Source organism: Ambystoma mexicanum, chromosome 3q, assembly GCF_040938575.1.
Source record: "Ambystoma mexicanum isolate Mex_15411 chromosome 3q, UKY_AmexF1_1, whole genome shotgun sequence".
Lineage (NCBI taxonomy): Eukaryota > Metazoa > Chordata > Amphibia > Caudata > Ambystomatidae > Ambystoma > Ambystoma mexicanum.
The window spans coordinates 1,082,385,235-1,083,538,667 of record NC_090926.1 but is presented as its reverse complement, the minus strand read 5'-3'; the positions used below and the strand labels follow the sequence as shown (position 1 = coordinate 1,083,538,667).

The following is a 1,153,433-nucleotide window of genomic DNA, read 5'->3' as shown; positions in this document are numbered from 1 at the left end:
AACCTTGTATACAACTTCACTTAAGAAAGATGATAATCTTTTCCACTAACAAAATGCTTCAAGAAGTCATTTGCTGAAAGGTCCCTTGTGCCAAACAAAGCATCCAGAACAACAGTTACCTCGTAGACACCTCTTAATGTGGGGAAACAAGAGAATGAGAATCTCAGAATTATTGTGACCTTTTCTCTGTAAGAAATACAACTGTGCTGCAGCAGTTATGGTTTATAAAACATGAGCGGGATAAGGTCAACACATCGTTGCTGGAATATTGTAAGTGATACAACCTCTTTTTGAAAGAGTCATTTCTCCATATATTGTTTCTTAGTTTAATATTTCCAAACTTCCTGAGTAATAACAAAATTGTCAGAGATGATAAATTGCTAATAAATGTAACTCTCGGGCACCAGGCCGACTTGATTATACATTGAGAGGAGAAATGGGATGGAGAAATGGGATAGTTTCTCTGAGGGAGAAAAAAGACTGATCAATCTCTGTTGCAGGCTCACAACGTTGAATATCCAGATCCAATTGTGTCTGTTCTGGCCAGAAAGGAGTGACTTGTATCATTTGGGAAAGAGCGTGGTTGCAAAACTTGAAGATTATTTTGAAAGGAGAAAGAACAACGATCGTCTTCTTCCCTCTTGCTCTGCATATTTGCAGCATTAGCAATACTCATGCAGAGAGAAATATGTGATGAAGAGATGTGAGGAGCTGGAGGAAGGCTGTTTGCCCATCTCTATCTTGGTTGAGGGTCTCCCACTAGGTAGGATCACAAAATTAAAAGGCCCTTTTTTGATTTCCCTAGTTCAAATGTCAAAGCCAGTCAGTCATCAAAGATGTTTAAATTTACTGCTCCACTGGTTATAAATTTAGAACACGGAAGTGATGTTGTCGGATTCTTTCAAGCAAGCCTGTCGTTTCAAAACATACATGTGATATGAGCATCCACTAAGTCAGCAGGGCATAGGATACTGAACAGAATTGCTTGTCCTCATTCAAGGACCAGTGGAGTGCGTTTTATTGGAACTAACATTTGCTTAGAATTGTGTTTTTCACCCAATCTGAATGATTAGACAAGTAGAAAGTAAGCACAGATGTCCCCTTAACTTTAAAAACACTGTTTTTACTCGCTTCTGATTTGGGATATATATGTACACCCTAAGGGAAACACAGCACACTTCTTAGGGAATATGAGTATATCGAAAATTAGCACTCACCGGAACGAACCAACCCAACTAATGATTCAAGAAAGACCGACAACCACGCAGAAGAAGAACAGACAAAGCTAGAGGTAACAAGAACACGATCGACGCTCTAACCCCATATATCACCAAAACAAGAGAAGAGGAACCTGATGAAAACCCAAGACCTAACCTAGAAGAGCTGTTCGACAATGACACAGACACAACTGTACCAACACCACAACCAGAGATCAACTTGGAAGGAAACCAAAACACCAGTAAGAAGACAACGCCGATAATAAAGCACAAACCAAACTATACCATACAAATCCACTGCAACCTAATCAACGCAAGATCCATGTCAAAACACTCAACAGAGATCTTCGACTTGCTCTGCGACAACGGTATCGACATCCGATTCATCAAAAAACATGGCTGGATGACAACTACAAAATCACACTCCAAAACTGCCTCCCAACCAACTTCGAAGGCCTTCAGTTAAACAGGAAAAATAAAGGAGGAGGCCTCACAATAGCATTCAAAGAACACCTGCAAATAAAAACAGACAAACCTCTTAACATCCTGAACTGCGAATCCATGTTCATGCACCTATCAGCGATTCCAAAAAAAAACATTACATTCATACTGGTTTACAGACCACCGACATATGATGCAACCTTCGTCGACAACTTCATAGAAGCTATCACCAACATAGCCATTCAACATGAGCATCTGTTAATCCTGGGGGACTTCAACATTTGGTTTGAGGAAAAACGCGCCAACTCAAAAAACTCACTAATCGGGCAACTAACAACCAGGAAATTACAACACACAAAATGAAATATTCAACATCCTAAACAAAATGAGAAACCCACCAGGTTGCGACAACACTCCAATACCTTCACAGAAACTATGCAACAACTTGGCAGACCATTTCAAAAACAAAATCAATGACATCTGATAAACCATACAAAACAAACCGACCTATCCTAACACACAACCGACCGGAACCAACGAGGAGCCAGAGCACAAACTCCAAAACTTCCTGCAAATATCAGCAGAGACATTTGTCAAGCTGGTAAAACATAGCAAGAAAGCAGGATCGCCCATGGATCCTTGACCCCCAGTCATCTACAAATCAATCCTCACACAAGGAACGCCATCTGAATATTATAAAAATCTCCTTAATCTGTCGCTCGGACAGGGACCGTAACACGATCCTTCAAATCAGCATATATTAAACCACTTCTTAAGAACAGAAGTGGCGACGTGGAAGACCTCTCCAACTACAGGCTAATTTCAAACATTCCCTACCCGGCAAAACTCCTAGAAGCATATGTATACAAACTAACCCAAGAACACGTAGAAAAACACCTGTTGTTAAACCAAGCACAAGTCGGCTTCAGACCCGCAAAAGGAACAGAATCGACACTCCGATCCATCTGGGACGACCTAAAAACAAACACAGACTCCAACACAACCTCAGCCCTGATTCTGCTCGACGTCTCGGCAGCTTTTTACACAGTAAGCCATGACACCATGATCACAAGATTAGAAGACAGAAGTATAACAGACATGGCACTACTCTGGATTAAATCATTCCTAGCAAAAAGAACAGAAACTGTATAGGTAAAACCCTTCAAATCAACTCCATGAGTTAACGACTGCGGAGTACCACAAGGATCCTCACTATCACCACTGCACTTCAACATCTACCAGACTGCGCTAATCAAGATTTAAAAAAAATACAACCTCACATGCTACAACTACACAGACGACACTCAAATCATCTACAAAATCTAAGATACACAAGCAGATCCCTCAACACTAGGAGAATGTCTAAAAGAAATGTATGACTGGATGAACGCCAACAACCTAAAAATCAAACCAGGAAAGACAGAAATCATAATTATATCCAAAACCCAAGAGAATAACACCTACATACCCTGGCCAATAGAATTGGGAACCATGCCCACACCATTAAAGGTAGTCAAAAACCTGGGGGTCCTAATGGAGAACGCACTAACTTTAGATCCACAAGTAAAAGCGATAATTAAGAAATGCTTCTTCCTCCTTCACTCAACAAAAAGAATCCTACCTTTCCTGTCCTTCACCCACAAAACAATGACAATCGTCGCCCTCATCATGTGAAAAATTGACTACGCAAACAGCCTCTACCTCAGGATGCCGGAACACCTCCTGAAGAAATTTCAACGCATCCAAAATGCAGCACCTAGACTCCTGCTCAAACTATCTAGACGAGATCACATCACTCCAGCGCTAAAAATGTTACATTGGCTTCCAGTCAAACAATGGATCACGTTCAAAACAATGTGCATAACACACAGGGCAATCAACGAACAAGGAGCAGAATTCCTACAAAAGAAAATAATCTACAAGCCAACCGGACTCCTCAGATCAAGCAATGAAATCCGCCTGGAACCAAAACCATACTCCAGGAAAAAACTAGGGGGCTCCTCATTCTCCCGCCTGGCGGCAGAAACCTGGAACACCCTCCCAAAAGGAATAAGAAATACCAAAGACCACCTAAAATTCCAAAAACTACAAAAAATCTGGCTCTTCGACACCTCGGAACCAGACGGAAACAACTGAAACAATCAAACAGAAAATACAAAAGAACAGGCTCAGACAACGCCTAGAACCGACGAAAGGGAAACTCCGACAAAAACAAGAGAGACAATGCTAGGTGGAACCGACTACGAACGACAACCCTATCAGGACAGAACAATAGCAAACAAGCCTAACACAAAAGGCACAACTACCAACCTTACCCACTAAGACAGGGTGTTGGGTACGGTCCAAGGTCGCAAGTAGATTGATCCGAGAGGACTAGTTGGCGCCAACCACAAACTGGGTTGTAGGGGCCCGACCAAAACAAAGATATAAATACAAAGACTAGCTAACTTAACATAATGACAGAGAGGTGAGAGACAGCCATATCATGCGAAAATAGATCACTGAATGGAAGACAACCCTGTCTAAATCCCGAAAGACACAATAGGAGTGTGCGTTTCTCGGGATAACAATGCTACTAACCAACCCTACGAACACCTCTAAAACCCTCACCCCTCTTCACACACCTCTCACACCCTGACTAAACACAACCACACCTCTTAAAACGCAGCAACCTGCACGCACTTCACCACACCACAACAACAAACACACCACACAAACCCTCAAGCAACAGCACACGATGGACTCGGACCATATACCGCACCAAAAAGCTCAGTGAACAGTGTTAACCGAACTGAAGCTGCCAACAGTACATCAAAGCTCCCTTGCTCCTCTCCAAACTTTGCCCTACTAACACGCCCTAAGCTACCCCCCTTTTTCTTTCAGATCCGCTAGTGCGCCAGGGGATGACCCCGGTGGTGATAGTGCGCGGTACAAATATCCTTTAACATTAACATCCAGAGGGCACGAATGGGATCAATTTTGTGGCAAATTAATTTCACAGTGTTTTAGGAAAAGAGGAGCGAATAATGTTCTTATGGGGGTGCTGAGCGAGTGAGACGAAAGAAGAGGGGCACCGGGAGGTTGTAGAAGTCAGAGAGAAATTAGGTAATGTTATTAACCTCACCATGAGACTGAGGTTCGCTGTTGTGGGAAAGGGGCAAACAGTAGGCCTGGCAGTGCATTGGCTTTCTTCTCAGTTACTACTCACTTCTTTTTTTTTTTCGAGCCCTCCACATACATGAACCTTATTAAACAACCCCCCAACCACTTCCCGACCCTCCAACCCCGCTTCCAAGTATCCCATCTACTTCCTCTTGTTTCAGTGGTCAGTTACTACTCACTTCTTGCCACAAACATCCTTATATAGAAAGGTAGAGTGACTGGAACCTACAATGGATGATGGGCCTCACACTGTAGGTCCTGTAAGTGGAATGCCTTAAACATGGTTAGCAGAATATGCTCAAGTCTTAAAGATTGGGGAGGGTTTGGGCATGGTGGGATACTGGGCACTTTCCCTGCTGGACCTTGCTTTTCTGGGAGTTGTTTACATGTCTTGACAGTCGCTGGGAACTCTCATGACAGAAGGGGGCTTTAGTCAACCATTATATATGTCTGAACTACAGAGCAAAAAAAGATGTTTCTGGGTCAGGGAACATGGCATTTAGGAAGAGGATAGTCTTGACAGTTGCCCACAAAAGACAGCTAAACCACCCAAAAATAATGTTGCCAGCTTTTCTATTAGTAAATGGTTTGTAGCAGTGTGTGTACTTAGAAGGGTCAGGATATATGACCAATGGTCGTCTGCAATTCAATGCACATGATGCCTTTTTAGGACTGAGATAAATGGCTGATTTACATAACCAATAGAAACTTTGTCTTCATAGAACAGACTTACACTAGGTTCGAAACCTGTTCCTCCAAGGATAGCAAAACAGCATCCATTCCAATAAAATAGGACATCCTATGTATACTGTGCTTCCTCAATAAGGCATGAGGACTAGAAAAACTGAGAGCCAAACAGGTAGCAGCACACTATGTTTGAACACAGGTTGTAATAACAATCGGATATGAAATATTTCTGCCATTGATTAACAGTTCAAACTCTTTTCTTGCCTGTCCTGCTTGCTAAACAGCTTGACCTTCCAGAACATGTAAGCCTAGCTTGTGCATTTGCCTTCTTTCTCTGGTAGATCAGCCATGTCCAATGTTAGGGTGTAGCCTTTCACCAAGGGTTTAGAAACTACACACAATTGTGGTGGGTGGGTGACAACAGGTTAGAAATAATACAAGTGTCTCATCTATGGTCCACAGTTTGGCCAACTATTAGCGAGGAGCTCAGATAATGTGTTACTGGACATGGAGTAGTAAACCATTTGATCCATCTCTCCAGCAAAGCAGGTGCAAAAATATCCACCTTCTCCAGAGATGTGGCAATCTTCAATACCATACCCAGAACTCTCTGGCCGGCCTCCCTTGGCCCTCTGCCTGCTCCCACGTGTGAGGCTAAGAACCTCAGGGTTATCTTTGACTCCACTCTCTCCTTTTCTCCTCACATCTCTGACGTCTCTAAGAAGTCAAACTACCAACGTCATCTTGATGTCATCTCGATGTCCTCTTTTTGTCTCTTCTAACTCTCCTCACCTCTTCCCATCTCTTATCCTTTCCTCCTCCACCTGGAAACCTCCTCTCTTCTTCCTTGACCTCCATGCACAGCTCTTATTTCTCACCTCCTCCATCCCTTGTCTTTTCTCCTCCACTTTTTTAGCTCCTATGGCTTTCCTTCAGCACCACTCCGGACATCTTAGTATCCACTTCCTCCTTCTTGCTTCCTCTTATCTGGCTGTAGCATCCCTGCTGCACTGCCACACACTCTCATGCTCTCTATGCCACTAACCCCTGACTCCATAACACCTTCCCAAAATTCTTATTATTCTTAGTAATTCAGCTGGTTTGTCCGCTGACAAGGCTATTGCTTGAATACATTTTAGTTGGGGCTTCGATGTAAGCAAGTATTGCGCTTGGCTGATTTGTTATCAGCATACTATACTAAATACCCAGCTAATTGCTCTTTCCCGAGGTGCTGCAGCATGGTCCCTTGGTCCTAAAACATGGGGCTGCCATCTTTGATTCATATGTTTCCTGTCCACTGTGCACACTGAGTTGTTTCTGCTCATGTTCTTATTATTTTGTCCTTGGTATGTGTTTGTCCCACCAAGGGCTGTCTCTGAGAACCTGAATAATGGAAGCTCCTGGGCAGTCGCCATGTCAAGTGTGTGCAACGCTGGCTGTCTCAGATAAATTGGCTGACTTGTGAAGAAACGCTGCAGTGATCCCACAAGCAAATGCCAACTAGGAGACTAATTTTTTTCCACAAAAACATTACTCCCTTTCAAAGTGATTCTCTTTCTGAAATGCCATGCCAGTTGGCTTATTAAGAAAGGCTGGTTTTGCATTTCTAACAGCAGATCTTTCAGAAGGGATGGCAATGACTCCGTTTTTCTCTTGAGTGGGTCAGCAGCTTCAAGACTATATGCAATTTGTGAACTTAATGCCACATACTTCTGGCGGTGTAAGGGTTTCCCGCATACCACTTTGATAGTGGGGACTCTACTGTCCCCTCCCCTGTCTCTTACTGTGTTTATAACTTAAGGAACAAAAGCCATTACCAGTATAAGGCAATCTGAGGATTGCATTAGGGGTACAGTCATCAGGTTCCATCCTAAGGCTGATGATAGAATGATAAGCCTGGGAGGGTCTTCAGAGTACCTCCACTGAGACTTGTATCACAAAGTGGGTTTTAGCCCCCAGGGTCACAACAGTCTCATCACCCAGCCTCCAACATGAGAAGTCACCTCAGCACTCTGATGCGACTCATCTTATTACGATGTAATAAAAAAGCTAAATAAATAATACTAATAGTATTATTTTGGACTTAAATGTTCATTTCACTGAGGTATAATCTCCCAATTTAACACCCCCTTCTTTCCAATGCCCCCAAAATGTCTAGGACAAGAAACCGGCCGTATTTGAATTTATGCTCTACTTTATTTCAATGAAAGATGAAAGTCAAAGGTGAACACCGAACATTATTCTGGGGAAGTCACACCAATATAATTTACAAATAATGACAGCTTGTCTACAGAAGGAAATCAACCTGCCTACAAAATTCTTACTAATTCTGTAGTACAATCATTCACATGAATCAAACATATATATTTCAGAACATTCATTCTTAATAATACCATGCAACCTCTAAGCAGCCCAATATAATGCCATCTTTGCATGCCGCTTATTGGCTAATAAAGTTTACACTTTCACTACTCATATATAGACATAAATCATATATTATTTCTGAAGAATTCTTTATTTTCTCCAATATCATTTACAAGCAGTGGTAATCTAACAAACGTTCCGCTGAAAAAAGCATTTGCTAGTTATTTCTCATTAACAAATGGGTTCCCATGTGCAATGTAGTGTGCTTGGTTTGTAGCACATGCATGTAAATGAAATACTGTCACTGAAGCTGTGCTATCAATTAGCCAGATCATTGGTTTGGCGTAACGATAAGTCCACTTTCCCCATTGGGTCCATTTGGGAATTTCCCATTCCCCATTGGGTCCAATGGGGAATGTTCTGCGCTATTACCGCTGGCGATAATAGCACCGAAAATCGGCAAAATCGCGGCAGATTTGCCCCCAGCTCAGAGCTGGGGTTAAATCCGCCAAGCCCCGTGATTTGGCAGAGCCTTAAATGCAACAGTAATAGCATTACCGCTGCATTTAGGGGTTACCGCTAATCTCGTGAGGAGGCAGTATGTGTCGGCACAAAATTATGAATTTCTGAAAGGACAACAACTATGCCCTCAATTCCCTTGTATGATTTGGGTGTTTATAGTTCAGGGTCCTCTCACTACAAAACAATTGGCCTTATTACCAGTTTGGCAAGGATTTTGGCAGTAATTCTGCTGGATGGAATTACCTTTATTTTTGTGGTGTCCGTCAGAATTACTGCTACATCGTGAGGGGACGGGTGCATGTACCAACCATTGGTGGTAATTAATGCCGAAAATCAATTTTGGATTGGTAATTCTTCAAATTGTCTGTGGAATTACCATTCTCGCTGGAAAATTGGAGGAATTACTGAACAGTAGTTTTGCCAGCAGAATTAGTGCTAAGTGGAAATAGTGTCATGCCGTGGCCATCTTAAAAAACACAATCCATTCTGAATCACCCATTTCTCGTTTGGCATCCAAGCCCAGAAGGCTGACAAAGGCAATGGAAAGGTTCCTGAAAGTGGATGAGAAAGGCCAAATTTAGTGAGGCAGAGCTCCAGGCCCTTGTGGATGAAGTAGTCAGCCATGCTGAGGAGTTGTTTGTGGCACAAGAGAGAAAACCCTCTGTCCAGAGGAAAAATTCCAATTGGACATATATACGGGAGAAGGTCATGGCGGGTAGCACTGTACCAGTGACAATGAAGATTGCAAGAAGCAGCGGTATGACCCGAAGGCCAGGGTATGCAGCCTGCTGTCCATCCACCGTCAGGAGACAGCTGCCATAGGATGGTCGCACAGTGCAGACACTCAGCCTTACGCCCTAGGCAGAAAAGGCCAACAGTGTCTTCCACATGGCACGCATTGAGGGAATTGAAGAAGCAGAAGTTGGTGCAGCCACTCAACCGGAGGTTGGAGAGTAGGAATGTCATCTCTCTAATGTGAATGCATGGCTTTACTCCCAAGGCAAAACATGCGGCTGGCTGAGTAGCCTGATGGCCACAATGGCCAGGCAAACCGTCTACCAAAAGGCCATGGGACCAATGCCAGGGCAACAACATGTCATCTATGGTAGCATCATGTCTGCATGACTGTGAAAATAGAATCATATGAACATATGACCTCATGCAATCTGGAGATGCATCTGTCAGGGCAGCACATGGCCATGCAGTCAAGAGAAACTCTTTCAACCAAAATGCATCCCTAAAACACCCAAATGCCAATCATCCCACATAGGAAACACTAATGCAATAACGTACCTGACTCATGTAAATGTCATGTGAGCAAGGCATCTGCAAATGAGGGTCAGCAAACGTGTTGGGCCAAGTCCCCATGTCTCCTTCCCCTAGTCCAACCTCGCAGGTGCTGTGCGTGGTACTTGACAAACTACCCTGTCCATGCTGACTCCACAATGCAATCCACAAGGGAAACCTAAGACCAAGTACCATGTCACATTAACTTCAACCCTCCCATCTTTCAAGGTGTGTGCCCCTCAGAGGCCATGTGTAGCAATGTAGACCTCCTCCTGGATGTGAACCCACCTTAACCCCATCAGCATCCTCTAAAATGCATGAGTGACGTATGTACCAGTCTGCATGATGAGTCACAGCATATCATTAAACCTCTAACATGCATACATCCCACCCAGGGGGAGGAGACCAGACCACGTTTCTCAAGGTCAATAGGAAATGCCACTGGGAGCATCAAAGGCAACACTACAGCGACAAGTACCTCTGCCCACAATCCTGCATCCGCTTACCAAAAAGGGATCTGGTGTCGGCATGCCAGCTGCACAAACCAGCAAAACTGGCTCCATACCAGCAAGTGTGGTCACTCACACCACCAACACTGCTGCAGCCGCCAATGCTGTACCACCGCCTGCCAGCATCACAATTGACACTGCTGCTGATGCTGCAGCCACACCTGCTGACACCACCGATAGCCTACAGACCCCTCTTGTGATCAGTGCCCACTCCCATTCATCCCCTGGCCAAAATGGGGTGAAACTGGCAAACACTCTCCCTGTCCCTGTCTCCCCCTCCTTACTCTGTTCCATCGATCCATTGCCACCAACATCAAGACACAGGAACAGATGATGATGCCATTGAACCAGTATCTGCAGGTGTGCCGCCGCATACCCTCGAAGGGATCTGGAGGAGGCTCAACAGTATCAATCAGCACCAGGAGCGCACTGAAAATATTGCAGAGTAGCAACTGTAACACCTGTTGGCAATCAGGGATGCTGTGCAGGGATCATCCAACCATTTGGCAAGGGCCACAGACAAGCAGCACTGCCACCTATCAGCAACATCATCAAACACTTTCGTTGGCCAGAGAGTCAGCAAGCTCACAGAGGTCCTCTCTGCAGGTGCAGAGACCATGCAAAGTACCCTGCTCCTCAACTTGCAGCGCAGTAAGGCCAGGAGGCTAAACCTTCTACTTCCGCTACCCCCACAGAAAGGTCACTGTCTAGCAGCCCCCATCATCAGTCGCAACAACATGTGGCATCCACGCAGGCAGAACAAGCTGCCTGCGTGGTTGTCAAAGAGGCCATGCAAATGACACTGTACTACATGTGACACTCATACCAGGCACAAGGGAGGTGGGAGGGCACGGGGGTTGACGATGTGGGCGGTAGGAAGGTAAGTGTGTTGGGGATGATGGAGGTGGGAGGGTAAGAGTGTTGGGAGGCAGGAGGCAGGAGGGCAGGGGAGCTTTTTGTATTGAAAATCACATATACCCTTGAGCACATGTGAGCACAGTCTTCTTTGAGCGGGTTTGACAGATTTACTGTGTGACTATATGCATTTGTGTAAGGTAAGTAAAATCATATATCCTTAAAAGTATTTCCCAATTCTTGTCTAACAAAGACGTCCGTCCCTGCCTTCATAACGGTCACTGCGTGGTGGTAAGCAGTCACCAGCATGTGTACGATCAGTCTCCTAGGGGGTTGGGGCATGTCGTCACCTGGGGGGCATGGGAACATTTCTCCTAATGCACATGTTGTGCAGCATGGCACTCACAATGAAGATTCTGCCCACCTTGTACGCGTCTACAGTAGTGCCTCCCCTGTCTGATGGAGACACCAGAACCATCCCATCAGGAGTCTAAAGGTACACTCTATACAGAGCATGGTCCTTATGTGTGCCTTCTCTTGCGCTGGGCTTGGGTTCCAGACAGGCATCATCAGCCACGAGAGCTGGGGATAGCCCGTCATATGCGAAGGGAGTGGGGGTAGGTTCTGGTTACAGATTTATTAGCAAGTGTAACAATTGGTTACGACACAATGGTCAGTATGTCTGCTACTGTACTTATGGCCCTTTTGATATCACTAGTTGTTTATCGCTACATTATATAATGCCTTATGGAACAAGGGTGGGAAATGGTCAATGTCAGTTTGGGAATCCCGCATTTCACACATCACTGACCCATCAGAGGTAACCGTCATAAACTGTAACTGGATTGGCAATGAACAAGTTGTCTATGGATATCCAGTACTGCCCCCTCATGAATGCGCTCTGATAAGTCCACTGGTTATCTTGTTCTCCTGCTCTTGGGAAATGACATTCATAGGATGCAGTGTTAATTCCATCACCGCCCGTCAGTGTTGCACTGGCATAGTGCTCACGAAAAGCTGTGTTTGTCCTGTGTAGGTATGGTTTCCCTATGCATTGTGGTACTTGTAGCTCACTCATACTACATTTGAGATCATGCATTTCTATCAGAGCCTTGACGGTGGGGTGCTGCTTCTTATGTGTTGTGTTAGAGGGCAGGTTCTTCATGGACAGGGCTGTGACAGGGCATGCATTACATAGACATTAAATAGGTGTCCTCCCCCCACAATCGTTGGTACCATTTTCAATTGAGAAGGCTTTATGTGTTGTTTGATGGTGATTGCACTTACCCAGGATCCAGGTCTGTTGCACCCATGTATCATGAGCAGAACCAGGAAAGCAGGCACAGCAGTGTGTAACAGTGAGGTCTGTGTCACAGGTCACCTGTACATTAAGGGAATGTCGTTTCCTGTTCCTGAACACCTCTTCCGACACCGGCAACCAATGTCAGATGTGTGCAGGCCAAGCTGCAGTGACGTTAGGGAAGTAGGCAGCTGCATAGAAACTTGCCTTTGTTGCATTTACCTGCACAGCGGTGGTGGACAGGGAGATGTGCTTGGGGGGATTCTGCATGAGTGTGTCCAGCACCTAGGCAAGCATGATAGAAAATATGCAGCCTTCCCACTGTGTGCTGCATGGCGCCTGTAGCGGGAACATGCAGCACCGAAAAAAGCTTCTGCAGTGATGGGATTGCTGTTCTTATGTTGATCCTGCTTTGTAGATCATCCTGTATGAAGGTGAGTAGCTCTGTTATGGTCTCACTGTTAAAGTGGCAAAATTGTTATCAGCTGTTCGTCAGTAAGTACCCAGGGTGCTGGACTGACCAGAAGAATGGGCGCTCGCTTGCATGCTGTTTCTCCGCCTTTCTGCTGCTTGCATTCTGTGGTGCTCCTCTGAATGCCTCTTCAGCTCAGTGTACAGTAGGAGGTCCTGGATCTCGAGGTTTGCTACTACTATTGGCTGCATGGTATTGGGAAGTGTCTCCTCATGGGAGTTGCACCCACAGCATTCTGCACCATGGACCATCATCCAGCTCCGTGCCTCAGGAGCCAGAGGAAATCTTAAGACGGGCTGCCTCATGTGCGTCACTGCAGCAAGCTTGCTAGCACATATAAGTCACCAGGATTAAAATGTTCTGTGGAGATTCCCCACCTAGCAACATCACTGCATAAATCTCCAATGTATATGTTGCTGCTCCCACAAACAATATTCATACACATTTCTGAAGAAATTAGTTCTTATTCTCAACCCAACCATATCTGGCATCCTAAGGATGTTCCCCACAAAGGAAATAGGCCAAGCACCTGATACCTTCTGCTAAAGAAAACATTACTGGATTTGTCAATTCACAAAAACGATAAGCCCAGACCGACTCCTCACTCCTCATATTTTTACAAATAGCTAAGACAGTGGTCCTTCAGCACATCTAAGCACATCTAGAAACCTTCCTTGTCAGCTCGTTCAGTCAGAGGTCTGTCCCACCCCGGGCACTGACACTGCACTGCTGAAAGTCTTGCCCGATGCACTGGTGGGTCCACTGACAGCGGCACTTTCCATCAAACATCCACCTGATATTATTGTCTAGGGAATGCAATTTGTTTAGTATCCCAAGTATCGGGCCTCTCAAGGTCAAGTCTCTAGATTCTCATGCTTCTTCACTAACCCTTTCATAAATGAAAGTTGGATCAATTTATTTCCAGCCCAAACTACGTCTTTTGTCAACTTCCACAGTAATCTCCCATATGGAAAAGGGGTATTCTGTACCATTGTTCTTTACATTTCCTGTAATGGAAATGAGAAAAGAGGCCAACCTTGTCACCCCCTTTTTGTTTTATCTTTCCTTTTCCTTGTGCTTTCTATCACCACACTTAAACCTCTTCTTTAATATTTTTATTGTCATTTTTCTTAAACAAAACAAAACTATTCCCACCCCTCCTTTCACACCCTCAACCCGCAGGTCACACTAAAAGTGTAAGCAGAACCAATTTCCTAATTGAGCGGCAGCATATAGTTTCAGTTAGTTTACATTATGTCCAAAATGCGGATGTTTCACGGACACCATTGTAACATAAAGTCACTTTTCAGATAGTCTAACACTTCTCCCCAGTTACATTTCTCCTTGTAACCGATAGGTAAGCCATTACACAGCCAAAATCTGTAGCAGTTTATTGATCCAATTTACCACATATGGGGATTGGTCTGCTTCCATTTTCTGGCTATTACTAACCAGACTGAGATCAATCATACCATCATAGCTCTCTTCTCTAATTTAGAGCTAAGATGCAAATGCTACATTTGAGAGTCCACACAACTCGTCCCCCATCGTAAGTGACTGTGTTCCAGGGAACATAATTTTGAATCTGATTCTTAACATCAGTCCACAATCCTTGGATCTTCAGACAATCCCACCATATGTGCTTCCAATCCCCAATCTCTGCACACCCCCTCCAGCAACTTTGTGATGTACTAGCATACATTTTACGTAATGTCCCGGGTGTATAGTACCATTGTACCATCATCTTATACCATGCCTCCATGAGTTGTATTGATTTGGTTAATTTCTGAATGTTTGTCCATAATTCTTCCCATTGGTTCCTCCAGATACTTTTATCTAACACCTCCTCCCAAGCGTTTAATATGTCCATGTTTTCTCAGGACTTCTGTTTTGTAGTATTGAGTATAATTTCAACACTAGTTGCTTATCTCACGCTTGCGTGGTTATAGATTTTTCAAATTGTGTTAGAGGTCTTTGGGCTATGCTTCTTATAGTGAGTTGCATCAGCCAATGTATCAAAGCAATCTGTTTCTTTCAAGCCTAAGTATTTCTTACACTCTTCAAATGATGCCACCTCCCCATCCCATATCAAGCCACACATTTTCATACAACCACAAGTAGGCCATTGTTTACATTTCCCCATTATCCATCCATGAGGGCTTTCAATTATGGGAATAAAAGGGGGCGGGATGCATGGAAAGATACTCCTTCCCCAACCACTGGTCCCAAATATTACAGGTTGTCCTGATTACCATGCTCCGTCAGGCACTTTGGGTTCTCTCTTTACTGGGTAACCACAAAAGACCCACTAATGAAGTCCCAGCAGCAGCTGTGCCCATTCGTGCCCATATCTTATCTCTACTTTCGGCAAACCATTCACAGATTACTCTTAATTCTGCCGCTCGTAGTACTTATTCAAGTTAGGTAGACCTATCCCCCCTCTAAGTCTGGGCGCCGTTGGTGCTTCACAAGCAATTCTAAGGCATTTGTTTTGCCATATAAATATTGATATCAATTTGTTCATTGTTTTAAGGAAGAGCTGTGGGACCTTGATTGGAAGAGCTTGGAAGATGTACAAGAGTCTAGGTAATGTTACCATTTTGACCGTATGTATGTGGTCTAGCCATGAGATACAAAGGGGGAGGGTCCATCTATTAAAGTCTTCCTGAGCTTTTCTAATTTTCCCTGGAAAACTTTCTTTATATAGGAGTTTCACCTTGGCCGACAGTCTCACCCCAAGATAGGTTATACTATATTTTGCTATTTTAAAAGGCGACTATAAATGTAAGGTGGTGGAGTGAGCTTTCGTCAGACCCAGTCCCAGAAGTTCTGATTTGTTCTTGTTTATTTTGTTCTTGTTTATTTTAAGGCCGAGGCCGAGAGGCCTAATAGTGTTAGTAACGCAGGGTTTGATGTTTTTGGTTGCAACAAAGTCATCAGCATATCATCTCCGTAAGCTGCTATCTTGTGTTCTACTCCTCCAAATGGAATGCCTTTTAGCAATTGGTGCTGTCTAATTGAGAATAGGAGTGGTTCCAAATAAATTGCATAAAGTAGAGGGGACAAGGGGCATCCCTGCCTACTGCCCTGTTCAATCTGTATGGTGTTCCGACAGATGGGAATTTAAAGATAGGCGCATTGAGGGGTCTCTGTATTTGCACCCACCATGTACATACATTTGGGACCAAATCCCATATGTTCCAGGGTTGCAAATAAGAAAGGCCACTCCATCCGGTCAAAAGCCTTTTCGGCGTCTAATTAAATTAATACGGCCGGGACCTGTCTGATCACTACTTTTTTTTTAAGGATGTATTATTCTTCTTGTATTATTCCATGTTTGTCTCCCCATTTTAAAGCCTGACTGATCTAATCCTACCAGGTTAGGGAGCAAATATTTCAATCGCACCATAATCATTCCAGTGCAGAGTTTAACATCTATATTTAATAGCGCTAAGGGCCGATAAGAACTACACTCTGTGGGATCCTTGTTTAGTTTCCCATATAGGACTACCTTCGCTTCCATCAAGGAAGGAGTTATCCTCCCGATCTAGCTAAAATAATTATATAACTTTGTTAAGAAGTGGGACAGCGACTTAATAAATACCTTGTAAAAAGCAGCAGGGTATCCATCTGGTCCTGGGGCTTTATTTCTTGGAAGTTTTTTTCTTAGCCATTACCTCTTCCTCACTTATATCCGTTTCCAAAAGCTCTCTTATCTGTCGGGATCAGCTTAGGCATATGTAATTGACCTACAAATTGCTTTATTGTTGTTGGAACTGGCCGTTCCGATGAGTGTAGTTGACTGTAGGATGCTGCGAAGTCGCTCATTATACCCCCAGTTTCAGTAGTAAGAGAGACATCACACCGTCTAATGCTATCAATGTTGCGGTTTGAGATCTTTTGTTTTAATTGCCTTGCAAGAAGTCTATCGACTTTAATTGCTTCAATATAATAGCGTTGTTTAAGACCAAGTAATTGTTTCTCCACCCTTCCATCCTTAACAGTTCCAATTGGCTGCTGAGTTCTTTTATTTTCTTATACCGCTCCTTACTCTTTTCCGCTATTAATTCATGGTGGGATTTTATCAATTGGGCCTCCAGATCTTTCTCCATTTTGCCTCTCTGTTTTGTCCTCTGACTCTTGAGTGGTATTATTTCACCTCTCAACACCGCTTTAAGGGCATCCCATATATGGACAATTGTTGCCCATTGCGTGCAATTTGTTTTCAAAATATTTTTCTATTTTCCCTCTCAGTAGGTCTAATGAGACCGAATTGTATGTTAATTCCCCTGGGAATTACCAAGTCCACAAACCACTGCCCTGTTTCCAACCCCTTAACGTCACCCATATGGGAGCATGATCTGATAATTAAATTGGGTCAATTTCCTTCAAGGACCCAAGTGCCTTGGGGGTCCCCCATACATAATTGATTCTAGAGAATGTGCGATATACATGTGAAAAGCACATATATCCTGTTTCCTCACCCTTTTTTGCCTTCCAAAAGTCCTTCAAAGCCATTTCTCTAACCTTCCTCTCAACATATCTGAGGGCCCTCAGCTTTTAGCAACCACATCCCCACTCCTATCTCTCCCTTGATCCCATGCTATGTTGAAATCCCTGGTTACTATTACCAGCCCTACCACAAATTTCTCTAATTTAAGTAGCATTGTGTGAAGAAACTCTTCCTGTTCCGAATTAGGGCATAGACTGTTACCAGAGTCAGCATCTTCCGTCCCATATGTAGCTGGAGGAAAATATATTTTCCTTGAGGGAATTTTTATAATTATTTGCAGACATAAAATAAATCTATGGTGAACCATGCAGATACCTTATTAACTGAGTTGATGCAGTCATTTTGCTGTCACTGGTTTAGCCTTCCTTTATCTTTGTTCCCCTAGTGGTTCCCTCCTCCCCCATTCTATGTCATGCGAGTGAAGTTTCTCTACACACATACCAGTTATCTTACTTTTCATTTCTCTAGGACCCCTCTTCATTTAGCAACAGGGCCTTTATGCTTCTCCCCCCTCCTCCCACGTGAACGGTCCACTCCCATGGTGTGTTCCCCTGCCGAGGAGCTGACCCCTGCATTTTATTAATCTCTGTGTCCTCGTCTTCTATGCCCTATATGGAAAGACTTTCACTACACATGGTGACTCTGTTGTTTACCATTCCATGTGAAAAGAATCCCAAATGGAAATGTCCACTTATATGTGATGTTTTTGGCAGTTAGCGCTTTGGCAACCAGGCCCATTGCCCCCTTTCTGCAACTTGGAAGCAGCCAGATCCTGAAAGAAGAGGATGCTCAAAACGATAATTGTGATATTTGTCAATCCCCTTGCAGCCTTTAGTATGCCTTCCTTCACCTCATATTAAGCTAGAACAACCAATACGTCTCTGTGCCTGTCCCCTGGACCCAACCTTTTCGGCCCACTCTGTGGATGCGATCGATATGAATTTCGTCTGGTTACACGTCTGTCATCAAATCACCAAAGCATTGTTGAATTACTATCTTAAGTTCCTGATCTGTGGTCGATTCTGCCAGGCCTTTGATTCATATTTTGGATCTACGAGAATGATTTTCAATGTCTTCTGTTTGAATTTCCATATTATATGTAGCAATGACGATTTGATCCAGGAGTTCGGAATTCTGGTGCACTTCATTTGAGACTTCTGAAAGGCCTCTCTCTGTAAAATCCACCCTATGATCCAGTGCGTTCCTTTCCCCTCTCACCTCTTTGTGCACGTTTTTCAATTCTTTATATAGACTGGCAATTTGGTCTTGAAACGTCCCTGTCATCCTCTCTTCAAGACCACTGATGCAGTCCTTCAAATTTCTTTGTTAAGTGCCATTTCTTGTCCCCTTTGGAACCCTTCATCCCCTTTCCGGTGTTTCTCTCTCCCGTCGATGGGGTTCTCTTCCATGTGTTTTGGCATCAACACCTTTCCAATTGCCCTAGTCTCACGTCTAGTGCCGCTGCCTGCCTGGTGTTTGCTTCCCCGTGGAATCTGAAGGTATCACACGTCCCACTAGATCCACCTTAAGCCCAAATCCTGATGTATTGGACTATTGCGTTTACTTCGAATGCTTCACTTATTCACTTGAAAGGCCAAGCCGCATCTGTCTCGCCCAATAGGGGAAGCCTCTTTTGTAGCCAAAGACCAGGCTGCTTACTTGATATTGGAGGAGTGGGGGAGGGGAATTCCTCTCACACAGTCCTGTGCCTCTGACTTACATTTAACAATTTCCCCACTGCTGGTTCCCAAGTGCCAGTACGCAAGTGTCTCAGTGCAGTTTTACAGTTGCGAGGTGTAGCTGTGTTCGGTGCCCTCACTGTTTAGCATCTTTCGGACAGTCCTGTTTGAAGGGGGGGGTTGAGGTCACAGAAGGGCAAACACAACTTCCAATATCTATGTCCTTTCTTCCTCTGGCCTATCTACAGACCCTACCTACTGTATTGTGCAGGGGGCCAACCCACTCTCCCCAAGCCCACTGCTCCTCACTGCTTGTCCCCTATCAGAGCCACCCTCCACCTTCTATGCTATGCCACTCAAGCCTCCGTTTCCCGACAGGAAGAGCTCTCCCACAGGTGATCACCGGGGCCTGACACGCCGGCACCAGACCCAGCCCGATCGTGTTAGCACGGCGGGCAACCACCACAAAACATGTAATGGTGACAACCCACCGCCAGATGGGAGGCACCGAAGCGGAGGCAACCTCCACAGACCGGGATCCGCCCTCTATGCACCTTACAGGGCAGTCTTCTGTCCGTGCGGGGCAGTGCTGCGGTCTTGACATTTCTGTGGTTTCTTTCTGGAAGGTGAAGTACAAGTCTCAGGAGTTAGTCCATACTTGGAAGCTCAGCTCAGGATCCTTATAGTGGAAAAAAACATTGTCCAGCTTCTTGGATGTAATAAAGAATGACCCGGTGTGACCTGTTCCCTTAGCTGGGAGCTCCTATAATTTTGGGAATAGCAAGGGAAGTGAAACTCTGCACACTCAAAGAGAGCTAAGCAGGGCATGTGAAGAGAAGCTCCTCTTGGCCAATGAGATCAACAGTCAGGCCTCTGAATGACAGTGAAGGTTTGTGCTGTATGTTACACAGTAAGCGGCGTGGGTCTCCACATAGTACCTAGAAGCCTTCTGAGGGGCAAAGCTGTATTCTCTCCTGTTTCCAATAATTGATCCAGCAAAAGAGGGGGGTGGGTGGATAGAATCCACTGAAGGGCTTAGGGTTCAGTCAGACCACACAGGCATACGGTCCAGTAGCCTTATATGGGAGCTCAACAGAGCTGCCTCCAGCTCCAATGGCACCATGCCCAGGCCAGATTTACTATTCCCCTCAAACTCTTGCTCTTAAATTATTTCTGCTAGCAGTTTCTTGCTGATGGAGCAGACACAGGATGGGCCTCCTCTTTGCTATCTTTGCTGTGCAGGGTCTTTGTCCTGCTTTTCCATGGCTTTGGAACGAGAAAAAGAGAGACGGGCAGACATAACATTCAAACGGTCCTCATTAACACACAGCCCTAAGCAGAGTAAAAGTAGCTAGTAACATAGCTCGATGAGTTCAGTACTCAGTTAAAGCATATATGTTACATTTGCAGAACACTGGTCCGATTCCTGGCAGAGACGATTCGTATCTACATTTTCCAAGGTGGATAAATTGAGTGCCATTACAGTGTGTAATAACATTGGTTATTACCGCGTGTGGTAGCAGGGAGAATCCAGCATATAAAGCACTATATAAATCTTGATATAATCATTATGATTTCCATCCTAATCCTGGCAATGGGGCAGGACACAGCAGGCAGCCTTTATGGTTAATAGAGACCTTCCTATGAGGCTATGCTTCCATTCCACTTCCACATACAGTCCTTCGCTGTGCAAAATGTTCCCTAGTGACGGTCTGGCAGCCAAAAGGAAAATACACTTTTAAAGCATGTGTTGATTCCAAGCAACGTACATTTCTCCAGCACTGGATCTTTCATAGATAAACATGTAGTTATTGTTCCCCAGGATGGGAATCCGTCTGTGTAATAACAAAGCTGTTTCCATGATCATAAACAAAAACTGCATTCACTTAAATGCGCTTGAATCTTTAGTCTCCTGGCCAACTGACAGCCATCACCCTTAGCTCTGAATACCAAACCATTCCAATCCCCTGTAGGAAATCTTCACATTCTTTACAACATGTTCAGTGATTGGCAGCTCTCGCAGAAGTTCGATGTTTGCTTGACGTTTTCGAAGACTAAACCTCATCCTTAGCGGTCCAAGGCCTCCGCACAAATACTTGAAATATGCGACACATACGACCTGGTGGATATCTGGAGGCAAACGCACCGCACCACACGTGAATATACGTTTTACTCCTGGGTACATGGGACGGGATCCCGGCTCGATTACCTGCTGGGATCTAGAACAGGCCCTCTACTGTGGGGAGAATGTGAGATCCTACCCCAGACGCTATCCGACCACTCACCGGTCATCTTAGATGTTAGCCTAGCGGGTGGAAGCCCCCAAATTCACACCTGGAGATTCAAATCTGGTGCCCTCCAGGACACTGTGTTCGGCCAGGAACTGTCAGAAGAAATCACACTCTTCCTAGCAGCGAATCAGGAGTCCGCCCCTTCTCACAGAGTCCTCTGGGAGACCCTGAAGTGTTATACCCGTGGGATCTGCATCGCGAAGGAACTTGCGGTGTTGAAGACAATCATGAGAGATCTCCAAAAAAAAGAATCCCGTCTAAGAGATCTGGAACGTTTGTTCGAAGCAACAGGTGACCTCATCAAAACTGAACCGAAGGACTTCAACGATAACGCAGAACGAGAGTTCCGTTATCTATCGGGACGCCACTCGATTCGTCAGTACGGAGAGGGACAGAAACCGGGAGCACTCCTGGCCAGAATCCTTGCGGCCGACAGGGAGCCACCTACCATCGACTACGTCCGCAATTATCAGGGCTCGCTGGTCTACTCGGAAAGAGAAATCGTGGAGGCCTTTAGAGGCTTCCATCAGGAGCTATACAACTCTAGATTCACAAGCACCACTACTGCGCTCAGCAAATACCCTGAAGACACAGAACTGTTCTGGCTATCGGACGAGATGAGAGATCTCCTTAACAAGGAAATCACTGTCGAAGAAATTCAGAATGTCATGAAAGACCTACCAGGCTCAAAGGCACCAGGCCCGGATGGCCTCACGGGCGAGTTCTCTTGTCAGTCTACAACGAGGCAGCAGCAGCAGCCGGGCAATTGCCCCCTACGTTGAGGGAAGCCAATCTCATCCTTCTTCACAAACCGGGGAAACCCCCCCCCCCGAGGATTGCGCCTACTATAGGCCAATCTCATTGATAAATATGGACATCAAAAATCCTGGCCAAGGTTCTGACCAATAGACTCCATCCCTTAATGCCGAGTCTGGTGCTGGCGGACCAAGCAGGCTTCATTCCGGGCCGGAGCACAACCTTCGGCATTCGGTGCCTTTTCGGCATCATGGAAGCTCTAGATCCATCAAGACAGGCCATCGCAGTTCTCCTCGATGCAGAAAAGGCTTTCGACTCCATGGAGTGGCCGTTCCTTTTCGCAGTTCTTCGCAAAATGGGCCTAGGTGCTTACTTTATAAAGCTGGTGGCGCTCCTATACCAACACCCCAGAACGTATATCACTCTTGGAGCCACAACATCCGCTCCCATAGAGCTGAACAGAGGCACTAGGCAAGGCTGCCCCCTTTCGGCCCTGCTGTTTGCGCTAGCCATGGAGCCCCTTGCTGCCAACCTCAGTAGCAAATTCTTGGAGAGGGGGATCACAATTGGACCGCACAGAATGATACTTTTCCTTTATGCGGACGACGTAGCACTGCTTATAAGCGACCCAGAGACCAAACTCAATCCAGTCACGCGCGAAGTCCTCAAGTTTGGCGCCATCTCCGGCCTCAAAGTCAACAACAGCAAATCAGTGATTTTCCCCTTAACCCCCAATACAGCGGCATTCGCGGATTACTTTCAGTTTCGCTGGGACAAATCAGAAGTGAGGTAGTTAGGTATCATGCTGTCCAGCGATCGGGACGAGATACTTCGAGACAACTACGGCAGAGTTGTTGCATCGATATCGGAAAAGGTAACCCGCTTGAAACACCTACCGTTGACTCTATGGGGGCGGGTCTCCATCGTTAAAATGGTGATTTTGCCAAAATTGCTATACCTGTTTGTGAATGTACCGCTGTTGTTGCCACATCGCTTCTTCCAGCAACTAAGGGCACTCGTCCTCGACCTGATCTGGGCTGGAAAACCGGCGAGAGTAGCATACAGCACGCTGATCCAACCCAAAGCAAAAGGAGGGCTGACTTTACCGGAGATGGAAAACTATTACTGGTGGCGCAAGCACAGTTTCTGAGTTACTGGTACATGACCCAAGCTATTAGGCCGCGTGTCCAGGTAGAAAGGGCCCTTGCCACCCCTAATCTTTTGCGAGCGGTGATCCTTGGTGAACTGCTGGTTCTGCTGAAAACCATGAATATAATGCTAATTACCTATGAGATCTGGAAGAGAATAGCACAAAAGCAAGGCGTCTCATGCAGATGCTCCCCTCTCCTGCCTGCGAAGTTTATTCCAGGTCTGCCGATAACCACCGAAATGGTGTATTACCACCTGTTGAACAAACTCCGAATAACTACAATTGATGACTGGTTTGTCGAAGGCAACTTCATGTCACTCCAACAAGGCAAAGACCGCGGCACAGTTTCAGCATTGGACATTTTTGTTTACTGCAGAATCCGTCACGCCTTTAGACTGCAGCTCCCAATGTTCCCAGTCCGTCCGCCCACGTGGGGACTATTGCAGAAAGTTATCCAAGCAAGCAGTGAGGGTAAACTCGTTTCATCCATCTATAAAGAGCTAGTCGCTGCCCTAGACCAACCGCAAATAGCTAAAGCGAGATGGGAAAACAACCTGGCCCCTGTAATAGACGAGGAGGGTTGGTCTTACATCCAAAGGCAGACCCAAAAGGTTGCACTGAACACAAGACTAAAGCTGATTCACTTCAACTTTCTTCATCAGACCTACCTAACCCTGAGCAAACTTCATTGTTACCAAACCTGCCAGCGTTGCGGCAGCACTCCCGCGAACTTCTGCCACCTGGCATGGGAGTGCCCTCCCATTAGACAGTTCTGGGACAAGGTACTAGTCACGACATCGAAAACAGCTGAAGAATCCATCAATAATGACCCACTAGTGGCTGTACTTGGGTGTACCCGTGAAATACAACCAGCGGCTAGGAAGTTGGTAAGCTTGCTGCTAATGTTGGCAAAGCGTCGCATTGCCATGTCATGGGGACGTGGCCCACCTCTGAAACAATTTCAATGGCTCAGAGACGTGACTTATTGCCATGACGTAGAGTCAAACTTTATCAGAATGCTACCACTCCACACCCGACCACCGGATATCTAGGGTCCATTTGGGCACTGTTTACTAACACGACCAGATGGGTCGCCAGCACAAACTGACACGTTGCCTGCGGGGAGCGAAGCGAACAATCCTGCCGATCAAACCCGGCATGGGCGGACAGTACGATGGGATAAGGGCATAGCCAGCGGAGGGGGGTATTTGGACCTTGAACCTAGTGGGTGGGGGTGTTTTGGAGGGGGGGTTGAGTGGCAACCTTCTTTTGGTTAATAACTGGTTTAGTTTGTTTCTATTTGAATAAAAAGCACAAAATAAAGGTTTTTCTTTAAAAAAAACCTCATCCTTAACTTCAAGAAAGACCTCTCTTTGCTCACCAAAATACACTATCTTTTGTGTGAGGTTTGGAACAGTTTCATCTACTGGCTGCTCCCTTAGGAGGAGGAGATCTGCATTTCTGACCCTCAGGGTTGAGCTCCTGTGGTTGTTAGACCTAAATACTCCCCATGACAGGGTGATTCAAGAAGAGCCTCTTTAGGAGCTGCTCCTCTTGCCACTGTCAAGTCTTTTTTTTTACTTTGGCTATTGTACAAGCCTTAAGCAATAGACAAGAAAAAAAAGAAATTATAAACAATGTAATCAACAATATAACACTGTTAAAATGCATACAATGGGCAAAAAATAAATTCATTGTTCAATCATTTTACAATAAAATATTGTAAAATGCACAATAGCAGTATCAAAAATCTATCTAGTAAAATTAACCTTTTGTAAATTCATAATATATATATGCAATAGGAAAGAGGAAAGCAAATTTGGACAGCACCATTTTCCAAATAGATTGGGCTTCTGACGTTATTACAACTGATTCTGCTGAGTAGACAGTGCTCCAAAATGTATCATGATGTATATATTCCATGTCACCAACCAATAAACCGTAGACTTTGTCATAGTTCATCGACAATGCAGGACAAGACGTCGGAATGTGCCAGCTAGTTTCGACTTCGGACCCACAAAGTAGACAAGTGTGCTCCTCATATCTAAATCTTGAAAGGGCACCCAAGTACTCCCTTGTGGGTAGGATGTATAGTCTCAAATATATTATAAAAAGTTTCAGTGCGGAGGATCATAGCTTAGTGAGATAAGTTCGAGGTACATTGGGTCTGAAGCCTTTTGTCGAAAACTCTATATATCTTTTTTTCAATGAGAGTTTCTCCATGTTGGTCACAATATCCCATTCCCTAGCTATTCTTTTTATAATGATCTCTGCACTGATTGTGTTAGCCAGTTGATCTTTAGAGACACCTATTTCGGCTAAAAGATTCAGTGCTGCACTACGCAACTTCACCAAGAAAGCATTGTTAGTTTCTTTGTCATAATCCTGCCAAATCAATTTCGTCAGGTCGTTGTGAAACTCAAACTCGAGCTTCAACCTTGGTTAAAGCAAGGTTCTCTGAACCATCCATAATACCTCCTATGATGTGAGACCATATTCCATCCGCAACGCTTCTAACGGGATTGACTGGGGCAGGAGAATGATTGACTGCAGTATTTGGCCCTCAATTTTCCTCAGCCACTGTGGGTGTCTTTCCTCATATAGTAAGCACGGAGTAATACTGGACTTCTATATTTCCAACAGTGCTGCAATATTATAGCCCCCTTTATTAATTGCACACCATTTTTTCCATGTCTTGGCAAGCATAATCTCCCCATAGTAAGAGTTAGTTGGAGCAGCAGAAATAGGGAAACCCAAAACGTTGTTAAAGGGCCGCCGTTATGGTTAAGTTGCTCTAGTAAAAACCTATGCAATTCAATGGAGAAACGTTGTTACAGGGAAGTTATGGTTACAGGTAAAACCGAAAATCCCCAGAAATTCGCCAGTTATGGTAAGCTAAGCAACCATAACTTGTGCTACCACTGTGCACTCCAAGGACTAACACCCATGACATCACAGATGACATCACAAATATCATTGATGCCATGTCTGATGGTATCACATGTACAGTTATTTTCAATGAAAAGTCCCTAAAAGGGGTTGGGAGGACCATGTTGGGAAAAAAGTGTGAGGGGTGATTGCGAGACGTATTATGAACTGCGTACTTCACTAAAGAATGTACTCATATAAACATTGACTAATCCCGTAGCCTCTACAGGCCCATTTCTATGGCCGTCATCTGCAAAAAGGGCGTATCTAACACATGCCACTCTGCAAATATCGCAATATTCACTGACCTTTCATGATATACGCGCGCAGGAGTGGGGGAATAACTTTCAACCAGGGTAGGGGAACGTCGTTAGTTGTGGCGGCTCTGAAAAGAGCCTTTTTGTAGTCTTTTTTTAAAGGGGCTTCTATGGAAACAGCACTTTTTTGTGTTTTGTACGTCGGCTCACATTCTATCAATAGGGTCTTCAGTGCAGACTGTAGATTGTGAAACAAAATGTCATTGCCGTTGGTCGACAAAGACTTGCCATTTCCTTCAAAAAGGTGTATATATTGAGTACAAATGTCATTCTCACAGAAGAACATCCCAGCAGCACTCAAGAAGTTGATGAGACCCTTCCGACCTCTGGCTGGCTGCTGGAATCATTGGAATAGTCCCACACTATTCTCGGTGGTATACATGAGAAAACCACCTTGGCAGTGGGAAAAATGCGCTGCATTGCTTTCATCATCTTCTTCAGGTGATGGTACACAAAGGAGCAACGCATGGAACCCAAAAAGAAGGCTCCAAGGTGCATGACCTTAACATGTACAGTTGCGGAAGTGGCCATGCGTCGACATTCTACAAGCACTCCGCCGAAACAGCACGCTTTGACACTGCACCACAAAGCCTCCACTCTCTGCAAACCGAAATTGCCACAAAAGCCGTCTTGGAGGGCATACACAAACAGATCTTCCACACAGGCATCAACCAAGACGAAAACTGTGCGTCTTGCCATGTTTGCCAGCCGCACTACACAAACTAATGGAAAAAATGATTGCCCCCCTTTCCTGTGACGCACACCCAGAGCACCTGATTGGACATTCCCCACAGTCCCGTTTCCATTGACCAGCATAGTGAGAAGCGCATAATGTGGCACGTGTCTTTTCCCAAGTACCGCGAGGGCCGCACCCCAGTGAAGCAGGAGGAGTCCTTCTTCCTATTGGTGCTCTTGCTTGTGATACCCACCATGAGCACCTGATTGGACAAAGGCCATGGTCCCATCTCCATTGGCCAGCATGGTGAAAAACGCAGAATGTGGCACATACGCTTCCCCAAATACTGGGTGGGCTGTGCCCCAGTAAAGCAGGAGGACTCATTTTTCCCTTTACACTCCAGTCATGCATGCAAGGCGCTAGGCCCTTCCCACACAAAACACACCATAGTACAGGCTATGGTTAAATGCTCATGTCATGTGCACTGTACTCCCCATCTGCAATTGAGCCTGCCAGCTTTCACCCTGGGCACATATGTGCACGCATGGCTGCATAATGTTGCGTTGGGTGTGCTGAATGGTATGTAGGAGCCCGTGTACGTTAGCCATAGTTTGTATGTGTGCTGCTGAGCACGGTTTTCATGCTGCAATATCTTACAGCACTCCCAAAAGCAAGAGGATTATAAGGGCCAAACCATAGGAAATGCACATGGTGGCATGTGGCTCCCTATTGTTCAACAGGGGCAATGATGTACACTGTATGCTAATGTAGGCATACCAGCTCACTTCTGCTTCTCTACCAAGTCTACAATGTCCTCCACAACCATTGTGTAAAAGTCACCAACTTCAAATTCATGCAGACACCATAGTACAAGCTATGTTTAAATGCTCATGCCATGTGCACTGCACTACCCATCTTCAATTGAGCATGCCAGCTTTCATCCTGGGCAGATATTTGCAAGCATGGCTGCATAACGGTCTGTTGGGTGTGCTGAACGGTATGTAGGAGGCTGTGTATATTAGCCATAGTTTACATGTGTGCTGCGGAGCACGTCCTTTCATGCTGACATATCTTACAGCACTTCCTAAAGCAAGGGTATTCTAAGGGCCTAACCATAGCAAACGCAAATGGTGACATGTGGCTCCCTATTGTGCAACAGGGGCAGTGATGTGCACCGTATGCTAATGTATGCATAGCAGCTTACTTCTGCTGCCCTACCAAGTTAACAATGTCCTCAACAACCATTGCATACAAGTCACCAACCTGACATGCATGCAGACTGACAAGTGCATGACTGGATTACATTGTGGTGGCTGTGATGAAGGCCTAGCTTGTTGGGTGCCTATGGCCATGCACCCAACAGTCTAGGCCTTGCCCACACCCACCACAACATAACAAAGCCATGGAGGCGAACATGTAGGCATGTGCCACAATTCAGAAAGGCAACATAGGCACCAGCACTTCTACCCAACCTCTGCACCCTAAAGCAGGAATGCAAGCACACATGTTCCACTTACCATAATGCACAAACATACCACAGGGTTTGGCACCACTACCCACTTCCATTCAGAAATCATTGTAATAATGCCAACCAAACAACACAATCGTCGCAACATTGGTCCTGCTCTCCACACTGTACTACGTGCTTACAAGCAGTACGGCATAGTGCACTGCAACACTTACTAATCTGCGCAATGCACACTACACAAGCACATGTAAGAACCATTTGCACCGTAACCTCTTCCATATTTACACTATTCTATTAGTGTACCCAGTGGACACAGTACACGACTGGTAACTGCAGCATCTCCATACACCGACCACTGTACGATGTTCTACCAATCACCACACCCATGCAACCAACAATGTGTGCAATGCAGCCAACCGAACACACAAAGCGACAATGTGGCCCTGACTTTCAACCCGTGGACATACCTTTTCAACCAGTGGACATACTTTTCTGTGTAAGGGCTGCAGCCATGCATTAAAGGGGCTACGGACTTGCCACACACAACACACCATAGTATACCCTATCTATAAATGTGCATGTCTTGTGGAATGCACTCCCCTTCTGCAAGCCACCCCTCATCACAGAAAGACATCGCCGCTGCAGATGGCATGCCATAACGAAGGCTGCCTGCAATGACCACACAAGATTGTAGCCTGTTTAGGTAACTGCGAATTGGCGTAATATGCACGGATACCGCAGGCACACCACCGTCTTCTTCTAATGAGATGTTTCACTTGCAGCTTTTCTGACTCTCCCACCCTTTCCATCCCTTCTTCCCACCACCAGATGCCGTAAACTATGTTTTCCAGGCCCTTTCGCCGCCGCACTGCCCTCGGAAATAACATGCCAGCGTTATCGAAAACTATTCACACATAACACGTCACCGTAAACTGCAGTGCAAACACATTTGTTACCATGCAGCGAACAGGGAAAAGGGACGCCGGAGGGAAGGCAGATATGACTATTTTTAGTGGCCACACAGTTAGATACAAGAGGCCCAGTCATGCACACAATGCATTAGGGGCTTGGCACACACACCACAACACTGTCCTCTGATACACAATGGCAGCATTTCCCAAAAACGTTGACGCACAGCACGCTTCCCTCCAACCAACCACCGGCCGCGTCCAATGTTCGCCGACAGCACAGCGTTCCGCTGGCCAATGAGACTTCGGTCCGCGGAGCGACAAGGGAAATGGGTCAGCGGAGCGTACCCAGATATCCCACATTTTTTGGGACGTATATTTCAGGTATTTGCAACAAAAGTACTGGTCCGATTTCCACCAAACACACAAAAGCACGCTTTCTGACCCAAGCCCCCGCTACTGCCGCAAATTTGGTGAAAATCCGTCCAGCCATTCGGGCTGTAGCAGTGCGCAACGTTTTTGCCCATTCAGTGTTTTGGGACCCCCATATAACTCTGCCCCCTCTGCACTAAGCCTCACCCAACTTGGTGAAAAAGTTCAGCACCGGCCATATACTTTTTTTTGGAAAGTTTAGTGAGGATTCCTCCAGGGGGAGCGAAGTTATAAGCTGCCGAAAAAGTGCTCTTACTATGAGTTTAGCAACTTAACCATAACTACACGGCCACTACAGCGGGCCGTGTAATATATATATCTCTTTGTTAAACTGCTTGTTAGCCAGTCAGTGAGGAGCACTCCCCAACACAGATTGCAATAATCCACCAGGAACCATTAGTCTCATACTTCCTTTATTTCTTCAATCATGTGAAAAAACACAGCAATCTATAAAAGCCAAACAAGTGTGGCTCTCCCATCATGTTCGGCCCAAAAGTAGCAGCGTTTACGCGTTTCACGGTATTCTTACCGCTTGATCACAACAAATGACCCTCACCCAGGTGCACGTTAATATTCAAGATGTGCCGTCCGATTAGATGTAGAAAGAGGACTGGTTTGTTATTTTCGTAAAATCCTTGTCAGCCATCTTTGACTGGGTTTTAGTTGGCAAATGCCTTTCCACAGCCATAGCCATTCAGTTCATGTCCTAGCATAATGCTAACTTCCATTATTGGAAAACCATGTGCATCAAAGTCACTTCTTATGTATACCTTATAGCTGGTTAAAAACGGGCATGCAATATATATATAAAGATTCCCTTGTCACCTGTAATGGAGTGCATTTTAAAAGCCAGGTGAATTTTTGGCTCCCATTCCTTTTCTTAGCATCTCCAAGGCACATCACTTTGGTCTTGGAGATATTTAGTGATATGGAATTGGCCCGGTGGAGTCCAACAGGAGTCCTGTCCTGTAATCTAGTGTCATCTGCTTGTGCCAGCTACCCAGCAGGTTTAGCATCTATTTTTGGAGGAAAATTGCTTATATTCTAAAAATGGGTTGCCAAATCAGCCGTATATAAATTATAGAGCATCAGGGCCAGAAGCATCCTTGTTTTAAGCCCCAATTTCTCTCTCTATAGAATGTGAATTCCCCAGTGACAGATGTATCTGTTTAGAGGGATTTGATAAAAAACAGTAATTGTGGATCAATCCCCCATTTTGTAAATTTTTCTCAAAGCAAGGCACGTGGAACAAGGTCAAAGGCCTCGCTGTAGTCCACAAAACAGTAGTATAAGGTGTTCTCCTGAGCAGTGCCAGCTATCAAATATTGCATTGCACACAAATTATTAATCGTGCAGTATCCCTTCCTGAAACCTGTCTGGATGGCAGGGCTCGTGGAAACACCATCCTCAATGACGCCAATGTAAACGCCAATACGGGTGCACAGTTCCCCCTACAGAAGAAAGCACCTGATGCTGGGCATGTCAAGCCACACTGTACACTGTGTCTCACGCAGTTACCAGTCTTTTTACTGCACAAACGTCACTGTGGAATTTTTTTACCACACTTTCATTCCGCATTGTGTAGCACAAAATCAGTAAAAAACGTTTGGTACAAAAACTGTGGCGAAAAAAGGAGCAGTAGCTTAAAAAGAAAATGGAAACCCTCTTGTCACCTAAAGAACATTTATGTAGAAGACAGACCTAAGGAGTGCATGTATTATCTTTATCAGGGCATGACCTATAGGTTTTTAAGTTTTGCCAAACCGTTTCCTCTAAGACCATCAAACACATGCATATGGGCCTGATTGCTTGCCTAGATGAGAGCACGGTGGCCAGATTCAGGATAAGTGAGAAGTTGTAAGCTTGCTTGGCCCAACAGTTCTACAGTGTAGAGTGCTCCTACAGAAATAGGCTAGATCAAATTAGGAAGTCTCCAGGGGGGAAAACGTGGAGAGCGATGACCTGAACCAGGCTGCCAAAGGCTCTTCCAAGCCCTCTCTTTGGGCCATACAACCACTGTGTCCACTGAACTGCACTCTGTAAAACTGTCCATGAGTGCACTGCCAAATGCTTAACACCCGCGGTCGACAAATGCATCAGCAAGCCATTGCTCATCAACAGCGTTGCCAGACAGATCTAAAGAGCCAACAAAGTCATCCACGACCATCGCAACAGCGAATGTACCATTGACAGAAACACTGTCAATGGCTATCTTGATGAGGAAGCCCTCAACCACCTCCCCGACAATCGGTGGTATCTCTGACTACAACAACCCCCATCCATGACCACCACGTTGATGGGATCACCATTGACTCACTCATTGCAATTAACAGCTGATGAAAACCCTATAAAAGGGTTTAAAACCATGCTTTCTCCTCGTGTACCTCAACCAATTCAATAAAAGGGCGCTATGAAGCAGACACAACAATTCCTACATTACACCAGACTCCTGAGGCAGAGTGAACTATTTCTGCACTCGTATGTGCTGCCAACTCTTCTGGAATCCACTAAAAGGCCTCTGGAGGAATTATTGGAATATAAAATGGTCAGTTTTCAGAGAAGGAGGAAGAGCAATATTTTAGCATTTAACATTGCATCCTCACATCAGATCTCTGCCCAGTGATGTTATGCCACAAGGATGCACACTATCTGTCCTTCAACATTAAACACTATTGTAATGTAGGAGACATGGGTACCAAATGTGCCCACCTGTCCCTAGACCTCTAGGTTTAGTCTAGCCTCATCCCCTATCCATCCGATACGCAATTCCAGCTTCATCACTACATTGGGTGCCCTCGAGGGTAGGGTTAGCATAGATTTTAAAAGTGTGCTTTCTGCTGTCTCAAGCAATTGCAAATGGCCAACCTCCCCAAATCTCAGCCCCATACAATGCAGCCAACCTGGCTTGGCAACAATAAAATTCCAGGGAGGCTGCAAATGATGATCCCCAAATCTTTTTGAGAATACCATTATTGCCCCACCTCCGTGCTTGGTCAAAGTCTGAGCACGCTTCTCAACCTCAAATATTCAGACTCCCAGGTAATTGAAGAATGGTACTTTTTCCAGTTTAACAGTGGAGAGAGGGTAACAGAGGAATTATGATGTTTTTTACTCCTACAACAGCACCTATATTTGGTTGTTTTCTTTGCATTAATTTGCATTTCCTTCACCTCACACACTGTTTAAATTCATCCACGTATTTCTGAAGTCCAGACGGGTTTTAGAGATTAAAATTGCATCATCTGCAAATCATAATATACCTAATTTCTTCTCTCAAAGATGGTGCATCAGCTTCCAGATCTCTAGGGCTATGGAGGTCATGTACAATAATAACAAGAAGAGTGCCATGACCAACCCTTTTCTGCCTCCGTGTTCTACACTTAAACTTGTAGTAGTCTCACCCTCACATCTAAATCCAACCCATGTAAAGAGTGCGTAGCGTAGTACAGTTATTAAGTGGGGGCGGGATTCTCAATTTAGCAATTTCTCTCTAGGGATATATTCTTGAGACATTATCAAACCCTATCTTCATGTCTATAAAAATAAAGGATATTGTTTGCACGCCTGAAACCTTGCACTGTTGAATCAATAAAAACAACCTAAAAAGGCATGTTCTCTTAATGTGCATGGGCAGACTGATTCTAGGATAAGACATGACTTGACAGTGGGCACTGATAGTTCCCAGATGGAAACAAATTGCCAGAATCTTAATGTGTCCTTTGCCTTCACAATGGATTTAAATAGATTCCATCTGTTTCCTGTGTCCAATTATTTTTTACGTACTATTGTCGCTTTATATCATGTTCTACTGCTCACTAATTTGTCTTTTGTACTTGATAAACCCTCTTTTATTATCTTTAGCAGCAAATATTTGTCTGTTTTACAATCTTTGTCAAACCATCGACTATTTACTCTTTCTTTACTACTATCCCTCCTCTAGTCTCTTGTGACATATGGGTTTATAAGATTGGATAGGATATAATGCACATCATGACATGGCATGGACCAAATATCAAAATGTGAAAAGTAGATTAAAAAACAGAGAAGTTGTCATGCAGATGTTCTATTGTGATAGAAGATAAAATGATGCCCCATTTGATCCTCCTTCTTCCTACCTTGCCATTAGACATAACTATATTATCTGACCCAACAGCAGTGCACCCAGGCAAAATATCACTATCCAATAAGTTACCCTGCCCGATTACATCTTTTTCGGGAAAAAACAGACTGAGGGTGTTGGGGGTGGTGTCGCTAGACCTAGGAATGTATGAGGTCAAGATAGATTGTGATGGGTGTGAAATTTGACATACAAAGATCACCCTTAATCACAATAATAACAGACGGGTGTATATTGCAGACATTTCTAGATTTGAAAGAAGTCAGCTGGGTTGAAAACCCATTCTTGGTTCCTCAAAAGGTTTCTCACATCAAACTGGAAAACATTCTACTGAAGCTTCTGAGTGGCGACTAACTCTACCTCCTACTCATGATGGCTTGCCTTAATAATCTCATTACTACTACTGTAAATACTGTAAGGGTGCAGAAGTAAGACTCGGACACAGTGGTGGCATAGTGGCATGTTTGTTAGCATAAACTTTTATTCAAAAGAATATAAGGGAAAACCCTACTTGGCCCTTTTACCAAGAGGGGTTTCCCTGCCTCTAACCAAATAGTAAGGACTCTGTCAGAATGACTGTAAAAAAGTATATAGTCCACCGTTCTGTGTCAAAAACCTATTTCCGTCCCTTACCATATCAATTAAACTATACAGGATGTGGGTCTTCTTGATCCAGAAAAATAATTAGGGTTCCAATTTGATGAGGATTAATTCAGTCTTGGATGGGTTAAGTTTGAGGAAGGTAGTCAACATCCAGGGCTGGATGATATCTAGGTAATCAAGGAGATGACTGATATCCTGTGGGCATTTTACCTCATGTACAACTGAGTATCGTCGGCGTATTGGTGGAACGATATATGGGGATCTTTGAGGAGAGTGCCCAGTGGTTCCATGTAAAGATTAAAAAGGATTGGTGAGAGGATGGAGCCTTGGGCACTCTGCAAGAGACTGAGCGTTGGTTAGAATGAAACAAGTTCATATGGACGGCCTGGTGTCTTCCTGAGGTAGGTGATAAACCAATTCAGAAAAGTACCAGAGAATCCCATCTTGTAGATGCTGCCGAGCCAACTGGTCAAGAAAGATGAGGAGGCATGAGTCGCACCTATCCATGATTTAGAGGGCATCATCCACCACCTGGATGGTGGCTGTCCCAAAACTGCACTTGGGGCAGAATCATGACTGTTAGCCATTTAGGGGGTGATGTTTTTCATTACCTGCGAGTAGTTGTGTAGCGACTACATTTTCCAAAATGTTGCCAATAAATTAAAGGTTCACAATGGGCCAGTAGTAGACCATGGCGTCTGGGACTAGGGTTGGTTTTTTGAAAAGAGGTTGCATGAGAACAGTTTTGTGGTTGTCTGGGAATTACCCTTCTGTGAGTGAGGCATTAATGATGCTGAAGAGCGCTTTCTATGTCATCACTCACCAACCAATGCAGGGACATAATTTGGATTACATATAATTGTGTGATTATTTTCAATACAACCCTCTGCTGATAATATGTGTAATTCAGAACACATGCAACGACTGTGGGGCCATTAAGATCACCATACACTATCTCTAATGAAACTTTAGATTCATCATGCAACATTGCTGTGGAAACATGTATTTTGACTGACAACACCCCTGTGGAGACTTGAGCCTTTATGCACACCATCTATGTGGGGACCTAGATATCAAAGCATACCATGTATGTGGTGCCTTCGATCTCTTTCGCAATAGCAAACGTTTTAGAGTTACAGTGGATCTCCTACAAATGAAAGAGAAATACGATTCACAAACAGGATGCGCTTTGCTATATGAGGAAAAGTCACATATCCCCATACCTTGTACTTGTTTGGCACAGTGGAGGTGTGTGTGCAATTAATATAAGGGTACATTTGATTCTTCTGTGTATTTTATTTAAAACTGAGACTGCTGCCTGTTTGAATTTTTATTCCTCATACAGGGCTAGAAGTGCTTTGTTTTTTACCCTTCCCCATCACAGGCCATTTAACCTCCATCACAGTAAAATGCACTACAAGCACCTATATTGATGCTTAGATATTGTGACTTTATTCGTTTTAGGCTCATGCACTCCAAAAGGAATGCATTCAAGGGATAGGCTACAGCATAATTTGTAACAGTGCACTGTCTCTAGGAAATGCACAGTTCAAAGGTGTCTACAAAGTAACACTTCTTCTGAGATGTTCTGTGATGCATTATTCTTTCTTAATCTGACCAGTGTTCTACAATGTATATTAGATTGCAAACAAACTGATTACTAGTGCCAACATTCAGAATGATATTACTAAATGTCAAATCTGGAAGCTAAACCAAGTGCTAACTCCAAAAACTCATAGGAAGTATTTCATATTTTTACTGGAGTACTGTTTCTGAAGCCAAACAAAATGCATTCTTAATGTTTTCTGTGCAGTAAAATAATGAATAATTAATCTAATTGTTTATGGGTATACACAGCTAACGCTTTTGGGAGAATATGTAAAAGAAGTATAATCATTTCATTTATATTCAAATCATACATTGAATAGACATTTGCATTTGTGTAAAAGTGAGTGCTGATTGCCATGATACATTTACCTTGAAGAATACTCTCCTGAAAGATGCTATTTTTGGTTTCAGATTGCTGAAGTATGTTTAGATTCCTATGTCTGTTGATGACTGCAGTACCACCTGCGGACTATGGGGGCAGCACTGAGCAAAAAAATAAACACATTTAAATACAAAAGGAACTTTTTAAAAGTTGTAAACTTTGATACAGGTGGTTTTTAACACACACACACACACACACACACACACACACACAGCCCCCCCCCCCCTGTTTTCCAGGTTTAGTTTCCCTTGCCACTGTTTCGGGAAAGGAAATTTGAAAATATTCCATTCTTCTAAGGATGATGAAAATGTCTTTCCCCTGGCTATTTTTTTGGTATTTTTATTTTTATTCGGTTTATACAAACCTTTAAAATCTTTTACAAACACATCAACAAACAACATATAACATACATCATTTTACATCATTCCACATATTCCTCCAATCCTCCTGATCCCTTGAACGTCCGTTTGCTCCAACCCTCTTTTTAGTCGTTGCTTGCTTCCTGGACAGCAGCAACCAGGCTTAACCGCACTTCAATTGTTCTTAAGAAGTGCGTCAGAGGAATTAACAATTTCAAATCGGTTCCATTAAACATGTGGCCCCACCAATCATCCGTGCACAAGGAAGGATGGATTGCACTCCACGGACCCAAATGCAAGGTTCTTTCATTGCGGAAGCTATTGCAAAAAAGAACCAGGTGCTTCAGTATTTCTGGTTCCCTTGTGCAGAATCTACACATAAGGTTTATATTTTTGTTGCGTTTCCACATTTGTGTTCGCTCTTTGGTTTTAAATACATTCATGCAAAATAACATGAAGCGTCTACGTGCATTGGGGTCTGGGAAAAGACTGATGTATCGTTGTGCCGTGTTAAAGGCACGGCCTTCAGCTAGTACGTCTTTCATCAATTTCGCTACGGCTTTTTGGGCACAGGTTCTCTCCCAATCTACGCGCCAGATTTTTATTTTTGCAGCGTTCGGATTTTCGTGTAGCATGTTGATCTTGACATCATATTCAACTAATAGGCTTTCACATCTTTGCATCCACATTGCCACTATGTTCTGACCTTTGTCCGTTGCACTATGGAGAATTTCAAACTGGAGGATGTTTTCTCGGGCACGGGTCTTTCGAAACAAGGATAACAGGTTCCAAGTGATTGTAGCCTGTAGTGAAATAAGAGATAGTTCGTATCTAATACATGATGACATTGTTCCTCTTGGAAGGCCCAGTACTTTCGTCCAGAATTGATTTTCTAAAGAGGACCATACTTCATGAGTACAGCCCAAAGCGTTTTTGGCCCCATAGATCAGTGCTGGGATGACCTTCTGTTGGCAAAACAACCTTAATGGTTCAAGAGAGAACTTCCCGAATTTCTTTTTCATAATTAAGGCTTAGCTGGAGAGCTGAACACATTTCCTTTTAGTGTCAGCTATCCGGGGACCGTCGTTAATGCAGGAGCTTAGTATCATTCCCAGATATTTCACACTTTGCGATATCCTCAATGGTGCTCCACCCAGGGTCCATCTAAACTTTTTTGCTGTTTCCGAGGACCTTCCTTTCAAGTTCTTGAATATTGAGATTTCACTTTTACTTGGATTAATCAGCAGCCGATTCTCGCTTACGTATCTCTGGATGGCACTGAGTTTTCTTTGTAAGCCTATGGGTGTTACATCCATCACAACGAGATCATCGGCATATAAAAGCCAACTTATGTGTGATTTATTTATTTTCGGCGGGAATGAGTTTACTGCATCTATCGAGATGCCAATGTCCGATACGAACTAGCTAAATATGGTTGCAGCAAGCGGGCAACCTTGCTTTACTCCCTTGCCTGTTAATACTGCCACTGACAATGTTCCAGCATGATCCAAGCAAATCTTGATAGATGTTTCCGTATGGAGCTCCTGGATAGCAGATACTAGATTTTCCGGGCAACCCCACCGCCGCAGTTTTGCCCACAGAAGGTCACGGTCGACAGTGTCAAAGGCGCTCGAAAAATCAATGAACGCCAAGTATACTGCAGTGTTATTCTTTATAGCCTCCATTTTTGCCAAATTAAGTAGTAGTAAATTTAAGGAACAACCAACTTGTTTGACAAAACCAGCCTGTCTGGCGTCAACGTGTCCCGTGTTTGCAGCCCATTGAACCAACTTTTGTTGAAGGGTGGTGGCATAAACCTTGCCCAGAACATCTAACAGTGCCACTGGTCGATAGTTTTTCAGGTTTGACCTATCCCCTTTTTTAAAAATTGGTACAATGATCACCGTTTTCCATGATTTGGGGGATTTGCCTAAGTTGTTTATTCTTTCGAATAGTGCTACGCATATCTCAGCCCAAATCTCAGGGTGTTGTTTATGGTGTAGTTCGTTAGGCCGTCCGGGCCAGGAGCTCTTGAGTTACTGGCCCTCATTATTATGGCCACAATATCATCTTTGCAGTATGTGAGGATTCGAGGTGAAAATGTTAACTTGGTCTCATCACCCACAATTTTGTTACCTCTGTATAAGTCCTCGAAATAAGAGATCCATTCTGTTTCTGTCACCAGACACGTTTGCAACGACCTTTGCGGCGCCTGCATATTATTTGTGATCCTCCAAAACTCTCTTGTGTTTTTGTTCTTTAAAATGGATAGCATTATCTCGCGTCGTTTTGAAGGGTCAGGTGTACATGGACCTTCAGCCAATTCTTGTAAGACTGTTTGGCTACTCTAGTTTGCGTCTTTCTAGCATTCAAGTCTAATGAACGGGCCTATCGGCTGGCCTGTCGCATCTGTCGTTTGTGTTTCTGTATTTTGGGGTCAAACCAGTGTTTTCAAACCGAATTTAAGTTTTTCAACCCCTTGTCCTTGGCCTTGAATTGAAACAGTAGCTGGTCGTATTATAATTGGGTACTATCCTGACAGTAAGCTGTTGACAGCTGGGCGACCTCTTGTTCTTCTAGACGCAATCTCACCCTATTTGCTGCAACCGAGATGGTGTGTTGCCACCTCAGAGGGCCTTCCTCTGTTGATGTTTTGAGGTTTGTCATTAACATATTGTGATCACTGTTTGTTTGCTTCTTGATCTCGAAGGATTTTATTCGGGCGTGAAAGTCAGTTGACACAAAGACAGTCGATTATTGATGCTGAATCAGCACGCTGCCATGTTGAGGCAGGTGGCATGTCTCCAATTCTGTTCCCGTTCAGCATTTGCAGTTGCCTTATTTCCATATCTTCGAGCCAGTTATTAGCAAGCGCCTTTTTGTCTTCTGTTGCAAGTATGAAATAATCGATGTTCAGGTCACCACATATCAAAATATTCACCCTTGCCTTCCCCTCATGCAGGGCGTGCAGAATTTCCGCGATTTTCTCTATAAATTCCAATCTGCCTGCTTTCTGATGATTCCAATACACATTTAGAAGTGTTATTTCATCATCGCCCTCAAGACCCAATTTCAGCCTTGTGATTGTCGTTTCCTGAATAAATGGAGAGTGATTACAGGACTTTAAAATCCTAAATCCTGAGGCCCTGTTTACCAGTGTTATCAAACCAGCCATCGGTCGCCCTTTTGCCAGTTTTATTGCTGGATTCAAGGCCACTTCAAAATTACTCACAAGTTAGCCATGTTTCCTGCAAACATATGACTGATAGGCCCTCCAACCAATTAGTGTTAAAAAGATGTATAAAACCTTGTGTGTTCCAGGAGGCCATTAAGCACTCATTTGAGGTTGACTCTTCTTGGCGTTATTGTCGTTCTTTCGTGTTGAGCGTGGCTGCTAGCCAGCTCCAATCGCCATTTTCCTCGCCTGTGCTAATACGACTGTGTATTTTGACTGCTGGCAGTTGTGAACCTTGACTTCCACTTATGGTGATTCTGATCTCCGTTTTAGGAGCCTCAGATGCACTTGTGACATTAGTCTTCTTAATGCTAAGTTTTGGTTCCTCTGTCTGAGTGCCTTCCCGTGTCAGACTCAACGGTTGGCCACCGGTCATAGGCCTTGCTTCAATGTTTTTGGTTCGTGAGGACTCCTTTTTGTTCAGAGAGCGCAGCACAGTGCTCTGGTGCAGGCAGCTTAACATGTCTTCTTTATCTCGTGAGGCCGGAACGTAATGATTAGGACTAAGTGATTCCAACATGTAAACTTCAAATCCCAATGAAAATAACGCAACATTTGCCTGGGTGATTGTGTTAGCTATCAATGAAGAAGATACATGAAGAATTACTTTTATCGATTTTCATTAGGAAATTCAACAATCTTTAGGCGTAATAGCACGTAAACTACAAATCAAGTCAAATATGATGTTTGCACGATTTAGGATCAGCTTGTCTTTCGAATCAAGCCTCTCGATCATCACCTTAAAGACCAGTTCGAATTCGTTCTCTCTTTTGGTCTTTTGTCTCTTCCTCAGGAGTCCAATCGTGGGTCAAATTGAGTTTTTGATAATATTTCATTTGTATTTTTGTTAGAAAGTCTGTCAGCCTTGACCACAGTTCCAGGAATGTCATCAGTGTTTGGTTTCTCTTTACTGAGCATGCTGATTTGGAGGTCCTCTCTTTCACTCATTTGTACGTCTCTTAATCTATTACATAATTTTACCCTTTTTTCGTGCATAGTCATAAACAGCGGACTTTCCAAGGTTTTACGGTCCACCTCCGAAATTACGGGTTCGTTGACAAGGTGACAAGTTCTAGAAATCTTGGCTCTCGCCATCTGCGTTGAGGCCGCCAGATCTAAGTTCTGTGCCTTCAAGCCTAGGACTATAGAGGAGTCTCCCTCTATTTCAACTGGGCGATCGTTGGATACGCCCTCTTGTGTGTTTACAGAGAGCACTTTTTGGATCCTCGTGTGACCTCTACTTCCTCCACGTCATCATATGTAGACATATTCATGAGTTCTTCGGAGATGTCATCGGACGGTTTTTCAGCCTCCTTCATAGGTTGGAGAGGGACGAATTCCTTTGACGGCTCTGGTCTTTGTGTGTTTTCTTTCAAATTGGTTTTGTTTAAGTCTTTCGTCACTATTTGAATGAAGTTTAAGTTCCTCAAAAATGTTCTTGCTCCCGTATTTTTATTGATTTTCTTGATCAGTAGGTTCTTTGATTTTTTAGCTGTCTTTGTGGATTTAGGTTTAGTTTCCAAAGAATTCTTGCAATTTACTGGAGAACCTTCGAAAATCGAGAATACATTTAGTTTTTCTGCGCCCTTACTAATAGTTAGCGCGTTTTCTTCTTTGTTGGATTGAGGGGCTGTGTTGGATGTTGACGGTCTTTGGTCGACAAAACCCAACTGCCGCTTGCAGGCTCTCGTCTGTTCAAAGACCGTATTGAAGGAGGTATTGAATGAGACGTCGACAATGTTTTCACACACAGGTGAGGTACTTACTTCTCGTCCTCCTGGACTCATCATATCGCCAGCTGTGTTCAAGTGAACTTGACTAACTTGAACCAGCTCTTTACTGTTGGTAAGATCAATCACGTGGACCTGAACAGTTGACGCAGACTCCTCCAATACATGAGGTGGCTACTCCGTTACATTTAAAGTTACGTCCCTACTGCCTCCGGTGTTCAATAGTTTTGGCTCAGGGCACTCAGTTAGAGGTAAGGTTGAACTTCTTCGTAGTGTATTGCCACTATTTAGGTCATTACTACGTTGCGGTCCTAGGCCTTCATATTTAAATAAGGCTAGTGCTTCACGGGCCACTTCAGCCAAACCTTTTTTTATCCATTAAGTCATTTCTCTTTTGCTCGCACAGAGATTTAAGTGAAGCATCGAAGCCTTTTAAGCCTTCGTTTACGTTGCAGGAAGATTGATTACATGTTTGTTCCAAGTGAGCAACTTTAGTATTCAGTAATGCCATCAGTGTTGTGGAGTCCTTCATTGATTCATTCCAAGTTTCGTATAGCTTTGTGAAAGGGGCATGGAAATCCCAAGTGAAGATATTATTACGGCTTGTAGGTCCGTTGTTTAACCAAACTCGTTAGCCTCCACATTCTTGGCCTTAATAGTACGCTTCTTTACTTTCTTTTGCTTTGGAAGTCTACCTCTCCTTATTTTCGGAAACGGGCGTTCAATAAAGGACGAGTCAGACAGATCACAATTTGCTGATAAACTCGTACTACTAGACTGTGAATTTTGCATATTTAGAAGCATTGATTCAGGTTCAGACCGTTTGACGTTGGCAGCTCTCTTTTGTGAGTTCATTTGGTTAAATGACGAGTCCTGGAAAGAGGACTCACTTATCCTCTCATTAGGGGCACAAATAGACTGCTTTGTACGTTTATAGTGTACATTTGCCCATATATCCTCATTTGGCTCAGTTAGCTGTGTATTCTGCTGTTTTAGGGCTACCTTTTGCATGTGTGGTATTTCATTGTACAAAATGTTGCCCTTTTTTAGATTACTGCTGCATATTTTATTCATGGCAATCATAGTATGCAGCATATTGTTCACAACCTCTATCGAGTCTCGGCGCTCATCTTGCCTGAGACCCACCAGCTCTTCTGTTGCTAGTGGTCTGAACTGCCATTCCGGTACACTGGGATCCTTTGTCAGGCCAGTCGAGGAACAGAATACCTCGTTATTGAGTTCATCCAAGATGTTCTCAACGGAATGCACCTCAGATCTTGATTCTGTTCGAGGTGGCGATAATCCTGAGGTCGAGCCCTCGCCCAGGACCGGCACCCCCCTCGCCGCTACGATCGTTTGCACCTTCTGTCGAGTCCACATTTCCAGCCGCGTCTTTGCCTGACATCATCCGTGGGCGACACCGCTCGCCCTCCATTGCCGGCTCCGTCGCCGCCACCACGCACGGCTGGGAGCACTGGTGGGTCCAGACAGCAGACGCCTCCATGCATCTCAACACAGTCACTCGACAGTGTACACGGGCCACCCTGAACCGGAGACACCCCGGGTAAGTGATTGCAGTGATTGGACTCGAGTTTATCTGAGAATGTAGAGCTCTGGCAGGGGCCTGACATTAACAACGGTACAAGGCTCTTCATTGAGCTCTTCACTTGTTGAGGTACATGAATAAAATAGACTTACTTTTCTTGCGCAAGTCATGTTTACAGTGCTGCGGACTCCGTTTTCGCCCTTGTCACCAGGTCGGTCGCGTTTCTTCTGTGCCCGTGTTCTAGGCACTGGTGTGGCCATTAGTTAGCGGCAGCAGATTAGTCCAGCCCTTTCACCACAGGGCTATTTTACATAAGGTGACAAAGGAAAATGTTCTTTTTAGAATAAGGATTCAAACATATTGAAAAAACAGTATTTTGTAGTATTCAGGATGGTCAAAGCAAAAGTGTTCAATTTCAACAAACTTTGGATTGTAATGGTTTACTCCCTTGATAGACACTCCTTCAACTGAAAAGTTCAATTTCGACCAAGACTCAATAGAACAAAACTTCTTGTCCTACTTTTGGTTCACATGGATCCCCTGGTGCACTCTCCTGCCAGGTACTTTTTCCCAAAGAAGGTTCAACAATAAACCTTGGATAACCTAGTTTACGCTCCTGCCAGAAATATCCCCCTTTTGGCTCATACAGATATCTGGTGTACTCTCCTGCCAGGTATGTTTTTCAAAAAGGTCCTAATACCATATACTTTTCTCAGGCCTCTTCACAGCATTCACATTTTTCTTAAAGGTTCTCACAATTGTATTTCTATAGACACACAACCTTGTTGATTTCAGTAAGCACTTGTATTTCTTTCTCAAACACACTCATATCTCCAATAAAAGGGTTTGTTCCAGCTCCCTCTGTCGATCTTTTTTACAGTGTCTATTGGCAATGCTTTTTCCAGGTTTCCCCCAACTGATATCTCATGTCAGGAGAAATATACAACTTTTGCCTTTCTTGTTCCTCTTACAATGTATTTTAACTTATGGCAATGCTTGCTCCAGGTTTCCCCCAACTAACATCTCATGTCAGGAGAATTGCACCTATTTGTCCTCTTGTTCTCTCTTTACAATAGCTTTTGGCTTAAGGCAATGCTGGTTCCATGTTCCCCCAATTGACATCTCACTTCAGGAGAATTGCACCATGTTTGCCCTCTTACTCACTCTTTAATTCTATTTGGTCAGTACTCAAAACATCTACTTTGTTGTCCATGCACCCGTCAGAATGCCTTGGGTCACCACTAGCAAATGGCCAACTCACCGGTTTCTCCTGACTCATGGTTTGGTTTGCAGTAATGGCAGAGTTCTGTTATGGATATGACATCCGTTGCTTGTCCGACCTCCTTTCAGGTTCTCTGCTTGTTTTTGCGGTCTCTCGTCAGTATGGGTACTGCTATCCATCGAGGCAGCGCTGTTGATAACCAGTCTGCAGTTGCAATCCTTCTCTGGAGCCTGACAACCTCTGTCGGGTCTCCTGCCACTCTGGTGCATTGGGGTGACAGAAAGCCGTCCGGGAGCACCTCTCCTCTGCTGTCTGGTGTACTCCTGCACGCCTGCCTCTCTCAGTGGCTCTGCTTCGTTCTTCATGCATTCTGCAGCCCGACCTAGCTTCTCCTGCTCGTTCCTCTGCAGGTATTTCTCACGCTATTGATTAAAGGGACAACCACTAGACAGCACATTAATATAGGCCATATTATTGATCCTCATTAACTCTTCACTCCTCTTCTTTGTCACAGTACTAAGAGCCTTCTGGGGATTGAACTCCCAAGGATTACCCCAGTATTTTAAGTTCTGATGTTGCCCCTTTGTATCTATGCAACAGGTATCATTAGCAGATGCTAAAGAATGTTTAGAGGGGTTGTTTATGGGTGAAGAATAAAGACAATACTTCTTAAAAGATTCAACGCAGGTGGATTTCAGACAAGTTAAAGGGTTCTGTATAATGGCAGCAGGACATCAGAAACTCTGGAATTATAGTTTCTTCTACACTGTTATGAGAGGAGTACTGTGTTTCCCCTGTCAGAATCACCACCTTCCCCTGATAGCCATCTCCTCTCGTGTTATCCACCCTCAGAATACCACCCCCAGGGTCAGGATCAGGCAGCTGCTGCCTTTCTCTTGGCCACATGGGAGGAGACGTTAGGCTGGCGCTCAGTGATGACGTTGCAGGGTTCACCACACACCTCTGTTGGAAAAGCAATGGTGAGTGGCACAAGGGTTAGACCCCCATCTGGGGAAAAAGCTGCATTCTTTCCCCCATCCTCCCTAACTGATCCCACCACTGCTTCCACTGACATGTAATAATGCCATTATAGTACTCTTTAGTTTGAAGCAATTGCTCGATTAGGTTAATTAATAAGACATTGCTGAACAAAATTGACACCCCGGTTCTTCAAATAAATACAAATACCAATATATATATATATACATATATATAACACAGATATGTTGAAGGGAAGCGGTTACTGTGTTTTCTTATGGTAGAATGAGAGCAGTAGTGACAAAGGCATCTTCCAAGGTGGGAACTGGCTTGGTTCTTGTAGATATACATCGTCATCGCATATGTCCTGCAGGAATTTTGCCATCACACTGAGGGACATTGTTCATGGGGGTGAGGGCTGAGTGGGGATCGATAGGCAATGCAAGAGGTCCTGGGGTTCTGACAGAACTTTTAATGGAACAGTAGACCAGGCTTTTCTGTCTACAAATGCATTTGTTATATTCTGTTTATTGTTAAATATTAGTGTTTGTACATACCATAACAAATGCAAAGGTTCAGCAGCACTACCAACCAATCAGTGACCAGATTGCAAAATCTTAATTATAATGCTTATTTCCAGTACTGTACTCATAAAAAACATTATACATGTTTTACTGAGCAAAGCCCATTACCAAAACCTAGAATAACTATATAAAATACATTTTGATAGGCTTTCATTCCAAGATGCGTAGTTTGGTACAGGTGCGTTGTCCTCTTTCGATATACCCCTATGAGTAAGCAGAATCGGACAAATGGTACCAGTGAGGGTCCCTGATTGTTTTGCATAACATCAAAGAGCCTTTTCAGAAAATATGAATGACCACAGATTGTTAGATTTGACAAAACGGCCTGTCATAAAACGTTTGTATGCTTGAATCACTAATACATAATGCACACGTGGGCTTGGTGGTCATATCATTTGTCCCAACACTCAGCCTATAATCAAAGAGTTTGTAACCACAATCCATTTATACTCATTTGGATGTCCTCGCTATTTAGATAGTAGGATAAAATGGCTACGGCATCTTTCACCTCATATGCCCGTATTTTAAAAGTGGGGAGTGTAATATGTGGTCTCATGGTATGGATGGCTGTGAGCATGCCCAGTCCCCAATGCATAAACAACCATACAGAATTACATATGTGATTGATGTTGCGATCTTCTGTGTTGGGAATAACTTAAGAAATACTGTAACAAACAATGTTCATGAAGGAAGCACACTTGACAACGGATGAAGGAAGATACAGCAATAATGTGTTTTTTGTTTCACATTTTTATTCTTATATATACAGAAGTGTTTCAAATGCATGTAACAACAGAATGAGAGATATACATTCCACAATGCCTAAATACCAAGTGTATCCGTAACACTATAGATTTCATACGGAATCTGACCAAGGGGAGAGGAGACCGAAGGAGTTGCAGCTATTACTTGACATAATATTAGAGAGGTTGAATTATTTAAGTTCAGAACATGCCATTATGACTAGAAATATGTTTTCAAATCCATTGTCCCAATATCATTTATGCTACTGTAGCCAATGTCTTTAGGTGGTCGAGGACAAGGGTATCCTGTATCCAACAATCCTGAAGTTATTTTTTAGAATGTTTTTGTTATCATTTGTTGTCCTTAATATCCATGGGAATCAAGCATATAAGGACTTCGCTCCCTAACTGAGTAGATTAGAGTGCACTAAGATGGTTTTACTTCTTTATTCAACAGAAGCCTGACATTAGCTGTTATGCAGATATGGCGAAGTATATTGTACCACAAAGACAAAAGTGTCGAAACTACAAATAACTCACGACCATATTATGCAAAGGAAGATTAAAAGGGGTATCAAAACATAACAAAGAGAAATGAAGTAGTCAACATTAATAATTTCACCTGAAAGCCTAATAGATTGAAAATGTAGTTTTCATAGAGGACAGGTAAATACAAACGTGTACAATCCAGAGGGCTTTAAGATTATGACAATAACAATCGAATATTATGTTATTTTGTTACTACAATCTAGGTAAAGACAGAAACATTGACATGTGGCAGCCTCCATGCTGGTAGATAGGGAATAGGAGAAATAAATGCACGTGAGAACGGCCCATCACTAATTTGTGGTCTATTATGAAGTTTCAGGATCTAGGTTGGGAAGTGGGATGAGCAGGACCATGTGTGGGCAGAAGGACATCCACTCTGAAATATCAACTCCAGAGGCAGTGTATGGATGATCCCACAGAGCCTCTACTCTATTTCCAGTTGTTTTTTTTGGAAGGATTGCATATCAATAAAGGAAGAAACCAAATGTTTGCATGCGAGGACAGGGCACACACAAATGCAGTTCACATTCACTGCCTGTCCAAATGATGAACCTGCACAGGTGCCCCCGCTCAGATGAAATTATTATTGTATTGCTTATTTTGAAAACCTAGCACGAGAGCAGTGGAGCACTTTATAATGAGAATTGGCCAGCATTGGGCTTTGCATTGTATACAGTAGCTCAGGACTGTTGGTTGACGAAAAGGCAAGATTTGTATTCATTCGACAGGTATTGTTGAAAGAACCACTTTTAGTGTTTTGTGGAAATGAAGGATGATGGGGCATAATTCGAGACATGGCTGGGATTGTGTTCCAGATGCTCAGGTATGGCAGGAGAAGGGCTGCTTACGAGTTCTCTTTACTCCAACCTTTTGATAGTTTCGCTACGTTGGATGCAAGAGACTCCTGAGGTGTGGAGTTTAGCTGCCAAGTATGTTGGTTTCCCATTCGAGACTGCTTTGTAGATGATGCATGCAATTCTGAATATGATCCTGGTGGAGAGGGGCAATAAAGTAGGGATACAGTAGAAATTACAGGTGGATGTGATGAGGCTGGGTGCAGTGTGATGTCTGCCTTCAGAGGGGTCAATTTTGTGGATAGAAGCCCAGAAAGGAAGACATTTCCCCTGTTGATGTGTGACATCAGGAGGACTTGGATCATTGTGCAGAAGTAAGGTGGAGGGATGAAGGGTTTGATTTTGCAGAGCGTGAACATTTGTAGCCACACAGTTTATGCCTTTTTGGCTATGTACTTTTGGAAGGAAAGGCTTTTTTCAACAATGAAGCCCAGGGATATGGCCGAGTTTGACAGCTATGGGGTGTATCCTTCCAGGTGCATGCCATCCAGCCATTGTTGAATGAGTTGATGTTTACGGGGAAAGAGAAGGAGAATGAATTTGGTCTTGCTTGAGTTGCATTTGAGGTAGACGTTTGACATCCATGTTGGGATGGTAGCTAGGCATTCGTGGAGGTGAGAGATGTCCTAGGGCCACTGACCTTAAGTTACAGCTGAGTGTCACCAGCGTACTGATGGATGGCTATGCTGGGGTTGTTTAGAAAGGTTCCCAAGGGTACCATGTATAGAATGAAGCCTATTGGGTAGAGCATAGTACCTTGGGGGACCCTACATGAGAGTCAGTTGGATCTAAATGAGGCCATCTTTACAGCCTGGGGTTTGCTGGATATGTAGCGTAGGATGTAAACCATGATAGGGCAGTTATGGTAAAGCCCATTTTTGTCAGTGAGGAGTGTTATGTGGTTGAGTGTGTTGAAAGGCAGCCAAGAGCTCGAAGAAGGCTAAGAGGCACATGTTCCTTGTGTCAGTGATTCACATCACCCACCACTTGGATGGTTGCATTTTTTCCGCTGCATTTGGAGCAAAAGCTGGACTGGTAATCACAGAGGAAGCCAAGCTGGTTAATTTTGGAAAGTAGTTGGGGCAGAACACATTTTTCAACAGGATTCCTGATGAACAGCGGGCTCTAATGGGACTATATTTGACTAGGGCTCCGGGTCAAGCAAAGCATGTTTGAGAAGAGGTTTATGAGACCCATCTTGAACGTGTTTGGGAATGTACCTTTGATGAGTAAGTCATCGACAATCCCGAGGTGTGTGTGAAGTGCTGGGACGGTGAGTTGTAGATGGAGGCAGAAAGACGTCATCCATGTCAGCGGTAGGCTCAAGGGAAGCAGTGTGCCTTCCCTTGAGATAAATTGTTAGGAGAGAGTTGGGTGAAATCAGTCCAGGAGGGAATTGCCTGGGGAGTCATGGAAAGCAGGGCTCCGCCTGGTCTTGAGGAATTGATGAGACTTCAGATCTTATCCATTTTATTTATGAAGAATGTATTGATTCTGTCACAATTTTCATGTGAAGCCGGCACCTCTGGGACAAGTGTGGGCTTGGTGCAATGCTTGACTACTTCGAAAAAGGCTGTCCCAATGGTGGAGGTGTAGTAAGCTGACTTGGACTCCGAGATAATGTTCCTGCCTTGGGTGCACAGAGATTTGTGTGGTTTGAGATGCTCTGGCTGTGGTCTTTTTCCTCAGCTTATTAAGGGGTTATGTTGTCGGTGTGCACCACGATACAAGCTGTTTGACTGTGGTGTGTCTATCCTTCAAATTCTTGAAGGAGAGGCCCTCAATCACAAGCTTTGTGTGCGATGCGTGAAGGGTGGATTGTGACGTGGTTGGTCCAGAAGAGGTGGTTCGAGCAAAGTAGGAGGTGAAGACAAGTGTGAGAAACCAGAAGGTGTCCCAACCGCTAGTCCCTGGGGATCTGTCATCCAGTTGGTCAGGACACAGCCATTTCTTTTGGATCCAGTTCCTGGGGATGGAACAGTGTGGGAGGATCACCTGGGTGAGGAGTTTTCAGGGAGTGGGACACCAGATGGTGAGACGTGGTATCCCCTTCCCTGTAACACCTTTACCCCCATCCTACCAGGTAGGATACTTAGGAACTCAACCCCCCTCTTTCACAACACTAACACATTCTCATGGACAGCCTGCTATAAGAGAGAACTAGAACTCAAGCCGTATACCTGACGTGTCCCAATACAATGGTCAGGCAGGGTCAGGCAATTACTGGCCATTACGCACACCTGACTTCCATTACATTTCCCCACACGGATAAAAGGCAGAGTATGAGAGCAAACTCTGAGCGAAGCAAAGCACACGAGGAAACATCAGTTCCAAGATGGCAGTTTAACACGAGGAGGAAGACGGCAAAACCAAAGGGGATCACAAGGAAGAAAGTTCCTTTGAACTTTTCGACAAGGAACCGTTACTTCCACAAAACCTCAAGAATAGAAAGCGTAAGGCCAGGGAACTAGGCTGACGAATCCTGCATTGTGCGTCAGAGGCCCTTCCGCGTCGATAATCAATGCAGGGAGAATCACCAGCTGCTGTGGTACTGTCCTTGGCTCCAACAAGAAAGCAGTGTCAGTGAAATCAACACAGCCGGTGAGTTGGGGAGACCGATACAAGACCGGTCTGTGTTGAAGCCAAGGTTGCAAGTGGCAACAATGTATGGCGAACACTGGATCTGAGAACATTGAGTGAAAAGCGTGTGATAACCAACGCAAGTAAAGTTGAACTGCAGATGAGTGATTGAACTTTGAAGCCAAAATATATGATACCTTTGACAGAGTGGTCTGGCACAACATACGTGCTCAATCGTAGGTCTCTGTAATGTGTCCAATAAGTGAAAGAGTGGCAAAGGACTGTGGATCGAAGTGGTCCTGCAACGGGTAACGCAAAATCCTGTGCACAATCACACTCAGGGACATTGAGTAAGAGACAGATGCTGAGTCGAATGTAACTGACTCACTTAAGATGTGGCACTTGCATGAGAGGAATTTGAAGGATCTGTGTGTGGGGGTTGGGTTTATCGTGCAGGGCAAGTCAATCTTATGGATGCTTGCTATCACACCTCTTGTTTTTCCTGTGCAGTCAGTAGGTTGGAAACTTTAGCTGTGGGGTGGGAAGACTCAATAATGTAGGGTGATGTGGGCGTAGACTATGTTTCCGTATGTTTCCATAATGAAAAGAACATCAAGATTGTTGTTGGTTATGAGATTGGTGAAGTCACTCGCTTGGACGACCACTAAGCAGGCATTGTCATAACAGGGTGGATGCGAATAGTAAGCTTGTGTTGCAGGAGTATATAAGGAATATTGTTGAGGTTCGCCATGGTAGCTGTATGCGGCTACTTAGTGCATTGGCTTGTGGCAAGATGAGACACACTGTGAATTTATCAGGTGTACAATGGGCTGAGCAACTGGGCCATTGACCTTTCCTGGACTGGACAGAAATTGACTTTTCTTCAAAGAAGGGGATAAAAGGGAGGCAGGGGCTAAGAAAGGGGACTATTGATACAGGGGGAAGTGCAGAACATGAGGAATCAAACCTAATGACTGGCAAGGGCAAGCCTGGAAAGGTTGGAGGTCTGGACACAGGGCAATGTGTTGGAGAGGTACAGGAGGAGATGCAGACCAGAACAGGAGGTGTAAGAGAGGTTCCCTTAGCTATGAGGTGGTTGCAAATCATCGAGGATGAAGGCGGGAATAAGGGTTTTTTGCAAAGAAAGCAAAACCCTAACACAGGCTGTTGGAATAAAAGCTGAAGTAAATCATCTAAAATACCCAGGTTAACAGCTTATTAGTGAAAGCATTGGGGCTTTGCCCACTACTATACTGTCACAGATTCTACCTTAGATCAGCCTTAGTGTGTATAGTAGTGCATAATCCCGGAGACCCCCAAGAGAATGAGCCTCCCTGGAATCTAAGACAGGAAGCAGAGAACCAACATCAACCCAAACAGGAGAACAGAAGAATTGCAGGGCACATAAAACACCAATACTGTGAGTAACTGAAATGATCATCTATGCTGGGGAAGAGAAAAAGGAATGGGATTTTCAAGCTAAGTTTCAAAAAGATGAACCCAAGGAGATGTGCTCAAGATGATGTTGTTGAAGTTTTAAGATTCTTTTTCCTAATTTGGCTGAAGCATATATATGTAGCCCAAATAAACCTTTTGTGAAACATGAATCCTTTGTCTGCCTAGTGTTGATCCTACTCTGCTTTATGGTACTTCACAACATTTACTAACGAGACAAATACATTTTGGTTTTACCATCTGTCCAACCCAAAGCTTGATACACTTGCTTGTTTGGCACTGCATCTAAAGTCCTCTGATCAGTGACGGTGTGCCTGGCCTATTGTACCAGAAGAAATTAACACATCCCAAAGCGGTCCGGATTGGTCTTGGTGATTAACTATTGTATCCAGTTTAATGCCCCACACATAAGGAATTTACTTCTCATTACAACACATTTAAAAAAAGAAAACACATTACAATTGGATGGTTTGAATGTTTTAAAATGTTCAAGTGAGGGCTATGCCCTATGTGACCTTTTCAAACTTTTCTATATTGTTGTTTCAGCAATGATGGTAGGAATAGGCACAATTAATGCTTATGTATGCTCAGTCTGTTATTGCACGCGTAATTCATTATTGTACACAACTTCATGTAAAAGCTTTTCAAACTACCCTGTAATGTTTGCCTACGACTTAAATAACATTTAAATTTCTTTTTTAAAGTGTTCAAGTGAACTTGTAGTCTGTTCTGCTCGATTCCTTTTCTTTCGCTTCCCTTTTTTCATTTCATTATTTCATATTGGTTAAATGTCCAAGATTATTGTTTTGGTATTTTGAGTATGTCTCCTTTGATGTTGATTAAGATCACTTTTCCTAAGGAAGCTTTTCTCACATTTTGTACATTTATACGGTCTTGCTCCAGTATGTATTTTTATGTGATCTTCCAGATCCTCTTTGCGATTGAATTTTTTGTGACAGAATAAACACCTGTGTGTTTTTTCACCAGATTGTGTTCTTTGATGTGTGATGAGATGGCTCTTCTTAAAGAATCTTTTTCCACATTCAGTGCATGCAAATGGCCGCTCTCTTGAACTTGCCCGTGGATATTCAGTAACTTTCACATTCATACGATAACTTCGGTCTCCTTCAGTCAGCATGTGCGTTCTCAAAGTATGCTCTGTCTTTCGGAGACCTTTTGAAAACTGTACATTCCTCAGATTACTCTCAAATTCACTATATTTCCCAGATCTTTCTGTGGCGAGGCTCCTAAGAGGGCCATTGAATTGTACAACATTGCTGAACGTATTTTCAGGTTGTAAAGTTTTCTCTCCTCCTGGTTCAGGATAACATTGTGACCATGACTGGCTTCCAGATTTCCCTTCATTGTTTGTACTGTAAGGATCAATTCTGTCGCTTGTCCAATAAAACTTTTCACATTGTTGAGTTCTCTCAGAGTAGTCAGGTAAATATTCAACTTTATGTTTTCTCTCAATGTTTTCATTGCCTGTTAATTGAAATAAGAATCAATACATTGTCCATAGAGATCTTATTTTATTTTCTTGTTGAAAATGATGAGTACAAAAGATAACATCACATGTCACACAATTGTTTCTGAATTATTATCATTATTATTATTATTTTTAGATATTTACTTTACTACATTTAAAACGCCCACCATGGACCGACCCTGAGGCTTAAGGGCGCTCATGAAAAGCTCAGCTCAGACCGAGCTTCAGGACTCAACAAAGCACTTTACAATCAAAGGTGGAAGAACATGATGAGGAAAGCAGAAACACAAGGGAGTAAGGCAGGGAGGGGCATGGCGGGCAATTTGTCAGCAAGAGATCTAGACGAAACCAAAGGAGGAAACAGTGGGGTCATATTACACAGTCTTGGGTAGGGTGTGGAGTGGTGTGTGTGTGGATCTATGTGGTAGGAAGGAGCCATTGCTTGAAGAGGCGGGTCTTGAGCTCTTGGCCGACAGAGAAACCCAAGTCCCATATGTTTAGTTAAGATAGTCTTGTAGTTAAGATGCTTATATTGCAAATGGCCTTAAAAAACAAATGAAAACGGTTCCTGCTGGAATTAAATTATCAGGTAAAGAAACTCCTAGAGTGTGGTCTGGACAAAGGATGAGGATAGGGGCTAGTATATGCTATTTATTTCATATTTCCTGTTTTTACAAATACATGTAAATGAAGAATGATACAGAAACCCCCTCCAGCACACAAACTAACACTCACCCATCCACGCCCGCACACACACACACCAACACACAGCAATGCCTACAAATCAAGTATATCAATATTTACTAACATTTTATAAATAAAACAATTCTGAAAGGGGTAAAGGGAAGGAAAGACACAGAAAGGTGGTGCCCTGCTATTTGTAAAACATTACAGGTTGTTAATTCATGCAAGTACAGCTTTTGGGAATGCTTTAATCAACTTCAATCTGCCATTAATTTCCTCATTATATTTAACTCTAACATAAACAATATTTTTCCTTCAATTGTGGATATGCATATCTTGAATACAGGAAACTAGGGAAAGTTTTGGTTTATTTTTCCATTCAAACCAGACTGTTTTCACCACCAGGCAGATTATGAGATTGAAGGTGTTTACTCTCTGATTATGTGGTGGAATACTGCATGAAAACACCTTTTTTTGCTTCCACTCAAAAGGAGAGGATACAAATTATAAATAGTTCCCAGAAGGTTAAAGTGTTTTTCCTGTTATAAAGATGCACTTGCACTTCAACTTCCATGAGCAAATACTTTCTTTGCACAAGTACCCCAAAATGGTGGTAACTATGTGGGCATCTCTGATGTTCACTATTATAATGGGAAATAACAGAACAACCAACACAAAGCTTCTCTGCATGTTAATTCAAATCAATGTCCATGTTGCTGCAGTCCTCGAACTGCTCTGGTCCTCAATGTGTATATATTACTCCTACTACCACCCTCATGCACAAGCAATTGGGGGAGGAAGAGAGTCTTGGGTGGTTTCTTATGACTCGTAGAGTTTTCTGGTCACCTTCTGTCAAGGCATCACAAATGATCTTCTCACCCCCTGTGCAATGTAATGAAGAGAGGGACAGCCATGTCCCCTTTCTGTAATATAACACATTGCACAGTTGTGGAACAATCTGCTACTGTATGGAACTATTCCCATTATCATTAAGGGGATGGAAATGGTTTGAATAAACATAAAAATATTGCATGAGGATTTACCAAAATACAGCATTTAGTATGTTAATGCCGTAGAGGTAGTACTTTTAGCATTAGACAGAGATTATCGCTTTTGGTAAAAAGACAACTTGCGCAAAACTTGCACAACCTATTCCTATAAAAGCTTGGTTAGAAAATAATTTTTTGCCCCCCCACAAAATATATGTTGAACTTTAAGTGCTGTCATGGTGATTTATGTATGAATTTATGTAAGTTGTACTATTGAATGTTTTTTAAAGACAACCTGCGCAAGTCCTACAACTCAGATCCATATTATCTATAGGATTGGTTAGGAAGTAAATGCTCACAACTTCTCTGTCACATCTTTAGATGATTTTAAATCTATTGTTTCACTTCAAGCTTTGACATGTTCATATGCCGGTCCGATAGCACAGCGAGTAGAACGCTCGCTTTGACATTGTATGGGAGGATAGGTCCAAGGGACCCCTCTCCCTTAGGGCCCCCCCCCTTGTGGAGTCCATGGCTAGTCAGGGGTCCCCCCTGCCACCAGGGCCCAGGTGGCGGGTGAACCACTGGCTGAAGACATTGACCAAACATGCTGTATTAAGCTAGGCCCTGGAAACCATTTTGTGAAATCAAAATGGCATGAGCCCTGTGCGCCGCAGCGCGGCCCCCACCCTTGGAGAGTCTCACTTGTCCCCGCGGACGCAGCTCCCTGGCAGATCCGCTGAGAGCCCGTTCCCACGAACAGACGGACATGAGCTAGTGCTAGATGCAAACACTGTAACATTCACCTTCCGCAGTGTATCACTGTTCTCAGTATGACCCGGCCAGCAGGGCCGGGGTGGAAAAGAACTGTAAAATGGTCCCCCGACAAAAGCAGAGCCCCCAAATACTAATGAGCAAACTACCTGTGATGAAACTCTTCTCTCCATGACCTTTTTGACTAAAACATGTAACCTCCATGAAGATGGCAGAATGTGTGTTTATATGACATTCTGGTTGAAGTACCCACATCCCCGTAGCTATGCGCAAATGGTAAAAGTGTCCCGGGGTTTTCATGTCATATGTTTCACCGAGAAGAATGCACTCCAAGGTCCTATGCCATAACTGAACTAATGCTGCTAGAGTGCAAAGAAAGACAAGTGCAACCACATTGGGAGCTCATGTAAATTGTGCACGAAAATGCACAAAATGTATTTGAATGTCCAAGCTCACCATGTGTCACTGCCATCAGTCACATTGGCCAGTTGTTCCTGCATGCTCCACCAACCTTACTACTACCTCGCTTACTGTGCATGTATAGAAATGTAACAAAATGTTGTGGTTGTTAAATACTTAACATATAGATATTAATTGCAAAATGGGTATAGGTAACACATTTGAAATGGCCATGTAAAGGCACTAACAATATAGAAAACATAAGCTTTGAAAAGAATCAATGAGTATTGTACATTATATGAATGTTTTTGCCTCTTTCACATAATCTGCAACACACAAGGAAAATACTATTGTGGGCATATCCAAGGCCATTCCCCCTTCCTCCCCATTGAAGCCTGCCAGACAGAAAGCAGAGGCCTGTGCTGCTTGCCTCACCTCCCCCAATTCGGCTGGAGCCGCTTCAAGCATTCACGTTCCCCCGCAGCTCCCAGGGCCGCGGCCAGCCACCTGAATTATTTACAACCCAGCAGTAAACCCCGGCCTTAAACGCAGGCCCGAAGGTGCCCTTTCCTAGGCACTACGACCCACCAGCTCACCCCAGGTTAATGGCCCCTGTAAACTTAGGACACCCAATATTATAGCAACACTGTAGGAACACATTCATAATGACTTCTAACGAGACATGATAACTTGGACAGCTCGCCCCTTGCCCTGAGACCCAACCTCGCGACCTATGATACCCGGTCAACAGAACGATGGTTACCATGTATTGATGTATCACCAAAAGACCCCACTCTAGGTGCATTCCTCCTGTGTTGCATTAACCTGTAGAATAACCTATTGGAAGATTTACCGGGGAAGATAATACTGCAATATTGAATGAATGCGGTGTGCGTGGCCTTAGGGCAGAAAGCCAAGAAAGACGTTCATCACTGACACTGGTCACGGCTGGCACAACAACACCGCCCGGATGGGCCCGGCCCACGTGGGTAACCAGTGACGTCCACCAACCACAGCAAACCACATCACAGCTGCACCTATAGTTAGTCGTCGCCACCCAATCCCCACGAACTTGTGCCCCCTATAGTGTGTAGGTTCTTATGACGCATTTTGTAAATATATACGCCTGTCTTTGCTATTGTCAGACAGAGCGCTCTCGGAGTTTGCAGAGTCCTTTGCATGCCCTATTCTGACTTATAAACTCCCATTAAGCTCACCCGCACTTTGTCTTAGTCTTATTCCCTTCTTGGGAAAGTCCATTATTGTCTCTCATTGTGGGGAGGATCGTGCTATCTGGGGACGCTCGCCTTCAATATCTGTGCAGAGCCTGCTGACACAGGTTCGAATCTCAGCAGGGCCAAACTCATCCTTTTATCCTTCCGAGGTCGATAAATGAGCACCACACACCGTGGGTAATAATAAGAAGCGCTCAGATATCGGAGGGTTCGTAGCGCTATATAAATGCTAAATTATTATTATTATGTACTTCTGTTTAAACTAATAATGATTTTCATATCTGTGCTATGTTAGAACATGGTCCGATTTTCATATCTGTGCTATGTTAGAACATGGTCCGGTCCATGAGCAGATTCATCTATTTATGAATCTTGAGTCTGGCGGGATGGTCAATGCGTTGTGTAAGGAACTCACGGTGGCAACAGTAAAGACAGACACAAGTAATCACAGTTCAAGGGTGTTTAGCAAGCTACAACCATCACATAATAATGCAGTCCTAAAGGCGTCATGTCAAATAATTATTACTTTAAAAAAAAACTATTGACAATACTTACCGCCAAGTTACAAAAATAGTGTGGGATAATGTTCATCAGAAAAGAAAGAAGTGTTCACAAAAATGATAAGTCAGGATGGTATGGGTGGGTCTCCCCTCCCCACTTTTTAAGCACGGGACAAGGCAGGACAGCACACTCCTGAGCCTCTCCTTCACGAGGTTCACAATTCCATTCAACAATACCAGGACCTTCAGGGGCCAAGTCTCTTTTCTGCAAGTCTCTTGCCTTAGAAGGCCTGCTGGATTAAAACAACAAACAAAAGTTCCTTCAGTGATCTTGCACATTGGGCAATTGCTCTTCGCCCTTAGGATCTCCTGCCAGGCTCGGATCCTTCTTGCAACGCGGGCTTCCCTCTGTCGGGTTCACTACAACCTTTCACTCTGAATATCAATACTATCACGAGGCAGAATTTACTTTGCTTAGCTTTTGCCTTGGGCTCCCTCTGTCGGGTTCACATAGCCATCTTTAACAAAGTTCATGTGTATCTGACACAGTTCATGATTTGCTTCATCTCATCAGAAAATGTGGGTTTTCCCTTACCTTAGCTTTCTTTCGGCATCCCTCTGTCGGGTTTACACTTGCCTTAGCTCACAATGTTCACAATTTCTACCAAAAGCGGGGATTCCCTTCCCCTAGTTTTCTTTCCGAAATGGGTCAGAGACTTTCGATTGTACAATGGATTTGATGTGACCCTTGTAGGACCACTCTGACACCCCACGCCGCCCCTTCCTAGAGCCTTCTATTACTTGCAGTTTCGACACCAAAACAAAAGGGGCCAGCGAGAGTCCTTCGGATGAGCACTCCTGGACCACTCTGCAGCTGGCCCTTCTCTAGGCTTTCCCAACAGTTCCTACATACACAAGTTCTTTGTTCACCAGTTTCTTGCATTCACATAATATTGCTGATTGCAACCTTGGGCTCAACAAAGTTCGGTTTGCTATCAGCTTTCTCCAACACACCGGCTGTGCTGAACCTGTTGGCTTGTCTTGCTTCTGGAGTCACGGACGGTACTACGGTAACCAGCATGCCTCCACACCTGTGCTATCAATGCGGGAGGCCCCAGTGCACCGTTGACATCTGTTACTCCACAGATCAGCTGTAAATCCCAGTCTTATGTTCGCTTTTTTCGGGATGCTTTGCGGGACTGGGTTAAAAAGGGCAAGGGCACTTCCCCCTTTGTCATTCTTTCATCTTTTGCCGCCTTTCATCTCTGTTTGAACTGCCGCCCTGGATTAGCTGCTTCCTCGTGCGTTTAGCATTGCTCATAGTGTGCTCTCCTGCTCCACCTTTTATCCCTGTGGGGAAGGTAAAGGGCGGTCAGGTATGTGTGGTTATTGTTAATTGCCCGACTCTTCCTGACCCTTGTGTGGGGACATGTGAGATAAACGGCTAAGGTGTTAGTCTGTTGTCTGTCATGGTGAAAGAAAGTGTTTGTGTCAGAAAGGGATGGGGAGGGGTAGAGTTTCTAAATATCCTACAGGGTAGGATGGGGAACAGGTGTTACAATGAAGGGGGTACCCACTCTCAACCTTCGGTGTCCCATCTCCACTCCCTGAAGACCCCTCATCCAGGTGATCCTCCCCCACTGGTCCACCCCCAGAAAGTGGATCCAATAGCGATGGCCGTGTCCTGGCCACCTGGATGGCAGATCCCTGTGGACTAGTAAGTGAGGCACCTTCAGGTTTCTCACAGTGGTTCCATAGCATTCGATATATACAAAATAATTATTTTTTTCATGACTGCACATTTTAAAAACAGCCCAAGTTAGCCTTGTGATATTCTCTCTGTTTTGTAAGGAACAGGGTTCTCTTGACAGTAGAAAGTGTAGTGTTTAAACATTTTGATCTTGTCTTGCTGCTCCTTAGCCAGTATTTGGGAGAGTAATTGTTAAATTAGATTCTCAGAAATGAAGTGCAGCCTACCCCATTTGCCAAACCTATTTAAATTATGGTAGAAAATTGTGATTCTGTGAATTACACTGTATTATCCCTCCTCTTCCCGCTTGATCAAGATTACAATACATTTTCTGTTTTTCATCTTATAGCTCTGACATTTCCAACAACAAGGGTGTAGAGGAGGAGCCAAGTACTCCTACTCCACCTACCCCACCTACATTACCTGAGAAATATGAACCAAGGCATGTGACATATACTACACCAATCAGAAGGCAAGAAGAAGAGCAACGACTCTGTGCAGTGCCCATAAGAATGACTGTGCCTAAGAGAATATACGAAACTAAATCGATTCCATAGATAGAAGATAATCAGACCTGAGAGGCAGACGCTTTATGAAGAATGAAGAAGTACTAAGGATAAGTGACATTTTGGGATCAAGATGAAGAAACTTATGCCACAAACGTGATAAAGATATTTAGTTAGTTTAAACGCGTACATATGCAATGTAACGCAAGTAGCAAAGCAAGCCAAATGCTTATAGTAAATAGATTGCAGCAAGCACCAACATATACATATATACCTCATAAATACATATGGATTGACTAAAGAATGAAGTTTCCACTACGTATATAGCAGTCTTGAACAACGAGGAAGGCCTCAAATTCAGTGTCGCAGTTACAAAAGCAATTGAATTAAACAGAATTCATTTCAGCTAAGGAGTTGAATGAGCCAAAGAGCCACGGTCTTATCAGAACTAAAATTGGCTGACATTAGATACAATTAATGTGAAAGAACAGAAGCTCCTGTCCAAGAAGGTCAAGCATAAACAAAGATGTCAGAGGAATATTGGAAAATACAGTTAAATACACAAAGAAGGCTCAATTCATGGTGTCCAGTCATGTGATGGAAGAAAGTTGGACGAATGAGAAGATCACGCCTACGCATGGAAGCCAGACAGTACCCATACTCCTTAAAAAATCCCAGAGAAGAGTACAAAAGCAAGGCCAATTTCAGACACTAATTGGCACGCACCCGGTAATGCCGCAAAGTGCTGTTTTGGTGGATATGCTCGATGGTCCAGTTTTTGCCTATGCCCCTGTTGTGAGGTTTCCAGCCAATGCTGAGTCGGCAAGCAGACGGACTAAGTTCCTCATTGCGTCGTAACTCGTCTGTAGTTACTGTTGACATTGCAAGTAACAATTTCTCAATTGACGGCTTACGCCTATTGCTGGACTTGTGTTGTGGCTTGTGGGCTTCTGGACTTGTGGGGGTTTTGTGCTGCAGCGCTTTCGCTTTCCTGCACCCGATTGATTTCTTTCTTCTTTGCAGTGACGTTATACATCAGCCTCCGCCCCGCCCCCTGACCCGGACTGCATGGCATTTAAAGGCACGAGTACGCACACAACACGCGCACCCCGGAAGTGCCAGCAAGTGCTGTTTTGCTGTTTGGGTGGGAGAATGTGGAGCTGTGGCAAATCAAAACCTAGAGTGGATAAGTAGTGAGTCTGAAATCTTTCTATTTTTCGCACTGCAATGTCTGGAGTGGAACGGATTGTTTTAGCAAGGATGTTAAAGGTGATTAAATGGTGGTCAGTCCAAGCACAAGGCTGGTTAGATTCCACATTAATTTCACAGTTAAGGTCGGCTATCCAGTCAAGGATTCTACCCTTGGAATGTGTAGGTTTGTTGATATGCTGAGTAAAGACAAGAGTTCGTGAGCATATTGTGAATCATCAGGGCAGCAGTATCATTAGGGTCGGCGAGGCCCAAGTTGAAGTCACCTAATACAATCATTTGGGAATTGATTTTAGTATTGTCTGCCAGAATGTTAGATAAGTCTTCAGAGAAGGTGGCTAGGGGCCCTGGGGCCTGTATAGTAGGTGAAGAGTAATGGTGTGGTTAGGGGTAAGGGCAAATTTGTCTGATAGCACTTCCATCGAGGAGATTTGATGCACCAGGGAGAGACAGAGGTTTGGAGAGTTTTTGTGGATGATGGCAATACCACCACCTTTGGATTGATTGGTATTACGGTCGTGTCTGATGATATTATAATCTGTGGGAATGGCTAGAGAGAGTAGAGGCCCAGAAGAAGCATGAAGTTTCAGTGACAGCCATGAAGTCAAGGTCATGAGTTAGGATGAGATCAGCCACATCTAGTGCGTGGGCTGTAAGGGATCTGGCATTAATTAATGCCCCTTTGATGATGTTCGTAGCTGTGTTGTCGGCTTGGGAGGTAAGTGTGTGTGGAGAGGAGACAGTCCTAGCGATTGGCTGTGGGTGTTTATTCTGACGAGTGGGTGTCATGTGGTGGTGGTGAGAGGCATGGGTGAGTCTTGAGCCAAGTCTGGCGCTTCTCATTGAGTGAGCATGGTTGGTTTTAAGTGGGTCTAGTGGCAAAATGTTGGGGCCATAAGGCAGGGTTATTGAGGTATGGGTTTGTGTGGGTAGGGGTAGACGCCATGGTTATAGTATTGTGATGGCGAGAGTTGGGTAACGGGCAAGTTGTGCGCGGTTACTGTATGGAGTGTGAGGTAGAGGGTGGCTACAAGAGCTAATGCAAATAGCTTGGGGAGGGGTAGTCGAAAGGAGAGATTGACTACTGGGGGCTGGGTCATAGTGGCTAGTCGCATAGGGCTTGAATGCAATTACAGTAATAAAGTACAAAGTGCAATTTCATTAAATAGGCTTAGCATGCAGTTCGGCTGAGATGAATACTACTGAGCAGACCCAATAGGGTGGGCTAGAAGGGATTCAGTGACGTGACTCAAATGCAGTAAAGGATAAATAGGCAATACAAACATTTCACTAAGTGAATGCTATGGAGCAGTTTAGCTACAGGGTTTAGTTACAGAGTCTAACAAACAAAGGTATGCCTGTAGTGATAGTTAAGGCTAATGCTTCGTAGTCATTAAACTGTCATCAACTCAGCTAGTAATTAGGCCTAACATGCATATTGTAACATAGTAATTATACAACTAGGGTGAACAGCGAAAATAGTGTAACCGCCAAGAGTATAATCTGTGCAGGTGTGATGGTTGCAGAAAAGGTAGGATTACGGGGTAATGCAACCTAATAAGGTATGTTGAAGTAACCAAGGCAGTACTAAACTAGAGATATTTTGATGAGGCCATGGTATTGGGGAATATCGCTCGTATGGTTCATAATAATAATTGTCTTGTGAGTGGATTTAGAAGTCGCCCGCCCAGTTGGAATAGGCGTTCAGAGTCAAGAGGCAATGATTAACTGCAAGAGGGCGCCCACTCACTGTGAGGGTCACAGTAGACAGCTATAGTCGAGCGAGTCAGGCGTTGAATCACAGGTCGTAAAGGAAGAGCAGTAATGTACTTACGGGTTTGCTAAGCATGGTCAGGCGCTGAACGCCGTGTCCTGCTGCGGACAGGCCCTTAGGAGCGCGTTCCTTAGGGAGAAAGCGGCCGGCTTCCGCCTCCAGTCAGGGGGTTCCTCTGATGAAGTGCGGCGCTGCCAATCAGCTGTTTGTATTGGCGGAAGAAAGCCTTCAGTGGCTTAATAAAATGCCGTGGCCATTTTGGAATGACTGAACGGCTTAATTTCAATACGTTGTAGGCAGTGGTGCAAGAACAGATATGGGAAGCCCCTAGCATCAGATCCTATGCTTACTTGCATGAAGGTTGAAGGATAGTATGCAGCAGTGCTGCTGGTTTTCTCGCGACGTCGACGATCACGAAGTAAATTGATGTTGAAATATTGCAACAGCAGATCGATGGCCTGAATATGACAAGGAAACACATTTGGAGAATGTCACTGTAGAATGTGGGTCCACAGAGGCAAATTGGAGAACTCTGTTGTTGTAGAAAATGATATGCCAGCGTAATGTACTAAAATGAATAGGATGATGTATAATCCAGTAGAATTAGTATTAATCAGTATGATATGCAGGTAGAGAAAGTGTACCTACAAACCAATATATTAACAGACAGGCCTGCCTAGAGAAAGCGATCCCTTGTATTCTGCACCGATTCTCACTTCATGTGTATTTCCGTTTGGCTTTAAGCAAGCAAGATTTCTTTTTTCATATTACTCACGCTAGGCTGTTCCAAGCCAGTGTTTTTGAACATATAATGTTATATCTGCAACTTCAAGATTTAGTTGGACTCGATAAGGCTGACCTGTTCCAATTTTAGCTTCTTGCAAATGTGAGACTGGGCAAATCCTCCTTTACAGGAGTTGGAGAGTTGACAATTTGATATTACTCTCAAATATGACCAGACATTCAAGAATCGGCGAAAGCTTCCCAAATCTCAGTTAAACCCACAATCTCAACAGAATCTAATGGGATTGAAAGCTATAAGAATCAATGTTTTGTAGGGAGAGGGTTTCGTGCATACTGGATTTGTCCTAGATAGTGTCCTGTGATGTCTGCATTGCTGTGTTTGCTATTAAAGACGTTTCCAACTACTCCGTCTGGATTATTTGGAGAAATATATTTCAGTTTCGCAATTTTGTGGTGAATTTAGATATTTGTAAAAGTCATCTTTTGTTTATATACACATTTAAATATAACCACAAGTGAAGAAAAAATATCCTGGTTAAAAAATGCAACCATTTAAAGAGTGGGCAGGAAACACATTGTTGAAATTAATAACTGATGGTTGGAGCAAAAGAAAATTCTGAAAAAAATAATGTAAGATATAACCTGGGGCAAATAACTAAATCAAATTATATGAGAGAAATGATTATCATCAGCTGTTACAACTGCAAAACTACATTAATCATCAATGCTCAATTCTACATTAGCACTGGACACTCATGAAACAGAGCAAATCTATCAACAAATCAGTACTTCCTGACTTTCTACACACCCACAATATTCTGGTACTGGGTGGGAGAGGGTGTGTGTGTGCATATCTATGTATGTGTTGAACATTGTGAAGACCTCAGACTACCTTACAACATGGATCAAGCGTATACTAGGCTCCTACTTTGACCAGCATTTGGAAAATATTAATTGTGGATTCATTGTTTTCTATTGCATTTCTGCTTCTGCTACCTCATGAGCAATTTCTTTTTTAGTCAATTCTTCGGGCCTCCCAATGTCAATTGGCAACCCTTATCCTCCCTCCTGAACACCCTTTTTCTTTAGATGTAAAAGCGTAACGCTCTATTTGAGTCTAGTTTGTGCAACCTCTCTTCACGTTTGGATGGATGAGGAAGTTAAATCTCTGGCAGGTAATTTTTTGGGGACAGAAGAAACTAAGAGACCATCTTAGGAAGGAAGGTGGGTTGCACTTTGAGCATCACCTTGTCTTTAGAAAAAAACATGAAAGGCGGTTAGCAGGAACGAGCTTGCAGTTGGCTATAAATGCAGAGTTAAACGCCACCAAAAATTTACTTTGCCGCGTGAAGAGCCAAAGCGGCAAGAATGCATTGGTTCAAAAGGAGCTCCCATCAGGTAAGTCAATATGACATTTAAATTCCAGGCCGGAGCAAACAACCCGGTGAAAGTATTGGTAAGACCTTTAAGGTATTGCATCACAACTGCTGTATTGAAGTATGGAGTGCACTTAAAAATAGAAAAGGCATCCATGTAGCCCTTTACTGACTAGGTCTAAACGAAGGAAAAGTACTGTAGGTGTATTGCACAGGTAAGGGTCTATCTCCTTAGCTTTAAACTAGTTGCAAAATAATTTCCTAAAGCAAAGGTAAGTCACCTTCTTCGCTGGCCGTCTGCCCCAAAGCAACACCCCCACAATGTCTTTGGGAATGTGCCAATCTCTATCTCCACCTCCCAGGAACCATGCGTGAAGATTGAGGTTTTTGAGGTTTGGTTGGAGAAGCAGGCCTCTCTGAGGCATACTCCACCAAGGACAGCTGGCCATATTCAGAAGGTCTGAGTGCCACGTCTTCTTGGCCCAATCAGATTCATAGTCGTCTCAAACCTAGTCAGCCTCCTGAAGACATGAAGAATGTAGGGGACCGGTGGGAACTTCTACATAAGTGGAAAATTCCAATCTACCACAAATGTGTCCCCAGTACTACTCTCTGAGAAAATGCCCTGGAGCAGAACAGTTTACCTCTTCCTGTTGGAATAGGATGCAAAAGAATGCACTTGGGGTTACCCCACAGGGTGAAGAGGTTTCAAAGAAAGTCTTGGCACAACTTCAACTAGTGGGAGACCAAGCCCTGCCTGTTCAGAGTGTCCACCTTTGTGTTTTCCATATTCACTAGGTGGGCTACTGACAAGGAGATCCCATTCTGTAATGCCCAAAACCAAAGCCTCATTGCCTTCCTGCACAAAGTTATTGACGGTACACCCCCTATTTTGATAGAAAGTGTATAGCCACTGTATCGTCTGTCATTAACAGAACAGTCTTCACCTGTATCGAAGGCAAAAAGGCCATCAGTGCCAGAACCGGTACCCAGCCAGCACACAGCATTCCCTGCAAGGTTCTGCCCGCACGCTTCTAAGTGGGAAGTGCCAGAGAGTCTCTGAACAAAGAACAAGGCCGTTGCCTACAAGCACTCTCCACAGCTCTGGGCGGTCCGCCTTAAAGGACGGCATGAGCCCTGCGAAGAAGCTAGGAGGAGTGCCACAACAAGCATCAACCAGCGTCCATCTTTTAAGGACATTTTCAAGGCAGTCGAGCCCTCCAACCGCAAACTGACTGTTGTCACGCTGCAATCACTAAAGCCACCCGAGACCCATCCGAGACACCTCGACCAGCATTCCAGATCTGCCAACCAGCACAGAGACGATTCTTGACCCAGAACCAACGTGTATGCCAGCCTGCAGCCACCAGTCCAGACTTCCTTGCCAAACTGCCTGCCACCTGATACCCGCAGCTGTCTCCCATCTTGAACTCTGTCGCAGGAGCTGCAAAGCGTCCTGGAACAGACTTGACACTGTCCAGCATCAAGTTCATCTCAAGCACAATGTACACTGTGGTTCTTCTGTCCCTCTGGTCCTTATCCGAAGGCCCCTAGTGACATTTACAACCCCTTGCTCCCTTGGTGTCAGGTCCATGGGCATTGAGGCTTTTAAACTGTTTATTTAGATGGAGTTTGGGTTGAGTTCATAGTGTTTTTCTTAACTTCATTTAAGCCAGCTGCAGTTCTCCCAGACCAAGATGGTCTACTTCCTGCTCAGCACTGATTGGCTACAGTCAACTGTGATGTAACAGTGATGCAGTTTGGAACCTCAGGAGAGGTTCTAAACTGCCTTTCATTCAAGATCCCTAGGAGTGTGGTCACAGCGCTCAAGAGCTCCACTGAAAACTAAAGAAACCAAGAAAAGAAACCATAGAAGACACATTGCTAGGAAGATCTCTTCAGAAAGAGCCAAAGACTCATTTACTCAGATAAGTCACTGAGAAAGACTATTTATTAATACAGTTAAAGTCAAAGAGAATTGTATGTACAGTATGTATTCAAAGACTGAGGAAGAAAAGTTTTCAATAGGGATTGAGTTGTGTTTACTACAAGTTCTTCAAGTAGAATTATTTGTCTATTTTTGTTTACAAATGGAATTAACTTGTGCGCATCAGCTTTTCTGTTTTTAAAGTGAATGAAACGTTGTGCCAGATTGCGCGCGTGCTTTTTCCCTGAAGCATTGCAATGTTTTCTTACGCGTCGTGAATCCAGCCGCATTAGAGGTGTGGACCTAGCTACGTGCGCGTGTACGTGTAATAGAAGGCATTGCAAGTTATGGCGGACTGTTTAGCCTGAGCAGCTGTTTGGTTCAATACGGAAAATTCATTATTCCGTTGCTGATCTGTTCCCGTTTGCGCTTTTGTTTCCAGACGATCAGCTGAGGAGTCGGTTCGTCTTTTGTGTGCGCAGCGAGGAGGTTCCTGTTTATAATTAAGAATCTGGCGCAGGTAGACAGCGTTTTCTCACGTGGATCCAGCTCAGTGAAATAACTTTTCTTCAGTAAGTAGCAGTGCATTAAATGAAGATGTAGACTGTGTAGCATGTTAAGAAAAATCTCCAAAGAGCAGCTGCAGAGAATATTCCTCATGAAAAGGTGCAGAGTTTAATAATCTGATAAAGCAAATACAACAGTTAAGTCTTCCAGGCAATTCAGCACTGAAATAGTGACAGAGAATTTATAAAGTAGTTTGCTTGCCAGCAATTGAGCTGAACCTTGTAAAGAGACTCAAGTTAAGCAAAAAAACTATTTAATTGAAAGCTGATACTTAGGAACTAGAAAAAAGATGAGAAATGGAAGTTACATGCAAGAGAGCAACATTTTGCAAAAAGGCATAGAGAGTCAAGAAGGCAGAGCAGTAGCCTTTAACAGAGTACTTTGAAAATACAAATCCATTTAAATTGTCTGTAGGCAATTAGCAGAGGCTGTCAGGTAACAGAGGGAGCTGAGAAGAGTATAATTTATATACTGGTGTTATGTGATTAATGCTAACCAATGCTGTATTACTGCAGGGTATCCAGTGTTAGAGGACATCAAAGAGATTGAAGGGAACCAGAGGAGTCCTGACCGTTTGTTATTTTCTCCAAATCCCCTTTCCCCCAGTCTGGTCAACTCAATAGTTGTTACAATTAACTGTTGGGTGTACCGGTTTGGGGGGATTTGGTGGGCTATTTGTCTGCTTTACCGACTACTCTCCTGTCAGTATCCAGAGTGCATCCCTTTCCTTCGTGAAACTATCTGTCCTCTGTGTTCCCATATAGGGTGGGCTGTATTTTGTAGTGTGCTAGAACTGTCTGTTGTAATAATAATAAAGTAGATATTTTTATACAACCTTCACTGGACAGTCCCTTTTATCATTGGGTGATAACTGTATTTTCGCTGTGTTGCAACTAACCAATCCACGACCTTGCAGAGATAAGCTTGCCGTTCCGTCCACGTTACCAAAATTGGACAAGGAGGTTTATAATTTACTTGTGTTCCAATATTTTCAGATCCCTTCTGGTGAACTACAGGTGTGGGGCTGATTGATGGTTTAGAAACCGATGTTCATCCCTGGACCACTGGTGCCCCGTAAGTTGATTCGTCACAATCAGTGGTATTTGTTCTGGTGCGTTCCTCAGACCTACCAAAAAGGTATTCCCACTATCAATTTCTCTCTGCGGGTCCACCACTGGAGATCATGTGCGACCCTGCTCAGGACCTGAAGAAGGGTCAACATGTTGCCTGGGAACTGTGATCACTGATTCTGAGAGATCACTGAAGTAACCTTATTGTCAGTCAGGCCCCAACACCAGGAAAATGAGACCCAGCAACTGTACAAAGTCTAGGGCCGGCAGTGCATGAGTGTTCTGGAATTGCGTGACCTACTGCTGAATGTGCAGAGCTCTGCCCTCGGTATGGAAAGCTTTTCCTCTAGGAAGAGTCTAAGGTCCCTCCCATAAACTGGATCTTTTGCGAGGGTGTCACTTACAACTTTTTAAAGTTGGGGGAGAATCGCAGTTTGTGTAAGAAGTTGTAGATGTGGCAGAGATATCCCAAAGCCTGCTAAGGGGAGTAGCTCTGATCAGTGGTCGAAGTGTACGAAAAGAAGTAGTGGAGCTATGTTCCCTGCTGGCATGCCCCTGCTCCCCACAAACCCCATTGCCACAACCCGTCCCACACACAACACACCCCCCCAAACACTTGCACCTGCTGTTTAAGGGAACGTTCAGTGCAGTGCACTGAAAGTGAAGGTTTCAACTTCTTCCTACACTTTTATTTTAAAACAAAACCATTCTGGAACGGTTTCTTTTTAAAATAAAAGTATAGGAGCTGTACAAGCTAATTAAAAAAAGTATAGGAGTACCGCTCCTGACTGCTCCCGCTCCCTTCGACCACTGGCTCTGATCAGCTAATCGTCTAGGTAGGGGAAGAAGGGAACCCCCCCTCTCCTTAGACTGTCTGTTACCACCGACAGCGTCTTGGAGAAGACCCTCAGTGTAGAGGTTAGCCTGAAAGTTAGAACCTGAAACTGATAGTTGGTACTGCCAAACACAAACCACTGGTACTTCCTGTGCCTGCGATGTATGGACACATGAACATAAGCATTCTGGAGGTTGAGTGACACAAACCAATCTTGGAGCTCTAGGGCTTGGCAGATCTGTGTGAGCAGAATAGTCTATACAGAATAGTTTTCATATGGGATGAATCAAAAATCAATTATTTAAATTAATTTTATTGTGGAACTCATCTCCAAAAACATTTTAATATAACAGTGTGTTGGTCCTTCCTCAAAAAATAAGTATAGCAATTGTAAAAATGTTACACAACATTAAATCAGCACAAGCCCAGACTTTCTCAGTCAGAAAATCATGACACCAAACTAGTGCCTGTGGCTTCACCCCCTGCAGCTTGTAGCGTCAAACACCAACTGGAGAGTTTGGCATGCCACCAAGGGATGTCATTTCACCAAAATGCCAGGGGCAGCGGAAGTGACATCACACGACCCTTAATCGGTGATGACATCACAGGAAGTGATGTCATTTGACCCCACCCCGAAGTGATATCGTGGAAAGCAATGGAACAAGACCTTTCACCCGTTGACAAAACAGAACGTGGCATCACATAGCATTATACACGACGAAAAATATGGTTACGATATCACTATAATGTGATGTACATTTCATACAAGAATGGATCGCCATGATCAGTGTGTATAGGACCATATTACCAAATTACTGTGAATGCAAGCAGACGTCCATGACCAAATGATAATGATGTGTTATTATATAACACTTACGCTTAAGCGCTTTATATATAAAAATATACACCCAATATCACCCAACCTGTGTTAGTGCTCATTTATCGACCTCAGAAGGATGAAAGGCTGAGTTGAGGCGTTTAAGAACAGACTAAATCTTAGACTCACCCCCTGAAGTGTGCCTGAAATAAACCTTTAATGAGTCTAGCAATTATTGTATAGAATTCCAGAAAGACACGTTATTTAGTTTTCCTATTCTTTCTCATTTAGGGGTCAGTGCTGAAAGACTTGTGGCACTCCTGTTCTTATATCTCTTATTTTTTTTTAAGGGGTCTGAACAAGAAAGCCAGACACTCCAAAAGTAAAGACCCACATGAAGCTTACATTACAAAAAAAAAAAATATATATATATATATATATATTTTTTTTTTTTAGCGGTTGCAAGGGAGACCCCAGGGATCGCAGTTGCGACCTTTGGCGACCCGTAAATGATCTCCCTGATGCCACCTTCTTACCATCTGTAATCTCATCCCTGATCCCATTTTTCAATTCACCTTCTGTGATGTGCTCTGCTGCTTTCTATATTGATATCCCACACAGTGTGTGTTTATAATTACCTAAGGCACAAAAAGTACATATAGCATTCAATGCCATGCTACCAGAAGCCAAATATCTTTGCTAGTGCATCATACCTTTTGTCATTCCTGTCTGGGGGTAAAGATGGGTAGCTGCTTGCCTTTGTTCAAGACGTGGCAGCTTATAAATCCAGTTATTCAAGGCTGGGGTGTTTGGAAAGAAAGTCTGGATCTGTGTGAGCAGGCCTATACTTTCTAACCAGATCTTTATGCATAGCAGGTGCAGCACATTGCTTTTTCCATAGGTTCAAAGGTGTGTGTCTCAGAGATGCATCGAGGGGCACAACTGTTTTCTTAGGAGGCTCTTTATCTCAAATATCTGAACCGTCATATTGCATGATTTGTTTTAGGGGAGGCGTCCCCCCGTCCAGACTTCTGAAACCTTGGACCTTAGCCTTTTGTAAGATGCATTGGGATGAGCATAAGGGTCGGTTTGCGTAAGTCGACCTCCTGAGAGGTGTTGAGTCTACTAGCAACCTTTAAGTTGGACATTAATTCTACCATCCTTGATTCCTCCGATATTATTTTTATGGTATTTATTGAGCGTGGCCCTAGTTTCGAGAAGCAAAAGAGCACTTTATAGAGGTATACAACAATACAGATACATAAGGAGCGTTTTACAGAGGTGTACAACAGCACAGAGGCATAACGGAGCACGTTTTCAGTGGTAACAATAGAATAGATATACAGCAGGGGTAGAATACAGGTGCACCGGGTGGTAGAAGAGGGACTGGCGGAGTCTAGAGAGTCAGGTGGCACTATGGGCAACGTGATGGCCTAGGTGTTGAGGAGGAGAGACTGGGTCTTGAATTCTTTTCTGAATTGTAGGAGCTGGGGGCGAGTCTGATGCCGTCGGGGAGGAGGTTCAATAGTCTTGGAGCATAGGCAGAGGCGGCTTGTTTTCTGGTCCTTTCCTTTTTGCAGCAGTGGATTTCAAGTCTGCAGGTGTCCTGGCTTCTGGTGGTGCACAGTCTGCCGGAGATGCAGAGTTTCGCTGCGAGGTAGCTGGGTGACTTGAGGGCGACCGCCTTATAGATGATGCAGCAAAATATGAGCTCTTCTGGAGTGTTAGAGCTTTGAAAAGGTTCAAATCCAAAAGGAATTTGTCCACCGTCATCGTCGTAGATGGACTGGAATGTGACATCATAAAATGTGTCCTAGATTGTAGGGGATACATCGATGTTTAGGTAAAATCCATCCTTGAGGCCAACAGGTCCTTTGAAGTGGGAGCCAATGCAAGGAACTAAGAGGGGTTGCCAGCAGTCAATGGTGTTGACGCTGCTAGGAGGATCTTAGAGGCAGACTTTGTACATTAGCTTCTAGACACGCAGGATAGGTGCCTGTCAGCGTCCATGCTGGCTTTGTCAACTGCAGTGGAATCTGATTTTTTTTTTGTTTGGTCCTGAACCCAGAATCGATGGCTCTGCCTTACTTAATAAGTCCTACCTTTTAGGACACATTTCTTTCTGCTGAGGCAACTTTCAATAGGAAACATACTACAAGTTTGCTAGGTGAGGAGTCTGTCAAAGAAGAATGTCCATGCTTTCTCTTCTCCTTCTTAGAATAAGATGAAGTAGAATGATGATGGAAATCGCTTCTAAAGTGCAATCTTTTTCAATGTTCCTTTGCTCTCTTTCTGGGCCTCTACAGAGATGTCTCGGTGATCACAAAGCTCCTAACTTTAAAGGATTTTCTTTTCAAAGGGGTAGTACTTGGTGATTTGGAGATTGGGCATCCAAGAGCTAAGTTGGATGATCTCTCTTAAGGCCTTAGCTGTCATCAACTGGCTCAAACCGCAATCAGCGAGTTTACGCCTGGTACCGAGAAACCAGAGGCAGATCATGTAAATATCGGTGAGTGACATTTTTGCATCCGGAAGGTTTCGGAATAAACATTCTTGAAAGAAGGTTGAACATTTCAAAGTATGTCCGAATTTTTGAGGTGTGAAAAAAATGTATTGCGCAAAGAACTCAGGTCATGGTGCGAGCTACTTATACATATGCCGATGTCATGTGTAGCCTCAAAGAAGGGGCATCCCTCTGCTACAGCAGGAAGAATATATTTAAGATAAGGAATCTGTGGAAGGACACAATCCATTAGAATGTATGCAATAGCTCTCTTTATTTAGACTTACTTGATGACATTTATCAATTGATATCTCTTAAATTACCTTAGCTTCAAGGCAGGAATATGCATCTCCACTTTACTTATGTATGTACATCAACAATTCAATTTTAAGCCACCCCATTCTAACTAAACTACTCTGTAATGTCTACATGTGTTTTAACATATTGTGGGAATAAAAACAAATCCCATCTTTATTATTTATGCTCCACATAAAGGTGTCTATCCATCATTAGCCATATATATATTGGGCAGAATATTCCAAAATATGATATAAAAATGCTGTTCCTTGACAGTGCCTGCATTCTTCTTGCCTCATCAGCCCTATTTTTGTCTCCCAGAAACAAAACTGTATAAGTAGAGCTAGTGCATACATTGGGCCTTATTACAAGTCTGCCGTTCCGGAAATAAGGATGCCAGTAGCAACATACCGGCACCCTTTCCGGACAGGCAAACTACAACTGAGCATGTTGTTGTGCGTGGCAGGTCTGACCTGCTGGGCGCAACAGTCCTGGTAGGCACAGTTGTCACGGAAGCACCAGCACAGTTACTAACCTATAGGACTCCACGGGAATGGGGACAACATTTTCCAGCGCCTGACATCCTGGCCCGCCGGGACTTGTAATGTCGTGGTGGCACCGGGATATCAGGCAAGGAAACGGTGTTATAGTCCGGCGGCAAGGTTAAGTACAAAGTTAAGCAGAGCCTTAATTGGCATCTGGACATACAGGGAGAGGGTCTCATTGATAATGGCTTGTGGTACATAAATTCAAATCAAAGGCACAGGAAGGATCAATGTCACACCACTATGAAAGGCTGCTCACAAACATGTCTTATGTCAAAGAGAAAATCTGAGTCTAACCTGCACTTATATCTTGTTTTGTGGTCTACTAAATTGCTGACAACCCCCATGCAAAAAGATGAGGGGGGGGGCCACAAAATGGAACCCGTGCTTGAATTGGGACATATATAACACTACCGAGGGGTTATAACATAAAAACCAAGACACAAAGGTTGATCTCCCCCCCCCCAAGAAGCTAGTTTACTCACTAGTGTGGCTGCTGGTCAGGTCCTCCATATTCACACGTCCCTCGTCAGTGTCACAGGTCTCTGCTTCCTGTTTTATGATGAATGGAACAAACTCATACCCTGATATGAGCAAGAACAACATGTAATCATAATATTACAATATCCAGATATAGTTTTCATTGTATATTATTGAATGGAGAATATTCTATATGGAGAATAACAAAGTTACTCACCGCAGTGACTACCTTACTCCTAGTCCATAGTCACCTTTCCTCCATACTTGTGGGACAGTCCGTCCTTTGGGACGGGACCGGAGCACTTTTGTTAAAAAGCATCAAAATTAAAAATGTTGGAGTATAATTTTAAGATTCTCCATTCCTGGCATCGACCCCCCGCCACCCTGTCCAAGATGTTTCCTAATGTATCCCCCATGTGACCCAGGGCTTGCTCTGGCCGAGGCACGTGGTTCCACATGTGGTGGGAGTGTCCAATTATCCAGGTTTTTTGGGCGGAGCTGCTCAGCTGGATTAAGAGCATTCTCGGAACATGTCCCTCCCTACATCCCATGGAGATCCTTCTAGGTGTCCCCAAGCCTCAGAGTGAGGTGTTGCCCTTCTCTACAGTGACGGGGAGCTATGTTGAGGGCGGGTAGAATGGCCCTAGCACAGAAATGGAAAAGTCCTGAGACTCCAACGAAGACAGAGTTGCTTAATAAACTGTTGGCAATCTTTACGTATGAGAAACTTGCAGCGATAGCCAATGACAACATGTCCTCTTTTTTACAGGAATGGATGACTGTGCTGTTAAGTGCGGAATGTGAAGCCCTAAGACTCTAATCTTTTCGAGCTGTGACTTGGGTACGAGGGCGAGAGGGGGTGGTCTGTGCTTCATTGTGCCTCGTTCAGATGGGTGTTTGCCTGGGTCCCTACCGTTGGGGATGGGCTGTGGAAAAGTCTCATCTTGTTCAATTCCTTTGCTCTATCCTTTGTGCAAGTTTTGTGTATTGCTCATTGAACCTCATGTAGCTCTGTTTGGGGGGAGGGGGTCTTGGAGGGTGGGAGGTAGGGGAGGGGAGAGTAGGGAACACAATGTTTTATTTGTTGGTAATGTTTTGTGAGTTGGAATTCGAAATGCTCAATAAACACAAAGTGGAGAAAAAAAAATTGAAAATGTTATCCTCTTTTTACGCGGGGTACCGCAAGCGGCCATAACCCCGTCCTCCTGAGCTCCACCCCGCTTCGCCCTTCATTCCTTTTCTATCGCCAGGTCTGCGACCATTTAAGCAATAATAGAGGATACTTATTATAGGGGACGTTGGGTGGGCGTATGGAGGAGAGGGGACTGTGGACTAGGAGTAAGGTAGTACGGTGAGTAACTTTGTTAAACTCCTACGTTCCGTCCCCTTTCCTCCATACTTGTGGGAGATTACAAAGCACTCCTCACAGGTAATATGGTGGATGGAACTTCCCTACTGAAAAGGTTTTTAAGGACAGCCTGGCCGAATTGACCCTGGAGCTCAAGTCCAAGCAGTAATGCTTACAAAAAGCATATGGGGAAGCCCATGTAGCTGCCTTGGCAATGGTTTCCCCAGGGAACATATTTTTGGAAGGCAACAGCAGCCACTTTGCCACATACAAGATGCGCATGAATGCCCTTTGGAGGTTGAATGCCCTGAATGGTATACGCTTCTGAAATACAGGAGGCAATCCATTGGGAGATAGTAGCCTTTGAAGCAGGTTTCCCTTTCAGATCCCGAACGTAACAAAGAGTTGAGAGGAGCCCCTGAGTTCAGTTGTTCTGTCCAGATAGAACTTCAGAGCTTGTCTGACATTTAAATTGTGTAAAACTCTCTCGGCATCTGAGGTCGGATTTGGAAAAAAGACAGGTAATGATATAGACTGATTCAAATGAAAATCAGTCACTACTTTAGGAAGGAAGGAAGGCTGAGTGCGGAGCACAACCTTATCCTTATGGAAGGCAAGGGACGGATGTTCCACGGACAGAGCCTGAAGCTCACTTGCACAACTTGCCGAAGTCACTGCGATCAAAAAAGCACCCTTCCAAGAAAGGTACTTCAGATCCGTTGTAGCCATGGGTTCAAATGGTTTATGGCATAAGGCGGTCAGGACCACATTTAAATCCCACTTTGGATGAGGATTGCGTACAGGTGGAAAAAGATGTAATACACCTCCGAAATGCCTTTTGATGACTGGGTTTGTCAAAGAAAAGGAACAGGTTCAGTGGACAGGTAGGCGGCAATAGCCGAAAAGTAAGTCCTTCAAAACAGAACATGAATGCCTGAAGCGGCTAGATGAGAAAAACAAAAGGACAGTGTCAATCGTAGCATGTCTGGGGTCTAGCTGCTTAGCTAAACACCAGTGACAAAACCGGACAGATTAAACTGTGCTAGGGACTTGACTTCAGGTACCAGGCCGCCAAGCTGATTGATTGTGGGGAGGTGTGCCACATCTGCTGATTGCACTGGTGAAGCAGATTGGGAATCAACAGCAGTTTGATCGGAGGACAAATCGACAGATGCTGAAGTTCTGAAAACCAGAATCTGGCTGGCCACCAAGGAGCTATGAACAGGAGAGTGCATTTTGATGCATTCCTGAGCTTGCAGAGTGACCGATGAATCAGAGGAAGAGGCGGGAAGGCATATGCCCTCATGTTGTGCCACGGAATCTCAAGAGCATCCCCTAGAGAGGAGGCCCCGAGACCGTTTCTGGATGCATAACGAGGAAGTTTCCTGTTTGTAGCAGTCGCAAAAAGGTCCACTTCTGGAGTGCCCTAATTGGAGAAAGATGTTGGAGAGGACCTCCATGTTCAGTTCCCACTCGTAGCTGGCTGCTGTCTGTCGGCTGAGCGAGTCTGCATTCACATTGAATTGCCCCGGAATGTGTACCGCGAGCAGCCAAATGCTGTGCTGAATGGCCCATTCCCAAATCTGAATGGCAAGGTCTACAAGAGGTGGTGACTTGGTACCACCCTGCTTGTTGATATAAAACATTGACACCGAGTTATTTGTGCAGACGCGGACCACCCGGTTCATGATGGATGGCTGGAAAGCTTTTAGCACCAAAAATACAGCCAGGAGTTCCAAATAATTTATATGAAACTGCCTGTCCTGCGGCGTCCATAGAGCGGGAGATGATCCAGCGCCGCGCCCCACCCCAGAAGGGAGGAGTCCGTAGTAATCGTCACTTGTGGGCAGGGCTCCTGAAAAGAGGCCCCCACTGTAAGATTGTTGGTCGAGGACCACCATAGCAGGTCCGCCATCATGCAGGATGGAACTGGGATCATCTTGGAATCCGAGTCCGAAAGACTGGATGAAGAGTTGACAGGTGGCGATTAAATCCGCAATCCTGTCCGCCGTCAAATACACCCTGGAGCCGATCATGTTCCAACGGAAACCCAGGAAGATCAGTCCTTGGGAGACCGTCATGGAAGATTTCAACCAATTCACCGACAGCCCAAGATGGAACAGGAGCTGGAGGAGAGACTGGAGATTGCTCAAGGCCGTCAGAGGACAAGGGTTACGTAGGAGCCAATCGTCCAAGTACGGATATACATGAACACCCTGTAGCCGAAGGAAAGCTGCAATGACCGACATCATCTTCGTAAAGACGTGCAGCGCCGAGCTGAGACCAAACGGGAGCATGCAGTACTGGAAGTGCTCCCCTACCAGGGAGAACTGCAGATATTTTTGATGCAGCCTCCATATCAGGATGTGCATATACGCGTCCTGAAGGTCCAGTACACTGAGCCAGTCGCCCTTCCGAAGAGAGGACTTTATTTGGCAGGGTGTGATCATCTTGAATTTCTCTTGCGGGAAGAGAAGGTTGAACTGGGAAAGGTCAAGGATGGTGCGCAGGCCAGCCTGGTTAGGTTTGGGCACTGTGAACAGTCAAGAGTTGGAGCCCCTCCCTCTTGGTCCCCGAGGGGAACAGTTCCACCGACCTGAGGTCTAGAAGATTCTGAACCTTGGCTCCGAGGGAGAGTGTCCCGATCTGTTGGAAGGGAGGATTGAAGGGTGGGGTAGGGTCAAACGAAAGCCCGCCCGAGCGATGGACAAAGCCCACCGATCTTCGTGATGGTCTGCCACGCCTCCAGATGAGACGAGATTTGTCCTCCCACCGGAGTCTCGTGCGACCGACAAAAAATATTTCATTTTGCAGACTTGTCGGCAGGAAGACTACCTGCTCTTGGAGAGGAGGCTGATGGGCGAGAGAAAAACTGACCACGTTGCTGTTTTTGATGGGTGCCGCCAACTGGAGGTGCCAACATTGCGTGCCCGGCGGTCCTAGAACCCCCTGAAGCCAGAGTAGGATCGAGACTGAGACCCTGACCTCTGTGTATAAGGGGCCTTAGCTGGGACCTTTGCCAGGGCCGACAAAGATTTGGCGGTTTGGTTTGGGTGCTCGCCTTGGTCTTTGAAAGTCATCTGTAGATGAATGGAGAAATTCCTTGCCATCGAAGGGAAGGTCCAGAACTTTATCTTGCACCTCCTTTGAAAACTTTGTTGCTCGGCGGGAAGTGTCAATTCCCACCAACAGGCCTCAAGCTGAGGCATCCACATGATATACCGCGGCTTCCAGGAGATCTTGTGCCAACACCCTGGTGTCTGGCAAACCGGCATTGAAGTCGTCTAGCCTATCCGCAGGAATGCACTATTGGAAATCAGCCAACTCCTTCCACAGCTTCATATTAGCTGCTGCCAGGATCAGCTCGGTATTTCCTTGGCGAAGTTGCAGTGCTGAGTTGGCAAAGACTTTCTTGCCCAAGGAGTCTAAAATGTTGCCCTCCTTGGAGAGAATCTGAGCCGCAGCTGTAGAGGTCGCAGAGGCCGGCTTGGATTGAAGGGTGGCCGCAGCTACCACCGTCAAGGAAGGGAGCGGACAAGACGCCAAGGATATCTCCTCTGAGGTGTGAAGCCTGTAACGGGCGTCGATTCCATTATTAATATGGAGCCCATTGTGGGGCTTATCCCAGACCTTACGGGCCTCAGCCAAAACGTCCTTCTGGAGGAACAGGCCGTTGCGCTCTTGTGGTGACAAGGTGAACGCACCCGAAAGCACCCCTTCCTGCGGAGGGGGGGGGTCTCAGGTACTGGAATGTCGAGGAGGGCCATCATATCCAGAACCTAGTGATGGAATGCTCTGACAGAGCGGGGCTACTCATAATATCCTGATCTGCTTGAGGGTCATCCAGCGAATCAAGGTAGATTTCCTTGAAAAGACCCTTAAAGTACTCTTTCATAGGGTCAGAATGCATGAGCCTCTGATATTATAAAAATACATCCTCTGATGAAGGTTTAGGCGCTGGGGTAGGCAGAGGCCTCTCATAAGGGTCGTACCCCCACAAACGCAATGAGGAAGGTTGCCAGGAAGGCCCATCATCAATTGGGTCCGCATAGATCAGCACAGCAAAAGTAGTCGGAAGCGATACAGTATGTGACAGCGGCATCCGAGCACGCCAGTCGTAAGAAGGGCGGAACAGATTTTTACATTCCACCTGAGGTGAAAAAGGCTGCTCAGCCCCAAAACAAAGATTCCCAGCACCGCTGTCGAGAACAACATAGGTGTAAGGAAAGAATCCAAAATGGCTGCCATGGACCATGAGGGGTGGGCGGCCATTTTGTCGATGCCTGAAGATAACTGCGTCACATGTGCAGATGAGGCTGGTCAGGGGACTTAAGTAAAACCTTAGCCTTGACACAAGGATCCTCGGCAGAGCCGGTACTGGGAGGTCTCAGATGTTTACTTGACATCTTTAGAGGTAGCTCAAAAAATAGCCTCCAAAGGAGGAACATCATCAGAGCCGGGAACAAAGGAGTTACGGTGCATGACAGCCCTCTTTGCCCCCTCGACAGAACCGGTATCACCGCGACCTTGAGCGCGGGAAAGCTGAGGAATCACCCTTACAGGCAAGACCTTAGGGACGGGTCTCTCGGTTTTGTCGGTACTAACCTTAGCCTCACGAAGAGGAACCTTGGGTATAGTCCCGGTATGTGTAGCTCCCTGATGAGGGTCCTCAAGCCATGGCTTGGTACAGAAAGCTCCAGAAAAGGAGGCCTCATGGCAAACCCCAGTGTCTGAATGGAAAGCTCCAGAAACGGAGGCCTCGGAGTGAACCCCGGTGTTCAGAACCACAGATGAACTGGGCTGACGTTTAGCACCTGAAAAGTGAATCTCAGAACGTGTTACGGTCTAGGCAGGTCTGTTGTGGGAACCCTCGGAGAAAACTCTGGTACGCCTATTAGGCCTGCGAGGCAACTCAGGAGAAGCCCTGGTGGAAGAGCTGCTAGAGCCCCTCCCGGCCTGAGAAGACCCCGGGAAGGATTCCCCCGGCCCTGGCGCCCTAAATAGTAAAGAACTTACTGGGCAAGTCTTCTTTTTGTCGATGAATAGCTGAAGATGAGGTGGAGGAACACGCTGAAAGACGTCCTCCCACTGAAGAAGACATCGTTGGAGTGCCCGGACTGAAAGGGAATCGCAGTAGAAGCACAAATCCCAGCGATGATCCGGCCAGAGAGACTCCAAGCAGAGAGAATGGGGATCCGCCCTAGCGAAGTGGCGTTCGCATGAAGAACAGGACACAAATCCCAGATTCTCCGGCATAGACGGAGAACTAAGTGACCGCAGAACCGGAGCAGGGCAGAAGGCCAACGGGAACAAGAAAAAATTATTCCCGGTGATGCAAGTGCATCCAACAACATTTTCAATTTTGATGCTTTTTAACAAAAGTGCTCCGGTCCCATCCCGAAGGACGGAATGTGCCACAAGTATGGAGGAAAGGGGACGGGACGTAGGAGTATAATATTTTAAAACGTGTTGAGACTTAAACACTGCAATGTCAGTCACATGATTTTATTAAGAGATGAGGAAGTTAAAGGTCAGACAGGTAAAGGCAGATAAAAAACAGTTTTCAACCAAAAGGAAAATATAACCCTCCTTGGACAAATACTTGATCACCAAACAGTGTCCGATTAGATCCTTTTCTAACAAAGTTCATACAGGTTCCTCCAATCCCTCTCCAGGTTATTCACTTACGTGCACAACTTCACGCAGTCCTTTTTTTAGTTGTGGTTTGCTGCGAGTAGGATGTGACGACCTCCTATTATACCCTCACTCCTGGATTTATTGTTTGGCCTCTTAAACAGCACCCACAGCTAAATCCAACTTAACCAAGTCCTGCCTTCTCCTCCTGGGCCAGCATTATTTTGTCCCGCCTTCTCTTGCTATTCAAAAATGATGCACCACATGCTGGTTCTTTCTCCTACTATATCCTCAACCCATTCTCATCTGAGGCTCACCCTGATCCCCCTTTTCTCATGCATACCTGATTGGTTGGCCTGCCCCCTTAAGCTCCTCTTGGCATTTGCCTATTCATTCATGTTGGATGTCTTACTATTGACCCCAAGGGTTGGTCTCGAGAGGATAGCTTAGGGGCAACGTGCTTCCCTTGGAAGCAAGACGACACGGGGCAACACAGGTTGGAACCCCGGGTCCGCGGTTAGAAACCTCTGGGTATTAAGCACGTTATAAATAATCTATCATATCATATCATAACAGGGTTGGTATCTTTGGTTTTGGCGAACTAAGTAAGAGGAGCATGGTCAATAGGTAGCATGAATTGGTGACAGTTAATATTTAAGCGAGTCAATGACCCACTTAATGGCCAAATATTCAAGCTCAATAGTGGCATAATTCTTTTAACATGGATGGAGCTTCCAGCTATTTAACTTGTGAAAGTTCCGCCCAAAGACCCACCCAGGAAGCATCAGTTTAATAGGGGGTCACTGAAGTGTTGGGCATTATAAAGAGGGGCGGATGTCATACGTCATGGCCTATTAAAATTCTTTCATTTGAAATGGTCCACGGTGATGCTAATCTAATCACAAAATTCATGTACTAGTAAAAATGGCTTTATTCAGATTTTTTTAAACAGTAGAATGGGAAAACATGAATCTAATTCAATTAATAAAACAATATATCAAGTCACAATAAATAGATTTACAAAGTACTCACTAACATTATTTTCCTTTTTGAAGAAAACTGCTCTTGATTGTGTTATTGTTGGTCACCAATAACAGAGTGGGCCTCAGCACATCATTGTACACTCTTAGAGAGGAAGAGGTGTATAATGCATTCCTTTTATACATTATTTTAAAAGGGCAAATCAATTCTGCTGCTGTCACATATAGCTTCCCTTGATAAAGCATGCCTGCCTAGGATGTTAACTTATACGAATGACCGAGCAATACAATATTTATGTATGCCAATGCTATTATCCTGCATTCTGGGGATTTTAAGATTTATCTATTTGCCACGGCACTTTAACCTCGATATAGCGCTCAAATTATGGTCGTTAATTTACATTTTCCCAGTACACAACCGGTAGATAAGCAGCACAACACATGCATAACTTAAAATAGTAGAGGGAATCTCTGATGATGTGTACACTGTATTACACATGCTGGTTATCAGGAGCAGATCATATGTCTAAGTACTTCTGCTTTCACAAAAAACACACAAAATTAAAGAGGTGTAGTTCCTGATGATATAGAATGATAGCAAATAGGAATGGGTCTTGCACTGCCAATTCCCACCAATGCGACAACTCAAGAGCTGATTTTTAATGATTAAGCCGAGAAGGGATTGCCCGCTCTCTGAATTTAAGACATGCTATGTGTAATCTCACCGACTATAATGGTGGCATTGTAACCCATGCAAAGTAGTTGCTTACCTGAGTTTGTATTAGTGCTGCCTTCACCGATATCTGCATCACTCTGATCAATATCAGCTGAAACTGGCTCTTCCTCTTTCTTCAAAAACATTTCTTTACCAAGATTTGAAAATCCTGTGGTGGAAGTATTTAAAAGCTAATGTTATCAAGAAAGTGAAATGGTGAGTATTTTAAACAGTATAAAGTTTTAATAAGCTTTCGGCTAGAGGAATTGGTTATACAATCATATAAAAGAAACTATTAAAGCATAAAAAGGGTTGGTTCAGAGACATGTGAAAGAAAATGAGATGGCCTTTTGGGGTTTGGGTGGGGTGGTTCAAGAACACAGAAGGAAGTAGTAGCATTGAGGTAGATACATCCGCTGTCTCTAGGTGGTAGTGAAGTGGACCTCAGGGAATCCAATGCAATTGCCCTGTCCCTGGGTGGCTTTAAGAGGTTCTGTGTGTCTTTCGCTTGGGAATTAGGAGTGTGGTTAGCCCTGCTGACCAAGTCAAAGGTGCATATTTTAAGATTTATGATTCACATAAACAGCCATAGTAAATGAAAGATGTTCAACCCTTCATGGTTCTAGTTTTTCAAAGCATTAATTATATTCCATTTTCAAAACATAGTTTGTGCAGGAGCGCCAGTTTTGTAGCCTGACCTGGAGAAGGAGGGCATTTCCCTTTTTATGCATCAGCACGTCCTTAGCAATGTGTTAAAAACCCAGAAGAAAGCGCATCAGTGCATGCGGCAGTTTGCCAGTTCTGCGATGAGGTGGTGAAAATCCCTGGTGCTCAATTTGTGCCTGGCACTCTGTCACTGAGCATGTCTGGGCAACCTGGAAAGCCTGTTCAAGACCAGACCACTGGCTTGCAACTCAGTTTCCTACGTGGTCTATGTGACAGGGTGACGTTCTTGTCTTGGCACGGGTCTGACAGCCTTGGAGTGTCTTTTCAGTGCCTGTTCTGGGGGTGGGGGTGGGGGAGGTTAAGACCTAACACTGCATTTAGCCCACCTGTGCAAGTTAATCATACTTTTCTTTTAGCACAATTCTGTAAGGTAGCCACGCGTCACATTAGATAGATATATAGCTATGTGCACATCAGCCATGCTACACACCCAGATGCATCTATGAAGATAAGCAAACTAGAAGAACTTTGAGAGCACGTAATATACTACCCACCCTCCTCCTTCTCGTCTCTAAGACATCATAGTATTATACATGTCCATTTGGAGTAGCCAAATTCCACACAAACACCCCCGCCCCAAAATCGGTAACACTTGCATACTACAATCAATCCCAGGCATTGGAGCTTGTCCCTGCGGATACAACAAGCCAGTGCGCACAGCCACAACCTCAAATACCAGCCAATCTACACAAACCCAAAAACACACACCCAACATAACAAACATTCCCATACCACAAACAACCCAGGCATTGGGCCTGATACAACAAGCCAGTGCACGCAATCAACCCATTTGCAACCCAACACACACAGACGCCAGTCTCCCCTGGTTCTGGACCTATCCTATAACTCCGCCCTCACTAACCAACCATGTGCTCTTTCTTGCAGAGCCACCTAAGCGCCTGGAGACTACAGCTGGGTGAAAACGGTGCGCGGTATAAGTCAACATAACATAACAATGCTGGAGTGCTGGGAACATTGCGAATGGCTGCTCCCAAAGCAGCCACTACAGGATTCATGGAAAGTGATCTGTCAAGTCTAGGACTGAGTCGCTGGTTTACTAGATCAACTAGAATGGAAACACTGATTGGTTGGGATATATTTCTGAATGCATTACAACCTAAGCCATATTTAGGGCAAATACAAATGGAGCGGTTGATCGAGACATAAATGACAGAGGTTGGCAAAAGCTAACAGACTGTTACAAACATAGCTACTGTTTTAGCAGATGGCCTGACTCAATTAGATACCAAGGTCCCGAAACTCATCCCGAAACCAATGTGGAAACCCCAAGATAATTGACAGCTCACGTGAAACAATGACAGCATATTAACGAGTAAAGGTCATAGGTGACGATCCCGAATATGAATTCACTGTTGCAGGGAAGGATATTACCGTTCCTGACACCATTTAACAAGATCCTAGCAATTCAGGGTTAACTGCAAATAGAACTGACATACACCGCCCAGTGTGGAGTGATAAAATCCCATCCGTGAACGATGAAGCTTTTTTTGAGGACTTGTGTTAGGTTAGTGTCACAGGACTGACCACCCAATGAGGACAAAATACACTACACTGGCCAGGCGATTAGGAAAAAGGGTGGAGGACTGCGGTCCAGAAACACCAGGATGAAAAGAGAACACAGAGAGATGTCAGTATGGTGATAACAAACTATACACACTAGCCACCTCCTCCTTCACCTGTGAGTTCAGTACAGAGAAAGGAAACAAAAAGGACAAATGGGAATGGACATGGAAACAGTGCCTGCCCCGTAGAAACTAAAGGATGCAAAGAAGACAAACAGAAAACAAGCATTGGCAATGCCAACATTTTGGGCTTTTGTATATGCATGAGAAAGACACTTGCCAGGAACAGCCATAGTGGTATTAACTACCCATTGTTGATAGCGGGTGCAAAATGGTGCGTGTACCTGGGCATCTAAAAGCATTGCCTGGTAAAATGTATGCACAAGCCAAAAATGTTGGCTTTGACAATGCTTGTTTTTAACAGGACTTCAGTGAAGCACATGCAGAGTGCTAATAAATCGTGTGACTGATGTCAGACCCGGTAAGACATTTCTATCACACCAGCAGCGGATTTACAGCCCCAATTAAGTTATTAACTCTCAGAAGACTACTTTGAACAAACGCTGGCAGGCAATTTGAATGCAAAGGCTAATGGTAAGGCTTGATTAAAGCAAGCGCAAAGAGTTCCCATGAGGAGGTGTTTTGGGTGAGCAGAGGCAGGACTGGATGGGAATGGCCATAGGGATAAGCATGGCTATGGGTAGTCAATGGGTGCGCAAATAACCAAACAACACCTACAAGCTGTGTATCCCTCCTCATATGCCAATTCATTTCATCTGTACTCCAATGCAATATGATACCCAATAGCCCAAACTAATAAAAATTCACCAGCCGTTACTGTAATGGTTATCTAAAGCCCACAGTATTACCTCTTCATGCGACAATTGGCATATTCAATATGAACAAGCAGCATAAACTTTTGAGAGGGGATGTTGTGGTGTCAGACCCCCAATTACCTCAGCCCAAACCGGGTCCACCACCTGAGGAACGAGTGCATGTTTTGTACGTAAGCATGGTTAATTACACAAAATTCCAGGGAACAGTTGGATAGTCCCATGGAACCACACCAACTCGAGTCTCAAAGAACTACATCAATTGTTGCATTTGTATATTTTTTAGCAACAGTTAAACACTCTCAGATATTGTATTACCACCCAGACCTCAAACATGATTGGACAAACATTTACAAAAGAACTTCCATCTTTTCCAAATTCATTCTTTCTCATTGGTCATCGACAATCTTTACAACCATCTTCAGATCATATTCAAAGTCCTCCTTTGCTGGGGATTGGTCTGTGGTAGGTGGTGACATCAAGGTACAATGAAACATTTGCACATAACATAATTCATTACTTAGTAACAACTGGCCTATAGTCTTTAACCTTAAGTGTGATTTACCCTTGGTCTGCTTAGATATTGTAGCAATATGAGGAAGGGCTGAACAAACAGGTTTTCTTTGAACTACAGATTGCTTTCTCAACAGCCCCAGATTATTGCTTCCTCTTAAGACATTCTAATTTATGCAACCACTACTCCAGCATGTGCAGCCTCTAGCTTCACCCTGGACACCCTGGCCTCGGGCTCCATCTTTATTGCCGCCCAAACAAATGGTTAACCCACTTTATGCGACGCCAATGCAACAAGGAAGATTACATCTGTTCCTTGCGGAACTGTGAAACCATAAACCTTCGTCCTGCTCGCAGGCTGATCATCTACTGGATGACTAATTCTTCCTCAGTCAACCACCCAATCCCGAAAAACCAGACATGTCCCAGCTTCCAAAAATGAATCATGTAACTGCTAACGGCAAAGTCTGAATAAACTCACAAAACCCCACTGCATGCAGGTTTAGATAAACTCCTTATTAAACTTCTTCCATATGCTTCTCTGTGTGATCAAAACTCCTTTTATATATTTCTCTGAGTGTATGTTTTATAAATGTTATTCCTCCTTTACTGCAGGATCTGAGGACAGGCTCCCTTCCGCATGCGCATTGTACTCCTCCCTCAGACTCCCAGTGTTTCAGAGCACCCCATGTGTATATCACGTTCGTGTTGCATTTGTGATTTTAACATTGTATCCTTCTACGCACGTGCAAATCTAATATGTATCAGTTCTAGACAACAGTTGTACTAAAAATAACATATCCCATCCACAATTAACTACGCTCGATATAGAATCAAAGAATAAAATCAAAACTCCGTTCGATACTTACGATATTGCAACATCGCGCCCAGTTTGCCACCACCCCCAATCATCAATAAAGCACATGCAACATGAACCCCTTGTAATCATGTGGACCCTTCCTGACCACCCCAATATTCCCCTTTAGTTTGTCAAGACTTGAGGCTTGCGAGGAGTATGAATACCACTGTCCCTAAGCAACCAACAGCAAGACACAAAACACTTGCTGTTCGAGGATTAAGGCCACAGGTGGCAGGAACAGGAACACCAGGTTATCCAAGGGCTGCTGTGGAAAAAGGAACAGGTTTGGTAAGTATGGAATACGTTCGTGAGCAAAGGGATAAATAGGGAAGGAAGGGAAAAGGGCACCTACCAGAATGTGTAAATCAGAATACCTTAACTGGGAGGAGGACCGTAGCGTGGTAGAATATTCAGGCGTAAACCCTGTTCCCTCAGTGAATTCAAGAGGAAGCTGGCAGAAAGTATTCACGATGGTCAGATAATAAATGAACCCACTGGATACACCTGAACCAGAGGAGAGAGCATGAAAGTACTTGAGTCCAGAAGTTACAGCAGAACGTGATTCCAATATGTCTGCGACAAAATGGTAAGTCCAAAGGCAGTCCATGTTAACAGTCCAAGGTCAAGCCAGCAAAAACAGTAAGGTAGAGCGTGGAGCTGACAAGGATGAGGCAAAGGGAATCCAGTAAACAAGGTCTGTGGTCAAAAATCCGAATAACAATAGACGAGGAGTTCAGGAAACCCCAAACGCTGGTCAGAACAGCTGAGAAGTATCGACCAACATGCACACATCTGTTTTATGCAAATCATTATGGAACCCGAATCACGTGATCCTGATGACGTACATCACGTGTCAGGTCTCGTAGTTCCTGATTCGCTGTAGGAGCCGTATCACGTGATGATCCGTGGAATGAAGACGTGAAAGCTGCCACTGGGCCTGGCGATGAGGGTGTGTGTGCTCGTGACGTCTTGTCACGTGCTTGCTGGCGTACTAAGGATCGGAAGACCACATCGCCTGTTAGGCGTTGCAGCAGGCGTCCCTTTATGGGAGCACGTGGTCCACTGCACAAGCGCCACGGCAAGTGCCATCTATGGTACAAATATAGACGTCCCAGCTGCTATGAGGTAACAGAACGTTTACTCCCGACTATAGCCCTGGATCGTGAAGGGGGTGGAAATGGGGTATAACCCGTATGTGATGGGGCATGCATGACAATTTAATGTTTTAACAAATCATAATCATCTCTTGGTGAACTGCCCTACAACCATTCCTCATACTTCTCCCAAATGGACATACTCCACCCGCCCACCATTTCCACAATCTATCTGCTGCTCCACACAAGCATGCCAATTTGGCAGTGGACACAAAACACCTTCAGTTTGAGTACCCATATGGGATGAAGCAGCGGTGGCCCTAACCTTGGACAGGGTTACAGTCCTAAACCCTCTGCTCTGCCATCTTGCTAACCCAGAATAAGGGGTGTACCGAATAGTAGATTTAAGTATTTGGTTGAATACCAAATAGATGGATAAGTATTTGGCCAGAGCCGAATACAGAGGTGAATAGTTGCCTTTTTAATAAATAAAGTTATGTAGACAGGAAAAACACTTTGTAAATTAAAAACACACTTTATACTATGTATATCCATTCTTTACTGCATTTTATTTCTTTGTTGTCTTTGTTTGTGTAAACCAAGAAAGGAATACAGAAAACAAACTGTTCAATAACAGCACAGTTTGCATTTGTGTGCATTAATAGGTGTCGCTTGTTGGGCAGGGCCCAAGTAACTAAGACCAGGATGCAATCACTGTGAGGGGAGACTGGGATGCGTCTACTAGTGCTTTTCAAATGTTCCTTTTAGACCTTCCCATCTTTAACCTTCTGGCTCTGGCAAGGCACTGAAACACATTAGGAGTGATTACATCTATTAGCACCCTGCTGAAGTGCTACTGAATACAAACATTTGGGATGCTAAAGCCATGCTTTGTACCTGTGGAACCAAGTGGGGATGAGACATTTGAAACATGTATTTTCATTAAAAAATAGTATTTATTTTTGGTGGGGTACATTGGTAGGTGTTTTGATACATGGTAAAAGAAACCATACACAAATATATAGGGAACGCTGACCCTATACGGAAGGGACTGTGCCAATTTCAAGATCTTTAATTGGCATGTGTATGTTTATTTTACTTATTTGTTTGACATTTACATCCATTTGGTGCAATAGTTCTAAATGGTAAACGTGTATCTCCTTGTCTTTATTACACAAATATCCTTCTGTGAAACAATGCACCTACCAAAAGTACAGTAGAAACTAGCAATTTTGACAAAAATGAAATTGGTCTACTTAAAACGTTGGAAAAACTACAGAGAAAAGAAGTGTTTAAATGGTGGGAAGAACACTCACTCCAAAACTAACTACGTGGATGTTGGGAGGATTCCACGTGGCCTCAGAATTTTAACCTCGCCGTCTTTTGATGAACAAGACCCTGAGATGCTAAGAGAATGGGGTGACTCTATGAACATTTGCTCAGGACAGTTTTTGAATATCCTTATCAAGTATGCAAGAAAAGACAGAGAAAAAACCCTAGCCAGAAATGGAAGAAATCCACAGGCAACTATCCCAAATACTAGCAATCGAAGAGGATAATAATCTGAGAACCAACATTGAAGACAGTCTCAAAACATATGAGGAAGACATCAAATTACGGAAACAAAGAAAATTCCTTCACAAAAAAGAAAATTATGAAAAGGGGAAAGTATACACGTTTGCTCGCAGGTTCGATCATTTGAGGAAAAATCTGTCCAATAAAAATATCCAGAGTAATGAACCAACAACAACCCCCACATCCAGCGAGGTGGCCACAACATCAGAGTAGGAGACACCCACTAGCGAAACCAAAAATGCCTCTAAGAAAATAGATTTTTTAGACGAAATGAGGATGCTGGGACTAGATGGCTGCAGCAATTGAAAAAAAAACATGCAGGCAGAGGATGTGGCAAATCACAAGGACGAGGAGGAAAAAGAAAACAAGGAAGGGACAAAGAAACAAGCAGCTCAGAGTCAGATGGCAACACAAGAATGCGCTCTGGCAACAAGATGGCGAAATAAATACACCTAGCACGGACAACAGTATTATTAATCTGTTAGATTATATAATAAGTGACGATCAAATAAAAGTTCTCCAGTATGGATTAAACTTTTGTCCAACTTTTCCATATGAGTATGCATATATGCGCAAAATTAGATTGAAAACATTCTTTATTCAGAATCCACCAAAAGAAAAAACTAAAACCATCCAGCAGGGAAAAACAGCGGTCACTATTGAAGATCTGGATACCTTACTAGACTTGGCGGAACTGTAGTCCACAGGGAGCGTTGAGGTAATGTCCTCTGATATCTCTATGTAAATGTTAAACATAGAGACTGATTGGCCTATAACCAGCAAATTAGAGGCCAAATCAAGGTTCAATCCCCTATTTCAACCGGGTGGTAAAATAGAAGCCTTTCAAGTTTTGGTTATTCATGACCTTCAAAAAGTAAGACTGCAAAAAATCAAAACTAAGTGTAATTTTTCATCTAAAGAAAGACAAATTCTAAAAGATCTACAGGAAGTCAAGAGCATTGTCATAAAAGCCTCAGACAAGAGTACCAATATTGCCATTCTAAATCGTACACACTACCCCAAGGAATCATACAGGCAATTGTTGGACGTAAGCTGTTATGAAAAACTGGAGAGCAATCCAACAGAGAAAATAAACCAAAAAGTGGAGTATTTCCTCAAGAAATGGTCTGAGTTACGTTTACTTGATGAGGATGACTGCAGGTTCCTTTTCAACACATTCCCGAGTATACCAACGATTTACTTTCTCCCCAAAGTCCATAAACACCCGACCCATCCCCCAGGCCGACCCATTGTCACTTTAAATGGAGCCTCTCTCGAGAACATTTCCAAATATGTTGACCAGACTCTCCTACCCCTTGTATTCACTTTACCATCATACTTGCGGGACACCAAAGATTTCTTAAGCAAGATTGAAGGGATAGTATGGGAGAAGGACATGTTTGCCACGCTGGACGTTGTCTCACTATACACCTCCATTCAGCATAATGATGGCAAAAAAGCCTGTAAGTATTTCCTTGATAGCAGGTCTCTCAACTATCTTGCCCATGGGGAAATGATAATGGAGATGATAGAAATGTGTCTTAATAACGGCGTCTTTTTATTTGACAATGATCAATTGAGAGGGACTGCAATGGGTACAAGTTTTACCCCCTCATATGCCAACCTGACCATCGGTTGGTGGGAGAAGTTCAATGTATGGACTGAAAGTAATCATCAGTACACTGATCAAGTGGTTTTATGGCTGAGGTTTAAAGATGACCTATTCATTCTCTGAACGGCGAAGAAAAAGATAGGCTTGACTTTGTTAAAATATTAATAGACTGATTCATGGAATTATTTGCTTGAAAAACGCAGATTTGCATGCCTTTCTCCCCGAAAATCCCTGTTTGAAGTACAGGGATTTTCGGGCAGAAAGGCGTGCAAATCTGCATTTTTCACGCAAATAATTCCATGAATCAGGCTGAAAACGTGAACAATCTAAATCTACAATTCACAGAAACTCACAGTCGGCAACAAACAATCTTTAAAGATGTTTTGGTAAAAACGAACCAAAAAGAGATCATTACTGAACTGTATCGTAAGCTGACAAGTTCCAGCATGCCACTTTTCGCCACAAATAATCACCCCACATCATTGAAGTGGAGTATTCCATATGGCGAATTTGTGAGAATATGGCGTAACTGCAGCAAAATAGAAAGCTTTGACAAAGAGTGTAAACTTACAGCGGCAAAATTTGTAAAGCAAAGATATCCCAAAGCTGTTCTAGAGAGAGCATATGAAAAAGCCTGCAATTTAAGTCGAACTACGTTGCTCTCGACAAACAAAACATTAGAAGCTAAAGTGCAAGATGACGCAATAAGACTTATTCTCACATTTGGAACACATGCAAATGTCATAAGAAAGATATTGCATCGACATTGGCACGTTTTGCAGTCAGACAAAGCACTATCGCCAGTCCTAAAGGAAAAAGTAAATATAACTTTTTAGAAAATCGGTCTCCATTAAAGATTCTTTGGTTAGTAGCTTTTTGCCCCCCATAAGTAAAATTCCAAACAGCACCACTTGGCTCTACAAAAATACTAGTGGCTTTTTCAAATGTTCCAAGTGCAAAGCATGCCTTGAATAAAACTAACTATACACATCATATAACGAAACATCTGGTGGAATTGAGAAACCATATTACATTCAACACTGAGTTTGTGGTGTATGCTCTAATATGCTCTTACAACCGTTGGTACATTGATAGTACCATCTGTAAGTTAAAATTGAGAATCTTACAGCATATGAGAGCTATTAAAAACGGTGATCCCTCCTACCCGATGGCAGTCCATTTTAAAGCTATACATCAGGGTAAACTGGATAGCCTGATATTTTTTGGACTATATCATGTTCGAGCTAATCCCCGTGGGGGCAACAGAGAATTGGAACTATGCCAAATGGAGACTAGATTTATTTTAGATTTTGAGTCCAAAAAACCATAAGGACATAACCTCGATGAGGAGTTGTACACATACCTAGGGACTTAATGAATTGGGTTTTCAGGAATTATGATTTATTTTACTGTCCCCAGTGTCCTGCGTAGTATAAAGTACATGTATTTCAGGATCATTATGGACTAAATATGCTGTGACTTCACACACTATTCAAAGTCTGTGAAGTGAGAATTTGTTGGTAGGATGTCTTATTTTATCATATTCAAGATTTTAAGATTGATTATTTGTGTCTGTGTGTTGATATATATATGCTCACTTAATGGTGATTATGTGGTTCTTATCTCTAATCTTCAAGAGAATGAGAATATGCTCTCTAGAAATAACTGCTGTAATTTCTTGCCATTGTTTACATATAGAGTGCTTCAGGCAGGGACTATGTTTGCTAAACATGATGAAATTCGAATATAGACATTCTTTGCATGAAGGAATATTATCCCAGCACTATGCACTTTACTGCTAAGCCTTAGACATGCACTCAAATGAAAGACTTCATTCATGCACTTTATCGTAAAGGATCTTTACTCGCATCATGTATTTGGCAACAGGTTGGACATGACCCTCTGTTAATATACGGAGGGACATCATTTTTTGGCACTTTACTATTTTATTGGGGTGTTGGGTTATAGCCTCAACGTGTATGTCAGCAGATTGTGTTGTAGGCAGGGACTAACCAGCACTGAACTGCGCCACTCGTCTCCATACGGGGGCAGCACTGGTTAACCCGCTAACCCATTACTATAGATTTGCAATGTGACAAAGGCAGCATCATTTGTGCAAAACGGTCTAAAAACATTAAAAACATTATAAATGTTTACAATAATAAAAACCTTTTGCTGCTATGGAGGCTCTAAAATAGAGAAAAAAGAAATAAGGTTTATGCAAAAGTAGTTGGAATGCCTATTACAAAATGGCAACCATGCTAAACAACAAAAATAGGCTGACAAATGCATAACGACCGGTTGCAATTGAAAGCAAAAAGGGAATACGATAGCGAATAGAACCATAGAGAATGGTGAAGGTATGTGTGTATATATGAACAATGTGAAAATGCACTCACTTGTACGTGATCAAGCAGCAAGGAAGCTGTGAAACGCGTTGTACCGTGTTGGACATTTTAAAGGATACTGGGCCTCATTACGAGTCACCCGGTATGGAAATAACGGTGGCAGTAAACCCGCCGCCACCGTTGTTTCCATACTGGGTGATCTCATGTCCGGCAGACGGAGGTGTCATTCCCGCCAGGTCTGACCTGGCGGGTTTAACACCGCCTGCCTGCAGGCGGACGTGGAAACACCGGCACCATCACGAGATGGTGCCGGTGTTTCCATGGTCCCCATTCCCATTGAGTCCTATGGGACTCAATGGGAATGGGGATTTACCGAATTCCGCCTCCGGAATTCCCGGGACATCGGGGTCGTAATGCCCCAGTAATTCTGGGAATCACGGAGGCGGAATGGTAATACGAGTCTGGCGGTAACCGAGCCGGAAAAACCGGCAGGTTACCGCCGGACTCGTAATGAGGCCCACTGTGTTTGTCTTTGGTATCTACAACAGATGAAGTATTTTGCTGGCGGCTATTTCACTGTTTGGAGTGCTATCCCCTTCGGGAGAGAAGAAATCACTTTCCCTTTTGTTGAAATAAATATCTTTCTGTGTTAACTTTCTAATGTTGGGAAGAATATTTCTGCTGACACAGACTGGGACATTTTGGTTAATTAAAATACAGCCACGTCTACAGTAATATCTCTCTCTCAATTCGAAGGGACTCAATTTGGCAACATGAGAAAGATGGAGGGCAGGAACTGTAACCAATGTTTTAATATTACAAGCAAATCTCTGGCACAAGCACACTTCCCACAGAGCCGTTTTACTTGCTATATAACCTTGGCCTGCAGGCTGAATACAGTTCTTTGCTTCAGGAACACTACATCCTGAGCTATTTTACTCAGGGTTTGAAACTTACTGGGATCTGTGCAACAGCTATAGCAATTCACTCAATTATATTATTTGGAATGAGAAGTAGAACCTGTAACTTTAAAAACACAGATAATCAGCAAATCAATAAGCGTCTAAAGAAAATACCATTTTCCAATAGTGACTTCATAAACAATTGTTTCAGCTCAATGAGTTTCAACTGCAAAATGCAGGGGAGACCAGAGACACATTCCCAATATTGAGACTTTTACTTCAGCTCACCCCTCCCAAGCAAACCCCCAGATGAAGACTGTCTGTCCAGCACATGAAGGGCAGGCACTTGGTTTGCACTTTCACGCTTCTGCTCTGCCTGTACACAAACGAGTGACAGCAACATTTGTTTAACAAGCCTTTTAAAGAATAAACATGACATGCCTGAATGATTCCAGGCACACAGAGAAAGCAGTACTTAATGTACTTTGTGGGGGAAACTATTCAGCTTCGAGACAATTAAGTATTCGGCCGAAGCTGAATACCTCATTTTCATCTGGAATTCAGCTGAATACTTACTCAAAGCCATATTTCAGTACACCCCTACCCAGAACGGACGGTGGATGTAATGTACGCGGAATCAGAATAATCAATAACCCCCCTTCCTCATTTCTAGCACCTCTATGAGTGCCACGGGTTCCGCTGCTTGTGCAGAATAATGATCTGGTAACCCCCCCATCCGCAAGACCTACAACAGTTGTACCTGTATGCCTTTCACCCAGCTCCTGGTTGATGGTCGAAGACCAATCAACAAAAATCACCTCACCCCCCTCTAGGGCATCCTCTTTCACATTCACCCTCTCTTCTGCTTCCCCTTTATATGTGGCACAATCATGAACAATGTCGTCAGGCTGCACTGGCTCTGCTACAAATGTTGCAGGATTGACTAGGTGACATTGCACGGGATGAATCGATGCATTTGACAAAAGGAACTCATACCCTGAAACTCTGAGTCGTTAACGTGACCTTCGAATTTTCTAACATTGCAAAAACTGGATGCGCCACGTAGAATGTCACCGGGCAACCCATAGTAATGGTCAAAGACTGTGAATCGCAAAAGCTGCTGCCGTTGTAGCTTGCTCACAAGGGAACTGTCCCTTCATCACTGGGTCTAGGAGTCCGCTGTAATACGCTAAAGATTTGTGGCCTAGCAATGTTTGCTGGGTCAGTACCGCTGTCATTACCTGCCCATTCAAAGGGGAAAAAAGATAAAAATGGCTTCATGTAATGCTGGGTCACCAAGACCAGGGCATTACTGATTGCAACATCAAGTTCTAAAAAGCATGTCGCCATTTCCTCAGACCACTGCCAGACCTTTCACCTTCTGCACTTCTTTTGAGTCCTTGCAGTAAGGGCCTCACATACCTAGAGTAATTGAAGATCCACGATCTACAATAGATACAGAGCCCCAATAACTGCTGCATCCGTTTCACTGTGACAGGCTGAGGCCTATTCTGAACTGGCTTGGCTCTCTACAGCATTACCTTCCTTCCTGCAGGCAATATTACTTGCCCCAAATATACTAACTCTGTCTGGCAGAACTACTTTGTACCCCTTCTCCGCGAGCAGGGTGAGGAGCGTTATTGGATCTCCTGGACACTGCTCCTCTGAAGTGCTACAGACTAATAGATTGTACATGTAAATTCCTCAAATCCATCTGAACCACCATGTTAAAAACACTCTGAGATTCACAGTACCCCTGGGGCAACCTTGTGTGCTCAAATCTCTGATCACAATACGTACACGCTGTGAGGCACTGAGAATCGCAGTGTAAGGGAACAGAGATTTTTTATTTGTAATTATTTTTTTTAAATTGATTACCGGAAGTGGGTCCACCCAGTAGGGATGTTCCAGAGAATGGTGGCAGGATTCGGTACCACTGGAAATTCTGCCTCAACAATATTATTGTGGGGATGCAAATCCTGGACCATCCTCCAACTGGATCCCTTTGCTTTCTTCACAGGGTAGATTGCTGTATTGCATGGGGACACAGAAGGTTGTATTATGCCTTGCTCCAACAACACCATAATGGTCTCGTAAATCCCTTTGTCCGCCTCCCTAGACATGGGGTACTGCTAACCTGTGGTAATATCGCACCAGGTTTAAATTGTATCCTCACTACTCCAACACTCTTTAGCAGCCCCACATCATGAGGATTGCTGGTCCACAAATGGCTGCCCAGACATCCGTTCTTGGAAGCCCTGGAACCCGCCAAATGCCCGCCCCTTATCGGAGCGTTGATGCGACTGGGTGTATGCGTTGGCTGTGGGCCTTCATGAGGATATGCACTTTGCAGTTTGGGAACTGTTTTTCTGTTTAACTAGCTCATCATCGGTGGGGGCGGCACCAATTTAGCTTTGGCCAGCCCCGCCTTGAAGCGAGCCTGGCTCTGCACCAGAAGTTCTGGAAGGAAGTCAGATATTTCCCAAAGCCTCTGGTTAACAGCTGCCAGCATGGCATCTACGTTGGCTTGTCGCAAGTGCAGTGAGGCGTTGGAAAAAAGCTTCTTTCCGTAAGCCTACAAGATCTTCTCCTCTTTGCCTAGAAGCACTGCGGACGAGGTGGCCGAGGACGACTGACACTTGGAGTAGAGTGATGCTGCAGCGATCACCGACGAGTGCGGTTGAGGGTGCCGACAGCAAGAGTGTATTGCCCTCCAATTGCCTATACTTGGCGTTGACGCGCTGATTGACAGGCTGGGCCGAATGGGGTTTAAACCATCCCTTTTTGGCCAAGGCGGCAACGGCCTTCTGCATCGGGATCCCCTTTCTAGCCGTGGGGAGTAGAGTGAGGACCTCGGCCAGGACCCCTGCCTCCGTTTGTTCAACCTCTGGTTGCGGAAGCCCCAAGTATTCTGCCAAACCTGTAAGCCGTTCATGGAAGGCCTTGGCTGAAGATGGCGTATCGGGGTCCTCCTCCTCATCAGTGTCCACCAGGGGGTCCGGCTGGTCCAGAACGGGTGGAGGAGTGCTGTGCGCAAAGGGGTGAGGCGTGGGAACTGGGGCCGGTGGCTGCTGTGGCGGTTAGAATGGAACCACCTGAACTGTGGGAGGCAGGGGAGCCGGAATCTAAGGAGCCGGCAAGGGCAGCAGGGGCTGCACCGGGGCCTGCGGCGCTGGAGCCATATGAGGAATCACTATAGGTTCCGGCAGAGGGGCCCGAAGGGAGGATGTCCCTGATCACATCCTGAAGGATGGCCACCATCTGAGGAGATCTCATGAGTGTGAGGAACTTTTCAAAGAACCTGTCCTCTCAGGCTGGTGGGGTGGCAGGTGATATTGACAGGGTAGCGGACGGCTGCTGGGTCTGGTGCGTACTCTGTCTAGCCTGTTGCAGGGGAAATCTGCCCTGCGACCTGGTTGAGACCTGTCCTACCTGAAACTCGTTCTCCCACCTGCTCCTCATCCAGGGGCGGTATTGGACGAGGAGCCATTTTGTCTGGCGCGGAGGCCATTTTGTCAAGCTGCGTGCCACATACCAAAGTCGTGGTGCTTGCCTGGCTGGCCTGGCCTCCTCCAGGACTCTTGGCGGTGGAGCACGAGACGTACCCTGCACCTCAGAACGGGGACTGGTAGGTGTGTTGCCCTAGGTCACTTTGCCGGTAGTGCTGCATACAGGCGCCCCCTCAGCCAACTTATCAGTACTAGGGTGGAGTCCCTCGGGCGTAGACCCGGTAAAAGACCCTTGCGGTCCCTCAGCACTGCTCCCGGAAGGATCTGATGACACCTCGGCCTGGTGGTCGGTAGCTGATGAAGCCTCGATACCTGTGCTAGTGCGAGCGTTTCATTGGGAAGGAGTCATCCTTGCGGGGTGCAATAGAAAAGAGCAGCCCTACCCTGGCCCTTGACTTGTGTCTGCCGAAGTCCTTCAAGTCCTCTGGAGGAGACTTCTCAAAGAGCTCCCTCCACCGAGCTAGCCTGTTCTTCAGAGCACCCGGTGTAAGCACGTCACACACGGTACACCCTTCCCAGCCGTGATCGCGGCCAAGGCACCGGTGGCAAAGAGCATGGGGGTCGGACGTAGAGGAAGAGTTCTTCGCAGGGTAGACACCTGCTGAAGCGGGCTGACATCAACATGCAGTGGAGGAGCGTGGCGCCAGAGGACCGTGTACCTGATTGAACAAAACAGAAGATAAAAAGATAGAAGGCAGTATCCGGGGAAGAGCGCGTGGTATTACAAGGCCGAAGCCAAACCCAGGAGCGCTGGTGAAAGCGGCCTGTTCCCGTCGACGTAGAAAAGGGGACTGGGGAGTGGCGCCGGTGGGCAGGGTCAGGGGAACACATGCTCCCAGGGCCGCGCCTCTAAATTTAAAGGGGAACAAGGTTTTTTTGGTGAAAAAGGTTCCGTCTCCTGTCCCTAGCGAGGGACGCCCATGCAGTATAGAGGAAAGGGGATAGGACGTAGGAGTATATTATGTTCGAGTTAACATGGGCTCTCCCTGTTGTAATACAAGCTTTAAATATGTAGTTCTCTCTACAGTTTAGATATCCGTTGATCCTTTGCGCTATGAAAAACATGTGTATGGGTGTGATACAAATAAAATATATCATAAGAAAGTGACAATAAAAACAACACTAACCTCTGTTTAATGTCCAGTGTTACAATAACACTGGACATTAAACAGAGGTTAGTGTTTTTAATATACTGGCTGGGTAGGTGAAAGATTGAGCATTCATACTTATTTAATACTGTATATTTATTTTTTGGCCTCAGAATCTAGTGAGGCATTGTACGTCAGTTAATGTGCATCCATGGTAATGTGGCTTATAATATAAAACAGAATGATTGCACACAATGGTACTAATTAGTGAGCATCTTCTGAGTCAGGTGACTGGTAATAAATGAGATGTATGTGTTGGTGCAGGAAGCTTTGTGGAAGTAGGAGAAATAATCACACCAGGTTCTGCATGGGTCTAACCAGGAATATTGTTCTTATAGAAATGTGTTCAATCAATTTAGTGCATATGTTGAAATGTATGGTCTGACTTTTTGGGAATTTGACACAATGTTTATGATCATGTTTTGTATTTCACATTGTTAACACTTAACCTGGTTTGTTTGTTTTTTCCTTTTCTTTCATTATGTATGTTGATTCAAACATTTTGACAGCCATAAGATAGTGCTTAATTGCACTAAACAAGTGTTGATGTGTGCTTTAAAAACATAAATGCTGTGTTTAGCTTGTGAATAAATATATTTGAAGGCAGTACATTTGGCAATGATACATTTCTGTTTTAGAAAGCATTTAAAATATATAGAAGGATTTGAGGATTGAGTGATGCAGCCCTTAGGTGTGGTTGGTTGGGAATGGTTACTGCTGAGTGCACCTGGATCTTTTTGGGCTTAGGGTGTGGGACCAAGTCTATAACTGGCCTAAATACAAACCTGGAAGGTGACAGCCTCTCTGCGATCCTTCCTTGAGCCACCTCTACTGTACTGAGATGTGAATTCAATACTGGAAGCACACTGGGAAAGGTTGTTGCACTCTATTCAGTTTAGTAAATCAACACTGTACCCTCGGCAGATTAACTCAATGCTAGGAGTTTTCAAAATTGTATCTACAAGATTGAATTATAAATGTCTCTTAAGTTCTGAAATTACTTCCCTGATGTTCTTACAATTTTACAACTTACCCTACCAATGACTATTGAATGGAAAGGTTTTCCTTTAAAGGGAAAGGTAGCTTTTTCAACACTGAAGCTGGAGGTTTGTTTAAAGAGAGATGTAGGCTCTCTCAATTATGGGGTTGGGGGTTATTCACCTGCAGGGTTTTGGCAGGGGCAGGGCTTCCAGGGCAAACCTGCGCTAGTGGTGGACTAATGAACGGAAGAGGGTCTAGACAATCCAGTACTGGTGTGTGGTGAGACACTACAACTTGCCCTGCCATGTAACAGGGCCAAGTTGAGGGGACCAGGGTATTGTCCCCATACCATCTCAGGGCCCAACATTCACTTTCTCAGAGTGGCACCTGGCATTTTGGTTCACCACCTTAGTGGTCCCCAGACGCAAGCAGAGGACCTTGTGACAGGAGGAAAAAAAGAGGAAGCCTTTGTCATCACTGTTCTTGGATAACCACAACCTGTTTTGGCTTGTCTATTGTTGCTTGTAATTTACCATCTCTCCTTCTTAGGCAGGTCTGAGTCAGATCAAGATCATTGCCATAGCAAGGTAGACCTCTTCCTTTCATATTCTACTTTTACCCACCAGATACAAACGAGAATTCTTCTCTGAGGTACCCGAGGTGTTACAGCTATATTTGAGAGTAATGCGTTAACCTTCCCATTAATAGGAAAATGAATTGTCTGATCTTATCTGGCACAAATCTTGCACATGTATTGCAGATCCATGTGGTACAAGTACTTTCATTCAGATGTATGTGAGGATCTTGATGCAAAAGGCAAAGAGTATGCTGTTGTACAGTGACACTAGTCTGTAAATTTGGCATCACTGATCAACAGAAGCTGCAAAACTCACCACAAAGCCCATACAGATTCCAATGCTTAGTTCTGGATGTATTGGAGCTTCAGATACGAGCTGAAATTGAGCCTCAATGCATGCCTTTCCCTAAGCGCAAGTTAACAGAGAAACAATGCTCCTTTTTCCACTGGTAATAAACTGACAAGCATTTTCAATGGGAGAAAAGGCCTGTTCAGGGCATCCTGCATGCCATGATGCCCTTCCCTTTTTGACAAATACCTGCCCATTGTGGTGGAGTGTGTTTCCTGTGCCTGGGGAGTTTGTTCTTCTTTCCTTCATTTAACATTTCAAATGCCAAAGCCTGACGCAGAGCATCGCAGAGTGTGGTGGAGTGTGTTTCCCGTGCCGGAAGAAGCCTGTAGAGTCTGTTATTTCTTTCCTTCATTTCCCATTTCAAATGCCATAGCCAGGCGCGGAGCATCGCGGAGTGTGTTTTCTGTGTTCCTTGTGTGGCCAGTGTGATGATGGATTGTGTGGGAGCCCCAATTAAGGAAGTCCTACAACACACAAGACGCCAGGTGCACCTTCAGTTTTTGGCTAGCGTTTCGGTGCAGGCAACACCTAAGTCAGCAGAAACTTTGGCAGATCTTCAAGGTTCTACTATTACTAGCTCCAGTTCTGTTTTTCCCGCGATGCTGATGAACTTAATGTCAACCCCTGCTACTATTGGTGGGGGCGCAGGTGTTATTTCGGGTGAGCAAATCGCTTCAGAAGGGCTGGGTGAATGGCTGGGTAAGCTTGTGAACTGTTACATCCAAAATACCGAAATTGAACCGGACATTGAACCCGTGCTTCAATCCGTTGCCCTTATGGGTCTGGAGGAATTTTGTGACCTCCTTGATCAACCGGTAGAAGTGGGCGGAGACAAGGACGGTGACCCGGCCTTTGGATGAGGCCTGAAGTCCTATTACCCACTGCATTGAGCTGTAAGAATGGCCCAATAGAAGATCATCTTAATACAGCAATTAGTATGGACTTAGAACCAGCTTTCGATTAAACAGGTGATTTACTGCAAGTAGTCCCCATCCTAATGCTGTCAGCAAGCAGGGCCCCCCCACCCAAGAAGTAGACCCTTTGAAGTGTCAGAACCGCCTGTCCGAAAGCCGCATCTGACTTAGAGGTCGCGTCCAAGCAGTAGCGCTTACAGAAAGCTGCATGTTCGTTTGGCTGTACTATGTGAATCTTCGTTTGTGCCGCTTTCGCGTGGTGACGTCACCACGTTGCCACGGCTTTACGCAATGATGTCATCACGCAACGTAGTTACGCGGTGACGTCACCGAGCTCTGTCATTATGTCAATTTTGATACATGATACCGGGATTATTTTTTATGAAATTAAGTAAAGGGTTAATATATTCTAAATACATATGTTGGTGTCTTGGGACACTAAGTGTTAAGTGCAAGAAATAAAGGAGAGTTGAGCCCGGGGATACTGGTTTAATGCAATTTACAGCGGACATTTTTCTGTAAGCGTTTGGCCATAGAGTTTAGGGAAGGTGAAAAGTTCTGGTCAGTGACGTAACTACGTTGCGTGAGGACGTCATCGCGTAAAGCCGTGGCAGCGTGGTGCTGTTACAACGGGAAAGCAGCACAAACGAAGATTCACATAGTACGGTCAAACAAACATGCAAACAGGCACACCAGCCCCACAGTAGGAATGGCAAACAGCCCAGAAAAAGGACCATATTCACAGAAGGACAAATCTCATCAATAGCAAGGTAAGACCACGAACCAGGAAAGCGTGATTAAGAGTAGTAATCCATTACGCATTTAAATACTATCTAAGTTGATTTATGATATTTACCATATAGATCGACCCATCAGGAAATACTAGAACTTGAACTAACAATACTTGAATACTGTCAATACCTGACTTAAATACAAAAAGAAGGACACACGAGCCACTGGATGCTTTTGAATTTGCTATTGCCCAGCACAACAACATTAAGTAAGTAACATTTACTAACTAATAATTTGAAACTCATGAGACACTCTATATATATATATTAATGCCTCTTCTTTCCTCAAACTTCCTCTTGTTTAACTACGTATGACAAAAAAGCACCATAGAATTAAGTATTGCATCCATATTGAAGGTCTCTATATTCCTATTATTTTGCAGCTTCAATTATTTAACCTAAGAACCCTCCTGAGGAACCAGACTACATGATCTGGAGAAACACGTGTTGAGGGAGAAAAACAAGGAACACAGATACATTTTAAATTATCATACTTTACATGGCGGCATCAGAGGAACAATAAACTGTACTGATTCTCTGTTGAAATATATTGTAAGTGAAAGTAAAGAGACTTTATTTCTGCTGGAGAAACTTCATATTGTTGAATTACCACAATTGTAAAAAGGGAGAAAACAAGGAATACAGATATATCTGAACTTGTTAAACTTAACACGTAGAAATCAGAGGAAACAAAAAACTGTATTGATTTTTTGCTAAAATATATTGTAAGCAAAGACCCTTTAATCCTGCTCGAGAAGCTATATATTGCTGAATTATAATAACCGCAAATATCAAAATGGCTCCACTTTGAATATTTTCTCTTTATAACTAAGGGAGCGAATCTTCATTTGTTGTTTTTCTACGTTCTGACAAAATACTCAACACTGGGCAGCCTCAGTGCCAACACCATAGACCGCAGCCCTTAACAAACTGATAAACCAATCTGAACTACCAATCAAGCAAACTCGCCACAGGTTGCCCTTCAGGCTGTAAATTCTGAACAACCCTTATGTCCTGCGCTACCAGCCTGGCTTCTCATAGGCCCGCTTTAAAGCACGCTTGGCTATGCGCCAGAAGTTCTGGGAGAAAGTCTGCAATCTCCCGCCAAAGCCTTTGGTTAACGGCTGCCAGCATAGCATCCGTGTTGGACTGACGCAGGTGCAAGGAGGCTTTGGAGTACAGCTTTTTCCCGTACGCCTCCAAGATCTCCTCCTTGCCTAGCGGCGTCAAGGACGGCTGAGTATGAGCTGAAAGCAAGAGTGTATCCCCCTCCATCTGCCTATACTTGGCGTCGAGGTGCCGATTGGCAGGCATGGCCGAGTACGGCTTGAGCCACCGCTTCTTGGCCAGGGCGACCACGTCTTTCAGCATCGGGATCCCCTTTCTGGTACGGGGTCTTAGGGTGAGGACTTCTGCCAAGACCCTCTTCTCGGGCTGCTTGACCTCAGGATGAGGAAGATCCAAATATTCTGCCAAACCCGCAAGGCATTCATGGAAGGTCCTGGCGGAGGACGGCGTGTCAGGGTCCTCCTCATCTGTTTCCATTCGAGTGTCCCTAGGGTCAAGCATGGGAGGTGGAGTGCTGGGCGCCGTGGGCTGTGGTGTGGAGACCGGGGCTGGTGGCAGCTGTGGAGGGTGGTGCGGGACCGCCTGTACTGGAGCTGGAGTCAGAGGAGCCGGCAGGGGCAGCGGGGGCTGCACTGGAGCCTGAGGCGCTGGAGCCATAGGAGATATGACTATGGGCGCCGGTGGAGTGATCGGAGGGAGAATAGCATCCCAGAGGATGGCCCCCATTTGAGGGGTTCTCATCAGCGATAGGAACCTTTCGAAGAACCCATCTTCGGAGGCTGAAGAGGTGGCAGGTGATATTGATGGAGTGGCTGGAGGCTGCTGGGGCCTGGCACACTCTGCCTGGTGTGCAGGGGAAACCCGCCCCGCGCCTCTGATGGATAAGCTGTAGGCCACGTACCTGGTTGACACCAGTCCCACCTTGTGACTCTTTCCTCCTCCCGTTCCGTTTCCAGGAGTGGTGTTGGATGAGGGGCCATTTTGTTTGGCGCAGCGGCCATCTGGTTGAGCTGCGTGACAGTCATGGTGCTTGGCTCACCGGACCCAGCCCTGTCCAAGATGCTTGGTGTTGGAACATGAGGCCTACCCTGCACCTCAGGCCGGATACCAGAAGCATCCAGAGACCCCTCGGCCGTAACGGCGGTAGCTGGACTAGCCTCAGTACGTGTGCTGGTGCGAGAACCCGAAAGGTTCCTCCCACTCGGGCGCTTTCTTGGGAAGGAGTCGCCTTTGCGAGGGTGCGATGGTAAACAGGGGCCTTGCCTTAGGACTTGATCGATATCTGACGAAGTCCTTTAAGTCCTGTATGAGAGCGAGGGGTCCTCAGGCCCCCTCGCATCGTACGCTCCTCAGTACAAGGCTTGGACCACGTGCCTCCGGTAGTGGGATTGCCCCTTGCCCTTATGTAAAGTTAACCACGGTTGACTGCTACATAGATGGGACTACTGAGCAAGACACGGCGCATCCATCTTTTGTGCCCCCTTTCGACTCCATCTTGGGTAAACAGGCCTCACTGCGATAGTACAGCAATGCTCAGCTCCCCTACCACCGCAGCAGTCAAGGACAGAGACACACACACAAGGTGCGCAGGCAGCTGGCTGGCCCCCACCCTTGCACTCCCCCTGCAAAGGAAAGCTCTGCATTTCCATTCTCACGCTGAAGCTGGAGAAAGTTGCAACAATCAATATGCTACAGTTTTCTTCCTCTGAGATCACTGTTCGTCTGAGAACCGGCATGTGAACCAAGATGAGCTAAGCACTTTCTGCTCGATTCGTCCTCATAAATGTGCAAGCCACCCACCCCGATTAGAACAATTTATTGCCATCCTGACCATGCACCCCCTGTAAGGTATTTCTTTCAAGTGTCAGACCCTCGCCTGTGCTGCGAAATCCACCCAATACACTCCTTACTAACCTTAAGCATTTTCACTACTATATATGCTTTTACTTGCACTAATGAGTTTGAAACCTAGGAAAAGATGCGAAACACAGCCTGATTCTTCTACATGCACAATAAGGTCAAGGCCTTCAATTAAAGCCACGAATGACCCAATTGTACTGACAATAATCGTGTGTGACTTATGTAGAAATGTGACAAATAGCATTAAATGTTTTAAATAATTTGTTGTTATTTAGTGTGTAACATATTAGCTTAGGTAGTGACCACAGTGACCGGACCCTGACTTGCATGGAGCACAAGATGTTTGACGTCCGTCAGCTACTCAGCCAACCAGGAGGAAGAGATGCCACCCACACCTACAGCACCACACCGCCTGGCCAATCGGGTCCATTTAGCATTTTTTGTTAGAGTTATTTTAACTAATATAAATATATGTATGTATGATGTAATGAGATTGGGGAGAGTTTTTTGGGTTATTTCCTAACTAGAGAAATAAACCATCCTTTGAACTCTTGCAGCCGGGTCTCAGTGCCTCTTTCCCTGACAAGGGGTTGTGTCTGCTATTTTATTTTTTCTCTCACACGTAGTAAGCCGGGGAAAGGCATCTACATTTTTGGTGACCCCGACGTGATTTAGAGAGGTGCCTTGAGGCCTGCGCCGCCCGGCAGCGAGATCCAGGGCGCCCCCCAGCAGAACCATCGCCTCCGCGGTTGACCAGACTGTGCACACCAAGAAGAATGGGTCAAGGGTTCCCGGTTGACGAATACCCGATCGAAAAAGCTGCTCGCCAAGGCAGGCCACGGCTTGGTTGGGGGACGGACCGGAGCAAGGTCCGGCCGTGAGCGGCGACCCTCGGAGTACCTGACTGAACACGTGGAGTCCCGGTTGCAAAGACCCCAAAGGAAGGTAAGGGGAAATACGGGAAGAAGGGAATTAGCAACAAAGGGAAGGTAGCTAAGAATAGGGTCTGCGTGAGTGATGGTGAGGCTTTTCTGAACTATCCTTTATATGGCCATTAGGTGTTGTAAGAAGTGAGAAGAAGAAGAGAGGTGGTATCCTAGCCCGTAGGGGGTAGAAGGCGGCACCGCGTAGCATTTGTCCCGACCAAGTGCAGAATAGAGATAAAGAGAAAAAAGGTAGGGGTCTCGTGTAGGCTCGGAGTAGTTTTTAGACTATTCTTTTTCCGTGGAAGTAAGAAATCTTGAGACATAATAGAGGTGAAAGAGGTGGGGAGTGAATGCGAAATAGTAGGTAGTATAGGGAAGAAGAAAAAACAGGGACAGTAACGGGAATAGGGAAAGAACAAACGCGCGCAGGCAGTGCATGTGTATGTTGCATGATTATATGTTTGTCGGTCTGCTTCTGTGTATATGTCTTGTTGAACACGCTAAAGTATTTTAGTACAAGTAATTTGTGATTGATATAAGGTAAAGCAAAGAAATACATTGTGAGAGGTGACCAGGTAACACCTCTCAGAAAGCTAATGCGACATATGGTAATTGTGAGCATTGATAAAGAACGTATTATTTCCACATATTGTAACTGACATACTAAGTTAGAGGTGGGAAGAGATTCAAGGGTACCAGAATACACAAGAAAGGAAAAGAAACATTGCCATGGGGGGAGTAACACCACTAGCACATATTTGCCAGCACCTTCCACTTTATAGCGACAGGATACAGAAGTATCACGATCAGTGGATCACTGAGATAAAGGGAGACGGGGTCACAACAATTTGGCCAGAAGGAGGATCATTTGACAAAAGAGTGTCGGACCTAGTATCAACACATTTGCTAGCGCGATACAAAGGGAAACAGTTACAGAACCGGAGAGAAGTGTTAGATTTATGGCGAATGTTTGAGGAAGTTGTCCCCACGGCAGAGGTAGGTACAAGCCGAATGACAGAAAAGCAGAAAAACCCTGAAGAAGTAGGTGGGACACCAAAAGGGGAATGCTCAACAACTACAACCGAAAACGAAGTAACAAAAATCTATCCCTTAATGAATAGGCCAGCGGTAGGGTTTAGTGAACCTCTGTATATACCACCCACCGCCACTGTCCAAGGCGGGGCAACAGCCCCCGAACCTCCACCATATGACAAAGGAGGCCTGTATGGCCCCACGAGTGCGCCTCCTGTGGACATAGCACGTTTAACAGGGGATTTGAACCGTCAGCTAGCACACGCACAAATGGAAATAACACGGTTAAGAGCTTTATGCGACAAAGGGCAAATGCTGCCAGGGGGAGGGGAGGTACCCCCGCTGTCACTGGCAGATCTGACACCTCCAATCGGGGCAGCAAGCAATGCAACCCCAGCAGCCTCGGTATCAGGGCAGTCTATAGTATCGCAATGGACGTCATCGCAGCAGAGGCAAGAACAAGAGTGGCAGTCAGGACAGTTTCTGTTCCAATTGAATAACAAGCCAGTGAGGATTATACGCCCAGATACACCGGAGAGTCAACAAAGTGGAGATCAGGGTGAAAGACAAGGAAGTGAACCCAAGGAAAACTGGGAGGATAATAACGAGCTAGAGTCAGAAATAGAAGAAATATGGGACGATTTAGATGAATACGAAGAGGCAGCTGCCGCAGAGGGTTCCCCACTGCCAAACCGCCGTTACCCAGACACATTATCACCACCATTATGGCAAGGTAGATTAAGACAACGAACAGGGAGGATAGGAAACATACTGGTAAGTAAAACGAAAAAAGGGAAGACAAGCAGAACGGGAAAGAAACAGAAACTACAAATGCCACTGATACATAAAGGAGCAGGTAGGCCAGACTACATTCCGTAGGCCCAAATGGACAAAACCAACTTGTTAAAACTCCTTCCCCCGCTGATGGGAGGGGCAGGCAAGTGGATACATATATTTGAAAAAAACACGGCAGGTGTGCCGTTAGCTAAAGGTGATGTAAAAAGTCTATTAGTTTCAGCAATCGGGGACCAAGCAGACACAATCTGGGAAAGGGCAGGGTTCCCGGGAGTAACGATGAGCTGTGACCGACACGATGGATCACCATTTAACAATGTTCGAGCACAAGTGTGGGATGCATTGCGGCGTGCATTTCCAGACGTTCCAGATTTACGTGCAGTGATGCAGTGCACGATGGAGGAGAACGAGGATCCTGCGCAATTCATTTTGCAAGTGCAAGACTTATGGAGAAGCGAAACTGGTACGGCATGGAATCAATCAACAGCTTTATTCTATTTTATCATTAAAAAGGGGTTGCCGAAAGAGGTGCAGAAGGCCTTGGATAAAATAGCTGGGATCGAAGCCAAAGGGTGGCCTGAAATTCAGAGCATAATTGTACACCACTGGAGGAGGATCAAAGAGAAGGAAAAGGACGTCACGCAAAAGAGGCTGGCTGACAAAGCAAAATTAGTACAGACGAAATTAGTGAAGGTCGCCGCCATTACTGCCAGTGCAACAGCAGACAGAGGAAACAAAGGAGAGGAAAACGTGGGAGGAAGGCCCGTTGGGATAGCAGCGCAGTGGGTTGGAGAGGACCAAGGACAGTGGAATGGAGAGGAACAGCCATACCAAGGATCACAGTGGCAGAACAGGCCGGCCCAAGGAAGAGGTGGGTACCGCGGGCAAAGGGGAGGATACGGACGAATGGGAAACAGAGGGTATGGTGGGCAAGGACCAAGGGGAGGACAACAGAGGTTGTGTTGGAATTGTGGAAGATGGGGACATTATTCACGAGATTGTAGAATGCGACCATCAGGGTATTTTCAACAGCAACAACAACAGCCCATGAACAATGAACAGGGGTGGGGCTGCCCACACCCAGGTAGCCCTTGTGGAGCTCCAATGGGGAGGGGGGGACAACAGGATCAATACTGCTATGACCCTCAAATGCAACAGAGACAGCCAGCCCCACAACAGCAGCAACAGCAGCAACAGCCACAACAGCAAAATGCACTACAGCCCATGGCGAGACAAAACCCAGTAGGGAACATGAACAATAACCCTTTTGCAGCGGCCGCAAACGGTGCCCCTGCACCATTCTGCGGCGTAACGGTTGTGGGTGACAAAGTTTTTTCAATGCCAGGTCAGCAAAGATACCAAGACTAGGACAGCCCACAGGGAGCACTTGCGTGTCCAGTCCTATCCACCACACAAAGTGCAAATGAGGAACCACTAGTGGCGGCAGAGATAGGAAACAAGCAGTTTATCTTTATGGTAGACTCTGGAGCAGAAAAATCATGCCTCACAGAAGGGCGGTTTCAGCTCTCGGGAAGAAATTTGGAGACGCAGGGGTTCTCTGGGGCTATTTTAAACGTTCCTTATACAAAAGATCTTGATGTAACAGCGAGGAGAAAAACAGTGCGTGCACCCTTATTGTATTACGAAGACGCGCCAATCAATTTGATGGGAAGAGACTTACTCAGTAAGTTAAACATGACCATAGCCTTTACTGAAAGAGGAATAGTGTGCTTGACGCGAGGGGTATGCCCCGTACGGGCACTCTTGATTATAAGCATGATTACAAAGGAAGTTGCAGTAAGAGGGATTCCCATTGACATGGACATGTTTGTCTATGGAATACAGGTATTAACCCGAGTAGTGCCTGAAATAAAACAAAAAGAGTGGAGAATACCATCCGACTTCATATTGCGCCCAATCACACCAACAGATGTAGTGCCAGGCACAATTATGTATATAGACATTGAGGCAGTTCAAGTTTCCAACAAACGCATTGTGGTCATAGGACTGGACACGCAGAGACGCGAGTGGAGAAGTGTACTATGCATAGAGCCAAACATAATGCTAAAAGATGTAACTGATGAAGAATTGTTTACTGATTACAAAGGGGATGGAGAAATAATAATGGAAATAGGCATACCATGTGACATTATGATCCAATACAGAGAAATACACAACCCACTTATGGCTAACATAAAGGCCCCACCGACAATATCTGAAGAAGACATGGCCAGGATAGCACCTGAAATTTGGACTACAGAGCCACACGATGTGGGATTGTTGCACGAGGTAACTCCCATAAAAATTAAACTGAAACCAGGTGCCCTCCCACCCAGAGTGAAACAATACCCAATATCCAAAGAAGCAGAGGAAGGTATTAGAGAAACAGTGAATGCACGCCTAAGCCAAGGTATTTTAGTGCCATCAACTTCCCCATGCAACACAGCGATTTTTCCGATTAAGAAAGCGAAAGGAGGGGCGTGGAGAATGGTCCAGAAACTCCGCCCCCTCAATGATGTCATCCAAAAAGAGTTCCCTTTAGTGCAAAACCCGTCATCAATATTGAGCAGTATACCACACAGCAATGGAACATTAATGACAGCAGTATTGACACAAAAGACATCGCTAGGCCACAAACCATTGGCATACTACAGTGGAATATTAGACCCTGTAATGCAGGGACATTTCGCTTGCGAACAGGCCCTCGCTGCAGCAGCCTTCGCCATTGAGAAAAGTGCCACAATCGTAATGGGATGTTCAGTGACGCTATATGCGGAACACTCGTTATTTGCTATCTTGGAAAGATCAAAATCTACCCTCGCAACACAGAGAGCCTCTGCTTATGAAATAATAATATCAAGTCCAAATATACATGTGGCATCCATAAACTCAGAGACAGGAGAGAAACATGTGGGGATGGCGGTAGTGCGCATGGAAGAAGACAAATACGAAGTGATTGTTCAAAAACGCCTCCCCTCACACTACTCTGCACAAGCAGCCGAACTGACTGCACTAATCAGCGCATTACACACAGCCAAAGATTGTGCCGTGACAATATATTCAGACTCAGCTTATGTCACCACCACAGTTCACTCAGGGCTATCACGTTGGCGAAGGAGAGGGTTCAGAAGAGCAGACGGGTCCCCTGTACTACATGCCACATTGCTAAATGAACTAATAGAAGCTTTAGCAGAACCATCGGTAGTAGCGGTGGTTAAATGCCAAGCCCATACCAATAACACAGACGCCGTCTCATTGGGGAACGCGGCAGCCGACGCAGCAGCGAAGGAGGCCTCGTACTTCAATAAGACACCAACATCAGAGTACATTGTAAGAACAACCAGCAGAAGCATACAATAACACGTGTTTCGGCAAGGTGCCTTTCTCAAATCAGGGCTTATCTAATTATGATACATCATAAGTGAAAATAATAAATGCACCATCCAATCCCCATGTACCAAACCACATCGTAAAAATCAAGGTAAAACGGCATATCCAGAAAAGAAAGTTAAGTAATTCAATCAAACATTATGGAGAAGAAAACAAAAGCAAATGGCATTTTTTAAACGTATGCATTTCCATTTCAGTTTCCCATTCACAGAGATAGAGGGTAGGGGATAAGGGATGGATGTTTAGGTTTGGAAAAGTCAAAAGGAAAAAAGGAAAACACATTAGAAATGAATAATTGGTGAGTGGTTGTGATTGAACAAACTCGTGCTAAATGTGCTGTAATGTGAGAAAAGATTTCTTACCCAACTTTATTTCTCTTGATCATTACTGGAAGTGTAACAACGGGGATCAATCCCAACTGTGAGGTAAGGGCGTGGAGAGAAAGGAAAGAAGGTGGCGGTTTGTGAACACTTCTATGCAAATTGTCAGCTAAAGTTGAAAAACGGCGTTTTAACTTTTAATGCGTGTTGCATCATGTTAAAAGGCTTGCGCTGCCCCTGGTTCCATTTTAATAGAAGTTAAGACTAATTTGCTAATATTTGCGGTTGTACATTAAAAGCCACAAATGGCGTATGTGCTGTCAGTTGATTTAAATAGCTTAGACCCGATTTTTACATCAATTGTGGCAATAACTGTAGCTGATTCAACAAGTGCTGCTCTTTGTAATAATTCGACTATGTGCTGGAATTAAGCGCATCCTGATGCGATTGGTCCTGAGAGCGGGTGGGCTGTCAAGGACCCCAGGGCTTACTTGCAAATATCATTGCCGCGTCCGATTATGGAGTAAGAAAGCCCTTTGTAAAAGAACTTGAATCTTCGGACTGGCTGGCGGGTGCACCATATAGGGGCAACAAACGTTAATGCCACACTCAAAATGGGGAGGACATGGCCGTAATGGGCACTTGGAACACCAGAGGTTTTGCCCATTTATGTAACATGGCTGAATTTGACATAAATGACTTTGATATACTCTGCCTCCAGGAGACTTGGCTTATGAATACCCCGAACGTGGATGGCTACAACCTCCTCCTAAACAGTGTGGTAAAGGGGGTAAAGGGACACCCAATGGCGAGTCAGCTCACTATTACAAGGAATAGGGTGGGGTTGAAGGTGGTGGAGGTTTGCTCCTCAACCCCTTACATCCAGATAGTGGTAGTTGGATTGAAAAGGCCCAAAAGGGAGGGGATATCATTTCTGGTGATATTTAATCTATAAAGGTGTGAAACTGTACAGTTTGTGGACACATTTATGGAGCAGATTGACAAACTCAATTGCAAATATTGGAGTGTGGATCATTTGTGTGGAGATCTAAACATAGATTGTATTGAGTTAGAGGGTAAGGAAGGTAAAAGGTTGGGTAGTGATCATATCATATCATATCATATCGGACTGGGAAGAAGGCGAGAGCGCGTCTGTGGAAAAATGAATTACAAGCTAGAAATGTCCACATGTTGAATGGCCAAGTGCCCAGTGATTTACCAACTGTTCCGACATGGCACAAAGATCATCAAAACTCAGTTTTGGACTACTACTTTGTGTCACAAAATGTATTTGAAGGGGTAAGGTCACTTGAGGCAATTCCTACATATAATAGCGATCACAATCTGTTGAGGATGTCCTGGAATGTGGCTCTGAGTCCAATAAATTATCTTGGTCAGTGAACGTTGAGATTGAACCGATCGAAATAGACTTTGCTTAAACCCAATGGAAATTATACTAATGAGAGATTTGTGAATGTAGTTCATGAACAAAGGAACAGTATAGACTATACCCCATTAATGGTAAGCTACACCAAAATAAACTTGGGAAGAAGGTTTGCGAATTTCAAACACAGACATATTTATGATAGCGATGTCATGAAACAAAAAAGTAACTCCATGAGGATATTAGGGACATGAGGAATTTGCCAGCCCTAATCAGATTAGACTGCCGCCGTAAACACAGACAGCAGTATACAAACTGTCTGATCTCGTATAAGAGTATCTTGGCTCGAAATGACACTGAGTCCATGTTGAGACTGCTGTCTTCAAATAATAGAAGAAGACTGTGGCAGGTTCTAAATGATACAGGGATCAATCAACATGCTGTTCAGAGTAACCCAGTATTGGAAGAGAAATGGACTTTGAAAGCTGTTTGCAAAACCAGAAGGGATGAACACAGTAAAATCAGATCAGGCAGAGTGGGACATTGTATTTTCTAAGGAGGAGCTTTCTTGTTGATCGAATAGGGAAAGCCAGCCGGTCACACGCCCCAAACCCAGATGGTATAACAAATGAGATGGTGAAATCGTTATCCCTTTTTACGCAAGTTGTAAAAACAAAACGGTTTTACAGTCTTGAAAATGGCCGGTGGTGGTAGTACCGATCTTTAAAAAAAGGCAATGGAATAAAGCCACAAAACTATCAACCTATTGCTCTCTTTGACATTTTGGGGAAACTGTTTGCGGTGGGACAACTTGAGAGGTTACAGTTCTGGTTGATGAATGCCAGCCACTACGATCATTGTCAAGCTGGATTCGTAAGGCGAGTGGGTCGGTCTAAATCTGTTTTTGCTATAAGAGAAGGAAAAAGGTTCAACCTTGCTTTTATTGACCTGGAACAGACGATTGATGGAATAAGTCACAAATGGGTGCGAGAAAACAGCAGCTAAAAACGAATCCTGACTCAATTAAAAGAATACTGTCGGCTAATGACTGACTCAAACTTGGGAAAAGAAAAAGAATTATAAATTATATGAACACCTAGCAGGAGCTATTAAACATCTAAAGAGACTCCCCAAGTACCTAGTCGAATTCCCCAGTGTATACCATTGAGAAAGATTCATACGTTTTCGAATGAGTCTACTACCAACTATGGAAGTTTTGAGACTGAGGAATCAAGGAATGCCGATCTTGCAAGAAACAGACTGAATCATTGAAGGATCTAGTCATGGAATGTACCATGCTGAGGGACTGGAGAACAACATGTCTGTGAGATTTCCGTTGTGAGAAACCATATGCTAGTGAAGAAGAATGGTGGGAACATTTATGTGGAGGAACTGATTTTAGGTTAACGTTTGCTTTGTTTCAATTTTTGGATGAAATTTTAAAAAAAGGAATTGGGTGAGAGGGACAATTATGCGAGATCAAATTCAAGCAGGTTGGTTCATTTTAATTTAGAAACCTCATTTAATGGAAAGAGGGAAGTTGAATGAGATGTTTTATATGTATTTTGATAAAGATTGTTGTATTGTGATGGATTGTTTTGGCAAAGGTTTGTAATGAACTGAATACTAAAAAAAGAAAAAAAACTGCCCGTTTAAGCAGCCCCTCATATAAAGAACTCTCTTCTTCAGAGAAAGCCTTCCATAGCGCAGATGGTGCTTTTTAAGCGTGTGTGCGACATCTACCCCATCAATCTGTATACACTGAAGCAAACAAAAGAACAGGCACAATGTGATAAGCACCAAACTAAATTTGTTCTAGATGTGGCAATGAACACTGATAAAGGCTAGATTAAGAAATAAACGCACCCTCATCTACACAGGTATTGATTCATGTAAATGGTTAGTTTCTTTCATAAAAATTCACACTACATGGGACATTCATCACTGATTACCAGGGTGTATAAATGACCAATGATTAAAAATAATTCCTGACTTCTAGGACGCATAGTTTCTCTCTTATACAGAAAATCAGTGTACACTCACCCATGTGACTATTGAATATTTCCCTTTTCTCAGACACAGGAATGGACACTTCCTCTTCTTTAATATTTAATTGAACTGGTGGGATATCCGCAGGTTCTGATGATAAAATAAATACATCATCAACCTTCACACAATACATTAAACATTTCACAAGATGTTCCCTAATCAAAATCAGAGCATTTCAGGCTGTGCTTATTCAATTAGAATGCGTAGGGTGACACCACTGTGGAAATATATCACGGACCACTGAAGCATCCGAAGAAAGACACTTAATTAAACCCAATTGCATCCCGATTAAAATGTTCAATGCTGCATTCTGGATATATTGGACCTTATTTCTGTCTTTCCTTGAGCATAAGCTCCTCAAGGAAGTGGTGCTGTTTTTGCCATTGACACAATCAACAGACTTCCAATCAACAGAGAAATCCAATCCAAGAACTTAAGGGTTATGCAGTAGGCAGTGGGCCTTGAGGGGGGACAGGTGGCTAGATCCCCAAGAAATCTATTCAACTGCGATGGATAGCTCAGTTGCAATCCATCCCAGATGAATTGCCCATCTGGTAAACTCTTGTTTACCAGAGTTTGGTCAACAAGACAACACTGAGTAGCACAGGTTTGGTACCCAGTTCGGCATGAAGCGCAATTTAACAACCCGATTAAGCTTAGTAAGAGATTCCCCTGTAAGGAGGCACTCATATTGCTCTGCCCAATTTTGTTATAAGGCCACTGAAAGAATAGATTTTCATGTTGGTTATACCAATAGAACCCAGAATTTCCATGTAGCACTTTGTCTTGCAACCAGTGTTCAATATATGTCATGCTGTAAAGGTTCTCTGCTCTATAGCTCCATCTTAATGGGTATTAGGGTGCTGCCCTGTTGCCCATCACAAGAAAGTTGCCACAGGTTGTAACGCTGTTGTGTTGTGGGTTATCTATGGTGCATTTTACTCAGCCCTGTTGGTATTTGACAAAGTGCCAATTTATAACTATTCTGTCCTATACAAATGCAAACGCTTGATGACGAGAGTATTTTTCTTATTTGTTACACATTTCACTAGGGCTAATTTCTAAGAAGATATCATGTCATCTGCATTACATACTAAGTAAAAAACGATTTGCTCATAACTTACAAGTGACCAAACCATGAGTGTGCTAAGTGACAATACAGTCTCTGAGCGCATTTCTCATTAAAATTCGAGTTCATACTGTGTTGGATACTTGAACATGCTGCATCGTATATACCATGGCCTGGTCTCAATGCAAATTTTGTTTTTATTTATGTAGCCCAAAATTCTATCCTTGAAAGAAGTACCAGGTAAGTAGTATGCACCTTTGTTATTTTGCTTAGCTTGAATGAGATCATTAATATGTCTTTACACTGTAATTACATAAGTTCATCATATTTATTGCATCTATATGTAGGTGTGTACAAGACAAAAATGCACCATTACATTAATAGTTCAATTATGTCTTCTACATACCTACCTACATTGGTGACATCCAATATTTAAAGGGGCATATCCAAGACTTCAGTGAAGCATATTGCATTTAATATGGAGATTTTATTCTCAGATAATGGATTATCAATATTAAATAGAAACACAGAGGGGTATACTTAAAAACGAATGTAGAGCAGGCAACGCAACACTGGTATATACATTCCATCTAGTAGTGCGGTGAGTTAAGCTATTCCCTGGGGAATATGTGTTCAACTTTCAGGTCACAGATTCAGATCTCATCAAGGAAGTCCTGGCCACCTGTTCCTCTGAACCCAACCAGTACGACTGCAATTTGGTGTGCACAGGTCCCCGCCGCCGAATGTTGGTAATTTGCACAGCAGAGTGCAAAATGCAAGGCAAAAGAGGGCATACACGCGTGTGCGCCTCCTTTTGCCCTACACCTTTGGAATTCGCCGTGCAAATGAAGTAAACGCTGCCTGCCATGTACGAATGGCAGGCAGCGTTTACAATTGATCCCCATAGAGTCTGCCTGCTATTTGCTGGTGCAGAAAGCTGGCAGGCTCGATAGGGATCTCCAGCATTTGCGCCCATATGAAAATGCAGGCGGTTTGAAATACTGGAGGATTTGTATGGCAGAGAGGAAGGGAGCACGGGAAACTAAAGTGGTGTTCCCGCCCCTCCTCTCTGCCATACAAATACAGGAAAATGGGACGTCTCACAGGCAAAATGTGTGAAAATGTTTATGCAAGCCTATTGCGCCTTCTGGAGACAGAAACGTATTCAGTACGTTATTGCTCAAAGCAAACGCCTTGACACCAGTCTTTTATTAATGGCAATGACGTAACCTCACAGACAGTGGCAGACTCGTGTTGAGCAATGAGTGAGCTGGCACTGCACCCCACCATATGTGCAATGACCGAACGTAGAGCGGCGTGCACTCATTTTAAAGATCATCCGTGGACATAGCCTCTCCCGCTTTTGTGGGTGTGCTTGTAAAACGTGGAACAATTAGAGGGCCAAAAGGCAGGAGGGCGTTTCTGTTACTCAGACAATCACTGGTTACTCACCCGTAGGACCACTGATGTCCCTGTCCTCAACGCGTTCACAGGACACAGGAATCAAGCCTTCCTCTTCTTTGATATTGAACTGAACTGTTGGGATGTCCACTTCTTCTAGTAAAATAAAACATGGACCATCACTCTTCACACAATATATTAAACATTTCACCAAAGTGTTCCGTTACAGAAATTGGGAGCATGGGGGGTGGGTTCGTCCTCCTGGGGCAATTGTCTATCGAATGCTAATCCGTCATCCCCTAAATTCAGCACCTATGAGCCTCCCTGGTCCAACAAGCAGCAGTGATGCACTGAATATCACACAATGCCCCACAGAGTTTAGACAACCTCACTGCCTTATGTATATATTATGCAAGAAGGGCGACAGGGAAGAAAGGCCTAATGCTGGGGTAAACACAGGAACTGGCCCTTAATATTCTTTCCTCGGTGAAACATTATCTAAATGGGCTATTAAACCGCCATTATTACATAATATAAAAAAAATCCATTAGCAGTGGACTCTGCGGAAAGCGGATAAGGCTGGGGGTGAGTCCTGCCACTCCTCTAATTCGAAGTATATTAATTCTTTAAGACTTCAACCTGGAGAGATTGTCCAGGACACACCAAAAGAAAAAGCGACACCTGCCCCCTGCAGTCCTGTACAAGGCTGACATAGATTTGACGTTAATTAAGATGCCGCGATGGACCCCAGTCACTTGTAACCTCCTCCTTTCCCATCTACATTTCATCCTGCAGCTTGAACACTAATACAGGTTGTGTTCTTAAGCTCCAACTCTTGGGCATGGCAACATCATACATGTAAGCAGCACACACTGATGGTAGAAAGTGATAAGGAATAAGGAAATGCTTAGGTTTTGCTGTTTTTAAGAATGTTCATAAGCAAATGTCAGAACATATAACAGGCTTCAAAACTATGTGGCCTTTTTTCCAGACACCAAAAGCAGAAACATATATCTGGGCTTTCGTCTGAACCTGTTCAAGACCAAAGATAGAACTATTCACTGGGCAGGCTATGGTGAGACGAACACAAAGTGCCATCTATGCATCACCAACCAAGAATCAATAAAACACCTCACGTTATTTTGCCCCGCCCTCCAAGCGCAGAGAACCATACATCTAGGCCAATTGATGGAAGGTTACTCAACGATGGACGCAGAGGAGTGGTGGCAACTAATGTCTTCTGGTGCGAATAAAAAATGGACATTTGCCCTAACTTTCTTTTAGGCCGACATAGAGAAATGTTTGGAAACACAGACCTTGAAAGCTCAGGATTCGGAAACAGTGTGTCTCTCAGCACCCCAGCACTCAGAGAATTAACCAGGGCTAGTGGTAAAACTGAGGCATGATCATGCTCAATAGACAATCGCGGTGATGATACACACTGATCTGACACTGACAATGAGTGACTTCTTGCAAAACTGCGAAGTTCAAATTGTTTCTTTGTTCTTTTGCTTTTTCTTTTTTAAAGGTTTGAATAAGCCAATAAAAAAATATATATATATATGTATATATGCACTTTATGTTCTATAAGGGATGCCAGGTATGTACTAGGTTATCTTGATACATACGGGTATGCGATACAATCACAGAGTTGAAGAGAAGCTGATATGACTAAATGTCAAATGTTTCGTGGCACTTTGCACCTTATCGTTCTAGGAACATGCTGCCAATGCACTAAGCACCTTATTTTTAAGAGTAGATCGCCTGAACACATGGCACTTATATTTATAATTTCCATGTGAAATGTTTCCCTAATTGCTGAAATATTAAAAGTGCTCTATGGGCAAAAAATACAAAATATGCCACATCATTAGTCGAAATAGAAAGACAAGATAAAGATCACAAATGCACAGTAACACGATATGTATCGTGAATTATACAATATTGCAAACATGTCATTGTGCATATAATAGAATATAACTTGTAGCAAGTAAAAAGTTGTCAGTTACTCACCGAACACACTAGGCTAATATGGCCAACATGCAATTTTGGGCTTGCAGCATTCTAGAACTAGTCCTTTGATTGGGTTTACACCCAATTTCTTTGGCTGCCTCTCTTTCATGGCTTTTAAATGTTTGTGTGACAATGAGGCAAACCGTTGTGAACAAGCGGCGAGTTGGCCGTGGAACGCGTGAACGTCTCAGCAAACTGATTGCTGCACTTGGGAGGACCCGTGTATTTTGGTCGTTTTGGAATTTTAAAGGATTTCCATGTTTTTTGTAATGTACGATTTTCCCTGCAAGAAAAATATAGGAAGGTATTTTTGAGCAAACAAGGTGTGAACCCGGCAGCATTTGTTCCAACTGGGATTGATTTTTGCCTGATAATCACTGCGGAGAGTGCAGCTCAAATCTTCTGCATTGGGATGGAAAATGTGGGCTTAAGGGGTGCACAGCCTATAAAGCCCAACAAAGTGAGAGCAAATTGCTGCTTTGAGACCGGTTTAGAAGTCCCAAATCCACGCCTGCATACATTTTGCACAAAGAGTTAGGGCCTAAATATTTATATGACCACATATCAATAATGCCAATGTAACTTTGGTGATCAATCTGTAAAATTTAGGGTGCTGATTTCCTCAAACTGATTATTAGTTATGTGTGTAGAATGGATGCTGCTTTTAAGATTTACTGGATTGTTCATATAGGAGAAAAGCTGGGTTAAAAGTTACTCACCTTAGTGACAAATGTACTCGTAGTCCATAGTCATCCTTCCTCCATACTTGTGGGAATCCCCACTCCCAGAGACGTGGCTGGAGCATTTTCTGGTGCATTTGAAAGCATCCCTAACATTTTATTTGACATGCATACATGCACCTGGCCTCTCGCCTCCAGGCGCAAACCCCAGCCTCGCTTTGCCAGTCCTTTTACATCATCTATGCCACAGCTGTCTGATGTCTAGAGTGGGGGCGGAGGGGAGAGGGCGTATGAAGGAAAAGGGGTTATGGACTCAAAGTACAATAGTCACTACAGTGAGTGATTTTTACTTACTGTCTGTGACGCCCCTTCCTCCATATTGAGATTATGAACCATTCACACACTGAAGGGGAGGAGGACCTGAAAAAAAGATTCTGAAAAACCTCTGCGATCAGATTGAGAACTAGAATCCAAGCAGTAATGATGGCAAAAGCAGATGGCATTAACCTCTCAAGGGACGTGTCTCTGGAAGGCTAGTCTTAGTACGAACTGCATGAGCTTGAGGCCCATAGGAGGAGACCGTCTCGAGCATTTGAACCTTTTGTGATTCAAGATACTATCTACCAAGCTAGAATGGACTTTCAGGCCAAATGTTTGCTAGACTTGTCCCCTGGAGCCTATCCAAGGACCTGAATTTGCAGGTCCTGTCCAGGTAAAACTGAGAACTCGATGGAAGCCCACATTGTGCAATGTCCTTTCCTCTTCCGAGGACGGGTTAAGGTAAACACTGGAAGGGAAACCTACTGCTTAATGTGAAAGTCCAATATTACTTTTAGCAAAAAAGGGTGCTTCAAAAGTGTACTTGTGGAAAGTAGTAAAAGGTTCAGCTGCGGAAAGGTCCTGCAGCCCAATGACCCAGTGTGCTGTTGTGATGGTAACTCGAAAAGCGGACTACCAGGTCGCCAATCTACCGTCTACCATGGCCTTGAACAGGTTATAAGGCAAGGCAGTGAGGTCAAAGATAAGATGATGGCTCCTAATCGCAGGAGAAATGGGGCGTGAGGCCAAAAAACTGCCCCTTCACCACCATGTTAGAGAGAATGTGCCTCATTTAACATTCTTATAAGACGCCACTGCCAAGAAGTAGATACACAGAACTCCACAGAGATTGCTTAAGAAGCTAGGTAAGAAATGAAGGACACCTCTGGGTTCAGACAACGCCACAAGGGTTCACCTGCAGAAAGAGGCACCAATGGCAAAAACCCCTTTTATACTGATCCTTTGTGGAAGGGAGTCGGACAGCCATGATGTCCTCTACATTCTCCCTACACAACCCCAGGTGTCTCATGATCACCTCCTCAGAAACCAGGTTAAAAACTGAAGAGATTGAAGCGTGGGGTGCCAGATATGTGATAGAAAGTCCGGTCTCAGAGGGAGCCTACCCAGAGAGTCATGGGTTAGCCTCTTGAGGTCCTAGTATAAGAAACTGACGGTCACAGGGGTGTCCTCAGAATCACTGTGCAAGATATTGTGTCCATGAGCATCTTTAGAACTCTGTATGAGAGGGAAGGAGAGGCTCAGAGATAGCCAACCCAGACCATGGTATTGCAAAACTGCCTACCATGGTGTCCCTGTGTCTGCAGTTATGTTGTCTGCCAGCACTTGAACACACAAATCCTAAATAGTAGGAAGTAAGTCTTTCAGGGCATTGAATATGGCCTGGGACTCAAGAACTTTGACAAGGAGAGACCACTGTTCGGCATAGGACAGATCGTTCACCTAGAGTTTCGCCACAACACCAACACTCTTATCAGATTGATGCAGTGCCTCCAACCCCTCAGATCCAGAATTAGAAGTGAGGCTTAGAAGCTTGAGAATCAGACTGAGACTGAGGCAGAGGTTCTTGAGATCAGATCAATGCTAGGTAAAGCTGGACCCTGCTCATCTTGAGCCTGGTCAGGTACAGATAGTACAAAGAAGGCCATGAGCTCCAGGGTCCTCTGAAACCCGAAGGTTATGGTCAGTCAACTGTTTAGGACTTGCATGATTTTTCGGATTAGGTCCTGAACCCTCTCCACTATAGGAAAAGCCCTGGCCAGGTGAGTGTCCCAAAGAAAGCCAATAAAGGCCAGCCTCTGGGAGTCGTAATTACTACTTCTCTGGATGTACCAACAACCCAAGGTGGAAGAGCAGGTTAAAGCAGGAAAGACTTGAAGCAACAACTTAGTCTTAGAGGGGTCGGAAGTCGGTCTAGTCGGACATCGAGGTAAGTATAAATGTGATTGTCCCCATGTTCTAGGAAGGCTGCCACTGCTGACAGCATTTTTGTAAATAAGATGGGGGCCACCCTCAGGTCAAATGGGAGCCCTCTGTAATGGAATTGCCAATTCCCCAGCGAGAAATGCAGAAGGCACAAATGCAGCTCCCAAATGGGCACATGCATATAATAATACTTCAAAATCTACCATGCAGATCCAATCTCCCTGACAGAGAGAAGAGAGCAGACCAGATCTTGGATCGTGCACATGCCCATCTGGTTGTTTTTCTACTTTGTGAAAAGCATGGAAAAATAACCTGTCCCCCTCTGGGCCTGCATACCCAACAGCTTCTGAATCATCAAAACTAAAGAGAGAGTTCTCAGGTGCAGCAGGGGAGGTCAGAAGGAACTGGAGGAAGGGGAAGGCGGTGCCCCATCCTGGTAACAAACAGGACCCATAGGTCAGATGAAACGTCCCTCCATTCATCCAGGTGGAATGAGAATCACCTTCCCACCGGAGATGAAGGAGGACGCTTAGGAAAAGGAATCCCCCCTGCTGCAATGCACTCAGTGGCTATGATAATCAAGCTCATAAATCAATTGGTACAGTGGTGTCCAATAAGCCAACTATAACCTATTGGCGCCCGTGCGTATTGCCACAAAACCAGCTTCTAGACTTAACAGATTACTCTAGATTCAAAAGATTGTTCGATAAATCAGCATAAGCTCTAGGCTAAACAGATCATATTTGTCTCTTCATTCATCAACAAATATATTCAGACACAGACACATTCTTGTCATTAACGTGTGTCCACTGTGTGTACACCTCTTGTCTATAAACCGGTCACTACCATTGTTGTTGGGTGAGATGTTTTAATGGGATGTTACATATTATGGCTTCTGATCTGATGAGGGCAAAGGAGAAGGCCCTTGCAAGAAAGCCCACGGGTAGTATGCTGGTATTTCTTCCTCTATTGAGAGGGGGAGAGGTCAGCTTGCATAGCCTGTCTTGCCAAAATCCTTTGAACCCCTGAAGGAGCGAGATCGGCCCTCCGAAGATCGTTGTGCTGGTTTAGACAAACTGCTAGTGTCTTGACTGTTTTATGAAAGTCTTCATCATTACAAGAATAGAAGAGGTACGAACCCACAAATAGTTTAGTGACAAAAGTAGCCTAGGATTTGCAATATCAAAATGTGGAAAGTTGATCATGGCAACAATAGTTTATGGTATGTTGTGCAATTCACCTGCCACCTCACGTCAACTTCTATGACCATCTCCCCTCTGCTAGGCCGGAATTGAAAGCCTCCTGTTCATCTGCAAGCAGAAGATTACTGAATTTGGTAAGCACCTGCCATAGAAAAACACCATAGAGTCCTAGGGACTCAAAGAAAATGGGAACTTACACCGCCGCTGCCACTTGTAATCCAGCGGTAATTCTGCCGGACCAAGTAGCGATAACGGTAATACAGATTGGTGGTGTATCTGCGGATTTACCGCTGAGATATGTGAAGGCATCATGAAGCAAGACACAGACAACAGACTCTAACTTCAAACAAAAGATATTTATTAACTTAAATGTCAGGATGGTTCAAGGCCTAACTTGCCTTATGCTAAGGTGGGATTTCCCTACCTGAACAAAACAAAGGAAAGTCTGAGTCAAAGAGTTCAACTTTAGTCAGTCTGTGTCCAAAATCTATTCTCGCCCTCACAAATAGAACAAACAAATGTGTAGGGATGTCAAAGTTAAAATAAACAGTGTTCAACTTAAAGTTCTTCGCTTCTTCCAGCTCCCATCTTCCTCTAAGCTTCCAGCCCCCAATTCCCCTTCCCCAAGCACAAGAAAGTTCCATGAAAAGGAGTCTTTAAGTTTACCTTTCGCCAGTTTCAAAAGCAATGTAGTTCAGAATAACTCTTGGGGTTCCCTTCCCCAGGTTTCAAATACAAAGTTCAAACAAAGTAGGTCTTGAGACTCCATTCCCAAACCAACACCTATAAACTTGCCAAGCCTCAAGGTGCCCTTCCCCAAGGCTTCAATGTCTCACACAGGTTCCTGGGTACTTGTTCCTGTGCATTAAGTTACTTTCTCTTGCTTCCCTTTATTCCTTTCAGGACTTATGGTGTGCTCTTTGGGATCCTCTGGTTTCTCCTTCGCTGCCCAGTGGCACTTCCACCACGAGTTACACCCCTTATCAAATGGTAGCCTCGTCACACTGCGTGCACTTATCACTTTTTGCTGTTTAGCTTTCCATCAGCTTTTAAGATATTCAATTTGAAAGTTCAGGTTCATTTGTTGTGCAACAATTATTCGGTTTTTATTAATATGCAGTTCAGATTTTTATTCAGTTTAATGCTGTTTAATTATATTCAGATTTAAGTTTTGAATTAATTTGCTGTTCCCCATGCATCTAGTATTCAAAGCTTACTGGTTTGCTTCAATGTTAAATTTCCCTTAAGTTCAATATTTAATATGCATTGGGTCGCATTCCGAAGTGTGGCGGTCCGGAAATAAGGGTGCCTGTCGCACCATACTGGCACCCTGGCCGGACCACCACACTACAACTGTGTCTTCCTGGGTCGTTGCGCCAGTTGGGTCTGACCTGGTGGGCGCAGCGGCCCCGGTAGGTGGAGATGTCATGGAAGCACCAGCGCCATTAGCAACTGTGCTGGTGCTTCCGTGTTCCCATTCCCATGGAATGTTATAGGACTCCATGGGAATGGGGACGTACTTTCCGCCGCCCGATATCCGGGGCCGCCGGGACTTGTAATGTCCTGGTGGCACCGAGATATCAAGCGGCAGAACGCGACCAGTTCGCTACATTGTACAAGTCTCGGCTCTCATTCAACAATAGCAGTTCACTTTACGAGCCTCGCGATTACAGTTATACCGGGGAAACTCATCGGCTCACTGTGAAGTCTTTTCCCATGTCTCGCTGGCCACAAACTCAGACCCTTCCTCCTCTTTCTCTCTCCCTTAGACACTCTCGCACTCTTGCAGCACCATGGAAGAACAAGCAGTCCAGCAGATGGAATGAAGGATGACCCCTCATTCAGTCTCCTTCTATTGCCTCGCCTCTGTGCCATGGAGCTCCTGCCTCACACTTGCCTGGACAGTAGGCTGGCAACATTGTCAGGCGAGTTGAGTGGGATAGGGTGCGTGCAGGTGACAAGTGGGGAAAATCTATAGACTAAGCATAGTGTGTTGCCTTTGTTGTGCTTTGGGGAGAGCACTATCTGCTTCAGGTCCATGGTTCCGGGCGGTGCGAAAAGTCCTTTGAGTGTGGTTGTCAGCGTCAAACTCAGGGATCTAAAAATATCAGAGAAACAAATTACTAGTTTGTGCATAGGAGAATACATTGGAGATGTTGGAAGTGAATGAATCACTCTTGTAGAGTGGTCTGTAGATGAGGTGGAAGATAGTGGATTCCTTGTGAAATGAAGGGAACTGACAGGCGAGTGATTAGAAGAAGCTTGTTCTGCGAGAGAGGATAATGGAGCATGGCGAATCGCTACAGTGGGCGATTGCCTTTCTGTCTATTGCCATTCCTGAGCGATCGACATATTTGATGGTGTAGCTTGCGGGGTGGGAGGACATTGAAAACATGGGTGAAGGATGAGTGTGACCATGTTTTTGTGAGGAAGAGGGCATCAAGGTTATTATACAAGATGAGGTAAGCAATCTCTGCAGTGTGAGCAAGCACTGATCAGCAGCATGATGAAGCATGTGCGTGTGATCCATGGGTGGTGGATGTAGCCAAGAGCGATGTTGATGAGGTGATTGGCCATTCAAACTCTATTGAGCGGGTGAATAGGCTGTGGAGGGAGGAGACACATGGTGATGTCTTTTGGCGAGTAGTAGTAGTATTAATAGTAGAGACTACTTTGTAGGTAAAATGCAAGACAGTGGGTCTGGCCCATGGCCCTATCAAGTCCAAATAGGTGCCAACGGGTAAGGTCCTGGTTTAGTCCATCCTTTGCTGTGGAGGTTGGTGACAAGAATGCTTAAGTAGAGCAAATGAAATGAGTAGTGGAAGGAGGAGCTGACTGGCAGCGCCTGGTCAGGTTGCCAGCATACCCCTCAATTATGTCTGCCTGCAAATGGCCTGGAGTCCTTAAGTAGCAGCCTGGGAGGCACAGCACTGGTAGTGGGTGTAGCAACTGAGTGGCAGCAGCCTCCTCGACTATGCTATTACCTGACTAAGTGATGACCACACTTACAGTACACTTACATTGTGGCAACTAGTTAAAGTTTCTTCCAGCACCATCTATTTACCACCTTTGGGGTCCCTACAGGGCAGATTTCATTTCGACATGGTATTTTCCACTTCTGTAATTCAAACATGACTGTATACATATAAGCATTCCAGAATGGAGACCCTACAAGATGATGTACACCGAATAGTAACTGAATTGTATGTAACATTGTCAGGGGAGCACAAGTGAACACAGGGAAGATTCCGGGGGCGGGGACATGTAGCATATGACAGAAGCAGGGTAAATAGCAGGTTTGTTTATAGGTAGTGGCAGGAGCTAGCTGTAAGCAAAGGAGACAGAAAGAAACAGGAAAGGCTAGCAAATCTACTGGTTAACAAGGGTTGATCAGAGTAAGTGGTGTATTGGAATATGATGAGGGATCCCCAGATAGATTAGGGAAAGCCCTTCGGGTCGATACCAGTAGATTACTCTTAACAACAATTATACAGCAGCATCATGGCTTGTGCGTGCTGTAAGGGTAAAGCTGGAGACCATATACTGAGTCAGGTAAGACTCCCACAGACTACACAGGGGCAAAATAAGTATTTTCCTTATCTGATCGTAATAAAGATTAAAACAGGGATTACATTGTACCCAGATACAGAACTGAAGCACAACAGTAGAACATTTTGCAACAAAGGTCGAAAACACAGGGTGAAAAGAAATAACAAGGTTCAAGACAGAAATCAATAATATATGTACAAACTGAAAACAGAAGCTAAAGGTGAGAGCTTGACAAGTACTACCGTATAGGGCAAATAGGCATACCAGGAGAGAGGTAATCATGAGATAAGGATCAGAAAAGATATCAGGGACTAGCAAGGAAGCAATCACAAGAACTCAGAATCCTAGCACTCCATGAAAATCAGGCATCTCAGAGCATTTCTGTCACAAGCCAGTCAGGTGGTTGTTGCCAACATAGAGAATAATTGGAATATTAAGGAACATGATGCACTAACAGGCAGACAGCAATGCTGGAAACTTGAACTACAGGAAGACACAGAAAGGAACCAAACTATGAAAGTCTGTGAGGGTTAAACTCGCAGACAAACAGGGTATTCATAGCAAGATAGGAAGGGATCTATAAAGTGCAGGATTCTCATAGACAAATAGGGTGTTTCTGGCAATACAGACATGGGTCTGCAAGGTGGAATGATCACAGGCAAACGGGAAGTTTTTATGAAGACAAGAAGGCAGTGCAGATATCAACAGAAGTTGGTCACAGTCAACACAGAAGGATTGGGTTCACACAAAAGCAGCCATCACTGACAAACAGAGTGATGCACAAAACAGCCACATGCAAGATACAAAAGCACAAACAAGATTTCACAGACATGATCCAAATCAGGATTCGAGATGCTGCACAAAGGCAGCCAGAACAAGCAAGCATCAAAGGGGAAATCGGGGTCTTCCAAGAATGGTAAAAAAAAAAAAGCACAAAGCAGGAACGTCCAAAGAGGACAGCAACAGGGGAAAGTGAGCCTTGTAGAGCCAATTGCAGCCTGAAGCAGCTGTGCAAAATCAAGCCCACTATAGGCCTCCGTAGCCTGCAGCGGTTGATAATAATTAAGGTCTCTCCAGCTCTTCACAGCCTAGCCTTTAGTAGCTTGCAGTAGGTGCAGTAGGTGAATGTAATCATCTCTCCTACTCTCAGCAACCCGCTGCAAGCAAATGTAATTAGTATGGCTCCTCCAAACCTCTGCCTCTTGGACAGCGTACATATACCAGAATGAATCTACTGCATCAACTCAAAACCTGGAATGGAATAAGTTTGGCCGAATGTGTTGCAGGAAAGCAGAATACTGCAAATAGATGTCATCAGTGTGTTTAGGAGCTATGCAATGGAGGGGCTCGTAGTTAAGGTGGTTTAACTTCTAACCTCTGTCGAATTTCAGGGATGTTGTTGCATTAAACTGGTAACTTAATATCACTTCAAGTGAGATATTCACAGAATACATACAAATAGATGACTAGATCTAGTCAGCTTGGGAAGTGAGGGGCTCGCTCCTAGTCAGCCTATTGCTTGACTGCTATAACTCCACCCCTAACCCCACACCTGGCCAGCCTCATCACTTACAGTCCACCAGTGGGTTCCCAGAGTACTTTTCTCCTCATTTCAAGCATTGCCTTCAAATCACAGTCCCAACAACCTTTTTGAAGCCCTCAACTCTTTGCTCTACTTTAGGGTTTAAGCCATTTACGGTAAAACATGTCTTACTCCACACTACTGAGAATACATCTGGTTCCTTCTCCAGCTCTATTTGTGAACATCCTACTAAGACTCACACCTGTCAGAAATAAACGGACAAGAAGGAGGAGGTTGAAAGTGTGGAACAGACGGAAATGATACAAGAAGGGATAGACTCCAATCACCCAATATGAAACATGAACTATAGAGACTTACGAAGGGCAGTATGTCCGGGCTAGATTCGGAAGGCTTTTATAATTCAATCTGGAGATCAAGATGACTGCAGGACAATGGTTTTCCTGGCCCTGGAGTTGCCTATTCTCTTGACCTTTTATTTTGTTCTTGAATTTCTGTTTGGTTTAATCTTCCTTTTCTTCCCACCTTTAGATGAGGGTTGGTGTTTAATAAATGGCTGGGTTCTCTTGTTTCTCTGGCAAGTGTAGATTACTAGATGTTCCTCAAGTCCCTTTACAGTGGGGTTACCCTGTCTATCTCACTATGGGCCATTCCCTTTATCCTTGAGGAACACCATCTCCGGTTCCGGAAGCACCTCAAAACCTTCCTCATTGCTTCTGCTTTCTCTCTCCCTCTCCCCTGCTAAATTCTCAACTGAATCTGCACCGAATCTGCAACTGGGCCACTCTCACCGACCTCGGTCCTGGGCCCAGCCACTGTCCTCTTGCACTGCCTCCCTGGCAACCCCTGCACTGAGGGACTGTCTCTGTATCCCTACAGCCCCCCCTTTCCCAGCACTTGTCTGCACTTACCTTGCACTTGCCACCAGCTGGCCCTATTTATTTACTTTGTTCTACTTACTTGTACTGCACTTCCCCCCCTCCCCTTCCCCTTGCACTTTTCCCTTCCCCCTACCCCTGCACTTGCGCGGTCTGAATGACACCTGGCCTAGTAGGATCGTTGTCTGTCTTCCCCTTGTTCCCCCCTCCCTGCCTCGTCGCGCCTTGAAACACTTGTGTATAGGCGCGTTACAAATGCCATATCATATCATATCCTTCCTATCAACATTCCACCTATCCCCTTAACTATTCCTGCGATTCCTTATTTCTTCTTGTACGTTCCCAATTCTTTGACACTTGTACTTTCTCCTATGGAAGTCTACTTCCCATTCCTGCAGTGGGCACCTCAAGTACTGTGCTTGTTTTTGCGTGTGTTCTCCTGGGCATTCCTTGTCAAGAGCTTTGGGAGATACCACAACTCTCTCCCCAAAGGCAAGCCAACAATCCTACAACAACCACCGGTCGTTCCCGTCTCACTGTGGGCACCATTTCTTTCTTAGAACTAGTTATCTCTCTACTGTAAGAGCAACCTTGTGTGTCTCTCTGAGATCATTTTCTTGTGGATTTCAGAGCTGTTTCTGGTTGCTAAAGCTCCATCAAAGACGTCACGGAGGGGTCACTATTTGTTCCTCTACCCAAAGTGAGAGGTTTTGTCTGTAGTCCCTCCTCTCCTGACTAGCTTAGAAGCAACTAGAGGGAGGTGGGCAGCAACTCTAAGGCTGGAAAGCTCTGTTCTTGACACAACCTGTACATCTTGTCTAAAGTAGTCAACTAGAGGATAGTAATAGTTTTTTGTTTGTTCTACATAGAGTTCCGGTGCAGGTCTCCCCTCTATCCAGCCCACAACAAAATCTTTAAAATCCTGCTATATCTGTAGGTCGAGTAAATTATTTAATCTACTCGACCAAAACAAATGAACTTGACCCATGAACTTGATGGCATGATTATCATTTTGCAATCCATTGTGACAAACGAAGACACATTACCAAAAATGTCAATGTGTATTTCCAATATTCCCCTACTCCTGAACAGTTTGGATCACATTTCATATAGACCGCAGAGAGCACAAGCTCCCCTACTTGTGAAGTGCCATTAGGCAAGTCTAATATGAGGATTGTAATACATTTAGATAACAGTTTTGGAGTTTGCAATATCTTGTTGGTTTGAATTAGGTTTAGAATAAGTCTAAATGTTAATCACTTATTACTTTTAGGGTTTGCCATTGCCAATACACAATGGACCATCAGCCAAGGCCCAGAGTGGGGCTAGTGTGTGAATTAGTGCTTGGACTTATAAAAACAAATGGAGCACTATATAGTGCAGGATGTTACTTGAAGGAATATGGGTGCCTGCAAACTGATGCAGAATTATATCAAAGCGTGTAACAGAGCATGTGCTTAAAGAGTCAATTTTGTGTACTCCCATAATGCAGCAGATCTGTGGCTTATTGCAGAAGAGGGATATCAGAGGCCTTTGGAAGAGGCTCCATTCTTCTGCCTACTGTTAGCTCAATATACACTCATGAAAATGGATGATCAGGGCTATTCATGAATATAAGAGTCTGGAAGTCGACTGTCTCCAAAGATGCCCATGCTGGAAGGGTCAAAATGCACTATCTATTTTGAGGGTCAACATTGTGTTACTCCCAGGCCCCTCCCTAGGGGAGGTGCTGGGTGTGTTTTAGCCACAGCAACCAGAGATCCCACAGACACCAGGCTCCAATGCAGTGGCCCCTCCTCCCCAGTCCCCCACTTATGATCTGTCCTGTCCGGAATGTATAGAAAAACATATGTTGATACATATATCCAAAGACTGTGTTGATGTTGCAATGTCTTGATCACTTCCTCAGATTCCTTATATTCTCTTTATAGTGCAGCACTTCTAATGGAAGCTCATCACGCCTCTGCTCTGGGACCTCACTCCCCACAATGAATATGTAATGGTTGCTTTGGTGCTTGCTAATAAAGCAGTAGAACTTAAGAGTATTGCGACTGAAATGGCCATGGCCACTCTCTGCCTTACTCAAGAGTCTGGCAGGTGCAACCTAGACTGCTGCTATCCTTAGCAATCCTTTGCCATCCATGGACACATCCAACCTAATTACCCACCACCCATCGTGACTTGTGGACTTCACAGATCAATCAGAAGGCCATTAAGCAGTTCTGTTACAGAAAATAGTTTAATGTTTCAAACCCCTTACAATGCCTTTCTTACTCAACATCAGAGCGTGGGATACCATGTCTTCCATACCATTGTGTTCCAGCTTGTAAACACATACATCGATTAATAACCACTATTCAGACTAGAACAAGACACGATTCTAACATGTAATTAATCCTGTGCATGTTGCAGTGTGGCCATTGAGGATGGGGCGATGGGGTCTGATGTGGCGTATTTTTTACATATTGACTAGTGTAATTTAAGATCTTTACGTACGACACCAGTTCTAGGACACAGGAATACTATTTTTGTACTAATTAGTTACAGGTCACAACAACTGCTCCTTTGTGATCTTTTCTTAAAGAAGTAGAAGCAGGCTGACCCAGAGGTAGGCAGACTCATTGGTTCTCAGTACACATCCAATTCATACTACTACTCCAGGGCCTCTCCTCACTGCTCCCTCTAAACCATCTTCCACAACAGGCTTGCAATTCAGACTGCCACAGATTGACTTTCAGGTAATAAGGATTCACCTAGTGCACTTTTGCAACCTACAGGGTAGCTGTGGACCGTACAAATAGTACATACCGATATTTCTGAAAGGATATTCTACCATGAAAATGGTACTCCAACCAACATACCTATAAAGTACTCAACCATGCTAGTGGTAGTGCGGATTTCACAAGCCCTGTGTCCTGTGTTTTTTCCTTTCTTTTTCCCATGAAGAAATTACTGGCCTTTGGTACAAGGTAGGGATGACAATTCTCCTGAGGTTTGGTGGAACTGTGGTCTAAACTATATTCCTCAAGTGATGAAACAATGTATTTACCGAAGCTGACAGCACCGTACATATATGTAAAACACAAACTAGTATGCTCATTCTTCTTTTAAACTGACTGTTGTGACAAATCAAAGGTATTTGCCCCTTCTCACCAAAGGTGATCCCCCCCCCTTTGAGTCTGGGGAGGTGAGCCCATTCCGCAAGATCCTCCCTGGGGGTTTGGGCAAGTGAGACCTCACTGGGAAAGACTACACCTTAGGGGTCAAGGACTCCCGTTCCAGTTAGGAACTCCATGGACCATCAACCTTAATGGCATATATGGGATTTCCAGATGTAAAGAACATTTTAAGCTCCAGGATCTTAACTGAAGAAAAAACTAAAATATCCCAGTGTGCACAAAAAGGAAGATCTGACGTGCATTTACCTGGGACGAGGAGGCTGGAGCAAGACAGTACACCGATTAGAGGCAAAGCATAACCAGAAAGAGAAGAGCACAAACAGGGGAAGTCCTCTGAGGAGTTGACGCCAGGAGGAGACAGAGCCAAGGAGAGCCGCAGAGTCCACGACATTCGTGGGAGCCCTGGGCAGCAGATGGAAACATGAGAAGCTTGATGTTTCCAAGGAGACAGCAACAAAGAAGAAGGGAACCCTTGTCCCCATGGTGATCTGACCATGAGGACTTTGTGGTGGGCAGTCTGCATGTCGAACAGCACCAAAACCAACAAGCAACAGAGTCCACGAGAGACCCTGCAACCCATAGTACAACACGAACCGAGTGAGCAGTGAGCCCAAAAGCATTCCCCTGCAAACACAGAGGTAACAGAAAGAACGGGATTCCCGGGAGGCTGCCAGGGTATCGCTATGTAGGAGGAGAAACGAGACTCTGAAATTGAGGAGATACTGAAAATAACGCCAGTAAAGTGGAACTGTATGAATGTAACCACGAGAATAACCAATAAGCCTGAAAGAGAAGGTATCAGGGAATGGATACGAAGAGAAACTTGTCCCAGTGAAAGTGACAAGCTTGTAAATATAAAGCCTGTAAAGTTGAACTGTATTAAGTTGATTACAAGAATAGTGAATACACCTGAAAGAGAATCTGTTAAGAACTGGAGACAAACACCCTGGGAAGAAAGGTGGGAATCTAAATGGGAATTGAAGTGAAGTGAAATAGGACAGAGGAAGTGATCAAACTGAGCCACGCAAGGAAAGGGGAAGGCTCACGTTGCTACAAAGGATAGCCAATTTACAAGGACCAGAACTACAGAGATCAGTAAGGCATATATACTATAGAAGAAAGTATAGAAGTATAGAAGAAAGAGAATTACAAAGCCTTGTGGAATAATTGTGCCAAGAGGGGAGAACAAACTTAAGCATATTATAAAAGAACTTCAGGACCATGTCTTGAACATGTCGTACGAGAACTATGAGACACATAGAGACAGTCCCATAAGAGAACAACCAGAAGGAAGAGACATTTCCTAGTATAATTTTAGTTAGTCGAATAGTGGAAGGGTCAGTTACAGTTAATTTTGGATGGAGGACATCTTCATTTCGGAATTCTGATGATTGACGAGACCTTAAGTTATATATATAGACAGGGCACCCTCTAAAGCGATAGGGAAAGATAGGCCTTATTCTTATTGTTTGAATAAACCACACTCAAAATGTACTTCTAATGTCTACCCGCTTCTTCTGACCCACCACACTGTGAATGTGTGTGTACCTTGATGGTATGTAAACAAAATGTCTCTCTGTTGTAACATTTTTATAAATACTGTAGGTATTCAGATAAACAAGATATTCACAAACTCACTGAAGAGAAAAAAATACAATATTTGCCATGATTGATGTTGTCAGTGCTGCAGTGAGGGCCTCAAATACTGCACCCACCTGCAGTGTTGTTGACTGTGTCTGATATTCTCTCTGCATCTTCGTTAGCATGAATAGCTACTTCGTCTCCTCTGTTCATTCGGAGTAAAGTGCCATGTATTTTGTACCCTGTGAATAGTAAAAGTATGCATTTCTGATTTCATCTCATAAAATGTGAATATTATATTATGGTTGCCCCTCCCCCAACATTCTCAGCGAGGAAAGTGTTTATATTCGTATTAATTTACTAGGATCTAGGGTGATAATAACATTTAAACAGTGTTTCATGAGGGATCCCTTACAATTCGAAGTGCTGTAATTATAGGTGGTATTATCCAAGTATTACCTAAGATTTATATGATATAGACCAGATCTAGCTCCAAGGAGCTGCAGGACCAATTTTACAGAGAGCAGAAGCACATCGAACATGAGCTGCCGTGCACAAAGTAGCAGTTAAGATGTGGGTACAGACAGTACAATATCAAGGACATGGAGACGCCCTATTTGTAGTGAAAACTACTTCAATGTTCTATCTTTAGTTGGAAATATAATATTGTGTTCTCTGTTCAACCTATTGAGGTTGCATCAAATGATTAGTGATTCAGTTTGTTACAAATGTTCAACAAACGTTTTTATTTTAATCTTTAATTAGCATAGGCCCGAGCCGGTGTATTTCGGACGATGCGTCCTTCGTCAGGGCGGGTTTGTACACCATATTCATCAGCTCTGGGTCAGGATTTTGTCCTAAACTCAACCCCTTTCTTTCTCGGCCACGCGGCTAGGCCAGCGTGCCCTCTTGTGCCGCGACGCATTTCCGGCCTTCCCCTTCTTGGCCACGAGGCTGAGCAAAGACTACGCGTTTCCGGACTCCCCTTTCTCCCTGCCAGAGCCAGAAGGCTCTGCCTATGGTTGCGTTTATTGTTTGAATCTCAATAAATGTGAGTGCCTGATAACTGAGAGGTAGGCATGGCGTGACAGGTATGGTTTTTGACAAGCAGTCTAACAGTATTACTATATTATATTATATTAATAATAGATGTTCAGGGGGAAATTAGTCACAAATTTAAAGTGTTTGAACTCATTTTGGGGAACATTTGTTTTACTAAAATGCGTAAAGATATCTCACCAATGTCAACTGATATAATCATGGCCTTGGCCATAACTGAACCCTTCCCCAAAACTATGGTTCACAAGATAACTAATATGTTGCTAATGCTCATATTGATTCCTAAGTGTTTCCCTCAAAAAATAGAATGTACCCCATCTCTCAGACAGTAATACTTTACCCAAAGAGATCAAAGCCTGGTGGATCTCAGCCATCACATCCCTGTAGAGAGCCTTCTGCCATTCATGAGACAGCTTCCACTCCTCTTCACGCAATAGAACAGAACAATCAGTGAATGAGATTGGACCCTGGAAAAAAAATTATTTACTGCAAAGTTATAACCAGCAGGATTTCATGAAATAGAGCATGGTCTTCAAATCCAGTTGTAGCATCACAGACAATGTATTGCCACCAATTTATTTTAAACCACTTAGTACCCAGACTACTTAGATTCACAGCAACCTACAAGGTTTTAAGTAGGTCTTTGTAATGTGTGCAAAATGGCATTCCACAAAGCATTTGAACGCAAACATGGTTATTCCAAAACAAGTCAATTCCACTAGTTTATCAATTGTCAAACCACATCTACATTATACCATATTGAATAAATTGGCCAACAATGTATATTTATAAACTGATCACAATTTGCAAGCTGTATTATCACAAATGTAACAAAAAGCAAACATCGAACTACATCTTATAAGGGTATACAGTATGCATCAGGGTACACAATGTGCACTCACCACTAGCCAGTGGCTAGTGATATTGCAATCTTGGAGAATACGAAATGGTGTGCTGTATGTATGTATGTATAGAATTGAGGTGGCAGTTGACTTTTTTATGGGTGGTGTGACAAATAGTGGGAATTCGTCCCTTCTCCCCAAGGGAGAGCCTACCCCTGTGAGGTTGGGGAGGTGAGCCCACTACGCATACCATCCCTAGTGTGACCTCACTTGGAGATACTACCACCTTTGCGGACAAGGACTCCTGTTCCCAGGAGGAACTCCATAGTACACCTTCCAGGATAACATTGCAAAACCTTCCAATGAGAAAATACATGAAGAATATATGAAGAAAAGGTTCATATATGTTTTTGCCAATATGAAGGGGAAAATCTCCTCTCAAACTCCCATTCTACTGGGATGAAGAGGAGGACATATCGGCGCAAAGAGTATCGCCCAGAGAAAGAGAAGAAGGAACTGCTGCTTATGCAGGGGAAGCCCCATGGCTATGCCATACCAGAGTGGGGAGGAGCCTGGGAAAATGAAACACCAGCTCGCAAACTTCACAATACACACTTAGTCCAAGCAGCAGAGTCGAGGTGTGCAGCATCCTGCTGTATTGGGGAACCACGAGGTGCCAGCCGTGCTACCGTCGATAGCCAGGAGCATGAAGGGTTTTCAGCTGCACGTGTGGCGTTCCAAGCCAAGGCAGGAAGGTGATGAGGGGGAAGACAGAAGAGAGAGGGAGAGATATATGGGGTGACCACGGGAGGGTTGTGGTGGACCAGAGGTCCGAATAACAAGGCTGATGCCACGCAATGTCGCCAGACTCGTGATAAGTCAGTAACTAAGTCTCCAGACCGCCAAAGGAGGCTAACGAAGGGAAGAGACGCTAACAAAGAGACACGCAACCTGAATACAACGAAGGGGAAAGCAGATCCTCACCAGACGAGTAGCCCAGTGACGTTAACCCTGGTCACAAGAGGTAAAAGGGATAATGGGAGACCCAGGGGAGTGAGAGCTAGTGAGAATCATTACTGGAAGGCTCAAACTCGTCACAGTCCAGAGAGAGTGGGTGAACTGCTGAGCAAGATTTGCCTCTCTGCCAGCTGCATTCAAACCCAGGCTCCTCCCTGAAGCATAGAAATACATACATACAACAATATCAACCCTAGAAATCAATAGAAACATTAATAAAACTCCCTAAGTAATAGATATTCAAACACTATATCCAGTTAGAACCCTTATTACAGTACAACATATTGCACAATCCCTCGTCCCATCCAGCATGGAGGGGTGATTCCTACACAAGGTCACTTATGTTTGGGCCAAGCATTTAGGCACCGTTTTAGTAGTCTCCTTGTCTCGATTGTCCTTTTGCAACCAGCAACTCAGTAATTCAGCCCTCTGGTGTTCCCTTACCGGGAGTAGCACATTCCAGGTCCGAAGAAGGCAGACCAACTAAAAATGTGCCGAAACGTCCACAGAGGGGACAGAACAGCAACTATCGAGATCATGACCATATCAACAGCTAGTAGATAGCGACGTCGACTAAGGATGGGTCCAATGATCATTCAATAATCAATGACTATGAATGATACATTTTGGCCTCTATAAAGCTCCCACGACTACTAACTCCCAGGAGTATAGACCCACAAGATTACATGGGTCATAAACACACCTAGACCGCAGCATTTCAGAGTTTGTGCACACACTATTGGCTGTGATTTGTTTATGTCTTTTACGTGATCTTGGGGATAATGTAGGTCTACCCTGCCTAGCACACAATCCTAAAATGTATGTTTCTATTTTCAGTATATGATTTACTGTGTACTATTGTGTATGCTATTCAAGCACACATCATCTAGCACAGCACTGAATGAGTGTGTATTTTATGTTTCACCACTACATGTTTATATATGTTTTTGATATTTCAAGCCAGCACTGACAAGAACGGCTTAATAGCAGAATCAGTAGAAAAATGAGATCAGTACCAGAAAAATAATGTACATTATGGTCAATACAGAATGAATATATGAAAGAAATGGAAACCAAAATGTCTATAAAAATAAAGGAAGAATGTGAGGGTGATATATAGACCCACCAGTATGAAAAAAAGCAGACAAGGTTGTTATTTTTGTTGCAGAGATTACTAAAGATATTTGAACATGTATGGCTAAAAAGGTAATGCACACAACAGTGCATTCACATCACTTGGTTACGACATCCCTTGTTACACAAGTACTCTCACATTAACCTAAAAATAAGGAGTGCAATGACCAAAAGATCTGCTCAGGTCCATAAAAGCAAGATATATTGGTTCACGCTTTAAGTAATGTGAATTTAGCCAAGATCCAATAAAGATTTTAAATTTGTTCACTTGTACATAGGGCTGGGCAAAAGCCCAACTGTATATCCACAAGAGTGTTGCTAGTATCAATACATAGTTCAATTTTAACTAGCAACACTCTTTTACATATTTTAAACAGAGAACCAAGGAGAGAGATCGGTCTATACCAGGCCAGAGTGTCTCTTGTGCCCTTTCTATAAATAGGGTAGATAATCGCTTTTTCTCCCCAAGATGCCAGAAATTGTGCGTTCATACACATAGCATTCAAACAAGCTGTCAATATTGGTGCCCAAAGATCTATATTTCTCTAAATAAATCAGATGGAATACTGTCTGGACCTGGTGAGTGGCCACATTCCTGATGAATAATTGTTATACTATTTCTGAGCCAGATAACAACGCGAGTTGCACATTGTCTGTAGGTTGAACCATTTAAAAAATCTCTTGTGCTTCAAAAAGGTCTGAATTCTCAACATCCATTCTAACCTCAGGGGGATTATAAAGAGTAGCAAAATGAGAAGCCTAATCTGTATCTGCAACATTAGTTTCTAGCCCATTGACCAATCTTTTGTGTTTAGGAATCAAAGAAACTAGGTCAGAGAACATCTTAGTGTCATTGGTCTTAGCAGCCAGCACCACGTCATACCATGCTGCCCTGTCTAAATCTCTCTTACGCTTAACCACCATATGCTTGTAGTTAACTGTTGCTGACCATATGAGATTTCTGCTTACATCTTTCCTTTTTAGCAGAGCAATCAAAGATTGTTTTGCCTTCCTACACTCTTTATCGAACCAGAAAACCTCTTTTTAGGGACACTATTGGTGACCTCCTTCTGACGTTCTGCAGACAGCTTCCTATACAAAAAAGCAAAATCACCTAAGATGTTAATATCTTGATGGGTTCAACCAGTGCCTCTATCATTTCAGTAAGTGTTGGTAAGACATTATTGTAGATCTTCTGCAGCAACTTATCTTTATTCTCTGGTTGCCAACTTATTGTAAGTTCAGTACCTTCTAAGACATTCAAGCCAATATGCAGAATGGCCCTGTTCTCGTCCACGTTGGTATTCACAAACTCCAATACTAAAGGGTGGTGTTTTTAATTTTTTTTATTGTATTTGGTAAAAAAAAAAAAGAACGTTTCATTAGAACCTTTACAATTATTAATCATAATACAGATTAAACATTCCCAGAAATGGAGAAAATAAACCAGTTAAAATAGAAAAAATAAATAAAAAGAAGTCAATAACCATTAAGAAACAAGAACTTCAATAAAATAGGTTCATTCTCCCCACTTCTTAAAGCCCTCCTTAACATAAATGACAGTTCCCACTCTTCCCCACTTGCCCCAACCAGAGCATTTCTCATCTGAGCTCATTTAACAGATTACGTTTTTCCAGTATATCAACAACTGTTGCAGTGAGCTGAATTTCATGGCCTGTAATAATTTTTTCCCAAAGATGAACTGAAGTTAACCCCTCCTCCTTATGCGTGAATCTTCTTAATTTCGCTAACCTCAGGGACCAAGTCCCTTCACACTCGATAAGGATGTGACGGAGTGATTGGAGTCTTGGGTTAGAACATATTTTGCATAGTTTGATTGCAGATTCTGCGTGATTTCTTATTGCCAATACCTCCCCTATGGGGACCAGATTCAATCTCACCCGAAAAAAGTTGGATCTTATTCTGGGGTCAGGGTATTTTACTAAATAGGGTGGGAGCTGGCTTACATTTTTTTCCCGCAGTCAAGAACTCATTACGAAGCTTGGAGCTTCTCACCAAAGAAATAGTTTTAATGCAGTCTAAACGCTCCAAAACGCGTTTTCCCTTGAGGGGGTTAGTAATCAGAGTTTCAAGATCTACATCTGCTCTGTCTAACATGTTTTTTACTTTTAGATCCAGCCCTCTCAAGATCCTAGACTTTGAGTCTTTCAGGTAGCCTCTAACATCTTCATACAGTGAGACCAGCCTAGGGGACATGATCTCTCTATATAATGCGACTAGTTTCCATTCTGCACGACATTCTAAAGAGATAATGCCCAATTCAAACCACAGATTCCAACCTGGTGTACTCATTGGAAGTTTAAGGGAGTCCTTCCAGATTCTACCTTCTATTCTGGCCCAGTTTGTATTCCAAAGTGAGGGTTTAGCTTCTAGGCCATATAGAATAACCAGTATTAATTTGGCTACATAGTATTTGACCATTGGTAGGATAGAGAATTTGCAGTGTTTCGTTTTGAATTTTTTCATGTGAGGGGTCATTTCATGAGCCTTGGTAAGGATATCATGCTCTTGGTTTCTCGGGCTGGCGTAGATCTTATAACCGAGATAGATTAACTCTGCCACGCGAGGTATAACCTGCCCATTCAATGACCAGTTTCCAAAGATAATTTTCTTATGTGGATGTTTAAACACAAGAATCTTAGATTTTAACGGGTTTATTGTTAAACCGTTTGTCTCTGCAAAGCTACCCAATTTGGTCAACAATCTTTGAAGGCCTATAGCTGTCCTGTCCAATAGGACTATGTCGTCCGCATAAGCCAGCCAAAAGATCTTACTCCCATTAAGGGTTGGGCTGGCCAATGCGGACGACTCCAGATCTTGACCCATATCGGACAGGAAATGATATGATATGATATGGCATTTGTAACGCGCCTATACACAAGTGTTTCAAGGCGCGACGAGGCAGGGGGGGGACAAGGGGAGAACAGACAACGATCCTATTAGGCCAGGTGTCATTTAGATCGCGCAAGTGCAAGGGTAGGGGGACTGGGAAAAGTGCAAGAGGAAGGGGAGAGGGGGAGTGCAGTACATGGTTAGTAGAATACAAGATAAGTAATAGGGCCAGCTGGTGGCGAGTGCAGTACATGGTTAGTAGAATACAAGATAAATAATAGGGCCAGCTGGTGGCAAGTGCAAGGTAAGTGCCGGGAGAAGGGGCTGTAGGATACAGAAACAGCTGCGTAGTGCAGGTAGGCAGTGCAGGGAAGAGTGGCTGGGCCAAGGACCGAGATCGGTCCAGGTTCAGTGATTTTAGCAGGGGAGAGAGGGAGAGAAAGGAGAGGCAAAGAGGAAGGTTTTGAGGTGCTTCCGGAACCGGAGATGGTTCTCCTCAAATTTCAGGGAGGCAGGGAGGCTGTTCCAGAAGGAGTCCCCTGCTGCGGAGAGAGATCTACCACCAGCTCATTGCTTGAAGAAGCAGCTGACCCTGAGGTAGTTGGAGGTGGATGAGCGAAGAGCTTGAGAAGGAAGATATTTAGGAAGAGAGAGTTGAAGGTATTTTGGCTCAAGGCCCCAGAAGTCCTTGTGGACAATACAGAGGGTTTTGAACTTAATACTCGCAGCCACTGGGAGCCAGTGTAGCCATTTCAGTCCTGGAGAGATACGGTCCCTGGGCTTGAGGCCAAGGACAAGTCTGGCAGTCCTGTTCTGGATGAGTTGCAAAGGGCGGAGAGTAGAGGCAGGAAGATTTAGATAGAGGCTGTTACAGTAGTCCAGCTTTGAGGGAACCAGGGCTCTGGAGACAGTTAGCTTCTGGGGGAAGGAGAGGAAAGAAAGGAAGGATACCTCTGAGGAGGTGTAGCTGGTAGTGTGACTTCTTAGAGACGTCAGATATGTGAGGAGAGAAAGAGAGTGTGGAGTCGAAGATGACACCAAGGTTTTTTGCCTTGCAGGTAGGAGCAGGAAGAGGGCCAAGGGAGGCCGGCCAGAGAGCTGCAGGGAAGGAGGGAGTGGGTGTGCCGATAAGTAGAATCTCAGTCTTACTGGCATTAAGGCAGAGGTCGTTGGCGGCACACCATTCCTGGATAGCAGAAAGACAGTCGGAGATGAGGGAAGGGGAAGCCGAGGGTAGCCTGAAAATGAGCTGGGTATCATCCGCATAGCACTGAAATTTGGGATAGAGAGCGGCGATGCGGTGAGCAAGAAGTGCCAGGTACTGGTTAAACAGCCAGGGGGAGAGGTTAGATCCCTGGGGGACACCACAGGTAGAGAAAAAGATGTCAGAGAGGAAGGAACGCAGTTGGACCTGGGAGGGTCCATTGGAGAGGAAGGAGGTCTGCCACGCCAGAGCCTGACCAGTGATACCCAGGTTATCACGGAGACGGTTGAGCAGGATGGTGTGCTTGAGTGTCAAAGGCAGAAGAGAGGTCGAGCAAAATGAGAACACAAGGGGTGTTAGAGTCAAGGTTTGAGAGCAGGCCCTCACGGATGTTCAGGAGAGCAGTTTCCGTGCTTCTGGCAGCTCTGAAGCCAGACTGATGGTCATGAAGACTACCAACAGATTCAGCATGGAGATTAAGCTGGGTGATGGCCAGTTTCTCCAGGAGCTTGCCCAGGAAGGGAGTGATAGAGATTGGGCGATAGTTAGCTGGGCAGGAGGGGTCGGAAGAGGGTTTCTTAAGAAAGGGGTGCACAAGGGAGTGCTTGAGGGGGGATGGGAAGACTCCAGAGGTGAAGGAGTGATTGCAGAAGTCAGCCAGGGCAGGCGCCAGGGAGTCGATGTGGTCCTTGATAGTTTTGGAGGAACAGGGGTGGACCTGTTTTGACGAGACTTTCATAGATCGGACTTGTCTTGAAACCTCGTCAGCAGAAAAAAGGGGAAAGGCAGAGAAGGAGGGAGGAGGGGTGGCTGCAGAGGGGCCACAGGGAGAGCAGGGAATAGAGGAGGGGAGGTGATACGAGGAGAGTGAGGACAGGATGTCCTGAGTTTTTTAAATGAAGTTGAGAGGCCAGTGCCGTGCAGAGGGCCTGGGAGGGGACAGGAGAGGTGGAGACTGCAGCAGGGTTGGCCAGCTCCTTGCAGATTTTAAAGAGTTCGGCCGAATTGTTAGATGCCGCAGAGATGCGGGCTTGGATAAGGGCTCTCTTCTTAGTGAGAACGGAGAGCCGGTATTGCCTTTGGAGCAGGCGGCAGGCCAGTTTGTCAGAGGATGAACATGAAGCACGCCATTTCCTCTCTGCCACCCTGCACTTGCGTTTAAGGGTGACGAGATCCGAGTCGTACCAGGAGTTACATTTGGCTTTGGGCTTCAGGCGGATTCTCATGACAGGGGCAAGGATATCAAGGGTATCAGATATAGCAGAGTGGAGAGGGCTGTGTAAGGGTGGGAGTCAGCCGAAGGGGGAGGGGGGGTGAGAAGGTGGAAGCGAAAGCCTCAACTGAGACGCGCTTCATGGGTCGGATGACCGCAAAGGTGGGTGGCAGTGATGAGGGTGGCTTTGCCTGTGGGGTAGGGAAGGTGAGGTGGGAGGATAGGAGAAAGTGATCACTCCAGGAGAGAGGAGTGGAGAGAGGGACAGAGAGGGGAAGGTCAGAAGAGATCAGAGCATCAAGAGTGTGCCCTGCAGAATGGGTCGGCCTAGACGGGAGAATAGAGAGTGAGAGAGTCGCAGAGGTCGCAAAAGAGTCCAGAGGGAGGACAGGAGGTATCAAGATGGATATTGAAGACTCTAAGAAAGAGGAGTTGAGTGGTTGAGGACAGAAGTGAGGAGGAGAGGTCAGCCCACTCAGAGAGGAAAGAGGAAATTTGACCAGGTGGCCGATAGATAGTAGCCACAGTAAGGGAATGGCTAGGAGAGAGAGAGAGTCGGCAGACAAGGCATTCAAAGGAGGAGTAGGTCTGCGTAGGTACCTAAGGTTAAAAAGGTTAAAAAAACAGGGGAGCTCCCAAACACCCCTGCCTTACCCCTCTTTCTACCTTCACTTCTTCTGACAGATGTCCCTTGTCATCCAACATTACTCTTACTGTTGTGTTCCAATGCAGCTTTATTAGCATAGCCAGCAGGGATTCTGGGACTCCCTTTTGTTTAAGTGTTGCCCAAAGCAGACCTCTGCTGATCTGGTCAAAGGCCTTTGAGAGGTCTATCCATGCGCCATAAAGGGGTAACTCTCCTTTCTCAGCAGTAGTCTCACTTACCAAGCTCAGAATTAACCCATTTAGGGACGTGGAGAGACCCCTCCTGAACCCTGTTTGAAAGCGAGACAGAGCACCCACGCTATCCACCCAATTTGTAAGCTCCTTGACTATCAGCCTCATAACCTGCCTGCCTGACCCTGTCCCCATACGGCGCCTGACTCGCCCATGCCGGGCGCGGCGCGAAACCGAGGCTGAGCCTCGATTACATCAGCTGGATCCGCCGGCAGGCGGATTCGCCGGCGGCCAGTCCGAAGGCCATACAAAGGCCTGTTCCTGCGCCCCAGATCCCCCCATTCCATCTTTCTTCGTCGAGGGGTGAGGGCAGGAGCCCCCCCAGCCCAGCAGAGGATCCAGGCTCCTAGCGAGCAACACGGACAGGGCCTGCCTGACCCTGTCCCCATACGGCGCCTGACTCGCCCATGCCGGGCGCGGCGCGGCGCGAAACCGAGGCTGAGCCTCGATTACATCAGCTGGATCCTCCGGCAGGCGGATTCGCCGGCGGCCAGTCCGAAGGCCATACAAAGGCCTGTTCCTGCGCCCCAGATCCCCCCATTCCATCTTTCTTCGTCGAGGGGTGAGGGCAGGAGCCCCCCCAGCCCAGCAGAGGATCCAGGCTCCTAGCGAGCAACACGGACAGGGCCTGCCTGACCCTGTCCCCATACGGCGCCTGACTCGCCCATGCCGGGCGCGGCGCGGCGCGAAACCGAGGCTGAGCCTCGATTACATCAGCTGGATCCGCCGGCAGGCGGATTCGCCGGCGGCCAGTCCGAAGGCCATACAAAGGCCTGTTCCTGCGCCCCAGATCCCCCCATTCCATCTTTCTTCGTCGAGGGGTGAGGGCAGGAGCCCCCCCAGCCCAGCAGAGGATCCAGGCTCCTAGCGAGCAACACGGACAGGGCCTGCCTGACCCTGTCCCCATACGGCGCCTGACTCGCCCATGCCGGGCGCGGCGCGAAACCGAGGCTGAGCCTCGATTACATCAGCTGGATCCGCCGGCAGGCGGATTCGCCGGCGGCCAGTCCGAAGGCCATACAAAGGCCTGTTCCTGCGCCTGTTACGCGCATGGAAGCGCGGCGTGGCCACCCCCCCTGCACATTTTTTTACTACTCTCCAACCGATAGACTACCACTCGGACAATGAAAACGTACTGTAAGTACATGCCAGCACTGGAGACACTACTGTATGCTTGTAATTTTAACCCCTTCTACTGAAATGTGCTCACGGTCTCTAATACTGGTCGCCTACAGACCACATTCTCTTGTGCCCTTTGGTCGCCTACAGACCACATTAGACTGCCATATTGTGCCCTTTGGTCGCCTACAGACCACATTAGACTGCTGTATTGTGCCCTTTGGTCGCCTACAGACCACATTAGACTGCCATATTGTGCGATTTGGTCGCCTACAGACCACATTAGACTGCTGTATTGTGCCCTTTGGTCGCCTACAGACCACATTAGACTGCCATATTGTGCCCTTTGGTCGCCTACAGACCACATAAGACTGCTGTATTGTGCCCTTTGGTCGCCTACAGACCACATTAGACTGCCATATTGTGCCCTTTGGTCGCCTACAGACCACATTAGACTGCTGTATTGTGCCCTTTGGTCGCCTACAGACCACATTAGACTGCCGTATTGTGCCCTTTGGTCGCCTACAGACCACATTAGACTGCCGTATTGTGCCCTTTGGTCGCCTACAGACCACATTAGACTGCTGTATTGTGCCCTTTGGTCGCCTACAGACCACATTAGACTGCTGTATTGTGCCCTTTGGTCGCCTACAGACCACATTAGACTGCTGTATTGTGCCCAGGATCACCTACAGACTACATTAGACTGCTGTATTGTGCCCTTTGGTCGCCTACAGACCACATTAGACTGCTGTATTGTGCCCTTTGGTCGCCTACAGACCACATTAGACCGCCGTATTGTGCCCTTTGGTCGCATACAGACCACTTTGAGGAGTTAGCACTGTGCCTTATGGTCGCAGCTCGCCCTGACACTAATCCAATATGCAAACTTGGTTGCCCCTCATCATGTTCCCGTTCTGCATTCTCCCCAACCACACACCCTGCTTGGCCCACTACTACTGGCCCCATAATAACGGTCTCAGCAAGCCGGCATGCCCCCGGCATCACCCTATCCCATGTCCTACACCGTTCCTTCCCTCTACTCCCCCATTCCCAAACAGCGCAAGTCTTACTCCTAGGACCTATCTGAATACCATCAAGCATCATGCTATCAGCCCTGATCCAATCTCACATGTATTGCCCACAGCAGAGTCACCTCACCACAGCCATACCGAAAAATTCTCTAACCCTGTGACAGGTGTAGCGACACACTTCCGATTAAGGTCTCGTACCTTCAACCACCCCAACCCAGTCAAATATGAACACACACCTCCCAAACAAATTAAGCCCAGAGTACCTCCCCCTCATCAAAACCATACTCCTAGCCAGAAACCCAACACTACTTCCAAACCAGCTCCGGACACCCCCAATAAATTACTATCCTCCTTTAAAGGAGCGCTTATCAATGCCCGCTCCTTAGGGGCGCATGCTATAGAAGTTCACGACCTCATTATGGAATCACAGCTCGACATACTAGTAGTCACAGAGTCCTGGCTCCATCAAGCATCAGGTCCACTACTAACTCTGGCAATCCCATCCGACTACACCATATTCAGAACAGATAGGACCCACTCACAAGGAGGCGGTGTTGCTATTATAGCCAAGACTAAATTGCAGCTTAGATCTTGTCCCATTGAAAGTATTGAAGGGTATGAAACATTACTCGTAAAATTTCCCATAAATGCCAAAACTACTATTAATTTAATAGTAATTTATAGAGCACCTAGCCCCAACAACCACCCAGAGACTGAAATTCCGTTGCTATTAGCTCCACTAATAAAACCTAGCTCGAAATACATCATCCTGGGTGACCTTAACCTAGGTTTCAATGACAGCCAAGATGCCAAAGCAGAATCACTGCACTCCGCCCTGAAGGACATGGGTTTCAGCCAACTAGTTAATGCACCCACACATATCAAAGGCAGGACTCTTGATTGGATCCTCTCCCTTAATACCCCCGTAACCATTGAGGTCATCTCCCCTCTTACTTGGACCGATCACCATAACATTGTATTTACAATCAATCCCTCCGAACCCACACAAAAGAAACCTAAAACTATGATTACCTATGAAACTAGAAACGCCCGCAAACTCACGCCAGAAAACTTCACGCCTCCTCTTTCAAAAATCCTAGCTTCTACCTCGATCACCAGTGACAACCCCTGCCTCCTAGCAGACATATATCACAACTGCCTCACTGCAACCATTAATGCTATAGCACCGCTCACCACCAAGGCAAAACGCTCAGACAAGCGATCTAGCTTCTGGTTCAATGATGATCTTATCGCCCTCAGAAGAACCAAACGCGCCTTTGAACATGCCTACAGAAAGCATCCTACTGCAGAGGCAGAAAAAGCCTACCAAGAAATAAACAAAACCTATAAAACAGCTACTATTACCTACAAATCTAATGCGTATAATAATAGGATCAGCAATGCTACTTCAGATACCAAGGAATTATTTGCCATTCTAAAAGAATTGGAAAACCCCACTCCAGCCATAAACCCTACCATCCCCAGCAAGGAATGGTGCACCACTATACAAGACGCACTAACAGCCAAAATTGAACTACTCCAAATAAAAATCACATCCAAAAAACAATCACTAGCCAACAAACCTGCCCTCCTTAACCTAAACCGACCACATCAGGAATTCACCAGCGCCCCATTCCATTTCACACCAGTATCCCAAAATGTAGTGTTTGACACCATCGCCAAACTTAAAGCCTCCAACTGCAAAGGCGATTCTGTCCCCGCATCAGTAGTCAAATCCTGCGCTCACACCCTCACCCCCATTATCACCAACTTCGTCAACGCTTCCTTCAATACTAACCTAGTACCAGCTAGCATTAAAGAAGCCTGGGTCACCCCTCTCCTGAAAAAACCTACCCTAGACCCCACTGTGCCCACTAATTACAGGCCAATAACAACTGTCCCATTTCTCCTCAAAATATTGGATAAATTAGCATACAACCAAGTCCAAACTCACCTCGAACAAAACCACCTCCTTGGCACGAGGCAATCAGGCTTCCGCCCCAACCATAGCACAGAAACGGCGCTCCTTCACTTAAAAATCCAGATGGATACCATCAGAGACTCAGGGAAACTCTGCATCCTCCTCCTACTCGATCTCTCCGCAGCGTTTGATTTAGTAGACCATAATAAACTGTGCGCCACACTAGCGAAAGACTTCAACTTCTCCACCGAAGCTACTACCTGGATCAAATCCTTTCTTGCTGACCGCACCTCCAGGGTCGCCATAGGTAAACAAGCCGCCAACCCCATCATAGTACCCATTGGTGTCCCCCAAGGTTCCTGTCTCTCACCAACATTATACAATGCATTCACTAAACTCCTCTTCTCAGCGCTAGACGACATGGGTGTCATCTACACCAACTTTGCAGATGACACCCAGATCCTCATCCCTTTATCGGGAGACTACACTCAAGACACCGACACTATCAACAAAATATATGCCATAATCCAAAATTGGATGGCACTAAATAGCCTCTGTCTCAATGATGAGAAGACTGAGGTTCTCATTGTGGGCTCCCAATCCAAAATAGAAGCATTACATCCTGATTACTCATCCATCAACATTGATGGCACAAACATATCAGTACTCAAACAAGTGAAAACACTAGGTGTCTACCTGGATGCCAACCTCACCATGACCAAGCACATCAACGCCCTCTCTTCCTCTACATCCTACACCGCAAAACGTATTGCTCTCAGTCGCCAATTCTTGACACCCACCAATTGTATCACGCTGGCAAGAGCTTTAATCTTATCCAGGCTCGACTACTGCAACGTACTCTACCTGGGTACCTCAAAAGCCAATCTAAACAAACTACAGCTTATCCAAAATAAAGCCCTTCGGGCGGCCCTTGGAATAAGGAAGTCAGATCATATCTCAAATATTAGAAGAAACCATCACTGGCTCCCCATCAAAGCCAGGGTCACATTCAAAGCTCTGTGCGTCACATTCAAATGCATCCACTCATGTGTCCCCATCTACCTCAACCACGCCATCACCAGAAAAGTATCTAAGAGGCCCCTCAGATCTAACAGTCAATTACTCCTAGCTATCCCCCGCTACAAGACAACCAAGGCAGGAGGCAGTAGTTTCCAATACCTCGCACCCACATATTGGAACACTCTTCCCCTCCCCATCAAAAATGAGCAAACATTCTCAGGTTTCAAGAAATCCCTGAAAACGTGGCCATTTAACCAAGACTAAAAAATCCCCCTCCATGCTTCAGGAAATATCATTGTACTGAAACCCTGCATTTAATGTCTTCGTGTATGATTATTTTGTATTCACATGCACTGCGCCCGATTGGCAAAGTCCAAGAAATGTTTTAACCAAGCTGTCTGTAACATCGCCGTGGTACCCAAGGGTTTGGGCGAGTAATAAATGCAATAAATAAATAAATAAATAAATAAATAAAGATCTTGCTTTCGATATATAAGAGCGTAATTGGGCGATAACTTGCTGGGTCAGTCTTATCCCCCCCTTAAAGAGTGGAATAATCAACGCTGTTTTCCAGGAGGGTGGGAAGTGATTTGTAAACAGGATCTCCTCAAATAGCTTCCTCAAGAACCTAGCCCAGGGCTCTGGTTCGTTTTTAAGAACTTGATACGTCAGCCCACTCGGGCCAGCGGCCTTAGATAACGATGAGCTCCTAATTATCTCCATGATTTCTTCCTCATCCAAGGCTAGGGTCCAACTGGTCTCCAGCTGCATTGGATCCCCTTTCTCTCCTGGTTTCTGAAAAATGGCTGACAGATGGTTAACCAATTTAGTTTCTGTAACCAGGTTACACAGGGAGCTATTTGCCTGCTGATCCAATTGCCCCATTACTGACCAAAACCCTTGCAAGTTGGTTTCCCCCACCAACTTCAACATCTGTTCTCCATCTTTTTGCAATCTGGCCATTCTATGTTTTTTTGACCAGTGCCTATAGTTGTTCCTGATGCTATTTGCCTCCTTAATGGATTTATCTGGTGTCATATTCTGTTTGTTTAGGCCCCAAAGTTTATTTCTCATTTCCCTCTTTCTGGTCATAGTTTCATTGCAAACTCATGCAGATGGTGCTGCTTGACTCCTCTTGATGGCATTTTAGGCGGGACAGTTGACCAGATAAAACAAATGTATTTGTCTGGGTGGCAGTAATCTAACAGGGAAGGGTTTGAGATCGATTTCAATGCTTTGTTTAGTTTCTCCCCTCCTTTACCATATTTAACTAATCTAACTCTACCCCCCCTTCCCTCCAGTTCTTGCTTATGTAACCACTGCCAATGCCCCTGAATATCTGGGAAAGATAGCTCCAGCCTGGCATGGTCACTGCCCCCCTCTTGATTCACTATCAATGTGGATGACCTTGAAAAGAGGCTCGCACTGACAAAGATGTAGTCCAATATAGATGTTGACTCTTCTCGACTCCATGTCGGGACGCTCCTTTGTCTCCCTCCGAGCTCCCATTTAGCATTACAAGATCCCATGAGCTCATAAATGCTAACCATTTCCGCCCACTACTAGAGATTTGTTTTCCCTTACTCCCTCCTTTTCATCTAAACACTCTGCACATATGGAATTAAAATCCCCTGCTACGATAATGTTAGCCTTCCCTGAATCTGACCTCACTCTAGATAACACTCCCCCTAACATATCCAAAAATGTGACGAGTAGGGAAGAGGCCGGGTTCCAGCAAACATCTACCACCACCACCCATGGATTCTGGATATCAAGATTAAGTTTAATTTCGCTAGCCAAGATGCCGATTTTATTCTCAAAGAGCACCTTGGCATTCTTCACAAAGCTGTTTTTGAATGCTATCAGAAGTCCACCAGCGGTCTACCCAGCGGTTTTTGACTTGCAGAAAGGCAATAAATAGTAAAGCCTTCTATTTCTATTGCATTCACCAGCCAAGTTTCCTGAAATAACAGAATATCCATCTTACCCCAAAGGTCTTCTTTAACTTTTTTGGTTCTAAACGTACTGGAACCTCGCGTATTCCAACTCACTACATGCAGGGCAGACTGACTAAAGTTGCCTTGACCCTAGGCCTATACTCGTCAGAACCTGGGCTAGAATTTCATGGAGAACGGACAGTATGGTTTCATCTTTCTTAGTTTCTGTCTTGATCCTGCTGCCCTCTTTTCTTTGAGGTCCAGGGCTTCTTTCTTGGTTCTGCAGGATTGTCTGTCCAGGCCCGTATCCTCTTCTGGTCTCGTTTAAATAAAGCTCACAACCATCTTTAACCACTCTTATACCTTTCCCTTCTAGCACCCCAGCTGCTTTTATAATTGCATCCTAGGCCTTAATAGAACTCAGCCCTACTTCCACCACGTAACCGTTTTTACAGTCGGGGAATTTTACATATTCTATATCCCCTGAGGCAAATAGGTAAAGGCTCTTTACTTTCTTCAACTCCCCTAAAATGACATTTCTACTTAGGAATTTATAGTAGTTGTTCTTTCGTGTGGATTTTAACCATAATCTGGGAGCTTCAAAACCAGTTAGATTGTCCTCTTTTGGGAACATATGTTCCAGTTCTTTATCCCTTAGAGGGGTGGAGCCGGTTTCTTGTAGAACCATCTCTTTCGATTTTCCTGCATTGTTCCATATCCCCTGAGTTGTCACGGATTTTCCTCCAACCTTTTCGAATGTAACCTTATTCGAAGTAGTTGGCTCTCTTACAATTCCTGGGCTTGCTGCTTTCTTTGCGGCTGTAAGGAATATCGGTGCAATCTTTAGATGCGCTCCTCTCGCATCCATGTCTATATTCTTGGCCACCAATCTTCTCAGGGATGACCTATTTTGTGTAACGATAGGGGCCAGTCTCAGTTTTGGGGTTACGGAATCTCCCTCATTCTGGCTACGCAGATCTTGGGCCAGGTTAGGAAGGTACTCTGCATCCCCACACTCGCACACAGGATCACGGGGTCACTTTCCACTGATTTCGGATGTGGAGACTTTGCCTCTAGCTGAGCTCTATTCTGTGTATGCAAAGTGTTTGTCTGCGACCCTAGCTTGCTTGTTGACTTAACAGTTCCTTTATTATGACTAGCTTCTTTAGCCATGTCTGGTTGGTCGCCAGTATTTGTTGTGTTGATGTTGTTCACTAAGTTATGACTTCCAGCATTTTTACTTTTTTAAATTTTTTGATTTTTAGTTTTTTCTTTCCTTGTTCTTTATAGCACTTTTCTGGGTGCTCTTTTGCCCTTTTTCCACACCTTCCTTTCTTTTCATTCTCCTCCTCCTTTTAGCATTTTGGTTACTCGCCGTAGTCCAATCACAGTCAGCGGCATTCCCCAGATCGCCAGTAACTTCCTGCCCTTCACCACTTACACTCCTTTCATCGGCTTCCAGTACTTGGGCCTCCGCCACCTGGGCCAATCTCATAAATTCCTCCAAGGTTGATTCCGACAGTGGAGTGTCGTTATAGATATTAGAGATCTCTGATGTTTTGCTCTGTTCTGACACCTGTGGTCCCGGTTGCCGGAGCTTAGTCTGCAGTAAGTCTCGAATTTGGGACCGCAACGTGGCATCCCCCTTTCTATTTGCCAGGAAGAGTCGCTGATGGAGGCAATATCTAAACCCTGCTTTGCCACTTTGAGTCGTATGTCACTTAGCATGGGGGAGATAGAAGAGATGATTGTATTCTTTAACCCCACCATCGAGGAGTCACATTTGGCAACTTCATCCGTTAATTCCAAGAGGATACCCGCTTGGCTTTGGACTTCCCCCTTTTAACAGTTCGAACACTGACACCAGTGAGTTAAGCACAAAGCTCAACGCCTTTAAAGTCGAGCTGTCCGCCTGATGGTTTAACTGATTCTCTTTCTCTCCTTCTAGGCCAGGATATTCCAACACTAATCCACTGTTTTCCCCTGGCAGATCAGTATTAGTCTCCAGCTCCAGGACCTCCCTTTCTGGTCCCGTCGGATCTCCCAGCTTTGGGGCTTCAGAATGACTTAAAGATGCTGAGCTCTTGCTTATTTCCTCTTCTCTCAGAATTGGCGAGCCCCAGCTCCCTTCTTAAGTCCGCCGCATGATTTGAGCTTTTGTGTCTCTTTTTGCTGAAGTATTCTTTGATCTTCCTTTGAATATTTTTTGTTGTAACTGTGTATTCCAACCCTTGCCTCCATTGATTAACAATGGCTAGTTGGCCAGTTTTGGGATGTTTTTAGTACAGCCTCTTTCAACGGGGTTTCATGCAGCAATGTGACTGTAACCACCGGTTGCTTGGTGTGTGTCTTGCTTTGAACAACAGGATGTGGTGACTCCAAAGTTGTTGAGCTCTCCATTGGTGCTCTTCGTTAGCATATACTCCCTTAAATTTGGGGTCGGCTCGATCTTGCTTGTGTACAATTCAGTGTACAATTCAACGTGAGATTAAGAACTCTCCTGAGAATCTTGACACCCCCCAACTCCAGTTTTTCTTAATACCTAAGTCCTCACGTGGTGCGTTCAATGCCCCGCGGCTTCCGGCCCCTTACAATTGCAGCTCACTGCAATGCCCACAGTTCCGCTTTCTCCCTCCTCTCCACGTCTGCCTCTACAGCTGGCCAGAGAAGGGAGCTAAAGAACTTGTGAGCTCAGTTTGGGATGCCGTTACTGCAGAGCACCCACCCCACCAGGGCCAAACAGCAGGTCAATGGTATACTTAGTTAACCAACAGACCAATATACAAAAAAAAATTTAAAAAATAAAGTATTTTTTTCTGCCTGCCTCTGCCTGGCTCTCTATCCGGTAAGCGCTGCAAACCCCGCCCGTCCACACTACGCGCAGGCAGCTATGAGCGGCTGTAGGTGTTAGTAAGCAGCATTACCACCGTTACTGGCTTACAAAACAGTGAACTGTGAACAAAACAATGTTTACTTTCGCACTTTAGGTGGCCTCCGAGCACCGAGCTCCAAGCGCAACACCTAGACCCAGTGTACGCCGAGCTTCACCGAGCCTCGGACCCGCCAATGCCGCCAGATTTTCCCAGAATATTCCACGAGCAGTTCCGCTCTCCTTCTGCTATCCTCTGGGCGCTGGGTGCTGGGCGCTGAGCGCCGAGTAACTGCAATAACCAGAGGGGGCCGAAGAACTGGGAACACTGTGAAAAACGCGACCTCCGAGATCTTCTCTCAGAGAAAGGAGCCTTGCCTCGTCTCCTGTCACGTGATACAATGGAGAATCAAGCCGCACTGAGGCTCACAACGAACGTAACAAGCTCAGCCGCCTCCGATTCACCTTAACGCATCCTCTAGAATATAGAAATCCTTCATCCGATTCCAAAAATGGATTGGGAAGCAAAAATAAATAAATTGTGGTACATACCAGAAAGCTTCTAAAGGTCGGTTTTCCCGGTCTGTCACTCTTGGTACGACCATTAGTTGATCTCAGACCCCACTGATGCAACCAAGATGTTAACCTAAGCCCATCCCCGCTCATTCTAGGGTCCACCAACTCTGGCTCGGGAACTCGCAGCAGCAGATCCTCTGTATTATCTAGTAGGTCAGGTGGGGATCCGCTTCCACATTTTACAATAAAGTCTCCTGCGAAGCGCACTACATGTGATCCCTGATCAAGGTCACAAAGATAGTCATCAAAGAGTTGCTTCAATTGAGTCAAACACTTCTCCTTGGATTTGTGTGGACTATTATAAAAGTTTGTATATGGTGCGTTAATAAAAGAACACATGTTAATAGAAGCGTGATTGGACAGTCCTTTATTTTGGACTGTTGCACTATTGCTGTTTGGCTTGCTACTGTCGCACATTCGCCCAGCTCTTAAGTGTATAGCATGTCTTCGTCCCGTTTTACCACAAAAGGCAAAGGAGGTATATCACTTGACTGTGCCAATTTCACCTTAATGATTGGGATCACTGTTTTGTAGAAGTGCTAGTACTCACCTGTGTAACCCTGAGGGGCAGTAGTCATTGGGCCACAGTGGTCTCAAGGAGCATCAACAGTAGGAGAAACAACCTACTTATATCTTCCATATAATTACAAAAAGTTAGTGCATAGAACCAACAATCAACAGATAACCTCTTTTCCCCATTCCAGGTCTCTAGAATACATTCCTTGATTTATTAGGGTTATCCTAACAAATCTTTTTACATGTTTATTGGCTCCAAAGCGACTACCCGACAGCCAAGCCAATAGGCTGGGGGCCATCTCTTGCCCTACCGTCTGTGAGACCTCTTTCATGACCAGAATCGAAGCATCGATACCTCTGAACATAGCCAGATCATATGGAAAAATATGCTTCTGGAGCATGACATTTAGGAGGTGTAGGATCCCTTGTCTCTCAACATCTGGCTTTTGCCTTGGTTTTAACATATACTTCATTCAACATTTTCAGTGCCATCAATCTGTGCCAAGAATGAAGAGAGACGCCTCTGGTGGGAGAGCATAGGTTATCCTAGTCCTCATATGAGATTACACAATTCATATATCTTTCCCATTTCCCTTTTGGCTTGGTTTACCCCATTATCTTACAACTATGATGAATCGTGGTGTATCGGTGACAGGAGGCATCTGCCAACAATTCTAAGTAGGAAGCACTATCAGAAATTTGAAAACCAGGATCCAAGCATTTATTTGAGTAATCAAAAAGCCAATCCTAAAGATCCTTTCTTGCATCACATTGGATACAATTTCATTCCGAACTAGATCAGAAAAGATTAGATGTATAGGCACAGCACATGTGAAAAGGTCACCAAAGGAATGTAATAACTGTCAACTTTAAGCCACTAAAGGTTTTGACGGTTACAAAGCCTCCATGCAACCGAAATTGGTTTATAAAACGATTAACTAAACATGTTCATTGGACACTAAAACCACTTAACAGACACTACATAACACTATCTAATTATGATAAGGATGTTCATGTCTGTAATTAAAATATTGATTGTAGGAATAGACATGCTGTCCTATTCTTTTATACTATTAGCTTCCAACACCAAATGTGCACTGTATGATTTTGTTGGTGTACTATCCTTTTTAAATCTCTGTCCCAATAATCCCTTCTTCTATTTCTATTTTAACAAATACAATATTTTATTTCAACTATTATTCAAATGCATAGAATATGTGTACACAAAATACAAAGGACCCCATGGCCACTACACTAATGTTGTTCTTTTATCCTGGAACTATATGCACTCAACAAATAAAAATAAAGCAACTCTGCTTTTGGCCTGGCAGGCTTTGCCATAGAAGGGCATTCATATTGACCTACAATTTAACTGTCAACCAATAACAAATAATAAACACCACTTCTATTGGAATATGGTGGTCACCTTCCACTTATGCCATTCTCAGCAAACTGCAAAGCAAACAAGACGTCTCCCTCTTTTTTTTAAATTTCATTTTTCTTTCAATATGTTGTCTATTTTCAGGTGAACCTTATGCAAAGGTGGTGTCCAACTACCAAAAAAGCTTCCCATCAAAGGTACTTTCTATCCCCATTATATTAAAAAAAACACAGTAGCCACACAGTAGCCATCTTCGTTGCGATCTAACACGCAAATCACAGTGAATGATCCTATCAGTTCAAGACTCTGCACACAGAAAGCAGCGGCATGGTGTGCCTGCACCTCACTTTTTGAGTAAGAAGCCTTTTTAGTATACTGTTTCTTAGATGACGCAAGTATTTTTGAATTCACACAGCAACAAAAATATCTTTTTACCAATCTAATGCAACACGGGGATCATCTTGGATCTAAAGAATTGATTCCACGCTTGGTGCTTACAGCACAACATGAGGCAGCTTACAAGCCCTATTTATCATCTGGAAATATATTTTCACAGACAGTTTATTAATGACACATTTGATGAGTTACATTAGCATTCCTTTCGGGTGCACATTTATTTTTTCTCTCGCTGCTACAGATTGAATAGCAATTAAAAAGAGCACCACAAGACCTGTTTAAACCAACCTTCTGGGACTTTAGGTACGTGAACTCTACAGCCTTTCGTTCTATCAGTATCTACAGATTTCAGGAATGTACTGTCAACACTAAAGAATGCATAATGACTGTTGGTGTTTGACACAACGCTCATGTATTGTACTGTAGTTGTCATTTATAAAGCACCTTTACCCATTATTATAGTCTCAACGTGCTTGTGGTGGGAACGCCCTCAGGGACCAAAGTCCAGGTATGGGAAAATAATTCTCAGAAAGGCTTAGCATACATGTGTGCATTTGGCCAAGAGGTTGGTTAGGTTTCAGTAAGCAACCCAAGGGGTCAGGCATGTGGATGGGTGCTGCGGTAGGCCACGAGAGTGCATGAGTGCAATAGACTAGTTACAAGTCCATCTAGACAGAATTGTGTCGTAGGTCGTTGCTGCATTCTAATGTGTGTGGATGGATAGCCGTTTCTGCAGCAGATAACCACCGAAATCGTGCAATATGTACCTTAAGCTCCGGTTGAGCATTAATTTTGATGTTTCTGTGTGATCAGATAATCTGTGTGAAAAGACAAGCTACCCCCATAGACTCTTCTAGGTACTATAAACAGGCTACTCTCAAAATCTTCCAAGCGGAACAGACCGGCTATCCCAGTAGATCTTCCGTTGTGACAAACAGGCTACCATGGGATTTAGGATCGTGGGATTCTCTTAAGCGCAATAGACAGGCTACACTTATAGTTTTACTATATATCTTCTAAGTACTAGAATTGGCTACCATCAGGTATCTTCTAAATGCAGTATCATGCATATATCTTCTATGAGTTACAAAGGCTAACTTATAGCACTTCTAGGTTCAGTAGATGGGATACCATCATATCTTCGAGCAAATAGACAGGCTAGCATTATAAGGTGAAATACAAATGTCCACTCCTAGATCCATCGAAGTGCAGCACACTACCCACCCTAAATTTGTCTAACCTACCCAGCTCTTCATGTGCAACACATGTGCCAGCCTCCACAGTTCTTCAAGAGCAATGCATGTGCTAATCTACAGAACGTCAAAGTGCAATACAAATGCTAAACCACAAATTACCTTCAAGTACAATACAAGTGCCAACCTTCCCAATTACTCCACGTGTAAAACATGTGCTAGCCTTCACAGTTCTTGATATGCAATACAAGTGCCAACCTACATAATTCCATCTAATTCCATTCCGGTCTACCTCCAAAATCCATCTGAATGCAACACATTGCCTACTCCCAAGATCCATCAAAGTGGGACACACTGCCTTCCTCCAGAATAATCTAAGTGGGATACACTGCCTGCCTACCCCAAGTGTGACTACGCTGCTAACCCCAAAATACATCTAAGAGCGACAGATTTCCTACCTCAAAATGCATCCAAGTGCAATACGTTTCCTGCCCTCACCGTCTGTTCAGATGCAACACATTTACCGCCACATTGCCTACCCCCAAGAGCCATCTAAAAAAGCGCATGGAGGCCATACAAAAGGGGAAATGGGGCAATATAAATGACAACTAGAATATAAGTGTGACACATTGCCTACCTCCAAAATACACCAACTTTGTTGCCTATCACCAACATACATCTAAGAGCGACAGATAGCCTAACCCAGAATGCATCTAAGTACGACAAATTGCTGATCCTCAACATACATTTAAGAGCGACAGATTGCCTACCCCCAAAATACATCCAAGTGCGACATATTTCCTGCCCTCACAGTCTGTTCAGGTGCAACAAATTTCCCGCCCCAGAATACATCTAAGTGCGACACCCTGCCTACCCCCAAAATAAATCTAAGTGTGACACATTTTCTACCCCCAAAAAACCCTAAGTGCGACTCTCTTCCTACCCCCAAAATACTTAAAAAGTGTGACACATTGCCTACCCACAGGATACACATATGTGCAACACCCTGCCTACCCCAAAAAAAACATTTATCAGGCTATCTGAGGTGAGGAGCAGGTAATCTACACAATGTTTTGAATTGATTGTAGTGATAATGAAGGAGTGGCAGGGTTTTAATTGAGCACAGTAATGGCTGTGCAGACTGCCCGTACCACCTTACCTTAATTGTTGCTGTAGACTGCTTTATCAGGAGTCCATGGGTGAACAGGGACAAACAGGGAGATGAGGTACCCAGTACAGAGCTGCCCTTTGCCTCTGGCCCTCTGCCAGCTGCAAGGCTGTCCTGGGGTTCACTTCTAAAAGTAGCTTCCTGGATGCTCTGGCCAGTCAGGGGCCAGGTGGGCAGGTCAGAGGGAGTCGAGAGAGCTCTAATGGTTATGGTTTCAGGCAGGTCAGGGGAAGTATGGTCTTTTGGCTTACATAGGAAAAATGTAAGAGGGTTGTACCCTCGACCACAGGGTTTAAAGAGCTTTCCCAAGCAGCAGAGGCGAAAGAAGCTGCTTCCTGGATGCTCTGGCCAATCAGGAGCCGGGTGGGTGGGAAACATCGGCGAGGGGAAGAACGCAGGGAGAGTGGGTAGGGAAAGCGCCGATGGTGCTGGATTCACGCAGTGCAGGGGAAGGATGGTCCTTTGGTTTACCAGGGAAAAAGTGAAGAAGGTTGCACCCTCAAGTACTGGGTATGTACCAACATGAATAAAGATATAATTTTATCAAAGAAAGATCTTGGCTTTGAAGGTTTGGTCTAACTTGGCGACATCTTATAGTCGTAAAAAGAAAAAAGAGAAGTTGATTCAATCAATACATTGAGTCGCGTCTCACCAGGTATGGGACCTTTATAGATAGTATGAAGTATAAGTAACCTGGAAAGAGACTGCGCCAAATCTTTGCAGAGTAAGTTTATTGCTCAAAAAGAAATTGCCCTTATAACTGATGACACGTGTTTCGGTCCTCCAAGGACCTTTTTCAAATCAGGGCTATTGATTTGCCTTAACATCATATAATCATAAAACAAATGAAAACATAACAAAATAATCACATTGGTAGACATGTGTACATATCAAAAGTGAAACGACAAAGTGAGATTGAATGAGCATCCAAAAGTAGAGTGTAAATACATGAAACAAAAAAGTACATGGATGTCAGAAATAATCTGGGCTTGGAAGCTTGCATAGACTCTCTTACTCGTTACAATATGTAATATCCCGCATGCTATCGTGCGCTTCAAGCAAATGGTACTTGTCAACCCACTAAAACGCTTTCACGCGATTACTCTTTCACGCGTTTAGCTAAGATGCGCTTATATGGACCACATATGCAAACCTATTAGTTTGCACAAGCGAACGCGCGTCTAAACTTACCGGTAGCCATAACCTATTTGGAACCCGTTAGTTTATGATTAAATGTATCTTTCGCGCATGCGTCTGTGCGTTCTTTACCGATTAGACCAGCCACTCCAATAACATGTGTACCTCTCCTCACCACTTTCGAGCTTGAAACCCAGTACCAAGTACATTTTTACTATCAAGATTCTATAACCAAGTAATACAACAATTTGTATATGAATCTATTTTACAATTACAGGGATTTACCCGTTCAATATATGGAAGCTTATTTTTCACATTATGTGACGGGGGCACCTTACATGACTACAAGGTAACACATTTTCGATACATTTGTTAATATAAACAAACACAAATGATTATAATAATGCTTATACTTTGTTAAATGCTTCACAACTAACAATTGCTTTGTATCTACCTCTCTCCTAATCTCACCCCTGCTTTCTCCGCCCCCTCATTCCCGACCCCATTTTTGTCTGTTTTTTTATTTCTGACATCCATGTACTTTTTTGTTTCATGTATTTACACTCTACTTTTGGATGCTCATTCAATCTCACTTTGTCGTTTCACTTTTGATATATACACGTCTACCAATGTGATTATTTTGTTATGTTTTCATTTGTTGTATGATTATATGATGTTAAGGCAAATAAATAGCCCTGATTTGAAAAAGGTTCTTGGAGGACCGAAACACGTGTCATCAGTCATTAGGGCAATTTCTTTTTGAGCAATAAACTTACTCTGCAAAGATTTGTCGCAGTCTTTTTCCAGGTTACTCATACTAAGATATCATTTTAGATTGGCAATCTAGAACTTTGTGACTGCTGATTGTATTCCATACCTCACCATATATCGCACATATATGTACGTGTCGGCGCAGTGTTTAAATGTATTCATTCTTAAACAAGGATTTTTTAGTACACACTAACCAAGTTGAGCACTGCTTCTTTCAGAAGGAATAACAGGAGATTAGCCCTCAGTCTGCTTTTTTTGATCATCACATATAAGGCTGCAACATTGTGAGGAATCTTGGGTGTAGAAGCCTGGGCCTTTTTTTATTTGTATTAATTAATAAAATGATACAGGTAATTACATCTCAAAAGGGTGGCATGCTAATCAGACCCCTGTTTCAAAAGCTCCCTGCCAAAAGCATAGCATACCCCTGTGCTGCTGACGCAGTCTCCTGATCTACAGTTGCTGCTCTCCAGTGGCACAACGTAGGCTCATAGGTGCCAGGTGCGTTGTCTGACAGCTGATTGAGAACCAAGTCACTGCAGTCCAGAGGCTGCATTTAAATCTGCACCCCAGCCCCAAAAACCACAAGAGGGATGTGTTGGAACCTTGCTGGTCGAGCAGTCCTTTCCTAGGTCCTCCAGTTGTGAGGAGGAGGCAGGTGTCCCAAGGCAGATTAAGCAGGAGTGTGGGAGCCCCACTACTGCAATCGAAAATGGGTGAAATACCTTGTTCTATGGAATTTCTTCCACTCAGGAGGGTCTACAACCAAGTTTTAGCTCACAGTACCCTTCACAAAGAAGAAATAACCATTTGCATATCAGTCTGGTCTCACCCACAAGGGTAGTCCAACACCGAAATGCTAGGGAATTCACCTCTGTACAAAAGTACCATCAGCAACCTCAGACACGTGTTTTGTAGTTATGTTCCAAGGCAGAGATAAGCTCACTCCCTAACCATCCCCAGGGCACATTGAGGGTTAACTGTTGCTAGAGCAAGACCTGCCTCTCTGCCACCTCCATCGGTACCTAGGACCTCACACAACGATTTGTGGGAGAACAAGGACCTATCTTGTCCCTGAGAGCCAGATCAGCCATGATTTATGTGTTTTCACTGCCAAACCGCTTCAGGACATTTTCCAAGTACCATTAGACACATTTGAGCCACCAGGAACCTTGGGTGCTAGTTTTTGTGCTTTCCCGATCTTTGATGCCCGCACAGCGCCAAGAAGCTTGGTTCACCACTGTCGAAAAGCCAAGAACAGTGAGACGGTATTATTGACTCCTAACTGTCCAACTGGTCAACTATAGCCCCTAGAAACTGGTTAGTTCACTTTTGATCCCTTTTGCTTGCAAAACACATATCCTATTATGAAGTGTGTGGTTTTTGATTGCCTTTAACCACAGTTCCATTACCCAGCGTGTTGCATTTTTCTACATTTACATATTCTGTGTTCTTTCCACAGGTAGTGGGTTTTGTAGTGTTTTGTATTTACTTATTATTGCATAAATTGTGTTTAGTAAAAATATATATATTTATATACATATTTATAGAACCTTGCTTGGACATTCCTTTATTGAGGACTGCTGTACTGTGCTGTTTGGGTTGTTACGTTTTCACATTCACACCTCTTAAAGAGTCCAGCCTGCACTCGGTCCACATTACCACAAATGGTGAAGGACGTATATCTCTTGACTGATTGTGCCCGTTTCACCTTTATGACTGGGATCACAGTATTGAAGAAGTGTGAGACATGACTAGGCGGTTTAGCTACTAGTCCCCTTGTACTCCTGCGTTGCAGAAGTCATTTTGCCACAACATGAACTCTGCCTCCTACCTGCCTGACAAAGTCACCATCTCAGGGTTCCATGGAATAATGTCCCATCAAAAATGTCTCCTGAGAAAAAAGTTGCTGTTTTTTGCAGACATTATTACATTGAACATGCGGGGGACACCCCCACAACCCGTTTTTTTTTTTTTTTAACAAGTGGATCAGGGGTCATCCCTGCAACCAGTGCCCATACATAAAGTCATCATATATAATGTCACCAATGGCTTTTCCAGGCCACATTCTGTATGGGACATTATTACCTGATACCCATCTCTGGAGGTCAGTGCATCAACCGAGATCAGGACCGTACCATACTAGATCAGCAGAAATGCAAAAAAACGAAAACACCAGAAAATAAACATTCTCGGACTACACCCTAGATTGTGCAACCTAAGAACCCATCAAAAGCAAACTCACAGGCACAATGTGCAATTCAGGTACATCTTTTTCAGACCCTGGAAGATATCTCCACATAACCTCTCCAGCGCCATATCCTGACAAACGACTACCCTCTACCATTCCTGTTCTGCCACGTAACCCATCTTCCAGCACTGTTGCATGTTACCCACTACGGGCCTCCGTATTTATTCGCCAGGAGTGGCAAAGAATGAGCAAAAACAAAGTGTAAACTGCTTACACATGGTTTAATAACTACTTTACCACTTCATGTATCTGACAAGTGGTGAGGTACACAGATCAAGTAGGGTCCCGACGCCCACATCCACAGAACACCACTGCCAATATCTACCCGGCTTTTATGCACGGACATGGGAGAAGGTATTTACAACTCATCTTCAAAAAAGGGGTTACATTTACTCCTGAAAAGATGCTTGCACTCAATAAATATCCAAAATAACAAAAAAGAAGGCACCATTTTAGCACAGAGGTTTAGAACTGTCACAGGAGTTCACAAAAGTTAGCCAATGTTATCACATTTTTCAGCTAAGGGAATGCTAATGTAACGAATCAAACAGCCCCCAACAACATGTGGACATTCACATCGGATTCATCTGCAATTTTGTAAAATAAAAAACATCAAGCACAACTCAGACCCCTGAAAGAATCCAGTCTCTAAAGCCTAAACCCTCAGTTCTCTGAATTATCACAGCAACAGCGCGGTCTTGCAATACAAGTGGCCTAGTGCAACATGAGGATGCGTATTTTTGAAACATGAAGAGCACTCTGCGTGTCCCACGTCAAACGGCCCCGTTTATTTTCTTTGCTTTCTTGGTGAAGGACCTATTAAAGCAAAACTAGATGCAACGGGTTCACGTAACACAGCCAGGGGCTGGGCAAGTTAGTCACCTGATAGTCTGCAACGTGAGCGCGCTGTGTGCACGCGGACTGCTCAGTAAACCATTCACGCGCGTATATACATCACTCACCGAGCCAGCATTTTGGTTGAACATTTCGCACTTGATATTCGCGCCAATCATCCAGCTATCAGTTTATTTTTCTGTGATATAAGACGGACACGCTGCCGAGAGAGAAAAGAACCCGACACAAAAGCACCTCCACCTGGAGAGACCTGATGACGTTTCCAACTACTGCCTCTAGTTTATGACATGCCAAGCTCAGAGAGAAGACGCTGCTCCATTGCGCATGCTGAGCGCGAGACCTGCATACGCTCCTGCAGAACTTCAACCTGCGTACGCTCGTTGCTGCCCTTATGTGGCAGTGTCGTTTACCTTATGTTTTTGGATTCAAGACTTTTTTTAACAGAAAAATAAAATGTACATGCAAGGCACGTCTGTAATAAGATAACTAACATCTATTCGCCACGATTAAATAATTAAGAATGTCTTCTAATTACAGGGCAAATGCTAAATAGTGCATGGCTTCTATTATGTGCCAGGAGTCTGCCTAAACCCTGCAGAATCACTGCTGTTTACTAGGAGGAAGGGTAAATAGAGCACATTTTTGATTTTGGTGAATTTGCTGGTGTTAGTGCCACCTATGTGGTACGGGCATTGCTAACACAAATGAGAGAGTCAGGACATCTGGTTGTCCTGGTAACTGCTAATGCTCAGCATGAATTTTCTACATCACAAAATGTTTATTTTGTCTCCTGCAGCCACTTAAACCAATGAGTGGATGTAGTTCCATAATTTTGCCTATCAGGAGTCCCAATCTCTCAACTCACCCCAGCACCATCGGCGATTGTAAAAAAACCTGGGGGTCCTAATGGACAACAATCTTACTCTAGAGCCACAAGTAAATGCTCTACTCAAGAAATGCTTCTTTCTCTTGCAAGCGGCGAAAAGGATCCTATTGGCCCTGTCATTCGCCAACAAAACAATCACCATCATCGCTCTCGTCATGTCCAGAGTAGATTATACTTGGGTATGCCAGAACGACTTCTAAAAAAACTACAACGCATAAAAATGCGGCAGCCAGATTGCTTCTCAAACTACCCCGAAAAGAACACATCACACCTGCGCTAAAAACACTACATTGGCTACCAATAAAACAACAAATAAAATTCAAAACACTGTGCATCGCACACAGAGCAATACACAAACAAGGCGCTGAGTTCCTGAGAGACAAATTACACCTACATCAACCAACAAGAACGCTCAGATCAAGCAACGACATCCACCTGGAACCAAAACCCTACAATAAAAGAAAACTCGGAGGATCTTCTTTCTGCCACTAAGCGCAGAAAACTTGGAACGACCTACCAAAGAACATACGGAGCACAAAAAAACACCTACTATTCAGGAAACTACTCAAATCCTGGCTCTTCACTTCGGAACTAGAAGACCCCCCAAAGGGGGACACACGCAACTAAAACAATGATGAATGAAGACGCAGATACCGATTCTCACCAAGCAATCAACTAAAAATAGAATCTAAGGAAGACACTCCACGACATACCGAACGACTAACTGAGAGATAGCCATGATAGGAGGACACGAAAGGCTAAATACATAGGCATACCAAGACGGAAGGACTAGGACGATTCATCAATAGCACCCTGGCCCTGAACCACATTCAAGCTCCAACAGATCTATTCCACAATAGATAGCAAGGGAATAGGGAGCACCTAATCCTCAGCTCCTACACCAGAGGGAGAGAAATAGACATAACCAATCACATTATACAAAGTTCATTAGAATACAGCTGGGAGTGCGCCGCGCTATCACACACAACAGTCAGACGGCCAATAAAGGAAATCATCAATAACCCCACCCATTAGCACATGTAACAATGGAAGTAGGACATTACATCTCCCCCTTGCTTAACATACAGCAGGGCTATTTAGTTCATTTCCTCAATCCATCTCGCTAGTCTATGTATGTCCTTCTTGGAAGGACTACGAGCTGGTGGAGGGGCATTCATGTGTGCACTGTCGCTGTCGTCGGCATCTCTCTCTTCCTCACAGTATTCAGTGTCTATGTCCGATGAATCACCTGCAGTGGTCACTGTGGTGTTTTCTTGATTATTGTCACCTCTGAAGGTCCAGAAAAAGGAGGAGTTTCTGGTGACTGTTCCCTGAGGGCTTGTGGCTGTTATCATTGAGCCATGAATGTGTGTTACGGTCATCGGTTCGGGTTTGAAAGCGGGTATGTCTTTGGCGTTTTGATTTTGTCGCACCAAGGCTCGATCTCCTATCTGAATGGAGCTCGGTCTTGCTTGTCTTCGGGTGTCTGCATACTCTTTCATTCTTGTTTTACTTTCTCTGTCCTTGGTTCTCGCGGAGTCAACATAGGCAGTGTTCAACAGGGCTTGCGGGTTGTGTGGCAGCGTGGTTTTTATGACGCGCCCGAACATTAAAGCCGACGAGCATTCTCCTGTAGAACCATGAGGTGCATTTCTATATTCACGTAGCAATGTAGAAATAGCCTGCATGAATGAGACATTGGTGATGGAGCATACCTGGAGGGTGCTTTTGAGGTTTCCCATGAATCTCTCTGCCATTCCATTGGCTTGCGGCCACAGCGGCATGATCTTGCGGTGCTGAAAGCCTAGTACTTGATCTTGCAGAGTGGATGGAATTACAATCCGGTTTTCTTTTAATAGTAGACTCTCTGGTGACGTCGACAATGTGTGTTGAATGAGTTTGAGTTTGAATGTGCGGAAGTGTTGTTCCTCACTTGTTGTTAGAGTTTGATCTCCCTTCCGTTTGCTGTGCCACTGGTTTGATCTCAAGCATGCCTGTATTGTCTGAAGTAGGTGGTCCTTTTGTGTCGCTTCCAGTAGTTGAGCTGTGGTGGTGGATTTGGGGAGTGCACTTCTTACCAGGTAGTTTAAGTATTGGTTAGCTTTGTTTGACTGTCGCTCATCTTGAGCTGGAAGTGGGTGTCTCGAAAGAAAATCCGCTGGATTGTTATCCTCTACCGGGTGGTGCATGATTTTGAAAGAGTACTCCTGTAACCTTAGTCCCCACCTGGCAATGCGTGGCGGCATTCTGGCTGTTGGTTTGCCGTAAATGTTGGTGAGAGCCTGGTGGTCAGTGATTATGGTGAACGGTCGTCCGTAGAGAAACAGGTGGTAATGTTCACATGCCCATACTACTGCCAGGCTTTCCTTTTCAGATTGGGAGTATGCGCATTCCGTGGTGGATAGGCTGCGGCTTGCTTGGGCCACGATTCTTCTTGGGGAGTCTGGGGATGCACCTGGCTTGGATCGCGCTAATATTGCTCCCAGTCCCACTGGGCTCGCATCCACTGTCAATTCAGTGTTAAGGTCAGGATCGAAGTATGCCATGCATGATGCTGCTGTGATAGGCTTTTTGATTTCCTGAAAAGCTTCTTCACATGCACTAAACCACTGGAATTCGTGATGTTTTCCCGTGAGTAGCTGGAGTAGCGTATTTATCGACGCAAAGTCTTGCATGTATCGCGTGCAATAGCTTGCCATGCCGAGGAATGAGCATATTGCTGATACAGAGGTGGGTGTGGGAGTCTCCACTAAAGCTTGAACTTTTTCGAGGTCCGGTTGCAGACCATCTCTCGAGAAAATGTGGCCAAAGAAGTTCAGGGTGGATTTGCTAATTTCACATTTGTCGGGGTTGAGTGTGAGATAGGCGTTTTCAAGGGCAATGCAGACTGTTCTCGTGAATGTCTTGAGTGTTGCCAAAGATTAAAATGTTATCAGATCACTGTAATTTAAGCAATTCGGAATGTGCTTAATTACCTGGTGGATCTCATTTTGAAAGATTTCCACTGCTGATGACACACCGAAACTGAGTCTTTTATATTTAAATAAACCAAGGTGTGTTGAAAATGTGGTGATATAGCTTGAAGCAGGGTGCAATTCTAGTTGGTGATAACCCTTATTGAAGTCTAGTTTTGAGAATACTTTGGCCCTATGCAGTAGGTGCATCATATCAGTCATTCCGAGGGGCGGGATTATGCTCTTGTTCTATAGCTACGTTCGATGCCCTCATGTCCACGCATATGGGAATGCTGTCCTTATTGTCCTTCTTGGGTACCGGTACAATTGGGGATACCGAGGGTGTCGGTCCGGATGCTGGTTCGATGATGTCCTGTCACAGTAGTGACTGAATTTCGTCCTCAACGTGTTTTTGGATGTTGAGAGGAATGCCTCTGTAGTGTTGTGCCGTCGGAGGAACATGTACATTATTTGGTACATTATTTGAATGAGTCCCATTTGAATTGCTGACTTGAGGCTTAGAATACTGCCCCCTGGCACTTCGCCTTTTATGACATAGATTTTTACTTTCTGGCTCTTGTCTTTGTATTGACAGGTCGTCGTGAACATTCCACGACAGTTGAGGGGCTTGTTTGACCCGTATGGATATATCAGCGTGTCTGCTTCTTTCAGCGATTTCTTATAGGTGAGTGACTTGTAGGTATCGTCATTGATTACGTTTACGGTTGCCCCTGTGTCTATTAGAAATTCTCTGTTTTGTCCATTCAATTGTAGCAATAAGGTGGGGCTGTATTCTGCAGGTACGCTGTTGCCGATGGCATGAGCAGGAGGATGAGTGTGACTCGCGGCTCCTGCGAGGGGACTCGCCAGGTATCGAATCTTTTATCTTGAATGTCGTCTTTGCGAATCATGTCTGATTCTGTGATGGCTGGGGTTGTCTGTTCTTTCTTCCCGCCGCCTGTCATCACAAGGCGTTTCACGTGAATTGCTGTGAGAATGCGGCCTGGTGGGTGGTAGGCGAGGGTCGCATGCGGGGCCCTTGGGCTTTCCCGCCTTGAGCTGCGGCCATCTTGTCTCCATGTGTCTCTGCTTGATTAAGTTGGTTGAAATAAATTAATATTCCTGCAGAAAGACTGAAAGTGGTTTTCACCTCTGCATTTGTCATATAGCCCAACATGTGGAAATTTGGCCGGGCATGGGCCAACATGTGGAAATTTGAAGTCGCACCCGTAGCATTTCTTTTGTTCTTTTGAGTCCCTTGTCGTTCTGATGGGCCATACTGTTGCGGTTGAGGCTGATTGGGTGATCTTAATGTTTCCTAGAGATTCAGTCTGTAATGCTAGAGCAGAGTCAGCTCGTGCTAGTTGTAGTATTTCTCCCAGTGTTCTGCTCTTTTGGAGTAGTTTCTTTCTGAATTTGTGAGATTCGCAGCCAGCAAGGGCCTGTGACTTTAGTGCTTCTTCTGTCGAGTACCTATCAAAATCACAATATTTTGCCCTTTTCCTTAGCTTCATCACAAAATTGTCCATGTTTTCACCACTTTCTTGGGTACACGTATGGAAAATGTGTTGTTCGTAGTCTACATTTCTTAAAGGTGCGAAGTAGGTGTTTAATGAGTCAATAATACCTTGAAATGTATCTGTATTACATTCTAGCATTTCAAACACAATGTCTCGTACCACCGGACCTAGCGAGTTTAGTAGAATGCCTCGTAGACGGCGTTCTTCCCTAACACCTGAGGCATCGATGTAGATGTGCAGTTCTTTCAGTCACCTGGCCCATCTGGGTGCTATTTTTGTAACATAAGGGATAGCCTGTGGTCGGACAGGACGTAAAGGCTAGATTGATATTTAGTACAGTGGGGTAGTCTTGTCCTCAAACATTTGTACTACAGTGGATTAACGTAGTAACAATTCTAACACATCTCCATATTAAGGTTAATACATCTACATAAGTATGCATCATTGGAGGAAAGTACAAATCCAAATACTAGACAAAGAATTACAGTGTCCTTTATTAATTAGGCCGCATGTTTAAGCATTGGTAATTCAATGTAGATAATGGAAAATTAAACATAGAAAAATAGAGACTAAACCTTGTCACCAACTCGGTGAGTTGTATAGAAAGAAGACACATGTATTACAAATATTTAGTGCAGCTCGCGTTTGTATGGGAGTGAGCTGTATTGGGTATATGGAGTGCACGTGCGTGCAGGAATCGTGTCTGTGCCTCACTATACACAGGCAAAACAACACAGTACCAGTTTAAGAGTGTGGAGGTAACACACTATACTAACTTTGTAAATGTACTTTTTTGTTGAACTGTTGGTACATTCAAAAAGTCACTTCAGAATTCTGCACTGTACGGACTAAAACAGGCTAAATTCAGTGACCTCCTGTCGCCACTGGACATGCAATGCTATTTCAATATGCACTAAATATTTGTAATAGATGTGTCTTCTTTCTATACAACTCACCGAGTTGGTGACAAGGTTTACTCTCTATTTTTCTATGTTTAATTTTCCATTATCTACATTGAAATACCAATGCTTAAACATGCGGCCTAATTAATAAAGGACACTGCAATTGTTTGTCCAGTATTTGGATTTGTACTTTCCTCCAATGATGCATACCTATGTAGATGTATTAACCTTAATATGGAGATGTGTTAGAATTGTTACTACGTTAATCCACTGTAGTACAAATGTTTGAGGACAGGACTACCCCCCTGTACTAAATACAATCTGGGTCCTAGGCTGCTTGTGTCTGCCATGTCAAAGGGCTGCATGGCTTGCAGCTGAAGTGATTCAGAGCCACCATCTTCCTTGGATGTGGGGTGGCGTGGAACTGGATGGTGGGCTCATAATCCCGCTATCAGTGTTGGCTTCAGACATATTTCAGCAGTCTTGGAGATGTGGCTGTAATTTGATAATCAGGTGGTGGATCTGGTAGCTTGCCAAGTGCTGTGGCCTGTGCTGTAGTGATCGGGGCCTTAAACTGCCATGTGGACACTGACTGGCAGCTTGAAATATCACTATGTTTTGTGAAACTGGAGCTTGTGAGTTTAGGATGATTGCGTAGTAACTATGCCACGTACATGTTTATTTTGTCCCTTTTACACGTGTAGTAAGCGATACGCGTAGTATGGGCCCCGCTGAATCTGTCCCTTGTGGTGATTCGATCGACGCTTGAAAGGCTTTCTCCTTACTTTCTGTGGGTTGTATTTCTCACGTCGGTTACAGGCAAACACCAGTGCTGGGTTCCGGACGCTCCGATGACGAGCGCTCTGGCGGGTGAAGGATGTGGCTCCAACGCTATCTGGACCTCGGTGCAGCTTCAAGGATCTTTGTCGCCATTGTTATGTGTGCGCTGAAAACAATACTGCCAATGGTGTCAGACCAATAAATCAGAATAAAGCAATGAGACACGGAGACAGGAATGTGCGTCTAGCTGAATCTTTATTTCAGCACGAACTGCTGAGCCGGCAGTAACCCTGCCCCTCAAACACGTGGGTCGCAGCCCACAACTAGTGCAATAGAAAGAGGACTCATCCTCAAACACGAAACAGGTAAGAATGGAAGTAGGACATTACATCTGCCACAATTGTAAGGGGACACCGGAAGTGGGAGAAACAAAGAATCAAAAATGTAAAGGTTTTTCTCCTTTCAGATTTACGCATTAGCATCACTGCACCTGCTGCCCTCTTAGTATTTACCATGGCGAGCACAGCACTGGTCCGTAGGCTGGCTCGCAAAACAGGAACGAACAGGCTCATGATGGCTCCCAAGCATTGAGCGCCCACCTGGGGCTGTTTGAAGAACAATCTGGAAAGCTGCTCAGTCATCAGGTTAATGCCACCTCTCTCCAATATAGTGGAAAGGCCCTGTGATGGCTCTGCAGATGCAGTTTTAGCCTTAATTGAGTGAGATCACTGACAAGTGGAGAATAATAAGGGCAATAAATAAACCGGCCTTGCTGGGCCAGACCGATACTTAAGTTTACATGGCACAGAGCTTGAGCATCTAGCTCAGTGCCATGTAAACAGGAGGCAATGTGTCCTTTATTTGCTGCACTGAGGGGGTGGGTGGGAGGTCCACCGTGCAGTCTCATGCCCTGAGCACACCTTGAGCGTACTCCAACAAAGAATACAGCATGTTATCAACACCTGGTAATTGAAGGGAGGAGACTACGGCGAGCAGGGCCAGAGATCAGTCTTTCAGAATAAAGCCCAACCAGGAAACAGGCAGAAAACTCTGGGAGAGTAATCATGCAGGTATTAGGTGAACCAAAATGATAATCCTGCCAGAAAAACAAAAGGGCACAGAATAACATTTCCACAGAGCCTCTCCCATGGTATTATAGCGGTGAGCAAGGATGGGACCTGAAGCTGGCAGTCAGGCATCATGGTGAAAGGCAGATGCCAGCACGTATTTCTTTTTGTTTTTTAAATCGGAACGGGCGAGGTCCCGGTGGGGCTAGTGGCCGACTCCTGCTTTGAGGAGCCACTGGCCTGAGAGGAAGGTGGGGGAGGAGGGTTAGGCCAGAGCCCTAGTTGGGGCTTGGGCCAGCCCGACCCCAACCAAGTTCGTCCAGCTCTATGTTGTGTTGTTTCAGGCCTTCACAAACATGTCGTTAAGTCAGATGCCTCCAACAAGGTATGTTTGGACATGACATTCGCGTTTCTGCTGCTGATTTATGAATTGTCAGCTAGCATTACTAGGAGTCAGCCTTTAGGCGATTGCATCATACATTTTCACAATGGCATTGCTGCCCATTATAGAATTGTATTTAGGATGACAAGGTGTGGGGCTTGATTCAGAGCATTGTGTTTGTCCTATTACACTTGCATGTTTTGTGAGCAGATTACCAGACATGTGATAATTAAAATAAAAACCCTTCTTTGATCTTAATCTTGTAGAATTGTATGCAGTTCTACCATGCGTTGGAAAAGTATTCGCCTTAAGGAAGGCTGGGAAGTGAAATCGCCAAACTCACGCAGCCGAAACTCAAGTTGGCAGATGAAGAATTATTTTCACGCAATGTTGTATTTTTAGATAATTGATTCATCTGTCCCTATTGGCAGGGTTTTCATTTTATGCTCTGCTGGGTGTAAATTAAGACACATCTATATATATATATACAATGCTTATATATGTTTCTGTATTCAGCTGATGCAATTTATCAGTGTTAGGTTTCCCTCTGCAGTCCAAATAGCAAAGGGCTCCCACTTCAACAACAGCTATCATTTCAACAAACAGAATGAGCACAGTTCTACATGGTCACCTTCACCTTCCACTATCGCAAACATTCGGAAGTTACTTCTTTTCACCATCACTTCTCTTCACACAGGGTACAATAGTTGCAGTGTCAATTAATACCAGCTCAACGTTTCAGTCTCTAAAGTTCAAATGCTCTATGACAAATGTCACCTCATGAGCTAAAACTGAAAGTAGGTGCTGTAATATTGCTACCACACAAACATATTACATCACGAGGACTCTCCAATGGAACAAGGTTGACAATTACGTGTTTACAAAGACACATCATAGAAGACCTCGTGATAGATGGAACTTAGATCCTGTTCTTATACCACGCATACCTTTCATTCCACCTGATACGTTTAGCCTTTTCAATTACCATTAATAAGTCACAGGGACCTACGCCTGTTTCATGGAATCGATCAGTGGTAATTCCGATATTTAAGAAGCGGGACAGCAGTAACCCTATGAATTACCGACCGATATTGACCTTTAAGATATGCTAGAGCGGCGTATGTTACGCAGGGAACAGCTAGCATATACTGAATTCTACAACGGAAAAGGTTGCACTTTAGGCGATCATTTGTGTACATTTGTGTATAGTGACATTTGCACATTGTATGTTGTGTTTGAGGAATGATAATTGGTATGTATGGTGTGTGTAAATTCGTCATGGGGAAATTTGAAACACAATTACTGCTGTGATGTGGACTTTCTTTATAAGTCAATTTTTGAAATCCATATTTCATGTGTCTGTTGTATGTATTTTATTTTTCACATTTTTCTATTATCCTTTCATAATCATGTTCATTGAATGAAATTGTATTAAAACCTTTTGATTAGAAACTGTTTCTTTGAATTGGAACTAAATATATGCTGCAAAACTAGTTGAATTCAGAATTAGGATCCTTTTTTGTTTGTACGCTTCATGCAGGGAGGCTAGGCTATATAGGAAATGTAGTCTGTGCTCGGCAGCCCCACCTTTTCACATGCCCTAAATACAGGCAACAGTCTATACCTTCGTACAAGGTGGGCCGAACACTCTACTGCATGTTGCGCTGCAAGAGTAAACCGCTGGAGCCCGATAGTTTGATATTATCTAGAAGAAATTGAAGAATTGCTTATTTACTTGAAATACAACTATATTAATTTGTTCTTATAAATGTATACAACAGTAATTACTTCCACATGTTGTGACAAGGCCAGTTGTCTGGGCTTGCCAAGAGTAGATCAGAACCCCTCCCAGCTGGGGGTGGAGGCCTGCATGGGGAAATCCAGAGCCATGCCTATCCCTAGGGTGGACGGTGGATGTTGAAAGGGCCAGATTCATGACCCCCCACGTGCCTGTATTTGCCTATGCAGTACACTTTCTTCTCAAGCCTTGCCTCAAACAGATACTTCCCAGTGCCTCTCTGCTTTTTTCTAGAGACAATATATTTTGTATAGGAGGCAAGCAGAAAAACCCAGAAGAGAAACCAGAACAAGAGCCCCACATCGTGAGTGGGGAATATGAGAACCGACAAATTGTCAGAGAAGGTGACACGCAGAGAAAGACTGTGCCCCCCTGACTAGCAGCGCCGGCTTCAACGGCATACCGCTGACAAGGAGCGAGACGCTGGGGAGATCTGGCCGTAGGAACAACTAAGAGATCATAATTGCAGTGCTGCCAGAAGACCTTAACATGCCCAGCAAGGTGGACTGGGCTTAGCCCATTATTTGCTGCGATGAAGGGGGGGATCCATTGTGCGGTTGTACCACCTGAGCGCACCTTGAGCAGACTCTGACAAAGAATACAGCATGTTAGCAACAGCTGGTAATTGAAGGGAGGAGACTACGGCGAACAGGGCCAGAGATCAGTCTTTCAGAATAAAGCCTAACCAGGAAACAGCAAGAATACTCTGGGAGAGTAATCATGCAGCTATTAGGTGAACCAAAATTATAATCCTGCCAGAAAAAAGGTCATAGAATAACATTTCCACAGAGCCTCTCCCATGGTATTATAGCGGTCAGCAAGGATGGGACCTGAAGCTGGCAGTCAGGCGTCAGGATGAAAGGCAGATGCCAGCATGTTTTTTTTGTTTTTTTAAATCGGAGTTAGCGATAACCCGGTGGGACCACTGGGCTTAGAGGGCGAGGGGTTCAGGCCAATTCCCTAGTTTAGGCTTTGGACAGCCCGACCCCAGCCAGGCTCGTCAATCTCTATGTTGTTTTGTTTCAGGCCTTCACGAACACGCTGCTAAATCAGATGCCCCAACAAGGTATGTTTGGACTGCGTCCATGAAATTTGCATTTCTGCTGCTGATTTATGAATTGTCAACTAGCATTACTAGGAGTCAGCCTTTTGGGGAATTCATCATACATTTCACAATGGCGTTGCTGCCCATTAAAGAATTCTAATGTCAAGTTGGCAGTTGAAGCATTGTTGTCACAGAATATTGTATTTTTAGATAATTGATGTATCTGTCCCTAGTGGCAGAGCTTTCATTTTATGCTCTGCTGGGTGTAACTGTTGACACATCTATATGTATATATCACTAAAAAAAACTTTGTTAAGGGGACGTTATGGTTAAGTTGCGCTACTAAAAACCTGTCAAATTCACACAAAAAAATACAAACGTGACATTATGGTTCGGAGTAAAACCAAAAAAAACCTGAAATTCGCCAGTTATGGTAGGCTAAGCAACCACTGTGCACTGTTAACACTAACACCCAGCACATCAAAGATGACATCAAAAATGTCATTGACATGGGAAATTATATAGACATGGGAAATAATTTTACAGTATAAAATCAGCATTTCCCATGTCCCATACAATGGCCCTACCTTTCAACGTATTGTTTAGAATTTTTGCAATGCTTTTGAGTGATCGATATGGTCACGAGGCGCACTCCTCCACCCCTATAAAAAGCCACACCCCCGAGCTCATCTTCATTGTACTTCTGGCTATAGCAGATTGAGTTGTGCTGCCTTTACTGTTGTAGCGAAGATTAGCCGACCAATCCTAATGGCATTCATGGCTGCTGTTGCTTCGTTAGCCTCAGCACTACCCCCAAACCCTCCACCGCCACCACCTCCCCAAGGGCCTGCAGAGGGAAACAGGCGTGAGGATGTAGAGAGCGAGGAAGAAGAGGAAGAAGAGAATGAGGTGGAGGAACTCCACACTACAAGCACTCGCCGGGAGTCGTGGGTGTGGCGGTTGTTTACCGTTTGTGGTAACGTACCAAAAGCATGTGCGAACCAGGTCAGGTGCAACCAGTGCGATGTGGTGCTGTGTTGCGGGAGACCTGGTGCGTACAGCTTTGGTACGACAACCATGAAGCGACACCTAACTTCGTTCCACAGTGCGGACATTCGCAAGGTGGTACCATGTGAAGAACGTAGTAGGTTGAGTACCTCCGCAGCATCCTCTGCGTCCGATCCTCTCACCACAAGAGACACTCCTGTGGAAGAGCGCATTCCTCCAGCTGCCTCACAGGCCATTCGCAATGCTGTTGACCCTTACCTTGCGTGGGTCATAATATTGTGTATGTATTGCGACGCAGCACTCTGCAGGAGGGAGACTCTTCGAAGTGCTTTTGAGACTACGGTCATGGAACACCAGAAGAAATGCTCCCTACCCCACCCTACATTTTTCTCTCTCCACCTGCTCTTTCTTATCCCCGTGGTTGGTCTCCCTTCCTTACCCTCCCTCACCCTCCTCTCCTAGTGTGTCGTGTGTTAAAAAATAAAAAAAGGAAAACAACAAAAATTACAAAAAAGGCTCTTTTCAGAGCCGCCTTTCTCAGTTTAACAATGGAACTATCAAGTGGCCGGTGTAGGCCCCCGTGCATTTTTCTAAAAGTCCACGGACAGTCGTAGGACGCACAAAAGTGGAGGGTGCAAGCAGAGCACAACAAATGCACTTTTCGCTGGGAGTAAGTGGTGGCTCTGAAAAGAGCCTTTTGGTGGTGATTTGTGTGTTTCAAAAACTACGGATTCGAAAAAACAGATTGCCAAATAGGTTACTATGAATCCAAAACAGGTCGCAATGCATTTTGAACATTGCAAAGAAAAATCTGATTGCCAGCATATGTGAGATGGACTGAAAAAAGCCGTTTTTATATTTTTTGGGCAGATGCCTGACGGACACCTGTTATTTTGTGTTTTTTTATTTTTTAGTGTTTTTTTGATTTTTTTTCTTTTTACTTTACTCATACAATCATTACTGAACGTTCTCTAAAGCAAGCCTTACATTCCAAAAGAACATGGCATTTCCCCAAAAAAAATAACGAAACACCATCTGCTTCAAAATAAGCCACATTACTGGAAACAATACCAGCGCGTAACATGAAAGCATGCATGCCGCGATTGATGTTACACCTCCCAATGCTTTGATCAGGACAGAAAACAGAACTGCTGTCCCATTTTCCTCTAGGGAGTAAGCCAGAAAAAATTACTTTCGCAGTTGGAAAGATATTAATGACTGCTTGCACCAACTGTTCCAAATCCTCCAACAAAGTAGGTGAAGTCACGTAGCCCAAATGGCAAGCACCGTAGTGCAAAACTACCACAAGGGGACTGGTCATCCTACGCATATCTCTGCAAACTTGGAGAATTGCCGCAACATTGCAATCAGTCGCAGCGCTCCAAACCACCTCCACTCCTCTAACATCGAAATTGTGTGCCACATGCCTACCTTCGGAATAGTGCTGCAAACTATTTATTATTAGACAAAAATATCTCTGAGCACCAACACCCTGACTGTCTCCACCTTTGCCATCTTCACTACACGCACCATCTTTCAACACAATTGAACAATGTGAACATCTGATTGGCTGATGCCTACAGTCCCCTTTCCATGCTGGATTTGCTGTAGAACCCCGCGGACAAGCGTGGTCTACGTGCGGACGTAACTCTTAGCCAGTCCTTTTACCCTCTCCACATCACTCGCGACTCCATTCCCTCATTGGACACAGCTAAGCAGTCACACAACCATCCACCAATCACATTCAAGAGCTCTACATCTAACTACGTCATCAGAGTTCTGCACTTCAAATGTACTGTTGGATCACTCTGAATGCAAATCGCATATCATTGCAAAGCACCTACTTCAAAAATAACTGTGCAAGTGTTGCAGATTTCTACTTACAGCTCCATGCATACGCACATGCATGAGTACAAAGTACAGGTATGCATATTTTATTCAGAGAACATGTGCAACCCTTATGATTTCATTTAAACAAATTAATGCCACTAAATCTAAATAGCCAATACATACCAACGCTCCCCCTTTAAGTGCCAGACTACTGATTTTTCATTGAGAAACCACACTATTTCTTACTGTCTCCTGCATAACCTATACAGACGTACCAACCCTCCCGATTTAGGCGCGAGACTCGATTTTCCATTAGAAAATGTCACAATTTTTTACTGTTTACCGCCTAAATTAATGCTACTTCTAATGCGATTGTATGAGAAAAATAAATAAACGTTCCCGATTGCTGTGGTGACATCTCCCTCTGAGGTTCTCCCGATTTTTGGCATTCGTACTTATAATGTGAAAGTAGTCAAATTGTTCCCATCTCCTATAATGACCTATCACTTACAAACCTGTCTGTGCTATAGACAACAAAAAAATCAAGGGGATTTCATGACCTGAATATTGTGCTCATTTGCGAAGCAGGTTCAACTAACATACTGCAAATAACATATAAAGGCTGCACATAGTGAAATAAAATACACACATGCACTTTGTTGATTGATTGATATTTTATTTCTATCTCGCTCGTATACAAGTGTTTCAGAGCGCGACAAGACAAGGGAGGGGAACAGGGGAGAACAAAACAGCAATCTTACTAGGCCCAGTGACATTGAGAACGCGCAAGTGCATGGGAGAGGGGGAGGGGAAAAGTGCATGGAAGGGGGGAGAGGTGGAAAGTGCGAAGCAGAGGAGAAACAGATAAATAACAATAAATAAATAATAAAGGCAACAAACAGTGGTAATGCAGCCAGCAATTTCCAAGTGCTAGGTTTAAGGCAGCAGACAGGGTAGGTCTGATAAGTGCAGGAAGAAAAAGGGGGGGCTGTATGGGTACAGATACAGACCCCAGTGCAAGGGGTGGCCCGGAGGCAGTGCGGGAGGGTGGCAGGATGAGAAGGTACCTGGGCCCAAAAGACAGAGGGTGGCCAGGTGCACGGTGCCAAGAGAGAACAGATCAGCAGGGGAGAGGGGGAGCGAAGGCAGAAGAAAAGAGGAAGGTCTTGAGGTGCTTCCGGAACCGGAGATGGTTCTCCTCAAGTTTTAGAGTGGCAGGGAGGCTGTTCCAGAGGGAGGCCCCAGCTGAAGACAGAGATCTACCACCAGCTTGTTTCTTAGAAAAACGACTGACCCTGAATGAGTTGGAGGTAGAGGAGCGAAGAGTTCGAGAGGGGAGGTATTTGCGGAGGGATAGCTGAAGGTATTTTGGACCCAGGCCCCAGAAATCCTTGTGGACAATGCAGAGGGTTTTGAATTTAATCCTTGCATCCACTGGGAGCCAGTGGAGAGATTTCAGAACTGGAGAGATACGATCCCAGGGCTTGAGGCCAAGGACAAGTCTTGCAGTCCTGTTCTGGATTAGTTGCAGAGGGCGGAGAGTAGAGGCAGGTAGATTTAGATAGAGGCTGTTACAATAGTCCAAGCTAGAGAGAACCAGAGCTTGAGATACCATGAGCTTCTGGGGGAAGGAGAGGAAAGGCAGAGTACCTCTGAGGAGGTGCAGTCGGAAATTTGACTTTTTAGAGACCTCAGAGATGTGGGTGGAGAAGGAAAGAGTGGAGTCAAAGATGACCCCGAGGTTCTTAGCCTCGCAGGTGGGGGTAGGAGGAGGGCCAAGGGAGGCCGACCAGAGAATGGCAGTTAGGCAATCAGAGATGAGAGAGGGAGAGGAGGTGGCAGAGGGCAGCCTGAAAATTAGTTGAGTGTCATCAGCGTAGCACTGGAAATTTGAGCAGAAAATGGCAATGCATTGGGCAAGAGTTGCCAGGTATTGTCATGATCTCTGCTTCCAAAAGATCAGGATTTGCCCGACTCCCTTGGAAGCAGACCCATAACCCCGGTTCCGAGTGCCAGCCAGTCCCAATTGGGACCTTTTGGACCCTGTCCTGGCGCCAGTGGCACCAGGCTCATAAAGATGCCCAGTCCCAGCGCTGGAAGCGCCGGGCTCATAATGCTTGGGTGGACTTACCTGCAGCAGACCATGCTGCTTACTTACCTGCCAGTTGAACCCCTGATCCTCTTCTGTTTGGGACTACTTTTCCTGTTGGGTGGGGCAGGAGCCACTCCCTAGGTTCAGAATACTGGAACTCTTCTGGAAAGCAGGAACTCTTTTCTTACCTAGGCGTGGCTGTGGAAGGAGACACCTAAGCACTACAGGAGGCTATTTAAACCACACCCGATGGATGAATCTTGCTTTGTGTTATTCTGCATTCTCTGCAGCAGAACGCTCATCGTGTCTTCTGCTTCTGATCCTGGGCCTAAGGGAACAAAGGCTTACCATCCTGGAATCCAGTCTTCAGCAGCACCTGTAAAGACAAAGAAAGAACAGGTTAGCACTACGGTCTTCAGTGGCAGCGCATCTCTTACCTGGTCCATCGGCTGTCACCAACGCCTCGCGCTGCATTCCGGCATCTGAAAGACAAAGGCTTACCTACTCTTCGCATGCTCCGGAGGTCTTCGCACTGCATTCCGGCATCTGAAAGACAAAAGCTTACCAGCTCTTCGCACGCTCCGGAGGCCTTCGGCGCTGCATCCCGCATCTGAAAGGCAAAAGAAGGTGCGTTTAAAGACATTGGGCAACTTTATTACTCACGTGCCATTACTCCTTCCCACGCCGAATCCAGTGGGTATTCCAGCACCCTTCAGCTTCTCTAAAGCTCCGAACTTGTACCTGCAAGATAAAAGGGACAGTTAGTGCGCATCGTGAAGCAGGCTACAAGCGCTTACTTACGTGCTTCCAGGCGCTTCTATTCCTCACGCGGGTTCGATCCTCAACTCTCATCAGCCCGCCATCCGCCATCGCCGGAACCCTGCAAAACAAGAGATATCATTACAAAAGACTTTTAAGACATTTGAAGTTCCCAGAACTTACCGTTCGTGCAGTTAACGACGGACAGCAGTCCTCTGAGGTCAAGAGGCCTGCACCCTTATCCAGTGAAGAAACTGGTTACGGCACCCTGCCCCGAGGCAGATGGAGAGCTCGGCGTTCACTTACCTAAGACATCTTACTCTTCGAGTCAGACATACAGTGCACAGAGGTCCAGCCCAAAGAGCCAACCGTGTGTTACACATCACCTTTGAAGATACGGCATTCACCCAGTCAAGACCGGCGCCTCTGCGGGAATCAGGTGAGCGTTACAGAACACAAAGCCTACCGCAAAACTCCCACCCAGGCGCTATGGAAACCTCGGATACCGACCAGCTAGCCCAGTTACTTGGGGAACTAAGAGCAGAAGTGCATGCAGCCCGTCAGGAGACGAATGCTCTAAGAAGGGAACTGATTATTTCCAAGGAGCGAACAGACGATCTCGCTAGACAATTGCTACAGTCACAAGCCGGACAAACTCCGTTACCCGCATCAGGGGCAAATCTTCCTTCAACATCCTCTACGAACCCAGTGCAGATCAACCTACCTGGGAATGTACCTCTGGCTCCGCCCGAACGATTTTCTGGTGACCCAAAGAGGTTTGCAGTATTTATTAATCAGTGCCGGTTGCACTTCTTATGCCGGCCAGCAGCCTTTCCAACTGATCAAGCTAAGGTAGCTTTCGTGCTTTCGTACCTTAGTGGCAATGCGGCAGACTGGTCGATCCCTCTAGTTAATCAAGATGATCCGGTTCTCCATGATTTTCAAGCTTTTCAGCTCAGTATGGAAAAACTGTTTGCAAGACATTCACAGGGGCAGGCCTTGGACAATGAGCTCCTTTCATTGCGACAGGGTAATCAAGACCTTTTGGCTTATATTGCGTCTTTCAACAGACTGATAGTGGAAACTCGATGGCCTGAGGACAAAAGGATTACGCTGTTTTATAGAGGTCTACGTGGAGAGCTCAAAGATGTGTTAGCCCAAGTAGTGAATCCCCCGCAAGACTGTTCGGACTATATTGACTTAGTCGTTCAAATTGACCACAGACTGCAGAACAGGAAGGCCGATCGTTCCAAGTTTGATGCTCGAGTATTTTCCAAACCACCAACTCCTACCAAAGGAGTAGACTCCGGGGAACCCATGCAAATAGGGGGCCTGAAAGGACCACTAACACAAAAGGAGCGGGAAAGGAGAAAACAGCTGCAATTATGCCTCTATTGCGGAAACTCGGGGCACTTTCTTCGAGACTGTCTGGTGAAACCAGCCAAGAAGGCAGTAGGAGCTGCAGTTACCAGGGTCACAAACTCTGAGCAGGGAAACGACCTCGCCCGACAAGAATAGAGGTCCTCTTGCCGAGCGTTAAAACCAGTTCAGTGACCTCGCATTTCGTGATACCTATGGTCCTCATTAGCCCTGAACATCCGGATCGATTACATGCGATTGAAGCTTACGTCGACAGCGGTGCCATCGGCAATTATGTGGATCATGAAATGGTTTTGAGGATGAATCTGACTCTTTGTCCAAAGGCTGTAAAGGACGTCATTACTACGGTGGATGGTACGGAGATAGCCTCCGGACCAGTAACGCATACCACCCAAGAAGTGACGCTAGTAAGTCAAGATGGACACCATGAGAAGATCGTGTTCGATGTGATCAAGGCCCCTCAGTTCCAGATTATTCTAGGAATTCCTTGGTTAGAGAAGCACAATCCTCAGATCGATTGGCGAGCAAGAACGGTTCAGTTTCCAGAATGTGTCTCTACTTGTCACCCTCGACCTGGTGTTGCACTGGCAGCAATTTCCTCGGAGGCTCCCCAATTACCTCCTGAATACCTAGAATTCCAAGATGTTTTCCGGAAGGATCAGGCTAACTCTCTACCTCCTCATAGGTCTTATGACTGCCAGATAGACCTGATACATGGATCTACTCCTCCTTGTAGTAGAATATATGCCCTCACCGAGCCTGAGAATCTTCACCTCCGACAATACCTGGATCAATACCTAGCGAATGGGTTTATTCGTCCTTCCAAGTCCCCTGCTTCCTCAGCTTTGTTCTTCGTTCCAAAAAAAGAAGGGGACCTTAGAACTTGTATAGATTATCGCGCCCTGAACCAGATCACCGTTAAGAATAGATATCCGTTACCTTTGATCCCTGAACTCCTGGACCAAGTCAGAAAAGCATGCATATATACAAAGCTGGATCTTAGAGGAGCCTACCACTTGGTACGAGTAAAAGAGGGCGATGAATGGAAGACGGCCTTCCGCACCAAGTAGGGGCTATTTGAATATCAGGTCATGCCCTTCGGACTTTGCAATGCCCCGGCCGCCTTTCAATATTTTATGAACGATGTCCTCAGAGAGCTCATAGATGTGTGTGTTGTTGTTTACATTGACGACATCCTCGTTTATTCTTCATCGGAAACTGAACATCGGAAACACGTGAAAATGGTCCTCGAGAGATTGCGTCAACACAAACTTTTCGCTAAATTGGAAAAATGTGTTTTCAACGTGACTGAAGTTGAATTCTTGGGATTCATATTATCACCTAGCGGAGTGCGTATGGATTCAAAGAAGGTCGATGCAATTCTCAAATGGCCATCGCCATCCTCCGTAAAAGGTGTTCAAAGCATGTTAGGCTTCGCTAACTTTTACCGCAGGTTTATCCCCGAATTCTCTCGAATAGTCCAGCCCATCACCGCCTTGTTAAAGAAAAACAAACGTTTTGAATGGTCTACCGAGGCGGAACAAGCTTTCCAGAATTTGAAGACTAGATTTATCTCTGCACCGATCTTAAAACATCCTCGCCCAGAACTCCCCTACATCGTTGAAACTGATGCTTCGAGCCTTGCCATGGGGGCAGTTCTATCACAAAAGGACCCAGTAACCAATCAGTTGCATCCCGTGGCATTTTGGTCCCGCAAATTCCCGCCTCCTGAAATCAATTACACTATTACTGATAAGGAACTTCTAGCTATCAAGTCCGCCTTTAAGGCTTGGCGGCATTATCTTCTGGGGGCCCGACACACCGTTACTGTGATTACAGATCACCGAAACCCGCAATATTTGAAAACCGCAAAAGCTCAATCCTCTAGGCAACTCCGTTGGGCACTATTCTTTGCCGAGTTTGACTTCATAATTACCTATCGACCTGGTACAAAAAACGGTAAAGCTGATGCCCTTTCTCGGATGGGAGTGGAAGAACATTTGATCAATCCTAAACCTGTACCTATCATTCCCGAACAAAGAATTCTAGGTGTAATCGCCACACAATCCATAGAGGAAGTTAAGGATAAAGCCAGGCTACTGGTAACTCCAGCAGACATACAGAATTGGCATCTGCAGGGAAAGGACTTTACGGTGAAGGACAACCTATAATATTTCCAAGAACGGTTATACCTGCCCAGCACAGATTTACAGAAAAAGGGAATCTCTTGTTATCACGATTCTTTAATGGAAGGACATCCCGGTATGACCAAGACCTCGGAAAAGATCAAGCGCTACTTCTGGTGGCCGTCTTGGAAAAAAGATATCAGAGACTTTATAATGTCCTGTGGAGTATGCGCCCAAAACAAGAGTCAAAAGGAAAAACCAGCCGGCCTCTTACGCCCTATTGACATCCCGCCTCGCCCTTGGCATACGCTTTCTATGGACTTCATCACCGATCTACCTCCATGCTCCGGATACAATACGATCCTAGTAATCGTGGACCTATTCTCCAAGATGGCGCATTTCATTCCACTCAAAGGCTTACCAACAGCAGCAACTCTGGCCCGAGAATTTCTCGAAAACATCGTCCGACTGCACGGTTTTCCTTCAGTTCTAATTTCGGATCGAGGTAGTCAATTTATTTCTCATTTTTGGCGAAGTTGCTGTCGGTCGGCTCAAATTGACGTGAGACTTTCGACCAGCCACCACCCTCAAACCGACGGACAAACCGAGAGGACCAATCAAACTCTGGAACAGTATTTGTGCTGCATGCTACAACAAACTGAAAAAACTTGGAAAGATATCCTTTGGATAGCCGAATATGCCTACAATAACTCTGTCCACTCGGGAACTGGAAAGACCCCGTTTTTTCTTTTATACAGTAGTCACCCTCGAACCTCAGAGTTGGATCCACTCCAAGATCTTGGAACACCAGCAGTAGACCACCTGCATTCTACAATCACCCAAGCCTTTAAGGAAGCCGTTTCTCACCTTCAAAGGGCTAAAGAACAATACAAGAAAGGAGCAGACCAACATCGGAAGGAAGCCCACCAATATCAAGTAGGAGATCAAGTCTGGTTATCCACCAAATATCTACCTCTAAAAGGACCACGCACATTCAACCCAAGATACCTTGGTCCCTATTCCATCACTACCATAGTAAATCCAGTAGCGGTCAAGTTGGACTTGCCCCCTCACATGAAGATACATCCGGTCTTCCACGTCTCTCTATTAAAACCTATGCAACCTCAAACCCGACTAACTACATCTCCAAAACCTATTCTAGTTGATGGAGAACTCGAGTTTGAAGTCAAAAGCATCCTGGATTCCAAGATCTCCGAATCTAAACTATTTTACCTGATTGACTGGAAAGGCTACGGTCCCCAAGAAAGATCCTGGGAACCTGCAGAATATGTCCACGCGCCTCGTCTAATCAAAAGATTTCATCGAACATTTCCTAACAAGCCCAAACCCCCGGAGACGCCCGGTTTGGGAGGAGCCTTGAGGGGGGGTGCTGTCATGATCTCTGCTTCCAAAAGATCAGGACTTGCCCGACTCCCTTGGAAGCAGACCCATAACCCCGGTTCCGAGTGCCAGCCAGTCCCAATTGGGACCTTTTGGACCCTGTCCTGGCGCCAGTGGCACCAGGCTCATAAAGATGCCCAGTCCCAGCGCTGGAAGCGCCGGGCTCATAATGCTTGGGTGGACTTACCTGCAGCAGACCATGCTGCTTACTTACCTGCCAGTTGAACCCCTGATCCTCTTCTGTTTGGGACTACTTTTCCTGTTGGGTGGGGCAGGAGCCACTCCCTAGGTTCAGAATACTGGAACTCTTCTGGAAAGCAGGAACTCTTTTCTTACCTAGGCGTGGCTGTGGAAGGAGACACCTAAGCACTACAGGAGGCTATTTAAACCACACCCGATGGATGCTTTGTGTTATTCTGCATTCTCTGCAGCAGAACGCTCATCGTGTCTTCTGCTTCTGGTCCTGGGCCTAAGGGAACAAAGGCTTACCATCCTGGAATCCAGTCTTCAGCAGCACCTGTAAAGACAAAGAAAGAACAGGTTAGCACTACGGTCTTCAGTGGCAGCGCATCTCTTACCTGGTCCATCGGCTGTCACCAACGCCTCGCGCTGCATTCCGGCATCTGAAAGACAAAGGCTTACCTACTCTTCGCATGCTCCGGAGGTCTTCGCACTGCATTCCGGCATCTGAAAGACAAAAGCTTACCAGCTCTTCGCACGCTCCGGAGGCCTTCGGCGCTGCATCCCGCATCTGAAAGGCAAAAGAAGGTGCGTTTAAAGACATTGGGCAACTTTATTACTCACGTGCCATTACTCCTTCCCACGCCGAATCCAGTGGGTATTCCAGCACCCTTCAGCTTCTCTAAAGCTCCGAACTTGTACCTGCAAGATAAAAGGGACAGTTAGTGCGCATCATGAAGCAGGCTACAAGCGCTTACTTACGTGCTTCCAGGCGCTTCTATTCCTCACGCGGGTTCGATCCTCAACTCTCATCAGCCCGCCATCCGCCATCGCCGGAACCCTGCAAAACAAGAGATATCATTACAAAAGACTTTTAAGACATTTGAAGTGCCCAGAACTTACCGTTCGTGCAGTTAACGACGGACAGCAGTCCTCTGAGGTCAAGAGGCCTGCACCCTTATCCAGTGAAGAAACTGGTTACGGCACCCTGCCCCGAGGCAGATGGAGAGCTCGGCGTTCACTTACCTAAGACATCTTACTCTTCGAGTCAGACATACAGTGCACAGAGGTCCAGCCCAAAGAGCCAACCGTGTGTTACACATCACCTTTGAAGATACGGCATTCACCCAGTCAAGACCGGCGCCTCTGCGGGAATCAGGTGAGCGTTACAGGTATTGGTTGAAAAGCCAGGGCGAGAGATTAGACCCCTGGGGAACACCACAGGTAGAGAGGAAGATAGATGAAAGGAAGGACCCAAGTTGGACCTGGGAGGGTCTATCTGAGAGGAAAGAGGTCAGCCAGGCCAGAGCCTGATCAGTGATACCCAGGTTTTCACGGAGACGGTTGAGCAGGATGGTATGGTTGACAGTGTCGAAGGAGAAACTCCTTCGACACTGTTGACATTGTTGAGATATCAAAGGAGAATACTCTGACGAAAGATGCAAAATGAACGTGTACATTAACATCACTGCTTTAAACACACAAAGTTACTAACTTCTTCCTTTTACAATTGCAGTGAAGACTACTCTCCTGAAAATCACCAGTATCTACACTGCAAACAACATATCCGTAGAAACCTGGTCATTCCGCAAAAAAAAGTAAGTACAGTACTACCTTTATATTCTTACTGTTCTCAAAGAGACTGTGTGGGTTATTTATGTAATTTGCGCACCAAAAAAACATTGATTTCTGAACCATTCTACCCCCAAATCCCCATTTATTAAAGAAAGAATAACAGGCAATGGCACAGAAATCCCTGTGTTTTTGGAACACAAATAACATACAGAAGCCTTACAATGTTACTACTACAAAACAAATAGCTGTTTTAATTTTAAACCATTAAATTTACTATTAATGCTTCTCCTCACCACTAGCTCACTTTCTACTCTCATCTGAAGCACAGTGTAGTAATATACAAACAGAAAAATAGCCTTCTCATCTCATTGTAACTCCCCAATGCACATTCACACCCCATCACAAACAGCTTCCCAATCAAACTCATGCACGCATGCACACATACATTGTACAACAGACCAAACCATGCCTTCTTTTTTTTCAACAGACCCCAAAGAATGCCTACCAAAAAGCAAGTCCGTAGAAGGGAACGCAGAAATAGAGCAAATGAAAATAAAAGTGTCCAAAGTAAGCATCCATCTATAGCAGAGTTTGCAGAGAACGGTGCAACAAAACAGCTAATACAGTCGTTTAGCAAAACAAAGGAAGCTTCAACTACCGAAACTATGCCTCCTCTATCAAAATGTGGCACGAAACAGAAAACGCTTTACAAAAAATCGGCTACCAATACTACTAACAATGCTCCTATTAATCCTGATATAGTAACAAGAACCCACAGTAAAAAAAGTATTTTAGCAAAAATGTTTCACCACAGAGTCCTTCAGAATCTAATAAGAAGAGGACCAAAATCATCTTCAACCCTTAAAACCTACCGTAGCAAATTAATCCTACAAGCTCTCGTAGACAGTGCAATCCTTCTCAAAAGGAAGTTATTTATTTTAGTGTTAAATAGGATGAAACCACTAACAAAACTAAGTACTAAACTACAAAAGAAACTTATCAATAAACGGAATGTCAACAAAAGTAACTTCTTAAATATTTGTGGAGGTGAATGGAGTCACACAATGACCACAGAACCATATTTTAATGAAGAAGCATACAAACAAAATCAAAAAAACACAATTGCCATCCATAGCAGTGGACGAGGGTATGAAAAAATCAATAATACCATCATGTAACAAGAAACACTGCTCACAAAAGTTTCCCCTGAAAACTCAGAATTACCTCTCCATTCAGCAGAACCACACCGTCCAGTATACAAATGGCCATGCACGTCAATGTGTGCCATTCCTAAAAAATCTTTCAAATCTTTACGTCAGTTCCTCAATCAGTATGTGAGAGGTAAAGACAAAATTAAAATGAAAGTGCTGCAAAATATGGATATCTGTCCAGTGCGCAAATACATAGGACTACAAGGACATTCATTAGCCTGCATTTCAGGACCTATTTGCAAAAGCCCTTCCATGATATCAAAAGGATATCAATACATCATTCAAATGTAAGAAATCTAGTGTATAAAATATACTATGCTAAAAGTCCAGCTTCAGAATTGACACCCAAATATCTACAAGAAGAAATTGACCGTATCCAGAGAAAATATTTTGGAAGTGAAAGCCACTTACAAAATGCAATAGTTTTAGAACAGACTAGCAACAATTCTGCACATAGCAACCTTCTATTACACACATACAAAAAATAAATACTAAAATTTAAAAGTGCATCGGCTGAAGTACCAAACCATGTGTGTGTGTTGCCGCAGAATGTTTTACAAAAGGAACACAAAAAATATAGATGTAACATACAAAATAGAAGACAATGAAGATTCCAAATGGTTTGAATTAGCTCTCTACCTTTTAGCAGAAAACAAATACCAAATAAGCAAACCCCTAATATGTTGCACTTACTGCACTACAAAACTGGACAACAACCAAACTCCTTCACGTGCTATCACAAATAATTTGGAATTGTTCCCACTACCAAAACCCCTGCGACGACTCAATTTGTATGAGAGCATCATAATTCAAACAGTTCACCCATTTCAGGCATTAATACGCCTTCAACCAAAAACAGTAAAATTACCTCCCTCTGAATTGATGAAAGGCATTTGTGGCAAAGTAATTCATTTGCCATTAGATCTGACAGAAAATGTACACACTCCAGGAGTGCAACATCCAATAGAGCATTCTTTAATTGTCTTGGTAAATGGTGTACCAACAAAAGACAAAATAATTTGGCAACAACTGGTGGACTTACATAAAGTTAGACAAGCCTTGCAATATCTGAAAGACAATCACGAATACTACAAAGAAATAAATATTGAACAAAGCTTAAGGGAAACAACTTAAATAATTCAAGAGTCATCAGAAACTGGTCAATTTGAACTTCTGGATCCTGCTGCAGTATCCACTGTTTTGGACCATTACACAATTCATTCATTGCATTCCAATGAAAGCATAGATGATGCACTAGAAACTTACCAAATGCGACAAACCAAAGGGTCACCAATGAGCATATGGGAAAAAAAGTATAGAAGCACGTGCTTTTCCACTGCTATTTCCTACTGGCAAAGGCGGAAGATACGATGATAGACCCACTCAGATTACTGCAACAGAATACCACTCATTACTAATGTATTCGCAAGATCCCAATGGGGGCGTCCTAAGGACATTAGACCGCTCCGTACTGGTCACAACCAACATAAAACATGTTCTTAGAACACACCAGGTGTCCGGGTTTGTCTGTAAATGAACAAAATGGGAGTGTCCTAAGCACAGTATACCTATCCGCACCGTCCGCAGCCAAGATGGAAATGTCCGCAGAACAGTCGTGGTGTCCGGCATGTCCGTAGTCAAACAAAATGGAGGTGTCCTAACGACACTGCACCTGGCCGTGCAGTCAGCAGATGATATATGCCCATGCGCACCACACCCATAAGTGCTGCGAACATCGCGCCTGTCCCTAACTGTCCGTCTCACTTGTGTCACACTTTTAATTACTTTCAGGACCCGAACACTGTCCGTAGAACTCTTGCGCGCATGTCCGCTACTCTGCATTTGGTGTCCAGAGGGCAGCCATTTCCTTCGCGGATGTGTTCACAACGTCATCATGTGACCGCACCCACGCTGAGCGTGTGTACTAATTTGCGCAGTTTGTCTGCTTCCGCAACATTTCAAATGAACTTATACAAACATGGGAAATTATTTTACAGTAGAAAATCACAATTTCACATGTCCCATACAATGGCCCAACCTTTCAAAATATTTTTTAGAATTTTTGCAACGCTTTTGAGTGATCGATATGGTCACGAGCCGCACCCCTCCACCCCTATAAATGGCCACACCCCCGAGCTCATCTTCATTGTGCTTCTGGCTATAGCAGATTGAGTTGTGCTGCCTTTACTGCTGTAGCAAACATTAGCCGAGTAATCCTTATGGCATCCATGGCTGCTGTTGCTTCATTAGCCTCAGCACTACCCCCAAACCCTCCACCACCACTACCTCCCCAAGAGCCTGCAGAGGGAAATACGGGTGAGGATATAGTCAGCGAGGAAGAAGATGAAGAAGTAACAAGTTACTTACCTGTAACTGTTGTTCTCCAGCATGGGTCTGGCATGGATTCACATGCTCATGAATATTCCCCGTCAGGCCGGGAATCCTCGGTATAGAAAAAATCAGTATCAGTTTTGTTTCTGATCTGTCTTTCTCAGTAGTAACTGGTCTCTGGGTCATACTGCCCCCAGCCAATGACTGCCCTCTCCCTAAGCCCCTCCCCTGGCAGCCATCCTCAGATTTGGTAGCACGTGAAGTGGCAGTATGACCAAGTGAAGTACCGCAGAGGGGTAGGCGGGAGGGTTCGCATGTGAATCCATGCCAGACCCATGCTGGAGAACAACAGTTACAGGTAAGTAACTTGTTCCTTCTCCAGCATGGAGTCTGGCATGGATTCACATGCTCATGAATATAAGAATACATAGCAGTATACACATGCACAACCACGGGAGGTGGCACAAGGCTCAATATCAAGCAATACAACAACTCAACATTAAGCGACTCTTACCTCCTCACCAGGCTCACCTTAGGCGAACAAGTTGCGCAGCACTGCCTGGCCGACTCTGGACTCCTCCCTGGAATCCCGGTCGACGCAGTAGAATCTCGTGAAGGTGTGCGTCGACCTCCACGTAGCAGCCCTGCAGATGTCGAGCAGGGGCACACCAGACAAGAACGCCGTAGTAGCAGCGATCGCTCTGGTCGAATGGGCTCTCGGACGGCCGGGCAGAGGTCGGTTTGCCAACCGGTGACAGTGCATGATGCAGCCGGAGAGCCATCTGGAAATGGAAGTCTTCGAGAGAGCCTTCCCTTGATTCACAGGTCCAAAGTTCACAAACAGCTGTGATGTCGTCCGGAAACTCTTTGTGCGGTCCACGTAGAACTTCAGCGCTCTAGCCACATCTAGCGAGTGCAGAGTCCTCTCAGCCGGCGACGAAGGCGACGGGAAGAAAACTGGCAACACCAAGGGCTCGTTGAGGTGGAAGTCCGACGGCACCTTTTGCATAAAGGAGGGGTGCGTCCTCAGCACCACCCTCGTGTCGTGAAAAGTCAAGTATGGAGGCTTGCAAGACAGGGCCTGGATCTCTCCCACTCGTCGTGCAGAGGTGATGGCCACGAGGAATGCTGTCTTCCACAACAGAAACTTCAACGGAACTGAATGCATAGGCTCGAATGGGGCCCCCATGAGCCTAGTTAGTACGACGTTGAGCTCCCACGCCGGGGCAGGGGCCCTCACCGACGGGAATGATCGGAACAATCCTTTCATAAATTCCTTCACCAGACGATGGGACCACAAGGACGCCCGTCCTGTAGTTCTGGTGTAACGTGAGACGGCAGCCAGATGTACCTTGATGGAGGCGTGAGATAGGCCAGCCTTAGCCAAAGACAGTAGGGCCGTAATCCGCAGAGGGTTAATCTTCTGTGCTCGGCACCAGACAGAGAACCTCTTCCATTTGTGTCCCTAGCACCTGAGAGTTGAGGATGCCCTGGCCTTTGCAAGAACCTCTCTGCAGTCGGCCGGGATGTCGTATCCTCCAAACTCTAGTGCTGCAGGAGCCAGGCCTGCAAGTTCAGCGACTCTGGTTCGTGATGAAGAATGGCGCCTCCTTCTCTGGAGAGAAGATCCGCATCCGTCGATAGCTTGACTGGTGTGGACGCTGACAAGTCCAGAAGGTCCAGGAACCAGATCTGCCTCGGCCACGCCGGTGCGACGAGGATCATCCTGCACCGGGACATCTTGAGCTGGTTGACGAGCCGGAGTAACAACGGCAACGGCGGGAATGCATAAACGAACAGGCCGTCCCAGGGGAACGAGAAAGCATCGCCTATGCTCCTCGGTTGGGGAAACCTGCTGGCGAACCTCCGGCACTTGGAGTTCGCTGCCGTCGTGAAGAGATCGATCTGGGGTTCGCCCCATCGTCGGAAGAGTCGGTCCACTTGATCCTGGCGCAGTTCCCATTCGTGGCACGAGCGCAGCTCCCTGCTGAGTGAGTCGGCAATGGTGTTTTTTATCCCTGCCAGATGAAAGGGTAACAGAAACATCCCTTGTGCGATGGCCCAATGCAACAGATCCTGGGCTTCCTTGGACAGGGCAGGGGATCTGGTTCCGCCCTACTTCCGAATGTAAAACATCGTGGTGGTGTTGTCGGTGAAAATCCTCACCACCTTGCCCTTGAGGGACGGAAGGAAGGACCTGAGGGCCCAGAACACTGCGCGGAGCTCCAAGATGTTGATGTGGAGAGTCTTCTCCTCCGAGCACCAAAGGCCTCTCGCGTGGTGGCCCCCGGTGTGCGCTCCCCAACCTTCCAGGGAGGCATCCGTCGTCACCATCACCTGGTGGGCCGGGGCTAGGAAGCCTCTTCCCGCTGTCAGATGAGCGCGGACACCCCACCATCGTATCGCCTGAGGGAACATTTTGTTGAGCAAGATCCTGTCCTCGAAGCTGCCCATCGTCTGGATCCAGTGGGCGTCGAGGAATTCTTGCAAGGGCCGCATCCGAAGTCTGCAATGGGGCACCAGATAAATGCAGGAGGACATCATTCCGAGGAGGGACTTGATAGACCTCACTTTGGCCACGTCCGTGGCCAGTAGACGTTGCACCTTTCCTAGGATGGTCCTTATCCTTTCCTCCGACGGTGAGGCCCGCCGCGCCACTGTGTCGAGCTGTGCTCCCAGAAACAGGGCGACTTGCGACGGGACCAGGTGTGATTTTGGAAAGTTGATGGAGAACCCCAGGTCCGTGAGCAGCTGGACGGACTTCGCATTGTGTTCCACGGCGAGCTCCCTTGTCCTTGCCCGTATGAGCCAGTCGTCCAGGTAGGGGTAGACGTGGATCCCCTGCAGGTGCAGCCGCGCCGCCACCGGTGCTAGGCACTTGGTGAACACCCTGGGCGCTGATTTTAATCCGAACGGGAGGGCCTTGAACTGGTAGTGCCGCCCTTTGACCACGAACCTGAGGAACTTTCGGTGCCTCTTTAGAATAGGGATGTGGAAGTAAGCATCCTCCAAATCCAACGACGACAGGAAATCGCCCTCCTCCAGCTGTCCCAGCACGTGCTGGAGGGTGACCATCCGGAACTTCTGTGCCTTGATGTATTTGTTTAGTCGTGGCAGGTCCAGGATGGGACGCCATCCTCCTGTCTTCTTCCGCACGAGGAAGTATCTTGAGTAAACTCCGGAGCCCCGAAGCCTCTTCGGGACCAGCTCGATGGCACCTTTCCTGAGCATCGCCCGTACTTCCAACAGCAGTTGAGGGACGTGATTTTCGTTCCTGGCCACGGGAGGAATGCGGGGGCACCTCTTCTGGAACTCGAGGGCGTGCCCCAGGGCCAGGGCGTCCAGCACCCAACGGTCGCTGGAGATGGACTACCACACGCCGACGAACTTCGTCAGCCGGCCTCCCACCGGGGTGCTTCAGCGGGGGCCCGACCCGACGGACGGTTCAATCCTGCTTGGAGGCCGCTTTGCCTCCTTGACCACCTTGGCGACGACGGCGGGATCCACCCGACTTGCCGCGTCCCCTGTAGGCCTTCTGCGACAAAGACCTTGCCGCTTGACGGTAAGTAGAGGAGCTGCTGCCGGCTCCCTTGGAGGCACCCTGTCTGCCTCCGGAGCTCCGAAAGGACGGCCGTCGCTGTTGGAGCACCCCCAGTGCACGGGTCGTCTCTGTGTCTGTCTTGATTGCCTGAAGGGATTCATCAACCGCCTTGCCGAAAAGGTTGTTCCCATCGAAGGGCATGTCCAAAACCTTGGTCTGAACGTCCTGGCGGAAATCCGTCGCCCTGAGCCATCCTCGTCGTCTCAGGCAAACGCCCTTGCCCAACTGACAGAAACCGGTGTCGGCGATGTCCGTAGCCACCGTAATGGCGTGGTCCGAGGCAATCTCACCTTCCTGCAAGATTTCCAGGGCCTCAGCCCTCTTGGCATCCGGAAGGAAGTCCAACAGAGGGGCGATCTTAAACCACAACTCCCTGTCGTATTGGGCTACGATGGCCAGGGCGCTGGCCGCCTTGATGGTCGTCGCTGCAGATGAGATGACCCGTCGTCCCATCGCGCCCAGTTTCCTACCCTCGCCGTCCGGAGGGGAGGTTGAAGTCGAGGCCGATGCCCCCCCGCTTTCTTCTTGGCCGCCGCCGAGACGACCGAGTCCGGGGTAGGTTGCGCTCTAAGGCACAAGGGGGCAGCGTTGAGGACCCGGTACTTCTTCTCGTACCGGTCCCTCTTTGCAGGAGCCGTGGCAGGGTTCTTGAGGAGGGCGAGCCCCTCATCCCAGATGTCATCAAGAAGCGGTACGGCGAGGACTGTCTTCCTTTTAGCCTCGCGCCGCTGGTAAAGGAACCCCTCCTTCTTTTCCTCGGGGCAGAGCTGGAAGAGCATGGAAGGATCCAATCTCGTCAGGCGGCGACGCCCAGGCAGGGGGGGCGACGGGGGACACGTCCCGTCGTCGCCTCCGTCGTCATCCGTACCCGTCGTAGTCGTGTCCATGCCGGTATCATCCCCGTGGGTAGTGGGCCGGGGGGAAGGCAGAGAAGGCCGCAGAGGCGGGAGAGGAGGCCTAGGATGCGTCCTCCTTCTCTTAGGCGGTGGGCTCCCCGAAGGTCCTGGCTCCGGATCCTCCGTCGGGTCTGGCTCAGGCTCCTCCGTCGGGGGAAGAGGCAACCTAGTCTTTATCTCCGAGCATAAGGACTGGATGGCTGACAAAATGGCCGCCGAGGTGTCCTGCGGCGCCGGAAACGACGGGCGCAAGGGCTCTTGAGGAGCCTCGTCTGCGTCACCGTCGCCCTCGTCGTCGCCCTCGTTGGGATCCCTCCCGATGGGCTGTGTCTCCTCCACGACTTGGATGAGCTCCTCTTCAGATGTCGTGTCCGTATCCACGACGGCCACCACCCCCAACCCCCCTTTTTCCAACGAGGACTTCGTGGGGGTCTTCTCGATGGGCCTGAAAGACGACTCCCTCTGCGGTGGCAGGGAGACTCTGGTACCTGAGGGCGCCTCCACTGGTGTAGCCTCCACAGGCTGAGCCAGGGCCGCGGCGACATCCTCAATCGAGGTCCTAGCAGGGTGAATCACGCCCAACGTCACCTTCTGTACGCCCGGTGCCTTCACCTTCGGGGGAGGGTCCGAGCCTCACTCCCCCTCTGCCGGAGTCTTCGAGATCGACCGGGGCCTCTCCAGAAGCTTCGCCGGGTTCTCGGACTTCCTCTTACCGAGCCAGAGCGTTGGCTCGTGGTTGATGGCGCCGGGGAGGGTGCGCCCTGCCTGGCAGCCAAGGAGCCCGACCGTTCGGCGCTCCCGGTGCCTAGCCTTTTGTTGGGCCCCCGTCGCCGGAGCACCCTCACAGGACTTAGAAGACCGCTCTGACTTCTTCTTCTTCTTCTCGCCTGGCGGGCTCTTACCTTCCAGCTAGTTGGCGAGACGGAGGTGGCGATCCTTCATGGTCCGCTCCGACATGTTTCCACAAAACGCGCAGTCCTTTTCCTTGTGTGTCTTGTCCTCATGGAGACAGTAGAGGCATAACGAATGCTCGTCCTCCTTGAAAATGTTCTGAAGCTGGCATCCAGGGCAGGTCCTGAATAGCTTCCCGGGCGTCGAGCGCACTTTCTCCTGGGCCATGTCCGGGGTAGGCCTCGGAACTTCTGGAATCCTCCAAAAGCGTAACTCGACGAAATCCTCACCCTTGAGGGGCGTAGAAAACTCTGAAACGGATCCCCATTGATCAGAAGTAGAAACGGTGGAGCTTGAGGCTCTTTTAACTGAAAAAAATGTGAAAATCTCCTGAAAAAAAGCGCGAGAACGCAGCAAAAGATCGAGAGCTAAGCACAAGGACTCCCAACACTTGAACGTGCGGTAAAAATCTGAGGATGGCTGCCAGGGGAGGGGCTTAGGGAGAGGGCAGTCATTGGCTGGGGGCAGTATGACCCAGAGACCAGTGATTGGTTACTACTGAGAAAGACAGATCAGAAACGAAACTGATACTGATTTTTTCTATACCGAGGATTCCCGGCCTGACGACGGGGAATATTCATGAGCATGCGAATCCATGCCAGACCCCATGCTGGAGAATAGAATGAGGTGGAGGAACTCCGCACTACAAGCACTCAGCGGGAGTCGTGGGTGTGGCAGTTGTTTAGCGTTTTGTGCAAACCTGGTCAAGTGTAACCAGTGCAAGTTGGTGCTGAGTCGCTGGAGACCTGGTGCATACAGCTTGGGTACGACAACCATAAGGTGACACCCAACGTCTTCCACAATGCTGACATTCGCAAGGTGGTGCCATGTGAAGAACGTAGTAGATGGAGTTCCTCCACAGCATCCTCCGTGTCCGATCCTCTCACCACAAGAGACACTCCTGTGGGGGAGCGCATCCTTCCAGCTGCCTCAAAAGCCATTTGCGATGATGTGGACCCTTACCTTTCAAGGGTCCCAATATTGTGTATGTATTGCGACACACTACTCTGCAGGGGGGAGAGTCTTCGAACTGCTTTTGGGACTATGGACACGGAGCACCAGAAGAACTGCCCCCTACCCTATATCTTTCTCTCTCCACCTGCCCTTTCTTATTCCCGTGGTTGGTGTCCCTTCCTTACCCTCCTTTGCCCTCCTCTCCTAGTGTCTCATGTGCTGAAAATCAATAAACGGGAAAACAACAAAAATTACAAAAATAGGCTCTTTTCAGAGCCGCCTTTCTCAGTTTAACAAAAGAACTATCAAGTGACCGGTGTAGGCCCCTGCGCATTGTTCAAAAAGTCTGCGGACAGTCGTAGGACACACAAAAATGGAGGGTGCAAGCAGAGCAAAACCAATGCACTTGTCGCAGGCAGTAAGTGGTGGCTCTGAAAAGAGCCTTTCGGTGGCGTTTTGTGCGTTTTAAAAACTGTGGATTCGAATAAACGAATTGCCAAATAGATGACTATGAATGCAGAAAAGGTTGCAATGCATTTTGTACATTGGGAAGAAAAATCTGATTGCCAGCATATGTGAGATGGACTAGATCTCTGCGAAAAATGAAAGTGCTGTGAAACAAAAAAATGTTTTCATTGTGGAATGAGGACATGCCAACATCTCTTAGAAAGGCACAAACAGCCTTATTGACATTGCGCCTCGCTTTCTCCATTTGTGGACCAAATGCAGAAGAAAGCAGCCATATTTGTCTTTGTGCAATACGGGAAAAAACTATTTGGCAATTTGGAAACATGTTCATTACCTTCACAAGTCCTTCCTTCATTGCAAATTGCAAAGAAATTCTAGAGACATGTCCTAAACAGTTTCCTCCGCAATGAATGATAATTATATCAGGATGAAGCTGTGTGTGTAAAGTACCACAGAGAGGTACCAAGTCCAGCCACCTCATTCCACGCACGCCATGCCGGTGCACTTCCACAGGAGGAAATCCAAGATCTGCAGATAGACCGCAACTTTCCACATGCACCTTCAACCAATGTATCCATGAGTCTCCCAAAATCAAGATAATCTGTTTTCGAGCACACAGAGCCATGGCTGTCTGGTCTCCTGTCAGGGAATAGATGTTGTGACTAAATTTCTACGTTCAGAACACACCCACTGAACTTTACTGACCAATCATACCTTCGCACATTCTCATTTGCATGTGTCTCCACCCCAGAATCCCCGTTGGTAATATGCGCTGTCTGCAGACTACCGCCACGTCCGTGGACACGTAGAGGATCAGAGCGCGACGACTGTACATTTAAATATGATTCCCCTTTTCCCTGTTAAGTTGGGCTCTGAAAAGAGACGTTTTTCTTTGTTTTTGGGCAGATGCCTTGGAGACACCTGTTATTTTGTTTTTAAAAAAAATATTTTTTATTCTTACTTTACTCCTACAATCATTACAGAACCTTCTCCAAAGCAAGCCTTACATTCCAAAAGAACATGGCATTTCCCAAAGAAGATAACGCAACACCATCTGCTTCAAAATAAGCCGCATTACTGGGAACAATGTTCTCGTGGCTGCAGAAAAACATACCAGCTCGTAACATGAAAGCACGCAATACTTTGATCAGGACAGAAAACAGAACTGTTGTCCCATTTTCCTCTAGGGAGTAAGCCAGAAAAAATGACTTTCGCACTTGGAAAGATATTAATGACTGCTTGCACCAACTGTTCAAAATCTACCAACAAAGTACATGAACTCACGTAGCCCAAATGGCAAGCACCGTAGTGCAAAAGTACCACATGAGGGCTGGTCGTCCGACGCATGTCTCTTCAAACTTGGAGAATTGCTGCAACATTGCGATCAGTCTCAGCGCTCCACACCACCTCCACTCCTCTCACATCGAAATTGTGTGACACACATGCCTACTTTCGGAATAGTGTTGTAAACCATGGACAAAAATATCTCCAAGCACCAAAACCCTGACTCTCTCCACCTCTGCCATATTCAGTACACGCACCGTCTTTCGACACAAAAGAACAATGTGAACATCTGATTGGCTGATGCCTACAGTCCCCTTTCCATGCTGGATTTGCTGTAGAACCCCGTATGTGGCGTGCCCTACCCGCGGACAAGTGCTGTCTACGTAACTCTTACCCAGTGTTTCTACCCTTTCCACATCACTCGCGAATCCATTCCCTCATTGGACACAGCTAAGCAGTCACACTACCATCCACCAATAACATTCAACATCTCTACATCTAACTCCGTCATCAAAATGTGGCACGAAACAGAAACCGCTTTACAAAAAAATCAGCTACCAGTACTGCTAACAATGCTCCTATTAACCCTGATATAGTAACAAGAACCCATAGTAAAAAAAGTATTTTAGCAAAAATGTTTCGCCAGAGTTTTTCAGAATCTAATAAGAAGAGGACCGGAATCATCCTCAACCCTTAAAACCTGCCGTAGAAAATTAATCCTACAAGCTCTCGTAGACAGTGCAATCCTTCTCAAAAGGAAGTTATTTCTTTTAGTGTTAAATAGGATGAAACCACTAACAAAAGTAAGTACTAAACTACAAAAGAAACTTATCAATAAATGGAATGTCAACAAAAATAACTTCTTAAATATTTGTGGAGGTGAATGGAGTCACACAACAACCACAGAACCGTATTTTAATGAAGAAGCATACATACAAAATCAAACAAACACAATTGCCATCCATAGCAGTGGACGAGGGTATGAAAAAATCAATAATACCATCATGGAACAAGAAACACTGCTTACAAAAGTATCTCCTGAAAACTCAGAATTACCTCTCGATTCGACTGAACCAGACCGTCCAGTATACAAATGGCCATGCACATCAATGTGTGACATTTCCAACAAATCTTTCAAATCTTTACGTCAGTTCCTCAATCAGTATGCAAAAGGTAAAGACAAAATTAAAATGAAAGTGCTGCAAAATATGGATATCTGTCCAGTGCGCAAATACACTGGACTAAAAGGACATTCATTAGCCTGCATTTCAGGACCTATTTGCAAAAGCCCTTCCATGATATCAAAAGGATATCAATACATCATTCAAATGTAAGAAATCTAGTGTATAAACTGTACTATGCTAAAAGTCCAGCTTTAGAATTAGTCAATTTAAATAACACTCTTCTACATGGTACACCCAAATACCTACAAGAAGAAATGGACCGAATCCACAGAAAATATTTTGGAAGTGAAAGCCACTTACAAAATGCAATAGTTTTAGAGCAGACTAGCAACAATTCTGCACACAGCAACCTTCTATTACACACATACAAAAAAGAAATACTAAAATTTAAAAGTGCATCGGCTGAAGTAGCAAACCATGTGTGTGTGTGTGTTGCCGCAGAACGTATTACAAAATAAAAAATAAAAACTATAGATGTAACATACATAACAAGAGTAGACAATGAAGATTCCAGATGGTTTGAATTAGCTCTCTACCTTTTAGCAGAAAACAAATACCAAATAAGTGAACCCCTAATATGTTGCAGTTACTGCACTACAAAACTTGACAGCAACCAAACTCCTTCACATGCTATCACAAATAATTTGGAATTGTTCCCACTACCAAAACCTCTGCAACAGCTCAATTTGTATGAGAGCATCATAATTCAAACAGTTCACCCATTTCAAGCAATAATACATCTTCAACCAAAAACAGCAAAATTACCTCCCTCTGAATTGGTGAAAGGCATTTGTGGCAAAGTAGTTTATTTGCCATTAGATCTGACAGAAAATGTATACACTCTAGGAGTACAACGTCCAATAGAGCATTCTTTAATTGTCTTGGTAAATGGTGTACCAACAAAAGACAAAACATTTTTTGGCAACAACTGGTGGACTTAAATAAAGTTAGACAAGCCTTGCAATATCTGAAAGACAATAACGAATACTACAAAGAAATAAATATTGAAGAAACCTTAAGGGAAACAACTGAAATAATTCAAGAGTCATCAGAAACTGGGCAATTTGAACTGCTGGATCCTGCTGCAGTATCCACTCTTTTGGACCATTACACAATTCATCCATTGCATTCCAATGAAAGCATAGATGATGCACTAGAAACTTACCAAATGCGACAAACCAAAGGGTCACCAATGAGCATATGGGAAAAAAGTATAGAAGCACGTGCTTTTCAACTGCTATTTTCTACTGGCAAAGGCGGAAGATACGATGATAGACCCACTCAGATTACGGCATCAGAATACCGCTCATTACGAATGTATTCTCAAGATCCCAGATTAAGACAAAATGTGGAATACATATTCCACCTACTCTTTGAAACTGAACTAGCAACCCTATGTTACGGAGTTGCACACATTTTCAAATCTGGAACCCACTTTCAAAATATGTCAGCTATGCAATTAATACAAAAAGTACAAGAAAGATATGAGGTTTTACAATCAAGTATAACAAATCTGTTTGCAAACATCGTGGTACAAAAGAATACTGGTTCCGACGGCACGGAGACGTACGTTGTATGATCAGAAACCTTGGACCACCGACTTGGTTTGTTACACTAAGTTGTGCACAGTATGCATGGGAAGATTTACATGAGTCCTTATGCATATCAAACAACAACAAAACCAACTTCGGTATATTAACACCTGGAGAACTTTGCTCTCTATATCCAGTCAATGTATCAAGATATTTCCATCATCGTTTCATTGCTATGCTACACTTCATTTGTAATAAAACTGTTTCTCCCCTCAGAGAAGTGCAACACTTCTTTGGGAGAAAAGAATACCAAGCGAGAGGAGCACATTCACATGCTTTTATGGATCAAAGGTGCACCTAAATTTGGTCACGACAGTGATGCCACTGTTTTGCAGTTTATCCAAAAATATGACATTTGTGAAATCCCTTCACAACATACACATAGTGACCTGCATGGACAGATTTTACAATTTCAAAGACACAAATGTGGCAAATATTGTCGTCGCAAATACAAAAGCAAAGGGAAATACTACACCAAATGCCGCTTTGGTTTCCCTAGGTCAGTTACACAAACAGCTGAAGTGAACAACTTCATGTCTTCAGTTTGACATATTGTTAAAGGTAAATCACCTAAGAACACATAATACAACAAAAGAACAGATCAATGATTGCAATGCAATCATTGCCCTCTTATGGAATGCAAACATATATGTGCAGTACATTGCAGACAATTCCACTGCAGTTGCATGATATGTTACAGCTTACTTAAATAAAGCTGAAAAAGCAGAGCTTCAAGACCTCTGGAATGACCTATCATCAGACAAAACACTATCTCAGAAATTGTACAGCCTAGGCATAAAAATGCTCTATCATAGAGAATGTGGAGCCTACGAAGCGGCAGATCGTTTATACCACATAGCTCAAAACTTTGCATACAAAAATAATATAAAACCCAATGAAAGCAAAGGTAGATATAGAGTGACTGATTGTGAAGGCAGCTTAGTGAAACTTACCAAACAAAGCTTAATTAATCATGCCAAATTGTCATTAAAAACTCCTCAACAGAAAGAACTATATTACATGTCTCTGCTACAACTTTTTAAACCATGGAGAAAAGAGGAAGAGATACTAGATAACTATGACTGCTATGAAGATGCTTTCAAAGCAAATGAAAGCGCTATCACCGATGTGAACTTTATGCAGAACAAAGCCATGTTGCACAATGAACAGCAACACGAAGAAGAACTTCAGGCCCAACTAGATAAGGACACTTCAGACAGTAGTCAATCTTCTGTAACAGGAAGCCAAGAACCACTGAGACAGCCACTAATAGCAAATGAGGCAGAATTAGCTATGACAGAAGTGGAAAACACCATGTGTCACTATGAAGAAGATATAGAAGACTTAACTGTACTACAAGCAAAACTTAACAAAGATCAGCGCACCATTTTTGTAGAAGTAACAAAACAAATTGCACATGCTGTACAACACGAAAATAAAGAATGTACCTGTCAAAATTACAAACCTATACTGCTGTACGTCAGTGGTGAAGCCGGGTCAGGAAAAACATTCTTAATCAAAATCATCAGCAAGTTCCTTCAACAATTGACAAACAACAAACTGTCAGCTGTTGTAACTGCCCCCACAGGTATAGCTGCCTAAAACATAGGCGGTGTCACTTTACACCGATTACTACTCCTTCCAGTAGAACACCAAAACAAATTAGACGATTACAAACTTTCTGCAGAAGCTGCAATGGAACTACGCAGAGTATTAAAACAAATGAAAATGCTACTAATAGATGAAGTGAGAATGGTCTCCAACCTAATGTTGGCTTTGATTCACCTCAGATTGCAAGAAGTACTTAAAACAAACTACGAAGAACTCTTCGCAGGGAAACACATTATCGTTTTCGGAGATCTTCTACAATTGACACCAGTGAAAGGTGAACCTATTTTTAAAACATTAGGCCACAAACTCTGCCGTAAAACTGTTGGCAGCATAGGAAATGTCAAACTTTGGCAACATTTCCAATACAGAGAATTAACAGAAAACATGTGGCAATCTGCAGATCTCACTTACGCCAACATTTTAAAAAGTATTAGAGTTGGTGTACTAGTAGAGTAATGCTTAAACGTAACCTTGACGTGGAGCAAGGGCTAGTTAATGGGGCACTGGGTACAGTTGTTGGCTTTCAAACATACCCATGTGACATCAACATTCAGTTTGTCAATATTTGCTTTGACAAACTTTCAGAAGTGAGAAGGATAGGGCGCCCAACTGCTCGATTCCTTTTCTTCAAAGACATGTATGTACGTAGAGAACAATTTTCTCTAACTCTTGCATATGTAGTCACCATTCATAAATCCCAAGGTCTTTACCTAGACAAAGCATTGATAGATATAGGAAACACAGTCTTTAAAGAAGGCATGAGCTACGTAGCACTCTCACGCTTACGTACAGTTGACAGTCTATTTCTAATTAACTTTGATGCAAGTAAAGTGAACGCTGATATTCCTTGCATTTTAGAGTACAATAGACTGCGTTCACTGTACACCCCCATCTGAAATCATATCCTGTTCCAGAAAAAGTAAAACGTGGTAAAAGAAAACTAATTCAAACAGAAATGCAACAGAATCTGATGGCAAATCCTTCAAAGAAAACAAAAGAAGGTAAAACTTCATCAATTACCACAAGCAAAGAAGAACCTATTAGGGAAAGTAAATCAGGTACTTCTTCAAAGAAGGAACAGAAACTCCAAAAAAAGGACTCAGACACAGAACTAGCTGATCCATTCAAATTTTCAAATGAAACTGGTGTAAGTTGCTCTGCAAATGTACCAATGAATATTCTATTTCAATTGCCACCAATTGTTAACAATATTTACTTACACAGTACAGACCAATTGTGTTTGCAAATGTTAGTCCTTCATAGAAACGCAACAAACAATCCTGACAACACGTACAGTGTTCACGGAATAAGACAAGAATTGGACTACGGTGCTGGAATGGTGAGAGTCACTATAAACTCACAGGAAGATCCACAAGAATGTCTAATGTACTTACTACAAGTACTGGAAAACAAAAACATACCTATGAATGAAATCTTCCATATTTCATACATGTGGAAACATACATGCACTCTCTGTCACAATGTGATACAGGAACAAATCCCAAATGAGCGATTTGTGTATGTATCTATACCTAATTATGAATCCATTCCATTTTAGCAACTTGTACAGAATCCAAACCATGGCAGATTATGTACTATGTGCAATTCAGAAAATCGCTCAACCTTACTGATACAAACACATAATAACTACATAATGCTTCTACTTTACAATGCAGATGGTACCAAAAACAACTGCAAGCTGACTGGATTCACACACGGTCAAGTGTCACTTGGGAAGAAAACCTTTACAACAATAGGTATAATCTACCACACAGGAGCTACAACCAATGCAGGTCACTACACTGCATACATTAAAAAGAAATGTGGATGGTTCGTATGTAATGATAGCACCATTACTCTAAAGCAGAGATTGCCAGCTAATCTTACAAATGCGTATTTTATCTTCTTCAAGCCAAAATGTAATAACTAATGTGTACTTCAACATTAGCAAAAATTGAAGTAAAAGACTATAAACAGAATACGCCAACAGGTATCTAACTGCCCAAGAGTGTATAACAACCACACAGATAAATGAATACCAAAGATCTGTAACAGAAAATGCACAGTTAGAATACGCCAACAGGTATCTAACTGCTTTAAAAAATCTGCAACAAGCCAACAGACATAACATTTGTCATGCATGCTGGACATAGTACACCTGGACCTGGAACAACATCTTCACGCAGAACGAGTTATGCTCATAGAACTGCTAGAGCGTTCTATTCTAAATGGAGATTGTTTGATGCACTGCCGGGAAAACGACATCTGCATTATTCACGTCGTTAAATTCACGTGATTTAGGTTAGTCACCTGTGTTTTGGCAGTACGTTCATAAGCAGCGTGAATATGTCTCTCGCTGCTTCTGATTGAACCTTTATGGCGTTTTGTAGCTGAAACCCTTGATCTGCATCCTCGCATTTTTTTCAGTTACTTTCTTGGCTTCTTCGGCGTGTTTCCTTCCACACGCGAATTCCTGGAGCTGCTGTCTGGAAGTCACAGGTTGGCCGCACTGTCTGCGTGCTCTTCAGTCGCGTGTATTCTGACACGCGGGATCCTGATTTCTTTGCATGCTGCTTTCCTGACTACGTGAAGTTGGAAATCCCACGCGGATGCTGTTTCCAAGCGCGGCTGTCCTGGGCTGCGTGTACTTTGTTCGCGGGTAATACACACGCGGATTCTGGAACTCTTCAGGTACGGCTGCTCTGACTGCGTGCACTTTTGTTTGCTTATCGCACGCAAGCTACTCTACTCTTTACACGCTGTGGTCCTAGTTGCGTGTCCTTGTGTTGCGGGTGAATCCTCACGCTTGCAAGAGCGGCTGTCCCGGCTGCGTGAACTCTGTCGCGTGTAAACCTGCACGCAGGCTTTTTCCTCACGCTTGCAAGAGCGGCTGTCCCGACTGTATGAACTCTGTCGCGTGTAAACCTACACGGGGGCTTTTTCCTCACGCTTGCAAGAGCGCCTGTCCCGGCCGTGTGAACGCTGTCGCGTGTAATCCTGCACGCGGGCTTTTGAACTCTGTTGAATGTGTAATTCCACACGCATACTATTCTTTGCTTTGGAGTGAATCCCTGGCACCTGTGAGTAGATAACAGGTGGACTGAGTTCATCATATTTCTGTTTCTATGTGGGAAAGGAAGTATTTCTTTTGAAGGTGATTGTGCACAGTACTTTGGACGCTAACCTGTGGTGCACCAACCCGGTATCTAGCGTGAGCCTCGTGCCGTTCGGGATAAGTCTCCCTTACTAACCTTCCCTTCCTTTTCGTTGTTTCAACTCCTGGATTTCTTCAGAGACTTGGTGAAGACTTCAGTTCTAAGCCCACAGGTCAGTGTTTTTAACTAGTGATATTGCTGTTCTATAGTCAGTTGATTTGGGACAATTTCTTATGATACTTTATTTATCCTAGGCTGACTTCCTATAAAGCTCCCACGCCCTTTCCAGTGATCCCTCTCTCTGCCTGTTTCATCGGTCAGAGAGTGGTATCATTTGGAAGGTTTAATTTGACTTCACTACTATCAAGTCATGTGAATAAGGATCCGGAAGAGCCCTACTAATTGTATCCTTTTTGGTTACCATATCCTTTTCAAAAGATACCTTGGTGATTTATGACACATTAATCATAAACAACAAGTAAACACTCAAAGAAAACAAAGAAATAGTTTGTAGCATAGCAAAGAAAGGTTTTTTTTTAATCCGACAAGGATTCTTTTTCCAACAGACCCAAGGATTTGAAAAACAAACACAGAAACTGAGCAAAATGCACAGTACACTGGTTTGTAAACTAAATATGAGGGTAAAAAAAAAGCAAAAATGTCTATTATACAATGTAATAAGTCTTTATAAAATACAAACACTAACATGCTCTTTTCTTTTTATCACAGAAATTAAAAAAGGATAGTTCCACCAAGTACTAAAGTCATGTAAGAAATATGTGGATTCTCAACAAAGTAAACAGTAAGTATAATTTCACACATGGCATACATATTCGAATCTATACGTCTAATCTATGGCAGTAATATGGTGCAGTGGCTGTAGGCAGGGCCTAGCGTCTACACCCTGCAGCCAAGACTATAGGTCCTACTGTTAGGGAGAATTCTCTCTTTAGGCTGAATTTCCTAACCTAGTGAGTCCCCCAGCAACTTTGCTGGATTTCTGGAGTTTGTTTTTTTCCTCCTTCCAAGAGTGAGACTCTTTTTTTTCCTCCTACTCTTGGACATGATTATGGTATTCCTTTGACTGGTAATGTGTTTTATGGGCTATGGGATCCTTTACTCCATAGGGTCTCATGTGTTTTTCCTATGTGTGTTACACAGCACCCTCCGTGCAGTAACACAGGGGTGTCATAGTGACACCCCACCATAGACTCCATACCCTGGGACTGACTACTGTCTCCCATGGCATGTAAAGTCACCATTGGCTTTACTAGTCCCAAATTATTAACAGAAACCAGTACAAATCATCATATTGTGGACGTACTGGTCGGGGCAATTCGATTGCCCCGGGGTCTGTTAGTGGAGGGGGCACGTCTCCGTCCCCCCTGATCGTGTTTTGGCTGGTGGCAGTGGAAACTACTTTTTATATTCGACCGCGAATATTTTCCTATGGGATTTTCCCATTGTTCGAGGCTACCAACTTTAATTATTTAATTCTCATAGCCTCGAACATACCGCCGGTTTATTTAATTAATATTAATTGGCCGGTTGGTATTTTTTGCCAAGACTCGATTCTAAAATGGCATTTGTGTTCTCTTCTGTAACTCCAACCCAAGTCGAGCCCTTTGTTCCACTTTTTGGCGGGCTTCTCCACAGAAGCCTCCAAAAGTGGTGCCACTCTGTCTGGGTACCACAGGGGGCGTGGGAGGGGGTTTAGGCACCCTGGACTGAGTTACCTTGGTAACTCAAGTCGCACTCTTGTGTGATTGGCCCAAGTGGTGAGCCGGCCGGCTCACCACTTAGCATGTTTGAGTGACAGCTAGCCTGAGTGAATGGGGGTTTTTGGGGACTGGAACTTCAGAAGTCGCCACAGGACCTGAGAATCCGACGAGGGAGAAGCTGAGCCGACCTACCACGACGACACCACCGGTGGAGCCCTGCAGAACCGACTCACCACTTCCTGACGACAGAGAAGATCTCCCGGCTGGAGAGGCTTCTTCCCCTGACTGGTGGGCACAACCAGTTTACCTTCCATTCTTCGCACCCCAGCTGGTTTGTGGTCGAACTGCCCGTGCCAAGCACCCCGGCGGTCGGATAGCCACTCACCACTGAACCGCGAATCACCGGACCGCTCATTGTACCTGAGAAACTCTGCGGCTGGTTTCTTCCCTGGCAGTGCAACGGACTCCTGTCTTCCTCCAAGACGAGATCCCCTCTTCCCCCGGATGAAGCACCGACTTGCACCCGCTGCCATGAACAACTGCCCCCGCTGGAGCGTTCTCACCACTTTAAGGTACCGTGTCCTCCAGGCCTCCGTTTTTAAATATTGCTACAAGGTAATAATAACCCCTTAACCTTCTGGACTGGGCTGGCCGCCTTGACCCTCTAACTGGTCCCTTTCTTTGGTCCAACTCCTTTTTGAACCTTTACAAGACTCTTGTGCACTGCAACCGTATGACCTTGGACACATCTCGTTTGGGTCCTATGAAAGTGGATCCGGCCTCTTGAACTCTAACTTCACGGTTCTACTTTGCCTTTCCCTCTTGTTATGTTCTGATAAAAGTGTTGGGATCTGTTTCAACTTGTTCTCTGCTCTCCCTTTTTAAAACGAACTATTAGAGTGCCATCTACGTTAAGCGCTCACCGCTGTCTGAAAATAAGTGGGGCTTTACTTAAGACTTGTCTAATATTCTTTTAAGGGAGTGTATATCTTTTAGTGACCGTGTTTTTGAATTGCTTATTATTAGTGCCTGTGTGTTTTTCTAGATGTGGTTTTAAATAAATAATTGTATCTCTTTTACACCAAGCCCTGGTCAGTGTTTACTTGTTCTACTGTGTTCTCTTGACCTATTGTGAATACTCTGTATACTGCCTAACTCTTCTTGAGGGAAGTCTGACTGCTCAGCCACAGCTACCAAGTGAATCTGTGTGGTACAGACTGCTACCAAGTGGGTTTACTGCCAAACACCTGTAGTCCTAAATCTTTTGCAGTGGTCCCAGAGGGAACTGCACAGGTTTCTGCCTAACACTGGTGTATAGCGGTGGGATCTGTATTGAGTATACACTTTAGAGTGCTTGTTGAACACTTTAGGACAACTAACCACAGAGCTTAGCACTTTTCTAACTATGTCTGCTATGGAGAGTTATACCCTAGAATCATTGTCTGCCAAAACTGCTGAATGCTTAAAAGTATTGTGTAGACACAAGAATCTCTCTGAGAAGGGCAAGAAAATGGAACCTATAGAAAGATTGTTAGAAAACCAAAGTCTGGGTGGTACAGAGGAATCTACCCCCCCAGCAAATGTAGAAAACAGTGATGGTATTGATCTGAATCAAAGTCTTGACAATGAGTCAGAAGAGGAAACTGAACCTAATGAAGTTAGCCACTCTGAGCCTCTGTCTGCCTTATCTACTGTACCTACTGGGCCCATACCAGGTCCCACATGTAACCCTGCTTATTTTGAACTTGAAAAAATGAAGCTTGAATTAGAGTACGAACATTTTTTAGTTCAATCTGAAAGAAACCAAGAGCTAGAGTTCAGAAGAATGAATGCCCAGGCTGAGCAGAAGCAAGCTGAGTTAAGACTCAGAGAAATAGAGCTTAATCATGAATTAGAAATGAAAAAGTTGTCTGTGGAAAATGCTTCTCTCTCCTCTGGTTCTTCTAGGAGTTCCAGTCCCAAAAGACCCCGGATGCCTAAGGAATTAGTGGGTATGTATGAACCTAGATTGGATGTGTTGGATTGGTTGAAAATGTTTGAGTATAATCATGGGCTCCAGGACATCACAGGGAATGAGTTACTTCCCTGGTTGTTCTCTAGGCTTCCCCCTGTTGCAACTGATGTGGTAATGGAGTTGGGGGAGGTGGATAAGAAGGATTATGAATGTGTGAAGCTAGCTTTGATAGCTAGATTCGGGAAGACCCCTTCCCAGTACCTTAAGAGGTTTAGGACCCTCAAAAAGCATGATGGTACCCCTTGGGCTACCTGGGTGAGTGAAAGTTTGAAAAACTTAGAGGGATGGATTAAGGGTTACAGAGTTAACACTTATGAAGGAATGAAGAATCTTGTAATGTTGGAGTCAATTTATGATGCCTGCTCTCCAGAGCTCAGACAGCACTTGGCTGATTCAAAGGAATTAGATTCCAGGAAGTTAGCTAAGGCTGCTGACTTGTGGGTTGCCAACAGGGCCACTCACAAGGATTCTGGGACTACTCAGAAAAAGGATGAGGGAAAACAGCCAAAAAAGGACTCCAAAGAGAATTCCAATAATTCCAATTCCAAAGAGAGCCCCAAACAGAACCAAAAGGTTAAGCCACCAGGGAAACCAAATCATGCTAGTGTACCTCCTGGTGCCAAACCAGAAGGAGGTCAGAACAAGCCACCATTCCAGGAAGCATTTGGTAAATGTTTTGTTTGTGGCTCTACTGACCATGTGAAAGGAGATCCCAGATGTAAAGGTAAACCTTCAGGGGTCCAACTTGTCTCCTTAGCCTTCGCTCCAGAGGAGGAAGTCCAAATGGCAAGTGGAAACTTTCTATTACTGGCTGACGAACCCATTGGAGTCTCAGCCAGGGTTTCTTTAGTGTCTCTGGGTCTGTGCGAACAACAGAACTTAGATGTCTATAATTCTATACCAGATAATACTAAAGAGTATTATAAGGACAGTGTCCAGGTGAATGGTCAGGAGACTCCTGCCATTAGGGACACTTGGGCCAGCATAACTGTGGTGGACAAATCGTTTTTTCAGGCTGAGAATGTTGCTAAGGCACCCAAATGCCTCACCAAGTTAGCTCTAGGGCCTGTACAGATGCTTCCCCAATTACCAGTTCTCATCCAGTGCAATGACATGACTGTGAAGATACCTGTCAGCATACAAAGTGAGGTGCCAGGAAGGGTTCTGCTGGGTAATGACTTGAGAACTCTTGGAGTAGTGTCACATACCCCCAGACCTCCTAGTAAAAGGTTACAGGAGCTCACCAGACCTGCAAGGGAGAGAACCATGAGAGGTACTCCCAAGGAGATGATGAAGAAAGAGATCACTCCTGCTCCACTGGAGATGTCAGCTGCTGTCTCTAAGAAACTAGAAGAAAAAGGGAAACCTAAAACTTCTAAAAAGAACCTCACAGCCAGCACTCCAGTGCAGCCAACAAGGACTTCCCCTAGGTTGTCCAAAGTTCCACCAGTAACTCTCCCTCCAGCTGAGGCTGAGAGGGAGGTACAACCCTGTGTGGTTGAACTAGACTCTGAAGAAGAGCTAGTGGAAGGCCAGGAACTCGTTGGAGATCTGGATCCTGTTGACCATCCTGAGCTGCAGTCTTTACTGGCAGAAGGTGGACCCAACAGGGCAGACTTCAGTAAGGGACAGAGAGAATGTCCAACTCTGGAAGGTCTTCACCACCAGGCAGATGCTCAGGCTGAAGGGCAAGAGCCTGGGAAATATAGGTTACACTGGGAAGATGGCCTCTTCTACAGTGAACCAACCGAGTCTGCACCTGGGGACAACAAACAACTTGTAGTACCCCAAGAGAACAGACCACAGTTCTTGCAGTTAGCCCATGAGATTCCTTTGGCTGGTCACTTGAGTTTCAAGATGACTAAGGAAAGGCTCTCACTCTACTTCTATTGTCCAAAGATGGGGGCCGAAGTAGATAAATACTGCAGGAGCTGCCACACCTGCCAGACTTCTGGTAAGGTTGGCTCCAAGAATGTGGCACCTTAAGTGCCTCTCCCAGTTGTGGGAGTCCCATTTGAGAGAGTAGGGATTGACATTGTTGGTCCCCTTGATCCTCCAACTTCCTCAGGCAACAGGTTTATACTTGTTGTAGTAGACCATGCTACTAGGTAACCTGAGGCAATTCCTATGAGGACTGTTACAGCTCCGGCTGTGGCTAAGGCCCTCCTTGGTATTTTTACCAGGGTTGGGTTTCCTAAGGAAGTAATCTCTGACAGGTGGTCAAATTTTATGTCCCACTACATGAAAGCCATGTGGAAAACCTGCGAAGTTACTTACAAGTTCTCAACCGCATACCAACCTCAGACAAATGGGCTGGTTGAAAGGTTCAACAGAACCATGAAGAGCATGATAGGTGCTTTAGAGGACACCCTTAAAAGAAAGTGGGACTTTCTACTGCCATGCCTTCTCTTTGCTTATAGAGAAGTCCCTCAGGAGGGAGTAGGTTATTCTCCCTTTGAACTTCTTTATGGTCATCCGGTCAGAGGTCCATTGGCCCTGATCAAGGAGGGGCTGGAGAGTGCTCCTTCCCCCAAACCAGTCAGAGTGACTGACTATGTGATAGGTCTCCGAAGGAGAATGTCACAAATGATGGCAGAAGCAAGTGATAACTTGAAAGCTGGACAGGCATTGGTCAAGCACTGGCATGACCAAAAGGCTAACATGGTTGAGTTTACTCGGGACCAGCTAGTTCTCGTTATGATTCCAACAAGGGAGAGGGCCTTGCAAGACAAATGGATGGGACCCTTCAAAGTTGTGGGTAAACCTGGAGAGGTCAACTATCTGGTGGACTTGGGCAACCCCAAGGAGGCTCCAACAGTCTTCCACACCAACAGACAAAAAGCATATGTCTGCAGACCTGATGTAGGAGCTTTGCTTCTAGCATCATCAGAGGAAGAAGAAGAGAGTGAAGCTCTTCCTGATCTCCTCAGAGGCTTACCTTTAGACGAAAAGATTGAAGGAGTAAATCTCTCTTCAAATCTGACACCTGAGCAACAGGAAGAGTGCAAATCTATGTTGAATCAGTTTGCCTCTCTGTTCTCCCTTTCACCAGGCTTGACCCCTTGGGGACAGCATGACATACTCACTGGTGACTGTCTGCCAGTCAAAAGCAGAGGATATCGAATGTCAGAAAATGTAAGAACCCACATCAAAGGTGAGGTCAACAAGATGCTTGATCTCGGGGTAATAGAGCCCTCTACTAGTCCATGGTCTAGCCCAGTTGTGTTAGTACCAAAGGCAGGATCTAAAGAACTTAGATTCTGTGTGGATTACAGAGCTCTTAATGCAGTCACTAAGACTGATGTCCACCCTTTGCCAAGGACAGATGAGTTGGTGGATAGACTTGGTGCAGCCAAGTTCCTCAGCACATTTGACTTGACGTCGGGCTATTGGCAAATAGCCCTGACAGACCATACCAAGGAGAAAACTGCATTTTCTACCCCAGTTGGCTTATACCAGTTTAAGGTTATGCCTTTTGGATTGAAAAATGCACCTGCTGCGTTTCAAAGGATGGTAAACCAGGTTCTGAATGGGATGGAGGACTTCTGCATGGCATAATTGGATGACATAGCAGTGTTCAGCAATTCCTGGGAGGAACATGTGGACCACCTGAGATATGTTTTGCAGGCTCTTGGAAAGGCCAATCTGACCATAAAGGCAAGTAAATCCCAGATTGGACAGAGTAAAGTGGTCTACCTTGGACATGAAGTAGGAGGTGGAGAAATAAGGCCCTTGCCCAGTAAGATTGAAGCTGTGCAAAATTGGACAACACCTACTACTCAGACCCAGGTGAGAGCCTTCTTAGGTCTCACTGGGTATTACAGGAATTTCATTGAGAACTATGGGTCCATAGCTTCTCCACTGAATGTCATCTCCTCTCATAAATTCTCTAAAAAGGTTAGATGGAATGAAGAATGCAATCAGGCCTTTGAAACCCTGAAAAAGGCTCTTTGCCAAGCCCCAGTACTCAGAGCTCCTGACTATCACCAAACTTTCATTGTGCAAACAGATGCTTCAAATGTAGGAATAGGTGCAGTCCTCAGTCAACTGGATGGGAAAGGTAGGGAGCACCCCATTTGCTTCATCAGCAGAAAGCTGAAGGATCCTGAGACAAGGTGGGCAACAATCGTAAGAGAATGCTTTGCTATTGTGTGGGCACTGAAGAAGTTTAGGCCATACTTGTATGGTTCTACTTTTCTCATTCAGACTGACCACCAACCCTTGAGATGGTTAATGCAAATGAAAGGAGAAAATCCAAAACTATTGAGATGGTCAATCTGCCTTCAAGGGTTTGATTTCACCATTGAGCACAGGTCAGGGTGTCACCAAAATGCCGATGGACTCTCTAGGATGTATGTCATCGACTAGGGGTATGAGGTTCATCCAGGAGTGGATTAAATCCTCCGGTCCCTTAGTCTGGGGGGAGCGAGTGTTAGGGAGAATTCTCTCTTTAGGCTGAATTTCCTAACCTAGTGAGTCCCCCAGCAGCTTTGCTGGATTTCTGGAGTTTGTTTTTTTTCTCCTGCCAAGAGTGAGACTCTTTTTTTCCTCCCACTCTTGAACATGATTATGGTATTCCTTTGACTGGTAATGTGTTTTATGGGCTATGGTGTCCTTTACTCCATAGGGTCTCATGTGTTTTTCCTATGTGTGTTACACAGCACCCTCCGTACAGTAACACAGGGGTGTCATAGTGACACCCCACCATAGACTCCATACCCTGGGACTGACTACTGTCTCCCAGGGCATGTAAAGTCACCATTGGCTTTACTAGTCCCAAATTATTAACAGAAACCAGTACAAACCATCATATTGTGGACGTACTGGTCGGGGCAATTCGATTGCCCCGGGGTCTGTTAGTCGAGGGGGCACGTCTCCGTCCCCCCTGATCGAGTTTTGGCTGGTGGCAGTGGAAACTACTTTTTATATTCGACCGCAAATATTTTCCTATGGGATTTTCCCATTGTTCGAGGCTACCAACTTTAATTATTTAATTCTCATAGCCTCGAACATACCGCCGGTTTATTTAATTAATATTAATTCGCCGGTTGGTATTTTTTGCCAAGACTCGATTCTAAAATGGCGTTTGTGTTCTCTTCTGTGACTCCAACCCAAGTCGAGCCCTTTGTTCCACATTTTGGCGGGCTTCTCCACAGAAGCCTCCAAAAGTGGTGCCACTCTGTCTGAGTACCACAGGGGGTGCGGGAGGGGGTTTAGGCACCCTGGACTGAGTTACCTTGGTAACTCAAGTCGCACTCTTGTGTGATTGGCCCAAGTGGTGAGCCGGCCGGCTCACCACTTAGCATGTTTGAGTGACAGCTAGGCTGAGTGAATGGGGGTTTTCTGCATAAAAGCAGGGCTTTGGGGACTGGAACTTCAGAAGTCGCCACATGACCTGAGAATCCGACGAGGGAGAAGCTGAGCCGACCTACCACGACGACACCACTGGTGGAGCCCTGCAGAACCGACTCACCACTTCCCGACGACAGAGAAGATCTCCCCCGGCTGGAGAGGCTTCTTCCCCTGACTGGTGGGCACAACCAGTTTACCTTCCTTTCTTCGCACCCCAGCCCGGTTTGTGGTCGAACTGCCCGTGCCAAGCACCCCGGCGGCCGGATAGCCACTCACCACTGAACCGCGAATCACCGGACCGCTCCTTGTACCTGAGAAACTCCGCGGCTGGTTTCTTCCCTGGCAGTGCAACGGACTCCTGTCTTCCTCCACGACGAGATCCCCTCTTCCCCCGGACGAAGCACTGACTTTCACCCGCTGCCAGGAACAACTGCCCCGCTGGAGCGTTCTCACCACTTTAAGGTACCGTGTCCGCCAGGCCTCCCTTTCTAAAGATTGCAACAAGGTAATAATAACCCCTTAACCTTCTGGACTGGGCTGGCCGCCTTGACCCTCTAACTGGTCCCTTTCTTTGGTCCAACTCCTTTTTGAACCTTTACAAGACTCTTGTGCACTGCAACCGTGTGACCTTGGACACATCTCGTTTGGATCCTATGAAAGTGGATCCGGCCTCTTGAACTCTAACTTCACGGTTCTACTTTGCCTTTCCCTCTTGTTATGTTCTGATAAAAGTGTTGGGATCTGTTTCAACTTGTTCTCTGCTCTTCTCTCCCTTTTTAAAACGAACTATTAGAGTGCCATCTACGTTAAGCGCTCACCGCTGTCTGAAAATAAGTGGGGCTTTACTTAAGACTTGTCTAATATTCTTTTAAGGGAGTGTATATCTTTTAGTGACCGTGTTTTTGAATTGCTTATTATTAGTGCCTGTGTGTTTTTCTAGATGTGGTTTTAAATAAATAATTATATCTCTTTTACACCATACCCTGGTCAGTGTTTACTTGTTCTACTGTGTTCTCTTGACCTATTGTGAATACTCTGTATACTGCCTAACTCTTCTTGAGGGAAGTCTGACTGCTCAGCCACAGCTACCAAGTGAATCTGTGTGGTACAGACTGCTACCAAGTGGGTTTACTGCCAAGCACCTGTAGTCCTAAATCTTTTGCAGTGGTCCCAGAGGGAACTGCACAGGTTTCTGCCCAACACCTACCCACAACCATCGCAGCATATCAAAACCATGGTGCTTATAATTTCACTACTTATACGTTTTCTCTTGGGTGCATGGTCTGCAGCCATGCACCTAAGACTGTAGGTCGTGCACACAACCACCACACCACAGCACACCCATGCTGACTTATAACCTCACTGTTTTTGACTTGAGTCTTGGGTGCATGGCCTTCGGCCTTCGGCCATGCACCCAATATTCTCGGTCCTGGCCACAACCACCACAGCATATCGCACCCATTGTGACTTCTAACTTCACTCGGTATACATTTGTTTTCGGGTGCATGGCCTTTGGCCATGCACCTAAGACGCTAGGCTCTCCCCATAACCACCTGAACGATGTTTGATACTACGGGTGTGCCTATAGCTGTAATATGCTGCAGTAGTTGTGGCCAGAGGCTAGAGTCTTGGGTGTAAGGCCATACATATTTGAATGTATGGGTGTGCAGTATATACAACCCATAGTGGCTTATAGCTCCAGTGCTTATAACTTTGTTCTTGGGTGCAAGGCCTTCGGCCATGCACCAAACACTGTACGTCCTGCCACAACGACCACAGCATATCACACCCATTGTGGCTTGTAACTACAGTACGTATAAATGTGGTCTTGGGTGCATGGTCTTAGGCCATGCACCCAAGACTGCAGTCCCTCCCCACAACCACCTGAATGATGTTCGATACTACAGGTATATCTGTAGCTGTGATATGCTGCAGTGGTTGTGGCCAGGGCCTAGAGTCTTAGGTGTATGTCCATAGATATTTCAATGTATGGATGTGCAGTGACTTATCACTCCAGTGCTTATAACTTTGTTCTTGGGTGCATGGCCGAAGGTGTATCTGTAGCTGTGATATGCTGCAGTGGTTGTGGCCAGGGCCTAGAGTCTTAGGTGTATGTCCATAGATATTTCAATGTATGTGTGTGCAGTGACTTATAACTCCAGTGCTTATAATTTTGTTCTTGGGTGCATGGCCTTTGGCCATGCACCCGAGACTCTACACACTCCCCACAACCATCTGATTGATAAGCAATACTACAGACGTATCCATTGCTGTGATATGCTGCGGTGGTTGTGGGCAGGGCCATGGCCGCTTATCAATCATTAGCACACCCATAGAATGAAACATTTGAACTGTAGCATGTACTCAATTTGTACCCAGGACCCTAGGCCCTGCCCACACCTACCAGATACATAATCGATTGTATGGGTGTGATGTATGATGTGATATGCTGCAGTGGGTGTGGGCAGGGTCTACACTCTTGCGTGTATGGCCTACGGGCTGCAGCCATGCACCCAAAAGTCTACATCCTGCCCACAACCACTGCACAATATAAAACCCATGTTGGCTTATCACTTCAGTGCTTATAAGTTTGTTGTTGGGTGCATGGCCTTTGGCCATGCACCCAAGACTCTAGGCCCTCCCCACAACCACCTGATTGATGTTTGATACTACGGATATACCTATAGCTGTGATATGCTCCAGTAGTTGTTGCCAGAAGCTAGAGTCTTGGGTGCAAGACCATACATATTTGAATGTTTGGGTGTGCAGTGTCTTATAACTCCAGTGCTTATAACTTTGTTCTGAGGTGCATGTCCTTCGGCCATGCAACCAAATCTCTAGACCCTCCCCACAACCACCTGATCGATATGCAATACTACGGGTGTATCTATAGCTGTGACATGCTGCTGTGGTTGTGGCCAGGGCCTAGCGTCTTGGGAGTATGGCCTACGGCCTACTACCTACGGCCATGCACCCAAGACTCTAGGCCCTGCCAACAACCTTTGCAGCATGTCACACCCATGGTGGCGTATAAATCAATAGCACACCCATAGAAACAAAAAATGTAACTACGGCATGTACTCAATGTCAATGTTCGCTTACACCACGCGTGTTCTTAGAACAGTTTCAAGTCTCCTGCGCACAGCACGGACTAAAGTACTATCCTTATGAGACCCCTCATTTTCTGTACTTACAAACATCCCGAGCAAGGCGGGCATAGGGAATACATCATTACCACCTACCGCCTAAACAAATACAGTATTTCACCCATCTCTTACTCTCTGAACCTCCCCAACCACTCCGACACACCAAAACAGTTTCCGAAATAGCATTTCGCCGCTGGTGCCGCCACGCTGTCGGCGGATCCAAGATGTCGGGCGCATCCAAACAATCTGACGCAGAACACGGCTCACTGCAGCCAATAGGCGGAGACATTGCGTGTTCGTGGTCATGACGCCAAACCCTTAGCCAATCGGTATGTTGTCCGCGGAGCGAACAGGGAAGTGTAACCGTGCAGCGGACATAGATATCACAAATTTTTTTAGACCTACTGGACGGATTTTCACCAAATTTACAGAAGCACGCTTTTGGGACGAAGCCGCTGCTCCTGCCGTAAATTTGGTGAAATTCCGTCCAGCAGTTTGGGCTGTAGGCGTGCGCAAATTTTTCCCCCATTCAGTCTATGGGAAAAAAGACGTTTTGGGACCCCCCTATAAGTTTTCCCCCTCTGGACCAAACATCACCAACCAAAGTTTGCAAAACAATTCAAAGTGGCCCGAGTACTTTTTTTGCAAAGTTTGGTGCTGATTCGTCTGGGGGGAGCGAAGTTAGAATCTGCCCAAAAAGTGCTCTTCCTATGGAAACAGCAACATAACCATAACTACACAGCCACTGCCGTGGATGTGTAATATAAAATGCTTATGTATGTTTTTGTATTCAGCTGATGCAATTTATCAGTGTTAGGTTTCCCTCTGCTGTCCAAATGGCAACGGCCTCCCACTTCAACAACAGCTATCATTTCAACAATAAGAATGAGCATCGTTCTACGCTGTCATCTTCACCTTCCACTATCGCAAACATTTGGAAGTTGATTCTTTTCACCACCACTTCTCTTCACACAGAGCATGGCGGTTCCAGTGTCAATGAATACCAGTTCAACTTTTCATTCTCTAAAGTTGAAATGCTGTATGATGAATGCCTCCTCACAAGCTAAAACTAAAAGTAGGTGCTGTAATTAGGCTACCACTCAATCTTATGACACCACAAGGACTCTGCAATGGAACAAGGTTGACAATTACGCGTTTACAAAGATACATCATAGAGGTCCACGTGATAGATGGAACTAAGATATCGTTCTTATACCGCGCATACCTCTCATTCCACCTGATACGTTTAGCCTTTTCAATGACCATTAATAAGTCACAGGGACCTACGCCCCCTTCCTGGAAGCGATCAGTGGTAATTCCGATATTTAAGAAGCAGGACAGAAGTTACCCTATGGATTACCGACCGATATTGACCTTTAAGATATGCTAGAACGGCATATGTTATGCAGGGAACAGCTAGCATACACTGAATTCTACAATGGACAAGGTTGCACTTTAGGCCATCATTTGTGTACATTTGTGTATAGTGAGATTTGCACATTGTATGTTGTGTTTGAGGAATGAAAGTTGGTATGATTGGTGTGCGTAAGTTTGTCATGGGGGAAATTTGAAACACAATTCCTGCTGTGATATGGACTTTCTTTATAAGTCAATTTTTTAAATGCATATTTCATGTGTATGTTGTATGTATTTTTTTTTCCACATTTTTCTATTCATTTTTTATGATCATGTTCATTGAATGAAATTTTATTAAACCCTTTTGATTAGAAACTATTTCTTTGAATTGGAACTAAATATATGCTGCAAAACTAGTTAAAGGGATGGTCTAGTAAAAAATGTTATTTAAAAAATAGATAGGCAACATAAAAAAAAAAATACTAGCATTCTCTGTTTTAAAACTTCCTACGTAAAATTTTGAGCTATTCAAGCTCAAAATTCGCAAAAGCAAGCACATGGGCGCATCCATTTTGTGAAATGGCTTTTGCGGCACTAATGAAGGAAAAGCCAGCCAGCTGTAGTAAACAAAAGCTACCGCTGGGTGGCTTTCCCTTCATTAGTGCTGTAGGCGGAGGACGGGGACCGGAGACCAGAGCAGGAAAGCTGCAGCTGAATCTCGGTAAGTGCTATTTATTTATTTTTTTAAAATAAGCACTAGCTGCGTTTTTTTTTCTAAGTTTTCCGGGCTGGAGGAGCCCGGAAAACTTAGAAATAAAACCGCAGCTTAAAAAACGTGTTAGTACCAAAGGCAGGATCTAAAGAACTTAGATTCTGTGTGGATTACAGAGCTCTTAATGCAGTCACTAAGACTGATGCCCACCCTTTGCCAAGGACAGATGAGTTGGTGGATAGACTTGGTGCAGCCAAGTTCCTCAGCACATTTGACTTGACGTCGGGCTATTGGCAAATAGCCCTGACAGACCATACCAAGGAGAAAACTGCATTTTCTACCCCAGTTGGCTTATACCAGTTTAAGGTTATGCCTTTTGGATTGAAAAATGCACCTGCTGCGTTTCAAAGGATGGTAAACCAGGTTCTGAATGGGATGGAGGACTTCTGCATGGCATAATTGGATGACATAGCAGTGTTCAGCAATTCCTGGGAGGAACATGTGGACCACCTGAGATATGTTTTGCAGGCTCTTGGAAAGGCCAATCTGACCATAAAGGCAAGTAAATCCCAGATTGGACAGAGTAAAGTGGTCTACCTTGGACATGAGGTAGGAGGTGGAGAAATAAGGCCTTTGCCCAGTAAGATTGAAGCTGTGCAAAATTGGACAACACCTACTACTCAGACCCAGGTGAGAGCCTTCTTAGGTCTCACTGGGTATTACAGGAATTTCATTGAGAACTATGGGTCCATAGCTTCTCCACTGAATGTCATCTCCTCTCATAAATTCTCTAAAAAGGTTAGATGGAATGAAGAATGCAATCAGGCCTTTGAAACCCTGAAAAAGGCTCTTTGCCAAGCCCCAGTACTCAGAGCTCCTGACTATCACCAAACTTTCATTGTGCAAACAGATGCTTCAAATGTAGGAATAGGTGCAGTCCTCAGTCAACTGGATGGGAAAGGTAGGGAGCACCCCATTTGCTTCATCAGTAGAAAGCTGAAGGATCCTGAGACAAGGTGGGCAACAATCGTAAGAGAATGCTTTGCTATTGTGTGGGCACTGAAGAAGTTTAGGCCATACTTGTATGGTTCTACTTTTCTCATTCAGACTGACCACCAACCCTTGAGATGGTTAATGCAAATGAAAGGAGAAAATCCAAAACTATTGAGATGGTCAATCTGCCTTCAAGGGTTTGATTTCACCATTGAGCACAGGTCAGGGTGTCACCAAAATGCCGATGGACTCTCTAGGATGTATGTCATCGACTAGGGGTATGAGGTTCATCCAGGAGTGGATTAAATCCTCCGGTCCCTTAGTCTGGGGGGAGCGAGTGTTAGGGAGAATTCTCTCTTTAGGCTGAATTTCCTAACCTAGTGAGTCCCCCAGCAGCTTTGCTGGATTTCTGGAGTTTGTTTTTTTTCTCCTGCCAAGAGTGAGACTCTTTTTTTCCTCCCACTCTTGAACATGATTATGGTATTCCTTTGACTGGTAATGTGTTTTATGGGCTATGGTGTCCTTTACTCCATAGGGTCTCATGTGTTTTTCCTATGTGTGTTACACAGCACCCTCCGTGCAGTAACACAGGGGTGTCATAGTGACACCCCACCATAGACTCCATACCCTGGGACTGACTACTGTCTCCCAGGGCATGTAAAGTCACCATTGGCTTTACTAGTCCCAAATTATTAACAGAAACCAGTACAAACCATCATATTGTGGACGTACTGGTCGGGGCAATTCGATTGCCCCGGGGTCTGTTAGTCGAGGGGGCACGTCTCCGTCCCCCCTGATCGAGTTTTGGCTGGTGGCAGTGGAAACTACTTTTTATATTCGACCGCAAATATTTTCCTATGGGATTTTCCCATTGTTCGAGGCTACCAACTTTAATTATTTAATTCTCATAGCCTCGAACATACCGCCGGTTTATTTAATTAATATTAATTCGGCGGTTGATATTTTTTGCCAAGACTCGATTCTAAAATGGCGTTTGTGTTCTCTTCTGTGACTCCAACCCAAGTCGAGCCCTTTGTTCCACTTTTTGGCGGGCTTCTCCACAGAAGCCTCCAAAAGTGGTGCCACTCTGTCTGAGTACCACAGGGGGTGCGGGAGGGGGTTTAGGCACCCTGGACTGAGTTACCTTGGTAACTCAAGTCGCACTCTTGTGTGATTGGCCCAAGTGGTGAGCCGGCCGGCTCACCACTTAGCATGTTTGAGTGACAGCTAGGCTGAGTGAATGGGGGTTTTCTGCATAAAAGCAGGGCTTTGGGGACTGGAACTTCAGAAGTCGCCACATGACCTGAGAATCCGACGAGGGAGAAGCTGAGCCGACCTACCACGACGACACCACTGGTGGAGCCCTGCAGAACCGACTCACCACTTCCCGACGACAGAGAAGATCTCCCCCGGCTGGAGAGGCTTCTTCCCCTGACTGGTGGGCACAACCAGTTTACCTTCCTTTCTTCTCACCCCAGCCCGGTTTGTGGTCGAACTGCCCGTGCCAAGCACCCCGGCGGCCGGATAGCCACGCACCACTGAACCGCGAATCACCGGACCGCTCCTTGTACCTGAGAAACTCCGCGGCTGGTTTCTTCCCTGGCAGTGCAACGGACTCCTGTCTTCCTCCACGACGAGATCCCCTCTTCCCCCGGACGAAGCACTGACTTTCACCCGCTGCCAGGAACAACTGCCCCCGCTGGAGCGTTCTCACCACTTTAAGGTACCGTGTCCGCCAGGCCTCCCTTTCTAAAGATTGCAACAAGGTAATAGTAACCCCTTAACCTTCTGGACTGGGCTGGACGCCTTGACCCTCTAACTGGTCCCTTTCTTTGGTCCAACTCCTTTTTGAACCTTTACAAGACTCTTGTGCACTGCAACCGTGTGACCTTGGACACATCTCGTTTGGATCCTATGAAAGTGGATCCGGCCTCTTGAACTCTAACTTCACGGTTCTACTTTGCCTTTCCCTCTTGTTATGTTCTGATAAAAGTGTTGGGATCTGTTTCAACTTGTTCTCTGCTCTTCTCTCCCTTTTTAAAACGAACTATTAGAGTGCCATCTACGTTAAGCGCTCACCGCTGTCTGAAAATAAGTGGGGCTTTACTTAAGACTTGTCTAATATTCTTTTAAGGGAGTGTATATCTTTTAGTGACCGTGTTTTTGAATTGCTTATTATTAGTGCCTGTGTGTTTTTCTAGATGTGGTTTTAAATAAATAATTATATCTCTTTTACACCAAACCCTGGTCAGTGTTTACTTGTTCTACTGTGTTCTCTTGACCTATTGTGAATACTCTGTTTACTGCCTAACTCTTCTTGAGGGAAGTCTGACTGCTCAGCCACAGCTACCAAGTGAATCTGTGTGGTACAGACTGCTACCAAGTGGGTTTACTGCCAAGCACCTGTAGTCCTAAATCTTTTGCAGTGGTCCCAGAGGGAACTGCACAGGTTTCTGCCCAACACCTACCCACAACCATCGCAGCATATCAAAACCATGGTGCTTATAATTTCACTACTTATACGTTTTCTCTTGGGTGCATGGTCTGCAGCCATGCACCTAAGACTGTAGGTCGTGCACACAACCACCACACCACAGCACACCCATGCTGACTTATAACCTCACTGTTTTTGACTTGAGTCTTGGGTGCATGGCCTTCGGCCTTCGGCCATACACCCAATATTCTCGGTCCTGGCCACAACCACCACAGCATATCGCACCCATTGTGACTTCTAACTTCACTCGGTATACATTTGTTTTCGGGTGCATGGCCTTTGGCCATGCACCTAAGACGCTAGGCTCTCCCCATAACCACCTGAACGATGTTTGATACTATGGGTGTGCCTATAGCTGTAATATGCTGCAGTAGTTGTGGCCAGAGGCTAGAGTCTTGGGTGTAAGGCCATACATATTTGAATGTATGGGTGTGCAGTATATACAACCCATAGTGGCTTATAGCTCCAGTGCTTATAACTTTGTTCTTGGGTGCAAGGCCTTCGGCCATGCACCAAACACTGTACGTCCTGCCACAACGACCACAGCATATCACACCCATTGTGGCTTGTAACTACAGTACGTATAAATGTGGTCTTGGGTGCATGGTCTTAGGCCATGCACCCAAGACTGCAGTCCCTCCCCACAACCACCTGAATGATGTTCGATACTACAGGTATATCTGTAGCTGTGATATGCTGCAGTGGTTGTGGCCAGGGCCTAGAGTCTTAGGTGTATGTCCATAGATATTTCAATGTATGGATGTGCAGTGACTTATCACTCCAGTGCTTATAACTTTGTTCTTGGGTGCATGGCCGAAGGTGTATCTGTAGCTGTGATATGCTGCAGTGGTTGTGGCCAGGGCCTAGAGTCTTAGGTGTATGTCCATAGATATTTCAATGTATGTGTGTGCAGTGACTTATAACTCCAGTGCTTATAATTTTGTTCTTGGGTGCATGGCCTTTGGCCATGCACCCGAGACTCTACACACTCCCCACAACCATCTGATTGATAAGCAATACTACAGACGTATCCATTGCTGTGATATGCTGCGGTGGTTGTGGGCAGGGCCATGGCCGCTTATCAATCATTAGCACACCCATAGAATGAAACATTTGAACTGTAGCATGTACTCAATTTGTACCCAGGACCCTAGGCCCTGCCCACACCTACCAGATACATAATCGATTGTATGGGTGTGATGTATGATGTGATATGCTGCAGTGGGTGTGGGCAGGGTCTACACTCTTGCGTGTATGGCCTACGGGCTGCAGCCATGCACCCAAAAGTCTACATCCTGCCCACAACCACTGCACAATATAAAACCCATGTTGGCTTATCACTTCAGTGCTTATAAGTTTGTTGTTGGGTGCATGGCCTTTGGCCATGCACCCAAGACTCTAGGCCCTCCCCACAACCACCTGATTGATGTTTGATACTACGGATATACCTATAGCTGTGATATGCTCCAGTAGTTGTTGCCAGAAGCTAGAGTCTTGGGTGCAAGACCATACATATTTGAATGTTTGGGTGTGCAGTGTCTTATAACTCCAGTGCTTATAACTTTGTTCTGAGGTGCATGTCCTTCGGCCATGCAACCAAATCTCTAGACCCTCCCCACAACCACCTGATCGATATGCAATACTACGGGTGTATCTATAGCTGTGACATGCTGCTGTGGTTGTGGCCAGGGCCTAGCGTCTTGGGAGTATGGCCTACGGCCTACTACCTACGGCCATGCACCCAAGACTCTAGGCCCTGCCAACAACCTTTGCAGCATGTCACACCCATGGTGGCGTATAAATCAATAGCACACCCATAGAAACAAAAAATGTAACTACGGCATGTACTCAATGTCAATGTTCGCTTACACCACGCGTGTTCTTAGAACAGTTTCAAGTCTCCTGCGCACAGCACGGACTAAAGTACTATCCTTATGAGACCCCTCATTTTCTGTACTTACAAACATCCCGAGCAAGGCGGGCATAGGGAATACATCATTACCACCTACCGCCTAAACAAATACAGTATTTCACCCATCTCTTACTCTCTGAACCTCCCCAACCACTCCGACACACCAAAACAGTTTCCGAAATAGCATTTCGCCGCTGGTGCCGCCACGCTGTCGGCGGATCCAAGATGTCGGGCGCATCCAAACAATCTGACGCAGAACACGGCTCACTGCAGCCAATAGGCGGAGACATTGCGTGTTCGTGGTCATGACGCCAAACCCTTAGCCAATCGGTATGTTGTCCGCGGAGCGAACAGGGAAGTGTAACCGTGCAGCGGACATAGATATCACTAATTTTTTTAGACCTACTGGACGGATTTTCACCAAATTTACAGAAGCACGCTTTTGGGACGAAGCCGCTGCTCCTGCCGTAAATTTGGTGAAATTCCGTCCAGCAGTTTGGGCTGTAGGCGTGCGCAAATTTTTCCCCCATTCAGTCTATGGGAAAAAAGACGTTTTGGGACCCCCCTATAAGTTTTCCCCCTCTGGACCAAACATCACCAAAGTTTGCAAAACAATTCAAAGTGGCCCGAGTACTTTTTTTGCAAAGTTTGGTGCTGATTCGTCTGGGGGGAGCGAAGTTATAATCTGCCCAAAAAGTGCTCTTCCTATGGAAACAGCAACGTAACCATAACTACACAGCCACTGCCGTGGATGTGTAATATAAAATGCTTATGTATGTTTTTGTATTCAGCTGATGCAATTTATCAGTGTTAGGTTTCCCTCTGCTGTCCAAATGGCAACGGCCTCCCACTTCAACAACAGCTATCATTTCAACAATAAGAATGAGCATCGTTCTACGCTGTCATCTTCACCTTCCACTATCGCAAACATTTGGAAGTTGATTCTTTTCACCACCACTTCTCTTCACACAGAGCATGGCGGTTCCAGTGTCAATGAATACCAGTTCAACTTTTCATTCTCTAAAGTTGAAATGCTGTATGATGAATGCCTCCTCACAAGCTAAAACTAAAAGTAGGTGCTGTAATTAGGCTACCACTCAATCTTATGACACCACAAGGACTCTGCAATGGAACAAGGTTGACAATTACGCGTTTACAAAGATACATCATAGAGGTCCACGTGATAGATGGAACTAAGATATCGTTCTTATACCGCGCATACCTCTCATTCCACCTGATACGTTTAGCCTTTTCAATGACCATTAATAAGTCACAGGGACCTACGCCCCCTTCCTGGAAGCGATCAGTGGTAATTCCGATATTTAAGAAGCAGGACAGAAGTTACCCTATGGATTACCGACCGATATTGACCTTTAAGATATGCTAGAACGGCATATGTTATGCAGGGAACAGCTAGCATACACTGAATTCTACAATGGACAAGGTTGCACTTTAGGCCATCATTTGTGTACATTTGTGTATAGTGAGATTTGCACATTGTATGTTGTGTTTGAGGAATGAAAGTTGGTATGATTGGTGTGCGTAAGTTTGTCATGGGGGAAATTTGAAACACAATTCCTGCTGTGATATGGACTTTCTTTATAAGTCAATTTTTTAAATGCATATTTCATGTGTATGTTGTATGTATTTTTTTTTCCACATTTTTCTATTCATTTTTTATGATCATGTTCATTGAATGAAATTTTATTAAACCCTTTTGATTAGAAACTATTTCTTTGAATTGGAACTAAATATATGCTGCAAAACTAGTTAAAGGGATGGTCTAGTAAAAAATGTTATTTAAAAAATAGATAGGCAACATAAAAAAAAAAATACTAGCATTCTCTGTTTTAAAACTTCCTACGTAAAATTTTGAGCTATTCAAGCTCAAAATTCGCAAAAGCAAGCACATGGGCGCATCCATTTTGTGAAATGGCTTTTGCGGCACTAATGAAGGAAAAGCCAGCCAGCTGTAGTAAACAAAAGCTACCGCTGGGTGGCTTTCCCTTCATTAGTGCTGTAGGCGGAGGACGGGGACCGGAGACCAGAGCAGGAAAGCTGCAGCTGAATCTCGGTAAGTGCTATTTATTTGTTTTTTTTAAATAAGCACTAGCTGCGTTTTTTTTTCTAAGTTTTCCGGGCTGGAGGAGCCCGGAAAACTTAGAAATAAAACCGCAGCTTAAAAAACGTGTTAGTACCAAAGGCAGGATCTAAAGAACTTAGATTCTGTGTGGATTACAGAGCTCTTAATGCAGTCACTAAGACTGATGCCCACCCTTTGCCAAGGACAGATGAGTTGGTGGATAGACTTGGTGCAGCCAAGTTCCTCAGCACATTTGACTTGACGTCGGGCTATTGGCAAATAGCCCTGACAGACCATACCAAGGAGAAAACTGCATTTTCTACCCCAGTTGGCTTATACCAGTTTAAGGTTATGCCTTTTGGATTGAAAAATGCACCTGCTGCGTTTCAAAGGATGGTAAACCAGGTTCTGAATGGGATGGAGGACTTCTGCATGGCATAATTGGATGACATAGCAGTGTTCAGCAATTCCTGGGAGGAACATGTGGACCACCTGAGATATGTTTTGCAGGCTCTTGGAAAGGCCAATCTGACCATAAAGGCAAGTAAATCCCAGATTGGACAGAGTAAAGTGGTCTACCTTGGACATGAGGTAGGAGGTGGAGAAATAAGGCCTTTGCCCAGTAAGATTGAAGCTGTGCAAAATTGGACAACACCTACTACTCAGACCCAGGTGAGAGCCTTCTTAGGTCTCACTGGGTATTACAGGAATTTCATTGAGAACTATGGGTCCATAGCTTCTCCACTGAATGTCATCTCCTCTCATAAATTCTCTAAAAAGGTTAGATGGAATGAAGAATGCAATCAGGCCTTTGAAACCCTGAAAAAGGCTCTTTGCCAAGCCCCAGTACTCAGAGCTCCTGACTATCACCAAACTTTCATTGTGCAAACAGATGCTTCAAATGTAGGAATAGGTGCAGTCCTCAGTCAACTGGATGGGAAAGGTAGGGAGCACCCCATTTGCTTCATCAGTAGAAAGCTGAAGGATCCTGAGACAAGGTGGGCAACAATCGTAAGAGAATGCTTTGCTATTGTGTGGGCACTGAAGAAGTTTAGGCCATACTTGTATGGTTCTACTTTTCTCATTCAGACTGACCACCAACCCTTGAGATGGTTAATGCAAATGAAAGGAGAAAATCCAAAACTATTGAGATGGTCAATCTGCCTTCAAGGGTTTGATTTCACCATTGAGCACAGGTCAGGGTGTCACCAAAATGCCGATGGACTCTCTAGGATGTATGTCATCGACTAGGGGTATGAGGTTCATCCAGGAGTGGATTAAATCCTCCGGTCCCTTAGTCTGGGGGGAGCGAGTGTTAGGGAGAATTCTCTCTTTAGGCTGAATTTCCTAACCTAGTGAGTCCCCCAGCAGCTTTGCTGGATTTCTGGAGTTTGTTTTTTTTCTCCTGCCAAGAGTGAGACTCTTTTTTTCCTCCCACTCTTGAACATGATTATGGTATTCCTTTGACTGGTAATGTGTTTTATGGGCTATGGTGTCCTTTACTCCATAGGGTCTCATGTGTTTTTCCTATGTGTGTTACACAGCACCCTCCGTGCAGTAACACAGGGGTGTCATAGTGACACCCCACCATAGACTCCATACCCTGGGACTGACTACTGTCTCCCAGGGCATGTAAAGTCACCATTGGCTTTACTAGTCCCAAATTATTAACAGAAACCAGTACAAACCATCATATTGTGGACGTACTGGTCGGGGCAATTCGATTGCCCCGGGGTCTGTTAGTCGAGGGGGCACGTCTCCGTCCCCCCTGATCGAGTTTTGGCTGGTGGCAGTGGAAACTACTTTTTATATTCGACCGCAAATATTTTCCTATGGGATTTTCCCATTGTTCGAGGCTACCAACTTTAATTATTTAATTCTCATAGCCTCGAACATACCGCCGGTTTATTTAATTAATATTAATTCGCCGGTTGGTATTTTTTGCCAAGACTCGATTCTAAAATGGCGTTTGTGTTCTCTTCTGTGACTCCAACCCAAGTCGAGCCCTTTGTTCCACTTTTTGGCGGGCTTCTCCACAGAAGCCTCCAAAAGTGGTGCCACTCTGTCTGAGTACCACAGGGGGTGCGGGAGGGGGTTTAGGCACCCTGGACTGAGTTACCTTGGTAACTCAAGTCGCACTCTTGTGTGATTGGCCCAAGTGGTGAGCCGGCCGGCTCACCACTTAGCATGTTTGAGTGACAGCTAGGCTGAGTGAATGGGGGTTTTCTGCATAAAAGCAGGGCTTTGGGGACTGGAACTTCAGAAGTCGCCACATGACCTGAGAATCCGACGAGGGAGAAGCTGAGCCGACCTACCACGACGACACCACTGGTGGAGCCCTGCAGAACCGACTCACCACTTCCCGACGACAGAGAAGATCTCCCCCGGCTGGAGAGGCTTCTTCCCCTGACTGGTGGGCACAACCAGTTTACCTTCCTTTCTTCTCACCCCAGCCCGGTTTGTGGTCGAACTGCCCGTGCCAAGCACCCCGGCGGCCGGATAGCCACGCACCACTGAACCGCGAATCACCGGACCGCTCCTTGTACCTGAGAAACTCCGCGGCTGGTTTCTTCCCTGGCAGTGCAACGGACTCCTGTCTTCCTCCACGACGAGATCCCCTCTTCCCCCGGACGAAGCACTGACTTTCACCCGCTGCCAGGAACAACTGCCCCCGCTGGAGCGTTCTCACCACTTTAAGGTACCGTGTCCGCCAGGCCTCCCTTTCTAAAGATTGCAACAAGGTAATAATAACCCCTTAACCTTCTGGACTGGGCTGGACGCCTTGACCCTCTAACTGGTCCCTTTCTTTGGTCCAACTCCTTTTTGAACCTTTACAAGACTCTTGTGCACTGCAACCGTGTGACCTTGGACACATCTCGTTTGGATCCTATGAAAGTGGATCCGGCCTCTTGAACTCTAACTTCACGGTTCTACTTTGCCTTTCCCTCTTGTTATGTTCTGATAAAAGTGTTGGGATCTGTTTCAACTTGTTCTCTGCTCTTCTCTCCCTTTTTAAAACGAACTATTAGAGTGCCATCTACGTTAAGCGCTCACCGCTGTCTGAAAATAAGTGGGGCTTTACTTAAGACTTGTCTAATATTCTTTTAAGGGAGTGTATATCTTTTAGTGACCGTGTTTTTGAATTGCTTATTATTAGTGCCTGTGTGTTTTTCTAGATGTGGTTTTAAATAAATAATTATATCTCTTTTACACCAAACCCTGGTCAGTGTTTACTTGTTCTACTGTGTTCTCTTGACCTATTGTGAATACTCTGTTTACTGCCTAACTCTTCTTGAGGGAAGTCTGACTGCTCAGCCACAGCTACCAAGTGAATCTGTGTGGTACAGACTGCTACCAAGTGGGTTTACTGCCAAGCACCTGTAGTCCTAAATCTTTTGCAGTGGTCCCAGAGGGAACTGCACAGGTTTCTGCCCAACACCTACCCACAACCATCGCAGCATATCAAAACCATGGTGCTTATAATTTCACTACTTATACGTTTTCTCTTGGGTGCATGGTCTGCAGCCATGCACCTAAGACTGTAGGTCGTGCACACAACCACCACACCACAGCACACCCATGCTGACTTATAACCTCACTGTTTTTGACTTGAGTCTTGGGTGCATGGCCTTCGGCCTTCGGCCATGCACCCAATATTCTCGGTCCTGGCCACAACCACCACAGCATATCGCACCCATTGTGACTTCTAACTTCACTCGGTATACATTTGTTTTCGGGTGCATGGCCTTTGGCCATGCACCTAAGACGCTAGGCTCTCCCCATAACCACCTGAACGATGTTTGATACTACGGGTGTGCCTATAGCTGTAATATGCTGCAGTAGTTGTGGCCAGAGGCTAGAGTCTTGGGTGTAAGGCCATACATATTTGAATGTATGGGTGTGCAGTATATACAACCCATAGTGGCTTATAGCTCCAGTGCTTATAACTTTGTTCTTGGGTGCAAGGCCTTCGGCCATGCACCAAACACTGTACGTCCTGCCACAACGACCACAGCATATCACACCCATTGTGGCTTGTAACTACAGTACGTATAAATGTGGTCTTGGGTGCATGGTCTTAGGCCATGCACCCAAGACTGCAGTCCCTCCCCACAACCACCTGAATGATGTTCGATACTACAGGTATATCTGTAGCTGTGATATGCTGCAGTGGTTGTGGCCAGGGCCTAGAGTCTTAGGTGTATGTCCATAGATATTTCAATGTATGGATGTGCAGTGACTTATCACTCCAGTGCTTATAACTTTGTTCTTGGGTGCATGGCCTTTGGCCATGCACCCGAGACTCTACACACTCCCCACAACCATCTGATTGATAAGCAATACTACAGACGTATCCATTGCTGTGATATGCTGCGGTGGTTGTGGGCAGGGCCATGGCCGCTTATCAATCATTAGCACACCCATAGAATGAAACATTATAACTGTAGCATGTACTCAATTTGTACCCAGGACCCTAGGCCCTGCCCACACCTACCAGATACATAATCGATTGTATGGGTGTGATGTATGATGTGATATGCTGCAGTGGGTGTGGGCAGGGTCTACACTCTTGCGTGTATGGCCTACGGGCTGCAGCCATGCACCCAAAAGTCTACATCCTGCCCACAACCACTGCACAATATAAAACCCATGTTGGCTTATCACTTCAGTGCTTATAAGTTTGTTGTTGGGTGCATGGCCTTTGGCCATGCACCCAAGACTCTAGGCCCTCCCCACAACCACCTGATTGATGTTTGATACTACGGATATACCTATAGCTGTGATATGCTCCAGTGGTTGTTGCCAGAAGCTAGAGTCTTGGGTGCAAGACCATACATATTTGAATGTTTGGGTGTGCAGTGTCTTATAACTCCAGTGCTTATAACTTTGTTCTGAGGTGCATGTCCTTCGGCCATGCAACCAAATCTCTAGACCCTCCCCACAACCACCTGATCGATATGCAATACTACGGGTGTATCTATAGCTGTGACATGCTGCTGTGGTTGTGGCCAGGGCCTAGCGTCTTGGGAGTATGGCCTACGGCCTACTGCCTACGGCCATGTACCCAAGACTCTAGGCCCTGCCAACAACCTTTGCAGCATGTCACACCCATGGTGGCGTATAAATCAATAGCACACCCATAGAAACAAAAAATGTAACTACGGCATGTACTCAATGTCAATGTTCGCTTACACCACGCGTGTTCTTAGAACAGTTTCAAGTCTCCTGCGCACAGCACGGACTAAAGTACTATCCTTATGAGACCCCTCATTTTCTGTACTTACAAACATCCCGAGCAAGGCGGGCATAGGGAATACATCATTACCACCTACCGCCTAAACAAATACAGTATTTCACCCATCTCTTACTCTCTGAACCTCCCCAACCACTCCGACACACCAAAACAGTTTCCGAAATAGCATTTCGCCGCTGGTGCCGCCACGCTGTCGGCGGATCCAAGATGTCAGGCGCATCCAAACAATCTGACGCAGAACACGGCTCACTGCAGCCAATAGGCGGAGACATTGCGTGTTCGTGGTCATGACGCCAAACCCTTAGTCAATCGGTATGTTGTCCGCGGAGCGAACAGGGAAGTGTAACCGTGCAGCGGACATAGATATCACTAATTTTTTTAGACCTACTGGACGGATTTTCACCAAATTTACAGAAGCACGCTTTTGGGACGAAGCCGCTGCTCCTGCCTTAAATTTGGTGAAATTCCGTCCAGCAGTTTGGGCTGTAGGCGTGCGCAAATTTTTCCCCCATTCAGTCTATGGGAAAAAAGACGTTTTGGGACCCCCCCTATAAGTTTTCCCCCTCTGGACCAAACATCACCAAAGTTTGCAAAACAATTCAAAGTGTCCCGAGTACTTTTTTTGCAAAGTTTGGTGCTGATTCGTCTGGGGGGAGCGAAGTTATAATCTGCCCAAAAAGTGCTCTTCCTATGGAAACAGCAACGTAACCATAACTACACAGCCACTGCCGTGGATGTGTAATATAAAATGCTTATGTATGTTTTTGTATTCAGCTGATGCAATTTATCAGTGTTAGGTTTCCCTCTGCTGTCCAAATGGCAACGGCCTCCCACTTCAACAACAGCTATCATTTCAACAATAAGAATGAGCATCGTTCTACGCTGTCATCTTCACCTTCCACTATCGCAAACATTTGGAAGTTGATTCTTTTCACCACCACTTCTCTTCACACAGAGCATGGCGGTTCCAGTGTCAATGAATACCAGTTCAACTTTTCATTCTCTAAAGTTAAAATGCTGTATGATGAATGCCTCCTCACAAGCTAAAACTAAAAGTAGGTGCTGTAATTAGGCTACCACTCAATCTTATGACACCACAAGGACTCTGCAATGGAACAAGGTTGACAATTACGCGTTTACAAAGATACATCATAGAGGTCCACGTGATAGATGGAACTAAGATATCGTTCTTATACCGCGCATACCTCTCATTCCACCTGATACGTTTAGCCTTTTCAATGACCATTAATAAGTCACAGGGACCTACGCCCCCTTCCTGGAAGCGATCAGTGGTAATTCCGATATTTAAGAAGCAGGACAGAAGTTACCCTATGGATTACCGACCGATATTGACCTTTAAGATATGCTAGAACGGCATATGTTATGCAGGGAACAGCTAGCATACACTGAATTCTACAATGGACAAGGTTGCACTTTAGGCCATCATTTGTGTACATTTGTGTATAGTGAGATTTGCACATTGTATGTTGTGTTTGAGGAATGAAAGTTGGTATGATTGGTGTGCGTAAGTTTGTCATGGGGGAAATTTGAAACACAATTCCTGCTGTGATATGGACTTTCTTTATAAGTCAATTTTTTAAATGCATATTTCATGTGTATGTTGTATGTATTTTTTTTTTCACATTTTTCTATTCATTTTTTATGATCATGTTCATTGAATGAAATTTTATTAAACCCTTTTGATTAGAAACTATTTCTTTGAATTGGAACTAAATATATGCTGCAAAACTAGTTAAAGGGATGGTCTAGTAAAAAATGTTATTTAAAAAATAGATAGGCAACATAAAAAAAAAAATACTAGCATTCTCTGTTTTAAAACTTCCTACGTAAAATTTTGAGCTATTCAAGCTCAAAATTCGCAAAAGCAAGCACATGGGCGCATCCATTTTGTGAAATGGCTTTTGCGGCACTAATGAAGGAAAAGCCAGCCAGCTGTAGTAAACAAAAGCTACCGCTGGGTGGCTTTCCCTTCATTAGTGCTGTAGGCGGAGGACGGGGACCGGAGACCAGAGCAGGAAAGCTGCAGCTGAATCTCGGTAAGTGCTATTTATTTATTTTTTTAAAATAAGCACTAGCTGCGTTTTTTTTTCTAAGTTTTCCGGGCTGGAGGAGCCCGGAAAACTTAGAAATAAAACCACAGCTTTAAAAACGTTGTATTTATGTTTGCGGTCGCTTTTGAAGCGACCGCAAACATAAATACAACGTTATTGTGTTGGAAAACGCTGCGGTTTTTCTTTCCAAGTTTCTCAGGCTCCTCCGTCTCGGAGGATTCTCAGAGATCCTGATGGTTTGAGAGGCTCATAGGACAGTGGGTCAAGGAGGTCCTCCACAGAACAGGGGGTCCCTGTCCCCAAGAGGGGATTCTCTCCCTGTAAGGTCCTGCTTACCGCCACTCCTAGCGGGAATGAGACATAGCAGGCTCACCTCCCTAGCCTCACAGGGACGAGATCCCATTAATCGTCACAGTCCTCACAACCAGGACAAGAAAGACTTTAGAAACTAGGGGTTAACCTTTGATATGCCTGGGTTAGGGTGGACGGTTAATATAAGACAAGAGAGAGAGGGACAGCTGTAGGGTACAAAAAGATGGGAAGAAAAACCCTTGAACCATTTGATACTTGGCGTGACAATGTTTCTGTGGATCATTAAGAATTCATGAAATGGTCCCCTATAAGGTTTGCCTTGCTGTTCTGCACCATAATGATGCAAAGTAAAACAAAAGAGGTGATGGCTGGAAGGTTTAGAACTAATCTTAACCTCTGGCATTGTTGTGGGCAACACTCCAGACCATCGTTCTCTGCCTGGCAAGCCATTACAAAAGGGGAAAGACCATATGGAAATCAGGCTTGGCCACACGCCAAAAGGGGAAGTCCAGCCCGAACTGCTAGGTCACATCCCTTTCGTCACGAGGCCACAAGCATCCTCAGACATGATTTTGTCTAATTGGGCCTCATCAGTGAAGAGTAGCATGGGTCTCAAGGCCCAGCAAGCACTGGACCCACATCTAGGCATACCCGTCCCACTCAGGGTGACTTAAAGCAAAACAAAAGTGGTGATGGCTGGAAGGTTTAGAATAAATCTTTACCTCTGACATTGCTCTGGGCAGACCTGCAGGCCATCTCCAAGCATTTAGTTTCCTTGGTGAGCTTGCAAGTCCCACCAGTGGCCAGAATATGGGACCTGGTTAGCCTTTTTATGACTTTATCTTTTTTTACTTTAGGCTTTGGCACTACCAACTTCTAAGTCCGGGTCAACCAGGCTCTCTAATTCTTGTACCTTGGCTCCACCCCACCTTATGTCCAACTGGCCTCATTACCTCCCTCTCAGCACCCACTTGAGCATTTTACCTTCTTGGCTTGGCCAAAGAGTGTATTCTGCTTGAGACCTGTGGTGAATTAACTGGATTCACCATGTTAACCTATGGGGTAGTGTGCCAATAGGGACAGGGCTGGACTGGCTCTGACATGTCTCCCTGAAGGCAGATGAGAGAGTACCTGTAGGCCTGCTACTCTCCAAGAGGCACAGTTGTTCCCCGGTTCCACCCAGTAGATCATAATCCATAGGAAGGAACTTAAACTACCAGCATTCCTCAGACACCTGTAAGGATACAGGCCTCAGTCAAGGTAAAAACGTTCCCAAGTATGTAAAGGGCCTAGAAAACAGAGATATTATGCTGCCCATAATAAAGGGGAATATTGATAGGATTTAGACAGCAAAAAATCATGCAACAATGGGAGCTAGGCAGAAGTGACACAAGCGATTACCAGAGTCAATGTCCAAGTACATGCGTTCAAATACAGCTCCTAGATCAGACAAAGCTGCAGCTGTGCAACTACCTGAAATAACACAGATGCACTGTCATAGTCCAGGGGGAGTTCAAGATGGCATTGCACACTGCAGATGCCTTTGAAAGCAGGCCAGAGGAGGTGAAATCAATGCACCCATTGGGCAACACCAAGAACCAATTCCTAAAGAAATAAAAAGAAAGATCATCACTGAGTATAATCAATCTCAGTGAGGAAGACAAAGAAGCCTTTGAGTAACCAATCAATGTCCCTGCACCAAAGCCCCATGGGTGTAAAAAGGGCTTTATTAAGTAATTCAAAGCCTTTGGCCTAGAGATATGAGCTGCTGATGCTCCTTTGATACAAGGGAGGGATGTTGTAGTGAGGGATTCTTGTGGGACTAATGGAAGGACTGCATAGCGGAAGGCAGTGCTAGCCTGGTGAGACAGGAAGGAGAGGGGGCTGTTAAGTCCTGGAAGCCCTGGAGGAGGATTTCCACCTGTGACCTGGTGGGAAAGATAAGCGGTTCAAGGCCCTATCAGGGGGGGCTCAGGCCTTTGATAGAGGACTTCTGTGAACGTTGAATCAAGGGCCTAGGAGAGAGGCCTACTGTAAGTCATGTAAACCAAGAAAGGGGCATGTTGTGAATGCTGTAACCTGAGAAACCTGAGAATTATGGGAAAAGTCTACTGTGAATCCATTGCCCTTGATAAAAAGGAGACAGAGAATGATAAAAGGGGAGAACTGAGTCCTGTAACCCAAGCCTTAGGAGAGAGGCTTTTTGTAAATGCTGCAACCTGTCTCCTATGAGAGAGCCCTCTTGTGAATCCAGTAACCAAAGGCTTACAGGAGGCCTAGTGTGAATCCTGTACTCTTGATACAAAGGAGACACGGGAAAAAGGATCCATGATACAATTTTGAATCAAATTCTGAAGGTAGGATTTAGAAGATACCCGTTTTGACTCCTGAACTCCCAAATTCGAGATCCATGGTTCACCTGGACCTGTACTACTTGAGAAAACTAAGAAACAGGTTTGGTCATTTTTGTATTAGTACATGTATGGACTTTGAAAGTTTTTGTTTTGACCAAATCCTTAGAACTTTTGCGTTATTAATACGAATGCTAAATACTCATGAAACTCAGGGCTGAGACATTTCTGTTGGCTGTAACATATGGACATTTCATTTTAGATTAGGGCAACCTTGGAGGGGCGAGGACGTATTAGAACAGGTTTTGGATCATATGTTCGATCACAAGTGGAACACTGGGAGCACTAAGTGATCATTACTGAGTTTAACCCTTCCAGACATATTTCATTTAGAAATCTGTCTTTAGTTGTAGAGTTTACCAGTGTACCCATTAGGTGTTTATCGAACCCTAACCGTGACTATTCTTTAATTATAATAAAGCTCATTTAACAACACAAGAGACTTTTATCATTGCATTGAGTTCCCTGTAGTTCTCACTGTTGATTCCTCCTCCTCCATGCCAATCCATCTCTGTGTCCTTGACCTCTTGGGTTGGCCAATGCTTGTTCTCTACTTCGGACCTTTCTCTCCCTGTCCTTCACCACCTGTTTGACCCCTCTACATCTGTTCGATCATCTTGGCTTGATCAAAGTTTTTTCTCTGTCCCAGATCTTTGTCCACTTTCTCCTCGTCCTACTCCTTTACAAGTCCAATCTCACCCTAATTCCCATATTCACTTACCTTTGCTCTCCACCTCTATCTTACTATTACCTCCGGTGTTACATTTCCATGTCCTTCCTCCTCCTCTTCCTCTCATGAATTGCCACCCTCTTCCTCAGAGGCCCTCATTGGGCCTCTTTGTGCTTTCCCTCCTCCAGCACCCACTTTAGCCTTACAATCTTTCCATCTTCCTACACTTTACTGGTCTTTCTTTCCCCCAACACCTTCCTATGTGGGATTATTAATCTTAGTGTTGGATTGTTTAAGTGTGCTAAGCCCCACCCCAACCCATGTATGGCTGCTAATGTTCAGAGAGTTGTGAGGGGGCCGCAGCTCTGGTGGCCAAGGCTATGAAGGGTGGGGCTGTGATCTTGGAGTCAGGCGACCCTGTCATGTTGAATGCCTGACTACACCCTATATCCATTCATGACACATGTGGCAGTGTTTCCTTCTGACCTTCTATTACATCTGCAAGTGTTTACAGCTTTAGCAGTCTTTTATTATTATTATTATTATATATATTAAGCGTGGACCTAGCTTCGAGAAGCAATGGAGCGCTTTACAGAGGTATATGACACTACAGATATACAGCGGGGGTGGGATACAGAGGGGCACAGAGGAGGGGTACAGCTGTACCAGGTGGCGTGGAGGAGGGGTGAGTGGCGTCTAGCGAGTCAGGTGACGTGAGGAGCGATGTGATGGCCTAGGTGTTGAGGCAGAGAGATTCCTTGAAGAGGTCTGTCTAGAGTTCATTTCTGAATTGATTGAATTGATTTCCGTATTTCAAGTCTACATGTGTCCTGGCTTATGGTGGTGTGTTGCCTGCCGGAGATGCTCAGTTTCTCTGCAAGGTAGCTGGGTGACTTGAGGTCGACTGCCTTATAGAAGATGCAGCAAGACTTGAAGGGGATTTGTTAGTGCATTGGGAGCCAGTGAAGGTCGATGATGGCCGGGGTGATGTGGTCGTATCTGCATATACCTTGATGAGGCGTCCAACCATGTGTAGGGTCTTCTCTGGGTCACAAGGGAGGATGACGGGAGGCCTTCTAGGAGTGCATTGCCCCCATCCTGGTGGGATAGGACAAGTGCTTGAACAGTGGATCTAAAGCTGTCCGGAGTGAGGAAAGGCTTGACATTTTCGCAGGAGAGGTGTTTGTCGATTTGGAACCCGAGGGACGCAGGAGGTGAGCTCAGGTGTGAAACCCTCAGAGTTCAATGTTGATAGCCAGGTCTCTATGCCTGGGTGTTCGGTGCTGTTGGTGAGGAGTAGGAATTCAGTCTTTGAGGTGTGGAGCCTCAAGTATGCACTGGACCTCTAAGACTAGATCAGCGAGAGGCAGGTTTTGAGCCTATGGATGTCCTTGATGGATTCGATCTTTAGGTATAGCTGTGTGTCAATGGCATATTGGCGGATGTGGATGTTGTGTGTGGCTAGGTCGGCTCGCAGCTGCATCAAGCATAGATTGAAGATCACTGGGGAGAGGATGGAACCCTGTGGGACTCCACAGGTGACGGGTAACATAAGCGATTTAAAGGAGTCCATCTGAACAAACTGCTGGCGGTTGGCGAGGTAGGAGTTGAACCAGCATAGGACATGTTTGCTGACATGTTTGCTGATCCCAAAGCACTGATGCAGGGTGTCCGTAACCGCCTGGAGGCCTACTGTGTCAAAAGCAGCTGAGAGGGCGAGTAGAGCCAGGAGGCAGGGATGGCCTTCATCTTGGATGTTGAGGGCATCATCGACCACCTGTATGGTTGCTGTCTTCGTGCTGCATCTGGGTCTGAATCTGCTGCAGTTGTGCGGCTACCGGCTTGTCGATGATCTTACCTAGGAAGGGAAGATGGTGATGGGGTGATGGTTACATAGGTTGTCGGGATTCAATGTGGGTTTCCTTAGTAGAGGGATGATTTGTCCTGTTTTGTTGGTCGTTGGGAAGGTGACTTGAGTTAGGGAGCTGTTGATGATCTGCAGGGAGGGTCTTGAGGAAGGATGCTGGGAGGATGCTGTCTGTATAATATGATGTGGCTTTGAGGCGGTCAGGGTTTCCCCCAGGTCCTCTGTCGAGTGTGTCTGGAATGTTGTCCAGGGACAGAGATTTCACGAGGAGAAACGTCAGGTGAGTCTGTAGATGCAGAGCTGGTGTCTATGCGCTGGCGAATCTTGCTGATTTTGTCGATTAAGAAGGTGTTGATGGCAGTGGATTTTTCAATGGAGTGTGGTATGGCAGGGGCAGGTAGCAGGTTGACAAGGACATCTAGGATGTGGGTGGAGGTGGGCGTCAGCCAGATCTGGCTGATGAAGAGGGCCTCAAGGTCATGTGTGGTGATGAGGCCGGCGATGTCTATTGCATGGGTGATAGCTGAGCAGACTTTGGCGACCATCAACTTCTGTGTTGTGGACGGCAAGGGTGTGCTGATGAACTTGGGGCTGATGTGGGTAAGGTTGTTGCATTGCGGAATCCAAGCCTCCAAGGAGGGGCGCTGTCGTGAATGTTGGCATTACCTGATGATGGTGGGGATGGCCTGTGGGGACGGAGATAGAAAACACACAGTGCGTGCTTACCTGTTGTCTGAGCAGGGGTTTAGGCCCTGGGTCCTCCCGGTCTAAACATGCCCAAACAGGAATTGCCCTTTTCTTCATCTGCCCTTCACTTCGGACGGCCGGGAGAGAAATGCCCTTGATCTAAGAGTTAAGAGCAGAAAGGAAGAGGCCGGGCTACGAAGGTGGGCGGGGCTTAGGCCAGGTGACCTAGATCCACTTGCACCTGCTCACCAACTGCAAAGGAAAATAAGCCAGAAAGCTGCTTAAGTAGGGAAAAAGAGGGCAAACCAGGAAGGCACCAACAGTTTAAAGTGGTTGACAGGTGGGTGGGCTTAGGCCACCTGTCTTCTCTGTACTCCCACATTTTGGGTGAGCTGCAGAATATCTCCCTTCTCTGGACTTGTTTTCTGCTTGGAGTAGGAAATTGCAAATCGGTTTCCATCAAAACACCTCTCACACGTACAATCATGGAGCCTGCAGCTGTACTGGCAGTAGAGGGCGTGGCAATGGTCAGTAAAGCACCAGACACAGGATTGGTAAAACCCAACGGTTCTCAGATATGACAGTGGCTCAATTTTCTGTGGTGCAAAACAGACCCACTCTGGAGTGTGACAAAGGCCATGAAACAGCAGTCTCATTAAAAACAAAAAACTACCTGCACAGCATGCCAACAGCTTACTTTCACAGCCACAGCAGCTCTTTTTGTCGCTGTAGCACCCTGTAGGCTGATAAAGGGTGCGACCCGGGGCACACGTGACAGTAGCCCTCCTTTTTCCAAAGCTTTGTCTTCTCCACTAGCAACACAGTAAAACAACAAGCAGGATGCCTGAAGCAGATATGCTTAGGAGCAGCGCTCCACTTGCTCAACAGAGCACTGCTGCTCGGGTGGGATCTGTGACTGCGACAAGCACAGAATGGCCAGTGACCCTGACAGGGGGCAATTTTCTCTTGTTACATGTGCAGTGAGTGTCTGGTAATTTTGAGCAGGAGATGGAGAAGTGCCTCCATGTCTTTGTTTATTTTATGTGGCACAGAAGCCCCAAATTCAGATGGAGTCTGGGGCTAAATCAGGACGGGCAACTCGGTATGTGGATGGTGCAGGAGCGCAGCTGTAAAACTGGGCATTTAAGGGCTCCAATAATTCGTCTGAGTCCCTTGAGGCAGTGGCCCAAGTCTTATGGCTGTTATGTTCTCTGTCTGGACATGGAGCCAGGTGCCTGGTTGAGCTTCACCAGAGACTTCCTGCTTGAGCGCAGGCCTCTTTAGTGTAGAGTGTGATGATGCATGACGTCACATGAATGCGTATATGTATGTAGTACAAATGATGACTGCATGCAGGATATCAAAGTTGCACTGAGGTTTATAGCGCAAGGACAACTATTAACAAACAAATGTTGCTTCACTGTTCATAGCGTTCTGCGCAGTGAATTTAGAAAGGAGTCTGTATCGTATATGGCAAGTCCTGCAAAGGTCTCTCCTAAGGAGCGCCGGCAGGCCCTGCTGCTCCGCCTACTGCACCAGAGGAGCTCCTTTCTCCTATGTGCGTGCTCTTGCTACCCTCACGTACCTCACACGCTGTGATCGCAGGGTCTCGCAACACTCTCTCACCACAGTGTGCAAGTGGAATCCTAACGACTGGCCCAATGGAGCCAGACTAAATCATAAGATCCTTCCAAAATTTCAAACTGCAGCCAGAGCTCTTGTGTGAGTCTCATACCTGTCACCCTTGGATCCCCCTCAGCCGGGCACCGATCATTCTCTCAATCGTCTGTCTTCCTCAGTCGGGACGGGACCAAAAAGAGTACTTGCAGATTCAAACAGAGACTTCCGGAGGGCTATCTCGTCTCGATGGGTCACTCTGTTAACCTTCGGCAAGCGCAGGCTTTTTACCATCACAGTTTGCAAGGCTTCCCCTCAGCCAGGTGCAAACGCCCGTTTTAAAATAACAAAACTTCTGCAATGTGCCAGGAACTTTCGATTGTACAAGGGATTTAACTTGACTCTTGTATGACCACCTTAACACTTTATACCGGCCTTCCCTATGGCCTCTTGGTACTTGTAGTTTCCTTTATTCGTAATGTTCCACACAGTCTTTTTGTTCAGGAGAACGGCACCAGCCAGAGACCTTCCACTGAGCGGCCACGTGGCGCTGGACCACTCAGACTCTGGTACCCAGTTTGTTCATACACAATCTTTTGTCTCATTTATCTTCTGTGGGATATATTGACCCACTCAACAGTATTTCACCACATCACCAAGCTACCTGTCTGAAGAAAACAGCAAATGGCTGCGCTGGCTCCTGCGCACCAGGACCTCAAAACTGTGTTTTGCAGCAACAACAAAAAATGGCTGCACCGTCCTGCCAAGCACACTTCAGGCAGGATGGAACAATGGGACACACTGAAGAGCGTGCCAGTGTGTTCTGAAACATATAAATGGAGTAAAGTGAAAAGGCAGCACTGCTTTGCTGAAAACCCAAAATTCCCCTTCAAAATGAAACTTTTTCACCCTTTAAAAATGCTGCTTTGACGCTAATTCCATCAGTTCTGTCTTAGACCACTGTGATTAAAAAGGCCCTGCCAGGCCCAGGAGATTTCATTGTGCCTCAGCAAAACCAGGCATAATTCCTGAATGACAGGCCCTGTCAAACCAACTCTGAGAGAAATCAACAAGGAACTTCACTTTTACTCGTATGGGAACACCCGTTTATTTCTTTACAAAAGTATCCAAAGCTCAGCAGTTCAAAGAGACTCTAACTCTCTGAGCCAGGTCAGTTTCAATATATCTGTGCTTCATACAAATCTCCTGCTTTCAAGAAAATGACTTTGGCTGCAAAGACAGTGTGGGAATCTGATGGAGCTACCAAACCGAATTTAAAGAAAGAAATGCTAGCTTTTCACCACACATGTAAAAATGGGCCTTCGCAAACTAAAGAGAAAAAAATGGCCCGTTTAAAAAGGAAATTGTTGAATGAAAGCTTGCCTTATTTAGCAATGGCCCACCCAACCCCCACGAAACCCTCCCGCCCCACAACCCTAACCCATGTCGACGGCACTTTCGATTTTTTTTCAAAGAAATTGTCATTCGAAAGAATGGTATTTCGACAAAATAAATTCTTAAGTTTGCTATTCGAAACTTTTACGTTCGAAAAAATGACAGGACACCTTTAGCAATGCAAAGGGGTAGTGGTGTTGGTGATAATACACACAGGGGCTATTTTATTCCACAGGTTTGTTTTAATTCAAGACCCAAAATAAGAAAATAAAGATTTTAAAACACATGGACTGAATTTGCAAGCTCTCAAAAAACAGTTATTCCAGATGGCAGAGCTAAAAGCTTCCCCCTAAGCAAGGGAGCCACACCATAAACTCTCAGCAGATACTAACACCTAAATGATAATTACTACGTTGGAAAGAATCTAGGATAGGCTAACCCACTGACAATGGAACTTCCAGGGCAAGGAAGTTTGAAATGTGAAGGGGCAATACACCTTCAATTAAGCTGAGAACCCCCCACCTTGCTTTGAAGGAAATGACAGTTGGTAGCAGTTGAAGGAGAAAATAAATTGATCCAGTGACAAAGGACTGCCATTCGTTTCCAAAGACTATTTCATAAATAAACTTTAAAGACTTTTATCTCTGCAGCAAGACTTTGTAAAAATTTTACATTTTCGCAGTTTAAAGTGTTTTTTTGGGCGTTCTTTTAAGACTTGGTAGAATTCATTGACACCTTAGAAACAGAACTGGCCAAGTATGGTGGATTACAAGAAAAGCATCCATGTTGCAAATGCAAATTTTTGTACATACATTCCTTATGATAATCCACACCCACGTATAAAGTTCTAGAATTTTGAGTAATATAAATCCCATTGAAAAGCGTGAAAAACTGGTAGAAGGGCGAAACAAGGTCTCACGGACAGGAGGATTGGACTGCAATGTGCTGCACAAAATATGTAACCTGTGTATATAAGTTGCTAAGAGATTGCAATTGTATAAATGTATGTGTGTGGCAAAATTTTAGTTAAAGTAACTGTGGGAGGTTTTTGGACATTGTAAAACTCACATCATAAATCTGACATAATTTTCCTGAAATCTAACCAGCTTAGAGCCAGGCGGGGACTAGTACCCCTGTCCAATCCCATTGTTAGAGGCATGTTTAGTTAAGCCTGCCCCAGTCATATACTTTCATGATGTCACTAGGCATTATAAATAAGAGTCCCTGACAAGACTCTACACACACACCCTCTTCCTGATTTTCCTGCGCCGGCGTCCTGTTTCTGTTCCATCCATCCAGATTCCAGATCCCAACTACAAGGCCAAAGCATTGCTGACCCTACTCCAGGGCCCACTGCAAAAACCTGAGCATTGCTGATCCTGCTCCAGCAAGGCCTCAATTCTGAAATCCCACTAAAATTCCCAAATAACCAAAGGGGAAAGCTGTAGTGTTTTTGGGAAGCATCCTGATACCACTAACTGCATACTCGCTGCAATCCTGCCATCCAGCTGACCTTTAGTATCCAGTGACCAGAATTGCAATTCCGGAAATGCCATCCGGTGACCAGAACTGCCCAGCTGTTTGCCAGGCGCCCTGCCGTGTAGTGACCAGAACCCTTGACGGTCCAAAAATCCAAACTAAAAGCGGACTGTAAGTATCATCCCTACCCCATCTAAACCCATAGCCTATCTTGTCTTTGTCCTTATTGCACTCTCTAAGTCATCCTATCCTTATCCTGCTAACTTGTTCAAACTGTCAGAATCATTCTTGCAACCCTGCCATTGATTTCTAGTGCTAGCGCCATCTCTTTAGTCATTTTGTCTTGTGTAATCCTAAGCCATTAGTCCTATTTCGAGTGATCGGACTGGTTCCACCAAGGTTGGGCGCTGGGGTGAGAGGGTTGAACTCGTGAATCAATGTATTTCAAATTGCTTGGGTAATTTCAGGCAGGAATTACAAAATTGCAAAGTTTCCAACGTGTCATTTTTCTGCAATCTGTTTTAAACTTTCCACTCATTTTCAAACTGTATGCTTTTGGTAATCCATTCTTTGTGATTGTTAGTGTTTTTTCATTTTTGAAAAAACAGATGTTGCAGCCAATGTCGGCTTGAGTTCCTATCTAGAGCGAAGCCTTTGTGCCTCTCTGGTTCCTTTCTCAGATGGCCAAGGGTCTGCACCAGGGGTGCCTGTATTGTGGCTGCAGCAATATATGTACAATTCCGAGAAATAAAGTTGGTACCCTTTAGTGCGCTCCTTGGGAAGAATTACTCAATCACTTGGTTGTGTTAATTACAATTTGTATATTCAGTATAGGTTCTGGATACTCCATACACTTAAAGTTTCAATAAACAAACTTTGTCTCCCAAATTGTCTCCCAACACGTGTTTCCCCATGACTTTAGCCACGGTTCCTCAGGGGCGATTCCTTGTCATGTTTCTCATAATTCTGATTCAGTATTGATTGGTATTCAATTTTCTCTCTCATCGGCTCTCTATTTGTCTTCCTTTTGTTCTTTTTCCCTTTTTTTTCCCTTTTTTTTCCTTTTTTTCTTTTTTTCCCTTGTGTGTAGATTCTTGTGGATTCAAAGATGTTCCTTTCTCTCGGTACGATTGCCTCTGTGCATCCGTGTTTTTTCATTGTTTCCTTAGTAAGGAATTATATTTGCTTTCAGGTTTTTAACACACATTCATTATTTATTTGTCCATTTCCGAGTGTCAATTTATAATATTGCAAGGGGTTTGAAATCCGTTTTTCTCTCTTATTTGGGGAGGGAAGGTCAGATTTAGAATCCGTTTCCTGTTTCTTATTCCCGATTACCTGCTGCTTCTGTTTATCCACTCAGAATTGATTGTGGGCTGAGGGAACATTGCAGGGGGAAATTCTAACTTGGGTGCTATTTTTCCCAAATTAAAAAGTGCTTCTATTCTGCTATGCTGTGTATATGTTTGTTTGTTTGTTTGTTTATTTATTTATATTGCGCTCCAGACCCTTAGGTTACCGGGCGCAGCAACAAGTATATGCGAAACTTACAATGTTACAATGTTATATGGATGAATTTACAATATTACAAAATTACTTGAATGTACAAATTAACAGTTGCCGTATTTACATGAATGTACAGTTAACAATATACAGAGTTAGCAGTTATAAACATAAGGGTTACTATCACATCAGGGTGCATTGAGTAGGGCTACACTTGTGAGGGTTCAGGTGTCTAGTCGTTGTTAGCGTTAATATGTTTGATGAAGTTCCTTCTGAAGTGAGGGAAGGGTTGGTCAGCTCTTAGGTTGGGTGGCAAGGCGTTCCACAGGTTAGCAGCTCTCACAGGGAAGCTAGCACCACCAATTTTGGCAAGTCTAAATCTGGGTACTGCCAAACAATTGGAGTTGGCGAGTCTCATGGGTCTATTAGAAGTTTTTCTTTTTATTTTGTCCATCAAGTAACTAGGAGCAGCATTGTTTAAGGCCTTATGGGTCAATGAGATCATTTTTAGGTGGATTTTATTATCCGTGGAGAGCCATTTATGTTGCCGCCTAATCGAGGAGATATGCTCCCTCTTCTTTATGCCTAATGCGGCTCTAAGAGCATTATTTTGTAGAGTTTGGAGTCTTTGGGTAGTGGCTTTATTGGCACTACTGTATAGGGCATTACAATAGTCAAGTCGGGATAGAATTAAGGCTCTAGCCAAGATTAGACAACTGGTATTGGACAGGAAGGGCTTGCCTGCTCTAATCAACTTACAGGTGTAGGCAGTAGTGGAGGCTAGGGAGTTGACCTGTTTAGTGAAAGACAGGGTAGAGTCGAGGTAAAAACCGAGTGTTTTTACTTCCCTCGAGACTTTGATGACATTTCCATCTATGCTGAAAGCTGAGTAGTCCGGGCCCAATTTGTTAATATTGGCTTGTGTGCCCAGAATGATCAACTCTGTCTTATCATCATTCAGGCAGAGACCGTGAGTAGCCATCCATGCCTGAATGATGAGATACACTCTATTCACCAACTCCCTATCCTTGCTATGATCCCCAGAAAGTGGGAAGAGAATCTGTGTATCATCCGCATAGTTGGTGTAGGTGATACCGAGATTGTCCAAATCATCGAACAGAGGTTTGGTGAATATATTGTAAAGAGTCGGGGAGACGCAGGATCCCTGAGGGACTCCACAAGTGATGGGTATAGGGTCTGCTGCTGCCGATGGGGAAAAGACTCTCATAGTTCTCTCACTCAGAAAGGATTCTATCCAGCTGATAGCTTGGGTGGAGAAGTGAGCGGCAGCGTCCAAATATCTACAGAGGACCTTGTGGTCCACAAGGTCAAACGCAGCTGAGAGATCTAGTAGGAGGAGGAGGGCTGTCTTACCCTGATCTCTCAGTTCGTCTATTTGGGCCTTTAAGTCAATCAGGGCTGTTTCCGTTCCATGTAGTGGGCGGAAGCCAGATTGTCTAGATCCTAGTAGTTTGTGCAGTTCAAGGTAATTTTGAATCTGTATGTAGGCCACTTTGTCCAGGATCTTCAACAGAAATGGAACTGTGGTGATTGGACGGTAGTTAGTGGGGATAAGAGGGTCTAGAGTTTGCTTTTTGAGCAACGGGAGCACCCAAGATTGTTTTAAGTTGGCTGGGATGATGCCTGTGGAGAAGGATGCGTTGACAAGTTTGGAGATAAATGGTGATAAGTCTCTGGCAGCGTCTTTTATTAGCTGTGCTGGGCAGATGTCACCTTTGCAATTGGATGGTTTGAGGGTAAGAATGATTTTTTCAATCTCTAGTGTGGTGGTTTTGGTGAAAGAAAATTTGGTAGATTGAGGCATGTGGGTAGCCTTAGGTGGTGACAGAGTAGGAAGGTTGAGCGAATCTTTTTTCAATTGAATTTTATTTTGGAGGGTGATAATTTTATTAGTTAGAGCATGTTGGATGCCAGTGCACCAGGTCTGATATTTAGTACAAGTGTCTGGTATGGCAATAGGTGACTCAAGTTCCTTCAGTATGGAAAAGAGTTCCTTCATACTTGATTTAGAGTTGGCGATACGATCATTGTATGAATTTCTCTTAGCCAGACAAACTGCATTTTTGTATTGACGGGAAATAGATGTTAGGTTGGCCTTGTTCTCAGCAGTTGCTGTAACGCTCACCTGATTCCCACAGAGGCGCCGGTCTTGACTGGGTGAATGCCATATCTTCAAAGGTGATGTGTAACACACGGTTGGCTCTTTGGGCTGGACCTCTGTGCACTGTATGTCTGACTCGAAGAGTAATATGTCTGCAGATAGAAAATATGGGATTAATGAACTGGGGTTATTGGGTGCCTCTCTCCTCTTCCCTTTCTCTTCTCCTGTAGAACCCCAAAGGTTAACACCCTCACCTTAGGTAAGTGAATGCCGAGCTCTCCATCTGCATCGGGGCAGGGTGCCGTAACCAGTTTCTTCACTGGATAAGGGTGCAGGTCTCTTGACCTCAGAGGACTGCTGTCCGTCGTTAACTGCACGAACGGTAAGTTCTGGGCACTTCAAATGTCTTAAAAGTCTTTTGTAATGATATCTCTTGTTTTGCAGGGTTCCGGCGATGGCGGATGGCGGGCTGATGAGAGTTGAGGATCGAACCCGCGTGAGGAATAGAAGCGCCTGGAAGCACGTAAGTAAGCGCTTGTAGCCTGCTTCACGATGTGCACTAACTGTCCCTTTTATCTTGCAGGTACAAGTTCGGAGCTTTAGAGAAGCTGAAGGGTGCTGGAATACCCACTGGATTCGGCGTGGGAAGGAGTAATGGCACGTGAGTAATAAAGTTGCCCAATGTCTTTAAACGCACCTTCTTTTGTCTTTCAGATGCGGGATGCAGTGCCGAAGGCCTCCGGAGCGTGCGAAGAGCTGGTAAGCTTTTGTCTTTCAGATGCCGGAATGCAGTGCGAAGACCTCCGGAGCATGCGAAGAGTAGGTAAGCCTTTGTCTTTCAGATGCCGGAATGCAGCACGAGGCGTTGGTGACAGCCGATGGACCAGGTAAGAGATGCGCTGCCACTGAAGACCGTAGTGCTAACCTGTTCTTTCTTTGTCTTTACAGGTGCTGCTGAAGACTGGATTCCAGGATGGTAAGCCTTTGTTCCCTTAGGCCCAGGATCAGAAGCAGAAGACACGATGAGCGTTCTGCTGCAGAGAATGCAGAATAACGCAAAGCAAGATTCATCCATCGGGTGTGGTTTAAATAGCCTCCTGTAGTGCTTAGGTGTCTCCTTCCACAGCCACGCCTAGGTAAGAAAAGAGTTCCTGCTTTCCAGAAGAGTTCCAGTGTTCTGAACCTAGGGAGTGGCTCCTGCCCCACCCAACAGGAAAGGTAGTCCCAAACAGAAGAGGATCAGGGGTTCAACTGGCAGGTAAGTAAGCAGCATGGTCTGCTGCAGGTAAGTCCACCCAAGCATTATGAGCCCGGCGCTTCCAGCACTGGGACTGGGCATCTTTATGAGCCTGGTGCCACTGGCGCCAGGACAGGGTCCAAAAGGTCCCAATTGGGACTGGCTGGCACTCGGAACCGGGGTTATGGGTCTGCTTCCAAGGGAGTCGGGCAAGTCCTGATCTTTTGGAAGCAGAGATCATGACAGCACCCCCCCTCAAGGCCCCTCCCAAACCGGGCTTCTCCGGGGGTTTGGGCTTGTTAGGAAATGTTCGATGAAATCTTTTGATTAGACGAGGCGCGTGGACATATTCTGCAGGTTCCCAGGATCTTTCTTGGGGACCGTAGCCTTTCCAGTCAATCAGGTAAAATAGTTTAGATTTGGAGATCTTGGAATCCAGGATGCTTTTGACTTCAAACTCGAGTTCTCCATCAACTAGAATAGGTTTTGGAGATGTAGTTAGTCGGGTTTGAGGTTGCACGGGTTTTAATAGAGAGACGTGGAAGACCGGATGTATCTTCATGTGAGGGGGCAAGTCCAACTTGACCGCTTCTGGATTTACTATGGTAGTGATGGAATAGGGACCAAGGTATCCTGGGTTGAATGTGCGTGGTCCTTTTAGAGGTAGATATTTGGTGGATAACCAGACTTGATCTCCTACTTGATATTGGGGGGCTTCCTTCCGATGTTGGTCTGCTCCTTTCTTGTATTGTTCTTTAGCCCTTTGAAGGTGAGAAACGGCTTCCTTAAAGGCTTGGGTGATTGTAGAATGCAGGTGGTCTACTACTGGTGTTCCAAGATCTTGGAGTGGATCCAACTCCGCGGTTCGAGGGTGACTACCGTATAAAAGAAAAAACGGGGTCTTCCCAGTTCCCGAGTGGACAGAGTTATTGTAGGCATATTCGGCTATCCAAAGGATATCTTTCCAAGTTTTTTCAGTTTGTTGTAGCATGCAGCGCAAATACTGTTCCAGAGTTTGATTGGTCCTCTCGGTTTGTCCGTCGGTTTGAGGGTGGTGGCTGGTCGAAAGTCTCACATCAATTTGAGCCGACCGACAGCAACTTCGCCAAAAATGAGAAATACATTGACTACCTCGATCCGAAATTAGAACTGAAGGAAAACCGTGCAGTCGGACGATGTTTTCGAGAAATTCTCGGGCCAGAGTTGCTGCTGTTGGTAAGCCTTTGAGTGGAATGAAATGCGCCATCTTGGAGAATAGGTCCACGATTACTAGGATCGTATTGTATCCGGAGCATGGAGGTAGATCGGTGATGAAGTCCATAGAAAGCGTATGCCAAGGGCGAGGCGGGATGTCAATAGGGCGTAAGAGGCCGGCTGGTTTTTCCTTTTGACTCTTGTTTTGGGCGCATACTCCACAGGACATTATAAAGTCTCTGATATCTTTTTTCCAAGACGGCCACCAGAAGTAGGGCTTGATCTTTTCCGAGGTCTTGGTCATACCTGGATGTCCTTCCATTAAAGAATCGTGATAACAAGAGATTACCTTTTTCTGTAAATCTGTGCTGGGCAGGTATAACCGTTCTTGGAAATATAATAGGTTGTCCTTCACCGTAAAGTCCTTTCCCTGCAGATGCCAATTCTGTATGTCTGCTGGAGTTACCAGTAGCCTGGCTTTATCCTTAACTTCCTCTATGGATTGTGTGGCGATTACACCTAGAATTCTTTGTTCGGGAATGATAGGTACAGGTTTAGGATTGATCAAATGTTCTTCCACTCCCATCCGAGAAAGGGCATCAGCTTTACCGTTTTTTGTACCACGTCGATAGGTAATTATGAAGTCAAACTCGGCAAAGAATAGTGCCCAACGGAGTTGCCTAGAGGATTGAGCTTTTGCGGTTTTCAAATATTGCAGGTTTCGGTGATCTGTAATCACAGTAACGGTGTGTCGGGCCCCCAGAAGATAATGCCGCCAAGCCTTAAAGGCGGACTTGATAGCTAGAAGTTCCTTATCAGTAATAGTGTAATTGATTTCAGGAGGCGAGAATTTGCGGGACCAAAATGCCACGGGATGCAACTGATTGGTTACTGGGTCCTTTTGTGATAGAACTGCCCCCATGGCAAGGCTCGAAGCATCAGTTTCAACGATGTAGGGGAGTTCTGGGCGAGGATGTTTTAAGATCGGTGCAGAGATAAATCTAGTCTTCAAATTCTGGAAAGCTTGTTCCGCCTCGGTAGACCATTCAAAACGTTTGTTTTTCTTTAACAAGGTGGTGATGGGCTGGACTATTCGAGAGAATTCGGGGATAAACCTGCGGTAAAAGTTAGCGAAGCCTAACATGCTTTGAACACCTTTTACGGAGGATGGCGATGGCCATTTGAGAATTGCATCGACCTTCTTTGAATCCATACGCACTCCGCTAGGTGATAATATGAATCCCAAGAATTCAACTTCAGTCACGTTGAAAACACATTTTTCCAACTTAGCGAAAAGTTTGTGTTGACGCAATCTCTCGAGGACCATTTTCACGTGTTTCCGATGTTCAGTTTCCGATGAAGAATAAACGAGGATGTCGTCAATGTAAACAACAACACACACATCTATGAGCTCTCTGAGGACATCGTTCATAAAATATTGAAAGGCGGCCGGGGCATTGCAAAGTCCTAAGGGCATGACCTGATATTCAAATAGCCCATACTTGGTGCGGAAGGCCGTCTTCCATTCATCGCCCTCTTTTACTCGTACCAAGTGGTAGGCTCCTCTAAGATCCAGCTTTGTATATATGCATGCTTTTCTGACTTGGTCCAGGAGTTCAGGGATCAAAGGTAACGGATATCTATTCTTAACGGTGATCTGGTTCAGGGCGCGATAATCTATACAAGTTCTAAGGTCCCCTTCTTTTTTTGGAACGAAGAACAAAGCTGAGGAAGCAGGGGACTTGGAAGGACGAATAAACCCATTCGCTAGGTATTGATCCAGGTATTGTCGGAGGTGAAGATTCTCAGGCTCGGTGAGGGCATAAATTCTACTACAAGGAGGAGTAGATCCAAGTATCAGGTCTATCTGGCAGTCATAAGACCTATGAGGAGGTAGAGAGTTAGCCTGATCCTTCCGGAAAACATCTTGGAATTCTAGGTATTCAGGAGGTAACTGGGGAGCCTCTGAGGAAATTGCTGCCAGTGCAACACCAGGTCGAGGGTGACAAGTAGAGACACATTCTGGAAACTGAACCGTTCTTGCTCGCCAATCGATCTGAGGATTGTGCTTCTCTAACCAAGGAATTCCTAGAATAATCTGGAACTGAGGGGCCTTGATCACATCGAACACGATCTTCTCATGGTGTCCATCTTGACTTACTAGCGTCACTTCTTGGGTGGCATGCGTTACTGGTCCGGAGGCTATCTCCGTACCATCCACCGTAGTAATGACGTCCTTTACAGCCTTTGGACCAAGAGTCAGATTCATCCTCAAAACCATTTCATGATCCACATAATTGCCGATGGCACCGCTGTCGACGTAAGCTTCAATCGCATGTAATCGATCCGGATGTTCAGGGCTAATGAGGACCATAGGTATCACGAAATGCGAGGTCACGGAACTGGTTTTAACGCTCGGCAAGAGGACCTCTATTCTTGTCGGGCGAGGTCGTTTCCCTGCTCAGAGTTTGTGACCCTGGTACCTGCAGCTCCTACTGCCTTCCTGGCTGGTTTCACCGGACAGTCTCGAAGAAAGTGCCCCGAGTTTCCGCAATAGAGGCATAATTGCAGCTGTTTTCTCCTTTCCCGCTCCTTTTGTGTTAGTGGTCCTTTCAGGCCCCCTATTTGCATGGGTTCCCCGGAGTCTACTCCTTTGGTAGGAGTTGGTGGTTTGGAAAATACTCGAGCATCAAACTTGGAACGATCGGCCTTCCTGTTCTGCAGTCTGTGGTCAATTTGAACGACTAAGTCAATATAGTCCGAACAGTCTTGCGGGGGATTCACTACTTGGGCTAACACATCTTTGAGCTCTCCACGTAGACCTCTATAAAACAGCGTAATCCTTTTCTCCTCAGGCCATCGAGTTTCCACTATCAGTCTGTTGAAAGACGCAATATAAGCCAAAAGGTCTTGATTACCCTGTCGCAATGAAAGGAGCTCATTGTCCAAGGCCTGCCCCTGTGAATGTCTTGCAAACAGTTTTTCCATACTGAGCTGAAAAGCTTGAAAATCATGGAGAACCGGATCATCTTGATTAACTAGAGGGATCGACCAGTCTGCCGCATTGCCACTAAGGTACGAAAACACAAAAGCTACCTTAGCTTGATCAGTTGGAAAGGCTGCTGGCCGGCATAAGAAGTGCAACCGGCACTGATTAATAAATACTGCAAACCTCTTTTGGCCACCAGAAAATCGTTCGGGCAGAGCCAGAGGTATATTCCCAGGTAGGTTGATCTGCACTGGGTTTGTAGAGGATGTTGAAGGAAGATTTGCCCCTGATGCGGGTAACGGAGTTTGTCCGGCTTGTGACTGTAGCAATTGTCTAGCGAGATCGTCTGTTCGCTCCTTGGAAATAATCAGTTCCCTTCTTAGAGCATTCGTTTCCTGACGGGCTGCATGCACTTCTGCTCTTAGTTCCCTAAGTAACTGGGCTAGCTGGTCGGTATCCGAGGTTTCCATAGCGCCTGGGTGGGAGTTTTGCAATAGGCTTTGCGTTCTGTAACGCTCATCTGATTCCCGCAGAGGCGCCGGTCTTGACTGGGTGAATGCCGTATCTTCAAAGGTGATGTGTAACACACGGTTGGCTCTTTGGGCTGGACCTCTGTGCACTGTATGTCTGACTCGAAGGGTAATATGTCTGCAGATAGAAAATATGGGATTAATGAACTGGGGTTATTGGGTGCCTCTCTCCTCTTCCCTTTCTCTTCTCCTGTAGAACCCCAAAGGTTAACACCCTCACCTTTGGTAAGTGAACGCCGAGCTCTCCATCTGCCTTGGGGCAGGGTGCCGTAACCAGTTTCTTCACTGGATAAAGGTGCAGGCCTCTTGACCTCAGAGGACTGCTGTCCGTCGTTAACTGCACGAACGGTAAGTTCTGGGCACTTCAAATGTCTTAAAAGTCTTTTGTAATGATATCTCTTGTTTTGCAGGGTTCCGGGGATGGCGGATGGCGGGCTGATGAGAGTTGAGGATCGAACCCGCGTGAGGAATAGAAGCGCCTGGAAGCACGTAAGTAAGCGCTTGTAGCCTGCTTCACGATGCGCACTAACTGTCCCTTTTATCTTGCAGGTACAAGTTCGGAGCTTTAGAGAAGCTGAAGGGTGCTGGAATACCCACTGGATTCGGCGTGGGAAGGAGTAATGGCACGTGAGTAATAAAGTTGCCCAATGTCTTTAAACGCACCTTCTTTTGTCTTTCAGATGCGGGATGCAGCGCCGAAGGCCTCCGGAGCGTGCGAAGAGCTGGTAAGCTTTTGTCTTTCAGATGCCGGAATGCAGTGCGAAGACCTCCGGAGCATGCGAAGAGTAGGTAAGCCTTTGTCTTTCAGATGCCGGAATGCAGCGCGAGGCGTTGGTGACAGCCGATGGACCAGGTAAGAGATGCGCTGCCACTGAAGACCGTAGTGCTAACCTGTTCTTTCTTTGTCTTTACAGGTGCTGCTGAAGACTGGATTCCAGGATGGTAAGCCTTTGTTCCCTTAGGCCCAGGATCAGAAGCAGAAGACACGATGAGCGTTCTGCTGCAGAGAATGCAGAATAACGCAAAGCAAGATTCATCCATCGGGTGTGGTTTAAATAGCCTCCTGTAGTGCTTAGGTGTCTCCTTCCACAGCCACGCCTAGGTAAGAAAAGAGTTCCTGCTTTCCAGAAGAGTTCCAGTGTTCTGAACCTAGGGAGTGGCTCCTGCCCCACCCAACAGGAAAAGTAGTCCCAAACAGAAGAGGATCAGGGGTTCAACTGGCAGGTAAGTAAGCAGCATGGTCTGCTGCAGGTAAATCCACCCAAGCATTATGAGCCCGGCGCTTCCAGCGCTGGGACTGGGCATCTTTATGAGCCTGGTGCCACTGGCGCCAGGACAGGGTCCAAAAGGTCCCAGTTGGGACTGGCTGGCACTCGGAACCGGGGTTATGGGTCTGCTTCCAAGGGAGTCGGGCAAGTCCTGATCTTTTGGAAGCAGAGATCATGACAGCTGCACATAGTTTCCAATTGGATTCATATTTTCTCTTGGTGAGGCATAGGGCCTTAAGTTCGGGAGTAAACCATTTATTTAGATGGGCTTTGGGTTTGCTTGTGCGCATTTTAAGTGGGGCAAAAGTATCAGTCATGATTTTGTTGTACTCATGAACTAATGTGCCGGGGTCTAAATTGTCAGGCAATGCATTTAAAGTTGGGAGAATAGCGGGTATGACATTGTCTATTGTCATATTCTTTTTGTTTCTTGTTGGGCATGAAAGTGCCATGGGGACGACTGTAAAGGATGGTTGGGAGGTTAGGAGGTTGAAGGACACTAATGAGTGGTCAGACCATGATAGTGCCGAGATAGATGAGATAACTGCAGTACAGTTGGAGTCAGCGACCCAGTCTAATATTCTACCTTTCGTATGGGTGGGGTTGTTGACTTTTTGGAAGAAACCTAGGGAGTTAAAAGCGTGGGCAATAGTCACGGCGTGCGCATCTGTTTGGTCATTAAATCCTAGGTTAAAATACCCTAATACCAGCAGTTGTGAAGTGGTTTTAGCATTGAGGGTTAGTAGCTTGTGCAGATCCTCTTCGAAGGTCCCAAGCGGACCTGGAGGTCTATAGATTAGGTGAATGGTTAGGGATTGATTATTGTTTATGAGGAGTTTGGCAGTGAGGGCTTCACAGGATTGTAGCGTTTGGGCGGGGGCTAGTCTTAGCGAAAGACTCGATTTAGAGATAATGGCAATTCCGCCTCCGCGGGAGCCCTCTCGGTCTTGCCTACATATAGTGTAACCGTCAGGGATGGCTAACATAAGTGAAGGGCCTGCTGCCTGGTGTAGCCAGGTTTCAGTTATTGCAATGAAGTCCAAATTAGTCTGAGTGATTAGATCAGCTATCTCAAGGGCATGTTCAACTAATGACCTGGCATTGAGAAGCGCTCCTTTGTAGGAGTGATCCTTAGTTTCCTCTTTAGGTTGTGTGAGATTAGGAGTGTTTTTCGCACTGGATTTGGTCTTAGACTCAGATGTTTGTGTGTACATTGAAGCTGGGGTGAGGTTAGAGGCGTAGCCTGTTTTGCCAATTTGATGTTTCATCTCAGATTTTGTAGGAGGGAGGAGTCGTCTGGGTGTCTCATGGAGTTTGTTAAGTCTGGCACGTAGTTTACTGTTTCTATCGTGAGTGGAACTGGGCTTAGAAGTGTAAGCTAATGGTTCTAGCAGAGCTTGGTATTTTGAGTCAGTGTAGACATGAATATTGGTAATTATATCTGGTGATATATGTGATAAAGGTCCAGGTGAGTATAGTGGGGTCTCTGTGTGGCTGACCTGATTGCAAGTAACTGGAAGTGAAGCAGTAGCCATGATGCAATAGAAACTAAATAGGCTAGACATTGTGCGGAGCTAACACTTAGTTGGGTGGGTAGTGGTTTACAGGGTTATGCAGGGAGGATGTTCCCTGTGGTAGGTAAAGTGATCTAGCACACCTGGAATTAGGAGTATCACAATGGCTAGAAGCACAGCACCTAGATTTAAACATATCACAGTAGCTGGAGGGCGCAGCACCTAGAGTTGAAGTATCGCAGTGGCTAAAAGCACAGCACCTAAAATTGAGAATATCACAATGACTAAAGAGCACAGCACCTAGAATGTTCCACTAGAAAGTTAAACCCAGTGCATTGTGCACATTCTTATTGTAATTATCACCGCATTGGTGATTGCTGCCCCATATTAAAAAGTGTATGATTTCTTTGGAATTTTAAAATAAATAAATAAATATTGTATTGTACCAACCAGCCTGGGTCATGGTCTATTGTGACCCGGGGTATTTGAAAAGGGGGTGTGATATGAGTGGTGTACCATCTCAATATTGAATCAATACAAAAAGATAAGCATTTCAGTCGTGCGCTGCATACTAGACCGAGACCAAGGTGTGCGTCGCCTGATTGAAATCCTTAACAAATTTGGGGGCTTAAGTCCGGGATTGAGTTTGGTTACCACCCGTGACAGTCTAACAGAGCAGACTAACCTGCAAGGTAGTGATACTTTGTGTGTTGGGAATACTGGGTTACACTGTACAAGCGCCTCCCCAAAACAAATACTCTAAGTACCAAGCCTGTGTCTAGAAAACTAAAACTAAAATCAACCCTAAAATAGACAGAAAAGCAATAGAATATAGGTTACCCTTACATAAATAAATAAATTAAGAAAGAACATGTCCAAAATGACCACAGTAGAAATCAATATGGCTAGGGAGCACCTTCTGCACAAGCTATTTGTCAGAGGTGAGTGGCCAGAACAGGATGAAAAAGCCTGGCTACAAGAAATAACACAACAGGTCACTGCCATGAATCTGGACACGTGGCAGGATGGTGGCCTATTACACCAAGCTCTGAGTGAATTGTATATGACCCCAAAAATTAAAGAGGAGCAAATCAAAATTGCCAGAATTACGGCCTACATGTATCTCCACATGGGAGTGATGCGGGTGAGGCACGAGGAAAACACAACTCTGGCGCAAAATCAATCCGAACTTTTAGCTCAGATACAGGCTGATCTAACAATAGGGGAACAAAAATTACACAAGAGCCAAGAGTTGGAAGTAGAATCTGGAAATTACATTAAAAAATTAAAGGAGGACTTGGCCCTTCAACAACAGAATAATGTAGACATAGAGGCCCAACTAGAAGCAGCAAAAATAGAGTGTCATGAAAAGGAAGCTGACTCAACAATTAATCTATAACAGGGTCTGCTCGGGACAAATAACCATGTTGCAAGACCAGGTCAAAAACTTGAAAGAGGAAAATAATAAATGAATTATGAGAGACCTCCACTCTCAAGCAGAATTTGATGAAGAGTGCCAGAAATCCAATACCATCAAGAAACAAAGGGATGAACTTCTTGAACAGAGAGACACCCTAAATCAGGAGAAAGACGCGCTAGGCCAGCAAATAAGCAAGTTAAAAACAGAGTTACAGGGAAGTGAGTTAGCCCGCCAGAAACTAAATGAACACAAAACAGAGTATGGGAATCTACTGGAGCACACCAGACGGGTAGAAGGTGCTCTGGAAGAGAACACCCAGACCAAAGATGCAAAAACTCAGGAGGTGAGTCTCCTGCAACAGAAATTGTCTCATTATTCCCAAACCATACAGGAAGCGCGGAGAGACAATGAGGCCCTATGTGAGAAGAATGATGTGCTCCACTAACAAGTGGCAGCGCAAGAGCAGGTCATAGAGGCCAGTAAAGCTTTGATAGCTGAGCAAAAGGCTAAGATCTTTGCTTACTATCAAGAAGTAGAGGCTGAGAAGGAGAAACTAGCAAGGTTGGAGAAAGAGGGTGCTAGATTTAATTCTAACTGGAGGGACCCTGAACAGGTAGAGAGAGACAGGCCAACCCCTGATCATAGCATAAGGACCTCTGTACTAAGGGACTCAAACACATTTAATACTGTGAACACTACCAACTTCATGTCTACCGGTTCACATAAGCTGGAAACCAGGAGGCCGGCAGAATTCAATAGGTTTAGAATGATGGAGCTGGCTTATCAGCGCCCCCAGAAATTGATGGACGGGCGTATCTGTATAGATATTCAAATATTAAGGCTGATGTCTCTGACAAGGAAGACTCCTATGAGGGGAGGGTTAGGGAATTAGATCCACAGAAATATTACTTTCCAAGGGACCTGTTGGTCCAATTTGATGAAAAACCCAATGAAATTAGGCCCAAAAAGAGCATCCTGAAGACCTCTACCCAATTAGGGCAGTGGGGGGAATATTCTGCCAACCCTGGGGGCAGGGAGGAGTCAGAAATCTACTCTCCTGTGCCACACAGGAGTGGAGAAACTAATCTCCACCATTCTGCGAGCCCCTCTCAAGCTCACAGAATCCGGGAGAGCCTAGATGATCATGAGTGGACCTCAACTAGTAGCGCCTCTGAGTCTGAGGGCGAGTGGACTCGGGTGACTAAGCCAAAGAAAGCAAACAAACTAAAGAGAGTTATGACAAAAGACCCCATTAGGCAGATTAAGGCCCTTAGGAGTGTCATGACCCCATACCATAAAAATGCAAAATATTCTGTTTAGGAACACTTGGAACTCTATGAGCAGATGATGGACACTTTTCATATGAAAGACAACCAGAACTGCATAGAGTATATAAAATGGACATTCTGCCCTGAGTACTCCAGTTACTTTGCTGGACTGGAGGACCAGAACCATTCAAGATGATCCACCTACAGGGCGGCCATCTTGAAACACTTCTCCGCCCACAGAAACCCCTAGGAGGCTCGCAAAGCGGCCTACAATCTGCAGTAGGGGGAAGATGAGGCCCCACGAGAATTTGTGCAGGAGCTCAAACACACCTTTGCACAAACCACTGGGAGGGTGTGCACGGATAGCAGGAAGTTTGTAACCACCTTCTTTCATGCACTCCCCAAGTATATTATGACCCAGCTGGTGAGGGACTTCCACAAGAAAATATCTCTGGACTGGGTCATAGAGCAGGCAACCCGCATTTATGAGGTCCAAAAACCTGCAAAAAATAAAAATCTGGCCAGAAACCCCAAACCTGCCAACACCCCTGCTGCTGCTAAGGTGGCGGAGGTGAAGGTTGACCCATTTTAGATCTAGAGATGGGGGGGCCTAAAAATGTACCCACACCAAAACAGCAAAATCAGAGACCTAGAAGGCCTTCAGGCCAATCGCAAACAGGTGGCAGTCAGGGAGGTAATCCCACTAATGGGACCCTTTACTCCCCTGTTTATATCAGCCCCCGATACAAGGGCAAATGTCCAATCCTGGGGTATGTATGGACTCCCCCCAGCCCAAGGGGGGGATCCAATCAGGTAAGTACTACCCCGGGAAACTCCCCTCCTAACTTCCCCCAGGAGGGCAGTAATTCCCCAAATGCAGGGTTAAGTTTCTTCCCCCGATACTCACAAAACCCCAACCTGCAGGACAACCCTCCTTTCATTCCCCGATTTCAGGAACCCAGACAACCCAATCTGGGAGAGGGCAGGCCAAGGATTACCAAAATTCACTATATCCAGGGTACTACGGGAGAAGGGATAGTTAACCTTCCTGTGACCCACCTAGAGTTGACCAGAGACCCCCGTACCAGTCGGAACGGGTGTCCCAACTGGAGCGCCAGGTCCAAAACCTTACCCAGGATATGGGTCGCATGTCGAGGGCTCAACAGAACCCTCAGATGAACATGGCAGCTCAGAACCCCACAAATCAAGGGTCTGGTAACCCGAACAATGACGGGGCAAGAACCCTGACAACTCACCGGTTCCAGAGGAGGAGGCACGGGGGAAAGTGGGGTGTAAAGCCCTAAAGGAAGCTTCCTTCCTTACTTGTGAAAAGCCCCTGGACACCCAGGAACAGGAACAAAAATCTCCTGCCCCCGAAAATCTGCAACCCAAGGAACAGAGGGTGGGTAGGAGAAATAAACAACTCAAAAAGGCCCACTTTGTAGAGGAAGTTAGTGTCCTCCAATTTGGAGGGGAAGAATCCTTAAAGGATTCTGGGAAAAAGATCTTCTCCTTCAGGGACGGGAGAACTCCTCCCAAAGAAAAATGGGTCCCAAGAGATCTAAATGAAGACTGGGTGGGTGTGGGGACTGAGTCCGAATCGCCCATCATTGAACATCCAATGAGTATCCAGGAAACCCAATAGTAACAGAGGGATCCGGAACCTCACAAACCAATTCTGTTGACTGCCTCCAAAAGGGGCGTGGGCAGCCCAGAATCAGAAAAAGGAGAGCCCGAAACTCCCCAAATATCTGAATGCAACATTTTTCTTTCAGATCCCCAAACTCCCACACAGAATTTTGCCCAAACTACCCCTGTGTCGGAGTCAAAAATAAGGAAATTGACCACCCGGCTTGTCCAAAATGCACATTATCTTTGCACCCTTGAGGAGAAGGAGGGTAGATTTTGTGCCCCCGTCCGAGTGTAAGGGCAATGTACATTTTCGGCGCTGGTGGACACTGGATCCCAAACCACTCTTCTGTCAAAAAGGGCCTTTGATCAGCTAAATTCAGGAAGGGGGGAGAGATACCAGATCCCTCTCACCCCTCTTCCTGGACCACTCCAGAACTTCGATGGGAATGAAATTCCTGTCGCGGGGACTGCGGATTTGGAAATAAAAATTGGGCGACATAAGGTGAAACACCCTGTCATGCTCGTGACTCCAGAGGGCACACTCTGTCTACTGGGGAATGACATCCTGCGCAGGTTGTCCCCCCTAATAGACTGTGTGAACAAGGTCCTCTGGACTCAGACTAACGGGCCAATAAAATTGAAACAGAGTGTCAACCATGTTAGTTTAAATGGCACATGCTACATGGTTGAACAAAAATCTGATCAAATTGAGTTTCATTTTCAGAACAATCAAATACCTGACGTGACAGCAATTGCTGTAGGACAACGAACTGTTGATGGAAACTCCTCTCCATTCCTGAAAATCAACCTTCCTTCCAGTCTTAAGTGGCATTCCACACTGGAAGGAAATACTTTGAAATTCTATACCAATTCAAAATCTGAAAATTGCAATTCTATAGCCAAAAGTGATGAGAAACCAGCTCAAAGTTTAGCTGACATTCAGAAAATTAGAGAACAGTTGTTCATCCCTATTCAGTTAAATGAGGGGAAGGAATCTGTTCTCGCCCGATTGTGCGTGAACAAAGGTAAGAGCTTCATCAGCGAAGCCATGTTCCGAAAGCTCCCAAAAGATCCAGCCATTCCGACATTTAAATTGATCGATAGGTGGGAAATGGGCCTGGAAGCTCCCAATTCCAAACATCTCCTGCCTAGCAGGTGTATGCTCAAAATCTCTATCGGAAACAAAAGCATAGTACATAATTGTTGGGTCGTGCGAGATGTCCCTGCTGCATTCTATTTAGGCAGTGACATTAGCAATCGTTTTGCCGTTAATTTGGATCTGATAAATTACAAAGCCTGGTCCTGACTAGGGGGTAATCCCATGGACTTTGATGATTCAGAAAAAGCATTTCGGTCAACCCAATTGCTGCCGTATGCCGTTGAAGTAGAAATTGGAGAGGAGGTCACCATCTCAGGATGGACACGACTATTCCCACTTGAATTAAAAATTAAAAGAGGACAGAGACTGCAAAATCCCGACGCATATGTACACCTCAATGCCCATCTCCAACAGCAGGGGTTGGGGTTAAACCCAACACCATTAGTCAATGTAGAACACAACACCATTCCAATATTGATGGATAACAGCGACCTCAGGAGTAACACTCTGGGCACAGGCACCATTATTGGAATTTCGGTTGATGACCGACATTTTTCCATGGATATAGGTAATGAACTGAAAGGACCAATCCCCAATGACTGTTTTGACAGTGATAGTGACAATGATTTACCACCAGACAGGATCTTCACCCGGCAAGGGGGGAATTTCCTGGTTTACTCTTCCAGCCTTTACCGTGAGGAAGAGGTGACCTGTGACATCAGGCAGGATGAGGTGATCTTCCAGGTCCACAAAGACAGTCTCGCCTACCTGAAACCCTCTGTCCAGGTCAATACTCTAACCAGGGACCTCTCTAGCCAGCTGGAGGAGGCCGCTGAAATAGCGAAACCAGAGGTCTTTCCAGGCTTCAGGCAAATGGTTGAAGAGCAGGTCAACCTAGCTGATGCCTGTGAGACTTCGGAGCAAAAGCAAAAGTTGAAACAGGTGTTCTTAGATTTTCAAGATCTCTTGGCGGTGAACTTGTATGACTGTGGTCACACCGAAATCCATACAACAACAATTCCCACAGACCCTAGAATGACTCCAGTGTTTGTGAAGCAATACAGGTTGCCTCTTGCATCCATGGAGTCACTGACGGAAATAATCAAAAACCTTGAGTCCCGTGGAATAATTTGTCCAGTCCACAGCACCATTAATAAAACCGAACGACCAGTGGAGACTCTGTGCTGACCTGAGGGAGCTGAATAAACGGGCCCACATGGCCCGATGTCCTCTCCCCTACATTGACCAGGGGCTGGCCCAGATCCAGGAGTCAGGGTATACACTGCCATTGACCTAACCAATGGGTACTGGACCGTGCCTGTCAGTAGGGAGGACCAATACAAGCTGGCTTTACCTTCGGGGGGGCAGCAATACACGTGGACCTGGACTCCCTTTGGATACATCAACTCAGACAATTATTTCAACATCTTCCTACATAAGGCCATGCCCGACTTGGGTGAAAGGGGTAACATGGCCTATGTGTATGATGTCCTGATAAAAAGCTCAACTGTGGAGGAACCCATAGCGGAAATCCATTATGTTCTGACACAGTTGAGGGTTGCCAGAACAAAACTATCCTTCCAAAAGGAACAGTGGTGCAGAACCCGTGTCAACTTCTTGGGACATGAGATAACTCCTGAGGGTCTCTGTTCCCAGGATAAGAAAGTGGAAGCACTCCTAAAACTAAAGACCCCACAACTCTGCGTGAGCTAAGAAGCCTCCTTGGACTGACAAAAATTCCAGTAGGAAGTTCATTGAGGATTACGCAGAGATCCTCAATGACTTCTCCCCGGAAGCTATTAACTGGATTAAAGGCATGGTCCAGTAAAAAATGTTACTGTCCCTACGGGTCGGCCATGTTTTTTTAAGCCTACGTGGCTCGATTTTAGAAAACTTTCCTATGGACCTTACCCGAGTTTTCGTCCATTAAACGCACACGAAAACAGGCACCAGGGAGCCGCCATTTTGTGATAATCCTATCACTTGCCGCATCGCCCTGGCTGAACTGCCTCTGCGGCAATAAATCAATTCCCCCGCCCCTGAGCCTGTCATCAGCAGACTCGTACCGCCCATTTCCCAACGCCAAAGCACGTCTTGTGTCAACATTCGCTGCGCTTCAGCTAATGACGTGTTGCCATGGAAATGGCAGGACGCCTCTTTCCTCAATAAGTATAAACAGACCGTTTCACAACACATAGCAGCAGATTTTCGATTCCATTCCTCTCTCTGTGTTACTTAGAGTATTTTGTGACTCGTTTCTGTGCTCTGGTCAGCTACCTTTGCCGCTTGTAGCCCGTGTGAACACCTGTACCATCTCAGTAAATTATTTTACTTTGTTTACCACACAATGGCTACAATAATGCCCTACATGTACGAGCCCGAGTACACCGAGGAGGAACTACTGGAAAGGGAAGCACGCGAAAACGATGGGGATTCGGGCGGCAGTTGGCAGGACGAATCAACAGATGAAGAGCCTGGGCCTAGTCGCATGGACGGCGTCTCCACCTGGTGCACATGCAATCGGTGCGAGCTAATGCCAACCGAGGAGGAGAACTGCTGCTGCCGAGAAAACTCGGGATGCCTGGCCTACATTTCGGAAGGCGAGCCACGACCGCAATGCATCACCGAGCTGCCAGCCTTCAGGGCAGCCTGCCTCACACGGGCCGTGTTGAGAATAATGATGGTGCTTATGCACGAACTTCGCGCAACTGTTCGTCCTCGTAATCCGAGTAACGAGTAAGTATACTCTGCTTGTCATGCCACTCCTATTTTATGTTCTTCTACTATATCCAAAATTATATATTCATATCATAGTAACACATGAAAGTCGTTCAATAGTGTGCATTGTCTAGATAGCATTTGTCCGTGCAGAATGCCATTAGTTACAAGAATTGTCATTGACAACAAACGTTTATTAAACTTATCTTGGTCATTTAAAAACAGTTTGTTTCATTTCTTTTCACAGGTGGTACAGGCTGGTGGCCTATCGTTCCTTTACATGGTTGCTCCACTGGAGAATTGGACACCGCGTTCGAAGAGTGATACCCGCCTGTGCCGTTCGTGCCATAAGAGAAACGTTCCCGAGTGACAGCGGTCAGTACAGGGGTTTTTCTCTCGCTGTGCTGCAACCTGACCTGTATAATCTTTAAAGTCTTTTTTTGTGTCATGAAAATAAGATACAAAATAAAACACCACATATATTTTAACAACGGTTGTTTCGATTTTTTAAATGAATCAAGTGTGTCTCCATTCAAGGATGGACGTCAGTGCTCCGAATGGGTGAAGGTCTGGTCACTGTGAAGCAGGGTGGTCACTATCTATCTAAGCTAACATAACATATTCTCGATAATGCATGCACTAAATAACACTTGTTCAGAGTCTTTCAGTAGGTTATGTCTCTATAAAAGTCACACATATATCTATACTAACAATTACCATTGGATTATACAGGCCTTAGGGTCTTGACCACTATAATACACCGGTTGAAGTGTGGGTCTGTGCTCACAAGAATCTCCGGTATGTGGCATTTGTTATTGATAAGCAACGATATACTATCAAAGGCGGTTCGCGCCAGTGGATGAGCGCTGGCTTGGGGGGCTGTCACGGGCGCGAAAGGCCAAGGTGCCAAACTGCATGTACACTTCAAAAGGTATCCCACGCCCAGGGGCCATCGGTCACATGGCCTCCTCAGACCCCGTGTCTCCAGCCAGGCCTCCCCTTGAAGCAGGTCGCCCCCCTGCAATCCACATAAGTGCGTCTCCATTCAGCAGTCTTCCTGTGCCTTATCTGCACGCCCCAGGCCCCTCCATCCCACCCACCCTCTATCAAAGGCGGTTCGCGCCAGTGGATGTGTGCTGTTACGGGCGCGAAAGGCCAAGGTGCCAAACTACATGTACATTTCAAAAGGTATCCCACGCCAAGGGGCCATCGGTCACATGGCCTCCTCAGACCCCGTGTCTCCAGCCAGGCCTCCCCTTGAAGCAGGCCGCCACCCTGCAATCCACATAAGTGTGTCTCCATTCAGCAGTCTTCTTGTGCCTTATCTGCACGCCCCAGGCCCTTCCATCCCACCCACCCTCTATCAAAGGCGGTTTGCGCCAGTGGATGCGCGCTGTCACGGGCGCGAAAGGCCAAGGTGCCAAACTACATGTACACTTCAAAAGGTATCCCACGCCAAGGGGCCATCGGTCACATGGCCTCCTCAGACCCCGTGTCTCCAGCCAGGCCTCCCCTTGAAGCAGGCCGTCCACATGCAATCCACATAAGTGTGTCTCCATTCAACAGTCTTCCTGTGCCTTATCTGCACGCCCCAGGCCCCTCCATCCCACCCACCCTCTATCAAAGGCGGTTCGCGCCAGTGGATGCGCGCTGTCACGGGCGCGAAAGGCCAAGGTGCCAAACTACATGTACATTTCAAAAGGTATCCCACGCCAAGGGGCCATCGGTCACATGGCCTCCTCAGACCCCGTGTCTCCAGCCAGGCCTCCCCTTGAAGCAGGCCGCCACCCTGCAATCCACATAAGTGTGTCTCCATTCAGCAGTCTTCCTGTGCCTTATCTGCATGCCCCAGGCCCTTCCATCCCACCCACCCTCTATCAAAGGCGGTTCGCGCCAGTGGATGCGCGCTGTCACGGGCGCGAAAGGCCAAGGTGCCAAACTACATGTACACTTCAAAAGGTATCCCACGCCAAGGGGCCATCGGTCACATGGCCTCCTCAGACCCCGTGTCTCCAGCCAGGCCTCACCTTGAAGCAGGCCGTCCACCTGCAATCCACATAAGTGTGTCTCCATTCAACAGTCTTCCTGTGCCTTATCTGCACGCCCCAGGCCCCTCCATCCCACCCACCCTCTATCAAAGGCGGTTCGCGCCAGTGGATGCGCGCTGTCACGGGCGCGAAAGGCCAAGGTGCCAAACTACATGTACACTTCAAAAGGTATCCCACGCCAAGGGGCCATCGGTCACATGGCCTCCTCAGACCCCGTGTCTCCAGCCAGGCCTCCCCTTGAAGCAGGCCGTCCACCTGCAATCCACATAAGTGTGTCTCCATTCAACAGTCTTCCTGTGCCTTATCTGCACGCCCCAGGCCCCTCCATCCCACCCACCCTCTATCAAAGGCGGTTCGCGCCATTGAATGCGCGCTGTCAGGGGCGCGAAAGGCCAAGGTGCCAAACTACATGTACACTTCAAAAGGTATCCCACGCCAAGGGGCCATCAGTCACATGGCCTCCTCAGACCCCGTGTCTCCAGCCAGGCCTCCCCTTGAAGCAGGCCGCCCCCCTAATACCATGACATACATACGTCATTCACAAACACACCCCTGTTTCTAATACTTTATAAACCACTTGATATGTCTCATGAGAACATCTTTGTGCTTTGCAAGTCAACTCCTGAACGTGCTACCTGGCAACCACTGAGATCTACGCTAATCTGCTCGTCGTCGTGCTATCCGTGAACTTCTGTGACCGCTTAGAGCAAACCCATCAGTGTGCTACCTGTGGCCACCCACCTATTCTCCTGCAACATGAATCCAACTGTTTGTTGGTCAAGGTAAGGCCATGTATCCTAGTCATATTTTGCAGATTTTTAAATTTCTATCTATTTGCGAGTAGAGTACACAATAGTGCTATGTTCATTAGTCTCATTGCTATTGACTTGAGTTTCCATTGCTATGCTATCAATAGATCTATTTATTTTCATCTGTGTCTATTGTCATCGAATTGCATCCTTCGGGGGTCCAGTCTATAATGTAAGCATGTTTCCTTCTCGTGCAAGACAGAACATCCAAGGGACGAGTCACATGTTCAGATTTTAGTCACATCATTTATACATTTCTGCAACTTATGCAAATACTAAGCCGCACATAATGAACTGGTATAGTTCCTGCGACCAAAACAAACCTTGCATTGATCATTGTATGATTCATTTACTTTTGTATCAAATCTTTATTCTTGAAGATTGTATAATAATGTCGATATTTACTCATCAGATTTATCAAAAATGCCTGCCTGTTCGATTAGCGGTTGCCCTTTGAAGACCCATGCGAAATCTGAAGGCACTACAATGCATGTATTCCCAAAAACTGTTGATCGGATAAGAGAATGGGTCAGACATTGTGGATATCCACTGGATGAGCTGGAAAGTAGAATCCAACAAGTCTTACAGGACAAGAGGGGTGATCGATACCGCATCTGCAGCCGGCACTTTTCCTTGGACATGTACACAACATCTTGGGTAACAAAGAAGAATAAACGGCGAACGACACGGAAATTGCTCTAAAACGCTATTCCCACTCTATTCGTCCACATTCCGCTAACGGTGAGTCAAGTGTCCAGATTTAGCTTTAGGCCTTGTGGTAGTGTGTAGGTCACCGAATGGATTAATTGATATTGTAGGTGTTCTATCCCTTGTAATAATTTCGATATTGATATGAGTGTATATTTTTTTGAATAATGACATTTATCAATATATTCTTTTTCGATTTCATAACCCACAAACGCAATGTATATATATGGGAACAGGGAACTGTGCTGTATTGAGCATTTTTCAAGTCTTCTGTCGCCTTACATGGCTATTTTTAATATTGGCATTTCATTATCAATCATTAATTTACCTTTACAACTTCTTGACTATCCCTTGAATCTGAAGCAAGAACATTCTACATCCTTGACGTGGTTGCAGTTATCAACCTCTTCTAGCGCGTATCAGGTAATCTTACTAGGCTAATCCGCTACAGACTTGTTTTATGCATGTCAAGTAATAGTTTTATTCTATCGTGTAATTATTTTACCGAATGTTTGGTTAGTGCTTTCCAATTGATATACACCTTAGTTATCGTCCACTGGTGTTTGTTTTCAGTTATAATTAGTGTTATCCATACTAATGCAAGTACTGTCTTTCAAGGAGATGCTGAAGCGTCCGCCACATCTACAACATTTCTAGATGTTCTTCACCAGCATGAGGTATGGATACTGACAGCTCCATCGAGCGTCATCATCAGAGCTGGAATTCTTGTCGTTTGATTGTTCTTCACAATGTTTCATTCGTGGTTAGCCGTTGATATGTACCTGTGCTGTTGACCCCAGGTGTGTGTTATGTTTTCACTATTGTAATCCTAACTAATGCAAGTACTATGTTTCAGGCAGTTGATGGAGCGTCAACCCCTGCACTTGATGCAGAGCCTGACATTCAAGTAATTCCAGGGGAAGTGGAAGGGGGACCATGCGTATACGAATCGGCGCAACAGCTTTCGGAAGTGCGCACTACATTTGTAACATCCATAGATATTCTTCAGCAGCACGAGGTATGGATACTGACAGCTCCATCATGCGTGATCATATAACGTGATTCCATTTGCTATACTTTCTTCCCTATTAACGCAAGTGCTGTGTTTCAGGGAGACGACGGAGCTTCCACTACAATCACAACATCCCATTTAGATGATGCAGATGTAAATAAATCGGAGAAATAAGTCGATGAAATGTGATCATATTTGGATTTTCCTTGATTCTTTTAGACAATGCATCATTTGTGGTTATCTCTTTATATGTACCTGTGCGTTCGACCCCAAGTGTGTGTTATGTTTCCAATATTGAAAACCATACTAATGCAAGTACTGTGCTTCAGGGAGACGACGGAGCTTCCACTACAATCACAACATCCCATTTTGATGATGCCGATGTAAAGGAATCGGAGAAATAAGTCGATGAAATCTGCATATTTATATTTTCCTTGATTGTTTTAGACAGTGCATCATTTGTGGTTATCTCTTTATATGTACCTGTGCCGTCGACCCCAAGTGTGTGTTATGTTTCCAATATTGAAAACCATACTAATGCAAGTACTGTGTTTCAGGGAGATGCCGATGCCTCCTCGCCAATACAACCATTCATGGCAGTCCATGCAGAGCCAGAGGTATGGATACTGACAGCTCCATCGAAATAGATCATCACTGGTCGAATACTTGTCGTTTGATTGTTGCACACAATGTTTAAATCGTGTTTGGCTATTGAGATGTACCTGTGTGTTCGTCCTCACGTGTGTTTTATGCTAACAATATTTTGATACATAGTAATGAAAGTACTATGTTTCAGGGAGACGATGGAGCCTCATTCCGTGCTATCTATGCGGATACAGAAAATATAGTTGTTGCAGTGCAAGAGGAAGGGAGGACATGCGGAAACGAATCGGAGCTACAGCGTGCAGATGTTGAAGGTCGAGTCAAAAAAGTTGCAAAGAAAAAAAAACAAAAAAGGTTAGTTACAAACAGTTCATAACTTTAAAAAAATGTTTGTGCTGGGGACTATTTTATGTTTTTTTCCAGTCAATTGGACTACACTTTATCTTGTGTTTAAACTGAACATCCCTTTTCCAATCTCTCCTCTAGTTACCCGTGGGTGTCAGAACTATACATACACAGACAGTGAAGCGAATGAGAGATGTTGCTTGCCAGACCATGTACACTATGGAGGAATTATTAATTGAGGCGAGGCGTGTTCAGGCTCGAGATGCTCATGTCCAATGGCCAGAACATGAATTAACTGTGTTTGGAGAATACAGCAATGTTGCATTGGACCATTGCTACAGTGCGACCGCACCACCACAAGAAGATGATATTGAATGTATTGAAGATAGCTCTGAAGTAGTTGCAGATCAATTCACACAATCTACACCCGCCAAAAAATTGCCACCCAAAAACCTGTCGACATTGTTGTGTTCTCCCATTATTGTTGAAGTAACAGATGTTGAAATGACAGAGAATAAACCAGCCGCAGCATCCATAGACGCATCAGAACTTGATATCAGCGATATTACTTTCCAATGTGTTGAAATCTCTGCAACGTCACAGGCCGAAACAACGTTGACGCAGGATGACAGTCTAATGAAAGAGAGCAAATACATTGTATTCGACAGTTGTTTGATGGAAATTATAAGTATGCTGAAATGTGTGCATTCCGTTAGAGGGAAAGTATGTGGGAAGCCATTGATTAATTTGACTCGTCCAATAAAAGGCAGTAACGTCAAAACAAATGCTGCCTGTAGATTAAATCATAGGTTCTCATGATCTGCACAAACGATGCTGGGGAAAATGCCAGCAGGCAATCTACTGTGTGCAGCTGCATCACTTTTTAGTGGCTCCAGTTTTAGAAAGTTAGAGGCTTTCTTTCAGTTTGTGGGACTCCATTTCATTTCTAAATCGCTGTACTACATATACCAACGTGATTATCTGTTTCCGGCCATTAGTGATGCTTGGAAAATTGAACAATTGTCTCTAGTAAGTACATTCAAAGGCAAACGTTTCAGGCTAGCCGGCGATGGACAGTGCGACAGCCCTGGATTTTCTGCCAAGTACTGCACCTACCACTTTCAGGACATGGATAGTAAGAAAATTGTGAGTTCGGTGGTCGTGCAGGTAACACAATGTACATCCTCAGTGGCCATGGAGAAACTGGGATTTATAAAATCATTGGAATATCTCCAATCAAGGGGAATGCACATCGACTTTATAGCCACGGACAGACACGTTTCAATTGCCAAGACAATGAGAGAGCAGTTCCCGCTTATTAATCATCAATTTGACGTATGGCATCTTGCTAAATCAATCAGTAAGAAAATCTCGGCTGCAGGAAAAAAAAAGGTTTTGAAAGTATTTTGCAGTGGTCCCAGTCTTTCACCAACCATCTTTGGTGGAGCTCAAAAACTTGTGAAGGGTCAGTGGAAATACTACTTGAAAAATGGCGGTCACTGATGCACCACTGTACCAATGTTCACTGCTGGTCAGAAAACCTACATTTCCACCAATGTGAACATGGCCCTTTGTCCCCAGAGGAGGCAAGGAAGAAGAAGTGGTTGATTCCATCTTCACCGACACACAAAGCCATTGAGAAGATTGTTTTTGACAAAACTCTATCAAGAGATTTGTGAGGACTGACAGAATTCTGTCACACAGTAGATTTGGAGGTGTTCCACAATATGTGCCTAAAGTACAGGGCAAAGCGCTTGTATTTTAGCTTTCGGGGCATGAAACATCGCACTCTACTAGCGGCCTTGGCCCATAACAGCAATGTCGGACGTGAACAATCTAGGACTAGAGGTAAAGTAAGGATGCCTCGCTACACTAAGGTGTTTTCAAAATGAAGTAAGCAATGGGTGATCCAACCAGTCTATGATGAAATGCAGTTCGACTTTGTGAAAGGCCTTATTGTTGCTGTGTTAGAGAAGCACAGATATGGAATTTTGGACGTTTCTGTGCAGAGCAGTTATCCATTGCCACCGAACATTGCAACTGTGCTATGTCCACCAGAAGCACAGCTGGTTGTGAAGTACAAATCCCGGTTTAAATAATTGCAATACGATTGTCTTTTTGTAAATAAATGTTATTGTACAGTGTATCTGTAACCCTAACCCCTACCTTCACCATCATGGGTGGCGAACAAGCTGGGTGTCATCTTTGAATTCTCTCTATTCACCTCATATATGTGTATGTATATATTTTTCTCATGTCTCATCTCATGTAAATGTAAATGCTGCGCACTGTTGCGTACTGTTAACGGAGGGGAGGCTTGCGTATTGCAAATAATAAAACAAATAAACAAACAATAAATCTCACTTTTAACTCAACTCCTGTGGTAATTTATACTTTCCCTGACCTTCCGCCAAAAATTAAATGTCTCCATTTGGGCTGCAAAGCTCGCAGACAACGGGGACAAAATTGGGGGCCTTAGAACGCGCCAAGCGGGCCGTGGCATTTGGGAGAGAAGCCAGTTCGCATTTGCACATTGAGGCGCACTACATAGAGGGATTCTAAACTTCAAGTTCTCACAGATGCCTTTACTACGGGATGTTGCAAATAAAGAATGCGAAGGACATCGGCTTTGATTTTCAGTTTGCGCCCAGAAGAGGCCCACAAGTCGCACTGGAAGTATAAGGGTCTATTGTTTTTTGACCTTGAGACAGGGACCATGCCGAAAGAACTTCATTTGAAGGGGGTGCGCAATAACGTAAGAGACGATAAGGCAGAAAATTCAGAAACTAGACCGAGTTTCATTTTTGTTCAGTATACGAAAAATCGTTGTCAAGAGCACAGTCCGTTTTACAGACTGCATTACGCAGAGACACAATGGAAATTTCAAATATAATGTGGGTAAATCTTTAGAGGCTTTTATACCGGAATGAAAAATTAATGAATGGATGCATGAATAAATGAATGAATGAAGAGCTAGGAAAAGCAAGGAAAACGTGTTTGTAGTCGGCACATGGGCATGCAGGTCCACTGGTCTCACCGATCTCGGTCCTTGGCCCAGCCACTTTTCCCTGCACTGCCTACCTGCACTACGGGACTGTCTCTGTATCCTTTAGGCCCTTTCTCCCGGCATTTAACTTGCACTTGCCACCAGCTGGCCCTGTTATTTATCTTGTATTCTACTAACCATGTACAGCACTTTTACCCCCCTCTCCCCTTCCCCATGCGCGATCTGAAAGACACCTGGCCTAGTAGGATTGTTGTCTCTCTGCCCTTGTTCCCCCCTGCCTCGTCGCGCCTTGAAACACTTGTGTATAGGCGCGTTACAAATGCCATATCATATATCAAATCATTCCACACGCATGTAGACTAACTGTCGTTTCTCATTGTGTGTTGGCCTCGATTTATTTCGTTACTTTTCGCATTGATTTTAGAGCCAAACCTACTCCATTGAACTATCCTTGCAAGCAAATAGTTTCTGATCAGCCGTAATAAATAAAATGAGTAATATTAATGAAGATCGGCTGGTGAGACTAATTATAATTTTTTTGTTTTCATAACAGGTATTTGCTCCCCTTCTGCTACTGTCATCGGTTCGGATTCTTCAATAGACACCTGCAGCTTCGTGTGAACAACTGGAGCACGTTAACCATATTATGGGACGATCGCCAAGGGCCCACATGCCCTTACGCTGTACTAGTGGCTAGAAGCAACATATCAACCTTTACGATGGACTAGTGCCTAGTTGATGGAACAGCCTTGCGGTTCACCGTGCTTCCAAAGTGATTCTTTTAACGAAAAGCAACACCCTGTGTACCATTGCGGATACAGATAAAAGAAAATAAATGGCTTTCGCAGTTCATATGGCAATTGCTGAATATTCTCTAAACATTTAATGTCAAATAAATGTACTTTACCAGATGTACTGTGTTGCTGTTTGATTTTAAAGTACAGTTTCATATTCCGAATTGTGGCGCGCTGTGTTGTGAGATGGTCTGTGTTGGTTTCCGGGTTCTGTGTGGAGTCGCGTAGAAGACGACTGGGCGCGTTTGCCTACGCAGCACAGTAACGTGACAGAGAGAGGCAGGGAATATGAATGTTTTGATAATGTCAGGCTCTGGGGCGGGGGAATTGATTTAGTGCCGCAGAAGCAGGTCAGCTAGGGCGATGCGGCAAGTGATAGGATTATCACAAAATGGCGGCTCCCTGGTGCCTGTTTTCACGTGCGTTTAATAGACGAAAACTCGGGTAAGGTCCATAGGAAGGTTTTCTAAAATCGAGCCACTTAGGCTTAAAAAAACATGGCCGACCCATAGGGACAATAACATTTTTTACTGGACTATGCCTTTAAGTCCTTCTTGAGCGAGAGAACTATGAGAGACTTCTCTCCATCGACAGCAACAGATCCCACCCCCATCCTGTGCGGTCTCCCGCAAGGCTCTTGCGTCTCTCCAACTCAATACAATATCTTCACCAAACCCTTGTTTGACGAACTGGACCTTCTGGGTATTACCTACACTAATTACGCAGATGATATCCAGATTCTCTTCCCGCTTTCTGGGGATCACAACAGGGACATGGGGCTGGTGAACAAAGTATATCTTATCATCCAAGCCTGGATGGCCACTCATGGCCTATGCTTAAACAATGATAAAACAGAGTTGATAATTTTGGGCTCTCAGGCTAACATTAAAAAACTAGGCCAGGAATTTGCCTCATTCAACATTGATGGAAACTCTATCAAAGTATCCAAGGAGGTAAAAACCCTTGGATTCTACTTGGACTCCACATTGTCGTTTGATAAACAGATCAAATCCCTGACTTCCACCACAGCCTATACGTGTAAGCTACTCAGAGCTGGCAAGCCCTTCCTCTCTGATGACAGTTGCCCGATCCTGGCTAGAGCTCTAATACTCTCCAGAATCGACTACTGTAATGCTCTTTACAGTGGTGCTAATAAACCAACCATCCACAAACTCCAAACCTTACAAAATAACGCTTTAAGAGCAGCCTTAGGTATAAACAAAAGAACACACATTTCCCCTATCAGACGCCATCATAAATGGTTATCCACGGGCAACAAAATACAATTGAAGACACTTTCATTGACCCACAAAGGCCTTAATAACTCTGCCCCTAACTACCTTACAGCTAGGTTTCAGAGAAAAACCGTCCACAGATTAACCAGAGCCGGTAATGCTAATTGTCTGACCCTACCTAAACATAAGCTTACCACTATTGGTGGCAATAGCTTCCCTGTAAAGGCCGCTAAATGCTGGAACGCTCTCCCTCAAGATTTGAGAGCTGACCAACCCTTCCTACAGTTCAGAAAAAAGGTGATAAAACACAATATCGCCACAGACTCCTCCGACCTGATAGATCATTCCCGTTGTCCCTGTTCACCTACGTGCCTTAGCAATACACAGAGGCTTAGACTAAGCATGGCACATTTCTGCATACTGCTCATGCTTATTCTTGCAACTACAAAGGCCACTTTATCGCTGTAAATATCTGCACACTCTGTACTTATGTAATTTTTGTGTATATTTTTGTACATGCTATGTATATTTGCAACTATGTAAGCTTCGCATTTTCATACTGCTGCGCCCTCTTACCTACGGGTTTGGTGCGCATAACAAATGAATAAACAAACAAACAAACAAACAAACAAACAAACAAACAAGACCCATGATCCATCTGTTGAAGGGGGGGTCAAGTGAGAGTGGGGTCCAGAACAAGCCGAGGCAGTGAAGCAACTCAAAAGAAGCCTCTCACAAGCTGTGGTCAGTCAAAAGGCCGAAAAAAAAATCGAATGACAAAAATCTCGAAAAAATAATCTCGAAAAAAAAAATCGAATTATTTATATGTATTTTTGGGGTCAGGTAAGTAAAAAAAAAAGGGGTAAAATAAAAAAAATGAAAAAAGGGGGGTTGGGGGGGGAACCCCCCATTTCGAAAAAAAAGTTTTTTTTCGAGATTTTTTGGTTCAACCTTTTTTTTTTAAATATTTTTTTTCGGTCTTTTCATTATAAACCCTCACAAGCACCTTGTATAGCTTACCCACTCAAAAACAAGGAGTTCTTCTTGGAGACAGGGTTCTCAAATACATGCTTGACAGCACTATTATATAAAAAATAAAGTAATCTCCTATGCAATCAAGACTTTATCCTCTGTGGATGAAAAATTCAACGATTATGAGAAGGCACTCCTGGCAACGGTGTGGGCATTGACAAATTACTGCCCGTTCATCCAGGGGGAACACATCATAGTGGAGACTCCCCACCAGCCTTTGAACTACCTCCAAAGTGACAGAATCTGGGCCGGAAATGTGAGTAATTCCAGAATTACTTCCTGGATTCTGTCAATGCAAGGCTTTCCTGTGGAGGTCAGATATGGCCAAAACAAGAAGAGTCCCCTCGTGCAAGGTCTGGCTGACTTGCATGATTGTGCCAGAGAAAAGTGTCTCAAGGACGAAAGTCTTAAAATCCAGAACAACATGGAGGCGTACCTGAATTCCCTGCACAAAGTCTATGAAGAAGACAAGTGCGAGGGAATGCCCACAGTTTATGTGGACGGGTGCTCCTACCATGTTGACAACAACAGGGAAAAGGAACTGATGGCCGGCATTGGGAATGCCTGGGTGAATGATACCCCGCAACCCACCGCTCGGTACAAAATCTGTCCCCGCAGTAGTCAGGTGGCAGGGTTGATGGCGGTTCATCAAGCCATACTCACTGCCATCCAACACCAACTCCACAAACTGGTCATAATCACTGATTCAGATTATGTCCGGAACTGGTTCGTGGAGCACCTGGTTAATTGGAAAACCAGAGGCATGCTATGTGCTAACAATAAACCGCTGAAACATGGAAAGCTTATCCAAAATATTGATGATCTGGTCACCTCTATTGGGATGACCATCTATTGGAAGAAGATCAAGGGTCATTCCAGAATAGAGGGACCAGACAAAACTGGGAACAACTTAGCTGATCAGCTGGCCAAAACCAGAGACATCCAGGGGGATCTCCTGGAGATCGAGTCCCTGTTGGGGGAAATCCAGGTCACTGCTATCACTAGGTCCCAGACAAATGCTCACAATGAACTCTCAACTGCCCAATGGAGTAAGGAGACCCCAGATGCTGATTTAATCATGGCACAAAAAGGGGATCTGATTATTGGTAAATGTTATCAATACATTGAGGACCCTGAGAACCTTCCCCTGACGGATACCGATTACATTGGGAATGAGGACCTCAGAGTGTTGATGAAATGTCAAAAAAAAATCTATATCCAAGACGGTTTGTTGGTAAGGAGATCCCTATCTGGCTGTAATCAGTGAGTGGTCCCTACCTCATTCCGAAGCCTGATGCTAAGTCATGCCAATGACGCGGCCACAGCTGGTCATCGGGGTTTCACACTACTTTCAAAATCTTGCGAGGGGTTGCATACTGGCCACACATGGGCCAGGACCTCGACCAATACTTGAATGGGTGTCTTGTGTGTGCACAATTTCAGCCAACATCACTCACACACCGAGCTCCCCTGCAGAAGAGGGGGATGACACTGCCTTAGTCAGATTTACAAGTAGATTTCATCAGGCCCGGGATTCGCTCCTCTAGGGCGAACAAGTACATGTTAACAGTAAGGTGCTCGTTTACCAAATGGGTGGAATGTCTCCCGGCCCCAAATTGCAAGGCAGAAACAGCAGCTGCCCTAATGATCAACCACATCTTCTCGCGTGTTGCCCTACTCCAAAGGATTGAGTCAGACTGAGGTAGTCACTTCACCAGCGAAGTGATGACAAAGATGTGGGAGATACTTGGGGTAAAAAGGAAACTTCATATTGCATGCCGCCTGTCCTCTAGTGGTGGAGTTTAAAGGTACAATAAAACCACTGTGAGCATTCTAAAAAAGTTTGTGGCAAATTCTGGGCCAAGTTGGGACATCCAATTACCATTTGTCCTGATGGCCATCAGATCTACATCTTCTTCTGCAACTAAGATGTCTCCATTGGAGCTGATGACTGGGCGAAGGATGGTGTTACCTCAGCATTTGCTCTATAGAACACAGGAGCAGACACTGATCAACGCCTCCACAACTCATGAGTATGTTGAGAATCTAAGAAAACACCTTCAACATGCTTTTGCGTACGCTCAGCAGAATTTAGAAAGATCTGCAGAGGGCATGAAGACTAAGTATAATCTAAAAACAACCAAAAAGGAATACCAAGTAGGAGACAGAGTCTACTTGTACAATTTCCAAAGGAACCAGACCAAGGAGCGCACATTTTTGCCTAGCTCGCGAGGACCTTTTGAAATTATAGATAAAATCTCACCTGTCGCCTACAGAATCCGCATCCCCAAAGTCGAATAGACAGAAGAGAAATGGGTCCATATTAATCAGCTAAACAGTTGTCATCCTAGGCACACTTTGCAAAAAATTGAGGAGCCCAGAGAGAATCAAGTAGAGGAGACATCTGAAGCATGAGAATAAGAAAAAGAAGAACCTGAAGGGAACAGATAGAGTTTTTGGTATAATTATGTAACGGGGAGTATTTTTCTTCATTATCAATTGTCGTCATTGAATGCCTGCGTATCCCACTGCTGTCAACCCGATTAGAGGGCAGTTAGTGGGAAATGAGTTACGCTCATCTGGTCTCTGCAGAGGCATTGGGGCATGGTTGCAGCCCTCCCTGAACTTGAATCACCCCCTCAGGCCTCTCCCTCAGTAGAAAAGCTGTTAGCGGTGGTACGTGCTGATACTGCTCCTGCATGGAGATAAGAGTGTGTGAGTGCATCAATCTGTGATTGTTGTACCTCATGACCCCTTCACCCCAAAGAACGGTTTCTGTGAGCATACGCCAGGCTTTAAAACTCACATGTGAATTATGGAAGATAAGCTCTCCGTCCTGCTACTTCTTGCAGGGGCACCTCAAATGGGATCTAGTTCCTTCACTGATCCCTGTTCAGTTGCGACTATGCTTCTCCTTATGATTGGTAAGTCTTTCTTGAGCTCTTGTGATGCTGTTCGTCCTGTTTAATGTCTTTATATGTTGCTCCTATTTATGCCCGCAATAATGTCTCTCTTCTGTTTTCTTCCCTTAGATGGAAATGCAGCCTCAATGCAGCTGTGAGATGTGAGACGCGGTCGGATGGAAGATGGATGCTACCGCAATGTTCGATAGCAGGTAAGTGATGGTTTAAGGAAAGCGCAAAGTATGGCAAAGCGCAACCTTAAACTGACTGTTTTCCTGGATGGGCTGTCGGAATTCCTAAGTGCCATTCCCCCTCAGAGCTTGCCCCAGATGGAGGGCCTGGATGAACCTATTAATGTTGAAGAAATCATCAAAGCTATCAAATCCCTTAAATCCACATCCAGATGGCCTTTCCGCAAATTTTTACAAAAAATATACCAGAATACTAGCCTCACAGCTAGCTAATCTATTTAACTCCTTTTTATCCACAGGCTCCGTGACTGACTCAATGGCCAAGTCGATTGCGATCTTATTACACAAGCCCGGAAGGAATCCCGAATCCCCGGACTCCTATCGACCAATATCTCTCTTGAACAACAATAGCAAAATATTCACGAAAGTATTAGCGAAAAGACTGGGCGCGTTCCTCCCGGCTCTGATTAATCGAGACAAAACAGGGTTTATCCCGGGCAGAAGCACTCATGACAATATCAGAAGAACAATAAATGTGATCGAAAGTGCCCGCAAAACAAAGGTCGGCATGGCCGTGATTTCACTAGATGCACACAAGGCCTTCGACCGAGTAGATTGGGGTTATATCCGTGCAGTCCTTGAGCATTTTGGTTTTGGCCCCAATTTTGTCACTTGGGTTATGGACAACTATCAACGGCCTACAACACAGCTACGGGTCAATGGCATAAGGTCATAGCCCATACAGATATCCAGGGGTACTAGGCAGGGTTGCCCGCTTTCCCCCCTTGTATTCGCCCTTTCGATGAAGCCATTTGCAGCCAGAATCAGACAAAATGGGGATATAGAGGGGATATCAGTGTGAGATCACGAATACAAAATTACATTATATGCAGATGATGTGTTAATTACCGCGTCTTCACTAGAGAAATCCCTGCCTGGATGTGGGAAGAGATCAGGGAATTCAGTACCCTGTCGGGATTTCAGGTGAACCGGTCCAAATCAGCAGCCCTAGATATCAATCTCACTGCACAAGAGAAAGAATTGCTAGCTCCACTATTATCAATCCCATGGGGACTATTGGTATTCTTGGGGTTCAGATAACAAAAGACCCTTTGCGACTTTACTCTAGCAACTTCCCACACCTCATACGCAGCCTGCAGGATGACCTTAAAAGGTGGACACAGCAGGAGGTCTCTTGGTTTGGGCGTATTACATCGATCAAAATGACCCTAATTCCCAGATGGCTCTACCACTGCACAGCTTTGCCCATACATATCCCAGGCCTGGCTCTAACCGCTCTGCAAAAGAAGATCCTAGACTTTGTCTGGGGTGGGAAAAGCCTAGAATTAACAAACGAATCATGCTAAAAGGCAGGGTGCAGGGAGGACTGGGAGTCCCAAACCTAGCTAGATACACCCTAGCCACCCAATTATCGCACGCATTCGCATGGGTGCAGGAATCAAACCCCCCAAAATGGAGGCAAATCGAAGAATACTGGTGCCCGGTCCCATTATCAGACCTCCCACACCTACCAAACATAAAACCGCAGGTAAACAGCAGCCCCCTGGTGGCCACGGTTGTTACGAGCCAATGTTGGAAAGCGGCTTCCCGGAGATGGGGCATCCGTGGGTCGGTGGGTCCGTTGACCCCCATATGGTTTAACCCCAACTTCTCACCAGGCAGGCACCCACGAGAGTTCCAGTCCTGAATAGATGGTGGGTTGGTTAAAACTAGCAATTTCCTAGGAGAGGGGACCCCCATCACATTTGAGAGATGTAAAGTAAAATTTGGAGTAAGGGAACGGGAAAGATTCCACTATGCCCAGATCAGGCACTGGATGTCTGGTAGACTAATCCGTGAAAAATGCGCTAGAGACCTGTCGGCTCTCGAGTTCTCTTTAAACACACCTACTAGCAGGGGTAGGATCTCCACTATCTCCCGCCTCCTAGACAGGACAGACCCGGGGAAGAAAGAAAGATTTATGTTGGAGTGGGAAAAAGATCTAGGGTGAGAAATAGAGGTTGAAGAGTGGGGGAAAATATGGACGAGATTGCACAAAAGCTCTCAATGCGTCACGAATAGGGAAGGGGGCTATAAGTTATGCTACAGATACTATGTAACCCCAGTCCAAATTCAGAAGGCCAATCCGATCGCTCCTGGTAGCTGCTGGCGCGGTTGCCCAGCCCCCGGATCATTGTTCCACATGGTTTGGGACTGCCCGAAGGCAGAAAAATACTGGAGAGAAATACTAAACTACATTAAAGATATCACGGGGCTCTCCTTACCATGGGACCCGGGTATTGTTCTATTGGGGGAAACTGCCCATCGATGGCACTGTGGTGGTTCAAATGCGGGGACATAGCAGTGGCCGAGAAAATTGCAGCTATCCGAGTAGGCGCCCTGAACAAAACTCTGACCACTTGGGACCCGTTTTTTGACTTTGCGGCTAAATTCCCAGCCCTCACGAGGAGGCCCCCTCTCACCAGATGGCTGCAACACAGCCCACTTCTCTGAACAATAGGCGCGGCTGGGAAAAACTATTAGCAGGGTAACTAGCGCCAGATGGGGCCTGAACTGTTCCAAAGTTGTTAACACAGAAACATGGAGTCATTGGCAATTCCTGTAATTGATAACCACATTGGGAAACAGGTCTATATGTAATATCTCGCTCCTGTTGCAGTACTGTGATTTCTGTAGTGAATTGTAAAATGTAATCAAATGTTGGTTAAAAAAAAATGGACTGTTTTTTCGATGTCTAACCTTGTCTTCTGTTTTTCCTTGCAGGCCCTGCTGTCAACGATGGAGCATGTCGTGCTGCGGTGCCAAGATGAAGATTTCGGTGTTCCGGAAAGTGTAAAGATGAATGCTTGGTTCGCCGGAGAGATGTACAGGTAAGAACAGCTTCCCCCAGTTGGTAAGTATGCTGGCAGGAAGCAGGATGTCCAGGAAGCAGGATCTTCAAAGGTAAGTCTGACCTCAGGCGACGGTGAGCGTTACGCTGCTTGCAAGTGCAGAATAATGTGAAGCATCTGTCTTGAGGATTGGGGCAGCTTACATAGCTGAGATTGTGGGCACGCCCATTAGGGCTGGCTTACCAGCCACACCCTGCTACTCCTAGAGAGTGAGCACGTGCAAAGGCAATCCATTAGCAGCCACACCCAAGGATACACTTGAGGCTGCTTAATGGATGGAATGTTCAAGGTTAATGCATCCTGCTTAATGGATGGAATGTTCAAGGTTAATGCATCTGAAGTGCTATGTCCATAATGAAAGCTTTTTGGTGTTAAATGGATGTTCTTGTTTACTTTTGTTCATGAGCCTGGTGCCAAAGGCGCCAGGACAGTGTCCACCCTGGTGTCCTGTGCATGCGACCCCTGCATGCCTGTGCCCCTGACTTCATGACCATGACAAAATGGTGGTAACTGGTTTGTGTTCTCTTTCATAGATTTGTACTGGTTGCACCTTCACTACCAAGGAGGACCTCCTCTGGGACCTGGAAAGTAGAAACCAAAGTAAGTCCAGGGTTGTTGCTCAACACCATAAAGGAAGATCCAAGAGAAAGCTGGGGGTGTCATTCAACGTTCCAACCAAAGAAAGTGAGAGGAGCGTGACGCACCGCTCTGTGATGGAAGAAGGACTCATACCTGACTGATCCTGGTTTGTCCCATGAAGAAATCCCACTTGCCCGATTCTCCCTCGACTTGAAATCTCAGAAGAGTCGGGAGGGGTATATGTGGGATATATTGGCCCACTCAACAGTATTTCACCACATCACCAAGCTTCCTGTCTGCAGAAAACAGCAAATGGCTGTGCTGGCTCCTGTGCACACAGGACCCCAAAACTGTGTTTTGCAGCAACAAAAGAAATGGCTGCACCGTTCTGCCAAGCACACTTCAGGCAGGATGGAACAAGGGGACACACTGAAGGAGTGTGCCAGTGTGTTCTGAAACATATAAATGTAATAAAGTGAAAAGGCTGCACTGCTTTGCTGAAAACCCCAAATTCCCCTTCAAAATAAAACTTTTTCACCCTTTAAAAATGCTGCTTTAACGCTAATTCCATCTGTTCTGTCTTAAACTACTGTGATTAAAAGGCTCTGCCAGGCCCAGGAGGTTTCATTGTGCCTCAGCAAAACCAGGCATAATTCCCGAATGACAAGCCCTTTCAAAACAACTCTGAGAGAAATCAACAAGGAACTTCACTTTTACTCATACAGAAACACGCGTTTAATTCTTTACAAAAGTATCCAAAGCTCTGCAGTTCAAAGAGACTCTAACTCTCTGAGCCAGGTCAGTTTCAATATATCTGTGCTTCATACAAAACTCCTGCTTTCAAGAAAATGACTTTGACTGCAAAGACAGTGTGGGAATCTGATGGAGCTGCCAAACCGAATTTAAAGAAAGAAATGCTAGCTTTTAACCACACATGTAAAAATGGCCCTTTGCAAACTAAAGAGAAGAAATGGCCCGTTTAAAAAGGAAATTGTTGAATTAAAGCTTGCCTTATTCAGCAATACAAAGGGGTTGTGGTGTTGGTGATAATACACACAAGGGCTATTTTATTCCACAGGTTTGTTTTAATTCAGGACCCAAAATAAGAAAATAAAGATTTTAAAACACATGGGCTGAATTTGCAACCGCTCAAAAACCAGTTATTCCAGATGGCAGAACTAAAAGCTTCCCCCTAAGGGAGGGAGCCACACCATAAACTCTCAGCAGATACTACCACCTAAATGATATATACCAGGTTGGAAAGAATCTAGGCTAGTCTAACCCACTGACAATGGAACTCCCAGGGCAAGGAAGTTTGAAGTGTGAAGGGGCAATAAACCTTCAATTAAACTGAGAACCCCCCACCTTGCTTTGAAGGAAATGACAGTTGGTAACAGTTGAAGGAGAAAAAAAAAATGATCCAATGACAAAGGACTGCCATTGTTTCCAAAGACCATTTCATAAATAAACTTTAAAGACTTTTATCTCTGCAGCAAGACTTTGTAAAAATATAACATTTTCGTAGTTTAAAGGTGATTTTTTTGGGCTTTCTTTTAAGACTTGGTAGAATTCATTGACACCTTGGGAACAGAAATGGCCAAGTATGGCGGATTACAGGAAAAGCATCCATGTTTTAAATGCACATTTTTGTACATACATCCCTTATGATAATCCACACCCACGTATAAAGTTCTAGAATTTTGAGTAATATAAATCCCATTAAAAAGTGTGAAAAACTGGTAGAAGGGCAAAACAAGGTCTCACGGACTGGAGGAATGGACTGCAATGTGCTGCACAAAATATGTTACCTGTGTATATAAATTGCTAAGAGATTGCAATTGTATAAATGTATGTTTGTGGCAAAATCAGATTTTATTTAAAGTAACTCTGGGAGGTTTTTGGACATTGTAAAACTCACATCATAAATCTGACATAATTTTCCTGAAACCCAACCAGCTTAGAGCCAGGCGGGGACTAGTACCCCTGTCCAATCCCATTGTTAGAGGTGTGTTTAGTTAAGCCTGCCCCAGTCATATACTTTGATGATGTCACTAGGCATTATAAATAAGAGTCCCTGACAAGACTCTAGACACATACACACACACACTTCCTGATTTTTCTGCGCTGGCATCCTCTTCCTGTTCCATCCATCCAGATTCCAGATCCCAACTACAAGGGCAACGCATTGCTGACCCTATTCCTGGGCCCACAGCAAAAGCCTGAGTATTGCTGATCCTGCTCCAGCAAGGCCTCAATTCTGAAATCCCACTAAAATTCCCAAATAACCAAAGGAGAAGGCTGTGGTGTATTTGGGAAGCATCCTGATACCAATAACTGCATACTCACTGCAATCCTGCCATCCAGCTGACCTTTAGTATCCAGTGACCACAATTTTTTTTTTATTCTTTTTTTTTGCAAACCTTTAAAAAAAATACAGATTTACAGATCTTTCAAGACAAACAACAACCCACATCTCTTAGAGTCTTAACACATGTGTTTGGTCACTGCACACATCAACAAGACCAGACCTCAAACCGTCTTTCCCATCTGATCAGCCAACGTAGCATGTAGACGCTCTTTTACCGCCTGAAGAAAGGAAACCAAAGCATACAACACAGGTCTATTAGACCCGTCAAACAGGGCTTTCCACCAATCGTCTCGGGTTAGGAATTGGTAGTTCTTTGTGACTGTGCCGAAGATGCTGTTTCTTTCATGCTCTAAACCCGGCCATGACATTGTCAGATGTTTGAGCGTTTCGTTCGAGGTGTTACAAAACAGCACATAAGGTCTGAATCAGATGAATGGGACCTATAGCAGAGCCGTTCCTTGGTCGGCAGAACATTAAGCCTGAACTGCAAGTATAAGGATCGCATCCACTGGTCCGGGAAGCAAGACAAGTATGCCGGCACGCAGCCATAGGCTCTCGCCTCTCCAGGAACTTCTTGCATAGACCTAGATGTTGCTCTTTGGTTACAGGTGTTAATCCAGTCATTTCTCCAGAGCTTCAATTTAGCAGCATCAGGGTTTTCGAACAGCATTTGTGTCGTGATGTCGTATGAGGTGAGAACCTCATGACATAGCTCTTTCCATTGATATAGGATTGTGGGAGCTTTCTCGGTCTCTGGATTAAGAAGTATTGCAATTTGAGTCGTCGGATTCGTTAGTTTTAGTTTCCTGAAAAGATTTAGGAGATTCCAGGCAACCCTCGCTTGTATAGAGATGTACCCAAGCTCATATCTAACGCAGACCGTAGAAGTACCTTTGGGAAGGTGTAGAACTTTAGACCAGAAAATGTTTTCGAGCGAGTTCCACACTTAATTCCCGCAGCCGAAAGCATTTTCACCGGCGTAGATCAGTGAGGGAACCACCTTCTGCTGGAAGAAGTTTAGCGTTGGTTTTAGGGAAAATTTTCCAAATTTTTTGTTAACTAGAGACGCTTGACATGCCAGTTGTCGGCATTTTCTCTTTACTGCTTCAACCCATGGTGCGTTGTTTCTACTTGCACTTATTCGCATTCCTAAGTAGCAGGTGTACTACTACTCAGCACACGCCCAATGGGTTCTTTGTCCAGATACCATTTCAATTTCTGCTGGTTTGTTTTCGAGCCTTGCAGCTTTTCGAAGACGATGGTTTCGCATTTCCCCCTGTTGATGTCCAAGCCGTTCTCTGTTAGATATGTTTCCACGGCGATTAGTTTACGTTGTAGACCTATAGGTGTTGAGTCTAACAGAATGATGTCATCCGCATAGACTAGATAATCAACATGAGAACCATGGATTTTGGGTGGAAACGTGCGTAAACCATCGAAGGCGTCTTTGATGTCTGATATAAACAGGTTGAATATACTTGCTGCTAGAGGGCAGCCTTGTTTTACGCCCCTAGAGGTGATAATGGGAGCTGATAAGTTGCCCTTTTGGTCCAGTCGAACTCTGATTGAGGTGTTTGTGTGAAGTTCTTAGATGGCAGCCAACAGGCTAGACGGACAGTTCCATTTGGACATTTTTCCCCATAGTAGCTCTCTGTTTATACTATCAAACGCCTGGGATAAATCTACCAGGGCAAGATAGATCTTAGAGTTTGATCGGAGGGCTTCCATCTTCAGTAGATTTAACAAAAGGAGATTAAAGCAGCAGCCCACACCCTTAACAAAACCTGTCTGTCTTGAATCTACCCGATGGCTATTTGTAGACCACTCCAGAAGTTTTTGTTGGAGAAGGGTGGCGTACACCTTTCCCAGCACATCAAGGAGTGCGATTGGTCTGTAGTTCTTAGGGTTTCTGCAATCTCCTTTTTTAAATATTGGAATAATCACAGCGGATTTCCATGAGATGGGGGTCTTACAGCACTCAATGATCCTGTTAAACAGCAAAACACAGAAGGCGGCCCATTCTTCTGGCTGGTGCTTGATCGTAAAGTTTGTTAGCCCGTCGGGGCCTGGTGCTCTGGAGTCGTGCACGTTTTTAATGACTCTCAGGATGTCCTCATATTCAAAGTGACCACAATTGCCATTCCGGAAATGGCATCCGGTGACCAGAACTGGCCAGCTGTTTGCCAGGCGCCCTGCCGTGTAGTGACCAGAACCCTTGACGGTCCTAGATCCCAAACTAAAAGTGGACTGTAAGTATCATCCCTACCCCATCTAAACCCATAGCCTATCTTGTCTTTGTCCTTATTGCACTCTCTAACTCATCCTATCCTTATCCTGCTAACTTGTTCAAACTGTCAGAATCATTCTTGGAACCCTGCCCTTGATTTCTAGTGCTAGCGCCATCTCTTTAGTAATTTTCTCTTGTGTAATCCTAAGCCATTAGTCCTATTTTGAGTGATCGGACTTGTGCCCCCAAGGTTGGGCGCTGAGGTGAGAGGGTTGAACTTGCAAATCAACCCTGGAGCTTACTGTGTCCCTCTTTGGTGGCCTAGCCTGAATACTCTAGTGTAAAGTAAAACTGTTCTTGTCACAACTGGTTTCTTTTCCTATTTCACAGCTTCATTTTACCCAAAGCGCACCTTTTTCTATCTTGCATAACTCATCCAATTTACCAGCTAGAGACTTACTTTCACTTCCATATTGTACCTGTGATCTATAGCTATCCCCCAACCAAACAACCGCACTCCAAATCACCCGTTTCCATTAAAAACCATTTGGGTAATTTAAAGCGGGAATTGCAAAATTGCAAAGTTTCCAACGTGTCATTTTGCTGCAATCTGTTTTAAACTTTCCACTCATTTTCGAACTGTATGCTTTTGGTAATCCTTTCTTTGTGATTGTTAGAGTCTTTGCATTGTTGCTTTAGTAGGGAATTATATTTGCTTCAAGGTTTTTAACACACATTCATTATTTATTTGTCCTTTTCCGAGTGTCATTTTATAACATTGCAAGGGGTTTGAAATCCATTTTTCTCTCTTATTTGGGGAGGGAAGATCAGATTTAGATCCCGTTTCCTGTTTCTTAATCCTGATTACCTGCTATTGATATTGATATTGTATTTCTATCGCGCTCGTACACAAGTGTTTCAGAGCGCGACTAGGCAAGGGAGGGGAACAGGGGAGAACAAAACAGCGATCTTACTAGGCCCAGTGACATTGAGAACGCGCAAGTGTATGGGAGAGGGGGAGGGGAAAAGTGCATGGAAGGGGGGAGAAGTGGAAAGTGCGAAGCAGACGAGAAACAGATAAATAACAATAAATAATAAAGGCAACAGTGGTAGTGCAGCCAGCAATTTGCAAGTGCTAGATTTAAGGCAGCAGACAGGGTAGGTCTGATAAGTGCAGGAAAAAAATGGGGGGGCTGTAAGGGTACATATACAGACCCCAGTGCAAGGGGTGGCCCGGAGGCAGTGCGGGAGGGTGGCAGGGTGAGCAGGTACCTGGGCCCGGAGGACAGAGGGTGGCCAGGTGCACAGTGCCAAGAGAGAACAGATCAGCAGAGGCTAGGGGAGCGAAGGCAGAAGAAAAGAGGAAGGTCTTGAGGTGCTTCCGAAACCGGCGATGGTTCTCCTCAAGTTTTAGAGTGGCAGGGAGGCTGTTCCAGAGGGAGACCCCAGCCGAAGACAGAGATCTACCCTCAGCTCGTTTCTTTGAAAAACGACTGACCCTGAGGGAGTTTGAGGTAGAGGAGTGAAGAGCTCGAGAGGGGAAGTATTTGCGGAGTGATAGCTGAAGTTATTTTGGACCCAGGTCCCAGAACGCCTTGTGGACAATGCAGAGGGTTTTGAATTTAATCCGTGCATCCACTGGGAGCCAATGGATAGATTTCAGAGCTGGAGAGATACGATCCCAGGGCTTGAGGCCAAGGACACGTCTCGCAGTCCTGTTCTGGATTAGTTGCAGAGGGCGAAGAGTAGAGGCAGGTAGATTTAGAAAGAAGCTGTTACAATAGTCCAAGCTAGAGAGAACCAGAGCTTGGGATACCATGAGCTTCTGGGGGAAGGATAGGAAAGGCAGAATACCTCTGAGGAGGTGCAGTATGAAATGTGACTTTTTAGAGACCTCAGAGATGTGAGCGGAGAAGGAAAGGGTGGAGTCACTAAGAATTGATTATTTATGGGTTGAGGGAACATTTCAGGGGGAAATTCTAACTCGGGTGCTATTTTTCCTAAATAAAAAAGTGCTCCTATTCTGCTGTGCTGTGTATATGTTCCACTAGAAAGTTAAACCCAGTGCATTGTGCACATTTTTATTGTAAGTATCACCCCATCAGTGATTGCTGCCCCATATTAAAAAGTGTATGATTTCTTTGGAATTTTAAAATAAATAAATAAATATTGTATTGTACCAACCAGCCTGGTTCATGGTCCATTGTGACCCAGGGTATTTGAAAAGGGGGTGTGATATGAGTGGTGTACCATCTCAATATTGAATCAATATAAAAAGATAACCATTTCAGTCGTGCGATGCATACTAGGCCGAGACCAAGGTATGCGTCGCCTGATTGAAATCCTTAACACTTCTTACTGTTGCCACTGCAACCTTGAGCCTAACACAAGCCGGTCGAGTATTCAGGTGCTTCTGAATCACCGACAGTGTTGAATTTGCTCTGTTCCTTTTGCCAGTTGTAGTCAAGGACGGTACCTCAATGGCCACCACGCCTCTCCGCCCTGTCCCCGGGTATCTGTCATCCAGGTGGCCAGGACACAGCCATCACTTTTGGATCCAATTCCTGCGGGTGGTGCAGTGCGGGAGGATCACCTGGGTGAGGGGTCTTTGGGGAGTGGGAGTGGACACCAGATGGTGAGACACGGCATCCCCTTCCTTATGACACCTTTTCCCTATCCTGCCCAATAGGATATTTAAACCCCTCCCACCCCCATTTCCGACACAACCACTTTTTCACAGCGTGAACGACAATGGACTAATACCCGACCCGTTTACCTGACATGTCCCAACACCAGGGTGATGTAACGCTCACCTGGTTCCCTCGGAGGCGCGGGTCTTGACTGGGCGATGCAACCGTCTTCAGTGTCAGGCGTAGGATACGTTTGGCTCCCGGATTCGGCCCCTTTCTCACCGAAAGTTTAACCTGAAGGGTGAGGTGTCTGCAAGTGGAAAATCAAGGTATTAGTGCCTGGAAGATTGGGAGAAGTCCCAAGCCCCTCTCTCCCTCTCTCCCCGTGGTACTCGGTCGATGGTTGTGCACACCTTAAATAGGTGAATGCTAGGCTCTCCATCCTGCGTCTCATGCAGGGGCGCTGGGTCCAGTTACTTCACTGGATATGAGTTCAGCCTCTTAATTGCAGAGGGTAAGTTGAGGGCGATGCCGCCGTGTGCTGCACGAACGTGACTTGTAAGTATAAAAGTTCCCTTTAGATTGCTCTCTTCAAATGTCTTATCTCCTTAATGTCTGTCTTTTCCCTTTCAGATGCTGTCGGTGCCGAAGAAGATGCTCCCCACAGGTTCGTGGCAGAGAGCGTAACAAGATGATGGGGCATACGAAGGCACGTAAGTAGAAAGGCTGCTCTAGGGCTGTAGAATGCACCTTAATGTCTCTTTTGTCTTTACAGGTGCCGGAATGCAGCGCGAGCAGAGTTGGAGCGGGCGTAACACAAGTAAGCAGTTTTGTAACTAAGCGTTACTAACCAATGTTCTTTGTCTTTGCAGGCCCGATGCCGTACGAGATATGCAGAAAAAAAACGCCTTGAATGCTGCCGATGGATCGGGTAAGTTGAACCGCCAACTTTGCCTTTGCCTAACCTGTGCCTTTTGTTTTGCAGGAGCTGCTGAAGACTGAGGATTGGTTCCCAGCAGGTAATTTTCGTATTCACAGGATCCGGAACTGAAGATTCACTGGAGCTGACACGGTGAGCGTCCTGCTGCAGATGCAGAATAACGCGAAGCACCTTGCATCAATCGGGCGTGGTTTAAATAGTCCATAGGAGTGCTTAGGTGTCTTCTTCCACAGCCTCGCCCAGACAAAAGAGTTCCTGCTTCCAGAAGAGGTCCAGCATCAATGATCCAGGGAGTGGTGCCTGCCCCACCCAGAAGGAAAAGTAGTCCCTGCCAGAAGAGAGTGAAACATCATCTTGCTGTTAAGTAAGCAGCATGGTCTGCTGCAGGTAGGTCCACCCAAGCACTCTCACACTTGTTATGAGCCCGGCGCTTCCTGTGCCGGGACGGGTCCATGCTATGAGCCTGGCACCACCGGTGCCAGGACAAGGTCCAAAAGGTCCCTATTGGGACTTGCTGGTGCCGATAGTATATGTTATGAGCCTGCTTCCAAGGATGTTGGGCAGGTCCTGACTCCTTGGAAGCAGTGGTCATGACAGGTGAGGCAGAGTCAGGCAATTACCAACAACTGCACACACCGGATTACCCTTTCCATTCTCCATAGGGAAAAAAGGCAGAGCACACAAGCACACTCCGAGCAAGGACGAACACACAAGGAAGCAGCCATTTCCGGACGGCAGTTCAAATATAGGAGAAAGGGGACGAGACCTGAAAGGATGTCACGGAGGGAGTTGGCCTTGCCCTTTTCAACCCAGACCTGCAAAGCCTCAGATGAAAGATATGTAAGACCGGGAATCGTAGCTGGCAGGTGGTGCGACGATGTCAGCGGTACATGGCACCATCCCGCACTGATTGCCAGGCCGTAGAGGCGTGGTGGCTATCGAGGTACCGTCCAGCGGCAAAAGGAACAGAGCAAATTCAACACACCGGTGAGTCAGAAGCACCTGATAGTTGACCAGCTTGTGTTAGGCTCAAGGTTGCAGTAGCAAGAGTATGAAGATAAATGAGACAAAAGATCGTGTATGAACAAACTGGGTACCAGAGTCAGAGTGGTCCAGCACTGCGTGGCCGCTCAGTCGAAGCTCTCTGGCTGGTGCCCTTTTCCTGAACAAAGAGACAGTGTGGAACATTATGAATGAAGGAAACTACACGTACCAAGAGGCCATAGGGAAGGCCGGTATAAAGTGTTAAGGTGGTCATACAAAGTCAAGTCAAAGCCCTTGTAAATCGAAAGTCCTCGACACATTGCAGAAGCTTTATTATAAAACTGGCGTTTGCGCCCAGCTGTTGGGAACGCAGTGCGACCTGTGATGGTAAAAATCCTGCACTTGCCGAAGGTTAACAGAAAGACCCAGCGAGACGAGATGGTCCTTCGGAAGTCTAGGTATGAATCGGCAAGTGCTTTGGTTGGCCTGGACCCAACAGAGGGAGACTGGCGATTGAGAGAAGGATCGGAGCACGGCTGAGGAGGATCCAAGGGTGACAGGTATTCACCCCACATAAAGATTACCATAAGGAACCTTTGTTTTGTTGTTCTGGTGTATCAGACCCTCTGAAGCAAGAGACTTTGCATGAAAAGAGACTTAAGCACAGAACGCCCTGCTACTGGAAAAGGAACTGTAACCGTGTGCTGGAGAAGCCCAGGAGTGTGCTGTGCTTGAAAGTCCCACCGTGTCCCGTGCTAACAACGTGCGGAAGGGAGACCTGGCCATAACATCCTGACTTATCATTTTGTGAACACTTTTCTTTTCTTGTGAACTGTTGTGAAGTGCTTGCAATGTATGCATGTGAATGATGAACTGAGAGAATTTTGGTGTGCTGTGTGGAATGTTTGGGTGTGAATGCTATGTAAAGGTTCTAGGACTAGTCAAATGGGAGACGCTAGTCTGGGTGATGGGACCCAGTGGTTCGCTGTACCTTCTTATAAAGTAACTACAATAAAGCCTACTTGAAGAACCTTACCGGAGTGTCCAAGGAAGCTACCTTTGTAACATGAACATTATCCCACACTCCTTTGTAGCATAGTGGTAAGGATTGGCAATATTTTTTTTTTACTAGACGCCACTAGGACTGTTTTATTATTATTTGATGGTCGTAGCTTGCTCCCATCTTAGATTTAGGTTTAGATTAGGCGTTTATGGTTCCCATTTTACAGTTTAATCTACACCCTTAAAATGTGATCACTTGTGTCTGTTTTACTTTGATACCATGCCTTCCTTACACCACAGACAGGGGCCAAATTCAGAGGGCCCCTCAGTCGGATCATCCATTTCATAGAACTCACTGGGTCGATGACCTTTTGAGTGTGGCTCAGAAATTGGACAGTCCATATATATATTGTTTTGTTGTCATCCCCGCCCCTTGATTAATGCATGCACAGAAGTGCCGGGAATTTGTATCCAAGAGAAATTTCAGGACAGAATGGTTGTCCTTCATATGGACCTCAAGTTTTATTGCTTTTAAAAAGTTCCTATGATGTTGACAGATCCTTTTTTAGTGAATCAAATGCTTGTTGGGCATTAACCCCCTCTTTTTGTTTGATACTCATGCGTTTATCCCTTTTTGAACTAGCAATTCTTTGATCATGCTGGTTAGTTTTACATATTTTTTTAAGCAATCGTCATTCTCTGTCAGATGTTTAATGCAAGCCGTATTGATGTCATATAGATCTGCCAATATTACACATGTTGAACCACTCTCCTCCGCTGCAACACACAAAGGTCTAGTACATTTTCGGCCCTCTTTTTGATTCCATCTCACCGAAAGACATCTCCCATCTGGGGACAGCCAAGTGGTGAACTGATTCAATTCATAGACAGAATGTGAGAAAGTATAATCAAAGTATTTCATCAAATGATCCCTTAAAAGGGGATCCTGGATATTAAGCAGCCCAATATTTCAGGTACGCTGTCGTGAAACAAAGAAGTGATTATCCATAAAGGAGTCCCAAGCAACTCCCCTGAAAAAACTGATCTGAGAAGCATGGGGAATAACTGCGGCTAGATTAAGCCTGGCCCTCTCCGCACAGTTAGAATTAAAATCACCTGCTACAACCATGTCATGTTCATGTCCCCATGCTAGCCTACAGTCCAAAACATAAGACAAAACCTGTTGGAAATCTAGCATGTTCTGTCTTGCAGGGTGCCAATAAACATTAACCAGTAATACTTGGGACCTTGTAAAATTATACAACAGATACTGCCAACGCCCCCTCAGAGGAGTAGAACAACTCCGCTTGCAGGTTCAAAGCATTGTCTATGGCAATTGCCAATCCATTACTCGGACGACCCCTGACAATTTGAGTGGCTGGGAAAGTAAAAGTATTATATTCTCTAAGATCAAAATAAAAGGTTTTCATAGTTTCCTGCAAGAAGAGAAAGGTGAACTTTCTCTTGAATGTCTCTCCTATACAATCTGTAGTATCAAGCATCTTAGTAACATTGTTAAAAACACAGGCATTCCATGACATTATCCTAATAGAGGTAAGATTAAATAAAAGGTTAGTTTGGGTCAAGCCCTGTCTTATCCCGGAAAAGGACTTGAGTGTTGCTTCTATCTAGGACCAATCCTGGCCTTCTTTAAAGATATTAGACAGCTGGACAATAGCAGCAGAAGTGGTAACAGAGTCTACTTTCTTACTTTTAATAGGAATCTCAACCTTCCTGCAGAGGGTAAGAACCAAAGTACTTAGCTTCCTCCACAGATTTCAACTCATGGTGTATAAAGCCCAACATCATTAAATTAGAGCGCTGCTCCCATATCATATTTTAAAAAATTGTAGAATGAAAGTATGAAACCATTCTTTGGTACAATTGAAAGAGATATAAAATCAATATCTTCCGACTGGAGCAACCTCAAAGTCAGTATCTGTTTAAATATTCCCCACAATTTGGTTCTATTCAATCGGAGTACTCCCTCATTTGGCATGATATATTCCCAACCAACAATCTTAGAGAAATAGCTCCTAGAGGAATAAGTGAAAAAAAGGGGTGAGACCATTAAGACACTTAAAGACAAATCGAAAGAACATGATAAAGGGGACAAGACACGAAAGGATGAAGCTATATAGATAGTAAAGAAGGTGTGATCGAAAATAGTGAAAAAGAGAAAAAAGGAGACAAACAGAATTATAGATGGAGCAAAGAGGAAGTAGATGAGAGGCAGGAAGACGAAGAGGAGGGATGAGTAATAATCAATACAGGAGAAAACCGTACAGGAGAGGGGAAGTTTAGTCGTATAGAAGGAAAGATAAGGTCAACCATGATGAATATTAAAGAGAGCATAGCGATAAAAAAGATGCCCAAATTATGACCAGAGGAAGAAAAGGGTAAGGAGGAAGGGGGAAACGGGAGGGAGGCGTAAGAGTAGGTGGAATCATGGTAGCAGGGGAAAAAAAGACCTCAGTCTTTGAGGGATTAAGATGAAGGAAGCGGCAAGGCATGCACTTTTGAACTGCGGATAGACAATTGGAGACAGTAGAGTGCAAAGTATTGTCAAAATAAGAGAAGGAGAAAAAGATTTGCGTGTTGTCAGCATAAAGATGAAAAGAAAGATTGACTCACAGAGCAGCAAGTGGTGCAGTACAGAGTGAAGAAAAAAAGAGGACCAAGAAGAGACTATTGAGGGACACCATAAAGAAGAGGAAGAGAAGGGGAAGTTTGTACAGCCCATGTTACTGAGTAGGACCACTGAGAAAGTGAAGAACTAAACCATTTAAGAACTGAGCCCGATAGACCAAGTGCAGAAAGAGAAGAAATCAGAAGGGAGTGATGGACGGTATCAAATGCTGCAGAAAGATCTAAAAGAATGAAGATAGAGGAATATTTAAGAGTGACAGGCAGTAAGAAGAGCACTAGAGACATGCAGGAGGACAGTCTCAGTGGAGTGAGATGGTCGAAATCCACAATGAAGAGGTTAGAGAGAATGGAGATTGAGATAGGCAGAAACTTGGGCATAAGCAACACACTGAAGAAGTTTAGATAAGAATGGAAGGAGAGAAATTGGTTGAAATTTGTCTGAAATAGAGGGGTCGAGAGATGGTTTCTTCAGGATTGGCTGAATGAGAGCATGCATAAAGAGAGAAGGAAAACAAGAGTTATAAAGTGAAAAATTAATGAGAGGTAAGGTACGGAAAAAGATGAGGTAATAATGGCTTATGGTCGGTGCTGAGGTCAAATGGACTGGCGTTCACTAGTAGTTCTATTGTTTTCATTCTATCAAAGGAAAGAGCATCTTTCGTGTTCAAAAAAGCATGTTGGTGTTAATCAGTCAACTCTGATGATGTGTTGACTCTGGTTAGGTCGCGCAGAGGTTCAGTTATGGTTGTCAGTCCCACAATGAACCACCCACAGCAATTTGCCATTCCCAAAACTCTGTAGAGCTCTGTGACAGGCCCTGGGCATGCGGCTATTTTAATGTAACTTACTTTCTTCATAACCCTTTGGTTGAATGAATATGTAGCCAAGGAACTCCAAGGCTGGCTTCTAATACATGTAATTTCCTTGGTACAGTGATCCCATTCTCTTACTGGTGTTGGTATAATACTAGTAGGTACTAGAGGTGAAGTTCATCCGAACAAGAGTTCACCAGTATGTCATCACTAATGATTTTGATGTCCTTTATGTTAGCCACTGTGCTCCTTATGTTATTTTGGAATCTCTCAGCAGCTGAGGAGATGCCAAAGCTTAATCTCTTATGCTCAGAGCCAAACATGTGTTGAGAAGTCTCTGAAGTGTTTCTCTAAATTGAGCTGGTGATAGTCTGATTTAAGATCCAGTTTGGAGCAGAATCTAGCTGTGCTTAGGCCTGTGATCACTCAGTCAATAGTTGGTGTGATGTGCGTCTATCTTCAGATTGCTCAGTTAGGTAGGCGCATACCCATAAATATGCAGCCTTGACAGGGCGGTTTGGTTTTTTAAGCGATCACCATTGGGGATATGCACAGGCTGGATCCAGTGACCTTGCTGATTATTCCTGCTCTTTGTAGTTTGTTTAGTTCTTCCTCTACTTTGGGCCAGAGGTGAAATGGAAAGCAGTGGAGGCGTAGGCAGACACATTCAATGGCATTGTCTATGCGGAGCTCCACGGTTTGTTTCTTCAGTGAACCTATTCCATTGAATAATGTCTTGAGTAAGTCTTCCAGGTCAGATATGTGCAGCTGAAACATGAATTAAATGGGTGTGAGGGATTCTGCAGCTTTGTGGCAGATTAGTATGTTGCTTCCCACTCGGGTGACAAACACTCATTCATGTGTGCTATTTATCCCATTGGATATCTCTAATATGAATTTGGCCTTGATGGGGAATCAGTGTCTTGTTTCCGTTTGCTAATATGTGCACCTATGTCTTTTGTACGCATGGCTGCGGAGTGGTCAGACTAAAGTTTAAAATGTCCAGATGTACCAGTGTATATCACCAATGAGACATGTAGGTTGTTTATGCATACTTTCAGCAGGGCTGCTTTGGCTTCCGGCCTCTGGTTACCTGGTGTGTTTTGTGCAAGAGGAGAACCTCACCTTCTTCTGACTCATAGGTGTTAGGAAATATTAATCTTTTGGCTATTTTACCTGCATATTCTATAGACCCCCAAACTTGTTGCCGTTATTTTTTTAACCTGCCCTGACTTTTTGCAGAGAAGTGAAGCCTTCACTTCCCATGCCTTTTGTTTATTTGTCATGGGGAAACTGATCAGTCGTTAGGAATACCAGCACTGGGAAACTATGTTTTCCGTTTGTCTTTTTACCTGTTTTGGTAATTTTTCTAATAGTTCACACAGCATCTTACAATGCAGTGCATGGGGATACCTTTGTATCACCCTAGTCTTTTACACTGGGGATTTGGGGTTATTGGTGCCTAAAGACAAGCTGGTGGCAGTAGTTACATTTTTGAGAAACAAAAGAATAGAGGTGGGCACCAGCGTGTTTTTTTGTAAAGTTCAGAAACTCTTTAAAGAACTGTTTCAATCTATATAGATGGAGCAACCGGACTTATGATGATCCTTTGACACCAGAATGCACAAAAAACCCTTAATCTGCCATAAAGTTGGGTGGGTTCAGCCAGCTACGTCTGGTGCTCACACAATGCTCACAACGAGCCCAATACTTTAATAAAGATTCCTTTGAATTCTCTCATATTCCTAAAATTATGAGTCTGTCAGTAATTTTCTGTATTCAGGAAAATCACAACATAAATACTTCTTGTAGTTTCTTAATTACGAACATTGATTCCTTTATTTATCATGGGTTATGTAACTCAAAGTTCATTAGTTAGAAGCATTTCCTAGGCTTATACATGACCAGAGAGCCTATGCATTTCGGAGAGATTCTCCATCTTCAGGGCTTTATCTCTAGGCCTTGTTGCTCTTATGCGCTTCTAACTTCGTTTACCCATGTGTAAGGATTGCTAACTCACGGCGGCGTTCGCCGATGGATAAAAGTAGTTACATTTTTACCATTTTTATAGTATTTTTGTGTGCACATTCACGTTTACCGTGTCTGGCTACTAAATGTGGCTAGTGCCCTAAAATGGCCATGCCACAAGGTTTTTCACTTGTTCTTTGCCCATATGGTTTCTTGGCCTTCTTCCTGGCCACGAAGGTCCCTAATATGGCATGCATTTGCCCCAGAAAGCTGCTGTTTACACGGCTTAGTGCACGCCATTTGTGTGTGTGCCCAGGAAGTGGGTGGGACTGTCTGGTCCCATTTCACAACTGCGGTTCTTGAAAGTCTATTGTGCATGCATGAGTGAAACCCACAGTGATCCCTGATTGTACCACTGGTGGCTGAGTGAGTGGTGCAGATCCTTACCATCGGGGCGGGTTTATGCCATGAGCCTGGATTTGAGATAAGAAGAGGACTCCTGCAGTCATTCCAGTAGATCAGCGTTGGCGCCAAGTATCCTGTGAAGCGGTGCAGCCAACTGAAGACCTTTGGATGGCTCCTGAAGAGGCCTGGCAACCTTTCCTGCAGCTGTCCCGGTACAGCTCTACTGGACTACCTAATCTGAGAAGGTCCTCAGTGGTGCTTCGAACCTTGGACTGGTGGGACCAACCAGACTCAACATCTTATCGTGTTCCTGCAGCTTTGAGCCTTTGCAATCAACCATGACCACCAAGTGGACCGAGCAGCTCTGAATTGGGCTACCGTGCTAGAACTGTTGCTGTTCTGCGTTTTCCCCCAGACCTTCAGTGGTCACCAGCTCGTTCTACAAGTTGCCCCCCTCCCACCCCCGCCCTGCCAAGTTTCAGCTTTCCAGCTTCAAGGAATCCTGTGCTGGTTTGTCGTCTTCGATCACGACTGGAGAGACGCGTAATGTCGCCCATGTGCAGTGATTGTCGCTGAAACCAGCTTTACTCCGTCTGGTAGAGTTTCCTGAAGGCTACATTGGTGTGTGCTGCATTTCTTCATCAGAAGGGGTTGCACTCAGCTTCTGGACCCGACCAGAATCTTCCTTGCATCAGCAGCTCCTGGGCATCATCTACTGGTTACAATGGCAGGAAAACCCACCTCCAGCAACTCCTAGTCGAGCTGCCTAGTCACTTGGAAAAATCAGAGCAAAGGTGGTAAGTAATCGCAATGGTTACAGACACCCCCGTCTCCCCTATAATGAACCTTACAATAAAGGTTTCCAGCGTTTTTTAAACTTTTGTTAAAAAAGATAGAAAAAGTATTCTTACATACCTATAAAATCCTTGAGAAGTCTTCTGGAAATCTTTTTTCACCACAACAAGAACCTATTCTAACTGTATTCCCTCTCCTAAAGGAACTTGTGACTTTTGGGCACAAGGCCCCATTCAACTTAGGGATTGGACTCATAAAGTTAGGGTATAACACTTGGGAACTGGTTTTGCTAATTGTATACCTTCCTTTCAGATGTTTAAGTGAATTGTATGCATTTCTACAAACATAAGGTGTTTGTGTATGTTTAATAGCTGAGTGTTGTGTGATAACATTACCTGCTTATGTGTTTTGGGCCTATAATAGAGTTTTTTTTATACTTACCTGTCTAAGCAGAATTATTGTGTGCTTCACTGTGTGGACTCACTCCTGAGACTAAGCCTTGAGACCACTCTCCACTCTTACATTGATTGAGTTTGACTAACCTCTCAGAGTTACCCCTGTTCCCTATTGTTAGGGAGAATTCTCCAGAATGGCTAATTTCCCCTACCTACTGAGTCCCTCAGCAGCTTTGCTCGATTTCTAGGATTCATTTTTTCACCTGGTAAGAATGTGAGCCTTTTATCCCACTCTTACATGTGTTTTTGGCTGTGTGTTGTACATTTTTGTGTTCATAGACTATGGAGTCTCACCTACTCCATAGGCATCATCCATCATCTTTTTTACTGTATGTCACACAGCACCTTTAGTGCAGTGACACAGGGTTGTCTTTTTCAGACTTCCCATTTAAAACTCAATTTTTTGGGACTGACTACTGTCTCCCAGAACATGCAAAGTTGCCATTGACTTTTTAAATTCACAGACCCAGTACAAACTATCTTCCATAGAGTACTGGAAAGGGTTAATAGGTATCCCTTTTTTTCTGTTTCTCATGGAACATTATTTTGTTCTGCTTTTTTAAGATTTGGCAGGTGGCAGTGGTATCTACCATTTTTATCCTACCGCGGACTATGAAAATAGCCATGGTACTGTTTTAGGCTATTTTAGTAGCCTCGAACTTTAATCCGCTAGACCCCTTTTCATTTTATTCTGTTCCGGCTGGGTTTATTCGCCATTTCTTTTTGTAAAGGTCTTTCGCGTGTTTTACTCTGCAGGTTTGGTTCCTTTGTTCGCCATCCTTTGGCGGGCTTCTGCCACAGAAGCCCTCCTTAGGCGCCTGATTGTCTGGGTGGACAGGATGTGAGGGAGGGGTTTTAGGCCCCCTGCACAGGGTCTCCTTGGAGACCCAAGTCACACTCTTGTTGGATTGGCTAGGTGACTGTCCCGCCAAGACAGCCACTCTGATGTGTGATTGACATCCAGGCTGTGTGAATGGGGGAAAACTGCATAAAAAGCAGGTCTCTGGGACTTGGAAAACAGAGTCGCCACTGGATCGAGAGAACCGAAGAGAAGCTGAAGGAAGAGGACTGCTGCAACTACTGAACCTCCCGGTGAAGCCCTGCTGCGGGTCCGAATCTCCTAAACTCCGACGACAGAGAAGATCTGCAAGGAATCTTCTTCACTTGAGCTAGTGGGACCAACCAGTTTGCCAAACACCAAGCAAGGCCTCCCTCCCCTGGTCGAATTTGCTGTGCTCAGCTGCAGTGAACCGGATAGCCAGGAGGACTGGACCCTGTTTGGGTTTTAAGGAGCGCATCTTTTATTCGTTGCTTTGCTCTGCTGCTGGTTTCTTCCCTGGGCAGTGCAGGACCCTCCAGTCTTCCTCCTTCTTGTCAGTCCGACAGTCGCTTCAGGAAGCGGGAGCCTGCAGGACCTACCAGGAACTTCTGCCTCAGCTACAGCATTCTTCTCCTACTAAGGTACTGTTCAAAACCGGTCGTTTGTTCCGTCCGACCGAGGTGAAAGTGTTTGAAATCTTACGCTAATCCCAGGGCTTGTCCTTCTCTTCTCTTCTAAGTAACTTTTCTTCCGACTAACTTCGTTTCAAACTCTTGGCAAAGACTTAACCGCAAACTATTCTGAACTGTGTGATCCTCTGTAAAGACTCTGAACCATTAACATTGGGCCAGGCCTATTGATTTGAATCCTAGTTATGATATGATATGGCATTTATAACGCGCCTATACACAAGTGTTTCAAGGCGCGACGAGGCGAGGGAGGGGAAGAAAGGGAGGACGGACAACGATCCTACTAGGCCAGGTGTCATTCAGATTGCGCAAGTGCATGGGAAGGGGTAGGGACAGTGCGGTACATGAGAATATGATAACAAAAATAAGTATGGCCAATAAGTGGCAATGGTAAGTGCATACATCGGGTGTCAAGGGCTGGTAGGGGGACTGTAGGGATACAGAAACAGTCCCCTACTGCGGGTTTTGCCAGGTGGGCAGTGCATGTATGTGCCGGGTGGGGGGGACCAGGGCCTGAGATCAGAGGGTGTGTCCAGGTCACCAGTGCAGTTCAGGTAAGCCAGGGGATCGGCAGAGGAGAGGGGGAGAAAAGGCGGAAGCAAAGAGACAGGTTTTGAGGTGCTTCCGGAACCGGAGATGATTCTCCTCCAGTTTGAGGGAGGCAGGGAGGTTGTTCCAGAGGGAGGCCCCAGCCGAAGAAAGAGATCTACCACCAACTCGTTGCTTGGAGAAGCGAGTGACCCCGAGGGAGTTGGATGAGCGGAGAGCTTGAGAAGGAAGATATTTAGGAAGAGAAAGTTGAAGGTATTGAGGTCCCATGCCCCAGAAGGCCTTGTGGACGATGCAGAGGGTTTTGAACTTAATCCAGGCCTATTGATTTGAATCCTAGTTATGATATGATATGGCATTTTGAACTTAATCCTCGCAGCCACTGGGAGCCAGTGCAGATTTCAGTCCTGGAGAGATACGATCCCTGGGCTTGAGGCCACGGACAAATCTCGCAGTCCTGTTCTGGATAAGTTGCAGAGGGCGGAGAGTAGAAGCAGGCGGATTTAGAAAGAGGCTGTTGCAATAGTCCAGTCTAGAGAGAACCAGAGCTCTGGAGACAGTGAGCTTCTGGGGGAAGGAGAGGAAAGGAAGAATACCTCTGAGGAGGTGCAGTTAGTTGTGTGACTTCTTAGAGATGTCAGAGAAGTGAGGAGAGAAGGAGAGTGTGGAGTTGAAGATGACCGCAAGGTTTTTAGCTTCAAAGATGGCAGCAGGAGGAGGGCCAAGAGAGGCCAGCCAGAGAGCAACAGTGAAGGGCATGCCGATGAGGAGAATCTCGGCCTTGCTGGCATTAAGGCAGAGGTCATTGGCGGCACACCACTCCTGGATGGCAGACAGACAGAGATGAGGGAAGGGGAGGAGGAGGCCGAGGTTAGCCTGAAAAAGAGCTGGTTGCCATCCACATGTAGTAAGCCTTTTCTAGATTGCCCTGCCTACTTACTTGTTGGTGCTGCTTGATTTTGAATGACCTTGTCTTTCCCTCCCTTTTTAAATTGCTGGAGTGCCATTTTGCTCACACTTCATTTTGAGCTTAACTTGTCCAGAATTGATTGGGTGCTGTGTAGTGTATGAATATTGTGATTTTCTGCTGCTTTATATCAGTGAACTGTTTTACAAATGATGGTGTAAATAAATGTATATTCTTTTATTCAGAAACTTTGAGTCAGTGTTTGTTTGAACCATAGCAATTGCTGTCCTTTGTGTAATTTATGATACTGCTCACTTTACTCTTGAGATAAGTCTGGCTGCTCAGCCATAGTTACCACTTTACTGTGTAGTACAGGCTTGTACCAAAGGTGAATTTGTACTTGCACTTGTAGTCTTAATTGTGTGGTGTTCCCAAAGGGTATTGCATATGATTCTGCCTAACACCTAACATGGGTGGCATCCTGCAATTTGTCCACAGGGCCAGATTTGAGAAATCTGTCTTCACAAAAGGCTTCAGATGTGATTGTCCCGTCAGCAAACAGCTCTACCATTCCCACCATATTCTCACTTGTACCTCTCCTCTGAGTGGGTCGGCAAGATCGGCAGACGTAGAGAAATGGTTTAGCTTGTTGCAGCTTCTGCAGGGATAACCTCTCGCAGGGCACTATTGGAGATCATATGGTTTACTTTCACAGTGCAAGTATGTGTCTTGATACTAATGGCTCAGGGTCTTTCTCTTGTCATTGTCTCTCATATGTGTCTGCTGGGCCTTTGCTGGGAGTGGGGAATATTCCCATTGTATAGCTTGTACATGCTCGATTGTGTATTTGTTTGGTTACTGTGGACTCACCTGGACAAGACCGTCACTAGAGCCAGCCAGCTCATGGTTCTGTGACTTTTGCAGAATTTTTTGTAATGATATGACAATGCATTACTTACCGTAAAAGCATTTCTGATGGTTGTATCTGCTTAGATTCACATGCTGTGCATAGGTCCGACATCCAGTGGTCACTGCGGAGTATTGCATTTTGTTTTTCGTAGTCGAAAAAGGGGACGTCGACAAGGCGTGTCTGTAACACTATCCCTATAGTGACGTGCGTTGTACCCACAATCCCTCACGCGTCGAGGTCCCTCTGTTTGTATTTTTCTGCCCTGAGGGAGCCTTCTAGACGTGAGTGAGTACAGAAAAGAGAGAAATATATAGAAAAGGATGTCTATGTTCCTTCCATCCGAGCGGGGAGAAAGGGTGGGCGCATGTGAATCTAAGCAGATACAACCATCAGAAATGCTTTTACGGTAAGTAATGCATTGTCTTCTGATGTTTGTTAATCTGCTTAGAATCACATGCTGTGCATAGACTAGCGAGCAGTACCCGGAGTTGGCGGTGGGTCAAGAGAAGGAACAGTAGAGAAAAGATGTCTTAATACAGCCTGTCCCACCTGGGAGTCAGATCTAGAGTGTGCATCTAGACAGTAGTGTTTTGTAAAGGTGTGCACAGAACTCCAGGTAGCCGCTTTGCAGATGGACTCAAGGGGAACATTTGCAATGAACGCTATGGAAGCCCCAGTGCCTCGAGTGGAATGTGCTCTTGGCTTGAAGGGTAGTTCTCTCTTAGCAAGAGTGTAACAGAGAGTGATGCATTGAACAATCCATCTAGATATAGTGGACTTTGAAACTGCATCTCCTTCTCTTCCTGCTGCCACAGAGACAAAGAACTGATCAGTCTTTCTCAGTAGTCTGGTTCTTTCCATGTAGAACATGACAGCTCTGCGTACATCTAGTGTATGCAGACTTTTTTCTCCCAAGCTGGAAGGGTTTTGAAAGAACGTTGGTAGTTCTATTGACTGGTTTACATGAAATTTCGAGATGAATTTTGGTGCAAACCTTGGGTGTGTGCGTAGAACCACCTTATCCTTGTGAACTGTTACGAAGGGGTCTAGTACAGAAAGAGCCTGTAGTTCACTTACTCTCCTAATGGAGGTGATAGCTATTAGGAAAGCAGTCTTAAGAGTGAGGTCTTTAAGAGTTGCCTTGTGCATGGGTTCGAAAGGAGGGCCCATGAGTCTAGAAAGTACCACATTTAAGTCCCATCCGGGAGCTGGGTTAGCTATCGGAGGGTGTATTCTCTTTACCCCCTCCATGAAGGCCTTGATAACTGGTATCTTCCACCACGACACTTTAAGTTGGGAAGTGGTGTATGCAGAAAGTGCCGCTAGGTGGACTTTAATGGAATTGAACACTAGACCTGAATCCAGTAAATGGGTCAAGTACAGAACAATGTTAGTGGGAGAGCAGTCAACCGGGTTGATGCTCTTACCTCTACACCAGATGACAAATCTTTTCCACTTGCTAGAATAGCAGTGGCGAGTATTAGGTTTTGTGGCTTCCCTGAGGATGTCCATACATCTCTGCGGGAGTTGTAAATGTCCAAATTCTATGATCTCAGGAGCCAGGTTGCTAAGTTCATGGTCTGAGGGCATGGATGCAGTGTCCTGCCCTTGTCCTGTGACAGCATGTTGTACGGGCAGGGAAGTTTCACTGGGGGAGATAGGGACATCTCCATCAAGTGAGCGAACCTTGGCTGCCGGGCCCACATTGGGGCCACTAATATCATGGTAACCTGCTCCTGGTGCATCTTGTGCACCACTTTGTTGAGAAGGGGAGTCGGGGGAAAGCCGTAAACAAATTTCCCTGACCATTGAATCGACAGACCGTTCCCCTTGGACTGGTTCTGGGGGTACCTGGAGGCGTAACTTTGGCATTGTGAGTTCTCCATAGTTGCGAACAGGTCTAAGACGATGTCTTCGTGCAATTGCCATTCGTACTCTTCGGGCAGGGGGAAGTCTCTGCTGAGTTTGTCTGCTAGCAGATTGAGTTCCCCTGGTACATGTTGTGATAGTAGGAACATGTTGTGTTTCAGAGCCCACTTCCAAATATTCTGGGACAGCTTGGACAGTCCTGGAGAGTGAGTGCCCCCTTGCTTGTTGAGGTAGTACATGGCTGTGGTGCTGTCTGTGAGGACCATCACTGTCTTTCCTTGTAGGTGTTCCTGAAAGGCTTTCAGTGCTTTGAACATAGCTGGTAGTTCCAGCAGGTTTATATGCTTGGATGCTAAGCTCGGAGTCCACGCTCCGTGAGCAGTCTGATGGGATAGGTGAGCCCCCCATCCTGTGAGGGATGCGTCTGTGGTTAGAGTGGCTTCCACTGCGGGTGTGGCAAAAGTTTTCCCTAATAACAGGTTTTCTTTTGTCCACCACCGTAGCGAGAGAACCAAGGCCTGCGAGACCACCACTAGATCGTCCCATTGTCCGCTGGCCTGACACCACTGGCTGTAGAGCCACTCTTGCATTGGGCGCATGCGCAGGCGCGCGTGAGGTACCAAATAAATACATGACGCCATCATCCCTAGCAAGCGCATTGCTTTGCGTACCGTCACCTCTCGACCTGCCACATAATGGGGGATCTGAAACAGCATGTTTTGGACCCTCTCGTTGGAGGGGAGGACGAGGCCGTCCTTTGTTCGAATTAGAGCCCCTAGGAATTGTTTGATTTGGCTGGGGTCTAAGCTGGACTTCTTTTCGTTGATGGAGACGCTCAGTTGGGACAAAAGGTCTACGGTCTTTTGGGTATTGGAGAAGCATGTTTCGTAAGAATCCCCTGTTATGAGCCAGTCATCGAGGTAAGGGTATACCGGGATGGATAACCTGCGCAAGTGGGCCGCTGCCACTGCCAGTACTTTCGTGAATACCCTTGGTGCAGATGCTATCCCGAAGGGTAGTACTCTGAACTGGTAGTGTTTGTTCTCTATCTTAAACCTGAGGTATTTTCTGTGCGCTGGCAACATTAAAATGTGAAAGTATGCATCTTTCATGTCTAGTGTTGTCATGTAATCCCCTTGTGATAACAGTGGGATTACTTCCTGCAAGGTCACCATACGAAACTTTTGGGGTTTGACAAACTTGTTCGCTGGGCACAGATCTAATACAGGGCGCATGGTTAAGTCCTTTTTGGGTACAAGGAAGTACACTGAATAAATACCTTCTGTTACCTGAGATAGGGGGACAGCCCCTATAGCTTCTTTTTTCAGTAGCTCTTCTACTTCTTGAAGAAGAATGGTGAGGTGTTCCAGTGTCATGCGTCGGTTCCGTAGGGGTCTGCACTTCGGGGAACCGTTGAATTCGATGCAGCATCCGAGGGCTATGGTGGATAATACCCAGCGGTCTGACGATATTCCCTCCCATGCTGATAGGACCGATGTTAGCCGGCCCCCGACCGGTGATGCATGGGAGGGGACCCGAATCTTTGGGTCATTTGTTGGTATTGGGCGTGGAACCTTTGGGGCTGGAGCCGCGACCTCTTCCTTTGCCACGGCGTTGGCCTCTTTGACTGAACTGGGTGTTGTTACCCTGGTTAGAGGGCCAGTTGGTAGCAGAGTAAAATTGCTGTTGGTTTTTCTGCTGGCGTTGGCCACGAAAGGAGCGTCTATTGCCATAGCCGCGTCTGTTAGGGGGCCTAGAAATTTGGTCAAGTCTTGATGGTATCAAACTCTTTCTTCGCATGTTCTAGGGCCTCATCAACTGCTTTCCCAAACAGATGTGTTTGTTCTATGGGCTTATTTATCAGGGAAGCCTGGGTTTCCGGCTTAAATCCCGAATTGCGCAGCCAGACATGGTGTTTGAGAAGTATTCCCTGAACCAGGGAACGGCCAGCCGTCTCTGCGGCATCTAAGGAGTTCTTTACGATGCCCTGGTTTACAAGAGTTCCCTCTGAGATTATAGCTAACAGGCGTGAACGCAGGGGTTCTGGTGCGTCCTCTGCTTCGCTGCGCAGCTTGCTCCACTGTGCATCTGCGTAGCTAGCTAGTAGGGAATTGTTATTTGCAATCCTAGTTGAGAAGGCGGCGGAGGTCGTGATTCTCTTCCCAAGTGCATAGAGCTTCTTGCCCTCTTTGTCAGGTGGTGCCTCACTAGTGGATAGTGTTACCCCCGCTCTTTTTCTTGTATTAGTAAATACGAGGGAGTCCGGAATAGAATGTCCTCTGATGTACAAAGGGTCAGAGGACGAAGGGCTGAAGAGCTTTTCTATCCGAGGGTTGACCCCTCTGACTAAGGCAGGATTGGAAAGGGAAGGAGTTATTCTTCTCTTTATAGAAGCCAGGAGCGGAATAGACTGACTAACAGGGGCTTTTTCTTTAATAACTTTCTCTACAAAGTCTATGTCAGGAAGAGTTTCCCCTGTGTCTATTTCAAAATGCGCTGCTGCCTTGTGCAATAGTGCATTAAGTGAAGGTTGGTCATCTATGGGAGAGGTGTTTCCAATAGGTGAATCCTTGGGAGGAGAAGGGTGAAAGACATCAGGGTCTGAGTGCACTGATGGGGATTGCCAAGGCTGCACTGATGGGGATTGCCAGGGCTGCGAGGTAGCTGTATCTTCTTCAAAAGCTCCTGCACTAGTGTAAGGATCTTCTTCAAACCCCTCTTCCTCACGTTCTTCCTCTCCACCCAAACACTCCTCATCTTCCTGGAGGTATTGCTCCTCTTCAGTGAGGTCATATACGTCTGTAGAAGGGGGAAACAGCCTAGGAATCTTGACCCTAGGGTCATCCTGGGGCCATTCTCTTGGTCTTTTGTGTGTGGGTGGGTTTTGGCTTCCCAAAAACCTTTCCATTTTCTCCATACAAGAATGGAGTCTTTCAAGGGTCTCATGGGGGACCCCTGAATAGTCTAGAGGGGGGAAATCAGTGTTTTCACCTTCAAAACGCTTAGAACGCTCCCACAACGTCGAAGAAAGGTTTCCGTCGCCCTCTGAAAAGCCCTCCGGTAGTTCAGAAGTGCCCTTAGATGAAGGGGGCAGTTCCTGGCTACTCTTGTGCTTTTTCGGCGTTTCTATAGCTTTTTGTGCGGTATTCGACGTTTGTTTCGTCGTCCGCTTACGTTTGTCTTCGGAAACAATTCTCGCCAGGCTCTCGACAACGAGATTGTCAGTAGAGGGCTCTGGTGTCGACGTTGCCTGCGTTACGCATTGTTCATCGACGGCCGCTCTATGGAGCGTTACGTCGGATAATTTTGAGGTAGCGCCCGTGTTTGATGAAAGCCCAATCGCTGGTCGCGGCTGCGTTTGCGGGTGGGGCTTGAGACCCTTACGGTCTGAGGTAGACGCTGGAGTGCCCTGCGTCCCCTTCGGCGCTGATGGATCCTTCGTCTTCGACGAAGAAGAGCCGTGGGTTGTGTGCTTAGGCCTATGGGGTCTATGTGCGTCCTTGTCGCCGGGGTGCTCATCCCCATAAGCAGGGCGTGAGCCGAGCCCGTCGGGGCCGGGGACGGACGTCGAGGAGCGCGAGCGCTCCTTCTGGGGGTTAATGACTTCCCTAACGGAAGTCGAGTTATCACCCTCCTCGTCACTTTCTGTAACAGCGGCGGCGGGTGAGGAAACTGACTTCGACATAGCGTAGTCCGCCCACCTCTTAACTTTTCGTTCTTTAAGAGTTCTTGGTTTCAAGAGCTTACAGGCCGCGCAGCTGTCCTCCTTATGATCGAGGGGCAAGCAACGATTACAGAGCTTGTGTTTATCCTTCCAAGTGTATTTGCCCCTACAGCGTGGGCAAAACTTAAAAGGTGTCCTCTCCATAGCTGAGGCAATAATAACTGGTGATAACAACCCCAAGGGAAAGATAGGGGAGAAAGAAAGACATTCTCAAAGAGAAGATAAAAGTTCGAACCCCCACTCTCCCTACTGTATGTTGGCCGGCGAGGCCAGGCCACGTGTTCGGCAGCGCCGAAGGATCTCCTCCGTCTCTTCCCCTCCGTCGAAAACTTGCTCGGCGGAGAAACAGCTTCACAGCTAACGTCGAGGGGAGGGATCTTTAACAATATAATAAGTATAATTAAGGACCGAGGTCCGTAGTAAGTATTTGCAATGTCTCTCTAGGAGCTCCGCGTAAGGCGACCAGAAGCTGGGCGGAAAAAAACAATCTGAGGGACCTCGACGCGTGAGGGATTGTGGGTACAACGCACGTCACTATAGGGATAGTGTTACAGACACGCCTTGTCTACGTCCCCTTTTTCGACTACGAAAAACAAAATGCAATACTCTGCAGTGACCACTGGATGTCGGACCTATGCACAGCATGTGATTCTAAGCAGATTAACAAACATCAGAAGCATGGTTACCTTTGGATGTTTCTGCAGAGTTTTGCTGACGCACACCCTTGGATTAGCTGTGCTCCAGTTTCAATATTTGCATTGGTTAGTTTGCAGGATCCGGTGAGGTGGCGCAGCTTGGCATGGAAGGCATTGAGCGACAAATCCTGTTTTTGAACTACCTGGCATAAGTTTAAAAAGTTCATAAGCAGAATTGAATTGCAGTTGAAAGTGCATGGATAGTGCTGCAGTTGCAGAATTACAGGGAGAGTAGAAAAGCGCATGTAAATCCTCTCCCACTAGCTTAAGTAAAGGTTATTTATTTTACCCCCGGGATCTGTTTGCTTCACTGCTCAAAAGAAGTAATCAGGTATCCCCGTCCATAGTGTCCATCTTGAATCTAGAAACAACAGGTTTTGCACCATGTCAAACTGTGGCAGAGGTGTTAGACTGGAACTTGCTGGCCTGGCAGTTGCCACTGGGGTCGCAGCAGGAGCATTCCTTGGAGCAGACATTTTGTCAGATGGCGTGTAGCCACCAGTGGGGATGTGTGGGCCTTTGTAGCTCTAACATGTTACTCTTCTCAAGGGATTAAACTTTACCGGGGTGAAAAAGAGGCTGGGACTTCATGATAGCCAGCACAAATGTGAAGGGGCCCATCCAGTGGAGTGATATGGACTTTCTTCCCTTGCATTCTTCTGCCAGCCGATTACCTTCTGTTGCAAGCTCCTTAGTTGTCTATCATTGTCAGCACTGGACCCTGACATTCTGGAAAGCACCTCATTCTACCATTAATGCTAGTAGCCATGAACTCCAATTCCATTAAGGCATCAATACCTGGCTTCTTAAATGATCTTTCAACCATTTGGTTTGATTGACTGGTGGTGCTGGGGCTGCCCGAAAACTAAGGCGTTGCTAGGCGGGGGGCCTGAGGGAGGAGGCTATAGCCCTGGGTGTTTTGGTTGTAGCCCCCGATAGAAGCTCAGGGACCACAACCAAAACGCTAGCTAGCCACGAGTCCTGACAGTCCCAACATTAGCATAGCTCCCGGATACTTTCCAGACCTAGCAACACCCCTGCCCGCAAACATGTGCTTCTTAAAAAGACTACTATAGCATTACATGCCATTGACAGTGTGTACTCTACCAATAAACCAGAAACATTTACTACATTCTGTTGAGGATGATACCCCAGGATCAAATACCACAGAAACATACCCATGTTTCATTGGAGGGCAGTGAATGATGTACACACTGTTCAAAATTAATATAGTAATTTATTTAACATGTTCATGAAAACTTACTTCAAATGAACAGAAAACTGAACATGATCCTCAACAAACCCTCTGTCTCTGAGTACATTCTATTGTGAGAACTGAAAATGTGTTCTGCCATTGCTTAGCCTGTCACACTGTCCTCTCATATGAGGGAAACTTATTCTCTGGGTGATTTGCCACTTCCACATTTCCAGAATAGGTTCACTTTACAGTGGATTACCATCAGCAGAATATATGGTACATTTTCAAGAAATTAGACTTACGACAACAAGCTTTTAGTCTCAAAGCATGTATGGTTTAATTCCTTCCTTCCTTTTATTGCCTCTTGAATGGATTGTTGAGGCGACGTGTGTTTTGCAAAGGAGATTGAGCAGAATCCAGTATATCAGACAGGTGAAAGAAAAGACATATTAGGCTAATGTGTATAACCTTTAAACCAACAAAAGGAGCTATTGTTGCTGAAGTGAACAGTGTGCGCAGCGAATGATGATTGGGTGGTAGCTGTGAATTGGCATGGCGCATGTCAGATTTTTCTGACAAAATCATAGTTTTCATATTGTCTGCAATTCTGTGTGGATTGTCTCTTTGGCGCAGGGCGTCAGTCCATCTGTAAAGCTGTATAGTCTGATCTGCACAGGCCTCTCCATTCATGCAGTACACCACCTGCTGTGCTGGATCCCCGTGCTTACATGACTAATACCTAATCCCCCACACTAGCGTGAGATGGGGGTTTAGATTCTATTAAAGACAAGGAGGCGAATATTATGCATTCAATCATTACTCTGACATCACAGCAGCAAAGAAGAAAAAACATTTGTATCAAACTTTTTGAAGAATTTTTTTTTCACAACTTCAACAAACAATATATAAAGTATTCCCAATCCAAAATGGAGGACAGGTCATGCCCTCAAGATAACCAATGGGCATTGAGCCAGTTCCATAAATGTCCCTTCCACTAACACCAACTCCTCTTTCTGATGCTGTCCTTCCTTGGATATTCACTGCCGCAATCCTCCGCGCAGCACCGGGAGCGATGATTCCATATAAACAGGCGAACTTGAACTCTCGCAAACTGAATACAAACCGATCTCCTTAAAGCAGGACCTCTCACCCGAAATCTGAAATAACCAGAACACAAGTAAGGGTGGGTGGGTGTAATAATATTCGCCTCCTTGTCTTTAATAGAATCTAAATCCCCATTTTTACGCTAGTGTGGGGGATTAGGTATTCTATGGCAAGACAGGAGGCTCCTATTATGCAAGTTTAAAGCCCTTGCAGAACATTAACAGCTACGTGAGCAATGCGTTTATGATAAAACGTTTTGAAAGTTGACTCTCTTGACCAATCAGCTGCTTTAAGGATCTGCTCTAGACTGCCGCCCAAACAGGTGGCTTTAGAGGCCATAGCACCCCTGACAGAATGGGGACCAAAAGAGGAAGTGTCAACTCCCGCCTCCCGCATGACCCACTTAATCCATCTGGCCAAAGTGGAAGGGGATACTGGTTTATGGGGCTTCCTATAGGAAATCAGCAGCTGAGAGGTATTAGGAGGCTGCAGACTCACAGTTTTTAACTCAAAACATTTCAAACATGCTATAACACACAATTGATTGTTTTCAGGGAAGGCTGGATAAGATATTGAGGAAGTCATACACTTTGTTCTTCGTGAAACAAAAAAGGTAACTCCTTGAGGAGTAAACATTTTATTATCTACATCTAAAGCTCTGATGTCTGCACTCTTTTAGTAGACACCAGGCACAGCAACATTGCTAACTTGGAGAAAAGTTGTTGTAAAGACAGATCCTCATTAGGGGGCCAGGCTCTAAAGAGATCTAATACCAAATTAACATCCCAAAGAACTGAATACTTATGCTTTGGAGGGATTTTGATACGAATAGACTTGAGGGCTCTTCGCACTAAAAAATGTCTACCAATTGGTTCCCCTTTTACCAAAAGGTGTCCTGCTGGGATAGCAGACCTGAAGCCATTAATGGTTCTATAAGCTTGACCTTCTTTAAATAAATCAACAAAAAAATTAACCACCTCTACAGGAGGGGCAGAAATGGGATTGAGGTGCCTAACCACACACCAGCTAGCCCAGCGGTTCCAAGCTAAAGAGTATCCCACCTTGGTAGAGGGGGCCCAAGAGTCTCTGATGACTGACATAGAGTCCTGCAAAAGTCCTCGGAAGCACCAGGAAGCGCTGAAATCTTCCATGCCATAAGAGAGAGGTGCCCCTGAAGGACCAACTCGTGAGGAAAACCTGCCGGGTTCGTTAGTAACTGTGGATGAAAGGGAAGAAGACGGGAATGTCTACTGAGAGCTCTAGGAGAGCCGAAAACCAAACTTGGGAAGGCCAAAAGGGGGTTATTATCACGAGCATGACCTCTTGTCTGCGAACTTGAACCAATACTCTGGCTATCATTGCAAAGGGAGGGAAGGCGTACAGCCTCTGACCTGACCAATCCAGTAGAAACGCAATGGTAGCTACAGCGCCAGGATCTGGTCTCCAACTGAAGAACTTGGGTACCTGACAATTTAGTCTCGAGGCAAACAGATCTACCGTAAAGGGACCCCAAAGGGATTCTATCTTGGCAAAGAGGCCGCTGTCTAACATCCATTCGCTTGTGTCCTGGAGGTGTGTGGAGTTCCATTCCACTACCTCGTTGCTGATCCCCGGAAGGTATTCTGCCCTCAATACAATATTGCGGTCCAGACAAAAAAGCCAAAATTCCTTCACCAGATCCGCTAGGACCTTGGACCTGGTCCCTCCCAAATGATTGACATAGCTCACTGCTGAGACATTGTCCATGCGAAGGAGTACACAACAATTCCCCTGATCCTTGAGGAAACTTCGGACTGCAAAAGACCCCGCTAACTATTCCAGACAGTTGATATGAAGCTCCTTCTCCCCCTCGGACCACTTTCCCCCCGTGGAGACCTGACCCAGCCTGGCTCTCCAACCTGCTCTGCTGGCATCGAACTACATCCGGGGAGGGACCAAAAATTGCTTTGCCATTCCAGGCCTCCATGTGTTTGAGCCACCAAAGGAGTTCCACCCTGGCCTCCGGGGAAAGAAACCACCATCTGAGAGTAAGAAAGACATCTGCGAAGATGTCGAGCTTTCAGATGTTGCAATGCTCTGTAATGAAGAGGGGCTGGGAAGATAGCTTGGATGGATGCTGACAACATCCCCACTATTCTGGCTAGCAATCTGAGGGAAATGTTGTCCTTCTTGAGGATAACACGGATCTCTTTCCTTATCTTGGCTAGCCTGCTGTCTGGGAGGAGAAGGATGCAATCTTTTGAATCTATATCGAAGCCTAGAAACTGGATACATTGCGTAGGCTTCAATATGGACTTTTTGGCATTCAACACAAACCCCAGGCTCTGAAGAAGAGTTACCGTAAACTCCAGAGGAGAGAGCAGAGTCTGAGAGCTCTGACCTAACAGGAGCATGTCGTCCAGATATATAATAATTCGAATCCCTTTGGACCTGAGAAGAGCCATCACAGGCCTCATCAACTTGGTGAAGCATCATGGGGCTGAGGACAGGCCGAACGGGAGGGAGGCAAATTGTCAAACCCGACCCCCCCCCACTGAAACTGGAGAAACTCTTGGTGCGGAGGGAACACTAGGTAAGCATCCTTGAGGTCCAGCTTGACCATCCAGTCCGCTGGAAGGAGGGTGTCCCTGAGAAGGTGAATTCCTTCCATCTTGAAGTGGTGGTATACTACAAAGGAATTGAGGGCTTTTAAGTTTATCACTGGGCAAAACCCCTGATCCGGTTTCGGAACTAGAAAAATGGTACTCAGAAACTGAGATGCCCTGTAAGAGGCCGGGACTACCGCTCCCTTGGAGATGAGGTCTTTGACTTCTACATCTATTAGAGACTGTTTTACCTTGTCCAGAACCAACGGATGGGGAACTGATAACTGGCAAGGAGGGGAATAAAACTCTATGCGATAACATTGGACTGTCTGTAACACCCAGGGGTTCGATGTGAGGGATTCCCACTGTGGGAGAAACCTGGCCAGTCTGCCCCCTAGACCTTTGTGGGAAGAAACTTGTAATACTCGAGAAAGTACCTGATGCTCCTCTGGACCTCCTGCTACCTCTTCCTCCACGTCCTCTCCAACCCGCATGTTGTTGAGGGAAAAATTGGTTGTGCGCTCCTCAAGCAGAGGAGGAATTCTGTGCGCCTCGCGAGGCAAACTGATGGGGGCGGGAATGGCCCTGGGAGAAGCGGCCGGAAGAGCGGGCTCTTCCGGCCCTGGGGAAAACCTTTTGCGTGAAAACCTTTTTTATGTTGGCCCGAGCTTTATCTAAAGCCGTATACGTATGCACATTTGCTGAAAGGTCTTTGAGAAAACTATCTCCAAACAAATTTCCTTGAGCGGAAGGCCCAGCTTCCCTTTCAGACATATCAGCCAACTTTGATTCTAGTCTCATCAGCAGAGACTTGTGCCTCTCTTTGCATATTGAGGCATTGGCATTGCCGAGCAGGCAGACAGTTCTCTGTATCCAACCCCTTAAAACATTCACATCCACAGGGGAATTGGAGGCCGCAGCCTCCTCAGCCATCTCAAATATCTGCCTTACAGGACCCAAAACATCTAACAGCTTGTCCTGACAGCTGCGCCAGGCCTTGTCAACCCCTTTTCTGGGGTCTTTACCCTTCTGAGTTAGAAAATCCGTCATAGGTTGATCTATTTCGGGAGCACAAGCCACCTTGTCCTGCAGGACTGGCCTAGGGCATTCGGCCCTTAACTTGTTCCTGTCCCCTTTAGGCAGCGGACGTCTGATCCAATACTCAAGGAAAGAGGAAATCTCTTGAGAGGGCTGCCACTCTGCAGATCTAGGGTGCAATATGAGGGCTGGATCAAAAAAGGGGACCCCATTAACATCTAACACAGGACCTTTCTGTGCGGGGACCGGAGCTACCTTCTTCTTACGCCTCTTAGGGGGCGAATCCGAGGTAGGAATAGGTATAGGGGATACTGTGGCAGGGAGCTGCGCATATGATGGCCAAGGGGTCGAGGAAAGGGGTTGAGACTCATCTCGCCTGCGCTTCTGAGCTCTGCTAGGGGAAGACTCAGGGGAAGTGACAGGGCAAGGACTGAGTTGTCCTGAAATGTGTTTTGTTTTCATTGTACATTTTTTTGGGGCTTGGGGCTCGACAGAGGGACCCGCAGACTGAGGGGGATGAAAATCAGCGATGCGGTTAATCAGTCTATAAAATGCTGAGGCTAGCGTATTATTAAGACCAGACAAGGCTGAATCCAGGGAGGACTGGATAGCCTGTGCCACAGACTGCTGTTGACTCGACTGGTCTACCCCATTATCTGTTTTTTTCGAAGGCCGCACCTGCGTACTGGCATCTGCTGAAGCTGGGACCATATTCTTTCCCATGACAGTCTTATCCATATTTTTTGTCACCACAGAAGTGAAAACTTCCAATCACCAAAGCCGAGCAGGCTGCGTGCTATTGCACCCAAAAATAGCCGAGCAGGCTAAATAATTAACTGCATACACCCTATCTGGGTGTGAGAACTGGTGACAGCCGAGCAGGCTTATTTCAAATACCCTAGTAGGATGATAGGAGTGGAGACAGCCGAACAGGCTGATCAAATAGAGCACTTAAATAAAATAAAATGAAATAAAATAAAGCACTCCGGTAGGTGTTATATCAATGGGAATGCTCCTGCACCTAACCAGGCAAAGGCGAACAACAGACAGGCCTAGCCTGCGTGCTCCTTAATCATACGCGAGCAGCGTATATAAACAAACACACGCGACGCGTGTGAAGCACAGACCGTATAACTCAATTGGCGTGACGCGTGTCGGCAAGAAGCTGAGCTTCTTTAAACAGACCACACGCGTCACGAGCCTGGCCTCAGAAACAAGCGCGAACGCTCTGAGAAGACCAGCAAATGTAAATAAACCCTCTCAGGAGGGATAAAGCATTCCACAGACAGAAAAACAATTAATCAATGACAAGCGGACGCTCCACACGGAGCGCCGCCACAATCAATCAACTTGACCTGAGGTCAGCGTTCAAGCGCGAACGCGGCTTCCAGTTTGCTAATGTAACATAAAGAAATGACAATCTTCACAAGGCTATAAATCAATATGACAAAGTAATACTCAAAAGTAACACTCTAACTCCATATAATGCACAGCAAGGCAAGAACTAGGAGGAGTGACTTAGCTGTGTTAGTCAGCAGCAAAGAAAGAGGAGTTGGTGTTAGAGGAAGGGACAATTATGGAACTGGCTCAATGCCCATTGGTTACCTTGAGGGCATGACCTGTCCTCCATTTTGGATTGGGAATATTTTATATATTGTTTGTTGAAGTTGTGAAAAAATTGTCTTCAAGAAGTTTTATACAAAAGTTTTTTCTTCTTTGCTGCTGTGATGTCAGAGTAAAGATTGAATGCATAATAGGAGCCTCCTGTCTTGCCATAGAATTAGAATAACTCCCTGCAAAACACGTGATTCACAACTAGTCCAGTTGCTGAAATTGTGGGTTTTGAGGTTTTGCTTCAGGCATGTTTCCTTAGATGTTCGTTAAGGTGACTTTTCTGAATGAAGCTTTTCTCACATTTCGTGCATTTGTACGGCCTCTCCCCCGTGTGTATTCGTATGTGATCAAGCAGATTGTACCTCCGATTGAATCTTTTATGACAGAACGTGCACGCATGCGGTTTCTCGTCTGAATTTATTCTCTGTTGCGTGAGGGGGCGGCTCTTGTGAAAGAAGCTTCTCTCGCATTCATTGGCTGCGCTTGGCGGCTCTGCCCTGGAATTGGATCTCGCGTGCGGAGGAGGCGGTCCCTTCACACTGCAGGCCGCGTCACTTCCGATTGATGTGTGCGTTCTCTGGATGAGCTGTGAGTTTGGCGCCTCTTTAGGGGGCTGTGAGCTTCTCGGGCTACTCTCACAGTCACTGTATACATTCGATCTTCCTGTGCTAGCGCTTCCTGGGTGCAAACTGAAATGTGGCGCATTGCTGAAACTGCTCTCAGGTTGGGCATTGCTCTCGCCTCCAAGTTCCGGATAAGATGCAGACCACATTGGCTTTCTAGAGTGGTCTTCCTTTTTACAGCTCTGCAGAACAATAGGGTTGATTTTCTCTGAAGAAGCTTTACAGTGTGGAGCTCTTTCTGAACCCTTTAAAGCATCCCCAACTTTCTTTTTTCTGCTCATGTTTTCTTCACCTGTTGGAATGAAAGTTGTATGCCATTAAAATTCTACAGATAATAGAATACAGTCTTCAAAACTATTATTGCACAGTATTATTTTGCAGCACACCAAGTAAATAAACGCATTTTATATTCACATATTTCAGATGAGTTTTCTCCTTGTTCAGACGTTCCAGTAAAATGTTCTCAACCCTTTTTAAATTGAGCACATTCAACACAGGATTAAAATAGTCTCCTCTGTGCAACATCCTTCTGTCCCAGAATCCATGCATGCTGGCGACCTCTAATGCGAGTTTGGCATCAGAAGCGCAGTGCGTGATTTACCAAAGTGAGCACACAGGAATGCACACGGTTTAGAGCTGCAAAAGCTGACGAGGGTTAAAACACAAAAGGGCAAACGTGAACATGTAGATTTATAATTTTGCAACCATCTCTCAATCTCTGAAGGCCCTAGAAGGTACTTGCCATGCAATGCTTAGTATATAAACACAAACTTAAACATGGGCAGTTCTTCTTAGGCTGAGGCATGCCTGACATTAGTCTCTAAGAATTAAGTGGCATTAAAATACATTTTAATTGCACATAGACCTCTCCTAACAAGTAGGTCCATTTGTGGCCAGTGGAGAAGCGGTAAGGGGCACACATTTTCAGCCTGAAACACGTGCATGTTGGCCACACCAGGCTCGTCACAGCCAAGTTCCTGCAGGTGCCTGGCCCATGCTAGAATGTGTCAGCGCTTAGATTCCGGAGACTTTGTAGATGTCATGCAATGCTCTGTTGTGTAAATGTACAATTACACCTGGTGCAGGAGAGCCAGTCAATCAGCTCTTTTGAATTGTGGGCTGAATCCACTAATATTTGCCTGAGTTCAGAGAGAGCTGAATAATGTGTCTTACCGTTTCTCTGGTCAGCAGACTCCCTCCCCACATTAGCTTCCCGACTGCCCCCAATAAGGCACGCACTGATTGCAACCTCCAGGCCGACTCCAGCTGCTAGTATCTTTTCCCGCAAGCCACTCGCAAAAATAGAAATGGGGCTCTTCCTTGTGTTCATTTCCTTACCCAATGTGTCTGGTAGCCACCGTGTTTGTAGTATCTTTATTTTTCTGTAGAAACAGCTCACACGAAATGTTTCTCCACAAAAAAAATACACCTTTAGCAGCCCAGATGTGCTCGTAATGTTCTCATGATGCTAACGAGTGGAATGTTGAACCTGCCTGCAAATACCCTATGCCCTAGTTGAAAGTCAACGCTTCACTCGGGCCTAACAACTTGGGCTAGCAGGGCGTTCTTATTCCAGTCAACACCCCCAACTCGCTACCATTTACACTTCATAAACATATTAACATTGGTGGTGAAAGGCGAGATCATGTTATCTGCCGAGACACAGACTGTTTTGCCAACTATGAACATCTTTATTAAACCAAATCTACAAGTTCCAAGAGTGGCCCTCCACTGACACAAACCCTCTCCCATTCTCAGCACAATCAAATTAGGTAATAATAAGAATGGTGATTACAGTGCTTAGGAGCAAAGGGAATGTGGCATGAAGCATTATATAGAACCTGAAATCATTATTATGCATTCACTCTGCTTCACACGTTCTCGCGGACATCCGTGTCGCTCTATTAATTGCACCATATCAAATTCCATAGAAAATGGGTTCTTGCAAACAGGCGAATCAGAAAAAGCCCAGAAGCACCTACCAAAGATTCTGAAGCAGCAGAGAAGAGATAAGGTTGGCTTCCGTCCATGCGCAGAGGTTAGATAACACATAGCACATGCAGGTCTACACATCATTTTTTTTTGCATTCTAATATAATGGGCCTATAAGTGTTCAAGTGCCATTCTAATACAAGGTCTATAATACGGCGTGCATAGTAAATCTTACACACGGTCTACTCACCCGAGTGATTCTGTGTCCTTTTTAATCTCTTACTGTCCTGATCGTATGTACAATAAATGTCTTCCTCATCTTTTATGCGGAATGAAACAACTTCATACCCTGTTATTTACAAAAACAATGAAGTATACCATGTAAACTTGTATACACGCATACTTCACAACCAAATACTATATAACCGGTAGCATTCTTCATGCACAAAAGCGGGAGTTTGGAATGAAGACCTTTTGAAGGCACTGGGCTGGGCTGGAAGGGATCCATTTGCCTTGTGTAAATCTGACAGGGAAATATTAGAGTGCAGAAGGAGCCCGCATCACACAAACTGTTTTATGTCTCACCCATGGCACGGCGTAATGCTTGTAGCTAGTGAGAAACGAAATGTCAGTGTGCAGTCTATAGAAGGGGTTATAGACTGAAAATAAATTGTTTAAGTTCTCTTTGCACATAATTATAATTGTTCTTTTATAACGCGCTTAATATCAGAGATTGGTTTCTAAGCGCGGTCTCGGAATTCGAACCTGTGTTGCGCTGCGTTGTCTTGCTTCCAAGACACACACCTTGCCCCAGATAATTCCCCCCTTCACATATATGCATCATCAAGAATCACCAAAGATAAGGAATGCGGAAGGTCCCCCTCTTTGATGATGAGTGTGTTTGTATATGTGTGCACATCCCAGTATTACCATGACATGGATGAACCAAACATCCCATAATCACTCACAAATATGAATATGACAGAACTGGAATTGTAATAGTATGTTAACAGAGTCCTACATTATGAGGGAAGTGCTTGGAGGTGGGTTCTACCAACAAGCTGTGCCCTAAATTGAGTTAGCACCGACGTAGGAACACTAAGGCAGCCTAGATCTAAAGCAGCCTGGGCTGCTAGATGGTGAATGCATTTCAAGATCGATACTGCCAAGAACTGTGCGTCGTGAATTGGAAATGGGGAGATATCTATTAGGCAGATTATTTATTTATTAAATGGGTATTTATAATGCACCTATACAGCAAATGGTGTTTCAAGGCACCAATGGCCTGGACCCAAGCAATATCCTGGCCCAGAAGGATGCATGATTTAGTCTATATTGGACTCCCTTTATACTTCTCAACTTAGGAGAAGGGAAGGCCTTTCAGAGACAGTTCTAGCATTGTGTAATGATAAAGAGCGGGTGCCGCAGTTCTTAGGGTTCCTTTCTAAGGAATGTGGATATTTTAAGAATGGTTCTAGTGCTTTAAAGTCCCAGCCGTGCCTCACTTATCTGAGATGAGACTGGATTACGCACCACCCAAATGAAAGGAATAGAAACACTCTGAAATTGGGACAGATTTGGACTTTGCTGAAAATAAATCCTTCACGTGCAATTCTCACAGCTGTAAGAAACCCGAAGCACCTGTCATGTACCTGAGCTGGGGTTCATGCGGCCTTCCCCCATTCCTGCACAAAGATGATCAATAAGCATTGCGTCCGGCTCTTCTTTTCTCAGATAGATGTCACCATTGAGGAATGGAAATCCTGTGAAACAAGAGAAAAGGATTACATTTAGGAAAAGCGAACAAGAGCGCCACGGGACCTACTCCGGTAGTGATAGTGCGCGGTACAAATGTCCTTTAAAGTTAACATTAACAACTAACTGTTAAACCTTTGCCTTTTCTCTACCCTCTCAAAAGCAAAACATTGGCAACAAAAAAGATATCACATGGGACAATTGGAGTAACATTTCAAATACAAAATACCCCACCCACAGAGATTGATTCAAGTAATAATACTATTCAGCAAATAGCCCTTTTAGATAATAAACCATCAGTGTAAGATCAAACAAATACAGTGCCAGTAGACTTCCCATTAAAGGCAGACATGGTTTAGGTGAAAGAATGAGCATGTTAGGCATACAACAGGCTGTAATTCACCAATATAGCCCCATGTTAGAAAAGTCAGTTTTTAATGGTATGACAGAAAGAAAGCTCAGTGGATTAAGCTCTTGCTGTTGGGATCAGATTGTGATCGGCAGGTTTGAATTCGGCCTGTCGACCCAGCAATTCATCCTTCCAAGCTTGATAAAAATGAGTACCTTTTTCGATTGGGTAATAATAATTGTATATAAAAATGTTCTATGTAAACCACTTTGGATAAAAGTGCTATACAGATTACAAATAATTATTATCATTGTTTGTTTGCGAGCTTTCATAGTCATCACCTTCTCTTCAAGCAGGAATGAAATGAAGCCTTTCAAAAACATTACAGCATACATAGCCCCTCCTGGGATTCCTTTATATATGGTACTCAAAAAAAGCATTATGCAGTAAAAAAATAAGATGGTGCACAGGAGCACACGGTTCTATGCGACCAGCCTGAGGTAGGGACATCAAAAGATAACAACACAACCCCTCTGCACTAGTAACCATAACGGCTGACCAGTGCCTCCAAAATAAATGAAAAGGGCTGGTCCCCGTAATTCCTGCGCTGATAATATGGCACATGATGTTTTTCAAGTTTTCATGTAAAGGATTTAACCAGTGATTTAGGTAGGTCAGCCGACACGTCTTTTGATCCATAAAGATCTTTCTCAAGGCTAAATTGATTCTTGGCTGCCCATGGTTGATGGGCTTATGACCTGCCTGTAGGACAATCTCATTAGCAATGGCAGAGCCAGATTCCTTGGCTCTTGGGTAATTGAAGATAGGCATCAGGTATTTGTGGTCAATAACCCCGCGGGTGTTGGCCCTGGTGGGCTTTCAGTGCCTTTCAGCTCCTGTTCTACTCGGCTGGTCTCTGAATAGCGACTCTCCAGAAACCAGCCCAGCCTTGAGAAAGACTGTTAAGGGGCGAAACACGTGTCGGCTGACCTACCAAAATCAGATTAAATCCTTTACATAAACTTGAAAAACATTGTGTACCTAATTATCAGCGCAGGAATTACAGGGACCAACCCTTCATGTTAATACAAGAGGTGTGGGTATGTAAGGTATTATGGCAGTGATTTTAAAAACAGCCAGTAAAATAAGTGCAGATGGCAGTGATTTCAACAGAAACAGATAGTTAAATGGATTCAGATGGGAACAACAGATTAGTGATTGCATGACAGCATTTCAGTGGGGTGAGAATAAATGAATGAAAAAATTAACAGCAAATTATGCAAATTAGAGCAGGTTAAAGCAAAAAAAAGAAATTGAAATGACACATTGATCTCATTATGGCAGTGAACTAGGCTTTCAATGGTAAAAGAAAAGTGATTGCAAAAAAGACAGCAAATTCTAAATGTAACTATTCTCTATGCCCAGTAATGTTCCCTTTTAATAATGAAATGCTTTTCGTTTTGTCGTTCCATGGAAAAGAAATGAGCACTGTAAAATAAAATGATGAATGAAATATCTTTTTGCATTCTGAGAGTTCATTGTTTTTGCAGGAAATAAGTTGATACACATACATGCTCTTGTGGGTGATTGGACAGAGAGCTCAAGATTGTAGAAGTTGCTGGGGTGAAGGGACAAGTCAGAAAGAAGGCAGGTTTCGTTTTTTTAGTGACAGGCATCAAATATAAATACAGGGAGCAGAAAACGGTGGGGGCTCTTCTTCTTGTTGCTGAATGCCGAAAGGGAGTGTGGCGCTGCCGTGTTCGGGTGAGCGAAGTAGCAGTGTGGAGGCTGTAACACTTCAGTACAGATCATCCACGACAGAAAGGGAGTTTTCAGATAAGGCGCAGAAACCTCATAACTAAATGTAAGTAGTTGTAGAGGATCGAATGTGGTTCTTATCAGTTAGCACAGGGGGTTATTTTTAAACAAAATATTCAATGTTTTCTTTTACACATGCTCAATGACAAAAGGACAGAAGTCAATGTTACAAATATTTCTATGTACTGCAATGCCTGTTTATATTTTTTCTTTTAGGTAACCACGGCAGTGTTGAAGAATTGGCAAGAATTGGTGAATGCATTGTTGTGAAATGAACTATGCTTTTAGTGTAAATGACATGATGTTTAACAGAGTCATAAAACGGTACAAACGAAATTGGTGTAAGCTTTTTTTTTATGTCTCTGGGGGTTATCCTCTAGATGAGGAGAAGTAATTAGGAAGCACCCTAGTGCCTACACCACGGTAGTAAAAAGTATTTACCACCAGAGATAAAGTAAGAAACAAAAGGGGCAATATAAAGGCAAGCTAGAAAGCTGGTGTGTTGTGCGAGTGGGTTCAGCCATGCATGCTGGGGCTGAACAGGACATTTTAGGTCCTGTTGTAGATAAGTCATCGGCACAACCTATACACAATCTATGCAAAATTTGGTTTCTTCTAAATGTGCTAAGCCTGGATGGATATGCCTGCTGTCAACCCTAGAATAGGGCATGGTTATAAAAAAGGGGAAGGTGTATTATCCTATAGGGCAGTGTTATGAATATGCTCATCACTAATTTACCACCACAATAAGACATTGTCAATTTACTGCCAGTATACCCCGATACTAAAATACAGTCAAGTTAGGTAATAGCCCAAAGACAAAACCTCTTACAGGTAACACCTCTCCCTCCCGTGAACATGCTACTAATTAAATTTACCAAAACTTAAACAAACCGTATACCCAATGACCCAGTGCTGTGCGAGTTGATTCTGCTTCTAGTGCCCACGTTTGTCCTTTCCAAAATAAATGAGTTGAGCAAGATAAGTGAAGCAAAAAGGCTTTACTTACCTCCAAAGTCAGGTCAGGGTACAAAGGAAGGAAAGTTGAAAAAATAAATATCTTTCCTAACACACTTCGAATATTAGACTCAAGCAATTCAGAAAGGATCTCAAGACACTCCTCTTCAAAGAGCACATACTTCACATACCATAAGACACCCCTGATCCCACTTGTCCGCCACCCCAACCACACCCCGAATTACCCCTTCTGCTTAATTGTAGGTAACTTGTGCCCCTTACCTGTATTGCTATTAACCCTATGTTGTACAGCATTCCGCTGCTTATCGTAGGTAGGTTCGCGTTCAATAAATAAAACAAATAAAGGAGAGAGAAAGAGAGCAAGACACACAGACGGAGGGGACTAGAGGAGAAAGATGGAGATACAAAGGGTAAGGCAGTGGAAATAGAGGATCAATGGAGGTAGAACGGGGAGAATGAAGTAAGGAGGTGGCAGAGGTGTGGAGGAGGTGATAAGCAGGGGCAGGTGCAGAGTCAGATAAGAGGAAAGACAGAAGACTGGAGGAGGTGGAGAGGCAAAGGTGTGGAAGAAGTGAAGAGGTAAGATAGGAGATTAGGGGAAGGGTTGAGGCGTTCAAGAGAGAACAGGGAGTGAAGGGAAGAAACAGAAGAGTTAATAAATAATGAGAGAAGATCAAAGTAGGTGAAAGAGAGAAGCAGAGGAACGGGAGTGAGAAGGGAGAACAAGTAAGACTAGAAAAGGCGTGGCATGGAAGGAGAGTACATTGTCGAGCAAGCAGCGGGTGGAAGGAAGGTGTAGAGAAAGTAGAGAGGAGAAGGAGTGGAGAAAGCAAAAGTCAGGAGATAGAGAAGAAAGGGAAAGAAAACGTGTGTCAAATAAGCATATAAAAAAGTAAAAGACAGATTAGAAGAGGGAAGGGGCGAGGCAGAAAGGTACATGGTAACATGAAAGAATAAATGTGGAAAAAACAAGAGAGAATTCCCTTTTAACGTGACCCTACAAAGACTTGCACAATGGTGAAGATGCCTCACATTCCTTCTGGGTCTTCTAGCTCCAACTCTCTGCAGATCAGACACTTTTCCAAGCAGAGAGCGAGGGGTCAAACTCTCTTTTCAGCAGGAGCCTCCCTCTGGAATGGCCTCCGTGCCCCGCTCAGGCTTAAACCGGATTTCATTAAGTTCTGGAAGCTTCTCAAGACCTTCCTTTTCTCTTATTCCTTCCCTCCCCCTTTTAATGCCCCCATCTGCCGCATTGACTGGCTGCCTGGTCCCTTCTGAGCCCGAGAGTGCACCAGGCCCTCCTTGCCCAGTCTACCCAGAACTCCGGTCTCCAGGACCTAGCCCCCCCCGCCTCTAACCTGTTCTTGCCCTCCCAGGCCCCCTGCCCCTGACTAGCCTGGCAGGGTGTGCATCCCTACCAAGCCTGGTCCACCCTGTCCTCACACTTGGCGTGTGGTACTCAATCCCTGCACTCCATGCATCCTCTGGTACTTGCCCACCTGGACTCCCCTTAGCACTTGCCTTGCCACAGGGGCCCCCCTATTCACCTCCTCCCCTCCCCCCTGCACTTGTATGCCACCACTCTGGCCGTCACTTCACTCCCACCCTAGCAATTTCAGCATTTTCCCTTCCGCCCCTGCCTGCCCTCTCCTTCCCTACTTTGTGTTACTGCATTTGCACAATCCGAATGACACAAGGCATAATAGTACTGTTATTGCTGTTTTCTTCTCTGTCCCCCCAACCCCACCTTTTTTTGTCTTGTGGTGCCTTGAAACACCATTTGATGTATAGACGTTTTATAAATATACAATAAATAAAATAAATATCTACCACAGGGAGAGGACGTGAGATAACCTTTGGAGTCCTAGCAAGCTGAAAGAGTCTGACGTCCGACCCCGTCCAGATGACCCAGCAAACCAGGGGGGACGCTAATAAGTCACAGAAACATCTTAGTGGTCCAACACAACATCCTGAGAAGTTCAGAGATGACCAAAGAAGACTTGTCCGCAGACAAGGAAGAAAGGAGTGTGCGACACCATATATCCCAGAGACTGTAATGACCGTTACTCACCTGGAAAGGGCACATGGTGCAGGGAGAAAGGGAATGGGCGAACAAGAAACTCACAGCACTGGACAGATCCAGCAACCCATTCTGTGAACTCGTTTAACCCTATTCCCCTATTTGTATTTGTTATTAAAATAAAATCTGTGATCTTGAGTGGGCTTTGAGTTGTCTCGTGATCCCCTGATCATGACCTCGACCTCTGCACCCCATCACTTATAAATAAGTCTTGGATGAAGTTCTAAATCTTAATCCCCAGCAAAGAGCAGGATAACATCATAACGCCAAAATGTATTGGATATCATTTCTTCTCATTTTGCTTGAACATCTCACAAAATAATGTGGTGACGACAGAGTGAGAGCGACTGTGCAGGGAAAATACAGAAACGACTTAAGCCACTTGGCTCATGTAGGAGAAAGGTCAGACACACCGGCCAGCAGCATAGTGGCCTTTAGTGACATGCTCAATTCTCGTGTTGGTGTGGGTGCTGTTGTGAATTCAATGTAATACCCTTGCAAACCCTATTTAGAGGTACCATAAGTTCAGGCTTCTTTTCTACATATATGCATCTGTATCAGGGAAAACATACAGTAGCTTGTGGGAGAAAAGTAGACTCATTTACATATGTGCAACAGGTCGTGACCTATGCATAGGAACACAGAGTTATTCATTAATATTATGAGTTGTGAGGATGAACAGTGCAACAAGGGTCAGCCAGTCTCAGTCCATGAACTGGTGCTCTCCTACTTGCAAGATTTCGCCCTTTTATCGTGCCTTCTACTTGCATGATTTTGAACCCCAAATGATCTGTTTCACTCAGTATCTTACTCGGCCAATGCAAGATGTCACACATAAATTGTTTTAATTTCCAGCTACTTATTTATAGTGCATTTATAAAGCGCCCTCTGTGAATCACAGTCAATTTGTGGCACCACAAGTGTGAGTGAGAAAAGGGTGAAGAAAAGTTATTCTCTGCTTCACAGCCTTCTCACATTCAGATGCTGTAAGCATGGTGGAAGAGCCGGACAGAAGTACAGTCTTCACATATGACCGATTACAGCGCCAAGTGCAGGTATACATCAGCATCAAACGTCAAACAATATGAACAAGTGCAAAAATCAAGAGCTAAGGGCCAAGGAGGTGGAGGGCGAAAGGCAGACACTTTGAAGTTCAACCGGTCCCTTAGCCATAGTGAGACAAAAGACGCTCATCCTTCCCACAGCTAAAGCAACTGCTGCGACGGAGCGAACAGGGACAAGCATAAGTGTGAAAGTGTTCTTTGAAGAGCACAGTCTCGAGGAATCTCTTAAAACTAAGGTGGTTTCCTACTTCCCTGTGTGAATGGGCATTGCAGAGATGGGTGGATCATTGAAGTCCCAAGGGTCTTGCCCCCAATCATTTTCTTCTTGACCCACCCAATGAAAAGAAATCTGGAGGAGGCATATCTTGAGGTTTTTCTAGGGTGGTACTTGGACACCCTGCCATTGCAGTAGCCATACCCACTGTCCTCCTGTACGTCAGATGGATAAGACTGAGGGCTCTCAAGGGTATCCTAGCTTCCACAGGGAGGCCGTAGAGGGATTTAGAGGGATTTAAGACAGGGGTGAGCAATGTCATCCTGGGGCTGAGGCCATTAATTAGCCAAGCAGTTTTGTTCTGAACAATCTGCAGGTTGTGAAGTAAGGATTTGAGGAATCCCAGATAGCCGCCATTGCAGAAGTCCAACCTCGAGATCACCATTGCCCTAATGATCTCCACCTTAAGAGGGGAGTTGAGAGGAGGAAGGATACGCTTGAGCAGATTGTAATAAAAGATTTTTTAGAGAGCTCAAGAATCTGAGGAGCCAAGGAAAAAGAGTTATCAAAGATGTTTCTTTGCTATAGCGTCCACTACCTTCTCAATTTTGTTACCTAAGACTCGTGCAAGGCCACTCCATCTTCCACTGTTGAGACTCTTTGTTCAGCCGTGTCTAATATTGAGCCATGTTTATCTAGACGGGCTTTAAGATGATCGCCCTTACAAGTGAGCAGATCTATTGTGCAGTCAAGTCCAGTGATACGTGCCTGGAGCTGTAGAAACATTTCCTTTATCTCTGTAGTGCAGGAGTGATCCCCTTCTGAACATTCTTGCTGTGGGGGAGCTCCTTCTTTTGACTTTTTCCCCATTCCCTCCGAGTCGAATGGCAGTTTAGGCTGCTATTTATCCTGCTTCTCCATTTGTAAGTTCCACTTCATTTTTTTTATTAAACATCATTTTAGTATATAAATACCTTACACATAATAACAAACACACTACAAAGCAACAATGAACAAGTGGAATAACCATAGAGAAAAAAAAGAACAATAAAAACAATATACGCTAAACTGACACATTTGCACAATACGGCAACTTCTTCCTATACCGTTCTAGAGTGTATACCCTAATTGTATCAAACAATTCTGTTTTGTAGTCAAGACTTAAAACCTCACATCACAGTATTCACATAAGCAATTCATTATATAAAAAGATTTCTTTTTAATATATCGACTACAAACCAACAGTACTACCCAATTAAGTCCATGGTGCATATTTGTCAAAATATTTCTTAACTTAATCTATCTCACTGTGACATTCTACAGTGCTTTCTTAATGTATAACATCTCAGGTAACTACCTCTAAACCCTTGAAGCCATTTCATAATCTAAAAGATTAAAACAAGTTTCTCATGCCTAACTAGAGTGCTTCACATTTCAAATTTGTCTTAAACATGTCACAAGTGCTTATCATTTAAATTGCGTTGTGCATCAGTCCAGCAAGTAGCTCTTCACCCTGATCTGTCACACTTTCAAGCACTACAAATATTTTCTTTTGGAGTCTAATGCAAGGAAAAGTGATGTGTTAGTACCTGTCATTAGTCTCATCCACAGGTAATTTGCTACGATTGACGTTGTGGAGTGTACAAAAGGTGCCAATGTCGTGAGTCTGAAAGAAACCGTATCCAAACACTTTAACACCACATGGTACAACGTTTCCTGACTGTCAGACTTACAAATACGACACTTACGAAGCTTGTATGGTATTCTAAGTCTTGGTCCAATTACCTCGAATGTGGCCAAACAGTTCAGACGAAATCTGAAATACCAGTCTCTGTGCCCATGAGAAGGAATCTTACGTAGATACAGTCTCCTTTCTGTCATGGGAACATAAAAGATTCCTCTGTTTCTGTATAGTTTCTATCTCTCCAGATCTTCCATATTTGTTATTCTGTTCCACCGTGTGATCTTATTTGTAATGGTCAGTTCACAAATCAGTATCAACAATCTCCAGCAAACTCATAAAACGTACACATCACTTTTTATACTTCCACAGAAAAGGCTTTGATTCACTTGCATATACCTTAAAAAGGACCCAAGAATTGGTTTTTCAGATTTCTTAACCTTCATATACAAAGATGTCTATTTCTTTATATATTGCACCCACCAAGATTGTAGGCCTATTTCTAACCGCACAATGCTTGGAGGCACTGATTTTGACAGGCCTAAACCTTGTTTCAAAATTATTCCCTCCAGAGAATCTAAATATTTCCTGGTAAATAAATTCACCAGCTCTACATCGTACAGCACCATGTGAGAAAACTTCATATGAAAAAACTCTATGAGGGGATCTAAGGAGAAGGCACATAGGGCCTCATCACGAGTTGGACGGTAACGCCGGCGCTAAAAGCGCTGGCGTTATTAGCCCTACCACCAAACCCACCGGCGCTATTAGCGCCGGATCACGGGTTTGGCAGAACGGGTATTGCCCATTCCCCATTGAGCCCAGTCGGGAATTGCCCATTTCCCATTGGGCTCAATGGGGAAATTTTGCGGTTTTACCGCCGACGGATTTCCCGCCGGCGGTAAACGTGCCGAAAATCAGCAAAATCTCAGCGGATTTCCCCCCAGCTATGAGCTGGGGGGAAATAAGCCGAAGATGTGATTTGGCAGACCCTTAAATCCGGCTCTAACAGCGCTACCGCCGGATTTAAGGGCTACCGCCAAACTCGTGATGAGGCCCATAGTCTACTTTTTATCACCTTCATTAAGGTTACACATGATCTCATCTTCTCCTCTAACATGTTTTTATGATTTATTAACACCTTTTGCGAGGAGATCAACAGTCCCAAATATTTCTTTTCCTTTTGCTGCTCACTACCATTGTGTATGATTTCGACTGGTTTATAACCAGCCTGTTCTCACATAAGTAGGATTCTACCCCGTTCAGGGTTCTCTGTAGACCTGCCAGAGTAAATTCTAAGAGGAAAAGGTTGTCAGCATAGGCAATGCAGTTGATTCTTAAATCAGTGTATTTTGGTGGGTACCCGTCCCAACCACTACCTACATCCCAAAGATCTGCCATATATAGGTTGAAAAGGGTTGGGGCGAGTACACATCCTTGTCTGACTCGCTTCTGAATCAATACAATTCTTGACAGATCGCCTTCCGTATTTAGCCTGACTCTGGCTTTGTTATTCTAATACAGGAGCTGTAGCATGCTTAACAGGTCATTGTTAATATCCCATCCTGTAAATTTTTCCATAACCTAGACGCGTCTACGTTGTCAAATGCTGAGGAAAGATGTAGGGCCGCCATATACAATGTGAGTCCTCCTCTAGAAAGTGACATACACGTTGATGTCGCCAAACCACTCATTATCGTACCCATACCTTTTCTATATCCGGTCTGCAAGGGAATAAAACGCTTTAAGTTCTCTGCCCACTGCCTTGGATCTTTTAAAACTAATGTTGTTAATATTTTTGAAGATGTATCAATTTATGCCATGGTCCTACAGCCAACCGGATCTTCTCTGAGACCTTTTTTGAAAATAGGTACCAGCGTAGCCTGTTTCCATTCAGGTGCATCGGGTCGAAGTAGATGTCAAGCAACCTATTCTCCGTGCTGCCTTGGTTATCAACCACTACTGTTGCTAGAACTGCTTCTGACACCTGTTTCTTTTTACAAATGGTACGGCCCTGCATGTTTCTTTATCACGGTAAGAATTCCGCCAAAAGGTCTCCCTTATGTACCTTTCATAGCATTTTGGTATGAAATATGTATCCATCAAAAACGGCATCCACATTCAGGCAAGGTTCTTGTATTAGGATGTAGTCGTAACCTGCTAAAAAATCCCTAATGTTGGTATTCAGAAATCTGTTGTGTCTTCTTGAATTACAACTCAAGAGTTTATGTTCCCTTATTCTGAAACCCGGGTCGCGGTGTGATTGATGTTGATAGCGTATTTGCGAGCCAGGCCCTACTACCTGTCTCTTTCCCAAAAAAAAACCTGCCTCTGGCCGTCGTTATTAACTGAAAAAATTAAGTTTGTTTTGTCTGTAGTGTTTTTACCCTGGTTGGATTGCTTTTCAGCCGTATCACTCTTCATATAATAACTTTCAAACCTGTTAATCAAAAATTCTTCTTGTTTGTCACACGCTGAATTAGCAATAAGTTAGGAATAAAAGTGTACCGCACATTTCCCCAAGTGGCTTTCATCAAACACGTGGAGAAACTTAATGTCAGATGACGAAATTGACCTTAACGTAGGACTCAAATGAAAAACAGACATTATTCTGGCTCTGTTGAGCGGCACATCCCATTCACTCTCAAACACTGATTCAAAAGTGTATGGCGTGTTTAGGTCGCCCTCATTCCCCCTGTCTATTTTTTAGATATTTTGTTGTCTGAGGCGCCCCCTTACGGAAGTTAGTCGTAGGATTTATTCTTAGTGGTTGGTAATCAACATTTCTTACTGAATATAAATGATTTCTAAATTCGTCATCTCTAATTCTATGTTGTCCTCTCCCCACTAAACCACGACTAGAAGTTAATTCAGTTTCCGGGAGTCTGCCAATTCCTTTCCTTTTCTTCTGCTTTTTCCACTTTTATGTTTCCCGAATCGACCTTTGCTGGGGATTTCGTTGGGCTAGGTACGTGTGCTGTCACATGTTCAAGGTGTACCTTTTCTTTCTTGCTTGCCTTAAGTCTTGTTGTCATTGTCGGGCTGTCTTTAATTTCAGTAATAGACTGAAATATTCCTCCTATGTTTTTCCCGGATGTGTCTGATTGTTCTCTCGTCTTTGTTGCTCCTAAAACTCTCAGGAATTTTCTAGATCCTCTGTTGGCGGACTTGACACAACCTTTGATGTTTTTAGATTTCTTTCTCACCCCTTCCTTCACAGTGGTCTTAGCGGTGAGCATACCACTTTCTGATTGCTCTTTGTGTGGAGACTGTTGTCTTACAATCACGTTTCCTTCAACCTTCTCAGATGCTGTCATGTCATTTGATTAACTACCATGTCTATTTGATCATTTACCAATGGTTTTTGTACTCGAATGAATACCTGATCCTCAGTTAATAGCTTGCTCTTAATTTCTGTCAGGATAGACGAGTTCTCTCTTACATCCATGACCCTGTATCATACAAACGTATGAAAGATTGATGAACAATATTCAAGGCCACCAATGGACTGTTTCCACACTCAGAGGAATCTCTACTGAGTGATGTGTCACCTTGCGGTCATAGTAGCCCAAATGTTCTTTATGTTTCTGTCCTCTCCCACTTGGTTCATGCTCTTCACTGTTCCCGGGGAGTCAGAAGTCTGGGTGAAATACTTAACCTGTCTGTTAGACCGTCCAGTGCTTGTATTTAATCTTCAAGACTTATGCAAACGTCCAAAAGAGTTGTACTGGAATGTTTCACTACATCTCGTAGGACTGGGCCTGAAATCTCAGTACTATCTTTGTGTTCCATGACAGACCTGGCTGACATCAGTGAGTCAGTTGGTAATTGACTCGCTTCGGTCACTTCACTGTATAATCTTGACTGGACCAGTGGAAAAAATGTTGTGATTTTTTGTTGCTCTATTTGTCGACTTTTGCTGTTCTGAATCTGTAATCTGAGCTCCTTGTTCAGCTTCACGTGGTGGTAACCCTCGTCCAGGCCACAAGCCACCGCTTGGCATACCCAATGCAGCCCAAGTGCCGGCCTACAAGCACGTCACTCCCCGCCTCGCTGCAGAAGCCTCTCGTCGGGAACGTTGAGTGATCGCAGTCTCTCTGCGGGACTACCCAGCCCAGCACGTCACTGGTGCTTCTTTCATTTTGTTTTTATGGAGGGCCGTCTTTGTGGGAGATGTCCACTCAATCATACTCTCTTCTACGCCCTGCAAGATAATGAGCCTGAATCTGTGTGACACACTGCGCCCTGCAGAAGCAGTAGGATGATTCAGGATTGATTAGGGGCAAGAGCTCAAGAGAGAATGTCCATCTTGGCCGGGCACTCGAGCAACACCCAAGAGTTATCAAAGATGACACCACAGTTCTTTGTAGAAGGAACCAGGTCGGAGCACCCATACAAGTAGGCCAAGAAAAAGGCAAGGCAGAAGGAATGGAAGAGTCCCAACATATGTATTAGGGTGTTGGGATCCTTACCACACTTTCCTCACATATTTCAATTACATGGCAAGAAGTACATCCTCCCCATGACCTTTGGAGTCCATCGAGCAGGATTTTGCTTTTGTTTTTTTTTGCTGCAGTAAAGGAAATTATAAGCACTTCTCTAAATAAGAAAAACAATTCTGGGAGATTTTAGAGTGTTTACCCCCACCTTTTGGAGCACCAACAAGTCATCCACCTATGCAAGAACTCGAAACTCTACAGGGCACATCACTATGGCCTCTATCATAGGGGCTGCCAACAGTGAGCCTAAGGCCAAACTGAAAAGGTAAGGTGCACCCTAATCTAGTTCCCATATACAAAGTTTACTGAGGTCAACCTCTTGACTAGTAACAAAGCAGAAGCGCTATTATAAAGCACTATGAAGAGAAGTTAGATATCCTCACACTACCATATCAATTGCGTTCTCCGATTCTACCCCTATGCCGCCAGGGGAGCCATAGAGTTATGATGTAAATGTAAAACATTAAGCAGCTCTCTAATGTTGTCACTTCCAGAGATCCCATTCATTAATCGAACCAGATGAGATTGGGCATCACACGATCCAGGCGCTCCGCAAAGAAATGTTTCGACAATCTTTACATCTGTATTGAGCAGGTATAATGGATAGCAGTTTAGCCTATCTGTTCAGCCATAACTGGGGTTTTGGATGTTCAGATCAAAGATTTCACAACACCTGAGCAGTCTCTGGAAAGATGTGCTTATGCCTAATTGTTTCATCGTATTCATGCCTGGATCAAGACAGAGACGGTGCCTGGTACCTAGATTCCTGTGCATCCTTCCTGTGTTGGCAGAAAGGCAACTTTCCAGACTTGTCTTCACTACACTGATGGGAAGTTTAATTCTGGCTTATTTTCATTTTCTGTCACTGTATTTCATACTGTCATGTTATTCATTATGCTTTAATAAGACAACTGTAGGCAGCCAGTAGAAACATTTGTTATTCATCTGTTTACCTATGACTGTTGTAAATCTGCTCTGAAATAGTGTGTGTGTTAGAATAAATAGCTTTTTATCTTTCAACTCCTGCCAGGTTTGTTTGAAGAACATGCCTTTCCCAACTGTACAAGAATTATTTCTGTGCTGTGGGGGAGGGGGGTTCTATAGGACAAGAGAAGACTCTTGGCTTCAACCAGCCTCTCTGGAGAAATGGCTCCCATACTACTGTCTAATCGTGGCAACCAAGAGAGGCATCCAGGAGAGTCAACATAGGGGTGACCCACTTAAACTCACAACAGACAATTGGGAAGGGTGTGGAAGACTGAGAGGCAAGGGGTCAGGGAACAGCTGTAAAGGCACAACTGAGTTAGGAGGTAAGCCTGTATCACACCTAACATTGCCATTGTACTTGTGTTACAGTTTTACCTTATTTGTATTATGATATTCTTGGTGTGTTGCACAATAGACTTGTCCTGTGTCCAGAGATTTTGTACTCAGTGCTCATGTATTTGACAATAGTCATAACAAACCATTAAAGTGAAATAAAAATACCCAAGGGCCTTCTCCTACACCCTCATTTATAAAACCTTTGGTCACATCGTGGTCACTTTCACCACCTGAGATCCTAATTATTACTTACCTCAGAATCCTTCTACGCCTCTACTTACTTCCCTCCCTATGTAACACCGCAAGTTCATTTAAGATATGATATGGCATTTATAACGTGCATGTACACTAGCGTTTCTAGGTGCGACATCTTCCTGTCCATTGAACTTACCTTGGGTCAACAGGGCCCGCTTGTGCCTTCCTGATCCGTCTGACTATCAAGGCTCCGAGGTCTCTGTTAGGGAGAATTATCAGAAATGTGCTAATTCTCTTCTACCTTAGAGACTCCCAGCTCTTTTGCTGGACTTCAGGACTTGTTATCTCTCATGTATTTTCTATGTGATTTATTCTCTGTGTTTCTTTTGACTTTGGAGTCTGACAAACTCCATAGGCATCATCTTTACATTGTGGCACACAGCACCTTCAGTGCAGTGACACAGGGAAGTCTCTTAGATTTCCAAAGGTTTAGATACCTTCTCTTGGGAGGGAGGCGCTGCTGAGCAGCCAACGTGATGGCCGTTTGAAAGAAGAGCTCCGTACTGCTATTAATCCAGAAACAAAATTAATCGTCGCCAGGCTGAAATACCACAATCCACAGAGTTAACGAGGCGTGGGAGAGTGTCGAGCACTTACTACCCAGGAATTGGGTGAAAACGCGAGCTGTAACGAGCGTTGCGGCCATCACAAAAAGGGACGGAATCAGTGCTGTAGCGGCACGCTGGGGAAGGGAGCGGAGGAGGGGCCTTTTCCCGCCACATCCTGTAAATGGCCATAAAGGAAATTGGCGGAGCTGGCGAAGCTGCATATATTCATAAAGATAGCTGGTAGCCCCCGACCACTAGCGACCCTGGAACAGAAGCACTGAACTGAATCGGGCTGTGCGGTTGGCCTGAGACCGAACCTTCGGCCCATCATTCATCGCTCCTTCTGTTCTGCGGGCATCTTCGGCGGTGTCATTCCCATCCCGGCACGCCGCTTCCTAAGGAAAAGGGAAAAGAACAGAAAAAAGGCATTAGTAAGCATTCAGCAAATCTTCGCTTATTTTTAAAGACTGTACAAGCTTCAAACGCTTACCTGAATCCCAGCCACTCTGGGGGAACTCTGTCTCCGGAACTTCTCATTCATCTGCAAGAGAGAAAAGACACTCCTGGTTAGCATGGAAACGTCTAGAGGCGCTGCATACCGCGCTTACTCACAGCATTTCTTCTTCATAACCGGCATCCACCCTGAAAACGTCACGGCACCTAAAATACACAGAAAAAGAACTCTGTTCAATACAAATACGAAAGGGTCGCATCGCGCTCTCACTCACCTTCAGCGCTACTCATCTCAGCAGCACGTCGCCATCCCCGGACGCCGGCCATCATCTAAGGAAGGAAAGGAACGAAGTTAGAGAGCTGTTCAAAAGACTCATTATACTTACCTGTCGGACTCTTGCCAGTGAAGTAACTAGGCAGCAACAGGCCTGCATCAATCAACGCGCCCCTGCGCTGAAAGCAGGACGGAGAGCACACTTTCCAAGAAAAGGTGAGCTGTAGATCAAAGGGAAGGGTTGGACCCTGGGGAAGAAGGGGTTCAAGCACACAGAGACAATAGGGAGTTAAACTCTACCAATCCTGTGTTTCAGGCCCAGTCTCTAGTCGAGTAGACTCCAGGGAAGGGTTTGAGGTCGTAAGAGGTCAGAACAGGCTGAGTGACGTGCCCGTGGATACCAGGTGAGTGTTACAGAAAGCAAGGAGGGGCATTTCAGGGAAAACCTTGCACAGTCATTCTGTGGAAATGGCAATCTCCACGTGTGGACCCCAAACAGCCTCTCCCTGTGTTTGTTTCACCTATATGACGCATGTTGTTTACTGTTGGATTTCTGCATTTTCCATTTCACCAATGTATTGCAGAAATGGCAGTCTCCACGTGTGGACCCCGGACAGCCTCTACCTGTGTTCGTTTCACCTATATGTCACTTGTTTACTGTTGGATTTCTGCATTTTCAATTTCAGCAATGTAGTGCATGACTTTTATTTTTCCCAAATGTTTTTTCATCTGTGTCCTCTGCACTGTGCGAGGGGTTGTGAACCCAAGCCAACTAGTTCTACCTGTTGCTCAGCTGCAGCCTGGCACTGGCTCCTTTCAACTCTTCCTCTCACCTTCCCCTCACCCTATCTCCCCTGCAAAACGAGTTCCACTTGTTGTTTCCATCTTGGGTGGGGACGGGGAGCCTGCTCTGAAAGGCCACTTAACCCACATCCTGTAATTAACCTCCCCTTTGTGTTCACCTGCCCTGTACCCTATAATTTATATCTTCCTCTGACCTGGGAATCTCACAGAAACTAGTTTCCCTTATTGTGGGGAAGGGTGGGGAAGGGCTCTAGGAGGACACTTGAACTATACACTGTCATTAACCTCTCCATGTCATGTCATCTCACCACATATCATGGGGGTGGGTGTGAGCTGGTTTGCCCTCCCACCTCTTCCAGCCACTAAGTTCCGGCAACAGCCAGAAATTGGTTCCACGTGTTGTTTAACTGGGTGTGGGCGGGCTCTGGAGGGGTGGAGCAACAGCCTTATAAGTGGACAGAGGACCTGGGCCCAGTCTCTTTTTTTGGTTGCTGGATGTGGTGTGCTGATGGGGTGAGAGGGCCAAAGAGCTCAGGAGGCCCCTTTAAGAGATGTCCTTGTCTTCCTTTCTCCATCCTTCCCCTCTCTTTCCTTCCCCAACCTGCTCTACATTTCCACCTGTAGGGCTCCTGTCCTCTCTGCCCCGCTCCCTCTCTCCTCTTTCTGTGTCTCTATGCCTGCTCCCCCACCATTCTCTCTGTGCCTGCTCCCCACTGCCTCTCCCTCTCTGTGCCTACCTGCCTCTCTCTTTCGTTGCTGTCTCTGTTCCTGGCTCTCTCTCTGCGTCTATGTGATCGCCCGCCTTGCTGTCTCACTGTGCACCTCGCTCTCACTGTGTGCCTCCCTCTCCCTGTGGGCCCCTCACCCACTGTGGGCCCCTCACTCACTATGCATCCCTCACTCACTGTTTTTTTGGTGTAGTCGGTCTGTTATTGCCAGAGGGGGACCTAGTCCATCTGCATAACGCAACTTACCCTCAACGCGGTCTGTTAATTCCCTGGATCAAAACTGTGGCTCTGCCTGGGGTCTCCCACACAGCCTTCCCCATTTTGGCTTGCCTCTCACTTCCACAGATCATCTTTTTTCAGTATGGGTTGCAGTTCTTGATCCATCTTGAGGAGAGATTCCAACTCTGGATTTATGTAACAACCATTGTGTTAGGACTCCACTGCTGTGCTTCCTGTTTTAGTACCTTACAGCATATTACGGCCAGGCCATCGCCTACCGTGGATTCTGGGGCACTCATTGAAGGTCAGGAGACCATGCACATCTCCACAGGGAAGATGGGTGCTTTCTTGCAGTGACGCAGACGTTCCTCTAACCGACCCACCCAGCGTGAAAATGCTTTGTTGCGGCTGCAAGGAAAGACATAAGACAAGCAGAACGCAGATAATGATGTTCTCGCAACGGTGTAACTTCCTGATTATCCTGCCATTCCCATCCAGGTACCTTGCGATTCCATAGGGAGGATATTGCCTGCTCCATTCCATGATGTTGCTGTGGGGATAATTGTTGCCTGGTGGATTTGTCCATCCATAATCCTTCAGTTTTATCTGTGGTTTAGGAAGTCGGATCTCAAATCGTTTATGTTTTTATCCCAGTACCTTGTGTCTGAGCATATTCACTTGTACCATATTTACTGGCTGAATATTGTGGCATGCTTTGTGTGCACTGGGTGGAAGCTGTCCCTCTTCAAATAGCTGGCCCGGTCTATTGGTATGCAATATACTGTGGTCTTTAGCTGGCCATCCCTTATTGTTATTCTGGTGTCAAGGAAATGTACTTTTTCAGGAGAGTAGGAGAGTTTGAAGCTAATAAGGTCCTGTTCCCCAGCAGTCCAAATAAAGTGGATATGATCAATGTATTGCAGATATCTTAGTGGTCTGCTGTCACAGGTGAAAAGGAAATCATTTGGAAGTGGTGCCATGAATAGATTGGCCTACTGAAGTGCCATCCGAGTGCCCATGGCCGTCCCAATAGATATTGGTACCAAATGTGAAATAGTTGTGTGTTAAGATGAATTCTATGCAGTTGGCTTAGGGCAAGCCATCAGGTTGTGATTTCCAGAGCGCATTATTCCACGCTTCTGTCCTGGTGGATACGATCGCAATTGGGAAGTGTCACAGATGGCCGGAACAATACTCTGAATCTCAAGTGACAGTACAAGTGTTTTTATTTGATTTATTAGGGACATAGGGCCATCCCTCTCTCTCTCATCCAGAAAAGCACCAATCCCAAGCATCCCTACTCTGCATGCTAGTATATAGTGAATATTGTCCCCTACTTTCTAGGTTCTGAATTATACTAGAGGTGATGTCCTAAATGCAGAATGCCTCATCTACCTAGGCTCTTTGAGGGACTTGTTAGATTTTTTAGACCCTATACTATCCAGGGGTTAGTTATTTGAACAGGGATTTAGGATCGTGCCTTCCAGATATTCTGCCCGATTCAGTGTGCTTTTTATCACGCCCACATACTTCTTCCCCTCTGACTTCCTGATGTTGTCTTCTTACTACTCTCTTTCCTACAATTCCACCCACCTTCTCTATTCCTTGCGTCTTTCTCCTTTGTCCCTCTGATGTCTCTCACTCCTTCCAGCTCCTGCCTCCACCCTTTGAGTGTATTCATTTATTTGCCATACTACTACTTCCTCCTTCACACTACTACTCCCTCCTCCACATTATTACTCCCTCCTCCCACTACTACTACTACTACTACTACTACTCCACCCACCCCAGCTTCTGTGCAAACATCTCTACACTCTTCTTCTAAATGCACTTGTCATTCTTTCATGCACACTGACAATGCAGTAACCCTTGCAGTTACTGACCAATGGCTCACCTGCCCCACAATACGCCCCACCGTCCTTCTCTCTGCTGCTCTCTTGTTCTGCCACCTCCTCTTCAGACCTCACCTGAACAACTCATAAATTTGTACTACTTGGGGTATATTTCCCTATCCTCTAACTGGTCTGCTGCGCCTGCCTAAACTGGCCCAGTCTTCCCCGCCCCATCAGGTGTTACATACAACAGATTTCCACATAGTGCCTTAAACTCTGCCCCCTTTTCCTGCACAGGTATGCCGCGGACCAACAAGGGTTTTTGTACAGTGTCCTATTGTGATGCTGGAAATGTATTGGAGGGACAGGGCCTCCATATCCTTGTCCTTTATTGCTTTATCATGTATGTTCTGTATTGTTTTCCGCGCAGGAGTTCATGTGGGACTCCTGGCGGTGTGGCTCTTCCTCTGCTTGGTTTTGTAAACAGACCGTTGGGATACCCTTATGGCACCCATGGATGGGAGTACGACCCTCTACTCCTAGTGTATGTTTTTGGGCACCTGTGTGTGGCCCACAGAGCAGGGTATGGGCTAGTGGCAGCTCCATGCTGAATTTGACAGGTGCTCTGAGTATCCTCCATTTTGGGATACCCAGGCCCTGCCATTGGAATCAGTTGATTCCTGATAGGAAACAAGATGTCCCCTGTGGCCTCTTGCTTTCTATTGCCTGTTAACTTGTATTCCCGAAGTCCCAGGTAGCCCTGACTCTGTCCCTTCCCCCTGACTGGCTGTTGGGTGGAAGTTCCATATATGGGATTGTGGGGAAATACAGGCCAGACTGGCTGGAGCCTTCCCAGTGACTGTATGTTGTTGGTACACCCTTGGGCTGGGACCTGGGTAAATGGAGTGGATGACCAATATGCACTTCTTGTTATGGGTGTCTAGTTTCTGGTATGTGACACAAACACTGAGACAGCCCTGCCCGAATGCAGTGTGTAGTGCTGAATGGATGGGTACTTGTCCCAATACACATTCCTTGTTGTGAGTGTCTGAGAGCGAGGAGAATGGCCTGAATGCACTGTAAGCCTGATTGGCTGCCTGACTGCTGAATGCCCTTCTGAGTGATTGGTTGTCTGATTGTGACCCAGCAGAATGAATGAGAGACAGAACAGTTTATCTGGGGGCCTCTCACTGCTAGAAATCGTTCAGAAGCTCAAGTCGATACCTGATGCTTAACCTTGAACTTGATGCTTAACCTTGAAGCCCACTTGAAGAAGAAGCTTTGCTGCTGCTGTCCTTTGCTAATCTGACAGCTGCATAACTGTCAAGGAACTGATCCAAGAGAGGACCTGGTTAGGATACCTCTTCCCGAGCTACGAGGGACCATCGTGCACCAGCTGATCTTTGCCAAAGCTCCCTGGACGTCAGACCCTCAAAAGGCTGCCGACCGGAGACGGGGACCACCGCGGATTCATGAAGAGTAGAGCCCGGACACTGAAATCCATTACCGTCGACAACTGCCGTCACGGACCAGTGCAGCAGTGCTCCTTTGCCTAGGAGCATTGAAAAAAGGACTCCCTTGCTCATCCTCGTCGACTGCTTTCGTTTTGCCGGAGTAAGACAAGGCCGCCAACGACTGAGGAGAATCCACTGGTGGGTTTCCGCCACATGAAGACCGCAGAGACGCTGACGACTCGACGCCCTTGCTGGGCCAAAGTTCTTCATTGACTCCTTGCGGCAACGAACACTCGTCGTCGAGGTGCACTACATGCCTCCGCTTGCAGGACGTTTTCGACCGATCGTCAACGAGCACTGCAAGAACCGAAGCTGCTGCCGCAACGACAGTGTTCACCCTTTTTCCTCGTGGGATCTCGACGATCCGTGGCTTCTGCCTAAAAGGGAGCCAGCCGCTCAAGAAGGATCCGTCGACGACCCGACTTCGAACTGTGCTATTCCAGGTACACTGGGGTTGTAGAACTAATTAGAAGGAAATAAGACTCTTGTGAACAATATATGGAGTGGGCTTGTACGATCTATCTTTATTTACAGGTTGCCCAGGTGGGGGGATCCTCATACAGCAGTGTGCCTGGTGGTAGGGGCTCAGTATTCGGCCAATTGTTCTAACCAACTGCTTTCCTCCTATGTCTATTGTTGGTTCCCATTAATTGATTCGTGTGACATTTGACCGAAGTACAGTTGATGCACTTTAATGAAATCCAATAGTAATTGTGGTACCACGTAGAACTGTGTATATATTTGCCATTGTAGATTAACTGAGCACAAAGTAAGTTATTGTGATTGTATATATAATCTTGAACCTTAATTATATGAAGAACTGTGTTTTCACTAATACAGTGTGTGGGCATTCCTTTGTGGGGGCTTGGGGACTACACTGTACTTAAGAACCAGCCTGCATCACCTCCTGAGAGCTAGGCCTTGATTTCTCGCCACGTTTTACCAATATAGATAATCTTGGCTGGGGTCATCTGTGCCTCTCCTCTACCATATAGAGAGCAGGAGTACAGACACCCCCCTCCAGTCTTTACACCTATTAACCCAAATACTTGAGCGAGGCATTTGAAAGTTAGCCAAGTTAATCTTGGAAAACTGGGGGCCAAATCCAAAGGTGTTCACAGCAGTGTACTCATATAGGACCAACTGATGGTATTGAATGCACTGTAATAAAAGTGCTACTTTCTAACCAGAGCGCTTTCTCCAATCAATCAGATTAATCATGCTATGGATGTTTTCATGGTTATTACAGTTTTCAACAAAGCTAGTTTGGTGAGGTGTCAAAAGCAAAGGGAGTATTAGAAGAGGCAAAAAGGGCAGGAATGTAAATCTAAAAAACAAGATCTCCATTAAGCAGAGACCGGTTGTAGGACATCTTCTGAAGCTGCTATTAGGCAATACAGCACCACAACCGCATGAGTAGGGCCTACCATTGGCATAGCCACATGCAGGTTGCTGTACATAGTGATGTTCATGGAGAAGTGTTCTCATATCCCCGGCATGACCCAACCCATACGTTCTGACCAATCTACAGCAACACACAGGGCAATCACATCAGACAAGAAGGATTCTCGCCAGGTAGGCGGTACCCCAGCATTGGGGGGGATCAGACAAGGAACTGGATCAGGTGGGTCAGAAGGCGAGGGCTCCTCCTGAGAGCCAAGTCACACCAGCCCAGAATGTTTTTTCTGCTTTGATCTTTTGAACAAAACCTTAATCTGGGCATAACGCAGGCAGTGGCCCATGGGATTTTGTCCTGTGTGTGTGCCCGTCAACATTTCCTATCTTGGTGGCACAGCCAAGTTGGGTGCGTCTCTCTGTGTCACTCTCGCTCCCTCATTATACAGTTTATTGTTTTCTCCTCAGACAAACTACGATCCCAACTGTGGGTAATATACCTGTGGTACTCCCTGTACTTCATGCTGCTTCTTTTCACCATTGTGGGTTGCTATTCCTCTTTCCTGGTTGTTTGATGAATCGTATAGGTTCCTTAATCCTGGTTTTAAGTTACTCCTTTGAAAACTGTGCTCTTAGAGGCCTGAGGACAGAGTGGTAGACCTATTGCTCAGGGCTTCTTGCATCACCCGATTATAGTTCATACCCACCAATGAGGTCTTATTACATAGGGCGACCTTGCCAGTAATAGCCCAGTGATCATGTTAAGGGCTAGAGTGAAATGAGGGGCAATTAAAATATCCTATCCTGGGTGGTAAAAACCCAGAAGATTATCTCCAAAGCCACTTCTGAAGTCACTTTTCAATGTTGATGACTGCAACATCATCAACATGGAAAACAGACTTGACTTTAGGAGATCCCAGTAACTTCACAGATAGCTGAGGTGGTTTTATTGTATTTATTTATTAATAGAAAAGAGACTTTAGCACCTCTGTCTGCACATCAGGGGTTCTAAAGGCTATAAGGCGGCAACAGGGGAATCATGGCGAGGGTCAGGGAGCTCAGCACTCAGGATTTGTACTTGTGTATACATCCTGCATTCAGAGCATTTTAACTGACTCGTCCAGGTTGCTAATGCACAATAACAAGAAAAAGGACCATTTGAGGCGACTGTGTAATTCCCAGAGTACAATTGCATTAATCTTTAAGGACAATCAGCAGGGCAAGAATCACACTCACACTAAAAACGGTCAACGTTGTGCAGGGCTTCCACACCAATGTATGTATGCTATCACCCAATCTAGACAGCACCGCTTGTGCTTCTGGACTTCCTGCATCACCCTCTCCCCCTATAAAACGGACAATTGAGACTTTGCAAATGTGTTACTGGGCGCCACACGTCTGATGCTTATGATGTAGGGATAAATATGCAAATAATTAAGCATTCGATGTCAAGCCATTGTTTAGCTGATGCTTTTAAGCAGAAAACCTCACCTATACTGAGACGATCACTGCTCTCCCTTCCGTCCGAGTCCTGAGGATGGCTCAGGTGCAGATGCTCTTCATACGTCTTCTTAAACAGGACATCATTGTGAACCATCGTCTCATCTGCAACATGAAGACACAGACTCATGATATATCCGCTCTCAGGCCTGTATTCCTTGGAGGATACTTCTACTCTATATGAATATCTTTAAATGACATAGTTCCCAAAATATTAAACGTTCTCAGTCACGCTGTAAGCATCCGTGAACAAGGGACACGGAGCCACAAAGAAAAGGCAAATGCCTGACCACTTCTTTCTGGCCGAGTAATGAGAGAACAGGCAGATGCTGCCCCTGACCAGTTCTAGTGCCTGCAAGAGCTGAGACAGGACTCCAGGAGCCGCAGTCAAGAACTGCTCCTGGTTAGAGGTTCAAGTAGTCAATTTCAGTGTCACTTTGTAATTGCACAGATTGCATAAAAGTATGCACCATAACTGTCCGGAAATGGCGGAAAATAACAAGTCATCTTGCAATGCTATGCTATGTTGTGTTAAATGAACTTGGTAAAGCGCACGTTCGCCTGAAGACATCTTGGCGCTGAATCACTATTCAGTTCATCCAAATGAGTTAACTGCTAGTCATTCTAACTCATGCTGAATGCCAAAGCAATACAGGGGCCGATTCACAAATACGTTCCTTATAAGTCATTCTTTGACTTACTTCTGGAGTGGACCATTTACTTCACAAAGGAAGTTACTATGGATACCACTAACTCAACCTACTGAACTTGTCCTCGTAACATCTTTTGTGAATTGAATTGGCCGGCACCAGTAGTGCCTCAGATTTATCATAGTAACGTCGTTGTGAGTGGCCAGCATTGCAAGTAGCAATTTAAGGTACCAACATATCCTGTTGGATTTACCCTCTTTATTTTGATTGCATCGAATGTGTGCCCGCTGCAGTCAATCCTTCAAAGCAATTTCAAGAAAAGCAGAATCACTTCCTTAAAAACATAATATGCTATGTTCATTGATTTAACTTCATGAAATCTGGTCCACTCGCCTGTTGAACCAACCCTGCTCAAAATAGACTAAGAATGCTTGTGGCTTTTTGGATTTTTACCCCACTAGAAGCCTGCAACTTTGTTATGGACCCAGGGCTTTGATCAGCCAACTTTTTTTTTTTTACCTTTGGCTATTTGTGGAAGGCACCCTGGCATATTTGGCAGGCCTTTAAGTCGGGTTTTTCACTCATGTCCTGCAGCTCTCATTCCTGCTCTACACTACCTTTGCAGAGTATCATTCACACTGGTGGGACTGCTGGGGGTGGGGGGCTTTCCTGGGCTTGGTGGGGACACATGCAGGTGCAGAGAGGAAAGAGGGTTGGTGAGTACTCTGCCTGGAGCTCATAGACCTGTACTGACAAGCTCTTAACCCCGGTGTCTGTGGGCAACTGTCAGGGATTGGATGCTTGAAACTCTGTGCCTCACCCCCCACCCCTTGCATCGACACAAAAATGAGCAAGTGAACAGGCCGGTGATTGGCTGGTAGCACATGGCGCGCTTAGCTGAGCGCTATCTTCCAGCTTTCGTGAACGTGAAATGCAAGGAGCTTTCTGGGCTTCGTCCAGACCCAAAGCAAATCATCTCTAAATAAGGCACCTGTGTTTCCAGGCGATTGCTCATTTTGAACTCTGCATATCTGAGGTACCCGTTTCTCCATTTACCTAATTTTCGGTGTTAGGTGTGTCTGGTGCACTTCCTCCCACCACACGTCAGCAATCGTCAGACGGTACATTCCTTCTTGGCACTTGCCTGTACCATTCTACCATCAGTTCAACAACCGGGCTCAAAAGCATTGCTTTTGGGTGGCTACTTAATATAGTCATTTAGAAAGGCAAACCATCAGTGCTTCCCTGCCGCAGTGTATCCCTATTTGGTATTGCCACACTCCAGTGAAGGGAATCCTAAATGTGACATAAGTTACCTCATTTCCATTTCGACCATGCATGAAGGCTATCATGCCCATATATTTAGATCTAACGCCTTCCAAATTGGACAAGGCTTTCAATGAGCAAATGGTCATGGTAAGAGCTAATTTCCATAATTTGCTGAACTCAATGGGCCTCATTACACGGATGGCAGAGAACCATGGCGCTATTAGCGCCATGGTTCATGCCGGTAAAATACCGGCACCGCCTTGGCGGAAAGGGGAATTACCGCCCCATTCCAAGGTTGGCGGGGCGGTAATTCCCCCTTCCACCATTGCCCTTCCCCATTCACATTTTTGGCCCATAGTGCTCAATGGGAATGGGGAAGGCGCTAATTACGGTACCGCAAATTGCGGTACTGTAATTAGCTCCCTGGGTCCCTTTGCAGGTTGGTTTTTAACGCCTGCAAAAAGCAGGCGTTAAATCCCACAACCCGCAAAGGGACCTCGTAGTAAGGCGGTAAGGATTTACCGGTACCGGTATTTTACCGGTACTGGTAAATCCTTACCGCCATCCGTGTAATGAGGCCCAAAGTGTGTGTGTGTGTGTGCAGCCCCAGCTGTGTTATCAGTGCTAGTTGTAGAGGGAAAGAGCCAGAATATCAGCGTCAGCGGTCTGTTCATTCTCATCTTACTTACTTAGCGTGTGATTAACCCTTTGTTGGCTCTCAGGGTACTGGTCCTCCGCGAGGCAATGTTCTTCCTTTTCTTTAGCTCGCAATGAAGAGACAGTGGCAGCAATAATGGGGCCTCGAAAGGAAACAGAATAAAGTATCAATCCACAGAAAATAGATGATATGGCCATTACAGCATAACCAATGTGATGACATGGCTCAAACCCCCAAAAGGTCACTTTGAGGCAGACATGCAATTACATAATACCTCTCTGCAGCTTTTGACACTGTAGACCACCCCTTACTTCTCAGCACTCTGTCCTCTTTTGGCTTCAAAGGCACTGTCCTCTCCTGGCTCTCCTCTTACCTCTCCAACCGATCTTTCACGGTCTCCTGGGGGGGTCGTACCTCCGACAGCTTTTCCCTGAGCTACGGAGTCCCTCAGGGTTCTGCACTTGGACCCTTTCTTTTCTCTCTCTATACCTCCCTTCTCGCCCCTGTCATCTCTTCCTTCGGCATCTCTTACCACTTCTACGCCGATGACACACAACTCTTCCTCTCCTTCTCTTCCTTCACTGCTGACCTCCACCACACTCTTTCTTCCTGCCTCACGGCCATAAAAAACTGGATGTCTTCCCACTTTCTTTCCCTCAACACTGACAAGACTGAAGTGCTTTTCTTCCCTCCTAACACTCTCTCCACACCCCCCCCCTTTCATCCATTTTCCCCCATCCAATCTCCCCATCTCGTCCCACGCCCACAATCTTGGCCTCCACCTCGACTCCTCTCTTTCCTTTTCTAACCATATCTCCCTAACCTCTCGCGCCTGTCGGCACCACCTGTTCAACATCCGCAAGATCCACTCCTCCCTCACCTTCCATGCTTCTAAACTCCTAATTTCCTCCCTTATTTTCTCCCGCCTTTTCTACTGCTCCTCTCTTCTTTTTGGTCTCCCTGCCTCCCACCTGACTCCCCTAAAATCCAATCTACCACTCCTCCATCCGTACTCTATGTCTTCTCGGTCCTCGTGACTCTATCTCTACCTCGTTCTCTCAACTCGGCTGGCTTCCCTTCCTCTCACAACTGAAATTTCAATTCCTCTGTCTTGTCTACAAATCTCTCCATGACCTCGCCCCCCATCTCTGTTCCCTCCTCTCATTTTACCATCCCTCCCGTTCTCTCCGGTCCGCTGATCTCTACCTTCTCACAGTACCCCTGAGCCGCTTCACGCTTCCGCTCCTTCCAACTCTTGGCCCCCCTCCACTGGAACTCCCTACCTCTCTCCATCCGCTCCTCCCCCACCTACTCATCCTTCCGCTCCTCCTTGAAATCCCTTCTTCTCCACTCCCCTCCCTGACTCTCCCCACCCCCCAACCCCCACTCAAACCCCTACCCCCTCTCACCCCTCTCCTCCCCCCTCCTCCCCCTGACCTCACTGGGCACTGCTACCAAGAGGCGTAGGAGGCCACCTAGGATACTCCCCCCTCCTGCCCCCTCCACCCCCTTCTCCCACCCTGCTAACATCGAACCTGACTCTCATACCCCTTAACCTTCCTCCCCTCCCCTCTCCCTCCTCCTCCCCGCCCCTTGAGTAAATTGTTCCATATACTGTACTTCTGGTTTGTTTCACTTTTGTATATAAGCTTCTTTAAATTTTGTATCTTGTTGTTACTCTGTAAAGCACTTTGGCGGAAAGCGCTATATGAATTCAATAAACATAAACACATAAACATAAACATAATAGCAGTGACAGAATGGCAGTGAAAATCAACAGATACATGTGGGCAGATGTAAAAAAAAAAAAAGAAAAAAGTAAGCATTACATTGCCGGTATATGTGCTGCTTCATGCCTGAGCCCAGCCTCTAAACGCGGGATCGGGTATCAAACCCACGATGCTCAGTTTTGTCTTACTTCCAAGACAAGCACCTTGCCCCAGAGCTACCATCACTACCAGTCAAAACAATGCTACGGACATAAAAGCAGAGACGGATACTGAGAAGCAAATGCACTCAGCCGCAAAGAGTTTCACGTAGAGCGAGAGCAGTGCAGTTGGAAAGCAATGGGAGTAACGTAGCGACAAACCAACCCTAGCCGAACTCAAAATTATTACAATAATCACAAGGATATTTACAATTATGTCACTTTCAGAAGGACAAATCCTGGAATGGACTATACAGCCATAACATTGGTGGCGTTTTTTAAAAGCAGAGGTTTTGCTCCACATGAACAAGATAATCAATAGGAAAATTGAGCAGATGGAGATAATCACCTTCATCATAACAATACGTTTAATAGAATTAGAACACTTTGGAGTCTATCTAAGACTGAAAATGAAATCTGAGAAACAACATACCAGGTAAGGCATACTTCATAAAATATAAAACTTAAGTTGGTCACAGTAAATTTACCAAGTGAAGTCAACGCTTGGTGGATCTCCTTCATCACGTTCCTGTAAAGTTCCTTCTGCCATTCCTGCAATAGCTTCCACTCCTCTTCAGAGAAATAGACAGAAGCGTCCAGGAAGCTGCCCTGGGTCTAGAATAGAAAGTGCCTTCATTATAATTGGTTACCATTACTCGCAAGCTCGACTTTTCCTTATCATATTACTTAAAGCGCAGATGTTCTATACCGATTACAGCCACTTTGCTCTAAAGAAACCACAGCACAACCAAAGCCGTAACCTAGTAAGAGAGAGTATACTGAAAGATAATTGGGTTAAGAGAAATGGTCTTGAACGTCAGGACTGATAATAAGTGTCCATGTGATAAGCCCCAAGGGGAATGATATGATATGATATATGATATGATATGGTATTTGTAACGCGCCTATACACAGGTGTTTCACATGTTATAAGGATTGCACTGGAATGCACTGTTTGAAGCTTTCTGATATGAAGTTAGGTCCCTCATCATAGAAGGCTGGATGCACAGTCTAGATAGACTTGAAAACAATGTGAGCTTTTACCGGTAACAAATGTAGTCATTCAGTAACCTCACACAGGGGTACATTTCAAGTTGGAAGCTACCAACCAGCCATACGAAGTCACTCGCCACCTACGTTTTATACACAAATAGCACACCATATCTTACTGGACAAGTGCCAATTATCACTAGCCAAAGGCTAGTGATAATTTTGAACTCTGAATGGTTAAGCCACAGGAGTAAAAAAACAGCAGCATTTTGGAGCCTATGATGATGGTAGATAAGGCACTGGTTTCCAACACAATTTAAAAATAGCACCACACACACCATTACAAGAAAACAAAGTGTACCAATTGATCTTTCTAACTTTACGTTGGTTTCTAAGTATTCCCAGCCAAGTTGGTGCAGAAAATGGTCACAAAAACGTTGAAAGAATTTGTGGAGAACAATGGTAAGCTGTAGATGGTTTGTGCAGGGTTTGAAAACAAACACAGCAGAACTTCATTTTTATTGATGATTTGAGGGAGGAGGAGCTGGAGCACTTGCCCTATCAGTTTCACCTGCAGCGTTGGATATTGTGGGCCAAAGCATCTTTTCAATGTAGGTATCAGAGGTATAGAAGTCAATGGGATGAGATCATTCCTTTCAGATCACTACCAGGCAAGTAACCATGGCCACACCTCACAAGATGGAAGGCGGAGAGGCCCAGGACTCTGCCATGTCCCCTTTATTGTTCACTATTTATCGCCCCTCTTTAATTAAAATGCAACAAAAATGGAGAATTTGCGTTTTGTATTGCAGATGATACACAGCTACATTTTAAATCTTGTTCTCAGCTCATCAGAGCCAATTCTGTATTTCATAAAAGCAATGTTGCTAATGAAGATATGGGTGTGCAACCATTTCTTTAAATGGAATCCATTGAAAACAGAGATACCTTTTGGTAGGATTCGTGGGAAAACGTGCCTGAAAACACTGTGGCCTTTACAGCTGTGTGCTATTCCCTCCCCAACACAAAAGGTAAACATTGTAGGTGTCATGACTGACTAAAGTGTCTGCCCTTAAGGATACAAATTGGAGATGTCAGTCAAAAAATATTTATTTTAATATGAGGGTTTTAAAACATATGTGACCATATTATTAATTGTAAAACTCAGACTGTGATCACTCTAGTATTATCTCCTCTAGATTACTCCAGCAGCAGGTCCCTGAGAGCCCTAGAATTCATGATTGGTTGCCAGCAAATAGCACAAAATGCTGTGTTGGGGAAGTGTTATGATTGACTTTCCTGCCTGGTCCCTGCTTCCTGAATGCACTAGGTGTGAATGCAAGGTAAGATGCCATGAATGGAATGCTAGAAGAGTGACTGGAATGTTGAGTGCGACTGTGATTCCACCCAGGCAGTTGGAAGATGTAGCCTGGGTGGTGGGAGCCAGTGGGCTCCCCTCTGTATTTCCCTATCTCCTTAATGTACCTGATGTGACCTGATGATCTATGTTACCTGTTAAGGTAAGTTGAAGAATATATGCGGCCTACCAGAATCTATGTTACCTTGTTAAAGTAAGTTGAAGAATACCTGCAGCCTACCAGAATATCCTTTATTAGTAACTCTCACCTATAAATATAACAGGAACCAGCTGAGGCCAGATGTTTTGATTATATCTCACAAGCAAGATATTCACTCCACTGGCAGAAGGCTGTTTGCATGATATGATAGGTTATTTATAACGCACTTAATACCCAGAGGTTTCTAAGGGCGGACCTGGGGATCGAACCTGTGTTGCTCTGTGTTGTCTTGCTTCCAAGGTGAGCACGTTGCCACCGAGCTATCCTCCCGAGACATGGTGCACAGAGTCATACACATCAACAGACCCACCTTGATTAGGGGAAAATGCCATTTGCATTATACTCAGCACACTTTAAGATCATCAACTCATACCTTACTAGTGCTACTTATAGTTGGTAAAGGCAGAGCAGTAGGTTGCACCTAATCCTTCTCTGCCAACAAGCTATGGCTGTCCATCCCTGTTGCCCTAAGACTGACTCAGAAACATCTGGGCTTTAGAAAGAAACTGATAACCTTTCTGTTTCTACAAAGTCGCAGTTCTCACAGGATTTATTATTACATGGTTAAGCCTTTGCTTTTCAGTACCAGGATGCCACTCTGTGTGACAAGAGTTAGCACCATTATTGTAACAACACTTGACTGGGATGGATGCATTTGTTTACATGAATACCTGAAGAAACCAGAGAAATGCCAAGCTCCTGGTTGGATTCCAAGGCACTTGAGTTACCAGAGTTCCTGGCTCACCGGGACTCTTTGCAACATTCAGTTGGTATCCAAACTTGACTGTGCTGGTGATCCAGCTGTCTGCAACTCCCGCTTCCAAGAATCGAGTAAAGGAAGTCATGTGTCAACCAATTGGGCCTCCTAGTGTTTCTAATGTGGAATAGTCAGGGCCCTGGAATTGATTTCAATAGAAAAGTAGGGTGTGTTCTAGAGGAGGTTCTAGAACAAGCTGGCCACTGCCCCATACCTGGTTGGAAGTCTTCTGAAAGGATTGACTGACAATTAATGTTTCTGTTGTGGGGTCTGGGCTCACTAGAGAGCCTCAAATGCACGTTTCATGACTTTATGGATTTGATTCCCAAACAGGTGTGTGTAATTTCAACACACGGGCACTGGTGAACATTCATTTTTTCAATCAAAAACCCACAAGTACCTTTCACCTAAACCCTAGGCCCCCTGAATCAAATGCAGAAATCCTGATGTTATCAAAAGTCAGATTTCAATTCCACTGAACTTGATGTGGAATCATATGCAGTACAGAGCAACCACTACAAATCTCAACCAAGGAGTGTTAGGAACTGTGCTCCAGATAAGATTTTGTGGTGGGAGTATTTTATTCCCTATTTTTAAACTTTGAGTACATTTTATCTCAAGGGAGTAAAAATGAGTTTTCTCTTTCACAAAAGAGTAAAACGTATGTGACATACAACAGATGCATGCAAAAAGTTAAAACTGCATGGAAATCATTATCATGCTTGAGCAGTCCAGAACATAACAGAAAACAGGTGTGCCCCATAATTATCAGATAAAGCACCAATGTGCTGTAGCACAAACACTCTCTCATACACTATAGCCTCTCTTTCTCTCCTCCACTAGTCTCCCCTCTTTCCTGGTGAGATCACTCTCTCCTCTCATGTGGGACCCATTGGCCCCCTGACCGCACCCCCCAAATGTTGCACCAACTTTGTTCTCTAACACCCGCCTGATGAAACGAGTGACTGCGGCTGTCTTCGCCTCCACCATCACCCCCCTTACTCCCCACTTCTGACTCTACCTCTGACTCTGCCCTCAGTAACCTCCATCTTTCTATCACCAACACTCTTGACATTCTTGCCCCAGTCATGAGGATCCGTCTGAAACCTGTCTCAAAGCGTAACACCTGGTGTGACACCGAATTTACAGCCCTGAAACGGAGGTGCAGGGCAGCAGAACGGATGTGGCAAACCTCAGGCTCATCCTCTGACAAACTGGCCTGCCGCCTGCTCCAAATGCAATACAGACTCACCCTCTGTGCAAAGAAAAGAGCTCACATTCAGGCACAAGTCTCTGGCGCATCCAATAACACGGCTGAACTTTTCAAAATGTGCAGGGAACTAGCCAACCCCACTGCAGTCTCCTCCTCCCCTTCTTCCCAAGCCCTCTGCAACGCACTGGCCTCACACTGCCACCAAAACTCAGGAAATTCTGATCACCGTTTCTACACTCCCTCACAACCCATCCCACACTCCCCATCAGACTCCCCCCTCCTTCCTCCTTTTCTGCTTTCAATCCTGTCACACCTGAAGAAGTTACCAGAGCTGTCCGCTCCATTAAGGTCTCTTCTCAACAGGTCCTCCTTTGCTCATCCAGGACCATCATCAATATCATTGGCTCCATTGCCCCTGCTCTCACTGATTTCTGCAAGCACTCCTTTATCACTAGATATTTCCCATCTTCCCTTAAGCACTCCCTTGTGCACCCACTCCAGAAAAAAACATCCTCTGACTATAACTGCCCTGCCAGCTATCGCCCTATTGCCAGCATCCCCTTCCTGGGGAAGCTACTTGAGAAGCTGGCCTTGCCCCAATTTAACTCTCCCACTGAACTTGTTGGCGGCCTCCACAACCACCAATCTGGATTCCGAGCATCCAGAGGCACAAAAACTGCTCTTCTGAACACCCGTGAAGAACTGCTTGCATCTCTGGATGCCAACTCCCCAGCTGTCCTTATCCTTCTCGATCTCTCCTCTGCATTTGACACAGTTAACCATTCCCTCCGCATACAAAGGCTCCACGATACACTTGGTATCTCGGAATGGGCACTGGATTGGCTGTCCTCTTTCCTCACTAACCGCTCTTCCCAAGTCATCCTGGGCCCCTTCTCCTCTCCTTCTTCCATCTCCACCTGTGGTGTCCTCCAAGGCTCTATACTCTCCCCCTGCCTCTGTAACATCTACCCTGCTCTCTTTGCACGCCCCATCTCCTCTTTCACCCACAACTTCCAGTGTAACGGGGACGACACACAGCTCTTCTTCAGACTCCCTGCTGACCCTCTTGCACCCTCCATCATCCCAGACTGCCTATCTGCCATCCAGGCCTGGTGCACCTTCAATCATCTCTGCCTCAACGCTTGTAAAACTGAGATCCTTCCAATTGGGACCCCTGCTCCCTCGTTCTTCCCTTCATTCTGGCCTTCCTCCTTGGGCTCTGCCCCTCCACCTTCACCTGAAGCCAGAAACCTTGGAGTCATCGTCAACGGCTCTCTTTCCTTCCTCCTTCACACTGAGGATATCGCCAAGAAGTCCAACTATCAGCTCTTCCTTCTCAAAGGAATTCTACCTTTTCTCACTTTCCCTCAGAGGATCAATGTGACTCAAGCTCTTGTTCTCTCTAGACTTGACAACAGTAAGAGCCTCCTCCTGAACTTTCCTTCTTCCACTGTGCAATGGCTCCAGCTTATCCAGAATAGGGCAGCACGACTTTTCCTTGGCCTTAAGCCCAGGGACCGCATCTCTCCTGCACTAAAAAGTCTTCACTGGCTCCCGGTTGCTGCAAGGATCAAATTCAAGTCACTCTGCATCATCCACAAGGCTGTCTTGGCTCAGGACCACACTATCTTCAACTCTATCTCACCAAATACTCTCCCTCTAGTCCACTTTGCTTCTCTGGCACCAACTCTCTGTGTGTAAAGCATTTTGCCAAACAGAGGCAGGGGGTCGCTCACTTTTCTCTGCAGGCTCCCTCCTTTGGAATAGCCTCCCCGTCCCCATGAACCAGGAGCAGGATCTCCTCAAATTCTGGAGGGTCCTTAAGACTTTCCTCTTTTCCTCCTCCTTCCATCCTTCTCTCCTCTGCTAATCTCACAGTTGCTGAAATCGGTGTCCTTGGCTCTTATGCATCTTCGGGCCTTGACCTCCCACACCAATTCTTCCAAGCTCCTGTCTTCCACAGCACTTTGCATCTGCATCCTCTGGAGACTCACACGTATACCTCTCGTGGCCCAGGCCGTTTAGTTTAGTTTAGTTTTTTTATTTACACCGTGCGCCGAACCCTGAGGTAGCTGGGCGCCAGAAACTTAGAGCATGTTACAGCAGAATTATGGACATACACAGAAAATTATAACAGTAAGTGCAAATGACCGGGTTACAAGGTGGTCGAGTGGCAGACACACAAAAAAATACATTTGTGGATGTATTAGACAGTACGGGCGTTCTTGTTGGTGAGCAAGGAATTTGTCTTTGCTCTAAAAGTCTAGAAGGATGGTTCAGCTCTGAGGTTCAGAGGTAAGGCGTTCCACAGCTTGGCGGCTAAGACTGGGAAGCTGGAGCTGCCTGCTTTTTTAAGGGAAAATTTGGGGATGGATAGGCAGTGAGAGTACAGCGTTCTAGTTGGTCTAGCTGAGATGTGTTTATTGAACTTATCTGCCAGGTACTTGGGAGCGTCATTAGAGAGGCATTTGTGGACGATGACGAGAGATCTAATGGTGATTCTGTCTCGTATAGGGAGCCAGTGGGCATCTTGTCTGAAGTTGGAAATGTGTGAGTGCCGCGGGATACACAGGGCCGCTCTGAAGGGATTATTCTGAAGCACTTGTAGTTTGTTCAGATTGTGCTCTGTGGTGCCAAGGAAGAGAGTATTGCAGTAGTCGATTTTTGAGAGCACTAGCGCTCTGACTAGAGTAATGCAACTGATAGGTGAGAGGAAGACTTTGTAGGCATTAATGAGCTTATTTGTGTAAGCTGTGGAGGAGGCTGTGGCGTTTACTTGCTTTTTGAGCGAGAGAGTGAAGTCCAGATAAACCCCTAGGGTTTTGATTTCTTTGGCCACTGTGATTAGGTTGCCATCTATGTTGATAGAGGCGTACCGGGGGTCCAGTTTGTTCAGCCGAGGTTGGGTGCCGACGAGAAGGAGCTCCGTTTTCTCATCGTTAAGACATAAGCCATGTTCTGCCATCCAGGCTTGGATCTCCAGATAGAGGTTGTTGATCCGAGCGGAGTCCTCTTCGTAGCAACCTGATGGGGAGATGAGAACCTGGGTATCGTCAGCATAGTTTGTGTATGTGACACCCAGGCGGTCGAACAATAGCTTTGTGAAGATATTGTATAAGGTTGGCGAGACGCACGAACCTTGTGGGACGCCGCAGAGGATGGGGATGGGGTGTGCTGAAGCCCCCGGTGAAAATACCTCAGTGGTACGGTCAGCTAGGAAGGATTGGACCCAGGCGTTCGCCTGGCTAGAGAATGCAGCTGAGGCCGTCAGATGTTCCGTGAGAATCTGGTGGTCTACGAGGTCGAAGGCAGCTGAGAGGTCGGGCAGCACGAAGATGGCTAGATTGCCCTTGTCCTTTGCCTCATCCATCTGGATTTTTAGGTCCAGAAGGGCCGTCTCTGTTCCATGCCTTGGTCTGAAACCAGACTATCTCAGGCCCAAGAGGTTGTTCTCTTCCAAGTGCTTCTGAATTTGCAAATAGGCCACTCTGTCTAAGATTTTCCGGATGTAGGGGACAGTGCTGATTGGCCTGTAATTAGTGGGGATGTTGAGGGTCTAGGTTCGTTTTTTGAGGCTGCTAGGGACTGAGCTGGTTTTGAAGGAGGCGTTGACTAGGGCTTTAATGAAAGGGGCCAGATCATTGGCGCCTTCCTGAATGATGGCGGATGGGCAGGCATCTGGAGGGTTTAAGGCCTTTTTTGATTCTTTCCACTTCTTTCGTTGTGACCGGGGCGAAAGAGAAGGGAGGATTGGTTGGAGCTTTAGTAGTGAGTGGTGGTGGAGGGTTTGCTCTTTTGCCTAGACTAGTCTTTTTCTGTTCGATTTTAGATTGTAACATGGCAATTTTGTCTATCAAGGCGTTTTAGATTTTTTCGCACCAATCAACATCTTTCACGCAGGTTACTCAGGGTGGGGCGGGAGACTTTAGTTCCCTTAGGATCATGAAGAGCTCTTTTGCACTCAACATTCTAGCACTTCCTCCATGGCTCACCCATGGGCTCGGCTTCCCCAGCACTTACCCCCTCTTCCCACTTCCTTCTGCACTTGCACATTCTGAATACTCACAAGGCATAGTAGGGCTGTCCCCCTCTGCTCGTAAATATTGTGTTGTAATTCTTGTAATGTACTTCCCACTCTCCCTCCCTGCCCTGTGAACGCTTTGAAACAGTACAATACTTACTGTATAAGCACCTTACAAGCAAACAATAAATAAATAAAGCAGTATCCACATGCTAAATGTTAAAAAGCAGTATTGATCATTTTTTTACTAATTTGTAACTGCTAAATCCCTACATGTTCATACAGAAAAGAAATGCCGGAAAATAAATCACACCTGCATTTTACCCAATCAGAACAGCCTTTCGTGTTTTCCATCACACTGATTGGTTAATTTGCGGGCTGTACACTACCCTTTTCGCACCCTAGACCTTTTCCCAACAAAAATAATTTCTGCAGCATATTTTAGTAATGTGTCCCTTTTTCTAATTCAATTAAATACTAAGGGTGTTCTAATTGCGTTATAGACCTGCAGCTCGGACCGTACCGGGCATTATGGTCCCTCACACCTCGTTAAAGGCCCTGGCTATGCTCGGTTCTTTAACTCGGTCTGCATGGCCCATAACGCTCAGTACGGCACTTCCTGCAGGTCTATAAATCTATATAACACTTTGCTCACACAAAACAGGTAGGAAAAGGCCAATCAGGGCAACAGCACTCAAGCCACCATTAAGTTGAAGCCAGTTGGCAGCCATCCAAGTACTGACTTTGAACAAACACTGTTTGACCCTCAGAAATGACTCATCAACATTACCTATTTTGATGACCACTTGGGTATCATCGACATAGGGATGGGAGTTTACCTCGTGCTACCTAAGAATGTCCATCAAGGGGAGCAAATATACATTGAACAAAATGGGAGACAGTGATGATCCCTTGATAACTACACAGCTCTGAGGAAAGGGGTTCCGAAATGAAGCCTTCCAATCTCACATGTTGCTGCCTGTCTGTTAGAAATTAGTCAAAACATTAAATGGCTTGTTCTGATACATTTTCTGATCTCTCTGAGGCGATTGAGTAAGATACGGTGATCCACCAAATCAAACGCCGCAGAGAGATCCAACATAACTAGTATAGAGAATTCTCCTTGATCTGCCACCTGCAGAAGATCATCCCAGACAGCCAATAGCGCAGTCTCTGTGCCAAACTTTGGCCGAAATCATGATTGGAGAGGATAATATGGACTCTCTCAACGTATTGCTGCAATTGGACTGTAACAATCTTCTCCAATACCTTGCCTGGCCAAGGAAAGACGGCACAGCTACCGGTCGATAATTATGGAAATTCACAGGGTCCAGATTAGAAAAGGGCCATAACTATAGCCCTTTTTAGCTACATTGGTACTGAACCCAATGACAAATATTTATTTACTAACTGAGTCATAAAAGGTGAAATTTCAGGTGCCATAAGTTTTGCAACACTGGCTGGTAGAGGAAAAAGTATAGTATTGGTAGGCTTCAAATTTTCCAGTCTCGACAGAGTAACATCCTCCGGTACTAATGAAAATTCAAAAGGCAACACACGGTCCAATTTGACAAATTCCGTTGCCATGGGAGGTTCCCTAGAAGAAACCCTTTTGAATCTGGACTCTGATCTAAATTGAGTGAGACATTTTTCTGATTCAACTAGATTTGTTTCTGAAAAAATTAATTGGCTTTTGACAGAAATGAGAAATAATAGAGAAAAGTTCTCTTGGGTGTTTTTTTTGTTGCAACCCCTAGAAAATCAGATCTTGCTCTAAAGATTGCATTTTTATATTCTGCACCACTGTGCCCCAGAGGCGTTTTGTGCGATAAATAAATGTTAAAAAAATATATAATTCTTTCAATGCCCTGTTAGCGTAATTCTGTGTTCTATGATTCCTCCACTTCTGTTCAGTAGCTCTAAGATGTTTACGTAAAGGAATTAAGTCCAAAGAGAACCAGGGTTTTGAAATGTTTATGAACCTTCCAGGTCTTAGTGGTGCCACTCCTGAGGAGATGTTACCCATAACAACAATTCCCTTGCCAAAAGATTCATCACAACACAGTAAGAGATCTATAGAGTCCAAGGCTCTTTTAAAATCTTGTCTGGAATATTTATCCAAATCTTTGGCCTTATGAGATTGGAAGAAAGACATATTCCTAGTGGATGCATCTCCCCTCTCAAGATGGCTAAAAATAAACATCCTTGCAAAATGAACAGACCAAGAGACAGGCAGAGTGTTAATCAGTTTTATACTGAAGCCTCTAAGCAAATGTACATCAAGACAGTGCCCCCGTATATGTGCCAGGGACACTTCCAGTGGTTTCAGGTCACAGATGCCTAAAATATCCAGAGTCCATTATAATCCGATATGGAACGATAATCCAACCAGATATTGAAATCGCTGAGACATTATAGTTCCCTTTGTTTGCTACCTGTCTCTGTTAGAAACAGAACCAAGTGCTAAAGAAAAACTTTCGCTCGTCACTGTGGACGATACCCAAATAAGATTTTAGTGGACAATATTGGTGAGCTCCACACTGTAAGATGAATTACCTATCTGTGTTAATTCGTCCGAATCTAACGATTCCAAATATGAAATTTTCAGGGAAGCTTTCGAAATTATGGCTACCCCTCCCCCTCGCTTGGTGATGCGATTGATGGATTGAATAAGATATCCATCAGGCATTAGCCAGTGAAATAAAGCTTGAGAACTGTTAGTGAACCAAGTTTCTGTAATAAACGTAATGTCAAGTTCATTTTGCTAAATAAAATTGCAGATTTCATGTACATGATTCGCCACCTACCTTTATTAAGACCACTTTAACTGGTGTGTTAGCAGACCCTAATGGATTACAGCCCTTAATGCAATTGGGTCTTTCTAAGCCCACAGCCCAAATACCTGATTTTGGTCAGGGAACGAAGCTGAATATGGCCGAGGTTGTTTTTGAGCTACACCAGGTTGGGACTATCATATGAGGCCATAGACATGATCCTGCTATATAGTACAGGTGACAAGTAGTTAAAATGGCCTTACTCACCCTCCGTGACGTGGGCCAGTTAAAGCCTGTGTCGCCTCTGTGTGATATCACCGGAGTGCGAGCTGCAAAAGCTGCTGAAGAATGGAGTCCTAGCACGCCAGGAAGCTAGTTTACAACCTGTGCACACAATCTCCGTTCACACCAGATAGATGCTGAAAACAGCAAACTGAATCAAACCTCGCAATTAAAATGAAGCACCTATTTAATGTATATAAAATTAATAACCTGCAATTTGTTTTAAAAATCTGTAACATTTCAGTAAAATACCATCTCAGGAATGTTATAGGTCTAAACAGTACAACATTACCGCAGATAAGCTGTCGGTCACAGCCGTAGAAGTTCCACTCACATAGATGGAGCACTGCAAGCACCCTGAGACTGACAGGTATATGAAGGGCCTCAGAAATGGAAGCTACAATCACATAGAACGGAAACAGACTAGGCCTCAGAAGTCCAAATTCCCATCACAAAGAACCAGCAGGAGGTAAAAAACCAAAGCTCCCCTCAGATAGAATAGGAATAGCATAACAGCAGTGGGAACCCAAATAGAACAGAGGCAGTTAATTGTGCCTGACGCACAAGAGCCTACCAGATAGAATTTATATAGCGTTGATAGCGACTAGTGCTAATGCAAAGGCTAACTGCTTCTGAAATCAGAAAAACTCCATGTGGTAGGAATTTAGTAAACCAGAACTAGAAGGAGTTCCACCTTAGAGCAACACATGATTTGTGTAACCTTTGTCAGCCACTCTACAGCTGGTTCACTTCCTAAAGCATGTTTCAGAAGATGTTACTATTACAGGAGGATAAGAACATGTCTTCCATTTTTCCTCTAGAAAGGTCTGCACATTTGATCTCTTCTGTGTCTATTTACATTTTAAGACACAAACAAACCAGGCCAATTATACGGTAAAACAAACATGACTTGTATTATGCGTTTTTAGGTTTGCTAGCAGAATAGTCTTTTGATGATTAATGAGTCTGCATGTACTGTAACTAGTGCTGCTTGATGGTATGCCAGTGTTGTGATACGGTAGAGCAGAGAGGCAAGTGCTCAATGTTAAACCTATATCTAAACTCATGGTCGAATGTTGGCTGGCTCGAGTTAGCCTTATATCCGTCAGAGGTTATTGAACGGAGCAAGAGGGTAAAAGGTATGTGGCAGGCAACCAGAATATTACTAAACTTGAAAATGAATGGAACACATAAACAAAACAGTTGCGTAGGAAAGATGTCTAGCTTGGAACAAGTTATTTCATTTGTGGAAAACGTTCTCCTGCACATTAATGTGTATGAACACACCACATAGATGCAGCTAGATGATAGTGGGGGTCATTACGATTGGGCGGTAAGGGTTAACGGTCACCGGTAATGATGCCGGTGCCGGTAAACACTTACCGCCCTATTCCGAGGTCCCTTAGCGGGTCCCAGCAGGAACGGCTGGTCTGATTAGCCGCTCTCTGCGGGTTCCGTTAAGGGACCTTGGAGTTAATAATGGGCCCGCAAATGGGGGCTCAAATGGGAATGGGGAATGGTAAACTGAATGGGGATTTACCGGGTCCGCATAGGTCGGAATGTCCCGGTAAGTCCCCATTCAGCCAGACCGGACCCGGACTAATAGCGCCATGTCTACCTCCAAACTCGTAATGAGGCCAAAGTCACACAATGCAGGAACTCCATAAATGTGCAATGCACGCAAGCAATCACTGAAAAAGCACCATTTCTTAAAAGGATACTTCCCAATTGTAGCTATGTTTGACATCTTATTACTGCTGAGATCCTAAAATGCTAGTAAAATAAATATGCACAAATATGCTCCCAGAATACTCCTCGCCATGAGCATCAACAGATGTAAAACACATAGAAATAAATGAACAGAAAAAAACATTTCTCATGTCACTGTGTGCGGTTGAGTGGCTCAAAGCACACAGATGAGAGAAAACTGAAGCACTCCATTATGGCTTGCAATTTCATCCATGCAATTAGGAGCCAAATGATGTGTTCTGCTGTCAACTGGAGCGTAAATGGTACAACAGAAAGATAAAGGGGTCGATTCATGGAATAAATGTGCGCCGAAAATTCCCGCGCAGAGGTGCCAAAACGTGCGAATCGCAGGAAAAGTGCGAAAATCGCAGTGCAAGTGCGAAAATCGCAGGGAAACCAGCGCACATCGATTCATGTAAGTCCCTGCGCGAGAAAAACATTGGATGTGCGCCGCGCATGCTGGCGCACAGGTCATCCAACAGCGTGCGCCACGGCCACTGCGAAATTGCACATAGCGCGGCGCACATCACAAAAGTCTTAGTTACTTACCTGTAGCTGTATTTCTCCAGCATTGGTATCTTTCATAGATTCAGATGCTTGAATATTCCCCGTCGTCAGACTGGGGATCCTCGGTGATAAATTAAATAATAATAAAAAAATTTTTTTTAATATATATATATACACTGCCACCTAGCAGTGCATGTACATAGCCCATTATAATCTATGAGCCACTTCATTGTGTAGTCCCTCCACCTCACTTTGGTCCTTTATGGCCCCAGCCAATGAGGTGGCAGGGCTTAAGCTCCGCCCCCGGCAGCCATCTTCAGATTTTGAACCGTAGAGATTACAGTATGATGGATGCCGAGCATAGGAGCAGCCTCTCAGGGGAGGCGGGCGGGCGCATGTAAATCTATGAAAGATACCAATGCTGGAGAAATACAGCTACAGGTAAGTAACTAAGACTTCTCCAGCATTGGATCTTTCATAGATTCAGATGCTTGAATAGAATACCAAGCAGTTAAAACATGCCACCATTATAAACAGATATGCATAATTACAGAAAAACATATTTCTGATCAAACCTTTACCATGCAGCAACACAACGGTTACATACTTCGGGAAAGGTGGGAAAGGAGGCTGGTCCTACCTTATACAAAGAGATGGCGGAGCACTGCCTGTCCAACTGCAGTTTCTTTGTTGGTATCTTCAGTCAGGCAGTAGTGTTTCGCGAAAGTATGCAGAGTGCTCCACGTGGCGGCTCTGCATATGTCTTTCAAGGCCACCCCTGCGTGGAATGCTGTTGACGCCGCCCTTCCTCTGGTGGAGTGCTCAGACGGCGGTCTAGTTAAAGGGTCGCCTTTCAACTGATGACAGTGGGTGATGCAGGACGATACCCAGCGTGCCAGGCTTTGTTTGGATATATGTTGGCCCTTGTTACGGCCAGAGAAGGAAATGAATAGCCGGTTTGAGGAGCGGAACTCCTTGGTTCTTTGCAAGTAAAACTTCAACACCCTAGAAACGTCTAGAGAGTGTAATGTCCTTTCCGCTTCCGAAGCGTGATTCTGGAAGAAGGTTGGTAAAACAATGCGCTCAGTGAAGGACATCTCCGAAAGTACCTTGGGGAGGAACTTCGGGTGAGGCCTTAAGATGACGCGGTCCTTCTGGAACAAGGAAAACGGAGGTTCCGAAGACAAAGCTTGCAACTCACTGATCCTTCTGGCCGATGTGATGGCTACCAGGAAGGATGTCTTCCAGGACAAGAATTTCATATCGCATCTATGTATGGGCTCGAAGGGAGGTTGCATGAGGGCTGTTAAGACGGTGTTGAGGCTCCAGTCCGGAACTGGTGTAGGTGTAGGCGGATAAGTACGCATCAGTCCTTTCAGGAAGATCTTGATCGCTGGTAAGGAGAGTAAGGCTTGCGTCTCCGCGGTTACTGTGTAGGCCGCTATGGCTGACAGATGGACCTTGATAGAGGACAGTGAGAGCCCTGATTTAGCCAGGTGCAACAAGTAAGGCAGAATTTGATCAACCGAGGCCGTGAGGGGATCGATCGCAGAGGTCTCGCACCATTTGGAAAACCTGGTCCATTTTCTGGTGTAGGTGAGTTGCGTGGACGGGGCTCTAGCGGCCCTGATGATATCCCAGCATTCTGATGGTAACTTTAGGTGCATCAGTTTACGCTGCTCAGGAACCATGCTTTGAGGGACAGGCTCCTCGGGTCGTGGTGGAGGACCTTGCGGTTCTGTTGTGTCAGTAGATATTGATGCGATTTGAGACGAATCGGGGTTTTGCAGGATAGATGTCTCAGCGTCGGGTACCAGACTTGCCGTGCCCAATCGGGTGCAATAAGAATCAAGGAACAATCCTGTTCTTTCACCCTGCGAAGTACCCTCGACATGAGGGGAATGGGTGGGAAGGCGTAGAGGAGCTTCCCCGACCAATCCACTGAGAACGCGTCTCCCAGCGATTGGTGCTCGGGGTATCTTGACGCAAATCTCTTGCATTTTTTGTTGTTCCTGGTGGCAAAAAGGTCGATCTGCGGATGGCCCCATAAGGCAAATATCCGTCGGGTTTCTCTGTCGTCCAACTCCCACTCGTGTGACGCTGTGTATTCTCTGCTTAATCTGTCCGCTAGGACATTGTCTACTCCTGGAAGGTGCTCTGCCCTGATCTGTATCCCGTAGCGCAAGGCCCATGCCCATAGATGTTGGGCTTCTTGCGACAGAATCTGAGACCTCGTGCCTCCCTGCTTGTTTGTATAGTGCATGGAGGTCGTGTTGTCTGTCTGGACCGTAAGAACTTGACCAGCTATAACCGGTAGGAAGGCTTTCAGCGCCAACCTTACGGCCCTGAGCTCCAACACGTTGATGTGGAGCTGGGACTCTTGTGCCGACCAAGATCCCTTGGTTTGGAGGTCCGCAAGATGAGCGCCCCAGCCTGATAAGGAAGCGTCCGTCCGCAGCAGGAGGGTCGATGTCGGTGCTTGAAACGGCATTCCCTGTAGAAGATTCCTCGGAGCGTTCCACCATCGAAGGGCCTTGTGCAACGTCGATGGAATCTGGACAATGTCTTCCCAGCATCCGAAAGCTTGTTTCCATTGGTGGTCCAGAGCTTCCTGAACCGGCCTCATGCGAAGCCTGCAGTTCGGTATGAGGAATATGCATGATGACATCATGCCCAATAGGGATTTGTAAGAGCGTACAGATGTTGTCTCTTTCTGTAGGAAGTTCGAAGTTAAGCGTAGAATCGCTGCTATTCTCTCTGTGGATGGTCTCACTCTGGGAATGCTGGAGTCGAGCTCGGCTCCCAGGAAGAGAGCTACCTTGCTGGGAACGAGGCAGGACTTTGTCTGGTTGATGGAGAAACCTAACTCTTTTAGGAGGTTGACCGTCCTCGACACTGCCGAACGAGCCTTTGCAGCTGAACTTGCCTTTATCAGCCAATCGTCCAGGTATGGAAAAACGTCCGTTCCTGCTCTCCTGAGACTTGCCGCTACCGGTGCCAGGCATTTCGTGAAAACTCTTGGCGCCGATTTTAGACCGAACGGAAGCACTTGAAACTGAAAGTGGAGCCCTCCCACTGTGAACCTGAGGAACTGCCTGTGTGCTGGATGGATCGGAATGTGGAAGTATGCATCCTCCAAGTCTAAAGTGGCCAAGAAGTCGTGCTTGTTTAACCAAGGTAGCACCCCTTGTAGAGCTACCATCTTGAAAGTTATGCGCTTGATGAACTTGTTGAGAGCCCTCAGGTCCAAGATGGGCCTCCATTGACCGTTTTTCTTTCTGACGAGGAAGAATCGGGAGTAGAAACCTTTTCCCCTCTGAGAACAGGGTACTGGTTCTACTGCTGCCTTCTGGAGCAGTTTTTGCACTTCGGACATGACCTGTCTTAGCATATGCACTCTGCGGGGAGTTGGAGGCAGGGAAGGAGGTTGGTCCAGAAATTCCAAGGTGTGACCCTTTCGGATCACCTGTAACACCCATTTGTCCGATGTAATTGACCGCCAGCGCTGGAAAAACTGGCTCACCCTTCCCCCCACCGGGGCGTGGCGAAGGGGGGGGGAGATTGGTCGTCAGTTCTGCTTGCCTTGCGACTTCCCTTGGGCGGAGCCACGTCTGCCTCTATGGGCGTATCTGTTGGATGACTGATATTTATTGGCTTGGTACGTGCCGCCTTGTGCTTTTTGACCATAGGAGGAACGACTGTATCCCCTGAACTTGGAAGATGAACCTCTAAAGGGACGAAAAGACCGATGGTCCTTACTTTTGTCCTTTAAAGAACTGATGGCTCTGGCTGTGTCAGTGTCTGTCTTGATTGCCTTCAAATGGTCGTCTATCTTTTTCCCTAAGAGATCTTGGCCATCAAATGGCATGTCTAGTATCTGCGCCTGAACTTCAGGTCTAAAGTTAGTAGCCTTCATCCAGGCCTGCCTTCTGAGCACTGTGCCGTGCGCCATCTGCCTGAAGCCTGATTCGGCCACATCAACTGCTGCGTCGATCATGTGATCCGATGTTGCTTCACCATCCGCGATTATGGATTTTGCCTCCTCCTGGAACTCCGGTGGTAATTGTTTCGCCAAGTTAGACATGCGGAGCCAAAGCTCGCGATCGAATCTTGCGGTCATGGCCAGTGCGTTACCGGCTCTGATTGTAAGTGATGCAGAAGATGACACTTTCCTGCCCATGGCTTCCAATTTACGTCCGTCCTTATCCGGTGGGGCCGACAACGGTGAGGAGGGGTTGGCGAGTTTCTTTCTGGCCGCCACTGTAATAACTGAGTCCGGTTTCGTATGACCCCTTAAACAAAGCGGTGCCGAATCCGGAGCTTTATATTTCTTTTCTGGCCTGGACACCAACGCCGGAGTCGATAAGGGCGTAGATAGGATCTTGGATCCGGAATCCCAGATGGTATCGAGGAGGGGAATTGTGGTCACTGTCCTCCTTCGTTTGTCCCTGTGCTCATAGAGCACTGATTGCCTTTCCTCCGAAGAAACCTGAATTTTAAACAGTTCTGCGGCTTTACCTATTATGGTGTGGAAAGAGACGAGATCATCCGGTGGTGAGGCCTTGCCCGGCGAGTCTCTCCTCCTGGGCTTCTCGACGATGTAGTCATCCCAATCACTGGGTGCATCTGGCGCCTGAGTTATTTCTCCTTCTTCTGGTTCCGAAAATTCACCAAAAGGATCTCCTGCCAGTCTGATACCGAGATGGTGGACGGTACTATGGTGGGATCTACGTCCGGCGATCGCGGTCTGTGCGATGACTGTGGTGACGGGACTCTTGTAGGTGAAGCACTGTGGGTGCTGCTCCTCGGTCTTCGAGCAGGTGATCTCATCCGTTTTTGCGGTCTACTCCTGTAAGGAGAGCAACCAGATGTGCCTGGAATCGGGGATGACTCTCTAGGAATGGGATTAATCGGAATTTGCTTCTCCCTTTGCCGTTTGTAAAATTCTTCTACAATCCTCTGCACGGATAACATGAGCACCGGGTCATGAGGATATTCGGATTCTCCCGTGGACAGGTGCCAAGGAGGGCTGTATTGTTTCGGTAAGGGACCTATGGGCTCTTCCACCACTTCCGCATCAGAGAATTCTTCCTGAAGAATTATATCCGGAAGTTCTGCCATGTGCCCCAAAGGTGAAAATTGCTGCACCGGAGGTTCAGTTACAGTATTCTTCTCAATGATATTGCTTGTAATGACAGGAGCTTCAAGAGTGAGAGGCAGTAATTCCTCTGTAACTGCCGAAATTTGCGGTGCCTCTGAAGGCGTTATGGATGATGTTATCCTCGTCGACGACTGAGATTTTCCCGTCGACGAGGGCTTCGCCGCCGACTGAGATTGTTCCGTCGACGAAGGCTTCGCTGTCGACTGAGATTTTCCCGTCGATGACAGAGATTGTCCCGTCGACAGAGGCTTCGCTGTCGACTGCGATTTTCCTGTCGACGACTGAGATTTTCCCGTCGACGAGGGATTCGTCGTCGACGACTGACCTTTTCCCGTCGACGAGGGCTTCGTTGACTAATGTGGAGTGTGTTCCGTGGACGACTGCGTCATGGAGGAATGCTTCGTGGACGAGTGGTGTTTCTTGCTCGTCGACGATTGCTTCGCGGTCGACATGTCCGATGACGATGATCTAACTGTCGACGATGTCTTAAGCGTCGTCGTCGTCGATGCTGGTTTCGTCGACGGTATGGCCGATGACGGGCCTTTACCTTTCCCTTCATTCGTGGGCGGTTTACCCGCCGACGACTGCCCCCCCCCCCCCCGTTTTTTGCAAACTCCTCCTTACCTCTGGAGGCAGATTTTGCTGACTTTTTCTGGCTTGATAGGTCAACTGGAGGCAGAAAGGGTATCAATTCCAGCTTCCTCTTTTTGGATTTGGGAGAGGAACTCCTTTCCACTGAAGAGGCCCTTCTCTTTGAAGTTTGCCTCTCAGATGGAATGCTGGATTGGACAGGAGCTGTTCTGACAGACTCTTCGTCCGAAGATTGATCCCTGGATTCCAGGTATGAAAGGAGTCTTCTATGCCTGTCATGAAGGGTCTTGGTGGAAAAAGTTTTACAAATCTCACATTTTTTAATGTCATGCGGGTACAGACAATAAATGCAATGCTCGTGGGGGTCCTTGTAGTAAACCAATTTCTTCTTGCACCTCGTGAAGGCTTCCTGACAGCCTGAGGTGCCTCCATTTCTGAAGAGAAGTTCAGTCGACGATTTTGAGAGGAAAACAACAAGTTTTGCCACCAAGGTTAATTGGAAAGAAAGCCCCTAAGAAGGGGAACAAGATGGAATATATTTTACAAATATATTCCACACAAAAGTAGAAAGAATTTGAGAAAGCTCAGAGAGCTTGAGGATTCCCTGTGTCTGATAGACTGCGGTGAAAAATCTGAAGATGGCTGCCGGGGGCGGAGCTTAAGCCCTGCCACCTCATTGGCTGGGGCCATAAAGGACCAAAGTGAGGTGGAGGGACTACACAATGAAGTGGCTCATAGGCTATAATGGGCTATGTACATGCACTGCTAGGTGGCAGTGTATATATATATATATATATATATATATATATATATATAAAAAAAAAATTATTATTATTATTATTATTATTATTTAATTTATCACCGAGGATTCCCAGTCTGACGACGGGGAATATTGAAGCATCTGAATCTATGAAAGATCCAATGCTGGAGAAGTAGGCGGAACACGGGGCGTAACACTCGGAATGGGGAACAACACGTGAAAATATGGGCGTCACGGGGGAAGTACAGGGGGCAAGTGCGCGTAACGCCCACACGCTCGCCTACAACCCGTATTCATGGAATCGAATAGGGCAAACCAGCGCACAGTCAAAGACGCGCACAGGGCCAAACAAGTACGCCACAAGAAAGCAGGCGGTAGCGTCCCTGCGCCTGAAAAAAATGTGCGCCAAAATGTGCGATAACAAAAAGCACCCATATACAGCCATGATGAATGGTCCATACAGTGGCCCTCTAGGACAAATGAGGTGCAAAGGGGTACCGACAAACACGGACACCCGATGTGTGAAAAATAGCGTGTGCGTGTGTACCTGGGTGCACGGGAAGTCCCACACGCGATTGGCCTGGGTACGTGTACTTCGGGGTGCGCGGGAAGTCCCACACGCGATTAGCCTGGGTACGTGTGTTTCGGGGTGCGCGGGAAGTTCCACACGCGATTAGCCTGGGTACGTGTACTTCGGGGTGCGCGGGAAGTTCCACACGCGATTGGCCTGGGTACGTGTACTTCGGGGTGCGCGGGAAGTCCCACACGCGATTTGCCTGGGTACGTGTACTACGGGGTGCGCGGGAAGTTCCACGCGCGATTAGCCTGGGTACGTGTGTTTCAGGGTGCGCGGGAAGTTCCACACGCGATTGGCCTGGGTACGTGTGCTTCGGGGTGCGCGGGAAGTTCCACACGCAATTGGCCTGGGTACGTGTACTTCGGGGTGCGCGGGAAGTCCCACACGCGATTAGCCTGTGTACGTGTGTTTCGGGGTGCGCGGGAAGTTCCACACGCGATTGGCCTGGGTACGTGTACTTCGGGGTGCGCGGGAAGTTCCACACGCGATTGGCCTGGGTACGTGTACTTCGGGGTGCGCGGGAAGTCCCACACGCGATTAGCCTGGGTACGTGTACTACGGGGTGCGCGGGAAGTTCCACGCGCAATTAGCCTGGGTACGTGTGTTTAGGTGGTGCCGGGGAATGCTACACGTGACTTGGCCGTGTGGGTCCTCCCAGGTGTTCCCTCTACACCCTCCACGGCCCCTGCAGGCAGCCCACACCACAGGGGAGTACCCTGCACCCCTGCTCATGTCCCACAGGCAACCCATCCACCATGGCCATGCCCCCCAGCCAACCCACATGTCACCTTGCACTACTGATCACCAACACATGTCTCCCTGTACCCCCACCCCCCAGCCACCAGGGGCAGCCTCCACCAGGCCCCCACTCATGTCCCCTATCACCCCCACCCCCCAGCAGTGCAGGGGCAGCCTCCACCAGGCCCCCACTCATGTCCCCCTGCACCCCCACCCCCCAGCAGTGCAGGGGCAGCCTCCACCAGGCCCCCACTCATGTCTACCACCACCCCCACCCCCCAGCAGTGCAGGGGCAGCCTCCACCAGGCCCCCACTCATGTCTACCACCACCCCACCCCCCAGCCACCAGGGGCAGCCTGCACCAGGCCCCCACTCATGTCCCCCTGCACCCCCACCCCCCAGCAGTGCAGGGGCAGCCTCCACCAGGCCCCCACTCATGTACCCCTGCACCCCCACCCCCCAGCAGTGCAGGGGCAGCCTCCACCAGGCTCCCACCCATGTCTACCACCACCCCCACCCCCCAGCCACCAGGGGCAGCCTCCACCTGGCCCCTACTCATGTCCCCCTGCACCCCCACCCCCCAACAGTGCAGGGGCAGCCTCCACCAGGCCCCCACTCATGTCCCCCTGCACCCCCACCCCCCAGCAGTGCAGGGGCAGCCTCCACCAGGCCCCCACTCATGTCTACCACCACCCCCCAGCAGTGCAGGGGCAGCCTCCACCAGGCCCCCACTCATGTCTCCCACCACCCCCACCCCCCAGCAGTGCAGGTGCAGCCTCCACCAGGCCCCCACTCATGTCTCCCATCACCCCCACCCCCCAGCCACCAGGGGCAGCCTCCACCAGGCCCCCACTCATGTCCCCTATCACCCCCACCCCCCAGCAGTGCAGGGGCAGCCTCCACCAGGCCCCCACTCATGTCCAACTCATGTCTCCCACCACCCCCACCCCCCAGCCACCAGGGGCAGCCTCCACCAGGCCCCCACTCATGTCCCCTATAACCCCCACCCCCCAGCCACCAGGGGCAGCCTCCACCAGGCCCACACTCATGTCCCCCTGCACCCCCACCCCCAGCAGTGCAGGGGCAGCCTCCACCAGGCCCCCACTCATGTCCCCCTGCACCCACACCCCCCAGCAGTGCAGGGGCAGCCTCCACCAGGCCCCCACTCATGTCCAACTCATGTCTCCCACCGCCCCCACCCCCCAGCCACCAGGGGCAGCCTCCACCAGGCCCCAACTCATGTCCCCTATCACCCCCACCCCCCAGCCACCAGGGGCAGCCTCCACCAGGCCCCCACTCATGGCCCCCTGCACCCCAACTCCCCAGCAGTGCAGGGGCAGCCTCCACCAGGCCCCCACTCATGTCCTCCTGCACCCCCACCCCCCAGCAGTGCAGGGGCAGCCTCCACCAGGCCCCCACTCATGTCTACCACCACCCCCCAGCAGTGCAGGGGCAGCCTCCACCAGGCACCCACCCATGTCTACCACCACCCCCACCCCCCAGGCACCAGGGGCAGCCTCCACCAGGCCCCCACTCATGTCTCCCATCACCCCCACCCCCCAGCCACCAGGGGCAGCCTCCACCAGGCCCCTACTCATGTCTCCCATCACCCCCACCCCCCAGCCACCAGGGGCAGCCTCCACCAGGCCCCCACTCATGTCCCCTATCACCCCCACCCCCCAGCAGTGCAGGGGCAGCCTCCACCAGGCCCCCACTCATTTCTACCACCACCCCCACCCCCCAGCAGTGCAGGGGCAGCCTCCACCAGGCCCCCACTCATGTCTACCACCACCCCCACCCCCCAGCCACCAGGGGCAGCCTCCACCAGGCCCCCACTCATGTCCCCTGCACCCCCACCCCCCAGCAGTGCAGGGGCAGCCTCCACCAGGCCCCCACTCATGTCCCCCTGCACCCCCACCCCCAGCAGTGCAGGGGCAGCCTCCACCAGGCCCCCACCCATGTCTCCCACCACCCCCACCCCCCAGCCACCAGGGGCAGCCTCCACCATGCCCCCACTCATGTCCCCCTGCACCCCCACCCCCCAGCAGTGCAGGGGCAGCTTCCACCTGGCCCCCACCCATGTCTACCCCCACCCCCCAGCCACCAGGGGCAGCCTCCACCAGCCCCCACCCATGTTTCCCAGCCAACATGTCACCACAATGTAGATCCCTGGCCCTTATGGTCAGCCTCCAAATGGCAAACACCCACCCGAGTATTGCATCCACCCACTTAGAAATGGCAAAAACATGATAGAAGCCCAATTGCAAGTTTGGAAATGAACAATTGTCCCTCACATTCACCCAATGGGTGTCAGTGAAAAAACCCATATCATGATATGCATGAAACTAATGAGATGATACTACACATTGAACTTTGAAGAAAAAATATGTATTAAAAACAACATAAATTGAATCAAAAATAAACAAACAATAATAGAAATAAAAAAAAAGAAACAGCAGGTCCGTGAAATAATGCTAAACCACAAATCATAATGCAAAGGAAAGGTGTCCAAAGTCACAGTCCACAAAAGTAAATCCGATGGAAAATTAAAATCGAAAGCCATTGCTCCATGGCGAAATCATAATAAAAATTGAAAATCCAAAAGTCAACTATGTACAGATAAACAATCCAGGGTCCATGATCCCAACCGGATAAATGAAACCTATCTAATAACACTACCTAAAAAAAATAACTATATACAAAAATGTGGCCCATTGTCCAAAAGGTCCAAAAAAAATGCGAAACCAAAGGAAACCTTACACTAACTATATAACTATTTACAAGGGCAGCAGGCTAGTCCGACGGCTCACATCGGGATGTTCCGGGCCAGGGCATCATCGAACTCCTGCTCAATGTCCCCGAGGTGCTCCTCCTACATGGCCCCGAGGGTCCGCAGGGCCGTCCACATGTTCCCCCCAAACTCCCTGCGGATTGCCTCGAGGCACTCGGCACGCCTCAGGGCCCTCCTCATGGAGTTCTCCGCCCTGACCATCGTGAGCCGTGCCTCTTCCGCCCGCTGCCGCTCCACATCTATGGCGTGGCCCAACCGCTGCCACACGGAAGACACTTCCCGTCCTGGGTCCTCCTGCCTTCCGGCCGATGCCTGCCCCTCTGATGTGGAAGGCCCCGAGCCATCATGGCTCCCACCACATTGCTGCTGCTGCGCTTCTGCCCGTGCACTGCCTCCTGCTGCCTGCACATCCTCCGCTGGCTGGGGTGCAGTCGTTTATGTGGCCACCCCTGCTGGACGTCCGACTCCCGACTGTGGCAGGGATGCCTCCTCCACCAGCCTGGCCGCACCGTCAGAGGCAGCTCCACAGGGCACCCAGGTGACTGATGGGTGGGAAGATGGCACGGAGGACGACTGGTGCGTAGGGGGTTCAGTTGAGGAGGGGGTCGTAGCAAGCCCCATCAGACGGAGGAATCCGGCCTGGGTGACCTGTCCCAGTAGGCCGACGCGGTCAACGAGCCATTCGAGATGACCTGCAGTCTCCTCATGAAAAGACTGCAGGTCACCTCGCATGGCCCGTTGACGCAACGCCACACCAGTCAGGACAGGCTCAACCCGGACCTGGATAGCCACGTCCGCAGGCAGAGGAAGGCCAGTTGTCGTGAGCTCATCCCCTGCCTGAAAACGGGTCTGGACGTAGGCATCCCTGCTGGTGCAAGATGATGCAGTGACAGGATCAGGGACAGGATTGCACACAGGCACCTCCGCGGCGACCTGTGCTGCCTCCTGTCCCTGGTCCTGCACTGCACCACTAGCACCAGTGGAATCCCCACCTCCAGACCTCGTCTCTGTTGCTTGCACGGCCTCCTCCTCCACCAAACCCCCCACCAACCTGGATGACTCCGTGCCATCTTCCCCCGTTGGGCCCTGTGGGGTCCCCGCTGCCCCTTCTACTGCCGAGGAGTCCAACTCCGACCTCCGCCTCTTGGACCTCCCCCCGGCAGCTGCGGCCTGGGACGCGGCACCGGACTCCTCACTCCCCGACGAGATCACAACCTGGGAGGGGAGCCGGGCCTTGCGTCTCCGGCTGGCGGTGCGATCCCCGCCGCTGTGCTCCACAGCACCTTCATCAGTTGACGCTGCAGACAGGGAGAAATAAAACACAGGCATCAGGGCACTGTACAATGTACACATACACACATGACAGTTGCACGTGAGTGGCATTGGCAAACCTCAGACATGGCATCACAATGGGCAACACACATGTCATTTCAACTTGCACACATGAGCCATACCACAGCCACATTGCAACTGCCAGCACCATCCATACACATACAACAGCATGAGCAGGCAAAGGTGAGCCAGACATCACATGCAACACAGGGAGTGCACTACACATGCACGCACACCACCACACTTGCATGCATGTGTACACCTCAGCCAACTGTTGCAGTGTTCCGATGGGCATCCATGTCACATCTGCCAATCAGGCTTCCACATCCCGCTGTCACATGCATCCATGTTGCATCACTGTTGCACCCTTGTCAAATACACACACATGCACATGTACACAGTGCTGATACATGCAGCTGAGAACAACATACATGCGTGACAACACGAACATGCCCACTTACATACACATTCATCCAAACATGTGTGCCCACGCAACTGCATTTGGCATGCAAGCCGACACACACAAGCACCATCCATGTCTCACACATGACAGCCCTCGCATGTGTTAGCCTCACGGTCCTGTACACCCCCACCCATACTCGGCCCCATACAAATAGATGTGCAACCGGCACACTACTGGCACATCACCACACGCACAGGTTACAATCATGATGCATGTACACTTACCGCTCGACTCCAGACGGGTCTGCCTCTCAAGGACCTGGACGTGGAGCGCTGGGGATATGCGTTCCAGGACCCTCATCTGATCTTCCGACAAGTGGCCCCGGCGCCCCTTAGCATCCGCTGCCTTCAAGATGCGCCGGGCCTTGCTCAGGGTCCTGGACCTGAAGTCCTCCCAGCGCTTCTTGACATGTTGGAAGTCGCGGACTGCCACCCTCTCCGCGTTGATGGCAGTCACGATGTCGGTCCAGATCCGAGTCCGTCCTTCCTTGTCGGCGCGCACCCTTCCCTAGAGGGCATCATACTGCCCCAGGACTTGCTCCACCAGGACACCAACTTCCCTGGCACTGAAGCTGGTGCCCCTCTGCCTCTCTGGCCGGGGGTTGTCAGTGGTGCCAGATGTTGCAGTGCCCGACATGACAACCCCAGAGGCAGGAGTGGGTGGGCAACTGGGTCCTGGGGCTGGGCTGTGGAGCGATGGAATCGCAGTCGGGAGTCTTCGGTTCCAGCAGGGGTGGTCACAGCAACAGCACCCCTGGCTGATGTGCAGGCAGCAAATGGCAGGGCACGTGGGCAGCAGGCAGCAGCAGATGGCAGGTGGGAGCGTGCTCGGGGCTCTGGGGGGCAGTAATTTGGCCTTGTGGGCAGGAGCGTGGTCTTCCGTGTGCTTACGCGTGGCCAGCTTGATACGGAGTGATTTGGCACGTGAAAATCCTGCACGTCTGCGTGTGAATCGAGGAAAGGCCCTTAGCGCGTATGCACGTCAACACGCATATGCGATTTCATTGGACCAAAGGCCCTTAGCGCGTGAGCGCATCTGTGATGTGACACGCGCGGGTGTTTCCCTCATAACACGTGATGACAGAGCACACGTGGTAAAACTGCACGTCCGAGTGTCATCGCGTGTAATCGGAGGGAAGTGAGCGTACACGCGATTGGCCTGGGTACGTGTGTTTCGGGGTGCGCGGGAAGTTCCACACGCGTTTAGCCTGGATACGTGTGTTTCGGGGTGCGCGGGAAGTTCCACACGCGATTAGCCTGGGTACGTGTGTTTCGGGGTGCGCGGGAAGTTCCACACGCGATTAGCCTGGGTACGTGTGTTTCGGGGTGCGCGGGAAGTTTCACACGCGATTGTTGGAAATCCACGTGTGCTCTGTCATCACGTGTTATGAGGGAAACACCCGCGCGCGTCACGTCACAGACGCGCTCACGCGCTAAGGGCCTTTGGTCCAATGAAATCGCATATGCGTGCTGACGTGCATACGCGCTAAGGGCCTTTCCTCGATTTACACGCAGACGTGCAGGATTTTCACGTGCCAAATCACTCCGTATCAAGCTGGCCACGCGTAAGCACACGGAAGACCACAATCCTGCCCAAAAGGCCGAATTACTGCCCCCCAGAGCCCCGAGCAGCCTCCCACGAGCCATCTGCTGCTGCCTGCCTGCCTGCCTGCCTGCTGCCAACGTGCCCTGCCATTTGGTGCCTGCACATCAGCCATCTGCAGGGGTCCATTTGCTGTGTCCACCCCTGCTGGAACAGAAGACTCCCGACTGGGATACCATCGCTCCACAGCCCAGCCCCAGGACCCAGTTGCCCACCCACTCCTGCCTCTGGGGTTGCCATGTCGGGCACTGCAACATCTGGCACCACTGGCAACCCCCGGCCAGAGAGGCAGAGGGGCACCAGCTTCACTGCCACCGAAGTTGGTGTCCTGGTGGAGCAAGTCCTGGGGCAGTATGATGCCCTCTTCGGAAGTAAGCGCGCCAACAAGGAAGGACAGACTTGGATCTGGACGGACATCGTGACTGCCATCAACGCAGAGGGGGTGGCAGTCCGCGACTACCAACATGTCAAGAAGCGCTGGGATGACTGCAGGTCCAGGACCCTCTTGAAGGCCCGGCGCCTCGTGGAGGGGGGCCGGGGCCGCATGGGTACCATCCAGATGAGGGTCCTGGAACGCGTAGGCCCAGCGCTCCACGCCCAGATCCTTGAGAGGCAGACCCGTCTGGAGTTGAGCGGTAAGTGGCCAAGCATTGCTGTGTGAGACAGGGCATGTTGCAGTGTGCTGGTTGTCTGATACTTGCCTGTATGTGTGACATAGGCCATGTATGCATGTGTGTGTGCAGGGACGTCATGCATGTGAGACCAGTAATGTGTGAACCACACGGTTGGTGCATGTGTTCAAATGCAACATGGGTTGCCCTATGCGGTATGGCCACATGAAAGCATGCCAGTCTCTGTTCCTGCACATGGGTGGGGGTGAGGGATGGGTGCTGATGCCATGTACATGTATGCTGTCCATGTCTGTGTGTCTGACCTGCGTGTCTGTGACTTGTGAATGGCAGGGATGCATGACACATGTCTGTCGCAATGTTCAGGTTCACTGATGCAGCCTAGTCATCCTTGTATCCACTGTGTCTGTGGTGTACGAGGCCAGATGGATGAAACTAGGGTGAAGTGTGTGCATGTGATAGGCATGGCCCATGATGCATGTGAGTTCCAAAACAACAGTGTATGTTTCAAGAATCACTTGGACATGTATGCTAATGTCCATAGCATGCGCCATGCCTGTTACCGCATGTGTTTTACCTGCACTGAGCCATGTGTTGTGGAGGGACATGATGGAAGTGATCTTTGACAGTGCCACTCATCTGCTATTGCTTCCTGTCTAGGGGACCATTGTACAGTACCCTGATGCTTGTGTTCTATGTCTCCCTCTACACAGCGCCACGTGAAGAATAGGGCGGAGACGGCTCTGTGGAGCAAAGCGGCGGGGATGCAGGGGCTTGCAACGGCGGAAGACGGGGTGGAGCCATCCAGGTTGGTGGTTTCCACAGAGGAGGAGGAGGCTGCTACTGAGGCGCACATGGGGCCTGGGGGGGGCATCCCTGCTGGTGCAAGTGTTGCAGTCCAGGGGCAGGGGCAGGAGGCAGCACAGGTCGCCGTGGAGGGGCCTGTGCATGTCACTGTCCCTGACACTGTGACTGCACCACCATGCACCAGCAGGGATGCCCCATCCCAGGCCCGTCCGCAGGTAGGGGGGATGTCCATGTCATCTGACTCCCCTCCACCTGCGGACGAGGGGACCCCTGGCCGTAGGGAGAAGGTCCTGATTGGTGTCGCGTTGCGCACTGGTGCAATTCGTGATGAGGTGCGTGCTTCCCGGGAGGAGCATGCATGTCATCACGGAGAGCACCGTGCCGACGTGGCCCAGTTGGGATCGGCCATGGTCGGGGGTTTCCTACATGTGTCGGCCAATCTGACGACCCTCTCCTCCTCTGTGGAGACTATGCACCAGTCGTTCTCCATGCCATCTTCCGGCCCAGATGCCACCAGGGCCCCCTGTGGACCTGCCCTGACCAATGCAGCTGGCTCGGTGGGGATCCCATCCCTGCCACAGTCGGGAGTCGGAGGTCCAGCAGGGGTGGACACACCAGCAACTGGACCCCAGCAGATGGAGGATGTGACGGCATCATCGGGCAGGGCACGTGCACGACGGCGTCGGTGGATTCCATCAGCTTGGATGCCGTTGTGCTGGCACAGGCAGTTGCGTCGGAGGCAGCGGCAGGCTCGACGTGGGAGGCATCATGGCTCGGGGCCATCAACATCAGGGGTGCAGGCATCGGCCGGAGGGCAGGAGAACCCTGGAATGGGAGTGGCTTCCGTGTGGGAGCGGTTGGGCCAGCAGATAGGTGCGGAGCGGCAGCGGGCAGAGGAGGAACGGCTCATAATGGTCAGGGCGGAGAACTCCATGCGGAGGGCGCTGAGGCGGGCTGAGTGCCTCGAGGGTCTTCGCAGGGAGTTGGAGCTGGACACTGCTTTATCCCTGCGAGACCTCGGGGCCAGGGAACATGCCCGCCTCCAAGCCATTGAACAGGAGTTCGATGATGCCCTGGCCCATGACAACATCCAGTGAGCCGTTGGACTAGCCCGTTGCCCATGTAAATAGTTATGTAGTTAGTGTTAGGTTTCCTTTGTTTTTGCATTTTCTTTGGACCTATTGGACTATGGGCCACATCTTTGTATATAGTTATTTTTTATTAGGTAGTGTTGTTAGATAGGTTTCATTTCTTTTGTTGGGATCATGGACCCTGGTTGTTCACCTGTACATAGTTCACTGTTTGATTTTCTTTTCTTTTTACAATGTACCCATGGAGCAATGGCTTTCAATTATAATTTCCCATTGGATTTTATTTTGTGGACTGTGACTTTGGACACCATTCCTTTGGATTCTGATTTTTGGTTTTGCATTTTTTCACAGACGTGCTTCTTTTTACTTTTTTTACATTCCCATTTCTGTTAGTTTATTTTTGATTCAATTCATGTTTCCTTTAATACATATTTTTTGATCAAACTTCAATGTGTAGTATCATCTCATTGGTTTCATGCATATCATGATATGGGTTCTGAGATTCACTGACACCCATTGGGTGTATGTGAGGGACATGTGTTCGTTTCCAAACTTGCAATTGCTATCATGTTATTGCCATTTCTGAGTGGGTGGATGCAATACTCGGGTGGGTGTTTTGCATTTGGAGGCTGACCATAGGGACCAGGGATCTAGATTGTGATGACATGTTGGCTGGGGAACATGAGTTGGACATGAGTGGGGGCCTGCTGGCAGGTGCCCCACAGTGCTGGGGGGTGGGGGTGCAGGGGAACATGAGTTGGACATGAGTGGGGGCCTGCTGGCAGGTGCCCCACAGTGCTGGGGGGTGGGGGTGATGGGAGACATGGGTGGGGGCCTGGTGGAGGCTGCCCCTACACTGCTGGGGGGTGGTGGGAGACATGAGTGGGGGCCTGGTGGAGGCTGCCCCTGCACTGCTGGGGGGTGGGGGTAATAGGGGACATGAGTGGGGGCCTGGTGGAGGCTGCCGCTGCACTGCTGGGGGGTGGGGGTGGTGGGAGACATGAGTGGGGGCCTGGTGGAGGCTGCCCCTGGTGGCTGGGGGGTGGGGGTGCTGGGAGACATGGGTGGGGGCCTGGTGGAGGCTGCCCCTGCACTGCTGGGGGGTGGGGGTGGTGGGAGACATGAGTTGGACATGAGTGGGGGCCTGGTGGAGGCTGCCCCTGGTGGCTGGGGGGTGGGGGTGATGGGAGACATGGGTGGGGGCCTGGTGGAGGCTGCCCCTGCACTGCTGGGGGGTGGGGGTGGTGGGAGACATGAGTGAGGGCCTGGTGAAGGCTGCCCCTGCACTGCTGGGGGGTGGGGGTAATAGGGGACATGAGTGGGGGCCTGGTGGAGGCTGCTGCTGCACTGCTGGGGGGTGGGGTGGTGGGAGACATGAGTGGGGGCCTGGTGGAGGCTGCCCCTGGTGGCTGGGGGGTGGGGGTGGTGGGAGACATGGGTGGGGGCCTGGTGGGGGCTGCCCCTGGTGGCTGGGGGTGCTGGGAGACATGAGTGGGGGCCTGGTGGAGGCTGCCCCTGCACTGCTGGGGGGTGGGGGTGGTGGGAGACATGAGTTGGACATGAGTGGGGGCCTGGTGGAGGCTACCCTGGTGACTGGGGGTGGGGGTGATGGGAGACATGGGTGGGGGCCTGGTGGAGGCTGCCCCTGCACTGCTGGGGGGTAGGGGGTGCAGGGAGACAGGAGTGGGAGCCTGGTGGAGGGTGCCCCTGACTGCTGGGGGGTGGGGGTGCAGGGAGACAGGAGTGGGGGCCTGGTGGAGGGTGCCCCTGACTGCTGGGGGGTGGGGGTGCTGGGAGACATGCATTGTTGATCAGTAGCGCAAGGTGACATGTGGGTTGGCTGGGGGGCATGCCCATGGTGGATGGGCTGCCTGCGGGACATGAGCAGGGTTGCAGGGTAGTCCCCCGTGGTGTGGGCTGCCTGCAGGGGCCGTGGAGGTTGTAGAGCAAACACCTGGGAGGACCCACACAGCCAATTCACCTGTAGTACTCCCCAGAACCCCTGAAATACACGTACCCTGCTGAAATCGCGTGTGGAACTTCCCACGCACCCCTGAAATACACGTACCCTGCTGAAATCGCGTGTGGAACTTCCCGCGCACCCTTGAAATACACGTACCCTGCTGAAATCGCGTGTGGTACTTCCCGCGCACCCCTGGAATACACGTACCCTGCTCGCACGGGGCCAATCGCGTGTGGAACTTCCCGCGCACCCCTGAAATACACGTACCCTGCTGAAATCGCATGTGGAACTTCCCGCGCACCCCTGAAATACACGTACCCTGCTGAAATCGCGTGTGGAACTTCCCGCGCACCCCTGAAATACACGTACCCTGCTGAAATCGCGTGTGGAACTTCCCACGCACCCCTGGAATACACGTACCCTGCTCGCACGGGGCCAATCGCGTGTGGAACTTCCCGCGCACCCCTGGAATACACGTACCCTGCTCGCACGGGGCCAATCGCGTGTGGAACTTCCCGCGCACCCCTGGAATACACGTACCCTGCTCGCACGGGGCCAATCGCGTGTGGAACTTCCCGCGCACCCCTGGAATACACGTACCCTGCTCGCACGGGGCCAATCGCGTGTGGAACTTCCCGCGCACCCCTGAAATACACGTATCCTGCTGAAATCGCGTGTGGAACTTCCCGCGCACCCCTGAAATACACGTACCCTGCTGAAATCGCGTGTGGAACTTCCCGCGCACCCCTGAAATACACGTACCCTGCTGAAATCGCGTGTGGAACTTCCCGCGCACCCCTGGAATACACGTACCCTGCTCGCATGGGGCCAATCGCGTGGAACTTCCCGCGCACCCCTGGAATACACGTACCCTGCTCGCACGGGGCCAATCGCGTGTGGAACTTCCTGCGCACCCCTGGAATACACGTACCCTGCTCGCACGGGGCCAATCGCGTGTTGAACTTCCCGCGCACCCCTGAAATACACGTATCCTGCTGAAATCGCGTGTGGAACTTCCCGCGCACCCCTGAAATACACGTACCCTGCTGAAATCGCGTGTGGAACTTCCCGCGCACCCCTGAAATACACGTACCCTGCTGAAATCGCGTGTGGAACGTCCCGCGCACCCCTGGAATACACGTACCCTGCTCGCACGGGGCCAATCGCGTGTGGAACTTCCCGCGCACCCCTGGAATACACGTACCCTGCTCGCACGGGGCCAATCGCGTGTGGAACTTCCCGCGCACCCCTGAAATACACGTACCCTGCTGAAATTGCGTGTGGAACTTCCCGCGCACCCCTGAAATACACGTACCCTGCTGAAATCGCGTGTGGAACTTCCCGCGCACCCCTGGAATACACGTACACTGCTCGCACGGGGCCAATCGCGTGTGGAACTTCCCGCGCACCCCTGGAATACACGTACCCTGCTCGCACGGGGCCAATCGCGTGTGGAACTTCCCGTGCACCCCTGAAATACACGTACCCTGATGGAATCGCGTGTGGAACTTCCCGTGCACCCCTGAAATACACGTACCCTGCTCACACGCTGCCAATCGCGTGTGGAACTTCCCGCACACCCCTGAAATACACGTACCCTGATGGAATCGCGTGTGGAACTTCCCGCGCACCCCTGAAATACACGTACCCTGCTGAAATCGCGTGTGGAACTTCCCGCGCACCCCTGAAATACAGGTACCCTGCTGAAATCGCGTGTGGAACTTCCCGCGCACCCCTGAAATACACGTACCCTGCTCGCACGGGGCCAATCGCGTGTGGAACTTCCCGCGCACCCCTGAAATACACGTACCCTGCTGAAATCGCATGTGGAACCTCCCGCGCACCCCTGGAATACACGTACCCTGCTCGCACGGGGCCAATCGCGTGTGGAACTTCCCGCGCACCCCTGGAATACACGTACCCTGCTCGCACGAGGCCAATCGCGTGTGGAACTTCCCGCGCACCCCTGAAATACACGTACCCTGCTGAAATCGCGTGTGGAACTTCCCGCGCACCCCTGAAATACACGTACCCTGCTGAAATCGCGTGTGGAACTTCCCGCGCACCCCTGAAATACACGTACACTGCTGAAATCGCGTGTGGAACTTCCCGCGCACCCATGGAATACACGTACCCTGCTCGCACGGGGCCAATCGCGTGTGGAACTTCCCGCGCACCCCTGGAATACACGTACCCTGCTCGCACGGGGCCAATCGCGTGTGGAACTTCCCGCGCACCCCTGAAATACACGTACCCTGCTGAAATCGCGTGTGGAACTTCCCGCGCACCCCTGAAATACACGTACCCTGCTGAAATCGCGTGTGGAACTTCCCGCGCACCCCTGGAATACACGTACCCTGCTCGCACAGGGCCAATCGTGTGTGGAACTTCCTGCGCACTCCTGAAATACACATACCCTGCTCGCACGGGGCCAATCGCGTGTGGAACTTCCCGCGCAACCCTGAAATACACGTACCCTGATGGAATCGCGTGTGGAACTTCCCGCGCACCCCTGAAATACGCGTACCCTGCTCGCACAGGGCCAATCGCGTGTGGAACTTCCCACGCACCCCTGAAATACACGTACCCTGATGGAATCGCGTGTGGAACTTCCCGCGCACCCCTGAAATACACGTACCCTGCTGAAATTGCGTGTGGAACTTCCCGCGCACCCCTGAAATACACGTACCCTGCTGAATTCGCGTGTGGAACTTCCCGCGCACCCCTGAAATACACGTACACTGCTCGCACGGGGCCAATCGCGTGTGGAACTTCCTGCGCACCCCTGAAATACACATACCCTGCTGAAATCGCGTGTGGAACTTCCCGCGCACCCCTGGAATACACGTACCCTGCTCGCACGGGGCCAATCGCGTGTGAAACTTCCCGCGCACCCCTGAAATACACGTACCCTGCTCGCACGGGGCCAATCGCGTGTGGAACTTCCCGCGCACCCCTGTAATACACGTACCCTGCTGGAATTGCGTGTGATACTTCCTGCGCACCCCTGAAATACACATACCCTGCTGATTTTGCGTGTGATACTTCCGTGCACCCCTGATGCACACGTACACAGGACATTCGCGTGTGGAACTTCCCGCGAACCACTGAAATACACGTTCCCCGCTTGGCGTTTGCTGTTTGCCAGCCCTGTGAACTGGTCCAGGGTTAGCGCAGCCCTTTGCGATTATTTGGGGATTTTGAAGGCTTTTCCTTGCGCAAGGGCGTTCTTGGGGGCGTAACTGGCGCTGCTGCAGGGTCGCTGCGCCACGGCTAGTTTTGGATGCGAAAATCCATGAATACGCTGTGCGCGGAAATCGATTTTAGCGCACGCGGCTGGCACAGACATTCGCACGGGCACGCTGTGCGCCAGTCGCGTGCTCCACTTTTGTGCGAATTTCTATGAATTACCCTGAAAAGGTGTTATATTTACAAGCTTTCAATATGTAAAATGTCCTGGTAGATCACTTAGATAAAAGGTTTGCTGGGAAGATGTAATAAGCAGCAACAGGCAATATTGTGATGGATTTTTCACAAGGAAACATGCTTCCGGGCATTTTGTAATTGTAAGCACTTGAGCAGCAGCTGCGCAGGATGGCACCTTGACAGGTGAGCAAAATGATCCCAAAGGCCATTCTATCAAGACTGAAGTGCGAGGAGTGCACAGGCTAACAGGCCAAGTGTAGTTTGAACCAGAAAAAAGGTCACTGCTACTATATGATAGACTGCAAATAATTTTAACCCTTATCGTTGAAACCCGGAATTTTGCCTTGATGGGTCTAATGCTTTTGAAGTCAAGAAGTGAAGCTATTAAATTATCATAGCACAGCATACATTTGTGAATAATTCAAATGAGCATCAATTTCATAATCAACATTATGGTTGCTCTGAGGAAGCCCTTGAAACACGTGTAGTCACTGTTGAAACAAGTTTAATTCATAAGTGTATTATTTTATTGGATTAATAGTCTGAATACTATGGCTATGGAGTGTTTTTCTTACATAATGTTAATCAAATGTTCACTGAATCAAGATTGACCATACAAAGTGGTTAGCACGCACTCATCTTACTCAGGCTTTGTACATTTGTCTTGGATATTGAGAGGGCATTAGGTTTTATGGTCTACACCTCAGCGAGAGACACAGCAGAAGCATGACAAGCAGAACCCTTGGGGTCAGAGAACAATATCAAACCTTATTGGAAATGCCCCTGACAAAAACACTAGTACTCATTCGCTCCCTAGAATGGATACACATTTAGGTCCCCATTCTCAAATCCTGCTCTATGTACAATGGGATGTGCTTAGTACACATCACATTACACCTCCATCAGGCTGTATCTGCAGATCCTCTTTTTTTCACAAAGTGGATCAGATGGACGATGCAACCAACTGTGCACGCTGTATAGCTTGGCACTCTACGCATAGGTGCCATGCAGAAAAGCAGCCCACCACCCATGTGTGCTTTGGAATCACATTTCCGGTAACAGGCATTCTACTGTAGCTTAAAGTTTAGGGGAAAATGTAAAAATCAACAGGAACGCTCAGGCTGCATATGGATGTTTTTGTTCAGGGCTTGGAGGGAAGAGGTCCGAGGAGACCTCTGTCTGTCTTGTGCTTGCAAGGTCAATCCAGGCACAGGTGAAAGAGATAACGGGGCGGGGGCATATTTCTCAGCCATCTCTCTGAGAATCGCTACTGCGTACTCTTCGGGCCAATGGAGATCATTTGCAATTCCATTGCTCCTTAAAAACCCATCTGTTTTAGTCTAGGGCTGCTTTTCCTTGTGGCTGTGTTTGTTGGAAGGTTTATTTTTAGTGCCAAGATGCCTTGTGGTATAATTAAGCGCCTTACAAATAAACTTAACATAACATAACCCTTAGAAACGAGCCTTATTGCTCAACCTGTTGCGTTTCAAAAGAGTTGTTTTGGGATAATTATTCCATTGAAGTTAATTCAACCATTTCTTAGAATGTGATGCCAATTAGCTCTATGGAAAGCATTTGGTGATTTACTGGAATGGTGGAAATAAATCTAAGGAGAAGCCCAGCCTTTCACACCACTAAAAAAAGATTTTTCATTAGGGTAACGTTCCTGTGCAGTGTCATTGGGGGTCATTCTGAGTTGGGTGGTAAGGGATACCGGGCACCGGTAAGGAGACCGGTGCCGGTAAACCCTTACCTCCCAATTCCGAGGTCCCTTAGCGGGAACCATAAAGGAAGTGTGGTCTGACCACACGTCCTTTCGGGTCCCTCTAAGGGACTAGGGTGCTAATAACGGGCCCGGGATATTAGCGCCTTCCCCATTCCCATTGAGCCCTATGGGGGCTCAAATGGGAATGGGGAATGGTTGGTGGAATGGGGACTTACCGGGTCCTCCAGGGTCGGAATGACCCTGTAAGTCCCCATTCAACCAGACCGGTACCGGACCCGGTTTGGGAGGCAGCCATGGTGCTAATAGCACCATGGCTACCGCCCAACTCGGAATGACCACCATTGTGTTGCTTTGTTTTCTTTCTTATGGGAAAATTGGGCTCACACATGCAGGAAACAAGCATTGGTAATGCCAACAGTGTTGGCTTTTGTGTAGGCATGGGAAAGGCATTTCCCAGCCATTGTCAAAGTGGTAATAACTGACCATGGATGATAACAGCTGCAAAATGGTGCGAGTACCTGGGCATATAATAGCAGTGCCTGGAAAATAATGAATACTTATTATAACCAAGCCAAAACTGTTCGCTTTTCTAATGCTTGTTTTTAAGTGGCCTTCAGTAGAGAACACTCATAGGGCCTCATTAGGACTCCGGCGGAAAACCATGGTGCTATTAGCATCATGGTCGATGCCCGAGTCCGCCATGGCGGAATGGGGAATGACCACCCCATTTCAAGATTGGCGGGGCGGTAATTCCCCATACCACCATGGCTCTTCCCCATTCCCATTTTTGCCCCATAGGGCATAATGGGAATGGGGAAGGCGGTAAGTACGGTACCACAAATTGCAGTACCGTACTTACCTCGAGAGTCCCTTTGCGGGCCCCTACTTTAACGGCTGGTCTAGACCAGCTGTTAAGGTCGGGTCCCGCAAAGGGACCTCGTAGTAACGCGTTAAGGGTTTAACGGCGCCGACACTTTTTATGGCTGTTAACCCCTTAACGCCTGGGTCCTAATGAGGCCCATAGTGCTTATAAACCGAGTTAAAGGCAGACGTCGTTAAGACATGTGTATAACACCAGTAGCACCTTTACAGCTCTAATTAAGTCATTCACTTTCAGATGACTGCTTTAAAAAACTAGCAGGAACTTTAAGTTCAAGGTTTGATCATAAGGCCCGAAAAATCTAGCTCCAGTGATCCTAGTAGGCTGTGTTTTGGGATGGGAGGAACAGGAAGTGGGTGGGAATGGTCATAGGGAATAACATGGCCATAGGCAGTCAACGGGTGAATAAAGAGTCAAACAACACCTCCAAGCTTTGTATCCCTCCTCATATGCCATTTCTCCCTACCTCTACTCTAGTTTCGGTTTAAAGGTGACGAAGGAACCACATAACAGCCAAAACTAAAAAGCGTTGCCAATTTGGGCAATGGAGAATACCACACATCTTTTGGCTCTTTTTTCTTACGATCTCTCAAAGGAACATTTCTAAAAAGTGGAATTTCCGAATATAAACCGATTGAAGCAATAATTTGGGCGAAGGGGTTACAGCAGACGATGCCTCCCTCTAAAAGAACTCCAGTTTCACATCTTGAAAGTAAGTAGGATTAGCAAAGGCGCTGCCTCCCCCTTGGAACACCCCAAACACTGGGCAAGACTCGCCTGGTCTGTATCCGACTGGGACATCTCTCTCTCTTCAGCGAGGCTGAAGGGTTTGGCCTCTGATAATCACGCCTCGGTCAAACACAGATCGAGTAGTTCCGTGTCGCAACTTGTGCGGGAGACGAGAGTTACGAACACCCCAAACAAACAGCTCCTGGTCGAACAATGTTTACCCGGGCGCCCATAATCTACTACTGCCCATGCTCCGCGCAGGAGACACTAAACACGAGCACATGCTCAGATACGGCATCTACACACACACGCGCATTCATGAAGTGCGACAATTGCATTTGTAAACTGTTCTTGTTACAGAATATATTTTTCACAAACCAATTTTGAATAATTATTTGTTCAGCAATCATAACTTTTATTACATGAACATAAATGTTATTTTGCAGTAGTTTATACAAATGAGGCATTCGGTCGACACACAGATCACAGCATTCCGGAAGTGACGCTTAATGACTTTTGACCTCTCATGTCAGCACACGAAGTGACATCACACAGACTTATGTCCCGATGTCAGAGTCTAATAAAGTTATTTTTTAGAACTCTGTGGTTCTGATGTAATCGAAGGAAGTGAGCAAAATACCTTCTGTAAATGGGATGCTTTCATAAATAACTATAACATCATTTTCTCTTTTCAGTTTTTAAATCTTTCAACCGAATGTATCAGTTCATATAATTTTCTTTTTTTCAATTAGCTTGTAGTTTAGTTTTAATATTAAGTATTTGGTACTTAATTGCGATAATCAAGGTTTTAAGGTGAATGTTTAAAAATGAATAAGCGTGATAATACAAAAAGTGAAAATCTTAGCAAGAGCCTAGCAGCCAAACTTAGTCCAGAACTACAGGCCAATGATTTGCTTGAAGGTATTTCAATGAGGTTTTACAAATGAGCAACAAACAATTAATCAAATCCGATGTGGCTCCCAGAAATTCTATGGACAGATAAATGAACAGGTGAACTAGGACAAAGTTAGACAGCTTGTGGTGATTTGAGCACGACACCAGTGAATGTGGTGATGTGAGCACGACACAAGTTATAGTGCGTGCAGCATCGCAAGAGTAAATAAAGATGACAGCTGTGGTGCGGCCTGTCAATTACTCACAGATCACCTGTGTGTGCGTCTTATTTCACGGTGGTCCTGCAGTGCACCAGGCACCCCAACAGTTGGCAGTGAGGTGGTGAGGTGACCCAAGTGTGCAACCGTCACCCGGTTTGAAAGCTGCACACATTCCAACACTACTGATTCTGGCAGAAGACTCCCGATTTTTTAATAAAACTTCTTGCTATTTTTAACTTTTCCCCTCTTAAAATAATTATTTTCCCAATGCAATACAATGGGAAAATTCAATTCTCCTGCTTTGTGTTACAAAATCTCCCTGCCAGGTGCAGCAAAATGTTGGCATTTATGCTGCTAGTCTTCTCCACTACACCGAACCAAAGGAGTAAGCTGCCTCCGCTTGTCGGAGGACTGCACAGGACAGTCCAGGCCTGCTTTCATACCAGCTCACATGCGCATGCAGACGCTGCGCAAATGTCTCCTAGGACATTGTAGTTCCAGACCCCTAATTACCTCAGCCCATACCAGGTCCACCCACTGAGGAGCGAGTGCATGTTTTGTATGTAAAGCAAGGTTTATTGTACAAATTATCCGGGTAGCAGTTGGACAGTACCGTGGGACCAAACCAACTCAAGTATCAACAAACGACATCAATATTTTTTATATACATTTTAGCAACAGTTAAAACACTCCCAGATATTTTATTACCACCCACCCCGCAAACATGATTGGACAAAACAATTAATTCTCTCTCATTGGTCATCTACAATCTTTACTGCAATCTTGTAATTGTATTCAAAGTCCACCTTTGCTGGGATTGGTTTGTGGTATGTTGTGACATCATGGTACTATGAAACATTCACATATAACATAATTCATTACTTAGTAACAACTGGCTTAGAGCCTTTTAACCTTAAGTGTGATTGCACATGGTCCGCTCGGATATTTTAGCAATACGAGGAAATGCTAAACAAACATGTTCTCCTTTAACTACGATTTACAATCTCATCTGCCCCAGACTCCTGGCTCCTCTTAAGGCATTCTAAGTTATGCGACCACTACTCCAACACGTACAGCCTCTAGTTTCTCCCTGAGAAAACAATTGAACACTGGACACCCTGGCCTCGTGCCCCATCTTTAGTGCCAGGCCAAACAAATGGTCAATCCCCTCTACGCGACTTCAATGCAATGAACAAGATTACATCTGTTCCTTGAGGAACTGTTAAGCTAGAAACTATTCTGCTCGATGGCTGACCTTCTTCTAGATGACTCATTCTTCCTCCGTCGACCCCCCCAAGTCCGAAAAGCCACAATCTCCCAACTCATTTACATATGCGGTTTTAACATTGCGTCTTTCTACGCACGTGCAAATCTAATGTATATAAATTCTAGATAAACACCTCATTACACGGAAGGCGGTAATGGTTAACGGCCACCGTTAATGGTAACGGTGACCGTTAACCATTGCCGCCTTACTACGAGGTCCCTTAGCGGGTTGGTGCTTTAACGCCTGCTTTTTGCAGGCGTTAAAAACCAACCCGCTAAGGGACCTCGGAGCTAATTATGGCACCGCAAAATTGCGGTGCCGTAATTAGCGCCTTCCCCATTCCTATAGAGCCCTATGGGGCAGAAATGGGAATGGGGAAGGGCAATGGCGGAAGGGGGATTTACCGCCCCACCAACCTTGGAATGGGGCAGTAAATCCCCTTTCCGCGAAGGCGGTGCCAGTATTTTACCGGCATGAGCCATGGCGCTAATAGCGCCATGGCTCACCGCCTTCCGTGTAATGAGGCCCTAAAAGTAACATATCCCAACCATCAGCTATACTCGATACATACGACATTGCAACATTGCGCCCAGTTCGCCGTCACCCCTGGTCATCAATATGGCACGCCCAACATGAACCCCTCATGATCATGGGGACCCATCCTGACCACTCCAGCATTCCCCCCTTTAGTTAATACTTTAACTAACACATCATAATCAACTTCTTGGTGAAATAACCTACAGTAATCCCCCATACCTGTCCTAATATGGACATATTCCTCCACCGAACAACCCCAACTCGTTCCCCCACCATTTCCGCAATCTACCCGCTCCTCTACAAAAGCATGGCACTTTGGTGGAGGACACAAGAGAACTTCAGTTTGAGTATCCGTAGGGGATGAAGCAGTGGTGGCCCTAGCCTTGCACTGGGTTACAGACATCATGGCAGCAACTGTCAGTACCTGGGCAGAGAACTTGACAGGAACAGAGAAGAATGAGGAAAAAAGCCAAAAATAGCCAACAAAATCATCCCAGCTAGGCTAAACCAGGATGGTACCCAAGAGAACAGGGCGTCAATCCACGAATCGTTGGTGAGCCCAGCCTCAGTCTCCATGATCACTTTGAGTTTATGCAAGGCAACATTGGTTCTGGTGAGTGTACCGTTCTCTGTATCACTGGGAGGCACAAATGTGCAGCAGGTACTCCCTATTTTCCGGCATACTCTGCCCTCCATTACTGTCAGGAGGTCGAGTATGTAGTGGTTTTGCAAAGTCATAAGCCTGAGTGCCCACAACTCTTCCCTAATGGCACTGAAAGCTGACTCAGAAGTGTGCACAAAGAGGAAAAGTTCATACTAAGTCACCTGGAGCCATTTGGCATTGGCTGCTGCTTCGCTGCCAGGTTGCAGGAGGGAAGCAAAAAAGGGCTTGGTCAGGCTAAACAGCCGGTATCAATCAGGAATGTCCACTAAAGCCTTTGATGATGCTGCTGAAAGGTGGTTAGATCTTCTCTTATGTTGCAATTGTTTCTGATTTTCTCAGTTAACCATAGTCTTTGATTTGTCAATATAAGGTGCTGAAAGGGATGCAAGGGGGCACTGATGTAATTTTGGGCATCGGACAAGCCAAAATTAGATGTTCTTCAGGGATCACAAGAACATGCACATGAAGGGTAAAAAAACTGCACACACCTCACCAGGCTGGTGGCACCTGCCTATATGCGCTCTGTCCACGGGTACAAAAGTTATCTAGAAGAGCAGCTGTACCTCCAGCCAAATCTATGATACAAAGCATGTGGCTGCATTTCCCATTTGTGCCAACCGGCACCATGCCATCACCCTTAAAACGCAGAGAAAAATGGACACGTGTCTGTATATTAACAGGTTTTTCTGGCTCCTTGAGACATGTCAGATGTAGCAATTGCCAGTCTGATAGCACAGCTAGTAGAATGCTCGCTTTCTCATCCATGTAGAGCCTGTTGACGCAGGTGTGAATCCCAGCAGGGCCAAACTCAGCCTTTCATTCTTCCAAGGTCGATAAATGACCACCACACACCTTGGGTAATAATAAGCAGCGCTCAGATACCTGAGGGTTCGTAGCACTATATAAATGCAAAATTATTGCTAAATGATTAATTCATTTCTCCTCACTTCCCCAAACTCTTGATCTATTCGTGCCACCCCTTCGTCTGAGAATCCCCTCATTCCTCCAGCTCTGCAACTCTTCACCCCTTGCTCGCATCGATTTTTAGAAAAAATAGCCCCTTCCAAAGTCAATTGGGCCCTTTGAACACACCTTATGTTTTTTGTCTCTGTACGCTCATAAACTGAACAATTTACGTCAATTGGTATGAATGATACCATAATTGACTGCGCTTTAAACTATCATGATCTCTGCTTCCAAAAGGTCAGGGTTTTCCCAACTCCCTTGGAAGCAGATCCATAACCCAGGTTCCGAGGGCCAACCAGTCCCAATTGGGACCTTTTGGACCCAGTCCTGGCGCCAGTGGCACCAGGCTCATAAATATGCCCAGTCCCAGCGCTGGAAGCGCCGGGCTCATAATGCTTGGGTGGACTTACCTGCAGCAGACCATGCTGCTTACTTGCCTGCCAGTTGAGCCTCTGATCCTCTTCTGTTTGGAACTACTTTTCCTGTTGGGTGGGGCAGGAGCCACTCCCTAGGTTCAGAACACTGGAACTCTTCTGGAAAGCAGGAACTCTTTTCTTACCTAGGCGTGGCTGTGGAAGGAGACACCTAAGCACTACAGGAGGCTATTTAAACCACACCCGATGGATGAATCTTGCTTTGCGTTATTCTGCATCCTCTGCAGCAGAACGCTCATCGTGTCTTCTGCATCTGATCCTGGGCCTAAGGAAAAAGGCTTACCATCCTGAATCCAGTCTTCAGCAACACCTATAAAGACAAGAAAGAACAGGTTAGCATTACGGTCTTCAGTGACAGCGCTTCACTTACCTGATCCATCGGCTGTCATCACCGCCTCGCGCTGCATTCCGGCATCTGATAGACAAAGGCTTACCTACTCTTTGTGCGCTCCGGAGGTCTTCGCACTGCATTCCGGCATCTGAAAGACAAAAGCTTACCAACTCTTTGCACGCTCTGGAGGCCTTCGGCGCTGCATCCCGCATCTGAAAGACAAAACAAGGTGCGTTTAAAGACATTGGGGAACTTTAATACTCACGTGCCATTACTCCTTTCCACATCTAACCCAGTGGGTATTCCGGCACCCTGCAGCCGCTCCGAACTTGTACCTGCAAAATAAAAAGACAGTTAGAGCGCATCGTGAAGCAGGCAACAAGCGCTTACTTACGTGCTTCCAGGCGCTTCTATTCATCACACGGGCTCCATCTTCAACTCACTTCAGCCCGTCATCCGCCATCGCCGGAACCCTGCAAAACAAGAGACATCATTACTAAAGACTTTTAAAGACATTAGAATTATTCGAAACTTACCGTTCGTGCAGTAAACGACGGACAGCAGTCCTCTGAAGTCAAGAGGCCTGCTCCCCTTATCCAGTGAAGAAACTGGTTACAGCACACTGCCCCGAGGCAGATGGAGAGCACGGCGTTCACGTACCTAAGGTGAGAGCGTTGACCTTTGGGGTTCTACAGGAGAAGAGGAAGGGAAGAAGAGAGAGACATTCAATAACCCAGTTCATTAATCCCATATTTTCTATCTGCAGACATCTTACCCTTCGAGTCAGACATACAGTGCACAGAGGTCCAGCCCAAAGAGCCAGCCGTGTGTTACACATCACCTTTGAAGATACGGTATACGCCCAGTCAAGACCGGCGCCTCTACGGGAATCAGGTGAGCGTTACAAAACTGCCCTTGAATTTGGCACAAGGCCAGGTGCACTAGACATAGCGCAACTGCTACCTCTATCTCTCTCGGGATCAATACCCTAGGAATGCCAGAAGGATAGGGGATGAGAGAGCAGATGTAATCCCCATTATCAAAAAGATCATTATCAACATTTCTTTTTCCTCTTAAAACTTCTCCTCAGATTCCATAAAAGTAGAACATTTTAAATGTTCTGTATGTACACTGGTTGTCATCCTCAAACAGGATGACATAAAGACCATAGAAGCCATACACGTATTCATTTTAACACAGTTTACAAGCTTAGACATTTCTTTTCCCAAACAAAATGATGTAAACTCCAGAACTGTCTTCACACCCCCCTTTGCACCGAAATGAACAGTGAATCCTTAGGGCGTATTTAACTTTTATGCTTGCTCCTGTGCCGGTGGAGGGATGCCGGTATCTCCGCGGGTATCACTAAGGTGTATCCAATTCTTGTTGACCTCCACCTTCACAACAGTCAGACTCGATAAAATCACTCAATGAGGCCCATGGAAACGCTGCTTATTCAAACGGCACACAAAGGTGCAGATGTAGATCTGCTCTCCCAGGAGAAGCTGTGCCTTGCGTTGATTGTCGGTAGTCTCGCTGTTTTCTCCCGTTGTCTGTTGGTGAGTAGGCACAACCTGTGAAGATATAATCTTAACACTTTTCATTAAAGCCCCAAGGTACTCCCTAAACTCCTCTCCTAGGACCGCTGCTGTCTTGTGTGCGTGAGAGAGGTTCGTGTGTAACCTACACCCTGTCACGATTTCGTGAGGGCTCAAGTGGTGGTCCCACCCTGGCTGATTTCTCAGATAAAATAACACCAGTGGGAGGCAATGGCTCATGGACTGCTTTAAATCACTGCGCACATTGCCTAAATGGGCCTTAAGGACACCATTGAGCCTCTCCATGATCCTGTTGGCCTCTGGGTAGTACACCAAGCACAACCTATGCTTTATTCCTAACATCGAAGTGATTTCTGCAAACAAGGCATTAAAGAAGTGGGTTCCATTGTCGGATTTTAGAATCTCACAAATTCCCCACCACAGAAACACCCTCTCTCACCAGAAATTTTGCTGAAGATTAAACATCAGGATGTACGCAGGGACCAACCTCAAGCCACTGGGAGGATGGACAAGCTACTATGATTAGATATCTGAAATGACTGCATCTGGTAATCATCTCCACAAAATCGATATGGAGCTCCTTGAATGGACCAGAGGGCCTAGGCAAGATCACCCTCACTGACCTCATGGTATTTCCAGGATTGAACTTCTTGCAAACAGTTCCCTACAAATGTACTTACCTGTTCTTGTAAGTTAGGGATAAACCAGTCATCCTACAGCTCTGCTGTGAATTGCCACAGGGAAGTATGCGACGGGTAGTGTAATTTCTCTAGAGCCAAAAGAAGCAGCTCTACAGACATTACTACCTTCCCTGTCACCTGCTGTCTCCAGAGCAAATCCTCTCCTTTTCCAGAGCACCTGTTCTTCTCAAGGGGCTTTCGCTTGCCTTCCTATTATCTGGAGCACCAGGACAGCGGTGTACGGGGCTGGTAACTGTAACTTGTTGGACACAGTTTCCTTTTTTCTGAGAATCTGTGAAAAGTAAATGCGCTGCTTCCTTCACCACATTTTCTGCAGCATCATTCCCGAGAGCTATTGAATTAGTGCGGTTAGTGTGGGCAGCCTAAACCTATCTCTGCTGGCAAAGTTAATGCTTCAATTAATCAGGATAGCCTTCTTCTCTGCCATCTTGATAACCCAGAATGGACGGTGGAGGTGACGTATGTGGAATCAGAATAAACACTGCTGCTACCGTACCGCCATACTAGGAGTTCTGCTCGCGGGTGCTCTTGCAGCCACCAGGTGTAACCTGGTGGCTGTACCGGCACCCGCGAGCAGAACATGATGGTAGCACCAGTACCATTATTAATGGTATTATTAACGGTACCGGTGCTACCACCTTCCCCATTCCCATTCAGCCCTATGGGGCAGAATGGGGATGGGGAGTCCTTTATTACCGGCACTCGCAAATGGGAAATTACTGGGTCCGCCAAACTTGGCATGACCCGGTAATTGCCCATTCACGGGTTCCAGAAAAAAAAATTGATACCAGCAGCAGCCGTGCCTATGTTACAGGCACGGCTACCGCCAGCCTCGTAATGAGGCCCAGTGTCTGCCTTCCCCTTACTAATTTCTAGTGCCTCTATGATTGCCACTAGTTCTGCCACTGGCACAGAGCAATGAGAAGACAGCCATCTCTTCAGTCTGACCCCGTACTCTCCATCCACAAGACCCACGACAGCTGCACCCGTCTGTCTCTCATCCATCTCCTGGTTGATGATTGAAGACCCATCAACAAAAATCACCTCACCCCCCTCAAGGGAGGGCATCCTCTTTCAAATTCACACTCTCTTCTTCTTCTCCCTCATATGTGGCATAACCGTGAACAATGTACTCAGGCTGCACTGGCTCGGCTACAAATGTCGGAGGCTACGCTAGGTGACATTGCATGGGATGAATCAGTGCATTTGACAAAATGGCCCCACACCCTGAAACTCTATGCATCTTTAATGTGGACTTAGACTTTTCTAGAATCACAAAGACTGCATGTACCACGTACAATGTCACTGGGCAATCCATAGTAATGGTCGAAGACATTTGAATTGCAAAAGCCGCTGCCGCTAGAACTTGCTTACAAGGGAACCGACCCTGCATCATGTGGTCTAGGGTCCTGCTGTAATACGCTAAAGGTTTGTGGCCTCGCAGAATTTGCTGGGTCAGGACCGCTGTCATCACCTGCCCATTTAAATGTGAAAAAAGATAAAATGGCTTCTTGTAATCTGGGGTCGCCAATAACGCAGCATTACTGATTGCAGCCTTAAGTTTCAGAAAACAAATCCCCATTTCCTCAGACCAAGCTATCAGACCTTTCACCTTCTGCGCTTCCTTGAGTCCTTGCAGTAAAGGACTCACATAACTAGAGCAGTCTGTGCAGCCCCAGTCACTGGGTTCTGTTCAACCCGTGCTTGCTGCGATTGCACAGAGCCCGGGGCATATGGCAGGGTCGGGGCTGTTGAGCTCCCATGTTAATGTACTGTTACCGCTAATGACAATCTTGTGAAACGTGTCCCAACCAACACTGAATCACATAGAATCCTCCATAACTGTCTATAGCCGACCCATCAAACTGAGGACCCATTCCTCTCAACCCACCAAATGACACAAATCTTTCCATGCCCCTCAGAAACCCTCTTTTTGGCCTTGAACCAGGAACATTCCCGTCCATCCGACCCTGTTTCATACTCGGTTCACTGTGTCCCTGTTCTCCCGATTGTCCCTGCTGTCCCTCTATAGAATTTGTAATTACTGCCCCTTCTAGACAAATCTTCACCATCTTCTTTCTTTTGCACAAGCTTAGCTTCTTCTTTTTGTGCCTACTCTAAACACTCCCTCTGTTTTTCTTGTCTTCTCTTGCAAAACTGCACAATATGTGCTTGAATCTCCAGCCAACTCTTGTCCCCCATTCCTACTACCTTATCTAAATCATGCTGGACTTCCTTAGGGAGTTATTTCGTTAGCATGTGATAAAGGATTGCCATACTTTGATCCAACCGTTCTCCCATCCCTGCTCTCCACAATTCCTGAATTAACTGGATGTGTGCGGCAGGATCATCCTCCAATTTAATTGTCTTTGTTAATATTGAATTTTTATCCGGCGTATCCGGATACATAACTTGCATGGTCCCCCAAACCTGTGCCCTATAATTGTTGAACGCTGCTCTGTCATGGGTGTTTGTGTCTAGCTGAACCCCCGAATATCCCACTTTTTTCCAAAGCTCATCTGACCGCTCCCTCATCAGAGCCACAAATAGACTTTCACATCCCCTATGGCCAATGTGACGGCAGTGGTATGTTTCTCCAATGCATAACTCCACTTTACCGATCCTGCAGTGAGTGAAAGAAGTGTCTTTGTTTGTTTGTTTGTTTATTTATTTGATAATGCGTGCCAAGCCCTTGGGCAGCTGGGTGCAGACAGTACAAGTAGACTCAAAGCTTAGCTACAGTGCCTGAAACAGGCTACTACAAACAGAGGTAACTTACAACAAATGATACAAATGATACAGTACATACAGGGTCATAATGGGTCAGCATTACAAGAATACGGTATTAACATCTTCATCAGGTTATTCTGGTCCATGTGTGACCACCAGACATAATATGCCCTTCCTTGGCCCTTGTGGAGTATTTATTTTATTTATTTTTTTAGAATTTATAGACCGCAAAGCAGCCCTTAGGCATCGTGGCGCTGAGTAGCAAAAGCTGAGTGACGCAGATTTAACAGGGGTTTTCCCCCATCTCTCTCCTACTGCTACGGCCATGCGAGTACCCCAGTGTGTCCTATGGTTTCATGGTGTGCTCTCTATCGCGACTACCAGAATGGGAGGTAGGGTGACTACACCCTGCTCTCCTTGATCGAGATCCCAATCATCTTCATCATCCACTCCAGCTATCACATCCCCTGACCCCTCCTCAGGCATGGAATCATACTCAACACTACCATAGGGTGCCATCTCCCATCCAAACTGCTCAACCCCTGTACCTGTGGCAGTACCCTCCTCCTCCATGTCCACCTTGACCCTTCTGATAACTGATTTATCAAGCATCACAAGAACCTACCCATGCCTACATGTTCCTTCTTCTATATCATTTGTTGGTCTTTCCTCCTTTTCTTGCTCTTCATCTCTAGAACTATCTCTTCCTCTGCTAGCCTTACCGCTTCTTTGATTTTTCCCCCACTTATTTTGTCTCTACCACTTCCCTCTATCCAAGCCTGAAAAGGCTTCCCTCGTTCTTAATCTACGATACGCGCTTCTAGCTACCGGTTTCACTCTCTCTCATTCATCCACCCTTAATCTATCTGGTAATCTAGCAGTCGGGGGAGTTGCTCCCTTCCCCCTCTCCGTTCGTAACCTCTCTGCAGCCCTAAACATTGAAGGAGTCACCTTTCCACTTCCTTTGATATCCCAATTTCTAGGAATCACAACTGATGGAGGCACTACCTGTGTCCACCTTGTAGCTGCTGGGGAAAATGGAGGTACAAACTCAGGGTCTGTATACCCGTCTGTGGGTGATAAAGCACCCATATGGGGGCGGTGCAGAAGGAACTCCCACATCCTTCTTTTTTGGCCCCTCTTCCATGATTTTAACACTATGGCCTTTGCTGCCTTTTTCATACATCCTCCAGAGTTCTAAGATATTTAGCTACTTCTCTCATTTCGAACCCTTAACATGCCAAGAATTGATCATTTTACCCTTACTTTCCTGTAACTATTCCCTATGATACTTTCGAATTTTCACCTTATAGCCAGGCAACACGTGGCACAAATGATTCAACTGAGTCTCCATACTCCAACCCAAGTTATCGGAAAATAGTTTCACAAAAGCCTGATACCGAGCCAAAAGGCAGCAAAACAATGTTTACCCAAAAAACTCCCTTCTTACCCTTCACCAAATCCTTAGTCGCTCTTCACACTCATTTACCATACTCGTCTATACCACAATTACCTTGCCTCACTATTTTACTTGAATTTTACTTCTCAATCATAAACAAAATACAGCATCTTATCAAATAAAACTCCACCCGCCATATCTCAAAGATATCCCCACCACTCGAGCATAGGAGGGATGCAATGCATTCCCCTACAGCACCGCTGCTCTCGCTTCTCGCTCTCTTTTTTTATTTATTTTTATTTATTGAGTATTTATAAGGCGCACTGTACAGCATAAAGTGTTTTTAGGCGCCACAAGGCAACAAGGGGGGAGGGGATAACAGGGGATATAAACAACAGTCCTAATAGGCCTTGTGACATTCGGATTATGCAAGTGCAGAAGCAAGAAGTGCAGGGGTGGGTGGGGGAGTGGTGGAGGGGGTATAGTGCAAGGACATAAGATGCAGGGGGGGTGGAAGGGCCCATCCAGGGACCAGGCAAGTGCTCTGGTGGGAACCCAGGGGGTGGGGGACAAGTGCCAGGGGTACAGGGGAGGACTACCATATAAGTGCAAGAGATTTGGTCAGATTCAGCGGGGGTCCGTCCCACCAGACTGATCAGGGACGAGACCAAGGGAGGGTAGTGCTGATTAGGGGGGTGCTGGTGAAGACTGGCCAGGGAGGGCCGGGTGTACTGCATCACTCCTAAGTGAACCAGGCCACCAGTCACAGCGGCAGGAGAGTGCAATTAGCAAGGGAGTGATAGGGGGAAGGAGGTAGACAAGAGTAGGGTCTTGATACGCGTCCAGTATTTAAGGAGGTCCAGCTCAAGTCTGAGAGAGGTGGGTGGCCATTCCAGAGGGAGGCACCTGCCAAAGCGAGGGATCGACCCCCTACTCTCTGCTTGCATAAATGTCTGATCTGCAGAGAGTTGGAGCTAGAGGACCAGAGGGCTCTAGCAGAGCGGTATTTAGGTAGAGAGAGTTGGGTATAGTGGGGTCCTTGGCCCCAGATGGCCTTGTAGATGATGCAGAGAGTCTTGAATTTGATCCTTGCAGCCACCAGGAGCCAATGGAGCGATTTAATGGCTGTAGAGATACAGTCCCTGTGCTTGAGGCCAAGGATAAGTCTTGCAGTCCTGTTCTGGATTAATTGAAGGGGGCGAAGAGTGGACAGAGGTAGATTAAGTAAGAGGCTGTTACAGTAGTCCAGCCTAGAGAGAACCAGAGCTCTGGAGATGTTGAGTTTCTGGGGAGAAGTAAGGAAGGGGAGAATGCCTCTGAGGAGGTGGGGCTGAAAGTGGGCCTTCTTGACAAGGTCCATGATGTGAAGGGAGAAGGAGCGAGAGGAATCAAAGATGACACCAAGGTTTTTTGTTTCACTAGATGGAGAGGGTAGTGGACCTAGGGAGGGAAGCAGGGAGCAAGGATCCCTCAACCAATGACAAGGATATTGCTATTACTGGCATTAAGACAGAGATCATTAGCCATGCACCATGACTGAATGGCAGTCAGACTGTCATGAATGAGAGAGGAGGAATAGGAGGTAGAGGAGGGAAGCTTAAAGGAGAGCTGAGTGTCATCAGCATAACACTGGAAATTAGGAGAGAAGGAGGAAATCAAGGGGGCCAGAGGGGCAAAGTAAATATTGAAGAGCCACGACAACAGGGTAGAGCCCTGAGGGATGCCGCAGCTAGAGAGTGAGGTGGAGGAGAGGAATGCGCCCAGTTGCACCTGTGAAGGTCGATAAGAAAGGAAGGAGGTCAACCAATCCAGAGCAAGGTTTGTATCAAGGGTGTCGTGGAGCTGCTTGAGTAGTGTGGCATGATTGACCATGTCAAAGGCAGGGGAGAGATCAAGAAGAATGAGAACATGTGAGTTGGAATGAAGGTTTAAGAGGAGGTCTTCATAGGTGTTCAGGAGAGCAGTTTCTGAGTCTCTGGATGCTCTGAAGCCAGACTGGTGGTTGCGGAGGCAGCCAAAACATTCTGTAGGCTAGTCAGTTGGGAGATGACCAGCTTCTCCAAGAGTTTACCCAGGAAGGGGATAGTGGAGATAGGGTAGTTAGCAGGACAGGAGGGGTCAGCATACAGCTTTGGTAGGAGAGGGTGCACAAGGGAGTGCTTGAGGGAAAGTGGGAAAGAGCCAGTGGCAAATAAATGGCTACAGAAATCGGACAAGGCAGGGGCGAGAGCAGAGATGTTGTCCTTGATAGTTCTGGAGGAGCAAGGTAGTACCTGCTTGGAGGAGACTTTATATAGTGACCTCATCCAGTGTTAGGGGTGAGAAGGAGGGGAGTATAGGTGATGGGCGACGGGGGACAATGGAGGCCGGAAAGCAGAAGGGGGAGTGGGGGTAGAGGAAAGTGATGACAAGATGTCCTGGGTTTCGGTAGAGAAATGGGAGGCCAGTGTAGTACAGAGGGCCTAGGATGGAAGAGTAGAGATGGAGACTGCAGTAGGATTGGCGAGGTCCTTACAGATTTTGAAGAGTTCAGCTGTATTGTTGTAGGCCCCAGAGATGTGAGCTTGGATATGGGCTCTCTTCTTGGGGAGACGGTATTGCCTTTGGAGCAGGCGACAGGACTGTTTGTCAGAGGATGTGTTTGAGGCCTGCCACTTCCATTCAGCTACTCTGCAATTGCGTTTCAGCGAGGCTAGGTCAGAATTGTACCAGCTGTTGCATTTGGAGGAAGGCTTCATACGGATCCTCATGACAGGGGCAAGGGTGTCAAGGGTGTTGGAGAGGTGAAGGTTAGCGAGGACTGTGTCAGTGGGAGAGTCAAAAGCAGAGGTGGGAGGAGGGATGAAGGTGGCAGCAAAAGCAACAACTGTCATTCGCTTCATACATCGAATGACGGAGAAGGAGACTGGCAGTGCGGGAAGAGGCTTGGTCAGGAAGCCCAGGAGCTCCAGGTGAGAGGAGGGAATGGGAAGACCAGGAGTGAGGTGTGGTCAGGGGATAAGAGATAGGGATGTCTGCTGAGATGAGTGCATGCAAGGTGTGTCCGGGTGAGTGGGTTGGACCAGAGGGAAGAATGGTTAGGGAGAGTCACAGAGGTCACGGAAGAGAACAGCGTTGCATCAGAAGAATCAAGATGAATGTTGAAGTCTCCAAGGTGGATGAGCTTGGAGGTAGAAGTCATGAGCGAAGAGGTAAGGATGGCCCACTCATAGAGGAAGAGGGAGAGTGGGCCAGGGGGCCTGTAGATGGTGTCAAGAGTAAGCGAGAAGGTAGGAGAGACAACATTAATTATGGGAATTATGGAAGCAGGGATGAATTCAGGGAAGATAAGGGCCACTCTGCCTCTAGACCAGTTGGGCCTGAGTTTGGAAAGCATTTTATAGCCCTCTGGTAGAAGAGTGTCAAAAGCAGTGACAGAGCTGGCAATGAACCACTAGTACAGACTGCTCTACTAAAAGACTGTCTTTTCCTGATTACAGGAAGTTTCCCCTTCACTACTTTGACTAAAATAATTGTGGTGAGGGCTCCGCCCGCACAGCCGATACACCATAAAGACTGCCACCATTGGCAGTCTTTATGGTGTATCGGCTGTGTATACTTTGGAGCGGTATCTATGGTTGGACTTACCATAAGATGCCCCCCACCTTTAGGTGAGGGCTCCAGCCAACCAGACAAGCAAACTAAAGGGTCTCAAGACAATCCCCACGGTGGGCGTGCCGGGTAGGATACCAGCTCAATCCTCTAAAATAACAAACTTGGTAAAAAAATTAATATATTTACAAGGGACTTAGAACACAGAACGGTACAGTCACTCCGTCAAGAACATCCACTTTTCCAATGCTCACAACCTCCACTAATCTCCAAAACCCATGTATTCCAATTCCACCCTTAGAAACCCCTTAAATCAAAAGAAACAACCCTCTTTCCCTCCTTGCTTTAGCTCTAAAAGTACACTCACGTGACTCGAAGCAATCTGATGTGGTGCTCCGTCAAATCACCCTGCACAGCTGAACCACAGCACCATGCCTCCGGGGACCAGTCAGACCTTTAACCAATATGGCGTTCAATGACCTCTCTTTTTAACTGTGCATGGAAGACTGGTCCTCAGGGTGAGGTGCCGCAGTCGATTGGTGCGGACAGAAGACCCCCAATGTCTCGGGAAAACCTGGAGTCCCTTCGTGGTCACCAATTTTGTAGGTGCTGACCCCTAATTACCTCAGCCCAAACCGGGTCCACCTCCTGAGGAACAAGTCCATGTTTTGTAAGTAAAACAAGGTTTATTGTACAAATTATCCCGGGAGAAGTTGGAAAGTACCATGGGACAAAACCAACTCAAGCCTCAACCAACTACAGCAATTGTTACATTTGTATACAATTTAGATACAGTTAAAACACTTGCAGATATTCACCCCTCAAACATGATTGGACACAACATTTACAAAGAAATTCCATCTTTTTCCAATTTGTTCTCTCTCATTGGTCTTTACTGCATTCTTCTGATTGTGTTTGAAGTCTGCCTTTGCTGGGGATCGGTCCGTGGTAAGTCGTGACATCATGGTACAATGAAACATTTACATATAACAAAATTAATTACTTAGTGACAACTGGCTTAGAAGCTTTTAACCTTAAGTGGGATTGCACATGGTCCGCTCCGACATTTTAGCAATACGAGGATGTGCTGAACAAACAGGCTCTCTTTGAACTACCGACTGCGTTCTCATCCGCTCCATACTGCTGGCTCCTCTTAAGACATTCTAATTAATGCAACCAGTACTCCAACACGTACAGCCACTAGTTTCACCCTGAGAAAACAATTGAACACTGGACACCCTGGCCTAGGGCCCCATCTTTTTGCCGGGCCAAACTAACGGTCAACACCCTCTACGCGGCTTCAATGCAATGAGCAAGATTACATCTGTTCCTTGTGGAACTGCTAAGCCATAAACCTACATCCTGATCGATGGCTGACCTTCTACAAAAGGAAGAAATTCTTGTAAATACATCTAGCACCCCATACGAGGATAATAGAATAGCGTAATCTCTCTTCTATCCCTGTAAGATAGGTGGAACACCACTGAAATTCTAGGGACAGTCCTACCATCATACAGGGATAGCATAGTTCTTCTTAAGGGACAGGTAGTATACCAATAACCAGGTGATAAATTGTATGGATTCTCCATCCTTGTGTATTAAAATGCTCTTCTCTAGTGGTTTTTGTCTACATAGTCAGAGCAGCACAAATACTCCCTGCTCAGTGTTTGTCACCCTGGGGGTACACCACGATGTACAGGGAAAGGCACTTCAAAATGAATGACCAGGAAGAGGAGGACATAGTGATGTCATCCACTACCCCAGGGAGGAGTGTCACAGAAGCACATGGCCAATCGTCAAGGGTGATCCACCAAACCCACACCAAATCCACGAAACCCACAGCCCACAATTCCACAGTAGGCCCGTCCCTGAATACGATATACAGGGTCGCTTGGTGATGCTGGGGCCTATATGGACACTCTGGGTAGAAGGTCTAGAAATGTTTTTCGATGCAGCAGGTATGATGGAAGATGCACCAAAAAAGACCATGCTCCTGTTCTATGCAGGAAGCGAGGTGCACAAACTTTTCAAGATGGTTCTACAGGGTGATGACTCCTATCATGATGCGGGCAGAGCTCTGAGCAACTACTTCACCCCAATGATGAACGAAGACTACGAATGAATCTGGGACAAAATAACTATTTAACATTCTTAGAGAACTAGAATCCCCCATTCCACCACAGAAACCTGTACTAAAGGCATAACGTGGCGCACAAATATACAAAAAGCACTGCTCGATAAAATAGCAATGCTACAAGCCAAGATTGAATCTAAAAAACGTAGCCTTACCCCCGACTCACAGCCGCGTGAGTCTCAGGCTACACCTTCAGAACCTTGTAACCCATTCATTTTCTCCCCTCTCACAAATAACAAGGTAGAGGCCATATTAACCAGTCTCAAACCTTCAGATGTCGGGGGTACATCTGTCCTGCAAATGTTATCAAAGAGGCAGCGAGGGATTTCGGTCTTTTCATCACAAGCGCAATAAACGCTTCCTTTGAAAGCAGTGCAGTCTCATCCAACCTGAAAGACGCCTGGGTCCTCCCACTATTGAATAAGCCTAGCCTTGATCCCAATAATCCCACTAATTACAGACCAATCACCACAGTACCATTCCTCCTGAAAATCCTAGACAGAGCAGCCTACTTACAGGTACAGGAACACCTTGATATGATATGGCATTTATAAAGGTGCCTATACACAAGTGTTTCAAGGCGCGATGAGGCAAGTGAGGGGAAACAGAGGGAAGACAGAGACAACGATCCTACTAGGCCACGTGACATTGAGAGCGCGCAAGTGCACGGGAGGGGGGAAGGGGAAAAGTGCAGGGGGGAAAGGGGAGGAGGCAGTGCAGTACATAGGATAACAGTAAAATAAATAAAGACCATAAATAAAGTGGCAAGTGCAAGGGTAAGTGCAGACATCAGGTGTCAAGAGCTAGTAGGGGCTGTAGGGATACAGAAACAGTCCCCGAGTGCAAGGGTTGCCAGGGGGGCAGTGCAGGTGTGTATCTGGCGGGGGGGGACCTGGGCCCAAGATCAGAGGGTGGTCAGTTAACCAATGCAGTTTCAGATTCAGCCAGGAGATCAGCAGGGGAGAAGAGGAGAGAAAGCGGAAGCAAAGAGGAAGGTCTTGAGGTGCTTCCGGAACCGGAGATGGTTCTCCTCAAGATTCAGAGAGGCAGGGAAGCTGTTCCAGAGGGAGGCCCCAGCAGAAGAGAGAGATCTACCTCCATGTTACTCACCACTCCGAAATAGGCCGAAGATCCGGAGGAGTGACCTTGGAGATGATGGTGGTACGAGAATCGATATTCAGCCGCCTTCCATCCCAGCTCCCCTGAGTACAAGACTCAGGCTTCCTCAAAGAGGGGCTCTTTTCTACAATGTACCTCTCTGCTGTTTCAGTTGGGACAGACAGAGGTGTCAATTGAATAAAAGAGTGGGGAGAACACACACCACCAATACCAATGCTGCAAAGGAATACAAAGATATTAGACAGTGTTGAAGTTAAGGCAAATAATCAGAACAGTTGAATTAAATGGGAAACTACCTAGATAGGTATTGGAGTGGAGCTTCCCCGGGGTGGATCTACAAGGAATATAACCGCGAGTAGCTTGTAACGCTAATTAGCAGCAACGAACCCCTTGGAAGACGGTGGTTTAATAGCCGTAAGGGGCGTGTCTTGCCGTACATCATCCACGTACAAGACGTGTCAGCTGACCCGGAGTCTGTCGTAGTTTGTACAAGCGCCATGGCAGCCTGTATCTGGTCCATAGAGGAGCTTGTAAAGAAGTCGTATTCTGTAAGGAGGCCCGCGGGGAAGCCTGAAGTGTAACACTCCAACTCACTGCTTGAAAAAGTGACTAACCCTGAGGGAGTTGAGGCGGATGAGCGAAGAGCTGGAGAAGGAAATATTTAGGAAGAGAGAGTTGAAGGTATTGAGGTCCCAGGCCCCAGAAGGCCTAGTGGACAATGCAGAGGATTTTGAAGGTAATCCTCGCCGCCACTGGGAGCCAGTGCAGAGATTTCAGTCTTGGAGAGATACGATCCGTGGGCTTGAGGCCAAGGACAAGTCTCGCAGTCCTGTTTTGGGTGATTTGCAGAGGGGGGAGAGTCGAGGCAGGCAGATTTAGAAAGAGGCTGTTGCAGTCGTCCAGCCTAGATAACCAGAGCTCTGGAGACAGTGAGCTTCTGGAGGAAGGAGACGAAAGGAAGAATACCTTTGAGGAGGTGTAGCTGGTAGTGTGACTTCTTAGAGACGTCAGAGATGTGATGAGATAAGGAAAGCGTGAAGTCGAAGATGACCCCAAGATTTTTAGCCTCACAGGTGGGAGCAGGAAGAGGGCCAAGAGAGGCCGGCCAGAGAGTGACAGGAAAGGAGGGAGCAGGTGTGCCGATGAGGAGAATCTCCTTCTTACTGGCATTAAGGCAGAGATCATTGGTGGCAAACCACTCCTGGATGGCAGACAGACAGTTAGAGATGAGAGAAGGAGAGGAGGTGGCTGAAGGGAGCCTGAAAATGAGTTGAGTGTCATTCGCATAGCACTGACAGTTGGGGCAGCGAGCGGAAATGCGGTGAGCAAGAAGTGCCAGGTACTGGTTGAGCAGCCAGGGAGAGAGGTTAGACCCCTGGGAAACACCGCAGGTCGAGATAGAGATAGAGGAGAGGAAGGGCCCAAGTTGGACATGGGGGGGTTGATCGGAGAGGAAGGAGGTCAGCCAAGCCAGGGCCTAATTGGTGATGCCCAGCTTATCACGGAGATGGTTGAGCAGGATGGCATGGTTGACCGTATCAAAGGCAGAAGAGAGATCAAGTAAGATGAGGACACAGGGGTTGGAGAGCAGGTCTTCATGGATGTTCCGGAGAGCAGTTTACGTGCTTCTGGCAGCTCTGAAGCCAGACCTATGGTCATGGAGACAACCAACAGATTCAGAGTGAAGATTAAGCTGGGAGATGGGCAGCTTTTCCAAGAGTTTGCCCAGGAAAGGAGTGATGGATATTGGCCGATAGTTAGCAGGAAGGGTCGGCAAAGGGTTTCTTAAGAAGAGGGTGCACAAGGGAGTGCACAAGGGGGGATGGGAAGACTCCAGTGGTGAAGGCGTGGTGGCAGAAATCAGCCAGAGCAGGAGCCAGGGTGTCAATGTGGTCCTTGATGGTTTTAGAGGACCAGGGGTGAACCTGTTTTGATGAGACTTTCATAGATCGGACTTGTCTGGAAACCTTGTCTGAGGAGAACAGGGGAAAGACAGAGAAGGATCGAGGAGAGGTGGACCAAGAAGGGCCAGGGGAAGAGCAGGGAGTAGAGGGAGGAGGAGGAGAGGAAGAGAGAGAGGACAGGATGTCCTGAGTTTTAGAGATGAAATGAGAAGCCTGGACCGTGCGGAGGGCATGGGTGGGGACAGGAGAGGTAGAGACTGCAGCTGGATTGGCCAGCTCCTTGCAGATTTAAATAAAGTTCGGCCCAGTTGTTAGATGCCGCGGAGACGTGGGCTTTGATGTGGGCTCTCTTTTTGGTGCAGTCCGAGAGCCGGTATTGCCTTTGGAGCAGGCTTCAGGCCAGTTGCCAGAGGATGTACCAGAAGCACGCCATTTCCTTTCAGCCACCCTAAAGGTGCGTTTAAGGGTGACTAGGTCTGAGTCGTACCAAGAGTTGCACTTGGCTTTGGGCTTCAAGCAGATCCTCATGATAGGGGCAAGAACATCAAGCGTATCAGATGTAGCAGAGTGGAGCATGGAAAGGGCTGTGTCAGGGTGTGAGTCAGCCAAGGGGGACGGGGTGGTGAAAAAGTTGCAGCAAAAGCCTCCACTGACACACGCTTCATGGGTCAGATAACCGAGAAGGTAGGGGGCAGTGCTGGGGTTGGCTTGGCCTGAGGGGTAGAGAGGGTGAGATGGGAGGAAAGGAGAAAGTGGTCACTCTAGGAGAGAGGAGCGGTGAGAGGGGTCGAAAGGGGAAGGTCTGAAGAGATCAGAACATCCAGAGTGTGCCCTGCAGAGTGAGTCGGGCCAGAGGGGAGAATAGAGAGTGAGAGAGAGTCACAAAGGTCACGAAAGAGTCCAGTGGAAGGACAGGAAGCATCCAGGTAGATGTTGAAGTCTCCAAGAAGGAGGAGTTGAGTGGATGAGACCAGGATGGAGGAGGAGAGGTCCGCCCACTCAGAAAGGAAGGAGGAGATCTGACCAGGTGGCCGATAGATGATAGCCACTGTAAGGGAATGACCAGGAGAGAGAGAGAGCCTGCAGACGAGACATTGAAAAGAGGAGTAGGCCTGCATACGAATGACAGAGGCAGAAATCTACTCAGGGAAGATCAGGGCTACACCCCCTCCGGAACGGTTGGATCTGGGCGCGGAGAGGATCATCAGGGAGGAGAGTGTCAAAGCTCGTGACTGAGCTGGCCATGAACCATGTCTCGGTGAGACCAAGGACATCGAGGTCAAGTTCCTCCAGGAGGCGGCAGATGTCAGAGGAGTGTTTCACAGCTGAGTAAGAGTTTAGAGTGGCAATATGGAGAAGGTTGCTGTCCTTGAAAGACTTCCAGGGAGGGGTACAAATCAGGGGTATGCCCTGTGGAGGGGTAGAAGCAGCCCGAGGGGGGAAGAAGAGGAAGGAGGAGAGGACAAGGTAGTGAAGGAGGAGGCAGCAGGGGGAGGTGAGGAAGCCATGTAGGGGAGAGAGGGGACAGCAGGAGAAGAAAGGAAATTGATGAGGCCCGGGAAGCGTCTATCAAAGAGGAGAAGGTTGGCTTGAGGGCCTTGGACCAAGAAGGTACCATTCAAGTAAACATTAATGATGACTTTACAGGAGTGGAAGGAGGCTAGGAGTGCCACCATTAATGGGAGAGGAAGAGAAGGGAGAGAGCACAGAGACCATATGAAGAGTCCATAGGTCTGGGGAGGAAACGACAAAGAGGATGTCAGTGAAAGGTTGCCTGAAGGAGGCACTGGTATAGGTGTCAGCAATAGGGAGGCCTGGGTTGGAGACTAGGATGTCCTTTTTAAATTTCTTCCTACCAGATTTAGTCAGGAGAGCAGGCTAGTTGATGGAGAAGCAGTTAGAAAAGATAGGAAAGACAGAGAGCACCATAGAGTAGGTAGGGAGCGGAGAGAAGAGGAAGGGAGTGGTAAGGGGTAGGGGAGAACACTAGGGAAGGACTCTCCTGTACACAGGGCAGGGTGCAAGCGGACAAGACAGAGAGACAAGACAAGTTGACAATTGGACAGGACGACAGGCGCTTAGATAGTGGTAGAAAGGTTAGCTAGATCAGTGCTTTTGCTAGGAGGCAAGCCACAGAACGGCACTGCTTTCACAATAAAATGTTTAAAGAACAGCGGAAAACACACACCTAAGTTTGAGAGTCCTGAATAGTGGGGAAGAGGCCTAGGTTGCAAATGCAATTTTAAATACTTTCACAATGCAATATTTAAAAACAGGGGAAAAAACACACCTAAATTTGAGTCTCTGCTATATGGTCAGGTTTGCAGGGTAGAATGATCTCTAAATCTAACCCGGGCCACTCCTACCTTCCTTCTGGTTGATGGTTGGTGCTGGTTGATGGTTGGTGACTGGCTTCCCCTGCTGACACCTGCAGACACTGGTTGGAGCCACCTCTGTTACAGCCACCCTTTGCCTTGGGGCCCTTAGCAACAGGGGCTGCTGGGCAGAGGGCTGCCCTGGGAGGGACAGTAATGACCAGCAAGGCCGCCAATCAGGGGAGGTTCAGGGCAGGGAAGCGGGAGGGAAGGCAAATGGGAAGTGGAAGCAGGGGATGGAGGGAAGAGGGATACCAACGGTGCTTGGAGCCGAGAATCAAGCCACGACAAATCAACAAAGTTGAGGCCCAGGAAGGGCTGAGCAATGCTGACCTCACCTGCGGGCAGCTCCGGCACAGAAAGCGAGTCTGGGAATTGGCGCACAATACACCAGGCACACAGCAGCAAGGCCCCCAATCAGGAGAGGTGGGTGGGGAGGCTGCAGGGAATGCAAAAGGGGAAGTGGAAGCAGGGGAAGGAGAGAGAAAAGAGGGATTCCAACAGCGCTTGGAGATGAGAATCAAGCCTCAACAAATTAACAAAGTTGAGGCCCAGGAGGGGCGAAGGAATGCTGACCTCACCTGCAGGCAGCTCCGGCACAGAAAGCGAGTCTGGGATTCGGCACACAATACACCAGGCACACGGCAGCAAGGCCACCAATCAGGGGAGGTGGGCGGTCAGGGAGGCAGGAGGGAAGGCCAACGGGGAAGTGGAAGCAGGGGAGGGAGGGAGAGAAGAGGGATACCAATGGCACTCGGAGCAAAGTTGAGGCCCAGTAGGGGCTAAGCAATGCTGACCTCACCTGCAGGCAGCTCTGGCACAGAAAATCTTGAAACCAATAACCTCCTGCCTGCGACAATCAGGCTTTAGACCAAGACACGGTACAGAAACAGCCCTGTTAGACTTAAAAACACACAGATGGATGACATTAAAGACAAAGGCAATCTATCCCTCCTCTTGCTATTAGACCTATTGGCCACCTTTGATTTAGTCAATCATAAAGTCTTGTGTAATCATCTATCATCGGCAGCCCATTTCCCAGCCAAGGCTTCCACCTGAATACAATCCTCCATGGACAACCAAACTATGAGGGTGTTTGCACCAACTGCATCAGCTGAGCCTGTGCCAGTCACCTGCGGTGTACCTCAGGCTCTTGCGTATCCCTGACGCTCTACAATATCTTTACCAAGCCCCTCTTCGACAAACTTGACCATTTGGGTGTCACCTATACTAACTATGCAGATGACACCCAAATATCTCTGGTGACTATGACACTGACGCCAAACTGTTCAACAATATCTATCTAATCATTCATGCATGGATGGCGACACACGGCCTCTGTCTTAATGATGATAAGTCCGAGCTACTCCTCATTGAATCTAAGACCATACTAAATAAACTAGAGAGGAATATGAAATCATTCAACATATATGGCATCAACATGAATGTCTCTAAGGAAGTGAAAACACTCGGAATTTACCTAGACTCCTCATTGACTCTGACAAGACAAGTCAATGCAATAGCCTCTGCCACCGCCCATACCTACAAACTGATTAACGCTTGTAGACCCTTCCTGTCGACAGCTAGTTGCATCTCATTGGCCAGAGTGCTTATATTATCTAAATTCGATTACTGCAATGGTCTATACTTAGGAACCAATAAACAAAACCTAAAAAAGATGCAAATACTAAAAAATAATGCACTCAGAACCACCCTCAACTTCCCAAGAATACAATAGATATCGGCGACAAGAGACAATGTTCATTGGCTATCAGTCAAAGACAGAACCACCGTTAAAACTTTATCACTCACTCATAAATGTCTCTCTAATTCAGCTCCCAAATACCTGACTTGTAAATTCACAAGAAACCAACCAGACCGACCAACTAGGTCCCTACATCTACACTGCCTTAAGGTCCCTAGATTCAAGCACCAAAATGCAGGTGGCAGCAGCTTCCCCATACTAGCGGTAAAACTGTGGAATTCCTTGCCTGTAGCCCTAAGAGCAGAACCGTCATTATTTTGTTTCATAAAAAACACTAAAACCTGGCTCCTCAAACAGGAGACACTTGGAATATCCTATGCTGGAAGATTAACCTGTATATATCTGTATATTTGTCTATGCTTGGATGCACTTGTTATGCACTGTCTATTACCTGTCTGTTTTGTAACTCAATGTGTAACCTCACGTAATGCGCCCAGATACCTTAGGGTTAGTTAGGTGAGCTCTATAAATAATAAATAAATAAATGCTTTTAGCTGCGGCAAGTGGCACAAGGGTCTAAGGAATCACAAGACGGTTTCTTCACCCGGCTACAATAGCTATCAGCGACTTGTGCATTCTCGAACGAGGAAGGGGAGTTGCAAGGGCAAATCATACAAAAGTGCAATTCGAACCAGCTGCGAATGAGGATTCTTAAGGAACCAGGGCTGCCGCTGATGCGAATCCTGGATTTCAAGAGGTAGCCACTCCCATGGAGGACACGATTAATGGTGACAGGATAGAGGAAGCGCAAGTGATCAGCCTATCACCCCAGAAATCCTCAAAGTATAAGACGAAACGACGCCCAGCCCAGTTTCCACAAAGAGGACAGCCAACGACCATGCAAATTCTGTGGAGTGGTACTGCCACATAGTGATGGATGTCCAGCATCGGGTCGCCAGTGGGGTCGATGTAGACAGCTGTGGCACTTTGTAATTGTCTGCGGAGCCCCATGACCACTAGCAGTGACCCTGAGATCTCATCCACCACAGAAGGGCAGAACTGCAAAACTGGCCACCCTATCAGTGGACCACCTCAGACCTGACACAGTTTCAATGGAGGACTACTACCCAGATGTAGGAATAGTCACTATAGATGAGAGCGACACCAAAGAAATTTTCTTTATCTCAGCGCTAGCACTTGGAATGCAAAAGAGGAGATGGCAGCCATGCTGCAAAGTGTCTATTCTGTCTATTCAGGCCCCGATTCTGATTGACACTGGTGCATCAGTCAACGTCACGCCTATAGCACAGTACACCTTGCTATGTCTGACAACAAGGCTCGCAACACCGAATATAAGATGCTTCACCTATGGGGATAGAACACTCATTCCATTGGAGGAGGCATTTCAGGTGACGGTGACACACAACAACCAATGCACCAGCGACCTTCTACATCACAAGGGAAGCGAAGGACACACTCCTGAGTGTGCACGACAGCAGAAATACTGGGCCTGGTGCACTTCGCATTTCAGGTATATCTCACAGACGTGGACAGGCTGCGTGGAGAATATTCCAAGGCATAGGCTGCCTAAAAGGTCAAGAAGTGTGGCTACATGTCGATGAGATAATCAAGCCCATCGTGCTGTGACACAGGTGCATCCCCTTCCTGGCAGCCCTTCCCTGGAGCTGAGGAGGTTGTTGGGAGTTGGTGGCTGCTGTGGAGCATTGCCATTGCTGTGGGGCTATGAATCTGTGGCGTTTTGGACTCCGGGCATTATTTATTGCCTGTGGCTGCTGTGGGGCATACTGCTTTCATGGAGGTGCCAAGTAGGACATGGGATTAAACTCGATCCCAATGCAGTTGGACAAGTTTATACTGGGGAAAACACTGATGTGTCTGCTGTCGGAGCGTTAGAAGTTGACTAAGTGGGTACCCAGTTGCCTGAAAGGAGTCTTGGATGTCTCAGAGCATTCATCCACAGGATCAGGTTGAAGGGAGGTGCGATTCCTTTTTGCAGCCAAACTCAGGTCCGTGCCTCCATCAGTTCGAAATGAGGTGGAGTTGGAATTAAAGAGATTACTCAAGGATGGTGTCATAGAATCTGCAGATGCTTCAGAATGGATGAGCCCCATTGTAGTGGCAAGAAAGGGCAATGGGACCATCAGGTTGTGCATTGACCTCAGGGAGGTCAACAAGAATGTGGTGACAGCAAGATTCCCGTTGGCAAAGATTGATGAGATTATCTCAGACTTAGCTGGTTTGAAGGTTTACCCCTTGTTGGATTTAAGGTTGGTGTACTATAAGGTCTGCAGGTCTGCACGCATCCAGATGACTATGACATACTGACGTTTATCACACACATTGGGTTGTTGTGGTGTGCCAGAATGCCATTCGGTTTGGTGTCTGCAGCCAGTGTCTTCCATAGATGGATGATGTCAAGGGGGTGAAGTTTTACCAGGATGACATTTTGGTATGGGACTGTGATAGGAACACGTATGATGTGAGGTTAAGATTGGTTTTGCAGAGAGTAGGAGATGCTGGTTCAACTGACATGTGAGAAATGCAAATTTGGGAAGTTCTCAGTGGATTACCTAGGGTACAACATTTCGGTGCGGGCATAAGGCCCAAGCTTAACACCGTCAAGGCAACTGCTGATATGTCACCCCCCAAGACTAAGTCCGAGGTGGCCTCATTTCTGGGGCTCATTGAATATTATTCCAACTTTGTGAGGGGTTTGGCAGATAAACCCATGGGTTTGAGGATGTTGACTAGGAGAGGAGTCGCATTTGAATGGTCTGCTGCCTGTGAGGAGGAGTTTAGGGTGGTCAAGCAGGATATTTCTTTTACATCTGTGTTGCAGGGATTCAGAGAGAGAGTTGGAAGATGGCTGTTTACACTGATGCCTCTGAGTTTGGTTTGGGATCAGGGCCATGATGGAGGATGATATCAGAGATATTAGTCTGGTGGATGACAGTTTACAGGATAGTCATTGAGCATCAGCGTGTCTAGAGCATGAGGAGTACCACATTGTCAAGAGGCTGATCAAAGAAAGGTGGAGGAGTGAGAATCACTTGTTAGACGCCAATCTTGATGTCTACAGGAGAGTGAAGGAGGAGTTGAGTCTTGAAGGAGGGTTTGTTGGTAGGGGACAGAGACTTTTGGTTCCGCGAGGAATGAGAGGGATAATTTTTTTATTAGGCCATAGAGGTCTTATTTGGATTTGCAGGTCAAAATCTATCATTAGGCTGGGTTTCTGGTTGCCAACAATGGATGCTTTCATAGAGATGTGGTTCAAGGATTGTGACACGTGTCACAGCAGCCACGTGGAAACACGGGTGCCACCCATGGTTGTTTCCTAGGTGCCGTTGTTGCCATGGGGCACCATTGCAATTGATCTGTTGGGTCCTTAGAGAGTTGCTGGTTCTAGGGGCAGCTACATAGTGGCGGCGATGGACCTGTTTTCGAAATGGCCCGAGGTGGGCATCATCAGAGGTGCCACTTGTAAGAACGTCATTACATTTTCTGAAAATCTGTTTCGGAGGGAGTTCCATGAGTGGGTCCAGGAGAGGGGAGTGAAGCACAAGAGGACTGCGTTATACCACCCACAAAGCAATAGGTGTGTGGAACGCTTTAACTGCATCCTCACGGACGGGGTCCAGTTGTCTGTACAGAACTACAGGGATTGGCAACAGGATTTGCTTGTGAGGGTGTTCAAATACATGGTGATGCCTCTCTCGACCAGAGGGGTTACCTTCTTCGAGGTCATGAGGTGCCGCAAGCCGAACACACTTCTGGCCCCGGGTTGGCTGGATGCGATTCTTGTTTTTTTCAGTGGGAGATAATACATTGATGGCTGTTGCTAATAAAGTGTCTAGAAGTTGTGTGTTCTTGGGGGTCAAAAGGCTGTCTTAAGATTAAGATGTTGATCTTAACAAAAGTGTGAGCTTTATTAGTGATTTTAAGATTGTTGTAAATAAAGTGTGTAAGGTTGGTACAAATAACCAGATGCACAAAAAAAAATCAAAAAAGAGTAGTAACAGTAGTCCAGCCTTTCCCCTATCCATAATTTCTAACATATGTGACTGCAGATCAACAAGGGCAACCTCAGTGCTGCGGATTGGCTGGAAGCCTGATTGTCTGGGATGCAGGGCACCAATGGTTTCTACAAATGTCTGGAACTGTAGCGGGGTCACCTTATCCATGATTTTTAATAGGAAGTTACAATTAGTTATTGCCATTAGATTACTTTTATTGTTAGGGTCGAGTGTAACGCTCACCTGATTCCCGTAGAGGCGCCGGTCTTGACTGGGCGTATACCGTATCTTCAAAGGTGATGTGTAACACACGGCTGGCTCTTTGGGCTGGACCTCTGTGCACTGTATGTCTGGCTCGAAGGGTAAGATGTCTGCAGATAGAACATATGGGATTAAGGAACTGGGTTATTGAATGTCTCTCTCTTCTTCCCTTTCTCTTCTCCTGTAGAACCCCAAAGGTTAACGCTCTCACCTTAGGTAAGTGAACGCCGTGCTCTCCATCTGCCTCGGGGCAGGGTGCTGTAACCAGTTTCTTCACTGGATAAGGGGAGCAGGCCTCTTGACTTCAGAGGACTGCTGTCCGTCGTTTACTGCACGAACGGTAAGTTTTGAGTAATTCTAATGTCTTTAGTAATGATGTTTCTTGTTTTGCAGGGTTCCGGCGATGGCGGATGACGGGCTGAAGTGAGTTGAAGATGGAGCCCGTGTGATGAATAGAAGCGCCTGGAAGCACGTAAGTAAGCGCTTGTTTCCTGCTTCACGATGCGCTCTAACTGTCTTTTTATTTTGCAGGTACAAGTTCGGAGCGGCTGCAGGGTGCCGGAATACCAACTGGGTTATATGTGGAAAGGAGTAATGGCACGTGAGTATTAAAGTTCCCCAATGTCTTTAAACGCACCTTGTTTTGTCTTTCAGATGCGGGATGCAGCGCTGAAGGCCTCCGGAGCGTGCGAAGAGTTGGTAAGCTTTTGTCTTTCAGATGCCGGAATGCAGTGTGAAGACCTCCGGAGCGCACAAAGAGTAGGTAAGCCTTTGTCTTTCAGATGCCGGAATGCAGCGCGAGGCGTTGGTGACAGCCGATGGACCAGGTAAGTGAAGAGCTATCACTGAAGACCGTAATGCTAACCTGTTCTTTCTTGTCTTTATAGGTGTTGCTGAAGACTGGATTCAGGATGGTAAGCCTTTTTCCTTAGGCCCAGGATCAGATGCAGAAGACACGATGAGCGTTCTGCTGCAGAGGATGCAGAATAACGCAAAGCAAGATTCATCCATCGGGTGTGGTTTAAATAGCCTCCTGTAATGCTTAGGTGTCTCCTTCCACAGCCACGCCTAGGTAAGAAAAGAGTTCCTGCTTTCCAGAAGAGTTCTAGTGTTCTGAATCTAGGGAGTGGCTCCTGCCCCACCCAACAGGAAAAGTAGTTCCAAACCGAAGAGGATCAGAGGCTCAACTGGCAGGCAAGTAAGCAGCATGGTCTGCTGCAGGTAAGTCCACCCAAGCATTATGAGCCCGGCGCTTCCAGCGCTGGGACTGGGCATATTTATGAGCCTGGTGCCACTGGCGCCAGGACTGGGTCCAAAAGGTCCCAATTGGGACTGGTTGGCACTCGGAACCTGGGTTATGGATCTGCTTCCAAGGGAGTTGGGAAAACCCTGACCTTTTGGAAGCAGAGATCATGACATTGAGACCTGTTTTTTTAAAAAAAAAGAAATTCAGGGACCGTGCAAGCACAGAAGGAGGCATTAATAAGTCTGGCCAATAGGGGGCAAATATATCTTTGTTGTCTAGGATCATTTTTGGTGGTAAGGTCCTTCTTGGCAAGATCTGTGATGTGGGGAGAGAAGGCGAGGGAGGTGTCGAAGATGACACCAAGGTTGTTTGCCTCGTCGGAGGGTTCAGGGATGGGGCCCATGGAGGGCGGCCAGATTGTAGAGGGAAAGGAGGGAGCTGGAGTCCCAATGAAAAGGATCTCAGTTTTACTGGTATTAAGGCAGAGATCATTAGCAGTGCGTGCAACATGCCTGAATAGCAGCCAGACAGTCAGGTGAAAGAGGAAGAGGAGGTAGAGGAGGGAAGCTTGAAGGAGAGTTGTGTATCTTCAACATAACACTGGAAGTTAGGAGAAAAGGCAGAAATCATATGGGCTAAGAGGACAAGGTAGATGTCAAAAAGCCATAGTGAGAGAATAGAGCCCTGACACCATTGGTGGAGAGTGAGATGAAGGAGAGTAAAGGGCCCAGTTGAACCTGGGAAGGTCAGTCAGAGTTGAAGGAGGTCAGCCAGTCCAGAGCCAGGTCCATGATGCCAAGGGTATCACAGAGCCAATTTCTCTCTCTCTCTCTCTCTCTCTCTCTCTCTCTCTCTCTCTCTCTCTCTCTCTCTCTCTCACTTTCTCTCCTCTTTCACTAGAAGAGAGGAGCCCTATTTTTCTAAAATAAAAAATGCTTGCTATTAAAGATCATGCATGATATCTGTCAATGTGGATGTCGAATATAGGATGAGGAGAATTTTCCACCCACCCCAAATGAGGCACGCACAATTTTCATTTATTTAATAAAGTTCGTTTTATGAACTTGGGCTGCCTAATCTAACAATATTGATTCCCTACATCATCCTTCCAATTTGGGCCAAGAAAAGAACAGGGTTACACAGACGTTTGACTTATCAAAATAGAAATAATGTGCCTCATTCCGAGGTCGACCCAGAAACACTGAATCCGCCGCCTGACTTCCCAGTGCCACCAGGACATTACAAGTCCCGGCGGTGTAGGAAGTCAGGCGCAGATTCAGTTACTCCCCATTCCCGTGGAGTCCCATAGGACTTCATAGGAGTGGGGAGACTGTACGCTCACCTGGTATCCACAGGGATGTCACTCAGCCTGTTCTGACCTCTTACGACCTCAAACCCTTCCCTGGAGTCTACTCGACTGGAGACTGGGTCTGAAACACAGGATTGGCAGAGTTTAACTCCCTATTGTCTCTGTGTGCTTGAACCCCTTCTGCCCCGGGGTCCAACCCCTCCCTTTGATCCACAGCTCACCTTGTTTTCTTGGAAAGTGTGCTCTCCGTCCTGCTTTCAGCGCAGGGGCGCGTTGATTGATGCGGGCTCGTTGCTGCCTAGTTACTTCAATGGCAAGAGTCTGACAGGTAAGTATAATGAGTCTTTTGAACAGTTCTCTAACTTCGTTCCTTTCCTTCCTTAGATGATGGCCGGCGTCCGGGGGTGGCGACGTGCTGCTGAGATGAGTAGGGCTGAAGGTGACTGAGAGCGCGATGCGTGATGCGACCCTTTCGCATTTGTATTGAACTGAGTTCTTTTTCTGTGTCTTTTAGGTGCTGCGACATTTTCAGCGTGGATGCCAGTTATGAAGAAGAAATGCGGCGAGTAAGCGCAGTATGCGGCGCCTCTAGATGTTTCCACGCTAACCTGGAGTGTCTTTTCCCTCTTGCAGATGGATGAGAAGTTCCGGAGACAGAGATCCCCCAGAGCGGCTGGGATTCAGGTAAGCGTTTGAAGCTCATACAGTCTTTAAAAAATAAGCGAAGATTTGCTGAATGCTTACTAATGCCTTTTTTCTATTCTTTTCCCTTTTCCTTAAGAAGCGGCGTGCCGGGTTGGGAATGAAACCGCCGAAGATGATCGATGAGCAGAAGGAGCGGTGAATGATGGGCAGAAGCGCCGCAAGGTAAGGCTGTTCCTAACGGTGTTCTTGTTCTTGCAGGAGCTGAGCGCAGAAGAAAGATGCAGGCCTACTGGAGACCAATCCGAACACAGTGAGTGTCACGCTGCAGGTGCAGAAAACACAGAGCATGTTTCTCATCCTGGGCGTGGCTTAAATAGTCTCTGGGTATCCCAGGTGTCTCTGGGCTGAACCACACCCAAAAGACTAGACTGCACATGCAGTTCTGGGAAACGAAATATGTGGGGGCATCCATCTTGTCCCCATCAATGCACTACAAGTCCAATCCCCAATGTTATCCTATGGGAGTGAGTGAGTCTGGTGCCACAAGCGCCAAGTCTGACTCCAAGTGGCTCTTTGGAGGGATGGAGAGGCCCTTGAGGGCCATGTAGGTGATCGTGGCCTGGCACCAGCCTGACATCTTGGAGGGCTGGGGTAATGAGGGACAGGAATCATGACAGCACTCCCCCCCAAGGACCCTCTCAAGGAGGCTCTTCTGTCTGGTCCTGGTTTGTTTGGATGGTTTTGATGAAATCATCTAAGCAAGCGAGGTGCATGGATGTACTTACAAGGCTCCCATGTCCTGTCTCGTGGACCATACCCCTTCCAGTCTACTAGGTAGTATAATTTGGAGCTGACGTACTTTGAATCCAGGATGTCCTTGACTTTGAATTCTGGCTCCCCGGCGACTACTACTGGCTGCGGTGGCGTTGCTACCCAGATCCAAGGTTGAACAGGTTTAAGGAGAGACACGTGGAGCACAGGATAAATCTTCATGTTTGACGGCAAAGCTAGCCTGACTGCCACAGGATTTATCACGGAGGTGACGGTGAATGGACCCAGGTATCTTGGACGCAAAGTTCGGGTTCCTTTAATGGACACGTGTTTAGACGCCAGCCAGACTTTGTCTCCCACTTGGTAGTTGGGGGGCTTTGCTCGGTGTTGATCAGCAAACTTCTTTTGGCGATTCTTAGCTTGAAGTAGGTGTTCAGCTGCCCTTTTAAAGGTTTGAGAAATGGTTGTGTGCAAGGTTTTGACTGCTGGCATTTCCAGGGTTGTAGGAAGGTCCAACTCAGAAGTACGTGGGTGCCTGCCATACATGGTATAAAAGGGTATCTGCCCAGTGCTGGTGTGTAGGGAATTATTATAAGCATATTCAGCTATCCATAATAGGTCGAACCTGCATTTGGGAGCCCCTTAAGGGGAATGAAATGTGGCATTTTTGAAAATAGGTCCAAGACCACAAGAATAGTGTTAAATCCTTGACTGGGAGGTAAGTCAGTAATAAAATCGAGGGACAACGTGTGCCAGGGTGCTGGTGGGATTTCCAATGGTTGTAATAGCCCAGCCGGTTTCTGCTTGGATGACTTGTTTTGAGCACACACTCCACAAGATAGGATGAATTGGATAATGTCTTTACGCCACGTGGGCCACCAATAATTTCGCTTTACCTTGGCTAGGGTTTTAGTGATTCTGGGGTGGCCCTCGATCAAGCAATCATGATAACCGGACATGACTTGTTCTCATAGTTCTTGGTTTGGTAAGAATAAACGATTCCTGAAGTAGGGCAACTGATCTTTTATCATGTAATGTTCTCCCTGTGCACTCTACGCTTGTAATTGCTCCGGACTCATCAGGTTTTGGATTTCTTCATGTAATTCTTTCTGAGTTATGGTTGCTGTGATTCCTAGGAGCTTGTCACTCGGGATGATTGATATTGGGTCAGGGGTCTGATACCCTTGCTCTTCCACCCCCATACGGGAAAGGGCATCGGCCTTCCCGTTTTTCACCCCTGGTCGAAATGTAATCACATAGTCATATTCAGCAAAAAAAGAGCCCAACGTAGTTGTCGTGAGGATTGGGCCTTTGCCGTTTTTAGGTACTGGAGGTTCCGGTGGTCAGTTATTACGATGATTGTGTGTCTGGCGCCCAAGAGGTAGTGCCGCCATGCCTTAAAGGCTGACTTAATGGCCAGGAGTTCTTTGTCTTTGATAGCGTAATTGAGTTCAGGGGGTGTGAATTTACGCGACCAGAAGGCAACAGGGTGTAACTGGCCCATTTCGGGGTCCTTTTGTGAGAGGACGGCTCCCATAGCCATGCTTGAGGCGTCCGTTTCCACCAGGTATGGGAGATCAGGGCGAGGGTGGCGTAAGCTTCCTCGGCTTCTGTTGTCCACTGGAAGTTTTTGTTGCTTTTCCTTAGCAATGACGTGATGGGATGCATGATTTGCGAAAATCCTGGGATGAACCGGCGGTAGAAGTTTGCAAAACCCAGCATACTTTGAACCCGCTTGAATGAATTTGGGGATGGCCATTTCAGGATAGCATCTACCTTGTGTACATCCATTCGGATTCCATTCGGGCTGAGAATAAAGCCCAGGAATTCCACTTCGGAGACGTGGAATGAGCACTTTTCGAGCTTGGCGTAGAGCTGGTGTTGACAGAGTTTCTCCAATACGGATCGGACGTGTTTAACGTGGTCCTGCTTTGTTGTGGAATATACTAGAATATCGTCGATGTACACTAGAGCACAGACATCAATCAATTTCCGTAGGACATCGTTCGTGAAGTATGGAAATGCTGCAGGCGCATTACAAAGGCCAAAGGGCATTACTTGATATTCGTACAAGCTGTATTTGGTGCGAAAAGCGGTTTTCCATTCGTCCCCCTGTTTTACGCGAACAAGGTGATATGCCCCCCTGAAGTCTAGTTTTGTGTAGATTTGGGCATCTTTGACTTGATCAAGCAATTCAGGGATCAGTGGCAGGGGGTAGCGGTTTTTTACGGTAATCTGATTCAGTGCGCGATAGTCGATGCACGTTCTCAAGTCCCCCTCCTTTTTCGGTACAAAGAATAGAGGACTGGCTGCTGGAGACTTCAAGGGACGGATGAACCCGTTGGCCAGGTATTGGTCAAAATAGGCCTTCAAGTGCTGGTTTTCTGGTTCTGTGAGTGCGTAAATGAACCCACTAGGGATTTGTGCACCAGGTATCAGGTTAATTTTGGAAATCATATGGTCTATGCGGTGGCAGGGTATTAGCCTGTTCTTTCTGAAAACATCTTGAAAGTCCTGGTATTCACTCGGTAGGGTGCCGATTGCCACAGTCGCAAGCGTGAAGGTTCTGGTGTCCATTGGTTGGATCTCTTGGCGATAACATGTGTGGGCAAGTCTCGGGAAAGGCCAATTTTTTTGCTCGCCAATCGATTCGAGGATTGTGAGCTACCAACCATGGCATTCCCAAAATCAACCGGAACTGTGGTGCCTTAATGAGGTCGAAAACGATAGATTCTTGGTGTCCATCCTGGCACAGAAGGGTTAAAACTGCAGTGCATTGGGATACTGGACCAGAAGCTATTTCCATGCCGTTGAAAGTGGTAACAGTGTCGGTGGTTGATTTAGGGCGTAACGGAAGCCCCGTCTTTGCCGCAAGATCCTGGTCGATGTAATTCCCAATGGCTCCACTGTTAATGTACGCTCTTACTGCGTTCATCCGAGATGGTTGTTGGTGATTGATCAAGACCACACATAGTTCAAAATGGGAGGTCTGTAGTTCACTTTCTTCGCTCGACAAGTGGACCCCTACACTTGCCGGGCTGGGGAGTTTTCCGATTCCTTGGTGGTATCTTCCTTGTCCGTGGCCCCTACCGTCCTCCTCGGTGGCTTCACAGGGCACTCTTTAAGGAAATTACCTGACCTTCCACAGTACAGACATAACTGCTGCTGTCTCCTTTTATCCCTTTCCGCTTTAGTCAAGGGGGATCTGACCCCCCCGTTTTGCATTGGTTCACCTGAACCTTCCGTTGTGCGGGCAATATTGTCCTTTGAACGCACATTCATAGGGCGAGGGTCCGGTCTGGTTCGATCTGCTCTTCGGTCCTGCAACCTATGATCCAGTTGAACAACAAGGTCAATGAATTCTGAGCAGTCTTTCGGGGGGTTCACTACTTGTGCGAGAACATCCTTGAGCTCCCCCCGCAACCCCTGATGAAATAACGTGGTTCTCTTCTCCACTGGCCATTCTGCTTAAACTACGAGTCTATTGAACGTGGCTATGTATGTTAATAGGTCTTGATTCCATTGGCGTAATGACAGAAGTTCGTTGTCTAATGCCTGCCCATGAGTACCACGGGCGAACAGCTTTTCCATCTCCTGCTGAAAGCCCCTGAAGTCATGCAGCAAAGGATCGTCTTGGGCCACAAAGGGTACAGACCATTCTGCGGCGCTACCACTCAGGTACGATAGCACAAAAGCAGCCAGTGATTGGTCATTCGGAAACCCCCTGGTCTACAAAGGAAGTGCAGGCGGCACTGGTTCATGAAAGTTGCAAACCTCTTGGGATCCCCCTGTAAATCGTTCGGGCGGGGCCAAGGGAACTGCCCCAGAAAGGGTTATTTGAATGGGATTGCTGATGGTGCTGGCATCGAGGGCACGCTTCCCGGCAATGGTGCATGCCCTGCTTGTGACTGGAGAAGTTGCCGGCTTAAATCATCAGTGCGCTCTTTGGCTACTATCAGCTCTCTCCTCAGGGTGTTGGTCTTCTGCCTGGCTGCATGTACTTCGGAACGTAGCTGCCCCAACATGTGGGCTAACTGATTGGTTTCTGATGTTTCCATGACGCCCAGGTGGATTTTGATATGAGGCTTTGTGTTCTGTAACGCTCACCTGGTATCCACAGGGACGTCACTCAGCCTGTTCTGACCTCTTACGACCTCGAACCCTTCCCTGGAGTCTCCTTGACTGGAGACTGGGCCTGAAACACAGGATTGGCAGAGTTTAACTCCCTATTATCTCTGTGTGCTTGAACCCTTTCTTCCCCGGGGTCCGACCCCTCCCTTTGATCCACAGCTCACCTTGTTTTCTTGGAACGTGTGCTCTCCGTCATGCTTTCAGCGCAGGGGCGCATTGATTGCTGCCTAGTTACTTCACTGGCAAGAGTCCGACAGGTAAGTATAATGAGTCTTTTGAACAGTTCTCTAACTTCGTTCATTTCCTTCCTTAGATGATGGCCGGTGTCCGGGGATGGCAATGTGCTGCTGAGATGAGTAGCGCTGAAGGTGAGTGAGAGCGCAATGTGCGATGCGACCCTTTCATATTTGTATTGAACTGAGTTCTTTTTCTGTGTCTTTTAGGTGCCGCGACGTTTTCAGCGTGGATGCCGGTTATGAAGAAGAAATGCGGTGAGTAAGTGCGGTATGCGGCGCCTCTAGATGTTTCCACGCTAACCTGGAGAGTATTTTCCCTCTTGCAGATGGATAAGAAGTTCCGGAGACAGAGTTCCCCCAGAGCGGCTGGGATTCAGGTAAGCGTTTGAATCTCGTACAGTCTTTAAAAAATAAGTGAAGATTTGCTGAATGCTTACTAATGCCTTTTTTCTGTTCTTTTCCCTTTTCCTTAGGAAGCGGCTTGCCGGGATGGGAATGACACCGCCGAAGATGCCCGCAGAACAGAAGGAGTGATGAATGATGGGCAGAAGCGCCGCAAGGTAAGGCTGTTCCTAATGGTGTTCTTGTTCTTGCAGGAGCTGAGCGCAGAAGAAAGATGCAGGCCTACTGGAGACCGATCCGAACACAGTGAGTGTCACGCTGCAGGTGCAGAAAACACAAAGCATGTTTCTCAGCCTGGGCGTGGCTTAAATAGTCTCTGGGTATCCCAGGTGTCTCTAGGCTGAACCACACCCAAAAGACTAGACTGCACATGCAGTTCTGGGAAACGAAATATGTGGGGGCATCCATCTTGTCCCCATCAATGCACTACACGTCCAATCCCCAATGTTATCCTATGGGAGTGAGTGAGTCTGGTGCCACAAGCGCCAAGTCTGACTCCAAGTGGGTCTTTGGAGGGATGGAGAGGCCCTTGAGGGCCATGTAGGTGATCGTGGCCTGGCACCAGCCTGACATCTTGGAGGGCTGGGGACATGAGGGGCAGGAATCATGACAGAGACGGAAGCACCAGCACTGGTGCTTCCGTGAAAAGTCTGGTTGTAGGGGCCATTGCACCCGGCAAGTCTGACCCTGCTGGCTGCAATGGCCCCTGCAGGCAGACTCGTAGTGTGGCGGTCCGGAAACAAGGGTGCCGGTAAGCTTACCGACACCCTTGTTTTCGGACCGCCACACTCGGAATGAGGCCCAATATAATAAATTTAAATATACACAAATTACGCATCTATGAAATTCTAACAACAATGGTCAAAATCACCAATACACTGTCACCTCAGTTTTCAATGCTACCTTTATAGGAATAGAGACTTTTGTAACACACACATACCAGCGTTTATACATTTTATTTACCCTGAGCGCACATGAACCCTTGATCGCAAAATGCATGAGGGTCCATGATAAGGCTTTCATTTGTTAAAAAACAAATTAAATCAGAACATTCTGTCTATCTAAATCTTCCTACTTCTCCTTAATCCATGACCACATCAGAATGTATCTCAGTGTTCTAGAAAACTCAATTGAAATACCTGCTACTTAACATTCCTGCATGTAAATCACTTACAAAATGAAAGTGTATGTTTGCTAAACTCTCTTCGGTGGTGTTTCATTTGCATTAATGTGTAAAAGTGTACATTTCTCATTTTCAATGGGCAAATTATAAGTGGGAAAATGGGAAGCAAATAATCAGCATTTCCCCTTTTTCTTAATTGGATCAGCACCAGCAAATGACTTACCTCCGGTGATGTACGCAGAGAATAACTTTAGCTACATCACCCACCTGCCTCTAACAGCACATACTCCTAGCTGACTCCTCCCCCCCAAGCTGAATTTGCACACAGTGAATTTAAATGGAGGTTATTTGCGGTTTCGAAACAAATGGCACGTTGAAAGGTGCTGAAAGCAGTATTTGAAGCTCCCAGCCATGGACGCTCTGTATATATTTAATTGGTTATTTAACACGCTTAATACCCACCCAGAGGTTCCTAAGTGAGAACCCGGGGATCGCAGTAGGCAAGGTTACTGTATGTCGTGCCGGTAAATAGACCCTCTAGGATATTGCAGCAATGAATGTAAAATTTTGAGGCACAACAAAGCAAATTTTGCGGTATACAACTACATTGTGTGCTACACTTATTGTGGCATTTTTAACTGCCTCTGCTGCCCAGTGGTGGTGGTGGTGTTGGATCACTGATGCGGCTGAGATCATGGCTGGTGGTGGCACTGCCGGTTAGGCCCTGGGTTATGGTTTTTGGTGGTGATGATATGGACTAAGGCATAGGGGCCCTACCTGGGGGTGGGTGGCCAATGTTGCTACTGAGGCACGGGTAGTGGTGCTACATGTTATGCGCTGGGGAATGATGTTGTAACCACTACCACTCCTAGCAAGGGTGGTAGTGGTTACAATACTGTCTCTGTATCCCAACTAGTGGTGTTAATGGGGCTAATACAGGGAGAATGCGTAGCATTGTTGATAGGAGTGATGCTTCCTATGGAAGCCCGATTGGTGATGAAGGTGCTCTGCAGCCAACGGTGGTGCTGTTAATAGGGCCAATTGATACTGAAGGCATGGTTGGCGACAATGGCACTGCTTCTGAAAGCATGATGGGTGCACATGGTGCTGTCTGTTGGGCCCTGCATTGTGGTGTTGGTTGCACTGGGCCATGGGTAGTGGTGGTGGTGAGAGTAGCACAGTTGCTGTCATAAACTCCTGGGTGGTTTAGGGTGTGGCACTACCCCTACTGCCCTGGAAAGTGGTGTTGCTGTACCAGTGGAGCTACTCATGACATGGGCGGTCATGGCAATGCCTTTTAGGCCTTGGGTTATGTTGTTGATTTTCATTCTCAAATTGATCTGTGATGGTAGTTTTGGTTGTGGGGCTGCCACTGCCTCTGCAACCAGTGGTCCTGACTGAGAGCATGATAGGTGGGTTTGGTGGTGCCTGTTAGACCCTGGGTGGTACTACTCGTTGTACTGGGCCATGGGTGGTGATGGCAGCAGTTGAGCTGGTGCTGCTGTTGCGTGCTGGGGGTGGTGGCAGCATGGTCTATGCAGCCCTGGATGGTGGTATTGACGGGGCCAGTGCTGATTCTGTGGCCCATGGTAAGTTGCCAGAGGGAGGGGCATGACACAATGTAAGCAGGAAAGGGTGCAAGAGAGTGTATGACTATGTGTAAGGATGATGTGAGAGGAGGTGGGTGCACAATGTGCAGCAGCTGCAATAGTGATAATGCAAGAGAAGGAGAGTGTGCATGCAAGGCTGCAAGAGTGTGTGCAACAGAGAGAATCGAGTGTGGGTGAATGTGATTGAGCGTGTGCAGTGCTGGTGTGAAAGTATATGCACCTGAGGGGGGAGGGGAGGTGGTGTCAGAATAGATGCACGAGGAAGGAGGCAGATGGCAGCTCAGATTGCCGAAGAGGGCGGGGGGGGGGGGGGTTGCACACAGGAAACTGCAAAACATAAAAAGTGAAAGGGTTTAAAAAAATAAATAAAGGGAAAGAGGGCACCAAGAGGGAATGGCTGGGGGATGAAAAGAGAAATGGCAGCAGGTAAAGAAAGCAGTGAAAAGAGAGCAAGAGAGGAAGGAAAACTCAAAGAAATTTGCCATCAATGGGCTTGACAACGCTGAGATTCTAATTGAGGGCCAGATTAACTTTTCAGGTCCTTCAGCTCTCTTCCCCTTGCATGTCAAAGTGACAGATGGGGTCAGCAGGACGAGGCTCAAAAGGTTACCAGACCTCCACTACAAGTTGTCCAGCACACCGGAGACAGGAAGAGCCAACATGGGAAAAGTTTATGATGGGCCCAAACGCTACAAGCAGCCTGCCTGCTTTTTGTGTGCTCCATCCTTCTCTATCCACCCACTCACCACAGCAGACACACTGACAGCACGCAGAAGAGCAAATAAGTGTTCATAGCTCAATTGAAGTCTGCATATCAAAAGAATACAGGAGGGTAGTCATTAAGCATTCACTCCCCCAGGCAGCAAGCTGTCTGGAGGAGGTTGTCTAACATTTAGATTTTCATGGCCATTAAGGCATATTAAGCAGGAATGCCCCTAACCCCCCCACAAAAAGCTGATTTTGAGATTTTATTGCAAATCTCAAAATCGCTATAAACTGGAGGGTCTCAGATTAAGCAAGGAAAGTCATCTAATACCCAGTGCACAATACGTATATATTTCAGACTGTCGGGGCATGGTACCTAGTTGGTTTTTCTATCAATGCATGTTTGAAGGAGTCTCCTGCACTGTGGTCTGGGCCCCCTGTACCATTGATCACCAAACTGTACATGCCCCCCAGGCCAACAGTTGCAAACTCCCCCGCTCCCCTCCCCCATCCCCTATCACAGAGTCAAGGTACAAATCATGCCATGGTTGTCTACGACAGATAAAAAGGCTACGCAAGTCAGACCAGTCCAAGACGTGGCACTCAACGGTATATATTTAAATGCATCCTAACCCTCCACACCACTGCAACAACATTTTATAGGGGCAGGATCCCGAGACATTTCCCACACAAGTCTAGATCCAGAGATATCGCACTGCAATCCTTACTGTGCGTCAACAATTTAACAGATAAACCAATATTGCAAAGGCATTTCAATACGTCATTTTAAGCATAAATGGAATTTCCCGGAAACTACGATTTTAGAGTACATACAAACGACAAAGCAAAGGGTCTGCCATTTAAAGGTGGGAGACGTAACATGCATGCCCCATTATCCTCTGTGCAATACGAGATATTGTCCGTTCATTTACGACGCTTCATGGTAGATTCCTTCTGCTTCTAAGCGCTGCAAACAGGTGTCACCATTACTCATTTTAACAATACTCCGTTTACACAGTGGCAGAGCCAGGGGAGGGGCCCAGTGCGCCCCCAAGCTGGTGCCTTATTTATCCACCCCACCCTCCCACCATGGGCTCTATCAGGAGAAGGAGGAAGCCTCAGGGACCCCTTGTAACACAGCGCAGGCCGACCATGAATCTCTTTCGACAGTTAAGAAAAATAAAATATACCTTTCTTTTTGTGCTGCGCCTGATTGTGAATCCACAGGGCACGGGGCTGCCTGTTGCAATGAGTGCAGGACTAAAGGAGCTGTGATTTTTTAAATTAAATTACATGTTTTATGGAGCCCGAACAGAGCGAGCACTGCCCAGTGAACTTTCTCTGACTTACTCAGTCACACATGCGTCGGGAATGTTCCAAGCACCTTGGGCTCGGGCAAACTCTGCCTCCTCCAGTCCCTTGCTGAACACAGAAGCCAGCCCAGCCCAGCGCCCGCGCCAGCCCTGCTTTCAATTGCATTCATTGTAAAGTGCACTGCACACGTGCACTACAAAAACATGATTTCAATTGGTATACCGTTACAAACAAGGTAACGGTTATTTAGTCATAATGAAATTGTTGACAGTGTTTATACCGGTATACCAGCATACCCTTACAACCCTACTACAGTATATATCTAAGTATGCACACAGTGAGATATCCTTCTGTCTCACAAAAAAACTGTTTCTGTGCTAGTCAGCTTACACAGAGAAGGAGTGACTGGATCTTCATGTATACACACCACATGACCTATTCTATCAAATATATAATTCCAGAAGCACTTACATTTCTGAAATATTCCCTAACTTCTCAGGATGTACAATCAATGTATGTACTCCCACCCCTCAGTACGCTCATAAATCAAAGGGGCTAGGATTGAATCTATTCTGCTTTAGCAATTATATTTCAGCTCGGCATTATTTTGGCTGGCTCAAAGACAGGGGGCACCCTCTTAAGGAATGATTCAATTCTCCCCCTATAGGAACAGGTGGGCATCGGTCATCAAGATAGTATCAGCTTCCCTCCACAGCCTGGTTGGTTATTCCTCTTTCTGTATTCGGACCTGTCTGCTGTCTTTCCTACTAAAAAAGGCCTGGGACTTTAAATCCAGGTAGGCCTCTCTTGCATTCATCCGCCAGTAATCCGAAATTTCTGTTATCAATTCTCCTTTCTATACTTCATCCAATCAGCCAGTCAGTCAGTTAGCAAGTGTGCCAGTGTCCCCATCATCTATGGGGTTGAACTTGTATAAAGCAGAAACCATTCCCTTTAGATGGGTGTATCATTTCTCTAATCTAATTGGTCAATGTATGAATGTATGCGATTGGACAGTGTTCCAAAAGTGACATCATACCAAACCAACCCCTCTGTAGTCATTGGGCATATTAATGAGGAGGGTAATCTGATGGGAGTAACTTCTAAACCCAGTTTCCCTCCCATTTGATGTGATGTCATTTTGGATATTTCAATTAAGCTATTGTAACTTTCTAAAGCAGCATATTCCACTCACGAATATATTACTAATCGGCTCGTCAGATTGCTCTTACCCAGGCCAATTAAATTATGCTAGTCTGATCTCAGAACGACATGGGAAGTGTGTGCTACAAATGTTGGTCTTTTTCGATAGGATAATTTTACACACAAATTCCCTTTCCAGCTCAGAATAATGGGCTCTTTGGCACAGATGTTTGGATATATACATCACTGGAGTTTGCTGTTTTTTTACAAAGATATCCACATTTGCCTAAATTACATTATTTGCCTATGTTAAATGTTAAATGGTAAAGGTATTTATATCGCGCACCGTCACCAACGGAGGTGGTCCCCAGGTGCTCTGGTGGATCTGTAAACAAAAGGAGGGCGGGTTAGGTGAGCTTTGGTGTGATATCGGACCAGGGCGAGACCTTGTGTGCTGTTGGTGCTGTTCATGTGTTATTTGTTTGTTGTTGATGCGGTGTGGCATATATCAAAACATGCGTTTACATCTATCTGATAGGGCCTTTCAAGCTAAACATTTTAAAAAAACATGAAGTCTCTAGGACCTTTTGTTCAAAAGTTTTAAGTGATAAAGTGAATCCAAATGTAAAATTCAAAAGGCATTTTTCTTCTCTCTTCCACTTTATACAATATTACATTACATATTCATTTCCTGGCTAGTACAGCTAAACAGTGCCTTATACTGTTAGTTCCTTTAAGCTCAGGTCCGGACATTTGTGACCCAAAGAGGCCTGATCGCCATAGGTACATTTCTTTAAAGTACATCGCTGGCAGTCAGGGGTCATCTGCCTCTTGTAACAGACTCTATGAGCCTCATTATGAATAACCCGGTACGGAAGAAATGCCATTTCTCCCAAATTTGTTCCGGATCGGGTTACTCTGAGTCTGCTGGTAGGGGCAGTGAACAAACGGAGGGCCTGGAATTGCTGGGTTTGCTGGATTCCTTCACATATCGAAGGTGAGCAGAAGTAATGCATGGAACACATGGGGGATCTTTATTCCTTGTGTGATTATTTGTTTCAAAAAAGGGTCCTAATAAACAAATATTTGGGGTTACCTCTTTGCATGTGTTTTTACTTATAGTAAAGCCCGCAACTGGAAAGGCTGTTGCACTGTTTTTTCCAGTTTTCTTTCACTTGTAGTTTATTGTGGCTGGGTGCCCTTTCTGTTTTTAATATTGACTATGGCTGAATCCGAAAACCATAGTTTCACAGAAGCACAAATACAGCCTATGATCAGTGGCCCCTCGACCGTCGATAACCTTTCAGAAACTAGTGGCTTAGATGGCTTAGATACCACAATCACTGGGGACAGATAGTTGAAATTGAAGACAAAAAGGTTTCCATACAGAACTAAACAAACATTTACTTAAAGAATATTTAAAAGTGAACATCATACTGCTTGGCTCCATATACTGTGCCTGTATTGTTTTTGGACGATGAAGTATAAAAAAATAGGCTGCCTCAAGTGCAGCCAATGTAGCTCTGAGAGACCTATACTCTTCCCTCAGGGCGTTCCTGTGTGCACGACCCGCTGCAACCAGGGATGCCCGCAGAGCCCTAAGTTCCGCCCGTAGGCTCCTGTTGCTGGGCTCCATATGCAGCCTGTGTGAGCGGCATGTGGACCGCAATGCCTGCAAGTGGAGCTCCACCTGTCTTTCTGGGGGGATCATGGAATTGGCCACCCTTTCCATGCCCTGAGCCAACATCTCATAGTAAGCCCCCTGTTGCCGTGCAACACCATACATGGACTGCTCCCACACAGTATTGCCAGCTGACATACGGCCACCGCGTTGGCAGCCCCCACGCCTGGCAGGCCCAAGGGAACCTGGCCCTTGATGTGATGGGCCTGTCTGTGGCTGCAGGACTGCATTCCTCCCTTGATCAGTTGCCCCAGGACCAGGAGCCAATACTGTGGAGAGTGACCCTACATCCGTAACCACCACAGACGGATGTATCAACACTGATTGGTCCTGTGAGGGGTCTTCACCCCCTGCAGACATTTGGGGCACAACAGCACCCACAGTTGATGCACTCACCTGAGACAGTGTTGAGGAAGCCATATCTGGTTCACCACCAGACCCAAAGGAATGATCAGAGGGGGACTTCGACTGAGTCAGGGCCAGGATTGACTGTAGCACCAGTGGATCTTCATGGGCTACCACACCACGTCCTCCACTGGTGGCTGGTAGCGGCTCAGAATCCTGTATCACCTCCCCCTTCTCCTCTGAATCAAGTTGCTCATCACCTGCACATGGACAGAAAAGGAAATGAAGACCCATGTAAATTGCACTGCCCACTCACAAGGCTACCACAATGTTGACATGCAACACATTAACCTGCCATGTCACTCATGGCACAAAAAACACGCACGTGTGCAGTGTAATTGGAAGGGACGGGAACTACGAATGCAGCCATGGATGTGTGATCAAGGGCTCAACAACACATGTAGTGCATGGTGCATAGCACCTGCTTCACACACAAGCACCTGATGTGTATAGTTCACACAATACACAGATGCTGCATAGCCATGCCTGAACTGCCAAACAGCATGAGATGGAACCTGATGACTACAGTCCCAGAGGCATGTACAATAGTTATGAGATGACATTACATTGAACTCACAAAATCAAAATACACAAGTGTCACAATGTGCAATGATGCTAGAGTGTCGGAATAGAGTGAAGACAAGCACACTGATACCATGATGCAAGGTCACATTGACATCAAGCCAGTGAATAGGCAGGTTAAAGGGGATACCTGGGCTTGGAAGTAAGAGGGGGCAGTGCAGAACATGTGAACGGCCTTAATTTCAAACAGAAATACGTCACCAGTAATGTAAATGTTGTGCCCTGTTGGCAGTGGAAGGGCAAATGCAGACATCAGGTGTCAAGTGGCGGTAGTGGGTTGTAGGGATACAGTAAACAGACAGCAAGTGCGGGGGATGCCCGGGATGCAGTGCATGGGTGAAAATGTTGGGTCAGAGGACTGTGTCAGAGATCAGATTATTGCCAGGTCACTAGTGCATCATCTCAGTCATCCTGGACTCCAGCAGGGGAGAGGAGGAGAGTAAATCCAACACAGGAGGAAGCATCAGAAGTGCCTACATACCTGGAGAAGGTTCACCTCCAGTTCCCTTGAGGCAGGGAGCCTGTACCAGAGGGAGGACCCAGACGAAGACAGACATTAACCACCAACTCATTGCAATGAGGAGCTACTGACCAAGAGTGAATGGGAAATGGATGAGTGAAGACTATGACAAGTAAGCACATTTTGAAGATGGAGTTGAAGTAATAGCGGCCCCAGGACCCCTAAGGACTTGTGGACAATTCACAGGGTTTAGAAAAGAACAGTCGTAGCCACTGGGAGACAGTGGCATCATCACAGTCTGAGGGAGAGACAATCCCTGGCCCCAACCCAAAAGGACACTTCCCACAGTCCTGGTCTGGATGAGTTGCAGAGGCAACAGGGTTCAACCACCGAAAATCTAGTAAGAGTCCGTTGCAGAAGCCCACCATTGGAAAGACCAGTCCTCTGGAGACAGAGCTGCAGGGGTAATGAGAGGAAAGGAAGAATACCTCTGAGGAGGTGCATCTGGTAGGGTGACCTCTCAGAGACGTCACAGATGTGAGTAGAGAAGGAGAGTGTGGAGTGGAAGATTATCACAGGCTGTCCACCATCACAGGTTGGAGCAGGAATAGGGCCACGAGAGGCTGCACAGAGAGTGACATGGAAGGAGTGATTATGTGTGGTGAGGACGATTGCCACAGTGTGCAGCACATCTTATGCATGCAGTCTGGAGGGCAACAAGCACGTGTCAGTCCACCATGACATGCCCACCCATGGCAGTCATGTAAATACAGGCAGAACTGCCGGACAATCACAACAATCCATCCAAGCAACATACACATGTCATGGATGCACACGCATCACCACTCACCGGACATGTCCGGCAGGTCTCCCACGCCTTGGATCTGCTCCACATCAATCATATCACAGACTTGTTCTTCATGTTGAGTGAGCTCATCGTCCTCTTGTGGTGGCCCACCTCCAGTCACCAGAGTTGAGACGTAGGCGCTACACAGCCTATCTTTGGGTCGGCGTCAGAGGTCATTCCAATGCTTCAGTACCGCAGAAGCTGAGCGCCTCTCATTGTCCAAGGCCTTGATTAGATCTGTGACGCGCTGCCAGTGGTCCAGACGCTGAGCATGCTTATGTGTGCTCCCTGCCCGCACCAGCATGTCATGTTCGTGTTCCCGCACGTTGTACACGAGGATCTGGAGTTCCTCATCACGAAAGCTCCTCTTCCTCGACCTGTCAGTCTCCTGTGCCAGGCTTTGAGTTGGAGCCTGTCCCGCTACTGCATGCATTGCCTTCTTGCAAGGCCGTGCAGACCCTGAGTGTCTGGGAACACTTGGGTCAGTAGGGGCTGGAGCACTGGTGGACTGGGCTATGGCATCATCCACCGTTGTTTGGACAGGTGGTTGCCTTGCAGGTATCCGTACCTGTGTTCTGGTGGCCGCCACTTCCCGACACGACACATCCCTTCCCCTTAGAGGCAGGGACTACTGTACTTGGGTCCAGTGGAGTAACTTTACTGAAAATGTTGGGGGGGACATGACATCTGAAGAAAAGGTGCCCCAGCCAAATAAATGGCGACACAATTGTGTCCCATGAAAATTGGGGGGACAAACACCACTGTCCCCCCCTAAAATTACGACCATGCCTGGGTCCCTCTGGACCTGTGTCTGTACCACTACAGGCCTGGCTGTGTGACCCTGAGCCTGTGGGTTGGGTGCCTGCAGCTACCTGAACCTGGCTGGTAGGGACAGCAGATGACACTGCTGCTCTGGGACCCCTGCTGCTGGTGGTCACAACTTTCCCGACACGTCCCTTCCCCTTAGAGACAGGGACTACTGCACTTGGGCTCCTCTGGACCTGTGCCTGGACCACTACAGTCCTGGCTGTGTGACCCTGAGCCTGGATGGCAGGTACTGCAACTGCCCCTGGCTGGTAGGGACAGCGGGTGACACTGCTGCCCCGGGACCCTGGGTGCTGGGGACGTCAGCATCAGCTGCATCTCCCTGACCTGTTGGGTGGGGGGCACAGCTCTCCTTGCATGGCCCTGGGCACCTCGGCCACCTCGGCCACCCTTCCGACTTGTTGCCCTCCCACTCATGGCACTGATGGAATTGTGCAATTGGAGGCGCAGATATCAATTGTCCTGGGCAATTTCAGTGAGGGGGCAGTGTAGGTGATGTTATACGTACCGGTGTGCTCCCGCGAGGCTCAATGTAACCCCTGGGGAAAAATAAATGGCCCGCGTAATGCACAGGTACCCCAAAAATGAAAATTACGTGTACGCGACCCCTCGTTAGCCCACGTGTAAAGTAAAAACATAACGCAGTACGCTGTGGTACCCAGCAACACAAAAAATTGAGTATGTGAAGGACACGTAGGATACTATGACCTTGAAAATGGGGGGTACGCGAGACACGGGGGTACCCACAGTATGCAAAATGCATATGCAACTCACTGTCAGCCTCAAAAACAAAAATCAAAACACGCGTTTGTGCGCAAAGGCAAATCCCCCACCAAAAGAAAAAGCTTGCACTCTCACTGTAGGGAGGAGATCACGTGGAAACGCTACAATCGCAGAAGTCCACATGTCCATCCGCTATCACTAGCACAAGTGTGTGATGGTCTCCTACGCAGTGATTTATCCCGATACTGTATGCTAACACCCAATGTCAAGCGGAGTCACTCTGTTTCCATCTGCCCATGCAAGTAACACTGAAGACCCACGCTCCTGCCTAACAGCCAATTTACCTGCCTCTAAGTGCTCTGAGCTTCCTTCTACGAGCCATCTGCTGCTGCCTGCCCACTGTGTGTGCCTGCTGCCCACATGCCATGTAATTTTGGTGCCTGCTGTAAACCCATTGCCAGTGCTCCTATCGTCGGACCTGTGACCACCTCTGCTGATCCAGAAGACTCCGGATGTGCCAGTCCACCGCTCCACAGTTCAGCACCAGGACCACCTTGCCCACCCACACCTGCCTCGGGGGTTGCCATGTCTGAAGCAATATCGAAGGCAAGTGGCAACCCCATGGCCGCGAGGCAGAGCACTGTCAGCTTTGCAGCCAGTGAGTTGACATCCTGGTGGAGCAAGTCCTGCAGCATTATGATGACCTCTTCCAAGGACCATTGCAAATCGGCAATGAAGGACTGAGGAAGATCTGTGCGGACATCGTGGGTGCCATCAACGTGGAGGGGGCGGCACCCTGCGACTACCAACATGTCCACAAGCACTGGGAGGATTTCAAGGCCAGGACCAGCAACAAGGCCGGCACTTCCTCCAGGCTGGTGATAACCAAGGGGGGCACCGGGGCCGGTTGATCACCGACAACATGAAAGTCTTTAGTGGTTCTACCCAGCGCTATACGCCCAGGTCATGGATTTGTATCTCCGTCTAGAGTCGACTGGTAAGTGTCCATGTCCACCATAGTGCATGTGCATGTTGATGTATGGCTGGAGTGTGCACCTTGGCCTTATGTCTGGTATGCTTCTTGTACAGATGTCTGTGAGTATGTCCTAGTGCTACATATGAGTCCATTCAGGCATGTGTCACATCAACGCTGTAGAGGAGGTACCAAGCATGATTCCCACTCCAACCGCCCATTTTGAAGTACCAGGAACGTTCACGCCGAAATATGTGACGTATGATGAGCAAATAAACCAGCAGAGAGCCGCAGTGGGGCTCTGTCCAGTACCTATCAGACTGACAGCACCTATCGAAGTACCGACACCTAAGAAAATCTGGACAGTGAGGTACCCATTGAGAAAACCATACCGACAGAATGACGATTGTCGGAATGAAATACCTGAAGAAGCCAAGAAGATACTAAAAGACGGCGAATGGTGATGTCATAAGAACCCAGACTGACTCACATATAGAAGATATGACGACAAGTGGATGATGAAAAGAGACGAAACACTATGGATAAGTGACATCCCGAGTCAAAAGTGAAATAATTGATGTCAAATGTCAGAAACCTATGCCATAAGCGTGATGCAGATATTCAGCCAGTTTAAACGTGTACATATGCAAGGAACCGCAAGAAGCAATAATTCATGAGGCTTGCTTAAGCTTAGTAGTAAGATAGATTGCGGCAAGCGCCTCCTATACATATCTACTTCAAAAGGAGCACTTTATATAAGTATACTTCCATTATGCACAAGAGCAGAACCGACCAAAGGTTACTAAATGTCTCAAGAGGAGAGCTTTGCAACAGAAAAATCGAGAATTAAGGACAGAGAGAAACTCAGACGAAGGCAAATCGTTCCAAGAAGCCAAGGCCGTATCAGCCGAAATAGACCCACAGTGGATACAATTAATGAAGAGAAGAACAGAGTATCCTATTCAGAAAGGTCACAATAAGCCACAGATGGCAGGTGGCTGGCAAAATTAAATCAAATGCACAAATTGCATGAAGAATAAGAGGATTTCACGGTGTCGAAATCACGTGACCGAGCAAGCAGAAGTGTTGAAACTTTCACACCTACGCATGGACTTGTGCCATGCCCAGGCGCCTTGACTTTTCCAGACCAAGAACCAGTCTCGAAGCTAAAAGACAGAGAAATAATTGACACAGGACCACTGAAGTGATGATTGATTGTTGCAATAATTGGAGGGAGGCTGGCGGTGCAGACGAACTCCCTGCACCTGGCCGGCTATTCTGCACGCTGGTAAGCTAGTGGAAAAGTATGAGTGGGGTTGATACCAACCCAATCATAGTGGACCAAGTAATCTAGGGTGCTATACTTAGTAGAACCAATGAGACGTCGTATTTTTAGTGACGTTTACAGTAGCCATTTTGACGGAAGGGCTCAGATGCCCCACCTGACACTGTTTATCCAATCCCCTCACTCTGTTACTATATACAGATATAGCACCTATATTAAAGTTACCTTCCTAGAACTAATAGAATTGCATGCCAGATGTTAAGCGTTACACGCCAGTGATGACAAGTTTTTAGTATAAATTATGTGTTTTTTTATGAAATTAGTTGGAGTGGAAGCGAGAAGAAAGATTGAGCGATTGCTGATATTCATAAACTCCCCGTTTTTTGTATTTGTCATTAAACGGACTCCCTTTGCCAAACTATCGAGTTGTCATTATTGATTTGATGCGAGAGTATTAATCTGCATCCCCATCCATCTTGAGGGTGCTGCTACTCATCATAAAGTGCTGTTGGGGCACCCCCAGCTCTATGGGCCGGCTGAGGTCCTACTGCACAACGGTGTTTGTGTAGCAATGTGTGATGCGCAGCAGCATGTAACGACATGCACATGGTTGCTTTCATGTGTCCGGACTTGGCCATGTGAGAGTTATCACACCTGTGTGCTTTTGGCAAAATCATGGACATGCATGGTGTATATGTGCATGTGTTTGAAGAGTGAGTGTGTGACTGGCCAACACTCCGGGATGGATGTCACTTGAGCATTAGATTGTGTGATTGACTCATGCAGCCAAATTGTCCTCTAGTGCACTCTGATGTGCTGGCTCCATGGCCTGCTTCATGACTATCAGCTGATGTGTGTGAATGACATGTGTATGTCCCATGAGGCATGTGAGGTGAATGCCCAGTTTTGAGGTGCTGACAGTGCCTTGTCCAAGGATGTGATTGTCTGTTGTGAATGACAGCCATGACTGTGCATGTGTGTTAATTGCACTAACCTGTGTGTTGTGGACGGTGATGAAGGTTGTGACCTTTGCCACTCATGTACATTTGCTTTGTGCAAAACAGACATATGTTCAGCACACTGATGTTTGTGTTCTATGTATCCTTATCCACAGAGATGATGGAAGAAGAGGGCAGAGAAGGCGCTGTGGAGCACGGCAGGAAGGCATGCCTCCACCAGGCACAGACGCAAGGCCCAGTCACGCTCCCAGGTAATTTCATCTTCGGGGAGCAATGAGAATGGTGCGCGTCAGAGACGACGGCCGCAGCTGCTGAGGGATGGCCCAAGAGGTTAAAGTTGGTTGGGGGCTCCTTGGCAGTGGGAGGGACAGGTGAGGTAGCACAGTGGCAATCAGATGCGGAAGACGGTGGGGAGGCATCCAGGTCGGCAGAGGAGGAGGAGGAGGCCACATCAGCCTAGCCCATGGGGCCTGGTGGGAGTGATAATAATACTAATAATAATAATAATAATAATAATAATAATAATAATAATAATAATAATAATAATAATAATAAAATGATGACGTGGGTGTGACTGGGGCGGTCCAGTCTCAGGGACCGGAGGCAGTGCCGGTCACTGTGGAGGTGCCTGTGCCTAATCCTACACCTGGGACTGCGACTGCATCAGTATGCAGGTGGCGGATGTTTCCACACAAACGGAAACACCAATACCTTCAGATATCCTCATTCGGGACAGTGTCGGACCTGTGCTACTCAGTATCATGTGGCATACAAGCCCCCTGATTGGAAGCCTGCACATCATCACAATGAGGTCTGGTGTCTCCTGAACTGGCTAGTACATTTCCTAGTCTCGCAATGGGTGCATGGGCTGGCCACTTATGTGACCCCCTCCTCGTCCTCCTCCTCTGTGCGCCAGTCATCCTCCCTGCCATCTTCTGGGCCAGATACCACCAGGGCCCCATGTATACCTGTCCCAACCCCGGCGGCCAGTCTGGTGGAGATCACATCCCTGCCAGAGCCGGGCGTCAAAGTTAGATCAGCCGAAGAGGTCACCACGCAGATCCAGCTGGTGACAGGAACTGTGGCAATGGAGGAAGAGCAGGCACCAAGGAGCAGGGCATGTGCACGACAGCCCTGGGGGTTGTCATAATCCCGGAGGCTGTCCTTGAGGCGCAGGTACCGGGCTATTTGGCAGCAGCAGACTTGGAGTCGGAGGCTACAGGACTTGGGGCATTCAATTGCAGGGAGCATTTGGGACAGCAGATCGGGGCAGAGCAGCAGTGGACACGGGAGGCAAGACTCACCATGGCCAGGGCGGAGAATTCACTGCGTCGGGCAGAGAGACGAGTTGAGGTCATCGAGGAGACTTGCAGGGAGTTTGAGAGGAGCATGTTGGTGTCCCTGCAAGCCCTCGAGGGGGAAGCGGAGGCCCACCTCGGGGATGTGGACGCAGTGTTCAATGATGTCCTGGCCAAGACTATGCGGGAGCATGGTCAGGAGAAGGACTAGCCCGCTGCCATTGGATATAGTTATTTAGGTGTAAGTTTCATTTATTTGTTCATTTTTTGAGTTTTTGGACTGTGCTCCACTTGTATAAAGTTATTCTTTGGTGTGTCATTTCGTGGATTGTTTTTTCATGTTATTGTTATGCATTTGGGACAATGGACCTCTTACACGTGTACATAATTAGCATCTTTTTGGATCCTTTTGTGTTCACCGTGATGGAATGTATTTCTTTTAATTTTGGTTTTTATTTTGAGAGGCATTTAAGGACATGGACCTAATTTTTGAGTTTGACATATATTTTTTGGTGTACTCTGTTTTTTCATTTGGACCTGCTTACTTTTTTGTGTGATTTCATGCACATTTTATTTATTTTCAGGAAATGATTGTGACTTTCATACTGGTTTTAATAAATTTTCTTATTTTTTCTACAAGTGGTGTTTGGTCTCAGATTTTGTGCAAGTTTTACGCTTCCTTACTCTGTTCTGTGTCCCTGATGATGACCAATGGTGATCATGTGTGTGCACACAAGCATGCATGTGTCATGTTTGATATCCATTCGCATGGGGCATGTCCTGGTTTGCATGGCCAGTGGATGGGTGTTAAGGTGTAGTTGGAGTGTGCACCGTGTGGTGGTCTTTGATTTCATATGTGCAGCATAATTGTGTCTTGGTCCTCAGTGTTTTTGGGAGAGTGGTGGGTTGGGTGAGTGATGGTAGTGTGTCATTTTGACATTTCTGGAACAGGATTTGCTTGATGCAGTGTAAGTGCCTTCACAATCATGTCTTTGTGCTAATTTAATTGTATCTCATGTAGTTGGACCTCCTGCTTTGGTACTCCTATTTTTCTATTGCTATGGTTTGACACATGGATAGACCAATGCTGCAGTATATGGTGTTAGGCAATGGTATGTTTTCCATGTACACAATCATGACTTGAGTCATTGAGTCATTCCTCAGTGCTTGTGCTTTTGGTACTCCTCTGCCCTGATGACGTCCTTCGGAAATCTGCTATGGTCAGCTGTGTACCCTCTGTACTTGTCATAAGGTCCCCTCGCACGTCACTTGCACACCGGCCCTGGCTCACAGGCATGCACAATCTTTAGACTGTGTTTATGTATGCCAACAGACACCTAACAACAGTTTGCAACTCCTGTTTTTACTTAGGCTTGGAATTGACAGCAGCTGGCCAGATTATTGAGAATGACATGTGATTTGATTGGATGTCATGTCCTTCACACATGGGAGGGTCACTCGTGTGTTTATGGGGTAATAGGTTCATGTGATGTGTGCTCATTGAGGCACATGCCATGATACGCCAGGCAAATGTCTCTTAATGTGACTCAAATCGAGGGTGCTTTGAATTCGGTCACGGTGTGTGTATTTGTACATGTGGATTACTTTGTCACATGGCATGCAGGGCCGCTCTTTGACATACACTTTTGTGATATTAATGTCTGGATGTGTTTGCAATCAGCAATTGCGTGTGATCAGCTGGGACACTGATGCGTGTGGGCCAGGTGTACCGCTTTTTTGTTGTTTGCTGTATGTTTTGTGGACATGAGGTTGAGGGTGGTGTCATTACATGGCATGCAAGTTCCCAGACACGCCATCAATGGAGTGTACATGTATCACTATGTCAGCATCCGGCATGCTGTGATGGGTCCTGGGGGCATCCCTTGTGGTGTGAGCTGCCTGCGGGGTGTGGTCATGCATGATGGGGGCTGGGTGCGTCCCTTGGTGTGTGGGCTGCCTGTGGGGTGAGGTCACAGGTGATGGGGGTCCCATGTGGTCTGGGATGCCTGTGGGGTGGCATCACAGGTGGTGGGAGTGTCCCTTGTGGTGTGGACTGCCTGCAGGGTGTGTTCACGGGTGATGGGGCTGGGTGCATCCCTTGGGGTGTGGGCTGCCTGCGGGGTGTGGTCACAGGTGATGGGGGGGTCCCATTTGGTGTGAGATGCCTGTGGGGTGGCGTCACAGGTGGTGGGGTGTCCCTTGTGGCGTGGGCTGTCTGCGTGGTGTGGTCACGGGTTATGGGTGCTTCCCTTGGGGTGTGTGCTGCCTGCGGGGTGTGATCATGGGTAATGGGGGTCCCATGTGGTGTGGGACCCCCCCACACCAGATGGGACGCCCCAGGTGTGGGTGGCATCACAGGTGGTGGGGGTGTCCCTTGTGGTGTGGGCTGCCTGCTGAGTGGGTCATAGTGGATGGGTGCTGGGTGCGTCCCTTGGGGTGTGGGCTGCCTGCAGTGTGTGGTCACGGGTGATGGGGGCTGGGGTGTGGCTGTCCCGTCAGGAGGGGCCTGGTTCCTGTGGATTTGTGCATGTGTCACTGAATACGAGCTGGAGTGCGTCCGGGTTATGCGCAGGAATTTCCACGCGATTACGCTGGGGTGCATATGAGGTACTTGCAGGAGTTTCCACGCAATCAGGGTGGGATGCATCTGGGTTACACGCGGGAGATTCCACACGATTACTCCTGGGGTGCGTACAGGGTACGCGCAGGTGTTTCTACGCGATTGGGCTGGGGTGTGACCGGGGTACGCGCTAAGCTTTCACATGATTCCGCTGGGGTGCAGACGGAGTATGCATGGGAATTTCCACGCGATTGGGCTGGTGTGCATCCGTGTTACGTTAAGGAGTTTCCACGCAATTACGCTGGGGTGCGGACGGGGTACAATGAGGAGTTTCCACACGATTGGGGTGGTGTGCGTCCGGGTTAAGCACAGGAGTTTCCGCGCGATGACGCTGGGATGTGGACGGCGTACTCACAGGAGTTTCCACTCGATTGGGGTGGGGTGCGTCCAAGCTATGCACAGGAGTTTTCATGCGATTACCCTGGGGTGCAGAAAGGGGTACGCGTGGAAGCTTCCACACGATTGTTCTGGGGTGCGACCGGGGTACGTGCATGAAAACTGCATAACCTGGAGTGCACCCCCACCCCAATCGCGTGGAAACTCCTGCAGTACCCCGTCCTCACCCCAGCGTTATTTTGCATGGAAAATCCCACTTGTTTCCCATCTGCACCCCAGCGTAATCGTGTGAAAACTCAGCACGAATTACTGATGACTTGTGACATTGCCGCCCTTTATACACATATCCCGCATTTAGAAGCTCTAGAGATTGTCACTACAAAATTGAATGATTGTCCTTGTCCACACATGGTTCATTACAGAACTACTACAAGTGGTTTTATGCAACTACTATTTTGGTTTTGGTGACGACAAGTGGTTTTGTGCAACAACTATTTTGTTTTTGGTGACGACATTGCCGAAAGGCACTGCCATGAGTGCGGCATTCGCACCCAGTTCAGCCAACATTTATATGGATGAATTTGAGGATAGGAACATTTTATCTAATAGTAATACTCTGAGAATATCTGTTGTTGGAAACTGTATATTGATGATATTTTTGTATCTGGAGAGGAAAGGCTGAACAATTACAGGAGCTTTTAGAATGGCTCACCAAATGCAATACAAACCTGCAATTTACTGGTCAGTCCAGTGCAGCTGTTATACCATTCCTGGATTTGCGAATTGGGCACAAAAATGGTAAACTCTACACATCATTATACCGCAAAGAAACAGATCACAACTCAGTGCTAGAATACACCAGTCAACACCTTAAAGCACTGAGGGATAATTTACCCTTCAGTGCATGTCTGCATATTGGGTGGAATTGCACATTTAAAGAAGAGTATGAGGGAAATGCTACTGCTCTCATCAAGAGATAAACAGATAGGGGTTACCCTTGCAAGCTCTTGAAATGCTCAGCGAAAATTCACATTTCACTGACAGAGAATCCTTATTCAAACCCCAACAAAAAAGAGAGCTCACAACAGATTAGTGTGTGTAACTACCTTTTCGAAACATACACCACAAATTAAGAAACTCTTACTGAGGTTAGTTTGATTTTCATGCACCACAGGTGTTAGCAAAAACATCTTTGGTTTGTGATTTGCTACAAGTAACACATGTGTAAGCGCAAACATGTTTGTTTGTGACACCATACAATAGTCTACAAGGGTAGCACCACTTAATAATAGGTGTGACTACTAGGACATTACTTATACATTACATATATATAGACCCTGTTTAGCATCTGAATGACAGTACCTCATAGGCAGCACAGCTATGGGCAATGTCAACCTAAAATTGCCGCTATGCGGTCCACTTGTTTAGATAGGTAATCGTGAGATGTGTATCAGAACACAGTCGGAATTGGAGTTAGTCAGATTGCATCTCATGGAGCATGGTGTAAGCAGCCACGGTTCCATGTAATGATGTCCCCTCAAAAATATTGCCTTGCAAAACAATCGCCTAAAGATTGCCGTTTTTTGTGGGGAGATTATTACATGGAACATGCGGGGGACAGCCCCCGCAACCCACAAACCCTTTTTTATTTTTCATGGGGAACGGGGGACACCCACGCAACCCCCTCTGCCCCATCCCTATATATATGGTCACCTATATAATGTCACCACGACCTTTTCACTGCGACATTATATACAGCAACCATATATATAGGGATATTATTACCTGATACCGCAGCCACTGGGTGAGTTTTTACAACAATTTAACTTGAACTTGAATCCCAGCTTTGCGCCTGTAGATAATTACACCAATATTGGCGTGTACACTGTTCACTCAATCAGTTTGTATTTACGCTCTAGGTGGAAACTCCTAGGGGGAACACAATACTATTACAGGCGTTGGGCATGGCTCCATGACTATTGCATCCTCGGCACAAGTAAGGGAGGCTACGTTGGGATCACATCAGATTTCAGCAGCATATATGATTAAATCATTACTGTGTTCTGTAGAGTTGCCTCTAATAAAGATATCATTCAGTTCAGCATTATGCAGTACCTGTCAATTACACATAGGGGGCTTCTGGTCCTAAATTAAATTGAAAATTCCTTCATTGAACTGAAGTTCACTTACATGGGATAACTAGGCGTGTGACTTCAATCAGGCACCCTAAATTGTACCTTTATACAACATGATCAGATGTACCTGATGTTTAAACTAATGTGCACATATTATAGTTTATAGATGTACTATTACTAATCATCTCCCTTGATAAAAAATGTAACGCCTTGAAAAAGGCTGGGCCAAGGGAATTAAGTGCCCCTTTAGCCGAAACGTAAGCTGGTAATAAAGTAAACATCAGTACCCGGAAAAACAACATTAACCTGATTTAGGTGCAACTATTGCACACGCATGGCGGAATAAACAGGGTGACACACGACCAAATGATAGGTTCTATATTTTTTTATTTTTGCACTTATATATACGCCGTCTACGTGTATTAGGTTGTTAGTATATACATTGTATTGTTATTGTAGAAAACCGTTTTGGTATGGGTATGTCAGGGGAAGTTTTTTCAGATGCATATATATTGAATTTTGTTGTATCCAACCAAGCACGATACAATGATATGAAATAGTTTTGCATGAAATTAATTAATATTAGAATGCCTACAAAAATGATATTTCTTTCTAAATAAAACTTATTCTTAAAAAAACACACACATCGAATAATGCAAGTGATGCACAGAATACATGGGGGCTCCTTATGCCTTGCAGCCAGGATTCCTTCTATTCCACGTTGTGCTTTATCGAATAATGTTAAACATATAATTTCATTGGTGAAATTATGGATCTGGGGTATTCAGGGATGCCATTCCTGCGACAGTATTATATAGCCGTGAAGCAGCTGAGATTCATGAACTAAGTCACATTCAAAGTGTCAAAGGAGTTTGCCCCATCCTCCAATCAAACCACTGAACAACACTCCCTTGAATGTGCCACGAGTCAATTTAATGCTGTTATTCATGTCTGTAGGTTAACCCGTGTTTCGGCCTTAGGGCTTTTATCAAAACCAGATATGTGTTATCAATTACATAAACATTGTACAATGTCATGACATCCCCATAGCCCAGACAGAAAGTGAGGAGTTTGATTACGGAAGGATTCATCAGGTAAAAAGAAATATATAACAGAAAACATAGACAAACAGAAGAAGGAAAACACAAGATTATAGTTTAGATATAAATCATTTCCATATACCCAGTCTTTGAGTGTTAGGCAGAAACCTGTGCAGTTCCCTTAGGGAACACTGCAAAAGATTTAAGACTACAGGTGTTGGCAGTAAACCCAATTGGTAGCAGTCTGTACCACCCAGATTTACCTGGTAGCTGTGGCTGAGCAGTCAGACTTCCCTCAAGAAGAGTTAGGCAGTATGCAAAGCATACTCAATAGGCACTCAGATACAATAATACAAGCAAACACTGACCAGAGCTTTGGTATCAAAGTATATAATTATTTATTTAAAAACACACAATTGAAACACTCCAGCACTCTTATTGTAAACTTATCCTAAACACAGTTACTATTAAGATATATACACCCCTTTTTCCCTATTAGATAAATCACAGTAAAACACCACTTATTTTCATACAGAGGTGAGCGCTTAACTAGATTGCACTCTAATAAGTTTGTGAGAAAAGGGAGGGAAAAAGACAGAATATGAAGAGGTACACCACTCTATGATTCAGGAACACTGTTAGCAAGGCAGAGAGCGAAAAGTCACTGTTGACCCAAAGTCCAAAGGCTGGGCCCACTCTTAGAGAGAGCAGAGCACAAATGCGCCCAAGATCACACAGTTACACTAGGCTTAGAAAAGTCTTGCAGAAGGTTCAAGAAGAGTTTAGAGAGGCTTAGAAAAGTTTAGCCAAGGTGTCTCAGGCTAACCCAGGTTCAAAAGCCGGGGGCTAAATCTACCCCGTACAGTCGGTAGCAAGGGAAGCCAGGTGGGACACGGTACCTTAAGTGGGAAGGATCCCCCAGCGGTGGCAGTTGTTCCTGGTAGTGGGTGCAAGTTGCGTCGTCGTCCAGGGGAAGAGAAGATCTCGACTTGGAGGAAAGATGAAGGTCGTTGCACTACCAGGGAAGAAACCAGCCGCAGAGTTTTCCGGTTAAAGGTGGTACCTTGGTTTCGCGGTCGTGGTAAAACGTGGTATCCCGGTTGCCGGTGTGCTTGGCACGAGCAAGGCGGCCAGGAGGTACGTCGGGAAAGCGAAAAGATGTTGAAACTGGTTATCCCCACCAGTCAAAGGAAGAAGACTCTCCGGCGGGAGATCTCCTCTGTCGTTGGGAAAAGTGGTGAGGCAGTCCAGCAGGGCTCCACCGGTGGTGGTGTCGTGGCAGGTCGGCATTCTCCCTCATCGGATTCTTAGGTCCTGTGGCGACTTCTGAAGTTCCAGTCCCCAAAGCCCTGCTTTTATGCAGCAAACCCCCATTCACTCAGCCTAGCTGTCACTCAAACATGCTAAGTGGTGAGCCGGCCGGCTCACCTCTTGGGCCAATCAGGATGGAGTGCGACTTGAGTTGCCTAGGCAACTCAGTCCAGGGTGCCTAAATTCCCCTCCACCCCTCCTAAGTACCCCAGACATAGTGGCACCACTTTGGAGGGCTTCTGTGGAGAAGCCCGCCAAAAAGTGGAACAAAGGGCTCGACTTGGGTTGGAGTCACAGAAGAGAACACACACGCCATTTTAGAATCAAGTTTTGGCAAAAAATACCAACCGGAGAATTAATATTAATTAAATAAACCGGCGGTATGTTCGAGGCTACCGTAAATAATTAAATAAAGATAGTAGCCTAAAACTATGGGAAATCCCATAGGAAAATATTTGCGGTTGAATATAAAAATTAGTATCCAATGCCACCAGCCAAAACTCGATCAGGGGGGACGGAGACGTGCCCCCTCGACTAACAGACCCTGGGGCAATCGAATTGCCCCAGCCAGTACGTCCACAATATGATGGTTTGTACTGGTTCTGTTCAGAATTTAAGACTAGTAAAGTCAATGGTGACTTTACATGCCCTGGGAGACAGTAGTCAGTCCCAGGGTATGGAGTCTATACTGGGGGGTCACTAAGCCACCCCTGTGTCACTGCACTGAGGGTGCTGTGTAACACATATCACAAAAACACATGTAGCCCTATGGAGCAAAAGACCCCATAGCCCATTAAACACAACTAGACTCAAAGAAACACACTCAAATCATGCCCAAGAGTGAGGGTAAAAGAGTCTCACTCTTGGCAGGAGAAAAAAATAAACCCCAGAAATCCAGCAAAGCTGCTGGGGGACTCACTAGGTTAGGAAATTCAGCCTAAACAGAGAATTCTCCCTAACATTGAGCATAGCATTGTCCTCTGTATAGCGATTCCTCATATCCCAAGGTTATACTATGTCACAATATTGCATTATATGGCCCATTAGCCTCTCAATACAAGTTGTATATCCACTCATCTTTAAACAAAAAGGCCCTCATTACAAGTTGCCCATCCGGAAACTATGGTGCCGGTAGCACCGTACCGGCACCGTTTACTGGACCGGTACATTCAGACCCACGGTGGCATTAACACCGTCAGCGCAAAGTGACCCTTGCAGTGTTACCGAACCCGGTAGCCCCGTAACTGCAAACAGCGGGATGACTCGTTGGACCTCCCTGAATCACCGGCATGGCGGTATACCGGGTACATTATGAGTACCATCTACATGGAAACACTGCCAGCTGTAATACCAGCAGCGTGGACAAGGCGTTAAACAGTGCCAGGTGAGCAGCAACAAGCCCCAGGTGTGCATACTTTGCCCAGCTGCACATCATTGGCCACTGGGAACCTACAAAAGGGCCTCACCCACGAAAAAAAACACACCTCCCAACACAACCATGCTGGCAGTCGGTCTAGCAGCAATTGGGGTGGGGAACCTGCCAGAAGCAATGGAGTTAGAAGTAGCACTGAAGCAGAGGAGGAGGCATAGGCGCAGGAGAAAAATGAGGAACCCAGTGGCCATCCCAAACATCAATGTACAGCAGGTACCAACCCGCAGGCAGCCACCAATACCCTGCATCAGGGCCACACCCTGGAACCTGACCCCAAGTCAAATCTGCACATTATACCGGCTTGTCAGGGCCACAATAATATCAATTGTCACCCTCATCAATGAAGACATCAGCAGCATACTCAACGTCCGGATGTCAATTCTGCCTTTGCTGAAGGTAGTCTCGGTACTACACTTCCTTGCAACTGGAACATATCAGCACACCGTTGGGGAGCTGCACGGGCTGTCACCACCCTGTTTTTCAAGGGTACACTTCCAGGTACTGGATGCGCTGCTGCGCCATGTGTCAGACCACATTGCCCTACCCCGAACCCCTACACAGGTCAATGCCACCAAAGTGGCCTTCCATGCGCTTGCTGGCATGACCAATTGCATTGGTGCGTTAGACTGCACACATGTGGAGTTGACTGTCAGACATGCAATTGAGGCAGTCTATCGAAATCAGAAGCAATTTCACTCCTGCAACTGCAGATGGTCTGTGATGCACAACAACTCATCACACATTGCTGTGCACGTTTCCCGGGGTCGACACATGACTCTATGGTATTACGGAACTCCACGTTGCCAGGCTACATGGCATGTTATGCGGAAGAAAGGACCCGGCAGTTGGGTGAGTAGAACGACCAATGCATGACCTCTGTGTAGTGGTGGGGGGGAGTTCAATAGACACTGACCACAGTGTCCCTGGCTGTTGGGTGAGTAGAACGACCAATGCATGACTTCTGTGTAATATACACCACAGTGTCCTTGGTTGTTGGGTGAGTAGAACGACCAATGCAGGACCTCTGTATAGTGTGGAGGGGTGGGCAGTAGACACTCACCACAGAGTCCCTGGCTGTTGGGTGAGTAGAACGACCAATGCATGACCTCTGTGTAGTGGGGGGGCGCAGTAGACACTCACCACAGTGTCCCTGGCTGTTGGGTGAGTAGAACGACAAATGCATGACCTCTGTGTAGTGTGGGGAGGGCAGAAGACTCTCACCACAGTGTCCCTGGCTGTTGGGTGAGTAGAACGACCAATGCATGACCTCTGTGTAGTGGTGGGCAGTAGACACTCACCACAGTGCCCCTGGCTGTTGGGTGAGTAGAACGACCAATGCATGACCTCTGTGTAGTGGGGGGATGCAGTAGACACTCACCACAGTGCCCCTGACTGTTGGGTGAGTAGAACGACCAATGCATGACCTCTGTGTAGTGGGGGGTGGGAAGTAGACACTCAAGAGTTCACCTAGCTTACCGCTGCAATAGGTAAATGCCAGTATGCAATGTCATGGGAATACATACACTGGCTAATGGAAAAAAAAACTCTAGCCATCGAGTGGCACACCATGCAATGCCAACATGTGGAAGGGAGTATCTCCACCAGTGATCAAATAGTAGGTTCACCCACGTGTTCGATGGCTATTAATCATGCTGTGCACAGTATTTTCTTCAATTGTGTGGGCTGCGTCTACCTGACGCAGATTCTGCCAGCACCTTACAATACATGATGCTCCTAGTACATAGGAACGCTCAGTTGTGTAAACATAAATGAATGTGACATGTAGTTGTTTAGCAGCACATCACGAATTGAGACGTTAGGCAAAACAGTCTCTGTAGGAATGTGAGACCCAAGTGTGTAATATTGAACAGTTGATCAAAGTCAATAAATGTAACAGAATGCACATTGTAATCTGTGGCCTGTACTATGTTGTGTACTGATCTAATACAGAGACTGTGTACATGCTATCACTGGCAATAACAAACCGTCATCACAAACATTCTATCACCTTACTGTCACTAGCATGCAGGTGATACCGGATACCCACTCACGCCATGGCTCATGACACCCATCAGACGGCCACGGAACAGGCATGAGGAAGCCTACAACCGGGCACACATACAGACATGGGGCATGATAGAGAGGACCTTCGGACTGCTGAAGGCCAGGTTCCACTGCCTCAGCCGATCCACAGGGGCATTGCTGTACAGCCCCGTAAAGGTAGGCAAAATTGTGCTGGCATGCTGCACAATATGTGTATACGAAGGGACATTCTACTGCCCCCGGACATGGAGCCAGTAGATGAGGATGAAGATGATGATGGGATGGGTGTACAACCAGGGTGGGACTACATGCACAGGGAGCTCTAAACAATTATTTTGGATTCAATTCAACTGCACATGAAGCACATCAGTTTGTAACACTTACATTAAATGATTGATACACACACAGAAGAAGATTGTCCACTCGTAATTCTGATTTGCAACCCAGTCTATTAAGGAAAAGAAATATAGGAACAGGTGCAACAAAAATAAACGCCCACACGTACCCACTCACCTCCCAAATGAACCCACCCACTGCGCAGTCCCCAACTACCAATTCCCACTATCGACCACCCCCACCTCCCAAATGTACCCACCCACCGCCCAGGCCCCAACTACCTATTCCCACTATGGACCACCCCCACTTCCCAAACGTACCCACCCACCGCCCAGGCCCCAACTACCCATTCCCACTATGGACCAACCCCACCTCCCAAACGTAACCACCCACTGCCCATGCCCAAGACACAATATGGCAACATGTGAATCCTTTGTATATGACACTACACTCTATTTCTTCCCATGCTTGGGCCCATGTATGTTGATTGATTGATTGATTTATTTATTTATAGAGCGCTTTACACCAAGGCGCTGATCCCCCTGAGTTGCCCCAGACAGCTGCTTGTACCTCCTCCTGGGGCTGCCTGCCTGCGAGCTGGATGGAGTGGTGCTGGTGGAGGGCATAGTGGGGTTCTGTGGGGGTAGGCGGATCATGATTTCCTGCAGGGCCAGCGACATTGTTTCTGCAATGTTGGATTGCGCGGTGTTGCCCTCACGGACCCTTCGTGACATCAACATGTTTGAAAGTGGCGCAACACCGAATGGCACATGCAACCCTGCAGCCTATCCTTTGGTTGGTCTCCCGCTGCAACCGGGACTCTTCGCGTTGGAGCCTGGACTCCTCAATGTGTCTTTCCACTAGTGCATCCAGCGTGTCCTGCCATTGCTCAATGGACTGGAGACGGCTTGGTATCTCCTGCAGTGATGGTGTTGGGAGCGCATAGGCCTCATGAGGCTCTTGAGGCTAAATGTACCCAGTTGATCAGGGCTGTGGGTTCTCCTCATTGCCTGATCCAGGTGCCTCACCGGCCCGTTCCTCTCGAGTGCTGTCTGTGCCATCTGACTCAGACAGATCTGGTGGTGGTGCTGCACTTCCCTGTGTACTTGCTGTGGCAGAGGGCTATTTTGCTGGGGTGCCTGCTGGATTGCTGGCGCTGCAGGGGTATTTTGCTGGGGTACCTGCTGGGTTGCTGGCACCGCAGGGGTATTTTGCTGGGGTACCTGCTGGGTTGCTTGCACTACAGGGGTGGTGTTTTCCTGAGCATGGTGCACCTGGGCCATCGTTACACCATGGGTGGATGAGGTGCTGGCACCTGATGTCACTTGACGTCTTTGACAATGGGCACGTCCAGTCCTTGTTGATGTCCCCGGTTGCCCCCTATTGGTCTCAGATGATGTTCCTGTAGGAGATTGAAAGGCATGCTGTTAGTGGTGTCACTGGATGTGTATAGTACGTTTACATGTAACACGGTCCTCAAGACACATCACATTGTGGTTACATGCACTGATGTGTGCTGCGGTCATGTGGGTGTGTATGGGGTCATACTTGGGTGCACGCCATCTGGCTGCCTCGTGGGGGGCATGACAGTACTGGGTGTGCTTGTGTTGATGGGGACTGTGATATGTGGCTTGCTGTACATTGCTTGGGGGGTGGGCAGGTTTACCGTGATTCACAATCATGTTTTCGCACTTTTTTTACTCACCAGTCTCACCAGGTGTCACTGTTCCAGCCTACGCTGCACCGACTCCCTCGATGCCTTCGAGGTGCAGCACGCAGCTACACTTTTCCTCCCACAATAGCATCTTCAGGGGGGAATGTGGTCCACCTCCGGATGCACTGCACTGTTGTCTGTGTGCTGCCGGTAGGTTGTGAACCCTTATGCGCAGGTCGTCCCACCTCTTGTGACAGTCCTTGACAGAACAAGCTGTGACCCCCACAGCTGACACCCTCTGGGCTGCCTCAGCCCATATGGCCTTCTGCCTGATCTGCATGCTGCGCCTCTGGTCTGATGTGAACAACTCCCCTGCACTGTCAACTATGTGGTCGACAAGCAGGGTGAGTTCCGCCTCACTGAAGCAGAGTTTTCACTGATGGCTCAGTGGAATCTGGAAGACATCGACCTCAGCGGTTTTGTACACAGCTAGTAACTGGATGCCTTCTGGAACCGGAGGATTGCAGTGGATTGTGATTTTTGTAATGGCTACTGCTCTCTTTCCGCTGTTTCCGACTCTGCGTAGGCGATGCTGCCATGTCCGGCATGCACACGGCGGAGGAGGGTGTCTACCGCCACAAATGTTGGCAGTAAATCCATGTCCGCCGGTGTTACCGTAATGGCGGTGGCTGCGGGTCTGCACTTTTCTTATGCGCGCAGCCGCCAATCCGTGATTCTACCTTGTTTCCGTCACCACGCGGTAATGGAAACGGTACCACCGCCATCACGGTAACAGCTGATTTTTTATGCCAACCTTGTAATGAGGCCCTATGTCTTCATTGTTATTTCCTGTACTTTACACAAAAAGATATTTCTCAATCTCTATATTCCTATTCTGACAGCACAAGAAACAATTCAAATTCAATATTTTTATTTTTTTATTTTTTTATTAAGCAATCTTTAGTTTACATTTAAACTTTTTTATGATATTCACTAAAAATACAGAATTTCCATTGAGTTATAAACAAAAAGTAGAAAAAAAGAAGAAAATAAAGGAAAAAACAATGAAATAAAACAGTTAAAAAGGTTTTCCAACGTTTTCAATAGAACTCTTAGTTTCCATCAAATTTCCATGTCCTTTCAGTGAGTCACTTCCTTTTCATCTTCTTCCACTGCTATTTGCTCAAAGATTTTTTTAACGAAGGCCAACAAAGCTAAAATCTCTGTAGTTCTCCTCCCTCGACACAAATGATCCCAAAGTTCGCTAGGGGATGTTATTGTTGGAATTTGAAACAGAGGCCCCAAGTACATCGTTCTTAAGTCTTTCAATGCTCCACATTCTGTAGTCAAATGTTCAAGAGTAATTTCGCAGTTCAGCTGTTTTACGTCTCTCTAGACCTCTTTTGTTGGATACAGGTTAAAGCGGAACCTCATATAGTCTTGTCACAAGGTAGGAAAGGGAAACTTGATTAAATATCTTGGGACTTCACCTAGTTTCCTGTTGTCTTTCGTTATCCCTCCACCACTTTTCATGGTTCGAATCCGTTCACCTGTATCTACCCAATCCTGATCAAAGAGTTTCTTCTTGACATAGTCAGGATTTTCAAGTAGATGCTCTTCACTTAATGCTAAGCTTTTTAAATCTCCACACATGTACTCCTCCATTCAGTTAGTGACTTCTCACTGTTTGAGATCATGGCCTTGTGTAAGTCTTCAAACCCACCTTCACCTGGGGGTTTTAAACATTTCCTCAATAGCGAGAGTGATCTCCACACCATGATGGAGTACAGTGACACAGTACCCACCTCTATCCTGATTACTTCAACCGGGAGAGAGGTTGGCATGCTCAGAACACGTCGCCAAAATACTCCCTCAACCTGGCGCCACAAGGAGCTTGCAAGTTGTAGTTGGGTTTCAGAGCCATACATCAGTATGGGCATCACCTTCAGTTTATAAAAGCTGATGACTGGTAATAGGGTAAATTTGCCGTATTTGCGACTAATTATTCAAGCCTGAGTTGCTAGAATTTTAGCTTTTGACTTCACGGCCATTGCCCCATAAGAGTCTACCATGCTGGTGTTCACAGTTAGCCCTAAAAACAGCATTGAGGAAACCTCAGGTATTTTTACCCCTTGCAGGCTCCAACTTCTCTTAGCTCTGCGAGTTCTGTTTACGTCTCCCATTACCAGGATTTTAGACTTCTTGGGGTTAATAGTTAATGAATTATCGTTCACGTATTTGGATAAAACATTCAATTGTCTGTGTAGCCCTACCTCCGTTTGATCCATAATTAAAAGGTCATCGGCATAGAGTAGTCTTCCTACTGGAGTACCTGTAATTCTTGGGCAGAAGCATCTCACATCCTCAAATGCGTCATCAATGTCGGATATATAAAGATTGAATATGGGTGGTGCTCGTCTACAGCCTTGTTTTATCCCAGATGATGTTCCAATTTCTCTCGACAGAGTTCCTACCCGATCCAGCCGTATTCTTAGTGTTGTTCCAGAATGCAGGAGTTCCAGAGTTTCTCTCATGTCAGTCGGGCAGCCCCACTTTGTCAATTTTCCCCAAAGGGTTGTTCTATTTATTGAGTCAAATGCATGGACCTGGTCTATTGATGCTATATATATCTTGTTTTGTCTGGTAGCTTTGGTCCTGCATTTTAACAGACTAAGCAGGAAAAGGTTTAAAGCTGTTCCCGTACCTTTTTTGAAACCGGACTGCCAGCGGTCTTGGTGGTGTGTTTGCTGACACCATGCGTTGAGGTGTTTCAGAAGTATTGCTGAATACAATTTTCCTACCACGCCCAACAGGGCGATAGGCCTGTAGTTAGCAGGATCAGACCTATCAGCCTTTTTATAAATCAGCACCACAATTGACTTGTTCCAAGAAGTTGGTATTTCTTTTGTCATTTTAATTTCCTTGAACAAAGACAGCATGAAGTCGGCCCAGTGCTCCGGATGTTGCTTCAGGATGGCATTTGTTAAGCCATCTGGGCCCGCCTCCTTTGATGAGCTTGCTTTGTTTATTAAAGAGAGTCTCTCCTCTCTATCGAATTTGAAGGTCCATGCTAAATTAGAAAGTATAACCTTTTCGTGTCCTTCCTGTATCTTGTTGGAGAATAAGTCTGCGAAGTGTTTCTCACATGTAGATGATGATATTGAATTTTCAAGGATTGCATCTTGTGGAACAGTTGAAGAGTTCAGCAATTTCCAAATCTCCGCCGTGTTTCTATTGGCCATCAGACCTAACATTCCGTCCCCGTCGACTTGCAAAAGCTGGTGTTGGTGCAATTTCAACCAGTTTTTAAGTGACTGTTTCTCTTTTCTTATCTTTTCTCGTACATCGGGAAGCGTTCCTTTCCTAAATTGCTTAGTTAGTTTTTTGATGGACTTTTTCTTTTCATTTATCTCCTGGTTGTAGACATGTTTCCTTATGAACACACTTTTCAAACCTCTTCTTTCATTGGCCTGGAAGATTTTCAAAGCCACTGGATATTGGAGCGGTGGTACAATTTTACCAGATGCATCCCTGCTTCAACCATTAAACAGGGACTTGGTTAGTTTACCGAGAGCAATAGAGGAGATTCTCAGTCGATTAAGGCCCAGTGTCACATCAATACTAGTAGTGTTGTGCCAATAAGAAGCCTGCCTACCACCCTCTTTGTAGTGACTTCCCACAGCTCTAACAGGTTGAGGTCGCTGTTATCACACGGTATCTCCTCCAGATGACTCATCTGTCTCGAGAGGGTCTCCGAAGCAAAAATGTAATCGAGGATTTTTGTATAAGGTCCCCTTTTCCAAGTTACTTTAGGTGGAACATCTCCCCCTTGTGTTGCCATTCATGAGGATTATATTTCTTTTTTGTAAGTCTTCTGTCCAAATAATGCCCCTGAGTGTCTTTGCAGTGGCTGCTCTTGGTTGATTGATTATTAGTTCATTCGTAGATTTAAAACATTTGATGTTCAGATCCCCACATTCCAAAACATCAATGTTGTTATAAGTAATTCTGGTTTCATCAATGTAGTTCATGACAGTCTCTGAGAAGTTCACTGCAAATGGTGACGCATGATTCCAGTAGACATTACATATGAATAAGCACTGGTTGTGTTGGTTATGCCTTTTTACCAACAACACAAATTGAATCAGTGGCGATGGATCATGTATAGAGGACCTAGTCCAGCCGTTCTTTTACAGGCTGTGTTTAGTCCTGCCATAGGTCGACCTTGGTTCCCTTCGTAGCCCTCCAGGGATGGTTCCTCTCTCAGCCAAGTCTCCTGAAGGCACAGTATATCATATTTTTCAATTGCCAATTCCCCTTCCCCAAAGAGGTGTGTAAATCCCCTTGTGTTCCAAGAACAGATGATCAAGTTCTGGAAGAGAGAGGATTCTGTGCGCTTTGGGCATTATGACTTCCTGGCCAAAGTACCTGCTAACCAGCTCCAATCTTCTCTTGGACTACCCATGCGTGACCCTCCGGGTTGATTGGACAACAGTGAGTCTTTCCCCATGTTATTTGTTACAGCCCACCCTGAAGCTGGTCTGACTCCTCCTTTTTGCATCTCACCCGGCAGTTCCTCCTGCCGAGCCTGCCTTCCTCTCAGGCTCGTAGTCTTCACCTGTGCCTGTTTAGCAGGGCGATGACGATCCTCATCGTCTACAAATGACGGTGGGTAGGCAGATATTTCTCTCTTTTTTAGCCCATGGTAAGAAGCCTATGACCTTCTTTAAGGAAAGTGTCCTTAGTTCTGCAATCCAATGTGTAGATCAAAGCTCTATCTAATCGCTTGTTCTTATGGAAATTCAATTAACAGTAGATCCCTAGATTGTATATTCTTAAATTTCTCAACTGTGTCAATGAGTCACATTATGTTGGTTCTGTTGAGGATTAAGTTGTCTTTGATGTTTAAGACCTTTTCTAGGAGAAAACAGGAGGGTGACCTGCTGTCACAATTCTCAACCACCCTCATTATTCTAATACTGTCTTTCTCTTGTGTTAAGAGTCTTCCGCTCGATCTTTGAGCCACCTCCTTCCTTTCCGGATTGCCATGTCTATTCAGATTCCATGTTTTGTATTCTTCTATTGCCAGCTGCTATGGGTCGAGATTATCCTTTTGTAATTCGTCGTGGTTCTTGTTTGTCTTACCACAGCTGCTCAAGTTCATTTCTCTTGTTGGTACAGTTGATTCAACAGTGGTGCAGTCTTTGGAGAATCTAACCTTTAGAATTCTATTCGGGATAGGCTCCTGTTTGTTATCTTGCTCCTGTTCTTCTTCCAGATACTCAACCTGTTCTCCAGCCTCCTCTTCAGAGAATTTTGAGTCAGGTTCTCCAGTCTGTAAGTGATTGTCTGACCCATTTGAGCATATCGAGTCTTTAGAGTAGGTAGATAGATTTAATAAGACGACATCAGTGTCATCTTCTGCAAGCTGGCCTTGATCTTCAGGGAAATGTGTCAGAGTTTTTTGGACATTCCCAATTTGGGTCTCTTTCCCACTTACGTCAGGCATTGGCTTTTTTAATCCCCTATCAAACATCTCTGGTATTTCTGGTCTTTGAATATTTTGAATAATAACGCCTGAATTGGTTTTGGTCCCCTTCTTACTACACGCTACCAGTACCCCGGTTTTTCCCACTTCGGCTTGTGGTTTTACTGACTGTCTGAGCAGTTGTCTTTTTTCCCAGCACTTCTTTTTCCTGATCAAGTTTTTTCCGGAAAGCTAGTCTCTTTGACTGTGGGGGGTCCGTCTTTTTTATTGATCCTTTATCACCCTCACCTAATTTATCAAAGATATTAAAGATCTTCGTGGGCGAATGAGGGTCTCATGTTGGATCTTTATTCTTTTCAGCCGGATGTACCGGTGCGATAGTTTGGGTCCCTTCAGGAGTAGATTGAGTTAGAGGTGGTCTAAGTCCTTCCACCTCTGTGTCTGCAATGACTATAGTTACAGAAGACATATGTTCTGTAAGTGTCGATGTGCATGTTTTCGGTGGCTTAACGCTGTCCCCCGCCCTGGGCCCTTTGTCATTGGGATTGTCCATGTTCAAGGGCTCCCCTCCCAGCGGGTATTGTTGATGTGTGATTGGAAAGAATCTTTCTGATCGTCTGCTCTCTTTATCTCGAATAACAGGTTCTAATACTCTCTTCAAGATATTAGTAGTTTGTTCCTCATTTTTATCTATTTTTGTTTGAATGGCCGTAATAAACCCTTCTACATAGATCATTTTGCAGTGCAGCATTACAATCACTGTAGTTTGGTCTCTTATCTGTTCATTTTGGGTCCCAATCAACTTCAGGAAAGGTGCCATAGTTAAAGAAAAAGCTGTAATTAGTTTAGGATCAATTGTGCGGTGATTGTTCGATTCCTCCTTACTTTGTTCCACCTGGGAGGCTATTAAGTCCATTAGCAAGTCCTCATCGAGGGAGTAGGGTGTTGCTTTATCTTAACTAATCTTTTGTCGTTTATTTGCTGGGATTGTCTTTGATGGTTTCAGGCGGTCTATTATCTGCAGTCTGTTGCCCATTTTTGAACCTACTGGAACAATTTGTTTTCTACTTGGTTCTGTAGTCTTGGGCGCCTGCAACTTCAGAGCGGCCACTGGCATGTCACCACAGCGTCCAGTGATGTGCAATGCTCTTGTGTCACAATCATTTTCCCCTTCCACTGAGGTGTCTACTCTTGGAAGTTTATCTATTTGACCTTATTTACTGTCTGCCACCGAGCGAGATGAGGAATCTATACCCTTTCCACCATTGCCATTGTTCTTGGTACTCAAATTGCAGTTGATTTGGCCCCAGTCCCATCCTTGTTTGTCATCTTTTCTGGAGGTGTGCTGCCTTGTGGTCTGCAAGTATTTTCCAAAGTGCCTTGTGCAAGATGGTTGTGTGATGCACTTTTAGCATTGATTCCAAATGTGTATGAGGAGGTTAATATAGCTCCCCTATTTCCCCTATTTGCCGTGATCAGAGCGTCTCGTACTCCCCCTGCCCTCGCATAGCCCACAGCCCACAGCCCGCAGCACACCAAGTCCAGTGGTACAATGGTGCAACAGAGATGGTGTGAGAGTGGCAAAGGCTCAAGGCAAAGGCTGACCCCTTTTAGTCACACTTCTATCACCCCGCTACCTAAACTCTATTGGTTATACTAGTTTGTACTTTATAGTTTAACTTCCACTCTATTCCACCGCTCCGCTTACCGCTCCGCTTACTGCTTCCACAGGCACGGGCACTGGGAGTCTTAACACTGTGACCACACTGGTCACAATCGCGGCACAATCCTGTTGCAAAAAAAAAGCAGAAGGGCAGAAAAGTGAATGTAGTGAGTGCCGCCGCTTACCTCTCACAGCCACTCACAATTGAGCTCCCCGTTTGAGCTGTTCCGTCGGGTGGCACTTTAGGCAGGCACCCAGGCAGGCGGGCAAACAGGCACGGGTAAGGGTGCGGCAGGAACTCTGCAGGAATCCGAGCTCAGGAGCCAAAGTCTTCTGTGCCTCCTGCGAAAACGTCCCCGGACCAGAGGAAAGGACCTAGGAACTAGGACGCTGCTCTGTCAAGCCACACTGCACATTACTGGAATGCTCGTTCACTCGTTTCACACAGCCGCTTCCGACAGACCGTTCACAATTCAATATCAATCTCAGTGTCACATCCTTAACTCACCCAGAGCGTTGTAATACTGCCCTTGCATCAGTATGTGCTGTTTCTCACACTCTATTGTCCTGGTAAAAAATCCCTCAATTCCTGTGAAAATAATTGGGCAGGTAACCTTTGCACATACTTTACATATATGTCACAAATGTATCAGTTTTTTCTATAATTCATATTTCTTCCCCGTTATTCCTTGCGAAAGTTGTAAAAATTTCAATTCAAGGCATTGCCCCCAATGATTGAACCAGCTATTTTGCCTAAGTAACCATAGGAACTTAAAGAAATTCATTTGCAGCTTGCTCTCAGCCCTTATCATTTAGTCGTTAAGTAAATGCATTCCCTTGCACTTAACAATTAATGAATACTTAGGTTGTGCATGGCTTACTGCGTTAGAACAGCTCCAGATACCGGGTCTTTTCTAATCATGCCCTTTCACCTTCAGTCCATTCTATCGATGTCCCCTCTGTCATGATCAGTTTGTTCTCCCTGTCTCCACTTTCCTTCTCCGTTCACTTTCCCTTTGTCCACATCCACTCTCTTTTCCCTCTCTGTTGACTCATTCTCCTTCAGTACCTACTCATCTCATTTCTCTCACTCCATGGTTCTTGTCCGCTGTGTCCACCTCTCCTCTGCCTCACCTCTATGATCACTGCACAAAGATAGCTCTATGCACTTATCAATATAGATTGGCAGCTTTGCTAATTAGCGGCCCCTGCAAGCAGGTAGCCTTGCATATTATCTGCCCCGATGATTTCATAGTGCTGCAAACTACCAGACCCTGCAGGCATTGTTGCACATTGAGATCCCCTGTAAACTTGTAGCTTAGAGGTTTGCTGCTGCTGCATAAGGACCCTGACAAAGGAATCCCCTACAAGCAGGCAGCTGAGGATATCAACAACCTTTTGAACTGGCTGCCAAGGACATAAGCAGCACTGATAAGCTTGTGGGGATGTGCATTAGCAGTCCCTAAAACAGGTTGCCAGCGCATTACAATACAAAGCAAACTGGCAACTCTCTACCTTTGCACCTGTAAAGTGAAGGCCATACACATTGACTGTCCATATGAAGAGATAACCCTGCACATTGGCACTCCATAAGGACATACATATTTCTACATTAGCAGATCCTGCAAGCTGGTATCCGTGTAAATTAGCAGTTCTTCAAATTCAAAGCCCCTGAAAACAGATGGCATGCGCATTAGCAACCCCTGCATGCTGACATTTCTGTTCCTAAGGACAAGTTATGGGCCATAATCAACAAGGTGCAAGAAAACCAATAATGTTATGTCAGAAGACCTCAATTAAATAATAATAATACTTAAGTTTGATTTTCAGTTTGTACGGCTGTGTAAATTATTCTTAGTAAATTAAAAAGGGACATTCACAGCATTGCATAGGTTTCTTTACACACCAGGCATGTTTCTTATCAAAAAGAAAATTGTCATCATTGGTCGAGTACATTACTCCTAGGTCGGGTAGATACATGAAGTTACTAGACCTGCAGGTCCAGTAGATTGTTAAAGATTTGTCGAGGCCTGCGAGTCAGAACCCAATCCTAAAAGCAGTAGATTTTTCCACCAAGTTTGTTTTACAAATTGATTCCTCTTTCACAGGGTTAGGAGCAGTTTTATCGCAAGTCTGCAATGAATTACAACACCCCATCCTATTCGCTAGTCATAAACTCTTCCAACGTGAGAAGAACTACTCTGTATTGAAATTGCAGGCCTTTGCTATCAAATGGGCAATTGTCCATCTAAGATACTACCTTGTCACAGACCACTCACCCTTAGTATAGAATGAAAGCACTTTAATCCTCGAGTCATGCGATGGTTCTTAGACCTGCAACCCTACTGTCTCACTGTGGAACACCGAAAAGGTAAAGAACACAGAAACGTCAACTTCCTTTGGCGGTTTCCCTGTGAAACAGGTGCGGCTACATCGCACAGGGGAAGGGTATGTGGGAAACCAGATGGTGTCCCACCTGCTAGTGCCAGGGGATCACTCTCGTAGGTAGCCTTCACCTTTGGATCGAGACCCTGGGGGTGGACCAACGCAGGAGGATCACCTGGTTGAGGGGTCTTCGGGGTGTAAGGGTGAGGTAGCCGATGGTGAGACGCGGTACACCTAACCCCTCTTATTTTGTAGGGTCTGATGGAAAACCAACCCCCAACCGCTTTCTGCACATACACTGGGCCGAGGAAGAGGGTGATTTAGACTAACTCTTATACATCGTACTGGACATGTCCCGCTAATCGGGCCAGGCACTTGACTTCAAGTGCATACACCTGATTCCAATTAGCTCTCCTCACATGGATAAAAGGCAGAACCTAGAGACACACTCTGAGCAAGGTGGGACACGAGTACTAGCAGAACTTCCGGGGGCAAAGGCGAACCTACTGGAGCAGAGCGACGGACCAAGGGATGAGAGTAGCAGGCCAACAACCCCAAGAGTTTCCTAACGGAGGTCGTTGCCTCCACAAGGCTGCGAAAGACGCGTGGAGAAGACCAGATCCCAATATCAAAGACTGCATCTTGTTTCAAGGACATCAGCGACCCTCCCGGGTGAACAACAGAGTTGGGGAGGCGTGGCCAAGCTTGTGGTACTAACCTTGACTCATGAATTGGAAATGGAAAAAGCAAGAGAGAACCGTGCACAGCCAGTGAGTTGGCAAGCGATCTGTGAGACCGGTGTATGCTAAGAAAGATTGAAATTTGCAACAAAATATTGCAAGTGAAGGCTGCATGCGTGTGGATGAGAGGCGAGGAAAGGCAGACCTGTGAATGAACTTTAAAGCAAGAACAGCTGTGTTATCAGCGATACTGAGTAACAGAGTGGTCAGGCGAAAAGGAGTAGTCCACTCGAAAGTCTCTGTGAAAGATACATTGTTTGAGACGATAAAAGTAAATGAACTATACACACGGAAGTGAAAAAAGTTAACCCAGAGAGAAGGGGACAGGAAAAGCTAAGCATTGAATACTGAGTCGAAGTGGTCCTGCAGTGGTCTGGCGGAGGGAGACCCGAAATGTAAAAGGCTTGGGGAAGGGAGCCCCGGCAAGTGTTGTTGAACTGTGAAAGGTATGTGCCCGACAGAGGGGGACCAACAGTGAACTGTGCAAGATCTCTGCCCAACAGAGGTGTGAACCTTTTGTTTCGTTATTTGGGGTAGGAGGTTTTAACGTGGAAGGCCAGGCATGCCTCGATCCACATTCCAAACTCTTTCAATGTTAAAGCCCGAGCCAGAGTGTGTCATCCTGCCTACAGAGACTGCCTTATTCCGTGCTGTCTAAACGTGGGGAGGAGAGCTGATTCAGCCACATTTATTCTTTATCAAACACTGACTTTCTTTTTACATAAATACTTCCTTTACACACATTTTTGATAGGGCAGGTATTAGTTTTTGTTAGCATAGGCCATTTTGATTTGATAGACACGACTAAGACTGTTTTCTTTATTATTTGATTGTTGAGACAACTCCCATTTTAGTTATAGGGCAAAGTGGGAGTTTTTCCATACCCCACAAAGTTAGTAAAGGTTTTACAAATTGTATCTTTTGTGTCAGTCTCATACTTGTGATACCAAGCCTCCACTACAGTGTGCAAAAGCTAGCTGGATTCTAGGTTATAATATGGTATTATTGGAAGAGCCAGGTCTTCAATTTTATTCCTAAACTGAAGGAGACTTGGAGCAGTCTGAAATACTGAATGACTGTTTCCTAGTTAGTTTACAGTCTGGTGATGGTCTTATTGGGAGATGACTGTATGCCGTCCGATGTTAGAAATCTGGTGTTCAAGTAGGCCAGCATACCGTTGGTGGTTGTCTTGTAGGTAGGTTATGCGTGCAGTCTTGAACCAGATCAATACTGGAAGGGGGAGCCAGTGTACTAAGGCAAGGGGGGATTGTGTAAGTTCTCATCTAAATATCTACTCAACTCTAAGTCTTTCTTTGCTGTTTGCTGTTAAGGCATGTATTTTTTTTTTATTCAGCAGTCTCTCTCCATACTAGTTAATGATTGTTTTACACTAACAATCTGTCTCGGCTCTGCTTGCCCTGAAGTGCTTGTCATGGGTCAGGAATTATTTTTCTTTGCATTAATAGGGCTCGGCTCATTTCCCACTTCTACTCTCCCCACCTATGGTTTTATTGCTGTTGACCAAGGGTACATTCTATTCATTCTGTTATTGAGGTGGGCCAATTAACTGCCAATAACAACATATACTTTTACTCTTCTTTGAAAACTTAATAGAAAAGTTTGTGGCAGCCTCATCTTTCGGTTTGCTCATGCTTTACCTTTTAATTTTTGAATCCGAACCACATATGAATTTAGATCCCACTATCCCTTTGATTTTCAATTATATCAGAATTCTGTAGTATGAGACTCTTATGTTAATGTTAATATTAATGTTAAAGGATATTTGTACCGCGCACTATCACCACCGGAGTGGTCCCCTGGCGCTCTGGCGGCTCTAAAAAGAAGAGGTGAGGTTGGGTTAGTGGGAGGAAGCAGGAAAAGTGCAGGAGAGCAGTGATGTGCTGTTGGCGGCCTCAGCCCGGTGGGTCCGTTGGCTGGGCATGGGGTGTTTGCGGCCGGTAGTCGTTGTGTACTGTTGTGCGAGTCTATGTGTCTTTTTTGTTTTGTTGTTGCAGTGTAGTGAAGTTTGTGCGGTTTGTTGTGCTGTAGGTTTTGGTTGTGTTGGTTTGGAATGTGAGAGATGTATGCAGAGCGGAAATTGTGTAGTCTCCCCTGAAGCGCCTGTCCTGATCTGGGTCCCTCTGACATTCAAGGTTCCTTACTCCTCTGGTCCCCGCCTCTATCAGGCTTTCTCATAGCCCACCTGTCATCCCTTCACACTCCTGTGGCCAGTGCACCTGCCAATGTTAACAAGTCAGGTTGTGTGCTAATTGCCAATATCTCGTCAATTCCACAACACTGTGGTACCTGGTGGTAACTAAGGGGCAGGTGGAGTAATTGGCTCGGTCTCCGTGGTTGTCGTCTGAGTAAAATAAAGGCGATTGTCCTCATGAGAACGTATTTACTGAAGTATATTTAGCATGATCAATCGCAAACTGTTGTCTGCTGAGAAAGTACAGTTCACATTGGGGTACCCTAAAAAAAAGAAAACATCTGGTGGAGCCCAAGGTTATGGAGTCAAACTTACTGGGGACACGTTCTGGGCCCTGAACATCACTGGAACTAATGGAGGCAGTAGTAAAAGTGGTATTGGCTGCTACAGTCCTAGATTGTAACTGGTTCATTCTATCTAGGAGGATTGCCGTTTTGAAGCTGGCACTTTTTCGATCTCCCTGAATATCTTTTATGTATTTTGATATGACTGCTAAGGGATTCGTTTGGGCTTCCATCCCATACCAAAGTTGTAGCTTGTCAAACTGCTAGGACTACCAAGTCTTCTTGATGGAATGGCTGGAGGAGCTGAGGTGAGACCCTTACTTCCTCAAGTATACTCTAGAAGCCGAGTAACAAATGTCATCCTTAGCCACCAGGTCTTCACAGGGAACAGGAGTTTTAGCCAGATGGTAATGACAGGTCACAATCCCTTCAGGAACATGAAACCTGGTTATTAAGTGCTAGGAAAGATTTTAGCTTTGTTGCTTTCCCTGCATAGACATATATGGAAGCCCCTACATTTTGCTGTGGTTTTCACCTTGGCCGACTCTTGAAGGTAAGAAAAGCCTTTTTTTCTTTACTTACCTTGCTTAGCTCATCTGGTTAGGAGGCACTGATCAGTGACTTTCAGTGCAGAGGGACTCTATCCCCATTACAAACCTCTGGGTTTGTTTTACACTGCACATATCACCTTACAGTGAAATGCAGTAGGGATACTTTGTTATTAGTAAATGTATGGATACTTGCAGGATGTGTCTTGAGGTGCTGGTTGCAGCAGATATTTTTCTCCCAATGCTTTTTAACTTTCTTGTGGGCACTTTCGCATTCTACTACAAACTGCCTTTTAGAGTACCACAAACTCTAAAATGGTATTGCCATGAGATTGTGCCTTGTCCTTTGGCTATCTTCTATTTTGGGCTTCTTCCTGGCCTTACAGGGGGCTGGAATTCCAATATACTGTAAGCCATCTCCCGGACAAAACCTTGGCTTTCATGGGCAAAGCAATGGTGTATGTTTGTGGCCGGATGTGATATCTGAGACTTTTTGATCCCAGGCTACACTCTGGCCAAAGTGTGTTGCTGGGCAGATGTGGTGGCTGCAGGCTGTGCATGAATGGACAGCCCCTGCCAGTTTGAATGGTGGAGATGCCTTTAATGGTGGGCTCCAGGGCGCCTCCAGCTTACATTTAGTCTAACAGGAGATCTCTTGCAGCCATTCTTCAGATTCTTCGTCATTTTTAGCTAAGGCCCTTTCGAAGGAGATCATCCTGCTAAAGACACAAACTCGTAGTTGAAGTCAATTAGCATTATCTTCTTCAACTGTCCTGGCAAAACCCTACTTATTTGTCTGATCTCTAGAAGGCCTGAATCAGTGCTTCGACCCTGGACTTGGGGGATGGGGGGACAGTCTCAACTGGAGGAGCCTGCCCTTGGAAGCCTTCAGAAGTGACCACGGAGTACCCGGTGGACTTGCCAGTTCCGGCCTAGGCTACCTCACTGCATCTGTCACTTTTACGAGTTTGGAATTCCGAAAGGCTTCGACTAGGGAAAAAGAGGCCTCTCCTGCAGTTCCAGCACTACAGCATGAAGACGGGCTTTACAGATCCTGCTTCTCTGTTTTGCTATAAGGGTTGTGTTCCCTTGTTTGATCTCGTTGCTGTCTCCGCTTGTATCGTGTCCTAGGGCCCACCAAGGTCGTCAACAACATAGTGGTCCTTTCTTCATCGTGTCAGGGTTGTCCAACTGTACAGTGCCAGAAACTGTCACTTCAGAGCGTACAACCACTGACTAGACTGACATAAGTCCCTAAAATGAAAGGGACCTCTGCACCAGCAAACCTGGGACCACCGCCGACGGAACCAACACCCAAAGTAAGTGGGGCCCAGCAGATTCAGAAGGCCTAAAAGTGGTCCTGGAGGAAATCTGAGTACAGGGGTGAATTAATAAATATGTTTCTACCATCCCTACCTCCATAGAGATTAACAGGTGCAAAGTCCTAATCCTACCTCTCCCTTGCCTGGTCCTGATTGGTGGAGTGCCGACCAAGGATCTCCCCCCTGGGCTTCCCCTAAGGTGTTGGGTTTGGGAGAAAACTGCCTACAAACTTTGTTTCCTTTGTTCTTTACTACTTCAGGCACTTACATCCACCTGTTGGCTTTGACAACACTTGCTCAAGCCTACTCAAAAGACTCCTAGATCACTGAAAAGGGTGACATTGTGACCTTTGACTTTTAGGGCACTAGGTCTCATCTCTTCTAGAAAGGGAAGGCCTTTTAAAGTGTAGGGCCTTATTTTTATATGGCTGTGTATTTTGTTTTTGTCTCCTCTTATTACTTACCTCTTCCCATATTTGTTTATTAGTTACCTTTGTCTTTCTTAACTCTAATCTAACTGTGTTTAAAGTGTTTGTGTTCTGTAGCCAGAGGACCATCAGGTGAATGAACATGTGTTAATAATGTACATTTATTAATTTACCTATACGAGATTTTGATTGATAAGTGTTTGTTCAAGGCCTAATAAATATAACTGGCATTTTAGACATTATGCCTAACTTGCATTATTAAGAGTGCTCGGTTTGTGCTTAACCTGACCCTCAGCACCCCATACTGCCCTAGGCCTAAGACTTACTGCTCAGTCATGCCATCAGCATGCTGGTCTGCTTGACTTCGATATTGTCGACTTTGACATTCTTATCTCGAGACTGACCAAGGTGGCGGGGGTCTCTAAGGAATCTCTGAACTGGTTCAATCCATTTCATTTTTGTCGAATCACATTCTTTTATCGAGACTGACCAAGGTGGCACGGGTATCTAAGGAATCTTTGAACTGGTTAATTTCATTTTTATCGAATCGCACTCAGCAAGTTAAATGGGATCTCACTACTTGCCAGTTGGGTGAGGTGTGCCCGAGAGGTCCTTTCTTTCCCCATTATTGTTTAATGTTTATATTCTACTTTAATTGAATATTTTTCCCAGTACAACCTCAGCTATCACCCCTAAGTCGATGACACCCAAAACTATGTCAGGCTAAAAAAAGCCTTTGGAGGCAACAGATTCAGTGTTACCCTGTGCTTGTGAGAAAAAAGGTGGATATTAAAGAAAAAGCTCCAACGAAATCCTTCTAAAACTGAGATCATAGTGTTTGGATCTAAAAAACAATTAGCTGACATACATTCTCATGTGCCCTGCCCAGCACTCTTCGAAGTTCCGGCTATCTTTACTACTAAAGTAAAACACCTTGGTGCTGACAGGCATGCAAACTTAAATTACGACTTGCAGGTCACTGAGATTGCTAAATCTATCTATGTCCAACTGAAATTTCTGAAAGCTCTTATTTTGGAAAAAGATTACCCTACTGTAGTTGGGGCCTTGGTTAAATCTAAACTAGATTATGGTAATGCCCTTCTCACAGGCACCACAGCGAATCCAATGAAACTAATTAAAGTAGCCCAGAATGCGGCTGTTAGGCTTCTCTTTTCACTTCCTAGGGACACTCCTATTTCTCAGTTTCATAGGAGCATTCACCTGTTACCAGTACAGCAGATGATTCTTTTCAAAACTCTGTCTGGTTTTTAAGTGTCTTCACGACCTGGTTCCTCACTATCACTCATCTAAAATCTCTGCCTACTGGCTAAACCGCACACTACGGTCTACAGGTCAAAATCTTCTGACGATTCTTCCATCTAAATGTGTTCAACGAGGCTACAGATGTTTCTCTATCTGGGACCTGCAAGCTAGCCGTTCTCTGTGAAATCGACTCCTTGTCCCAATTTAGGATAAGTTAAACACCTATCTCTTTCAATAAAGGTTTATCGATTAACGCTCAGCTTGTTACGCATGGTTTTAACACCTGCGCCCAGATGCATTTTCTGCCCAGACCCTTGGTATTTGCACGATATAAATGATCAAATCAGCTCAGTCACACTACCTTGTTACAGTTTGATTAGACATCAGTGTCTTTTTACCGGTCACAAAAATAGGGTGGCATCTCAGAATCTGTCCAAACTCCATCTTAACAATAATACCCAAATGTTCTGGGAATACATAGACAAAGCCCATACCTGCCCTGTTAAGGAATGGCACCAGTGCCAACACAGAAGGTGGCAAAGAAGAAGTCACAGAATCAGTCAGAAGAATTTTAAGCCAAAATCAAGCTAGAGCATCAGAGAGTCAAACGCTGCAGTAGAGACGTGACCCAAGGAAAGACAGGGAGGGAGTTCTTCTATTAGAGCCATTAAAATGAGGACAACTGAGACCCCTGCCAAAGGCACACAGACCAGAATAACTACACGTACAGTCTACAGAGGCATGAAGAGGACCAGGAGGTCAGAACTTCAAAGAGATCATCTTGGAATTCATTATGGTAGGAAGACAGCCTGAAACTTTTTTCTAAATGGTCCTTACAGCCCTATATTGTGTAGATTCGTCTGGACAATGTCTAATGCCCCTTCATTTGGTTCCTCTCTATTCTTTTTGGCTTTTGTTTATGAGCCCAGACTAGCCCGGCACCAAGATACAAGCACAAACAATAGACTAAGGAGGGTCTTTTTCACATCTGTGCAACATCCAAGAGTATTTGCACACCAGTAGCAGGTAGTATAGTTTGTCATTTATATAACGCCTTTATCCCATTAGTTTGGCCTCAATGCGCTTGTGGTGGGAACGCCCTCGGGGGACCAAAGTCCAAGATATGGTAAAATGGTCAGAATGATTAGAATGTGTGTGTGCATTTGGCCTAGATAGGGAGTTAGGTGGGCTGACCGAGCTCCAGTAAGCTACCTATGAAGGTCAGGGATGTGGATGGGTGCTGAGTGGATTAGGAGAGTGTGCAAGTGCAAGAGACTCATTATGTGTCCAGCTAGGCTCAATTCTGTCGTAGGTCGTTGTTGCAGTCTGATGGCAGAGGTGTTGTGCTTTGTGTTTTTAGTCTGGTGTATGAAGCCGAAATATGTGTCCAGCTAGACCTGATTGTTTGTCGTAGATCATCACTGGATTCTGATGCATGCGGGTGGGTAGCCGTGCCTGCAGCAGATGTCCACCGAAGTGGTGCGTGCAAAAGTACCTTGATGCTCAGATGGATTTATGTTTTTGATGGAGCTGTGTGATCAGATCTTCTGTATAATAAATAGGCTGCCCTCATTGATCCTCTAAGCACAATAGACAGGCTATCCTAATACATCGTATAAGCGCAATAGACAGGCTACCCACAGGAATCTTTAGGTGCAGTATCAAGGCTACCTGCATATAACTTCTATGTGCAATTCATTGGCTCTCCTCATCAATTTCAGGGCGTAATAGACAGGCTAACATCATTAATATTCTAGGTGCAATACCAGGTTAAGTGCAATAGAAAGGCTATACCAATACATGTTCTAAGCACAGTAGACAGGCTACTCTCAGGAATCTTTACGTGCAATATCAAGGCTACTTGCATATATCTTCTATGTGCAATACATTGGTTAACTCATAGATCTTCTTTTAATTAAAGAAAAGGGGGCTCAATGATAATCAATTGGAAGGCATCACATGGGTCCCTCAGTTTCAGATAGCCCCCACCAAATCTTATGTTTCATTTCCCTTCAATGACCTGATCAGGACATCTGGGTGGCCCATGTGATCATTCCCTCCCCTCCTGGGTTTCAAAGGTTTTTGTTCAAAGCGAATGCACAGTTAATGTTGAGACCTGACTTTAAAGGTAATTTCTGCTGGCTGTGTTATCTACATCGCTGAAGTTCAGATCTCTCTTGCAACATTTCTTTATATTTTGAACTGAAGCTCCAGGCCTGTGTCCTTGATAAACCCAGCCCAAATGTCTGTGGGTCACAGTTCCAGATACACCCAGTTCAGTTACATGCACAATTCTGAGAAATTGCATTAAAATGTAAGGAACATATTTACACATGACATTTTGTATTGCATCCAGGCTTGCTTGCAAGCAATAAACACTTTCTTTCCAGAATGCTTGAACAGTAATAAGTCTCCTCCTGGTACTATTTACACAGATAGGCCATAGTTACATAAGGAACCAGTGTTTAAATGAACAACAACACGAAATAGGCCTTTCTCTCTTACAGGCTGTCATTTTATATGATGTAAATTAAGTATCTTTATTCCTGATAAATGCAACCTGTCACTTGACTTTATTTTTTAAATGTCAGGCATCATTCCTCTTTGGTATTTTTCACATGCCTATCCTTTCAAAGTATATATTCACAAGTGTACTGCAGCAGTTTTGAATTTGAAAAAAATGCCTTTTCCCAGTGTACACAAAGTCAGCATCAGCAGCACCTGTGTTTTTTGTTTGCCTCCATTGGACACAGTTACAATCACAGTTCTAAGGCACAATCTCCTTGAACTCAGTGTCTTCGTATTTTACTGAATTTGCAATAGGCCCATTTTTGATCATTCACCATACCTTATATTGGAAAACAATGTTTTGTATGTACTGGTTTTTATATTTCAATGGAACTCCACATTAACCAGCTTCCTTCACTCAATAGGGGCCTAGCATGGCCTCTCCATCTCTGTCACTCTGGGGTTGTCTTTTTACCCCATGGGTCCCCCCCAGATCTTTGACTCGGTTGACCCATAGAAAAGAGAGGAGAGTGGGGTTTTTGTTTTCTTTTTGCGTTGGATGATTCCATGAATTTCCTCTTTGGAGCATGTCCACTCTTTTCCTATCCTGAGGGAGTGGCACTCTGGTCTGCACTTCACTCTTTTTGGAATTTGGGGTTTGGTCCTGGAACCCCTCTCTTTTTGAAACCTCCTACCCCCATGCTGTGAAGGTAAGGAGTTATTGAATCTGCAGAGTAAAAGAGAGGTTAAGTATTTAATACAGTATTTCTTTCCCTGGTAATTAGGCATACAATTTGAGCAACAAAGCAACAAAGCAACATCGCATAGCACATTGACATTGATTTCCCTTACATGAACATTTCTAAACATATTATTATTATTTTTTCTTCAGATTTCTATACATTCTTTGTTAGCATACATTTTTTTACTCTCTATTAATGTGTGATATTCTCCATCCGGGTTTCCATCCTTTCCGTTCATTCTTCAGATGGTTCCTGGGCTCTACCCTCATTGGGCTCTTCAATCAGTCATAGAGTCTGTCTGGGGTGACAGCTCTTCAACTGTTTGATATGGACCCATTTCTCTTCCGTATGTTCTCCTTTAGGGATGTGGATCTTATAGGCGACAGGTGAGATGTTATTTACAATTTCAAAGGCACTGTTATAGCAGGCTTTCATTCCTTCTGCTGACTTTTCTAAATTGTGCTGAGCGTAAGCAAAAGTGCGCTAAAGGTGTTTCCATAAATTCTCAATGTACGCATGGGTAATAGACACGTTGATCATAGTCTGCTCTTGAGTTCTGTACAGCTGATGCTGAGGTAGCACCATTTTCCATCCAGTCATGTGCTCAAATTAAGACATTTTGGTTGCAGAAGACGGCGTGGACCCAATGGCCATCAGGACAAGCGGTAATCGGATGTCCCAACTTGGTCCAGAGTCCATCACAAACCTCTTCAAGATGCCCACAATTGTTTTATTGTACCTCTCAACTCTCCCGCTTACGTCATGGCGGTAGGCAATGTGCAGTTTTCTCTTTACCCCTAGTATCTCCCACATCTTGGTTATCACCTTGCTGGTAAAATGACTTCCTCGGTCCGACTCAATCCTTTGGGGAAGGCAGAAATGAGAGGAGATATTGTTGATCATTAATGTGGCAGCTGTCTCCGCCTTACATTCTACCCACTTGGTAAACAAGCATGTTACGGTCAACATGTATTTGTTTCCTCTAGAGGAGCAAATCACTGACCTGATGAAATTGACTTGTAAATCCGACCAAGGCAGTGCCATTCCCCTTTTCTGTATGGGAGCTCTGTGTGTGAGAGAACTTGGCTGAAACTGAGCACACACAAGATGTTGAGGTCCTGGCCCATGTGTGGCCGATATGCGACCTTGCACAAGATGTCTAATGTCGTATGAAACCCACTATCACCGACTGTGGCCGCATCATGGGCATGGCTTAACATCAGGCTTCAGAATGAGGTAGGTACCGGCCACTGGTAACATCCAGATATGGATCTCCGTACCAACAGACAGTCTTGGATTCAGAACATTTTTCAAAGCTTCATCAACAGCCGGAGATCCTCCGTCTCGATATAATCTAATTCTGTCAGAGGACAATTAATGGGGTCTTCAATATGTTGATAAAAATTCCCAAAAATTGGCTCCTCTTTTTGTGCAGTAATCAAATCTGCTTTTGCGGTTTCATTACTCCTCTGGGCAGTTGAGAGTTCATTATTGGCATGGGTTTGGGATCTGGTGACAGCAGCGACCTGGAATTTCCCCAACAGGGATTCGGTTTCTATGAGATCCCTGTGAATGGCTCTGGTTTTGACCAATTGGTCAGCCAAGTAATTTCCAGTTATGCCTAGAGCCTCTATTTTGGAGTGACCTCTGATAGTTTTCCAATAGATGCTCATCTCATTAGAAGTTACCAGATCATCAATTGATTGAATTAATTTCCCATGCTTTAGCGGTTTATTGTTTGCGCACAGCATGCCTCGATTTTTCCAGTTAATCAGGTGTTCCACAAACCCATTCCTGACATAATCAGAGTCAGTGAATATGACTAGTTGTTTGAGTTGGTGGTGTACTGCAGGGACGATGGGTTGATGTACCACCATCAACTCTGCCACCTGACTACTTTGGGGAATTATTTCGTACCCAGCCGAGGGTTCTGGTGCATCATTCACCCAGACTTTCTCAATGCCAACCACTAGTTCTTTTTCCCCGTGACTGTCAACATGGTAGGCGCACCAATCCACATAAACTGTGGGTATTCCCTGACACGTGTCTTCCTCATAGACCTTGTGCAGGGAAGTAAGGTATGCCTCCATATTGTCATTGGTCCTCAGACTTTCGTCCTCAAGACAGTTTTCCTGAGCACAGTCATGCAAGTCATCCAAAACTTGTGCTAGAGGACTCTTCTTGTTTTGGCCATATCTGACCTCCACAGGAAAGCCTTGCATGGACAGAATCCATCCTGGAATTACTCACGTTCCCTGTTCGGATTCAGTCACTTTGGAGATATTGCAAGGTTTGGTTAGGCGGTCTCGACAATGATGTGCTCCCCCTGGATGAATAGGCAGTAATCCTTCAACGCCCACACTGTTGCCAGGATTGCCTTTTCGCAATCATTGGATTTTCCCTCCAGAGAGGACAAAGGCCCTCATTACGACCCAGGCGGTAAGTAATCGAAATTACCGCCATGGCGTAATGAGGGTTAACGCCATGGTCCGATGGCGATAAGAGCGCCATATTACGACCCATCGCGCACGAGCATTACGCCATGGCGGTAACGTAAACTACGCCATGCCGTAAATAGCCCTTACCGGCCTCGTTAACAGCGCAGGGTGACCTACCGCCACCCATCATTGCGCCGACCGTAGTCAGCGGTCACCATAATTAGCGGTGACCGCAATTAGGCGGAACCGGAAATAGCGTAATCGGGGCGGAACGGGAAACAGCACAGCGGCCATCTTAAAAAACACAATCCATTGCCATCCTACCCAACCACACCACAACCAACCCTCAAACCCTGTCATTCCCATAACCCACCCATTTCCTCACCCAACCATGCCGAAAGTTGTGAAGAAGGCATGTGACAGGCAGCGGCAGGAGCGCTTCAGTCGTGAGGAACTGCAAATGCTTGCAGACACGCTCCAGGAGAAGGCCGATGTTGTCTTCTCCACTGAGATGACCCGGCCAGCCATAGGCCGCAAAAAGGAGGTGTGGGAACTTGTGGCACAACGTGTCAGTGCTGTTGGAACCACCCCACGCACCTCCAAACAGTGCCGCAAGAGGTGGGACGACCTGCGGATCAGGGTCCGGGGCATTATGTCTGCCAACCGTAACCTGGCCCTGGGAACTGGCGGGGGAGCAGACTCCCCACTGAAGATGCAGCCATGGGAGGAGACATGTGCCTCTCTGATTGGCATTGAGTGCATCGAAGGTGTCGGCGAGATGGAGAGAGGGGCCCCGACATCTGGAGACACAGGTAGGTGCCTCATATCCAGCCTTGCAAGACACCCTGATACACTTGCACGTGACAATCACAATGTGGCAGACGCAACACATCAGCAGATGAGCCACACCCTGCGCACATGCAGCATGTACACTGTACAGTAGGCAGACACACACCTGCATGCAAAACCGAACCTAAAGGGAGGCAACCTGTATGTCACGGGCTACTAACTCCACCATCTATCCATTACACTCTTCACAATGCCTGCTCAATGTCCGCTGAACCATCAATAACAGTCACCCTCCTCTGCTCCACCACAGGCTCGCAATCGGACACTGGCAGGGACGACAGCACCAGCACCCCAGCCAAGAAGGCCAGGAAAGTGGGAGAAGGGAACCATGCATCCACCTCTGCTGGACCCAGGCCGAAACCACGCCAGGCTGAAGAGGCCAGGGCAGCAAAGTCCCCCGAGGAAGGGGTCGTGACAGCGCCTGCAGCCCAACAACACCCGCTGTTGCCCACTGAGGGAAATGTGTCAGCAGGGAGCAGTACTGTTGGGGAGACTGCAGCCATCGCTGCCTGCTCCGATAGTGATGTGGAGGATGACACTGGACTTGACCACAACACGCAACTTCACTCACCACACCTATCCCCAATCAGCCATCATGGAGATGACACCCAGGGCCAATCGCCTGCTAATTCATGGCCAGCAACTCCAAGCCCAGTGGGAGTTGGGGAAGATGGGAGCAGTCCCATTGGTCCCCCATTGGCACCCTCCATTGGGCCAGATTTCCAGCTGTCGCTGGAGCAGATTGCCAACAGGCAGGAAGTACTGGGCACACTCCTCACGCAGCATGTTGCAGAATGTGGAAGTGCCAGTGCAGCCATGGAGAGGAGTGCTGATGGCATCAGGTCTGCCATCCAAACTGCCAGCAGGGACATATGCACCGAACTTGCTGCAGTGCAGCAGATGATGAGCCAGCTCATCCAGACAATTGTGGACACATGCCGTACTGAGCAGCCCGGTACATCCTCAGCTGCAAGTTCAGCACAAGCCACTCCCGTCCGCAGGTCAGGAACACAGGCAGGGGGGCCCCAGGTTCCGGGAGAGGGGGCAGTCAATAGTGTGCAAAACTATACACACTTCACCACGGGCACTGTCACATGTTTACAGGGTGTTCAGGGGGGAGGGGGGAATTGGGTGCGTTTGAGTGTTCAGGGGGGAGAGGGAGGGGGAATTGGGTGCGTTTGAGTGTTCAGGGGGAGGGGGAGGGGGGAATTGGGTGTGTTTGAGTGTTCAGGGGGGCGGGGGAGGGGGAGGGGGGAATTGGGTGTGTTGGAGGGTTCAGGGGGGAGGGGGAGGGGGGAATTGGGTGTGTTGGAGTGTTCATGGGGGAGGGAGAGGGGTTCTGTTATACCTATTCAGAAGAACAATACACTTTTTCATTTCTCACAAACGAAATGTGTGGACATTGCTCATTGCGTATGTGTGCTTTATTGTTTTACAGTCCACAGTGTTGACATACCAGACACACACAGTGCCCCAAGTGCCATCCATATGTTACACACACGCTGTGTGTGCTAGAAGTATCGGTCAATGACATTCTGACGCATTATATGCCCCTCCTGTGCATCGCTGCCTCCCTGAGGTGCTGCCCCATCCCCATCATCATCATCCCCATCATCAGGTGGTTGTGGTTCTGCGTCAGGGGGCAGAGGCACGTTTCGTCTGATGCACATATTGTGTAGCATGACACATGCCATGACGATCTTTGCAACCTTCTCATGGCGGTACAGGAGTGCCCCGCCAGACCTGCTGAGGCAGCGGAAACGTGCCTTCAGTAGGCCAAAAGCCTGCTCTATCACCACACGGGTACGTGCATGGGCACGGTTGAAGTCCTCCTCATGCTGGCATGGGCACGGTTGAAGTCCTCCTCATGCTGGTTCGATGGGTTCCGCACTGGTGTGAGGAGCCACCTCTTCAGGGGATAGCCCGCATCACCTGTAAAATGTGAGAAATGAATGTGTCAGGAACGAGATTGATTTGTGAACATGACGCACAACCATGCCTTGATTCCGACTGTTACTGTGCACCAATTAGAGTTGTGCTAATGGATTTACACTGTGCAACCAGTATGTGTTCATGGCTCTCATGTACTGTTTTGCATGCAAAAACACAATGCAGGGGGGACGATTGCCTTGTGAATGGCCATCCACTGTGTCCGTTCAGGCCGTCATTCATGTGACCTTGCACGTGTCCTGTGAGCTTGAAGCTCACATGATAGCAACATTGATGTCTGGCTCATTATGACCCCAGTGAGCATTACTGGTGTCAATGGGGACAGTTTGTGGGTCTTGTAGTGGTGCATTGATGTTCCTGTCTGTCATGTGCCTCCTTTGTGCGCAGTTGTGGGGGACAGGCCTTTCAGTAGTTGGTGCATGGTGACGTGCATGTTGGTGGTTTTCTTTAGGGTCAATGCGGTCACAATTTGCACAATGCACTTGCAGATGGTTGTGTCGTTTTTGGGATACACTTTCATTCACATGTTGGGATGATTAGGTCAGGCATAATGTGTACACTACTCTGTTGACGTCAGTGCTGCCACAGGGAATGATCTGGCTACTGCTAGTTGCACCCATGTGACGTATGCATCACCCCCCTGTATCTGCCAGATGAAATATGCATTGGTACGTCATTCAACACCCACTTTGCATTTCCATGCTCATGACATTAGACTCACCGAGTAGGTAGGATCTTGGGCCTGCATGTCGCTCCATGTAGCGTGGTATTGTGGAGTTCCGAAGGACCATTGAATCATGGGTTGATCCGGGGAATCTGTCAGAACAATGTGTGATGATCCTGTTGGAGTCACAGACCATTTGCACGTTGATTGAGTGGAAATGTTTACGGTTGCGGTACGGTACCTCCATGGCATGTGGGACCAACAATTCAACATGGGTGCAGTCAATGGCACCAATGCAACCAGGTATGCCGGCCAGTGCATGGAAACCCACTTTGGTGTTGGCAATCTCCTGGGCAGACCGTGGTAATGAGATGTGGTCATCTGTGTGCTTGAGGAGGGCATCGAGCACTTGCATCAGTGTACGCGAGAATAATGGTTGTGATATGCCATGCAAGTGCCCCACTGTGTGCTGGTAGTTGCCTGTGGCCAGGAAGTGGAGCACGGACACTACCTTCAGTAGGGGGGGGGGGTGGCAGTGGGTGTTTCAATCATGCTGACAATGTCGTTGTGTATCATGTCCACAATGGTGGTGATGGTGTCCCGGTCCAGTCGGTACAGGGTGTGGATCTGCTCAGCGGTGAGGTTGAATGGGCTGGCTCAGATGCGTGGGATTGGGGGCTGCCTGCGTGGTGGCACTGGCTGTGCTGGAGGGGCTTGCTGGGCCTGCCTTGCCCTCCTACTCCTCCTGCGTCTCCTCTGTGCAGCCTGTTGTTGTTGTAGTTGCTGTTGTAGCACTCGCATTGCTATCAGGTCCTCCAGCCCCAACATTGCTAGTCCTATTGGTATCATTGTGGAGTGTGACTGGGTGTGGGAAGGGGTGGGGTGTGCTCTTTTTGTACTTCCTGAGTCTGTATTGTCTTCACCTGTGCTGTTTCTGTGCACCTGTGGCAGCTGCATTCACTTTACATGGCCCTTTACGGTTGGTTCGCGATGGCGTAATTAGCACCATGGCGGTAAGGTACTTAACGGGCTGGGTGATGGCGTTAGGGGCATGTCCGCTTGGGTCGGCATTCGCGTACCTTTCCGCCATGGCGCTAAGTACAGTGTGGATGTTCGCGTGCGCGCGCCCTTGGTGCAGTCAGCGGCAGCGTTAGCTACGATGCCGCTAATGACATCGTAGTTTACGGTCACGGGTCGTAATCGGCCCTAGCGGAAGACGATGGCGGTAATCGTTTACCGCCATCATTTTTCGCTTTGCGCCAGGGTCGTAATGAGGGCCAAAGTCTTGCTTGTGTATGAGATTACTTTGTTGAACCTATCAGGCTTTTGGTATAATACCGCTGTTAAGCAAGTATCTGAGAACCCAGTCTCCAAGAAGAACTCCTTGTTCTTTATGGGGTAAGCCAAATAAGGGGCTTGGGAAAGGCTTCTCTTTAGTTGTTTTACTGCCTCAGATTGTTCCGGACCCCACTCCCACTTGACTCCAGACTTTAAGAAATGGACCAAGGGTCGAGTGACCTCTGTTTTTTCTTCAATGAACTTTCTACTATAATTAGTGAGTCCAAGGAGGCTTCTTAGTTCTCGTAGAGTAGTAGGGTCTCTCAATTTCAATAATGTTTCCACCTTTATCGCCTGGGGACTGAGACCCTCAGGGGTGATTTTGTACCCTAAGAAGTTCACGCTGTTCTTACACCACTGTGCCTTTTGAAAGGGCAGTTTTGCTCCGGCTTTCTGCAACTGCGTCAGAACATAGCGTATTTCAGCTATGTGTTCCTCCACAGTTGAGCTCTTGATTAAGACACCATCTACATAGGCCAGGCTTCCCTTTTACGCCCAAATTGGGCATTGCCTTATGTAGGAAGATATTAAATTCATTGCTGGAGTTTATGTATCCAAAGGGGGTTTGGGTCCACGTGTATTGCTGCCCCCCGAAGGTAAAGGCAAGCTTGTACTGGTCTTCCCTACTCACGGGTACTGTCCAGTAACTGTTGGTCAGGTCAATGGTGGTATACACATTTGACCTTTGGATCTGGGCCAGTTCCTATACGATGTAGGGAAGGGACCATCTTGACATTTGGACCTGTTTATTTAACTCCTTTAGGTCTTAACAAAGTCTCCATTGGCCATTGGGTTTGAGTATCCCCAGTAGCGGGTTGTTGAAGGTACTGTGGATTGGACGAATTACCCCATGGGACTCTACGTTTTTAATAATATCTGTGAATGACTCCATAGACGTGAGAGGTAACTGGTATTGCTTCAGAAATACTGGAGTCATCTCGGGGTCCGCGGGTATGGTGGTTGAATGTATCTCTGTGCCTTCACAATCATATACAAAAATATCCTGGAAATCCAGAAACATCTGTTTTAGCTTCTGTTTTTGCTCCTAGGTCTCACAGTCATCAGCAAGATTAATTTGTTCTTTGACCATCTGCTTAAAACCTGGAAAGACCTTGGACTTGGCAATTTCGCTGGTATCCTCCATTTGGGTGGAGAGATCTCTTGTTATGGTGTTGGTCTGGACGTGAGGTTCCAAGGATTGGAGGCAGTCACTGTTGGCTTGAAATACCACCTGTCAGGATCCGGAAGATGCAACGCTGGTATACTAATACCAGAACCTGGCATCTACCTTGGCGCTTGAGCCAACAGCGTATACGCCGGCAAAGAACTACCAGACGCAGCCGGCCGCACTCCATTGACACATGAGGCTCCGCCTACGAGCGTCTCAAGCCTCGATCTGGAAAGGCTTCCTACTTAGGCCACACCCCCCCCTTACTTCGCTGCTCCTAAAACGTATTTCGCGGTAGTAGCATTTTGTTTCCTGCTCTATTTGTTATTGATCAGATTCCCTGGTATTCCTGACCTACGCTCCTTCTTGTTGACCTTGATTTCTGGATTACATCTCTGTACCTCTACTTCACCGCCTCCTCGGTATTGGATTCCAGACTGCTACTGTTTTGCATTTTACACTGGCAGGATTCCATTAATGTACGGATGTTCCCCCTTTAACCACGCCTTGGATATTTTGCTGGTTCTTCAATCCTGTCCGCAATAAAGGACGCTTTGCTGATTCTTTGTGTTTCGTGTAAAATTAAGGACGCTTTGCTGCTTCTTTGGTACCCTTGAGGAATTCCCTAGCCGTGCCCTCGTTCCGTTCAGGTCAGGATCTTCCTATAAGGACATAACTTGATAAAGACGTTCTGCTGATTCTTTTTGGACTTACCTCCAAGCTTGCCTTGCTTTACCCAGAACTCCAGCGACTTTTCCAGAAACCCTCATAGCCCTTCCTGGGAATTCAACTTGTGTTTTAACACAAGTAGGTACCTTAACTTTCTGAGGATATTCGCAGGTAAATTGGGGAAGTGCGGGGGTGGGGAGATTGGCAATCCTGCTAAACACAGTGTATAACAGTTGCCTTGTTTCTTCTCCCTTCTAGTTCTGCTGTCATGTGCCGCCTTTTTACCTGAGCCCTCGACCTGACAGGTTTTATTACCCTGCAGGTGGTGCTCTCAGGAAGAAAGTCTAAATTCTTCAGTGGCAAATTCTGGGAGAGGTCTCCTAGAACCTGAGCAGTGTTCCGTGGAGCGCGACACCGCCTCATCCTTCCTGATGTCACAGGCCACCTCTTCTACAACATAAGGGCAGGAAGAGTACACCAAGAAATTCCCCCCTTGCCTGGAGAAAATCTTTTCCAGAGGGATACCGTTGTCTATATGTCTGGTCCAATGATCTCATTACCTAAATCAATAGAATAATGTTGGGCATCAACCGCCATTCCAATAAAGGGGTATGCGCCCAAAGTGATACTTCGCGGGTCGCTGTTATCCACCAATATTCAAATGGTGTCATGTTCTAGGTCGACTAGAGGTGTCAGATGTACATACAAACCTTGTTGTTGGAGATGATAATTCAAATGTATATAGGTGTCCTGGTTTTTGAGGGTCTGTCCTCGCTCAATTTTTAGGGGAATTGTAAATTGTTGCACCTGTCCTGGGATGGTATCCTCTTCTCTCACTTGCACTTCAACCGCATACGGCAGCAATTGAGCTGACCGAAATGCTTTCTCAGTATTATCAAAGCCCATGGGGTTACCCCCCCAGTCAGGACCAGGCTTTATTATTAAATAGGTCCAAATTAATTGCAAATCCATTGAGAATGTCACAGCCTTACTAAAAGTTGGAGGGGGCATCTCTCACAACCCAACCATTATGTTCTATGCTTTTGTCGCCAATGGTAGGTAGGAGATGTTTGGGAGATGGAGTTTTCTGGCCCATTTCCCACTTATGAATCAATTTAAATGTGGCAATGGTCTGATCTTTTGGGAGTTTCCTGAATAATGCTTCACTAATGCAGCTTCTTCTGTTATTCAGGCATACCCTGTCGAGAACACGTTCCTTCCCCTCATTTACCGGAATGGGGAAAAACAGCTGTTCACCCTTTATCTTGATGTCGGTTTACCTGAGCTGATTTTTCATCATCTTTTGTCATGGGATTTGGGTTTTCCACCGATTGTGGATTGGTATACAACTTCAGAGTATTTCCCTCCAGTATGGAATGCCACTTACAACTGGGAGGGAGGTTGACTTTAAAGAATGTAGAAGGGTTCCCATCACCAGTTTCTTCTCCTACAGAGATTATTCCTAAAATGGAATTCTATTTTGTCAGACCGTTGTTCAATCATGTGGCATGTGCCATTCAAACTCACGTAACTTGTACTTTGTTTTAACTTGATTGGCTGGCTAGTCCGGGTCCAGGTGACCTTGTTCACGCAGTCAGTCAGGGGTGACAACCTGTCATGGGTACTAGGCTAGGTCAAACTGGCCAGTCGATTTCATACCTAGCTCATGGTAACACGAGGAGAAATCAGGCAGGAGCAGTATGGGTAAGAGCTTGGAGGGCAAGGTCAGGTTAATATCCATGATTCCATTTAGAAACCGCTTACCCCCATACAATAGTGAGGGACTTCCTGTTCATTTTACATGACTTCCTTTGTGCCAACCTGGACTAGATGTAATGCTCTAGTCTTTGGGTGAGGCTTCCTATAAAAGGCCACGCCCAAAAAGCAGGACTTACTTCGTGTGTTTTCTCTGTAGCAGTGAGAACGCGCTTACCTGGTCCAGTCTTCGGAGCTATTCTACGGCTTCCTGCAGTCCCGATCCTTGGCCGGACGACATCCTCGTGTCCTCGAGCTCCGCACCTGCAAGAAGGAAAACAACAGAAAGCATTAGTAAGCTTTGTTTTTCTACTCACCTGTTCTTCGGCAGGTCCGATCGTCCTTCCAGTTCGATCTTCATCACGCGGACCATATGGCTTCAGCAGTTCATCCGGATTTCCTTTCTGCAGAGGTACTTCTTGACAAACCTTTTGGGATAAGACAAAAGAAAGGTGGATTAGTCACTATAGACAATTCTGGTACAAGAACCCCAAAGGACATACCTCTTTTCTCCTTACCTGCGCCTAGTGAAGTAGCTGGGCCTCATCCTTACCTGCGCCTAGTGAAGTAACTGGGTCTCATCTTTACCTGCGCCTAGTGAAGTAACTAGGCCTCGGCGGACACTTGGACATTGGACTCTCACATCATCCATTTAAGGGTCAGTGAATAAACTGCCCATGGACTTATTCCCGGATCCCCGGAACAACCAAAGACTCGAAGAGGCGGTCTTCCGCCGCAACACTCACAAACGAGGACAGCATCCCATACAGCACAACAGCCATCCGGTCCCGCACCATAGCGCCGTGCTGAGCTAGGACGGCGATCCCGCCTTACCACATTAGGAGGTGAACCCCAAAACACCGCACTCACTCAGGGAGCTGGGAAGGGGTTGTTATCAGGGCCTGGTATAGTATTTAACCCGTTCTTTACCTACCCTTACAGAAAGATCCCCAGGCGAGAGAGATAGAAGAGAATTCAGACAGGAGAGCAGAGGCCGAGAGAATCCATCTCTCCTGCAGAGTTTTCAGGTGAGCGTGACACAACCTCTGAAGGAGGTCATTACCCAATAGACAAGGTGTGCTCTCTGGAGGGACGACTATCACCGGGTGTTTCACCCTATGTTGCCCAATTTGTATCTCCATATCTGCATATCTTTGAGGGGAATTTGGTGACTCACCCCCCTTCCTGAATTTAGTTGGTCAAAGGCCTTTTTGAACAGGAGGGTGGCTTAGGATCCAGTATCCACCAGCGCTGATAATGCACACTGACCCTGTACCTTGACGGAAGCATAAAATCTTCGTTCTCTCCTCAAGGGGCAAAGAAAATGTGAATTATGTGCCAGCCTGGCAGTTAATTTTTTTATATTGAACTCTGACACTGTGTGATACTGGACAGTTTTCTGTGTCGGAGTCCGGCAATCTGTAAAACAAATGTTGCACCCATAAACAGGTGGGATTTGGAAGTCCCCTTTTTCCCACCGATTCTTTGCTGTCCCACTTTTCCTGGAGACATTTACCCAAACCTGTTAGGGGGAAGACACCTCAGTGCTTTCAGGGTCATCGGGGTGACGTTGTTGGGGTTTAAGAATGTGTTGCTTTGGGTCAGTCTCGATACTTACCCAGTCTAAATCAGGTCTTTTGGGATTCATTTCTCCTTGGGAGGGATCCCTATATCACTGAAAGAGAAGATTTTCTTCCCCGAATCCTCCAGGGATTATTCTCCTTCAAAAGGGATGATGCGGACTTCCTCGACAACGTGGGTTTTCTTTTGCTTTCAATTTCTCCTACTTAGCCTCTGTTTTTTAGGATCCAGCTTTTCGGGGGTAGAAGATTTATGTTCCGGTTCAAGGGTTTCCAGGGGTTTTGTTCCGGTAGGAAATGAAGCGTTCTCAAGGGCTTTGCATCTCCCTTTCACCAGGGCCCCCTCCTTTGGAACCTGTTGTATGTTGGAGGTTTCTTCCCATCATTGCTCCGCCAGGGCACCAGACCCGGGTGTTGAGTTATTCTGGGCAGCAGTTTCCAGTTGAGGGTTCAGCTGAGCCCTCAACATGCGACCCGGGTCATGAATTAGTTGTTGGACTTGTTGTATCAGTTGTGACCTCTTTGTCACGATGCCCGCTCCCGGGGAGCCGGCTCAGGCCCTGCGACCCAGAAAGCTGACATCAGGTTCCCGGGGAAGGTCCCAGCAACCCCTTATAGGGGCCCTTTGGACAGCGTCCTGGCGCCATAGGCGCCAGGCTCATTATGAAAGTGTTTGGGTGCACTTACCTGATGCAGACCATGCTGCAGAACCCCGGCCTCCTTGAGGCCTGAAAGGAACTACTTTACCTGTGGGACTCATTTACCATCCGGGCGTGGTCGGGGAAGGATACATACCTGATTGGAGGAAGGACACATTCTAGGAACTTCTTCCAAGGCTATTTAAACCACACCCGATCAGCCACACGTGCTTCGCGTTGTTCTGCATCTAGCAGCTGGACGCTCACCGTGTCTGCTCCTGCATCTTGACTTCTGCCACACCTGCCAGCATCCTGAATCACCTGCAAAGGAAGGGAACAAGAGAACAGAAGAAGGAAAAGGCCTCACCTGCTAAATCTGCATCCCAGAGACATTTCGCCGACAATCCTGAAAAGGAAGACATTTATTTTTAAAAGCACATCGCATCGATCGCTGCAGCGCCACATTCTACTCACCTTTACAGGGCGCCTCCATGTTCAGCAGCGACCATCCGGATTCGCAGTTGCGCCCCGCGCCTAGGGAGAAAAAGACAAGAACAAAGGTGAGAGAAAGAAGGGAAAAGGGAAGCTAAAACTCCATGTCAAGACTTACCTGTTGGGTCATTCCCTTTTCATTTCGGGTCCGCGCCGCATACAGGCATTGTCGGACCCCAGCCCCTAAGGGGAAAAGACATCAGCGTTAATGAGTGAATGAAAAGACATTACCAAAACACTCATTAAAGACTTACCTGATTTCCACAAGGATTTCACCGCTCACCTCGGGTCGGTGCCTGTTCCCCGGCATTCCGTACCCCGGCCCCTATGGGGAAAAAGACATTAGCATTAGATCATTAATGCATGGACACAAGGGGAACCACTTATAGAAAAACTTACCTGGAAGCCAAGCAAGTTCGGTTCTCACCCATCCGAAAATCCAGTGACGTAACTGGATACCAACGCGCCCCTGCATCAGAAGCAGGATGGAGAGCTCGTCCTTCCAGACCCTAAGAAGGATACTTCTGCGAGTCAGACAAGCCAGATCTGGGGTCCGGTCCAGTCCGTCTTCCGAACCCTGCGCATCACCTTACACGAGGTGACAGCAGCGCAAACCAGGCCAGCGCCCCCGTGGGAGTCAGGTGAGCGTTACACTCTTTTTCTGGTTAGCAGGGAAGTCTTAATTCATACCTCTGCTGCTCCCGGAAGGGGTAGCTGTCCCTTCTCCAGGAGTAGCTTCGGTATTGGATGTTTTCCTGATAACATTGCATCCTAGGTCTCCCTTCTCCCGGATTTGGGAATCTATTGTCCTGATAGCGGGGAGAGGGAGGAGGACTATTCTGGAAATTAGGGTTTGAAGGCTATCTGGGAAAGAAGCTTAGGTTTGGGGGGTGGAGTATTTCTTCCCTCTTGAGGGAAGTTTTGAGCGGCCTCCCTTTCTGTGCCGGGGGAATGTAGACATACCCCAGGATGGGTCTGTTACACTTGTATCTCGGACTGATGTAGGTGGAAGGGTCAGATGGAGTGCTGGTCTGGTATCCTGCCTGGCTACCACCCAATTGGGTAGGATCTGAGGGTCTACTCTGCCTCTCGTTCTGCGTATTGGTGGGAGGAGTATTTTTAGGCCCCCCGTCTCCAAGTTCAATGGGGGAGTATTTGTCACCTCCACTACCTTTGCAGCGGCAGGTGTGTTTGATGATTTGGGTTTTTTAGGGTTGTTTTTGTTTTCTGAGGGCTTTTGGACTCATAACTCTGGGTGGCCTGTTCTATCACTCAATCCAGGGTCCCACGCTCATGGAAATCCCTTACTAGTTGGACCATTATGTATTTAGGAAGTGCATTGAAATATGTGTTGATGAACTCCCAGCTATTGGTGTTCACCCGCCTAGAAGTCTGTGCAAATGCTTGTTTCAGCTCCTGCACAAACTCTCTAGGCACTTGGTCTTCCCCACTGCATGTTGTATGCTGCCTTCTGGGCCTCCTGCAGGTTCCTATGAATCGACAAGTGTCTCAGAATGGCCGCCTTGCAGGTGGACCATTTTTGGTGATCTTGGTTCTCCAACCCTGCAAAGAAGCTGGAGTATTCAGGGGAGAATGTCCATTTGATAAACTCCATGGAATTTCTATAATTCATAATACCAAATGATCTCATCATTTGGTCATAAAGCTCTAAGTGCTCCCATACCGAATATTTGGCGTTCTTATGGTAGGGAGTCATAAAGCTCTTTATGGCCTTTATCTGCCAAATTGGGGCTTTCACAAGACCTCTCTTCTGTTTGGCAGACTTTCTTTTCCGCTGCACCTGAGTCCACTCACCCTCTGACACAGAGCTGCTGCTATTGGTGGTCCTTTTCCTCTCCTCTAGGTGCAGCCTACCTCTATGAGACTGGGAAGAGCTCCCAGAATGACGGTGTCTGGACTCCTCTCTCCTGTGGTGCTGTGGGCTTCACACAGGAGAGTAGTCATTCTCCTCATCCCTCTTTCCATGGATGGTGAAGGTTTTTAAGATGCTCTTTTGAGGCCTAAACTCTGGTTCTTCTCTTTCTACAAAGCGTACCAGGTGGATCCTTTGTAACCTCGCTTTCTGCCAGTCCATCTCCCTGATATTTTGATCATAGAAGCCCAGATACCACTGGTCGGGCCACCTTCCCTTCTACTTGATAACCCTCAACCCTCATTGATGTCGGATAAGGACTGGCCTTCTGGATCAGTTGGACTAGGCCTGGTTGAGTCCAGCTGCCTCATGCTTCCCTGTTCTTGACAAATGGCAGGTATGAAGTCAGTTGCACTCTGTAAATATGAGGGGGTGAGTTGGCTTAAGGTCCCTGGTAAAGAGGTCATCACACCGTAATCGGAGGGTGCTTTTTCATATCCTGACTGGTCGGGGTGCCACAAAGCCTGTTTGTATTTGGCTATTTCACTTTCCAACAGATCACGTGTGTTTTTACCAGTCCCTATCTCTTGGTGATATGCAAAGGTCTGAGCTTTCAATTCTGACACCATGATTGTCTTCTAGCACTTTACTTTGTGTCATTAATCGGTCTCTTAGTTCCCTGTTCTCTTCACAATGGGACTCATTTTCCTTCTGTGAGGCTTGCACGTCTGTGCATATTCAGAATGTTTCTATTTCAGGACACTAATCTCCCCCCCTTGCGCAATTTTGGTCTGTGTTGCCTGCTCTATGTCATCCTCTGCTTGCCTCACAAGTTACATTAATTTTGCATTTTCTAGCCTCATGTCGGTCAGCTCCTGAGAACCTAACTCACTTTTCTCCATGTCTACCCTTAACTGACACACTTCCTGAAACAGGGCACTATTCTCTTGACTTAATTTGTTATTTTCTTCCCTCAACTGCTGTTAATCAATGGGAAGGCATCACATGGCTCCCTCAGTTTCAGATAGCCCCCACCAAATCTTAGGTTTCATTTCCCTTCTATGACCTGATCAGGACATCTGTCTGGCCCATGTGCTCATGCCCCTCCCCTACTGGGCTTCAAAGGTTTTTGTTCGAAGCTAATGCACAGTTAATAGGGAGACCTGACCTTAAAGGTAATTTCTGCTGGCTGTTTTATCTAAATCACCGCAGTTCAGATCTCTCTTGCAACATTTCATTATATTTTTAACTGATGCTCCAGGCCTGTTTCCTTGATAAACCCATCCTAAAGGGTTGGAGGTCACAGTTCCAGATACACCCAGTTCACTTGCACGCACAATTCTGAGAAATAACATTTAAATTTAAGAAATATATTTACACATGACATTTTGTATTGCATCCAGGCTTGCTGGCAAGAAATAAACTCTTTCATTACAGAATGCTTGGTATTGTTTACACAGATAGTGTCATGCGCTGACCCTGGAAGCTATGGCAATGCTGGAGATACACGTAATCTGCAGTTCTCCCGCTGCGGTCTAGCCTTCCACCAAGATGGCTGCTACCTCTATATGGGTGGGCGGAGCCATTCACTCCTTGCGTTGTATCCGTTAGTCTTAGGAAAGACGCTTGCAGGATCTCTCTTGCACAGTTCCAGCCTTCCCCATTTGTATTACTTGTTTGCTAACTTGGTCCAGGGATTCCGTCCATAACCTCTTTCTCTTACTCGTCATTGTTTTTCCTTGTCCACTCTCAACTTGCGGCCGAAGACGTTCCTTTTTACCTTCGGTTCCTTTTGTTCCACTTGTTTGTTTCCCTTTTCCTGTTGAACCTTTCTGCTCTGCCTGTGCTTGTACTTTAATGTTCTCTCTGCGTCTCCCTTTTGGCAGTTCTGTATTTTCTTACTTGCTTGACTCTAGCCGCCCTCGCGGGTTTCACTCTGTTCCATACGTCTTTTCTTGGGCGTCACGTTTCCCAACTTGCCACTTGTTTTTCTCCTTCACTGCGCTTCACGGCTCTCTCTGGTACACACAGCGCTGCGTTGTAACGCCTTCAGTGTTTTTTGCTGCAGAGCTCCTGTGTCATCTCTACAGCCCGTTGTTTCCTACTCTGAGGTATAACTTCTGTATTTACCTGTACTCAGAGGTGACTCTCATTCCTTTTCTTCAAAGGAAATCAGCTGTCCTTTATTTTCCTTCCCCTTCTTTCCTTGAAGCCCCCATTCACTTACTCAATTGCTGCGTCTCTAGGTTTATACCTAGGAATTCTTTGCCATCCTGTGTGCTCTACCTGAGGATGTCAGTGGAGCACTTTATTCTGTGAAAGACAAGTTCTTCTTCCCCGCTGAGAAGTCATTTGACATTTGCTGTGCACATCATCTCAGTATCAAGAGAAGGAGGACTTTCATCACTTCCTCTGCCAAGACATTCCAAGAGGTTTTTTTTGTGCCATAGAGGCTTTTTCCTTGTTTTTTGGGAGCGTGCTCCTTGGAGTCCCACTGGCTTGGGTTGCTCTTCAGGCCAAAGTACATTCCGAGGGAGTTTGTCCTTACTTACCTCAAAAGAAGGAGAAGGTCAAGGAACCTAGGATACCACGCAGAAAGAAGGACTGCCCCAGGCAGCTCCGTTGAAGAAACCGGACGAGGAGGAAGTGCGGGAGGGATTCGAAGAGCGTGACAGATAGGCCATAGTTACATAAGGAACCAGTGTTCAAATTATCACCAAAACAAAATAGGCCTTTCTCTTTACAGGCTGTCATTTTATATGATGAAAATTAAATAAGTCGCTTTACTCCTGATAAACGTAATCTGTCACTTGACTTTATTTCTTAAATGTCAGGCATGATTCCCACCTGGTATTTTTCAAATGCCTATACTTTCAAAGTATATTTTCACATGTGTACTGCAGAAGGTTTGAATCTGCAAGAAGGTGCCTTTTCCCAGTTTACACAAAGTCAGCATCTGCAGCACATGTGTCTTTTTATTTGCCTCTATTGAACAGTTACAATCGCAGTTCTAAGGCACACTCTCCTTCTACTCAGTGTCTTTGTATTTTACTGAAGTTGCAACAGGCACATTTTTGTTCATTCACTAGGCCTTATATCGGAAAACAATGTTTTGTATTGGCTTTTATATTTCAATGGAACTTCACATTAGTCAGCTTCCTTCACACAATAGGGGCCTTACATAGCCTCTCCATCCCTGTCACTCTGGGGCTGTTTTTTTACCCCACAGTTGAATGCAGCCAAGAGGTCAAGGAGGGCTAGGCGGCATGAGTCGCCCTTATCTATGATTTGGAGGGCATCATCTATCACCTGGATTTTGACTGTGTCGATTTTGCACTTGGGGTGGAACCCCAACTGCTAGTCGTTGAGGCGGTGTCGTTGTTCAATTCTGGTGGGTAACTCCATCCCCAGGGAATATGGGGGTGACATGCTGCTGGATCAAGACCTGCCTCTTCCAGCCAGAGTGGTACCCATGACCTGTTGAAAAACCCCTTCAGTTGTGTGCCAACCGCGCCTGTGTTTGGGAGCCCGAGAATAAGGATCCATCTTGTCCCGGAGTCCTTGGAGTGGGACTCACAGCAACCTGAGGAGTCATCTGCTGCTGGAGCATGACCTGCCACTCTGCCAACCACAGCAGTACCCAGGACCTCACTTTGTTGAAGGACTCCTGCAGTTGTGTGCCAGTTTCCTCAGTGTTTGGGTGCACAAGAAAAGGACTCAGCTTGTACGCGAGACCCTGGATTGAGACTCACAGCACCAAGAGCCAAGACAGCCAGGATCCCAGTTTCCGCCATTGAACTGCTTGGAGCCATTTTTCAAGAACCGTTTGACACGCTCAAACCACCAGGACCCTCTGTTGCTGCCTTTGCACTCTCCCAATCATCGAATCACTCGCATAGTGCCCAGAAGTCTGGTTCGGCGGTACCAGACTAATAAGTGAGAAAGTTATTGAGTATTAACTCCCATTTTGGCCCATATTTGGTCCCTATAGACTGGCTTGGCCATATTAATCCTCGTTTGCAAAACAAGAACATATCCCTTTTGAACATTGTGGTTTTTATTCCGATTCACCCCGTCTCATTACCCAGAGTGCTGCATCTTGCATGTTCTGTGTTTTTTCTATAGGGGTGTGTTTTTGTAGTGTTTTCTAGTTAGTTATTATTGTATGTGGTGTGTTTAATTGATTCATTGGACATTCCTTTATTTTGGACTGTTATACTTTGCTGTTTGGGTTGCTACTGAACCACATTCTCTCCCCTCTTGAGAGTATAGCCTGCCCTCGGCCACGCTACCACAAACAGCAAAGCAGGTTATCTTTTAACTATGCTGATTTTACCTTCATGATTGTGTTGGCTCTTGATTTGAAGAAGTGTGAGGGCTGTGTAGGCTGTTTAGCCTCTACTCATTCTTGTACTCCTGCAGGTCAGAAGTCAATTTGTCACAACTACCAATGTTGGACAGCAGTGATGCAGCAGTATTACGAGGTGGTAGGACTCTGTTGTCATGATGCCTACCCCCGGGGACCCAGACCACGTCCAGCAACCCCTGAAGCAGGCATCAAGTTATCTTAAGCAAGCCCAACAACCCCTGCTATGGGCTATTTGGGTCCAGTCCTGGCGCCCATGGCGCCAGGCTCATTTGGGAGTCAGTCCGGGCGCCATAGGCGCCAGGCTCATAGATTAAAACGTACCTGATGCAGACCATGCTGCAAACTTACCTGATGCAGACCATGCTGCAAGAGCTCCAAGCCAAAAGAGGCTTGGAAGGGACTACTTTACTTAGGGACTATTTTTTACTCGGGCTGGGCTGGGGAGGAATACTTACCTGGGACTACTTTGGAGGCTATTTAAACCACGCCCGAAGAGCAGCACACGCTTCACGTTATTCTGCATCCAGCAGAATAACGCTCACCGTGCCGGCAAGTCTTCATCAAGCCTTCTGCCACGCCCGCCTCGAGTTTGGAGCTCCTAGAAAAAGGGAGAAAAAAGGAGAAAAGGTTAGAAGAAGAGCAATACCTTTAATCCTTACCTGAATTCCCGATCCATCGCGCCTTCGAGCTGGAAGAAAGAAGTTATTTTATGTGCGTCGCCTTGCCTGCTGCAGCGCCACGCTGAACTCACCGGCCTTCGCAGCATCTTCACATTCCACCGCATCCTCCTGCATGTCCCCGCTGCACTCCGGCACCTAAGGAGAAGACAAGAACAGCAAGGTGAGCCAAGGGAATACACAGAGGAATATTAGTTACCCCCCCATAGACTGACTGATTTTACTGATTTACTGATTTATGTAAGTATTCCTCCCCAGCCCAGCCTGATTTTACCACCAGGGGTACTATTCCTCTTCACGGGTCGGCGCAGCTTCCACTGCATCTTGGCCGAACCCCGGCCCCTAAGGAGAAACAAAAGGACAGCAAGGTGAAACAAAGGGACTAACAAGGGGCACCCTCCTCACCACAATAGACTTTCCTGATTTTACCACCGGAGGTATTATTCCCCAAGACTTCATACTTTCTCTCAGCGCCTGAATAAGGGAGAAAGCAACAGGTTACATATTGACATTATTTTATCGAACTGTGTTGGAAAATACAAATTCTTACCAGAATACTACCGGTTGCCACGAGGAACTCTTCATTAGGGTCAAGCTGCAACCTGCAAGGAATCGGACAAGAGTGAAAGTCAGGCATTTGAACTCTTACGAACTATATACTTACGGCGTCTTGCCGGGAATCTCAGAGTCAATATTGTTCTGGAACTCACCAATTCCTTCGAGCCAGTGAAGCAACTGGTTATCAACATGCCCCTGCGCTCAATGCAGGTGGAGAGCTCATCTTTTCAAACCATCAGGTGAGACTATAAGAGGGGACATCAAATGTGATCTGTGGGGAGAACAGCGGGGTTGGGGGGATTTACGCTCAACTCCACGGGTGGTTAATTCCCTTTCTCCATTTGCAGAAGAATATTCCTACGGGCCAAGCAAACGAAGCTAGGTCCAGTCCGTCACCTCGGCCCTACGCGTCACATTGGTGGAGACCGCAGCTGTCCAGTTCCGATCGAAGCCTCTGTGGGAGCCAGGTGAGCGTAACATCTGTCCCCATTAATGAACACATGGGGCCTTGTTTAGAGAGTGGCAAATATGAAAATCAAAAGAAGGCTATTCAATGATAGCACTCCACCAGCTTTGCACTGGGCTTCTGTTGGTTTCGGTTTGACGGTCGAGGCTCGACGTCAGACAAGCTAATAACGGGCTGCTCAAGGAAGTCACTTCGCTGCTGTGCTCAAAGGAAGTGGTTTGAAGAGTATACCATGGTCAGTTCGATTGTTGACTAGATTGATGATGAAGGTTCAAACGGCAGTTCAAGCATTGTAGATGCAGCAATGCTTCTTTGTTTCGAGCCGAGGCAACAACGTGCTTCAGCTGGTGCAGTGTGGCAGCAAACATTTCAAACTGGAGGTACTGTAGTTTGAAGGTCGTTGAGTGCCAAAGACAGCTCCTGGGGGCCTTGATATCGAACGTGCTTCAATAACAGCTTGCAGTGGTTCGACAGCAAAAGTACAGGAATCCTGGCTGTCTTGGTTCTCAGGAGCTGTGAGCCCTACTCTAGGGTCAGAAGAGCCAGAGTGTTCATTGACCCCGGGCTCACAAACACTGGGGAGGCTGCACACCTGCAGAGGTCCTTCAGCACGGTGAGGACCTGGGAAGCAGTATGGCTGGTATAGGTGCAGGTCTTGCTCCATCAACAGGTGACCCCCAATCTGCCATGGGCATGGTTAGGGGACAGATCTTGACTATGCCTTGGACTGTCTGACTTCATCTCACAACTTGAGGACTTTGGAAAGGACTGCTCTCCCATCAGGTTCTGAGATCGTCATCAAGGGTTGAAGTCCAAAGATGATTCAATGCAGTGGGAGACCCCTTCTTTAAAGGGAAAAGTCCACAGGTGATTGGATAAAAGCAAGACTGTTTTAAGGGTTCAATGACTGTTCTGGGAACAAGTTGGCTTTGCCTTCTGATATCACACGCAAAGTGCTTTGAGTTAAAGGAAGTGGAAGGCACAGGAAGGAGAGATACAGAGAAAAACAAGACGGCAGAGCCTTCCTCCAGCTTATCTGAACACCCTCTGTCTACACTAACACTGCCCCTTTTCCCCTGTTAATAGCATCAAAGGACATTTTGGTATGGAGCACCACGGTGTGAGGGTAGTCATTTTGTGAATGTGTGCTCTGTGATTCTTGTTCCCAGGACAACTTCCTGTGGAGTGGCTGTCACTGGAGAGGGTGTTACCTGCTATCACAAGGGATCAAGGAGAGGTAACCCTCAGGGCTACAGTCTTGCCAGGAGCAGCAGAGACAGCCTGGCTGGGGGAAAAACACATAACTCTTTCACAGCTGAGCTGGGCTCACAGGGTTGACACATGTGTGATATCACTTTTTTGTGGCTCAGATAATTATGAGATGCTAGCCACCATACCTTAAACTCAGGTATGGCTTATATTTACAGTTTATCATGCCACCAGGAAAGTATTCTCATAGTGAATTTTAGGGTACATTCGGCCATCCCCTGGCCTAGTGAGAATTCATCGTCCATGAACGTAGCAATAACTAAGGCCTGGTTGGGCTGATCCTTGCAAGCTGGATCTCCTCTTCTATGTGTCATGTCCCCACATAGAAAGCAGCCTCTAAGGTCTGTGGAGGCATGTAGTTTTTGGAACAGGAGTGCATATCTTAAATGCAGTCCCTGCACTGTAGTGACTCGAAGGTCACTGCAGCTGTCAAGAGGGCATCTGTGACCTGAACTGCTTCTGAGCCAATGGAGATCATGCACTGCAGATCAGGCTACGGATGCAGCAGGGCACAAGTGTACACTATGCTTTTGGTATGGAGCTTATAAAAGGGGAATCTGATTGGCAGATCACCCTCCTAGAGATGGAATTACCAACATCACTTTATTAACTTCCCTCTCCCTTGCACTCACCCCCTTTTCCCTTGTACTTCTCATTTCCGCACGTACACGATCTGAATGACACAAGGCCTAGTAAGATCATTGTCTTGTCCTCCCTCTGTCTTCCCGCACCTAGAAAAACTTGTGTACAGGCGCGTTATCAAAATGACCTATCATATCATTACTAATACAAAATTTAAAAAGCCAGGGCTACACCCTTGCCAGATGGCAATTCGTCACAGCAGGTGTGAGAAGACCAGATCCTTACTGGTCCTCTAAAGTTAGACAGGGGATTTCATGGTCCCACCCAATGCCAACTGGCTATCATAGAGTTTAGCTTGATGGGTGAAACCTCTCAGCTTTGCATCGCAGTGAATGACGCAATTCCAGTGGACAGTCACTTAGTAAATGACAAACCCAAGGTCAAAATAATTGATGCAATCATACGATCTGGGGCAAAAGCAGCAGCACAGGTGGCAAACATCATGACCGTAGGCCCAGGGGCGCTGAAGCTGAAGATGGTAAAAGACTGACACCGCCGGTGCTGCCTAGTCCAAATTCCAAGTCCACAAAGGCACGTCTCAGTGATCCTAGGGTTGCCTACAGGTGTAGAATCTCAACGTGGGGTAGAGGAAACAGTAGTCTCAGACCTCGATTGCCTATCAGATCTAAGTGACTTATCCTTATCTGGAGGTCCCGGCCAGGTTGATCTTTGCCAGGCGCAACATAATTGTCCAGCACTGGAAGATCTACATGAGCAGGCAGAGAAACAGGCTCTGGGGGAAGCCACTAGGGTGTTCAACATAGATAATGGTCTCCTGTACAGTGAGCTCAAATGTCCTGTGGCAGGGGGGCCAACCAGAGATTGGTGGTGCCCCAATGTCACAGGAGGTTCTTAATGGACTTGGCTGGCGACATTCCCTGGCAGGCAACTTAGGAGTGGCCAAGACAGCTAACAGATTTTCCGCTCCTTTTTAATGGCTCCAGATTGGTGTAAAAATCATGGAGTTTGTGAAGTCTTGTCAGACTTGGCAAGCATTCCGGTAAGTCTGGCAGGGCAACAAAGGCCCCTTTAATTCCACTACCAGTGGTTGAGCGGCCTTTCAAGAGAATAGGCATGAAGTTGTGGTTCATTCGGATCCTCAGATCTCCTCAGGGAATCAGTACATCTTGGTTGTGGTAGTCTTTGCCACCCGGTAACCAGTGGCTGTACCGTGAAGTGGCATCAATGCCCCAATGTTGGCAAAAGCTTTTTTAGGGATATTCTCTCATGTAGGGTTCCCTAAAGAAGTTCTGACAGGGGATCCAACTTCTTATTTAAGAACATGAAGGCTATGTGGGATGTTGTGGGGTTACTTACACGTTCTCCACATCATTTCACCTGCAGACCAATTGGCTTGCTGAGTGGTTCAACAGGACCCTGAAAGGCATTAAAGGTAGCTTGGAAGAGCATCTCAGGAGAAAATGGGATATTTCCTGCCAGGCCTTCTTTTTGCCTACCGGGAAGTGCCACAGAGCAGTGCAGGATTCAGTCCACTAAGCCTGGTGCGGGATGGATGGGAGGGCAACCCCTGGAATCTTTCTCACAACACAGTGGATTATATGCTTGTCCTCAGATTCTAGAAGTACAGTACAGATAACACAACATCTGAAGGTCAACAAGGAGCTCATGATGCACTGGCATGACCAGAAGTCAGGTGGCCTGGATTATTGAGCATTTCAAGCCTAGCACCCTTCATGACAGGTGGATTGGGCCTTATTTGGTACTTGAAAAAAGATTAGTGAGGTTAACTACCTCATTGATACAAAGACTTGCAAGGCAGACGCAAAGGGTCTTTCATGTCAACTTGATCAAGCCACACTACAGCCAGGATGACTTGGTGATGGCTCTCGTGACAGACGATGAAGCGGTAGATGAGGCAGATTCCCTCCCAGACTTGTTGCATGGAGAGTCCACCGATTGGTCTCTGGAGGGAGTCCAGATCTCCCCAAACCTAAGCAAACAGCAATTGTGGGACTGCCAGCAGCTGCTGGGCCAGCACTCAAGTTTGTTCTCACTGACTTCAGGTAAAATTGATTGGTGCATCCATGATATTGACATTGGCGACAGTAAGCAGAACTCACTGGATGTCTGACAACATCAAGAAGGTTCTCTCCAAGATGATGGACCTAGGGTTGATAGCCTTCCTACAGCCCTTGAGCTAAATCTGTGGTACTGGTCCCTAAAGTAGGGCGACAGCTGAAGTCTGCTTTTGTGTGGGGTTCAGGGGGCTCAATTCTGTCACTAAAATAGATGCACACCGCATACCTAGGGCAGATGTCCTGATTGACAGATTAGGCGCTGCCAAGTTCATGAGAACCACCGACCTCACGACGGAGTACGGATAGGTCAGCATAACTGGCAAAGGAGAGGCGTTGCTGTCTGTGGCCATACCTCCCACCTGACACAGTTGTTTCAAGCCATGGGTTGACTATGAAGGCACCCAAGTGGCAGAAAGCGCAGGGTAGTGCTACTTACTTAGGACACCAAGTGGGTGGCAGTAAAAAACAGCCTCTCCAGGCCAAAGTCTAAGCAGTGATGGATTGGGATGTGATATTCCCACTCCCCAGACAGAGGTGAGGGCCTGTTAGGGCCTTACCAGTTACAACAGGCCTTTCATCAAGGGGTATGGGACACTCGCCCTTCTCCTCAATGATGTAACATCTAAGAAAATGACATGGACCTCTGCCTGCCAAACATCCTTCCAGCGGCCCCAGTACTTAAGATCTCGGATTATGGGCAAAGGTTAATTATGCAGATAGACACTTTTGAGTTCGGAATTGGTGCAGTGTTATTGCATCTAAACTCAGAGGATGTACAACTACCATGTGCTTATTTTAGTTAACGCTTAACCAGGTGAGAGCGTAACTAGGCCACCATTAGGAAGGAGGCATTTGCGATAGTTTAGGAGGTTTGCTGAAACCATACATATTTGGATGTCATTTTCCCATCCAAACAGACCACCGAGCTCAGAGGTGGTGCATTGTAAGGCATGGTGAAATCCTCATATTGTTGCATTGTGCTATATCCCTACAGAGATTGTACATGGACATCCAACACAAACATGGGTCGCAGCACTCCAATGCAGATGGTCTCAGTAGAGACCTTTGACTTGAGGATGAGCCAGACCTTTAGAAGGGTGAGTCTCAACCTTTTTGGCAGAGGGGAGTGTAAGGAATTGCCATTTATTAAATGTATTTATTGGTCATTTGTTAGGCGCTTATACAATTAGCAATAACTGTTTCAAAGTGCCCACAGGGCAACAGGGTAGGGGAAGGCAAACAATGAGTTACAACAAAGATACATTATTGAATTAATAGTACAACCAAATAATGAAACAACAGGGAGGGGAGACAGACCTACTATGTCTTGTGAGTGTTCAGAATGTGCAAGTGCAGAGGGAAGGAGGGTGAGGAATAGGTGCTGTGGTGCTCATGGGGAAGTGCTCGGGTGAAGTGCTAATAAGAGAAGTGCAAGTGTGTGGAAGCTTTGGCTTTTTTGATTTGTATTAACTAAAACAATGATGTGGGTAATTCCATCTCAGCAAGGGTGACCTGCTAACTAGAAGTCAATTTGTCACAATATGGGTCTTACAGTTCTGAAATGAAACCCCCAAGCAAGCTATGTTGCTCAGAATAGGTGTTGCCCATGGACCACAACTTAATTCCAATATTTTACTGGTAGCTAAGCTTGCTAAGATTGCGTGAGCCTTTTCTCCAACACCCTTCTCTCGCCTTGAACGGTTCAATCACACAGAATTTCAGTCCTGGTTCTCTTTTTCCACCTCACTCAAAGGGTTTTATTTTCAGTGGCTTATGTCTCTTTGTGACCTGCAAAGAAATCAAGAGTGTTGCATAGCATCACAATTTAGTGGAACCTCCAAATGTGCCATACAGGTTAAGAAGGGCATCAGGGCATTCTACATTTATGTTAGCCAGGAAACTTAATATCACACACTGATCCTTTGCATCTCTTCTTGCAGGGTTTCCTGAGTGGAGTACTCTCTGCTCCTATGAGATTGTTGTTTGAAAACTGGCAACACATTACCCATGGCTTGAAAAGCACTACGTAAAACCTTCCTTATTAGTATTTTTATCATGAAATCAACCTTATTCAGAAATGTGTGTGGCCATCAATAGTACATAAAACAATAAGGTATCAGTAAAGCATAACATATGAATTAAATAGCATGTTCCATTTTAATATTGCTAAAAACAAATGTACTGCATTATAATTCCTCAAACAAAATTCCTAACAGCCTTTTTAATTAACATTTTGTTCGCTTTTATAAGGATCACTTTCTGAACTACATTTGTCTGACATTGTATCCATAATGGCTTCTTTCTCGATGGTACCTCTTGACACTATTGTGATCAGTAAGCCTTGATGGGGGTGTAGTGATTTTGTTGAGGCTTTTGCATATTTTTTGCCCTTTTTATTATAAAACAGAACATTCTCAAGTAAACAATCTTTCTCTAATTCTATCCATGGTTGAGTGCTCTTCTGTATCCTGTTTTCAAGAAACTGCCAATTCACCAGTTTCTCCTGGAATGCCCAAATAAAACAAAGTTTGACCACCCACTGCCGTTTTCCTCCTTACTTACAGCACTTGGTTGTTCAGAAATGCTTTGGAGGTTTTCCAAATGTGTTCATATAGATGTAGGAGAGGCAAGCCTTCTTTCTCCAAGTGGAAACTCCATCTGTGCATTTATTTCTTTAATGTCCTTAGAAATTATCATAGAGTTGTAGAAGTGATGAATTCCTAGATGCCTCGTGCTTGTGGTCTTAGTTAAACGTATGGATGTATAGATACGTGCCTTTTGATTTTTTACTGTAATTGCTAGTGGCCTGTTTGAAACCAATTAATGAGTGCAGAGTTGCCCTCTTCTCACTCACAGTTTACTGGTAAGCATTCATTCTCAGGGTTCTTTTTGGATAGTATGAGTATAGAGAGGAACTTGATTCAAGAGATAGGCATGTATTATATCAATAACAGTGCTGGTGGAAAATGGATCATCAACACTTGGTTTCAGCCATTTTACCACATTGTCAAGGCATTTTTTTAAATGGGGACACGCCCCCAGCCCCACCTCCCAAGCCACCCACTCACCACATCCTACTCATTGAAAAATTTAATATGAATTGTACCCTAACCCCTTCCCGTAAAAATAATTTCCTTAAAATGCAGAAAAACAGATATTTCAGCAAATGCGTTTAAACAGTGATAACCAAGTGGGTGGGTACTGTGGTAAATAGCTGCTTTGCAGAAATTATTGTGTAGTCGGGTAATTATTGCAGCACATTTTTTATGATAGATTACTGGAAACCAAATAGAATGATGTAATATTTCTTCATAGCATACCATTGCTCAAGGCATTTTGGCGCTGGTGGTGTGGAAAGAACCAGAGTCTGAAAGAACTTGACCCGTGGAAAAGCCAGGTCATTATGGTTTTATGTGAGAGAGTTTGATGGATGATGCATGATTTTGAAACACTTGTCTATAAGCGCATTATAAATGCCATATCATATCATATCATATCATAACGGAGAGACTTCCCAGAACGGAAGAGAAGAACAAGTTACTTTCTTACCTGGTAACGTTCTTTCGATGGGATGGTCCGACGACGTATTCCATATCTATGACATGTAATCACCACAGCTGTGCTGCTTCGGAAACTTTTTCGGCGTCTGCGTCCTGCGTCGATGACGTCGATGCGCCGCCGTCGAGGACCTCCTCCGACGTCCGACGTCATCCGATGTGATAAGTAGGACGCACGACGCCAGTAGCCTCAGTTGTAGTTTTTTCCCCCAGAACGTGTGACATTAGTCAACTGCCAGTCCGACACAAAGCCTTGCGGAACGTAAGCTGCAATCGCAACAGAAATTCTGCAGCGGGGAAGGCAGGGTGGGAGCGATATGGAATACGTCGTCGGACCATCCCATCGAAAGAACGTTACCAGGTAAGAAAGTAACTTGTTCTTCGAGGGGATTGGGTCCTCCGACGTATTCCATATCTATGACAGACTCCCAAAGCAGTACCAAATCAAGGAGGAGGGAAAGAATTTAGAAACAAAATTTAGAATAGCCAATCAAATAGCAGAGCAAAGGACCGCCTTGCCAAAGGCCAGATCCTGCCCTCTGATGGAATCGAGGGAATAATGCCGTACAAATGTATGTACTAAAGCCCAGGTGGCAGCATCACAGATGTTGCGAATAGGAACACCCCTCTGCAGGGCAGTAGATGCAGCCACGCCCCTGGTAGAATGGGCCCGCAAGCCAGCCGGTGGGTCCTTACCCGCCAAGCGGTAACACTCCGAGATGGCCAAAATAATCCAGCGTGACAAAGTCTGTTTCGTCACAGCTTGCCCCAAGCGCTTACCAGCGTAACCAATAAAGAGTTGATCGTCCACTCTGACCCGGGACATGCGAGAAACATAAAAGCTCAAAGCTCTCCTAGGATCAAGCCTATGGAGCCTCTCCTCTTCCTTACCAGGATGCGGAGGAGGATAGAAAGCCGGAAGAACAATCTTCTGGGCCAAATGAAATTCCGTCACTACCTTTGGAAGAAAAGAAGGACGAACTCAAAGGACAACCCTGTCCTTGTGAAATACAGTGAAGGGTGGCTTAACAGAAAGTGCCTGTAACTCACTCACTCTGCGAGCGGAAGTAACCGCAACTAGAAACGCAGTTTTCAAAGTCAACAGTCTCAAAGGGCAAGAATGTAAAGGCTCAAACGGAGCACCCATAAGAAACCTAAGAACAAGGTTTAAATCCCAACCGGGCACCAGGAAAGGCGACGGAGGGAACACATTAGTGAGCCCTTTCAGAAACTGTGAAATTAAAGGGATTTTAAAGTAAGAACATTCTTCAGATGAGCGCTTAAAGATGGACAGCGCCGCCAGGTAACCTTTAATGGTACCCACTTGCAAGCCCCTGTGGGCCAAAGAAAGCAAAAAGGACAGAACCATGGGGATGTCACATGCAAAAGGATCCACATTCTGAACTCTGCACCAGTCGCAGAACTTACGCCAACGGCAACGGTACAGAGACTTAGTTGCGGGCCTTCGGGCCGAAAGCAACACCTCCATCACGTCTTCAGGGAGGTCCCAATCCTTATACCTCAACCTTTCAGAAGCCAAGCGTGAAGGTTGAGGGATCCGACCTCTGGATGGAGAACCTGACCCCCCTCCCGTGAGAGCAGATCGTCTCGGTAGGGAAGACGACGTGGAGGGCAGATGGACAAGTCGAGAAGGTCCGGGTACCACGTCCTCCGAGCCCACGCCGGAGCAATGAGGATCATCCGGGAACCGAACTTCCGCAACCTCCGCAGCACTTGCGGGATGACGGGGACTGGAGGAAACGCGTACAGCAGCGGGAATGACCACTCCACCACAAACGCGTCGCCTAAGGCTCCTTTCGGAGGAAATTCCCGCGAGCAAAACCTCTCGCACTTCCGGTTGACACTGGAGGCGAAGAGATCCACTCGAGGGGTCCCCCAAAGGGCGAAGATCTCCAGGAGAATCTCCTGAGCCAACTCCCACTCGTGAGAGATCGCGCTCCGCCTGCTCAGAGCGTCCGCCGTCACGTTTTCATCTCCGGCCAGATGAACTGCCGAGATCGAAACTTCCTGCCGGATGGCCCAGAACTCGAGCTGCATCGCCTCCCTGCACAGAGGAAGTGACCCTGCCCCCCCCTTTTTGTTGAGGTAGTGCATGGCCACAGTGTTGTCCGTTATGATCAGGACAGCCTTTCCTCGCATAGTCGGCAGAAAAGCCTTCAGGGCTAGCCTGACGGCCCTCAGCTCCAACAGATTGATATGGAGTCTGGACTCCTACGGAGACCAACGACCGCTGACTGTCAGCCCGTTGGCATGAGCTCCCCATCCCGTGAGGGATGCATCCGTCACGATCGTCACCTCCGGCCAGGGTAGCCAAAACGGAGCCCCCTTCATCAAGTTGCCTTCGACAGCCCACCACAGAAGGTCCCGGGCGACCGAGGGCGGCACCTGAACCGGGTCCGACATCCTGCCGGAGGACTGCGACCATTGCGTCTTGAGTGCCCACTGCAAAGATCTCATCCGCAGGCGAGCCTCTGGCACCAGAAGAATGCAGGATGCCATGAGGCCGAGCAACCTCAAGAACTCGAACGCCGGGAGCGTCTGGGCATGCTGAAACTTGTGCACCATCTGCTGAATGTGAAGAGCCCTCACCTGGGGAGGAAAACACTGCCCCAGGGAAGTGTCGAGCACTGCTCCGATGTACTGGAGCCTCTGTGTTGGCGTCAAATGGGACTTCTTTAAATTGAGGGAGAAGCCCAGCCTGTGAAGGGAGTGGCAGGCGACGGACAGATGATCCAGGACTTGCTCGGGAGAGCTCCCCCTGATCAACCAATCGTCCAGGTAGGGGTAGACGTGAATCCCCCCTTGCCTGAGATGCGCTGCCACCACCACCATGAGCTTGGTGAAAACCCTCGGGGCGGAGGTCAAACCGAACGGCAGGACCCGAAACTGAAAGTGCGAGTCGCCAACCGCAAACCTCAGGTACTTCTTGTGCTTGGGATGGATCGGCACATGGAAGTAAGCATCCTTGAGGTCGAGTGACACCAACCAGTCCTGAAGCTGAAGGGCCTGGAGGACTTGAGAGAGAGTAACCATCTTGAACTTGTCCTTCCTGAGGAGTTTGTTCAAACCGCGCAAGTCCACGATGGGTCTCAAACCCCCGTCTTTCTTCGAAATCAAAAAATAAGGGGAATACCATCCCTTGTTCCTCTCCGCTACAGGCACCAGTTCTATGGTGCCTTTCTCCAGCAGGGCTTGAATTTCCTGCGCAAGGAGCGGATCCGGACTCTTCAAAGAGAGGTTCCCCGGTGGATTGTCGCGAGGCCTGTGCCGAAAGGGAAGACAGTAGCCGTGGGAAATGATCTCCAGAACCCACACATCTGAAGTAATGGCACGCCACTCTACAAGATGCTGCGCCAGCCTTCCCCCAACCGGCGAACCATGGTACATGGCCTCATGACTGAGTAGGAGCGGCTGCGGCGTTACCTGAGGGCAAAGAGGCAACTGCCCGAGCGGCCTTGGCACCACGGGTACCTTGTCGACCACCTCTGGTACCCCTGCGTTGGCCCCTTTGACTGCCAGCTCCTCTCGCTCTACCAAAGGACGAGTAATAGCGAAAGGAGCCACCCCTCCACTGCTGTCCCCTAGGACGAAAAAGCGGAGGTTGGCGAACTGCAGCGCCCAACGACTTCGCTGCAGCTTTTGAGGTCTGCAACCTCTCAAGGCTCTCGTCAGCCTTGCTGCCAAAAAGATGTTCACCATCAAAGGGCATGTCGAGGAGCCGGGACTGCACATCAGGAGCAAACCCCGACTTCCGCAACCACGCAAACCTGCGTATCACGGTGCTCGCCGCCATGGACCTACTGACGCATTCAGCCAAGTCCAAACCCGACTGAACGGACTCACACATGGCATCCTTACCATCCTGGACCATAGCAAGGAAACCATCCCGTTCGACCCCTTCGGGAATATGTTCAGCCGCTAACGCAACACAGTTCCACAGAGTGTGCGTGAAACGCGACAAGGCACAAACAGAGTTGGCCGCCTGAAGCGCCATACCACCAGAAGAAAACACCTTCTTCGCCCAGCCATCAAAACGTTTGTCGTCCCTATCAGGAGGGATGGTAGGGTACGACGCCTGCTTTGCCGGGGCCGTGGCCGCCTGCACCACCAAACTTTCCGGAGTGGGGTGCCTGGTCAAGTAGCAGGGGTCGCCACTGGCTGGACGGTATTTTCGCGACAAGGATCTGCCCACTGCCGGGAGACTCTCCGGAGCAGTCCAAGCCGCCGCCACCCTACGCTGTAAAGCCATATGGAACGGCAGTACCGGGTCAGTTGGGGGACCAACATCAAGGATGTCCGCCAGATCATCCTGCACAAACTCACCTGGGGGAGCAGACCATCCCAGATACTCAGACACCCTAGCCATAAGGCGCCGGTATGAGGAATCGGCATGGGAGCCAGGCTCAGGCCGACCAAATTCCACCTCCGGAGAGGTGTCCAGTCCACTGGCATCATGCAGCGACTGCCTCAAATCGTCAAATTGACTATGGCCCGAGACAATGTCATCCGGCACCTGACTAGGAACCAGGCCATCCGAATCCTCATCCGCCTCCGAAATATAATCCAAGTGGTGGAAAGGCACCCGAGAGTGCCTGCTCTTAACCAGAGCCTTCCTAGGGGGAACACCCGAGACACAGGGCACCTCCGACACGAAAGGCGTCGATGGCGTCGAGCGAATCGGCGCCGACGTCGAGAAAACCGGCAACGGCGCCGAGAGGATCGGCGTCGACGTCGAGGAAATCGGCGTCGACGTCAGATGCAGCGCCTCCAGTATCGGCGGCGTCGACACAGCCCTCGAAGCCGGAGCTCCGAGCGTGTCCCTCGACGACCTGACCGTCGACGGCTTCGACGACTTCCTCGGAGCCGGAGCCTCGAGAAAGCCTGTCGACGCCCTCGACGCCTCAGACGTCGATGTCTTCCTCGAAGACATCACAGGTGCACACGGTCTCGATCGCGTCGAGGACCGGGACCTGGAACGGGTACGGCGAGAACGAGCCCCCTTGTCCGAACGGGACCTCTCCCGTGACTCGCGCCGACCACTCTTGCGAGCGGTGGCTCTCGACCTCTCACGGCCGACCCCACTCGGGGGCGCGGACGGTTGAGTACCCTGCGACTCAAGAATCGCCAACATCTTCTTCCCGAAGGAAGCCCATTCCTCCGGCGTCGCACGGCTGGTGGGGCAACCGACGTGCCGGGCAGAGTCCTCTGAAGAGGACCTGGAAGGCGACCGGTGTCGGCGCTTCCGAGAATGCCTCGAAGAGGCCGAGGAGTGGCGAGACCGACTCCTAGAAGAAGACCGACGAGACTTCCGACGATGACGCGGAGAGTCACCCCTCGAATCATCCGTCGAAAGCCCCGCCGCCTTCGACTTCCGGGGCTTGGACACCCGACCTACCGACAATTTCTTCTTACGTTCGCGTAAGGCCTTGGACGTGAGCGACAGGCAGTCGACACAGTCATCCGTGTCGAGGGCCTCCCCGAGGCACCAGAGGCAGGCATCGTGCGAGTCAGTCACCGACATCTTGGACCCACACTCCCCGCACTTCTTGAAGCCCGGACGCGGGGTTGAAGACGAAGTGGAAGACATCGTCGAAGGAACAATTCACAAACGAACAGGTTCGAAGAACCGGAAAGAACAGAACTCTAATGAGTCGAGGCTAGAACCGAGAAACACGAAGCAACACGTTCGCGGAAAAAACGGAACTGAGGCTACTGGCGTCGTGCGTCCTACTTATCACATCGGATGACGTCGGACGTCGGAGGAGGTCCTCGACGGCGGCGCATCGACGTCATCGACGCAGGACGCAGACGCCGAAAAAGTTTCCGAAGCAGCACAGCTGTGGTGATTACATGTCATAGATATGGAATACGTCGGAGGACCCAATCCCCTCGAAACAGCAAATAAAGTGTTGTCATTATAAAGACAGGATGCAGTGAAGTTTGAGAGAGATGGACTCAAGAGCCCTAGTCGGTGTGCAGGAGATAAGTGTTTCTTAGAAGAGAGAACGGGTGTTACAGAAGACACAGTGTACCATATAAAGGCCCGCTAGAGATAATTCAATCCTTGATGGACGCCAGTGCAAAAACAATACGCAGGGAAAAATCACTCAAAAAAATAATTCGGGTCCAGGTGATGAGCCAGGCTCCAGCATTCTGGACAAGCTGACAAAGCTTGATGGAGCTCAAACAGAGGCCAAGTGAAAAAGAGAGGTCGCTCACTCTTAGCATGAAAGATGGCATAAGAGACCACAGGAGTGTGACAGCCAGGGGGAGACAGGAAAGAATTCCGCCTAGAAGCTTCAAATGGCAAACTTAGAATCCAGCCAGAACAAGCATCTGAGATGGAATGAAGAGGCAAGAGTTGATCAGGAAGCTTAGATTGCTGACAGAAGGGGCAGGAGAGGGGGGATTCCCAGTCTGGCATGCTAGCAAGAAGAGTTCCAGATCTGCAGTCTGTTATCTATTCTAAGGAATTCAGGCTTTTCAGGGTTTAAGTAATTGTTGCTCAGACACCTAACTATGTCATATGTGACCCAGACCTACCCAAAGCAGCATCTGGGTGGTATCTGTAGGGAAAAAATAAAATTGGTAAACGTAAACATTAAATAGTGGAGGCAAGAAAACGGCAGGAGGAAGAAATAAAGGGGGCTAAAGAGATGCTTCAGTGTGATCAAAGTGAAGAGAGCAAAACCAGGCAAGGACAATTTCACCAAAATATGTGAGACTATTAAACAAGATGTTCTGGTCAATGGTGTTAAATAGTGGAGGCAAGAAAACGGCAGGAGGAAGAAATAAAGGGGGCTAAAGAGATGCTTCAGTGTGATCAAAGTGAAGAGAGCAAAACCAGGCAAGGACAATTTCACCAAAATATGTGAGACTATTAAACAAGATGTTCTGGTCAATGGTGTTAAAGGCTGCTGAAAAATACAGAAGGCAAAGCTGTGATCGCCCTTCGCAGTCTGAAGCCAGGAGACTCATCCACAACAATCACTATATTATAGTCGGCATCCATGCCAGTCGGAAGCCTCCCTCGGAAGGATGGAGAGAATTAAAAGATGCTAGAAAATCTCTTAGACTACAGGTGCTCTTAGATACTGCCTATGCTATTGAAAATACAGCCAAAGAAATTGCATATACAAGATAACCCAACAGAGTAGATTTTACCGCCTGGTGATTTTTCACCTTTCTGTAATGTGTGATATTTTCACATTGTTAATGGACAGCATTTTACCACTAATAGAAATTGTTGCTTAGTGGCAGCATTATTCATACTGCCAATGCCGTAATGAGGCCTGCTTTGTGAAACTAAAAGGAAAGTGGCTTTATTCCACAATTTCACTGTCCCCTGATATTTCATAATCTCCTTTCTCTTCATGTGGATAACTTGTTTATTTACTAACAAAAGGTCATATGTGTGTCAATTTCTTTTACTAGTCAAGTTGTATATGAGCTAGTATCAGGTAACCCAACCCGATCACAACTATTGTATGTTGGGCAATTCTGCTTTGCTGTTGGTTCCATCACCTTCTGGTGCTATAATATTGTACAGTTTCCATTAGTTCAATGTTGTGACTTTGGATCAGTCTTTGCATGCGTTTTCTGATGTGCAATGAGATGGTGCTTTTGATTGAATCGTTTTCCGCATATAGTGCAGTGATAAGGTCTTTCACCTGTATGCATTCTTTGGTGTCTTAGAAGAGCTTCTTTTTGATTGAAGCTTTTTCCGCATACAGCACACTGATAAGGTCTCTCTCCTGTGTGTATCCTTTCATGTCTTATGAGATTTGACATTGCAGAAAAGCTTTTCCCACACCCACGACACGAGTATCCCCCCTTTACAGCATCTGCTCGCTGGTAGGCGATATTGCTGCTCTTCAGGCAGATTTGCTGCATTTCAGGACTTTCAGATTTGACTTTTTTAGCTGAAGATTTACGCAAAGTAGATTGATCTCTAGATATTAAACAGTTACCAAGAGTCTTCTTCCTGATCATGCGTCGATTACCTGTTGATTACAATTAAGTACATGCAATTAGTTTTGTGCAAGTGAAAAGCTGAATGATAACAACATCTTCATACAGATATATGCTCAGCCTTTAGTAAGGCAGCTACTGGCAGAACTGTAGCAATCATGGCTGAATGAGGACAGCATGACCAATGAGACTAAAAAATCAATTTTGGGAAATCTATAGGTGCTTTTCAGGCCCCTTGACTTCCCTTTTTCCCTCTTTTTTTATGATCAACTCGCAGATGTACCCGTTCTCCAAACGGGTTTTGTAGATGGACATGATAACACTGATCCTCTAGGTCACGTGTTCCTTATACAAATTCACACTGTTTCACCAATGTGCACCCCATTTGCATAGTTACCTTTTAGAATCCTCCGCCTCAACCTGGCGTGTTGCAGTTTGTTGCAGTGCAAATAACTTGGAAACTTTGCATCCTAGGTCACTGCATCCTAGGTCCTCGACGTTGAGTTTTGTTAGCTAATAATGTCCGTAGGGTCCGAACTGGTAACTATGAAAAATGTAGTGCAGATTGGTGAAACAGTGTGGAATTGTATAAGGAACAACGCTTCGCCAAGCCACAAACAACTTTTTAGTTGTGCTGAAATTCGGGCACGGAGTGGGGTGTCCAAATGTCATGTAGTGTGAAGGCATCATGAAGTACGACACAGACAACAGACTTCAAATTTAAACAAACAATGTTTATTTAACTGAAATTTCAGGATGGTTGAAGGCCTAACTTGCCCTACGCTAATGTTGTTTTTGCCTACTGGAATGAAATTAAGGAAAGTCTGTGTCAAAGAAATTAACCTAAAAGACTGTCCATGTCCAAAACCTATCCTTGACATCACAACTATAGCAAACCAATCTGTAGGGATTTCAAACTCAAAAGAAGGGAGTAGTTTCTTACCTGTAACTCCATTTCTCCAGCATTGGTATCTTTCATGGATTCACATGCTTAGAATATTCCCCGTCGTCAGACTGGGAACCCTCGGTACACATATATAGTCGTTTCCTATAGGAAAAAACTTCCGACACTTGTGTGTCCTATCCACATCTACGTCCTCTCTGGGGCCGTCCACGCATGCCCCGTAGGACGTAGTGGTATAAAAGCCCCGCCCCCGCGGGTCCCGTCAGATTTTGGCCCCTCCAAAGTAGAAAGGAGAACCTGCTTATGCATATATCTTGCACATTGCATTCCGGGGAGGCTGGTGGGCGCATGTGAATCCATGAAAGATACCAATGCTGGAGAAATGGAGTTACAGGTAAGAAACTACTCCCTTCTCCAGCATTGGATCTTTCATGGATTCACATGCTTAGAATAGATTGTATAGCAGTATCCTAAAAGAAGGAGCTGAGAATGCAATGCAACATACACTGCAAAAACACCCCAAAACCTAATTATATAGGCACATAAGCAACAACATATTTTTCGATATATACATATTCATCATACATATATATATATATATATATATATTTCTACTCAAAACCTACACACTAAAGAACCAGTATAGACAAGGCAAAAGACAAAAAACTTCACCGTTTTTGGCTTACCTCATTGAAACAGATGGCGCAGAACTGCCCTTCCCATCTGTACTTCATCCGCATTCTGCCTTTCCAGGCAGTAATGGCGTGTGAACGTGTGTGGGACTGACCATGCCGCCGCCTGGCAGATGTCTGTCAGAGGAATTCCTGCCCACAGAGCCGTGGAAGAGGCTGTCGATCTTGTGGAATGGGCTCTAGGATGCCCTTGTAGGGGTCTCCCGGCCTTGGAGTGACTAAAAGCAATTGCCGACGAGACCCATCGAGCCAGTCCTTGCTTGGAAATTGCCTTTCCTCTTGTCAACGGACCGTATGTGATGAACAGCTGTCTGGTAGTTCTGAGTTCTTGTGTTCTTTGCAGATAAAACTTCAATGCCCTTCTCACATCTAGAGTATGAAGAGCCTTTTCCGCCGTCGACGACGGGGTCGCAAAGAAAGTAGGGAGGACAATGGTCGAGTGTTTGTGATAGACCGTCGGAACTTTCGGGACGAAAGTAGGATTAGTAGATAGCACCACTTTGTCCTTAAAGAATCTCATATATGGAGGGTCTATGACCAATGCCTGTAGCTCCGATACTCTTCTAGCTGATGTAATGGCAATTAAGAAAGCCAGCTTCCATGATAGGAACTGCATGGATGAAGAGGACATTGGCTCGAAAGGTGGCTTCATTAAAGCCGCCAACACCACATTTAGACTCCATGTTGGTGGGAACCGTTTCGTAGGGGGAAAGGTTCGAAAAAGACCCCTCATGAAATGTTTCACCAGTCTGTCGCTGAATAACGGAGAGGACTGTCTCCTCCTCGTGAACCTTGAGATGGCCGCCAGGTGCACCTTTATGGATGACGAGGATAACCCACTCTCCGCCAGGTGAAGAAGATACGGTAAAACCTGTTCTGGAGTTACTTCTAAAGGCCGTATTTCGTGTTGCGTTTGACACCACACACAGAACCTTCGCCACTTGCAGATGTATGACTTGTTGGTGGAAGGAGCCCTAGCCGCCTGTAGAATTTTTCAGCAATCCGACGAAACTTTCAAAGTGCCAAATTCCGAAAAGTCAGGAGCCAGGCCGTCAGGTTGAGGCTGTCCGGATTGTGATGCCACACTGTTCCCTTGTCCCTGGACAGGAGATTTGGAACCTTCTGGAATGTTATCGGTTGTTCCAACGACAGATGCAGCAGGTCGGAAAACCAAGGTTGTCTCGGCCAATACAGTGCCACTAGAATGACCCGGCATTTGTATCTGCGTATCCATTGTACTGTTCTCCTTATAAGGGGAAACGGAGGGAAGGCGTACAGGAACTTGTCTGTCCATGGAAAAGAGAACGCTTCCCCTAGGGATCCTTTCTGAGGCCATCTGCTCGCGAACTGCTCGCATTTCTTGTTTTCTTTCGTTGCGAAGAGATCCACTGAGGGGTGACCCCATCTTTTGAAGATTTTCTGCAGCTGAATGGCGTCCATCTCCCACTCGTGTATCTGGGCCATGCTTCTGCTTAGGGAATCCGCTTGTACGTTCTGCACTCCTGGAAGATGGTGTGCCACTATAGATATGTTGTGTTTCAAAGCCCAATGCCATACCTTTTGAGCCTCCACGGACAGGGTCCTGGATCTCGTGCCGCCTTGTTTTATCAAGTAGAACATGGCTGTTGTGTTGTCCGTCAGCACTCTTACTCTCAACACCTTGATATGTGGGAGGAACGACTTCAAGGCCCATCTTACTGCCCTCAGCTCCAGTACATTGATATGTAGGAGTGATTCGGTCGGGGACCATCTGCCCTGGGTTTTGTAGTTGTCCATGTGTGCTCCCTAGCCTGTCAGGGATGCGTCCGTGATGATGGTTCGGTGAAATTCTGGTTCTTGTAGAGGTACCCCTCTGCCCAGGTTGTGAACGCTTTTCCACCATTGGAGGGCTCGGATGACTTCGTCGTCGTCGACGGTTATCCTGTCTGACCACCGACCCGTGGCCTGCTTCCATCTGTCCGCTAGGAATTCCTGAAGTGGCCTCATGAACAATCGACAGTTGGCTACTAGATGGATGCAGGAAGCCATGGAACCTAGGATCGCTACATACTTTCTCACTGAGAGTGTGCAATGTAAACGTAGTTGACTCGTCAGTCGATTGATTTTTGACATTCTGTCTAGGGAAGGTTTCACTATTCCCGACTGGGTTTCGAATTGAGCTCCCAAAAACTTTAAGTTCTTTGATGGCCTTAGAGAGGACTTTCGGAAGTTCACTGCGAACCCCAGCCGTTGCAGAAGCTGTAAGGTGGCCTGTACGCTGTCGTTGGTCGACGCCGAGGAGGATCCCCTCACAAGCCAGTCGTCGAGGTACGGGTATACATGATGCCCTTTCTGTCTCAGCCAGGCTGCCACGGGTGCCAAACATTTTGTGAACGTTCTTGGGGAGGATTTGAGACCAAACGGAAGCACTGCGAATTGGTAGTGTGTCCGACCTACCATGAACCTCAGAAACTTTCTGTGTTTTTGACACATAGGTATGTGGAAGTACGCGTCCTGTAGATCCAGAGACGCCAAAAAATCTCCCACTTGAACGGACCTGATTACTTCCTGCAGCGTGAGCATTTTGAATTTTTGGCTCTGTAAGGTCTCGTTGAGGTCGCGCAGGTCGAGAATGGGACGCCACTTTCCGTTTGGCTTTTTTATCACAAAACACCGTGAGTATACCCCTTGGCCCATCTGCGATGCAGGAACCAATTCTATGGCACCTTTTTGTAACATAAGTGCTACTTCCAGCAGCAAAACGTTCAGATGTGGTTGGGGTAGGAATACCGGTGGACATTTTGGAGGTTTGCATTTGAATAGTAGAGAATGTCCGTACCTCACTGTGTCCAACACCCACTGATCTGTTGTGATGTCTTCCCATTCTTTGACGCAGTTTGACACTCTTCCTCCCAGAACGGTGCGCTTCCCGTCATTGCTGGTCTTTTTGTTTGTTCGTCGACGAAGGATAGGCCGGTCGTCTCTTGGATGACTGGAAGTTTCTGCGCCGGCTTGAGTTTTGAGAGGCGCGTCTATATCCCTGGGATGGGTATGCTGATCTGCCAAAAGATCTATCCCTGGATGCAGCGAATCTTGAATTGCCCGATGCCCCTTTAAAGGGACGAAAAGATTGAAAAATGTTTCCACTTTGAAGGGCACCCAACGAGCGTGCCGTATCCGAGTCCTCCTTCATGCCCTTCAGGGCCTCATCCACCTTTTCTCCAAAAAGAAGGTCACCTTCGAAGGGCATGTCCAATACTTTATACTGAACCTCCGGCCTGAAGTTGGTGCACTTAAGCCAAGCCTGGCGTCTAAGAACAACCCCGTTGTTTACTTGCTTAAAGCCCGACTCCGCCAGGTCCACCGCTATGTTAATTGCATGATTCGAAGCTTCTTCACCCTCTCGTACCAGAGACATAGCCGTTTTCGATGTTCCTCCGGAAGGTGGTCCAGTATAGGGGCTAGTCTGTGCCACATTTCCCTGTCGTACCTGGCGACAATAGCCAAAGAGTTGGCTGCTTTCACAGTTGTAGCACCCACGGATAGTACCTTCTTACCAAACACATCTTGGCGCCTTGCCTCATTATCCGGAGGGGTAGAGCACTTGTGTTGGGCCCTCGCTTTCCTTGTCGCTGCTGCCGACACCACTGAGTCAGGTGTAGGTTGGGACGAAAGATATTTCGGGGTAGAGTCTGGCACTTTAAACTTCTTTTCAATGCGGCCTTTGACGGCCGGTTCAGAAAACGGGTGACGCATGGTTTGAACACCCTCTTTCCAGACATGATCTAAAATGGGAATTGAGAATACTGAACGTCTATTCTTACCCATATGGTCAAACAGAAAACAGTCCTTTTTCTCCTCCTGCTGGACCAAGCCAAATTCCTTGCATGCCTTTTCCATCATTGAATGAAAAGCGCCAATATCGTCTGGTGGAGACGGGTGAGTGGGGCTCTTCGGTGTCTCCAATTCAACATCCGACACCCAGGATGGATCCCTAGATGGAGACAGGGAGATATCCGATACCGATCCTCGGTCAGATACAGAGTCCGACAGCTCACCCTCCTCGTGGTCCACTGGAGTCACCGGAACTCTGGTCGTTTGGGTTGGACGATGTGACGTGCCTGGCTCGTCGACGGGAGGTGTTGACGGGTTCACTGGTGGAAAACTTTCATCCAACGATTTCAGCAGCGAGTGCAATGAGGACAGGACCTCCATGGACAGGGCCGATTGTGAGTTCGAAAACTGGGTAAACACCTGAGAACAGGTTGCTCCTGATGGTGACTTGGCTCGGAGCCCAAGATCTTCCGGGCCCGCAATCCTGAAGCCGTCATCTTCCTTCGAGGAAATCGATGCTGCTTGTTCCTGCAGCAACGTGTCCGGCAACACCAGATCAAAAACCTCTGGTCTCCAGGCCTGAACTTCGGTTGACGAGGACATCGTCGCCGTCGTCGTCAGCGGGTTGATGACGGTGGAAACCAACTGCGTTAGCGGCAGTGAGGACACTGACTGGTTCGTCGTCGTCGACGGTGGGGCTGCAGGTGGCTTAGGCGGTCCCGCCTTCACAGAGCTCTCCCTGCGCTTTTCCGACTCTCTACTCGTGGCAGATCGATGAGGATCGCCCGAGGAGGATTTAGGCCTTTCCTTTCCATGTTTTTTCGACGATGAAGACTTTTTTGAAGATTCTTTTGAAGAGTCTTTGGAAGAGTGGCTTCGTGGAACATCCTTTTCCGCCGGTCGAGTTTTCTTTGCCGGTGGTTCCGACGAGGCTGAACGGCGCGGGGCCCCCGATGTTTTCGTCGAGGCCACGCTGCGCACGGAGCCAACCTCCGACTGAGGATATGCTCCCGCCCCGTCATTTAACCACGACACCAGTCGCCGACTCCGATCTTTCAGGGTTTTCTGGGAAAAACCTTTACATATTTCGCACTGGTCTGCCGAATGGTGAGGGTGGAGGAAATATATACAATCTAGATGGCCGTCCCCCTCGTAAACCTTTTTCAATCCGCACGTGGCGCACGGGCGGAAGAGCGGTTTGCCCGACATCCTGGTAAGACCAATAACCTTACGATCAAAAACGAGTAATTTCAACAATAACCTAGAAAGTAGAGACTACGCGAGGAGAACCCACTATCTTTGGAGACGGTTGAAATCTGACGGGACCCGCGGGGGCGGGGCTTTTATACCACTACGTCCTACGGGGCATGCGTGGACGGCCCCAGAGAGGACGTAGATGTGGATAGGACACTTAAGTGTCGGAAGTTTTTTCCTATAGGAAACAACTATATATGTGTACCGAGGGTTCCCAGTCTGACGACGGGGAATATTCTAAGCATGTGAATCCATGAAAGATCCAATGCTGGAGAAACAGTGTTTAACTCAAAGTTCTGAGCTTCTTCCAACTCACAGCTTTCTCTCAGCTCTCCTTCCCCAAGCATAAGAATGTTCAATAAAAGAAGAGTCTGAACGGTTACCTTCTTCAGTTCAAGGCTATAGTTCAGGACCAATTATTGGGGTTCCCTTCCCCAAGTATTAAGTAGCACCATCCAGAACAAAAAGGGTCTCAGGACTCCGTTCCCGAGACTACAAGTTAAATTCAAAAGTGTTGCAGTGGTTTTGTTGAGCTTGTCTCATGATTGAATCGGGATGATACTTTTATTAAGCTTTTTATATCCTGTCTGGCAAAGACAAGTATGTGTCAACATTATATCTTTTAAAAAGACAGTCATGCAATTCCATTCCTAAAATGTAAGTTGTAAAATAAAGTTTAGGATAGAGTATCTGAATTTCATAGTTTCAACTGTGTTTCATTTTGGGGTAGTTGCATTGACTAGTGAACTTTTGAAAAATGTACATTATCACATGATAAAATGCTTTTGATGGCACACTTAGTTCTGTAACCTGCGGGTTGCATACAGCTTGCAACTGGTGCTCAACCCATGATCTAACCCATACTCCTTGACATTCTATATTATCACCCTGTTGCTTTATACCAGGTACCCTCAAAGTGAGATCACCACAAACTACAATATTCCACCTAGTTCTGCTTAGTCTCTTTCTTTCCTCTTACACAATAAATACAAAATGTGAGCTAAGTGCTTACACAAAGTAGTGATCAATAGTTCCATCCAGCCTGTAGATCTACAGATCTACTCCAATACCAAACACTGTAGTTAGCCTCTAGAGCTTGCTTTGCTTTATGAATGTATTATATATAACCACCTGCAGGAGACAGCTGGCCAAACTGTTTTCAGAGCCTATTTATTTGTGTCCATTAATGCAGCTAACCTTTTCCATTTTACACTCATCTATGGCTTGCAAAGTTGTTTCGCCCACTCAGTCGAGTAGATTTTATGAAGGGCACAGCTTTGGCTATTCTGCTTCAATTTTGTACTTTATAATTGTTGGCAATTTAAAGACCAGACTCTTTGACCTTCACAGGCAGGCAAGGCACTCTTCTTTCCTAAACTGCAAGCAAGGACAGCCTGTTTGCCTCTTCTGTCTGTCTTACTGCCGCCCGCATAACCTGCTTCTGCTTCCAGACTGCCTTTCTCTCAACTTTAACAGTCTCAGCATAACAGATTGTTGACTTAATTTTCTTACAAGGACCCAGCTCCATTCCCCAGTTTTATTCACACCATCTTGGTCCCAGTAGCTACCCTGAAGCTGTACTGCCACTCTTCCAGCTTTGGATAACAATGCCACACTTGTATCAGAGGACACTGGACCTTTAACAACTTTAACATCCTCAGAACATAGGTGGATAGATTTCAACAGCGCTGATTTCACTATAGAAAGGATTTGCCTACTGGCTTGGGTAATGCTTGTTCTTCTCTTCAATTCGACAACTTCTACAATTATAGAATACTTGTTCTGGATGTTACAAGGTTCAATCTTCAAAAGATATTCAATTTTAGGTACACACGATCACGCTTTAAGGAAGACCTTTGACATTAAAAAGCTGTAAGAAATTGTATTCCCCCTTATTAATAAAGAGTTATACACTGTTGTTGGTCAGGAACTACAATTGTTCAGACGCAACCCCTCTTTGATGTGATAAGTCTTGCAACAGTTTGTGAAAGTCAGATTTAGGGTTTACGAGTGGTTTACAAAAGCATTCCCCTTCCTAATTGGAGACATGTGAATACTCTGGTAACATTAGATAGTTTAACATGGAAATGGAAAAGGTTTTCTTTATACGCGAGCACTCAGGCTTGTGTTAGAACTGCATGTAATAAATTTCCATTATCAGCAGGACTCTGACAAACAGCTTCTACTCGCTCCCGCCCTTATGCGAGTTAGTTTAGAGCTGGTAACATTAAAGCAAGGCAAGGCAAGGCTTTAAAAATGAACCTGTACACAGAGCTTCACTCACCCGCTCCAGAAACACTATGGTTGCGGGCTGCTTTCACTTCCTGACTTCTTCTCCTTCTATTACTACGTTAGGCACTCTTGGGTCCCACACATTCTGCACCATAGGAGTCTCTGATCTGGCCTTAACCACTGAGAGTTTCCTTCACCCCTGTCCCTTGGCTTGCTTCTGCACACGGTCCTCAGGTTGCAGAACGATCATGACTCTGCAATTACAGCTCACCTGCTACTACTGCCAGCTCCTGCTCCATCTATCTTCCCACTCCTGCTGCAGCCTGTTATGCCTCTTTGGTGGGGCAATTGATTTCAAGTGCAGGCCCTTAATGTTAATTGCCTGAGCTTGATAAAGGCGGTTAGGTCCATGTTGGGAAGGAAATTAGCCTTTCCCACCCCCTGGCCACCTTAGAGTGAGGCAAGTCCCATAGACAGACGTGCAATGTACCAGGGGGGCTAGGGTTGTGCTAAGAAACCAGGCACAAATAAAATATTGCAGGAATTATAAATGCATAGACTTAGTACGTGCATATAAAGAGATTACATTTATTTTAGTTATGGTAGATACATTCGTCCCTGCATGGCTGCGCGGTAAATGTAGACCCGGCAAAGAAACCTGAACAGGCTCAAACGCTGAGGGCAGATGAACCTGCGCTGCTGAATCCCATAGAAACTTCCTTTGTTCCTTAACGGTTGCAATTACTTGTTATCCTAGAAAGGAATGCGCTTAGAAAGACCATAAGACAGCACAAGCCTCCTCGTGGCACACATTCAACACAGCCTGGCCAACAGCAGACCTCAAACCCCCACCCAGCCCAGCAACAGTAATGGCACCCATCACTGACCCAGTTCAAGAGCCCCTGAATTCCACGATAGTGGGTGACTTCAGACCACCACCCATAAGACCAATGGTCATAAAAGATCTAAACAAACACAACCATTTCACCGTATTCCATAAACTCACCCTTTGGAATACGAGGTACAGGGAGGAATATATTATAATTCAAAATGCGGGTGGAAGCAATGGGTGCGGAGAGTGCGATATGAACCGAGCAAAGAATGTGTGGATCAGCATGACCGTGTTCCTCCCGCTTTGCCAGTCCTTAGGTTTCCCAGGTGCATGCCATAATGATGTAGTAGTATTATCTTACAATAGTAACTCTGTAATAACACCATGTGAAGCGCCTGACCTTCAGTCCCTGGAGAGATGAGACCACCCATGTGAGAGAAGACAGATGGGCGAGACTGGAACCAATCGCAGCCTGGCATCCCCTATGGAGCAGACCCATGTTTAGGGTCTCACCAACCAGCCACGCAGATTTGTACTATATGGTGATGATGCAGTGATGCCTTATAAGCTTATGTTTGTATCACTTGAGGCTAGAACGTTCACGACCAGCAGAGTTCTCCCTACATTTTGTACGATTAAAACTTGTTATCCTCATCTGCACCAACCTGCCGTCCTATAGGTTCTCTACTCCAGCAGTGTGGACAGAAGAAGGACACTAACAGTGGGGAGGAAGCCTGCAATTCTCTGGGCCACAATGGCAAGGAGGACAACAGAGAGGTAGAGGTGGGTTTACGGGATCAAGGGGAGGGGGCTTGGAGGAATGGGACCTAGAGGAGGAGGAAGAGGAATGGGACAATGTTGGAACTTTTGGAAGTGGGGGCAGCTTGTGAGAGAGAGTGCAGGAACAGACAGGGAATGGGATATCATTTTGGGCAGCAGAGCTATGGTCCACCACCCAAAGGGGCCCTTCAAGGGCAGACTCCCAGAATGACTTCAATACCATATGAAATACATCAAGCCTACACCCAATTACCCCCACAGATCCAAGGCCCACCCCCGCTGTGACATCCCCCACAGGCGATGCTGCTTTAACCACCCCACAACAACACCCAGCAGACAGTGAGCATGAACGCCTTTGGCGGTGCACCCAATGGCACAGTGGCCCCGTTTCGAGGCGCTACGGTAATAGGGGGAAACCCTTTCCTGTTCTCAGGGACAGACACCTATCCGGACTAGGACAGCCAACAGAGAGCACTTGTGTGTCCAGTCCTGTCGATGACCCTAAACCCAGAAGAGAAACCCTTGGTGGGGGAGAGATAGGAAACAAACAGTTCATCTTTATGGTAGATTCAGGCGCTGAGAAATCATGCATCAGTGAAGGTGACTTCCCGATATCTGGCAAAACTCTCGACATGCAGGGATTATCTGGGGCTATTGTAACGGTTCCATATAGAAAAGACTTAGATGTAAAGGTGGAAGGAAATGTAGTACGCATCCCCCTATTGTACTTTGAGAGCTCTCCTGTTAATTTGCTCAGTAGTCATCTGCTGAGCAAGTTAAACATGACAATCTAATTCACAGACAACAGCATTGTCTGCGCCATGCCATGCATGTGCTCAATGAGGGCGATGCTCGTAATAGACACCATGGCACGTGATGTGGTGGTGCGCGGCATCCCCGTGGACCCAGCAATGTTTATCTATGGCATAACAGTGCTTGTGCAAGCAGTGCCACAGATTACCAAAGCCTGTTGAAGAGTGCCAACTGATTTCATCTTCCACCCTGTAGTATCCCCATTGTTAGTAGCAGGTACCATTCTGTCCCTAGATCTGCAAGGGCTGTTGGTATCTGCGAAAAATATAGTTGTTCTTGGAACAGACAGCCAGGGATGCCAGTGGCACACAGTATTGTGTATCAATCCCACCATGCCCCTCAAAGAATTGACAGATGCAGAACTTTTTGAGGACAATGATGACGACGGGGAGATAATACTTGAGATTTGCATCCCCAGCAACATCATGGAGCAGTGCAGAGCCCCCAATGGCTGTTGTTGCACCACCTCCCTTCGTCCAGGGTGACTTAGAGCATGTGATGACACAGTTATGGACAACTAACCCACACGATGTAGGGCTACTAAAAGAAGTGACCCCAGTGAAGATCACACTAAAGAATGGAGCAGTACTAACCCGGGTGAAACAATACCCCCTATCAAGGTGAGGCAGAAGAAGGGATAAAGGACACAATACAGGCCTTACTTCACCAAGGGATCATAGTGTCCTCCACCTCACCAGGCAACATGGCCATATACCCTGTCAAAAAGGTGACGGAGGGTAATTGGAGAATGATCCAGGATCTCTGCGCCCTTAATGACGCAGTGCAAAAGAAATGTCCTCTCGTTCCGAACCCTGCCTCCATTTGGTGCAGCATCCCCAAAGAAGCAACACACTTCATAGCGGTCGATTTAAAGAATGCTTTCTCCTCGATACCATTGCACCCAGACTCCCAGTATCTCACAGCATTTACACATGGCGGAAAGAGCTATGAGCACACTCGTTTGCCCTAGGGGTATTGCGAGAGCCCTAGCATATTCAACAGGATATTGCACAAAGACTTAGGTAACATCCATGTGCCCGGCATGCCCATCCAGTATGTAGACAACTTGTTAGTGCGCAGTGAAAGTGAGCAAAACTGCCATAAAGACTTCATTACCCTACTGAAAGAGTTAGCCTGCAAGGGATATAAGGTTGACAAGGCAAGCTGCAATACTGCCAGTTTGAGGTACTCTACCTGGGACAGCTTATTTCAGCATGCAGCAAAATAATTAAACCAGACAGGGCAGCGAATGTGCCTGCCACACCTAAGCCAGTTTTAGCAAAAGACATGCATACATTCCTGGGGTTGTGCAACTAGTGCAGGCCCTGGTTCTGGACTACGAGGCCTACATGAGACTGCTCTTACAGGGCCTCAATGAAGCACAAACGGGAAACCATAAGCAGACAAGGTGCAAAACCTCAGCGTCGTAAAAGAAGTGATTTCCACTGCCCCAGTTCTTGCCACTCCAGACTACTCGCAGAACTTTTACATATATTTCACATTCAAACGGCACGCTTATGACTGCAGTACTTACACAAAAGAGCATGATGGGCCACAAGCCGTTGGCCTACTACAGAGGTACACTAGATACAGTAATGCATGGACAGTTCGCATGCAAGCAAGCTCTTGCTGCAGTTGCCTTTGCTATCGAGAAAAGCTCCACAATTGTGATGGGATGCTCAGTAATGTTGTACGTGGAGCCGTGTTTGCGATCATAGAAAGATCAAAGTCCCCCCTGACCACCCAGAGAGCATCAGCATACGAGATCATCTCAAGCCCTAACATTCATGTAGTGCAATGCAAAACAGTAAATCCTGCCACGTTCCTAATACACCTGAGTCACATATGAAGGGGAAGAGGATGATATCCCCAAAGCCAAAGACAGTCCACTAGAGGAGGGTGAGGTGCTCTTTGTTGACGGGTCAGCAACAATCGACCAAGACACAGGCCAAAGACATACTGGGGCAGCAGTGGTGCGCTTAGAAGCAGGTTAATACTTAACATTACCAATGAAAAGACTACCTATGCATTACTCAGCACAAGCAGCGGAACTCATAGCGCTCATAGAAGCACTTTGAGCATCTAAGGGCTGTCATGTAACAATCGATTACACCTCAGCATACGTCACTACAATGGTGCATGCTGGTCTCTCGCGCTGGATAAGAAGGGGCTTCTGACGGGAAGACTGTTCACTCGTACAACATGCAGCACTACTGAATGCCCTGATTCCCAGCCTGACAGAGCCATCTTTAGTGGCGGTCGTCAAGTGCGCCGCCCACACCAATAACACTGACAAAGTTTTGTTGGGAAACACAGCAACGGAGGGGGAGGGGGGTGTCAAAGCGGCAGCATTCCTCCCAGTGCCCACAGCTGCTGTGTATGCTGTGACTACTTTCGGCACAACCAGGGTAGGACCCATACACGACACTCCCCATAGCACAAATAATAGAGCTTCAATGCAGACCACTACAGGAAGAAAAGGACATTTGGCACAACAGAGGAGCATACAACCACCCACTGATCTCTTATGAAGACAGCAATGCACAGGCAAGGCAGTAATGGGCATTGAACTACTGCACACAGCATTTGAGTAATTGTACTACCTCTCTCACAGTTTGAAACAACACATTGCAGCAGACATCCAGGAAGACTGATTCATACCGAACCTTCAGGAACACCTCTCAACAATGGTCATAAAGTACACAACATGCCAAGTGTTCAGCAATAGAACGACACTCTGCACGTTACGAGGCACCTTGCCACAACCCCTTGGCCCATTCTGCGAGTTCCATATTGACTATGCCAACATGGAGGAGAGATGTAATGGAGCGCAATATCTCAGTGTGGTAGTGTGCCCCTTCTCCCGGTGGGTTGAGGCCGGCTCTTGTGTCCACCCAGATGCCAAATGTGCGGCAACATTTTTGGCCTGTGAGTTTTTTTCCCCCGATGGGGGGTGTGCAATGTTTTGAGGTCCGGTAATGGCACCCATTTTCTTAACGAGCTCTTCATAGAAATTACCCCACTACATGGCATCAAACATCGCATGTGCTCAATTTACCACCCCCAAGCGAATGGCTCTTTGGAACGAATCAATGGCCTACTCAAAAGCAAGCATTCCAAACGTTGCACCGCCCTAACAAAAGAACTAGATCAAGAAGGCATCAGATGCCCATAGAGCTGCAGCAGTTCTGGGGCGAGGGGTTCAAAGAATACTTAACTAATCTAACATGTGCGATCAAATGTGTCTTGCGATAGCTCGCACCACCTCGCCCAGACAGTCCTCAAAGCACTGTAAATCAACCAGCTTCAGACACCACGCTCACCAAACCATTGTTGCCGGGGGAGTCAGTGTATGTAAGGAGCTTTGTGCGCAAGGAGAATAATCTTAGGTTCCACAGGCCCTATGAAGTGGTGCTTTCCACACCTCTTGCATTAAAGGTGAAAGGGCTTCGATATTGGATACATCTATCAGACATTGGCAGGGCACCGCCAGATTCCTCACCAGTATCCTAAAACAAGACAACAATCTACCTCACCATGCTTAGCTTAATGCTGCCAATATAAGTGCATATACAAGCTACCAAACATGAATTTCTGCTAAAAGCATAAGCTCTGTAAATTAAAATGAACTCTCTCTTTATCTTTCACTTCCTCTCTCTCCCTTCTCCCTCCCTTCCCTCCCCTTCCCCTTTCTTCGCCTTTCCCTCCCTTCCAACTATTATTCCCCACACGTTTTTGTTGCCATTGCAGGAGGAAGAAAATGGAACTTTCAACATCAAACTATTCATTGCATAGCAATAGAAATGTTATTAGTTCTGCTAGATTACATTCATAGGATAGCTCACGGGCAATGTGCTTGCCTTGGAAGCAAGACGACACGGAGCACCACAGGTTTCGATTCCCGGGTCCGCGCTTAGGAACCTCTGAGTATAAAGCGCGTTATAAATAACCTATCATATCATATCATAACGCTGGCTTGCACTTTACCGCTATTCAGTTCATCATACTTATGTTTATGTTAGGAAATTCATTAGGGTTCGTCTTTTATCTGGGCAAGCCATCTAAAAGAGGGGGCTAGGACCTCATTGGAAGTACACCTCTCAATATAACCAAACCGCTAAACACAGCTGTATATATGTACAATAAGTCTCAAACAAGTAACACCAGTGCCCGAATGAGTGTATGCATGACTAAAATGTTTGAAAATTACTTCCCATGATTAAAGACCTTCTTTGTAGCGCAAATAGTAGCAGTAGTACCAATGTTAGCATACAATGGCCTATGCTTGAATGCTATTGAAGATATTCATCATCCCAAGAACTCAAATAGTTGGTATTCTTACATTAATGAGGTGGGAAGATGTACGACCAATAGCAGTTACTATGCATGCTCATGGATACTGCACGCATCAGGGGCAACCAATGTTTTAGTACCACAAGAAGTCCCAATTACAAAGGCACAATGCCTGGTCCGTCTGGGGCTATATAGGCTAAAAGACACACAGCGTGCGGCTAGAGCTCGTCAATCCAGATGTCCTGAAATGCAAGAACTCGACGAATATCAACAGCTTAAAACAGTCATATTTAGTGATTGACGGAGCAGGAAACGCCACTCAGTTGCCGAGCTGAAGGCCTCCTGGGATACGAAGAAAGAAACGTGGTAGTCGTGGATAGAACATGTGCACAAATATGGACAGAGCACGTCACAAAACTGACATGGATTGCAGCAATGGAGAACCCAGTGAAAGTGCACCAAGAGGAAAGCTCTGAACTGTGCTTCCACAGCAAAGGAACTGTCTTTGTCGGCTACAATAAGCGATTTAACAGAACATTGTTGATTCCAGATCTGAAGAGGGGCACAGCAGCACGGACTACTACTGGGTGTGTGGCCAACAAGCGCTCTTGCACCTCCCACTATCATGGAGGGGCTATTGTTCACTGGCCACGCTACACTCAGCGCTACTAATAATCCCAGAAGAACACCTGAAAGGGGGTCCAATGCCTAACGAAGCACCAACAGTGTCCCCATGTCATGTATCGACGTGATCAACCCTTCTGGTCTGCCTGGTCCTTCTGTCAATAGACTTTATGGTGCTCACCTTCAACATGGCCGACGCTATGCTCTAGTGCGGTCTAGTCGTCCGTGCGGACCTCATGCTCCCTTGAAAACAGTCACACCCCCGCGCTTCCGCGCATCTCAATGCTCTGCTTGCCTGCTTCTCGCCTGGCAAGTTGTTTTCTCGTGTTTAGCTCTTTTTCCTGCGTAAAACCTGGTTTCCATTTCCCATCCTTCCTGGTTCCCCCTTCTTTCCCAGTGCTCATTACAGAATCATATTACCCTGTACCCTTATCCTGGTTCCGTCCTGGTCTCTTCCTGGAGCAACTGAACGCACCCGAGCCTCGGCGTCACCGCGACAGGAGCCGCGATCTTCCGTGCTCTCGGAAGCCCAGCAGACTGGATTCAGAAGACTCCAGAGCTTACCTTTACAAGGCACGCTCATCCAGGAAAAAGAAACCCGCGCACTTAAAGAAGAAATCCACAAGGAGCAAACAGGTGAGTCACGAATCCGAGGACTCGGATTCTGACAGTTTGAGACGCCAACAGACTACAACTGTTCCCGTCATGGAGGCAGCCGTTCAAGACCTAATGAGAGGCATGCAGGAACTCACTACTGAAGTGCAGAATCTTAAGGCTGAAAATGCTGCCCTAAAACAGCTTGTTTTATCCAGAGACTCAGCATATTAGGAAAGTGCATCGGTAGGAGGTATTGTGGACAAGTATGCTGGGAATCCAAAAACCTTGTGCTCCTGCCTGGACTCTTGTTTGGTTTATTTTACCTTTAAACCATACTACTTCTCTACCCCCAGAGCTAAGGTGGGGTTCATGATCTCTCATCTATCTGGCAACGCACTGGCCTGGGCTACTCCTTTGGTCTCCGCTGGGGATTCGGTACTTGATAATTACGATGGATTTGTTTTTGCCCTCAAGACCATGTTTGACCACCCAGATCAGGTGTACTCCGCCCAGGAAAAAACTAGTTCCTACAGGGAAATCAGGATATGTTGACATATGTTACCCGTTTCAAACAATTGGCTAAGGACGCTAACTGGAATTCAGAAGCCTGTTTTACCTTGTTCAGGTGCGGGTTAAGCGAAGAAGTCAAGGATGAATTAGCCAGATTAGCCCACCCAGCCTCCAATCAGGCCCTCTTACATCTATCCTTACAGATAGATTTCAGGATACAAGAGAGAAAGGCAGAGAAAAAGAAGGCACAGAACCTGTCACCCAAACCTCTACCTGAATACAATAGTCCCGGGGAACAGCAACCCTCACTCCAAGCTCAATCCGAACCTGAACCCATGCAACCAGGGTCTCTGAGAGGCCCCATTTCTACCCAGGAAAGAACACGAGGATCAATAGTGGTCTCTGCATGTAATGCGCATCAGATAAACACTTTACGTGCATAATTGCCTGATTGCCCCTCCTTGTCGCTCGGGAAACGCCAGCCCCCGATCCTGAATGGAGCCCAGTTTTGGGAAAAGGAATCCTGCTCCGACATTTCACCTTCAGAAGACTGTTCTTTGACCAATACCTTGGTGCTACCCAGGTAAATTTTTCAACACACAACCAAGAAATGCATTCTATACTGGTCCTGGTGGATTGCGGTGCCATATCTTTTTTTGGATGACGAGTGGGCACAGAGAGATCACATTCCACGAGAAATCAAGAAGGTTTTCCAGGCAGTGGAAGGAATCGACAGAAAACCCTTGTCCTCCGGTCCCATAACTCAACAAACATCAGAGCTTGTGCTTTCTATTCACACCAGGAAATGTTGCGTTTTGACATTATCAGAGCAGCTCACTATCCCATAGTGCTTGGCATTCCATGGTTGCAGAAACACAAGCCATATATCAACTGGACAGCTGGATCCTTGTTCCTGGGTTCTGAGTTCTGTCTCACGCACTATCTGGGAAACCAAAACAGTCCGCCGGAGTGAAGTTTCCTCAACCACAACACCTCACGGTCTCTGCCATTACCCAGGTACCCGAGGAGTACCGTCAATTCTCAGATGTATTTTCTTCTGCCATTGTTCAATCACTCCCTCCTCATCGTCCTGAAGATTGTGCAATCGACACAGAAGAGAATGCAGTTATTCCATTTGGAAGGATGTTCATTCTATTAGAACCCGAGAAAGTTGCCTTGCAATATCTAAACACCAACCTTTGCAATGGAACTATTCGTCCATCCAAGTCCCCAGCCGGAGCATCTCCATTTTGTGTACCCAAGAAGGATACCAAAGAACTCTGTCCATGCTTGGACTACCGAGGTTTGAATAAATGTACCCTGAAAGACAGATACCCCTTGCCTCTTATTTCGGACATCCTGGAGGCCCTACATGGAGCTGTCATTTTCACCAAGTTGGATTTCAGAGGGGCTTACCACCTGATTCGCATAAAGGAGGGTGACGAATGGAAAACGGCCTTCCGGACCCCCTTCGTTCACTATGAATATCTGGTGATGCCATTTGGCCTAGCAAATGCCCCTGCCGTGCTCCAGCGCTTCATGGACCGGGTCTTTTCTGACATGTTGTTCCTTTTCGTCATTGTCTACCTAGAGGATATTTTGATCTATTCCTAAGACTTGATCTATTCCTAAGACTTGGCCTTGCATCAGAAACACGTCTCCTTGGTCCTACAAAGGTTACGCCAACACTGTTGACCAAACCCGAGAAATGTATTTTCCACGTGTCCACAGTCAAATACTTAGGGTTTGTTTTGAGTCCCCAATGAGTAGCCATGGACCCGTCTAAAGTGGAAGCAATCCTTTCTTGGCCAGCCCCAATCACAGTGAAACAGGTGCAGTCGTTCCCAGGACTTGCAAATTTCTATCGGAAATTCATTCCTTCATTTTCAGCTATTGTTCAACCCATTGTCCGTCTTTTAAGGAAAGATACTTCCTTCCAATGGACTGCCAGTCAAGAAACAGCCTTTCAGAGACTCAAACATCTGTTTACTAGTGAAGCCATCCTGGCTCAACCAGACACTACCAAACCCTTCCTGGTGGAAACTGATGCTTCCGAACATGCTATCGGGGCCGTTCTCAAGCAAGCTAAGGGAGACGGATTGGAACACCCAATTGCTTAATTATCACGCACATTATAACCTAGTAAAACTCATTACTCAGTCCTGGAGAAAGAATTATTCGTCATCAGACAAGCCTTCACAGATTGGCGTCACCTCCTTGTGGGCGCAAGGCATCCGGTCGTGGTAAGGACCGAACATCGGAATCTCCAGGTTCTACAGGCCATGGAATGCCGAAACAATCGCCAGGCAAGATGGGCCAACTTTTTTGCCCAATATCAATTCAACATTCAACCCATCCCTGGTCCATCCAGTGTAGTAGCGGATGTTCTTTCCCGAAGACCGGATTACATAAAAGAGGATGATCCACTCCTTCCCAAGATGTTTCCCGACAAGGTGTTCATAGCACAGGCTACCCCTCTCTTGGAAATGATATGTGAAGAGCGTGCAACTTCGGACATTTGGAAGGAGTTCAATACAGATAATCCTTGGACTCTCTCAATCACGGATGGATACCTCTTTAAGGACAAATGTTTGGTTGTACCTACCCCGAAAATTCAATCCAATATCATGAGATCATGAGTCTTTGCCATGACACGTTTCATTCCGGGCATCGTGGTGTAACCGCCACCTATCAGACAATCAGAAGAAACTTTTGGTGGCCTCAGTTGCGCTCTGACGTACGCGCTTATATACAAGTGTGTTCAGTCTGCAACCAGAATAAGATCGACAACAGGAAACCAGTAGGTTTGCTTCAACAACCAGAATTACATCTCGACCCTGGGAATTCATTGCCACTGACTTTATCGTGGACCTTCCTCCCTCCAGAGGATTTACCACTATAATGGTTACCATAGACCTCTTCTCTCACATGGCCCATTTGACCCCGTTAACCAAACTCCCTTGAGCTCCCGAGATGGCAGAGGTCTTAGTCTCTCACATATTCCGCTTGCATGGCCTACCCTCCAAAATCATCTCTGATCGCGGACCTCAATATGTTTCCAGGTTCTGGAAGCATCTTTGTAAGCAATTGGGTATTCAACGGGCTTTGTCATCAGGTTACTACCCACAAACAAATGGGATTACTGAGAGAGTAAACCAAACCCTGGAACAGTATCTACGTTGTTTTGCATCTAAGGTACAAGATGACTGGTCGCTCCTTATTCCTGTAGCCGAATTTGCCTACAATAATTCAGACCATTCCACGACAAGGATCAGTCCGTTTCTGTGTACTCAAGGGTTTCACCCTTCAGTGATACCACCACTCCTGCCTCCACCCCCATTAACTCCTTCAGTAGACGCATGGATCGCTCAACTAAGCTCCATTCACAAGCAAGTTAAGGAATATCTAGAAAAGGCCAGGATGGACATAAAGAGATGTGCGGATATCAAAAGGCGTCCCGGGCCTTCTTACACTGTCGGAGATAAAGTTTGGCTCTCATCTCGTTATCTACCCAGACACCTAAGACCCAACAAGTTGGCTCCTCGCTTCTATGGACTCTTCCCGGTAATTGAGATTATCAACCCAGTCGCCTTTCGACTCCAATTACCCACCACTTGGAAGAAGATCCACCCTGTCTTTCATACATCACTGCTAAAACCCTTCCATCAGTCAAGTAAGCCAAGTCCTCGACCTCCTCCACTTCTTGTTGACAACCAAACCGAGTTCGAAGTGTCCCGGATCTGTGATTCCAGATACAGAAGAGGTTGTCTTCAATATTTGGTAGAATGGAAAGGCTATCCGCCTAGCGAACGAACTTGGGAACCAGTCTCCAATATAAATGCACCACGCCTACTCCTACGTTTTCACCGGTCTCACCTAGGCAAGCCGGGTGGACTGGAGTTTAGGAGGAGGCATGCTGTCATGTATCGACAATATCAACCCTTCTGGTCTGCCTGGTCCTTCATGTTGTACGCTCGTGCCTTCTAAAGATGCAGATAATGGGTCCCTGTCACACGTCATAGCTGCAGTGCAAGACCTAGTGGCCAAAATAAAAAAGGAAGCTGGCATTCAAGAGGAGGACTGGTTTACAATGGCATTCTGCTGGGCCCCATCCTGGCTGGGAGCACTTGTGTAGATGCTGGTACCTGTCATCGTGTTCATTGTGGCCCTTTTTTACACCTGCCAACTGGGTCTTCCATGTTGTGCCAAAGCAGTGCCTAATAGCACAATGAAGATGGTTTCAATTGGCGTTTCAAAAATACCTCATACCACAAAGGAGATAAAAATACAAATTGCCAACTCCATTCCACGCATGGTCCCGATACCCTATGGAGATGAAGTAGACAGACTGTACCACACGATCATTGTCCCTCTGACCCCCAGACCCTGAAAATTATAAGGAAGTATGGGCAGATTTAGCAGGGGATGAGGGATGTATCTATATGACATGTACTCCCAAAGAATATGCGCAAGCGGGAGAATGCCTGTGAAATGTATGTAGGGCATGGATGCCAATAAAGGAAACACCACCATATGAAACTGCGGTGAGGAGGGAAAATGAGCTCAAGTATGCAGAGGATTTTGTTGCTGTAGAAGTAACGAAAGGGGGAATGTTGGGAAGGAAATTAGCCTTTCCCACACCCCTTGGTGCTTTAGAGTGAGGCGAGTCCCATAGACAGACGTGCAATGTACCAGGGGGAGAAAGATGTACTAAGAAACCCGGCACAAACAAAATATTGCAGGACTGAACTGGTGGGCGGAACTGCACCCGCTCGCAGACCTTCAGCCGGCACCATTTATGAATGGTGCCGGTGCATCCGTCCTCCCCATTCCCATTGGGTCCAATGGTACTCAATGGGAATGGGGAGTAATATTTTCCAGTGCCTGGGAAAGGGCAAATACCATTTCCGCCGGGGCTGTAATGCCACGGCAATTGCCCATTGCCGGGTGCCGGAAAATTCAGGCTCCGGCGGCAGCCGTGCCGGTACTTACCTAGTTCAAGAAACCCTGACCGCAGACCACCATCCATAAAATCATTGGTCATAAAAGATCTAAAAGAACACAACCATTTCACCTTATTCCATAAATTCCCTGTTTGGAATACGAGGTACATGGAGGATTACATCATAATTCAAAACAAGGGTGGAAGCCTTGGGTGCGGAGAGCGCGATACCGAGCAAAGAATGTGTGGGTTAGCATGATTGTGTTCCTCCCCCTATGCCAGTCCCAAGGTTTCCCAGGTGCATGCCATAATGATGTATTAGTTACATCTTGCAATAGTAACTCTGTAATAGCAACATGTGAAGCGACTGACCTTCAGTCCCTGGAGAGATGAGCCCAGCCGACCCCACATGACAGAAAACAGACGATGGAGACTGGAACCAATCGCAGCCTGGCATCCCCTATGGAGCAGGCCCATGTATAGGGTCTCACCAACCAGCCACGCAGATTTCTACTATATGGTGATGAGGCTGTGATGCCTTATAAGCTTTTGTTTGTATCACTTGAGGCCAGAACGTTCTCGAACAGCAGAGGTCTTTGCTTGCATCCTTACTTTTTGTACAATTAAAACGTGTTATCCTGCTAGGGAAAAACGACCAAGAGATTTCTTGCAAGGATGTCTTTTTTTCTGGCATGAGTGTACAGGGGTGTTGCTTCACCTACTTGCCTGTCCTTCGCTTTTTCTACTTCTGGCATACTTTAAGGGTAGATTGAATTTCCTTAGTATTTTTTAAAGTGGGATTATGGGTTTCATTCGTTTAGCGAAAGAAGATGTAGAGAGGGCAACATTTCTGCAATTCTTCGTGCCGTACCTCTGATATTGAGGAGGACCTTTGATCTTAGGGATAAAAAAGATGTGTTCTTCTGGTATAATAGGGTTAGGTGTTACAACCCTAGGTTTGACCACTTTAGCTTTAACCTGAAGCTGCAAGATATCAAAATGACAGTAAGCCATAACGTCTGCTGGTATAGTGGTAAGAATATCCCCTTCAGAGGAAAAATACTGCGTCTCATCCCATGTGATCTTCTCACTACCATGTGCTTGTCTCCATCCAGGTGATCCTCCCGCAGTACACCACCACCAGGGTTAGGATCAGGAAGCGTCTGCCCTCCCCTGGCCACCTGAAAGGAGACGTTAGGCATGATTTTTGTGAGGGATCCGCCGGATGCTTCACACCTATGATGATTATATCACTCTACATTGATATTGGAGTACGGGCTGGAGCAGCCTTTATTTAGTTTTACCTTAACCAGGGGTGAAAGCCGATCTACCACATTGATAGCCTAATATATCTTTTTGGCAGCCATTAGGATGCTAATGTATTTCTTTAAGTCCTACACTCGGCCATTCTGTTTTTGGGGCTTCTTTTATTTAAGGGATCCATGAGGAAGGCCAGAAATACTTTTTGTGCACACGTGGACTCCTTGTAGTCATAGCTATGCGCACTCTGTAGTGGATTCAACTGGCGCAGACTAGGTCCTGACACTGGAATGGCCACATCACATCCTGTGGTTGTGGTATGGGGTAAATGGAAGTTTAAGGAGGCAACCAGATTGGCTGACTGCCCAACACTTTGTTTCTAAACCCGTAATGTGATTAGTGGACTGACTTAGGCCAGCACCTCTGTGAGTGACTATAATAAAAAAAGAGAATGGGCCTCATTATGGGTCTGGCGGTGCGGGTTGCCGCCAGACCCGAAAAATACTACTGCCGCCTGGCTTCCCGGTAACACCAGGGGATTACAACCCTGGGGTCTGGGAAGTTTAGGCGCCGGGATTTTGTACGTCCCCATTCCCATGGACTCCTACCGGTCTCCATGGAAATGGGGACCACTGAAGCACTGGCACCGTGGTTAACGGTGCCGGTGCTTCCGTGACTGCTTCCCTACCATGGCTGCTATGCAAGGCAGCGTCAATCCTGTCAGGCACAGTGGCTCCGGTAGTCAAACCCATAGTGTGCCGGGCCGGAAACAATGGTGCTGGTAGGCTTACCGGCACCATTGTTTTCGAACCGGTGCCCTTGTAATGAGGCACAATGTTTATTTTATATGGCTAAAGAAACATCAACCTTTACAACAAAAATACCAAGTTCATTTACACATAATCAATCATCAAAAAACCAAATCGTAATAAACATCCATATTACACATAAAAAGTGATAATCAAAAGTTTAAAAAATATGGCAAATTCATGAATATCAATGTAATAGGTCACAACTGAGATAAAAAATCCAATAATGGTACACATTAATTTGGTTGAAATAACCTATAAAAGCAAGCTGTGGGGGGTCACAAATGTAAGGCAGACAACTTTGTAACATTTTTCAAAAGTTTCCATTTCGTTAGATTTGAAAGGTTGGATAAACGCCTCACTTTCCCTATCCTAACGAGGATTTCCTTGCCTAAAATAACTAAAGGAAACACTCTAACAAAAGGTTTTCGGTCCCTCACACTTATGTTCACAACAAATCAACAAGCAAATGTATGGCAGTTTAACAACAACACAATGGGCCTCATTACACGGACGGCGGTAAGGGTTAACGGTCACCGTTAATGGCAACGGTGACCGTTAACCCTTACCGCCGTACTACGAGGTCCCTTTGCGGGTTGGAGGATTTAACGCCTGCTTCTTGCAGGCGTTAAAATCCAACCCGCTAAGGGACCTCAGAGCTAATTACGGCACCGCAAAATTGCGGTGCCGTAATTAGCGCCTTCCCCATTCCCATAGAGCCCTATGGGGCAGAAATGGGAATGGGGAAGGGCAATGGCGGAAAGGGATTTACCGCCCCTCCAACCTTGGAATGGGGCGGTAAATCCCCTTTCCGCCAAGGCGGTGCCGGTATTTTACCGGCATGAGCCATGGCGCTAATAGCGCCATGGCTCACCGCCTACCGTGTAATGAGGCCCAATTAGTATTATAATCCACATCACAATAGCTGCTTCTTCTGATAACCTGGGCAAACTCCCCTTCACCAGATTCAAGCAGGCTTCTTTCCAACTGTAGCCAATGTCTTAAAGGGGTAGTTCACTAAAAAATTTTATTGTCTCAAAAGAATGGCCATAATAAAAAATATATATATAAATATTTTTAAAGAAATTTCCTATGTAGACTTTTGGGGATATGAGGCTCAATGTTTTTAAATGGGGGCATTCCTTTTGTAAAATGAAGCAGCCTATTATTGCTGCTCACGCTGCAATAATCAAGCAAAATCCCCCGACTGGCAGCTTTTGCTTACTGCTGCCAGGGAGCAGAGCTTAACATGAAGAGGAGGCCACCACAGTAATTGCCTTGACTTTCTTTTTATGTTTCCTGTAAAATGAAAGGGACAGCAATTATAAATACTTCACCGGCCGCCGGCTGAGTCTTCATAATTGCTATGACTTTCTTTTCAAGTCTCCAAGCACAGGAAACTGACAAAGAAAGTAATGGAAATTATGAATACTCTGCTGGCAAAGTATTCATAATTGGCAGTACTTTCGCTTTAAGTCAAGGGAGCCCGGGAGACTTAAAACGAAAGATGCAGCAATTATAAATACAACAGCTTTGTATTTATAATTGCTGGTATGAAAGGTGCAGCAACTATAAATACAACAACATTGTATTTATAATTGCCAGTACTTTTCCCTTTAAGGGGTTAATTCATAGAATTTGTCGCAGAAGTAGCGCACGTGGCTAAAGCAGAGAGGGAGCGTGCGCCAGCCGTGTGCACTAAACAGCATTCTGGCGCACTGCGTATTTATGGATTTCCCAAGCTATTTTGAGCCGTGGTGCAGCGAACATCCGGCAGCGCGAGTTACGCCCCCAAGAACGCCCCTTGCACAAGGAAAAGCCATAGAAATCTCCAATACGGTGCAAAGGGCCGCGCTAACCGTGGACCAGCTTACAGGTCCGCTACACTGTAATAGCGTGAAAAACGACGCATACCCCGTTCACGGGAGCCAAAACGTGTGAAAATGTACTTATGCACCCCCTTGAATACGGGTATCCCGCTCGCGGGAGCCAAAACGTGTTAAAATCTCCCCGCGCACCCCCTTCGATGCACGTACCCCGCTCGTGGCAGTCAAAACGTGGGGAAATCAACTCACGCACCCCTTGAATACGCGTACTCCACCTGTGCCAGGCAAATTGCGTGGAAAATGTCCCCACTGTGGTGTGGGCTGCCTGTGGGTCATGGTCTGGGGTGATGTGCTGCCTGCGGGGCATGGGGAGGGTGGATGGGCTGCCTGCGGGCATGGTCAGGGTGGATGGGCTGCCTGCGGGTCATGGTCCGGGGTGATGGGCTGCCTGCGGGGCATGGTCAGGGTGGATGGGCTGCCTGCGGGTCATGGTCTGGGGTGATGGGCTGCCTGCAGGTCATGGTCTGGGGTGATGGGCTGCCTGCGGGTCATGGTCAGGGTGGATGGGCTGCCTGTGGGGCATGGTCAGGGTGTATGGGCTGCCTGCTGGTCATGGTCTGGGGTGATGGGCTGGCTGCAGGTCATGGTCTGGGGTGATGGGCTGCCTGCGGGTCATGGACAGGGTGGATGGGCTGCCTGCGGGGCATGGGGAGGGTGGATGGGCTGCCTGCGGGTCATGGTCAGGGTGGATGGGCTGCCTGTGGGGTATGGGGAGGGTGGATGGGCTGCCTGTGCATATTCCGGGGGTGCGCATGGAGTTTTACACACGATTGACCTGGCGCGAGCGGGGTACACGTATTCCGGGGGTGCGTGGGGAGTTTCACACGCTATTGGCCTGGCGTGAGCGGGGTACGCATATTCCAGGGGTGCGCGTGGAGTTTCACACGTGATTTGGCAGTGTGGGCCCTCCCAGGTGTGCCACTCCCCACTCCCCATGCCCCACAGGCAGCCAACACTACAGGGGACTACCCTACACCCCTGGGCATGCACCGCCGGCAGCCCATCACCCCAGACCATGACCCGCAGGCAGCCCATCACCCCTGACCATGACCCGCAGGCAGGCCACATGGCACCATGCACTTGGAGCCCCGACACAAGTTCCATCCACTCCACATTGAATTCCCCATGTCATGATAGATACCAAATAACCAGTATGCCCATGAATACATGTCCGTCAGAGCCCCACAATGCCGACACATGACTGAGAAAACCCACATTGTGACATGCACGAAAACAATGAGAGAACACCACACAAATGAAGTAGAAAAAAATGTGTTAAATACAAAAATGAATGAATGAAATCAAATCACACAAGAAAACAAATAATAAATACAAGTCTGAATGTCCAAAAATAAGTCTGAAATCAATACAATCCAAAGTAAAATGGCTCCAAAGCGTCCTTCCATAAAACAAAATCCAAAGGTCCAAAAAAAGCAAAGCATTCCACCATGGGTCAAAAAATAAAGTAAATCCAGGTCCATAACTATATACAAAAGAATATCCAAGGGTCCATGAGCCCAACAATCCAAAGGAAACCTAACCAAAATCCTACCTACTAAATAACTATATACAAAAAGGCGGGGCATAGTCCATGCGCCCCAAAGAAGAAAAAAACCAAAAAGGAAACCTACACCTTCATAACTATTTACAAAGGCAGTGGGCTAGTCCGACGGCTTACTAATTGATGTCCTGGGCCTCTGCATCATCGAACTCCACTTCAATGTCCCAGAGGCGGGCCTCTTTCCTGGCCTCGAGGTCTCGCAGGGATGCAGCCATGGCCTCCTCCAACTCCCTACGAGTTGCCTCGAGGCACGCAGCCCGCCTCAACGCCCGGTACATGCAGTTCTCCACCCTGACCATTGTGAGCCGTGCCCTCTCCGCCCGCTGCCGCTCCGCGTCTATTTGCCGGCCCAACCGCTGCCACACGGAAGACACTCCCAATCCTGGGTCCTCCTGCCCGACGGCCGTTGCCTGCCCATGGGATGTTGATGGCCCCGAGCCATGATCGCTCCCACCCTGAGCCTGCTGCTGCTGTGCACGTGCCCTGCATGTCCTCTTCTTGCTGGGGTCCAGTTGGTGGGGTGGCCACCCCTGCTGGACCTCCGACTCCCGACTGTGGCAGGGATGTGTCCTCCACCAGCCTGGCCGCTGGCTCTGGGGCAGCTCCACAGGGGGCCCAGATGATACTTGGGCCGGATGATGGCACGGAGGACGACTGGCGCATAGGGGGCTCAGTTGTGGAGGGGTCGCAAGAAGTTCCAGCACACAGAGGGACCCAGTGCCGATGACCTGTCCTAGTAGGTCGACGTGGCCAAAGAGGTTTTCGAAATGATGTGCATTGTCCAGACGAGAACCCTGCACGTCATCCCGAATACCACTTTGGCACAACGCCATCCCAGCTAGGACAGGCTCAATACAGTCATAGATTGCAACGTCTGCAGGGTAAGGAAGGCCAGTTGTTGTAGGCACATCTCCTCCCTGAAAACGGGTCTGGATGGAGGCATCTTGCTGGTGCCGGATGATGCAGTCACAGGATCGGGGTCATGATTACACACAGGCACCTCTGCAGCGGCCTGTGCTGCCTCCTGTCCCTGCCCCTGGACTGCACCACTAGCACCAGTGGAATCCTCCCTCCAGGCCCTGTGCGTGGGCCTTCCACAGCTTCCTCCTCAACCAACCCCCCCACCAACCTGGATGACTTTGTGCCATCTTCCTCCATAGGCCTCTCTATGGGCTCAGCTGCCCCTACTGCTGCCGAGGAGTCTACCTCCAAACTCCGCCTCTTCGACCTTCCCTCGGCAGCTGTGGCCGTGGACGCGGCACCAGACTCCTCACTCCCGGAAGAGATCACTACGTGGGAGGGGAGCTATGCCTTGCGTCTCCGGCTGGCGGTGGGATCCCGGCTGCTGTGCTCCACAGCACCGTCTCCGCCCTCTTCATCAGTCGACGTGGCACACAGGGAGAGACAGAACACAAGCATCAGGGCACTGTAGAATGGTCTGATACACACATGACAGTTGCACATGAGTGGCAGTGTCAAACTTCACAGGTAGCATGACACTCCCCAACACTCATATCATTAGAAAACACACAAATGCACAAACTAACAGGAATCGTGCAGCAGGCAGCGGCATCCATACACACACACCAGCATGAACATCCGAAGGTTGGCATGACGTCACAAGCAACATGGAGAGTGCGCAACACATGCACACACGCCACCAGACAGACATGCATCTGTACATCGCCACCACCTGTCACAGTGCGCTCTTCCGCAACTATGTCACATCTGCCAATCGGGTTCCTACATGTCTGTGTCACATGCATCCATGGCATATCACAGTCGCACACATGTCAAACACACACACACCCTCATGTACACTGTGCATGTACATCAAGGTGGAACAAGCATCCATGTGTCACATCCCAACTATGGCATAGTACATACACAGAAATGCTAACATGTGTGCGTCTCCACATGCAGTTGTGCATTATGCTTTGGAACACATACACCATTGATGTGCATCACACATGACACGACTCACATGCAGCAGGGTCATGTCCCTGCACATACACATCCATACATGGGCCTTTCCAGACATATATCCAAGCTGCACGCTCCTGGCACACCTCAACATGCGCTGCGTACAATAAGTACGCATGGACACTTACCGCTCGACTCCGGACAGGTATCCTTCTCGAGGACCTGGCGGTGAAGTGCTGGGTTAATGCGTTCCAGGACCCTCATGTCGTCGGTGGTAAGGTGGACCCGGCACATCACTGCATCCACTGCGTCCAAGAGGCGCTGGGCCTTCCTGAGGGTCCTGGAACTGAAGTCCTCCCAGCGCTCACGAACGTGTGGTAGGTCGCAGGTTGCCACCCCCTCCGGGCTGATGGCAACCACGATGTCCATCCAGATCCTCCTCCGTCCATCCTTGTTGGCGCGTGTTCTTCCAAAGAGGGCATCATAATGCACAAGGACCTGCTCGACCAGAATGCCAACCTCTCCTGCTGTGAAGCTGGCAGCCCTCTGCCTCTCTGGCTGGGGGTTGCCAGTGGTCTCAGATGCTGTTTCCCCCGACATGGCAACCCCTGAGGCAGGTGTGGGTGGGCAACTCTGGTCCTGGTGCTGGGCTGTGGAGCGATGGAACTGCAGTCGGGAGTCTTCTTTTCCAGCAGGGGTGGTCACAGCAACTGGACCCCTGCAGATGGCTGACATGCAGGCACCAAATAGCAGGGCACGTGGCCAGCAGGCAGGCAGGCAGCAGCAGATGGCTGGTGGGAGGGGGCTCGGGGCTCCGGGGGGCAGGAAAATGGCCTTCTGGGCAGGAGCGTGGTCTTCCGTGTGTTGTTGCGTGGCCAACGGAGTGATTTGGCACGTGGAAAAACAGCACGTCAGCGTGCAATTCGAGGAAAGGGCCTTAGCGCGTAAGCACGTAAGTGACATGATGCGCGCGGGCGTTTCCCTCAGCACAGGTGCATAGTGAATCCGCATGTGCAAAAACAGCACGTCTGGGTGTCACTGCGTGTAATTGGAGGAAAGGGCCTTAACGCGTAAGTGACGTGGCACGCATGGACGTTTCTCTGGACAGGCTTCAAATGGCCGCGTAGAACGCCATTTTCTTGTACGTGCTTTTTGTGGAGAGCGAGAAGGTTATTCTTGTACTTCTTGTCGGATCACACGCGATTACTTCACAACGGTTGCAGTGTGTACTCCTTGTTTACTGAGACAGCGTTCAATTCTTCTATTGGCGGGGGTGTTGCCAACGCACCCACGCACGTCTTTTTCACGTTCTTTTTTGCAGGCAGACGGTGAGTCGCGCACGTATTTTTCCACTGTGGTTGCCCCCGTGTGTCGCGTACCCATTCAGAGGTCATTGTAGCCTGCGTTTAACACGTGTACGTCTTTTGTGTGTTTCTATGTGCCACAGCGTACTGCGGGTACTTAATTCCACGCACATGGGCTACCGAGGGGTCGCGTGTACGTTAAATTTTGTTTTCGGGGTGCCTGAGCATTGTGTGACCCGTCATCTTCCCCCAGGGTTCACAGACAGCCTTGCTAGAGCACAGGGGTACGTATTGCATCTAGTACCCTGCCCCCTTAACCTCAATTGCCCAGGACATCCCATTCCCACAAGAACATCAGTGCCATGGTTGGGAGGTGACCAAGTGGTAAGGGAGGCAAAGGTGTCCGACCTCCAAGAGGTGTCCACGGTAGGGGACGTGGCCAGGATGAGCAGGGTGGCCAAGGTGGCAGTGGTGGCCAACGTGGGCAGGGTGGCCCAAGAGGCCAGTGTGTCGAGGACCAATCAGGGACAGCTATGTCCCCCCCCCCAAATAGGTCGGGGAGATGCAGCTGACACCATCCCAGCTCAGGCCCTGTTAACCCGGCCCAGATTGGTCACGGAACTGGCACGGGATGACTAACAGGCCGACTTCCGTGTCACGAAGTCAAAGCCACATGTGGCGGTGAAAGTTGCTGTCACCAGGCCACATGGATCTGGGGCAGCAATGTCATCTGCTGCCCCAAGTGGCCAGGGTGAGGAGGCTGCAGGGGCAGCTGCAGGTCAATCCACCCTGGCTCTGAGTCACCCAGCCGAGACAGTGTTGGTCCCAGACCATCACACCAAGGCAGTTGTGCCGCTTGGTCCTGGCAACAGCACTCAGCAGTCAATGCCTGCAGTGAGACCTTTGGTCATCGTTCCATTGCCTGCTTCCAGTGCCCAGTCCACTTGCGCTTCAGCCCCTACCGGCCAGAGCGGCGTAAGCCACTCAGGGTCCGCACCACCTCTCAAGAGGAAGAAGCGTGCTCTTGCGGAACAGGCTGGGACCCCAGACACGGCTCGTCCCTCCGGCACGTCAAGGAAGCGGAGTTTCAATGATGTGGAACTAGACGCACTTGTGGGCTACGTGTCCGCCCATGGCCGCGACATGCTGGTGACTGCAAGGTGCAAGACTACGCCTGCTCAACATAGGGCCCACTGGCAGTGCATCGTGGACCAGATTAGTTCCCTTGGATTTGTGAAGTGCCCAGCTGATGATTGCTCAAAGCGGTGGAATGACCTCAAACACAGAGCAAAAAACAAGCTGGCTTCCAATTAGGCCTCTACTCTGGTGACTGGCAGTGGGTCTCCACCAGAGGAGGATGAACTCACAGAACATGAGGCAATCGCTGGAGGGTTCATCGCAGAGGATCAGATCCAAGGCCTGGGAGACCTACCAGATCTTGAGGCAATGTCCGGTGAGTGGCCATGTGTGTGTGTGCAAACCATGTGTATGTTGCTTGGGTGATGTGTTCTGATTATGTGCCAGTCTTATAGGTCACCCATGTGGTGCCTCCAAACCATCCCCCGCCCTTGGGTTTGGGTTTCACAGTATCCCTACTGACCGCAGAAAACACTTTGCACCTGATGACTGCACTTGCCCTTCAACTGGCAACATGTCACAACATTGTTAATACTGTTTTTCTTTTCATTCTGCCTTATTGATGGGATCATTTGCATGATAAACACACATTTTTGTGCTGTTATGCCCCAAATTCACCATACTTCAGACATAGATTTCACCCCACAATGCCCCACATTTGTTAACTTTTTATGGGAATTATTTCATCAATCCGGCTGATTGACTTTTGTGCACCTACACATGCACTGCACACGATCCCTTCGGAGCCCTGTTTGAGTGTTGAACATGACAATTGACTTGTGTCATGTCCAAGTGACCAACCATTGATGTATCCATGTGCCTACCATCACTGTATTAGTAAACACTGGCTTTGTTGCAGCGTGTGACACATGTGTGTTTTGTCACACTCGTTTGCATGTTCTATTTTATGATATGCGTCTCACATGGATGGGGGACAGTACTGATTTACTACCATCTGGTGTCCTTGTCAATTCTGCCATGGCTATGCTACGTGCCATCTGTGGGCTGGCATGTGTCATGTTTGTGGATTGTCCATGCCACTCACAGGCTAATATGTGATGCAGGTGCTATGCACCATGCAGCATGTGTTGCTTTTCCATTTTGGAGTCCTCAATGTCTGCTTTTAGGGTCCCCTTCCACTTCATTTCCAGTGCATGCATGCCAGAGTTAGTGTCATGTGTGACATGTTTCATTAATATGTTCGATGTGTAGATTGTGATGCCTATGTGTGTCGGCTATGCTGTTCATGCCTGTCTTCATTACTTTTGTTGTATTTTTGTGCAGGTGATGAGGCACTAGATGCTGTTGAGGAGGAGGAAATGGCACAGGTGCAGGAGTACTCATAGCCCCAACCAGGCACCAGTGGAGGACGTGGGGTGGTGGTGAAGGAAAATCCATTAGTCCTACAGACCATCCTGTCCACGGGTGTCTCTGGCTACACCTGATGACCTCTATGCCTCAGGTGCTGAATCAGACATTGAAACAAATGTCCCGTCGCAGGTGAGTTTTTCTGGCAGGGATGCTGTTCTGTCCAATGCACCTGCACTGGGGGTCGACCCATCAATGGGCCATTCGGTGTTGGAATGTCCGCCTGTGGTGGTTACAGATGCAGGGTCACACTCCACTATATTTGCTCCTGTTCCTGGGCCAGCAGATCAAAGGAGGAATGCAGTACTGCAGCCTCAGGCAGTGCCAGCACAGCAAGGTGCACATCACCTTGGCCCAAACAGGTGTGGTGTCCGGCCACGCAGTGGCCGTGCACCACCAGGCAATACTGTGTGGGAGAACTCCATGTATACTATTGCAGCACAACAAGGGGCATCATGTGAAATGATGGCTCCGGCCGTGGATGGGTGGCCACTTCCATTATCCCCCAGAAAGGCAGGTGGAGCTCCAGCAGCAGGCAACAGAGTCCACGTGCCGCTCACACAGGGAGGGCATGTTGGCATCCAACAGGGATGGACGGGCTGCACTGGAGACTCTGCGCACAGCCATATCTGCAGAGTCACAGGCCCAAGGGATGCCCTGAGATTAGAACACAGGTCCCTCTGGGTGCACTTGCTGTACAAGGTCAGAACAGCAGCGGGTGCAGCTAACACACACAATCTCAGCTGAGCTCCAGGCAACCCGTGAGGAGATCCGGGCATCACTTGAGGCCTTGCAGGCAGAAGTCTGTGCTACCCGCGATGTGCTGCATGCGGATCTCCGGACCATCACCCTGCAGAACCAAACCTTTCAGACCTGCATGCTTGCTGCCATGGAGGAGCATGCCAGGGCTTTGTGTGGTTTGCCTCCCATACCACGCACACTTCTAATGTACCACCTGAGGGTGACGACAGCGACGACAGTTCTCCCACTATCAGGTAGCCGTGCAGGCCATGAGCCCATGGAGGTTTTTTCTTTCTCAACATCCACGCATGGGTCCCCCCCCCACCCTACTGGTCGACCCATGGCCATTTTTGATTTTGATTTTTCATTTTTAATTTCTTTTTTTTCATTTTTCTTTTTCATTTTATTTTTTTTTTCTTTTTTATTTTTTATTTTTTGTATTTGCATTTGATTTTTAATTTTTAATTAGGATTTGAATTTTTTATTTTCATTTTTGAGTTCATTTTTTCATTTTCTTTTCATATTTCATTAGAATTTTTCATTTTCATTTGATTTTTTCTTTTTTCATTTTCATTTTTTCATTTGAATTAGAATTTTTCATTTTCATTTTATTTGAATTGTTTAGTTTTACTTTTCATTTTAATTTCATTTTTCATTTTCATTTTTGATTTTTCCTTTCCTTTTTTGTTCATGACTTTTTTTTTAGATTGTACATTCATGTTACAGTGTGTTGCTTTGTGTGGCTCCCGTATGCATCCACTGTGTGTTCCAGCTGGGCCCATGCAGGTTTGCCCTGTGTTTGTGTTTGAAACTTGGGGTCCTGACACATATGCCACTCCTGCTTCCCTTGTCCATGGGCTCGCAAGGGTGTCACTGTGTAACAGTAACTTACACAGAGGCATTGGGCTTCCATAAGTTGTGTGGGTAGTCTGTAGTTTGTGCCACTTGCACTATTATGATTGCTTACTGTCATACGTTGCCACTGTTGGGTCCTGTATTAATGTTTTGTCTTGCTGGTAAGTATTTGTTCATGTATGCTGTTTCTTTTTCATTGGTGGGAGGGAATTTTCTCTCGCCTGTTTCCATTTGGGACGGTGCACTTTGTGACACTTGTGTCATGTGCTGTGCATTCATTTGGTTGCTTTGACATTGCATCCCATGCCATGGTGTGTTGGGCAGCTGAAATGGGGTTTGGGAGGGGTTGGGTGACATACCACTATTTGGGTGTACTATTTTGCAAGGGGGTAGTCCTTCATACTGCATGAATGTGTGCCTTTTACTGACACAGCATTGGGTTTGTTTAAGTAGCTAGGGATGCACACAATGTAGCACTTCCAGGAAAACAATCGCAGGGTGGTATGGTTGTGACAGTTGACTGTCCCTTTTGTCATCATCATCAATTGTCAGCTGGTATCTGCCAAGCCTGCGTGCACTCCGCAGGGGTGGGATATTAGGTGAAAAAATGTGCCACAAGCTGGGTACGGGCTGCCTCACCACATGCCCTTTCCCCTCCCATGCACAGCGGGCGTGCATGTGGTTAGGGATGTGGGGCACCACCATGTCCACCGGCACGCCCTGCCGGGTTGCAACGTTGTGCAGGACACATGCTGCCACTATGATCCTTCACACTACTGGGGGCGCATATAGCAGCTGGCCACCAGAGCAGTCAAGGGAGCGAAAACGTGACTTGAACACCCCGAATGTGCACTCCACTATGCCCCGGGTTGCAATATGGGCTGTGTTGTATTTTACCCAGGGTGGTGTGGTGGTGTTCCGTATTGGCATCATCATGTAGGTGCTCAGAGGGTAGGCACTGTCCCCTGGGGAGGTGATAATGGTTGTCATTAGTTGGGTTTTGCCATTTGTCAGTGTCTGACATGCATGCATGCGCAGATGCATTTCTACTCACCAATGAGCCATGTGTCACCATGCCTCCCAGCTTCCAGGTATACAGAGGCATCACATACAACCTGCACGTTGATGGAATGCCAGTGCTTGCGGTTTTGATAGATGTGCTCAGTTGCCCTAGGAGGACGTAGAGCTACATGGGTGCAATCAATGGCACCTAGCACTTTGGGGAAGTGTACCACCCCATAAAATTCCTGGACCATGGCCTGCCTTTCTGCGCGTGTTCTGGGCATGTATATGTGTCTGCGGACTGAGGGGCATGCAGTCATGATTGCCAACACCTGGTGTAGGTAGCGTGACTGCGTGACCTGTGAGACTCCCCAACTATGGCACTTGTCAGCTGACCCAGTAGCCAAGAAATGCAGTACATTGGCACTTCTACACTGAAATGACCCAGTAGCCAAGAAATGCAGTACATTGAGCACCTTTTCCAAGGGGCTCAGTGCTTGGGAGCACAGGGTGGGTGATGTGAGGTCATCCTCACACTCAGAAACCAATTGTAGGATGATTTGGGGTGGAAACCTGTACCTCCCATAGACCTGGTCATCAGGCATCCCAAAAAGGCTGGTCCTGGGTACAAAAATGCCCGGTCTGGCTATCCCCCTCCTCCTGTGGTGTCCCACGACCACTGCTGCAAGGAACGGTATATTCATCGTAGCGTATGAGCTTCTTTGTTGTTTGTGTGCACTTTTATGCTGCGCGGGGCCGCTTACGCCTGCTTCCTGCTGGCGTACGTGTTTCCGGATTAGTGCGTATTTTGTGGCACGCGGATTTCCCCTGTTCGAGTCCATGAATACGCGTTGTTAGCGTGCTTTTGGCGTTGCAAGGATTTAGCAGCGGTACTTCCCCCGTAACGCCCACATTTTCACATGTTATTCCCCATTCCACGTGTGCCACCCCCTTTTTAGGTGTGTGCACTGCCCTGTGTGCGCCTTCACTGGCCGTCTCGCACAAAGCCTTCGGGATGTCGCAATGACGTGTGCGCCACATGGCGATTCAGCGCACATCTCAGGTAAACCACGTGCAGCGCATTCCATGAATCGTCAAACGGCTGCGTGCTTGGCTTTAGCACGCGTGCGCTGCGATTTTCACGCTTGCACTCCCCTTTTCATCGCACATTAATTCCATGAATTAACCTGTCAGTCTCCCGGGGCTCCACCGAGCCGAGGGAAGCCCCGAGAGACTTCATACGAATGGTACGGTAATTACTGTGTCTCTCATGCGCTCCTGTGCCGAGGGCACTCACCAGCAGCCCATGGCAGAATGAACCTGATAGCATTCTCTGCTCCCCTGCTGTAATAAGCAAAAGCTGCCAAGCACAGGAAGCACATTCATTTGACAAAATGGATGCCTCCTAGTGCTTGAAACTTTTGACTTTGAGCCTCATTCCACAAAATTTGACATCAGAACGTCAAGTGACATCAGAAGCTGTTCAATGTGTGTATACGCACTTGCAACGTCTAAAATTGACTTTGGCAAGCTTGGAACACAAAATGTCAATTCCTTTATCAATTGTAACACAAAATTCTGTGTGTACTGTATCATATGCACATGTGGGCAGCGCTATATTGGCAGTACTATTCAGCCTTTAAAGATCAGAATATGCGAACATATGTCTACCATCTCAAATCAGGATTCTAAATACCCACTTGCGATGCATTAGCAAAAAGTTCACCAGATGGACAATAAGGCAATTATCAGATTTGTGGGCATGCCGAAAGTTGCCCTACTTCAACGTGGAGGTAACCTTGCCCTTAAAATCAGACAATTGGAAGCCCGTCTAATCTGCCAATATCGCACTGTGGCTTATGGACTCAACATGGACCACAAACTATCTGTTTTCCTCTGAAATTATACAATACCGACGTGTTACATTGTTGTGTACCCAGATATTTTACATACAACCAATGACTCACAGTGTATACCTACTTCATCCATTACTGGTCATCCATGCTGTTTTGATAGGACCAATGATGAACCAGCCAACACATCAAATGTAATATTTATGGTATCAACTACAGAGAATCAAACTATTGGGGGTTGCCAAGAAGGATTAACTACGCTAATCAGGTTTTCGTTAATTTTCTTTACTAAAAATTTTTTTCTATTGGATTCAAAAAACAAGCTAGCAGGAGCATGACAATATAAAAGTCTGCTGACTCCAATGTAGACCATAATTGCTTACTAATGAAATTTTTCTGTTTCGCGACTATAGCGTGTAATGCAAATGACCAAACATTATAGCTCCAAAAACCTGGTCTTTAACGTTGTTCACAATATTTAAACTACGGACTCAATACATTGCGTTTGGCAAGTGGGACCAATCCACTATTGGTGCTGTAACTAATCATACTCGTTTTCCGCGATCATATTTTGTGGGTGTCTGAAGTCTATATTGGCAACTTAAAATGGCAGCCATCCTATCTATTAATCAGTTAATTCAACTCCCCCTCGCACCATCCTATGTGCATAGAGAGTATACACTTAAAATTCCCCAATTTCACACACCTAACATGGCCGCCACTTCAAGACACACGTTAAGCACAAACGGATGCTTCTGGTACGCCCTAGTTTTAAATACTAGCAGGCCCTTACCGCGCGCGGCTCCTGAAACTTCATTCGAACAGAGACGCTGGTAAGGAAGGGTCTTTCACGCATACCCCTGCCTGCATTCATTAGGCATGGGGTCTGCGCACGTGACCGCCTCGACATATTCGATTAATTCTAAATTGCTAATTAGCGGTTTTTCCCTTTTCTCTTTTACCCCCGCCGTGCTGATACGACTAATAATCAACCTTGATGTGTTTTTGGATCAGTTTGGTCCTAATAATTCACCCGCAACTGCGATTATATAGGTATGTTAAAAATAATGCATATAATTAATTTCTTGAAATGTAGGACGTCCATTTCCATATTTGGTAAAATGTTAATAGACACTTTTTCCACTTTCAGTGGAGCCCAGATATAGAACTGCCATCAGTAATTGAACAGATATTATTGGTAAGTGGCACACAGCGACTTCTGACAGTAATCAACATATTTTATAGTCTATGGACAAATTGGCAAAAAATCATTATTATTAAGCCTTTCCCTAGTGATTCGTACGACTCCCAGGATTCTCAAGGTAGAATACTAATTTTTGAATTCTCTTTTTGATTGTTGAGTAACAAAATACATGTATGACAAGTCCTGGACTATAGCTAAACTAGCTTTCTTTTCCATTTTTCCTTTTCCTTCTCTCCTCTTGCATTGCACCTACATCGTATTGGCAATTCATCAACATGGATTGGTCAACGAATATCCTTTTCTTTTTTTGGTATTGGGTATGTGCTGCAATGCTATTTGAACTCATTGTGTATAATCATTACTTATTATTTTTTGTGTGACTAATGGTTTAAAAAAAAACATTGTGTCCTGTGGGGGCTTTTGTTTTCTGGACACATGGAATGAATTATCAATTGTACTCCTAATTTATGTTTGTATATCTGATATGCAGCCTCAGATGAAGAGCCATGCAGATCGAAACACGTGTCAGGATGTTTGATCCGCAATTAAAATCGTGCAGAATTCGCATTTCCTTTGTTGTTTAAGTGCGCAGATAGGAAGCAAACAACCTCTCTTTTTCTAGTATATCTTTGTTAGGATAGGTTGGCACCAGTCTCAGTATTACTGAACCAAAACACTTCAGTGATTCTTCAACTACTAAAGAATTGTCTTTGTCAGGATTTGTTGACACCACTTTAGTTGTAATACTACTTCATAAAAATGTTTCAGTGCTGCTTCATCTGCTTCTTCATGAGCTTTACCCCACCACAGTACTTCATGAACTTCCACGTGGTTTATTCCCATGCCAGGCTTACTACTACTACAACTCTCTGCTCCAGTGTACTCTTACCAGAACAGAACCAATGGCCACAAAACTCCTGGCCTGGTATACTCTCCTGCCAGCCAAAACAAACTACTGCAGTTCTTGGTTTAGGTATACTCTCCTGCCCAAGCAGTACCAATTAACACAACGTTCTATGACCTGATTTACTTTCTTGCCATGCAAAACTATTAGCTCTAAGTACTCCTGTGGTAAGGGTCAACTTTAAAGGTTTTAAGAATGTCTTCTACTTCATACAATTGGATTTGAGACTGTCTTCAAGGGAAACAAGAATCACACTGGTGCTATTTACAACACCTTCGTGTTTGCCACCTGCAAGACAGGCACTACTTCCTTCCTTCTGAACCTCTTGTATCAGAAGGGCATCCCTCCTGCCAACCTTGTTCCTCCTTTGTTTTATTAACCAAATGCTGATAACAACTCTTTCTCTCCTTCACACTTCTTTGGCTTTGGTAATGTGGGTCTGAAACATTCTTTACACCTGGGCAATACTCTTAATACACATTATTATGCTCAGTTATTTCCTTTTGATTTAGGCAACCCTGATTGTTTATGAATTGCCTACAGATGAGCCCCTTTTTTGCTTTGACAATGATGGTTCAGGTTCACATCTGGAGATGTTTGCCCTTTGTGTGGTTGGCTTTTAGTATAAGAGACAGAAGGTCAGCCCAATGATAGTGGGGACAACAACAGGGCACACTATAGTCTGATCAAGGTCAGAAAAGTAATTCCATGAAAGTTGATGGAGTGCTAGGAAATGCAATCAAACAAAAATTATGAAACGATTTGATCCAAATAATGTATACATTTAGCAACAATTAACAAATAAAAGATTCATTTGTCTCTGGTGACAGACACATTTCATGAAAGTTCATATATAATAATGCAAGGAACCATAAAGAAATAATACATATCAGCTAGATAACTAGAAAAATAGAGATTGACATGAGGAATTTTTGTGAATATCACATTTCAAATAAATGAAAACATATTCATAGTTTTATTTGGGAAACACAAACACTGCACAGGGACTGTGGGGGTGTAGTGTTGTCCTGAATGCGTCCGAAGCATAGCCCTTCATCAGGTACAGGTCATGGTGTGATTTCTGCAATAGATGGAAAAATAAAATGTATTCAGGGCTATTTTGCCAAAAACGGAGTGAGTGTGAAGCTCTATCTCAGTAAATAACTTATTTAAATAATTGACCTTTGTTCCACCGATGTAGTCCCATAAACGAGGAAAGTGTTCAGTTTGATCTAAAATCAAAATGAAATGGTGGGAGCCAAGTTGTAAAGACTGTGGGTATGCTGGGGGAAAGATGATAAAAAGTTTGTATAGTCATTTTTAAAAATAAAGATATATTATGACCGTGTGTGGGACCAGTCGCTCAAAAGAAAGAGCTGGGTCCCACATCACGGTCGTCACAATACAGTTGTGAGTTTAGATAAACTCACCAACACGAGTGAGCAATGCTTTGCTGTTATTCAGAATGATAGACCACAGATAACCGTCTATTAGTTGTGCCACTAGATGTGAAGGTTATAGGTCGGCATGCTCTGAAATAAGACAGAGCTTGATGAAATCCACTTGTCAGGAACATATACAATTATGTCAAGATTGAGTATTTAATAACTGTGCGCTCACCATCAGTCGTGGGTGAGGACCGGCTGCTCATGGACGGCGGCCTCATGTGGTACGTGGCGTCCCCATAACGCTGTAGATTCAAAAGGTACGGGATCGGAGGCACTCTGTGGCACCCAATGATTCGAAATATAAATGTGATTGCATCGGGTTCTTGTTATCGGGGGAATCGCAATTCAATGGAGCAGCGTTGCAGCTTACCTGTAAGGCGTGAGCAACGATGCATTCCAAGAAAGAACAAACCTGCTTGCGGCTCGCACGGTTGTCTAGCAAACCGCGATGCCTACATGAGCCAGCTTTAAGTGTTATTGTGAATCATGATTCGCAGAGCGCCATCTTGAGATGGCAGAGACTGTTCTTCAGTAGCTTTTAGTATAACCCACTATGCAACAGTCACCTCCTTCATATGGAATCTTTGCAGTCTAGTAAGGACAACTGCTTTGGTTTCGATCAGCCTGGTATGTGTCACAATCATTAAGGTGTTTTGTATTCAAAAGGAAAACGGGATACAAGCAACGACAGTCACGGAGCGCTCTGGGGTCACAATAGAATAGTAAACTCACCGGGTTTGGCATGCAGGCCTGTTTCCCTTGCTGCTTCCAGTTTGTCTGCTTCAATTCTCCTACACGGGCCGGAAACCTCTCCTGCACGGCTTCCAGCATTGGCTGCTTTCAGCTTCCCCACGATCCAGTGCTTGCTTGTCACCGCTAACCGCGTCACAGTGGAGAGAGTCCAAGGTACGCTTTCTGCTGCGCGACCTCTCTAACAGCCCTCGCGGTTTTCCCAGCGCTCCGGTGCTTGCCTGCCACCGCTGAGCGTTATACAGTGGAAAAGTTACATGAAGGCATGCTTTCCATTGTGCGACCTCTGCAGCTGAACTCCCAAGCCAAAATGACCCTCTCAGGACCGGCATCAACTTCGCTTGCCACTCTGGTCCCGGCGTCTTGGCTCTTACGCAATTTCTTCCTCTGCTGCTTCTTGGAGGCTTCAAAACTCCTTCAAACACTATTACCACTGCCCTCCTGCTGCTGCTGCTTCATCCACCTCACATTCTTCCCTCTTGGTCTGATTGCCTGCACCTGAGGTGGCATTTTATGCCTCTCAGCCACCCTCAGGTGTGGGTCATCAAATCTAATGAGCTGTACTGCACAACCTCGTGCCTTTGCAACCGTCTTCTTCGTGGCAGTACTGTGGGAATTCTGGGACCCAAAGTCCATAACACAAAAGTTAGGTTCCGCAACAATATTTTTATCTCCTAGTGCTTCTCCCTCTTTAAGCATATTTCTTGAGGGAGCATTAATATGATTAAAGGGGATTTTGGTTTTACAGAGAAATTACGGTTTTCCAGATTTAAATTGGTAGCTTTTAAGAACATGTCTGCATGCTTTACCTGTGGCTCATAGGGTTTCCTATTTCTGGCAGTGTTATACATGTTGTAAGAGTTTTCCTCAGTCTTATTACATGACCGGTTATGATTGTCTTCACTCAGGCTGACAGTTAACTTTAGGGAATAACCGTTGGCTGTCTCCATGACCATCAGGCTGGCTTTAGAGCTGCTAGAATAATGGAAACTGCTCTCCTGAACATCAGTTTTGACCCCTCCATTGTGGCAAACTGCAGTCCCACCTCTATCACCCCTTTCCTGGGCAAACTCCTGGAGAAGGTGGCTATCTCTCAGCTCACTCTCCACACTGAATCTGCTGGTTGCCTTTACGACCATCAGTATGGCATTAGAACATCCAGAGGCATGGAAACTGCTCTTCTGAACACATGTGAAGACCTGCTCTCAAATCTTGACACTAACACTCCCTCTGTCCTCATTCTTCTTGACCTCTCCTCTGCCTTTGACACAGTAAACTACAACATCCTGATCACACGTCTCAGTGACACCCTGGGAAAGAGAAGTTTGGAAAACTCCAGTGGTAAAATAGATATTGCAGAGATCAGCCAAGGCTGGAGCGAGCGAGTCAATGTTGTCCTTAATGGTTTTAGAGGGACAGTAGTCCACCTGTTTGGATGAGGCCTTCATAGACCGGACTTGTCCAGCGACCTCATCACGTGTGATGGGAGTGAGAGAAGAGAGGAGAAGTGGTGGAGGGGCCAAGGGAGGCTCCAGAGGTATTGATGTATCATGTGGTGAGAGAGAGGAAATAATGTCTTGGGTTTTTGCGGTAAAGTGTGCTGACAGGGTTGATAAAAGGTCCTGGGTGGGTGTGACGGAAGAGGAGGCTGCTGCAGGATTGGCCAGTTCCTTGCAAATTTTGAAAAGTTTGGCTGTGTTGTTTGGTGCCACGGCGATGTGGGCTTGAACAAAGACTCTTTTCTTGGTGTGGATGCAGAGTCGATATTGCATTTGTAGGAGGCGGCAGGCCAGTTTGTCAGAGGGTTTGCCAGATGAATTCCATTTCCGCTCAGCTGCCCTACTCTTGTGTTTAAGGGCGGCCAGATCAGATTCGTACCAAGAGTTGCACTTTTTGGAAGGCTCTAGTCGGGCCCTCATGACAGGGCCAAGAATATAGAGGGTGTTAGAGATATATAGATTGAAGTTAGTGAGGGCTGTGTCAGAGTGGGAGCCAGCCGCATGAGTAGAAGGCGTAAACTAGGTGGAGGCAAAGGCAGCAGCTGTCACTCTTTTTATGGGTCCGGTGACTTTGAATCCGAGTGGCCGCGCCGGGTATGTCGATGCAAGAGGAGAGGAGAGCTTCAAGTGTGAAGAGAGTCATCCGTCCAAGAGAGAGAAGTAGTGAGAGCCTGAGGAACCAAATGACTGTTTTTGGAGAAACATGTGTCTAGGGTCTTTTTCTTTTAGAGTTGCCAGAATTCTTTTGAAATGTATGTATTCAAAGACAAACAAGAACTTGATTTTGATGTGAATTAACATTAAACTGACTACATACTCAAATCTAATTAAAAACTCACTTCTTCAATGCAAAGCAAGTCCAAGCCTATTATTGAAACACAATTAAGAATCTACTATTAGGCAGGCGCAGAAATTGATAGGTGTCTCCAATCGGCGCAGTATAATTTCAGCACACTGAGCAGCCTCAGTGTAAGAGCACCTAAATCCCCAGCCCCAATTGTTCACATAAATACACAATAGCTGCAAATCAGAGCTCGCCAAAGTTTGCCTCCAGGCTGCACATTTTCCAGTTTTTCATTACCTGAAACTAGCCTTTCCCAGAAACAGTCAGTTCCTAGCCACCACTCTTTGTGTACAAAGCGAGACAACCTGCTCACCCTCCTTACAAGGGTCCCTGTACAACTACTCATCAGATGCCTCAGAGTCTGTGGGCTCAAGTCCTCACATAGAGGGCAGATGTTGTCCTCAAGCACTCTTTCTGCCTGATGAAGAGTATATCGCGGGTGGGCAAAAGGTTGAGACGAAATCTCAAGAAGTGCGACCGTTAACAGGATCAGGAAATCTCTTCAAATATGCAGGAAGCTATGCTCGTGGTTTATCCAAGCATGATAGTGAAGGAGATACACCAGAAGAATGCATGGCTCCTATCGTTCTAATACAATTGGCCTTTTTTATGTGCTCTTTAACTTGGTCAGAATTCTGAATCAAATCTGCTTCTGTACATTCACAGGCTATAAGGGTTTCCAAGGCCAAAGACTTAAAATTGTTTATAATATGATTCAAATGTCCCTCCAAAGAGAGCAAAACATCCTCATGCAGTGATAATCTGGGGAGGATCAGGATCAATCTATATATGGAAATCCATTCCCATTCCATCCATGCTTTCAGGGACTGAAGACCCAATTTGTATCTTAAACTGGCAATGGGTACACAGTTGGGAAGATAAAGAACACCCTTCCACAATCGACCTTCCAATCTATCCCAATCTTTATGGTGTGACTGGGAGTTTGCCTCTAAGCCGAACAATAATACTGGAATTACTTTCCCATTCTAATATTTTATAACAGGAGAGAGGGAGAATTTACAAAATGTATTAACTAATTTCTTCATTTGAGAACCTGATTGAAACATTTTCCCTTCCAAAATAGTTGGCAGATGCAATTTTGTGGGGTACGAACGGACCACAGATCCTAGGTATTTTACTTCTACAGCCATCTGAATCACTTGTTCATCTAAAAGCCAGGAAAACTGCTTGGTGGGTTTTAGCGGTCTCTTGAAAATAACAATTTTTGACTTCAGTGGGTTAAATTCTCAAGTCGTTGGATCTTCCATAGTTTTCAAGGACATTCAGAAGGTGCTGCAGACCAATCTCGGTATAATCAAGTAAAACTATATCGGCCTAGGCAATCCAGTTTATTTTAGCCTTCCCAATCATGGGACTTGCCAACGCCGACTCTTCCAACCACTTCGCAATATCTGCTAAGTGCAAATTGAAAAGGAAAGGGGCAACAATACACCCCTGCCGTACCGCCCCCCCATATCCTAATTGCACCTGACAAATTCCCTGTTTGATTTAATCTTATTTGGAGAACAGAGCCCTTAACCATTTCCACTATTATTGCCAATAGACTTTCCGGTAAGCGTCAGCTCCTCAATTTACACCAAAGACGGTCTCTATTCACGGTGTCAAAGGCCTGGCATAGGTCAATTCAGGCACCATACAGTTGAGGGACACCTTTTTGAAACGTCTTGCTATATGTTTCACTTAGTGCCAGGCCATTTAATGTGGTCGACAGTTCCCTATGGAAAACAATTTGATGTTTCAACAAGATAGCCCTTGATAATGACCAATTCTCAAGCTCCTTTAGAACCAGGCCGGCAAAGATTTTTCCATGTGCATCCAGCAGTGAAATTGGACGATAATTTGAGGGATCTAAACAATCCCCCTTTTTATAAATGGGTATAATGATTGCCCTCCTCCATGTCTCTGGAAGGTACCCGCTGGTCACTATCTGTCCAAAGAGTGTGGCCGGTAAACAATACCAGAGAAGGGGATCTGATTTTAGGATCTGATTGCTTAATCCATTTGTGGCAGCAGCCCGGGAGACTGACAATGTTTTAATTAAATCACATATCTCTTCTTGCGAGATATTAAGCTCCCACGCTACTTTTTAGGAGGTGGCAATTTTTGCAGAGTCTGCTACCCCGTATTGTTTTAGAAACTGGACCACCCAGACTTTTTCCTGTATGACCCCACTCTGAATAGTACTTTGAGCAGATTCAGTAGAATCAATTACTGACCAGAAATTGCGGGAATATTTCTGGGCCATTGCTCTGAACATTGATTCCCCATCTTGCTGAAAACGCAAATAACTGTCTGACCTGGACCAATTTCTATAATTATTTCTTAGGTTTTTAACCCCCCCCCCCCAATAATCATGCACATGCATTCTGTTTATCTTCAGCTTCCTCAGAGATTGCCTCAGTTCCCTTTTTTTCTCCCAAGTTTTTTCATCGAATCGATGATTGTGTTTGGAGATGACTTGATTACCTGCCCCGCCTGGGGGATTGACATCCCAAAGGAACTCTACACATTTTTTGGGACTGCAGATTTTTTTAAAGTCAATCTCTTTCATTGGAGCAGTGATATAATTGAGTTACTTAATCAGATCCCTACCCCCTCTCTGGAAATTCACTACTCTATTCTTCCCACTATTAACACACACAGCATGTTGATATATAAACCTCCTTGATATTAAGGGTTACTTCAAGAACGCCTTCTAAGATTTTATGATCACTAGGAAACCCACCGTTCACAGAGAAATGCGTGCATTGTTTAAACAAGTCCTTAGAAAGAAGAAAATAGTAAATTATGGAATTACAGTCATCTCTCTTCCATGTCGGAGCCGTGGTGACATCTCCCTCGATGTTCCCATTAACCAGGAGTAGATTCCACTCCAACATGAAATTACACCAAATCCTCCCATTCATTGACGGTTCCTTGCTCGGTATCGCCCCCAAGCCTGTTAATTGAATGCACAGAGAATTTAAGTCCCCCATGACAATGAGGCTATAGGAGTAAAAACAAACAGAGATGTTCAATAGTAAATCTGACAATGACTGCAGGAAATCAATTAGCAGAGAACAGGAGGGATTCCAATAGATGTTAACCACTATCCAAATTCTGTGCGCGGGGCCTGTCCCCATTTCCAGTTTCATCACAAGAATACCTTTGGTGGAATTAGATAGCATCACTGCATACCCAACGATAGAATTTCTGCAGGCTATCAGTAGCCCTCCCGATGGTCTCCCCACCATTACTCCAGTTGCTAACTGATGAGGAACAGAGAAACCGTCCTCCTTAAAGCTTGTTTTCAACCAGGTTTCCTGAAAGATAACCAAATCAAACTGATTGAAAATATACTCTCTCCTTGATTTATTTCTAAAAGAACTGGAACCCATCATGTTCGACCCTAGTAATTTGATATCCTGTCTGGCTAGAACGAGTTCTTGAACAGCCCCATTTTTGAAAGACCCGAGTTAAAATGTCTGTCATTAGGGCCAATACATCTGTGTTTACATCAGGTTTCAATAGGACGGTCCCTTTTGTGTTTTTATCTCTGCCAATGAAGTCTTTGGTAGCGTGATTCTCTGTGTGTTCCACTCTCCCATTCGATCTACGAATGGGTTTACTATCATCTTTGAAGCGCATCTCAGAAGAAACTTTGTAGCCTAAGTCCATCAATTCCTTACTTGCATCCAAGATTGCCCAACCTTGATTTGACACCAATTTCAACAATGTCCGTACATTGGGTATGTGGGAATCGAATGTAGTCTCAATCGACTATGGATAGAAAGTACAGATCAGGTATAACTTTGAATACAGACCAGATCGGCACTGATCTATGTTGAGCACCCAGCGGCCTTCTTTCTTGATCAATAGTGTGTTGGACAGTCTGATTGGTGAGACAATTAAAGTTGCGTAGATGCTATAAGGGGAGCATGGGAAATGGCAAGATCCTTGTTCTTATCTTGATCAAGAGAAATGGGGACAGTTAGAAAAAACAGCTGTTGTTCAGTGCCACAATATTTATTATGGCCATTCTCTGATTGACAATTCTTACCCACAGAAATCTAGTCAGCCGATTCCTTGGAGACTTGGGCCTGATTTCCAGAAGGGATCAATCAACCTCTGTGGATTTAATCCCCAATTTCCCTCTCAGGAAGATTGGAGCAATCTTTCTTGGTTCACAGATTATTTCGGTTTGGACCCTGACAGTAAGTGTCATGATCTCTGGTTCCTGCACCATCTGTTTGGAACTTGTTAGCTTCTTTGCCCTTTTCTTACCCTCCTTATCTGAATTTTCTGCAACTCCTGTACATTGTTACGCTCACCTGGTTTCTGCGGGGACATTGGGGCACGGTTGTAGCCCTCCCTGGACTTGGCTTCGCCTGCATCAGACTTCTTCCCCTGCTTCTGTAGTGTGGGATGCTTTGGTTGTTGGCACTGCCCCTGAGAGAATACAAGAGGTAGTGAGAATGCTGTGGTTGGACTGTGATTTGCCTCAAACCCATCGTTTCAGAATGAGGTGGGCATGCGTTTACCCATATAGTCTCACCTCTTTTCTTATGAGGATGAGCTCTCCGTCCTGCTTCTCAACTGCAGGGGTGCCTTTGATGGACCTAGTTGCTTCACTGGTCTGCGTGCGTGGCAGCCCAGACCGGCTGTGGCTGAACCTCTTTGAAGGTAAGTGTTCTTAACAATGATTATTGTCCGTATCCTTTTGCAATGTCTTTATTCCGTGATTATTGTCCGTAACCCTTGTAATGTCTTTCCTCTCCCCAATAGGTGTGAAGAAGGCCATGCAGAGTCGCAGTGTTTGGAGCGAGTCCAAATGGTTGCCAGGGGGGTTTACGAGGTTTCCAAATGGAAGGTAAGTTGGGGTTTCAAGGTCGAGCGCAAGGATTATGTATTGCATGACCAAACGTAAGATATTTATGTAGTCTCTAACCTTGTGTGTCCTTTTCTCTTGCAGGGATAGCCTGGCGGCGTCAGACGGGAGACGGCTATCCAAGACCTGCCAGCGGTTACTGGATGGATGGATCCGTGAGGATGCTGGGCGAGAAGAAGAGCTCCCGCATAGTTAGACGCCCGGAACAGGTGAGGATGCGCCTCGACTCCGATGACAATGGGAATCAGGTAAAATGTGATGCGCTTCAGGCGATGGAATTGCAGGATTCAGGTAAGATGCGCTTCCGGCGATGGTGTTGCTTGTGTCAGGTAAGCTGTGCTTCGAGCAATGGTGTTGCTGGAAGCAGATAAGGTGCATGCTGAAGATGAGGTGCCAGATTCAGGTAAGCTGCGTTTCAAGCGATGGTGTGGCTGGAGTCAGGTAAGTGGAGCGCTGAAGATGTTGTACTGGAAGCAGATGAGATGCGCGCTGAAGATGATGAACTGGAATCAGGTAAGAGCGCTTCAGGCGGCGGTACGCTGCAAGAAGCAGACGGGTGGGCAGGCTTAAATAGCCTGGTCCCAGCCATGCCCCTTTGGCTCCGTCTGTGGCCCCACCTTGCCACTCCCAGAGACTGCTGCACGTCCACCCAATGTTTCCCTATGGCCATGGCCAGCCTGGATGCACGTGGGAAGCCTGCTGGGGAGGAAGTAACACATGCCCCAGACACAAAGTGTGCAGAGCACAGTTTCTCATGAGCCTGGCCCCAAAGGTGCCAGGACTGGGTCCATTTGGACCCATCAGATGAAAAAGATAGGGGCCCTTGCCCTGTGACCATGACAGCACTCCACTTCAAGGCGCCTCTCACGGGCGTTCTTCTCCCTGGTCCCGGTTTGGTGGGATTGACATGATGGAATTGTCTGATTAGTCGTGGAGCATGGACAAATTCAACAGGTTCCCATGTGCGGTCTTGGGGTCCATAACCCTCCCAGTCGATTAAGTAGTATAGTTTTGATCGCACTATCTTGGAATCCAGAATGCCTTTGACTTCATACTGCTGTTCTCCTTCTATGATATCAGGCTTGGGTGGTTTTTTAATCCGAGTATCTGGTTTCATTGGTTTCAGGAGAGAAACATGGAACACCGGATGGATTCGCACATTTGCTGGTAAATCCAATTTCATGGCAGCATGGTTAATGATGGCTTTGATGGGATAAGGTCCTAGGTACCTGGGATGGAAGGCTCAATGTCCCTTCAATGGAATATTCTTGGATGCCAACCATACATTCTCTCCGACTTGGTAGTGCAGGGCCTCCCTCCTATGTCTGTGTGCAAACTTTTTCTGTTGTTCTCGGCTGCTTTTTTAAGGGTTTGAGTAATGGTCTTATGTAATGAGGTAATCGCTGGCATTTCCAGTTCGTCAAGTGGATCAAAGGAGGACGTTTGAGGATGCTGAATGTGCATTGTGTAGAATGGGGTTTGTCCGGTGCTAGTGTGCATAGAGTTATTGTAGGCAAATTCGGTTAACCAGAGAATGCTTTTAAAGGATCCTTCAGTTTGCTGCAACATTCACCTCAGGTATTGGTCCAGAGTCTGATTGGTCCTTTCAGTTTGACCATCGGTTTGGGGATGGTGACTTGTGAATAATTGAAAATCAATTTGGGCTATCTTACAACACCTCCTCCAGAGAGCTGAGACAAATTGAGTTCCACAATCTGAAATCAATACAAACGGGAAACAATGTAACTTGACAATTTGCTCCAAAAATACAGTGGTCAGAGCAGAGGCAGTGGGAAGCCCCTTTAAGGGAATAAAAAGCGCCATCTTTGAGAATAAGTCTACTATGACCAGGATTGTGTTAAACCCATCACAAGGTGGCAGATAGGCAATAAAGTCCATAGACAGCGTATGCCATGGTGCTGGTGGTACAATTAATGGATGCAGCAACCCTACAGGACTTAACTTCTGGGATTTGTGTTGTGCGCAACCACCGCAAGTCCCAATAAATTAGGCAACAGCTTTTCTCCAGGTTGGCCACAAATAGTTCTTTTGAATTTTGGCCCGAGTCTTAGCAATCCCAGGATGTCCTTCCACTAATGACTCGTGGTAGTTTGCTATTATTTTGTTTTGCATTTCCTTGTCCTGAATATATAGTTGTCACCCGCCAACACGCTTTGTGTTTATATCCGCGTTGGCGGCTCCGATGTAGGAGGCTGAGCAGATAGTTCTGCGACGTTTCTCCCCCCAGCGTAATCGCCGGTCTAGAGGTTTTTCAACATGGTGACTGCTGGGAGGTACTTAACTCCCTCTCCGCCAGCAGTCGTCGCGTTGCAACCCCCTGACTGTGCTGTGCGTTTCTCGCTTCCTTTGGGTCAGATGCTAGTTTTCCTTAACTTGGCCGCCTTTGGACCACTCCTCTTCGCTCTCCAGTCTGCTCCTTCTCGCGGACCGCCATTCCTCTTTTCCTCTCTCCTCTCCTACCTTACGCTCCTCCCCGGCTCACCTTCTCCTTCGAGTCTTCCCCTTCTGCCTCTTTCCTCCTGGCCGGCTGTGGTTCCTGCTCTGCGCCCGCCCCCTCCTTCTGCTTCCCGGCACCGGTTTCCCAGTCTGCCGCTTCCGGCCCTGTTCTAGTCACCGGAGGAAGGTGTTCGCTTGCGGCGGCTCTCAGCAGTACAGCGTTTTCTTCTGTGCTCCATCCGCCTACGTCCCTGCTCCAGCCTGCTCCATTCAGCTACTTACGTTCAAGGACTCTGCTACCATCAATCTCCTAAGGGACACGTGTACACAGCTGTGCATCTCAACATTCCAATTTGCCGGAAGTGTTTTTTCAGGCTGTGTAGGCTTTTTCCCTTCGTTTATTGCCTGATCGCGGGAAGGGAGTCCCAGGACTGCTGTTTATCAGCACTCACTGTGGCTTCCTCCCGAGGTAGGCCCACTGCACACAAGAAGGAGAAAGACTACCTCTCTCACAGACAGCTACATCTGGAGGAGTTGGAATCAGGTGAGGATAGTGGGGAGGAACGAGGGTTGGAGAATTATAACGAACAGGACAATGGTCATCCTTGAAAATAGGGTAAATTATCTTTGATGGAGTACTGGTCTCCCTTAACCAACCATTCCTGTTGGGCTGTTTGGTCCATCTGAGATTGGAGATCGGTCTTCAAGTCTTCCCAGCAGGTGGTTTCAGCGATCTGATTTTGAATCCGTTCTTCAGGAATAATGGCCACTGGCTCAGATTGTGTGAAAGCTTCTTTGTCCTCACTCATGCGTGACAGAGCGTCTGCTTTTCCATTATGCACTCCTGGTCTGTAAGTAATGACGAAATCGTATTCAGCAAAGAAGAGAGCCCAGCGAAGCTGACGCGAAGATTGGGCCTTAGCAGTTTTCAAGTATTGCAGATTACGATGATCTGTGATAACTGTGACCGTGTGTCCTGCCCCTCGAAGGTAGTGTCTCCAGGTTTTGAAGGATCCTTTGATTGCTAGCAGTTCCTTGTCAGTGAATGTATAGTTCATTTCCGGCGCAGAAAACCTACGGGACCAAAATGCTATGGGATGTAACTGCCCCGTGTCCAGGTCCTTTTGTGATAATACTGCTCCCATAGCCACACTGGAGGTGTCTGTTTCAACCACATAAGGCAGGTCAGGTCGGAGAGGCTAAAGAACAGGCGCTGAGGTGAAGGCCCATTTTAATTCCTAGAAGGCATTTTCCACTTTGGAGGACAAGAAGAACTTTTTATTCTTTCTCAGTAAAGAGGTGATTGGATGGACTATCTGTGAAAACCTTGAAATAAACCATCTATAAAAGTTGGCAAATCCGAGCACACTTTGCACTCCTTTGGTAGTTGTTGGGGATGGCCACTGTTAGGGAGAATTCTCTGTTTAGGCTGAATTTCCTAACCTAGTGAGTCCCCCAGCAGCTTTGCTGGATTTTTGGGGTTTATTTTTTTCTCCTACCAAGAGTGAGACTCTTTTACCCTCACTCTTGGGCATGATTTGAGTGTGTTTCTTTGAATCTAGATGTGTTTAATGGGCTATGGGGGCTTTTACTCCATAGGGCTTTATGTGTTTTTGTGATGTGTATTACACAGCACCCTCAGTGCAGTGACACAGGAGTGTCATAGTGATCCCCCAGTATAGACTCCATACCCTGGGACTGACTACTGTCTCCCAGGGCATGTAAAGTCACCATTGACTTTACTAGTCTTAAATTCTGAACAGAACCAGTACAAACCATCATATTGTGGACGTACTGGCTGGGGCAATTCGATTGCCCCAGGGTCTGTTAGTCGAGGGGGCACGTCTCTGTCCCCCCTGATCGAGCTTTGGCTGGTGGCAGTGGATACTACTTTTTATATTCAACCGCGAATATTTTCCTATGGGATTTCCCATTGTTTTAGGCTACTATATTTATTTAATTATTTACGGTAGCCTCAAACACTGCCGGTTTATTTAATTAATATCAATTCTCCGGTTGGTATTTTTTGCCAAAACTTGATTCTAAAATGGCGTTTGTGTTCTCTTTTGTGACTCCAACCCAAGTCGAGCCCTTTGTTCCACTTTTTGGCGGGCTTCTCCACAGAAGCCCTCCAAAGTGGTGACACTCTGTCTGGGGTACTTAGGAGGGGTGGAGGGGAATTTAGGCACCCTGGACTAGGTTGCCTAGGCAACTCAAGTCGCACTCCATCCTGATTGGCCCAAGTGGTGAGCCGGCCGGCTCACCACTTAGCATGTTTGAGTGACAGCTAGGCTGAGTGAATGGGGGTTTGCTGCATAAAAGCAGGGCTTTGGGGACTGGAACTTCAGAAGTCGCCACAGGACCTAAGAATCCGACGAGGGAGAAGCTGAGCCGACCTGCCACGACACCACTACCGGTGGAGCCCTGCTGGACCGTCTCACCACTTTTTCCAACGACAGAGAAGATCTCCCGCCGGAGAGTCTTCTTCCTTTGACTGGTGGGGATAACCAGTTTCACCGTCTTTTCGCCTTCCCGACCTACCTCGTGGCCGCCTTGCCTGTGCCAAGCACCCCGGCAACCGGGACACCACGTTTTACCACGACCGCGAAACAAAGGTACCACCTTTAACCGGAAAACTCCACGGCTGGTTTCTTCCCTGGTAGTGCAACGACCTTCATCTTTCCTCCAAGTCGAGATCTTCTCTTCCCCTGGACGACGACGCAACTTGCACCCACTACCAGGAACAACTGCCACCGCTGGAGGATCCTTCCCACTTAAGGTACCGTGTCCCGCCTGGCTTCCCTTGCGACCGACTGTACGGGGTAGATTTAGCCCCCAGCTTTCGAACCTGGGTTAGCCTGGGACACTCTGGCTAAACTTTCCTAAGCCTCTCTAAACTCTTTTTGAACCCTCTGCAAGACTTTGTAAGCCTAGTGTAACTGTGTGATCTTGGGCGCATTTGTGCTCTGCTCTCTCTAAGAGTGGGCCCAGCCTTTGGACTTTGGCTCACCAGTGACTTTTGCTCTTCTGCCTTGCTAACAGTGTTCCTGAATCTTAGAGTGGTGTACCTTTCCATATTCTGTCTTTTTCCCTACCTTTCTCACAAACCTATTGGAGTGCCATCTAGTTAAGCGCTCACCTCTGTATGAAAATAAGTGGTGATTTACAGAGACTTATCTGATAAGGAAAAAGGGGTGTATATATTATAATAGTAACTGTGTTTAGAATATTTTACAATAAGAGTGCTTTCAACAGTGTGTTTTTAAATAAATAATTATATACTTTGATACCAAAGCTCTGGTCAGTGTTTGCATGTATTGTTGTATCTGAGTGCCTATTGTGTATACTTTGCATACTGCCTAACTCTTCTTGAGGGAAGTCTGACTGCTCAGCCACAGCTACCAGGTAAATCTGGGTGGTACAGACTGCTACCAAGTGGGTTTACTGCCAACCCCTGTAGTCTTAAATCTTTTGCAGTGGTCCCTAAGGGAACTGCACAGGTTTCTGCCTAACAGCCACTGAAGGATAGCATCCACTTTGCTTGTGTGCATGTGAACTCCTCGTGGGGTAAGCATGAAGCCCAAAAATTCAACTTCCGTGACATGGAAAAAGCATTTTTCCAATTTAGCAAACAAACAATGCCGACAAAGCTTTTCCAGAACCGCCCTTACATGGCCAACATGGTCTTCCTTGGAAGTTCAGTAGATAATAATGTTGTTGATGTAAACGAGGACGCAGACGTCCAACAATTTGTGAAGCACATTGTTCATGAAGAATTGGAACGTCACCGGTGCATTGCATAACCCAAAGGGCATGACCTGATACTCAAAAAGCCCATATTTGGTTCGGAATGCTCTCTTCCACTCGTCTCCCCTTTTAACTCTCACAAGGTGATAGGCTCCTCATAGGCCCCGATTTGTGTAGATTTGAGCATTCTTCACTTGATCAAGCAGCTCTGGGATGAGTGGCACAGGATATCTGTTCTTAACTGTGATTTGGTTCAGTGCTCTATAATCTATACAAGTTCTGAGGTCGCCTTCTTGGGTACGAAAAAGAGAGCCGAGGATGCAGGAGACTTAGACATGCGGATGAATCCATTAGCTAAGTACTGATCTAGGTAAGTCTTTAGATGCTACTTTTCTTGCTCCGTTAGAGCGGAAATTTGACTGCAGGGAATTTGTGCTCCGGGTACCAGATCGATCTGGCAGTCACAAGGTCTATGTGGAGGCAGGGTGTTTGCTTGCTCCTTTTGGAACACATCCAGATAATCCAGATATTCAGGGGGTAGGGAACCAGAGAGTCCCAGGATAGGTTTTGTCTTGAGTTTCAGGCTCTTCACACCTTTGTGGTAGCAATGTTTGGTGCATTCTTGAGGAAAGGTTAGCACTCGTGTTCGCCAAGTCTATCCTGGCGTTATGGGCTTCTAGCCATGGCATTCCTAAGATCATCTGGAACTGGGGAACGCCGATAAGATTGAAAGAAATTTCTTCTCGATGACCATCCTGACACATCAGCATGACTTTGTCGGTATGTTGTGTCACTGGGCAGGATGAGAGCTGAGAACCATCCACTGCTGTGACATTTTCCGATTGTAGATTTTGCTGGAGGGGAAGGTCTATTCGCGCAGCCACATCTTGATCGATGTAATTTCCCACTGCTCCACTAACAATATATGCTACCAAGGCATGTACCTTTGATGGTTGTTGGTAGTGGACCAAGAGTACCGGGATAACAAGGTGTGAGGTCTGTACAGCTTTCTTCATTTCGCTCGACAAGTGGACCCCTATGCTTGTCGGGCATTGGAGTTTTCCGGGTTTTGTTATTTCTCTTTGTTGCTGTTGTCCCGACTATTATCTTGGGGGTTTTATCGGGCATTCCCAGAGGAAACGCCTGCTTTTCCGCAGTATAAACAGAGTTGTTGTTGTCTCCTTTTTCTCTCTCAGCCTTGGAGATATTGGCCCATAATCCCCCAATCTGCATGGGCTCGGTTGGCTCATGGGCTTTGACTTGGTGTCCCGGGGTCGCATATAGTCCGACCTCCCTTCAGTTCTTATGCAGTCTATTTTTCGGTCCTGCAGCCTATGGTCCAGTTGTACCATCAGGTTGATGCACTCTGCACAACACTCAGGAGGGTTGACCACTTGGGCAAGCACATCCTTTAGTTCACCACGCAATCCGCGATAAAATAGTGTGGTCCTCTTCTCTTCTGGCCAATTTGTCTGTGCTACGAGATGATTAAAGGTGGCAATGTATGTCAGCAGGTCATAGTTTCCCTGTCTGAGGGACAACAGTTCGTTATCCAGGGCTTGTCCTTAGGTGTGCCTAGCAAACCATTTTTTCAATTCCTGTTGGAATTCTCCAAGGTTTCGGAGTAGTGGATCATCTTGATTTACTAATGGTATGGACCAGTCCGCTGCACTGCCTCTCAAGTATGAAAGTACAAAGGGGACTCTTGCGCTATCGTTAGGTAAGGCCCCAGGACGGCACAAAAAGTGAAGGCGTCATTGGTTCATGAATATGGCATACTTGTTAGGATCGCTGGTAAAACGTTTGAGTGGGGCCAATGGCACTGCCCCTAGGAGCACCACTTGAACTGGTGGCGATGGCTGCGGCGTAGGAGTTGGTGCAATTCCAGGTAATGGAACCTGCGCTACGTGTGTCTGAAGCATCTGTCTCGCCAGATCATCCGTTCGTTCTCAGGCTACAATAAGGTATCTTCTTAAGGCATTGGTCTCTTGTCTGGAGGCATGTACTTCGGCCCGCAGTTCCCCCAGCAATTGGGCCAACTGGTCAGTTTCTAAGGTGTCCATAACACCCAGGCAGAGATTCAGAGAGGCTTTGAGTTCTGTTACGCTCACGTGGTCTCTGTGGGCGTTGGGGCACGGTTGTAGCCCTCCCTGGACTTGGCTCCCCTGGATCAGACTTCTTCCCCTGCTTCTGTAGTGTGGGCTGCTCTGGCTGCTGGCACTGCCCTTGAGATAATACGAAAGGCAGTGAGAATGCCGTGGTTGGACTGTGATTTCCCCTCAAACCCTTCATTCCAGAATGAGGTGAGCATGCGTTTACCCATATAGTCTCACCGGTTTTCTTATGAGGAGGAGCTCTCCGTCCTGCTTCTCAACTGCCGGGGCGCCTTTGATGGACCTCGTTGCTTCACTGGTCCACGTGCGTGGCAGCCCAGACCAGCTGTGTCTGAACCACTTAGGAAGGTAAGTGTTCTTAACAATGATTATTGTCCGTATCCTTTTGCAATGTCTTTTTTCTGTGATTATTGTACGTAACCCTTGTAATGTCTTCCCTCTTCCCAATAGGTGTGAAGAAGGCCACGCAGTGTTGCAGTGTTTGGAGCAAGTCCAAATGGGTGCCAGAGGGGTTTACGAGGTTCCCAAATAGCAGTTAAGTTGGGGTTTCAAGGTCAAGCGCAAGGATTATGTGTTGGGCGTCCAAGCGTAAGATATTTATCTAGTCTCTAACCGTGTGTGTCCCTTTCTCTTGCAGGGATGGCCTGGCGGCATCAGACGGGAGGCGGCTATCCGAAGACCTGCCAGCGGTTACTGGATGGAAGGATCCGTGAGGATGCTGGGCGAGAAGAAGAGCTCCCGCATAGTTAGACGCCCGGAACAGGTGAGGATGCCTCGACTCCGATGACAATGGGAATCAGGTAAGATGCGATGCGCTTCAGGCGATGGAATTGCAGGAGTCAGGTAAGATGCGCTTCCGGCGATGGTGTTGCTGGTGTCAGGTAAGCTGTGCTTCGAGCAATGGTGTTGCTGGAAGCAGATAAGGTGCGCGCTGAAGATGAGGTGCCGGATTCAGGTAAGCTGCGCTGCAAGCGATGGTGTGCTGCGCAACAACCTGAAGATGTCGTACTGGAATCAGATGAGATGTGCGCTGAAGAAGATGAACTGGAATCAGGTAAGAGCGCTTCAGGCGGCGGTAAGCGCTACGCTGCAAGAAGCAGACTAATGCAAAGCGCTTGCATGCGGGTGGGGCAGGCTTAAATAGCCTGGACCCAGCCACGCCCCGTTGGCTCTGCCTGTGGCCCCACCTTGCCAATCCCAGAGACTGCTGCACCTGCACCCCAATGTTTCCGAATGGCCACGCCCAGCCTGGATGCACATGGGGAGTCTGCTGGGGAGGAAGTAACACGTGCCGCAGACACAAAGTGTGCAGAGCACACTTTCTCATGAGCCTGGCGCCAAAGGCCAGGACTGGGTCCATTTGGACCTTTTAGATGATATAGATAGTGGCCCTTGCCCTGTGACCATGACACACATTCACTTCCATTTCCCTGTGGGGTCGAGCCTTTTTCACTGTACTGAACTGATTTTATTTTACAAATAAAATGTGTTACTTCAGATTTCCTAGTTTTGTTATTACTTTGATGTTTGGATTTTTTCCCCCATATCTGTGAGCTCGCCATCTCCCCCATCAAATCCTGCTGCTGTCTTTTCTGCTTTTTCTTCATTTTTCCATTTGGTTTATGGATCTTCGCCAGATCTTGCTCTTTAGGCAGCATCAAACAAGCTTGTGAGTTCTCTTTATGATCTTCTTCTGCAAGTAGAGCCAAACAAACACATTCCTCCATTGTCGATAGTGACAGCAGTGTGTCATCCAAATGATTCACAGAGGGTCCTTGGGGAGGTTGATCACTACCCCGTTTACACCTATTAAGGCATAGATATAGGGCCCCCTGGGTTTATATCCCTGAGTGTCTCACTCAGTGAGATCAAATTAGCGTTCACTTCCTCCCAATTTGCCTGCAAAGAAGACAACTTTTCCGATTGTACCCTGCTCTCAGTTTTAATCTGTGTCAGGGTCTACCCAAGTGTTACGTTTATTGCTGACTTTAGTCCCACCAGCTTACTTACATTCTCGTCCATATCTTTAGTCATTTCTAGTAGAATTCCTGTGTGTTGTTGGCCTCTAAGCGACTCAAAGACTTTTACCACGGATTTCAGAACGAAATTCAAAGCAGATAATGTTGGAGTATATTCCGCAATTGCATTGGACCCCTGAGTATCCTTAGAGCAATTTGTATATTGCCTCAATCTTTCTCCCATGATTTATTTAGATTTGGATTCCCCTTTGTTATTTGTCTCGTGCACAGAATAACATTTAGTTAGTTCGAAAGAGGAGTTCAATTGAGTATGGGAATCCAAACTACCTTCCCTCTCTTTATTCCGTGCATGTGGCTCAGGTCGATTTGCAGTGTTTGAGTTATTTCCCTCCCTCCAAAATCGGGAGCACTCACTAGTTTCAACTTGTAAAACATTGTTCAGACTACGAGTCCGTCTTACAGGAAAATATGTGTTTTTTAAAGTGGAAGCTGTAACAATACATTCAATATTCATTGTTAAAGCCTCAGTTAGGGCCAAAGGGTTGGGTGTTGATACGGAACAAGTTACTTACCTGTAACTGTTGTTCTCCAGCACGGGTCTGGCATGGATTCACATGCTCATGAATATTCCCTGTCGTCAGGCTGGGAATCCTAAAAATCTGTTTCAGTTTCACTTCTGAACTGTCTTTCTCCTAACAACCAATCACTGGTCTCTGGGTCATACTGCCCCCAGCCAATGACTGCCCTTTACCTAAGCCCCTTCTCTGGCAGCCATCTTCAGATTTGGTAGCACGTAAAGTGGCAGTAGGACCAAGAGAAGAGCCGCAGAGGGGTAGGTAGGAAGGTTTGCATGTGAATCCATGCTAAACCTATGCTGGAGAACAACAGTTACAGGTAAGTAACTTGTTCCTTCTCCAGCATGGGGTCTGGCATGGATTCACATGCTCATGAATAAAGAATGTACACACATGCACACATGCACAAACACGGGAGGTGGCAAGGCTCAACATTAAGCATTTCAACATCTCAACATTAAGCATCTCTTACCTCCTCACCAGGCTCACCTTCAAGTGAACAGGTTGCTCAGCACTGCTTGGCCGACTCTGGACTCCTCCCTGGAATCCAGGTCGACGAAGTAGAATCTTGTGAAGGTGTGTGTCAACCTCCACGTAGCAGCCCTGCAGATGTCCAGCAGGGGCACACCAGACAGGAACGCCGTAGTTGCAGCGATCGCTCTGGTTGAGTGGACTCTCGGACGGCCAGACAACCGTCGGTTTCCCAACCGGTGGCAATGGGTGATGTAGCCGGAGAGCCCCCTGGAAATTGAAGCCTTGGAGAGGGCCTTCCCTTGATTCACAGGGCCAAAGTTCACAAACAGCTGTGACATCTTCTGAAAACTCTTTGTGCAGTCCACGTAGAACTTCAGCGCTCTAGCCACATCCAGCGAGTGCAAAGTCCTCTCAGCCGGCGACGGGAAGAAAACAGGTAACACCAAGGGCTTGTTGTGATGAAAGTCCGATGGCACCTTGGGCATGAAGGAGGAATGCGTCCTTAGCACTATCCTCGTCTCGTGAAATTTTAAGTATGGAGGTTTACAAGAGAGGGCCTTGATCTCTCCCACTCGTCGTGCGGAGGTGACGGCCACAAGAAACGCTCTCTTCCACAATAAGAACTTCAGTGGCGCCGAATGCATAGGCCCAACCCGTGGACCCATGAGCCTAGTCAGTACCACATTGAGCTCCCACGCCGGGCCCTTCACCGGCAGGAACAAACGGAAAAGTCCTTTGATGAACTCCTTGACCATGCGGTGTAACCACAGTGACGACCGCTCCCGAGTTCTGGTGTAGCGGGAGATAGCCGCCAGATGAATCTTGATGGAAGCATGCGCCAGTGCTGCTTTGGCAAGGGACAGCAAATACAGCAGGACCTGAGGGGCCGATATCCGTAGAGGGTCTGTCTTCTGTGCACGGCACCAGACGGTGAACCTCTTCCGCTTATGTCCGTAGCATTTCAGTGTAGACGAAGCCCTGGCCTTGGCAAGTACCTCCTTGCAGTCAATCAAGAATTGCGCCACACTTGTCTGGTACAAACCTCAAAAGAAAGCCCTTTATTACTTGTTTACACGTGTTTCGGCTACTCAAGAGCCTTTATCAAAACAAAACAGGGCATTGACAGGGTACACATCATATTCTATTTACATAATTATTTTTCAGTGTTCATATATTGTACCCAAAATGGTTCAGGAAAGATGGAGGGTTTTATGAGATTAATTTACATGTATGTGAGAGGTGAATAATGAACATTACAATTGCATTTCACCGCAATACATTTGTTAGGTCAGTGTGCACACCCAAGTCACAATACATACAAAAAGAAATAAATAATAATAATCAATGAGAATAAAAAGAAACAAAAAAATAATAAATATAAAATAACAAACAGAGAAACAAAGAAGAATTGTTTTAGCATAATTAATCTTGAATAAGTCCAAAATTTGATTATTTATAGTTTCAGTTCAAGCATTCTCATTTAACATGAGTTCTCATTTATTACTTGCAATCTGTTATATCATGTATTAAAGTCTACAGTATATTATTCCTAGTGGATTGAAGGCATCTTCCATTCGACACTTAGCAATAAGTGCACGTGTGCGGGAAAAATAGGTGAATAGAAAATCCTTACCCGTCTTTTTCCATAAATCCCGGGTAAATCCCTATATACAAAACAATGCAGAAAAAAGATTTCTAATCCAATTGTATGTTTAACATTGAATTTTTCATACGAGTTTTCTTATATGGTATGTTGTATCCCGTGCTCATAGTATTCCCCTTCTTTTTTATATGTTTATCTCTCTAACGTGAAAACAAAGTGCGGCCCTGTTTACTAGCGCACAGCTTCCCGACTTATAACTCACATAGATTGTGTTTCATTTTAGTTTACGGATTATCATATTGTATCCCTCCGCGTTAGTTTTGTGCAATCCCGTTTCATAAGTAAGTGCACCTTGTTTATAATGAGTCTGATTTTCCTACATTCAGTTCGGCATAATCCTCATTAGAAGATTGCCCCCGGTCTAAATGGACTCCCATTTGTATACTTCAAACGCCCGAATGCAGGCATACAAAGACGTCTCCTTCCCCTCGTTCGGGATGCACCGCTGTTAGCTTACCTTGAGCTTGTTATCATTCAGTCTCCTCGCATCGGCCTCGCACAGTAATGGGCCGTCGCGGGGATCCTCCATGTAGTGTATTGCATCACCATGGTTACAGGGGTCATCCTTCCTCTATTTCTACATCGATTTTCACGGCGGCCATATTAGAACGGTTAAAAAATGCGAACCATCTATTCACTTTGACATTACCTGTTCGTAACAATGTACCGTTTTCATAGATCACCCATTCTCTTTCAATTTAGTGTAATTTAATTCTTTCATGGACATGAAGGCTTGATTATAGGCCAAATTAGAAAGATTTTTATGAACTAAATATTTTTAGCGGTAAAATTAAAAAATATATTCAGTTGGTGTTCTAATCCATCGTACGTACTTACTTGTTTACATAATCTTGCAATAATTGATCATATTTGTGCAATATTCTCGTTGGTGCGTCCTTTAATAACAAATGTCCTTTATCTATAAGAGGTTTAACTTCGGTACACAGGTTTATTATGTGTTAGTGCCGAATGTACTTGCCTACTACCCCCCTCTAGTTCATACTTCTGCTCATTACTGTCGGGACCTCCCTGATGATCTAGTTGAGTGTTTTTTTAACATTCATACCATTATTAATTGAATGTTGTGTACAAATATATAATTGTTATTGAGTTGACTCGGATTTCCAAATACCCTTACATACATTATTATGTATCAGGTTATAGTTAAGTGCACGGTCAGTTATTATAAAATAAAGAGACATCCACATTTCTGCCAATTCCCACCTACTACCAGAGTACTTGCTAGAAGGTAGCTTGCAATTTTACATATTAGTGCAGTTTACAAACAATAATAACATCCTCCCGTAATGTTCCCCACACAAAAGTATCATATTCAGATGATATCCTTTTATATGATATTTATGTCCATTCAAATTCAGAGAAAATTTCCCATCTCATTATCATGATTTAGACCAAATTCTATTTTCCTAAATTTACATATCAATCTTGCTTCCATCTGTCTTAGCCTTTCTTCCAGGTTTCCACCTCTTTTTCCCATTTTATCCTTCTGTAGTCCAATAAACCTCAGAGTTTTTTTTATCTTCCATCTGATGTTTGAGCTGCCAGTGTTGTGCCAGCGGTAGTGATGCATCCTGGCTTCCAATTGTTGAAAAATGTTCCCTTATACGAATCCTTGTTTCCCAAATCGTACTCCCAATATAAATCTTTTTACAGGGACATATTATTGCTTATACTGTATATTTTGAGCGACAGTTTATATTCTCTTTGATTTTCATTTTTGTCCCTCTTGAGTCCACAAATTCCATTGTCATATCATGTGCAAAGTTACACATGTTACATGTGCCACATTTACGGAAACCTGACACCTTTGTATCCAACCATGTTCTGGTAGGTTCAGGTTTCACATCTGGTAGAAGTGAAGGGCTCAAAGTCATTTTCAATGTTTTAGCCTTCCGATATGTCATTCTAGGTCTTTCCCCAATATATCCCGTTAGTTGAGGATCAAGTTGTAGAAGATGCCAATTTTCATTTAAAGTTTTCCTCAGTACCCCAATATCGGAACTGTATGTTGTAATAAAATTAATCTCCATGGGCTCAGTGTTGATCATTACATCTTTCGTCATGAGAGTCTGCTCCCAGGTCACTTTGGCTACCTTTTGTTTTGCTGCTTTGATGCATTGCCTTGAAGGACCTCTCTGTTCAAAACGGTCCCGCAATAATTCACATTCTGTCTTGAAGTCATTAGCGTTTGTACAGTTTCTCCGAACTCTAATGAATTCCCCTTTCGGGACATTCCATTTTACAGGTTTGTGGTGGCAACTCCCTGCATGAAGGGTTGAATTTACCTCAGTTTCTTTACGAGAAGTTTGCGTTGCTAATCTATTATTCTGTACAAAAATGGTCAGATCCAGAAAGTTTATGGAAATCTTGTCATCATGGCCCACAAATTCAATGCCAAGGTCATTGTCATTTAATCTGACTCTGAATTCATTCAAATCCAAACTTGTTCCATCCCAAATTATGAAAACATCATCAATGAAGCGGACCCATAGAATCATATGTTGTGTGAATGCTTCATCCATGTATACTGTTTTCTCTTCAAACATTCCCATATAAAGGTTTGCCAATGCCGGTGCGTACTTTGTGCCCATAGCAATCCCTTTCTTCTGCTGATAGTACTTATTGTCAAACAAGAAAATATTATTTTCTAATGTTACTGCCAACATCTCCTTAAGCATTTGTACGTATTGGTAATGTGATGCCGAGTCCTGTCTGAATTCAAAATCAATAGTTTGTATAGCTGCTTGATGTTCAATAATAGTGTACAGTGCGCGGACATCCCAGGTTGCAAGTCGGTATGATGATTTCCAAGTTATTTTATTGACTGCCTTGATAGTATCAGTGGTATCTTTAATAAACGCCTTTAATTTTGATACAAGTGGCCTCAATATGTTATCAATATACTCAGAAATTCTCTCTGTTAGCCATCCAATACCACTAAGTATTGGCCTTCCCTTGTCAAACTGTTTATGTACTTTTGGTAGAAAATACATGGTTGGAATTACCGGGGTTTTATTGAGTAATGCTGATTTTTCATCATTCGTAATCAGACCCTTCCTGTGCCATTCATATATCTGATTTCCGCTTTAGGGTTTCCTGGTAGCTCCAGATAGTAATTTGGTGTTGTTAAGTGATTTTGAGCCATTCTAATGTAGTCATCTCTATCCATCAAAACAATGTTTCTGCCTTTATCGGCCTCCTTTATAACGATTGTTTTATCAATCTCCAAGTCTTTCAACTCCTTTCTTTCCCCCCTTTGTTAAGTTCTGTTTGTCCAAGTTCGATCTGATTTCATCATACATGTTATATATATCTCTGGATGTTGCTTTGTAGAATACTTCAATCATGTTTTCATTGGAGAGTTGTGGTGATAATTTAGATTTCGGTTTAAGTTCCTTCTCTGTAAGGCAAATCGGTCTGATTTCCAGGTCATGAAGTGTACTGTGGATTTCACTTTCTTCTCGATCTCCCAATGTTTTTAGGATATGAATGTTCTCAATATCCTCCATAGTCAAAACAGTTTTAATAAGTTCTTCCTCTGTCCGTACAAGGCCACTTTTGTGTGCTGTAGCAAAAAACTTTTTCAATCTTAGTTTTCTTACAAATTTGAATAAGTCTATCTGGGTGTTAATAAGATCCAATTTGCAAGTCGGGGCAAATGATAGTCCTTTGTTCAATACAGATATCTCATCTTTGGTTAGGATACGGTTTGATAGATTCATTACCAGATCAGTTACTGTTTTTTCCTGGCTGCCTCCCGGGCGGCCGCCCGAGTTAGACGTCGAAAATCTTCCAGCACATCTGGGTTGCCTGTGTCTACAACCCCCCCTCCTTCCTCTCCTTGGGTAGGAGTACTCTTGGTTTGTACATTTGGAAGTTGGAAACGGACCTGTTTTTGGTTTCCTAATCTTGTTCCTTTCTTGTATCTTCTTATTTGATTTAAAAAAGCCAGCATGTTGTTGGTTGTTGTCTTTAGATTTGTCTTTTTGTGGTTCCTCTCCCTCTGCCCCTTCTTTCTCTGATTCCGAGTCCATATCTGTTGTGACCAACCAAAGAGGTAGGGGATTGGTTCCTCCAACAAGTGCCACACAGGATGCGACATGGCTGAAAAGCCAACAAAAGTTAATCTAGGTCGCAAACAGAAGAGGTTGTACCGACAAATATCCCGAAATGACAATCTGTACCTCCTTGCAGTCCACCGGGATCTCGTATCCTCCAAACTCTAGTGTTGCTGGAGCCAGGCCTGCAAGTTCAGTGACCCTGGGTCCTGATGCAGGATTGCGCCTTCTTCTCTGGCGAGAAGATCTGCGACCACCGGAAGCTTGACTGGAGGCGACGCTGACAAGTCAAGAAGGTCTGGGTATCATATCTATCTCGGCCACGCCGGTGTGACGAGGATCATCCTGCACCGGGACCGTCTGAGTTGATTGATGTGTCGCAGAAGCAACGGGGGAGGGGGAACACATAGAGAAACAGGCCATCCCAGGGGAATGAGAAAGCGCCCCATGCTCCCCGGCTGGGGAAACCTGCTGGTGAACCTCTGGCACCGGGTGTTCGTCGCCGTTGCAAACAGATCGATGTGGGGATTGCCCCATCGATGGAACAGAAAATCCACTTGGTCCTGGTGAAGTTCCCACTCGTGGCACAAGCGCAGCTCCCTGCTGAGGGAATCAGCGATGATGTTCTTCACTCCTGCCAGATGGAACGGTACGAGGAACTTCCCCTGGGCAACGGCCCAGTGCCATAGGTCCTGCGCCTCTATGGAGAGTGCTGGGGATCTGGTGCCCTCCTGCTTCCAGATGTAGAACATTGTGGTGGCGTTGTCCGTGAAGACCCATATCACCTTGCCCTTGAGGGACGGAAGGAAAGACTTGTGGGCCCAAAACACTGCCCATAGCTCCAGTACGTTGATATGCAACGACTTCTCCTCCGGTAGCCACAGGCCTCTTGCGTGGAGACTTCCGGTGTGCGCGCCCCATCCCTCCAGGGAGGCGTCCGTCATGACCATCTCCTGATGAGGTGGGGTCTGGAACGCTGCGCCTGCCGACAGATGTGCACGGACTCCCCACGACCGTATTGCTCGACGGAAACCTGCATCGAGAGAGATCTTTTACTCGAAGCTTCCCGATACCTGGATCCAACGGGCGTCGAGGAACTCCTGCAGTGGCCGCATCCGCAGCCTGCACAGCCGAATGAGGTAGATGCATGACGACATCATGCCGAGAAGGGACTTGATGGACCTCACCCTTGCGATCTTCAGGGTCAATAGCCATTGTACCTTGCCCAGGATGGCCGCTATCCTCTCCTCCGACGGAGACACCAGGCATGACACATGTCGAGTCGAGACCCCAGAAACAGTGCGTCTTGCAATGGCACCAAGCAAGACTTTGCATAGTTCACTGAGAACCCCAGCTCCGTCAGCAGACAAGACAGTTTCCGCTGTGTGTGCGATGGCGGTCTCCCTCGATTTCGCTCGGATCAGCCAGTCGTAAAGGTAGGAGTAAACGTGGATCCCTCATAGACAAAGCTGTGCCGCCACTGGCAGAAGGCAATTGGTGAAAACCATTGGCGCCGACTTCAATCCGAAGGGAAGGGCCTTGAACTGATAGTGTTGTCCTTGAACCACGAAGCGCAGAAAACTGCGGTGTCCGTTGTGAATGGGGATGTGAAAGTAGGCATCCTCCAAGTCCAGCGACGACAGGAAATCACCTTCTTCCAGCTGCCCCAGCACATGCTGAAGGGTGACCAACCGATACTTCTGGGATCTGATGTACTTGTTCAGACAGTGGAGGTCCAGGATGGGCCTCCAACTGCCCGTCTTCTTGACGAGGAAGTACCGACAGTACACCCTGGTGCCCCGGAGCCTTTTTGGGACGAGCTCTATCGCGCCTTTCTTCAGCATGGCCCGCACCTCCAGCAAAAGCTGAGGGACATGCTTTTCCTGCCTGACAATGGGTGGTATGTAAGGACATTTTTTGTGGAATTCCAGAGTGGGTCCATGGGCCAGAGCGTCCAGCACCCAACGGTCGGTGGAGATGGACTTCCACACACTGACGTCGGGCCTCCCATCGGGTTGCGCGAGTGGGGGCTCGACATCCTTGTCGGTTCAGTCTTGCTTCGCCGTGGAGGCGCCGCTTCAGGGACCTTGACGACGACAGCGACCTCCTCTGGACTTGCTGCAGCCCCTGTAGACCTCCTGGGCCAAAGAGCGGGACGGTTTACGGTGCGACGATGAGCTTCCGCCGAAGCCCTTGAAGGAACCATGGGACTTTTCTCCGGAGGTCCGAAAGGACGGCCGTCGCTGGTACCCAAGGCCCGTGCCGTCTCGGTATCCGCCTTGATGGCCTGGAGGGACTCGTCCACGGTCTTTCCGAATAAATTATCCCCGTCGAAGGGCAAGTCCAATACCCTCGACTGCACCTCCTGGCGAAAGTTTGTGGCCTTCAACAATCCCCGCCGACGAGGGAAAAAACTGTTGCCCATTTGGTGGAATCCTGTATCGGCAATGTCCGTGGCCACTGTGATGGCATGGTACGATGCCACCTCGCCTTCCTGCAGGATCTCCAAAGCCTCCGCTCTCTTATCCTCGAGAAGGAAGTCGAGGAGGGAGACATCTTAAACCAGAGCTCCCTGTCGTAGCGCGCCACAATGGCGAGGGTGTTGGCCACCTTGATGGTCGTCGCTGCCGATGTGATGTCTCGTCCCATGGCATCCAACTTCTTCCCCTCGCTGTCCGGGGAAGAGAAGGTCGTTGACACCGCCGAGCCAGAGGATTTCTTCCTCGCTGCAGCCGAGACTACTGAATACAGGGAAGGCTGGGATCTTCAACACTTGGGTGCAGAGTCCGGCACCCTGTACTTCTTTTTGTTCCGGTCCCTCTTCGCCGAGGCCGACGACGGGTTCTTCAAAAGAGACAGACAGTCATCCCAAATATCGTCCAGCAGGGGAATCGACAGCACGGTCTTCCTCTTTACCTCGCAGCATTGGTACAGGAACCCCTCTTTCTTCTTTTCCTCAGGGGTCAGTTGAAACAGGTCTGAGGCCCGAGAGATCATGGCATGGAAAGAGCCTATTTCGTCGGGCGGGGAGGCTCTGGCTGGTGGAGGTGGGAGGTCTCCTAACCCGTCGTCGTCATCCGTGCACTTTTTCCCCTAGTGTCCGGATCCGTTTCCTCCCTCAGTGGAGGGGAGCGACGGGTGAAAAGGCGGTGGAGGGTGTGGAGCGCCTGGAGAATGTCCACCGATATGTCTGCTGGGGGTTGATGTGGTAGCTGAGGTGGTGGAGGCAGGAGCAACGGTGGCAGCGGTGTAGGGTTCTATAACTCCTCCATGGCCTGCTCCTCCTCGTTGGTCTCGTCGCCACTCTCGACGTCTCCTTCGTCACGTAGGGCTTGGCCTCGACAAATTTCTTCTCCAAAATGGTCTGGAGAGTAGAAAGCTCCTCCTCAGAGGAGATGTCCGTGCCCTGCAGGACTACCATGCCCCCCCTTCTGTTGGAAGGCAGGGAAACTCTTGTTTTGGGGGGGCGTACCCTACAAACCTGCGTCCTTGGCCTTCCCTAGGGATGCCACCATGCCTTCAATGGATAGCTTCGCCCAGTGAATCAGGGCCTGCACAACTTTGGTCGAGCTAGGGGCCTTCACCTTGTGGGGAGGGTCAGCGTCCCGCTCCCCCATGGCCTTCTCCGACTGGCCCGTCCGGGTCTTCTCCAGAAGCTTACCTGGGTGGTTCGACTTCTTCTTCTTCGCTGAACCGGATCGTTGGCTCGTGGTGGAAGGTGCCAGGGACGCTGTGCCTGACCTGGCTGTCGGGGAGCCATCACAAAGGCGCTCCCGGTGCGCCCGGACTCTCCGTGCTTGGCTTTTTGTCGGGCCCCCGTCGCCGGGGCATCCTCAAAGGTCTTAGAAGACTGCTCAGATTTCTTCTTGTGGCTGGGGCAGGCATGCTGCCAGGACTCACCCATAGCAGAGGCCCTGGCCTGCAGCTACTCTGTGAGACGCCTGCGCCGATCCTTCATGATGCAGGGGACCATCTCATGGCAAAACGCACAGTCAACCTACACGTGCAATTGGTCGGAATGCAGGCAGTAGAGGCACACGGAATGCCTGTCCTCCAAGTAGATGTTCGGCAGGGCACATCCTGGACAAATCCTGAACAGAGGCGTTGAGTCTTCCTTCTCCTCTGCCATGTCCACGCGTGCTAGGCATTGAAGTAGCTTCTGGAATCCTCCAAGAAGAAACCCAACGAAAAGTCGCCCTTGAGGGGCTCAGAAGAATCCGAAAACGGGTCCCCGTTAGTCGGAAGATGGATCGATGAAGCTTGAGGCTCGATTGACCGGAAAAATAGAGTAAAACTCTTAGAAAAAACACAAAACGCAGTAAAAACTAGAGAGCTATAGCACGAGGACTCCCAACACTTGAACGTGCAGTAAAAATCTGAAGATGGCTGCCAGAGGAAGGGTTTAGGTAGAGGGCAGTCATTGGCTGGGGGCAGTATGACCCAGAGATCAGTGATTGGTTGTTAGGAGAAAGACAGTTCAGAAGTGAAACTGAAACTGATTTTTTCTTTTACCGAGTATTCCCAGCCTGACGACGGGGAATATTCATGAGCATGTGAATCCATGCCGGACCCCATGCTGGAGAATGTTGCTACAACCATTTGCGGCCATTTCCCTCATTCCTGAACCTGTGGGAATTTGATCGTCCACAGCAAAGTTGCTTTCAGAGGGATTAAATCGTTAGTAATCCAACAGCTGGGGTTTAAATATCGATTTAGGCAAAATTACATATTTATTTTTCCTAAGCAATATGGTTTCATCCAATTCTGGTGCTCAAAGGTCATCCCCTATCGCGCTGCTTCTCAAATTATATATGCAGGACATCTTTGGGACTTTTCTGGCGGCTTGCAGAGTATAACTCTTAGGTTGCAGTAGATGTAACGAAATGGCATGGCAGACCCACGATACAAATTGCAAGACAGACCAAAAGTGAGGGAAAAGGGCTGAATATTTTCAAATTAGCAGCTCAAAGGTAAAACTAGCCCACAGTCACTGCTAATGACAAAAAAAGATGACAGCCTGCCCAATAGAAAAAAAACATTTTCTTTTTCACAGCTCGGAGGTTCAAGCAGTATGAACACAAACTGAGTCACTCAAAGGCCTGGACTGGCCGACAGTCGTGACTCTACACTTGGCAGATAATAAAAAAAAAAGACAAGAGAAAAAAAGGGAGTTCGCTGACACAGTACGAGTTAATTCAGTCACAGCAAATCCTTTACTCCATGACTAACCCGGTGAACCACAGCAAAACACACCCCGCACTGCGCTTTTGCACCTGGGATAGTTTTTGTAGGTGAAAAGCAGGTAAGCAAAAGGAGGTCTGCCTCAAGAGTAATGGCCAGCAAGAAAAGACTCCAGTCTCCACTCCATGGCAAACAACACTCTGTTGCCGCACTCCGCACTGTGAGAACTTACACTCTGAGAGAATAAAGCTTCCCTATTGCCACCACTAATTTATGAGATAGTAACATAATTCCCTCCATGGACCAAATATGCTAAATACAGGTTCAGTATTAACCCCTCTAAGCTGTTTCTCACATATTCCCTTACTCTCTTGAATCCCAGTCAGTCCTTTAAAAAACTATGGGCCTCATCAGGGGTTGGGCGGTATCCCGGTGATAATTGCATTAGGATACCGCCCAACGGTATTAGTGTTACCATAACACAGTCTGGCACAATTTGTGCCGGATCCCGATTTGCGGTGGGGGTTTAAAACTCAAAGGACCCAATGGGTATTTGCTGGCACTACTAGTGCCGGCGCAATTAGCGCCACGCTAATAATGCCAAAAAAGTGTGGAAAATGGTGATTTTTACCGCCAGCAAAAAGCTGGAGGTAAAACTCTCATTTTCCACCCAACTCGAGATTGGCAAAAGCGGTAAATACAACGGTAAAGGCGTTACCACCTCATTTGCCCCCTCCCCCCAACTTGTGATGAAGCCCTATGCAGTTTAACCTTGATTCGGTCAGTCTGATTTTGTCTAGTTCTTGGTAATTATTTTAACAAGGAGTAATCCTAAGAAGGCTTTCCACCCTCAATAGATCAATAGAAAGCTTTATCCTCGATCAAAGGAGGATCACAAAGTTCCTAGTAAGCTTATCCATGAAAAGTACAGACTTGTTCAAATGCGCGACGCCAAGGACATTGTTACTTGCATCAAATTCATCTACTATTATCAGCTTAGTGACATCTTGTACAGTACTTGCCTGTAAAGCCGTAGTCTTTTCCTGGCGAGCCACAGACTGTCGGTTCAAGGATTTTTATATGGTCAAATTGTGCAGAAATTTCCCAGATGATTTCCCTTTAAATTGTCTATTTTTAATATTTTTTTATTTGTGGACATTTTTATCAGGACAATTTTAACTAACCTCTGTGAATCCTGTACCCCGGACGCACCTTCCAGGGGGTCGTTCAGCAAACTATCATCACACCCATCATTGGAGGGGTGATCTGTGGCCTTAATGGTACTCTAGGACCCCTGTATCCCTACGTAGCCCAAGTCAGCTAAAGTACTGTATTGAGTGGCACATGTGACTCGACCTGTCTGACCGAAACTAAGCTGAGCAAGGGCCGTCCATGATCCTCCTCAGGTTGAGCGCAGTATTGAGTAGAACATGCCATCTACTGTTTGCTGACTAGCTTTGATGATTCACCGGCACTTCTACTTGCCCCATCCAGGCTTATAGTGTTTGGTACAAGATCAGAGCCTTGATTCAGGGTGATAACTACCCGAGTAAGGGCATGCGCAAGCAATTCCACTTTTATGTTAATGTCACAGAGAATGAGTGTATACGACCTGACCTCATCCCTGATGTTGTCCTACATGTCCAGAAACAAGCTAAGCACTGAATTGAGTGCAGAAGTTGCAGGAGAAGTGAGTCTTATCCGCTCGTCCACTCCCAGTAGGGTCTGGTGTAACAGTGCGCTGCCTCTCCTTTTTGAAAAGGCTGATGAATGTTCGTTATTAGAGGTAATAAGTTCAGTTAATGCAATGGGGGTACCAGGGCAAAACACCCCATGAATAAGAGACACTGGCACATCCATGAGATTATGAAACCCTTCACTAGTCCGAGCCAAATTATTGGTTTGCTCAAGACGAAGAAGATTCTCAGCAATTTCTACCATACACTAATCGTTTACATACGAATAATCCACTGTCAGTGAAGCACGAGATGGCAACAGCGCTCAAACCTCTGTGCTGGTCCCAGACATCAGAAAAAATCTGTAATTTTATGACCAGCAATATGAGTCAGTATTACTGGATGCGGTTGTAATGACTTGACACATGGGCTCTTCCCAAACGGCATACTAGGGGAAATTGTTGGCCTTGGGGTGAACAGACTTCCTACAGAGAGAGTAAATGGAGCACCCAGCCATTACTACCGGGTCGGCCCAAAGCTCAGCTCCCAAGGGCAGATTTTATCAAAAATATCTTACTCACAGTGTCTGACTGCCGCAGATTAAAGCACCCCGGAGCTGCCTCCAATGTACTTCCTTTGCACGCTTCGCACAGTGAAGCGTTTTTGAGTCCGACAGCACACCAGCAGGGTGGAATAGTCAGGCTATGATAGTGGTGCACAGATCCGCAACTCCAAACATGAACGTCACTGCTCACAGCAAAACAAAGCCTGCCAAACTGCACACTTAATGCACTTCCTTTGCGTGCTTAACGCAGCAAAGGGTTTTTGAGTCTGACAGCAAGCCAGCAGGGTGGAATAGCCGAGCACCAAGCTCCCAGGCTATGATAGTGGAGCACAGATACCCAACTCCAAGCACGACAGTCACTGTTCACCACAAAACAAAATCTGCCAAACTGCGCACTTCAACGCACTTCCTTCCTGTGTGCGGGTATAAGGGGAGATCATGTTTCTACACTCAGTTCTACTGAAATTTGTTGAAGATGAAGGTTTACTTACCTGCTAAAGGAATTCACAAACATTTATGACCCTGCTTGGGCATACTGGATACATTTTGTGTGATGGGCTGATCTATGGTTGGGGATTTGTGGCTCCATTTTACCTAGCCTCTTCCATCCTCCTCCTGGCTCAATTCATGTGCTGTGCCAGGCCTTCTGTGCAGGAATCATCTCTAGCAGTTTTACCACCAGCTTCTGGCTTTACCACTGTTAGGCAGAATCCTGTGCAGTGCCCTTAGGGACCACTACACACAATTAAGACTACAGGTGGCAATACAAGTTTTACCTTTGGTACAAGCCTGTACTACTATGTCAGAGTGGTAGCAGTGGCGGAGCAGCCATGCTTATCTCAAGAGCATATGAGCAGTAGCAGAGATTACACAAAGGGACCACAATTACTGTGACTCAAGAAAACACTGACTCAAGGTTTCAGGTAAAAAATATAAGTACATTTATTTTTAAACCATTGGTTATAAACACAAAACTTCTATTAAACTCAAACAAAAACCACATGTTAAATATACTATAACTAACCAATTCACTTTGTACAGTAAGTCTCAAGGTAAGTACCCTGCGTTTGAATGAACCGGTGTTACGAACAAAACACGTTACCGTGAATACGATTGCGATCACTTTTTGACAGTTCGGTCTACTAACGAAACGCGTATCCGTGGCATGAAATGCTACCGGGGCAAAAACACACTTAGCACCTGAGATACCCAGAGGGAGTTGGAGGCAAAAATCACAGGCAATATTTATTTTGGTTAGGCAGGCAGAATCAAGAAACACTCAGAGACAGGAGTTCAAAAGTCAAAGGGCCAGAGCCAGGGTCGAGAGACACCGGGGCCTGTTGCCGAAGATCACACAGTCAGACAGTTCACGATTCAATGTAGCCAAAGGTACTTCGATATTGTCAATGTTTGGAAGCAAAAGTTATAAGAAGGAGGGAAGACAAGGGCAATCCTTGGAAAATGAAGAAAAGGGATTCACCCAGTTTCCTCAAGTAGAACACAGTACCTAGTTCCAATGGTGCAGCTGGTGCCCTGGCAGTTGTTCCTGTTGGTTTCCCGCAGACCCACGATTCCTGGAGCTTCTTTGTGAAGGAGGACGTCTGAAGGGGGTCTGCACCACACAGGGATGAAGCTGGTAGCAGCGACGAGGAATAAAAGGTGCGCTCCTTAAAAACAGGAGAGGCTCTTCAGGTGGCTATCCGGACCACTACAGCAGCGTGCAGCGATTTCGACCAAGGAAGAGTATCCTCTGGCTGTAGAAGATGAGCTGGTTATCCCCACCAAGCTCAAGGGAAGAAGACTCCGGACTGGATCTTCTCTAAGTCGTGGAAGGGAAGATAGCTCAGTACTGCAGCAGGGCTTCACCGGGACGGGGTAGTTGCAGCAGCCGTCGTTCTCTCTGCTTCTCTTCGTTTCCTTGTAGTTCCAGTGGCGACTCTCTGACTTGTTGCCCAAGAGACCTGCTTTTTATGCGAACAACCCCCATTCACACAGCCTGGCTGTCAATCCCCCAGCAGGGGGGTTGTCCAGCCCGGACAACTACCCTGGCCAATCATGACAAAGTGCGACTTGGGTAAAACACAAGAAGGACTTTAACAAAAAGAAATGGCGAATAAACAGAACCGGAGCCAAAAGAAAGACGATTTGGTCAAGCAGGTTTATGTTCGAGGCTAATATAATAGCCAAGAACAGATACCACTGCCACCAGCCAACTTTAAATGTTAAAAGAGCAAAACAATGCTCTAGGAGGTACATGCTCTGGTCATGCCAATGTTTGACCAGAGCTTGACCAGCCCTCAAGTTATCACTTGCCTCTGCCATCATGTGCGACATTCTCCTCCGTAGACCTATCACAAAGTCAGTCACTCTGACTGGCTTGGGGGAAGGAGCACTCTCCAACCCCTCCTTAATCAGGGCCAATGGACCTCTGACTGGATAGCCATAGAGAAGTTCGAAGGGACTGAATTCTACTCCCTCCTGAGGGACTTCTCTATATGCAAAGAGAAGGCATGGCAGTAGAAGGTCCCACTTTCTTCTAAGGGGTTCTTCTAAAGCACCTATCATGCTCTTCATAGTTCTGTTAAACCTCTCTACCGGCCCATTGGTTTGGGGTGGTAGGCAGTTGAGAACTTGTAGGTGACTCCACAGGGTTTCCACATGGTTTGCATGTAGTGGGACATAAAATTTGATCCCCTGTCAGATATCACCTCCTTAGGAAAACCTACTCTGGTAAAAATACCAAGTAGGGCCTTAGCCACAGCCGGAGCCTTAACAGTCCTCATAGGTATGGCTTCAGGAAATCTAGTGGCATGGTCCACTACAACCAGGATAAACCTGTTGCCTGAAGTTGTGGGAGGGTCAAGAGGACCAACAATGTCAATCCCAACCCTCTCAAAAGGAATTCCCACCACTGGGAGAGGCACTAAGGGTGCCACATTCTTGGATCCACTCTTGCCAGAGGTTTGGCAAGTGTGGCATCTTCTGCAGAATTTGTCTACTTCTGTACCCATTTTAGGCCAGTAGAAGTGCAGAGATAGCCTTTCTTTGGTCTTCTTAAAACTTAAGTGACCAGCCAAAGGTACCTCATGGGCTAACTGCAGAAACTGGAGTCGGTTCACTAGAGGTACTACAAGTCTTTTGTAGTCTCCAGGGGTTGACTCAGTTGGTTCACTGTAGAAGAGGCCATCTTCCCAGTGCAACCTATACTTCCCAGGCTCAGTCCCATTGAGCTGAGAAGCTGCCTGTTGGCGAAGCCTTCCAAGGTAGGACACTCTCTTTATCTCTTACTGACATCTTCTCTGTTGGGTTCACCTTCTGACAGTACAGACTGCAGCTCAGGATGGTCAACAGGGTCAAGATCTCCTACCAAGGTAAGATCCTCTTCTAGATCTGATTCCTCAGTATCTAGTTTGACCATACAGGGTTGAACCTCACACTCAGCCTCAGCTGGTGTGGGAGTCACAGGTGTGACTTTGGACAGTCTTGGAGATGTATTTCTGGGCACAGGAGTGCTTGCTTTTTTCTTATTGGCAGGCTTAGGTTTCCCCTTTGTCTCTTCTTGCCCTGCAATGGTAGTAAGTAAGTCATGTGAACTTGGGGTGATAGCTTCCTCTATCATGTCCCCAGGAGAGCCTCTTAAGGTTCTCTCCCTTGCAGACCTTGTGAGCTCCTGTTTCCTTCTGCTAGGGGATCTGGGGGTGCAGGACACAACTCCAAGAGTTTTAAGGTCATCACCCAACAGGACCCTCCCAGGTACGTTATTCTGCACACTTACAGGTATTCTGACAGTCATGTCTTTACATTGGATGAGAGCTGGTAACTGGGGAACCATTTGCACAGGGCCTCTAGCTAACTTGGTTAAGTGTTTGCGTGCCTTAGCAACATCCTCCACTTTGAAATAACATTCATCAACCACAGTTATGCTGGCTCCAGTGTCTCTGATGGCAGGGGTCTCCTGACCATTCACAAGAACACTATCTTTATAATACTCTTTAGTATTATCTGGGATTAAGTTACAGACATCTAAGTTCTGTTGTTCCCAAAGACCCAAGGACACTAAAGAAACACTAGATGAGACTCTCATGGGCTCATCAGCTAGTAGCTGAAAGTTTCCACTGGTCATAAGTACTTCATCGACCTGGGAGAAGGCTAAGGAGACAGTGTTGATCCCTGAAGATTTACCCTTACACTTGGGTTTTCCTTTCACATGGCCAGGCAACGCACAAACAAAGCATTTTCCAAATGCTCTCTGGAATGGGGGTTTGCCCTGGCCTCCATCTGGTGTGGAACCAGGTGGTACACCTGGTGTGGCTTACCCTGGTTATGTTTGGGGCCCTCTTTTGGATTGGAATTATTGGAATTCTCTTTGTTGTCTTTCTTTGGCTGCTTCCCCTCACCCTTCTTCTGAGTAGCCCCAGAATCTGTGTGAGTGGCCCTGTTGGCAACCCACAAGTCAGCAGCCTTATCTAGCTTCTTAGGATCTATCTCCTTTGAATCAGCCAAGTGCTGTCTAAGCTCAGGAGAGCAGACATCAAAAATAGACTCCAACATTACAAGATTCCTCAAACCTTCATAAGTGTTCACTTTGTAACCCTTAACCCAACCATCTACGTTTTTCAAACATTCATACACCCAGGTAGCCTAAGGAGTACCATCATGCATTTTGAGGGTTCTAAACCTCTTTAGATACTGGGAAGGGGTCTTCCCAAACCTAGCTATTAATGCTAGTTTCACACACTCATAATCCTGTTTATCCTCCTCCCCCAACTCCATTACAGCATCACTTGCAACAGGGGGGAGCCTAGAGAAAAGCCAAGGAATCAACTGATTCCCTGAGATACCTTGAATCCCATGATTGTATTCAAACATTGTTAACCAATCCAAAATATCAAGTTTGGTCTCATACATACCAATCATTTCATACGGGGTAGTTCATGGTTCAGCTCCATTTCTCTGAGCCTTAACTCTTGATGTTTCATGGCAGTTTGTGCATCAATATGTTTCACTTCCAATTCAAGTCTCATGTTCTCAAGTGCAATAAATTCAGGAGTAAGTGTAGGACCTGTGGGGGTCCCTGTGGACATAGGTTGTACATTCTGAACAGGCAAGGGAGTAGCAGGGTTTCCTAGCAAGGACTCATCTACTTCTTCACAATTAACACTCTCAGAATCAGAAACATCAAAATCCACATTTGCTGGAGTGGTAGGTCCTTCTGACCCACTCTGCAGACTTTTTCCCATTAACTTTGCAACCAGTTCAGATTTCTTTCCTTTACCAGAGATATTCTTATCCCTACACATGGTTCTCAGAACCTCAGCAGTATAGAGTAAAAGGGCCTCATTACAACCCAGGCGTTAAGGGGTTAACGGCGCCGTAAAAGGTGTCGGCGCCGTTAAACCCTTAACGCCTGATTACGAGGTCCCTTTGCGGGTTCCACTTTAACGCCTGCTTTTAGCAGGCGTTAAAAAACCAACCCGCAAAGGGACCTAGGAGCTAATTACGGCACCGTAATTTACGGTGCCGTAATTAGCGCCTTCCCCATTGAGCCCTATGGGCCAAAAAAGGGGCCATGGTGAATGGGGAATTACCGCCCCGCCAACCTTGGAATGGGGCGGTAATTCTGCCATTCACCATGGCGGAGTTGGTAATTTACCAGCGTCGACCATGGCGCTAATAGCGCCATGGTTAACGCCAGGGTCGTAATGAGGCCCAAAGACTCTCTTCAGTGTAGTTTTCCATATTTTACATGATTTCTTAGTTAAATAGAATTAGTGGTGTTAGCCTTGTGGTTAGTTGAACCCAAGCAACAGCAGAACTCTAAGTGTAATCACTCTACTTCCAAATCCTCACCGCTGTACACCAGTGTTAGGCAGAATCCTGTGCAGTGCCCTTAGGGACCAATACACACAATTAAGACTACAGGTGGCAATACAAGTTGTACCTTTGGTACAAGCCTGTACTACTATGTCAGAGTGGTAGCAGTGGCGGAGCAGCCAGGCTTATCTCAAGAGTATATGAGCAGTAGCAGAGCTTACACAAAGGGACCACAATTACTGTGACTCAAGCAAACACTGACTCAAGGTTTCTGGTAAAAATATAAGTACATTTATTTTTAAACCATTCGTTATAAACACAACACTTCTATTAAACTCAAATAAAAACCACACGTTAAATATACTATAACTAACCAATTCACTTTGTACAGTAAGTCTCAAGGTAAGTACCCTGCGTTTGAATGAACCGGTTTTACGAACAAAACACGTTACCGTGAATACGACTGCGATCACTTTTTTGACAGTTCGGTCTACTAACTAAACGCCTATCCGTGCATTAAATGCTACCGGGGCAAAAACACACTTAGCACCTGAGATACCCAGAGGGAGTTGGGAGGAAAAAATCACAGGCAATGTTTTGATTAGGCAGGCAGAATCAAGAAACCCTCAGAGACAGGAGTTCAAAAGTCAAAGGGCCGGAGCCAGGGTCGAAAGACACCAGGGCCTGTTGCCGAAGATCACACAGTCAGACAGTTCACGATTCAACGTAGCCAAAAGTACTTCGATATTGTCAATGTTCGAAAGCAAAAGTTTTAAGAAGGAGGGAAGACAAGGGCAAGCCTTGGAAATTGAAGAAAAGGTATTCACCCAGTTTCCTCAAGTAGAACACAGTACCTTGTTCCAATGGTGCAGCTGGTGCCATGGCAGTTGTTCCTATTGGTTTCCCACAGACCCACGATTCCTGGAGCTTCGTTGTGAAGGAGGACGTCCGAAGGGGGTCTGCACCACACAGGGATGAAGCCGGAAGCAGCGACGAGGAATAAAAGGTGCGCTCCTTAAAAACAGGAGAGGCTCTTCAGGTGGCTATCCGGACCACTACAGCAGCGTGCAGCGATTTCGACCAAGGAAGAAGGAACAAGTTACTTACCTGTAACTGTTGTTCTCCAGCATGGGTCTGACATGGATTCACATGCTCATGAATATTCCCTGTTGTCAGGCTTGGAATCCTCGGTAAAGAAAAAATCAGTATCGGTTTCGTTTCTGATCTGTCTTTTTCAGTAGTAACCAATCACTGGTCTCTGGGTCATACTGCCCCCAGCCAATGACTGCCCTCTCCCTAAGCCCCGCCTCTGGCAGCCATCTTCAGATTTGGTAGCACGCAAAGTGGCAGTATGACCAAGTGAAGAGCCGTAGAGGGGCAGGAGGGAGGGTTCGCATGTGAATCCATGCCAGACCCATGCTGGAGAACAACAGTTACAGGTAAGTAACTTGTTCCTTCTCTAGCATGGGGTCTGGCATGGATTCACATGCTCATGAATATAAGACTACATAGCAGTACACATGCACAACCATGGGAGGTGCCAAGGCTCAACATTAAGCATTACATAAAACTCAACATTAAGCATGTCTTACCTCCTCACCAGGCTCACCTTAAGCGAACAGGTTGCGCAGCACTGCCTGGCCGACTCTGGACTCCTCCCTGGAATCCCGGTCGACGCAGTAGAATCTTGTGAAGGTGTGCGTCGACCTCCACGTAGCAGCCCTGCAGATGTCTGTTACGCTCACCTGGCTCCCACAGGGGCGTCGATCGGACCGGGACAGCTGCGACCTCCTCCAACGTGAAGCGTAGTGCAGAGATGACAGACTGGACTGGGCCGCCTAATCTCGTCTGCTTGACCCGTAGAAGTATTCTCCTGCAAGTGGAGAAAGGGATTTAGCCACCCGTGGATTTTAGTAGTGGCACCCCACTGTTCTCCCCACTAATCACCACTGATATTCACTTTCAGTAAGCTCACCTTATGTTTGTAAATGATGAGCTCTCCATCCTGCGTGGAATGCAGGGGCGCGTAGATACAAGTTACTTCACTGGTTTGAAGGCGTTAGAAGAGTTCCGGGTGAATATTGACTCCCGAGGTTCCAGTCGAGAACCCGTAAGTATAAAGTTCAAAGAGTTCAATATGTCCGATGTTCACTCTTGTACATTCCTACTTGTGTTGCAGTTGGGTCCAAGAAAAGATTGTCCTTTGGCAGCTGATGGTGTTCAAGTAAGAGTCTGTATTACCAAACACGGTCCGCCAAAAGATGCCTGTGTTTAAATTCCTGGTTTCTCTCTCCTTACAGGTGCGGTGTAAGAAGTTGCGGTTTGTTACAGAATAATGCCTCCGATTGTTAATCAGGTAAGTCTATGGTGGAGAGATTGTATTTGTTGGCTCACCTTATGTTTCTTTGTCCCCTAGATGGTGGAATTTGGCGGAGAAAATGATGGAGGCTGCGCCGGATCGAAAAATGCTGTGAGGACTGGCGAGTATGGCGCGGCGCTGCAGCTGGCGATGCGACGCGTGTAGAATAATGTCCTCTTCAAATGATGGATCTGGAATTCAGGTAAGGATTGAGATAATATCTGTTTTCTAACCTTTCCTTCTTCTTTCTTCTATTGCTAGGAGCTCTGGATTCGAGACGGGCGTGGCTGAAGACTGGATGATGACTGCAGGCACGGTGAGCGTTACGCTGCTGGATGCAGAATAACGCGAAGCATGTGCTGCTGTTCAGGCGTGGTTTAAATAGCCTCCAAAGTAGTTCCAGGTAAGAAGTCCCTAGAACCACACCCGAGTAAAAAATAGTCCCTGCAGTAAAATAGACCCATCCATGCCTCACGTTGGCTTGAATTCATTTGCAGCATGGTCTGCATGAGGTTAGTAAAGTCTATGAGCCTGGCGCCTATGGGGCCAGGACTGATTTCTATTATGAGCCTGGCACCTAAGGCGCCAGGACTGAACCCAGACAGCCCCCAGCCAGGGCTGCTGGGGTTTTATTAAATGTCTGGATGTCTGCTCCCAGGGCTGATGGGCTTCATCCGGATGCCCGGGCGGGGGGGGGGAGGGGGGGTAGCAACGATCGCTCTGGTCGAGTGGGCTCTCGGACGGCCGGGCAACGGTCGGTTTGCCAACCGATGACAATGCATGATGCAGTGGAGAGCCATCTGGAAATGGAAGCCTTCGAGAGAGCCTTCCCTTGGTTCACAGGTCGAAAGTCCACAAACAGCTGTGATGTCTTCCGAAAACTCTTTGTTCCGTCCACGTAGAACTTCAGCGCTCTAGCCACATCCAGCGAGTGCAAAGTCCTCTCGGCCGGAGACGAAGGCGACGGGAAGAAAACAGGTAACACCAAGGGCTCATTGAGGTGGAAGTCCGACGGCACCTTGGGCATAAACGAGGGGTGCGTCCTCAGCACCACCCTCGTGTCGTGAAAAGTCAAGTATGGAGGCTTGCAGGATAGGGTCTGGATCTCTCCCACTCGCCGTGCGGAGGTGATGGCCACAAGAAACGCAGTCTTCCACGACAGGAATTTCAGCGACGCCGAATGCAGGGGCTCGAATGGCACCCCCATGAGCCTGGTCAGCACGTTGAGCTCCCACGGTGGGGCAGGGGCCTTCACCGGCGGGAACGATCGGAACAGTCCCTTCATAAATTCCTTCACCAAGTGATGGGACCACAAGGACGCCCGTCCTGTGGTTCTGGTGTATCGGGAGATCGCAGCCAGATGTATCTTGATGGAGGCGTGAGCCAGTCCAGCCTTGGCCAACAACAGTAGGTAGAGCAGCACTTGAGGGGCCATAATCCGTAGAGGGTTAATCTTCTGTGCACGGCACTAGACAGAGAATCTCTTCCACTTATGTCTGTAGCACTTGAGAGTTGAGGACGCTCTGGCTTTTGCAAGGACCTCTCTGCAGTCAGCCGGGATATCGTACTCTCCAAACTCTAGCGCTGCAGGAGCCAGCCCTGCAAGTTCAGCGACTTTGGGTCGTGATGAAGTATGGCACCTCCTTCTCTGGAGAGAAGATCCGCGTCCGTCGGCAGCTTGACTGGTGGGGACGCTGACAAGTCCAGAAGGTCCGGGAACCAGATCTGCCTCAGCCACGCCGGTGCGACCAGGATCATCCTGCACCGGGACCTCTTGAGCTGGTTGACGAGTCGGAGCAGTAACGGCAGCAGAGGGAATGCATAAAGGAACAGGCCTTCCCAGGGGAACGAGAAAGCATCGCCCATGCTCCTCTGTTGGGGAAACCTGCATGCGAACCTCTGACACTTGGAGTTTGTCGCCGTCGCGAACAGGTCGATCTGGGGTTTTCCCCATCGTCGGAAGAGTCGATCCACTTGATCCTGACGTAGTTCCCACTCGTGGCACGAGCACAGCTGTGTGAGTCGGCGATGGTGTTTTTTTATCCCTGCCAGATGAAAAGGCACCAGAAACATCCCTTGAGCGACGGCCCAATGCCACAGGAGAGGGCTGGGGATCTGGTTCCTCCCTGCTTCCGGATGTAGAACATCGTGGTGGTGGTGTCGGTGAAAATTCTCACCACCTTGTCCTTGAGGGATGGGAGAAAAGACCTGAGGGCCCAGAACACTGCACAGAGCTCCAGGATGTTGATGTGGAGCTTCTTCTCCTCCGGGATCCAAAGGCCTCTTGCGTGAAGATCTCCGGTGTGTGCTCCCCAACCTTCCAGAGAGGCATCCGTTGTCACCGTTATCTGGTGGGATGGGGTCTGAAAGTCTGTGCCAGCTGTCAGATGAGCACGGGTGCCCCACCACCGGATCGCTCGTCGGAAGGTCTCGTCGAGCGGAATCCCGTCCTCGAAGCTGCCCATCGCTTGCATGCAGCGGGAAACGAGGAACTCTTGAAGAGGGCGCATCCGAAGCCTGCACAGGCGCAGGAGATGTATGCAGGACATCATCCCGAGGAGGGACTTGATGGACGTCACCCTGGCCACGTCCGTGGCCAGCAGGCGCTGCACCTTGCCCAGGATGGCCTTTGTCCTTTCTTCCGACGGTGAGACCAGGCGCGCCACTGTGTCGAGCTTTGCTCCCAGAAACAGTGCGACTTGCGACGGGACCAGGTGGGATTTAGGAAAGTTGATGTAGAATCCCAGGTCCGAGAGCAGCTGGACGGTCTTTACTGTGTTATCCACGGCGAGCTCTCTTGTCCATGCTCGGATGAGCCAGTCGCCCAGGTAGGGGTAGACGTGGATCCCCTGCAGGCGCAGCCGCGCCTCCACAGGTGCGAGGCACTTGGTGAACACCCTGGGTGCCGACTTCAATCCGAACGGGAGGGCCTTGAACTGGTAGTGCCGTCCTTGGACCACAAACCTGAGGAACTTTCAGTGACCTTTCAGAATGGGGATGTGGAAGTACGCATCCTCCAAATCCAACGACGACAGGAAATAGACCTCCTCCAGTTGTCGCCGCACGTGCTGGAGGGTGACCATCTGGAACTTCTGTGCCTTGATGTACTTGTTCAGCCGTCGCAGGTCCAGGATGGGGCGCCATCCTCCTGTCTTCTTTCTTACTAGGAAGTACCTGGAGTATACTCCGGAGCCCCGGAGCCTCTTCGGGATGAGCTCGATGGCACCTTTTCTGAGCAACGCCCTCACCTCCAAAAGTAGTTTGAGGGACGTGATTTTCCTTCCTGACCACGGGTGGAATGCGGGGGCACTTTTTTAGAAATTCGAGGGCGTGTCCCTGGGCAGGGCGTCCAGCACCCAACGGTCAATGGAGATGGACTCCCACACGATGACGAACTTCGCCAGCCGGCCTCCTACCGGGATGCTTCGGTGGGGGCCCGACCCCGCTGTCGGTTCAATCTTGCTTGGCGGACGCCTTGCCGCCTTGGCCTCCCTGGCGACGACGGCGGGGCCTCCCCGACTTGCCTCGTCCTCTATAGGCTTCCTGCGATGAGGAGCGGGCCGCTTGGCTGTACGTAGAGGAGCCACCGCCGAATCCCTTGGAGGCACCCTGCTTGCCTCCGACGCTCCGAAAGGACGGCCACCATTGCCGGAGAACGCCTAGGGCCCTAGCAGTCTCTGTGTCCGCCTTGATGGCTTGGAGGGACTCATCCACCGTTTTCCCAAACAGGTTGTTCCTGTCGAACAGCATGTCCAGCACCTTGGCTTGTACATCCTGGCGGAAATCCGTTGCCTTGAGCCAACCTCGTCGTCTAAGGCAAACGCTGTTGCCACCGTAATGACGTGGTCCGACGCTACTTCGCCTTCTTGCAAGATCTCCAGGGCCTCGGCCCTCTTGTCATCCGGTAGGAAGTCCAACAGGGGGGCAATCTTATACCATAACTCCCTGTCGTAGCGGGCCACGATTGCGAGGGCGTTGGCCACCTAAATCGTTGTTGCCGCGACGAGATAACTCGTCGTCCCATTGTGTCCAGCTTCTTCCCTTCGCCATCCGGCGGGGAAGTTGACGTTTAGACTGATGCCCCCCGCTTTCTTCTTGGCCGCCGCTGAGACGACCGAGTCCGGGATAGGTTGTGCCCTAAGGCACAAAGGGGCTGCGTCGGGGACCCGGTACTTCTTCTCATACCGATCCTTCCTGGCAGGCGTCGTAGATGGGTTCTTGAGAAGGGTGAGACCCTCGTCCCAGATGTCATCTAGCAGAGGCACAGCGAGGACTGACTTCCTCCTGGCCTCGCGCCGTTGGTAAAGGAAACCTTCCTTCTTCTTCTCTTCGGGGCAGAGCAGAAAAAGCTTGGATGCCCTGGCGATCATTGCATGGAAAGATCTGATCTCATCGGACGGGGAGGCCCGGGCTGGTGATGGGAGCTCCAGCCCGTCGTCACCGCCGTCGTTAACCGTCGTGGCCGTATCTGTTCCCATGTCATCCCCAGGGACCGGGGACGTGGGTAAAGGATGAGCTAGCCGCGAGTGCTGAGAAGGCGGGGCTGGGTGGATCCGTCTCCTCTTGTTCGGGGGGCTTCCCGCCGGGACCGGCTCTGGTTCCTCCATCGGACCTGGTACCGGGTCCTCTGTCGGTGGTAAGGGCAATCTCGTCGTTATCTCTGAACATAAGGATTGTATTGCCAACAAAATGGCCGCCGAGTTATCCTGTGGCTCCGGAAGCGACGGCTGACCAGGACCCTTGCCGGTGCCGCCGTCACTCTCGTCGTCACCCTCGTCGGGATCTCTCCCGTGGGGGCGGGCCTCTTCGACGCCCTCTAGGACTTCTGCCAGCTCCTCCTCGGATGTTGTGTCCGTGTCCACAATGGCCACACCCCCTCTTTTTCCACCGGGGTCTTCACGGGGGTCTTTTCGATGGGTCTGAAAGAGGCTTCCCTCCGCGGAGGCAGGGAGACTCTGGGACCCAAGGTCGCCTCCACTGGTGTAGCCTCCACAGGCTGTGCCAGGGCCGCCACGACTCCCTCGATAGAGGCCTTGGCCGGGTGAATCAAGGCCTTCACCGCCTTAGGCGCGATTGATGCTTTCACCTTGGGGGGAGGGTCACCGCCTCGCTCGCCCTCGGCCAAATCCTTCGAGATTGACCGGGGCCTCTCCAGAGGCTTACCCGGGTTCTCGGATTTCCTCTTCTCCGAACTAGAGCGTTGGCTCGTGGTTGATGGTGCCGGGGAAGGCGCGCCCTGCCTGGCAGCCGAAGAGCCCGACCGTTCGGCACTCCCGGTGCCCGCAGACTCGCGGTGCTTTGCCTTCTGTTGGGCCCCGGTCGTCGGGGCGCCCTCACAGGACTTAGAAGACAGCTCAGACTTCTTCTTCTTCTCACCTGACGGACTCCTTCCTTCCAGCCAGTTGGAGAGACGAAGGTGTCGGCCCCTGATGGTCCGTTCCGACATGTTCCTGCAAAATGCACAGTCTTTCTCCACGTGCGTTTTGTCCTCATGAAGGCAGTAGAGACATTTCGAATGCTCGTCCTCCTTGAACACATTCTGTAGCTGGCATCCAGGGCAAACCCTGAACAGCTTTCCGGGCGTCGAGCTTCCTTTCTACTGGGCCATGTCCGGGTAGGCCGCAGAAACTTCTGGATTCCCCCAAGAAGCGTAACTCGATGGAATCTTCACCCTTGAGGGGATACCTGTTAATCGGATGTAGAGACGGTGGAGCTTGACGAAAAATGAGAAATTCTCTTTGAAAAAAAGCGCGAAAACGCAGCAAAAGCTCGAGAGCTAAACACGAGGACTCCCAACACTTGAGCGTGCGGTAAAAATTTGAAGTTGGCTGCCAGAGGCGGGGTTTAGGGAGACGGCAGTCATTGGCTGGGGGCAGTATGACCCAGAGAGCAGGAATTGGTTACTACTGAGAAAGACAGATCAGAAACTAAACTGATACTGTTTTTTTCTTTACCGAGGATTCCCAGCCTGACGACGGGGAATATTCATGAGCATGTGAATCCATGCCAGACCCCATGCTGGAGAAGAGTATCCTCTGGCTGTAGAAGATGAGCTGGTTATCCCCACCAAGCTCAAGGGAAGAAGACTCCGGACTGGATCTTCTCTAAGTCGTTGAAGGGAAGATAGCTCAGGACTGCAGCAGGGCTTCACTGGGACGGGGTAGTTGCAGCAGCCGTCATTCTCTCTGCTTCTCTTCGGTTCCTTGTAGTTCCAGTGGCGACTCTCTGACTTCTAGCCCAAGAGACCTGCCTTTTATGCGAACAACCCCCATTCACACAGCCTGGCTGTCAATCACCCAGCAGGGGGGTTGTCCAGCCCGGACAACTACCCTGGCCAATCATGACAAAGTGTGACTTGGGTTTCCTAGGATACCCTGTGCAGGGGGTGACTACACCCCTCCCTCACATTCAGCCCACCTAGACACCCAGGCGCCTTGAAGAGGGCTTCTGAGCAGAAGCCCGCCAAAAGACAGTGAACAAAGAAGGTGAACCTAGTTTGCTGCCCAAAGTAAAACACAAGAAGGACTTTAACAAAAAGAAATGGCGAATAAACCCAACCGGAGCCAAAAGAAAGACGATTTGTTCAAGCGGGTTTATGTTCGAGGCTAATATAATAGCCAAGAACAGTACCATGTTTATCTAATATAATCGCGGTAGAAAAGTTAGGGTAGATACCACTGCCACCAGCCAAGTCTAAATGTTAAAAAAGCGAAACAATGCTCTAGGAGGTACAGATACAAAGGGATACAAATTAACCCTTTCCAGCACTCCATGGAAGATGTGGTGTACTGGATCTGTGGTAGATTGACTAAGTAAAGTTAATGGTAACTTTACCCTTTTCTGGGGGACGGTAGTCACATCAGAAATGGAGTCGAGGGAAGTCTCAAAGACAACCCTGTGCCACGGCACTGAAGGTGCTGTGTGACACACAAAAAGGACAGGGCTACTGAAGTGGTGTACTTCAGAGTCCATAATCACAAAAACAGGTAGAAACACATAGCAAAACATAGGTAAGAGTGGGGGAAAAGCTCTCCCTCTTACCAAATGGAAAAAAATAAACTCTAGAAGTCCAGCAAAGCTGCTGGGGGACTCACTAGGTGAGGGAAATTAGCCATAGATGAGAATACTCCCTAACAACCACTATGGTCGTTCGTCTACTTGCTAGTCGCATGGATGGGTGTTCAAACACCAGCACACCACCTCATCTGCTGTTCAGGGACATCCCTGTTCACCCGCACTGTAGTTTCCACTGTGATACTTTATTCTCTGGCTGAGCTGCCCTCCTTTGTCCTTCAGCCTTCGGAACCTTTCTGAGAAATGTTCATAATCTTCCTTACTGCTGCTTCTGACTTCAAGGGCTTGCATCAAAGAAGGCTGTTTGTTCTTCTTTTCCTTTGTTTAGATCATCAATGGCCCAGGGCTCCAGAACCTGGGGAATTGCATCCTTTAAAATGTACCTCGGAAATATCCTCGTACATACAGGGTTGTTTAGCCTGACCGGAACTGAATTTTGGAGAGCATACACTGTGAGCACATACCTCTGGATCCTGTGGTTAGTCATGATACTTACCATCAGTTGTCCCCATGGTCCTGCGTTGAGACTATTTGTGGGTGAGTTTGCTGCATTTCTGCATTGTTTTCCATTGTGGGCTTTTCCTGCTGTGCTGCATCTTCTTCTGGAACTTCTGGTTCTCTAACCTGCCTCTAGAGCTCTTCATTGGGTTGCACCTGCGGGGTAAAACTGGGACTTCCTTGCCTTTTCCTCATGTACACAGATATCACCTTTGCATTCCACCAGCAACACATGTTACTTACCTGGTACTCTGTAAAGTGACTTAACAGGTAAATAATGTGCCCCATGAAATGTTGCCTCCTTCAAGTTTGGATCCAGGGAGTTTTAGGCCAAGGACAGGATTTTTACCCTGCACCCTGGATATTTATTCCACTATTCCTCAAGTTAATGCTGATTACACTGTAACTTTTTCTGGAGCCACCGTATCTACTTTTCCTTCACTTAGCCTAAATGTCTCTTGTCTTCTGGTGTCTGCTTGATGTGTTTTAGAAACGTTCTCCCCTTTCTAGCCCTTCATTTACTGTGCAGTGTGCATCTGTATTTTCCAAATACTATGTCCTAGAGGTCTAGAAATACTAAAGGAATTGGCACTCTGTAATGAATACTTTAATGGTGCGTTTTAAAGTATTTTCCCATGTCTTTCCACCCCTTGTCTTCATATGTAATGTGCCTACCACCAAGTTCTGGACTTGCAATATAATATAACATTCATGGCAGTTACTGTTTTTAGATAGGTGTTTGCTGTTTTTTGTTTACTAAAGTACTTATTAAGTATATATATTCACTGATTTTATTTTTTTACCGGGACATTATAGTTAAGCTGCACTAACAAAAACCCATGAAATCCAATGAAAAGACTGTTAAAGAGACGCTATGTGTAAGTTGCACTAACAAAAACCTATGAAATTCACTGAACAAAAGTTGTTAAAGGGACATTATGGTTAAGTTGCACTAACAAAAACCTATGAAATTCACTGAAAAACGTTGATAAAGGGACGTTATGTTAAAGGCGCTCTGTACACGAAAGCTGTAAAACAGTAATCATTTTAAACAATTTAAAAATGAAAGCAAAAAGTATTTACTGAATGCCTAATGGAAACAAAGCTTTGTGGCAAAGAAGAGAGTTCCCTTATACGGGACTACAAGAGGGGATAGTTTATAACTAGAACTATCAGTGGGAAAAGCCTCTAACCCATACTATCCAGGCTCATAACCAGCATTACCATGAGCCAATAAGTTGTGAGACAACCATAACAAAGCAACCAAAGTATAAATCCCCTATTCAGAGATATACTTTTGGAAAAGCTTTTGTTCTCCAGCATGGGTCTGGCATGGATTCACTGGAATATTCCCCGTCGTCAGGCAGGGAATCTTTGGTAAAAGAAAAAAGTTATCAGGTCCAACTGCATGAAACCAAAACACGAACACTACATGAAATGGGCCATAGTCCAGAGGAACACAAGCAGTGCGCCCAATATGCATGTGCACACACATATGGGCACATGAGCACCAGTCATGTGCACAAAGACACAACATGAGAAGTAGCACATACACTCCTGACCAAGGTGGTGTGTCTGCACTATGACCGATGTGCACCCATACCACACACAAATGCACGCACGCATCAAAGCTGTCCTGACACCCAGACACCATGTACAGGCAGAATGTGACACAATGACGTATATGTATATTGCAAGTCCGTCGGATGACACAAAGGTGATTACCTCCGTGGCACCACAGCTCATGCGACACCAGCTGCAGCAACAAAGCTTCCGGTTCCTGTGGCCCAGTCACCTGCCCCTGTCATCCAGCCAACAGTCACTGTGGCCCAGCCACCTGTCCGTGTCATCCAGCCAACAGTCACTGTGGCCCAGCCCCCTGCCCTTGTCATTCAGCCCTCTGGCCCGCCAACATGGCCACTGGCCACCCAACACCAGCCACCTTCATATCCGGGAACATCTATGGATGAAGATACTGGGCATGAAGCTGGGGACAGCACGCAGGGATCATCAAAACACACGCCATACAATAGGCCAGCTTCAGCCTCTCTGACCTACACATCCCATCTCCACCACCGATGCCCAACTTACAGAACATGGATGCACGCATCTGCAGGATAGATCAGGGGCATGGTGAGATGGCCGAGCTTGTTTGGCAGCTGCTCACAGAGTCCTGCATGATGCAGAAGTGCAGGCCAGTAGCCAGCGTTGTGCTTGTGCCCTGGGTGGCTCAACCTCTGCCCTGGTTGTGCTGGCACAGAAGATCTGGGAGGGGATTGAAGGCGTCTCTGCACTGGCAGAGTCCATCACCCATACCCTGCAGGGGGCTCTCAACTGCAGGTATGTCCATGAATAAGACATCCCTCCACCATCACCATGCCAGCTAGCTCGCACCGGGGCATCCCAAGGCGCCGCTCCCTGTGGCTGTCAAGGTCACCGGGACAAGGTAAGGCCCATGACAACAAGAAGCCAAGAAAGTGACTGTGATCCACTCTCTCAGAATTGTGGGTGTTTATGGGGAGGGAGTGTTTAGGGAGGGAGTGCTTGGGGAGGGAGTGTTTGGGAAGGGAGTGTTTTGGGAGGGTGTGTTTGGGGAGGGAGTGTTTGGGAAGGGTGTGTTTGGGGAGGGATTGAGGAGGGTGTGTTTGGGGAGGGGTAGTGGGTCACACAGTGTTTAATGCACATTGTTCTGAATAATAAATTCATTATATTTAGCACAGACAATAAATACCTGGACATTCCTTATTGGTTTGTTCTGCTTTATTGGTGCTGCTTGGCACATGCAGTGAGGACCGTGGGTTGTGTGCAGTGGATGGGTGGTCAAAAGAAGTACTGAATTCATTCACGCCCATCCCTGACATCCATGTGTACTTGTCGTTGCATGGCTTGAGCTGTTTCCCCATCTTTATCATCTTCAGCGTCTGCTGGTGGCATGTCCATATCTGGGGGCAGGGGTATGTTGTGTCTGACGCATATGTTATGCAACATCGCACAGGCCAGTACTATCTTCCCAATCTTCTCTGGCCAGTACATGAGTGCCTCCCTTGACCGGAGCAAACGTGCCTTCAATAGTCAGAAGGTCTGATAGATAGTTGTTCGGTTCGCACATGTGCACGATTGTAGGCCAATTCCTGCTGAGTCTGGGGGTTTATCACAGGGGTCATCAACCACGGCAGTAACAGATTACCTAAATCAACTGCAAGGGATGGGACACAAGGTGAGCTATTAGATGCTTGTGGCTGGACAGTGCTTTGATCAATGAATGTCTGTGTGTTTCAAGCTGCATCTGCAACTGTGCACTAGCGGGCCCTCATTTGCCCTGATGCACTGTTATGCTTGAACTAAAATGGCGCTGGTGCGCAGTGTATTCTGGGAGCGCTCGGAGCCATGATGGATATTTACTTCATGCCGCAGTGAAAAGCTGCACACATTTTGCTGAGTGTTAGATTCATGGTGCTGAGAAAAACATGCTTTCCAAACCTGGTATTCGGTCAAGGACATTTCTGCTGGGAAAGCTAACTTTGTTATGGTTGGCTACTGTTCTCCGTGGAGCGTGTTTTTAGAGAAGGGAGGCACTCTGCTCCTTGAGGGTAGCTCTCGATTGACCCAGCTTGCAACCGATGGCTGCTCATCAACTGGGCAAGTGCCATTTCCAGAAGGTTCGAAAACTGAATATATGCGGAAACCCAGAGGTGGTCAGGTGAGACTTCAGCCGGAGAAGGACGCTTACGCCCGGCACTCCTGTGAGCTGTGGTGCTCTCGGCCTGGCTGTTCCCGGGGTCTTCCAGCCGCTTCTGGGCGAGATGAGGAATTCTGTTACGCTCACGGTGATGTATTTCCTTTTGAATTCTTTGCTTCTTCTGTGATTTATGTCTATATTACTTTTGTGAGTTATTTCTATGTTATTATTGGTTGCTTCTAAGCTTTGAATAAATAGCTGTATAAGAGCTGATTATCTTCTAAGAGTGTGTGGTTGTGAGTTATTGTGTCTGTCTACGTTCAAAGTATTTGCTCGGTAATTGCATTGGTGATTTATGTTTTTACGTGCACTTTGGGCAGAGCAATACATTTTTGGCGTCACGAACAGGATACTTGTGATGAGTGGTTCTGAGTATTCAAGAATCTGTTGAAACGTAAATAGGATTCGGTTGTCTTGCAAGTGAGATTTTTGAGTAGTGAAGTTTTTTTTTGTCCTTTGCCAGTGTGTGAGTGCCTGTGGGAGTGATTGCAGCGTGGAGAGAAAAAATATATAGAGGTTTTGTTTGCGATAATGAGTAGTTTGTTCAGGAAGAAGAGCGTTACCACTGGCGGTGACTGTTATGATGTTGTTATTCCAGGCTGGACTAAGAGTCCATATGATAAGTTGGCCCAGGCGTGGGCATGTGGTGCAGGTCTAAGTGAAACATGGGATCAAGGATTGGGAGATGCCGATCCGGCTGATGTAATGGCATGCTTACAACAGGTTCCAGTAGAACGTGGCAAAGAATGTGCGGCATTAGGTAGGCGAGGTTGGGTTATTTTGCATGCTTATAGGAAAATACATCAAATGAAGGTGGAAATGAAAAATGAGGTTTTGCGATTAGAGAGAGTGTTAGCTGCAGAACGGCAGACTGCGTTAATGCAGCAGATTCAAATGAAACTGTTTAAAGATTAGGCTGACACATATCAGGAGGTGGCCGAGAGGGCAGCAGTCAGAGTAGCCCGGTATAAGTATAGGAAAAGACGGGGAGGGGTCAACAAAAGAAAGGTGGCAACTGTAATCGCTACCGCTGGTGTGGGCTGGGATCCGGATAAGTGGGATGGTGATATTTTTGATTCAACCAGTCTAGAAAGTAGTTTCGCAAATGAGTCTGACCCCAAAATGGAAGTGAAACAGAAAACAGTGGTGGCTAAGCCCGTTAGAAGACGGCGAGCCGGACCCCACCCGCATAATCCTGCTGGCGGAATGGTGGATTTAACCTCGCTGGAGGATTACACACAACAGGAGGTTGGGGAAATTATTACCCGTTTGTGGCAAAAATCAGGGGAAGCTTTATTGACATGGATGGTGAGATTGCTAGATGGGGGTGCTGCAGGGTTGTTGGTAGATTCTACGGATTCACCGCATTTTCTACCCCTGTCAATTGACACCAATGTACAGGAGGTCTTAAGGGCAGGACCGCCCCCTGATGCAAATGGTCAAGATACTCAGGTGTCTTTGTTGCAACTGGTAGCCCAAGCATGTAACTGTAAATATCCCATTACCACAGATTGGCCCAGTGAAGAAACGAAGTGTAATACGTTGAGAGAAGCAATTCAAAAAGTCAGGGAGCATGCTATGAAAGAGGCTATTCACATCGGTGCTCCTGATCACATGGGAGCCGTGCCGCTCTCAGTTTCAACTCGAAACATGGTGATTAGAACTGCGCCACCTGCATACAAAAGTGTCATTATGACTTTGCTCGTAGGTATGAAGGGCAAAGCTACTGATGAGGTAGCAGATGCCATTCGGCAACTTGCAGATTTAGGGGAGTGGGATGAGAGCGATAACAAGCCACGGGAGAGAGAGGGGCATAGTGCGAGAAGAACCGAAGGCAGGCGGCAAGATAGCAGAGACTCCTGAGTGTCCCGAAAATACATGTTTTTGGCTTTGTTGAAAGATGGTGTGCCACACGAAGAAATTGATGGCATTGAAACCAGAGTAATGTATGAATTATACAAAAAACGAGGACTTGCCGCCAAAGAGTGCTATAAACAGGTTAAGAGACAGGTAGTCACCACGCCATAGGGGGACACCTCACCTTCTGCTCCCCCTGCGGAAGAACAAGACAAAGGGTCTATGGGGACACCTTCCCTGTACCAGCCAACATACGCTGATTTGAGAAAGGTGGTGAGTGCGATGTTAGAGGTGGAGTCGAGTCACATTCATTCGAAGTTTGACTAGGTCTTCGGCCAAGCTCCGGCAGCATCTGCCCGCATTAAAGTGGATAGGCGGCCTCATGTTGATGTTAAGATTTATTGGGGGCCAGGAAATACACAAGGGGTGCGAGCATTGATAGACACCGGAGCTGAGGCCTCTTTGATTCATGGTAATCCAACACAGTTTAACGGCAAACAGTTTACTATTACAGGTCTAGGGGGAAAGGAGACCCCCGCAGTACAAACGAAAGTGGAGATGAAAATAGGCAATTTGAATAGGCAGAAATACCAAGTGTTGATTGTCCCGATACCTGAATATATAATTGGCTTTGACATTTTGGAAGGGTTAACTTTGGGACTTGGCGGTAAAACGTAGCAGTTTGGGGTGAGTGCATTGATCTGTACACCCATTACCGTAGGCAAATTGAAGATGCCCCCAATGCAAGTGCCAGTGGCAACCAAGCGGGTAGCAATGAAACAAATCACATTCCTGGGGGGCACAAGGAAATTTCAGACACCATCAAAGAGTACGTGGAGGCGGGTGTATTACGCCCTATTACCACCGCATGGAACAATCCTCTCTGGCCTATTAAAAAGGGAGATGGGTCGTGGAGGATGACGGTGGATTACAGGGAGTTGAATAAAGACACTCCTCCCTTAGTGCCCGCAGTCCCAGATGCCATTACTTTGATTGAGAATGTCCAAAAGTTTGAGGGGACTTGGTATGCAGTGATCGATTTAGCCAATGCATTTTTCTCCATGCCAATTGCTGAAGAGTGTCAAGAGCAGTTTGCATTTTCGTGGAGTGGACGTCAGTACACTTTCACGAGGCTACCTATGGGGTACATACACAGCCCGACTATCTGTCACCGGCTGGTGGCAGAGCACTTAGACAAGATACCGTTTAAACCTGACATACAAATCTCTCATTACATTGATGATATTTTGATTCAGGGCAAGGATGAGCACAGTGTGCAAAGTCAATTAGATGTCATTATGGAAGGATTGAAGAAGGAAGGGTGGGAGATTAACCCGAGTAAAATTCAAGGTCCAGCTGAAACAGTGATATTCCTAGGGATTCAGTGGCATCATGGGCATCGAGAAATGGTGCCAAAAGCCCGACAGAAAATACTTGAATTCACCACTCCAATGAACAAAAAGCAAGCTCAGCAGTTTATAGGGCTGTTTGGGTTTTGGAGACAGCACATTCCCCATTTAGGGCAGATATTGGCCCCCCCTCTACAAGGTGACACGAACGAAATATCAGTTTCAGTGGGGGGAGGAGCAGCAGAAAGCCTTTGAGATGGCAAAAGACACCGTGCAACAGGTGCTTGATTTATGGCCATTGATGGAAGGCGAAGTGGAATTAAATGTGTCTTAACAAGACAATTATGCTAACTGGAGTGTGTGGCAGAAACAAGACAGGAAACGTGTGCCATTGGGATTTTGGAGTCGTAAATTGACCGACGCTGGTATCTTATACACTCCGTTTGAGAAGCAATTGCTGGCATGGTATTGGGCTCTTGTTGATACCGAGCAGATGACGGTGGGCCATGATGTATTCATGAGACCAGAAATACCAATCATGCAATGGGTACTGAGCTCTCCTAAAACGCATAGAATAGGACATGCTCAAGAAACAAGCATAATTAAGTGGAAATGGTATATTCAAGACAGAGCCAAATCAGGAAAGGGTGGAGTGGCAAAATTACATGAGCAAGTAGCCAACATACCGCCCTCAGATTACATACCACCGGAAGTGCTTAAAAAACGTGAATCTCCCGTGAAATGGGGAGTACCTTACAGCGATTTGACCGTGAAACGAACAGAGCATGCTTGGTTCACGGATGGTTCAGCTCGATATGTGGGAACTGCGCGGTACTGGAAAGCAGTGTCGTACAATCCCAAAACAAAAAAGCTGTTGACAATGACAGGGAAAGGGAAGAGCAGTCAGTTTGCAGAGCTTTACGCAGTTTACCAAGCATTTCAAACAAGAGACCCCTGGTCAATGTTATGTGTACACCGATTCATGGTCAGTGGTGAATGGATTGGCAGTGTGGTTGCCAACTTGGCAAAAGAATGGGTGGAAAATTCATTCAAAAGAGTTGTGGGAAAAAGAACTGTGGCAAGATATTGCAGAAATGTTATTACAAAGTGAAGTCACTGTATATCATGTGGACGTGCATTGTGCCACAGACTCATTAGAACGTTGGTTTAATTCTGTTGCAGACGAACACACCAAAGATTTCATCTGTGGATGCAGAGGCTCAGAAAGACGATTTGGAGGGTTTGGCCAAATGGGCCCATCAGAAATGTGGGCACCTTGGAGAAAAGGCTACTATCAGGTGGGCACAAGCTCGAGGAATCAGTCTTCCTTTAGAAGTAGTGAAAACGATAATTTTGCAATGTCCAGTGTGCCAACACCAATTGCATAGACCTATCCCTCAGATTGTTCGAGGCGCATTGATAAGAGGAAAATTACCAGGTCAAATTTGGCAGATTGATTATATCGGTCCCATGCCAATCAGTAGAGGTTGTCAGTATGCATGCACTATTGTGGATACATACTCAGGATATTTGATGGTTATGCCGTGCAAACGTGCAACACAACTGAACACCATCAGGTTGTTAGATCAGAGTATACTACATTATGGAGTGCCTTTGCAGATTCAAAGTGACAATGGGTCACATTTCAAAGGCAAATTAATCCCGGAGTTTTGTCAGGAAAAGAGCATTGAGTGGTTGTACCACGTTCCTTACTACCCAGCTGCTTCAGGGTTAATTTAACGAATGAATGGGTTATTGAAAGAACAGTTGCGCAAATCTGGAGACGGCCGGGGCGCCCTCACAGGACTTAGAAGACTGCTCAGACTTCTTCTTCTTCTCACATGACGGACTCCTTCCTTCCAGCCAGTTGGAGAGACAAAGGTGTCGGTCCCTGATGGTCCGTTCCGACATGTTCCTGCAAAAAGCACAGTCTTTCTCCACGTGCGTTTTGTCCTCATGAAGGCAGTAGAGACATTTCGAATGCTCGTCCTCCTTGAACACATTCTGTAGCTGGCATCCAGGGCAAACCCTGAACATCTTTCCGGGCGTCGAGCTTCCTTTCTACTGGGCCATGTCCGGGTAGGCCGCAGAAACCTCTGGAATCCCCCAAGAAGTGTAACTCGATGGAATCTTCACCCTTGAGGGGATACCCGTTAATCGGATGTAGAGACAGTGGAGCTTGACAAAAAATGAGAAATTCTCTTTGAAAAAAAGCGCGAAAACGCAGCAAAAGCTCGAGAGCTAAACACGAGGACTCCCAACACTTGAGCGTGCGGTAAAAATTTGAAGTTGGCTGCCAGAGGCGGGGCTTAGGGAGACGGCAGTCATTGGCTGGGGGCAGTATGACCCAGAGAGCAGTGATTGGTTACTACTAAGAAAGACAGATCAGAAACTAAACTGATACTGTTTTTTTCTTTACCGAGGATTCCCAGCCTGACGACGGGGAATATTCATGAGCATGTGAATCCATGCCAGACCCCATGCTGGAGAAGAGTATCCTCTGGCTGTAGAAGATGAGCTGGTTATCCCCACCAAGCTCAAGGGAAGAAGACTCCGGACTGGATCTTCTCTAAGTCGTTGAAGGGAAGATAGCTCAGGACTGCAGCAGGGCTTCACCGGGAAGGGGTAGTTGCAGCAGCCGTCATTCTCTCTGCTTCTCTTCGGTTCCTTGTAGTTCCAGTGGCGACTCTCTGACTTCTAGCCCAAGAGACCTGCCTTTTATGCAAACAACCCCCATTCACAGAGCCTGGCTGTCAATCACCCAGCAGGGGGGTTGTCCAGCCCGGACAACTACCCTGGCCAATCATGACAAAGTGCGACTTGGGTTTCCTAGGATACCCTGTGCAGGGGGTGACTACACCCCTCCCTCACATTCAGCCCACCTAGACACCCAGGCGCCTTGAAGAGGGCTTCTGAGCAGAAGCCCGCCAAAAGACAGTGAACAAAGAAGGTGAACCTAGTTTGCTGCCCAAAGTAAAACACAAGAAGGACTTTAACAAAAAGAAATGGCGAATAAACCCAACCGGAGCCAAAAGAAAGACGATTTGTTCAAGCGGGTTTATGTTCGAGGCTAATATAATAGCCAAGAACAGTACCATGTTTATCTAATATAATCGCGGTAGAAAAGTTAGGGTAGATACCACTGCCACCAGCCAAGTCTAAATGTTAAAAAAGCGAAACAATATTCTAGGAGGTACAGATACAAAGGGATACAAATTAACCCTTTCCAGCACTCCATGGAAGGTGTGGTGTACTGGATCTGTGGTAGATTGACTAAGTAAAGTTAATGGTAACTTTACCCTTTTCTGGGGGACGGTAGTCACCTCAGAAATGGAGTCGAGGGAAGTCTCAAAGACAACCCTGTGCCACGGCACTGAAGGTGCTGTGTGACACACAAAAAGGACAGGGCTACTGAAGTGGTGTACTTCAGAGTCCATAATCACAAAAACAGGTAGAAACACATAGCAAAACATAGGTAAGAGTGGGGGAAAAGCTCTCCCTCTTACCAAATGGAAAAAAATAAACTCTAGAAGTCCAGCAAAGCTGCTGGGGGACTCACTAGGTGAGGGAAATTAGCCATAGATGAGAATACTCCCTAACAACCACTATGGTCGTTCGTCTACTTGCTAGTCGCATGGATGGGTGTTCAAACACCAGCACACCACCTCATCTGCTGTTCAGGGACATCCCTGTTCACCCGCACTGTAGTTTCTGCTGTGATACTTTATTCTCTGGCTGAGCTGCCCTCCTTTGTCCTTCAGCCTTCGGAACCTTTCTGAGAAATGTTCATAATCTTCCTTACTGCTGCTTCTGACTTCAAGGGCTTGCATCAAAGAAGGCTGTTTGTTCTTCTTTTCCTTGGTTTAGATCGTCAATGGCTCCAGAACCTGGGGAATTGCATCCTTTAAAATGTACCTCGGAAATATCCTCGTACATACAGGGTTGTTTAGCCTGACCGGAACTGAATTTTGGAGAACATACACTGTGAGCACATACCTCTGGATCCTGTGGTTAGTCATGATACTTAACATCAGTTGTCCCCATGGTCCTGCGTTGAGACTATTTGTGGGTGAGTTTGCTGCATTTCTGCATTGTTTTCCATTTTGGGCTTTTCCTGCTGTGCTGCATCTTCTTCTGGAACTTCTGGTTCTCTAACCTGCCTCTAGAGCTCTTCATTGGGTTGCACCTGCGGGGCAAAACTGGGACTTCCTTGCCTTTTCCTCATGTACACAGATATCACCTTTGCATTCCACCAGCAACACATGTGACTTACCTGGTACTCTGTAAAGTGACTTAACAGGTAAATAATGTGCCCCATGAAATGTTGCCTCCTTCAAGTTTGGATCCAGGGAGTTTTAGGCCAAGGACAGGATTTTTACCCTGCACCCTGGATATTTATTCCACTATTCCTCAAGTTAATGCTGATTACACTGTAACTTATTCTGGAGACACCATATCTATTTTTCCTTCACTTAGCCTAAATGTCTCTTGTCTTCTGGTGTCTGCTTGATGTGTTTTAGAAACGTTCTCCCCTTTCTAGCCCTTCATTTACTGTGCAGTGTGCATCTATATTTTCCAAATACTATGTCCTAGAGGTCTAGAAATACTAAAGGAATTGGAACTCTGTAATGAATACTTTAATGGTGCGTTTTAAAGTATTTTCCCATGTCTTTCCACCCCTTGTCTTCATATGTAATGTGCCTACCACCAAGTTCTGACTTGCAATATAATATAACAGTGGGATATCTTCATGGCAGTTACTGTTTTTAGATAGTTGTTTGCTGTTTTTTGTTTACTAAAGTACTTATTAAGTATATATATTCACGGATTTTATTTTTTTACCGGGACATTATAGTTAAGTTGCACTAACAAAAACCCATGAAATCCAATGAAAAGACTGTTAAAGAGACGTTATGATTAAGTTGCACTAACAAAAACCTATGAAATTCACTGAACAAAAGTTGTTAAAGGGACATTATGGTTAAGTTGCACTAACAAAAACCTATGAAATTCACTGAAAAACGTTGTTAAAGGGACGTTATGTTAAAGGCGCTCTGTACACGAAAGCTGTAAAACAGTAATCATTTTAAACAATTTAAAAATGAAAGCAAAATGTATTTACTGAATGCCTAATGGAAACAAAGCTATGTGGCAAAGAAGAGAGTTCCCTTATACGGGACTACAAGAGGGGATAGTTTATAACTAGAACTATCAGTGGGGAAAGCCTCTAACCCATACTATCCAGGCTCATAACCAGCATTACCATGAGCCAATAAGTTGTGAGACAACCATAACAAAGCAACCAAAGTATAAATCCCCTATTCAGAGATATACTTTAGGAAAAGCTTTTGTTCTCCAGCATGGGTCTGGCATGGATTCACTGGAATATTCCCCGTTGTCAGGCTGGGAATCTTTGGTAAAAGAAAAAAGTTATCAGGTCCAACTGCATGAAACCAAAACACGAACACTACATGAAATGGGCCATAGTCCAGAGGAACACAAGCAGTGCGCCCAATATGCATGTGCACACACATAGGGGCACATGAGTACCAGACATGTGCACAAAGACACAACATGAGAAGTAGCACATACACTAAGTACACACCTGACCAAGGTGGTGTGTCTGCACTATGACCGATGTGCACCCATACCACACACAAATGCACGCACGCATCAAAGCTGTCCTGACACCCAGACACCATGTACAGGCAGAATGTGACACAATGACGTATATGTATATTGCAAGTCCGTCGGATGACACAAAGGTGATTACCTCCGTGGCACCACAGCTCATGCGACACCAGCTGCAGTAACAAAGCTTCCGGTTCCTGTGGCCCAGTCACCTGCCCCTGTCATCCAGCCAACAGTCACTGTGGCCAAGCCACCTGTCCGTGTCATCCAGCCAACAGTCACTGTGGCCCAGCCCCCTGCCCTTGTCATTCAGCCCTCTGGCCCGCCAACATGGCCACTGGCCACCCAACACCAGCCACCTTCATATCCGGGAACATCTATGGATGAAGATACTGGGCATGAAGCTAGGGGACAGCACGCAGGGATCATCAAAACACACGCCATACAATAGGCCAGCTTCAGCCCCTCTGACCTACACATCCCATCTCCACCACCGATGCCCAACTTACAGAACATGGATGCACGCATCTGCAGGATAGATCAGGGGCATGGTGAGATGGCCGAGCTTGTTTGGCAGCTGCTCACAGAGTCCTGCATGATGCAGAAGTGCAGGCCAGTAGCCAGCGTTGTGCTTGTGCCCTGGGTGGCTCAACCTCTGCCCTGGTTGTGCTGGCACAGAAGATCTGGGAGGGGATTGAAGGCGTCTCCGCACTGGCAGAGTCCATCACCCATACCCTGCAGGGGGCCCTCAACCGCAGGTATGTCCATGAATAAGACACCCCTCCACCATCACCATGCCAGCTAGCTCGCACCGGGGCAGCCCAAGGTGCCGCTCCCTGTGGCTGTCAAGGTCACCGGGACAAGGTAAGGCCCATGACAACAAGAAGCCAAGAAAGTGACTCTGATCCACTCTCTCAGAATTGTGGGTGTTTATGGGGAGTGAGTGCTTGGGGAGGGAGTGTTTAGGGAGGGAGTGCTTGGGGGGGAGTGTTTGGGAAGGGGGTATTTTGGGAGGGTGTGCTTGGGGAGGGAGTGTTTGGGAAGGGTGTGTTTGGGGAGGGATTGAGGAGGGTGTGTTTGGGGAGGGGTAGTGGGTCACACAGAGTTTAATGCACATTGTTCTGAATAATACATTCATTATATTTAGCACAGACAATAAATACCTGGACATTCCTTATTGGTTTGGTCTGCTTTATTGGTGCTGCTTGGCACATGCAGTGAGGACCATGGGTTGTGTGCAGTGGATGGGTGGTCAAAAGAAGTACTGAATTCATTCACGCCCATCCCTGACATCCATGTGTACTTGTCGTTGCATGGCTTGAGCTGTTTCCCCATCTTTATCATCTTCAGCGTATGCTGGTGGCATGTCCATATCTGGGGGCAGGGGTATGTTGTGTCTGACGCATATGTTATGCAACATCGCACAGGTCAGTACTTCCCAATCTTCTCTGGCCAGTACATGAGTGCCTCCATTGACCGGAGCAAACGTGCCTTCAATAGTCAGAAGGTCTGATAGATAGTTGTTCGGTTCGCACATGTGCACGATTGTAGGCCAATTCCTGCTGAGTCTGGGGGTTTATCACAGGGGTCATCAACCACGGCAGTAACAGATTACCTAAATCAACTGCAAGGGATGGGACACAAGGTGAGGTATTAGATGCTTGTGGCTGGACAGTGCTTTGATCAATGAATGTCTGTGTGTTTCACAATGCATCTGGAACTGTGCACTAGCGGGCCCTCATTTGCCCTGATGCACTGTTATGCTTGAACTAAAAAGGCGCTGGTGCGCAGTGTATTCTGGGAGCGCTCGGAGCCATGATGGATATTAACGCGCCTTGATAACGCGCCTTGAAACACCTGTGTATATGCGCGTTACAAATACCATATCATATCATATCATATCATATTTACTTCATGCCGCAGTGAAAAGCTGCACACATTTTGCTGAGTGTTAGATTCATGGTGCTGAGAAAAACATGCTTTCCAAACCTGGTATTCGGTCAAGGACATTTCTGCTGGGAAAGCTAACTTTGTTATGGTTTGCTACTGTTCTCTGTGGAGCGTGTTTTTAGAGAAGGGAGGCACTCTGCTCCTTGAGGGTAGCTCTCGATTGACCCAGCTTGCAACCGATGGCTGCTCATCAACTGCGCAAGTGCCATTTCCAGAAGGTTCGAAAACTGAATATATGCGGAAACCCGGAGGTGGTCAGGTGAGACTTCAGCCGGAGAAGGACGCTTACGTCTGGCACTCCTGTGAGCTGTGGTGCTCTCGGCCTGGCTGTTCCCGGGGTCTTCCAGCCGCTTCTGGGCGAGATGAGGAATTCTGTTACGCTCACGGTGATGTATTTCCTTGTATTTGCTTCTTCTGTGATTTATGTTTATATTACTTTTGTGAGTTATTTCTATGTTATTATTGGTTGCTTCTAAGCTTTGAATAAATAGCTGTATAAGAGCTGATTATCTTCTAAGAGTGTGTGGTTGTGAGTTATTGTGTCTGTCTACTTACAAAGTATTTGCTCGGTAATTGCATTGGTGATTTATATTTTTCCGTGCACTTTGGGGAGAGCAATACATTTTTGGCGTCACGAACAGGATACTTGTGATGAGTGGTTCTCAGTATTCAAGAATCTGTTGAAACGTAAATAGGATTCGGTTGTCTTGCAAGTGAGATTTTTGAGTAGTGAAGTTTTTTTTGTCCTTTGCCAGTGTGTGAGTGCCTGTGGGAGTGATTGCAGCGTGGAGAGAAAAAATATGTAGAGGTTTTGTTTTGTTTGCGATAATGAGTAGTTTGTTCAGGAAGAAGAGCGTTACCACTGGCGGTGACTGTTATGATGTTGTTATTCCAGGCTGGACTAAGAGTCCATATGATAAGTTGGCCCAGGCGTGGGCATGTGGTGCAGGTCTAAGTGAAACATGGGATCAAGGATTGGGAGATGCCGATCCGGCTGATGTAATGGCATGCTTACAACAGGTTCCAGTAGAACGTGGCAAAGAATGTGCGGCATTAGGTAGGCGAGGTTGGGTTATTTTGCATGCTTATAGGAAAATACATCAAATGAAGGTGGAAATGAAAAATTAGGTTTTGCGATTAGAGAGAGAGTTAGCTGCAGAACGGCAGACTGCGTTAATGCAGCAGATTCAAATGAAACTGGCCGAGAGGGCAGCAGTCAGAGTAGCCCGGTATAAGTATAGGAAAAGACAGGGAGGGGTCAACAAAAGAAAGGTGGCAACTGTAATCGCTACCGATGGTGTGGACTGGGATCCGGATAAGTGGGATGGTGATATTTTTGATTCAACCAGTCTAGAAAGTAGTTTCGCAAATGAGTCTGACCCCAAAATGGAAGTGAAACAGAAAACAGTGGTGGCTAAGCCCGTTAGAAGACGGCGAGCCGGACCCCACCCGCATAATCCTGCTGGCGGAATGGTGGATTTAACCTCGCTGGAGGATTACACACAACAGGAGGTTGGGGAAATTATTACCCGTTTGTGGCAAAAATCAGGGGAAGCTTTATTGACATGGATGGTGAGATTGCTAGATGGGGGTGCTGCAGGGTTGTTGGTAGATTCTACGGATTCACCGCGTTTTTTACCCCTGTCAATTGACACCAATGTACAGGAGGTCTTAAGGGCAGGACCGCCCCCTGATGCAAATGGTCAAGATACTCAGGTGTCTTTGTTGCACCTGGTAGCCCAAGCATGTGACTGTAAATATCCCATTACCACAGATTGGCCCAGTGAAGAAACGAAGTGTAATACGTTGAGAGAAGCAATTCAAAAAGTCAGGGAGCATGCTATGAAAGAGGCTGTTCACATCGGTGCTCCTGATCACATGGGAGCCGTGCCGCTCTCAGTTTCAACTCGAAACATGGTGATTAGAACTGCGCCACCTGCATACAAAAGTGTCATTATGACTTTGCTCGTAGGTATGAAGGGCAAAGCTACTGATGAGGTAGCAGATGCCATTCGGCAACTTGCAGATTTAGGGGAGTGGGATGAGAGCGATAACAAGCCACGGGAGAGAGAGGGGCGTAGTGAGAGAAGAAACGAAGGCAGGCGGCAAGATAGCAGAGACTCCTGAGTGTCCCGAAAATACATGTTTTTGGCTTTGTTGAAAGATGGTGTGCCACATGAAGAAATTGATGGCATTGAAAACAGAGTAATGTATGAATTATACAAAAAATGAGGACTTGCCGCCAAAGAGTGCTATAAACAGGTTAAGAAACAGGTAGTCACCACGCCATAGGGGGACACCTCACCTTCTGCTCTCCCTGCGGAAGAACAAGACAAAGGGTCTATGGGGACACCTTCCCTGTACCAGCCAACATACGCTGATTTCAGAAAGGTGGTGAGTGCGATGTTAGAGGTGGAGTCGAGTCACATTCATTCGAAGTTTGACTAGGGCTTCGGCCAAGCTCCGGCAGCATCTGCCCGCATTAAAGTGGATAGGCGGCCTCATGTTGATGTTAAGATTTTTTGGGGGCCAGGAAATACACAAGGGGTGCGAGCATTGATAGACACCGGAGCTGAGGCCTCTTTGATTCATGGTAATCCAACACGGTTTAACGGCAAACAGTTTACTATTACAGGTCTAGGGGGAAAGGAGACCCCCGCAGTACAAACAAAAGTGGAGATGAAAATAGGCAATTTGAATAGGCAGAAATACCAAGTGTTGATTGTCCCGATACCTGAATATATAATTGGCTTTGACATTTTGGAAGGGTTAACTTTGGGACTTGGCGGTAAAACGTAGCAGTTTGGGGTGAGTGCATTGATCTATACACCCATTACCGTAGGCAAATTGAAGATGCCCCCAATGCAAGTGCCAGTGGCAACCAAGCAGGTAGCAATGAAACAAAACCACATTCCTGGGGGGCACAAGGAAATTTCAGACACCATCAAAGAGTACGTGGAGGCGGGTGTATAGCGCCCTATTACCACCGCATGGAACAATCCTCTCTGGCCTATTAAAAAGGGAGATGGGTCGTGGAGGATGACGGTGGATTACAGGGAGTTGAATAAAGACACTCCTCCCTTAGTGCCCGCAGTCCCAGATGCCATTACTTTGATTGAGAATGTTCAAAGGTTTGAGGGGACTTGGTATGCAGTGATCGATTTAGCCAATGCATTTTTCTCCATGCCAATTGCTGAAGAGTGTCAAGAGCAGTTTGCATTTTCGTGGAGTGGACGTCAGTACACTTTCACGAGGCTACCTATGGGGTACATACACAGCCCGACTATCTGTCACCGGCGGGTGGCAGAGCACTTAGACAAGATACCGTTTAAACCTGACATACAAATCTCTCATTACATTGATGATATTTTGATTCAGGGCAAGGATGAGCACAGTGTGCAAAGTCAATTAGATGTCATTATGGAAGGATTGAAGAAGGAAGGGTGGGAGATTAACCCGAGTAAAATTCAAGGTCCAGCTGAAACAGTGATATTCCTAGGGATTCAGTGGCATCTTGGGCATCGAGAAATAGTGCCAAAAGCCGGACAGAAAATACTTGAATTCACCACTCCAATGAACAAAAAGCAAGCTCAGCAGTTTATAGGGCTGTTTGGGTTTTGGAGACAGCACATTCCCCATTTAGGGCAGATATTGGCCCCCCTCTACAAGGTGACACGAAAGAAATATGAGTTTCAGTGGGGGGAGGAGCAGCAGAAAGCCTTTGAGATGGCAAAAGACACCGTGCAACAGGTGCTTGATTTATGGCCATTGATGGAAGGCGAAATGGAATTAAATGTGTCTTTACAAGACAAAAATGCTAACTGGAGTGTGTGGCAGAAACAAGACAGGAAACGTGTGCCATTGGGATTTTGGAGTCGTAAATTGACCGACGCTGGTAACTCATACACTCCGTTTGAGAAGCAATTGCTGGCATGGTATTGGGCTCTTGTTGATACCGAGCAGATGACGGTGGGCCATGATGTATTCATGAGACCAGAAATACCAATCATGCAATGGGTACTGAGCTCTCCTAAAACGCATAGAATAGGACATGCTCAAGAAACAAGCATAATTAAGTGGAAATGGTATATTCAAGACAGAGCCAAATCAGGAAAGGGTGGAGTGGCAAAATTACATGAGCGAGTATCCAACATACCGCCCTCAGATTACATACCACCGGAAGTGCCTAAAAAACGTGAGTCTCCGGTGAAATGGGGAGTACCTTACAGCGATTTGACCGTGAAACGAACAGAGCATGCTTGGTTTACGGATGGTTCAGCTCGATATATGGGAACTGCGCGGTACTGGAAAGCAGTGTCGTACAATCCCAAAACAAAAAAGCTGTTGACAATGACAGGGAAAGGGAAGAGCAGTCAGTTTGCAGAGGTTTACGCTGTTTACCAAGCATTTCAAACATGAGACCCCTGGTCAATGTTATGTGTACACCAATTCATGGTCAGTGGCGAATGGATTGGCAGTGTGGTTGCCAACTTGGCAAAAGAATGGGTGGAAGATTCATTCAAAAGAGTTGTGGGGAAAAGAACTGTGGCAAGATATTGCAGAAATGTTGTTACAAAGTGAAGTCACTGTATATCATGTGGACGTGCATTGTGCCACAGACTCATTAGAACGTTGGTTTAATTCTGTTGCAGACGAACACACCAAGATTTCATCTGTGGATGCAGAGGCTCAGAAAGACAATTTGGAGGGTTTGGCCAAATGGGCCCATCAGAAATGTGGGCACCTTGGAGAAAAGGCTACTATCAGGTGGGCACAAGCTCGAGGAATCAGTCTTCCTTTAGAAGTAGTGAAAACGATAATTTTGCAATGTCCAGTGTGCCAACACCAATTGCATAGACCTATCCCTCAGATTGTTCGAGGCACATTGAGAAGAGGAAAATTACCAGGTCAAATTTGGCAGATTGATTATATCGGTCCCATGCCAATCAGTAGAGGTTGTCAGTATGCATGCACTATTGTGGATACATACTCAGGATATTTGATGGTTATGCCGTGCAAACGTGCAACACAACTGAACACCATCAGGTTGTTAGATCAGAGTATACAACATTATGGAGTGCCTTTGCAGATTCAAAGTGACAATGGGTCACATTTCAAAGGCAAATTAATCTCAGAGTTTTGTCAGGAAAAGAGCATTGAGTGGTTGTACCACATTCCTTACTACCCAGCTGCTTCAGGGTTAATTTAACAAATGAATGGGTTATTGAAAGAACAGTTGCGCAAATCTGGAGACGGTAGTTTGGCAGGCTGACGTGATCGTGTGTTTGATGCAGTGCAATTATTAAACAATAGGCCTGTGTATGAACATGAAACTCCTTTGATGCGATTAATGACTCCTACTTTACAGGTTCAACCCAATTCAATCAGAGAAACACTATTGTACTGGGAAATTACTCGAGGTTCTTTAGCTCCCTATCGAGCAACTCCAGAGTCAGCAGGGGTAGACTTGCATTCCCATTAAGAAATCAGATTAGACCCAAGAGGGATAGTTGTAATTGAAACAGGGATTGGAGTACAAATTCCCCCAGAGCATATGGGATGGATTCACCCTAGATCTGGCCTAGCATTGAAGTGAGTTCAAGTGTTGGGAGGGGTAATTGATGCTGATTACCAAGGCAAGATTAAAGTCCTCCTAATGAATAGTGGGGACCAATTGTTATCAATCCATAAGGGTGATCGAGTGGCCCAATTGATAATTATTCCCATTAAGTTGTCCATGATTAAGAAGGGGGAGCCTCCTACAGTGTTAACTACCCATGGGGACCGCGGTTTTGGCTCTTCAGACAGTATGGTACCGGGTGCAAAGGTGTGGGTGGAAAAGCCAAGTGGCCCACCAGCACCCGCAGATGTCATTGCATCAGGCAAAGATCAAGTAGTTTTAGTTATGGAGCCTGGTAGAAAGAAATGGCAATATGTGTCCGCAGACCAATGTTACCTGAGAGAGTGATGTGCAACACTGATATCTCTTTTCTGGGTTTGCCTTGTAGATCCTGTGTCTGGCTGGTGTAATTGTGGTACTAAATGGACTCCATTTGGGAGAGTTAAACAGCCTGCTGCTACCAACGAAAAATGTCACATCTGTGCCAGTGATCAAGGGGATACTGATAGTGATGAATAATGTTGTCCCAAAGCAGCCTTATGTCGGTGCCGAAAAGCCAGCCAGACCGAAGACATGGATTTGTGAAATGCGGCAAACACATCAGGAGCAAGTGAAAACAACCTTGATGCCAGTCATGCAAGATACACTTTCAGGAAGGCGAAAACATTCTTCTATGATCACCCAAACGGAGAACATGTGGATATATCTGGCACAGCAAGTACTCAACATATCACACTTTAGTCTTACTGATGTGCCCAATGCTGAAGCTTTATTGACTACGTGTTTAGTAGCAGTGCCGACGCCTGTTCCAGTTTTAAAGCATATCTTCGGCGTCACACACAATGATTCTTTGGTTCAAGACTCGGATATTAGGCAGTCTTTTTCTGTTTATGAATATTGTAGGTTCTGCCAAGAGACTGATCGTAAATGGAGAAATTTGACACTTGTTATTACTTATAATATAACCCAAGATGATGTATGTTATTTTATGACCTGCAATGCACAAAACATTGGCAAATGGCGCCAGATCGAGTTAACCAACCAGCACAATCATACAATGTTTGAGATACGACTATGTTCGAGAGTGCCACGCAAATGCACCAGTATAAATAATACTATGGGCCTCATTACACGGTAGGCGGTAGGGATTTAACGTTACCAGTAACATAATACCGGTAACGTTAAATCCCCATGCCAATCACGACCTGGCTCACCGCTATTAGCGGCACCGATAAGTACGGTGCCACTAATAGCGGGCAGGCCGCGTGCACGCGACCCTCCATCCCGTGAATAACGGCATGCCGCTAATAGCACACCATCACAAGGCGAGCGGATATGGTAATAGCGGCATGGTAAAGGCCCCCAAACCCCTTACCGCCAAGATGCTAATACCGACATCGCAAACCACCCGAACTGAGCATTGTTCCCACCTGCCACAGGTGGACACAATCAGCACAGGTGGAGGCAATGGACACGGTGGCAGCTCAAAAGAAGCACACCACACCCCTTCCCACACCCCTTCCCACACCAAGATGGTTCCAATACTGGCAGCATTACATGGCCTAGAGGACCTCATTGCAGTGCTGCTGCTACAACAACAGGCTGCACAAAGGAGACGCAGGAGGAGGAGGAGGGCCAGACAGGCACAGCAAGCACCACCACGCCATCTATTCATACCACAGAGGCACCCACCAATACCCAGGATCAGAGCCAGTCCATTCAACCTAACACCTGAGCAGATACACACCCTGTACCGTCTGGACCGGGACACCATCACCAGCATCGTGGACATGATACACGACGACATTGTGAGCCTCATAGACATCAGAACTGCCATCCCCCCTCTACTGAAGGTGGTGTCAGTGCTCCACTTCCTGGCCACAGGAACCTACCAGCATACAGCGGGGCAGATGCATGGCATCTCCCAACCAGTATTCTCACGCACACTGAACCAGGTACTCGATGCCCTCCTGAAGCATGCACCCGAACACATATCCATGCCACGGACTGCCCAGGAGATTGCAAACACCAAAGTTGGCTTCTATACACTGGCAGGCATTCCAAGTTGCATTGGGGCCATTGACTGTACACATGTGGAATTGGTTGTACCACATCACAATGAATTAGTGTACCGAAACAGGAAGCAATTCCACTCAATCAATGTTCAAATGGTATGTGACGCAAACAATATAATCACACATTGCTGTGCCAGATTTCCCGGATCTACCCATGATTCCATGGTCCTGCGGAACTCAACTATCCCCCGCTACATGGAGGGACAAATGGCACAACGTTTGTGGCTACTTGGTGAGTAGCAGGGCAAGCACATGGCAGTGTGATTGGGGGGGTAGAGAGATCCTCCAACTGGGTGTGCATTGGGGGGGTAGAGAGATCCTCCATCTGGGTGTGCATGGGTGGGGGTAGAGAGATCCTCCAACTGGGTGTGCATGGGTGGGGGTAGAGAGATCCTCCAACTGGGTGTGCATTGGGGGGGTAGAGAGATCCTCCAACTGGGTGTGCATTGGGGGGGGGGGGTAGAGAGATCCTCCAACTGGATGTGCATGGGGGGGTAGAGAGATCCTCCAACTGGGTGTGCATGGGGGGGTAGAGAGATCCTCCAACTGGGTGTGGCCTGTAGTCCGTTGCACAAATGCACATACAGATGTACGCTAATGGGCATCTGTGAGGGCAGCAACGTACTTGGGATGAACGGACATGCACAAGTATATGGCACACGACACAGCTGCCAATCCAAACCCATTGACATTAAAGATCAATCCTCATCCACATTGCACGACACTCCACGCCATGGAATGCACATATGTCATCCATGACATCAACATAGTCATGCAGCATTCCTACAGCACAACATCAACAATGCATTGTGCCCTTGGATGCATGCATTGGGACCCCCCCTAGCTATGGCAATGCACCACGAACACATGGCACCACTGAGGCGTTGCCTCTCAGCATGGCAAGATCAATGTCGGAAGCACTGTACACCACCAGTGTTGTACCAAATCTGCCTGGCCACAGGGACACCAATTACTTGGCCTCACCCAGGACATGGGAATTACTGTAGGAGGCATCAATGGGGCATGTCTACTTGCATGCTTGCGCTCACCTTTGCACAAAGCAGTCAGACAAACCATATTCATTGATGCAGTTGAATGTGCACATGATTCTCAATGATAGGTCAAAGTATGTGACATGAACAGGCCACACATGTGCCGAAAAGTAACAGGAACCCATTCCTCCCCCCATATAGGTGATGCCGGCTATCCCCGGAAGAGGTGGCTCCTCACACCTGTACGGAACCCACAGAATAGGCATGAAGAAGAATACAATCGTGCCCATACCCGTACCCGCCTTGTCATTGAGCAGACTTTTGGACTTCTGAAGTCACGGTTTAGGTGCATAAGCAGGTCTGGTGGCGCACTCCTATATGGCCATGAGAAGGTGGCAAAGATCACCACGGCATGTGTCATGCTGCACAATATGTGTATGAGACGGAATGTGCCACAGCCCCCTGAGGTTGAAATGGAGGCACCTGATGAGGATGATGATGGGGATGAGGATGGAGGTGAAGGGGATGCAGGTCATGCAAGAGGGGATGGCCAGGAGGGACGCGCTGTGAGACAGCATTTGATGAACCAATTGTTCTGAGTTACATGTAGTTATACTGTCACCTGTATATGGCTAGTGGGGCACTGGTGTCGGTTTGTTAGCTCACAATGGACCTTGGAGTCAATAAATTGATCATACACAATGAAGGAGTCCAGGCCTGTGTTATGCTCAAACAACTGTGTATTAATGATCAGAAACAGAAAAATGTGCAACTCCCCATCCATCGCGCCACCCTTACAACTGTCCCATCACACCCTTCCCCCCACCCCCCACAACTGTCCCATCACACCCTTCCCCCCATACCCCACAACTGTCCCATCACACCCTTCCCCCCACACCCCACAACTGTCCCATCACACCCTTCCCCCCACCCCCCACAACTGTCCCTCATAAGTCTTCAACAATGCATGTGTTCTGGCATGCACCGAGGTCAATGGACGTTCACACCCTATTGTTCATTACCAGGGCCAGCATTTGGGGGCTGGCTGGAGGTGCGTCTGGTGGTGCGTGAAGACCGTCTCAGTGGACTCGTCTGCCGCAAACTGCAGGTTGAAGAGGTGGCAGACTGTCCTTGTGTAAATTGGCGCTCCATTGCATCTGCGATGCGTGTCAGCACCTCCCGGACGCGTGTTAGCTCGCCACACAGCCTGTCCGTGCAGGACTCCATCCCCTCCCTGGAGTGCCTGGATGTCTCAGCGAGGTCAACCCTGAGACGGGCAACCTCCTCCACATGTTGACCTACAAGCACTGTTAGAGCCTGCTGGTGCTGGATGACGGTGGCCAGGTCAAGGGCAGTGGCGGCCTGTGGTGGTGTGTCTGCTGCGCATCCGGATGCCTGCCGGTCTGCAGATGCCGCCTCTGGGGGGCTACTGAAGGCCTCTAATGACTTGTCAGCAGTGTGAGCGAGCTGAGGGGGTGGGATTGCTCTGGGGTTACAGCAGGGCTTGGGGTGTGCATGGGCAGATCTAGATACGTGGGCTCATCCACGTCGGACAATGGGCCAATTGCTGCAGCCTCCCCTGCCGAACTGGCTGCAGCTGAGGGTGGACCCTCGGTGGCGGGGATTTGGGGGGGGAGTGGACCTCTGGAGCCGGGGCAGTAGGGTGTTGCTTGGCACTGGCACTGCTTGGCACTGCTTGGCACTGGCGCGCAGGTCTTGTTCTGGAGGCTGCAATCGGGGCCTTGGCAATTTTCCCCTGGATGTCATTGGGGCATCCTCGCTGGGCTGTGGCCTTCGCTTCTTTTGCACAGGGGGTGCCTGGGTAGCTCCCTCGCTGTCTGAATGCGACCCTGTCGGGGACAAGAAGGGGGATGTCATTGGTTATGGTCGCATTTACTCAATGCAGGCTACATCATGATTTCATTTGGGCCCATTTCAAAATCATTGTGGAGGATGCAGGTGAGGTGTCATTTCAGTGCCTCATCCATGCAGTGTTGTGTGTGGCACTTGGTTCTGTTGATGTATGCATGTGTGGGTGCTGGGCCAAACATGCAGTGATCCCGGGCTGACATTTGTGGGGACCTGAACATTCACATTGCATGCTTGCATCAGTGCACTTACCTCCATCAGATGTGTCTTGCACGCCGTGCTCCATCCTTCCGACACCCTCAATGCATTCTACCCCGATGAGGTTTGCACAAGTCTCTTCCCACTCCTTCAACTTGATGGGAGACCCTGATCCTCCAGCAGTGGCAGTTTTGTGATTCTCGGACAGGATCATCCTGACCCGGAGTCTCAGGTCGTCCCATCTTTTTCGGCAGCTGCTGCCAACGGCACTCACTCTGGTTGACACTTCCTCCCAGATGGCTTTCTTCTTTCGGAGGGTCTCCCTCTGCATGTTATTAGCAAAGACCACTCCTGCATTGTCTGCTAATGTCTGAGTTAGCATGACTAACTCCTCGGTGGAGACCTTCTCCTTTCGCTGCCTGTCTGTGGATTTCTTTAGTGCCTTGGGCATGGTAAGGGTGTGACGATGGTTTCCAGGCAGCAGGGTAACACGTACAGGTCCAGGGGGCAGAGGATAGCAATGGATTGTGTTTTTAAAGATGGCCGCCGCACTCTTTCCCGTTCCTGTGTGATGACGCTATTTCCGGTTCCACTTTTTAGCGGTCACCGCTAATAGCGGACACCGATATTTGCATGCTGCGCGAGGGCGGAGGAGCAATCTGCACCTTCAGGAAGGCCGGTAAGGGACTTTTTGGTCACTTTAGCGGCATGGCGGTAGGGTCATTAACGGAATGGCGCAATGCTTGTGTCCACGTACTCGTAATGTTACGCTATTAGCGCCCTCTTGCGAGGGCGGACACGTTAATTGCGCCATGCCGCTAATTTACGATTTTTAGCGCACAACGTGTAATGAGGCCCTATGTCTTGTAATCATACAGTGATACCTGCCAGTCATTTGAATCATGTGAAACTTCCAACAGGATGGCTCTTTTCATGTGGTAAAATCACATACACTTATATTCTAGCTAACATTTTCGGAGGTCCATGTGCTTTAACTTGATTAGGACTAATGATGTTTCCCTTACACCCAGCGATAACTCGAGGTAAAAGGTCAACTTTCGAATCTGTGGGTCTATCTCCTGATTGTGATTCACATGTACACTTGTTATCAGAAGCTGAGGTTCTAGCATTAACCCTTTCATTAGTGGGAGTTTGGGGTTTAGCTGCTGGAGGTTACAAATCTTTGATGAAATTAGCATGTTTAGTAGTCAAAAGCCTTAATCATACTTCTCAGGCATTAGAAGAATTACTCCTTGATAGTCAAGTTATTAGAAAAGCTACTTTGCAGAACAGAGCTGCTGTTGATTATCTATTGCTAAAGCATAATTTAGGGTGTAACACATTTGAAGGTATGTGTTGTTTGAATTTAAGTGACCATTCACAATCTATTGAAAGTCATATTCGAGGTTTGCAGGATCTCATTTCTCAAGTGTCTCAAGATCGTACTGGGAATTGGTGGGATTGGTTATTTTCATGGATACCTGATATTGGGGGTACTCTACGTTACGCTTTTGCTTGCATTTTCATTATATTGTCGATAATAATAGCTTGTTGTTGTTGCATTCAATGTATTCCCAATGTAGCTTTAATGTTTCATAGGTTTCAGAGACCGGTTCCTGTGCCGCCGGGTTATGGAAGGTAAATATCCAAGGGTGGAATTGTTATGCTTGAACTAAAATGGCGCTGGTGCACAGTGTATTCTGGGAGCGCTCGGAGCCATGATGGCTATTTACTTCATGCCGCAGTGAAAAGCTGCACACATTTTGCTGAGTGTTAGATTCATGGTGCTGAGAAAAACATGCTTTCCAAACCTGGTATGCGGTCAAAGACATTTCTGCTAGGAAAGCTAACTTTGTTATGGTTTGCTACTGTTCTCCGTGGAGCGTGTTTTTAGAGAAGGGAGGCACTCTGCTCCTTTAGGGTAGCTCTCGATTGACCCAGCTGGCAACCGACGGCTGCTCATCAACTGCACAAGTGCCATTTCCAGAAGGTTCGAAAACTGAATATATGTGGAAACCCGGAGGTGGTCAGGTGAGACTTCAGCTGGAGAAGGACGCTTACGTCCGGCACTCCTGTGAGCTGTGGTGCTCTCGGCCTGGCTGTTCCCGGGGTCTTCCAGCCGCTTCTGGGCGAGATGAGGAATTCTGTTACGCTCACGGTGATGTATTTCCTTTTGAATTCTTTGCTTCTTCTGTGATTTATGTCTATATTACTTTTTTGAGTTATTTCTATGTTATTATTGGTTGCTTCTAAGCTTTGAATAAATAGCCATATAAGAGCTGATTATCTTCTAAGAGTGTGTGGTTGTGAGTTATTGCATCTGTCTACGTTCAAAGTATTTGCCCGGTAATTACATTGGTGATTTATGTTTTTCCGTGCACTTTGGGGAGAGCAATACATGCACCCTGTGACAGCCACTGCTGGACATGCTGTATGCGCAGGGTTTGTTAACCAGCAGTGGGTTGCTGGGGGTAGAACCGGACTGGCCACTGTGGGTTACCCATATGCCTGCGTGTTGACAATGCCTGAGTTGGACACTGACCTGCCCCTGCTGCGACTGCGCACAGTGCATGGCAACCGCAATGCTGGTTTTACTGTGATTGACTTGCGTGCACATTGCGTGTAGGCTCACATGCACAGAATGCATGGGAGGCCAATCCCAACTTTGGTCCCAATGAGGCCATTCATGGAATGGTGTGGACAGCTTGCTCCTCTCCCTTCAGTTCCCACTGGGATCCCACCCCTGTGCTACCATAGCACACTGTGTCTGTGCCACTGTACAGTGCATGGAGTGCATTGGCATTCACTTTCACATTCACATCGGATGTGTGTTGGTAATGGTGGACAGCAGTGGTATTGGATGTGACTGTGGTTCACACGCAGTTGTGGTGTGCCCATGTATTTTCCTTGTCTCATCATGGCATGTGTCACATGGGCATAGGTGGAACTGTGTAGAGGTACGGTGGGATTCTGGTACCTGTTGTGCATTGCATGTGCTTGGCCATCTGTGCTCAGATTGGGATGGTGTGTCCCAATGTTGTCTCGTGTTGAAGTAAGTTGTGGCCACTCAACTATGTATGCCATTTCTGGTCCTGCATCGGCATGGTAGCTGTGGGACATGCATTGGTGCAAGACACCCCCCAGCCTGTATCCCATTCAGCAATGTGTGTGTGTTAATGCTTTCACTCACCCAATAGCCAGGTCCGCTGTCCCCCATAACGCACAATGTACGCAGGCAGGATGCTGTTCCGCAGGACCATGGAGTCGTGGGTTGATCCTGAGAAGCGAGCACAGCAGTGAGTTATGGTGAGGTCGCTATCACAGGTCACCTGGATATTCAGTGAGTGGTACAGTTTATGGTTCCTGTACACCTCCTCTGTGGTGTGGGCGGCCACCAGCTTGATATGTATGCAGTCCAGTGCTCCCAACACATTGGGCATGCCCGCAAGTGTATGAAAGCGGGCCTTGCTATGTTGACCTGTGCCTGGGTGGTTCGGAGGGCAATGTGCTGGAACACTTTGTGGGATATTTTTACCCCATTCCCTTCAGTCAGAGTAACATCAGGAGAAAAGACAAGCCTCGAAGACCCAGAAGGAGGGTGACAAAGAACAAGGGTCCTGCAGGCGAGACATGGTATCCCCCTTTTCCTATTGACAACCAACTTAACCCTTCCCCAACCGTCCTGGGATGTAATAAGCCACTTCCCCTAATTTCTTCACCTATGACAGTTGACAATACCAGGACGACAAAGAGGCAAATAAGAACTCGGAAGACTACACTCTTTTACCATTCTGGGACGAGGAAGATGCCACCTAAGAGCTGTAAGGGTCAGGCATGTCCCGTTGATTGTGGTCAGGCAGGGCTAATTGGACTTCCACACCTGCAGCCTGTCAAGGGGCTGCAGGTGTATACAAGGAGACCAGACCAGCAGCAAAGAGTACCAATGTGGGAGTGGCTCAGTGGAGCAGACTAAACGTGGTGAGGGGAGCCGTGTGGAGAGGCTGTCGCTCTCCCGCGTGTTCAAGATGCTCGATCTCCTGTGCTCAGAGGTCTACACAGGAGTGCCTGAGGGGCAGGAGCTGAACCTCTTACTTGAAAAGCAGAAGGCTTTGTGTTCCACGCTGCTGGGAAAGCTGTGAACGGACCAGTGAGTTTCTAATGAGAGAGAAACCCGATGCACGAGTGTTTGAACTTTTCTATGGGAATACTTTGTATCAGAGTGGTTGCGTGTTTGAGGAAACACGTTCTCGAAGGTCTCTGAGTTAAATCCTTGTTAACTATTGAACTTTCAGTAATACTTTGTATCGGAGTGGTCACGTGTTGAAGAAAAGCATGTTTTCGAAAGTCTCTGATAGTTGGACATTTCTTTAGAAGCCAACTAAAAGAATATTAAACAGTGGGTTGAGTTGGAAGGTTGTTTTGAGTACAACCCATGCCTATTGCATACCAAACTGAATGAAAACGTTAAAAATAAAGCAAAACTGTTACATATTGAGTTCAAAGTGAACTGAACTTTAATTTAAAGTAAAACCACTATATGTTGAATTATAAATGTATGTAACTTTAAATTCAAGTTAAGTAATTATCTGCTGAATTCTAAAATAAATGGAACTTTAACAATGAACTTTAAATACAAGAAAAAACATTTTGTGCAGAACACTAAGGTGAATGTAACTTTACCATGGAATCAAAGAGGGGCATACTGAATACCAAATTGTTTGAAAACTACCCATAACAGAAATATACCTTAAAAGCAGAATTAATTGAAATGAAATGTACATGAAAATCAACCATGAAAAGAGGGTGCAAGTGTGGCGAAGAACCCCAATAAGACCAAGGATATTTTGTGGTACTGAAACTAAATCTCGGTAAGGGAACCCTGAGACTTGAAACATTTACTGCTTTGCGGACAGAGTCTCAAGGGGCTTTTGTGTTTGGAACTGTGTTGCTTGGAACTTGGTGAAGGGAACCCCGAGTATTGGCTAAAACTGAATCATCCTGAACTTTAAGAAAGGTAACTTTGAGACCTTTGTTGGAACTATTTTATACTTGGGGAAGGGAGCTGGAAGGAAGCTACGAGCTGGATGAAGCTCAGAACATTTATGTTGGACGCTGTTTCATTTGGTTGCTGACATCCCTACACATTTTATAGATTAATTGTGAGGACAAGTATAGGTTTTGGACACTGACATATTTTTCAGTTGAACTCTTCGACTCAGACTCTCCTTAGTTTCATTTTGGTAGGGAAATCCCACCTTAGATAGGACAAGTTAGGCCTTTTTCCATCCAGACATTTAAGTTAATAAAGTGCTTTATTTTAAATTCTGAATCTGTCGTCTGTGTCTTGCTTCATGATGCCTTCACACAACCAATGGTGGTGAAAAGGACATTTGTGATAACTCTGAGAACGATACAGTGGTTGAAAAAGGCTTTTCTATTTCTTTGAACAGAACTTTGTTTAATCAGAACTGTAAACTAAGTATTCCTGAATTGATCCAGGGGAAGGGAATACAAACTTGTTCGCAAGAAGTGCTGTTCAAGAACATTTGAGTTTGAATTACAAAACTGTTTTGATGACCCAAAAGTCAGTCATCATTTCCTTATATCATTTTATTGTACGCATTAGTGTGAGGACAAAAGATATTTTGGACACTTAATTGTCTTTAGTTTTAGTTTGCTAGGAAGGGATCTCTTTATTAGGTTAGGGAAAGTGAGGCCTTTATCAAACCCCTTTTTAATTTGAATAAATGTCAAATCTTGAGAACACTTTACCTTTGTGTCCATCTTGCATTTCTGACCCCGCACAGAGGGCACCCTATTATGGTGAACAGGGAGGACACAGAGAGGTAAGCCAAAACACAATCAAGGTAAGCTAGATGTGCAGTCAAGGCTTAGACGCAGGAAAAGTATGAGAGTGGTCTAGGGATACAACGAGTCCACAAGAGCAACACCAGTAATTCTAGTTAGACAATAAGTATTTATTTCTTTGTTTATTTGTAACGCGCCGGGAGCCTGCAGGCATCATGGCGCCCATGCACACAAAGACAACAAAAGAGAAACAGGTGAGAATAAAGGAGACGGTCATAAAGCTCCTGAAACCACTACTTGAAAAGTATGGTCTTGAGGGTTTTCCTAAAAGGGAACATATTATCCACCAGTCTCAGATCAGGGGGTAAAGAATTCCACAGCTGGGCGGGCTGGACTGGGAAGGATCAGCCAAGACCCTTAGCACATTTGAAGATCGGGCAGGAGACCAGGGCCAGGTCGGATAAGCGTAGTCGTCTTCCAGGTGAATAGCGAGTCACCATAGATTTAAGATAAGAGGGGGCGTTGCCATAAAGACAGCGGTGGACAATGTTACAGGTATTAAATGTAATGTGATCCTGTATGGACAGCCAGTGCAGATCTTTACAATGTTTTGAAATATGCTCCTTCCATGGGACATTTTTTATAGTTTGTACTGCATCATTCTGAATTCGCTGACATCTTTTTAGACTGGTGTTGTTTGCCCAAGAAGTAGCGCATTACAGTAGTCTAGCCTTGGAAGGATGGTGGCACGGCTGATGGTAGCAGCATTCTTTTCGGTCAGAAGAACAAGTTACTTACCAACTGGTAACGTTCTTTCGATTGGATGTTCCTCCAACATATTCCTCATCTTTGATGTATTCCATCCAGCTTCAGCTGCTTCGGAAAACATTTTCGGCAGAGGGCGCCGTGCGTCGATGTCGTTGAGTCGATGGTCCCTCGAAGGCCTCCGTCGAGGGTGACGTCATCGGGTGTATAAGTAGCATGCGCGTGCCCGTTGGCCTCAGTTCTGTTTTTCCCCCTTCATTATTGATTTTTCACTGTATAGACTGTGCCGGTAGACAGTTATTTGCCTTGCGAGAGTTGGAGTGGCAACAGCCCGGAAAAATCTACAGAGGGGTAGGTTGGGAGGGCGATGAGGAATACGTTGGAGAAACATCCCATCGAAAGAACGTTACCAGTTGGTAAGTAACTTGTTCTTCGAGTGGATTGTGTCCTCCAACGTATTCCTCTTCTTTGATAGACTCCCAAAGCAGTAAGGATAATTTTTATGGAGGAGGGATTAGATTTTTTTCGATATCTTTAGATGGCTGATTATAGAACTGCTCTACCAAAATTCAGCTCCTTAGATTGGGAAGCGTCTAGGCTGTAGAAGTTTGAAAATGTATGCACCGATGACCAATTCGCTGCTTCGCAAATGGACCTTATTTGTAGGGCTGTAGACGAAGCAATGCCCCTGGTGGAATGAGCCCTTAGACCTTCTGGTGGGTTTTTTCCCGCCAGTCTTTAGCATTCCGAAATGCAAAGCACAATCTAATGTGATATTGTTTGTTTTGTTACTGACTGACCCAATCATTTTCCCGTGTAGCCAATAAACAGTTGGCTGTCCACTTTAAGCCTAGAAAGCCTAGAGATATAAAAGCTTTTTTAGATCCAATCTGTGTAATCTTTCCTCCTCCTTACTAGGATGAGGTGGAGGATAGAATGCGTGTAACACAATTTTTTGATTTAAATGAAACTCAGATACCACTTTTGGTAAAAATGAGGGTTTAACCCTCAACACAACTCTGTCCTTATGGAACACAATATAGGGTGGCCCAGAAGACAGTGCCTGCAATTCGCTCACTCTTCTTGCAGATGTTAAAGCAACTAGGAAAGCAGTTTTCCATGTCAGTAATCTTAATGGACAAGTGTGCAAAGGCTCAAAAGGAGCACACATTAAGAATTTTAGGACCAAATTCGAGATCCCAAATTGGCACTTGAAATGGGTGAGGAGGAAACACATTAGTGAGTCCTTTTAAGAATTGTACTATCAAAGGAATTTTGAAGTAGGAGCATTCTTCCGACGAGCGCTTGATGATGGAAAGCGCCGTAAGATAACCTTTAATGGTTCCAACATTCAGACCTCTATGTGCTAGGGTCAGAAGGAAGGACAGTACTTCCGGAATAGAACATAGAAAAGGAGCGACATTCTTTTCTCTGCACCGGTTGCAAAACTTTTTCCAACGGCAACGGTATTGAGACTTTGGTGCTGGCCTTCTTGCCGAAAGCAACACCTCCATGACGTCATCTGGAAGGTTCCAATCCTTGTATCTCAGACTTTCAGATACCAAGCTTGAAGGTTGAGCGTTTTGACCTCTGGATGGAGAACCTGACCCTCCATTTGAGAGAGAAGGTTCTCTCTCTGAGGAAGACGTACTGGGGGACAGATGGACATGTCTAGAAGGTCCGGGTACCACGTTTTCCTGGCAAAGTCCAAGGCAATTAGGATCATGCGGCTCCCGAAGCGTCTCAGTCTCCTGATGACCTGAGGAATAAAGGGAATCGGAGGGAACGCATACAATGGTGGGAAATTCCACTCCACCACGAACGCGTCCCCGAGGGCTCCGCTCAGGGGAAATTCCCTTGAGCAATACCTTTCGCACTTCCGGTTGATTCTAGTCGCAAATAGGTCCACTTGAGGGGTTCCCCAAAGGGTGAAGATCTCTTGAATGACTTCCTGAGCCAGTTCCCATTCGTGGGACACCATGCTCTGCCTGCTCAGAGCATCTGCCGTCATATTCCCTTCCCCGGCTAGGTGAACTGCCGTTAAAGAGATTCCTTCTTGAATTGCCCAATACCAGAGTTGCATTGCCTCTCTGCACAGAGGTAGTGACCCTACACCTCCTCTTTTGTTTAGATAATGCAAGGCCAATGTGTTGTCCGTCATTATCAGGACATTCTTCCCTCTGACAGATGGCAGGAAAGACTTCAGCGCTAGTCTGATGGCTCTCAGCTCCAGAAGGTTGATGTGTAGTATGGACTCTGATGGAGAGCAACGACCGCTGATTGTCAGATCGTTGGCATGAGCTCCCCAGCGCTTGAGTGAGGCGTCCGTCACTACTGTGATCTCCGGTCATGGTTGCCAAAAAGGTTCTCCTTTCAGGATATTCTCTGAACAAGTCCACTACAGAAGATCTTGACAAACCTTGTTCGGAATCTGGAGAAGATCCCTCATTCGACCTGAGAACTGGGACCATTGAGTCTTTAAGGCCCATTGAAGGGATCTCATTCTCAGACATGCCTCTGGTACCAGAAAGATGCAGGATGCCATGAGGCCGAGCAACCTTAAGAAGTCGTAGGCCTGAAGATTTTGGGCGTTTTGGAATTTGGAATCCATCGGAAGAATGTCTTGAGCCTTCGACCTGGGAGGCGAGCTCTTTCTCAGGGATGTGTCTAACGCAGCTCCTATATATTGGAGCCGTTGAGAAGAACAAGTTACTTCTTACCTTGTAACGTTCTTTCGATGGGATGTTCCTCCGACGTATTCCTTATCTTTGATAGTTTATCTCCCAGCTTGCTGGCCTCGGAATTTTCTTTTCAGTAGAGGGCGCTGCGTGTCGACGTCCCTCGAGCCGATGTCCCTTGACGGCCTCTGTATCGGCGCCGACGCCATCACGCGTATAAATAGACTCGCGCAGCGTCCGTTGCTCAGTTCCGTTTTGACGTTAACAGTTGTTTTATATTAATTGGTTATTGACCTTGAAGGAGCGTAAACTGCAACCGCAAGGGAAGTTTTACTGCGGGGATGGATGGGAGGGGCGATAAGGAATACGTCGGAGGAACATCCCATCGAAAGAACTTTACAAGGTAAGAAGTAACTTGTTCTTCGAAGGGATTGTGTCCTCCGACGTATTCCTTATCTTTGATAGACACCCATAGCAGTGGTGTGTAATTGGAGGTGGGAGTAAAACGCAATGTTTCCTTTCAGGAATGAACCGAATGTAATACAGCTTTGCCAAACCTAGTCTCTTGACTAGAGGAGGAATCCAGGTTGTAAAATCTTGTGAAAGTATGTGCGGACGATCAGGTGGCAGCCGCACATATGTCTCGAACCGGAACCCCTCTTTGGAGGGCCGAGGAGGCTGCGATACCCCTGGTTGAATGAGCCCTAAGATTTTGAGGAGGCTCTTTCCCTGCTAGTTTGTAACATTCCAGGATGGCCAAAATAATCCATCTGGAAATGGTTTGTTTTGTTATCGGTAGTCCTAATTTGTGCCCTGAGTAACCTATGAACAGTTGGTATACTTGCCTAATCCTAGCAAGTCTGCTGATGTAAAAGCTTAAAGCCTGCTTTGGGTCCAGCCTATGTAGCCTTTCTTCCTCTTTCCCGGATGGGGAGGCGGATAGAATGAAGGTAAGGTAATGTTCTGAGTGATGTGGAATTCAGAAACCACCTTTGGGAAGAAATTAGGCCTCACCTGTAGGACAACTTTGTCTTTATGAAAAATTGTATGAGGGAGTTTACAAGATAGAGCTTGTAATTCGCTCACCCTTCTAGCAGATGTTAAAGCCACTAATAAGACAGTTTTAAGGGTGAGAAATCTTAGCGAACAAGAGTGGAGTGGTTCGAAAGGAGTACCCATCAGGAAATTTAAGACTAAATTTAAGTCCCATAAAGGAACCTGGGAAGGTCTTGGAGGGTAGACATTAGTTAATCCCTTTAGAAATTGTATTACTAAGGCTAATTTGAAATACGAAGGCTCCTCTGCAGTGCGCTTGAAGATCGATAGCGCTGCGAGATAACCCTTGATAGTGCCAACTTGAAGGCCTGAATTTGCCAAGTAGAGTAGAAAGTAGAAAGAATAACACCGTTGGTGTACCTCATGAAAAGGGGTCGATATTCTCTTCTCTACACCAGCTGCAAAATTTGTTCCAACGGCAGCGGTATAAAGACTTTGTTGCTGGCCTTCTGTCCGAAAGCAACACTTCCATGGTGTCATCAGGGGGGTCCCAATCCTTGTATCTGAACCTTTCAGAAGCAAGGCGTGAAGGTTGAGGGTTCTGATGTCTGGATGGAGAATCTGACCTCCCTTCTGTGTGAGAAGATTCTCCTTGAGTGGAAGACGAATTGGAGGGCAGATGGACATGTCCAGAAGGTCCGGGTACCACGTTCTCCTGGCCCAGTCTGGGGCAATTAGGATCATGGTTCTCCGGAATCTTCTCAACCTCCTGATTATTTGAGGAATGACAGGGACTGGTGGAAATGCGTACAGGAGTGGAAACTCCCAGTCCACTACGAACGCGACCCCTAGAGCTCCTATCGGGGGAAATTCCCTTGAACAAAACAGATCGCACTTTCTGTTGGTACTGGTGGCAAACAGATCCACTTGAGAGGTTCCCCAAAGGGCGAAGATCACCTGAAGAACTTCCTGAGCTAGTTCCCACTCGTGGGAGACTGTGCTCTGCCTGCTCAGAGCGTCCGCCGTCAAGTTCTTCTCTCCAGCTAGGTGAACTGCCGATAGAGAGATTCCTTCTTGAATTGCCCAAAACCAGAGCTGCATGCCTCTCTGCACAGTGGCAGTGATACTACGCCTCTTCTTTTGTTGAGGTAGTGCATGGCCACTGTGTTGTCCGTCATTATCAGGACATTTTTCCCCTGTATAGATGGCAGAAAAGCTTTCAGTGCTAGTCTGATTGCTCTCAGCTCTAAGAGGTTGATATGTAGTCTGGACTCCGATGGAGACCAACGACCGCTGATGGTCAAGTCATTGGTATGAGCTCCCCACCCTGTGAGTGAGGCATCTGTGACTACTGTTATCTCCGGCCATGGTTGCAAAAACAGTTCCCCCTTCAAGATGTTTTTCTGGCAGGCCCACCACTGAAGGTCTCGAGCCACCTTGTCCGGAATCTGAAGGAGGTCTGTCATTCTCCTTGAGAATTGCGACCACTGAGTTCTCAGTGCCCACTGAAGAGATCTCATTCTCTCGCAACCTCAAAAAGTCGAAGGCTGGGAGACGTTGGGCATTTTGAAACTTGGTGACTATCTGCAGAATATCTTGAGCCCTCAACTCTGGTGGCAAGGCTTTTCCCAGGGAAGTGTCCAGGACCGCTCCGATGAACTGAAGTCTCTGTGATGGTATCATCTGTGACTTCTTTAAATTGAGGACGAAGCCCAGTTTGTGAAGGAAGTGGCAGACATAATCTAGCTGGATCTGAGCTTGTTCCGAAGATACAGCTCTGAACAGCCAATCGTCCAGGTAGGGGTAGACGTGGAGCCCTTCCCTCCTTAAGACTTGCAGCCACTACTGACATTAGCTTGGTGAAGACCCTCGGGCGGAGGTCAGCCCAAATGGCAGAACTCAAAATTGATAATGAGAGCCGCCAATTGTGAACCTCAGGTATTTCCTGTGTTTGAGATGGATTGGCACATGGAAATAAGCATCCTGGAGGACCAGAGATACCAGCCAGTCCTGGAGCTGGAGGGCCTGAAGGATCTGAGAGAGAGTTACAATCTTGAACTTGTCCTTCCTGAGGAACTTGCTCAATTCTCGTAAGTCCAAGATAGGTCTCAGTCCTCCGTCTTTCTTCGGTATGAGAAAGTAGGGGGAGTACCAGCCCTTGTTCCTCTCCGCTACAGGTACCGGTTCTACAATTTCTTGCAAGAGGAGCGGATCTGGAACTTTCAGAGAGCTGTTCCCCGGTGAATGGGATGCGTACAAAAGGTAGGCAGTAACCTTGGGCAACTCTCTCCAATGCCCAAGCATCTGACGTAATAGCCTGCCATTCCGTCAGATGTTGAGTTAACCTGCCCCCTACTGGTGTTTTGTGAAGAGAGTCCTCAGAGCGGTTTGGAGGCAGCTGATGCAGATGCCAAGGGTAAAGAGGCACCTGCTGCTGCTTCGGCTTTTGTTTTTTTACCTCGTCCACCTCGGGTGAATTTTTTCGGACCCCTTTGAACCGGCTATCCTCTGCCTTTTCCGAATGCGGAATAGAAGCAAAAGGACTTACCTCTCCAAGAGGTTCCTGAGGGGCGATATGGTGTCTGACGGATTGCAGCTCCTAGGGACTTTGCTGCTGCCTTTGATGTTTGTAGTTTTTCTAAACTGTCATCCGCCTTCTTACCAAACAAAGAAGAGCCGTCAAAGGGCATATTCAAGAGTCTGCTTTGCACATCTGGAGCAAAACCAGACTTTCGCAACCAAGCAAATCTCCGGGTTGTTGTACTTGCCGCCATGGCCCTGCTGATGCTGTCAGCAGAATCAATGCCAGTTTGAAGGGATTCGCACATAGCGTCTTTACCATCCATGATGATGTTTAGGAACGCTTCCCTTTCTTCTCCCTCCGGGAGGCAGTCAGCCACTGATGAAGCACACTCCCAAAGTGTGTGGCTGAACCTTGCGAACGTACAAGTAGCATTGATGGATTTCAACACCATGCTACATGCGGAAAATACTTTTTTGGCCATAGAGTCATATCTCTTATCATCCCTATGCTGTGGAACAGTAGGGTAAGCCGATTTACTACCTGCTGAAGTAGCTGCCTGAACAACCAGACTCTCCGGAGTTGGGTGTTTGGATAAATATTCAGGGTCAGCAGAAGATACCCTATATTTAGCTGATAATTTCTTGTTAACCGCTGGGATTACCTCGGGTGTTTCCCAGTTTGCCAGTATTCTCCTTTGCAATGCTGCATGAAATGGCACCACAGGATCCTCCTGTGGACCTTTGACCAAGATGTCTGTGAGGTTGTCTTGATGAAAAGCAGGTGAGGGTGTGGACCACCCCATAAACTCGAATATCCTTGCCATCAAGGTTCTATAAGGGGTTTCAGCATGTTCCCCTGAGTCTGGTGTGGCAAATTCCACTTCTGGGGAAGTGTCCAACCCACTTGCTTCCTGTAGGGATTCATGGAGGTCTTTCAACCTACCTTCCTCAGAGGTAAATTCCTCTGGTGCAGGAGTTGCATATCCCTGCAACTCAAAAGGTCTTTCCTGATCTGAATCCTCCCCTTCTTCATAAATAGAAGATAAGACTCTGGAGTGATCAGGTCTTGAAAATGGTATAAATCCCATTTCCAGAGCAGAAGGAGACAAATTCGTCATGATTGGCTGAGAAAACGTCAACGTTGTCGACGCGGATGTTAAAGGCTTCGAAGCCATCGAAGCCATCAAAAAAGGCATCGAGAAAGGTGGTAGAGGCCTCGATGAACTCGAGAGTATCGGGATTGTACCCGAGGTTATAAACGACATTCTCGTGCTCGAGGCTCTGGGTATGGCCACTGGCTGTGAGGTGGCCGTGGGTTTATCCTTTCTCGGCGTTGACGTCGGCATCGAAGACGGCGTCGACTCGACTGACCTGTGCATCGAAGAACCCTTCGATAATGGCGTCGACGCCGCCGATCTTTGTGTCGAAGGGATCTTCGACGACGGCGTCGAAGACGCAACTTTGCCTTTACTCGAGGGTTTGTGACGCTCTCGAGTGGCTTCTTTCGCCGGGTGCTGCGACTCGCGGCTTTTTCATTTTTCGGGTCTTTCACCCAGGGTATCACCCTCAGCAGTCTTCGAGGGGGTCGAGGCCGCTTTCTCGAAGACGCTTAGCATCTTTTTCCTGAATTCCTCCGACTCAGCCTGAGAGCTATGTTTTATGGGGCAGGAGACCCTTTTTGGGGAAACGGAAGAAGACGAAGACGAGGAACGGGATCTTCGACATCTCTTTTTTGAATGCTTAGATCTCGAAGAGTGATGGGAACTGCTTCGAGACCTAGAACGAGAATGTCTTTTGTGATGGCGAGGAGATGAATGTCTCGACTCCGCCGAGAAAACTTTCGAAGAGGTTTTAACTGCCTTACCTCTCACGAGCTTCCCCTTACGCTCCTTCAAGGCTTTCGCCGTCATGGACATGCAGTCCTTGCACTCCGAACAATGGTGCTCGATTCCCAGGCACCATAAACAGATCCTGTGAGGATCCGTCAACATTTTCTTTCCACAGTCTTGACATTTTTTGAAGCCGGACCGTGGAGTCGTCGGTTCGGGTGAGGAAGCCATCGAGTACGAGTCGGTATTCACGAGGAATAATGATATATTTGACTGAAGAACTGAGCAACGAAATTCAGAGGCCCCACGAAGCACGGAAAAACGGAACTGAGCAACGGACGTTGCGCGAGTCTATTTATACGCGTGATGGCGTCTGCGCCGATACAGAGGCCGTCGAGGGAAATCGACGCGCAGCGCCCTCTACTGAAAAAGAAAAGTCCGAGGCCAGCAAGCTGGGAGATGATCTATCAAAGATAAGGAATACGTCGGAGGACACAATCCCTTCGAAGGTGTCATTTGTGACTTCTTGAAATTGAGGGAGAAGCCCAGACTGTGGAGGAAGTGGCAGGTGATTTTCAGGTGATCCAGTGCCTGTTCGGCAGAACGTGCTCTGATCAACCAATCGTCCAGGTAGGGGTAGACGTGAATCCCCCCTCTCCTGAGGTGCGCTGCCACCACTACCATTAACTTGGTGAAGACCCTCGGGGCGGAGGTCAATCCGAATGGCAGGACTCAAAACTGATAGTGAGTCGCCAACTACGAACCTCAGGTATTTTCTGTGCTTGAAATGAATCGGCAAGGGAAAATAAGCATCCTGGAGGTCCAATGACACCAACCAGTCCTAAGTTGAAGGGCCTGAAGGATCTGAGAAAGGGTAACCATCTTGAACTTGTCCTTCCTGAGGAACTTGTTCAAGTTTCTTAAGTCCAGGATATGATATGATATGGTATTTATAACACGCCTATACACAAGTGTTTCAAGGCGCGACGAGGCAAGGGAGGGGGAACAAAGGGAAGACAGACAACAATCCTACTAGGCCAGGTGACATTCAGATTGCGCAAGTGCATGGGAAGGGGTAAGGGAAAAGTGTGGGGGGAATGGAGAGGGGGGAAGTGCAGTACAAGGGATAGTACAATAAAATAAGATAAATAAAATGGCCAGCATGTGGCAGTGTATGGTAAGTGCAGAACATAAGTGCTGGTAGGGGGGCTGTAAGGATACCGAAAAACAGTCCCAAGTGCAGGAGTTGCCAGGGAGGCAGTGCAGGTGGGCAACTGGCGGGTCTGGGCACAAGATCAGAAGGGAGGCCAGGTGTAACGCTCACCTGATTCCCGCAGAGGCGCCGGTCTTGATTGGGTGAATGCCGTATCTTCAAAGGTGATGTGTAACACACGGTTGGCTCTTTGGGCTGGACCTCTGTGCACTGTATGTCTGACTCGAAGAGTAAGATGTCTGCAGATAGAAAATATGGGATTAATGAACTGGGGTTATTGGGTGCCTCTCTCCTCTTCCCTTTCTCTTCTCCTGTAGAACCCCAAAGGTTAACGCCCTCACCTTAGGTAAGTGAACGCCGAGCTCTCCCTCTGCCTCGGGGCAGGGTGCCGTAACCAGTTTCTTCACTGGATAAGGGTGCAGGCCTCTTGACCTCAGAGGACTGCTGTCCGTCGTTACCTGCACGAACGGTAAGTTCTGGGCACTTCAAATGTCTTAAAAGTCTTTTGTAATGATATCTCTTGTTTTGCAGGGTTCCGGCGATGGCGGATGGCGGGCTGATGAGAGTTGAGGATCGAACCCGCGTGAGGAATAGAAGCGCCTGGAAGCACGTAAGTAAGCGCTTGTAGCCTGCTTCACGATGCGCACTAACTGTCCCTTTTATCTTGCAGGTACAAGTTCGGAGCTTTAGAGAAGCTGAAGGGTGCTGGAATACCCACTGGATTCGGCGTGGGAAGGAGTAATGGCACGTGAGTAATAAAGTTGCTCAATGTCTTTAAACGCACCTTCTTTTGTCTTTCAGATGCGGGATGCAGCGCCGAAGGCCTCCGGAGCGTGCGAAGAGCTGGTAAGCTTTTGTCTTTCAGATGCCGGAATGCAGTGCGAAGACCTCCGGAGCATGCGAAGAGTAGGTAAGCCTTTGTCTTTCAGATGCCGGAATGCAGCGCGAGGCGTTGGTGACAGCCGATGGACCAGGTAAGAGATGCGCTGCCACTGAAGACCATAGTGCTAACCTGTTCTTTCTTTGTCTTTACAGGTGCTGCTGAAGACTGGATTCCAGGATGGTAAGCCTTTGTTCCCTTAGGCCCAGGATCAGAAGCAGAAGACACGATGAGCGTTCTGCTGCAGAGAATGCAGAATAACGCAAAGCAAGATTCATCCATCGGGTGTGGTTTAAATAGCCTCCTGTAGTGCTTAGATGTCTCCTTCCACAGCCACGCCTAGGTAAGAAAAGAGTTCCTGCTTTCCAGAAGAGTTCCAGTGTTCTGAACCTAGGGAGTGGCTCCTGCCCCACCCAAAAGGAAAAGTAGTCCCAAACAGAAGAGGATCAGGGGTTCAACTGGCAGGTAAGTAAGCAGCATGGTCTGCTGCAGGTAAGTCCACCCAAGAATTATGAGCCCGGCGCTTCCAGCGCTGGGACTGGGCATCTTTATGAGCCTGGTGCCACTGGCGCCAGGACAGGGTCCAAAAGGTCCCAATTGGGACTGGCTGGCACTGGGAACCTTTGGTTATGGGTCTGCTTCCAAGGGAGTCGGGCAAGTCCTGATCTTTTGGAAGCAGAGATCATGACACCAGGTCTCCAGTGCAGTATCTGTCAGGAAAATCAACAGGGGAGAGGGGGAGTGAAAGCAGAAGCAAAGAGGAAGGTTTTGAGGTGCTTCCGGAACCGGAGATGGTTCTCCTCAAGTTTCAGGGAGGCAGGAAGGCTGTTCCAGAGGGAGGCCCCTGCCGGAGAGAGAGAGATCTACCACCAACTCGTTGCTTGGAGAAGCTACTGACCCTGAGGGAGTGGGTCTCAGTCCTCTGTCCTTTTTGGGGATCAAAAAATACAGGGAGTACCATCCCATGTTCCTCTCCGCTGCAGGTACCGGTTCTATAGCACCTTTCTCCAGCAGGGTTAGAACTTCCTGCTGTAGGAGCGGGTCCGAAAACGTCAAAGCGTGTCTCCCTGGTGGATTGCTTTGAGGTTGCGTTAGAAAAGGAAGGCAGTAACCTTGGGCTATTATTTCTAGAGCCCAAACATCTGAAGTAATGGCTCACCATTCTTGCAGATGCTGTGACAGCATGCCTCCTACAGGTGTTTTGTGATGCAAGTCCTAAAAGTGGTTTTGTGGCGGTTGCTGCAGCCGCTGATGGCAAAGAGGCTGTAGCCGGAGCTGGCTTTGCATGTTTTGCTCGTCCACCGCAAGTGGCCTTTCTTTGGCCCCTTTGACTGGCCATTCCTCTCGTTTTTCCATATGAGGAGTAGTAACGATAGGATTGTCCACTCCAAGATTGACTTGTTAGCAGCTCCCAACGACTTGGCAGCTGCCTTTGAGGTCTGCAACCTCTCAAGGCTCTCGTCAGCCGTCAAAGCACATGTTCAGAAGACGGTTCTGTACGTACGTCTGGTGCAAAACCCGACTTCCGTAACCATGCAAATCTACGCATTACCGTGCTAGTGGCCATGGGCCTGCTCACACTATTAACAGTGTCCAAACCAGATTCAAGGGATTCCTGCATAGCTTCCTTTCCATCTCTAACAATGGCTAGGAATCCTTCCCGTTCTTCCCCTGCTGGTATGTGCTCCGCCGCCATTGCAATGCACTCCACAGAGTGTACGAAAACTTTGCCAAGGCACATGTGGAGTTGGATGATTTTAATGTCATGCTCCCAACTGAAAATACCTTCCGTGCCCAGCCATCCACACGCTTATCGTCCCTGTCTGGAGGGATAGACAGGTACGCAAGTTTGTTAGAAGCTGTGGCTGCCTGTATGACCAAACTTTCGGGAGTGGGATGTTTAGACAGATAGCCGGGGTCGCTACTGGAAGGGCGGTATTTTGAAGTAAGAGATTTATTCACTGTAGGAATAGAATCCGGAGTCTCCCAATTTTTGGCCACCCTATTTTGTAAGGCCACATGGAATGGTAAAATTGGGTCTTCAGTAGGCCCATGGTCAAGTATGTGTGTAAAATAATCTTGGACAAATTGGGCTGTGTTTCTGGCCCAACCCAAATAATCTAGTACCTTAGTCATTAACTGACGGTATGATGGATTGGCATGTTCACCTGGCTCTGGTCTACCAAATTCATTTTCTGGGGACATATCAATACCACTTGCATTGTGCAATGATTCAACCAGATCCTTCATCCTGCTTTCCTCTGAAATCAGGCATTTAGGAACATTTGGAGTACCAAATTCAAGCCCAAAAGGTACATTCTCCACATCAGAATTTTCTTGCTCCTCAAAAATTGAGGTCAAGGATTTGAAAAACTCCTTCCTAGGTAGAGGTTTGAAAACCTTCTCTGCAGGAGGTGGAGGAGGAGTGCTAATGGGTCCTGAATGCAACATAGGTATTTTAGCCTTTTCGTTCTCTCTTCCTAGCTGATCTTGTCGAGCTGGAACTTTCGGCGTCAAGGGCTTTGGCGTCGACGTCGACAAAGGCGTCGATAACGTTGACGTAGTACCCGACTTCGATGGCATCAGCTTTGAGGGCGTCGAGGCACTCTTCGAAGACTTGCCCTTCTGAGGTATGTTCGGTCTCGGACGGCGCCGGTGACCTCGAGCGGTCGGCTCGACTCGAGCGATCTTTTTCGCTCGGCGTCCTAAAAGGTTCTCTATCCTTCCTCCTTCGATCACCCGGGCTCGAGGGCGCGTGAGTTTCGGAGCGATAACGCTCCCGGCCGGCTTCCGAGGAAGGCGCGGACTGAGGCTTCGCTTTCTCAAACACCTCCATTATTTTTACTCTAAATGCTTCCCACTCTTCGGATGATGAATGTTTTGTGGGACATTTCATCCTTTTTGGGGATTCGCCCGAAGACGAAGTGGAGGGGGACCTGTGGCGTCATTTCTTCGATTTTTTCGTCGAAGACGACGAGCGATGGGAATCGCTTCGGGATCTGGACTGATGTCTCTCGAGTTGAGGAGATTTCTCCTCACGGGACTTCGACTCGACGCTAGAAGCATTTCAGTCGGACTTATGACCTACCTACAGTTTTCCCCTCCTCTCTCGCAAGGCTTTCCCCGTCATCGCCTGACACTTCCTACAGGCCTCCATGTTGTGGCCTTCTCCAAGGCACCAAAAACACTCTCGGTGCGGATCGGTGATCGACATTTTTGAGCTGCACGACTTGCACTTTTTGAAACCCGATTTCGGGGTCGTGGTCGGCGTCGATGACGAAGACGTATTTCGTATTTATTCTTCTCTTCACAGAACTCGAGGCGCGCCGAATCTCTGAAGCAACGTACACTGCGAAAAAACGGAACTGAGGCCAACGGGCGCCGCGCGTGCTACTTATACAACCGATGACGTCACCCTCGACGGAGGCCTTCGAGGGACCATCGACTCGACGACATCGACTCACGGCGCCCTCTGCCGAAATATTTTTCCGAAGCAGCTGAAGCTGGATGGAATACATCAAAGAGGAGGAATACGTTGGAGGACACAATCCACTCGAAATGGTCTTATATTTCTGAGAAATCGGAGGTGATAATTATAATTTCTGCTGTTCATGTTGGTGTGTTCGTCCGAGTTGAGTGAGGCTTCCAGAATGACACTCAGGATTTTTACCTTCTGTTAAATTTGGATACTGATGTTATTTATAGCAAAGCTATCGTTATTCGCACTGAGCTTGCCCCTGGCCTGGGAAGAGCCAATAATGAGCAACTCGATTAATGCACATCTTCGTATAGAATAAAAGTATAACAATACAATTATTCATTAGGCCTTTAGTTACACACTATGCATATAAAAATCACAGGTACGTACTGTCACACAAAAAATTATAAACATGTATACACATTCACCAATAGGAGAATTAGAATTACATATGAATCAATTACCAGTGCAATACAGGTGAGTAGTTAAATGTAAGGAAAATAGGCAGCACTCTTTAGAATTAACACAAGACAAACTTCTCTCAATCTTATAAAGTCCAACCCTAAGATGTTTTGGTGTCTTGTGCCCAAATGCCAGTAGTTCAACCTTTTCAGGTAAGTTTATATAGAAAGAATGCAGTGGGATGTGGTGGTGATAATTGAAAGTTCCCAAGTAAGATAAAAGTTCAGATAATTACTCAACTCAATCCAACACACTTTGATAGGCCTAGGGAAGGCTCCTTTACCCAGATTCCACTGCCAACCGTTAGTCAGAGTGAGTTAGGGTTAAGACGCTGATTGACATGCTATGCAGGACAGGGGGGACAGAAACAGGTATTTTCACTTATCCCCCCAGATTCAGATTCTTCCAGAGACCACTGTAGGTGTTTCGGAATCTGTTGGGGACACAATCTTCTGCACTTGGTCCGGTCGAGGAAGGCCAAGGAGTAGTGGGTGCGAAGTCACTTTTGGCGCTGGGAATTCATTTCGGTCTGTCACAGTGCACAGGAATTGGCCCAGGTCCACCAATGGTAAGGATCTGCACCATTCAAGCAGCCAGGGGATGTCAATCATGGACAACCGCTGGTCAACACATCTACCTAGGTGACATTCCGTCACCAGATGATGTGCATTGGGATTACAGTCCTTGCTTCCTTCTCTGGCTCACACATAGAAAGCCCCATTTGCCCATGAAAGACACAGTTTTCCTGAGGAAAAGGATTTCCGTATGAGGCATTTCATCACCTGAGAAGGTCAAAGAACAATATAGGTCAAGAACAAGCAAAACATCTTGTGCCACTGCCAATTTAAGGTGTATGACGAGTTAATAGGTATCGTCACTTCTCCCAAGGATGGAAATCCTTCCCATGAGGCTAGGGAGATACGGCCGCTACCCAATATTCACCCTAGATATGGCCCAATGTGAGAGGACCTCATGGGGAGGCACTCCCCCTCGGTATGCACTAATTTAAACGAACAGAAAATAACAAACAACATTTAGAGCTAAACATTTATAATGAAAAAAAACACATTTATTTAAATATATGTATGGGCTGGGGTAAGTGGTTAAAACGGGTGGGGACAGTGTTGGGTGGGATTATAAATGAAGGGAAACGGGGGGCTTGAGATGCACCTACACCCAAATCAAGGTAACGGGTGGTGCGGGAGAACCAGAGGGGACGCAGTGGTGAAAGTAAAGCAGGCTAAGGCTAACTCCCCTCAACCCCTTTGTAACAGTGCCAAAGAGACCCAACGAGTAGCACAACTCATCTTCCTTTTCCCAGCTGCCATACCAATAAGACCACTGTCCACCAGGGAAGAGTCCCTACCAACAAGAATACTGCATCAGTGTCCATACCAATAGGTCCACTGACCATCACAGTAAGGTAGAGGACGGACCCCTACCATCAAGAGTACTACATCAGTGTCTGCACCAATAAGCCCACTGACAACCAGGAAAGGGTTGAGGACCCCTACCATCAAGAATACTGCATCACTGGCCATACCAATAGGCCCACTGACCACCAGGGAAGGGTCGAGGACCCCAACCATCAAGAATACTGCATCCGAGGAATTCTTCCTCATCCCAGTGACCGTACCAATAAACCCAATGACCACCAGGGAGGGGTTGAGGACCCCAACCAAGTCCAGTCAAGCAGCAGAGGAAACCATCCTCATCGTAGTGGCAGGCATAAGCCCACCACTCATAAGAGTAGGGTCAACGTTAAGGGAAGTGAAGTGTACAAAAGGTGAATCCGACAAAAGCTTCCTCGCATTCCTTGAAACACTTGTGTATAGGCGCGTTATAAATGCCATATCATAAACCCAAAACCCCTGAGCCCCAGAGAAGGGTCAGGGACACCAATAACAAAGAAGGGAGTCAAGGAGAAAATCTTGCTCAATTCAGGGGGAGGTGAAGCCAGCTGAGCGCAATACTCTGACCTGGTGGGCAGAGCTTCAGAAGGCCAGCCTAGTTTCTTGGAACAGGGTAAGCTTTTGGACAAGCCAGAGCAATCAAGGTAGCATTGGCGGCAGTCAAGACTAGGTCTCAGGATGGGTGAAGGTGACTGAAAGCCACAATGAGCCCACAGAAAACGACACCACAAATTACTCTGTCAGGTGTACGTATCAAGAATACATATACATTTATTAAAGGCCTTTTAAGTCAAACACAAGATGAAACCACAGCAATATTAACAATACTAACACAACACTATACTAGGAAACATATATACAGTAACTATTAGCCTAAAGTAATATTAAACAAGTAGAGATCTGCAACCTGAAACAGAAGGGGGTCAGACAGGGCAAATATACTTTAGGCAATTCTTCAACAACTCAAACCCTAACTAATAGGCAGTCCAAGTCCTACGAAGTATGGAGCCTTGTGCCTACAAGTACATTCAGCGCGGCAGCTCTCGATCGTGTGGTTAAGTACAAAATGGGTCTCTTCAAGGGGCTGCAGTGGCTCAGGAAGGTATGTGAGGTGATGAAGTTCCACTATTCAAGGAGGGTCTCCACAAGAGGGCAGAACGATTTCCAGGAATCGGAAATAGGATGGTAGCGCAGGCTACCCTAACAAAGGAGAGTGGCCCTCCGATCATTGTCACAGTCTGACCAAACTCACCAGTCAAGTCCAGTTCGCTCGCAGGTTCGAGTCCCGCAGTTGTGCGTCTCTCCGGCTTTCAGGGTTCTACGTTCTGGGATCTCAGTCTGTGGCAGGACAGAGGCCTGTTCTCTGTTTCTGGGGAAGTGATCGGGCTGGTTCCACTCTAGGTCGTTTTAGGGCACAGGAGAGCACAGCAGCAAGGCACCCAGGAAGCTTATCACCACAGCGGGACGACACAAATACAGCGTAGGCTCGGGTTCAGGCGGACTCTTCTAATTCCAGACCTAGGAATGCTAGGTGTACGAAACTCAGTAGGAGAATACCTTCTACCAAGAGCTTATGGTTCCCAAAGTCTCAAGTCGAAACTCGAGACTGCGGCGGTTCCAAGGCAAAGGTCCTGTACGAGCTGGTCAGGTCACAGGGCGATCCAGTAACACTTCCGAAGAGGCCCGTTTGCAGGTTAATAAACAGGAGGTGGCGAGAGCAGTTAGTCCCACTACTCCAACAGGTCGAAGCGCCCTTGCAGGCCTTCTGTGATCAATGAGAAACAGGGGCTCCGACGAGACAACAGCAGAGTCAGGGTGCCAAACCTTAAGCAGCGGTTCTACGGATCTCCTTCTTTGGTCCAGGATACTTGGCTCCTTTACTAAATTCAGTGTGAACTCAGAAGATCGACCTGGAATAGGTCTAGAGTGCATTCTCCTATCCAGAATCTCCTTTGCACCTAAACGAAGAGAAACCAATAGAAGATCTGCTCACATTCAACCATTCCAGATGTGGACCAATCACAGACCACAGTTATCCTAGTCATCCCAGCACATCAGACATCCTGGCACCAAGGATGTGTATTGGAACTAGACCGCTCCAGCACATATCCTGGGTGCACGCACACACACAAGGCACGGCGTAGCCCAGGAAAGCTTTGGTTTGTGCGGGGTTCTGCATGACCAAATAAGGAATTTCCCGGGCCTTGACGAATTCTTACCCACGGGTACCACACTTTCATACTCTCCCAAAGGTACACAAAGACTTGTTGCACGGATAAACAGCATCCTAGAACCTCTTGGTAAATATGTGGACTACTTCCTACAACCTTTGATTAAAAAAACAAGTACAAACATCCGAGACTCTACACACTTTTTGCAACACCTGCATTCAATACCATTTGACTCCCAAAACATTTGCTTTACAATTGGCTTTAACAGTGTGTATTCGTCAATCCCACACAATCTGTGTAACAAAGCAGTGGAATGGATACTTCTGAAGGCAGAGGAGATAAGAGCTCAAAAAGAATTCATAATGGCACTGCTGGAATTCATCAGCAACAATTCATACTTTAGATACAAAGATAATTACTACCTACAGGTGGCTGGCACAGCTATCACGGCCACCATGGCCCCTTCGTATGCAAACTCATTCATGCACAAATTTGAAACCGAAAATGTTTTACTTAACCAACGGTGGCAACAACATATGGGTATCTGGATAAGATACATAGATGATATCCTTGGGTTATGGAAAGGCAGTGAACAAGAACTACTTGAATTCTTTGATTACCTAAACAGTAAGGACACGAGAATACAGTTTGCACATGAATACTCTTGAAAGTATACACTTTCTGGATGTACAAATCAGAATAACCGACACAGGATACCAGACCACCATCTTTCGAAAGCCTACAGATAGGAATAATCTACTCCAACGTCTAAGCTTTCACCTACCAAGCCTCATCAAAACTTTACCATTCAGGCAGATGCTTCGTGAAAAAAGACAGTGAGTGACCCTGTAGAGTACGAAAAAGAAGTCAAAGAAATGGGTAAGAAATTTCTGGACCGTGGATACATGAAAGAAGAAGTGACAGCAGCATAAATATGCATAGCAACTCAGAAAAGGGAAGATCTATTGAGAACTAAAACCAAGAAGGAAGATGAACCCCCCTAGTATTCGTACCCAAGTACTCAAGACAGAGTAACCACATTAAAACTATCATTAAAAAACACTGGAACACAGTCATCTGCGATCAACGTGTAGAACATTTATTCAAAGAGGTCCCAACATTCGCTTATCAACGGAGTCATAATTTGAAAGATAAACTTGTAAAGACCAGACCAGCACAAAAGAAGAAAGCCACCAAGAGAATAGGTACTTTTCCTTGCCTAAATTGTAGCAATTGCGACTACATCATGAAAGGTGATTCTTTGAAACATCTGTATACAGGAGAAAATATAAAACTAAAAAGCTTTGGAACATGTGACTCCCAAAATGTGATATATACCATAAAATGTCCCTGTGGCTTGCATTATGTCAGACAAACTGTAAGAACGGCTAAGACAAGATGGAACGAACACAGATCCTGTATACGTAACAATAACAAAACTTTGGCTGTGGCAACACATTGGCATGACAAAAAACATAACTTGGCACAGATTCGATTCGCTATCCTAGAAATAGTGGAAGAGAGATCCACATGAAAACTTTCAGAAAACAATGGATCAACGAGAAACTTTCTGGATAGATCGTTTGAGTTCCCTGATTCCTAAAGGAATGAACGAGGAGATTAACTTCATGTGTTTTTTGTAATCAAACATTCATGATTGCGTATGAACTCCCACAGCAGCCATTGTAACGGCCAACCAGGTCTGGAGCCCAGACATCGACAGATGAAACGGACGTAATTTGACACTTGGAATGACATTTATTTCTAATTTAACTAACACCATGTGCTAGATTGTCTAAAACATTGTTTGGGTGAAGGTTTTCTGCTTGTCCTTTCAGACAAAAAATCCTACGTGACGTTTTATTGTAAACGCTACAGTTCTATTTTTGTACATTTACACTTGTGCCTGTTTTAATTAAGACCTATCGTTTGAAACCCGCAAATGAAGAACAAAAATACAACACATGGTAAGCTAATGATAGTTAGCTTTGTACATAACTTGTAAGCATTAGCCAGTAGAGGTAGCGATACCTAGTTATCCGCAATAATGAGAAATTTAGAACAGCACAAATTATACAACACCTATTACACTTCTAACATGCAATCACGCTACAATGCACACGCATTCACAGTAACAGTCCGAATCTATTGTCAATCACACGAGATCGGCGCTGACAGTTTGGCAACACATAGAGTTTCAGGAGTTGTCATGGAGACATCCCCGCCCCAGGGTAATCACCCGGGGGTGTGGCGCGAGGCGTATGTGCTCCGGCATGCCTGTCAGACCTCGGCGCCTCGACTCCGTCTCCAAGGCAACGTTTAAATAGAACTAAGAGACATGCGCGTGCATGTCTCTCTGCAGAAGGCAGAACAACGCAGGAACTGAAGGTAAACATCAGAGAACATTCGCCGCTTTGATTCATAAATCACTAAAGACATGTTAGAACGGCTGTCCAATAGCCAGTTTCTTTCACAGAGACACGATTGACATATGCGTTTCACCACGCATCTGCAACACACGTGGCTGGATCTGCGAGGGTTGCAAAATAAAAGCCTTTGGGGCTTACCAGATTTGACAGAGAGAGAGCGCATTGAAAGTGATCAGGTAGGACACTCTTCTGTCCTTAAACTGTGTACATAGAGTTTTGTAACGCTGATACTAAATGATAATTTCTGTTTTTCATTTATTTTTTCTGGCGTACCAATTGAATACTCGTGGGACAAAGAAAATGGTATGTGTGAATTTGTTTATGTATTGTATACAAACCATTTAATGAACTTGTATTGACAAATGTATGACTATGCGTAGCTTGATGATGTAATCAAGAGCCTATATACAGCCCTGATGAAGGTTTTCACCGGAATGCATTTGCTAAATGTATATTGATGGCAAAGAACAAGTTACTTCTTACCTGGTAACATTCTTTCGATGGGATGTCCGTCCGACGTATTCCTTATCTTTGATAATTCGTCTCCAGCTTGCTGGCCTCGGAAATGTTTTCTCTGTAGAGGGTGCTGCGCGTCGACGTCTGCCGAGTTGATGTCCCTCGACAGCCACCGTATCGGCGCCGACGTCACCATGCCCATAAATAGCCACGCGTGGAGTCCGTTGCTCAGTTCCGTTTTGTAGCATAAGATACGCCATGCCTGAATTGGTTATTGACCTTTAAGGAGGGGCGATAAGGAATGCGTCGGAGGAACATCCCATCGAAAGAACGTTACCAGGTAAGAAATAACTTGTTCTTCGAAGGGATTGTGTCCTCCGACATATTTCTTATCTTTGATAGACTCCCATAGCAGTGGCATGTAATTGGAGGTGGGAGTAATAATGTCATGTATCCCTTTTAGGAATGAACCGAATGTAATATGGCTTTGCCAAATCTGGCCTCTTGACTAAAGGAGGAATCCAGGTTGTAAAATCTTGTGAATGTATGTGCGGACGACCATGTGGCAGCCGCACATATGTCTCGGACCGTTACCCCTCTTTGGAGGGCCGAAGAGTCTGCTATACCCCTGGTTGAATGAGCCCTAAGATTCTGGGGTGGCTCTTTCCCTGCCAGTTTGTAACATTCCAGAATGGCCAAAATAATCCACCTGGAAATGGTCTGTTTTGTTATGGGTAGTCCCAACTTGTGACCTGAGTAGCCTACAAACAGTTGGTCTGCTTGCCTAATCCTAGCCAGTCTGCTGATGTAAAAGATTAGAGCTCGCCTTGGGTCCAGCCTATGTAGCCTTTTTTCCTCTTTCCCCAGATGGGGAGGAGGGTAGAATGAAGGTAAGGTAATTTTCTGAGTGATGTGAAATTCAGAAACCACCTTTGGGAGGAAATTAGGCTTCACCTGTAGGACAACTTTGTCCTTATGGAAAATTGTATGGGGGGGTTTACAAGATAGAGCTTGTAATTCGCTCACCCTCCTAGCAGATGTTAGTGCTACTAATAGGACAGTTTTAAGAGTGAGAAATCTCAGTGAACAAGAGTGGAGTGGTTCGAAGGGAGTACCCATTAGGAAATTTAAGACTAATTTTAAGTCCCATAAGGGAACTTGGAATGGTTTTGGAAGATAAACATTAGTTAATCCCTTGAGAAATTGTATTACTAAGGGTAGTTTGAAATACGATGGTTCCTCCGAAGTGCGCTTGAAGATTGATAGCGCTGCGAGATAGCCTTTTACAGTGCCAACTTGAAGGCCTGAGTTTGGCAAGTATAGTAGAAACGATAACACCATTGGTGTACCACATGAAAAAGGGTCGATATTCTCTTCTCCACACCAGCTGCAAAATTTGTTCCAACGGCAGCGGTATAAAGACTTTGTTGCTGGCTTCTGGCCGAAAGCAACACCTCCATGACGTCATTAGGGAGGTCCCAATCCTTGTACCTAAACCTTTCAGAAGCCAAGCGTGAAGGTTGAGGGTTCTTGTGTCTGGATGGAGAACCTGACCTCCCTTCTGCGAGAGAAGATTCTCATTGAGTGGAAGACAGATTGGAGTGCAGATGGTCAAGGTCCGGCTACCACGCTCTCGTGGCCCAGTCCGGGACAATTAGGATCATGGTTTTCCGGAATCTTCTCAACCTCCTGATCATTTGACGAATTACAGGGACTGGTGGAAACGCGTAAAGGAGTGGAAACTCCCAGTCCACTATGAACGCGTCCCCTAGAGCTCCTCTCGGGGGAAATTCCCTTGAACAGAACAGATCGCACTTCCTGTTGGTGCTGGTGGCGAACAGATCCACCTGAGGGGTTCCCCAAAGGGCGAAGATCTCTTGAAGGACTTCCTGAGCTAGCTCCCACTCGTGGGAGACTGTGCTCTGGCTGCTCAGAGCGTCCGCTGTCAAATTCTTCTCTCTGGCTAGGTGGACTGCTGATAGAGAGATTCCTTCCTGAATTGCCCAAAACCAGAGCTGCATTGCCTCTCTGCACAGTGGCAGTGACCCTACGCCTCCTCTTTTGTTGAGGTAGTGCATGGCCACCGTGTTGTCCGTCATTATCAGGACATTTCTCCCCTGTACTGAAGGCAGGAAGGCTTTCAGCGCTAGTCTGATCGCTCTCAGCTCTAATAGGTTGATGTGTAGTCTGGACTCCGCTGATGGTCAAGTTGTTGGCATGGGCTCCCCACCCCGTGAGTGAGGCATCTGTGAAGACTGTTATCTCCGACCATGGTTGCCAAAACAGTTCTCCTTTCACAATGTTCTCTGGATAGGCCCACCATTGAAGGTCGTGGGCTACCTTGTCCGGAATCCGGAGGAGATCTGTCATTCTTCCTGAGTATTGTGACCACTGGGTTCTTAGTGCCCACTGGAGAGATCTCATTCTCAGGCGAGCCTCTGGCACAAGGAAGATGCAGAATGCCATGAGGCCTAGCAATCTCAAAAAGTCGAAGGCTGGGAGATGTTGGGCATTTTGAAACTTGTTGCGCATCTGCAGAATATCTTGAGCCCTCACCTCTGGTGGCGAGGCTTTTCCCAGGGAAGTGTCCAGGACCGCTCCGATGAACTGGAGTCTCTGTGATGGTATCATCTGTGACTTCTTTAAATTGAGGGAGAAGCCCAGTTTGTGAAGGAAGTGGCAGACATAATCTAGCTGGATCTGAGCTTGTTCCGAAGATAGAGCTCTGATCAGCCAATCGTCCAGGTAGGGGTAGACGTGGATCCCTTCCCTCCTTAGACCTGCAGCCACTACCGACATTAGCTTGGTGAAGACCCTCGGGGCGGAGGTCAGCCCAAATGGCAGAACTCAAAATTGATAATGAGAGCCGCCAATTGCGAACCTCAGGTATCTCCTGTGTTTGAGATGGATTGGCACATCGAAATAAGCATCCTGGAGGTCCAGAGATACCAGCCAGTCCTGGATCTGGAGGGCCTGAAGGATCTGAGAGAGAGTTACCATCTTGAACTTGTCCTTCCTGAGGAACTTGTTCAATTCTCGTAATTCCAAGATGGGTCTCAGTCCTCCGTCCTTCTTCGGTATGAGAAAGTAGGGGGAGTACCAGCCCTTGTTCCTCTCCGCTACAGGTACCGGTTCTATGGCACCTTTCTCTAGCAGGTCTACAATTTCCTGCAAGAGGAGCGGATCTGGAACTTTTAGAGAGCTGTGCCCCGGTGGATGACTCTGAGGGATGTGTAGAAAGGGTAGGCAGTAACCCTGGGCAACTGTCTCCAATGCCTAAGCATCTGACGTAATAGCCTGCCATTCCGTCAGATGGTGAGTTAACCTGCCCCTTAAAGGTGTTTTGTGTGGACAGACCTCAGAGTGGTTTGGGGCCGGCTGATGCAGATGCCGAGGGTAAAGAAGCTCCTGCTGCTGCTGTGGCCTTAGTACTTTTGACCCGTCCACCTCGGGTGGATCTCCTTTGGCCTCTTTGAGCCGGCTGTCCTCTGCCTTTCCCGAATGCGGAATAATAGCGAAAGGACTTTCCTCTCCCAGAGGTTCCTGAGGGGCGAAAAGGAGCTTGGCGGATTGCAGCTCCTAAAGATTTTGCTGCTGCTTTAGATGTTTGCAACTTTTCCAGACTGTCATCAGCCTTTATACCGAATAAAGAAGAGCCCTGAAAGGGCATATTCAAAAGTCTGGCCTGTACATCTGGAGCAAAGCCAGACTTTTGTAACCACGCATGCCTGCGGATTGTAGTACTTGCCGCCATGGCCCTGCTGATACTGTCAACGGAATCGATGCCAGTTTGAAGAGATTCGCACATGGCATCTTTGCCATCTTTAATGATGTTAAGGAAGGCTTCCCTTTCCTCTCCTTCCAGTATGCAGTCAGCCGCTGATGAAGCACACTCCCACAGTGTGTGACTGAACCTGGCGAGCGTACAAGTGGCGTTGATGGACTTCAACGCCATACTACAAGCAGAAAAGACTTTTTTCGCCATAGAATCGTACCTTTTGTCATCTCTATCCAGTGGGACAGTAGGGTAAGCGGATCTGCTCCTTGATGAAGTTGCCGCTTGAACCACCAGGCTCTCTGGAGTCGGGTGTTTTGATAAATATTCAGGGTCAGCCGCAGCTACCCTATACTTGGCTGACAATCTTTTATTGACTGCAGGGATAACCTCAGGAGTTTCCCAATTTGATGAAATCTTCCTTTGTAAAGCTGTATGGAAAGGGACCACAGGATCCTCCTGTGGACCTTTGTCTAGTATGTCTGTAAGGTCATCCTGTTGAAAAACAGGTGAAGGCGCTGACCAACCCATGAATTCAATAATTCTTGCCATCAGGGTTCTATAGGGGATTTCGGCATGTTCCCCTGGGTCTGGTTTGACAAATTCCACTTCTGGGGAAGTGTCCAGCCCACTTGCCCCATGTAATGATTCCTCTAGGTCTTTCAACCTTCTTTCCTCAGAGGTAAAATCCTCTGACACAGGTGGTGTGGCCCTCTGCAGCCTGAAGGGTCTTTCTTGGTCAGAATCCTCCCCTTCTTCATAGATTGAAGATAATCTGGGGTACTCTGACCTCGGAAATGGTGTAAAGCCCATTTCTAAAGCAGAAGGAGCCAAACTTGTCATTATTGGGCGAGAAAACGTCGATGTCGTTGATGCCGATGTGAAAGGCTTCGAAGGCGCCTAGAAAACTGGTAGAGGCCTCGAGGAACTCGAGAGGATCGGGATCCTACTCGAGGATGTCGACGACGTTCTCAGCATCGTGCTGGAGGCTCTGGGTATAACCGTTGGCTGTGAAGTAGCCGTCGTTTTTTCTTTTATCGGCGTCGATGTCGGCGTCGATTCGATCGACTGATGCGCCGAAGAACCCCTCGACAACGGCGTCGATGGCGCCAATCCATCAGTCGAAGGGATCTTCACTGACAGCGTCGAAGATGGTGCCTTCCTACCCGATGGCCCGTGGCGCTCTCGGGTGGACTCTTTCGCCGGGTGCAACGACTCGCAGCGTTTCGATTTTTTGGGTTTTACACCTAGGGTATCACCCTCAGCTGTCTTTGTGGGGGTCGAGGCCGCTTTCTCAAAGACGCTTGGCATTTTCTTCCTGAATTCCTCCCACTCAGCCTGAGAGCTGTGTTTTGTGGGGCAGGAGACCCTTTCTGGGGAAACAGAAGATGACGAGGAAGGGGATCTTCGACGTCTCTTCTTTGAGTGTCTAGATCTCGACGAGTGGTGGGAGCTACTTCGAGAACTAGAATGGGAATGCTTTCGACGGCGAGGAGATGAATGCTTCGACTCGGCCGAAGAAACCTTCGAGGAGGTTTTGACTGACTTACCTCTCTCGAGCTTCCTCTTGCGCTCCTTCAAGGCTTTCGCCCTCATGGACATGCAGTCCTCACACTCCGAACAATGGTGCTCGACTCCCAAGCACCACAAGCAGATCTTGTGAGGATCCGTTATCAACATTTTCTTTCCGCAGTCTCGACATTTTTTGAAGCTGGACCGCGGAGTCGTCGGTTCGGATGAAGAAGCCATCGAGAACGAGTTGGTTTTATCGAGGAAATATAAGAGGTTTATCTGACTGAACTGAACAACGATATTCCGAGGCCCCACAAAGCGCGGAAAAACGGAAGTGAGCAACGGACGCGGCACGTGGCTATTTATGGGCATGGTGACGTCAGCGCCGATAAGGTGGCTGTCGAGGGACATCAACTCGGCGGACATCGACACGCAGCACCCTCTACAGAGAAAAAATTTCCAAGGCCAGCAAGCTGGAGACGAATTATCAAAGATAAGGAATACGTCGGAGGACACAATCCCTTCGAAATATGATCACCCAATAGATCACATTCAGAATAAATCTAATTAGAAAAACAGGGATGTTAATAAAACATTCCTGGCCAAAACTGCAGGGATCTAACTGATGCTTTGATTTTATTAGTTGACACAAAAGGACCAAGAAAAGGGTCTCAAGCCTGAGTGTACCCTTACGTATTCACACAATAGAAAACTGAGGTTGATCGATTCTTTGGGGATATTTTCACAAAATGTTTAATTCTTTATTTTTAGTTCGCCCTCTAGAGAGGTACTTGAAATTACTTTAACACAACTGCTTCATAGATGAAAAAAATGATTTTATTTGATTTCTCTATCCACAAGGTATAAAAAAGGAGGTACAGCTAGATATATTTCTATTGTGTACTGATATTCCTTTGTTTATTTTAAAAAAAGGATAGTATTTTAGATCTCCCGTGTTCCTCTTCTGTTCTGATCTTTCTCATAATTAATTTTCAGAATCCAGGTTGGAGGTTATTAAATGATTCCCGTCTTTTTTATGGGAAGTCATGAATCAGAGGGCCCAGATGAGTTTTGAATTCATTGTATACTCGTCTGAGACTCTTCCAGATATTTGAAGCCTACCGGTTTCAGTGGCACAAGGGCCACATTCATCAGGGCTGGACGGACACTTAAAGGTTAATGTGTCAATGTCTTGGTAGCTGGTTGGATAGTACCGGGGAAGCCCACCTAGTTATCGGGGTCCCCACGAGTATCCATGTGGTTGGAAAGAAAGAGTTTTTTAAACTTCCCACAAGAAACATGAGACAATTGTCGTGCTCTGGAATCTTTACCGCTTGAGACTTTCAGGTCGGGGATGGACAGCTCACCATTGATTTTATTAGAACATTGGATATAAATACTTTGGAAACTTGCAGCCCTCTCTAGGGGCCAACTGAGAAGCGCCAACATTAGGTATATGCCATTCCTTGTTAGCTTCTTGACTAAGTTGGCCAAGGGTTTCTGTTCGGCTGTCCTATGTGTACAGGTTCCACTGATTAGGCAGGTTCTTACATATTATCTGATTCCTGTTAACAGTATTTCATGCACAACAGTAGCATTAGTGAAGAGTGTAGGCTTACCTTATTTTCTCCTGGTCAAAGCTTCTAGCAGGACATCAGTTTCGCTGTGGAGCGTTTACCTGTGTGTTCTGCTGCTATTTATTCATAAAATGGCACCGACGTGCGTAGCATGATGACGTCATCAATGTGATGATGTCATTGCGTGCTGGTGGCCATTTGGATTGGATTCAATTTGTAAATAAACCTGGGTAATAGAGTATATTAAATAGCCAAACAGCAAGCGGCGATGTACTGAGGGGAGGGGGTCAAAGAGCCTGAAACACTTGCAATGGAAATTAGACATTACATACTGTCTTGGTATGAAAAATGGTTGGGGGTCGCTGAGTCATAGCCGAGGTAATGCTGGCAAAATGTGGGACCCATATACACATTATCTGATTCAACAATCCAAAGACAACGTAGAAGAACTGTCGGTCATAGAAGCTGAATAGACGCACAATCGCTGTGACTCAACACATGGGTCTATGACGTGCTAGAACTCACAACTAGTACTACATTTTCCTCACTATTGGGTGTGTCGGGGGAGGGGTGGGAAGAGGGAGGGTGAGGATAAAACGTATTGGTGTTTGTTGTTCTTTATCATTAAATGCCAATAAACAAAGTTAAAAAAAAAAGGAAATAGAAAACTTGTGTGCTTACTGGAAGCACATGCGATGGAATTCCTTGTTATGACAACTATCAGAAACATGATTCTGGAAACATTGTTATCGCATTGAGTTCATAGAGAAAACTAGATAAAAGAAATAAAATAAAAAATAAAAAATTGAAAAAAATTAAGAAATAATGAGTGTGTATTAAGTTCATAATATACCTTCTCATAATCTTCAGTGAAACCGCTGAGCGGAATAGTTTCTACTGGTCAGTGTCAAGGGTAAAGGAATTAAATAGCACATGGTTCCCATTTCATGCATTTATAATGTATTCTTTTGTTTACGATCATGAACTTTATATCTTGTAGCATGAATGTATCCCTATAGTGTTCAGTGAGACTGCTGAATCCAATTGTTTCCATTGGTCAGTTCCAAAGTTAAGGGAACTCAGTAACACATAGCTCATATTTCATACACTTGTGGTTTCGTCTCTCGATCATGATCATAGGTGGGTTGCTCTCCCAAGTGGTTTGTAACTTTGTACCATGTAGCATATGTGTCTTGTAGACAAAACATTGGTTCAAAGAAAGCATACATAGTTACACTCTTCTTTCATGCCCCCTGGTTGTAGCAAGTTCAATTTCTCAATCTAATAGGTCTCCTTTTGATTCAAGAGTTTGTTGATGTCGATACTTATATCGCTCTTTTTGTCAATGGTCTCTAATATTTGAAATTTCATTTGTGAGATGTGATGATATGCCTCTTTAAAATGTTGTACGACTGGAGATTTGGGGTTTCCTGTGCGACATTGGAGCAATGTTTGTTTCAGCGGATTTTGTCTTTTCTGATGGTCTGTTCAACGTAATATTTGCCACAGGGGCATTTGATACTGTAAATGATATTCGGGGTGTTGCATGTTGTATATTTCTTCAAGTATATTTTCTTGCCTCTATCAGGGTGAAATATGACATCTCCCTTTTGTACCATATTAGAATTGGTGTAATTTAAGCATGGGTATGTTCCACGTTGTCTAGGTTTCTCAGGGGGTTTCCTTGTGTCACTTCTTACTAACATGTCTTTCACGTTCCTGCTGCGTGTATAAGAAAACACTGGTGGTGAAATGAAGAGCCTGCAAGGATAGCTCAGCGGGAACGTGCTCGCCTTGGAAGCAAGACGACACGAAGCAACACAGGTTCGCTCCCCAGGTCTGCGCTTAGAAACCTAGGACAAAAAAAAAAAACAATGGCATTACCCTGAACAGTTAAAGGCCTTCTGGAGTTGAGAATGCTATCTTATCCTTAGCATGTTCTGCTAGGACTATTTGCCAATACCCTGCAGTGAGGTAAAATGTGCTGAGGTACTTGGAGGAACCCAAGGTATTCACCAGCTCACCAGTTCTAGGCAAGGGATGAACATCTGTCTTGGTGACAGCATTCAGAGGCCTGTAGTCCACACAGAACCTCAGCTCAGAGGTACCTGCCTTTGGGACCAGAACAACAGGACTGGACCAAGGAGTACTTGATGGCTCCATCACCCCAAGATCTAACATCTTGTTGACCTCTGTCTTGATGTAGGATCTCTCGGCTGTATCACCCACAAGACCTAAGTCTCTAAGATCCTTCACCAGTAGGACCTTTCCTGTGACTTGCCTCTGTATGCTCGTTGGAATCCTGACCATTGTACCATTGATGGTAAGATTTACCGGCATTACTGGGAACTTGAGAGGGGGGCCATCAGCTAACTTGGTGGACATCAGGGGAGCTCTGGCAAGCTCCTCTGGGTTTACCAAAGTAGAATCCACCACAGTTCTGCTGACCCCACTATCCCTAAGGGCAGGAGTATCTACTCCATTGATTAGCATGCTGTCCTTAAAGTAGTGCTTGGTGTTATCTGGAAAGCTATCATAAGCCTCTGAGACTTTAGGCTCCCAGGAATCCAGATAAACTAGGACTACCTCAGATTCTATCCCACTGGGGAAGGGGTCTGAGAAGCAGGATGCCCCTGTGATCTCTTGTCATAGGAGGGGAAGGCCAGACTCACAGAGTGGACCCTCAAGGTTTTGACCTTACATCTGGGGTCCCCCTTCACATGGTCACTTGCTCCACAAGCCACACAAGATCCACTGGATCTTGGGACATAGGGAAGCTAACTGTAAACAGAGTTCTGTCAGGGATGATAACTCCCACTACCCTGAACATTCTCTTGGGACCTACCCTTGTTTTTCCTTCTGTGGCCCTTTGGGAGAAGGTTTGATCAGATCCCCCACCCTCCATTGTTCTTTTCCCCCTCCTCCTGCTTACCAGGAGTGGTCTTGTCCTTATGGAACACTCTGTGTGACACCCACAAATCAGCTGCACTGGCTAGTTTCTTAGGATGAATCTCCCTAGAATCAGCCAAGTGCGCTTAATCCCAGGGGAACAAGATGCAAAAATATGTTCAAGCATGACCAAACATATGATACCCTCAAAGGTGGTGACCTTATAGCCTTCAACCCAGCCAGCTAAGTTTTTCAAGGAATCAGTAACATAGGACAACAAAGTTTACCCTTCTTTCTTTTTATACTCTCCAAATTTGTTCAAGTATTGAGGAGTCATCCCAAACTTTAACATGAGAGTTTGCTTAAATCTTACAAAGTCTTTTCTGTCAGCCTTTGACATTTCCATAATGGCACTGCATCCAGATTGGGGTAGCCAACTGATCAACCACACAATCTTGTTAGCATCCACAACCCCTTGTACTCTACATGCATACTCAAATGTAGTTAACCAGTCCATGATGTCATTCTTTTCATCATACATACTGAGCAGATCTTTAGGAAAGCGTGGATGAGAGGAGGAACCAGACCCATTTCCAGACCCCTTAGATGAGCCATTTGTTGCCTGAAGCTTTGCCCGTTCCAACTGGTGATCCGTGTCCTTTTGTTTTTCTGATTGCTCAACTCTCAGCTTTGCCATGTTGAACTCAAGCACCTTCTGCTTAAACAGAAATCTTTACTCAGCTTGCTTAAGCGATAAATAGAGTGCAGGGGGCGGGAGTTCCCTAATAGGGTTCTTTTTTGGTCTTTGTGTAATTGTACAACCCATATGCCAGGGTTGATATCTTTTCTCCCCTGCACCTTGAATTACTCTTAAATAGATCCCTCTATTTCAGAATAGAGCACCACATGCATATTAAAGTCAGTTATACATTCTGAGTGTCAGGTGTGTACCTTCCAGTTAGTTAGTTTATTTTCCCTTCACGGGTTGGCATAAATTAACACCTGCACCAACACCAAAGTATGTCATTCTCTAAAATAAATACTTTAACAAACAAAGAAGCCACTACACTAGCATTTACAGAAGAAGAGGCTAAAAGGATCCTTAGCCTGATAAAAGATACCGACAAAGAGACGGCAGGAGATGACAACCCAGAAAGACTAATCTTTAAACTTGAGAAATTGATAAGAAGGGAATAGTTTCTTACCTGTAACTCCATTTCTCCAGCATTGGTATCTTTCATGGATTCACATGCTTTGAATATTCCCCGTCGTCAGGCTGGGAATCCCCGGTACATTATATAGACCCTTTCCCGTAGGAAAACTTTTTCGACGCTTATGCGTCCTATCCACCTCGTTTTGTATCATGCGTGCCCGTGCCGTCAGGACGTCATGATATAAATACAGGCCCCGCCCCCGCGCTCCCTCAGATTTCGGCCCCCAAAGTAGTGGGGGAACCGGTTTGCATGATCAGGGGAGGCAGGTGGGCGCATGTGAATCCATGAAAGATACCAATGCTGGAGAAATGGAGTTACAGGTAAGAAACTATTCCCTTCTCCAGCATTGGATCTTTCATGGATTCACATGCTTTGAATAGATTACATAGCAGTACTACCCCCAAGAGGAGGTGTGCATGCAAACCCCTATACATTCTTCGCAAAAGGCCGTTCCCTAAGATTATGTATACATCAGTAATAGTTTACATAGGGAAAAAACGGACCACATACAGTCATAAATTCCACAGGATGCCACCCCGCAGCCGGGGCTTACCTTACTGGAATAGGTGTCGAAGCACCGCCTGTCCCATCCGGGTGTCTTCGGCATGTTGCTGCGACAGGCAGTAATGGCGGGTAAAGGTGTGTGTAGTCGCCCAGGTAGCCGCCATGCAGATGTCCCCTAGAGGGACTCCGGCCCACAGTGCCGTCGACGATGCCGCTGCTCTAGTTGAATGAGCTCTTGGCCGTCGTAGAAGAGGCTTCCCTGCCTTGGAATGGCAGTACGAGATGGTAGATGACACCCATCTTGAAAGTCCTTGCTTTGAAATGGCTTTTCCTCTAGCACCCAACCCATAGGCCACAAACAGCTGTCTCGTTTCTCTGAACGGTTGCGTACGATGAAGATAAAACTTGAGAGCCCTTTTTACATCCAATGTGTGTAGCATGCGCTCCGCTCCCGAGCATGGCTCCGGAAAAAACGTAGGCAACACGATAGAAGAGTGTTTATGAAACACCGAAGGAGCTTTTGGTATGAACTGTGGGTTAGTGGCTAGGACTACCTTGGTCTTGAAAAATCGTAAGTATGGTGGGTCCACCATTAGAGCCTGAACTTCTGAGATACGTCGGGCTGAAGTGATGGCCACCAGGAAGGCCAATTTCCACGACAGAAACTTCAGAGACGATGATGACATTGGCTCAAACGGAGGTTTCATAAGAGACGTTAAGATCAGATTGAGGCTCCACTCCGGTGGAAATTTCTTCTCTGGAGGGAAACTCCGAAAGAGGCCTTTAAGGAAGTGCTTAATCAGGCGGTCGCTGAACAATGGTGCCGAGTGCCGTCGACGAGTAAACCTGGAAATGGCTGCTAGGTGTACTTTTATTGACGACACCGACAGGCCCATTTGAGCTAATAACAGCAAGTATGGAAGGAGCTGTTCCGGCCTAATCGATTGCGGGGCCAAACCTGGTTGATCCTCACACCATTGACAGAACCTTTTCCATTTGTACGCGTATGAGGCGTTTGTGGAAGGTGCTCTTGCCGCTTGCAGGATACGTCGACAGTCCTCCGGAATCGTTAGCCGACCAAATTCGGCGAAGTCAGGAGCCAGGCCGTCAACTTGAGGCTGTCCGGGTCGTGATGCCAAACGACACCCTCCTGTCGAGACAGAAGGTCGGGGGTCTTCTGGAATCTCATCGGTTCCGCCGCCGCTAAGTGTAGTAGGTCTGAAAACCACACTTGTCTGGCCCAGTATGGGGCCACCAGAATTACCCGACATGGGTACCTGAGGATCCATTGCAACGTCCTCCTGACAAGGGGAAAAGGAGGAAATGCGTACAGGAATTTGTTCGTCCATGGGAATGAGAACGCATCCCCCAGTGAGCCCTGCTGAGGCCATCTGCTTGCGTACTGATGGCATTTCTTGTTGTTCTTCGTTGCAAACAGGTCTATGGAAGGGTGTCCCCATTCCTTGAATACTTGTTGAAGTTGTTGGTCGTTCAGCACCCATTCGTGAACTTCGTTCATTTCTCTGCTGAGGGCATCGGCTTCCACGTTTTTCACTCCTGGTAGGTGAAATGCTAAGATTTGTATGTTGTGTTGAAGGGCCCAATGCCAGATTTTCTGTGCCTCTGTCGATAGGGACCTGGAACGTGTCCCTCCTTGTTTCCTCAAGTAGAACATCGTAGTGGTGTTGTCCGTCATGACACGCACCACCGAGTCCCTCAGTTGCGGAAGAAAAGACTTCAGAGCCCATCGCACTGCTCTCAGTTCTAGCAGGTTGATATGCAGGGAGGACTCCTGCAAAGACCACTGGCCTTGTACCTGTAACATATCCAGATGAGCTCCCCATCCGCTCAGCGATGCATCCGTCACCACCGTCTTTTGGAACTCTGGTTCCAGTAGAGGCATCCCTCTCGTTAGGTGAGTAGACACTTTCCACCAGCCGAGTGCTTGAACTAGTTGTTCGTCGACGACCAGTCTGTCGGACCAGCGACCTCTGCTCTGTGCCCAACGGTCCGCTAGAAATTCCTGGCAAGGCCTCATAAACAGACGGCAGTTGTTTATTAACGGAATGCAGGACGACATGGTCCCTAGCAGGGACATGTACTTGCGCACAGAGACTCTGGTACCGCCGCTCCATTCCGACGCCTTGTTTTGAAGTTTCTGAATTCTTTCGCTGGATGGTTTCACCAGGCTTGTGTGCGTATGAAACTCCGCTCCTAGAAAGACCAAGGTCCTCGAAGGCTCTACTGAGGACTTGTTGAAGTTTATTGCGAAGCCCAGTTCCTGTAAGATGGACATTGTGGCTCGTAGACTGTCTCGTGTTTGTTCCTTGGATGACCCTCTGATTAGCCAGTCGTCTAGATATGGATAGACATGATGACCATCCTTCCTTAAATGGGCCGCTATAGGGGCCAAGCACTTGGTGAACGTCCTGGGGGAGGACTTGAGCCCGAACGGGAGGACCTTGAACTGAAAATGCTTTCTCCCGACGACGAATCTTAAATATCTCCTGTGTCGTGGGCGTATTGGGATGTGAAAATAAGCATCCTGAAGGTCTAGTGAAGAGAGATAGTCCATGGGTTGCACCGATCTGATAACCTCTTGGAGTTTTAGCATTTTGAATTTTTGGCTCTTTAGCCACTTGTTGAGTACCCTCAGGTCGAGAATGGGCCTCCATTTGCCGTTTGGCTTTTTGACAACAAAGAACCTGGAATAAACTCCTTGGCCTTCCTGTGCCACAGGAACTCTCTCTACCGCCCCTTTTCGCAACATAAGCTCCGCCTCTTGTCGTAGGATTTGGAGGTGGGGCTGTGTCGAGAATAAAGGAGGAAGACGCGGAGGCTTGTCTTTGAATTGCAGCGCATGACCCATGCGAATCGTGTCTAGGACCCATCGATCTTTGGTGATGCATTTCCATCGGTCGAAGTGATGAGAGACTCGACCCCCCAGGACGTTCCGAAGGCCGTCATTGGTTGCTGGTTTGCTTGTTCTTCGTTGACGACGGACCTGAGCCTCGCCGCCTGGAGGCTTGATAGTCCCTGCTTCCACGTGCCGACTGGGACGCTCGTCTGAACCCTTGTGAAGAGTACGAGGGCCTGTTAAATCCACGGTCCCTCGAGGCTCCAAAGCGGGAGTTTCCAGAAGCACCTCTGAAAGGGCGAAAAGAGCGAAAATTTCTACCCGTTTGAAGGGCGCCGAGGGACCTAGCAGTATCCGTGTCTTCTTTCATCCCTTTCAGCGCTTCATCAACCTTTTCGCCAAACAGGTGCTCCCCTTCGCATGGCATGTCCAGGACTTTGTACTGTACTTCAGGACGGAAAGTAGTACATTTGAGCCACGCTTGTCGACGAAGCACTACTCCATGGTTGATTTGTTTGAAACCAGACTCTGCTAGGTCCACTGCGATATTAATAGCGTGGTTCGAGGCCTCCTCGCCGTCCCGCACCAGTAACATAGCTGCTTTTCGGTGTTCGTCTGGCAGGTGTTCTAGGATAGGGGCTAATTTGTGCCACATTTCCCTATCATATCGTGACACGATCGCTAAGGAATTGGCTGCTCTTACTGTCGTCGCTCCGACCGAGAGCACCTTCTTTCCAAATGCGTCCTGCCTCCTAGCCTCGCTTTCCGGTGGCGTTGAACATTTTTGCTGGACCCTGGCCTTCCTAGCTGCTGCCGCCGACACCACCGAGTCAGACAAAGGCTGTGATGTTAGACATTTTGGAGTGGACTCCGGAGCTTTAAACTTTTTCTCGATCCGTCCCTTTATGGCTGGTTCCGAGAACGGATGGCGCATCGTTTTGAGACCTTCTTGCCACACGTGGTCAAGGATTGGGATGGCAAATACCGATTTTCTCCTTTGACCCATATGGTCAAAAAGGAAACAGTCTTTCCTCTGCTCCTCAGGAATCAAGCCGAATTCGGAACACGCTTTCCCCATCATTGCATGGAAGGCTCCCACATCATCAGGGGGAGATGGCTGTGTCTGGCTCCTCGTAGACTCCAATTCTACATCCGAATTCCATGTCGGGTCCCTCGACGGTGACAGGGAGATGTCTGACCCAGAGTCATCATGTATAGAGTCGGACTCCGACAACTCACCCTCCTCCTGAGCTCGAGGACGATCTTTTACCGCCTGGGGAGCCGATGGGTGATTCGTCGACGAGCGAGCCGTACAAGTTTGCTCGTCGACGGAAGGTACAGACAGAAGTGACGATGACGTCCCAGGTTGAGGGAACTGGGTATCCAGCCGCTGTAGTAGCTTCTGAAGAGTATTAAGCACATCCAGAGACAAAACTGTCTGGGGGTTCAGCAACGTGGATGATATAGGTACCATACCCCCGCTCGCACTCGTCGCCGTCGTCGTCGACGTGGAAGGCCGTAAGCCTAAATCCAATGGCTGCAGAACCATGTCACCTTCCCCTTCCGCCGAGCAGGCCGTGTCTGGCTGCAGTAAGACCTCAGGGGGGATCGGGTCATAGACCTCAGGCAGCCAAGCCATAGACTGAGTTTCCGTCGACGAAGGAATCCCAACCGCTGCTGCTTGAACGGTAATAGGCATCGTCAATGACACCGAGGTCGACGAGGAAGTCGTCGTCGTCGAGCCTTTAGACTTCGTTGTCGATTTTGATGCCGACTTCCCGGCTGAAGCTTCTCGACTCACGGAAGACCTGGGACGGTCCCCTGAGGAGGATTTAGACAGCGCCAGCCTCTCCGTCTTAGATGATGAGGAGGAGGAGGGCTTTTTATGAGATGAGGAGGATCCAGCATGTTTCCCCTTATGCTTGTCCTCAGGGCGAATTTCTGCTGGCCGCACCTTCTTCGATGGAGGCTCCGACTTGCTCCTGGAGGCCGTGGAGCCAACTTCCGAAGCCGGGTAGGCACCCGCTCCGTCATTAAGCCAGTCGACCAGCCTTCTTTTACGGTCCTTAAGGGTTTTTTGGGAGAAACCCTGGCATATCTCACATGTATCCGCCGTGTGGTGCGGGTGGAGACAGTAGATACAGTCCATGTGGCCGTCTCCTTCATAAACCTTTTTGAGGCCACAGGTTGCACATGGGCGAAATAACGCCTTTCCAGACATAATTCTCCAGATTTGAACTTCGCTTACGCGAAACAGACAAAAAAACAATCTAGTTATCACTAGTAGTAACACGAAGATCCCACTGCTTTGAAAGACGGTTGAAATCTGAGGGAGCGCGGGGGCGGGGCCTGTATTTATATCATGACGTCCTGACGGCACGGGCACGCATGATACAAAACGAGGTGGATAGGACGCATAAGCGTCGAAAAAGTTTTCCTACGGGAAAGGGTCTATATAATGTACCGGGGATTCCCAGCCTGACGACGGGGAATATTCAAAGCATGTGAATCCATGAAAGATCCAATGCTGGAGAAGAGAAATATCTCAAAAATTGCATGCTACAACTTTAGCACAATACTACAAAAGTAAGAAAATCCCCCGCGGATTAAGAGTTTACCTCAGACCTACCTTGTGTAGGGACAATCAATTATTTGTCAAACGTTGGGAGCAAATACTTAACAAATGCTCACTGGACTTAATTCTTTTAACTATAGAGGAACTAGCAGGATCTCTCTCATCGATTAATCAAGAGATTGAGGATTTAACAGCACAACTGTCTAAATTAAAAACAGCAGAGGATCTAACAACCATCCTTGAAGACACCAATCGTAAACTGGAGAGTTATAAACGCGACATTGAACAAAGGAAGATTAGGAAGTTCAGACGGGACACACTAGACTACGCCCGCGACATTGTCTACACTTGGCAAGATTTCTACAATAACACCCGACCTGGTCCCACTAGACCCTTCAGACAACCTGGTACACCGGCACCTATCAACAATAGTGACAGCAGCGACGTAACCAGTGGCGAAACAGATACGCTCAACTCAATACGTCCATCCTCATCTACAATTATACCTTTAGATTCCACGGAACCACTCACACAACCGGATACAGCCACTCCTACAACATCCACAACGCCTTTTTTAGGCGGAGGAAAACCAGAAGAAGCCAAAAGAATACCAAGGCAAAAGAACAAATAATAGAGTCCAACATTTTAAATATCTCTTCCAAAATTCTAACTAAATCACAAATGGATACACTGAACTTGGGCCTATCATTTATTCCTACATCCAGTACTAACAACTTTGAAGAAGAAGTGAACTTATTTAAACTTATACGTAAAATGGAACTCAAAGTATTCTTTGATTCACTTCCTGAACCGACTGGACAACACAAGAAACATGAGTATCTTGAATTAAAAAATAAAAGTTCTTTTCATCCACAATTAAATCATCCAGTCATCAATCTCTTCAAGTTTAAAACCTCAAAAGAACTAAAACGACTCAAATACAATACTCCTAAAAAAATCAACATTAGGAAACATCAACTTAAATTGATAAAAGAATTGGCAGAAGACTCATCTATCACACTGAAACCAGCCGATAAAGGCGGTGCCTTAGTACTGATGGATACCAACTTTTACAACTCTGGATGTCTGAATTTATTGAATGACCAAGGCACATATTTGGTATTGGACTCTGACCCTATCCTGGCCATCAAAGACACTATTAAGAAAACAGTAGAGAAAGCATCAGAAATGGATTGGATTTCTGATCACACTTGTGACTTTCTCATTAAAAAATTTCCAGTGACCCCGGTATTTTATGCTCATCCAAAAATCCATAAAGACAAGACTAAGCCACCATTCAGACCTATTGTTGCGGGGACTGAAAGTGTGTTTCACCCCCTAGCTACTTATTTGGATCAAGCACTCCAACCATTGGTCCAACGGGCATCCACTTACTTGAAAGACACTGCTCATTTTCTGAGAATCATCAATGAAGTACAAATTGACAATTCCACATCTATCCTATTTACACTGGATGTTAACAGCCTGTACACCTCTATCCCGCACCAACAAGGGATAGAAGCGTTGGAATGGTTTCTTTTGAAACATAGAAACACCAAGATACACAAAGCATTTGCTATGGAACTTATTCACATCATTTTATTCAACAACTACTTTAGGTTCAATGATAAATTTTATCTACAGACAGCAGGCACATCGATGGGGTCACCTGTGGCCCCATCTTACGCTAATATTTTCATGTTCCATTTCGAAGAGACCTATGTATTGAACACAGAACCGTGGAAAACCAAGATAGCTCTGTGGAAAAGGTTTATAGATGACATCTTTGGTATCTGGCTAGGCACCAAAGATGAACTCAACCAGTTTTTCCAATATTTAAACAATTGCCATGAAAGAATTACCTTCACCCTAGAGATGGGTGCACCCAACATTCATTTCCTGGACATCAATATTGGAATCATTGGTAACAATCTACAAACCAGCATTTACAGGAAACCCACGGATTGTAACAGTACACTACGATTTGAAAGTTTCCACCCAACCCACTTGAAGGACAACTTACCCTTTAGTCAAATGTTACGTCTAAAAAGGATTACATCTGACACTACTAAACTACAAGGAGAATATGAGGAGATGAAACAAAGGTTCATCAGTAGAGGCTTCCCTGATGCCACTGTTGATAAAGCTATCAGACGTACCGCGACTCTTTCAAGATCCGACCTACTGGAAGAAAAACCTAAGAAGATTAATACCAGACTCATCCATGCACTGAAATTTTCCAGTCAGAGTTATCAGATCAAGAGAATAATCACCAAGAATTGGGACCTCATTAAAGCAGACCCTAATCTTAACAAATTATTCCCAGAACCGCCAATGCTGGCGTATAAGAGAGGAAAGAACTTGAGGGACAGTTTGGTTAAAGCTGAAAAGAGAACATTATCAGTACAAATGACTTTGAAAAAACAAAAACCTGGAACTTACCCATGTCTACACTGTCAGCATTGCCCTAATATAATTAAAGGTGAATACATCCGACACCCCAACAATGGCAAAAAAATATTCCTATCAGATCATGCTACTTGTGACAGCAAAAATGTCATCTATGCCTTAAGATGTCCCTGCGGGAAATACTATGTAGGCAAAACAATTAGGAAAGCGAAAGAACGTTGGACTGAACATAAGTCGAATATTATAACACAGAACGACAAATCACCAGTCTTTAGACACTTTAAGGAGAACGGTCATAACATCTCACAACTCAGATGGGTTATTTTAGAAACAGTACATTCTCTACCAAGAGGAGGAGATTTTGCTAAGAAGTTAGCACAAAGAGAACTGTACTGGATCCACAAATTGGACTCAGTTAACCCCAAAGGACTTAACGAAGATTTCTACCTAGGGCCTTTCCTTTGAAACGCCTCTCTTTTAATGCTACATCCTTTTCCCTTCATTACTGAGATCTGCTCTACCACACCGATAGCCTTTAAGTCTAAACACAGGCACCAACTTTACCCCCCAGAGGTACTAGAATTCAGTTTTGGGTTCACATCTGGGCTAATCACATTTAACCTCAACAGATTGTGCACTCATTTGACATGAGGCAGAGTACAGCGTACCTTGTTTACCAGATTGATACTATGTATTCACCTGACTTTTATGGATAACTTTTCTCCTATGCTCACATTTACCAATGCATATGTTTTTTATGTTTAACATGTCATATCTGGCTACAAATGACTAATATATCTATGCTGTTTTGCATTTGCACCTCCTTTGTATTAGCTCTAACAATATTCGGGTTAATCATTTTTCCAATGACATTAGTTTTTTTAATTACATCTCTTGTTAGACTCTTGGTAGACTCCCTTCATACGTATTTTCCCGTATGTACAGACTTTTTGAGAATATTAAATGAATCAGACTAATTTCTTTAAATGACACTCCTTGTTAGACTCCCTTCATACGCATTTTCCTGCATACATAGACCTTCGTGCCACATTAAGTGACTCAGGAAAGCTTTTCACATTCTGCTTTTTACATTCAGCCGTATTTACCTCTTGGCCACTTATTGCTACCAGAGCCGTCTCTTTAAACAGACGTGTGCATGGTGTTTACATTGGCGACGTCATGTGCGCTTCAGCGTAATGACGTCACAACAATGACGAATATATTAACCGCCATGTTTTTTGGAGGTCTCTAGCGACTGCTGTATCTCCCCGCTCTTACCTGTTTTTCCTGCCTTACAATGACTACAGTAAGTTACTTATTCTGGGACAGAGCCATACTACTATAACTCTATTTTTCAATTTTGAACTTAGATGGATACTCTTGACACTTTAGACCATTTTGGTCGTTCTATTTGTAACGAGTGGCGCCTCCATCTTTTAGGTACCGCGCACAGACTGAAAATACTGTTTTCCTTTGACACCAACACGACCCCCCAGCCCCTAAGGGATTCAGATACAAGCGATTCTTGTTTGGCTAGTAAGTTAACAGACTTTCTTCTACATCTATCCATTTTCACTTGATTCCAAAGTATAGTGCTCATTCAGCATTTTTTGCCTCTTTGGTTATACTATAGGGGACCCAGACAGCTCCACCTGGTTGGGATGCACACTTGTGTAACAACATGACCTAGTCCATCCTTTAATGTAACATACGGTATGTTTTTTACCCTTTATACACCTAGTGGTATTTGCAATAGTCCATTTTTACTCACACTTGATTTACAATTGTTTGATAGAATGAAGACTCTGCTAAAACGATATTAACTCTAGTTCCTTGTTGCTTTATAAAACATGATTGTAGACTCTGCTAATTAGTGAACTGACTTTTGCTTTAAGAACCCATATGGTTGAGTGGATAATTCGCTGTCTCTAAACATTCGGTCTATGTTATTATTATCATGTAAACTGACATTATCATTATTTTGTATATACTTCTCTAGAGTCACTGTGATTGACACAACGAATAACTACAGCCCCTGATGAAGAGAACATTATCTCGAAACGCGTTGGGCATTTGCTCTTTGAAAAATAAATCCTGATTGGATAACCAACTCTTCTTTGAACTGATGAATATGTTTCGATACTAAACCGATATCTTGAATTACTATGTTGTTTCATTTAACTTTAAATTGATTTACTCCATTTACTTTGATTCCCCCTCTTGGGAATAAACCTTTACTCAGCTTGCTTAAGCGATAAATAGAGTGCAGGGGACGGGAGTTCCCCAATAGGGTTCTTTTTTGGTCTTTATGTGGAAGGATGTCAGCAAGCACACTTGGACATCATGGAGCGCTGGGTAAAACTTGACCAGGTCAGTGCAATATCATAAAGAAGATATACAGAGCCATACTGAAACGATATGAAAATACTTAAGAGTGATGATGTAACTGAAGTGACAAGAGAAACATGTACGAAAGGATAAAGTAATCATGAATGCAAAAGAAGACAAAGGTCATTATGAGTTAGGGGGTAACCATGCCCGCTGTTAGAGGCATGGTTACCCCCTTACCGGGTCCCGGGTCCGGGTTCCTCGAATGAGGAATTACCGGGCCATTCCGACATTGGAGGGCCTGGTAATTCCTCATTCAAGGAACCCATCCCCATTCCCATTCGAGCCCCCATAGGGCTCAATGGGAATAGGGAGGGTGCTAACAAAGGGCCCGTTAATAACGGCCCCGTTGTTAGCACCCTGGTCTGCTCGCGGGACCCACTAAGGGTGCCTGGTAAAGGCGTCATTAGCGGGTTCCCGCGAGCATACTCGTAATGCAGCAGTAAGGGGTTGACGGCTTCGGCACCGTTACCGGCGCCGTTAACCCCTTACCACCACACTCGTAATGACCCCCAAAGTAATTTACTGGCCAATAACTGTAAATATGCAGTAACGCAAGGTACAAAAGACATATAGAAGATTGCTATAGAGGAATATATCACATGGCTAGGACAACCATAATTGGAAAATGGACGCCGGCTCGCGTCACAATTCAATTCAGCTACCTCAGAAACAGATCAGGGTTGAAGAGCCAGGAGACACTGGAAGAACAGCTTTGTGTGCAAAACAAAGAGGGGTCTATGTTGGCTTGGGATCAAGGATGCTATTTTTAAGGAATAGCTGCAAAGCACGAAGGGAGGCAGATGTATAGGCGATGGATGAGAAATATTTCTATCAGATTAAAGAAGAAAACATCTGCAGGAACCAAGTATTGGACAATTAAAAGTGTGTTAAGTCTATACAAGATAGAGTGAGCAAGTCTCTAGAGGCCAATGAGCATTGACACTTGGTATAATTAAATCAAATAGCAGTAAATAAGAGGTCTAAATGGACAAATTTGTGGTCTCTTCACATGTGACTCATTAGTCGAAAACAAGGGCTATTCATTAAGCCTCGGATGAAGATAGTGATGGGCTTACACTCCTTTGAATGTCCCAGAACAGAGAGCAGGCTACAAGGTCAACTACAGATGGGAAACTTTGGCTCATGGCCGGACTGATGAGAGATGAGGGACTAATTGGGAAAGTGGGGAGTAATCTGACGTGATTCAAACACCTGGGTTTCGTTTCACTTACGTGCTGCTAGCCGAGTCGAAAGTCTAAGGTTGGATGAGAATGCCAACCATTCAGTGGGTCTATGGAGCAACCTGCTATGCAATGTTGCATACATCAATCCGCTGCCATTTTGTTTGCTATAATCAGTATTATACGTATTTAGAGGTAGTTCGAGGCGTGCCTCACAGATAAGAGACTGCCAATGGTGTACTAACCCCTCTGCATTCTATAAGCTAACCAATTCCTCTCGCTAATGGGTTTTACAGTTTGCCACGTAGGATGACCTCACAGATGATGCATATTGGGGTATAGGACCTCTGTGTAATCAAGTTTGTGTGTGAGTGTGCAAACATCAGTCCGATGTTTGCCAGCTGACTCTGCTTTATTAAATTGTTAATAAAGTAGTCCTTTGCCATATTCTTTGAGCATGTATGGTTATTTGGTTTGAGATCTTTATTGGTAATTCCATCTAGCACAAGAGGTGCTTCAATGTTCTAGAGCAAACCATTTGGCCGGAAGTTGGCACAACAGAAGAATGAAGAGTGTATCGCTGTGGCGTGGCCTGTGCTGGGTGGACCATGCAGTCCAACAAGTACGCAGAGACCGCTACCCCAAGCCTGTCACAAGGGACAGGCTTGGGGTATCGGGGGAAAATCCTGAGTGGGGGTATATGCCTGGCGGTACAAAAGGGACAGTCGAGTTTGTTAATACCATCAGAGCAGTGAGCCCTACAGGGCTCAGAGACAAGTTGCCATCCAGAGAGAATCGATATATACTGCCACGAGATACCCGATAGAACCAGTGAGACATCCCAATGCCGAGAGCAGGTAATGGGAGTTGTTACAATCCGGAGGGAGCTGAGGTGAGCTTGAGAAAGTTAGCAGAAAACAGACAAAGACAAGCAAGTGTAACAAACTAGGAAGATAATAAGGAGATGACACTGACATCATTGGCTGTGAAGTAATTCTGTCTTCAAAAGCGAACCCTACTCCCCAAAACATTATACAAAGGGTTATCTTCTCGAGTGTGGACAAAAGACATGAAACTCTTAGAGGGGTTTTCGAAGTATCATTGACAAGAACACAGTTTATGTGAGTACTTTCGAGAACAAATATTTGGCAAATAAGTAACACCCCAAAACACGTGCCATCCGAAGAGACTCATGCACACACCCAAGAATCATCTAAAGGCTGGCCCTGAAAGCAAAAGCCAATCCTCACTTTTCAAAGGGTCATTTCGAACTTGCGATTGGTCGACATCAGACTCCGTCAAGAGTCCAGCCCTTTCAAATCCCAGGAGTTAATTGGGGTTAATTCTTTTTTCGTAAATAAGGAGAAAATATCATCCTTGTCTTTGTTGTTGTCCTCCTTTTGTGAAAGGAGGAAGAAGCAGATGAAGCAGTAAGTTCTTTTGTAGCACAGTTCCCTGAGCAGTGCCACAAAAGGGGGTGCTAGAGAGTCAAGAGGGACTCGGGAAGCATCTTCGTCGTCCTAGTGGGGACAGGATAAAGAGTATAAAGAAAGCAAAATGTGTTGAGACTTCCTTGAAGGAACTACAAGTTTTTGATGAAAACTATAACGAACATTAGGGAACCAGTTAGGAGAAGGGAGTCATTCTCCTAGCCCCACGAGGATCCTGTAGAACTCTTTGTTACGAAAAGCTTGGAACTTTAACAGAATTTTTACTTTGAGAAGACTCAGCTTCTTTGACACACTTTACATCCAGGAGAAGGGAGTCACTCTCCAGGGTCACAAGCAGAATCCAAACTGTATTCTTGTTTATTGCAGTGACAGGGATTGCATAGAAGCTTTTGGACTGGGACTGTGCCTTTTGATTTGGACTTTCACAGACTTCCTGATCACCCGAGTTTCCTTAGTGCAGGTAGGGAAACCCCATTAGAGTTAAGGACATATAGGTTTATCTTTTTACTTTAAATAAAAGTTTATAACAATCACCACGGAACCACTTGGTCAGTTTATTCATTCCTTATCGCTATACCACCCATTGACTGCCCATGGCCATGCTAATCCCTATGGCAATTCCCAGGCAGTTCCTTCCCCTCCCCGTCCAAAACAACTTCTCACAGAAACTCTTGGTACTTGCTTTAACCAAGCCTTACCATCAAACTTTTCACTTGAAGTGCATGGCAGTGTTTTTTTCAAAAGCAGTTAACTGATGCACTACTGCTGTAATAAAAATGTCCTAACCAGGTCTGCCTTCAGCCACTCGATTTATAAGCACTATGCATGTTCTTCACTGAAGTCCTGTTAAAAACAAGCATTGGCAAAGCCAACAGTTTTGGCATGGGTGTAACTCCCCATACATCAGCTAATACCTTTGCACTGACAAGTACAATGGCTCATAAGAAAATTGCTTTTTCATGACATCCATTTTGGTACATTTTGGAGTCCTTTTGAAAACATGATATTGTGCATCCAGTGTGAGCCCCCCCCCACTTGTTTATATGGACGTAAGAATGATAAGGGTTTATTCTTGTCCTGGCTTTTCGTGTTATTCTGGTTGAAGCTCTCCAATTCAGTATATGTCCTGCATGATTTATTCGCAGAGGTGATTGTGATTGCCATTTTTGGTCCCAATGAAGACTGTGGAATATTATGATTTAATCTTTAAAAAGTTGAAACTAGCAAGGGAAGGCAATTGTAAAATTATGGAATTATGACTTTGAGTCGTTTCTCCTTATTGAGTCACAATTGAAGACCTCTGTTAGTCGACCATACTCCTGGATCTTGACATGAGGAACTAGTTCATGGACCGCATGTTTGTTGGATCCCGATATGTGGATATAACTGTTTTTTACATATTGTTACTATTTATGTGTGATGTATTTTGCACATTGATGTATTTGCACATTTATGTAGCACTTTGTTGCTGCTTTTTGGCACTTACACTTGTTGAATGGAATAATGTTGAGTATGAATGAATGTGTGGGTTTTTGATAAGTGAAGGGTTTGCATGAATGTGATTGCGAAGAATATTGACACCTTTATAGTTCTGCACTTTCTCTTTTTTTATTAAATTGTGTCTATGTGATTTTAGAATTAGTGCCAATATTATAAAATAAATAAAGAGGCTGATTCATGGAATTTGTGCGCTGAAAAACGGGGATTTGTGCACCATTCTGCCTGCAAATCCCTGTTTAACAAATGGGGATTTGCGGGCAGAATAGCGCACAAATCCCTGTTTTTTGGTGCACAAATTCCATGAATCAACCCCAAAATATAAAAACATTTTAGAACTTTTTGGAATGTGAACTCTGGTGATTTTCATGATTTTATGTGGTGTCCACCCTTAATTAATGTGTTACAATTAGGTGATTGCCACCCACCCTCATGTGATACCAGTCTTTTGTTTATAGTGTATAACTAGTAGGTATATGCCAGGCACAGCTATTAAATGCCCAGGTACTTGCACCATTTTGCACCTGCAACCATCAATGGCCAGTTTATAACACTATGGCAGTGCCTAGCAAGTGCATAGAAGAGCCTGTGGGTTAAGCGAGTGCCACGGGGTCCTAGGTGGATAGTTCTAGGGGAATGCAGAGACGGCAGGGGAGAGAAGGTCCATGTGCTAAGCACTAAGGACGGGGCTGGAAGGGCTCAAGGGGTGCAGGCCCAGCCACGCTAGTGCAGGAGGAGGGAGCCCAGAGGGCAGTGCATGATGGGGAGGTTGGGGGTGTGGGGGGGTTCAGGAGAGCCAAGTGCGGGGGTAGACTGGACAAGGAGGCCTGGTGTCCTGTAAGAATCTGAAGGAATCAGGCAGCCAGTCAAGGGGCAGAGGGGGCCATTAGCAGGGGAGGGGTGTGAGGGAAGAGGAAAGGAGGGCCTTGAGAATCTTCCGGAACTTAAGGAGATCCGGCTCAAGTCTGAGAGGGGCAGAGAGGCCCTTCTCGAGGGAGGCACCTGTGGAGGAGAGAGATCTACCCAGGATAAGAGCCAAGTAGTATTGCCAATGCTTGTTTTATGTGTGATTGATGTATTATGAAGTATTTTTGATATTAAACTTAATAAAGTAACTTTGAAACTATTGAATGAAAGTTTGAGGACTTGTGTACACCTCCAGTGATCTTTTCCCAATGGTAGGCAACCCATAAAGTGTAATGTGTAGAGGGGACAGTAATATGGAGGAGAGTAGTAGGAAGTAAGATTAAAGGTTGGAGGTAGACCATAGAGAGAGACAGATTGGAGGGACAGAAGAGGAAGAACAAGGTAAATGGTACAGAGGAAGTGAACATTGCTGGGATACATATATATTTTAAGGTGTTTGTAGTATATCCTTTGTACATGTAGGCACCATATCATACAGAACTGGGAGGACAATTTAAAATCACTGGTACAGTGTTTTCAGTTATTTTACACAGGTTTTTCTGTCTCTGAGTGTCTATTCATCTCTCTATCGGGGATGTGTCTCTCTCTCTCTGCCTGCCTTTTGGTATCTCTGTCTGTCTTGGGCGTATCTATCAATCAGACGAACAAGTTACTTCTTACCTTGTAACGTTCTTTCGACGGGATGTTCCTCCGACGTATTCCTCATCTTAGATATATCCTTCCAGCTCTGCTGGCCTCGGAAATTTTTTTCTCTCTAGAGGGCGCTGCGCGTCGACGTCCTCCGAGTCGATGTCCCTCGACAGCCACCGTATCGACGTCGACGTCATCCTGCCTATAAAGGCCGCGCGCAGCGTCCGTTGCTCAGTTCCGTTTTGTAGCCCACAATAATACTTTCTGGACTAAACTAATCACCCTGAAGGAGCGTAAGCTGCAACAACAAGGGAAGTAGAACTGCGGGGATGGATGGGAGGGTCGATGAGGAATACGTCGGAGGAACATCCCGTCGAAAGAACGTTACAAGGTAAGAAGTAACTTGTTCTTCGAAGGGATTGTGTCCTCCGACGTATTCCTCATCTTAGATAGGCTCCCATAGCAGTATTCTATTATTGGAGGAGGGAGTACTGACTTCACGCTGTCTTCTATTGATGAATAGAATGCAGTACAGCCCTTCCAAACCTAGTCTCTTGACTGGAGGAGGAATCCAAATTGTAACAACGTGTAAAGGTATGGACAGACGACCATGTAGCGGCCGCACATATGCCTTTTACCGGCACTCCTCTTTTGAGGGCCGATGAAGCTGCAATACCTCTGGTCGAATGAGCCCTAAGGTTTTGAGGGGGCTCTTTCCCTGCCAGTTTATAACATTCCAGAATAGCTAGAATGATCCACCTGGAAATGGTCTGCTTAGTTATTGGTAACCCCAGCTTGTGACCTGCGTAACCTACAAACAGCTGGTCTGCCTGTCTTATCCTGGCTAGTCTACTGATGTAAAAACTTAAAGCCCTCCTAGGGTCTAGCCTGTGTAACCTCTCTTCCTCTTTCCCCGGGTGAGGAGGAGGATAGAAAGATGGTAGGGTAATCTTCTGAGTGATATGGAATTCAGAAACCACCTTTGGGAGGAAATTAGGCTTCACTTGCAGGACAACTTTGTCTTTGTGAAATATTGTGTGAGGGGGTTTACAAGAAAGAGCTTGTAATTCGCTCACCCTTCTAGCAGATGTAAGTGCTATTAATAAAACAGTTTTAAGGGTAAGGAATCTTAACGAACAAGAATGGAGAGGTTCGAAAGGTGTACCCATCAGGAAAGTTAGTACTAAGTTTAAATCCCATAGGGGAACTTGGAATGGTCTTGGGGGATAAACATTGGTTAACCCCTTTAGAAACTGTATTACCAACGGTAATTTGAAATAGGATGGTTCTTCCGCAGTACGCTTAAAGATGGATAGCGCTGCGAGATAGCCCTTAATGGTGCCAACTTGAAGGCCTGAATTTGCCAAATATAGTAGGAAGGACAAAACCATTGATGTACCACATGAAAAAGGGTATATATTCTGTTCTCTACACCAGCTGCAAAATCTGTTCCAACGGCAGCGGTATAAAGACTTTGTTGCTGGCCTCCTTGCCGAAAGCAACACCTCCATAACATCATCAGGGAGGTCCCAATCCTTGTACCTCAGCCGTTCAGAAGCCAAGCGTGAAGGTTGAGGGTTTTGATGTCTGGATGGAGAACCTGACCTCCCTTCTGCGAGAATAGGTTCTCTCTGAGTGGAAGTCAAATTGGAGGGCAGATGGACAAGTCTAGAAGGTCCGGGTACCACGTTCTCCTGGCCCAATCCGGGGCAATTAGGATCATGGTTCGCCGGAATCTTCTCAACCTCCTGATCATTTGAGGAATGACAGGGACCGGTGGGAACGCGTACAGAAGCGGAAAACTCCCAGTCCACTATGAACGCGTCTCCCAGAGCTCCTCTCGGGGGAAATTCCCTTGAGCAGAACAGGTCGCATTTCCTGTTTAGGCTGGTGGCGAACAGATCTACCTGAGGGGTTCCCCAAAGGGCGAAGATCTCTTGAAGGACTTCCTGAGCTAGCTCCCACTCGTGGGAGACTGTGTTCTGCCTGCTCAGAGCGTCCACTGTCAAGTTCTTCTCTCCGGCTAGGTGAACTGCCGATAGAGAGATTCCTTCTTGGATTGCCCAAAACCAGAGCTGCATCGCCTCTCTGCACAGGGGTAGTGATCCTACGCCTCCTCTTTTGTTGAGGTAATGCATGGCCACCGTATTGTCCGTCATTATCAGGACGTTCTTCCCTTGTACAGCCGGCAGGAACGCCTTCAGCTCAAGTCTGTTGGCTCTCAGCTCTAACAGGTTGATGTGTAGTCTGGACTCCGATGGAGACCAACGACCGCTGATGGTCAAGTCGTTGGCGTGGGCTCCCCACCCTGTGAGTGAGGCATCCGTGACTACTGTTATCTCCGGGCAGGGTTGCCAAAACTGTTCTCCTTTCAGAATGTTCTCCTGACAGGCCCACCACTGAAGGTCTCGAGCCACCCTGCCGGGAACCTGAAGAAGATCTGTCATTCTCCCTGAGAATTGTGACCACTGAGTCCTCAGTGCCCACTGGAGGGATCTCATTCTCAGGCGAGCCTCTGGCACTAGGAAAATGCAGGATGCCATGAGGCCTAGCAACCTCAAAAAGTCGAAGGCTGGGAGACGTTGGGCATGTTGGAACTTGGTAACCATCTGTAGAATATCTTGAGCCCTCACCTCTGGTGGCGAGGCTTTTCCCAGGGAAGTGTCCAGGATCGCTCCTATGAACTGGAGTCTCTGCGATGGTATCATTTGTGACTTCTTTAAATTGAGGGAGAAGCCCAGTCTGTGAAGGAAGTGGCACACGTGATTTAGCTGGATCTGAGCTTGTTCCGGAGAAACAGCCCTGATCAACCAATCGTCCAGGTAGGGGTAGACGTGAATCCCTTCCCTCCTTAGACTTGCAGCCACTACCGACATTAACTTGGTGAAGACCCTCGGGGCGGAGGTCAGCCCAAATGGCAGCACTCGAAATTGATAGTGAGAGTTGCCAATTGCGAACCTCAGGTATTTCCTGTGTTTGAGATGGATAGGCACATGGAAATAAGCGTCCTGAAGGTCCAGAGATACCAACCAGTCCTGGAACTGAAGGGCCTGGAGGATCTGAGAAAGAGTGACCATCTTGAATTTGTCTTTTCTGAGGAATTTGTTCAATTCTCGCAAGTCCAAGATGGGTCTCAGTCCTCCGTCTTTCTTTGGAATGAGAAAGTAAGGGGAGTACCAGCCCTTGTTCCTCTCCGCTACAGGTACCGGTTCTATGGCACCTTTCTCTAGCAGGTCCAAAATTTCCTGCAAGAGGAGCGGATCTGGAGCTTTCTGAGAGCTGATCCCCGGTGGATGACTCTGAGGTATACGTAGGAAAGGCAGGCAGTAACCTTGGGCAACTGTTTCCAATGCCCAAGCATCTGACTTGATAGCCTGCCATACCGCCAGATGTTGAGTCAACCTGCCTCCTACAGGTGTCCTGTGAGGGAAGTCCTCAGAGTGGTTTTGGGGCGGCTGATGCAGATGCCGATGGTAAAGAGGCACCTGCTGTTGCTGCGGCTTTTGAATATCAACCCCGTCCACCTCGGGTAGTTCTTCTTTGTCCCCTTTGAGCCGGTCGTCCTCTACCTCTTCCGAATGCGGAGTAGAAGCGAAAGGACTTGCCTCTCGCAGAGGTTCCTGTGGGACGAAAAGGAGTCTGACGGATTGCAGCTCCTAGGGATTTTGCTGCTGCTTTTGAAGTTTGCAGTTTCTCTAAACTGTCATCCGCCTTTTTCCCGAACAAAGAAGAGCCATCGAATGGCATGTTCAAGAGCCTGGCTTGCACATCTGGGGCAAAACCAGACTTTCTCAACCAAGCAAATCTCCTGGTTGATGTACTTGCCGCCATTGCTCTGCTGATACTGTCAGCTGAATCAATGCCCGTCTGGAGGGATTCGCACATAGCGTCTTTACCGTCCTGTATAATATTCAGGAACGCATCCCTTTCTTCTCCCTCCGGGATGCAGTCAGCCGCTGTAGAAGCACACTCCCAAAGTGTATGGTTGAACCTAGCAAGGGTGCAAGTAGCATTAACAGATTTTAACGCCATGCTACATGCTGAAAAGACTTTCTTTGCCATAGCATCATATTTTTTATCGTCCCTGTCCTGTGGGACGGTAGGATAAGCCGTCTTGACATCGGTAGAGGATGCTGCCTGTACCACCAGACTTTCTGGGGATGGGTGTTTAGACAAAAACTCCGGGTCTGTAGAAGATACCCTGTACTTTGTAGACAGTTTTTTATTTACTGCTGGTACTACATCTGGGGTTTCCCAGTTTGTCATGATCTTCCTCTGAAGAGCTTTATGAAAAGGCACCACAGGATCCTCCTGTGGGCCTTTGTCAAGAATATCCGTGAGGTCATCTTGTTGGAAAGATTGTGAAGGTGCAGACCACCCCATGAACTCTGTGATTCTGGCCATTAAGGCTCTATAGGGGGTTTCAGCATGCTCCCCCGGGTCTGGCCTAGCAAACTCCACCTCAGGGGAAGTGTCTAACCCACTTGCCTCATGTAAGGAATCCTGAAGATCCTTTAACCTGCGTTCTTCAGAGGAAAATTCCTCTCTAATTGGGGTTACAGGTCCCTGCAACTCAAATGTGTCTTCCTGTTCAGACAATTCACCCTCTTCCAAAATTGAGGACATAGTTCTCAATTGTTCTGAACTCATAAAAGGAGTAAATCCCATTTCCAAGGCAGAGGGTGCCGAACTTGTCATTATCGGTCTCGAAAACGTCGATGTCGTCGATGCCGAAGGCTTCGAGCGTGGCGTTGAAAACAAAGGCAGAGGCCTCGATGACCTCGACAGAATTGATATTCTGCTCGACAATCTCGACGCCATCGACGTCGAGGACCTGGGGATAGTCACTGGGTGTGTCGTAACCGTGACTTTTCTTGGCGTCGACGCCGGTGTCGAAGCTGGCGTCGAGTCGACAGACCCGTGTGTCGAAGGTCCCTTTGACAACGGCGTCGAAGACTTCGACCTCGGCGTCGACGGAACCCTCGTCGACGGAACCTTCGATGAAGGTTTTGAGGTCATAGTCCTACTCGAGGGTTTGAGACGCGCTCGAGAGGTTTCTTTCGCCCGGTACTGCGACTCGCGGCGTTTTTGACCTTCGGGTCTTTCGACCAGAGCATCGCTCTCGGCAGTCTTCGAGGGGGTCGAGGCCGCTTTCTCGAAGACGCTCATCATATTTTTGCGGAATTCCTCCCATTCAGCCCGGGACCTATGTTTCGTGGGGCAAGGGATTCTTTTTGGCGAAACAGAGGAAGAGGAAGACGGAGAAGGGGATCTTCGACGTCTCCTCTTCGAGTGCTTCGATCTCGAGGAGTGATGAGACCCACTCCGAGACCTGGAGCGCGAATGGTGACGAGGAGACGAGTGTCTCGACTTCGTCGACGAAGAAGAAGCTTTAAAAGTCTTACCTTTCTCCAGCTTCCCCCTACGCTCCTTCAGGGCCTTAGCTGTCATGGACATACAGTCCTCGCATTCCGAACAATGGTGTTCAGCTCCCAAACACCACAGACAAACTCTGTGAGGGTCAGTCAACGACATCTTTTTCCCACAATGTCAGCATTTTTTGAAGCCGGATCGAGGAGTTGTCGGTTCCGACGAGGAAGCCATCGAGTACGGATCGAATGACTCGAAGTAGATAGGATTAATCTGACTAAGAACTGAGCAACGGTATTCCGAGGCACTGAGTAAGCGCGGAAAAACGGAACTGAGCAACGGACGCTGCGCGCGGCCTTTATAGGCAGGATGACGTCGATACGGCGGCTGTCGAGGGACATCGACTCGGAGGACGTCGATGCGCAGCGCCCTCTAGAGAGACAAAATTTTCCGAGGCCATCAGAGCTGGAAGGATATATCTAAGATGAGGAATACGTCGGAGGACACAATCCCTTCGAAATTTACTTTTTCAAGTTACGAATTTCATATACACATACAGTAGGTGACACAAAGCTACAGACATTTGTTCGTGGTTAGACAATGTGATATTTCTAGATGTGATTTTAGTCATATGTTATTGTATTTAGAACTGCAGTTCATAGTAAATGGTATATTGTGAGCAGAACCGTTCATGGTCTACATGCCATGGCCCCGTAAGTCTGAGGCACCCTAGGTTGCGCACAAAAGCGTGATGTCTGTCAGGCTTCTGGGGTTGCGGTACCCAGGCAGCAGGAAGCAGGCAGCTGGAGGCCAAAGCCCGCAGCAGGTAAGTAGGAGGGGGTGGGTGTCGGTTCAGGGGCAGAGGGTGCAGTGTAGTGGAAGGGGTCCCGAGAGACCCCCCAAAAGGGCCGTTTACAAAGGATGAACCTGAGGAATGTTGCCTTTGATCTGGAATCCGCAGATTCTGCTTTTTGCAAAAAGCATTCGGACATAGATCCGAAAGGAACATGGCTGTTTATATTTGCGCACTTTCATCATATATATTTTGTACCTTTTTATTCCATACACAAGTAGAAGTTAGAAGTAGAAGGTACACTTTACATATCTGGGGAACAGTCTCCGTCATATGTTGGTATATTCTTATATGCAATATTTCGTATATTTTTAGACAAGCGTATATTTGGTACAAATACACAGTCAGGGCTGTGACGGAATGATGTATTTATTGCATTTCTAAGGAAGCTACTCCCATTTGTTTCTTGAATACTACTCTTAATGGATGTATCTATCTATGGCTCCTTGCAACTGTATGTCATTGGGCCTCTCTGTCAATCTATCTGGCTGTGGGCTCTCGCTCTTATATGGAATGCTGTATGTTTGTATTTCAAGGTCGAAATGATAAAAACACAAACAGTACAATAAAGGAAGCTACTTCCATTTGCTGTCGTATGTTTGTCAGAGAGAAAGGGTTCGCCGGATGAAGAAAGACCTGACCAACTTCACACATGAGAAGGCATTTGTGTACACCCAAGAGAACTATCATCAACAGGTTCAAAATGATACAACCAGTGGAGGGCACAAAAAAGTTATCTTTACGAACACGTCATATAGTTCCAGTGACGGTAGCTTGAACGGTGATAACTACTGAGGTAGAAACAACGCCAACTGTGGTAACCAAACAAATAGGGGTACTACACAACAACCCTCTTTTTTAGAGAGGGGCCAGGACAACTGGGGGTTCGGACCCGGCGTGACGTGCAGCATGCAAGCATTATGGTGAATCTTTCTACTTACACCCCCACAGAAATAGAACACTTGGTGATAGAGAAGGGAATGGGGTTCGTTTCCACCAACAACCACGATCCATTCACCTTTCGCCAAGAATTCTCTAAATTTATGAGAAAGATTAATCTTTTCCAAAACTTTTATGACATTGACTTGGATCCCGACTTCTGTGTACCTACACAACTGCAAAGTGCAGAAGCCAAAGCCTATCAAAGATGTGTCCTACATGATTTAGACACACTGGAGAAAAAAACAAAGGAGCAATAATACCGTCCAAAACATGAGCACAAAACAGAATGAGGCTACAAAGAACCTCTTGACCAATAACCTAATTTTGATCTGGAAAGCAGATAAAGGGGAGCTATCGTCCTACAAAACAGAGAGGATTATGTTAGGGGAATGCAACAGACAACTCCTCGACCTCTAATGCTACCAACAGCTGGAAACAGACGCCACCAGAAAACTGCAGAATATTATAAGCCTAGAAATTACCAGGTTACTCACCGTAGTGACCACTTTACTCCTAGTCCATAGTCCCCTTTCCTCCATAGCTGTGGGACATCTCTCCGTCCTGTGGGACGGGACCGGAGCACTTTGTAAAAAGCACCCACATTTTTTTCAAAAATGTGTCCCTCCTCTCTTTCCTGCGCGGGGCCCGGCACGCGGCCGTAACCCTGCCCACCTTGGCTCCGCCCCGCGCATCGCCCATCAGTCCTTTCTATCGCCGGGTCAAAGACCCATTAGCAATAACAGAGGAACCTTATTAGAGGGGACGGCGGGCGGGCGTATGGAGGAAAGGGGACTATGGACCAGGAGTAAGGTGGTCACTACGGTGAGTAACCTGTTAATACTCATACGTCCCATCCCCTTTCCTCCATACTTGTGGGAGATTCCCAAGCACTCCTTACAGGAACTACGGGTGGATGGAAATACCCCTTACTGAAACAGGTTCTTCAGCACAGCCTGACCAAACTGAGTGTCAGCTCTAGAGCTCATGTCGAGACAGTAATGCTTACAGAAAGCAGATGGGGAGGCCCAAGTAGCTGCCCTAGCGATGGACTCTCAGGGAACATATTTTTGAAAAGCAACCGCGGCTGCCTTGCCCCGCACCAGGTGTGCATGGATACCTTTAGGAGGTTTCAGCCTTTGGACGGTGAAAGACTCCGTGATGCAGGCGGCAATCCACCTGGAAATAGTTGCCTTAGACGCCGGCTTGCCCTGAGGGTTACCGAAGGTCACAAAAAGTTGAGAAGAACTCCTAAGCTCGGAAGTCCTGCCCAGGTAGAACTTAAGAGCTCTTCGGACATCAAGACAGTGTAGAACTCTTTCAGCCTCTGAGGCAGGGTTCGGAAAAAAGACTGGAAGGGAGATCGACTGATTCAGATGGAATTCGGTCACTACCTTTGGTAGGAAAGCCGGGTTTGTCCAAAGGACTACCTTGTCCTTGTGAAAGACCAAGAAAGGATGCTCCACCGACAATGCCTGGAGCTCACTGACTATCCTTGGTTACGTAATGGCGACTAGAAAGGACACTTTCCAAGAAAAGTACTTGAGGTCTACCGTAGACATTGGTTCAAAGGGTTTATGGCACAGCGCCGTCAGGACTACATTTAGGTCCCATGGCGGGTGCGGATTACGAACCGGAGGGTAGAGGCGTGTCAAGCCAGCAAAATGCCCCTTCACCACTGGGTTAGTTAGAGAATAAGAACACAGGTCTGTAGAAAGGTAAGCGGAAACCGCTGAGAGATAAGTCCTGCATGACAGAACATGAACCCCTGACTCTGCTAGGGAGGACATGAAGGACAGCACCGTGTCAATCGTGGCCACCCTCGGATCCAACTTCTTCTCCAAACACCTTTGACAGAACCTGAGCCATTTACTCCTGTATTGAGATCAGGTCGAGGGTTTCCTGGCTGCCTAGATAATGCAAATTTTATCCGCAGACAAACTCAGATGCTCTAAAGACTTGAACTCAGGCACCATGCCGCCAAGCTGAGCGATTGTGGGGAGGGGTGCCACAGCTGTTGTTCCCCTTGGTGAAGAAGATCGGGAGTTACTGGTAACCTGATCGGCGGATACACCGACAGTTGTTGAAGTTCTGAGAACCAAAACCTGGCCGGCCACCACAGGACTATCAGTAGAAGGGAACAGTTCACAGAGTTCTTCAACTTCCAAATTGCTCGATGAACTAGAGGCAGAGGCGGGAAGGCGTAAGCTCTCATGTTGTGCCATGGAATCTCGAGAGCATCCCCCAGAGAGGAGGCTCCCAGCCCCCCTCTGGAGGCATGCTGAGTAAGCTTCTTGTTTACTGCCGTAGCGAAGAGTTCCACCTCCGGTGTGCCCCAACGCGGGAAAATTAATGAGAGGACCTCCGCCTTCAACTCCCACTCGTAGCTGACCACTGTCCGCCGGCTGAGGGCATCCGCTGTGACATTCAGCTGGCCCGGGATGTGCACTGCAAGCAGCCAGACACCATGAAGCATGGCCCACTCCCAAATCTGGATGGACAGGTCCACGAGGGAGGGAGACTTTATTCCCCCTTGCTTGTTTATGTAATACATTGATACCACATTGTCTGTTCTTATGCGGACCACCTTGTTGACAATGAGCGGTCTGAACGCCCTGAGCGCTAGGAAGATCGCCAGAAGCTCCAATTGATTTATGTGCAGGAGCTTGTCCTGCGGCGACCAGAGGTCCGAGACCTGAAGAAGATCTAACGTCGCACCCCACCCGAGGAGGGAGGAGTCTGTCGTGATCGTCACCATGCAGACCGAGTGCTGAAACCCCGCGCCCCCAGACAGATTGCTGAGAGATGACCACCAATCCAGGTCCACTCTCATGGAATCCGGAATCATTATCCGCATGGAATCCGGATCCACTGCCTGACGCCATGAATTCCGAAGAGCCATCTGGGTCCGTCTCATTTTGAGACGAGCAAGAGGAAGAGCCAGTACACACGAAGCCATGAGGCCGAGAAGCCTCTGGAACCACTAGGCTGACATGCTCTCCGACTGCGCAAACATCTGACACGTGGCCAACAGATCCGCCATTCTGTCCCCGGTCAGATACACTCTGCAGTCGATCGTGTTCCAACGAAAACCCAGGAAGATCAGGTCCTGTGAGACCGTCATGGAGGATTTCCGCCAGTTCACCGACAGCCCAAGATGGAACAGGAGCTGAAGGAGAGACTGGAGGTTGCCCGCTACTGCCAACGGACAAGGGCTGCGTAAGAGCCAGTCGTCCAAATAAGGATACACATGGATACCCTGGTGACGAAGATAGGCCGCAATCACCGACATCATCTTCGTGAAGACACGCGGCACCGAGCTGAGGCCAAAAGGAAGCACCCGAAACTGGAAGTGCTCCTCTCCCAAAGAGAAGCGGAGGTATCTCCTGTGTGGATTCCAAATCAGAATATGCATGTATGCATCCTGAAGATCCACAACGCTGGGCCATTCGCCCATCTGCAAAGAGGAGCGTATCTGACTGGGCCTGATCATCTTGAATTTCTCTTGGGGTAGGAAAAGATTGAACTGGGAAAGGTCTCGGATGGTGCGCAGGCCAGCCTGGTTGGGTTTGGGCACCGTAAACAGCCGGGAGTAGAAGCCCTTCCCTCGCTCCCCAAGGGGAACGTGTTCCACAGCTCTGAGGTCCAGATGTTTCTGAACCTCGGCTTTGAGGGAGGGTGAGCCCGACAGCTGAAAAGGAGGGTTGAGGGGTGGGGTAGGGGGGAAAGGTAAGCAGAAGCCCGCTAGAGTGACTGACAAGACCCATCTGTCTTCTGTGATGGTCTGCCATGCCTCCCAATGAGACTCAATGCGTCCACCCACCGGGGTCTCGTGCAGGCACAGAAAACCCTCATTTGGCAGGCTTATCGGTGGCGGTGCCACCTGAACCTGATGGGGAGGCTGAGGAGCGGGAGAAAAACCATGTGCGCTGTTGTCTACGGCGGTTATTCCCCGCAGGAGTATCCACTCTGCAAGATTTGCGGTCGAGGAAGCCCCTAAAACCAGAGGAAGGTCGACTTTGCGACAACGGTCTCTGGGATTTGAAAGGAGCTTTAACCAGAACAATGATTTAGCCGTCTGAGTGCTATCCTTGGTTTTGGTGAGCTCTAAATCAGTAGAAGAATGAAAAAGCTCCTTAACATCGAATGGAAGGTCCAACACCTTGTCTTGCACTTCCTTAGAACATTTTGTGGCATGCAGCCACGCCTGCCGTGAGGTATCAACCCCAAGCATCAGGCCCCGAGCCGAGGTGTCTACGTGGTGAGCTGCAGCCTCCAGGAGATCCTGGGCCAAGACCCTGGCATCGGAAAGGCCTCCTTTGAAGTCTTCCAACTTCTCGACCGGGATGTGCTCCTCAAACTCCGACAGACCTTTCCACATCTGCATGTTAGCTCCCGCCAATATCAATTCGGTGTTGGCCTGCCTGAGCTGCAAGGCCGAGTTGGCGAAGATTTTCCTCCCGAGGGAGTCGAGGAGCTTGTCCTCCTTTCCCAGAACCTGAGTAGCCGTCGTGGAAGAGGATGCTGCAGGCCTGGACTGCAAAGTGGCCGCAGCCACCACTGTGGAGGTGGGAGGCAGACAAGACGACAGGGCCACCTCTTCCGAAGAATGCAGCCTGTACCTCGCGTCAATCTTTTTATTGACAAAAAGTCCCGAGTGTGGCTTTTCCCAGACTCTTCGGACCTCGGCCAGAACGTCCTTCTGCAGGAACAGGCCGGTACGCTTCAAGGGAGACAGGGTGAATGCCCCAGAAAGCTCGCCCTCCTGCGGAGCGGGTGCCTCAGGCACCGGAACATCTAAGAAACTCATCATGTCCAGTACCCGGCCATGAAAGGCTCTGATAGAGCGGGGAAGGTCCTCATTGTCCTGATCGCCTTGAGGGTCATCTGACAGGTCAGGATCCTGCTGAGCCATGTCAGGCACTTCCTTGTCCACTGGGGACAAAGGAGGCAAAGGCGGAAGAGCAGGGGCGGGGGCACCACGTGCAAGGGATGCCCCGGCGGGACCCACCGGAGGAACGGGTGCAGCCGGATGCGCAGGTGGACATATCTCCTTGAAAAGCCCTTTGAAATATTCCCTCATTGGTTCGGTGCGCATAAGCACTTGAAATGTACTGAAAAAGGCATCCTCAGGAGGTTGTTTCGGGACCTGAGGAGGCCTCTCATGAGGTGGACAAATCCAGGGACGTAACGGGGAAGGGTGCCACACCGGCCCCTCCACCGTATCCACATAAATCAAAGGAGCCGCCCCCACTGGCAACGGAACATTGTGCGGAAGAGACATCCGGGCTTTCCAATCATAAACCGGCCGGTAAGGATGTGCACAACGGACCTTAGGTTCACCAAAGAGACCGAGCCCTACACCAGAAGCCGATGGCGTAGTTGTAGGGGTAGCACCTAAAATGGCCACCGTGGTCTGAGGGGAACTGCGGCACGTGAGGAAGTGAGGCAGGGGTCCCCGTCGATGGATCAGGGGTCTTAATCTTAGCCTTAACATAAGGAACCTGGGCCGAGCCGGTACTATGAGGCCTGGAATGTTTTTGTGACATACCAACAGCCAACTGAGCCTTCGAAGGAAGGACCTCGGCACTGCCGGTAAAATAAGAACTTTGCTTCTTTGCCCCTTCAACAGATCTGGTGTCACCACAAGAGCGGGAACGGTGAGCCACCGCTTTCACCGACAAAGCCTTGTCCGGCCTCTCAGAACTGTTGGTAGCTTTAGCCTCTGTACGAGGGACCTTGGACCCAGGGCTGGTAACAGCTTTATCTGCGCGGGCCTCGAACATCCTTCGGTAACTACAAGCCCAGCCAAAGCCTCTGGGCGCACCCCGGCTTTGTTTTTGAGGGAAGCTGACAGAGAGGCCTCAGAGCGAACTCCGGTACTCCACGACTCAGTAGAACTGGGTCTACAAACAGCCCCCACAGGAGGGGCCTCGGAGCGTACTCCGGTGTTCACAGGCCCCTTACGGAGACCCTCAGAAAACTCTGGTAGAATTATTAGGCCCAACAGGCACCTCAGGGCGAACCCCGGTAACAGAGCGATCAACGCCCCTCCCGGACCAAGAGGAACCCGGGAAGGTATCCCCCGGCCGGGGTGCTCTGAAAAGTAAAGAACTTACCAGGCGTTTTTTCTTCTCGCCGATGAACGCCTGAAAATGCAAAGGAGGAGTTTGTCGGAACACCTCCTCCCACCCCTCCAACCGGCGTTGAAGTGCCCGGACCAAAAGGGGGTCACAGTAAAAACAGGAGTCCCAACGGTGTTCCGGACCCAAACATTCTAAACAAAGAGGATGGGGATCCGCCCTCGCAAAGCGACGGTGACAAGATTAACAATCTGGACAGTCTAATTTGAAAGACACGGACTAGTAAACAAACGCTAGCGAGAGCCGAGAGGAAAAAAGGGAAGAAAATCTTCCGAGAATGCAAGTGCGTCCGGCCCCGATCGAGCAGAGAAAAGGACTGATGGGCGATGCGCGGGGCGGAGCCAAGGTGGGCGGGGTTACGGCCGCGAGCCGGGCCCCGCGCAGGAAAGAGAGGCGGGACGCATTTTTGAAAAAAATGCGGATGCTTTTTACAAAGTGCTCCGGTCCCGTCCCACAGGACGGAGAGATGTCCCACAAGCATGGAGGAAAGGGGACGGGGCGTAGGAGTATTTAAAAAACCAAACAGAGAGGATGGATCACCAAGAAAGAAGCAGAGTTTCTAACTAAAGACAAACCTCGGATACCACAGTTTTACATGCTCCCAAAAATACATAAATCTATGGCGGAGCATCCGGGCTGCCCAATTGTCTCTGGAATCAACTTGGTACTTGAACCGCTGTCCAAATTTGCAGATGCTTTCCTTCAACCTTTGGTTAGGAAAATGGTTTCCTATGTACAGGACACTACACAGATCATAAAAGAACTGCAAGGAGCCCCTTTTAATCCCACAACAGAAATCTTGTTGGGACTCGATGTAGTAGCCCTCTACACTAGTATGCCGCAAAGAGCCTCCCTGGACACAATGGAAGATAAACTGTTGCTCGATCATAAAGTCGGAAACACACCCATTTCCTTACTCATGTGGTGTGCAGAGATAAGTCTGGTTGAAAACTACTTCCACTTTAATGGCAAATCTTTTCAACATAAATCCACGGGACAGCCATGGGTGCCACCCTGGCACCAAGCGTCGCCAATCTATACATGGAAGCTTTTGAAAAAAGCAAAATCATGCATAACGCAAACCCGTTCTTGAATAGCAGACGGTGTTGGAGACGATACATCGAAGACATTTTCGTCATATGGCAAGGATCTACTATCAAACTAGAAGAATTCCTTTGTCCATATTTTGAGTCAACACGTGCATTAACAATTGCAACTGATTGTGTATTAACTGAGGCAACCAGGGAATGGCTTTGGTTAGCCTGTATGTGGGGCACGCGAACGAGCTTTATATTAGCCCTGTGTAGACTCTTAATGACCATAAATAATGAACTTGAGAAGAGGTTTCAAATGAACAAGGGGCAGGCTAGCTGCCGATGTTAGGAACACCGCATTTCTATGCCTTCTGTTTTTGTAAAGCCTATTGATCTCTTGCTATAATCTTGCATGACAGTTGTTAGCGTTTCGGCTTTCCTCATACACAAGCTTATTTAGAAGCTAGAATCACATTATACTATCAGGAACCTGCATGGTATTTGCGAATTTATCCTTAAGTGTTGCAATGAAGCCTGAGTACTAGTGTTTTTTTACCACTTGGACTTTCTTAACATTATGTAAATAAGAAGATGCTAAAACTGCGTCCACATGATGGATAGTAAATGAATTACCTTGATTGTTACTTATATGTATATAAATTGTTCCTAGAAGGCAAAGGCAACTGTACACAGGAAAGGAAATTATTTATATGGAAACTGTTTAATTGATATAAACAAAATGTTTTAACTGTATAACAAGAAGAAAATATATTTTTATAAAAGTTGTAAAAGTTTGGTGATCGAACTAATAAAACAACGGTTTGAAATAAAAAAAAAGAAAAAAAAAAGAAGAATTCCTTTTATGGATTAACATGCAAGACAGGTTTATCAAGTTCACATCGAATTCGAGCACAGAGAATCTCAACTTCCTAGACATTACAATCTCAATAGATGCAGACTCCAAAAATATCTTTGTTAAACCATACAACAAACCTACAGATAGGAACTCTATGTTACACTACACAAGCTTCCACCCTAAACATGTAAGGGATAATCTCCCACTGGGACAATTTCTCAGACTTAAACGCAACAGTACCAGAAAACCAGATTTCTATTCAGAAGCTCACAAAATGGGAAAGAGACTCCTCCAAAGAGGTTATCCCCAAGAAACCATTGATAAAGCTCTGAAGAGAACTAAAAATAACAATTCTCATTCACTATTAGAGTACAAAGAACACTCTAGAACAGCAAATACAGAACAAAAACTTGTATTTGTGAATACCTTCAGTAATATGTCCAAAAGGATTAAGAAAATCATCTTTAAAAACTGGCCCATTTTGGAAAAACGCCAGTTACTGTTATCCAGAACTGTGGTAGCTTTCAAAAGAAGTCAAAACCTGAAAGAACAACTAACCAGGAATGACATTTAGCAAAAAAAAAAAACAGGCAAATGACACTCACTCAGCAGTGGAGACTTCCACCGATTGGTGGACCGCCACCGCTGTGGACAATGTACTTACTGCAAATACACTACAAAACGTACAGATGTTGACATAGAACTGAGATCCCCATGGAAACAGAAATTACACACAAACTGTAACTCAGCATTGGTGATATACGCAATATGGTGCCCTTGTAACAGAGTGTATATTGGAAAGACAGACCAAAAAATCAAAGTACGCATTGGAGAACACAAGAGCTGTCTCAAAAACCCCACTACTAACGTACTGATGGTTGACCGCTGGGTTGAAAACCAACATCCACCAGATGAGTTCAGATGGACAGTAATTTACAAACTCGTACCGAGTATGGATGCCAACAAGGACAAGATATTGCTCCTAAAAAAAGAACACCAAATGATATACCTATCGTGGATTATATTTCCATTCCACAGCACTAGAATTTACAGCACAATGGCAATCTGAGAAATTGGTTTGTTCCGAAACATCGTTGTTATCAACTACATGGAGTGGCTGCATTTTTTTCAGCAGCTACGTGCGCTTCACCATGACAAGCAGCTTTTCATTACGATCCAATCAGCAACTCTGCGTGACGCAAGACTACGTATTTATACGTCCTTAGCGGATCACATGATCTTGTTTACGGAGCTAGTACGGGATCAACATGAGCGGAATCCGACTAACACAAATCACGGAACGGTAAGAAACTTTGTTAGAGACTTTTTGCTACCATCCTACGAGGGTAACTGCAACCTTTCTCACTTACACCTCTGGTTTATGTTTAGTACTTACTCAGCGTGTTCCAATATAGCGCACGCTATATCGAAGGAGAAGGCCATCTCTCTGACCATAACCCAGACAGAATGACCGCATTACGCATTCTTCACTACTAAGCAATTACTTTAACCACAGAGATAATACAGGTAAGCAACTCAGGCTCAACCGGCATTGCTCCTTTACAGACCTGTAATTTTCCCTCAGGTCTCACTCTACCTTCTCGTCTCCCCTTGTGTTTATAACAGGACGTATCAATCACGCTGTATAAGCCCTCTAAGACTGTTCCCTTCCTCGCTGATATAACCGTTAGCTACGACGTCATTGACCCGGCACACTGTGAATCTCTGCTGTAGCGGCTCGGTACTCTATCACATACAGAGTTCAGCTACAGATTTAAGAACTTGTATTCTCGGATATTGGTAAGATACATTGCCCACATGAGGACCGTATTACTGCACTAATTTTAATTATACGGATTCCGACTCAAACGCGACTATTTTAAATTTTTTCAGAACATCCGGTGTTGTGTATTACTCCCATTTGGGTTTGACTGTGCTCAATTGGATACACCATTTGAAGACTACTGAAGCACCTTGGATTCTACTAACGTGTTGACACACTCGTATATCAGCGGTGAATAATATAGCCCCATTGAGCTGTCCCCGCCCCTCTAACAAATTGGAGTCCTTGTGGCCAATGAAATCAATCTGTCCACTTAACTCAAATTAACCGGGTTAACAATGGCTTTTTCTGGCCCCCCTCCTGGACCCCCACGATCAATGTTTTTGTCTACAGTTGTTGTTGCCTAGATTGGCGTAATACTCACTAATTGACTAGCGACTATTACACAGATTATAATTTTTGTCTAACCTTGTTTAACTTATTGATTAAGTCTAAGGCGCGCACCTGCAAGTGGATCGTAAATTGTTGTTAGGCTGATGTTGGGCTGCTCCCTCGCTTTGGACTTTCTGGCTCCCACGCGTGTCTAACCCGATGAGTCGGCAAGGAGAAGGACTGCTCTCCCGCTGCCGCTCGCAACACTGCTACTAAGGTGACTTGGCTGTTAACAAAGCTTGTGGATAAACTGAGACCTCTTTGTTGGAACTTTACCATTTGAACTGTACTGCGGGACTCGTTACATGCTGTTTGCCAAGGAATGCTAACATATTTTCCCTTTCTCCACAGTGTCATCATTACGCTTCATTACCGGCCACGCCCATACTTAGTCTCCGCCCACTCCCTTACAGCAAGGCCGCCTCCATAATCCACCGGGGCCGCGCACCTGAACACGAACCTGTGCGCGCATCTGCAAGTGGATCGTAAGTGGCTGTTGGGCTGTTAGGGTGGGAGGGTGGCAGTGTGGGGTGGTAGGTCCATGTTATCCATTGCTGTAACTATTATTTCCATCAAGGATTATAGTGCCGGCAGCATGTTGTGTACGTGCAGGATTGCCCTAGTCCCTTTGTTGTAGCAAGTTTTCTTCCAAATGGTCTCTAGTCTGCGCAGGTGCCGCTTTCTTTGTTTGCCTGCGCCCAAAGGTGTTATTTCAGGCAATTTGCCCTAAGGTCAAAGCGTGCCCGTCTGCGACCTCTGGAAGCTCTGCCATGGCATCTGTAGGCGGAGCCTCATGCCTGCCTAAGAGAGCAACTACTGTCGTCGCTCATGACCTAATTTGCCACAAAGTGGCGTTTGCTTATGCTCGAGCTCAATCAGAAGCAGCTCTGACTGCCCCGCCTCTTCCCAGTGTTCTTTTGCCTGCTGACCCTAGTGGTCTTTTATCATCCACACGCAAAAGCTTTCTCAGCATGCGTATGGATGAACCATATATAGTGGAGGAGGGAAGCAGCGATGCAATCAGCTCTACGCCATCTGGCAACTCTATCCTTGCTACTGTGGTACTTGCAGCCCTTGAAAAACGTGTACATCTTTCTGTTGGACCCTCGACTCCGGTCACCTTGCCTAGTGGCAGGAGGGCAGGTGTCCACTTGCATTGCAAGGAAGGGGGTTTGTCTAGCGACCCTAATATTTCTCCTCCATCTGTTGCATGCAAAAACCAAATGTCATACTTTCCATCATCCAGTCCTCGTCCTCCCATACTACCCACCAATGAAGAATATCCCTCAGCTCCAGTGATAAGTTTCGCCTTCTACACCACCAAAAAGGCCCCTGTGCCCCCTCTGGGATTTGATTTACTTGATCCCTCTGAGGATATGCAGTTCCTGGAAGCCTCATACCCTGTTTTTTATCAAGGATACTCAATTTACTAGACAGGGGGCACGATTACACGCATTATGAAATAAGGGACAGCAAATCCTCGCTTACTCAGATTCTTCTCAAAATTAACAAACTGGAAGGATACATTTTTGCGGATACCCTTAGACGAGAAGGTGGGTGTCAGTCCCTCTTGCAGCGGGCAACCCCTCGTCTGCTCTCTGTTAGTACTAAAACAGACCCCTTACAAGAGATGGTACAGGTAGCTTCTCGCCAAGAGGCTCTTCCCAACGACTTACTCATTTGCACAATCCTTTGCTCAAACCATAGCTGCCCCACAGGACATGCCTTCTTTGCAAATCTTCACTCATGCCCAATTGTGGCAGAAGGTGTCGCTAGACACCGAAAAAATAGAGCAATTATTATTTTTCTTACAAGCAAAACCCGATGAGCAGAACGGGGAGTATCCTCTTCGGTCTGAGGAAATGGATGTGTGTGAAATCTCCCATCCAGATTGTCCCTCAGCTCTAACAAAGGTATTTGATATGAATGCTCAAAATGACATTGCCCTTCCTGAGGGGGTCAATGGCAAGTGTGAGGCGAATTGGGCTGGCGCAGGTCAGTTTTTTGCATCCCGGAAGGAGAAACGGCTCTTCTTCCGTGCCCTAAAAAGAAAAGCTGATAGGCAAGCGGAACTGCCAATGCCTGGTGGAGTCGCACAGCAAAATAAAAATAAAAAAAACAAACAAAACAATTAAAAAAGAATCCCTCAAGTTACTCTTCAGACAACATTGATTCCATTGTACAGTCTGGATCGGCTGGTGAACAGGGTATCAATCTTGAAGAACCTTCGGCAGAGAGTAAAAACGCTTTGTAACATCTTACCCATGATGAGCAACAGGCTTTTATGGGAGGCATTGGTCCTTCTACGCAGAATAATAAAGCGACAAAGCCAGCTGCTTGACCGGGAAATTATGCTGTAGGTAAAAACTCTGCCGATCCTACATCCACTGTGCAACAGAACCAAGCTGGTCAAGTACCACGGACCTTGCAAACTCACTTATCAGCATTCTATAAACCAATAGATAACAAAGTTGCACAAGAGGGGAAGGGCATTACTGAGGTACCTCAAGTTGGGGAATCTACTCAGCCTCTCATGTCAGCCAAGACTGTTCCCCTATTAGGGGTCAAGAAAGCGAATGTGCAGAACCCTGCTATACCTCTTGCACCCACCCATAATCTTCCAACGGAAGAAAGATTGCAAATTCTTGGTGCCCCAAAGGAGCCCAGGCTTCAACCATCCTGCCCTTCAAGTTCTCTAACCGATGGCGTGGAAGAAATAGATAAGTCCTCAGGAAACTCTACGACCATTATAGGTTGGGAGACCAATCCAGATATTAATGCTGCTAAACGACTTAACCGGTCTGCCCTTCTACAATCATTCAGCAAAATCCCTGCTCTGAGAACTTTGAATACCACTGATATAGAATGGGTTACCCTTCCTGCAATTCACAATTATCGTATGGTGTGCAAAGTTCAATCGGCTATAATCACTGATTTGGTGTGGCAGTACAAACGTGAATTACAGCTGATTGGCTTATCTCCCCATCTGTTTGACTCCATCGATGATGCAATTTGTTTCAACGAAATTCCTCTTCCTGTCATTAATCTGTCATCACCAAAGAGGAACTGTTCGGATGCCCAGGGAGAGATGAAATCTGCAGTAATTGCTCAGCTTGTTGGTCTGTCCAATATTAGCAAAGATTGGTCTTGGTTGTCCTCATTGGCCATCACTCTAAATCCCGCCATGGACAACATCCCCAAGTAGGAAGGCGAACTCCTTGAAAATCTTGTCCTGGAATTCTTGAGTGTTCACAAACTTGTTCACGTGGTTTAAAAATATGTCCTTAACACTAGAATGTGACATCTTATTATGTCAAGAAACCATGCGTGTACAGCAGCTTCTGCTGCCGGGATTCATTGTACATCAAATTATGGCCAAGCGTGGGGCGAAAGGGTGGCCTTATGGCGGACTAGTCATATGTGTACATACCAATCTAAAAATTAACATACCGGCCGTCTACAAACACACTGCAACTTTGGCTCTGTTAGTCTTGTTAAATGAAGGATCTTGTGACCCTTACCTTTTCATCTCCCTTTATCACAACCCGGCACTTCTGAAAATAGCAAATGTGTTTCAGGAGCTTGATGACCTATTTGATGAAGTTATGTTTCTGCATCCAACATGTTGAATAGTGTTGGATGGTGACTTTAATGTTTTTGCTCAAATTGAAATATTTTATGTTTAGCTGCAGCGAGTTCTCCTCCAGTGTTACGCAGAGGCCAATTATGGCAAGAGTATCTGTCATTATGGGATTTTTTTTTCTTTCCTTTGATGCCACAGATTCTTCCCATACACGGAGGAGGGGCTTAAATTCCTTGTGTATCGATCATTATGCTACTTCTGCAAATGTACAGGACAAGTGTAGCAAAATCTCGATACTTGAGCCAGGCCTGGGCGACCACCTTATAATCCAACTGATTCTAGATGCTTCTGTTGGGGGTTTAATCAACAAGCCCAACCAGGTCTTCCTGAAAGGCGATCGCCCGGGTATCTCCATTCATTGGAGCAGTAAACTATGCGATAAGATTAATCTAATGATTGATGCCCCGCTTTTAAATTACGATGGCAATTTAAATCCCTATTCATCTGTCCAAATTGAAGCCAATTGGTACTCATGTGTTATTGAAAGTGTGATGGGAAACTGCGCACTGTGGATAGGGATTCTGTGCATCGAATTCATGGGTCTGGTAGCAATATAATTCATGATGCCAAATGCCTTAAAAATGCTGCCTTACGCAAACATAGGGAGGCCTTCTTCCTCCCTACGGAGGAGTTTCTTAAGGAAAAAAAGGCCATTTGCAATGCCTCTTGCAACAAGTGCATGAATCACAAACGCTATCTACATCATCTGAACAATCAGAAGATGTTTGCTACTTTATGTCGCAATGATAGACGGTCCACGTGGGCGATGCTTAGGGCGGATACCAACACTCTTTGCACTGATCAGACCTCGATGATATCTGCCGACACCTGGAAGGAGTTCTTTAAGCTTAAATTTTGCCTGCCCATTACATTTGATAATATCAATACAAAAACCCTGAGCATTCCAAAGCCACACTTACCACAATGGTCCATTGTCGACATTGAATGCGCAATTCATGCTTTAAATTATTCTAAAGCTGCTGGTCCTGACGGCATTCCACTATGTGTAATAAAGCAAAACCCAATGCTTTGGGCTAGGATATTAAAGAGCCAATTTGATAACATCCTAAGAACTTCAAAATATCCCGCCCTCCTGGTTATGCTCGATAATTGTCCCTCTGTATAAAAAGGGTCCTAGATTTGACCCATCTAATTTTCGCCCGTTTGCTCTTATTGACGGAGCGGCTAAAGTCTTTCCAATTCTTCTTCTTCGAGATTTGCATGCCTTTATGAACCAGCATGACATCCTTTCACGCTTTCAAATCGGGTTTCGGGCTCAGATGAGGACAGCATTAAATGCAACAATAATCAATAATGGCGCATCTCCTTGCAAAAACAAAGGTTCCCGATTCGGGTCCCCTATACAGGAAATCCATAGACCTCACATCCGCTTTTGATTGTGTGGTACGGGGACTACTTTGGGAAAAACTGGCTCACATGGGAATCCCTCCCCACATCATATGCCTAATTGGAAAATTACATGAAAATACTGCTTATTTCGTCAAGGTAAATCACACGGACGCAACCACTAATGCCATCCCTATTGGGGTTGGAGTGAGGCTGTAACTTGGCGGCTACCTTATTTAACTTATATTTATGTGGCATCAACGAAATTTGAGCTAAGCACATCAGCTATCCCGCAAGGCTTGCCCATTTGAAAATCCATTGGCTCGCCTTCGCGGACGATATTGTGATCTTTGATTGCACCCCGTTCGGCCTACAAGCTAAATTGTCACTGTTTGTCTCCTAATGCAATGCGCATAACTTCCACTGTAACGTGGAAAAATCACACATTTTTATATTCAGGAACCTAAAAAGGCATCCTGCACTTGGAAATGGACCATCGACAACATCCCCATTGCAAGAGCTTCCACTATTCGGTATCTTGGGTATTCAATTTCTGACACTAATTCCCTCATGACGTGGAAGGAGGAACTAAATAAAAAAACAAAATTCATCGCCACACAAATGCGCATGGTTTACACCAAATAATGTAAATTCTCCTTAATTCCGTTAATCAAATTCTATACTCTCAAAGTGGAGTCAATTCTATTGTATGCTCTGGACACGTGCCTTGTAGACATTGGCCAATTTCTCGACCAACTCCAAGGGGGTTTATGGAAGGGTGTTTTGCGCCTAGCCAAGTATATTCCCAATGCTGTAGTGAGACAGGAGCTGGGCCTTACCTTCCTGTCAGCACGCTACAATTGGCGCTTATTGTTAAATTTAGCTAAAATGCTATTTCCTCCAAAAAACTAATTATATGAGGATTTAGGCCAAATGTTGATTGCCTCTAATCCACCGTCTATTGCTAAATACTATGCTAAAATGGTGTCAGTACTAGCGGAAATTTCTCTCACTCCCTTGGATCGGGAATTTCGATTGGCACATGTAAAACATTTTCTGTTTTAGCGTGATTGGTGTAACACTCTGAATGTTATTGAGGCCTCTAAATCCTATAAAGAAGCTGCAAAGTTCAGTACTGGGAGGCTACCTCATAAGCTCTATCTAGTATAATGTCCATGCCACAAAGCAAGGGATATCTATTTAAGGTTTAAATTAAACCAAATGCTAACGTTGGAAAGAACTAAGGGTTGGCTGTCGAATAAGTCGACAAATATTGGCTATGGTTGTAGATTCTGCGACGATAGTAGCCAGATAGAGTCCACAAAACACTTAGTTGTTTATTGTGCACATTTTGAAAAAGTACGCCTACAATCGATTGGAATTGAGAGAATTGGTTGCACTGTGTCTAAAAGGGAATGGTTTTGGTTATCTTGTATGTGGGGCAATTGTATAAAAACTATTTTGTTGCTCACAAGGCTTCTTTCAATTATAAATTTGGAATTGGAAAGCAAGCTCTCAAACAGGGTTATAGGCTGATTCTTCTTTGTGAGTAGCAGGTTTAATATAATAATTTAAAAAAAGGTGCCATTATACTCCATTAGGATCCTCATGTGCCCCATTTGTAGAGAATTGGCACAACCTGCAGGTGTTATTGCTTCCCAAGTACCAATTTGTAAATGTTGTGTGTTTTTTGCCTTCAAACATGATCCCGCAGAAAGATTTTGGTTCTAAACCTAGGAAAACAGTGATTAGGTTTTTGTTTCTTCTTTTTCTTTCTCTCTTTTCCTTCTTCATTATGAGATGTATCTTATTTAACAATTGTAAATCATGTTGTTTTGATGACTTTAGCATTGGAATTGTGATTTGAAGAATGATGATTTCTTTTTATGTGGTTTTGTAAGAACAATTGTTAATTGATGAATGAGAAATGTAATTATAAATGTTGCAAAGGTTTGTTTGATCAAACTAAAAACAATGGTTTGAAAAAAAAAAAATAAGTCTAAGATTATAGGTCCCTATACTGACACCCTAATCATTCTCTTTGCAGATGACAAACCTTCTTGCTGGTTGATTTTAAAATATGATGACTCCCTCTAGGAACTCACCATTTGGAGCACAAATGATGTCAAAATTTAGCGATGTACAATATGGAACAAGTTACTTACCTGTAACTGTTGTTCTCCAGCATGGGTCTGGCATGGATTCACATGCTCATGAATATTCCCCGTCGTCAGGCTGGGAATCCTCGGTAAAGAAAAAATCAGTATCAGTTTCGTTTCTGATCTGTCTTTCGTAGTAGTAACCAATCACTGATCTCTGCGTCATACTGACCACAGCCAATGACTGCCCTCTACCTAAGCCCAGCCTCTGGCAGGCATCTTCAGATTTGGTAGCACGTGAAGCGGCAGTATGACCAAGTGAAGAGCCGCAGAGGGGTAGGCGGGAGGATTCGCATGTGAATCCATGCCAGACCCATGCTGGAGAACAACAGTTACAGGTAAGTATCTTGTTCCTTCTCCAGCATGGGGTCTGGCATGGATTCACATGCTCATGAATAAAGAATACATAGCAGTACACACATGCACAACCACGGGAGGTGGCAAAGGCTCAGCATTAAGCATTACATCAAACTCAACATTAAGCAATTCTTACCTCCTCACCAGGCTCACCTTCGGCGAACAGGTTGCGCAGCACTGCTTGGCCGACCCTGGACTCCTCCCTGGAATCCCTATCGACGCAGTAGAATTTCGTGAAGGTGTGCGTCGACCTCCACGTAGCAGCCCTGCCGATGTCCAGCAAGGACACACCAGATAGGAACGCCGTGGTAGCTGCGATCGCTCTGGTGGAATGGGCTCTCGGATGGCCAGGCAGCGGTCGGTTTGCCAACCGATAACAGTACATGATACAGCCGGAGAGCCATCTGGAAATGGAAGCCTTCGAGAGAGCCTTCCCCTGATTGACAGGTCCAAAGTTCACAAAGAGTTGTGACGTCTTCCGAAAACACTTCGTGCGGTCCACGTAGAACTTCAGCGCTCTAGCCACGTCCAGCGAGTGCAAAGTCCTTTCAGCCGGCGACGAAGGCGACGGGAAGAAAACAGGCAACACCAAGGGTTCGTTGAGGTGGAAGTCCGACGGCACCTTGGGCATGAAGGAGGGGTGCGTCCTGAGCACTACCCTCGTGTCGTGAAAAGTCAAGTACGGGGCCTTGCAGGAAAGGGCCTGGATCTCTCCCACCCGTCGTGCGGAGGTGATGGCCACAAGAAACGCTGTTTTCCACGACAAGAACTTCAACGGAGCCGAGTGCAGAGGCTCGAACGGAGGTCCCATGAGCTTGGTCAGCACCACGTTGAGCTCCCACGCCGGGGCCGGAGCCTTCACCGGCGGGAACGATCTGAACAGTCCCTTCATGAACTCTTTCACCAGACGATGAGACCACAAAAACGTCCGCCCCGTGGTTCTGGTGTATCGGGAGATCGCAGCAAGATGAATCTTGATGGACGCGTGCGCCAGTCCAGCTTTGGCCAGCGTCAGTAGGTACGGCAGTACTTGGGGAGCTGTAATCCGTAGAGGGTTAATCTTCTGTGCGTGGCACCAGACAGAGAACCTCTTCCATTTGTGTCCGTAGCATTTAAGAGTTGAGGATGCCCTGGCCTTTGCAAGAACCTCTCTGCAGTCGGCCGGTATGTCGTATCCTCCAAACTCTAACGCTTCAGGAGCCAGGCCTGCAAGTTCAGCGACTTCGGGTCGTGATGGAGGATGGCGCCTCCTTCCCTGGAGAGAAGATCTGCGTCCACTGGCAGCTTGATTAACGGGGACGCTTTCAAGTCCAGAAGGTCCGCAAACCATATCTGCCTAGGCCACGCAGGTGCGACGAGGATCATCCTGCACCGTGACCTCTTGAGCTGGTTGATGAGCCGGATCAGCAATGGCAATGGAGGGAACGCGTATAGAAACAGGCCCTCCCAGGGGAACGAGAAAGCATCGCCCATGCTCCTCGGCTGGGGAAACCTGCTGGCAAACCTCCGGCACTTGGAGTTCGTCGCTGCCGCGAACAGATCGATCTGGGGTGTGCCCCACCGTCGGAAGAGGCGGTCCACTAGATCCTGTCGTAGTTCCCACTCGTGGCACGAGCGCAGCTCCCTGCTGAGTGAGTCGGCGATGGTGTTTTTTATCCCTGCCAGATGAAACGGCACCAGAAACATCCCTTGGGCGACGGCCCAATGCCACAGATCCTGCGCCTCCCTGGACAGGGCTGGGGACCTGGTTCCGCCCTGTTTCCTGATGTAGAACATGGTGGTGGTGTTGTCGGTGAAGATCCTCACCACCTTGCCCTTGAGGGACGGAAGAAAGGACCTGAGGGCCCAAAACACTGCACGGAGCTCCAGGACGTTGATATGGAGGGACTTCTCCGTCGGGAGCCAAAGGCCTCTCGCGTGCAGATTTTCGGTGTGCGCTCCCCACCCTTCCAGGGAGGCATCCGTGGTCACTGTCTCCTGGTGGCCGGGGGTCTGGAAGTCCATGCCCGCCGTCAGATGCGCGCGGCTGCCCCACCACCGGATCGCCCGTCGGAAACTCTCGTCGAGTGTGATCCTCTCCTCGAAGCTGCCCGTCGTCTGGATCCAGCGTGCGTCCAGGAACTCCTGCAACGGGCGCATCCGGAGCCTGCACAGGCGGATGAGGTAAATGCAAGAAGACATCATTCCGAGGAGGGACTTGATGGACCTCACTCTGGCCACGTCCGCAACCAGCATCCGCTGCACCTTGCCCAAGATGGCCCTCGTCCTTTCCTCCGACGGAGGGGCCAGAAGCGACACTGTGTCGAGCTTTGCTCCCAGAAACAGTGTGTCTTGCGCGGGTACCAGGTGGGACTTGGCGTAGTTTATGGAGAATCCCAGGTCCGTGAGAAGTTGGACGGTCCTTGCCGTGTGCTCCACGGTGAGCTCCTTCGTCTTCGCTCGGATGAGCCAGTCGTCCAGGTAGGGGTAGACGTGGATCCCCTCTCGGCGCAGCTGCGCCACCACCGGTGCGAGGCACTTGGTGAACACCCCGGGTGCCGACCTCAGTCCGAAGGGAAGGGCTCTGAACTGATAGTGACGCCCTTGGACCACGAACCTTAGAAACTTTCGGTGTCCCTTTAGGATGGGAATATGGAAGTAGGCATCCTCCAAATACAACGACGACAGGAAATCGCCCTCCTCCAGCTGACCCAGGACGTGTTGGAGGGTGACCATCCGGAACTTCTGTGCCTTGATGAATTTGTTCAGTCGTCGTAGGTCCAGGATGGGACGCTATCCTCCCGTCTTCTTCTTCACGAGGAAGTATCTTGAGTAAACTCCGGAGCCCCGAAGCCTCTTTGGGACGAGCTCAATGGCGCCCTTCTTGAGCATCGCCTTTACCTCCAAGAGAAGTTGAGGGACGTGATGTTCTTTCCTGGCCACAGGGGGGACGCGCGGGCACCTCATTAGAAACTCGAGCGCGTGACCCTGGGCTAGGGCGTCCAGCACCCAACGGTCGGTGGAGATGGACTCCCACACGCTGACGAAGCTCGCCAGCCGGCCTCCCACCGGGGTGCTTCGGTGGGGGTCCGACCCCACGGCCGGTTCAGTCCTGCTTCGACGAGGCTTTGCCGCCTTGTCCTCCTTGGCGACGACGGCGGGGTCCGCCTGACTTGCCTCGTCCCCTGTAAGCTTCCTGCGACGACGAACGGGCCGTTGGACGGTAGGTGGAAAATCCGCCGCCGGAACCTTTGGAGGCACCCTGTTTGCCTCCGCCGCTCCGAAAGGGCGGCCGCCGTTGCTGGAGAACCCCAAGAGCCCGGGCCGTCTCCGTGTCTACCTTGATGGCTTGAAGGGAATCGTCCACTGTTTTCCCAAACAGGTTGTTTCCGTCGAACGGCATGTCCAAGACTCTGGTCTGCACGTCCTGACGGAAGTCAGTAGCCTTGAGCCATCCACGCCGCCTAAGGCACACGCCGTTGCCCAACTGGCGAAATCCAGTGTCAGCGATGTCCGTCGCAATCGTAATGGCGTGGTCCGACGCCACCTCTCCTTCCTGCAAGATCTCTAGGGCTTCCGCCCTCTTGTCGTCCGGTAGGAAGTCCAGCAGGGGGGCCAGTTTGTAACACAACGCCGTGTCGTAGCGGGCTACGATAGTCAAGGCGTTGGCCGCCTTAATCGTCGTCGCTGCAGACGAGATGACTCTGCGTCCCATCGTATCCAATTTCTTTCCCTCGCCGTCCGGCGGGGAGGTCGCCGTAGAGGCCGCGCCCCCCCCCGCTTTCTTCCTGGCCGCCGCGGAGACGACCGAGTCCAGGGTCGGCTGTGCCCGCCGAAGGCACAAGGGGGCCGTGTCCAGGACCCAGTACTTCTTCTCGTACCGATCCCTTCTAGCCGGCGTCGTGGATGGGTTCTTGAGGAGGGCGAGGCCCTCATATCAAATATCGTCCAGTAGAGGTACAGAGAGGACCGTCTTCCTCTTGGCCTCGCGCCGTTGATAAAGGAAACCTTCCTTCTTCTTCTCTTCCGGACAGAGCTGGAAAAGCTCGGATGCCCTGGCGATCATGGAGTGAAACGATCCAATCTCGTCGGGCGGGGAAGCCCGGGTGGGAGGTGACGACGGCAGATCCTCGTCGTAAACCTTGTCGTCCGTACCCGTCGCGGCTGTGTCAGTCCCCGTATCATCCCCACGAGTCGTGGACGGGGAGGAGGGCTGAACAGGGCGCGATGGTCGAAAAGGAGGTGGAGGATGAATCCTTCTTCTCTTAGGGGGAGGGCTCCCAGAAGAGCCTGGCTCCGGGTCCCCCGTCGGGAGCGTTTCCTCCGCTGGTGGTAACGGCAGTCTCGTCCTTATCTCCGAGCATAAGGACTGTATAGCCAACAAAATGGCCGCCGAGTTGTCTTGCGGCACTGGTTGAGGGGAGTCCGACGGGCGGTTAGGGGCCCCCTCGACGATATCGTCGTCTCCTACGTCGGGATCCCTCCCGACGGGCTGGTCTTCTTCCACGCCAACGCCGTGGCTTAAGACTTCGATCAGCTCTTCCTCAGAGGTTGAGGCCGAATCCACGATGACCTCCTGCCCCCCCTTTTTCTTCTCCGTCGGAGGTTTCACGGGGGTCCTGTCGATGGGCATAAAAGATGACTCCCTCCGCGGTGGCAGGGAGACTCTGAGCCCCGAGGTCGCCACCACTGGTGTAGCCTCCACAGGCTGAGCCAGGGCCGCCGCGACTGTCTCGATAGAGGCCTTGGCCGGATGGATTAAGGCTTTCACCACCTTAGGTGCGCTCACCTCCTTCTCCTTGGGGGGAGGGTCACTGCCTCGCTCTCCCTCCGATGGGGCCTTCGAGCTCGACCGGGGTCTCTCTTCGCCGGGTGCTCGGCCTTCCTCTTACCCGAACCAGAGCATTGGCTCGTGGTTGATGGCGCCGGGGAGGATGCGCCCTGCCTGGCGCCCGTAGAGCCCGACCGTTCGGCGCTCCCGGTGCCAGCGGACTCGCGGTGCTTGGCCTTGTGTTGGACCCCCGTCGCCGGGGCGTCCTCAAAGGTCTTAGAAGACCGCTCGGACTTCTTCTTCTTCTTCTCGCCTGACGGGCTCTTCCCTTCCAGCCAGTTGGCGAGACGTTGATGGCGGTCCTTCATGGTCCGCTCCGACATATTGCCGCAAAACGCACAGTCCTTCTCCACGTGCGTCTTGTCCTCATGTAGGCAGTAAAGACAAAAGGAGTGTTCGTCCTCCTTAAAGACATTCTGAAGCTGGCATCCAGGGCAGACCCTGAACAGCTTTCCGGGCGTCGAGCTTCCCTTCTCCTGGGCCATGTCCGAGATGGGCCTGAGAAACTTCTGGAGTCCTCCAAAAGCGTGGCTCGACATAATCTTCATCTTTGAGGGGCGTAGACGAATCCGACACGGGTCCCCGTTGATCGGATGAAGAAACGGTGGAGCTTGAGGCTCTTTTGACTGAAAAATAGAAGTTTTTGAGAAAAAAACGTGAAAAAATATCACTAACGCTCGAGAGCAATAGCACGAGGATCCCAACACTTGAACGTGCAGTAAAAATCTGAAGATGGCTGCCAGAGGCGGGGCTTAGGTAGAGGGCAGTCATTGGCTGTGGTCAGTATGACGCAGAGATCAGTGATTGGTTACTACTACGAAAGACAGATCAGAAACGAAACTGATACTGATTTTTTCTTTACCGAGGATTCCCAGCCTGACGACGGGGAATATTCATGAGCATGTGAATCCATGCCAGACCCCATGCTGGAGAAATAGAGCATACTGTTTGTAGCTCAGTCTTTGTTGCAGGCACATAAATGAATTGTGGTATTGTTATGATCAGTCTCTAGTAGTACCTAAGTGGTATATTGCACACAACCCCTGATGAATTTCTGTTTAGCTTTAACCACACATAATCAGAAAGAAACATGTTGGGATGAGTTTGAGAGAGAATGAGAGTGTTTGAGTGAAGAATAGAATGATTTCAGTGTTTGATGCGATTATGGTCCCAAAATGTGCACAGCACAAGACACTTTAACCTGGTGGATATTTACAAATAGGTGCATAAAAAGACCCAGATACACCAACTATTGTCTGCTCTTTTACCAGTGCAAATAATTAGCAACATTAATGACTAACATATTTGTACTTATGTGAGATTGAACTTTGTTTTTTTATATCTTGTTTTAAATTTTAATCATCTATGACATTAATAAAATTGTTTTGATATATTTTTGTACAACGAGTCTCGTGAGCGTATTTAGAGACTAATGGGTTCTGACCCTTCTACCAGTGGTTAAAGTTCCTCACAGCAATAGAAAAGCGCTTTGTTGTTTTTTGTTCAAGGCATTGCGTAAAGTTGAGGATTCGCTAGAAGTGGGCTGAATACTTCCTCACACCTCCCATTGTGTTTGTTTGGTATGTTTGTATATTACATCACACTTAACAAATAAACACTGTGGGACCATCATACCTGTGTAACTCATTAAGTAGCAAGTGGAATATACAGGTTGTCTGTTTATATTAATAATCCAGTTGTTTCATAATTCAAGGACACCTCAAGCAATATGTGGCTTAGAACTCCTGCATTATTTAGTTGAGTGTACATTATTCTGTATATTATGAACTGCTGTAGTATCTACATCAATCATCCCAACCTCATAGCAGGATAATTGCGGCAGCTAGCTAGAGAAACTGCCCTGAGAGCATACCACCAGCTCTCTGAGTAAGCAACATATTCATATGGCTAGGTCCTTAGGAAGGTAATACGTTGAACAAACCACAAAAAGGCCCCATCATGAGACGACATTTTACATCCTCTGACTTTTGAAATTTGCACATCTAAATCACAGTTAAATAAAGCCTGATTTATTGTCATGAGTGCTCAAAGTGAAGAGGCAGCAACAGATATGTTGCTTCATTCCAGAGAAGTTAATCCCTATGTTCTGTCTCAGCCTTCTTTCATAAATATGGGCATGACGACTGTGTAAACAAAAGCCTTACTTAAGAAGAAGAATTTGTCGTAAAGAGTTTTTAGGCCAATCTAGCAAATAAAAGACACTACTTGTGTTATTACTTTCTATACTGTGTGTAAGTATGCCTTGCACCATTTATAAGAACGCGAAAATGATACTTCGGCAGGTAACGTGCACATCTAAAGGTCACTGCCTACTTCATCACTGGCAGAGATTCAACACTTATCTTTTCCACAGCTAACTTGTTCTAAATCCCAGTGCGTCTACCACCCTCCACAGCAACAAGTTCCCAAATAAGACGACTGCAAAACTTTACACAGTGTATCGACAATATAAAGTGCCTGTACAATGTGAAATGCACTCCATTTACCTTAACTGAGCCTCATGTATATCTGACAAGAGAAAGCGTGCGTTATTAGTAATAGCTGATCACAACTTAACCAAGCTACTGTTCATTAAAAAAAGAAAATAGAACCAACTTTTGTAAAAGTCCCACCCAATTGAGTGTTGTGATTCAAGAAGTACAAGTGGCATACTCACCTCCAGCACTGTTAAAGCTTTCTCTTTTTGGACAGTCCTGAATATTAATGGCATAGATCACTCCCTCTTGATTAATACCGACTGATGTAACTGTGGTTGTAACTTCAGGCCCTGTTTTGAAAATACATGTATAAATAGTTGTATATTTCTTATACTTGTATTGGTTTCCCAACCAAACTATTTTCAAAATGGCAAACATTCTTGCAAAATATCTTGCTTGTAAACTCTACAACAAAGCCATTATTAGAATGCACTCTTTTGCAGACATAAGTGAAAACTGAGTGTTGGCAGAGACCGTTATATATGGAAAATTACAATATTAAGGTATAAGTAAATAAATCCTAGGTATAGTAAAAACAGTGAACCAGGAGAGAGGGATATGTTAACCAACTTGTTGCTAGTCCGAAGGGTTCCCCTTCATAAAATAAATATCAATAATGTATATGTTTTACTGCCTCTTGATGCTACGTTCTGTAAGAGAGGGGTTGGGATGTGGGGTTAGGGGGAATAGGAGTGGTGAGGTGGAAATACTGACATGTTGATGAGTATAGATTCATTAGTACCCACTTTCTGTGTGCTGGTTAGATTCTAGGTATGTTGGACACATGTATGTCTTGCTGCTAAATAGGCCCATGGTATGATTTCCTTTGCATAGCAACTTGGGTCCGCGTGTGAGCATGGGTATGTGTGGGAAAGCCACCTCGTGGGATGATAGAACAGATGCGATTTCTTAGTCGTTGATGGCCACTATAAGAGCAGCCAAGCTGCTGCGAGGTGTGTCTTAGGAGCATTATGTATGGAGAGAAAGGTGGAAGGTGGAAGAGGGAGCAATATGGAAAGTGACATTATCTTGAAAGATCAACATCTGGGGTAGTAGGTTGCTGATTTCCAAGTAAGGTACAGTGGGTTCCAAGTTCCTCCAGGTCAACTTGTGGTTAGGTCCAGTGTGCACTGTTCTGGGTTCCCAATTAATGATCAGTATTCCATATGTCACAGATTGGACTTTTGGGACCACAAAGCATGCTAAAACCACATACTCAATGTTCAACATTATTATTAGGGACTGTGTACATGGGTGGGCCAAATTAAATATAAACAGGGTCTTCATGAAAGAAATCACAAAACATAGGATTGACTTCTTCCACAAATATCTCTTATGGCGCCCTTTCCAATCTCAGGGTGAGTGGTCAGGCTTTCAAGTAACTGCCATCGCAGTTCCGATGCCGCAGAGGAGTTACGACACTCCTCCCTATGGGCTACAAGATACTCCAAACCTTTCCGTGCTCCTTTGAGCATAGCTGTGGGCTGTCCCATACCCCATGACTAAGCCAGTCCTTGATGTTCTGCAGGACCCTCTGGGCTCTCTACCAGATGGCACTGGGTCAGCCAGTACAGAGGCCTACTTGGCTTTGTTCTCTCCACCTCCTCTTTAAACTGTCACTAGGCTCCCTGAACCCCACTTGCATCTACTCCCACCTGCTAGGCCTCCTACCTCTAGCAGACTAACCTGCTTTTGGCTATTTGCTACTCTCTTCAATACCTTAAAAAAGGCCCAATCTCGTTTCTTTAGTGCTTTCTTTTTTCTCTTCCTTTCCTCGTCAACCCCTGGCCAATCGTCTTCACTCTCTTCTTCTGTATTGCCCTCAGTCTCCTCAATATTGCCTACCCCCTCCTCCTGCTGATCCACCTCCTCCTCTAGTCTACCAAACTCCTCAACCACATTCTCCTTGTCACTTATCACGTCGACTACCTTTGTTACTGTCTCTACACCTTCCACTCCACTTGGGATCTTACTTCCTCTACTTGCCCTGCCTTCTAGTGTTACTGCACTCTAGATTTTATTTCCTCCTCCTTCCCTGCACTCTTCTCTCCTCCTTTCCTATTCCTACTACCGCCTTCCGCTCCACTACTGGTTTTGCTTCTTCTATCTTTTCTCCTGTTCTTACTACCGTCTAACCCTCCACTCCTGATTTTACTTCCTTCCTCCTTTCGCCCTGTTCCTACTACCTCTTTCCACTCCACTCCCTGTTTTACTTCCTCCCTCTTCCCTCCTTTCTCTCTCTTTTAACTCTCACCAAGTTCTTGTCTTCTGCAGGAATCATCTCTCCTTCTACCTTCAGCCGCACACTCCTGTTTCCAGTCTCCTCCAAATTCGATTCAATATCTCTAATTTCCAGATGTCTACCCTCACCACCCTTCTCCAAATAGGAGCTGACTGCTCATATCAGCCACCACATTGGAAAGGGCTGCCTGGCTTATATAGTGACCAGGGCCGGACTGGGAACTAAAAGTGGACGTGGAAAAATAAAATCAAAGTGGCCCCACATTTCGCTTAACGAACGAACACAGCGCCTCAACCCTTGTATGAGGGGATTGGGAGTATCCCGCAAGAAAATGTTGAATAATATTAATCATGAGTGCATTTAAAGCCTGTTTTTAACATATTTGGATTGAAAAGTAATGTTTTATGTTTTAAATATGTGAACTCTCAAAGAAACTCTTCAATGATAGAGGGACCTCGGGCGTTCCACATTTTTCAGATGAGAAAAACTAATTCATCCAGTATTAAAGGTGCCCAGACAACATGCATCCCTAATCCATGTCACCCTAGTCCCGTGCTGGGAAGGGCACACAGATAAAAGGCATTCTTAACGAGCGTTGGCAATGCCAACCGTTTTGGCATTTGTCTAGGCATGGGAAAGGCTTTTGCCAGGCACTGCCGTAGTGCTATTAACTGGATTGTAGCAGCTACAATATGATGAGTACCTGGGCATATAACAGCAGTGTCTAATATTGATACACAGACTTAAACTGTTGGCTTTGCCAATTCTTGTTCTTAACAGGACTGCAGTGAATGACAGGCAAGGTGCTTATAAATCGAGTGTCTGAAGGCAGGCCTGGTTGACATTTTTATTTCAACAATAGCACTTTTACAGTTCCAATGAAGTCATTAACTCTCAAAAGACTGCTTTGAGATAACAGTGGCAGGCACTTTAAACACAACGTGTGATGGTAAAGCTTGATACGCCCTGCCAAAAAACATCCAGCGAGCACTTGCTTTGGGTGGAGAGGGGCAGAAAGTGAGTGGAAATGGCCGTAGGGATTAGCATGGCAATGGGCAGTCAATGGGTATTTAAATAAACAACAACATGTACAAGCTCTGTGTCCCAAAAGGCACCATAGGGATAGGGAGTGGCAGACAGTGGGTGGAAATGGCTATCAACATTAGCCTGGACAGTGACAGGGAGCGTAAATAACCAACACCCAAAAGCTTTGTGTTCCTCCCCACAATCCATCCCCCTTTGCAGTATAGCTCATTGCAAACGCTTTAGCTTATAGGTGGTACTTTAGCTTTTGCACATCCTAATAGCCAAAAGTTAAAAATAGCTCGACTGTCAGCCTAACCTAACACAGGCACTGATTCATGGAATTATTTGCGTGGTAAATTGGGACATTTTGCACCAAACCATGCGCAACTCAGTTTGTCGATTCATGGAATCATCTGCGCATGACTTTTTTGTACTGCGTCTGGACTTCGCGCAGGCTCGGCACGTCTCTGCGAACAGTCGAGTGCCTTCCGCAAGAAACCTCTTAAGAGCGTGGGCATGGCCTGTGCATAGACCGGAGTTGGGGGCAGAACACTCAAAATGGGGAAGAATAAGGGAAAATGTGGGCGTTACGAGGGACACCTAGTGCACGTCCACAAATGTGCATAACCGAGCATATTCATGGATCTGTCCGCGCAACCTCTTGTCAAGGAAATGGCCACGTAATGCACTTGAACTATCCGCCACCTGAAGGCAGGCATACAGACACTTGTGCATAGGAATCTCCACCCGGAGGTAAGATCGGGCATCAGATTTAGGGGTGCATGCATGCAGTCAGGGTTCGGATCGCACTTGGGGGGTGCTTGTAAGCAGTATAGCTGGGTGCAGGGACCATTTACGGGGGTTCACACGCATGTGTACAGGAAAATGATTTTTACGATACGTGATACGCATGTGTAGCAGATGCTGGCAATAGTTACGGGGGAACCCCCCCGGGTGCTGGCCTGGTTGGGGCGAACGGTACGCAGGCATTTTTTCCAGGGTGCATTGCTACACGTGGGAGGAGTGCGCAAAGGTCTGTTACCAAGGCTGGAATGGCTCAGCTTCTGAGCGTGTCATGGGCGTTCCGGACACGACTTGCACATGGAGTTACTTTCCGTGGACAATTCCATGAGTATGCGTGGCATGCAGATTTTCTTATGTGTGACGGACTGCACAGGTTCATTCTCTGCACACAGGCTTTGCTGGATCCTTGGGCACTTTTCCATGAATCAGGCCAATAATGTTTGTGGCCAAAACCAACCCATCACACTGAAACTGATACTGCACTGGTTATCTGGCCACCTTCTGATCTCAGGTCCAGGTCCCCTCTCCCACCAGAAGGACACCTGCATTGCCTTCCTGGCGACCCCCGCACTTGGGGACTGTTCTGTATCTCTACAGTCCCACTACCAGCACTTGACACCTGATGCAGGCACTTACCCTTGCACTTGCTACCTGCTGGCCGTACTTGTACTTATTGATTATTATTCTATTAACCCATGTACCGCACTGTCCCGCCCCGCACTTTCCCACTTCACCTTACCATGCACTTGCGTGATCTGAATGACATCCGGCCTAGTAGGATCGTTGTCTGTCTTCCCTCTGCTCCACCTCCCTTGCCTCTTCGCGCTTTGAAACACTTGTGTATAGGCGCGTTATAAATGCCATATCATATCATAATACACCTGGATAGTCTAACATGGTGTTTGTGTCCAAACCCACACACCCGCTGGGGAGATTGAGGGGTTTAAGCAGTCCCACGTTACTATGTGACTTAAATGAAATTCTGTTATGAAGGTCTTATACGCCAGTCATCTCTTGAGTGACACAGAATGATGCAGTACCTCTTAAGTCTTTGTCCCTCAGCGGGCAGCGGGAAGGCGTTACTCTTCACATCTCTTTCGGAAACGTGGCCCAGGGCTTGAGCAGATATTTGAGATGGAACAGGTCCTGGGTGATAATGACCCATACCATATACTTGGATGGTGGGGCTACCATGATGAACAGTCTAATTTTTCTTTTTTTAAATGGAATAAATCGTCGATCCCGACTTTGGGCAAGGCATTGTCGCACTTTTTAAGTAGGTCACACATCCCATTAGGTTCACATGTTCACCTGAATGGAGTTTCATGTACCTCACCTCATGGAGCACTGCACACTGCACAGCCGTGCAATGCTGCACTCTCACTGCACAGCCGTGCAATGCTGCAATCAAACACAGGGAATTAAATACCTGAAGGCAAAATATGGTGTGAACACAACGTGTAACTTGTGAAAAACACAGAACCACACAATCACCACCTCCCCCTCCTGTTATTTTGGAGTAAGCTATGCCCCAGTGCATTGTGGCAACATTTGAAATATCCAGCGAATTGTGACATCAAGTATCGTTTCACACAAAAATGACAGGCTACAACGAACTTAGAAATATTTATATTATTATTTAAACAAAATATTAGCCGATAAATCTGCAACTTCTGGAAAAGTCTTGGCATCAGAGACAGAGAAGTGAAAGGGAGTGGGAGGTGAGTGGGGGGGAGATGGGAATTGGCAAAAACATGTGGATGGAAAAACAGAAAGAAGGAAAAAGTAAGAGAGAGGGGTCATATGGGCCAGTTAGCTAGAAAAAGAAAAAGATAGAAGCAAACAGGGAGAGACAGGAGCACAGAGAGTGGAGGTGCGCTACGGAGAAACACAGTAGGAGAAAGAGGTATTTGCCAATCACTGTGGGCGCGGCACACACCTGAAATGGCAGCACTTGCACTCAGCCTCAGTCGCCATCGAGGCGAGCACTCAGCCAGCAGCAGAGCAGTCAGCAGTACAATGTCGGAACAGGCGGCCTCGGCTGCACTGCACCTGTGCAATGTGAGCTCACAAAATGCGCAGATGTGAGCCACGGGGCCGACACGCCCGTCAGCCCCTGGCAGAAAAGAAATACTGCATGCAGCAACCAGTTATTAGGGAACCACCCAGGCTGGCCTGATATTGTTATTGAATTCATGTCCAAAATATGTGTATCCTTCCCCCAAGTCTCCCAGCAAGAAAACAGGCCCTATGCCCCAAGGCCTACCGGGGAAAGTCCTGGTTTCCCGGTGGGCCAGTCCAGCACTGATAGTGACATGCCCACACCCATGATTGGAACTGGTGCTGAGGGTCTGCAGCTGTGAGTCTGAAGGCTGCGGGTTTGGGAATGACTAGGCTCTCTTACTTCCTGATGGTCAGAATGAGGCTGAAGGGACAGGGCTAAATCCATAAGTGTCCCAGTGGCCATTTTGAAGTTCTGTGTGCATGGAGAGGCTAAATAAGCTGATTTTGTGGAGTATATCTTGCTGCGCTGCTGTTGGAAAGAAGATATCCTCTGGAACTCTGACTTTGCTGCATCTGAAACCTAGCCTGACCTGCCTACAGCTGGCTCCTAGACCACTAGGGTCCCTCTTCTGCCTCAGAGAAAGCACATGCTATAGAATAGGGAAGAACTTTAAAAGATAAGGCTTCTGTCTTGAAAATATAACAAGTGTTGAAAGTACTTACTTGTAAATGAGTTAGTGTTGTAACTTTATCTCTGGAATAGAATAAGTTACTGTATCTCTGGAATAGAATAAGTTACAAAGTGTTATAACGTTATTACTTACCTTTAAGATGCTGGTTTCTCCTTTAAAAAGTATCTAAATTGCTTTGAATAGTGTTCCAACCTTCTTGAAAGTAATAGTGTTGGTACTGCTTTTTATTCTTAACTGAATGACTGTAAAAGCTTACCAATAGGTCTTGCCTACCTTGAGTAAATGTGTGTTCCTCTTAAAGTGTACCATTGGGTTTTGCTTTCCCTGATCTGCTTCAGTGCATTTCTGAAACAGTCTTGTAGTTACTACTTACCTATGAATTGCTGAATGCCATTCTTAAAAGTATAATAGGTTACTTAGTTACCTTGAAATACATTGTTTCTTTCTAAAAGTGTATATATGGGTTATGCTTTCCCTGAAACGCTTTAGAGCATTTCTAAAATAGTCATACGAGTTCTTAATTACCCTAGAATTGTATTTGAAAGAAAAGTATCCTTGGTATAACTAGCTATTAGGTAGTGGATAGTTCATGCACCATTACTGACTTTAAATAGCTGTTGCTCTTCTTACGTTGTAACTGGCGTTTGCTTTCCCTGAATTGCTTAGTGCACTTCTAAAATAGTTTACTGTGTTCATACTTACCCTTGTGTAGCTTAAGGCCCCTCAAGAAAGTATACAAGTTACTCCCTCTTAACTTTGTTCTTAAAATTAACATTGGTGCTGTAACTGTATCCGTTCTTGATATAAGAAAGTTATATATGTTGCAAGATATCCTTGTAACAGTATTGGTCTAATCAAGTGTTTCTAGAACTGAATATCACTGTGTATATTCTGACCAATATCTGCTCCCCTTGAATTACTTCTGGTATTCTAAAAGTAACTAACCTGGTTTTATTCCCCAAGAATAGCATATTGCCTTAGGTTTGACTCACCGTGAACGGCTGAATGCTATTCTTAACAGGGTTATACTTTGGTTTGTATACCATAAGTATTGAGTTGTTTTTTATAATTGTGTTCATAAGTTATGTGAATATTACTTACTTCCCCAAGATTTTTTTGGACTACTGTATTTAAAATAAACCATTATTTTTATATTTCTTAGTGGATCAGTGTTCCTATGAACCATATGTATGATACAATTTCTTTGTACTGACCTACAGCCCTCTCTCCCTCCTAAGATACGCCTGGCTGCTCTGTCCATGCTACCCGAATTCTCAGGTTGTACAGCCTTATACTAGGAGTGGAGTTTTTGTACTGCCTCAGATATAATTTTATGAAGCCCTTAGTTGGACTTTCGAAAAACTGTCCGAATCGCCATACCAGTAGTAATGTAACGCTTTGTCTCTGTAGACCACAAGGCAGATCTAAAATGGACGTTGTGCAGGCATGGATTCACATTGAACACAGCACTGCACCCTCCAAAGTGCTGTAAACTGAGTTTGCTTGATATTCTATCCCAAAAATGCCCAATACACAACCATTGTGGGCAGACAAGAGTGTCTGGTGTTCTTTTGAGCAAGCCTGATAGTCTGGCCATCAAAACCTTTGTGCATCTGCCTGCTGTGAGACTGGAGGTCTAGCTTAGGGCAGCTCCTGAGTGAATGTCCTTATCGATGTGGTATTATGTGCACAGAACACAGAATTGCTTAATTTAATTGCAGGATTGCCATAAAGATGGGCTGCTGCATTTGAGGGCCAAGTTTCCCCATATCGACTGGACTGTTGTGCTTTTGTCCTTGCTCCGGTTCTGCTCCAATTTCTTGTTAAGGCTGCTGGACATCCTTCCTGGACTTTGGGTTTCCTCCCCCAGTCCTCCCTGCTGGCTAGAATGGTTGACCCGTCTTAGGACAGTTTCTGGGTCATTGCTATGCTGCCTCCCTGCAAAATCCTCCTATACCAAGCACGTTGAGGTAGAGAGGCTTCCTGGCCTGGCAAAGTGTTGGGTCCCCACTAATCTGCTTCAGCTCCAGCTTAGGCCATCCTTAGTAACTTAAATCAACTGCCCTCTGTCATGGGACAGTTCTTTCTTAGCTGGCTGGCCCTTTGTAGGCTTTGCCCATCTGCTTGTCTTCATGGTGCCTTACCGTTGCTGGTTCATTTTTGTTGGTGATCCTCCTGGGAACACAGATTACTCTTCTTTTTATCAGTCTGGTTAGTTATTGGGCCGAGCTTCAAGTGGTTTGGCACCAGATCCTTGACCTAAGCCTGTAAAAGATTTCCTGTACTTACTGGGGTCTCCTGATGTGTCCCTGGTGAATCCTCTGTGACTAGCACTATATGTACTTGTCCCCAGGTCATGATATAATGCTTGGAATCATCTTCTAGGGTCCCTGGGTGAGGGACAAAGTGAAGCTCTTCAACAGGTCTCCGCTGGTGTTCCCTGGGGTTGGTTGCTTCTTTGGCTACACCTGTGGGGTAGAACAAGTACTTAACTGGCTTTCGCCCATAACCATTGCTTGCCTATGGACTTTTCCCTAATATTTCCTATGGGTAAGCTTTTACAACATTTTAAACTCCTCTTAAAGTTATTAAAAATGGTACTTACTTGAACTGGGTCTCTAGAATTTTACCCAGGACTGGATTGTTAGCTGATACCTGTGATCTATTAAGGACTTTAAATCAATGCACTGAACTCCTGTCCATTGACATGTTTTGTGTTAATGTATCTAACATTGTTACATTGTATTCAAGCATTTCTAGGATTGTTTTGAGACCATGAAGGTCTGGCATTGTAATCTAGCTGACTTCTGGTGATCCTCTGGGCATTGTTTAACCCATTCAATTCATCTCTCTGTACTATGTTTTACATGTGGTTTCTTGTACTCTATATTAGACTGTGTTTAGAAATACTGTAAACATTCATGCATTGGCATTTGTGGGTCCTGATCATGACTATACATATAGACTTACAGATTGCTCCAAAGAACCTCAAGATGACAAATGTTTAATTTTCATTAGAAAGAAAATAGGTGGGGTGGTGCTGTGGAGAAGCCCAAGATGGCTGCCTAGCCTTTCAGCTCCGTGCGGCCTCGGCGTTCATCTGCTCCCATCTGCGGTTCCCGACATTGTGAAGGACTATCGGCTGGCCGAGCTGTTTCTGCCACTGCACTGGACATTTTGTGCGATTTTGGACTCGATCGGCCCACCTGGGACCTGGCTGGCGGCCCTGTCGGATTTGGGCCTAGTATTCCACCTGGCCCCGGCGGTTGCCTAACATCCGGCCCTCCCGCCTGGCCTGCCTGATTCCTGGGTCCCCTCTCCGCTCCTGCTTCCCGCCGCTCTGTGGAAATGCAGCGGATGCCTGGAGGTCCTGCTGCGGACGCCACCACGCTGTGAATGCCCCCTGCTGCGTCAGTGATCATCGTGGCCTCCCCGGCGCCGACAACACGGAGGATTTTATCGCCCCACTGCCGCGGCGGACCAGGTGAGCGGGGGCTGGATCGGTGGGCGTTGAGACTTCTGCCCGCTGTGTGCGACCTTGCGGGCCAGTACTGTCATAAGGTAGCGCCCCTCACCATACTGTCTGCCCACTTTCCCGCTGACATTTTCGCTGCCTCTGCCCTCCTGAGAAAGATCCCGCTGGCCCCCCCGTGCAACCTGTACACATGAGGAGGCCGCGAACACTCGCCATCACAGCCTTGTCGCTCCACCGTTGACTCTCTGCTATCTGTGGTGGCCCCCCAACTGCCCCCAACCGCCTACCGCCACCGAAGGACACTACGGTTGAGCCTGCCGGCCCCTGCCCTTCTCAGTTCTCCATCCTACTCATAAGTGGGCCCTCACTGTAACCGGGCCCACCACAGCGACAATGCCTAGCAGACACAAGGCGGGGGGTTTAAGGAGGTACAATGGACAAGTACGCTAAAGCGGTCCCAGGACGAACCAGACTTGATCCTGCACCGAGTGGTCGGAGCCCCTGACCTCACCCTACTAATGGAATCTATGGCTAAAAACTTCACCTCCTTCCATGAAAAACTAGACGACATCAATGCTAATATTGCCTCGCTAAAGGCTCGAGTAGACCAGGCGGGATCGAGGATCACTGAGCCTGAAAATAGGATCTCGGTGAACCAAAATGGCATTAACGCGCTCCAGGACACTGTGGCCTCCCTAACGCGCAACATGAAAAAAGTGTCAAGGCGAAGTGTGACGATTTGGAGTCGCGCTCCCGTAGGAACAACTTGCGCATCATCGGGGTCCCTGAGAATACCCTTAAGGGGCGGATGGAGGACGCAGTGGAGAAACTCCTCTAAGACCTGCTGGATGACCCTGCCCTGTCACCGTATTTCACAGTCGAGCAGGCTCATCGGGCCCTGTTACAGCGCCCCAGACCCGGCGACATCCCCAGACCCATTATCGCCAAGATACTCAACTACCGCGACAGAGATCTCATCCTCTGCCTGTCGCGGGAAAAGGGAGACCTGCGATTTGAGGCCCATACTGTTGCAATATTCCCAAACTTCTCGCTGGCGGTGCAGCAGGAGAGGCGCCAGTTCTTAGGCGTCAAGAAGCTGCTCAGGGAGCGCAACGTCCCCTACGCCATCCTGTTCCCGGCACGGATAAAGTTTACCCATGATGGCAAGATCTTCTTCTTCACTGTCCCTGACAAAGCAGCGAAGTTCATTGAATTACATATACCTCTTCCTGGGCCGCGAGGCGACCACGCGCCATATACTGCACAGCCCACGATGTTATAAAAATGTCCACGGATCCATGACTTTCGATGTGTTGATGGCAACCCCACCGTGCCCACTCAGTAACTGCGGCCTCTTGTCATGTGTATGCGGGCCACAGGCTAGCTCCTAAACTGCTTATTTTGCCTTCTCCCCCACTTGGTTCCTGGAGCTATCCCTGTGCCCTACTCTCTCCTGCGATGTCAACCTGCCAGAGGGTACTCTCTGGTCTCAGAGGCTGTCTATGATACCCGTTAACCGCAACAACACATTCGGGACAGCATCTGCTGCCCAACATTAAGTCACAAATGCCGGCCGCACGGCACCAGCGCCCCCCCTGTTGCAGTTGCAATGTTTGCTTTCACTTTTACTTTGTTCCTTTTATTGACTGGCCCCTGTTGGGCTAGGATGTGGCCCTATTCACGTTGGATCTGGTCCTCTGACCTTTGATTTCTGGTCGGAGCAGGCCCAAGGAGCGCCATGTGTGTTCTTGGGTGGGAGGTCTGCACTGCATGTTGGGGTTGGCCAGTGAGGTTGGGGGGTGGTGAAGTTGGGGTTGAGTTAACAGTTAAAAACATGGCTGAGAGAGGCATGACTTCAACTCAACACTACTGCACACACGGCAAGTGCATAAGGAAAAATCCTAACAAATACTACCACTGGGATGTTCCATAATGTGACGCTATGGCTCTGAACATTGTCACATGGAATATCTGTGGCCTAAGCAATTTCACTAAGGCCCGCAGGATAACTGCCTATGCCCAGCGACATGGCGCCAAAATCCTCTTTCTCCAAGAAACCCATACTCTTGGGAGCCTAGCAGCATGTCTCGCCCCCACGTGGGGCAACAACAGATACTATACGAAGTACTCCACCCAATCCAGGGGGGTCCTAACTCTAATCAATAAATCAGTCCAGTTTTCCCTGCGCTCCAGCCATATTGACCCTGAGGGTAGATACGTGATCCTCCATTGCTCACTCGCTAATATGGAATGCCTCCTAGTGAACACATATGCCCCTAACTTTGATGCCCCTGAGTGCTTTGATGCCATCACCACCACGCTTCTGAAATATATTGGTATTCCCATCATATGGGGCGGTGACATGAATTTGATCCTAGACAAAGACCTGGATAGGTCCGGGACGGCCCGCAGAGCCCCTTCACGCGCAGCACATAGGTTACACGCCCATATAGACACACTGGATCTCAGGGATGTATGGAGAGCTCTCAACCCACAGGTTAGAGAGTACACATTTTACTCATCGGTACACGATAGCTTCTCCAGGATCGACCTTTTCCTCATATCGAGTTGCATGATGGGCAGGGTCACAGAGACCAAGATATTACCGCGCACCCTATTGGGCCACTCACCGGTAACACTTCAGATAACACTGGGACACGACCAGCCCCCTCGCTCCTCTTGGAGATTTAAGTCGGAGGCCCTGCTAGACATAGTCTTTAAAGCTGATATCCTAGCTGACATCAACACCTTCTTTGAGTGCAACAATAGGCATGACACCTCCGATGGAGTGCGCTGGGAGGCATTCAAGGTCTTCATCAGAGGGATGTGCATATCTAGAGAGGCTGGGGTCCTCAAAGCCATAAAAAATACCAGTCAGAAGTGAAATTAAAAGAGCTTGAGAGGGCATATGCCACCGCCCCTTCCCCGACCACACTGGCACAGATCAGAGCGGAATTAGAAACATTCGAGTCTCATGCCCTAAGAGAAGTTCGGTACTTCGCCCATCCTGTGGCGGCCAGGAAGTATGGTGAGGGGGATAGGCCGGGTAGGACTCTGTCCAGACTGGTCCGAACTGAGGGGGGCAGGAACCGCATTGATTGCGTCAAAGACACAGGAGGCACCATGTGCTGGTCTGTCCATGATATCCTTGGGACATTCACCGTGTTCTACACGACCCTGTATGTCCCCCAGCAAGAACACAGCCTGCAAGACACTGACGCCCTGCTAGATCAAATCCCCATGACCTTCCTCTCCCGCGCGACCAGCGACCTACTTGAAGCCCCTATCACCCTCGATGAGATAACCATGGTCATCTCGAACTGCCCTAAGGGCAAAGCGGCAGGCCCTGACGGCCTCACCTCAGAGTTTTATCGGGAGCATGTAGCCATTTTGGCACCCAGACTCCTGGAGGTGTGGAACGAATCTTTAGAGTTAAACATCCTACCCCAGTCCATGCGTGAGGCGCTTATAACTGTATTACCTAAGCCAGGTAAACCGTTGGATGAATGTGGGTCCTATAGGCCCCTTTCTCTGATCAACACTGACACAAAAATATTTTCCAAGATCATTGCCAATAGGTTTCTCCCCATTATGCTCCACTTAGTCGACCCCGACCAGAGTGGCTTTGTGCCCGGCAGATCCACCGCCCTTAATATCCGTCGCTTGTTAAATGTTCTGGCTAGAATTGACCCCAATGCACAGGCCGTGGCGGTCACCCTCGATGGCCAGAAGGCATTTGATATGGTGTCCTGGCAATACATGTGGGCGGTGCTCCACAAAATGGGAATTGGCCCACGCATGAGGTCGTACATCAAACTTCTCTACACAATTCCCGCAGCCAGACTCCTACTCAACTCCAGGGCCTCGGCCCCCTTTGCTCTCCACAGAGGTACCCGCCAGGGCTGCCCGTTTTCTCTGATACTCTTTGCGCTCGCTATAGAGCCCATGGCTGATAACGTTAGGGACAAACATACGCGTAAAGGTATACGTCTCCGTGATACTCCCGAGATCATTTCTCTATATGCCGACGACGTGCTCCTATATATTAGAGACCCGGCTGCCCACCTAGACCCGATATTGAGAGACATAACCAAAATTGCCACTTTCTCGGCTGTGGCGTAGCTTGCTGAGGCTCAAATGTTGAAATGGCGCAGTCTCCCACTCTCTCTGTCGGGTAGACTATCTCTAATCAAAATGATTATGGTCCCTAAATTTCTCTACGTCTTCACTAATGTGCCGATCTGGCCCGGAAAGCGATATTTCAGGAACCTACATGCTGCGTGTGCCCAATTTCTATGGCACTCGGGCGCGGTTCGTAAGAAATGGCAACACATGACTCTTCCCTATGGTAACGGGGGTTTCACTGCCCCCGATTTTGCTAAATACTGGACAGCCGCGCAGGCCCAACACGCCACATACTGGTACACGTTCTCCGACCCCCCGCCCCGCATGTGAAGCTCGAGAAACTAGCAAGAGAGAGTGTTAACACCCTTTCCCTCATTCTCCATCACACATATCACGCCGACGCCCCGGCAGACACTGTAGCGGCCACTGTCAGGGCCTGGAAATATATCTTGCAGACACAACCCGACTACAAATGGCTGCCCATATGGCAGTTCCCGGGCCGCAGCCCTACACATGATAAACTCTTAATGAAACACTGGCATGACCTGGGCTACCGGGCCCTGACCGACTTTTACCCCGACGGGAAGTTTATCACTCCGCAGACGCGGCACCCCGGACACTTGGGTACTGCGTTGGAACTACTACAATACTACAGGCTGAGGGCGGCGTTCCGCGCCTGGTGGCCCTTATACCCAGGTGAACCCCCAGACTCACCTGAGATCCATTACATATCCAACTCGGCTGGTGCTAGGGGGATAGTGTCTGTACAAATTGTTGATGGCCGGCCCCACAGACGTGCCAGTCAAGGCACGAGATACGTGGAGTGAGGAGCTGGGCCTCCCCATCACGGACGCAATGTGGGGGAAAATGTGCATACACACTCGAACCACCTCTCTGAATGCCAGACATAGGTGCATACAATACAAGCTCCTTAACAGACTATATTACACGCCTCAAAGACTGGACAGGTTTGCACACACCCAGGCCCGCACCTTCCCTAAGTGCGGGTCTCCTGCTGCAGATCACACTCATATGTTCTGGTCCTGTGATGCGCTGGGCCCATACTGGAAGGCCATAACTGAAGCTCTCTCAGATATCACAGCGTCCCGTATCCCTTCAGAACCCCTAGCTATACTGTTCGCCTGTGGGATAGCCTTGAGTTGAGGAAAATGTCTAGGTTTCTGAACGTTGCCACCATAACAGCCAAAAAATGCATTTTACACTGTTGGATGCGCCGATCCCCTCCTTCGTTTGAGATGTGGATGAGGGCACTCACCTGGACTCAAGCGTGCGAGGAGGACTACATCAATACCCTCCCGCTGACCTCCCGTCCCAGGAATGTGTGGACGGAATTTTGCACCTATTTAAATAACAAAGATGACTTAGAACTGCCGTCCTCCCCTCCTCCTGGTGATGTAAACTAATCCACTGCTGTGCCACTTGAATACGAACAATGGCCCCATCTGTACCTGGCTGGCATTCCCATGTATTGCATTACCATGTGTGTATATGTTACTCTTGCTATGCTGTACATTGTGTTGACTGTCTGTTCTCTCACCATGCCAATAAAGAAAAGTAAAAAAAAAAAAAAAGAAAATAGGTATATGTAAAATCAATTGGGGTTCCCAGACTAAGGGTAGTCCTTGCAGCTTATCTCGGCCTCCACGTAGGATCCCACCTCTTTAGCCCAATCGTCTCTATTCCTCGACAATCATTCTCAAAATACAGGTGGACTATCGCCAGGTGACCACTACTGTCTGGATCTATCCCTTACCCTAAATGGGGAGGGGATCTATTTGGCCTGGGCTTACCTAACTCTTCGTCTCAGGGACTACCTAAGGGACCTAATGGGCTGGTTGTTCTCTTTCTTTGCTTTCATTGTGTAATTCCACAGATTCTCCTCACTCCCATCCCATCTCTCTCTCACACCTGTCCCCCTTCTCTCGCTGTCTGTCTCTCTTTTCTCTCCACACTCTTCCAGTGATCTTACTGGTCTCTCTCAATTCTCCACCCTCTAACTGGTCCCGCGCATCTCCTACACTCTGCTTCCTTGTCTTGCCTCTCTCCCTCTATCTCTCTCTCCCCCCACTCTGTCTCCTGTTCTTGCCACTCTCTTGCTCTCTCACTCTCCTTCCATCTCGGCCTGCCAAATGCCTCCTGGTCTACCCAACTCTCCCCACTACACCTGCCTCTACTCTCCACTACACTCCTGTCTCTCTTTCACATCCTCCTCATACATGGTCTTACACACACCGACTCTTAACCCCTCCTTCTCTCTACCCTTCCCCCGGTTAATCTCTTACTCACAAACAAACAACTCAGTTGGTACCACGCACTCGGACCCAACGCATTCCCTTCACTTAATACTCCAACAGCTGACCCCACCTATGTCTCCACCTGGTACAACTGCCTAGCTGGTCTCTTCATCCACCTCCTCTGCTCTTGACTTCAACCTAACACCTTTCATCTGCTTTGCATCGGCTCGATTTTTATAGCCCCCTTCTGCATGTCTGAACCCTCTCCTGGTATACCATTGGCTATTTACGTCAGATGTTCCCCTTGGCCAATCGGTAGCTGAGCTGTTCTCCTGAGGGCCGAGACCTTCCTGGGAACTCTTTAAGAAGGCTTCTGGCCCTGCCTCCTTTTCAATCTTAATTCTTATGCATGCTGCCATGTGCTCAGGCTGCTTTTTTCCCTCTGATTCTCTCCAGAAATTGGTGAGTTTTACTTCCAACTGGGTCTGGGGAGGATTTCTGGGTATTCACTCTTCCCCTGCAGTCTCTTTCCCTTCTCAGCCCTATTCCTGTTAATCCCCCGCCCCTCCCATTCTCCTAGTCTCTGTTTGAGGTTTGTGGGTTGGCTGCTGGGTGTCTCATTCCTTTTGGGAGGGGGCAATTCCAGTCAATATACAATTTTGGGCATTAATCCATTCCTCTTACTCTGGGGCAGCAATCCAGGTAACGCATATAAGAACTCTAGCTGTTGCTTTTTTCCAGTCTCCCGCTGCTTGCTCTTGTTTCCTTGGCTCCTGAATTTCTGTCAGGATTCGCAAGGGTTAGTTGTTCTCAGGCCATGGAATGTTCTGTAAAAGAAGGAAAAGAGACCTGGCAAGAGGAAGAGGCTGATAAATATTAAATGGTGGTATCAATCGCTATGTACCTTTTCAAGCACTGATAGGCCACCTCCTGCATGTTGCAATGGGCCCCCAGGTACCCCTAACAGGGGCAGAACCATGACCCTGTCACACTAAGTAATGTCTGTCGCCTATGTCTAGGGATCCTTTTTCCTCCTCACCCCTTAGCATTATTATGTACTGAGTTTATCAATAGGTCCAAATCATACATTTGGTTGGAGTGGGAAGTGTCTGTCCGAAGACCCTTTAATGTTTTTATACATCTATTGGAGTAGTGTATTCAAAGAAAATACATTTTTGAACTTTGTGTGATTTATTTGTAACACTAGAAGGGGTATATATCTTTCAATTTATCTGTGCAGAGGCTTTTTTGGGTAATATCTATTTGGATTGTAGGGGGGACCTTCTCGCCTCCGTTCCGTGAAGCCAAGATTGCTCTTCTATTTCTACCCATAGAGCGTTTGGTCCACCTTTTGGTTGTAACTCTGGCTTACCCTTAGGATAAATGGTTTCACAAAAATAGCCTGAGGGCTGTGGAACCATCTCCTTAAAATTTAGCAACACATAAGCATCCTGTCATAGATACTAAAAGTCAAGCCAAAACAATATATCCAATAATTATTTGATATGACTCAGACACAAACCACACTTTAGAATTCATATAGTTTGGTAGATAGGACTAACAGCACACATTAGAATGTGCACAGTTTAAATAGCTGACTGCAACGATAACTTTAACTGGGGGTGGGGTGTGACTAATATATTAGATAGTTTTACAAAGGTAGCGGGCGCCCCTCTCTCGCAAGAACAGACATGATAACCTGTTCAGTGGTTATTAACCACTTGAGAGTTCGCAGCCACTGCTTTTACTCACTATGCCTTTCACAGATGGGAAATATCCATTTGCATATCAGTCTTTGTCATGCCCAGGGGCAGTCCAGCACCGAAATACAATGGCAATTCCAATCTGAACGAGAGTACCACCAGCAACCCCATACACGTGTTTCACCCTTGTTGGGGATCATCAGTGAGGTGAAGCTGATGCCTCTCTAAGCACAGTGAGAGGGAGACCACGTCTGGTTGCCCCCAGGAGACCTAGGGTTACCAATCCCAGGTTCCTTAAAAAATAGTTTTACAAAGGTAGCGGGCGCCCCTCTCTCGCAAGAACAGACATGATAACCTGTTCAGTGGTTATTAACCACTTGAGAGTTCGCAGCCACTGCTTTTACTCACTATGCCTTTCACAGATGGGAAATATCCATTTGCATATCAGTCTTTGTCCTGCCCAGGGGCAGTCCAGCACCGAAATACAATGGCAATTCCAATCTGAACGAGAGTACCACCAGCAACCCCATACACGTGTTTCACCCTTGTTGGGGATCATCAGTGAGGTGAAGCTGATGCCTCTCTAAGCACAGTGAGAGGGAGACCACGTCTGGTTGCCCCCAGGAGACCTAGGGTTACCAATCCCAGGTTCCTTAAAATATAGTTTTACAAAGGTAGCGGACGCCCCTCTCTCGCAAGAACAGACATGATAACCTGTTCAGTGGTTATTAACCACTTGAGAGTTCGCAGCCACTGCTTTTACTCACTATGCCTTTCACAGATGGGAAATATCCATTTGCATATCAGTCTTTGTCCTGCCCAGGGGCAGTCCAGCACCGAAATACAATGGCAATTCCAATCTGAACGAGAGTACCACCAGCAACCCCATACACGTGTTTCACCCTTGTTGGGGATCATCAGTGAGGTGAAGCTGATGCCTCTCTAAGCACAGTGAGAGGGAGACCACGTCTGGTTGCCCCCAGGAGACCTAGGGTTACCAATCCCAGGTTCCTTAAAAAATAGTTTTACAAAGGTAGCGGGCGCCCCTCTCTCGCAAGAACAGACATGATAACCTGTTCAGTGGTTATTAACCACTTGAGAGTTCGCAGCCACTGCTTTTACTCACTATGCCTTTCACAGATGGGAAATATCCATTTGCATATCAGTCTTTGTCCTGCCCAGGGGCAGTCCAGCACCGAAATACAATGGCAATTCCAATCTGAACGAGAGTACCACCAGCAACCCCATACACGTGTTTCACCCTTGTTGGGGATCATCAGTGAGGTGAAGCTGATGCCTCTCTAAGCACAGTGAGAGGGAGACCACGTCTGGTTGCCCCCAGGAGACCTAGGGTTACCAATCCCAGGTTCCTTAAAAAATAGTTTTACAAAGGTAGCGGGCGCCCCTCTCTCGCAAGAACAGACATGATAACCTGTTCAGTGGTTATTAACCACTTGAGAGTTCGCAGCCACTGCTTTTACTCACTATGCCTTTCACAGATGGGAAATATCCATTTGCATATCAGTCTTTGTCCTGCCCAGGGGCAGTCCAGCACCGAAATACAATGGCAATTCCAATCTGAACGAGAGTACCACCAGCAACCCCATACACGTGTTTCACCCTTGTTGGGGATCATCAGTGAGGTGAAGCTGATGCCTCTCTAAGCACAGTGAGAGGGAGACCACGTCTGGTTGCCCCCAGGAGACCTAGGGTTACCAATCCCAGGTTCCTTAAAAAATAGTTTTACAAAGGTAGCGGGCGCCCCTCTCTCGCAAGAACAGACATGATAACCTGTTCAGTGGTTATTAACCACTTGAGAGTTCGCAGCCACTGCTTTTACTCACTATGCCTTTCACAGATGGGAAATATCCATTTGCATATCAGTCTTTGTCCTGCCCAGGGGCAGTCCAGCACCGAAATACAATGGCAATTCCAAACTGAACGAGAGTACCACCAGCAACCCCATACACGTGTTTCACCCTTGTTGGGGATCATCAGTGAGGTGAAGCTGATGCCTCTCTAAGCACAGTGAGAGGGAGACCACGTCTGGTTGCCCCCAGGAGACCTAGGGTTACCAATCCCAGGTTCCTTAAAAAATAGTTTTACAAAGGTAGCGGGCGCCCCTCTCTCGCAAGAACAGACATGATAACCTGTTCAGTGGTTATTAACCACTTGAGAGTTCGCAGCCACTGCTTTTACTCACTATGCCTTTCACAGATGGGAAATATCCATTTGCATATCAGTCTTTGTCCTGCCCAGGGGCAGTCCAGCACCGAAATACAATGGCAATTCCAATCTGAACGAGAGTACCACCAGCAACCCCATACACGTGTTTCACCCTTGTTGGGGATCATCAGTGAGGTGAAGCTGATGCCTCTCTAAGCACAGTGAGAGGGAGACCACGTCTGGTTGCCCCCAGGAGACCTAGGGTTACCAATCCCAGGTTCCTTAAAAAATAGTTTTACAAAGGTAGCGGGCGCCCCTCTCTCGCAAGAACAGACATGATAACCTGTTCAGTGGTTATTAACCACTTGAGAGTTCGCAGCCACTGCTTTTACTCACTATGCCTTTCACAGATGGGAAATATCCATTTGCATATCAGTCTTTGTCCTGCCCAGGGGCAGTCCAGCACCGAAATACAATGGCAATTCCAATCTGAACGAGAGTACCACCAGCAACCCCATACACGTGTTTCACCCTTGTTGGGGATCATCAGTGAGGTGAAGCTGATGCCTCTCTAAGCACAGTGAGAGGGAGACCACGTCTGGTTGCCCCCAGGAGACCTAGGGTTACCAATCCCAGGTTCCTTAAAAAATAGTTTTACAAAGGTAGCGGGCGCCCCTCTCTCGCAAGAACAGACATGATAACCTGTTCAGTGGTTATTAACCACTTGAGAGTTCGCAGCCACTGCTTTTACTCACTATGCCTTTCACAGATGGGAAATATCCATTTGCATATCAGTCTTTGTCCTGCCCAGGGGCAGTCCAGCACCGAAATACAATGGCAATTCCAATCTGAACGAGAGTACCACCAGCAACCCCATACACGTGTTTCATCATATATTAGATAGGCCTTGTAATGTTATGAGGTAAAACCAACACTCACATAACTGAGCTTAATCAGTCCAAGGTATTTCATAGTCACAGAGATCCCCAACGTTCAAGGGAAATAGCCAGGTTTTGCTCACTCCCAGGTTGATAGTAAAATATTTCCAAGTTCTCCCTTACAAAGCAATGAGGCAAACAATTGCAGTAGTACCTCAGTCCAATACATTCAATAAAACAAAGTTAGTTTTCCCATGTCTGGGAGGTACAGCTATGTATCGGTTGAGGTATCTCAGATTAGATGCTCATGGCTAAAGTTCCAGCACCAAACGTCATGACCGCATAGCTACAGGGTAGGACTTTCCGGCTTTTAGAATGGATGGGAAACACTGTGGTATCAAAACAAGAATGCAACCATGCCCCACAAACCTCGATCAAGACAAATACCTCAGGTAAGGGCAGTTGGGAACAAGAGCTCTCACCATACATTTTGGATTTTGAGGTCCAGGGGCTACAGGGGCAGATCAAAGATATCTCAGCGGCAAGGTGTTCGCCTTGGAAGCATGAAGGCACGAAGCAACACCGGTTCGATCCCCGGGTCCGCGCTTAAAAACCTCTGGGTTTTTAAGCAAGTTATAAATATGCAACTAAGACAAAAAAAACTATTCCTGTAACAGCACCTTGATGCCCGCGGACTGTGTGAGCGCTTTAAAAATGCAAATAAATAAATAAATTATTTTAGTAACAACTTTGACTGGTAGGTCCTGTGATTCGTCAGTTCCGATCGAGAGTCAGCAACCATTTGGAAATGAATCACCATCTAGCTGAACTTGACTGAAGCTGCAGAAAGGTCTCTGCAATGACTCTTGTGAAATTGGAGAAACACTAATGAGCAGTTAATAGATCCCATTCAGGGTCTGCAGGCAGAAGGAAAACGTACCACAGGACATAGGCTCCACAATGACTCCCCTTCTCGGTAGAGGGCAATAACAGCAGAGCAACATGGTGCCAGTTTTATGACAAGGATGCACAGCAAGATTCACAGTATTTGTTTGCACAACATCCCACCGACAGGGGGACCCCCACTACAGATGATGTGCTCCACATACAAGACTCAAGGAAGAGGCCCTCTGTGATGCAAGACAATGAACTGGCTGAGCCTACCATCTCAAGGGAGTGATGCTGCGGGAGGTTTCCATTGTCAATTGAAGAGCAGAGCTTCGTCTTGCAGTAAATAGCCTGGCCATGATGTTTCCAACAACTGACCTCTGGTGTTTCTCTATAGCTACTTAATCTTTCGATACTTAGCTCCAGTGGTCCACTGACAAATGGCTCCAGATGCTATCTTAATATGTAAATTGCTGGGCTAGGTAGCTCCATGGAAGGACCGGCTACATTCAAACTATCAGGATCTCTAATTTTGGACTGTCATTTAAGGTGAAGCAATTCCTCACTTAAGGGTTGGAATGTGTGCCCATCGCCCAATCCAAACCAGTTGCATTCAAAGAGGATGATTTGCAGGCTACAGCCAGAGTTACGCAGATCCACCACACCCCCCCTCTTTCCCCTTGCACTTGCTCGCCAACACCCATGGGGGTACCCCACTCCTGCACTTCTCTGTCTAACCCTCGACCTGCAATTATCACCTTGTCATGCACTTGCACGGTATGATTGTCACAAGGCCATTGAGTCATATATGGTCACCGGGGGTCCGGGAAGACATTCCCAATCGTGAGATTCCAACCCTGGTTTGAGGCCGTTCTCGAGAGAGTTGGTCAACTCTTGAGGGAGGGCAACTTTCTTACGATTACAGAATTGGAGGAGACATTGGGAGTGGGCTCCCTGCCAGTTTTTCCCTTTCTTCAACTTAAAGGAATCATGATAGGGGCAAGATGAAGTAGAAGATCCAGAGGGATCTTACCCCCTTTGAAGAACTCCTAAACAGCAGGACAGAATCTAAAGGCCTAATCTCAGCCATGTACAGACTGCTAATAGAAGCTGGAAATGGGTCGACTTTAAATCTGAAGATTAGGTGGGAAAGCGATCTTGGTGTGGAAATAGACCCTGACTTGTGGAGGAAAATATGTAAAGGGACCTCACAAATATTGATCTCGAGTCAGTACAAGTTTCACGCCATTAAGCTATTACACAGATGGCAATATGATCCGCACAGATTGTCTAAAATGTTTCAGTGAACGAGTCCCCTCTGCTTGCGCCAATGTGGAGAGGGCGCATTATTGGCATATGTGGTGGGGGTGCCCCCGTATCAAGATGTTTTGGGATGAGGTCCTGGGATGGATCAAGAGATTTGATGGGATCCTTATACTGTTTGGGATTGAGGATTGTGAAGGAGAATTTAGGAGGGTGTCTGGGATAACGGTCCCACTCCTTCTAGCTTCAAGGTCCTGCCTTGTGAGGCGCTGGAAAGCCGCTGTGGTACCAGGTAAGACTTTCAGACTGTGTCCCAATTAGGCGGGCAAAGCCACTGAACGATAATGAATGGAGACACTGTCCACATGCCACGACCAAGAGAATAACGGAAAAAGATCAAAGCAAGAGGAGACACTGTTCCAGCGGGAGGAGGGGAGAGAGGGTTGCTATGCAAAAAAAGATACAGGATGGTTTAAGGGTGGGGATGAAAGTTAACAGTTGATATTCACAATATATAATGTCTTTGTACTGTTTAAAATGTTATTGAAATCTCAATAAAAAAAATAAAAAATAGAAAACCCTCTCTCGACCCCACCCTGCTTACCAACTAACGCCCCATTACGACAGTACCCTACCTCCTGAAAAGTCCACAATCTACTTGGCACGCGTCAATTTGGATTCAGACCTAGAACAGTATGGAGTCTGCCCTCCTTGACCTTAAAATTCGACACAATAACATTTGTGATGCATGGGATGTAACCATCCTCCTCTTAATTGACCTTTCTGCAGCATTCGATCTTGTGGATCCCAATATCCTATGTCACCACCTCACCGTCATGTTCAACCTTTCCCTCGGGTGAAAGCAATGTTCGGGTCGGGTCGAGGAGCTGTGTCCAACCCTTTCCAGTGGAGAAATGCAGCAGGCACTGATGCAGGACTCTTCAAGGTGCTCTACCATGGCCGGTTCCAGCGACAGCTACCAACACACAGACGACAGCAGGTGTCTCAGTAGTCACGAACAAAGGAAGCCTCCCAGAACAGCACCCGTCGATGCTGAAACAAGGCAGGAAGGCGACTTGTAGGACGAGCTGGAGACCCCCGGAATTACAGGCCAAATGCGGAGTGGCAATGCATCAAGCACGATAGCCCAAAACAGAGCTGGTCAGTCCACCGGGTGGTCTAGGGATGCATTAAAAGGTTCTAGACTGCAGGATCGTGAGAAGGTGTAGAGACTGGTTGCTCCCACCAGTCCAAAGGGTCAAAGCTCAAGCAAGGGTCTCTAGGGATCAGGTAGTCAGCAGGGCTTCCCTGGGACGGCAGCAAGTATGGTCGCCGGGCTTCTTCAGGATTCAACCTTGGGTCTTTTGCCGTCTGCACGGCTACACAGGATACTTTGCTCTTCTTCCGATCTCCTGCAATGGCTGCAGGACTCCTCTTCTTATCCCAAATCCATGTGAGTGATCAAACTCAGCACTCCAATAGAAAGATCTGCCCCACACATGCACACCAGCAGTGGTCCAACCAGCAACCGCAATGGGGCTGACTCATGCATGCACCCTAGACATACTGACACCAGTATGTGGATTGGGACCAGACACATGGCATGCACTAGCCCGAAAAAACAGTGCTTTCCTGAGGCAAAAGCATGATCATAAAAGGGAATTCCTGACTTGAGAGGGCAGGAAGAAGGCCAAAGAATAACATGACCAAAGAACAAGTGAAAAGACTTGTGGCATGACCATTTTAGGACACTAGACACAGTTAGTAACCAAACGTAGTAAACGTGAATGAGCTAACAAAAAATATAGAAAAAATGATCAAAATGTAACGGCTGCCACCAGTAAGGCACATTTTAAAGTAACCAAAAGTCCCTTTGGTGTAGGTTTAGGGTAAGTATCACCATTTCACTGCATAGAAAGATGCTTTGCGCAGTATGAAAATGTTACCCAAACACATAATAAGTCAAAAGACAAAAGGGAAACATAGGCCCTCATTACAACTTTGCCGGTCCGGAAACAACAGTGCCCGTAAACTTACCGGCACCGTTGTTTACGAACTGACAAAATACAAGTCTGGTGGGTGGGTGCCCTCCCTCCTGGCAGGCCTGACTTGCCGGGCGCGGACCGGCTCCCGCCCACAGACTATCACGGAAGCACTGGCACCGTTATTAACAGTGCTTCCATGTTCCCTATTCCCATTGAGTCCTATCGGACTCAATGGGAATGGGGAACAACAGGTTACCAGTGCCTGACTTACCGGCCGCCGGGGTTGTAATACCCCGGTGTGACCGGCAAGTCAGGCGCCGGTAACTGTTTACGGGTCCGGCAGCTACCTGCCGGTTTTACTGGCGTTGGCAATGGACTCCCACGGGACATCCTTTTGGAAAGCAACAGCAGTAGCTTTACCACAGACTAGATGTGCATGGATGCTCTTCGGTGGTTGAAAGGCCTTGGATGCTATAGGCTTCTGAAAACATGAGGCAATCCAGAGGGGAAATGTTGCTTTGGAAGTTGGTTTCCCCTTCAGGTCTCCGAATGTGAGAAAGAGTTGTGAGGAGCTTCTGAGTTCACTCGTTCTATCGAGGTAAAATTTCAGGGCTCGCCTGACGTTCAAGTTGTGTAAAACTCTCTCTGCATCAGATGCCGGGTTAGGAAAGAAGACCGGTAAGGAGACCGAGTGGATCAAATGAAAATCGGTAACCACCTTAGACAGGAAGGAAGGATGAGTGCGAAGCAAAACCATATCCCCGTGGAAAGTAAGGAACGGATGTTCCACGGAAAGAGCTTGGAGCTCACTAACTCGCCTCGCTGATGTTATTGCAATCAGAAAGGCAACTTTCCAAGAAAGGTACCTAAGATCGGTAGTGGCCATGGGTTCAAAAGACTTATGGCATAACGCCCGCCGGGAAGAAATGAAGAGACCCGCAAAATGCCTTTTGGTGACTGGACTAGTCAATGAAAAGGAACATCTGTTCGTGGACAGGTAGGCCACAATAGCGGATAAGTAAGTTCTGCATAACAGAACATGGATGCCAGAAACAGCCAGATGAGACACAAAAGATAGAACGGTGTCAACCGAAGGTGGCCTGGGATCGAGCTGTTTAGCTAAACACAATGGCAAAACCAGAGCCATTTGCTCCTGTACTGAGCCCTCGTAGAAGGCTTCCTGGCCGCTTGGATAATGCACACATTGTCTTTGGACAAATAGAACCGTGTTAGCAATCTGAACTCAGGCCGTAGGCCGCAAAGCTGAACGATTGTGGGGAGCGGTGCCACATCTGGTGAACGCTCTGAAGAAGCAGGTTGTGAATCTGTGGCAATCTGACCAGGGAAGTTCCGACAGATGCTGTAGTTCCGAAAACCAGAATCTGACTGGCCACCAAGGAGCCTGAACAGGAGAGTGAAGTTCGATGTGCTCCTGAGCTTGTAGAGCGACCAATGGATCAGAGTTAATGAAGGAAAAGCACAAGCTTTCATGCTGTCCCACGAGACCTCGAGGGCATCACCCAGGGAGGACGCTCTGAGCCCATCCCTGGACGCATAAAGAGGCAGGTTCTTGTTTGAAGAAGTTGCAAAGAAGTCCACCTCAGGAGTGCCCCATTGATGAAAAATGTTGGCGAGGACATTGCTGTTTATCTCCCACTCATAACTGTTGACGACTGGCGACTGAGTGAATCTGCGGCCACATTGATGTGACCCCGGATGTGTACAGCCTGAAGCCAAACATTGCTCTGGATGTCCCAGTCCCGACTTTGTATGGCAAGTTCCACAAGGACAGAGGACTTGGGGCCGCCCTGCTTGTTGATGTAAAACATTGCCACTGAATTGTCCGTGCGAACACGAACTACACTGTTGCTGTAAGGGAGGTATTCAAAATGGCCACCATGGTCCATAGAGGTTGGCCGGTATTTTGTCAACACCTGGGGCGAGCCGCATCACAGGAGCAAGTGAGGTAATAGTCTCAGGGGAGTCAGGGGCCTTGTGTGTCATCTTAGCCTTGAACCAAGTAACCTCGGCAGAGCCGGTACTGGCATATCTAGGGTGTTTAATCGACACATTAGGGACTGCCCCTGAATTAGCCTCCAGTGGAGGATCCTCGGCAGAGCCGGTACTGGAAGACCTGTGGTGAGTGACCGCCTTCTTTTACCCCCTCAACAGAACTGGTGTCTCCATGGCCGTGCGCGTGGGAAGGCTGAGGGATATACCTTACAGTCAAGACCCTCGATGAGGGGCCCTCAATTCTGTTGGTGTCTGATTTAGCCCCAAGAAGGGGAACCTCAGGTTTAATCCTGGTCCATATAGCCACCTTGAGAGGGGCCTCGAGCCGAGACTCTGTACAGTTAGCTCCAGATACGGAAGTCTCAGGGCAAACCCTGGTATCCAGAGCCACAGACGAACTGGGCTCAACGTTAGCCCCCAAACGGGGAACCTCGGAAGATCCGGTTTTGGCAGACCCGCTGTGGGGGCCTTCGGAGGAGTCTCCGGTGCGCCTCGCCGAGCTGAGACCAAAAGGGAGCACCTGGTACATAAAATGTTCCCCTTCCAGAGAGAACTGCAGATATTTCCGATGCGGCCTCCATATCAGGATGTGCATGTAAGCATTCTGACTGTCCACTACACTGAGCCAGTTGCCCTTCCGAAGAGAGGACTTGGGAAAAATCGAGGGTAGTGCACAGGCCAGCCTAGTTGGGTTTGGGCATTGTGAACAGACAAGAGTAGAAGCCCTCCCCTTTGCTCCCCGAGGGCACTGGTTCCATCGCCTTGAGGTCTAGAACTTTCTGTACCTCGGCACTGAGGGAGGGCATCCGAATCTGTCGGAAGGGAGGGTTGCAAGGGAGAATTCTCATTCAATGGCAAATTTCCCTTATCTAGTGAGTCCCCCAGAAGCTTTGCTGGATCTCTGGAGTTTATTTTTCCACTTGGCAAGTGTGTACCCCTTTCTTTCCACTCTTACCTGTGTTTTGCCATGTGTATTTCATCCGTTTTTGTGATTGTGGACTCTGGAGTACACCACTTCAGTAGCCCCCTTCTTTTGTGTGTGACACAGCACCTTCAGTGCAGTGACACAGGGTTGTCTTTTAGACTCCCCACCGACTCCATTTCTGAGGCTGACTACTGTCCCCCAGAAAAGGGTAAAGTTGCCATTAACTTTAGTTAGTCATTTAACCAGAGATCCAGTACACCCCATCTTACATGGAGTACTGGAAAGGGCTAATCCTTAGCCCTTTTTATCTGTACCTCCTAGAGCATTGTTTCGCTTTTAACATTTAGACTTGGCTGGTGGCAGTGGTATCTACCCTAACTTTTCTACCGCGATTATACTATATAAACGTGGTATTGTTTTAGGCTATTATATTAGCCTCGAACTTAAACCCGCCTGACCAAATACTTTTTCTTTTGGCTCCGGTTGGGTTTATTCGCCATTTCTTTTTGTTAAAGTCCTTCTTGTGTTTTACTTTGCGTGGCAAACCAGGTTTGCCTCCTTTGTTCACTGTCTTTTGGCGGGCTTCTGCCCAGAAGCCCTCCTCTAGGCGCCTGGGTGTCTAGGTGGGCTGAATGTGAGGGAAGGGTGTAGTCACCCCCTGCACAGGGTATCCTAGGAAACCCAAGTCGCAGTTTGCCATGATTGGCTGAGGTGGTTGTCCAGGCCGGACAAGCCCCCTGCTGCGTGATTGACAGCCAGGCTGTGTGAATGGGGGATTTTCGCATAAAAGACAGGTCTCTTTGGTCTGGAAGTCAGAGTCGCCACTGGAACTACAAGGAACCGAAGAGAAGCGGAGAAGAAGTCGACTGCTTCAACTATCCCGTCCCGGTGAAGCCCTGCTGCAGTTCTGAGCTATCTACCCTTCGACGACTAGAGAAGATCCAGTCCGGAGTCTTCTTCCCTTGAACTTGGTGGGGATAACCAGCACATCTTCTACAGCCAGAGGATCCTCTTCTTGGTCGAAATCGCTGCACCCTGCTGTAGTGGTCTGGATAGCCACCTGAAGAGCGTCTCCTGTTTTTAAGGAGCGCACCTTTTATTCACCGTCACTGCTGCCGGCTTCAGCCCTGTGTGGTGCAGACCCCTCCAGACGTCCTCCTTCGGATCGAAGCTCCAGGAACCGAGGGTCTGCAGGAACCTACCAGGAACAACTGCCGTGGCACCAGCTTCTTCCTTGAATAAGGTACTGTGTTCTGCTTGAGGAATTTGGGTGAATCACTTTTCTTCGCCTCCAAGGCTTGCCCTTGTCTTCCCTCCTTCTTATAACTTTTGCTTCCTCTGTCGACAATATCTAAGTACTCCTGGCTACGCCGAATCGAGAACTATCTGATTGTATGATCCTCGACAACAGGAACCCGATTCCACTTGACACTGGCTCCGGCCTATTGACTTTTTTAAATCTCTGATTCTGTCTGACTTGACAAAAGTATTGCCTATGATTTTTGCCCCCAACTCTCTCTAGGTATCTCAGGTGCTAAGTGGGTTTTTGCCCCGGTAACATTTCTTGCCGCGGATACGCATTTCTTTAGTAAGACCGAACTGTCATCACTGTCAGAAAGTGATCGCAAGTGAATTCCCGGTAACGTCTTTTGTTTCATAACACTGGTCCGCTAAAACCCAGGGTACTTACCTTGAAGTATACCGTACAAAGTGAATTGGTTAGTTGTAGTGTATTTTACGTGTGGTTTTCGAATTAATAGAAGTGTCGCGTTTATAACAAATGGTTTAAAAATAAATGTACTTATATTTTTTACCTGAAACCTTGAGTGAGTGTTTGCTTGAGTCACAGTAATGGTGGTCCCTTTGTGTAATCTCTGCTACTGCTCATAGACTCTTGAGATAAGCCTGGCTGCTCCTCTAATGCTGCCACTTTAACATAGTAGTACAGGCTTGTACCAAAGGTAAAACTTGTATTGCCACCTGTAGTCGTAATTGTGTGTAGTGGTCCCTAAGGGCACTGCACAGGATTCTGCCTAACACTGGTGTACAGCGGTGAGGATTTGGAAGTAGAGTGATTACACTTAGAGTACTGCTGTTGCTTGGGTTCAACTACCCACAAGGCTAACAGCACTAATTCGATTTAACTAAGAAATTATGTAAAATATGGAAAACTACACTGAAGAGGGTCTTTTGAACTACACTGCTGAGGTTTTGAGAACCATGTGTAGGGAGAGGAGTCTCTCTGGTAAAGGAAAGACATCTGAATTGATTGCAAAGGTGATGGGAAAACAAAGTCTGGAGAGTGGGTCAGAAGGACCTACCCCTGCAGCAAATGTAGATACTGATGTTTCTGATTCTGAGAGTGTTAATTTTGAAGAAGTAGATGAGTCCTTGTTAGGAAACCCTACAACTCCTTTACCTGCTCAGAAAGCACAACCTCTGTCCACAGGGACCCCCACAGGTCCTAGACTTACTCCTGAATGTATTGCACTTGAGAAAATGAGACTTGAATTGGAAGTGAAACGTATTGATGCACAAACTGCCATGAAACATCAAGAGTTAAGGCTCAGAGAAATGGAGCTGAATCATGAACTAGAGATGAAGAGATTGTCTGTAGAAAATGCTTCTCTCCCAGAGTCTTCTAGGTCTTTCAGCCCTAAGAGACCCGGTATGCCAAAGGAAATGATTGGTATGTATGAGACTAAACTTGATGTTTTGGATTGGTTAGCAATGTTTGAGTACAATCATGGGATTCAAGGTATCTCAAGGGATCAGCTGATTCCCTGGCTTTTCTCTAGGCTTCACCCTGTTGCAAGTGATGCTGTAATGGAGTTGGGGGAGGAGGATAAGCAGGATTATGAGTGTGTGAAGCTAGCATTAATAGCTAGATTTGGGAAGACCCCTTCCCAGTATCTTAAGAGGTTTAGAACCCTCAAAAAGCATGATGGTACCCCTTGGGCTACCTGGGTGTGTGAATGTTTGAAAAACGTAGATGGTTGGGTTAAGGGTTACAAAGTGAACACTTATGAAGGTTTGAGGAATCTTGCAATATTGGAGTCTATTTCTGATGTCTGCTCCCCTGAGCTTAGACAGCACTTGGCTGATTCAAAGGAGATAGATCCTAAGGAACTGTTACGGTCACCTGGTATCCACGGGGACGCCACCCAGCCAGTTGGTCGTTGGTGCCCTTCCCAATGATTCTCTGGTGTGGTCTCGGTGTCGATGAGATTCTGCCTGGAAATTAAGACTATATTAGGACTGGGCGACCAAGGTAAGTTTTCCCCCACATCCCTTGTGTTTCCAGCCCCTCCAGGTTCTCTCCTCACCTGGTTGTCGGAATCGGTGGGCTCTCCGTCCTGCTCTCTGGGCAGGGCGTGTTGTCTTTTGTGGGCGCGGGTGGTCCAGTTACTTCACTGACTGCTGCCCTTGTAGTGTCTTTCAGGTAGATCTTATTGCGATTGATGGCATCGTAATTCTTGCATGCCTTTTCTCTGTTCTAAATGTCTCTTTTTTTATCTCCCTAGGAGCGCGGAGTGTCCGCTTGGAGAACTGGATATGCTGGTTCTCACCGGGGATCTGAAGGTGCGCTATAGTGCTATGATGCGGTAAGGAGGCGCTTTGTGTAGCGCAGCAATGTCTTGTCCTCACTGACCTGTGCTTTTCTCTTTTCGTAGTTCGCAGTGAGTTCCCAGCACAGATGGAGTTCCGGAGCTATGCCGGCCGAAAAGCAACCAACCAGGTAAGTCTTTAAGTGCTTTATGGTTGTAATGTCTCCACTACCTCCTTTAATGATGTCTTCCTCCTTTTCTCAGGTCCTTCGATCTGGGCGGTGAACTACTCCAACAGAGCTGCTCAGGAGCTGCGAGCAGTGAAGGATGATGAATGCAGGTAAGATTCTGCTGCTAACGATGATCTTGGTTTTTCTGCAGGTCCGGAATTCACCAGTCTCGTCAGAAAGCTGGACACGGTGAGCAAGAAGCAAAGTAACGCGAAGCGTGTTGTCTTGTTCGGTGTGGTTTAAATAGCCACTGTAAAGTAGTCCAGGTAAAGTATTCCCTAGGCCACCACACCCAAAACACTAGACCGCATAACTTGGTTCTAGGAATCAAGCTATGTGGATGCCTCCATGTTGGCTGAAAGCCTAAATAAAGTAGTTCCTCAAGCAGATGTCTTTCCTTACTGATGAGCCCGGCGCCAAAGGCACCAGGACTGGCCCCAAGAGGGCCTGAGAAGTGGATGCCAGGCCTTATTAGTGATCCGAGCCCTGATTCCACCTGGCCAATGGGCTTGCCAGTGGGGATCAGGGCAGAGGGTCGTGACAGAAACTAGCTAAGGCTGCTGACTTGTGGGTTGCCAACAGGGCTACTCACAAAGAATCTGTGGTAACTCAGAAAAAGGATGAGGGAAAGCAGCCAAAGAAAGACAACAAAGAGAATTCCAATAATTAAAATCCAGAAGAGGGCCCCAAACATAACCAGGGTAAGCCACAAGGGAAACCGAATCAGGCTAGTGTACCATCTCGTCCCAAACCAGATGGCGGTCAGAACAAACCCCCATACCAGAGAGCATTTGGAAAATGCTTTGTTTGTGGGCTGCCTGACCATGTGAAAGGAGATCCAATATGTAAGGGTAAACCTTCAGGGGTCAACACTGGGGGTCATTACGAGTTTGGAGGTAACCATGGGGCTATTAGCGCCATGGCTGCCTCCAAACCCTTACTGACTCTGCCCTGGTGAATGGAGCTATTACCGCCCCATTCCAAGATTGGCAGGGGCGGTAATTCCCCATTCACCAGGGCCCTTCCCCATTCCCATTTGAGCCCCCATAGGGCTCAAATGGGAATAGGGAAGGAGCTAATAACTGTACCGCAAATTGCGGTACCGTGATTAGCTCTAAGGTCCCTTTGCGGGTCCTGTCCTTAACGCCTGGTAAAATCAGGCGTTAAGGGAGGACCCGCAAAGGGAACTCATAGTAGGGCGGTAAGGGATTACCGGTACCGGTGCCCTTACCGGTACCGGTAATCCCTTACCGCCCGGGTCGTAATGAGGCCCACTGTCTCCTTAGCCTTCTCCCAGGTGGATGAAGTATCTATGACCAGTGGAAACTTTCAGTTACTAGCTGATGAGTCCATGAGAGTCTCAGCTAGTGTTTCTTTAGTGTCCTTGGGTCTTTGGGAACAACAGAACTTAGATGTCTACAACTCAATCCCAGATAATACTAAACAGTATTACAAAGATAGTGTTCTTGTTAATGGTCAGGTAACCCCTGCCATCAGAGACACTGGAGCCAGCATAACTGTGGTTGATGAATGTTTTTTCAAGGTGGAGGATGTGGCTAAGGCACCCAAACACCTGACCAAGTTAGCTGGAGGCACTGTGCAAATGGTTCCCCAGTTACCAGCTCTCATCCAGTGTAATGACATGACTGTCAAAATACCTGTAAGTGTGCAAAATAACGTACCTGGGAGGCTCCTGCTGGGTAATGACCTTAAAACTCTTGGAGTTGTGTCTAGTACCCCCAGGTCCCCAGCCGAAAAGCAGGAGCTCACTAGGTCTGCAAGGGAGAGAACCTTGAGAGGCTCTCCTGGGGACATGATAGAGGAAACTATCACCCCAAGTCCATAGGACTTACTTACTGCTATTGCAGGTCAGAGACAGACAAAGGGGAAACCCAAGTCTGCCAGCAAGAAATCAGCAAGCACCCCGGTGCCCAGAAGGACATCTCCAAGACTGTCCAAAGTCACATCTGTGACTCCTCCACCAGCTGAGGCTGAGTGTGAGGTTCAACCCTGTATGGTTCAACTAGATACTGAGGAATCAGATCTAGAAGAAGATCTTACTCTGGTAAGAAATCTTGACCCTGTTGACCATCCTGAGTTGCAGTCTTTACTGACAGAAGGTGGACCCAACAGGGAAGATTTCAGCAAGGGACAAAGAGAGTGTCCTACCTTGGAAGGTCTTCGCCTACAGGCAGCTTCTCAGCTCAATGGGACTGAGCCTGGGAAGTATAGGTTGCACTGGGAAGATGGCCTCTCCTACACTGAACCGGCTGAGTCAACCCCTGGAGACTGCAAAAAACGTGTAGTACCTCTAGTGAACCGACTCCAGTTTCTGCAATTAGCCAACGAGATACCTTTGGCTGGTCACTTAAGTTTTAAGACGACCAAGGAAAAGCTCTCTCTTTACTTCTACTGGGTCTAATAGCATTATCCACTTGTTGGAAATGGAGGCTTCTTACTAATTATGTAAAAATAATTTATCCGCTGCCTAACTCACTACTAATGGACATGAGGACAAGCATTGAAGCAATGCCCTCACCACCCTTAAATCAATATCGAGCTAAATTAGAGGCTATTTTAATTGACGTCAACATTTCGGTGGACGATGTACACATTAGACCATCTTATGCAAAAAAAAAGCTATTTGAAATGGATTGGTGCAAGACCATTGAACAAATAGGGCACTACAAATTGCACAAAGAATAGTATCTGTATACCAAGAAGCGTTTGCCCAGATACAACCATATAACGCTATTTCCCTGCAATCATACACGGAAGGCCTACTTATGGTTTAAACTAAATCTCTATTATACAAGAGAAAAGACATCGCACTGGGCTGTGAGATCCAAGGGAATAGCCAATAAGAATTGTAGATTCCCTTCGTGCACAGAATCTACTGAAACTCTGAAGCATCTAGTTCTATATTGTCCACACTTCAAGCACCTGAGATCTACACTTCTTATGGAATTTGTAAATATCAATTATGGCGATTGTCAAATATTCCTATGGGCCAGAATGATGCAAGGCACCCACAAACCCTTAATTTACGCAGTAGTGAGATTATGTAAATTAATAGCTAAAGAACTTGCGTTGTATTCTAATAACTGAAATGTCAAATGAGATATATCATTGTTATGCTTATCTAATTTCGAATTTGCATTGCTGGTACACTTCTAAAAAATCTTAAAACTTTTAAGTTGTAAATACTAAAGAATATGTTTAAACAAATTTAAGGAGCTATGTGCAACACTGATACTTTTATCTATTTACGTTCTTAATCACGATGATAAGCAATTGTATAATTTTGGCATGACATCGTATGTGATCTAAGAACTCTTACTAAGTTTTATCGAAATAATGTTCTTATTTTTCTAAGTTGATATTAGTGCTGCACTTTTAGGAATATGACTCAATGCTTTCTTATTCTTTGTAAAGGTTCTGTTATGTCATAATTGAACCAAGAACAAATAAAATATAAAAAAAACTTCTACTGGCCTAAGATGGGCTCAGAAGTAGACAAGTTATGCAGAAGCTGCCACACTTGCCAAACCTCTGGCAAGAGAAGAGTCAAGAATGTGGCACCTTTGGTGCCTCTCCCAGTGGTGGGAGTTCCTTTTGAGAGGGTTGGGATTGACATAGTTGGTCCTCTTGACCGTCCCACATCTTCAGGCAACAGGTTTATCCTGGTTGTAGTGGATCATGCCACTAGATTTCCTGAAGCCATACCTATGAGGACTGTTACGGCTCCGGCTGTGGCTAAGGCCCTACTTGCTATTTTTACCAGAGTAGGTTTTCCTAAGGAGGTGATATCTGACAGGGGATCACATTTTATGTCCCACTACATGCAAGCCATGTGAAAAACCTGTGGAGCCACCTACAAGTTCTCAACTGCCTACCATCCCCAAACCAATGGTTTGGTAGAGGTTTAACAGAACTATGAAGAGCATGATAGGTGCTTTAGAAGAACCCCTTAAAAGATAGTGGGACCTTCTACTGCCATGCCTTCTCTTTGCATATAGAGAAGTCCCTCAGGAGGGAGTAGGATTCAGCCCCTTCAAACTTCTTTATGGTCATCCAGTCAGAGGTCCATTGGCCCTGATCAAGGAGGGGTTGGAGAGTGCTCCTTCCCCGAAGCCAGTCAGAGTGACTGACTATGTGATAGGTCTCCGGAGGAGAATGTTACACATGATGGCAGAGGCAAGTGACAACTTGAAGGCTGGTCAAGCTCTGGTCAAACATTGGCAAGACCAGAAGGCTAACATGGTTGAGTCTACTCAAGACCAGCTTGTTCTTGTTATGGTCCCCACAAGGCAGAGGGCCTTGCAGGACAAATGGATAGGACCCTTCAAGTTTGTGGGTACACTTGGAGAGGTGATCTATCTGGTGGACTTAGGCAATCCTAAGGAGGCTCCCAGAGTCTTTCACACCAACCGTTTGTAGGCTTATGTCTCTATACCTGACATATGAGCTTTGCTTCTAGCTTCAGCTCAGGAGGAGGAGGAGGACAGTGAACCTCTACCTGACCTCCTCAGAGGTCTACCTTTGGATGAGCAAGTGGAAGGAGTTTATCTCTCTTCCAGTCTCACATCTCGACTGTCCACCTTGAAGCGCAAGTACTTTCTGTGCGCTGGGAACATGGAAATATGAAAATAAGCATCTTTCATATCCAAGGTTGCCATGTAATCCCCCTTTTTTAGGAGGGAGATTACCTCTTGTAGCGTGGTCATACGAAATTTTTGGGGCTTGACATACTTGTTGGCAGGCCGTAAGTCCAATACTGGGCGCATTGTCAAGTCTTTCTTTGGCACAAGGAAGTAAGTTGAATAAATACCCTTGTTTACCTGGTGTCCCGGGACGAGTTCTATTGCGTCCTTTTGTAGAAGAATGGCGATCTCCTCGAGGAGAATCTTCTGATGTTCTAAGGAGTGTACTCTTTGTCGTGGAGGATGGTTCCGGGGACGCTGCAGTAGCTCTATACAATATCCCGTGGATACTGTTGACAGCACCCATCTGTCTGATGTGATCCCTTCCCAAGCCTGGGTGAAGTTTGAAATGCGTCCCCCTACTAGGGTTGCGTGAGAAGGGACCCTGAACTGAGCGTCACTGCTTTGGTGGAGGCGTGCCGCCTCCCTTGCTGGGGCTGCCTCTGCCTTTACCACAACCTCTCCTATTACCTCTGCCGTAACCCTGGGTAGACTGTTGGTTGTTGTTCCACTGTGTACCCTGCCCCTGGGAATAGTTAGATCCTCTCTGAGAATTTTGGCCGCATTGGCGACGAAAATTACTATTCCTTCTCTGGTTAGGGGGTTTATTGGTTAACTGGCCAAGGGATTTGAGTGTCTCGTATTCGTCCTTGGCATTTTTCAGTGCGTCTTCGACCGCCTTACCAGACAACAGATCGGCTTCCACCGGTTTGTCTAACAATGATGCCTGAGTTTCTGCCTTAAAACCAGACTGCCGTAACCACGCATGTCTCTTGATCACAGTACCTTCTGCTATCAATCTGCCTGCGTTGTCCGCGGCGTCGAAGGTTGCTTTCAAAATGCAACCAGACACGGCTCTACCCTCTGCGGAAATCCGAGCTAATTGGCCCTTTAACGGTTCAGGAGCAGAGGCTATGAGAGCCGCGACTTCTTCCCACTGATGGCAGTTGTAGCTGGCCAACAGAGTGGTGGAGTTAGCAATCCTTGCTTGATAGGCAGACGTTGAGGCTACCTTCCTGCCGAAACCGTATAGTTTTTTGCTCTCCTTGTCGGGAGGAGCTTCTGACGACGACAAGGGTGTTCCAGCCCTCTTACGAGTGTTGGTAACAACTAGGGAGTCTGGCTTCAGATGTCCTCTTATATAGAGAGGGTCAGACTAAGCTGCCCTGAAAAGTTTTTCAACCCTGGGATTGACTGCTCTGGTGAGGTTTGGGTTCACCAGGGACGGATCTATTCTCCGCTGAATGGATTTAAGGATAGGGATGGTCTGGGCAACAGGCCTCCTTTCTCCCACTAACTCTTCTGCGAAGTCCCTTTCCTCCTGTACACCGTGGGTGTCAATGTGGAAATGTTCTGCTGCGCGAGCGAGAACCTCATTTAGGAGGGGTTGGTTATCGACCGGGGAGTCAGTAACCGGGGCTTCGTTCTCTACCGGGGAATCTACTCTGTATGTTTCCGGGTCATCCTCTTCTTCTTCCTGGTCCTCATCATCCCCATAGTAGCCCGTCCCGGTTTGCTCTTCTATCATACCAAATTCTTGATCTCCACAAAAGGAAGCCTCTCCTTGATACCGTGAGTATGGTGTTGCGTAAGGTTGTACCTTGAAGAGTTCAGACCTCATCGGGGTTTCAAACCGGGCCTTCTTACTCAGGGGGATAGGATCAGTAGAGCCTGAGGGTGTGGCCCCTTGTGGATCATACGAGAGGAAATGTTCTGGATTTTTATCATAAAAATCAGCCAAAGAAGACATTCTTGACATGACCCTATCTATGTCTTCACTGGACCATTGTTTGGAACTGGGAATGACTCTCTCAGCAAGTCTATGGGATTTATCTTGAGTAGCTTTGCTGGTTGTGGACCTATCAGCAGACCTGGGCTTGTCTGTCTGTTTAGGGGGGGTGGAGTGTTTCACAGGGGTGGAAGAATGTACAGGTAGTTTCTTTTGCTGTTTTCCCCCCTCCCCGTGCGTAGAAAAATATTTTCCCTGTCCCTTAGTGGCTCTGGAGTTTTTCGACGCCTGGCGTCGAGGATCGGGAGAGGTGTCCCTGTCCTTCGAGCGTGGGGCCTCGCTGGCTTTAATTGCGGGCTCTGCCTCCTGGAGCGCGGCCTGGGGGTGGAAGTCGTCTTCGTCTTCCGAACTTCTGTTAGCCTAGGGAGCGAGGCACTCTTGGCAAGAGTGGATGATTGCCTGGAGTCATGCGGCGATCGTGATCGAGAGCGCCCAGAGGACACCCAATCGGACCGTTCTGTCTGTGCCTCTTTCCGAGAACTCGACGTCGTCGAGTCCCGGTTGGACTTAGTGTGTTTAGTGTGTGTAGTATGTGAAGCGCTTGTGTCGCCGGGGGTCTTCCCCATAGCTGCCCTGCCGGACGACCTTCCGAGGTCGGGGACCTGCGCTCGGCTGTCTTTCCACGCCGTAATGCCCTCGTCATCCGAAAGTACGGCCTGCCTGGCGTGGTGGGCCCAACGCTTCGTCGAACGGTCCTTAAGTGTCTTAGGTTTAAACCTACTACACGCTCTGCAGTTCGCTTCGGGGTGGTCCCTCGGCAAGCAGAGATTGCACGTGGCGTGCCTGTCGACCCAAGGGTATTTGCGGTTGCACTTGGGGCAGAATTGAAAAGGGGTACCCTCCATACGCACCTTGAGGCAGCGGGCTGTTAAGTGTAGGAAATGTATAGGGTGTACCTATATACCAAGAGTGTAGAGTATGTACCACCCCCCACTCTCCCTACTTGCAGGGCTGAGGCCAGCGGCCTACCAGGCCTGGGCCGAGGTAGGCGGCCTTCCGAGGCCCAAATCCGTCGTGCAGCAGCCGACGGTCGATTTCTTCTCCAGCCGGCGTCGAGTGTCGAAGTTCGACGTTGGGGTGGGGAAGGATGTCAATAGATTATTATTTTAAATTTTAGCAAAAGTATGGCCAGGGGACTCCGCAAAATGCTTCCGACCAGTATGGCGGAAAAAAACAATCTGAGGATCCTAGACGCGTGAGGGATCTTGGGTACAGTGGACGTCACACTAGGGATAGTATTACTGGCATGCCCTGTGTCGACGCCCATTTTCGAGTTTCGAAAAACAAACTTTAATACTCCGCAGCTTCCACTAGATGTCGGCCTATGCACAGCATGTGATCTAAGCAGATTCCACAAGCCTCAGAAATATATATATATATATATATATATATATATATATATATATATATATATATATATATACATATATATATACATATATATATACCTATATCTGCATGTATAAACACATATCCAACCAGCATAGAACCCTCTCGAAGAGAAAGGGCTTACCTTATTGAAAGAGATGCCGCAAGACTGCTCGGCCCATTTGAACTTCGTCCGCATGCTGTCGTTCTAAGCAGTAGTGGCAGGTGAATGTATGGGGCACTGACCATGCTGCTGCTCTGCAAATGTCTGCCAGCGGGATCCCCGCCCATAATGCCGTCGACGACGAAGTCGCTCTGGTCGAATGGGCTCTCGGACGCCCTTGTAGCGGCTTTCCCGCTTTCGAGTGACAGAAAGCAATCGTCGACGAGACCCATCGAGCCAGACCTTGTTTCGAAATTGTTTTCCCCTTTGCTGAAGGGCCATACGCAACAAAGAGCTGCTGTGTCGATCGAAGTTGCTGGGTACGATGCAGGTAGAATTTTAGAGCCCTCTTGACATCGAGGGTATGCAGAACCTTTTCCGCTGCCGACGATGGCGTTGCAAAGAAGGTGGGTAGGACCATGGTAGAGTGTTTATGAAAAATCGTAGGAACTTTCGGGATGAAACGAGGACTCGTCGATAAGATCACCTTGTCCTTGAAGAATCTGAGATATGGAGGGTCTATGACCAATGCTTGTAACTCTGAGATTCGTCTAGCCGACGTTATGGCTATTAGAAAAGCCACTTTCCAAGATAGAAACTTCATGGACGCCGTGGCCATTGGCTCAAAAGGGGATTTCATCAAACCTGCAAGTACCAAGTTAAGGCTCCACGTTGGTGGAAAACGCTTAACCGGGGGAAACGTCCGAAACAGAACCTCTCACGAAATGTTTAACTAATCTGTCACTAAACAAAGGCGTAGAGTTCCTCCTTCTTGTGAACCTAGAGATGGCCGCCAGGTGAACTTTTAGAGATGAAAAAGACAAGCCACTCCTCACCAAATGCAACAGATACGGGAGGATCTGTTCCGGAGTAACTCTCAGAGGTTCCACTTCCGCCTGCCCTTGGCACCACACACAGAATCTTTTCCACTTACACCTGTAAGACTTGTTGGTGGACGGGGCCCGCGCAGCCTGTAATATTTTTCGACAGTCCGATGGAATGGACAAGGCCCCAAACTCCGAAAAGTCAGGAGCCAAGCCGTGAGGTTGAGACTGTTCGGGTCGTGATGCCACACCGTTCCTTCGGTCCGGGACAAGAGGTTGGGCTCTTTTGGGAACGTTATCGGGTGGTCCGCTGACAGATGAAGGAGGTCGGAAAACCATGGTTGCCTCGGCCAACATGGCGCTAACAGGATGACTCGGCACCTGTACCTGCGTATCCACTGCAGAATCCTCCGTATCAGGGGAAACGGAGGGAAGGCGTAGAGGAACTTGTCCGTCCACGGGAAGGAAAAAGCTTCTCCCACTGAATTTTCCTGTGGCCATCTGCTGGCGTACATTTTGCACTTCTTGTTTGCCTTTGTGGCAAAGAGGTCCAGCGTCGGTTGTCCCCATTCTGGAAGACCGTCGCCAAATGATCGTCGTTTATTTCCCACTCGTGAATCTGGTCCACATTTCTGCTGAGCGAGTCCGCCTGCTCGTTTTTCACTCCTGGCAGATGATGGGCTATGATGGATACATCGTGCTTCAGCGCCCAGTGCCACACCTTCTGAGCCTCAATGGAGAGGGTCCTTGACCGCATACCGCCTTGCTTTCGTAAATAAAACATTGTCGTGGTATTGTCCGTCAGAACTCTCACTGTGGATCCCCTGATGTGAGGCAGGAACGCTCTCAGGGCCCAGCGGACTGCTCTCAATTCCAGAATGTTGATGTGTAGGAGAGATTCTTGCTGAGACCAGCGGCCTTGTGTCTGCAGAGTGCCCATATGCACTCCCCAGCCGGTTAGGGACGTGTCCGTTACCACTGTGAACTGGAATTCCGGTTCCTGTAGAGGCACTCCCTTGGAAATATTCCGACGATTCCTCCACCACCGTAGGGTTGACATGAGCTCGACGTGGTCGCCGGTCAACTTGTCCGACCAAAGGCCCTGAGACTGCATCCAACGATCTGCCAAAAACTGTTGAACTGGCCTCATGAAAAGGCAACAGTTGGGCACTAGATGAATGCAGGACGCCATAGCTCCCAGGATTGACGTATATTTTCTCACCGACAACCTGGAATTGATCTTCAGCTGGCCTGCCAAACGACTGAGCCTGGTGATCCTGTCGACGGATGGTTTGACTAATCCCAGCTGGGTGTCAAACTGGGCACCCAGAAACAGCAAGCTTCTGGACGGCGTTAATGAGGATTTGTCGAAGTTTATCGCAAACCCCAATCGTTCCAATAGGTTCAATGTGTCCTGTAGACTGTCGTGCATCGACGACGGGGAAGATCCCCTCACCAACCAGTCGTCGAGATACGGGTATACATGATGGCCCTGCCTCCTCAGCCAGGCTGCCACCGGAGCCAGGCATTTGGTGAACGTTCTGGGGGAAGATTTTAGCCCAAAAGGGAGAACTGTGAACTGGTAGTGATTGTGTTCTACCACAAACCTGAGGTATTTCTTGTGTCGCGGGCACACCAGTATGTGAAAGTACGTGTCCTGCAGGTCCAGAGACGCTAGAAAATCCCCTTTTTGAACTGACCTGATTACCTCTTGGAGTGTGAGCATCTTGAACTTTATGTTCTTCAACGACTTGTTCAGTTCTCGCAGATCTAGGATGGGACGCCATTTTCCATTCGGCTTTTTCACCACAAAGTACCAGGAGTAAACCCCTTGACCCCTTTGCGACGACGGGACCTGTTCTATAGCCCCTTTTTGTAGCATAAGTGCTACTTCCTGCAGCAACACGCTCAGATGGGAATGAGCTACATGCACCGGTGGAATATGCGGAGGGTTGCTTTTGAACCGCAGGGAAAGTCCGTATTCTACGGTGTCCAACACCCATTGATCTGTGGTTATCAGCTCCCATTCCTTGGTGTAACATGATACTCTGCCCCCCAGAACGTTCCGATGCCCGTCATTGTTGACTCTTAGTTTGCTTATCCCTCTTCGACGACGAGAAACCTGCCCTTTTCTTAGGGGCTTGGTAGTCCCGGCGCTGTCTAGCTGCTTGTGAAGCTCGTCTGTATCCTTGAGAGGAATATGTTGATCTACCGAAGGAACGGTCCCTGGAAGAGAACCTGGAGTTCCCCGAAGCTCCTCTGACGGGACGAAAAGACCGGGAACCCTGACCACTCTGGAGAGCTCCCAAAGAACGTGCAGTGTCCGAGTCCTCCTTCATGCCCTTCAGGGCTTCGTCGACCTTCTCTCCAAAAAGGAGGTCCCCTTCGAAAGGCATATACAGTACCTTGTACTGCACCTCGGGTCGGAAGTTGGTCCATTTCAGCCACGCCTGCCGTCGGAGGACTACACCGTTGTTCACCTGCTTGAAACCCGACTCTGCAAGATCTACTGCGATGTTAATTGCATGATTTGAAGCTTCCTCACCTTCCTTGACTAGCAACATAGCCGCTTTTCGATGTTCAGCCGGAAGGTGTTCGAGTATAGGTGCCAGCCGGTGCCACATTTCCCTGTCGTATCTAGCGACTATGGCAAGAGAATTGGCCGCCTTAACCGTGGTAGCACCTACCGTCAGGACTTTCTTGCCGAACGCGTCTTGGCGTCTAGCATCACTTTCTGGGGGGGTCGTACACTTGTGTTGAGCCCTCGCCTTTCTCGCCGCCGCCGCCGATACCACAGAGTCAGGTGTCGGTTGTGAGGAAAGGCACTTGGGAGTAGAGTCCGGGGCCTTGAATTTCTTTTACAGACGACCTTTAACCGCTGGCTCTGAGAAAGGGTGATGCATGGTCTGCAGACCTTCCTTCCACACGTGTTCTAGGATGGGTACTGAAAACACTGACTTTCTCCTTTGACCCATATGGTGAAAAAGAAAGCAATCTTTCTTTTCCTCTTCTTGTGCCAGCCCAAATTCCTTGCAGGCTTTAGCCATCATGTTATGGAATGACCCGATATCGTCTGGGGGAGACGGCTGAGCCGGGCTCCTCGGCGTTTCCAACTCCATATCGGACTCCCAGGTCAGATCCCTGGAGGGGGAAAGTGAGACTATTGACAACGCCCTGCTGCCTGATTCCGAATCCAACAGCTCCCCTTCCTCGCGGCGTGGAACCGAGAGGCTTGCTTCCGGAGGCCCTGCAGCGGGGGTTGCAGGTGGAGGACGGCGAGACGGGCCCGGGTCGTCGACGACCAACCCGGCCGGGGATGTACGAGGCAGTCTATCGTCCAGTGTCCGTAGCAGAGATTGCAGCGTGGATAAGACTTCCAACGATAGAACCGATTGTGGATTCAGCAGAGGGCTAGAACCCAGACAGCTTTCGGAGACAGGCTTGGTAAGTTGCAACCCCAGGTCTGCCGGGGCAGCTACCCTTTCGACCTTGTCCCCCGAAGACACCGACAAGGCCTCTTGCTGTAGGAGTGTGTCCGCTAAAACTGGGTCGTAGACCTCTGGGCACCAGGCCCTTTGAGGGATATCCGTCGACGAAGCCATAGTTGGTCCTGTCAGCGTTGTCGTCGACGTCTGCAATGCAGGTGCGGTAGATGTTAACTGCGTCAATGGCAGAGAAGTCGTTGACGACCGCCCAACCGTCGACGACGGTGGTGGTCGTGCAGGTTTATGCGTTGCTCCCGCCTTTTCTGAACTCGACCTGCGTTTTTCTTTTTCTCGACTCGAGGTCGATCCATGACGATCGCCTGAGGAGGATTTTGATTTGTCTTTATCTTTTCTCGTCGAAGAGGAGGACGAAGAGGCACCTTTCGATGCCGAGTCCTTGTAGCGGCCTTCCGACGACTCCTTGCCCACCGGTCTAGGTTTCTTCACAGGGGGCTCCGATGACGATGAGCAGCGCGGGGCCCCTGAAGATTTCGATGCCGAGGCCACGCTGCGTGTTGAGGCCACCTCTGAAGGCGGGTATGCCCCCGCTCCATCGTTCAACCATGCGACAAGTCTGCGACTCCGATCCTTAAGGGTCTTCTGGGAGAAGCCCTTACAAATGTCGCAGTCGTCAACCGAGTGGTGAGGGTGCAGACAGTAAATGCAGTCCATATGCGCATCCCCCTCGTAGACCTTCTTTAGGCCGCACGTAGCGCACGGGCGGAAAAGTGCTTTTCCTGACATCAGGAGAAGAGCGCAACCTAACCAAGTAGAAAAATACACAAGGTGTTCCCACTTTGGAGATGGTCGAAATCTGGAAGGAGCCGCGGGGGCGGGGCATTTATACCGCTACGTCTTAGTAGGGCGTGCGTGCGCGGCCCAAAACGACGTAGATAGGACTCGAAAATTTTCCTATAGGAAAAGGCTATATAAGCTTACCCAGGGTTCCCAGTCTGTCGACGGAGAATATTCTAAGCATGTGAATCCATGAAAGATCCAATGCTGCAAAGTATGAGAGGGAGCTGTTCATACCCGAGTTATTATACTCAGGGTTTGGAAAATTGTTAAATCCATTTATTGTGGTTTTCTGTAATTCTTTTTATTGTTGTATGTGGATATATGGATGTGTATTTTGTGATTTGTATTGTTTTTTATAACCATGCTGTGTGAGGTTGGGTTTGACTCATACCAAACACTTTTATAAGTGTTTTTATGCTTCTGAATTAATGATTAAAAACCCAAAAAACTTTTTTATAACAGAAACAACAAGTACCGGGTCTATTTTTTCAGGACTGAAGGTACCAATACTGTGGGGTACATACCAACACATATGCCCAAGATCAGAAAAATGTTATATGGTGTAACGATCTCCTTTACATATTAATATATTTGGGTCATCCCCTGACCGTGTGAGAACGTTTTTAAAAAAAAGGGGCTTGTTGTGCCTTATATAAAGTGGGGGAGAAGTATGAGAACCATCCAGGAGTGGATTAAATCCTCCTGTCCCTTAGTCTGTGGGGGGTGAGTGTTTGGGAGAATTCTCATTCACTGGCTAATTTCCCTTACCTAGTGAGTCCCCCAGTAGCTTTGCTGGATCTCTGGAGTTTATTTTTCCACTTGGTAAGAGTGTACCCCTTTCTTTCCACTCTTACCTGTGTTTTGCCATGTGTATTTCATCTGTTTTTGTAATTGTAGACTCTGGAGTACACCACTTCAGTAGCCCCCTTCTTTTGTGTGTTACACAGCACCTTCAGTGCAGTGACACAGGGTTGTCTTTTAGACTTCCCACCGACTCCATTTCTGAGGCTGACTACTGTCCCCCAGAAGAACAAGTTACTTCTTACCTTGTAACGTTATTTCGATGGGATGTTCCTCCGATGTATTCCTTATCTTTGATAATTCGTCTCCAGCTTGCTGGTCTGGGAAATTCTTTCTCTGTAGAGGGCGCTGCGCGTCGACGTCCGCCGAGTCGATGTCCCTCGACAGCCACCGTATCGGCGCCGATGTCACCATGCCCATAAATAGCCACACGCGGCGTCCGTTGCTCAGTTCTGTTTTGTAGCATAAGATAAGTCATGCCTGAATTGGTTATTGACCTTGAAGGAGCGTAAACTGCAACCACAAGGGAAGTATTACTGCGGGGATGGATGGGAGGGGCGATAAGGAATACGTCGGAGGAACATCCCATCGAAAGAACGTTACAAGGTAAGAAGTAACTTGTTCTTCGAAGGGATTGTGTCCTCCGACGTATTCCTTATCTTTGATAGACTCCCATAGCAGTGGCATGTAATTGGAGGTGGGAGTAATAATGTCATGAATCCCTTTTAGGAATGCGCCGAATGTAATACGGCTTTGCCAAATCTGGTCTCTTGACTAGTGGAGGAATCCAGGTTGTAAAATCTTGTGAATGTATGTGCGGACGACCATGTGGCAGCCGCGCATATGTCTTGGACCGGTACCTCTCTTTGGAGGGCCGAAGAGGCTGCGATACCCCAGGTTAAATGAGCCCTAAGATTTTGGGGTGGCTCCTTCCCTGCCAATTTGTAACATTCCAGAATGGCCAAAATAATCCACCTGGAAATGGTCTGTTTTGTTATGGGTAGTCCCAACTTGTGACCTGAGTATCCTAAACAGTTGGTCTGCTTGCCTAATCCTAGCCAGTCTGCTGATGTAAAAGCTTAGAGCTCGCCTTGGGTCCAGCCTATGTAGCCTTTCTTCCTCTTTCCCAGGATGGGGAGGAGGGTAGAACGAAGGTAAGGTAATTTTCTGAGTGATGTGAAATTCAGAAACCACCTTTGGGAGGAAATTAGGCTTCACCTGTAGGACAGCTTTGTCCTTATGGAAAATTGTATGGGGGGGGGTTTACAAGAAAGAGCTTGTAATTCGCTCACCCTCCTAGCAGATGTTAGTGCTACCAATAGGACAGTTTTAAGAGTGAGAAATCTCAGCGAACAAGAGTGGAGTGGTTCGAAGGGAGTACCCATTAGGAAATGTAAGACTAAATTTAAGTCCCATAAGGAACCTTGGAATGGTCTTGGAGGATAAACATTAGTTAATCCCTTGAGAAATTGTATTACTAGGGGTAGTTTGAAATACGTGGTTCCTCCGCAGTGCGTTTGAAGATTGATAGCGCTGCGAGATAGCCTTTTACAGTGCCAACTTGAAGGCCTGAGTTTGCCAAGTAGAGTAGAAACAATAACACTGTTGGTGTACCACATGAAAAAGGATCGATATTATCTTCTCTACACCAGCTGCAAAATGTGTTCCAACGGCAGCGGTATAGAGACTTTGTTGTTGGCTTTCTGGCCGAAAGCAACACCTCCATGACGTCATCAGGGAGGTCCCAATCCTTGTAGCTCACCCTTTCAGAAGCCAAGTGTGAAGGTTGAGGGTTCTGATGTCTGGATGGAGAACCTGACCTTCCTTCTGTGAGAGAAGATTCTCTTTGAGTGGAAGACGGATTGGAGGGCAGATGGACATATCTAGAAGGTCCGGGAACCACGTTCTCCTGGCCCAGTCTTGGGCAATTAGGATCATGGTTTTCCAGAATCTTCTTAACCTCCTGATAATTTGAGGAATAACAGGGACTGGTGGAAACGCATAAAGGAGTGGGAACTCCCAGTCCACTATGAACGCGTCCCCTAGAGCTCCTCTCGGGGGAAATTCCCTTGAGCAGAACAGATCGCACTTCCTGTTGGCGCTGGTGGGAGACTGTGCTCTGCCTGCTCAGAGCGTCCGCTGTCAAGTTCTTATCTCCGGCTAGGTGGACTGCTGATAGAGAGATTCCTTCCTGAATTGCCCAAAACCAGAGCTGCATTGCCTCTCTGCACAGTGGTAGTGATCCTACGCCTCCTCTTTTGTTGAGGTAGTGCATGGCCACTGTGTTGTCCGTCATTATCAGGACATTTTTCCCCTGTGCAGATGGCAGAAAAGCTTTCAGCGCTAGTCTGATTGCTCTCAGCTCTAACAGGTTGATGTGTAGTCTGGCGATGGAGACCAACGACCGCTGATGGTCAAGTCGTTGACATGGTGTCACGCCTCTCCGGAGAACGTGGTCGTTGTGGCATCGGTGGTCACATAGACGGATTTCGGCCATTTTCACTACCAAGATGGCCGCCGCTATGGAAGGTGTGGGTTTAGATGTTGAACAACCCAGCGCCGAGGAAGGACCGCCCTCCTGCTCGGGATTCAGTACATCTGTTCCTGCCAGAAACGCGCGGCCGAGTTGCTACTCTTCAACAACAATGCTACGTGAGTTTGTTTCTAGGATTCTTGCTGATAATTCTGTCCGCTCCTTGTACTCCTTCTGTCTAACCCAGTCCTCCGATTTCCCTCATTCAGGCTCGACCTTCTTTCCCAACTCCTTCCCGATACAGGGGACTCGAGCCGGCCTCTTACACTCACCCGCTACGAGCCGGATCTCGCGGAACAGTCCGCTAAAGAGATTCTCCCCCTAACGTTTGGTACGTTAGATAGAATAGTCAGACATTCCATAAAGTCCCCAGAGAGAGAGAATTAAAACTGACATTTCCAATTTATCACAATCTTTAGGAGCCGCGAGTCCCGTGGTCCAGCCCGCTCTATTGGTGTTTGATAACATCTTACTTCCTTATACATCCTCGAGTCTGATTCCATCAGGTTCTTATCGGGGAACTTACTATCCAGCTTGATAGGCCGACACCCCCTTTCTCAGGTAATTCCTTGCCATTCGCTGTTGATACTCTACCTTCTACTTACCCATCTCATACTCACCATACTCTTCTGCCTTTCCCATTAGACGGCTCTCAACCTGCGGTTACCTGAATCTTCTCCGCCCAGACGACATCAATCCAGAGGCTGTCGACACAGGGTTTTCTTCTCAAGAGGGTTTCCCTGAGGCCTTTCCACTCCTCTATTCTTGACCAGAAGGCGGAGGAAGGGTCTCGGGGAGGCATTCGCATTCACCCCCTGTCACACTCTTTTTCGGGACAAGGAAGTGAAGAGATAAGGAAGAAGAGCGATCGGTGATCCCTTGAGGTAATCATTTAGTTCTTTACATCATTTACGTATTACACATGGGCTCCCCACCCCGAGAGTAAGGTGTCTGTGACTACAGTTATCTCCGGCCATGGTTGCCAAAACAGTTCTCCTTTCAAGATGTTCTCTGGATAGGCCCACCATTGAAGGTCGTGAGCTACCTCGTCCAAAATCCGGAGGAGATCTGTCATTCTTCCTGAATTATGTGACCATTGGGTCCTTAGTGCCCACTGGAGAGATCTCATTCTCAGGCGAGACTCTGGCACAAGGAAGATGCTAGATGCCATGAGGCCTAGCAATCTCAAAAAGTGGAAGGTTGGGAGATGTTGGGCATTTTGAAACTTGTTGACCATCTGCAGAATATCTTGAGCCCTCACCTCTGGTGGCGAGGCTTTTCCCACGGAAGTGTCCAGGACCGCTCTGATGAACTGGAGTCTCTGTGATGGTATCATCTGTGACTTCTTTAAATTGAGGGATAAGCCCATTTCGTGAAGGAAGTGGCAGACATAATCTAGCTGGATCTGAGCTTGTTCCGAAGATACAGCTCTGATCAGCCAATCGTCCAGGTAGGGGTAGACGTGGATCCCTTCCCTCCTTAGACTTGCAGCCATTACCGACATTAGCTTGGTGAAGACCCTCGGGGCGGAGGTCAGCCTAAATGGCAGAACTCGAAATTGATAATGAGAGCCGCCAATTGCGAACCTCAGGTATCTCCTGTGTTTGAGATGGATTGGCACATGGAAATAAGCATCCTGGAGGTCCAGAGATACCAGCCAGTCCTGGATCTGGAGGGCCTGAAGTATCTGAGAGAGATTTACCATCTTGAACTTGTCCTTCCTGAGGAACTTGTTCAATTCTCATAAGTCCAAGATGGGTCTCAGTCCTTGTTAGGCAGAAACCTGTGCAGTTCCCTTGGGGACCACTGCAAAAGATTTAGGACTACAGGTGGTTGGCAATAAACCCAATTGGTAACGGTTTGTACCACCCAGATTGACCTGGTAGCTGGTGCTGAGCAGTCAGACTTCTCTCAAGATGAGTTAGGCAGTATGCAGAGTATACACAATAGGTACAGAGACACAGTAGCACAGGCAAACACTGACCAGAGCTTTGGTGTAAAAGTATATTATTATTTATTAAAAGACACACTTGTTAATTACACTAGCACAAAAAGAGGTAAGTAAATTCAACACACGGTCACTATTACTAGATGTACATCCCTTATTCCTTATTAGACAAGTCTTAGTTAACACCACTTATTTCCAGACAGAGGTGAGCACTTAACTAAAGATGGCACTCCAATAAGTTAAGAAAAAGGGAGGGAAAAAGCAGAAATTAGGAGAAGCACACAACAGAATACTTTAGAAGCACCCAGCAAGGCAGGAAAGTCAGGTCTACTTGTGAGGAAAAAGTTTAGAGACCAGGCTCCCTCTTAAAGAGAACAGAGCACCAATGCGCCCAGGATCACACAGTTTAAAAGTCTTGAAAAGTCTTGCAGGGAGTTCAGAAAAGGATTTAGTTAGCTCAGAAAAGTTCAGTTAGCCAGCCTAGGACCAACCAAAGTGGAGGCTTTAAGAGTCACCCCACACAGACCGTTGCGAGGGAGGCTAGGCGGACAGAGTACCTTCAAAGTGGAGAGGACCCTCCAGTGGGGGCAGTTGTTCCTGGCAGCAGGTGAAAGTCACTGCGTTGTCAAGAGGAAGAGATGGTCCTGACGTGGAGGAAAGCTGGAGGTCATTGCACTGCCAGGGAAGAAACCAGCTGCGGAGTTCTCCGGTTAAAAGGTATGACCCTTTTATTCGCGGTAGTGGAAAAACCGTGGTATCGGCCACTAGATGATCCGGGAAGGCGAAAAGACGGGCAAACTGGTTATCCCCACCAGTCAAAGGAAGAAGACTCTCCGGGCTGGAGATCTCCTCTGTCGTCGGGAAAAGTGGTGAGACGGTTCAGCAGGGCTCCACCGGTGGTGTCGTCGTTGCAGGTCGTCTCAGCTTCTCCCTCTTCGGATTCTTTAGGTCCTCTGGCGACTTCTGAAGTTCCAGTCCCCAAAGCCCTGCTTTTATGCAGCAAACCCCCATTCATTCAGCCTAGCTGTCAATCAAACATGCTGAGTGGTGAGCCGGGCGGCTCACCACTTGGGCCAATCACACAAGAGTGCGACTTGAGTTGCCAAGGCAACTCAGTCCAGGGTGCCTAAACCCACTCCCACACCTCCTTTGGTACTCAGACAGAGTGGCACCACTTGTGGAGGCTTCTGTGGAGAAGCCCGCCAAAAAAGTGGAACAAAGGGCCCGACTTGGGTTGGAGTCACAGAAGCGAACACAAATGCCATTTTGGAACAGAGTTTCGGGAAAAAATACCAACCAGTGATTTTACATTAATTTAATAAACCGGCGGTATGTTCGAGGCTATATTAAAAAGTGGTAGCCTCGAACAATGGGAAAATCCCATAGGAAAATATTTGCTGTCGAATATAAAAAGTAGTATCCACTGCCACCAGCCAAAACTCGATCAGGGGGGACGGAGACATGCCCCCTGGAACAACAGACCCCGGGGCAATCGAATTGCCCCGACCAGTACGTCCACAATATGATGGTTTGTACTGGTTTCTGTTCATAATTTGGGACTAGTAAAGCCAATGGTGACTTTACATGCCCTGGGAGACAGTAGTCAGTCCCAGGGTATGGAGTCCATGTTTGGGGGTCACTATGACACCCCTGGGTTACTGCACTGAGGGAGCTGTGTAACCCACATATCAAAAACACATGAAGCCCTATGGGGTAAAGGACCCCATAGCCCATAAAACACATACAAAGTCTAAGGACCATCTCAAATCATGTCTAAGAGTGGGAGTAAAAGAGTCTCACTCTTAGCAGGAGAGAAAAAAATAAACCCCAAAAATCAAGCAAAGCTGCTGGGGGACTCACTAGGTTTGGAAAATGAGCCTTAACAGAGAATTCTCCCTAACAGTCCTCCGTCCTTTTTCGGTATGAGAAAGTAGGGGGAGTACCAGCCCTTGTTCCTCTCTGCTACAGGTACCAGTTCTATGGCACCTTTCTCTAGCAGGTCTACAATTTCCTGCAAGAGGAGCGGATCTGGAACTTTTAAAGAGCTGTGCCCCGGTGGATGACTCTGAGGGATGTGTAGGAAGGGTAGGCAGTAACCCTGGGTAACTGTCTCCAATGCCCAAGCATCTGACGTAATAGCCTGCCATTCCGTCAGATGGTGAGTTAACCTGCACCCTACAGGTGTTTTGTGTGGAAAGACCTCAGAGTGGTTTGGGAGCAGCCGATGCAGGGTAAAGAGGTACCTGCTGCAGCTGCGGCCTTAGTACTTTTGACCTGTCCACCTCGGGTGGATCTCCTTTGGCCTCTTTGAGCCGGCTGTCCTCTGCCTTTCCCGAATGCGGAATAATAGCGAAAGGACTTTCCTCACCCAGAGGTTCCTGAGGGGTGGAAAGGAGCTTGGCGGATTGCAGCTCCTAAAGATTTTGCTGCTGCTTTAGATGTTTGCAACTTTTCTAGACTGTCATCAGCCTTTTTACCGAATAAAGAAGAGCCGTCAAAGGGCATATTCAAAAGTCTGGCCTGTACATCTGGAGCCAAGCCAGACTTTCGCAACCATGCATGCCTGCGGATTGTAGTACTTGCCGCCATAGCGCTGCTGATACTATCAGCGGAATCGATGCCAGTTTGGAGAGATTCGCACATGGCATCTTTGCCATCTTTAATGATGTTAAAGAAGGCTTCCCTTTCCTCTCCTTCCGGTATGCAGTCAGCTGTTGATGAAGCACACTCCCACAGTGTGTGACTGATCCTGGCGAGCGTACAAGTGGCGTTGATGGACTTCAACGCCATACTACAAGCAGAAAAGACTTTTTTCGCCATAGAATTGTACCTTTTGTCATCTCTATCCTGTGGGACAGTAGGGTAAGCGGATCTGCTGCTTGATGAAGTTGCCGCTTGAACCACCAAGCTCTCTGGAGTCGGGTGTTTTGATGAATATTCAGGGTCAGCCGCAGCTACCCTATACCTGGCTGACAATCTTTTATTGACTGCAGGGATAACCTCAGGAGTTTCCCAATTTGATGAAATCTTCCTTTGTAAGGATGCATGGAAGGGGACCACAGGATCCTCCTGTGGACCTTGGTCTAGTATGTCTGTAAGGTCATCCTGTTGAAAAACAGGTGAAGGCGCAGACCAACCCATGAATTCAATAATCCTTGCCATTAGGGTTCTATAGGGGGTTTCGGCATGCTCCCCTGGGTCTGGTTTGACAAATTCCACTTCTGGGGAAGTGTCCAGCCCACTTGCCTCATGTAATGATTCCTGTAGGTCTTTTAACCTTCTTTCCTCAGAGGTAAAATCCTCTGAAACAGGTGGTGTGGTCCTCTGCAGCCCGAATGGTCTTTCCTGGTCAGAATCCTCCCCTTCTTCATAGATTGAAGATAATCTGGGGTACTCTGACCTCGGAAATGGTGTAAAACCCATTTCTAAGGCAGAAGGAGCCAAACTCGTCATTATTGGGCGAGAAAGCGTCAATGTCGTTGACGCCGATGTGAAAGGCTTCAAAGGCGCCGAGAAAGGTGTCGAGAAAACCGGAGGAGGCCTCGAAGAACTCGAGAGGATCGGGATCCTACTCGAGGATGTCGACGACGTTCTCAGCGTCGTGCCAGAGGCTCTTGGTATAACCGTTGGCTGTGAAGTAGCCGTGGTTTTCTCTTTTATCGGCGTCGTTGTCGATGTTGAGGATGGCGTCGATTTGATCGACCGATGCGTCGAAGAACCCTTCGACAACGGCGTCGATGGCGCCGATCCATGCGTCGAAGGGATCTTCGACGACGGCGTCGAAGATGGTGCCTTTCTACCCGATGGCCCGTGGCGCTCTCGGGTGGACTCTTTCGCCGGGTGCAACGACTCACAGCGTTTCAATGTTTTGGGTTTTTCACCCAGTCTATCACCCTCAGCTGTCTTCGAGGGGGTCGAGGCCGCTTTCTTGAAGACGCTTAGCATTTTCTTCCAGAATTCCTCCCACTCAGCCTGAGAGCTGTGTTTTGTGGGGCAGGAGACCCTTTCTGGGGAAGCAGAAGATGACAAGGAAGAGATCTTCGACATCTCTTCTTTGAGTGTCTAGATCTCGACGAGTGGTGGGAGCTACTTCGAGACCTAGAATGGGAATGCTTTTGACGGCGAGGAGACGAATGCCTCGACTCGGCCGAAGAAACTTTCGAGGAGGTTTTGACTGACTTACCTCTCTCGAGCTTCCCCTTGCGCTCTTTCAAGGCTTTCGCCGTCATGGACATGCAGTCCTCACACTCCGAACAATGGTGCTCGACTCCCAAGCGCCACAAGCAGATCCTGTGAGGATCCGTTATCGAAATTTTCTTTCCGCAGTCTCGACATTTTTTGAAGCTGGACCGCAGAGTCGTCGGTTCAGATGAAGAAGCCATCGAGACCGAGTTGGTTATCGAGTAAATATAAGAGGTTTATTCTGACCGAACTGAGCAACAATATTCCGAGGCCCCATGAAGCGCAGAAAAACGGAACTGAGCAACAGACGCCGCGCGTGGCTATTTATGGGCATGGTGACGTCGGCGCCGATACGGTGGATGTCGAGGGACATCGACTCGGCGGACGTCTATGCACGGCGCCTTTTACAGAGAAAACATTTCCGAGGCCAGCAAGCTGGAGACGAATTATCAAAGATAAGGAATACGTCGGAGGACACAATCCCTTCGAAAAGGGTAAAGTTGCCATTAACTTTATTTAGTAATTTAACCACAGATCCAGTACACGCCATCTTACATGGAGTATTGGAAAGGGTTAATCCTTAGCCCTTTTTATCTGTACCTCCTAGAGCATTGTTTCGCTCTTTTTACATTTAGACTTGGCTGGTGGCAGTGGTATCTACCCTAACTTTTCTACCACGATTATACTATATAAACGTGGTATTGTTTTAGGCTATTATATTAGCCTCGAACTTAAACCCGCTTGACCAAATACTTTTTCTTTTGGCTCTGGTTGGGTTTATTCGCCATTTCTTTTTGTTGAAGTCCTTCTTGTGTTTTACTTTGCGCGGCAAACCAGGGTTGCCTCCTTTGTTCAATGTCTTTTGGGGGCTTCTGCCCAGAAGCCCTCCTCTAGGCGCATGGGTGTCTAGATGGGCTGAATGTGAGGGAAGGGTGTAGTCACTCCCTGCACAGGGTATCCTAGGAAACCCAAGTCTCACTTTGCCATGATTGGCTGAGGTGGTTGTCCGGTTCGGACAACCCCCCTGCTGCGTGATTGACAGCAAGGCTGTGTGAATGGGGGATTTTCGCATAAAAGACAGGTCTCTTTGGTCTGGAAGTCAGAGTTGCCACTGGAACTACAAGGAACCGAAGAGAAGCGGAGAATAAGTCGACTGCTGCAACTACCCCGTCCTGGTGAAGCCATGCTGCAATCCTGAGCTATCTACCCTTCGACGACTAGAGAAGATCCAGTCCGGAGTCTTCTTCCCTTGAGCTTGGTGGGGATAACCAGCTCATCTTCTACAGCCAGAGGATCCTCTTTGTGGTCGAAATCGCTGCACCCTGCTGTAGTGGTCCGGATAGCCATCTGAAGAGCCTCTCCTGTTTTTAAGGAGCGCACCTTTTATTCATCGTCGCTGCTGCCGGCTTCAGCCCTGTGTGGTGCAGACCCCTCCAGATGTCCTCTTTCGGATCGAAGCTCCAGGAACCAAGGATCTGCAGGAAACTACCAGGAACAACTGCTGTGGCACCAGCTTCTTCCTTGAATAAGGTACTGTGTTCTGCTCGAGGAATTTGGGTGAATCCCTTTTCTTCGCCTCCAAGGCTTGCCCTTGTCTTCCCTCCTTCTTATAACTTTTGCTTCCTCAGTTGACAATATCTAAGTACTCCTGGTTACGCCGAATCGTGAACTATCTGACTGTGTGATCCTTGACAACAGGAACCCGGTTCCACTTGACACTGGCTGCAGGCTATTGAGTTTTTTAAATCTCTGTCTAAGAGTGTTCTCTGATTCTCTCTGCCTTGACAAATGTATTGCCTATGATTTTTGCCCCTAACTCTCTCTGGGTATCTCAGGTGCTAAGTGTGTTTTTGCCCCTGTAACATTCTTTCTGCGGATACGCGTTTCTTTAGTAAGACCGAACTGTCATTACTGTCAAAAAGTGATTGCAAGTGTATTCCCGGTAACGTCTTTTGTTTCATAACACCGGTCCACTAAAACACAGGGTACTTACCTTGGAGCAACGCCTGGTGGGAGGTGTCAACCCCTACCATAAGGCCTTGAGCTGAGGTATCTACGTGGTGTGATGCAGCCTCCAGTAGATCCTGCTCCAGCACTCTGGCGTCCGAAAAACCAGCTTTAAAGCCATCTAGCCTATCCACAGGAATGCACTCCTGGAAATCGGCTAACTCTTTCCACAACCCCTATTGGCTGCTGCCAGGATGAGCTTGGTGTTCGCTTGATTAGGCTGGAGAGCCAAATTGGCAAAGATCTTCTTGCCCAAGGAGTCCAGAGTTTACCCTCCTTGGATAGGATTTGGGTCGCTGCCGTTGAAGATGCAGAGGCCGGCTTGGACTGGAGGGTGGCCGCTGCCACAACTGTTGAGGACGGGAGCGGACAAGCCGATAAGGCCATCTCCTCAGAGGTGTGAAGCTTGTATCAAGCATCAATTCTCTTGTTGATGTGGAGCCAAGTGTGGGGTTTATCCCTGACTTTGCGGGCCTCAGCCAAGATGTCCTTCTGGAAGATAAGGCTGCAGCACTCTTGAGGTGACAGGGTAAAGGCTCCCGAAAGCACCCCCTCCTGAGGAGTGTGGGCCTCAGGTACTGGAATGTCAAGGAGGGCCATCATATCCAGTACCCGGTTATGGAATGCTCTCACCGAGCGGGGCTGCTCATCGCTGTCCTGATCCGCTTGGGCTCATCCAGCAAGGCGGGGACAGAAAACTGGTCCACCACGCATACTGCCTCAGGTTTTAAAGTGTGGTCCCGGTCCGCCGGTGTCTACTCTATAGGAGACAACAGGGGCAGAGGAGGGAGAGATGGAGGAGGTCCAGAAGGAAGCAGTGGAGGGAGGGGCACCACTGGAACCTGCATTGGGACAGCCGGCAGAAGGTGGGACAGGAGGCTCAGGGTACATTTCCCTGAAAAGATGCTTGAAATATGCTTTCATAGGGTCAGAGTGCATGAGCATCTGAAACTTACCAAAAAACTCAACCTCAGCCGAAGGCTTTGGTGCTGGTACAGGCAGAGGCCGCTCGTGAGGTGCATATCCCCATGAACGCAGGGAGGATGGTTGCCAGGAAGGCCTACCACTGCACGTAAATCAGTGGAGGAGCAGGAGGTAGCAAGACTGTATGAGGCAGCGATGTTCGGGCGCGCCAGTCAAATGAAGGGCGGAACGGATTTCTGTTGTCCACATGGCATGGAAAAGGCTTCCCAGCCCCAAAAGTAATGCTCCCAGCACCAGGCGGCATGAACTTCGGTGTAAGCGAGGTATTCAAAATGGCCACCGTAGACCACAGGGGTTGGGCCGCCATTTTGTCGACAACTGAGGAGAACTGTGTCGCATGAGGAGATGAGGCAATAGTCTCCTTAGGGGAGTCAGGGGACTTACGTAACACCTTAGCCTTGACGCAAGGATCCTCGGCAGAGCCGGTACTGGATGGTCTCGGATGTTTACTGGACATCTTGGAACCGGTCTCAAAATTAGCCTCCAGCGGAGGAACCTCAGAAAAGCCAGTAGTGGAGGGGTAATGGTCCGTGACCGCCCTCTTTACCCCCTCGAAAAAAGAACCGGTACCACCACGACGCTAAGCCTGGGACGGTTGAGGGATATACCTCAACGACAAGACCTTCAAAGAGGGTCTCTCGGATCTGTCAATGTTGTCTTTAGCCTCAACATGTTGAACCTCGAGTTTTAAACTGGTACATAAAGCTCCGTAAAGAGGGGCCTTGATCCATGACTTAGTATGGAAAGCTCCAGAAACGGAGACCTCAGGGCGTACCCCGGTGTCAGCGTGGAAAGCTCCAGAAATGGAGACCTCAGGGCGAACCCTGGTATCCAGAGCCACAGACGAACTGGGCTTAACCTTAGCACCCAAATGGTGAACCTTGGAACGATGTCCGGTACTGGCAGGTCCACTGCGAGAAACCTCTGAGAACACTCTGGCATGCCTATTAGGCCCCTGGGGCACCTCAGGGGAACCCCTGGTGACAGAGCTACACAAGCCCCTCCCGGACATGGAAGACCCCGGAAAGCAACCTAAAAAGTAAAGAACTTACCAGGCGTTTCTTCTTTTCGTCCATGAAAAGCTGAAATGAGGTGGAGGAACGCGCTGAAACACCTCCTCCCACGGAAGAAGACAACGTTGGAGTGCCCGAATGGAGAGGGAGTCACAGAAGCACGAATCCCAACGATGCCTCGGGCCTAGGCACACCAAGCAAAGAGTGGGGATCCGCCCTAGCGAAGCGACGTTCGCATGAAAACCAGGACACAAATCCCAGATGCTCTGGCACAGACGGAGGACTAGATGAACGAGGAACCGGAGCAGGAAGGAAGGACAAAGGGAATACAAATAAATATTCCCAGTGATGCTAGTGCGTCCAGCCCCGACCGCATGGAGAAAAGGACTGAAGGGCGATGCACGGGGCGGATAACAGGAGGGCGGGGTTACGGTCAAGTGCGGTATCCTGCGAAAAAATAAACGAAGGAGAAAAATTCTAAATTGTTGATGCTTTTTTAACAAAATTGCTCCGGTCCCGTCCCGAAGGACGGAATGTCCCACAAGTATGGAGGAAAGGGGACGAGAAGTAGGAGTAATGCTGTTCCCTGCCTTTGCCATCTAGCTGTGATAGTACTGCACCTATGCCAGTGTCAGCAGCATATGTCTGCACTATAAAAGGTCTCTGGTGATCAGGTGTCCTGAAAACAGAGGCCTGACAAAAGGAATCCTTCAGGCCTAGGAAGATCTTTCCACACTCCTCAGACGAAGAAAGTTTCTTAGGTTTGTTTGGAGTAGTGAGGGCCGTCCGAGGGGCAGCTATGTGTCATGGCCACTGGGCAAGGACCACAAGCTCCACTACATAAAAGGTTGAGTTGGACCCAGTGCTGGCACATTTGGCGCCAGGCTCATGAGTAAGTGTGTTCTGGTGCACGTGCCTTTTTTTCCCCTGAAGGGCCTCCACGTGCCTCCAGGTTGGGCGTGGCCATAGGAGTTAATTGGGCTGCACGTGCAGCATCCTCTAGGAGTGGCAGGGTGAGGCCACGAGTCGGAACAAATGGGTGTGGCTGGGGCCAGGCTATTTAAGCCTGCCCTGCCCGCATGCAGGCACTTTGCATTAGTCTGCTTACAGCAGCGTAACGGTCACCGCCACCTGAAGCGCATCCTTACCTGATTCCAGCAGCTTACCTGATTCCATCAGCTTACCTGACTCCAGCAGCAACCACAGCCAGAGCGCATCCTTACCTGATCCCAGCAGCAACCGCATTAGGAGTGCATCCTTACCTGATTCCAGCAGCAACCGCAGTAGGAGCGCATCCTTACCTGATTTCAGCAGCAACCGCAGTCGGAGCGCATCCTTACTGGATTCCAACAGCAACCTCAGTCGGAACGCATCCTTACCTGATTCCAGCAGCAACCTCAGTCGGAACGCATCCTTACCTGATTCCAGCAGCAACCGCAGTCGGAGCGTATCCTTACCTTATTCCGGCCCCCAGCCACAACACTACTAGTGAGCCCACTTTCGGCCAGCTTCATCACATACCCAGGCATCCTTCATCCGGCGAAAGATCTCCAGATAACAGCATTCCCGTCTGACTTCGCCAGTCCATCCCTGCAAGAGAAAAGGACAAAATAAGGTTAGAAAAAACTATAAAGACATTACACTAAGGTCGCGCTCAAACCAATCCACGCAATTGACCTAAGAACCAAACTTACCACTTATTGGGACATCGTGAACTCCCTTTTTCTCCATTGGGGCTCGCTTCTTGCCCCGCAACAACCGCTGGGCCTCATATCATATATTGGGGAAAAGGAAAGACTTTACATGAAGATACGGACAATAATCAAGGAAAAAGACATTACAAAAGTATACGGACAATAATCATACTCGAAGGACACTTACGTTTGAAGTGGTTCAGCAACAGCCGGTCTGGGCTGCCACGCACATGGACCAGTGAAGAAACTTGGTCTATCTAAAAGCGCCCCTACAGTGAGAAGCAGGACGGAGAGATTGCCATCATAATTAAACAGGTGAGACTATATGGGTAGGCGCATGCTCACCACATTCTGGGAAGAAGGGTTTGAGGGAGACCACAGTCATATCACAAAATTCTCACGGCCTCTCGTATTCTCGCAGGGGCAGTACCAATGACCAGCACAGTCCACAACACAGGAGCAGGGGAAGAAGCCTGACCAAGGGGAGCCAGTTCCAGGGAGGGCTGCAACCGTGCCCCAACATCCCTGCAGAGACCAGGTGAGCGTAACACTATGGTTCCATAGTCAGCCATAAGGTTCCTGTAATACACAGTGAGGCCCAGGAAAGCTCTCACTTGGGTTTGGGTAGTGGGGGGGTCACCCAGTCTTGTACAGCCTGTACTTTACTGGGAAGAGACTGAATCGTGCCCTCACCAACCTCATGCCCAAGATAGACCACTGGACCCATCACCAATCTGGCACTTAGTAGCCTTTATGGTGAGGTGTGGCATCTGAAGAACCTGTAACACAATCTCCAGGTATCTAACATGCTCCTCCCAAATGGGGCTGAAGACTGCATTATCATGCAGATATGCAATGCAGAAATATTTCAACCCATTCAGAACATGGTTGACTAATCTTTGGAATGTGGCAGGTGCATTCTGCAACCCAAAAGACATTACCCTGAACTGGTAACGGCCTTTAGGTGTTGAAAATGCTTTTCTGTCCTTGGCATTTTCTGCCAGGGCTTTTTACCAATACCCTGCAGTGAGATCAAAGGTGCTGAGGTACTTGGAAGCACCCAGCTTGTCTACCAACTCTAATTTTGTCTGACATTCTGAAGCTGCTACGTTTGGTAGGCACACTGTCTCCAGCATCAATGTCATGTTTGCACCAAGATGTCAAGCTGAGGTGAGTGAAAACAAAGGGGAAAATTGCCTAAGCAAAGTTTTCACCTCACCTTGCTGCTGAGATGTCAGTTGAGGGGACAGTTTGCCACCCTCAATGTGTTAGGGAGAATTCTCTGTTAAGGCTAATTTCCCAAACCTAGTGAGTCCCCCAACAGCTTTGCTGGATTTTTGGGGTTTATTTTTTTCTCTCCTGCTAAGAGTGAGACTCTTTTACTCCCACTCTTAGACATGATTTGAGGTGTTCCTTTGACTTTGTATGTGTTTCATGGGCTATTGGGTCCTTTACCCCATAGGGCTTCATGTGTTTTTGGTATGTGGGTTACACAGCACCCTCAGTGCAGTAACCCAGGGGTGTCATAGTGACCCCCAAACATAGACTTCATACCCTGGGACTGACTACTGTCTCCCAGGGCATGTAAAGTCACCATTGGCTTTACTAGTCCCAAATTATGAACAGAAACCAGCACAAACTATCATATTGTGGACGTACTGGTTGGGGCAATTCGATTGCCCCGGGGTCTGTTGTTCGAGGGGGCACGTCTCCGTCCCCCCTGATCGAGTTTTGGCTGGTGGCAGTAGATACTACTTTTTTATATCCGACCGCAAATATTTTCCTATGGGATTTTCCCATTGTTCGAGGCTACCACTTTTTAATATAGCCTCGAACATACCGCCGGTTTATTAAATTAATATAAAATCACCGGTTGGTATTTTTTGCCGAAACTCGGTTCCAAAATGGCGTTTGTGTTCGCTTCTGTGACTCTAACCCAAGTCGGGCCCTTTGTTCCACATTTTGGCGGGCTTCTCCACAGAAGCCTCCAAAAGTGGTGCCAGTCTGTCTGGGTACCACAGAGGGTGTGGGAGGGGGTTTAGGCACCCTGGACTGAGTTGCCTTGGCAACTCAAGTCGCACTCTTGTGTGATTGGCCCAGGTGGTGAGCCGCCTGGCTCACCACTTAGCATGTTTGATTGACAGCTAGGCTGAATGAATGGGGGTTTGCTGCATAAAAGCAGGGCTTTGGGGACTGGAACTTCAGAAGTCGCCACAGGACCTAAAGAATCCGAAGAGGGAGAAGCTGAGCCGACCTGCAACGACGACACCACCGTTGGAGCCCTGCTGAACCGTCTCACCACTTTTCCCGACGACAGAGGAGATCTCCAGCCCGGAGAGTCTTCTTCCTTTGACTGGTGGGGATAACCAGTTTGCCCGTCTTTTCGACCTTCCCGGATCATCTCGTGGCCGCCTTGCCTGTGCCAAGCACCCCGGCAACCGGGATACCACGGTTTTTCCACTACCGCGAATAAAAGGGTCATACCTTTTAACCGGAGAACTCCGTGGCTGGTTTCTTCCCTGGCAGTACAACGACCTCCAGCTTTCCTCCACGTCAAGACCATCTCTTCCTCTGGACGACGCAGTGACTTGCACCTGCTGCCAGGAACAACTGCCCCCGCTGGAGGATCCTCTCCACTTTGAAGGTGCTGTGTCCGCCTGGCCTCCCTCGCAACGGTCTGTGTGAGGTGACTCTTAAAGCCTCCACTTACCACTTGGGTTGGTCCTAGGCTAGCTAACTGAACTTTTCTGAACTAACTCAAATTCTTTTCTGAACTCCCTGCAAGACTTTTCAAGACTTTTAAACTGTGTGATCTTGGGCGCATTGGTGCTCTGTTCTCTCTAAGAGGGAACCTGGCCTCTGAACTTTTTGCTCACAAGTAGACTTCACTTTCCTGCCTTGCTGGGTGCTTCTAAAGTATTGTGTTGTGTGCTTTTCCTAATTTCTGCCTTTTCCCTCCCTTTTTCTTAACTTATTGGAGTGCCATCTTTAGTTAAGCGCTCACCTCTGTCTGGAAATAAGTGGTGTTAACTAAGACTTGTCTAATAAGGAATAAGGGATGTGCATCTAGTAATAGTGACTGTATGTTGAATTTACTTACCTCTTTGTGTGCTAATGTAATTTACAAGTGTGCCTTTAAATAAATAATTATATACTTTTACACCAAAGCTCTGGTCAGTGTTTGCTTGTGCTACTGTGTCTCTGTACCTATTGTGTATACTCTGCATACTGTCTAACTCATCTTGAGAGAAATCTGACTGACCAGGTAAATCTGGGTGGTACAGACTGCTACCAATTGGGTTTACTGCTAACCACCTGTAGTCCTAAATCTTTTGCAGTGGTCCCTAAGGGAACTGCACAGGTTTCTGCCTAACACTGGTGTACAGCGGTGGGATTTGTATTGAGTATACATTTTAGTGTGCTTATAGATACCTTAGTCCAACTACCCACAAAGCTTAGCACTAAAGAAGCATTTTCTAAAACATGTTAACTATGGAAAGTTATAGTCAAGAGTCCCTTGCTACAAAAACTGCTGATTGTTTAAGAGTTCTCTGTAAGCATAAGAATCTCCTGACTAAAGGCAAGAAAATTGAGCTAATAGAAAGGTTGTTAGCAAACCAAAGTCTGGATGGTGGTTCAGAGGAACCTACCACTCCAGCAACTGTAGATAACAGCAATGATATTAATATGGATGTTAGTATTGATAACTTTGAGTCAGAAGCAGAAGAGGAGGGTGAAGATGCTAGAGTTGTCTCCACTGGGCCTCTACCTGCCCTGCCAGCTGTACCTACTGGACCTTTACCAGGTCCCACACTTAATCCCCAATATATGGAACTAGAAAAAATGAAGCGTGAATTAGAATTCAAAAGAATTAATGCTCAAACAGAACAACAGCAGCAAGAACTAAGGCTCAGAGAAATGGAGCTCAACCATGAGCTAGAAATAAAAACATTGTCTGTGGAAAGTGCTTCTCTCTCCGAGTCCTCTAGGAGTTCCAGTTCCAAAACACCCCGGATGAGTAAGGATTTGGTGGGTTTGTATGAGCCTAAGTTGGATGTGTTGGATTGGTTGAGTTTGTTTGAGTATAATCATGGGCTCCAGAACATTACAGGAAATTAGTTACTTTCCTGGTTGTTCTCTAGGCTCCCCCCTGTTGCAACTGATGTGGTAATGGAGTTGGGGGGAGGAGGATAAGAAGGATTATGAATGTGTGAAGCTATCTTTGATAGCTAGATTTGGGAAGACCCTTTCCCAGTACCTTAAGAGGTTTAGGGCCCTCAAAAAGCATGATGGTGCCCCTTGGGCTACTGTAACGCTCACCTGGTTCCCACGGGGGCGCTGGTCTAGTCTGGATTGCTGTGGCCTCTTCTAGCGTGATGCGCAGGACCCGGAACACCGATTGGACAGGACCTCCAAATCGTGCTTGCCTGGCCTGTAGGAATATCCTTCTGCAGATGAGAAAGGGGATTAACAGTCTGCAGAATAGTGTGCTAGCTCCCCCCTTTCCCCCTTCGTTCCTCTCTAACTTCCTCCAAACCCCGGTTTAAGCTCACCTTATGGTTTGGAAGGATGAACTCTCCATCCTGCTTCTGGTGCAGGGGCGCGCGTTCGTCCAGTTACTTCACTGATTTTCAGAATGGCGCTGGCAAAATCCACTTGACTTTCCTGAGCGATGCGCCGTAAGTATGAAAGTTCAAAGTTCAAGTGAGGCCCCCTTTATGTTGTCTTTCTAACCTGTGATCTGTCCTTTATTTCAGGTGCAGAATGAAGGCGATGCGTCAAGGGGTTAAATTGCCGAGGTGAGTAGTGATGAGGGCGATCCCTCTAAATGTCCTTATAATTCCCCAGAAATGTCTCTTGTCCTTTCCCCATAGGGGCCGTGGTACGGTACCTGCCAACGGGGCGGCGCCGACCCGAAATGTGGAAGAAAAGCCAGTAAGTATTATGGCTGTTAATCAGGCTTTCCTTCTGTGTTCCTTCTGCTCACCTTTTTTTTCTTCCTCTCTCCCCTAGGTTGTTATGTTATGTTAATATATTTGTACCGCGTCAAAGCCCGTAGGCATCCAGACGCCGAGAGCAGAATACTGTAGCAAGAACTACCACGGGATTACTCTAAAAGAAAGAGATAGGTTTTTAGTTGTTTGCGGAAAGTAAGGAGGTCTGAAGTTTTACGCAAGAATGTTGGCAGAGCATTCCATGCTTTATCTCCTTGGAGGTGGAAGGCTCTACCCGTACCTCGGGTGCGTTTCACTCGATGTTGTATAAGGAGATTGGCGTCTGCTGACCTGAGATTTCTCTTCGGCTGGTAAATGCCAATGATATCTTTGAGGTATGCCGGAGCGCTGCCAAAGATACATTTGTGGCATGTGGTTATCAATTTAAATTGGATTCTATTTTTTACCGGGAGCCAGTGTAATTTTTTTCTGGCTATCGATGTGGGTTCGGAGTACTTCATTTTAAAAATGACGCGAATAGCCTTATTTTGGATTTTTTGTAACTCTTGGATGTCTGCATTGCTTGCTCCACCCAAGAGTGCATTGCAATAATCAATGCGAGGCAAAATAACGGCTCTCACAAGTTTTGTGCGATTCTCGACCGAGACTAGAGGAGCGATTTGCCTAAGCACTTTAAGGTAGTAATTGGTACTGATAGTAATAGCTGCGACATGGGCTTGGCAGTCGACTTCGCTATTCATATATGTACCCAAAGTTTTCACTTTCCGAACCGTATTGATAAAACTACCATCGATAGTGAAACCCACGTACTCTTGTCCCAGCTTAGTTTGTGCCTGTCGTGAGCCAAAAATCATAAGCTCTGTCTTCATAGCGTTCAGGCATAACCAATTGGTGGACATCCATTGTTTTATCGATTGGTAGACTATGTTTATTGCGCCTTGATCTAAGTCATAATCTCCAGTGATGTTAAGAACCAGTTGAAAATCATCTGCGTAGTTACAAAAGAATGTCTGTAAGAGACCTAAGTCGTAGCAGAGAGGGAAGATGTATATATTAAACAGCAATGGAGATAGACAAGCCCCCTGGGGCACGCCACAAGTAATGGTTTGTGGCCCAGAAGAGCTGTCTCCCCAATGTACCCGTGACTGACGGCCCTCAAGAAATGCTCTCAACCAAGTGGTAGCATTCTCAGAAAGGCCCCCAACAGACTTCATTCTGTTAAGTAAAATTTTGTGGTCAAGCAAGTCAAAGGCTGCCGATAGGTCTAACAACATCAGCAGCCCTGACTTGCTACTATCCAGTCTTGAGAGCATATGCGTCTGCAAGTCCAGGAGCGCACTTTCAGTGCCGTGGTTGCTTCTAAATCCAGATTGCTTAGGGTGCAAGATGCCAGCCATCTGGACGTGGGCTTGAAGCTGGATAGTAGCTATTTTATCGATAAATTTTAAAAAAAACAGGGTATTTGTGATAGGCCTTAAGTTGGCCGCATCCGTGGGTCAAGGCCTGCTTTCTTCAGCAGAGGTGAGACTGCTACGTTTTTTATGGTTTTGGGAATTACGCCTGTTCTAAAGGAGGCATTTGCGAATCTACAAAGAAAAGGAGCAAAAAGCTCCTTATATTCCAGGATGAATTTGGACGGGAGTAGTTCGCCGGGGCAATTGGTGGGGTGCATTGACTTCAGAATATTAAGGATATCAGCCACAGAGGATGCTGTGAAGGAAAAACCCAAAGTGGAACCTGATAAAGCATCTCGGCTAGATGTAAAGCTGAACTGAGTTTGGGGTAATTGTGCAGAAGCACAGTATGTCTCGGTGGGCATAGAGGGCGAGGTCACTGATGTCTCGGATTTAATTTTGTCTTGGGCTTTCAAAAGTTTGGCTGCGAAGGCCTTTTGTACCCGTTCGCAGTCATCATTAGTAGGATTTATAGGGAGGCAGCAGGCCTCTGGTTTCTCCCAGGATTTGAAAAGACGAAAAAGTTCCTTCGTCTCACCTCCGGCTGAACTGATTTGGTTATTGTAAAAAGTTTTTTTAGCCTCAACAATTGCTGCCTTATATTGTTTCTCTTTTTGTTTCCAGATCGCCAAATTGATGGAGGATCGGTCTTTTTGCCAGGTGTGCTCGGCTTGTCTTTTAATCGCCTTAAGTTCCGCTAGAGAGGGGGAGAACCACTTGTGGCGATTTGGAAGATCTATAACTAACTTGTCTTTCATGGGAGCGGATTTGTCAAGCATTTTAGTGATCTCTTGGTTATAATTATTTATAAGTGTTTCCGGATCATCAAAGTCCGTGGTTTTATTGATTAGAGTCTGCATACATTCGGCCAGAATCGGCTGGGAAATGTTTTTAAAGTTTCTGGCTTTCACTTTGTGTGTAGGTACGTGCTTTCTATGTGTTAAAGCGGGAAGTTTCAAAGTGAATGAAATGGTGGAATGATCTGACCAGATACATGGTCTGGTCATCACATCTTTAATCTGAATATTATTAGTGCCGATCCAATCCAAAATGTGGCCTTTATTATGGGTAGGTTCCACATTTTGAATAGTAATCTGATTGTTATTTAGCATTTTTTCTAAGGCTAGTGCTTTTTTGTCTTTTTTATCATTTTTCCAGCGATTGAAATCTCCTAACACGACCAAACCAGTGTTGGTGGTCGACATGGGTGCTAATATGTTGACAATATTTTCATTGAAGCCCTCGTCGACTTCAGGGGGCCTATAGAGGAGAACTAAATTCAGGGTAAAGTTCGGGTTGCAGGTCATCTTAATGTGAATAATATCGCTCCCAGGACATTCGATTTTCGCCTCGTAGAAACCCAGTGATTTTTTGCATAAAATAGCAACTCCACCACCTACAGTCCCTTCTCTATGCTTCCCAAGGAAGACATATCCTGGAGGTATGATCTGTTCTATGGTAGGGCCATGTGAGTCGGTGAGCCATGTCTCAGTGAGACACATAACGTCCAGTTTGTGTTCCTGAACGTAGTAGTAAATATTTAATGCATGTTTAACTGCAGAACGTGTATTCAAGAGTGTAATGGAGAGTGGGATGGGTGCAGCGGGATGGCTGTCTAGTATTGGGGTGGGTAGGACGTCAGTATGAGTTTTGGGAGCATTATTATGAAATGCAGAGGTAGGGGTCTTACTTTGCATTTTTCGACGACGATATGTTGGGAGACAAAAGAGTAGGTGCAGAGATGTGGCGTCCGATGCTGACAGCCGCGATGGAGCCGGGAGATGTCTCGAGGACAGGTGAGTGAAGCGTGGCGCTGCAGCGAGCAACGCAATGCTTTTAAATAAAAGTCTTTCTTCAGGGATGCTGGCGAGAAGATTCCGGATGCAGGTAAGAAGTTTGAAATAGTCCTTGGTTTTCACCTTTCTCTTCTCTTCCTTCCTTGCAGGTCTTCCAGGTTCGAGGCGGGCGTGGCTGGAGTCCAGGAGCAGGAGCAGACACGGTGAGCGTTAAGCTGCAGGAAGCAGAACAACGCGAAGCATGAGCTGCTGTCTGGGCGTGGCTTAAATAGCCTCCAAAGAAGTCCCAGGTATGTATCCTTCCCCAACTAGGTATGTATCCTTCCCTGGCCACGCCCGAGTGAAAAAATAGTCCCTATGAAAAAATAGTCCCTTTCAGGTCTCAGGGAGGCCTGAAGCGTGCAGCATGGTCTGCATCAGGTAAGTGTACAAAACACATCCCTTTATGAGCCTGGCGCCTATAGCGCCAGGGCTGATGTCCAACATGAGCCTGGCGCCAAAGGCGCCAGGACTGAGTCCAAAGAGCCCCTATAAGGGGCCGCTGGGCTTTTACCCGAGGGCATGATGCCTGCTTCCGGGGGTGCTGGGCCTGGCCTGGTGCTCCGGGGGTAGGCATCATGACAGCACTCCCCCCCAAGGCCCATCCCAAGGTCGTTCCTTCTGGAGGTTTCGGTTTGTTTGGGAAATTGCGATGGAACCTTTTTACCAGCCGAGGTGCATGTACGTGATCACTGGGTTCCCAAGACCTTTCCTGAGGCCCGTACCCTTTCCAATCAATTAGATAGAAAAGTTTTGATTTTGAGATCTTAGAATCCAAAATGTTCTTCACCTCGAATTCAGACTCCCCATCTATCTGAATCGGTTCTGGTGGCTTTGTTAATCTGGTTCCTGGGTGCACTGATTTCAAAAGTGACACATGAAAAATGGGGTGAATCCGCATGTTAGCTGGTAGATCGAGCTTGACTGCCACTGGGTTGATTATAGCTTTGATCGAGTAAGGGCCTAAATACCTTGGATTAAAAGTTCGAGGCCCCTTGAGTGATAGGTGTTTGGTAGCCAACCATACTTGATCCCCTATTTGGTATGGAGGCGCCTCTCTTCGATGCAGATCCGCATTCTTTTTGTATTTCCCTTTCGCATGTTGCAAATGTGCAGTTGCATCCTTGAAGGCTTGAGTAATCGTAGAATGCAAATGGTCCACTGCGGGCATTTCAAGGCTCAGAGGTGAGTCCAAGTCTGAAGTACGAGGGTGATGTCCATATAGGGTATAAAAGGGGCTCTGACCAGTTCCAGAGTGTATCGAGTTATTGTATGCATATTCAGCCACCCATAAAATGTCCTTCCAATTACCCTCCGATTGGTGCAACATACATCGTAGATATTGTTCAAGGGTCTGGTTCGTTCTCTCTGTCTGACCATCAGTCTGTGGGTGGTGGCTGGTCGAGAGTCTTACGTCGATTTGTGCCAGTTGACAACACTTTTTCCAAAAATGAGAAATAAACTGGCTTCCCCGATCGGAGACTAGTATGTACGGGAATCCATGCAAACGGATGATATTTTCGAGGAATTCCTTGGCAAGAACAAAGGCTGAAGGTAATCCTTTCAACGGAATAAAGTGGGCCATTTTAGAAAATAAATCCACCACGACCAGAATAGTATTGTAACCATTACAAGAGGGCAGGTCCGTGATAAAATCTAGTGACAGGGTGTGCCAAGGTGCTGGTGGAATGTCTAAGGGCTGAAGAAGACCGGCAGGTCTTGTCTTTTGACCTTTGTTTTGGGCACAAACTCCACAGGACATCACGAAAGATTTAATATCCTTTCGCCAGGAAGGCCACCAGAATTGTCGTTTAACCTTTTCCTCCGTTTTGGCAATGCCAGGATGTCCTTCCATCAGGGTATCATGATGACGGGAAATAACCAGTTCTTGCAATTCCTTTTCTGGCAAAAATAAGCGTCCTTGGAAGTAAGGTAAGCCATCCGTGACTGAAAAGTTAGACCCCCTTTTGATCCAATCCTGCAAGGCTGAAGAGTCCAGGAATTGTTTCACTCGTGCTTGAATGTCTTCAAGGGTTTGTAAAGTGGTTATCCCCAAAATTCTTTGTTCGGGAATTATCGGCACAGGTTCTGAGTTTGTGTCTATTTCTTCCATTCGAATTCGGGATAGAGCGTCCGCCTTACCATTCTTATAGCCGGGGCGGTAGGTGATTACAAAATCGAACTCAGCAAAGAACAAAGCCCATCGGAGCTGTCGGGACGATTGAGCCTCGGCAGTTTTTAAATATTGTAAATTTCGGTGATCAGTGATCACGGTGATGGTATGCCGGGCGCCGAGGAGATAATGCCGCCAAGCCTTAAAGGCGGACTTAATGGCTAATAGTTCCTTATCGGTGATCGCATAATTTATCTCCGGCGGCGAGAACTTTCTGGACCAAAATGCTACGGGGTGCAGTTGGTTGGTTTCAGGGTCTCTCTGAGACAGGACAGCTCCCATGGCTAAGCTGGACGCGTCGGTTTCGACTATATATGGGAGATCGGGACGCGGGTGCTTCAAAATAGGTGCGGACGTGAACTTAGCTTTCAACTCCTGAAAGGCCTGTTCGGCTTCCTCGGTCCATTCAAAACGTTTATTTTTTCGCAAGAGTGCAGTGATGGGTTGCACCACGCGTGAAAACTCCGGGATAAACCTGCGATAAAAGTTGGCAAAACCAAGCATGCTTTGGACACCTTTCACCGAACTAGGTGATGGCCATTTGAGGATGGCATCCACTTTCCGTGAATCCATTCGGACCCCTTTAGGTGTCAGGATGAATCCGAGAAACTCAACCTCGGTGGTATGGAAAACACATTATTCCAGCTCGGCAAACAGTTTCTGCTGGCACAGTTTCTCTAGGACGGCCCTGACATGCTTTCTGTGATCAGATTCCGAAGAGGAGTACACAAGAATGTCATCGATGTACACGACAACACAGACATCGATGAGTTCCCGAAGGACATCGTTCATGAAGAATTGGAAGGCTGCAGGCGCGTTGCACAACCCGAAAGGTATCACCTGGTATTCGAATAGTCCATATTTTGTACGGAAGGCCGTTTTCCATTCGTCGCCTTCTTTTACTCGTACCAGATGATAAGCCCCCCCCGGAGATCTAACTTGGTGTATACGCAAGCGTCCTTCACCTGGTCAAGGAGTTCAGGGATCTGAGGCAGAGGGTAACGATTTTTAACAGTTATCTGGTTCAATGCGCGGTAATCGATACAAGTTCTAAGGTCGCCTTCTTTTTTAGGCACGAAGAACAAAGCTGAGGATGCCGGGGACTTTGACGGGCGAATGAAACCATTGGCGAGGTATTGATCTAAATATTGTCTCAAATGCAGATTCTCTGGTTCAGTAAGGGTGTAAATCCTGCTACAAGGGGGTTGTGCACCGGGCACCAGATCGATTTGGCAATCGTACGATCTGTGGGGAGGTAACGTGTTGGCCTGTTCCTTTTGGAAGACGTCCTGAAAGTCTTGGTACTCTGGACATAGTTGTTGCACGGGGACAGAGGTTACTGATGCTAGATTAATCTTTGGATTTTCTGGGTAGCAGGTTTGTGCACAATCCGGGAAGGTTATTCTCTTCGCTCGCCAATCAATTCGAGGATTATGTGTCTCTAACCAAGGGATTCCGAGAATAAGCTGAAACTGTGGAGCCTTGATTACATCAAACACAACTGCCTCCCGATGGCCATCCGGACCTACAAGTGTCACCTCAGCTGTGGAATGTGTTACCGGTCCAGAGGCAATTTCGGTTCCATCTACTGTGGTGATGACATCTTTGTTGGTTTTAGGACGCAGAGGGAGGTTTATCCTAGAGACCAATTCTCGATCCACATAGTTTCCTATAGCCCTGCTATCGATGTATGCCTTTATAGCATGCAACCGTTTAGGCTGTTCCGGATCTACGAGGACCATTGGCACAATGAAATGCGAGGTCTGAGAGTTAGTTTTCAAGCTCGGCAAGTGGACCCCTACGCTTGCCGGGCGTGGTCGTTTCCCGATACAGAGTTTCCATGGATTTTATCAGCGACTCCTACCACCTTCTTGGGCGGCTTAACCGGGCAATCTCGTAGAAAGTGTCCAGAGGACCCACAATAAAGGCATAATTGCATTTGTCGTCTTCTTTCCCGTTCTTTTTGAGTTAGGGGTCCTTTAACCCCTCCGATTTGCATAGGCTCCGAGCCATCAGCCCCTTTGGCTTTAGCTTGGGTCTTGGCCAACACTCGGGTTTCAAACTTGGACCGATCTGCTTTTCTGTTTTGCAGCCTGTGATCCAATTGGACCACTAAGTCTATATATTCAGTGCATTCTTGGGGCGGATTTACAACTTGTGCCAGGACATCTTTAAGTTCTCCGCGTAGACCTCGATAGAATAACGTGATTCTTTTATCCTCTGGCCAACCAGTTTCCACAATTAGTCTATTGAAGGTTGCAATGTAGGATAGAAGGTCTTGATTGCCCTGTCGCAGAGATAGAAGTTTGTCATCCAGAGCCTGTCCCTGGGAGTGTCGAGCAAATAACCTTTCCATGCTTGTTTGAAATCCTTGAAAATCACAAAGAATCGGGTCATCTTGAGTTACCAGTGGGACTGACCAATCGGCAGCACAGCCGCTGAGATATGACAACACAAATGCTACCTTGGTCTGATCATTAGGGAAGGCCCCAGGTCTGCATAGGAAGTGCAAACGACACGGATTCATGAATACGGCGAATCGTTTGGGGTCCCCAGCAAAGCGTTCAGGTGGGGCCAGCGGCATGTTTCCAGGTAGATTAATCTGCACCGGGTTACTGGAAACCACAGGAGCGGGGTTCCCCTCGGAACCGGGTAAAGGAGTTTGTCCAGCTTGACCTTGCAAAAGCTGTCTAGCCAGGTCATCAGCTCTATCCTTTATTACAATCACTTCCCTCCTGAGGGCACTAGTCTCTTGACGAGCGGCGTGTACTTCGGCCCGTAATTCCCCCAGTAATTGGGCCAACTGGTCAGTTTCGGAAGTTTCCATAGCGCCTGGGTGGGAATTTGTAGGAAGGCTTCGCGTTCTGTAACGCTCACCTGGTTCCCACGGGGGCGCTGGTCTAGTCTGGATTGCTGTGGCCTCTTCTAGCGTGATGCGTAGGACCCGGAACACCGATTGGACAGGACCTCCAAATCGTGCTTGCCTGGCCCGTAGGAATATCCTTCTGCAGATGAGAAAGGGGATTAACAGTCTGCAGAATAGTGTGCTAGCTCCCCCCTTTCCCCCTTCGTTCCTCTCTAACTTCCTCCAAACCCTGGTTTAAGCTCACCTTATGGTTTGGAAGGATGAACTCTCCATCCTGCTTCTGGTGCAGGGGCGCGCGTTCGTCCAGTTACTTCACTGATTTTCAGAATGGCGCTGGCAAAATCCACTTGACTTTCCTGAGCGATGCGCCGTAAGTATGAAAGTTCAAAGTTCAAGTGAGGCCCCCTTTATGTTGTCTTTCTAACCTGTGATCTGTCCTTTATTTCAGGTGCAGAATGAAGGCGATGCGTCGAGGGGTTAAACTGCCGAGGTGAGTAGTGATGAGGGCGATCCCTCTAAATGTCCTTATAATTCCCCAGAAATGTCTCTTGTCCTTTCCCCATAGGGGCCGGGGTACGGTACCTGCCAACGGGGCGGCGCCGACCCGAAATGTGGAAGAAAAGCCGGTAAGTATTATGGCTGTTAATCAGGCTTTCCTTCTGTGTTCCTTCTGCTCACCTTTTGTTTCTTCCTCTCTCCCCTAGGTGCAGAGATGTGGCGTCCGATGCTGACAGCCGCGATGGAGCCGGGAGATGTCTTGAGGACAGGTGAGTGAAGCGTGGCGCTGCAGCGAGCAACGCGATGCTTTTAAATGGAAGTCTTTCTTCAGGGATGCTGGCGAGAAGATTCCGGATGCAGGTAAGAAGTTTGAAATAGTCCTTGGTTTTCACCTTTCTCTTCTCTTCCTTCCTTGCAGGTCTTCCAGGTTCGAGGCGGGCGTGGCTGGAGTCCAGGAGCAGGAGCAGACACGGTGAGCGTTAAGCTGCAGGAAGCAGAACAACGCGAAGCATGAGCTGCTGTCTGGGTGTGCCTTAAATAGCCTCCAAAGAAGTCCCAGGTATGTATCCTTCCCCAACTAGGTATGTATCCCTCCCTGGCCACACCCGAGTGAAAAAATAGTCCCTATGAAAAAATAGTCCCTTTCAGGTCTCAGGGAGGCCGGAAGCGTGCAGCATGGTCTGCATCAGGTAAGTGCACAAAACACCTCCCTTTATGAGCCTGGCGCCTATAGCGCCAGGACTGATGTCCAACATGAGCCTGGCGCCAAAGGCGCCAGGACTGAGTCCAAAGAGCCCCTATAAGGGGCCGCTGGGCTTTTACCCGAGGGCATGATGCCTGCTTCCGGGGGTGCTGGGCCTGGCCTGGTGCTCCGGGGGTAGGCATCATGACAGCTACCTGGGTGAGTGAAAGTTTGAAGAACTTAGAGGGATGGATTAAGGGTTACAAAATAAACACCTATGTGGGAATGAAGAATCTTGTGATGTTGGAGTCAATTTATGATGCCTGCTCTCCTGAGCTCAGACAGCACTTAGCTGATTCAAAGGAACTAGATTCCAGGAAACTAGCTAAGGCTGCTGACTTGTGGGTTGCCAACAGGGCTACTCACAAGGGCTCTGGGGTAACTCAGAAAAAGGATGAGGGGAAACAGCCAAAAAAGGACTCCAAAGAGAATTCTAATAATTCCAATCCCAAAGAGGGCCCCAAACAAAACAATAAGGGTAAACCACAAGGGAAACCAAATCAGAGTAGTGCACCTTCTGGTGGTAAACCAGAAGGAGGTCACAGCAAACAACCATTACATAAAGCATTTGGTAAATGCTATGTTTGTGGCTCGCCTGACCATGTGAAAGGAGATCCCAGATGTAAGGGTAAACCTTCAGGGGTCCAGCTTGTCTCATTAGCCTTCGCTCCAGAGGAGGAAGTACAAATGGCAAGTGGAAACTTTCTGTTACTGGCTGATGAACCCATTGGAGCCAGTGTTTCTTTAGTGTCTCTGGGTCTGTGGGAACAACAGAATTTAGATGTCTATAACTCTATCCCAGATAATACTAAAGAGTATTATGAGGACAGTGTCCAGGTGAATGGTCAGGAGACTTCTGCCATTAGGGACACTGGAGCCAGCATAACTGTGGTGGATAGATCATTTTATCAGGCAGAGGATGTTGCTAAGGCACCCAAACGCCTCACCAAGTTAGCTAGAGGGACTGTGCAGATGCTTCCCCAGTTACCAGTTCTCATCCAGTGTAATGACATGACTGTGAAGATACCTGTCAGCATACAAAGTGAGGTCACATACCCCCAGACCTCCTAGTAAAAGGTTACAGGAGCTAACCAGACCTGCAAGGGAGAGAACCATGAGAGGTATTCCACAGGAGATGATGAAGAAAGATATCACTCCTACTCCACTGGAGTTACAACTTGCTATCACTGAACAAAAAGAAGCAAAGGGGAAACCCAAGGCTTCAAGGAAACAGCCAACAGCAAGCACTCCAGTGTTTCCAACACGGACTTCCCCTACGTTGTCCAAAGTTACACCAGTAACTCCACCTCCAGCTGAGGCTGAGAGGGAGGTACAACCCTGAAGAAGAGCTAGTGGAAGGCCAGGAACTCATTGGAGATCTGGATGCTGTTGACCATCCTGAGCTGCAGTCTTTACTGGCAGAAGGTGGAACCAACAGGGCAGTCTTCAGTAAGGGGCAGAGAGAATGTCCAACTCTGGAAGGTCATCGCCAACAGGCAGCTTCTCAGGCTGATGGGCAAGAGCCTGGGAAGTATAGGTTGCACTGGGAAGATGGCCTCTTCTACAGTGAACCAACTGAGTCTGCACCTGGAGACTACAAGCGGCTTGTAGTGCCTCAAGAAAACAGACAACAGTTCTTGCAACTGGCCCATGAGATTTCTTTGGCTGGTCACTTGAGTTTCAAGAAGACCAAGGCAAGAAGACCAAGGAAAGGCTCTCACTCTACTTTTATTGGCCAAAGATGGGGGCTGAGGTAGATAAGTTTTGCAAGAGCTGCCATACCTGCCAGACTTCTGGTAAGGTTGGATCCAAGAATGTGGCACCTTTAGTGCCTCTCCCAGTTGTGGGAGTCCCATTTAAGAGGGTTGGGATTGACATTGTTGGTCCCCTTGATCCCCCAACCTCCTCAGGCTTATCCTTGTTGAAGTAGACCATGCTACAAGGTACCCTCTAGCAATTCCTATGAGGACTGTTACAGGTCAGGCTGTGGCTAAGGCCCTCCTTGGTTTACCAGGGTTGGATTTCCTAAGGAAGTAATCTCTGACAGGAGGTCAAATTGTATGTCCCACTACATGAAAGCCATGTGGAAAACCTGTGGAGTTACTTACAAGTTCTCTATCGCCTACCATACTCAGACAAATGGGTTGGTAGAAAGGTTCAACAGAACCATGAAGAGCATGATAGGTGCTTTAGAGGATCCCCTTAAAAGAAAGTGGGACCTTCTACTGCCATGCCTTCTCTTTGCCTATAGAGAAGTCCCTCATGAGGGAGTAGGTTATTCTCCCTTTGAACTTCTCTATGGCCATCCAGTGAGAGGTTCATTGGCCCTGATTAAGGAGGAATTGGAGAGTGTTCCTTCCCCCAAGCCAGTCAGAGTGACTGACTATGTGATAGGTCTCCGGAGGAGAATGTCACAAATGATGGCAGAAGCTAGTGATAACCTGAAAGCTGGACAAGCTTTGGTCAAGCATTGGCACGACCAAAAGGCTAACATGGTTGAGTTCACTCAAGACCAGCTAGTTCTAGTTATGATCCCAACAAGGCAGAGGGCCTTGCAAGATAAATGGATGGGACCATTCAAGGTTGTGGGCAAACTTGGAGAGGTGAACTATCTGGTGGACTTGGGCAATCCCAAGGAGGCTCCCAGAGTCTTCCACGCCAACAGACTAAAGGCGTATGTCTCCAGGCCTGAAGTAGGAGATTTGCTTCTAGCTTAAACGGAAGAGGAAGAAGAGAGTGAAGCTCTCCCTGATCTCCTCAGAGGCTTACCCTCGGGCGAAAAGATTGAAGGAGTAAATCTCTCTTGAAATCTGACACCTGAGCAACAAGAAGAGTGCAAAGGGGGGGCGTGGCTAACTGGCCATGTAGCAGGACGTGCCTGATGGGAGCTGCTCCAAGATCCGACATTGATCCGAGTATACACATGCTGAAAACGACCATCCTACCTCAATAATTAAAGCACAGGCCTGTGAACAGAGCCTCTGCCACTGCTAGAAATATGGAGCTGATCGTGTGAGCAACAACATAGTAACGAAAGATGGAACGTTCGGCGACCCTGACATTTTGTTTCCAATATGGCCGACAACAATGGGCCAGCGTCCGCGGACGCTATCCATAAGAACGAAGAGCATGCGGCGTGAACCAAGACACATTGTTGCCTAGAATCGGATTGCATACTGAACAGGGGGCTGCGACCGGGTGTGCAGCCGCGCCGCCTGAAAAGAGCAAAAGTGCGCGCGTGCTAGCACTGTGCCCGTGGAAGCTGAGCATATAGAGGGTGGGGGCCGGTGACCGGAGTCTGCGCGGCCCCTTCCAACAGCGTGAGAATACAGGCGAGCGGCACCCTGCTGCCTGCGAATGCGGGCGCAGTGCGTGCGCCGCGTGAGAAAGACAGAGGCATGGCTGAGGGCCGGAGCACCAGACAGCGGCAGTGTGATTTGAAGAGCAGAGGCCTGAGGAATGGGTGTCGGGTGCCTGGGAAGCGGGTACCAACACCCGCTACAGTGCTAAAACCTGTCGGTCCAGTGGAGCTGAGCATCAGGCCGCGCACAATAGAGCTGCGCGGCCGAATACATTTCCTTTGTCTTTTTGGTGCAACGCATGGGGGAGGGGCCGCCATTGTCGCTTGAGGCATTGCATGTAACGGTGCCTATGGGACGAGGAACGGCGGCCTGCTGCCCCGAATAACGATAATAATAAAAAAGCACCTAAAGGAAACGAAAAGCAGATCGGTTTCACTGGTACATTCTTTCCTCCTCATGGCAAGCCAGCTGGAGGGGAGACACTCGTAATGAAGCACTGTGTGAATGAAAGGCAGCTGCGTTTGGTGTCGCCATAGAAGAGACCCGAAGCCTGAGGTCAGGCAGCAAATACAACAACCATTGGGCATGAGAGGTGCCCACTAAAGCGCCGACTGTAGGTGGATTGCAGGGGAACAAAGGGAGCTTTCTGCATCAATCGAGGTGCGACAGCAGGGTAGCCGTGCCGCATGAGCCCCGCGGCGCCGGGGGAAGGTGGATAACCTGCACAACATAGAGGTTGTATCCCAAAAGCGCAATCTGATAGGTGCAAGGTGTGGAATCACGTGGGAGGACGCAACCCACTCATGAGAGCACCCTAATTTAATAACTGAAGCCGGCAGTGCTCTGCAAAAGTCAAAGTGGAACACTAGCCCTGAATCACAAGATGACTGGACGAGTGATCAAAGGCAAGAGCAAGCAAGCTACGATGGAGGCGTTTGCCACGGCGCAGCAGTCTCCAGCCGCATTGGCGACAGTGGGCGCAGGTGGATCCATGGGAAGCCCACTTGGGACTGACAATCACCAGATACTGGCAGCCATAACAGAACTAAAGGACTCCTGGGGGATAGCAATGACGTACTTAAGGACCTCCCTAGAGGCCAAGATCGATGCGGTGGGGATAGATGTCACCTTGCTACGACAGGATGTCAGGGCGCTGGCGGGCAGAACAAGTACCCTGGAAAGTGCGGTCAAAACTAACACTACCACCAGCACTGACAATGCAAAAGAAGTCCATATATTAAAACAACAAGTGGCTAACCTGGAGAACCGTGCGGAGGAGGCGGAAGGGAGAGCGAGGAGGAACAACATTCGAGTGGTTGGCCTGCCGGAAGGTGAGGAAGGGCAGGATCCTACAGACTATGTGGAGAACATGATCCTGCAGGAAATAGGCGCTGACAAACTCTCACAAGGTTTCACGGTGGAACGTGCACATAGAGCCATCACGAGGAAACCAAAGCCCGGAGCGCTTCCCCGCGCAATAATCGCCAAGATTTTAAACTATAAAGACAGTGAGAAGATTTTGGAGTATTTCAGGAAGGGGGGAACGATAGACAGGGCCTCGGCCACCATCACTGCGTATCCGGATTATACGATGCTAGTGCAGAGGCAGAGATAAAGCTATGTAGCGTTGAAGAGACGGTTGCGAGCGGCTGGCATCAAATACATGCTACTGTACCCTGCGAGATTGAAAATACTACACAAGAGTCGAATGTTTTTATTTGATACCCCAGAGGAGGCTGCCGCATGGCTAGACCAGCAGGGTTGCCCGGAACAGGATGCTGCACAGACTCAAGGAGAACAAGTTAAGTGACTGGAACAATTCATGCATACTAGTATATCACACTAGGGGATATCTAAGCAGAGGCTCGATAGAAACATTACAGGATGGGTAGAGATAAGTAGTGCAGACACCAGATTCGGATGTCCTTGATCCTAACGAATGGCATTGGACTGGAATATAGAACCTTGATTATATGGGTAAATTAGATACTAGTGTGTGTCTGGATTGTGGCAAATGGGAGCAGCGGAACACAGGCGCCTAACCCCCCAATAGAAGTAGAAGGATAGTCATTAGGGCTACCTCACCTTGCTGAGCTTTGAGTACAGGCTATTGCCAGAAAGAGCTAGATGTGGGGGTGCCTGAGATCCAGGGATGGAGCAGGGCAACTGTTTGGGGGGGGGGGGTGAAGTTGGAGAAGGGAAGGTTGGTGGGAGGGAGAGGGGAAGAGGTGTTTGGGTTGTTTGTAGTTAAGGGTAGTTTGAGTTGGGGTACGAGCCAATATAGACAGATACAAGGAGGAGTGTTGGTCCGCACTGGTGGGAGGAGAACGGGAACTCTAACAGGCCATTGGGGACCTTAAAATAATCACATGGAATGTTGGGGGCCTCAATAATTACTTAAAGAGAAACAAAGTTATGCTGTATCTGCGTAGGCAAAAGATAGATATTGCATTGCTGCAAGAGACTCACCTGACACGGGAAAAGCTGGAAACAGTTGTGAAAAAATGGAAAGGCGTTGTGGCGGGCTCAACTTACTCTGCCTTTGCTAGGGGAGTGCTCACCTGGGTGGCTCCACATGTCCCATTTCACGTGTTGCAAGTAACCACGGAGTCAGATGGGAGGATGGTCAATCTGAGGTGGTTGGTGGAAAACAGGGAGGTAAGTATTGTGAATACATACGCCCCCAACCAGAACACAACAACATAATATAAAACCCTGAATACTAACCTTAGCATGTGTATGGGGAGTGCAGTGATCTGGGGTGGGGATTTTAACTGTGTACTAAACCCAAAAGTAGACAGATCAGATCGGAAGTTCGACAGACCTGCCCCAGCGGCAAGAGCGCTGCAGACATTGCTAGATGACTTTGGTCTGGCGGATGTGTGGAGAATGAAACACCCCCAAGAAAGACAGTACTTGCACTATTCTGCCCCACAACAATTACACACGAGGCTGGACTATGTCTTTGCCACATCAGAAATAATTATGGAGACAGTGCAGGCAGAATTTAAAGCGAGAGACCATTCGCCTTTGGTCATTAGCTGGCAATACTGCCCCCCAAGGGCAAGGATTCCGACATGGCGCCTCCGAGCAGAAGCGCTTAGTGACCCCCTTTTTAGGGAAGAGATAAGGGAGGAGATTATACACTATTTTGAGGAGAATACGGGTAGCGTAGACTCAGCGGGTACACTATGGGAAGCTTTCAAAGTGGTGATGCGGGGCGTAGCCATAGCAAAATCTAAAAGCTTGCAGGGGGTGGGGGGGGGTCCTGGCTGATCTGCACGAAGCAAAAAGGAAATTGGAAAAGGCACTGAGGGGGAAAGATGATACGGAAAGAGACATGGAGCTGATACTTAAATTACAGCAGCCATGTACAGAGCAATGGGATAGACTGTCTAACCTTAATTACAAACAATAGATAGAGAGACAACATGCGGGAGGAGATAAAATGGGAAGGCTCTTGGCATGGTTATATAAAAGCGAGATACCCAGGCCCACCATTAGGACAATTACAAGAGAAGATGGCAGTGTAGCAGACACCCAAGAGGGAGTTAATCAGGAGTTTGTAAATTATTACAGGGAATTATACAGGGATGAGGAGGGAAGCAGTTATGAAGAAATAGCAGAAAAACTAGAAGACATAGCTCTGCCCACAATAAGTGCGGAAGAAAGAGAGGAACTAGATGCGCCGATCACCTTGGAGGAGTTAGAAGAAGTGGTGAGACAGCTCCCCACTAGTAAGACCCCGGGGGCGGACGGGTTCCCAAGTGAATTTTATAAAGAGTATAAAGCAGAGGTACTCCCCCCGATGTTAGATATGTTAAACGAAGCGTTTGAGATGGGACGGCCGCCAGAGTCACTTAGAGAGGCGATTATAATATCGCTTCCCAAACCTAACAAGCCTGAGCATAGCTGTGGCTCCTATAGACCATTGTCAATGCTGAACCAGCATAGCAAGATATTGACGGCTGTCTTTGCTAGCAGACTGAGGAGAATTATTGGTAAACTAATACAGCCGGATCAGACGGGCTACGTCCCGAACAGGAACATAACTCATAATCACAGACGACTCCATCGGATTGTTGAATGGGGGAGCAATAATGAGAGTGAAATGGCAATAGTGTCCCTAGACGCTGTGAAGGCCTTCGACTTTGTTAAATGGCCATGGCTGCTGGCAGCCCTGGCGAGTTATGGTATGGGCCTGCATATGTGAGATGGGCAAAGATGGTATATAGTGAACCACTGGCCAGGGTCAAGACAGGAGCAGTGATTTCTGAGAAATGGCAATTAGGCAGAGGTACTAGACAGGGGTACCCATGGTCCCCTATGCTGTACATATTAGCCCTGGAGCCTTTGGCGATATACCTCAGACAACAATATGACACTATAGGCATCGAGGTGGGAAGGGAGCGACACTTGATCTCCTTGTATGCGGATGACTTGCTACTGTACTTAAGGCACCCGGAGGAGAATCTTCAGTGTATCCTAGAAGTGATGGATAGATATGCGGAGTTGTCAGGCATAGCGGTGAACCTTCAAAAATCCATTATTTTCCCACTGGGTGGTTACAGAGGGATCCCGGTCAGGCGGCTTCCGGTGCTGCAAACCTCTTGGGCGGTTGGTACTTTTCGGTACCTTAGGATAGATGTATACCACACGGTGGAGGAAGAACATAGGCATAATACTGAGGTAGCCAAAGTGAAAATTGAGAAGTGTATGAAATTTTGGGCGAAGTTGCCCTTGGCAATGATGGGACGTGGGGCAATGCTTAAAATGGTGGTCCTGCCCAGGCTCCTGCATTATTTCGGGAACATTCCGTACCTGATACCCAAGAAGTTTTTCACCAAACTAAACGGCATATGTAGCGACTTCCTGTGGCATAGCACCAGACATAGAGTGGCACTGTGGAAGCTGCAGAACTTTTATGAGAGAGGGGGAATAAAATTGCCTAACTATGAGGTCTGTTACGTGGCAAGCCAACTGCAGTATGTCGGCAAATGGCTCTCAGATGAAGTTACCCCCGAATCCAGGCTGTTTGGGGCAGATTGTTCCCCATTTTACTTAAAGGAGGTGATTTGGCTGCCCAAGACAGAATTGAAAACGCGCCCTAAAATGATGATGCTTGGGTGGAGAATGTGGCGCCGAGCGTGCCAGATGATGGGAAACCCAGTCCCATGCTCCCCGCAGATACCGTTGGTTGCGCTAGCCGGGGGAGATGTTCAGCTGCGGATGACGATCAGGAACCACTGGGAACTGGTGGGGTTGGTAACGATGGGAGATATCTGGAGGGAGGGAATCATCATACATTTTGAAGAACTAGTGGGGGAGATGGGGTTACAAGTGGGCCAATACATTACTTATCATAGAATGGTACAGACGTTTAAGGAAACTTGGCCTGAAACAGCACTGGTAGAAGAACCAGAAGTTACTATAGATATGATATACGACATAGCGGAGGGTGGGCATGAGATCTCCAGATTGTATGAGATGATGATGTCCAAGGTTGGAAAGGCACTAATGCAACTGAGGCTAGACTGGGAAGCGGAAGTAGGAGCCCCGATGGAGGACGGGATGTGAGAGCATGCCCTGGGTTATCATAAAAAGGTGTCAAGAAACGCTAGATTAAAACAGATACAACTATATATTACGCACAGGGCATACATGACATCCCTGAAGATATCGAGGTTTGTAGGGGCCGGGAGACAGACATGTCCTAAATGCGACAAAGAACAGGCTGATATGGTGCATCTGTTCTGGACCTGCCCGGTAATTGAGCGCTTCTGGAGGGACATAGTGAGGAAACTAGCGGATAAGGGGGTCAATATTGTCATAGACGCAGCCTGGGCCTGCTTGCTGGGGGGGTTCCCCAGACCGCAGAAACTTAGACATGTCAATAAACTGAAGGATTTAGCATATGTGCTGGCAAAGAGAAGGATTGCCATGGGATGGAAGGCTTGTCATAGGCCACGGGTAGAGATATGGTGGAAGGAGTTGCAAAAGTGGGCGGAAGCGGAGACCACGGTATGGCAGGATGCAATCAACATAGGGGGAGAGGAAGAGGTGGGAACCCTGATGGCATGGAAATTGTTGATAGCGGAACTGTTCGGAACGTTACAAGATCTGACAGAATCCACTGGAAATGAGACTCCACCACACGGTGCAAATATGGAGTGAATGGTACAATTAGGCTCGTAAAGGAGGGTGGGATAAGGGGAACAGTGACTAAAATTGTGCAATGAAAATGGGAAATTATATTAATGACATTTGCACTGTGTGTTTGGTTTGTATTGTTTTGTTTGTTGAACATGCAATAAAAACTGTTAAAAAAAAAAAACAAGAGGAGTGCAAAGCTATGTTAAATCAGTTTGCCTCCCTATTCTCACGTTCACCAGGCTTGACCCCTTGGGGACAGCATGATATACTCACTGGTGACTGTCTGCCAGTCAAAAGCAGAGGATATAGAATGTCAGAAAATGTAAGGACCCACATCAAGGGGGAGGTCAAGAAGATGCTTGATCTCGGGGTAATAGAGCCCTCTACTAGTCCATTGTCTAGCCCAGTTGTGTTAGTAACAAAGGCAGGCTCCAAGGAGTTGAGATTCTGTGTGGACTATAGAGCTCTTAATGCAGTCACTAAGACTGATGCCCACCCTTTGCCAAGGACCGATGAGTTGGTGGATAGACTTGGCTCAGCCAAGTTCCTCAGCACATTTGACCTTACGTCAGGCTATTGGCAAATAGCCCTGACAGACCTTGCCAAGGGGAAAACTGCATTTTCTACCCCAGTTGGCCTATACCAATTTAAGTTTATGCCTTTTGGACTGAAAAATGCACCTGCTACATTCCAAAGGATGGTGAACAAAGTTCTGAATGGGATGGAGGACTTCTGCATGGCATACTTGGATGACATTGCAGTATTCAGCCAAACCTGGGAAGAACATGTGAACCACTTGACATGTTTTGCAGGCTCTTGGACAGGCCAATCAGACCATAAAGGCAAGTAAATGCCAGATTGGACAGAGTAAGGTAGTCTACCTTGGGCATGAGGTAGGAGGTGGAAAAATAAGTCCTTTGCTCAGTAAGATTAAAGCTGTGCAAAATTGGACAACACCTACTACTCAAACCCAGGTGAGAGCCTTCCTAGGCCTCACTGGATATTACAGGAATTTCATAAAGAACTATGGGACCATAGCTTCTCCACTGAATGTAATCTTCTCTCCAAAGTTCCCTAAGAAGGTCAAATGGAATGAGGAATGCAATCAGGCCTTTGAAAACCTGAAGAAAGCTCTTTGCCAAGCACCAGTATTGAGAGCTCCTGACTACCACCAAACTTTCATTGTGCAGACAGATGCTTCTAATGTAGGTATAGGTGCAGTCCTTAGCCAACTGGATGAGAAAGGTAGGGAGCACCCCATTTGCTTCATCAGCAGAAAGCTGAAGGATCCTGAGACAAGGTGGGCAACAATAGAAAGAGAATGTTTTGCTATTGTGTGGGCACTGAAGAAGTTTAGGCCATACTTGTATGGTTCTACTTTTGTCATTCATACTGACCACCGACCCTTCAGATGGTTAATGCAAAAGAAAGGGGACAATCCAAAACTATTGAGATTGTTAATCTGCCTGCAAGGGTTTGATTTCACCATTGAGCACAGGTCAGGATGTCACCACCAAAATGCTGATGGTCTCTCTAGGATGTATGTCATCGACTAGAGATATGAGATTCATCCAGGAGTGGATTCAATCCTCCTGTCCCTTAGTCTGGGGGGGGGGAGTGTTAGGGAGAATTCTCTGTTAAGGCTAATTTCCCAAACCTAGTGAGTCCCCCAGCAGCTTTGTTGGATTTTTGGGGTTTATTTTTTTCTCTCCTGCTAAGAGTGAGACTCTTTTACTCCCACTCTTAGACATGATTTGAGGTATTCCTTTGACTTTGTATGTGTTTTATGGGCTATGGGGTCCTTTACCCCATAGGGCTTCATGTGTTTTTGATATGTGGGTTACACAGCTCCCTCAATGCAGTAACCGAGGGGTGTCATAGTGACCCCCAAACATGGACTCCATACCCTGGGACTGACTACTGTCTCCCAGGGCATGTAAAGTCACCATTGGCTTTACTAGTCCCAAATTATGAACAGAAACCAGTACAAACCATCATATTGTGGACGTACTGGTTGGGGCAATTCGATTGCCCCGGGGTCTGTTGTTCGAGGGGGCACGTCTCCGTCCCCCCTGATCGAGTTTTGGCTGGTGGCAGTGGATACTACTTTTTATATTCGACCGCAAACATTTTCCTATGGGATTTTCCCATTGTTCGAGGCTACCACTTTTTAATATAGCCTCGAACATACCGCCGGTTTATTAAATTAATATAAAATCACCGGTTGGTATTTTTTGCCGAAACTCGGTTCCAAAATGGCGTTTGTGTTCGCTTCTGTGACTCAAACCCAAGTCGGGCCCTTTGTTCCACTTTTTGGCGGGCTTCTCTGCAGAAGCCTCCAAAAGTGGTGCCATCTGTCTGGGTACCACAGGGGGTGTGGGAGGGGGTTTAGGCACCCTGGACTGAGTTGCCTTGGCAACTCAAGTCGCACTCTTGTGTGATTGGCCCAAGTGGTGAGCCGCCCGGCTCACCACTTAGCATGTTTGATTGACAGCTAGGCTGAATGAATGGGGGTTTTCTGCATAAAAGCAGGGCTTTGGGGACTGGAACTTCAGAAGTCGCCACAGGACCTAAAGAATCCAAAGAGGTAGAAGCTGAGCCAACCTACAACAACGACACCACTGGTGGAGCCCTGCTGAACCGTCTCACCACTTTTCCCAACGACAGAGGAGATCTCCAGACCGGAGAGTCTTCTTCCTTTGACTGGTGGGGATAACCAGTTTGCCCGTCTGTTGGCCTTCCCGGATCATCTCGTGGCCGCCTTGCCTGTGTCAAGCACCCCGGCCACCGGGATATCACGGTTTTTCCACTACCGCAAATAAAAGGGTCATACCTTTTAACCAGAGAACTCCGCGGCTGGTTTCTTCCCTGGCAGTACAACGACCTCCAGCTTTCCTCCACGTCGAGACCATCTCTTTCTCTGGACGACGCTGTGACTTGCACCTGCTGCCAGGAACAACTGCCCCCGCTGGAGGATCCTCTCCACTTTGAAGGTACTGTGTCCGCCTGGCCTCCCTCGCAACGGTCTGTGTGGGGTGACTCTTAAAGCCTCCACTTACCACTTGGGTTGGTCCTAGGCTGGCTAACTGAACTTTTCTGAACTAACTCAAATTCTTTTCTGAACTCCCTGCAAGACTTTTCAAGACTTTTAAACTGTGTGATTTTGGGCGCATTGGTGCTCTGTTCTCTCTAAGAGGGAGCCTGGCATCTGAACTTTTTCACAAGTAGACTTCACTTTCCTGCCTTGCTGGGTGCTTCTAAAGTATTGTGTTGTGTGCTTTTCCTAATTTCTGCCTTTTCCCTCCCTTTTTCTTAACTTATTGGAGTGCCATCTTTAGTTAAGCGCTCACCTCTGTCTGGACATAAGTGGTATTAACTAAGACTTGTCTAATAAGGAATAAGGGATGTGCATCTAGTAATAGTGACTGTATGTTGAATTTACTTACCTCTTTGTGTGCTAATGTAATTTACAAGTGTGTCTTTAAATAAATAATTATATACTTTTACACCAAAGCTCTGGTCAGTGTTTGCTTGTGCTACTGTGTCTCTGTACCTATTGTGTATACTCTGCATACTGCCTAACTCATCTTGAGAGAAGTCTGACTGCTCAGCCACAGCTACCAGGTAAATCTGGGTGGTACAGACTGCTACCAATTGGGTTTACTGCTAACCACCTGTAGTCCGAAATCTTTTGCAGTGGTCCCTAAGGGAACTGCACAGGTTTCCGCCTAACACAGTTTGACACCCTCAATGGAACCATCTGAAGGACTGTCCTGGAACAGGTCAGGGAGAGGTTCCGTTTCCTCTTCTTTTCTGTCTGAAGCCAGGAGCAGAGCAGCCATTTCAAACCTAGGGATGAAGGCCTTCAGCCTATTTACATGAAACACTTTAGAGGCCTAACCAGGTATCCCAAGATCCACTAAATATTTTACCTCACCAGGTTTCTCTGCTACTTTGTAAGGATGTGACCATTTGTCCTGCAAGGCTCTCGGTCTTAAAGGGTTAATTATTAGAATTTCTTGGCCTGGAGTAAAATGAACCAGTGTTTGACCAAAGCTTAACCAGCCTTCAGCTTGTCATTGGCCTGAGCAATCAGTAAGACTATCCTATTTCTCAAACCAAGCTCATAGTACACTACAGTGGTAGTGACAGGAGGAGTAGCCAACTCCATACTTCCTTGACTATAGCAAGGGGTCCCCTGACAGGGCGACCAAATAGGAGTTCAAAGGGGCTGAAGTCAACCCCTTCTTGAGATACCTCTCTGTAGGTGAAAAGCAAGCTTGGCATCAGGAGATACCATTTTCTCATCTCTGGCTTCTCAAGAGCTCCAATCATGCTTTTGAGAGTTCTATTGAATCTCTCAACTAGGCCATTTGTCTGTGGATGATAAGCTGATAAACACTTATACAACACTTTACATTCCTTCCACATGGCCTGCATGTACTTGGACATGATGTTTCTGCCTCTTTCAGACACAACATCTTTAGGTAAGCCAACCCTGGTAGAAAATGCCATAGCAACTGACTTGGCAGGTACTGTTCTTAGTAGGATGGCTTCAGGATATCTGGTGGCATGATCCACTACTGCCAAGATAAACCTGCTACCTGAGGATGACGGAGGATCAAGGGGACCAACAACGTCAATCCCTATCCTTCCTTGCCTGAAGGACTCCTTATACTCTTGTCTCTTGTACACTACTCTCCACTCAGCTTTGGGGGCACATTTCTGCCCGCAAGCCCCTGACAATGTGACTGAAACAACAACAACCTAGCATTAGGGAAGAGTTTCAGAAGCCCTCTGATGCAGAAGACCAAGCCAGTAGTGCAATAATAGGGTGCCCACTAAGCATGTCCACACATCACACAAAGGTAGTGTAGCAGAGTGGTCTGGTTTCATGGGATGACTGTTAGGCCTTACTCCATACACAGACACACAAATACAGAACAAAATATACTACACATAATATACATACATATTTATTTGAAGTATTGTATAAAATGATTGCCCACACTCTTTCCATGCTTAATAAATACCCTAATAATATAAGAATAATGTGGGTTATGTGGTTAAAATTCTTGGAGCCTGTTATAAGGCATGAGAGGAGCCAGGAGTACATCAGAGAGCCCAGTGAGGTGGGTGTTTACCCCATCAATGCATACAATCAAGAAAGCTTGTACCACATTCTGGAAGTCATGTGGTAGGAAGAAGGGCTTATTCTTGAGGAGAAGTGTGCACTGATAGCAAGTGGATTCAGCCCATTTGTTAATATGCTGCTGTAAGGAAATATTACTGTCTACAATGAACCCAAGGTATTTGGTGATGGGGAGGATTTGTGGAGTGAACCCATCCAAGTTCATGCCATGGCTGATTTCCTGTTTGGATGGGTGACAGGGGGCACACATTCAGTTTTGGTTGGGTTGAGCTTTAGGTATGCTTCTTTCATCGACTCTGGAAGGGTGCAAGTCTTTTCAGAGATGTTTTGATGTTGTGGGGTCAGTTCACTCTGAGGTATAGCAGAGTATTGCCCACCTATTGGTATAGAGAGATTTTTGGATTCAACAGATGTGAACCTAGAGTTTCCATGCACAGGATGAAAATTACTGGGAAAAGTGTTGAACCCTGTGGAACTTCAAAGTAAACCGGGTGGCAGTCAGATCAGAAGGTATCTATCTGGACACTTTGGTCTCTGTCTCATAGATAAGAGGAGGACCAATTGAGAACCTTGCCTGAGAAGCCCATTCTTTGCCAAAGGTGGCCTGGCAGAGAGCAGTGGGTGCCCTTAGCACCATCATTGACCTGGAATAGTAGCTGTTTCTGTGCTGTATTTGTGATGAAAACCAGATCAGTAACCCTGGGTCAGGCCTTGGCGTCTAATATGCTCATGGAGTTCATTGGCTAATGCCTTCTGAATTATTTTACTGATAAAAGGGAGGCTGGTGATTGGTAAGTAGTTGGGAAGGTTCTCTTGGTACATGGTTGTTTTGTTAAAGAGCTGATGAGTTCTACTTTTAGGACAACTTGGGAAGTTGCCCTCACATGAATGAGGCGTTAACTATTTAGATGAGAGCATTGAGGGCAGGTTCTGTGATTTTAGTTAATATGGCAGAAGTAAGGATGCTGTCACAGTTAAAGGTTTGCTTAAGTGAGACAAGAGTTTCAGTGGGAGCCTTGGGAGTGAGGAAGGGGGAGACAGTACTGTTTACAGACATGGTATGGTACTCACGTGTTTCTGCAAAAACAATGGTTACTACAAACACATTTATATTACAGACATTCCCAGTCACCAGTCCTATATCCTAGCCATTAGTCCCAGGCCTAAATCATCAATCCTGGTCCTACTTCTCAATCCCTAGACCTGTCACCAGTCCTGCTCTTTACTCATCATTTCTAGTCGTCACTCGTCCAGTCATCAGACATCAGTCTTAATCCTATATCACCAGTCAACAGACCTACTCCCCAATCATCATTCCTAGTCCTCAGTTGGAGGTCCTGGTTCTCTGTCATCATTCCTAGTCTTTGGTCATCAATCCTAGTTCAACACCTACTTCCCAGTCACCTTTCCCAGTCCTCAGTCACCAATCCAAGTACTCGGTCGCCATTCACAGTCCTCAGTCGCTATTGCCAGTTCCCATTGCCAGTCCCCAGTCACAGTTCCCAGTCGCCATATCCAATGTCCATTAGTCATTTTTAGTACCCAGTCGCCATTGCTAGTCTCGAGTCATCATTTCCAGTTCTCAGTCATCATTCCCAGTCAGCAGCCCTAGCATTAGACATAATTACTTCTCCTCAGATCTCATATCTTCTCCTCAGTCCTAATTTCTAGTCCTCAATCCTTGTCCAAGTCACCAGTCTTCCTCCTCCTCCTGCCTCGTTAACTTCCTTCTGTAAGACAATAATATGATGGTTTGAAGTAATTATTCCTTCTAATATATTCTCCTGATCAACCATTTGCCATTTCACCCTTTGTCTGGAGTTGGCCAGATGAATCATTGTCAGATGCAGTGCATTATTCAGATTAATTTCCAGTTATTTGTTGGGAAGTAGAAATAATCGGCATAAGGGCAGGCTTACCTGGCCTATCATTTGGAAAAAGGCTGTTCACTGCTCTCAAACCCCATTCGTACAGACTAGTCATAAGCCGTAGCCCACTCATGCAAGTTCAAGAATCCGACATAATTGCCATTAAAATCCCTGACACATTATCTTCCATCCCGCCATAAATATTGCAAGGAGGACCATTCCCCATTTTAAAATTAAAATCCCCTCCCAGCATTAGGATCACATCTTGGTTAGCCAAACTCTTTGTCACATCATCTATGAGGGCAATACATTCAGATAAACAGCCTTCTTTATAATGAGAATGATGAGGGCTTCTGTAATAATTTACCTAGTAATGCATCTTCCACATTACACAATTGTACCCTAACTATTTGCATAGACGTCATAGATGAATCAACAGGTAACAATTGGCTAACAAGGTTTATTTTCACCAGAATGGCCATTCCACCAAAAAAGTCGCTGTTGTGCATTTGTTTGTGCTGGCGTATGAAAAGCATAAACACTATCAATGAGTATATCTTGTGACCATGTTTCTTGAAGCATAGTTATATCTGCTTGTTCCAAGAACTCCAAGATGTCTTTTTTTTTTTTAAATTCGCTTTAACTCCTGCCACATTCCAAGAGGTTACTGTGAGAATGGGTATATCGAGGGTGGCATTTCTAGTCAAACCCTGTGGTGTAATAACAGTCTAAATGTTTCCCTTGAGCATAGCTGGAGGAATATACGTGGATGGGGTATGAGACCGGCAGCCATTTGGTAAACTTAGAGATAGGCATTCATGTGAGCGCTCTAGGGCCTATGGGCGATATTGCGCAATATAAAAACCACAACAGACAGATAGATAAATATTTTCAATATCTGCCAAACACTCAAAACCATTTCTGGGCAGTATAGACAGAGTTGTAAAAGTGATGCACAGGGCTGAGTTGCATCAGCTGAGGGCTGTTTCTGGATGCTGGTAAAGCGTGATGTAAACCCCCTGATGCCAGCCTTACTTATCGAAAGTTCCTTTGAGGGATATTTGTGACACAGCTGGGGCTGGAATTCGTATGAAGAGCTACATTTTCATTCCATTAGGTAAAGGTACAATGCACAATTTTTCAACAAAACTTGCTGGTAATCAGCAATCATGGAGTTAGGGAACGTGACCACTATGGAGTCGCCGTCAATGCTTTTGTTAGTTTTTCCCATCCAATTAACACATCTAGCCATTCGTATTTGTTGGGGAGTTTATATGTTGCTGTTAATTAAAGCCCTGGACTCTTCTCTTGTGATGGAACTTTAACAATAACACCAACAGAGGTAATGCAGAAGGTGGGAGTTGCAAGTGATGCAAGTTTGGCACACCGCCACCTCCATGATTGAGTGGATTATCACTGCTATAAGGAGTTAATCCCTGTTGCTGTAACAAGTGACCCATGCATCATTACATCATATCCAGAGTGTCTTGTCCTGCAGAATATGGAGGCGTAAGAAAGGGGAAGAGCTCCAAAATAAAAGCACATTGGTGGAGCACCTTTCCTTCTCTAGCTAACCCTGCCCCTTTACCATGCCTGCTGTCTTCAAAATCCTACTGTAGTGCAGCACCCAGATGTGAGGCTTGCCTTTGTTATGGAAGTATCCATGTGAAGCAGGGTTCACAGGTGATCTCCTGGTGAGAGCACCTGAAGGGACGTGTTACTCTTCCTCCTGGGGAATAAAAGGAAAACAGCATCCAGGCAATGATCTCACTGGAAGCAGTGCAGCCTGCCAGCATAGCCAAGAATATACATCGCCTTACCATCACTGATCTGGGCCCAAAAGGTTGACACTTGCATGATTACAATTGTTGTGGATTTAATAATTGTGTGCCATTATCGGTCACCATATCATAACCAGGCATGGCTTATTCTTAGAGATTACCCTGACATCAGACTGTTAAGGCAACAATTCTTACATTTTAGATCAGATGTGCAGAAATTAAAATCTTACCTCTGGCTGCAATGACTTTGAATCACAGAAATGATTAGGGATGCACACGTGACCTTTGAATCTGCCCTGTGGAAATGGAGAGTAGGGGCTGCAGATGTCAGGAGACTGGTGCAGCAAAGGTTCATGGATGCATTATGCTTTTGGCATGGACCATTCATGAAAGGTGTTAGGGGGTCTGATTCTCAGACTCCAGTTTCAGAATAAACATAATTATCTCCATCATTTTATTTTAATATCATCATCAACATTCATGTTTATTTTAGAAATGTGCAACACATTCCATTAAAACCAATACAGAATATAAAATACAAATCAGTACAATCACAAAAATGAAATCCCTAAAAACCATACAGATTACCATCTCACAGAATTTAACAAAAATACAAGTCCTCATGTCAGATCATACTCCTGAGTAGATGCTTTCCTATGTAAAGTGCTGATTTCAGATGTTAGAAGAGACCAGACTAGTTCACCCGGCGTGATTCAGCCCACAGTAAAAAATTAAGGCAGGCCGATATTGCACAAAGCCAAAAAATATCAAATGGGAAAGGTCCTTATATGGAGCGGCACACAAAGGGCAAGATTGATTAGCACCCTCCCCAGACCAGGCTCCCACCTCTGCCCGTAGCAGAAGACAGTCAAACAGTGCCCTAGTTATGAGGACACGGTCCACTGGGAATTCCCACACAAAAAATACTTCTGTATGCCTGGGGACATGATGGTCATTAGCCCTCTGTTCTTGGATTTCAACATCTCTATAGTTTCTGTGTTAGCCCCAACATGCTCATGAAAACGGCTGGCCTACAATTTTACTTCACAAGAAAGCACATTTGGAGGTGGAAAAAAGTGTGTGATGTTCAGTGCCATCATTTGTTTCTTAATGTGTCGCAGCCATGGGACCTTACCACAAGGATCTTTAACAATCATAAAATTAATCAACTCATGTGTAAGGATTGCTCTCTAATTACCTCATAGCCTGAGCCATTGGAAAAGAGGCTTCAGAGAAACCACATCACCAATTAGCCTGAAACCCAATACCATATGTACTCCAAAATTCGGAGCTGATGACGGAAAGCCCAGAATTCTCTTAAAGAAGTGGTTCTCCACTGTTTGAATAGGGGTAACTCCATCTTAAATCTAGCAACCAAGGCCGCTTAACAATTGTACAATTTAAGCAGCAAATCAATCAGTCTAACTCTGAACATAGCCATAGACCTGATGACCCCTCCCATTGCCTGCTTAAATCAGACAGCCTGTTTGGTCACGTGAGGAGTGGGGCCAAAGTTAGAAGAGAACCTGACCCCCAGATAATCAAAGTTATCAACTATGGGGATCACAGCACTTTTACAATACATAGCCGTGAATTTAACCAAGTGCCTCCCCTTACAACAGGCCATCACCGCCAACTTTTCTACATTTACCACTAAGTCCAAGCCATCCATATAACAGACATAGCAAATGGGACTTGGCTCTGGTAAAATGGGAATCAAACCAACCAACCTTCACTGATTTCATCCCTTTACCTGCAGCGCGGGAGAATACAAAGGACAGTTTGCACAACAATGACACAAACTCTCTCGAGATGAGGGTATGATCCCTAGAACCCGACTGAAAATTCTCCAGGTTTTGTGGGCTGGATTGAATTGCCTTTATCAATAGATCCTCCTTCCTATCATGGTTGCAGCTGAGTCTTCGTCGGGGAGCATTCAAAGACACTTCCGAGAGCTAGGCTCGGCCAAGGGGAACATCCCAGGGTGCCAATCGAATATCAAGCCTGATAGGGAAGAAGTCACTGCAGATATAATTTTATACTTTAAACCCCACCAGTTTGCCCCAGAATTTGACTGGAACACAGAAATAATCGAGAGTGGAACTTCCCAGCACGGATGAAAAAGTTAGCCTGCCTAGGATGTCTGCACAGAATCAACCATTTACAGTACGCAACCCCCAATCATATAGATAATGCCATAACCTCTGCCCTTCTGCAAAAATATATAAAAAGCCAGGACTTCCACACGGTCGGAGAAGGCAATCCATAATACAAAGATTTCAAACAACTATACTTTAAAAGGTATGGTCAAGTGCTAATATTCAGATTCAGGTCATACTGCACATCACAGTGCTAGATGTCTCTTGACTTACTCATGGCCATTTCTTCAGTCTTTGAACTGCACCACACTGCTTTCCTCCAGGTGCCCTATCCCCTCGCCAGGGTTTGTTTTTCCCATTCCCCTACCTTCACAGCAAGAGAAATTAGGAAATACAAGCCATGAAAATGTCTATGTAAACAGGTTCAAAAGAAGGCCAAAAACCAGGAGTCAAACACACACCTGTTATTTCCCAGACTCAGTTAATTGTGAAATAGTTTGTGTGCAGCTGATTTACAAGATATCGTATAGTAATGGATTATGATCCGGCCGTCGGAAATGATATTCTTTCCTCTCCTTGGATACCTGAATTAAAGTATGTAGATATTGGGATTTTGATTAAAAAAACAGTAAAAAAGATACAGCTCTAGGCCCCAATGAGCTTACAAATAATACATTGAAATCGGACTCAGTTAACTGGTCTAAGGTCCTATTGTTGTTATTTGGGAGCATCTTTGACTCACAGCTATATCCTGCCTCATGGAGTACTGCTAATATTATGCCTATTTTTAAGAAAGGATCCAGTTCAGACCCAAAAAACTATCGATCCATCTCTCTAATAGAGGCAGATTGTAAAATGTTTGCTTCTGTATTACTGGGCCATCTTGAAGGGGGGGCTAGGTCGACTCTGAGACTAAGCCATTTCCAGACACGTTTTCATAAGGTACACTCTACGAACATGAATGGTTTAGTGGTAAGGGCATTGCAGTACTCGGCTTGGGGAGATTCAAATGGGTGTACATATCTGGCTTCAATCGATTTTTGAATGGCGTTGATCAAGGAATAGACTTTGGTGTAAATTAGAAAATTGGGGTTGCCAGGCAGGCTGCTGAAACTTTTTTTTTTTTTTGGCATTTTAATGGCTGATAGCCTTTTTATTAAACACAGAAATCAAAATCCCACCTTTCCCCAAATCTAAGAGGGGTTTCCCTACTTCAAACAAAACTAAGGAAACTATCAGAACATCCATCAAAACAATAGTCAACCTTCATGTGTCCAAAAGGCCTATTTCCGACCTTTACACTTTTTTTTTTAAACATTTTTTAATTTTATTTTTTTTAAAACCAAACAAAACACTGCGCAATACAACTGTTTCCGCATGTAAAAGCATCATTGAACCATCATATTACATAACATACTTCCCCAACTCACCACTCCCCGCTTCAAACTAGAGCCGGCTCCTCTGCGTCGTCTGCTGGAGCACCATCGGGTGGCGCAGTGCTTATGTGCTCATCGTACGAGTCCTCAGATTCATTATGACCCTGGAGTGGATTGGCCATAGAGGCCACCAGTTGCCGCCATGCCAGCAGGGGCCCTATTTCCTCCTCACCCCCTCTAGTGACCGCTTCAAACCATACTACGGATTCCCCCTCCGCCCACTTCAAGAGGTCCGCCCACCATAGCTCCACCCTGGGCCTGTGGGCCGCCTTCCAGCTCATAGCAATCCTGCGCTTGGCCAGAACATAAGCCAAATCCTTCATCTTGCTTGTGTGCCTTAAGTCCCGGGGTCTGGGAAAGATCCCAAGCATACATGACCAAGCTGATCCTACGTCCAACACCACTCCCCCACCAGCCAGTTTAATTTTAACCTCCTCCCAAAATCTGCACACTTCCGGGCAGGCCCAAAACATGTGTATTAGCCCCGCTTCCACCTCCCCACACCTGGGGCATTTCTGCGTAACCGAGCCTCCAAACCTTGCAATCTTCTGGGGAGTCAGATAAGCCCTGTGAGTAACATACAGCTGGAGTTGTTGGAGTCTCGCGTTTCGGGACACCTTTTTATGATACCTCTGGACTCTCTCCCAATGCCCGTCCGTCATGGGTCCACCCACCTCCTCCTCCCAATCCTGTCTCAATTGGAGCAACTCCTTCCCAGCCTTTGCTCTCAGGAGCTTGTATATCCTCGATATTTCGTGCCCGCCCTCTGAAACATCATACATGGTTTCCAGGGAGGCATCAGGGTCATCTGCCAATGCCGTCTCAGGCCATCTCTCTCTAACCCGTTTCACAAGCCTAGCGTAGGTTATGTATTGGCCTCTGTGCACCCCTGTCTCGTCTTGCAGCCTCTGGAAGTCCAATGCCTCCCCTCCTTGCCATAGGTCCCCAAGGGTGGCCAGGCCCACTGATTCCCAATATCTACGGACTGACTCAAATAATTGAGAGTCGTCACCACACAACGCCACCACTGGGGCCTGCTGGGAGAGTGGCTCCGACTCACCCATCATTTTCCATGTTCTGTGCCAGACCTCCCATCCCAGCCTCAATAGCCGCCCCCTTCCCATCAGTTTATCCTTTTGTAACCACACCACTTCCCTCAGAAAGTATGGGGCCGAGTCTTCCCGCAACAGCCTAGATTCCGCCGAATCTTCATCTGACAGCCACCTGGCCACATACAGCAGCTGCCCCGCCAGATAATAAAGTTCAAAGTTTGGCAAGCCTATGCCCCCCTTATCGCACAGGTTCTGAAGTTTCCACAAAGCCACCCTGTTTCTGGAGTTACCCCACACAAAGCCCCTGCACATACTGTGGAGTCGCACAAATAGGCTTCTGGGAATCAAAAACGGGACATTCACAAAGAAATGCAAGAGTCTGGGTAGGACCACCATTTTAAGCAAAGCCGCCCTCCCCATCATGGACAGGGGCAATCTAGACCAAAATACCATGCTGTTCCTGACCCCTTCTACGGCTCTCTCTGTATTATGTTTGTGCTCCGCCTCAATCTTGTGGTAGATACTTACTCCCAAATACCTAAATGTCTCGGTCTGCCATGGTATTGGCAGGATAGGCAGCCTTTCCTACGGGACATTCTTATATCTGCCCAGGGGGAACAGACTAGACTTTCTAGGGTTCACTGATATGCCTGAGAGAGTGGCGTAGCAGTCCAACACCTCCAGTACATACTGCAAGTTCTCCTCCGGATAACGCAAATAAAGGAGCATATCATCTGCATACAGTGATATCAGGTGTCTACCGCTTACTGTGCTAATACCCACCTCCCCGTACTGTTGCCGCAGGCATATCGCCAACGGCTCTAGTGCAAGTATGTATAACATGGGTGACCAGGGGGATCCCTGCCTGGTCCCCCTGCTGAGTTGCCAGACATCTGAGACTATGGCTCCTGTTTTGACTCTCGCCATCGGGGTGCTATACAACAACTGGACCCACCTGATATACCCAGGTCCCATACCGTATCCCCTTAGGGCCGCTTTAAGCCAAAGCCATCGCACCGAATCAAAGGCTTTGACAGCGTCTAGCGACACGATAGCCAGCTCGCCCGTGTCTTCCTCAGTTTGGTCAATAATGTGGTGCAGCCTCCTATGATTATCAGTAATGTTTCTACCTGGGACATAGCCCGTCTGATCTGGGTGTATCAGCTTACCGATCACCTTCTTCAACCTATTAGCCAGCACTGCCGTGAGTGTTTTGCTGTCCTGGTTGAGCATGGACCAAGGTCTATAGGACCCGCACTCCGTGGCAGGTTTACCTGGTTTCAGTAGTGGGATAATCACGGTCTCGCGAAGGGACAATGGAAGTTCTCCCTGCTCATAGGCCTCATTAAACATGGCAAGCAGTGGCTGAAGCAGCTCCTGCTTATATGTCTTGTAAAACTCACTGGGCAGTCCATCCGACCCAGGCGCTTTACACGTGGGGAGGTTCCGGATCACCACCTCCAGCTCGTCCGAGGTGACAGGGGCGTCTAACTCCTCACGTTCTAGGTCATCCAGGGTGGGTAGCTCAATATCTTCTAGTGTGTTCAGTATATCTTGGCACATATCCTCCCCGGTGTCCTCATACAAGTGTTTGTAAAACTTGAGGAACTCCTCGTTCACCCCTTCCTGGGTATTGCAGATGCGACCTCCCTCACCGCTAATCTCATTGATCACTGACCGAGGGGTCTCACTCTTGTACAGCCCGGCTAGCAATCTGCCTGGCTTGTCGCCCCCAGCGTGTAACCGCTCAGTATATTTCTTGTAGTTTAATCTACACAGTCGATCCCAGAGTGTGCTACAGGCTAACTGAAGGTCTCTTACTTTTGCTCTATCATCATGGGCGGCGTCCTCGCGTCGTGCGAGGCTCTCCAGCTCCCTTTCAGTGTCCTGAAGTTCCCTTTCGATACCCCTTGGAGCCCTTTAGATTTGGAAATGGCTACTCCTCGCACCACCACCTTAAAGGCCTCCCACAGCGTCCCCACAGAGCGCACGCTGCCCGTGTTTATCTCAAAGTATTCCTCAATGGCATCCCTCAAATCCTCCCGGAACCCCGCATCCTGCAGTGCCTCTGTCCTAATTCTCCATGTTGGGATCCGAGGCCTGGGGATTGGTGTCGCCATTCCACCACCAGAGGCGAATGGTCAGATAGTACCCGGGCTTTGTATTCCGCTCCCACCATTTCTCCAGCTATCTCAGCTGCCACAAACACATAATCTAGCCTTGTGTACAAGTCATGTGGCGCTGCGTAGTGCGAGTACTGCTTATCCGTGGGGTGGAGTCGTCTCCACACATCTTCCAGGCCAAGGTCTCTCAACAATGTACCAAGCGGTTTGGCTGCCGGTGACATTTTCCCGGTCCTATCAACGGACCTGTCCATTCTGGGATTCAGGGTGCAATTGAAGTCCCCACCCCACACCATCGCCCCCCCAGCCAGGGGGCCAAGTTTACCATAAAGCGACCTAAAATAAGCTGCAGTATCGTGGTTGGGGGCGTACAGATTTAAGATGTTCACTTCCCTGTTTTCCAGGAGCCCTGTTACCGTCACCATTCTGCCTTCCGGGTCTACCGTTGAGCTAAGCACCTGAAACGGCACATGCAGCGCCACCCAGGTGATAACCCCTCTAGCGTACGCTGAGTACGTAGCACCCACCACATTACCCCTCCATTTCTTCTTGACCACCTCCAACTTCTCCCTGGTGAGATGAGTCTCCTGTAGCAGGGCTATGTCAACACGCATCCTTTTTAAATACAGCATTACTTTATTCCGTTTCAGATAGCTATTGAGGCCCCGTACATACCAGGTCACTATACGGAGATTACCCGATGCCATCTATTCGGTCTGTTCCCAACCCCACCCTCCCCTTAATGCTCCCTTTAACGATCCTCTCACCGGATCTCTCCTTTCCCTTTCCCAACAATGCTCCCCCTCCCTGTTTCTCAACTTCACACCACAGCACACAACCCAACCCCTCTCCCACCCTACCCTTCCCCAACAAATGCCCAGTTCCATCCCTGGATCTCAGGCCCACCCGCGTCTGGTCTTGACTCGTATACGAGGACTAGGACCCCGCGGGGCGTCACCGATCTAACAGTGACCTAACTAAATATACAGCTATTGGGATCAGGGGGTGTCTCCCAGGAGCTCCCAAGTATTTATTTCAGGGGAAGTGCATCTAACAGGTCCAGCCGGCTGACACCATTACTCACTTCCCAGGAGCATTATACAACTCTATATTCAAGTCCCAATGTCTTAGCTATGTCACCCCGGGTGCCGCAACAGCATGCTAATTAGCTTCCGTGGCTTCCGTCTGGGCATCCGATTCCTGAGGTCGGCCCTGCATGTCCAGCCAATCCATCGCTTCGGACGGCGTCTCAAAGAAAAGGGATCTGCTCTGATAGAACACTTTCAACTTGGCCGGATAGAGCAACATGTAACGATGGCCAGCTTCTTTCAGTCTTCTTTTCACCAACCCAAAGTTCATCCTACTGCGCTGTACAAGCAGAGTATAGTCTGGGTACACCGTGATCCTTGCTGATCCTCTCTCAATCGTTCCTCCCTTGCGAAAAAATTCAAGGATCTTCTCCCGATCCCGGTAATTCAGGATCTTTGCAATCATCGGTCGCGGGGGGGCTCCTGGGGCTGGTCTCCTTGTCAGGGCCCTATGCGCCCTCTCCACCGCGAACCCCTGGGTCAACACCCCTCCCGTTATCTCCTGCAAAAGCAAGGTTTCCACGTATTCTGTGGGGTTTGGCCCTTCAATTCCTTCCGGTAGACCCACTATACGGATGTTATTGCGCCTAGCCCGCCCCTCTGCTTGCTCAGCTCTATCTTCCAGATTTCCCACACGTTGCACTAGGGCATGTAGCTCCTTTGCATGCACGGCGCCTGGTGTTTCTGCCGCCGCCGCGGGCGTCGCCTTACTTTTGCCCCCTTCCGCTCCTGGGGGGCGACTTGGCATAGGCCTCCATCGTGGGCTGCTTGATCCTGGGTCTGGCCGCTTTGGAGGACATCTTACTGTGTCAACGGGGCGGAAGCCTTTCGTGCCTCTCACCACCCCAATGACCTCGTGGTCACAAGTCCAGCGATCCAGACGTGCGCTTGTTACTCCGCTCGCACTCAGAGTGGGCTGTGTCCTCCCCCGTACAAATGCACCGTTTGAATTGGGTGCGTGTGGAATCGGTGTGGGCCTTGGTGCCTATCAAGTGTCCCTACTCCGGTGCATCTCCTCTCCGATCTGGGTTTGGGCTTCCAGTTTTCTCGCCCTGATTATGTCCCCTCTTTAGGTTTCGGGACCAGGCAATCAGTCTAGTGCCCCCGGCAAGGGAACGGGGGGTCTTTCTGGTTGCTGTTGGGTCCCGGAGTGTCCAGGGATTACTCCGGTTCCAGCCTCCTTTCTCAGCACCTGGGTCTCGGCCCAGCCTGCCCAGTTGTCCCCTGGGGCCCGCACTCATGGATCCCCCACCTGGTGCCGGCCTCAGTTACCGGCAATTAGGGGTTTCCGTCGGCCACCAACCTGCCCGAAATCCACCAAAAAGTTCCAGGCGCGCTGCGCCCACTGTCCCGCCATCTTAGCTTTAGTTGTGGCGGTGCCTCCGGGAGCGCCTCCTTCCCGGGACCCCCCGTTCAGGCCTTGCAGGGAGCGCCCCGTACCGGGGGCTTTCACGCCCCGATCCAAGGTCACAGCCCAATCCGCTCAGGCGTTCACCAGGTTCCACACCCGTGGGCTCCCTCACGATCGTCAGAGTTCGGCCCCCGTCCTCCAGCCCATCTCCTGCCTGCTCTCCGCTATGTGGCCCGGGATACGGCCGGTTGGCCCGGGGTTTGCTGCACCCGCTGCCCCTCCGCAATGATCGCCGTGGCGGGGGCACACTGCCTCGGCACCCCACAGTGGAGTGAGCGATGCAGGTATGGTCTCTCACCCTGTGTCCTGGATGTCCCGGGCTTCCGTGCGCGTCCCTCCGTTCTGCTCCAGTCGGGACCCAAATCCAGCTCACGGGCCGGGCATCCTCAGAGGTCCGATGTCCGGGCGGGCTCGTCTCCCCCCGCCTTCACTTCTCTCGCGGCTGCGAAACTTCTCCCAGGCCCCCTCCAGCTGGGTGCCTAGGGTCGCAGACCGGCCAGGTTGCTCCAGGGATCCACCGTCGCCGCGGCTGCAGTCTCAGCTTCACCAGCTGGTGTGGCGACGGCGACCTCGCGGCTACTTTATGGCCCTTTGTTCTGCGTCGGCCATCTTTCTGGCCTCCAGGTCTCGGGTTACCTGCTAGTATTTCAATTGTCGTAGCTTCCTCGTCCCACTGCGTTTCGTTCCTGTTTTGCGCTTGGTGCAGACACCATCCATTCATGCATCTGCAGGTGTGTTGCCAGCAAGCTTTATTTCCCTAAAAGCATGCGTTTTTCTCACGGATCGATGTCGGATCAGGTGAGCTCCTCCAGAGCACGTCCCTCTACGTGGCCATCAAGCCACGCCCCTCGGCTGCTGAAACTTTTGATGGGTCTTTACCAGGAGTTTGGTATTTGTGTCAGGTTGAACAAGGAAGGCATCCTATCAGAGCGAATCACTCTGGCGCCCTGCCTCTACAACCTATATGTTTACGAGGCAATGAAGTATTTGGCCGTAGGAGGGTTTGATTGCACCTAAGATTGGGTCAATGAGAGTGGAATGGTTGGCTTACGCTGACAATTTTCTTTTATTTAACTAGTCCCGCGTCTGCCTTCAATGCCTGCTGTCAAAATGTTCCCAATTTGCTTAAGATAATGGACCTGTAATTAATCCTTAGCAATTTCACGGGGGAAAAAAAGTAAAAATCTAAAGTCTGATTGTTGGAAAATAAGCTGATAGGAACGATTGACTACCTGATTGACTTGGGTTTTCAGATAAGTGCCCAGTCAGGGCTGAAAAACATTAAAGAGACTCTATTAAATAAAGGGAAGTTGCTAATTAACCAACTCTAAAAGTCGATAAGAAATACAGTCGTTTTTCAAACAGACCGGTGTTACATTTTTTTGAGGGCAAGATAGTCCCCAAATATATGCTTGGAATTGATTGGCAAGTCTATTTTTAAGGTATCGGATAATATTGAGGCTAAATTATCGCGTTAAATATTGAAAGTTCCAAATGTTGTATCATTGGCAGCGATCACGTTCGAAAATTGGCTAGCATTTCATTGGTGGCATGTGTGGAATGGTGGCTCCTCTCACTATTCTCGAAATAGATTGCCCCAATGCAGAACTCCTTATATGAGGACTTGGGTGCACAACTGCAATTCAATGAGGATCAGTGGTATAACAGTGACTTTCTCCCACTTCTGGGAGTGAGGTGTTCCTGTAGTTTAACGTATTTGTCAATGGATAGGGACACTTTGTTAGCCAATCCAGAGAGAGTCAGGAAAATCTCTATGATCAAGATTGGTTGAGCACCACTGATTTATTCGATTCTTATCTCTCCTTGAGTGAGTTGGCATATGAACATAAAAGGCGTGGAATGCCATTGTTTTTTTAATCTCAATTTCCAAATCATTACTACAGAATGAGCCTACTAAGACTATGTTGGAATTTGCTTTTAACAAAAGTGATTTTATTTAGGAGACATATTATTATCCAATATGAGACTTATTGTAGGTTCTGTAATAAGGGTCCTATGGAAACTTCGAGACATTTACTATTAGAATGTGAAGCATTAAATAAGTGTAGAAAGAAACTCTGTATCAGAAGGCCTAGCGGTAGCCAGTTTTATTAAACCATGAATTTGATGAACTGATGTATTGAAATTGTGCTTTTGTTGTTCTTATTCCTTTTTTATGATGTCTTTGTTCTTGATCAACTCTTTTTGCTTTTGTAAAGTTGTTTTTAAGACCAGATACAACAAAGAAAATGAAAAAACAAAGAAAACAAAGAATCTGTAGGTGGGCATTACTTGGGAGTGGAAGGGAGGGCATGGTAGGTGCAGCCCATTGCTATTTTAATGGGTGGGACTGCCTTTAAAGTGCTCCCATGCACTTCGACTAAGGCAGCTCCATCTTTTTAAGCCATCACTTATTCTCCTTGTAAACCCACATGTACATATTTGGCTTAGTGCTCGGAAAGAAAAAATGATGTGGCACCTCAATAATTATGAGCTCCTGGAGAGACCATACACGGATACATCCCACTAACATAACATAACATAGGATAACATGTGTGAAGAGCTGAACTCTAAATCCCTCAACAAGGATATGATGGCAGTCCATGGGTAACCCAATGGTTACCCATGGGTTACTACTCCCAACATATAAGCAAAAGGATAATATAAAACATATCCAAGACACTTCAAATGGCACTTACTAGTTGGGCATAGCAGTTGATGGTTGTGTTCTTCAACAGTGAATTACAGAACTGAACTAAATATAGAAGCAACAAGAATGGCAAAGAGTCGGAAGTATTATGACCAATTCTAATTCTTCTAGGCAGCTTTCTATTCCATAGTTTTTCAGCATGCTGTATCATAACAGAAGGGTAAGACTATATGCAATTCCATTTTGAGACTTGCCCAAAAGGGGAACACCACATCTAAATCACACCTCACTGGGCAATAGTGGAATGTTTTTAGTTTACCTGAGTTGAGATCAGTGACGGTTCCTTCAGTGGATTGATAACTCCTCAAATCTCCAGCCTCCTCAAGATCATGAAATGGCAATCCTGTTGCTGGAGAGAAAAGTTATTTCATTGCTAAGAATAGTTGTGTTATAAATATTAGGACACTTAATTAGATTTGGCATGGTGTTCCAAAGCAGCTTCCAGAAGAATGATCTTCATAGATGATACCTACAGGCATTAGGATTGACCATGGCTGTTTATCTAAGAATCTCCCAATATACATTTGAGAAAGGCTGTCTACCAACCATAAATGGAGCCAATGCACACATGTTTTGGCCCACTTGCAAGTGCATAGTGTGCTCACAAGTAGACATAACCCGGCTTTCTTGGAGGAATGTGATTCAGAAACGTAAATCTGGTAGTACAAACGTCTTTGATCTGGTCAGTCCTGCTACTCTCACAATGTAAAGTCAGGTGAATGCCACACAAGCGTCTGCTGCATGAAAGAGGGCATCCTTAATTCATGAAGGTGTGCACTTTTTAGAGGCAACAACGTGTCTGTGTTAAGGACTCTCCAGTTCTCAGGTGATGGGTGTGATAGCACCTCTCCTAAGGGCAAGACAGGCTTCTAACCAAATGTTAGACTACATTCGCAATAGGTAGCAATGGCAGAGAAATTGGCTTCACTCAAGGGAGGAGAGAAAGCTTGTGGATAGGTACAGTTAGTCCCAACAGATTACACAAAAGAGAACACTACAAACATATACTAAGACATATATGCTTGTTATAGGGTTACTTCAAATAAGTACTTTAGTTGGATACATTAGGACAGTATTTATATATAAAACATTGAAGAGCCCTAAGAAGGACCATTCCCATTCTTAAAGCTAAATGTATGACTTGTACTTGGAGGTAAACTTAGTACCATATACTACAAATATGGCCGGTCAAGTGGCACAGCGAGTAGAGCGCTCGCTTTGTTATTATTATTATATTATTATTTTATTATTATTATTATTTAAAGTGCATTAGCCACAAATTTGACTTTTAACACATTTCACAAACAAAATATTACATATACACTAAAAACAAAACCTTTACAGTTTATAGGAACACATATTTCATAATAAAACAATGATAAAATAAATCAAGGAAAAAAGAGAAACAAAATGACAAAACAGTCTAGCAAACTAAAAAAAAAAAAAGGAAATCAAATTATTACTAGCTTCCATTTCTTTAAAACTCTGCCCACTTCAATCGATAGAGCCATCTCGTTGCCCGATGTTAGCCTCGCCCAGAAATCATCAGAATTTAAATGAGACTCGTTATGGACAAATCTGCCGAAAGAGCTGGCCCTGTCACTCCAAGTCCCCGGGCACTTAGAAAATAAATGTTTAGTGGTCTGAACTTCCATAGTTACACATCTATCGCAAATTGGATCAGTATCCCCTTTTTTATCCCTTATTGCAAGTAGTTCCAGTGTTGGGAGAATGTTTAAACGAAATCTCAAAAAAGCAGATCTAAACAAAAAGCTAGGGGACTTCTTGAGATAAGCCGGAAGAAATGATAAGCGCTTATCTAAGAGTGTGAGGGAAGCTGATCTTTTAGTTCCCCGCATCACCTCAATCGTATGGATCCAATCAGCCAATTTCAATTTTTTCTTCACTCTTAGAGGGTTCTGTAAGAGGGACTCAGCATCAGAACCACAACAGGACAATAATTCCAAGCAAGTTGATTCTAACCTACACAGAAAAACATTATTGCCATGTACCCGCTCTACATCAGAATCTTCAAAAAGTGAATTCTTAGGGGGATCAAGAATTGACCTATAAAGGGTAAGCCATTTCCAGGTTAGCCATGATCTGAGTGAAGACAGACCCAACTCATAACGTAAGGAGACGATCGGAACACAATCGGGGAGTCCCAAAGTACGTTTCCAAATCTTCGATTCGATAACATCCCAGTCTATGTCAAAAGCTAGAGAATTGTAGTCCATACCATATAAAACAATGGGAACTACCTTCCCGATATAAAATCTTATGAGGGGAATAATGGTAAATCTGACGAACTTAGAATGGATTTTTCTCATCTGGGCTCCCAACTTGATTAATTTTAAATCCATAGAGGCCATCAAATTAAGCCTAGAGGGGAATGATCTTAATTCCGCTCCCAAATAGGTCAATTCAGAGACAACCTCTACCTGGGAGTGGTCTAACTTGCAACTCAAATTCCTCACTATTTTGTTGGGCCTCCTGAAAACAAGAATCTTAGATTTTGAGGGATTTATTCTTAATTTATTAATCCTGGCATAGGATTCTAAAGCACTTAGCAGGCGCTGCAGCCCCACTTGTGAGTAGTCCAACACTACTATATCATCGGCATAGCCTAGCCAATTGATTTTGGCATTACCGATGGATGGAGATATCAACCCAATGTTCTGTAGCCAATCACCTAAGTCTGCCATAAAAAGGATGAAAAGCAAGGGAGCCAATAAACAACTTTGGCGAACCCCTCTCGTTATCCTGATTTGATCAGAAAGAAAACCTGACCTACCCAGTCTAACCCGCATGTAATTGTTAGAATGCAACTCTATCAGGATAGAGAGTAAGCCCGGTGGTATATCCCAGGCCACTAATTTACCCCATAATAGATTTCTATCAACCATATCAAAGGCCTGTGATAGGTCAATCCAGGCTCCAAAGAGAGGAGAGCCTCCCTTGGTGAAGGATTTCGCAGCTAGGCAGCTCAAGACTAACCCATTCAATGACGTCGACAGACCCTTTCTAAATCCGGATTGCTGCTTCGGAATAATACCCTTCATTTTTGCCCAGAGTTCCAGCTCCCCTAGAACGATACCCGAAAATTTTTTACTATCGGCGTCTAGGAGAGAGATAGGGTGATAATTAGAGGCCAATAGCCTATCTCCCTTCTTATAGATCGGAATGACTATTGAAAGTCTCCATGAATCAGGGATACTCCTCCCAGCGATAATATTATCAAAAAGGGCTTTAAGGACCTTCGCCCATGTTTCTGGATCCGATTTAAAGATCGAATTACTTAAGCCATTTGGTCCAGAAGCTCTGGACGCTGAGGATTTTCTAATTAATAGTTCTATATCTAGAGCGTTAATCTCAAGCACCCAATTTTGGATTACGTCAGCAACCGAGCATAATGAGGCATCAGAACCATACACCTTCGAAAAATGTTCAATCCACACCCCCTCTTGAATAATAGAATCTTGTTTCTGCTGTTGAGTAGCCTCATTCATATTGATTAAAGACCAGAAATTTCGGGAATTCTTAAGAGACAGGACATATAACATTCTCTCAGCATCTTGCTGTAATATCAGATGATGATGGGCACAAATCCAGTTCCTGTAGTTATTTTTCAGTTTAACCCACCCCTCCCTATATGCCTTCTCACACAAACCCCCTCTCCTTAGGATCGAAATCTGGGACCTCAATTCCTTTTTACGATTTATAATTTGAGCATTAAAGAGTGTTTATGTAACTTGTGAGTTTTCCGCACGTGGGGATCCACTACTGCCTGTACAGACAGGAAACTCAGGAAAGCACTAGGAATACAGAAGTCAGACAAAGACTGATTAGATAGATAGCTCGTCCTGCGGCGTAGCTCACTATTTAGTAACTGACCTCCTTTTTGAAATGTTCTAATGGCGTTACCTGAGTTCTTAACAAAGAGCTCCTGATCATAACTAAAAGTTACTGGATCGCAATCATACGATACAGTCGCTTTCAACATGGCGTGATCATCAGGATTCCCTTCTCCAACTAGCAAAATGTTACAATTTTCAAAAATATTGCTAGAGACAAAGAAAAAATCTATCGTGGAGAATGAGGTACCTCTATGCCAAGTGGGGGAATTAGGAATATCCCCCCTTATATTTCCATTCAACATAGATAGATTCCAATCCTGCATGAACCTTAGCCATATTTTTCCATTCATAGACTTCTGTTTACACTTGCCTGATCTAAGATCCACAGTAGAGATGCATTGAGAATTAAAGTCCCCGGCAATAAGAATTTCATCCCCCGGGTATCGATTAGAACAATCAAGTAAACCCTCCGAGAGAGCACACAGGAACTCACTAAGTAGAAAAACGCCTGAATTCTAGTATAGATTTACCACAATCCAGCTCAGGCGTTCATTTGAGTTTCTCAAAGATACTCTCACCATTAGGATCCCCTGGATATTATTTGAGACAATTACGAGGATTTAAACTTCTCATTACTAGAGGCCACCAACAAACCCCCCATTGGTCTACCCCTCCCAGGAGCTACTGCCAACTGTTGAAAAATTGTAAATCCATCAATGCCAACTAGACCAGTTAGCCAGGTTTCTTGGAAAAGAATTAGATCGAAAGTTTTAAAAAATTCCGATCTCCTGGGCTCCTCAGAAAAAGATGTGTAGCCTCTAGTATTCCATGATAGCACATTAACTTGAGGTGACCCTAGAGCTTCGGATGGGTCATCCCTATCTTAAGAAAAACTTGGGCAATCACTTCTGGTAGCATATCCCACATATTCGTTGAGACAGAAGGGGAGAGATCCTTAGTGGTTACCCCCAACGCTGATCTTGGTTGGCTATCCGGCGGGACTCGGAGGCAGTAATTGTAGGGCAAGTACTAGAGATCTTCAGGCCCCTCTGCTCCCATGCCACCGCCTCACCCATAATTAGATTCACACCCAAACTTGATTTCAGTTCTATTGCCACTATATTAGTATCAGTATCATATGGGAAGCTCACTGCTTCAATGTCATTTGAGGAAAAATATTTCAAAGCTGGGATTGACTTCAATTCCGTTATTATTGCCGAGCGATTTAATGGAGAAACACCACATGAAGATGGAATTATTCTTGATAAAAAGACTGTCAAATCTGAGTTCTGTTTGTATAGTTCATCAGGGAACTGAGCTGATAGGACGGAATTTCGATTCTCCGTCAAAGAACCTAAACCAGGTGAGGCATCTGTTCCTGTAGCCCCAGGAGCACCATCATACCAAGGGCAGGCCGAACCAACAGACGGCCGTTTGATTACAGCCGCAGCATTAGCTTGCGAATTATCACTGCTAGATGGTCCCCCCTTCGCTCCCAGATCAGTCCCCACCCTTGGTTTTTTCAAGAAGATGGGAGCAATTTTAACCAGAGGGTTAGATGGCAACTTTTTTTGATTCGCCCTTAAAAAAATTGGAGCAATTTTTTTTGGTTGATCCACGTAGTCGGTTTGACTTCCCACCGTGGATTTACCACCAGGCACTATCGATTCTTCCACAAGAGGTGCTTTTTGGGATTTTGGTTTGGGAATTTTCTTCCCTTTTTTGAAAGGAGACTTCGCCACAATTCTTTCAGATTTTTCAGGGGATTCTTGGTCAGCATTTGAGTTTCGTGGATGCTGATTAGATCCAGAATTGATCTGTTTTTTCTTTCCTTTCCCCTTTTTAATTACAGGAGTGATGGCTTCATTGGCTGGTGGCCTCCTATTTTTCATCTTCTTTTTGGACTTCCCATTCAAATTCTTCTTTCTAGGGACTGCTAAATCCAAATTCGAAGAGGAAATATCTATTGGAGAGCCCTCAGGTGGGCCCCCCACTTGAGGATCATTATCCGCCAGGGCGGCCAATCTCATGAACTCCTCCATCACAGATATCGAAAGGGGAGTATCGTCAACCATGGCCTCCACATGAAGAGGAATGGGGGGACCTAGAGGGCCTTCCTGTGATTGGTTATCCGATCGATCCGCTTTTTCTAATAGGATCAGGGACGTCTTTTTTAAATCCCCACATAAATCAGTCAAAAGGGCCATTTTACATGATTGGTCCTTTACTTCTTTATGGAGCTCAGCCAAAAGCCCTCCCAATGATTCATTGACTGCTGATTTTAGGGCTATCATGGCAATTTCATTTAGTTCCAAGTCCTTGTTCATCTCCATTAGAATACCCGTATGCTGGTAGACCTCAGTTTTCAGATTTTCAAAGACTTTAACCAAAGAGGATAGAACAAAGTTCAGAGCTGTTATAGTAGGTGGCACAGGTTCTTCAATAGAATTCTGGCCCGACGCAGCCGGCCCCTCTGGTACAGGTAAGGAAATAGGCAGCTCCTGGGGGATCTCCCGAGAGCTTACTTCGACCGATGTTGAGGTCCTTCCCCTATCAGGAGTTGAGATTACGGCTTCTAACTCCCACATATCCTCATCTCTAGGTTCAATAAAGACCTCAGATTGATGAATTACAGATTTTTCTAAATGGACTACACCAATTCTAGGGACTAACAAATGAGGCATAATGTTATTCAGGGAGGGGTCATCCACGGAGCCCAGTTGATTTAAAATCACATTCTTCATGGTAGAAGTCCTCAGGGTGAAATCAATGTCACCTTGGAATCGCGTACAAATCGGTTTGTTTCTAGGCGTTGGCAGGTCCTCCATATGTGATGCAGAATATGGCAAAGCCGAACCTGCTGGAACCTGATCATCTGATGGATATACACCTGGAGGAAGAAAGATACCACCACCCGTTTTATAGGGTTTAAAGAAGGATTCCCTCGCTCTTGCCTTCTCTTTACGTGGTGCCTTCTTCCCCATGTCCACCGGAGTAGAGTGTAAAGGTCTCTGAACTTCTATGGGAGCCACTGCACTGCGAAGATCATACATGACCCCCTTTTGTTTTGTTTCTGTTTTTTACCGACTTAATCACTATCACTTAATCGCTAACAATCACTATCAAGTAGAAGTTGGGACCAGGGTACCAGGGTACCACAGAGTTTGCAGGTTGCAGTTTTCTACTGTCCTGCTGCCTACCGCCTTCCCCCGCCAGCCCCCGCAGCACAACTGAAACCTGAAGGGGAAAAACAGAAAAGGCGGATCTGGCGAGTCTAGCAAGACCCACGGGAAACGGGTCCGCCCAGGAGAGGCAAGTACAAAAAAAAAAAGAGAGATATTGTGAGCAGCGAGAGCAGCAAGGGCAGCGAGGGCAGCGAGGGCAAACCCAGGGCCACACCACGCAACCCAACTCTAGGGCGCCCGTTTCTGCCTGTTTCTGCCCTTGCCACTCGCCCTTGCCACTCGCCACTCAGCAACCAACCGCAGGTCACGCTGGTCATGCGATGAACAGCCGGCCTCAGCTCAGTTCGGCTCCAGCTCCTGCGGTCGATCCCGCGGTCCTGCAACCCTGCAACAAAGCCGTACGAAGCCGGACGAAGCCGCGCTTCTACAGCGCTTCTGCTGCCTTCCGCGTCTGCCGCAGAGGAAAGGACCGTGAGACGTGAGACGTCAAGCCGCACTGAATACGTTTAGCCGCTTGGCTAAGCTGAACAGCCGCTTCCGACAGTCTATTCAAAAGCAAAATTAGCTCGCTTTGACATCTGTGCAGAGCCTGCTAACGCAGCTTCGAATCCCGGCGGGGCCAAACTCAGCCTTTCATCCTTCCGAGGTCGATAAATGAGCACCACACACCGTGGGTAATAAGCAGCGCTCAGATACCTGAGGGTTCGTAGCGCTATATAAATGCCAAAATTATTATTAATGGTTAAGGTGTGAAATGGATTCCTGAACACAGGCAACACACATTATTTAGTCATGAGAAGAACCCACAAAAGCCCATGCATGAACATTTGGGGTATTATCCACCACCTCTAATGCACAGTAGAACAGGTAGCCACATATACTTAAGTCTAGTACCTAGAGATAGTGAAGAATTTAAACAATGTACAGAGGGTTTCCAAATACCAGAAACAATTTCAGTTTTAAGTTTGGATGCGGGTGCTGTTTTACTTTATAGCACTAATTCATTGGGACACTGGTCTGATTTGGTACATTTTTGGATTTAAGAGGAATGCAGAAAAATCGTTAATACTCCTGTTCAAGTCACTGACGGTGCCACAGTGCTTGAGTCCAGGGAGTCTCCCCCTTGCCTTGATGCTTAATTATACAGAATTGTACCAGCATACAATTCGTGTACTCTGGGACCAGAACAAAGATAACTTGTTTAGATGGAGTTGGTTGAGCCTCACTTGGATGTGATGCTCATCTGCTATAAAAATAAATGTCCTCATGAGTTTACAGTTCCTCTTTACTGCCCTACCGATATGCATCCAAGAGAGATTTTTTTGTAGAGGTTAGGTTGAGGGTCTTGAGGTTCCTCTTGTTAGTTCAGATTAAGGGATAAGAGTAAAACACTGAGTCACAAATAAATTAACAACAAATAACTTTATTTAACTTTGGATTTCTCTTTCCTCTTTTCATAAAGGATACGTGTTGCTGAAGATCAGGCAAAATACTGGAATACGGATGCTGTTCTGTTATTATAGGTAAGTACCAGGTTAAGTTCATAGGCTCAGAACAGAGTTCACTTCGTATCACAGTCCAGTTCTCACTAAATTCCTCCTGTTTACCAGGATAGGTGAAGAAGAAAGGCTCTGGCTTCTTCTTCTTTATATTCTCTCATATGTCTCTCCTCATTGTGTCAAATTTCTTTAAGGTTATACTCTGAATAGACTGTCTGCTTGCTAACTCAGGTTTTTAGTTTGTGGTTTGCTTCTGATATTCCAAGTTATCTCTCTGGATATCATCATAAGTATGCAAAGTTCGTTATGTTCTCATAGACTCTCATCTTCTATGCTTTTCTTATCACGTGGGGCTTACACCCTCTTCCGGTAAGAACACCCCAGGTAACATACAGTTTCAGCGCTCTCACACAAAGATTCACTGTCCAGTCACCATCGGAGTCTTAACATTGGGGATGAGAGCGGATCTGTCCCTCTTTACATGACAACCACGTCTGATTGGTTCATTCGAGTTTTGGCCTCCAGACCAGCAACAGAGTTAGTTAGTCCTTGCCCTTTTGGGCCTTACTTAGCTCCGATTGGATCTCCGTCGGGTCAGCTGCTTCACAGCAGGCGAGGCTCCTTCTATCAACTGATGTAGCGTAGTCACCCCTCCCCTTCTGGGTGTTGTATTTTTCTGAGAACTCAGTTGTCTCCTGTTAAACAGCCGCTCTTCGGACGCCGGTCAAAGTGCGTATATGGCTCTGTAACGTTGATGGGATCGGCTTTTATAGTTCGAGCCGTTCCATAGACGAAATTCTCCCCAACTTATCTTCGTCGCTCACAACAAACGATCACACTCATTACTTAATAACGGGCTAGCAAGCACAACGGCGCAACATCTCCAATATTAAAGAACAAGTTACTTTCTTACCTTGTAACGTTCTTTCGATGGGATGTTCCTCCGATGTATTCCTTATCTTTGATGTTACCCATCCCAGCTTGCTGGCCTCTGAAATTTTTTTCAGTAGAGGGCGCTGCGCGTCGACATCCCTCGAGTCGGTGTCCCTCGACAGCCTCTGTATCAGCACCGACGTCACTTTGCGTATAAATAGACTTGCGCAGCGTCCGTTGCTCAGTTCTGTTTTGAAGCTTAAAATTGCTTTGCATGAATTGGTTATTAACCTTGAAGGAGCATAAGCTGCAACTATAAGGAAAGTTTTACTGCGGGGATGGATGGGAGGGGCGATAAGGAATACGTCGGAGGAACATCCCATCGAAAGAATGTTACAAGGTAAGAAAGTAACTTGTTCTTCGAAGGGATTGTGTCCTCCGACGTATTCCTTATCTTTGATAGACTCCCATAGCAGTAGTGTAAAAAGGAGGTGAGAGTAAAAACATGACATATTTCCCTTTAAGAAAGCACAGAATGCAACACAGCTTTCCCAAATCTTGTTTCCTGACTAGAGGAGGAATCCAGGCTGTAAAATGTAGTAAAGTTATGTGCGGACGACCATGTGGCAGCCGCACATATGCCTCTAATTGGAACCCCTCTTTGGAGAGCCGAAGAGGCTGCGATACCCCTGGTTGAATGAACCCTAAGATGTTGAGGGGCTCTTTTCCTGCAAATTTGTAGCATTCTAGAATGGTTAAAATGATCCACCTTGAAACGGTCTGTTTTGTAATTGACAATCGTAATTTGTGCCCTGTGTATCCTACAAACAATTGGTCTGCTTGCCTTATCCTAGTAAGTCTGCTAATATAAAAACTCAAGCCACGCCTTGGATCCAGCCTGTGTAGCCTCTCTTCCTCTTTCCCTGGATGGGGAGGAGGATAGAACGAAGGTAAGGTTATTTTCTGAGTAATGTGGAATTCAGAGACCACCTTTGGGAGAAAATGATGCTTCAATTTTAAAACAACCTTGGGCCTCATTCCGAGTATGGCGGTAAGGGATAGCGGCCACCGGTAACGGGACCGGTGGCGGTATTCCCTTACCGCCATACTCCGAGTTCCCTCTGCGCCCTCGCCCTTAACGCCTGCTTTGAGCAGGTGTTAAAGTCGAGGGCGCAAAGGGGCCTCCAAGCCAATAACGGTGAATGTAATGAACGGTCACCGTTATTTGCATCTTCCCCATTCCCATTGAGCCCTATGGGGGCTCATTTGGGAATGGGGAAGAGCCTTGGTGAATGGGGAATTACCGCCCCGCCAACCTTGGAATGGGGCGGTAATTCCGCCATCCACCAAGGCGCTGCCGTTCCGGGTACGGCATCAACCAAGGAGTTAATAGCGCCACTGGTTAGCGCCGTACTCGGAATGAGGCCCCTTGTCTTTATGAAAGATTGTATGAGGAGGTTTGCAAGATAGAGCTCGTAATTCGCTCACTCTTCTGGCAGATGTTAGAGCCACTAGAAAGACTGTTTTAAGAGTGAGAAATCTTAATGAACAGGAATGGAGTGGTTCAAAAGGAGTACCCATCAGACACTTTAAGACTAGATTTAGGTCCCGCAATGGAACTTGAAAAAGCTTTGGGGGATAAACATTAGTTAACCCCTTCAGAAATTGGATTACCAAGGGTAATTTGAAATATGAAGGCTACTCAGCAGTACGCTTAAAGATTGACAGCGCTGCGAGATAGCCTTTGATTGTATCAATTTGAAGATCTGAATTTGCTAAGTAAAGCAAGAACGATAACACCATTGGTGTATTGCATAAAAAGGGTTCAATATTCTTTTCTCTACACCAGCTGCAAAATGTGTTCCAACAGCAGCAGTATAAAGTTTTTGTTGCTGGCCTTCTGGCCGAAAGCAACACCTCCATGATGTCATCCGGGAGGTCCCAATCCTTGTATCTCAACCTTTCAGAAACCAAGCGTGAAGGTTGAGGGTTCTGATGTCTGGATGGAGAACCTGACCTCCCTTCTGCGAGAGAAGGTCCTCTCTTTGCGGAAGACGAATTGGAGGGCAGATGGACATGTCCAGAAGGTCCGGGTTCCACGTTCTCCTGGCCCAATCTGGGGCAATCAGGATCATGGCTTTCTGGAACCTTCTCAACCTCCTGATCATTTGAGGAATGACAGGGACTGGAGGAAATGCGTACAGAAGTGGAAACTCCCAGTCCACTACGAATGCGTCCCCTACAGCTCCTCTCGGGGGAAATTCCCTTGAACAAAACTGATCGCACTTCCTGTTGATGCTGGTGGCGAACAGATGCACCTGAGGAGTTCCCCAAAGGGTGAAGATCTCCTGAAGGACTTCTTGAGCTAGCTCCCACTCGTGGGAAACTGTACTCTGCCTGCTCAGAGCGTCCGCCGTCAAGTTCTTCTCTCCGGCTAGATGAACAGCCGATAGAGATATTCCCTCTTGAATTGCCCAAAACCAGAGCTGCATTGCCTCTCTGCACAGTGGCAGTGACCCTACGCCTCCTCTTTTGTTGAGGTAGTGCATGGCCACTGTGTTGTCCATCATTATGAGGACATTCTTTCCCTGTACTGATGGCAGAAAAGCTTTCAGCGCTAGTCTAATTGCTCCCGTGAGTGAGGCAACCGTGACTACTGTTATCTCCGGCCATGGTTGTCAAAACTGTTCTCCTTTCAAGATGTTCTCCCGACAGGCCCACCATTGAAGGTCTCGGGCTACTCTGTCTGGGACTTGAAGGAGATCTGACATTCTTCTTGAGAATTGCGACCATTGGGTTCTTAGTGCCCACTGGAGGGATCTCATTCTCAGGCGAGCCTCTGGCACTAGGAAAATGCAGGATGCCATAAGGCCTAGCAACTTCAAAAAGTCGAAGGCTGGTAGACGTTGGGCATTTTGAAACTTGGTGACCATCTGTAGAGTATCTTGAGCCCTCACCTCTGGTGGCGAGGCTTTTCCCAGGGAAGTGTCCAGGACTGCTCCAATGAACTGGAGTCTCTGTGATGGTATCATCTGTGACTTCTTTAAATTGAGTGAGAAGCCCAGCTTATGAAGGAAGTGGAAGACATAATCTAGCTGGATCTGAGCTTGTTCTGAAGATACTGCTCTGCTCAACCAGTCGTCCAGGTAGGGGTAGACGTGCATCCCCTCCCTCCTTAGACTTGCAGCCACCACCGCCACTAGCTTGGTAAAGACCCTTGGGGCGGAGGTCAACCCAAATGGCAGAACTCGAAATTGATAGTGAGAGTTGCCAATTGCGAACCTCAGGTATTTCCTGTGTTTGAGATGGATTGGCACATGGAAGTAAGCATCCTGAAGGTCTAGAGATACCAGCCAATCCTGAAGCTGGAGGGCTTGAAGGATCTGAGAAAGAGTTACCATCTTGAACTTGTCTTTCCTGAGGAATTTGTTCAATTCTCGCAAGTCTAAGATAGGTCTCAGTCCTCTGTCCTTCTTTGGTACTAGGAAGTAAGGGGAATACCAACCCTTGTTCCTCTCCGCTACGGCTACCGGTTCTATGGCACCCTTCTCTAGCAGGTCTATAATTTCCTGCATAAGGAGCGGGTCTGGAAACTTCAAAGAGTTGTTCCCTGGTGGATGACTCTGAGGAATGTGTAGGAAGGGCAGGCAGTAACCATGGGCAACTGTCTCCAATGCCCAAGCATCTGACGTAATAGCCTGCCATTCTGCCAGATGTTGAGTTAACCTGCCCCCTACTGGTGTCTTGTGAGGAGAGACCTCAGAGGGGTTTAGAAGCGGCTGACGCAGATGCCGAGGGTAAAGTGGCGCCTGCTGCTACTGCGGCTTTTGTACCTTTCCCCCGTCCACCACGGGTGAATCGTCTCTGGCCCCTTTGAGTTGGCTTTCCTCTGCCTTTTCCGAATGCGGAGTAAAAGCGAAAGGACCTACCTCTCCAGGAAGCTCCTGAAGGACGATTTGGAGTCTGCCGGATTGCAGCCCCAAGGGATTTAGCTGCTGCCTTGGATGTCTGTAATCTCTCCAGGCTGTCATCAGCCTTCTTCCCAAATAAAGAAGTGCCATCAAAGGGCATGTCCAAAAGTCTGGCCTGTACGTCTGGAGCAAAACCAGACTTCCGCAACCACGCAAATCTACGGATTGTGTACTTGCCGCCATGGCTCTGCTGATGCTGTCAGCAGAATCAATGCCTGTTTGGAGGGACTCGCACATTGCATCCTTTCCATCCCTGATGATGTTTAAGAATGCATCCCTTTCTTCTCCTTCTGGAAGACATTCAGCCGCTGATGAAGCACACTCCCAAAGTGTGTGGCTGAATCTTGCTAGCGTGCAAGTGGCGTTAATCGACTTAAGCGCCAAGCTACATGCTGAAAATACTTTCTTTGACATGGCATTAAATCTTTTATCATCCCTATCCTGTGGAATAGTAGGGTATACTGACTTACTGTTAGATGAAGTTGCTGCCTGTACAACTAAACTCTCTGGAGTTGCATGCTTGCTCAGATATTCAGGATCTGAAGCTGATACCCTGTATTTAGCAGAGAGTTTCTTATTCACTGCAGGGATAACTTCAGGAGTTTCCCAATTTGCAGAAATTTTTCTTTGTAGAGCAGTATGAAAGGGTACAACAAGATCCTCCTGTGGACCTTTATCTAAAATATCAGTAAGGTCATCCTGCTGAAAAGCAGGTGTAGGTGTAGACCACCCCATGATTTCAATTATTCTAGCCATCAGAATCCTATAAGGGGTCTCAGCATGCTCTCCAGGGTCTGGTTTTGCAAACTCTACTTCTGGGGAAGTATCTAAACCGCTTGCCTCATGCAGAGAATCTTGAATGTCTTTCAACCTGTTCTCTTCAGAGATGAATTCCTCTGGCATGGGTATTGTAGTTCTTTGTAAACCAAAAGGTCTCTCCTGGTCGGAATCCTCCCCTTCCTCATATATAGAGGACAAAGCTCTAAAGTAGTCATACCTATGATATGGTTTAAAACCCATTTCTAGAGCAGAGGAAGCCAAATTGGTTGTCACAGGTTGAGAAACCATTGAGGTTGTCGACGTGGAAGTAAATGGCTTCGACAATCCTGAAAAAGCCGTCGAGGAAGTTTGAAGGGACCTCGATGTACTCGAGAGGATCGGAATCCTACTTGGTATCATCGAGAATGTCGATGTCATCCTCGACGTCATGGTCGAAGCTCTCCACACCTCTACTGTCTGTGTTGTAGTGACAGTTGTAGGTTTGTCTTTTATCGTCGTCAACAGTGGCGTCGAAGACGGCGTCGATGCAACCAATTTATGCGTCGAAGGACCCTTTGACAAAGACGTTGATGACGCAGATTTATGAGTCGAAGGAACCTTCGACGACGACGTCGATGACGCAGTCTTGCTGTTTTTACTCGAGGGTTCATGATGCTCTGGAGTAGTTTCTTTCGCCGGGTTCAACGACTCGCAGTGTTTTGATCTTTCGGGTCTTTCACCCAGGGTATCACCTTTAGACGTCTCCGAGGGGGTCAAGGCCGCTTTCTCGAAGACGCTAAGCATTTTTTTACAGAATTCCTCCCACTTAGCTGGAGAGCTGTGTTTCATGGGGCAGGTGACCCTTTCTGGGGAGGTAGAGGAAGAAGAAGAAGAGGGAGATCTACGACGCCTCTTCTTAGAGTGTTTTGATCTCAAAGACTGATGAGAACCGCTGCGAGATCTTGAACGGGAATGTTTCTTTTGTCGACAAGGAGACGAATGTCTCGACTCAGCTGAAGAAACTTTTGAGGGAGTAGAAGTTTTAAAACTCTTACCTATATCTAACTTCCCCTTACGCTCCTTCAAGGCTTTTGCCGTCATGGACATTCAGTCCTCGCATTCCGAACAGTGATGCTCCGACCCCAGGCACCACAAACAGATTTTGCGAGGATCCGTCAACGTCATTTTCTTCCCACAGTCACGACATTTTTTGAAACTGGACCGTGGAGTTGATGGTTCGGATGAAGAAGCTATCGTATTAAGATAATCATTTTGCATTTGTATTTATTTTAATTTATATAGCGCCTTAATCCAAAACGCTTTACAAGAGGAACAAGTTAATACAACAAGCAATAGTTAACAATGAATCTAAACCAGAAAACAGTACAACGAACAATTTACATTTATGATGATGCTAAGTGCTAATAGAGGGACAGAAGGTAGGAGGAGAGGGTGGATGTGGGTTAGTTGGTGAGAGAGGAAACAATTGGTGCTGGGGGAGAGTGAAAGAGATAGGATTTTAGAGAAGAGCGAAATAAGGGATAGGAGGTGATGGAACGGACGGGAAGAGGAAGGCGGTTCCAGTGGAAAGGAGCAAGAAGTTGGAAGGAGCGGAAACGGGAGGGGGTACAGGGGGGAGGTGGAGTAGAGAGAAGGAAGAGATCTGCAGAACGGAGAGAACGAGAAGGAGTATAGAAAGAGAGAAGGGAGGAGAGGTACAGAGGGGTAAGACCATAGAGGGCTTTGAAGACTAGGCAGAGGAAGTTAAATTTGAGCTGGGAGTGGAATGGGAGCCAGCCTAGTGAGTTAAGAGAAGAGGAGATGGAGTCGTGAGGTGAGAGGAGGCAGAGGGAGCGAATGGCAGAGTGGTAGACAGATTTGAGGGGGGGAGAGATGAGAGGAGGGGAATCCAAAGAGAAGAGTAGAGCAGTAGAAAAGTCTGGAGAAGAGGAGGGAGGAGATGAGGAGTTTAGTAGCTTGGAAGGTTAGGAAAGGACAAATTTTGCGGATGTTGTAGAGGTGGAAAGGGCAAGATCTGGCAGTGAGGGAAATGTGATGAGAAAGAGAGAGGTGGGTGTCAATGTGCAGACCCAGGTTACGAGCATGAGGAGAGAAGGGGAGTTGAGAAGGAGGAAAAAGAATGCAAGGATGGAGGGCATGGCGGAGGGAGAGTGTTGGCAGGGAAGAAAAGGAGTTCAGTTTTATCTGCATTGAGAGTAAGGAAGTTGGAGGACATCCTAGATTTAATAGCAGAGAGGCAGGAAAATGGTGGATGTCAGGAGAGAAGGAGGAGAAAGAGAGGAAGAGCTGGGTATCATCAGCATAGAAATGATGTGAAACATCAAAGGAGGCGATTAAAGGAGAAAGGAGGGAAGTATACAGCGAAAAGAGAAAGGGGCCAAGGACAGAACCTTGGGGAACGCCATGGTTGAGTGGAGAGATTAGGGAGGTGGAGCCACCCCAAGAAACTGAGAAGGTGCGGTTAGAGAGATAGGAGGAGAACCAGTTAAGCACTGAGTCTTTAAGGCCGAATGAGGAGAGAGTGGAAAGGAGTAGAGGATGGTCGACAGTGTCAAAGGCAGCAGAGAGGTCCAGTAGGACCAGAATAGAGGAGTGCTTAGAGTAGCGAGTACAGAGGAGAGAGTTGAGAACAGAGGTAAGAGCAGTTTCAGTACAGTGAAGAGGGCGGAAACCAGATTGGGTAGGGGGGAGGAGAGAATGGTTAGAGATGAAGGTAGAGAGTTGAGAGTATATAATGCGTTCTAGGAGTTTAGAAAGGAAAGGTAGTAGAGAGATGGGATGATAGTTAGATGCAAGATGGGGATTAGCAGTAGGTTTTTTGAGTATGGGGATGATAGTCGCATGCTTAAAAGGAGTGGGGAAGATGGAGGTGAAAAGAGAGGTGTTGAAAAGGGATGTGATATAGGGAATGAAGAGGGGGTAGATTTTGGGGATGAGGGAGGTAGGTATGGGGTCAGAGAGAGGGGCAGTGGGGTGGGTTTTAGAAAGGAGGAGGGTAACTTCAGATTGAGTGATAGGGGTGAATGAGGACATGGAAGAGGGGGCGGGAGGAGGAAGAGGAGGAGGAGAATAAGAAGGGGAGGAGAGTATAGTGTGTTGGAGATTAAGGACTTTTTTGGAAAAGAAGGTGGCAAGATCAGAAGCAGAGAGGGGGGAGGCAATGGAGTGATCAGGGGTAGGTGGAGAGAGAAGTCGAGTTAAGGTTTGGAAGATACGGCGAGGGTGAGAGGACTGAGAGTGGAGAAGGTCGGAGAAGTAGGTGCATTTAGCAGAGTTAAGACAAGAGTCATAGTAGAAGTAAGCAGTTTTGTTGGGGGTGGTAGGGTGTTTGATCCGTAAACGTTCAAGGCGCCTAAGAAGGCGGCGCATGGAGGAAAGATGAGCTGATAGCCAGGGCTGAGCAGGTTGGCGAGAATGGCGGAATGAGGAAAGAGGGTAAAGATGATCAAGAGTAGAGGAGAGGGAGGAAGTTAAGGTGATGAGGCTTCCGTGGCTCAAAGAGAAGAGAAGTGGGAGAGAGAGGGGAGGGAAGAGGAGCAGGAAGAAAGAAAGAGAGAAGGGTTGAAGTTGCGTAGGTCACGCCTGAGGAAGGGGGTGGAAGAAGGAACAAGTTACTTACCTGTAACTGTTGTTCTCCAGCATGGGTCTGGCATGGATTCACATGCTCATGAATATTCCCCGTCGTCAGGCTGGGAATCCTCGGTAAAGAAAAAACCAGTATCAGTTTCGTTTCTGATCTGTCTTTCGTAGTAATAACCAATCACTGATCTCTGCGTCATACTGACCACAGCCAATGACTGCCCTCTACCTAAGCTCCGCCTCTGGCAGCCATCTTCAGATTTGGAAGCACGTGAAGTGGCAGTATGACCAAGTGAAGAGCCGCAGAGGGGTAGTCGGGAGGGTTCGCATGTGAATCCATGCCAGACCCATGCTGGAGAACAACAGTTACAGGTAAGTAACTTGTTCCTTCTCCAGCATGGGGTCTGGCATGGATTCACATGCTCATGAATAAAGAATACATAGCAGTACACACATGCACAACCACGGGAGGTGGCAAAGGCTCAACATTAAGCATTACATCAAACTGAACATTAAGCATCTTACCTCCTCACCAGGCTCACCTCAGGCGAACAGGTTGCGCAGCACTGCTTGGCCGACCCTGGACTCCTCCCTGGAATCCCGGTCGACGCAGTAGAATTTCGTGAAGGTGTGCGTCGACCTCCATGTAGCAGCCCTGCATATGTCCAGCAGGGGCACACCAGATAGGAACGCCGTGGTAGCTGCGATCGCTCTGGTGGAATGGGCTCTCGGACGACCAGGCAGCGGTCGGTTTGCCAACCGGTGACAGTACATGATACAGCCGGAGAGTCATCTGGAAATGGAAGCCTTCGAGAGAGCCTTCCCCTGATTGACAGGTCCAAAGTTCACAAAGAGTTGTGACGTCTTCCGAAAACACTTCGTGCGGTCCACGTAGAACTTTAGCGCTCTAGCCACATCCAGTGAGTGCAAAGTCCTCTCAGCCGGCGACGAAGGCGACGGGAAGAACACAGGCAACACCAAGGGTTCGTTGAGATGGAAGTCCGACGGTACCTTGGGCCCGAAGGAGGGGTGCGTCCTGAGCACTACCCTCGTGTCGTGAAAAGCCAAGTACGGGGCCTTGCAGGAAAGGGCCTGGATCTCTCCCACTCGTCGTGCGGAGGTGATGGCCACAAGAAACGCTGTTTTCCACGACAGAAATTTCAACGGAGCTGAGTGCAGAGACTCGAATGGAGGTCCCATGAGCTTGGTCAGCACCACGTTGAGCTCCCACGCCGGGGCCGGAGCCTTCACCGGCGGGAACGATCTGAACAGTCCCTTCATGAACTCTTTCACCAGACGATGAGACCACAAGGACGTCCGCCCCGTGGTTCTGGTGTATCGGGAGATCGCAGCAAGATGAATCTTGATGGACGCGTGTGCCAGTCCAGCATTGGCCAGCGTCAGCAGGTACGGCAGTACTTGGGGGGCCGTAACCCGTAGAGGGTTAATCTTCTGTGCGTGGCACCAGACAGAGAACCTCTTCCATTTGTGTCCGTAGCATTTAAGAGTCGAGGACGCCCTGGCCTTTGCAAGAACCTCTCTGCAGTCGGCCGGTATGTCGTATCCTCCAAACTCTAGCGCTGCAGGAGCCAGGCCTGCAAGTTCAGCGATTTCGGGTCGTGGTGGAGGATGGCGCCTCCTTCTCTGGAGAGTAGATCCGCGTCCACGGGCAGCTTGATTGGCGGGGACGCTGACAAGTCCTGAAGGTCCGGGAACCATATCTGCCTCGGCCACGCAGGTGCGACGAGGATCATCCTGCACCGTGACCTCTTGAGCTGGTTGACGAGCCGGATTAGCAGTGGCAAAGGAGGGAACGCGTAGAGGAACAGGCCCTCCCAGGGGAACGAGAAAGCATCGCCCATGCTCCTCGCCTGGGGAAACCTGCTGGCGAACCTCCGGCACTTGGAGTTCGTCGCCGTCGCGAAAAGGTCGATCTGGGGTGTGCCCCACCGTCGGAAGAGGCGGTTCACTAGATCCTGCCGTAGCTCCCACTCGTGGCACGAGCGCAGCTCCCTGCTGAGTGAGTCGGCGATGGTGTTTTTTATCCCTGCCAGATGAAACGGCACCAGAAATATCCTTTGGGCGATGGCCCAATGCCACAGGTCCTGCGCCTCCTTGGACAGTGCTGGGGACCTGGTTCCGCCCTGTTTCCTGATGTAAAACATGGTGGTGGTGTTGTCGGTGAAGATCCTCACCACCTTGCCCTTGAGGGACGGAAGGAAGGACCTGAGGGCCCAAAACACTGCACGGAGCTCCAGGACGTTGATATGTAGGGATTTCTCCATCGGGAGCCAAAGGCCTCTTGCGTGCAGATTTTCGGTGTGCGCTCCCCACCCTGCCAGGGAGGCATCCGTGGTCACTGTCTCCTGGTGGGCTGGGGTCTGGAAGTCCAAGCCCGCCGTCAGATGCGCGCGGGTGCCCCACCACCGGATCGCTCGTCGGAAACTCTCGTCGAGTGTGATCCTTTCCTCGAAGCTGCCCGTCGTTTGGATCCAGCGCGCGTCCAGGAACTCCTGCAACGGGCGCATCCGGTGCCTGCACATGGGAATGAGGTAGATGCAGGAAGACATCATTCCGAGGAGGGACTTGATGGACCTCACCTTGGCCGCGTCGGCCACCAACATCCGCTGCACCTTGCCCAGGATGGTCCTGGTCCTCTCCTCCGACGGGGAGGCCAGAAGGGACACTGTGTTGAGCCTCGCTCCCAGAAACAGAGCAACTTGCGCGGGTACCAGGTGGGATTTGGCATAGTTCACAGAGAATCCCAGGTCCGTGAGAAGTTGGACGGTCCTTGCCGTGTGAACCACGGCGAGCTCCCTCGTCTTGGCTCGGATGAGCCAGTCGTCCAGGTAGGGGTAGACGTGGACCCCCTCGCGGCGCAGCTGCGCCGCCACAGGTGCGAGGCACTTGGTGAATACCCTGGGTGCCGACCGTAGTCCGAAGGGGAGGGCTTTGAACTGGTAATGACGCCCTTGGACCACAAACCGAGGAATTTTCGGTGCCCCTTTAGGATGGGAATATGGAAGTAGGCATCCTCCAAATCCAACGACGACAGGAAGTCTCCTTCCTCCAGCTGACCCAGGACGTGCTGCAGGGTGACCATCCGGAACTTCTGCGCCTTGATGAACTTGTTCAGACGTCGCAGGTCCAGGATGGGGCGCCATCCCCCCGTCTTCTTCTTCACGAGGAAGTATCTCGAGTGTATTCCGGAGCCCCGAAGCCTCTTTGGGACGAGTTCGATGGCGCCCTTCCTGAGCATCGCTTCTACCTCTAGGAGAAGTTGAGGGACGTGAAGTTCTTTCCTGGCCACGGGGGGGACGCGCGGGCACCTTCTCTGGAACTCGAGCGCGTGGCCCCGGTCCAAGGCGTCGAGCACCCAACGGTCGGTGGAGATGGACTCCCACACGCTGACGAAGCTCGCCAGCCGGCCTCCCACCGGGGTGCTTCGGTGGGGGCCCGACCCCACGGCCGGTTCAATCCTGCTTCGACGAGGCTTTGCCGCCTTGACCTCCTTGGCGACGACGGCGGGGTCCGCCAGACTTGCCTCGTCCCCTGTAGGCCTCCTGAGACGACGAGCGGGCCGCTTGACGGTAGGAGGAGAAACCGCCGCCGGAACCTTTGGAGGCGCCCTTGCCTCCGCTGCTCCGAAAGGGCGTCCGCCGTTGTTGCAGAACTCCCAGGGCCCGGGCCGTCTCAGTGTCCGCCTTAATGGCCTGAAGGGAATCGTCCACTGTTTTCCCAAACAGGTTGTTCCCATCGAAGGGCATGTCCAGGACTCTGGTCTGAACGTCTTGACGTAAGTCCGTAGCCTTGAGCCATCCACGCCGCCTAAGGCAAACGCTGTTGCCCAACTGGCGGAACCCGGTGTCGGCGATGTCCGTCGCAACGGTAATGGCGTGGTCCGAAGCCACCTCACCTTCCTGCAGGATCTCCAGGGCCTCTGTCCTCTTGTCGTCCGGCAGGAAGTCCAGCAGGGGAGCTAGTTTGTACCAGAGCTCCCTGTCGTAGCGGGCCACGATAGCCAAGGCGTTGGCCGCTTTAATCGTCGTCGCTGCCGACGAGATGACTCTGCGTCCCATAGCGTCCAATTTCTTTCCCTCACCGTCCGGTGGGGAAGTCGATGTGGAGGCCGCACCCCCCCCCGCTTTCTTCCTGGCCGCCGCGGAGACGACGGAGTCCGGGGTAGGCTGCGCCCGGAGGCACAGGGGGGCCGTGTCCGGGACCTGGTACTTCTTCTCGTACCGGTCTCTTCTAGCTGGCGTCGTGGAAGGGTTCTTGAGGAGGGTGAGGCCTGCTCATCCTAAATGTCATCCAATAGAGGCACCGAGAGGACCGTCTTCGTCTTGGCCTCGCGCCGCTGATAAAGGAAACCTTCCTTCTTCTTCTCCTCAGTGCAGAGTTGGAAAAGCTCGGATGCCCTGGTGATCGTGGAGTGGAACGATCCAATCTCGTCGGGCGGAGAAGCCCTGGTGGGAGGCGACGACGGTACATCCTCGTCGTATACCTCGTCGTCCGTACCCGTCGCTGCCGTATCAGTCCCCGTATCATCCACTCGGGTGGACGGGGAGGAGGGCTGGACGGGGCGCGACGGCTGAAAAGGAGGTGGAGGGTGGATCCTTCTTTTCTTAGTAGGGGGAACACCAGAAGGTCCCGGTTCTGGGTCCCTGACGGGAGAGGATCCTCCGTCGGCAACGGTAGTCTCGTCCTTATCTCTGAGCATAAGGACTGTATAGCCAACAAAATGGCCGCCGAGTTGTCTTGCGGTGCTGGCAGAGGGGAATCCGACGGGCGATCAGGGGCCCCGTCGGTACCCTCGACGATGTCGTCGTCACCTGCGTCGGGATTCATCCCGACGGGCCGGTCTTCTTCCACGCCGAGGCCGTGGCTTAAGACCTCGACCAGTTCCTCCTCCGAGGTTGAAGCCGAATCTACGACGACGCCCTGCCCCCCCTTTCTCTTCCCCTCGGGGGATTTCACGGGGGTCCTATCGATGGGCACAAAAGAGGACTCCCTCCGAGGTGGCAGGGAGACTCTGAGCCCCGAGGTCGCCACCACTGGTGTAGCCTGCACAGGCTGAGCCAGGGCCGCCGCGACAGTTTCGATAGAGGGCTTGGCCGGATGGATTAAGGCCTTCACCACCTTAGGTGCGCTCACCGCCTTATCCTTGAGGGGGGGGACACCGCCTCGCTCCCCCTCCGCCTTCGAGCTCGACCGGGGCTTCTCCAGGAGCTTTGCCGGGTGCTCGGCCTTCCTCTTACCCGACCCAGAGCGTTGGCTCGTGGTTGATGGTGCCGGGGAGGGTGCGCCCTGCCTGGCGCCCGTAGAGCCCGACCGTTGGCGCTCCCGGTGCCAGCGGACTCGCGGTGCTTGGCCTTATGTTGGACCCCCGTCGCCGGGGCGTCCTCAAAGGTCTTAGAAGACCGCTCGGATTTCTTCTTCTTCTTCTCGCCGGACGGGCTCTTCCCTTCTAGCCAGTTGGCGAGACGTTGATGGCGGTCCTTCATGGTCCGCTCCGACATGCTGCCGCAAAACGCACAGTCCTTCTCCACGTGCGTCTTGTCCTCATGTAGGCAGTAGAGACAAAAAGAGTGTTCGTCCTCCTTGAAGACGTTCTGCAGCTGGCATTAAGGGCAGACCCTGAACAGCTTTCCGGGCGTCGAGCTTCCCTTCTCCTGGGCCATGACCGGGCCTGAGAAACTTCTGGAGTCCTCCAAAAGCGTAGCTCGACGAAATCTTCACCCTTGAGGGGCGCAGACGAATCCGACACGGGTCCCCGTTGATCGGATAGAGAGTCGGTGGAGCTTGAGGCTCTTTTGACCGAAAAAACGAAGTTTTTGAGAAAAAACGTGAAAAAAATAGCACTAACGCTCGAGAGCAATAGCACGAGGATCCCAACACATGAACGTGCGGTAAAAATCTGAAGATGGCTGCCAGAGGCGGGGCTTAGGTAGAGGGCAGTCATTGGCTGTGGTCAGTATGACGCAGAGATCAGTGATTGGTTATTACTACGAAAGACAGATCAGAAACGAAACTGATACTGGTTTTTTCTTTACCGAGGATTCCCAGCCTGACGACGGGGAATATTCATGAGCATGTGAATCCATGCCAGACCCCATGCTGGAGAAGAAGGGGAAACAGGGGAGGGGGAGGGGGGGTGAGGGTGGCAAGGTCAGAAGAGGCGGAAGGGCGGGCCCACCGCAACAATATCCGAATCCTGGGGGTCCTGGAAGGGATGGAGGGCCCAGACCCTGCGGAATTCATAGAGACGATGCCACAGCAGGAAATTGGAGCTGGAAATCTGTCCCAAGGATTCTCGATAGAACGGGCGCATAGATCTCCGCAAAAAAGACCTCCCCCGGGTTCGCACCCACGCCCAATGATTGCAAAAGTCCTAAATTCCTGTGACAGAGAGACGATATTGCGATTTTCAGGAGAAGGAGGGGAAATCAAGAGACAGGATGCCAAAATAGTCATATACCCGGACTACACTCCCAATGTGCAAAGGGCAAGAAATTCATTTATCCCGGTGAAAGCAAGACTAAAAGAACTACACATCAAGTACATGCTAATGTATCCGTCGCGCCTCAAAGTGTTGCACAAAGGAAAAGCCCTCTTTCTGGAAACCCCTGCGGCAGCAAATATGTGGCTTGAACATAATAACCTAGCAGAAGATAAGGGAGGAACAGTAAAAGAGATCACGGGCCACTGAATAATAACAGTAACAGGAAATGATTGACACTCACATACCTGAAGGAAAATACCATGGTACCGCACCAAGAACTACAGAAATATGAAAGCAACATCTGGCAGGAGCGCATCGACCTATACGAGCGCCGATGACGTTGACACACCCCTCCAAGAAATGTGTAGGCCAATCACCAACACGCCACCCGCACCGGGAGGCCTGGAAAGGCCCGAAAGGCTCGGGAGCCAATGAACGCTGCAAGTTGGAAGCATCTGCTGGGGGCAGTTCAAAGTTACACAGTTTGCTGTTCTCATACTTTGAAATGAACGTTACTTCTGTTGGTAAGTCTCCAAACGGAATAGGGGGGAGGGGGAGAATTGAGTGGAAGGAGAGGGGAGCCTGTGCCCTAACCTACACATGGGCGGGATCTCCAACATCAGAGCCACGACCACGAACAATTGATAGGGGAGGCATGGCAAATACAATATCCCCTTTGAACCACCATGACCACAACAGCGATTAAAATATTGACATGGAATGTGAGGGGCTTGAGAACATACCTCCGTAGAAACAGTATCAAGACCTACTTACAGAGCAAAGGGGTGATGATAGCATTGTTACAGGAGACCCACTGTACTGCAGACTCCATGGCAAAACTCCAAACCCACTGGGGGGACAGGGATTTGGCACTGTTTACTCTAAATATGCCAGGGGAGTTTACACTTGGATCCACCCACAGCTCCCATTTCGCTTAACCATATCAGAGATAGACCCGGAAGGCAGGTTTGTACTGCAATGGGGACACATTGAGCAGACCGAAATATGCATCATGAACTCCTACTTCCCCAACTGTAACATACCGACCCATCTGAACTCACTGTATCCTAGAGTTACACAACACAGAAACGGCCTGTTTATCTGGGGGGGGGGGGCGATCTCAACTGTGTACGTGACCCAATACTGGATAGGTCCATACCCCAATTGAAAGGCCCACCGGCAGCGACAACAGCCCTGACTGCAATGATGGACAGGCTGGACCTGGCAGATGTATGGCGAGAAACACATCCTGCAACAAGGGGCTACTCATACTATTCGTCCCCGCATAATCTATACACGAGACTAGATTATATCCTCATAGGCAGGGAACACTTATCCCAAATGGAAGGGGGACAAGACCTGGGAAGAACCATCTCTGACCACGCCCCGCTCTTAGTGACATGGAACCACAGTGGCCCCAGACCCCATGTGGAAAATGCCAGTAGAAGCCCTGAAGGACCCAGCCTTTAGAGAAGAACTGCAAGACTCTATTGATAATTATATCGAAGTCAACGTGGGCAGTGTAGAACACAGCGGTACGGTGTGGGACGCCCTAAAAGAAGTGATAAGGGGGGAAACCATTGCAAAGGCCGGAGGAATCAGGAAATTACTCCGAAAAGAATTAGACCAGGTGGAAAAGAAGATCGAAAGGCTGGAGGCCACCCCCACAAACACACAGCAGAGGGAAGCCGAACTCCAGAAACTTAGAGAAGAGAATGTAGCCACATGGAGCAGACTAGAAAAGTTCGACTACATGGCCAGAACAAACAGAGCACATGTAGAGGCAGACAGACCGGGCAGACTGCTATCCTGGCTCTGCCGAAATGAACACCCTAGACACCCTACCACATTGTTGCGGGATGAAGTGTGGAACGTGCACCACACACAACAGGACATTAATGACACTTTTAAATGTTTCTATGCACACCTATATTCCCATACAGACCAGATCCCCCATGAACAGATAATAGACACACTAGATGAGATAGGGCTCCCCAGAATTTCTCCTGAACAAGCCAATACTTTGGAAACAGCAATCACACCCGAAGATATAACAGAAGCAATAAGGTCACTGGCCACGTACAAGGCACCGGGCACTGACGGACTATCACATAGTTTTATAAAACATATGAGCCTTCCCTGACACCCCTGCTACATGAGGTATACCAAGAGGCATACGAGGAGGGGATATTACCTGAAAGCATGAGAGAAACGCTTGTGGTCCTGATCCTTAAGCCCAACAAACCAGCGGACCCGTGTGATTCCTACCGACCACTAGCAATGCTAAATTATGATGTGAAAATCTTAACAACAATATTAGCTAAGCGGCTGTCCAATATAATAGGGGATATAATACACTCCGACCAGTGTGGCTTTGTGCCAGGCCGAAACACATCCATGAGCAGGCGCAGGCTACAACACATTATAGCACAAACTGACTAAGACGAGGACGCATACGCACTACTATCCCTAGATGCCATAAAGGCATTCGATTCTATATATTGGGAGTGGTTAGTGGCTGTATTTAAGGGATTTGGCTCCGGGCCCAGGTTTATTAGATGGATGAAAATACTATACACCAGACCAGGGCAAGGGTGAAATCCGGGAAACATGTCTCAGAGGCCTGGGACATACAAAGTGGGACCAGACAGGGTTGCCCACTATCCCCGATGCTGTACATACTGGGACTGGAGCCCAGAGCCATTTACTTTCGGAAGCAATTCTTCGACGCTGGCATTAGGTTGGGAGGTGTAGATCACATCAACTCACTCTACGCAGATGACGTTCTCATATATGTCAGAAACCCGCACCTCAATGTGCCCAACATGCTCAAAGTCTTGTATAATTACTCTAAGGTATCCGGAATCCAATTTAGCAAATCAAAATCCTGCCTGTTCCCCCTAGCAGCCCTAAGGCATGTGGACGTGGGGGCTCTCCCGATCATAGGGGTAGGGTGGCAGACCACCACGTTCCGATACCTTGGAGTACATATAATGCATACCCCTGCACTGATGCATGAACACAACACAAGAAGCAGCACTCCCAGCTTTGCGTAAATCAATGAACTTCTGGGCAAAACTCCCCCTGTCGATGATGGGAAGGGCATCAATAGTCAAAATGATTGTACTCCCACGATTTCTATATCGATTGCAGAATGTACACTACTATATTAACAAACCCTTCTTCCGATTGCTTGAGATGATAATAAATGAGTTCTTATGGGGGGAAAAAACAGACACAGAATAGCGCTGTCAATATTAACTCTGCCATACATCCAAGGCGGAATTCAACTTCCAAATCTGGAAAAATATTACTTAGCAGCCCAGCTCAGTTTTGTGTCCAAATGGCTAGCCGACGAACCCACATCTGAAACGCCCTTTCTGCAGGCCATGATCCTCCCGCTCCAATTGAGGTAACTGATCTGGGCGCCCTCACAGCTGCTGGGAAACACACCCGCCTTAGTTACCCTGGGGAAGAACATTTTGCGTAGAACGAAAATTCTCACCCACGCACAGAACTCCTACGCACCAGAAGTACCACTGATCGCAGATCTATGCACAACGGCTTTAGAACTGAATCAAATCAGACTATGGGAAAGGGAAGGGGTCTACACTTGGGGAGACCTCTACGAAGAAGGCACCTTCAAAGATTTTGCCTCACTACAAGAAAAAGACGGCATCCACACAGGCCAATTCCTATGGTACCAAAGCACGGTACAAATGGGACACATGGCCTGACGAACCGGACACGGATCCATTCCTAATGCTGCTATACAATATGGGTGAAGGCAGCAGACCAATATCCCAAATATACGGACACTTGAGAGATACGCCCAACCCCAGGAGCACAGAAATGAAAAATAAATGGGAAATCGACATAGGAAGGGAATTGACTGAGGGGGAGTGGAACAGAGCACTCGCATTCCCCAAAGAGGTGTCAAGGAATCACAGATTCCGACACATACAGATGAATGTACTGCATCAAACTTATCTAACCCCTCACCAAATTGCTAAATTCAACAAGCAGACACAATCGAACTGCACCTGCATGGAAGGAAAAAACAGACCTGATCCATATGCTGTGGGAATGCCCCAAAACAAAGACATTATGGGAAAAAGTAAAACAGACGTGTGAGAAAGCAAGCATGACCAATTATAAATGGACACCAGAGGAGTGCCTATTGGGGACATACCCCAGATTAGCCAAGCACACGGAAAGACTTATGGACATAACGTGCATTCTGGCCAAGAGAACTATTGCCATGTCTTGGAAGAAACCTGCGGGACCTCAATACAACATATGGCGCAGCGAAACGGAAAGATGGGTGCTAGCTGAAACCAAGGCTTGGGAAAAATGCGTCTCCAGGTCCACTGATGACTCTAGTAGGGCGCTCGAGGCATGGAAGGACCTCACTAGACAAATGTTCCACCCCTCGGACGACAAGCCCCAATGAATCAAAGGCATCAGACAACGAGCCTGCAAGACAGACAAGGGCTACCTAAGAGAGCCCACCTAAGATAATGCCGGCCTCTTGAGGACACCCCCACCACGCCCATATTTGCACAACTTGAACACTCCCTTCCACAAACCCCCCCCCTTGACAAAAGAAACTGAAACACAGGAACAAGACAAGGAGACAGTTATTGTTATTTTATAAAAAGTTTAAGTTAAGTTAAAATGTATTGCAATTTCACATGTGTAAGGCACATTTGAAAGCTATGTAACTGATATTACTGAAAAATGGCAATAAACAAATTTCAAAATAAATTGGGCTATTATTTCTAAAGCCCAAACATCTGAAGTAATGGCTCGCCATTCTTGCAGATGCTGTGACAGCCTGCCTCCTACAGGTGTTTTGTGATGCAAGTCCTCAAAGTGGTTTTGTGGCGGTTGTTGCAGCCGCTGATGGCAAAGAGGCTGGAGCTGGCTTTGCACGTTTTGCTCGTCCACCGCGAGTGGCCTTTCTCTGGCCCCTTTGACTAGCCATTTCTCTCGCCTTTCCATATGAGGAGTAGTAACGATAGGATCGTCCCCTCCACGATTGTCGTGGCACACGAAAAGGCTGAGGTTACCTAATAGCAGCTCCTAAAGATTTGGCAGCTGCTTTTGAGATCTGCAACCTCTCAAGGCTCTCGTCAGCCTTGTTGCCAAAAAGGTGAGACCCGTCAAAAGGCATGTTCAGAAGGCGGTTCTGTACGTCCGGTGCAAAACCCGACTTCCGTAACCATGCAAATCTGCGCATTACCGTGCTAGTGCCCATGGACCTGCTTACACTATCCGCAGTGTCCAATCCAGATTGAAGGGATTCCTGCATGGCTTCCTTTCCATCTCTAACGATGGCTAGGAACCCTTCCCTTTCATCCCCTTCTGGTATGTGCTCCGCCGCCATTGCGATGCACTCCCACAGAGTGTACAAAAATGTTGCCAAGGCACATGTGGAGTTGGCAGATTTTAAAGTCATACTCCCAGCGTAAAATACCTTCCCTGACCAGCCATCCACACGCTTATCGTCCCTGTCTGGAGGGATAGAAGGGTACGCAAGTTTGTTAGAAGCTGTGGCTGCCTGTATGACCAGACTTTTGGGAGTTGGATGTTTGGACAGATAGGCGGGGTTGCTAATGGCCGGGCGGTATTTTGAGGTGAGGGATGTATTTACCAGAGGAATAGAATCCGGAGTTTCCCAATTCTTGGCCACCCTATTTTGCAGGGCTACATGAAAGGGTAGCACTGGGTCTTCGGTGGGACCATGGCCCACTATATCTGTCAAATCATCCTGGATGAATTGGGCTGATGGTCTAGCCCATCCTAAGTAATCTACTACCTTCGTCATTAACTGACGGTATGATGGACTGGCATGCTCTCCTGGTTCTGGTCTGCCAAAGTCATTTGCATTGTGTAATGATTCCACCAAGTCCCTCATTCTGCTTTCTTCTGAAATCAAGCATTCTGGAACATTTGGGGTGCCATATTCTAGCACAAAAGGTACATTCTCCTCATCAGATCTCTCCTGTTCCTCAGAAATTGAGGTCAGGGACTTGAAAAACTCCTTCCTGGGCAGAGGCTTGAAAACCTTCTCTGGGAGAGGAGGAGGAAGAGGTGTATTACAGGGCTCTGAGGATATTACATGTCTTGTAACCTTATCTTTCCCTTTTTCTGGCTGCCCTGGCTTGGCTGGAGCCTTTGGTGCTTCGGGCTTCGGTGTCGACGTCGATAAGGGCGTCGACGACATAGTGGTCGTCGATGAGGTTTGCTTCGAGGGCGTTGAGGCGCTCTTCGAAGATTTTCCCTTCGAGGTGTGATGGATCTCAGACAGCGTCGGTGACCTCGAACGGTCGACTCGACTCACATGTTTTTCGCTCAGCATCCTGGAAGGTTCTCTATCCTTCCTTTTTCGATCACCCGGGCTCAAGGGCGCGCGAGTGTCGCAGCGATGACGCTCCCGGCCGGTTTCCGAAGAAGGCGCGGACCGAGGCTTCTCTTTCTCAAACACCTCCATCATTTTGACCCTGAATGCTTCCCACTCTTCAGGAGACTAATGTTTCGTGGGGCATTTCATCCTTTTCGGAGACTCGTCTGATGATGAGGTGGAGGGAGACCTGTGGCGTCGTTTCTTCGATTTTTTCGTCGAAGACGACGAGGGATGGGAATCGCTTCGGGACCTGGACCGATGCCTTTCGCGTCGAGGAGATTTCTCCTCACGGGACCTCGATTCGACGCTAGAGGCTTTACGATCGGTTTTGCGACCTACCTGTAGTTTTCCTCTCCTTTCTCGCAAGGCCTTCCCCGTCATCGCCTGACACTTTGTACAGGCCTCCATGTCGTGGCCTTCTCCGAGGCACCACAAACACTCTCGGTGCGGGTCCGTGATCGACATTTTTGAACCGCACGACTTGCACTTTTTGAAACCCGATCTCAGGGTTGTGGTCGGCGTCGATGACGAGGACATATTCGTTATATTTATTATCTTCAAAGAACTCGAGGCGCCCCGAATCTCCGAAGCAACGTATACTGTGGAAAAACGGAACTGCGGTCAACGGGCACCGTGCGTTCTACTTATATACCCGATGACGTCACCCTCGACGGAGGCCTTCGAGGGACCATCGACTCGACGACATCGACGCATGGCGCCCTCTCCCGAAAAAATTTCTGAAGAGCAGCAAAGCTGGATGGAATACATCTAAGATGGGGAATACGTTGGAGGACACAATCCACTCGAAACAGAATTTTAATGGGGGAGAGGGTAGGAGGAAGAGGGGAGGGAAGGGGAGAGGGGTGGAGCAGAAAGGAGGAGGATCGCATAACACGGATCAGTATTAGAACAGGGGTAAGTAGAAAGGAATTCAGAAAGGGATACAGCAGAGGGTCGTGGAAGGCTTTGTAGAGGGGTGAAGCAGTGAAGGTGGAGGGTGCAATAGTCAGTGGTAGGAGGAATCAGCTTCTGGAGTTGGAGAGACCACGGCTGCAAGAGACAGATCACAGCGAGGGCCGAGGCTGCAGAATTGGAGGGAGTGATAGTCCGTGGTGGAGGAACTGCTGATTGAGGCTGAGGGAGCAATCCACATGAGCGGGGGAGGCCACAGCAGTAGAGTCACTGAGGCTACGGAGGCTGTGGTCCCGGGTGGTCACAGGAACAGTGTGAGCAGATGACAGAGTGGACCACAGGAGCAGCAGGAGCCGCTATCACAGAGGCTCTGAAGCCGAGGGGGCCGCAGCCGAAATAGGTCGCAGACACAGTGATAGGAGGTGAAGAAGAATCGGCTCCAGGAACAGTGCAGGCCGCGGCAGGAGAGGCACCGAGGCTGTGGGGGCTGTGGTCGTATGGTGGTCGCGGGCACTGGGGCAGGATGACAGAGCGGTCACTAGGAGCTGCAGGGTCAGCAACCGCAGTGGCACTAACTCCGAGAGGGCAGTAACTGAAAGAGGACAGTGGTCACAAGAAGCAGCCTCAGGGACAGTACAAGCTACGGCAACAGAGGCATAGAGGTTGTGAGGGCTGTGGTCTCGGAAGTCAGCAGGTACTGGGACAGAGGATGACAGAGCAGTCCCAGGAGCAGCGGGTGCCGTGGTCACAGATACAAAAGCTGTGAGGGCTGCAGCTAAAAGAGAACGCTGGTGACAAGCAGCACCGAGGAGCAGCGAGGGCCGTGGCCACAGATACAAAAGCTGTTGGGGCTGCTGCCGAAAGAGGACGCAGGTGACAAGCAGCACCTGGAGTAGTGGGGGCCACGGTTGCTAGAGGCACTGGAGACAGATGAAGGAGGCCAAAGGAGCAGCAGGGGCAGCAGAAGCAGAGGCGGCAGACAAGGAACAGTAGTCAGTGGTAGTGGGCTGTGCATCGAGGATAGAAGGAGGAGTCAACAGAGCAGCCGGGCTGCGGTAGCAGAGGCGGCATGCAGGTATCACAGTCCGTGGTGGTGGGCAGTGCACTGGAGAAAGAAGGAGGAGTCAACGGGAGAGCAGGGTCCGCGGTAGCAGAGGCGGCATGCAAGGTACCACAGTCCGGGGTGGTGAGCAGTGCACTGGTGACAGAAGGAGGAGCCCAACAGAGGAGCGGTGAACGCGGTAGCAGAGGCGGCATGCAAGGTACCACAGTCCGGGGTGGTGAGCAGTGCGCTGGTTACAGTGGGGGCCGCGGAAGCAGAGGCGGCAGGCAAGGTACCAGTCCGTGGTGGTAAGCCGTGTACTGGTGACAGAAGGAGGAGCCCGATGGAGCAGCGGTGGCCGCGGTAGCAGAGGCTGCATGCAAGGTACCACAGTCCGGGGTGGTGAGCAGTGCGCTGGAGGCAGTGGGGGCTGCGGTAGCAGAGGCGGCAGGCAAGGTGCCACAGTCCGTGGTGGTAAGCAGTGCACTGGTGACAGAAGGAGGAGCCCAACGGAGGAGCGGTGACCGCGGTAGCAGAGGCGGCATGCAAGGTACCACAGTCCGGGGTGGTGAGCAGTGCGCTGGTTACAGTGGGGGCCGCGGAAGCAGAGGCGGCAGGCAAGGTACCAGTCCGTGGTGGTAAGCAGTGTACTGGTGACAGAAGGATAAGCCCGATGGAGCAGCGGTGGCCACGGTAGCAGAGGCTGCATGCAAGGTACCACAGTCCGTGGTGGTAAGCAGTGCACTGGTGACAGAAGGAGGAGCCCAATGGAGGAGCGTTGAGGCGGCATGCAAGGTACCACAGTCCGGGAGGGTGAGCAGTGCGCTGGTTACAGCGGGGTCCGCGGTAGCAGATGCAGCATGCAAGGTACCACAGTCCGGGGTGGTGAGCAGTGCGCTGGTTACAGTGGGGGCCGCGGAAGCAGAGGCGGCAGGCAAGGTACCAGTCCGTGGTGGTAAGCAGTGTACTGGTGACAGAAGGATGAGCCCGATGGAGCAGCGGTGGCCGCGGTAGCAGAGGCTGCATGCAAGGTACCACAGTCCGTAGTGGTAAGCAGTGGACTGGTGACAGAAGGAGGAGCCCAATGGAGGAGCGTTGAGGCGGCATGCAAGGTACCATAGTCCGGGGGGGTGAGCAGTGCGCTGGTTACAGCGGGGTCCGCGGTAGCAAATGCAGCAGGCAAGGTACCACAGTCCGTGGCGGTAAGCAGTGCACTGGTGACAGAAGGAGGAGCCCAATGGAGCAGCAGTGGCCGCGGTAGCGGAGGCGGCATGCAAGGTATCACAGTCGAGGGTGTTAGGCAGTGCACTGGAGGCAGAAGGAGGAGCTCAATGGAGCAGTGAGGGCCGTGGCAGCAGAGGCGGCAGACAAGGCACAGCAGTCCGATGTGAAAGGACCAAGCTCCGTAGTCAGACGGATGAGATCAGGGAGCAGTGGGGGCCGTGTCTATGGAGGCTGCAGACGTAGGAGGCAGTAGCAGATGAAGTAAGCCACCAGAGCCATTGGAGACAGATGGGAGTCCAGGAGCAGCTAGTGCTGTGGCTATGGAGGCTGCAGACGCAAGAGGCAGCGACGGATGAAATAAGCCACAGGAGCCGCCAGGGGCGATTGTTGAGGTGAAAAGCACCACAGTTCCAGGCAGATGGAGGGGACCTCTGGAGTGGCGGGGGTGGTGAGAAGCAAGTCAGAGCCTCACAGGGGGCCAAAGAAGGCAGCTGCAGACAGATGGTTTGGTTGCCAAGCGCTGAGGTAGCCGGAGCAATTCAGAAGCCGGGGCAGCCGTTACGAGGATTCAGGCGAGGTCGTCTTGTTTGTTGCTTGTGAGGCAGGAGGTGTGTGAAGGCCGTAAGCAGGTAAAGAACAGTTCAGCAAAAGAAATACGGCAATCAAACGAAGCACATGGTGCTTAGAAGCAGAAAGATGCCGAGTAGGAGCAGCAAATTGTAGGAAGTAATGCTCTCAAAGGGTTAGATTCAGCCTGATTCAGCCTAATGATCTTCGAAGAATAAAAAGATTTTTCTTGAAGAAAGGAACTGAGCGTCACGTTCCCGAGGTCCACGAAGCGTGGAAAAACGGAACTGAACAAATGACGCTGCACAAGTCCATTTATACGCACGGTGAGCGACACCGACTCGAGGAACGCCAACGCGCAGCGCCCTCTACTGAAAAAAAATTCCGAGGCCTGCAAGCTGGGATGGGTAACATCAAAGATAAGGAATACGTCGGAGGACGCAATCCCTTCGAAATAAATGTACTTCTCATGTCTTAACTTCCCTAATACGCCCACTCATAACGGACGATTTTCTTTTCTTCCTCCTCCGTCTCCTGGCAACTAACAGACATCAGATAGATTAGAAAAAAGTACCTTGAATCTATAAGGTTGTATTCCATTGGCAATAAAGGCTTTCAATCAAACACCTAAGACCCACCCTACTACTTCAGTTTTTCCTACTTCAGCCTTTCCCAGGGCTGCATAGCCTGTAATTGACAGAGGCCCTCATTACGACCCTGGCGGATTTCGCGGTGCTAAATGCACCGCGAAGCACGGCGGAAAGCCGTCGATAGCGCCATGGGGGTTGGCGGATTTACCACCCCATGCCGACCTTGGCGGAGCGGTAAATCCCCAATCCCCATTTTACCCTTCCCCATTCCCATTCTTGCCCCATAGGGTATAATGGGAGTGGGGAAGGAGTTAATTACGCCGCCGTAAAGTACGGCGGCGTAATTAACAATGAGGTCCCTTAGCGCCATGGTTTTCTCCGCCCGGTAAAACCAGGCGGAGAAAACCTCCATGGCGCTAAGGGAACTCGTAGTACGGCGGACGGGTCCGCCGCGATTAGCGCTGGTGGAAACCCACTCCGCCAGGGTCCTAATGAGGGCCAGAGTCTCCTTTTGACAAGATGGCTTTCTCACACACTCCCCCCCTCTGGGCCCTTACATACAGGAAGGGAATGATTACGTGACAAAAAGTCTGCCTGGGTCGACCCGGACGGTGAACTGTTTTGAGAAAGGTTGAAGAGAAAGAAGAGAAAGAAACCACCGTAGAACTCTAGGATTTGTGTCTTTATTCCGAGCCAACCACACCAAAGGAGCATGATCGGTCATTAGGTGAATTCTCTTCCTAACAAGTAATATCTAAGTGCCTCCATTGCCCACTTGACGACCAAACATTCTTTCTCAATAGTCGCATAGTTCAACTCATGGGGAAGGAGTTTCCTACTAATGAATAGAATTGGTCTCTCAGAGTCACCCTGGTTCTGATATAAAACTGCTCCAACGTTGGTTCCAGAGGCATCAGTATGTAAATAAAAAAGAAGCCGTATAAGCTGGACAACGAAGAACCGCTTCTTCTGTGAGAGCATTTTTAAGAGTTTTAAAATCTTTCTCTGTCTCATCATTTCGCCATTGCTTTTTAGGGGAAGCTGTCGCCCTTAGGAGATTAGTTAGAGGGGCTGCAATAGTTGAAAAATTTGGAATGAATCTTCTATAGTAGCCTACGAATCTAAGGAAAGCTCTGACATGTCTGGCATTCATAGGGAATTGTAAGCATTTTATTGCTGCTATTTTTTCGTTCTTGCGGTCTGATAACTCCCTGCCCTACAAAATACCCAAGGTATTTGGTGTGATAATTGGCAACAAACGTCTTCTTGGGATTTACATGAAGTCCTGCCTGTTGTAAGGCTTGAAGAATAGATTCCAAATGAGACAAATGTTCCTCCCAGGATTGGCTGAAGACAATAATATAGTCCAGGTATGCTCCAACGTACTGCTCATGGCCTTTTAAGAGTGAATTCATCAGTCTTTGGAAAGTAGCAGGGGCTCCATGCAAGCCAAATGGAAGTACATTGAAGTGATATAGACCGGAAGGGGTAGCAAAGGCCCTCTTTTCTCGATCTGGTGGATATAATGGGATCTGCCAGTAACCCTTTGTACTGGTAGTCTTTTATCTGTTTGTCGAATCCTATAAGTCAGGGGACCTAGTACTTCTTCTATTACATAAGGTCCCCACCAAGCTGCCAACATTTTATTCTCAGAAGTTGGGAGAAGGACTAACACTTGGTCTCCCTTTTTGAATATCCTTAACTGCGAGTTTCGATTGTAGTATTGTTCTTGTTTTCCAAATTTTCTCGAGCAATGGACTGTAACTTCTCTACTCTTTCTCTTAACTAATAAGCATACTCTGTAAGTGACACTTATTGTTTGGGTTGATCTTCCCAACTCTCTTTTAATATATCCAACAAAGTTCTCACTGGTCTGCCATACAAAAGTTCGAATGGGGAAAATCCTGTTGAGGACTGCAGGGTTTTTCCTGAGTGTAAGCAATATCCATGGTAACAGTCTGTCCCAATTCCTCTCTCCTGGTTCAGTGGTCTTCCTTAACATCTGTTTGATGGTTTGATTGTACCTCTCAACAATTCCGTCTGGATCCTCGATCCGTTACAATTTCTTTAGGTATCTCCACCCTGCTTATGAGAGGAATTAACACATCGCAAATTTGTTGTGCATTGGTGGATTTCAGAGGGAAAGCCTCAGGATATCTAGTGGCGTAGTCAACAATTACCAAGATGTACTTGTGTCCCCTAGATGAGGGATCTAGCAGACCTACAATATCAATACCAATCCTATTAAATGGTTCAAGAATTATTGGCATCGGTTGTAATGGCGCTTTTGGAATGTTCGCTCTGTTTTTCTTCTGACATTCTTCACATGAATGACAAAACATGGCAAGTTGGGCATAAATCCCCATCCAGAAGAATCTCGTCAAAATCTTCTGAATTATTTTGTCAGTTCCTAAGTGTCCTTCCCCAACTTGCACATGAGCCACCTCTAGCACGGCTTTATAATATTTACTGAGGACTAGTAACTGTCGAACAACCTTTCCGCTTACATCCTTCGTGATACGATATAATAGCCCCTTCTCTTTCACAAAATAAAGTTCCTTCCGAGATGTATTTTCTCTGGCAGCCATTCTAGCATGTTTCAATACGGGGTCTAATTCTTGAGCCATTCGAAAAATATCACCGCCTTCGTCTATTTCCCAGTCGACAGCAATAGGTAGTACATTTCTTTCTCCCCACTCTTTCTTTAACTTTCTTATGGTAGCTCTACTTTTCCTTTCTTTGACAACAGGGCTATGAATGTCTTGGTCGTGAGAAGGAGCACTTTCTAACCACTTGTCTTCAAGATTCTTTATTATTTGGGAAAAATTTGGCACATCTGACCCGATTAAAAGAGGCTCTAGCAATACAGGCATCACAGCGGCTCTAATCCCCATTTGCTCTCCAGCCACTTTTACCTTTATTTCTTTTGTAGGATAACTCTTTACATCTCCATGTACACATCCAATAGGGATTTTTTTTTTGGTCATATCCACTGTTTCACCTACCAGATCGGTCCTTACTACAGTCTGCAGACTCCCAGAATCAATCATGGCCCTGGTTGGTTTCCCATTGACCTCGGCCTCACAGGTGTATAGATAAGGTGACTTAGTGGAAGATATCACCTCTTGGTCGTCTCTCTCCTTTGGAACTTCAATCAATCCCACGTCCTGGCTTGGTGCCCCCATTCTCCACATTCGAAACACTGGATATCCTTAGGTGTTATACCAAGAGGATGAGAGCCGGTAGGACCTTCACTATTCGGCCTTTGTCTACTATTCTCCCATTCAGGCCTCCTAATTATTGAACCAGATCACCTTTGATTATTTGTTGGTCGGACTGCCGAATTTGAGGGAGTAGTGTTGGGTCTGGAGCTCCCGGTATAAGTGATCATCCTTCCTTGACCAGCCTTCTGGTAAACTGAAGCAATGTTGACGGCTTCCACTAAACTGGGTCTGTGATGTTGTCATACCCATCGTTGTATAGGTAAGGGAAGAGCCTCGATGAACTGTTCTAACCCAATCTTCTCAGCCATCTCTTGGGTTGTGGTTGTTGCTGTTTGCAACCATTTATCTCCAGGTTTCTTGACCCGATAGAAGAACTGCCGGGGGTGTTTCGTCAGATTGTGACTTCATTTCCCTGAATTATATTCTATAAGCCTCCTCATCATGTCTGAGGCGCTCTAGTACCACTCGTTTCATGTCAATATAATTTGTATCTCCTGTCGGGTTCGCTGCCTGGTATGCACTTTGCATCTCTGCTGTCATTAGGTGTGTGATGTAATGGCACCACCTATCTGTAGGTCACTGTGCATTTCTGGCCACTCGTTCAAAGTTCACGAAAAAATGGGCTGGGTCTTCTCCGGTGGAATATTTTTGGAGAACAGTGGCTGGGACTTGAGAATGCCTCTGCACATTCGTGGCCTCAATCAGAAGGGCCTGCTGGACCTGAAGAGCTTGCTGAAGAGCTTGACGATCGGCCTGTGCTTGTTGGCTTTGTAATTGCAAAGCTTGTTGCAAGAGGTGCTGATCCTCACTTAAAGTTTTGATTAAGGCCTCCATGGTGTTCACTCTTATCCCACCGCTGCCACCAAATGTCGTCAGTTCAGATTAAGGGATAAGAGTAAAACACTGATTCACAAATAAATTAACAACAAATAACTTTATTTAACTTTGGATTTCTCTTTTCCTCTTTTCATAAAGGATACGTGTTGCTTAAGATCAGGCAAAATACAGGAATACTGATGCTGTTCTCTTATTATAGGTAAGTACCAGGTTAAGTTCATAGGCTCAGAACAGAGTTCACTTTGTATCACAGTCCAGTTCTCATTAAGTTCCTCCTGTTTACCAGGATAGGTGAAGAGGAAAGGCTCTGGCTTCTTCTTCTTTATATTCTCTCATATGTCTCTCCTCCTTGTCTCACACTTCTTTAAGGTTATACTCTGAATAGACTGTCTGCTTGTTAACCCAGGTTTTTAGTTCGTGGTTTGCTTCTGACATTCCAAGTTATATCTCTGGATATCATCAGAAGTATGAACAGTTTGTTATGTTCTCATAGACTCTCGTCTTCTATGCTCTTCTTATCACGTGGGGCTTACACCCTGTTCCAGTAAGAACACCCCAGGTAACATACAGTTTCAGCACTCTCACACGAAGATTCACTGTCCAGTCACCATCAGAGTCGTAACATTGGGGAAGCCACAGCTCTGAGAGCGGATCAGTCCCTCTTTATGTGACAACCACGTCTGATTGGTTCATTCGAGTTTTGGCTTCCAGACCAGCAACAGAGTTAGTCCTTCCCTTTTTGGGCGTTACTTAGCTAGTCCTTCCCATTTTGGGCCTTACTTAGCTCCGATTGGATTTACGTCGGATCAGCTGCTTCACAGCAGGCAAGGCTCCTTCTATCAGCTGACGTAGCGTAGTCACCCCTCCCCTTCTGGGTGTTGTCTCCGCCTTGTTTATTTTTCCGAGAACTCAGCTGTCTCCTGTTTGCCAGCCGCTCTTCGGACGCCGATCAAAGTGCGTATATGGCTCCGTAACATTGATGGGATCGGCTTTTATAGTTTGAGCCGCTCCGTAGACGAAATTCTCCCCAATTTATCTTCGTCGCTCACGACAAACAATCACACTCATTACTTAATAACGGGCTAGCAAGCGCAACAGCGCAACATCTCCAATATTAAAATAAATGTACTTCTCATGTCTTAACTTCCCTAATACGCCCACTCATAACGGACGATTTCGTTTTCTTCCTCTTCCGTCTCCTGGCAAAGAACAGACATCAGATAGATTAGAAAAAAGTACCTTGACTCTATAAGGTTGTATTCCATTGGCAATAAAGGCTGTGAGACAGAATAAATTTATTGGCAATAAAGGCTGACAGAATTCTGTCACACAGGAGGTTTGGAGGTGTTCCACAATATGTGCCTAAGGTACAGGCCAAAGCGCTTGCATTTCAGCATACAGGGCATGAGACATAGGACTCTACTAGCGGTTTTGGCCCATAACGAGAATCTCGGCCGTGAACAATCTAGGGCTAAGGGTAATGTAAGGATGCCTCGCTACACTAAGGCCTTTTCAAAAAGAAGTAAGCAATGGGTGATCAAACCAGTCTATGAGGAAATGGAGTTCGACTTTGTCAAAAGCCTTATTGTTGCTGTATTAGAGAAGCACAGATATGGAATTTTGAACGTTTCTCTGCAGAGCACTGATACATTGCCACCCAACATTGCCACAGTTCCATGTCACCAAAAGGAGAGCTGGTTGTGAAATACAAATCCCGGTTTAAATAATTGTAATACGATTGTCTTTTTGTAAATAAATGTTATTGTACAGAGTGCATACAAAGTACGCTAACCCTAACCCCTACCTTCACTATCCTGGGTGCCGAACAACCTGGGTGTCATCTTTGAATTCTCTCTCTATTCACCTCATATTGTTGACACTGTCTATATGTGTATGTATATATTTTTGTTGATGTAACTAATTTTCACAATCTCTTCTAAATGCTGGGCACTGTTAACCGAGGGGAGGCTTGCGTATTGCAAATAATGTAACAAACAAACAATAAATCTCACTTTCAACTCAACTCCTCGGGTACTTTCCCTGACCTTCCCCAAAAAATTAAAAGTCTCAATAGTTATGGTTCTTTGGGGCTTCAAAGCTCGCAGACGAGGACAAAATTGGGGGCCTTAGAACGCGCCAAGCGAGCCGTTGCAGATGGGAGACAAGCCAGTTCGCATTTGCACATTGAGGCGCAATACATAGATGGATTCGAAACTTCAAGTTCTCACAGATGGCTTTACTACGGGATGTTGCAAAGAAAGAATGTATGCTCATTTCTAGTGAAGGTCAGCGGCTTTGATTTTCAGCTCGCGCCCTGAAGAGGCCCACAACTCGCACTGGCAGTACAAGGTTCTATTGTTTTTTGACCTTGAGAGACAGGGACCATGCCGAAAGAACTTCATTTGAAGGAGGGGTGGGGGATGCAATAACATAAGAGACGATAAGGCAGAAAATTCTGAAACTAGACCGAGTTTCATGTTAGTTCAGTATACGAAAAATCGTTGTCAAGAGCACCGTGGGATTTACGGGCTGCATTACGCAGAGACACAATGGAAATTGCAAATATAATGCAAGTAACTCTTTAGACGCTTTTATACCGGAATGAAGAATTAATGAATGGATGCATGAATAAATTAATGAATGAAGAGCTTTGAAAAGGTTTGTAGGATCGTCCTTGTAGCAGGCACATGGGCATGCAGGTCCACATTCCACATGCATGTAGACAAAAAGTCGTTTCTCATTGTGTACGAACCTCGATTTATTTCGTTAGTTTTCGCATTGATTTTAGAGCCGAACATACTCCATTGCACTATCCTTGAAAGCAAATAGTTTCAGCTCGGCCGTAATAAATAAAACAAATAATATTAATAAAGATCGGCTGGCGAGACTAATTATACATTTTATGTTTTCAAAACAGGTATATCCTTCCCTTTTGCCACTGCCACCAGTTTCAGACACCGGCAGATGGTTTTTTTTAACCGCCAACTGCAGCTTAATGTAAACAACTGCACAATCCTGATGATCTTATGGGACGATTGCCAAGGGCCCATATGCCCTTACGCGGTACTAGCGGCTAGAAGCAACATATCAACCTTAACGCTGGCCTAGTGCCTACTTGATGGAACAGCCTTGCGGTTCAACGTGCGACAAAAGTGCTTCAACACCCTGTGTACCATAAAGGAACAGCGTGTGACTAACGATAAACTTTTACGGATTTGCGGATAGAGATGCAAGAAAATAAATGACTTTCGGAGTTCATATGGCAATTGCTGAATACTCTATAAACATTTAATGTCAAATAAATTTACTTTACCAAATTTACCGTGTTCCTGTTTGATTTTAAAGTACAGTTTTATATTCCGAATTGTGGCGCGAGCTGATGTTGTGAGCTGATCTGTGTTGGTTTCCGGGTTCTGTGGAAAGTCGCGTAGAAGATGGCTGGGCGCGTTTGCCTACGCAGCACAGAAACATCACGGAGAGAGGCGGGGAATATGAATGTTTTGATAATGTCAGGCTGAGGTGCGGGGGATATGATTTAGTGCCGCAAAAGCAGGTCAGCCAGGGCGATGGGGGAAATGATAGGATTATCACAAAATGGCAGCTCCCTGATGTCTGTTTTCGCGTGCGTTTAATGGACGAAAACTCGGGTAAGGTCCATAGGAAATTTTTCTAAAATCGAGCGACTTAGGCTTAAAAACACCAGGCCGACCCGTAGGGGCAATAAAACATTTTGACCGAACCATTCCTTTAAGACCCACCCTACTACTTCAGTTTTTCCTACTTCAGCCCTTCCCAGCGCTGCATAGCCTGTAATTGATAGTCTCCTTTTGACAAGATGGCTTACTCATTTCCCGCTAATAGGTTGCAGCACAATTAACAGGGTTACCAGATCATGTGTGAGTGACGAAAATCAAAACAAAGGCTTCAAAATTAAAATGTGTGTAGTTTTACGCCCTCTGACAGTGGGAGAATGGTTATGGGTGCCCACGACTGCATCCCAAACATTGATAGAACATACCTGGTGCTAGGGAAGTTATGGCATGATTGGAGGAGTCAGAGAAGTGCCCCACTTCTCTCCGCTTGGCATTCACCTTGGACCTCTTTGTATCTGAACTATCTGGCATGAGTAGGTTTCATTCATGCTTAAGGTGGGCGTAGGCTGGGCAGGTGTGTAGAGAGGTCAGGTTTATAGAGATACATGCCTTAGAGAAAGGGTTAGCCATACCAAACGCTCAGTGTTTTTATATCTTCCATTGAAGAGTGTGTTGTCCCAGGAAAAGTGAATATTCAAGATTAACAAACCACTATTTGAGGAACCTTTGGATAATTCATTAAGAAAAAAAGGGACACATAGCTAAAATATATGCAGTGATTTTGGGAGGGAGGATTTCTTGTGGATTTGTATGTCTGACAGGGCATAGAACTCTTACACTTCCTTTCAATTTAAATCGAAAGGTATAATACTGTTGCATCACTGGCAGCTTCCTCCAGCGAGTCTGGCCAAAATATTTCTGAGCAAAAGCTGTTTATGCTGTAAATGCTCTACTTATTGGCATGTGTGGGGGTCATGCAGCTGGGTAAACTCTTAGATCTAAAGTCCTGTCCTTGATAAAGGAGTTAGATGGGATTGAAAAACCTTTAGTACCTTTATTGATACTGTTTTATTTGACATTACTAGGGACATTAGGGGAGGAGGGAATTCCCTACCGCACATAATGCACACATAATGCACCAAAGAGTCCTTAGCTCCCTAAAAAAAGAAGTGGGTGCAGAAGGTCTGAGAGCTATACTACTTGGAAAAGTTGATGAGCTGGGTAAATGAGCATCAATCTGTCATTCACATGGAATGGAGCACTTTCTTGAACAAGTATAGTCCCACTTGTTCGAGATCATTATTATCTGATTGCTTTAAGTGTAATACAAACTGAATAAAGTCTGCTGTCTAACTGCATTATGAGAAGGTGACAATTTTGGCTATGAATATTGTTGTTTACTATTTCTAACAACTGAACTGCAGTCTGAGTCTTCCCACACAAGTTGGATACAGGAATACATGAATTCATGAAAACTCAGCATGTCTTACAGGCCAGAACAATTTTATACATGGCTTTACCAACCAACCAGAGACATATGTAAACGGTGCGGACAAGCAAGGATGTTATTAAGCCTATGATGCAAATAGCCAAGAATAGCATGTCTGTTTCTATTTACTTCTATGTATACACCTCTAAAACATGGTTGGGGTTGGAAATGCAACACTATTAAGAAAGCAAATATGTTAAGCTTTTTACATTATAAATGTGTGGTGTATTAAAACAACAGAGAGAGGAGAGACAAATAATGTACAGTTAAACATATATGTAAGAGCACTGACAGGCATAGTACAGAGGACTGCTAATCCGGCACAAATATAAAAAAGAGAATTGTATATGAAATTGTGGTAGTGCTGGGAGGGATACCTTGTTCTGGAGTGGCAAATCTCTATTGAAATAGATTTTGGAAATGATATTCTGATGTTGTAGCTGTTATGCTAATTGTTTAACAGTAAGAGGGAATGTTGTTGGGATAGGTGGGGTGAATAGTGCCTGCTACTGGGGTAGCCGTAGTGAATTTTACTGTGACAGGTTAGAGGAGAAGTGATACCTCGTGTTGAAGTTGGTGAGAGAGACAAGTGAGTTACGCCGCTGATGCTTGTGATTTTGTGTTGGTAGTAGTCGGTCATGACGCCTGTTTATGGGGAGATGACTGTTATGCCCTGTTACTGGTAGTTTGAGGATGCCCATTTTGGGAGGTTGAAGGTTGAGGGATGCATGTTTTTGGAATGGGTGGTGCAAATGGTGCCTGTCAAAGGCAAAGCTTTCTGCAGTGTCAAATCAGTAGAGCAGGTACACGCTTTTATGAATCTGGTTTCATGCCCTCTTACCTTGACCCAGACCTGACTGGTGCTGGGCACCATGAAAATAAGCTTCTGAGGTTCCTACTGCTCCACCTCTCTGTCTGACAAATACTCTCTGGGGGCTGCCACTGACCATGCTGTGGATGCTTGGTGCTGGGTGATCCTGGGCCCGGTCATCCCTTTTTTGGCGACAGGACCCTTCTCTGACTCCTGTTGGGATACAAAAAAATAATCGATCAGTGTAAGCGAAGGATGCTACCTTGCTTCCTCAGGAGCCACTGATGGAGCCCTAACCTCCCACCCTTCCTCTGGCTTCTCCACCAAAGCTCAGCCTGCCAACCGGTAAATTAGCTTAAGAGCAAGAGGATGCTGTTGCAGGGATGGGCTGACTTGTCTGTTGCCTTCCGAGACTCCACGGCCAACCGGAAACTGAGAAGTATTGTTCCCTTTTTCCTCTCCCATGCCTGGGTCCCCTCTCTACACCAGGAAGAGCTCCATCAGCTGACACTACACAGGAAAAAATAAACATCAAGCCCTGCTCCGCAACCAATGCCCTGACTCATCAGACAAAACATATTGATGATCTCCATGCACACAGTGTAACATCTGTATGAACAGCTGACCCTGAGCAGGAAACACACTACACCCGTGAGACATCCATCTCATTTAAGAGCCTTTTTTCAGATACACAAACAATAGGTGTGGAGAGTATGCACTTTGTACCTTGTGTTTCGCACCTACATGTACTTGTGAATTTGTCACAGTGTTATGTTTGTAAAAATATCCTGCACAAAGAACACTCTGGAGCAGGATACAAAGAGGAATCCCACAGAAGTAGTGACAAGTTAAGTAATCTGACCTTGTCACAAGGTGATAGGAACTCCTCGCTGCCTGGGGTGGGAGACCTAACATGGTGGAAACCAGAGGCAGCCCTACCCCAGAAAAGGATAGTGGCAGTTGAGAGAGCCCCAATTCTTGTCCCCTCCTTAAGTACCTACTCATATATGTGTAGCACCAACTTGCATCACCCCATAACACTTCAAGAAAATGCTGGACAAGTTTTCTTTTTCTTTCCTAAAAGCAGCAGTGATACACCAGCAGGGCGGCAACCAATTATCACCCCACACTACTGGCCTAAGGTCATCTGAGAAGCAGAGTCAGTGAACGAGAAACCGAAGAGCTTATGTGACTGCTAAAGATTCCACAAACCACTCCCCAGCACCAGCGAACACAGTAACCCAACTACTGCACCAAACATACTTCTAGGACTTTATTTTACAGAGCAGCGTTTAATTAACAAACCTTTGCTTACCTTGAGGGTGACTGCACGGAGGCCCCCTAACACAAACCTAGACACTTTGCAATGTTAGACCACCACTGTTGAAGCACGGCATCCTTGCATGGATAAAAAGGGTGGAGTTTAACCCCTTATTTGTAAATACTACTGATCGTAACACCTCCTGGGCAGGAAAAACAGGGCCAGATTGGTCAGGGCCCCTAATCCAAGGGGATAAGGAGGGGGAGATAAGAGGAGCAGCAAGAAACAGGAAATTGCAGGTTGTTCAGGTGAGGTTAGAGGAGGAGGAGGTGACAGGCCAAGAGACCAGCAGGAAGTGGATTGGAGCATGGAGGCGAATCGGAATAAAGGTGAGGTATTGGTTGGTGAGAGCAAGTGGTACTGTATAGTGAGTGTGCATGCAAGGTGAGTGAGTGTGTTGGAAAGAGTACAGGGAATGAATGGAAGGTGTTTAAGAGAGTGAAAAGAGGGTAACTGGGAAGAAGGTGGAGTGAAGTGGTAGTAATGGTGTGAAGTAGTAGCAATGTGGAGGAGTGAGGCTCAGTGTGGGGAAGGGAGAAGTAATGGAGGAGTTGTAGTAGTGTTGAGTGGTAATAGTATGGTGGAGGGAGTAGTAGTGTGGAGGAGGGAGTAGTAGTATGGATGATGGAGTATCAACATCAAATGGTGGAGGCAGGTAGTAGGATGAGTGAGAGAAACATAAGAGGGGCAGAAGAAGAAGATGTAAGTAGAATGAGAGAAAGTAGGTGGGGTTGGAGGCAGGAGAGTATTTAAAGGAGAACAGCAGTCAGAGACAGGGAGAGGAGCATCAGCGTGAGAGGGAGGAGACCAAGTTGGGTAGGGTGTCTGAAAGGCACAACCCTATAATCACTTAAGCAACTAACACAATAGTGTAGGGCTAGCCTAAGAATTCCAGAAGGGAGCTTAGATACATAATGCAGTCACCTTTTGGGCATCACCATCAGCAAGCTATAAGTAGAAAGTAAGGCGAAACAATACGTGTATACTCACCCAGGGAGTAGGGACACCTTGGTGAGGGAGAACCTGGTGCATTTCAGATGATAAGAGTGAGGGACAGCCCTAGCAACTGCCTATGAAATCAATTAAAACCCTTGAACCTTCTCTGGAAGTTGGAGTGTTCTTTGAGCTATCTCTGACATAATAGAATTAGCATAGATACATTCAAAATCGTATTTACACAGATTTCAGAATATAACAATAGGCCTAAAAACAGAATACAGGTCTAAAGTTTAAACACATTACAGAAAGCAGATTACTGAAAGCAGTGTACACATATGGGATACATTACTCACCGTAATCGTATTTCTGATGCTTGTATCTGCTTAGATTCACATGCTGTGCATAGGCCGACATCTAGTGGAAGCTGCGGAGTATTACAGTTTGTTTTTCGAAACTCGAAAATGGGCGTCGACACAGGGCGTGCCAGTAATACTATCCCTAGTGTGACGTCCACTGTACCCAAGATCCCTCACGCGTCTAGGATCCTCAGATTGTATTTTTTCCTGACATGAGGTAGCATGAGGAGTAGCGTGAGTACAGATAGTCCAGGCAGATAGACAGAAAAGGTAAGACTACAAGCAATCATGCGCCTTCTCTCGGAGGGGAGGAAGGGTGGGTCGCATGTGAATCTAAGGAGATACAAGCATCAGAAATACGATTACGGTGAGTAATGTATCCCTTCTGAGGCTTGTGGAATCTGCTTAGATCACATGCTGTGCATAGATTAGCGAGCAGTACCAGAAGAAGGAGGTGGGATGTGAGAAGGGTCATGAGCAAATAAGTGTCTTAGAACCGCTTGTCCCACTTGTGTATCTGCCTTGGAATGGGTGTCAATGCAGTAATGCTGAGTAAAAGTGTGAATAGAGCTCCAAGTAGCTGCTTTGAAAATGGTGACAAGGGGTACATTTGCAATGAAAGCCAGAGTGGCCCCAATGCCTCTAGTAGAGTGGGCCCTTGGCGTAAAAGGCAGAGTCTTTTCAGAGAGTGAGTAACACAGCTGGATACAGTTAATAATCCACTTCGAGATGGCACCTTTAGAGACGCGATCTCCCTCTCTGCCTGTAGCTACGTAGACAAACAGTTGATCTGTTTTCCTTAGCGGTCTGGTTTTATTTACATAGTAGAGGACCGCCCTACGCACATCTAGGGTGTGTAGTTTCACCTCAGCCGAGCTTTGCGGGTTCTGGAAGAAAGCCGGAAGCTCGATGGACTGCTTTACATGGAATTTTGATATAAATTTAGGCGAGAACCTAGGGTGTGTGCGTAAAACCAGTTTGTCTTTATGGATAGTAAAGAAGGGATCCTGCACTGACAGAGCCTGAATTTCACTGACCCTTCTTATAGAAGTAATAGCTACTAAGAAGGCCGTTTTATAAGTCAGGTGTTTGAGACTGCTTTTATGCATGGGTTCGAAAGGGGGGCCCATGAGCTTGGCTAGCACCACATTAAGGTCCCACCCTGGTGGTGGGTTTGAAATAGGAGGGTGAAGTCTCTTTACTCCTTCCATGAAGGCTTTAACTACTGGTACTTTCCACCACAAAACCTTGCTATGGGAAGTGGTGTAAGCCGAGAGGGCTGCCAGGTGTACTTTCAGTGAGTTAAAAACCAATCCTGCATCTAGCAGGTGGAGCATGTATGTAACAATAGTGGAAGGAGTGCAATCAACTGGGTTGATTTGTCTACTCTGGCACCAGATAACAAACCTCTTCCACTTGTCAAAGTAACAGTGCCTTGTGTTTGGTTTCCTAGATTCCTTTAGGATGTCCATACACCTCTGTGGTAAATTGAGGTGTCCAAACTCTATGACCTCAGGAGCCATGCTGCCAGGTTCATTGAGTTGGGTTGCTGGTGCACTGTTTGACCTTGGTGCTGGGACAGTAGATTGTACCAGGCTGGAAGTTTGATGGGCTCGCACACCGCCATCCTGCGTAGGTGTGGGAACCACGGTTGTCTTGCCCACATGGGAGCAACTAGGACGAGCGTCATCGACTCCCTGTTCATCTTGTTCACCACCTTCCTGATGAGAGGAGTTGGTGGAAAAGCGTACGCAAACATCCCTGACCAGTTCATCCACAGGGCGTTCCCCTGGGAGTCTGGTTGGGGGAACCTCGATGCAAATCCTGGGCATTGCTGTTTTCGCTTGTGGCGAATAAGTCTATAGTGGGGAAACCCCACTGAGCGAAGGGATCTTCTACGACCTCTCTCTGAAGAACCCATTCGTGTTCCTCTGGGAGGGAGTCTCTGCTCAGAGCATCCGCTAGGGAATTGAGCTCCCCTGGAACATGTTGTGATGACAGGAAGATGTTCCGTCTGAATGCCCATCTCCAGATTTTCTGGGCAAGCTTGGACAGATTTGGCGATCGAGTCCCTCCTTGCTTGTTCAGGTAGAACATGGCTGTAGTGCTGTCCGTCCGGATTTGCACTGACAGGTTTAGTAGGTGGGGTTCAAACGCCTGAAGCGCTCTGAATACTGCCAGAAGCTCTAGCAGGTTGATGTGGTTCTTGGCCACTGAGTGAGACCAGAGACCCTGAGCTGTGTGGTGGAGATGGTGAGCTCCCCACCCCGTCAGACATGCGTCGGTAGTGACTACTGCCTGTACTTCGGGATCGTAAAAGGGTTTCCCTTGTGCGAGGTTCTCTCTTGTCCACCAGTGAAGGCTTTTTACCAGTGTTGGCGAAACGACCACTAGATCGTCCCACTGACCACTTGCCTGAGACCACTGTTTCGCCAACCATTCTTGCATGGGACGCATGCGCAGGCGCGCGTGGGGGACCAGGTAAATGCATGACGCCATCATGCCCAGTAAACGCATTGCTTTGCGTACCGTTATTTGTTGACCGGACTGATAATGGGGAATTTGCAGTAGTATATTCCGAATTCTTTCTTCTGAAGGAAAGGTCAACCCCTCCTGGGTATCTAGGATTGCTCCTAGGAATTGTTTTGAGGTGCTTGGCACCAGGCTTGACTTCTTCTCGTTGATTGAGAAGCCTAACTCGTGGAGGAGGTTGATAGTCCTTTGAATATTTGTCCTGCAAATTCCTGGGGTTTCCCCCGTTATGAGCCAGTCGTCCAGATAAGGGTACACTGGGATTGCCTCCCTGCGTAGGTGTGCAGCTGCCACCGCCAGTACCTTGGTGAATACCCTTGGTGCAGAAGCTATCCCGAAGGGCAGTACCTTTGAATTGGTAGTGCCGACTGTCCACCTTGAAGCGCAAGTACTTTCTGTGCGCTGGGAACATGGAAATATGAAAATAAGCATCTTTCATATCCAAAGTTGCCATGTAATCCCCCTTTCTTAGGAGGGGGATTACCTCTAGTAGCGTGGTCATACGAAATTTTTGGGGCTTGACATACTTGTTGGCAGGCCGTAAGTCCAATACTGGGCGCATTATCAAGTCTTTCTTTGGCACAAGGAAGTAAGTTGAATAAATACCCTTGTTTACCTGGTGTCCCGGGACGAGTTCTATCGCGTCCTTTTGTAGAAGAAAGGCGATCTCCTCGAGGAGAATCTTCTGATGTTCTAAGGAGTGTACTCTTTGTCGTGGAGGATGGTTCTGGGGATGCTGCAGTAGCTCTATACAATATCCCGTGGATACTGTTGACAGCACCCATCTGTCTGATGTGATCCCTTCCCAAGCCTGGGTGAAGTTCGAAATGCATCCCCCTATTGGGGTTGCGTGAGAAGGGACCCTGAACTGAGCGTCACTGCTTTGGTGGAGGCGTGCCGCCTCCCTTGCTGGGGCTGCCTCTGCCTTTACCACGACCTCTCCTATTACCCCTGCCGTAACCCTGGGTAGACTGTTGGTTGTTGTTCCACTGTGTACCCTGCCCCTGGGAATAGTTAGATCCTCTCTGGGAATTTTGGCCGCGTGGGCGACGAAAATTACTATTCCCTCTCTGGTTCGGGGGTTTATTGGTTAACTGACCAAGGGATTTGAGTGTCTCGTATTCGTCCTTGGCATTTTTCAGTGCGTCTTCGACCGCCTTACCAAACAACAGATCGGCTTCCACCGGTTTTGTCTAACAATGATGCCTGTGTTTCTGCCTTAAAACCAGACTGCCGTAACCACGCATGTCTCTTGATAACAGTACCTTCTGCTATCAATCTGCCTGCGTTGTACGCGGCGTCGAAGGTTGCTTTCAAAATGCAACCAGACAAGGCTCTACCCTCTGCGGAAATCCAAGCTAATTGGCCCTTTAACGGTTCAGGAGCAGAGGCTATGAGAGCCGCGACTTCTTCCCACTGATGGCAGTTATAGCTGGCCAACAGGGTGGTGGAGTTAGCAATCCTTGCTTGATAGGCGGACGTTGAGGCTACTTTTCTGCCGAAACCGTATAGTTTTTTGCTCTCCTTGTCGGGAGGAGCTTCTGACGAAGACAAGGGTGTCCCAGCCCTCTTACGAGTGTTGGTGACAACTAGGGAGTCTGGCTTCAGATGTCCTCTTATATAGAGAGGGTCAGACTGAGCTGCCCTGAAAAGTTTTTCAACCCTGGGATTGACTGCTCTGGTGAGGTTTGGGTTCACCAGGGACGGATCTATTCTCCGCTGAATGGATTTAAGGATAGGGATGGTCTGGGCAACAGGCCTCCTTTCTCCCACTAACTCTTCTGCGAAGTCCCTTTCCTCCTGTACACCGTGGGTGTCAATGTGGAAATGTTCTGCTGCGTGAGCGAGAACCTCATTTAGGAGGGGTTGGTTATCGACCTGGGAGTCGGTAACCGGGGCTTCGTTCTCTACCGGGGAATCTACTCTGTATGTTTCCGGGTCATCCTCTTCTTCTTCGTGGTCCTCCCTCGGCAAGCAGAGATTGCACGTGGCGTGCCTGTCGACCCAAGGGTATTTGCGATTGCACTTGGGGCAGAATTGAAAAGGGGTACCCTCCATACGCACCTTGAGGCAGCGGCTGTTAAGTGTAGGAAATGTATAAGGTGTACCTATATACAAAGAGTGTAGAGTATGTACCACCCCCCACTCTCCCTACTTGCAGGGCCGAGGCCAGCGGCCTACCAGGCCAGCAGCCTTCCGAGGCCCAAATCCGTCGTGCAGCAGCCGACGGTCGATTTCTTCTCCAGCCGGCGTCGAGTTGTCGAAGTTCGACGCTGGGGTGGGGAAGGATGTCAATAGATAATTATTTTTAAATTTTTAGCAAAAGTATGGCTAAGGGCAGGGGACTCCGCAAAATGCTTCCGACCAGTATGGCGGAAAAAAACAATCTGAGGATCCTAGACGCGTGAGGGATCTTGGGTACAGTGGACGTCACACTAGGGATAGTATTACTGGCACGCCCTGTGTCGACGCCCATTTTCGAGTTTCGAAAAACAAACTGTAATACTCCGCAGCTTCCACTAGATGTCGGCCTATGCACAGCATGTGATCTAAGCAGATTCCACAAGCCTCAGAAATATATATACAACTGTAGCTCAGACAAGCTGTACAGCTGTAAATATCCACATAATTAGTTTTCCAGAACTATTTTTGAAAGAATCTTATGAAATTTGTGAAAGCTACAATGAAGGTCAGCCCCAGGCATTTCACCTTTTTAGTTTGGGCTATTAGGTGTTGCGACACCTATGACATGCATTATTTACCGTAATAGCATTTCTGATGATTGTATCTGCTTAGATTCACATGCTGTGGATATGGTCCGACATCCAGTGGTAACCGCAGAGTATTGCATCTTGTCTTTCGGGGACCGAAAGGGGACATCGGCATAGGCATGTCTGTAACACTATCCCTATCGTGACGTGTGTAGTACCCAAAATCCCTCACGCACCGAGGTCCCTCCGATTGTATTTTTTCTGCCATGAGGGAGCCCAAGGCTAACGTGAGTGAGTACATAAAGAGAGAAAGTAGTAATGAGTCTATGTTCCTTCTACCCCGAGCAGGGCGGTATGGTGGGCGCATGTGAATCTAAGCAGATACAATCATCAGAAATGCTATTACGGTAAGTAATGCATGTCTTATGATGCTTGTTAATCTGCTTAGAATCACATGCTGTGCATAGACTAGTGAGAAGTACCCGGAGTTGGAGGTGGGTTGTGAGAAGGAACAGTAGAGAAAAGATGTCTTAGTACTGCTTGTCCCACCTGAGAATCAGACCTAGAATGAGTGTCTAGGCAATAGCGTTTTGTAAAGGTGTGTACAGAACTCCAGGTTGCCGCTTTGCAAATGGACTCAAGAGGAACATTTGCAATGAATGCTATGGATGCCCCAGTGCCTCGAGTAGAATGTGCTCTAGGCTTGAAGGGCAGTTCTCTCTTCGCAAGAGTGTAACATAGTGTGATGCATTTGCCAATCCACCTTGAGATAGCTGATTTAGAGACAGGTCCCCTTATCTACCAGCTACCACTGAAACGAAGAATTGTTTAGGCTTTCTTAGTGGTTTATTTTTCTCCAGGTAAAACATGACTGTTCTACGCACGTCTAGTGTGTGAAGGATTCTTTCGGCCATGTTAGTAGGGTTCTGGAAGAAAGTGGGTAGTTCGATTGACTGGTTCACGTGGAACTTCGAAATAAATTTAGGAGCAAACCTGGGATGTGTGCGCAGAACTACCTTATCCTTGTAAATTGTAACAAAGGGGTCTAAAACAGAAAGAGCCTGTAGTTCGCTAACCCTTCTGATAGAAGTGATAGCCACTAGAAAGGCTGTTTTATAAGTCAGGTCTTTCAGACTTGTTTTATGCATAGCCTCGAAGGGAACTCCCATGAGCCTGGTTAAAACCACATTCAGATCCCATCCAGGGGCTGGATGAGAGATTGGAGGATAAATCCTCTTAACTCCTTCAATAAAGGTTTTAATTACCGGTACCTTCCACCATGATTCCTTTTGCTGTGATGTGGTGTAGGCTGACAAAGCAGCCAGATGAACCTTTAGGGAATTAAAGACTAACCCAGAGTCCAACAGGTGGGTTAGATACAACACAATGTGTGAGGGTGAGCAATCGATAGGATTGACACTTTTGGAATTGCACCAGATGACGAAACGTTTCCACTTACTAGCATAGCAATAACGTGTATTAGGTTTCCTTGCTTCCCAGAGTATGTCAATGCACCTCTGAGGGAGTTGCAGGTGTCCAAACTCTATGATCTCAGGAGCCAGGCTACTAAATTCAGGGTTTGGGGGCACGGGTGCAGGGTCTCCCCTCTGTCCTGAGACAACATGTTGTACGGGCAGGGCAGCTTGACTGGTGGGGAGAGGGACATTTCCATCAGGTGAGCGAACCAGGGTTGGCGGGCCCACATGGGGGCCACTAGTATCATGGTAACTGGTTCTGGTGCATCGTGTGCACTATCTTGTTGAGAAGGGGAGTCGGGAGAAAAGCGTAGACAAATTTTCCCCACACAAGTTATCCAGAGACCGTTCCCCTTGGACCGGTTCCGGGGGTACCTGGAGGCGTAGTCTAGGCATTGGCCGTTCTCCTGAGTGGCAAACAGGTCGATCTCTGGGAATCCCCATTCTGCAATGACGCTGGATACAATGTCTTCGTGCAGCCGCCATTCGTACTCTTCTGGCAGAGGAAAATCTCTGCTGAGTACATCTGCTAGAAGATTGAGTTCCCCTGGAACATGTTGGGATAACAAAAACATCCTGTGTTTGAGAGCCCATCTCCAAAAGTTTTGGGACAGCTTGGATAGCCCTGGAGAGTGAGTGCCCCCCTGTTTGTTCAGGTAATACATTGCTGTAGTGCTGTCGGTTAAGATCAGCACCGTCTTCCCTTGCAGTTGTACCAAAAAGGCTTTCAATGCTTTGAACACTGCTAATAGCTCCAGTAAGTTTATATGATTGGACGCTACTTGAGGGGACCACACTCCGTGTGCTGTCTGCTGAAGCAGGTGAGCCCCCCATCCCGTGAGAGATGCGTCTGTCGTGAGAGTGGCTTCCACTGCAGGGGTGGTGAAGGTTTTCCCCTTCAGGAGGTTTTCCCTCGACCACCACTGCAGAGAGAGAAAGAGGGCTGGCGAGACAACTACTAGATCTTCCCATTGTCTGCTGGCCTGACACCACTGGCTGTTGAGCCGCTCTTGCATGGGACGCATGCGCAGCCGCGCTTGGGGAACCAAGTATATACATGACGCCATCGTCCCTAGCAACCGCATGGCTTTGCGAACCGTCACCTCTCGACTGGCTACATATTGAGGAATCTGAGAGAGCATGTTCTGGACCCTCTCGCTGGAGGGGAAGACAAGACCGTCTTCCGTCCGAATTAGTGCACCCAGAAATTGTTTTACTTGGCTGGGGACTAGGCTGGACTTCTTTTCGTTGATTGAAAAGCCCAGGCTGAAGAGGAGATCAACTGTTTTTTGGGTGTTCGAAAAACAAGCTCCGAACGAGTCCCCCGTAATAAGCCAGTCGTCGAGGTAAGGGTAAACTGCAACTGATAGTCTGCGCAGGTGTGCTGCTGCCACTGCCAGCACTTTGGTAAACACCCTTGGCGCTGAGGCGATGCCGAAGAGGAGTACTTTGAACTGGTAGCGTTTGTCCTGACTCATGAACCTAAGGTATTTTCTGTGCGCTGGCAACATTGAAATATGAAAGTATGCATCTTTCATATCGAACGTTGCCATGAAGTCCCCCCGTTTCAGCAATGGGATCACTTCTTGTAGTGTTACCATGCGAAACATCTTGGGCTTTATGAACTTGTTTTCTGGGTGCAGATCTAGAACAGGGCGCATGCTGAGATCCTTTCGGGGTACAAGGAAGTAAACTGAATTAATACCCTTGTTTACCTGAAGAATAGGGACGGCTTCTGTGGCGGCCTTTCCCAGCAGTGCTTCCACCTCTTGAATCAGGATGTTTAGATGGTCCTGTGAAAGGTGCCGTGAGCGTGGTGGTCTGAACTGTGGAGGTCAGGAGAATTCCACGCAGTAACCGTGGGCGACCGTCTTTAAGACCCACTGGTCGGATGTTATTCCCTCCCATGCCCTTGAGGAAAGATGTTAATCGCCCCACGACCGGGGAGGCATGGGAGGGGACCTGGATTTGGTGGTCATTTCTGACCCGAGGCTGTGGCTCCTCTGGGATTGGGGCCTCTGCCTCTACCTTTGCCACCTTTCTGACCCCTTGAGAGATAGTAAGGGGGTCTTCCAGATGTTTGGTTATTGTTGAAGTTGCCCGTGCCGTAATTGTTTTGACCGGTACGAGCTTGTCCTCGAAAGGAACGCTGAGAGTTATTACCCCTCTGGGAAGAGGGTTTTTGTGTAATTTGCTGCAGAGATTTCAAGGTCTCATGCTGCTTCTTGGCTGTCTCCAAAGCTTCATCAACTGCTTTCCCAAAGAGGTTTGACTCTTCGATGGGCATATTAATGAGGGAGGCCTGAGTTTCAGGTCCAAATCCCAATGTACGCAGCCATGCGTGTCTCTTCAGAAGAGTCCCTTGTGCAAGGGATTTGCCCGATGTTTCTGCAGTATCTAAAATGTTTTTGGCCACATTTTGGTTAACCAGTTTTCCTTCCGCAACAATGGTGAGAAGCTTGGTCCTGGCCGGTTCCGGGACCTCTTGAAGGCCTTCTTGGAGCAGGTTCCATTGGGCATCGGCATAGCTTGCCAATAACGTAGTGTTATTAGCAACCCGAATGGTATACGCCGCCGCTGACGTGACACGTTTGCCTAGGGCATACAATCTTTTAGACTCCTTGTCCGGAGGTGATTCTCCAGTGGCCAGGGGGTACCCCTGCCCTCTTACGAGTAGTGGTGACCACTAGTGAGTCCGGGATGGCATGCCCCTTGCTATATAGAGGGTCGGAAGGAGAAGGCCGAAATAGTTTTTCGACTCTCGGGTTCACGGCCCTTGTCTGGGCAGGTGTGACTAAAGATGGAGCAATCCGCCTTTTAACCGAGTTAAGGAGGGGAATGGATTGACTTGCCAGATGTTTTTCCATAATAATGTCTTCGACAAAATCCTGCTCAGGCAAAGACTCTTGTGTTGCAATTTTGAAGAACTCTGCTGCCTTTTTCAACATGGTGTTGAAAGCTATTTGGTCATCCACAGGGGAGGCCTGGCGAGCCGGAGTGGAAGGGGGAGAATCGACGCACAAATTTGATTTATTGATTGATTGATTGATTGATTGATTGATTGATTTATAGAGCGCTTTTATCAGAGTCCTGATCTTGATGTGACCAAGGATCCTGTCCTTCCTGCTGGGTTTTCTCCCAGTTCTCCGTCATCTCCTGTTAATCTTCTTCATAATTTTCGAGAAAAGAGGATTCCTCTTCTTCAGTATAGATGTCCCTGTATGTGTCCATGTGGGCCACGTCTTCCTGTTGGAAAACCTGAGGCTGAACATCTTGTATTTGAAGGTTAAGGTCTACCCGAGCCTTTTTTCGGCAGAGACTGGTCAGCACAACTAATAATCTGCTCCAGCCGATCCATACATCCCTCGAACTTTTCGGTAGTCCATTTCGAGGACCTAAAAGGGCCTAGTTGGGGAGAAGCAACATTCTCCGCCCTTTGGCGTGGAGAGGAACTTCTCAGGGTGTCTGAGAGAGGCTCTTGACTATCCACGTAAGAGTCATCCGAATCACGGGCCAAGTCCGCCGAAAATGTTTCCGCGGCTTGGCCCATAACTTTCTGCGGGACCGGGATAAGGCCCACCGCCGCTGGATTCCTACTGATGCTTTTCCGGATAGTAACCGAATCGTCGCAAGACAAAGCCTACGGTAATGTAACGGTAGCCGAAAAGCCGTCCGCGGCGCCAGAAGGCCCAGCGGTCGGAGTGGCGGGTAGAGGCCTAGTCGTAACGTTCGGGCCTATTGAGGCCTTGGAAATCGGCGAAGTTTCAGACTCCAAAACTTCAGCGCGTGTAGATTGGGGAGTAGCGCTCCTATCAATATTCGTTTGCCCCGTCGTCATGTGCTGTTGCGGATGAGGGGAAGGCCTTGGATCCACACGATCCGAGGGAACCGGCGAAATTTTCGACTGACCCGTTGGCGTTTTCGCCTTTTTCGACGAAGGCGTCGAAGACGGCGTAGGGGTTGTGTGTTTAGTGCGATGTTTATGTACGCCCTTGTCGCCAGGTGTAGTCCTATAGCAAGACCAGAGTCGAGCCTGGAAGGGTCGGGGACTGGCGTGGCGGACCTAGAAGTGTCCACCTCAAGGTCTATAACATCCGCATTGGACGTTTGGTCATCCGAAGTACCCCCGTCACTTTCGGCTGGTGTTGCGGTAGGGGAGGAAGGCTCCACGCGTGACATGCCGTACGCGGCCCACCGCTTTACACGGCGATCCTTACGTGTTTTAGGCTTAAGGTGTTTGTACGCCGAACACCGCTTTTCGTCGTGCTCTAGGGGGAGACAGGCGTTACACGTCCTGTGCTCGTCCTTCCAAGGATATCTGACCCTACACTTAGGGCAGAATCTAAAAGGAGTCCTTTCGATAGCAAAAGGGAAGGATGACCAGACCAAAAGAGAAAGAAGTGGAAAGGAGGAAAGACATAATAACAATATGGCCACCCCGAAACCCACTCTCCCTACTGTATAGGTCGGCCAGAGGGCCCGACCACGTGGAAATCCGGCCACCGGATCTTAGGCGCCGAGACCACAGCCGTAGACGATTCCTCCGTAGTCTTCGTCGAAGATGTTCTTATTAGGCGAAGTGACTTAACGGAGCATAAACCAAATCTTCGGTAAGATAAACAATGTCGCTAGTAAGAGCTCCGCTGTAGGGCGACCAGTTATCTGGGCGGAAAAAAACAATCTGAGGGACCTCGGCGCGTGAGGGATTTTGGGTACTACACACGTCATGATAGGGATAGTGTTACAGACACGCCTATGCCGACGTCCACTTTCGGTCCCCGAAAGACAAGATGCAATACTCAGCGGTTACAACTGGATGTCGGACCATATGCACATCATGTGAGTCTAAGCAGATTAACAAGCATCAGAAATGTTGAAAATTTGCATTGGAGTACAGATAGGGAGGAACAGGGGTGGACTGGGAACCAAAAGAGGCCCTGCCTTGAATGACATATAAGAAGGGACACACAGTCTGTAGGTGTTGTTTGGTTATGCGCTGTAAGGGTGCAGGAGGAGGAGACTGGCACACAGATGGCATGCTTGCTGGCATAAACTCTTTTTAGTAAAAATAAGGAGGAAACATATTCCTCCCTAACATAAGGAGGGGATTCCCTGCCTCAACTAAGGAACTAAGGAATCTGACAGAAGTAAATTAAAAGTATCCAAATGTGTCAAATTGCCAACTTCTATCTCTCACACTTGTAACTAATACTGAAGAGGTAAAGGATCTTCTTGGTCCGGACAATGTTTTATAGTTTCAATTGCAGGTGGGAGCTTCACCTGCAAGAATGACTCCCTTCTCCAGGTCTGAGTTCCTTTCCAAGATACAAAACAAAGTTCTGGTGTTGTTAAGTTCTCAAATCAAAAAGGTAATGGTCCAACTCAAACATCATTCCTTATAGTCCATAGTTAACTCCACTATTGGGTCCCTGGAGAATGGCTCCCTTCTCCAGGTATCTTGTTCTCGATGCTTTCACAGTACCCAGGAATGACTTCCTTTTCTGGGCCTTCCTTGGCTTTGCTTCACGGTCCACACGATCAGGGGGTATGGCTTCCTTGTGCTGACCTCTCTGGGCGTCGCGGTACACAACACCAGGAAGTATGGCTTCCATCCCCTGGTCTCTTTCAGGCTCTTTGTCATAGTTCACGTAGGCCGGGGGATTGACTTCATTCCCCAGGCCCTTCTCAGGCTCTTTATCAAAGTTTACAGATGCTGGGGATTGACTCCCTTCTCCAGGCCCTCCTCAAGCTTCCCCGGGCTTTGGTGTATCAAGGAAATGTCTCCCTTCTCTTGGTACTGTATTCCCATAGTTCTACTCCACCAGGGTGTATGAGTATTGTACGATCGGACCGAAAAAAAAAGGTCAGACCGTACAATACGACCGAAAAATGCTACCACCAAAGGTTCGAACACCAAAAGTACTGTGTGGTATAGTGAGCGGGGTGTTGCGGGGGATACCCCCCTGTAGGAAAATAAAACAGAAAAAAGAACAAAAACGGAGGCTGCAGGGGTGTCCCCCGCAACACCCCGCTCACTATACTTTACAGTATAGTGTGCTGGGGTTGGGCGGGACACCCCTGCAGCCCCCATAGTATGTAAGTGTGTACGCATGAGAAAGGTTCAAACCTTTGGTAGTTCGCACCTTTCTCATGCAAACTTTCCGGCCGCGGCAAAATCAGCTGCGGTCGGATCACTTAGAATCGGGGTATGCTTCTCTTCCACTCGTCTTCCCTTCACCTTGTTTTTACTGGACTATAATTGTGGGGCCCAGACCCCTAAGATTCTGCTGATTTGTTTCGGCAGCCCAGGTTCCTCTCCTGTCAGATGTTGTCCCAAAGAAGAGGATTCATGATGCTCTTCTCATCTGGATGCAGGCCCTGGACCTGTACTTCTCTCACTGATTGCTCTGCTCGGCCTGGCTCACTACTTTGCCAGGTTCTGTTTTGAAGAAGAGGATTTGTGATGCTCTTATCAACTAGGTTCAGGTCTTGGACCTGACTTTCGTACTCCTCGAAGTCTTCCAAAGTCCCACCAAGCAACCTGCGTCAGGAATCAGGGGCAATTACCACAGTCACGAAGAACAAACCGGCAGGAAAAAGATGTTACTATTTATTTATTCGGATTTGTAGAGTGCACGTCAGCCCGGGGGCATTGTGGTGCTTGTTACAGACACATCTTAGTTGCATATACACGAGTAATACATAATTTACAGGAGCAGGTATGACATTTGTACAAATTTACAGTGCATTTTATTTACATACGTTAGCGAGTGTCACATATTATTGTGCAAGGAAGGAGGTCTTAAGTTTCCTATGAAAAATCGGGAGTGAGTTCTCCCTCTAATGTCTGCAGGTAGAGCGTTCCAGGACTTGGCAGTAATGTAGGGGAAGCTTAGGCCACCGGCTTTGACTTTTTTGATGCGTGGGATATGGAGTAAGTTGGTGTATTGCGTCCTGGTGGGACCTGAGGAGGAGGGTTTGGAGATGGTCTCTGATAGGTAGGACGGGGCGGAAAGAGAGAGGCATTTGTGTGTGAGGGTGAGGATTTTGAGTGTGATCTGCTCTTTGACCGGGAGCCATTGGGCTGAGTGTCTGACCTGGGAGATATGCTCTCTTCTTGGGATGCTAAGAGCGGCCCGGAGAGCATTGTTCTGTGTGACTTGTAGTCTGTTTAGGTTTTTTGCCGATATGCCTGCTAGGAGGGCATTGCAATAGTCCAGTTTGGCTCCAATGGTTGCTCTGGCTATTGAAAGGCAGTTAGGTTTTGAGAGGTATGGCTTGATGGCGTTTATAAGTTTGGTGGTATGCGCAGATGAGGAAGTGATTGCGCTGACTTGTCTGGTCATTGATAGTGAGGAGTCTAGGTAAACTCCCAGTGTCTTGACAGCTGTGGATACGGGGATGATGGAGTTGTCAATGGAGAAGTTGGCGTACAGTTGTCCAGTTTGTCTATGGTGCTCTGTTGAACTAGTATCATGATTTCAGTCTTGTCTCCATTAAGGCAGAGGCCATTAACTGCCATCCAAGCCTGGATGATGGAGTAGATCGTGTGGAGTGCCTTGGCGTCTTCGTGGTATGATCTTGAGAGAGGTAGAAGTACTTGTGTGTCGTCCGCGTAGTTCGTGTACGTGATACCATGTGAGTTGAGTTTGTCAAAGAGAGTCTTAGTGAACAAGTTGTAAAGTGTGGGTGCAGTGCAGGATCCTCGAGGGACCCCGCAGTGGATTGTAGTGGGTGTGGCCTTAGCAGTGTCCGAGAAGACTTTCATGGTTCTTCCCTCAATGAAGGAGGTGATCCAGAGAGCTGATTCTTTAGAGAAATTGGCTGAGTGTGTGAGGTGTGAGGTGAGGGTCTTGTGATCAACCAGATCGAATGCGGCTGAGAGATCTAGGAGGAGCAGTAGGGCTTGCTTGCCCTAGTCCATGATTTGGGTGATCTGACTCTTCAAATCCAACAGGGCTGTTTCGGTGCCGTGTCCTTTCCGGAAGCCTGATTGCCTGGTCCCTAGGATGGAGTGGGTTTCCAGAAAGTGTTGGATTTGGCAGTGTGCGGCTCTGTCCAGTAATTTCAAGAGGAATGGCACTGTAGTTATCGGTCTGTAGTTGTTGGGTTGTAGGCGGTCGAGGGTATGTTTTTTTACGAGGGGGCAGACCCAGGCCTCTTTGAGGCTAGCTGGGATAATGCTAGATTTAAAGGACGCATTGATGAAGGCCGTAAATAGCGGCGCAAAGCAGTCTTGCAGTCTTTGATGAGCTTGGGCAGGCATATATCACCTTTACAAGGGGAGGGTTTGAGATTTTTTAGTAAGTTGATAACTTCTGGTTCAGTGACGTCCCTGAAGGAGAAGTCAGGTATGGTGGGCTTAGACGAGGCAGGTGTGGAGTTGGTAGGCTTGGTTCCTGTCTGTTGAGGTAATGCTTTGCAACGGTCTTTGATTTTCTTTTGGAGAAGGTCAATTTTGTGTATCATGGCAGCTTGGATACTAGCACACCAGGCTTCATCTTTGATTATTTCATCAGGTGTATTGGGGGGGAGATGAGCTCTTTAAAAATGGCAAAGATTTCTTTAGAGTGCGATTTGGCATTAGAGATTTGTGTGTTGAAGGCGTTGGCTTTGGCAGCGGTGGTAGCTGTTTTGTATTGGTGGGAGATTAAGTTGAATTTGTTTTTGGCACTGCTGCAGGGGTTGGTTTGCCAGTTTTTTAGTGCTTCTCTTTTGTGGGAGCGCATTGAGTGCAGTTCTGAAGTGAACCAAGAGTTGTGTGTAGTGATTTCTTTTCTTTTTTCCATTCGAGTGGTGCTATTTCATTAATAGCTTTAGTGATGACATCTTTGTAGATGTCTGCTAGGATATTGGGTTCATTAGCGAAAGGGGGTGCTAGTTTGGAGGTGTTGAGGTAAGGGCGCAGGTTATCCTCTTTAAGCTTTTCAGAGCTTCTGACTTGTGCAGCGATAGCAGGGGTCAGAGTTTTGTGGTTTTTAGTGATGGGAACAGAGAATTCGATACAGTTGTGGTCGGTCCAGGGCAGTGAGGTGTTAGAGGTGATAGTAGAGAGGCAATTATGGTCCGCGATCCAATCTAGAATGCGGCCTTTGGAGTGAGTTGGACTTTCTACTTTCTGGGTGAAGCCTAAGTCACTAAGTTCCTTGGTGAAGGTGACCGCAGGTTTGTCTTTAGCATCATTGAATCGCAGATTGAGGTCTCCTAGTAGAAGGGTTTTAGTGGAGCTTTTGATATTATTACTGAGAATGTGGATGATGTTTTCATGAGAGTCTAGGGTGAGGCCTGGGGGACGGTATAGTAAGTGAATATTGATGGTACTGTTGGGTGACAATGTGAGTTTGGCCGATAAGAGGTCAGAGTTGCTGGTCGAGGAGTGACTGACAAGCCGGAGCTGGAGTTTCTCCTTGTAGATGAATGCTACTCCGCCTCCTATTCGTTCAGGTCTGTCTTGTCTGAGTATGGTGAAGCATGGTGGTAGTGCAAGTGCAATGTCAGGGCCTGATGCTTCATGTAACCATGTTTCTGTGATGGCTAATAGGTCAATGTTGTTGTTGGATAAGAGGTCATGAATCTCTGATGCATGAGCTGGGAGGGAGCGGACATTGAGGAGGGCACATTTGATGTGAGGTGTGAGTAGTTTGTTAGTGGAGCCGTGGGTGTCGGATGTGTTTGTTATGTTATGTGTGGTGACATTGGGGTTTCTGTGTTCTATGGGAGGGGGTTGTGTGCTGATTTCTGCAGTCAGTGTGCAAGCTCTAAGTCTTTCTAGTCTATACATTATTGTGATGCAGGGTGCAGGGGGTGCGTCTGTTAGAGGTGAGTGTGTTTGTGAGGTATCCAGGGCAGTGGGTTGAGTGGGATTGGGGAAGGGACTTTGTGGAGTGGGTGTGATGGGGCGGAGTGAGGTGTAGAGTTGGAGAGCAGCGAGTGTTGCAAGGAGAGTGAGAAGCATGGTGGTAGCAACAGCGAGCTTGCAGGAAGCTATGGGCATGATTGTATACTGGGAGGGCGGTGGGTAGTGGTGGGCACAGTCAAATTACTAGATATATGGCAAGCACAACACAGAAGTGAAATCCATGAATTGGGCAGAGGCACCCATACAGACTGTTAATTTGCCCGCTCTGCAGGCATAACCACTGGAACTTCTATCAGACTACAAGTCCCATGACCTTTGCAACAACAAAATGGCGGCCTTCTTGGGCGAGCACCGTTAAACAGGCATGCGCATCCCAGCCCGAGGCTTGCGTTCGAGGCATTCTCCAGGCAAGACATGCTGTGCTAAGCTCCAGGGGAAGGAGCACATGCGCAGGGCCCCGCCCCACAGGAACGGGTCACCGGCCCCTCACCATCACAAAGATAGTTACCAAGGAACCAGGGGAATAGGCAACAGCACACCGCAGAACAGCGAGCACCAAAACGGGAAATACGCGCAGGGGCCAAGCCCCCACCGGATACTTTCTGTCCCTGCCCTGAGTGCAAATATGTTGCGCGAACGCAGCACAACTGCACACAATGTACACCACAGTGAGGACGCGTGCAGGAGCCAAGCCCCCACCGGATAATACTGGCCCCTGATCTCAGTGCAGAAAAGTCTGGAAAACAAACGTGAACGCTTTTATTATCCCCGTTAACCCTGCATGCTAATACTGCTAATACAAACCCTAACTAACTTCCACCTTGATCGCGCTAGGAACCAGTACTCACCTGGCGCTACCATAAGCGCACTGACACTAATCCGGGAGCCAAAGCTCATGAATGGCTCACTTTAGCCCGTAACCCTGTGTGTTACTAATCACGTGAAAACAGACTGCATGTAAAGTAGCGTCCGCTGTAGTCAGCGACCGCTTTCTCAGATTGTGCATATTTCATTGGCTGAAGGTTGTTTTGTACGTTCTCTCACACGGCTTTATCATACAGCCACTCCACTGTATTCAGAGGACCAAGACAGAGTTTTGGAGAAGACCAAGGACATTCCACAAAACTAAGTGTTTCTTCTTGCACTTATGATATGTGTATTCTGTTTTGATAGCATTGTGCATATCAGATTGTTGGGAGCATTAGAATACTGCCTGTCAGGCAACATGTAACAGGTTCACAGTGTAATGTGTACGTGAGAGTGTGCATGAGACAAGCCATACAGTGAGTTTGTATGACAGAGATATAAGACAGGAGGTTGCCCGTTACAACAGAGGAGGATTCCACTGGGTTCTCAATCCATGGTTCACATGATATATCTGACTCTTAAGCCTTCTATTGGGTTGGGGAATATGATAGTTACAAGGGTCAGTCTGTTCCAACACCTGACCTGGTCTGTGCCAACGAGACAGCGTTTTATGTTCAGAGGTAGGCATGAGTATTAGCGCCTTCTGTCCAATAGAAAAGATGGGCCGTCTGATGTTCTTTGGCTTTGGTTAAGTGAGTGTGGACTATCTCCCAGTCCACGGTCATTTGTTGTGCGGTTTGGGACAACAGTAATATAAGCTACTCCCTCTCTTCCCAGGTCTACCATAACATGTCTAGGACATTTCTGGGTTCACACCCATAAAGGAGTTCAAATGGTGAAAACCGAGCGAAGCTTGGGGAGCCTTCCTGATGGCAAATAAGACCCAAGGGACCATCATATCCCAATTATTTCCATCACCTTCTACAAGCTTCTTAAGAACGCTCTTGAGTGATTTATTTATTTTTAGAGTGCACCTAACCCAGGGGTATCTGGGCGCATTCTTGGTAAACATTTGTTACACTAAGGAGATCCATTACATTACATTCTTAAATATAGATTAGTTACAGTTGAGTGAGACATTACAATACAGTATGATGGGCATTACATAGCAGTGCAGTTGTCATATTAGGCAAGGAGCTTAAATGAGTTGCTGCTCCTGTACAAAGAGCCAGGTATTTTTGAAAAGAGATGCTTTTTAAATGCATGGGTGGTCATATCAGATGCAATAGCTGACTATCCCTCTTTTGAGGAATATGCTAAGTTTAGACATGCTCATGACCAATGCAGACCCTACATTTTATGATTTCCATGCAACAAAGTTAGAAATGTCTTCATGAGGCGGATCATATACACATGTTCTGGTCATGCCCTGAGCTTAATTCATACTGGACTGGGATCCTAGGGGCTCTCTCTGAGATTGTAGGCACGGTGGTGGACCCAGACCCGCTGGGTGTGCTGTTTGGGGTATGGGGCAATGACGAGGTCAAGAAAATGTCCAGGTTTCTTAATGTAAGCATTATAATTGCCAAGAAATGTATATTACAATTTTGGAAACGTTCATCCCCACCTACTTTCACAATGTGGTTAAATGCACACACTTGGACGCAAACATGTGAGGAGGAATACATTGTATTGTTGCCTGCGCAATCGCGCCCCAAAAATGTTTGGTCTGCATTCAGCAGCTACCTTCACAAACGGACAGTGGATCCACCTGACTCCCCACCCCCCGAATTATGAACGGAGGAATTGAATAATATTAAAGTCATTGTAAAGCGGGTTGCACGAGGAGATCGTGGGTCACCATATTAAGGGAGCCCAGGATATTCTTCATGCGTGTATGAAAGTGTACAATCGAAACAGGATTTAGCAAGCATTGCATGAAGATCTTCGTACAGGGAATTAGCAGGCGGAAAAGACATCTTGGTAAAGTTGGTTAACAATCTCCAGGCGAATTTAGCAGCCAGAACCCAGTTCATGTATAAGAATGGAATTAGGGAGATACATGGGCAAACCAAGGACCAATTTCCATATTTTGCCCTGTATTTTATTCAGAATTGGACATATTTCCAAAAAGCAGATGTCCAGGCCATACAAAATTGTGGCTTCAACCTTCAATAGATAGAAGTCGATAAGCGGCCGTAGCGAGAATTTGCACTGGCGATGGAAAATAGTTTCATCTGGGCAATAAGGTGCAAGACTTAGTGTTCAAAAATACTTGCCACTTAGCTAAAGAGTTGGAATTAGATAAGAAGTAGCCCAGATAGATCATTCCAGTACAAACAGGAATGAGGTTGGAGTCAATACGTGTGCTTACCTTTATTTTGTGATTGTGTTTTACTTATTGCTACATGAATAGAAGTGCCTGCGTTGGTATCTCCCTGCAGTCATCTCTCTGTGTCTGTGAGGTCGAGCTTCCCCGGCTCCCACGTGACACTCACTAGGCATTTATGTGCCAGTGCTCTCATCCGTGCAGCGAGTGCGCCGCCAGTGCGCAGAAGGCGCGCTTAAGGAAAGCTCATCTGTGCCCGTCCTTGCATGGGACGGGCACGTTAAACCAGATGTGAACATTTCTGAAACAGGTATGTTACAAAATGCACGGGATATGACTCACACCCTGCTAATCTCTCTGGCGCCCCCTGATACATCATGGCCATTTGGATTTCTACCATGTCCTCAGATTCAAACTACTACCACTACCACTTTGTCTAGTCTCAAGTGCGGCATGTTAAACACACGCTCACTGGTGGCTCATGCTTTGCACTGTCATGATCTGTTGTTTACACACCAGTTCCATTTTTTCTTACTCACTGAAACCTAGCTTCAGGAATCCTCTGGCCCATCGGTGGTCCAGGCTCTTCCTCCAGGTTACAGTTTGATTCATGCTGACCGTATTGCCGCTCATTCTGGCAGAGGGGTCGCTATTGTGTATAAAGATACTTACACTGCTTGGTGCATTTCACCTACCCATTCTTTGAGGATGGAATGCCTTTTTGCTCATATGACCATCTCTTTTCAATTTACCGAGACCATTCTGCTAGCATACCGTCCTCCGGGCGCTGATGCTAACTTCTGTACCACTTTCCCTGAATTTATATCGGAACTTATGACAGAATATCCTAATCTTTGGGTTGCTAGCGACTTTAATTTGTCACCTAACACTTTCGACCCAAATCAGGTTTCATCCTTTCTGGCATCTATGGACAATTTGGGGCTTCTGCAATTGATTAGCAAACCTATCCACCAATTAGGCAACACTCTTGATTTTATATGTGACCTTGCCTCTTCCATTGAAATTTCTTTGCTGCACCCTCTTCCTTGGTCTGATCATTTTCTTATTCAGTTCAGTCGCCCATGCCACTTTTCCAAGCCTTCAGTTCCTAAACCAACCACCTTTAGACGAGATTGGCTGAAAACATCTCAGTCCGAGCTTATTACAGGTCTACATGAACGCCTTTCCTTGGTTAATTCCCCTACTCTTACTATAATTGAGAATGCCTTTTTGGAAGCGGCGGATCTTATAGCTCAGCTTAAACTGTACAAAGGCACTAAACATAGGTCAGAACCGTGGTTCTGTGATGAACTTAAAATGAAAAAGATCGGCTTCTAGACAAGCTGAAAGGAAATGGAGGCTATGCTGATCTCCTACAGCTAAGCTCACCTTTCGCAACCTGCTGACTAACTATCATCCTGGCTAAAAAGATCTTCTTCGGAGCTAAGATTGAAGAAGCCATAAATAATCCTAAGGCCCTATTTGAATAGGTTAACTCCCTCTCCGCTCCTTCGAAAATGGACTCTGCAATTACTCCTTCACAAGTTTTGTGTGACTCTCTTGCGGCTTTTTTTTCCTTGAAAATTGAATGTATACGTGCAGATATTGCTAAAGCTGCTTCCACTACTACCGACTGTCAGAGCTTTCCTTGGCTTGCGGTGCCTACGGTATCATGGTCGTCCTTCCCTGTGTTCTCTGATACTGAGATACTCAAAGCCATTTATGGCCTTAAATCTGCCTCTCCTGCAGTTGCCATTCCTCTTACACTGATTAAAGACACTGCTACTGATCTACTTCCCTATATTACTGCCGCTATTAATAACTCACTTCAAACTGCTATAATCCCTAGCCAATTTAAGCATGCATTAGTGCTCCTCCTGCTGAAGAAGCCCACTCTTGATCCTCAGGTAATGGCTAATTTCAGGCCCATCTCTTTGCTTCCGTTTTGTCACACTTTGCCTGAAATCTCACCTGTTTGTCTTTCGACGTCTTGGACTGGGGTTTTTCCTTCTTCCGGACAGCTCGGGTCTTGTAGAGGCACGGTCGCGTATCCTCCGTCGCCAGAGTTCAGGTGAATCCGACCAAGGTGAGTATGCGTTCAATTCCAGGGAGGAACAGAAATGACTTGCAGAGTCCAGGGAGGAAGGAAGCCAGGAAAGAACCAGGTCAAGTACTAGGGCGGCAAAGGAATAAGCGCCATGGGCGGCAAGGCCCTTAGGAAGGAGAGCGCTGAATAGATAGCTTAGGGTAGAGGAGGGGCTCACAGAACCTGGGAAGTAATAGTACGAGCACAAGGAAAGTATGACCACACTTGCCGAAGTTCGGGAAGTTAGCGTTGAGATGTGAAGCGCCGCGGGGCATGTCTTTTTTCAAGGAACTGGCGAACTCCAGGAAACTCTAGAGCGGTAGTCACGCACTAACGTCGGCCATGTTGGGTGTACCTTGGAAGGAATATAGCAATGTCTTATGGACCACGTAGTCCAGAAGGGGCTAAAACGTGGAATCATGACAGCATGCCCCCTCTTAAACTGCGATCCTCCCGGTTTGCCCGGATGGGTCAAGTGGAACCGTTGTAGCAAGCGAGTGGCAGTCATATTGGACATAGGATCCCATGTTCGCTCACTAGGTGGGTATCCCTTCCATTCCACCAAATATTGTAGGCGACCCCTTCTATATCTGGAGTCACAAATCCTGGAAACTTAGAATTCGACCTGTTCATTGTTGAGCATGGGGGGGGGGGTCGGTCGGGGAGAGGTCCTAGTGTTTTGTGAATAAGGTTTCAGTAGAGACGTGTGAAAAACAGGGTGAATCCTTTTCCAGGAGTGGGGCAACTGAAGCCTGAAGGCTACAGCGTTGATGATTTCTTTTATCAAAAAGTGGCCATAGAAACGTGGAGCCAACCTGTTAGGTCTTAAATGTCGAGGTAAGAGTTTGGAGGAAAGCCAGACCTTATCACTGATGGCGCATTTTTGACCTGGTCTTCTCCTGGTATTCGCATATGGTTTAACATCCATCCTGGCCTTTTCTAAATGTCCTTTCGTACCTTTGTGTACTGTGGAGTGAGGCAGCCCAGTAGGTAAAACAGACGGATGAAATCCTTGGCAGCAAAAGAATGGGCTGGTCTTATTGGCAGCATGGTCGTAGTTATTGTAAGAAAATTCAGTCACAGGAATCAAGACAGACCAATCATCCTGTACCTTAGAGGCAAAACATTGTAGATATTGTTTGAGTGTTTCGTTGACTCGTTCAGTAATCCCATTGGTCTGAGGATGATACCCTGAAGACAAGGCGCGTTGGATGCCTAACATTTTACACAGGTATTTCCATAACTGGGAGATATACTGAAGGCCCGGGTCAGAAATGATCTCGGAAGGGAGGCCATGAAGTCTTAAGATGGGGTTTACAAAAATTCCTGACATTTTTCGTGCAGAAGGTAACTTTTCCAAGGGAGTGAAATGGGCCATATGGGAAAACAGCTCGATGGTCACCATTATGGTCGTGAAGCCCTTGGAAGGAGGTAGCTCTACGATGAAATCAGTAGCAATAGTCGCCCAGGTCGGTCCGGTGAGGCAGGCTGGTATAGAAGCCCTGCTGGTTTCTTATTGTCATGCTTATTCTGACTGCAGACTGCATAAGATTGTATGTACTTCTTTATATCTTCGGCCATTCTGGGCCACCAAAAGTTCCTCTGAATGAGTCTGAGAGTTGCTGATATGCCTCGATGTCCTGAATGGAAAGTATCATGGCAGAGTTTTATTATCTTCAATCTCAGTTCTTGCGTAGGTATCACTAGATTCTTTTTTTTTTTTTTTTTTAATTTCTTTTATTTTCCAATTAACAACATATACATACAACATACGAACATTCAGACATTCAGCTGCAATTTTGGCTTTCCGGCGGATTCTGCCGTGGGGTCCTCATCCTGAAGTGTCCAACAGCTTGTCTTCCCTGCCTGTGGCTGCTTCCACTGGCTGCCTTGATGTCCATACAATGTTGTCTATTCTTCCGTCCCTTGTGTCTCCCTGTCCTGGGCGCTCTGGTATCCCCCAGCCTCCTCCGGATCCTCCTCGTCAGTTCCCTCTTCTTCTCGTCCAAATAGATTCTGCACTAGGGAGTTCCATGCAGCTATTTTTCCAGCCGTTTCCCCCTCCCCTCTCTGCACTGCTCTGATCCACACCGCAGTTTCTGCTAGTGTCCACTTTCGGAGGTCCGCCCACCATGCTTCTATAGTCGGGCCTTCTCTAGATTTCAAAGACATGGCTATCCTTCTTTTGGCTAATATGCATATCAAGTCTTTTATTTTTGCTAGATGCACTCTGTCCCTACCTCCTCGTGGGAAGAGGCCCAGCAGGTACCATTCGGGGTGCTCCGTCTGTATCTGAAGGCCGATCTTCGCTATTTTAGTCCTGATGCCTTCCCAAAACGTCTGTATCACCGGACATGTCCAAAACATGTGCACCATGTCTGCCTCCTCGGTCGAGCACCGTGGGCACCCGCTAGGGTTGCCTCCGCTTATCACTTTCATCCTCTTAGGTGTGAGGTACGCCCTGTGCGTCACGTACAACTGGGCCTGTTTGAACCTTGCGTTCCTGGACACTTTTTTGGGGTATCTCAGCACCCTGTTCCATTCATGGTCACTGAGTGGTCTGTGGAGTTCTTCTTCCCAACTTTGTTTTATATGCAGCTCTTGTTCTGTGTGGGGTCTCAGCATTTGCTCGTATAGTCTGGAGGTCGTGTGTGTCCCCTCTGAAATGTCGTACCACATATCCAATGCACCTACTGGTTCTTCTTGGTCTTCCCATTCTGGCCATCTATCTTTAATTCTGAGGATTAGTCTGTTATACAGGATGAATTGGCCCTCGTGTATATCGTATTCTTCCATCATTTCTTGGAAGTCTGCCCATCTCCCCTCTCTTCTCATATCTCCGATTTGCGCTACCCCCTTGGCTTCCCACTGTGCACGGAACGCTGCCAGCAAACTCATGTCCGTGCCCACCAGGCCCGTCAGGGGTATTTGCGCTGAGTAGGGGTCCTTCGTCCCCTGCAGTTTCCATGCTCTCCACCACAATCTCACTGCGAGATTGAGCATGTACGGTAAAGTCCTGAGCAGGGGTTTGTCCAGCCACGGTATTTCCCTCAGGTAGTGTGTTTTCAGTGCGGGCTGGAAGTTAGTTTTGTCCATTGTTTCATCCTCCCCTAGCCATTTGACCACAAATTGTAGCTGCCCTGCTAGATAATACCTTTCGAAGTCCGGAAGTCGAATGCCTCCTCCCTCATAGTCTCTCTGTAGAGTCCTCATTGCAACCCTGTTTCTCCCCCTTGCCCATAGGTAGTTCCTTGTTATTTTGTTTAGGTTCGTGAAGAATGTCCTAGGGATGCTGTATGGGATGTTGGTGAAAAAGTATAACAGGCGTGGAAGTACTACCATTTTCAAGAGAGCGGCCCTGCCCATCATCCCCAATGGGAGTGTTCTCCAGAAGGCCATGCATTTTCGTGTTGTGTCCAGGGCTGCTTGCGTATTATGTCGGTGGGTGTCTGCGATGTCATGGTGGACCTCTATCCCCAAATATTTGAAGGATTGTGGCGCCCACGCTAGGCCCACGTCTGGGAGTCCCTCCGGGGGGGCCCATCTCAGATTCGCCAGGGGGAAGATCAGGGACTTCTCTTTATACCTGAGAGTCTGGTGTATGCTCCTATTGCTTCCAAGAGGCAGGGCAGGTTAGTGCGGGGGATTTCTACGAACAATAACATATCGTCCGCATACAGCGAGATTTGATGGAGCACCCCGTCCACTTCAATCCCCGTGTCCCCGTATTCTGCTCTAAGGAAGACCGCCAGTGGTTCCAGGGCCAAGATATATAACATTGGTGATAGTGGGCACCCTTGTTTCGTTCCTCTATAGATCCTCCATTCTTTTGAGATGTATCTCCCTGTCTTTACCCTGGCTCTGGGCTCACCATACAGTAGCCTGATCCATCTGAGGAACCCTTCGCCAATGCCGAAGTGGGCAAGGACCCTCGCCATCCACCCCCAATTCACCGAATCGAATGCTTTGACTGCGTCAAGAGACACTATCGCACATTCTCCCCGTCCATGGTTCGTTCTGTCAATCACGTGGTGTAGTCTACGGAGGTTCCATGATGTGTTTCGCCCAGGAACGTAACCTGTTTGATCAGGATGTATCAATGTGGGGATCACCTGCTTCAGACGGTTAGCTAAAGCCGCCGTCAGTATCTTAACGTCCTGGTTTATAAGGGAAATAGGCCTGTATGCCGTGCACCTTGTGGGCAGTTTCCCCGGCTTAAGGATCGGGACGATGATGGACTCCGACATGCTAGCCGGTAGTCGTGCACTTTCATATGCATCTTGATATGTCTCCAATAACCTTGGGGTGATAGTGTCTTTGAACTTTTTGTAGAACTCTCCTGGGAGTCCGTCCGGGCCCGGGGACTTGCCTGTAGGAAGCTCTGCTATTATACCCGCTATCTCTACCTCTGTGAGTGGGGCATCAAGCATTTGGGCCTGCTCCTCTGTTAACTTTGGCAAACTTATTCCTGCTAATGCGTCAGTTATGTCCTCAGAGTCTACCTCCGGGTTGGGGGCGTATAGTTCCTCGTAGAACTCCGCAAATAAATGATTAATGTGCTTTTGGCCCCTAACCTCCTCCCCTGTCTCGTCTTCTAACACTGTAATGGGTTCTCTCTTATTTTCTTGCCTAGTGAGCCAGGCCAGGAGCCTACTGGGTTTGTCCCCTTCCGCGTGTAACCTTTGTAAATACCTCCCATAATTCAACCGTCCCAACTTCTCCCAGAGTTCTATGCACCCCGTTCTCAGCTCCATCAGTTCCTCCGGCTCCTCCCCCGCTGCCTGCGCCCTCTGTTCTTCTATTTCTATCTGCTTTTCTAGGTCATTGAGTTCTGCTATGGCTGCTCCCTTTAAGCCGCCCATTTTGCCGATCGCTGCCCCCCTTAATACCACCTTGAACGCATCCCAGAGCGTGGCATTGCTCTCCACACTCCCTGTGTTGTGTTCAAAGTAATCATCTATTGCCCCCTGTAGGTGTTCTTGGAATTCTCCCTCGTCCAGAGCTTCTGCCCGGAGTCACCACGTTGGTATTGGAGCTCTCCCCTGTGTGTGTGCCCATGATGTCAGTATTGGCGCGTGGTCTGAAAGCGTTCGGGCTTTAATGCGAATTCCTGTGAATTCGTGTAGTGATTCAGTGCCTGTGATTATGTAATCTATCCGTGTAAATGTTCCGTGGGGTGCGCTGTAGTGTGTGTACCCTCTTATCGCCCCATGTACCTGTCTCCAGACGTCCGCCAGCTTCAGGTGATCTAGTGCCCTCTGTAGTTCCTTGGCAGGTGGTGCTGGCCTCTTAAGTTTGTCGTCCGATCGGTCCAGAAGCGGGTTCAGGGTGCAGTTGAAGTCCCCGGCCCAGATGAACGTTGTGTCTCTGTACTGGGCTAGTTTAGGTGTTAGTTTTCTGAAGTACTCTCTCGTGTCGTGATTTGGAGCGTAGGTGTTAACTAGACACACTTCCCTATTCTCCAGCGTTCCATGCACTATCACCGTTCTTCCTTCTTGGTCAATCTCCTTTTTAATGAGTTGGAATGGAACTCCCGGGGCGATCCAAATCAGTACCCCTCTTGCATAGTTGGAATATGTGGCGCTATACGTTTGCCCTCCCCATTTTTGATCGACCTTGGACTGCTTCTCTCTTGTCAGGTGCGTTTCTTGGAGCACTGCTATCTTGACCTTCATTTTGTTCAGCCAAGCGTAGACTCGCAGTCTCTTAACGTATGCGTTAAGGCCTCTCACGTTCCATGTTGCTATTGTTAGCTCATCCCGGCTCATGGGTGTTTGCAGTCCTGGCCTCATTTTCCCATGGCCCTGTTCGTTTGCCCATTTCCCCGCTTCCGTGTTCCCTGCTGCTGACCGGGGTCACCCGCGTGGGGCTCGCTCTCTTCTCCTCTTGTAGGCCCTGTCTCCTGGATCCTCGCTGTGGTTTGCTCCAATCACTGAGTGCTGATATTTCCCCATCATAGTCTTTAACCATTCCACCGATGCCAATGCCATTTTCCAGTTCTCCTTGTCTATCAATAACCTGAACTGTAACTAAAAAACAAACGCCCAGCCACCCTCCCCCTGCTCGGGCCTCGCCGCTTCTCTTGCCTTGCTCCTCTGGATGAGGCCGGCTTGCTGCAGCGTGATGCCTTAGAACTGGCATCTGAACTCTCATTCGCACTTCTTGGGGATGCGTCCTACTAGGCTGGTGCGGTTTGTTCGGGTTGGTTGCTCCCTTCATATTTATTGTCCTGTTACTGACTTCTCATTTGTTTGATACTCGGCTTCCTTGATTCTAACTATCTGCAGATCTCTCGCCCGGGTTGGGCTCTGCCTCTGCTAGCGTTCCGCTGCTCCAGTTGGGGGATTCCCGGGGCGTCCATCCACACATTTGCCTCTTCCGTGGACTCGAAGAAGTGTGTCTTCCCCTTATGTATCGCCTTCAATTTAGCCGGAAACAGAAGCATGTATCGTATCTCTGCTTTCCTGAGGCGTTCCTTTGTGGGGCCAAACTGTGCCCTTTGTTTTTGGACTGTAATTGTATAGTCCGGATATATAGTAATCTTGGATGAATTTCTGATAATCTCCCCTCCCCCCCTCGAGAATGCCAGTATCTTTTCTCTGTCCTTAAAGTTCATAATTTTGGCGATCATGGCTCTGGGGGGGGGCTCCCGGCTGGGGTCTTCGCATCAGAGCTCTGTGTGCCCGTTCCACCACAAAGCCTTGGGACAGGGTTCCAGCTCCAACCTCCTGTAGGAGCATGTTCTCGATATATTCCGTGGGGTCGTTCCCTTCCTCCCCTTCCGGAACCCCGATTATGCGGATGTTATTTCTCCTTGCCCTCCCTTCTGCGTCTTCTGCTCTCCTTTCCAGGATCTTGACCCTCTGGAGCACCTCCGTCAATTGGGACCTCGTGGTGGCGGAGTCCGCTGTGTTCTGCTGTGCCTGCTGCTCCACGGTTGTCACTCTGTCCGCCAGGTTTCTCGCGTCCTGGCGAAGGAGGCCTACGTCCACCATGACTGTATCCAATTTTTGTTCCAGGGATGCCTTCAGGGCCCTATGGCGGTGTCCATTTTCTTCTCAAGCGTCGCCTGTAGGGTGGCGATTGCCTCTAGGATTTGCCCATCTTTGCCTCTGTCTGGTGGGTGTGGGGTGTTGGCCCCAGTCAATGTTGCCCCCGACGAATTCGGCTGCCCATTGTCTGGTGCTTTGGCAAAATTATCCATGCTGACTTGTTTCGTTTTCCCCTCCCCCTTCTTATTGGGCATACTCGCCGTACGGGCCTTGGGTACTGCACTGCTTCTTGTCCGTTATCTGTGGTCTGTACACCGAGTCTGTGTGGGGTCTGGTTCTGATTGGATGGGGGTTGCCCGCTATGCTGTTCTCCGCCTGCCCCTCTTCCCCCGGGGTCGTTGCCACTTTCCCAGAGGGATATGGGTTCTGCCCGTTGCGCTAGGGTGGTCTATATGCACCCTTTGTGTCTCTGCCAGGGGTTCCCTGTGTTGTCGGGTGCCTCCACGCGCCTCCCCGGGTGCCTTGCGGACCTACTGGCGCTCTCACCTGCTAGCTGTTGGGTCTCTCCGGTGCCCCGGGGTGGTCCAGCGGCGTCTCACCCCTCTGCTCTCTCCTGGGTCCCCAGCTCTCTTGTTAGTGAGGCCGGCGGCGGCCGGAGGCGACGTTGTCCTCGGCACGGGTCCTCCTCGGCTTGCGGAGCTTGCAGAGCTTGTTACGCTCCCTCAGTGCCGCCTTCTTACGACCGTGTCCCTTCGCCGCCGCCCCCCTCTCCCCAGGCGCTCACTGTTGCCGTTCCACGGAGCCCCGGCACCCGCTGCCTGGGGGCTTATCCCGCTCTCCGCACTCCTTTATGGGTCTTCGCTGTGTGCCAGCCCTCCGTCACCCTCCGGGTCTTCCTGCCGTGTCTATGGGGCTCGGTGGGGGCCAGAGAGGGTGCCGTCCTCCGTACGGAACCCTGGCGCCCACTCCTTGGGTGCTGAATCCACGCTGGCGTTCGTGGCTTATTCAGCTCCCCCAGCGCTGCCTCCTCCGCAGCCGCTCCGCTTTCGCGGCCACTCTCCCTTCTCCGTATGCCTGCTGCTGACGTTCCACGGAACCCTGGTGCCCGCTCCTTACGTGCTGGGTCCTCGCTGGCGTACGGGGCTTATTTAGCTTCCTCTACGCCGTTCCTCCACAGCCGCTCCACTTTCACAGTCGCAGCCACTCTTCTTCCTTCGTACGCCTGCCGCTAATGCTCTCCTCCCCTCTGCGGGCCCACGGCTCCGTCCTGCGGCTTCTCGTCGTCTCCCGTCTTGGGTCGCCGCACTGCTGGGTTTTCCTCAGCGGGCCGCCATCTTGCCTTCAGAGCTCTGTGAGTTTGCTGCACTCTTTTTCACGTTCCATGGTCCGATTCTGCGCCGGGTTCGGATCGAGTGGTCGATGGATCTTCCGACGCTTGCCTGTCAAGTTTGGAGTCACTTAAGTCAGTTTTGATCGGATTATCCACAGGATCTTACGGGAGCTTCCCTGTTGTGCGTCTCACCGCATGGCCGCCTAGCCACGCCCCGTATCACTAGATTCTTATCCTTAAATAGGTATCTGTCTTTAGCCGAGAGTCCCCATCTGTTTGTCTTAAGGTATTCCTTCCAGAGATCCGAAAAGGTGTTTCTGAGCAAATATTATCCAATAAGGAATTTGCCTGGGCAATAAAGACGGAATCCGGAAACATCTTTGGAAGGGCACAGGTTTCCTCAGGTTCATAGTCAGGCCGTCTGGACAGAGCATCAGCAATGATGTTAGTCACTCCTGGAACGTGGTTTATCTGGAACTGATATTGAGCAAAAAAAAAAGGCCCAGCGAGCGTGACGACTGTTTCTGCACTCCAATGACTGAAGAACTTGCAAATTCCGGTGATTAGTCCGGACCTGAATCGGATATTTGGCACCCAAGAGCAGATGACGCCATTCGGTAAAAGCCTATTGGATGGCAAGCAATTCCTTCTCCAACACAGAGTAATGTGTTTCACTGGAGTTTAGAGTACGAGACAGATAGGCGATAGGATGTTCTTTTTCTTCTTCCGATTCTTGTTTTAGAACAGCCCATATGGCGTAATCTGAGTGTCACAACCTGTGACCCAGAACCCCACTGGCATGGTCACATGCCAGGTAGGGTTGGGGCTTGGGGTTCATTTGGGACCCCAAGGGCCTTGCATTTTCACTGGGGACTCTCCTGGAGTCAGTCCTGGTGCCTTTGGCGCCAGGCTCATATTTGGAATGGTACTTGAAGGGACTACTTTTTATTTGGAGGCCTGCAGCCAACATGGAGGCACCCACACAGTCTAGTCCCTAAGAACCAGACTGTGCGGTGCAGTGTTTTAGGGTGTGGTAGCCCGGACTACTTTACCTGGACTACTTTACAGGGTAGGCTATATAAACCACACCCAAGCTAAAGAACGTGCTTCGCGTTATTCTGCAGCCAGCAGCGTAATGCTCACCGTGTTCAGAGACCAGCACCCGGCGTTCCTGGAATCGCTGACATGCAGAGGAGACAAAAGAATATCATTAGCAGTTCCAGCTTACCTGCAGTCGTCCATCCTTCAGTCCCACCTGCTCACGGTCTTCCATCCCGTTGGCATCATCTTCAGGACATTGCGCTTGCACCAGAACAAAGCACCTGGAGAGGAGAGAAAAAGGGACAATGTTAAACAGGTTACTCACGGCAATCACAACAGCAACTGAAATCTCCTCACCTGGCTGGGCATATCTTGGCCGGTTCCGCTCTGGAAATCCCTGCACGCCCAGAAAGGCCATCGTAACCTGAAAAAGGAATAAAGAATACAGGTTAACCTACCTATCTTCATATGCTCCGCGTCCATAAATCCCAGCAGGAGCCGAACCCAAGCAGCGCACCCAGCGAACCTCTGCATACCTAAGGGGGAAACAATCAGGGAAAGACATTAATAGCCCGAAAGAAAAGCAAAAGCCCTCAGAGACTGCTATAATCGAACTTACCTCTTTAGAGACACTTGAATGGGTTGGCACCAGTGAAGTTAACTCGGTCGCTTCAACCCGCAGGAACTACGCGCCTCTGCGCAGAAAGCAGGACGGAGAGCACGCCAGACATCATAACAAGGTGAGGAGGGGGCCATCAGGTCGAGTCCAAGGGGCTGATGGGAGGAAATGAAATATGTGCCGAAGTCCAGTCCTCCTGTGTTTTCAGGCCAACCTGCCATAGAAGGCATCATCCCGAACTGAATACATCTGGGGGGAATCGGGCCACCAGGGCATACAGGCGTCCCTGTGTGTTAGGCAGAAACCTGTGCAGTTCCCTCTGGGACCACTGCAAAAGATTTAAGACTACATGTGTTTGGCAGTAAACCCACTTGGTAGCTGTGGCTGAGCAGTCAGACTTCTCTCAAGAAGAGTTAGGCAGTATACAGAGTATTCACAATAGGTCACAAGAGCACAGTAGAACAAGTAAACACTGACCAGAGCTTGGTGTAAAAGAGATATAATTATTTATTTAAAACCACATCTAGTAAAACACACAGGCACTAAGGTAAGCAGTTAAGAAACACGGTCACTGAAAGATATACACTCCCTTAAAAGAATATTAGACAAGTCTTAAGTAAAGCCCCACTTATTTTCAGACATCGGTGAGCGCTTAACGCAGATGGCACTCTAATAATTCGTTTTAAAAAGGGAGAGAAAAGCAGAGTATAATTTGAAACAGATCCCAACACTTTCACAAGAACACAACAAGAGAGGAAGGCAAGTAAAACCTTGAAGTTAGAGTTCAGAAGGCCGGATCCACTTTAAGAGGATCAGAACGAAATGTGTCCAAGGTCACACGGTTGCAGTGCACAAAAGTCTTGAAAGGGTTCAAAAAAGAGTTGGACCAAAGAAAGGGACCAGTTAGATGGTCAAGGCGGCCAGCCCAGTCCAGAAGGTTAAGGGATTATTATTACCTTGTAGCAATCTTTAGAAAGGGAGGCCTGGCGGACACGGTACCTTAAAGTGGTGAAAATACTCCAGCGGGGGCAGTTGTTCCTGGCAGCGGATGCAAGTCGGTGCTTCGTCCGGGGGAAGAGAGGATCTCGTCGGGGAGGAAGACAGAAGTCTGTGCACTGCCAGGGAAGAAACCAGCCGCGGAGTTCTCAGGTAAAAGTAGCGGTCCTTTTATTCGCGGTCCAGTGTTAAGTGGCTATCCAGCCGGGAGATCTTCTCTGTAGTCGGGAAGTGGTGAGTCGGTTCCGCAGGGCTCCACCGGTGGTGTCGTCGTGGTAGGTCGGCTCAGCTTCTCCCTAATCAGATTCTCAGGTCCTGTGGCGACTTCTGAAGTTCCAGTCCCCAAAGCCTTGCTTTTATGCAGCACACCCCCATTCACTCAGCCTAGCTGTCAATCAAACATGCTAAGTGGTGAGCCGGCCGGCTCACCACTTGGGCCAATCACACAAGAGTGTGACTTGAGTTACCAGTCCAGGGTGCCTAAAACCCCTCCCACGCCCTCTGTGGTACCCAGACAGAGTGGCACCACTTTTGGAGGCTTCTGTGGAGAAGCCCGCCAAAAAGTAGAACAAAGGGCTCGACTTGGGTTGGAGTCACAGAAGAGAACACAAACGCCATTTTAGAATTGAGTCCTGGCATAAAACACCAACCGGCAAATTAATATTAATTAAATAAACCGGCGGTATGTTCGAGGCTATGAGAATTAAATAATTAAAGTTGGTAGCCTCGAACAATGGGAAAATCCCATAGGGATATATTCGCGGTCGAATATAAAAAGTAGTATCCACTGCCACCAGCCAAAACTCGATCAGGGGGGACGGAGACGTGCCCCCTCGACTAACAGACCCTGGGGCAATCAAATTGCCCCGACCAGTACGTCTACAATATGATGGTTTGTACCGGTTTCTGTTAATAATTTGGGACTAGTAAAGCCAATGGTGACTTTACATGCCCTGGGAGACAGTAGTCAGTCCCAGGGCATGGAGTCTAAGGTGGGGTGTCACTATGACACCCCTGTGTCACTGCACGGGAGGGTGCTGTGTAACACACATAATAAAAACACATGAGACCCTATGGAGTAAAGGACCCCATAGCCCATAAAACACATTAACAGTCAAAGGAACACCATAAATCATGTCCAAGAGTGGGAGAAAAAGAGTCTCACTCTTGGCAGGAGAAAAAACAAACTCCAGAAATCCAGCAAAGCTGCTGGGGGTCTCACTAGGTTAGGAAATACATCCTAAAGAGAGAATTCTCCCTAACACTGTGGATACCAGGTGAGCCTAACACTGAGGCATCTATTTCCACCAGGAAGGGTTTGTTAATGTCAGGTTGAGCCAGGATGGGTCCTTGAGTAAATCTTTGTTTTAACTCATGGAAGGCAGATTCTTGGTCTTATGTCCAGTTGAAAGGAACGTCTTTCTTGAGTAAAGCAACTATGGGCTGTACAATAGCAGAAAAGGTAGGAATGAATTTCCGATAAAAATTAGCAAGACCCAGGAAGGATTGCATTTGTTTTACTGATGTGGGCCTGGGCCACGAGAGGATTGAGTCGACCTTCGCTGGATCCATTTCAATTCATTGAGGACCTAGGATAAATCCCAGACAGTAAGAACGTGAAAAACACATTTCTCTGGTTTGGTGAGTAGGTTAGTTTCTCGTAAACGTTGTAGGACCAGAGACACATGTTCTTGATGTATTGCGAGATTCTTGGTATAGATTAGGATGTCGTCCAGATAAATGATGACAAAGAGGAACAGCATGTCTGAGAATACGCTGTCCATGAACTGTTGAAACACTGCTGGGGCATTAGATAAACCGAATGGCATTAATAAGTACTCGAAATGCCCGAAGGGTGTCCTGAAGGCAGTTTTCCACTCATCACCTTCTCTTATGCGGATCAGATAGTAGGCGCCCCGAAGGTCAGGTTTGGTAAAAATCACAGCTCCGCGGACTGCTTCCAGGATGTCTGAGATGAGTGGTAATGGGTAACGGACCTTTCGTGTACATTGGTTGAGCCCCTTGTAGTCCAGGCAGGGTCGAAGTTCCTTGGTATCTTTCTTTGGCACAAAGAATAAGCATGCTCCTGCAGGGGATTTCGATGGGCAAATGGTGCCGTTGGAAAGATTAGTGTCCAAATATTCACGTAGGGCTTTCTTCTCAGGTTCCAAAAGTATGAACATCCTTCCGAATGGAATGACTGCAGAGTCGTCGGTTTCTATGGCACAGTCTTCAGGTCTGTGGGGAGGTAATGCTTGAACAATATCTGATGAGAATACATCAGAGAATTGTTGGTAAGGCTCAGGTATCTGGGTGACGGAAGACCCACTAATAGGTGAGCTCTTAGTCTCCTGTGATTCCAAGGAAGAGGGTTGTATCCCTTGAAACAATGTGAAAGACAATATTCTGATTCTAAGAACAAGATACCTGCAGGCCAGTTAATATATGGATTGTGTCTCTGAAGCCAAGGCATGCCTAGCACCATCGGATAATGAGCAGCCTTTATAATGTCGAAGTGTAGCAACTCTTGGTGATTGTTTATAGTTAGTAACAGTTCCATGGTTTGTTGGGTTATGGTCCTGAAGATAACGGATTTCCATCGATACCTTTCGACTGCCTGGATGATGTCTTTGGTCTTCCGGGGAAGAACAAGTTACTTCTTACCTGGTAACGTTCTTTCGATGGGATGTTCCTCCGACATATTCCTTATCTTTGATAATTCATCTCCAGCTTGCTGGCCACGGAAATGTTTTCTCTGTAGAGGGCGCTGCGCGTCGACGTTCGCCAAGTTGATGTCCATTGACAGCCCCTGTATCAGCGCCGACGTCACCATGCCCATAAATAGCCACGCGCGGCGTCCGTTGCTCAGTTCCGTTTTAGAGCATACAATAAGTCATGCCTGAATTGGTTATTGACCTTGAAGGAGCGTAAACTGCAACCACAAGGGAAGTATTACTGCGGGGATGGATGGGAGGGGCGATAAGGAATACGTCGGAGGAACATCCCATCAAAAGAACGTTACCAGGTAAGAAGTAACTTGTTCTTCAAAGGGATTGTGTCCTCCGACGTATTCCTTATCTTTGATAGACTCCCATAGCAGTGGCATGTAATTGGAGGTGAGAGTAATAATGTCATGTATCCCCTTTTAGGAATGAATCGAATGTAATACGGCTTTGCCAAATCTGGTCTCTTGACTACAGGAGGAATCCAGGTTGTAAATTCTTGTGAGTGTATGTGCGGACGACCATGTGGCAGCTGCACATATGTCTCGGACTGGTACCCCTCTTAGGAGGGCCGAAGAGGCTGCGATACCCCCGGTTGAATGAGCCCTAAGATTCTGGGGTGGCTCTTTCCCTGCCAGTTTGTAACATTCCAGAATGGCCAAAATAATCCACCTGAAAATGGTCTGTTTTGTTATGGGTAGTCCCAACTTGTGACCTGAGTAGCCTACAAACAGTTGGTCTGCTTGCCTAATCCAAACCAGTCTGCTGATGTAAAAGCTTAGCGCTCGCCTTGGGTCCAGCCTATGTAGCCTTTCTTCCTCTTTCCCCGGATGGGGAGGAGGGTAGAACGAAGGTAAGGTAATTTTCTGAGTGATGTGAAATTCAGAAACCACCTTTGGGAAGAAATTAGGCTTCACCTGTAGGACAACTTTGTCCTTATGGAAAATTGTATGGGGGGGTTTACAAGATAGAGCTTGTAATTCGCTCAGCCTCCTAGCAGATGTTAGTGCTACTAATAAGACAGTTTTAAGAGTGAGAAATCTCAGCGAACAAGAGTGGAGTGGTTCGAAAGGAGTACCCATTAGGAAATTTAAGACTAAATGTAAGTCCCATAAGGGAACTTGTAATGGTCTTGGAGGATAAACATTAGTTAATCCCTTAAGAAATTGTATTACTAAGGGTAGTTTGAAATACGATGGTTCCTCCGCAGTGCGCTTGAAGATTGATAGCGCTGCGAGATAGCCTTTTACAGTGCCAACTTGAAGGCCTGAGTTTGCCAAGTAGAGTAGAAACGATAACACAGTTGGAGTACCACATGAAAAAGGGTCTATATTCTCTTCTCTACACCAGCTGCAAAATTTGTTCCAACGGCAGCGGTATGAAGACTTTGTTGCTGGCCTTCTGGCCGAAAGCAACACCTCCATGACGTCATCAGGGAGGTCCCAATCCTTGTACCTCAACCTTTCAGAAGCCAAGCGTGGAGTTTGAGGGTTCTTATGTCTGGGTGGAGAACCTGACCTCCCTTCTGCGAGAGAAGATTCTCTTTGAGTGGAAGACGGATTGGAGGGCAGATGGACATATCCAGAAGGTCCGGATACCACGTTCTCCTGGCCCAGTCCGGGGCAATTAGGATCATGGTTTTCCGGAATCTTCTCAACCTCCTGATCATTTGAGGAATAACAGGGACTGGTGGAAACGCGTAAAGGAGTGGGAACTCCCAGTCCACTACGAACGCGTCCCCTAGAGCTCCTCTTGGGGGAAATTCCCTTGAACAGAACAGATCGCACTTCCTGTTGGTGCTGGTGGAGAACAGATCCACCTGAGGGGTTCCCCAAAGGGCGAAGATCTCTTGAAGGACTTCCTGAGCTAGCTCCCACTCGTGGGAGACTGTGCTCTGCCTGCTCAGAGCATCCGCTGTCAAATTTTTCTCTCCGGCTAGGTGGACTGCCGATAGAGAGATTCCTTCCTGAATTGCCCAAAACCAGAGCTGCATTGCCTCTCTGCACAGTGGCAGTGACCCTACGCCTCCTCTTTTGTTGAGGTAGTGCATGGCCTCCGTGTTGTCCGTCATTATCAGGACATTTCTCCCCTGTACTGATGGCAGGAAAGCTTTCAGCGCTAGTCTGATCGCTCTCAGCTCTAATAGGTTGATGTGTAGTCTGGACTCCGATGGAGACCAACGACCGCTGATGGTCAAGTAGTTGGCATGGGCTCCCCACCCCGTGAGTGAGGCGTCTGTGACATCAGTTATCTCCGGCCATGGTTGCCAAAACAGTTCTCCTTTCAAGTTTTTCTCTGGATAGGCCCACCATTGAAGGTCGTGGACTACCTTGTCCGGAATCCAGAGGAGATCTGTCATTCTTCCTGAGTATTGTGACCACTGGGTTCTTAGTCCCCACTGGAGAGATCTCATTCTCAGGCGAGCCTCTGGCACAAGGAAGATGCAGGATGCGATGAGGCCTAGCAATCTCAAAAAGTCAAAGGCTGGGAGATGTTGGGCATTTTGAAACTTGTTGACCATCTGCAGAATATCTTGAGCCCTCAACTCTAGTGGCGAGGCTTTTCCCAGGGAAGTGTCCAGCACCGCTCCGATGAACTGGAGTCTCTGTGATGGTATCGTCTGTGACTTCTTTAAATTGAGGGAGAAGCCCAGTTTGTGAAGGAAGTGGCAGACATAATCTAGCTGGATCTGAGCTTGTTCCGAAGATACAGCTCTGATCAGCCAATCGTCCAGGTAGGGGTAGACGTGGATCCCTTCCCTCCTTAGACTTGCAGCCACTACCGACATTAGCTTGGTTAAGACCCTCAGGGCGGAGGTCAGCCCAAATGGCAGAACTCGAAATTGATAATGAGAGCCGCCAATTGCGAACCTCAGGTATCTCCTGTGTTTGAGATGGATTGGCACATGGAAATAAGCATCCTGTAGGTCCAGAGATACCAGCCAGTCCTGGATCTGGAGGGCCTGAAGGATATGAGAGAGAGTTACCATCTTGAACTTGTCCTTCCTGAGGAACTTGTTTAATTCTCGTAAGTCCAAGATGGGTCTCAGACCTCCGTCCTTCTTTGGTATGAGAAAGTAGGGGGAGTACCAGCCCTTGTTCCTCTCCGCTACAGGTACCGGTTCTATGGCACCTTTCTCTAGCAGGTCTACAATTTCATGCAAGAGGAGCGGATCTGGAACTTTTAGAGAGCTGTGCTCCGGTGGATGACTCTGAGGGATGTGTAGAAAGGGTAGGCAGTAACCCTGGGAAACTGTCTCCAATGCCCAAGCATCTGACGTAATAGCCTGCCATTCCGTAAGATGGTGAGTTAACCTGCCCCCTACAGGTGTTTTGTGTTGAAAGACCTCAGAGTGGTTTGGGGCCGGCTGATGCAGATGCCGAGGGTAAAGAGGCACCTGCTGCTGCTGCGGCCTTAGTACTTTTAACCCGTCCACCTCGGGTGGATCTCCTTTGGACTCTTTGGGCCGGCTGTCCTCTGCCTTTCTCGAATGCGGAATAACAGCGAAAGGACTTTCCTCTCCCAGAGGTTCCTGAGGGGCGAAATGGAGTTTGGCGGATAGCAGCTCCTAAAGATTTTGCTGCTGCTTTAGATGTTTGAAACTTTTCCAGACTGTCATCAGCCTTTTTACCAAATAAAGAAGAGCCGTCAAAGGGCATATTCAAAAGTCTGGCCTGTACATCAGGAGCAAAGCCAGACTTTTGTAACTACGCATGCCTGCGGATTGTAGTACTTGCCGCCATGGCCCTGCTGATACTGTCAGCGGAATCGATGCCAGTTTGAAGAGATTCGCACATGGCATCTTTGCCATCTTTAATGATGTTAAAGAAGGCTTCCCTTTCCTCTCCTTCCGGTATGCAGTCAGCCGCTGATGAAGCACACTCCCACAGTGTGTGACTGAACCTGGCGAGCGTACAAGTGGCGTTGATGGACTTCAACGCCATACTACAAGCAGAAAAGACTTTTTTTGCCATAGAATTGTACCTTTTGTCATCTCTATCCTGTGGGACAGTAGGGTAAGCAGATCTGCTGCTTGATGAAGTTGCCGCTTGAACCACCAGGCTCTCTGGAGTCGGGTGTTTTGATAAATAAATATTCAGGGTCAGCTGCAGCTACCCTATACTTGGCTGACAATCTTTTATTGACTTCAGGGATAACCTCAGGAGTTTCCCAATTTGATGAAATCTTCCTTTGTAAAGTTGTATGGAAAGGGACCACAGGATCCTCCTGTGGCCCTTTGTCTAGTATGTCTGTAAGGTCATCCTGTTGAAAAACAGGTGAAGGCGCAGACCAACCCATGAATTCAATAATTCTTGCCATCAGGGTTCTATAGGGGGTTTTCGGCATGTTCCCCTGGGTCTGGTTTGACAAATTCCACTTCTGGGGAAGTGTCTAGCCCACTTGCCTCATGTAATGATTCCTGTACGTCTTTCAACCTTCTTTCCTCAGAGGTAAAATCCTCTGGAATAGGTGGTGTGGTCCTCTGCAGCCCGAAAGGTCTTTCTTGGTCAGAATCCTCCCCTTCTTCATAGATTGAAGATAATCTGGGGTACTCTGACCTCAGAAATGGTGTAAAACCCATTTCTAAAGCAGAAGGAGCCAAACTTGTCATTATTGGGTGAGAAAACGTCGATGTCGTTGACGCCGATGTGAAAGTCTTCGAAGGCGCCGAGAAAGGCGTCAAGAAAACTGGAAGAGGCCTCGAGGAACTCGAGAGGATCGGGATCCTACTCGAGGATGTCGACGAGGTTCTCAGCGTCGTGCTGGAGGCTCTGGGTATAACCGTTGGCTATGAAGTAGCCGTGGTTTTTTCTTTTATCAGCGTCGATGTCGGCGTCGACGATGGCGTCGATTCGATCGACCGATGCGTCGAAGAACCCTTCGACAACGGTGTAGATGGCGCCGATCCATGCGTCGAAGGGATCTTCGACGACGGCGTCGAAGATGGTGCCTTCCTACCAGATGGCCCGTGGCGCTCTTGGGTGGACTCTTTCGCCGGGTGCAACGACTCGCTGCGTTTCGATCTTTTGGGTTCTCACCAAGGGTATCACCCTCAGCTGTCTTCGAGGGGGTCAAGGCCGCTTTCTCGAAGACGCTTAGCATTTTCTTCCTGAATTCCTCCCACTCAGCCTGAGAGCTGTGTTTTGTGGGGCAGGAGACCCTTTCTGGGGAAACAGAAGATGACTGGGAAGGGGATCTTTACCGTCTCTCCTTTGAGTGACTAGATCTCGATGAGTGGTGGGAGCTACTTCGAGACCTAGAATGGGAATGCTTTCGACGGCGAGGAGACGAATGCCTCGACTCGGCCGAAGAAACTTTCGAGGATGTTTTGACTGACTTACCTCTCTCGAGCTTCCCCTTGCTTTCGCTGTCATGGACATGCAGTCCTCACACTCCGAACAATGGTGCTCGACTCCCAAGCACCACAAACAGATCCTGTGAGGATCCGTTATCGACATTTTCTTTCCGCAGTCTCGACATTTTTTGAAGCCGGACCGCGGTGTCGTCGGTTCGGATGAAGAAGCCATCGAGAACGAGTTGGTTTTATCGAGGAAATATAATAGGTTTATCTGACTGAACTGAGCAACAATATTCCGAGGCCCCACGAAGTGCGGAAAAACGGAACTGAGCAACGGACGCCGCGCGTGGCTAATTATGGGCATGGTGACGTCGGCGCCGATACGGGGGCTGTCGAGGGACATCAACTCGGCGGAAGTCGACACGCAGAGAAAAAATTTCTGAGGCCAGCAATCTGGAGACGAATTATCAAAGATAAGGAATATGTCAGAGGACACAATCCCTTCGAATATGATGTTTCAGAGCCCAATCATGGTCAAGGAATATGCCCATTGCTCCGCAGACTACCAGGGCCAGGACGGAATACATTTCATTTTTGGTGACTGACAGAGACACTTGAAGAATCACCAGGCTGTTTGTGGGTTAACTGGGTTTGCTTGGCGAAGACTTGGAGCACAAATCTTTCTCACGAAGCTGGGCTCCGTTCAAGATCGGGAGCTGGCGTTCCCCGAATGCCTGGGAGGAGCTATTGAGCAATTTCTCAATAGGTGTTTGTCAGATGCATAATACATACAAAGTCCTGTATCAATTCTACGAGTCCCCGTAAGGAGCCAAGTTGCATTGGTTCAGGTTCCGGTTGGGGACTAGAAGCCGTCTCCTTATGACTGGTATAATCCAAGGGGGCTTTTGCTGGCAAGGAACGTGTCTTTTTTCTTTTCAGACTTCCTTTCCTGGATACTGAAATCTATTTGCAAGGACAGGTCCAGCAAACACTGGAAAGAACTTGGACGGGCCGTCCGGGCGAGTTCATCCTTGATTTCGTCGTTCAATCCACGGCGAAACAGTGTGAAACAGGCTTCTGGAGCCCAGTCAGCCTCCTTGGCCAATTGTTTGAAACGGGTGACATATGACAACATATCCTGAGCACCCTGTTGAAACTCCAGTAACTTCTCTTGGGCACTGTAAACCTGTTCAGGTCGATCAAACATAGATTTAAAGGCATCTACAAATCCTTCATTGTTGTCCATGAGTGGGTCTCCTGCATTAACTAAGGGCGTTGCCCAGGCCAAAGCGTTTCCCAAAAGGTGGGAGATTATAAATCCTACCTTGGCTCCGGGTGTCGAGAAATAGTAAGGTTCAAAGGTAAAATGCACTAAACATGAGTCGAGGAAGGAAAGCAATGCCTTGGTGGTTCCATCATATTGTCCACAATACCCCCTACTATGGCACTTTCTTGGAAAGCCGAATCCCTGGAGAGCACGAGTTGTTTCAATGCTGCATTTTCGGCCTGTAAGTTCTGTACTTAAGTAGTCAGTTCTTGCATACCTCTCAAGAGGTCTTGAACGGCTGCTTCCATGGTGAAATCAATATTCAATCCATGGCGTCTCAAACTGTCACACTTTGCCTGAAATCTCACCTGTTTGTCTTTCGACGTCTTGGACTGGGGTTTTTCCTTTTTCCGGACAGCTTGGAACAGGTTTAGTAACTGGTGCAAAGATAAGGATGTGGACCCTTTTCAATGTGGCACTCCAGTAGTGCTCTCTTTTCTTTTACATTTAGCTAATCTAGGAATACGTGGGAGGACACAATCCATTTGAAAATTAAATTTAAACAGAGAAGACCGGCAAAGGCAACAATCTACGAAGAGCCCAACAGCTTGGGGAAGAACTCCAACGATTTGCTGAATAGCTCCCTTCAAGACCAGTGTTCCATCTACCACAGGGAAGGGCTAAAGTGGAATATGTCGAAAATTAGAAAATTAGGGGAAAGGAGACCCAGTCTATGGCAAAAAAAAACAAATATGACCCTGGAAGGTGCGATGCAAAAAATGTGGAGAAGGGACACAGGGATCCCTGTTTGAAGGGGAAAGTAGCCCGGAAAGACAAGAACTCAGGGGGCACCAAGGCGAGGATCAAGAGGTTACACAGGATATTTTAAAACGATATTTCCAGGACTTTGGGGATACAATTACAGGGACAGTACAAGCACAAATGGAGGATCTGGCTTCAACCCTGCAGGAGATAAAAAGCGACGTTAACAAACTGGAATAAAGAGTGGACACTAACGAGACTGCGCTGCAGGAACTTGCAGAAGATGCAAGGAAAAAAGACGTGCTAGTAGAATGCCTTGCTCAAGGAACACACAAGATGGAGTTACAGACTGAGGACCTAGAAAACCGTTCAGGAGATCGAATATTAGGGTAAAGGAACTGTCAGAAGAAGTACAAATTAAGGATCTTAAGGAAGCAATTTTGTGAATATTTACTGACTTGGCTGAGCCGAAAGATGGAGCTGAACAGAGACTGGACCGGGTTCATAGAGTCAGCCCGTTGAGGAAAGAACCGGTGGCAAGACTGAGAGATGTCTTGGCGGCATTACATGACTACTCCCATAAAGAAAGAATATTGGGGGCAGCAAGGAAGATGAAACAATTGGTACGCTCACCTGGTCTCTGCGGGACGATGGGGCACGGTTGCAGCCCTCCCTGCAAGTGAATTCCCCTTGTCAGGCTTCTTCCCATGCCTGTGTGCTGTGGACTGTGCTGGTTTTGGGCACTGCTCTTGCGAGGATATGAGAGATCGTGAGAATGCTGCTATATGACTGCTGTCTCTCTCAAACCCTTATTCCCAGAATGTGGTGAGCATGCGCCGACCCATATAGTCTCACCTGTTGATTGATGATGGTGGGTTCTCAGTCCTGCTTCTCACTGCAGGGGTGCTTTTGATGGACCGAGTTCCTTCACTGGCCCATATGCGTGGCAGCCCAGACCGGCTGTGGCTGAACTACTCCTGAAGGTAAGTGTCTTATGGCTTGTAAAATATGGTAATGTTGATTCTTGATTATTGTCTGTGTCCTTTTAATTATGTCTTTCCTCTGCTTTCTCCCAATAGATGATATGCGGCCCAGCGGTAGTTGCGGTGCATGAAGCGAGGCCAAATGGGAAGATAATGGAGTCCACGATGCTCCGACAGCAGGTGAGTGTTGGTTTAAGGTTAAGCGCGAGGATTTGTCTAAGCGCGACCTTAAACATAATGTCTCAGCGAATTCTAACCTTGTCTTTATCTTTTTCTCTTGCAGGCACCGTCTGTGACGACATCGGGCTGGAGCCCTGCTTTCCGGAGGTCTGGAGATGGAAGATGAATGCCAGAGTCCACGAAGATGTGTGCCGAAGGAAGCAGATTCCTAGGTAAGTGATGCGGCTGGTAGCTGGAAACAAGGTAAGATGAGCTCTGGCAAGTAGCTGAAAACAGGTAAGATGCTCTCAGGCTGGTAGGTGGAAACAGGTAAGGTGCACTCAGGCCGGTAGCTGGAAACAGGTAAGATGCGCTTACGCGGCGGTGAGCTTTACGCTGCAATAGCAGAATAACGCGAAGCGCTTGCATGAGGGCTGAGCAGGCTTATATTGCCTAGCTCTGGCCACGCCCATAGTCCTGACTCATCGGCCCCACCCTGCCACTTCTAGAGGATGCTTACACATGCAGTCTGACTCTCCCCAGCAGCCATGTCCGACCGAATGCACGTGGGGGCCCCTGCAGGGGAAACAAAGTGCTTGCACCAAATAAAAATGTGCTAGTGCATATTTATTTATGAGCCTGGCGCCAAAGGCGCCAGGACTGAGTCCAGCTGGGCCCTCCATGTTGCATTGTCCCCAAGGGACCATTAAAGGTTCTGTTACCCCTTGCTCTCGTGCCCTGATGATGCTGGGTCTGGGGTTCCAGGCCCATGGCCATGACACAATTGTCCTATAATGGTTCAGATGTACAACTCTTCCACGACTTGTCCCAAATAACTCTGATCAAGAAGAATAAACTGGGTCCGGTGGTGAGCGTTCTTTGTGATAAAGACATCCAATATCACTGGACATTCCCCTTTGGCATGGTATTTGAGTGGGATGGCAGGCAACACAGGATCTCGTCCTGTAGGCAAGGATGAAATCTACTTGGCATAGATGAAGTAGAGACAGGAACCAGGGCTCAGATAAAAAGAACACGGGACAAAAGGAAGGACTGCGAGTGGACAGCGGTGAAGCAGAAAAAACACAAGGTAAAAAGGCACACTGGGGGACAAGATGGGGCCCCAAGATCGAAGTCCAGAGGACTGAAAGACTGCTCTGAAGAAGTTCTCAAGAGCGCTGGTAGAGCCTACTGCACAAGATAGCCTACATAATGTAGCCCGGGGAGAGCAAAAATTGTTAGCATATAAGGGTCCGGGGAGGGCGATAAGGTGGAATCGAGAGATGGGGTTGGGTAAGCCGACACAAGGGGGGCAGGGCGGCTGGGTTGAACTATGGACTCATTCCCTGAGAAGGTTAGTCGGGAGGGGCTAGAGGTCGTTCGAGTCCACCCATTCAGGGGGGAGAGGAGAGAAGGGAGGGAACGGGTGGGTGGAAGGGGAGAGGGGACCCAATGGAGTTTACACTTGAAGTATAGATATTATGAGAGTCCACATAGAAGATGGGTAAGAGGGATAGACTACGAGGCATGTCTCTGATTATAAATTGGATGAACTCACCCCTCAAGTGGAAGAAGTTGGAAAGGTTCCTCCAAAGGGAAAAACCAGATCTCCTGACCTTACAGGAAACACTTGTCCAGGCTAGCGACACACACAAAATAAAGATTCAGGGTTACCGACACATTTTTCAGTCCAATGTTGGTAACTGGGAAAAAGATACCATGGGGAGATACGTGACAGTCACTCTGCAAGGGAGGGTGGAACTCCTTATACACACCCAACATAGGTCAGGATTGCTTTATACAGAAAATCTTAGACAAGGTGGAAAAATGTGCTAAAGGACAGATCATACTGTCAGAGGACTTTAATATAGCCTGTGACACGGAGGCACACAGAGGTGGTGGAAGGGTGGGCATGCAATGCAGACACTCAAGAGCATTAGGGGAGAGAATAGAGAGACTCTCTTTGGTAGATTCCTGGAGTGAAAAAAGGGGAGATACCAAGGAATATACTTTCTTCTCTCATGTTCACAAGACATCCTCTAGGATAGACTACATTTGGGTGTCACGGTTTGTGCTAGGCATGGTTCTGGAAATAGAGGTGGGAGCTATATCGATCTCGGATCATGCCCCCTTAACCCCGATAGTGGAAAGGAAATACAAAACTCCTGGGTTATGGAAGTGGAAATATCCAGCTTATATTTTTAAGGATGAAATATTGAGGGAAGAAATATGAAAGGGCATTGAGGAATTCTTTGTTAATAATAAAACGGAAGACACTGATCAACATGTAAGGTGGAAAGCAATAAGAGGTAGGATGATTGCAATAAAATTTCAAAGAGAGAAGAGGTCTAGATAGGGACCTGGAAGAACAGCTGAAAAATGTTAGGGCAAACATGGGATCGGGGGCTAGTGGGAAAGCTCAAAGAGAGTACAGGGCCATAAAGGGCAACTAGACATCTTGCAATTGAGGGAAGCAGAACGGACACTGCTGTACCTCAAACACAAATACTACGTAAAGATGAATAAATCAGATAGGCTGTTAGCAAAGTTACTCAGGAAGGAGGAAAAGGCAAGAACCATAATGAAAATGAAACAGAGAGAAGTGAGAGCTCAGAGACAAATGAAATTATCCAGGAATTAATGTCATACTGTACAGAACTATACAAATCATACAATCACGTAGAGCATGTACAACTGAATTATCTGGAGGGATGTGACCTTCCAGCCATAACAGAAAAAGACAAAATGGAGTTGGAACAAGAGATAACGATAGAGGAGGTGCATAGGGCAAGAATATCACTCCCCACCAATAAATCACCAGGGCGGATGGCTTTTCGGCCGACTTTTACAAAGCATTTAGGAAACAATTGCTCCCACATCTGGTCTCAATATTCAATACCTTTGGGGTAGTGGGAAGGATTACCTCTACAAAGGATGAGGCTACGGTGGTGCTTCATCTGAAATCAGGAAAGTACCCAGAAAGTTGTACATCCTATAGACCCATTCCTTTAATAAACTTAGATGCAAAAATGTACACGAAAATATTAGGTTCCTGGCTAGATCAGCTCCTTCCGAGACTCATTACCACTGACCAATCAGTGTTTCTAAGGGGCAGACAAACTGGAGATAACAGCAGGAGATTAATTAATCTAATCGAAAAGGTCAATATAAAGAAGATACAGCCGGTCCTGTTTCAGTCTATGGCAAAAATGGCATTCGGGGCCAAATGTATGTCAAAAATAAAAGCCAACTGTTCGAACCCAACCCTACGATTATTGATTAATGGACATCTATCGGGCGCTGTAAGGGTCTCAAAAGGTACTAAACAGTCGGCTGATATAGTCGGAGTGCCATTTGGGAGACCTATTCATAAGGTAGCTGCAGTCGCAGACGACCTCTTATTATTATTTAGGGAGCTGGAAGGAACGATAAGGGCGTTAGATAGGGAACTGAGTAAATTTCAGACGGTAGCAGGATTAAAAATAAATATTAATAAATCGGAGATGCTAAACCTTAGGTTTCCTGTGGAGAAGGAACAGGAACTTAAAAAGTCTTTCAGGTACTCTTGGGCCGCCAAGGCTATAAGATACCTAGGGGTCAACATCACGAAAGACATTGATTCGTTATATATCCCCTAAACCACCCCTTAGTAGGTGAAGATGGATAAAAACTACAGGAATGGGGCTCAGTGTCAATATCTTGGATCGGTAGGATTAATGTATTGAAAATGGTTGTTTTACCGAAATTATTATATTACTTTCCAGCATTTGCAATAAAACCCAAGTCCTTTTTTTGAGCCATTCAGAGACAACAGGTAAATAAGAAACCCGGGGTTGCACGATTAGTTATGACAATGCCAAGAAATAGGGATGGGATGGGAGAGCTTGATATCAGGCTGTATTATTGGCAGCTCAGACAAGGGTGCTTAGGGACTGAGTAAAAGTTAACAGGGAGTAGGTATGCAGATATATGGATAATGCCATAGCAGGGGGGCATCTTGAGGGGGTGTTGTGGAAGCCCAAATGGGATAGACCGGGTAATATGTACTTCAGCAAGATTGGAGCCCTAATAGGAGATTCTTGGGATGTATTAGTAAATAGCGCAGGGTTCACAACATTCCCATCACCATTCATCCCGATATCTTATAATGCGCAATTCTCCCCTGGAATGAGTGGATCTGCATTTAATGAGTGGGGAAAAGGAGGATGTATTAAACACGGGATATGTTTGAGGAAGGTGAGATTAAGTCCCTTAATCAGTGTAAAATAGATTTCTCTGTAACAGAGGGGGAGAGATACCACTATGCACAATTAAGGCACTGGGTATTACACAGAACAATAACACGTCAGAGAGGCACAGCTTCACCTCAGTGATGAGGCCCAACAAGGCTGAAACACGTGTATGGGGTTGCTGTTGGTACTCTTGTTCAGAGAGGAATTGCCATAGCATTTCGGTGCTAGACTGCCCATGTGGGCAGACAAAGACTGATATGCAAATGGATATTTCCGATCTGTGAAAGGTACAGTGAGCAAAAAGCATGTGCTGCAAACTCTCATCTCAGATCAGGTTATCATGCCATGTTCTTTCTGGAGAGGAGCGCCTGCTACCTTTTTTGTAAAATATTTGCAAGGAACTTCGGGTTGGTCACCCTAAGTTACCTGGGGGCAACCAGACGTGGACTCCCAGCTCACTGTGCTCAGAGAGGCACAGCTTCACCTCACTGATGAGGCCCAACAAGGCTGAAACACGTGTATGGGGTTGCTGGTGGTACTCTTGTTCAGAGAGGAATTGCCATAGCATTTCTATGCTGGACTGCCCATGTGGGCGGGACAAAGACTGATATGCAAATGGATTTTTCCCATCTGTGAAAGGTATAGTGAGCAAAAAGCGTGTGCTGCAAACTCTCATCTCAGAACAGGTTATCATGCTATGTTCTTTCTGGAGAGGAGCGCCTGCTACCTTTTTTAAAATATTTGCAAGGAACTTGGGGTTGGTCACCCTGAGTTACCTGGGGGCAACCAGATGTGGACTCCCTGCTCACTGTGCTCAGAGAGGCACAGCTTCACCTCACTGATGAGGCCCAACAAGACTGAAATACGTGTGTGGGGTTGCTGTTGGTACTCTTCTTCAGAGAGGAATTGCCATAGCATTTCGGTGCTAGACTGCCCATGTGGGCAGACAAAGACTGATATGCAAATGGATATTTCCCATCTGTGAAAGGTACAGTGAGCAAAAAGCGTGTGCTGCAAACTCTCATCTCAGAACAGGTTATCATGCTATGTTCTTTCTGGAGAGGAGCGCCTGCTACCTTTTTTGTAAAACAAGTAAAATTAGTTCTTATCCTGGCTTCCCCACTTGACTAAACATATGTGATCCTGAGCAATCACTTTATCTTAGAGAGTGCACTCAGTACATTTAATTGGTCAAAATGAATTTTAGAAACAAGGGGATCCCGAATACTAAGTACCATATTAAATCAAACAAATAATTCACAAAGACAGTTCAAGACCTAGTTACGAGTCCACATTAATCCTTACCTGTGTTTAACCGGAATCTCTTTTTTCCCTCTATGGTTTCGATGGCTTGCTGCACTTCAATTAATTACTAACGTTAGATTCATTTGAATGGCTATTTGGCTTTGCAATTCTAAGGCTGTTGTTCAGAGGTGCAACATTTCTGCAACCCTGAGAACAATCGGCTGGTGGTGGGGCTCAGTGGTGGCTACTGACATTTTAAAGTGGGCAGGCAGAAATATTTTCCCTGAATGCTGTGAGCGACCAAGCAAAGCATGGATCCCTGAACCCAAAAAGAGGGTTTGCCACTATGACATGATTTTGGAAAATGTAATGCATTGGTAAATTTTATAGCTCATTTTCTATGAGAAATTGAATACAAAGCCTTAGGATTTGCAGTCGGTTCTGAAGGGAGATACAATATGTAATCAAATACTTGAGATGCTGGGTCACTCACATGTGGTACACATGTGGATGCAGAGAATTATGTACACATCTATCATAAAACTGTGTGCATAAAAGAAACAGAACATGCACAGTAGAGAAATATATATATTTGCTACATCACTGACACAGTACTTGATACAGTTTTTCACTCCAGCACTTTAAAACATGTCCATCAAAAATGATATGCAAGTATGCATTACACCATTTTTAATTTGGGATATTAGGTGAATCGCTTGCAAAACCTTTAAGCCTAAACTATTGCATTGGATACACATAGGGAGAAATAGCATATGAGGAGGAACGCAAAGCTTGTAGGTATTGTTGGTTTTTAACACACCCATTGACTGCCCATGGCTCTGCTAATCCCAATGGCCAATCCCACCAGGTTCCTGCCCTTCCACGCCCAAAACGCCCCTTCCTGGGAATTCTTTGAGCTCGCATTAATGAAGCCTTACCATCATACTTTGCACTCATAGTAGCTGCCAGTGTATGTTGAAAGCAGTCTTATGAGAGTTAATGACTTAATTGGAGCTTAATACGCTACTTGTGTAAAATAATGTCTTAACAGGCCTGCCTTCAGCCACTTGATTTATAAGCACTCCTGAGTGTCCTTCACTGAAATCTTGTTAAAAACAAGCATTGGCAAAACCACTGAAGTCCTGTTTAAAACAAATATTGGCAAAGTCACAATTTGTGGCTTGTGCATAAGTTTTACGCGTTTGCCAGGCACTGCTATTAGATACCCAGGTATCTCGCACCATTTTGCAACTGCTACCAACAATGGGTAGTTAATACAACTACGGCTGGGCCTGGCAAGTGCCTTTCACATGCCTTTACAAAACCCCAAACTGTTGGCATTGCCGAGGCTTCTTTGGATAAGCCACCCCAGGCTCAGGACACTGCAGGATTCAGTCCAGTTTACCCTCCAGGGAAGGCTGTGACCATGTCCCCCTGCCTGATGTGCCATATGTGTTTGTGTGTGGGGGTGATGTAAGGGGCAGTGCCTGACAGGTGGAAAGGTTTTTCCTTGACCAAAGGTGAAAGAGCATGTTTTCTTTATTTTATTCATTATTTATAATGTGCTTATACACAGGGGTTTCAGACATATTTCAACTGATCACCTTGGAGTGCCTCATTTTGGATCAGCAGGTTCCACAACTTCTGCCAGAGGTGTGCCGGGCTGGGGGATTTAGGGAGTTCCTAGCGGGTTCTTGATCTATCCCTGTCCCAGGGAGCTGATTCTATGCATGCCAACCTTGCTCGTTATTCTCTGTATTCCCAGTCAGTGGCCAACACTTGTGCCCATGGGTCTGCGTTCTAATCTTACGTCTGGCCCTAGTGCTGTCTTCAGACTGACCTCCTTGTGTATTGCCCTCACTGGCACTCTGCCTGTATCCCCAAGCGAGCCTCCACTACCCTTGTAGTCTCTTCTTCAATTCCTTATCCAGTTATGTAACTCTTTCTTCTTCGTTTTAGATTCCAACTTGTGATGTCTGGCTTATTTCTATCACCTCCTTCTCTCCAGCTTTGCTCCACTCTTCCTCCCAATAAATCATGTCTCCTACTCTCCCCTCCTGTCTTCTCCTTCCTTTCAGCTTATCCTTGCAACCCGCGACAACATCTTCCCCCCCTCTTGTTTACTTCCTTCCTCTTGCACCTCCACCTTCTCCAGCCTCTCTTGTTTCCCCACATCCTGCTGTACTTCCACCCTAGACTCCTCTTTCCAGCTGTTTCCCACCTCCAATCTCTCATGGCTCTCCAATCTCTCCTATCGCCCCAAAACCAATTAGACTACCACCCTATACTGCTACTCTGGCTTGTTCTCAGCTCACCTTCTCACAGCTGGGCTACTCCGAACATCTATAACAGCCCCTAATGCCGCCTGCATTATATAGGACTCCACCCCAAAGGGTTAGACTACAACTAACGGTTGCATCTTTGTACTTTTATTCTTGAGACCACTAGATTGGCTCCACACACACTTCTGAAGGGAATCAGCTGCAGACACTGTTGTGCTGAGCAAGGGGAGGACTGTGCCTAAAAGAGATGGTTCTGGCATGTTGGTTCCTTCATCAGCAGACATTTGCGGTGATGTGTACATCCAGAGGATTTCGAGCAAGAGGCTTGCGCATAGCCTGTCTCGCTGTCTATTATTCCATGCCTGACATTGGAAGAGGGATTTGCATGTGATAAAGAGTGGGATGAAAACACTGCATAGAAAAGCTTCAAAACTGAGCACTGCATGCATTAAATTAACACACTCTACACATCACAAGGCACAAGTCAAAGGTACTGGAACCAGGACAAGAAATGTGCAAACTCCTGGGATATTGCCTCAGCTTCATAAACCAGTCATGTGGGTGCATGGCATCAGAGGTAGAGACAGATCTATTTTGTTAAGTAATGTGTACATCAGCAAAAGATTTTAGGCCTTCTACAAGGAACTATATAATGTCACTAGTTTTGGTGCTTTTCCTTTTATGTTCCTTTTAAGCACGACTTTGTTATTAATCAAAGGAGTCCTGGTGTCTCGCTTTCTCCTAATTTTCCCCGTGCCCTATGTCACGGACTGTTGCCTTTTTCTTTTTAGACGTTTATTTCTTTCAGCAGCCTGGGAGTCTGAGAGACCGGGCTCCTGCCCGCTCTCTATCAAACTCACCTGGCTAGGCGTGGCCTCACTAAGGGCCTGGGGAAGATGGATCATTGCCTTAGCGAGAACTGTTTGGCCTGCAAAGTCCCGATCAGAGTCAGCAGGCGGGGCCCCAGGAAGGCACTCCTCCCCTTCTTCCAGGCCCGTGTTTGGGGGTGGGTCCCCAGGAGGCGGCCCCCCTCCGATTTCCTCCTCTGCCCTCGAAACCAGAGCCGCCACGGTGGAACCTCCGTCCCCTCCCTGCGCCTCAAGCGGCTCTCTGGCAGTGCCCTCTCAGCGACACGGGGTCGAGGAGAGGAGCCCCTCCACTCCCCCCCTCTCAGTCTCCGCTGTTTCCCGCTCAGCTCCAAACCTCTCCACTCCCCCCACTCCCCCTCCCTCGCAGCCACCACCAAGGTAGGAGTCTCCAAAAGAGGAGATTTTGGGTCGCCAGCCGGACTGGGGAGGGACGGTGCAGGGTTTTGTTGATTGGGCGGGGGTGGGCCCTCAGGGGGCTGCAATTGTTTAGCACCTTGTACGGATGGTGGAGTTAATTGTGAAGGAATCGTGCTCTGAATGGCTGACATAGGTACAGTGTTGTGGGGCAATTTCGTTCGCTCACCTTTTTTGCCAGACACTGGCTTAATAGTCACAGCGTCCACGGCCGCGTCCAAATGTGGGCGAGAGCTTCGCAGCCTTCTGGTGTCCTCTTCTTCTTCTTCCTCCGGCACAAAAAGTGTGGGTATCATTCCTTCATGCCTGCCATGCATGACTGCAGGACTGCACCTACTCAGCACCTACTCCGCTCCGCTCCGCTTGAGAATGGAGTTTTTAACTGGTCACTGTTCACTTTGCTCCACTTTGCTCCTCCCACAGTAGAGACTGTAGGCAGACTGCTCCAGAGTAGACTGCAGGACTGCACCTACTCAGCACCTACTCCGCTCTGCTTGAGAATGGAGTTTTTAACTGGTCACTGTTCACTTTCCTCCACTTTGCTCCTCACACAGTAGAGACTGTAGGCAGACTGCTCCAGAGTAGACTGCAGGACTGCACCTACTCAGCACCTACTCCGCTCCGCTCCGCTTGAGAATGGAGTTTTTAACTGGTCACTGTTCACTTTGCTCCACTTTGCTCCTCCCACAGTAGAGACTGTAGGCAGACTGCTCCAGAGTAGACTGCAGGACTGCACCTACTCAGCACCTACTCCGCTCTGCTTGAGAATGGAGTTTTTAACTGGTCACTGTTCACTTTCCTCCACTTTGCTCCTCACACAGTAGAGACTGTAGGCAGACTGCTCCAGAGTAGACTGCAGGAATGCACCTACTTAGCACCTACTCCGCTCCGCTCCGCTTGAGAATGGAGTTTTTAACTGGTCACTGTTCACTTTGCTCCTCCCACAGTAGAGACTGTAGGCAGACTGCTCCAGAGTAGACTGCAGGACTGCACCTACTCAGCACCTACTCCGGACTAACTATATAATATAATAACGGATGAATTCTGGATGGTTTAACACTGTTAAGTGTGAGGAGGGTGGACTGCCATATACTAAGTTGAGCTTTTGGACTGGAGAAACTTTGCATGGCATTGGAATGGATGTGGTCAGGCAAGTCTCTTGGATCAGATGGTCTACTGGTGGAACCACAAAGAAGAGCTGAACATTGAATTAATGCCGCTTTATCCAGAAGTCATCGGGTAATGATGGCGGACAGATGTTTTCCCTGAAGAAATGCAACAGTCCTTGGGTGGAGCGGACCGACTCACAGGTGGCATGCTTTTGGGCAAAGGTTTTTATTTAAAACAAAAGAAAGAAGAAAACCTAACTATCCCTAACTCTAAGAGATGTTTCCCTGCCTCAACAAAAACAAAGGAGCTGTCAAAATGCACATGACTAAAAAGTCCACTGTCCTGTGTCCAAATCCTACTTCTATCCCTTTTACTTAGAAATGAACAAGACTCCTCTTCAAGCCATTTCTTCCATCAGGGAACACCATAGATGCATATCACAGAGTTGTGGAAGATCAGCGGAATACACTTGAAAAATCATTAAAACACATTGAAGAAAAAACGGAAGATGTAGGATACGACACATGAAGAATGGGATGTATTTCACAAAACGGAAGATGGAGGATACGACACATGAAGAATGGGATCTATTTCACCCATGAAGTGGATAAGGGAGGGAATTTTATAGTAATGAATTGAGAGTCATTATCTGTTGGAGGTGTACGGTTAGCTGAGCTAAGCAGAAGCCCACACAAAATTCAAAAGCAATATTACCATTGAAACAGCCAATGTGCTTTCAAATGTGTTACAGGTGTTGACCAGTCAGAATATTAAGTGTTGCTGAATTGGTTTTATTGGGGTGAAGTGACAACTGTATTTTACCTAGTGACTAAAATATATAAAACAGGAGTGCTTCCACCCTTGCAAGTTGATTATTTAAGGTCTAGTGCCCTAGTGCCCGTAATAGACATTATATCAGAATACAATCCTTATTAATTATTTTTTTTACACTCATATGTTTCGGCCCTGCATGCCTAGGTCAGGGACACCATGGTAGTCCTGAACCGGCTGGACATCATCAGTTGCCAACCAATTCATCCTATTTACACTGGATGTTACAGCCATATATTAGTCAATTTAACACAAACAATGTTTTGAGGTGGTTAGATTGCATTTGGATACACGTTTTGTATTTATTTTGTAACAAGTAGAGATGCTGTTCAACGTGATAAAATTCACACTTGAAAATAATGTTTTCCTATTTAAAGAACATTAGTAGCAGCAGAAGAATGGTAGGGCTATAGGGGCTAATTTGGTGCCCTATTTGGCCAATTTATGTATGTGGGATTTTTGAGTTGCATGTTGCTTGGTGCAGTGGATCTATTGACTGCTAAAAATGTAGAATTGTGGATCAGCTTTATTGACAGCATTTTTTTAACAAAACAATCTGAAATGTACAAGAAACATCAGCAGAGATAGGATCATGTGTCTAGATCTTTGTGTGCCAATGAGAAATAAAAGTGTCTGGTTTATGGGAAACTTACTGCAACAAATGCAGTGTTAAAGCCCTCCAGCGCTACTTCCCACAACCTAATTACCAGCATCGCTTATGGTGAGTTGCTGAGGGTGGATAGACATAGCAGCTGTGATAACTATTATGAAATGAAAGCCACATATTCTCTTGAGATTTCTTTTCCAAGGGTGTAATTAAATCAATGCAATAACAGCTAAAATCAAAGCAGACATAGTGGTCATGAAGAATCTTCTTATTCACACAAGTAAGACCGGTGACACTTCATAATATTGATGGCAGTAAGGATGTCATCACATTTATCACTACATTGTCTGATGACAGTCACAGGGTGCAAAAGATCCTTAAAAATCATTGGCATATTCTTGTCTTAGACAAGGACTTGTTCAGTATTCTGAACAATGAACCAATTAAAACATACACCAAGAATTCAGCCTTGTAGTATACAGTCCTAACGAGAATAAAAAGAAAAAAAGCCAACACACTTAATTTGTTACCACCTACACTAAATGAGTTTTTTCAGTCTGCTAAATAAAGAATGTGCAAATTTTGTATGAATAAGTATGCAACCTTAGGTTTCTTGGTAAGAAAACTTAAATAATCGTGTCTTTCATTTACTGCCAAACCATGTATGTTGTCAGCATTTTGATTGGTCCTGCCCCAAGATTTATGTTGGAAGTGCAACTTGACCTTGAAGGTGCATATTCCTCAACATCTCATTGCCATTAACAAGCATTGGCAAAGCAAACAGTTTTGGATTTTGTGCAGGCATTATAAAGGCAATTGCCAGATACTGCCACAATGGTACCACCCGGCCATGAGCTGGTAACATATACACAAGCCAAAACAGTTGGCTTTGCCAATTCTTGTTTTTAACAGGCCATCATTGCAAAGACATGCATACTGCTTATAATTCAAGTGGCTGATGGCACACTTGATTAAGAGATGTGTTTGCTCCAGTAACGCATTTACAACGGAAATTAAGCTATTAACTTGCAGAAGACTTTTTAGCAAGAACATTTCAGGCCAACATCTGATGTTACTGCTTGATAAGGCTATCTCAAAGAGATCCTAGGGGGATGTGATGGCCGGGGAGGGGTCGGTAATGTGCATTAGCATGGACATGGAAAGTCAATGGGTGGGTAAATACCCAAACAACAACCACAAGCTGCGTGTCCCTCCTCAGATCCTATCTCTCTGCTAGCTTCCTAGCTGTACAATGCAATAGGTAGGAATTATACATGGTGCTTTAGCAACACCTAAACCAAAAAAGGTTATACATTTTCCCGTTATGCTTCAAAACAGGGAGGAGCAAGAGAGTGTTCAGTTTGTGAAGGTCCAACAGATACCAATGAACAGGAGGGGGGTAACCATGAACTCACATTGCGGAAACAATAGGAAAGGTGTATATTGAATTTGTGCAATGTTGAAGAGGGCCTCAACATGGAACAAGAAAAACAATTTTTTCTGCATTTCTAATCTGCATAGGTATTTGCCTTCTGCCTCATGTTATATAGCTGGTTCTTCTGTGACAGGATCCATAGTCTCGTCTGACCCTGTCAGGAGGGGATTGGGATCCCTCTCAGCCTGGGGTGGGAGGCCTACCAGGGTGGAAGCCAGAGTCAGTCCTACCCCAAAGGGGGAAGGCAGCAGTTGGGAGGGTCCAAGATCCTGTACCCTCTTTAAGTACCTATATCAGTGTGGGCAGTACCACTGTTGTTCCCATACCAGCCTCGCATGATTCTGGCCAAGTGCTTTCTGTTTCTTGTAGAGAACTATGGCTTCCAAAATGCACAGCGGTTAAAAAATACAAAAAGACATTCTGTGGGACAAACGAGAGTCATCCAAAAGCTCTGATACCATCTAACAGACTGGCAGTCTATGCACACTTATCAACCCTCACCCACACAAACCTGCAGAGCGGTCCACACAGCTTTTAGTTCTACACAGCACCCCCATATAAACCGAAACAGAGACATTCAATATGCAGGCCGCGCAGCACTGCCACTCAAGTGGCTCTCCACATCAAGCCAAACGTGAGGCATTGAATAATCACAACTTGGACACAAAGCTGGCCCAATGCTATACTGACCGGCATATGAAATCCCCTGGCAGATGTAAACTGGAACTATTGTCACAGCGGGCTTCCATTGCCAGTCCATGGCAGGAGAGAAAGGTGCAGGGCATTTCAGGAGAGAAAGGTGCAGGGCATTTCCTTGTCTGTAAGACCTCCTGGGCTGGGAAGTGCAGGCACGATTGGGAGGGAAGGATACACAGATGGAAAAGGGACAGGCAGGTGTGGTTGTGTGAGTGGGGTCAGGGTCAGAGGAGGGGGAGGTGGTAGACCAAGGGACCAGAAGGAAGAAGGAAGGTGGAAAAGAGTATGGAGGCGATTTTCATAAAAGATGAGGTATTGGTTGGTGAGAGAAACTGGTACTGTACTGTGATTGTGTGTATAAGGTATGCGAGTAGGAAGTGTAGGGTAAGAGTAGGGAGTGAGTGAGGGATAACTGCAGGGGTGAAAGGAGGGTGAGTGGTAAGAAGGTGGGTGGGGTAGAGTAGGGAAAGGAGAGTAGGAGTAGTGTGCAGAAGGGAGAGTAGCATTAGTGTGGATGAAGGTAGGGGTAGAATAGTGTTGCGAATGGGGGAAATGTAGGAGGGAGGGTAGGAAAAAGTAAGATCTGAGGGTGGAGATACGAGAATACGAGATACATCAGTTGGACAGAGAAGGAAGTAGCAGGAAGAGACAGAAGAGAACGTGGGTGGAGTCAGAGGTAGGAGAAGACCAGGGGAGAAGTAGAAAGACATAGGGAGAGGAATACCAAGGTGCGAAATGGAAAAGACGTTGTGGGGCTTGGGTGTCTAGCAGGCACTCCCCTGACCTAACTAACACGGGAAATAGAGTAGGTCACACCTAGGAAGACCCTGAGGGAGTCAAATAGATAAGGTTTATATAATCACATCGAGACAGGCAGAATCTAGACAGTAGGGGTTAATAATCAGTAGATTCTCACCTGGGAAGTAGGGACACCTGGGTTAGTGAGAGACTTGCTGTCTCTAGATGAGAGAGAGGGATAACCTTTAGAGTGTGTTACATAAAATCAATAAAAACCCTTGAACTGCCTTTTGAGACCATCTTTGACACTTCTTTAAAGTAGCACCACAGGACAAAAGTATGATGTATATTTCTACACCCTCTTGCTCCTGCAGGATTTGTGTGACTTACTCCCCTATGAATTGGTTGGTTTGAACTTTTTTTTAATTTAAAAACATGTTTATAGCTAGAGCTCATTGAATCCCAATTGGTTTAGGAGACAAGGGGTAGTTCATCATTACTCATTTTGGGAGAGTTTATGACTAACATTGAGGTCAGAGTTTGTTTTAGTTAGGAAGGTAGATGGAGGGATACAGATCTGTGGAGACAATTCACAGATGACAGACCATGCATGAACAGGACTAGTATAAACCATTCAATATGAAGCCACTTGGGTTCCACTTATTAATTGTCTAATGAGTTGGCTCACATCAGTGTTGTCGGTATATATATATATATATATATATATTAGGTTTATATTTTGTGTAAAAATACTGTTTTTCAGGGCAATGTAATAAAAGGTGTCTGTTTCACACATTACAAAGAACAGATTATATAAACTCTAGTACAACAAAATGCATTTCATTTCTGTTCACCTCAACGATGTACATACATATTGAATGAACAGATGTAGATTGATATTGCAATGAGTAAGCATTCATATTGGTATGTTGTTCAAAACTGTATTTGATTAATGTTCTGTTAAGCTTTTTCAGTATTTTATCTGGGCTTTTGTTCTTTACAGTGTAAAATCCTTCTGGCGGGGTGTCTTTGCAGCCTGCACCAGAAAACTACTACTAGCCCAATGAAGAGTGTGAGGCTGCATGATGCAAGATCTGGTCTTTGTTATTTGCAGGTTGACACAGACCCAGAGGCACATCTGCAAAGGCCAGGTAAAGAAGCACTGAAAACCACTTTGAAACTGTGAGTGAACTAAATAACTTTTTCCTGGGTAAAGACACCTCAGAGGTGTGTGGATTTTAGTATAAACTTACTGGATTCTTGGACTAAAGAGAATATGCGCCTCTGTCCTAAAACATGTCCTTTTACTTTGAGTTGCTTCTCCATGCTGACACGTTTTCCCAGATGTTCCCTTTTAGTGTTTTAGCTAACATCTCTTAGAACATGCAGGATTATTTCAAACAATCCCTAAGACCTGGTGACAACGGTTCAAGGAAGCTACCGGCCAGAAGAAAAGTGATCTCCAGAAGGAGAGTGATAGAGGGGAAGTCAAGCACAGCGGACTGGATGAAAGGAAATTACCCTGTGACCGCTTTCATTCAACCTAATCACCTCCTATAAATAGGGTGTCCTTGCATAGCCTTTGGAGACACCAGGTGTGTTGTTTACTGCAAAATGTCTGGTTTAGGTGAGAGTCAAACTAAGATGTGCTTCACCCTATTCCTGTGTCTTGATTTGTTATTTCTTTCACCCCTTTGAGATACAGCAGCGACCTCCAATTTGGAAAAAGGATACAATAAACAGGTTGTCCCCTGGCCATGAACGCCCTTGTAGAGGTGACATATCTTAGAGCACAGTTTTATTGGTGACAATGAAGCAACACTTACTTAATAGCAGTCACAAACACAGAAAAATAACAGAATTTAAAAAATGATGGTGCACTTACAAAAGAAGAAAAGAAGGGGTTATGAGAGTCTCCCTAGTGTAACAGAAATATTAAATAAAAATAAATGTACAAGGGTACCAATACAAAGAGCACTGATAAAAAGACTTGGAGCCTTTGTGTATGGGCGAAACAGATATAGTTCTAATTCTAATACAGTAAACACAAATCACTTGCCTGTGGAACTGGTGAGGATTTCATTTTTCATAGAGCCATGATGTTGTGTGGAATAATGATCTTCTTCTCGTTTAATTTTGCATGACACAACTGGTACAACATCTATGTCTCCTGTTATGAATTAAAATATAATTAAATATAAATACCTTATTGAAACTAACTGGTGATTTTGCTATTTTTTATATTGGGATATGTGTCTCTCAGACTGTTTCCCAAAGATATGATTGACTTTTATCTAGTGTTTTACTTTTTAAATAAGCATTTATTAACTGAGACAACACAGTGCACATTGAATAACTGCAGGTATAAGTTGTATTACAATAGATGTGAGTGAAAGCAGTAACAGTATTATTTAAGTAATATCTCACAAGGATATTCCAAACATACACTGTGGCCATACTCAATGCGACACAGCACATCCCTTGCAGCCCAACTGGTTGAATGAATGCAACCCCAAAAGGGAGAAGAGCTAGAATCACTATAGTTCATCTATAAGAATTTGGGAACTACACAAATCAGCAGGACACTTACAAGGCACTGACAATAACCAGCATATGTCCAGTTTGTAAACAAACTTCTGCACACACCCTTCAAATCCACCACGGACCAGTGCAAACACATACCCTGTTTTCATTACTCCATCCACATTCCTGGCTTGAAATGTAGGGCTTCACTGGCCATAATTACCTACGTTCTTATTTAGTTTCTCATGGGAGTTTTTCTCAGTAACGTGTAAGGAATTTTTGTGTGTCCGTAATACTGGAGAAAACCACTACAAACAAACATCTGAGATATTTGGGCAGTCTGGGTGTGGATGTGGCTTTACTTCAAGAAACTCATTTGACACAGGTTGAATCCAATAAACTTAGCAGAGGCTGGGTGGGTGAAGAGTTTATTTCTGTGTTTAACTCTCAATCTAGAGGGGTGACCATATTACTGCGCAATATCCTTGACACAGTGATAAGGAAGGGAGAGTGGTCTCATTACATCTTACAATACAGGAATCAGAGTTGTTAGCATGCAATGTTTATGGTCCCTCTGTCAATGCTTTTTATTTTATTTTTACAATTTGTCCAAACAACTAGGACCTCTACCTACAGACAATATGATACTTGAAGTGGATTTTAATGAGGTGATCCACTGTTAGACAGGAGTAGGATGTGTCCCAGGCATCTGGGGGATAGTCAGGGCAGTAGAGAGCTTCAAAACCTTATGCAGGAGTTCAATCGGATCGATATTCGGAGATTAGAGAACCCCACATAAAGGGATCATACTTTTTTCTCTGGGGCTCATGATCCATATTCAAGAGTAGATATGATGTGTTTTTCTAGGGGTGCCACTCGAGGATGCTTGCATAATGAAATTGGAAATATCCATATCTTTGATCAGACGCCTGTCTCCTTATCAGTGACATTAGTCTTTGCACTGAAAAAATCAGACACTTGGAAACTCAATACTTTGCTGCTGGATAATTACATAATCAGGGAGTACTGGGTCCTCGAGGCGAAGTTGTTCATGGAAATGAACAGAGATGGAATTACAGACAATCGAATGATATAGGAAGCCTTTAAATAAAAAATGCAAGGCCTGGATCGGCCACCAGGGGGCGCACAGATGGTGTCCTCCTCCGTGTGAGCTCCGTCCCCGTAGGTCTGCGAGGTGACCTGAGCCCCCACCCCGCGACCCTCCCACGGTGAAAACAGCAGAGAATCGTGCATCGGAATACACCTGCACCATACTGGAGAAAAAACGATCGAAATCGGACCCGTGAAGCCCAAGTAAACTTCGAGTGAAGTTCTTCAGCGAAGACGGCACGAAATCGAAAGAAAACTGGCCGGACCAGCGAGCGGGCCCAGCGGGAGAGCGACGCGCAACCCGTGAGGCGCTGACCAGCGAGCCTCCCCTCGCCCCTCAGAGCTACCCCCCTCAGGTGCCCCCGAACGATCCACGGCGTGGACCCCCCAGTCACGCCCCCCGGCCCGCGGGTCATCGGAAAATAAGGAAGGCCCCGCGAGAGGTAAGCTGCGCCTTCCACTATAAGCACCCCACACTGTCCGCTGCGACCGCGGTACACCCGAACACCGCGGCCTACGTGCAGGGGCTAACTGGGAGGCGCGCTCTAGGGCTACCATAACTTCTTTGAACACCTACAACGCACGTTACCACATACAAAATGGAGAAGCACGGGGCGAGGTGAATCACAACAACGTACAGTCTTCTACCGGCCCCCCCTCCTTATGGACACATAGCCTACCGGCCCCGCAGATCATCTGGTCCTCCTAATGCATAGGGCAAGGATCCTTCGGACTGAGGGTAGGACCCCCGAAACAGGGGCGTGTGCCTCCTCGGATCCCTGGTATTGATTGGAATTGAGACCAAGGAGACACCTTCCAACCTTGCCCATACGCCAGGGACCCTGCATATTACGAAGGTTATCTGCTGGAGTGTGCCGCCAACTTGTCCCTCCTGCAGGGCGAGCACATCACCGCTAACAGACGACTAAGAACCGTGTGGGGTCGCAGCGCAGTCTGAGGGGTAAGCCCTCACGTCCTACCCTCGCCTGTCCGAACCCGAGACTTTGAGGTGAGGCACCCAAGTATATGCAGGCCAAAATAAAACTGGCTAGTTACGCTTACGCTCCCTCCACCCACACACTCATCACCCCCAAGATGGCGACCGAACCCGCGGCATACGGAGAGAGCAGCCACGAAAGGTGATATAGCGGCCCTCCTGACGGAGATAAAGAATATGGGGGCCAACATAGGCGGCAAGATTGACAAAATCACCCAACGCATAGATAAGATTGGGGACAGGTTGGAGGGGGTAGAAAACAATCAAGACTCCATAGATACTTTGGAAAAACAACTCGAACACAGGATCACGGATCTCGAACAGCGGGAAAAGGAATACAGACTTAAGATGGATGATCTGGAAAATCGGGACAGGCGGAACAATTTACGTTTTTTTTGGATCCCTGAACAGGATGTGGAGACGGAGGAGAGCCTGAAAGCAACACTTCATGATATCATCAAAATCTTGGCGGCAGATGATGAGATTGAAGAACCAAGAACAGAACGGATCCACAGAGCGGGTGGCCCACCTGGAGGCCCGAGATCGGTCCGCGCCCGCTTCCACAGATACCAGGACAAAGCAAAGATTCTCGAGAAGGCAAGGCGTGGAGGCTTGATCACTCTCAACGGTGCCCAGGTCACCATATATCAAGACCTATCTGTAACGCTCACCTGATTCCCGCAGAGGCGCCGGTCTTGACTGGGTGAATGCCGTATCTTCAAAGGTGATGTGTAACACACGGTTGGCTCTTTGGGCTGGACCTCTGTGCACTGTATGTCTGACTCGAAGAGTAAGATGCCTGCAGATAGAAAATATGGGATTAATGAACTGGGGTTATTGGGTGCCTCTCTCCTCTTCCCTTTCTCTTCTCCTGTAGAACCCCAAAGGTTAACGCCCTCACCTTAGGTAAGTGAACGCCGAGCTCTCCATCTGCCTCGGGGCAGGGTGCCGTAACCAGTTTCTTCACTGGATAAGGGTGCAGGCCTCTTGACCTCAGAGGACTGCTGTCCGTCGTTAACTGCACGAACGGTAAGTTCTGGGCACTTCAAATGTCTTAAAAGTCTTTTGTAATGCTATCTCTTGTTTTGCAGGGTTCCGGCGATGGCGGATGGCGGGCTGATGAGAGTTGAGGATCGAACCCGCGTGAGGAATAGAAGCGCCTGGAAGCACGTAAGTAAGCGCTTGTAGCCTGCTTCACGATGCGCACTAACTGTCCCTTTTATCTTGCAGGTACAAGTTCGGAGCTTTAGAGAAGCTGAAGGGTGCTGGAATACCCACTGGATTTGGCGTGGGAAGGAGTAATGGCACGTGAGTAATAAAGTTGCCCAATGTCTTTAAACGCACCTTCTTTTGTCTTTCAGATGCGGGATGCAGCGCCGAAGGCCTCCGGAGCGTGCGAAGAGCTGGTAAGCTTTTGTCTTTCAGATGCCGGAATGCAGTGTGAAGACCTCCGGAGCATGCGAAGAGTAGGTAAGCCTTTGTCTTTCAGATGCCGGAATGCAGCGCGAGGCGTTGGTGACAGCCGATGGACCAGGTAAGAGATGCGCTGCCACTGAAGACCGTAGTGCTAACCTGTTATTTCTTTGTCTTTACAGGTGCTGCTGAAGACTGGATTCCAGGATGGTAAGCCTTTGTTCCCTTGGGCCCAGGATCAGAAGCAGAAGACACGATGAGCGTTCTGCTGCAGAGAATGCAGAATAACGCAAAGCAAGATTCATCCATCGGGTGTGGTTTAAATAGCCTCCTGTAGTGCTTAGGTGTCTCCTTCCACAGCCACGCCTAGGTAAGAAAAGAGTTCCTGCTTTCCAGAAGAGTTCCAGTGTTCTGAACCTAGGGAGTGGCTCCTGCCCCACCCAACAGGAAAAGTAGTCCCAAACAGAAGAGGATCAGGGGTTCAACTGGCAGGTAAGTAAGCAGCATGGTCTGCTGCAGGTAAGTCCACCCAAGCATTATGAGCCCGGCGCTTCCAGCGCTGGGACTGGGCATCTTTATGAGCCTGGTGCCACTGGCGCCAGGACAGGGTCCAAAAGGTCCCAATTGGGACTGGCTGGCACTCGGAACCGGGGTTATGGGTCTGCTTCCAAGGGAGTCGGGCAAGTCCTGATCTTTTGGAAGCAGAGATCATGACAGCACCCCCCCTCAAGGCCCCTCCCAAACCGGGCTTCTCCAGGGATATGGGCTTGTTAGGAAATGTTTGATGAAATCTTTTGATTAGACGAGGCGCGTGGACATATTCTGCAGGTTCCCAGGATCTTTCTTGGGGACCGTAGCCTTTCCAGTCAATCAGGTAAAATAGTTTAGATTTGGAGATCTTGGAATCCAGGATGCTTTTGACTTCAAACTCGAGTTCTCCATCAACTAGAATAGGTTTTGGAGATGTAGTTAGTCGGGTTTGAGGTTGCACAGGTTTTAATAGAGAGACGTGGAAGACCGGATGTATCTTCATGTGAGGGGGCAAGTCCAACTTGACCGCTACTGGATTTACTATGGTAGTGATGGAATAGGGACCAAGGTATCTTGGGTTGAATATGCGTGGTCCTTTTAGAGGTAGATATTTGGTGGATAACCAGACTTGAGCTCCTACTTGATATTGGGGGGCTTCCTTCCGATGTTGGTCTGCTCCTTTCTTGTATTGTTCTTTAGCCCTTTGAAGGTGAGAAACGGCTTCCTTAAAGGCTTGGGTGATTGTAGAATGCAGGTGGTCTACTGCTGGTGTTCCAAGATCTTGGAGTGGATCCAACTCCGAGGTTCGAGGGTGACTACCGTATAAAAGAAAAAACGGGGTCTTCCCAGTTCCCGAGTGGACAGAGTTATTGTAGGCATATTCGGCTATCCAAAGGATATCTTTCCAAGTTTTTTCAGTTTGTTGTAGCATGCACCGCAAATACTGTTCCAGAGTTTGATTGGTCCTCTCGGTTTGTCCGTCGGTTTGAGGGTGGTGGCTGGTCGAAAGTCTCACATCAATTTGAGCCGACCGACAGCAACTTCGCCAAAAATGAGAAATAAATTGACTACCTCGATCCGAAATTAGAACTGAAGGAAAACCGTGCAGTCGGACGATGTTTTCGAGAAATTCTCGGGCCAGAGTTGCTGCTGTTGGTAAGCCTTTGAGTGGAATGAAATGCGCCATCTTGGAGAATAGGTCCACGATTACTAGGATCGTATTGTATCCGGAGCATGGAGGTAGATCGGTGATGAAGTCCATAGAAAGCGTATGCCAAGGGCGAGGCGGGATGTCAATAGGGCGTAAGAGGCCGGCTGGTTTTTCCTTTTGACTCTTGTTTTGGGCGCATACTCCACAGGACATTTTAAGTCTCTGATATCTTTTTTCCAAGACGGCCACCAGAAGTAGCGCTTGATCTTTTCCGAGGTCTTGGTCATACCGGGATGTCCTTCCATTAAAGAATCGTGATAACAAGAGATTACCTTTTTCTGTAAATCTGTGCTGGGCAGGTATAACCGTTCTTGGAAATATAATAGGTTGTCCTTCACGTAAAGTCCTTTCCCTGCAGATGCCAATTCTGTATGTCTGCTGGAGTTACCAGTAGCCTGGCTTTATCCTTAACTTCCTCTATGGATTGTGTGGCGATTACACCTAGAATTCTTTGTTCGGGAATGATAGGTACAGGTTTAGGATTGATCAAATGTTCTTCCACTCCCATCCGAGAAAGGGCATCAGCTTTACCGTTTTTTGTACCAGGTCGATAGGTAATTATGAAGTCAAACTCGGCAAAGAATAGTGCCCAACGGAGTTGCCTAGAGGATTGAGCTTTTGCGGTTTTCAAATATTGCAGGTTTCGGTGATCTGTAATCACAGTAACGGTGTGTCGGGCCCCCAGAAGATAATGCCTCCAAGCCTTAAAGGCGGACTTGATAGCTAGAAGTTCCTTATCAGTAATAGTGTAATTGATTTCAGGAGGCGAGAATTTGCGGGACCAAAATGCCACGGGATGCAACTGATTGGTTACTGGGTCCTTTTGTGATAGAACTGCCCCCATGGCAAGGCTCGAAGCACCAGTTTCAACGATGTAGGGGAGTTCTGGGCGAGGATGTTTTAAGATCGGTGCAGAGATAAATCTAGTCTTCAAATTCTGGAAAGCTTGTTCCGCCTCGGTAGACCATTCAAAACGTTTGTTTTTCTTTAACAAGGCGGTGATGGGCTGGACTATTCGAGAGAATTCGGGGATAAACCTGCGGTAAAAGTTAGCGAAGCCTAACATGCTTTGAACACCTTTTACGGAGGATGGCGGTGGCTATTTGAGAATTGCATCGACCTTCTTTGAATCCATACGCACTCCGCTAGGTGATAATATGAATCCCAAGAATTCAACTTCAGTCACGTTGAAAACACATTTTTCCAACTTAGCGAAAAGTTTGTGTTGACGCAATCTCTCGAGGACCATTTTCACGTGTTTCCGATGTTCAATTTCCGATGCAGAATAAACGAGGATGTCGTCAATGTAAACAACAACACACACATCTATGAGCTCTCTGAGGACATCGTTCATAAAATATTGAAAGGCGGCCGGGGCATTGCAAAGTCCGAAGGGCATGACCTGATATTCAAATAGCCCATACTTGGTGCGGAAGGCCGTCTTCCATTCATCGCCCTCTTTTACTCGTACCAAGTGGTAGGCTCCTCTAAGATCCAGCTTTGTATATATGCATGCTTTTCTGACTTGGTCCAGGAGTTCAGGGATCAAAGGTAACGGATATCTATTCTTAACGGTGATCTGGTTCAGGGCGCGATAATCTATACAAGTTCTAAGGTCCCCTTCTTTTTTTGGAACGAAGAACAAAGCTGAGGAAGCAGGGGACTTGGAAGGACGAATAAACCCATTCGCTAGGTATTGATCCAGGTATTGTCGGAGGTGAAGATTCTCAGGCTCGGTGAGGGCATAAATTCTACTACAAGGAGGAGTAGATCCAGGTATCAGGTCTATCTGGCAGTCATAAGACCTATGAGGAGGTAGAGAGTTAGCCTGATCCTTCCGGAAAACATCTTGGAATTCTAGGTATTCAGGAGGTAACTGGGGAGCCTCCGAGGAAATTGCTGCCAGTGCAACACCAGGTCGAGGGTGACAAGTAGAGACACATTCTGGAAACTGAACCGTTCTTGCTCGCCAATCGATCTAAGGATTGTGCTTCTCTAACCAAGGAATTCCTAGAATAATCTGGAACTGAGGGGCCTTGATCACATCGATCCGGATGTTCAGGGCTAATGAGGACCATAGGTATCACGAAATGCGAGGACACAGAACTGGTTTTAACGCTCGGCAAGAGGACCTCTATTCTTGGTGGGCGAGGTCGTTTCCCTGCTCAGAGTTTGTGACCCTGGTAACTGCAGCTCCTACTGCCTTCTTGGCTGGTTTCACCGGACAATCTCGAAGAAAGTGCCCCGAGTTTCCGCAATAGAGGCATAATTGCAGCTGTTTTCTCCTTTCCCGCTCCTTTTGTGTTAGTGGTCCTTTCAGGCCCCCTATTTGCATGGGTTCCCCGGAGTCTACTCCTTTGGTAGAAGTTGGTGGTTTCGAAAAAACTCGAGCATCAAACTTGGAACGATCGGCCTTCCTGTTCTGCAGTCTGTGGTCAATTTGAACGACTAAGTCAATATAGTCCGAACAGTCTTGCGGGGGATTTACTACTTGGGCTAACACATCTTTGAGCTCTCCACGTAGACCTCTATAAAACAGCATAATCCTTTTGTCCTCAGGCCATCGAGTTTCCACTATCAGTCTGTTGAAAGACGCAATATAAGCCAAAAGGTCTTGATTACCCTGTCGCAATGAAAGAAGCTCATTGTCCAAGGCCTGCCCCTGTGAATGTCTTGCAAACAGTTTTTCCATACTGAGCTGAAAAGCTTGAAAATCATGGAGAACCGGATCATCTTGATTAACTAGAGGGATCGACCAGTCTGCCGCATTGCCACTAAGGTACGAAAGCACGAAAGCTACCTTAGCTTGATCAGTTGGAAAGGCTGCTGGCCGGCATAAGAAGTGCAACCGGCACTGATTAATAAATACTGCAAACCTCTTTGGGTCACCAGAAAATCGTTCGGGCGGAGCCAGAGGTACATTCCCAGGTAGGTTGATCTGCACTGGGTTCGTAGAGGATGTTGAAGGAAGATTTGCCCCTGATGGGGGTAACGGAGTTTGTCCGGCTTGTGACTGTAGCAATTGTCTAGCGAGATCGTCTGTTCGCTCCTTGGAAATAATCAGTTCCCTTCTTAGAGCATTCGTTTCCTGACGGGATGCATGCACTTCTGCTCTTAGTTCCCCAAGTAACTGGGCTAGCTGGTCGGTATCCGAGGTTTCCATAGCGCCTGGGTGGGAGTTTTGCGGTAGGCTTTGCGTTCTGTAACGCTCACCTGATTCCCGCAGAGGCGCCGGTCTTGACTGGGTGAATGCCGTATCTTCAAAGGTGATGTGTAACACACGGTTGGCTCTTTGGGCTGGACCTCTGTGCACTGTATGTCTGACTCGAAGAGTAAGATGCCTGCAGATAGAAAATATGGGATTAATGAACTGGGGTTATTGGGTGCCTCTCTCCTCTTCCCTTTCTCTTCTCCTGTAGAACCCCAAAGGTTAACGCCCTCACCTTAGGTAAGTGAACGCCGAGCTCTCCATCTGCCTCGGGGCAGGGTGCCGTAACCAGTTTCTTCATTGGATAAGGGTGCAGGCCTCTTGACCTCAGAGGACTGCTGTCCGTCGTTAACTGCACGAACGGTAAGTTCTGGGCACTTCAAATGTCTTAAAAGTCTTTTGTAATGCTATCTCTTGTTTTGCAGGGTTCCGGCGATGGCGGATGGCGGGCTGATGAGAGTTGAGGATCGAACCCGCGTGAGGAATAGAAGCGCCTGGAAGCACGTAAGTAAGCGCTTGTAGCCTGCTTCACGATGCGCACTAACTGTCCCTTTTATCTTGCAGGTACAAGTTCGGAGCTTTAGAGAAGCTGAAGGGTGCTGGAATACCCACTGGATTCGGCGTGGGAAGGAGTAATGGCACGTGAGTAATAAAGTTGCCCAATGTCTTTAAACGCACCTTCTTTTGTCTTTCAGATGCGGGATGCAGCGCCGAAGGCCTCCGGAGCGTGCGAAGAGCTGGTAAGCTTTTGTCTTTCAGATGCCGGAATGCAGTGTGAAGACCTCCGGAGCATGCGAAGAGTAGGTAAGCCTTTGTCTTTCAGATGCCGGAATGCAGCGCGAGGCGTTGGTGACAGCCGATGGACCAGGTAAGAGATGCGCTGCCACTGAAGACCGTAGTGCTAACCTGTTCTTTCTTTGTCTTTACAGGTGCTGCTGAAGACTGGATTCCAGGATGGTAAGCCTTTGTTCCCTTGGGCCCAGGATCAGAAGCATAAGACACGATGAGCGTTCTGCTGCAGAGAATGCAGAATAACGCAAAGCAAGATTCATCCATCGGGTGTGGTTTAAATAGCCTCCTGTAGTGCTCAGGTGTCTCCTTCCACAGCCACGCCTAGGTAAGAAAAGAGTTCCTGCTTTCCAGAAGAGTTCCAGTGTTCTGAACCTAGGGAGTGGCTCCTGCCCCACCCAACAGGAAAAGTAGTCCCAAACAGAAGAGGATCAGGGGTTCAACTGGCAGGTAAGTAAGCAGCATGGTCTGCTGCAGGTAAGTCCACCCAAGCATTATGAGCCCGGCGCTTCCATCGCTGGGACTGGGCATCTTTATGAGCCTGGTGCCACTGGCGCCAGGACAGGGTCCAAAAGGTCCCAATTGGGACTGGCTGGCAATCGGAACCGGGGTTATGGGTCTGCTTCCAAGGGAGTCGGGCAAGTCCTGATCTTTTGGAAGCAGAGATCATGACACTATCTGCCATGACATTGGCGCTGAGAAGGATGAGTGGCTCCCTGACAAAATGCTTGAAGGAGTGGAATACCCGATATCGGTGGGGATACCCCTTCTCGCTCTCTCTTTTGACATGATGGCACGAGAATCAAACTACAATCGGAGAGGGAAATAAAGGCCTGCATCTCCGATCTTGTCGATCCCCGTGAACGAAGGGGGGATGAAAACACTCCAAGAAACGAAGGGCGAGATTGGAAACTCCAGGGACCTAAGAGGCAGAGAGTCAAAGGGTCAAGAAAGTTTCGGAGAGGTAACTACACCCCGGAGGGGGACAAGTGAACTAGATCAGCGGCAGCTACTTTGACACTATGAGTATGTTTGAGATAAGGGCCGCTTTCGGCCCAACACTAAAGTTATTTTCGATGGTTGTAAATTGGGGTGAAAGGGGGGTTGGGAGGGGGGACTCGGATTTATGTGGTGTTTATTGTTAATTAAAGGACCGCGCAACGATGGTCCCTATTGGTGGTTCGCTGCTAGTTCAGTGAATCTAACTGGACCTGCTCGGACGCCGACGTATGCGGGGGGTGCGTGGGAGGGATCTACAAGACAAGGGGGAGGGTACAACTATTACAGAACTTTTACTCGCTGTTGGGATGGGAAAGACACTAAGATTGGTTGAGGGTACGGAACACAAGATATGGCAAGCCATTGTTGTGAATATCGCATTGTCATATACTGATGGCCACTTCTGATGCAAGCATACGAGGCCCCTTGAAAGTCGGGGCGCTTAATGTCAAAGGCCTTAACTCACCTACTAAGAGGTTGTTAGTCCTACGGGAATTCCGAAGGGCTGACATTGATATCCTACTCTTACAAGAAACAAAGTATATGAAGGGGGAGGAGAGGTCTATTCTGGGGAAACGTTTCGGCATGGAGTTTTGGGGCTTTGGAGCATTGCGAAGAGGGGGAGTGGGAATCCTTATCAGAAAAGGACTTGATCTCCTTGTCTCCAAAACCTGGTCAGATGCGGAAGGGCGAGCTTTGCTAGTTGTGGGGACTATTGGGAGGGTGGATGTAACGATTGCCACAATCTACTCTCCCAATGTAGGACAGCTCCGATTTCTCTCTAAAACTGTCCCCAAAATAATGTTGGAAGCCACCGGCCATATTACACTAGGCGGAGACTTCAACCTATGGGCAGATCACGACTTAGACCGGAAAGCAGGACGTCCAGATGTCGATGTTTCTGTGAGAGGAGAATGCAGTGATTTTGCAAATATGATGGAGGTCTATGCGCTCGTAGACGCATGGAGTATGATGCATCCTGATGAAAGAGGGTATACATTTTATACACCTCCACACAGTACTTTCACCCGAATAGATTACATCTACCTTTCACGAGAACTGAACAACACCACCTCACACCCAGGGATTACCCCAATAACGTGGTCCGACCACAACATGGTCACAGTTGATATACAGTGGGAACATCTACCAGTTAAGGGCGGGAAGTGGCGATGTAATTAGGCCCTATGGAAAGACCCCGACTTCAAAGAGGAACTCGAAACAGAGATCAAAGAATACTTTAAAGCCAACGATACCGGGGAGGTATCTAAACAGAGTGTGTGGGGGGCGGCCAAGGCAACCTGGAGAGGGATCCTCATACGGGAGGGGGCTCGGGAGAAAAGGGAAAGAACCCTTATTGAGAATAAGCTCCGGAGTGAAATATGTCATCTTGATAGAGAAGCTAGAGTGGGGGACACCACGGACCCTGATAAGATCCAAGAGGCCAGGAAAAAACGGGAAGAACTCTGCCACCTAGAACATGGTCAGATAGCAAGTAGGCTACACCTACTGAAGCAGAACTTTTATGAAAAGGAGATAAGGCTGATGCGCTGCTAGCGGCTAGACTCAGGATGCAACGGGCAGAACTTAGGGTGAAAGAGATTACAGACCCAACCCCTGACCAGGCACAACCTATGCCCCCCATCCCAGAATTGTTCGCAAATTTCTACGAGTCCCTATACACTTCAGAAGTAGACCCACACTCACAAGAGATAGACAACTACCTCGCTAGCATTGCTCTTCTGAAAGTTGCAAGCGCTGACTCGGCCCATCTTGAATCCCCCATAACTGAAGACGAATTACACGAGGCGATCAAACGACTTACACTGGGCAAATCCCCTCGCGAAGATGGATTCACTGCCGGCTTCTATAAAACCTTTTGCACCCTCCTGGCTCCATTCCTGACCACCCTATTTAATGAAATCCTTGACCCAGGGATTGTCCCTGACTCATTCGCCAGAGCACTCATATCAGTCATTCCCAAGGAAGGCAGAGACCCCAAATGTTGCGGATCATACCGCCCCATATCCTTGCTCAACCTTGATGCCAAACTTTACACAAGAGTCCTGGCAGCCAGGCTAGAGGTCCACATGCCCCATCTCGTCCATCCCGACCAGGTAGGGTTCATAATTGGATGACAGGGTGCAGACACCATGAGAAAGACTCTCCATTTGGTTGAAGCCTCCCAAACTATGTGGAACGATCCCGCCTTACTCTCCATTGATGCTGAAAAAGCCTTCGAGTGATTGAGTCCTCCATGCTGTGGGAGTAGGGCCGAAATTTAGAAGGGGGATAAAAGCAGTCTACACCGCTCCAAAAGCCTCAGTGTCTGTCAATGGGGAATACTCGAGATGGTTCGATCTGAAACGTGGTACCCGGCAGGGATGCCCCCTATCGGCCATCCTCTTCGTCCTCTCCGTAGAACCCCTGGCCCAAAAAATGCGACAGGATACTCAAGTAACAGGCATGCGTCTAGGGGATGAGGAATACAAAGTAGCGCTATATGCCGATGACCTACTCCTTCATGTGAACAACCCCACTACATCCATTCCCAGGGCTTTGTACCTCTTAGACGAATACGGCCAAGTATCCGGGTTCAAGGTTAACAAATCTAAGTCCATCCTTTTCCCCTTAAAAGGATCCATGGATACAAACACGGAAAGATACCAGTCACTGGGCCTTATGATTGAACACGAAAAAATGAAGTACTTAGGCATACATGTCACAAGATCACTAAAAGATTTATATGAAGCCAATTTCCCTGCGCTCCTCCAAAAATTTCATGCAGACCTTGCCCGATGGGATAACCCTACCATATCCTGGTTGGGGCGTTTAAATGCGATAAAAATGACCTGTCTCCCGAGATTTCTATACCCCTTTCAAATGCTCCCCATTCAGATGCCACGTCAATTCTTTGCAGAAGTCAAGAAGGCGATATTAAAATTCCTATGGCAAGGGAAAAAGCCCAGAATTGCGTACTCCAATTTGACATTACCAAAAGACAAGGGTGGAGTGGGTCTCCCAGACATCCAAAAATATTACGAGGCAGCCCAATTACGTATTCTTATTCCCCATCTTCGTAACCAAAAAACACCCCAGTGGATTGCTATGGACAATCACTACCTGTCCCCGGCAACAATCTCTGAATGGCTATGGGCCCCTAGGAAGAGGGTACTGAAAAGATCTAAGACACACCCGATGTTTGTAACTATATGGGATATATGGCGAGAGAGTAGGGATATAGAAAAGATTACCACATGGCCATCACCATTAAGTCACCTCTGGTCACCGGGCATGAATGACCAGATCCCCAATGTGGAAAGGTTTCAAGCTTGGTATGAGGCAGGCCTGGAGAGGGTGGGAGAACTCCTAAAGAAGGACTCCTTCATTGCACTCCCTGAACTAGAGGGGGCACTCGGAATAGGCACACTGTCTGCATTCCACTTTCTGCAGATCAAGGGTGTGTTGTCAAAACCAGAATGGAGGGAAAAGCTAAGCAGGGAACTTACCCTGTTTGAAACCATACTCGACTCCAGGACGGAAACAAAAGGGTTAAAATCTGCCTTGTATAAAACACTAATGGAAGCGGGAAAGGGCTCAACGGAACCGCTTAGGTTAAAATGGGAAAGGGACATGGGCAAAGACATCGACCCAGAGATATGGGATAAGATATGTAGGACAGCACCCAAGGCCTCAATATCATGCCAATATAAGTTGCACTCGATTAAATTATTGAATAGGTGGCAATATGACCCGAGTATATGACCAGAGTCCAACTGGTGTGGGACTTTACAAGACTTATCTCTTGGTAGTAGGTAACCCACCTTTTAGTATAGACCTGTACTACACAAGTTGGTAAAGTGAGTGAGCAGCCAGGCTTATCTTAAGAGGGGTAATGTGAGCTGTAAAGCTGGACAATGAAATCAGTAAATACAGGTATCCAAGTAAACACTTACACACTTAGAGTTATAGGGCCTCATTACACGTTATGCGGTAAACCATGGTGCTACTAGCACCATGGTTGCCGCCGGTACCATACCGGTACCACCATGGAGAAAAGGGGAATTACCACCCCATTCCAAGGTTGGCGGGGCAGTAATTCCCCCTTTCTCCATGGCCCTTCCCCATTCCCATTTTTGCCCCATAGGGCTCAATGGGAATGGGGAAGGAGCTTATTACAGTACCGCAAATTGCGGTACCGTAATTAGCACCAAGGTCCCTTTGCGGGTCTCAACTTTAACGGCTGGTCTACACCAGCCGTTAAGGTCGGGTCCGGCAAAGGGACCTTGTAGTAATGACATGAGAATGCATTACTTACCGTAAAAGCATTTCTGATGGTTGTATCTGCTTAGATTCACATGCTGTGCATAGGTCCGACATCCAGTGGTCACTGCGGAGTATTGCATCTTGTTTTTCGTAGTCGAAAAGGGGACGTCGACCAGGCGTGTCTGAAACACTATCCCTATAGTGACGTGCGTTGTACCCACAATCCCTCACGCGTCGAGGTCCCTCTGTTTGTATTTTTTCTGCCCTGAGGGAGCCTTCTAGACGTGAGTGAGTACAGAAAGAGAGAGAGATATATAAAGGAAGTCTATGTTCCTTCCATCCGAGCGGGGAGGAAGGGTGGGCGCATGTGAATCTAAGCAGATACAACCATCAGAAATGCTTTTACGGTAAGTAATGCATTCTCTTCTGATGTTTGTTAATCTGCTTAGAATCACATGCTGTGCATAGACTAGCGAGCAGTACCCGGAGTTGGCGGTGGGTTATGAGAAGGAACAGTAGAGAAAAGGTGTCGTAATACTGCCTGTCCCACCTGGGAGTCAGATCTAGAGTGTGTATCTAGACAGTAGTGTTTTGTAAAGGTGTGCACAGAACTCCAGGTAGCCGCTTTGCAGATGGACTCAAGGGGAACATTTGCAATGAATGCTATGGATGCCCCCGTGCCTCGAGTAGAGTGTGCTCTTGGCTTAAAGGGTAGTTCTCTCTTAGCAAGAGTATAGCAGAGAGTGATGCATTGAACAATCCATCTAGAAATAGTGGATTTTGAAACCGCATCTCCTTCTCTTCCTGCTGCCACCGAGACGAAGAACTGATTAGTCTTCCTCAATGGTCTGGTTCTTTCCATGTAGAACATGACCGCCCTGCGTACATCAAGTGTGTGCAGAGTCCTTTCTCCCAAATTGGAAGGATTTTGAAAGAACGTTGGTAGTTCTATAGACTGGTTTACGTGGAATTTAGAAATAAATTTCGGAGCAAACCTAGGGTGAGTGCGTAGAACCACTTTATCTTTGTGAACTGTAACAAAGGGGTCTAGAATAGAAAGAGCCTGAAGTTCACTTACTCTCCTGATGGAGGTGATAGCTATTAAAAAAGCAGTCTTAAGAGTAAGATGTTTAAGGGATGCTTTGTGCATGGGTTCGAATGGAGAGCCCATGAGTCTGGTAAGTACCACATTAAGGTCCCATCCGGGAGCAGGGTCAGCTATCGGGGGGTGTATTCTTTTTACTCCCTCCATGAATGCCTTTATAACTGGGATCCTCCACCACGACACTTTGAGTTGGGAGGTGGTGTATGCAGAAAGTGCCGCTAGGTGGACTTTAATGGAGTTAAACACTAGGCCTGAATCCAAGAGATGGGTCAGGTATAGTACCACATGTGTGGGAGAGCAGTCAATAGGGTTGATGCTTTTACTCCTGCACCAGATGACAAATCTCTTCCACTTGCTAGAATAGCAGTGGCGAGTGTTCGGTTTTCTGGCTTCCCTGAGGATGTCCATGCATCTTTGCGGGAGTTGTAGATGTCCGAACTCTATGACCTCAGGAGCCAAGCTGCTAAATTCATGTTCTGGGGGCATGGGTGCAGAGTCCTGCCCTTGTTCTGAGATAGCATGTTGTACGGGCAGGGGAGTTTTACTGGGGGAGATAGAGACATCTCCATCAAGTGAGCGAACCATGGCTGTCGGGCCCACATTGGGGCCACCAGTATCATGGTCACTTGTTCCTGGTGCATCTTGTGCACCACCTTGTTGAGAAGGGGAGTCGGGGGAAAAGCGTAAACAAATTTCCCTGACCATTGCATCGATAGACCGTTCCCCTTGGATTGGTTCTGGGGGTACCTGGAGGCGTAACTTAGGCATTGAGAGTTCTCCAGGGTTGCGAACAGGTCTATTTCTGGGAATCCCCATTGTGTGAAGACGTCGAAGACGATGTCTTCGTGCAGACGCCATTCGTACTCTTCAGGCAGGGGGAAATCTCTGCTGAGTCTGTCTGCCAGCAGATTGAGTTCCCCGGGTACATGTAGTGATAGTAGGAACATGTCCTGTTTGAGAGCCCACTTCCATATATTCTGGTGCCCCCCTGCTTGTTGATGTAGTACATGGCTGTAGTGCTGTCCGTAAGGACCATTACTGTCTTGCCTTGTAGGTGTTCTTGGAAGGCTTTTAGCGCCTTGAATACCGCTAGTAGCTCCAGTAGATTGATGTGTTTGGATGCTACGCTCGGAGTCCACACTCCGTGAGCAGTCTGATGGGATAGGTGAGCACCCCATCCTGTGAGGGATGCGTCTGTGGTTAGAGTGGCTTCCGCCGCGGGTGTGGCAAAGGGTTTTCCTTTTTCCATGTTCCCCTTTGTCCACCACTGTAGCGAGAGAACCAAGGCCTGCGAGACCACCACTAGATCGTCCCATTGTCCACTGGCCTGACACCACTGGCTGTTGAGCCACTTTTGCATTGGGCGCATGCGCAGGCGCGCGTGAGGTACCAAATAAATACACGACGCCATCATTCCTAGCAAGCGCATTGCTTTGCGTACCGTCACCTCTCGGCCGGTCACATATTGGGGGATCTGAAACAGCATGTTTTGGACCCTCTCTTTGGAGGGGAAGACGAGGCCGTCCCTTGTTTGAATTAGAGCCCCTAGAAATTGTTTGATTTGACTGGGGTCTAGACTGGACTTCTTTTCGTTGATGGAGAAGCCCAGTTGGAACAAAAGGTCTACCGTCTTTTGGGTATTGGAGAAACATGTTTCGTAGGAGTCCCCTGTTATGAGCCAGTCGTCGAGGTAAGGGTAAACTGGGATGGACAACCTGCGCAGGTGGGCCGCAGCCACTGCCAGTACCTTTGTGAATACCCTTGGTGCTGAAGCTATACCGAAGGGTAGCACCTTGAACTGGTAGTGTTTGCCCTCTATCATGAACCTTAGGTATTTTCTGTGCGCTGGCAACATTGAAATATGAAAGTATGCATCTTTCATGTCCAATGTTGTCATGTAATCTCCCTGTGAAAGCAGCGGGATCACCTCCTGTAAGGTCACCATACGAAACTTTTGGGGTTTGATAAACTTGTTCGCTGGGCGCAGATCTAATACAGGGCGCATGGTTAGATCCTTTTTGGGTACAAGGAAGTACACTGAATAAATACCTTCCGTTACCTGAGATAGAGGCACGACCTCTATGGCTCCTTTTTCCAGCAGTTGTTGTACTTCTTGAAGAAGGATGGCAAGATGTTCCGGCGTCAACCGCCGTCCCCTCGGGGGTCTGTAGGATGGGGAACTGTTGAATTCGATACAGTATCCGTGGGCTACGGTGGAAAGTACCCAACGGTCTGACGTTATCTCCTCCCATGCAGGAAGAAAGGATGTTATCCGGCCCCCGACCGGTGTTGCATGGGAGGGGACGCGAATCTTCGCGTCACTTGGAGTTGTTGGGGGCTTGGGAGCCTCTGGGGGTGGATCCCCGACCTCTCCCTTTGCCCCGGCGTTGGCCTCTTTGGCTGTACTGCCCACTATTGGCTTGGTAATTGGTGGCAGGGTATTGCTGATGGTGACCTTGTTGTTGTTGCCGTTGGCCACGAAAAAAGCGCTTGTTGCCATAGCCGCGTCTGGTAGTGGGCTTAGAGATCTGGTCAAGAGTCTTGATAGTGTCGAACTCTTTTTTGGCCATCTCTAGGGCTTCATCTACCGCTTTTCCGAAGAGGTTGGCGTCCTCGACAGGTTTATTTATTAAAGACGCCTGTGTCTCCGGTTTAAAGCCTGAGTTGCGCAGCCATACATGGCGCTTTAGGAGTATTCCTTGTACCAGGGAACGTCCTGCTGTTTCTGCCGCGTCCAGAGAGTTTTTTACAATGCTCTGGTTCACTTGTGTTCCTTCGCCAATAGTCGACAGTAGGCGTGTACGTAAAGGCTCCGGTGCTTCCTCTGCGTCTTTGCGCAGTTTGGCCACTGCGCGTCTGCGTAGCTCGCAAGCAAGGAATTGTTGTTGGCAATTCTTGCTGAGAAGGCAGCCGAGGAAGTAACTCTTTTTGCAAGGGCATATAGCCTCTTGCCCTCCTTGTCAGGGGGTGCCTCACTGGTGGAAAGTGGTACCCCTGCCCTCTTTCTAGTATTAGATACAACTAGGGAGTCCGGTATGGAATGTCCCCTAATGTAGAGCGGGTCTGAGGGTGAAGGAGCGAAAAGTTTCTCAATCCGTGGATTGACCCCTCTGATCAATGCGGGAGTGGACAGCGACGGGGTGATCCTCCTTTTAACTGAGGCGAGGAGTGGAATGGTCTGGCTGACCGGGGGTTTTTCTTTAATGACTCTTTCTACAAAGTCTAATTCTGGAGAGAGTTCTCCCGTGTCCAGTTCGAAATGCGCTGCTGCTCTGCGCAACAGTGCATTGAAAGTAGGCTGATCGTCAATTGGAGACGTGTTCCTAACTGGAGAATTATCCGGAGGAGTTAGATTTAGGGCATCAGTGTCGGAACACACTGATGGTGATTGCCAGGGGTGCGAAGGTCCTTCTCCTGGGCTAATCCCGAAGCCTTCTTCTATAATGTCTGTTCTGTCTTCTAGACATTCCTCCTGGTTCTGTCCTTCGTTGTCCATGAAATCACCTTCTTCCTCGAAGTATTGTTCCTCCCCAGTGAGGTCATATACATCTTGGAAGTCTGAGGCTGTGTCCAGCAGGGGATCGACCAGCCTCGGTTTTTTGGCTCTGGGGTCGTCTTGAGGCCCTTCTCTAGTTCTTCTGAGAGTTAGAGGGGCTTGGGTACTCATAAACTTTTCCATCCTCTCCATACAGAGGTGGAGTCTCTCCATAGTTTCATGGGGTACCCCAGAGCGGTCTAGCGGGGGAAAACTCGAGTTGTCTACCTCGAAATGGCTCGACCTCTCCCAAAGCGTCGAGGAAAGTGTCCCGTCGCCCTCCTCAAAACCCTCAGGTGTGTCGGGAGACTCCCTGACTGAAGGGGGTAGTCCCTGCTTTCCTTCGGGTGTTTTCGGCGTATCCTTTGGTCTATGCGTAACGCTCGACGAAATCTTCGGCGTACGCTTTTGGGCGTAGGCTACAACGATCCTGGCTAAGCTATCGGCGACATTCTTGTCGGCGGAAGCTTGAGTTTTCGACGCTATGGGTATCGAGCGCTGTACGGCGGTCTGCGCCTTCTGTTGATGCGCACCGGCCGATGGTTTGGTGGTGGCGCCCTTGTTTGCCGAAAGCCCAGTCGCAGGTCGCGGCTGCGGTTGCGAGAGGGGCTTCGAACCCGAACGGTCCGAGGAGGCCGCCGGTGGAACCTGTGTCTCCTTGGGCGCCGAAGCTCTCTTCGACTTAGACGAAGAAGAGCCATGGGTTGTGTGCTTATCTTTATGTGAATCTTTGTGTGCGTCAGTGTCGCCGGGGTGTTCATCCCCATAAGCAGGGCGTGAGCCGAGCCCGTCGGGGCCGGGGACAGACGACGAAGCGCGTAAGCGCTCCTTAGAGGGGGTTTCGACTTCCGTGGCGGAGGTCGTGTCATCCCGTTCCTCGTCACTGTCGGTGGTAGCAGCGGCGGGTGAACCTTCGGCCTTCGACATCGCGTAGGCCGCCCACCTTTTAACCCTACGGTCTTTTAGAGTTTTAGGCTTCAGAAGCCGACAAGCCGCGCACCCTTCCTCTTTGTGATCGAGGGGCAAGCAGCGGTTACACCGTGAGTGCTTGTCCTTCCAAGTGAATTTGCCTTTACAAAGTGGGCAAAACCTAAATGGTGTCCTCTCCATAGCAGAGGCAATAAATCGCGATAAACACCCCCAGGGAAAGGAAGGGGAAAGGGAAAGGCATTCTCAGAAAGACCCAGAGATGTCCCACGACCCCACTCTCCCTACTGTATGTGGCCAGCGAGGCCAGGCCACGTGTTCGGCAGCGCCGAAGATTTCCTCCGCTCGACCCTCCGTCGACGATTTTGCTCGGCGGAGAACAGCTACACTGCGTCGAGGGAGTGCTGTATTAATCTTCGTAGAAGAAACGACCAAAGGTCGAGGGTTGCAATGTCTCTCGAGGAGCTCCGCGTGAAGGCGACCAGAAGCTGGGCGGAAAAAAACAATCTGAGGGACCTCGACGCGTGAGGGATTGTGGGTACAACGCACGTCACTATAGGGATAGTGTTTCAGACACGCCTGGTCGACGTCCCCTTTTCGACTACGAAAAACAAGATGCAATACTCCGCAGTGACCACTGGATGTCGGACCTATGCACAGCATGTGATTCTAAGCAGATTAACAAACATCAGAAATGTATTTATGTATTTATATATACACACACGGATAATTAGACAATCTTTAAAAAACAGCAACTAATAGTAACATTAATCCCAAAGTTAGGATTCAATTCAACAAGAGCAATAAAGTAGGCGAGCAAACTTTTCTTATGCTAAACATATTCCTGCACACTGAGTGATGTCATTTGAGGTCAGTATTAGCACTTATTTATGATCACCATTAAAATATTGAGTTTCAAGGAGGGAAAAGTTAAAGCTAGATCAGAACATACTTTGTAAGTAGTAAAACAGTTAGATTCTGCCACAGGGATGTGGGCAGTCTTGTATCCCAGCAATAAGTGTTCAACAATTAAAACCTGAAAGGGAACAAGCACTGCCAAAGCCAATAGGTTCAGAGGAGTGCCTTTCGGGAGCCGGGATAGCCAAAGCCAATGGTCCAGTTCAAAGTTCTGATGCTCTCTTCTTAGAATAATGTTTTAAAATAGTCGTTCAGTAGGAAATCACAGAAGCACAAGAGGAGCCACCTTGAAGAATCACAAGCTGGGAGGCACGTGCAAGTGAGTTGAGGTCAACTCAAAAGGGTTTAAAATAGTACTCCACTAGCTAAGAAGCACTACAAATGGCAAAAGGTAGATGCACTCCAGGCCCCACAGTACCTGTGAATTGAAGAATTGGTTCCAGCTTGATGCCTTCCTGTTGCAGTGTAGCAGACCCTTGTTCCTGGTCCTTGGTCATGGTGATGAAAGGGAGGACGTCTGGCAGGCCTCTGCTGCAGCACTCGAGAGAGGTACTCTTCAGCAATGGATTCTCCTTGATTCAGCAGCCTTTTTTCGTGTTGGCTCCCTTTTCTCAGCGCCAAAGTAGAACGAAACGCTCTGGTTGGAGGATACTTGATCCCTCGGTCCTGGACTCTAGTGAGGGGACTCTGGATGAAGATGTCCTGCTTCTGTAGGGTCCTCTGCCTGCCCACGAAGTTTTGGCCAGATTCACACTTCTGAAGAAAATGCACTTGATGATGGTCATGGGTCCCCGGGCATTGGGATTCTGCAGCCTTGGAAAATTACAGTAAGTCGTGGGTTGTGCCAAAATGAAGCTTGTCTCAAGGAAAGTTGGTCCCACTAGCCCAAGCAAGGAAGTCTTCCCTTACGGGTCTTCCCAGCCAAAACGAAAATGGGGTCAGCACAGCTGCAGGGCTTCACCGGTCACTTTGCGGTCCAGGTGGTTGCTGCGGGCGTCTCTTCACGTCTTCTTCATTGGATGCTGTCCTCCAGTGGTCGACTCTGCATCTAGTCCCAAAAACCTCACCTTTTAAGCAAGTTCCCATTCCAGCTGTCAATCACTCAGCAAGGTGGCTGTCCTCCTGGACATCCAGCCGGCCAATCAGAACTGGTTTCACCCAGGCACACCTACAGACAAAGGACAGGGAAGTTTCAGGACCCTCCCTTACTTCCTGCCTTTCCAGAAAAACTGGAGCCTGGGCGGCTTAAGGGCTGAAGCCCACCAAAGGCAAAATGCACAAAGGACTCAAACCTGAGTTAAACAACAGAGTAAAAGCCCAGAAGGAACTAACGGACAAGAAATGGCAAAAAAAGAAGACATGGGCCGTTTTGGGAAAATGGTCACCCTTGGGTGCAGTACTGCCGTTGAGAAATCAGTCTGCAGATACATGGCACAAAGGTAGCCAAAAGAAACCCCTGCCACCAGCCATTCAAGTTAGCTAGTGTAACAGAATATTACATGGTTAGTGGGATAAGGAATTACTATGTAATCCCCAGCAATTCACACAGGATGGTGTGTGCTGGACACACAAAAGAAAAGTTAAGCAAGACAAAAGTCATCTTACTATTCTTGAGAACAGTAGTTCACCCAAGAAAATGTATTTAAACATTAAGAGAAGTGCAAGGGACTTCTCAGTGGCACTGCACAACAGGTGATGTGTGTCACAATGCAAAAGGCAGATGCCTGTGGAGTTTACCACTCCATTAAACAGAAAGAAACACAAAATCCTAGTCAGAAAAACACATGAGGCATTGGGGGAAAATGTCGTACTCTCTCAGGAGTACAAATTAGAAAGCCCTGAGTCCAGCAAAAGAGATGGGGGTCTCTAAGGTTAAAGGGAAATGGCACAGAAACTAAAATTCTTCCTAATAGAAATGCCTCAAAATCTTTTAGCAAAAGTGTTAATGGCACCCGCATGTTTCTTCACGTTTAGTTAGACAAGACCAAACTGGTGGTGCCAATTTAGCAGATGGTCAGTTATGACTCCAAAGTATTTATACATGTGTACCACTTCCTGTTTAATGCTGTTTATTTAACAGTCTGTACACTCCCTAATCGAAGTCCCCTTAGACCTAAAAATCAATACCTCTATTTTATTAATATTTATTTTTAGGCCACTAATAATAGAGTATTTATTAAGCAGGGTCAGGGATTTTTGTAACCCCTTGGGTGTATAGTACATTATCACAATATCGTCGGCATATCCACGCCATAGCAGGTTATGGTTGCCCAATTTAGGTGGTACAATAGTGTGGTCAATAAGGGCCGACCTCAGTTCGGACAGGTATAAATTAAAAAGAGTGGGAGCGAGTATACAACCCTGTTTTAGTCCCTGGAAAGTAGGAATCCAATCTGTGCACCTTCCAGCTTTGTGCATTCTCACCTTCATTTTCGTACAGGAGTACAATGCCAGGATCATACTGAGTAAACCACTCGGTACACCCCAGGCAGCTAATTTTCCTCAAAGCTGGTCCCTAATGATAGGATGGACGGCTGCACTGAAGTCAACATAAGCCACATATACAGTTTGCCTATAAATATCCCAGTCTTGTTTTATGACTGTCATGAGCGCTAGAATACTATCGATGTTGCTGTTGCCCTTTTGAAAACACTGTTGGTTCATGGGTAAAATGGTTTTATCCTCAATCCAACTGTAAAGCTGCTTGAGCAAGACTTGAGCAAAGATACCATTGTTCCAGGAGCTAGGTATGCGGTTGGCACAATTAATTATACAAAACAATATATGCAAGATGATAAGACCAAATATGGGGGTTCTTCTTAATCAGAGTACTACACATGCCGTCAGGCCCTGGAGATCTCAATGTTTTAAGGGAGAGGGTGATGTGACATATCTCCTCCCTCGCTAGATCATACGCCCATCTAGCTTGGACAATATCACACTCCCTCTCATGATTTCCATGCATCCAAGCGTCAGTGGAATATAACACTCCAAGTCTTTCTGTAATACGACCCCACCAGTTTGTGTCAGTGATCGATGACCATTCATTATTCCCCAGAATGCTCTTTCTTAGTTGTTTTGGGAACACAAGACAAGTGTATTCCACTTTTCTCATTCTGTAGAAAGTTTGTGCCAACGTAGCCATTTCTGGTTGGCCGCACGGCAGTTTCCTTTGCATATTCTGAATTATTATCAGAATTATATTTTAGGCCATGGAGCTCATGTCTAAGTGATTTCGTCCTAAACCTAATCTCCCATACATATGCTGTTTCTAATTCAGGCCACGGGATCCCACAGGTGGGGGCCGACACCATCAACTTGAGTTACAACAATCTCCACATGCCCTTCACACCGGGTAATATACGCCAAGTCCTCTAAATAAAAACTATATATATTTTACATGTTTTCCATGTTTGCTATATGAGTAAAATTAACTAATGCTGATATCTCACTATTCAGAACAAGATGAGCATATTTCGAGAATGGAGAAAAATGTAGTCGCTTGCTACCTCTGAAGGTGTTAAACAGTGAAAAATTGATTAACGCTATCAAGATGGATAAAGGTGGCGTGACCTACAACCCTAAAAAGATTTTTTGAAATTTCTATGAAAAATGACATACAAGGGAAATGGCTGATGAAAATGACTTGAATACATGTCTCAAAGGAAGTAATTTACCTAGACTGAAAAAGGAGGAACAAGACAATTTGAACAAAGAGATAACTACAGTGGAATTAATTAAGGCAAATAACAGCTTGAATGTTGGAAAATCCCCAGGTGCTGATGCATTCCCAACTAAGTTTTAGAAAAGTATGCCAGAGGTGCTGCTTGACACATTTCAAGACATGTTGGAAACGGCATCCGGTCATATTTTCGAAAACTTATTTTCGAATGACCATTATGTCGAAAACATTTTGCCTACATTTTTTTTTTCGAATGCTTTTTTTTAATTTATGTTTTTTTAGGTTTAGTTAGTAAAAAAAAGGTGTAAATAAAAAAACAGGTGTTTTGGGGGGGAACCCCCCATTTTAAAAATAAAATTTTTAAAAAAACATTTTAAAAAAAATGTTGGCAAATTTGGTGTTGAGAAAATGGCATTCAAAAATATGTGTTTCAAAAATATCACTATCAACCGTTGGAAACATCAATTAAATACAATAAACTGCCTTCGATGTTGTGAAATGCAGATATAACCCTGATTCCAACAAAAGAAAAGGATTATTATTGTGATTGGTTATAGACCATTCAGTTAGATGAATACAGACTGTAAAATTCTGTCCAGACTTCTGGCTATGGGAAAAGTACTGTATTAACAAACGTTATTCATATTGATCAAACTTGTTTTGGAAAGGGTAGGTACTCTGCGACGAATATACTGAAGTTACTACTTACAATGTCAACAGGCAAGAAATTGAAGACAGCGGTTCAGTCTTATCACTGGATTCAGAAAAGCTTTTGACAGAATTGACTGGAGTTTTCTTTTCATGACTATGGAAGAGCTGGAGTTTGGTCTGTGACTACTGAAACGGATTAGTCTATTATTCACCAAACCGACAGCATCAGTTACCACAAATGGTCTTAAGTCTGGCACCTATACCGTAGGACCGGTGACAAGACAAGGGCCCTCATTCCGAGTCAGGACTACACCATGGAGTAAATAGCTCCATGGTTGGCAACCATGGAGCTATTTACTCCATGGAATACCGGCATGGTGAATGGAGTAACTTCCGGTCCATTCCAAGGGTGGATGGACCGGTAATTCCCCATTCACCATAGCTCTTCCCCATCCCCATTTCTGCCCCCATAGGGCTCAATGGGAATGGGGAAGGAGGTAATTACGGCACCGTAAATTACGGTGCCGTAATTTACTCCAAGGTCACTTTGCGGGTCCCGTAATTTACTCCTGCTAAAAGCAGGAGGTAAAGAGGGACCCGCAAAGGGAACTCGGAATACGGAGGTAAGGGATTACCGCCATCGGTGCCCTTACAGGCGGCGGTAATCCCTTACCTCCAACCTCGGAATGACCCCCAAGGTTGTCCGCGCTCACTGTTGCTCTTTGTGATTGCCCAGGAACCGTTGGCAGACTGGATCAGATGTGATGGCAGGAACTAAGGGGGTATAGAACAAAAGAATTGGCTTTATGCAGATGAGGAATTTGGTTGAATTTCGGGTCATAATATTAACTGGTCCAAATCTGAGGCCATGTCAATCTCGTCACAATGTTGCAGGGAGGATGTGGAGGGCTTTGGTTTTTGTTGGTGTCCGCACAAACTGAAATATCTTGGGATAAGGCTGTCAAAATATCTGAAGAACATGATGAAAGAAAATGTGAGGGTGTTAAAGGGATTTGTGGAAAGTGCAGCAAAACAAAAGAGGTAATAGCTGCAAGGTTTAGAATGAATCTTAACCTCTGGCATTTTTTTTTTAAAGAGCTTTTATAAAGCGCAGCAAAGACCTGGAGGCATCGAGGCGCTGAGGAGAAAAAGAACAGACAGAGGAGGGGGGCATCCCACTTTAAAACAACAGAGTTTTTAACTGTTTACAAACGATATATAGAACATGGTTGCTCCTGATGTGAAGTGGAAGGACATCCCACAAAGAAGGGGCAAGCACAGAGAAAGCCCTACCTCCCGCACGAGCACGACGTAAGCAGGGGACGGACAGCAGAAACTGATTGGACGACCAGGGAGATCTCGTTGGCTGGTAAAGAGAGAGCTTTGAATAGCACGGTGAACTGTGCACAGGACCTTAAATTTCAACCGAGTTCTGATGGGCTCCCAGTGCAGGCGCTGAAGAAGATCGTAAGAGTGAGACAATCTAGGGGCGCTAAGAGCAAGCATAGCTGCAGCATTGCTATGGGCACTCCTCCAGACCATCGTTCATCGCCTGCCAGGCGATTATTTAAGGCGAAAGACCTAGTGGAAGGTGGTACATTGGCTTAGGATAGGAGGTCTCAATGTTTCCATCTTTGAGATGTACCACTTGGCCTTCTCTGTAATTCATGTACTACAATTTTTGGAAGAAAAACCTGATGAATGGACAATAGCTGAGGCGCGTACAATGGCACCATTAGTTCCCAGGGCTATGCTTACAACAGTAACAAAATGAAATGTCAGCAGCAAACTTTCCGATTTTTTAAGATGGTGCTGGGAAAGTACTTCTCAATCCTTGGGCTCAGATACCTATCTAGCTGGGAAGGCCTCATTTTAGATTAACCCCCCCCCCCAAATAACTATGAATGGAAAAACATTATATTGGCTTTACTGGCATTAGGCAGGGGTTAACGGGATAGAAAATGTATTTGTGGATGGAAGTTGGTCATATTTTGGGATGCTTAAAGAGAGGAAAGGTATGGATGGTTGTTTATTTATTGAATATTGACTCCTGAAGAGTGTTATGAGATGTCTTAATACGAATTGGTGACGAGGGATATATCGCTTCTGCAGCGTATTCCTTACTCAAAAACAGAGGACAGCACAAACTAGCCTTACTGTCAAAGTGGTCTGAAGTGTTGGGTCAGGAAATATCTGAAGGTGACTGGGCTGCATTTTTTGTGTAATATAAGATTGTCTTCTCTAAATTGGGGGGACAGGGCGCGTCTAATCAAGATTCTGAACCAGGTTTTCTGGACACCAGTTAGTATGTTTGATAGGGGTCTATGTGATTCTGAATTATGCTTGGGGTGCAGGCACAGAAAAGGCACTATAGAACATAAGCTGTGTGAATGTGCCAAAATCCATAAGCTTTGGTCTGATGTAACAAGTTCCATAAATGCAGTACTGCGAATGGATCTAGATTTCTCTTTTGACACTCTCATTCTGGGCAGTAATACACAATTGAATGAGTTGTCTTTTGCACAGAAATGTTTTGTGTTCAGAGCAGCAATAATGGCGAAATAATTGATTTTGAAGGGATGGAAAGCTGAGCATTCTCCAACTAATCTGAATTGTGTTCATGAATTGCAAAGAATCTTTAAAAGAAAGAGTTCTTTGGAAGACTTCCAAGAAGATGACCGTGTATGATGACATATGGTCTGTTTTTCTAGAGTTGGAATTATAATATGTCTTATAGGGGAGGAGGGAGAGGGGAGTGCTCTGTTTTTCTTTGTATATCTGTGAATAATCACAGATATACAACGCATCTCACAGCCTTCCACCGCATGTGCGACATCACGGCCTCCCTCTAGCACTTTCTCCCGGCAGTGGCCCGGCCTCCTTTACCGGACCTTGAGCACCGCCTGAGGGTCCTTTCTACTTTACCAGACCTTGAGCACCGCCTGAGGGTCCTTTCTACTGAATCCAGATCTCTCCATTCCAGAGCTCTCTGAGCGCTACCGCCTGCTTCTGAGGACCCCAGGACTGCCTCCATGACCTACCCCTTCCCGAATCTGGCGCACCGTTGGGCTGCCTCGCCCACACCTCCAGAGCTTGATCTCCGACGGCGCCCACGTGCTCCATGCCTTCGGGCTGCTCTGGCACTATCTGAGCACCAAGCACCAATCAAGCACCAAGCTAACATCCAGACTGCCTCATCTGAACCACTGAGCTCACGTCCAACACCCTTCAGGACGCTCTGACTCCTCCTCCCGTGCAGCCTGAGTCGGCTTCTCCACTCGTCTAATCAGGGCGCATATCCAGGACCTAACGAACCACTGAGCTCAAGACCAACAGGCGCCCTTGCGCTCCTCACCTCCAGGACACTCTGCCCCCTCCTCCCGTGCAGCCCGAGTTGGGCTCTCCACTCGCCTAATCAGGGAGCATATCCAGGCTGCCTTACCTTTTCCACTGGAGCTCTCGAACTCCAGGCGCCCCACCAGAGCTCTCTGAGCGCTACTTGCCTGCCTCTTCTTCCGACGAGCCTGGCCTGCCACCTTGCCCCTCTGCTTACTTGAACTGCAACCGCAGCACACTGCCAGAGCCTGTTTCTGTGGCGCCCCTTCGCTCCCTCCCTCCGGGCCGCTCCGGCACTGTTGATCACCAGTCGCCTGTCTCCCCCCTTGTGAACTCCAGGTCAGCTTCACCACTCGCATGAACCGTGCTTGCACCCAGGCCGCCTCACCTGTCATACTTGTGCCACCGGAGCTCACATTCTTCAGATGGCCTACCGCTCCTTGCTTCCTAACCGCTCTAACACAGTGGCTGCGCTGTTCACCTGCCTCCTCCTCCTCCTGAGGGCTTTGGACTAGCGTCTTGACATTGTCTTTCCAGCCTTACTGCACACGGCTGCGGCTCATCTCTCAACGCTCCTCCTGCCGGCTCTCCTGCTTCTACTTCCCTCAGCTCCCCCTCACCAGCCACGCTGGTGCCTCTGTGTATCCTCCTCCTGCCGGCTCCCCTGCACCTAGAACTCATTCCTATCTGGCCTTAGCCGCCCTCCCCGCTCTTTTTCCAGTGCTTCCTAGAGTGTCCCCCTGGCTTCCACTTCCCTCAGCTCCTCCTCACCAGCCTTGTTAGTGCCTCTGCGTATCCCACCTGCACTCCGGAGTTCCATTTCCCTCTGCTCCTCCTCACCAGCCTCGCTAGCGCCTTTGCGGATCCCTCTGCACTCCACCTCTAGGCGCTCCCTGTCATTCCATCCATCTAGTTCTCCACCACTGTAGCTCGTCTGTTACTGACTGCCCTTTCTCCCTGCCTGGGTTTCTATTCTAGATCACCCCGGCCCTGATCAGTCTCTAATCGCCTACTTCCCCCAGCTCTATCCATCCTTCAAACTACCCCTACACCCCTCCTGTCTACACTTGGCCTTGCAGCTGATCATTTTGATCCTGCACTCCGGAATTCCATTTCCCTCTGCTCCTCCTCACCAGCCTCGCTAGCACCTTTGCAGATCCCACCTGCACTCCGCCTCTAGGCGCTCCCTGTCATTCCCTCCATCTAGTTCTCCACCACTGTAGCTCGTCTGTTACTGACTGCCCCTTCTCCCTACCTGGGTTTCTATTCTAGATCACCCCGGCCCTGATCAGTCTCTAACCGCCTACTTTCTCCAGCTCTATCCATCCTTCAAACTACCCCTATACCCCTCCTGTCTACACTTGGCCTTGCAGCTGATCATTTTCTACGCTCTCCACCTGCCAACTCCCCCAGGGCATGCCCCTCATTCTTTGCTCTGTCCTGGGTTGTTTGGCTTCCTCCCCTTGCGAATAACCTACCCCTCCCCCCCTCCACAGTGACAACCTACTTGTCTGCACCACTCTTCTTCAACAGCCTTTATCTGCCTGCTCTCCCTGGCCTGCTACTCCTGTCAGCTAGAGTGCTGCTGCGCTGCTCCCAGTGGACCCCTGTCTCCCTGAGCCTGCTCCACTCTCATGAATCCTCCATCCGGTCTCCATGGCGCACTAATCCGACTGCTAGACCCCCCCTGCTCCCAACAACCATCGTCACAGACTGCCCCGGCGCTCCTCATCTCCAGGTGGCTTCCATCACAGTGGATCGCCTGTATCACCCCCACTCAACTGGGCTGACCAACCTCCCGCTCCTGCCATCCAGCACCGCAAATTTCTCCAGGGACTCTTATCAAAGACTGCTCAAGAATTATCAGCGCCTCTTTCTCTCGTGTGCTGCTACGTCTGACTTCCAGCCGGCCCCCCCTGGGCCCTACTCGGGCTATTCGGCCTCCTGCTCCTGCCATCCAGCACTGTGAAGTTCCCCAGGGACTCATTTGCAAGACTTCTTGAGAGTTATCAGCGCCTCGCTCACCTGTGTGCTCCAATGTTTGAATCCCAGCTTACCCATCCTTCCTGTGACTGCTCCAAAACCTCACTCCCCCCCCACTTAACCTGCAACAGCTCCTGACACCTCCAATTGCGGGCACTCTGCTGTGTGACCACCAGCACTTACTCTCATCCCCTTCCTGTCATGCACTGTACCTGCCTTTCCCTCTGTTGGCCTCCCTCCATCTCCCTCCCCCTCTCCCTCTCCCTCCTCCTCTTCCTTCACCTTCCGCTCATCCTCATGTCCTCACCTCTTTCTCACCTCCCCCACTGCCCTTCCCTTCGCCCTCGCACAATCCCTTCTCACTCTAATCTTATCCACCTCCCGACTGCCAGTCCCTCCAGCATCATCAACATTGCCCTCTGGAACGCCTGTTCCATCTGTAACAAAGCCACTGCGGCCCTTGATCTGTTCTTCCGACTGAACCTTTACTTCCTTTGCATCACAGAGACTTGGATCCCCCCTTCAATTCCACTGTTCCTGCATCTCTCTCCACCTTCTCTTCCTCCTTCTTTCAGTTCCCACGCCCCTCAGGTCGCGTAGGCGGCGTCGGTCCTATTTTTCACCCTAAATGTCTTTCCTCATCCCCTTCCTTATCTTTCCCTACCTTCTCCTCCTTTGAATTTCTCTTCAAATCCTTCACCTTATCTCACGCGATATCCTTCTTAATCATTTACAGACCTCCCGGCCCCCTCTCTTCCTTCTATGAAGACCTGGACAATCTTCTCTCTCTCATTTCTCCCTCCCCTACTCCGCTCTCCGTCCTCTGCGATTTTAACCCCCCCCTCTCAACCTCAGCTCATTCTTCCCCTCTTCTCTCCTTACTTGACTCCTACCTCCTCTCCCCCCTGCCAACCCCACGCACCCACTCCTCTGGCTCCACTCTCGATCTCATCTTTCTCTCATCTTACTCTTCCTCCCCCGTATGGTCTCTTCCCAACTATCTCTCTGACCATGCCTTACTCTGCTTCTCCCTTACTCCTCCCCCTCCTCACTGTCCTCCCCCTCTGCCTCCTCTCTTTCCTTCTCTCGTTGTGATCTCTGCAACTTCAACCCTTCTCTCTTCCTTGACTCCTGTTCTTCCTCCCTTCCCCGTCTCCCTGACTTCTCTTCACTCTCGGCCGATGACGCCCTCTCCTCACTGTCCTCCTCTCTATCCTCCAGTCTTCACCAACTCTATCCTCTTACTTCCTTTTCACCTTCTCACAAACCTTCCCAGCCCCGGCTCTCCTCTCATCTTCTGTCCATGCGTCGCTTCCTCCGTCGCCTCGAACGACGCTGGCTTAAATCCCCTTCTGTGACCAACCAATCATCTTACTTCTCATATCACTCTCTCTATGACTCTTGCCTCACATCTGTCAAGCGCTCCTACTATTCTAACCCTCTCCACTCACAAGCTTCTCACCCCGTAGTATCTTCCAGACCCTCTCTCGCCTTCTTTCCCCTCCTACTTCTGACCCTTCCACGAACTCCCCCCTCTCTCCCTCCGACTTTGCTAACTTCTTCTCATCCAAAATTCTCTCACTCTGCCAAAACATCCTCTCCTCTCTTTCCTTCTCCCCTCCGTCCCCCTTCCCCTCCTTCACCCCTGCTAAGCTGTCCACCTTCTCTCCTATCACCCCAGACTGCGTCTCCTGTCTCCTGTCCAAAACTCACCCTACCGCTGCCCCCTAAGATCCCATCCCCACCACCCTCATCCCCAAAGTCTACCCTCTCCTCATCCCCTACCTAATCACCTTCTTTAACATCTGTCTCTCCTCTGCTACCTTTCCTTCAGCCTTCAAACATGCCACCATCATCATTATCCTGAAGAAACCCTCTGCTAGCCCTCTTCTTGCCTCCAACTTCAGACCAATCTCCCTTCTCCCCTTCATCTCAAAGCTCCTCGAGCGCCTACCCTACTATCAACACTCAGCTTTCGTCTCCTCTTACTCCATCCTCCCCAACTCTCAGTCAGGTTTCGCCCCAAACAATCCACTGAGACTGCTCCCACTTATGTACTCAATTCTATCCTCACTGCTCGCTACGCTAAGCAATCCTCAATTCTCATCCTCCTTGACCTCTCGGCAGCCTTTGACACCGTAAATCACCCCTTACTTCTTAGCTCTCTGTCCTCCTTCGGTTTCAAAGGATCTGTCCTCTCCTGGCTCTCCTCTTGCCTCTCCAACCAATCCTTTACTGTCTCCTGGGGCGGCCGCACCTCCTCCAACGTCCCCCTGAACTATGGTGTTCCCCAGGGCTCCGTACTTGTACCTTTCCTTTTCTCTCTCTATACCTCCCTTCTTGCCCCAGTCATCTCTTCTTTTGGCATCTCCCACCACTTCTATGCGGATGACACCCAACTCTTTCTCTCCTTCTCTTCCTTCACCTCCAACCTCCACCACACTCTCTCTTCCTGCCTCACCAGCATAAAAAATTGGATGTCATCCCACTTTCTTTCCCTCAACACTGACAAGACTGAAGTGCTTTTCTTCCCACGTAACACTCTCTCACCTTCCCCTCCTCCCTTCAACCACTTTCCCCCTTCCAATCTCCCCATCTCGACCCATGTCCGCAATCTTGGCCTCTATATTGACTCCTTTCTCTCCTTCTCCAATCACATCTCTCTAACCTCTCGTGCCGGTCGGTACCACCTCTTCAACATCCGCAAGATCCACTCCTCGCTCACCTTTCATCCTTTTAAACTCCTAATCTCCTCCCTTATTTTTTCCTGTCTCTTCTACTGCTCCGCTCTCCTCTTTGGACTGCCTGTCTCTCACCTGACTCCCCTAAAATCTATCTACCACTCCTCTATCCACACTCTATGTCTTCTCGGCCCTTCAGACTCCATTTCTTCCTCACTCTCTCAACTCGGCTGGCTCCACTTCCTCTCACAATTGAAATTTCAATTCTTCTGCCTTGTCTACAAATCTCTCCATGACCTCGCCCCCCATCTCTCCTCCCTCCTCTAATTTTACTCTCCATCCCGCTCTCTCCACTCAGCCGATCTCTACCTTCTCACTGTACCCCCAGCTCCCTGTGCCTCCTCACGCTTCCGCTCATTCCAACTCCTGGCCCCCCTCCACTGGAACTCCTTACCTCTCTCTATCCGCTCCACCTCCACCCCCACCTACCCATCCTTCCACCCCCCCACGATTCTCCTTCCCTATCTCTCTCCCCCTCCTCACTTCCCTTCCCTCCCCCCCTCCGGTTGGCCTCATTTTGGATACTGTAACCACCATAGTGTGTAGGAGGTCACCTGACTCTCCTTCCCTACCTCTCTTCCCCCTCATACCCCTGCCCCCTTCCCTTCCCCTCCCCCTCCTCCTGTCGACCTCATATTAGACACTGTAACCACCATAGTGTGTAGGAGGTCACCTGAGGGCTCCTACCCCACCTACCCCTCCCTCCTTCCCCATCCCTCCTCTGAGCAAATTGTTCTAGATACTGTTCCACTGATTTGTCTCACGTTTGTATATTTTGCTTCATTCATTACTGTATCTGTTGTTATTCTGTAAAGTGCTTTGGTGTAAAGCGCTATAGAAACTCAATAAACATAATCCTAATAAACATGTTAATGACAATTTCTATTTTAGCTACCACTGATCCACACTAATATCGATGCTATTTTGCAACATCTTGTAATACCAGAAACTTAGCTGGGTCCTTATTTTTTGGGGTAAATGGCCACTTAAATGTTGCCAAAATCAAAGTCTATCACCTTGTTTCTCTACTTTCTATAGGCAACATGTTCCTCTAATTGTTGGAAGTTGAATAATTCAAAAGCCCACTAAGTACCATAAAACATCCACAACCTTTTAACATGTTCCATCAATTGAACTGTTTATTTGATTTACATCTAGCTTATCCAATAATTCCACTGCTTCAGCAGTGTTTGGTCTTAATAAAGGAAATATTTTCATTTTATTTTGCATACTGCCTACAAGTGTGCTAATGAAAAGCACAGCTTCAAGTGAGCTCAATTCTAGGTTGTTTAATTCAACTCTAAAATTCAAACTGCTTCCTTTGACGATTACAAATATCTTTCAATGTTAAATGGTCAAACAGCCGGCGATATTCCTGCCCAACCGACCTGGAGAAGATGTGACCAGAGCTCGACTCATGATTACATATTTGTCTCTGGAAATTTACACATGAGGGCAACTCGCCTGGCGATTACCAAAATGACCCATAGTGACCACGTAATGGTGACCCTAAGTTTTAATAATACTAATCAATGTAACAACAGGATGTGGCCGCATGCAGTGAGAACTGGAGCGTGTAGAATCCGGCTACATCTTGAAACTGAAGAGCTAATTCATATCACCGCCGAATTTCAAAAAAACTCTGAGACACTTGAATATTCCCATCTGCTGTCGCAATTCGAGGAACGCAAAAATAAACTAAAACATGCTGACTTCTCATCTAAACATAGATTTGATCTTGAAATTCTTCAACGTAAAAGAGCATTACATCGTGATCTACGAAATGCACACAGACAAAGCTACACCAATAAAACAAAGAAAAAAGAATCATAAGACAAGCATATAAGAACTGGCTCAAATCCCACAAAGCGATTATGTTACAAAATGACGCTGAGCTTATGCTGTCCAAAATGGTGAGTAACAATTGCAGAGAATATTGGAGACTAATAAACACCAATTTAGCTACACAACATCCCCTCCAAGTAAACATGGTCTCAGAAGCAGAGTGGACGTCCTTTTATTCTGATCTCTTTTGTAGGGGTGTGACAGTTACAGAATGGGCTGCTCCAAATCTTACTCACTGGGAGATTGTGTTCCCCAGAGAAGACATCCTCCAAGTTATTAAGAATGTGGACGATTCCAGAGCTCCAGGCCCAGACGGCCTGACCAATTATTCATTCAAACAACATCCGGACGAATGGTCAGACTTCTGTACTACCTTGTTCCACAGGATCGTCAAATGTCGCAGTACACCAAGATCGTGGAAGTCTGCTATGATTGTCCCTATTTTCAAAAAGGGCGACAGACGCAATCCCAAAAACTATAGACCTATTGCGCTTTTGGACGTGCTGGGAAAAATCTATGCCACCCTCTTGCAACAGAAACTATTAAAGTGGTCAATTGCCTCTAATCGGGTGGATCCGAGACAAGCAGGGTTCGTCAAGGGCGTGGGTTGCGGAGTGAACCTTTTGCTGATAAACTTGTTGAAGATGGAAACACAAATCGATCCACCGCTAAAGTATATCTGGCCTTAATAGACCTATCCCACACTTTTGACAGCATAAACAGAGACTTGCTTTCGAAAAAATTGAGCACGTGAAATTGCCCACCTAGCTTGCTGGTGGCTATTTGTGAGCTACACACAAACACCACTATTAAAATCAAATTGGATCTAAAAGGTTCACTATCAGCCCCTATAGACACAAATAGAGGGGTTAAACAAGAGTGCCCTTTAGCAGCCATCATCTTTCACTTGTTCATATCGGACATTAAGGAGATCTTCAATGATCTAGCCACCTTCCCACCGAAAATCAATGGTACGCACATTGACTACCTTGCTTACGCGGATGATCTGATCCTTATGGATTCCACACCAATAGGTCTCCAGCGTAAACTTACCACTCTTGAAAAATGTTTATTAGCAAATGGTTTACTAATAAATAAACACAAATGTGAGTTCTTGGTCCTTTGCGAACAGAAATGACTCACCTTGGGTCGAGGTGACTAAAAACAAATGTCGCCAGTTGGCTTGTCAGGCTTCCATGATTAATAGAAAATTTGGCAAATTTTCTTTGAAACCAACTGTCACCTTTTTTCAACAAAAAGTAGTGCCTGCACCCATGTATGGCAGAGAAAATGCCTTTGGATGTGGACAAGAGTTGTGGAACTCATTGGAAAATATTTTCTGGTCCAAAGTGTTACGCCTACCAAAGGGGACTTCCACGGCCTGCATAAGATTCAAACTTGGCTACATCTCGATTCAAGCACGCGTTGCCTGGAATCTAGTAAGTTTGTTCAGGAAAACAAGGGAAAACGTTCCTCTTCCTCAAGTTCGCATATTACAGCCATTGAGAAAAGAAAATTCTGAAACAATTTTATTCCAATGGAAACAACTATGTCTTGAGGTGTTAGAAATGTATGACATTGCGATACAGACCCTGATGGACAACCCAGATCAGGCTAAAAAGAAGATGTGGAGATTGGACTGGATCAACACATGCACTGCAAGATTCGAATCGAAAACAATGAAGGATGTCCCTGTAGAAAACAGAGCATATGGGCAGACGCAAAATTATCTAAACTGCTTCCCAGACCAACATACCAGAGCTTTGTATATGCACTTTAGGCTCAATATACTGGCAACTAAGGAACGTCTAAGTTTGTGGTCACAACATGCCGACCTGCACTTAAAGTGCCGCTTCTGTCACACCGAAATCGAGACTCTAAAACATTTGACGATGTCATGCTCTGGGTTCGCTCACCAAAGAACAAACATTTTTGGTCCAATAATCTGCAAATATCAAACCCTGACGGCGGACGACTGGTGGAGAGTTCTGTTTGACGGCTCTAAACGGCCTGCCTTATACGCTCTAGTGGCGTTTATTCGTGTGCTAAAGGACGGGTTAGATGCTGTCCCGATAAATCCGAAGCCTAGCTATGGTTAAAGTTCAACGCGGACTAATCCATGCACGTCAGACCTGAAATCTGAGTATTAAACTGAGAACGAACTGATCAGAGGATGAAGAAATGGAATTGTGGAAATTATGTATATGTTGTTTTGTCTTGTCTTCTTTTTAAAGGTTTATATAAACCAATAAAAAAATAAATAAAAAAAAACATCTTTCTACTCTCCTTCTATCCAAATTACATATTGGGCCTCTCCAGCCACAGGGCTCCCCTACCTTATTCTTAGTTTAATCACAATATGATTTTATGTTCATAGATAGTATAATAAGGTATTGGAGATTCAAACATATGTGAAAGAAAGATCATAGCTGAACAGAAAATACAGCATAAGCTATCTGTCACTTTCATATACACAATGCTCTATTAAACGGCACATGTGATAGCATAATGAAAGTAGCATGCAGTTAATTAAATGCTGCACCACTAAGTCAAAATGTCTACTTAAATGAGATTCCATGTGCTTTAGTGATGATAAAGAGAGCTAAAACTCTGGATAACAGTTTCCTGTGCATTTGCTCTGACTCTCCGCCAACCAGTTAACACATTCCGCTATCTGGCACCATTGATTCCACAGGGTTGCCATATAACAAAGTTTCATTGAATTGCCATCTTAGTTTCATGCTGTCATGACTTATCATTTCACCTTTGTCCTCACTCTTTCTGATGTCACAAGAAACTTTCAATGGTGGTACATCCTGTCATTATATTGCAAGTTATCGTATAGTTTTTCCTGACCTTTTGGCAATTGAGGTGCTTCTTCCACCCAACTTACCACTGCAACTCACTTTTTGGCCAAGTACTGGTCAGTTCCTACAGCTACTGTGATAGTGTCAGTAAGCTGACCCTGTCAAGAGGGCATGGGGGGCTGTTTCAGCCTTTGGTGGGAGGCCTACCAGGCTTGAAGCATGAGCCACTTCAATTCTACCCTTTAGGGGGAAGGTGGAAGTTGAGAGGGCTACAGTCCCTGTCCATTCTTATAGTGCCAGAATGCTTGCGGAGAGTATCGCTGTCAATCATCCCATAACTGTTGAGTGCGATGCTGGACAGTTTCTGTTCCAGCATGCCTAGCGGTAGTAGGATGAGAGAAGAACCTGAGAGGGACTCAGAAGAGTTGTCGCTGGACCAAATACCCAAACCGCCAACACAACTAAGTACAGGTGCTAGGTGACACAATCTAGCAGATTAACGCAGATGGCAGTGTATATGCGGAAAGGTTCCAAACTGTTGCTCAGTGATATTACGCTTACCGGTTGCAGAGCTATGGAATGGCTTCCCAGTCAGTCCAAGGAGCCAATGAACATGGGAGGCCCTCAGATGAAATGAAACAGAGACTGTAAGCATGGCCAGTCACATCTAATCTCAACCCTAAGATTCACCTATGTACCCCCTAACCCTGTAGCTTCTTCACTTCAACCATCAGCATGAATAGTCTTTCCCAAGTCTGTTAGCTTAACCCGGGTTGCTAGTCTTCCTGTTGGGGGTCTCCTGGGCATGCTTGCATGCCTTCTTTGCCCCTTATCGCACTGCATACAACCCCATAGGAAACACAGTCCTTACCCGCAGCCATTCCAGCCCCTGTCTTTAGTGGTGGAACTTGGTCATAGGAACCTCTCCCCTGTAAGAACATACCTACCAATTAATAACATAAACGCCACACTTGTCTAATGGCTTTGCCCTATGTTAGGCTACAGGAGAAACATTCATATTGATAAAAGCATCTCCTAAACAAGTGAAACTGCTTAGTTACTTATGATGCTTGCTGGACAGGGGGCTATGGCTGGACTTTTCACGTCAGTGTTGGTGATTTTGATGGTGTGCCTTAGAAGCTGTAGTACGTTTAACCATTATCTTTCATCCCCACTTTCTCATTGCAATGGTATAACATTTTGCATGCTGTTTTCTCTATCCAAAGTATGGGAGGTGTCCTTTACTGTTGTATGGACATATATTTAGTATTAAATAACTTGTAGTTGAACTTAAACTCAATTCACATTATTCTTGTTAAATAAAGACTTTTATATATGTATTTCGGCATATATTTTGTGGACAGTCTAAATTGCTTTCATTGTAAGTGATCTGTACTTTATGCCAGTGCTTATCCCTCCTTAGAGTGAAGCCACATTGCTTAGTTAGACTGCCAGTGAGAGGTGCAAAGGGCAGACAGACGGTTTGAATGAAATGCGAGAAAGAGAAGACCACTGTAGGATCCCACAGTTAAGAACTCATGGAAGTGATGCAATGGAGTGGAGGCACCTCTTAAAGGGTCATCAAAAACAAACAGTCAGTGCTGCACTGCATAGAGTCAGCGCTCCGCTGCCATATTTGTCTTTTATTCTCTGCAGATTGCCTATGAATGATACCAGTATTGATTCCTTCTCCTACCAGCTTTCTGCAAGTTCAAATTTTAACTATGCTAACTCGGCTTTTCATCCATTGACAGAATCAATGCATTGGGCCACATTAGGAGGTTGTAGGTGTGGAATTAACGTGCCAGTAATTCCGTTTACCAGATTGTTACTGCACCGGCCAACTCCAAGTTTGATGGTGTGGTGGCTGGATTTACCTGGTAAAACCGCCCACCCCCAACAGCAGAAATTGCTGGTACCAGTGCTGCTAATACTGTCAACTCCCCGCATTGAGTCCTATGGGACTCCATGGAAAAGGGATTTACCATCCTTACTGTCACTTGTAATCTGCCAGTAATTCCGGCAGACCAAGTGCCGGTAACAGTAATTCCGCTTGCTGGTATCCTGCCAAACTTTCAATGAGGCCCATTGTCTTCTGCATACCTGCCAGCTGCATCCAAACTCTTTTGTAGGCCAAAAGGTATTTTGTCAATCCGAATCAAATCGTCGGCATAGGCCAACAAGGGATTTTAAGTAAGCCTAATATAGGAGTAAAGATTACCATCAAGTCATGATTCTTCATTAAGTCAGAAAGATAATGGTTAAACAAAAACGGGGCCTAAATGCATCCCAGCTTTACCCCTTTAGTGATTGGAATTTTTGCGGAATGAAGACCTTACCCAAACCCTTGCACTGTTATTTTCATGAAGCAATATCACAAAATTCAGGAGCCCCTTAGGGATGTTCAGATGCAGCAGTTTGTACCAAAGTTTACCTCTTGCAACTGTATCAAATGCCGACTTGAAGTCCAAAAAGGCAACATACAATGGCCTCTGTTAGGGAGAATTCTCGTTCTATGGCTAATTGCTCTTACCTATAGAGTCCCCCAGCAGCTTTGCTGGATTTAAAGGGTTTATTTATTTTCTCCTGCTATGAGTGAGACTCTTTTTCCCAATCTTAGGCATTTTTGCTGTGTGTGTTCTAAGCTATTTTTGTGTTTAACGTCTATGGGGTTTTTCTCACCTCCATAGGAACCATCTTTATTCACAGGTGTTACACAGCACCCTCAGTGCAGTGACACAGGGGTGTCGTAGCGACCCCCAAACATAGACTCCATACCCTGGGACTGACTACTGTCTCCCAGGGCATGTAAAGTCCCAATTGACTTTACTAGTCAATTTTTATGAACTAAACCAGTACAACCCATCTTACTATGGAGGTACTGGAAAGGGTTAATAGTTTTTCCTTATGTTCATCTTCGAGAGGGTACTGTACAGTCCCTCTCTCAAATGTTTCTGCCTGGTGGCAGTGGTTACTACCATAAATATCCGACCGCAAATATTTTCTTATGGGATTTTCCCATTGTTCGAGGCTACCACTTTTTCTGACAGCCTCTAACATACCGCCGGTGCATTTTAATATTAACTTTACTCCGGTAGGTTTTATTTACCAGAACTTTAATATAACTTCTTTCTCATGTCTTTCTCTGAATCCTAACCCAGGTCGGGATCCTTTGTTCGTCCGTTTGGCGGGCTTCTGCCAAGAAGTCCTCCTTTCGGCGCCACTGAGTCTGGGGTGGGTCCATTGTGTGGGAGGGGGAGTAGGACCCCTGGGCAGGGTTGCCTCAGCAACCCATGTCGCACTCTATCCTGATAGCCTGGAGGGTCTCCTGCCAAGATGACCAATCCACTGTGTGAGTGACAGCTAGGCTGTATGAATGGGGATCTTGTTGCATAAAAGTAGGGTCCTGAGGACTGGAAGAGCAAGACTTCGCCACTGGAACTAAGAAGCCGAAGAGGAGAGAAGCCAAAGACATCTGCAACGACTGAACCACCGGTGAAACCCTGCTGCAGCGTCTCACCACTTTTCTCCACACGACGAGAGAAGATCTTCATCTGAAAGAGCTTTCTTCCCTTGAGCTGGTGAGGCCAACCAGTTTGCCAATCGCCTTCCCGGACCTGCCTTGGTTGAATCACCAGTACCCTGTACTCGGAGGCCGGATAGCCAGGCACCAGTCCACCCGGACCGTGATTTAAAGGAGCGTACCTTTTATTCGTCGGGCAGCACCGCGGTTGGTTTCATCCCTGGGTAGTGCAGTAACTCGAACCTTCCTCCACGACGAGAGCCTCTCTTCCTCTGCTGGATCACCCGAACTGCAGGAACTGCCAGGAACAACCGCCACCGCAGGAGCCACTTCTTCATTATAAAGGTACATTGTTCCGCCAGGCCGCCCTTTCTTCGCGGTAGCTCTAAAGGTGTTTTAAATCCTTTACCTACCTGTTGGCTTGGCCGCCCCTCTCTCTTAACATTGTCTTTCACCTTCTGCATCCACCTTTTCGAAATTGTTAACCAAAGACTTGACTGCAGCTACAAGAACATTTCGCTCCTGGGCCCTTGCCCTGTACCACTGACTCTGGCACAGACCTACTGACTCTGGCTACATTTGTTAGAATTGCCTTCTTTAGATTGCTTCTCAACTAGAACTGTGGTGGTGCACCTACTTCGTATAACTACCCTTTTCTTCTCCTTTTTTAAAACTTGTGAAATGCCATTTTGCTCAGTTTTCATTTAAGTATTTCCTATACTGATGCACTGTCTTGCTTAATTTGGTTCATAAACTTATGGGAAGTGTTGCTAGGGTGTATAAGAAGCTATTTCTGAATAACTTGTGTTTTCCCTCCCTTGTGAGAAATTGATAGAGTATCCCTTGTGTGTGGTTTTCATTGTGCCGTTTTGCTCAGTTTTCACTCAGGTTCACTTTGTCTACAATTTAACTAGGGAGTGTGTATATTTTTATTTGACTTATTTTACCTTGCTTGATGACTGTGATACATGTGTTTCATTATAAGTGTATAAAATAAATATATATCTACTTTTTAATACAAAGCTTTGGTCAGTGTTTCCTTGTGCCATAGTGATGTAGGCCTATTGTTTAAACCCTGACTACTGCTCATCTCCCTCTTGAGATAAGTCTGACTGCTCAGCCACAGCTACCAACTAAATCTTTGTGGTACAGACTGATACCAAAGGGGATTTATTGCTCTCACCTGTAGTCTTAATCTTCTGTAGTGCTCCCTAAGGGAAACGCACAGCCTCTCCTTTAACATACAATGTGCCTCATTACAGGTTGGGCGGAGGGGTATAAGTGCGGTGGTAATGCTATTACCGCTGCATTACTGCTCCGCTCAATCCCGAGTTTGGGGGAAACTCAGAGCATTTACCTCCAGCTCTGCCGCAGTAATTGTGCCAAAAATGCCCCATTGAGTCCTAGGGACCCCCAAACAATGTGGATTTACCATGCCACTGCAACTTGTGATCCAGTCCTAATAGCGCCGGACCAAGTTGCAGTAACGCTAATTGCAATGGGCGGTATCCCAGCGGATTTACCGCCAGGATACCACCCAATTTATAGTGAGGCTCAATGCCCTTAATCGGAATGTTTAAGATCAAACTACACAACTGCGTAAACTACATAACCATTTACCAAACCCCTTTTAAAAACCCGTTTGCAAGATCTTAAGGATGTTATTCAGTTTTGAACAAGAGTTTAAATGTTGCAAGACAGAGAAGGCAAAAGAAATTCTCACCGTATCGGGCAACGATATAGGTCTATAGTTATTAATATCTGCTCTTCGACCCATTTTGATAAATGGGGACAATTCTGCTTTCCAACCGGGAATCCGAAATGCTCGATCTGTTAATGTCATTTTTAAATTAGCCATGTAAAATTTAAATCCGAGTTGCTGATTGTTTTTAATAATCCAGGGAGGGAGACTGTACTGTCCTGCTGCCATGGAATTATTAATATTGTCTATTGCATAACTTATTTCATTGTGGGAAACGATCGTTTCAGTCCTTGGTAACAGAGAAAGCCCTTTTCAACAATATGTGTCTTCGTAACGCAATGGAAAAACGATTACCCTGCCTTATAAAATAAGGCCCCTAACACTTAAACAATCCTTACCGGCTAGGGTGAGTAAGCCTATTTCCCTCCAGAGTCACAAGTCCAAAGTAAAATTCCTTTTGTACACAGTCAGGAGTCTTAATGTGGCAAAACCAAAGGTGAGTACAATGTTCATGTTACGAAGGAACAAATACCATTTCAAAAGATTAGGTGTCCTCTCCCAGTCCCACTGCTCTAAGGGAAGCTGGGGTTGGATGGGTACTTGGCAAGATCTCCATCGATGACAACCAGGCAAGGGAGAGATAGGTTCAGGAGTTTGCGCCCATACAACCCTATGGCAGGAAAGAGGGGCGAGCCGAAACAGATTTGCAGACCCCTTTACTCCAATTCCACTAGAAGACAACTCTAGGGTTCATAGGTTCGCTGGGCCCACTTACTTCAATCATTAGTTCCATTGCAGGGCGTACACTGGTAGTGTGTGCAGAGGTAATTTTCAGGATCGGGATTGGGTCCAGGTAGATGGCAACTTTGACAAGACGGTACCTTGGCTTTGCAGCTGGATGACAAAGACACCCTGAGATGCAGACTGTTAGGGAGAATTCTAATTTCTGTGTTAATTCCCTTCTAGCTCTTTTGCTGGACTTTAGGACTTAACATTTTTATCATGGAGAGAGTGAGACCTTTTTCCCACTCTCTCATGTATTTTTCTTTGATTTGGACTCAGTGTTTATTTTGGTTTTGGAGTCTGACAAACTCCATAGGCATCATCTTTTTATATTGTGACACACAGCACCTTCAGTGCAGTGGCACAGAGAAGTCCTTTGGATTTCTGCTAAGGTTTAAATATCTTCTCCTGGATAAACTACTGTTTCCAAGAGTAGTAAAGTGAAATTGACTTTACTTACCTTTTTCTCTTTGTAGACCCAGCACACACTGGGGGTCATTACAAGTTTGGAGGTAGCCATGCCGCTTTTAGCGGTATGGCTACCCACTTACCGGGTACCGGGTCTGGGTTCCTCGAATGAGGAATTACTGGGCCATTCCGACCTTGGAGGGCCCGGTAATTCCTCTTTCGAGGAACCATTCCCCATTCCCATTCGAACCCCCATAGGGCTCAATGGGAATGGGGAGGGTGCTAACAACGGGCCCGTTAAGGGCGCCTTGTAAAACCGGGCGTCCTTAGCGGGTTCCCGCGAGCAGACTCGTAATCAGGCAGTATGGGGTTGACGGCTACAGCACCTTTACCGGCGCCGTTAACCCCTTGTCGTCTCACTTGTAATGACCCCCACTATTTTACATAGAAGAGTGCTGGAGGGGTTACTTAGTATCCACTTTGTCTACATTCTCATGTAACATTTTGATGTTACCCTTTTTACAATTAATGGCTGGTGGCAGTGGTTTACTTTTCCTATCATTGTGGGTTTTTACCGCAGGCATAATTGTCTGCTGCAGTATTGCACACATGGGTGCCCATTTTGTCAAACTGGCTCTGGTCTTCTTTTTTCGCCATTTCTTGTTGGAAAGGTCCTTCTTGAGATTTACTCTGCACGTTGGCCGCTTTGTTCGTTTTGTCTTTGGCAGGATTCACTGGTGAAGCCTGACTCTGACTCCAGTGTGTCTGGCAGGGCAGGAAGCGAGGGAGGTTCCCGAAATTCCCTGTGCTTAGTCTCCTTGGTTACAGGAATGCCTTTGGAGGACAGCCACTCTGCTGTGTGAGTGACAGCTAGGCTGCAAATGAATGGGGGAAACTTGCATAAAAGGCGAGGTCTTTTGCAAGGAAGGCAGAGTCGACCACTGGACGAAGGAACCAAAGAAGAAACTGGAAGAGAAGTTTGCTGCACCCTCCTGAACCATTGGTTTGCTCTGTGAAGCCCTGCTGCATTGCTGAAGCTCTGAATTTCTAATCAACTGGAGAAGCCCACAAAGGACGACTTCTCCACTTAGGTTGGTGGGATGAATCAGCCCCAAGATGAACTCCAATGGGACCCCTCAATCTGCTGGCTGTACTTCTTTGCTGCTGCAGGAACCGAGTGCCAGGCGACAGAAACACCAGAATCGAGTGCATCGCCTTTAAGCTGGACTCCCTGGAAGCAGGACTAAACAAGCCTGAGCCGCCTCAACAGAGTGCAGGACCCCAGAAGAAAGGAAATTCCACAAGGTGTCCAAGAACCGCAGTGGTGCTATTTGCAAGTAGCTGAAACCGCAAAGTGCCAGTGATCTGAATTGTGCCCATTGCTGCCACCAACCTTCAAACCGTAGTGCAGGAGTCCCCAGACGTCCTCCCTCTTGTCCCCACGACTGAGGCCCAGGAACAACAGGATCTGCAGGACTACAACAGGAACAGAAGACAGCTAGAACCTTTTCTTCAGACTCAAGGTACTGTGTAACTAAGGGTACTTAGCTCTTGTTGTGTGTAGCTTGTTTGCTCTCACTGCGACTTGCATTGCTGCCCGTTGCAGAGTTGCTTGCACCTTTGCTCTTTCACAAGCCTCCCAACATGTGGCTCAACAGACAAAACTCTCTAACATTGCACAAGACTTTTGTGCTATCTCAAAGAAGTGCCTCAGCTCCCCTAGACTTTGCTCAATTGAAATTGGCTGTCCTTGCTCCCTGAAGACTCTTCTTACCCTTTGACTTGGTGTTTAACTATCCCTCCAAAAAGTCATACATACCTTACTTGTATAGCTGGGAAAAGGTTAACCTATATTTCAGTGGAGGATTAAAAAGTGCTTACCTGTTTGAGAAATGTGTTAACCTTTGTTTTCTTCCCTAACCTTTTCCTTTTTGCCATAACTTCACTATTACCATTTAAGTGTGAAAAGTGATATATTAATGTCCACAGTGTCCTAACTATTGAAGTCACGTCAGGGTGTATTAAGAATCTGTGTGCCACCGCAAAAGGGTATCTACTTACTTAACTGAACTGAAGGAGTGTATTGTTGAAGTGTATTTTAAGTGTTGCATATTGCTCCCTTCTAAAGAGGCTTTTTTTAAACTGACTGTTAAATTAATAAATAATTATTTCATCAAGAAACCTTGAGTATAAGTATTATTTGAATACTTGTCACTTTGAAATCCTTTGAAACCCTATGAAACCATACAGCTCACATTGGCCCCTCTTGAGATAAGCCCGGCTGCTCAGTCACTCTACCAACTTGTATAGTACAGGCCTATACAAAGGTTCGGTTACCTATTGCCAAGAGGGCAAGGCTTGTGTAGTCTCCCACTGGGTAACTACATACAATCCTGCTTAACACTGGTGGCAGGCGGTGAGGATAGTGTGTAGAGTTGTTACATTGAGTATTTTGCTTTGCTTGTCATCAACGAAACCCCCACAAGGCTAAGCTCCATCAGAAAAGCAATTATAATATGCCAAACATGGATAACTTCAGTCAGGAAGCCCTAGTAATTTTAACACTAGATCAACTGAAAGAAATGTGTGAAGTCAGGAATCTTACTGTAAAAGGAAAGAAAAATGAATTTTATTACGAGGTTGTTGAATCACCAACGTTTGGGTAGCAGGCCTGTAACACCTACTAACACACAAAATGTGGAAAATGATAATGAGGATAAAAGGTAAAAATGGTACAGGCATACCTTAAGGATTCGACCTCAGCAATCAACATTATTGAAAGTATACAATGGCATCTGTCTTATTATTTAGCAACATGGGACGTCAGGGCCCTGTATATCTCCATTGGCCACGACCTTGCCCTGGACACAATTGACTATACATTCAACAAGAATCGGCATCACATTTCCCGTTCATTTGTATGCTTAAAGAAATGCTCATGGCTACATTGGACAACAGTATTTTTACGTTTAATAACACCTTCTTCAAGCAAAAACGTGGGGTAGCCATGGGTGTGAAGTATGCACCAGCCTTAGCAAACCTGGTGATGGGCATGTTCGAGGACTTACAAATTTATACTAAAGAAACATACAGTCAACATGTTGTAAAATGGACCCGCTATATTGACGATGTCCTGTTCATTTGGAAAGGCACACCACAAGAACTGGAACTGTTCAGGCAAGAAATCAACAATAATGACTTAGGTATTGAATTTTCAGGAGAATGCAGCAGTACAGAGATTAACTTTTTGGATTTGACAATCTATGTATCAGGAGATCATCTCAAAACCAGAACGTACCGGAAGAGTACGGAAGTGAATTCAACATTACATGCCACTAGTTGCCATTATGAACCCATAATTCAGAACATCCCCAAAGGGGAGTATAATAGAGCAAGGAGGAACTGTTATGATCAAAAGAGTTTCAAGAAAGAATGTGAAACTTTGTCTACAAGATTTGAAGCCAGAGGCTACTCTAGAACAAGCATTCTAACAGCCTACAACAAAGCGAAACAGACACCTAGGTTACAAACACTTAGCCAGCAAGACAGCCCAACTCAAGAAAATAAGGTCCAATTTATTACAACCTACTGTGCTAATAACCATGTGATTAGGAAAACCCTTAAAAGACATTGGGATCTGCTTAAACTGGATCCTCAAATAGGACCATTTATCAATGACTACCCTTCATTAGTTTACAGAAGGGCAAGAACTCTGAGGAGGAGCCTTAGCCCTTCATTATTACCCGACGACAACAAAGAAACGCCAGGTACCTGGCTTCAGGAATCTCGACCAGGTTTCAGAAAATGTGGAATGAGCTCCATGTGTAAACATGCGGTTACTATGACAGATAACTTCAAAAACAAGAATGGAATTCAGATGCAATTTAGAGAACAGATTAATTGTCGTACTAGGTACGTGATATATGCTATCATATGCACCTGTGGGAAAAAGTACATTGGAAGTACGATTCGAGAACTTCGTACCAGGATTCGGGAACACTTAGCATCTATCGGAAGCCAAGACAGAAATATGCCACTAGCTGAACACTGGCAGAGGCATCATCAGATGGAACTCAAGAAAAACGTTACATTTATTGGACTCAAAAAGGTGACCCTGGGACGCAGGGGGGGAAATCAAGAATTGCGACTTCGTCAGGAAGAAGCTAAACTCATAAACTATTTTAGATGTATAGAAACTGGTTTGAACACGGACAATGAAATGTCCAATTTTCTCTAAAAAATGTTTTGAACTGTGAAATGGAATGCCCTAACTGATTTTGCACCAACTGTAATGTACATATGAGAATACAAGTACCCCATGGTTATAGTTGCATTAATATACATACACATGACATGTCATGCATTTCAAGATTCTTGACTCAAAATATGGAAATAATAATCTGACACGTTTGGAAGGTACCCCGTGGTTGGGGTTAATTCTGTATTCTACCGTTTCCCAGAAGGCATTAGGCAATAATATTAGAACCACCAATTCGTCATCTGATAAAAACCCAAGTGCCCCAAGGGGGTACTAACCTTGCCTGTATTTATATATATGACACTACATCTCCCACAAGGCATGGAGCAATGACCAGTAGGACAACAAACCTAATGTGCACATTTAAATGAATTAATTATGAAATAAGTGGATAGAAAACCTCAGAAAGGAGCACACATATTAAATGTTAAGTAGACTTAGAGGACATATCTAGAGTCAGATATACGGGTTGTTATCGGCTTAATTTGTCTCCCCCTTGTTGGAAAACTACATTTCCCATGTATCTCTAGGAGCATGTCTTCCGAAATACACGTGGAACTGGCAGTAAAATTACAGGAGCCAATTTCTCACTCATGCACCTATGGTTCATCTTTTTCCTTTAAATATCAAAAGGACAAGTGTATGCTCAAATAGTAAAGAATAGATTGTGACTTAACGCAATTTAGACTCTCACTGAGCCTTTTTTCCCAAAACATGGCCGACAGACCTACCGAGATAGAAGTGAAAGTAGGACAACGTAGTTGCCTAGGCAACACTACATATACGCTCCGCGGCTGCCGTAAAGGGCTCTTAGTGAAGCAGGAAACCAGATTGTTAAGGTAAGCGCTGAAGGGCAGCGGCAGCCCAACCAAATAGCCTCCCAATCACAAACAGGTCCGCAGTTAAACAGGCGGGTTTACACATGCCACTTTGTTTTGTGGACGCTACGATATGCATATGCACAGAACACTCTTTAAAAGTCCTGGTGGTCATTTACTTCACGAACGCTCATCCACCTGAATGAGGAGTACAAGACATGCATGCTTTATGAATATTCTTCTCTTTTAATGACCAAGTTTAATCGTTATGCTGGAGTTTCTGCTCCTATTAGAAACCTGGAGAAAACGTAACCTAGTTAAGATTTAAATGCAACATCTCCAGGTCGGGTACTTTAGTATGAATAATTAATTAAACATTTTATATTAAAAACACGAGGATTGTCAGATACCCGAATCCTGATAGAAATAAAATCCATTGATCCATGGTCAAATTAAAAAATAATGAAGTGAAATCTAGTCTTCAACTATATACAAAGTACAAATCCAGGGTCCATGAGCCCAACTATTCAAAGCAAACCTACAAAAAACCCTACCTAATAAACAACTATATACAAAAAGGTGGGGCATTGTCCAAGCGCCCCAAATGAAAGAAAAACAGAAAGGAAATCTAACACTAATTAACTATATACAATGGCGGCGGGCAAGTCCTATGGCTCACTTGTTCATTTCCCAGGCCAGGGCATCATCAAACTCCAGTTCTACGTCCTGGAGGCAGGCATGCTCCATGGCCCAGAGGTTTCGCAGGGATAAAGCCATGTCCACCTCCAACTCCCTGCGAATTGCCTCAAGGCACTCAGCCCGCCTCAGCACCCTGCGCATGGACTTCTCCGCCCTGACCATAGTGAGCTGCGCCTCTTCCACTCGCCGCCGCTCCGCATCTATTTGCTGGCCCAACCGATGCCACACGGAAGACACTCCCAATCCAGGGTCCTCCTGCCCTCCAGCAGATGCCTGCCCCTCTGATGTTGATGGCCCCGAGCCATCATCGCTCCCACCTTGAGCCTGCTGCTGCCGTGCATGTGCCCTGCCTCTTGATGCCTGCACGTCCTCCTCCTGCTGGGGTTCAGTTGTTGGGGTGGCCACCCCTGCTGGACCTCCAACTCCCGACTGTGGCAGGGATGTGTCCTCCACCAGCCTGGCCGCTGGGTCAGGGGCAGCTCCACAGGGTTCCCAGGTGATACGTGGGCAGGAAGATGGCACGGAGGACGACTGGCGCATAGGGGGTTCAGTTGAGGAGGGGTCAGTAGAAGGTCCAGCACACGGAGGAATCCAGCACTGGTGACCCGTCCTAGTGGGATGACGCGATCAAACAGGCATCCCAGATAACGTGCAGAGTCTTCACGAAAACCCAGCAGGTCATCTCGGATGCCCCTTTGACGTAACGCCATCCCGGCCAGGACAGGCTCAATTCGGTCCCGGATTGCCACGTCCGCAGGGAGAGGAAGGCCAGTTGTTGTGCGCTCATCCCCTCCCTGAAAACGGGTCTGGACGAAGGCATCCCTGCTGGTGCGGGATGATGCAGTCACAGGATCAGAGACAATATTACACACAGGCACCTCCGCGGCAGCCTGTGCTGCCTCCTGTCCCTGCCCCTGGACTGCACCACTAGCACCAGTGGAATCTCCCCCTCCAGACCCTGTGTGTGTCCCTTCCACGGCCTCCTCCTCAACCAAACACCCCACCAACCTGGATGACTCTGTGCCATCTTCCTCCATCGGACCCTGTGGGGTCTCAGCTGCCCCTTCAGCTGCCGAGGAGTCCACCTCCGACCTCCGCCTCTTGGACCGACCCTCAGCAGCTGCGGCCACGGACGCAGCACCAAACTCCTCACTCCCCGATGAGATGACAACATGGGATGGGAGCCGGGCCTTCCGTCTCCGGCTGGCGGTGCGATCCCTGCCGCTTTGCTCCACAGCACCGTCTCTGCCCTCTTCATCAGTTGACGCTGCAGACAGGGAGAGATAGAACACAGGCATCAGGGCACTGTACAACGGTCTGATACAGACATGACAGTTGCACATGAGTGGCAGTGTCAAACTTCACACATGGCATCACACTCCCCAACGCACATATAATTTCAACTCACACACATGAGGAAATCAACAGGAATGTTGCACCAGGCGGCACCATCCATACACAAACAACAGCATGAGCAGCCGAAGGTTAGCCTGATGTCACATGCAACACGGGGAGTGCAGAACACATGCACACACACCACCAGACATACATGCATCTGTACATCTCCACCACCTGTCGCAGTGATATCATCGCCATCCATGTCACATCTGCCAATCAGCCTCCTACATGTCAGTGTCACATGAATCCATGGTGTATCACAGTTGCACACTTGTCAAATACACACACATGCATATGTACATAGTGCAGATACATGCAGGTGGAACTAGCATCCATGTGTGACACCACAACCATGCCACAGTACATACACAGAAATTTAAACATGCGTGCACCCACACATGCATTCGGCCAGCATGCATTTTAACACATACACCATTGATGTGTCTCACGCATGACAGGAATCAAATGCGGCAGGCTCATGTCGTTGTACATACACATCCATACATGGGCCTACAAAGACATATGTGCACACCTCAAATTGCACAGCGTCCAATAAGTATGCATGTACACTTACCGCTCAACTCCGCACGTGTCTGCCTCTCAAGGACCTGGAGGTGGAGCACTGGGTATATACGTTCCAGGACCATCATCTGGTTGTTGGTTAGGAGGACCCAGCACCCCTCAGCATCCACTGCCTTCAAGAGGCACCGGGCTTTGTTGAGGGTCCTGGACCTGAAGTCCTCCCAGCGCTTCCGGACGTGTTGAATGTTGCAGGCTGCCACCCCCTCCATGTTGATGGCAGCCACAATGTCCATCCAGATCCTCTTCTGTCCTTCATTGTCAGTGCGTGAACTTCCAAAGAGGGCATCATACTGCCCCAGGACTCGCTCTACCAGGATACCAACGTCATTGGAACTGAAGCTGGTAGCCCTCTGCCTCTCTGCTGGGGGGTTGCCACTGGTGCCAGGTGGTGTTGTGTCCGACATGGCAACCCCCGAGGCAGGTGTGGGTGGGCAACTGGGTTCTGGGGCTGCGCTGTGGAGCGATGGAATCCCAGTTGGGAGTCTTCTGTTCCAGCAGGGGTGGTCACAGCAACTGGACCCCTGCAGATGGCTGACGTGCAGGCACCAAACAGCAGGGCACGTGGCCAGCAGGCAGGCAGGCAGCAACAGATGGCAGGTGGGAGTGTGCTCAGGGCTCTGGGGGGCAGGAAAATGGCCTTCTGGGCAGGCGTGTGGTCTTCTGTGTGTTGTTGCATGGCCAGCTTGATACGGAGTGATTTGGCACGTGAAAAAACTGCATGTCAGCATGTAATTCGAGGAAAGGCCCTTAACGCGCAAGCGCGTCTGTGACGTTACGCGCAAGGGCGTTTCCCTCAACATGGGTGCATGTTGATTGTACACGTGCAAAAACTGCACGTCTGGGTGTCACTGCGCGTAATTGGAGGAAAGGCCCTTAGCGCGTACGCACGTAAGTGACATTGCACGTGTGGGCTGTGTTAAAAGGTATGCGTAGGACGCCATTTTCTTGTACGTGATTTTTGTTGAGAGCGAGCAGGTGATTCTTGTACTTCTTGTCGGTTCACACGCGATTATTTCACAACGGTTCCAGTTCGTACTCCCTGTATACTCAGACAACGTTCAATTCTTCTTTTGGCGGGGGTGTTGCCAACGCGCACACGCGCGTCTTTTTCACATTCCTTTTCCAGGTAGACGGTGAGTCGCACACGTATTTTTCAATTGTGGTTACCCCTGTGTGTCGCGTACCCATTCAGAGGTCATTGAAGCCTGCGTGTACCATGCATACGCTTATTTTTTTGTTTCTGGGTGCCACAGCGTAGTGTGGGTTCTTTATTCCACGCACGTGGTCTACCAGGGGTCGCGTGCACGTTAAATTTTGTTTTTGGGGTGCCTGAGCGTTGCGTTACCCGTCATCTTCCCCCAGGGGTCACAGACAGCCTTGCTAGAGCACTAGGGTACGTATTCCATCTAGTACCCTACCCCAGGTGAAGCTGTGTAGTCATGACTGCTATGGGTCACCCATGTGGTCCCTCCAAACCATTCCCCGGCCTTGGGTTTCACAGTATCCCTTCTGACCGCAGTTGACAATTTGCACCTGATTACTGCACTTGCCCTTCAACTGTCATCTTGTCACAACATTGTACATACTGTTTTCCTGTTCATTCTGCCTGGTTGATGAAATCATTAGCATTTTTACCACACATTTATGTGCCGTACTGCCCCAAATGAGACATACTTCAGTCATAGATTACACCCTACAATGCCCCACATTTCTTACCTTATTATGGGAATGATTCCACCAATCAGGCTGATTGAGTAATGTGTACCTACACACGGCCTGCACACAATCATTTTGGGGCCCTGTTTGAATGCTGAACATGACAACTGTCTTCTGTCATGTCGAAGTGACCAACCATTGATGTATCCATATACCTGCCATCACTGCATCAGTGAACACTGGCTTTGTTGCAGCGTGTGGCACATGCGTGTTTTGTCACACTATTTTGCATGTTTTATTTTATATATGTCCATCTCACATGGATGTGTGGCAGTACTGATTTGCTACTATCTGGGTGTCCTTGTCAAATCTGTCATGGCTATGCTACGTGCCATCTGTGTGCTGGCATGTGTCATGTATGTGGATTGTCCATGCCACTCACAGGCTAATGTGTGATGCCAGTGCTATCCAGCATGCAGCACTTGTGTTGGTTTTCCATCTTGGAGTCCTCAGTGTCTGCTTTTTGCCTCCCCTTCCAACTCATTGACAGTGCATGCATGCCAGAGTTATTGTCATGTGTGACATGTGTCATTTATGTACTGGATGTCTGCCACATCATGCCTATGTGTGTGGGATATGATGCTCATGCCTGTTTTCATTACTTTTCTTTTATGTTTTTGCAGGTGATGAGGCACTTGATGCTGTTGAGGAGGAGGAGATGAATCAGGTGCTGAATCGGACATTGAGACATATGTCCCGTCGCAGGTGAGTGTTTCTGACAGGAATGCTGTTCTGTCCAACCTACCTGCACCGGGGTAGACCCCCCCCTCTATGGGGCATTCAGTGTTGGAAAATCCGCCTGTGGCGGTTACGGATGCAGGGTCACACTCCACAATATTTGCTCCTGTTCCTGGTTCAGCAGATCAAAGGAGGAATGCAGTCCTGCAGCCTCAGGCAGTGCCAGCACAGCAAGGTGCACATCACCTTGCCCCAAACAGGTGTGGTGCCCGCCAACGCGGTGGCCGTGCACCACCAGGCAATACTGTGTGGGAGAACTCCATCTACACTATAGCAGCACAACAGGGGGCATTGTATGAAATGATAGCTCAGGCCATGGATAGGGTGGCCACTTCCATTCTCCCCCCTGAAAGGCAGGTGGAGCTCCAGCAGCAGGCAACAGAGTCCATTTGCCACTTACACAGGGAGGACATGTTGGCGTCCGACAGGGACCGACGGGCTGGACTGGAGACTCTGCGCACAGCCGTATCTGCAGAGCCACAGGCCCACAGGGAAGTCCTGAGGTTAGAACACAGGTCCTTCATGCTGCATGAATGTGTGGCTTTTTCTGACACAGCATTGGGTATCTTTAAGTAGCTAGGGATGCACCCAATGTAGCACTTCCAGGTGAACAATCTCAGGCTGGTATGGTTGTGACAGTTGACTGTCCCTTTTCCCATCATCATTGATTGTCAGCTGGTATGTGCCAGGCCTGTGTGCACTCTGCAGGGGTGGGATTTTAGGTGAAGTCATTTGCCACAAGCTGGGTACGGGCTGCCTCACCACGTGCCCTTTCACCTCCCATGCGCAGCGGCCGTGCATGTGGTTGGGGATGTGGGGGCACCACAATGTCCACCGGCACACCCCGCCGGGTTGCAACGTTGTGCAGGACACATGCTGCCACTATAATCCTGCACAGTACTGGGGGTGCATATAGCAGCTGCCCACTAGAGCGGTCAAGGGAGCGAAAGCGTGACTTGAGCACTCCGAATGTGCGCTCCACTATGCCCCGGGTTGTAATTAGGGCTGTGTTGTATCTTACCTCGGGTGGTGTGATGAGGTACCGAATTGGCGTCATCATGTAGGTGCTCAGAGGGTAGGCACTGTCCCCTGGGGAGTTGATGATGGTTGTCATTAGTGGGGTTTACACATTTCTCAGTGTCTGACATGCATGCATGTGCAGAGGCATTTATACTCACCAATTAGCCATGTGTCGCCATGCCGCCCAGCTTCCAGGTCCCAGTTTAGGGGTGACATTCTGAATATGAAACTATCATGGCTGGACCCTGGATAGTTGGCATATACTGAGGTGATGATTCCCTTGGCATCACATACAACCTGCACGTTGATGGAATGCCAGTGCTTACGGTTTCGATAGATGGGCTCAGTGGCCCTGGGAGGACGTAGAGCCACATGGGTGCAATCAATGGCACCTAGCACTTTGGGGAAGTGTGCCACCCCGTAAAAGTCCTGGACGACAGCCTGCCTTTCTGCAGGTGTTCTGGGCATGTATATGTGCCTGTGGACTGAGGGGTGTGCAGTCATGATGGCCAACACCTGGTGTAGGCAGCGTGACTGCGTGGCCTGTGAGACACCCCCAACTATGGCACTTGTCTGCTGAAATGACCCAGTAGCCAAGAAGTGCAGTACATTGAGCACCTTTTCCAAGGGGCTCAGTGCTTGGGAGCACAGGGCGGGTGATGTGAGGTCCTCCTCCAACTCCCTGACCAGTTCTAGGATTATTTGTGGTGGAAACCTGTACCTCCCATACACCTCCTGGTCATCAGGCATCCCAGAAAGGCTGGTCCTGGGTAAAAAAGATGCGGGGCCTAGCTATCCTCCTCCTCCTGCGGTTTCCCACGACCACTGCTGCGAGGAACGGTATATTCATTGTAGAGTATGAGCTTGTTGTTTGCGCACACTTTTATGCTGCGCGGGGCCGCTTACGCCTCCTTCCTGCTGGCGTACGTGTTTCCGGATTAGTGCGTCTTTTTTGGCGCACGGCTTTCCCCTGTTCGATTCCATGAATATGTGTTGTTATTGCACGTGTGGGTGTTGCAAGCATTTACCTCCTGTACTTCCCCCGTAACGCCCACATTTTCACGCGTTGTTCCCCATTCCGCGTGTTACGCCCCGTGTTATGCCCACTTTTCTTGTGCGTGGTGCGCACGCCGTTTAGTGACGTCTGCGCCCGCGTGCGCCACCCAAGGATTTGGCGCACATCCCAGGTTTTACAAGCGCAGCGCATTCCATGAATCGATGAATGGCTGCGTACGTGGCTTTAACACGCGTGCGCTGCGATTTTCACGCTTGCGCTCCCCTTTTCGGCGCACATTTATTCCATGAATTACCCTGTCTACGTTTTTTGTACCTCTTACAGCACGGTTTTCCTCCTAAAATAAGCCTGACTACTCAGCCATTGCCACTAACAAAACGTGTGTGTTTCAGGCCTATACTAAGAGTTGGAGTCCTGTGTCCCAAGTTTGAGGCTTCACAGGTCCTACTTTTGGTAGACTTTTGTAAAACTCCCTAACACTGGGTAATAGACTCATAAGATTGTACGACTTGAAAATCTACCATAAACTACAGATTGAGGAATGGTGTTCTTATAACAGAGACTGTATTATCGTTGGATGTGGTCAAAGTAATCTACCCCATTTCCTAAGCATTAGTAAAAATTCTGATAATTCATATATGCGAGAAAGATTGGCTCTAAAAGGGACAGAGAATGTATCTCTCAACTTCGACCCGTACCTGGGAAAGTTGAGAGTCAATTGGGAACAGCTGCTAAAAGAATTGGGATTGGATGTTGACATTTTAGTAACCAATCTAGTCAAGGTAAAGAGGGCTTTATACAAGCAGGACTGGGTCAACACTGTCAACTTATTTCATGGATACGTGTCTTTGAAACATATTTCGCACGAGCATAAGACATTGGGCATGATTGCACCATATTTGTAAATGTCCCCGAATAAACATTATTGTAACCTCATAATGCGCCTTAGGTGGAACTTACTTCCAACCAAAGGGGAACAGATAAGGTGACAGTTTATAGGTCCTACAGATTTGACCTGTAGACTTTGTAAGAGCAAGGAGTCAGTGGAGTCTTTGGGGAACTCGATGTTGAAATGTTCATCCCTGCATTCGGAAAGAATGACATATTTGGGAAAAGAAAGGGGGAACGTTAGAACCGTGAACCTGACAGAACTCTGGAAAAGACTATTGAACCCTACATCAAAATCTGAGAGTCTGACGGTAGCAGCATTTGAAAAATCTTGGACTTTCTTAAATGCTGAGGTTGGGAATGTACAAGATTGAAATGCCTTATTAGTACTGGGTCACTTACTGCTGCTTTATTTAAACTGTGTGGAAGTTTTATGTGTAGGACTAATTTAAAATGTGTTTCGTGTTTTCTTTTTTATTGATGCATTTTATCTTTTTGTAAAGAGTTGCAAAAAAACTAAAACAAATACATTAAAAAATCAAATTAAAAAAACGTGGCTCATATATATTCAGACTTGAAGATTGTGGTTGATCATATATTTCACACAGTTGAGGCAGCAGTATCTTGTTCTCCCCTGTAACATAATCCTGTAGATAATACATTTATCTGTGTGTATTCTCCCTTTTATTCTCCATTGCAAACATAGCCATGCTGTTATGTATCATCATACTTTGTACCTTAGTTTTTACAAGTGCAAAACTTTACTTATTTTACTTTGTTTTATGATTGTTGTTGTTTCTTTTGTATGTTTTGTTTGTTGGTGAACTTTGTATCTATGCCTGTTTGCCTATGAGCCTAAGGCACAATATAAATTAATAAAACTAAAACTAAACTAAACTAAAACAGAGCTGGTCAGCCCACAGTTTGGCTCCAGGACACATCTGAAGGCTCCAGAAGGCAGGATCAGTGTGCAGGGGTCCAGACTGGTTGGCCCCACTGTCTAGGCTAGGGTCTTCAAGAGATATATCTTGACACATGCATAGCTGGTTATCCTCAAATGTCATCCTCAGGTCTTCAGTGGGCTGCAGCTCTTTGTAGGAGTCTTGGTTCTAACGATGATCTGAAAAATGTCTGCAGGAGTCTTCTTTTTATCCTAAATTTCCAGCCGTGCTCACTGACAGCCCATAATGGTAGGAATCTGCACCACTCAAACTGGCAAGGGCCAGTCATGGACAGCCTCTTTCCCCTCATTTACCCAGCAACAGACAATCCCAACCCCATATGCGGCCAGATTATTATAATTTTGTATATTGTGTGAACCTAAAGCTGGGGCATTGAACACAGCACAGTATGTAGAAACAGAAATATCAGAATATTGGGCACACATCGGCAAGCCAACTAAGTTGCAAATAGGAACATTTTCTGATGTTTATGAAAAACGGAAAGCAAGGGGGCTAGTCTAAGAGGGGAAGGTATCGCATTCACAGCCATGTAAAAGCTACAAAGCACTGTCCTGCCTTGAGGTAAGGGATTTTCTCACTTTTGAAATCACAATACAAAGGATATTTTTACTGAAAAATTGTCACACGATAAAGTAAGCTTGGGGGTTGTTGAGGCACAACTGCTTTGTAGATGATGCATGCTAGTTTAAACTCGATGAGTGCATCCAAAGGGAGAAAATTATGTTCTTTCATAATTGGTGAGATATGAGCCTAACTCCTTTCATCCAATGCCAATCAGGCCGCAAATTGAGTGCTGATATGAGAGGTTGAAGAGCATATTTGGAAACTTCCAGATAAAAGGCAATGCCACCAGCAATATTCAATAAAGTATTGTTCAAAGAGAGTTTTTGGAATGTGGGGTTTGAGTTTCCTAAGAAGTGCAAACATTGTCCACCATAGATTTCTTCTCAATATGATGTTTTAATGAAATGCCATTATATAACCAAATTCCATGAGATGTGGCCATAAATACAAGAGTAGATGAATACACCCAACGACTAACTGGGTGAACCACCTATGAACACCATTTTCTTGACTTGGATGGTGAAACTGTCGCTACTGCCCGTGAAAGGCAAGGCTTTGTCCAAGAAAGACTTCCCATATATGGCATGTCCTGACCTGAGAAGGCCAAAGAAGAAGGTCATAGGACAAAATGACCAAAGTACAGAGCGAAAAATAAATGTGTGTTAAACACTTTGAGTATATGGTACGAAAAAGGCACTATACAGCAAAAGTGCACACCAGAAGAAAAAAAACCTATCTGAAAATGATCCGCTGCCACCAATCCATCTTGGACCATCATGAGAGTAACAAAAAATGCTGTGAAAAAGTAAAAGGGATGGAAAGTTACTCTGTCACATTTCACTGTAAGGTGATATGTGCAGTTTAAAAGGAACAAGGAATCTCACAAAGGGAGACAGAGAACCCTTGCACTAATAACCTTAGGAACTGACCTGTAGCTACCAAAAAGATGAGACAGGCAAGGTGGGATAGTTAAATCTGGTGTCGCACATTCATATGGGGTGGGTGGGGAGGAGGAAAACTACAAGTTTGTTGTTCTGTTATGTTAATTGAGAGAAGTTTTGTAAGTTTGTGAATGAAAAATGGAAATAAAGATCCATTATTGAAATAAAAGGGTTTACCAACCTTCAAAAGTCAGGACCGGTATTAAACAGACAATCTACCATAGCAAAAATGGTAGATTTTTTAGAACAATAAAAAGATACCATTGTGGAAACAAAATTCCAAACAAAAAGCAAGTATGATTCAATATCCCCCAGACCCAGGTACTTCAACCACAAGGCCTACACAAGGGCAGCAAGGGGAGGAGGAGCAGACGAGGAAGAAACAGAAGACGCTGGGAACAGAACACAAATGCGAACATACTCAGAATACAGGACAGGCCAGTCAGGAAGGAGATAAACCTAGTACTCAACTTATTGACCGTTCTTTGGAAGTAATAGATATCAAAGTACTGAACAAAGGACTATCCTTTGCACCACATATAGGAGCGGACTATTTCAATTTTCAAATAGACATCTTCAAGTTTATTAGAGCCTTGGATCCTATTATTGAGGAAGACATAGCCGGAACAAAAATCAGTCCACTTACAATCAGAATCAAAAGAGACACACACACTTTGCTCTCACTTGAAGAGAACATTGAACTCGCACAAAGAGACATCATCAACCATTTGGGTATTCACACCAATAGCTTATTGAGAGCAATCTCAAACCCAAATCCAAATGTACACCTGTAATTTCGCAGGATAACTGTGTTGATGCCTTCCCCAAAGCTGTAATCATGGACATAGAAAAAAACATGGATGCAGCACAGAAAAACAGATATCAAAGTTCCAAGAAACTAAACACTGAGGAACAACATGCTTTGAACAAACTAGCATTGGATCCTGATATCATAAGCAAAGAGAAATATTGTAATTTTGAACAAAAAGGATTACAGCACTATGGGAGATAAGCACCTTAGCACCCCGGGGAGTTATAAAACTGTCAGAGAATACATTACTAACCTAATTAATTAAATGAATTACCTAATTAGAAAAATGGCATCAAAAACAAATGCTTAACAACGATGAAAGATTAAAGATCCTTCCTGTGCACGAACAAATTGAGAATTCCAACCATATACTTCCTCTCCAAAATACACAAGGAATATGCATACCTCCCCGAAGTAAGACCAATAGTTAGCAGGAATGGATGGGTCACGGAAAACTTATCCAAATTCATATCCCTCATCCTGAGACCTGAAGTATATAAACTGGACTCCCATACACATGATACAATGCACATATTGGAGAACATGAATGATGTACAGTGGAAGGACAGTTGCATATTAGAATCAGAATGTGAACGCTCTGTAGAGAAGTATCGACCACACTCTAGCACTTAAAGGATAGTTCCGGGACTTTTTTTTTATTGTCCCTACGGTTCGGCCATGTGTTTTTAAGCATAAATCGGTAGATCGTAGAAAACTTTCCTATGGACCTTACCCGACTTTTCGTCCATTAACGCACTCGAAATCAGCCGCCATTTTCTGATAATCCTTTCATTTCCCCCCATCGCCCTGGCTCACCTGCTTTTGCGGCACTAAATCAAATCCCCCGCCCTTGAAACAGACTTTATCAAAACATTCATATTCCCCGCCTCTCTCCGTGACGTTACTGTGCTGCGTAGGCAAACGCGCTCAGGCGTCTTCTACGCGACTACACACAGAACCCGGAAACCAACACAGATCAGCTCACAACACAGCGCGCCACAATTGGGAATATGAAACTGTACTTTTAAATCAAACCGCAAGATTGTAAATTTGGTAAAGTACATTTATTTGACATCAAATGTTTAGAGAATATTCAGCGATTTGCATTTTTATTTGCTCATGTTCCAAAAAGTTCGTTTTGAGGCACGCAATGTTCCTTTGCTGTACACAGGGTCTTAGATCATCTCACAATACAGCGCCACAATTCGGAATATGAAACTGTGGTTTAAAAGCAAACGGCAAGATTGTCCATTTGGCAAAGTACATTTATTGGACATCAAATGTTTAGAGAATATTCTGCGATTTGCATTTTTCTTTGCTCTCGATCCAAAATAGTTCGTCTTGAGGCAAGCAATGTTCGTGTGCAGTACACAGGGTGTTGGTTTACGATAAAATAAGCTCTTCGGTCGCACTGATAATCGCATGGCTGTTCCAACAACGAGGCACTAGGCCACCACAACGGTCTGTATGTTGCATCTAGCCGTTAGTACCGCGTAAGGGCATACTTGTACTTGGCGATCGTCCCATAAAATGGTCAGGGTGCTAACGTTGTTCACGCGGAGAAGCAACTGGCGGTTATAAAAGCCGTCCGGCGGTGTCTGGTACTCGTGACACATACAATAATGAAGGATGTACCTGTTTTAAAAACATAAAAAATGAAATTAGTCTCACCATCAGATCTTTATTAAAATTATTCATTTTATATATTAAGTCGGGAAATTATTTCATAGCTAGGACAGTGCAACTGGGTATTATACGTCAAGGGGGGGCTGTAGGATACTGAGACAGTCCCCCAGTGCAGTGGTTGACAGGGAGGCAGTGCAGGTGGAGAGTGGAAGGGCCCAGGACCGAGGTCGCAGACAGTGGACCAGTTGTAGCAGGGGAGAGGGAGAGAGAAAGCAGAAGCAAAGAGGAAGGTTTTGAGGTGCTTCCGTAAAAGGAGATGGTTCTCCTCAAGATAGTGCGCGGTACAAAACAATATGCCACATAGAACGAACAAGTACAACTGAACCCGTCTTTAAAGCTACTGTATAGTAATTAAATTGCGGTATAAACTCATCTAAAGAGTTACTTACATTATATTTGCATTTTCCATTGTGTCTGTGCGTAGGGCAGCAACGAAATACCACTCCTTCTATGCCGACGTTATTTCTTCTAATGAACGAACATTAAATGGCTTTCGTTTCTGAAATTATATTCATTATCGTTTCTTACGTTATTGCCCCACACCCCCAAAAAGAAGTCTTTCGGGATGGTCCCGGCCTGTCAAGGTCAAATAACAATAGAACCTTATACTGAGTCGTGGGCCATTCCGGCACCCGAGAAAATAATCAAAGCAGCTGACCTTCGCTTTGAACGAGCACACATTCCTAGTTAGCTACATTCAGTGCAAGGCCATCTCACAGGACTCACAGAGCAATCACTTTTATTTACACAATACATAGCTACACATATTCAATGGGCCTGCGACATGAGGAGACTCGAGAGAACAGACAATCAAATTACAATCATTTAAACCATGATGTGTATTTCTCAATGAGCTCTTCTTTAGGTGGACATGGAACAGAGGCAATGTTGGGTGGCAATGCAGTTGTCCCCTGCACAGGTTCGTTCACAACTCCATGTATGTGCCTATCTAGGACATCAACAATAAGTCTCTCAATAAAGTCATATTGCATATCCTCAAACACTGGTTTGATAACCCATTGTTTACTTCTTTTTGTGAAGGCCTTATTGTAGCGAAGCGTCCCTAAAGTTCCGGTCGTCCTACTTTGTTGACGGCCAACATTATGGTTATGTGCCAAGACCGCTAGAAGAGTCCGATTTATCATGCCCTCCATGCCAAAATGCAATCGTTTTGGCCTGTACTTTAGGCACATATTGTGGAACACCTCCAAATCTCCTGTGTGGCAGAATTCCGTGAGTCCCCTCAAATCTCTTGTTATAGTTTTATCAAATACAATCTTTTCAATGGCTTTGTGAGTGGGTGATGAAGGAATCAACCACTTCTTCTTCCGTGCCTCCTCTGTGGACAAATGGCCATGTTCACAATTGTGGAAATGTCGGTTCGTGTTCCAGCGGTGAACGTTGCTACAGTGTAACATTACTGACCGCCATTTTTCCAGTAGAATTTCCAACGACCCTCCACATGTTTTTGAGCTCCACCAAAGATGGTTGCTGATTGACTTGGACCACTGTGAAATACCTTGCATATCTTTTTTTTTACCTGCAGCCGACATTTTTTCATTGATTGTTTTTGCAAGATGCCAAACGTCAAATTGGTGATTTATATTTTTGTACTCTTCTCTCATTGTCTTGGCAATTGAAACGTGTCTGTCCGTGGCTATCAGGTCGATCACCATTCCCCGCGATTGTAGTTCTTGCAATGATGCTACAAAGCCAACTTTCTCCATGGCCACTGAGTATGTACTTTGTGACACCTGCACGACCACCGAACTCACAATTTTCTTACTTTCCATGTCCTGAAAGTGGTAGGTGCAGTACTTGGCTGAAAATCCTGGGCTGTCGCACTGTCCATCACCGGCTAGCCTGAACCGTTTGCCCGCGAATGTACTATCAATAGACATTTTTTCCATTCTCCAAGCTTCGCTAATGGCTGGAAATAGATAATCGGTTTGGTATTTGTAGAACTGAGTTTTCGCAATGAAATGGATTCCCACAAACTGAAAGAAAGACTCTAACTTTTTAAAACTTGAACCACTAAAAAGTGCAGCCGCTGCACAAAGTAGATTGCCTGCTGGCAGTTGTCCCAGCATGGGTTGTGCAGACCATGAGAAAGGATGATATTTTGTACAGGTGGCATGTATTTTAAGGTTAGTGCCTCGAATTGCACGAGTCACATTAATCAATGGCTCCCCACATACTTCCCCACCAACCGAATGCCCACATTTCATCCGAATAATAATATCAATCAAACAAACAACTATCGAATACAATGAATTTGGCCTCTTTCCTTATACTGTCACTCTGCATCCCAGCTGGTTCGGCCTGTAACGTTGAGGACATGTCACTCACATGAAAGGTAGAATCTCTGATATCGTCTTCCGCTATGTTCAGTGATATTGATGGTGTTTCATTGTCGTCCACTTCATTCTCTTCCATTGTAACATCTGTTCCTTCTCCGGCGATGGGTGAATAAAACAATTTCTTCAACTTTCTCGCGGTCTTAGTTTTTGCGGGTGTGGATTCTGTGAATTGATCTCCGACTGCATCCGAACTACCAGGAGGACATTCACTATCAATGGCTGGTGGTGGTATAGCTCCGTTGTCAATCACTTCATATTCTTCCCATTGGCACGATGCATCTCCAGTATCAAGTCCCTGCCAAAAGGTTTGACAAGCAACATCTCTCGTTCGCTTCACTGTCTGTGTAGATCTAGTTCGTACACCCACTCGCAACTAGAGGACAGATTGGAAAAGGGATGTTCAGTTTAAACACAACTTAACAGTATTGAACTATTAACAGTGAAAAACAACATAATATAGTGACCAGGACACTAACCTTCTTTTGCTTTCTTTTCTTTGAAACTTTCTTGCCTCGAACTTCAACATCAGGACGCTGTTGCTCCGACTCGTGTGTGCATGTCTCCACTTCCTCTTGCGCTGCAACGACTATATTTTCATGATAAGCACATCCATCACGCACTGACGCTCCATCGACTCCCTGAAACATAGAACTTCCATTAGTATGTATAATAATATTGAAAACACAAAATGTACTTGGGGACCAATACCCACGTACATCTCAATAGCAAAACACGAATGAACGCTTTCTGTAGAACATTCAAACGACAATTATTCACGCATTGTTGATCTAGTTAGATGGAACTGTCAAGATCCATACCTCGGGCTCCTCATAGACTTCCATTGATGATATTATTGAAGATGATGCTTCAGTAACTCCCTGAAACACAGTAATTGCATTAGTATGGTTTTCTATTTTGTTAAAAAGAACATAAACTTTGTGCAGGCGTCAACGGCTCATCTAAATAGACCTGCACAAATGATCAGTTGTCTAAAATAAATAATGGATATGTAAATATGATTCGATTTGCTCGATCGTTGGAAGTGTCACCACCCAGAGATCTGCATCAACTACTAGGGGTGATGTTCTTGTAGAAGAAGCTCCGTCATCTCCCTGAAACATAGTACTTGCGTTAATAAAGAAGGAAGTATAGCGGATGTAATCACGTCATATGATTTCGCTTGATCGAACTGTCAGTATCCATACCTCGAAATGCATAAGAACATCAAGGGACGATGTAACTGCGGTGCACACTTCTGCAAGCTGTTGCGCCGACCCGTAACTGCATGCTCCCCCTTCTTCTTGGACTAATGCTCCATCGACTCCCTAAATCATAGGACTTTCATTAGTAATGAACACAATATTGAAAAAAGAAGACACATAGGAGGGCGACGACAGAAGGACATATCAATGGCTAAAAACGAAAGAAACATTGTGTGTAACAATCACGCTACAAGAATGCAAGATCTGATGATCTCCATCGATGTAATTGTCCGGAAACGTACCTCGAGCATCTGAGTGACATCAACGGTTGTCGTCAATACGTTGGACTCCTCAGCATCTCCCTGAAAGACAGTACTTGCATTATTTTGGATAACAATAATTATAACTGAAAACAAAGACTAGAGGACGAGTACAAGGGTGTACCATTAGGTAAAATAATCACACGATAAATTAAAACTATTGATTTACATGCCCAAAACAAGTCAGTGGCAGAATAGCTAAGTAAGATTACCCGATAGGCGCTTGAAGTGGCTGATGACTGCAATAACGACACGGATGGAGAATCTTCCGCCTTCATATTGAGTGGATACATAAATGGGGAAATTATTGTTAGCTAATGCTACACACTACCGCAAGGCCGAGAGATAAATACGTAAACTTGACTCACCAGTGGAGGGATGTGGACGAATAGAGTGGGAATAGCGGTTGAGAGCAATTTTCGCCTCGCTCGCGGTGTGTTCTTCTTTATTAGCAATGATGTGGAGTACATGTCTGAGCTAAAGTGCCTGCTGCAGATGCGGTATCGATCACCCCTCTTGTCCGCAAAGACTTCTAGGACTCTACTTTCAAGCTCAGACGGTGGATATCCGCAATATCGGACCCATTCTTTTATCTGATCTATTGTCTTAGGGAAAACATGCATTATAGTACCTTCAGATTTATTATGGGTCTTCGAAGGGCAACCGCCAATGGAACAGGCAGGCATTGTGGAAAGTTCTGAAAAGTAAAGATCAAAAATTCTCTATGAATACCAATGTGTTAAAAAATTAAATGACACATAAAAGGTTCAATGCAAGGTTCGTTTTGGTTCTTGGAACTATACACGTTATTCACATGCGGATAAGTATTTGAATAACTTAAAAAAAATAGAAAGATAATTTGACTAAACTCAGAACATGTGACTAGTTCCTTGCATGTACTGTCTTGAACGAAAAGAAATTGGACGCAAAATGATTATGGTACATGGCCTTACCTTGACGAACAAACAGTTAGATGCAGGGATCAGAGTAGTTGCTTGTCGTAGAACAGGGAGCAGTTCACAGGTTTGCAAACTGACGAGTTTCCTCGAAGTGGTCACGGAAGTTCACAGAGACGAAGAGCAGATAACCAGCACCTTCACGGGTTGACTAGCAAAGCGCAAAGAAGTTCTCATTAGAAATATGAAGTGGGTTATAAAGAATTCGAAACAGGGGTGTGTTTGTGAATGAATGACGTGTATATGTCGTGGCATTATGTGGATTGCAGGGGGCCGTCCAGCGTGAGGGGGGATGCTTGGCAGGAGACACGGGGTCTGGAAGTAGACATGGGAACAACAACCCATGCTCTATAGACCACTTTGAAGTGTACATGGTCTTTGGCACCTCTTGGCCTTTATCGCTCCCTGACAGCTCCACTTGCCAGCACAAGTACCCCGGTGCGAACTGCCTTTGATAGGGCGGGGAGGGGGGTGGATTGGGGCGGTGGTCGTGCAGACAAGACACAGGAAGACTTGTGAATGGAGACACACTTATGTGGATTGCAGGGGGCCGTCCAGCGTGAGGGGGGATGCTTGGCAGGAGACACGGGGTCTGGAGGTAGACATGGCAACAACAACCCATGCTCTATAGACCACTTTGAAGTGTACATGGTCTTTGGCACCTCTTGGCCTTTATCGCTCCCTGACAGCTCCACTTGCCAGCACAAGTACCCCGGTGCGAACTGCCTTTGATAGGGCGGTGGTCGTGCAGACAAGACTCGTTTGCCGCAGGGCCTCACCAAGGAGAGGCCATCTAACTGCATGTAAGAGGCAGGCTGCAGGATCTAGTACATGGAAGGCAGGGGTGTGAGTTTATAAATACCTCACCCTCCCAGGAGAATATATGGGTGCAGTTCACCCTGGAGACCCGGGATGCTAGGCAGTTAGTCAGCAGCAGGCTGGCCTGTGGTGGCAAGGCGGCACGGGCCAGAGGGGGTCATCTCTGTACCCGGTGCCCAAAAGGATGATTTATTATGATCAACCATATGGATTATTTACCTATAACCATGTTTTGTATCAATAAAATCCAACGGCCTTCCTTTTATTGCCAACGCTTGAACAAAGTGGTGTGGTAAGTATTTTTGTGGGAGGAGGCAAGGCCGGGAGGCTTGATGCCAACCCGCAAAATAACATATGTATGTCTGCTGCATATGGGTTCAACGGTTATGTGGATTGAAGGTGGGCGGCCAGCGTGAGGGAGGATGCTGGCCGGAGACATGTGGTGTGACAAGACAAGGCACAGGAAGACTATTCAATGGAGACACACTAGATTCATTTAAAAAATCAAAACAACCATTGTTAAAATATATGTTGGGTTTTATTTTAGATCTTAATTTCAATTGAACATAAATAATAAACATTACACATTGTAAAGTTCCGGTTGCAGCACATCCAGGGAAAATCCGCGGTATTGTCCACTGTCGCTGGGGAAATGTTGTCTAATGGCAAGTACCGCACAGGCAGGTATTACTCTCCGAACGCGGTGTCCGAGCCTCCCGTGAAGCCACCAAGTGAAGCAACGATAGGCCACCAGCCTGTACCACCTGTGAAAATGAAAGATGCAAACTGTATTAAAATGACAAAACTTTCTTATCACTGTCGATTCAGGTAAAAAATGTCATTCTGCTTTGAAAAAAATTCTATCTAGAAAATGCACAATATGGAACCAATTTACATGCATTCGAATGATATGTAGATGTAATTTTATATGTGGGAGACGACCATGAAATAGTAGTGGCATCACTGACATCACAACCAGAGTATACTTACTCGTTACTCGGATTACGCGGACGAACAGTGCCGCGAAGTTCGTGCATAAGCACCATCATCATCCTCAACACGGTCCGTGAGAGGCAGGCTTCCCTGAACTCTGGCAGCTCGGTGATGCATTGCGGACTTGGCTCGCCTTCCGAAATGTAGGCCAAGCACCCGGAATTTTCACGGCAGCAGCAGTTCTCCTCCTCAGTTGGCATTAGCTCGCACTGATTGCACGTGCACCAGGTGGAGACGCCGTCCATGCGACATGGTCCAGGCTCTTCATCCGTTGACTGGTCCTCCCAACTGCCGTCCGAATCCCCATCGTTTTCGCGTGCTTGCCTTTCCAGTAGTTCTTCCTCGGTGTACTCGGGCTCGTACATATACGGCATTATTGTAGCCATTGTGTGGTAAAGAAAGTAAAATAATTTACAGAGATGGTACAGGTGTTCACAAGGCCTAGAAGCGGCGAAGGTAGCTGACCAGAGCACAGAAACGAGTCACAGAATACTCAAAGTAACACAGAGAGAGTAATGGAATCGAAAATCTGCTGCTGTGTGTTGTGAAACGGTGTGTTTATACTTATTGAGGAAAGAGGCGTCCTGCCATTTCCATGGCGACACTTCATTAGCTGAGGCGCAGCGATTGTTGACACGAAACGTGCTTTGGCGTTGGGAAATGGGCGGTACGCGTCTGCTGATGTCAGGCTCAGGGGCGGGGGATTTGATTTAGTGCCGCAAAAGCAGGTGAGCCAGGGCGATGGGGGGAAATGATAGGATTATCAGAAAATGGCGGCTGATTTCGAGTGCGTTAATGGACGAAAAGTCGGGTAAGGTCCATAGGAAAGTTTTCTACGATCTACCGATTTATGCTTAAAAACACATGGCCGAACCGTAGGGACAATAAAAAAAAAAAGTCCCGGAACTATCCTTTAACAACATTGATTATACATTCCAAAATGCCTTTGCTTCTTATGACACATAGGTTGCCATGCTTAAAGAACTTGTCTCCTCTCAAAGCAACATCTTTTTATTCAATTATAAATAGTATCAACAAACAAAGGGAATAGCAATGGGCACATGTTTTGCACCGTCCATGGCAAATCTATTTGTAGAGGAATTTGAACACAAACATGCAAACACACACCCAACACTATCAGCAAATGTGATCAAATGGCGAAAATACACAGACGATGTACTGATTATATGGGATGGCAACACTGAACAATTTGACCATTACTGTAACTACCTAAACAAGATCTCGTTTGGACTGAGCTTCATGTTACACAAAAGTAAAGAAAGAATCAACTATCCTGACCACTGCATTTATATTGAGGAAGAGAAAATACAGACTAAGACCTACAGGAAAAAAAAAGAAGTTAATGCCATGCGTGCGAGGTGGCGCGCCTAAAATACTTCTTTCTTCCAGCTCGAAGGAGCGGTGGATCCGGAATTCAGGTAAGGATCGAAGGTATTGCTCTTGTTCTAACCTTTTCTCCTTCTGTTCCCCCTTTTTCTAGGAGCTGCAGACTCGAGGCGGGCGTGGCAGAAGACTGGATGCAGGCTTGCAGACACGGTGAGCGTTACCCTGCTGGATGCAGAATAACACGAAGCGTGTGCTGCTCTTCGGGCGTGGTTTAAATAGCCTCCAAAGTAGTCCCAGGTAAGTATTCCTCCCCAGCCCCACCTGAGTAAAAAAATAGTCCCTCGGTAAATTAGTCCCTTGCAAGCCTCATTTGGCTTGGAGCTCTTGCAGCATGGTTGCATCAGGTAAGTTTGCAGCATGGTCTGCATAAGGTAAGTTCTACTCCATGAGCCTGACGCCTATGGCGCCAGGACTGACTCTCCTTATGAGCCTGGCGCCATAGATGCCAGGACCGCACCCTAGCAGGGGTTTTTGGGCTTGCTCAAAATAACTTGATGCCTGCTTCCGGAGTTGCTAGGACTGGTCTAGCTCCCCGGGGGTAGGCATCATGACATGCGCTTTATAAGTGTAAAAATAATAAAATACCCATAGCTTGTTAACACTGAGCACCATTCCGGCAGTTAAACGGCTAGTCCTCTATGCAACTCTCTTGACGGGAGTAGACTACGAAACCAACTTTACCTACACTCTCCATTAACATTAATGCATTCTCTCAACAGAAATACGCCAGCAATTAAGACTGGTCATTTGAGCCCAACCCAAGGAACCATTGTAAGGATCGCAGTTGATATTAGCCAGGTAACTTACACTGCAGCCCACTCTATAAGTCATTTTGCAGTGTGAAATGGAAATTAAAACGTGACGCCTGTAAAACATTCTGGTTTCCTGTCACAGACTTACATAGTCACTTAGGTTAACTATTCTCGAAGCATCAATGTCCACCTATAGGCACCAAATCTCCACACCACAATGGGGTGATCACTGTATAATTAAGAACTGGGATATAACGGTGTACTCAGACCTAAGCAACACCTCAAGGTAATGACAAACGACAATGACCAATAAGTAGCAAGGATCACTCACATATGAGATCCAGTCAACGTCACGCTAATCTCAAATGGGTTGCTTGATTGGTCTAAACCTTACTCACCATGCTACTTTTAGCCTCAACAAATTACCACAACTCGTTTTCATGCTTTTTTCTCCCCTCTCTCTCTCTGCTCCCTGACACACAGGATGAATAATCAAATGGTCATTGGTCCAAATGTGTATGTATATACCTAACATGATCAATGTAAACTGTATACTGTACTGCACATGATAATTGTGATACTTATGCTTGTAATTGATGCTCTGAACAATTACACTAACTGATGTTCATTAGTGTACACACAAGTCTACCAACCCATAATCATCAGTGAACTCGAACAGGCTGACATATACTTTATGTTTCAAACGCTGACGACTAACGCAAAATAGGCCAATGGTCACAACTTGATGCACGATTCTACCTACTCACAACCACCTATGAACTTGAACAGGCTGACATATACTTTGTGTTATTAATACTAATGACTGAAGCCAAATAGCCTTGACAAAGCCTGCAGCAGGGCGAAACCTCAGCATATGTTTAATGTTGGCTACAAACAGAAAGGCTCAAACAACAATAAACAATCTTAAAGATTGTATCAGAATGCTGATACTGGTATTATCATAATGATGATACTGACCTCAAATTAAACCTTGAATAAATATTTTACATATATTTTCTGATGACTGAATATTTCTTGGCCATGGCGCAGTGCCACATCTAACTAACAAACCAAGGTTTTAATATCTACAACCCCCCCAGTGGGGGTAATTACTGGCACCTAATTGCACCCAGGCACTTGATACCCTGGGTCCCGGGACATTGCCTGCTGTCATGCCCCCTCACTGAGGTGAATGCTGCTTAAGTAATCATCATTATTTGTAATATACTTTGTTACAAAATCATTATTGTTTTGGCAGAGAACAGGGATAAGTAGTGCCTACTAAATCAGCAGTGATGCCAATCATAAAAGTGAAACCGGTACAACCCGACTGGTATATCTCTGTTGCTGTTTGGAGCAGCATATGCCAAGCGTAGGCTATACTCTTCATTAGAAAACAAAGGGGGGTCTGGGAATCTCTCTACCAGCACGAACACAGCCCAATGACCTGTTCTTGGGTGAATAACCCCTGGGAGAGACTCGACCAAGTCTTTAGCTCACTGTCCCTTTCACAGAGAAGAAATTTCCCTGCATATCAGCCTTTGTCTTGCCGAGGGGCAGTCCAGCGCCGAAATGCTAGGCAATTCTCCTCTGAACAAGAGTACCATCAGTAACCCCATACACGTGTTTCAGCCTTGTTGGGCATCATCAGTGAGGTGAAACTGGTGCCTCTCGAAGAACAGTGAGCAAGGGGTCCACGTCTGCATCGCCCTGTTAACTTAGGGTGAAACCCAAAGTTAATTAATGCAAAACAAAGGGGGGTCTGGGAATCTCTCTACCAGCAAGAACACAGCCCAATGACCTGTTCTTGGGTGAATAACCCCTGGGAGAGACTCGACCAAGTCTTTAGCTCACTGTCCCTTTCACAGAGAAGAAATTTCCCTGCATATCAGCCTTTGTCCTGCCGAGGGGCAGTCCAGCGCCGAAATGCTAGGCAATTCTCCTCTGAACAAGAGTACCATCAGTAACCCCATACACGTGTTTCAGCCTTGTTGGGCATCATCAGTGAGGTGAAACTGGTGCCTCTCTAAGAACAGTGAGCAAGGGGTCCACGTCTGGATCGCCCTGTTAACTTAGGGTGAAACCCAAAGTTAATTAATGCAAAACAAAGGGGGGTCTGGGAATCTCTATACCAGCACGAACACAGCCCAATGACCTGTTCTTGGGTGAATAACCCCTGGGAGAGACTCGACCAAGTCTTTAGCTCACTGTCCCTTTCACAGAGAAGAAATTTCCCTGCATATCAGCCTTTGTCCTGCCGAGGGGCAGTCCAGCGCCGAAATGCTAGGCAATTCTCCTCTGAACAAGAGTACCATCAGTAACCCCATACATGTGTTTCAGCCTTGTTGGGCATCATCAGTGAGGTGAAACTGGTGCCTCTCTAAGAACAGTGAGCAAGGGGTCCACGTCTGGATCGCCCTGTTAACTTAGGGTGAAACCCAAAGTTAATTAATGCAAAACAAAGGGGGGTCTGGGAATCTCTCTACCAGCACGGACACAGCCCAATGACCTGTTCTTGGGTGAATAACCCCTGGGAGAGACTCGACCAAGTCTTTAGCTCACTGTCCCTTTCACAGAGAAGAAATTTCCCTGCATATCAGCCTTTGTCCTGCCGAGGGGCAGTCCAGCGCCGAAATGCTAGGCAATTCTCCTCTGAACAAGAGTACCATCAGTAACCCCATACATGTGTTTCAGCCTTGTTGGGCACCATCAGTGAGGTGAAACTGGTGCCTCTCTAAGAACAGTGAGCAAGGGGTCCACGTCTGGATCGCCCTGTTAACTTAGGGTGAAACCCAAAGTTAATTAATGCAAAACAAAGGGGGGTCTGGGAATCTCTCTACCAGCACGGACACAGCCCAATGACCTGTTCTTGGGTGATTAACCCCTGGGAGAGACTCGACCAAGTCTTTAGCTCACTGTCCCTTTCACAGAGAAGAAATTTCCCTGCATATCAGCCTTTGTCCTGCCGAGGGGCAGTCCAGCGCCGAAATGCTAGGCAATTCTCCTCTGAACAAGAGTACCATCAGTAACCCCATACACGTGTTTCAGCCTTGTTAGGCACCATCAGTGAGGTGAAACTGGTGCCTCTCTAAGAACTGTGAGCAAGGGGTCCACGTCTGGATCGCCCTGTTAACTTAGGGTGAAACCCAAAGTTAATTAATGCAAAACAAAGGGGGGTCTGGGAATCTCTCTTCCAGCACGAACACAGCCCAATGACCTGTTCTTGGGTGAATAACCCCTGGGAGAGACTCGACCAAGTCTTTAGCTCACTGTCCCTTTCACAGAGAAGAAATTTCCCTGCATATCAGCCTTTGTCCTGCCGAGGGGCAGTCCAGCGCCGAAATGCTAGGCAATTCTCCTCTGAACAAGAGTACCATCAGTAACCCCATACACGTGTTTCAGCCTTGTTGGGCATCATCAGTGAGGTGAAACTGGTGCCTCTCTAAGAACAGTGAGCAAGGGGTCCACGTCTGGATCGCCCTGTTAACTTAGGGTGAAACCCAAAGTTAATTAATGCAAAACAAAGGGGGGTCTGGGAATCTCTCTACCAGCACGAACATAGCCCAATGACCTGTTCTTGGGTGAATAACCCATGGGAGGGACTCAACCAAGTCTTTAGCTCACTGTCCCTTTCACAGAGAAGAAATTTCCCTGCATATCAGCCTTTGTCCTGCCGAGGGGCAGCCCAGCGCCGAAATGCTAGGCAATTCTCCTCTGAACAAGAGTACCATCAGTAACCCCATACACGTGTTTCAGCCTTGTTGGGCATCATCAGTGAGGTGAAACTGGTGCCTCTCTAAGAACAGTGAGCAAGGGGTCCACGTCTGGATCGCCCTGTTAACTTAGGGTGAAACCCAAAGTTAATTAATGCAAAACAAAGGGGGGTCTGGGAATCTCTCTACCAGCACGAACACAGCCCAATGACCTGTTCTTGGGTGAATAACCCCTGGGAGAGACTCGACCAAGTCTTTAGCTCACTGTCCCTTTCACAGAGAAGAAATTTCCCTGCATATCAGCCTTTGTCCTGCCGAGGGGCAGTCCAGTGCCGAAATGCTAGGCAATTCTCCTCTGAACAAGAGTACCATCAGTAACCCCATACACGTGTTTCAGCCTTGTTGGGCATCATCAGTGAGGGGAAACTGGTGCCTCTCTAAGAACAGTGAGCAAGGGGTCCACGTCTGGATCGCCCTGTTAACTTAGGGTGAAACCCAAAGTTAATTAATGCAAAACAAAGGGGGGTCTGGGAATCTCTCTACCAGCACGAACACAGCCCAATGACCTGTTCTTGGGTGAATAACCCCTGGGAGAGACTCGACCAAGTCTTTAACTCACTGTCCCTTTCACAGAGAAGAAATTTCCCTGCATATCAGCCTTTGTCCTGCCGAGGGGCAGTCCAGCGCCGAAATGCTAGGCAATTCTCCTCTGAACAAGAGTACCATCAGTAACCCCATACATGTGTTTCAGCCTTGTTGGGCATCATCAGTGAGGTGAAACTGGTGCCTCTCTAAGAACAGTGAGCAAGGGGTCCACGTCTGGATCGCCCTGTTAACTTAGGGTGAAACCCAAAGTTAATTAATGCAAAACAAAGGGGGGTCTGGGAATCTCTCTACCAGCACGAACACAGCCCAATGACCTGTTCTTGGGTGAATAACCCCTGGGAGAGACTCGACCAAGTCTTTAGCTCACTGTCCCTTTCACAGAGAAGAAATTTCCCTGCATATCAGCCTTTGTCCTGCCGAGGGGCAGTCCAGCTCCGAAATGCTAGGCAATTCTCCTCTGAACAAGAGTACCATCAGTAACCCCATACACGTGTTTCAGCCTTGTTGGGCATCATCAGTGAGGTGAAACTGGTGCCTCTCTAAGAACAGCGAGCAAGGGGTCCACGTCTGGATCGCCCTGTTAACTTAGGGTGAAACCCAAAGTTAAGTAATGCAAAACAAAGGGGGGTCTGGGAATCTCTCTACCAGCACGAACACAGCCCAATGACCTGTTCTTGGGTGAATAACCCCTGGGAGAGACTCGACCAAGTCTTTAGCTCACTGTCCCTTTCACAGAGAAGAAATTTCCCTGCATATCAGCCTTTGTCCTGCCGAGGGGCAGTCCAGCGCCGAAATGCTAGGCAATTCTCCTCTGAACAAGTTACCAGGGCGATCCAGACGTGGACCCCTTGCTCACTGTTCTTAGAGAGGCGCAGCTTCACCTCACTGATGATGCCCAACAAGGCTGAAACACGTGTATGGGGTTGCTGTGGTACTCTTGTTCAGAGGAGAATTGCCTAGCATTTCGGTGCTGGACTGCCCCTGGGCAGGACAAAGACTGATATGCGGGGAAATTTCTTCTCTGTGAAACGAACAGTGAGCTAAAGACTTGGTTGAGACTCTCCCATGGGCCATCCACCCAAGAACAAGTCAATGGGCTGTGTTCGTGCTGGTAGAGAGTTTCCCAGACACCCCCTTTTTTTGCATAAATTAACTTAGGGTCTAACCCTAAGTTACCGGGGCGATCCAGACGTGGACCCCTTGCTCACTGTTCTTAGAGAGGCGCAGCTTCACCTCACTGATGATGCCCAACAAGGCTGAAACACGTGTATGGGGTTGCTGTGGTACTCTTGTTCAGAGGAGAATTGCCTAGCCTTTCGGTGCTGGACTGCCCCTGGGCAGGACAAAGACTGATATGCGGGGAAATTTCTTCTCTGTGAAACGAACAGTGAGCTAAAGACTTGGTTGAGACTCTCCCAGGGGCCATCCACCCAAGAACAAGTCAATGGGCTGTGTTCGTGCTGGTAGAGAGTTTCCCAGACACCCCCTTTTTTTTATACTCTTCATTAGGTGTGTGAACTGGTGCAGAAGCATCACAAGCAACAATAGTATTGAGCCACCAAAATAAAATGATTTCCAACCAAGTTTCTATAAAAAATAGGATCTTTAAACTAACACAAATGCACAAAACTGATAGAAACACTACTTGTCCACCCCTGTAAGGGAAAACACAGAGAAAACATAATTTAAATTAAAGGAGCCCTCTAGGTTGGTAGACAGAAGTGCTCAGGCAACGATTATAGCAGCAAAATGTCTGAGTTAATGAATATGTCCTTTAGAGCGGATCATGGGGACAGGGTCACTACAAATACCCAACAGGGTGTCAAATCAGTGAGTGGCAGCGCCGGGTTCCAAAAATGTGGTGCTGTTCGTCCTCGACAACAGCTTGGGTGTTCAAGGGAAGAAATATCAAATGGTTATTGCATGGAATCTTATAATATGTTTTTTAAAAGTTATTTTTAATGTATTTATTTTCAGTACCACCAACCATACAGTTAGTCATACATCAAAAGAAACACAAAGAAAACAATGTGTTATTGTCCAATGATAGTACACAAATTCAGTTGTGGTGGTGCGCAATTCGCCATTATGTCATGTCACGTATACTAACTGTATTCATAAACATGCCTCTCCGAAAACCCCGAACACCCTCTGTTAGGCAGAAACCTGTGCAGTTCCCTTGGGGAACACTGCAAAAGATTTAAGACTACAGGTATAGCAGTAAACCCACTTGGTAGCAGTCTGCACCACCCAGATTTACCTGGTAGCTGTGGCTGAGCAGTCAGACTTCCCTCAAGAAGAGTTAGGCAGTATGCAAAGTATACACAATATGCACTCAGACACAATAGCACAAGCAAACACTGACCAGAGTTTGGTTTCAAAAGTATATAGTTATTTATTTTTAAGAACACATAAGTTGAAAACACTCTAGCAAAGTATAGTAAAAACACTTAAAACACAGTTATAATGAAAGCAGTTTCAACCCTTACTCCTATCTAGACAACTCTAAGTTAACCCCACATAATTAAAACAGAGGTGAGCGCTTAACGTTAGATGACACTCTAGTAGGTTTAAGGAAGGGATAGAAAAAGAAACAGAAACGGGTTAAACACACCACTCTAAGGTCCAGAACACTTGCAATAGGCTCAAAGAAGTACAAAGTCACAGGTGAGCAAAAGTCACTAGGCAGGGTCCACTCTTAGAGTAGCCGGAGCGAAAATGTGCCCAAGATCACACTGTTAGTAGGGATTCAGAGTCTTGCAAAGAGTTAGAAAGAGTTTAGAGTGGCTTAGAAAGTTTAGCCAGGGTGTCCCAGGCACTCCCAGGTTCGAAAGCCGGGGGCTAAATCTACCCCGTACAGTCGGTGGCAAGGGAAGCCAGGCGGAACACGGTACCTTAAGCGGAAAGGATCCTCCAGCGGTGGCAGTTGTTCCAGGCAGTGGCAGCAAGGCTCGACGTCGGTCAGGGGAGAAGAAGTTCTCGCAGAAGAGCAGAAGAAGAAGGTCGTTGCACTGCCCGGGAAGAAACCAGCCGCGGAGTCCTCCGGTCAAAGGGTTGTACCGACTTTCGTGGTTGGGGTAAAAGTGTTGGGGTTCCGGTTGCCGGGGTGCTTGGCACTGGCAAGGCGGCCACGAGATACCTCGAGAAGCGAAAAGAAGGCGAAAACTGGTTGTCCCCACCAGTCAAGGGAAGGAGCCACTCCGTTAAGAGTTCTCCTCGGTCGTCGGGAAAAGTGGTGAGACGGTTCAGCAGGGCTCCACCGGGTGGTGTCGTCGAAGCAGGTCGGCTCAGCTCTTCCCTCGTCGGATTCTTGGTCCTGTGGCGACTTCTGAAGTTCCAGTCCCCAAAGCCCTGCTTTTATGCAGCAAACCCCCATTCACCCAGCCTAGCTGTCACTCAAACATGCTAAGTGGTGAGCCAGCCGGCTCACCACTTGGGCCAATCAGGACGGAGTGCGACTTGAGTTACCAAGGTAACTCAGTCCAGGGTGCCTAAACCCCCCTCCACCCCTCCTAAGTACCCCAGACAGAGTGGCACCACTTTGGAGGGCTTCTGTGGAGAAGCCCGCCAAAAGTGGAACAAAGGGCTCCACTTTGGGTCAGAGTTACAGAGGCGAACGCCAACGCCATTTTAGAATCAAGTTTTGGCAAAAAGTCCCAACCGGAGTTATAATAATAAATATATAAACCGGCGGTATGTTTAAGGCTACCGTAAATAAATAATTAAATGTGTTAGCCTAAAACAATGGGAAATCCCATAGGAAAATATTCGCGGTTGAATATAAAACGTAGTTTCCACTGCCACCAGCCAAAACTCGATCAGGGGGGACGGAGACGTGCCCCCTCGACTAACAGACCCTGGGGCAATCGAATTGCCCCAGCCAGTACGTCCACAATATGATGGTTTGTACTGGTTCTGTTCAGGATTCAAGACTAGCAAAGTCTTTGGTGACTTTACATGCCCTGGGAGACAGTAGTCAGTCCCAGGGTATGGAGTCTATGTTGGGGAGTCCCTAGGACACCCCTGGGTCACGGCACAGAGGGTGCTGTGTAACCCACATCACAAAAATACATGAGGCCCTATGGAGTAAAAGACCCCATAGCCCATTCAACACAAGGTTTAACCAAGAAAACACACTTCAACATGTCCAAGAGTGAGGGTAAAAGAGTCTCACTCTTGGCAGGAGAAAAAAAGAAACCCCAGAAATCCAGCAAAGCTGCTGGGGGACTCACTAGGTAGGGAAATTCAGCCTAAACAGAGAATTCTCCCTAACACTCGCCCCCCCCCAGACTAAGGGACAGGAGGATTTAATCCACTCCTGGATGAACCTCATACCTCTAGTCGATGATATACATCCTAGAGAGTCCATCAGCATTTTGATGGTGACACCCTGACCTGTGCTCAATGGTGAAATCAAACCCTTGCAGGCAGATTGACCATCTCAATAGTTTTGGATTTTCCCCTTTCATTTGCATTAACCATCTCAAGGGTTGGTGGTCAGTCTGAATAACAAAAGTAGAACCATACAAGTATGGCCTAAACTTCTTCAGTGCCCACACAATAGCAAAGCATTCTCTTTCGATAGTTGCCCACCTTGTCTCAGGATCCTTCAGTTTTCTACTGATGAAGCAAATGGGGTGCTCCCTACCCTTCTCATCCAGTTGGCTTAGAACTGCACCTATACCTACATTGGAAGCATCAGTTTGTACAATGAAAGGTTGGTGGTAGTCAGGAGCTCTCAAGACTGGAGCTTGGCAAAGAGCTCTCTTCAGTTTTTCAAAGGCCTGATTGCACTCCTCATTCCATTTTACCTTTTTAGGGAATTTGGGAGAGGAGATTACATTCAGTGGAGAAGCTATGGTCCCATAGTTCTCAATGAAATTCCTGTAATATCCAGTGAGGCCTAGAAAAGCTCTCACTTGGGTTTGAGTAGTTGGTGTTGTCCAATTTTGCACAGCTTCAATCTTGCTGGGCAAAGGCCTTATTTCTCCACCTCCTACCTCATGTCCAAGGTAGACCACTTTACTTTGACCAATCTGGCACTTACTGGCTTTGATTGTCAAATGGGCCTGTTCCAGAGCCTGCAACACATGTCCTAGGTGGGTCACATGTTCTTCCCAGGAGTGGCTGAAGACTGCAATGTCATCCAAGTATGCCATGCAGAAGTCTTCCATCCCAGCCAGAACTTGGTTCACCATCCTTTGGAATGTGGCAGGTGCATTTTTTAGTCCAAAAGGCATGACCTTAAACTGGTACAAGCCAACTGGGGTTGAAAATGCAGTTTTCTCCTTGGCATGGTCTGTCAGGGCTATTTGCCAATAGCCTGACGTCAGGTCAAATGTGCTGAGGTACTTGGCTGCACCAAGTTTATCCACCAACTCATCTGTCCTGGGCAAAGGGTGGGCATCAGTCTTGGTGACTGCATTTAGAGCTCTATAGTCCACACAGAATCTCAAGTCTTTGGATCCTGCCTTTGGTACTAACACAACTGGGCTAGACCATGGACTAGTAGAGGGCTCTATTACCCCGAGATCAAGCATCTTCTTGACCTCTCCTTTGATGTGGGTTCTGACATGTTCTGACATTCTGTATCCTCTGCTTTTGACTGGCAGACAGTCACCAGTGAGTATCTCATGCTGACCCCAAGGGGTCAAGCCTGGTGACAGTGAGAACAGGGAGGCAAACTGATTTAACATAGATTTGCACTCCTCTTGTTGCACAGGTGTCAGGTCTGAAGAGAGATTGACTCCTTCAACTTTTTCATCTAAAGGCACACCTCTGAGGAGATCAGGGAGAGATTCACTCTCTTCTTCCTCTGCAGCTGAAGCTAGAAGCAAGGCTCCTACATCAGGTCTGGAGATGTATGCTTTTAGTCGGTTGGTGTGGAAGACTCTAGGAGCTTCCCTGGGTCTGCCCAGATCCACCAGATAGTTGACCTCTCCAAGTTTTCCCACAATCTTGAAGGGTCCCATCCATTTGTCTTGCAAGGCCCTCTGCCTTGTTGGGAGCATAACTAGAACTAGCTGGTCTTGAGTAAACTCAACCATGTTAGCCTTCTGGTCGTGCCAATGTTTGACCAGAGCTTGACCAGCTTTCAAGTTGTCACTTGCTTCTGCCATCATGTGTGACATTCTCCTCCGGAGACCTATCACATAGTCAGTCACTCTGACTGGCTTGAGGGGAGGAGCACCTTCCAATCCCTCCTTAATCAGGGCCAATGGACCTCTGACTGGATGGCCATAGAGAAGCTCAAAGGGAGAATAACCTACTCCCTCCTGAGGGACTTCTCTATAAGCAAAGAGAAGGCATGGCAGTAGAAGGTCCCACTTTTTCTTAAGGGGTTCTTCTAAAGCACCTATCATGCTCTTCATGGTTCTGTTAAACCTTTCAACCAACCCGTTTGTCTGAGGGTGGTAAGCGGTTGAGAACTTGTAGGTAACTCCACAGGTTTTCCACATGGCTTTCATGTAGTGGGACATAAAGTTTGACCCTCTGTCAGAGATTACCTCCTTAGGAAACCCAACCCTGGTAAAAATACCGAGGAGGGCCTTAGCCGCAGCCGGAGCTGTAACAGTCCTCATAGGAATTGCCTCAGGGTACCTAGTAGCATGGTCTACTACAACAAGGATAAACCTGTTGCCTGAGGAGGTTGGAGGATCAAGGGGACCAACAATATCAATCCCTACCCTCTCAAATGGGACTCCCACAACTGGGAGAGGCACTAAAGGTGCCACATTCTTGGAACCAACCTTACCAGAAGTCTGGCAGGTATGGCAGCTCTTACAATATCTATCTACTTCAGCCCCCATCTTTGGCCAATAAAAGTAGAGTGAGAGCCTTTCCTTGGTCTTCTTGAAACTCAAGTGACCAGCCAAAGGTATCTCATGGGCTAGTTGTAAGAACTGTTGTCTGTTCTCTTGTGGGACTACAAGGCGTTTGTAGTCTCCAGGTTCAGACTCAGTGGGTTCACTGTAGAAGAGGCCATCTTCCCAGTGTAACCTATACTTCCCAGGCTCTTGCCCATCAGCTTGAGAAGCTGCCTGGTGGCGGAGACCCTCCAGAGTTGGACATTCTCTTTGCCCCTTACGAAAAGCTGCCCTGCTAGGCCCACCTTCTGCCAGTAAAGACTGCAGCTCAGGATGGTCCTCAGGGTCCAAATCTCCAATAAGGTTGGGGCCTCCTTCTAGCTCTTCCTCAGAGTCTAGCTCAACCACACAGGGTTGTACCTCCCTCTCAGCCTCAGCTGGAGGTGGAGTTACAGGTGTAACTTTGGACAACCTAGGGGAAGTCCTTGTTGGAAGCACTGGGGTGCTTGCTGCTGGCTTTTTCCTAGGAGTCTTGGGTTGCCCCTTTGCTCCTGATCTGGTAGTTACTGCAGTAAGTTGCTCCAGTGGGAGAGGAGTGATTTCTGTCATCATCTCCTGAGATAACCCTCTCAGGGTTTTCTCTCTTGCAGGTTTTGTGAGTTCCTGTAACCTTTTGCTAGGGGGTCTGGGGGTATGAGATACAACTCCAAGAGCTTTGAGGTCATTACCCAACAGAACCCTACCTGGCACTTCACATTGTACACTGACAGGTATTTTTACAGCCATATCATTACATTGGATGAGAACTGGTAACTGGGGACACATCTGCACAGGCCCACCAGCTAACTTGGTGAGGCATTTGGGTGCCTTAGCAACATCCTCTGCCTTGAAAAATGATTCATCCACCACAGTTATGCTGGCTCCAGTGTCCCTAATGGCAGGAGTCTCCTGACCATTCACCTGGACACTGTCCTTATAATACTCTTTAGTATTATCTGGGATAGAGTTATAGACATCTAAATTCTGTTGTTCCCACAACCCCAGAGAGACTAAAGAAACACTAGCTGAGACTCCAGTGGGTTCATCAGCTAGTAATAGAAAGTTTCCACTTGCCATATGTACTTCCTCTTCTGGAGCGAAGGCTAAGGAGGCAAGCTGGACCCCTGAAGGTTTACCCTTACATCTGGGATCTCCTTTCACATGGTCAGTAGCCTTACAAACAAAGCATGAGCCAAAGGCTCGCTGGAATGGAGGCTTGTTCTGACCTCCTTCTGGTCTGGGACCAGGAGGTATACTAGCCTGATTTGGTTTCCCTGGTGGCTTACCCTTATAGTTTTGTTTGGGGCCCTCTTTGGAATTTGTAGTATTAGAATTCTCTTTGGAGTCCTTTTTAGGCTGTTTCTCCCCATCCTTCTTCTGAGTGACCCCAGAATCCTTGTGAGTGGCCCTGTTGGCAACCCACAAGTCAGCAGCCTTAGCTAGTTTCCGGGAATCTAATTCCCTGGAATCAGCCAAGTGTTGTCTGAGCTCAGGAGAGCAGGCATCATAAATAGTCTCCAACATAAACAAATTCTTCATACCTTCATAAGTGTTCACCTTGTAACCCTTAATCCATCCCTCTAAGTTTTTCAAACATTCATTCACCCAGGTAGCCCAAGGGGTACCATCATGCTTTTTGAGGCTCCTAAACCTCTTAAGATACTGGGAAGGGGTCTTCCCAAACCTAGCTATCAAAGCTAGTTTCACACATTCATAGTCCTTCCTATCCTCCTCCCCCATCTCCATTACCACATCAGTTGCAACAGGGGGAAGCCTAGAGAACAACCAGGTGAGTAAGTCATTTCCTGTGATGTTCTGGAGCCCATGATTATATTCAAACAGAGACAACCAATCCAACACATCCAACTTAGGCTCATACATACCAACCAATTCTTTAGGCATCCGGGGTCTTTTAGGACTGGAACTTCTAGAGGAGCCAGAGAGAGAAGCATTCTCAACAGATAATTTCTTCATTTCTAAGTCATACTTGAGCTCCATTTCCCTTAGCCTTAGTTCTTTGTCAGTTTGAGCATTAAGTTTCTTATACTCCAATTCTAGTTTCATTTTCTCCAGTTCAAAGTATTGAGGACTAAATGGGGGACCTGGTAAAGGTCCAGTAGGTACAGCAGGTAGAGCAGGCAGAGGCCTAGGGGGGACAGTCACAACAGCCTCACCCTCCTCTTCTGACTCTTCCTCAGAATCATCAACATTTTGCTCCATGTTAATTTCAATACTGTCATCTACAGTTACTGGAGTGGTAGGTTCCTCTGAACCATCACCCAGACTTTGGTTAGCTAACAATCTTTCAATCAGCTCCATTTTCTTGCCCTTAGTCAGGAGATCCTTATGTTTACAGAGCACTCTTAAACAATCAGCAGTTTTGGCTGCAAGGGACTCTTGACTATAGCTTTCTATAACTGACATGTTAGAGGATTACTTTTACAGTGCTAAGCTTTGTGGTTAGTTGCACTAAGGTATCTAAAGCACAATAAAATGTATACTCAATACAAATCCCACCGCTGTACACCAGTGTTAGGCAGAAACCTGTGCAGTTCCCTTGGGGAACACTGCAAAAGATTTAAGACTACAGGTATAGCAGTAAACCCACTTGGTAGCAGTCTGCACCACCCAGATTTACCTGGTAGCTGTGGCTGAGCAGTCAGACTTCCCTCAAGAAGAGTTAGGCAGTATGCAAAGTATACACAATATGCACTCAGACACAATAGCACAAGCAAACACTGACCAGAGTTTGGTTTCAAAAGTATATAGTTATTTATTTTTAAGAACACATAAGTTGAAAACACTCTAGCAAAGTATAGTAAAAACACTTAAAACACAGTTATAATGAAAGCAGTTTCAACCCTTACTCCTATCTAGACAACTCTAAGTTAACCCCACATAATTAAAACAGAGGTGAGCGCTTAACGTTAGATGACACTCTAGTAGGTTTAAGGAAGGGATAGAAAAAGAAACAGAAACGGGTTAAACACACCACTCTAAGGTCCAGAACACTTGCAATAGGCTCAAAGAAGTACAAAGTCACAGGTGAGCAAAAGTCACTAGGCAGGGTCCACTCTTAGAGTAGCCGGAGCGAAAATGTGCCCAAGATCACACTGTTAGTAGGGATTCAGAGTCTTGCAAAGAGTTAGAAAGAGTTTAGAGTGGCTTAGAAAGTTTAGCCAGGGTGTCCCAGGCACTCCCAGGTTCGAAAGCCGGGGGCTAAATCTACCCCGTACAGTCGGTGGCAAGGGAAGCCAGGCGGAACACGGTACCTTAAGCGGAAAGGATCCTCCAGCGGTGGCAGTTGTTCCAGGCAGTGGCAGCAAGGCTCGACGTCGGTCAGGGGAGAAGAAGTTCTCGCAGAAGAGCAGAAGAAGAAGGTCGTTGCACTGCCCGGGATGAAACCAGCCGCGGAGTCCTCCGGTCAAAGGGTTGTACCGACTTTCGTGGTTGGGGTAAAAGTGGTGGGGTTCCGGTTGCCGGGGTGCTTGGCACTGGCAAGGCGGCCACGAGATACCTCGAGAAGCGAAAAGAAGGCGAAAACTGGTTGTCCCCACCAGTCAAGGGAAGGAGCCACTCCGTTAAGAGTTCTCCTCGGTCGTCGGGAAAAGTGGTGAGACGGTTCAGCAGGGCTCCACCGGGTGGTGTCGTCGAAGCAGGTCGGCTCAGCTCTTCCCTCGTCGGATTCTTGGTCCTGTGGCGACTTCTGAAGTTCCAGTCCCCAAAGCCCTGCTTTTATGCAGCAAACCCCCATTCACCCAGCCTAGCTGTCACTCAAACATGCTAAGTGGTGAGCCGGCCGGCTCACCACTTGGGCCAATCAGGACGGAGTGCGACTTGAGTTACCAAGGTAACTCAGTCCAGGGTGCCTAAACCCCCCTCCGCCCCTCCTAAGTACCCCAGACAGAGTGGCACCACTTTGGAGGGCTTCTGTGGAGAAGCCCGCCAAAAGTGGAACAAAGGGCTCCACTTTGGGTCAGAGTTACAGAGGCGAACGCCAACGCCATTTTAGAATCAAGTTTTGGCAAAAAGTCCCAACCGGAGTTATAATAATAAATATATAAACCGGCGGTATGTTTAAGGCTACCGTAAATAAATAATTAAATGTGTTAGCCTAAAACAATGGGAAATCCCATAGGAAAATATTCGCGGTTGAATATAAAACGTAGTTTCCACTGCCACCAGCCAAAACTCGATCAGGGGGGACGAAGACGTGCCCCCTCGACTAACAGACCCTGGGGCAATCGAATTGCCCCAGCCAGTACGTCCACAATATGATGGTTTGTACTGGTTCTGTTCAGGATTCAAGACTAGCAAAGTCTTTGGTGACTTTACATGCCCTGGGAGACAGTAGTCAGTCCCAGGGTATGGAGTCTATGTTGGGGAGTCCCTAGGACACCCCTGGGTCACGGCACAGAGGGTGCTGTGTAACCCACATCACAAAAATACATGAGGCCCTATGGAGTAAAAGACCCCATAGCCCATTCAACACAAGGTTTAACCAAGAAAACACACTTCAACATGTCCAAGAGTGAGGGTAAAAGAGTCTCACTCTTGGCAGGAGAAAAAAAGAAACCCCAGAAATCCAGCAAAGCTGCTGGGGGACTCACTAGGTAGGGAAATTCAGCCTAAACAGAGAATTCTCCCTAACACCCTCCCTCCCGCACCCCAACTAGCCTTAGTACAAACTTGTCCTCCTAATACGACTCACCCTTTTACACATCAAGTCTCTCACCCGCAGCATCGTGGCACCTTTCTTCAGCATTACCAGTTTTGAATAAGGTTTGTGCGAGTTCAATCCACCGCAATATATCATCCCCTGGGTCCTGTTGGTGCTTGCTAACTGCCTGTCGCCATATCTCTGTATCTGTTAATGTCAATTTGTGCAATCCCACCACCACATCCCGACTGGTGGGCCTGCCCTATATTTCCAGTTACTGGCTATGCAGAGCTTGGCTAGCACATAGGCTAGGTCTTTCAATTTGCCAACAGACTTCCCAAACTTCCCACGGCGGCAGAGCCCCAACATGCAGGCACCCGGGTATTGGACATTAAGAAGTAAATCCCCTTTTGCCATTTTCTGGGCAATATCTTCCCAGTACCTTCTTATAGTTGGGCAGCGCCAAAACATGTGAAGTATTCCAGCCTTTTCGGCATTGCATTTGGGGCAAACCTGTCTATATGCACCTTTACATCCCGCTATTATTTCCGGTGTTAAATAAGCTCTATGTGTTGTATACAGTTGTAATAGCGTCAATCTCGCAATTCTGGACACACACTTATGATAATGTAGTACTGCGAGCCATTCATTATCTGTAAAGGGGTTGCCCAAATCTGACTCCCATCTTAGCCGAATTTGCAGTTTCACGCCTGAGTGACTTTCTATAATTACTTCATACAATCTCGATATAGCATGGCCTGCCTCCGATATATTTATTATTGTTTTCACAGCCTCATGCCCAATCATATCCACTCCAGCCGTTGGCCACCTCCTCTTTACTGTATTCATAAAAGTTTGGTGCAGGAGATATTGGCCATCTTGTATCCCAGAGGTCTTTTGCAATTCTTGAAAGCTTATTAAGGTATCATCCAATAGTGACAATAATAATGTAGCATTTATATAGCGCTACGAACCCTCAGGTATCTGAGCGCTGCTTATTATTACCCACGGTGTGTGGTGCTCATTTATCAACCTCGGAAGGATGAAAGACTGAGTTTGGCCCTGCCGGGATTCAAACCTGCGTCAGCAGGCTCTTCACAGATGTCAAAGCGAGCGCTCTACGTGCTGTGCTATCAGACCAGCTAAGAAACAATCCCACACGTTTCCCAGTTGAGTCGCACACTGGCTCTCAAGCCTCTGCCATCTGTCATTACCGCAGCTATGGGTATGTGTGGTGATACCTCATCTTTTATCTTCAGCTTCTAGCACACTCTGTGCCATATTTGCATACCCAATTTCACCAAGTGTGGTTATTACTTCGGCACTGGGGGGAGAACCATAACAGGTCTTTTAAGTATAAGTGTCTTAACGTCGGCTGCAACAGAGACGTATCTATTGTTGGATCATCCGCAAGCTGACATACAAAGTAATACAGTTCAAATTTGGTATCCTCAGCCCTCCTCTATCATAGGGCCTCTGTAGCGTACGCAATGCCACTCTGTGCCTTCCATTTTGCCACAGAAAACTCCTGCACTCCCTGTCTAGTCTGATAAAAAAAAAACGTTTGGGAATGATATCAGGGACATTCCCAAAGCAAATGCATCAGTATGGGTAACGGCACAATTTTTAAGAGCGCTGCTCTCCCCATTACCGATAATGGCAGCTTACCCAAGAATTTCATTGAGTTTACTATGCCTTCCTGTGCGTATGCTCTTGCCATGGTGTATGATAAATGTTTAACCCCAGATACCGGAAGGTATCTTTATTCCATGAAAGTGCCAAGATAGGTAGTTCCCTAACTCCCCTGTCAGCGAGCTTGGCCAGCGGAAATAGGCAGGATTTCCGTTTGCTAATCGTGATGCCTGACAGTCCACTAAGGTTATCCAGCATATCTAAGATAGGTTGCAGATTTACCTCAGGGTTTTGTATGTTTAAGAGCATGTTGTCGGCATACATGGACACAACATGACATTTGCCATTAATTCTGATACCTGCTTCTAGATATTCGCTACTTAGGAATGCAGCTATTAGCTCCATGGCTAGAATGAAGAGCATTGGGGACAGGGGTCAACCTTGTCTAGTACCCTTTTGCAATTCTCATTTGTCAGAGAAGGTGCCGCCTGTCTTCACCCTAGTCATTGGGTTAGTGTAGACCAATTTCACCCATTTAACGTACCTAGGACCAAAGCCGAACTTCTCCAGTGTCGTATATAGCCAATCCCAATGAATGGAATCAAATTCCTTCACCGCATCTAGCGAGGCTACCGCACAGTGATGTCCCATGTCTTAGTACTGTCAATTACATGATGCAGCCTTCTCAAATTCCAAGTGATGCTCCTACCAGGTACATATCCCGTTTCAGCAGAATCTGTCAGCTCAGTTTTTACACGCTTAAGCCTGTTCGCCAGTAATGCTGTAAGAATTTTACTATCCTGATTCAGTAGGGACAAGGGTCTGTAGGAGCCGCAGTTCGTTCCTTTTTGTGGAGTTTAGGGGGGTATTATCACAGCTTCTCTTAGGCTATTAGGGAGCAATTCGGTGCTGTACGCTTCCATGAACACTTCCAGTATGGCTGGGGCGAAGCTATCTGCGAATTCCGTATAGAATTTGCTGGTAATCCATCCATGCATGGAGTTTTTCCTGAGGGCAATGTTTTGATAGTGGCTAAAATCACATCTACTGTTATAGGTGCGTCTAACAAATCAACTGCCTCTGCGCCTAATCGTGGCAATTGTGTAAGATCTAGTGGCTCCCGGGTCTCAGTTTGCCGCGCAGCACTAGTATCCGCATATAACTTGCTGTAATATTCGTAGAATGCTCTGTTCACTTCAACATGTGTATTGCAGAGGAGGCCCTCCACTATCTGTACCAAGTGTATTGGAGTTTTCCTATTGTCACTCTTGTATAGCCATGCTAAGAGTCTGCTTGGTTTGTCTCCTTCAGCATGCATTTTCTCAGTGTATTTCGTATAATTAAATTTACCCAATCTATCCCATTGTTATAGGCACTTTTGTCTCAGCACTACTTCTTGCTGTAAGTTCTCCTCTCTGGCACTATTACTGTTCTTAACTTCTGCCAGCTCTGTTTCCAGTCTATTTAATGAAGTGAACAAGTTACTTCTTACCTGGTAACGTTCTTTCGATGGGATGTTCCTCCGACATATTCCTTATCTTGATAGATCATCCCCAGCTTGCTGGCCTCGGAATTTTTTTTTTCAGTAGAGGGCGCTGCGCGTCGATGTCCCTCGAGCCGATGTCCCTTCGACAGCCTCCATATCGGCACTGACGTCATCATGCGTATAAATAGACTCACGCAGCGTCCGTTGCTCAGTTACGTTTTGACGTTAACAGTTGATTTACATGAATTGGTTATTGCCCAGAAGGAGCGTAAGCTGTAACCACAAGGGAAGTTTTACTGAGGGGATGGATGGGAGGGGCGATAAGGAGGAACATCCCATCGAAAGAACGTTACCAGGTAAGAAGTAACTTGTTCTTCAAAGGGATTGTGTCCTCCGAAGTATTCCTTATCTTAATAGACTCCCATAGCAGTGGTGTGTAACTGGAGGTGGGAGTAAAATTGCCATGTTTCCCTTCAAGAATGAACAGAGTGCAACACAGCTTTGCCAAATCTAGTCTCTTGGCTAGAGGAGGAATCCAGGTTGTAAATTCTTGTGAAGGTATGTGCAGACGACCATGTGGCAGCCGAACATATGTCTCGAATCGGTACCCATCTTTGGAGGGCTGAAGAGGCTGCGATACCCCTGGTTGAATGAGCCCTAAGATTTTGAGGAGGCTCTTTCCCTGCCAGTTTGTAACATTGTCCATCTGGAAATGGTCTGTTTTGTTATCGGTAAACCCAATGTGTGCCCTGAGTAACCTACAAACAGTTTGTCTGCTTGCCTAATCATAGCAAGTCTGCTGATGTAAAAGCTCAAAGCCCGCTTTGGGTCCAGCCTATGCAGCCTTTCTTCCTCCTTCCCCGGATGGGGAGGGGGATAAAATGAAGGTAAGGTAATCTTCTGAGTGATGTAGAATTCAGAAACCACCTTTGGGAGAAAATTAGGCTTCACTTGTAGGACAACTTTGTCTTTATGAAAAATTGTATGAGGGGAGTTTACAAGATAGAGCTTGTAATTCGCTCACCCTCCTAGCAGATATCAATGCCACTAATAAGACAGTTTTAAGGGTGAAAAACCTTAGTGAACAAGAGTGGAATGGTTCAAAAGGAGTACCCATCAGGAAATTTAAGACTAAATTTAAGTCCCATAAGGGAACTTGGAATGGTCTTGGAGGATAGACATTGGTTAATCCCTTCAGAAATTGTATTACTAAGGGTAATTTGAAATACGATGGTTCCTCTGCAGTGGGCTTGAAGATCGATAGCGCTGCGAGATAGCCCTTGATAGTGCCAACCTGAAGGCCCGAATTTGCCAAATAGAGTAGAAAAGATAACACCGTTGGTGTACCACAGGAAAAGGGGTTGATATTCTTTTCTCTACACCAGCTGCAAAATTTGTTCCAACGGCAGCGGTATAAAGTCTTTGTTGCTGGCCTTCTTGCCGAAAGCAACACATCCATGACGTCATCTGGGAGGTCCCAATCCTTCTATCTCAACCTTTGAGATACCAAGCGTGAAGGTTGAGGGTTCTGATGTCTGGATGGAGAACCTGACCTCCCTTCTGTGAAAGAAGATTCTCCTTGAGTGGAAGACGAATTGGAGGGCAGATGGACATGTCCAGAAGGTCCGGGTACCACGTTCTCCTGGCCCAGTCCATGGCAATTAGGATCCTGGCTTTCCGGAACCTTCTCAACCTCCTGATCATTTGAGGAATGACAGGGACTGGAGAAAACGGGTACAGAAGTGGAAACTCCCAGTCCACTACGAACGCGTCCCTTAGAACTCCTCTCGGGGGAAATTCCCTTGAACAAAACTGATCGCACTTCCTGTTGATGCTGGTGGCGAACAGATCCACTTGAGGGGTTCCCCAAAGGGTGAAGATCTGCTGAAGGACTTCCTGAGCTAGTTCCCACTCGTGGGAGACTGTACTCTGCCTGCTCAGAGCGTCCGCTGTCAAGTTTTTCTCTCCGGCTAAGTGAACTGCCAATAGAGATATTCCTTCTTGGATTGCCCAAAACCAGAGCTGCATCGCCTCTCTTCACAGAGGCAGTGATCCTAAGCCTCCTCTTTTGTTGAGGTAGTGCCTGGCCACTGTGTTGTCCGTCATTATCAGGATATTTTTCCCCTTTACAGATGGCAGAAAAGCCTTCAGCGCTAGTCTGATTGCTCTCAGCTGTAACAGGTTGATATGTAGTCTGGACTCCGATGGAGACCAACGACCGTTGATGGTCAAGTCGTTGGCATGGGCTCCCCACCCCGTGAGTGAGGCATCTGTGACTACTGTTATCTCTGCCCATGGTTGCCAAACAGTTCTCCTTTCAAGATGTTCTCCTGGCAGGCCCATCACTGAAGGTCTCAAGCCACCTTGTCCGGAACCTGAAGGAGATCTGTCATTCTCCCTGAAAATTGCGACCACTGAGTTCTTAGTGCCCACTGAAGAGATCTCATTCTCAGGCGAGCCTCTGGCACAAGGAAGATGCAGGATGCCATGAGGCCTAGCAACCTCAAAAAGTCGAAGGCTGGGAGACGTTGGGCATTTTGAAACTTGGTGACCATCTGCAGAATATCTTGAGCCCTCACCTCTGGTGGTGAGGCTTTTCCCAGGGAAGTGTCCAGGACCGCTCCAATGAACTGGAGTCTCTGTGATGGTATCATCTGTGACTTCTTTAAATTGAGGGAGAAACCCAGTTTGTGAAGGAAGTGGCAGACATAATCTAGCTGGATCTGAGCTTGTTCCGGAGATACAGCTCTGATCAGCCAATCGTCCAGGTAGGGGTAGACGTGAATCCCTTCCCTCCTTAGACTTGCAGCCACTACCGACATTAGCTTGGTGAAGACCCTCGGGGCGGAGGTCAGCCCAAATGGCAGAACTCGAAATTGATAATGAGAGCCGCCAATTGCGAACCTCAGGTATTTCCTTTGTTTGAGATGGATTGGCACATGGAAATAAGCATCCTGACGGTCCAGGGATACCAGCCAGTCCTGGAGCTGGAGGGCCTGAAGGATCTGAGAAAGAGTTACCATCTTGAACTTGTCCTTCCTGAGGAACTTGTTCAATTCTTGTAAGTCCAAGATAGGTCTCAGTCCTCCGTCCTTCTGCGTTATTAGAAAGTAGGGGGAGTACCAGCCCTTGTTCCTCTCCGCTACAGGTACTGGTTCTATGGCACCTTTCTCCAGCAGGTCTACAATTTCCTGCAAGAGGAGCGTATCTGGAACTTTCCGAGAGCTGTTCCCCGGTGGATGACTCTGAGGAATGCGTAGAAAAGCCAGGCAGTAACCTTGGGCAACTGTCTCCAATGCCCAAGCATCTGACGTAATAGCCTGCCATTCCGTCAGATGTTGTCACACTTTAACACAATTTGAAAAAGGATACAGACTTATAAAGGATACAGAATCAGCATCTACCTTGAGAGCCCATCTGCTCTGGGATATCTTGAACGCGATGTTAACAAGACTTTCCCCCCAAGAGCGCAGCCTGTAGAAATAAACTATAACTAACAGGCCAGGGGCTTGAGTGAAAAGGCAGGTGCAGCGACAACAGAGCTAAGGGAACAAAGCAAAAACGATGGTTCAAGAGAGCAGCCAGAGTTACCAAAGTGCAGCAATCACCCGCCTGCAATTACCCTCTCTTACCTGCTTAGCCAAAAGGAAGTCCCGTAACCTATGTGAGTTCAGCAAAGTGATGACAAGGTGAAGAAGGAAGAAAGTCTCAGTTGAAGGAAGTCTGTGCAATAATCCACCTAACCCGAACGGCACGAGGGCGCAACTAGATAGTCCAAATATAATCCCCAAGGAATTCAGCAAAGCGTCCCCAAAGTGAAAATATCCAATCCAAGTAGTGACCACCAAATCAGGAGAGCGTCCAATCGGTCACTTCGATGTGTAGAGCAATGTTTCTGGTGATGAGAGCAGCGTTGATGGTAGTTCCAGAAAAAGAGTGTTTTGTGGGCTTGTGACACACGTGAGGTTGAAGGGTTCAGAAAGCCAGTGGAGTTAGCAGCCAGAAGAGAGAAAAGAAACTTGAAAAGAGGTTTCGTTCAGATTTTCCTAGTGTTCTGTATTGTGTTGAACTTGAGGTTTACAAATTCCAAGGCGTCACAACAAACAAAGGCAAGATGGAAACAGTCCATTAGGAAAAGCTGTGAGTTCGTTTACCAAGGGAAAACAGCCGAGGGAAATGGCGCCAGAAATCGTAGGGAAAAAACGTTCAAGAGTAATCCTTAAAGCATAAGCCGGGTCAAGGAAACACAGGAATCAGGATGTCAATAAATCGGGCACTCAAACTAATTACTTAGTTTAGGAGCACCCCTTGCAGGGATACGCCGTACTAAATACTGGTATCATTTCCAGGACGCAAGACACGTTGCGTGCGCTTCATGTGACCGCGGGAAGAAGGAATGCTGGATAATGTAGTGCGGCGTATTCCACGAACTGAAAGCAGTCGCCAGGGCAGCTTCCACCTGGAAATAGACGCCCCGGACGTCTGTAAGCAGGAATGCGGGGCATGACAGTACCCCTGCGCAAAGGGCGACCACCCCTGCGGGCACGCAATCTTTCCAAACAAAAGGCGCGCAGGAGTCGGGGTGCATGCAAATTGGAGGCCGGTTCCCAGGTCCTATCCTCGGGACCATAACCTTTCCATTCAATCAGGTAGGAACGCACTCCGTGACGTAGACGGGTGTCTAGTATAGCATGCACTTCATATTCGTCTTCTCCCTGTACAGTGATTGCAGCAGGAGCAACAGAAAGCCGGGTGCCAGGCACAAAAGGACAGAGCAAGGAAACGTGAAAAACAGGGTGAATCCGCCAATGGGACGGGATATCCAAACGGACAGCAACAGGATTGAGACAATGAAGTACCTTGTAGGGGCCTACATAGCGAGGCAACAGCTTCCGTTTACCCCGAATAGTGAGGTACTTGGTCGCAAGCCAGGCACGATCACCTGGTGCATAGGAGGGGGCTGGTGAACGATGTTTATCTGCTTGCGTCTTTGCCCGGGACTGTGCTGCCTGTAGATGAGAAACAACTGAATCGCGTATAGCAACCAGAGCGTCCCTCGTTGTTTTTGCAGCAGGAATTTGGTCCAATGAAGGTAGGACGGGTGGAAGGATTCTTGGGTGTAACCCGTACAAGGCGTAAAACGGGGAACAACCTATTGAAGTGTGTCGGGAGTTATTATATGCAGAACGGATAACCAGTTGGTTTGATGTTGCAAGCATAGACAACGAAGGTACTGTTCCATGGTGCCATTGGTACGTTCGGTTTGTCTGTCCGTTTGGGGGTGGTAGGACGACGAAAGTCGTGCGTCTCTGCCAAGGGAATGGGTAAGGGCTCTCCAAAACCGTGAGGTAAATTGGGCGCCCCGATCGGAAATCATGATTGTAGGTAGACCGAAGAAACGCACCACATGATCAAAGAACAAACTGGCCAGTAATGGAGCAGTAGGTATACCCGAACATGGTATGAATCGTGTCATTTTTGTGAAAACGTCCTCCACCCCGAGCACAGTTGACATGCCTCTGACCAAGGGGAGTTCTACCACAAAATCGAGAGTAATCGTATGCCACGGATGTGGTGGCAGGGGCATGTTCATCAAAAGACCGAAGGGTTTCCCCGGTTGTCTCTTACATTGTATACATATCGCACACTTAGATACGTATGATTCGGTATCCTTCTTCATACCAGGCCACCAGCACCATTGATGTAGCAGGTCATAGGTTTTAAGTTGACCCGGGTGGGCAGCTAACGGGGTATCATGTGCCCATTCCAAGGCCTTCCGTCTGGTTTGGTTATCAGGTAAGTACAAAAGTCCATGAACATAAGGAAGACCTGTAACAATCTGGGCACCCAATGTGTCGAGAAAAGAGACATGGTCTTTGGCCACTGCCGCACTCGGTCAAGGAGTGAGGTGGAAACCGAACAGACACAAACAACTGAACCTGAGGGCAGTATAGGTGATACCGATCTTTGGGTGTCAAAATCGGCACCAACACGGGACAAGGCGTCTGCTTTCCCATGTAGAGGGCCAGGGCGGTATGTGACTGTGAAGTCAAATAGCGTGAAAAATAAATGCCAACGTATTTGTCGAGCATTGGTACATTTTGCATGTGAGAGAGCCTGGAGGTTCCGGTGGTCGGTGTACACTGTTACTGGATGTCGAGCACCCAGAAGAAGGTGTCGCCACTCCGTAAAAGCCGCTCGAATTGCTAAGAGTTCCCTCTCCACGATGGTGTAATTGCGTTCAGCCGAAGATAGTTTTCGGGAGAAATAAGCCACCGGATGTAACTGCTGTGTAGCGGGGCAGATCTGTGACAGGATGGCCCCCACCGCTATAGCGGAGGCATCTGCTTCCACTATAAAAGGGTGAGGAGGGTTTGGGTGTTGCAGAACGGGAGCAGAAGTAAAGGCCTCTTTTAATGCCTCAAAGGCCGGCTGGGCTTTGTAGTCCCACAAGAACGGAACCCTGGGACTGGTGAGACGGGTAAGGGGTGCCACTATTTTAGAAAATAAGGCAATAAAGCGCCTATAGAAATTCGAAAAACCCAGAAAAGATTGAAGCGCCTTTACAGACTCCGGAACCGGCCAGTCCATTACTGCTTTAACCTTAGAAGTGCACATGAGCACCCCTTTTGCGGATATTTGAAACCCCAAGGACTCAACTGAGGATGCGTGGAACACACATTTTTCTAACTTAGCATAGAGAGAGTGTTCACGCAAACGCTGCAGTACGGAGCGAACATGTTGGATGTGTTGAGTGAGTGAATCCGAGAATATCAGAATATCATCTAGGTAGATCACTACATAACAGTCCAGCATATCTCCAAAGATGTCGTTAACGAAGTGCTGGAATGTGGCTGGAGCGTTACAGAGCCCAAAGGGCATAACGCAGTATTCGTAAAGCCCAAACTTCGTTTTGAAAGCGGTTTTCCATTCGTCCCCGCTTCGCATCCTCACCAAATTGTATGCCCCTCTGAGATCTAATTTAGTGAAAATGGTAGAGGATGTCATTTTATCGAGTAGTTCCGTTATGAGGGGCAACGGCTATTGGTTCTTAACCGTTATTTTGTTCAAGGCTCTATAATCTACACAAGGACGTAGATCCCCCTCCTTTTTTGGTACGAAAAATATGGGAGAGGCTGCAGGGGACCGGGAAGGTCGAATGTGTCCCAAACGCGATGCCTTATCCACATACTCTTTTAGATGTTTCTCTTCATTAACGGTCAGGGAGTAAACACGACCATGAGGTATCACTGCCCCAGGTACCAAATCAATGGGGCAGTCATAGCAACGATGTGGAGGGAGTTTCTCTGATAGCCCTTTGTCGAATATGTCAGAGAAGTCCTTGTACACTGCTGGTAGTTCGGATGTTGGATCACTCAGCGTGGCACTAATGGAGGAGACATTAGCCACCAAGGCTAAACAAGGAGACAAAGACGTCACATCCGGGTTTTGAAAACAATGTTGGGGACAAAACACAGAAGAAAAATGTACCGTTTGTTTGATCCAGTCAATTACAGGGTTATGAGTCCGGAGCCAGGATAGACCAAGAATGATCCCAAACTGGGAGCCGAAATAAGGTCAAACACTATTTGTTCAGTGTGACCTTCTGTGGTAGACATGCAAAGCGGGACCGTCTGTTCTGTTACCCATCCGGATACCAGACGAGAACCGTCTACGGCATGTACCTCCTCAGGTCTACCCTTAGGAACTACCATTAAACCATGGCGTTTAGCCAATTGTGTATCCATATAGTTCCCGCTAGCCCCTGAATCAATCATAACTGGATTGGTGAAGGGCTCAACACCAGGGATCGAAAAATACATGGCAAGGTAAATGTGTCAGAAGGGAGGACATTGGTCCGAGCCGTCCATTTGATGACTCATCCTTAGGGCTCGGCTTAAGGACGAGTCTTGGCGTTTCCCGCAGTCTTAACAGGTCTCCTAGGGCATACACGAATTTAATGGCCAGAGTGGCCACAGTAGAAGCATAGGTTGTTAACCATACGCCGTTCCCGTTCGGCTTTGGTTAGCGGACCTCTGATTGCCCCTATTTGCATTGGTTCGGCTTTTCCTGCAAGGGCAGGAGAGGCCGTTTCTGACTTGGCTGACAAGCGAAGGTCAGGGATACGCCGTTCGCCACGTCTTTGTCGCAGCCGAGCGTCCACCTGCAGGACCAAGTCCAATAGTTCCGGAAAACCAGACGGTAGAGCAGGCACCACTGACAGAGCGTCCTTTAGTTCATCTGAAAGTCCCTTATAGAAGACGGCTGCCTTCTTCTGTTCGGGCCAGGTGGTTTCCGCTGCTAACTGATTAAAGCGGGCAAGATAGGATAAAAGGTTTGTTTTGCCCTGGCTGATAGCAAGGAAAGATTTGAAGTTTGAGCCTTGTAACGCATGTCAAACACGCTATTCATAGACTGAATAAGGGCATCAAAGTCATACAGGGCTTGGTCGTTGGCTTCGAGTAATGGGTTAGCCCAAGCCGCTGCTGTACCTCCCAAATGGGAAAGAAGAAACGCTGCTTTAGTAGTAGCGTCCGGAAATGCCAATGGTCGACAAAGGAAATGCAGACGGCATTGATTTACGAAGGTCCGATAGGTTTTCGGATCTCCAAAAAAGCGATCTGGAGGGGCCAAGGGAAAGGGTCCAGGAAGCACAATGGGTGCCGAAGCAGGTGGTGGCGCCTGGGGTACAGGAGGGGCTGCTGCAGCAGCAACATCGCCAAACTCCTCATCGGGAGGTAACGGCTGCACAAAACTCTGTAGCACATCCATGCGTTGATGGATAGTCGCATGTGCGGATGCCATGTCGGTGCGCAAAGCCGTAAAGGCTTGCATCACGGCAGCCATTGGATCGGCTCCGGTTTCCATGGCCGACAGGCAAAAATAGGCTCCTAAATCTGTCACACTTTAACACAACTTGAAAAAGGATACAGACTTATAAAGGATACAGAATCAGCATCCACCTTGGGAGCCCCTCTACTCTGGGATATCTTGAACGCGATGTTACCAAGACTTTCCCCCCAAGAGCGCAGCCTGTAGAAATAAACTATAACTAACAGGCCAGGGGCTTGAGTGAAAAGGCAGGTGCAGCGACAACAGAGCTAAGGGAACAAAGCAAAAACGATGGTTCAAGAGAGCAGCCAGAGTTACCAAGGTGCACCTGCCCGCAATTACCCTCTCTCCCTGCTTAGCCAAAAGGAAGTCCCGTAACCTATGTGAGTTCAGCAAAGTGATGACAAGGTGAAGAAGGAAGAAAGTCTCAGTTGAAGGAAGTCTGTGCAATAATCCACCTAACCCGAACGCCACAAGGGCGCAACTAGATAGTCCAAATATAATCCCCAAGGAATTCAGCAAAGCGTCCCCAAAGTGAAAATATCCAATCCAAGTAGTGACCACCAAATCAGGAGAGCGTCCAATCGGTCACTTCGATATGTAGAGCAATGTTTCTGGTGATGAGAGCAGCGTTGATGGTAGATCCAGAAAAATAGTGTTTTGTGGGCTTGTGACACACGTGAGGTTGAAGGGTTCAGAAAGCCAGTGGAGTTAGCAGCCAGAAGAGAGAAAAGAAACTTGAAAAGAGGTTTCGTTCAGATTTTCCTAGTGTTCTGTATTGCGTTGAACTTGAGGTTAACAAATTCCAAGGTGTCACAACAAACAAGGGCAAGAGGGAAACAGTCCGTTAGGAAAAGCTGTGAGTTTGTTTACCAAGGGAAAACAGCCAAGGGAAATGGCGCCAGAAATCGTAGGGAAAAAACGTTCAAGAGTAATCCTTAAAGCATAAGCCGGGTCAAGGAAACACAGGAATCAGGATATCAATAAATCGGGCACTCGCACTAATTAGTTAGTTTAGGAGCACCCGTTGCAGGGATATGCCGTACTAAATACTGGTATCATTTCCAGGACGCTTCATGTGACCGCGGGAAGAAGGAATGCTGGATAATGTAGTGCGGCGTATTCCACGAACTGAAAGCAGTCGCCAGGGCAGCTTCCACCTGGAAATAGACGCCCCCGGACGTCTGTAAGGAGGAATGCGGGGCATGACAGATGTTGAGTTAGCCTGCCCCCTACTGGTGTCTTGTGAGGAGAGTCCTCAGAGTGATTTAGAGGCGGCTGATGCAGGCGCCGAGGGTAAAGAGGCACCTGCTGCTGCGGCTTTTGTATTTTTACCCCGTCCACCTCGGGTGAATCTTTTTTGACCTCTTTGAACCAACTGTCCTCTGCCTTTTCCGAATGCGGAATTAAAACGAAAGGACTTACCTCTCCAAGAGGTTCCTGAGGGGCGATATGGCATTTGACGGATTGCAGCTCCCAGGGATTTTGCTGCTGCTTAGGATGTCTGTAACTTTTCTAGGCTGTCATCCGCCTTATTACCAAACAAAGAAGAGCTGTCAAAGGGCATATTTAAAAGTCTGGCTTGTACATCTGGAGCAAACCCAGACTTTCACAACCACGCAAATCTGCGGGTTGTAGTACTTGCCGCCATGGCCCTACTGATGCTGTCAGCAGAATCAATGCCAGTTTGAAGGGATTCGCACATTGGATCTTTACCATCCTTAATGATGTTTAGAAACGCTTCCCTTTCTTTTCCCTCTGGGAGGCAGTCAGCCGCTGATGAAGCACACTCCCAAAGTGTATGGCTGAACCTTGCGAGCGTACAAGTAGCGTTAATAGATTTCAATGCCATGCTACATGCAGAAAAAACTTTCTTGGCCATAGAGTGGTAACATTTGTCATCCCTGTCCTGTGGAACAGTAGGGTATGCCGATCTACTGCCTGATGCAGTTGCTGCTTCAACAACCAGACTCTCTGGAGTTGGATGTTTAGACAAAAATTCAGGGTCAGTAGTAGATACCCTATATTTGGCTGATAACTTTTTGTTAACCGCCGCGGATAACCTCAGGAGTTTCCCAGGTAGCCAATATTTTTCTTTGTAATGCAGTGTGAAATGGAACCACAGGATCCTCCTGTGGACCTTTAACTAAAATGTCTGTAAGGTCATCCTGTTGGAATGCAGGTGAAGGTGTAGACCAACCCATGAATTCTATAATTCTTGTCATTAAAATTCTGTAAGGGGTCTCAGCATGTTCCCCTGGGTCTGGTTTGGAAAATTCTATTTCTGGGGAAGTATCTAACCCACTTGCCTCATGTAAGGATTCTCGAAGGTCCTTCAACCTATTTTCCTCAGAAGTAAATTCCTCTGGTTCTGGTGTTGCAGATCTCTGCAACCCAAAGGGTCTTTCTTGATCCGAATCCTCCCCTTCCTCATAAATTGAAGACAAAGGTCTGAAATGATCAGACCTTGGAAATGGCTTAAATCCCATTTCCAGAGCAGAAGGGGCTACATTTGTCATAATTGGTTGGGAAAACGTCGACGTCGTCGACATGGACGTTAAAGGCTTCGAAAACACTGAAAAAGGCATCAAGATGATTGGAAGTGGCCTTGAAGAACTCGAGAGGATCGGGATCCTACTCGGGGTTGTCGATGACCTAGAAGTCATGTTAGAGGCCCTGGGTATGACCACTGGCTGTGAGGTAGTGACGGCGGTGGGTTTGCTCTTTTTCGGCGTCAACGTCAGCGTCGAAGACGGCGTCGATTCGATCGACCTATGCGTCGAGGAGCCCTTCGATAATGGCGTCCATGACACAGTGCCTTTGCTCGAGGGTTCGAAACGCTCTCGAGTAGTTTCTTTTGCCGGGTGCAACGACTTGCGGCGTTTAGATTTTTCAGGTCTTTCACCCAGGGTATCACCCTCAGCTGTCTTCGAGGGGGTCGAGGCCGCTTTCTCGAAGACGCTAAGTATCCTTTTACGGAATTCCTCCCACTCAGCCTAAGAGCTATATTTTGTGGGGCAGGTGACTCTTTCCGGAGAAACAGAAGAAGAAGACGAGGAAGGGGATCTTCGATGTCTCTTACTTGAATGCTTGGATCTCGAAGAGTGGTGGGAACTGCTTCGAGACCTAGAACGAGAATGTTTCCTGTGTCGGCGAGGAGACAAATGTCTCGACTCTGCCGAGGAAACTTTCGAAGGAGTTTTAACTGACTTACCTCTCTCAAGCTTCCCCTTACGCTCCTTCAAGGCTTTCGCCGTCATGGACATGCAGTCCTTGCACTCCGAACATTGGTGCTCCAATCCCAGGCACCACAAACAGATCCTGTGAGGATCTGTCAACAACATTTTCTTTCCACAGTCTGGACAATTTTTGGAGCCGGACCGTGGAGTCGTCGGTTCGGATGAGGAAGCCATCGAGTAAGAGTTGGTATTCTCGAGGAATAATGAAGAATATATTTTCTGACTAACGAACTGAGCAACGCGATTCCGAGGCCCACGAAGCGCGGAAAAACAGAACTAAGCAACGGACGCTGCACAAGTCTATTTATACGCATGATGACGTCTGCACCGATACGGAGGCTGTTGAGGGACATCGGCTCGAGGGACATCGACACGCAGCGCCCTCTACTGAAAAAATGTTTCCGAGGCCAGCAAGCTGGAGATGATCTATCAAGATAAGGAATACGTCGGAGGACACAATCCCTTCGAAAATAGCTTTCTGTATGCCTCCTGATTTGGCGATCATCTCCCCATGCACACTACCATAAATGCTTCCCATAGGGTCCCTGCTGATTTCATGCTCCCCTTATTGAGCGTAAAGAATTCTATTGTGTGTCTGCATATATGCTCTAAATACTTTGTCTATTAGGGCCTCGCTCCTGAGTTTCCAGGTTGAGATTGCCGGCCTAGGTGTAGCTATAGTCCATTTCAGACTCAATGGGGCGTGATCTGACAAAACCCTAGCCTTGTATTCTGCCTCCTCAAACTCCCTAATTTGTTCCACCCCAGTGAAAAGATAATCTAATCTTGTATGGACGTTATGCAGGATAGAGTGGTGGGAATAATCTTGCGTATTCGGGTGGAGTGTCCTCCAGATGTCTACTAGATCAAAGGATTGCAGAAGGGTATTCAGGACCTTTGCCACCGAGGCTGGCCTCGTGAACTTGTCGTCAGATCTGTCTACAATATGGTTCAGCGTGCATTAAAATCTTCTCCCCATAGCAGGACCGCGTTTCTGTAGGAACCTATTCTTGCATATAAAGACCTGAAGAAGGATGTGGCTTTATGGTTTGGGGCATAAGTGTTTACAATACAAATCTCCCTGTTTTCCAGGGTACCATAAATTAGTACCATTCTGCACTGGTCATCTGTCTTAGTTTGAAGAATTTTCAGCGGGACAGCCGGGGCCACCCAAATAAGTACCCCTCTGGCATATGCTGAGTATGTGGATTCTGCAACCAGGCCATCCCATTTCTGTGGTAACGTGTCTTATTTAGGTGCTTCTCTTGTAATAGGGCTATACCTATCCTACTCGTACGGAAGTAAGTCATTATTTTGTGCCTTTTCACATAGTTGTTAAGACCTCGGATCTTCCACGTCAGCACCCTAATGCTAGCCATGATGTGCGTGTAATGCTGAAGGATAATGTTGCATCTCCGCTCGCTTTTTGTTTCTCAAGAATGAGTACGATAAACAGATCTTGCCCCAATTTCCCTTAATGTAACTAACCCACCGCACCCAACTGTCCCTTGCCCAACAATAACCGCCTGCTGTGCATGCTCAGGCGTGCCCTGTTCGGCTCCCTACCCTCCTAGTCAAATGACCCGGCGTTCGGTGCCCAACGTGTGGGTACCTGGTAAAAAGTACCCTAAACAAAAAGTAAGGGGGAGTTCAGGGTGTTACAGAGTCTAGTATCACCCCTTCTCTGAAGACTGTGTCCCTACGGCTTACACTCCCGCTCAGTAGGCCACTGTTGTGCAAAGCAACCATAATTCCGGACCTGTGTTCAGCTCAGCCAGCTGTTCTAAGCAATAAGAACACAAACAAAGCCCACTTAAATCCAAGTTCTTGTCGTCAATATCAGGGCCACAACCCCATCTTCCCACTCACCACCTTTAGAGCCTATTCTTGAAAGGGCTCATGTTGCTTCAATGTTCTGTGTGCATATCAGTTTGTCTGCGATGCTGTCAGCCGCACGCTGTCCATCCAATCTAGCGCCTCCTCTGGGCTATCAAAGAACAGCGCCTGGCTATTATTTAATATCTTCAGTCTAGCCGGGTAGATTAGCATGTATTTCAGGCCCACCTTTCTCAATCTCTCCTTCGTGGGGACAAACTGGCCCCAACGCTTTTGCACTTGGAAGGTGTAATCCGGGTATATCACCAGTTTAGCCGAAGCTCTTTGTATTGACACTCCAGTTCTCCAGAACTCCCTGTCCTTGTAATTCAAAGTTTTAGCAATGATAGGTCTCGGAAGTGGCTTCCTGGTCAGGGATCGATGCGCCCTCTCTACTGTGAAACCTTGTGTGAGGATTCATGTGCCAATTTCTTGCAGGAGCAAATTTTCAATGTAGTTTGTGGGGTATGTTACCTCCATACCTTCCGTCAAGCCCAGGACCCTGATGTTATTCCTGCGGGCATGGTCTTCTGCATCATCCGCTCTGTCTTCCAGTAATTTAACCTTCTGTTGCAATACTCTAACATCTGCCATTGCTTGCAACATGCCCTTGTTGTTATCCGTCACTTGTTCTTCGAGTTGTCCCGTCCGTTCTGCTAGTGAGCACACATCCTGCCTTAACAATACCACATCTATCATCACTGCATCTATCTTGGCTTCTAACGCTGTATTCAATGCTATAGCAGCCAATATTTGTTGCTGGCCTCCCTCCAGTGCATTCGTCATGACTTCCAGAGGCTCAGCCGTTGATTCCCCTTTTGCGCTTTCTTGTCCTTTAGTACACATCTCCATGGTGGTCTGCTTACTTTTCCCTTTGTTGCTTTTGGTCACCATTTGGGATGAGAAGCCGTCAATCACTGCAGCTGCTTGCCTTACTCAACGTTACTTCTTGTTGTGTCCCGCAGTGTCTTGGTTACCTTCCGCTGAGACGGCTGAGGTTCATTTGGCACCAGAGTGACTATTTTGTACAAAATCCACTCATGCGTGGGCTTATGTGAGTAATCCTTGACTGACCTTTTCGGGATGCCAGCTCTCTTCTGATCAACCCGCGGCCGCCACACTTCCAGCAGGCCACAGCCTCTGATGCTTCAGTAGGCCCTGCTGCGATTCAGGCTTCACCACGGTCCACTCCTACGCTACGCATCTCCATGTACGCTTTCGCACCGCACAGGGTCTATTCAGTGCACCACTGCAGTGACCGAGCCCCCCAATGCCATGGGCAGCCGCAGGGAACTGGGCTCTTATATATTTGTCCCGCTGGCCCCACTTCTCACCATTGACTCCTTTCCGGTTGCATGCTCTTCTCTTTCACCGCAAAGCCAGCCGCCATCTTACTTTCGCTTCTGCGTACCAGCCCGATCGCAGCGGGTAAAGCTCTACTTTCCACACACCTTAAGTCTCGGTTTCGCTACTCAATCTGCTCCTTGCTGTTTCTGCTGCTGTTATACACGTTCTCAACTGTCAACACTTCATTTAGGTTGCTTATTTCATCAGATCAATATAGGATCGTGCAGGAGCTGTAGAAGGCACGTCTTCACTGCATGGCGGTTGGCCACATCCCCATCTTATAACATGGTTGTTGGACATACAACCACTTGATTGGGCAGATCATTAGGGAGCATCTTTCTTTTTATATCTTCAAACAGTGCATGCCCCTGCCACAAATGAAAGATAACATGTTACAATTATGGATTCTATGGAGCATCGCCAACATTATGTGCTCTGACCGCCCAAGGGAATTACTTCCATTTTAAGTCACTTCTTTGTGTCTGTAGGCTTCATTGCCCTGGTGGCAATAATCAATTGTAGCATGTTTTCACCATGCCAAAAATTTAAGAAAACATGTTATATTTGAATCAATTCTGAAGACACAGAGCAGTGTTTGTCTTTAGAATTTAATGTTCTTCTAGCACTAAACAAACCCCTGCTTCTCAAAGAAAATGTTCCCAGGACAACAAATGTCTATACGCAGCTTTTGGGGGCTGGGCTACAGACACACAGCAGCCTGGTAAAATGGAAGCCTTCTCCTTGGGGGTTCAGAGCACGTAAAGTTGGTGATGCTCTATATGAAAACCAAAAAAAGGGTGCACCCCTACTTTAATAGGCATTGACACCTAATGTCTTCCTTTTCAATTTCTCCTCCTATAACTACTTATAAAACTAGTTGCTCCACAAAAGACTTTATGATGGAATATTTCAAACATTTCAGTCCCAGTTGGAGCCGCTGTCTGTCCATATGGCACCCTATGATCAAATTCTCTAAAAAAACACTGAAACCATTACTCTGCTTGTAACAAAATTGGTAAGGTCCTAAGACCCTACAAAACCCTGGCATACCTCTGGGCTTTGTGTAATACTAACCGAGCCACGAAAAGCCCAACGAGCCAGGTACAAATGAAAAACTTTGAGAAATTAAAACCATTCTTAATTTTATCAGGAAACAACAGAGTGGCCATTATCCTTCCTAAACAAGCCTTTTTTCTTCAGCTATTGACTCAGCCACCAGCTCCTCCAAACAAATTATTTCCACTTTTTTTATTGAAAAACAAAACTGTTCAAATGCCATCCTCCGCTATTACGAAGAATTTGCTTTTCTCGGTATACAACACTTTTGGGATCAAAGATCAATTCCATGTGTATCCAAATCACTATCACCATCCAATCCCTCCGCTCTGGTGTTGGTAGACAGGATTCTACTACCTGTGTTACAATGAACCATCTACCCTCAATGGATTTTAACAGTTGAACCATTACCAGTGAGGGCCCTTGTCTCATACTTAAAGTACATTTTTGAGACAGTAGTCACATTAAGACTTCAGTTGAAACTTGATTTGTCACCCTGTCTCCTGGGGATATACCTTTAGGCTTTACTCCCCACCATGGTTACAGAGCTAACACTCTTTGATGTGCCTAAAAATCCCCTCTAGAATAAGAACAGCCATGAGACTATCCTGCTGTATATGTTGGAACTATCAGCAGCCTTTGACCCTGTGGACCACCAACATATCCTTAATATATACTCTTGTCGGTGGTCAGGGTGTCCGCCTAAGCTATGTTGATGACACACAATTGTTTTTAAAATTATTGCAGATTTGGCAGAAAACAACACGTTGTCATTAGACTTTGATGCCAAATTATGAATTGATTCAGTCTCAATGCTCTAAAAACTGACATGATCATGTCAATAAACTAAACATGCCTAAACAAATACAACAGCCTTAATCTCCATTGAACAATTGCCCCTTTTCTATTTTCAAAAACACTTCTTCTTTGACCCATCTGTGGATATGTTAGCTAACATTAAGTCAATAATAAGAGCGCTGCTAAAATGGATCTCTAAATCTGGCCTTGTGGACAGATTTCAGGAGGCCTCCATAGTTATAGTGAACATGGGAACTCTGAGACAAAATCAATCAAGGTAAGCGTGGAGAGCGGTCACAGGTGTGAGTGGGCGTGGTCACGGGTCCACAGAGAGTGCACACAGTGAAGCGCACAACATTTCTGCTTAGACAGGTAAGTACAGAAATACTCTATTTATTATAGGCCCAAAACACACTACAAAAATGAATCAAGCAGGTAACATGATCACACAACACTCAGTTATCAAACATATATATAGTCACCTTTAGTTTATAGAAATGCAAACAATTCACTGAAACACCTGAAAGGAAGCTAAGTAATGATGCACTAAGGAAAACCAGTTCACAAGAGTAATACACTAACTTTATAAGTACAACACCTATATTGAATGGGGCCTTGTGCCTAAAAATCACAAGAGCATCTTATCATTAGAGTAAACAAAGGTAGGAAAGGTTCTCGTGGTGGTGAACATTTTCCCAGAGGACTTCCCAACAATTTTACAAGTAAGTAAAACTATGTTCTGATCCTTTAGAACAGCTCTTAGACCAAATGTTTAAAAAGCTGTAGAATGTAATAAACCAAAGTTTATTCTAAGGTTTATTATAGGAGAGACAGGGGCGGCTGGAAGTATTGCGAGTACTCACCCCACTGACTCAGATTTTCCAAGTGACTCTGCAGGTCGCTGGAGTTAGGCTTTCTCGCTGTTGGATCCAGTAGCGGAAGCCCAGGAGCTGTGGATGCAAGGCGGATTCCGGTCGGGTCCAGGAGCTGAGTACAACCCTTTCCGATTTAGAAAGGCAGCAGACACAGATGCAGGCTTCTTCAAGACACTCTACTAGAGAGAGGACAGAGGAAAGCTGGTTCTGGCACCAGTCACCACACACAGTCAACGGCAGGTATCTCTCCAGTCGTGGTCGAAGAAGGCCTTCCAGTACAGGATTCCTTGATGCTGGGAAGCTGAAACTTGGCAGGAAGGTGACTTGTAGCATGGGTTGCTGGTCACCAAAGTTAAAGACGAAAAACAGAACAGTGATGCTTCTGGTGCGGTAGCCCAATGAAGAGCTGGTCGGTTCACCAGGTGGTCCAGGGACGGTTCCACGGGCTCAGGGCTGCAGGAGCAGGAAGATATCAAGACTGGTTGGTCCCACCAGTCCAAGTGTCGAAGCACTGCAGAGGGCCTTTTCAGATCAGGTAGTCCAGCAAGGCTTCATTAGGGCAATTGCATGAAAGGATGCCAGGCCTCTTCAAGAGTCGTTCACATGTCTTCAGTCGGCTGCATAGCTACACAGGATACTTGTCTCCAATGCTGATCTGTCGGATTGGCTGCAGGATCCTCTTCCTAACCTAAATCCAGGCGCATGGCTAAAACCAGCCCACCAATGGCAAGGATCTGCACCACTCACTCAGACAGCAGTGATCCAATCAGGGACCACTGTCAGTTTCACACATGCATGCACATCAGACATTCTGGCACCATGGTTGTGGACTGGCACCAGACAGTCCCATCCACTTCCTAGGTCTACACACAAATGGCATGCACTAGCATGTGTAAACAGCAGCTTTCCCGGGTAAATGCATGACCATGTTAAGGATTTCCTGACCTGAGAAGGCAGAAAGAAGGCCAAGAAAAAATATAGCCAAAGAACAAGCAAAATATCTCGTGGCACTGCCATATTAGGGTATTAGCCACATATCTTTAGTCACATATAAAAATAACCAAAAAACACCAGTGTAAAATATTAGGGTGAAAAGTATCCCCATGCACTGCATTGTAAGATCTGGTGTGCACTGTTAGAAAAGTTACCGCAACAGGAAATAGTAAAAAAACAAAATGGGTAACATAGTTTCCCAGTACTGAAGCTCTAAAGGACTGATCAGTTTCCCCATGACAAATGAGCAGGGACTGAAGCTGAGGGCCCTGTAAAAAGGCAAGACAGGTTCAAAAACAAAATCAGAACGTTTGGAGATCAATAAAATATAGAGGGAGAGTTGCCTAAAAGAGAAATCGTTCCTAACAAGCATCATCCTATAATTTTCTGCTGCTCCTTTCCATTAGAACATCACTTGCAGGTAATTGCTAGAGCAACTCTCTTTTTAATAGCCTGCACTAAACACCACACCAACACTGCATTTCCAGACTTCAGTTTTTACACAATCATGCTTCTCCTTCCACATTGTCAATACCTACATGTTTTCATCACCTAGGCTGCCAGCTCTCCCACGTAAGCTGTTACGTCTTCCTCCTGCTTCACATACATTTGTAATTGAAAGCGGAATGATTCTGTCCTGTCAGCAACCACACATCTTTGCAATATTGGAAAGTGTTTTCCTTTTTTGTTAAGAATTCTGCTTGTGTGAAAAACCTTATATCTGAGACTGGCACCCATGCCCGGGGTGAAAATAGCAGTAAACCCCACAGCAGCTAACGAAGGAAATTGGCCATTGCACCCATTATCTGCCCTTTGCCTCGCGTGAAATGTTGGGCTTCTGGGCCCATGGATACTCATTTTGCTCACTGATACAGGCCTTACTTCTAAATCAATTGTCCTCCCCTAGGCCCTTCCTAAAGGAAACATATACAGATGTTTCCTGTACGGGTTCATCATATGAGCACACACAGGCAAACACACCCACACCTGAACACACACACATAGGCCCTCATTACAAACCAGGCGTTAAGGGATTAACAGCGCCGTAAAAGGTGGCGGCGCTGTTAAACCCTTAACGCCTGATTACGAGGTCCCTTTGCGGGTTGGAGACTTTAACGCCTGCTTTTTGCAGGTGTTAAAAACCAACCCGCAAAGGGACCTTGGTGCTAAGTACGGTGCCGCAATTTGCGGCACCGTATTTAGCGCCTTCCCCATTCCCATTGAGCCCTATGGGGCAAAATGGGAATGGGGAAGGGCCATGGCTGCATTGGGGAATTACCGCCCCGCCAACATCTGAATGGGGCGGTAATTCCCCATTCCGCCATGGCAGAGTCGGTAAGTTACTGGCATGGACCATGGTGCTATTAGCACCATGGTCCAACGCCAGGGTCGTAATGAGGGCCATAGTCTCTCTCTTGCTCAATCTCTAACTTCTTCTCCCTTAGCGCTCGTTTTCTCTCTTTCTCTGTTTCTATGCATGATTCAGTGCACGTTTTGCTCCATTTAATGCTTTCACTCATTTCTGTTGCTTGTGTGACATGGGAGTATCCCCGTTCCTAACACCCCACTGTGTACCAGAAATGTTGTCAACACTACCACCCTCTATTGCACGATACATCCCGTACATTTTCTGGCCAGTGGTTTCTTCCCTGTTTTTCAGGACCACAACTCCCAGAAGGCATCTAGAAGTGACCAAGAAAAGCTGAACTAGAACCACAACCAAATAACGTCCAGTACCACAGAAAAGCAAAGAACTCACAACAACAACAGTAAAAACAAACTTCCAGACCCCCAGCATGCCAGAGAAATAGCACAACTATTAGAAATTGCGAACAAACGTGCTGGAAATGGTGGATGGGCTTAGAGGTTTTTAAGCTTTCCAGCTGTGTAACCAAGGCCCTTGGAAAAAGAGAGGCACAGGCTAATTCCTAGAGGAAGGGGAGCGCAGTAGCCAATGGAGGGGAAGACAGAACCAGCAAGACCACAGTATGAAAGGGACGGAAGCAGAGACAGTTTGTGGCTTGTTCGGCTGAGATCAAGGGAAGAGAAGGCGGACCGAGAGACCAGGAGAAGGTCGGTGGGAGGAACACAGTGCTGAAGAGTTGGTTGCAGAATTGGAGCAGAGTGCAGATGAGATATTTATGACATATAGTGGCACCAGGGTGCTACAAGAGAGTAAGGATAGTAGGAGAGGGGTGCGAGCAGAAGGGTGCAGGAGAGAAGTGGGGGATGAGAACAGTGAGAATTAGTGTATTAGGAAAGTGAGCGGGTCACTATCTCCCTGAAAGAGTGAGCAGGGCACCAGATCCCAGAGTAGGGTGTGAGAGGAGGGGTGTGAGTAGTAGAGAAAAGAGTGGTGACGTGATAGGTGAGAAGAGTGGTGTAGTGAGATGTGAGGAGAGGGTCATAGTAAGAGGTGAGTATAGTGGTAAAAGGTAAAGAGAGAGATAAGAGATTGTGGGAAGACTGAAGAGACAGAATAGAAGAGAGACAGATGGGGAGAGGTAAAGAGACAGAGAGTGAGAGAGTGAAAGAGAGAGACAGAGAGAGAGAGAGAGAGAGAGAGAGAGAGAGAGAGAGTGAGCGAGAGAGAGAGAGAGAGAGAGAGGAGGGGGGAGGAGGACGGGAAGGGGAGAAGACGCTAGAAAGACAGAGAAGAGTCGGGTGACCTGGGGATGTAGTAACTGTAGAAAGTAAAGAGGCAGTAAGATCAGAGAGAGGAATGAAAAACAGTGACTGGGAATGAGACTGAGATAGAGCATCTGAGATTGGCACTTTCCCCATCAAGCCACATTGAGAAAACTGGCGAGTGTAAGGATAGGGCATTTCTTAAAAAATCCATGGAGGGAGCCAAAAAGAAAAGGCTGTTTCCTTAAGGCCCTCATTATCAGCTAATATTAGACAGGTGGTGTTACTGATCGCTGGTGGGGAAACCTGGGATTTAGGTATACCATGGCTACGCTGGAAAGTCCACAGGAGATGGGAGAGGGACGCCCATTAGAGGATAATCCCCTGGCCGCCCTTGTCCAGCTCGGTGCGATATATCTAACAATCTATACATTTAACAATCTGCACATATTCAGACTAAACAACCTGCATATCTCAATTGGTTTAAGAAAAATAAAAACACTTGAACTATCTATCAGTTTCTGTGAATTATTTCTATGAATTATTAAGGACATCTGTGACACCTGATTAATCTCTGCTTCAAAAGGTCATGCTCATTTCGCAAAAATACATGCATATAACAAACACTGAAATGTCATCCTTACCTAAATGGGTACCAGTGCTGCTTTCTCCCACTTGTTCATATTCTTCCATCAAATCTGAGTCCAACGTTTCGTACACCCTCAAAACATTGCTGGAACTGAGATCACAATCTCCTATAAGAAAACCAGGTACATTCAAATTATAGATATTGGCATCAAGAGTTCGAGAGTGAATACAATTCAAAAGCCTTAATTCTCTTCATGAGGAAGAAGTCAAACAGAATGACAAATAGGTCATTATGATTTTCTCATAGAAAATCAACATCGATCTTCGAAAATTTGAAATGCTAGAGTGTAAAGATGGGGATAAGCGCTTCAAGTGGAACAGTTTAAAGATGTTCAGACCAAACTGTGATTTCATGTCAATTACTCTCAGGGGGCAGACTATTGGATGAATTTGCTATCACCAGCACTGTGTTGGGGGAGACCACTTACAGCTGTCTTTAATCACCTGAAAGCACATACTCCCAAAAGGTCCAGCTAAACTACACACAAAAGCACATAAACTACACACCCAACGATAACCACACCTCCAGACCAAACAGTTGCAAGGTGCAAGCAACATACATCCAGACACTGGACGCTACCCCTCTGGATAAAACAAGCCCAGTTCACACCCCAAAGCACACGCACAGACACCAGATTCTCCTGGTTCTGCAAACATCAACAGAAGAGCACAACTTCTATCCTGTCCCTCACTAACCAATCCCACCCACTTTCTTACAGAGCCACGTGAGCGCCTGGAGACCTGCAAGACCTGGGGACCATGCAAATGGCAGCAGTGAGCGGTATAAATCATCAGAACATAACACATGGGAGGTGATTGCTGAGGAAGGATGGAGCTGAAGGACATATGCAACACATACAAGCTAAAAAAGAAAATGCAGCATCTGAAATTATTCCAGCTCCTGTATAACCATTGGCCAGTTGGAGGAGACAAGCAGGAATGAAAATTTGATTTGAAAAGAAGGATTCTGTTTTGCCCATTTGATTGCCAACTTGTCAGGAGAAATGGCCTTTAAAGTAGGCAGGGCCCTCACTCCAATACTTTGGCCCTGGGGCAAGTGGTCCCCTGTGTTCCCTGGAGGGGAACATAGTATTGATCCTAACATTCCCTTTCTATTTCCAAACAAAATCCTGGTAAATTGATTAGGGACGCTATACATGCTGACCCAGTTAAGGCCTCTTCCTCTCTTTACCATAGTTTCCATTTGTTTGGAACAGAGGATAGTCAGGGGAAACGGGCTGGTCTTGGAAGCAAGACCATGCAGATCAACAGAGGTTTGAATCCCAGATCTCCGCTTAGCAACTGAACTCAGGTATGGTATAGGCGCGTTATAAAAAAAAAAAATTAAATTAAAATGTGGGTCAATACCAACAGTGCCCTTACCTGCAGAAAAAGCAATGTATTGTGAGACATGCACGAGAGGCACTATTGCTGGTTCTCACCATCACCAGCCCAAGTTCATTGTGACGCACTTGCCGCTGGGCGGAAACACTGACATGATTCCAGCATTTCCACGTGCAAGCTTGTTCACTGCTTGCACACATAAGAGTCACAGAGAAGCCTTGTGATAGAAGCTGCTAGATTGCAGGAGATACCAGAACCGTAGGAGCCATTCAGGGAAAGGAAACTAAGCCACACAGATAAGGTAGGACTTCTGCCTGACCTCAAAATGGTCTGCCGGCCTTGTCAAGTCTAAGCGGTGTAAACTACCAAAAGAAGTGCAATGGGTGCTGTAACCCTAAGACTGTGTTTAGGATGCCTAAGAATTGTTCTAGCGCTATAACACTGAGACTATCAACAGCGGTTCCATGTCATTTCATCGCGGGATGTTTTTTCGTGGGTTTTTTTACCGCGATTTTTTTCGAAAAAACCCATCTAATTTTTTTTTGGGAGGGAGGGGGTTCAATTTTGTAAAAAAATCTATGTTTTTTTTCTGAAAAAATTTGCGGTAAAAAAACCCGCGAAAAAACATCCCGCGACGAAATGACGTTGTACCATCAACAGCATGCCACATCTACTCTGCAACATCGAGATAGATTAGACAGAGAGCTAAAGGGAGACCTCTACCCCTATTCAATAGGAAAAACGATTGTTTATCCTTTTCTTATTCCTAGTGCATAGAGCGTTTGGGCACTCTTTTTCTATTTTAGAAAATACCTTAAAACCTGAAGGAATTAATCACATTACTCACCCAGAGAAGATTAAAATGTTTTTTTAACCATTTCACATGTCGTGTCCTCTTGTGGCTGCCATGGGCCTTACAATGCTTGTCCACAGTAGCAAAAATACTTGTCTTCAGAGTGCAACTTTCACGCTGCCTAAAATCAGAAATATTGAAAAAGCACATGCAAAATGCTCTGTGCATGTTGGCCCTCAGATAGCAGTATACCGCACTGGAGAAGGTAGTACTATGTATATTGAGCAAATATTGAGCACATTAGGCTTTTTTCAGATTACCAATGCCACTTCAAAGTGCCACTGAAGTGATATTTATGCATACAATTGTTTGCAACGGCAGAAGGGGCGGCCTAGGTCTATTGCTCAACCAACAATTGGTTTAAATGTTTTAGCTCTAATTTCTTTGCTTGAATTTTATGAACAGGTAGATGGTAAATTGGGGTTAGGCAATATTTAAAGGGGAAGGGGACGATAGGGGTCTGTTAGGGGGAGGGGTCTCCCCCTGCTTTGTACAGAAAAAAATAGAGCAAAACAATTCAGGCAAAAGACATTCGACTAGAAAAGTCAAGCAATAGACACACAACAGTAAGAGAAAGGGTCTCCATGTGGAAGAAGGTCATAACAAGATTAAACTACCATGTATTTGTGGTAGGATTGCAGTCTTTCCAATGGCCACTCTTCCATGTTGGAGCCGGCATTAGACACCTAACTGGCCTACATCATCAGTCAATTGAGAGGGAATACAAATATCAATTCAAAGGCGGTAGAGGTACTTCAGTAAAGCTGGAATCCACATTTGTCTTTTGAACTTGAGAGAGTCTGATTTGGCTTGTAGATGTGATGAGGAGGACAGAATTATCAGGGGTAGAACCTTGCAAACACAGCCTTTAACCAAAGAGTGTTTGGTCTTTGTACTTCAGAATTTGAAGAAGACTCTAATTTTCCAATGCAATGTGTCTGGTGCGGTGGTATGACAGTGAGAGGGGTCTCGCTCCAAAGATGGTGACGTGAATCGGGTCCTTGACTTGATCGGGAGCCAGCAGGGAAGGGCTTCTGTGACTGGGTAATATGATGCCTATCGAGCACATATGAGATGAGCAATTCGATTGCGGATGCTTTGTATATTGATGTGTTATGTGATGACTTTCTGGGATCCCAGAGCAGATGTTATTATAATAGTCTTGTATGCAGTCCTCCTGAGCGTTTTGTTTTGGCTTGCATACACCCTTTGGAAAAGGTGATGAACACTTACTGGACTATTAGCAGCGTCCTTATTCTATGTTAGATAAGGATAAGTGCCTTATATACTTATATTTGTTTGTTTTTACTTACTTTAGGTACTTGTTGCCTTAATTGTACAGGCCACGCCCCCTTTTTGGGCATTTGTGATCAAATTTGGAACGTGCGCGCACCAGCGTACGCGCACCGAGGCAAGGACCAGCAAGGACCAGCAAGGACCACTTGGCCACAGAAGACTCTTTCTGCAGACCTCCTGAGCGTTTTGTTTTGGCTTGCATACAGCCTTTGGAAAAGGTGATGGACACTTACTGGACTATTAGCAGTGTCCTTATTCTATGTTAGATAGGAATAAGTCCCTTATATACTTATATTTGTTTGTTTTTACTTACTTTAGGTACTTGTTGCCTTAACTGTCATGCCACGCCCTCTTTTTCTGCGTTTGTGATAAAATCTGGAATGTGCGTGGAGCAGCGCGCGCACACCGATGCAAGGACCAGCAAGGACCAGCAAGGACCACTTTGGCACTTAGCGGCGACGTCGTTTGCGTTGTGCCCCTGTCTCTTTTTTTAAAATGTTCTTCTTTTTTCTCCCTTTTTTTCAGTCCGCCTCGACTTTATAAGACCTATAGGTTCCATGGTCAAGTACTAGACGTAAAGTAATTTCCTTTTTACTTTTTATCCGTTTTCTTTTTTCTTTGATTGTGTGGGCCTGCAATTGTAATTGTAATTGTCATGTAATTGTCATCTCATTGCATTTTTAAATTGCGGTTCGTTCAAGATACCTAATCCAGAGTATCTATCTAAGGGTGTGAGGGCATGTTGCAGCGTCTGTACTCTTTAAAATCAGAAATGCCGGCGAATTTACTCACTCCACAGAACAGGGGAAGGGGAGTAGTAAAAGGAGGTAGTGCTAAACGTATCTCGCGTAAAGCCATTACCCTGACGCCGGTAACGCCCCTTAACTACCCCAATCACCGACATGCAAAATTTTTTTACTGATAATTTTCAGCCTGTATTTGATGCTGAAATGAACCACAACTGAATGATAAATGCTCCAAAAGTTGCTTACCGCCGCCGGCAAGGCCTCCTATTGAACCAACTCATAACAAGGGCCCCGTTTCAGACAACAACTTGTTAGGCACAACTTGGGCCCCCTCCCGTTTACCCCCAGCAGACATGCCTACACCTGGGATGGTGGATGAAAGTCCGGACACAAGTTATGTAATACCGGACATCTCGATTCATGCCGGCAACTATGACCTTTCTAATATTTCTGAAGTATCAATTATTTTTACACCTAATGCGAACAGCACTATAGTTTTGGGGGCCTCTGCTATATCCTATGTACATCCGACTCCACGATGAAATATACCCCCCCGAGTGGAGCCCCTTCCAATTAGGCCAGCCGATCAAACATCGATGCTTGAAATCACCCTTGCGGCTGTCACTATGGCAATCACAAGTCTATTTAAGCTATTTGAAACATTAGACACCAAGTTACCGCAACAATCAGCATCAATCCAACGCATTGTAGAGTGGATTGCGGTAGACCAAGAAGCAAAACATGAACGCATGACCCACGAGGAGAAGTCTCACTTTAACAACTTAACCTTCAATACAGCAGCCTCTAGTGCTTGTGTAGTGGGAGGGTCCTCGCCAGCAGTTCCATTCATCAAAAAAGTGACTGTGGCAGTTGATGCAGAAGGAGGTATAACAAATCCATGTCAGGCCCAAGAAGTCCGTAAAAACAATTCTTGGATTAGTATTGATCCGGGCTCTCCAGATATCACACTGCATGCTCTGCAATTACCAACAAATTATGCACATTTTGACATATTCTCCAAAAATAATAAACAAAGGCACTCGGTAAAACCGAGGCAAATTGCAAAAGTGCGGAAGTCAAAATTAGGGAAAAAGTATAAAACACAGAAAAACAACACACAAGGTGAAAAGGCTAAACAGGACGCACCTCAAGAACAGCACGGACATGCCTGTCATGATAGTCATGACTTACCTCAAGCAAACCACACTCTGAAGTATGTTCCCTTGAATGCATTAGTAGAAGTATTACATGAACGCCAGATTGCCACTGATATAGAAAATAGCGGAACTCCACAGTTGGCTATTAGTATCCCGATTGCAGTCCCGCAGAGAAAGAACAGTATTGGACGTAAATCTAAAGGCGAGAATTCTACCAAAGGAGCACCTGACGATGTCTACAATGAACAAAGTCGCCAGAATATTAGGAAAGAAGTTGAGGCATATGTCTGTGCGAAGAAAACCACCGAAAACATGATTCAGAACTCACCATTGAACAAAGTTATCAGTGTTCCTCTGCCGCCAGTCCACACGACAGATGACACGTTAAGAAATGGTGGCACGATTCTGCCAGAGAGCTCACCATTTCCAGAGTTGGGCAAACAGCAACAAATAGCGCATTCCATACTAACTGAATAGAATGCCGCTCTAGTTTCTGCACTAGATCCATCTCCTGCCCAAAGGAGACAAGAGATTAGAGAAGCAGTTGATGCATATATGAATGCTCAACATATCAATTCAACTACAAATACAGAGGCTGTCTTCGTAGACCACAAGGATGTGGGAGAGAAGCGACTCATTCTTGCTCCTTGTAATCCAGAGATTCAAAATGTAAAGGATACTTGCTCCACACAGCATGGTCAACAATCCCACTTCAATAAAGACGTGAGGCAGGTAGCATTTACCACCTCACCAGCCACAAGACTGAATCAACAGATTGCAACTAAGCTTCCAACTGATTCATCTGGAGAACAAACACGGATTGAATTATCAATTATGTCGTGTCTTGATGCGTATTCCAAGCAGAACAACTCTATCAATACAGAAGAGAAAATCACCAATGTAAGACAATCAACAATCATAAATAATAATACACTCCGAGGAAGCACAAGTGGTCAGCACGACAGAACTCGTCAAGAAATTGACACACAGGCATTGAATTCTAGTCAACGATTCAACATGGAACCTTCATCGCACAATCCAAATTCATTGACTAATAAAGAACTCAAGAACAAAATCACAGAATGAAGATACTCACTTATAATGAAATGTCGTGCAGTTCCATATTCGAAATTTGATCTGTGCTGAACGAGTATGTTAAATATTTGTGGAGAAATTCCAGAACTAGAAGACATCTCACCAACAGACATTGATCAGATTGAATTTTTGTCTGATGAAGACCTTTCAATAGTATGATTATGGTTTCCATCTAGGGTGGTGTTGAATGCGTTGTGGAAAGCCAAGATGGACATATTTAAGTTAGGCTTTATCATAGCACAGGACCCTCATTGTTACGCTCACGTGGTATCCACAGGGACGCCACCCAGCCGGGTTACTCGCTGGTATGCTTCTCAGCTTTTCCCTGATGTGGTCTGCGGGGAAGGTTCTGCCTGAAAATACAGGAGGACTGTGTCCAAGACTGACCGACTGGGGTAAGTATCCTCCCTCCACCCCGTATGCTTTCAGCCCCTTTGGCGCCCTCTCCTCACCTTGTGGTAGAATTAGGCGTGCTCTCCGTCCAGCCTTCTTTGCAGGGGTGCGTTGTCTTTCATGGGCGAGTGCGGTCCAGTTACTTCACTGACGCTGGCCCGTTTGATATTGTTCAGGTAGGTCTTATTGCTGTTCTTTAGTTTTGTTGCTATACTGCATGCCTTTCTTTGTTTAAAATGTCTCTTTTTTCTCCCTCTAGGTATGCAGAGCTTCAGTGCGGCGAACTGGCTTGGTTGAGCCCCGCTGGTAAATGATGGCGCATTAAGAGCGCTATGATGCGGTAACTAAGCGCTATGCGCAGCGCTGCGTAGTCTTGTCTTTGCTAATCTGTGTTTTCCTTCCTTGTAGGTCGCGGTGTTCTTCAGCGCAAGTGGAATGTCCGGAGTAGTGCCAGGCGAGAGGCGACCAGCCAGGTAAGCCTTTTGAGCAGTTCGTAATTTGTAAATGTCTCTACAGCTTTCTTTAATGTTGCCTCTATCTTCCTCTTTCAGGTCGTTCTGTCAGGGAGGCGTGCGGATTTGAGGAAGCTGTTGTCAGTAGCTGCGAGTGTTTAAACATGAAGACTGCAGGTAAGATGCTACTGCTAATGATGTTCCTTTTGTCTCCTTGCAGGTTCTGCTTCTCCGAGGTTCGAGGGAGTAGCTGGACACGGTGAGCGTCACGTTGCAAGCTGCAAAGTAGCACGAACCATGTTCTGCAGTCAGGGTGTGGTTTATATAGCCCAGGTAAAGTAGTACCAGGGAAAGTAGTTCCAGGCCTGCCACACCCAAAACACTAGACCGCATAGCTTGGTTCTTAGCTATGTGGATGCCTCCATGTTGGCTGACAATACAATAAAGTAGTTCCCAAGCACATTGTTGTTCATGATGTATGAGCCTGGCGCCATAGGCGCCAGGACTGGCCCCATGAGGGCTTTTGAAGAGGATGCCAGGCTCTAGAGGCCCGAGTCCTGACTCCACCTAGCCAATGGGTTTGCCAGAGGGGGTTTTGGGCGAGGGTCGTGACACTCATGCCAAAGTACAACTGGATGAACAAACAGACTCTAGGAATAAGCATGCTACTCAAGTATACCAACAGAAGCAAACATCAGTCCGCAAGGATGTAAGTCAAGCATAACAATCAACCCCTTGTGTACAGAATATCAGCCTAGCATCATGGAGCACCCACGGGAATTGCCATCTGCAAACAGAAAAAAGCAATTGCATTGAGAATTACAATATATTAGCCCTACAGGAAACATGGCTGATGACTGATCCCATCTGGAACAATCATGATGTAGTTCTGTTGCCAGCAGTTAAGGGATCTAGAGGTAGACCCATGTCGGGTTTACTGGTCATTGTCAAGCAAAGCAGTGGCTTGAGTATCGAACCATGGGTTGCTCCTACCAATTTATTTATCAATGGTTAGGATCAAATTACAAAAATCGGTCCTTGCATTAACATATGTATCGAAACCCAGTGGCCATCACGGATGATGCATTTTATGGTGATCTAACACAACTATTGGACTTGATCCATATCAGCATCAAAAGATGTGTCGGCTACTATACTTGTAAGTGATATCAATTTTAATTGCATCTCTGATCGGAACAAAGCAAGATCCAGCCAAGTTGAGAGGTGGGTTAGGTTTATGGCTGATAGAGATTTTAGATTAGGGAATGGAGCCCTTCCAGGGGATGTACCACCTCAAAATACCCGTGGTCCCTCAGCTAACATCATTGACTACATATATATGGACAACACCTTGTTTAATCTAGTCAACAAGTTCAAGATTGTGCAACAAACAAATAGTGATCACCATCTGCTTTACATGACATGGCCTTGGCAATTACAACATCCAAGTCATATCTCTAACCAAATGAAGCAAAATGTAATCATCAATAATGCGAAAACCAGGGGGCGTGGCCAACTGGCGACCGATGAAGACGTGAGCCCGTAGAGCTCCCGAAGCCGCCAGCTACATCCTGCAATATCCTGCGAATTTGGGCTAATCCAGCCCCAAAAAAGGTTCCTACAGGGTGGCGGAACCCTAGTAGGAACGATATCTGCAACTGGAGCTGATTCCGAAGCGCCAATCCCGAGATATCGGCATTTAGAAGGAGAAGCAATCGGCGCCAAACGGAAATTAAAATGGCCGACAGAGACACAATCTAGACCCACAGGCGCTGCCTCTCGTGGAAATCGAAAGAAACTCGTCTGAAATTGGGAGGGGCCCATCCAGCAGATTCGACGCCAACCATCGCTGGGGGACTCAGCCGCCCAAGCTATCAGTGCTGACCCCCCCCACTCCCCGCGGTCCTTGCTGGGACGCCCATCTATCGGAATGACCCCCGGCTTCGCCGAGGCCTGCAACAACAACGGACTTTGCGGGACCAGCACGACAGACCAAGCAGAGCGGGCGCTCCGATCCTTCGACAGCAGCAACGGCCGCTGCGGTGCCGAACGAAGCCTGGTGAGCGGTATACGGCGGAGCCGGTAAGGAGGAAGGGGAGGAGGGGAGACGCGATCCTGAGACACCGAAACTTAGCAAACGGCACCCCGGGCTTACCGTCCGCCAGCCCGCCTACGCTTCCCCGACCTCTGCCAAGAATAACGGGGGGAAACACAAGAGTAGCACCCCCCCACACACCGGACATGGGCAAAGATAGGCTTAGAAGAACTGGAACCCAGAACACAATGGAACAATACACAACGCCTGCCCCGACATCTTCCACGGCCCAGAATAGAACCGATGAATCACCAGACCCTGAGGCCGACATATCCCTTAGGGACGTGATGAATGCTATCTCCAATTCTCGATCTGCCATGGAAGTCAAAATGGATAGCATCTGTACGGAGGTCTCTCTGCTGCGCCATGACCTGCAGAAATTATCATCTCGTACAGGGGAGGCGGAGGCGCGCATATCAGTGGCAGAAGACAATGTGAGAGGCATGGGCCAGCAAATGAATGCAGCACTAGGTCGCATTAAACTACTGGAGGAGAGGGTGGAAGAGGGAGAGGGCCGATCGAGAAGAAATAATATCCGCATCCTCGGCCTGCCAGAGAAAGAAGAAGGACCCAGCATGGAGCTGTTCCTCGAACAATGGCTCGCCGATTTATTCGCTCCTAAATCTCTCTCAAACTTCTTCTCAATTGAACGGGCACACCGGATACCAACTGGCAGACCAACTCCCGGAGCACCGCCACGAGCGATAATAGCCAAGATCCTAAATTACAGAGATCGCGACGCGATACTCCACATGGCAAGGACGAATGGAGCCATGACCTATAACGGCTCCAGGATAGCCTTCTTCCCCGACTTCACCAAAGAGGTACAAAGAGCAAGGCAATCCTTTGACACTCTCAAAAAGAGATTACAAGGGCTGAATGTGAAATATGGTCTGCTATTCCCAGCCCAGCTAAAAATCTTTCATAAGGGCACTACTGTGCATTTCACTGATCCAAGAGAGGCATGGAGCTGGGCAGAACGCAACCTAGAAGGTGAATGGGGCCCATGGAGAAGACAGGAAAACCGTAGAAATAGACCCCGACCAAACAGGCCACCAAATGAGCCGCCACAGCAACCGATGGAAGAAATAGCACAGAATGCCGACGCCTAAACACAACCGACAAACATACGGAGGCACGAGCAGGAAAGAACACTACTCAGAACGGCTGGCGGCTGCGTTAAGACACATCACGCAAGCCACCCCCCCGATTGCAATCGGTATAGAACAGACCCTGCAATCACCCGCCGTGGTACCACCAACCCACGGCGGCCTAAGCAAGTTACGGACTCTTCACTACGGCACCTCCACCGCCACAGTGACAAGAGATACCCCAAGTTCAACGGTTTGATTAAGTTTGGTTGTGTGGGCGACAGATGCTTCAGTTGGGGAAGGAGTATAGGGAGGGGGGTAAGTTGGGATTTGTTCACGTTCTATGCTGGCAACAAGGAAAGCACGGCTTAGACAAGCACGCTGAAATGGGAAGACAACAGGGCAGTCCAAACACCGATAGAGCAGGACTCCTCTCGTCTAAACTGCTACCAATGGCACAGACATACGAACAAGATAAGAAATGAGTGCGAAAGGGACAGACACCAAAAAACTTAACATCATGACATGGAATGTCAATGGCCTGGGAAGCAGTATCAAGAGAAGACTAGTAACACAATACCTGAATCGAAACAACCCGGACCTAATACTGCTTACTGAGACACATTTGGCCGGCACAAGATGCCAATTTTTCAAAAGAACCAAATACCGTACAGCAATACATGCAGGTTTCTCAATGGGCTCGAGAGGTGTGCTTATATTAATACACAAAAGAATCCCTATAGAGATATCCAACATAACCCAGGACACCGGAGGGAGATTTGTCCACATAAATGGAACGCTATGGAATCAAACCATTGCCATACTGGCGGTCTATGCTCCCCCGGCGCTCACAAATACCTTACTCGACGACATCACACCGATCATAGCCAACAACACCGCGGATATACTAGTTGTAGGTGGAGACTTCAATGATGTAATGGACATTAATCTAGATCGTACACATATCAGGGGGAGAAATCCGATGATACCGACGAAATTAGCCATCTTTGCCACAGCATTGGGACTGAAGGATGCATGGAGGGATCTGCACCAGATGGAGAAACAATACTCTTTCCATTCAGGCGCGCATGCATCGTTGTCTAGACTAGACTACTTCTTCCTCCCTGGTGTAGACATACATAAAGTAACGGAGGCAACACTCCAGCCCAGGGGGATCTCGGACCACTCACCGCTGAAGATCCTACTCGAAACAGAACGACCCAGGCCTCCACTGACTTGGCGCCTGAACTCGTATTATTTAGGGTTCAAAGAGTTAGTAGAAAAGATGCAGGAAGCCACTGTCTCATATTTCGAAACAAACCAGGACTCGATAGAGGACCTAGGAACCATATGGGAGGCGTACAAAGCAACCCTGAGAGGGGTAGTACTGAGCTGGACTGCTGCACACAAAAAAGCGCACAGGAAGGAGGTTGAAGACGCTGAAACAGAGGTCAGAAACGCTGAAGTGCGATATATAAACACAGGCGCATCAGATGACAACAGAGCCCTACAAGCGACACAAAAGAAGCTGCATGATGTCACACTTACCTGTGCGAAACAGGCACACAGGACAATGCGTACCAGGCTATACGAGACTGGAGACAAGGCCGGCAAAATGCTGGCATGGCTGGAAAAAAGAGAGGAGGGTCAACACCAGATAAGATGTATCACTACCAGGAATGCAGAACAGACCTATACCGACTCAAGCATTGCTGAAACCTTTGCAGAGTACTATGAGGCATTGTACGCTCCCCCGACGACTGCACTGGATCCCAGCATCCTGGACACACTCACCATTCCACACCTAAGCGATACGCAAAGAGCGAGTTTGGAAACAGAGATTACAGAGGAAGAACTGTCGACAGCCCTATCCCAACTCCAAAATGGGAAAACCCCAGGGCCTAACGGCTTCCCAGTGGAGGCTTGGAAAAAGATCGGCAATGAGCACATAGTACCACAGATGCATAAAATGTTCCTATATGCCAAAGGTAAAGGAATTCTGCCCCCGGATCTGAGAAAGGCCACTATAGTGGTGATACATAAGGAAGGCAAACCAGCAAACATATGCAGCTCCTACAGGCCGATCTCACTTATAAACATAGAAGCTAAGATACTGGCCAAGACACTGGCTAACAGGCTCCAGACAGTCATACACACCCTTATCCATCCAGACCAATGTGGCTTTATGCCACGGAGATCCACACGAATGAATATCCACAGGCTACATGCCGCCATTGAGAAGTCTCCATCGCTGCGGGATGCACTAGCACTCCTCGCGATTGATTTCGAAAAAGCCTTCGATTCAGTCCACTGGGAGGCCTTGTGGAGCATTATGGGTAAAATGGGGTTGGGTGAGCAATTCATAGGCTGGGTCAAGCTGCTCTACAACACACCGACAGCTGAGATAAGGGTAAACGGGTGGACATCACGTAGTATTAACCTGGGTAAAGGGACCAGGCAGGGCTGTCCCCTTTCGGCAATGCTATTTGCACTGGCAATCGAGCCCCTGGCAATAATGCTGAGAGAATCACAGTTGTGGAGGGGGTTCCGGTGGGCCCGAGATTGGGAGGATAGGGTTTCCCTCTATGCCGACGATTTACTGATCTACATGAGTGATCCACTAGTATCATACCCCATCGTCACCCAAATACTAAATAGATACGGAGCATTTAGTGGTCTACGGGTAAACTATAACAAATCCATCCTTTTTCCGATCCAAGGAACTGATACGACAGCTCTACACAATTGCCCATATAGAGTAGAAACCGAGCATTTCAGATATCTTGGGGTACAGGTTGCGACGGACCTCACGCAATATGTTCCCCAAAATCTCCATCCAATCAGAGATAGATTCGCGAATGATGTGAAACACTGGATGACCCTACCCCTCACCCTGCTAGGAAGGGCGGCAATGTTTAAAATGCTCACTCTGCCACGATTCGTGTACATCCTCCAAAACGCCCCACTGTATGTACCCAAGATAGAATTCTTAAAAATAGATGAGACTCTCAGAAAGCTCCTCTGGGGTGGAGGGCATCCACGGATCGCGCTCAAAACCCTACAACGTTCCGCATGGGAAGGAGGTATAGGACTGCCCCACCTACAAACATATTATTGGGCAGCCCAGATGCCGGTGATAAATGATATCCTGCATAACAACCCTGAACTACCACATATTAAAGCGGATAGCCAGATGAGTGCCGGGCTCACCCCATTAGAGACCCTCTATAATAGTAGGGTACGCATGATCCCCAACACGATTAGAGCACATAGAACGCAAATATGGCTAGATGCACACAAGCACCTGGGATGGGATGGGAAACTCACGCTGGCACAGCCCCTATGGCGTAACAAACGTCTGCCGGAGCTAAGTAAAATCCCAAAATGGGCGACCTGGGAATCAGCTGGGATAACAAGGCTAGCAGACATAATACAAGATGGAGCAATAATACCATTCCAGACCCTGCAGGACAAATTCAACCTACCCCCCACAGAACACTTCCATTACAGACAAATACATCACGCACTTATCACATGTGAGATCGACCCACCGAACATTCCAGATTGCACACCAATTGAGAGAAACATCGTGGTAGATCGTATCGATAATAAAATAACCTCCACAATGTACAATGCAATAGCCTCTTTCGCCACAACGGAACTTACAGATCTGAAAGCAAAATGGGAAAGAGATGTGGGACCAATACAACCGGAAGAATGGATCAAAGCACTCATGTATCCGAGGGAAATTGCCATCTCGGCTAGAATCAGATTGATCCAACTCAAAATTCTACACAGGGTATACTATCCGAGAGAAGCTTTACATCAATGGGGGAGAGCAATTGATCCCAACTGTCTAAGGTGCCAACAGGCGAGGGGGACCTTTTTTCACATCTTGTGGGAATGCCCACGAATCCAAATTTTCTGGCAGAAATGTTGTGACAGGTTATCGGCAGTCATCGGCCGACGAATACCCATGGACCCCAAATTGCTATTACTAGGGATGGATGACGACCTAGACATCCCCCGATATGAGAAACTCATGCTGGCAACAACCACGGGACTCATAAAGAGGAATCTGGCCCAGTTGTGGGGCTCACCCTTATCCCCTCAATGTGACCAATGGATAACAGACGTGGATATCTGTGTGCAAATGGAAATGAGAATATACACTACCAGAGGGTGCCCAGGGAAAGCACGCAAGATCTGGCAAAAATGGGAAGACACGTAGGGCTCTGCGAACTCATGAATAGACTTGACAGGGGAAGCACGCAAGATCTGGCAAAAATGGGAAGACACGTAGGGATCTGCGAACCCATGAATAGACTTGATAAACGTTTGGAGTCCTGCGAAGACTCATCTGCACAATGTATAATTTGGACGCCTAGTAACCCATTTCATGAAGGACCTAAAACTCTGAAACTTGCAATGTGCATGAAGAGCTATGCTTAGTGATTGCCTGTATGCCCGAGCGATGACTTGTTATTAACTTGTATGTATATGTTTACGTATATAAAATAAATAAAATATGTTATTAAAAAAAAAATAATGCGAAAACCAGATTCAGAAGGACGGAGAAGAACTACGTTGGAACAGGACTTATAAATACAAGCAAATAGCAGTAGCTCGTCATATGTCACCGTCATGAGTAACTACAGAACTGTTTTTAGAAAAAATTATCAAAACGCATTTTACCACAAACATCAATTTGATCCTGTAGTGAAATCATACAAAACTGAATTGAGACGAGAAATAAGAGCGGCTTGACTACTTCCGATTAAAGATCAGCAGTCAGTGATTAGAAGAGCAAAGAACAAATACAAAAACTGGACTCGAGGAAGTGCGGGCCAATTATTTCAAGCAGATAGTGATTGTATGCTGCAAACCTTACAAAATAAAAGCACTGCGGAAATATGGGCTTTATTAAACAATGCAGAACACAATAAACAAACTCCTTGTCAGATCAATGGTGTTAAGGAGTGGCAATGGATACATCACTTTTCTGAACTTGCCAGTGATAAAGGTCTAGCAAAATCAATTTACGCATTTCCAAAAGCAAGTTCATGGGACTTGGAATTCTCTCCTATACTTATAGAAGAACTAATTATTCGTTCAAGTAGATCTAGAGCAGCAGGCCCTGATGGCTCGAGAAATTTTATGTTTAAAGCAAATCCAACTTCATGGGCTAACATCCTGGAGAGAATATTTAGATTCCATGTAATTAACAGAAGTTTACCTGACTCTTGGCACACTTCAATAGTTGTACCCATATTCAAAAAGGGTATTAGGTCCAAACCAAGTAACTACAGGCCTATCGCCCTGCTGGACGCACCCAGGAAAATATTCGCAAGGATAGTTCTGAAGGAGTTTAACTCCTGGACAAAAACTTTTGGAAAACGTGACCCTAATCAAACTGGGTTCGTGCCGGGCATGGGCACCGCTATTAATTTAACATGCATAAGCGCTATTAAGTGTCAAGCAAGAGCCAGCAAACAGCCATTATATTTGGCATTTGTTGATTTTAAGGCTGCATTCGATTCAGTCTCTCGGTCTCTATTGATGAATACATTGTCAGCAGAAAAATGTCCATCTACATTGACAGACATTATCTTTGCACTACATTCTGATACTTCAATAGAGATCAGACTTAATGTAGAAGGGCTCCTCTCGCCAGAAATAAGAACCGCCAGAGGTTTAAAACAGGGGTGCATAATGGCATCAGCTCTTTTCAGTTTATCATTCATGGCATCAAAGAGATCTTCATAAATCAGATAACAGATGCGCCAAAACTGTGGGTCCATGGCGCATTGTTGTACGCAGATGACCTTGTGCTTTGTTCCAAAAGCCCGGTAGGACTTCAAAATTTAGTAACTGTCCTATCTCAGTACATTCAAAATAATAACCTAAGTATTAACTTGGAGAAAACCAAAATCCTCATGTATGCCCCGAAGAAGACGACGAGTAATAGAATGAATTGGGCTGTCCAGGAGGTAAAAATTGATGTGGTGAGTCAATACATTTATCTGGGCATGACTATTGACACCAGTCATTGTAACCAAAGTCTTATATTAAGATTGCAGCAAAAACTAGAGACAGCAATTTCTCAAACTAAAATTATAATGAGAAAATATGGAAAGTTTACAATAATGCCAGCCTGGACCTACTACATCCAAAAATGCACCCCTGTACTGCTGTATGGCATGGAGGCATTAGATCCTGATCTTGAAGATCACATATTTGACAAACTAGAAGCCACCTACTGGAGACAGGTCTTAAATTTACCAGAGGGAGTACTGGTTGCATGGATCCGTTATGAACTGGGCTTGATTTCTTTAGCTGCTCAATATCACTCGCGGTTGTTCAGAAAGTGCCTCATGTGTAATGACCCATTGACTCTCTTGCATACGTTACTAAACATGTTGACTTCAGTATTGAAGGAGAGGTCATGGTACACACTGCAGACTTTATGAATTGGTCACAGGGCTGCCAATGTAGGTGGGCCTGTTGGGCCAGGCAAACATGAGAAATCGCAAGCGTTGGCAAAGCCAACAGTTTGGGATTTTGAATATGTATGGGATAGGCATTTGCTAGGCACTGGTATAATGTACTTCTTAGCCATAAAATCGCAACAGCTAGAAAATGCAGGGTTCGAAATTGACAGGAGCTGGGAGCTATTTAGCTCCTGCTTGTAGCCTAGAAGAGCCTGTTTAGCTTGACACCAACAGCTACTAGGAGCTAGTTCATGGCTCCCTATGCCAACTGATGCCAAACAAACAGACCTATGTGAATTCAAGTCTGTGCATTTGGGGAAATCTAATAAATAAACATTTGGACACATCTCTACAACATTTAAATCACAAGCGGTCATGAATAATGGACACATTGATGTTTTTGCATCCTATATGGAAGTTAGATTTGTGGAGCACTATGCACTAGCTCCTTGTTCCGCCATGGTAGCTCCTGGTTAATGGTTATTCTGGATAGTCAGGAACTGGTTTTAGCTTCTACCTTTCCAATCTTAATTTCGATCCCTGAAATGTCACGATTACCTGGGTATATTTTGTCAGTAACTTGCAAATGCCTATCCAATACCTCAAGTCAAAAGTGTTGGCTTTGTCACAGCTTGTTTTAAACATGATTTCAATGCATGGAAGAGATATAAATTAAGTGGCTGAAGGCACACTTGGTTAAGACATTTTAATACAGCAGTAGTCATTTAAATTTACAATTAAGCAATTAACTCCCATCAGACTGTTAATCAAAACACTGGCAGGCTAATGTTTGATGTTAATGCTTAATAGAATGAGCTCAAGCCGATCAAGGGAGGATGTGGTTAAGTTGGGGAGAGGAAGGTAGTGGATGGGATTGGCTATAGGGAGTAGCAGGGCCACGGGCAGTCAATGGGTGGGTAAATAATAAAACAACACCTGCAAGCTGTGTTTCCCCCCTACCATGTCATCCTCCTCCTGCCTTTAATCCAATGCCATAGGAGGAAGCACCACCCAATAGCCCAAACTAACAATATTCAGAAATGGGTGCACGTACTCTGAAAATAATCTTGCTGCAATCCAAAGTTAGTTGTGCAATTCCTCGATGGAATTAAGGCAGCCCTTTCCCCTTTGTTGCTGAATGCAGCAGTTAGCTGCAAGAGTACTTTCCCCACACATGGGACAATGCACCAATAGACATGTATTAAAGCTGTTGAGACCAATTATCTGACAAATGCACTCTGATAATTCTGGAAACCGGAAATTAGGCATTGTATGCCAGTTAACACATTGAGGGTGTCATTGAAACACTTGTGTACGAGCGCGATACAAATAAAATATCAATATCAATATCAATTGATAACTACATGGTCTGGGAGATTGTTTATGCCACAGTATAAGATAACACTAGCAAAGGTAACAAATGTTGCTTTTGTGTAGGCTAGGGATAGGCATTTGCCAGGCACTGCATAATGGCACTTCCGGGCGATAAAATGGCAACAGGTGGAAGATAGTGTGATTACTTGAGCGTATGAAAGCAGTGCCTAGCAAATGTCTACCTAATACCTATTCAGAAACGAAAACTATGACATTTATTTTTTAATCACAACTTCAGTGCAAGGAACAGACATAAATCAAATGGCTGTATGCATGCTTGGCATACACATGTTTATTACACCAGTAGCATGTTAACAGCTGCAATGAGGTTCTTTACTCTCAGCAAACTGCTTATAAAAAACACTGGCAGCCCAAGCACTGATGTCACGATAGAGCTAGCTCAAACGGATCCCGAGAGGATGTGTATTTGGTAGCGATGGTAAGTTATTGGGCTGGGAATGGTCCTAGGTATTAGCATGGCCGTGGGCAGTCAATGGGTGGGTAAATAACTGATTAACATCCACAAAATGTATGCCCCTCCTCACATTTACTCTCCCACCCTAGCTGAACTCGAATGCAACAGTGTCGAAAGAGCCAAAATTAAAAAGGAGGCTGAACGACTGCCACCTTATTCTAATAACATGCTTTCGATCTGAAACATGAAACTGAAAGTGATCGGTGGAAAGCAACATGGGCTATATGGGGCAGGGTACTGGCAGTGGGTGCAGTCATTTCAACTAGTTTCCCCAAGAAAAGAGAGTTTACATGTTTTGGTTGTGTAGGGATAGTAAGGTTGAGGGGAGACACACAATGCATTCTTTGTTTGCCCGCCGAGACTGCCTACAGTTGTTTAATTTTTGCAATCCGATTGTATGTACGCATCCTTGTAGTCAGCCAAACCAATCTGAAAGAGCTAAAAAGTGATAGGCCGGTGATATGTAAACCAACTAATTAAACAAGTGAATCCCTTTGTCCAATCCCGTGATCTGTTGTCTGCCCTTGCTGCATCACATTACCCATGCTTGTTTTGCTGTATGTGTTGAACACACAGCTATCATCTATTCCATACTAACAGTGCCGCCTGTATTCCTACATTGCACACTCCCTGATGTTAGATCCCTTCTCCAAGGAGTGATTGTATTCTTCAGGTACCACATCCGTGAAGATGTGAAAAGCGTGCAACATGCCTAGGCACACATGCTCAGTAAGCAAGATCGGAGCAAACACCTTTCTGCACAGCTATTGGCATGCATTTATGACGACACCTGTTTTTTCTTCTTCAGCCTCAGTTTACATAGCAGATAATGATTCCTAATGAAATGTTCTTAACTATGAATGACACAAACAACCAATTTATTTTTTCTGACCTGTGCTGAGAACATCCTGGCTTTGCCTCTCATGTGTATCCTTGTTTACATTGAAGTGCACATCAGACTCATCAACCACAGCTCCTGTTAAATAAAGTTGAAGTCTTTGATGTTTATGTTATCCTGTATGGAAATGCACATATGCAGAGCATTTATTTACGTTTGTCTAACAAATAAGGTCCATCTGAAGATAGATACATAGGTGCACAGGACCTATAAAACAGCCATACTAGCGAGCAGGCATGAATCAATATACAAATAAGGGAGAAACATGACATACAATCACTTGAATAAAAAAAGTAAGCATGACAACATTTGTAGAACATGTTTCAATAGAACCGGGAATATATAACTGTAGCCGCGTACACAGTACTGTCATTTTTAATTAACAATCAATGCTTTATAAAGTAGAAAAATCAATGCTTTGAAGAATGTCGATACGAAATGTATAGACGTGTTCCTCTACTAATGACCTCAGTGATGTTAAATCGGCACCTTCTACTTACTTTGAAGAACAGAACAGAATGAACATCACCAGTGATGCTCGTCAGAAGGGGACCAGTCCTGGAACAACAAAATGCTTCCGAATCTCCCCCCTAGTTATACTCGACCAGTCTACAGGGTTCAACATGTACGACCACCCCGCCCTAATTGATCGAGCCAATTGCTGGTTCAACATCTCAGGTCATGCTTTATAATGGATCAGGTAATTCCTAGACCAAACCTACGACAGCAGGTCAAATCAAGCCCTTCATCTCTCCCTCTCAAAGTCCTGACTTTTGGGTGCCCCAGGGATCATCGCTCTCACTCACGTGTGCTTTTCAATACCTATATGCACTCTTTGGCTACCCTCATTAGATGTCTTGGCCTGAACATCCAAACGTATGCAGGTAGCAACCAAACGGTCATATATGATGCCCATGCCAAATCTGACCAAGCTTCCTCGCTATTGTATGATACCATCCGTCAGTGCGTCAAGACCTCCCACAGCTGAAGGAACGACAAAAAAGGTGCTGTGAACAGCAACAAGTCTGAAATCCTCAAGCTCTCAAAGCCCATCCACTCTTCACTCGAACTTCCTCAGAGACCTTGGATCTGCTAACACCTCTACATTGACTCTCAGAAACCTTTGAGTCCTGTTTGATGACAACCCTTCACTGGTCAGTCAAGTCAGTTCTGTCATCAAGAACTGCAATTAACCATCTTTGGCTCGCACAAAGCTTCTCCCTCTACTTGCCATCACACCACTGGGCTCAATTAATGATAGCCATCACCCTCTCCAGGCTTGACTACACACACACTCTCTACATCTGCCTCCCCATTCCTTCTGTAAAAACTTATCAAAGGAATTTAGAACAAAGTTGCTTGGTTCATCTTCCAGTTGAGCACACACAACAAAATAATCCCCAAATCCCTGACTTGAAGCATTTGCACTGGTTCCTGGTAGCTTTCCCCATGCAGTATAAAGCTCTCTGCATCGCCCACAAAGCAATTCACGGATCAGCACCTACTTACCTGCATGGCCGATTTAAGAAAAAGGACAGGTACCTACAATCCACAATCTCCCTCTTTCAAGTTCCTGCCTTCAAGAAAGTAAGATGTGGAAGCCGCATTCTTGCAGTAAATAAAATGTGGAGCGATCTAGTAATCCACATTCAGAATAAAGGCACCCTGGTAGGATTCCACAAATTCTAAAACACCTACTTATTATCCTCTGCTTACTGTGAGTCTCTGCCCCATCTCTTGTCTTATCAGCTGACCCTGTGTGCTTTGAAGCAAACATGTCTTGTAAACATGACAAATGCATAAAAAATTGATAACTTCTTAGGGCACATTGTGAGTTCCATTGTATTAATTACTCTCAGAATTATTTTACAGCTACTAGGCTGAAATATGTGGTGTTTTGGAAATATTGCACCCTAAAATGCCATACTCATCTGTTATTTGCCAAATGCAGTATTCCTAAAATACTGCAGGAGGTAAATAGCAGTCAGTAATAACAGGTGGTATTTTAATGCTGCCTGATTTGAGCATTACCATCATGCCCATAATTCAACCCTTACTGTGTAAAAATGATACCCCAAGCATCATTAATACCTGAAAAGGTATATGACTAAAAATACATGATAGTGAGAATATTTTTGAAAGAAAGAACAAAGCACATCTTCCATACTAGTCAAAAGTAGGGGGCTTGTATGAATGTGTGCTTTACTGCATTGATCAAATCTCATTTGTGTACCATTATGTGTCTATGTGGGTAAAGGTTATTTTCTGTATTATTTGTGTGTGGCAACAACTAGCGGTGAGCAGACTGGACTTGCCCACTAGCGACATTGATTTTTGGTGCAATATTAACTCCGATCAAATAGTAAATCAAATCTGTCATTATTCAAGATTGGTGAATCTGGATAGATTTACCATTCCTTAATCAGTTTTTACCCAATTCTGTTTATGAACTACTCAATTTTTTGCTATTTGCCCATTATGTACCGAAACCTTTTTTTGTATTTTCATGGATACTCTGTGAAAATGAATGTATTGATTAACAGTGATATGCTTCTTGATTATCCCTTATGAAGCACCATACCCAATTGTGACAGGGCCAGGGGATTGATCCTGTTATGGGGCAACGATGACCTCTCCCAAACGGGGATAGGCGTCTACCAGGACGTTTGCCAGAATCAACCCTAACTCAGAGGCGCAGTGAGGGAGGTTGGGGCAGTTCCTGGACATGCCGGATAAGTTGAAAATGTTGGTACCACCATCTTCAAGCCACTTGTCGGGCCACAGTACTTTCTTATTACTTACAGCAGTGCAATCTCCAGTTCATAAGCGGCGGAGCAAAAAATGCGGGGAAACACGATTGCAGAAGAAGAGTCTCACTACTTCGACACTATCCAGATTACCGGAAAGAACATCAACTTTGAGGGCTACAGGACATAGATACGCCCACCCAATGAGACTGTGCCGCAGAAGTCCTGTGAATGCCCATGAGCGGAAAAGGGACAAGGTCAAGTGAGTATTTAAATATACTTTACCAAGGTAACCTACTCCTGGTGAAAGCATAGGAACAGATTGGCCAGAGCAGTCAGGTGTCAGTAGCGACCAATGGGAAGGGGGAAGTGGAACAGTAGTAGGAAGGCCATTGTATAAAAGACCCATGCTCAAAATCGTGGCTGAAGGGCGTTCGGGTGAGGTCATGCGGAGAGTTGGTGGACCATGAGACCATGTCGAGGGCGGATGTTGGAACAGAGTGCTGAGATATTGTTGGAGATATTGGATAGGAGAGCAGGTAAGGTATTGTTTGTGTGGGAGAGCTTGGTACTATGTGTGAGAGAGTGGGGTATTTGTGGTGTCAAAGCGAGTGGTATTGGAGAGAGAGAGAGACAGACAGACAGACAGACAGAGAAAGAGAGTGTGGGAGACAGGTGAGAGTAGAGGGTGAAAACAGACCTTGGAAGGTGTGATTGGCGAATGGGAGAGTGGAAGTGGGAGTGAAAGAGAGAGAGGACAGTTGCAGAGGGGAAGGTTGGAGAAGAAGAGGGCTCAGTAGGGGCGAGGGAAGAGAGGAGAATCAGAAAGATTGCTGGAACAGGGAGGCAGAGAAACAGGAAGCAGTGAGAGAGTGACAAAGAGAAAGAAAGGAGGAGTGTAGAAGAAGACCAGAGGGGGAGAGAGTAAGGAGGGAGTAGGAGGAGCAACAGAGGAGGAGGAGGGGCAAGAGCAGGGGAAGGAGAGAAAGAGGAGAGAGTGGGAAAGAGAGAGAGACAGTGAGAGAGGAACAAAGAGAGCCAGAGAGAGAGAGAGAGAGAGAGAGAGAGAGAGACAGAGAGACAGAGAGAGAGAGAGGGCACATCTTGAACATCATACCTTGTGGCTTCTGTAGAGAAAGGATTTCTTAGAAAGCCCTGGACATAGAAAGACAGATAAGGCTACATCATTTAGGCCCTCATGCCTAGTCCATTATAGAACAAGGTAGTAGGGGCTACCTGTCATTAGAGTCCAGTATACAACCAGATAGTAGGGGCTACCTATCACTACAGTCCAGTATACAACCAGATAGTATGGGCTACATATCACTAGTCTTGCCTTATCATCATCTTGGGAATAGGGAAAGCTTGGCTAGCGTGGAGGGAGCCCAAGGGAGGTTTATGGGTAGACCAAGCATTCACCTTAACAGGGCCTTCTTGGAGTGCATCCTCAGGGAAAATGTGAAAGCTGACAATACAAATTCTGAACTACATAACCAAATCCTTGCCCTCTTGAAGCCATATGTTTCTCAATGGATTGAGAAAATACAAAAGCGTATGTCCAGCCCGAATTAGTCCACTTTGACGAAATGAAGTAATCAATAATCAGGCCTCAAACTTTCTAGTTGCAAGCTACTAGCCAGGCCTAAAAAGACACTCATTCCCTCAATTCTCCACATACACACACCACCTTATTTATGTCTTGCCAAGAAGCAATTGTCACTAGCCAGTGGCTATGGGAGAATGGCCATTTTTAGGCATGAATGATTATGAGTCGAAAAACAACCAAACACCAAGTTAATGAGGATTGAAAAACACTTTTCAAAATTACAAATTTCACCAAACAGTGATGAAGAATTGGTGATGGCTACTACTCGTCAAAGGTACAATCATGAATAACAATGCCATCCATTACTCCTAGTTTGTTTTGCTGATTAAGATAATAGGCATCACCAATAATGGATCATGACAATGACAGAAAGTTAATTTGAAAAGCAAAACACTCCTCCATAATAGGATCTTCGTTATCCTTCATCCAGATACTCTGGAAAAAGCAATGTGGCTCTGCTGATTCTTCCTTACAGTGAAAATACTATTTACCCAGTCAGTCATTTTTATTTAAGAGGTAATGAATTGGATGGTAGCTGCAGGATGCTACTCACGTTATCAAGTCTTCAGTGTGCCACCCTTTCACCTGCATTTTATAGCAGACTTGTCACCTTTTATGCTGCCTTCTCCTGGAAGGGTAACCATGTTTACAGTTGATGTTCTGTTTCTCTATTACAATATCTTCAGATCATTAGGTATGTTAGGAACTGGTAAGCTTTGCAGTCTGTGCTGGCTGGCAGTGCAAAATGCCCTTTGGTACAATTCTTGTTTTCTGCTTAATGTATAGAAACATTTTTGACGTTTGTCTTCTTAACTTTCCTGCTCAGTGTTCTTCGCCCTTTTGGAACACCAGGATGTTAACAATTACCAAGTGAGGTGTAGTAAATCATTTAACACATGAACCTAGCAACTTCCTAGAACATGCTCAAGTAGGCTTCAGACCATGAGAGGAACAAAATCAGAGCTCCTATCCATATAGAGCGACTGAGAAACCAGCGCAGGCGTCAAAATCACTTCATTGCTCATCTTCCTAGACCTCCATGGAGGATCTAACAAAGTGAGATGCGCATCACTAATCAAAAGACTTAGGTTGTTCCTTGAGGAAGCAAGATTGGAGACACAGTACTATGATGAATATCCTCCTCCCTTTGGCGCAGAATCGGACCCCCCTTAGTAGCCCCCTACTAATAGCAAACAAACAATATAACCTGTGGAATACCATAACGATCAAGTCCAACACCCCTGCTTTTCAACATAGACCTGCCGTCACTTATGAAACTGACAAAGAGACATGGCCTCACATGATAAAGCCATGCTGATAATATACAAATTGACTTCTCACTGACATCCTGCAGTGACACAGATGCAGACCTTACAGATGCACTTGCATATGCCATATGTATGCCTCACTTCACACAACAGTCCCATTGACTAAAGCGTTGGGCACGTGCCCGAAGACATTGACAGTGGTCAAGGAATTCTGATGGACAGCAAATTACCCTGCAGCAAAAAATCAACACCATGGTCAAGCAGTGTTTTTCTATAACCTATGTTTGATTAGTGCGATAATGTTTTACCTCACCTTCCCACATGAGGGAAAACTTGTTTAGACGACACTTTCATAGATAGGACTTGTCTAGAAACATCGTCAGGTGTTGTCAGAGAGAAAGAGAAGGGAGGAGAAGAGGGAGAGGCGACCAGAGGGGGGCATAGAGAGGAAGAGGGAGGGGAAGAGGAGAGAGAGGACAGGATGTTCTGAGTTTTAATGGAAAATTGAGAAGCAAGAGCCATACAGAGGGCCTAGGAGGGAACAGGAGAGGTGGAGACTACAGAAGGATTGGCCAGCTCCTTGCATATTTTCAAGAGTTTGGCCATGTTGTTAGAGGTCGCAGAGACGCAGGCTTCAGATATCGGCTCTTTTCTTTGACAGGACAGAGAGGTTGTATTGCCTTTGGAGCAGGCGACATGTCAGTTTGTCAGAGGATGTGCCCAATGCCCTCCACTTCCTCTCAGGCACCCTACACTTGCGTTTCAGGGTGGTGAGGTCGGAATCATGCCAAGAGTTGCACTTGGAGGTAGACTTCAGGCAGATTCTCATGACAGGGGCAATGACATCCAGAGTGTTGGGGATAGGAAGATGCAGGTTAGAGAGGGCTGTGTCAGAGTGTGAGTCTGCCGCAGTCGCAGAAGGAGCAGAGAAAGTAGCGGCAAAGGGTTCCACTGACACACAGTTTGTGGGCCGAGTGACCGAGAAGGTAGGTGGCACTGCTGTGGTGGGCTTCGCCTGGGTACAAGAGAGTTTCAGGTGAGAGGAGAGCAGAAAGTGGTCAGTCCAAGAGAGGGGATTGTTGAGAGGGTTCGATAGGGGGATGTCTGAGGAGATGAGAATATCCAAGCTGTGCCCGGCAGAGTGCGTCGAACCAGACAGTAGAATGGAAAGAGAGAGGGTGTTGCAGAGGTTGCGGAAGAGCCCCGAGGAGGGGATAGAAGCGTCCAGGTGGATGTTGAGGTCTACGAGGAGAAGTTGAGAGGTAGAGACAAGGAGAGAAGAGGCGAATTCAGCCCACTCAGAGATCAAAAGGGGACCGGGCCAGGAGGCCTGTAGATGGTGGCCACAGTCAGAGAGAAGCCAGGGAGAGATAGAGCATGCAGACCAGACATTCAAAGGAGGAGAAGGCCTGCGTGAGAATGACAGAAGCAGAGACCCACTCTGGAAAGATCAGAGCTACTCCGCCTCCAGGACAGTTGGTTCTGGGTTCGGAGAGGATCTTGTAACCGTCAGGGAGGAGAGTGTCAAAACTCGTGACAGAGCTGGCTGTGAACCATGTCTTGGTCAGAGCAGGGACATCCAGGTCAACTTCTTTAAGAAGGTGGCAGATGTCAGAGGAGTGTTTGACAGCAGACTGAGAGTTGAGAGTAGTGACGTGGAGCAGGTTGCCACATTTGAAAGACTTCTGTGGAGGAGTACAGGCTTGAGGTGCGCCCTGCAGAGGTGATAGAGGGACCGAGAGTGGGTAGAAGGATGTGGCAAAGTAGCAAGAGAGGATGAGGAGGGTGCCAGGGAGGTGGCAGAAGAAGGAGGTGGCAGAGGAGCCTGAGAGGTGTTGGTAGGAGCAGCAGGAGAAGGAAGGAAGTTGGTAAAAAGCTGGAGACGCCTATCTAAAAGGAGGAGATTGGGCTGAAAGCCTTGCACCAAGACGGTGCCATTCAGATAGACATTAATGATGGTCTTGGAGGGGTGGAAGGAGGCCAAGAGGACCTCCCACCGAGTACCACCTTTAATGGGAGAGGAGCAAACAGAGACCACATGTGGGGTCCATAGGTCTAGAGAGGGAACAACAAAGAGGATGTCGGTGAGAGTCTGTCTGGAAGAAACACTGATGTAGGTATCAGCGATAGGGAGGCCTGGTTTGAACACCAGGATGTCCGTCTTGAACTTCTTCCTTCCTGATTTAGTGAGAGAGATAGGATAGGAGACAGAGTAGCAGTTAGAGAAGATAGGGGAGACAGAAAGTACGATAGAGGGTGCGAGGAGGATGTAGGATGAGGTGGGAGCAAAAGAGAGAGAGGTGAGATGCACAGCCCTAACTGCGCAATGCAGGAATCACTAGGGGCGGAGGGGGGTCACACAGTAGGGAACACACAGAACGGGCAGACAGGTACACTCAACAGTACACATGGTACCCCCGGCAGGGTGGGATACTAGAGAGTGGGAGAGCCTAACGGACACAGATCACAGTACAACAATAACCACAGTTAGGGGGGAGACCTAGAGAGAGAGAGACTCAAGGACACTGATCACAGTACACAGGTAACCACAAATGAGGGGACCTAGAGAAATGGACAGAGAACACAAAGTACGGCTAACCGCTGGAGGGGAAAGCACAGGGATTCGAGGAGAAATAGTAAATTGTGTCAGATGGAAAGGTGGAAGTACGTGCAAAGGCCGGGAAGATTAATAGAGAGCATTAGTGGCTTCTCTCCCTTCCCGCAACTTTTCTACCCTTCGGTCACTGATGGTTGACGTCTGCGCCACAGGATCGCACTCTGCACCGCTACTACTTCACCGCCAAACACATGCGTTGCACAACACTGCAGCCTTGTCCTGCGAGGGCTTTGCCGCAGAGGGTCAGATTCTCGGCACTTAAAGGTTTGGGTGCGTGTAAGTAGGTGCAACGTATAACGTGTCGACTGGCAGCGTCTCCTGCGCCCCGGTGTCCCACAACACTGCGGCCTTGTCCTGCAAGGGTTTTGCCGCAGAGGGTCCATTCCTTGGTTCTTAAAGGTTTGGATGCATGTACATAGGCGCAATGTATTACGTGTCAACGGGCAGCGTCTCCTGCGCTCCTGCATCGCTCAACACTGTAGCCTTGATCTGGGAGGGCTTTTTTGATTCAAGAGCAAGGCAGTCTCTTCCCGGGTATGATGCCTGTGCTCTGGTGCTTGCTCTTTGGAGTAGTCGGCCCATCTGTGATTTTATTTTTTTATTTATTTAATTGTTGTTTAATACCGTGCCTCTAAGCGCGGATCTGAGATTCGAACCCCTGTTGCTCTGTGTGGTCCTGCTTTCAAGACCAGCGTGTTGCACCTGTGCTATCCTCCGTTCACTGGTGTAATGAGCTACTCTCAAGGTGTCCATCGTAACATTGGCACTTCCAGACTCACTTGGATATCACTTGGATATCTGCATTACGTTCAGTTATTTGAAATATGCACAAGTATGTTGGCTCCTGGATGTGCTGCCCACTGATGCTTGCACTGCTATGCCTGCTCTGGCGGATGGGGGTTAGCCATGTTCTCTGGGACAGAGTGTGGTTGATTCATGCTTCAAAAGGGTCCATAGCGATACTCTCACTTTAGTCTCTTGTTGCCTTTGATGATAACATAACAGTATTATTTATAAGGATGCTTTGAGTGTGGCATATGGTATAAAAGCAATACCATGACATGAAACCACAGAAGGTAAATGGCTTGTCTGCTGAAAGCATATGTGTTACAAACCTTGAGAGTCATAGTTATGCCATACCTTTGCACACATGGAATAGAACAGTTATAAGAGCTGGCACTGGCAGCAGAGTGTAGGTAGAGTGCAGTATGATTTACACTGAAAGGTGAAGAGGTGTTACAAACATATTGATGGGAACATATGTGCAGGTGAGAAGAGAAGTGGAATACACATAGATGCGATGAGAATGGAGATCCAATCGAAAGATGAGGTCATCTGTGTGCAAATTGCTGTCAAATATATGTCTCCATGTCAGATTGGCAAACACCACGCTTCATGAGCTCAAATCAGCATGGACCACAGACAAAAACAATCTATTCATTTTAGATCCAAGCAGATCACCTTAGACTTAGTACTCACGTGAAGAAGGGTAAATAATGTCTCTAATTTCGAAGTTTTGAAGGTCCATGGAATTCAGTTTTTCCTTTTCCTTGGGTCTTAACGAGAAGACAGATGTGGCAATCAGAGGGCCTGTTATAAAAGGTAAGACAGCATTAATACAGTTTAATTTAAAAAGACAAAACCACCAACATTGCAGATGTAGAAACAAATATGAAATGAGGAAATTGAACAACATTTGTATAGTTGTGTTTTGGAACCAGGTATCAGAGGATTTATCAAGGATACAGGACAAGCAGTGCTGTCTTTGCATCGGCCTGTATGCTACTGAAGGTGTGCAATGTATGAAAGCCCCTCTGTCAATCCCATTTACTTGCAGTGGTTCATAAACTAGGTGTACGCAATGCTTTGCCTGGGATTACCTTACACAAAGTCTTGTGAGGCAGAAAGGGTCTCTACTTGTAGATGACCACTGAACTCGCTAGCTTCAAGTGCACTACCCAGCTAACCAATTACCAGTATGCAATTATAGCACAATTATTGGGTGAACATCTACTCTACCTGGTCAATGACCCCTTTTTTCAAGTCAGTGGGTTCCTTACTTTACATGCTTAATCAGTGAGTGGAGACCAGGTTGTAAATCTGCTAAGCATCACTTTACATTATTACATTGCTTTCTGGAGTGTGAGAATACCAACCATGCATTGTATTTGCGTGCAACGCTAAAAAATAGAATATGCAATATAAATCTACCTACATCATATAGTTAAAAAGGATGGTCTAGTTAACTGGGCAAATAGGCGCTGTGCTTGCATCCCCCATGTAGGTAAGGGCCTACTTGGCTATATGGGTAGAGAGGGCAGGCATACTACAAGGAATTGGGATGGGACCAACAGGACAAAAAAACGGGTTCAGTATAGCCTAGGATATACCTTGATAGAGTCAAAAAGATCAAACACATGAGGAAAAAGGATGGTCAAGAATTGGGCATGTTGGTGTGAAATCAGACACATAAGCAGGGAAAGGTAAAACTGGGAAAGATACAATGCTAAAACAAATAACGAGGGCAGTGAGGCATGGATACACTGGTGAAAGCATTTGAGGATCATACATATGTGGAGTAAGACACATGATGAGCAGGCAAAAAGAGGAGTGGCCATGTGGGTAGGTAGAAAAATGAATGGGCATGGGAAGGACATGGTGATGATGAAGGGAAATAATGGGGGAAACAGGAAAAGAGTTTCCTTTTAAGAAGGCTTCCCTTGCGTCAAAAAGGCATTACTGTGTTTTATCGGATACCGGCAAACTGTAATACCGTTTCCGCCCTAGGTCTGCTGGAATTACCTACCAAATCCAAGTGGCTGAAACTATGGTAAATGCCAATTCCATGGAGTGCTTTAGACTCCACAGTGGGGGGCGGGGGGATTTGCTGGTATTACGGGTCGGTAATACAGACAGTTTTATGCCGGTAGGGTGGCTCAGAGCTGGAGGTAAATCCACCACGCTATCGGCGAACTTGGAGTGTGCCGGCGCTGTAACATGCTGGTAAGCGGTAATACCGGCATGTTATTACCGCACCAGCACACTCGTAATGACGCCTTATGTACTACTAATGCAAGTCCACATTCAAAACATTTGGCCATAGAATTATCCTAGAACCTGTCCGACACAGAACGTGTCTGATGGCACATCGTTCTGACTTGGTAACGTGACACTAAAGACGTTACCAGCATTTACACTCTCCTTCATCCACCTATCTCTGTCTTTCTAAAAATGGTTATACAGAGGAACTGGCCAGCGACCTAGCATTTAGTGACCTGGCTGTTTTTGCTACCTTCTAAAACTTTGGCACTTTGAAGCAGTTTCCAAAGGAATCCTTCTAAAACTCAAATAAATAAACAAATTCATGAATACACATGCTGAATAAGGGGATGTTTTGCAGAAACATTCAGACTTGACTTTCTAGAGAAACATAGAGATCATCTGTACTTGCCAAAAAGGATTTTCTAAGTAAAATAAATTCCTAAGTAAAGACCCGCAAACTGACTGTGCTCTGCCTTTGCTTCTTGCTTCCTGGACGCAACATGCATGGTTTTGTTCGTGGGCTTTGAAGATTTTGATGGGGTGGTCTATTTTCCAATATAAACCAGTTCCTCTGTATCTTACAGAATAGAATAGCGTGTGTACTAATGGTTAGGCAGGCACTACTTGATCTTACACATGTATGTATTATTAGTGTTTTATGAGGAACCACTTAATATTGAATTTCCTTTCTTGGGAAATGGGATGTAAAAGGGGAAGGGTTGTACAGATAAAGGTAGTCAAACATTACATTTAAACAATTTTGAGATTCTTAAACAAGGCCTATGTCAGGTCTTTGCACAATAAATGACAAACAATAAAGCAAGACAGTATAACTTCACCCAGGGAGTTAAAGGCGTGGTGTATTTCCTTCATCACATTTGAGTAGACCTCCTTCTGCCACTGGTATAAAAGTGACCACTCCTCTTCAGAGAAATAGGCCGCAACATCACAGAATGTAACTGGTGTCTGGAATATATTAAACAAGGAGGGATACACATTGAGACCATACATCTAATGTAGGATATTAATCCCATTTACCTTCTCAGACACAAATGTCAGTTCATTTCATTGTAATCATACATTCTGCAAAGTGCAATGGGCACGAAATTACAAAGACGAAAGATTAAGGCAACAACATGTAACGAATGACTGAAGGCTATGGCAAGAGGAGGAGATAGGATTTAAGAAGAGAATGGAAAACTGGGACTGAGGGCGAGATGTGCTTGCGGAGAAGTGTTCCATAGCTTAGCAGCTATCAGTGACATTTCAATGATGGCTAGGACGAAGGGCGTCTTTTTCTTTTTCCACTGATATTTCTTTACTCTTTTATCCCCAAAAAGCAACTATAAATATCATAGCCAACCCATGATCACCTATGGCAGCCCAGAGAGACAGGGCGTCTGTGGTTTGTCAATGATCATAAAACAGAGTGGGTGCACAAAACCGAAAGATGTAGATACAACACAAGTGAATAGCTGGCATCTTAAAAGTGGAACTTAAAGTGATAGAGAACTAATGACAATTGATAAGAACTGAGTTTCCCTACTATTAATTGTTGCATTACTTTTTACTACCGTTTTCAGTTACCTAACTGTTCATCTGAAATAAAACATGCCTCTTACTTCACATACTCTAAGAAGCCAATCACTTCACTTGAATTCCCAGTGAGCTGGTAAGCAGTAGAACTATGCATGTGAACACGTTGATTGCTGCTTACTAGCTCTGGTACACGTGTGCCGGAACTCCAAGAAGAACTTGCTCTGCTTAAAGAGACACATTTATGAAGTATGTTGTACAAGTGGAGAACTTCACATTCATTATAGCTTTTGGTCTTCTTAAAAGCCTTGGCAAAACCTTGATTATTACAAAAATGTATAGCTTATTTTATGAATCTCATTTTCCTTTTTGTATCTATGTTGGTCACAGTTTGGATGTTTGCTGGCTCAACGGTGTGTACATTTATTTTTCAGATAAGCATCATATACATTTATGTGTGGCTTGACGTTGTACTATTTTTATGGTTTTAAATGCAGAATCTTTTGTAATGCATTTTGTATATATGATTTGTTTAATGTTTTATGGAATACGATTATTCCAAAATAAACATTAGTTGATTGATAAACATAAATAATCGAGGACCTCTTTATAGTCATCATCAGAATATCCAATGGCATCTCTCAGAGCCTGTAAACAGGAAGAAGTGCAGATCTGACAAAGTGTTTTGGTACACAGCAAAAGACTGGACTTTCTATACTCCCATCGAATTTGTTTTTTGGGCGACTAATGTAAATTTAATGACATCAGCTAATGGTTGAAAAGTAAACCTAAACGGCCGTCTCCGGCACAGTTTCTAGAGTTTATATAATGTGCAGGAGGAAAACCTCTCAACGCATTACTAGTAGTAACTTCTATAGAAATCTAGCGTGAAGGAAGAAAACAAAATGACCCCCTTTTATGCTCATCTAATCCCCCTGCCCACAACCCCCGACAGATGTGTAGATCCATGCACCCACCCAGTGCTTCAGGTAAGACGCTTTTGGACTTTTTCAAGCCAAGAAAAAGACATACAAAGTCCAATAAATAGGAGCCATGCTTCTGGATCAAGTAGGTCCCAGCTAGAAGGGCTAAATGGCTAGTCCCCTAAGGGAAAATAATAAATAAAGATGCAGTAGCCAGGGTGATGTAGCATTGTATTTAGTATGTGTGTTATGGGTTTTCTTTGTTAAAGAAAAAACAAAACAAAAAAACAATTAACTCTTCAAGGATGCAGACTGAATCATCCAGCCCCTTCCTGGGGCTCGATGGAATGAGGATACTGGAGAGAGGACACTGGAGGGCTCTCCTCTGCCCAATTATTATAAAAACAAGGAAAAGAAACCACTAGGCTTAAATTTTTTGGGGAGAGCAAAGGAACAGGAGGCTAAAGATTGGTCTTTGAGGGGGCGCAGGGCCTCGAGCACTTCCAAAGAGTACATGAACTTCATATGCTGGGCCACATAATCCAGGAACAGCCTGGCTAAGCAGTGGGACTCGGACAGCTTGGGCACCCATAGGCCTGCCAGAAGGTCCACTAATCCGTATGTGTGGGGCAGCCCAGGAGAGGAAGAGGGTCATCCTAACCCTAAACCACATGTGCGGGCAGCCTGGGACCCGGCGGTGCGGCCTCACCCTTTGTTGGCCCGTACTAGGGCCAAATGTGGTAGGCCCTCTAGAATGCAATCCTTGGCCATGGATGACATGTGCTGCGTGGATGCCGAGCAATAGCTGAAAAGTTAAGTCCTGGGCTGCTTTGTCCTTGTGGGCCGGGTGAAGAATGGCCACATCGGAGCCAGAGAAGGATTGGTGGGCCCATCTCCCTGAACTACACAGGCACGTGGAATGGAGGGGGGTGCCTTTACACTCCAAGAAGGGAGTTAGCAAGAGTACTGCAGAATGCAGTGGTGAAGGCGACATCACCAAGGCAAGGCAACACTGCTAATGGAGGAACTAACAACCAGGACGTGCAGCAGTGAATCTGGCGGCCCCCCACGGCACAGGGCTACCATGAAAATAAATACCACAGGAGGTATGGCCGTGATCACGGAAGCACTGCCCAGAGCATGAGACGGTTGTTTGAGTATGTTAGGCAGAATCACCTGCAGTACCCTTTGGGAACACTACAGGCAATTAAGACTACAAGTGTAAGCACAATTTCACCTTTGGTACAAGCCTGTACTACACAGTAAAGTGGTAGCGATGGCTGAGCAGACAGACTTATCTCAAGATTTTAAGTGAGCAGTAGAACAAGTTACAAAAAGGGCCAACTAATGCAGTGATTCAAGTAAACACTTACTCAATGTTTCTTGGTAAAAGAATATACATTTAATTACTCAGTCATTTATAAAACATTACACTAGCATAAGCAGCTCAATATCACACACTAATAAACCACCAAAATACAACCGGTAAGTAAATTAACAGGTTTAGCTCCAAATGAAGTGGGAGCAAAATGGCACTTCAGCTACTTAATAAAGGAATAAAATGACAAGGTTATACGAATAGACAGCCCAAGTACATTCAACGGCTGGGCAAAGGGTTTCAGTTAAATACAACCAGCAATTCTTCTAATAGGCCTGGCCAAAATCAATGGTTCAGAGTCTTTGTATAGGATAGCACAGTTCTGTTAGATAACGGTTAAGTCTTTGCCACGGAATTTAGAAGAATTTGGCTAGGCGAAAAGTTTGACAAATGTTTAGGGAAGGACAAGCCTTCGAAGTTGAGGAAAGTTTCACGCACTTTCTCGATTGGCCCAAAATTGTTCCGGATTGTGTTTGCACAGTACCTTGTCAACGAAGAAAGCTGTAGCTGAGGCAGTTGTTCCTGGCAGTTCGAGCAGATCTCGCTGTTCATGGGCTTCAGTCATGGGGACAAGAAGGAGGACGTCGGGAGGTTCCTGCACGGCCCAGGGATGAGGCAAAAAGCTGTAGCAAGACGTTGGTTTATGGTTTGAGTGCCTTAAAGTCCACGAGCTGGTTTCCTTCCCTCTGACTATGCGGTTTTCAACAGCACTCTGATGAAAATTCGACCAGAAAAGGACGGTGTCCAGGTGACTTACGGGTTGGTTGTTCCCACCAAACTCGAGGGAAGAAGTTAACCTTGAAGGGCTTCTCTGTCAATTGGAGTTTCAGGCAATTCGGACCTGCAGCAGGGCTTCACCGGGCGTCCAGGAGTTGCAGCAGTCCTCTTCCTTCAGCTCGTCTTCGGTTCTTTCGTTCCAGTGGTCGACTCTGCTTTCCAAGTCGCAGAGACCTGCTTTTTATCTGTTTTCCCCCATTCATTGCAGCCTGGCTGTCACTCACACAGCAGGGTGGCTGTCCTTGCCGGACAGTCAGCCAGCCAATTACGCCAGAGTGCATTCAGGTCTCCTAGGAGACTAAGCACAGGGAGTTTCGGGCACCTCCCTCACATCCTGTCCACCCAAGACACTCAGGCGCCAGAGGAGGGCTTCAGCACTGAAGCCCGCCAAAGGCCAACGAACAAAGGGACCAAACCTGGTTTGGCGCGCAGAGACAAACACAAGAAGGACTTTTCGTAAAAGAAATGGTGAAAAAAGATGACCGGAGTCTGTTTTTACAGATAGGTCTTGGACGCCATATTGAAATACATGTCTGGCCCAATTTTTAGCTACCGTTGTTAGCGGTCGGGAAAAATCACGGTAGTTGATCTAAACCACTGCCACCAGCCATTTAAAGTAGGAAAAGGTAAAAATATTTCGGTTACATGAGTGTTTCGACTCAGGGGAAGCTAAGCAACCCCTCCAGAACTCTATAGGAAGATAGTGTGTGCTGGGTCAGTAAATTTAAAGAGACTAGTGAAGCCAATTTAACTTCACATGCTCTGGGAGATGGTAGTCAGTCCCAGAGAAGGTATTTAAACCTTGGGGAGTCTGAAAGACACCCCTGTGCCACTGCACTGAAGATGCTGTGTGACACACAGAAAAAGATGATGCCACTGGAGTTGCCATAGCCAAAGAACACAAAAATAAAAAACACACAAAATACATGGAAGAGTGGGGGAAAAAAGGCTCACACTCTTCCCAGGTAAAAAATAAAATCCTAGAAATCCAGCAAAGTTGCTGGGGGTCTCATAAGGTAAGGGAAATTAGCACATTTTGAGAATTCTTCATAACACTCGACACAAAAGTGGAGGACATGCAGCAGCGGTGGCAGTGCCACACGTGATGCATGCAGCCATTTCTTGACCATGCACAGTATCATGAGGCAGGTCAGCTTTTAGGGAAACAACAGCAAGGAGTAGCAAGTGGGTTGTGCTGTCAGGGCCACCCTAAGGATCTCTCCATGACCCTGTTCAGGCAGTGTGGGCTGGCAGAGTATATCTCTATGAGGAATTACAGCAGGTTAGAGTGAGGAAAAAGGTGTTCATAAAAAGAGAAATACGTTGTTGAACTATTGTTGGTTTATTTCGAATTAAAAAGGGATTGTTTGTGGTTTAAAAATAAAAAAGGGGTTAGTTGAGATCCTGAAAAACCCACTCTGGTGTCCATTCCCATGCAAGGGATTAACAAAAGTGAAAGATATCTGAGGAAGGCATGGTATCGAAACTCCAAGGAATGTACATAGACCTCTGCATGACCACTTCAACCTCTCTTTCAATATTACTTCAATTCACAATCCATACTCATCTTGTGACACCAATAATTCTTGGTACTTATAATTCTCGTTCTCTTTAGTCTGTCCTCTTGGCCTGTTCAAATGTTTGTGTGCAATAACAATTACTCTTGGTATTTCATTTCCCCCAATTCCTCTTGGCACTTGTAGTTCTTATTCTCTTTTGTCTTTTCCAAAGTTCATATTCAACACCAACACTTCTTGGTATTTCTTTCCCAACAATGCTTCCTGGTACTTGTAGTTCTTATATTTTATGTTTGCCCTCTTGGTATATTTCACAATTTGCATATTTAATTTTCATCTTATTCAACTTTTTTCCCCCTTTGATCTTTGCTTGTAACATCTTTCAAAAGTTCACAACATTTCACAGAGACTTTCAAACGTGCAACTTCCCCTTGCAAGAAAACTCTACTACCTTGTATCCTTTTCTTTTAACAATTGTTCTCTTCATTCGTGTTTTATCAGCAAACGTGCAACCTTCAGCTTTCAAATCACAGTCACTTTCCCTTTAACATCAACCAGACTTTTGTTGCCCTCCATAACTCACCGTTTGTGTCAAATGAATGTCTTTCATATTTTCCTCGCAGCTCATGGCCATTACCAACGCCTCCTCTGTTCCTCCTCAACTCTGCCGTTCACTCGCATGGATGTGGGTCGTTTCCTGGCAACTTGAAGGTTGCTTTCCTCCGCTCACTCTGCTTTTCGAACAATCACGGCTTCCCAAAAGCTTGGGAATCTTGCCGGTCTTTCTTTCGATCCTCTCAATTGTTGATCAGCCCGTTGGCCTTCCAACTCCCACAGTATTTTCTAGACATGATCATTGATTGATCGTGCCCAAACGTCCAGGGTAATATACCCTGCATGTAAATCTCTGGATTGATTATTGATGAACCCAACTTAGAATTTGAGGGTAATGTGACATAAACCTTGCAACATACTCATTATTGCATATATGTTATTGCCTCAGTACTTTATCTTTGGTTATATCTTGTTGCTTGTATTCTTTATATCTATCTTTTGTCATTTATGTTATCACATTGGTTCATGATTTAGAACATGATTGTTTTGATTTGATATTTGTTTCATAATTTATATGTGTTTTTAGTTAAAATAAAAATGTATGATTTGAAATATTTGAGATACTCTTCGTGACTTCTCCAGCACGATATTTAATTGATCAAATGACTAGACTAGTTACAACACATTAAGTTGTTTTGCAGCGTGGTTATATATTTTTGTTATTTCATTGTATCCTGACCCGAACCACGTGTGCCCGCTATGGGTCTTCCCTACCTTTTGTAATATTTCCAACTCCCACAGTTTGGTTTGCATCAGTCTCGGAAGAGCTGTCCTTTCTCATACCCAGCCTCGCTCAAAGTGTGCCTATGCACGCCATCTTTTATTTTCACAGCAAGTCTTAATAAGTGGCAGGTGTACATTATTAGAGCTATCTGTCTGACTCTGCCTGGCCTCATTACAGGGACAAGGCCAATGCAAGTCAGGGGAGGTACTCCTTCTGACCTCGTTCCTCATCTTCCTTGGTGCAGTACTTTTGTCAAGACAAAGTGGGGAGGAATTATGGGGTTTGTAGTTTCCCATAAAATAAACAGGGATACGGGTTAGATGGGTTGTGGAAAAAAGGGGAATACCATGTCTCACCATTGGGTGCTTTTCCCCCACTCCCAGAGGACCCCGTATCCAAGTGATCCTCCCTCGCTTGTCCCCCCCCCTCGGGGTCGGGATCCAAAAGCGATTGCCTTTCCCTGGCCCCCTGAGTATGGGATTCCTGAAACACCCTTTGGTTTTTCACAGGTAGGAACTCGGGGGCTAGTCCATGTCTTGCTGCAGTAGGGGAAATAGCGATTTTATTTTGCAGGTTACACAGCACCACTCTTGTTTGCAGCAGGTCTGTGGGCAGGGGGGTGACAAGTGGTTCCTCCATGGTCTGTGGCTGAAGGAATGAGCGCAAGCCGCTGCCAGGCCAAACCCAGAAGAACCAGGCTACATTTCCTTAGGTTACATTTTGTTTCACATACGGCTGTGGAGACTTAGAAGTATATTTAAACATGTTGAAGGTATTTTATAAATACCACCCAGTGCCCTCCAGACACTCCTTTTGCCCGGATTAGCTACCTTCCCCCCAGTTTCATTCTTTTTGGATTCCATTTAGATTGCACTTGAGGTAATTTACTGCCACCATTTTGGCCATGGGTTTATTTTGCCTTCCACTACCCCTTCTCATGCTGGGGCTACAGTTCCACTACTTTTTCTTACCCTTTTACTGCTGCTTTCTGGGTTATCCAAAAAATATCAAAGCTTTTCAAGGGAATTGTACCATAATGTCACCACAATTGTGGTGGCATTACTACAATTGCACTGGAGCGCGGTACAAAAACTCAACCCGCACTACTGCACCCAAGTAGAGCATAGGTTGCAAGGGGTGTCCCCCGCTCTCCTTGGGCTCAGTAACGGGGGTCCGGGGTTGCAGTGTTATTCCGCCACTTACCATTACGGTAAGCGGGGGATAAGATTAAAAAATTAAATTTAAAAAAGGATCCTGCAGCATCAGCTCAGCTCAGCTCCACGTAAGTGAGAGGTGCTGACGCTGCATGGGTACAATGAGGTGTGCAGCGTGCAGTAAAGGTAAGTGGTGGGAGGTTTGGGGGGCTTGTGGTTTTAGGGATTGTGGGCCATGAAACATTGGCAGAAGTGATCTATCTGATCAATGCGACGCACCGTAATTGCAGTCGACATTTTTGTAGGTGGAATTACGGACAGCGCAGTGATCACATAGATCCCTCTTCAACAACATGTATCCATTGGATCCTAATCTTTCCCTTTTAGTTTTGGCTAATAGGTGGCGCAGTAAGCGCTGCCTTTAAGCCAAAACTGTTGCAGTGGGAATGAAGGTTTAAGATGGGAGATGGCATGTGGGGATAGATGCGTAGCCTGCAAATGTTGTTTGGTTATGTATCTGCCCATTTGACACCCCTCTGTAGGTGAAACTTTGTGAATTTCCTCCCATTCCTGCCCAAAACCATGCATGCAGGTATCTCCTTACTTTAATTCTTTCCAATCTCCTTTTGCATCATCGGTATTGCCAGCTTGTTTTAAGTAGACATCAGGACACATTAATGAAATGGTAGCAATACCAAACCATCGTTTAAACTTTTATTTTGAACAGGACATGCTTGTGATGAGGGATAACAGAGGGGCAGGCAGGGCCTGTAGGCTGGGCGCGCTGCGCGGTGAAGAAATGAGGGACACAGACACACTCTGCTTCATGCATGTTTGTAGATGCCATTCAGGACGTACCCTAAGAGTCAATTGGAGGGAGTATTGCCCTCCATCTTCCCTTCTAGGGGTGGCCGATCTGGGCGGACTCCTTTCTCTGTCTCTGGGTGCAGCAGTCTCTTGAGCTAGCAGCTCTCTCTGGTCTTCTGCCGGTGGTGTTTGCTCAGCCGACAGGCAGTGGGCCCTCAGGGGGGTTCTGTCCTCCTGGGATTCCTCCCACAGGGTAGGTTGCATCGGCTTGAAGTGGGACACGTTCCTGGTGACAGTTTCGGATCCTCGCATGGCTCTGGCTAACCCAGGTTCTTGTGCGTAATGGTCCAAGGGAGAGACTCATAGTGGAGGGCCATCTTTCCCCTTGGCGTGCAGTTCTTAACTAGTGCTTGTCTCCTACGTGGAGGTGATTAGGTGTTGCTGTTCTTGAGTTATATTCCCTTGCATTGTGTTCTTGTGTCCTCCATTACATTCGCTCCAGATCCACTTGTGGGGGTTGCCATGAGTGATGAAGGGGGAGTCCTGCTTGGATGGGTACCCCGGACACCAGGGCTGCGGGGCTGGCCTGGGTGGCTGAGTGAGGAGTTTGTCGATACGATTGACAAAACCGGTATAGTTCTAGTAGCCACAGACATCTTTTGTCCTTGGTGATCCTCACGCACTTGTTGATGGACGCCATAAATCTTTCTGCTTTGCCTTTGTCCTGGGGCCAGTATGGTATAATATGGTGGTGACGGATTCCCATGTCGTTGATAAAGCGTTTGAACTCTTTGCTTGTGAATGGAGGACCATTGTCGCTCTTTATCGGCGATGGTATGCCGTGAACATTTTCTCCAGCGCTGTCGTGACAGAGACTTTGTCAGTGGAGTTGACTGGCTCGACTTCCGGGTATCTTGTGTATTCGTCTACCGCTACCAGGAGGTAACGCTACCAGGAGGTAGGCCTTGTTAGTGATAGTGCAAAAGTCTATGCTCACTGCGTCCCAGTGACGCTCACTTCTTGGGGGGCAGGCCATGGGCTCTGGTGGTCCAGGTCTACGGGTGGCGATGCACTCTGTGTAGGTCTCGACAAGACTTATTACTTTCTGCTGTATTTTGCAAAATCCACACTTGTGACTTAAGGAAAGCATGTGCCTTTACGATGACCTGGTGCCCCTGGTGACCCTCGTGCGCGAGCTGGCGTGCTCTCTCGTAAAGGTTATTGGGCGTTACGATGCGGTGTCGTTTGAGGATCAGGACTTCCAGAGATACAGACAGCTTGTGTCATATCCCGAACAGGGTTTGGATCATCTCCTGAGCCTGGGGTGTCCCGTGAGCGACAGCAGTGAGGAAGGTTTTCCACTCGCCAGTTAGTATTGCTTCTTTGGTCTTGAGGAGGTAGGGGTCTCTGTCTGTTTCTTCCACAATTTCATCTAGCTTCATTGCCTTTGGTTTAGCACAGGCGATGATCTGGCATACATGCTCCTCAGCCTCCTTGGCCCTTCGCATTCCGTTGCCGTAGCTGGTCGGGGTGTCGCGATAAAATGTCTGCCGGGTTGTCCTCTCCCGCTCAGTATTGTGCACAGGCCAGTGGTCTTCTTGATTGTTCGAAGATCCTCAAGTTTGTTCAGCTCTTCCTCCACTGCTGCCCTCATGTGGGAGGAGAGCCTTCGGTGTCGGACTACCCTTGGTTCTACCGTGGGGTCGATGTGGAGCTTTACTGTCCTCCCTTTCAGGCATCCAATGCCTTGGAATAGCTTCCTGTGCTTGGCTAGCAGGTGGTTCATTTCTCTGGAGTGGATTGCGAAGGTGAACAGTATTAATTCTAACCTTTCGGTTGTTGGGCAGCTAAGCAATGTCCAGATTCCTGTGTGTCAACTACATAGATGCAGGTCCTGCAGCTCTTCTCATTGTGTGTGAGAGTGGTTTTGAAGTACCCCACGACTGGGAGGGGCTTTTTGCATCCATAAGCGAATAGTTGCACAGTTTTATGCCACAGGGATGGCCTGGGGTCCAGCTTGTTGAACCGTGTGGTTGGCATGACATTCACTGTGGCGCCAGTGTCGATCATCATCGTCACTGGGATGTCTCCAACGGTGACGGTGCAGCTGCAGTGTAATCTGTTGTTGTTGGTGTGCCTGCCGTGGCCCGGCTTGACCGCTGAGATCATGTGGGCTTTTTCATTCCTTGGTTTGTGTGATTTGGGGACTGCTTCCTGCTTGGCTGGCCGTCGTCGTCGCTGCTGCTGCAGTCCATGTCTTCTCCTTCGATAGCCTGGGCCCATCCTCTTCGCTTGTTGCAGGCTCAGTCAGGCTGTCTCCACTGGCAGTGGTTGGGTTGCCTTGGGTGGAATGTTTGTGTGCTTTTGGGCCTCGTGTCATTCCTCCAGTCTTAAAATGTCCTCTGGAGTGAGTTTTCTTTGGTTCTCTGGGAGTTTAGGCACACCGACACGGTTAACTTTTCCACACTTGTAGCACGTGGTGCTGTATGCTGGGCAGGGTACCCCTTTGTGTTGTTGGCCCGCCGCACCATAGGCATTCTCTGGGTTTGCTTGCTGTCTGCCCTTTTTGGGGTTTGTTCTGCCGTTGATGGTGGTCATGCTGTTGCGGCGTGTTTCCGTGTCTAGTGGTAGGCGACTAATCATCTGTTCCATTTCCACCACATGCTCGTCTGTCCTCTCTCGGTGTCACCCCATGGTGAGGATGGTGTCAAGCGGGAGGTTTGTCTCTGATAGGATGGATCTTCTGAGCTTCTCGGAAGAGAGGCCATGTATGACCTGCTGTCTGACCACAAATTAGTCGCCCGGGAAGTCGCAGCCGATCGCCATCTCTCGCAGCCGACTATGGAAGTCGTTGATACTTTCTTGTGGGCGTTGTCTGGCCTGGCTCATTTTGAAGCGTTCAAAATCCACGCTTATCTGAGGCTTGAATTTCCTCGTGAGGACAGCCTTTGCTGTCTCATAGTCGTCTTCTGTGCCTCGATTCGGGAGTGTGTTGAAAAGTCTCAGCACCATTTTGCCGAGGTTGACCATGAGGAATGTCCTCTTCTTCTCATCAGCAGTGATGTCACATGCTTTTAGGCTCAGTTCGAATTGCTAGACCCATAGCTCCCAGCGGAGCCCTGCATGGGGACCAAAAGGCTGGAATGGCTTCAAAAAATTACCTTGTGTGGTATCTAACCACGTGCTGGTATCTGGGTTCTGGTATTGCTGCTGGTGACGTTGTCGGGTCTTCTGCCATGGGGTGGATTCGGGTAGGCATCAGGGTGTGGGGCACTCAGGGGGGTACGTCTGGGTGTGCCTGGGGCTGCTCTTTGCAGGGTTAATGTGTGTATTCCACACGCTGGGCAGAGCACTGCCTTTGATGTCCTTGCCGGGTAGGTGTTGGGCCTGGCCACTGATGGGGAGTGTGGCTGGTTACAGCACTGTCTGTGGCTGCTGGCTTGCAGGCTGTCCGGCAGGCAAATGGTACATTTCAGGTGTGCCAGTGTATGCTAGTGGCCTGATTGTTATGGGCTGTGGCCCAAATATGCTTCTTGAGACCTTGGGTGGCCTGTGGGCATGAAACAGTGCTCCTTCCTGGGGCCGTCGGTGGCCTGTGAAAATGAAACAGTGTTTGCCTATGTAAGAACAGCCTGGAGAGTGATGGATATGCTTCTCCCAGGCACGTGGTACCTCTACTCACTTATTTGTGCTTTCCTGCGTGTTCGCTGTGTCCCAGGCACTATGTTGAGGGAGGGCGCGTCTCTGCGGTGAGTCTGCGGGCTCTGGGGTGCCTGTAGCTCAGGAAACAGCTGATGTAGCGTTGCCGGGACAGGTGGGGGCTGCAGCGGGTGGGCTCAGGTTCTCCGCCTCGTCGCCAGTGTGATGAAGGACAACAGAGGGGCAGGCGGAGCCTGCAGGCTAGGCGTGCTGCGCGGTGAAGAAATGAGCGACACAGACACAATCTGCTTCGGTGTCAGAGCGGAGACTGCCTTGACGGGCTTTCTCGCTCTCTTTTATTCTCTCTTTCCCACGTGATCTATTCTGACCCTGTCAGTCATATGTCACATCATAATGATTGTTACAATGACTCTGTTTATATTGTCAATTGTAAAGAGCCTAGCCATGTGTTCAGAGCGCCTCTTCCCCATGCAGAGTTGCCTGACATTTCAAACATGAACGAAAAGAGTGATTACATCCATTACTTTCAGCGGGTTTACAGCTCATTTCAAATCTACGGCATGAACGGCACAAGAAACTGAGCGTTTGTGTTCCAAGATGAAAGATGCTTTCCTCAGCCGACCTTGCTTTATTTTAGCACTTCACAGCGCACATTGTCAGCTTTACAAGTTATACAAAAGGCACAACAATTGGCTTTGCCCGTATTTCTAATTTTGTACGTGTTTGTCTCCCTCTCTATTTCCAGGAGACAAGCTGCAATACTGGAGGGAAATCCACAGCGGGGCAATGACGGCCCCAAGTCCCTGCTCACTAATTCTTCCATCTCTCTCAGGATATTGGGGGACAGTTCGAGCTTGGAGCTGACCTCAGACAGTTAAGAGTACACGGCATTACAAGTTTCAGACACTTATTCTTTTAGATTTGCTTAGAAATTAAGTTTGTGAACATTAGATTCCAGATGCACCTACTTTGCAATAAGTTCACCCTCAATTGTGTAAGAAGGAAGGTTGCCTTTCGTTCAACTAAATGGGTGCACAGGGAGCTGCGCAAGCCATGAAGGATTGCGTAACACAGAGCATGTCCTTGGGGGTCTTTACAACCTTGGTGGTAGGGGGTTAACAGAGCCGGTAGAGCTGCCGGCCCCGTTAATCCCCTACCGCCTCATTACGAGTTCCGCTTGCGGGGCCCGCTGAGGACGCCTGGTTTTAGCGGGTCCCGCGAGCGGTCCAGCATGCTAACAACGGGCCCGTTATTTACGGGCCCGTTGTTAGCATGCTCCCCATTCCCATTGAGCCCTATGGGGGCTTGAATGGGAATGGGGATGAGTTCCTGGAATGGGGAAATACAGGGCCCTCCAAGGTCGGAATGGCACGGTATTTCCCCATTCCAGGAACCCAGACCTGGTACCCGGAATGGGGTAGCCATGCCGCAAATAGCGGGATGACTAACTCCAGGGTAGTAATGAACCCCCTTGTGTTTTAATGTACCAGCCCTATTGTAAAGGAGTTGGAATAGCTAGAAACTATTTTAGGCAGGCGTCCTGTAAAATCTGCAGGTGAAATGTCACTTTTCTTAGAGATGCCTTCCTTTTAGTCATGATCAGGTGTGGTATTTATGATTTGGGGTTGAATGACCAAGGTAAAAATGTTCGAGGGAGAAATGACTGAAGGTTATTTGTTTGAAATAACCTGCAGTCTTTTATCCCTTGAACGTTTCACACTTGGCCAAACCCCTGTCCAAATTCCCACCCATACCCCCAACACAACCCCTCCCCCCCTACTTACTTTCTTTCCGACGCGCTGTGTCCCTGCAAAGCCGGTTGACTTTCACTTTCATGATCAGGAACGGGCGCTGCATGGCCCTTCGTCTCTTTTTTCTTTTTGTGATTACTGGCCAGCTGCAGGGTATACCTCTGCAGCCCTTTTTTTATTTTTATTTTTTCAGGACTGCGGGACAGCTACAGGGGTGTCCCCCGCAACCCTCGCTCACTATTATAGTGAGCGGGACGTTGCGGGGGAGACCCATGCAGCCTTTTTTTTTGGGGATGGCTGCGAGGGCCACCCCTGCAAACTCCGCTCACAATATAGTGTGCAAGGGTGCGGGCACAACCTTGCAGCCCCCAGCACCGAATGCGTGATCTGGACAAACTGTCAGGCCAGGAAAACTGGACACCCCTTGAGTGGAAGGAGATGTAGTATAATTGGTTGGCCGAAGACCAATCGCCTCATTTAAAGTGTTAAGAATACATGCTCATTAGTTATTATGTAGCTATTGGCCCAGCTAGAGTGCGGCCATTTTAAGATGACTAGAATCGCCAATTTGTTTTCTCTCTGTTCTATTTAACGTTGCCTCTTTGCCTCATGTAAAACTGCTTTGCTGTAGATATTATTTCGCTTCAATGGTCCAAGGCTACGAAAACATGTTGAAACATTACACTGGAGAGCCAGACAGAAATGCCCGATTCCCTCCCGCATATATCCTTGAAGACAGGGAGCAAGGCATTTAATCAGTACATAAATGCCAGCGAGTCTCTTGAAAGAATAGCAATGTACGAAACTAGCATTTAAAGAGTTGAATTATGTTCTTCTTTACGGCCCCCCCTTTCTGAGCCCAGTGAGGCCCCGGAGAGCGGGCTGACCTCCAGAGCGAGAATCGAAACTTAGAGAATGCGAGGCCTGGTATGCGCCAGTCTCCTACGCACAGCTTGCCTATGAGAAACAGAAACTCTATGTTCTCGCAAACAAAGAATGATGTCTGTAAAACTGGAGATTGCAACCTGTTACTAAATATGGTGGTCTAAGGTGTCATATTTGTCACACTGGTCAATCATCACCTCAAACTCAAAGGGAAATTAATTGGGGGCGGTATCAAATGTGTCATACTGTGACATTGCTGATTGTAAGGTGCTCCTTTTGTATATATGTAACTGATGTATGTTGTTTGCTTGCTTACGTCCCCTGAGGTCTGTTTAGACACACGTCGCAGGGTGTGAGACCACTTGGCCAACTGGGACTATTTTGTATTGCAACAAACCCTAGATTTTGGGAACTGAACCTCGTGTTTGGCGTATCTATTAGTGTGTGGTGACTTTGCCTTGTTTCCACATTTGAGGGTTCCTCAGGGGCCCCTTCAGGAATGGCTCGGTATTCCACCATTCCAGGAACCCAGACCCGGTACCCGGAATGGGGGTAGCCATGCCGCAAATAGCGGGATGACTAACTCCAGGGTCGTAATGAACCCCCTTGTGTTTTAATGTACCAGCCCTATTGTAAAGGAGTTGGAATAGCTAGTAACAATTTTAGGCAGGCGTCCTGTAAAAACTGCAGATGAAATGTCACTTTTCTTAGAGCTGCCTTCCTTTTAGTCATGATCAGGTGTGATATTTATGATTTGGGGTTGAATGACCAAGGTAAAAATGTTCGAGGGAGAAATGACTGAAGGTTATTTGTTTGAAATAACCTGCAGTCTTTTCTCCCTTGAACGTTTGACACTTGGCCAACCCCTGTCCAAACCCCCACCCATACCCCCAACACAACCCCTCCCCCCCTACTTACCTTTCTTTCTGACGCGCTGTGTCCCTGCAAAGCCTGTTGACTTTCACTTTCATGATCAGGAACGGGCGCCGCATGGCCCTTTCGTCTCCTTTTTTTTTTTCGTGACTACTGGCTAGCTGCATGGTATACCTCTGCAGCCCTTTTTTTATTTTTATTTTTTCAGGACTGCGGGACAGCTACAGGGGTGTCCCCCGCAACCCTTGCTCACTATAATAGTGAGCGGGACGTTGCAGGGGACACCCATGCAACCTTTTTTTTTTGGGATGGCTGCAAGGGCCACCCCTGCAAACTCCGCTCACAATATAGTGTGCAAGGGTGCGGGGCACAACCTTGCAGCCCCCAGCACCGAATGCGTGATCTGGACAAACTTTTTGGCCGTTCGGAATTTTTGAAAATCGGCCAAATCATGCATTCAGACATTTTTTTCCTGATATTTTGGCCTAAACAGTATTTATGAAAGGAATTTGTTTTTATTCCATTTCTGCATAACCCTTTCACAGATGCCATATGTGATGTTCATCAAAAGGAAGTGGGTGGAATGAGATGGTCACTGCCTTTTTATATGTCTTATAAGTAAGTTAATATAATCAATGTTTCAGCATTCCAAGATCATATGTTGTGCCATTCCTGAATCCCATACCCAGGCAAGTGCCTGGAAAATGATCACTTACACCCTGAGATTGATTACAACCGTCAGAAATGTGTGCCTGCACACATATATCATCACCGTTTTATATAGAGCTCCTTATTGGATTCCTCCCAATTCTAAGCCTGGTAACAATAGGTGTTTATTATTACCCAATTTAATGGTAGTTAGCTTATCAACCTCTGAAAAATTAAGAGCAGAGTCAACATGCTGGGATTCAACCCTGACAAGTGCAGGATTCCGCTAGGTCTGAGGTGAGCACTAAACTTGACAAGCTATCCACCTTGAGACAATGACCCAACAGGGTTCGAAATTAAGGTCCAATCTGCAGGAGCGAAAACCAGCTCTTGGGTGTCAGGCATCATCCAGTCAGCAGGAGCTACCACTGGGGTACCAGGAGCAAGTACACAGTGCGCCGCACATCTAACATACACATGAGATGCACACTTGAACTTTCTGCCCCTTATGTATGATTCATTGGGCCTCATTCCGAGTACGGCGCTAACCAATGGCGCTATTAACGCCTTGGTTGACGCTGTACCCGGACCGGCAGCGCCTTGGTGGATGGCGGAATTACCGCCCCATTCCAAGGTTGGCGGGGCGGTAATTCCCCATTCACCAAGGCTCTTCCCCATTCCCAAATGAGCCCCCATAGGGCTCAATGGGAATGGGGAAGATGCAAATAACGGTGACCGTTCATTACGATCACCATTATTGGCTTGGAGGCCCCTTTGCGCCCTCGACTTTAACACCTGCTCAAAGCAGGCGTTAAGGGCGAGGGCGCAAAGGGAACTCAGAGTATGGCGGTAAGGGATCACCGCCACCGGTCTCGTTACCGGTGGACGCTATCCCTTACCGCCATACTCGGAATGAGGCCCATTATCTTTACGTGGGTCCTAGATATGTCCCACCTCTTCTTTATTTACATTCTCGAACACTCAAAGTTAATGTCACATATGCATGTTTGTAAAGCACCAGTTGGCCCGGGGAAGCCAAAGGTAGCTCCTGGTAACTATTGGTTTTAAGCTAACAAGGCTCTCTTGGGGTAGAAGCAGGAGCTAAATAGCTCCGAGCAGTTGTGGACCCTGCCCAAGTTCCATATGTTATGGTGTGTCCTGTTATGATATGATATGGTATTTATAACTCGCCTGCACACAAGTGTTTCTAGGCGCGACAAGACAAGGAGGGGGAAAAAAATGGAGGACAAAACAACAATCATACCAGGCCTTGTGTCATTCGGATCACGCATGCGCAGAGAGGGGGAGGGGAGAAGTGCAGGTAACATAGTGCAGCCAACGGGTGGCTAATAAGTGCAGAGAGAGGGTGGCCTGTAGGGTTACAGATACAGACCACAAGTGTAAGGGGGGCAAAGAGGCAGTGCGAGGTGCAACTGGACAGGCAGGGACCTGGCCCCAATTTCAGAGGGTGGCCAGGTGACATGGGTCATCAGCAGGGGAGAGGAAGAGAGAAAGCGGAAGCGAAGAGGAAGGTCTTGAGTTGCTTCCGGAACCGAAGATGGTGCTGCTCAAGCTTGAGAGAGGCAGGGAAGCTGTTACAGAGGGAGGCCCCAGCCGAAGAAAGAGATCTGCCCCCAACCCTCTTGAAAAAGCAACTGACCGTCAGAGAGTTGGAGGTGGATGAGCGGAGAGCTCTAGAAGGGAGATATTTAGGAAGAGAGAGTTGGAGGTAATGCGGACCCATGCCCCAAAAAGCCTTGTGGACAATGCAGAGGGTCTTGAACTTGATCCTTGGCGCCACTGGGAGCCAATGAAGAGATTTCCGAGCTGGAGAGATACAATCCCTGGGCTTGAGGCAAAGTACAAGTCTTGCAGTCCTGTTCTGGATAAGTTGTAGAGGACGGCGAGTAGAGGCAGGAAGATTTAGAAAGAAGCTGTTGCAGTAGTCCAGCCTTGAGAGGACCAGAGCTCTGGAGACAGTGAGCTTCTGTGGGAAAGTGAGTAAGGGAAGAATACCTGTGAGGAGGTGCAGCTGATAGTATGACTTCGTACAGACGTCAGAAATATGAGGAGCGAAGGAGAGGGTGGAGTCGAAGATGACCCCAAGGTCCTTAGCCTTACAGGTAGAAGAAGGAAGGGGACCCAGAGTGGGCAGCCAGAGCGAGAGTGAGGAAAGGAGTTAACATAAATTCTAAATACCTATGGATGGGGGCTGAATGGTTTGTCAGTCACTATAGTTGAATAATTCCATTACTACCTTGTGATGTACGCCACCTTACAGATTTTTTGTTTTGGCTATTAGGTGGCACTAAAGCGCAACCTATAAGCTGAAACTATTGTATTAAAGTACAGCCAAGGAGAAATGGCATATGAGGAGGTGTTGTTTGCCTAGTTATCCACCCACTGACTGCGCATGGCCATTCTAATCCCTATAGCCATTCCCACCCATTTCCTACCCCTCCACAACCAACCCCCATCCTCCTGGGATATCTTTTCCTAGCCCTACCATCAACCTTTGAGCTTGAAGAGCCTGTCAAGTGTTTTACAAAGCAGCCCTCAGAGTGTTAATTACTTAATTGGAGCTGTAAACATGCTAATGGTGTAATAAAAATGTCTTAATAAAGTAAGCCTTCAGCTGCTTGATTTATAACAATTTTGCAGCTGCTACCAGTTAAAATCACTACATAAGTGGCTGGCAAATGCCTTATCCATGCCTACACAAAACTGTTAGCAATGCCAATGATTGTTAGTGAAGTACAGCATTATCTCCTTCTTTTGGTGAATGGCTTTATTCACCAAAAAGGAGAGAATAGGATCCAATGGAGTCCATTGGAAAGGCAGAACGCAGTAAAAGAGAAAAAAATGAAAATGAAGGCAGATAAGTCACAGGAGGAAAAACCTATCTCACTCAAAAAAAGGAACTGGAACAATCCTATATTTGAAAATGCATATTCGTTATTATCCCTTACAAGAAAAGCAGCCAAAATAGGTTATATGTGATCTTACCGACCACAACTAAAGAGTGGTAATTTTCATTGTGGAAACCATGCAGAAAAACACTGATTTTCTTTTTTTTTTAATTGGGGGGGTGTCCCCCCAAACATCCTGTTTTTTAACCCTTAAAACGCCAACCCACCCCATCCCGAACCATGTTAACCCCTTTAATCCACTACCCCTTATTTATTTAGTTAATTGTCGCTGTGTTTTTCTGCGTTTTTTTTCATTCTGAAATTTAACACTCTGGATACCCCAAATACTCATTTTAAGGATGCAACCAATTAACGGTATGGATATGTGACAAAACATTAAAGAAGACAGTTCAGGATGTGGAGAAACAACTGCATAAAGCAAATAAGTTATCACAAGAAATATAACAAATATAAATCATAAGCCGTCATCAATGGATGAACCTTTACAATAAATGATGTACTGTAAAATACGATCCTGAGGAAGACCTATTTGCTATGCAAGAAAATTGAAGCAATGCACAGGTCTAAAATGTGTATATAATAGTACGTGGATAGACATGCTAGAATAAGAAATCAAATGTTCAACAAATGAATTTCGGTGGGAACAAGAAGTCTTGAAAAAGTGTATGATTTATTCGAGTGAATGTAACACAAGTAAGTGGGCCTATTTGTTGGGGTTGATCGGGTGATATTGTATTAAAGTATATACAATCATGGAGTAATTTGAATGGAATAAATTCATTAAATGCACTAAACTTTTCTAAAAAAAACATTTTTTACGTGGTCCTTAGTTGTGATGTATGCACATGTTTGTCCCGGGAGGATAGCTCAAGCAACAACAGGTTCGATCCCCGGGTCCGCGCTTAAACCTCTTGGTGTTTAAGCGCGTTATAAATGCGTAACTAAAACAAAAAAAAACCACAATTACGCAACTAAGAAAAACAAACTATTCCTGTAACAGCGCCTCGATGCCTGCGGGCTGTGTGAGCGCTTTATAAATGTAAAAAATAAAATAAATGAATTAATGTACTATATTCTTATAAAAAACAACAGTTTTTTGTTATTGGGTTGTGGTGTATGTATATAAACTAATGCAACCCCAATTTTACTTCAGTGGTTGGAAATATTCCTCCACATATCATGAAACAAATGACCCATGTTTCTTCTGAGAAGCTGCAGCCAGCAGTGTGAGTGACGTGGGAGTGTGGGGCGCTGGCGGGGGTGCAGCTGGAATGGGAAATCATGGATAATGAGGTGTGAAGATGCACCTACTCATTCGCTGCCTTTCTTGTACAACAACCTGTAATTCGGATGAACTTTGACTGAAATCCAGCTATTCAGCTCCAGTCGAATATTTTATGGAATACTCACTCAAACTTCACTTTGTATGATTATCTACAGACAGCTGATCACAGAGTGGAACTGATGGGCAAAGGCTGCAGCAGTTTATAAGTTAGTGCTTATTGGCTGCTGCAGCCTTCCCCCCCGCAGTATTTTGTTCACAGAGTCTCCAAATGAAATCCTTGGAGACTCACCATTAAGGATTTCCTTTTGAGACACCCAGTGAGCAAAAGACTCTCCCCCTGCAGCATTTTGTTAAAACTGCTTTGCTCACAGAGTCTCTAAAGGAAATCTTGGAAGACCCTGTGTTGGCAAAATACATTCTGCACACCAGTGAGGATGGTGTTAACTCTACCCTCATCGGCATGCAGAATTTATTTCAATAATGTGCCTCATAAGTATATAATATATTGCTGGAGGCACCTTATGGTAATAGTGCAGCATTTTCCTATGGATACGTGAACTTTATCTGATTGGTTTAAGTATTAAACGGATCAGAAAATATTCATGTATCCATAGGAAAACGCTGCCCATTTTTATGTTATGTTATTGGGCATTTGTATACCGTCTTTTACCATTGGTATGATTCCAAAGCGCTGTGGGTTGAACGCCCTTGGGGACCGTAATCCAGGTCAGTGGAGAAGTAATGTAGTAAAGTGCTTGGGTGCACTCAGTATTTCTGTTGCCAGGGCAGATTAAGTGGTGTGTAGCTGCGTGGTGCAGTGGTTGTGTGAGGTCAGTAGAATGTGTTCAGCAAGTCCAGTTGGACTTGGGTAGCTGCATTCTGGCAGCAGCATTTGTGAATGGGATTATGTGTGCAGCTAGGCCGATGTTTGTGGGTATAGCTGCACTCTTAGTAAGGTGATCATGGAGGTCTATAAGTATGTGTGCAGATAGACTGAATTAATTAAAGGGTATAGCTACATTCCAGTTTGTTGGTGCAGAGGGAAGAGTTAGCATATTGCTGCATTTGAGTGGATTAGAGGCGGACCCTGTTCCTGATAAATTTCCAGTGCCTATCAAGGGGATGGTGACTCCCTTTGGGTACAGCTATTCGGCTAGGTCCTCCCTATATGTTGCTGGGTCTGTAATTGTTATTAGTGTTGTGTGTTGGAGGAAGACATCCATAACGTGCATTATAACGTGCTTCCGGCAGTATAAGTTTAAATGTATTGTTGGAGGCAACGTGCTGCTAGCAGTATAGAATATGCTGCTGGAAGCAGCACGTTGTGTAAATTAACTGGGCAGCTCTCTATTCAGCTTCATCCGAATATTCGGACTATTTGTACCTCCGTAAAGACTGAATAGTAATTCCAGTCTTCGATACATCTCTACCTGCAACAAAAATGAAATAAAGCACTTACCTTTTCGTGCTATGTTTCCGGTTTACATGCTTTCCGTGTTAAGGTATCTCATATGAAAAATATCTGTACTAAGATCAATGGTGTGACGTTTCAATTGTATACATTAGAAAGTCCGCTGCAAACATCAAGGAACTTTACTCACCGTATCTTGAGCAGGCTGAAGAATAACTTTTTTGGTTTTCATCGTGACAAGCAGCCCTTTTATTGTTAAGACTTTAGTGGAGAAAAAAAACCTATAAAGAAAGCCGGCTCGTCATAAATGATAATAATGGTATTTGAAAAGCGCCGCAGGGTCTTCTCCGTGTGCAGTCAGTCTCGCCAGTGAACGTGCTCACAAACTCCGGAACCTGCGCAGCCAGATGACCGCGGATCTACAGCGCATGCTCAGAGGCGACTACAAACAACTGCCAAAGCTCGCGCGCGAGACACTAACCGCCGCCCCGCTAGAGCTTAGTATCAGTAGCCGCTCTACCTGCGCGCGACGTCATAGGGCCTCCAGCAAACAAAAGTCCAACTTCTCCCCTGCTTACTTTCATAGCTGACATGAGCAGGACAAAACGAAAATGCCAGAGGCCCGCACTTTAACGATTGCTTCATAATTACTTTCTAACATTCCTTTGAAATCTCAGCAGCAAATTGTGCAATTTAAACCACAACCAGCCAGGGCCATTTTGAGCACTTTTGGGGCCCGGGCACAGACACCTTTGGGGGCCCCTTCCATAAAGCCAAAGGAATTAAGGTGTCTGGTCGTGCCCCCCTCGCTATCATAACGCATAGGTTGGCATGTTTCCTTGCAGCAATTAAATGGCACTCCCTTTCAGTCCCCTTACCCTCTTAATTCCTGCTGTAATAAGAATGATAAATTAGTAGCATATCAAGACCAACATCAGCAGTCCACAACAAGGCTACTTGCTTTCTAGCATAGGCACAGGGCACTCTTCATCATTAGCACTCAAGAGGAAGGTACACCAGCCATAGTATACATTGAGGACACAGATCGTATGTAAAAGGTGCACATAATCCAGAATAGAGGATGACTCAGATTATGTCTGTCAAAGAATGCAAAAATGCTCAAGCATGGGCACAGGAGACCAATGGGAAGCAAAGAGAAAGATAAACCTGCCACAGTATAGATAGTGGATGAAGATTAGAAGCTACCAGGAAGGTGCACACATCCAGACAGATTGAGATTAAAAGAGGGACATGGTTTTCAAGTATGGTTGCCATAAGAGAGCAAAGAAATAAGTGGGTGTGGTTTGCAATTTATTAATGCTCACTATTATTATAGAGGAAGCAACACTATGACCAGTGAAACCATGTGTGAAGCTGTTGTGATGATCATACCCTGAGAACAACATCACTCAGAAGGGTGACAATGGTGAATGGTTTAGGGCCTGCCAATGTTGACATATCAGTCAATGCAAGATTAAATGAGATGCCCATGATTACACATTGGTTAAGAGGTGAAGCAGGGATTTGCACCCAATTTTTGCACTTTACCACTTGCTTTTCTAGTACATACCATGAACTAAAATAATCCCATTCCATAGATCTGATTTAGAACATAGACAAATCACATAACATAACATGATCATTTTAAAAACAAAATGTTATAGAAGTTTATTATGCAAAATGGGAATGATTCTAGCTTCATTGCCTCGATCAGCAAGGGAAGTAAATAGGTGCCAACATACTATATGATGTGAGTCTAAAAGATTACATCTGGATTTCTCTTTTGTATTGTAATGCTTTAAATTGGCCCATAACACAGGCTTGTGAAACATTTATTTATGAACATACACAAAAACTTTTCAGTTGTACAAAAAAGCACACTGTTTTTGGTGACAAATGAGCAGACCTTAAAATATGCTTGCCAGAGGCCTGCAATATCTGATCAGCTTTCTTCTGTCTAGGAACCCTTCTGCTGAAATTACCTATATAAAAAGTCAGATCAGGTAATGAATGGGCTAAACAATACACCTAGCATGTGAGAAGCCAACCTTTTCAAGAAAGACAGCACAGTAATATCAGTGAAATAAGTTGATTTGTCCAGGGTCACTGTATCGTCTGCTGGGGAAGCCAGGATAGAAGTATGAACACTTTGGTTTCACAGTGTTGAATTTGCATACTTAATCACTTCTCAGACTAACACTTTATAGTATTTATTTGAGGTGGCTTCCCAGGTGTTACAAGCCTCAATCTGCAGAAACCAATTTCTAGACCTTCACCATACTGATGCTATATTCTTTTTTTCATAGCAGGTACAGGTAGGTACACTGCTGAAAATAGGACCTATTGCGCTACAAAACAAAGAACACATACCTGCAGATTTATCAACTTCAAACATAGGAACGTCTGAGTGTGCCTTGCTGGAATTCAGTATTATAATCTTGCAAATGAACATAAATCTGTGCAATTAGTGCTTAACACACTGAGCTATCTTCTGAACCAATGCTGCACTCACATTTATCAGTATGCATATAAACTTTGGCTATTGCACATGTTCAATATAATTCCCATAGAAAGATGGCATTGCTACAGGAGTTGTCGTAGTGAACACACAAACTATACGTGGGACCAGGAACACAGAAAGCATTACAAGATGAATTGATCAGAGCAGAAAATATTTGTTACAACAGACAGGCAATAGGTTCAGAGCTTCAGCAACACACCATACAATATCTTGATGTGTTCTGTTTAAATTTTGTAAACAAGGGTCATTAACCTCTTTAGATTAGACACCCTTGTGGGGGCCCCCCTCCAAGATAGGGGCCCGGGCCAAGTGCCCCTTTCGCCCTCCCATAAAGACATCACTGCAACCAGCCACTGCCACTGTCTCTAAACATGATGGGATTGAAGGACAATACATACATTTCTGTTGGTACTTCACAGTATGTTGTGTATGATTGGCTATTAACAGGGAAGTAAGTGGGCACCACTAGTTTAGAAGTGTTTATATATCCAGGTAGATGTAGAGGTAAAACATGTATGATAGTAGATATTTGAATGGAGCTGGCTGTGACAAGTCTGGAGACACCCAGACTTCAAAATACACCAACAGCTAAAGACCAAGTAAGAATACAAGGTCACACAACCGCTCTCAAAAAGGGCCCGGATCCGGGCATTCAATCAAGACTTTCAAAAATATAGTTCTTATCAGGGTATCACAGGAGTACTTCAAGGTTGGTAAATAATAAAGATGAGGTTGTCAGTTGATTTTCATATAGTATTTTATCGGAAGAATAAAGCTGTCACTAATATTTCCTTAGTGAGGGAGCATTTGCCGCAACCCATATATATTTCAGACTAAAGCCAATGCATTTCGGAACATTTTTCCTTCATCAGGGCAAGTCTATGTAATTCAACATTGAAAAAATAATATGCCGATTATAATACACACAATACAAACAGTGATATAAATAATGAAAACATACCGATCACTAGCAAGTCTACACATGTTCATAAAATAGAGAAAAACAAAAATGTAACATAGTAAGTGGATTAATGGTAACCAAATACAAAATGAGAATCAGAACAACAACTGGTTTTACCTTAGAAGATTTGTTTGGGAGCTGACAAGCGTTAAAGCTGCCCACAGTAGGGTGCAGCGGTGCGGCAGGCAGCAGGCAGCCGTAATGTTAACAAGTACGTGTTTCAGAGTGAAATCTGTTTGGAAACAAAGGTCGGGTTCAGAATGTCAGCGTGTCTGACAGGATCTGTGATAACGGCAGAGTGAAATGGAAATGCTAGCGAAAATCGCGGCAAGAAAGTCGTGTACCTTAAAGCATCTGGAGCACAGAAAAGCTCCTGCGTGTAGCCGCCGTGCTTAGATTCCACTGAGCAGTGTTTAGGCGGTTGCCTGGACGACCGCTCGTGTTATAGCACACGTGACTCACGAGCGACATTAAGTGGCCGGTGCTCGCGGATCACGCTGCATTACAGGTGTGGGCCTGCAACATTACACAAATTAACCAATTTAGAGGCATGCTAGGGTGAAATGCATCCTAAAAATCAAATTTAGCTAGAACCTAAAATGTGGAGATTTTCATAGAAATAGAAAAAACACTCAAGTATGTTGAACATGGGCGATGAAATAAACGGACAAGTGTGGATGTATCTAAAATATTGGAAGTAAAGCAGAAAACAAAACAAAATACAAAATGCAAAATACAAGTTTTAGCGGGATGCACTATGTTGAAAATTAGTGCATAGGCAAGGCTGGTACAAATATGCGCAGTCATGAAAAGTAAAGAAAGGTCAACAGACAGAATTCATTAGGCATATCCTCGTCCAAAGTGGTGTTGCCCACAGGAGGCAGCACCTTGGGTCCCAGACCAAGGTCCGGGAGGTTGGACGAGGAGAATACAAAGATCACAAGCAATCCTAGTGATGCATGATGTCTTAAACGTTTTAAACATATTGGTCAGTATTGGTATGAGCACAACAGGAACATCAACAGCCAGCACAATAAGCGTGCAGAAATGGATTCAAATATAACAATGGTAATTTATCTCTTCGTTCAAACCATGGGGGACCAAACTACACAGTTTATCGATCCAGAATGTTTCTCTACGATTAAGACGTAGGCCCAAGTCCTTGTGGGGATTGTTTCTGGTTAGAACCTCTAACACCAGGAATTTGATCTGTGACAAATTATGGTTATTCGTGGCCCAATGTCGTGCCACAGCAGAGTTTGGATTGGAAGTTCGGATGCAGGATCGGTGTTCGTTCCATCAGATCTTTGCAGCTCTGGTGGATTGGCCCACGTAATATTTTCCACATGGGCATTTAATGCCGTAAATGATGTTGGTGCTGTCGCAGGTACCAAATGTTTTTAGAAAAATCTTTTTGCCTGTTCGTGGGTGAAAGATAATGTTTCCTTTGATTACCGAGTTGCAGTTAATGCAATGGAGGCAGGGGAATGTACCCATGCGCTGTGTGGACATTTTGGTTGGAGGTAATCTTGTCTGGACAAGTTCATCCCTAAGATTCCTGCTCCTCTGGAAGGCAAATACTGGTGGTTCACTAAATAGATCCTGGACTCTTGCGTCGTTCTTAAAAATGTTCCAATGGTTCTTGATTGTGTTCTTGATTTTGTTACTTTGAATTGAAAATTTCGACACATACACCGGTGATTTCAATTCTCTAACCGGTTTCTTTGAAGCAGAGAGTAGGGTGTCCCGATCGAGGCTATTGATTCTATTAGCAGCAAGATCCAGTTCCTCCTGGCGGTAGCCTCTCTGAAGAAATTTCTCTTTCATTACCAGTTGTTGTGCAATGCAGTCTTCATGGTCACTAACAATCCTTTTTACTCGTAGTAGTTGGCTGAATGGTAGATTCCTGAGAAGGCTGGGTTGATGGAAACTCAGCCTGTGGAGAAGATTATTACGATCGGTTGGTTTCCGGAATAATGTAGTCTTGTAGGTCATATCTCTCACTGTAATTTGCACATCAAGAAATGTAATTTTCTCTTGTGATGATTCTCTGGTAAACTGTATCCGTGGGTCAATGCTATTGATGTATTCATGGAACTCATCGAATCGTTTCTCAGTGCCTGTCCATACACCGAAGATATCGTCAATATAACGGGTCCACATGTGGATGTCCTTCTTCCATTCTTGTTTGGTCAGTATGTGATCCATCTCATATTTAAACATGAAACAGTTGGCGTAAGTTGGTGCCATGGTGGCACCCATAGAGGTGCCTGAAGTTTGTAAATAAAACTTATTGCAGTATTGAAAATAGGATTTTTCAGAGATGAATTGCAACAAAGCTAGGATAAATTCTTTTTGTGCACGTACATCCGGTGATTGAAGTAACAGCCATTCAACGGCTTCAATGCCGAGGTCGTGTGGAATGGAGGTGTACAAACTTTTGACGTCTATGGTGAACATCAATTGGTTCTCTTGTGGGTTGATTGAATTCAGTTTTTGCAGAAAATGGGTAGTGTCTCTGATGTAGGTCGAGGTTTTCTGTATCAGCGGTTGAAGGAAAAAATCAATGTAGATTCCTAAGGGTTGGTTGAGACTGTCCATCCCTGCGACTATGGGTCTGCCAGGGGGTTTTCTGAGATCTTTGTGGATTTTTGGAAGTGTGCAGAAGTTGGGAACTCGTGGGTGGTTGTTGAGGAGAAACTTGCGTGTATGTTCATTAATCCATTCCAGTTCCAATGCTTTATCAAGCAAGATAGCCAAGTTGTTTCTGATAGAGACAGTGGGATCATGATCTAATCTGGCGTATGTAGTATCATCCTGAAGTTGCCTATAACATTCGGCATCATAATCCACAGTATTGAGAATCACAAGGGCACCCCCCTTGTCAGCTGGTCGAATTGTGATTCGTGTATCGCTGTACAAATCTTTAATCAATCTCATTTCATGCGGTTTAAGGTTTTTGTATGGTGGAGTTCTGTAGTTGATCCGTTCAAGATCGCGGATAACAAGCTTCTGAAAAATCTCTATAGAGGGTATATTGATGGGTGGTACAAATCCGCTTTTAGCCCTAAATTCCTGAAAGTCTGACATTTGGTCTGGTTTGTCAATGATTTCTAGTTCTTCGAAAAATACTTTCAATTTCAGCTTTCTTACAAATTTATATAGTTCGATCTTGCTATTGAACAATGTAGTCCCATAGGTCGGTACAAAGCTGAGACCTTTTTGGAGTGTTTCTTCTTCTGGTTTCCTTAGGATCCTGTCCTAGATGTTAATGACTAAAGTTTCCTCTGTTGTAGCCGTGTCTGTGGTTTTGGTGTTTGGTTTCCTCCTCCCCCTGCGGGTTCTTTTGGGCGGGCGCCTAAAAAAGCCGAGGTGGGGGGTGTTTGTACTGATGGACTAGTTGTGCGTTCCGGGATGGTAGTTGTTTGTTCTGCAGGAGTGTCCAAGTCTCTTGGTGCTTCAGAGTCTGAGCTAGAGGTGTTATCTGATGGATGTTTATGGAACCTTTTAGGTGTTACTGGTCCATACCTTTCCATCCACGTGTAGACTTCATCATTGATGTAATCATGTGTGTCCCGTTTGAATTTCTTCACTTTCTTTTGTTCCAATTCAGTTTTGTACTCTTCAAGTTTAACATTGATATGAGAAAGAATCACATCATATTCTTCTTTGCCCAATGATTCTACCAGTTCTTTTTCAATCTCCTGAATTTCTATGTTTAAAGCCGTGAGATTCTTAGCCAGTTCTTGAATGGTGAGTAGGATCAAGTCTAGAGAACATTTATTTAAAATGGCCTCCCATTTGCAAACAAATTCCTTGCTCTCTTTGCAGAGAGTGGGACGCAATTGGATTCGGAGTCCCCTTGGTATACGTTGGTTCTTGAAGTAACGACCTAGAGTAATTGCATGGAGTTTCCTGTTGATCTCCTTCCGTACCAAATATTCTAATTGTTTAATCCGCTTTGCTGGATCCTTTGGTGTGGTTCCATGTGCGCCTATAGACGTTTCGCTGATAAGTTCAAGGATTGCGGTTGCTTCCTCTGTGGAAAACCCTAAGGTTTCAGCGCATTTTGATGAAAGACCTTTTATGTCTTCAAAAGACATATTAGTGTGAATATTTCTTTGGAAATGATGCTAATTGTTTAGGAAAACGTGTGCCTCCACTGAATTGTGTCTCGCAATGGGAGAGAAAAGAACAAACAGGGAAGTAAGTGGGCACCACTAGTTTAGAAATTTTTATATATCCAGGTAGATGTAGAGGTAAAAAAAGTATAATAGTAGATATTTGAATGGAGCTGGCTGTGACAAGTCTGGAGACACCCGGACTTCAAAATACACCAACAGCTAAAGACCAAGTAAGAATACAAGGTCACACAACCGCTCTCAAAAAGGGCCCGGATCCGGGCATTCAATCAAGACATTCAAAAATAGAGTTCTTATCAGGGTATCACAGGAGTACTTCAAGGTTGGTAAATAATAAAGATGAGGTTGTCAGTTGATTTTCATATAGTATTTTATCGGAAGAATAAAGCTGTCACTAATATTTCCTTAGTGAGGGAGCATTTGCCGCAACCCATATATATTTCAGACTAAAGCCAATGCATTTCGGAACATTTTTCCTTCATCAGGGCAAGTCTATGTAATTCAACATTGAAAAAATAATATGCCGATTATAATACACACAATACAAACAGTGATATAAATAATGAAAACATACCGATCACTAGCAAGTCCACACATGTTCATAAAATAGAGAAAAACAAAAATGTAACATAGTAAGTGGATTAATGGTAACCAAATACAAAATGAGAATCAGAACAACAACTGGTTTTACCTTGGAAGATTTGTAAGGTTGAGAGTGAGGGTTCAGCTCTGAGTGTGTTGGGTAGGGCATTCCATAGTTTGGATGCTATGTGTGGGAAGATGATGCCTCCTGCATTTGCTCTTTTGATGGGGGGAATGCAGAGTTGATTAGCGTGGTGACTTCTTTTGGGGTGTGTGGATGGGTCTCTGGTAATGGCATCTCCTAGGTATGATGAGCAGTGCAATTGATGCATTTATGCGTTAGGGTGAGTATCTTGAAGTTGATCCTTTCCTTAACTGGGAACCAGTGGGCGGCTCGCCTGGCATGGGAGATGTGGTCCCTTTTGGGGATGCTGAGGGCTGTGCAGAGCGCATTGTTTTGTACTATTTGCAGTCTGTGGAGATTTAGGTTTGAGGTGCCTGCACGGAGCGCATTACAGTAGTCTAGTTTTGCTCCTATCGTGGCCCTGGCAATGGATAGGCAGTTTTGGGTGGTCAAGAATGGTTTTATGGAATTTATAAGTTTGGTGGTGTGGGCAGAGGCCGAAGCAATGGCGCTGACCTGACGAGTCATTGAAAGGGTCAAGTCCAGACAGACTCCTACGGTATTTACGTTGGTGGAGACAGGTATGATGTAGTTGTCAATGGTAAAGTTGTCATATTTTGGTCAACTTTAGGTAGTATTTCCTTGGGGCCTAGGAGGATGATCTCGGGTTTGTCCCCATTTAAACAGAGTGCATTGGCTGCCATCCATGTTTGGATGGTAGTGTAGATTTGAAGGAGGGCTACTGTGTCCTGGTCGTATGAGCCAGTGAGAGGGAGAAGTACTTGCGTATCGTCGGCATAGTTTGTGTAGGTAAGGCCGAGCGAATCCAATTTGTCGAAGAGTGGCTTTGTGAATAGGTTGTAAAGGGTAGGCGCAGTACATGACCCCTGGGGCACTCCGCAGTGGATGGTGGTGGGAGGTGCATTAGCCTGATCGGAATAGACCTTCATGGCTCTGCCCTCTAGAAAGGAAGTTATCCATGAAGTGGCTCATGTAGAGAAGTGGGCTGCATTAGAGAGATGGGAGGTCAAGATGTTGTGATCAACTAGATCAAACACGGTGGAGAGGTGCAAGAGTAACAGGAGGGCTGGTTTGCCCTTGTCCATTATTTTGGTGATTTGGTTTTTTAATTCTAGGAGGGCGGTTTCTATGCTCTGGCCTTTGCTGAAACCTGATTGTCTTTTGCCTAGGATGGCGTTAGATTTGAGGTAGTGTTGGATTTGGAAATTTGCAGCTTTATCTAGGATTTTGAGGAGGAATGGAATTGTGGTGATGGGTCGGTAGTTGTTGCGGCAGGCAGGATCTAGGGACGGCTTCTTTATGAGGGGACAGATCCACGCTTCTTTTAAGCTTTGTGGTACAGTTCCTGTGGAGAAGGACGCATTGATGAATGCTGTGATGATCGGGGTAAGTGCATCAGTGCATTGTTTGATGATGGCTGGAGGGCAAATGTCACCTTTACAGGTGGATGGTTTGATGTGTTGGAGGAGGTCTGCTACTTCTGTTTCTGTGACTTCTCTGAAGGAGAAGAGAGGGGTATCGGGATGAAGAGTAGAGGAGAGGGGAGTGGGCATATTGTCCTGTTTGGGAGGGGCTCTGTGCTGTGATTGAATTTTATCTTGGAGAAGTTTGATTTTATTATGGAGGGCTGCCTGAATACAAGAACACCACGCTTCGTCTTTGTTGATTTCGTCTGGGCTGGTGGAAGGGGTGATGAGATCTTTAAAGATCAACAACATTTCTTTGGATTTGGAGTTGGCTGTGGTGATTCTAAGTTTGAGGGATTCAGATTTGGCTCTAAATATAGCTTTTTTGTATGTCGATGCAATGTTTTTTAATACTGTCAGGGTGGAGAGGTTAGGTGTGGTTTACCACTTTGCTAGGGCCAGGCGTTTGTTGGCACGTAAGGTGGATAGCTCATCCGTGAACCAAGAGTTGGTGTGCCTGGATTTCTTTTCCTTCTTATCCTCAAAAGGGGCTATAGACTTGATGGCTTTGGTGAGGGTACGTGAGTTGATGTTAGCAAGAGAGGAGGGGTTGTTAACAAATGGGGGTTTGAGTTCTGGAATGTCAAGAAGAGGGAGGAGGTTGGCTGTGGTAAGTTTTTTGAAGCTTCTGACTTTAGCTGCAGGGGTGTATGATAATATTTTGGGGGGAGGTCTAGTAAGAATAGTGACTTGGATGAAGTGGTGATCTGTCCATGGGCGTGCCGCTATATTGGTGATGGCGGAAGAGCAGTTGTGGTCGGCAATCCAGTCAATGGAGCGGACTTTACAGTGAATTGGCTCTCTGACTCGGTGGGTGAACCCTAAGTCTGAGAGCTCTTTGGCAAATGAGGCGGCTGCTTTGTCCTTTGTTTCATGCAGGCCTAGGTTGAGGTCTCCAAGTAGGATAGTTTTAGTGGAACTTTTAAAGTTGTTTCCTAGGATATGGAAGAGTTGTTATTGGTAGTCTGGGGCTGTACCAGGTGGTCTGTATGTGACCACAATATTTATGGTATAGGTGGGAGATAGTGTTAGTTTGGCTTTGAGGAGGTCAGTGTTATTTTCCCAGTGTTGGTTGCAGAGTTTGATGGCAAGTGTCTCTTTGGAGATAAGAGCTACGCCTCCGTCTTTGGATGACTTCCGACCCTGTCTCAGGATGGTGTAGCCTTTAGGGAGGGCTAGGGAGATGGCTGGCCCTGAGGCTTCATGTAGCCATGTTTCCGTGACGGCCAATAGGTCGAGGTCATGGAGGGAGGTGAGGTCATTGATCTCAAGTGCGTGGGCAGGGGGAGATCGAGCGTTGATAAGGGCACATTTGAGGGCAGGGTTGGGAGGGAGCTTTTTGAGGGGCAGGTAGAGATGTAGATTGGTGGTAGGGCACGAGGAAGGGGCTAAGGGTCATTTGAGAGGAAAGGTGGGTTTGGTGCGGCGGGGAGGGGAGAGGACGGGTATGGTGAGTCGGGAGGGACTGTTGGAGGACTGGAGTCTGTTGTAGGTGGGAGGGCGGGGGGTATGCAGGTGCGGGAGCTTAGATGGTGATTTCTATGGTATGTGGTGATAGGTATGCAAGGCTGTAGACTCGGCTCCGGGTGTGCCCTTAGCCTGGAGAGTCTTGATTGTAGAAGGGGTTGACCTTCTGGTTTGGTCATGTGGTAGTGAGGTATGGGAGCCTTTGAGGTGGATGTGGTAATTTGGTGACGTGGTGGTGAGGAGTGTGTATAAGTGAGTGGCAGCATGCTGGTGGTGAGCCAGTAGGTGGCTAGAGTGTGAGTTAATGCTAGTGTGCAGAGATGTATGGTGAATGAGCTGTGTGTGAGTTGGTGGGATTGTGAGAGGGCTGGTCTGCGGGTGGTGGTGTGATACATTTGTACAGTAGGAATACAAGCAGTTTTTAAGCAATAGGGGGCAGATTGGGCACGGTGCACGGGGCGACCAATCAACTATTCATACAGTTCTGGGCAGATTGGGCATGGTCACGGTACATGAGGCGAGCAATCAACTATTCATACAGTTCAGGGCAGATTGGGCACAGCGCATGGGCGGGCAATCAATTGTTCATACAGTTCAGAGCATATTGGGCATAGTGCATGGGCGAGTAATCAATTGTCCATACAGTTCAGGGCAGATTGGGCACAGTGCATGGGCGAGCAATCAACTATTCATGCAGTTCAGGGCAGATTGGGCACAGTGCATGGGCGAGCAATCAATTGTTCATACAGTTCAGGGCAGTTTGGGCACAGTGCATGGGCGAGCAATCAACTATTCATACAGTTCAGGGCAGATTGAACACAGTGCATGGGCGAGCAATCAATTGTTCATACAGTTCAGGGCGGATTGGGCACAGTGCATGGGCGAGCAATCAACTAATCATACAGTTCAGGGCAGATTGGGCACAGTGCATGGGCGAGCAATCAATTGTTCATACAGTTCAGGGCAGGGATATGGAGCGTTGCTGCATGCTATTTGAATGGCAGACATCAGTAGGAGAGTCAGAGTGTCTGTAAATTTTGCTTACCTCGTATGTGCTACAAGGAATAGGGCTGGCACCGTGCGCCTATGCGCGAACAGGCGCAAACTGGGCCTTAGCTCTTGTGGGCCTTTGCGCGAGAGGGCTGGCTTCTGCTTGGCGGCGGATGCACGCTGGATCAAAAAGGAAGCGTTGCTAGGCAACAGCGCAAACAATGCGTGGATCGGCAATTTTGGAGCAGGAAGTTTCGGTCGAGCAGATGAGGCGGCCTCGGGATTGGCATATCATGAAAAAGGTGATAATTACGAAGAGCCAAGGGGCTGGGGGCAACGCAAGAGGTGTGTGCTCACCTGTATAGAGGAATTTTGCAAGAGACAGAGCTGCTCCTGTAGCGTGATTAATCAGAGCGAAGTGGCTCCAGCAGCAAGGAAGTTGGCGCGGGCATCAGCGCGGCTTCCTGGGAGGTAGCAGGAGGATGAGAGATGGGCTCCTGCCCTCTCTGGCGAACGGGAAGAAAGTGAAGGTGCAGGCACTGTGCGGGCGCAAACAGGGCTTTAAATCTCGCGGGCCTTTGTGCGAGAGGGCCTCATTCCGCCTGCTGGCGGCTGCATGCTGGATCACAAAGGAAGCATTGCTAGGCAACACTGCAAACAATGCATGGATCGGCAATTGTGCCTTTGATGATAGAAGCATGCATTTTGGCACACTTTTAGACCACACCCTAGTAAACATTTTTGGCTATGATGCCATCTCAGATTTTCGTGTAACAAAGTTGGCACCCTTTTAAAAAAATGGAGACTAGTCATTTAGGTATGTTATGTTAAGTTGATTTATATTGCACACCGTACCATTAGCATAATCTCTAGGCGCTCACGTGGCTCTGTAAGAAAGTGTGTTGGGTAGGTTAGTGTGGGAAGAAGGATATGATGGAGGTTGTGCTCATCTGTTGGTGCTTGTAGAAACAAGAGAACCTGCTGTATGTGCATGTCGGCTTTCTGAGTGTGTTTGTGGTGTGTGCACTAGGGCCATTGTGTCCACAGGGGCGACGAGGGCGTTGCTTGATTTTAGATTACTTCCTGATTGGCAGGGGATGATTTTGGTAGGGGCTTTGTCTGTCTAGTGATTTGTGAATGATGCAGAGGGCTTTGAAGTTAATGCGTTTTTTTCACTGGGAGCAAGTGTAGGCTTTTCAGGGCAGGTGTGATGTGGTCTCTTCTGTTAAGTCTCAGGAGTATCCTTGGTGCAGTATTTTGGATGCTTTGGAGTTTTTTAGTGAGACTTTCTGGCTTTCCAAAGTAGAGGCTGTAGTCACACGCGAGTCTTGATTGTTGTAAATATTTATCGTTCAATCATTTACTTGTGGTCATGCGATGCCTACTGTACATTTTAGAAGTATAAATTATAATAGGTTTTTTTTCATATTTTATAGCAGAATATGCATTCATTGATTTAGTGAAGGGAAGAAAAACAAAAGCATTACCAATGATTGATGTTTATGTGATGCAAATACAGTGTTTTATATCACAGATTTGTATGTTATGGTTCATTATTGAATGAATATTGAAACCATTCCTCAAACTGATTATTGGTAATAACCTTCCCCTCTTATTTCAGTCAGTACAAAGAGTGCCACAAGTACAAAGAGCAGTACGCTGTAGGGCAACCTTCCTTCACTTGCAGTGTAGTGTGCAGCCTTTCTTGCAGTCACATTGCAAGAGTTCCCTGCAAGCTTGCATAGCCTCTGGTAGGTTTGTCCATGATATTTCCCATCCACCTTCATCCTTCTTCTTCCACCCCCAATCACTTGGCGACGGAAGCTGTGGTGTTGCGTTCATCGTTTGGTACTAGCAGTAACGAACCTGGTATACAGCTCTTTTTGTATGCTGAATGAGCACATCTTGCATTGGAGGGAGATTGTCAACATTTGCTCTACCTTTCTGAGTAAGGTGTTGTCTTGCCTCATTAACATATTTGTCGCTGCCAGTATGATCATATAGCAAAACTACAAAACTCTCCCATGGCTTCAGCATTGCTTCTACTGCCTGCTGACAAGGCCTGTTAGCCAATCCACAAGAAGTTGAGGAGACATCTCTGTATGCATTCCAGGCACCCCATGAAGTCCTCGTGCCTCTTCCTCCAATAAAAGGACACAGTATTGTATGAAACATCGGTAAGGCAGTAGCACGATCAAGATCAAATCTCTTGCTAACTCATGAGTCGAAAGAGATAGAATTTCTTCCCAACTCCAAATACAGCCCGTAGTTCCTCAATGTTCAGCCATTGTGCAGTTGTGATGGCGAGAACTACAAAGTTGGTGTCCACAGTGCATTTGTTATATCCTTGCTGCAGAGCATCACACAAATGGAGTATAATGCAAGTGTCTGCTTCTTCGTGTGAGTCCCAAGATATCTTGAAAATGTATAGAAAGAACAGTGGTACTATTTGTGGTAATTAACTGCTTGTTCATGTCAATATCTGTTATGGTTTTTTCCAAGAAAGAGAACAATGTAGTCTTATTTTCATCAACCCAAAGAAAATCCTGCACATTTTCTTGGAAGTGTGTTTCTTGGTTCAATATGTTTCCGAACACCTTTTCCCCTTATACTGCGTGTGTCACTCTTCAAGCTGTCAGGCCTGTACACATCCCTGAATTTATCTAGCCTTGTAAATTTATTGAAGCTGTAACATATTGAAGCTGAGATGTGATGTAGGGTATGAACACCGTACTGGTACAATCATCAAATGTTTTGGCAAATCCTGGTCACAGCATGTAGACAATTGCAATGCCATCAATTATGGTCAATTGGACTGTTGGTTTGGAGGTAGTGTTTTTTTCAGTTGTGAGTTCTTCAAGGCAAATCAATAAACCAGATTTTGTTCTGGTTTTTAGACTCCCTAACCTCAACAGTGCTCGAGGATTGGCTTGGTTTTCATGTCTCAAGGATTCATCCAGCTCTCCATTATGTCACTGTGATGCAATGTAGAGTCTAGAAAACAGGGAGCAGTCATTCCTCAGTGATGCCAGTTGTAATGACTTTTCATGAACTGGAAGACGGCTGAAGAGCTGGAGGTTATTCCGCTTAATAGTAGATGCAATACATTTAGTTTGATTAATAAGCCGGCTGCTGACATATAACTCATACTGGTCAACTCGATTTCTTTCCATATTTAGCAATGTGTCTGCAACTGTTGGATGCACTATATATCTGCTGTGAAGTACCATAAGATCACAGCTGGTTTCACTGAATGGGTTTCCTATGTGTTGTATTGCATGAGGTACCATAAGATCACAGCTGGTTTCACTGAATGGGTTTCCTATGTGTTGTATTGCATGAGTAAGAGACCAAATATTTTGCAAAAGCCATCTGTGAATTCTTGTTGGCCTTGGGTTATGCTCATCTTTTTCCCATCTCTTCATCTAGAATTAAATTATTCAACTAAGCGGGCCATCTCAGGACCAGAGACCATCCAATTATGCAGAGGTGTTGGGTTTTGGATCAGGCCTACAGCCTCTCCATCACCTTTGACTGATGCATTATGTTGTTCATGGACCTGATTAATGGCAATAGCTGAGAACGCACGCTTTGACTTTATTGTGACGGACTTTCCTTTCTTGAATTCTGCATAGCTGTTAGGATGATGCTTTTTAAGTGAAACCATATCACGTAAATGGACATGAATCCATCATGCATAGTGAGTATGGTTCAAGGAAAAGAACCAGGGAACAATCTTGGATAGCACCTCTAAATCTTTATATCACTCTTATAAAAGCCATCGAAAGGAGTTCTATTTTTGGAATGATGTACCAGAATCTAAATTGGGTACAAATATCACTTGTTTCTTTACACCAGTCTTCCAAGTGTATTAACTTGACGGCTATCCTCTATGTCTTGGCTGTAGTCATTGTAGGCCTGCTGCAGAAGTAAATAGAGACTACTGGCTGTGATTTGATGAGCCCTTTGGGTACGGTCCACATGGTAACCTTTTTATCAAATCTGCTTTTCCAGCTGTGGTAATATCAGCCACAACAAGTGCTCCAGTTCACCCACTTTCATTCAAGACATTTCCAAGAACCTTGAGAACTGCCATCTCAATATGCAGCCCACCAAATATTACAATGAATTGATCTTCGCCATGAGTTGTTGGCCAGTTCCACTGGATTTGTTTTGCCAATGCATAGAATGGCTGATCAAACGTAATTCTTGGAATCTGTTCAGGAGTAAGACCTTTAACTGCTGTTTTCACAATATCCATTGAATGTCAAATCAAGCCCACTGACATAGCATGGTCTGGAAATAGAGGAAGCAGGGATGAAAGTGCTAATTCACAATCTTTTACAGTTTCTTCTTGTTGGCTTGTGTGATATGCTGTCCAGGTGATTACCTTATCCCCTTGTAGGTTGTTATTAGCCAAAGCCTGTGTTACTCTTTCGTGACCTCTGCGACTCTCTCTCACTTTCTATTCTCCCGTCTGGGCCTACTCATTCTGCAGGGCACACTCTTGATGCTCTGATCTCTTCTGACCTTCCCCTCTCCGTCCCTCTCTCCACTCCTCTCTCCTGGAGTGATCACTTTCTCCTATCCTCCCACCTCACCCTCCCTACCCCACAAGCAAAGCCAACCTCATCACTGACACCCACCTTCTTGGTCATCCGACCCATGAAGCGCGTGTCAGTTGAGGCTTTCACTGCCACCTTCTCGCCTCCCCTCCCCCTTTGGCTGACTCCCACCCTGGCACAGCCCTCTCCACGCTCCACTCTGCTATATCCGATACTCTTGATATCCTTGCCCCTGTCATGAGAATCCGCCTGAAGCCCAAAGCCAAATGTAACTCCTGGTATGACTCGGATCTCGTCACCCTAAAACGCAAGTGCAGGGTGGCAGAGAGGAAATGGCGTGCTTCATGTTCATCCTCTGACAAACTGGCCTGCCAGCTGCTCCAAAGGCAATACCGTCTCTCCGTTCTCACCAAGAAGAGAGCCCTTATCCAATCCCGCATCTCTGCGGCATCTAACAATTCGGCCGAACTCTTTAAAATCTGCAAGGAGCTTGCCAACCCTGCTGCAGTCTCTACCTCTCCTGTCCCCTCCCAGGCCCTCTGCACTGCACTGGCCTCTCACGTCATCTCTAAAACTCAGGACATCCTGTCCTCACTCTCCTCCTATCACCCCCCTCCCTCTCTTCCCGGCTCTTCCTCCGGCCCTTCTGCAGCCACCCCTCCTCCCTCCTTCTCTGCCTTTCCCCCTTTCTCTGCTGACGAGCTTTCCAGACAAGTCCGATCTATGAAAGTCTCGTCTAAAAAGGTTCACCCCAGTTCCTCCAAAACTATCAAGGACCACATTGACTCCCTGGCTCCTGCCCTGGCTGACTTTTGCAACCACTCCTTCGCCTGTGGAGTCTTCCCATCCCCCCTTAAGCACTCCCTTGTGCACCATCTTCTTAAGAAACCCTCTTCCGACCCCTCCTGCCCGACTGACTATCGCCCAATCTCCATCACTCCCTTCCTGGGCAAGCTCCTGGAGAAACTCCCCATCTCCCAGCTTACCCTCCATGCTGAATCTGTTGGTAGTCTTCATGACCATCAATCTGGCTTCAGAGCTGCCAGAAGCACAGAAACTGCTCTCCTGAACATCCGTGAGAACCTGCTCTCGAACCTCGACTCCAACACTCTGTGTGTTCTCATTCTGCTCGATCTCTCTTCTGCCTTTGACACTGTCAACCATGCCATCCTGCTCAACCGTCTCCGTGATAACCTGGGTATCACTGGTCAGGCTCTGGCGTGGCTGACCTCTCTCCTTTCCAATCATCCCTCCCAGGTCCAACTGGGGTCCTTCCTCTCTGACATCTTTTTCTCTACCTGTGGTGTCCCCCAGGGTTCTAATCTCTCTGCCTGGCTTTTCAACCAGTATCTGGCACTCCTTGCCCACCGCATCGCCGCTCTCTGCCCCAACTTTCAGTGCTATGTGGACGATACCCAGCTCATTTTCAGGCTACCCTCGGCCTCCTCCTCTCCTTCCCTCATCTCTGACTGTCTGTCTGCTATCCAGGAATGGTGTGCCGCCAATGACCTTTGCCTTAATGCCAGTAAGACTGAGATTCTACTCATTGGCACACCCACTCCCTCCTTCCCTGCAGCTCTCTGGCCAGCCTCTCTTTGCCCTCTTCCTGCTCCTACCTGCAAGGCAAAAAACCTTGGGGTCATCTTCGACTCCACACTCTCCTTCTCTCCTCATATATCTGACGTCTCTAAGAAGTCACAATAGCAGCTGCACCTCCTCAGAGGTATTCTTCCCTTCCTCTCCTTCCCCCAGAAGCTCACTGTCTCCCGAGCCCTGCTTCTCTCGAAGCTGGACTACTGTAACAGCCTCTATCTTAATCTGCCTGCCTCTACTCTCCGCCCTCTGCAACTCATCCAGAACAGGACTGCGAATCTTGTCCTTGGCCTCAAGCCCAGGGACTGTATCTCTCCAGGACTGAAATCTCTACACTGGCTCCCAGTGGCTGCAAGGATTAAGTTCAAAACCCTCTGCATTGTCCACAAGGCCTTCTGGGGCCTGGGGCCTAAATACCTTCAACTCTCTCTTCCTAAATATCTTCCTTCCCGAGCCCTTCACTCATCCGTCTCCAACTCCCTCAGGGTCAGCGCTTCTCGAAGCAACGAGCTGGGGGTAGATCTCTCTCCGCGGCAGGGGCCTCCCTCTGGAACAGCCTTCCTGCCTCCCTGAAACTTGAGGAGAACCATCTCTGGTTCCGGAAGCACCTCAAAACCTTCCTCTTTGCTTCTGCTTTCTCTCTCCCTCTCCCCTGCTAAATTCTTCACTGAAACTGCACTGAATCTGCAACTGGGCCACTCTCTCCGACCTCGGTCCTTGGCCCAGCCACACTCCACTTGCACTGCCTCCCTGGCAACCCCTGCACTGCGGGACTGTCTCTGTATCCCTACAGCCCCCCTCCCCAGCACTTGTCTGCACTTACCTTGCACTTGCCACCAGCTGGCCCTATTATTTATTTTTTATTCTACTTACCCTGTAATGCACTTCCCCCCCTCTCCTTCCCATTGCACTTTTCCCTCCCCCCTACCCCTGCTCTTGCGCGATCTAAATGACACCTGGCCTAGTAGGATGGTTGTCTGTCTTCCCCTTGTTTCCCCCTCCCTGCCTCGTCGCGCCTTGGACCACTTGTGTATAGGCGCGTTACAAATGCCATATCATATCATATCATGCTTCAGCCAGGCATATTCTTTCCCCAAAGTGTGCAGTATAACCTGGTAGTCAACTAAGATCTCTTCTACCATTGACAGAGAACAATCAGTTCTCATAGGAGGAATAGGTGGCACACTGGTGTAGCATTCAGGAAGATGGTTATTAACTTGTTCAGCACAAAGATTTTTAGTCAGGATCCGAACAGTCCCCATAAAATTATTATCTGGAAGTTGAAATATTGATATTCCTGTACCATGGAAAGTGCCATGAGCTGTGGTAGAACTTGGATTGTGGTCTATATTGTTACCCACACTAGTCGTGAAGAGCCCTACTTTTAACAGAAGAGGATTGACAGTATTTTCCATGTGATATTGGTGTCATACTTCTTTGCCAAGTTCTGATGAGAGGTGTACAACACGGTCATATTATATGCTTAACCCGAGAACATGCAGGGGTTCAACAAGTACACACTTGCAAGTTCTTGTATGGATTAAAATACCTATGTTGATACGCAAAGGAGTTTCCATTCTCAGGAAGGCTCTTTGAGACGCATACTCCCGACGTCTCACCAAACTGTTGTACATTAGTAACTGTGCAACAGTGAGGATTGGTTGTGGCATTGTTGAAGAACTTGACTGTGCTTTAATGTTTGGGCCATTCGTAACCATAGCAACCAGTGCTAACAAAGATGCTGGCACAGAGTCTTCCTGACACTTGTTTCCAAAAGATCATTGGAAGTGATTTTTCATTTTAAAGATGTCTCTTCTCGCTATATTTGTTGCTTTAGCAAGAAGAACAGCGTCTGCATCGTATTCACATGCTTTTCTCAGTGCAGATCCAATATCATTATTAAATATAAGCATCACATGATGTCCTTGCTTATGTGCTTCCATGTCAGGAAAGTAAGCAAGTATCTTGTTTTTCAGTATTGTTGAATGTATGCGTTCCAAAAGATCACTGCCAAGTTGTTTCATCTCATCCTGTACAGATTGCATAGGCCAAGAAGTATACATACAGTTGTAATATAATTTTTCCGTTTGAGCATCTTCAATGTATAATATAAGTTCTGAAAATGCAATATCAAATGCAATACCATGGTTAATTTGGTCCATCTAAGTTTCTTGTGTTGTTTTCTTATCTCTTGCTCTTTTATATAAGTATACGAGGCAATGAATATAGTATATGGCATTGTGTGCAATAAGATCGCCTACACTCAGTTTACCAAACAGGATTTTGTCTTCTAGTTTAAGGCCACAATGAACGCGAGTATCAAGGCCAAATATAGATGCTGTACACAATGTTCCAGCTGGGGCAGGCATACCATAAAAAAAACATATTGGTTTTGCTTTCAATTAACCGTTTTCTTGAACACTCTGACGGTGAATTTCCTAGAACTATCAGAATTATCCGCTGGTGATATCTTCCTTTTCTCTGCTCTTTGAAGTTTTGTTTTATTGAAATGCAATCTACATGATTTATGACATACCAATGTTGCCTCGATACCTCCACTTGCATTCACACACGACAGATCAATTGTCTGTGGTAAACACCCAATACTACTAAACCCCACGAGCAGATCAGTTATTGTTTTATAACCAGCTCCCTTTGTATCACATTTAGTCTCTGCTGGTCAGCGAAGAACCTCTGAATTGTCTTCTTGGCAGATGAAACACTCGCTCCACTATGTTTCTGTGATTTGTCTAGAAGTATCAGGCTTGAACGGTATGGATTTTCTCCATGTTTTTATATTTTTCTTCTTAAATCGTCATACAAACTCCTACAACTGCGAATATAAACATCACATTAAATATAGAAGTAACAGCATCAAAGAACATATGAAAGAGCATATTAACAATTTTTTGAGGCTGCCATTTTTAATGTCCACCATTACAGTATCGTGTTCTTTCATCAACAGTAATTGCTTTGTGGTAATTTGACAAGTAAGGGGTAAAAAGGGAGTGGGGAGGGGCACAGGTTAGGGGCATTAAGGAAGGGCAAGGGGTGGCATGTGGGCACCAAATGTTAAAAAAACGAATCAAAGACAAATTTCAAAGTAATTACCCTACCCAGTGGTAAATTACCACAAAATAATTCATGACGACGAAATGACATGGAACCTGCCATTATTGTTAGGATAAAAAACTGGGATGGCCTCGTAGCCAAAATAAAACATTTCCATATGTGCCCACATCTCATGCTTCTATCATCAATAGCACAATTCTTGGAAATATTTCACCTATCTACTGTACTATTGCTACAGTTGAAGTTGTCTTTTCATCTTCAACTGGTAGACCTCATGGTTATAAGCTCATCTTTAAAAAGTATATTATGTGAGTCACTTTCTTTGGGCATTCTTAATCATATGTGTTTTTAGAGCATCTAACTTCTTTACTCATTCTAATGAGACTCTTTAGCAACCTTAACTCTCCCTTTCACGACTATTAAAGACTGCTGTGTAGATTAGTTTTTTCTTTTCCCCTCATGCCCTTCCAAGCACTCCCCTGACATTCAAGTGCTAACATCACAATTTCAATTTCTTAAAAATGTATGCATACAAAAGTTGCAGTTGCTAACAATAAAATATTTGACATAATTAATTTCTGGCCTTTTAACAGCGCAGCCCCGGCACAGTTTATCATCTGTGTCCTGGCCTGACTGCATGCTGAAGGCTCTGTAGGTGAGCAAGGACAAGTCAACATAACCAAAAATTCTGGAGGGGCGCTAAAGCCCCATTGGTCCAATTGTCATTGCAGCCCTGGCTGCTGGTTTTCCAGTCAATTCCGGCAACATTGAAACAACGTCATCCCTTTACCACTTCAATCTGGCAGGAATTGAGCTCAGCCCTTTCAAATAAGGAGCACCTTGGCAGACCTGCGAGTTCCACATTCGGCGACGGGGCGATGGCGGCAGTGTTTTTTTGCTGTCTTACATTTTGGGGATGCAGGTGAGCATAATGAAATAGACGTATGTTAAGTACAGGTTTAAAAGAGCCCTACAATGTATATCTAATAATATTCTTACAGTCGCTACTCGCCGCAACTCTGACAGCAATATATGAAAGGTTAACAAGAGATGATAGCTTGAGCTTTTTTATTTTTAGGTAATAAAGTCATGCAGGCAATGTTCACTCTGAAGGTGAGTTATCAGACTCACCTTCATAAATGATCCATGCCAAAACCACGGAGTACCCATGTGACCTGGCTAAGGACATTCCCCTGACAATCCCCACCCACTGTCTTGTAGTGACAACAGAGCAGGCCAAAGTTCCCATGCACATTCCTGAATGCCGTCTTGTTGGAGCCAAAAGTTCAAACAGGTGGGGGTTGCCTTTGTAATCATTATGCACCCCTTTCTCAAAGTAATAACTGTATGTTTGGGGAGCCTGGTAGCAGGTTAATGTTTAAAGATAAACCATGTCTGGTTTGACATGGGGCTCTTCAGATTACACTATTATTCAGCCAGAAGCCCCTGTTGTCATTTAATGGCCAGACTGGTGGACAGTAACCCTTGTATCACACGGGTGGGTGGGTATTCAGTTGGTCTGGGCTAGGTTTCACCCAGACACCATCTAGATGTTGGCCAGGAAGCACACCCTTTTCATGCTTCTGGTGTTGCATTGTCTCAAGAACAGGACATCTCACTGTGGAATTAGCTGTGGATAGGAGCTTCAAAATCAGTCATCCCAGTATGATGGCTAGTTCTCACCACAGTGCGGATTACTGGAAACGTTTTGATGTTGGCAGTTAGAGGCAGTGGACGACGTTAGAGTAGCCCAGAGCAGAGGTTCAGACCACAGTGAGTTAGCACAATTTTGGATTTTGCTAGGGCACTCCAAACGCCTTGCTCCATCCCACTGCCTACAGACAAGGCACCCTAGGTATGATGACACTTGTCACATCAGCCAGGATTAGACCCCCAACAACAGGCTTGGTGTGGACTAATTGACTGTAGCATTTTGCTTATCGCAGGGCTGAACTCCTCCCCTTAGTTGATTCATCTTTGGAGTTCAAGACAGGAAGGATTCACCTGGAACTCTGTGGGGATACAGTCTATTCCATTTCTTCATCTGATACCCGCCAAGCTTTGTATTGTCCCCTTCCCAGTGAAAGCAGCCAAACTGTGGAATTCCCTACCGCCTAATCTCAGAGTGGACTTGCCCTACCAAAACCTCCGATCCAAGGTTGTTTCATGGCTGAAAACGTAGGACGTCAAAGACACTACTCCACTGCCAGGCCCATTTTCATGCTACCCGCACACAATGTAACCACGTGTGCCCACTTGTTTATATGTATATAATATCCTTGTGCTTCATTGTTGAAATGTATATAATGGTGTCCAGTCAATTGGTCGACAGCAAACTGGTCGACTGCAATTTGGTCGACACCATTTGGTCGAATGCCAAATGGTCGAATTTATTTTATTTTTTTTATATTTTTATTAGTTTAATTAAAGATTTTATTTTTACAGAAACTTGGTTGGACCTAATTACCCCAATACTATTCCTTGTGTTGCATCTATTCCTGCTCACATTCCTCCTGAAAAGTATAACCTGCCCAGCACCCTTTTTACCAAACAAGGTGATGGAGGTATACATGTCGGGCTGAGTCTATTTCACCTTTATGACTGGGATCACTGCTGGTGTAGTAGTAGTGTGGGGCTGAGTAGGCATTTTAAATGTTACTCATCCCTGTGCCCTTGTCGAGCAGTAGTAGTTCGCCCATCCCTTTTACAACAGTTTATATAGGTCTTTCCATACATGGACTTTACATGGAAGGGAAGAATGTATGACATCACTAGGGAGGATTTCACTCCTTCCAATTAGTACAATGAACATCAATGAGGAGACAGGTAAGCCTGGTCCTCCAAGGCCTCTCATGACGCCTTCAAAAGATATCAACACAGATGTGTATTCATAAATCAATTAAGAAACACCATTTACTATCATCATTCGTTTGAAGCACTTTCAGTTAGCACGTAGGTATACTTCTGGCAGTGTAAGCGCGATTACAATTATACCTGCTGTAACTGTAGAATGCTACTCTGCGGGTAAAATACAGCTTCAGTGTGCCCAGTTTATTTTCATCATTCAGCCAGCAAGCATATATTTCCAATTGCTGTGTTTTCTCAACTGCACTAGACCTCACTGCTTGAATATATGGCCTAGTTCTTTAGCATCAGTATACTTTTCTCGTTTCCATTTTGATTCACTTACAATTACATTTCCCATTTACATTCTTTAGACAACCATTTACATATGACTGCCTTCAGGGTATTAACAGCCCTCTTTTCCAAACACTTAACAGCACATTTGATTATAAAATATATGCAATAAATTCCCAAATGATTGCAAAAATCACCAGCATTCCATGAATTAATGAGGCTGTTAGCGAGCCAATTGGTCAATCAGGACCAATGACACCACTCAATATATGTATTATTATGTATTATTAATTTTATGTAATATGGCCAGAAATGTTCTAATGTGGGAAACAATACCAGTAATGTTGCCTTCATAATTTGGGACCAAATGTACAGCATTTGGATCTGACAAGTGAATAAACACCTCCTTTTGAGGCCAGTATTTTATCTAAAGCCATTCTTTCTGCTGTACCATTGTGCGTGTAACTGTTAATGAGTAATCAATGAAAGGCAAATTGAGGTGTCATTTTCCACTCTTTCCGGTAGCAGGGATAATTTCAGGAAATTATAGTTCAGCTTGAGGTCTATATGAGGGTGCAGAAGTAATGCTCGGACACAATGGTGGCATGTTTTTGGGCAGAAATCTTTATTAGCCAAGAATGGGTTGGATAAATGCCTATCTATACCTAAAACTAGGAGGGGTTGCCCTGCCTCAAAGAAAACTAAGGAAATTGTCAGCATGTCCAAAACTATAACATCTGTCACTGTCTTGCTTCAAAAAGCCTATCTTTGTCCCTAACACTAATCACTTAAACCAACTGTGCAAGGATGTTCTCTTCCCAAAGAAAGTGTCTTTTGTATATTCAACCAACAGAAAAGTTCCCAGTCCATCAGGTAATCAAAAATGGTAGAAATAAAGAAATATGCACAAATCTAGGACTCCAAGGCTATGGTCGCAATCCGTGACCTGTGAATAGCGGGATCTGGCAGCCTTTACAACAGATTTCCAGTAGTTGATTAAAGAGTAATCTTCCAAATGTAAATCCAAACATCATGCTGCCTTGAAGCACTTGTGTATATGTGCGTTACAAATGCCATATCATATCAAAGGAGGAGCTGTGAACATGCACATAGTGCACCTAGTTAAAATTGTGTATGGTGACCCATCCTTCTTATTCAGATTATTTTGCATATGCAGTAAAAACAATGGTAAGGCTTCGGCCCATCTAAGGCCAGCCCCTTTCCCTAATTTGGACAATCAATGCTTGACGTCTCTGTTTCAGCATTCTACTGGGCTACTAGATTTTGGATGAACTGCACAATGAAAATGCTGGAGATATTCAAAGCTTTGCAGATATCGTTAACCACCTGCACAGTGAAATGTGTACCTCTGCCACTGTCAATAACCATAGGAAGAACTTCTGTAAATAAATTCTGTAAGTATGCTTTTAGTGACCACCTTCGACATGGGTAGTTTTCCACCCACCTACAGAACATGTATACGACTACCAAGCAATATTCAAAATTAAGACATTTAGGCATATGCATGAAATCAATTTTGACATAAAACATGGTATTTTCAGTTCTGTAAGGAAGTCAAAGCAGCTCATTACAAGGGTATATCTGTCAGAATACCGGCAAACGGAATTAATGATACCGCCTGAATGTCCACCGGATTACGAGTGGCAGTAGCTGGTGTAAATCCCCATTCCATGGAGTCCCATTGGGCTCCATAGATGATTTTGCTAGCGCCTGTAATATCTGGGATTTTTGCAGGTTAGGTGGTGGAATGACCTCCACCTCTTAGCAAACTCGTAGTTAGCCGGTCTTTATAGCTTTTGCCACATTATGGGAAAAACAAACAGGGCAGTTACTGTAATAGTTCTGGAGCATTGTAGGGAAGTATGGTGCAAACCAGCCCTGGACTACCACAGCAATCATATGCCCTTTTCCAGGATGAGCCACAGAATGCGGTAATTGTGTGAGATACGGAGGAAGCAGTCTGAACTCTACCAGGTGGCCATCTGCAGAGCACTAAAAAGCATCAGAAAATAACTTGCAATTCTTACTGGACCAAATGTCATTTTCAGATTTTGATGCTATGTCCTGAAGTACGGCCAGGCTTGAAACCGCTGCACTCTGTGGCTGCTCCACTGAAACACAGAAAAGGACACTGTTAGTGTCAAGGTGTCCTTACGGCTGTGGTTCTTAGTGGATTGTCAACACGGGAGTTACCACTTGCAACCACTGAATGGGACACATTATTTCCCTTAGACCTCACAGTGGCCAGTAAAAAAGCTTCCAACAATGCTGATATATAGGCATACCTAGGAATCCCGGCTGTTGTTAGATAGCCACACTGCTTTCACAATATGACAACTTCATAAAGCCTGCCATGGACATAGTGGAAATCAGTTTAGATCATGGTGGATTTAGCGAGAACACATGCATAGGTGAGAATACTCAATTAAGCAACTTGAGCAGAATGAACATTTGGCAGCTAGTATTTGTAGCATCCTGGGCATCAGGTAAGTCACACAGGGAGCAGGAACGATACTGGACCAAGGTAAGTGCAAAAGGAAACATCTTTATTACAGGACATAGGTATAGTAGTTAAAGAGGGGAGTAAGATGGTAGCTTGCACTCAGTATAAGCTCCCATCCTGAAGTCCAGTGCAACAGTCAGTCCTGGAATCTCAAGATCCTCAGGTTCCATGTTCCACAGTACATTCCATGAGTTTAATGTATGCACACGATGACATTCTCATGTTGTGTACAAAGTAAATAACCCAACAACACTTTGCCCAGATAAATACGCAAAAAAGAACCTTCAATGAATAAGATCATCTCAGGATTTTGCAGTGGTAAATCTGTTAAATTAATTTTGGGAATAATGACATTTTCAATCACCAACAGGCAGTTATGGAGCTCCCCGTCTGAGGGTGTTGGAAGCAAAGATGAAGGATTCAGAATAGCACAGCAGTTAATGATTAGCAGTACATATTAATAGCTTTTCATATTTAGTCAAATAAGAATTTGATACGTTTTTGTTTTGCCCTTCAGGTTTAACACTAGGACAGCATGAGGACCCACTACAGTGAGGGGTGCCTTTGAATCAAAGTATCAACTTTTTCAACACAGTTCAGTAACCACCACCACTCTGCAAGAACACGTCTTGAAAACTGCAGCACAGAATCTAGTGCGGCACTGAAATAGGCAATAGGGTTATGGTTATCTTCATGCATTTTGGCCAACATTTCCTAGAGCAAAACCATCATCACAATACAAAGAAAATAATATTTGATGAATGAGTGCAGCTAATGTTTGAGCTTTTGACAATTCTTGCTTGATTCTAACAAATGCCACACTGGTTTTAGACAACCATGGAAGGGGTTCAGGCTTTTAATCATGCTGAAAGGGGCCCCTAAGGGTCCCTCGCGATATGGAAACAAGGCAATAACCATACACGAAAAGATGCGCCAAACACGAGGTTCAAATTCCCAATGCTAGGGTTTATTGCAAGCAAAATAGTCTCAATTGGCCAATTCTGGCCTCACGCCCCGCGACGTGTATTTTCTAGACCTCGAGGGACGCAAGAGAGCGAATTACGTACATCAGTTACATATATAAAAAATGCATATCATACAATCAGCTATGTCATGTTTAACACCCCTCTTTATTAAGTTTCTTTGAATTTGGGATGACAATGGACATTTCCGACGGGTATGGCAATTATGACACTTTCGATGTCTATTCTAGTAACAATGTGCAATTAGAAAGTGCGGAGGCATCTTTTAGTTGTTGAATAGAACACGGTGGTTCTGTTCTTGGAAGCAAGCTGCACTAAGGGGAAGAGCCACATTCCAAGCATTGCTATCTATGAGGTACTATTCGTGTCCTGGGAGCCGACACGCTCTAAAGGGTTTTGCGAAGGGGGGGCGTAAGAAGAGCATAATTCAAGCCTTTAGCTGTTTTAGTCTAACATATTCTACCACAGTACGAGACTGGCTGGCAGCTGTGAAATGATTAAATGCCCTGCAGCTCTCCCTCAAGGCTACAGAGAGGGAGCGTGGGCATTCCTTTCTGGGCTACTCATGAGGAGTTTCAACGAACTCCTCAGTCCCGCGACCTTGCCCTTTTCATATTCAGACAACAATGTTAACAGTTGAGCAGAGTAAGCAGAATTCGCAAGAATTGCAAGCTGCAAAGCAGTTTAGACAGAAAGCAATGAGCAATGGTTAACAAGCAAAATGGCGATTCTTGCTATGTTTAAAATGGCCCCTTTCTGGTCAAGCATAGCAGTCTGTATTTCTATAATTCTGTGCATAAGACGGTTGCGTCTGTCAACCAAATGAAGGGTATTCATTTTTCCAGATTGACAATGTGTGAGGTTTGTATATGTTTGCTAATTGAAGCATAGCCCGTTATCCATTGACAGCAGTTCTAGCTATTCCTTGGAATCTTCTCATTTGATTTTGGGTTTGGCATCTGGATACTTAGAATTACATTTCCCACCTACATTGTTTAGCAACCATTTTCATACAGCTGAATTTTACCTTCATACTGCAACACTGACTTAACCATTTTTGTTGATACTTACATGTCTGTGCTTTAAAGAAAACCATGAATCCCATGCTGAAAACATTTACATCACAGATTGAAACTCTATCTCCAGTGCAATCTCAGAGGCAGGGACTCTGCTCTTGACAGAAATTACCTCTCTGGTCAAAGGCCTAAGGGTGTTCATCCAAAAGAGCCAAAAAAAGAAGAAACACCTGGATAACACTTTGGATATTTACTTCAAAGCCCTTGCACCCTGGTACCACAGTTTCAAATGATAGAGGTTCTGTCCCACAAGATCCCCGGCTGAGAGGAGTTATTAATTGTGGTCAAACGAATATGGACTCTTCATGCTCTGTCACAACCTGTAGAATGGAATGGATATAGCGATTGTCCGGAGGAGGATGATGGTTATTGTGATGATTATATTGAAAATGCTGACGTCTCCAACAAGGTAGTTCTAATTTCAGCGGTCCGACCCCAGTATAATTCAGAACAAGTAGGTCCTAGTGGGGATCAAGATTCTGAGGCAAATCTAATGTTCAACCACCAGTCGATTATTCATCCGGATTTTACAGAGTGTGCGTCTCTTCTGCAAGTGGCTGAGTATGCTTACAAGAACATTAATGCTAGACTGGATACCGCTGCAGAGGCAGCATGTTCTCTGAACAGAGAGAACTAATCCTACTTAACAAATTTCCTTCCACCCCTATGAAGCACCCCAAAAATTATATTCTTTTGGGGTTCAAGTTTCAAATGCGCTCATCTGGTTTTCTTAAAAGTGGTGCACCATTAATGAAAAAAGGTTGTTCAAAATGTCCTTTAACAAGGAATGTATAATTGGTATGTATTGTCAAATTCCACAAATTCAATTATAATATGCCTGAATGACATTGAGCCGACATGTGTTTCGAGAAAGGAATCTCTTCTTCAGGGCTCCTGAAGATAACTGGTGGTCAAACAATACAATTTAGCATGTATTTCCAATTGGTGATGTTTTTACCATGTGTGTGTATTTAACATTCATCAGGCAACTTAAATACTGACAGTGTAATCTTGTTCAATAGTAGCATCCAAAAGATATAGGATTGCTGGTATAGTGGTTGTTTCTTATAATAGCCACTGTTGGTACAGGCGCCGCTTTACCCCAATAATCTATTTGTTTTTGGCCAAATATGGCCAAGACCACAGTAAAAGGATTGAACAAGCATGGTTTACATGCCAGGATAGACTCCCAGACACCTTAGGTCCAATAGTAGAGATTCTTGATATGGCAGATTCTGCCGAGCAAGTGGTATCTCCCAATTTATTTTGTAGGTGGGGCCAGATTGTAATTTTACTTAGGCTATGCAGAGGCCTCCTTTAGCACTGAGTGACACAATGGCTTCCCCAAATTAGGATCTTTGTTGGATTCACAGCCACAGAACAAGGAAGGTCCCCTGTTTGGGGGAACAGTATGTGAAAGAGGTGGCCAATAATGCCACCACCTTTTCATCTCTGGATAAAACTCAAACCACTCCTAATTTTCTATCCATGGCCAGTAGTGTTGGAAGCCATTCATCTGACCACTCCTGCAGGTCCTCCAGGTCTGCAGGCCTTTCTGAAGGGTAGAGGCATTTTCCTATATTTCCTATATGCATTCAACTAAAGGCCTTTTCACCAAAAGGGGATAGTTTTACAGGGTAGGATTTCCCAGAAGAAGATCCGCTTCTTGCGATGTCATGGTGAGTAAACCCTTCCCTTCTTTCCCACTAAAGTTTGAGGATGTGATCAGCATTTCTTTACAACTCGTTTTAAGATCACAGTGGCTGGTAAAACTCTGTATCTGCCTGTCAAATCAAGTGATATAGGACTGAGGGAGGACCATTGCAACAATAACACACATCCCCTGGGGCCAATAACAGAGGATCACTAGTGGACATCATTTTGTCCCTAAAATCACTAAATCTGCCCCATTGCAAGGGATTCTTTTTTTTCAAAATAGTTTTAACTTAATCGTGGATACTACTCTCTTTCAAACAAGGTTCTCGAGCTTCAGTCTATGGGTCATTTCTCAAATGATAAGAGATCTCTTTTGAGAAGAAGCCACAGAGAAAACCCATATTTCTTCTTTAGGATTCTTAAGCAATCTTTTCATAGTCAGATAAAAAGGCACAGGCATTCGACCTGATATGAAACTAAGGGGACTCAACAAGTTGCTTCTTTTTATAGATATTTCAAAATGCAGACTAGTCACCTATTACAAGAGATTTTGCGTCCAGGGGGCTAGATGGTGAGTTTGGATCTCAAAGATATATCTATGAGTCTATACCTTCCCACTCCTTAGCCAGTTTCTTCAGTTTGTATTGGGTAGGAAAATATTTTGTTTCATCTGCCTTTTCTTTGGCCTGTCGTCTGCATCTTGGTTCTTTGCATAGCCTTTAAAACTGTTTATGTTGACCCTGCGGATAATGTTTTATCGTGACAGCATCCTGATAATGTCCTCTTCCATACAACTGGCTCACCTTTGGACAATCTTTCATCGCCTACTGGAGCTAGGGTATGTTGCGAATCGGGACAAGGCAGACATCATCCCTTCACAAAAGTAGACGTTCCTGGGCTTTTAATTAAATGCAGTGCCATCATCCCTTCACTTAGCACTGTCCAAGATCAGAGCCATACAATGAGAGTCTCCCAGTTCTATCTGTGCAACATCTAGCTTCCTGTCAATCTCAATCCAGATCATGTTCCATCCAGGGCCCTGGGACTACAGTTTGGAAATAAATTACTTAAACTGATTGGACCTCCCTCGCTCCCAGGAGGCTAAAGAAGAAATAGGTTGGTGGCTCTGCCAAGGTGTCTGGAACGTCAGGGCACTTATCACACAATCTACTATTAGAATTGGATACCAGCTTGGTGGGGTGGAAAGCCAGGTGTGGCAACAATCGGTTCATGGTCCAAGGAGAAGTCCTTAATTCAGATCAATTGCTTAGAACCTCTTGCCTGTTCTTTTTCAATCGAGTACTTCATAAAAGAGAATCTCCATCCTAAGCATGGACAATATCTCGGCAATGCATTACAGAAAAAGGTTGGGGGGACTCACTTCAGAAAACTGGTGGATCTTATCACATCACGGTACAGGCAGAATTCCTGCCCGGAAACAGACAATGCAATGGCAGAATTTTGTTCACAGCAGCTCATGAACTTCAGCGATTTGCTGTCTTTTTTCCCTGTGTTAAAAGCAATGAAATCTGATGGCCATCAATCTGTCTGCTTCTAGGCTGAATGCTGAGACTCTTTGCTTTTTAGCTAGAGACCAACCTGGGTGTTTCGGCAGTGTATATGTTTTTTCAGGCTTAGAGAGAAGGCTTGCATTATGATTACTTTCTTTTTTTCTCTGATTCTCTGATTCCAAGGTTTCTTCTCCAGGTGCCTCAGCAACAGGCATCCATTGTACTGATAACTCCCTTCCAGCCATCTCATGCTTGGTATTCAATTGCTCTAGAAATTAGCATTGAGATACCACTCCACCACATTGGCTCCCACCCCTGATGTCCAACCTGTGGAGAAGTACTCTCATCCACTGGTCCTGCATAGAACTTTGAACATTATAGCCTGGCTGATTTGGGGATTTCAGATACTCCCCAGGCATTTCATCAGTGTTTGAGGTATTGGTATGGGTATCCTGGGATCTAGGTATCTGGAATCTGGATGTTTCTACTTGGAAATCTTGGGTTCGCTGGTGTCTATCTAGCTAAATGTTTCCCCTTTCAGCCTCGGAGATTGAGGTGGTGAATTTTCTTGGTGATTTGGCACTTTCCCATTTTATGAGTGTGTGAACAAAGTTTGGGAAGGATAACTCAGGGGCAAAGCGTTTGTCTTGGAAGCAAGATGACGTGGAGCAACACAGGTTCGATCCCCGTGTTCGCGCTTAGAAACCTCTGGTTATTAAGCGTCTTATAAATAACCAATTATAAAGAAATACCAAAAAAAGTCATAGGCCAGAGGAAAACAAATAGGTGACTTACAAAGGTGACTTTAAAGAAAGGGGGCAGGTGCTGCAAACTAAAGAGGAGTACTGTACAAATATACAAAATGACATTAATAAGCAGCACTTGAAGGAGTGGTGGGCTCAGGTAAGGAAGGTGGGTTGGGGGGGTGCAGCCTGAGTATGTCGATTGTCTGTGCTACCCGGTCTGGCCCCCGACAGTTTGTCAGCTACAGGTGACTACCGGGCCACACCGCTAACACAACCCAAAAGGGTTTTTATTCTGGGCCCACCCTATCTGGCCACTCAGTAGACCAACTGCTCCACCGACCGGAATGACGCTTGGGCTGCCGCAGACATTCGGTCCTCTAGTCCCTATTCCATGCCACTCTTTGCATATGTGGCCCAGCTAAGAGGGTTCTTCACACCATGAGGGGCTGCCTGAGGCTGCAGACCTAATGGGAGCATCCAGCTGTTACTCCTGCTCCCTCTCTCCCTCCAGTCATTCTCCCTAAAGTCTTTTCGAAACAGTCTTTTTGTTCTCTGGTTTCCTGGCTCTAGATGGTCCAAGAAAGGGCTTGGATGTTGCAGTGCATTGGGAAACAGGTATGTGTGAGCAGTGTAAATCACATATACATTACAACCCTCCACCATTTCCTTTACTCTTTCTGCTAACAACCTAGCTCTCTACTTGGTTGTATACTAATTGACCTTTTCACAATTGACCGCGATAGAAGTGACCATAGGAGAATTGACCTAATTTAGAAGGTCAACTAGGACATATATGCAGGGGGAAACCCCCGCAGCTGCCCACCCAATCCAAAAACCCCTGCAACCCCCACCCAATCCCCTTGTATTATTTATAATCCAAAACCAACCCAATACATTTCTAAAATAACTAAAATAATATAAAGGTCAATTGTGCAGAAGGTCAATTAGGACCACTATAATTAGGTCAATTGTACAAAAGGTCAATTGTAAAAGGTCAATTTGGGTAATACCCTCTACTTTGCTTCAAACATTTCCAACATTCGAAATACCCTTCCAAATTACTTTCTTACTCCCAACCTCCTCACTTTTTTCCACCACTTCTAACCTTCTCTCCTGCTACAATGTTTTCCTTTTCCCCCACTCACCCTGAGGAGATTCTTGACCTTCTCGTCAGGGCTAACCCTTCATGTGCCATCATCGACCCTTTATCCCCACACATAGTGAAACGTATAGCTCCCATTGTTGCTACATGTCTTACTTCCCTCTTGAACTCTTCTCCAGACGGTGCCACTTTTCCATCATTCTACAAGTCAGCTACTGTCATCCCTAGCCTTAAGAAACCTGCCCTAGATCCTATCTGTCCTGCCACCTATCGTCCTGTTTCTCTACTACCTCACTATTCCAAAATCTGAGAGCAGTAGTTTTCAACCGACTCACTGAGTTCCTTGACACACACAACCTCTGAGATTTCCTTCAACGTGGCTTCTGAACCATGTCCTCTACTGAGTCAGCTCTCCACACTGTCAGCAACTACATCTCTTCCGCTCGTCATGCTAACCGTTAATCTATTCTTATTCATCTCAACCTCTCCGCTGCCTTCGATACCATCAGCCATTCTGACCTTCTCTCAACATTGTCTTTCCTAGGGACAAGGTCCTCAATTGGTTTGTTTCATATTTTGTCCCAAGAAATTTCCAAGTGTCCAGGAACAGCCATACCCCTCCACTCACGCTTGTACTGTTGATGTTCCCCAAGGGTCAGTCCTGGGCCCACTTCACTCTCTATACTTCTGCTCTTAGCATCTTGATGATCTCCTGTGGCTTCTCCTATTAACTCTTCTCTGCTGAAACTTAGATCTTCTTATCCTTTCCGTTCTTATCTAATAAGCTACAGAAACAAATTTCTACCTGTCTCTCTGTCATCAAATACTGGGTGGCATCTCACTCACACATGCTCACCTCCACTAAGACTGATGTTCTCTACTTTCCATCCAAACTGGCTATATTTTCCTCTCCGCCTCTTCTGGCCTTCTCTCCTGACTACCTTCCCTACTCTACTTCTGCTTGCAACCATAGTGTCATCTTCGACCCGCCTCACGTCTCGCTCTAATCTCCAAATCTGCCACTGCAGCCAGACTTAATCTCCCCAACATCAGTAAAATAAGACATCTTCTTCCCTTCAATACTGCACAGCTCCTAATCACCTCTTTAGTACTCTCTCGATGTGACTACTGTGACAACTATGCTTTTTCACCTCTCTGCAAAGTCCCCAACTTTGCTGTCCATACACTCTTCAATGTTCCCCACTTCACCGCGGTAGGCAGTGTTAATAACAACCTAAAATAACGACACACATTTTAAACATCTGAATAACGACAAAAAGTCAATTCTTTTTGTAAAAGTATATATGGGGGTGGGGTAGGGGTAAGGGATTAAAAGGGTTGGCGGTGGATGGGGGGATGGTAAAAAACCTGAAGAAATGTGGGGCTTGGGGAGGGACACCCCAAATGAAATAAAGAAATTGTTATTCAGGTGTTCTTTAAAATGTATGCGGTTATTTAGGGTGTCGTTATAAAGACATGGAACCTTTCACCTCCACCTCCCCAGCTTTCGTCAGTTAGACTGGTTATCTATGAGACAGGGGGCTAATCATATATTCTTTCTCACCATCTTCCAAATTATACACAGACTTGCTCCACCCTACCCATCGGCCCATCTCACTCACTACTCGATCCCTTGCTCCCTACAGTCATCCTCGGCTCACCATCTTGCCACCTCTTGTGCCCCTTGCGCTCTATCTCATTTTTGCTCTCTTCCTCTCCTCTTTCCCTTAATCTGGTATACTCTTCTTCTCCACTCTCCACACTACTCCCACGCTACCTCTATTTAAATCCAGCCTTCTAGCTCTCCTCCTTTCTGAATAACCACTTGCATAGCATTCTACACAACCACATCTCCCTGTTCTCCTCTCCCAATACCTCTCTATGGCAACTCTGCAGCACTTATCCCTCACCCCTTCATCGTAAACCGTAGCACTTCCTCCATGATCCCATTCCTATATCATGCTCCACTGTCCTTGGTTCATTTTTCTACCAACCTTGCATCATCTGGTCTTATATCCACATCCTCTCACCCATTGTTAAGGACACTGGACCTCTGCTCTGTAAATCAATGTTAAAAAGGTTGTATGCATTTTTGCAACAAAATCCATTGTTTCCTTGTACTTTTAATTTAATAAATAAATACAATAACATATTTAACCCAGTCTGGTATTTGTGTCTTTATGTCTCTGTTTCTGTCCACAGTTGAGCCATGAAACCCATCTATATGGGCCCTAATCGGGCCAAATGTCACAATACTCACCCGACCCCCCTTCGGGAACATTCTTGTCCCTGAGAATTCCTACTCAAGTTATGCCATATGGCTTCTCTGCAGCATTACTCCTACTGGTCAGTAGTGCCTCCAATGTAGTCCATGTGTTCTTGCCATGGCCTGCTGCTACATATCCTCGTCTACCAGCCCAAGGAGGGACTAACCATTGACACCATCCCTCAGTCCTGCTGGAGATGAAGGGGGCTGCTTAGCAACCCGCAAAACAAACAACGTTATACCAAGTAATTACACAGATGGGCTACCACCTGAGTTCCTACCACTGATTACAACACTCGGTGAACACAAGACACCAGGGTATGCTTTTGCACCAACTGGGGGAACTCTATTAAAGAAAATATTTAAGAACTACTTTCTGCACCTATCACCAACCCTGCTCTTTACCCCTCTAAACTTACTGCAACCCTTGCCTACAAAACCCTCTGCAGTCTGACAGGCTCACCTTAATAGCCCAGAGTGGACCTCTGAAGTGGGCATCCAACAGAGGGCCTTCTTATGCCAAGCCTCTATTCTAAGCTAGGGGATAATGCTAAGGCCACAAGAGTACTAAAATGTCCAACTGGCTGTTGCAGCGAGCCATGCCACTTCTTGATTTCAGAGCCCACTGTTCTTTGGGTCCTAAAAGCAACTTTATTACTTTATCTGCACGGCTGCATGACCTGCACACTTCCACTGCCAGAGGATATCACCACTATGACGCAGGAGAGCTGCTTCCTCTTTGCAGCCCCCCATGCACACGTGGGGCGCTGCTATCATTTCCATCATTATCCTTCATAGTGGTGCCCATGCCCATTTGGGGAGCCGCACACAATCACTGCCTCTGGTCCAGACTGTCTGCCTCATGGTGGTACCTGTTCCAATGTAGGACTCTGCTGTCATAGCCGTTCACCCAAGGAGCTTGTTATTCATGGTGCACTGTGCCCGTGTACCATCACCATCGCAGACCTCAGCATTCGGTTCAATCTTTGGGGTGTGGCCCTGTATGGCACTGGCCAGCAGGCCTGCCCCAGTCTTCACCTGCATCCGGGGTCAGTCACGCTGGCTTCTTCACCTGAGGCTTTTGTTCTTCTATGCCTGCCTTGTGTGGCCTCACAGGAGGGGCCGACTGGTCCCAGGCTGCCTGCTCATGCGGCCCAGGCTGGACAGCCATAACTTCACCCTGGCTGCTATCCGATTGGAGCTTGGAGTTTGGATCTCTTTCTTGCCAACCCTGAACTTCCCTGGGGCGGTGCAGGGTGGCTACCAGGCTGCTGCTTACTTGCCAACCATCCCACTAATGCTGCCCAGGTATGCCCTGACCTCGCCTGAATGGCCGCTTAGCTCCTCAGGCAGGCTGACAGCTCCTCAGGCCACAAATTACATCCGGGACACATAGCTCATATGGTCCAGGAAGGGTCGTTATTATTAGGATGCCTTGTCTGGCCCCGGACTGGCTAACTGCAGTATAAACCGGGTCAACGCTTAGGCTGCCCCACACACCTGATCATGGCTAGTCCCCATACCAAGCACTTTCCGGCATATGCAGCCAGGCTTAGAGGGTTCTTCACACCCTGCGGGGGCCGGAGAGGCTGCAGCCCCTATGGGAGCATCCAGCTGTTACTCCTGCTCCCTCTCTCCCTCCAGCCTATCTCCCAACCCTATTTTTTCCAACAGTCATTTTGTTCTCTGGCCTCCTGTTCCTGCCCCCAGATCATTGTCATTGGATAGTTGAGGAATGTCCTTTGTCTATTTCCCAAGGTTCCAGATAATACCTGAGAGGGGCCTGATGGTTCAGTCCTTTGGGAAACAGGTAAACGTAAGCAGTATGAATCACATATACATTAAATTAAATATTTAAACATCCTAGTGTCTGTGTGTTTATTTTTGTGTTTATCTTAAGGTTGGAGCCATATAACCCACCTAGCCGGCTCTTAATTGGGTCAAGGATTATTAAAAAAATGTGTGCAACCCAAGGTTCTCTAGAGTGAGTAGGAGAGAGGAATGATCAACAGAACAGAAAGGATAAGAGAGGTCCAAAATGATGAATATAGAATTGTATTTATTTTATTTTATTGGCCATTTATAAGGCGCGTATACAACATGACAGTGTTTCAAAGCGCCATAAAGCACAAGGGAAGGGAATAAGGGAGAAAAATAAACTATGGAAACATCAATTAATATATAGAAAGAAATAGCGGTCCTACTAAGCCTTGTGATATTCGGAGCGCGCAAATGAAGTGAAAAGAAAAGGAAAAACTAAGGGGGATGGGGTGAGGGTAAGTGCTATTAGGGTCCGCTAGTGGAGGAAGTGCCAGAGGTGCCTGTTGGGGAGGCAACAGATAAGTGCATGGGCGGAAACAACCCAGAGGACGAGGTAGGTCTATTGCCTAACAGCTAAGTGTGGGGCAGAGGCGAACCCACCCGACAGGCGGATGTGGGCCCAGTGGGCAGTGCAGGGCGTTCCTGGGGGGTATTTGGGCAGAAGGCCAGAACCCTATTGGACTCTTGAGGGACCAAGCCATCAATCTCAGCGACAGAGGGGATGATTAGAAAAGGAGGGGGATAAGGAAGGCGGAGGAGAAGAGAAAGGTCTTGAGTCGGTTTTTGCTCAACTTGAGGTGGTCCGGTTGAAGATGGAGAGAGAGGGGGAGACTGTTCCATAGGAGCGAGCCTAGCTGAGGAGATAGTTCTGCCCCAACTCTCTGCTTGGAGAAGCATTTGATCAGCAGAGAGTTGTAGCCAGAAGATCAGAGGGATCTGGAAGGAGAGTAGTTAGTAAGAGATGCAGGTAGAGGGTTCCCAGGCCCCAGACAGCCTTGTGGATGATGCATAGGGTTTTGAATTTGATCTTTGCAACAACCGGGAGCCAGTGGAGAGATTTTCGGGCTGAAGAGATACAGTCCCAGGGCCTGAGTCCAAGGATAAGTCTTGCAGCCTTATTCTGGATTAGTTGAAGAGGACAGAGCAAAGAAAGAGGCAGGTTGAGGAAGAGGCTGTTACAGTAATTTGGCCTGGAGAGAACCAGAGCTCTAGAGACATTGAGATTCTGGGTCAAGGTGAGGAGGTGAAGTTGAAAGTGGGCCTTCTTGGCAAGGTCCAAGATGTGAGGAGTAAAGGAGAGAAAAGAGTCGAAGACCCTGAGATTTCTGGCCTCAGTGGCAGGAGAGGGATATGAGCCCAAAGAGGGCTGCCAGAGTGCAAAAGGGAAATGGGGAGCAGGAGTCCTGATAGGCAGGATCTCAGTCTTACTGGCATAAAGACAGATATCATTGGAGGTGCACCAAGACTGAATAGCAGACAGGCAATCAGGGATGATAAAGGAGGAAGAAGAGTAGGAGGAAGAGGGGAGCTTGTTGAAGAGTTGTGTGTCATCAGCGTAACACTGGAAATGAGGAGAGAAGGCAGAGATTACGTGAGCAAGAGGTGCTAGGTAGATGTTGAAAAGCCAAGGCGAGAGGAAAGAGCCCTGGGGGACACCACAGGTAGAGAGAGTGGAGGAGAAGAAGGACCCCAGGAGCACCTGGGAGGGGTGTTCAGTAAGAAAGGAGGTCAACCAATCCAGTGTCCCCGGTCTGAGATACCAAGTGTATCTTGGAGCCGCTTTATGAGGATAGAATTGTTCACTGTGTCAAAGGCGGTGTCAAAGAAGAGAGTTTGGAGTTGTGTACATGCATGTTTGAAGTCTCTGTGGAGTGTTTACTATGCAAGCCAGATTGAAGTAGATCTCCAAGGCCATCATCGTCAAGGTACCTATTAATCCAGTTGAAGACCACCCACGTTAGAAGCTTTGTGTAATGGGGTAGAATGGAAGACGGGAGATAGGTTGCCCAGATGTTTGGGTCAGTAAAGGGTTTCATCAAAATGGGTAGAACAATTGCAGATTTGAAGGTGGCAGAAAAGAGGTCAGTGGAGATAGTGAGGGATTAAAGATTTCACCTAGTTGAGGGCAGGTTATTGGGGCTAAGTCTTTGACCGATTGAGGAGCAAACTGATTGATAAAAGCACCAGATTGGTTGGCGCTTTTACGGGTGCTAAAACAATATGAGAGATAGGGGTGTCGTTGAGAATAAAAGGGGTGGGTTGGAGAGGTTGGGGACAGAGGAAGGGTGGAGAGAGAAGGAATGTGAGAGTAACACATTTTATAGATTTTAGAGGACAAGTAGTGAGCAAAGTCATTAGCAAAAAGGGGAAAGACAGTGAATATTGGCTTGGGAGGTGTGAGCAATGCTTGGACGGGTGATTATGAAGGGAGGGGATTACGTCTGTAAAATAGGAGGATTTGCCAGAGTCCTTATCACAGGAGAGAGCAGCAAGTGAGTACGCTAGGAGTAGGTTGGGGGTCGGAGATTTACACCACTATGGTAGGTTGTGGCACATGTTTGTTTTAAAGGTCTGGATCTCAGAGGTGATCCAGGGCAGAGATGGGAGCAATAAAGTGTGAATGTGCATGCAGGATAGTGTTGGTCAAAGGGAGTCATAAGCTCATAGGGAATGTTTGAGCACAGTAAATGGAAGGGGCATGCACAGGGAAGAGAGACAGGAGAGCGGTCATTGCATCATCAAAGTAAGAGGCAAAAGAGGTGTGTTATTGATCATTGAAGAATAGGAATAGAGGGAGAAGGGACCAAGGCAAGAAAGTGAACAAAAGCATGATCAGAGAACGCAGGGCCAATGGAGAGGTTAGAGTAAGAGAGCGAAAAAGAGAGTTCTCACCAGAGTGGGTAGGATGGCCATAGAGGGTGTGGCCTGATAGGAGTGAGTAAAGCTCAATGCTAATGGCTGTAGAGGCCTTGGGAAGATTATAGTCCCCCAAAATGATAATGGGGATGTCGGTGAAAGAGACTCAAGTAGAGGTTTCAGGTCAGTGATGAAGGAGTTCAGAGAGTCACGTGGTCGATAGTGGCATATTTAAAAAGGGGGATTGGATGTCAGAGGAGGGCAGACATGCAGTGGTGAGGGCATTATTGACAAGGAACCACACTCTACCACCCTTCCCAACAGGTTGGCGAGTGTGGCAGAAAGTAGAAGAGTCAGTATGGAGAACAATAAGTGTAGTCAAGTCATGGAGGAGTTTCAGGTTTCTGTGATAGCAAGAAGTGAAAGTCGAAAGTAATAAGAGTTGAAGTAGTCAATGATGCAGGAGGCATTGAGAACTCCAGAGGCGAAGTGAAAGAGTAATCAGAGGTGGTGTTAGAGGAGCAGGTGTTGTTCAGTAAATGAAGGGTGTGGATGAGGTTAGAGATCCTGGGAAAATTGAAGCATGACATCTGAGGGTTGTGGGTGCAGGGGGAAAAGAGGGAGAGGGAGAGTGAGGCAGAGGTTAGACTGAGTTGTGGTTGAAGGTTACGCAAAAAGTGATAAAAGTGTTTACACTAAGGAAGAGAGCGAAGTCAAGATGCATGACGGAGGGTAAAAGAAGTAGGCAAGTGAAGACCATCGAGGAAGGGGAGTAGACCAATAGGGAAAGGGTAGGTAAGTGGCAAGGGGATGGAGGAAACGTTGGCTTTGATGGAGTGGGTATACATTTTGATTTGGGCAGAATGGGGTTATAGGCAACCAAGGTAGTAACAGCCCCACTGTGAATGGAGAGTCACTGTTCAAAGGATCCATTATGTTTGCAAGCAGGGACCATATGGAAATTAGTTCTGTCTTAAGCAGGGGATCAGCCCTTTTCTGCTTTTGGCACGTAGCTACAGACACTGGGGCTGGAGGTCCAGGAGTGACTCAATAACAAGGGAGGCAGTGTGTCACATGACCCTCTGGGAGCCATTCAGAATGCTCGACATGGTTTCCAGTCTTCCTGCCAGAATGGAGGACGAATCCTTGGTTTCGCCAGGTCAGGGAGCTTCCTATTTGATGAACGACCCACAGATGTTGATAAGGATCCTCGTGAATGGAATGTCGTAGAAATGACTTTAAAATGTAATTAATGTCCAGGCAGGATGGGACAGACTCCTTGGTGTTGCAGGCCCAGGGAGATTCGTTTTGGTGAAATGACCCAGAGTTGTTGGTCAAGGTCCTCTGGAATGCTAGGTAGGTCAGCTGGGTGGCCTCTCATGCTTGGTAATGTCTCTAGCCGTTAAGATGGCTAAGCAGGTTAAACGCTCGTTGCTGTCATTTGTGTTTGATCTGCAGGTTGTAGGTGCAAGGCCAACACAGCCTTTCATCCTTCTGAGGTCAATAAATGAGTACCAATTTCAATTGGGTAACAATAGCAGTGTATGTAAATATGTCCCATATAAAGCACTTCAGATTAAAACACACAAAAAAAAAACCAAGAATTGATCTATGCTCAATGACCTCTAAGGCGTACTGAGCTCGTTTGGTAGATATTCATAGAGCAGCAGATTGGTCTAACGAGACAGTATGTAGTGCATCTTGCTGGAAGCCTTTTAAACAAGTGTCCTCCACAGTCCTGTCTACATGTTGAACATGCATAATATGAGCCTTTGTGCCCTGCCTTTAAATGGGCACTTTGCTATTTAGCAGTGCAAAGTCTGGATTTTATTAAGGCAAAGGGGAGAAATATCTAGTCCTGCGGCCTGCACATCTTCTGTCATTTTTTCTTCCAACCATGACATTTCTACATTGTTGTTTCAGCTTCAAGGTATGAAGGTCGTCCTGTTCCTTATAATGTCTTCGGATGGGTATTGGGGAATCCACAGGGGCTGTTGACACTTACCTTTCTTCCTCGTGATGACCCAGCTTCAAGAATAGAGGACGTGTGGGGGTGGCGGAACCTATTTATGGATATGATGAGATGGATGAACTATTGCCTCTATGATATTCAGGGAATACTTTTAAATTGTAAAAAAAATAAACTTGCTGCCGTCAGAAATACTTATACTCGCATCCTTGCCCATAATAAAATCTAAAAATAAAATCCCATCATTCCCTTATAAATTATCAAAGCTGCCATTGGGACGGCGATGGGACATTTGTAGTTGAAAGACCCTTGTGATGAATCCAGGGTATTCGTCCCTTCACCACAATGGAGAGCCACCTCTTTTGGACAAGGGAGGTGAGCCCAAGGGGACAGGGCAAGGGTGATCCTACTGTGGGTGTGGATTCCTTGTTGGGGAGGTCCCCAACAAGGAATCCCCAAAAACGGGGTTAATTCCACTCCCTGTGACACATAATCCAAAGTCTGTATTGGTTATATGGGGATTGAACAGGGCAGTAATGTAAAGGGCCATTTAAACGTGGATGGTTTGGTTTCTCACTTGGGCATGTTGAGGAGCGGAACCGATGGATTCTCCCAGCTCGTTCCTAGGAAGAAATCACAGAGCGATACGGAGAGGGAGAACCAGCCTTAGACCAAGGGAGGCCGGCCTGCGCAGTCACACAGAGGATGGAGTGTCTTTCTCTGAGGTGGATCCTAGAGGCAGAGCCAAACAGATATCGTGGAGAGCGGATGGCAAAGGAAGCCTGCGGAACACTGGCGATTTAACGAATGCGAGCAGCCCGAGGAGCTCAGCGTCACTGATGAAGAAGGAAGCAAAAAGAAATCAGAAGCAGTGTGGCAGCATCCTGCTTATCGGACGCCGAAGACCCATCAGTCTAGGATGGGAGGAACCGACACAAGAGAACCGGCCACGCAGACCACAGCCATGTCGAAAGTGCGGTTCAGCACTGGCCAGAGAGGCCACCTCCACCAACAAGCACTGCCACTAGAAAGCAGGTACACAGCATCAAATAAAGAATGAGTAGAGGCCACAACACAGCTGAGCATCTACGAGGGGGTGAGTGAACTGATAATCACAGCAGGGCTGAGGAAGCCCATAGCCCGTGGTGGCCTGAGAATGCATTTACCCCACAAGGTGTAATAGAGCTGACAACAAAAGTAGGGTTGAGAAAGCCGATATTCCACACCAAATACCTGAAAACTGAACATCGAAGCAGGGCTGGGAAAACCCATAGCCAATGCTGGGCTGAGAATCTGTATATCCCACGAGAGGGTGAGAGAACCGCTAACTAAAGCAGGGCTGCAAAGATACGCGATCCACGCCGGGCTGAGAATCCATATACCCTACGAGAGAGTGAGAAATCCTATGACCAGGAAGGGTGGCAAAGCCGCATAGCCCACCTAGGGCTTAGAATCAACATGCACAATGAAGGTTTGAGAAAATCAACAAAGAGATGCTGATGACCTAGGTACAAACTACTTCACAAGGGGACAAGAAGTCCCACAACCCAACCAAGGGGGAGCATGGGAACTACCCATAATGCTACAGGGCACAAAATACCCCAAGTTGGGGTGAGAGACATTTTCAGTTTTGTGAATACCAACCCACCCAAATCAGGAGATTCTGTTCTCTCCGGTGAGGGGAACACACTCAGTGAGACTGGATAGATGAGGAACTGTCATGATCACTGCTTCCAAGGAGCCAGGACCAGCCCAACGTCCTTGGAAGCAGGCCCCTAACCCTAATCCTAGGCACCAGCCGGTCTCCACGGGGACCTTTTGGACCTTGTCCTGGCACCGGTGGCACCAGGCTCATCAGAATCATCGGTCCCGGCACTGGAAGCGCCAGGCTCATAATATGTGTGCATATGCTTGGGTGGACTTACCTGCAGCAGACCATGCTGCTTACTTACCAGCCTCTTAGAAGTCCTTTGTGAACAGGAACTACTTTCTTACCTTGGTGGGGCAAGCTCCACTCCCTGGATTCAGCACTGGAAAGCTTCTGGAACTGGAACTCTTTTCTTACCTAGGCGGGGCCGTGGAGGAAGACGCCTCATCACTCCAAGGCTATTTAAACCACACCCGATAGACGAAACGTGCTTCGCGTTATTCTGCATCTGCAGCAGAACACTCACCGAGTCTGTTCCAGCCTTTCTTCTTACGATCCCGAATCTGCAAGAATCATACTCACCATTCCTGCATACTGAATCTGCAAGAAGCATACTCACCATTCCTGCATCCAGTCGACAGCAGCACCTGCAGAGACAAGAAACAGCAGGTTAGCAAGGCAGCCTTAACTCGCAGTGCTACTCACCTGATCCATCGGCTGCGGTCATTTTCGGCACGCTGCACCTCCGCCTGCGAAGACAAAAGCATTGTCACTACTTACTGGCACTCCGTGAATTCTGGATTTCTTCACACTGCATCGCCGCCTGCGGAGATAAAAGCATTGTATCTACTTACGGACATTCCGCGGACTCTGGCGCTGCAAACCAACTTCTGAAAGACAAAAGAAGAGACATTAGACAGGTATTTACTTACGCCCATCGCGCTCTTCGCAATAGAACGCCTGCTCTTCAGCACGAACTACGCTGCAAGGAAAAGACAGTTAGAGCGCTTGCATTTACTCACGCATTTCCAGGCGCTTCACTCCATCTTCCTCAAGAGTCCTGCAAGACAAAAGGGAGAAAAGCATTATACGAAGTCCTGTTCAATGTTAACGTGCCTTGCACCTAAAGACTATAAAGACTAAAAAGGTGTCTGGAAACTCACCGCTCGTGCAGTTAACGACGGTAACGGTCTTCTGAGTCCAAGAGGCCTATGTTTCACCAGTGAAGGAACTGGCAACAGCGCCCTGCACCAGACGCAGATGGAGAGCCCAGCATTCACCTATCTAAGGTGAGCACGTTGACCTGGGGGCTCTACGGAGAGGGAGAGAGAGGAAGAGGGACATTGAACAACCCAGACCATTAACCCCCATATTCTTTCACCCTCAGAAACCTCACCCTACGAGTTCGACACACAGTGCGAAGAGGTTCGACCCCAGAAGCCCATCGGGTTCTGCACATCACCTTTCGAGTCACAGACACCTTCCTGCCAAGATCAGCGCCTCCGTGGGAATCAGGTGAGCGTTACAGGAACTGATTGAATTGCCTGGCAAGGCTTTTTTGCTGAAAGACTGAGAGACATTGTGAACTACCATAGTAGGCCTAGTGCCAGAGAAGACACTGAGAACTATTTTGGTGGGGCACAGAAAACTAGCCAGCACTAATCGCTCAAGCAGAGGGGGGTAATCTTTTCTTAAGCTAAGTTTGTTATCCTTTTTCCCCAGTGGTATGGCAGATGTTAGGGTAGCATAGGTTTAGGACAGAGTTTCTTTATAAGACACCCTGATGAGCACCCATTTATTATTTTCCAGAATCGGAAAGTCATCGTAGAAGCAGGGTTATAATAGACCTTACTTTTCTTTAATAAAAGTAAACTGGTACGAAACATGTCTTCTTGTTTGTCTCCTATGTCTGACGTACCACATCCTGCACAGCTCCAGTTATATACCAAGTGTGTGCCTCCTTCAAAGACAATTAAATTGAAGAAAACAATAAAACTCTCTTACAAAGAAGGAATCTGTACAGACCTCACACCTGGTCATCCCGGTACTCTTAGTCAACCACCAACAACCGTCAAAGGTACATGCCTTAGAGGCATACATTGATAGTGGAGCGGTGGGAAATTATATTGATCAAGATCTGGCTGCACAAATAGGCCTTCCTCTCCAGCAAAAGCTACAATCAGAAAACGTCACAGAAGTGGATGGTTCTCAGTCATCTGGCCCAGTGACGCAACATACTGACAAAGGGCCTCATTACGACCCAGGCGGTAAGGGTTTTACGGCGGCGTAAACAGCGCCGACCCTTACCGCCTGAGTACGAGGTCCCTTAGCGCCATGGCGGATTTAACACCTGCTTTTAGCAGGTGTTAAAATCCATGGCGCTAAGGGACCATGGAGTTAATTACGCCACCGTAATTTACGGTGGCGTAATTAACGCCTTCCCCACTCCCATTATGCCCTATGGGGCAAAAATGGGAATGGGGAAGGGTAAATGGGGATTGGGGACTTACCGCCCCGCCAAGGTCGGAATGGGGCGGTAAGTCCGCCAACCACCATGGCGTAAACGTAGTTTACGCCATGGTGGTAAAGTCACGGCCCAGGCGGTAACTTACCGCCTGGGTCGTAATGAGGCCCAAAGTCATGCTGATGTGTCAGGATGGTCATTGGGAAGACATCACTTTCGATCTTATCGGGGCTCCTCAGTTCCAAATGATCTTAGGAATGCCTTGGCTGGAAACCCATAACCCCAGGATTGACTGGCGAACACGAGTGCTGACTTTCCTCAAGAATGCCACAAAACCGTGAAGAGCCAGGAACTCAAGACAAAATCTATCCTGGGGCTCTCTGGTTCCCTACCCCCGAATATCTGGATTACCTGGATGTGTTCCAAAAGGAGCAAGCAAACACCCTGCCTCCACATAGACCTTACGACTGCCAGATCGATCTGGTGCCCGGAGCACAAATCTCCTGCATTAGAATTTACGCTCTAACAGAGCACGATAACCAGCATCTGAAGTCTTACCTGGATCAGTATCTAGCTAACAGATTCATCCGCCCGTCTAAGTCTCCTGCCTCCTCAGCTCTCTTTTTCGTACCAAAGAAAGGGGGCGACTTAAGAACTTGTATAGATTATAGAGCCCTGAACCAAATTAAAGTAAAAAACAGATATCCCCTGCCACTCATCCCGGAGCTGCTAGATCAGGTGAAGAAGGCTCAAATCTACACAAAACTGGCCCTCCGAAGAGCCTGTTTATGTTTATTTATTTATATTGCATGCCAGACCAGAAGGTATAAGGGCGCAGGAGCAACAAGGCCATTCTCAGCTTGGTTACAGTGCTGTATAGTTGTTACAGTGTGTACATAGGTACATATTTACAGTGTGTACATGGTTAAAGCATTTGCGACAGATGCAGTAATAAACAGTTTACTAATGTACATATTTACATAGTATACATAGCCTACCACCTTGTGAGAGTTAAAAAGGGAGACGAGTGGAAGACGGCATTCTGAACCAAATACAGACTTTTTGTTACGCTCACCTGGTCTCCACATGGGCGCCGAACGCGACAGGCAGATCTGATGTTAAATGGTTTCGCGTGTCTCTTCTGTATTCGTGCCGTCACGAAGGTGCGCCTAAAGGGTTAAGTGAAATGTTACCCAACTGCTAGGCGGAAGACCCACATCCGCCTCCCGTGGTCTTCTGAAACTCCCTTCCGCTATGTCTCACCTTCGTTTTAAGAATGGCAGTCTCTCCGTCCTGCAACAGTATGCAGGGGTGCGTAGAGTTCTAGGATCCAGTTACTTCACTGATCCTGTCGAGTCTCTGACAACGTTGATTCAATGGGTAAGTCTTTACCATCTATGTGGTTCGCCAAAGAGTTCAAATTGCCCCAAGTTTCACTTTGTTGTCTTTCCCTTGTAGGTTTCCCCTTAATGCCAGAGTACGAAGAACGCAGAGTTGTTTTTCCAAGAAAAGGTAAGTTCACACTGGCGTTCTGTAATAAGTCTTTATACGCGCTATTGCTCTTCTGTGCGACTGACCTGCTGCTCTTGTATTGCAGATGCTGTACCTCGGACCGCGTGGTGAAGACTAACAGAATCGCTTGTAGGAGCGATCTTCAGGTGAGGATGACACTGCAATGAGTTGACTGTGCAACGTGGCTTTTCCCCAATATGCGCTAACCTGATGTTTCTTCTTGCATCCGACAGGTGCAGCGACTCCGGAGTGGCGGGCGAAAGATGGGAGCGGTCGAGAGATAGAGGTTCGCTGGTCTGCCGGGAAGAGCAGCTCTCAGGTAGGTATGAACAAAGCACTGGATCGCGATGTGGATTCTTTAACCAGCCCGGTTAACCTGATGCCTTTTCCTTCCTTTGCAGGTTGCTCGCGAAGAAACTGGACTGGCGCTGTAGCAGCCTGGACTGAAGGTAACAGACACAGTGAGCGTTACGCTGCAGGAGTGCAGAATAACACGAAGCGTGTTCTGTAATAAAGGCGTGGTTTATATAGTCTTCAGAAAGTAGTCCCAGGTAAAGTATTCCCAGCAACCACACCCAAGCAAATAGTTTCCTAGGCAAGTAGTCCCTTCAGCCTGCCTCAGGTTGGTCCACACGTGCTTCACTTAGTTTGAAATTTGCCATGTTGGTGATGGCAGCATGAGGCTGGCGCCAACGGCGCCAGGACCAATTCCAGGAGGCCCCTGAGAGAGTCTTTGGGGCCTTAAAGGCCCTCATGGAAGTCAAAGTCCTGGGCAGGTTGGTCTGCACCTGATGTGCCGGGGTATGGACCATGACACTTTTCGAGTATCAGGTCATGCCCTTTGGGTTATGTAATGCACCAGCCACGTTCCAATTCTTCATGAACGATGTGTCACAAGTCTCTCACCTTCTCACCTGTCTTCCCTGTTTGCTTGCGGCCTTCTTTTGTGACTTCTTCCGCAATGTCCGGGATTTGTATAAGCTTGCGCGGGGGCTTCGGAATCCAGCGTGCTTCGTTCAGATTGTCCAGGAAGGAACCAGGAAGGAACAATGTCCGCGCACGGAGGCCCGGAACCCGTGGCTCGAGCGCGGGCAAAAATCCAGGAAAGTTTTGGGTACGTTGTGGGTGAAAGAAAAAGGAGGAAGGAAACAAGGAACCGGGAAAAGAGATCAGGAAAACAGCCCTGAGCGAACTCCGGCAGCACACGTCCAGCTACCGCGAGCAGTAGCGCTGAGACGTGCAGAGCCGCGGGAGCGTGTCTGTTTTGTAGAACGCAGAGCGTGTAACGCAAAGACTGGTAAGCAGCGTTCCGCATCAAGTGGCCATGTTGGAAGGATTACTGAGTTCAATCCCCTATGTGTCAGGGACCACGAAGTCCAGAAGGGACGCAGACGGCGGTTCATGACAGTATGCCTCCTCTGAAGTCCAGCTCCTCCGGGTTTGCCCGGATGTATAAGATGGTATCTTCGAATCAGCCTGGGAGCATTCATGTTTGACACGGGTTCCAAGGTGCGCTCACTGGGAGGGTACCCTTTCCATTCGACCAAATATTGTAGTTGACCACGCCGGTATCTAGAGTCACAGATTCTGGAAACTTCATATTCAAGTTGGTCATTGATAATCACTGGGGTTGATCTTGGAGCAGTTCGAGAGGGTTGAACATATGGTTTCAATAGAGAGGTGTGGAAGACAGGATGGATCCTTTTCCATGATTCTGGTAGCCGAAGTCGAAAGGCCACTGGGTTGATAATTTCTTTTATAGAAAAGGGGCCGTAATACCTGGGAGCCAGTTTATTTGGTCACAGATGTCGAGGAAGGAGTTTCGAGGAAAACCAGACTTTATCGCCTACTGAGTAAGAAGGCCCAGGTCTTCTTTTGGAGTCGGCATGATGTTTAACGTCTTTTCGGGCCTTTTCTAATTGCTCCTTTGCTTTTTGTGTACATTAATAAGGGTTTCAATCCAGGAATCAACCGTAGGAACTGGGGTAGGGTGTGGGAGAACGGAAGGCAGAACTGACGGATGAAATCCCTGACTACAGAAGAAGGGACTGGTGTTGATAGCTGAATGATCCGAATTGTTGTAGGAGAATTCGGCCACAGGTATTAAGAGTGACCAATCATCCTGGACCTTTGTGGCGAAGCAACAAAGATATTGTTCCAGAGTTAGGTTTACTCGTTCAGTGGCTGATAACCTGAGGACAAGGCACGTTGAATTCCCAGTATACGACATAATTGTTTCCAGAACTGGGATATGTATTGGGGTCCTCGGTCAGAAATGATCTTGAAGGGTAGCCCATGAAGCCGGAATATGTGTTCCAGGAAGATTCCGGTGAGTTCAGATGAGATTGGCAGTTTGTATAAAGGTGTAAAATGAGCCATATGAGTGAACAAATCAATGGTAACCATAGTAGTTGTGTATCCCCTGGAAGATGGTAGTTCCACGATAGAATCTGTGGCGATGAATTCCCAGGGTCTTGTTGGTATTGCTGGTTGAAGCAGTAGACCTGCCGGTTTCTTATTATCATGTTTGTTCTGATTGCAGATTGCACATGCCTGGATATGAATCCGTACATCCTCTTTCATCCTCGGCCACCAAAATTGTCTTTGTATTGAACGGAGGGTGCTGGTGATGCCACGGTGTCCTGAATGAAAAGTATCATGACATAGGCTTGTGATCTTTTGCCGCAGTTCAGGAGTGGGGATGACCAAGCGATTGTCCTTGAACAGCTATCCATCCCTTGTCTTGAGTTTCAGATTGTCCAGGAAGGAACTAGGAAGGAACAATGTCCGCGCACGGAGGCACGGAACCCGTGGCTCGAGCGCGGGCAAAAATCCAGGAAAGTTTTGGGTAAGTTGTGGGTGAAAGAAAAAGGAGGAAGGAAACAAGGAACCGGGAAAAGAGATCAGGAAAACAGCCCTGAGCGAACTCCGGCAGCACACGTCCAGCTACCGCGAGCAGTAGCGCTGAGACGTGCAGAGCCGCGGGGGCGTGTCTGTTTTGTAGAACGCAGAGCGTGTAACGCAAAGACTGGCATCAAGCGGCCATGTTGGAAGGATTACTGAGTTCAATCCCCTATGTGTCAGGGACCACGAAGTCCAGAAGAGACGCAGACGGCGGTTCATGACAGTATGCCTCCTCTGACGTCCAGCTCCTCCGGGTTTGCCCGGATGTATAAGATGGTATCTTCGAATCAGCCTGGGAGCATTCATGTTTGACACAGGTTCCAAGGTGCACTCACTGGGAGGGTACCCTTTCCATTCGACCAAATATTGTAGTTGACCACGCCGGTATCTAGAGTCGCAGATTCTGGAAACTTCATATTCAAGTTGGTCATTGATAATCACTGGGGTTGATCTTGGAGCAGTTCGAGAGGGTTGAACATATGGTTTAAATAGAGAGGTGTGGAAGACAGGATGGATCCTTTTCCATGATTCTGGTAGCCGAAGTCGAAAGGCCACTGGGTTGATAATTTCTTTTATAGAAAAGGGGCCGTAATACCTGGGAGCCGGTTTATTTGGTCGCAGATGTCGAGGAAGGAGTTTTGAGGAAAACCAGACTTTATCGCCTACTGAGTAAGAAGGCCCAGGTCTTCTTTTGGAGTCGGCATGATGTTTAACGTCTTTCCGGGCCTTTTCTAATTGCTCCTTTGCTTCTTTGTGTACATTAATAAGGGTTTCAATCCAGGAATCAACCGTAGGAACTGGGGTAGGGTGCGGGAGAACGGAAGGCAGAACTGACGGATGAAATCCCTGACTACAGAAGAAGGGACTGGTGTTGATAGCTGAATGATCCGAATTGTTGTAGGAGAATTCGGCCACAGGTATTAAGAGTGACCAATCATCCTGGACCTTTGTGGCGAAGCAACAAAGATATTATTCCAGAGTTTGGTTTACTCGTTCAGTGGCTGATAACCTGAGGACAAGGTACGTTGAATTCCCAGTATATGACATAATTGTTTCCAGAACTGGGATATGTATTGGGGTCCTCGGTCAGAAATGATCTGGAAGGGTAGCCCATGAAGCCGGAATATGTGTTCCAGGAAGATTCCGGCGAGTCCAGATGAGGATGGCAGTTTGTATAAAGGTGTAAAATGAGCTATATGAGTGAACAAATCAATGGTAACCATAGTAATTGTGTATCCCCTGGAAGATGGTAGTTCCACGATAAAATCTGTGGCAATGAATTCCCAGGGTCTTGTTGGTATTGCTGGTTGAAGCAGTAGACCTGCCGGTTTCTTATTATCATGTTTGTTCTGATTGCAGATTGCACATGCCTGGATATGAATCCGGACATCCTCTTTCATCCTCGGCCACCAAAATTGTCTTTGTATTGAACGGAGGGTGTTGGTGATGCCACGGTGTCCTGAATGAAAAGTATCATGACATAGGCTTGTGATCTTTTGCCGCAGTTCAGGAGTGGGGATGACCAAGCGATTGTCCTTGAACAGCTATCCATCCCTTGTCTTGAGTTTCCATCGATTGTTTCTCTTAAACTCCTTCCAGGTTTCAGAGGACTGAGTTTGAATTCAAATATCCTCCAGGAGTGTGATTGCTTCGGCAACAAATATTGTGTGGGGAAACATCTTAGGAAAAGTCAGGTCTTCAAGGGTTTCGCGATCAGGACGTCTGGATAAGGCATCGGCTATTATGTTGTGTGTTCCAGGGACATGATGGATTTGAAACTGAAATTGAGCAAAAAGGAAGGCCCAACGGGCGTGATGACTGTTTCTGCATTCTAGGGATTGCAGGACTTGAAGATTCCGATGGTCTGTGCGGACCTGTACCGGGTGTTTGGCTCCCAGGAGGAGATGACGCCAATCAGTGAAAGCCTGGCGGATGGCTAGCAGTTCCTTTTCCAGGACGGAATAATTAGTTTCACTGGGAGTCAAGGTGCGAGATAGATAGGCAATGGGGTGTTCTAATTTATCATCAAGTTCCTGTTTTAGGACTGCCCCGATGGCGTAGTTGGAGGCATCAGTTTCCACAAGAAAAGGGCGATCAATGTCGGGTTGAGCTAAGATGGGAGCGTGTGTAAACTCCGACTTCAAGCATTAGAAAGCAGTATCTTGGGCTGAGGTCCACTGAAAGGGGGTATCCTTCTTTAGCAATGTAACAATAGGATGTACAATCTCCAAAAAGGTTGGTATAAATTTCCGATTGAAGTTAGCAAGCCCCAGGAAGGATTGAATTTGTTTTACAGTAGTTGGAACGGGCCAGGATAGAATGGAATCTACCTTTGAGGGTTCCATTCCAATCCTCTTAGGGCTAAGAATGAATCCGAGATAGTGAACAGTTGATACATGGAAAAGACACTTCTCGGGTTTGGCCAGGAGCTTATGTTCACGTAGACGTTGTAAAACTGCCCTTACGTGTTCTTCATGTTTTAGATGGTCCTTGGAGTAAATGAGTATGTCGTCCAGATATACGATGACGAAGAGGAACAGCATGTCAGAAAACACTTGGTCCATAAAACGTTGGAAGACCGCTGGGGCATTAGCAAGTCCGAAGGGCATAACCAGGTATTCAAAATGGCCAAAAGGTGTTCTAAAGGCCGTCTTCCATTCGTCACCTTCTTTTATACGAATTAGATGGTAGGCACCCCTGAGATCTAATTTTGTGAATACTAGT

General features: G+C 46.8%; 3 protein-coding genes across 7 annotated transcripts; all 3 read right to left on the bottom strand.

Moving 5' to 3' along the window:
• Positions 1 to 47,028: 47,028 nt before the first annotated feature.
• Positions 47,029 to 166,745, bottom strand: LOC138583275 (zinc finger protein 436-like). 2 transcript variants are annotated; one of them, XM_069655373.1, is made up of 8 exons: positions 166,592 to 166,745; positions 137,521 to 137,647; positions 136,256 to 136,363; positions 119,289 to 119,393; positions 116,762 to 116,857; positions 83,682 to 83,795; positions 74,955 to 75,053; positions 47,029 to 53,964 (listed from the first exon to the last, which is right to left on the bottom strand). In XM_069655373.1, the coding sequence occupies exons 1-8, from the start codon at positions 166,640 to 166,642 to the stop codon at positions 53,264 to 53,266; spliced, it is 1,401 nt and encodes a 466-aa protein (XP_069511474.1). In that variant the 5' UTR covers positions 166,643 to 166,745; the 3' UTR covers positions 47,029 to 53,263. The 2 variants fall into 2 exon arrangements, with proteins under 2 accessions (XP_069511474.1, XP_069511475.1); XM_069655374.1 differs by having other exon boundaries at positions 119,289 to 119,390.
• Positions 166,746 to 322,631: 155,886 nt separating this feature from the next.
• On the bottom strand, positions 322,632 to 394,286 carry LOC138583274 (zinc finger protein 282-like). The gene is made up of 7 exons (XM_069655372.1): positions 394,090 to 394,286; positions 355,394 to 355,520; positions 353,010 to 353,120; positions 350,393 to 350,506; positions 326,771 to 326,881; positions 325,369 to 325,467; positions 322,632 to 323,478 (listed from the first exon to the last, which is right to left on the bottom strand). Exons 1-7 carry the CDS (start codon positions 394,111 to 394,113, stop codon positions 322,805 to 322,807), a joined length of 1,260 nt encoding a protein of 419 aa, XP_069511473.1. The 5' UTR covers positions 394,114 to 394,286; the 3' UTR covers positions 322,632 to 322,804.
• Positions 394,287 to 514,890: 120,604 nt separating this feature from the next.
• LOC138583273 (zinc finger protein 398-like) lies at positions 514,891 to 1,099,399 on the bottom strand. Of its 4 annotated transcripts, none has more exons than XM_069655367.1 (10): positions 1,099,220 to 1,099,399; positions 1,076,995 to 1,077,121; positions 1,074,593 to 1,074,703; positions 1,064,870 to 1,064,953; positions 1,045,112 to 1,045,222; positions 932,045 to 932,155; positions 868,971 to 869,153; positions 824,256 to 824,345; positions 718,964 to 719,074; positions 514,891 to 517,046 (listed from the first exon to the last, which is right to left on the bottom strand). In XM_069655367.1, the coding sequence occupies exons 1-10, from the start codon at positions 1,099,259 to 1,099,261 to the stop codon at positions 516,604 to 516,606; spliced, it is 1,413 nt and encodes a 470-aa protein (XP_069511468.1). In that variant the 5' UTR covers positions 1,099,262 to 1,099,399; the 3' UTR covers positions 514,891 to 516,603. The 4 variants fall into 4 exon arrangements, with proteins under 4 accessions (XP_069511468.1, XP_069511469.1, XP_069511470.1 ...); XM_069655370.1 differs by lacking the exon at positions 514,891 to 517,046 and adding an exon at positions 557,790 to 558,188; XM_069655368.1 differs by lacking the exon at positions 1,064,870 to 1,064,953.
• Positions 1,099,400 to 1,153,433: the final 54,034 nt, after the last annotated feature.

Excerpts from the sequence above, each read along its gene's own strand:
- LOC138583275 (XM_069655373.1), bottom strand. The coding sequence starts at position 166,642 with ATGATTGGCGCGAATATCAAGTGCGAAATGTTCAACCAAAATGCTGGC. Across the intron at positions 137,648-166,591 it reads TCAACCAAAATGCTGGCTCG|GGTCCAATCTCATTCACTGA; the intron begins GTGAGTGATGTA and ends TTTTTTTTCCAG. Across the intron at positions 119,394-136,255 it reads CACAGTCAACAACACTGCAG|AAGAAGTGGACATCCCAACA; the intron begins GTGGGTGCAGTA and ends TTATTTTACTAG.
- LOC138583274 (XM_069655372.1), bottom strand. The coding sequence starts at position 394,113 with ATGTCCCAGTCGGATACAGACCAG. Across the intron at positions 326,882-350,392 it reads CAGTGATCGTCTCAGTATAG|GATTTCCATTCCTCAATGGT; the intron begins GTGAGGTTTTCT and ends CTTGTTTCACAG. Across the intron at positions 323,479-325,368 it reads AAGGACACAGAATCACTCGG|GTGAAGAAAACATGAGCAGA; the intron begins GTGAGTAGACCG and ends TCATTCCAACAG.
- LOC138583273 (XM_069655367.1), bottom strand. The coding sequence starts at position 1,099,261 with ATGAAAACCAAAAAAGTTATTCTTCAGCCTGCTCAAGATACG. Across the intron at positions 1,077,122-1,099,219 it reads TTCAGCCTGCTCAAGATACG|ACACCAGTTACATTCTGTGA; the intron begins GTGAGTAAAGTT and ends AATATATTCCAG. Across the intron at positions 869,154-932,044 it reads AATCCTCACCAGTTCCACAG|GAGTCAGAGAAGGGTCCTGT; the intron begins GCAAGTGATTTG and ends GTATCCCAACAG.